The 1,153,433-nt window shown below is 37.8% G+C and overlaps 2 protein-coding genes, 1 non-coding gene and 2 pseudogenes across 3 annotated transcripts; 2 read left to right on the plus strand and 3 right to left on the minus strand.

The window, feature by feature from the left end:
• The first annotated feature begins 128,366 nt into the window (after positions 1-128,366).
• LOC133243540 (KATNB1-like protein 1) lies at positions 128,367-130,282 on the plus strand (annotated as a pseudogene).
• Positions 130,283-243,612: 113,330 nt separating this feature from the next.
• IL1RAPL1 (interleukin 1 receptor accessory protein like 1) lies at positions 243,613-946,497 on the minus strand. Its single transcript, XM_061410523.1, has 9 exons — positions 942,482-946,497; positions 840,329-840,515; positions 836,159-836,312; positions 573,286-573,360; positions 304,036-304,168; positions 301,904-302,049; positions 271,979-272,122; positions 250,858-251,028; positions 243,613-250,415 (listed from the first exon to the last, which is right to left on the minus strand). The coding sequence occupies exons 1-9, from the start codon at positions 942,826-942,828 to the stop codon at positions 249,697-249,699; spliced, it is 2,076 nt and encodes a 691-aa protein (XP_061266507.1). The 5' UTR covers positions 942,829-946,497; the 3' UTR covers positions 243,613-249,696.
• LOC133243568 (U6 spliceosomal RNA) lies at positions 425,421-425,520 on the minus strand (annotated as a pseudogene).
• TRNAS-GGA (transfer RNA serine (anticodon GGA)) lies at positions 777,074-777,145 on the minus strand. Its single transcript has one exon. It is a non-coding gene; the product is annotated as a tRNA-Ser (tRNA).
• Positions 860,067-865,215, plus strand: LOC133243542 (transcription factor SPT20 homolog-like 1). The gene has a single exon (XM_061410522.1). It carries the CDS (start codon positions 860,323-860,325, stop codon positions 864,973-864,975), a length of 4,653 nt encoding a protein of 1,550 aa, XP_061266506.1. The 5' UTR covers positions 860,067-860,322; the 3' UTR covers positions 864,976-865,215.
• Positions 946,498-1,153,433: the final 206,936 nt, after the last annotated feature.

A 1,153,433-nucleotide genomic window follows, 5' to 3' on the forward strand; every position in this document is an offset into this window, starting at 1 on the left:
CTGCAAACTCTAAACACCTTGACCTCCCTGCATTTGCAGGGCACTCAAAGCTGGTGCTCTGGGACAACCCAGAGGGATTGGTGGGGAGGGAGGTAGGAGGGGGTTTCAGGATGGGGGGACACATGTGCACCCATGGCTGATTCATGTTGATGTATGGCAAAAACCACCACAATACTGTAAAGTAATTAACATCCAATTAAAATAAATAAATTCATTTTTAAAAAAATTAAACAACAACAACAACAAAAATTGTTGTCTTCTCAACTAAGAAAGAACAGAGGCTCTGTTTGGGTTTTACCTCTCCACACTGAGGCCTTGAAACTTTCTCGAGGCAGTGAGTTTGGACTCTCTCATTTATTTCCCTTCTCTCAGAGATTGCCTTGCTGAGCTGCCTGTCCCACAGTGTCTGAAAACTGTCGTTTGACATATTTGTTCAGTAACTTAGATGTTTAAGTAGGGAGGGTAAATTGCCCATAAGTATAAGCTTAAATATACTTATCATATTTTCTTAAAACACATAATTTTGAAAATATCAACAAAGAACAGATAAACTATTAAAGAAAAAACCTAACAGGTTACAGATAATAATCAAGTATGCATCCTAGTAAAGAAAAATAGTGTAACCAAGTTTAAGAAGTGCATGAACAAGTTCCCAGCACACACGACTGAAGAGAAAATTAGCAAACTGTTAGTAATTCGGAAGAAATTATAGATGCAGGATCCATTTGCAGGACAGAGTTTCTATTTACGTGTAAAATATAAAAAAAGAAGGGCATGGAAGGTTGTGTGTGTAAGTTTCACATCTATTTAATCACAATGTCAAGAAGAGAGAAGGAAAAGAATGTGGCACAGGCATTACATGAAAATTTAAAGACTGAAAAAAATTCCAGAACAGAATGAAGACATCATTCCACAGACTTAAGACTGATGAATTTCTCAAGGGATAAATACTGAAATTCACAATTAGACACATCAGAATAGAAATGCAGAACTATAAAGACAAAGGGGAAATATTAAGAGCAACATATTAAAAGTGAAAGTTGTTCAGTCGTGTCCGACTCTTTGCAACCCCATGGACTATACAGTTCATGGAATTCTCCATGAACTGGGTAGCCTTTCCCTTCTCCAGGGGATCTTCCCAACCCGGGATGCCCCAATATATTAAAAGGACCATCAAATACATAACAGAATGACTTCTATAGAGGAAACAGAGACAAGAAAATATTTTCAGTATTAAGAGAAAATAACTGCTAAACCTATCATAGAATTATATCCAGAGAAAATAACTTTTAAGAATGAGGGTTAAATAAAGGCATTTTCAAACCAAAACAATAAAACAAATAAATAAATATACACGGGAGAGTTTATCATCAGCAGATCCTAATTTCCTAGATAGATTCTAAGAAAATACTTCAAAGCATAGAAATGTAACCATAGACATAAGTTCTAAGATATAAAAATAATGAAAACTTCAAAAAGTGGTAAATGTGTGGTTAAATAATAAACGGTGACTAAATAAAGTCATAATAAATAACTATGTCTGTGTCTCATATAAATACAAATTAAAAGTAAAATACAGGCAAATAACATGTTAGGAAGGGTATTAGTGTAACTAAATTGTTTTATACTACTCACATTTTCTAGAAGGAAGGTAAAAAGCACTGATCTATTTCACAATTTGATGCAATTGGTATATTACTATCATTTCTAGGGTAACAAATAACAGAACAGAATCACACTGCATAATTCTCAAGTGAGTTAATGAAAAGCAAGGAAAAAATAAAGATATTAACACACATCCCCAAAAGACAATGAGAGAGAAACAAATGAAAAATAGGTGGGAAAGATATAAGGTACAAAAAAGATAGGTATATCCAATCCCATCTACCAAAATTTACATTGAATTAGATATACTAGCTGCACTACTTAAAAAGACAAAGATTGTCATAGAAGAAAAATAACTGAACTCAATTATATGTTTTTTTAAAATAATTCATCTAAACAAGTTTTTGAAAGGTTGAAAATAAAATAATAAAAAATAAATTAGCATGAAAATACCAAGTTCAAGAAACCCTATTATCTGTATTAATATTGCATGAAAGATTTTTAAAGTAAAGTCATATTCCATTAAGGGTCACATCTTTATAATAAAAGAAGTATTCATGACAAAATTATAAAAATAATTTTGTATATACTTAATAATATAGATTCAAAACGTATAAAGCAAAAATCAACAGGTGAGAGAAAATAAGCAAGAATACAATCACAGTGAAAATTTTTAAAATGTATTTAAAAAAATCATAAAGAGAAAAACACCAAGAACATAGACAATTATGAATAACAAATTTCAACTAATAGAAATATATAGCACTTATACCCAATAGCTGCAGAGCATTCATTCTTTTCAAACACAAATAAAAAATATTTTTTAAAAACTGACCATTTTGTTCTCTAATTTTTTTCATCAGTTTTAAAGGTTTGACACCACACAAGGCATGCAATTAAACAAGAGATCTTTAAAAACAGTTACTGCAACAAAACCAAAATATTCCCATATGTTCTAAATCTATTAATCCAAGAAGAAAACTATAACAGAATTTAGAAAATATTTTGAGGTAACAATAATTAACAGTTTAAACCAAACCAGGCAAGATGAACTGAAGATGGGAAAGATATAATTTTAAATGTGTGTATTATAAAAGATTATTAATGAACGAGACATATATAAAAAGAATTTAGAGAACAGCAAAATGAACTCAAAGAAAACATGAAAAAAAGAGGAAAAGAAAATAAAATGATGGAACAGAAAACACACATAAAACACAGTATCAATGAAATTTAAGTTTGGTTCTTTTTTTAAAATATAAATTTATTTATTTTAATTGGAGGCTAATTACTTTACAATATTGCAATGCTTTTGCCATACATTAACATGAATCCACCACGGGTGTACACATGTTCCCCATCCTGAACCCCCTCCCACCTCCCTCCCCATCCCATCCCTCTGGGTCATTCCAGTGCACCAGCCCCGAGCACCCTGTATCATGCATTGAACCTGGACTGGTGATTCATTTCACATATGTTTCAATGCCATTCTCCCAAATCATCCCACCCTCGCCCTCTCCCACAGAGTCCAAAAGACTGTTCTATGCATCAGTGACCCTTTTGCTGTCTCGCATACAGGGTTATTGTTACCATCTTTCTAAATTCCATATATATGCGTTAGTATACTGTATTGGTGTTTTTTTTTTTTTCTGGCTTACTTCACTCTGTATAACAGGCTCCAGTTTCATCCACCTCATTAGAACTGATTCAAATGTATTCTTTTAATGGCTGAGTAATACTCCATTGTGTATATGTACCACAGCTTTCTTATCCATTTGTCTGCCGATGGACATCTAGGTTGCTTCCATGTCCTGGCTATTGTAAACAGTGCTGCAATGAACATTGTGGTACACATGTCTCTTTCAATTCTGGTTTCCTTGGTGTGTATGCCCAGCAGTGGAATTGCTGGGTCATATGGCAGTTCTATTTCCAGTTTTTTAAGGAATTCCCACACTTTTCTCCATAGTGGCTGTACTAGTTTGCATTCCCACCAACAGTGTAAGAGGGTTCCCTTTTCTCTACACCCTCTCCAGCATTTATTGCTTGTAGACATTTGGATAGCAGCCATTCTGACCGGCATGAGATGGTACCTTATTGTGGTTTTGATTTGCATTCTCTGATAATGAGTGATGTTGAGCATCTTTTCATGTGTTTGTTAGCCATCTGTATGTCTTCTTTGGAGAAGTGTCTGTTTAGTTCTTTGGCCCATTTTTTGATTGGGTCATTTATTTTTCTGGAATTGAGCTGCAGGAGTTGCTTGTATATTTTTGAGATTAACTCTTTGTCATTTGCCTCATTTGCTATTATTTTCTCCCATTCTGAAGGCTGTCTTTTCACCTTGCTTATAGTTTCCTTTGTTGTGCCGAAGCTTTTAATTTTAATATACAATGCAGAAAAGACAATCTCTTTAAAGAAGTGGTACTGGGAAAACTGGTCAACCACTTGTAAAAGAATGAAACTAGAACATTTTCTAACACCCTACACAAAAATAAACTCAAAATGGATTAAAGACCTAAACATAAGACCAGAAACTATAAAACTCCTAGAGGAGAACATAGGCAAAACACTCTCTGACATAAATCACAGCAGGATCCTCTATGACTCACCTCCCAGAATAATGGAAATAAAAGCAAAAATAAAGGTTGGTTCTTAAACTGACAAAGCTCTGGAAAGCTTGACCAAGGAAACAAGAGATCAGGCAAAAGTAAACAATATCTATCCAAATCACATATTATCCCTTCAAGATAAAGGCAAAGTATTAACAATATGTAAGAAAACAACTATTTTTTTGAGGGAAAAAAACTATTCTCTCAAATAATGGAGAGATTATTTTGATAATGAATATTTGGAAAATTTTCCTCTGATACATGTGGGGGGTTACTTACAATTATGTTACCTATAAAAATATTCATATCTCCATGCTTTAAAATTTTTCAGCAGAAACTATGACTATTCTGTAGATAGAATTTAAAACAGTATTATGGTAAATAAGTGGAAACTAATATTTTGATTTTACAAGCACAACCAATGATCTCCTTTGGGTTTCAACAACTTTGTGAAATATATTTTTCTGTTCAGTACATGGCAATGCCATCTCTCCCTTCCTCTCCATTATGACAACCAAAAATGTTCCCAGATATTGCTGGATGTCTACAAGGGACAAAACCACCCCTAGCTGAGAACCACCAAACTAAAATAATGTTGATTTCAGCACTGTTTCTAAAAATTAAAAATAATATAAACATTCCCCAATAGAAATGGATTAACAAATTATCACAAATCCACAAAGTGGCAGACCATTCAGTCTTTAAAAAATAATTTACAGAGAATATGCAGTGATGAGGAAGACATTTCACATATAATGTTACATAACATTATTTTTTATAATGTGTGTGTATATACTGAAAAACAAAACTTCATAGGCAAATGTAAACAGTACTCTCTTTAGGTAGTGAAGTCAAACGATATTTTTTTGCTTTGTTTGTCTATATTTTAAAAAATTCTTCAGGAACAGTGAACTGCTTTTATAGTAAGAATACAAACAACGTTTTGTTATTGCCTTTTTAAAACCATAACTTGAAAGGTAATTTCCCAAAAATATGACCAGAGAAAGAGCTTCTTTGATGTAGGATATCAATTTGCAGTTCCAATCAAATCATATTAACAAGATAGCTGCTCACAGTATCTAATCATCAGTTCAGTTCAATCCCTCAGTCATGTCTGAATCTTAGCGACCCCATGGACTGCAGCACACCAGGCCTCCCTGTCCATCACCAACTCCCAGAGTTTACCCAAACTCATGTCCATTGAGTCGGTGATGCCATCCAACCATCTCATCCCGTGTTGTCTCCTTCTCCTCCTGCCTTCAATCTTTCCCAGCATCAGGGTCTTTTCAAATGAGTCAGTTCTTCACATCAGGTGGCCAAAGGATTGGAGTTTCAGCTTCAGCATCAGTCCTTCCAATGAATATTCAGGACAGATTTCCTTTAGGATGGACTGATTGGATCTCCTTGCAGTCCAAGGACTCTCAAGAGTCTTCTCCAACACCACAACTCAAAAGCATCAATTCTTCAGTGCTCAGCTTTCTTTAGGGTCCATCTCTCACATCCACACATGACTACTGGAAAAACCCTAGCTTTGACTAGACAGATCATTGTCGGCAAAGTAAGGTCTCTGCTTTTTAATATGCTGTCTAAGTCAGTCATAACTTTTCTTCCAAGGAGCAAGTGTCTTTTAATTTCATGACTGTAGTCACCATCTGCAGTGATTTTGGACAAAATGTGGTCCACTGGAGAAGGGAATGGCAAACCACTTCAGTATTCTTGCCTTGAGAACCCTATGAACAGTATCTAATCATAAACTGCCCTTAACTGAAGATGATACTCTGGAAGGTATGAATTTTTAGTGAACCACATCAGGTTACACAGGTTGCCTGCCTCCCTGCTTTGCTGACTTCCTGCCCATGTTCCTTCCTTCTTTCCTTCCTTTTTTAAAAGAAAAAAACTGTCTCACTTGTTTCTTTTACATTTTCTTGTTGTTTCTGAAAAATGTAAGGCACAAGAGTCTCATTCACAGTGGTTTTGTTCTTCCAACAGCTAGAAGTGGAAAGGTGAGCAAACTGAGAACTTAAAAAAATTATCAGTAGGTCTATTTTCCCTTGAACCTGAACACCTGTGAAGAGTCCATACTTATATACGTAGAACAAGACCAAACCTAACATGGGATATGAATCAGATAATATCCAAGCTAATTTGCATTTACAGCAAAATTGCTTCCTTGGTTGAAATTTTATTTTTTTCCTGCCTTTCAGACATTTTGCAAATATAAATACATATATTTTCTTTTCTAAATTTTGCAACCAGGGGTTGCCCTGCTGGCTCAGTAGTAAAGAATCTGCCTGCCAATGCAGGAGACAGGGGTCCAGTCCCTGATTGGGGAAGATACCACATGCTTTAGAGCAACTAAGCTCTTGCATTACAACTATCGAGCCAGTGGTCTAGAGCCTGGGAGTCGCAACTACTGAAAACCTCACGCCCTGGAGCCCAAGTTCTGCAACAAGAGAAGCCACTGCAAAGAGAAGCCCTCACACTGCAACTAGAGAGTAGCCCTGCTCTCTTCAACTAGAGAAGGCCAGAGCAGCAATGAAGACAGCACAGTCATAGAAAAACAAATAAACAAATAATTAGAAAAAATAAATGTATTTTGCAGTCAGATCATAAGAGAAGAATCCATTATTCACTCTTGCCTGTATTTAGCAATGACTGGATCTGTGTTTCTTTCAAAGGCTCACAATCACTGCTAACTGCATTCTAGGAGCCCTGATGGGTCTCTTTTAATCATCATGATTTCTCAGGTGACCATCTTCTGAGCCTTTATTTGCCATAACTTCCTTGAAATTTGCTTAAATAGCACCAGTTCTAACAGCCCCTCAAGATGACTATGGGCTATTTAATTACAAATTGAAAATTTGAGCCTGTTAGCATGAAGTAAAGAGCAACAATTCTCTCACCTGTATCTCCAAGGGACACACAAATCTTTAAATGTTGTGTGAGAGGCCACCACATAAATACAATATATACTGCTTCGAAAGTCACAGCCAGCCCCAAAGACACTTAAATCAAACTGCACTAACATCTGGTTTTCTGTAAATCAAAACCTTGGACACTACGTTTAAAGGACCATTTGCCTTTTAAAAGGAAAACCTAAATGAAGCAAATAGAGTGATTTTAAAAATTGTGGGCTTCATGCAGAAACACTCCCTGATAACATCCTCAAATGTTTGTTCTTATGGCATATCTTTTCAGCCTAGGATATGCTAACCTATTTGGGATACTTTGTAAATCTCTTTCCTTTGGAGCACTAGCAAGATGACTCTTGATAATTTAGCAAAAGGCGATAGATTGGGGATTGAACTGGGGTAGACTTACTTTACCTTTATCAGAAATGTGCACACTTACTTCATTGCTGAAATATCATCACTGTCTACCATAACAAGCTTCCCTCATCTTCAAACTGATCATTTAACAAAGTAAAAAAAAAAAAAAGAAACAACCAAACTTTTGCCCATGATAGACTCAGACTATGTGGTGTGATTATTACTGAAATTTACTGCAACAGACTCGATTTTATTTTCTGCCTATTTTTTAAAAAAGTGGCCTACCTCTAATGCCTATTAAAAAGTTACAAACTAATCACTTAAATATTTTCCTATATTTCACCTTCACCTTTGAGAAGCTACCAGGAAAATCTGTAGCTCCGTAGTTGTCTTGGTTGTTAATGAGCAGTAACTTGGACACTCTCTTTAGCACAGCACATTTTGATAGTGCCTTAGATGGTGGTGGTGAGTTATAGAACCCATGAGTAATTAGGAGAAGAAGGTCCCCACTTTGACAGTGTTGTTACAGACAGAGACATCTAAGGAGTGACAATAGAAAGGCATATGGCAGCTCTGGAGCTATTTCTTGCCCTAGTATAAAACCACTGAACGAATATGTTAGAAGACTGTTCAGCTTCTTGCTCCATTTTTCTCTTCCATGGTTCATTTTATTTTCACAGTATAAGAGAGTTGGGGGACTGAAGACAAAAGGAAAAATGAATGGGAGGCAAAGGCATCATAGGTAATAGTGTGTACACTGCTCTCTTTGAATGCACTTCTTGCAAGTGGATGGCTTATTAAACTGATTTCCAAAATTAATTGTGCACACATCATCTGGAGATCTTGGTAAAATGTACATTCTGATGCTATGAGTCTGGAGTGGGGCCTGAGATTCTGCATTCCTAGTAAGCGCCCAAGTGCTGCTGCTTCCCTGGGCTTGCCCTTCAAATAGCAAAGCTATAAAGGACTTCAACCCATTAGAGTCTGAATCCTGTGTGTGTGTAGTCACTCAGTCTTGTCTGACTCTTTGTGACCCCAAGGACTGTAACCCCACCAGGCTCCTCTCTCCATGGGATTTTCCAGCAAGAATACTGAAGTGGGTTGCCATTCCCTTCTCCAGAGGATCTTCCCAATCCAGGGGTCAAACATGGATTTCCCACATTGGAGGCAGATTCTTTATCACTGAGCCACCAGGAAAGCCCCAGAGTTTGAATCCTATCTAATGTCAAACCATTCAGTATAGCATCTGCCCCTCCTTATACTGAAAATAAAAAAATTAAAAAAAAAAAATCATAGGCTGAATAAGTCCCAAATCAAGGCACATTTAACAAATATGCTCTCACCTTTCATTTACAACTCATTTAATCGTAGTAAACACTTCCAGGGCTAGGGAATATTACCCCCCATTTCCTGGGAGAGGAGAATGAGGAACAGAAGTGTTAAGGAGTCTGCCCAAAGTCACATGCCTGGAAAGTGATGGAACATTTTGTACTGAGGTTTTGTATGTTCTTATCCAGCTGCTTTGTATAGCGTTTTATATGAGTACAAAGGCTTTCATATTCATGAACTCATTTGATCCTCATGATCTATGCCCTGTGAGAAAAGTATGATAGACCTTATTATCCTTATTTTGTCGATGGGGAAAGTAAGGCAGGGAAGATTAAACAGCATAGCAAGGTCCCACGGCTAATTAGCAACAGAACTAGAGCTGTCACTGAGTCCTTCTGATCCCCTGTCCTCTTTTCTCTTTTATCATTATCATGCTACTCAAGAGTAATCAATTTGTAAACTAGAAAGAAACAACAACAACGACTAGGAATATGCTTCAGAAATTTCCAATAGGAAAAAATTAGCATTATTTAAGAACTAAACCTATTAAAATAACTTTGAAGTAGGGGATATGAGCATTCAGCTTTCATTTCACTTTCAAAGCTCTCAAGACTACATTTCCAATGTTTCCTAAATCTTTGGTGACATCCCAGGTGGGAGGGTAATGAGGGGGTACAGATCATACCTTTTAGAGATTAAACCTAAATCATTTTTGTGATTACCTTAGTTTCACTCTCATACTTTATATTAAAATCTGAATTACTTTTCTTGATTTTACAGGTCTATCCTGGGTGGCTGGAAGTAAAACTCTTTTCAAGGGAATTTGCATCTTTTCTCTTAACAAAAATAATATTCATTTTATTCCACAGATATTTTAATTTCTGTATCTTCAATCTTTCTCTGAACTGCTTCTTTTCTAGCAGTACTTAAACCTAAGCATCTTCCTCCCATGGGCTTAGTGGTAGACAATCCGCTTGCCAATGCGGAGACACAGATTCAATCCTGGGTCAGGAAGATCCCCTGGAGGAGGGCATGGCAACTCACTCCAGTATTCTTACCTGGGAAACCCCATGGACAGAGGAGCCTGGTGGGTTACAGTTCATGGGGTGAAACGAGTCGGACACGACCTAGTGACTAAACAATAACAACAATCTTCTTCCCATTATTTAAAATAAAAGACTCCTTTTAACCTACGTGTTATTACATATACCACTCGACTTTTTTCCTTTTCTCCAGAGACAAGCATGTTTAAAGATCTGTCTATACACACTTATCTCTGCTTCTCTGTCATACTCCTCAGCCCAGTATACTTCCGATTCAGCCCTCATCACTCTATTGAAAGCACTAAAAATTACCCACATATTAGTTAACTCCATCATTGGAAGGACTGATGCTGAAGCTGAAGTTCTAATACTTTGGCCACCTGATGCGAAGAGCCAGCTCATTAGAAAAGATCCTGATGGTGGGCAAGATTGAAGGCAAGAGGAGAAGGGGATGACAGAGGATGAGATGGTTGGATGGTATCACTGACAATGGAAATGGTGAAGGACAGGGAAGCCTGGTGTGCTGCAGTCCATGGGGTTGCAAAGAGTCAGACAGGATTGAGTGACTGATCAACAACAACAATGGGCCCGCTTGACTTTCCAGGAGCATTTGATGGTTTTATGGCTCCCTTTCTTTGTAAAATGCTCTCCACCCACCCCTACCCATAGCTTGTGAAGCCAAGGCTTGTAAAGCTCAGTTTCTTCTAACTTTCATGCTTATTTTTTCTCAGCTTCCACTGTAGATCCCTTTTTCTATGTCTGGTCCTCATTAATTTGACAGATATTTATTGAGCCATACTCTATTCTTTGTATTATACTAGGTGCTGGGAATAAAATTGTAATTAAATCATATGTTGTCTCTACTCTCCTGGAATCTACATTCTAACAGGGAAAGGCCCAATGAGTCAAGAAGTCAGGGAATGCTTCTCCAAGAGAATGATGATTTAACTGAAATCTAAAGGGATGCCCAGGTGGTACAGTGGTAAAGAATTTGCAAGCCAGTGCAGGAGACGCAGAAGATGAGGGTTTGATCCCTGGGTCAGGAAGATCCCCTGAAGTAGTAAATAGCAACCCACTGAAGTATTCTTGCCTAGAAAATTCCATGGACAGAGGAGCCTGGCAGGCTACAGTCTGTGGGGTCTCAAAGAGTTGGACGCGACTGAATACAAGCATGAAAGAGTGAAAAGGAATTGATCAGGCAATGAGAAAAGGAAAGAACATTTTATGCACAGGGAATGTGTGCAGAAACACTTTGCATCATAAGGAGCAAGTGTCATAGGTTTAGGCCGGAAAGGTTGGTAGAAACATGTGAAGGATTTGCTTGCTTTTATAGGAAGCACTGAAATGTGGTAGAGGGAAGTGATCAGATCCGCATTTCTGATAGACGTGGAAGATTACTCTGGCTATAATATAGTGAAAACTGGAGGAGGTAATAGTGGATCTCTGAGAGGCAAGCACAGTGATCCAGCCTATGGATGATGATTGTTTCATGTAGGCTGATGGCAGAAGGTTGAGAGGACAAAGTGTTAGATTAGATAAGAGGAATGAGGAAGACTGAAAAAGTAGCTCTTGGGATAAAATATCATTGAATTATTTGTGCGGGGGTAGATTAGGGGGTTCTAGACAGTTTTGGAGACAAACGGTAGTACAGGAAAACGGACACCATTTCCATTTCAAGGAAAAAGGACAAAGAATGGTGAGGATACTGGTAAATTGGTAGGTTTTGAGACAGGAAGGTATCCCCATCCCCAAATTTTTCTGTTTGACATGAAGAGAGAGGTAAATTTAACTCCTGACATTGAAGAAGATCACACTGAGGTTTAAGTTTAGTGAAGTATAAAAAGTTGGAAATTACATTTGAAAATAAGGATGGACAAACTTTGGAAAATTCCTGGCCAGGGCTTCTTTGTTGGCTTAGTGGTAAAGAATCCTCCTGCCAATGTAGGAGACACAGAACAGATTTCTGATCTGGGAAGATCCCACATGCCACTGAGCAACTAAGCTCATGAGCTGCAACTGTTGAGCCTGTGCTCTAGAGCCTGGAAGTTGCAACTATTGAGCCCACGTGCTGCAACTACTGAAGCCCCCGTGCACTAGAGCCTGTGCTCTGCAACAAGAGAAGCCACTGAAGTGAGAAACCCGCACAGCAAAACTAGACAGTAGACCCTGCTCGCTGCAACTAGAGAAAAGCCTGTGTGCAGCAACAAATACCCAGTGCAACCAAAAATAAATAAATAAATTAAATTATTCAAAAAAAAGAAAAGAAAAATTCCTGGCCAATGGGTTTCTGACTCCAAAGATGAAAGCAAATTCTTCATCAATGAAAATCCTTGTCGTATCATGCAGAAAACCATCGCTCTCTCCATTCTTTTAAAAATTCTAAGTGGATTTTCGGAGAAACACTGGGGTAAAGGAAAATACGATAACATTTTTCTTTCTCTGCTATAATGAGGCCACCATCTGGGGAAGAATGGCACACACATACCAAACATTAAAATATTTACATTGATTCAGTGGTCTGGAACCATATAAATATTGAGTTGGCCAAAATGTTCATTTGGGTTTTTCTAAAACATCTTAGAGAAAAACCTGAATGAACATTTTGGCCAGCCCAACAGAAGTTACAAAATGTTTGCATAAATAAATTTTCCTAGGAAGGCAGTTGAGCACTGCCAGAAGTTAAATAGATGAGGTCTGCCAGAAATTCACAAACACCTCCTTAGTAATGAAGGGTAAGTTCTGAAGGTGAGGGGGAGCTCTGGGAATGAGTTCTGCTGCTGAGTTCAATAGCAATCAAAATGTTCCTAGTCAAATCCTAGAAGTCATCCCATGAAAAAAGCATGAGGGCCAGGTGTAGGTGTGACCACATCAGTTATTTGGCATAGGGGCAGGGATATTTGCTACAAAAAGTAGAAAGTGAAAGTGAAGTCGTGTCCAACTCTTTGTGACCCCATGGACTGTAGCCTATCAGGTTCCTCCATCCATGGGATTTTCCAGGCAAGAGTGCTTGAGTGGATTGCCATTTCCTTCTCCAGGGGATCTTCCCAACCCAGGAATCGAACCCAGGTCCCCCGCATTGCAGGCAGATGCTTTATCATCTGAGCCACCAGGAAAGCCCTGCTTTAAAAAGTGGAGGGCTCTCATAAATCATAACACACACAGAAGAATCTGTTTAGGGACAACATTCCTCACAACTCTTATTTTCTTCTTCTCTCTGTCTGTCAAAGCATTGAAATGTCTGTTATCTACCCTTCCCCTAACATGCTACTTGGCTTCTCATTGCAACTAGGGCAATCTACTGGTTTCCAGGGGTCAAAGAGGTGATGTAGGAGGGATCTGCCCACCTGTCTAGGGAGAACCAATTGGAATTGCATGGAGAGGGATGAATAAAACTCTAACACTGAGTGAAGGGAAAGAGACGGCACATGAAAAGATGAAATGGGAGAACAAAATTTTGAAAGCATTAGTTACAGAAAAACAGAAGCAAAGAGAAAGCATATGATATTTGTTCAGAGTACTGTTTAAGAAAGCATGACTACCCGAAGTAAGAGTTAGGACACAAGATATGGTAAGAAAGAAAGGAAGTGGAAATCAAAAGAATGTTAGATATAAAGCTTAGCAGAGAAATGGAAATTATTTAGTATATTAAAAACCTGTACTGGAAACAGTAACAAGGAAACTTGACTGCAAAATCATTAAGGTGGAAGAAAACGAGTATTTTCCATTGAGTAGAGAGGAAATGTAGAGAGATAAAAAAAAAAATTATGAGAAATTATAAATGTGGAGGCCAGAGAGTAGAGATTCAGCAATGAAGATAATCATATTTTTGAAGAGTGTATCAGAAGAAATGGAACAGAAACAGTAACAAAAGATGTAATAAGAGAAAACTTTTCTCATCAAAACAAAGACTTGGAGTTTTAGATAAAAATGAGAACAAAATAAATGTTTAGAAAATTTCCTAAAATATATGATTGTCACAACTTAGAAAAGAAATAAAAATAATATTGACTGCATTTCATTTTAGGTATTATGTTTTGATCTAGTATGTATTGTTATGTATGAACTAGAGCCAAAGCAAACATTCATTGGTTGGTAACACCTGATGATAAAAATTTCTTCATTTTTAAGTATAAACTTTGATTCCCTGTGTAAACTAAACTGAAAGAGGCAACAACAATTGTAATCTTGCTTATCTCAGCATGATTTATGAATAAGTTAATGAAACAAAAAAGTCCTTCTTTTGGTTGTAAAAGTCTTTTACTATTGTAGTTCAGCTCATATATTTTGAATGAGGCTTTAATCCAGAACTTGACAATGAAGTCATTCTTACTAATCCATCAACCAACTGAGAAGCTGGCAACAGCAAATAAATAGGGGTTTGAGATGCATAACTAACATAATATTCATCCCTTGTGTACTATATGTATCTAATGGAAGAACATCAAGATATTAAAAAGATTTGCTCAGTAACACAATTAGAGGGAATTAGCCATGTGGGTAACTTTCTTCTTTGTCCTCTATTTCTAACAAAGAGGGCTTGGATCATTGTTTAAGTGCTTCTGCTCAATTAGGCTAGTCTGTGAAGAGGTCAGAAAATAGTATAAAAATACTTAGCTTCATTACTCTGGTTAAATTAGGAGTCATTTGGGAAAACTGTCTAAGTACACAGATTTTTTTCAAAAGACAGGTTCTTGATGTTTTCAGCTTTCATTTGGTTACATTGTGGTAAAAATCATCCCCCAATTCTCAGTGTCTTATGTCAAATGCTTGCTTTTCACTTATGTTATATTTGGGCTATGGTGACAGAGGCTCTACTCCATGTATCTTCTTCATTCTAGGATCCCTTCTGAAGGATCAGCATCTATATAGAACATGTATTTCTCATTTCAGAGAGGAAAGGAAATGACTGAAACACACAAAAGTTTTCTTTCTGCTTCTACTTAGTTGTAACATATAACCAGTTCATTGGCAATATATTGGGCAAATCAAGGTATGTGCCCAAACCTTACATCCATGGGGAAAGGACATATACCTTCCTCATGGGACATTTCTGAAAAACTCACGGCAATGGGCAGGGATGTATATTCCTCTAATAGACAGGGAGAGAAAATTGGTAAATTCATAACATTTGGCAAAAGTAAATGCAAGAATTATCTAAGGCCTGAATAACGAAACAAGAAGAAAAATGAAAGTGAAAGTCGCTCAGTTGTGTCCAACTCTTTGCGATGCCATGGACTATACAATCCATGGAATTCTCCAGGCCAGAATACTGGAGTGGGTAGCCTTTCCCTTCTTCAGGGGATCTTCCCAACCCAGGGATGGAACCCAGGCCTCCTGCTTTGCAGGTGGTAAAGAATCCTAAAATCAAACTCTCCTCTACTGAACAATAATACTGTGGATGAAAAATGCAACTATGTATTTTCTATAGAATGACAAGGGAAACAAAGTCAGAAGGATTACAGGAACTGGTAAACCTCTGTTATGCAAATGTTGGCAAAAAAAATCTATAGAATCAAATAAAATAGAACATATTGTATCATACCAATTAGGCAGTGGAGACCAAAGATAAATGATCAACTCATTAGATGTTCAAAAAACATGTACTAAATTCAACGTCTGTTTTTGATGATGACTATTAGTAAATTAAGACTAGAAAGATCCCACCACAGCACGATAAAGTTTATATGTCTCAAACCAAGAGCTAACAACATATTAAATATTGAATACAGCCCCAATCCCACTAAAGTCAGAAACAAGATTAAGGATGTCTTCTGTCTCCACTGTATTGTAATTTTCTTCCAGAATATCTATCCACTGATAATACATTAAGAGAAAGAAATGAGGTATAAGTACTAGAAAGGTGGGGACAGAATTACTATTTGAAGAAAATATCCATGTAGAAATTTAAGAGAAGAAACTTCTCAAACTCTTAGAATAACAATAAATCTCAATAAAGCATCTGCCTACAAAATAATTGTATAAAATTAATACAACTTCTAGAAAACAATAAAAATTAGTTAAAATATAATAAACAAGTTCCTTTATTAACAATATGGTCTGAGTACCCACTGTATCCACAACCACCTTCTTAAGCAAGCATCCAAAGCCTCAGCCTGCCGAAATGAGGTAATCTTTATTTGTAATCTCTGAACCAACTAGATTCTCTCTATTAATGTGAATACACATAGGGATACAGTCACTAGAACATCTCAGGAGCTGAGACATAAAACAGAGAGAAGGAAATTTGTATATGCCAAAAGGCAGAAAGGGAGAGGAAAAGCAGAAGTGAAAACTCAAGGAGATAAGGTGAATTGGAGGAGCTGAGTCACTTATATAGTACACTGGTAGAGCTGCTTTGCCATTCTATTTGGTCAGTAGTCTATTTCTAGAAGGCCTGATTGGAAAAGCTGTGAATATGTGGAAATAGAACTAAAAACAGAAGGTATTCTGACTGTAGAACCATGTCTTACAACCTGATATTGCCAAACATAGAGACCATTTGCAATAGCAAAACAAAATATTAAACACCAAGTAAAATGTCTACCAATAAAAGATATGTTTAAAGAAAATGACAATACTTTAAATTCAAGAATAATCGAACAAATGGAGAATTATATATCAAAGCAGAGAAAGTTCAGTGTTCAAGGATGTCAACTGGACAAAAAATAATTTATGACTTTAAAATGCAATTTTAATCAAAATATCAATGGGATATTTAGAAATGTGACAAAACTGTTTTCAATTTCCTCTGAAAAGTTCTAATAGATGAGCTACTCCCAGGAATATATATTAAAGAAATACTCAGATGCAAGACATATGCATGGGGATACTAATCATGATATACTTTATAATAGTAAAATCTGAAAATATCTAATATGTGCAAACAGATTATAGTATATCCATATCACGGAGAAGGCAATGACACCCCACTCCAGTGCTTTTGCCTGGAAAATCCCATGGATGGAGGAGCCTGGTGGGCTGCAGTCCATGGGGTTGCTGAGAGTTGGACACGACTGAGCGACTTCACTTTCACTTTTCACTGTCATGCATTGGAGAAGGAAATGGCAACCCACTCCAGTGTTCTTGCCTGGAGAATCCCAGAGACTGGGGAGCCTGGTGGGCTGTCGTCTATGGGGTCACACAGAGTTGGACACGACTGAAGTGACTTAGCATAGCATAGCATATCCATATCAAGAGACACAACTAAGTTATTACAATGCTATAAAATATTTAGTTACAGTGGAAAATGTTAATATATTTAAAATTAAAATTAAAGAGGTCTATATACAAAGTACACGTTAAAAAAAAACTATCCATCTATTGAGAATATTTATCACTCAAGTTTACAGTCCAAAGTATTAAGGCTGGTGATTAGATTGTAGGTATTTTTATTGTATAATTTGCATATTTTTGAATTTTCTAAAATGTCTCTAGTGAAAATAGTTTATGATGAATAATATGTTATTATAATGTTACCAAAAAAACCAAGTCAGCACAGAGCCTGAAACAGAGCATAGCAAACAGGTAGAGCTGAATGAGTGTTTTAGAATGAATGGCCAAGATAATTCTGAAAAAAAGACACTTGTGCTGATAGATGGTGAAATTCATGCTACAAATGTAACATTTTTAAATTCACAATAATTTACCAGAGAAATGAATGTAAAAGCAATCAGTTAATTGAAATAAGATAAAGAGCTCAGTAACCAACCCAATATAAAATTAGTATGTGAAACATGTGAAATTTCCAGTAAAAATATTAAGTGAAGGAATGGACTCCTTTTTCCTAAATTGTTCTGAGACACTGGTTAAAATTTAGGGGGAGAAGATAAAAAAGAATTCTGTATCCTACATCAGGAAGCACCATAAACAAATTTAACAGGAAAAGATGGCTAAAAATTTTTTGCAACAGTTTAACTACCTTAAGGTACACAGGTTTGATTTTTGGGAGGTGGGGGAAGAAAAGAAAAACACACTGCGTATAAAAATTGGTTGCTGGTCCCAGTCTTAGGACATACATAAACAACTCACAGTGGAAAACAAATACAAGTAGGTCATGATAATATATTATTAAATCAAAGGAACACAAGTTGTAAAAATGATACCTAATTTGTGCCTCTGAAAGGTTTTTTTTTTTTTTTAAATTGGTAACTCTATTATCTAGGGTGAATCATTTATGGGATTAAAATGGCTATACTTTTCTGGGAAGTAACTGGTCTGTGTGTATTAAAAGCTTAAACTGGGACCTAATGATTCAAGTTCTAGGACAAGTGTGTTCACTATGGTGCTACTTAAAGAGCAAAAAAAAAAAAAGGGAAACAACCTTAAATTATTAACATAGGGAATAAACCTAAAACATTAATAAATTATTTCTATCATATACACTTGTATAAAAACCACATTTTAGAAGAGAATTAACTAGAGTGAAATATGCCTACACTATATTATCAAGTATAATTTTTGGATTATAAAATAATACCTACAATATAAACCAAATTTCTTTGAGAAAAAAATTGCATTTTGTGTACCTAAGAAAAATCTATGAAAACAACTGGATACCAAAATGTTACTATTTATCTCTAGCTAGTAGGGCTATGGGGTTTTTTAAATGTTCTCTTTCGTTCAAATATGTCTATATCTAATTTTATTTAAATATTATTTACATTATATTATTTAAATATTATTTACATTATATTTCTCATTTCAGGGAATTTCTACCATATTCTTTTTTTTTTTCATGAAGTATTCTCTCTTCCCCTTCACACCCTACTTTATTTAGTTATGTTTGTTACAGACTGTGTTAAGGTCCATTAAAATTTATCTTCTTTTTGGTTGTACGCTGCCTAAGTGTGAAGGCTATGCAAAGTCTGTGGCTTGAACTCCATCACTTTATGTATAAATTGTACATATTCAATAAATATAGGTTGAATGTATGAAGATTACAAAGAACAGAGACTGCATACTGATCATTCTGGCACCAAGTAAACTAAAGAAGCTGATCCTTTGCGGCTAAATTGAGTCAGTTTGAGGAAATGTATCACCCTGAATCCTGGGAAAATGGGTTATCCCTTCATTTATGTTCCCAGAACATCCAGTCCATTCTGCTTTATAAAGATTACCATATTAGTTTTTATGACTGTCTTTCTTGAGTCTGTGACTTCTCACCTATCTTATATGTCCTCATATCTGTAGTGTCTAGGGACATTTGCCCTATCATAGGTGTTCAGTAAATATTTCTGTTTTGAAACTACTTTACTGACGTATGATTTACAGACAAAAAGCTGTACCTATTCAATGTAGACGAGTTTGGAGATAACTACCCAGGAGAATCCCATGGACCAAGGAGCCTGGTGGGCTACAGTCCATAGGGTCACAAAGAGTCAGACATGACTGAAGCAACTTAGCACACGTGCATGCATACATAAAACCATCACCATAACCTATGCCATAAACATGTGAAGTGAAAGTCACTCAGTCGTGTCTGACGTTTTGCGACCCCCATGGACATACAATCCATGGAATTCTCTAAGCCAGAATACTGGAATGGGTAGCCATTCCCTTCTCCAGGGGATCTTCCCAACCCAGGGATAGAACCCAGGTCTCCCACATTGCAGGTGGATTATTTATCAGCTGAGCCACAAGAGAAGCCCAAGAACACTGGAGTGGGTAGCCTATCTCTTCTCCAGTGGATCTTGCCAACCCAGGAATTGAACTGAGGTCTCCCGCATTGCAGGCAGAATCTTTACCTACTGAGCTATCAAGAAGCCCATCCCATAAACATATCACCTGCCAAACCTTCCTTCCATTCTCTTAATTTATTATTATTTTTTATTAGTGATAAGAACATTTAACATAAGATCTACTCTCTCAGTAAATTTTTAACTAGATGATGCAGTACTGTTAACTATAAGCTCTATGCTATACAGTAGATGTCTAGGACTTATTCATCTTGCATAACTGAAACTTTGCACCCTATGACTAATAAATCCTTATTAATTCCTCCCCCCAGCCCCTGGAAACCATCATTCGACTCTCTGATTCTATGAATTTGACTATTTTAAATTTCTCATATTAGTGTAGTAGTTAATGTATTAATGTAGTATTTGTCCTCCTGTGTCTGCCTTCTTTATTTAGCATAATGTCCTCCAGATTAATTCATGGTGTCACAAGTGGCAGGATTTCCTTCTTTTGAAAGACTATTGAATAATATTCCATTGCATATATATACCACACTGTCTTTCTCCATTTGTCCACTGACAGATACTTAGGTTGCTTCCATGTCTTGGCTGTTATGACTAATGCTTCCATGAACATGTGAGTGCAAGTACCTCATCAAGATCCTAACTTCAATTTCTTGGGATGTATACCTAGAAGTGGGATTGCTGGATCATATGGTAGACCTATTTTTCATATTTTTTTGACCTCTATACTGTTTTTGGTAGTGGATGTACCAATTTACATTCCAATCAACAGTGTGTAAGTTTCTCTTTTCTCCACGTCCTCACCAACACTTACATGTTTTTTTTAATAAGAATCATCCTAATATACATGAGGTGATATTTCACCACACTAAATGTTTTTTAAAGGAATGAACAGATTGAACTGTGAAAAGACTATGGAAAAAGGAGGCAGTGTTACAGCAAAGTAGAAAGGATCCTGGGGTGGTAAGATTTGTTTGTCTTTTTTCTATAAATTAGTCATAGGACCTCTTATAAGTCACCTCCTTTTTTCTCTGTTAAAAGAAGCATTTGGATGAGATGATTTTTATTTTTTTTTAATTAATTTTATTTTATTTTTAAACTTTACATAATTGTATTAGTTTTGCCAAATATCAAAATGAATCCACCACAGGTATACATGTGTTCCCCATCCTGAACCCTCCTCCCTCCTCCCTCCCCATACCATCCCTCTGGGTCGTCCCAGTGCACCAGCCCCAAGCATCCAGTATCGTGCATCGAACCTGGACTGGCATCTCGTTTCATACATGATATTTTACATGTTTCAATGCCATTCTCCCAAATCTTCCCACCCTCTCCCTCTCCCACAGAGTCCATAAGACTGTTCTATACATCAGTGTCTCTTTTGCTGTCTCGTATACAGGGTTATCGTTACCATCTTTCTAAATTCCATATATATGTGTTAGTATACTGTATTGGTGTTTTTCCTTCTGGCTTACTTCACTCTGAATAATAGGCTCCAGTATCATCCACCTCATTAGAACTGATTCAAATGTATTCTTTTTAATGGCTGAGTAATACTCCATTGTGTATATGTACCACAGCTTTCTTATCCATTCATCTGCTGATGGACATCTAGGTTGCTTCCATGTCCTGGCTATTATAAACAGTGCTGCGATGAACACTGGGGTACACGTGTCTCTTTCCCTTCTGGTTTCCTCAGTGTGTATGCCCAGCAGTGGGATTGCTGGATCATAAGGCAGTTCTATTTCCAGTTTTTTAAGGAATCTCCACACTGTTCTCCATAGTGGCTGTACTAGTTTGCATTCCCACCAACAGTGTAAGAGGGTTCCCTTTTCTCCACACCCTCTCCAGCATTTATTATTTGTAGACTTTTGGATTGCAGCCATTCTGACTGGTGTGAAATGGTACCTCATAGTGGTTTTGATTTGCATTTCTCTGATAATGAGTGATGTTGAGCATCTTTTCATGTGTTTGTTAGCCATCTGTATGTCTTCTTTGGAGAAATGTCTATTTAGATCTTTGGCCCATTTTTTGATTGGGTCATTTATTTTTCTGGAGTTGAGCTGTAGGAGTTGCTTGTATATTTTTGAGATTAGTTGTTTGTCGGTTGCTTCATTTGCTATTATTTTCTCCCATTCTGAAGGCTGTCTTTTCACCTTGCTAATAGTTTCCTTTGATGTGCAGAAGCTTTTAAGTTTAATTAGGTCCCATTTGTTTATTTTTGCTTTTATTTCCAATATTCTGGGAGGTGGGTCATAGAGGATCCTGCTGTGATGTATGTCAGAGAGTGTTTTGCCTATGTTCTCCTCTAGGAGTTTTATAGTTTCTGGTCTTACGTTGAGATCTTTAATCCATTTTGAGTTTATTTTTGTATATGGTGTTAGAAAGTGTTCTAGTTTCATTCTTTTACAAGTGGTTGACTAGATTTCCCAGCACCACTTGTTAAAGAGATTGTCTTTAATCCATTGTATATTCTTGCCTCCTTTGTCAAAGATAAGGTGTCCATATGTGCGTGGATTTATAGATGATTTTTAAAGTTCCTGTCAACTTTGACAATCTAGAATCCTAACAATGAGTTTAACATCACTGGATATTAAGATGGACCCTGGGCTTAGGCTTAGATTTTTCTATTTATTTTTTAAGCTTTTCTTTCCTACAGCAGTATTTTCCCCTGTCTTAGGACCCAAACATTCCATCTGTCCAACCTGTAGCAAATGAAGCTGATATTTTACAGTGGGAATAGCAAAATGCTCTGATATGTAGTTCTCAAATATTGAAGGAGTGTGGCCAAGGGAAAGCAAGCATACAAACACTTAGTGGAGACAGTCCGCAAAATCCTATCAGTTCTTTAGGGAAGCAGTGTAGAAAGGCAATACACTCTTCCCCCAGTTACAGGAAAGTACATTTTTCCAGTAACAGCAAACTTAAAATATAACTTCTATTGTCAAATGTAACTTTCACGACTATCTGCATATCACAAAGAATCAACACTCTGTCAAGGTAAAATGCAATGTGTAATAAGCTCTCACATTAGCAAATATCATTTTCCCCCCACTGAAATGTCAAGGATAAATGTGCTAAAGCTTCCCACAATACAGATGTCCTTGAAAACCTCGGCTGTGGCTGACTGCAGAGAGGCAACCAACGCAAAGCAAACAATGGCTAAAGTTCATAATATTATTGAAAGCATCCTAAACTTAAATCATTCCAGTTTCAGTAAAATTTTCCTTAATCAAATTATGTGTTTTTCCAGTAATTTTTTCCCTGAATCAAGAGAGGAAATAAAATCATCCTTGATGTTTAGGTCACTGGTGAGAATGTTATGCTCCTCAGGCTCAAACTGGCCTTCCATTAAATTAGACCAAGTCCCCAAGATAATTTCTGCTAGAACCACATTTTGAAGTTTAAAAAAGGCAATGCAAGTTTTTGATAACAGATATCTCACAGGTGATAAATAGATGTTATTTTAAAATATAGATACTTTCCTATGCAATAAAATACAACATCTTTATTTTTTTTAAGAATATGAAATTGGAGTTAAGATGAGGCAGAGCAGATGTGAAAAGGTTTTGTTAGTAAATGTTAGAAATTGGCTTAATACTTAAAATAACTTACTGCAATATTCTTCCATAAATTTATATTTAAATATGTAAATACAATTAGAGAACAGGATCAGATGTTGGCGTTCGTGTACTTCTATCTGTCATGCTTTCTATTGCTGTTCTCTGTGTATGCCCCATGTGCATGAATGCACACACAGCTGCAATCATTCCTTCAGTATATCATTCTATGACACAGCTTCTTTCGTGTCTTTTTAAAAATATATTTCTTTCTTTGAGTAAGTATATTTGGCTCTATTTCCCAGAGTTTTTCTTCTTTTTTCCTACCTCCAACTCCTATCTTTCTTCCTTATTTGGTCATAATATAAATCATGTAAACTATGGCCTAGGGGCCTAATCCAGTCCACGGCCTGCTTTTGTGAATAAGGTTTTATTGGAGCCTGGCCATTCCTGATGTGTTTATGTATTATCTAGATGTGTTTTTGCACTCCAGAGACAGAGCTGAATGTTTGCAGCAGATGCAATAAGATATGGCCCGTAAAACCAGAAATATTTACCATGTAGTCCTTTACAGAAAAAAGTAATGACTCCTGATATAGGTGATAAGAATACCTTTCAAGAGTTTCTGTTATTGGAGATGTAATGAAGGGATGTGAGCAACAGGGAAGTTTCCAAAGAAAAGCTTCCTTCCAGTATTTCCTAAAAGGAAGCACTGTTTTTGTGTATTGAAAGAGGTTGCCTTAAGCAACTCCTTTTAAGTTCCTGGTAAGATATATCTGAGAGTTGTACTCATTCTTATAAGAAGAAATTTATTCCATCAATTAAATTGCAAGCTATGTGAGAGCTGGAATCCTTGTTACTGTTGTTATTTCCCACTGGCCCAAGCAACCACTTGGGCAGTAGTACCATTGTTAGAAAGGGCTAAGAAGAGCTCCTGCCTTGTTTCCTGTACCTTTGAGGGCCTGCTTTAGTCCTCTACTGACTATGACCCTGCCAAGGGTGAGCAGTCCACTTCGAACTCAAGTCTTTCTCAACTCATTCTAGACAACACTTCAGCTTCCAAGGTGTGTGTGTTGGTTGCTCAGTCGTGTCCAACTTTTTTAACCCATGGACTGTTGCCCACCAGGCTCCTCTATCCATGGGATTTTCCAGGCAAGAATACTGGAGTGAGTTGCCATTTCCTTCTCCATCCAAGGTGTATATGGGTTTTTAAATTGGTTATATGCATTTTAGGGTGGAAATGCTGCTGGTATGTGCACCCCTGGGTCTGAGAATTAGCTAAGAAGTGGCTGTTTGTAGAGGAGGTAGGTAGATGGAGGATGGAGATTGGACACGTGGGTTGAGTGTTCACGTAACTATGTGACCCCTTGTGAAACAGAGCCAAGGTGAGGAGAGGGAAAGGGGTTTGGGCTGGAGACCAGTCATTTCTTTACTGTACAAGGTATGAGGACAGAACATACATTATTTTTCTGCTAGCTTAATTTACAGCTTTCTCTGGAACCCATAAACTTTAGATATGGCTTAGCCTATCAGATTGCCTTATTTAATACAGGGAGTTAAAGTAACTGGTGGATTGATTTACAATTTGAAACTGTGGAATGTTCTAAAAGTATTGTACTATATTTATTATATAATTTTATACAGAACTTAGAAGTCTTTCTAGTTGCTGCAAAGTATTTAATGCACTTATTACATAAATGTATCAATATATAATATATAACACATTATAAATCAAAATAACTGTGATGGTTAGCACACTTAATCTTTCCTTAAAATTAATAACAATGCTTATTTAAAATGCCATCAGAAATAATTCAACCACCTTGGTGCCTAGCTCCGTTGCCCAAAAAACTACCAAGAGATTTTCCTTCAGTTATATGGCACCTGGCATTAGCTGAACTGTTCTCCTGTTTATGCATTATATTTGTTGGCATTGGCTTCACATGACTGTACCTATATTCAGTTGCTTCTCTGACTAAGCAGTTGCTATAGTTGGACTTTTTTTTTTCTCCTGGGGAGAGATAAAATGTGTTTGGAGGCCCTTCCTGGGAAAATATGATGCTAAAATACTCCAAGATAGAAAGAAGCTCAATTTCCAGAGGCCAACCAATATTCTACACCTATGCACAGCCATACACAGAGTTCTCCCAGATACAAGCCTAAGGAAATTTCAAAGGCTTTCCCACATGTCTACTATCGCTGAGGGAAAATCAAGATCATTTTGTGCTAAGATTGTTTTCTAATTGTCTGAAAAATACACTTGCAACCACTTGTGATTGTAAGTGTTTATCTCTCTGCTACTTTTGACAACACCAACCTTTGGTGAATAACTTGCAGAGTACATAGGACTTTCCTCCTGAAGTCTAACATATGACCACTGTGGCACAGGGTACACACAGAAGTCCAAAGTTTTATGAATACATTATTTGATTCTTCCTCAAAGTGGAACTTAAGCACCTCAGCAAGCTTGCAAAAAGAAACATTTATAGAGAAAGCAATCCTCTTTACGCAAATTTTTTGTGTGGTAATGTTGCCCAGATGGATCCAAAGAGCTAATGCACCTTCTGAAGGGTCCAACTTACTACTAGCGAGGTGCTCAGGAACTGGGGAGTAAAGAGCCCAATATTAGCCAGCCCAATTAAGTCAGCATATCCACAACAAATCATACATGCTTGCTTATGTAATTCCTGTAATGCCTATGAGTCCTTCTGTTCAGAGAATTCACAGCTTAGAGGATGAACAGAATGACTTACATCTTAGATATTTGGTTTTCAAGCTTTATTCTTAAAATACCCATTTCTTTAGTCCTGACAAAATAGCTGCACTAGATAGCATGTACAAATCTCATCTTTCAGATGTGGAATAATTTGCAAATTAGGCTTCTGCTTCTTGCCCTATGATTGAACATAATGGCTATCATTTCAACTGTTGTCAATATAGTGTTGACAGCATGAAAAAAAGTCCTAGGGTAAACAAAAATTAATTAATAATTAATTTAAAAGCCCACCTCCTGCACTATTCAAAGTGGGGCCACTGTCTTGATTTTCTGCTACTTTCCATGGAAAAGTTGTTGCACATTTAATTTGGACCACACTGCACAAAGAAGCCCTGAAGTCATAGGAAAATAATAAAATACTAAACCTAACTAAAAGTAATAAAAAAAAAAAAAAAGGTTATTCATGAAGAGAGGAATAGTGAGACCTGGTTGAACTTAACATGACAGTGGAAGGGATATAATTGGTATATTTTTTAAAATATTTTTTGTTTTTGAACTTGAAACTGTATTATATATTCAAAAACTAAATTCAAAAATTAAACAAAGAAAAGCAGTTGATCCTCTTCAAAAACATGAAAAATCTCAAATAATCTAACCTACCACTCAAAAGAATTAGAAAAATAAGAACGAAGTCAGGTATAGGCAGGAGGAAGAAATATAGTAAAGATCACATAAGAAATAAGTCAAATAGAAAATTAAAAAAAAAGAAAGAAAAAAATCAATAAAACCAAGAGCTGGTTCTTGGAAAGGGTAATGAAATTGACAAAATTCTGGCCAGGCTCACCAAGAAGAAGAGAGAGGACCCAAAAAAAAAACAAAATAAGAAATTAAAAAGGAAAAATAACAACTGATAATTCAGAAATGCAAAAAAAAAAAAAAAAACTGTAAGAGAATACTAGCAATAATTATATGCCAATGAATTATACAACCTAGAAGAAATGGACAAATTTCTAGAAACATACATCCCACTAAAACTGAATCAAAAAGAAGTAGAAAATTTGAATAAGTTGATCAGTAGATGGGTCTTCCCTTGTGGTTCAGCTGGTAAACAATCTGCCTGCAATGCAGCAGACCTGGGTTTGAAAGACCCCCTGGAGAAGGGAAAGGCTACCAACTCCAGTATTCTAGCCTGGAAAATTCCACGGACTACAGTCCATGGGGTCACAAAGAGTCAGATCAGTCAATGTGAAATAGAATCAAAAATTCCCTACAAACAAAAGCCCAGGACCAGATGGCATCAGAGGGGAATTCTACCAAACATACAAAAAAGAACTTACATCAGTTCTTCTCAAATTCTTCCCAAAACTGAAGAGGAGGGGATACTCCCAAAGATATTCTATGAAGCCATCATCACCCTAATACCAAAACTGGACAACACCATGAATAACAACAAAAAATTATAGGCCAATGTCTTTGATGACTATAGATGCAAAAATTCTCAACAAAATATTAGGGTACTGAATCCAACAACACATAAAAAAGACCACACACCACAACCAAATGTGATTCAACCGAGGGTCACAAGAATGGCTCAACTATGCAAATCAAAGTGATACACCAAATCAACAAAAGACAAAAACCACACAGTCTTCTCCATAGGTGCAAAAAAAGCATTTGACAAAATTAAACAACCATTTGGAATGTGAAGTCAAGTGGGCCTTAGAAAGTATCACTACAAACAAAGCTAGTGGGGGCGATGGAATTCCAGTTGAGCTATTTCAAATCCTGAAAGATAATGCTGCGAAAGTGCTGCACTCAATATGCCAGCAAATTTGGAAAACTCAGCAGTGGCCACAGGACTGGAAAAGGTGAGTTTTCATTCCAATCCCAAAGAAAGGCAATGCCAAAGAATGCTCAAACTACCTCACAATTGCACTCATCTCACACACTAGTAAAGTCATGCTCAAAATTCTCCAAGCCAGGCTTTAGCAATACGTGAACCATGAACTTCCAGATGTTCAAGCTGGTTTTTGAAGAGGCAGAGGAACCAGAGATCAAATTGCCAATATCCTCTGGATCATGGAAAAAGGAAGAGAGTTCCAGAAAAATATCTATTTCTGCTTTACTGACCATGCCAAAGCCTTTGACTGCATGGATCACAATAAACTGTGGAAAATTCTGAAAGAGATGGGAATACCAGACCACTTGACCTGCCTCTTGAGAAACCTATACGCAGGTCAGGAAGCAACAGTTAGAACTGGACATGGAACAACAGAAAAGGAAAAGGAGTACATCAAGGCGGTATATTGTCACCCTGCTTATTTAACTTCTATGTAGAGTACATCATGAGAAACGCTGAGGTGTAAGAAGCACAAGCTGGAATAAAGATTGCCAGGAAAAATTTCAGTAACCTCAGATATGCAGATGACACCACCCTTATGGCAGAAAGTGAAGAGGAACTAAAAAGCCTCTTAATGAAAGTGAAAGAGTGAAAAAGTTGGCTTAAAGCTCAACATTCAGAAAATGAAGATCATGGCATCCGGTCCCATCACTTCATGGGAAATAGATGGGGAAACAGTGGAAACAGTGTCAGACTTTATTTTTTGGGCTCCAAAATCACTGCAGATGGTGACTGCAGCCATGAAATTAAAAGATGCTTACTCCTTGGAAGGAAAGTTATGACCAACCTAGAGAGCATATTCAAAAGCAGAGACATTACTTTGCCAACAAAGGTCCGTCTAGTCAAGGCTATGGTTTTTCCTGTGGTCATGTATGGATGTGAGAGTTGGACTGTGAAGAAAGCTGAGCACCTAAGAATTGATGCTTTTGAACACTGGTGTTGGAGAAGACTCTTGGGAGTCCCTTGGACTGCAAGGAGATCCAGTCAGTCCATTCTAAAGGAGATCAGCCCTGGGTGTTCTTTGGAAGGACTGATGCTAAAGCTGAAACTCCAGTACTTCGGCCACCTCATGTGAAGAGTTGACTCATTGGAAAAGACTCTGATGCTGGGAGGGATTGGGGGCAGGAGGAGAAGGGGACGACAGAGGATGAGATGGCTGGATGGCATCACCGACTTGATGGACATGAGTTTGGGTGAACTCTGGGGGTTGGTGATGGACAGGGAGGCCTGGCATGCTGTGATTCATGGGGTCACAAAGAGTCAGACACGACAGAGCGACTGAACTGAACTGAACTGAAACATCCATTTATGATATTAAAAAAAAAAAAAACTCTTACAAAAGTGGGTATAGAGGGAACATATCTCAACATAATCAAAGTTATGGGATAAACCCACAGCCAATATAATATTTAATACTGAAAAACTGAAAGCTTTCCCACTAAAATCTGCAAGAAGATAAGGATACCTACTCTCACCACTTCTATTCAACACAGTATTGGAAGTTCTAGTGACAACAGTTAGATAAGAGAAAGAAATAAAATCTATCCAAATTGAAGAGGTAAAACTGTTATTATATGCAGATGATATGATACTCCATATTGAAAATCCTATAGACTCCACACAAAAAAATATTAGAATAATCAAATGCAGTAAGGTAGCAGAATACAAGATTTACATCCAGAAATCAGTTGTTTTTCTTTACACTGACAATGAAATATAAGAAAGGGTATGTAAAAAACAATCCCTTTAAAAATCACATCAGAAAAAACTTAGAAATAACACTGATCAAGGAAGTGAAACATTTATATGCTGAGAACTATAAAACACTAATAAAGGAAACTGAAGATGATTCAAAGAAATGGAAAGGTATCCAATGCTGTTGGATTGGAAGAATATTGTTAAAATGGCCATACTACCCAAAGCAATCTACAGATTTAATGTGATCCCTATCAAATTACCCCTGACAGTTTTCAGAGAACTAGGAGAAATAATCCTAAAATTTATATGGAATCATAAAAGGCCCAGAATTGCCAAAGTAATCCTAAGGAAAAAAGCACAAAGCAGGAGGCATAATTCTCCTAAATTTCAGAAAATACTACAAAGATACAGTAATCAAATTGCATGACACTGGCACAAAAACAGACACATGGATCAATGGAACAATATATATCCAGAAATAAAGCCACACATCCACAGTCAATTAACCTTTGACAAAGGAGGCAAGAATATACAATGGAGGAAGGACAGTCTCTTCAGCAAGTGGTGACTGGGAAGGTTGCACAGTCACATGCATATCAATAAAATTAGAACACATCCCTGCATCATACACAAAAAGAAACTCAAAGTGGCTTAAAAGACTTATGTAGAAGACATGATACCATAAGAGAACTTAGGCCAAACATTTTCTGATATAAATCATAGCAATGTTTTCTTAGGTCAGTCTCCCAAGGCTACAGAAATAAAAGCAAAAACAAAGTGAGACTTAAACTTATCAGCTTTTGCACAGCAAAGAAAACCATAAACAAAATGAAAAGACAACCTACTAACTGAGAAAAAATACTTGCAAATGATGTGACCAACAAGGGATTAATTTCTAAAATATAAAAACAGCTCATACAACTCAGTATAAAAAGATAAACAACCTAATCAAAAAATGGGCAGAAGACCTAAATAAACATTTCTTCAAAGAAGACATCTAGGTGGCTGCTGGCTAATAGGCATAAAAAAATGTTCATCATTGCTAATTATTAGAGAAAAGTAAATCAAAACTATGATAAGGTTCTACCTCACACTGGTCAGAATGGCCATCATTAAAAAGTCTACAAATAACAGATGGTGGAAAGGGTGTGGAGAAAAGGGAACCCTCCTACACTGTTAGTGGGAATGTAAATTGGTGCAGCCACTGTGGAGCACAGTATGGAGGTAACTTATAAAACTAAAAATAGAGGTGCTGTATGATTCAGCAATCCCACTCCTAGGCATATACCTGGACAAAACTATAAATCAAAAAGATACAGGCACCCCTGTATAGCAGCACTATTTTCAGTAGCCAAGACATGGAAATCATCTAAATGTCTATTGACAGATGAATGAATAAAGAAGATGTGATACACACACACACCCAGTGGATCATTGCTCAGTCATAAAAAAGAATAAATGATATCATTTGCAGCAATACGGAAGGACCTAAAGATTATTATACTAAGTGAAGTAAGTCAGAAAAAGACAAATGCCATATAGTATCACTTTTATGTGGAACGTGAAAAATGACACAAATGAATTTCCAAGAAACAGAAACAGACTCACAGGCATTGGAAACAGACTTGTGGTTTCCAGAGGGTAGATGGAGTAGGAGAGAGATGGATTGGGAGCTTGGGAGTAGCAGATGCAAACTATTATATATAGGATGGATAAACAACAAGGTCCTCCTGGATAGAACAGGCAAATATTAATATATTTGATATTCTACATGGAAAAAAATATAACTGAATCACTTTGCTGTACAGAAGAAATTAACACAACATTGTGAATCAACTATACTTCAATAAAATAAATTATAAAAAATTAAGAAAATTAAAGTGTTGGTAAGGATTTAAAGTGGAATTCTCATACATTATAGGTGGGAGTGTGAAATCATTCAACCATTTTACAAAACTGTTTGGCAAGATCTCCTAAAGTGAGTATATGTATATTCAATGATCCAGAAATTATGCATATGTGCACCAAAGACAGGTACCAGCATGTTCATAACAACTCTGTTTATTATAAACTTTTGTTTAGAATTGTTTAGAAATCAGAAATATTCATCTAGAGTTGAGTGGATAAATGAATTGTGGAACGTTCACACAATGGAACATCATAATACATGAAAATGAACAATTTATAACTGTATATAGCAAAATGGAATAGATGGATCTCACATGTAAAAGGATCCAGATATAGTGCATACATGATTGATTCAGTTTATGTGAAATTAAAAAAAAACTAAATAAATAAATAACAGAAAAAAAGTTACAAGTAAAGATGTCGATTCCACATGCTGGTTCCATGTCTGTATTGAGCTTGTGAAAATGCATCAAATTTTGGCATGTATACTTTCTTACATAAAACACAGTGGCACCTAGAAGTGTGTGGTCCAGGATGTATAGAGTTATTTCAGCTCAAGCAGAGCGAATTTGTCAAAGCAATTCATAGTTTTCTAAAGCTGTAGAACATATAGTTATAGAATGTGACAAATATTACTTTCTGTTTGGAGCATCAACTATAATTCAAGATCCAGTCAGAGCTCGATGAACTGTGAGCAAGATTTCACAGGATTGTGGCAAAGTTGCTTCTGGAAACCCATAAGCATAAATTCACAAGTTTATTGCTCAATAAGTGCCCATTCCATCGTGTGCTGAAATGATCCCTGTTAGGCTGGTTTTGAAAAGCACACTTTAAAAAGGAGAGGGGGGTGGCATGGAAACTGAGCTTGCCAAAATTGAGTCATCAACAGCTCAAAGGTCAGAATTTTGGCGCTGACAGTACTAGTAAAGTGAAAAAGCCTATTGAGAAGAAAAACTTTAGCCCCAATCTTGATGAGGCTTGTACTCATACCTCAGACCACCTGAAGATGTCTGAATTATTGGCAGAGACACAGAAGCTCATGAACTACATGCCTAAGAGCTTTACCCATGCCTTAGCATGCCCATGGAGAAATCATGTCTTGTCTCCTGCATATGTTTGATATTCAGCCAACCAAAAAGAAAGCAAAAGGGAGGCTGTCAGTTTCACTGGAAAGACAGAACATATGTCATTCTCACTTTCATTATTTCCAACACTGTTTCCCAATGAATAAACAGTTGGGGCAGAAATGTTGACAGAAACATGATTAAGTGGTCAGGGGTTTGCAAGATTGGCCCAACACCACCACGTGGTGTCCAGTATGGTAGTCACTAGCCACATGTGCCTATGTAAATCTCAGTAGCATTAGCCACAGTTTAGTTACCACACTGGATATCTCAGATTACAGAATATTTTCATCTTGCAGGGAGTTCCGTTTGACAATGCTGCCTTAGAACAAATGTCAGAAAACTAAGTCTCATGGGCTAAATCCAGTCTGCCACCTGTTTTTGTGAATAAATTTTTTTTTAACATTCATTTACGCATTACCTCTGGTTCTTTTTGTGTTAGAATGGCACAATTGGGTAGTTGTGATGGAGACCAGCCACAAAGCCTAAAATGTTTAGTATATGGCCCTTTTTAGATTGTGTTTGTTGATATCTGCTTTTAATCATGTCTGTTTACTTTGCATATAAATGCTCAAAGACTCCATGGAAATGCAGAGGCATTCAATTCTTTCACTCAAGAAACCACAAGATCATTCTTTCAGACTCCAAAGAGTAACTAGAAATGTGGATTAAGGGAACTACTTGACTCCTTAAAGATCTGCTTAGTTACTAGCAGGGGTCAATTCCCTGGAGAAGAAACTCAGCTCCATCAAGAGCACTTACTCGGTCGCCAACATCATGCTTAGTGTGGAGGGAAGCAGGAGTAACCCACATCTGCCCCCAGTGCACTTTCTGTTCATTAGGAATACAGAGCAAATTGTTTGTCTACAGTTTTCAGCCTATGACAGAGTGCTTAGAGATATGCTACTCTGTAAGCACATTAACAACCTCAGATGTATGGATGATACCTCTGTAATGGCAGAACGTGAAGAAGAACTAGAGTCTCTTGATGAGGGTGAAGGAGGAGACTGAAAACGCCGGCTTAAAATTCAATATCAGTAAAACTAAGATCATGGTATCCGGTCCCATCACTTCATGGCAACTAGAAGGGGAAAAGGTAGAAGCACTGATGGATTTTTTCTCTTTTTGGACTCTAAAATCACTGTGAATGGTGACTGTAGCCATGAAATTAAAAGATGATTGCTTCTTGGCAGGAAAGCTATGACAAACCTAGAAAGTGTGTTAAAAAGCAAAGACATCACTTTGCCAACAAAGGTACACATAGTCAAGGCTATAGTCTTTCCAGTAGTCATGAGAGCTGGACCATAAAGAAGGCTGAGTGCTGAAGAATTGATGCTTTTGAACTGTGGTGTTGGAGAAGACTTTTGAGAGTCCCTTGGACAGCAAGGAGGTCAGATCAGTCAATTTTAAAGGAAATCAATCCCTACTCATTGGAAGGACTGATGCTGAGGTTCCAATACTGTGGCCACCTGAGAGAAACAGCTGACTCATTGGAAAAGACCGTGATGCTGGGAAAGATTGAAGGCAGAAGAAGAGAGCGATAGAGGGTGAGATGGTTGGATGGCATCACCGATTCAATGGACATGAACTTGGGCAAACTTGAGGAGATGGTGCAGGACAGGGAAGCCTGGTGTGCTGCAGTCCATGGGGTTGTGAAGAGCTGGACATGATTTGGCAACTGAACAACACTCTGTAAGTGTGCATTTATCAATATGGACCCAGAGATGAATTTTTCATGCATACATGGTACTGGAGTAGACATAAGAGTGGTCACAGCATCCCTTCCCCCTAGATTGATGCATGCCTGAAGGTGGTAGGATCTTAGTTTATGTTCCCCAGGAAATGATGCCAAGATGAGGATATAAGTGCTTATAGTCTGCTAGGTGATCCTGGAATAGGACTGGGAAAATGAGATGGGGAAGGGAAGGAAGGAAGCCAAGACAGGTTGTGTTAGTGAGCATATTACTGCTGTGGGCAAGCGTGGCTGAATCCCACTGGGGACCTCCGGAGATGTTGCAGAGCACATCTGCAGGTTCTCCCACCCCAGGGGCAAGCAAGCAGGGGTATTTATCGTCCAACTCTTGTTTGCAGTGGTTGAGGGCTGTTCCCCCAAAAAATAAATCCATATCCTCCTCTCTCCTTGCACACACACACCTCAGGCCTGTCTTGTTCATGAAGTCAAAGAAAGCACTCAGGAAGAGGGTCACAGGTCCTGGCAGCCTCTGAGATGCTGTCCGCACTGAACTGAATCAGAATCTCCCAGGAAGTGGCAGGAGGCTGCACTGACCCCTTCAAGATTAGAAGGCCTTGTCGGCTTCCTGTAATTCCAGCTGCCTGGTCCTGACACACTGCTGGCAGTAGCAGAAGAAAGGGTAACTGCAACTTCTTTACTGATCACATCTATCTTGTTTATCACTAGGTGCCCAGCAGAAGGCCAGGGGTACAGTAGGTGCTTCATATACCTTTATGAATCCAATGAGTACTTGAACATTTGTTGTAGATTTTCTCAAAAACAATTGAGCATATTTGTTCGGAAAATGTTTCTAAAAGGGATATAACTGCAGCTGGCTGGATTTGGTTTAATAACTATGCTATGTAAAATGCATCACATTATTCTTTGAAAAGTTTAAAATAAATTTGATTGTCAGTTCCCATCTGGCTGCTGATCTATGGGCCAAGCCTGACTAGAAGAGGTCCTCTGGATCCAGGAGTTTTGCTAGTATCAGTACCCCAATTTCTCAGTTCCAGACTCTGAGTTATGTAATTCTGCTGGGGTGCTATACATACATGGTGGGCAGGTCTTGATGCTTACAGAACACAGAGCTCAAACCACTGATCCCTTCCTGGTCCAGACTAATCCCATTCCCCTAGGGTTGGCTACTCCCCTCTCAGGTCATCCCTCCATCCAGACCCTTCAAGCTCAAGCATATTTGCATTAGAGATTTTGGCCCAAAAGGAGGATTATCTTCAAAGAACACAAATGGTCCCAAGGCAAGGTCTGGGTATGTTCTTGGAATGAAGAAAGGGAATATGCAAAAGGAACAACACACATAGTAGGAGCTCAATTATCATTGTTACAGGTTGTTCTCTCCAGAAGCATACCCCAGGCGGAGGTCAGGGTACAAGATATTTACTAATGATCCACTCGTGAAGCATGATTGAGCAGAAGGAAAAGTTGGACTGACATTGTGCAGATCCCACAAAGCCTTGGCCAATCTAGCAATGCTCTGCAATGAGTACTGCCTATGAGAACTGAGGCCAAAATGGCAGAGACTTCATACTCCCATCTTGCTCACTCACAATGATGTCTGCCTCGGGCGAGGTTGCTCTCAGCATCTGAGCACACTCTTCACAGTCTCTCCTTGAAGGGAGATTTACGTGGCACATTTCCAGGCCTACCACAATCTTGCTGCAGAAAGATGAACGGTTCTGTTCCCTAAATATATGGCTATATAAGCTAAGAGTATCTTTTAAATATACAGTGCTTCATATTTTAAAAAGATTTTTCACATCACAATATCCCACCTGGATTCTCATATGTAAGGCAAATAGTAGTATCACCATTTTATAGATGAGAATGTGAAGCTTGGACATGGTCATTGGCTTGTGATCAAATGGCAGAAATGGGCCTCAAAGTTAGCACTAGTCCTGTGGGTTAAAGCCTGTCTACCACTTGTTTTTGGCAATAGTTTCTTTGGGTCCATGTCATTGGTTTATGTATTGTCTCTGGCTGCCTTCTTGCTCTAATGTCACAGTTGAATAGCTGTTGCAGAGACTGCCTGACCCACAAAGCCTAAAATGTTTAGTATCTGGTCCTTCACAAGCACTGTTCCATCCTTCTTACTCTTCTATACAGTCCCTTATTTAACTCTGAAACATGGATGAGATGAGACCATAGTCTCAGACAGCCCTAGGGAAGCTGGTAAGGAATATGAGTCTAGTGTAAATGGATAAGCCTACACAGTGTGAGAGGCTGGGGCTGTGGGCAACTGGAGGGAACACGTCCATCTGTCCAAAAGTGATACTTGCTATTCAGCTTCTTCCATGCAGACCTACAAGTCAAGTCATGCCAAATTTTCCTCTTTCGCAAAACATGTTACATTTTAAAAACAAGTTGTGGTTTTTTTTAATTTATTTTACTTGGAGGCTAATTACTTTACAATATTGAAGTGGTTTTGCCATACATTGACATGAAATCAGTTGTGTTTTTAGTGGGATATATAACAGATTTAAGTGTCAACTAGAAACAAAAGAACAATTTATGAGGGCCCCTGTTGATGTATCTGTGGGACATTTCCCTCATCACTGTGCTATGGAGATCCTGAGAGGATGAATCAAACTAGCTGCACAGAAGAAAAGGAAAAACAGTCCTGAGACCTGAGATGTCCCCACTGGACATAACACACAGGGTTTATAAACAGAATATATACATGCAGTGTACATAAAAAATGATCAAACAGAGCCACGGAGGGAAGGACACTCTGCAATAGTAAAGTCACAAAGTGATCCACTCTTCTGTTTAATATGTACTTCTGCACCAAGAGCTCTAGCATGGCTTTAATTTTCCTGCCTCTTAGAAAAAAGTTACCATAATACCAAGTTACCAAGCATTCCCACTGTCTGATAGCATCTGGTCCAGAAATGGCCTCGCCTCTTTGAAACCTCCTTAGAATCTCCCAGCACAAGGCAGGTTCCTCATGGCTCTTCTGGTATGTGTTCTTCTGAGCTACAAGTTAAGTATGGCAGGTGGTCCATGGCTGGTGAGTTGCAACTAAAGATAAGGAAAGGCTTCATGAAGTTTGCATTTGAGATTTTTTAAAAATGCACTTGTCAATGAGGATATATGGAAAATGGGAATGGAGTGGGGCACAGACACAGACAATGAAAGTAGAGGACAGGATTCATTAAATGATGGTATGCTGTGCTTAGTTGCTCAATCCTGTCCGACTCTTTGCAACCCCATGGGCTGTAGCCCTCCAGGCTCATCTGTCCTTGAGATTCTCTAGGCAAAAATAATGGAGTGAGTTGCCATGCCCTCCTCCAGGGGATCTTCCCAACTCAGGGATCAAACTCAGGTCTACCACATTGCAGGTGGATTCTTTCCCATCCAAACCACCAGGGTAGCCCCATAATATGTCAAGAATTTAGGCCACAAGTAGGTAGAGTAATAGAGAAAGCTATAGGACAGGGGATCATACTGCAAAAAGCTTTGTCTTCCAGGTCAAGGATATTGACAAGCCATGGGAAGCCCCTGAAAGTTTTTGAAAAGAGTGGGCCACTCAGAGATGTGCATTAGGCCATTAGGATTTCTTTTAATATCTCTGTGGGCAAATCCACAGTGGAGTACTTTCTGGAGATTGAAAAATCTCTTAGCCCTCCTGGAAGCAGCAGCAAGAGAGGGGACTTGGCTTAACTAAAAAAAAAAAAAAAAAAAAAACTTTCATGAAAATCCAGCTGCTAGTAATAATTGAATATTTCCTCTTTTGATCTGTGTTGTTCTGGTGAGCCCCAGAATAGCAGTTTAAAGTGTTTAATTGGTTTTTCTCTGTTCAATATTATTAAGCTGTCCTGGGCTCTTGAGTCAGCAAACTTAGCTTTTTTTTTTTTTTTTTTTTTTTTTTAAAGCTGAGCTTGCTTTCTCTAGGTTTTCCTCCAGTATATTTGGCTTACTTTCTCATATCTGATGCTGAACACTCAGCAGCTGCTGGACATAAAGGAAAAAAAGAAAATAGGTCTCAGTAATGGTATGTGAAGTTTTCTATTTTGCCTGAGAATATGTGCAGCTCAAAGAAAAACAGTGTGAACAAGTTTCCCTCTGCTGTTGGACAATATGCCCAATAATTAACTTATTGTGAGTGCCTGAGGGTATCACCATCTTCCACAGAATGCAGTGATAGAAAAACCAGCAGGCAGAGGCTCAGGAGAGCCAGACAATCTCACTGTGCTGCTACTGACCAGCTGTGTGATCATGCGTGTAATGATTTTGATGACTGACATCCCAACATCCATTCCTTCTCAGTGATTACTCCCGATCAAATGATTCCTCCCAACCCTCGCTGCATGGCACAATCACCTCTGCCACTTGCTAATACTTCACATACGATTAACGACACACAGGCAAGGAGGAGGGCCTCTGGTCTGAGCGAACCGTTGCCATGATTATTTACATCACTCCATTGTTGGTAATGAATCAGTGAGAATTGACAGCAGAGGATAACTAATTCTTTTTGAGTGCTTACTGTATCAGTTAGCCTTTGCTACATAACAAACCACCCTATAACTCAGTGACTTTAATCTGCAATTTAACTCATGAGGGCTTGCACAGCTGTCTGTGATCAGCCTGGGGGATGACTGGTGACTCGATGACCTAGGATAGCCTCATTCATCCATCTACCTGTTGGCCAGGGCTACAGAAGCAATGTATTTCTTTTCTTTAGCGGGTTACCCTACCTAGGTGGCTTCATCCAAGAGCAGTGTTCAAGAGCAACAAGTGTCTTTCAAGTTTCTGCCATCCTTGTGCCCAGAATCATTTCAACAGTCGAAACAAGTCATGTGGCTGGGCCCAGAGTCACTGTGGAAGGAGACTACTGTAAGGTTTTGGATCCAAGAAGGCTTGTACGAATTGGTGCTTAGTCCCTCAGTCATGTCTGACTTTTTACGATCCCATGGACTGTAGCCCACCAGTCCATGGGATTTTCCAGGCAAGAATATTGCAGTGGGTTGCCATTCTCTTCTCCAGGGGACCTTCCTGATCCAGGGATTGAACCCACGTCACCTGCATCCCCTGCATTGATGCCCAGATTCTGTATCACTGAGTCACCTGGGACACACTTGAACAAATTTGTAGCTACTATATTCACTATGGGGGCTTCAATGGGGGCTCAGTGGTAAAGAACCCACCTGCAATGCAGGAGACACACGATGTGGGTTCAATCCCTGGATTGGGAAGATCCTCTGGAAAGCGAAATGGCAACCCACTCCAGTATTCTTGCCTGGAGAATCCCATGGACTGAGGATCCTGGTGGGCTACAGTCCACGGGGTCGCAAAGACTCAGACGTGACTGAGCACACATGGGTACATATTCACCATGTGCCGGAAAATGTTCTAAGTCATGCAACACAATAACTGCTTCAGTCCTCCCCAAACTCAATGAGGCAGGCAAAATATATTCATTGCATTTTACAGGTGAGGACAATGAGACACAAAGGGGTTAAATAATTTGCCCAAGTCAGGTTATGAAGCTGCTAAGTAGCAGCATTGTTATGCAAACACAGTCAGTCTGGATGTAGATTTCATGCTCAGACTCACAGCACATATAACTGAGGGGCGTAAGGGAAATTATTCTTCACCGTTAAGAAGGAGATACAGGATGAGACACTCCCATTCTTTTTCTGGGCATTGTCACATGTGGAAGTGAGGCTTAGTGTTGGCGCAGTCATCTTGCTGATACCCAGAGCCAAGGAAGATTCCATCAGTCAGAGTCCTGATATGCTGTGGGGAAGCCTGGCTTGTTTCTTCTTTCATGAGATGATGAAACTCCTTATTGTATAAATCAGGGTGAGTGAGGGACTTCCCTGGTGACCCAGTGGTTAAGACTCTGTGCTGTCAATACAGGGGGCATGGATTCAATTCCTGATTGGGAAATTAGGACCCTGCATATGGCATGGCCAAAAGATAAAAAAACGTATTTTTAAAAATCAGGGTGATTGAAGCTTTTCTGTTATTGGCCATTTGAAGCATTATAATGTTTCCAAGCTAAGTCACAGACCTCTCCAGGCCTTAATTTCTTCATGTATAAAATATAAGACTTGAATTAGATGATTGCTGAAGTTGTTCCCACTATTAGCATTTATGATTTTAATGACACTGTCCCTAAGGGCAGCAATTTGGTTGCTGATTATGGCAGAGGGTCTATACATGAGAAAAAAACTTAAACACTGGTAAATATTTAGATTTTTTTTTGTTATTAGTTTCATATTGCTGCTGTAACAAAGTACTATCAACTTAGTGGTTGCTGCTGCTGCTGCTGCTGCTGCTGCTAAGTCGCTTCAGTTGTGTCCAACTCTGTGCAACCCCATAGACGGAAGCCCACCAGGCTCCCCCATCCTTGGGATTCTCCAGGCAAGAATACTGGAGTGAGTTGCCATTTCCTTCTCCCATGCATGACAGTGAAAAGTGAAAGTGAAGTCGCTCAGTCGTGTCCAACTCTTCACGACCCCATGGACTGCAGCCTACCAGGCTCCTCCATCCATGGGATTTTCCAGGCAAGAGTACTGGAGTGGGGTGCCATTGCCTTCTCCGACCTAGTGATTGAAAACACTACAAATGTATTATTTTCCCGTTCTGTAGTTTGGACATTTAACACAGATTTCAGTGGGTTAAGTGTGAGGTGTTGGCAGGAACTATACTCCTCTCTAGGGAAGAATTTGTTAACTTGTCTCTTTTAGCTTTAGAGACTACTGGCAGTCCTAGTCATGTGGCCCTCTCCCTTCACCTTTGAAGTCAGCAAAGGCAGACTGAGTTCTCCTCACATGGCATCTCTTGCACCCTCTGTCATTACATTTCTCTCTAACCACAGCCCACAGAAGTTTTCTGTTTTGAAGGGCTCGTTTGATTAGATTGGCTCCACTGGAGAATCCAGTAAAAATCTTTTCATCACAAGGTCTTTAGCAAACCCTTAACCACATCTTCAAAGTCCCTTTTCACCATTTAAGGCAACACATTTATTTTCTGGGCATCAGAACATGGACATCTTTGGAGGGAGGGGCATTATTTTGCCCACCACAGTTGTCTTGGCAAAAGAGTTTATTAAGCATTGCAGTAAATATATATTGATTTTTTTAATCTTAAAAATATCCTATGTGAAAATTCCCAATTATGTTGTTAATACAAAATCTTCAAAGCACCAGAAAGCACAAAGAAAATGGTAAAATTCTCTATAAACTATTATCCAAGTCCATGCTTTAAAATTACTATCAGGTGCCATTATAATTTTACTTCTGTATAAATAATATTAAAAATAGTAAGAGCTACCACTTATGACATGCTCTCTCAGTGCTAATCACTATACCCACTGACATTTCATTTGATCCTCACAGTGAGGCTCTGAGGTCTTGCTTTCACTGTACTGTTCAGGAAACCAAGCTTGGAGACGTGAACTGATTTTCCCATGGCTGCACAGCTAGTAAGTGGCAAGGCTAACTCTGCCTACATCTCTCACTCTAAATTCCAAGGTCTTAACCACTGCTTTATCCTAATAGTAAAGAATACCTTGTTAGATGAAAACGTCTTTGCTGTATTAGACTATTATCAGTAAATATCCTTGTTTCACTTAATAGAATGAAAAGGATTAACAAGAATGGTGGGCAGCATTGGACCCAGAAGGGAAAAAAAATGGGTACAAGGGAGGAGGTGAGTTGAGTTTTGTAGAGAGACGTTCCTGACACTGGCTTCCATACAGGAGGTCCTCTGAAGATGCTAAACTCTGATTCCTCAATTCAGAAAAGCCACTGCCCTAAAACTGGACTCTGAAGCCAGTTCCTATTCTCATACTGTGGTTTCTGACATCTCAGTTCACCCATGGAGACTCAGCTATTTCAACAAAGTGAATGTGCCCTGTGGGTCAACCCTGCTTGTACCATGGAGAACCTAGGTTGCATAAGCAAAGCCTTTTAAGTGAAGGTTCAGCCACAGAAAAGAAACAAAATTCTTGGAATCTGCCATTTATCATGGGGAAAAAGTGGCTTCCAGGCACACTTAAAGGGCTCTTACTGTCCTCCTCAAAGCAAATGACAGTAAAAAAAGAATCAGTATATTTTAAAGATGCCTTATACAGTATATATAGTATAGGATATTATGAGACTCTACCGGTCCATATTTTTGAGCCAAGTCATTGACAAGAAACGCAAAACAAGATCTGTGGGAAGACTCGAAGAAATGTGTTTTCTAAACAGAGCACTATAAAGAAATTATCATTAAGGTAAGTGGAACTGCGAGAGATAAGGGAATACTGATAGTCATCAGGTTAATAATTATCACAAATTGTTAGTGGAGACTGTTTCAATAGGAACCCAAAGATGTCAGAGCAGAAACAGAGCTCTAGCGCCACCTAGAGGTTATTTTTCAAAAGTCTTTGAGCTGTCGGCTGAGTATTCTGCTCATTCTATTTTTCACATAACTTTGTAAGCCATATGTAATAAGGTGGACAAAGATACTTAAACCAAACTTTCATAGAAATTAATATTTTCCTACAGGTAAAATTTCAATCTCTCCTAGTAGGAGAGTTTGAAGTATTAGGTTTTCACAAAATCACACAAAAATTAGCTGTTGGCTGCTTCTGGTTTTGTGGTCTTAGATTAGGCCATCTCTGGGAGACCAAAAGCCTCCATGGATAAATAAGTTTGTGTGATTTTGACCAAAATCAAACAATTCAGAATTTCCTGACCAGGACCAGAACTCCGTAAAGCTTCCCTATATTGTCAAGAAATATACACACACCACCTGTGTGGACTGGTATTAAGCCAACTAATTTCCACCATGGACATCATATTGAGTGACAAAGTTGGACCTAAACGACTTTACAAACCATCTGATATTACAAAGGCAAATTTTCTGAGAATTACTGGAAAGATTGATATTGCTTTAGATGAAAATCCAGTGACTTGAGGTCTATTTTCAAAAATTTAACACTTACTCCTTCCAAAGTAAAATGTATGTTCTTAAGCTTGCAACTGATGCTATTTATTACAGGTGGGAGAGTAATTTAATGAAAAGAACATTGGGTTCTAGCGGGGGGGCAGTTCTACAATTGCCTATTTCTGGACTTGTTACTCGATGTAGTAGCTTTAAACTGTGCCAGTTTATCTGAGCTGGAATTGCATTTCCAGTCATTTGTTTCTCCAAGTTACAGTTGGCCACAAGAGAAATTTGCATGAGATGTAGGAGGTGAAAGCGAGGCAGCAGGCAGGGTGCTCAGGGCCCGAGCTCTCTTGCAGCGCACACACCCAGTTGGCGCCAATAGCCACTAGCTCCCAGCTCCTTTGGTTCCTGCCACACCTTGCCCTTCAGTTTCTCCAAGTCTTAGGCTAGGAATATGTGCAGCTCAAGGGCACATGTCTCCTTTTTCAGCTTACCTGTATCTCAAGGTTGTAGGTGGTGAGACAAACACAAGTTCCAGTCTGTCACTGTTTTTGAAGGTTCCAGTTTGTCTTCATGCTCCTTTACCTCAGGTCAAGCTTTGCTCTCTGACTTCTGGTTCTGCTGACCCACTGTGACTTCAGACTCACCATCAGACATGAAAGCAAAAGCTTTCTATAGACTTCTCTACCACCTCTCAAAATTGCCCATGATCTTGTGCGTGCACGCTCTGTCGTGTCCAACTCTTTGCAACCCTATGAACTGTAGCCCACCAGGTTCCTCTGTCCATGGGATTTCCCAGGCAAGAATACTGGAGTAGGTTGCCATTTCCTCCTCCAGGGGATCTTCCCTGCTAGGGACTGAACCTGTGTTTCTTGTATCTCCTTCATTGGCAGGCAGACTCTACCACTAAGCCACCTGGGAAGCTGCCCATGATCTAAACCATTTAATAAAGGCCTTATTCTATGTCACTCAGAATGGCTCTACTTCTCTTATGAAACCCTAAGTGATACAGTTGATGTTACAAAGCCTCAATGAGTTCATCTGTAAAACGAAGCAAGGATACTAGAAGGTATCTTAGTTTCTTTTCTCTATTAGACACCAAAAATTTTAGCTTTTGTTAACAGTCCCTCTGATAGGCATGACAAAGGTAGAAGTCCTGTAAAACTCTATTAAAAAATTTACTGAATTCATGATTTTTATTATACATACATTTATTATACATATTATACATTTTTATTATACATTTATGATTATTCATAAACAAGTGGTTGCCATTCTTCTCGTCATGGTAATGGCTAACATTGATTGCCTACTTAACATAGGCAGACATTGTAATTTCTTGACATAAATTAATCTGACTTAATCCTAACAATAACCCTACAAAGTAGGTAGTTATCCATTTCATAGATGAGAAAAGTGAGGCTAAAAAGTGACAAATCAGTCAGTAAGTGGCAGAGCTTAGATTTTCATTCAAGAGGCAAGACACAGAGCCTAGGTTCTCATGTTGTGTATAGAGAATAACATGCCTGAACATAGCCCTGTCCTCAAGCAGCTTACCGTGTAAAGTGAAAAACAGTCAAGTGAATTATTGTGATTCAGCAATATAATACTATCATATTTAAGTATTTAATGGGATAGAGAAATTGGACAGGGAGGTCTAAATGAATTAAAATTGGAGCTGAAATATGAAAGACAAATTTTCTTAGAAGGAAAGGGAAGAAAGGATGTTCTAAGTCAATAAAACTGCATGAACGAAGACTTGGAGATATGAAGCAGCTTGTCACATTGACAGATATTTTGAAATACCCTGAATATTTCAGAATGGTCAGGGAAAAAAATATGAGGGTGAATGGAGAGAAGGGGAGAGGAACAGTCAGAGAAGGAAGAAAGGCCCAATTCCTCACTGCTAATCTAATCATAAGGCTATTGGAATGAAAGAATTTTTTTGGAGAAGAGAGATGTGGTCCAATTTGTACTTTATAAGCCTCAAAATCTTTGGCAGCAACTTAGAGAATGGTTTGGAGTCAGAGGAGAATGGATACAGGGAAGACAGCAAACTGAGTACAAGGAATGAGGAAGATAGAGACTATTCTGAATTGAGAGGCAGGGTCAGCCTGGAGACAAGGAACTGTAGCAGTCTTGTCCCCTCATGAACATGGCCCTGTTGAGGCCTTTAGCTGTTAGCTGAGCATTCCTTGTTGTCCTGGGACCCATTACTGGAAAGTGGCAGGCATCCCTTTAGATTCCTCAAGAAATGCTGCCGATGTCAAAGCTGATTGAGACACAATAATCTTGAACTTGAAGCACCTTTTGGTGCACTGGCAGGTGAACCAACATTTTCCCTTTGAACTCTGCCATAGGACATTAAGGATTTAACTACTGAGAATCAGTTCTTAGAATGAGAAGGCCACATAGTATAGTGGATAGTGTTGTGGGCAAGTAGGTGTGGCTCCAATTCCTGAGTCCCCCATTCACTAGGGAGGGATACTGGTGAAGATATTTAACTTAGCTGAATCTTAACTTTCTAATCTAATAAGTCATATCTGCAGCATTATCAAAAGGGTAAAATCAGCTACCACATATAAAATAGTGAGCTTATTGCCTTGCACATAAAAAGTTATCAATAAATATTAATCTCCTTTCACCCTTCCTTCTTTTTCTTCCTGAAGGCAATGGCACCCCACTCCAGTACTTTTACCTGGAAAATCCCATGGATGGAGGAGCCTGGTAGGCTGCAATCCATGGGGTCGCTAAGAGTTGGACACGACTGAGCGACTTTGCTTTCACTTTTCACTTTCATGCATTGGAGAAGGAGTTGGCAACCCACTCCGGTGTTCTTGCCTGGAGAATCCCAGGGACGGGGAGCCTGGTGGCTGCCGTCTATGGGGTCACACAGAGTCGGACACGACTGAAGTGACTTAGCATAGCATCCATATGTGGTAAATGATAGTTATGTGTCAATATCATACAAACATATGCAAGAAGGAGCCTAACCTTGCTGCTGCTGCTGCTAAGTCACTTCAGTCGTGTCTGACTCTGTGCGACCCCATAGACGGCAGCCCACCAGGCTCCCTCGTCCCTGGGATTCTCCAGGCAAGAACACCGGAGTGGGTTGCCATCTCCTTCTCCAATGCATGAAAGTGAAAAGTGAAAGTGAAGTCGCGCAGTCGTGTACGACTCTTCCCAACCCCATGCACTGCAGCCCACCAGGCTCCTCCGTTCATGGGATTTTCCAGGCAAGAGTACTGGTGTAGGGTCACTGCCTTCTCCGGAGCCTAACCTTACTGGGTGCCAAAAGTGTAATGATGGTGCTAGGTATTCCACAATTATTGTTTCAAGTTGTAGAAGGATTTGTGATTGTTCTAATTTTCATGGGAAATAAGAATATAAATTCTCTGTCACCTGAATAAAATCTTCCATGCTTAGTCACGTTAAGACTGAAATAAAAGCCAGAGAAGAATCAGGACTTTTGGTCTAAATTAGGACTGATTTTGAAATCAAAGGCTAAAATCTTGGGATAATATACTGAAACACAGTCTATATTTTAATTATAGGACTCATATTTAGTCTTCTTTTCCTTTAAATATTCCTGTAATGTTAAAAGTCAGAACTGGCTTTTATAAAGTCATATTAAAAATATTCAGCTCACTGTGCCCTTGATGTAACAAATCCAAAACCCTTCTGGCCATGTTGGTGGTCTCTGAGCTCCTCAGGACTAAAATTGACAGCCGAACTCTGCTCAAGGGAGCAATGGGGAGATTAATGTTACTTTACATTTTTCCCAATCACAGCATTTCTATTAGAGTCATAATAATTGACCCTTGTGTGTGGATCCTCCACTTGGGAATCACTGAAGAATTAGTAGCTCATAAAATGGCACCTGCTCAATCGTCCCTTAACAACAAGTGCAATAAAAATTGCCCAAATTCATAAATGTGATAGAAAATGCTGCCATAATGATTATAATGAATCTCTTTAGGTCTGTGGTATTTTATCTGCTGCCCTATGAGGTTTTTTTTTCATTTTCCGTTCATTTCCTTAACTGAAAATATTTCAAAAGTTTGATGTAAAGCCATAAAATAAAGCCATTTGGTATTAAGTCAATCTTCCCTCTTAACCCACACTACAGTGACTAGGCATTTTAATTAGTGCAAATCTCTTTTGTCCATGAGTAATTTTAATGAGTGCTTTGGCTGTGCTGTTCTATATGGCTTTAAGCTTGCATATTTTTATCCTAAATTTTGCTTTCGTCCCTAACTGAAATCTCGTTGATTTTCAAATGAGAACAGAAGTATCTTGGGGCCATTTTGCTAAGTTACTCAATGAGTTTGGGTTCCTGAGGGAAAGCACTGTGGTAGAGGGAACTGTTTGTGTTCAAAATACAATTAGCCACATAGTAAGTTTCAAATAATAGTGGCATCATGGGCTTATCCTTTTTTAGGTGAGTACTTTCACCTTACTTCATAATTTTTTTTCTAATTATAGCAAGAAGGAGACAGGTCAAAAGACATGTGCACCAAAAGACATGTACAAGAATGCACAATAGCAGCACTATTTGTAATAGTTTCAAACTGGGAATGGCCCAGGTACCCATCAATAGTAAAAGGGTAACTATATCACTGCATATTCATACAATGAAACACTATAGAGCAGTGAGAATGGATAAACTATAACTATTCATAAGTGCCAGGGTAAATATCACTGACAAAATGCTGGATAGAATAGCCAAAGCAATCTTGAGAAAGAAAAACTAAGCTGGAGGAATCAACCTTCCTGACTATGCCACAGACTATACTACAAAGGTACACTCATCAAGACAGTATGGTACTGGCACAGAAACAGAAATACAGACCAATGGAACAAGATAGAAATATAGAAAGCCCAGAGATAAACTCATGCACCTATGGGCACCTTAAAAAAGGTGGCAAGAATATACAATGGAGAAAAGACAGCCTCTTCAATAAGTGGGGATGGGAAAACTGGGCAGTTATGTGTAAAAGAATGAAACTGGAACACTTTCTAACATCATACACAAAAATAAACTCAAAATGGATTGAAGATCTAAATGTAAAGCCAGAAACTATAACATTCTTATAGGAAAACAAAGGCAGTACACTCTTTGACATAAATCACAGCAAGATTCTCTCTGATCCACCTCCTAGATTAATGGAAATAAAAGCAAAACTAAACAAACGGAACCTAGTAAAACTTAAAAGCTTTTGAACAAGAAAGGAAACTATCAACAAGATGAAAAGACAGGCCTCAGAATGGGAGAATTAACTGAAATGAAGCAGATGACAAAGGATTAATCTCCAAAATATATAAGCAACTCATTCAGCTCAATATCAGAAAAACAAACAACCCAATCAAAAAACGGGCAGAAGACCTAAACAGACATTTCTCCAAAGAAGACATACAGATGGGCAATAATCACATGAAAAGATGCTCATCATTGCTCATTATTACAGAAATACAAATAAAAATTAAAATGAGGTATCACCTCACACCAGTCAGAATGGCCATCATCAAAAATTCTATAAACAATAAATGCTGGAGAGAATGTGGAGAAAAGGGAACCCTATTGCACTGGTGGTGGAAATTTAAACTGATATAGCCACTGGCGATTCCTTTAAAAACTAGGAATAATCTACCATATGACCCAGAAATTCCACTATTGGGCATATACCCTGAGAAAACCACAATTCTAAAAGACACGTGTATCCCAATGTTCATTGCAGTGATATTTACAATAGCCAGGACATGGAAGCAACCTAGATGTCCATTAACAGATGAATGGATAAAGAAGTTGTTGTACGTTTATGCGATGGAATATTACTCAGCCATAAAAAGGAATAAGTTAGTTGTGGTGAGGTGGATGAATCTAGAGCCTCTTATACGGAGTGAAGTAAGTCAGAAATAGAAAAACAAGTACCATATATAAACGCATATACTTGGAATCTAGAAAAATTGTACTAATGAACCTAGTAGAGAACAGAAATACGGACTCAGCAGGGGAAGGTGAGGGCGGGACAAATTGAGAAAGTAGCACTGACATATATACACTTTCATGTGTTAAATAGTGGGAAGTTGCTATATTACACAGGGAGCCCAGCCTGGCACTCTGTGTTAACCTAGAGGTGTGGAATGGGGGGAGGCTCAGAAGGCTCAGGAGGGAAGGGATCATAACTGTCATGTTGTTGTACAGCAGAAACCAAAACAAAATTGTAAAGCAGTTGTCTACCAATTAAAAAATAAACAAATTAAAAAAAAAAAAAAGAAAACTATCAAGAAATGCTGGGTAAATAAAGTCTCAAAATTCTCCAAGCTAGGCCTCAACAGTACATGAACCATGAAATTCCAGATGTTCAAGCTGGATTTAGAAAAGGCAGAGGAACCAGAGATCAAATTGCCAACATCTGTTGGATCATCGAAAAAGCAAGAGCGCTCCAGAAAAACATCTACTTCTGCTTTATTGACTATGCTGAAGCCTTTGACTGTGTGGATCACAATAAACTGTGGAAAATTCTTCAAGAGATGGGAATACAAGGCCACCTGACCTGCCTCTTGAGAAATCTGTATGCAGGTCAAGAAGCAAAAGTTAGAATTGGACATGGAACAACAGACTGGTTCCAAGTCAGGAAGGGAGTATGTCAAGGCTGTATATTGTCACCCTGTTTATTTAACTTATATGCAGAATACATCATGCAAAATGCCAGGCTGGATGAAGCACAGTCTGGAATCAAGATTGCCAGGAGAAATATCAATAACCTAAGATATGCAGATGACACCACACTTATGGAAGAAAGCGGACAAGAACTAAACAGCTTCTTGATGAAAGTGAAAAAGGAGAGTGAAAAAGTTGGCTTAAAGCTCAAAATTCAAAAAACTAAGATCATGGCATCTGGTCCCATCACTTCATGGCTAATAGATGAGGAAACAGTAGAAATAGTGAGAGATTTTATTTTGGGGGGCTCTAAAATCACTGAAAAGTTATGACCAACCTAGATAGCATACTAAAAAGCAGAGACATTACTTTGCCAACAAAGGTCCGTCTAGTCAAGGCTTTGGTTTTTCCAGTGGTCATGTATGGATGCGAGAGTTGGACTGTGAAGAAAGCTGAGAGCTGAAGAATTGATGCTTTTGAACTGTGGTGTTGGAGAAGACTCTTGAGAGTCCCTTGGACTGCAAGGAGATCCAACCAGTCCATCTTAAAGGAGATCAGCCCTGGGTGTTCATTGGAAGGACTGATGCTAAAGCTGAAACTCCAGTACTTTGGCCACCTCATGCAAAGAGTTGACTCATTGGAAAAGACTCTGATGCTGGGAGGGATTGGGGGCAGGAGGAGAAGGGGACGACAGAGGATGAGATGGCTGGATGGCATCACTGACTCGATGGACGTGAGTCTGAGTGAACTACAGGAATTTGTGATGGACAGGGAGGCCTGGCGTGTTGCGATTCATGGGGTTGCAAAGAGTCGGACACGACTGAGTGACTGAACTGAACTGAACTGAAAATCACTGCAGATGGTGACTTCAGCTATGATATTAAAAGACGCTTGCTCCTTGGAAAAAAGTTATGACCAACCTAGACAGCATATTAAAAAGCAGAGACATTACTTTGCCTACAAAGGCCTGTCTAGTCAAAAGTACAGCTTTTCCAGGAGTCATGTATGGATGTGAGAGTTGGACTATAAAGAAAGCTGAGCACTGAAGAATTGATGCTTTTGTTTTTGTTTTTTTTTTTTAATTAATTTTATTTTATTTTTAAACTTTACATAATTGTATTAGTTTTGCCAAATATCAAAATGAATCCACCACAGGTATACATGTGTTCCCCATCCCGAACCCTCCTCCCTCCTCCCTCCCCATACCATCCCTCTGGGTCGTCCCAGTGCACCAGCCCCAAGCATCCAGTATCGTGCATCGAACCTGGACTGGCATCTCATTTCTTACATGATATTTTACATGTTTCAGTGCCATTCTCCCAAATCTTCCCACCCTCTCCCTCTCCCACAGAGTCCATAAGACTGTTCTATACATCAGTGTCTCTTTTGCTGTCTTGTACACAGGGTTATTGTTACCATCTTTCTAAATTCCATATATATGCATTAGTATACTGTATTGGTGTTTTTCCTTCTGGCTTACTTCACTCTGTATAATAGGCTCCAGTATCATCCACCTCATTAGAACTGATTCAAATGTATTCTTTTTAATGGCTGAGTAATATTCCATTGTGTATATGTACCACAGCTTTCTTATCCATTCATCTGCTGATGGACATCTAGGTTGCTTCCATGTCCTGGCTATTATAAACAGTGCTGCGATGAACATTGGGGTACACGTGTCTCTTTCCCTTCTGGTTTCCTCAGTGTGTATGCCCAGCAGTGGGATTGCTGGATCATAAGGCAGTTCTATTTCCAGTTTTTTAAGGAATCTCCACACTGTTCTCCATAGTGGCTGTACTAGTTTGCATTCCCACCAACAGTGTAAGAGGGTTCCCTTTTCTCCACACCCTCTCCAGCATTTATTATTTGTAGACTTTTGGATCGCAGCCATTCTGACTGGTGTGAAATGGTACCTCATAGTGGTTTTGATTTGCATTTCTCTGATAAGGAGTGATGTTGAGCATCTTTTCATGTGTTTGTTAGCCATCTGTATGTCTTCTTTGGAGAAATGTCTATTTAGATCTTTGGCCCATTTTTTGATTGGGTCATTTATTTTTCTGGAGTTGAGCTGTAGGAGTTGCTTGTATATTTTTGAGATTAGTTGTTTGTCGGTTGCTTCATTTGCTATTATTTTCTCCCATTCTGAAGGCTGTCTTTTCACCTTGCTAATAGTTTCCTTTGATGTGCAGAAGCTTTTAAGAATTGATGCTTTTGAACTGTGGTGTTGGAGAAGACTCTGGAGAGTCCCTTGGACAGCAACGTGATCCAACCAGTCCATCCTAAAGGAAATCTACCCTGAATATTCATTGGAAGAACCAATGTTGAAGCTGAAACTCCAATACTTTGGCCACCTGATGTGAAGAACTGACTCATTTGAAAAGACCCTGATGCTGGGAAAGTTTGAAGGCAGGAGGAGAAGGGGACAACAGAGAATGAGATGATTGGATGGCATCATAGACTCGATGGACATGACTTTGAGTAAGCTCCAGGAGTTGGTGATGGACAGGGAAGCATGGCGTGCTGCAGTCCATGGAGTCACAAAGAGTCAGACATGACTGACTGAACTGAACTGAAAATGAAGTCTGACACAAACTTCACAGTACACAGTACTTCTACAAAGTTTAAATTCATAGAAACTAATTTATGGTGTTAGAATCAGGATAGTACTTATATATCAGGAAGGAGGATTGTGACCACGTGGGTCAGTTGAGGCTTCTAGGTAATATTCTGTATCTTGATATGAGTGCTGGTTAGACATGTTCACTTTATGGAAATTCCCTGAGAAATAATCTTATAATTTGTGTACTTCTCTAAATATAAACACATTTTTTCCAATAAAAATTAAATTGGACAGTGCAGTAGTTGCTTTTCCATTGGTTGTTTCTTGTTCATGTTGTATATGAGAAAGCATAAGAAATTCCCAGTTAATTATAATGACCAATGAATATGGAAGCAGTTTGGGCTTACGTTTGGGCACCAGAAAACTCATCAACAAGAGTATATCAGTGAGTTTAGTCATAAAAGTGAAAATACCCCTGGTTCAATAAGCCAACAATTATACACTGAATGGCCAAGTTTATATTGCCCAAATTAGGTACCTCCCATTGCTCTATGGCAAGCAAATAAGTGTGTTAGGAAGGAATAAACTGCTGTCAATTGGGCAGGGACCTTTGCAAATATTCCTTCAAAGAGGGGTCTGCCATCTGCATAGGAGGTTTATAGCCTCATCACTGCATGAATGTCTATTAAGAAGACACATGAACATAAGACAATGAGGAAGAATAACTATGAGCATTCCGTACTCACCCAGCCAGAGTGCGAACCTCTCCACCAAGGCCGGATGCTGCAGCCCTCCTCAGCTCATCAGGTAAACCTCCTACTGAAGATGAGTCCCGAGCATAAAGCCCACAGCAAGGAGAGTAGTAATGTTAGCTGCCCAAAGGATGTTCAATTTCATATAAACTAGGATAATAATGAGTCTGTTCTTAGATAATCTGTTAGAAGACTTTCCTCTATGTGGATTTAAAATAAAACACTTTTAACAGTGCCTCTTAATTTAAGAATTAAATTTTAATTGTATGATCCACTTGAAAGGTAGAATTGTACCTGTAGTACTGAGGAGGGGGAAATAAAAACAGTTCTCAACACCTCAAGGAGAATGTGTATACTCTCATCCCAGGTGTGTTATCATACTTTAAATTTCTCTTAATCATGTGGTCAACAAAGAGTGAAGGGTATTATGGAAAACATCGTAGCAAGTTATACGTTGTACCCTTGAAATATATAACCTAAGCAAGTGTTTAAAGAGAAATGTAAAACGCAAAATTCCACTGTCATCTCTTCAAATGCAACTAGTAGCACCATTGGTAATCACTCCCAAATAAGGTGCAAGCAATCTATAATGCACCTTCCCAGCACAGCATGCAGAAGGTAGTTGAAGCCACTTAGCTCAATGAAAAATTTCAAGTTTTTTTATTTCCTTATAGCTTTCAAGTGTTTGGGGTTTCTCAGTTGTTATCACATTTTTCTATCTCCAAAAACATCTTTTTAAAAACGATTTAATTGCACACTATTTGACATATGGTGGAATCTCACTAAGTAAATATTTGGTTGAAGGAATGAATAGTTGAATGGATAAACAAAGGATATGAAGATGGATGGATGGATGGATGGAAAGGTAGATGGACTGGGGAACTATGCATTATTAAGTTCTTTCTGCAGGAGAAAAATCATTTTATACTATCTTCACGAGCATGCTTTTGCAATTTATAGCAATAGAAAAATTATCTGGAAGTTTATACCCTATGACCAACATCACCCCATTTTCCTCTTCTTCAAGCTCCTAGAAACTACCATTCTATTTTCAGCTTCTATGACTTTGACTATTTTAGATTCCACATGTCTTTCTGCATCTGATTTATTTCACTTAGCATAATGTCCCCCAGGTTCTCCCATGTGGTTGCATATTAAGGACTCCTTTTTAAAGCCTGAATAATATTTTTCATTTTGTATATACTTTTTCTTTATCCATTCATCCACTGATGTACATTAAGATTGTTTCCACATCTTGGCTGTTGCAAATAGTGCTGCAATGAACATGAGAGTGCAGGTATCTCCTTGAGATACTGATTTCAGTTCCTTTGAATATATACTCAGAAATGAAATTGCTGAATCATACGGTAATCCTATTTTTAATTTTTTGAGGAACCTCCAAATTATTTGCCATAGCAGCTACAACATTTTATATTCCCACCAACAATGTACAAGTGCTCTGACTTCTCCTTATCTTTGCCAACACTTTCGGTCTCTTGGTTTTATTTTTTTGCTTGTCTGTTTGTTTTGGAGTTTGTTTGTTTGTTTGTTTTTATGCTAGTCATCCTAACAGGTATGAGGAGCTCATTATAAACTTGTTTTGCATTTCCCTGGCAATTGGTGATGCTCTCATATAAACTGTTGGTCATTTGTATGTCATCTAAGAGGAATAATTATGTCTGAAATTATGTTATGTTAAAAACTTCTTGAAGTTACACGACTTCAGTTATGTTATCTGTAGCACTTCCCTTTTTAGAAAAAGGGGATCTTGGTGTATCTACTCGTTATTCATTAGAACAACCCTGAATAAGTAGACAAATCAACATCGTCACTATTCTCAGAAACATTAGCTTTTGGAAATGGCAAATGTTCTGCTATTGTGTACTTTCTATGACTGCCACCATCATTACTAAATAAAACCATCCACGGTTGATGGGTACATCACGTAAGTACAGGTTAGTAAGACTCATGTGTGAGGATCATGAAAACCTCTACCCATGCATTAGAGTCCCATTTACTTCCTCAAAATCCACATTGCCTTATCCTTTCTGTTTTTAAATCAATAAGGTGGTTTCTTTATTTTTTTATTTTTACAAACATGGGGGGTTTTACCATTGCTTTGGGGCAAGTGCTGCCATAAAGTTAGTTAAGAAGGATTTTTCAATTGGTGTTTTGTCTCTACGTAAACAAGTCCACTGTCTGAAATGTCCTATCTAATTGTTTTAGATTTTTTCCCTGTTTTTCTTGCTGCTTCACAAACATTTTGCAGCTCTAAGAAAAATCAATTACAATAGGACTCAAGTTTTCTAGTTTTGCTTCCTCTAGGGAAATGTAGATTATTTAAGCTTTCAGAAAGCAGGATCAACATTGATATTCAAGCCTTAATATAGTTACTTGTATCAATAAAAATAAATGCAAAGCAATTCCAGCAACCATAAAATACTTTTCCACAGGAACTTTTTTCTTATGAAAACATGGAGGCCCAAGTGTATAATACACAAGCATGATAATAATTACTAGAGATGCTTAGTTCCAGTATATAATGTTTTCACTGTAAAACCTAATCCCTCAAAGACCCACCTTTAACTTCAATCTGTTAATTAGATTGGGCAATGGATGATATGTAATAAGAAGGATGTTGGCTCCCATTAGTGAGCAAACCAGACTAAACAACTGACTAGAATTAGATAAAACCTGGAAAATAAAAGCAATAATATTTGATTCTGTTCTTTTAAAATTATCCAATCCTTAATTTCAGTCAATCTGCAGGAAAATCACAATCAGAGAACAAAAGGATTACAAAATCTCAGCACATTGCATTCAGTCCAAGAGTTAGAAAGAATTCCTCAGCACGATGTGTATATCCGCCGGGCCCTGATCAGTAAACTGATGATGTAGGAAGTCATTTTTATATTACTTTCTTTGAGATGGACTGCTAAGTCAAAATTTCAAGCAATATTTTCCTTGCCAGCTGAAAAAACAGAAGGGTGCTTTAATCTGATTGTAGCTAGTTTTTGGGTTTTTTTATAAGCACCATTCTGCTGCTGTTTGTTATTAGTTTATGATGGACACTATTCTACAGTTGCTCTATGTGCACACATTTTCAGTGAGGAGCAACCTGACCAAGCAGATCTATTAAGGCATCATTTTTTGTTTGTGAAGGTCTACAGGATAGAAGAAGAAAGAGCAGGCATGTTCTGAAACATACCTGTGTACTGCTTCATTATATCATGTATTAAAATAGATATGATAGGGGACTTTCCTGATGGTCCACTGGTTTAAGACTCCATGCTCCCAATGCAGGGGGCACGGGTTCCATCCCTGGTCAGGAACCAAGATCCCACATGCCACACAGTGCAGCCTAAAAAATAAAAATAAAAAAATTTAAAATATATATGAAACAGATTATGTGAGGACCCTGTTGGTAAGATAATTGGGGTATAGGCATCAACATATTATGGAAGTAAGGTTTGTTTGTTGTTTATTATTTATTTGATTGTTTATTGAATGAACTGCAATTTCATAAATGCCTTTTGAATCAGTCCTCATGGTAACCCCAGGAGGTAAATATTAACCTAATTTTAAAATGTTTTATAAAAATAAAAATATAGGTAAATGAATACATTTTAATTATATATCCCCATGATTTTCCACAAACTGAACACAACTGTGAAAGTGCAGTCAGATGAAGAAATAGAATATGATCAGCACTACAGAGGGTACCGTTCTATTTCCTTTCCATCACAAATCCTTCCCCTTCAAGGAGACCAGTGCCCTGACTTCTAATGGTATATATTTGTTTTGCCACTTGTAGAATTTTACAATAAAAGAATCATTAGAAAATGTACTTTTCTATCTCAACACCAGGTCTGTGACATTCACTCATAAGATTGACAGTAGTAGTAGGCAGTTTATTCTCATTGTTATCCAGTTTTTCCATTGTATGGATATGGCATGACAGAGAGACAAGGTTTCAATAAAATCCTAAATTATGAAATCCACTACTCTACATATTTTAATCTCTAACAATAAAAGAAACATTACAGTTGTTAAGTATTTTCTAGTTGTTATAGGTCGCTCTCCAACCAGCATTTTCGAAAGCCTGGTCCAGTTTTCGCCTTTTGTTTTAAATGTAGCAAACAATGAATTAATAGGACAATTAGTCAATAAAAGAGACACAGAAAAATGGTTGGGCAGTGTTTAATTTTTAGGACGATACTTTATATAACCATACTTACACTAAAAATGGGGAACTGCTATACAAAGATATAGGTCTTAGACTTCAAACTCTGTCTACAGCAATGTGTGTATGTGTGTATATATACACATACATATACATACACCCACATATATTTTGGAGGTAATATATCCCAAATACCACAATTCACTCCCAAGTCATACCTGCTTAGGGTAACTAAATTAACTGTTTCCTCATTGCTTGCATATGTAAAGCTATCTATTAGCTGACTAATTTGATAACAAAGAGATGAATAGTGACCAATGAGTCAATTCATTTAACAGTTGGATGTGTTTGCATCAAACCATTTATTGTGTACATATCAAAACAGTCAATCCTAAAGGAAATCAATCCTGAATATTCATTGCAAGAATTGATGCGGAAGCTGAAACTCCAATACTTTGGCCACCTGATGCAAAGAACTGACTCATTTGAAAAGACCCTGATGCTGGGAAAGATTGAAGGCATGAGGAGAAGGGGACAAGAGAGGATGAGATGATTGGATGGCATCACCGACTCGATGGACATGAGTTTGAGCAAGCTGCAGGAGTTGGTGATGGACAGGGAAGCCTGGTGGGCTTGGCTTGGATTGCAGTCCATGAGGTTGCAGAGTCAGACATGACTTAGTAACTGAACAACAACAACTGAAAATTCAGTGTTGTGAAACAGGGATCCAAAGAGACTCAAATGATATTGGGCTAATCAGAAGGAGATCAAGAAGAAAGGAGTATTTTGTGATGAATTATAAGAGCCGCTGCTAAGTTGCTTCAGTCGTGTCCGACTCTGTGCAACCCTATAGACAGCAGCCCACCAGTCTCCCCCGTCCCTGGGATTCTCCAGGCAAGAACCCTGGAGTGGGTTGCCATTTCCTTCTCCAATGCATCAAAGTGAAAGGTGAAAGTGAAGTCGCTCAGTCATGTCCGACTCTTAGCGACCCCATGGACTGCAGCCTACCAGGCTCCTCCATCCATGGGATTTTCCAGGCAAGAGTACTGGAGTGGGGTGCCAGCGCCTTCTCCATTATAAGAGCAATCATTCGGATTAGTCTGGCATATGCCCAATTTACAGCTGGAGAGATGGTCATGAGCAGAAACGAGGGCCCTGCAGAAGCCTTCCCTTCTCTGGTATCCCTGCTGCTGCTGCTGCTAAGTCGCTTCAGTCGTGTCTGATTCTGTGCGACCCCAGAGACGGGAGCCCACTAGGCTCCTCTGTCTCTGGGATTCTCCAGGCAAGAATACTGGAGTGGGTTGCCATTTCCTTCTCCAATGCATGAAAGGGAAAAGTGAAAGTGAAATCGCTCAGTTGTGCCTGACTCTTAGCAACCCCATGGACTGCAGCCTACCAGGCTCCTCCATTCATGGGATTTTCAAGGCAAGAGTACTGGAGTGGGACGCCATTGCCTTCTCCAGCAGCAATTTTCCTTGCTCTTATTTCCTGTAGCACTTGAATTCTGTACATAATTTAGGGCAGTTCTGCTTTGTTTACTAATTGTGTTAAAAATCTTGGTTCTGTACATAAATCATTATCTCCTTGAGGGCAGAAAATGTTCCATAGCATTCTTTGGTTTTTCTGACTCATCCATTTGAGTAGCCAGAACTTTTGATTTGGTCTTTAAGAGGCAACTTGTTTCCCTTAGAAACGGACCTGCTTGCGTTTAACTCCCCTGAGGCTATTAGAGAAGCTATGATGAGAATGTGAGGATACATAAAAGGTCTTAATTTCAACCATCCTGACAATGTTAGTGACTGAAGTTAAAGTGGCTTTGAGAGGCCATTTTACACATAGAAGTAATAAGTCTTACTTTGACACAATATGCCATCCTGTGTACTTGAAACATACATTGGTTTCCCCACTAATGAGAAGTTCCCACTAATGAGAAGCTATTCTGGTCCCAGCACTTCATGGGAAATAGATGGGGAAACAGTGGAAATAGTGTCAGACTTTATTTTTTGGGCTCCAAAATCACTGCAGATGGTGACTGCAGCCATGAAATTAAAAGACGCTTACTCCTTGGAAGGAAAGTTATGACCAACCTAGATAGCATATTGAAAAGCAGAGACATTACTTTGCCAACGAAGGTCCGTCTAGTCAAGGCTATGGTTTTTCCAGTGGTCATGTATGGATGTGAGAGTTGGACTGTGAAGAAAGCTGAGCACTGAAGAATTGATGCTTTTGAACTGTGGTGTTGGAGAAGACTCTTGCGAATTCCTTGGACTGCAAGGAGATTCAACCAGTCCATTCTGAAGGAGATCAGCCTTGGGTGTTCTTTGGAACGAATGATGCTAAAGCTGAAACTCCAGTACTTTGGCCACCTCATGCAATGAGTTGACTCACTGGAAAAGACTCTGATGCTGGGAGGGATTAGGGGCAGGAGGAAAAGGGGATGACAGAAGATGAGATGGCTGGATGTCATCACTGACTCGATGGACGTTTGAGTTTGAGTGAACTCCAGGAGATGGTGATGTACAGGGAGGCCTGGCATGCTATGATTCATGGGGTCGCAAAGAGTCAGACACGACTGAGCTGAGCGTCTGAACTGAACTGAACTGATAGCATGTAAGTAGAGGAAAGATTTTCTGATAGGGTTACAAATTGGATGTGCAGCCACCAAATAGGGAATAATGAAGGATAAGGGGGGGGAAAAGCCAGAAACTATCCATTGCCAATAATCTGAAACAGGAGACTATAATGGAAGCTTGATTTGCATATGGTGAGTTTATTGTGGTGTATTTGTACAACCAAGGGCCTTGTGAATATTTATAATGGACTTTTCCCCAACTAATGCCAATTTAAGTTAGTAAGTATTATAATGGTTAAACATTTTTTTTAGGATATAAATAAGCATGCTCTTTCCTTTTATAGGTATTTAATGGATTCCCTGGTGGCTCAGATGGTAAAGAATCTGCCTGCAAAGCAGGAGACCTGGATTTGATCCCTGGGTTGGGAAGATCTCTGGAGAAGGGAATGGCAACCCATGCCAGTAGTCTTGCCTGGAGAATTCCATGGACAGAGGAGCCCGGTGGGCTACAGTCTATGGGATTGCAAAGAGTTAAATACAACTGAGTGACTAACACTTTCACTTTTCATCAATTTACTTCATCCCATTCTAATTCAGTGAAAATCAAATGAATGCTTTCTGTGGGCTAGGAGGTGTGTTTAGCACTGGGAATCCACAGGAGAGTCCTGCTGGAAGAAAATATCTGCTGATTTTATTGTGTCAGACAATTATGAGAAATCACACAAACTAGTACTTTTGAAACATTTTTCTAAATCTTACAGTAGTATAAAAATTTAAAGTTTTTAAGAGTTTATTTTTGTTCTCATTTCTGCCTTCAGACTGTTTCAGCTAGACATGCATCTGTTAAAAAAAACACTTGATTTTTGGAGGATACATTTTATTTGTGGTTTATGGGGAATCAGGTTCTCATACTGAGAAAGATGTGTTAACACAAAATAAGTATAGAATTCAATCCCAATAATCAAGCTTTTATTAGTAACTAATCATTCTGTATCCATAATGTGGTTTTAAAAATGTTATGTTGAGAAAAAGTTGCCTTTTTCTTCATTGCTTTTATTTCAGTTGTATATATCATTTCACACTTTTGAAATGTTCACTAAGATGAAATCTGGCTTCACCATTTTACTGAAGTAGAAAAAGTCAAGTGACCTTGATTTCCTACTTTATGCCAAATGTCTCTCAAAGGTGATTATCACAAAGCACCAGTACTTCTGACTCTTTGTAATACATTATCCTTAATTGACATTGACGTTCTATAGAAGAGGTTTATGCTTTCATGATGTCCTGAAAGTAAGTTTGTCACCTGTTTGTAGGCAAAAAGTTCTTCAAATTCCTTGGGTTTTTAAAAGCTACCACCTGAAGGACAGTTTATCAGTTATCTTTTAACCTAGTAATGTTTATCACTTTCACATCTAAAATGAATTTATATGCTCATTTTTCATATAAGTAGAGAAAGCTCAAGAAGAGGAACTTAAAATCACTGACTTGAAACTCACTTTTGGGAGAAAATCCATACCCATTGAGAAAGCAATTTGTCATCATTTTCAATACCTCTAATTGCCAAATTGGGACCACTGATGCCTTATTGTACTGGTATTTTAACTTTGCCTTTTTGCCTCTGAAAGATGCAGACAAGTCTCTATCACCATAATTACTATTATTTCTTGACAAAGATTATGTCCAAAACCCTCTGCTAGGTACAGCCACCTTTGACCAGCACTGAGGAAGTTATATCACTCAGTCTATCCTTCAGACACAAAAAGAGATGAAACTGGACTGCAAGGAGATCAAACCAGTCATTCCTAAAGGAAATTAGTCCTAAATATTCATTGGAAGGACTGATGCTGAAGCTGAAACTCCAGTACTTTGGCCACCTGATGCGAAGAACTGACTTATTGGAAAAGACACAGATGCTGGGAAAGATTGAAGGCAGGAGGAGAAGGGGACAATAGAGGATGAGATGGTTGGATGGCATCACCAACTTGATGGACATGAGTTTGAGCAAGCTCCAGGAACTGGTGATGGACAGGGAAGCCTGGTGTGCTGCAGTCCACGGGGTTGAAAAGAATTGGACATGACTGAGCAACTAAACTGAATTAGAAGCAGCAGCTTACTTGGGATAAGCAAAGGGTTCTGTCTGCTGCTAAGTCGCTTCAGTCCTGTCCGACTCTGTGCAACCCCACAGATTGTGGCCCACCAGGCTCCCCCGTCCCTGGGATTTTCCAGGCAAGAACACTGGAGTGGGTTGCCATTTCCTTCTCCAATGCATGAAAGAGAAAAGTGAAAGTGAAGTCGCTCAGTCGTGTCCGACCCTTAGCAACCCCATGGACTGCAGCCTACCAGGCTCCTCCATCCATGGGATTTTCCAGGCAAGAGTACTGGAGTGGGGTGCCATTGCCTTCTCCAAAAAACAAATTTTTTTAAACAGATCAACTCTTTCAGAATCTGCTATGACTTACATAAAACTAGTCATCAGACAGCAGATCCAACCCATCTTGGCTTTGATATTTTCCTTGAATAACCCCTCACCCTTCCAAACAGATTTCAATGCTAATTTGGTCTGTTAGTATCACTCAGGGTCAGAGAGGGTATTTTTTTAAAAATATTTGGTTTTTAATTGAAGGATAATTGCCCTACAATATTTGTTCAGTTCAGTTCAGTTCAGTCACTCAGTTGTGCCCAACTCTTTGCAACCCCATGAATCATAGCATGCCAGGTCTCCCTGTCCATCACCAACACCCGGAGTTCACCCAAACTCATGTCCATCGAGTCAGTGATGCCATCCAGCCATCTCATCCTCTGTCATACCCTTCTCCTTTTGCCCCCAATCCCTCCCAGCATCAGGGTTTTTTCCAATAAGTCAACTCTTTGCATGAGGTAGCCAAAGTATTGGAGTTTCAGCCTTAGCATCAGTCCCTCCAATGAACACCCAGGACTGATCTCCTTTAGGATGGACAGGTTGTATCTCCTTGCAGTCCAAGGGACTCTCAAGAGTCTTCTCCAACACCACAGTTCAAAAGCATCAACTCTTTGGTGCTTAGCTTTCTTCACAGTCCAACTCTAACATACATACATGACCACTGGAAAAACCATAGCCTTGACTAGATGGACCTTTGTTGGCAAAGTAATGTCTCTGCTGTTGAATATGCTCTCTAGGTTGGGCATAACTTGCCTTCCAAGGAGTAAGCGTTTTTTAATTTCACGGCTGCAGTCACCATCTGTAGTGATTTTGGAGCCCAGAAAAATAAAGTCTGACACTGTTTCCACTGTTTCTCCATCTATTTCCCATGAAGTGATGGGACCAGATGCCATGATCTTAGTTTTCTGAACGTTGAGCTTTAAGCCAACTTTTTCACTCTCCTCTTTCACTTTCATCAAGAGGCTTTTTAGTTCCTCCTAACTTTCTGCCATAAGGGTGGTGTCATCTGCATATCTGAGGTTATTGATATTGCTCCCGGCAATCTTGATTCCAGCTTGTGCTTCTTCCAGTCTAGCGTTTCTCATGATGTATTCTGCATATAAGTCAAATAAGCAGGGTGACAATATACAGCCTTGATGTACTCCTTTTCCTATTTGGAACCAGTCTGTTGTTCCATGTCCAGTTCTAACTGTTGCTTCCTGACCTGCATACAGGTTTCTCAAGAAGCAGGTCAGGTGGTCTGGTACTCCCATCTCTTTCAGAATTTTCCACAGTTTATTGTGATCCACACAGTCAAAGGCTTTGGCATAGTCAATAAAGCAGAAATAGATGTTTTTCTGGAACTCTCTTGCTTTTCCCATGATCCAGCAGATGTTGGCAATTTGATCTCTGGTTCCTCTGCCTTTTCTAAAACCAGCTTGAACATCAGGAAGTTCACAGTTCATGTATTGCTGAAGCCTGGCTTGGAGAATTTTGAGCATTACTTTACTAGCATGTGAGATGAGTGCAATTGTGCGGTAGTTTGAGCATTCTTTGCCATTGCCTTTCTTTGGGATTGGAATGAAAACTGACCTTTTCCAGTCCTCTGGCCACTGCTGAGTTTTCCAAATTTGCTGGCATATTGAGTACAGCACGTTCACAGCATCATCTTTCAGGATTTGAAATAGCTCAACTGGAATTCCATCACCTCCACTAGCTTTGTTCGCAGTGATGCTTTCTAAGGCCCACTTGACTTCACATTCCAGGATGTCTGGCTCTAGGTGAGTGATCACACCATCGTGATTATCTGGGTCATGAAGATCTTTTTTGTACAGTTCTTCTGTGTATTCTTGCCACCTCTTCTTAATATCTTCTGCTTCTGTTAAGTCCATACCACTTCTGTCCTTTATCGAGCCCATCTTTGCATAAAATGTTCCCTTGGTATCTCTAATTTTCTTAAAGAGATCTTTAGTCTTTCCCATTCTGTTGTTTTCCTCTATTTCTTTGCATTGATCGCTGAGGAATGTTTTCTTATCTAGTTTCTGCCAAACATCAACATGAATCAGCCATAGGTATACCTATGTACCCTCCCTCTTGAACCTCCCTTCTACTTCCCACTCCATCCCACCTCTCTAGGTTGTTACAAAGTCCCAGTTTGAGTCCCCTGAGTCACACAGCAAATTCCCACTGTTTTACATATATGTATATGTAAAACATTATGTACATATATACATTATCTACATATGTATATATGTACATAATGTATATGTTTTCATTCTACTCTTTCCATATATCCCACCCTCTCCTTCCTCCCCCCACCCCATGTTCATAAGTCTGTTCTCTAGGCTGTGAGGTTGAGAGAGGGTTTTGAGTACCATCAGTTTTTCTCAGTAATTATGAATTACCTCCTACTACAAAAGCAGAAAATCATTATGTAGGAGAGAAGACTGAGTTAAAAAAAAACATGTGAAAATATGTATTCCCTTAATATTTGTGAAGAGAAGATTACTGGCTTTACTTCCTGAACATATTTAGGTACATGTAAGTCGTGACTTGGAGACAAGCAGAAGGGCTTCATGATCATTTCCCATTCTTCAGGCAGCACGGTCATCGAATGAGATATGCACAGCTTCTGCCTCCACTGTTGCTTCACCCAACAAAGACCTTTGTTTTTCCAAGTCTATAATTTCTTCCCCAACGTCAAACACACAACACACATGTACACCACAACCAATCTCTCTCTTATTCCCCACTCCCTTCCCACCTCTCTCTCTTTTAAAGTATTTCCATAGAGGGAATCCAGTTACAGTGGCATCAAGGGAAGGTGTGAAAGAGTCCAAAATGTTACCATAGGCAGAATTATATCTGGGAAGAAGCAGAAAGTTATGAAAAATTTCCCTTGGGTTGATTGGCTAATTGTGGGGAAATGAGCTTTGCATTTTAAAAGCATTCCTTGGGAATGCCACTCTTTGTCCATCCCTGACTTTTTTCAAACTTTAAACTTTTTATTTTGTATTGGGGTATAAATGATTAACAATGTTGTGGTAGTTTCAGGTGAACAGTGAAGGGACTCAGTCCTACATATACCATGGACTGTAGCCTGCCAGGCTCCTCTGTCTATAGAACTGTCCAGGCAAGAATATTGGAGTGGGTAGTCATTCCCTTCTCCAGGGGATCTTCCTGACCCAGGGATAGAACCCAGATCTCATGCAGTGCAGGCAGATTCTGTACTGTTTGAGCCACCAGGGAAGCCATACATGTATTCATTCTCCCCCAAACTCCCCTCCCATCTAGTCTGCCACATAACACTGAGCAGAGTTCCCCATGCTATACAGTAGGTTCTTGTTGGGTATCCATTTTGAATATAGCAGTGTGTACATGACTATCCCAAATTCCCTAACTATCCCTTCTCCCTGGCAACCATGTCATCACTGTCAGTTAAGAGGTCTCATTCTTTCTAGATAATTAGTGGTTCTGACAACAGTGATCTTTATTTAAAATAATAATATACTAAGAATGAACAGAAATAGTATAATTCCAAGGAATTTCTTTGGGTGGGGAGGGGGGATTAGAAATCATTCTCCACCTGGGTATATCAGTTCAGTTCAGTTTAGTCGCTCAGTCGTGTCCAACTCTTTGTTATCCCATGGACTGCAGCATGCCACACCTCCCTGTCCATCACCAACTCTCAGAGTTCACTCAAACTCATGTCCATCAAGTCGGTGATGCCATCCAACCATCTCATCCTCTGTCATCCCCTTCTCCTCCCGCCTTCAATCCTTCCCAGCATCAGGGTCTTTTCAAATGAGTCAGTTCTTTGCATCAGGTGGCCAAGAGTTAAAAGAAAGCACCAGTTTTTTTTTTTTTTTCTTACCTTCTACAATCAGGACTTATGCAGACCTTTTATTGGGTGGGATGGTAGGAGTTTAATTCATGACATTTCTTTACTTGTCCACCCATCATAGACCACTGTCACTGCATTGGAAGTACTTGTGGGAGAGGTGAGCTTCTTGTTCTGAAAATGGAGAAGTGGCTCCTACTGGACTGGCCTTACCACAGAAAACAACTTGAAGCTCTGGACATGATAAAAGAAAAACTTACTTAAAATCACTAGAGAATAACTAAAATCAGGCAAATTTTAAAGGAGAGTATACATTTGAAAGTAGAAAATGGAATAGGGTAAGTTTCCCCTTTTACAGCTTTTTTTTTTTTTTTTTTTTTTTGCTGAGGGCAGGCTACAGTCAGTCCCAAGTAAGGTGACTAAAACCGGCATCTGGAAAATATGAGAGAAATATCAAAGTGGAGACACTCAATCAAGGGAATTCCAAATTCTACATATAAACTCTATCCTGAGCTATAGTTCAGCAGACCCCTGAACTATGCCTGTGCAAGACTGAGGCAAAACTAACTGAAGAAAGACTCCAGCTGCTACTCACTAAGGAGGAGACACAGTTTGGATTTCAAGTCCTGCCAAGTCAACTGCCTATGAAACCCTTTTAAAAAATCAATATTCTCTGAAATAACACAACAGAATCCACAGTCTGAACATCCCATTTTTCATAAAGTCCAGGGTACTAGACATGAACGAACAGAAAAATGTGACCCAAACTGAGGTGAAAAAAGCAATCAGTGCAGATGGACCACAAGACCAGTTACTATACTTAGCAGAGATTTTATTGGACTCTCTCTATTATTTAAAATCTGATTTATTCAGATATTTTGCATTTCCAGCATTTTTGTTATTCTCTGCCTTCCCACATTGGTTCAGTCCATTCTGCAACTTCTTGCGAAAGCACTTTAAGGTTTTCCTGAAGATGAACAATTTTGCTCAATTCACACATTATTTCCCTCTGAATTTGGTTGACATTATTCTGAGATGCTCTTAAGATGTCTTTGGTCTCAATAACTCGCAATCGGAGGGATTCTGATGATTCTTGGAGTAACCGTGTCTGTGCTTGAAGGCGAGCTATCATCATGGTATAAAATAAAAGTTTAGGGAGCTTACTTTTTTGTTCTTCGAGAGAGCCCCCAGGTGAAGAGGTGAAACTGTTCACACCTTTGTGAAATACGGCCAAACACAGAGTTTGTAACTTTAGAGGACTGTCTACCTTTGGAGGTGACTTCATGGTTTCATAGGCTTGTGTAAACAGTCTAGTCTTCTGGCTAAATTTGCCATATTCTTCAGCTTTGTCAGTAAGTTGTTGGGCCGCCTCTTTTTTCTTCTTTAGAGTATATAGTCTCTTTACTATAAAGACAAACAGAGCAGCATACACCAAGATCTCCCAGGAAAACTCCAAGGTTCTTGGAGCTTGGGTCAAATATCTGGAGAACATGATCAAAGCACCGTATAGTTGCTCCATTACCAGTTGGAGAAACATTTTTATGACAACCAGCATACCATCCATGGCTCCAGAAGACACTGCAGCTCTGTCTCTGACTTCCAGTCTCCTGTGGGCCACAAGTGACCACAGAGATCTTGTAGAATGTTCTGATTCTTACCTAAACAAGTGCCTGGCAACAAGGACAGAGCCAATAGGAGGGGCTGAGAGGAGGAGGCAGCAAGATTCTATAAAAGAGTGTCCTAAGATTGCTCTGCTCCCCAAAAGAAACAGAGTCACATTACTCATACCCTGAACTTAGCATTTGGAAATGTGGAAAGAGCTGATGGTAGCCAGAGGAGACCAGCCAATGAGTTCTGACCACACTAGGCCCCACCTGACCTTACAACAGACCTGGGTCTAGCCAGTCCCATGCCAACACACCCTTGAGCATGTTAGGGCATAATGGTGATAGATGCTGTAGTATAGGACTCATGGGCCCACATCTTTGGGTGAGGATCATTGTCCTGATTTAAAGTTTCCTTGGGCAACAAGGAAGTCTGGCCTTGCTTAGTCTCATCAAAGATAGTAACTAAGAGAGCTGTTTTTCAGTTCCAAGGACTTGGGAGAAATCAATTGGAACTGGCAATGTCTTAATATTTCAGGATTTTCTGTGGAGCCAGTGTTTTCCTATTTAATCCTAGTGTCCTGGAAGACAATGACTCTCCTCTAGTGCTGACTCAGGGATCCCATCACCACCCCTCATGTGGTCCTGGCTCTCTCCAGCACACGACTCCCAAGGTTGACCTGCTCCATTGAGTCATCTTCAGAAGAGAGGCCTTTCTTCCCAAAAGGGAGCTGGTCCTACTTCTAGCTGAATTTGTCATCTTGTATTGTTTTTAAAACTACGTATCACTCTCCCTGTATTTCTCTGGCAAACTCTTCTCCTTGTCCAACCCTTGGGATTGCCACGGGTGACTCATCCCTAATATTTTTATTCGTATTATTAATTTTCATCCCCAATACTTTTACTATGAGGAATCAGTAGGCTCGTCAGCCAAATTCCTCTTGGGGGCCTTAGAGGGTGCTGGGCTGCAGGTCCTCCCATGGATGTGGAGAAGAGATGTTCTGATCAATGAGGAGAAGGCAGCCAAATGCCTAATGTAGTGATATTTTTTAATTGAGACAACATTGTTTTATTGGACTTCCCAAGTGGCACTTGTGGTAAAGAACCCACCTGCCAATGCATGAGATGTAAGAGACTAGGGTTTGATCCCTGGGTTGGGAAGGTCTCCTAGAGGAGGGCATGGCAACACACTCCAGTATTCTTTCCTGGAGAATCCCCGTGCACAGAGGAGCCTGGCAGGCTACAGTTCAATATTATATAAGTTTGGGGTGTACAACATTATATTTCTACTTCTGTAGATACTAGAGTGTATATACAGTACTCACCACCAAAATTTTAATTTCTTTTTTTTGTGTGTGTGTGAAGCAATACTACATTATGGCTTTGCCTTTGCATTTATTTCTCTGATCATCAGTGATGTTGAGCATCTTTTCATATCTATTGACCATTCATATGTGTTCTTTGAAGAAATGTCTATTTAAGTCCTTTCTTGGTACATTTTTAACCAGATTAGTTTTCTTGCTATTAAATTATAGAAGTTCCTTATATATCTTGGATATTAACTGATTATAAAATAGTTGGTGTGCAGATATTTTCTGTCATTCTATAAATTGCTTTTTCACACTGTTCATTGTTTCCTTTTCTGTGTAGAAGCATTTTAGTTTGCCATTGTTCCACCTGGTCTATTTTTGCTTTTTTTTTTGGCGGGGTGGGGGGTGCTGTGCTTTTGGTATCACACCTAAGAAATCATTGCCTAGACCCATGTTGTAAAACCTTTGCCCTATGTTTTCTTGTGAGAATTTTACAGTTTGGGATCTTAAGTCCTTAACCTATTCTGAGGTGATTTTTGTGTGTGGTGTAAGATTGAGGATCCAGTTCCCTTCATTTGTATGTGGATATCCTGTTGCCCATTTGTTAAAGAAAACTGTTCTTTATTCATTGTGTAGTCTTGGCACCATTGTTGAAGATCACTTGACCATAAAGCATGTCATTTCTAGGCTCTCTAACCTGTTCCGTTGGTCTGTATGTCAGTATTTATGCTTTTATCCTTGTGTTTTAATTACTACAGCTTTCTGATATATTCTGAAATCAGTAAGTGTGATGCTTCTGGCTTTTTTCTCCTTTCTCAAGATTGATTTGGCTATTCAAGGTCTTTTATACTTGTATATGAATTTTAGGATTTTTTAAAAATTTCTATAAAAAATGCCTCTATGATTTAGATAGGAATGACATTGAATCTAGAAATTGTTATGGTAATATGAACATTTTAATAGTATTATTAACATATTTCACTATCCATGAACACAGGATCTCTTCATTTGTGTGTTCTTTAATTTCTTTTAGCAGTATTTTATAATTTTCAGTATGAAAGTTTTACTTTTTTGGTTAAGAGAATTCCTAAATATTTTATTCTTTTTGATGCCTTTGTAAATATAATTATTTTTGTAGTTTCCTTTTTAGATTGTTTATCTTTCGTGTATGGAAAAAACAACTGATTTTTGTCTATAGATTTCATGTATTGCTACTTTGCTGGAATTCATATATTAGTTCTAAGAAGGTTTTTTTTGTGTGGAATCTTTCATGTTTTCTACATATAAGAAATCTGCAAATAGAGATAATTTTACTTCTTTTCCAATTTGTGTGTGTTTTTTTTTCTTGCCTAACTGCTTTGATTAGCACTTCCAGTATTTGTTGAATAGAAGTGTCAAAAATGGGGAATTCTTGCCATGTTCCTGATTTCAGAAGAAAAGCTGGACTATTTTTATGAAGTTTATTTCTCTTGCAGAATGAAGCCTCTGATGTCACCTCTCAGGAGGGAGCATCTTTAGCATGCTCATAGTCACATGGAATGACAGATTTAGTAGGGCTCTCTTTTACTCTTTCTCACTCTAATGTGGTAAACGTTTTGCCTGTTTTGTGACACGACACTCAGCTGTTTGATTCCACTGATTACGTGCCTGCGTTCTAAGTCAGTTCAGTCATGTCTGACTGTGTGAGCCTATGGACTGTAGCCCACCAGGCTCCCCTGTCCATGAGATTCTCCAGGCAGGAATAATGTAGCTGGTTGCCATGCCCTTCTCCAGGGGATCCTCCCTACCTAGGGATGGAACCTGCCTTGGCAGGCAGGTTCTTCACCACTGGTCCCACCTGGGAAGTACTGCTGATTATTGGCATAAAACCATAAATTGCTCTCATTCGGATCCAATCAAGTTTGAGTCCCTTTTCAGGATAGTTTTTGAAACCAGTATTTCAGATTTGTTCAGTCCCTAGAGGCGCTTTTCCTAGCTCTTTCCCTGGTTCTTTCTGGGAAATTAGCTGGTTTATGTTGGAGCTCACTGCTAGAGCTCATTGGCTGTGAATTACTTACTACCAAAACCTCCAGTAGAGCTTCCTAGGTGGTGCTAGTGGTAAAGAACCCGCCTGCGAATGCAGGAGACATGAGACCTGGGTTCAATCTGTGGATCAGGAAGAACCTCTGGAAGAGGAAATGGCAACCCACTCCAGTATCTTTGCCTGGCAAATCCCATGAACAGGGGAGCCTAGAGGGCTCCAGTCCATGGGCCAGCAAAGAGTTATGCATGACTGACTGCCCCTAGGCTTGAATTTTCCTATCTTCTATTTAAAATAAAGTCAGTTCCTTTGGGAAAACTTCAGAACTCTGTTCTTATGGACTACCTCAGAATTTCTGAGCTACTGTTCTGGAGTAGGAATGGGGACAGTGGCCCACTTCTTTGAGTTGACACTGCTGCTCTGTGAGCAGAGTGTTGGTTAGGGGTGGTAGTCTCTGGTATTGTTGGTTTGCCTTTTCTGACGTGAACTTCCATCCCATGAGCAAGCTGAGGAGAGAGCAGTCAGTTCTCAGGTGCTCTCAGCTTTCACTGTGTGAGTGGTGGCTGGGTGTAAAAAGGGACTGCCTGACTTTTTTGGCTGTATACGTGAGAAATTTAACTTCTGCAGCTCGGAGCTGGGGGAAATGAGAAATTCTGGTGACCTGCCCTTCTAGTGAGTTACCATACTGGAGAAGACTCTTTTTTTTTTTTTTTTTTAAATTAAAAAAATTTCAGGTATACACGTGCTCCCCATCCTGAACCCTCCTCCCTCCCCCTCCCCATACCATCCCCCTGGGCCGTCCCAGCGCACCAGCCCCAAGCATCCAGCATCGTGCACTGAACCTGGACTGACATCTCGTTTCATACATGACATTTCACGTGTTTCAGTGCCATTCTCCCAAATCTTCCCACCCTCTCCCTCTCCCACAGAGTCCATAAGACTGCTCCATACATCAGTGTCTCTTTTGCTGTCTCGTATACAGGGTTATCATTACCATCTTTCTAAATTCCATATATATGCGTTAGTATACTGTATTTATGTTTTTCCTTCTGGCTTACTTCACTCTGTATAATAGGCTCCAGTTTCATCCACCTCATTAGAACTGATTCAAATGTATTCTTTTTAATGGCTGAGTAATACTCCATTGTGTATATGTACCACAGCTTTCTTATCCATTCATCTGCTGATGGACATCTAGGTAGCTTCCATGTCCTGGCTATTATAAACAGTGCTGCGATGAACATTGGGGTACACGTGTCTCTTTCCCTTCTGGTTTCCTCAGTGTGTATGCCAGGCAGTGGGATTGCTGGATCATAAGGCAGTTCTATTTCCAGTTTTTTAAGGAATCTCCACACTGTTCTCCATAGTGGCTGTACTAGTTTGCATTCCCACGAAGAGTGTAAGAGGGTTCCCTTTTCTCCACACCCTCTCCAGCATTTATTATTTGTAGACTTTTGGATCGCAGCCATTCTGACTGGCGTGAAATGGTACCTCATAGTGGTTTTGATTTGCATTTCTCTGATAAGGAGTGATGTTGAGCATCTTTTCATGTGTTTGTTAGCCGTCTGTATGTCTTCTTTGGAGAAATGTCTATTTAGATCTTTGGCCCATTTTTTGATTGGGTCATTTATTTTTCTGGAGTTGAGCTGTAGGAGTTGCTTGTATATTTTTGAGATTAGTTGTTTGTCGGTTGCTTCATTTGCTATTATTTTCTCCCATTCTGAAGGCTGTCTTTTCACCTTGCTAATAGTTTCCTTTGATGTGCAGAAGCTTTTAAGTTTAATTAGGTCCCATTTGTTTATTTTTGCTTTTATTTCCAATATTCTGGGAGGTGGGTCATAGAGGATCCTGCTGTGATGTATGTCAGAGAGTGTTTTGCCTATGTTCTCCTCTAGGAGTTTTATAGTTTCTGGTCTTACGTTGAGATCTTTAATCCATTTTGAGTTTATTTTTGTATATGGTGTTAGAAAGTGTTCTAGTTTCATTCTTTCACAAGTGGTTGACCAGATTTCCCAGCACCACTTGTTAAAGAGATTGTCTTTAATCCACTGTACATTCTTGCCTCCTTTGTCAAAGATAAGCTGTCCATATGTGCGTGGATTTATCTCTGGGCTTTCTATTTTGTTCCATTGATCTATATTTCTGTCTTTGTGCCAGTACCATACTGTCTTGATAACTGTGGCTTTGTAGTAGAGCCTGAAGTCAGGTAGGTTGATTCCTCCAGTTCCATTTTTCTTTCTCAAGATCGCTTTGGCTATTCGAGGTTTTTTGTGTTTCCATACAAATTGTGAAATTATTTGTTCTAGCTCTGTGAAGAATACTGTTGGTAACTTGATAGGGATTGCATTGAATCTATAAATTGCTTTGGGTAGTATACTCATTTTCACTATATTGATTCTTCCAATCCATGAACATGGTATATTTCTCCATCTATTAGTGTCCTCTTTGATTTCTTTCACCAGTGTTTTATAGTTTTCTATATATAGGTCTTTAGTTTCTTTAGGTAGATATATTCCTAAGTATTTTATTCTTTTCATTGCAATGGTGAATGGAATTGTTTCCTTAATTTCTCTTTCTGTCTTCTCATTATTAGTGTATAGGAATGCAAGGGATTTCTGTGTGTTGATTTTATATCCTGCAACTTTACTATAATCATTGACTAGTTCTAGTAATTTTCTGGTGGAGTCTTTAGGGTTTTCTATGTAGAGGATCATGTCATCTGCAAATAGTGAGAGTTTTACTTCTTCTTTTCCAATTTGGATTCCTTTTATTTCTTTTTCTGCTCTGATTGCTGTGGCCAAAACTTCCAAAACTATGTTGAATAGTAATGGTGAAAGTGGGCACCCTTGTCTTGTTCCTGACTTTAGAGGAAATGCTTTCAATTTTTCACCATTGAGGATAATGTTTGCTGTGGGTTTGTCATATATAGCTTTTATTATGTTGAGGTATGTTCCTTCTATTCCTGCTTTCTGGAGAGTTTTTATCATAAATGGGTGTTGAATTTTGTCAAAGGCTTTCTCTGCATCTATTGAGATAATCATATGGTTTTTGTTTTTCAATTTGTTAATGTGGTGTATTACATTGATTGATTTGCGGATATTGAAGAATCCTTGCATCCCTGGGATAAAGCCCACTTGGTCATGGTGTATGATCTTTTTAATGTGTTGTTGGATTCTGATTGCTAGAATTTTGTTTAGGATTTTTGCATCTATGTTCATCAGTGATATTGGCCTGTAGTTTTCTTTTTTTGTGGGATCTTTGTCAGGTTTTGGTATTAGGGTGATGGTGGCCTCATAGAATGAGTTTGGAAGTTTACCTTCCTCTGCAATTTTCTGGAAGAGTTTGAGCAGGATAGGTGTGAGCTCTTCTCTAAATTTTTGGTAGAATTCAGCTGTGAAGCCGTCTGGACCTGGGCTTTTGTTTGCTGGAAGATTTTTGATTACAGTTTCAATTTCCGTGCTTGTGATGGGTCTGTTAAGGTTTTCTATTTCTTTCTATTTCTATTTCCCATGAAGTGATGGGACCAGATGCCATGATCTTAGTTTTCTGAACGTTGAGCTTTAAGCCAACTTTTTCACTCTCCTCTTTCACTTTCATCAAGAGGCTTTTTAGTTCCTCCTAACTTTCTGCCATAAGGGTGGTGTCATCTGCATATCTGAGGTTATTGATATTGCTCCCGGCAATCTTGATTCCAGCTTGTGCTTCTTCCAGTCTAGCGTTTCTCATGATGTATTCTGCATATAAGTCAAATAAGCAGGGTGACAATATACAGCCTTGATGTACTCCTTTTCCTATTTGGAACCAGTCTGTTGTTCCATGTCCAGTTCTAACTGTTGCTTCCTGACCTGCATACAGGTTTCTCAAGAAGCAGGTCAGGTGGTCTGGTACTCCCATCTCTTTCAGAATTTTCCACAGTTTATTGTGATCCACACAGTCAAAGGCTTTGGCATAGTCAATAAAGCAGAAATAGATGTTTTTCTGGAACTCTCTTGCTTTTCCCATGATCCAGCAGATGTTGGCAATTTGATCTCTGGTTCCTCTGCCTTTTCTAAAACCAGCTTGAACATCAGGAAGTTCACAGTTCATGTATTGCTGAAGCCTGGCTTGGAGAATTTTGAGCATTACTTTACTAGCATGTGAGATGAGTGCAATTGTGCGGTAGTTTGAGCATTCTTTGCCATTGCCTTTCTTTGGGATTGGAATGAAAACTGACCTTTTCCAGTCCTCTGGCCACTGCTGAGTTTTCCAAATTTGCTGGCATATTGAGTACAGCACGTTCACAGCATCATCTTTCAGGATTTGAAATAGCTCAACTGGAATTCCATCACCTCCACTAGCTTTGTTCGCAGTGATGCTTTCTAAGGCCCACTTGACTTCACATTCCAGGATGTCTGGCTCTAGGTGAGTGATCACACCATCGTGATTATCTGGGTCATGAAGATCTTTTTTGTACAGTTCTTCTGTGTATTCTTGCCACCTCTTCTTAATATCTTCTGCTTCTGTTAAGTCCATACCACTTCTGTCCTTTATCGAGCCCATCTTTGCATAAAATGTTCCCTTGGTATCTCTAATTTTCTTAAAGAGATCTTTAGTCTTTCCCATTCTGTTGTTTTCCTCTATTTCTTTGCATTGATCGCTGAGGAATGTTTTCTTATCTAGTTTCTGCCAAACATCAACATGAATCAGCCATAGGTATACCTATGTACCCTCCCTCTTGAACCTCCCTTCTACTTCCCACTCCATCCCACCTCTCTAGGTTGTTACAAAGTCCCAGTTTGAGTCCCCTGAGTCACACAGCAAATTCCCACTGTTTTACATATATGTATATGTAAAACATTATGTACATATATACATTATCTACATATGTATATATGTACATAATGTATATGTTTTCATTCTACTCTTTCCATATATCCCACCCTCTCCTTCCTCCCCCCACCCCGTGTTCATAAGTCTGTTCTCTATGCTGTGAGGTTGAGAGAGGGTTTTGAGTACCATCAGTTTTTCTCAGTAATTATGAATTACCTCCTACTACAAAAGCAGAAAATCATTATGTAGGAGAGAAGACTGAGTTAAAAAAAAACATGTGAAAATATGTATTCCCTTAATATTTGTGAAGAGAAGATTACTGGCTTTACTTCCTGAACATATTTAGGTACATGTAAGTCGTGACTTGGAGACAAGCAGAAGGGCTTCATGATCATTTCCCATTCTTCAGGCAGCACGGTCATCGAATGAGATATGCACAGCTTCTGCCTCCACTGTTGCTTCACCCAACAAAGACCTTTTTTTTTCCAAGTCTATAATTTCTTCCCCAACGTCAAACACACAACACACATGTACACCACAACCAATCTCTCTCTTATTCCCCACTCCCTTCCCACCTCTCTCTCTTTTAAAGTATTTCCATAGAGGGAATCCAGTTACAGTGGCATCAAGGGAAGGTGTGAAAGAGTCCAAAATGTTACCATAGGCAGAATTATATCTGGGAAGAAGCAGAAAGTTATGAAAAATTTCCCTTGGGTTGATTGGCTAATTGTGGGGAAATGAGCTTTGCATTTTAAAAGCATTCCTTGGGAATGCCACTCTTTGTCCATCCCTGACTTTTTTCAAACTTTAAACTTTTTATTTTGTATTGGGGTATAAATGATTAACAATGTTGTGGTAGTTTCAGGTGAACAGTGAAGGGACTCAGTCCTACATATACCATGGACTGTAGCCTGCCAGGCTCCTCTGTCTATAGAACTGTCCAGGCAAGAATATTGGAGTGGGTAGTCATTCCCTTCTCCAGGGGATCTTCCTGACCCAGGGATAGAACCCAGATCTCATGCAGTGCAGGCAGATTCTGTACTGTTTGAGCCACCAGGGAAGCCATACATGTATTCATTCTCCCCCAAACTCCCCTCCCATCTAGTCTGCCACATAACACTGAGCAGAGTTCCCCATGCTATACAGTAGGTTCTTGTTGGGTATCCATTTTGAATATAGCAGTGTGTACATGACTATCCCAAATTCCCTAACTATCCCTTCTCCCTGGCAACCATGTCATCACTGTCAGTTAAGAGGTCTCATTCTTTCTAGATAATTAGTGGTTCTGACAACAGTGATCTTTATTTAAAATAATAATATACTAAGAATGAACAGAAATAGTATAATTCCAAGGAATTTCTTTGGGTGGGGAGGGGGGGATTAGAAATCATTCTCCACCTGGGTATATCAGTTCAGTTCAGTTTAGTCGCTCAGTCGTGTCCGACTCTTTGTTATCCCATGGACTGCAGCATGCCACACCTCCCTGTCCATCACCAACTCTCAGAGTTCACTCAAACTCATGTCCATCAAGTCGGTGATGCCATCCAACCATCTCATCCTCTGTCATCCCCTTCTCCTCCCACCTTCAATCCTTCCCAGCATCAGGGTCTTTTCAAATGAGTCAGTTCTTTGCATCAGGTGGCCAAGAGTTAAAAGAAAGCACCAGTTTTTTTTTTTTTTTTCTTGCCTTCTACAATCAGGACTTATGCAGACCTTTTATTGGGTGGGATGGTAGGAGTTTAATTCATGACATTTCTTTACTTGTCCACCCATCATAGACCACTGTCACTGCATTGGAAGTACTTGTGGGAGAGGTGAGCTTCTTGTTCTGAAAATGGAGAAGTGGCTCCTACTGGACTGGCCTTACCACAGAAAACAACTTGAAGCTCTGGACATGATAAAAGAAAAACTTACTTAAAGTCACTAGAGAATAACTAAAATCAGGCAAATTTTAAAGGAGAGTATACATTTGAAAGTAGAAAATGGAATAGGGTAAGTTTCCCCTTTTACAGCTTTTTTTTTTTTTTTTTTTTTTTGCTGAGGGCAGGCTACAGTCAGTCCCAAGTAAGGTGACTAAAACCGGCATCTGGAAAGTACGAGAGAAATATCAAAGTGGAGACACTCAATCAAGGGAACTCCAAATTCTACATATAAACTCTATCCTGAGCTATAGTTCAGCAGACCCCTGAACTATGCCTGTGCAAGACTGAGGCAAAACTAACTGAAGAAAGACTCCAGCTGCTACTCACTAAGGAGGAGACACAGTTTGGATTTCAAGTCCTGCCAAGTCAACTGCCTATGAAACCCTTTTAAAAAATCAATATTCTCTGAAATAACACAACAGAATCCACAGTCTGAACATCCCATTTTTCATAAAGTCCAGGGTACTAGACATGAACGAACAGAAAAATGTGACCCAAACTGAGGTGAAAAAAGCGATCAGTGCAGATGGACCACAAGACCAGTTACTATACTTAGCAGAGATTTTATTGGACTCTCTCTATTATTTAAAATCTGATTTATTCAGATATTTTGCATTTCCAGCATTTTTGTTATTCTCTGCCTTCCCACATTGGTTCAGTCCATTCTGCAACTTCTTGCGAAAGCACTTTAAGGTTTTCCTGAAGATGAACAATTTTGCTCAATTCACACATTATTTCCCTCTGAATTTGGTTGACATTATTCTGAGATGCTCTTAAGATGTCTTTGGTCTCAATAACTCGCAATCGGAGGGATTCTGATGATTCTTGGAGTAACCGTGTCTGTGCTTGAAGGCGAGCTATCATCATGGTATAAAATAAAAGTTTAGGGAGCTTACTTTTTTGTTCTTCGAGAGAGCCCCCAGGTGAAGAGGTGAAACTGTTCACACCTTTGTGAAATACGGCCAAACACAGAGTTTGTAACTTTAGAGGACTGTCTACCTTTGGAGGTGACTTCATGGTTTCATAGGCTTGTGTAAACAGTCTAGTCTTCTGGCTAAATTTGCCATATTCTTCAGCTTTGTCAGTAAGTTGTTGGGCCGCCTCTTTTTTCTTCTTTAGAGTATATAGTCTCTTTACTATAAAGACAAACAGAGCAGCATACACCAAGATCTCCCAGGAAAACTCCAAGGTTCTTGGAGCTTGGGTCAAATATCTGGAGAACATGATCAAAGCACCGTATAGTTGCTCCATTACCAGTTGGAGAAACATTTTTATGACAACCAGCATACCATCCATGGCTCCAGAAGACACTGCAGCTCTGTCTCTGACTTCCAGTCTCCTGTGGGCCACAAGTGACCACAGAGATCTTGTAGAATGTTCTGATTCTTACCCAAACAAGTGCCTGGCAACAAGGACAGAGCCAATAGGAGGGGCTGAGAGGAGGAGGCAGCAAGATTCTATAAAAGAGTGTCCTAAGATTGCTCTGCTCCCCAAAAGAAACAGAGTCACATTACTCATACCCTGAACTTAGCATTTGGAAATGTGGAAAGAGCTGATGGTAGCCAGAGGAGACCAGCCAATGAGTTCTGACCACACTAGGCCCCACCTGACCTTACAACAGACCTGGGTCTAGCCAGTCCCATGCCAACACACCCTTGAGCATGTTAGGGCATAATGGTGATAGATGCTGTAGTATAGGACTCATGGGCCCACATCTTTGGGTGAGGATCATTGTCCTGATTTAAAGTTTCCTTGGGCAACAAGGAAGTCTGGCCTTGCTTAGTCTCATCAAAGATAGTAACTAAGAGAGCTGTTTTTCAGTTCCAAGGACTTGGGAGAAATCAATTGGAACTGGCAATGTCTTAATATTTCAGGATTTTCTGTGGAGCCAGTGTTTTCCTATTTAATCCTAGTGTCCTGGAAGACAATGACTCTCCTCTAGTGCTGACTCAGGGATCCCATCACCACCCCTCATGTGGTCCTGGCTCTCTCCAGCACACGACTCCCAAGGTTGACCTGCTCCATTGAGTCATCTTCAGAAGAGAGGCCTTTCTTCCCAAAAGGGAGCTGGTCCTACTTCTAGCTGAATTTGTCATCTTGTATTGTTTTTAAAACTACGTATCACTCTCCCTGTATTTCTCTGGCAAACTCTTCTCCTTGTCCAACCCTTGGGATTGCCACGGGTGACTCATCCCTAATATTTTTATTCGTATTATTAATTTTCATCCCCAATACTTTTACTATGAGGAATCAGTAGGCTCGTCAGCCAAATTCCTCTTGGGGGCCTTAGAGGGTGCTGGGCTGCAGGTCCTCCCATGGATGTGGAGAAGAGATGTTCTGATCAATGAGGAGAAGGCAGCCAAATGCCTAATGTAGTGATATTTTTTAATTGAGACAACATTGTTTTATTGGACTTCCCAAGTGGCACTTGTGGTAAAGAACCCACCTGCCAATGCATGAGATGTAAGAGACTAGGGTTTGATCCCTGGGTTGGGAAGGTCTCCTAGAGGAGGGCATGGCAACACACTCCAGTATTCTTTCCTGGAGAATCCCCGTGCACAGAGGAGCCTGGCAGGCTACAGTTCAATATTATATAAGTTTGGGGTGTACAACATTATATTTCTACTTCTGTAGATACTAGAGTGTATATACAGTACTCACCACCAAAATTTTAATTTCTTTTTTTTGTGTGTGTGTGAAGCAATACTACATTATGGCTTTGCCTTTGCATTTATTTCTCTGATCATCAGTGATGTTGAGCATCTTTTCATATCTATTGACCATTCATATGTGTTCTTTGAAGAAATGTCTATTTAAGTTCTTTCTTGGTACATTTTTAACCAGATTAGTTTTCTTGCTATTAAATTATAGAAGTTCCTTATATATCTTGGATATTAACTGATTATAAAATAGTTGGTGTGCAGATATTTTCTGTCATTCTATAAATTGCTTTTTCACACTGTTCATTGTTTCCTTTTCTGTGTAGAAGCATTTTAGTTTGCCATTGTTCCACCTGGTCTATTTTTGCTTTTTTTTTGGCGGGGTGGGGGGTGCTGTGCTTTTGGTATCACACCTAAGAAATCATTGCCTAGACCCATGTTGTAAAACCTTTGCCCTATGTTTTCTTGTGAGAATTTTACAGTTTGGGATCTTAAGTCCTTAACCTATTCTGAGGTGATTTTTGTGTGTGGTGTAAGATTGAGGATCCAGTTCCCTTCATTTGTATGTGGATATCCTGTTGCCCATTTGTTAAAGAAAACTGTTCTTTATTCATTGTGTAGTCTTGGCACCATTGTTGAAGATCACTTGACCATAAAGCATGTCATTTCTAGGCTCTCTAACCTGTTCCGTTGGTCTGTATGTCAGTATTTATGCTTTTATCCTTGTGTTTTAATTACTACAGCTTTCTGATATATTCTGAAATCAGTAAGTGTGATGCTTCCGGCTTTTTTCTCCTTTCTCAAGATTGATTTGGCTATTCAAGGTCTTTTATACTTGTATATGAATTTTAGGATTTTTTAAAAATTTCTATAAAAAATGCCTCTATGATTTAGATAGGAATGACATTGAATCTAGAAATTGTTATGGTAATATGAACATTTTAATAGTATTATTAACATATTTCACTATCCATGAACACAGGATCTCTTCATTTGTGTGTTCTTTAATTTCTTTTAGCAGTATTTTATAATTTTCAGTATGAAAGTTTTACTTTTTTGGTTAAGAGAATTCCTAAATATTTTATTCTTTTTGATGCCTTTGTATATATAATTATTTTTGTAGTTTCCTTTTTAGATTGTTTATCTTTCGTGTATGGAAAAAACAACTGATTTTTGTCTATAGATTTCATGTATTGCTACTTTGCTGGAATTCATATATTAGTTCTAAGAAGGTTTTTTTTGTGTGGAATCTTTCATGTTTTCTACATGTAAGAAATCTGCAAATAGAGATAATTTTACTTCTTTTCCAATTTGTGTGTGTTTTTTTTTCTTGCCTAACTGCTTTGATTAGCACTTCCAGTATTTGTTGAATAGAAGTGTCAAAAATGGGGAATTCTTGCCATGTTCCTGATTTCAGAAGAAAAGCTGGACTATTTTTATGAAGTTTATTTCTCTTGCAGAATGAAGCCTCTGATGTCACCTCTCAGGAGGGAGCATCTTTAGCATGCTCATAGTCACATGGAATGACAGATTTAGTAGGGCTCTCTTTTACTCTTTCTCACTCTAATGTGATAAACGTTTTGCCTGTTTTGTGACACGACACTCAGCTGTTTGATTCCACTGATTACGTGCCTGCGTTCTAAGTCAGTTCAGTCATGTCTGACTGTGTGAGCCTATGGACTGTAGCCCACCAGGCTCCCCTGTCCATGAGATTCTCCAGGCAGGAATAATGTAGCTGGTTGCCATGCCCTTCTCCAGGGGATCCTCCCTACCTAGGGATGGAACCTGCCTTGGCAGGCAGGTTCTTCACCACTGGTCCCACCTGGGAAGTACTGCTGATTATTGGCATAAAACCATAAATTGCTCTCATTCGGATCCAATCAAGTTTGAGTCCCTTTTCAGGATAGTTTTTGAAACCAGTATTTCAGATTTGTTCAGTCCCTAGAGGCGCTTTTCCTAGCTCTTTCCCTGGTTCTTTCTGGGAAATTAGCTGGTTTATGTTGGAGCTCACTGCTAGAGCTCATTGGCTGTGAATTACTTACTACCAAAACCTCCAGTAGAGCTTCCTAGGTGGTGCTAGTGGTAAAGAACCCGCCTGCGAATGCAGGAGACATGAGACCTGGGTTCAATCTGTGGATCAGGAAGAACCTCTGGAAGAGGAAATGGCAACCCACTCCAGTATCTTTGCCTGGCAAATCCCATGAACAGGGGAGCCTAGAGGGCTCCAGTCCATGGGCCAGCAAAGAGTTATGCATGACTGACTGCCCCTAGGCTTGAATTTTCCTATCTTCTATTTAAAATAAAGTCAGTTCCTTTGGGAAAACTTCAGAACTCTGTTCTTATGGACTACCTCAGAATTTCTGAGCTACTGTTCTGGAGTAGGAATGGGGACAGTGGCCCACTTCTTTGAGTTGACACTGCTGCTCTGTGAGCAGAGTGTTGGTTAGGGGTGGTAGTCTCTGGTATTGTTGGTTTGCCTTTTCTGACGTGAACTTCCATCCCATGAGCAAGCTGAGGAGAGAGCAGTCAGTTCTCAGGTGCTCTCAGCTTTCACTGTGTGAGTGGTGGCTGGGTGTAAAAAGGGACTGCCTGACTTTTTTGGCTGTATACGTGAGAAATTTAACTTCTGCAGCTCGGAGCTGGGGGAAATGAGAAATTCTGGTGACCTGCCCTTCTAGTGAGTTACCATACTGGAGAAGACTCTTTTTTTTTTTTTTTTTTAAATTAAAAAAATTTCAGGTATACACGTGCTCCCCATCCTGAACCCTCCTCCCTCCCCCTCCCCATACCATCCCCCTGGGCCGTCCCAGCGCACCAGCCCCAAGCATCCAGCATCGTGCACTGAACCTGGACTGGCATCTCGTTTCATACATGACATTTCACGTGTTTCAGTGCCATTCTCCCAAATCTTCCCACCCTCTCCCTCTCCCACAGAGTCCATAAGACTGCTCCATACATCAGTGTCTCTTTTGCTGTCTCGTATACAGGGTTATCATTACCATCTTTCTAAATTCCATATATATGCGTTAGTATACTGTATTTATGTTTTTCCTTCTGGCTTACTTCACTCTGTATAATAGGCTCCAGTTTCATCCACCTCATTAGAACTGATTCAAATGTATTCTTTTTAATGGCTGAGTAATACTCCATTGTGTATATGTACCACAGCTTTCTTATCCATTCATCTGCTGATGGACATCTAGGTAGCTTCCATGTCCTGGCTATTATAAACAGTGCTGCGATGAACATTGGGGTACACGTGTCTCTTTCCCTTCTGGTTTCCTCAGTGTGTATGCCAGGCAGTGGGATTGCTGGATCATAAGGCAGTTCTATTTCCAGTTTTTTAAGGAATCTCCACACTGTTCTCCATAGTGGCTGTACTAGTTTGCATTCCCACGAAGAGTGTAAGAGGGTTCCCTTTTCTCCACACCCTCTCCAGCATTTATTATTTGTAGACTTTTGGATCGCAGCCATTCTGACTGGCGTGAAATGGTACCTCATAGTGGTTTTGATTTGCATTTCTCTGATAAGGAGTGATGTTGAGCATCTTTTCATGTGTTTGTTAGCCGTCTGTATGTCTTCTTTGGAGAAATGTCTATTTAGATCTTTGGCCCATTTTTTGATTGGGTCATTTATTTTTCTGGAGTTGAGCTGTAGGAGTTGCTTGTATATTTTTGAGATTAGTTGTTTGTCGGTTGCTTCATTTGCTATTATTTTCTCCCATTCTGAAGGCTGTCTTTTCACCTTGCTAATAGTTTCCTTTGATGTGCAGAAGCTTTTAAGTTTAATTAGGTCCCATTTGTTTATTTTTGCTTTTATTTCCAATATTCTGGGAGGTGGGTCATAGAGGATCCTGCTGTGATGTATGTCAGAGAGTGTTTTGCCTATGTTCTCCTCTAGGAGTTTTATAGTTTCTGGTCTTACGTTGAGATCTTTAATCCATTTTGAGTTTATTTTTGTATATGGTGTTAGAAAGTGTTCTAGTTTCATTCTTTCACAAGTGGTTGACCAGATTTCCCAGCACCACTTGTTAAAGAGATTGTCTTTAATCCACTGTACATTCTTGCCTCCTTTGTCAAAGATAAGCTGTCCATATGTGCGTGGATTTATCTCTGGGCTTTCTATTTTGTTCCATTGATCTATATTTCTGTCTTTGTGCCAGTACCATACTGTCTTGATAACTGTGGCTTTGTAGTAGAGCCTGAAGTCAGGTAGGTTGATTCCTCCAGTTCCATTTTTCTTTCTCAAGATCGCTTTGGCTATTCGAGGTTTTTTGTGTTTCCATACAAATTGTGAAATTATTTGTTCTAGCTCTGTGAAGAATACTGTTGGTAACTTGATAGGGATTGCATTGAATCTATAAATTGCTTTGGGTAGTATACTCATTTTCACTATATTGATTCTTCCAATCCATGAACATGGTATATTTCTCCATCTATTAGTGTCCTCTTTGATTTCTTTCACCAGTGTTTTATAGTTTTCTATATATAGGTCTTTAGTTTCTTTAGGTAGATATATTCCTAAGTATTTTATTCTTTTCATTGCAATGGTGAATGGAATTGTTTCCTTAATTTCTCTTTCTGTCTTCTCATTATTAGTGTATAGGAATGCAAGGGATTTCTGTGTGTTGATTTTATATCCTGCAACTTTACTATAATCATTGACTAGTTCTAGTAATTTTCTGGTGGAGTCTTTAGGGTTTTCTATGTAGAGGATCATGTCATCTGCAAATAGTGAGAGTTTTACTTCTTCTTTTCCAATTTGGATTCCTTTTATTTCTTTTTCTGCTCTGATTGCTGTGGCCAAAACTTCCAAAACTATGTTGAATAGTAATGGTGAAAGTGGGCACCCTTGTCTTGTTCCTGACTTTAGAGGAAATGCTTTCAATTTTTCACCATTGAGGATAATGTTTGCTGTGGGTTTGTCATATATAGCTTTTATTATGTTGAGGTATGTTCCTTCTATTCCTGCTTTCTGGAGAGTTTTTATCATAAATGGGTGTTGAATTTTGTCAAAGGCTTTCTCTGCATCTATTGAGATAATCATATGGTTTTTGTTTTTCAATTTGTTAATGTGGTGTATTACATTGATTGATTTGCGGATATTGAAGAATCCTTGCATCCCTGGGATAAAGCCCACTTGGTCATGGTGTATGATCTTTTTAATGTGTTGTTGGATTCTGATTGCTAGAATTTTGTTTAGGATTTTTGCATCTATGTTCATCAGTGATATTGGCCTGTAGTTTTCTTTTTTTGTGGGATCTTTGTCAGGTTTTGGTATTAGGGTGATGGTGGCCTCATAGAATGAGTTTGGAAGTTTACCTTCCTCTGCAATTTTCTGGAAGAGTTTGAGCAGGATAGGTGTGAGCTCTTCTCTAAATTTTTGGTAGAATTCAGCTGTGAAGCCGTCTGGACCTGGGCTTTTGTTTGCTGGAAGATTTTTGATTACAGTTTCAATTTCCGTGCTTGTGATGGGTCTGTTAAGGTTTTCTATTTCTTTCTATTTCTATTTCCCATGAAGTGATGGGACCAGATGCCATGATCTTAGTTTTCTGAACGTTGAGCTTTAAGCCAACTTTTTCACTCTCCTCTTTCACTTTCATCAAGAGGCTTTTTAGTTCCTCCTAACTTTCTGCCATAAGGGTGGTGTCATCTGCATATCTGAGGTTATTGATATTGCTCCCGGCAATCTTGATTCCAGCTTGTGCTTCTTCCAGTCTAGCGTTTCTCATGATGTATTCTGCATATAAGTCAAATAAGCAGGGTGACAATATACAGCCTTGATGTACTCCTTTTCCTATTTGGAACCAGTCTGTTGTTCCATGTCCAGTTCTAACTGTTGCTTCCTGACCTGCATACAGGTTTCTCAAGAAGCAGGTCAGGTGGTCTGGTACTCCCATCTCTTTCAGAATTTTCCACAGTTTATTGTGATCCACACAGTCAAAGGCTTTGGCATAGTCAATAAAGCAGAAATAGATGTTTTTCTGGAACTCTCTTGCTTTTCCCATGATCCAGCAGATGTTGGCAATTTGATCTCTGGTTCCTCTGCCTTTTCTAAAACCAGCTTGAACATCAGGAAGTTCACAGTTCATGTATTGCTGAAGCCTGGCTTGGAGAATTTTGAGCATTACTTTACTAGCATGTGAGATGAGTGCAATTGTGCGGTAGTTTGAGCATTCTTTGCCATTGCCTTTCTTTGGGATTGGAATGAAAACTGACCTTTTCCAGTCCTCTGGCCACTGCTGAGTTTTCCAAATTTGCTGGCATATTGAGTACAGCACGTTCACAGCATCATCTTTCAGGATTTGAAATAGCTCAACTGGAATTCCATCACCTCCACTAGCTTTGTTCGCAGTGATGCTTTCTAAGGCCCACTTGACTTCACATTCCAGGATGTCTGGCTCTAGGTGAGTGATCACACCATCGTGATTATCTGGGTCATGAAGATCTTTTTTGTACAGTTCTTCTGTGTATTCTTGCCACCTCTTCTTAATATCTTCTGCTTCTGTTAAGTCCATACCACTTCTGTCCTTTATCGAGCCCATCTTTGCATAAAATGTTCCCTTGGTATCTCTAATTTTCTTAAAGAGATCTTTAGTCTTTCCCATTCTGTTGTTTTCCTCTATTTCTTTGCATTGATCGCTGAGGAATGTTTTCTTATCTAGTTTCTGCCAAACATCAACATGAATCAGCCATAGGTATACCTATGTACCCTCCCTCTTGAACCTCCCTTCTACTTCCCACTCCATCCCACCTCTCTAGGTTGTTACAAAGTCCCAGTTTGAGTCCCCTGAGTCACACAGCAAATTCCCACTGTTTTACATATATGTATATGTAAAACATTATGTACATATATACATTATCTACATATGTATATATGTACATAATGTATATGTTTTCATTCTACTCTTTCCATATATCCCACCCTCTCCTTCCTCCCCCCACCCCGTGTTCATAAGTCTGTTCTCTATGCTGTGAGGTTGAGAGAGGGTTTTGAGTACCATCAGTTTTTCTCAGTAATTATGAATTACCTCCTACTACAAAAGCAGAAAATCATTATGTAGGAGAGAAGACTGAGTTAAAAAAAAACATGTGAAAATATGTATTCCCTTAATATTTGTGAAGAGAAGATTACTGGCTTTACTTCCTGAACATATTTAGGTACATGTAAGTCGTGACTTGGAGACAAGCAGAAGGGCTTCATGATCATTTCCCATTCTTCAGGCAGCACGGTCATCGAATGAGATATGCACAGCTTCTGCCTCCACTGTTGCTTCACCCAACAAAGACCTTTTTTTTTCCAAGTCTATAATTTCTTCCCCAACGTCAAACACACAACACACATGTACACCACAACCAATCTCTCTCTTATTCCCCACTCCCTTCCCACCTCTCTCTCTTTTAAAGTATTTCCATAGAGGGAATCCAGTTACAGTGGCATCAAGGGAAGGTGTGAAAGAGTCCAAAATGTTACCATAGGCAGAATTATATCTGGGAAGAAGCAGAAAGTTATGAAAAATTTCCCTTGGGTTGATTGGCTAATTGTGGGGAAATGAGCTTTGCATTTTAAAAGCATTCCTTGGGAATGCCACTCTTTGTCCATCCCTGACTTTTTTCAAACTTTAAACTTTTTATTTTGTATTGGGGTATAAATGATTAACAATGTTGTGGTAGTTTCAGGTGAACAGTGAAGGGACTCAGTCCTACATATACCATGGACTGTAGCCTGCCAGGCTCCTCTGTCTATAGAACTGTCCAGGCAAGAATATTGGAGTGGGTAGTCATTCCCTTCTCCAGGGGATCTTCCTGACCCAGGGATAGAACCCAGATCTCATGCAGTGCAGGCAGATTCTGTACTGTTTGAGCCACCAGGGAAGCCATACATGTATTCATTCTCCCCCAAACTCCCCTCCCATCTAGTCTGCCACATAACACTGAGCAGAGTTCCCCATGCTATACAGTAGGTTCTTGTTGGGTATCCATTTTGAATATAGCAGTGTGTACATGACTATCCCAAATTCCCTAACTATCCCTTCTCCCTGGCAACCATGTCATCACTGTCAGTTAAGAGGTCTCATTCTTTCTAGATAATTAGTGGTTCTGACAACAGTGATCTTTATTTAAAATAATAATATACTAAGAATGAACAGAAATAGTATAATTCCAAGGAATTTCTTTGGGTGGGGAGGGGGGGATTAGAAATCATTCTCCACCTGGGTATATCAGTTCAGTTCAGTTTAGTCGCTCAGTCGTGTCCGACTCTTTGTTATCCCATGGACTGCAGCATGCCACACCTCCCTGTCCATCACCAACTCTCAGAGTTCACTCAAACTCATGTCCATCAAGTCGGTGATGCCATCCAACCATCTCATCCTCTGTCATCCCCTTCTCCTCCCGCCTTCAATCCTTCCCAGCATCAGGGTCTTTTCAAATGAGTCAGTTCTTTGCATCAGGTGGCCAAGAGTTAAAAGAAAGCACCAGTTTTTTTTTTTTTTTTTTCTTGCCTTCTACAATCAGGACTTATGCAGACCTTTTATTGGGTGGGATGGTAGGAGTTTAATTCATGACATTTCTTTACTTGTCCACCCATCATAGACCACTGTCACTGCATTGGAAGTACTTGTGGGAGAGGTGAGCTTCTTGTTCTGAAAATGGAGAAGTGGCTCCTACTGGACTGGCCTTACCACAGAAAACAACTTGAAGCTCTGGACATGATAAAAGAAAAACTTACTTAAAGTCACTAGAGAATAACTAAAATCAGGCAAATTTTAAAGGAGAGTATACATTTGAAAGTAGAAAATGGAATAGGGTAAGTTTCCCCTTTTACAGCTTTTTTTTTTTTTTTTTTTTTGCTGAGGGCAGGCTACAGTCAGTCCCAAGTAAGGTGACTAAAACCGGCATCTGGAAAGTACGAGAGAAATATCAAAGTGGAGACACTCAATCAAGGGAACTCCAAATTCTACATATAAACTCTATCCTGAGCTATAGTTCAGCAGACCCCTGAACTATGCCTGTGCAAGACTGAGGCAAAACTAACTGAAGAAAGACTCCAGCTGCTACTCACTAAGGAGGAGACACAGTTTGGATTTCAAGTCCTGCCAAGTCAACTGCCTATGAAACCCTTTTAAAAAATCAATATTCTCTGAAATAACACAACAGAATCCACAGTCTGAACATCCCATTTTTCATAAAGTCCAGGGTACTAGACATGAACGAACAGAAAAATGTGACCCAAACTGAGGTGAAAAAAGCGATCAGTGCAGATGGACCACAAGACCAGTTACTATACTTAGCAGAGATTTTATTGGACTCTCTCTATTATTTAAAATCTGATTTATTCAGATATTTTGCATTTCCAGCATTTTTGTTATTCTCTGCCTTCCCACATTGGTTCAGTCCATTCTGCAACTTCTTGCGAAAGCACTTTAAGGTTTTCCTGAAGATGAACAATTTTGCTCAATTCACACATTATTTCCCTCTGAATTTGGTTGACATTATTCTGAGATGCTCTTAAGATGTCTTTGGTCTCAATAACTCGCAATCGGAGGGATTCTGATGATTCTTGGAGTAACCGTGTCTGTGCTTGAAGGCGAGCTATCATCATGGTATAAAATAAAAGTTTAGGGAGCTTACTTTTTTGTTCTTCGAGAGAGCCCCCAGGTGAAGAGGTGAAACTGTTCACACCTTTGTGAAATACGGCCAAACACAGAGTTTGTAACTTTAGAGGACTGTCTACCTTTGGAGGTGACTTCATGGTTTCATAGGCTTGTGTAAACAGTCTAGTCTTCTGGCTAAATTTGCCATATTCTTCAGCTTTGTCAGTAAGTTGTTGGGCCGCCTCTTTTTTCTTCTTTAGAGTATATAGTCTCTTTACTATAAAGACAAACAGAGCAGCATACACCAAGATCTCCCAGGAAAACTCCAAGGTTCTTGGAGCTTGGGTCAAATATCTGGAGAACATGATCAAAGCACCGTATAGTTGCTCCATTACCAGTTGGAGAAACATTTTTATGACAACCAGCATACCATCCATGGCTCCAGAAGACACTGCAGCTCTGTCTCTGACTTCCAGTCTCCTGTGGGCCACAAGTGACCACAGAGATCTTGTAGAATGTTCTGATTCTTACCTAAACAAGTGCCTGGCAACAAGGACAGAGCCAATAGGAGGGGCTGAGAGGAGGAGGCAGCAAGATTCTATAAAAGAGTGTCCTAAGATTGCTCTGCTCCCCAAAAGAAACAGAGTCACATTACTCATACCCTGAACTTAGCATTTGGAAATGTGGAAAGAGCTGATGGTAGCCAGAGGAGACCAGCCAATGAGTTCTGACCACACTAGGCCCCACCTGACCTTACAACAGACCTGGGTCTAGCCAGTCCCATGCCAACACACCCTTGAGCATGTTAGGGCATAATGGTGATAGATGCTGTAGTATAGGACTCATGGGCCCACATCTTTGGGTGAGGATCATTGTCCTGATTTAAAGTTTCCTTGGGCAACAAGGAAGTCTGGCCTTGCTTAGTCTCATCAAAGATAGTAACTAAGAGAGCTGTTTTTCAGTTCCAAGGACTTGGGAGAAATCAATTGGAACTGGCAATGTCTTAATATTTCAGGATTTTCTGTGGAGCCAGTGTTTTCCTATTTAATCCTAGTGTCCTGGAAGACAATGACTCTCCTCTAGTGCTGACTCAGGGATCCCATCACCACCCCTCATGTGGTCCTGGCTCTCTCCAGCACACGACTCCCAAGGTTGACCTGCTCCATTGAGTCATCTTCAGAAGAGAGGCCTTTCTTCCCAAAAGGGAGCTGGTCCTACTTCTAGCTGAATTTGTCATCTTGTATTGTTTTTAAAACTACGTATCACTCTCCCTGTATTTCTCTGGCAAACTCTTCTCCTTGTCCAACCCTTGGGATTGCCACGGGTGACTCATCCCTAATATTTTTATTCGTATTATTAATTTTCATCCCCAATACTTTTACTATGAGGAATCAGTAGGCTCGTCAGCCAAATTCCTCTTGGGGGCCTTAGAGGGTGCTGGGCTGCAGGTCCTCCCATGGATGTGGAGAAGAGATGTTCTGATCAATGAGGAGAAGGCAGCCAAATGCCTAATGTAGTGATATTTTTTAATTGAGACAACATTGTTTTATTGGACTTCCCAAGTGGCACTTGTGGTAAAGAACCCACCTGCCAATGCATGAGATGTAAGAGACTAGGGTTTGATCCCTGGGTTGGGAAGGTCTCCTAGAGGAGGGCATGGCAACACACTCCAGTATTCTTTCCTGGAGAATCCCCGTGCACAGAGGAGCCTGGCAGGCTACAGTTCAATATTATATAAGTTTGGGGTGTACAACATTATATTTCTACTTCTGTAGATACTAGAGTGTATATACAGTACTCACCACCAAAATTTTAATTTCTTTTTTTGTGTGTGTGTGAAGCAATACTACATTATGGCTTTGCCTTTGCATTTATTTCTCTGATCATCAGTGATGTTGAGCATCTTTTCATATCTATTGACCATTCATATGTGTTCTTTGAAGAAATGTCTATTTAAGTCCTTTCTTGGTACATTTTTAACCAGATTAGTTTTCTTGCTGTTAAATTATAGAAGTTCCTTATATATCTTGGATATTAACTGATTATAAAATAGTTGGTGTGCAGATATTTTCTGTCATTCTATAAATTGCTTTTTCACACTGTTCATTGTTTCCTTTTCTGTGTAGAAGCATTTTAGTTTGCCATTGTTCCACCTGGTCTATTTTTGCTTTTTTTTTTGGCGGGGTGGGGGGTGCTGTGCTTTTGGTATCACACCTAAGAAATCATTGCCTAGACCCATGTTGTAAAACCTTTGCCCTATGTTTTCTTGTGAGAATTTTACAGTTTGGGATCTTAAGTCCTTAACCTATTCTGAGGTGATTTTTGTGTGTGGTGTAAGATTGAGGATCCAGTTCCCTTCATTTGTATGTGGATATCCTGTTGCCCATTTGTTAAAGAAAACTGTTCTTTATTCATTGTGTAGTCTTGGCACCATTGTTGAAGATCACTTGACCATAAAGCATGTCATTTCTAGGCTCTCTAACCTGTTCCGTTGGTCTGTATGTCAGTATTTATGCTTTTATCCTTGTGTTTTAATTACTACAGCTTTCTGATATATTCTGAAATCAGTAAGTGTGATGCTTCTGGCTTTTTTCTCCTTTCTCAAGATTGATTTGGCTATTCAAGGTCTTTTATACTTGTATATGAATTTTAGGATTTTTTAAAAATTTCTATAAAAAATGCCTCTATGATTTAGATAGGAATGACATTGAATCTAGAAATTGTTATGGTAATATGAACATTTTAATAGTATTATTAACATATTTCACTATCCATGAACACAGGATCTCTTCATTTGTGTGTTCTTTAATTTCTTTTAGCAGTATTTTATAATTTTCAGTATGAAAGTTTTACTTTTTTGGTTAAGAGAATTCCTAAATATTTTATTCTTTTTGATGCCTTTGTAAATATAATTATTTTTGTAGTTTCCTTTTTAGATTGTTTATCTTTCGTGTATGGAAAAAACAACTGATTTTTGTCTATAGATTTCATGTATTGCTACTTTGCTGGAATTCATATATTAGTTCTAAGAAGGTTTTTTTTGTGTGGAATCTTTCATGTTTTCTACATGTAAGAAATCTGCAAATAGAGATAATTTTACTTCTTTTCCAATTTGTGTGTGTGTTTTTTTTCTTGCCTAACTGCTTTGATTAGCACTTCCAGTATTTGTTGAATAGAAGTGTCAAAAATGGGGAATTCTTGCCATGTTCCTGATTTCAGAAGAAAAGCTGGACTATTTTTATGAAGTTTATTTCTCTTGCAGAATGAAGCCTCTGATGTCACCTCTCAGGAGGGAGCATCTTTAGCATGCTCATAGTCACATGGAATGACAGATTTAGTAGGGCTCTCTTTTACTCTTTCTCACTCTAATGTGGTAAACGTTTTGCCTGTTTTGTGACACGACACTCAGCTGTTTGATTCCACTGATTACGTGCCTGCGTTCTAAGTCAGTTCAGTCATGTCTGACTGTGTGAGCCTATGGACTGTAGCCCACCAGGCTCCCCTGTCCATGAGATTCTCCAGGCAGGAATAATGTAGCTGGTTGCCATGCCCTTCTCCAGGGGATCCTCCCTACCTAGGGATGGAACCTGCCTTGGCAGGCAGGTTCTTCACCACTGGTCCCACCTGGGAAGTACTGCTGATTATTGGCATAAAACCATAAATTGCTCTCATTCGGATCCAATCAAGTTTGAGTCCCTTTTCAGGATAGTTTTTGAAACCAGTATTTCAGATTTGTTCAGTCCCTAGAGGCGCTTTTCCTAGCTCTTTCCCTGGTTCTTTCTGGGAAATTAGCTGGTTTATGTTGGAGCTCACTGCTAGAGCTCATTGGCTGTGAATTACTTACTACCAAAACCTCCAGTAGAGCTTCCTAGGTGGTGCTAGTGGTAAAGAACCCGCCTGCGAATGCAGGAGACATGAGACCTGGGTTCAATCTGTGGATCAGGAAGAACCTCTGGAAGAGGAAATGGCAACCCACTCCAGTATCTTTGCCTGGCAAATCCCATGAACAGGGGAGCCTAGAGGGCTCCAGTCCATGGGCCAGCAAAGAGTTATGCATGACTGACTGCCCCTAGGCTTGAATTTTCCTATCTTCTATTTAAAATAAAGTCAGTTCCTTTGGGAAAACTTCAGAACTCTGTTCTTATGGACTACCTCAGAATTTCTGAGCTACTGTTCTGGAGTAGGAATGGGGACAGTGGCCCACTTCTTTGAGTTGACACTGCTGCTCTGTGAGCAGAGTGTTGGTTAGGGGTGGTAGTCTCTGGTATTGTTGGTTTGCCTTTTCTGACGTGAACTTCCATCCCATGAGCAAGCTGAGGAGAGAGCAGTCAGTTCTCAGGTGCTCTCAGCTTTCACTGTGTGAGTGGTGGCTGGGTGTAAAAAGGGACTGCCTGACTTTTTTGGCTGTATACGTGAGAAATTTAACTTCTGCAGCTCGGAGCTGGGGGAAATGAGAAATTCTGGTGACCTGCCCTTCTAGTGAGTTACCATACTGGAGAAGACTCTTTTTTTTTTTTTTTTTTTTAAATTAAAAAAATTTCAGGTATACACGTGCTCCCCATCCTGAACCCTCCTCCCTCCCCCTCCCCATACCATCCCCCTGGGCCGTCCCAGCGCACCAGCCCCAAGCATCCAGCATCGTGCACTGAACCTGGACTGGCATCTCGTTTCATACATGACATTTCACGTGTTTCAGTGCCATTCTCCCAAATCTTCCCACCCTCTCCCTCTCCCACAGAGTCCATAAGACTGCTCCATACATCAGTGTCTCTTTTGCTGTCTCGTATACAGGGTTATCATTACCATCTTTCTAAATTCCATATATATGCGTTAGTATACTGTATTTATGTTTTTCTTCTGGCTTACTTCACTCTGTATAATAGGCTCCAGTTTCATCCACCTCATTAGAACTGATTCAAATGTATTCTTTTTAATGGCTGAGTAATACTCCATTGTGTATATGTACCACAGCTTTCTTATCCATTCATCTGCTGATGGACATCTAGGTAGCTTCCATGTCCTGGCTATTATAAACAGTGCTGCGATGAACATTGGGGTACACGTGTCTCTTTCCCTTCTGGTTTCCTCAGTGTGTATGCCAGGCAGTGGGATTGCTGGATCATAAGGCAGTTCTATTTCCAGTTTTTTAAGGAATCTCCACACTGTTCTCCATAGTGGCTGTACTAGTTTGCATTCCCACGAAGAGTGTAAGAGGGTTCCCTTTTCTCCACACCCTCTCCAGCATTTATTATTTGTAGACTTTTGGATCGCAGCCATTCTGACTGGCGTGAAATGGTACCTCATAGTGGTTTTGATTTGCATTTCTCTGATAAGGAGTGATGTTGAGCATCTTTTCATGTGTTTGTTAGCCGTCTGTATGTCTTCTTTGGAGAAATGTCTATTTAGATCTTTGGCCCATTTTTTGATTGGGTCATTTATTTTTCTGGAGTTGAGCTGTAGGAGTTGCTTGTATATTTTTGAGATTAGTTGTTTGTCGGTTGCTTCATTTGCTATTATTTTCTCCCATTCTGAAGGCTGTCTTTTCACCTTGCTAATAGTTTCCTTTGATGTGCAGAAGCTTTTAAGTTTAATTAGGTCCCATTTGTTTATTTTTGCTTTTATTTCCAATATTCTGGGAGGTGGGTCATAGAGGATCCTGCTGTGATGTATGTCAGAGAGTGTTTTGCCTATGTTCTCCTCTAGGAGTTTTATAGTTTCTGGTCTTACGTTGAGATCTTTAATCCATTTTGAGTTTATTTTTGTATATGGTGTTAGAAAGTGTTCTAGTTTCATTCTTTCACAAGTGGTTGACCAGATTTCCCAGCACCACTTGTTAAAGAGATTGTCTTTAATCCACTGTACATTCTTGCCTCCTTTGTCAAAGATAAGCTGTCCATATGTGCGTGGATTTATCTCTGGGCTTTCTATTTTGTTCCATTGATCTATATTTCTGTCTTTGTGCCAGTACCATACTGTCTTGATAACTGTGGCTTTGTAGTAGAGCCTGAAGTCAGGTAGGTTGATTCCTCCAGTTCCATTTTTCTTTCTCAAGATCGCTTTGGCTATTCGAGGTTTTTTGTGTTTCCATACAAATTGTGAAATTATTTGTTCTAGCTCTGTGAAGAATACTGTTGGTAACTTGATAGGGATTGCATTGAATCTATAAATTGCTTTGGGTAGTATACTCATTTTCACTATATTGATTCTTCCAATCCATGAACATGGTATATTTCTCCATCTATTAGTGTCCTCTTTGATTTCTTTCACCAGTGTTTTATAGTTTTCTATATATAGGTCTTTAGTTTCTTTAGGTAGATATATTCCTAAGTATTTTATTCTTTTCATTGCAATGGTGAATGGAATTGTTTCCTTAATTTCTCTTTCTGTCTTCTCATTATTAGTGTATAGGAATGCAAGGGATTTCTGTGTGTTGATTTTATATCCTGCAACTTTACTATAATCATTGACTAGTTCTAGTAATTTTCTGGTGGAGTCTTTAGGGTTTTCTATGTAGAGGATCATGTCATCTGCAAATAGTGAGAGTTTTACTTCTTCTTTTCCAATTTGGATTCCTTTTATTTCTTTTTCTGCTCTGATTGCTGTGGCCAAAACTTCCAAAACTATGTTGAATAGTAATGGTGAAAGTGGGCACCCTTGTCTTGTTCCTGACTTTAGAGGAAATGCTTTCAATTTTTCACCATTGAGGATAATGTTTGCTGTGGGTTTGTCATATATAGCTTTTATTATGTTGAGGTATGTTCCTTCTATTCCTGCTTTCTGGAGAGTTTTTATCATAAATGGGTGTTGAATTTTGTCAAAGGCTTTCTCTGCATCTATTGAGATAATCATATGGTTTTTGTTTTTCAATTTGTTAATGTGGTGTATTACATTGATTGATTTGCGGATATTGAAGAATCCTTGCATCCCTGGGATAAAGCCCACTTGGTCATGGTGTATGATCTTTTTAATGTGTTGTTGGATTCTGATTGCTAGAATTTTGTTTAGGATTTTTGCATCTATGTTCATCAGTGATATTGGCCTGTAGTTTTCTTTTTTTGTGGGATCTTTGTCAGGTTTTGGTATTAGGGTGATGGTGGCCTCATAGAATGAGTTTGGAAGTTTACCTTCCTCTGCAATTTTCTGGAAGAGTTTGAGCAGGATAGGTGTGAGCTCTTCTCTAAATTTTTGGTAGAATTCAGCTGTGAAGCCGTCTGGACCTGGGCTTTTGTTTGCTGGAAGATTTTTGATTACAGTTTCAATTTCCGTGCTTGTGATGGGTCTGTTAAGGTTTTCTATTTCTTTCTATTTCTATTTCCCATGAAGTGATGGGACCAGATGCCATGATCTTAGTTTTCTGAACGTTGAGCTTTAAGCCAACTTTTTCACTCTCCTCTTTCACTTTCATCAAGAGGCTTTTTAGTTCCTCCTAACTTTCTGCCATAAGGGTGGTGTCATCTGCATATCTGAGGTTATTGATATTGCTCCCGGCAATCTTGATTCCAGCTTGTGCTTCTTCCAGTCTAGCGTTTCTCATGATGTATTCTGCATATAAGTCAAATAAGCAGGGTGACAATATACAGCCTTGATGTACTCCTTTTCCTATTTGGAACCAGTCTGTTGTTCCATGTCCAGTTCTAACTGTTGCTTCCTGACCTGCATACAGGTTTCTCAAGAAGCAGGTCAGGTGGTCTGGTACTCCCATCTCTTTCAGAATTTTCCACAGTTTATTGTGATCCACACAGTCAAAGGCTTTGGCATAGTCAATAAAGCAGAAATAGATGTTTTTCTGGAACTCTCTTGCTTTTCCCATGATCCAGCAGATGTTGGCAATTTGATCTCTGGTTCCTCTGCCTTTTCTAAAACCAGCTTGAACATCAGGAAGTTCACAGTTCATGTATTGCTGAAGCCTGGCTTGGAGAATTTTGAGCATTACTTTACTAGCATGTGAGATGAGTGCAATTGTGCGGTAGTTTGAGCATTCTTTGCCATTGCCTTTCTTTGGGATTGGAATGAAAACTGACCTTTTCCAGTCCTCTGGCCACTGCTGAGTTTTCCAAATTTGCTGGCATATTGAGTACAGCACGTTCACAGCATCATCTTTCAGGATTTGAAATAGCTCAACTGGAATTCCATCACCTCCACTAGCTTTGTTCGCAGTGATGCTTTCTAAGGCCCACTTGACTTCACATTCCAGGATGTCTGGCTCTAGGTGAGTGATCACACCATCGTGATTATCTGGGTCATGAAGATCTTTTTGTACAGTTCTTCTGTGTATTCTTGCCACCTCTTCTTAATATCTTCTGCTTCTGTTAAGTCCATACCACTTCTGTCCTTTATCGAGCCCATCTTTGCATAAAATGTTCCCTTGGTATCTCTAATTTTCTTAAAGAGATCTTTAGTCTTTCCCATTCTGTTGTTTTCCTCTATTTCTTTGCATTGATCGCTGAGGAATGTTTTCTTATCTAGTTTCTGCCAAACATCAACATGAATCAGCCATAGGTATACCTATGTACCCTCCCTCTTGAACCTCCCTTCTACTTCCCACTCCATCCCACCTCTCTAGGTTGTTACAAAGTCCCAGTTTGAGTCCCCTGAGTCACACAGCAAATTCCCACTGTTTTACATATATGTATATGTAAAACATTATGTACATATATACATTATCTACATATGTATATATGTACATAATGTATATGTTTTCATTCTACTCTTTCCATATATCCCACCCTCTCCTTCCTCCCCCCACCCCGTGTTCATAAGTCTGTTCTCTATGCTGTGAGGTTGAGAGAGGGTTTTGAGTACCATCAGTTTTTCTCAGTAATTATGAATTACCTCCTACTACAAAAGCAGAAAATCATTATGTAGGAGAGAAGATTGAGTTAAAAAAAAACATGTGAAAATATGTATTCCCTTAATATTTGTGAAGAGAAGATTACTGGCTTTACTTCCTGAACATATTTAGGTACATGTAAGTCGTGACTTGGAGACAAGCAGAAGGGCTTCATGATCATTTCCCATTCTTCAGGCAGCACGGTCATCGAATGAGATATGCACAGCTTCTGCCTCCACTGTTGCTTCACCCAACAAAGACCTTTTTTTTTCCAAGTCTATAATTTCTTCCCCAACGTCAAACACACAACACACATGTACACCACAACCAATCTCTCTCTTATTCCCCACTCCCTTCCCACCTCTCTCTCTTTTAAAGTATTTCCATAGAGGGAATCCAGTTACAGTGGCATCAAGGGAAGGTGTGAAAGAGTCCAAAATGTTACCATAGGCAGAATTATATCTGGGAAGAAGCAGAAAGTTATGAAAAATTTCCCTTGGGTTGATTGGCTAATTGTGGGGAAATGAGCTTTGCATTTTAAAAGCATTCCTTGGGAATGCCACTCTTTGTCCATCCCTGACTTTTTTCAAACTTTAAACTTTTTATTTTGTATTGGGGTATAAATGATTAACAATGTTGTGGTAGTTTCAGGTGAACAGTGAAGGGACTCAGTCCTACATATACCATGGACTGTAGCCTGCCAGGCTCCTCTGTCTATAGAACTGTCCAGGCAAGAATATTGGAGTGGGTAGTCATTCCCTTCTCCAGGGGATCTTCCTGACCCAGGGATAGAACCCAGATCTCATGCAGTGCAGGCAGATTCTGTACTGTTTGAGCCACCAGGGAAGCCATACATGTATTCATTCTCCCCCAAACTCCCCTCCCATCTAGTCTGCCACATAACACTGAGCAGAGTTCCCCATGCTATACAGTAGGTTCTTGTTGGGTATCCATTTTGAATATAGCAGTGTGTACATGACTATCCCAAATTCCCTAACTATCCCTTCTCCCTGGCAACCATGTCATCACTGTCAGTTAAGAGGTCTCATTCTTTCTAGATAATTAGTGGTTCTGACAACAGTGATCTTTATTTAAAATAATAATATACTAAGAATGAACAGAAATAGTATAATTCCAAGGAATTTCTTTGGGTGGGGAGGGGGGGATTAGAAATCATTCTCCACCTGGGTATATCAGTTCAGTTCAGTTTAGTCGCTCAGTCGTGTCCAACTCTTTGTTATCCCATGGACTGCAGCATGCCACACCTCCCTGTCCATCACCAACTCTCAGAGTTCACTCAAACTCATGTCCATCAAGTCGGTGATGCCATCCAACCATCTCATCCTCTGTCATCCCCTTCTCCTCCCGCCTTCAATCCTTCCCAGCATCAGGGTCTTTTCAAATGAGTCAGTTCTTTGCATCAGGTGGCCAAGAGTTAAAAGAAAGCACCAGTTTTTTTTTTTTTTTTTCTTGCCTTCTACAATCAGGACTTATGCAGACCTTTTATTGGGTGGGATGGTAGGAGTTCAATTCATGACATTTCTTTACTTGTCCACCCATCATAGACCACTGTCACTGCATTGGAAGTACTTGTGGGAGAGGTGAGCTTCTTGTTCTGAAAATGGAGAAGTGGCTCCTACTGGACTGGCCTTACCACAGAAAACAACTTGAAGCTCTGGACATGATAAAAGAAAAACTTACTTAAAGTCACTAGAGAATAACTAAAATCAGGCAAATTTTAAAGGAGAGTATACATTTGAAAGTAGAAAATGGAATAGGGTAAGTTTCCCTTTTACAGCTTTTTTTTTTTTTTTTTTTTTTTGCTGAGGGCAGGCTACAGTCAGTCCCAAGTAAGGTGACTAAAACCGGCATCTGGAAAGTACGAGAGAAATATCAAAGTGGAGACACTCAATCAAGGGAACTCCAAATTCTACATATAAACTCTATCCTGAGCTATAGTTCAGCAGACCCCTGAACTATGCCTGTGCAAGACTGAGGCAAAACTAACTGAAGAAAGACTCCAGCTGCTACTCACTAAGGAGGAGACACAGTTTGGATTTCAAGTCCTGCCAAGTCAACTGCCTATGAAACCCTTTTAAAAAATCAATATTCTCTGAAATAACACAACAGAATCCACAGTCTGAACATCCCATTTTTCATAAAGTCCAGGGTACTAGACATGAACGAACAGAAAAATGTGACCCAAACTGAGGTGAAAAAAGCGATCAGTGCAGATGGACCACAAGACCAGTTACTATACTTAGCAGAGATTTTATTGGACTCTCTCTATTATTTAAAATCTGATTTATTCAGATATTTTGCATTTCCAGCATTTTTGTTATTCTCTGCCTTCCCACATTGGTTCAGTCCATTCTGCAACTTCTTGCGAAAGCACTTTAAGGTTTTCCTGAAGATGAACAATTTTGCTCAATTCACACATTATTTCCCTCTGAATTTGGTTGACATTATTCTGAGATGCTCTTAAGATGTCTTTGGTCTCAATAACTCGCAATCGGAGGGATTCTGATGATTCTTGGAGTAACCGTGTCTGTGCTTGAAGGCGAGCTATCATCATGGTATAAAATAAAAGTTTAGGGAGCTTACTTTTTTGTTCTTCGAGAGAGCCCCCAGGTGAAGAGGTGAAACTGTTCACACCTTTGTGAAATACGGCCAAACACAGAGTTTGTAACTTTAGAGGACTGTCTACCTTTGGAGGTGACTTCATGGTTTCATAGGCTTGTGTAAACAGTCTAGTCTTCTGGCTAAATTTGCCATATTCTTCAGCTTTGTCAGTAAGTTGTTGGGCCGCCTCTTTTTTCTTCTTTAGAGTATATAGTCTCTTTACTATAAAGACAAACAGAGCAGCATACACCAAGATCTCCCAGGAAAACTCCAAGGTTCTTGGAGCTTGGGTCAAATATCTGGAGAACATGATCAAAGCACCGTATAGTTGCTCCATTACCAGTTGGAGAAACATTTTTATGACAACCAGCATACCATCCATGGCTCCAGAAGACACTGCAGCTCTGTCTCTGACTTCCAGTCTCCTGTGGGCCACAAGTGACCACAGAGATCTTGTAGAATGTTCTGATTCTTACCTAAACAAGTGCCTGGCAACAAGGACAGAGCCAATAGGAGGGGCTGAGAGGAGGAGGCAGCAAGATTCTATAAAAGAGTGTCCTAAGATTGCTCTGCTCCCCAAAAGAAACAGAGTCACATTACTCATACCCTGAACTTAGCATTTGGAAATGTGGAAAGAGCTGATGGTAGCCAGAGGAGACCAGCCAATGAGTTCTGACCACACTAGGCCCCACCTGACCTTACAACAGACCTGGGTCTAGCCAGTCCCATGCCAACACACCCTTGAGCATGTTAGGGCATAATGGTGATAGATGCTGTAGTATAGGACTCATGGGCCCACATCTTTGGGTGAGGATCATTGTCCTGATTTAAAGTTTCCTTGGGCAACAAGGAAGTCTGGCCTTGCTTAGTCTCATCAAAGATAGTAACTAAGAGAGCTGTTTTTCAGTTCCAAGGACTTGGGAGAAATCAATTGGAACTGGCAATGTCTTAATATTTCAGGATTTTCTGTGGAGCCAGTGTTTTCCTATTTAATCCTAGTGTCCTGGAAGACAATGACTCTCCTCTAGTGCTGACTCAGGGATCCCATCACCACCCCTCATGTGGTCCTGGCTCTCTCCAGCACACGACTCCCAAGGTTGACCTGCTCCATTGAGTCATCTTCAGAAGAGAGGCCTTTCTTCCCAAAAGGGAGCTGGTCCTACTTCTAGCTGAATTTGTCATCTTGTATTGTTTTTAAAACTACGTATCACTCTCCCTGTATTTCTCTGGCAAACTCTTCTCCTTGTCCAACCCTTGGGATTGCCACGGGTGACTCATCCCTAATATTTTTATTCGTATTATTAATTTTCATCCCCAATACTTTTACTATGAGGAATCAGTAGGCTCGTCAGCCAAATTCCTCTTGGGGGCCTTAGAGGGTGCTGGGCTGCAGGTCCTCCCATGGATGTGGAGAAGAGATGTTCTGATCAATGAGGAGAAGGCAGCCAAATGCCTAATGTAGTGATATTTTTTAATTGAGACAACATTGTTTTATTGGACTTCCCAAGTGGCACTTGTGGTAAAGAACCCACCTGCCAATGCATGAGATGTAAGAGACTAGGGTTTGATCCCTGGGTTGGGAAGGTCTCCTAGAGGAGGGCATGGCAACACACTCCAGTATTCTTTCCTGGAGAATCCCCGTGCACAGAGGAGCCTGGCAGGCTACAGTTCAATATTATATAAGTTTGGGGTGTACAACATTATATTTCTACTTCTGTAGATACTAGAGTGTATATACAGTACTCACCACCAAAATTTTAATTTCTTTTTTTGTGTGTGTGTGAAGCAATACTACATTATGGCTTTGCCTTTGCATTTATTTCTCTGATCATCAGTGATGTTGAGCATCTTTTCATATCTATTGACCATTCATATGTGTTCTTTGAAGAAATGTCTATTTAAGTCCTTTCTTGGTACATTTTTAACCAGATTAGTTTTCTTGCTGTTAAATTATAGAAGTTCCTTATATATCTTGGATATTAACTGATTATAAAATAGTTGGTGTGCAGATATTTTCTGTCATTCTATAAATTGCTTTTTCACACTGTTCATTGTTTCCTTTTCTGTGTAGAAGCATTTTAGTTTGCCATTGTTCCACCTGGTCTATTTTTGCTTTTTTTTTGGCGGGGTGGGGGGTGCTGTGCTTTTGGTATCACACCTAAGAAATCATTGCCTAGACCCATGTTGTAAAACCTTTGCCCTATGTTTTCTTGTGAGAATTTTACAGTTTGGGATCTTAAGTCCTTAACCTATTCTGAGGTGATTTTTGTGTGTGGTGTAAGATTGAGGATCCAGTTCCCTTCATTTGTATGTGGATATCCTGTTGCCCATTTGTTAAAGAAAACTGTTCTTTATTCATTGTGTAGTCTTGGCACCATTGTTGAAGATCACTTGACCATAAAGCATGTCATTTCTAGGCTCTCTAACCTGTTCCGTTGGTCTGTATGTCAGTATTTATGCTTTTATCCTTGTGTTTTAATTACTACAGCTTTCTGATATATTCTGAAATCAGTAAGTGTGATGCTTCCGGCTTTTTTCTCCTTTCTCAAGATTGATTTGGCTATTCAAGGTCTTTTATACTTGTATATGAATTTTAGGATTTTTTAAAAATTTCTATAAAAAATGCCTCTATGATTTAGATAGGAATGACATTGAATCTAGAAATTGTTATGGTAATATGAACATTTTAATAGTATTATTAACATATTTCACTATCCATGAACACAGGATCTCTTCATTTGTGTGTTCTTTAATTTCTTTTAGCAGTATTTTATAATTTTCAGTATGAAAGTTTCACTTTTTTGGTTAAGAGAATTCCTAAATATTTTATTCTTTTTGATGCCTTTGTAAATATAATTATTTTTGTAGTTTCCTTTTTAGATTGTTTATCTTTCGTGTATGGAAAAAACAACTGATTTTTGTCTATAGATTTCATGTATTGCTACTTTGCTGGAATTCATATATTAGTTCTAAGAAGGTTTTTTTTGTGTGGAATCTTTCATGTTTTCTACATGTAAGAAATCTGCAAATAGAGATAATTTTACTTCTTTTCCAATTTGTGTGTGTTTTTTTTTCTTGCCTAACTGCTTTGATTAGCACTTCCAGTATTTGTTGAATAGAAGTGTCAAAAATGGGGAATTCTTGCCATGTTCCTGATTTCAGAAGAAAAGCTGGACTATTTTTATGAAGTTTATTTCTCTTGCAGAATGAAGCCTCTGATGTCACCTCTCAGGAGGGAGCATCTTTAGCATGCTCATAGTCACATGGAATGACAGATTTAGTAGGGCTCTCTTTTACTCTTTCTCACTCTAATGTGGTAAACGTTTTGCCTGTTTTGTGACACGACACTCAGCTGTTTGATTCCACTGATTACGTGCCTGCGTTCTAAGTCAGTTCAGTCATGTCTGACTGTGTGAGCCTATGGACTGTAGCCCACCAGGCTCCCCTGTCCATGAGATTCTCCAGGCAGGAATAATGTAGCTGGTTGCCATGCCCTTCTCCAGGGGATCCTCCCTACCTAGGGATGGAACCTGCCTTGGCAGGCAGGTTCTTCACCACTGGTCCCACCTGGGAAGTACTGCTGATTATTGGCATAAAACCATAAATTGCTCTCATTCGGATCCAATCAAGTTTGAGTCCCTTTTCAGGATAGTTTTTGAAACCAGTATTTCAGATTTGTTCAGTCCCTAGAGGCGCTTTTCCTAGCTCTTTCCCTGGTTCTTTCTGGGAAATTAGCTGGTTTATGTTGGAGCTCACTGCTAGAGCTCATTGGCTGTGAATTACTTACTACCAAAACCTCCAGTAGAGCTTCCTAGGTGGTGCTAGTGGTAAAGAACCCGCCTGCGAATGCAGGAGACATGAGACCTGGGTTCAATCTGTGGATCAGGAAGAACCTCTGGAAGAGGAAATGGCAACCCACTCCAGTATCTTTGCCTGGCAAATCCCATGAACAGGGGAGCCTAGAGGGCTCCAGTCCATGGGCCAGCAAAGAGTTATGCATGACTGACTGCCCCTAGGCTTGAATTTTCCTATCTTCTATTTAAAATAAAGTCAGTTCCTTTGGGAAAACTTCAGAACTCTGTTCTTATGGACTACCTCAGAATTTCTGAGCTACTGTTCTGGAGTAGGAATGGGGACAGTGGCCCACTTCTTTGAGTTGACACTGCTGCTCTGTGAGCAGAGTGTTGGTTAGGGGTGGTAGTCTCTGGTATTGTTGGTTTGCCTTTTCTGACGTGAACTTCCATCCCATGAGCAAGCTGAGGAGAGAGCAGTCAGTTCTCAGGTGCTCTCAGCTTTCACTGTGTGAGTGGTGGCTGGGTGTAAAAAGGGACTGCCTGACTTTTTTGGCTGTATACGTGAGAAATTTAACTTCTGCAGCTCGGAGCTGGGGGAAATGAGAAATTCTGGTGACCTGCCCTTCTAGTGAGTTACCATATTGGAGAAGACTCTTTTTTTTTTTTTTTTTTAAATTAAAAAAATTTCAGGTATACACGTGCTCCCCATCCTGAACCCTCCTCCCTCCCCCTCCCCATACCATCCCCCTGGGCCGTCCCAGCGCACCAGCCCCAAGCATCCAGCATCGTGCACTGAACCTGGACTGGCATCTCGTTTCATACATGACATTTCACGTGTTTCAGTGCCATTCTCCCAAATCTTCCCACCCTCTCCCTCTCCCACAGAGTCCATAAGACTGCTCCATACATCAGTGTCTCTTTTGCTGTCTCGTATACAGGGTTATCATTACCATCTTTCTAAATTCCATATATATGCGTTAGTATACTGTATTTATGTTTTTCTTCTGGCTTACTTCACTCTGTATAATAGGCTCCAGTTTCATCCACCTCATTAGAACTGATTCAAATGTATTCTTTTTAATGGCTGAGTAATACTCCATTGTGTATATGTACCACAGCTTTCTTATCCATTCATCTGCTGATGGACATCTAGGTAGCTTCCATGTCCTGGCTATTATAAACAGTGCTGCGATGAACATTGGGGTACACGTGTCTCTTTCCCTTCTGGTTTCCTCAGTGTGTATGCCAGGCAGTGGGATTGCTGGATCATAAGGCAGTTCTATTTCCAGTTTTTTAAGGAATCTCCACACTGTTCTCCATAGTGGCTGTACTAGTTTGCATTCCCACGAAGAGTGTAAGAGGGTTCCCTTTTCTCCACACCCTCTCCAGCATTTATTATTTGTAGACTTTTGGATCGCAGCCATTCTGACTGGCGTGAAATGGTACCTCATAGTGGTTTTGATTTGCATTTCTCTGATAAGGAGTGATGTTGAGCATCTTTTCATGTGTTTGTTAGCCGTCTGTATGTCTTCTTTGGAGAAATGTCTATTTAGATCTTTGGCCCATTTTTTGATTGGGTCATTTATTTTTCTGGAGTTGAGCTGTAGGAGTTGCTTGTATATTTTTGAGATTAGTTGTTTGTCGGTTGCTTCATTTGCTATTATTTTCTCCCATTCTGAAGGCTGTCTTTTCACCTTGCTAATAGTTTCCTTTGATGTGCAGAAGCTTTTAAGTTTAATTAGGTCCCATTTGTTTATTTTTGCTTTTATTTCCAATATTCTGGGAGGTGGGTCATAGAGGATCCTGCTGTGATGTATGTCAGAGAGTGTTTTGCCTATGTTCTCCTCTAGGAGTTTTATAGTTTCTGGTCTTACGTTGAGATCTTTAATCCATTTTGAGTTTATTTTTGTATATGGTGTTAGAAAGTGTTCTAGTTTCATTCTTTCACAAGTGGTTGACCAGATTTCCCAGCACCACTTGTTAAAGAGATTGTCTTTAATCCACTGTACATTCTTGCCTCCTTTGTCAAAGATAAGCTGTCCATATGTGCGTGGATTTATCTCTGGGCTTTCTATTTTGTTCCATTGATCTATATTTCTGTCTTTGTGCCAGTACCATACTGTCTTGATAACTGTGGCTTTGTAGTAGAGCCTGAAGTCAGGTAGGTTGATTCCTCCAGTTCCATTTTTCTTTCTCAAGATCGCTTTGGCTATTCGAGGTTTTTTGTGTTTCCATACAAATTGTGAAATTATTTGTTCTAGCTCTGTGAAGAATACTGTTGGTAACTTGATAGGGATTGCATTGAATCTATAAATTGCTTTGGGTAGTATACTCATTTTCACTATATTGATTCTTCCAATCCATGAACATGGTATATTTCTCCATCTATTAGTGTCCTCTTTGATTTCTTTCACCAGTGTTTTATAGTTTTCTATATATAGGTCTTTAGTTTCTTTAGGTAGATATATTCCTAAGTATTTTATTCTTTTCATTGCAATGGTGAATGGAATTGTTTCCTTAATTTCTCTTTCTGTCTTCTCATTATTAGTGTATAGGAATGCAAGGGATTTCTGTGTGTTGATTTTATATCCTGCAACTTTACTATAATCATTGACTAGTTCTAGTAATTTTCTGGTGGAGTCTTTAGGGTTTTCTATGTAGAGGATCATGTCATCTGCAAATAGTGAGAGTTTTACTTCTTCTTTTCCAATTTGGATTCCTTTTATTTCTTTTTCTGCTCTGATTGCTGTGGCCAAAACTTCCAAAACTATGTTGAATAGTAATGGTGAAAGTGGGCACCCTTGTCTTGTTCCTGACTTTAGAGGAAATGCTTTCAATTTTTCACCATTGAGGATAATGTTTGCTGTGGGTTTGTCATATATAGCTTTTATTATGTTGAGGTATGTTCCTTCTATTCCTGCTTTCTGGAGAGTTTTTATCATAAATGGGTGTTGAATTTTGTCAAAGGCTTTCTCTGCATCTATTGAGATAATCATATGGTTTTTGTTTTTCAATTTGTTAATGTGGTGTATTACATTGATTGATTTGCGGATATTGAAGAATCCTTGCATCCCTGGGATAAAGCCCACTTGGTCATGGTGTATGATCTTTTTAATGTGTTGTTGGATTCTGATTGCTAGAATTTTGTTTAGGATTTTTGCATCTATGTTCATCAGTGATATTGGCCTGTAGTTTTCTTTTTTTGTGGGATCTTTGTCAGGTTTTGGTATTAGGGTGATGGTGGCCTCATAGAATGAGTTTGGAAGTTTACCTTCCTCTGCAATTTTCTGGAAGAGTTTGAGCAGGATAGGTGTGAGCTCTTCTCTAAATTTTTGGTAGAATTCAGCTGTGAAGCCGTCTGGACCTGGGCTTTTGTTTGCTGGAAGATTTTTGATTACAGTTTCAATTTCCGTGCTTGTGATGGGTCTGTTAAGGTTTTCTATTTCTTTCTATTTCTATTTCCCATGAAGTGATGGGACCAGATGCCATGATCTTAGTTTTCTGAACGTTGAGCTTTAAGCCAACTTTTTCACTCTCCTCTTTCACTTTCATCAAGAGGCTTTTTAGTTCCTCCTAACTTTCTGCCATAAGGGTGGTGTCATCTGCATATCTGAGGTTATTGATATTGCTCCCGGCAATCTTGATTCCAGCTTGTGCTTCTTCCAGTCTAGCGTTTCTCATGATGTATTCTGCATATAAGTCAAATAAGCAGGGTGACAATATACAGCCTTGATGTACTCCTTTTCCTATTTGGAACCAGTCTGTTGTTCCATGTCCAGTTCTAACTGTTGCTTCCTGACCTGCATACAGGTTTCTCAAGAAGCAGGTCAGGTGGTCTGGTACTCCCATCTCTTTCAGAATTTTCCACAGTTTATTGTGATCCACACAGTCAAAGGCTTTGGCATAGTCAATAAAGCAGAAATAGATGTTTTTCTGGAACTCTCTTGCTTTTCCCATGATCCAGCAGATGTTGGCAATTTGATCTCTGGTTCCTCTGCCTTTTCTAAAACCAGCTTGAACATCAGGAAGTTCACAGTTCATGTATTGCTGAAGCCTGGCTTGGAGAATTTTGAGCATTACTTTACTAGCATGTGAGATGAGTGCAATTGTGCGGTAGTTTGAGCATTCTTTGCCATTGCCTTTCTTTGGGATTGGAATGAAAACTGACCTTTTCCAGTCCTCTGGCCACTGCTGAGTTTTCCAAATTTGCTGGCATATTGAGTACAGCACGTTCACAGCATCATCTTTCAGGATTTGAAATAGCTCAACTGGAATTCCATCACCTCCACTAGCTTTGTTCGCAGTGATGCTTTCTAAGGCCCACTTGACTTCACATTCCAGGATGTCTGGCTCTAGGTGAGTGATCACACCATCGTGATTATCTGGGTCATGAAGATCTTTTTTGTACAGTTCTTCTGTGTATTCTTGCCACCTCTTCTTAATATCTTCTGCTTCTGTTAAGTCCATACCACTTCTGTCCTTTATCGAGCCCATCTTTGCATAAAATGTTCCCTTGGTATCTCTAATTTTCTTAAAGAGATCTTTAGTCTTTCCCATTCTGTTGTTTTCCTCTATTTCTTTGCATTGATCGCTGAGGAATGTTTTCTTATCTAGTTTCTGCCAAACATCAACATGAATCAGCCATAGGTATACCTATGTACCCTCCCTCTTGAACCTCCCTTCTACTTCCCACTCCATCCCACCTCTCTAGGTTGTTACAAAGTCCCAGTTTGAGTCCCCTGAGTCACACAGCAAATTCCCACTGTTTTACATATATGTATATGTAAAACATTATGTACATATATACATTATCTACATATGTATATATGTACATAATGTATATGTTTTCATTCTACTCTTTCCATATATCCCACCCTCTCCTTCCTCCCCCCACCCCGTGTTCATAAGTCTGTTCTCTATGCTGTGAGGTTGAGAGAGGGTTTTGAGTACCATCAGTTTTTCTCAGTAATTATGAATTACCTCCTACTACAAAAGCAGAAAATCATTATGTAGGAGAGAAGACTGAGTTAAAAAAAAACATGTGAAAATATGTATTCCCTTAATATTTGTGAAGAGAAGATTACTGGCTTTACTTCCTGAACATATTTAGGTACATGTAAGTCGTGACTTGGAGACAAGCAGAAGGGCTTCATGATCATTTCCCATTCTTCAGGCAGCACGGTCATCGAATGAGATATGCACAGCTTCTGCCTCCACTGTTGCTTCACCCAACAAAGACCTTTTTTTTTCCAAGTCTATAATTTCTTCCCCAACGTCAAACACACAACACACATGTACACCACAACCAATCTCTCTCTTATTCCCCACTCCCTTCCCACCTCTCTCTCTTTTAAAGTATTTCCATAGAGGGAATCCAGTTACAGTGGCATCAAGGGAAGGTGTGAAAGAGTCCAAAATGTTACCATAGGCAGAATTATATCTGGGAAGAAGCAGAAAGTTATGAAAAATTTCCCTTGGGTTGATTGGCTAATTGTGGGGAAATGAGCTTTGCATTTTAAAAGCATTCCTTGGGAATGCCACTCTTTGTCCATCCCTGACTTTTTTCAAACTTTAAACTTTTTATTTTGTATTGGGGTATAAATGATTAACAATGTTGTGGTAGTTTCAGGTGAACAGTGAAGGGACTCAGTCCTACATATACCATGGACTGTAGCCTGCCAGGCTCCTCTGTCTATAGAACTGTCCAGGCAAGAATATTGGAGTGGGTAGTCATTCCCTTCTCCAGGGGATCTTCCTGACCCAGGGATAGAACCCAGATCTCATGCAGTGCAGGCAGATTCTGTACTGTTTGAGCCACCAGGGAAGCCATACATGTATTCATTCTCCCCCAAACTCCCCTCCCATCTAGTCTGCCACATAACACTGAGCAGAGTTCCCCATGCTATACAGTAGGTTCTTGTTGGGTATCCATTTTGAATATAGCAGTGTGTACATGACTATCCCAAATTCCCTAACTATCCCTTCTCCCTGGCAACCATGTCATCACTGTCAGTTAAGAGGTCTCATTCTTTCTAGATAATTAGTGGTTCTGACAACAGTGATCTTTATTTAAAATAATAATATACTAAGAATGAACAGAAATAGTATAATTCCAAGGAATTTCTTTGGGTGGGGAGGGGGGGATTAGAAATCATTCTCCACCTGGGTATATCAGTTCAGTTCAGTTTAGTCGCTCAGTCGTGTCCGACTCTTTGTTATCCCATGGACTGCAGCATGCCACACCTCCCTGTCCATCACCAACTCTCAGAGTTCACTCAAACTCATGTCCATCAAGTCGGTGATGCCATCCAACCATCTCATCCTCTGTCATCCCCTTCTCCTCCCGCCTTCAATCCTTCCCAGCATCAGGGTCTTTTCAAATGAGTCAGTTCTTTGCATCAGGTGGCCAAGAGTTAAAAGAAAGCACCAGTTTTTTTTTTTTTTTTTCTTGCCTTCTACAATCAGGACTTATGCAGACCTTTTATTGGGTGGGATGGTAGGAGTTTAATTCATGACATTTCTTTACTTGTCCACCCATCATAGACCACTGTCACTGCATTGGAAGTACTTGTGGGAGAGGTGAGCTTCTTGTTCTGAAAATGGAGAAGTGGCTCCTACTGGACTGGCCTTACCACAGAAAACAACTTGAAGCTCTGGACATGATAAAAGAAAAACTTACTTAAAGTCACTAGAGAATAACTAAAATCAGGCAAATTTTAAAGGAGAGTATACATTTGAAAGTAGAAAATGGAATAGGGTAAGTTTCCCCTTTTACAGCTTTTTTTTTTTTTTTTTTTTTTTTTGCTGAGGGCAGGCTACAGTCAGTCCCAAGTAAGGTGACTAAAACCGGCATCTGGAAAGTACGAGAGAAATATCAAAGTGGAGACACTCAATCAAGGGAACTCCAAATTCTACATATAAACTCTATCCTGAGCTATAGTTCAGCAGACCCCTGAACTATGCCTGTGCAAGACTGAGGCAAAACTAACTGAAGAAAGACTCCAGCTGCTACTCACTAAGGAGGAGACACAGTTTGGATTTCAAGTCCTGCCAAGTCAACTGCCTATGAAACCCTTTTAAAAAATCAATATTCTCTGAAATAACACAACAGAATCCACAGTCTGAACATCCCATTTTTCATAAAGTCCAGGGTACTAGACATGAACGAACAGAAAAATGTGACCCAAACTGAGGTGAAAAAAGCGATCAGTGCAGATGGACCACAAGACCAGTTACTATACTTAGCAGAGATTTTATTGGACTCTCTCTATTATTTAAAATCTGATTTATTCAGATATTTTGCATTTCCAGCATTTTTGTTATTCTCTGCCTTCCCACATTGGTTCAGTCCATTCTGCAACTTCTTGCGAAAGCACTTTAAGGTTTTCCTGAAGATGAACAATTTTGCTCAATTCACACATTATTTCCCTCTGAATTTGGTTGACATTATTCTGAGATGCTCTTAAGATGTCTTTGGTCTCAATAACTCGCAATCGGAGGGATTCTGATGATTCTTGGAGTAACCGTGTCTGTGCTTGAAGGCGAGCTATCATCATGGTATAAAATAAAAGTTTAGGGAGCTTACTTTTTGTTCTTCGAGAGAGCCCCCAGGTGAAGAGGTGAAACTGTTCACACCTTTGTGAAATACGGCCAAACACAGAGTTTGTAACTTTAGAGGACTGTCTACCTTTGGAGGTGACTTCATGGTTTCATAGGCTTGTGTAAACAGTCTAGTCTTCTGGCTAAATTTGCCATATTCTTCAGCTTTGTCAGTAAGTTGTTGGGCCGCCTCTTTTTCTTCTTTAGAGTATATAGTCTCTTTACTATAAAGACAAACAGAGCAGCATACACCAAGATCTCCCAGGAAAACTCCAAGGTTCTTGGAGCTTGGGTCAAATATCTGGAGAACATGATCAAAGCACCGTATAGTTGCTCCATTACCAGTTGGAGAAACATTTTTATGACAACCAGCATACCATCCATGGCTCCAGAAGACACTGCAGCTCTGTCTCTGACTTCCAGTCTCCTGTGGGCCACAAGTGACCACAGAGATCTTGTAGAATGTTCTGATTCTTACCCAAACAAGTGCCTGGCAACAAGGACAGAGCCAATAGGAGGGGCTGAGAGGAGGAGGCAGCAAGATTCTATAAAAGAGTGTCCTAAGATTGCTCTGCTCCCCAAAAGAAACAGAGTCACATTACTCATACCCTGAACTTAGCATTTGGAAATGTGGAAAGAGCTGATGGTAGCCAGAGGAGACCAGCCAATGAGTTCTGACCACACTAGGCCCCACCTGACCTTACAACAGACCTGGGTCTAGCCAGTCCCATGCCAACACACCCTTGAGCATGTTAGGGCATAATGGTGATAGATGCTGTAGTATAGGACTCATGGGCCCACATCTTTGGGTGAGGATCATTGTCCTGATTTAAAGTTTCCTTGGGCAACAAGGAAGTCTGGCCTTGCTTAGTCTCATCAAAGATAGTAACTAAGAGAGCTGTTTTTCAGTTCCAAGGACTTGGGAGAAATCAATTGGAACTGGCAATGTCTTAATATTTCAGGATTTTCTGTGGAGCCAGTGTTTTCCTATTTAATCCTAGTGTCCTGGAAGACAATGACTCTCCTCTAGTGCTGACTCAGGGATCCCATCACCACCCCTCATGTGGCGCTGGCTCTCTCCAGCACACGACTCCCAAGGTTGACCTGCTCCATTGAGTCATCTTCAGAAGAGAGGCCTTTCTTCCCAAAAGGGAGCTGGTCCTACTTCTAGCTGAATTTGTCATCTTGTATTGTTTTTAAAACTACGTATCACTCTCCCTGTATTTCTCTGGCAAACTCTTCTCCTTGTCCAACCCTTGGGATTGCCACGGGTGACTCATCCCTAATATTTTTATTCGTATTATTAATTTTCATCCCCAATACTTTTACTATGAGGAATCAGTAGGCTCGTCAGCCAAATTCCTCTTGGGGGCCTTAGAGGGTGCTGGGCTGCAGGTCCTCCCATGGATGTGGAGAAGAGATGTTCTGATCAATGAGGAGAAGGCAGCCAAATGCCTAATGTAGTGATATTTTTTAATTGAGACAACATTGTTTTATTGGACTTCCCAAGTGGCACTTGTGGTAAAGAACCCACCTGCCAATGCATGAGATGTAAGAGACTAGGGTTTGATCCCTGGGTTGGGAAGGTCTCCTAGAGGAGGGCATGGCAACACACTCCAGTATTCTTTCCTGGAGAATCCCCGTGCACAGAGGAGCGTGGCGGGCTACAGTTCAATATTATATAAGTTTGGGGTGTACAACATTATATTTCTACTTCTGTAGATACTAGAGTGTATATACAGTACTCACCACCAAAATTTTAATTTCTACCTGTCACTATACAGTACTTTCTTTACCCATATCACCTTCCTTCTCTTCCCCTCTAGTAACCTCTACTCTGTTCTCTGTATCCACATGTTTATTTTTGTTTGGTATGTTCACTTTTTCTTGGGGGTGGTGTTGCTTGTTTTTTTTAATATTCAACATACGAGAGAGATCATATGGTGTTTGTCTTCTCTGATTTATTTCATTCAGCATAATAGCCTCAAGGTCCATCCATGTAGTCACAAATGGCAAGATTATATCATTTTTTATGGCTAAGATAGTTTTTCCTTGTAATAATTTTAAAAGGAAATGGTCATTTTAGAGTTTATAACCTGTTTGGGAAAAGAATAAACTCAGTCACTGTTGGGATTTAAAGAGAGGGAGCGATTAGAGAGGATTTTAGACAGAACTCTTTCAGTTGTCAGTTACATGTTCACCACTGGAAGTAGCTTAAGTCAAAATAGGAATCTGGGGTGCAAATAGTGGAGGTTCACAGAATGGGAGAACTGTGTGAATCAGGGAATCCCCTGGAGCCTCGAGTCAGAAGCCACTCCTAAGAGTCACTCTGTCTCTTGTTCTTGATTCAGGAAAAGAAAAACCTCTGGGTGTCTGTGGGTTGGCTCTACATTCTCAGGTCTCTATGAGTGGCAGGAACATGGCTGACTATCTCTAGTAGACAAGGAATTTAAATCAGCTATTATAGCTCTGAGGAAGGTCACAGGAAGCAGCTGTGGAGGTTTTCCCAAGGAGGCCCCATGTCTATGGGAAGTTATCAAGCACTTCCTCAACTGCCTCTCCTTGTCTTGCTTGAGAATCCAAGGCACTTATAGGATTAATAGCTATCAGCAGAAGCCACGGGATTTACCAACGGCTTCTACAGCAACCACCCACACGTACAGTTCTATTCCTTGGAAGGGGCTCTGCCAAGGGAAATCTAGAGTGGCTGTCTATGCAGTGACATCTCAGCCTGGAATCTATGGACTTGGTTAGTCAGAAGCCATTGTTCTCTGTAACACCGAGGGGTTCCTGAGGCCATCCCTGGTATCAGCAGGTAGGAGGTAACCTTGCCTCACAGCTGAAGACTGCTTATCTTTGTACCCACGGCAGGCCGGTATGGTGACTCTGTGATTGAGCATAGACAGTGGTACATACAGAGAGGTCAAAGTAGAACAAACACGGTGCACTGATAAGATGATGGAATAATCAATTTAACTAGGCAGAGATTACTAAGATGTCCATGTAAGCAAGTGTGGCAGCCCATGGGTTTGCTCTCGGAGACAAGAACCATCACATAGACTGAAATCAGCTCACTGGCCTGGGCACACCCTCCAAACCACTGATTTAGGCATGTGTCAGACACCTGACCAGATCTGTGCTTGAAAGAAATCTGTCATGTTTCCAGTGAAGATTTAAAGATATCTTTGATAATCCAGTGCTTAAGACAGTGCCTAGTACATGGTAGGCACCAATATCTGTGGAATGACTAAGCCAATACTCTAGGGAAGGAAAGTGCTGTCTGAGTGAAGAGAGGATGATGAGATGATGACAATCATGGGATCAGCATGCAGCAAGTGTTTGCTCTATGCCAAGCACGGAGCTAAACAATTATATGAATTATCTCACTTAATTTCCCCAGCATGCCTACGTGTTAGGTTCTATTATTGTCTTCATTTTAACATATGAGGACAGTGAGGCACAGGAAGTTTCAAGAGATGTATAATCTGTTGTTTGTGCATCCTTTTGGCTACTTGATCCACTAAAGCTGAATAATAAAGAGCATAAACTGGAATCACGGCTCCCAGAGTCTTGCATGGGCATGACCTCCAAATGGGACTTTGCAGGTAACCATTCCACTAGGTAAGACTGAAGTCCCCTAAAACTGTGCTCAGTAATAGAAAATGGAATATTCATGAAGACACTGAATGAAAACACAAAAACCACACTCAAATAATAAACCGGCAGACAAGTTATTATACGGCAGCGCTGAGAGCTGCTTGGGTGCGGTGGGATGCTAGTGGGATGCCAGGAGAAACTCTCATAAAGAATGCTTTTGAAGCAGAAATGAAAGGACACTTCCCTGCAAAGGCATTGGAAAGAGCATAAACCAAACAGCTGAGTCACATATTACAAATTCCAACTACAGCTCTGAAATAAAAAGAAGCTTTCAAAGAGATGGTGGGAAAAGATAGGTCTTTTCTGTCATATCCAGTGGCAAGTTCAATCAGCAGTAACGTCACAATCAGCCACAGACTCGAGTCTAGAGGCTGAGTGGTCACCGAGGGTCCTTCTTGGCACATTTTATAAACAGAATGCTAAAGCATTGTAAACTAACTTGGCAATAGGGAAGAGAGGACGGAGACCTAGATTTGCTTGACTTGAATAATCTGTACTATCAGAGATGGCAGAGATTTAGATACTTGCATTGAAATCGACACGTGAAACTTCCTGCAGTAATAAGTATGACTTCTGTGTTTATTTCCGCCTTTCATACAAGAAAGGCTTTGAAGGCCGATGCAGTACAAATACGAGGTAGCTTTAGGCAAGCATTGTCCCGTGTGGTTATAGGGTTATACATCATTTGGCACTGGCTCTCACACTAACCTGGGACAACTCTGATCTCTCTAGTTTGGCAAAACTTCATAGATTCACACAGCACTCTAAATCAAGGACCAATCATTTTTTTCCTATAAAGAGCCTGTAAAGATAGTAAATAGTTAAGGCTTTTCAAGACTTATATTGTCTATGTTGCATATTCTTCATCATTTCTTTTTTTTTTTTTAAATCCTTTAAAGTGAAAGAAAGTGAAGTCTCTCAGTCGTGTCCGACTCTTTGTGACTCCATGGACTGTAGCCTACCAGGCTCCTCTGTCCTTGGGATTTTCCAGGCAAGAATACTGGAGTGGGTTGCCATGCCCTTCTCCAGGGCATCTTCCCAACCCAGGGATTGAACCCGGGTCTCCCGCATTGTAGGCAGATGCTTTATCGTCTGAACCACCAGGGAAGTCTAAGTCCCTTTAAAAATATACAAAACATTCTGAGCTCAAGAGCCATACAAAAATAGGTCACTGGCTGGATTTGGTCCTCAGGATACAGTGTGCCATCCCTTTACTAAATCACTGAGAAAGTGGATGTGTGGGTGAGAAGTGTGCAATGAGGTATGTACATAATATACCTAATTGAAGAGACACATGCTTTCAAGTACAGGTTAAGTATGTGAATTTTCTTTTTTTCTCTTTTCCTTTAGAAAATAAATTCCTCTGGTGCAGAGACTTTACTAGCATTTTTACAGTTCTCCAAAACAGCAAGAAATGAATTCTACACAAAGCAGATCTCAATAAATACACACTGACAGACTACTATAACGAAAATAGCCTATGTTAACAGACCATGGCTGGGGAAAATCTCAGTTTTCCTTTTTCAGAAGGAAAAATGCCGAGATTTCTTTCTACTTAACACCTAAAGACATGTGATGTGTGTTGTTTCCGTGTATGTGCACCTGGTAACACTATTATCATCATCAACATCAACATTACAATTTTAACGTCTTATTTCACATATTATGGTTTTCAAAACACTTTCTATGCATTATCCTATATTAGTCTTGACATCAGAAATACTATGCATTTTCACAGATTAAATTTCCATATTAAGAGAAAATATTAAACAGATTTCAAAACTCCAAATTTCCCGATGCCAAAATTTAACTGACTAACAGCTCAAAATCTACCTACAAAATCGACACAAAATCTACTATCTAGCATGATAAAGAACAAAGCAAAGAAATATGAAAGATGTTTATTTTTTCTATGTAATTATCTGAGTGTCTAATTTGATCAAGGAAAACGACTGAAGAGCTCAGAAGACAAACTATATATAGGAAGTAGAGTCTCACTAACTTTCCATTTTCTAGATCTTTTTTTTTTTTTTTTAGGTCATATTTTGACTGCAAAATCTGGTTGGGTTTTTCTGCCTCTGGCTTTATTTATTTATTATCACTGCATTGAAGGGCCATGTATTCTCATCATGCATTTTTAAAAACTACTGCTGAGACATTTTCACATTCAGTACTGTAATAAACATTTTATTATTGAACTCCAGTATGTTCTCCTTCCTTCTAAAGATACCTGAAGTTATATATCACTGGGAATAAAAATACAGTCTTCTTGCTGCAGAAAGTTTTTATTTACTAGAGTTCAAAATGCCAGCATTATGAGATAAGCTATCATACAAGATGTTGACAAGAAAAGTCAATATGCACTACCCAGTTTCGCTCCACATTTTTTTGTGCTGTTACTCATAGTTGGGGCATGCGGTTCTCATAAACTTCCCTTCAAATTGCCATCGCATTCCATTTATGGCTTCAGAAGCAATTTTCAAGGTTGAGAAATGAAAGGAATGGGACACAGTGATAAGACAACTCTATCTCATCATTATTCTCACTTTGTGGTAGTTCTTGGTCTTGCTCTGGTACTAACTTCACCAATGTATCTTTTTACCCAGTTCTACAGTCCAGAAATTCATGTGTCCCCTTTTTTCTTCTGTCCCCAAAGGTACATAAGAAGTATGTTTGTAATATATACTTATAAACCTTTTACACAGTAAAAGTTCTCAGTTGCTTCCCAAACTACATCTAAATACCTGTTCCTTGTTTTCAAGAGGTTTTGTAATTTTTGTTTTAAAAATTGATGTACAATTGACACATAACATTATATTAGTTTCCTATACAAAACAAGATGATTAGATATCTGTATATATTGAGAAATCTCACCACAATGAGTCTAGATAACATCCATTGCTACACAGTTACACAATTTTTTCTTGAGAACTTTCCCGATCTACTTTCTTAGCAATGTTCAAATTTGCAATATAGTGTTATTACCATGTCTGAATGGTACATCCCATGACTTAATCTTCTTTATATCTTTTAACTACTTTCACCCATTTCACCTAAGCCCCACCCCCTACCTCTGGCAAGGTCTTTCATAACTCAGTGCTTCTTGCTAATTAAGTTAGGAAATGGCACCCCACTCCAGTACTCTTGCCTGGAGAATCCCATGGAGGGAGGAGCCTGGTAGGCTACAGTCCATGGGGTCACAAAGAGTCGGACAGGACTAGCGACTTCACTTTCACTTTCATACATAAACCTGGTAAATCTTGTAGATCTTGAAGGTAAAGCTATATCCTGAGAAGAGTCTCACTATCAACAGCTGATAATGGATATAGGTTGAGTTCAGAATCTATTAGAGGAATGAGAACAAATAAACCACCAATAGTCTTTTCCCATGCCATCACCCATTTAGTACAGAAGAGGCATATCTAGGATAAACACTTATGAGATCATTCTCCCTTCTGTCTCTTCTTTTCCTTTCTAAAGGTGACTTCAGTCAGGGCTCTGGGTCCATTCCAGAAGCTGTGACTTCAGATTCTTCAGAGCGAAACATCCACAAGTCATATCATATTTTTCTTGCCATGACAACTATATAGCTTCATTTTAATGTGCCATTATGCTAACAAAGTCTCTCTTTGTTCTAATAAGTAAAAAAGGTGAAGAACATCTTGCAACATTTATCTCCAAATAACCTTTCCACTTTGCTGGTATGATTACCTCATGGGCATCTGAAGGCTTTAGGTTTATTCTTCATTTACCAGCTTAGTTCATGTGTTTCCCTTTCCCGGAATCACTCTTCTGCATGACTTCCAGTCCTTCAGAGCCTGGCTCCACATCAACCCTCATGGAAACCTCAGTATCAGTTATCTATCATTGCATAATATTCACCCAAAACTTAGTGGTATCAGAAAACATTTATTATGCCTGAGATTTAATGGGTCAGGAATCTAGGCAGGGACCACCAGGGATAGACAGTTTTCATTCCACAATGACTAGGGTCTTAGTTGGGTGGTGTGAATGCTTAGAGAGGCCTGTGATGGCTCAGTTAGGGTCTTATGTCTGAGGTTTTGGTTGTGGCTGCTGGCTGGCTGTCTTCCTTATTTTTCACATCACCTTTGTTGCAGCTGGAATGTCTAATAAAGCTTCTTCATTTTCATGTCTGGTGTCTAAATGGCTAGAATGCTGAGGCTAAAGAAATATGTTTTCATGTAGCCTTTCCATGATGATGCTGATGCTCCAATACTTTGGCCACCTGATCTAAAGAGAAGACTTATTGGAAAAGACCCTGATGCTGGGAGCCAGACATCCTGGAATGTGAAGTCAGGTGGGCCTTAGAAAGTATCACTATGAACAAAGCTAGTGGAGGTGATGGAATTCCAGTTGAGCTATTTCAAATCCTAAAAGATGATGCTGTGAAAGTGCTGCACTCAATATGCCAGCAAATTTGGAAAACTCAGCAGTGGCCACAGCACTGGAAAAGGTCAGTTTTCATTACAATCCAAAAGAAAGGCAAAGCCAAAGAATGCTCAGACTACTGCACAATTGCACTCATCTCACACACTAGCAAAGTAATGCTCAAAATTCTTCAAGCCAGGCTTCAACAGTACGTGAACTATGAACTTTCAGATGTTCAAGTTGCATTTAGAAAAGGCAGAGGAGCCAGAGATCAAATTGCCAACATCCACTAGATCATCAAAAAAGCAAGAGTGTTCCAGAAAATCCTGCTTTATTGACTATGCCAAAGACTTTAACTGTGTGGATCTCAACAAACTGTGGAAATTCTTCAAGAGATGGGAATATCAGACCACCTGATCTGCCTCCTGAGAAATCTGTATACAGGTCAAGAAGCAAAAGTAAGAACTGGATATGGAACAACAGACTGGTTCCAAATCAGGAAAGAAGTATGTCAAGGCTGTATATTGTCATCCTGCTTACTTAACTCACATGCAGAGTACATCATGAGAAATGTTGGATTGGATGAAGCACAAGCTGGAATCAAGACTGCCGGGAGAAATATCAATAACCTCAGATATGCAGATGACATTACGTTTATGGCAGAAAGCAAAGAAGAACTAAAGAGCCTCTTGAAGAATGCGAAAGAGAGTGAAAAAGTTGGCTTAAAGCTCAACATTCAGAAAACGAAGATCATGGCATCTGGTCCCATCACTTCGTGAGAAATAGATGGGGAAACAGTGGAAACCATGTCAGACTTTATTTTGGGGGGCTCCAAAATCACTGCAGATGGTGACTGCAGCCATGAAATTAAAAGATGCTTGTTCCTTGGAAGAAAAGTTATGACTAACCTAGATAGCATATTGAAGAGCAGAGACATTACTTTGCCAACAAAGGTCTGTCTAGTCAAGGCTATGGTTTTTCCAGTGGTCATGTATGGATGTGAGAGTTGGACTATAAAGAAAGCTGAGTGCTGAAGAATTGATGCCTTTGAACTGTGGTGTTGGAGAAGACTCTTGAGAGTCCCTTGGACTCCAAGGAGATCCAACCAGTCCATTCTAAAGGAGATCAGTCCTGGGTGTTCTTTGGAAGGACTGATGCTAAAGCTGAAACTCCAGTACTTTGGCCACCTCATGCAAAGAGTTGACTCATTGGAAAAGCCTCTGATGCTGGGAGGGATTGGGGGCAGGAGGAAAAGGGGATGGCAGAGGATGAGATGGCTGGATGGCATCACCGACTCGATGGACGTGAGTTTGAGTGAACTCTGGGAGTTGGTGATGGACAGGGAGGCCTGGCATGCTGTTGATGGGATCACAAAGAGTCGGACATGACCGAGCGACTGAACTGAACTGAACTGAGTGCCAAAGAATTGATGCTTTTGAACTGTGGTATTGGAGAAGACTCTTGAGAGTCTCTTGGACGCAAGGAGATCCAACCAGTTCATCCTAAAGGAAATTAGTTCTGAATATTCTTTGGAAGGACTGATGCTGAAGCAGAAACTCCAATACTTTGGCCACCTGATATGAAGAACTAACTCATTTGAAAAGACCCTGATGCTGAGAAAGATTGAAGGTGGGAGGAGAAGGGGATGACAGAGGATGAGATGGTTGGATGGCATCACCAACTCAATGGACATGAGTTTGAGTGAACTCCAGGAGTTGGTGATGGACAGGGAGGCCTAGTGTGCTGCAGTCCATGGGGTCACAAAGAGTTGGACATGACTGAGTGACTGAACTGATGCTGGGAAAGATTGAGGGCAGCAGGAGAAGAAGACAGAGGACCAGATGGTTGGATCACCAACTTAATGTACATGTTTGAACAAACTCTGAGAGATAGTGAAGGACAGGGAAGCCTGGTGTGCTGCAGTTGATGGGGTTGCAAAGAGTCACACAAGTGAACTACAAATTGGCACTTAGCAAGAGCATTGCCAAGGACTGAACAACAAATGCATTTGCCATCTGCCTCTAGGGAGATTGAACTCCATGCTGGTATAGCTGGTGACTTCAACAACCCCTGAGGGAGTTCAGGGTGGAGTGAGGCACTCTGTGCTCCAGGGAATGTGGTGGGACAGGTCTTTAGATAGTTAGATGTTTTTAGGAACAGATTTTATTATCTCAATCCTTGAGATCTCAATCACAATCTCCTCATATCTAGGAAGCACTAAATCCCCTCATGGTGACATCAGATCCTCATGACTAACAGAAACCTTTTGTAAAATGAGTGATTCATGGTATTGAACTCCCCCTTCACCCAAACCTTATATGTTGGCTTTCCCCCATTGCCACTTTGGAGCAGTCTCTCAGAGCTGAGATGCTGCCTCCCGGGCTGCAGTCCTCATTTTGCCCCAAGTAAAACTTAACTCACAACTCTCAAATTGTACATCTTTTTTAGTCAACAGTTATGGTGACTGACGAAGTGACCCAGAGTGGACTTCCTTCCTTCAACTGGACTCCACAAGGAACTGGAGCTTTGGTACCAGCAGCAGCCCCTTGTGCCCATCTGCCTCCTCGGGGAGTGCAGACGAATTTAGTTAAGTCTCTCCTGGTTGTCAAATCTCCCATATTGGTTGAGATTCTGAGTTTTATTTAGTGGTGTAGCAGGTTACCTGCCCCATCACAGTAGGAAAGATACTGGGTGGGGCCCGGGTGAAACATCTGGGACATACCCACTCATGGTCTAGACACTGAGTAGGGCTCAGCTGAAAGATACAAAGAAATTCCCACCCAGGCAAAAGATACTGGGTGGGGGGCTGGCTGAAAGATTCCAGGAGAATTGCCCACCTAGTGGAAAGGCACTGGGTAGGGGGGCTCAATTGGGGAAAAAAAAATCGAGGAATAACTGGGCTCGGCTGAAAGATGCCAAGGTTGCTCCATTGTAGGGGACTGAATGGTCTTGGCTGAGTGGTTAAGAGGCTGATCTGAATCTTTTCCTCAATTTGACTGCCATTATAGAATTTGTCAGGGTAAAAGTGAGGAAAATAAATGAGAGCTTTGCTCTAAAGAAAAGGGACAAGACTCCTCCTGGCCAGTTTTGGTTTTCTCAGGTGACAGAAATTTATGGGAGTGGTGGAGGCCTAGTCCTCATACCATGCAATGGTCTCATAAGGAAACCCACTCATTAATTAAAATACTTGCCCGTCTAGGGGTCGCACGTAAGAACTGGCCATTCAGCGACCTGAGAAGCCATGGTGGTCTTAGATTGCCAGAGGCAGAATCCAAGACACATAAGATGAGCTGAAACGACTCTGGGGTGACTCCTGGAGGAGTTAAGCTCACAAGCAGCACATGGGTCCACTACACAAGTTCACTAGTGAGTTTTCTCCCTGACAAATTCAGCTTAAAATGGGAAACAGAATCTCTCAAAAACAGAAACAAAGGGGTGTCAGAAAGCCAGCCTCTGACTAACACTCCAGCCAGATTCATGTACAATACGTACGGAGCTCATACTTGCAAGTACCTAGTTAATTAGGGAAATTATATTAAAAGAGATCTCAACCTAAAATGGCCAAATTGGGGTTCTTTTGATATTCTAAAATTGATATTTTTGCACACACATTTAGAAAAGGCCAGCCGTGTTTACTGTGACTGGTATCTAGAAGCTTCTAAAAGAGGAAATGGTAGAGTAACTTCTTTGCAGAAAATCAACAAGAAATTCTTGAAACTATATCAAACCTAAAAAGGCTGCTAGCACTGACTTTGCCAGGTCACAGGTCTAGTGGAACTGGGAAGTCACGTTTGGTATTTATGCCATTTGGCTTTTGATTTCTGGGGGTCACTTTCCCATCTTTTGGGGGGCACTCCTGCCACCTGGCTTTTGATTTCTGGGCATCTCTTTGCCTTTTGTTTCATTTGGAGTGTGACTCCTGGCTGGTGAAGTTCTGGTTTGGTTTGTTGGTTTGGTTTGAGTGCACAGATATCTAGTACAAACTGCTTGAGTTCATATGGGAATTGCTCACTCTAAGGTTCCACACTCTACCTGGGAACCCCTTGGGGAAAAAAACATATTTTTGACTGGTCAATTTATATCCATGACCCACATACAAGAAAAAAGGCCTAAAAATATTAGATCTTTATTGACATAGGATAGGAAAATGGACTGAAGTTCCCTTATGTCCAGGACTTCCTCCTGTAATCAACAGCCTGGGGCTGATCAAACTAAGACCCCCACTTCCTCAAGGGAAAATCCTTGCTGGGACCAATCCGCCCTTGATATCAGGGCCAAATTGAGCACTATCTGATCTAAATTTTGCCTATAAAACTATGATCACAGAAAAATACAATTTTTAACAATGTGGTCACAATATTCTTTAGACTCCAGAGAAAGCTTGAAGAAGAAAAAAATTATCTCTATAAAAATTTTTGCCCTGAGGAAATAACTCCTTCTATACCTTTAGACCAGAGCTCTCTGGATCACTTATCTAAACTATCTCTAATTCCTGAAACCAAAAGGAAAAAAAGGGGAATAAAGCCTTTTAAAATCTTATTCCAACCATTTTTTACAATTAGTGTGTTTTGCATTGTGATATTTGATTCATAACTAAGTTTGGAAAACAAAGCTATAGGATCTCTTGTGTCTATTTGGATATGTGTATGTCTCTGATTTCGGTGTTGACCATCTGGTGATGTCCATGTGTAGAGTCTTCTCTTGTGTTGTTGGAAGAGGGTCTTTGCTATGACTAGTGCATTTTCTTGGCAAAACTCTATTAGTCTTTACCCTGCTTCGTTCCGTATTCCAAGGCCAAATTTGCCTGTTACTCTGTCAAAAACAACAGAATGATCTCTGTTTGTTTCCAAGACAAACCATTCAATATCACAGTAATCCAAGTCTATGCCCCAACCAGTAACGCTGAAGAAGCTGAAGTTGAATTCTTCTATGAAGACGTACAAGACCTTTTAGAACTAACACACAAAAAAGATGTCCTTTTTATTAGTGTGTGTCTGAATGCAGAGTTCCAAAGAATGGCAAGAAGAGATAAGAAAGCCTTCCTCAGTGACCAATGCAAAGAAATAGAGGAAAACAACAGAATGGGAAAGACTAGAGATATCTTCAAGAAAATTAGAGATACCAAGGGAACATTTCATGCAAAGATGGGCTCGATAAAGGACAGAAATGGTATGGACCTAACAGAAGCAGAAGATATTAAGAAGAGGTGGCAAGAATACACAGAAGAACTGTACAAAAAAGATCTTCATGACCCTGATAATCATGATGGTGTGATCACTCACCTAGAGCCAGACATCCTGGAATGTGAAGTCAAGTGGGCCTCAGAAAGCATCACTACAAACAAAGCTAGTGGAGGTGATGGAATTCCAGTTGAGCTATTTCAAATCCTGAAAGATGATGCTGTGAAAGTGCTGTACTCAATATGCCAGCAAATTTGGAAAACTCAGCAGTGGCCACAAGACTGGAAAAGGTCAGTTTTCATTCCAATCCCAAAGAAAGGCAATGCCAAAGAATGCTCAAACTACTGCACAATTGCACTCATCTCACACACTAGTAAAGTAATGCTCAAAATCCTCCAAGCCAGGCTTCAGCAATATGTGAACCGTGAACTTCCAGATGTTCAAGCTGGTTTTAGAAAAGGCAGAGGAACCAGAGATCAAATTGCCAACATCCTCTGGATCATGGAAAAAGCAAGAGAGTTCCAGAAAAAAATCTATTTCTGCTTTATTGACTATGCCAAAGCCTTTGACTGTGTGGATCACAATAAACTGTGGAAAATTCTGAAAGAGATGGGAATACCAGACCACCTGACCTGCTTCTTGAGAAACCTGTATGCAGGTCAGGAAGCAACAGTTAGAACTGGACATGGAACAACAGACTGGTTCCAAATAGGAAAAGGAGTACGTCAAGGCTGTATATTGTCACCCTGTTTATTTAACTTATATGCAGAGTACATCATGAGAAATGCTGGGCTGGAAGAAACACAGGCTGGAATCAAGATTACTGGTAGAAATATCAATAACCTCAGATATGCAGATGACACCACCCTTATGGCAGAAAGTGAAGAGGAACTCAAAAGCCTCTTGATGAAGGTGAAAGAGGAGAGTGAAAAAGTTGGCTTAAAGCTCAACATTCAGAAAATGAAGATCATGGCATCTGGTCCCATCACTCCATGGGAAATAGATGGGGAAACAGTGGAAACAGTGTCAGACTTTATTTTTCTGGGTTCCAAAATCACTGCAGATGGTGACTGCAGCCATCAAATTAAAAGGCGCTTACTCCTTGGAGGAAAAGTTATGACCAACCTAGACAGCATATTCAAAAGCAGAGACATTACTTTGCCAACAAAGGTCTGTCTAGTCAAGGCTATGGTTTTTCCAGTGGTCATGTATGGATGTGAGAGTTGGACTGTGAAGAAAGCTGAGCGCCAAAGAATTGATGCTTTTAAACTGTGGTGTTGGAGAAGACTCTTGAGAGCCCCTTGGACTCCAAGGAGATCCGATAACCAGTCCATTCTGAAGGAGATCAGCCCTGGGATTTCTTTGGAAGGAATGATGGTAAAGCTGAAACTCCAGTACTTTGGCCACCTCATGCGAAGAGTTGACTCATTGGAAAAGACTCTGATGCTGGGAGGGATTGGGGGCAGGAGGAGAAGGGGATGGCAGAGGATGAGATGGCTGGATGGTATCACTGACTCGATGGATGTGAGTCTGAGTGAACTCCGGGAGTTGGTGATGGACAAGGGAGGCCTGGCATGCTGCGATTCATGGGGTCGCAAAGAGTCCGACATGACTCACGACTGAACTGAACTGAACAGTGTGTGTCTTTGTTGTTTGGATAATATTGCTGATATCTGTTTGTAAATGAGCTGTAATCTAATTGGCCTTAAAAAAAAGTAAGCACTTACAAATCAAATAATTCTAAATACAGGAGAAATTAACCTAAATGAATTTTAGGTTCATGTGAAGTGGAAAATACTCAGTATTAAATACGTGATAATTAATGTTTGTTTATTGATCTAACTAATGTAGACATGTCTAAGAGTAATTAACATTAAGCAGAATATTTTCATTGTACCTAGGTTTAATATAAGTTAAATATTATTATATCTGTTACAAGTTTGTCAGCAAGGAAATTACTTTGAGTGAAGAAACATCTAAAAAATGTAAATGAGATGTAAGCTTTTAGATAAACTCTGTTAAGAATAATTATGCTTTAGGAATGTCTGTCTAAAATAGTCACTCCTGATTGGGGTAACTTGAATTTCTAAGGGTTGTGCTAAACTAAGTGTTGGAAGTCTAGGTCATTTCCAAATAAAATAAGATTTTGAAACACTTACTACTGAACACTAATTTTCTCTTACAGAGAAACTAAAGAGATTTGGGATTAAAAATGAATGATGTTTGGTGCCATCCTAAAATGTTCTAAGAAAGCAAAGGTTTTAGAAATTATCACTGGTATTTATGCTCACCAATCTATAAAATGCTAATATAAAAGTCAGTTCTTGGTTGCTTAAGGGAAGTAGGAAGTGTGTTTTCAGTAAAGAAGGTATGAGGAATGGAATTGCATTTTGTGAAAGGAAAAGGAAGTAAGCTTGACTTACAAGTGGCTTTTTAGGATGGTGGAACACAGTAATGGGTACAGAAAGTGATAAAGTTTGTGAAAAGTGAAACATGAGGAGAGTTTTGTATACGGTTAGGACTAAGTTTAAAATAAAGTTAATTAAGTTTACCTTAAAGTAAGCTGGTGTAAAAATTTGAATTTAACTTTTCTGTTAAGATAACACATTTTCTTCAGATTCTGAACTGCCTTTGATAATAGATTTAAGTTTCTTTATCTCTTAAATGGTTGTTCATTGGTAGGACTGATGTTGAAGCTGAAACTCCAATACTTTGGCCACCTGATGTGAAGAGCTGACTCATTTGAAAAGACCCTGATGCTGGGAAAGATTGAGGACAGGAGGGGAACGGGACGACAGAGGATGAGATGGTTGGATGGCATCACTGACTCAATGGACATGGGTTTGGGTGAACTCCAGGAGTTGGTGATGGACAGAGAGGCCTGGCGTGCTGCAGTCCATGGGGTCGCAAAGAGTCGGACATGACTGAGTGACTGAACTGATGGCATCTGAAACCCACAATGTTAAAAAATGCAACTTTTGTAATAATACTGAGGATCATTCCACTGATCTTCCTAGAAAAGGGACCTCTAATTTCACTAATAAGAACATGAAGGAGGTTAAGAAATCTCCAAAATAGTTGGCTGCTTACATAACTAGAACAGTTGGACAAGCTGTGAAAAACCCAGATAAACAATGTAAGGTTTATAGAAGAAAGAAAGTTCATCATCCTATTCAAAATCCTTGTTACAGAAAAAAGCAGCCCCCTAAAAGTGGGGGCTGTGTCATGGCAAATAAAGAAAATGAACTGGCTTGTGCAGGCCACCTCCTTGAAAAACTACGGCATGATGTCGAACATATTTGATTAACTCCAGTGATTTTGGTTCTTCACAGACAGAAAGCTCATCATCAAAATATAGTGGCTTTTTTTCTGAGGTTTCTCAGGACCATGAAACAATGGCACAAGTTGTATTCAGCAGGAATTTGAGATTGAATGTAGCTTTAACTTTCTGGAGAAAGAGAAGTATCAGTGAACTTGTAGCATATTTGATAAGGATAGAGGACCTTGGAGTTGTGGTGGATTGCCTTCCTGTGCTCACCAAGAGTTTACAGGAAGAAAAACAGTACATCTCACTTGGCTGCTGTGTAGATGTGTTGCCTTTAGTAAAGTCACTACTTAAAAGCAGATTTGAAGAATATATAACAATTTGGTTTAAACGGGCTTCAAGCAGTCATAAAAAGGTGGTGGTCAGAACTATCATCCAAAACAGAAATTGTGAATGATGGAAATATTCAGATTTTAAAACAGCAATTAAGTGGGTTGTGGGAACAGGAAAGCCATCTTACTTTGGTTCCAGGATATACTGTTAATATAGCCAAGGATGTAGATGCTTAATTATTAGAGTTGCATTGAAAGACTTCATCTATACATTTGGCTATTCAAAACATCCCTGGACTATATGATTTCCCCAAAAATATCCCATCTGAGAACTATGGAAGAAATCAAAACCATTTTTTCCTTTAAAAAACCACATAATGAAACCACTAATGAAATGCTACCGAGCTACTTCACATTGAAGTGGAAAAAGATCCAAAAGGAGCAGCTTCAGCTTCAAGGAGGTGAAAGTGCACTACAAGATTGTTCACCTTTGCTGCGTTTGGGATTTATATGGTTATGTAGCAACATTGTTTAAGCAGTACTGGGTCTTAATGCAATCCTGCATAAGAATATAATTTATACTATGTGAAAAATAAGACAGGACTTATTACTAGGAATCACAAAGACCAATCATCATTACTTTTTTAAATTTTATTTTATTTTTAAACTTTACAATATTGTATTAGTTTTGCCAAATATTGAAATGAATCCGCCACAGGTATACCTGTGTTCCCCATCCTGAACCCTCCTCCCTCCTCCCTCCCCATACCCTCCCTCTGGGTCGTCCCAGTGCACCAGCCCCAAGCATACAGTATCGTGCATCGAACCTGGACTGGCGACTCGTTTCATAAATGATATTACTTTTTTTAAAGATTGTGTTTTATAAGAAAACACTTAAATGTGTGCAGCTACTGTTTTATGTTGAAAAGACTTTGAAAGTTTAAACCATTATAGCAAATAATCAGTACTAAAAAATTTTTGTTGACACTGAGATACTCTGTATGCAAAATGCCTTAATTATTAATAAGCCAATGTGTATGATACCAATATCTGTTTAAGAAAAGTAAAAGCAAGCATGATTCTGGCATGATAAAATCATGGAATTAAATCAGAGGTTTCCATTCATGTAGAATGTTGCTGTTAAAACTTATTCCACACCATTCTTAAAACTTGAGAATATTTTCAGTATCTCTGATTTTTTTTTTCCCCAGAATCACGTCATGTATGTATGTATGCTATTCCCATAGGTAAGAAAAAGGTGAATCTGTATTTGTATGAATGCTTAGCTGGAAATGTCTATGGAACTGACTAATTTATATTCACTTTTTATTGTACATAGACTTCTGATATTTTCAGTTCTGTATCATTTAAGTTTTCTTCATTTGAGGAAATTCACTAAATATTTCTTTAAAAAAAGAGTGTAAAAAGGCCATCAAAATAGTGGTAAAAAATAGTTCCAATACTTACAACTTAGAAAACCTCTTATCTTGAATATGTTTTAAAAGCTACTATAAAGCCCTAAGAAAAAGAGAGACAACCCAATAGAAAAATGAGTAAGATAATTGAATGGGTACTTCACAAAACAGAATTACATAATGGCTATTATGTCATGCCTTTTATAAACATATAAGAGAATTTAAGCCTCATTAATCAGTGGACACAATATGATATCACTAGTCACCCATTAGAATAGGTAAAGTGAAAATGATGGAAAACACTCAGAGAAGATGAGGATGTGCAGAAGCTGGAATTCTCATATACTGCTGGGGACAGATAGACCACAAGCACTGTGGGAAACAGCCTGGCCTTCCCTATGAGCTGGCAATTCAACTCCTTGAAAATAAATAAACCACAGCTATACGCCGCAACATGGATGACTCTCACAGACAGAATGCAGAGCATGAAACAATCTATGCTGATAATTCCACTTAAATATAACTTTAAGGATTCATGAATAAGCTGAAAAGCTATAATGAAATACAAAGAATAGTTATCATAGGACTCAGGGTAATGGTTATTTTGGGGGGAAAGAAAGTCATAGGAAAAATGAGGGTGACTTCTAGGGTCCAAGCAATATTCCATTTCTCAGACTGGCTGGTGGTTACATGGATGTTTGATGATAAACTATTTAGCAGCACATTCATGCTGTGTGCGTGCTCTAGTAAGTGTGCTCTATTTGATAACTACAAAAATTAAAAATTAAATTTGAAAAATTATTCTTGTTTTTTCTTGTGTTGTCTCATTTTATATTACTTTATTATTATTTTTTCTCTTCTAAGTATGGTCTTCCTGGCTAGCTAGTTGCAAGTGGTTCCTGTAGGTGGGGACAGAACAGATGACATTCTAGTTTAGCTGGTTTTCCCTGCTACTCTTATCACTTGCCATAAAATCTGGTTGCCTCCTAGGAATAAGTCTTGCTCCAGTGATTCTCCATGGAGCCTCAACTGCCTGGTTTATGCGAGCTAACTGAATCCAACAAGCAGCAGGACCTGGGAGAGGGCATGGAGAAGAATCCTGCTACCGCCTGGGTCTCTCATAGTCTGCATTCGGTTTTATAAAGGAAAGTAGCTTTTGCCCTTCAGCATGCATTCCCCAGTCTTGCTAAGTGTATTTTCTGTAAGTGATTTCTGAGAAATGCAGTGAGTGCAGCCACACTCACACCAGAACATACATCTTATACATGAAAAATAGACCTAGGGGTTGATTTTGTCTCAGCTGTTCCTAGCTGAACTTGGGAAGTTCCTTCACTTCCATGTGAAGTCCTTTTTACAAGAACTTTCCCAACCATTGCAAGTGCATTTTTTTATTTAGATAATTCTATCACAGAGAGAAATTTTCAATTTACTTTGAGAAATTTACATTTAAGAAAAATGCAATGTATCTACCATCCAGTAACTGAGAGTATATAACCATCAACTAAGCGCATATTTTTCCCTCTTTATATTGTCTTGCAGGTTTCTTATTGAAAAGAGGCTAAACTGAGACCTAGAAGAATTACATTTAGAACATTTGATTGTTTTCCTTTTCAAAGAAAAACATGTTCATTAAATCCTGATGATAGTAAAAGAGCAGGTGTAAAAAAAGAAGAGAGCTAAATGTTAAGACCTTGCTCTGTATGGAGATTCTCTTGTTGCACATTGTTGTCTGTTTAATCTAATCTTTTCTCTAAGTGTTCCCTAAAATAGAAAAACTCATTGTAAATATTGGACTGGTGGGCCACACCATTCCTTTGATTTAAAGACTCTGGGGTATAATGAGAAGAAGCTATTAGTGACAGCTATTTCTATACCAGAATATTTGTCAGAAGTAATGTTTTATGGGAAAACAAACATCAACATGCTGCTATGAGTGGTGGTTTCTTTGGCAGTGAAGTGATGATGCTTCCACAAATGGTTCCTTTTAAACTTGTCTATTTGCAGTGATTTTCACCAGTTCTACCATAAGAGGTAATTAAGGTGTGGTTCTTGACCCTGTTATATGAACTTGGTCCATATGTGAGACTAAAGACTTGAGAGTATGGGCTCTCAAGTCAGAGCAACTGGGTTTAAATTCACAGTCAGTCACTAGCTGGCTGTGTAATAGATAGTAACTATGGTGACTTGATCTCTGAACCTCAGTTTCCTCATCTATGAACTGAAGAAAAAGAAAACCTATTTTATGGATCATTGAGAGCAGTGCAACTAATAAGACAGGTATGTATCTCTTTTACCATGGTGTCTTGCACCTAGTATGTGCTTGATCAACGTTGGTTCTTATTATTTTGTCTAATATGGTTATTGTTACAATAAATTGATTCATTGTGATAAATAAGCCCATATAACAAAGTTCAGTTCAGTTGCTCAGTCATGTCCAACTCAGCGACCCCATGGACTGTAGCATGCCAGGGTTCCCTGTCCATCACCAACTCCCAGAGCCTACTCAAACTCATGTCCATCACGTCAGTGATGCCATCCAACCATCTCATTCTCTGTTGTCTCCTTCTCCCACCTTCAATCTTTCCCAGCATCAGGGTCTTTTCCAATGAGTTGGTTCTTCCCAGCAGATGGCCAAAGTATTGGAGTTTCAGCTTCAGCATCAGTCCTTCCAATGAATATTCAGGACTGATTTCCTTTCAGATGGACTGGTCTGATCTCCTTGCAGTCCAAGGGACTCTCAAGAGTCTTCTCCAACACCACAGTTCAAAAGCATCAATTCTTAAGTGCTCAGCTTTCTTTATAGTCCAACTCTCACGACCATACATGACTACTGGAGAAACCATAACTTTGACTAGACAGACCTTTGTTGGCAAAGTCAAAATAAGACCCCCAAATGACAGCACCTTAACCCAACATGGACTGTTGGACTAGAAGAGATCAAGCACTATGAAGGATCTGAGATTTCATCCTACTTGCAAGCTAACTGGGTGGCTTGATGCAGTTTTGTGCATGTTGGCAGATGGCACAAGATTCCTGAATCAGACATGAAGGACTGATTTTTACGTTACTACTAACAGCACGGTGGGCAGCATGAGCATATTTGGATCAGTTCCCTGTGTTCCCTTCCCTGACCCCAAGCCTCCTGAGGGCAATGTGGAGCCTGTCAGGTGGATCCCTGTTTGCAGTGAGTTGGCAAAACAGGAAGAATCCTGTGTTTAGGCACTTCCAATCTTTTAGAAGGGGTTGAGAGGAAACCTGCCCAAACTGCCCTGATGGAGAGGTTATCTTTACTCTTCTTCACTGCTAACAAATCTTCCCTCTTCCCCAGAGGGAGATGCCATCTCTATTGCCCAAGATCGCTGGCTTACAAACATCCTGGAAAAGTGAGTCTAGAACAAAAGCAAACAATGCCTCTACTCCAAAGATGTGCAGACATGTGAGAGAAACATGAAACACGGTCCCCTACAAAGACAAACACAGAGTGGGTTTGAAGAGGAAATAGGTGAAAAGGAGAAGGCAGGGTAATGTATAATAAAGTTTTTTCTTTGATATTATTTTCTCCTTTTTATTGATGTATAATATACACACAGGGTGATGCATGTATCATATTTTTACAATTCAACTTTCAAAATGGATCAAAACCCAGATCAACAAAGGGCTGATCTCCTGCTCCCGGAACACCCCTTGTACTCTCTTCTAATCAATAACCACTCCCCAAGGGTTAACACTATTGAAGGGTAACTACTAACCATAGATTAGTTTTGCCTGTTTTTGAACTTAATTTAAATGGAACCGTAGGATATATATTCTTTGTGACTGCTTCCCTTTGCAACTAATTTTTTTTTTTACTTGACATTATTAGTGGTGGTGAGTATTTATAAACAGTATTTATCCATACTATTATATGTATTTTCCATGGTTTATTTTAATGCTGTATAATATTCCCTTATGTGGCAATAGGGCATTTATCCATTCTACTGTTGATGAGCATTTATTTAAGTCCTGGCTTTGGATTATTACAAATATTGCCGCTATGAACACTGCAGTATGAGTCTTCTGGTGAGTATATATTTGCATTTCTGTTGGGTATATACCTATGAGGAAAAATTCTAGGCCTGAGTGTTTTGAATGGGTTAAAATATGATAATGCCAAGCCCTGCTTTTACAATAATAATTTCTCCTGGTTCTTTATTATTTGTCTCCAAAGAGTACATCTGCAGCAGCTTGAAACAACATGCCACTCTACATCCATGATTAAAATAAAAGAGTTTTTAGAAGCCGGTTTAAATTAGACATTCTCATCGGCCTACCTGTGAAGTTTTAATTAAAATACATTCACATTAAGACTCCATCAGTTGAGCTATTCACTTTTGCTGGAAAACAAGCAAGGACGCAAAGATAGACTCGAGGCATTTGCAGCATTCATACCCCAAAGTAGGACAGACAAAACACAAGTGGAAACTAACATGGAAAGAAAATGTCTGTGACAGAAAGTCCCAGTCATGCTAGAAGAGCAGCTTAAGAAGAAATTGGTATGACTATATTTCCTATATTTGGAATACTCAATTGGCTCTGTGAGCAAATAAAATGGTGTGAAAAAAGTGGGTTTACTGGTTAGATTCACTGAGCCAGGAGAAAATAGCAGGTAAAAACATTAATCCACAGAAGCAATTCCCTAAACAGTAGATTCTATCTGCCAGAATATAGAAAAATAGGGAAGTTTTAAGAGCTGTAGCCAAATCCAGAGACATGAAAGGCAAATGAGAAAGCCATAAAGGGTAGAAATCAGGCCAGGTCTCTAAGGACATCTTTAAAAAAACAACAACCCACGAACCACATATATTTCTTTATAGGACAAATGCAAGAAACTACAATCTGAAGCAAAAAAGTAATGCCACTTGCAAAAGATACTGAAAAGTCTACTGATAAGTGTTCATTAAATATCCAGAGAAATGGATCACACTGATGGAACTGACAGGGGAATCCAGGGAATCTATCTATTCAGCTATTTCCTTTTTTAAGTTTTAATGTTTCCTCACTGCCTCACTGCATTTTGGTTTCTCTTTTGAAAAGACGTGGGGAGGAAATGTTCCAAGAAAAATGAAAAAGGAGTAACTTAGGCAGAATGAATTTCAATCACCAAAAGCCAGTGATGGAAAGGCCCTTCCCAGACAGAGGAGGTTAGTGTCAACTTACAAATGGGCTGGGGTGAAGGAGGACAGATGTGTCACACCTGATCATTTTCCCTGCAGCAGCTGCTTTGGGGACTGAATACTCACTGCCTTAGGGGATGGGGCACGTTTTAGTAGTAGTAGTAGACTCCGTGCAAATGCTGTAAAAAATCATAAACTTTAATTTTGTAATTTGTATATAATTTATATTTACTAAATTTATATTTACTAATATGAGTGTGCTCTAAGCAATGGTTTTCCAAATTTGGTACCTGGACCAGTAATGTGAACATCACCTGGGAATTTGTTAGAAATACAAACTACCAGTTGGGGCCCAGTCATCAGAGTTTTACCAAGTCCTCCAAAGGATTCTGAGTCATGCAAAAATTTGAGAATCACTGCTCTAAAGTACTCAAAGAATTCAGAAGAAAGAAGAAAATCAAAAGTCTCCATTCACCAGTACCCACTTCTGTGCAGGTAGCCTTGTGACCTGATTTGGAGTAAAACCTAATAAACCTTTTCTAGGCTTTAACAAAATCCACATTCAAAATAGGTGAAGATACACATACATCAAAAACATATTAGCAGATCTTTTTTGCTCTTGGTATCTCTGGTTGGGATTCTGTAAGATATCAACATGTTGTCTCATAAAAGGTGAAACCCTTTAAGGAAAGGCTCAGTCTTGTTCTGTGAATTTCAGAAGCCTGATTGTAGCGTACCTAAAGGTGATGACTCAGAGTAAATTTCCTTTGACCCAAGGATAGATGAGATTTTCTAGGTGAAAGCAGAGGGGAGCCCAGAGGGGAACTGCTGAGAGCTTACAGACTAGAAAGTCCTGAGAAGGGGTCCTATGCCCTCAACTCCCACTCCAGCCCTCAACCAAACTCCTGGCTCAAGGGAATCAGGGTGTAGAAACCCTTGGTTTTTTTTTGTTTTCATTGGGGGAGCTGAGAGCTCGGTGGCTTCTAGGAGCAAACGAGCTATCTCTATTTTCTGTCCATTCATGGGGCTTGCTACAGTCTCCAAGGATTCCCCATGCCATTCTATGGTATGGTTGTGAAAGAAGGACCCATGTTCTTGAGTGGGGTACCCTAGACTCTAGAGTGGTATAGGATCTCAATGTCTTCCATGTGTATGAGAGCAACAAAGACATAGCACAGAGAGTGGGCACATGCAAAGAGACGTTACTGGCAGGAATGAGTCAGGATGCACAGACCTAAGTTGCCTGGACCATAAAATATGCCCAGGGAAAGAGTATGGCGATTTATTGCAGTAAGAATAAAGAAAGTGAAAGAAAGTGAAGTCGCTCAGTCGTGTCCAACTCTTTGTGACCCCAATGCCAACTCTTTGGGACCCCATGGACTACACAGTCCATGGAATTCTCCAGGCCAGAGTACTGGAGTGGGTAGCCTTTCCCCTCTCCAGGGGATCTTCCCAACCAAGGGATCGAACCCAGGTCTCCCGCATTTCAGGCAGATTCTTTACCAGGTAAGCCACAAGGGAAACCCAAGAACACTTAACATGAGATCTATTATCTTAACAATAGGATCTAGTAATCCCACTTCTGGATATTTAGGCAAAAGAATTGAAATTAAGATCTCAAAGAAATATTAGCATGCTCATGTTCATTGCAGCACTATTAATAACAGCCAACACATAGAAACAATATAAATGTCCATCAATAGATGAATGGATAAACTGTAATAAGGATAATGAATATAGACAATAATATTGTACTATTATGGCTTCCCTGGTGGCTCAGACAGTAAAGCGTCTGTCTACAGTGTGGGAGACCTGGGTTCAATCCCTGGGTTGGGAAGATTCCCTGGAGAAGGAAATGGCAACCCACTGCAGTACTCTTGCCTGGAAAAATCCCATGGACAGAGGAGCCTGGTAGGCTACATACAGTCCATGGGATCGCAAAGAGTCAGACATGACTGAGCGACTTCACTTTCTTTCTTTCATTGTACTATTATATAACTATCTAATGTGATAAATATCACTACAATAGCAATTATTTACAATATATAAATGTATCAAAGTAACACATTGTACACCTTAACTTTACACAATGTTATGTGTCAAATATATTCAATAAAAAACAGAAGTCAATTCATTTAAAATTAATACAAATATTTGTGAGAAACCAAAATAGCAAATTACTACATTATGACCATCTTTGCGATTATTAATGAGTGGATAACTTTGGGACATTAAAGACCTGGGGGGAATGTGAAATATACATGCAATAGAACACTACTCAGCCTTACAAAAAAAAAAAAAAAAAAGGGAAATTCTGCAACGTATGACAACATGGATGATCTTTGAGGACAGTATGCTAGGCTAAATAAGCCAGTCACAAAGGATAAATATGATAAATACCACTTATATTATGTATCCAATTCATAGACTCATAGAGCAAAATAGTGGTTGCTGGGGTTGGGGGGTGGAAACTTGGAAATACTGTAGAATATTTTAAATCTGGTAAGATAAATTCTCCCCTCACTTCTTTCTTTTCCCAATGAAGTGAAGTGAAGTGAAAGTCACTCAGTTGTGTCCGATTCTTTGCGACCCCATGGACTGTATAGTCCATGGAATTCTCCAGGCCAGAATACTGGAGTGGGTAGCCTTTCCCTTCTCCATATGATCTTCCCAACCCAAGGATCGAACCCAGGTCTCCCACATTGCAGGAGGATTCTTTACCAGCTGAGCCACAAGGGAAGCCCTCTTTTCCAAATATCTTTGGCTATTATGTTTTAACCTTTCAAAAGAACACAAAATTTAATTTGTAGTACATTATTAAATATCTTATTAAGAATTTTGTTTGCTACTGAATCCATGTAATAATTTGGTATATTTTTGAGGCATATTTAAAAATTCAGTTTTCAAGTTGAGGTATAATTTACATATAACATTATGTTAGTTTCAGGTGTATAGCATAATGCTTTGATAAGTGTAAAATTCATTATCACATAAATTTTTCTTGTGATGAGAACTTTTAAGACCAACTCTCTTAGCAACTTTAAAATATAGAATACAGTATTTTAACATGCTGTACATTTACATCCTCTGAAGTTATTTAGTTTATAACTGGAAAATTGTAACTTTGGACAACCTTCACCCATTCCTCCCACCATTCACCCCACCTCTGGCAACCATCAATCGATTCTCTGTAAAGTTGGATATTTTTTAATATTCATTCTTAAATTCATCATCATAGTATGACTCTTATTTAGATTTTCTTTTATGACTTTCAGTGATTTTTCCTAAAATAGATCTTGCACACTTCTTTTTAATCTTATTCACAGGATATTTTTGAAAACAGTTTTTCTTGCTATTGTGAGTGGGGTATTTCTTACATACCAATTTTTTTTTGTTGTTCACTCAAGAAATATTTATTGATAGGTGGTATGAGTCCACTGTATTTGAAAGTGGTTATTTCTGATGCATAGCAAAACTTTAAGGATTTTGGTATTCTTATTGTATATATGGCCACCTTTATGGGTTTCCTAATTGGTTTTATAGGTTTGTGGTCGGTTCTCTTGGATTCATAGTGTCTGTAAATTTTCATAATTTTTTCTTTTCCTTGCTAATATTTTTAGTTCTTCTTACATTTTAATGTCCTATTATATTGGCTAGGCTTTCCAGAACAGTGTTGTGGAGATAATGAGAATTCTTGTCTTGTTCCTACTGATAATGAGAATGCTGTTCAAATTTCCCTGTTAACTACGATGTTTACTATAAGTTTCTGGTAGGTAGTCATTCTCAAGTCAAGAAATTTATATTCTTAGATTTACTGAGAATTTTTATTAGGAACATTTTTGAATTTTATCAAAATAATTTAGCATTGAGTAGAAGTAATATGATTTTCTATTTTGTTAATGTGATTAATTATATTAATATAGTTCTTGGTACAAATTATCCTTGCATTCCTGGAATGAACCCTTAGATCTAATATTCTTTCACTCTTATAATTTTTTTTGCTCGTTTCATTTAAGACTTCTACATTTATTTTTGTGAGATTGACTTACAAGGTTTTATAAGACTTGAATATCAGGGTTATGCTAGACTAATATATTGGCAAACTTTTCTTCACTTTTTATGCTCTAATAAATTTTAAGTGGAAAAAATATTTTCTGTTCTTGATGAGATTGGTAGAATTGACCTGAGAAACTAATTGGGCCTGTTACCTTTTGAAGGATGGCTATTTTTATTACTTTCTGAGTATTTTATAGCTATTTACCCTTTCAGTCTATCTTCGTCTTCTTCAGTCTGATTTGGGAATTTATATTTTTCTAGGGAATCATCCATTTTATCTGAAAGGAGCAGGAAGCTTGCTGAGGATCCTCATGATTTCCAGTGTAATAAAAAATTTTCTTGGGCCTGAAAAAGTTTAGTGTTACTCCTTCAAGGAACTGATTTTCTTTTTTCTTTCTTCCCTTCACATTTTTCCTCAGTTTGTTTCTGAAGTCCAAAAGTTGCCAGGCTCTGTTCTGCTTTTTTTTTTTCCAGCCACAACTCATGCTGCAGAAATCCTCCCTTCAGCTCTTTGGAACTGCAATTTACTCTTCTTGTTCCTCTCTGTCATCATCCAGTCTCCTTATTCCAGAAATCCCTTCACATTTTGGACCACTTTTGTAATTCTTTTTTTTTGTCTTTTCCAGTACCTGATAGCAGTGCTTGTCAAACTTTTAGGTGTATACAATCACCTGAGGATCTTGTCAAGATGGAGATTCTGCTTCAGAGGAGCTGGGTTGGACCCAAGAATCTGCATTTTGATCAATCCCAAGTGCTGCTCTGGGTCCTTGGACCACGTTTTGGGTAGCGTTGAAAGGAGCCTTGAAGATCCCTTGATGTAATTTTCTCAAGGGTTGAACCAACAGATTCATAGCAGTTAAGAGCCATGTCTTTAGTAGTGGTTAATCCAGGTCCTACTTAATATATCATGTTACTTTCTACCAATTTGCCTTTAGGTCTTTGCAGATAAAGTCAAGTGAAATGAGAGTATATCCCATTTACATGTAATGCCTTTTTGGTTCAACCATACACTATGTATCTCAACAAAAGGAGTTTTGTTACAGCCAATATCTTCAAGGATAACAGTAAATTTGGTCTTCATGCTCCTACCCTGATGAAGGCCACTTACAGAAGAAAGCAATGCTGCTGGTGTTAAAAAGACCAGATTACCATAACCATCATCCTATCACTAGTACCATTCTCATGCTAAAGCATGCTCCCCCGGACTCCTGACCAATCTCTCAGTTTGTTTCTACACTACATTCCAGTAACTTCACTGTCATAAACCTATACATGCTGGAAAGTGAAAGTTGCTCAGTCGTGTCCAACTCTTTGCAACCCCATGGACTATACAGTCCATGGAATTCTCCAGGCCAGAATACTGGAGTGGGTAGCCTTTCCCTTCTCCAGGGGATCTTCCCAACCCAGGGCTCGAACCCAGGTCTCCCGTATTGCAGGCTGGAGTGCCTAGCAAATAGTAAAGGATCTTTGTTGAAAATATAAAGGTAAATTTAAAAATTGAATTTTCCCTATTGTCAAAGGGAAAGTGTTGTCTTCTCCCTCTCCATTAGAGCACTCCCCTGAGAAATCTAATATCTGTGACTTCTTTCTCTAACTCTTTGATATGTATGCAAATCTTTGCAAGGGCTAGGTAAACCTTCTGTCAACTTTACAACTAAGCAATGTTTTTGTTAAGGGTCTAAGAACCATCTCTTTGAAATGTAAACCTTAAGGAAGACAGTGCCTCTATTTTTCTGTTACCTTGGGAATCTAGCTTAGGTGCTAGATTCTCTCTGAGCTATTAACCATTTCCTTCTCAAAGAGATAAGAGAAATTTTAGTATTCCTTTTGATAAAAGCAATTAGCAAAAAAAAAAAAAGCCTGCCTCAATTATCAGGTGAACTCTGGATGAACTATGAAAGAATGCATAGCAGAGGGTGCTGTCAAGTTTTCTCATAAGAAGAAAAGTTACCATTAATGTAGTGAATATGTATCTAATGGATTTTAACTGCTTGGCTATATAAAAAGAATAGGATTTCTTTCTTTCTATTCTTATCTGATTTCCTATGAAGAAGCACACTATAATCTGACTTAATACTTTTTCAAAAAATAAATCTGTTTTCTTTCTTTTTAGCATTTTGTGGAGAGGATTTTGGGGGTTGACAGGATTTAAAATGTTCCCCAATAAGGGAGGAAAAGGGACAGAAGCAAAAATAAACCAGAATAGGAAGTCAGCAAAGGAAAGGGGGAAAGAAGAAAGGGAGGGAGGAAGAAGGGGATATCCACATGAAAAAAAATGAATGTAGATACAGACCTTATACCCTTTACAAAAATTAACTCAAAATGGGCCAAAGACCTAAATGTAAAATGCAAAACTATACAACTCCTAGAAGATAACACAGGAGAAAATCTAAATGACTTTAGGCATGGTGATGATTTTTTAGATATAACACCAAAGGCATGATCCATGAAAGACAGAACTGATGAGACAGGCTTCATTAAAATAAAACCTCTGCTCTGTGAAAAACAATGTCAAGAGAATGAGAAGACAAGACAGAAAATAGGGAAAACATTCATAAAGATGCATCTGAAAGAGGACTGTTAGCCAAAACATACAAAGTACTCTTAAAAGTAAATAAAAAAAAAAGTGAACAATCCAAATATAAAAATGGACAAAAGAACTGAACAGGTACCTCACCAAAGATACACAGATGGCAAGTAAGTATATGAGAAGATGTTCAACATGATATATAGGGAATTGCAAATTAGAATGACACATTATTCTATACCTACTTGAATGGCCAGAGTCTGAATACCAAATACTTTTGAGGATGTGAATCAACAGGAACTCAATCAATACATTGATTGATTGGGGAATGCAAAATGGTATAGCCACTTCAGGAAACAGTTTGGCAGATTCTTACAGAAGTGAAAAAAAAAAAAACAAAAAAACCTTTTACCATATGATCCTGCAATTGTGCTTCTTGGTATTTACCCAAATGAACTGAAAACATGTCCATACAAAAATCTGCACTTAACTGTTTATGGCAGCTTTATTCATAATTGCTAAAACTTGGAAGCAACCAAAATGTCCTTCAGTACAAGAATGAATAAATAAATTGTGGTATATCCAGACAATAGAATATTATTCAGTGCTAAATCGAAATGAACTCTCAAGCCACGTAAAGACATGGAAGAACCTTAAATGCTTATTACCAAGTGAAAGAAGGCAATCTGACAAGGCTACATACTCTATGACTCCAACTGTATGACACTCTAGAAAAAAACTATAGAAGCAACAAAAAGATTAGGGGTCATCAGTGATCAGTGGGGAGAGAGGGATGAGTAAGCAGAACAAAGAGGATTTTTAGGACCATGAAACCAGTCTGTAGGATACTATAATTGTAGGTACATGTCATTATATATTTGTCCCAGAATGTACAACACCAAGAATGAACCCCAATGTAAACTATGGACTTTGGAAGACTAACATGAGTCAGTGCATGTTCATACACTGTAGTTACCTTAATAAATAAAAAAATCTGTTTAATTAAAATTCTAAAGCCTCACTTGGCATGAAGGATGGGAGAAAAAGTGACAGAAATGGATGTACCTTGGCTTTGAGGAGTAACTGTGTTTTATTTGTAGCATGCTCATCCTAGGGAGACCAGGAGGAAAGGCCAAGCATGAGCTGTAGTCTTTATCTCCAATCTGTCTAATCACATTTCTGATCCACTAGAGAGGACCAAGTGTGAGAAAGAGACTGCAAAACAATACGTACTGCAGAATAACAATAATAATGAAACTTTGTGCTTTCCCTTTTTTCTTTTCCTGATACAAAATAGGAAATGACAGCATGATGATCTATATATAATGTTTACCTTTGTCAACTACAAATTGGCACTTACCAAGAGCATTGCCAATGACTGAACAACAAGGCATTAGCCATCTGCCTCTAGGGAGAGTGAACCCCATGCTGCTATAGCTGTTGACCTTCAACAATCCCTGAGGGAGTTCAGGGTGGAGTGAGGCACTCTGTGCTCCAGGGAATCTAGTGGGACAGGTCTTTAGATAGTTGGATGTTTTTAGGAACAGATCTTATGATCTCAAACCTTGCATCTCCTCATATCTAGAGAAGCACTAAATCTCTTCATGGTGACATCAGACCCTCATGACTAACAAAAAACCTTTTGTAAATTGAGTGCTTCATGGTATTGAACTTCCCCTTCACCGAAACCTTATATATTGACTTTCCCCCACTGCTGCTCTGGAGCCATCTCTCAGAGCTATCTGAGATGCTGCCTCCCAGGCAGCAGTCCTCAGTTTGCCCCAAATAAAACTTAACTCACAACTCGAAAGTTTTATATCTTTTTTAGTCGACACCTTGATTTCTTTATCAAGGTATAAACAGATCATGTATGTTTTGCCTGGTTTTAAGTTAAAATGCTTTAAACAGAAATGAATGCAGCAGGGTGGAGGGAGAGGCTCAACAGGGAAGGGATATGTGTATACTTACAGCTGATACACATTGTACTGCACACACCAACATAACATTGTAAAGCAATTATTCTTCAAAAATTTTAAAAAAGAAATGAATCATGAACTGAAACAACCCTTTATATCAAGGAATATTTTGAGGCTGGAATACAAGTTTCACAGAGAAGTCTGTGATTTGAGGGCTTGGAGAGATAATTAGAAAGAATATCTATAATCTCTTGTTTTCTAGTAGTCAATTATTTAGTAGTAAGTAGAAATATTTTTATTTTTAAATAAAGTGTTAAATTATTAACCATGCCTTTAATGTTCTCTACATATGTATCTTTTAGGGATAGAAAGGAAACTCTTTTCTCTTGTCCATGAAAGACAAATGGTCATGTACACTTAATGCCTTCTTTAGGAATTACTGTTCTTTCTACCTCACACTTGATCCTCTTTGGTGGATCAGAAACCTGATTAGAGAGATCTGAGATCAAGACCACACCTCACGCTTGACCTTTCCTCTTGGTTTCCCTAGGGCGAGCATGCTCACAAACAAAACAGTCATTCTTCAAAACCAAAGTACATCCATTTATGTCACTTTTTCTCCCATTCTTCATGCCATGTGAGGCTTTAGAATTTTAATTAAATAGACATTTATTTATTTTCTTTTTCTGCCCGTGAAGAATGCAAGCTCTCTGAAGGCAAAGATGGTGTCCTTTTATTGACTGTCCTTTTATTGACAGCACAGACACTAGCAAAATTCTTTACTCATACTATATGTACATAGTACAAAGTCTGTTGCATGCTGAAAATAATTCTCTTATCCTATGTTTTGTCAACTCAGACTTCCAGCTTTTCCTTGAATATTCTCTAGGTTTTCCTATTGCCATGCCTTTTTTATGTTGTTTCTCCATGTAATGCTCTTTTCCATTAATTCCTACCCTTGGTCTCATTTTTTCTTTTTTGAAATCTTACTCATCCCTCAAGGTCTATCTCATTCTCAGACATCCTCAGGGATTTCTCTCCTGATAAACTCAACCAAAATGATCTACTCCTATTAAACCTTGCAATACTTGTATTTCTCTGAAATAGTTTACCATGTTTAAACTAACATTTTATTCGATTACATGCATGCTCTCTCCCTTCCTTTTGATTATAAGTTTTCTAGGGATAAGAATTACTTTTTATGTACCACCGCTTTCTTATCCATTCATCTGCTGATGGGCATCTAGGTTGCTTCCATGTCCTGGCTATTATAAACAGTGCTGCGATGAACATTGGGGTACACGTGTCTCTTGCCCTTCTGGTTTCCTCAGTGTGTTTGCCCAGCAGTGGGATTGCTGGATCATAAGGCAGATCTATTTCCAGTTTTTTAAGGAATCTCCACACTGTTCTCCATAGTGGCTGTACTAGTTTGCATTCCCACCAACAGTGCAAGAGAGTTCCCTTCTCTCCACACCCTCTCCAGCATTTACTGCTTGTAGACTTATGGATTGCAGCCATTCTGACTGGCGTGAAATGGTACCTCTCAGCCATTAAAAAGAATACATTTGAATCAGTTCTAATGAGATGGATGAAACTGGAACCTATTATACAGAGTGAAGTAAGCCAGAAGGAAAAACACCAATACAGTATACTAACACATATATATATGGAATTTAGAAAGATGGAAACAATAACCCTGTGTACGAGACAGCAAAAGAGACACCGATGTATAGATCAGTCTTATGGACTCTGTGGGAGAGGGAGAGGGTGGGGAGATTTGGGAAAATAGCATTGAAACATGTATAATATCATGTATGAAACGAGTCACCAGTCCAAGTTCGATGCACGGTACTGGATGCTTGGGGCTGGTGCACTGGGACGACCCAGTGGGTGGGGAGGGGAGGGAGAAGGGTGGAGGGTTCAGGATGGGGAACGCGGGTATACCTGTGGCGGATTCATTTCGATATTTGGCAAAACTAATACAATATTGTAAAGTTTAAAAATAAAATAAAGTTAAAAAAAAAAAAAGAATTACTTTTTGTGGGGGGTGAGAGGGAGGTTCAAGAGGGAAGGGACATATGTATACTTATGACTGATTTACATTGTTGTATGGAAGAAACCAATCAGATCAGATCAGATCAGATCAGTCGCTCAGTTGTGTCTGACTCTTTGCAACCCCATGAATCGCAGCACTCCAGGCCTCCCTGTCCATTACCAACTCCCGGAGTTCACTCAGACTCATGTCCATCGAGTCAGTGATGCCATCCAGCCATCTCATCCTCTGTCGTCCCCTTCTCCTCTTGCCCCCAATCCCTCCCAGCATCAGAGTCTTTTCCAATGAGTCAACTCTTCGCATGAGGTGGCCAAAGTACTGGAGTTTCAGCTTTAGCATCATTCCTTCCAAAGAAATCCCAGGGCTGATCTCCTTCAGAATGGACTGGTTGGATCTCCTTGCAGTCCAAGGGACTCTCAAGAGTCTTCAACACAACAGTTCAAAAGCATCAAGTCTTTGGTGCTCAGCCTTCTTCACAGTCCAACTCTCACATCCATACATGACCACAGGAAAAACCATAGCCTTGACTAGACGAACCTTTGTTGGCAAAGTAATGTCTCTGCTATTGACTATGCTATCTAGGTTGGTCATAACTTTCCTTCCAAGGAGTAAATGTCTTTTAATTTCATGGCTGCAGTCACCACCTGCAGTGATTTTGGAGCCCAGAAAAATAAAGTCTGACACTGTTTGCACTGTTTCCCCATCTATTTTCCATGAAGTGATGGGACCGAATGCCGTAATCTTCGTTTTCTGAATGTTGAGCTTTAAGTCAACTTTTTCACTCTCCACTTTCACTTTCATCAAGAGGCTTTTGAGTTCCTCTTCACTTTCTGCCATAAGGGTGGTGTCATCTGCATATCTGAGGTTATTGATATTTCTCCTGGCAATCTTGATTCCAGCTTGTACCTCTTCCAGTCCAGCATTTCTCATGATGTACTCTGCATATAAGTTAAATAAACAGGGTGACAATATACAGCCTTGACGTACTCCTTTTCCTATTTGGAACCAATCTGTTGTTCCATGTCCAGTTCTAACTGTTGCTTCCTGACCTGCATACAAATTTCTCAAGAGGCAGATCAGGTGGTCTGGTATTCCCATCTCTTTCAGAATTTTCCACAGTTTATTGTGATCCACACAGTCAAAGGCTTTGGCATGGTCAATAAAGCAGAAATAGATGTTTTTCTGGAACTCTCTTGCTTTTTCCATGATCCAGCGGATGTTGGCAATTTGATCTCTGGTTCCTCTGCCTTTTCTAAAACCAGCTTGAACATCAGGAAGTTCACGGTTCACGTATTGCTGAAGCCTGGCTTGGAGAATTTTGAGCATTACTTTACTAGTGTGTGAGATGAGTGCAATTGTGCAGTAGTTTGAACATTCTTTGGCATTGCCTTTCTTTGGGATTGGAATGAAGACTGACCTTTTCCAGTCCTGTGCCCACTGCTCAGTTTTCCAAATTTGCTGACGTGTTGAGTGCAGCACTTTCACAGCATCATCTTTCAGGATTTGGAATAGCTCAACTGGAATTATATCACCTCCACTAGCTTTGTTTGTAGTGATGCTTTCTAAGGCCCACTTGACTTCACATTCCAGGATGTCTGGCTCTAGGTCAGTGATCACACCATCATGACTATCTGGGTCGTGAAGATCTTTTTGTACAGTTCTTCTGTGTATTCTTGTCATCTCTTAATATCTTCTGTTTCTGTTAGGTTCATACCATTTCTGTCCTTTATCAAGCCCATCTTTGCATGAAATGTTCCTTTGGTATCTCTGATTTTCTTGAAGAAATCCCTAGTCTTTCCCATTCTGTTGTTTTCCTCTATTTCTTTGCATTGATCACTGAAGAAGGCTTTCTTATCTCTTCTTGCTATTCTTTGGAACTCTGCATTCAGATGTTTATATCTTTCCTTTTCTCCTTTGCTTTTTGCTTCTCTTCTTTTCACAGCTATTTGTAAGGCCTCCCCAGACAGCCATTTTGCTTTTTTGCATTTCTTTTCCATGGGGACGGTGTTGATCCCTGTCTCCTCTACAATGTCACGAACCTCATTCCAGAGTTCATCAGGCACTCTATCTATCAGATCTAGGCCCTTAAATCTATTTCTCACTTCCACTGTATAATTATAAGGGATTTGATTTAGGTGATGGAGAAGCTCTATACAGTCAGCAAAAACAAGACTAGGAGCTGACTGTGGCTCAGACCATGAACTCCTTATTGCCAAATTCAGACTTAAATTGAAGAAAGTAGGGAAAACCACTAGACCGTTCTAGTATGACCTAAATCAAATCCCTTATGATTATACAGTGGAAGTGAGAAATAGATTTAAGGGCCTAGATCTGATAGATAGAGTGCCCGATGAACTATGCAGAAACCAATACAACATTATAAAGCAATTTTCCTCCAATTAAAAAAAAAAATAACTGTGTTTTAGTCATCTTTCTATCTCCAACAGCACCTGAAACTTAGTGGATGATTTGAAAATGTTCTTTTTTGTTCTGATATTACCAGTATAACTCTATTATTTAAATTTATTTAATCCATAGATTCAATAGCAAATATATTAACTGATTACCTAAGTCACAGTCTGATTTATTTATATTACTAAGAAACAGGTATTGAGTTTTACAAACAAATAGCATGACTTACATATTTAGTAGTTCATAAAATATGATTTCTAGTATGCTTATAAATGTTGGTTCAGCTTTCGAAGTGAAAAAGTTGTGTAACAATTTTGATATGACTATAGAGTAGCTGTACCATTAGCCTAATCATAAGAATCCTTAGATATGCAGATTTACTTTTCCAGACTACTGAAGAGCTATAGTTAATATGCCATAGATTTTTATAATTTTAAAAACTTAAGAGATGTATTATTTAAGATAAAAATGTGAGATAATTATGAATGAACATTTTCTCATTTATAAAACTTGGACTCCTTAAGGTATCTGGTAAATATAAAAATGTTACTTTCAAAAAGCTGTAAGGTGAAAATTCCTAACTGCTGAAGGTTTAATTTTATTAGAACATGTAGCACCAGATAATGTAAGGAGGTCTATATTCTGCTTAAAGCGTGGGACATTTGATTTATTGCTCCCTGTCAGAGTAGAAGTTGGCACCCTCTGCTTACATAGGTCTATTTTACTAGCATTGTAAAACAGTACAGAGAATGGGCTATGCTTGTAAAATCATTCTTCAGTCTTATTATTTGGTTCTTTTTGACAATTATACCCAATCTTTTAATGCTAAGTCAATTTCAAATGCCAAAAATACAATGAATACTTGTACACATGCTTTACTACTCAAATACAGGAGTGCTTATTTCCACTAAGACCTATTCATCCAAAAAATGATGGAGATGACTTAAGTGGGTATATTATAAAATTCCAGTTGCACTTAGGATCTGTACAATGTTTGAGGCTTTTCTTTCTGAGAACTAATATCCTACAAATTGGTAAAATAACAGTGGTCTGAGCCACCTGCATGTTCTTTTGCTCATCTTTTAAAACTCATAAACAGGGACCCATTTTCTCTTTTAAGGCTAGCACATTTTATGCATCCTCTTTTGACTTTCATTAAAGGGATTTTGGGCTTCCCTGGTGGCAGTGGTAAAGAACCCACCTGTCAATCAATGCGGGAGATGTGGGTTCGATCCCTGGAGAAGGAAATGGATACCCACTCCAGTATTCTTGTCTGGAGAATTCCATGGACAGAAGAGCCTGGCGGGCTACAGTCAATGGGGTTGCAAAGACTCACAAAGAGTCCGACATGACTAGTGACTAAACAACAATAACAAAAGGAGTTTGTTTTCCATATCACATAATGACATTTGTATACCCCAGCTTCTGTTGTGTTGTTTGAGGATACTTTATTCAACAAACCTTTGCTGCTGTCGGTTTTACCTTCTCTTGTCAGGAAGCACGTGGCATCTAAAATTAAAGTAATTCATAGAGGGTTTATAAAGTTTCTAAGTACAGAGAATCCATTTGAGTGTAGGTGGAACCACAGGATATAGGGCAAGAATCTGAGGCTAGTAACAGTGGAGTTGTCACCACTTCTAGGGCCTAAGAAACAAGGGAGAAGTTACTGTAACCCAGAACATGAGAAAATTATGTAGAGTAGGTTACCTCAAGAAGATAATTTGAGCAACAGAGCCAGTCTAAGGCAAGGTTGTAGGAAAGGATCTTGGAGAAAAAATACCCTTTTTTCTCTCTTTCTTCTCTTCAGTCTTCCAGAGCTCCAAGTAAGTTAAAACCATCCAGAAGACAGGAGCTATAGGAGACTTGGGGCTGTGGTCTAAAGGGATGTGAGGCAAGGAGCAGGGAAGAGAAGGGATGAGAGCACACCTAGAGAGGGGGACGGCAGACAGCCAGCACAGCTCCTGTGCCATATGGTACCCGGGGAACGCCGCAACTCCTGACCCTTAACCTTCTTTATAGGCACAGCCTCAGTGCGATATACTAGCATAATACTGGGTGGGTAAACACCACCTTTTTCAAGACCTGGCAAACAACTTATCTCAGTGAACTGACATAATTTTATACTGTCTAGTAATTCTCACCAGGGCTCATTTGTTGCCAGGTGCTGCTTGATTACCGGAGAGTTTCTGTTGAGGATTTTTAGCCCTCGTTGAGTCCAGACCTGTTGGAGAATTTGGGTTTTCACATTAGTTTTGGACTATGATTTTTTTTAAAGAAAGGCACAACTAAATCTTGAATTCCTAGTCCAAGTCTACAACACATCCTGGCACCCATCAGTTCAACTCTATCACCTGTTCTATTTCCTCTGTGGAAACCAACACCCACAAAACTGAATCGAAGATTAGCATTCCACTCTTACAAATTTCTGGGGAAATTTTATGACATCCAGTAATCTGTGAAATATTCTTATATTTTAATACCAGTTTAGGCTGTGCATGGAGCCTTTCATGACCTGCTTTCCTTCACTCCCTGGCAGCGATCTCCTTGTAACCTTTTCCCTTTGGTCAGAAAAGGGAGGAAAGGGCCAACATGATTAGCATGCCAATGTCAGTCAATACTCTGCTGCCAAACAGCTTCTTTATTTGAATTCATGAAAACATGGTCAGCTGTGTCAACAACGGGGACCTCAGCACTGCAAGGCCACAGCCCATGGCAGTGGAAGAAAATGGCCAACTCTGCTTTCAAAAAATGTGTCACAAAAGAACAACTTTCCCTAAGATAGGGACAGGGTTCACCTTCTCATGCCTTTCGGGTTCCTTGGGCAAGCCGGGTGTGCTGTCTTTTCAGATCACTCTATTATAAAATTGCACTCTCCACAGACAGGTGAGATGCCCTTGAGTTATTTCACCCAAGTCAACGCAGCTCACATTATAGGAACATCTACTGTGTGTCAGGTTCTGCGCTAGGTGCTAACGATAACAAGATGAATGTCACACTGCTGACAAGGACACCAATGCAAAAACAGACAACACACACAAATGGTTAGTCCTTGTGGAGCTGAGAAGAAGGAAAATGCAGTCTTCACTGCAGAGATAAGAGCTGTTTGGGGCTGGATGGTTGCTGTTGTTTAGTTGCTAAGATGTGTCTGACTCGTTGTGATATTGAAGAACAAATAAATATGGCATTCACCCATGGAGAAGGGAGAAGAGGAACTTTCAAGCAGAAGTGATAACCAGTGCAAATATTGTGTGATTGTTTACAGAGTGAAGACAGTACAAAAATCATCAAACCAGTAACTTCAGTAGGAAATGAATTACCACTAATATGTATTGTTATATTAGGAACAGAAAATGTTTTCCATTTTCTATAAATTCTCAGTGTCTATCACAGAGCATGGCATAGAGTAGGGATTTAATAAATGTTGAATGAAGGCTCATTAGGTGCCTTTAAAAAATGTTTTAACTCAGGATGTAAGCACACCATAAATTTTGAAGTGACCTGTAGAACTTATAATCCTTATCAAGATGAGTTAGACTAAGATCATTTATTTGATAGTAAGGGAATATTGGAGAAGGCAATGGCACCCCACTCCAGTACTCTTGCCTGGAAAATCCCATGGACGTAGGAGCCTGGTAAGCTGCAGTCCATGGGGTCGCTAAGAGTCGGACACGACTGAGCAACTTCACTTTGACTTTTCACTTTCATGCATTGGAGCAGGAAATGGCAACCCACTCCAGTGTTCTTGCCTGGAGAATCCCATGGACAGAGGAGCCTGGTGGGCTGCCATCTATGGGGTCGCACAGAGTCGGACACGACTGAAGCGGCTTAGCAGTAGCAGCAGCAAGGGAATATTGGGGGCTTTCCAGGTGGCTCAGAAGGTAAAGAATCTGTCTGCAATGCAGGAGACCCGGGTTCAATCCCTGGGTCAGGAAGATCCCCTGGAGAAGGAAATGGCAATCCACTCCAGTCTTCTTATCTGGAGAATTCCATGGACAGAGGAGCCTGGCAGGCTACAGGGGAGTTGCAAAGAGTTAGACATGACTAAGCAGCTAACATTTTCACAGTCAAGGGAATATTGAGGAAACAATGTTAGGATTTAAAAAAAAAAACAAAACACTTTTTCCTTTGTATTGGAGTATAGCCAGTTAACAGTGTTGTGATAGTTTCAGATGGACAGCGAAGGGACCCAGCCATGCTTATGTAGGTATCCATTTTCCCCCAAACTCCCCTCTCATCCAGGCTGCCACGTAACATTGAGCAGAGCTCCTTGTGCTATACAACAGGTCCTTGTTGGTTATCTGTTTGAAATATAGCAATGTTCACCTGTCCATCCCAAACTCAAGTTAAGATTTTTGATGTGGCAGTTCACATCTGAAGTCTAAACATTTAGGATTAGGAAGCATCAAAATAATCTTCAGATCCCTACACATCTCATTATTCAACCATCCCTTTCATATGAATCAGTGAGTTCTCTATGGAGCCTGGTAGAGTTTACTCTGGGATGATCTCTAGTTCTTCCCACTCTGCCTGAGGCCAGCAAAAGGAGAGATTATGAAATTTCCCTAGGAACTGTGCCTGAGCCGCACTGTCCTTGTCAGAGTCTGCTGCATGTTTGAAGAATATACCAGATATATCCTTTGATATCTGTAAACTTCCACTGCAGAAACACTCATGTGTTCACATAATGTGTTGTGTTAGGTGACCCTGTTTCTTCTTTCTGAGAAAGACACCTTTTGGAACCATAGATGCTACAGTTTAAGAGAAGCAGGTTAATGCTCTTCCACCTGACACAAACCTACCTGTCCTGATTGACAGTGGTACCAATAAAACTTAAAGACTCCCCTACAAAGGGAAAGAGGAGTGACATAAACAAAAAGAATAAGCTATCAGCAATGTACTAGCTAAGAACAGCAACAAGCTTGGTATGTTTTAGAGACTGGGTAATGAGAAGGCCAGAGGAGCGAAATGAAAAGAGAACTGTTGGAAGAATGTTCAATAATGCATTTGCTCAGATCCACAGATTGGAAGCTCTCAAACACTATGGTGCGAATTAAAGATATGCCAAGCAAAGGAAATTAATTATTAACAAAGTCAGGGCAGCACAGGAATCATAAGATTAGTGACTTCAATTTTAAAGTGGAAGAAATTACAAATAAACTGTATCCATAATGTAAATAGAGGAAGTAGTTGAAATTTCATAGCTCCTATGATGCCATCCCACTGAGTGCCAAAATTCCTCCAAACTGTTCTCCCACTTTGCTCCAAAAATCGTAAAGACTATGGTGCTGTTGCCGTTAAATCGTAAGTTTTTAACACTTATTTTTGTATTTGAAAGCTAAAGGAAAACTCTTTAATTGAACGTGTAGCAAAGTTCCTTACAATTTGATAGCATGCAAAAAGAATACATAAGAAGTCAGTTTATCACAGAAACAATTCAGCAACACGAGGTGAATGGGACAAGAAAAATTTGGGGAGCTAAAGTACAGGTTCTTTAGGGATCAGGGCACAGGGACTGGGTACTTCCAGGGAGAACTGGAACAACTAAGGAGGTACATCAACTGCCAAAGACTGTCTGAAGCAGAAAGAGGACAAATAACCATCCTGGCCTCCTCCCTTGTGCCGTGCTGTGCTAAGTCGCTTCAGTTGTGTCTGACTCTGTGCAACCCCATGGACTGTAGCCGGCCAGCCAGTCTCCTCTGTCCATGGGATTCTCCAGGCAAGAACACTGGAGTGGGTTGCCATGCCCTCCTCCAGGGGATCTTCCCGACCCAGGGGTTGAATCCACATCTCTTCAGTCTCTTGCACTGGCAGGTGGGTTCTTTACCACTAGCACCACCTGGGAAGCCCCTTCCTCCCTTGTATGACCCTCCAATGCCTTCCACTGGCTGCCCCTCTCCAGAGCCATAAAGCAAGAGGTTCTGGGGAGTGTAGTGTGCAGAAATACATAAGTGTCCTGAAATATAGGTAAGAGAAGGCAAAGAGCGAGTGTTGGATCACTGCAAACAAGCCAATGATTAGAGAAGGGAAACTACAATGGTTTTAAAACATGTTCATAAATTCTTTGACACTTCCACTACCAAAAGTGGAGTCTAATGCCTCTCCTCTTGAATATTGCTGGCCTTAGTGACTTACTTCTAAGGAACAGAAGGTAGCAAATGTGAATGCATGAATGCATAAAAGATAGTCTCCACCTCGTTCTCTTTCCTGCTCCATCCTTGGAAGCCAGTTGTTTGAAGTGCAATTGCAGTCCTACAGAGGGAATCTAATACAGGGAATTCACTGCAAACAGTAGTTGACAAAAGACTTGAAAAATTAAACAGAGGGCAGAGAGGCAGTCTAGGGATTAGCAACAGCCAAGCAGAGATGAATAAAGAACATGTGCAGGTGGTCTGGTCACAGTCCCAGCTGAAGTTCCAGCTGACAGATGGAACTGAGGGCCAGGCATGTGAGGGGGTGAACTTTTAGGTGATTCTAACTCCAGTATTCAAGACACCCCTGCTGATGCCACATGGAACAGAGATGTTCCCAAATTGCAGATCCATGAGCAAAAAATAAATACTGCCATTGTTAGAGCCACTAAGTGGTGTAGTGGGCTGTTAAATAGCAGTGGATAACCCCAGAGGATCTGACAGCAAACAAGCCAATGACTTGCACAACATCATTCTCATTTGCTCATTTCTGCTTCAGCTAACATTTGAAGGTCTCGGTCAGAGCCAACCACACTTCAATTTTATGGCCATTTTAGATATTTATTGGCCAGTGTTACTAGCAGTAGAAACAATTTTTCAACTCATTAATTCTGATTATATGTCCAAAGGAAGAATGATTGTTTGTTGACGCTCTGGTTTATTCCTCCATTTAGAAATATTTCCATATGAAGGTGTTGACAGAGCTTGCTCTCCTCATATGAAATATAAGACGTGAAACTTTAGGTCAGTTCAGTTCAGTTCAGTCACTCAGTCGTGTCTGACTCTTTGTGACAGCATGGACTGCAGCACACCAGGCCTCCCTGTCCATCACCAACTCCCGGAGTTTACTCAAACTCATGTCCATTGAGTCAGTGATGCCATCCAGCCATCTCATCCTCTGTCGTCCCCTTCTCCTCCTGCCCTCAATCTTTCCCAGCATCAAGGTCTTTTCAAATGAGTCAGCTCTTCTCATCAGGTGGCCAAAATATTGGAGTTTCAGCTTCAGCATTAGTCCTTCCAATGAATATTCAGGACTGATTTCCTTTAGAATGAACTGGTTGGATCTCCTTGCACTCCAAGGGACTCTCAAGAGTCTTCTATAACCCCATAGTTCAAAAACATCAATTCTTTAGTTACATATGTGAAATTCAGTTTACTATTATATACTATTAATTTGAAACAAAGGTCAACTTATTGACTAAAAAAATCTACTTGAAGAGAATTATTGCATATACAATTAATTTAATAATGGTTTGTGACATTTATTTCATTTATTTATTTATTTTAATTGGAGGCTAATAATTTTACAATATTGTGGTGGTTTTGCCATGTGAATTGACATGAATCAGCCATGGGTGTATATGTGTTCCCCATCCTGACCCTCCCTCCCAGTCCCATCCTTCAGGGTCATCCCAGTGCACCAGCCCTAAGCACCCTGTCTCATGCATCGAACCTGGTCTGGCAATCTATTTCACATATGATAATATACATGTTTCAATGCTATTCTCTCAAATCATCCCACCCTTGACTTCTCCCAGAGTCCAAAAGTCTGTTCTTCACATCTGTGTCTCTTTTGCTGTCTCGCATATAGGGTCATCATTACCATCTTTCTAAATTCCATATATATGTGTTAATATACTCTATTGGAGTTTTTCTTTCTGACTTACTTCGCTCTGTGTTATAGGCTCCAGTTTCATCCATCTCATTAGAACTGATTTAAATACATTCTTTTTAATAGCTGAGTAATATTCCATTGTGTATATGTACCACAGCTTTCTTATCCATTCGTCTGCTGATGGACATCTAGGTTGCTTCTATGTCCTGGCTATTGTAAACAGTGATGCGATGAACATTGGGGGACACATGTCTCTTTCAATTCTGGTTTTTTAATAGCTGAGTAATATTCCATTACTTTGTCAACAAAGGTCCATCTAGTCAAGGCTATGGTTTTTCCAGTGGTCATGTATGGATGTGAGAGTTGGACTATAAAGAAAGCTGAGTGCAGAAGAATTGATGCTTTTGAACTGTGGTGTTGGAAAAGACTCTTGAGAGTCCCTTGGACACCAAGGAGATCCAACCAGTCCATCCTCAAAGAAATCAGTCTTGAATATTCATTGGTTTGACTGATGCTGAAGCTGAAACTCCAGTACTTTGGCCACCTGATGAGAAGAGCTGACTCATTTGAAAAGACCCTGATGCTGGGAAAGACTGAGGGCAGGAGGAGAAGGGGAAGACAGAGGATGAGATGGATGGATGGCATCACCGACTCAATGGACATGGGTTTGGGTGGACTCTGGGAGTTGGTGATGGACAGGGAGGCCTGGCGTGCTGCAGTTCATGTGGTCGCAAAGAGTTGGACACGACTGAGCAACTGAAATGAACTGAACTGAACCACAGCTTTCTTAGCCATTCATCTGCCGATGGACAGCTAGGTTGCTTCCATGTCCTGGCTATTGTAAACAGTGCTGTGATGAACATTGGGGTACATGTGTCTCTTTCAATTCTGGTTTCCTTGGTGTATATGCCCAGCAGTGGGATTGCTGGGTTGTATGGCAGTTCTATTTCCAGTTTTTTACGGAATCTCCACACTGTTCTCCATAGTGGCTGTACTAGTTTGCATTCCCACCAAGTGTAAGAGGATTCCTTTTTCTCCACACTCTCTCCAGCATTTAATGTTTGTAGACTTTTTGATAGCAGCCATTCTGACCTGCGTGAGATGATACCTCATTTTGATTTGCATTTCTCTGATAATGAGTGATGTTGAGCATCTTTTCATGTGACATTTATTCTGTATGCTACCCTTTTACAGTTATCAGGAAAGGTACAGAAAAAAGAGATGAATGAGGAGAGAAAATAGAGGGCAGAGTGGAATGAGGGAGGAAAAAGTGGAAGGTGAGGGCACAGGAGAGAGAAACACACTATTGGAGATACTGATACCAATCTACTTTTACAAGCATGCTGATTCAAAGGCCTTTTCACACAATGGAAATGTTTTGTCAGTGGAAGAGAAGAAAATAAACATACTCAGTACATTTCCCAATATGTTTTTGGAGACAGCAGATTCAGGATGGTTTGCTGGAAAACAGACCAGCAGGAGACCAGACTATGCCACTAACAAGTCATATGACAGTCAGGTCACTTAGTGTCTTTGTTCTTGCTAGTTTCTCCATGGAAAAAAAAAACAAAAACATGCGTTATACCAGATGGTTTCTAAAGTTTGTAAATTTCAGCAATAAAATTCTAAAAATTTATTAGTAATGGGGACCTTTCTCTTGCCTGAATGACTCTAGATTCTGATACTGTGCTTAATCCTAGAGTCAAAGAAATGTTAGACTGATAAAACTGATACAAAACAACTTGTCTCAGCCTGATCACCTCCTGCACATCTCACTGTCAACTCTAGAGTAGCAACAAATCCCAGCTCCTGTATTTGTTTTATTTTGATTTGAATTCATATAGCAAGTGAGGGAAAACTGCCTCCCACATTAATGGTCCTGAGTATTTTAAAAATAAGAGAAATGAAGAACATAATTAGCTACACACACTTCTATCCTATAATATTCTCACGTATTTACCTATGAATAAAAACTAGTGAAATTACCCCATACAATTTGGATTTCTCTGAAAAAAAAAAATTCCTTGTCTTGAAACAGAGCTTCTACAAAGATGGAAGGAAACATGAAGAAGGAATCTATAATGCATGCTCAGCTTTCTCCATGTTAAAGAATGAAAGAAAGGAAACTGAAACAGAATTTCTTCCTGGTACTTTTTCACAGGATGAGTCGACTGCAAATTTATATAGTACAATTATTTTTACATACAGCTTATTTCTTAAGTGCCAACATATTATAGACTTATGTAACAATGTATTGCCTAACAGAGATACAGAATTACCCACAATATCTTGTCAGTTTGCTCCAATATCTAGTATGTCTGACATTTTTGACATACAGTTTTTCAACTATCACAGACTCAGAAAATGAAAAGAGAAAATCCTTTACTCATTAGGCTATTTCTTTGCCACTTTTCTTGTGTTTATGTCATCTTCTCACTTAATTATAAGCTCCTTGAAGACAGGAATTGAATCAAGCTTCCTGGTAACCTAACATAAACAATGCAAAGCATCTAGTACATGTTAAATCCATATGTATTAGCTATCACAGGTAATAGGCATTCCCCTACTTGATTGAGAGAACTGATCTTGGTTACTTAGTTTGGGAAGGCCTCATCACAGCCCTTGCAGAGATACACAGTACTTTCACTTGGATTTGCACCACCAACGTATAAAAGAGTGATTTCAACAATGCTGCTTTGGAGAGGAATAGACCATAACTGTAGTGGAATACTATCATCAAAATTGGCATCACGAAAGTTTTGCCTGAAAGCGTTCAGCTATTTCCATTGCATGATACCTATACCATGGGTAAAAATGTAGTACTACTATTAATAATGGGGACTTTGGCATGGCGTTTGTGCTTCAAATGTCCTGTGATAGTTAAAAGAAAAGAGCAGTCCCTTTGAGAAAACATATCTTCAAAGACAGACTGGAGTTTAAAACCAAACTCCACTGGCACCAACATGTTTCAGATACTTGTTTGTCCTGACACAAAGGTGAGAAAGAAGCAAGGATCTGAGACAAAAGGAAAACACTGTAGACGATTCCAGCATTATCCTCCAACAAAGCTGATGTGCTATGAATAGGCAGACTGATGGGTAAGCTGGCACTTGGTGGGTTATTGTTGTTCAGTCACTCAGTCATGTCTGACTTTTTGCCACCCCATAGACTGCAGCATACCAGCATTCCCTGTCATCTCCCAGAGTTTGCTCATGGCAATTTTAACATGTGTTTAGTTTCATTCAAACTAAGGGTGTTTTTTGAGATTTAATTTATAAACATTAAAACACAGAGATCACAAGTATACATGATATGTTTTGACAAATGTATACAACTATGAAACCAATATTTAAATAAGATAAAGAATATTCCCATCGCCCCACAATGTTGTCTCTTTATCTTTCATCAATCTCCTTGTGGAGGAAACTAATTACTCTTCTGAGTTTTTTCACTATAGATTACTTTTACTTGTTATTGAAAATACCTGTAACTTATTTATATATTAAATTTCTTTAAGATGTATTCACATATTCAAATCTGCTACTTCTTGAGAGTAGAAATGGTGAGTTGTATTTTTCATGGAATTTGTCATTTTCATTTAGCTTATTGAGGTGCTCCCTGTTGGTCTAGTGGTTAGGATTCGGTGCTCTCATTTACCTTATTGAATATATTGCCATAAAGGAATTCATAATGTTCTCTTATTACTCTTTTGATATCTGTAGCATCTGTAGTAATAGTCACTCTTTAACTCACAATATTTATACCTTGTATTGTTTCTTCAACCTTAGTTTGACAACTTTGCTACTCTATGGGAGAGGGAGAGGGTGGGAAGATTTGGGAGAATGGCAGTGAAACATGTAAAATATCATGTATGAAACGAGTCGCCAGTCCAGGTTCGATGCATGATACTGGATGCTTGGGGCTAGTGCACTGGGACGACCCAGAGGGATGGTACAGGGAGGGAGGAGGGAGGAGGGTTCAGGATGGGGAACACATGTATACCTGTGGCGGATTCATTTTGATATTTGGCAAAACTAATACAATTATGTAAAGTTTAAAAATGAAATAAAATTAAAAAAAAAAAACGTTTTAAGGAATCAAATTTGGCTTCGCTTTATCCTTGTTTTCTATTTTATTGATTTCTACTCCTATTATTCTTATTTTCTACATTCTTTCTATACACTTTGGGTTTTTATTTTTCTGAGTGATAAATAGAAACTTCATTGATTTGAAAACATTCTTGCTTTTCCAATGAAAGGGTTGGTTGCTCAGCTGTGTCGGACTCTTTGCAACCCCATGGACTATAGCCCACCAGGCTCCTCTGTCCATGGGGTTTTCCAGGCAAGAATACTAGAGTGGGTAGCCATTCTCTTCTCCAGGGGATCTTCCTGACCCAGTCCATGGGGTCACAAAGAGTCAGACATGATCGAGCTATTTGTACTAACCATTATGATAATCTTTTAGAGTTTAATTTATATTTAAATTAATAATAGACATGGTTGAGTTTACCTCATAGGGCAGCATTAATTTTGCTGTTATCATATAGTTTATTTCTACATTTGTCATAAACTTCAAAATAAATTATTGCTATTTTTTCTTTAAATAAACTGTCATTTATAAAAATTAAGAGAAACAAAATATACTTTATAATTTACCCATAAAATCACCTCTTTGGACTCTTTCTTTCTCCCTGTTTTGCTGAGTTTCCATATGGTACAATTTCCTGTTAGAATGAAGATCTTCCCTTAACATTTCTTATAGTACCGATCTGATTTGTAATTTTTTCAGTTTCAACTTATTTAAAATATCTATATTTAATCTTTTAAAATATTTTCACTAAATATAGAATTCTAAATTCACTATTCCTTCAGCACTTAAAAAACGTACATTGTCTTCTAGCTTCTACTGTTTCTGATAAGAAGTAATTTATCATAATCTTTTCCCTACATGTAATCTATCTTTCTTCCCTTTGGCTGATTTTAAGGTTTTTCTTTTTATCTTTTGTTTTTAGCAGTTTGACTAATGTGTCTGTGGTTTTATTCTTATTTCTCTTGCTTGGAATTTACTTAACTTCTTGACTTTGTGTACTGATATTTATTCTTCAAATTTAAAAAGTGAGTGTTAGTCATTCAGTCTTGTCCGACTCTTTGCGACCCAATGAACCATAGCCTATGACCCAATGAACCATAGCCTGCCAGACTCCTCTGTCCATGTGATTCTCCAGGCAAGAATACTGGAGTGGGTTGCCATTCCCTTCTCCAGGGGATTGTCTCAACACAGGAATTGAACTCAGGTCTGCTGCACTGTGGGCAGATTCTTTACTGTCTGAGCCACAAGGCAAATTTAAAGCTATTTAAATTTTTTTTTTCCTGAACTGTTCTCTTTTCTCCTAAAATCCAACTACATATACATTAGTACATTTTATCTTGTTCCTGCTCATTGATGTTCTATTTTTTCCTAGATGGTTCATTTTGGATACTTTATATTAATATGTCTCAAATTTACTCTCCTTTTTTTGTGTCTAATAATTTTTAAATTTCATGTTATTTTATTTCAAAAAATTTCATTTTGTCACTAAAAGTACAGATGTGTTTGATAAACACTGACTATTCTACCTTGATAAAGTGAAAGTGAAAGTTGCCTAGTTGCAACCGACTCTTTGAGACCCCATGGACTATACAGTCCATGGAATTCGCTAGGCCAGAAAACTGGAGTGGGTAGCCTTTCCCTTCTCCAGGAGATCTTCCCAAACCAGGAATCGAACCCAGGTCTCTGGCACTGCAGGCAGATTCTTTACCAGCTGAGCCACAAAGGAAGCCCATTCTACCTTAATATACCAAAGCAAAAAGAAATGTCCTAGAAGGACATCAAAATAGATTGGGAAAGACTAGACATCAGATAGCTCATTCTGAAGGAAAAAAAAAAAATATATATATATATATATATATAGCAAGTTATATATATTTTAGATTTCACATATAAGTGATATCATATGATATTTGTCTTTCTCTTTCTGACTTACTAGACTTAGTATGGTAATCTCTAGGTCCATCCATGTTGTTGAAAATGGCATTATTTTATTCTTTTTATAGCTGAGTAATATTCTATAGTGTGCATGTACCACTATCTTCTTTATCCATTCATCTGTCAATGGATGTTAAGGTTTCTTCCCTGTCTTAGCTATTGTAAATAGTGCTGCTATGAATATTGGGATGCATGCATCCTTTTTAATTATAGTTTTGTCCAGATATATGCCCAAGCATAGGGTGCCAGATCATATGGAAACTCTATTTTTAGCTTTTTAAGAAATCTCTACATTGACTTCCATAGTGGCTGTACCAATTTACATTCCCATCAACAATGTAGAAGGGTTCCTTTTCCTTCACACCCTCTCCAGAAATTACTACTTGCAGACTTTTTAATGATGGCCATTCCAATTGGTATGAGGTGATACCTCATTGTAGTTTTCATCTGCATTTCTCTAATAACTAGCAATGTTGAACATTCTTCCATGTGCCTATCAGCCCATCTGTATGCCTTCTTTGGAGAAATGTCTATTGGGGTCTTCTATTTGTTTTTGTGTGTGTGTCTTCTTGTTTGGGGTTTTTATGTGTTTTGTTACTATTGCTCTGCATGAATTGTTTATATATTTTGGAAATTAAGCCTTTGTTGGTGACATTGTTTGCAAATATTTTCTCCCATTCTTTGAGTGTTCTTTCATTTTTTTTATGGTTTCCTTTTCTGTACAAAAGCTTATAAATTTCATTAGGTCCCATTTGTTTATTTTTGTTTTTATTTGTATTGCCTTGGAAGAAGGACCTAAGAAAACACTGCTATGATTTACATCAGAGAATGTTTTGCCTATGTCCTATTCTGGTGTCATATCTTCTACTTAAGTCTTTAAGCCATTTTGAGTTTACTTTTTATAATTTTGTTTATTAATTGACTGATTTTTGGCTGACCTAGGTCCTCGGTGCTGCACGAGCTTTTCTGTAGTTGCGGTGAGTGGGGCTACTCTCTAGTTGTGACGCACAGGTTTCTCACTGTGGTGGCTTCTCTTGTGGTGGTGCACGGGCTCTCAGGCACGTAGATTCAGTAGTTGTGGCTTCCAGGCTCTAGAGCACAGGTTCAGTAGTTCTGGTGAACGGGCTTAGTTGCTCTGTGGCATGTGGAATCTTCCCAGATCAGGGATTAAATCCATGTCGATTGCATTGGCAGGCAGATTCTTTTACCACTGAGCCACCAGGGAAGCCCTTGAGTTTATTTTCGTGTATGATGTGAGGGATTGTTCTCACTTGATTGATTTACAATTGGCTGTCCAGCTTTTCCAACATCGCTTGCTTCAGTTCAGTTCAGTTCAGTTACTCAGTCATGTCCGACTCTTTGCAACCCCATGAATTGCAGCACGCCAGGCCTCCCTGTCCATCACCAACTCCCAGAGTTCACTCAGACTCCTGTCCATCGAGTCAGTGATGCCATCCAACCATCTCATCCTCTGTCGTCCCCTTCTCATCCTGCCCCCAGTCCCTCCCAGCATCAGGGTCTTTTCCAATGAGTCAAATCTTTGCATGAGGTGGCCAAAGTACTGGAGTTTCAGCTTTAGCATCATTCCTTCCAAAGAACACCCAGGGCTGATCTCCTTCAGAATGGACTGGTTGGATCTCCTTGCAGTCCAAGGGGCTCTCGAGAGTCTTCTCCAACACCACAATTCAAAAGCATCAATTCTTCGGTGCTCAACTTTCTTCCCAGTCCAACTCTCACATCCATACATGACCACTGGAAAAACCATAGCCTTGACTAGACAGACCTTTGTTGGCAAAGTAATGTCTCTGCTTTTCAATATGCTATCTAGGTTGGTCATAACTTTTCTTCCAAGGAGTAAGCGTCTTTTAATTTCAAGGCTGCAATCACCAGCTGCAGTGATTTTGGAGCCCCCAAAAATAAAGTCTGACACTGTTTCCAATGTTTCCCCATCTATTTCCCATGAAGTGATGGGACCAGATGCCATGATCTTCGTTTTCTGAATGTTGAGCTTTAAGTCAACTTTTTAACTCTCCTCTTTCACTTTCATCAAGAGGCTTTTTAGTTCCTCTTCACTTTCTGCCATAAGGGTGGTGTCATCTGCATATCTAAGGTTATTGATATTTCTCCCGGCAATCTTGATTCCAGCTTGTGCTTCTTCCAGCCCAGCGTTTCTCATGATGTACTCTGCATATAAATTAAATAAGCAGGGTGACAATATACAGCCTTGACACACTCCTTTTCCTATTTGGAATCAGTCTGTTGTTCCATGTCCAGTTCTAACTGTTGCTTCCTGACCTGCATACAAATTTCTCAAGAGGCAGGTCAGATGGTCTGGTATTCCCATTTCTTTCAGAATTTTCCACAGTTTATTGTGATCCACACAGTCAAAGGCTTTGGCATAGTCAATAAAGCAGAAATAGATATTTTTCTGAAATTCTCTTGCTTTTTCTATGATCCAGCGGATGTTGGCAATTTGGTCTCTGGTTCTTCTGCCTTTTCTAAAACCAGCTTGAACATCCGGAAGTTCACGGTTCACGTATTGCTGAAGCCTGGCTTGGAGAATTTTGAGCATTACTTTACTAGCATGTGAGGTGAAAATAAATTAATTAATTAAATGTGAACAAGTTATCAATCTATTAAAAAAAGAGTATATTTTCTCCATTGTTATTCTTGTCTCCTTTGCTGAATATTAATTGACCATAGGTGTATGGGTTTATTTCTGGACTCTCTTTTCTGTTCCATCAATCCATATGTCTGTTTTGGTGCCAGTGCTATACCATTTTGATTACTAAAGCTTTACAGTATTGTCTAAAGTCTTGGAGGGTTATGCCTCCAGTTTTACTCTTTTTCCCTAGGATTATTTTGGCAATTATGGGTCTTTTATGGTCCATATAAATTTTAGGATTATTTTTTCTAGTTCTATAAAAAATGGATTGGGTAATTTGATAGGGATCAAATGTATATATTACTTAGGGTAGTTTGGCCATTTTAACAATACTAATTTTTTCAATCTAAGAGCATGGAATAGCTTTCCATTTCTTTGAGTCATCTTCACTTTCCTTTATCAATGCTTTATAGTTCTCAGCATGTAACCCTTTTACGTCCTTGGTCCACTCCTAAGTATTTTACTTTTTTGATGAAATTTTTAAAGGGACTTTTTTTTTTTTTTAAACTTTCCCTCTCTGATATTTCACTGTTAGTGCAAAGAAATGCAATCAGTTTCTATAGGTTAATCTTGTATCCTGCTACCTTGCTGAATTTATCAGTTATAACAGTTTTTTTTAATTAATTAATTTTTTATTGAAGGATAATTGCTTTACAGAATTTTGCTGTTTTCTATCAAACCTCAACATGAATCATCATAGGTATCAGTTATAATAGTTTTTGTGTGGAGTCTTAAATGATTTCTATATAGAGTATCATGTTATCTGCATATGACATTTTTACCTCTTCCCTTCCAATTTGGATACCTTTTATTTCTTTCTCTTTTCTGACTGTTGTGGCTAACATTTCCAATACTAGGTTGAATAGAAGTGGTGAGAGTGGGCATCCTTGTCTTGTTCCAGAGTTCAATGGGAAGGCTTTCAGCTTTTCAATGTTGAATATTGTGTTGGCTGTGTATTTTTCATAGTTTTTATTATGTTTACATATGTTCCCTCTGTACCCATTTTGGCAAGAGTTTTTAATCATGAATGGATATTGAGTTTTCTCAAGTGCTTTTTCTTCCTCTATTGAGATGATTGTGTGGTTTTTGTCTTTTGTTGATGTAGCATATTATATTGATTTATTTGCATATGTTGAATCATCTTTGTGATCCTGGGATGAATCCAACTTGATCATGGTATACAATTTTTTTTTTCCCATTCTTGCTTTCAGTTTGCTAATTTTTTGTTGAGAAGTTTTACATTTATATTCATCCAAGATATTGGCCTGTAATTTTCTTTTTTGGTAGTGTCTTTGGTTTTGATATAAGGGTGATAATGGCTTCATAGAATGGAAAGTGTTCAGTCTTTCAGAAGAGTTTGAGAAGGATTGGTATAAGTTCTTTGCATGTTTGGCAGAATTGCCCAGTAAAGTCTTATGGTCCTGGACTCTTGTTGTGGGGAGTTTTTTTTATTCTTATTTTAAATTACAGATTCTATTTCACTTCTAGTGATTGGTCTGTTTCAATTATCTATTTCTTCTTGAGTCCATTTTGGTAGGCTATATGTTTCTTGAAACTTCTCCATTTGTTCTAGGTTATCCAATTTGTTGGCATAATAATTGCTCAGAGTATTCTTTTATGTTTTTCTATATTTCTAGGGTATTAGCAGTTATTTCTCACCTTACATTTCTCTTTTATTTAGGTCCTTTCTTCTTGGTGAGCCTTGCCAGAGATTTGTTGATTTAACCTTGGTTTACTCTTTCAAAGGGCTTCCCTTGGAGCTCAGTCAGTAAAGAATTTGCCTGCAGTGCAGGAGACCTGGGTTCGATCCCTGGGTTGGGAGGATCCCCTGGAGAAGGAAATGGCAACCCATTCCAGTACCCTTGCCTGGAAAATCTCATGGACAGAAAAGCCTGGTGGAGTGCAGTCCATGGGGTCACAAAGAGTCGGGCACAACTGAGCAACTAACACTAAAACTTACTCTTTCCAAAGAACCAGCTCTTGAGTTTATTGATTTTCTATTGTTTTTCAATCTCTATTTCGTGATCTTTATTATTTCCTTCCTTCTACTGACTTTAGTTTTAGTTTGTTCTTCTTGTACAAATTCTTTTAGGTAGTAAGTTAGGTTATTTGAGATTATTCTTATTTCTTGAAGAAGGCCTGTATAACTATAAACTTCTAAGGATTGTTTTTGTACATCCCATAGATTTTGTATAGCTGTTTTCATTGTCATTTGTCTCAAGGTATTTTTAAATTTCCTCTTTGATCTCATCATTGATATATTTGTTTTTTAGTAGCATGTTGTTTAGTCTCCATGTAATCTTTTCTTTCTCATTTTTTTTTCTGTGGTTGATTTCTAGTTTCATGCTTTTTGGTCAGAAGAGATACTTGAAAATTTTCTATCTTCTTAAATTTGTTGAGGCTAGTTTTTTGCCCTAGTACAAGGTCTATCCTAGAGAATGCTCCAACTGCACTTGAAAAGAATGTGTATTTTTTTATTAATGTAATATCTTGAAAATATTAAATATTTTGATATTTAGATTCTCTGTAACCTTATTCATTTTCTGTCTATAAGATCTGTCCATTGATGTGAGTGGGATGTTAGATTCTTCTACCATTATTGTAGTTCCATCAATTTCTCCTTTTATGTCTGCTTGTATTTGTTTTATGTATTTAGGTGCTCCTATATTGTGTGCATATATATTAATGAGTGTAATATCCTCTTCTTCTATTGACCCTTTTATCATTATATAATGTCCTTCTTTATCTTTCTTCATGACCTTTATTTTAATGTTGATGACTTTTTATTAAAAGGCAATTATAACACTGAAATCTTGTGAGATTTTTAAGCTGTGCATCCTCACATCCCCTCATTATCAGGCAGTTGTAACACTGCGAATTCTACTGAGACATCAGCTGCCCATCCTCACTTATCCTTATGAAAATGCAGTTATAACCCTGTGAAATCTTGTGAAACTTGAAGCTGCCCATTCTTATCTACCCTCAACGATGAGTGCAAGCAATCCATCAAGGAGGAGATTTTCATGGTCAACCTGGCCTCACTGCTTCCAGTCCCTCCTAAGTCTGGGAATTGTTTCTCAGCACCACCTTCACTCTACAGGTCCAAGTTCGATTTTACTAATGAGAGGAACCCTTGAGAAAACTGGAAAGTAGAAATGATACAAAAGCTATCATTGCTCAATACATCATGAAAATCAGAGGGGTGGGCATTCAGTTCCAGACCACTCTGCAAACTCCTACTTTGTGGTATTTGAAGTTTCTTGGACTTCCTCAGGATTGGCAGCTTCACTCACTCCAAGTCTTCAGACTAATATCACAGTGAGTTTTCAGCTGATCCTTCAGTTACATTCTTTCAGACCTTTACTCTAATAATTCTCATTTTAATCCTTAATTGCTAATGGAACCTCTTATTTACTTAATTCTTACAGTGATTTTTAAAATTCCCAAACCAGACTAATACAGATATTCTCACAATTCCCAAGCAATAGTAAACTTTGTGATCTCAAAAATGTATGTCAACTGAAATGATGTCAGCAAAAGTTATTGCAAAAATGCATTGTGAACAGTATGTCACTAATTTTTAAGATACCACAAAATGTAATCAGATTCTGTGTGTGTGTTAGTTGCTCAGTCATGTCCGCTCTTTGTGACCCATGGACTGTGGCCCGCCAGGCTCCTCTGTCCATGGAATTCTCCAGTCAAGAATACTGGAGTGCATAGCCATTCCCTTCTCCTGGGGATCTTCCTGACCCAGGGATCAAACCCAGGTGTCCTGCATTGCAGGCAGATTTTTGGCCTTCTGAGCCACCAGGGAAGCCTAGCCGTAATTATTGTGATAGGCTGAAATACAAGCAAGGCACACCGAAGAGGCATCCTGACATCTCTCTCCCAAATAGGACTTTCTTTCAGGTTATGATTATCTGAAAATAGATGACATAGTACAGAGTTGAAACCTATGATATTACTGATACTAGATAACTTTGGTCTACAGAAACATAAATGTTTTATAGTTTAATCCTAATGATAATCTCTTCATCTAATGGATTTTTAATGGAAAGTATATCATTTTCCCAAGCAGGAATGGTGACTTTTCTTCACAGAATTTATATTGTATAAGAGATTATTTTTTGAGGCATGGGGCTTCCCTTGTAGCTCACTCAGTAAAGAATCTGCCTGCAGTGCAGGAGACCTGGGTTCGATCCCTGAGGTGGGAAGATCCCCTGGAGAAGGAAATGGCAACCCACTCCAGTATCCTTCCCTGGAAAATCTCATGGACAGAGGAGCCTGGTGGGCTGCAGTTCATGGGGTCACAAAGAGTAGGGCACGACTGAGCAGCTAACGCTAACACTAGGAAGTTATAACTCCCTGAATTCAGATAAGAAGTCTGTGTGCTTGAACTCAAAGCAACAGTGCCCTCAGTCATAGTCGATTTCACTTGTTAAGTGTTAGGGAAATTTATTCCTCAAAAATCCTAAGATCTCATCAGATGTCTGTCCTAGGTCAAGATTTCTCTACCTTGGCACCACTGACAATTTTACCCAGATAATTCTTGTTGCGAATGAGAGGTGAAAGGAGGCAGGGGGTGGGAGCTGTCCTATGCATTGTAAAGTGCTTAGCAGTATCAAGGCATCTACCCACCAGATGCCAGTGGCACCTCTCAGTTGTGACAACCAAAAAAGTATCCAGACATTGCCAAATGTTGCCTCAGGCAGAGAGCGGTAAATCATCCATGGTTGAGAAACACTCTCCTAGATAAAACAGAAATATGATAATGGCAAACACTTAGGTTCTCTCTACTATAAGCTTGCATTTCAATCTTCTACCTTACATTTGGTTTTCCTTCAAGATAGACTAAAATTCTCTCAACATTTCAGTAAGGATATTGAATGTTATCAGACTGTGTGAGGTGTGCCAAAGAATTTTTTTAAAGTGCATTGGCTATAAAGAATCAAAGGAGAGGCCATATTTAATTGTTACTGAGTAGCTGAATAGCCATTTAGAGTGAGTGCACACTATATGCTGCTGTTTATTTTTCTTTTAAATTAGATATCATTTTCATCACCAGGAGATATTAGACTGGGTATCAGTAAAATATATTATATAATGGATAAGCTTGTAATCAATAAAACATCTTATTTTCAAATTCGGTTATAAACTAATTCTACCTCAACTCACTGAAACATAATATACAGGAATTCAAAATAAACAAAATGTCTAATATTGAATCACTGTGCTCCTAAAACAACAAAAGCTTGAACATCTTTGTTCACTCTGCTCTTCTCCTAACCTTTGTCTTATTTTCTGATGCACTTTGGGCTCATCATGCAAAACATGTGGCACAAACAGGGAAAACAACCAATGACCTAGCAAGTGAACAGCAGCACACTACTAAAGGAAGCCTCTTGCACACGGTGGTCCCCTGGCCCGGAGAAAGCAGGCCTGTGACAGCCCAGCCGGTCCTCTCATTACAGCTATATCAATAACTAATATTGTTACTACAGCAGAACAGGCTGTTGGTGATTCATCTGGAATGTACTTCAGTCTTCAAATTTCACAAGGACTGGATATATTGCCCTGAAATAGATAAACTTTACATTCTAACACTTTATTGGACACTTGTCTTTCTAAAATACTATCAACAGGGACTTTCCTGAAGGTCCAAAGGTTAAGACTCTGTGCTTCTAACTCAAGGGGTACAGGGATACCTGGTCAGGGAACTAAGTTTCTACAAGCCACATGGTCAAAAGAAGAAATAAAATACTATGAACATAAAAAAAAAAAAAAAAACACCAAAAATCTAGCAAATCCAAGCATTTAGACTACCTTACCTAGAGGATATAATCCTTCTCACCATTTTAGTGCTCTTATCACCCCAAGATCCATTCACTATAATACGATGCCTTTATCACCATGAATTTGGCTCACCAAATTGGGCAATGAGGTTGAACATCATTAGACCGATTAAGAAATAACAGTCTCCTTTACATCCCTGGAAGGAGATGGATTTGGCCATTTTGTCCGCTCAGAAATTCACCCACAGCCATTTTCCTTGACCTTCTTACCAACCGCATTGCCATGATGCTGACTTCGCTCCACTCACCAAAGAAAACCTTTACTATGGGAATGTCTTGGTTGACTGGAGCTTTATGAAGATTATACTGAACTTGGGAGTCTTTTCCATACTATGTATTATCCTTGTCTAGGAGAAGGCAATGGCAACCCACTCCAGTACTCTTGCCTGGAAAATCCCATGGACGGAGGAACCTGGTAGGCTGCAGTCCATGGGGTCGCACAGAGTCGGACAAGACTGAGCAACTTAGCAGCATCAAGGAAAACTCAAAATCAACAATGAGAAAACAAAATTTCTATTTTATAAATGGAAAGATTAAGAACTACTTAAGGCAAAATACTTAGCAATAACAATAAATATGCAAAAGCCTTGTCAGATGGGTTGGAAAATATTATTTCCATTTTACAAATGAGAAAAAAAAGAGGTTGTGAATGTGATAAATATGAACACCATTAATGGGTAGGTAGAACTGGAGACACGTATTTAGAAATTCTAGAAATGAGTCTAGCACTATTTCCTCCATATCATGCTATAATAAAATAAATGGAGAGGTATGGTGGCATTGTAAATAAATATTGTATACCTAGCAATAAGATTTCATACAATTCACTTATCACTAAAGAGAAAGAAACATATCCTGTTTGGATTTCCAAGGGGCATTATCTGAAAGAAAACATCATTTTACGCCTCCTTTTGTAGAGAAGAAACAATTGCATTCATGTAAGCTTGATTCCTGAGAGTCTGACAGGGTACGAAGGTCATGAATAGACCAAGAAGTCAAAAACACTGGAGGGTGATAATTGAATCAGTGGTACACGTACACACACAAAGACACACTGATATCATTCTTCTATTCTGAGAAATAAAAAAATCAGAGAATATTTTACTTGGAAAGAAAACACAGAGAACAAAAACAATTTCTAAAAAAACGTTTGCTGCTCACTCACTTCTGGAATTTTCAAAAAATCTAAACTCCAATAAACCTTTTAATCCACAGTAATGCCCTCCTCCATCAAAAGAAGATGAAGCCTACAGGAAATATTAACATGATAAGCATATAGTCCTACAGCTCTCTGTGAAAATATGAAGTACCTATTATCTGAGTGTGACCTCTCTTTCCAGAACACTGAGATTCTTTCAAGACCCAGACAAAACAGTTTGTTGCTTTTGCTTGAGGTTTGAATGACTTATTAATCTTAAAAAAAAAAAAAAAAGCAGCACATTTATATTAACATAAGGCTGTATGCTATTATTCAATGGCATATTCAGTAATCTGTGATCTTTGATGACCTTGCCCCATTCAGGAAACCAGAAAATACAGGAACTATAGCTGAAAAAATGGATGTTGTAAGAGGAGCGGAGAACTTTTAATAAAAGGATTCATGGCAGAAAGATTACATAATGGTAGAGCAAGGTTATCGATCCCAAGACTAGAAAAGATACTCCAGATTAATAGGATTTCAGGAAACCTCTTTGGAAAACATTAATGAAGTATAGTCATTGTGGGTCCCTCAGAAAGGTTAGACTTGAGCCTTACACCTCTATTAATATCAAGTTCAGCCTCATCATGAGGTGGGGTGTGAAGGGAAATCCTGATAAATTTGAGATTCAAGAACATAGGGATGTTGGACTTGCTTTTCCAGCACACTATAGAGAGGCAGCAAGCCTAAAGAGGTTTAGAAATGTCTGCACCGGGTGCCTAGGCCAATGAAACTGAGAGCTCTGAGTAACTGTGCCCAAAGGTAAAAAAAAAACAGGATAATTTCCATGCATCCACAGTGGCATACAAAGAAGCAAACTGAAGGTGGCCTGTAGTTGGGAGTGGGACTTGGCTATGACTCATGGGGACCAATGAACAGATGGGAATAAGGACCACTTGGAAGACACCCAGATGCAAAGACTACTCAGGCCAAAGCCCCTTTCCTATGCCTTGGCAGTATATAATCTCCCTCTCATTAGATTGAACCCTGAAAGAAAAACAGGGATAGGGGAAGAAATGAATGAAATTAAATTTCCACTACCCAGTAGAAACAGTAAATAAAATTCTTTTACCTTCCCATCACACATCAACATGTGGATTCAGTTTTGTACCTACCACACCAGCTTTATCGTAAAATAGATTAGTTTTATACAGACTGCAAAGTTGCAAAATAATCTTCAGTGGCAGGCACATATCCACGTCCTCATTTCTACCTCAGAAATAAGGTATGTTAGGCTTATATCAAACTAGGGAAACTTTATAGGAAAAAAAATCTTTAATAATAATTTTTAAAGTTAAAAACTTTATAGTAATTTGTATATTTTAGTTAATTAACTTTAATTGGAGGATAATTACAATATTGTGATGGTTTTTGCCATACATCAATATGAATCAGCCACAAGTATACATAAGTCCCCCCCATCCTGAACCCCGTCCCACCCTATTCCTCTAGGTTGTCCCAGAGCACCGGACCTGCATCATACGTCAAACTCCTACTGGTTATCTGTTTTACACATGGTAATGTATATGTTTCAATGCTATTCTCTCAAATCATCCCACCCTCTCCTCCTTCCACTGAGTCCAAAAGTCTGTTCTTTACATCTGTGTCTCTTTTGCTGCCCCGCACGTAGGCTCTTTGGTACCATTTTTCTCTTACCCTGTTGATAGGAATGCAAACTGGTACAGCCACTATGGAGAACAGTGTGAAGATTCCTTAAAATACTGGGAATAGAACTGCCAAACGACCCAGCAATCCCACTGCTGGGCATACACACCGAGGAAACGAGAATTGAGAGAGAGACATGTACCCCTGTGTTCACTGCAGCACTATTTACAATAGCTAGAACATGGAAGCAACCTAGATGTCCGTCGGCAGATGAATGGATAAGGAAGTTGTGGTACATATACACAATGGAGTATTACTCTGCTATAAAAAGGAATGCATCTGAGTCAGCTCTGATGAGGTGGATGAACTTGGAGCCTATTACATAGAATGAAGTAAGTCAGAAAGAAAAAGACAAATACTGCATATTGGTGTATATTAATAGTATCAAAGTATGCAGAGCTAATTTAAAAAGTTTCCATCTCTAAAGTTATGTTGTAGTATATTTTAAAGAGATGTACCATACTTGCTTGTTTTCCCAAAGTTCCAACTTGTTGCAAAGAATGAGAGTTCTGCTGTAATCAGTGTGAAAAGAGGTTTGTAGATACAATACCAGAGATGTGATCATCACAAAAGTTTTTGGCAGATATGATCAAATATAAGAATGATTTAGGTAGGCCTTCATTCCACTTTAGAGTAGGATTTAGCCTAGCCATATTACAAAAACTACATTATTTTGTTCATGCCCATTCTTCTGCTTCCTTCCTAATGCATGTCTATAGAGCTGTGCTTCTTTCTATCAGAGTAACTATTCAACGAAAGTGTGCACCCCACACGAGGCTGCAGTTCTACTGGAGCAGGGGCCTTCTCTGATTTACCTCATCCTAGTAACTCCAAGCTTAACATTTGCTACATAGTTAATGAAAAAAATATATATATACACATATTTGCTAAATGAGCTGCTGTGTTCATTAACTGTTCATTTTACCAGTTTGCTTTTTGAACACAGTACTTGGTAAGAAATTATTCTCCCTCTGATTTTCTCCCCATTCTCTGCAATTTTGTTGCCTTGGGGGAACAGACAGAATGATACCAAACTAATTCCACAACCTTTTTGCTTTTCTGACTCGTTTTCTCTCCTCTGGGCTAAGAAGCCAGAATAATCAGAGTAAGATGAATGACTCGTGTCCCTGTCAATGCCAGGTTATAAGTCTCTGAAACCATTCTCATCTCCAACTGCTCTCTCAGGTGTACTATGAATCTGGCCATGTGGTGATGGCACCCACAATGGAGTTTTGAGTGTTAATGGTCATCTCAAGGTTGTGCAGCAGGGTACACACTCAACAGCTTGTCTCAGAAAAGGCCAAGTTCCCCCAGGGTCCAGATCTGATATTCAAAATTACTCTGGCTGGCTGGCCAATGAGGTTAAGAACAGATCCATCCATACTGATATACTGTAACCTGTATGGTAGTATGTCTAAAGAAACTGCTCCTATAGTGAACTCCTTATAATAATTTAGTGGAAGAGCCTGTGACAGTACCTACGCAACGCTAAAGACAGCTGCTTGAAAAGTGAGGAACACATAGCAACATCCCTAAGAACCAAAGACACATTTATCTGATTTCCTAAATGTAGTCATAACATAGAACTACCAGAGGCCCTGGATTGAGTTGATTGGCCTGTTCAGCCATAAAACAAAACAAAACAAAACTCATTTGGCTGTTTTGTTTTTCTGACTAAATTGCAATGGGCTTCCCTGGTGGCTCAGATGGTAGAGCGTCTGCCTGCAGTGCAGGAGACCTGGGTTCGATCACTGGGTTGGGAAGATTCCCTGGAGAAGGAAATGGCAACCCACTCCAGTACTCTTGCCTGGAAAATTCCATGGACTGAGGAACTTGGTGAGTTACAGTCCATGGGGTCACAAAGAGTCGGACACGACTGAGCGACTTCACTTTCACCAGAGAATAAGATGTCACATGATGATGTATATCCTAAAAGTTTTACAATCAAAAAAAAAAAAAAAAATGAAGAAGCAGCAGCCCCATACTCCTCGTGTCTTTCTTTTTTTTAATGGAGTTGCTCAGCTGTCTGACTAGATGTTACATAAGTGAAATATATATATGTACATGGGCTTCCCTGGTGGCTCAGTGGTAAAGAATCCGCCTGCAATGCTGGAGATGGTTCAATCCCTGGGTGGGGAATATCCCTTGGAGGAGGGCATGGCAACCCACTCCAGTATTCTTGCCTGGAGAATCCCACGGACAGAGGAGACTGATGGGCTACAGTCCATGGCTTGCAAAGAGTCGGGACACAACTTAATGACTACAATATATATGTACATACCTGTACATATTGTTTATCTCATCTATTTATATATATCTCTCTATATGTGTATCTACATATGATCTCCCCAGAAAAGATTTGTGATTTAATTACTAGCCCCAGGCCTTCCTTCCAATTACCTCCAGGCTGCTAAAGATACCATCAGGAATTTTTATGATCCCTGTGTGGACCATTTAGGGAATACAACTGTGGCCTTTTAAACAGCTCACTTCACTGCTCCCTAGCAACTTTAGTCTGTGCAAGGCAAAGCTCTGAAAGGCAGCTGGGCAACACCATCTTCATTCCAAGTGCTAATTTGATATCTGCATAATTTAATCTCCTCATTCTAAATACCAAACCCTGGTTCCAGAAGTTAATTGGTTTTCTTTCCTCTTTGTTTTTTTTTTTTTTTAATTTAGATATATTAACAGATTTTGTTTGCATTTTAATTTTCTCAGTTTTGGCAAGGTCCACATTTCAATTATAATTATTTGGGCTCACCATGGGATTTATATATTTTAAAGATTACATTAATTAGCTCTCAAGTAAAAAATAAATTCTATTCCTCATCAAGAGTATTATCAGCAAGCATATTCAAATGACTTTCCGGCAGTTTCAGGGCATTAGTAATTCAGAGAACAACAATGACCATTGTGTTTTTTTATTAAAGACCCAATGCATTGGTGTTAATTGACTCAATTTGTAGGACCAAAAACGATTTAGACCTAAATATACAGATATACCGCTTATCTGCCTCTCTCTCCCTCAAATAAACACATATCCACACACATTTACTCTTGGAGGTAGCATTGGCCTTAGCTCCATAATGGTTGTAAGCCATTGTTCTGAAGCTCCACAGTCATTAGGAGAAAAATGGGGGCAACTCTAACATGCTACCATATGTTATGCTACTGCAACAAGCACTTGACCCTTAGCTCTGTCTAAAGTCCTATTCCTTATCCAATCATTTGGGCCCTTCTGGAGTACATCTCTGGAGTATTCACAGGCGTCAGTGTGGCCTTCTCTGTGGCAACATAGAAATACCTTTCCTCTGCAGTAATGTCTGCTGCTGAGACCTCCCAGGATGCTCTTCCTCCCCTCAGCTGCAGCTGCTCTGTGACAGTTGCCACCACCCTCCTGCTGCCAATACCAGTGGTCAAGCCCTAGTTTCTGGTGGTCTGTGCTGCCTGGCTGCCACATGTGATAATATGGCCCTGGCCCTGGAGCAAGACTGGTGGCTGTGGATACTAGGCAGTGCTGAAGTGTAAGCCTGAGTGCAGTAAGCTGGTGCAGTAGGGATCCTTCCCAACCTCTACCTTTGTGTCAGGCTTTACTACCAAGTAGTGGTCCTGATGTCTCTGAGATTTTTGTGAGAAAATTACCCTTTGAGATTTTACCAATGGAAGCGTCTGTCCATTCACAGGAAGGATTCAGATATCCATTCACAGGAAGCAATACATCTTGTCTCTGATCAATACTATCTTTCTCTCCAATTGTAGGAACACCTACAATGGAACAAGCTAAGTTTTCCAACTATTTCCTTCAAAGAAAGTGAAAGTGTTAGTCATTCAGTCGTGTCTGACTCTTTGGGACCCCATGGACTGTAGCCTGCCAAGCTCCTCTGTCCATGGGATTCTCCAGGCAAGAATACAGAGTGGGTTGTTTTTTCCTCCTCCAGGGGATCTTTCCAACCCCAGTGTCCTGCATTGCTGGCAGATTCTTTACCATTTGAGCCACCAGGGAAGCCCAGGAAAAGCTGTTTCCCAGGAGGCACCTCAGTGCCTCACAGACATCTAAGGACCTGCATCCTAAATATCATGATGCCACTCCAGAATTTTCATTCTAGGGTCAAGGTGTAACCTGCTTTACAATAGAGAAATTGTGAAATATGCAAACCATGTATGTCTATATGTGTGTTTATGCAACAGGTTAGTGTGAGAAGTAGCTATAGTGTGATAGTTCCAAGTGTGGATTCTGGAGCCAGACAATGTGGACTCAAATCCTAGCTCTGTCACCTGCTAGTTTAGTGGGCCTCAACAAGTCACTTGGCCTCTTTATGTCTCATTATTCTCATCTCATAAACTGTGAATAATAACAGTACCCTCTTCCCAGGGTTGTTATGTGATCAGACAAGCTAATCCATGTAAAGTCCTTAGAACAGTAGCTGGCACATAATAAGTGCTCTGTATTATCTCTGATGATAGTTATAGCTCTCTATGAGTGGTGCAACTATTCATTCTGGTCCCCTAGGTGATGGGGAGACAGCTGTGACTAAAATGTACAATGACCATGACCTCACAGGGAGGGCGTACTATGTGTGGGTGTTAGTCATTCAGTTGTGCCCAACTCTTTGCGACCCCATGGACTTAGCCCACCAGGCTCCTCTGTCCGTGGGATTCTCCAGGCAAGAATACTGGAGTGGATTGTCATTTCCTTCTTCAACAGGGAGGGCATGACAATAAACAAAATATACACTCTGAGCAAGTGATAAATGCAGCAAAAAGAAAACTGAAAAAAGAAGGAAAAAAGAGCACTAAGTGTTAAAGGGATAATTTTCAAGCCATTGTCAATGAGTGTCATATTTTATCTTAAAGGAAACAATTATTTTGTTTCATGTTACCATTTGAAAATTTTTTATGTGGACCATTTTTAAAGTGTTTACTGAATTTATTAGAATATTGTTTCTGTTCTATGGTTTGGTATTTTGGCATGTGGGATCTTAGCTCCCCGACCAGGGATTGAACTCACACCTCCTGTATTGGAGGGGGAAGTCTTAACCACTGGACCACCAGGGAAGTCCATGTCACCATTATTTTTTATTTAAGTGAGTTTGAAAGTATAGATAAAACCCAGCAAAAAAAGTAGTTTTAGTTTCATTAGTTCATCCTGGAAAATTGCTGTGCCAGCACACAGATTGTTGTTTCAGTGTACTTCATATAGCATAGAAAATCCGCTCCACAGAAATGTTGCTGGTGTTCTTAGGAAAGTTTAGGGTTTCCATGTGACATTCCATATTTATTTGCTCTTTGATCTATGTTTACTTGAAATGTTTCTGCTTCTATTGACGATTCAAAGCATACGGCTGAGACCAGAAACTCATATACTTAGACACAGAAAACTGAGACTACCTATCCCCATATGGCTTACTGTCTCCATTAGGGGTCAGCAAACAACAGCCCACCAGGCTGAATCTCGCTCCTTGCTTGTTTTTGTGAATGCATTTTGGCACAAGGTCCTGCACATTTATTTGCATATTTTATCTGTGACTCTCTTGTACAATCACAGAGTTGAGTAGTAGCCACAGAGAAGGCATGGCCCAAAGCTTAACATTTTTCACTCTTTGGCTCTTTATAAACCTCTGGGCCACACCAGGATTTCTCAACCTGGGCACTATTAACAAACTGGCCGGATAATTCTTTGTTGTTCTCTGCATCACAGGATGTTGAACAGCATCCCTGGCTGATAGCTATCTATCAGATGCCCGGTAGCACCAAAGCCGCCAACTCCTCTGGTGACAAGTGTGAGGTCTCTGGACTTTGCCAGAAGCCCCCTGGGAGGCAAATCAGTCACAGTTGAGAGCCACTCTCATGGTTCAATGAGAATCACTGACCTGGTGTTACTATTCAGTTGTCTACATTGGTATAATTTGAATATTCTAGATGACTCTTGCCCAGGCAAATAAATATATTGTTCCTTATAGGACTTCCCCAAAGGTATTGATTCTTCAATAGAAATTATTAACAATTTGTGCCCTCACTTTGCTGTGCCCTCAACCCTAAATACGCCATGATCCTCACTTAATCCTAAGTAAGCCTCCACAGTGAAAAATCATCTTAAACCGAACTTCAGATGCTTATCAAAAATCTAACTGAGTCCTCTGAGACAAGATCAAAAACTGTCTAGGTGGTGGTCTCTCTTACCATGGTAAATGGTACACTTGTATTCGCTTTATCAATAAGATGCATTGGTGATACCTAGGATGTCAGCATTCCACAGTACGTAACAAGGTTTAAAATTCCAATGTCTTACATAAAAAGGAGGTTTATGAAAATGTGTAATTTCTAGTCAGGCAGTTATACTTCAAGCATCCTTTTCACTTACTCAACACTGTGTTGAGTCTAAACTCTTTCAGATTTTAGATTTATAATTACCTCTGTCCTCACTGCTTTTAGAAGATTTAGAATAAATCCTGAAAGAAATACAGATACCATATTTCCAAATGGAATATTTTAATGTTATTGGGATTTCCCCAACTAAGTATAATTAAGCATATTTCAGAGTAAGTTATCTGAATATTGAATTGGCATCTACCCTAACAAAGAGAGAATTGCTGAGTTCTACTTAGGAAAATTGTTTTCCCCTTGAGTAAGTAAAAAGGCAAGAAATCCTTACAGTGAATGGGAAAAATTCCAGTTTGCCTGAATAAAAATATAGTTACTCAAACTAGCCAGATTGGGGGGAATTAGCTGGGTTCTTCATCTAACTGAAGCCCCATAATCAGCACGCTTGTGTTTCTCAGTTTTCTACCAGTTGTTATAGATGGAGCTTTATGAAATCCATTCTGTGTTTTATTCACTGCTCAATATTCAGAGTCAAGAAGAGTTTCCGGCACATAGTAGGTGTTCAATAAATATTTGTTAAACAAAATAATAAAGTAAGTTATGTACTCTATACATGTAAATGGAAGCATATGAAATCATCTCTGAGAATTTGCTTACGAGTTACAGAGAATTTGCTTACGAGTTACAGTCGTCCTAATCTCAAATTCAAATGCATTAACATCTAAAATCCTCAGGCTCCCCATGAAGAGTGTCTGCTGTGATGGGATGGGTTTCCAATCACTACCTGCTTTTCAGAATTTTTCTGAGGTAGAAGGTGTCATACATCTATGCAGAGCCATTATTTACAGTTAACAGCTTTCTTTCCTTTGTCCTTCATATTCAATCCCCTACTCTAGAGAGGTGGGATCAGGGGGAAGGTGTGACGGAGGTTTAAGACGGAGGGGGCATATGCATACCTATGGCTGATTGATGTTGATGTTTGGTAGAAACCAACACAATACTGCAAAACAATTATTCTTCAATTAAAAATAGATAAATTTTGAAAATTAAAGAAAAAAATCCTCAACTAGAGCTCTTGGTTGGTGGTTCAGTTGCTAATTCGGGTCTAACTCTTGGACCCCAGGGAATGTAGCCTGCTAGACTTCTCTGTCCATGGGATTCTTCAGGCAAGAATACTGGAGTGGGTTGCCATTTCCTTCTCCAGGGAATGGAGAATCTTCCCAACCCAGGAATTGAACCTGGGTCTCCTGCAATTGCAGACAGATTGGTTAGGGAGATACATTTACTGCCTTGATAATGAAGACATATTAAGATTTCAGCTTCATCTTAGGCTGTAGAAAGCCACAAAAGAACAATGATTCTATTCTAAGAGAAAAACATGAATAATTTGCAAAATCATAAATTTCTGAGCCCCTTGGAGAGCTGCAAACAAGATGAACTAAGTTCCAAAGGGTGACAGGCCTCTCTGAGGAGGCAAAAGAACACCAACATTGTTTTACCTGTGACAGACGCGGGAGGAAGGGTTAGCATTTGATAGAGCTGGTAAGAAGAAAGCATGTAAGTTTTAATGAATTCTTAAATTCTTAAAGTATGTGTGAGCATGAGAGTTTATAACTTCTGGGAATGGCATACACAAGGCAAGTCTGCAGCCATTTGGCAATGCTTGTGAACATTCCCCAGTGCTCACAAGCAAAGGTGAGGTCAGGTGTGAGCTCTGAGATACTCTTTGTGATAAAGCCATGCAGGGCCTGTCAACATTTGAAGGTTGAGCAAAAGTGACCAGAGAAGCTTATCTGTGTTCCTTGTAGAATCTGCACGTGCATGAAGTAATGAGCAACTGCTACTGAGTCATAGACAAGAAACCTGACAGACACGCCCACACCTTGAACTCCTCTCTGATATGAAGCAAAGGCATCTGCTAATGGAGGAAGGAAAGAAACCCACCTATATCTGGAATCTGACCACACTTTGATAGGAAAAGCTACCTGCCCCCAGGGAAGAGGAAGGAAACTGTCCCATTCCACAGTGGACAAAGTTTGGCTGCTGCTGGGTGAGGAATAGAAAACCCACTCTCTCAGCCCTGCATTGACACTATTCAAAAGCCATCTGACACCGGGAGAGGAACAGGAAATCTGCCTGTCGGCAAAAATTTACACTGATGGCACAGGTCTCCTGCCTCCAGGAGACAGGCAGGAAACTCATTCGTGCTCAAGATCCACCATACAGGGTGGATATATAGGGCATTACAGATGCTGCACTGAGTGGGAGAAAGAGATGGTCCATCACTCAGTTCAGTTCAGTTCAGTCGCTCAGTCGTGTCCGACTCTTTGTGAGCCCATGAATCGCAGCACGCCAGGCCTCCCTGTCCATCACCAACTCCCGGAGTTCACCCAGACTCACGTCCATCCAGTCGGTGATGCCATCCAGCCATCTCATCCTCTGTCGTCCCCTTCTCCTCCTGCCCCCAATCCCTCCCAGAATCAGAGTCTTTTCCAATGAGTCAACTCTTCGCATGAGGTGGCCAAAGTACTGGAGTTTCAGCTTTAACATCATTCCTTCCAAAGAACACCCAGGGCTGATCTCCTTTATAACGGACTGGTTGGATCTCCTTGCAGTCCAAGGGACTCTCAAAAGTCTTCTCCAACACCACAGTTCAAAAGCATCAATTCTTCGGCGCTCAGCTTTCTTCATACATTCATACATGACCACTTGAAAAACCATAGCCTTGACTAGACGAACCTTTGTTGGCAAAGTAATGTCTCTGCTTTTCAATATGCTATCTAGGTTGGTCATAACCTTTCTTCCAAGGTCCATCACTAGGGGAGGGCTAAAACACAGGAAGATCCACCTTTGAGGCTGAGTTACACAGGGCATGCTGAAGACTGAGGCTGTAGCAGGAGAAAGAGAAATTTCCCCTTATATCCACAAGTTTCACACTAATAGTCTACCACTGAGGAGAGGGGCAACAGTGTACAGAAAAGCCTCCTTCTATGTTGCAAGTGTGCTGAAAGCTGAGGGTGGAGGAAAAACAATGAGAGAAACTACAGCATTCAAGGCATCACACTAAACACAAAGCAAGAGTAGTGGCCCAGTGAAGGAATTAGTGAGTTGCTTCCAAAAGGGGAAAATACAAACTTTGCAGGGGAGAAAGCTGGCAGACTCCCTGGTGATTGTCATGCAGGTAGCATGTACCCCCTGCTATGATGTGATGGGAAGAGCACTACCTCTCTGTGGTCTCCTTCCCCGCAACCCATGCAACTAAAATGTGGTAGTGTTTGTCGCTCAGTTGTATCTGACTCTTTGAGACCCCATGGATTGTAGCCTGTCAGGCTTTCCTGTCCATGGAATTCTTCAGGCAAGAATATTGGAGTGGATAGTCATTCCCTTCTCCAGGAGATCTTCCCAACCCAGGGACTAAACACAGGTTTCCTGCATTGCAGGCAGATTCTTTACCATCTGAGCCACCAGGGAAGCCCATTATCCAGTCTAATCAGGAGAAAACTTCAGACAAACCTAAATTAAGGGATATTCTAGAAAGTTTTTGACCAATATTCTTCAAAAGCATACAAATAATGAAAAACAAGTAAAAATTAAGAACTATTATAGATACGATAAGACTAAAAATATGTGATAATTAAGGTAATATAGTATCCTAGAGTGAATCCTGGAACATGGAAAGGAAAAAATGGTGGTGTTTAGTTAACAGTCTTAACAAATGTTTTGACAAATGTACCATTGGTTAACATTAGGGAATGCTGAATAAAGTATATGTGGGAATTCTCTGCACTGCATTTGTAACTTTTCTATAAAGTTGTTCCCAGATAAAAAGTTTAATTTTAAGGGCTTCCCTGGTGGCTCAGTGGTAAAGAATCTGCCTGCCAATGCAGGAGACATGGGTTTGATCCCTGGTCCAGAAAGATCCCAAATGCCGTGAAGTAACTAAGCCTGTGTGCTATGATTATTGAGCCTGTGCTCTAGAGTCCAGGAGCTGCAACTACTGAGCCCACATGCCTAGAGCCCATGCTCTGCAACAAGAGAAGCCACCGCGAAGAGAAGCCTGCACAATGCAACTAGAGAGTAGCCCCCGCTTGTTGCAACTAGAGAAAAACCTTCACAGCAACAAAGACCCAGCATAGCCAAAAATAAATTAAAAGTAGTTTTAATACATAAGAAACGAATCGCCAGTCCAGGTTCGATACAGGATCCTTGGGGCTGGTGCAATGGGATGACCCGGAGGGATGGTACGGGGAGGGAGGTGGGAGAGGGGGTTCAGGATGGGGAACACGTGTACGCCCGTGGTAGACTCATGTTGATGTGTGGCAGAACCAATACAATATTGTAAACTAATTAGCCTCCAATTAAAATAAATAAATTAAAATTTTAAAAAACAGAAAAAAAGTTTTAAAAGTTTAATTTTAAAAATGGAAAGAAATAAAGTAACTCATTGAAGCACAAGGAGAAAAAAGTGGAGGGAAGAAAGTATAGTACATTCAAAGGCTGTGGGAAACCATCCATTATACATGTAATTGGGGCCCCAAAAAGAAAAGGAGAAAAATAGAGTAGTAGAAATATTTGAAGACATAATGACTATTTATTTGAATAAAAGACAATAAACCACAAATCCAAGAAGCTCAGAGAATCCCAACGACAATAAATGCAAAAACACCCCACCAAAAAACCTAAGCATATTATAACCAAACTAAAAAGCAAAAACAGAATGACAGCAGATTTCTCATCAGAAAATATGCAAATAAGACTTAATGATATCTTTAAAGTCCTTAATGGAAAACTAAACAAGTAACAATCCCATGGCAACCTAGAATTCTATGCCCAGTTAAACATCATTCAAAAATGAAAGTGAAATAAAGATATTTTTTGAGACCAAAAAAAAAAGCCAGGAGATCATATTGCCAGAGGATATATGCCTCCAACATTAAACAATAACAGGGGAATATTTGAACAACTCCATTCCAGTAAATTTGACAGCTTAGATGTACTGGACAAAATTCCTCCAATGGCACAAACTACCATCTCTCACTCAAGAAGAAATAGGTAACCTGAATAATCCTTAAAACTGACTTTTTAGTTAAAAATTAAAACTGCCTTTTTAGTTAAAAATGTTTGTACAAGAAAACACAGGTTCACATGGCTTCACTAATGAACACTACAAAACAATGCAGGCAAAGCCTGAGGAAGAGACGGAAAAGGTCACTACTTGACATTAGAATTACCATGATGTTGCTAAGTCACTTCATTCATGTCTGACTCTGTGCGACCCCATAGACGGCAGCCCACCAGGCTCCCCGTCCCTGGGATTCTCCAGACAAGAACACTGGAGTGGGTTGCCATTTCCTTCTCCAATGAATGCATGAAAGTGAAAAGTGAAAGTGAAGTCATTCAGTCGTGTCCAACCCTCAGCGACCCCATGGACTGCAGCCTTCCAGGCTCCTCCGTCCATGGGATTTTCCAGGCAAGAGTACTGGAGTGGGGTGCCATTGCCTTCTCCACCATAATGTTAACACGTGACAAAGATATTACAAGAAAAAGAAACCATAGGCCAGGATTGTTCCTAAGCATAAATGCAAAATACCTAATACATTATTGGCAAATCAACTTGTACAACATATAAAGTAGATATAATATCATGAACAAGTAGACTTTCTCTCAAGAATGCAGTTGTTTCAACACTCAACAACTGTATTTCACCACACTAACAGACTAAAATATATACCATATGAAAAATCATTTCACAAACTTCAACATTTATTTATGACAAAATTTTCATTAATTTAAAAATTACATGTAAATTCCTCAACTTAATGAAGGGGCTCTACAAACACAGCTAACATTATACTTAACAGTGAATACTGAATTTTTTCCCTCTACAATTAGAAACAAGTCGAGTGTCTGTTCTCACCTTTTCAGTTCAACATTAACTGGAAGTTCTAGCAGTAAGGCAAAGGAAAAAAAAGGTATACAGATTGGAAAAGAAGATATATAATTGTTTTTATTATCTGATTTCACAATTATCTATATAGACTATCACTAGGAATCTACCAAAAAATTGGTGAGTTTATCAAAGCCACAGGACAAAAGGTCAACATACAAAAGTCAAACATATATTTATGAACTATTAATGTACAGCGGAAAACTAAAATTTTAAAATACTATTTACAATAGCCTAAAAGTATGAAACACTTAAGGATACACTTTTAAAATATGTGAAAGTTATGTACATTGAAAATTCCCAAGTATTGCTGATAGAAATTAAAGTAGATCTAATTACATGGAGATATATCTTATGTTCATGGATCAGAAAATTCAATGTTGGTAAGGAGCTAATCCTCTCCATGTGATCTCTAAATTCAGTGTAATCCTATTAAAAATTATGGAAAGATTTTTAGAGCAATTAACCAACAAGTATAAAGTTTATATTTAATAAGATCTAAAACAGCCAAAATGTTTTTGTAAAAGACAACAAAATTGGAGTTCTCATGTACACCTATTTGGTATTGATATAAGGATAAACATGTAGATCAATGCAGAAAAACAGATACTACAGAAACAGACTCACTAATAAATGATAAGTTAATTTTTGACAATGGTACAAAAGTAAGCAATACTAAAAGTAATTTTAAAAATTATGCTCGCTACACTTAAAGTGTATGAGTCCAAGAATAAGAGATAAACAATGAATCTTCTATAAGAAAACATAGGAGACAATCTTTGTGACCTTGGGTTATCAAATAAGTATTTCTTAGACAAAGAAATATGAACTGTAAAGAATAAACAATAGAATTTATATTAAAAAAAAAAAGCCGAAACGTCTGTGCTTCAAAAGACAAGGCACAGACTGGGAGAAAATATTTGCAAAACATATATCTAATAAAGGTCTTGTATTTAGAATATATAAAGAACATTTGTAGTTCAACAATAAAAATACAAATGCTGGAGAGGGTGTAGAGAAAAGGGAACCCTCTTGCACTGTCGGTCGGAATGTAAATTGATACAGCCACTATGGAAGACGCGATGGAGATGCCTTAAAAAACCAGGAATAAAACCACCATGTGATCCAGCAATCCCATTCCTAGGCATATACCCTGAGGAAACCAAAATTGAAAAAGACACATGTACCCAAATGTTCATTTCAGCTCTATTTACAATAGCTAGAACATGGAAGTAACTTAGATGTCCATCGATAGATGAATGGATAAAGAAGTTGTGGTACATATATACAATGAAATATTACTCAGTCATGAAAAGGAACACATCTGAGTCAGTTCTAATGAGGTGGATGAACCTAGAGCCTATCATACAGAGTGAAGTCAGAAAGAGAAAGATAAATATCATATCACTAATGCATACATATGGAATCTAGAAAGATGGTACTGATGAATTTACTTGCAAGGTAGGAATGGAGAAACAGATGGAGAGAACAGACTATGGACATGGGGAGAGGAGGGAAGGGGTGAGATATATTGAGAGAGTAACATGGAAACTTACATTAGCATATGTAAAATAAATACCCAATGGGAATTTGCTATATGTCTCAGGGAATTCAAATAGGGGCTCTGTGTCAACCTAGAGGGGTGGGATGGAGAGGGAGACGGGAGGGAGATTCAAGAGGGAGGGGACATATGTATACCTATGGTTGATTCATGCTGATGTTTTACAGAAAACAACAAAATTCTGTAAAGCAATTATCCTTAAATTAAAAAATAAATAAATTTTAAAAAAGAAACTGAGTGTTGCTAAGAATGTGGGAAAATTGTAACACTACTGGTTGGAATGCAAAATAATTCAGCCACTTTGATCACTTCCTATAAAATTAAAAATATATTTACCCTATGACTCAGCAATGCCACTGCTAGGTATTTACACAAGAAAAAGAAAAATGCCTATATGCAAATGTTCATAGAAGCTTAACTCAGAATTAAAAAAAAAAAAACAAAACAAAACTGAAAACAACACAAATTTCCTTAACTGGTGAATGGATAAACGCACAGTTTCAAATTCAAAGAAGAGATCACTATTCGACAATGAAAAGGAACAATGTACTGATACATGTAGATACATAGGCAGATTTCACGTCATTATGCTTGGTGAGAAAAGCCAGTCACACTAAGTGCTGCCTGATCCCATTTAAATGACTTCTAATAAAGGAAAAAATATTAATAAAGGGACTGAAAACATATCAGTGGTTTCTAGAGAACCAATTAGGCAGAGGTATGAGGAACCTTTGGGAATTATGAAAATGGTTATGTTTTGATTTTGGTCATGATTATACAAATATATACTTTAAAAGGGTAAATTTTATCACACAAAATTATACTTCAATAAAAGCTGAAAACTGTGACAGTATTCACATAGGGTACACTCAGCTAGGTTAGTCCTAGCACTTGATTTTGTATGTGCAGACAGTGAAATTATGAATTCCAGGAGAGAGAGTTAAAGAATTTTTTTCCCTGTTAAGGTACAAAGAGCTCTCAGATAATAACACAAAATTCTAACTTTTTTTTTTTTTTTTTTTACTGGAAATGAACTTAGAGATCATCCAGGATGAATACTTTACTTTACAGGTAAGGAAATAAAGAAGCTGGATGACTCATCCAAGAAACCCAGTCTACAAGCTGGGACAGAATGGCCCTCAGAACAATCCTACTAGACCTACCCCAAATTGTAAGCAAGTCATCCAAATGAATCTAAGCAATGCTAGGAGCTAATGTTACAAGTTAAATCTCACCAAGAAACAAAAGCACCACACCAGACCTTCAAAATAATGCAATACGATGTAATTATGATCCTGCAGGTTGGGGAAAGAAAGTTATATTTCAAGGCTAAGTGACCTTCAAAGGTCAGAGAAATAAAGAACTCTAACATTTCTCATTTCTCATTGATATGTGTTCAAACAGCTAGCTCAATTTGTCAGTGCATTTTGCCTAATCAGTAATATTAAAATACTCATAACAAAGTTGTGAAGAGGAAGGGCAATGACTGTTCCACTGTTTCCCATGATAGGTCAGGTGATTCCGAACTTTTAGATTCAGACACTTTGAAGTCTAAAAGGTGAATATCATCAGATGTGAACACAGGCTACGAACAAGCAGATACAAGATTATTAATTGATTTCTTCCCCTTCTTCCATCCCTACGCCTGCTCACTTCCACTCCTACCATCTATAATGCTCATATTTACAGATGTGATCTCTTTTCCTTGCCATTAATAATTAACACATTCTGTACTTGTCTTTGCAATAGAAACCCAGTCAACCAGGGGTTCAAACAATTTAAAAAGTGTGATCATTTTTATACATGAACTTGGCTAGGCTATGGTGTCCAGGTGTTTGGTCAAACAGCAGTTGAGATGTTGCTGTGAAGATATTTTTATATGTGACTAGGATTTACAATGGGCAGACTTTAAACAAAGTAGACTGCCCTCCATAATGTAGATGTGACCTCATCCAGTTAGCTGAAGACCTTAAAAGCAAAGACATGTTTCTTGAAGAAGGAATTCTGCCTTAAGACTGCAACTTGGAAACTCTGACTGAGTTTCCACCTGTTAGCCTGCTCTGCAAATTTCAAACTTCCAGCTCCCATGATCACATGAGAGTCAATTTCTTAAAATAAATCTCACTTTATTTGTTTCTATGTATGTGTGTGTTTGTACGTGTGTGTATACAAACATATACATTATGTTTGTGTCGTGCATGTTCTGTCTCTCTGAGGAACTCTAATCCACAGAGCTCATAATTTTCATAAAACAAGCAATTAAGAGGTTGTGAGTTCAATGACTTCATTTACCATCAGACACTTGAGATCCTTCTAGCCTTCTACTCCTCTGTCCTTACTTAGCTGGCAGCTTTTGTCCATATGATCATGGTGGCAAGGTAGTTATTGCACTATCAACATCATTACTGTGTTTTAGAAAAGAGGAAAAATTAAAGACAGATGATGTTGAGTTAAAAACTCAACAGTGAGTTAAGTCTACCCTTTTAAAGAAATTTCGCAGAAGTTCCCTCCAGCAACTTTCACTTCTATCATGTTGGCCTTCACTATGTCCCATGGCCATCATTAGCTGCAAGAGAAGCTGGAAAATGTAGCTTTTTTAGCTGGGCACAATGCCCAAGCAGAGTAGGTGTTCTACTCTAACAGAAAAGAAGAGATACTGGATAAGCTAAAAGCAGTGTCTGCCATACCCCTTCAAATCTGTGGATTGGTCCTTAAACTTACTTTGGTTTTTAGGTTCACTAATCATCATTTTATTATTGGAACGTTACTTTTGCTCAGATATATTTTGGTCTTCCACTGTTCAAGGATTATTCATCTTTTCCAAAGATGATGATCATCCCATCTTCTTCCTCTTTCCCTATATGCCCTTTCAGTTTAGTTCAGTCGGTCAGTCACATCTGACTCTTTGTGACCCCATGGACAGCAGCACACCAGGCTTCTCTGTCCATTACCAACTCCCGGGGCTTGCTCAAACTCATGTCCATTGAGTCGGTGATGCCATCTAACCACCTTATCCTCTGTCGTCCCCTTTTCCTCCCGCCTTCAATCTTTCCCAGCATCTGTGTCTTTTCCAAGGAGTCAGTTCTTCGCATCAGGTGGCCAAAGTATTGCAGTTTTAGCTTCAGCATCAGTCCTTCTGATGAATATTCAGGACTGATTTCCTTTTGGATTAACTAGTTTGGTTTCCTTGCAGTCCAAGGGACTCTCAAGAGTCTTCTCCAATACCACAGTTCAAAAGCATCAATTATTTGGTGCTCAGCTTTCTTTATAATCCAACTCTCACATCCATACATGACTACTGGAAAAATCATAGCTTTGACTAGACGGACCTTTGTTGGCAAAGTAATGTCTCTGCTTTTTAATATGCTGTCTAGGTTGGTCATAGCTTTTCTTCCAAGGAGCAGGTGTCTTTTAATTTCATGGCTGCAGTCACTATCTGCAGTGACTTTGGAGCCCAAGAAAATAGTCTCTCACTGTTTCCAGTGTTTCTCCATCTATTTGCCATGAAGTGATGGGACCAGATATCATGATCTTAGTTTTTTGAATGTTGAGTTTTAAGCCAGCTTTTCCAGTCTCCTCTTTCACCTTCATCAAGAAGCTCTTTAATTCCTCTTCACTTTCTGCCATTAACAGTGGTATCATCTGCATATCTGAGGTTATTGATATGCCCTCTGCTCCACACATACTCACCCCATGGAACTAACACTTTATTCAAAGCAACTGGAAACACAGAAAGTAACTAGTATTTCATGGTTAATGAGTCTACTAGAAAACATATACTCTCCTAATATTGAACATTCAGGGTTACAGCTAATAATTGTCAACTTGGTTGGAAAACATTTCACAAGGAAAAAAATGCCTAAGTTTAGAGGACACAGGAGTAGCTAGGAAGTTCATTTCCTGAAAGATTATTATGATGAGCTAGCTCAAATCTATTAACTGCTTGAGATCACAAGAAATTAATACATAAGGCACAGTTGCTTATCTCTAGGAGATGGTACCACTGGGACTGATTTCTGTCTGTCAGAAATAATCAGTAATTATGAAGACAATACAAAATCAAACAAAGAAACTTTTAAAAATTGCCCTAAAGGGGCATGTGTAAAAGAGGTAATTAACTTTCTTTAAACTATAAATGAAAACCCTTGTGGCAGAAGATGGCTATTAAATCTACCACGTAAATTCTTTATCCTCAACATTTCAGCATTCATCTTTTTTTCTTGGAATTTCACTGCCACTTCTTTGGATCCCACCTTTCACATATAGCTACATGTATTCCTTACATTGATCTTATTCCATCCTGCATACCACTACTATTTTGATCTTAAGTGTGAATGTGATCATGTCCGTCTACTGCCTAAAATCTTCTTCTGTAGGTCTCTGTAGCTTTCAAAATAAAGCCAGAAGCCTCAGTTTAGTACACAATCATGTTCATGACATGTCTCCTACCTCCTTTTCTTGGCTCAGCTCCCACTAACCCTGCCTTTCTCACTCTCTAAACATAAAAAGATCATCCATCCATTCATTGAATATATATAAATATATATGTTCATTAAATACGCTGAACACATACTGTGTGCCAGGCATTGTGCTAGGTACAGTTTAAAAACAGTACCCATCATTTAAGACTATTGTCTCATGGTTTTGAGTTTGAAATGACTCAGCTCAGTAGCTTTTATTCTGAGTTTCTCACGTGGTTTCAGTGATTTCAATCCCCAAGTTTTTGTACCATCTCAAAGGCTTCCTAATTGATGTGTCTGGGCTGGGAAGTCGTTGGCAGCTGGAAGCTGGAGCAGTTGGTGTTCCTTAGCCATCTCGGCCATCTTTGTGTGTTTGCTTCAGCATAGCAGCTTTGAATAGGCTAGACTTCTTCTATGGTGGCCCAGGACTTCAAAGGCACATTTTTAAGACAGAAGTGGAGGAAGTCATATCGTCTTTTATGACCTAGCCTTGCCAGTCACATGGTGTCACAGCTACTATACTTTATTAATGAGGCAATTCCCCGGGCTGATCATGGCATCCGGTCCCATCACTTCATGGCAAATAGATGGGGAAACAGTGGAAACAGTGTCAGACTTTATTTTTGGGGGCTCCAAAATCACTGCAGATGGTGACTGCAACCATGAAATTAAAAGATGCTTAGTCCTTGGAAGGAAAGTTATGACCAATCCAGATAGTATATTCAAAAGCAGAGATGTTACTTTGCCAACAAAGGTCCGTCTAGTCAAGGCTATGGTTTTTCCTGTGGTCATGTATGGATGTGAAGGTTGGACTGTGAAGAAGGCTGAGCGCCGAAGAATTGATGCTTTTGAACTGTGGTGTTAGAGAAGACTCCTGAGAGTCCCTTGGACTGCAAGGAGATCCAACCAGTCCATTCTGAAGGAGATCAGCCCTGGGATTTCTTTGGAAGGAATGATGCTAAAGCTGAAACTCCAGTACTTTGGCCACCTCATGCAAAGATTTGACTCATTGGAAAAGACTCTGATGCTGGGAGGAATTGGGGGCAGGAGGAGAAGGGGACGACAGAGGATGAGATGGCAGGATGGCATCACTGACTCGATGGACGTGAGTCTGGGTGAACTCTGGGAGTTGGTGATGGACAGGGAGGCCTGGCGTGCTGTGATTCATGGGGTCGCAAAGAGTCGGACACGACTGAGCAACTGAACTGAACTGAACTGAACCCAGGTTCAGGGGAAAGGGATACAGACCCAACCTCTTGATGGAGGAGTGGTAAGGTTCTGGAAAGTGTGTAGGACTGGAAACATTGTTGCCGATATTTTGAAAAACACAATCTGCCACAGAAATCTTTTCAGAAGAAGTATCTTGGTTCTTCACACTCCTATGCTTTCATAAATGCTGTTCACACTTCCTGAAGTGTCTTTGCCTCTTTTTGATTAACTTAGTAATACTCATTTGGTAAAACTTATCTCCAGTTTCTCTTCTTTGAGAAGAAAATTTCTTGGACCACTACCTGTCATGTCATACCCACTGTCACCCCAATGCTTCTTCTCATATCCTGCTCCATTTGCAAGCCATGGATAATCCTAGCCCTCTTTTCACAATATATTGTGGTAGATGATCTCTTAACTCCATAACTGAATCCAAAATTCTTAAAGATATAAATCTCTGTTTAATTTTCCATTCTTGGGAGAGTATTTAGTAAAGTACTTAAATGAGTTAATGTGAAGGCAAATCAAATTGTCAAGAATATAGCTTAGAAATGTTTGTTAAACTTTTTGCTAGGATTTTAGGTATTCTACATAGGCCCTGGTGGCTCAGACAGTAAAGCATCTACCTACACTGCGGGAGACCCGGGTTCGAGCCCTGGGTGGGGAAGATCCTCTGGAGAAAGAAATGGCAACCCACTCCAGTACTCTTGCCTGGAAAATCACACGGACTGAGGAGCCTGGTAGGCTACAGTCCATGGGGTCACAAAGAGTCGGACACAACTGAGTGACTTCACTTCACTTCAGATAGGAAGTGAGCATGACAAATACAAAGGAAGGAAACAGGGAGGCAGAAATCTAGTTTCTACATAAAAATCACATGTACTAAGTTGTGAGAGGATCACTTCCCATCAAATCTATGGCTAGGGCAAATGAGCATGTTAAGTGTTATACATTTTCTAGCCAAAAGAACAAGAAAACAAAGTTTAGTGGATTTTTACTCAGGCAGTTCATGTACATTCATATCAAAGATAAGCATAGATATTACCTCTATTTTGCAGGTAAGGAAACTAAGACTTGAGCATACAAGTAATTATTCTAAAGCACGGCACTCAATTATTATTGCTATTCTAGTTGTAAATGACAGAACCAGGATACAAACTATCTGTTTGACTGCAAAATTTATTCTTTCTCCCATATTATTCTCTGAGTAAGTTTCCATAGCTCTTAATTTCTAGTCTCAAATGAAGCTGGATCTCCATGATGGCAAATTTCCACTTATTTGTGGATGTCCTTTTAGAACTTTTAAATTTTTCAAGAAAGCAGATGCCATAGAGGTACAGACCATAAGGGTCTACCTCTTCTGTTTTTGTTCTTTTGTCTATGACTCTTCTTTTAGATTTTTAAGTGCTAGAATAGAAGAAAAAAAAGACCTAGGTAGAGATACTGAGAAAGATTCTATGACCTTAATTACAGATGAAGGACTCTGACAATGTAAGTAGATAAACAATTCCACTTTTCATCTTAAGTGTTACCAGAGGCATTCTGGTGTAGTCTCAATATCTTTTAACCATTTCTAATATCTCATATTTTTCAACTGGAATAGTAGTAATAACGTATCATCTTGGGTTTGCCTGACTCCTTTAAGGTAACACTACTAGATAAATAACTTTTACGCAGAAAATGTTACAGAATATGTAGGATGTAGCTCCCTCCTGTATGTGTCACTCAGTTATCTTCTCCAACTTTTACTCTTCCTAAAATCTGCAAGATTAGACCATAAAACAATTCAAGAGTGGAATGATTCAAGTTATTTTATAATGGTTATAATCAAAACACTACAGGAACTTCCCTGGCGGTTCAGCCGTTAAGACTCCAGGCTTCCAATGCAGGGGATGTGGGATCGGTCCCTGGTTGGGGAACTAATATCCTAAATGCTGTGTGGTACGTACACCCCATCCCCCTAAAAAAAAAAAAAAACAGTAACTAACCAATCCAACCTGATGTCTTTAAAACATTAACAATGCTTATTAATAATGTCTTCATTTAGAAAAAAATGTAGAAAAGGAAATATCCTTTAAGCTTTTTCTCTTTATTGGCTAACACATAAGAAATTTTAAATTTTTTAGATATTTATACAGGTCAAATCTAACTAGCCACATATAGTTGATGCAAAAGATCATATTATTTTTAAGTTGAAAAACATTTATATTGTTAACAATTTAGGGTAATCCTTGTAGCTTCTTCTAGGCACTAACAAAGCTATTTGAGAATAAGTCCATTAAACCCCTTTCATCTTGCTATACTACTGTTTTTTCTTGTGAAGAGATTATACTTGGCAGATTCCCATAGGAATAAATTATTTCAAGACCAAGAGATCTCGTAACTCCTCAGCATACCTGGCACCCTAATTTGGGGAAGGATAGTAACTATATTTCAAAATTGTTGAGAGAATATGAGATTTGACTTTTAAAAATCAGAATCATACTTAATAGAAGACTTTTGGTTATTATTCCATTGATAACAAAGGATCTTTTAAAATAAGAATAAACACTTCCTATTTTTTTTTGTTTGTTTTTGAGTTCAGATTGTATTGTTCTGAATTTTCCTGAATCGGGATCTAGCCATTCTTTTTCAAACAGCACCAATGTCTTTTGTTTTTAAACAGTATGAAGAATTCAGCTTGTCTCATGAATAAAACAACTGCCTGAATTTCTCTCGTATCGTGAGTTTCTATTTACTTTTTTTGTTGAAGACAACCATGAAATCAATGAACTAATTACCCTTCCAATACCCTTGCCTCTGAATTCTGTTCCACAAATGCAGCTACATGGAACAACCAGTCAATGAACTGCTTACTGTTGAATGCCACACCTCTTAGCTACTTGATCATAATTCAATGTCTATTAAAATAAAAAGAAGTGTTTTGTAGTTGAAAACATGATTCTTCACTCTGTTGTTTGAATTCTGTTATCATATTTACATATTAAGCTCCCTTCAGGTGACTTTTCAGTTATTTAAAAATACATAAAATTATTGAGAAATACCAATTAAGCTGAGTGTCTAGTAAAGACTTATTTGGATGTAGTCCCAGATAATGTCCTTGGCTAATGGGACGAAAGAAAATGAAACAACATGATTTCTAGCAAATTTGATTTGGTCTTGTAACATGCTGTCAGTTGAAACTACTCTAGCTATATGGCAACCCAAAGCTAATGCCAGTATTCAAAATGCATACAGAAGTGTACGTGTGTGTGTATCAGGAGATGCATAGAAAATTAAATTTTGGATACAGAAACTTTTTTGACCAAAAATACTTATCTATAGAAAACAATGACTCAAAAAAATAGTACAGTTATCACACCTAAGCAAAATGATCTATTCTGTTACTATTAACAGCTTACGTGGGATTCAAGTCAGAAACTTCTAACAGTAGTTGTCTTTGAGAAAGGGGGACATTCTTTTAAGTAACATTTTTACTATTTGAAATTGTATACAATATTTATGTATTGCTTTTTAACAAATTTTAAACCTAAGTTGAAAGTAGTATCTTTTAAAACATTTTTAAAACATAATTTTAAGATTAATTTTTTGTTATAATAACTATTCTTTTAAAAATGAAGCTTTGAAGTGTTCTGAGAAAAAGTGGTTAGATCTAAATCCGTCTACAGGATGTCAAATTGAAATGGGTCTGCCAGGATGCTTTGGTTCAAGGATCAGTTTATTCACGGAGAGGAAATTATGTACATACAAACTTCAGTTTGGGGGGTTTTCCATAGCTCATGGAATCAAACTGAGATGATCTGGAATCCGTGAACAACTAGCAAGAAAGCGTTCTCAATATGTTTTTGAGTGCCTGCATAACTAATTTTAGAATATTTTCCGGGTTTTGAGTCTTCTCATATGGTACAAACATGAAGGAGAAGTTGGCAGCTCAGAAGGAATAGGGCCTAAGACAGAAGCTTTAGAGAGCACCAGCAACAACAGAGAGAAGCTGAAAGGGGAGGAGCAAGATGACTGAGACATCTGACCAAGACTGAATAAGAGAAGTCTGCTGTGAACTGCCTTCTTTCTCTTTCCAAAGACATCTTCTATTTGTATCCATGATTCATGTCTCCTTTTAGTTTCAGAAGAAGACTTATCCCCTTCTGGCTCTTGAGAATTCTTGGTCCTATGCACTCTTCTCGTCTTCTTCATCAACAACTTGCCTTCTGCAATGAATACACTGCATTATGAGATTTACCCTCAGAGTGTCTTTAATATGTCAGTGGCCCCAATGTTTACCTTTCTTGTGGTTCACACCTTGGGCTGTGCCTACCCACACTGACTCTTGACCACAGTCCTCGCTCAGCTCAATGTGGCAATATTATGCAAACAGAAACTTGAAAAGGTTTCAATATTAGAATTTGCCCTCTGTTGCTACCCTTAGGAAGCATTGCAACCACACTTTATTTCAAAGACAGCTATCAAGAAATCTAGGGATTTAGTCTTAATCCTGCCAGTATCTCCTACATCAATGAGAAAGCAAGTCACCTTTCTTTAAGAGCCTATGTAGTCATCCTTTACTCTGATCCAAAATTGTCTTTAATCTGACTCCAGTCCTTTGCCAACTCAGTTTTTGTTTAAAGCCTTGTCCATCTGTATCTGTCCTCTTCTAAGTGGAAAGAAAGTGAAGTCGCTCAGTCGTGTCCGACTCTTTGCGATCCTGTGGACTGTAGCCTACCAGGCTCCTCCGTCCATGGGATTCTCCAGACAAGAATACTGGAGTGGGTTGCCATTTCCTTCTCCAGGGGATCTTCCCGACCCAGGGATCGAACCTGGGTCTCCAGCATTGGAGGCAGTCACTTTAACCTCTGAGCCACCAGGGAAGCCCTAACTGAACTCTTAAAGGTCAATGTCTTTGCCAAATCAAGTAAGTGTATCAAATTTATTCACTTTAAATTCTCTGGTTTATTTGACACAATTAGCCATTCTTTTATTTTCACTTATCTCTTTTACTCCTGCACCTGTTTCAAAAAATTACTACCTTCATTTTTGTACTTCTCTAATTCTCTAGTTTTTTAATGGAGTTATGTAGAATTCAAATAAGTTTATATATTATTGGTTATACTGGGAAGCAAAGGCATACATACATGATTTAGGGGTGCCATGATGTTGTTGTTTAGTTGCTAAGTCATGTCCAACTCTTTTGAGACCTCATGGACTGTAGCCCACCAGGCTCCTCTACCCATGGAATTTCCTAGGCAAGAATACTGGAGTGGGTTACCATTTCCTTCTGCAAGGGATCTTCCCAATCCAGGGATCAAACCTGCATCTCCTGCACTGGCAGGCAGGTTTATTTTTTTTCTTTTTAAACCACTGAGCCACCTGGGAATTCCAGGGGTATCCATACTTTTACTCAATCAAATGGTCTGTAAGCTAAAACAGATTTGCTACTTCATTCATTTACCTGAGAATATTCGATATGCCAGGCTCTGTACTAGACACTGAGGAAAGGACAATGATTAAAACAGATACAATCTCTGACCTCATGAAAGTTAATTCTATCTGGAAAAGCAGAAAATAAAAACAAATTATATGTCATATTTTCTGACAGAGGAAAGAGCTGTGAAGAAAAAAAGTGAAGCAACTAGGAGATAGAGTGGAAAAAAACAGTATTTTACATAGGTTGGTCAGGCAGTTTTCCATGGGATACTGAGATTTGAACAGAAGCCTGGATAAGGTGAGAAAGTTATCCACATGGGTACTGGGGAAGTGAGCATTTCTGGAAAGAATGTTGAGGTTCACTGTTGAGGTAGAAACATGATTTGTGCCCATAAACAATACTTATGAGTCATTATGGCTGATGAGAGCAAATAAGAGGTGAGTATTTGGGAAGTGTAACAGAGAAGTTCGCAAGAGATGGGTTAGGGAGGCCTCATAGTCCATGGTTAGACCCTCAAGGGCACCAAGACAGTTTCCCTTTCTTCTTGGAAATTCTTTACAGGAATCTTGTCAGCCTATCTTAGTTGAATGAGACTAGATTTCACACATTTGGGTAACTATTGTGAGAGGTTCAGTAAGTTCCAGTTGTAGAGCCTTGAGCAAATTGTTTTACCTTTCTGAGTTCTATTTTTCTGATCTTTACATCTGGTATTCAATGACCCAGCTGATGGAATTTTTAAGTTAATATAGTATATGAATGCACCTACCTTGGTGCTAGCACGAAGTAGATGCTCAATAACTGCTAATTTTCATGCCTTTTTACATACCTTCTCTAAAAAATGTATATCTTTTCATGACTTCAACTCCTACCTCTATTGATTGATTCTCAGATCTGTCCCTCAGGTTCTATCATTCATTTTTCAATAGTGTGTTTTCTTTCATCATTTTCACATGCCTACCTAGATGTTCTAGTAACACCTCAAACTAAAAAATCACCTTTCCCCTAAAACTGTGATCAAAATCTCAAATTGCTCCAGAGTAACGAAATGAATAAAAAGACTTGATCTGCTGGAAACCATTCAGTGTCAGCTCCCTGATCATAATATGCCCAGCCCTGTAGATCTTTACCCACCACACGTGCACAGTACTCACCTACCGGCTCAAGGGAACCCCTGGGAAGTCTATAGTGCTCTTTCTCTGTATAACTCCTTTCTGACACTCTGCTCTGAAATTCTAGCTACATCAGTCTCCCGAAACCGTTCTTGAACTTAAAGAAATCACCATGATCTGCTTGGGTTTTCCCTCTAGGCATCATATCTCAGAAAGTGCCTCCTGAAAGAAAGGTGAGATAATCCCAGGGCTCACTGCATTTGTTTCCCTTCTCTTGGGGATCTCTGTAACTCAATGTCTGATATCCAATGTCTGAAAGCTGCTGTTTCATATATTTTGTGCCATATTCTAGTTGTTTACAGCAGGAGGGCAAGTTTGTTCCTAGTGCTGACTTAAAAAAATACACAATGTGAAAGCTGTGAGTTAAGTTTTACTTGGGGCAAAATGAGGACTATAGCTTTGGAGACGGCATTTCAGATAGCTGTGAGAAACTTCTCCCAAGAGATAGGGGGAAGGTCAGTATATATGTGATTTTGGTGAAGTGCAATTACATACAATGAAACACATATTTTTTACATAAGATTGCTGCTAGTCACAAGGAACAGACGTCACCATGAAGGAATTTAGTGCTTTTCTAGATCTGAGGAGATGCAAGAATTGGGCTCACAAAATTAACTCTGGAAAATATCTAACTCTCCAAAGACCTGTTCTGCCAGCTTTCCCCAAGCACAGAGTGCCTGGTTCCTGATCTCTACCCTGAACTCCTTTCAGGGGGTGGTGAAGGTCAGCAACTGCAGCAGCACCTGATTTAACCCTTATAGAGGTAGATGGTAAGTGCCAATTTGTACTTGACTCCAGTAACTTCACAAAAATAGAAGCCCATTGCTACTTATTTAGCAATATACCCACTTATATACCCACTGCAGTATACAGAATACTCAAACATTTCACATATGGATTTCTTACACAGTTCTTCAGAGAAAAATGATGTGTTTGGAGATAGGACCTCAGGAGGAGCAATTTGTTCCAGCCTGAGGCCACATTTACTGAGACTATACATTCTGTTTTGCATGTCTCATCTTTATGGCCAGGTCTTCTTCATCCAGCACTGGGTCATTCCTGAACCAGGTCCATTTTGACTGACAGGCAGCAAGCCAAATGCTGAGTTGCCAAAAACTGGCAAGGCAGCCAAGTGAGGAGACTGGGATGCCTCACACCCACCTTCCCAAAGCAGGAGCTGGAGGACTGGGGATAACAAATGAAGAAGCAGAGTAGTCTGGGGCGTGGGGAACCTGGGGAGAGGCGATTGGAAAAAAAAAAAGGTGCAGGTAAACACTATTCTGTGCAGGCGTAACTAAACTTCAGGCCTCTACATGTTCCAAAATGGAGGTTTTAACACACTCTAGGGATGAAGCTTTCAGCACTCTGATGTCAAAAGGTTGACAAGGGGACACTCACGCGTGCCTAGTTAGAGGGTCGGTAATCCCATCCAGTCTTAAGCAGCTTACCTCAAGTGAGACACAACTGACTCCCAAGTTCCTGGAAAAAAAAAATTCCGGCAAACTTACTGTTTATGTCAGTGGTCCACGATCTTTTTGGCACCAGGGACCGGCTTCATGGAAGACAATTTTTTCATGGACATGGGGGCAGGGTGGTTTCTGGATTATTCAAACCCATTGCATTTATTGTGTACTTTATTTCTATTATTATTATATAAGCTCTACCTCAGATCATCAAGCATTAGATCCTAGAGGTTGGGGACCCCGGGTTTATGCTACGTGCCACTTACAGGATATGCGAGGCCTTTGTAGCAACAATTATGACTTTTATTAGTGAAGGCAGCTGACATTGATTTGACTAATTACCACAGTTGCAGGGGTACACAGAAGATGCATAGAAGATATTCAAAAAGATAAGTCTCCACTTCTTTGTTCTCTCTTAATTTCTTCCTTTGGGCCTATGAATAAGCAACTGCCACTATATAATTTCTCCACTTTTGAAAGTCCACATCATTTATGTTATTTCATTCATTTCCTTGTATTTCTCATGGCATAACTATTAAAAGAGGTCTAATTTTTCTATTAATGTGGCTAAGGCTTATTCAAGCCTTACTTATCATTTTGAAAGGTATGTTTGATTTTTTAAAAATTCCTATAAAACTCTAGTTACCCAACTCTATTTACCTGTAAGACCAAGAATGCAACTCCACTAAGGGACAGTTTTAAGTCTTGGGGAAGAAAGAAAAACATGAGGAGTGTCAGAGCCAGATTTCATATTCACAGTATCTACTTGCCTGCATCTTTAAAATTAGTTTATTCCTTTCACACTGTTGTATATAGCCCAATGCTTGATAAATATGTTTCAAAAGCTTATTTCTCTTATTATTCTTCAGGTCTTAAATCAAGGTCTTATGAAGGGGGCGGGGCGGGTAGAAATGCGCCTGTAGTAGCCTTAGGTGGTGATTTTCACGTTGTTCAGAGTCCTGATATTTAGAGTCCTTTCAAATTCCAAATTGAGACATAGTCATCATGAACAATAGCTCAGAAGAAACCTCTCTACTGCTAATGCAATTGTTAAGTGTATTGTTTTGAAAATGAAGACTTATGATTTGCAGAAGTTCTCCCATCTGCACTCATGCCACTTTTGAATTGCTTAAAATAACAGAAAAATGATAGCATGAATCTTTTGTATGTGAAGCCATTCTTTTCCTTTCTGGAATGCAATATGTGTATCTTCTTATTCACACTGAAGTGCCTCATTCAAAACACAGAGGCAATTGTACAATAATTCTCACTCGGGATGAAGTTTCGTACAATTGAATAATATCTCAACTTCTCAGTGTGAAGTTAATTTATGTAATTTGTTACACTTTAGGATAAAATAATATAAGCACATATCTACCATATGAACATTCTTTTTTAAAAAACAAAATTTTAATCCTTGTTAGAACAATGTCCAATCACTTTAATTCACAGGGATACATATGCTTTCATTGCAGCTCCATTAGTGCAGACAGTGGCTTCCTGCAGGGCAATACAGAAAAGAGAGATCAATTGTGTCCTTTTATCCTCAAAAATTTCAGAGACTTTAAATTTTTTTCAGACTTTTTATAGACACATAAGTAAGAGAAAAGAAATAAAGATAAACTCAAAGGCAAATAAGATATTTAATACTCTCACATTTTAATCTCTTTCTATAATTTGTAAATACTTTGGATCAAGGAAGATGACTTGTTTTTTGATTTAGCCAGAATAATTCTACACTGTCTTAGAAACTGGGCTATTCCCTATTGTGTTTGCTCTTGAAGTGTGGTATTTCACTAGATTAAATAATAGAACATACTTCATTTTAAAAGTTAGTCATAAAACCTTAATAAACAACCAACAATGTATACCTCACCCAGACAAGCGTGATTATCCATTTCTCATAAGACTTTGAAGATTATAGATTCATCTAAAAACTTCTTACAAACATTTATACAGCTAGTCTTTATTTTTTATGATTTATTTAGCATAATTTAAAATGTGACAATTCAATATTTTTAAAAAAGGAAACAACTTATCTCTCAATTCTCGCACATATATGTTCATCTTTGCCATTTTGCTTTCTGTAATCTTCTGGAAAGGTGAAAAACTAAGACATGAAATTAATACAGTTTTAAAGACTTAAGAAAGTCAAATACCATGAACTTAATATTATTCATTCTGGGCTTCTCAGGTGGCTCAGTGGTAAAGAATCCACCTGCCAATATAGGAGACATGGGTTCAATCCCTGATCTGGGCGGATCCCTCATGCCGCAGAGCAACTGGGCCCATGCACCACAACCATTGAGTTTGTGCTCTAGAGCCCAAGAGCTGCAAAAAGAGAAGCCACTGCAGAGAGAAGCCCACACACCAACAAGAAAGTAGCCCCTGCACTTGCTAACTAGACAAAGACTGCACGCAGCAACAAAGACTCAACACAACCAAAAATAAACAAATAAATAACATTACTCATTCCAAAATGACTGTTTTTTGAAAATAAACTATCTTTACTATGAGAGTGATTCTTTTAAAAACTGAACTTAGCAGTTGAGTTTTGTCTCATGCCGTTTATTCATATCTTTACTCAGACTGTAAGAACTCTTAAATAGTTTTTTCCTCACAGACTTCTTCCTGCATCCTCCAGATAATTCTATTATAATGCGTATCATATGTATTATAGGTAATTATTTGCTTAACTACTACTTTTCTTCTAAGTGATGAACTTTCTGGAGTTAGGGAAAATGTCTTACTCGTCATTGTAAACAGGTCCTGAAACACAAAACCTTTCTTCTCACAGTAAATCATCCCAAGTATTAGTTAACTAAATGAATATGTAACAAAATCCATACACAATTATTGCTGCCTTTTTGATGCATTCTACAAACTGTCTTAACACTTGAAAGCAGCTCCATTCCTTCCTACTAGTCTTAGAAATTCTTTAACTGATTCTTTTGAAGTTTCCTTTGAAAAGTCCTTGCTAATATTTTTCCTGTAAAGACAGAAGTAAGTGAGAAAAGATGTCACCTTTCTGGAGCCCTGAAACCACTGATGGAAGGATTTGGCAATAGTTTATTACTTTTTTAGTCCATATTGTACCTTTCTATAAGCTGAGGAGATAAGAAGGTATACGAGAGAAAAACTATGCATCAGACCTGATTTTTAAAATTCCTTTTCTGAGGAAGATATATTATCATTACCCCTACCACAGGAGTATTAATCATGTTACTTGAGGAGTCATAAAGTCAATGTAATTATCTTGAAAGCCACTGCCTGCCATGGGGATATATATTATTCAGGGAGTTATATTCAGTTGGAAGCTAGGAGGCGAAGGTGGTAATACTCAGTCACCCCTAGCTTCCCACACACCTCCCATTCTCTTCTCTTTCCACCTTTTGACTCCACAGTGGGAATCAGAAATAGTCCAGGTGGAATGTGGGTTTTCAATAACAGTTTGCAAGAATTAACACACTCTCAATCCTGTCTACCAAAAAGACAACTCAGGGTTTCCCGTGGATTTTTAGCCATGTGTATTAGTTAACGCGCTCCAGACAAACAGAACCAATAGAATGTAGATGATTGATGGATGGATAGATGGATGGATAGATGGATAGATAGATAGGGATCTTCTTAAGGAATAGGCTCACATGAATACAGAAGCTGCCAAGTACAAAGCCTGCACGGTGAGCCATCAGGCTGGAGACCCAGGGAAGAATCCATGTTGCAGTTCAAGTCAGAACGCCATCTGCAGGCAGAATTACTTCTTGCTCAGGCTAGCTGAGCCTTTTGTTCTATTCAGGCCTTCAACTGATTGCATGAGACCCATCCACATTAGGATGAGTAAAATATTTTTCTCAAAGTCCATTTAAATGTTAATTTAAATGTTAATCTCATCTGGGAAAAAAATCACCTTCATGGAAATATCTAGAACAATGTTTGATCAAATATCTGGGTACTGTGTCCCAATCATGTTGACACATAAAATTAAACATCACACCAGGTAATATTTACCTGGGCCTTTGCCCTCTAACTCTTCTTCTGTACAGACCTGGGGATGTGAAATCACAGGCCAACATGCCACTGGTCTAAGCAGGCTTGATTGGATTGACAGGACTATACTAAGATGCCCTGGGTCTCCAGCTCTGTATTTTATAATTCTGCTCACTTTTTGTACCTATTATACAAATTAAAATGCCATGTTGCTTCCTTCTCATACCTCCTTCCAGCTCCATTCTCCAAAACAGAATGATAAATAGTACAAAAGATAGTGAAGGACAAAGAAATTGGATTAAATAGCCTCTAAGATTGCTTAAGGAGGAGGCAATGGCACCCCACTCCAGTACTCTTGCCTGGAAAATCCCATGGACGCAGGAGCCTGGAAGGCTGCAGTCCATGGGGTCGCTGAGGGTCGGACACAACTGAGCGACTTCACTTTCACTTTTCACTTTCATGCACTGGAGAAGGAAGTGGCAACCCACTCCAGTGTTCTTGCCTGGAGAATCCCAGGGACGGAGGAGCCTGGTGGGCTGCCGTCTCTGGGGTCGCACAGAGTCGGACACGACTGAAGTGACTTAGCAGCAGAAAGATTGCTTAAGGGGCTTCCCTGGTGGTTCAGTGGTAAAGAATCCACCTGCCAGGAGACGCAGTTTTGATCCCTGGGTAGAGAAGATCCCCGGTAGGAAGAAATGGCAACCTACTCCAGTATTCTTGCCTGGAGAATCCCATGGACAGAGGAGCCTGTCAGGTTACAGTACATGGGGTTGCAAAAGAGTCAGACATGACTCAAAGACTCAGCGACAATAACAAAGATGCCTCAGAGCTCTAAAATTCTATGAGGAAGAGGGAAATTATAGGGCCAGGTTTATCTTTCTTCAAAGCCTGTGTTTGGAGGGATTAGTCCTTGTGATTGTGCCTGGAGAATAAGTGTGTTTGTAGATGGGGAGGGAGACAGGGTTGGGGAGAACCTAAATAGGGAGTAAAAAGATCTGTGGTTGCCAAAAGGTTCGGGAAGAAGGAAAGATGAATATAGCCCAGGGAACTCTACTCAGTGCTCTAAATGGTCACTTAAATAGGAAGGGAATCCCCAAAAGAGGGGATACACATATACATATGACTGATTCACTTTGCTGTACAGCAGAAACTAACACAGCACTGTAAAGCAACTATACCCCAATAAAAACAAAAAAACAGATGAACAGATAGGTAATGAAGCTATTCATACTCCGTTGTGAATACATAATGGAGTATTACTCAGTTACGGTCATGAAATTCTCCCTTTCGCAGCAATGTGGATGGACATTGAGAATATTATGCTTAGTGAAATAAATCAGAGAAAGGCATTGGAGAAGGAAATGGCAAACCACTCCAGTATTCTTGCCTGGAGAACCCCAGGGACAGGGGAACCTGGTGGGCTGCCGTCTATGGGGTCGCACAGAGTCGGACACGACTGAAGCAACTTAGCAGCAGCAGCAGCAGCAGCATTTGCACATCTGAGGTTATTGATATTTTTCCCAGCAATCTTGATTCCAGCTTGTGCTTCATCCAGCCCAGCGTTTCTCATGATGTACTCTGCATAGAAGTTAAATAAGCAGGGTGACAATATACAGCCTTGACATACTCCTTTTCCTATTTGGAACCAGTCTGTTGGTCCATGTCCAGTTCTAACTGTTGCTTCCTAACCTGCATACAGGTTTCTCAAGAGGCAGGTCAGGTGGTCTGGTATTCCCATCTCTTTCACAATTTTCCACAGTTTATTGTGATCCACACAGTCAAAGACTTTGGCATAGTCAATAAAGCAGAAATAGATGTTTTTCTGGAACTCTCTTCCTTTTTCCATGATCCAGCAGATGTTGGCAATTTGATCTCTGGTTCCTCTGCCTTTTCTAAAGCCAGCTTGAACATCTGGAAGTTCACGGTTCACGTATTGCTGAAGCCTGGCTTGGAGAATTTTAAGCATTACTTTACTAGTGTGTGAGATGAGTGCAATTGTATATGTGACAGAAGTCTGGTCCCTACTTTTATCAACCCCCTTGATCATGGTTCTTATTTATTTATTAATTTTTTATCATGGTTTTTTACTGGCTCGAATTTTGAGAGGGTTCCTCTTTGTATTGAACCAGAATCTGCCCTTTAAGATCTTCAATTCAGTGGCCTTCTGTCATTTGAGGCCAAAGTATTATATACCCCTAGATTATAACATTCATTTGTTTCTAAAACATCTTTCAATCTTTTATTTACACAAGGACATGTAAACTTCCTTCAGGTCATTTGTTTTCAAGGTTCTCCAAAATGCCCATCAGAATCACTTGGAATTAAAAAACTATACAGATTCTGAATCTTGGACCTATTGATCCATGATCTCCAGGAGACAGAGATAACTTAAACGTAACTTAAATGTTCCTTTGGCAAATCTGACATACACGTATCGTCTATGTGACAAAAACACTTTCAGTGAGCCATCTTTCTTTTTTCCATTCAGAGATCCCAACATTGCCAAATATCACTTTCACTGACACTGGTGCTTTAAAATTTGGCACTGCCAAATTGCAAACATATTATATTTTGCGGAGATACCAATTACTCCCAGTCTATGATCGCTTAACAGCTGATTGCAACATACAAGGCTTTGGCACCCAGATGTCATAGAGCTGGGTGTGCTTCCTTGGCCACCAATCCTTTTAGTTACTGCATTTCTCTGCAGATAGATGCTGTGTCTGGCTGGCACCAGGCAGTGCACAGGTAGTTCCCACTGTGCTTTGGCAATATATGCAGTGTTCACAGTGAAATTAATTTTACTTCCCTACCATCACCCACTCATAATTCTTGCACTGTTGTTTCAATCAGCTGTCCCCTGCTCTTCTTGTCAATGGCAAGGGATAGTGGAAGCTAGGCAGTTAGCTGAAAGCCAAAGTGCAAGCTGATTTCACACTTGCAAACTGGAATCATGCTTTTCTTTTGCTAAGGAGGGAAGTGCTGTGGGCCACTCAGTCCTACTCTTGCTGCTCTGACAATCCATGAGGATTCTGACATTTTGGGCGTGATCCCCACCATCAAAAAATGACTGGAAACATAAGGGAACTGGCCCATGTCCTCTCCTCTTGTGGACTGTTTTTTATTTATGATTTATCACTGAACTATACCATCTTGTCACTTGCATCCTCACTCCTCATTGCCAAGAACAGCTTTAAAGGGCTAAATTTTTGTCCCTGCACACTCTTCTATTTCCCAGGAATATTCTTCATTTTAGCTACTGTAAGCTCCAAAATTTGCTTCTAAGTAATACCTTCATATTCTTTTCAACACGGATCCACATCTGAAAATCAGTCTTTTCAATGTCTTCTCATTGGAACAATACTCACACCTGCAACATAATACACAGCTCTAGAAAACATCTCAAGATGATCCAGGGCCTGTCAAGTGGCATCTACAAGAAGCTACCTTATCCACTGGAACAATTAAAACTCACATACCAGCCCTCAGGTAAAGCACTTCTTAATACTGCCAAAATTAGTGGTCTTCTTAATAACTCAGCCTCTGAGAACAGTGAATCTTGAAACCACTGCTGTTGAAATGATTTGTTTTCCATTTTTGTTTTGAGACAGTTGTAATTTTCTGAGAGCCTGTCTTCAGTCAAACACTAATTCCAGCTGCCTCAGTTTTAATTTGTGCTTTCTCTGGGAATTTCAGAAATTTCTGATGCCTCCTTTAAGTTGCTCCAGATTGGTTTTGATTTTTAAATGCCCTTTTGTTCCAAACTCTTCATTCTCAGGCTCAAGTTTTTGTTCTCTCCTAGCAAACTCTTTCTTTCATAGCTCAAACTATTCAGGTCCCTAAAGCAGTTAGTGCCATCTTTTACATATGTAGGTGTTTTATAAACAGTCACTTGTTTGTTCATTCATTCACTCATTCGTTTAGCAAATATTTATTGAGTTCCAGCTATGGCTAGCATAGTTTCAGGTTTTGGGATTTCAGTAGTCAATAAACTATGGTGGGAGAAACAAAGCTGTAAATATGTATGTATCAAATTTTTGTAAGAGTTATTGAGAAAAATAAAGCAGGATAAGAGGGCCCAAGATCAGCTGTTGTGGACAGGCTGGTCTAGGAAATCCTTCACAAATGAGGTGGCAGTTGAACAAAAACCTGAAGAAAGAAGGAGGTGTGTAAATTTCTGGGCAAGTGTTCCAGATAGAGGGAAAAGTAAATGCCAAGGTTCTAAGGGAGCATGTCTAGAGAACGAATGAATGAATGGATGGATCAGTAGATGAATGGATATTGAGTGCTGAATATATTAAGGAAGAGAAACTGTTGGGGACAGATCCTCAAGTGATCCCAGTGTTGGTATGAGTAATCTCCTCCCTTGAGTGTAGGCAGACCCAGACCCTTTAAGTTGCTGCTAATAAATAGAATATGGCAAAGGTGAAGACTTCCCTGGCAGACTAGTGATTAAAATTCCACTGCAGGGGGCACGGGTTCAATCTCTGGTTGTGGAATTTAGATCCTAGAAGCCGTGTGGCATGGCCAAAAGAAAATGAAATATGGCAAAGGTAAAGGGTGTCACTTCTGTGGTTATATTATTTTTATATAAACATTTTCTTCCCATCTATCTTATCTAGCCATCCATCCATCCATCTCTGCTGCTAGCATGCACTAGAGATACCCTCCCACTGGGTTTGAAGAAGTGAGTTCCTGGAGAGTGCCATGTGGCAGGGCACTGCAGGTGGCCTCTAGAAACTAAGAACCACAGCCCTACAGTCACATGGAATTGAATTCTGCCAACAACCAGGTGAGCCAGGAAGAGGCTCCCAAGCTCCAGATGAGAACACAGTCTGGCCAACACCTTGATTGTAGGCTTGCAAGACTCTGAGTAAAGGATCCAGTTACATTCTGTCCAGATTCCTGACGCATGGAAACTGTGAGATTATATGTGTTTTAAGTGACTAAGTTCATAATAATTTTTTATGTGCATAGAAAACTAACATAGAAAACAACTATCACAATGAAGCAAAGTAACGGGTACAAAATGCATGTTAATTACCTTACTCATCTTCTACTCCAAACTTAAAAGTAACCGAGGTATCATGTAGTTACTTTACAGTCTCCCCTATCCTCCACCCCCACCCCCACCCCCAACATCTAACCCTCACATCCAGGCTCATTCTCAATAGCTAGGATCACACTACTACATAACAAATTATGCCAAACCTTAGTGGCCAGAAAGAATAATATATTGTTAAGTCACATGATTCTGGGCTCATCTGGACAGTTCTCATGCAGTTCAGTCATACAAATGGCAGCTGAGGCTAGAGTCATCGAAAGGCTCAGTTAGACTGGATGGCCACAACAGCCCACTATAAATCCTGACAGTTGATTCTAGATGTCAGCAAGGACCTAGCTAGAGCTGTCAGTTGGGCTACATGTGACTTTTCCCATGTGCCTAGGCTTCCTGCAGAACAGTGGTTGTGTTCTGTGATGGAGCATTCCCAGGAGTACACATTCCAAGAGGCTGTAAGTGGAAATTGCTAGGCCAGTTAAGAACTGAATCCTAAAGTGGGACAGCATCACTTCTGCCATATTCTTTGCCCAGGTCAAGGGAGTGGAGAAATGGACTCTTTTTAATGGGGGAGGGGTAAAGCGACATTGCAGAAAACCATGCTGCAGCCATCTTTGGAAAATATTCTTGTGCACTACAGTGACTGAGGGAAATCAAGCTCAATTCTGTGCTTCACATTTAATCATAATTGAAATGAGAGCCTTGAGTTCAATTCATGGCTCTGCCCCTTACAAGGTGTATGATTTTGATAATTTAACTCCCTGGAACTTGATTTCTTCAATCTTAAATCAGATAAAAACACCTACGTCACTCGTAGTTATAATGATTAAAGGAAATAATATGAAAAAGATAAAGCAGAGTTCTTGGAACATGGTAATATGTCTACAGTTATTATATTATTATCATATTACTATATTATTAGTTATTATATAATAACTAGTTATTGTAGTATTAATTTTGTCATTTCAATTATGGCTTTATTCCTGACTCTCACAACTGAAACTCTTTTTTATTTTTAGGACACTTTGTACTCTTCTAGTAGTGAATAAATTATGACAGGAGTCTTTGAACCAGTAATCTGCCCTATACCATAATCATCTAGGCATGGTTTTCTGTCTTGGTTATGCCTGCCCTGTCTTCTCAGAGATTATGATATCCATCTGAACCCCAACCAAGCAGTTGGAGTCCTACTTTCTTTTTCTTTTTGGTTGTGCCATGGCATCTGGAATCTTAGTTTCTTGACTAGGGATCAAACCATCCCTCCTACAGTGGAAGTATGGAGTCTTTTTTTTTTTTTTTTTTTTTTAAAGCACAAAGTCTTAACCACTGGACCTCCAGGGAAATCCCAAAGGAGTCCCCTTTTCTACTGGTGGACTTTCTGGATGGGTGTTAACCTACTTACTTTTGTATATTTCTGCACTTGGCCTGTTCTGTGATTTTCCACTATAGCGTTTATCCATAAGGATATCCCATAGGTTGGCATTGCTGCTGCTGCTAAGTCGCTTCAGTCATGTCCGACTCTGTGCGACCCCATAGACAACAGCCCACCAGGCTCCCCGTCCCTGGGATTCTCCAGGCAAGAACACTGGAGTGGGTTGCCATTTCCTTCTCCAATGCATGAAAGTGAAAAGGGAAAGTGAAGTCGCTCAGTTGTGTCCGACCCTTAGCGACCCCATGAACTGCAGCCTACCAGGCTCCTCTGTCCATGGGATTTTCCAGGCAGGAGTACTGGAGTGGGGTGCCATTGCCTTCTCCGTAGGTTGGCATTGGACCCTCTGAATTCCACCTGCTTAGCTTCAAGTCTGGGCTTCATCTCAAGACTTTGTACCTGCTCCACTTTTACAAATCAATCAATTTTCAGATCCTGAATTCTTCTTTTCCGTCTCTCCCTGTTGGTCAGGTATGAATATGTACCTTTCAGGATTCTAATTCTTCATACATGGATGCTCTGCAGCCTCTTACTCAGCTCAGCTGCCTTAAGCATTTTGTCTTCCATGCCCATCAACTCCCTGTGGCTTGCTCACTCACTCCCTTACTCTCTCCCTCAGTGGTCCCTCCAATGAGCCACTTACCACATCCCTTGTGCAAGAGCTCTAAGAATTCCTGCTCTTTCCCATCCTCTAAACCTAGTGTGACTACCCCCCATACTTCCATCTAAGAACATCACTAGGTTTCCTCAAAAGGTCATATATTGGGGATCCCTGAGCTTTTATTTCTCCTTGAAGAGACGAGCATAGAGTAAGAATCCATCCTCATCTAACAGCAGTTAAGTTAAGACAAGACAGACACAGCCCTAGATCCACAATGATTTCTCTAGAGGAGAGCTTTTCACTTCAGCATCTATGGGAAAAGACAATCCTCTAGCAAGCGTGGCAGGTTGATTTATTGCAAATTTGATGTGATGGGGTGACCTAAAGAGAAACAGCACCAAGCTCTCCCTGATGAATATTCACTGGGAAAGAATGAAAAGTGATTTTTACCCCACTAGGAAGCCATTCGGATGTTTCTGTCCCTAAGGTTTGGGGTTCCCTTTCCTCTACTGGAGGCTAATCAGGTTTTGGGTTTCAGGGCTCTGAAGGAGATATTTTCATGTGGGTGGCAACAGAAGTCTACCTTATAACAGAGTTTTCTGTTGAGAGGGCATAGAAAGGCCCATGGATGCTATTAAGCATTACTATTGAAAACAGTCAGAACAATCTTTGTGCTTAAAATTTTTTATAAACTATATTAGATGTAACTCCACAATTGGGACAGAGGGAAAACCGTGGAGTGTTCTGGGTAGTGGATGGTGGGGATGGAGTGCGATGGTGCAGCAGGTGATGGTAGGACTCGGTTAGTAGGGTGGAGCCTAACTCCACAGCCCAGGGAGCCTGCAAGGTAGGCCAATGCTGAGTTTAGCCAGGGGAGAACTCTTTATAAAGAGAGAGCCTCATTGGGATGATCTTGTTCACTTGCAAAGGGACTTGGACCAAGGTGTCCAAGAAAAGAAAAATGAGCATGTAAATGGGATTGCTTGTCTGCAGCTACAAGTCACAGCAAAACATAAGAGCAGTGGAAATGGTCATGCACTAAGAACCATGGGCTATCGTGACGAGAAACATGGGAGGCTGTCTTACTGGGGCTATGTGTGCCTTCCAAGGTGGCAATATGATGTCAAATGTTGTATCCCCTGAATCTGTATCCTTTTTGCTCTTCTATGTCACCCCAGAAACAGAAATCCCAGAAGTATATATTCAGGATCCCCTTGAGAACATGTCTTTAGCTTAGAAGATACCATGGAAAGGATCTTGTGTGAAATTTGGAAAACGTAATAAAAGAAAAATCCATTCCCTCTCCTATAGAAGTTGTAGGCAAGGGCTGGGCTGAAACAGACGGGTTTTGATGCTTCTCAGCCTCTTCCAAGCATCTCTGGGAGTCACATGGCTCCTACAGATGCTTGAGGTGATGAGTAACAGTTCCCTCTGATCCCAGCATTTTCTGCTTTGTTCATTTCAGTAGCAGTACAAAGTCTGTGGAAGCCTCTGTCTCCCTGTATCAAAAATCCCTTCTGGGGACTTCCCTGATGGTCCACTGGTTAAGACTTCACCTTCCAATGCAGGGGGTGTGAGTTCGATCCCTGGTCTGTGAGCTAAGATTCAAATGCCTCTTGGTCAAAATAACAAAACATAAAAGAGAAGCAATATTGTAGCAAATTCAATAAAGACTTCTGAAAGACTGGTCCACATCAAAAAAATCTTTTTAAACAATGTCTTCTGGCTAGAAACATCTACAGTGATTTCCACTTTCCTGACTTGAATAATGACTTTGTAGAGGAGGTGAAGAGATGTCCTCCCAAAAGAATGATGCAGGACTTATAGGTAGGGGTTGGAGCTGATTTTAGTTAACTTGGGGAAAATGATTAACTGTAACCTTATTCTTACCTCATATGCTGTGGAACAATTCATACTTTCTCCATAATCAAAGTGATATTTGTACAAAGTTTAAGGCAACCACTTGAAAGACTTAAGTGATAATCTACCACGGCACCTTGTAATATTAAAAATCTTTTAAAATGTCTTCCTTCATACAATAAACACTAAGACCTAAGTTTTGTGCCCTAAGTAGAAATTCAGAACAGTCTGAGGCCAATGAATAGCATAAACAACAACAAAACAGAATTGAGTATATAACTATGCTAGTTTCAAGCATTTCCTGATTTAAAGAGAGAATTTAAATGTAGGGAATAGTTAGAGATGTAATTAGTCTCTGGAATAACCAATCTTCAGGTTATTCGTGACATGTATCATTTTTTTCCAGTCTTTCAGCTGAGGTAGAATCTAGCCTAGCTAGCTCTTAGAATGCAAAGTAGATGCTGACTTCAGAAACAATTGTTCCATTGTGTTCAAAATGAGTATTCCCTTAGGTGAAGTGGATTAAGACTACAGACTTCCAGTTATAAAAATAAATTAAGTCATCAGATCAGACCAGATCAGATCAGTCGCTCAGTCATATCCGACTCTTTGCGACCCCATGAATCGCAGCACGCCAGGCCTCCCTGTCCATCACCAACTCCCGGAGTTCACTCAGACTCATGTCCATCGAGTCTGTGATGCCATCCAGCCATCTCATCCTCTGTCGTCCCCTTCTCCTCTTGCCCCCAATCCCTCCCAGCATCAGAGTCTTTTCCAATGAGTCAACTCTTTGCATGAGGTGGCCAAAGTACCAGAGTTTCAGCTTTAGCTGAAATCATTCAAATTTAGCTGAAATCATTCCTTCCAAAGAAATCCCAGGGCTGATCTCCTTCAGAATGGACTGGTTGGATCTCCTTGCAGTCCAAGGGACTCTCAAGAGTCTTCTTCAATACCACAGTTCAAAACCATCAATTCTTCGGCGCTCAGCCTTCTTCACAGTCCAACTCTCACATCCATACATGACGACAGGAAAAACCATAGCCTTGACTAGACAGACCTTTGTTGGCAAAGTAATGTCTCTGCTTTTGAATATGCTATCTAGGTTGGTCATAACTTTCCTTCCAAGGAGTAAGCGTCTTTTAATTTCATGGCTGCAGTCACCATCTGTAGTGATTTTGGAGCCTAGAAAAATAAAGTCTGACACTGTTTCCACTGTTTCCCCATCTATTTCCCATGAAGTGGTGAGACCGGATGCCATGATCTTCATTTTCTGAATGTTGAGCTTTAAGTCAACTTTTTCACTCTCCACTTTCACTTTCATCAAGAGGCTTTTGAGTTCCTCTTCACTTTCTGCCATAAGGGTGGTGTCATCTGCATATCTGAGGTTATTGATATTTCTCCCGGCAATCTTGATTCCAGTTTGTGTTTCTTCCAGTCCAGTGTTTCTCATGATGTACTCTGCATATAAGTTAAATAAACAGGGTGACAATATACAGCCTTGATGAACTCCTTTTCCTATTTGGAACCAGTCTGTTGTTCCATGTCCAGTTCTAACTGTTGCTTCCTGACCTGCATACAAATTTCTCAAGAGGCAGGTCAGGTGGTCTGGTATTCCCATCTCTTTCAGAATTTTCCACAGTTTATTGTGATCCACACAGTCAAAGGCTTTGGCATAGTCAATAAAGCAGAAATAGATGTTTTTCTAGAACTCTCTTGCTTTTCCCATGATGCAGAGGATGTTGGCAATTTGATCTCTGGTTCCTCTGCCTTTTCTAAAACCAGCTTGAACATCAGGAAGTTCATGGTTCACATATTGCTGAAGCCTGGCTTGGAGAATTTTGAGCATTACTTTACTAGTGTGTGAGATGAGTGCAATTGTGTGGTAGTTTGAGCATTCTTTGGCATTGCCTTTCTTTGGGATTGGAATGAAAACTGACCTTTTCCAGTCCTGTGGCCACTGCTGAGTTTTCCAAATTTGCTGGCATATTGAGTGCAGCACTTTCACAGCATCATCTTTCAGGATTTGGAATAGCTCAACTGGAATTCCATCACCTCCACTAGCTTTGTTCGTAGTGATGCTTTCTAAGGCCCACTTGACTTCACATTCCAGGATGTCTGGCTCTAGGTCAGTGATCACGCCATCGTGATTATCTGGGTCGTGAAGATCTTTTTTGTACAGTTCTTCTGTGTATTCTTGTCATCTCTTCTTAATATCTTCTGCTTCTGTTAGGTCCATACCATTTCTGTCCTTTATCGAGCTCATCTTTGCATGAAATGTTCCTTTGGTATCTCTGATTTTCTTGAAGAGATCTCTAGTCTTTCCCATTCTGTTGTTTTAGGAAAATTAAGTCATAGGGATGTAATATACAGCATAAGGAATGTAGTCAAGAATACTGTCATAACTTTCTATGGTGACAGATGGTTACTAGACTTATCGTTGTGACTATTTTTTAATTTATTTAAATGTCAAATCACTATGCTATATACCTAAAACTAACATAATATTGTACATAAACTATACTTCAATAAAAAATGAGTATACTCTGTGATATCCCATTTGAAGCCTGCTTATTAGATTTTGCCAAAGTGAAAGTGTTAGTCACTCAAACGTGTCTGACACTTTGCGACCCCATGGACTGTAACCTGCCAGGCTCCTCTGTCCAAGGAATTCTCCAGGCAAAGATACTGGAGCGGGTAACCATTCCCTTCTCCAGGGGATCTTTCTGACCCAGGGAATGAACTCATGTCTACCCGCATTGCAGGCAGATTCTTTACTCTCTGAGCCACCAGAAAAGCCCAGATTTTGCCATGGGAAGGGCAAACAGGGATTTGTGGAGGAGTGGACACAAGGAGGCTTTTTTAAACCACTAGAAACATTGAAAAATCCCAAGAGTGTCTCTCGACTTATATAAAGAAGTGAATATTCTAGGAAAGATATTTAATGAATTTGCACCAAAATTATGAATAATGTGAAGAATCTTTAATGCTTTAACACATAGCAGCCCATCACCTGGCAATGTAACTTTTGTAGTACGGAACTGTACCATTAAAACATGTATAAGTGAAAAAAACAACACAGCCGACTAAAATCCTTCCAATTCTCCTACTAAGAAAGACAAATGTTTTCTGGTTTACTTCAGGCACCTGTGAGCTTTCAATCTGTCGAATATGATCTAGCTGAAGTCAGCAACCTGCACTATGGTCGCAGCTGCCCAGAGAAGTTTCCCCAAGGGAAGCATGTTATTTCCCCAGTGGAGGAAGGATCTGTCACGGTAGACTAGCCATTACAAATGCTCTTTGTGAAATAGAAAATCAAGGAAAAATTGATCTTTCAAATTAGTCTTTTGGCCAATAAAATACAACAACTTGATCTAAAATGTTACTCAAGTATTTACTGGCTTTTACCCAAGTCTTACAGTCTATAATATTGTACTGAATTAAATTCAGTAAATATTTCTAGAATTAAATGACTATATGAATGGATAGAACATCATCAAATTGATGGATATATTGAGCTCTTTTGGAAATATATAGGAGCATTTAAAATTTTAGAAATGGAAGGAATGAAAGATGTATCACTAGGGAGACCACAATGCATGGTCTCCCAAACAGGTTTTATAGTAGCAAATATTAGGTCAGAAGGGACATCTGGACAAAAGGGATCAGTTGGCACTGTTTCAGTCAAACCAACACATATGATCTCCTAAGCATCCCATTCACCCTACCCAAGTCTAAAGCTAACGTGGTAAAGGAAAGAGAAAACAGAATCATTTTAAACATGATCTTATTTGTTAAAACATTAATAGATCTCAATGTGTGTGCTGCTTGGGTCAATCAAGGATCAGGCATTGACATGGATTTAGGAGCGCAAGTGGTTTCTTGAAGGGAGAAAGAGGATAATACCAGTGAATGATGAAGGAGCAGGGAAGACAGAATGGACAAGGAAAGCTTTCTAATTGTCTGTCAGATCTGACACTTGTGAAAAGAAAAGAACAGCATTGGTCACAATCATGACCATGTGACCACGGCGCAGCTCTAAGTCTCAGCCAATCCAGCTGGGAGCTCTGGAACCAAGGTTGCCCATTAAAGAAGAAATTTTGTGCCCCTGCTATGCACAGTCCCTGGCTTAGGCTTTTCAGGAATTGCTGGTCTCAGATCAAAAGAAGGCAAACAGGAAGATTTGCACGGTTTGTAGCTGAATGAAAAGATTTCTCTTGATGGAAAATCTGACTGGTGCATCTGCAATGGCTGCCTCACAGAATACAAACCTAATTGTCTTGGACAAATGAAGACACTGAAATTCACAGGGATCTTTAAAGCACAGGGCAGCTACTGGAACCTCAGGTTCTTGACTTTAGGGACATTGAAACATCACACTGGTATGTCTTCTTTACAGTAACTTTGGGCTAACAGAACTTTGAGATATTCCAAATAAGAAACTATGTTTGATCCCATAGCAAGCAAGAGACAGAGCTGAGAGGTAGACCCTGATCTAACTCACTCCAAAGACTAAGCAGGCAAGGTGGGGGAAAACTGATTCATGAAAACAAAGATCTCTTAAAGGTAACATCCAGACCTTAAGTCCACTAAGATGCTGCTCACCTTTTCTAACTCTTTCAGGCCAGACTAGTTTAGTGAAGGATGGGTATAAACACGTTTTGGATTGGTGGAAAGTAGTAAACTGTTTAGATATACCAGGCTGGCCAAAAAGGTTTGCTTGTGTTTTTCCATATGCTGCTATGGAAAAATACAAACAATCTTTTTGGCTAACCCAATATAAATGTCATTTCTCACTTTAAAAAATGGCTTGTGCCCTAATAGAGGGAATAATGTCCCATCAATCAGCCTCTGAATATTATAAACTAATGAAGGTCTCTCCAGGGTCTGGTTTTGGGGGACTCTTCAAACACCCACACATCTACCAGTATTTGTTTCATCACAGTTGCAGGAGGGTGGACAGGCTGTTTGCTTAAGACTTATTCCGCGTGGGTGAGGGAGGCAGTTGAGATTCTAAGAGCTGGCTGTAACTATGTAGTTCAACTCTACAGAGTTCATAGCTTGTTCACATGAGTGGATAGCCAGGGAACATCAGTACTAAAGATAGGGCAAGTAATGTGTGCATAAAGAAGATATACTTGTGTGTGTGTGTGCGTGTGTGTGTGTCTGTAAATAGAAGGTCTCACAGGAACTGTAAATAGGTTTCATCTTCAGTGCAAACTCAAAAGTATATGATAGTGACATTTTGGAGTTCTTATAAGAACTCTGATGTGAAATTCAGGTTTAGTAGGAAAGAGTGCTATACTTTATTAGTCATGCCTGCATAGGGACAGGAAGTGGGGTGGCAACATACATGCCATAAATTAGCACATATTGGTGCTACAGAAGGAAAAAAGAACTCAATCTTCAAAATGGGCACAGTTTATGTAAGGACATTTTGCTTTCTTTCACAATGTTTCCATTAGTTTTAGCTTGGTCCAAGCTGAGTTGGTGGGACTCTGAATACTCTACTCTGTATTTAACCAGAAAAATCTGCTTCCATCTCTTTGGAGTCATGGGCCTTACCCAAGATTTCCTTGGGAAATTTGAAGAGGGAATTCCATTGCTTTCTAATGAAAATACTTTTGGGGCCAACCCAATAAATAAAAATAAGGATTTTGAAGGTGGCTGAACTAAAAGATCCTTTGTCACTTCCAGCTCTAAAACGTCAATACATATGGCATCCTATCTGAGAGCCTGGGGAGAAATGGCCCTGCTTTTTCTACCTGTTCAATATGAGATAGTTGTATGGCATCACCGACCCAATGGACATGAGTTTTAGCAAGCTCTGGGAGTTGGTGATGGACAGGGAGCCTGGCCTGCTGCAGTCCATGGGGTCGCAAAGAGTCGGACACGACTGAGCAACTGAACTGAACTGAATTTTGAAATTTGAGGCAGTTGCAGGTGTGCTACCGTAGGTAAAGAACTGCTGACTCTTCATGAGTAGGGTCAGGTCTGGGAGGAGAGAGAAAGGAATTGAAGGTGCATTTGGTGTGTAAGACTGTGAAGAATGCAGCAGCTACTACAGGAGCTGTGTGAGATACTTGAGCAGAACTGCTGCACTGCACTGCAACCTGCTTTCCCCTTTGTTTCTCAGGTGCTGGTATCTGTATGGGAGATTTAAATAGAAAGGGGAGCTTAAATAGAAAACATTTTATACTAATATGATTTGACTTCCTTGGCAGTCCAGTGGTTGAGACTTCATCTTTCAGAGCAGGGAGTGCGGGTTCAATCCCTGGTTGGGGAGCTAAGATCCCACATGCCTTGTGGTCAAAAAAAAACAAAATATAAAACAGAAGCAATACTGTAACAAATTCAATACTTTAAAAATGGTCCATATCAAAAAAATCTTTAAAAAAGAATGTCGAGGTGACTTTACTCTTCACTTATAAATGACAAGCTTCTCAGTATAGTAACTAGCATACAGTAGGCAATAAATATTTGTAAGTGAATGAGAGTATAATGAGTACTTGGTCTCGTCCGACTCTTTGTGACCCCCTGGACTGTAGCTCACCAGGTTCCTCTGTCCATGGGATTCTCTGGGTAAGAATACTACAGTGGGTTGTCATTCACTTCTCCAGGGAATCTTCCTGACCCAGGGATTGAACTCAGGTCTCCTGTATTGCAGGCAGATTCTTTACCATCTGAGCCACCAGGGAAGCCCAATATATCTGAGTAGAAATCACATTCATTCGTTAAGGCCCAGCTATTTCCCTTGAAATTGTGCTTCAGTTTAGAAGTGATATATACATTAGAAAAGGAAAAAGAGACTCCATGATTAGAAAAGAGTAGAACAGAACAGAACACAATTGAAGCAGAAAACCATAGGTTTATATTCCAAGTGGTAAATATTAGTGGGTGCACATATTCCTCCCTGCCTTCCTTTTGATTCTGATTTTTTTCTCTGAACACGTGATATGCTTTGGACAGTGAGATGATGTCAGAGGCTTGGGAAAGCGCTTGTGTGTCTCTGCTCATGGTCATGTTCTGCCGTTGCCCAGAGGGCATGCCCAGGCTTATGAGCTGGTAGATGAAGGATGCTGGCATAGAGTGAAGTCTCTTCAGTCATTCAAGCCAAGGCCATCATAGATCAGAGACCGAAGAGTCAAACCCTAGGCGAGAGAGTGAATCCAGCCAAGACCAACAGAGGTGCCTAACTGATAGCCCAGATGCATGAGCAATAAATACCCATTTTTGCATGCTGCTACAGTTCTGTGGTATTTGTTACACAGCACTGACATCACATAAGAATGCTAACACATTCTAGCTTCAAGATTACCACTTGTGATATCTTAAGCAAACCCTTTACCTTGTTGAGCCTCAGCTTATAAAAATAGAATATCTTCCCTTTTTGCTTCATCAACTTATTGTTGGTTAAACTGAATTAAACAACATAATACATGTGGAAATTCTTTGCAAAAAGAAAAAATGTGCTCCAAATTAACTTTATTATGACTTTTATTATAGAGCCGCCACCATGTCGTCCTATCTCCCTTTGTATCTAGTGGTGATCAGAAACTTTTCTTAATACCTTGTGCACACCCAGGACATTGTGCTCTCTCTCATCTGTGTGTGTGTGTGTATGTGTGTGCTAAATCACTTCAGTGCATCTGACTCTTTGTGACCCCATGGACTATAGCTCACCAGGCTCCTCTGTCCATGGGATTCTCTAGGCAAGAATGCTAGAGTGGATTTCCATGCCCTCCTCCAGGGGATCTTCCTGACCCAGGGATCGAACCCATGTCTCTTATGCCTCCTGCATTGGCAGGTGGGTTCTTTACCATTAGCGCCACCTGGGAAACCCCCTCTCTTATCTGACAGGTGGCAAACTGTGTGTGTGAGTATGACTCTCAGCAGAAGCAAACCACAGCTGTGGAGTTCCCCCATCTTCTAAGAGTCAATGACATTTTACCTTAGGTTGGAATTGTTGTCAACATCAGGCTGTGAATTGTTGCCAATATCAGGCTGTGTCAACCTGATCAGTAGGCATCAATATTGTTACAGTAATTCCATCTGGATCCATTTTGACCAGTCATTTCCATAATTTTCACAAAGGCCCCCTTTAAAATTATTTTTGGATGTTCAGTTCAGTTCAGTCGCTCAGTAATGTCCGAATCTTTGTGACCCCATGGACTGCAGCACGCTAGGCTTCCCTGTCCATCACCAACTCCCAGAGTTCACTCAAACTCATGTCCATTGAGTCAGTGATGCCATCCAAACATTTCATCCTCTGTTGTCCCTTCTCCTCCTGCCTTCAATCTTTCCCATCATCAGGGTCTTTTCCAATGAGTTGGTTCTTTGCATCATGTGGCCAAACTATTGGAGTTTCAGGTTCAGCATCAGTCCTTCCAATGAATATTCAGGACTGATTTCCTTTAGAATGAACTGGTTGGATCTCCTTGCAGTCCAAGGGACTCTCAAGAGTCTTCTCCAACACCACAGTTCAAAAGCATCAATTCTTTAGCACTCAGCTTTCTTTATAGTCCAACTCTCACATCTACACATGACTACTGGAAAAACCATAGCCTTGACTAGACAGACCTTTGCTGGTAAAGTAATGTCTCTGCTTTTCAACATGCTGTCCAGGCTGGTCATAGCCTTTCTTCCAAGGAGCAAGCATCTTTTAATTTCGTGGTTGCAGTGATTTTGGAGCCCCCAAAAGAAAGTCTCTCACTGTTTCCATTGTTTCCCCATCTATTTGCCATGAAGTGATGGGACTGGATGCCATAATCTTAGTTTTCTGAATGTTGAGCTTTAAGCCAACTTTTTCACTCTCCTCTTTCACCTTCATTAAGAAGCTCTTTAGTTCCTCTTCACTTTCTGCCATAAGGGTGGTGTCACCTGCATATCTGAGGTTATTGATATTTCTCCCGGCAATCTTGATTTCAGCTTGTGCTTCATCCAGCCTGGCATTTCACATGATGCACTCTGCATATAAGTTAAATAAGCAGGGTGACAATATACAGCCTGACGTACTCCTTTCCCAATTTGGAACCAGTCTGTTACTCCATGTCCAATTCTAACTGTTGCTTCTTGACTTGCATACAGATTTCTTAGGAGGCAGGTCAGGTGGTCTGGTATTCCCATCCCTTTAAGAATTTTCCAGTTTGTTGTGATCCACATAGTCAAAGGCTTTGGCGTAGTTAATAAAGCAAAAATAGATGTTTTTTGGAACTCTATTGCTTTTTTGATGATCCAGCAGATGTTGGCAATTTGATCTCTGATTCGTCTGCCTTTTCTAAATCCAGCTTGAACATCTGGAAGTTCATGGTTCATGTATGTCAATGAGTTTAAAGACTCATTGTTAGACGGAGCTTCTGATCCACAGGAAAATATTCCACCCCCAAATTAATAAGATTTCAGGACCAAACAAAGCATATTACTGTTTTCATTAGTCTTTCAAACTGTCTTGTGAAAACAGGTACTATTTTATTTTTTTAGATTTTAAAATAGTGAAGTCCATTAGAATATTTTTTAAAAAAAACCTCAAAATCTCCATTTCTATTTCCACATAACTCCTTGGGGATTCAGCATTTGGGATCCAGAGTTGTTATGCAGTTTTTAACTGTCTCCTTTCAGGATTATACAGGACTATTTTTATATATAAGAGGCGTAAAAGAAAATCACTGAATTTTATACCTGCAAGGAATTTTAGAGATAGCTCATAATGCACACACAGAGACTAAGGTCCTAAGCTGTTGAACACTATTGGAAAGTTTACACAATTAGAGAACCAGTCAGAATTATAACTCAGGCCCTTTATTTCTTTCCATGCTTTAATGCCACTTTCAGAGACACCACAGAAGGCTCTTCCTAAAGTCTCTATTAGCTTGTATTTGATATTCTGCCAATTTAGAAATTTATTTGCTAAATTTCCATCTCTAATTACGGAAAAAATTAAAACAAACAAAGCAAAATCAACAAGCATCCATAAATGATAGTCTGTGAACTTTGGTCTCTTAGGTATCATTTTCCCTCAGAATGAAAGAAGAATCTGACTTCTGAAATTCTAAATAATCCTAATTTTCCAGATTTTATTTTTTTTTATAGATTTTATATTTTTTTACCTTTGAATAGGGTTTTCTTCCTGAATTCCATTAAGCCACTCCCATTCCCTGACCGCATACATCAGCTTCTGTCTTTAGTTGGATTTTCTGGCTATGTATTTTTTTGGACACTCCAGCCATTCACTTGTCCCCTCACTCTCGCTTCCATGAAAAACTTTCCCACAAATTTTCACTTGTGGGCAAGTACTGTCTCTCCAAATTCATTTGAGCCTTTCCAACTCTCTGGTTGATTTCTACAGCTGAAATTCCATGGCTACGTCCAGCACAGCTGATTTACAGCTAACATAGTCACTGTGCTCCTTTTCTGACAAGGAAATTGTCACTCCCCAGTGTCTCTGGTTTGAATCTTCTGCATAAGGTTTTAATAGTTGCCCTCTCCCACCCCATATATCTGATGTGTCAAGAAATTTTTCTTTGGCCAGACTCTGAACCATATGATTATCTACTCAAGATGAACCAGTGAAAAATTCCTACCTTGTTTTTCTATCTCTGGTTTCTGCCTCCTGCACCTCATCTAAAGCATTTCTTGCATATTAACCTGATGAAAACATTGCAGTATCATTTAGCAAACCCTGCTGGCTCTGACAGTAAAGAATCTGCCTGCAATGCAGGAGACTGGGGTTTGATCCCTGGATCAGGAATATCCCCTGGAAAAGGGAATGACAACTCACTCCAGTATTCTTGCCTGGGAAATCCCATGGACAGAGAAGCCTGGCGGGGTCACAAAGAGTCAGACACGACTAATACTTTCACTTCCACCAAGGCTCAGATTGAGATCTTATCTGTTTCTGTGTCTGAGAAGAGGAATTAAGAGCATGCATTTTCTGACCCCAACCACTTTGCTGTCTTATTTGCCACTGATGTAAAATAGCTAGTCATTGTCTCACGTAGTCAGCAAACTATGACACGCAGAGCAAATCTAACCCACCACCTGTTTTCCTGTGGCCCAGAGAGGCTTTTACGTTACTAAGTGGTTAGAAAAAAAATATCCAAAAAAACAGAATATTTTGTGCCATGTACAAGTTGTAGGAAATTCGGCATTCATAAAGTAAGTTTTATGGTAACACAGTCATACTCACTTGTTTACTTATTATGTATGGCTGTTGTATGCTTCAGTGACAGAGATGAGGGACTTCCCTGGTGGTCCAGTGTGGCTAAGATTCTGCACTTCCAATGCAGGGGGCCTGGGTTTCATATCTGGTTAGGGAACTATGATCCTACATGCTGCAAATAAGACCTGACACAGCCAAATAAATAAATCAATATTTTTTTAAGAAAATCATAGAGATGAGTAGCTATAGCAGAGATCATATGGCCCCCTCAAAGCCCCAAATATTTACTATCTGGCTGTCAACAGAAAAAGTCTGCTAACCCCTTTATGTGTGCTGTTCTCTGAAAATATACCTCTGTGGCCATCTACACGCTATTTATCCTTGTTAAGGAAAATTATACAAAACGCAGAAATAAGAAAAAAGAATGAGTGCATGTCATTTTGATGTCAGAGTGAAGCATTGCCTGACAGCCCTACCCAATGATTATTTCATTTTCTAGAGGATGTACCTTTGTTTGATTCACTGTTTACTACTGATCATCAGGGCTCAGATTCTGAAGTTACATGTTAACTTATAAATATCTATTTAGGAGGAAAGGCTACTTCAAAAGATACAGTTTTATTACTCTGTAGGATATTAATTTTTCATCTACCTGGAAATTCATTTCATGGTGCCTTGGACTTACTGTCTATATAAATCTCAGTTTTTTTAACTCCCTTTTGAACCATTTTTACCATTCTGCTGGTTCTCTCACTAATGATTTAAATTTTTGATACACACTCATTCTGCATTTGTATGAAGGTCATGTTTTTGACATTTTTAAAATTATATTTTGACCCACTGTCTGTGATTCCCCACACACATCTCAAATGTTGGCCTCAAGTCCCCTGTCAAATGGCACTTAATGTTGTCTTTTGTTGCTAACACTGGTTTAAATTGATCATTTTCACAGTATTCATCTTGTTAATGAACATATAATTTTTCTCATAGATCCTAAGATTTTTAAAGGTCAGTGAGTACATTTTTTTTTTTAAGATTGAATTTTCAAAATGCGTTGGTTATATTAAAAACTCATTAAATGTTTGTGGAATGAATGAGCTTAAAATGCATTTAAAAGAAAGACTGTTATTAAAAAAAAAAAAACAAACACTGTCATTCTTTGTATCAGAAGGGAAACAATAGAGAAAATAGTGCAGGGCAACAATACAGAGCCTTCTAAGTGTTTGTTTAGCAAATATTAAATAGGAAATTAGATAAGAGTTCCTAGGTTGCTGTGAATCAAAACAATGATAAATTGCCTGCATTTAGAGTATTCAGATTTCTTCTCTTATGTGGTAGCAAGAATCTTGTACATGATAAAGCAGGTCTCATCCACTCAATATAATTATCAGCTTCTTGTATACTGAACATTGATGCGGCTGATTCCCAATCTGCATACAGCATTGAGCTATGAATTTGCTCTCTTCTTTCTCCTTTATTTAGAAGTTAATCACTATGTAATGATTATTTTGCAGTGATTAACTTCTAAATAAAAGAAAACTAAGGCCTCATCAAATCCATAGCTCAAAGATACTTTCCATTTAGTTGTCCAGGTATAGAACTAAATAAGGTAACCTTATATTAACTGGAACATCTAATATACCCTAAATGGTGTTTTCACAGGTTTGAAAAAAATGTAACTGCACACCTGATCTTAGAAAAATATTAAGGCATTGGCAAGCATGCAGAGGAGAAAAATTACTCATAATCCTACCTCTAAAACCATTCTTAGTTAATCTCCAGTGACAAGCCTTTGAAGTAGGCATTATCATCCTTATTTTGTTCATTTTGAACCCAAGAGAAGCTATACCAGAGTACAGAAGACTGGCAATCTTGTCATAAACATGGGACAACTCTAAGGAACCATCTTAGCTTCACAGTTCCGAACGGGTGTCAGCTGAGGACTTCTGTGGAATAGCACCAGTGCCCAATTTCTGGCCCTGATCTGTGAATTAAAATATAAATGCTATGCCCTTTCCTTATCTCCAGGATACAGTGAGTAAGGATAGAAAGACATAATTAAAAAAAAATACATCTGGAAAAAGAAGAATAAGGAACAGAGAGGTCACTGGTTTATGGAAATTCTGAAACACTGGCAAGCAACATTACAAAGATTCTAGCACTCCACCACCACAAATGGGGATGTCTGTAACATGGAGCTATGGCTTGAGAAGGACAATCCAATAGCAGTCTATACTTTTCTGGCCCACTCAGATGAGGAGTCAACAACTGCCTAGTTTTGACTTCATGGACCGTGAGTGGGAATGATAGAACTTTTAGAAGTGAGGTGGGGACAGGCTCCTGGATACTCCATAGCTTGTCTAAGACCTAGGGGAAGGTAGAGCTACACAGTGGAAAAATTCCAACAGTTAGGATTGGGTCTCAGTTAACCAGAAACTCCTACCGCAATAAAATTTGAGTGAGTTCGGCACCTGGATATTGTAAATTGTTGTAGTACCTGGCATTACAGAACCCAGCTAGATACGGTCTGTGTGTCATACCAATGCATATAACTTTAATGTTCACAAAACATTATGTGTTATTAGCTCTGCTTTACAGATGAAAAAAATGGAGGCTCAAATGGATTAAATCTAATTTGACAAAGGTCCATGAAAAAGCTGAGAAGCTAGGACTGAAAATTATGTTTCTCCAAATAAAAAACTCATGCCATTTTCTTTATATCATGCTAGGAGAAGAAAGAAGAGGGGATGGGGAGACATAGAATTAGGAGAAGCAGAGTAGAGTTCAAAGGAGGGGGGTTCTATGCATGAGGATGCCAATGTAAAATATATACCTCCGTTAGGATGGTATTCTAGAAACCTTGAATAAGGCTCTCAGTGGAACGTTCTGTAGACTATAGATTATTAAACAGACTTGAAAATGAAAAGAAAGAGGGTTATGAACTGAGAGTGCAGCACTGACATATATACACCACCATGTGTAAAATAGATAGCTAGTAGGAAGCTGCTGTATAGCACAGGGAGCTCAGCTTGGTGCTCTGTGATGACCTAGGGGGTAGGATGGGGGTGGGTGGGAGGGAGGCTTAAGAGGAAAGGGATATATGTATACTTATGGCTGATTCAAGATGTTGTACAGGATAAACTAACACAACATTGTAAAGCAACTATATTTCAATAAAAAAAAAAAAAGAAGAAGAAGAGAAAGAAAAGTTCCAGGTAGACAAAAGTTGATGCTGTCTTTTGGCTCTGAAGAAATCACTGTGCCAACTTACTCTTTAACCCATAGTAAATAAACCCACAGTAAATAAGCACACCCATTACCTCATCTCCTGATGACCTCAGCAACACTTGGTGCATCACCTAATTAGCATCTGTATGATTTTATTAGAATTTGTTCATATTTTTGAAAAAATCTCACAATTTTAGTAAATGTTGCTCTTTATTAACCTGGACAGTTTCCTCCCAGCATGCGTGGATTATTCCCATAGGCCTTTGCCCTCATCCTTCTCTATTCTTAATCCACATTTACTTTGAAAATCCTAATCCACAGAGTGAAATGACTGAGGCCAATTTCAAACAAAACTTTATATTTGATGTGTATGAACATGGCTTTGGGCTACTTTCCTCAATAGTGATTCAATTTAACTGCAATTGTATTCCATTTGGAATCTCTTTGGGACACAGGTGGCATTTTGCTAAGACTTTTGGCAGCCCAGCCAGATATAGTGCAGTTGATAGTACATACTTTCTGATGGAGAGGTTCATCAGACTATTTAATTGTACTTTCCATTGCTTGCTGCTGTGTACAGAAGAGCCAAGTAGGGAAGGTTCATCTTTTCCTATCTAAGGTGCTCATTTGCATATTTAAATATGCTTTGGATGCTCTCCCAGTTGTAGCTTAGTGGCTAATGTTTAAGCACATATTTGCATTTGAAAAAAAAAGTTGTGGAAAGAAGGAAAATATACATTTGATCAAAAAATGCTAATGAGAATTTAATATAGCTTCAACTTTTCCATTCCTGTTCAAAGTGTTAGCATGGCCTCTTGGCTAGAGAACTCTCTGTGGTTTGTTCTCAGTTCTGGGGACATCATGTAGGAACTCTATGTGTTTTAGAATCTTTAGCTACATAATGATCCCTGGGGAGTTCACTGATGGAGGTTTGGCCTTAGTTCAGTGATTGGTAAATGGAAACCTTAATGTGAAGACTCTCCTCATGTTAGGCTACACCAACAGACCTACATGCCCTTTTCTTGCTCAACTTCAAAACAGAAGAAGGAGCCTCAGGAACAGAGACATCAGTGGTCTAATGGATGGGGAAACCTACATATCTGAAGCAAGGTCCTGGAGCAATACCCCAGTGTGTAAGACAGCTGGCAGGCAGGACAAGGCAGCAGTCTTCATTGGGGGAAGGGGGAGGGAATTTTAAGGAACTGACCTCAAAGTGGACTCATTAGTTACCAGGGAAATCAGTAGAGGCTACATTCCTCACAGCTTTTTTGATGGGAACAATCACCAGCTGGGGCAAGTATGTAGGAAAGTCAGTCACGTGCTTAAGATACAGGTGAAGCAGCACTGGTCAGGCAGGAGGTGGACAGAGAGCAAGACAATAGCCATCTTGAGTGGCCTGACCATACACTCCACCCCCTGAATATCATGCATGACCCTTACAATCTTGGTCTGCCCTTCTTTGACAATATCTCTGGAGTTAGGTATGTAGGGGGCACTGTAACCAGATACCACAAATACAACACAGACAGCAGCAGCCAAAGAGTATAAGAGTAAGAGACCTCGCATGCTCAGAATAGTCATTTGACAGGATGTGGCCAAATTTTGGAGCCAAGCGCATATAGGGTCAATGGAAAGGGAGTCAACAGCAGCAGTGCCCTGTTTAGTTAAAAGGAAGGTAAGGCCACGCCTGGTTTTCACAAACCCACAGCCACCCCCATGGGGAAGGGAAAGCCCAACTTTAAAAGAAACAGTCTGGTGGCCAAACCAGGACTCAGCAGACACGGTATAGATATGTCACCTCATGTTATGTTGAGGGCCATTAAGGGTGAACCCAGTAGGTCCTTTCAAACAAAAACCAGTTAATCCCATGCACTTCTGGATAGAAGCCAGCCTATTCCACTCCACACAACATACATAGCCCGGGGCAGGGGGCGGGGTGGCGGGGGGATTCATGGGCTGTCAGTTGTACAGTAACGCTTACCGAGAGGGTCTTTCTGACGTACTGGCATATGAGACCAGAAGATGGTGAGTCTTTTTTCCCCATTGCCAGCAATCCCCACATAGTCACATTAGGCGGGTCGATTTTTCATGGAACTATAGAGCAACATGACAGCAGCATCTCTCTGTGAGGCCAGTGTTGCCACAAACAGACTTCCTCCCTCAGACAAGGGATGAAATGTAAGACATATAACAGGCACAACACAGGGGAGATGATGACCATTAAGCAAAATACAAGCAGTAACCACATTCTGAGATAATACCACACCTGCCTCTGGTTTTTGTCCTAGTCTGCAACACAGTTCAGGAAACTCAACTTTTTAATAAGAACATATCTAAAATCACATCTACAATGACCAATGACTAGTTCTACTTTGGATGTTTGAACCACAGCTACTCCATTTTGACTTTCAAATGCATTCCCTTCCTCAGTGGCCAAAGCAGATATATGGTACATGTTTGAAAGGCCACGAAACAGACTGCTCTGGTCAATAAAATTTAAGTAAAACCACATATAAGCCTGAATGATTTCCCCATACCTCAGTACATGCAGATTTTCCCATCAATTCCCCTTTTGATTGCAAATCTTCCAATAGAAAGCACTGATGATCAAAATATACATCCTTTGATGCTGGCCTGCTGGCTCCTACCCCAGGTTCAGATCATGTCCCTCAATACTAAGTCTCCTTTGTGTTTCCCTGGTCATTCATGTTGGGGGAAAATTAATCAGATCTCCTGAACAGGCTCAGAGGTATGTTAATGGGGACATACTTTACAGGCTATGCATTTTATCACTTATACCCACTGTCACACAAGCATTGTATATGGGCTTTTAGCAGCCGACTTAAAGCAAGCAGTGTTATACTTCATGAGTAGTCATACTCTGTGACAATTTCACTAGGTAATCTTTCCATCCAGAACATCAGGGCAAAAGTACTCCTAACACAACTTCATAAATACAGACCTCAACAAACAGAACTAGAATTTAACATCCACTGAAGCATAATATTGTTCTCTCTAAAATTACCTTCATCTCTACCAAATACAGTCAGTCCAAGCATTTCCTGACTGGAAAACTTAATGCTTTAGTTTTCCTTTCCTAAGCATGCAAAAGTAGGTAAACTGAGACCTGCTCAGCAACTAATGTTCTAATATTTTATTCTATTTGAAATGATCTACGTCGTCAATGAATTCTTTTCATTTAATTTAGTTTAGGGACTTCTCTGGTGGTCCAGTGGTTAAGAATCCACCTTGCAATGCAGGGGACAGTGGTTCGATCCCGGGTCTGGAAAGATCCCACTTCCCACGGGGCAAGCTCTGCAAAAGAGCAGCCAGCACAAGAGGAGCCGGTGCACCTCAACTAGAGAAAGCTCGTGCAGCACTGAAGGCCCAGCGCAGGCATAAATGAGTAAATAAAATAAAAAATTTTAAAAGCTAAAAAAACCCAGTTTAGTTTCAAGTTACCAAAATCTGGACAGACTGTGTTAAACATTCACAAAAGGTAATTATTTCTATAGAGTTACCTAAAAGTTCTTTTTTTTCTCCTTTACTCTCAGAGATCGTGGAAGATTCAAATTCCAGAGAGCCCAGGTAGACAATTTACATCTCAAAGGCACAGGAGAAGTACCAATTCCTTCTAGAAAGCTAGCTTAACCAATTACAAAAGGCACACTTTGAAACAACAGCAGAGCCATTAGAGGTCTTTGTTCTCCAGACCTGTTTCGAGCCCTCCAGCAAGCTCCAATCACCAGGGGGCCCCACAGACCAGCAGACAGCCACCCTGGGATTTCCTCTAACTTGTGGGATCACCCCTACAGCTTTGGGGCCCCACGAGTTAGTGGTAGGCCACCCCAGGATTATACCCGCAACTTTCTATTCCCCGCTCAGTATTTCCCGACATCTCGGCGCTCATAGGAGTTTCCTCCCTCTCCTGACATTTGTTGGGCTGCGCCCCGTAGGCTACAAGGCCTGTACTTGCTTAGCTTTAAGGCAGAAGAAAGAGCCCAGAGTCAGCAACACAGACATCAATAGTCTAATGGATGGGGGAGCTTACATGGCTGAAGCAAGGTCCTGGAGGACACCCCAGAGTGTGCAGCAGACAGCATCGTGGCAGTCTTCATTCCCCAAGGGAAGGGGATAGAGCCAGTTAGAGGGCAATTGACCTCAGGTGGGCTCATCAGTTACCAGGGAAACCAGAAGAGGGCATGCCCCTCACCACCCCTTTGATGAGAACAATGGCCAGCTGGGGCCTGGGGCAAATATGGAGGAAGGTCAGCCCTGTGCATAAGATACAGGTGAAACAGGCATTTGTCGGGAGGTGGGTGGACAGATAGCAAGAGAACAGCTATCCTGAGTGGCCAGACTACAGAATTTTTATTTATCTGTGGCAGGACTATCCCTGGGGACTTTGCTGATAGAGGTTTGGCCTTAGTTCATTACTAGTAAAATGAAACCTTAATATATGGCCTCCCCTAGCTAGCTGCCTGTTCTCCTGTAAGCAGAGTGAGTTTTGACTAAGAAAGAACCCTTATGGGCTGGGAGAGGAGAAGGAAGAGATTTTCTTCCTGTACATTTTGTTACATTTAAATTTAATGGTATTCGTGACCATCCGAGATTAGACAGTTTTGTTTAGATACTGTCAGGCCTAACATGTCCATTTCCATTGGTCTTATAACCACAACTGCTTGAGAGTTCCTAAATGAGCTCAGCAGAAGAACTCCCCAGCTGATCCTGGTCAATTCACAAGAATGATAGCAGAAAGTTTATTGTTTCCAATGACTGGCTTTTGGGGTAGTTTGTTACGGTAGCAATAGAGAGCTAAATCAATGCACTTCTCTTAGGTCTCTTTCCCCAAGCCTCTCATTTCCACTTCTTCCCTTGCACATCATGGTAAGGTGAGAGGTGAGAGACTATTGCACTGGTTCGTACTCCAGCTTGTGGACATTACATATCCTTCTTTGGCCTTCTGCTGCCCACACCCCCAAGAACCATATAGACTCTGAGTAGCCAGATATAGCACATCAAGTACATAAGCTGCGAGAATGTTTTAGTTTTTCTTATTAGCTGATTTGGTGACATACTTAGAGATTAAAGAATAAATGCTCTTAAATACAACCTATTGAAGTCCTTCCTGGACCACAGTGATAAACTACAAGTCAAAGATGTTTTGAACAATAAAAAAGGTGGAATGAAAAGTGACTACATATATTTTCATTTTACATTAAGACAACCTGAATTTTAAAATGTAATCTCCAACTTGCTTTCAATAATACCAGCTACCCTTTATTTATCACCTACTATGTACTATGCCTTCTATATATTACTTCTAACCTGTATTCACAAAGACCCAGCTACATGGTCTCCCTTTTCTTCCTCAACACACCAAGCTCATTCCTGCCTCCACGGCTTTGTATTAGTCTGTCCTTTGGACTCAACTGCTGTTAACGCCAGGTCTTTTCCTGGTTATCCCCTTCTCTTGATTCTAGGTTCAGCCATAATTTTATTTCTTCCAAGTAGCCTTCCATAGCCACTCTATAAATTAACCTCCTCAAGTAGTCACTTCCTATCACATCCCCTTAGTTTATATTGTCATTGCATGATATTACTGTCTGAAATTTTCTCATTGATTCGAAAACTTGCTGTATATGTCACCTTCAAACAGAGTAAGACCCATGGGTCAAGAATACTGTCTCTCTGATTTTTTATTATGTCTCCAGCAACTAGAAAGATGTCTGACATTAATGAGTAAATGAAGCAAGGAAGAAGGAACTTTCACAACTCACCTTCAGAAAAGGTATTATTGTCCACTTGTATTTCAGATGTGGAATTCAGGGGTAAAAGAGGTCACATAACACGCTCAAGGTCTCTCAACTTAAAGTAAATGATTTGTCTGTTCTTCAGCCTATCCTGCTGTCCCCTCCAGGGCTTCCAGGTGGTAAGGTTAGCAAATAAACAACTCTGTCTTAAAGGGGGTCTAGAAAAGACCAGAACAGATGACCCGAGCAGAGTAAACAGTCGTTCTCCGCTGCTAGAATCTCAAAACAGGCCCTAGAACATTTCTCTGGTGCATTTTTCCTATACATTTTAAGAGGTAAATGAGGTCTTTAAGGTTTAATTAAATTATTAAACATCATCAGCTCAAATCAATAGGTCTTAGTGGTGTAATGATCTTACTTAACCAAAAATAACATGTGACCAAGAGTTGAAAAATAAGGTTGTCTTCTGAGACTGAATGTAGACAGAGAGCTTAACGAGATCAGCTGCCCAAAGCAGATATTGACAAATGGATGGCTGAGTTCTGTTAACACTAGTATTCCAGAGAGCCAGAACAAGGCATGGCTGTCTTATCTTCCTTAAAGCGGACGATGTAACAGGAGGCTAAGGGGCATCTGAAAGTCCAGAAAAGGGAAAAGTCAGTAGTCAGAATTTATCTGTCTAGTTCTGTGTAAGGAAGAAAATGGCCAGGATAGAGACTTTGCCTAACAGCTGTATCTCAGAGGTGGAGACAGGTGTATCAAGACATTAAGTTCTTTCTACTAATTTTCCTCTTTATGATTCCACATTGGGCAAACCAATTTTAGTTATGATTTGACTTTCCTACAAGGTGATAAGAACAGTCTGTCCACTATTAATAACTGTCATTTGCATTGAAGACAGTGTCTTAAACACCCGATTAGCATGAGTCTGTACATGAGAGCAGGATCTTTCATAGGTCTGTTAACAGATCTTGACTTAGACAACGGGAGATCATATTTTCAGACCCTTAGGCATGAAGGCCCATTGAAGTGCTGTCCCAGGGGTCCTGCCCTAAGCTGACTCCCTGAATGTGTTGACACTATCATAGAAAAGTTGGAACTTGTATATACATGATCATCCACCAGCACTGGAACAGAGATGCTTGGAATATTAGAGGAAAAAGAAAATCACTTATGCCCTCTGGGTGTGTGTGGAATGGAGCAGTTAAAGTTCATTTTTGTCTTCCTTTTTCTTTAAAGACTGAGATCAGAGAGATGGGATGAAAAGGAGGACTCTATGTTGTTAATTTAGCCAAATTCTTAGACGAATCATAAGAAAAAAGTAGGGTGTGTTAATATATTTGAGTCAGTAGGACAATTGTTGGGGGTGGGGAAGAGTAAGACATTAAGGGTCAACTTCTATAGGTTAAGGTTTCATTGTTATTTTCATTAGTTTAGATGCTCTTTTTCTTTTAGACAAAAATGTCTGTAACAGTTTTTGGAGTGACTGCATCCACCCACTCTTGATTTGGACACTTCCCTCCTGGGTGTGACCTAATACAGTAATAACTGCACAGTTTTATACAGATGCTAAAAATATAGAATAACTATGCATCATTAAGAAGTAGCAATACTTACCATTGGTATAGGAACGTCTGTGATACACCCGAAATTAGGTTTTCATTTTAATGCCCTTGGCCTCTTGAAAAGGAAATGTTTTACAAATTAAAAAAAAAAAAATTCTGCATTACTTCAGCAATTTTCCCACCTCCCATAGTGCTGTAGGCATGAAATCTCATGTCCAAAAAATGTGATTGTTTTTCTGGTTTTCTTGTCACAAGTCTTTTCCCAAGCAAAGAAGGTTTATTTTCAGTTCCCACATTTTTTCTTAATCAAAAGTTTATAGACTACTATGTAGCTCAGGGAACTCTACTCAGTGCTCTGTGGTGACCTAAATGGGAAGGAATCCAAAAAGAGGGGATATGTGTATTACATATAGCTGATTCACTCTGCTGTACAGTAGAAATTAACTCAACAAAATCAAGTATACTCAAATAAAACTTAATTAAAAAACATTAAAAAATAAATTCATTATTTAACTCCTAAAAAAGTTTATAGAAGTTTCTGAAAACCACTTACTGGATAATACTTATAAGAGCATGTATGAAAATCTACACATCTAGGATTATTGTCTTCTTTAATGATCCAGCCTCCTATTTTAATCTTCAAGAGACATTTCAGCTTTGGAAATACTTCTTGGTTTCCAAACCACCTCACAATCACATGTATAGATTTCAAAGCAGGGCATTTAACTAAATACAGGTACATGATAAGGAGATATATATGTATGTTTATGTATGTATGTGTGTGTATATATATATATATATTCTGAGAATGTAAGTTTATGTGTGTGTAAATATCAGTACGCCATTTCCATTTTTTGTAAATATGTTCTTTCTAATAAACCTTGTAACTTTTTTAGCCCAAGACATACATTACCTAATAGCCAAGTACATAGAGAACTTTTTATAAATGTAAGAATTTTCTTTATGTATTAGCTTTGATGTCATAAACATGTAATAAGAAGCATGGCGTGCTATTAAATTGTCTTATTGTTCTTAATTTTAGAAATAAATATAACTTTGAAGAATGAAGAATAAAAGTTTTCCTAAAATCAAAACACTCTATATTTTTCTTATAATAGATATATATTCTTGCATCAAATGCCAAACCACATTTAGATAATTATTTTTAGCATTATACTCACAAAAATGGATCTTGCTATGGTTTTTAAGATCTACTGGCGTTGATTAAAAGAAGTTTGCATACGCAACTTATTCACATTGCTTTATTTCTGTTGTTGTTGTTGTTGGTATTGTTCAGTTCACACAAAAAAAGGTACTTCAAGTCATCATATCCTTGCATTTAACCAAGTGAAAGAGTCATCTTGAAAGAAAACATTTTACAAACTAGACACATACCCTGTTTATTTTCTCTGAAAAATGCACTCCATAAAGCAAGTCCATTTTTTAAACTTTTCCCAATATTATACAAAAATATTCTTATGCAAGTAATAAATGTATCTTTAAACATCCAACTTTTTTGAAATTTAAAGCAGTCACACCAAAAGTTATCATTGTTAACTTTTAATCTAAACATAGAACACCTTGTGCTTATATAAACTGCTGTTATCATGTGCTCATATACTCTTTACATGGATCTGGCAAATATACTCTGCCATTATCCATTAAATTATGTAAAAAAGTATAATCAGTGCAGAACTTGCCTATTTTTAAACAATGTTCTTTAACCATCCTCATCTATATTTGTTATATATAATTTCTTTTTGGAAAAAATTTTAAGGCAAGTGCAATCAAAATTACAAAATCACTATATCTATTGCTAACATATGCAGCATTCATAGTGAGTGAGTGATCTCCTTCCTTTGTTAAAATGAAAGTACAAAATGCTAAGTAGGTTATGCTTACTAGAGCCGATTATGTAGTCTTACCTATTAAGTAATTAAGTCTTTAGAGATAACACAAAAGTATACTTCTTTAAAGATCTTTTAAGATATCAACACAAATGCTATACCAGCAGCAATCTGCTATCCCCTTTCTGTAATTTGTTGTTGCATGTCCAGTTTTCTCATGAAAATACGCAGCAAGTTATTCAGATGCCCATTTTGAAGATGACTATGACTACAAGGTCACCTGGAGGCAAAGAATACTTAAGGTGCAGTACTCATAAAATCCTCGGTTGTAAGTTCACTTAATTCTATTGTGTTTCTATTTCACTTCAGTGATGGCTTGGATTCTGTAAAGTAAGAGAAAACTAAAAAAAAAAAAAAAAAGAAAGAAAGAAAGAAACTTACCAGTAACTGTATCTCTAAAGTTAGGTTTTGCTGAGGACATGTTATTTGCTCAGGACATAATTTAAATGGAATCTGAAAAAATAAGTTATTTCACAGCCCTGGAAAAATAAGATTGACTAAAAGATAGGAAACTCATGGTAATAACTTTGGGGCTTTCATAGACTTTTCTTACCATAGTTGCTGAGTGCAATGCCTTTCCTTGTTTTTATAAATAAATAATTCCGGGCTACAATGTAATGGAAAAAGTAAGAAATGGAAACAATCACAGAATTTTTATGGGAAAACAAGAATGAGCTGACCCTCTCCTTTAAGATAAAATGCATCTTCTCGGAGAAAAGTGAGTTGAACAGAAACGTGAGTATTTATTTTTAGCCTGTGCCAAAATGATTCATTGGGTCATTTCCTGATGGAGTGCATTATCTTGGTAATTCTTATAAGTCTTTATATAATGTAGCCCATATATTGATTAAGGTTATTTAAATGTAATGCCAGTGTGCATTTTTGATTAGATTGCATATACCTTACACACGCACACACACTAAATACTTCATGTTGTCCAAGTCGACTGTTTTGAACTATTGTTGTCCAGAATGCTTTCTAAAAAGAAATCCAGCTTAATTGGTATATTGTCTCTTTCAGTTCAGTGTAGAAATAAAAAAGGCTATATTGCGCTCAATAAAATTCTACTGTTGAATATGATTTTTTTGGATGTTCTAGTGTTATAAAAGATGGTAAGTGGGCCTATAGTGGCTGTGTAAGTCACTAACACATGAAAAGTGGGAAAACTGAAACCAATTCTCTAGGAACTCTTTGATGTGGCCACTCTACAAAGAATATATAAGGATATTTTCTTTTAACTAACAGAAGCCGTGTCCTTGAAATTTGCACTTAGGATGAGTGATGTGATTTGTTTGTGAGACTCAGATATCAAATAGGACATTTCTTCTTAAGAAACAGAAACTGGCAAACTCATCACTGATACTCGTTCCTGGCATAACACAGAACATAAAGACCAATGCTAGCCTAGTGAGATAAATCTATGTGGCTAGAAATATATTGTTAGAATAAGTGATTGAGGTGTGAAATACAGAACCAACTGGTTTGTCATTGTTGTGTAGGTTGTCATTTTTCTGAAATGATGAGAGATGATGCATTTGATGGATCATCTCACATAGAATTAACTAAATTTATTGTCACCAAACCAATATAGTCTTGAACTGTATGTCATTCACTGAAATAGGGTTCCCCAAATTACATGCTCATAAACATTTCCTGGAATTTAATTGTTTTGTAGTGTGAGCCAATAATCTATGCTTTTAAGAAATGCTACAAGCAATTCTTATGTTAAAGGACATTTGGGAAAGTCTTCATCAGAGCTTATCTTTCTATGAATTCATTGTTAATGTGAGGAAAATAATTTTTAATTGTCTAAAAAATTTAGCACATTTTATATTGATGTATTTATTTTCACAACCAACATCTTTGGTATCCCTGTATAATGCTATTTTTTTCTTCCTTAACAGAAAGAGAAGTAACAATAGATGTGTTTTTTTTAGAAGGAAGGTGTTTTTATTTAATGCTTACCTATTAATTAATTTTTTTTAAACTTTATTTTATTTTTAAACTTTACATAATTGTATTAGTTTTGCCAAATATCAAAATGAATCCGCCACAGGTATACATGTGTTCCCCATCCTAAACCCTCCTCCCTACAATGGTATAATTACTTTTTTGAAGTCATATATTTCATGACAAAGTTGCTTGTCTTGACTAGTTCTTGTGTGTGTCCTTCTTTTTGAGAAATTCTCACATAAACTGTTCTTCTATATAGTTCAGCTTTTCTCAGGGCTTCATTGGTGAGTTCTGGTGAATAAACTGGGAGGAATTATTAAAAGAAAGACCCAGTTTATGGTGACATTCATCCACTGCAAACTTTAATTTTGTATTCGAAAGAGTAACACCAGTTGTAATGATAGAAACAATAAACCCTATACCCTGTGTTTCTCAAAGAGGGGAGGTCCTTGGGCTACCACGTTAGAGTTACCTGTGGAGCTTAAGTAATAGATTCTGAACTCCACTCTCGTACCATAGGCATTCAATCTGAATTTCCATTTTTAACTAACTTCCCAAGCAACTGTTCTGAAGTCTAAAATTTGAGACTCATCTGTTTGGCTCCTATAGTTTTCAACTGTTGATTATCTTATAGAATCACCTGGAGGGTATTAAACAAACAAAGCAATGGACTAACAATAGGGACAAACTGGACTAGTTTCATCCAAAATCTCTGGGACTTTGGGACGTTTCAAATTTCCCTGGTGCACCGAGGTCTTAGAATTATTACTAGCAGGCCCATTAGAAGGATGCTATGAAAGAACCATTCCACTCCTCACCAAACCTTTATATCACAGTATCAAGCATGCCAAAATCCTAATCTAATACATTAGAACATTTAGCAATAATTTTCCCATTTTATTGAGGAAAAGCATGCTGAGGCCACTGAAGGAAGGATTTTCATTCCGTGCTTGGTCTTCCTTTGAAGTTCATAGTTGTGTAAACAGTTCTTTATTTGCCAAAGACAATTGAAGAACTTCATTGTTTAATGTAAACCAGCTACTGATTTTCATAGTTTTATAGTTCTGTTTGTCATATACATGGGTTTTTGACATGTTATTCTGCTCTCTGATTTTGAGGATGTTCTTTTTTATTTCCCAGAAGTTGGAAATTGGACTGCCTTAGCAGTTTTTCCATAATCCAGTCATTCATAAACCATTTTGATGACTTTTGCCATATATCACCTTTCCTAGGCTATTATTTACCTAAGTTTTTGTTTAATCATTTACTATATATTATTCTATCTGAAACAGTATCCACAAAGTTGTTTGATCTACTACTTAAGTTTTTTTTTTTTAATTTTAACACATTTTAAATCAAATACATAACTATTCAAACGAAAACTTCCCTCTGTGTACCATCTCAAACCAACATATCACTGGAATAGAAATCCCTAATTTGGGCAAACAATTGGCTAAAGTATTCATCAAATTTAGATGTTCTTTATCCTTCAGAATTTCACCCCACCCTCCTCCATACACATCAGTATCACTTAATCAACGAATTTGCTTGCATTACTCTACAGGCATACATACATGATAAAAATCCCACAGCAGTAAGTGATTGGGTTACTACTATTTTAATTTTCTGAATATTTGCCTTATTGTATGTTTCTATTCCAGTAAATGAGGATCTGATATCAATTAGGAGTCTTCTAGAAATAAGAAAGATGTTTCATGAGTATCAGTCTTTTAACCAGTTGTTAATAATATGAGTGTAATTCAAAGTTTCTGATAATTTATGTGTGTATGTGTGTGTGTGTGATGCGCACACATAGTCCCAAATGTTCTTCAACTATAGAGTTCTCTCCTGGTATTTTTAATAATAGGTCAGGTCCTATGACTCACAATTTAAAATATAATATATAAAATATACACTGAGTCATAACTCATACAACATTTTACTTTCTCAGTAGAAGTTATTTTTTTCACACTGAAAAACCCTATTGAGGTAGAAATGACTTTATGAAATTTTAAATTTATCAATTACTTTGACATTCAATGTGAAATAATCTTAAGTTTTAAAAAATAATACTTTCCATTTTTCATAATAATTTATCTCTGCTTCATGTTTAATAAGTGCTTCTTAAAAGGCTGTGCTAAGATATGAATTTTGCTGAAACAGCCCATTTATTCTAAAAGGTTTATGGTTATTCACTTGTTATCCTTGTGATGGAAAGATTTACCACTTTTCCCCTCCCCCAAATAAATAAATAACAATTTTATTTATCTTTAACATAAAATGAAAAGGGCAAAAATATTTCCTTTTAGGAGTAAGTATGCACGAAAACTAGGTGGAAATCGAGTTGGAAAAAAAGAAAAGAAACACTGATTAAAGATGCTGATCATTTTAAAATATTACCTGAGGGGACTTTATTTCAAGGTCCTTATGTGCACACATGCTCAGTCGCTAAGTCGTCTCTGACTCTCTGTGATCCCATGGACTGTAGCCCACCAGGCTTTTCTGTCCATGTGATTTTTCTAGGCAAGAATACTGGAGTGGGTTGCCATTTCCTCCTCCAGGGGATTTTCCTGACCCAGGGATCGAACCTGTGACTTCCATGTCTCCTGCTTTGGCAGGCAGGTTCTTTACCACTGAGCCACCTGGGAAGCCCGTCCTTATGTGAGTGGTACCTTAAAAAGAAAGGAATAAAATACCTGGGGATCAAGAAGTAAGGAAAAGAAGCAGCAAAGAAGATTTACATGTTATCATCCCTTTCATTTCTGTTCCTCAAAGGATTGTATGAAATAGATGAAAGGAAAATGCAGAATTTAACCTTGAAAAGATCATTAACATGATAATAACTTTTAAGAGATTGAATTTGTGACTCAAATTTCTCAAAAATTGAGAAGTGAAGAAAATAAAGAAGGATTGTAAGTGAACTTGAGTTTTAAACAAAGTTTTTCTTTTTGTTCAGCCAGTTGGCCATTTCTTAAGTCCCTTTCTCCATAATCTTAATATGAATTTTGTCTAAGAATTATAAGCATATACAGACATAAACAGAGAGGGAAAGAGAAATATAACAAGAGTTGTCAAATTAACGAAGGTACTTACATAGGTTCCAACAACACATTATTTAATTTATTTTCATCTATGATCAGGTAGAAACCAGAAGAAACATATGTAGCTTAATAAATAATTTAATTTCTTGAATTTCTATGTAACATATAAATTTATTTTTACAGGATATATAGAGAGCATACTCATAGAGAGCAACAGACTTATGAAACGACTATAAAACACAAATTATAATTCAAGTTTAAAATTTCTCATTTTTACACTTGTATTTGTCTATTGTCCTATTGCTAGTCAAAGCAAAACCAAATATATAATTGTAAGTATTCTAAGAAAAAAAAGAGCGCCTCCATCACCTACGCATGTTACATACATTCTAGATTGTACAAAATCAAAGAGGGTAGGCAAAACTAAAGGGAAACACTATGGAAAATGCACTTTTTACTGACTGTTGAACATATTTGAAAGCGTCTGAGTTTAAAATTTGATTTGAACACCAGCAGAGGAAAATGACCAAATTCATTTTCCTATTTGGGTTCTCTCAAACTCTGAAAATGTAAAAGTTTTTACAATTTAATAGCAGATTATATGAACATATCTCCACTACTTCAGTGGAAAAAACACACTAAGGATTCTAGCTACCAGGAGCATATGTTGCGAGGAATATGGACAACTGTCCACGTTTACTAACAGAAAGATGTCTTCATCCCAGTTTAGAATTAACCTAAAACACTCACATCCAATCTCCCCAAATTTAGACTCTCATTGACTAGTAAGGATAGATCCAAATTACTTTGCCACATGTTCATGCACTATGTAATATGTCATTTTACATTAAATCTTTTTTTTTTTTTTAATGACCAGCATGCCCTTTGAAACTTAAGGTTATCTGGACTATGAAGACTGAAATTTACACAACATCAATATTACATGTAAGAGTCTCAAGTTCATGTGCAGTTCTTCGATTTCTACTCATTTAGTAGTGGAGGAAATACAGTGTAATGACTTGTCTTTGTTAGAAAGAGAAGATTTTCCAGGCTGTGGGCGCTGGGGGATGTATTGTGAAGGTAGTGAAGGTAGTGAATGGTAGAAAACCAACAGTGCCTTACTTAACTTATTTCAGTGAACAATTCAGAAACGTGTTTGTCAGTGGACTCAGAGACTTTAGAGGGGCACTTCCTAAAGGGCAGAAGGAAATTTTTCTTTTTATGTCTCTTGTTTTGTGTTCTGAGCCTGGAAGGAAGAAATACTTGATGGAAAAATCAGAGCTGAGTTCTTTCTTTTCAGTCTGGGCATTTTCTATACATGTGACTGAAGTTTGATGATGACAGAACAGAGAAGATTAGGATTAAGTCATCATCATCATCATCACCATCATCGACCTCCTTCTCTTTACTCACACTGAGTCAGGTCTTTCTTACAGTTCCTTGTGACAGTATCTTAATTAACATAGCACCAACTTTCATCTTGCTGCCCACCAGGAGCAAAAAGTAAAACTTGAAATAACTACCATGTCAGTTCATTCTCAAAATTCTTCATACTGCCCCAAAGTTATATCATAAATCCTGAAACTGGCATAAACTCAGTTGCTGAAAACCAAGTATATAACCAACTCTAAATCTTAGCATAAGAAAACCAGGTCCCTTTGGAAAAACATGTCAAATGGTCGTTTGTTCTACTCCTGCACTAAGTTATTTCTTCTTAATTTTGTTGTAGGAAAACAAATCAACCCAGAAAAAAGTTTAATGACATAAGGCATCATGCCAAATTGCATGATTTCACATTCCCTACCCCTCGGTTATCTTTTGAGTAAATTAAGAAATGAATAAACTATCAACTCTCATTTATTTGGATGTGAATTACTTGGTCATCTAAGTTTTGCCTCACTATAAACCAAGTCTCCCACAAAGTTGGGTCATGTTGGAGCAATTGCCTCTGTTAAAAGAACAATAATCATTTCCTGAATTTTCATGAATGAAGGTAAGAAATAGTAGCCATAACAGTGCCTGCAAGATACGTGGTTTATCTCAATGTCAGTTTCTGAGAACATGCTTTATATCCAAATATCATAGCTTTTTAGGTGATGGATGTCTTTGAGACTTACATCCCAGAAACACAATTTTGTACACTTTCACAATTCTGTCTGGAATTTCAAGTGTTTCCTTATTTCCTTTAATCAGTCTTACATACTTAAGGTGTCCTTAAACCCACCTTTAAGGTCTATTGTTAAGGATAATGCAAATTTGACTGTTGGTTGCTTTCTTTGTTCAGAATAATAAAGTGGGAAGGGTTAGTGATAAGGCAAGGAATAGCTCTGCTCCCATTGACAAGCTGCTCCTTTTAGGGAACTCAGTTGCATCATCATCTCTTTGTAATAACTGTATATGTTGTTAGAAAAATTCTTTAGTAATAGGGAATATGTGTCTATAGATATAATTTCTAACCCATTTAATAATGGGAATAATGATCAAGTAAGTTCAGATCAGAAACAGTAAGGAATTTTCTGCTTCTGTGTCTCTATGTTCTCTTAGTTCCAGTCTGTCATTTTACTTGCATGGTATCAGTGATCTTTGAATTTCAATAAGCTTTCTTCTGGGACTAATGATATAAACTAAATTAAAACAAGAAAGAAACTAAGCACAAGATGAAAAATACTTCTTACAAAAAGGAGAACTAGGGCATCCAGAACCTGAAAATAATTGACAAATATACGAATGAATGTTTTCTTAGAAGTGGTGATCTTAATTTACTTAAGTGGTACCTGTCAAAGTTAATGACTATTCTAGGATAAACAAAACTTACTTGGCATTTAGGGTCAGCTCTCAGTTAACATCTGTTCTTGTTATAAAATGCTAAATAGTAATGAAATAAAGAAGAAGTATTTAGGTATTTAAGTCCATAGGGTTCAAATGCATATACTATGAAAAAAGTAATCAACACAAAATAGTTGACTGAAACAATCAGGGGTTTAGCTATAGAAATAGAGTAGGTTCAGGTATCTTAGGTTATTGTGTCTCGGATTTATTTCATATACTTGATCTTAAATCAGCTGGCTGCGTGAGACACAAAATCCTTCTCTGCCCACAGAAGACCTAAGGAACGGATTACAAATTAAATAATCAAAGATTTGAGCACCAGTATAAAGGGTAGGACGCTCATAGGCAGCAAGTAGAGGTTACATTAAAAAACCAGGTGGACTTAGGAATCCGTAACATGTCACTTGCAGTCTGAGTAGCAAATGATGAAAAACAAGCAATACCAAACATCATACATATCCAAGTCCAGATGTCCATTATCTCCCTCAGCTTGGCTAACAAATTCACACTTCCAACTGTGTTTTTACAACTAGAATATTCTTATCCCCCACAGCCCCCAGAGAAAAAAGAGAAGGATGAAACCTAAGCACTAGGGAAAATACATTTTTTTCTCTCTTTATTGTGAATTCTAACATAACTTTTGTTAAACATAGAGCACGTGAACATATGACAGTTTCCTTCATTTGTTCTCACATGTAGCTGATAGAGGAATACTCGGGAGGAATGTTTCTAAAGCCATAGAGAACTTCTTCTTCCATTGATTTTCTAGAAATATGACAAAGCATTAGAGGAAAAAGAAAAGCATTTTTAAGTTGTGAGAATATCAAATATTACCCATCAACCCCTGAATCATGCTATTCAAAGTGCTTAAATCTACACTAAAAATAGAACAAAAAATGTACTCCCAATGCAGCTAAATTAACACCTATGGATGCCTAAAATATGACTGTGGTCTGAATACTTCCTCTACATTTATTCCACACTTCCATCGTGCATTTAAAAAAATTAAAAACAAAAACAAAAACAAAAACAAACAAAGAAATAAACCAGGCCATTGTCATGTTTACAGTTTTCTGAGCACTGGGGGAATCTGGAATCCAGTCCAGTGAGGTCACTGCTACCAGTCCCTGACAGGTGTCCATATTATAAACAATGGCCTTCTTGAATTCTGAAAGTAACCCAATGTGCAAAGCTGACCTTAAAGTTTATGTGTCCTTGCAGCCTCAGTTCTGGTTTGTGAAAACATGACACAGGTCCAAGGGGAGCACGGGAATAAAAAGAACAGATCGTGGACAAGGACCCAGGCAAGTTGTCAGGGAAATAAGCATTTTTTTTTTAGCAAATAAAAACCAATGCACATCCTAAAGCTCCTTTACCTTGTCACACAAACATGAGATATTCGCAGCTTTACAAAATTCTTATAATCATCTCTCATACATTTGCAATTCAATTTTCCCCTCACCAATGAACTCTACTGAAGTTTACATTTTTGTGTGTGTGGCCAACTCATACCTTAGTATTGTGACCAAAACTGTAGAATTGTTTTCTCATTATATGGTGGTAGGAATAAACCAAACATATAGTAGTCACTACACAAGCCCACGGACAATGGCTGGAATGGAAGTTCCTACACTGAATCACTAAAGTAATGCATAAGTTCTATTATCAGTGTTTTCATCACATCGATTTTTTTTAAAAACTAAAAGCTACTTAGGTAATATTTCCCTTTAGCAATTTTGCCCTCTGCAAGTTCCCTTAGGATTGATTTTGTATCATTTTCAACATGAATATGTATTAGCTACTTATGTCATTGATTTCAAACATAAAGCTAAATGGTAAGAGATGAATTTCCTGGGAGCATCAGCTTTCTGTTTCTGACAGAATTATACAATTAAAATAAAACTAATTCTTTATACAGTAAAATTATTTTAAATACTTTCTCATCTAATTTAAAAACTATTTTGTGTAAATAATGTTTATTTTGAAAATACTGATTTCTGTTGGTATTCATATGTTTGACCTCCTGAGTTCTTATATAAACACTTTGAGATTAATAAGTGTTGCTTATGTTCACAAACTGAAACCAAACACTTGATTCTGATTATAGCACTGAAAATTAAATACAGTGAAGTAACATTTAAATACAAGGGGACCCCATAATAAGTTTCACAGATTTGCACTGACTCTTTAGAAAATAACATTTCTATAATACAAGGTGACAAAACATATTTTGATGACACATCCTGTCCTTCCCTTTGGTTTGGAAGCCTTCAATGTAAATTTCATTTTGACTTGTGTTGATTCACCCTTTTGAGTTAACTTGCCTGGCATTTGCACATAATCTCATTTGCAGAAAATCATAGAGGGAAAAGAGGAAGTAGAATAGTAAACAAAAACAGCCACAAACACATTCATGCCTTTCCAGGAAGTGATCAAATATAGGGCTTGATTTTTTTGTTTGTTTTTTGTTTGTTGTTTTTTTTTGTTTTTGTTTTTTTTTGTTTTTGTTTCTTTTGTTTTGTTCTGTGTTTATATATATATATATATATATATATTTATATAAGGGTACATCAACTCATTTAAAAAACGGAAACAACACACTCTCCCCCATTTTCATGCCCTTGATCTTCTCTTCTTAGCACTCTGTAGTGGTCACTGTCAAGTGACTAGCACACTTTTGGGTCTGGAGTGTATTCTGACGAGCAGTGAATTAAATGTTAAGACAGTTAGACCCCACCCCCCTACCCCTTCTCAGAGTTTACACGTCATGCCGCCATTAGAAGGGTAGAGGTGGGGAATGAGGTGGGACAAGGAAGAGATTCAGGGCTCTGATTGGTGGGGCCCTCCTATGAGCAAGTGTTCTCATTTTTTTTCCGGAGTGGCAATGCTGGCATTCGTTGCACTGCTTTCTGAAGGCCCACATGGCCCTGCTGATCCTAGGTAGAACTCAAGAGAGGATCCGGTGCTCCTTGTCCCATCGGATAGATTTGTCCAAGCACCCCAAGGAAATGTTAAAAGCAAAACAAAAATCAAGGAAAGGAAATAAAAACCCATTCTAAAACTAAACTAATGAAGCAAAAAAGGGTTTTCTATCTATACATAAGTCTCTTCTTTAAAAAAAGGTAAATTTACAAATTCCAATGACATATAAAACAAAGTCAAAAAATGTAATGGTAAGAGACATGGTAAAACAGGAAGACACTGATGCTACAAAGAAATTGCAAAAAACATATGTACAAGACCCTGTTTTTCCTCATGTTCTAGAGATTGTAATGCATGTTTTTGTTTTTGTTTTTTAAACAGCAGCAGTCGAGGATTTAGTTCCAGGCACTGGACTGCAGACTCTACTCAAACTCCCAGGGACGGGGTGTCCCTTGCTTTTCTGTCACCAGATCACACTGGATATACTGGTCTCCCGTGGCAACAGCGGCAGGATGGCACTGTTTGTGTGGGCCTCGTCTGGATTCTGCTCCCTGCTCGATTTTGTCTGTGGCCGCTGCCCGTTGATGAGTGTCATAGGGATGTTACAATAGGTATGCTGATTGCCTATGGAGGTAAGAGGCAGGGTGCCAGTAGGAGGTACGTCATACTCGTAGCTTCGGTAGTAGTGTTTCTGACGCATTTGTGAATGGTAAGTGTTGTGAAAGGTGGATCGGAGATCTGGATGGGCAGTGGCTAGAGCTGTGGAGGTGGCGGCAGCCATGGAGATGGCTGAGACAGTCTGCAGCTCCCCAAAAGGCCCCTGCTCACTAACATCTAAAGCCTGCTCATGTGTAATGGGTTCTATCCTCTTAAAAGGCATTTCGTATTGTAAACGTTTCCAGAACTTAGAGTTCAACTTGTTGCATTTTGGTCCATGCCACTTAATAACGGTCAGGAGCTTGATGGTGTGCTTGAGGGCCTCCACCTCCTGGTAGTTCATAATTCCTCGTAGTTCACTGCACTCGATGAGTATCACTTTAATTTCTCCAGTCACAAGCATGTTTCGAAGTCTGGTCTCCAGCTCAAAGATGCTCCAGCCTCTTCTGACTACGTAATTTGGGGTCATGACAATAATCAGCCGCTTGCTCTGATCTACACACCTTGCCACATCTTCAATGTATGCTACAACAGAGAAAAGGGTTTATCAGAATAAGTAAATTGAACATTTGGTCCAGAAAGCCCCAGTGGATTCTCTTTCACACAGGAAAATGAGAATTGTTGGTTGTTAGGTAAACCCTTGAGAAGATGAAAATAGCCAATGATCACTTAGAATAGAGGATGGGGCTTTTGCTTCTCTCAGTGATTGAAATATTTTCCCAGGTACAAATCTCTCATTTGGTTTTTTTAAATGTCAAGGCTCATAATATGAGACGCTTTATAGAATAGTGGAAGTGGTTTCCTCAGGGGTATCAAAACTTATTTTTCATTTGAACATATCATGCCATTTCTTTCTTGAGAAACTGACAGATGTAGAAGAAGCAAAAGTTAAAATTTTGTCTAAAAATGATGACTACACAGACAGATACAAGGACACACACACTCTTAAATGAAAACATGAACTTACTTCCAGTTGGGATTAAATCTCTATCTGGTATAAACAACTTATATCCATAATGCTTTTCAAGCATATCAGGAAGGATTTCAAGAGCAAAGCGTTCTTCTTCCCCAGTCTCTTGATTCCACTGGTCAGGATCCACTTTGGTATATGATAAGTATGCATCGTAATCTTTATTATCTGTCAAGAACATTACAGAGTAAAGCTGAAGTCACTACTCTACAAAGAAATCAATAGGACATGAGAACAATCACCTTATTTCATAAGTATCTCCAAATGTCCCATTTCTCGGAGACCAGAGGAAGAAGTTTTTATTAATTTTCATTAATAATTCAATAATGCCAAGTATCATGGAATGAATTTGGGGGTATAAAGGAGTTATATTTTGTTGTTAAGACAGTAGGAGAAAAATTAATGAAAACAGCTATGAAATGTTAACATTAAACATTTTTGATGCACAGATCATAGAGAATTTTAACAGCTTATAATAGCCACATATTTAGATAATATGTTCTTATTCTACATAATTGTACATTTCACCTAATCCTTCCTTTGATGATTTTACCCTGTTGAAAAAAAAGAAAGAAAATTGAAATTGGCTTGGCTGGCTTGAGGAATGGTTTTTAGGTTGTGCTGATTTTCTTTTGGGGAAAAGATAAAACTTGGAATAATTAATTTTTCTTTGGGAGCTGGTTCTTGGAGTTCAGTTTTAAGACTATTAATACACTGAATTATTATAGAAAAACATATTGTTTTCCTGATCTTCACTTATCTTACATGTAAATTACTGCCTAATTTTATTTCATTATGTTAATCAGTTTGACTGAAAGAATCAAAAATTATAATACAAATGAATTAAACAGTTCTAAAATTTGATTTCTTTCCTCATTCTTCTCCATTTTTACATGAGAACCCTTCAAATATTTGATGACTACTATTGTGCATTATCTTTATCTTAGTGTAAACACCCCAAAATTCTCATTTGTTTTTTCTTAGAACAAGAAGTCATTGATCTTCTTCTGCAGAATCTCATCTGTCAATTTCCTTTTCAGAGTGTGATATCAGGATTCATAATTCACCTCAATTCTAAATACTATCAGTAGGCTGTGTCTATCAATATCAATATGCTTAGGTCTCTTTTGTGCTTCCTTGATGATTGTCATTGTATTATTTGATTATTATATGATCAAGTTGAGTTGAAACATTCCTATATTTCAGAACAAAAAGATCTTGGCATTTGGTATAGAAAATTTTAAATATTTGGGATATAAAATATCAAAGATAGAGGGGCATCCATGACTTGCTCTGGGTGGCTCTGGGACACTCCTTTTGACTTCAAAGACACTAAAACTCACTTCTGAAGGTACATATGTATGTTCATTTAGTAGTCTGATAATCCTGAGCTACCTAGAAGTCATTCTATAGCTTGTTATGGAAAACTCAGAGAACTGTTTACTTCACTTAAGGTTAACACAGGCATATAAGAAACTAGCAACTCTACTATAGGATCCCTGGGGAAATAAAAAAAACCTTAAGCTATGGAAAACTTTTTAAAAGCAACTTTCAGGTAATAAAAAAAAAGTAATCATCCCAATCATGTCATATTTGGGTATTTGTCATTTTCTTTATTCTTTAAGCAAGATATAGTTGTACACAGTAATTCAATTTTCATAAAAATGATAATTATATTTATTATACCATATATATGCAGATATGCCAGTGGTCTATAGTGGTACCACTCTGTTGATGTAAATACTTGACTAAGAAATAATAGAAAATAGCACACAATAAAGCTACAATATAATACCAGTTAAAATGTCCATTTATTAGATAATCACATGCCATATCTATGAGATAAAATCTTCCTTCACAATATGGGTCAGTAACTTCCAGTCTAGTAGAAGATGTAGACAAGTCCACAATCTATTTCCAGAGGATAAATATGTTGCAAAGAATAGTACAAGCGTCATGGGCCAATGGGAGGACTCTTTAAGCCAGATTGAAGATTGCAGAATGATTTCATGCATATACTATTCTTTTTCTGGGATTATTTCTCTTCTAATTTTTTACAACGTACTACAAAGTACTGAAGTTTGCCCCAATCTGGGATGGGTAATGACTAGATCCTCATTTTTCACCTTTTGTCTTGTATAGGCTCAAAAGCATTTGAAAACCAGATCAATATGAACACCAAAGAGAATAGCGCACTTATGACCACATGTAAACAACTGGTCCACCAATACTAGTAAGTTCCAGATGGATGTCACTTTTGCTTACATGACACTGTTTCTGGTTCTCCTGCCTCATCCATGGACATCTCTCTTCCAATTCATAAATGCTATCATTTCTTAAGATGTGTCCTGTGGCCTGTTTCATTTGTCTCTCAGCCTATGTTCCCTTAAAAATCTTTTTCTCCCATTACATCAACAACCACATCTATGTAGATGTCTCCCTAACTTAGATGTCCAATCTTGTCTTCTTTCTCATGAACCTGTAACCTGGACATTCAACATGTTCACAACCAAACAAACTTTCCACCTCAAGCTTTGTTCTTCATGTTTTATTTCACTTAAATTTTAGTAACATAAGAATCTCACGTCTATAGTCTCTAAATGTCAGATGCATGTTCCATTTATCTCTTCTCATTATCAATAATCTCACAGCCATTCACTGGTAAAAATCCTTTGGATTGTTTCCATATAGGGTGAGGTCCTACTCTCTCCTCAGCTGCTATAATTATATTTTATTGGGTCTTTCCTCTCTGTTTCCTTATTCTTCTGGCCCATTCCACATAGAATCAGAAAATTTATTTTTTCAAACCTCACAACTGATTACATTTATGGTAGCTTGAAAAATACTTATGGCTACCCATTGTCAAAAAGCCAGCAGCTATCTCTGCAGTTGGTTTCCTTTCAATTTGAGTCTGATATCTTTGAGTTGAAGGTGATCTCTTTTACCACATATTATATTATTGTGCTCACATCTTATCTTCTTTCTTTGACCACAAGATCCTTGATTCAGATATATGACTAGGGATTAGTAGATGTTCAAACATATCTGTTGATTAAATGAATGAATGGCCTCTAGTTTGGGTATCACATGACATATATCTATGGCTAATGGAGAGATTTTCTCAAGATTTGGGCCATTTCCTAGGAGAGGTGGCTTTGGTGATACATACTCCAAGTTGCCTGGACTCCTCAAGCAATTACTAGGAGTGACAGGGTCAAAGTTTAGCAAAGTTTATTTGGAATAATCTTGAACTGTATTTTCTTATTGTGACTCATTGAAGGCTCAGAGTCCTTGTAAGCGTCTCTGAAAAAGTGGTTTTCATACTTAAGCATGAATGGCAACAATTTGGAAGACTTGCTAAAATACAGACTGATAGGCCCCACCTCTGGAGTTTTCCATTCAGAATATCTAGAATAGGTCCTTAGAATTGGAATTTATAGAAAACTCTCAAGTGATAATTGATGCCAGCCCAGGGACAACACTTTGAGAAACTTTGCTTTACAACAGAGTATAGGTACTCCAGGCATAGGTATTGGAGCTTCCCAGGTAGCTCAAATGGTAAAGAATCTGCCTGTGATGCAGGAGACCTGGGTTCAATCCCTGGGTTGTGAAGATACCCTGGAGAAGGGAATGGCAACCCACTCCAGTATTCTTGCCTGGAGAATTCCATGGACAGAGGAGCCTGGTGGGCAACAGTCCATGGGGTTGCAAAGAGTTGGATATGACTGAGTGACCAACACTTTCACTTTCATAGGTACTCCAAGGTCTCAAAGGTATCAAAGAAGTGCAGTCAGCTGCCAGGTAACTGATCAAAAGTATCACAAAGCCTACACACTGCAGCCTCAGCTTCATGATAAGGGGACTTGATACTTACAAGATATGTACTCTATTTTATCTAGAAATGAGATGAAAATCCATGAAAATCCACACTTTCATCAAAAAGGGGATAAATTCGTACCTAGACTGATATAGCCAGTAACCATATTAAGATTAAATGAACCCCAGGAATAGGTACTGTGGTCTCAGTCAGTTTTCTATCTCTTTATGTCATCTGGATGAGTTTGCAAGATTTAAGCTAACATCCCCCAGGTAAAAAGGAGATGTTCACATGGAGGTTATTCTGGCAAGAAATAGAACTAAAAGGCCCCTTGCAAGCAGCTACAGCAGCATCCTTTCTCAAATCAATGGACACTTGATTGATATCTAATTTCTCTCCCCAGAGTCTATGTCAGTGCAGTACTGGGCTAGGCATTTATTTGCCAACAGAAGCAAACTCCTGATTTGAAAATTTTCAAACTGAAAATACCATGTCATATATCATGCTAAATGCAATAACATTTACTGAGTCAAAAACATATGGATTCTAAGGTTTCTGCTTTTTTCTCAGTTACCTGCTGAGTCAGAGTCATGGGAAATATCTCTTAGATATTTTTTATGTCTGTAAGAATGCATATTGACTAATCTTAATGTGTATAAGAAATTGAAAATGTGAGATTTTTATAATCATAGAAAAAAACAAAATTATGCTAAGATTTTTAAATGATAGGACTGTGATCTTTCAAATTCAACTTAAGTTTATAAATAGCTGAAAATGAATTAAATGTCATAGAAGGATAGTACCACAATCTATATCTTATTCTGAACTTTATTCTGTAAATTTTATTTTCTGTAATTTAAACCCTCAAGTATAATTCTGTTGACTGCAGAGATGGAAAGCAGTTGACATACACACCTTTTCTAATAATATTTATAGGTTCTAATATAGTCATTGGTTTACTCTTTCCATGATTTTCAAGAGATTCTCACTGTAATGTCCCACAAAAAAAGAAAAATAGGAATGAAGTCATCAAGATGGTCAAATAAGATATCATTTGCATGTATCCTCTCTTCTGCAGCACAGAGCCAGTCCTGTCCACCCAAGGACCCATCCAATGACCAGGTATTAGCCCTCCCAGTGACCTGGTGGGAGCCATACCCATCCACACTCCTGATAGTGGGTCCACCGACTGAAGACACAACTGTGGATCCTGAAGTGAAAACCGTCCAAGTGCTATACTACTGAACAAGGTTCTAGAGGTATTCCTATCCACCCAGAGACCAGATAGGACCCATGTGAACCTGAGCTCCAACCCAGTATGATTAGGTTTCTGGAAGTAATCGCACTGGCCTGGGGAACAGACAGAAGAACTTTACCTGCTAAAGTCAGTCTTTAAATATTAGAAGAGATATTTGCTCTTTCAAATGTACAGACACCAATGCAAGGATACATGGATCACAAATAATCAGGCAAATATGGTATCACCTAAGGAGATGGCTGGATGGCATCACTGACTTGATGGACGTGAGTCTGAGTGAACTCTGGGAGTTGGTGATGGACGGGGAGGCCTGGCGTGCTGCGATTCATGGGGTCGCAAAGAGTCAGACACGACTGAGCAAATGAACTGAACTGAACTGAAGGAAAGTAATAATGTGCCAGTAACCAACATCTAAGAAATGGAGGTCTACAACTTGTGAGATAAAAAAGTAAAAATAATCACCTTAAAGAAAATCAGTGAAAATAAATACAGACAGTTTAACAAAGTCAGGAAAATAATGCATGAATAAAACGTGAAAGTCATGAAGTTGTGTCCAACTCTTTATGATCCCATGGACTATACAGTCCATGGAATTCTCCAGGCCAGAATACTGGCGTGGGTAGTTGTTCCCTTCTCCAGGGGATCTTCCATTTAATAAAGAAACAGAAACCATAAAAAAGAACCAGACAGAAATTCTCAAGCTAGTAACCACTTTGGCTGGTGAATTCTACCAAATATTTAAAGAAGAATTAACACAATCCTTTGCAAACTCTTCCAAGGAAAAAATAAAAGAGGAGGGAACATATCCAAATGAATTTTATGATGCCAGCATTATCCTGATACAAAAACCAGTTAAGAATACTACAAGAAAACTACAAGTCAATATCCCTAATGAATACAGATACAGAAATTCTCAACAAAATACTAGCAAACCAAATTCAACTGTACCTTAAACAGATAATATAACATGATCAAGTGGGATTTATTCCTGGGATGCAAGGATGGATCAACATGTGCAAATCAATAAATGTGGTATACCACATTAATAAAATGAGGAATAAAAATCATATGATCCTGTCAATAGATTCAGAAAAAAGGATGTGACAAAACAGTTTATAATTTCATTATAAAAGCTCTCAAAAAGTTGGGTAGAGAAAGAAAATGCTTCAACATAATAAAGGCTAGGGGACTTCCCTGGAAGTCCAGTGGTTAAGACTCTGTGCTCCTAATGCAGGGGGCACAGGTTTGATCCCTGGCCAGGGAACCAAAGATCCCACATGACACATGGTGTGGCCAAAAAAATATGAACATAAAATATGAAGACAGTAGAATATTGTTTTGTAAAATATTATTCAGCCATAAAAATGAAGGAAATCTATTTTATTTGGGTGGGCCTTGAGGGCATTATGCTTAAGTGAAACAAGTCAGACAGAGAAAGACAAATATTGAATGATCTCACTTGCAATGTGGAATTGCAAAAGCTGAACTAATGGAAAAAGAGAGTAGAATGGTGGTTGTCAGGGGCTGGGAGTGGGGACATGCTGGTCAAAATAAATAAACTTCCAGCTATAAGAAGAATAATCTCTAGGGATACACAGAAACCTTGGTTAACAATACTGTATTATATACTTGAGTGTGGCAGAGAGTAGATCTTAAATGTTCTCACTACAAAAAGAAATATTTATGTGCAGTGATGGATATGTTAGGTAATGTTATTGTGGCAATCATTTCACAATGTATATATGTGTCAAATTGTCACATTGTACATCTTGAACGTATACAATGTTATATGTCAATTATATCTCAATAAGGCTGGGGGTAAAAAGAGAAACAAAAAATACCAAACCTAATCAATTAACTAGCTGCTTTGTTACTTTAAGTCAAACAACTAGTCCAGTAGAATTTTCTCCTTCAATTTACTGAATCAACTACTATGTTTTATAAAAAGATATATTTGAGGAGAAAAAAGCTTGGACACTGGAGAGTGAAGAAATAAAAATACAAATTAAAAACATTATTAAGAAATTTTGATGAGAGAAGGAAAATATAGAACTGTGTATCAGGAATAAAAAAAAGTGGTTTATAAAAATGATAAACATTTTTTTTTTGACATGTGAGAGGATATTAGTCAATTCTCTTTAGAAGGACTGAGAAGCCGAAGAATCCATGGATTGTTTTTTTTTTTTTTAGAACAATAGAGCTTTTAAGAAAATGTAGAATGAAGACTCCCTTATCAAGATGAAGGTGGTGGCTATATTGAATGTGCACTAGGAAAGAGATTTACTGATAATATAAATGGCTTGAGATTGACATTCAGGTCTTTGGGAGTTTTTAACCTTTAAAAACCTATTGAATAGTTGTCAGATGTTATTGGCAGGTGGCCATTTCTTTTTAAAATTTATTTTCAAATATTTATAAGTCACATATGTGAAACTGACTAGTGACAGAGGCTATTATTCAACAAATGGATTACCAAAATGAGACTGGGGTAGGGTTCCATGATAAACTGTGTATTTCATTTTAAAGATGATTTTCTACATTTGCATGTAGTACATTAGCAGAGAATTATGTGATCATTAACAACTAGCATTGATATAATTTGAATAAATAAGAGATTTTTAAAAATTAAGTCATTTCTTTCTTGTATTTCAGACTTGACCTTCATATGTTTTCTTACATTTCCAACTAATAATTTTTCATAGATCTTTGAATAAAAAACATTATGCACATATTAATATTTTGATTTTGTGATTACTGAATGGCATTGTTTTAATAAATTCCACATTTCATGTCAATTCAGCCAGGGCAGCCTCTGACCATTATATTCTAAAATGAATCTGCTTGATTTTTACAGTTTGAAAATTTAACAATATTGTTCTAGTTTACATGTTTGATTACTTGGTACTCTTCTGGACTATTTGATTCCATAGGACCTTGAATACTGAAATGTGTCACTAATTAAAATATCTACGATATGATACACTGAAGGAAAAAAAAAGCAGCTGAGCTTAAATTCAGACTGCCATTAATTTTATTTTACTCATTTGTGACTTCATTTCCAGATCTATAAAATTGCAGCTCCCTAAAGAGTATGTCTGTGAAGAAAGCGGAGCACTGAAGAATTTATACTTTTGAACTGTGGTGTTGGAGAAGACTCTTGAGAGTCCCTTGGACTGCAAGGAGATCCAACCAGTCCATTCTAAAGGAGATCAGTCCTGGGTGTTCATTGGAAGGACTGATGCTGAAGCTGAAACTCCAATACTTTGGCCACCTCATGCAAAGAGTTGACTCATTGGAAAAGACTCTGATGCTGGGAGGGATTGGGGGCAGGAGAAGAAGGGGACGACAGAGGATGAGATGGCTGGATGGCATCACTGACTCGATGGACGTGAGTTTGAGTGAACTCTGGGAGTTGGTGTTGGACAGGGAGGCCTGGCGTGCTGTGATTCATGGGGTCGCAAAGAATCGGACACGACTGAGCGACTGAACTGAACTGAAAGAATATGTCTAGGATTAAATGAGTCTCCACCATACAGTGAAATGCTTGGCCCAAAGCAAGTATTCAGTAGATACTAGTTTCTTTCCTTTGAATCTTTAAGAGGACAGTGGGCAGCGTAGATGGTAAAAGTCTTAATTAGGAGGTTAACACCATATTTGCTTGGGTTTATTTCTGTGTCTCATTCTATCCCATTGGTCTACTTGTCTTTTTATGCCAGTATATATATATATATATATATATATATATATATATACACACACACACATACACACACACATACACACACTGTTTTGAAGTGCGATAGTAAAGTAAAGTCACTCAGTCATGTCTGACTCTTTGTGACCCCATGGACTGTAGCTAACCAGGCTCCTCTGTCCCTGGGATTTTCCAGGCAAGAGTACTGGAGTGGGTTGCCATTTCCTTCTCCAGAGGATCTTCCGGACCCAGGGATCGAACCCAGGTCTCCCGCATTGTAGACAGACGTTTTACCATCTGAGCATGAAGTGTGATAACTCCTGCTTTATTCTTTCTCAGGATTTCTTTGGCTCTTTAGGGTCTTTCATGCTTCCATATTAATTTTAGTAGTGTATTTTCTACTTCTGTAAAAACTGCATCTGGACCCTTGATAGGGATTGCACTGCATCTACAGAAGGCTTTTGCTAGAATTGCCATTTTAACAGAATTAATTTTTTCAATCCATGAACACAGGATACCTTTCCACTTGTTTGTGTCTTCTGCAATTTCTTTCATCAATGCTTTGTAGTTTTGAAACTTAAACTCATGGAATAAAGACCAAACTTATAGTTATCAGAGGTGGAAGGTAGAAGAGGGAAAGTTACAAATTTCTAGTTATAAAATAAGTAAGTACTATGGATATAATGTACAGCATGACTATACCTAACACTGCTGTTTAATATACAGGAAAGTTGTTAACAGAGAGTAAATCCTATGAGTTGTCATCACAAGGAGAATTTTTGTCCTTTTTTCTTTCTTTTATTTTTATTGTATCTATATGAGAAGATGGATATTAGCTGAGCCTATTATGGTACTTTTTTCACAATACATGTAATTCAAACCATTAGGTTATATGCCTTGAACTTGCAAAATGATGTATGTCAATTATTTCTCAATAAAACTAGGGGAAAAAAGAAAAAAAGAGGGTAAGAGGTGGCAGCATACTATAGAGAACATGGGATTTGGAGTAAAAAGGCTTGATTCCTACCACTTAGCTTACGATTTTGAGTAAGGTATACACCAAAATCAGCTATATTGGTTTCTCCTTCTGAAACTCAAAAACACAGTCTAGATCATTTATGTGTAGGCAAATTATCTAATTACCACCAGCAAAAAATACCCCCAAACAAACAAAAAACCCGAGGGTGTTTCTAAATGATTTTACGGAAGTACTGTGTGTCACAGAAGACAGTGTTTCATCATGAGGACAATGATTCCTGAAACACTTAATGCTATGCTATGCTAAGTCACTTCAGTCGTGTCCGACTCTGTGCGACCCCATAGACGGCAGCCCACCAGGCTCTCCCGTCCCTGGGATTCTCCAGGCAAGAACACTGGAGTGGGTTGCCATTTCCTTCTCCAATGCATGAAAGTGAAAAGTGAAAGTGAAGTCGCTCAGTCGTGTCCGACTCTTAGCGACCCCATGGACTGCAGCCTACCAGGCTCCTCTGTCCATGGGTTTTCCAAGCAAGAGTACTGGAGTGGGGTGCCATTGCCTTCTCCGGAAACACTTAATAGTAACCTTATAATTGAAGAAGAATGAAAAATAAATTCTATGACATAAGACTGTGTAGATACCAATTTATTTCAAATGCTTTAAATGGAGCAGTTCTTCATATTTTCCAGGGTCAGTGGGTAGAGATTACGAAAGATTGCTCTGACTCACTTTGTCCAATATCTGTAATAATTCTTAAAGTAGAACTAGAAGAGATCTCTTTCTTTATCTTTAAAATAGGAATCATATTAGTTATTATAGTCTTTGCATAAGCTTGCCCTGCCAAGCCCTGCCATCATTATGAATAAGCACATCCCTCAAATCCCATACACAGGAGATAAAAGCTAAAGAAAGCACTTTATAATCTGAGAAAAACAAACAAAAAGTAGATTCACCCTGTCTAGCACAAGATCCACCCCCCCAAATGAAGTCTTAAGCTTGTTCCCATAAGTTATACCTTAATGAAATCTTACATAGTACCTTACTGACATCTACCAAAACAATCATCAGTGTAAGACAGCTTACTCTTTGCTGTTTTCTTTTATTCATAGACTATAACATTATAATCTTGTTTTTCTTTAAATATCTGTTATATTTTTTTATTTGTAGAGTCAATTCTAAAATCTAGACATCCTTGAAAGATTTTTGGAACAATTCTTTTATTCATGACTTTTAGCCTTTTGTTCCCATAAATAAACAAATGTGGTATGAAATCTTGAATTCATAATGCTGTATAAGTAGTAAGTATTTACTAGTAAGTGCTCATCATTCAAAGTGAAAGAGCTATAAAAATGATGTGCCTGAAGTGCCATTTTAGTATAGATGAAGGAGAAAATGACTACATCTTGGGATCATGAGGGGAATCTCTGTAAGTTAGGGAGAACCATTAGCTGTATATGAAAGAGGAAAAGAGAAGGGAGGGAGAAGAGACAAGAAGGAAGGAAAGAAAGAAGGATGGTCTATCTTTACACAAACATTTAAACAGAGTGGAAGGGAAATCCCAGTCAGAGGCATGTAGGGGCAAATTAGTCTGATGTTATTGGGATAACAGTATTTTCTTTGTAAATATGCTGGCAAATATGGTGAGACATCATATTAGTGTATATTCAGCTCTAGAGACAGTAGGTTGCCTTTATCAGGATGGTCAGCTAGCATTTAATTAGAATAAGGGAACACTCTAGAGCCACTACAAACACTTCACCTATCATTATTTCTGATCAAAAGTAGATGCTTCATAAATTAGCACAATGGATATTAGAAATCAAGTTTCACTGCTAAAATTAGTGACTTTTTTACTAAGTATAGTGGATTTTGGAAATGGACCCTCAATGTTGAAATCAGTGCTACTTAAGACATATGCCCAAGAAATCATAAACAAAATGAAAGGACAGCTAATAGAATGGGATAAAATATTTGCAAATGATGCAATTGACAAGGGATTAACTTCCAAAATATCCAAAGAGCTCATAGAGCTCAATAAAAAACAAACAAACAAACAATGAACAATTCAATCATAAAATGGGCAGAAGACTTAATGGATATTTCTCCAAAGAAGACATACAGATGGTTAACAGGTACATGAAAAAATTCTCAACATTAGTAATTATTAGAAAAATGCAAACCAAAACTACAAAGAGGTACCACCTCCCACCTGTCAGAATGGCCATCATTTTAAAAAATCTACAAATAACCAATGCTTGAGAGAGTGTGGAAAACAGTAACCCTCCTACACTGTTGTGGGGAATGTGGTACAGCTACTGTGGAGAACAGTACGGAGGCTCCTTAAAAAACTGAAAACAGAATTACCATATGATCCAGCATTCCCACTCCTGGGTATATATCCAGAGAAAACTCTCATTCAAAAAGATACATGCACACCAGAGTTCACTGCAGTACTACTGACAATAGCCAAGACATGGAAGTAAACTAAATGTCCATCGACAGATAAATGGACAAGGAATATGTCCACATACACATACATGCATACAATGGAATATTACTCAGCCATAAAAAGGGTGAAATAATACCATTTGCAGCAACATGGATGGATCTAGAGATTATCATACGAAATGAAGTAAGCCAGACAGAAAAATACAAATACCATACGATATCACTTATGTGTGGAATCTAAAAAGAATACAGATGAAGTTATTTACAGAACAGGAATAGATCCAGAGATAGAAAACAAACTTAGGGTTATGTGAAAGTGGGGGAGGGATAAATTAAGAGTTTGCAATTAACATACATGCTCTACTATATATAAAATAGACAAATAAGGATTTACTGTATAGCATAAAGGGAGTACGTCAAGACTGTATATTGTCACCCTGCTTATTTAACTTCTATGCAGAGTACATCATGAGAAACGCTGGGCTGGAAGAAGCACAAGCTGGAATCAAGATTGCCGGGAGAAATATCAACAACCTCAGATATGCAGATGACACCACCCTTATGGCAGAAAGTGAAGAGGAACTCAAAAGCCTCTTGATGAGAGTGAAAAAAGTTGGCTTAAAGCTCAACATTCAGAAAATGAAGATCATGGCATCTGGTCCCATCACTTCATGGGAAATAGATGGGGAAACAGTGGAAACAGTGTCAGACTTTATTTTTTGGGCTCCAAAATCACTGCAGATGGTAACTGCAGCCATGAAATTAAAAGACACTCCTTGGAAGAAAAGTTATGACCAACCTAGAGAGCATATTCAAAAGCAGAGACATTACTTTACCAACAAAGGTCTGTCTAGTCAAGGCTATGGTTTTTCCAGTGGTCATGTATGGGTGTGAGAGTTGGACTGTGAAGGAAGCTGAGTGCTGAAGAATTGATGCTTTTGAACTGTGGTGTTGGAGAAGACTCTTGAGAGTCCCTTGGACTGCAAGGAGATCCAACCAGTCCATTCTAAAGGAGAACAGCCCTGGGTGTTCCTTGGAAGGAATGAAGCTAAAGCTGAAACTCCAGTACTTTGGCTACCTCATGAGAAGAGTTGACTCATTGGAAAAGACTGATGCTGGGAGGGATTGGAGGCAGGAGGAGAAGGGGACGACAGAGGATGAGATGGCTGGATGGCATCACCGACTCGATGGACGTGAGTTTGAGTGAACTCCGGGAGATGGTAATGGACAGGGAAGCCTGGCGTGCTGTGATTCATGAGGTTGCGACGAGTCGGACACGACTGAGCGACTGAACTGAACTGATAGGGAACTATAATGAATATTTTGGAAGAACCTATATGGGAAAAAAAATCTGAAAGAGAATAAATACATTTATGTGTGTATATACATATACACATGAAAGTAGAAAGTGAAAGTGAAGTCGCTCACTTGTGTCCGACTCTTTGCGACCAGTGGACTGTAGCCTACCAAGCTCCTCTGTCCATGGGATTCTCCAGGCAAGAATACTGGAGTGGGTTGCCATTTCCTTCTCCAGGGGATCTTCCCCACCCAGGGATCGAACTCAGGTCTCCCACATTGCAGGCAGACCCTTTAACCTCTGCGCCACCAGAGAAGCCCCATATAAAACTGAATCACTTTGCCATACACCTGAAAGTAACACAACATTGTAAATCAACTATACTTCAACAAAAAAAGACATGAGTAACTTAACATCATTTAGAGACACATCCCACTCCTCAGATGTCTAGTGGGGCCAGAGACCTTTCCGCTTAGGGAAAGTGTTTCAGACTTGATTCTAAATGGTCCTGTGTCCTAATGAAGAATATTCCTTTTGGGTTTCTCATACATCCAAATTTATTTCAGAAAGAATTTTAAAAGTTATATGTAATAGAAAAGACAGTAAATATTAGGGAAATTTTTGAAAAAATATAGATATAACATCTCAAATTATAATGCCCTACAATGTTGTTTTCATGTCTGAATAGTACCTTTCAGTTCTTATCAACATGGACACATAGCTCTCTTCAAAGCTGATCATCATAGTATACAAATCTTTTTATATTCTGCTTTTCATTGAATACCATGACAGTTTTCTGTATCATATGTAGTTCCCAGTTGATGAGGAATATTCTTAGACATCAATAGATGGTTAGCCTAATCCTGACACTGGGATTGTCACATGTGCCTCAGGGGCAAGGTTTTTTTGGGAACTCTCACAAACATTCATGTGACACAGAGTTGGAACTTCTTCAAGTTGATAGGATAGGTTAAATATTTGTTTATTAAGAAATGTATATGCAGCAGAATTTGTCCAAATTTTCTTTCAATATTTTATGGAATCAAGGTGGTAGAGTAGTAATTAATCTTCTCCTACCCCTAACCATTAGAGTTAGCTCATTTACCAAAGGGACCTGAGAATTATGGGGAACTGCATTGTCTTGGGCCCATTCTCAATAGCTGTGTTTGTCTAAAGACCAGCATCTCATTCTAACCGGGAACTATGTATGATCAGATTCTATGGGGTTGGCAAGGCTACACATGTTTAGTTGGGTTACCCTGTTACAGTAGGTGTTTTCTGAACTAAGAAAGCTTTCTGCTCTGGCAGGAAGAAATACCAATAATCATAACCAGGAGAAGTATCAATAATCTCAGATATGCAGATGACACCACCCTTATGGCAGAAAGCGAAGAACTAAAGAGCCTCTTGATGAAAGTGAAAGAGGAGAGTGAAAAAGTTGGCTTTAAACTCAACATTCAGAAAACGAAGAGCATGGCATCTGTTCCCATCACTTCATGGCAAATAGATGGGGAAACAGTGGAAACAGTGACAGACTTTATTTTGGGGGCTCCAAAATCACTGCAGATGGTGACTGCAGCCATGAAATTAAAAGACACTTGCTCCTTGGAAGAAAAGTTATGACCAACCTACACAGCATATTAAAAAGAAGAGACATTACTTTGGCAATGAAGGTCCGTCTAATGAAAGCTATGGTTTTTCCAGTAGTCGTGTATGGATGTGAGTTGGGCTATAAAGAAAGCTGAGCACCGAAGAATTGATGCTTTTGAACTGTGGTGTTGGAGAAGACTCTTGAGAGTCCCTTGGACAGCAAGGAGATCCAACCAGTCCATCCTAAAGGAAATTAATCCTGAATATTCATTGGAAGGACTGATGTTGAAGCTGAAACTCCAATACTTTGGCCACCTGATGTGAAGAACTGACTCATTTGAAAAGACCCTGATGCTGGGAAAGATTGAAGGTGGGAGGAGAAGGGGACCACAGAGGATGAGATGACTGGATGGCATCACCGACTCAATGGACATGGGTTTGGGTGGACTCCAGGAGATGGTGATGGACAGGGAGGGCTGGCGTGCTGTGGTTCATGGGGTCACAAAGAGTCGGACATGACTGAGTGACTGAACTGAATGTTCACTATATTCTGAAGAACTATCATCTTCTAAGACACTATTATATATGTCATCCAGATGATCAGAGAAAGTATCTGCATAAAATTCACTGAAAAGTCCTTTACTCAAAATTTTGTGATGTGGCATTTTTGAAAGTTTTATGGTAATAAACTTGCATTTATAATACACAGAAGGTTGGGATAAAAACTGAACAGAGCAAAATATGAGTGATAACAATAGTCGTAAGTTGTATAATGAACCCTTGATTAACTTAAAGCTCTAAAAACTATGCACAGTCATGTTAATTGTATCACTCTGTATAAAAATATATTGATATATCTCTGGTCAATAATGCTGGGGTAACAAAAGATGTGTTAATATGTCTCTTGTTAATAATGTGTTAGCTGATCATGATAACTAATTGGAAATGGCAGATGGAGAGGAAGTGAAGCAAATGAAGTAAAGAATGATACAGAGAATTGAGATGTAAAACGGAAAAGGTAAGGAATGAGTGTGGGGGATGGGTGATGCAAAAGCTGGCCTTGGTTCCTATCATAGTGTAAAAAAACCAAAAGGTTATGAGAAAACGATAATAAAACAAGAGAACTTGGAGAAAGACATTTAAGAGTAATTTGTACATTCGTACACAAATGCAGCTGTAGACAGGGTTGTACATATTATCCAAAAAGGTGGTGCTGCAGAATTAAAAGAGAAATGCTAAGGCCCGTGTCTAGGGAAAACATTACAATGTAAGGTTGTGTAGAAGGGTACAAAGACTGATGTGAACAAACCAAGAGAGCAAAGCATCAATATGTTTCATCTTAGAAAAATAGAATCTTTCTGATACAAAACTGATACAGTCAGATAATGCCTATTGTAAAGACTTGAAAGGAACTGACTGAATGTGTCCAGATGCCAAACAGTCCATCTCCCAGTCTGATACAGTGATGGATATTAGGAAAGTTTGGGGATTTAGACGGGGTTTCAATTCTGTCTTTCTGGTTGTATGATTCTCTGAGTATCAATAAAATAGTCAACACAACACTTGTCATTTAATACATACTTAAGAAATGGTCAGTGAATCTGTTATTAACAATCACTGTAATACTGCTGCTGCTACTGCTGCTAAGTCACTTCAGTCGTGTCCAACTCTGTGCGACCCCATAGATGGCAGCCCACCAGGCTCCCCTGTCCCTGGGATTCTCCAGGCAAGAACACTGGAATGGGTTGCCATTTCCTTCTCCAATGCATGAAAGTGAAAAGTGAAAGTGAACTCGCTCAGTCGTGTCGGACTCTGTGCAACCCCATAGACGGCAGCCCACCAGGCTGCTCCATCCATGGGATTTTCCAGGCAAGAGTACTGGAGTGGGGTGCCACTGCCTTCTCCATCAACAGTGCAATAGTAGATATTTATTCAGTTATAACAATGTGTAGAAGAATCCAAGGAGATGCAACTAAAGTTCAGTAACATCTAAACTCTAAACATCTAAATTTAAATCCCTTACGATTATACAGTGTAAGTGACAAATAGATTCAAGGGATTAGATCTCATAGACAGAGTGCCTGAAGAACTATGGACAGAGGTTCACGACTTTGTACAAGAGGCAGTGATTAAGACCATCCCCAAGAAAAACAAATGCAAAAAGGCAAAATGGTTGTCTGAGGAGGCCTTACAAATAGCTGAGAAAAGAAGAGAAACTAAAGGCAAAGGAGAAAAGGAAAGATGTACCCATTTGAATGCAGAGTTTCAAAGAATAGAAAGGAGAGATAAGAAAGTCTTCCTCAATGGTCAGTGCAAAGAAATAGAGGAAAATAATAGAATGGGAAAGACTAGAGAGCTCTTCAAGAAACTTAGAGATACCAAGGGAACATTTCATGCAAAGATGGGCACAATAAAGGACAGAACTGGTATGGACCTAACAGAAGCAGAAGATATTAAGAAGAGGTGGCAAGAATGCACAGAAGAACTATACAAAAAATATCTTCATGACCCAGATAACCACGATGGTGTGATCATTCACCTAGAGCCAGACATCCTGTAATGTGAAGTCAAGTGGGCCTTAGGAAGCATCACTATGAACAAAGCTAGTGGAGGTGACGGAATTCCAGCTGAGCTATTTCAAATCCTAAAAGATGATGCTGTGAAAGTGCTGCCCTCAATATGTCAGCAAATTTGGAAAACTCAGCAGCAGCCACAGTACTGGAAAAGCTCAGTTTTCATTCCAATCGCAAAGAAAGGCAATGCCAAAGAATGCTCAAACTACCACACAATTGCACTCATCTCACATGCTAGCAAAGTAATGCTCAAAATGCTCCAAGCCAGGCTTCAACAGTACACGAAGTGTGAACTTCTGGATGTGCAAACTGGATTTAGAAAAGGCAGAGGAACCAGAGATCAAATTGCCAACATCTGCTGGATCATTGAAAAAGCAAGAGAGTTCCAATAAAAACATCTACTTCTGTTTTATTGACTATGCCAAAGCCTTTGACTGTGTGGATCACAACAAACTATGGAAAATTCTGAAAGAGATGGGAATACCAGACCACCTTACCTGCCTCCTGAGAAACCTGTATGCAGGTCAAGAAGCAACAGCTAGCACTGGACATGGAACAAAAGACTGGTTCCAAATTGGGTAAGGAGTACGTCAAGGCTGTATATTGTCACCCTGCTTATTTAACTTATATGCAGAGTACATCATGAGAAACACTGGGCAGGATCAAGCACAAGCTGGAATCAAGATTTCTGGGAGAAATATCAATAACCTCAGAAGCGCCAGTGACATCATCCTTATGGCAGAAAGTGAAGAAGAACTAAAGAGCCTCTTGATGAAAGTGAAAGAGGAGAGTGAAAAAGTTGGCTTAAAGCTCAACATTCAGAAAAACAAAGATCATGGCATCCGGTCCCATCACTTCATGGCAAATAGATGGAGAACAATGGAAACAGTGAGAGACTATTTTTTTGGGCTCCAAAATCACTGCAGATGGTGACTGCAGCCATGAAATTAAATTATGCTTGCTCATTGGAAGAAAAGCTATGACCAACCTAGACAGTATATTAAAAAGAAGAGACATTACTTTTCCAACAAAGATCTGTCTAGTGAAAGCTATGGTTTTTCCAGTAGTTATGTATGGATGTGAGAGTTGGACTGTAAAGAAACCTGAGCGCCAAGGAATTGATGCTTTTGAACTGTGGTGTTGGAGAAGACTCTTGAGAGTCCCTTGGGCAGCAAGGAGATTCATCCAGTCCATCCTAAAGGAAATTAGTCCTGAATATTCATTGGAAGGACTGATGTTTAAGCTGAAACTCCAATTCTGTGGCCAACTGATGTGAAGAACTGACTCATTTGAAAAGACCCTGATGGTGGGAAAGATTGAATGTGGGAGGAGAAGGGGATGACAGAGGATGAGTAGTTTGAATGGTATCATGGACTTTATGGACATGAGTTTCAGTAAGCTCTGGAAGTTGGTGATGGACAGGGAAGCCTGGCATGTCGTAGACCATGAGCTCACAAAGAGGCGGACATGACTGAGCTACTGCACTGAACTGAAACTTTAGAATTTTCTACCATTCAGAATGTGACAAAAAATTATACCGGGAATTTATCATTTGTGTGAAATCCTTCATATCATTCAGAACAAAAACTATGTCCAAAATAAGGTTAATAGATAAAATGAGACTTGTTTAGGTAATATCTTTTCAAATAACTTCTACTGTGTTAATTGTGCAAATAACAGCAGGTCTTGAAGTTATGCTGAACATATCAAATTTTTAAAAGGCTAAAAATAACAAGGGCTCAGTGTTCAATCAAATAAATGCTTTGAAAATAGACCTATATTCAAATCCCATCTTGGCCACTTACAATAATATTAGTGGTATCTTCTTTAGTAAGTTATTTAACTCTGGGAGCCTCAGTTGCTTTATCAGTAAAAGAGAGATTATACTATTGACCTGAGTTTTTCTGAGGTTTACCAAAAATGACTTTAAGAAGGCCTAGTACTCAGCTTGATTCTCATTCAACAAGTACTCTGACATTGGCAATTTTCTCATATCTCTTTGAAGCAGTAGCAAAAAACTTAATAATCTGTATGAATGGGCAAGAAAGTTAGAAACAAAGAATAAATAGGCTAATCAGTACTTTAAAATGAGAAAAAAGCAGTCTTGCTGTAGCACAGACTTCACTGTAATGGAAAGGGGAGAAGGCTACAGAGAGGAGTGTTGCTGCTGCTGCTGCTAAGTCGCTTCAGTCGTGTCCGACTCTGTGCGACCCCATAGACGGCAGCCCACCAGGCTCCCCCGTCCCTGGGATTCTCCAGGCAAGAACACTGGAGTGGATTGCCATTTCCTTCTCCAATACATGAAAGTGAAAAGTGAAAGTGAAGTCACTCAGTCGTGTCTGACTCTTAGCGACCCCATGGACTGCAGCCTGCCAGGCTCCTTCGTCCATGGGATTTTCCAGGCAGGAGTACTGGAGTGGGGTGCCACTGCCTTCTCCGAGAGGACTGTTAGGGATGCTGAATAAATTGCTCCTCTTCACAAGTCTGACAGCCTACACTCTACCTGTGACTTATTCCAGAGGCCTGTGGAAATGTGGTAACACGGGCAATTGTTTCATTTTCCTTTGTAATGGTAAGTGAAAAATGGATAGTCAATAAAAAGAGATTATGAAAATGATCAAGAAATCCTGATCGTATGTACTGTTTATTGTCACTTCACATATGCTTCCTATGTTGCAAATTAATGTTATATATGAATCACTTTCAAATGACCAAAAAAGGAAAAAAAAAACACAAAACTTTAGTCCACTAATGGGCAGTTTATGGAGCTCAATTTTAACGGCTCCAAATTCTTCTTAGATTGTAAACATATTTATGACTGACCAGAGGCAAATAATAATAATGATTCTATGAAAACAATATTTACTTACCCAGTTGGAGCACAAGTATTAGATTTATTATTATGAAAACAACGTGTTTGTGCACTTCCCTCTCTGTGGGTCCCCACTTGGAATAAAAATCAGCCTGTCCAAATAAAGCTAAATAAACAGGGTTGAAAGACTGCTGGATGAATTTTAAAATACTCAGTACTGTTTGTTATAACTGATCAGGCTAAACAAGAGACAAATTAAGATTCACTTCAAACCACTGAGCTATGGAGCATGATTAAAAGAGACACTCCTTCCCTATACAGGAGTAAAGCTGGACTTTCAGTACTGATGACAAGGTGAGAGAAATGAACAATCTGATAACACTGTAGTCAGTGTTTGTAATTCAGAAGTGCTCTTTGGAACACCATTCTAAAAACGGTAGGTGTTGCTTTCCAATTTTCAGAGGATAATACCTATTGGCTCCAAAGCATCACACATAGCGTTCCATATAAAAGATGAATTTACAAACTGAACATTGAAAGACTCTAAGAGATGCTGCAAATGGTTATTCAGGTAACTTTTCTTTCCTTCAACAAAACAAAAGCAGGAAACGAATATGAATAGAAAGAACATTACAAGAAGGGACTCAGCTTACCTCCATCTAGCTCCTCAGCCCCAAAATGATTCCTGTAGAAGAGCATGATTTCTATCTTGTAACATTTGTAGATGGTCACCAAACAAACAAGCAGCAGAAGGATAGCACCAAGCCCTCCAGCAAGTTCAACTGTATACATCAGCTCTAGAAAAAAAAAATTACCAGAGGGAATTATATTCACATACAAAATCATAAATTCAACTTGATTTCACACTTTTGTGGATGAGATCAGATGTGGGTAATGGATTGACACAACCCCTTTCCTTTCTGCAGTAGAATGTGACCTCTTGATAACTTTCTAGCTGTTTCCTTGGTAACCTGATAAGGTGGTATGTGTTACTGTGTTGCTAAGCAACATTGCTTATGGTAAGAATGAACCTACATTGGTAGATTGCATTTGGGCTGATTTGTAAATACCTGATTGGAAACTATAATTTGGGGCTTGCTAGAGTGAAAGTGACTCTTACACATAAACCTATTCTTGCGGGAATCCTGCAAGGTATGCTGGAGTTGAAAAAAGAAATACTGGTTCCTCTGGAGACGAAGCTTTTAAGCCAGGATGGTTTCTGAACTTACCCAATCTGAATCTTAATCTTTTCCACTTCAGCTGTCACCTGGAGGTTGGGGCTGAGGAAAAATGAGGGGTGAACAGCACAGTTCCTGAAGGGCAGTGTGGAGTGTCGCATAGTTTGAGTGGACCATCTAATGAATACTGTCTGCTGGCTTCTGCCAGAAGCACTAATACTTGTCTTTCTCAACAGAGTGGTGCCAATATGGCTGACCGCAGTCTTGGAGGCTGAGTGCTAACTTGGGATTAAGAACTAGGCTCCCTAGTGGATGTCACACTGGACTATATGGTCATATTTTCCTTTCACTAAGCTCTTAAATGGGCTTCCCAGGTGGTTCAGTTGTAAATAATTGGCCTGCCCAGTGCAGGAGATGCTGGTTTGGTCCCAGGGTCAGGAAGATTCACTGGAGAAGGAAATGGCAACCCACTCCAGTGTTCTTGCCTGGGAAATCCCATGGACAGAGGAACCTGGTGGGCTACAGTCCATGGGGTCACAAAAGAGTCAGTCACGACTTAGCGACTAAACAGCAGCAACAGAGCTAAATATTTTTTTCTTATCCTTTCTTTCCCCTTTGACTTGGTATGTTACTACATTCTATCCAAAAGAGTAACTTTCTTGCCACTGATTACAAGTAATTTTCTTGCCTCTGTATACAAGTTCTCGTATTCCTATAGAATGTCTATACAACATAAAAAATGATCAGACAATTTTAGAGATAAAACATTCACTTCTTTTTTCTCCTTCAGAGCTCATGCACAATGTAACAAATTCAATGATACTGGTATTTAAACATTAGGCCACAATGCACAGATTTTGAAGTCCACTTTAGTTAAATGCTAGTTAAATTGCCTGTGTATGTATTGTGACCTTTATCATCATAGTCCAAATATTACTGATGGGTTGTTATTGTTCCTTGCAGTTGACAGCTACCTTGAAAAGTACTAGTTTCCTTAATTACCACTAAAGATAACTATTCCTGAAATTACGGCCCTAAAGTAATGGTATTTTCAATTCTGTAATTTACAATTCACCAAAGGGTTATCTAACTCTGTAATAGTCAATGTAGTCTTAGATTGAGAATTTTAAAAGAATCTATGGTTTTGCAGTGACAACTACTCTTGGCTTCCAAGATCACTCTTGAAATCTTACTAATGGGGTGAAATCATCATGGGTGCAATGCAGTATCAGTGATAAATAATCTGAAAAGTATGGCCATAATTTTCTCACAAGGACATTTTTGTATTTGTGTGTATGTTTGCATGTGATGTCACTTATCTGGGACGATTACAGGAAAAAAAAAACAAAACCTCAGCCATATTTCTTATCTAGTTATTAATTTCTAATTCAACAGTTGAATAAAAAGATACATATAACTAGTGTTTAATCAAGTGTAGCTTTCTGCTCTTATTAAAATTAAATAGGACGCAGAAGAAAAACTTACAAAAAGTGATTGGAATTTATGAATTTAAGAAAGAAAAAATAAAGTGAGTTATTAAACCTTTAAGAGTGTAAGTTAACATGAAGTGTGAATTACTAAGAAGTATCTCAAGGAAATTTATATAGTTTGTATTTATAAATATCAGACAGCTTTATCTGCTGAATCTTGTGAGGGACTATGTAAGATAGTCTACAAAAGTACCAGGAATGAAATACAAAACATGCTTCAGTATACTATTTTCCTACTACTATATGAACAGAAAGGATTAGTGTGTATATAATTCTGTGTGGTACTTTGGGTCTTGTTTTCTCAGGATATCAGTTAAACTCCACCACACATAGACACCTGCATAAAACTCTAACTTAGGCCCATAGGCTAATTTACATACCAGAAAATCTGATTTCAATTATACTGGATATAATGGGAGAGATAAGCATTTGGGCTATGGCTACTTTTCATATTGCTTCTTTTTTCTAATATAACGCATTTCATACTTGGAATTCATCACTCTAAAACTCGTGTGAGAAAAGAAATTAAAAAAAATAATGGAGAATGTGTAGCCTCTACTCCCAAGCACTGTTACTGGAAATGCCCAATGATACTACTATATTAGAAAAGTTTGAGTAGTTGCTAATAAAGTTAAATATGAATCTACCCTAAATATGATCTACTCCTAAGTTCTTGCTGCTGCTACTGCTAAGTCGCTTCAGTCGTGTCCGACTCTGTGCGACCCCATAGACGGCAGCCCACGAGACTCCCCCGTCCCTGGGATTCTCCAGGCAAGAACACTGGAGTGGGTTGCCATTTCCTTCTCCAATGCATGAAAGTGAAAGTGAAGTCGCTGAGTCTTGTCTGACTCTTAGCGACCCCATGGACTGCGGCCCACCAGGCTCCTCAGTCCATGGGATTTTCCAGGCAAGAGTGCTTACTCAAAGGAAAAATAAGCCAATGTCTACAAGAAGACTTGTACAGGATGTTCAGAGTAGTCTTATTCATAGTAATCACAACTGGAAGCAACCCAAATGCTCATTAACAGGGTATAATGAACAAACTATTGTGTGTCAATAGGATACAATACACTCAGCAGTACAAAGAATACACTGCTGATAACATGCAGCCTTTGTGAATTTCACAAAATGATGTTAGCTGAAGAACGCCAGACACAAAGAAATACCTTCAGTATATATATTTAAATAAAGTCCAAGAGCAGGCCAAATTAAACCTTAGTGATAAAGATCACAAAATGGATGCTTTGTGGATGAGTGACAGGAAGATTTATTGGAAAGGGGAAAGAGGGAACATTATGGGGTTAAAAACAAAAAACAAAAACTCTATCTTTTTCAGGTATAAATACAAGTATATACATTTGTCAAAACTCACTGAGCTAGACACTTAAAATTTTTATGTTTTACCTTAGGTTAATTGCACTTCAACTCTTTAAAATATTGATATTTTTAAAAAGAGTCATTATAAGTTCTAATCCAAGGGATATGGGTGAAGAAGCTTTAAGGAAAGAAGGGAGTCAAGACAGCTGCTTTGCTGTAGACAAGTGCCCAGGCAGGGAATGGTTCTTCCATGGTGCCCTTAAGCATATCCTTTGATTCTGGAACCATGCCTTACATACTCATATCTCGCTGAATAGCTTATGTAACAATCAAAAACTATGCCTGAAATGTAATTTTATTAATTCAATAAGCAGAATTCTTTTCCCTCAGATAGTATTTATAACAGTGGTCTCTACACACATTTTTTATAACTCCTAAAAATTAAGTACGTGTAAGAGAAAAATGTTAAGAAAGTAAGCTCTTCTTATTTTTAGGGAAGTAGTTGCCCAAATCTGAATTATTCCCACTGGTAGATGTCATGAGTCCCTCAAAAATTGCATATACTAACTAAATACGCTGCTTACTAGGCTAACCGATAATACTGTCTAAAATATAATGAGAAAAAGAGAGCAGGGTAGGTGAGGCTTAGCAATTACAGAAATGCTCTTGTGTCTCATGAATCCCTCCTTTAAGGTACAAACATGAAAAGTTGTATATGCCTAGAGTATGAGCAACAAAGCAAGAAAAATCTTCTGAGCCATATGGCAATCATTTACTTAATAATAAGGATACCAAAAATTAGTCCAAGAAACAGTGTTTGCAAAAAGCTAACTTATCTTGAATCAAACCAGTCAATCCTAAAGGAGATCAACCCTGAATATTCATTGGAAGGACTGATGCTGAAGCTGAAGCTCCAATACTTTATCTAACTGATGCAAAGAGCTGACTCATTGGAAAAGACCCTCATGCTGGGAAAGACTGAGGGCAAGAGAAGAGGATGACAGAGAGATGGTTAGATAGCATCACTGACTCAATGGATAGGAATTTGAGCAAACTCCAGGAGATAGTGAAGGACAGGGAAGCCTGGCGTGCTGCCGTCCATGGGGTTGCAAAGAGTTGGACACAACTTAGTGTCTGAATAACAACAAGTTATCTTGAGATCATGACAGTATCTCAGATTTTCCTCAGAAACTATAGTACTACACGGAGAAGCACAGTGTCTTATAACAAACTTGCAAGTTGGAAAAGAAATGTCTTTCCCCAGTTTAATGCCTGCTACCTCAATGACTACATTATTTTTATGCAAGACTAATAAACATGGCTTAGGTAGTATAAATGTATGCAGCTTAAAAAATTTTCCATTTAGGTTTTTTATGTTGGTTTACATAGCACGTGTAAATTCTCCCAAAGAAAATGATATATTAGATTCAGTTCCACATTCTTTTTTTGCTCTAAGCTGGACATATTCATTAATATGAGTGCCAGCCAATATTGCTTACACATTAGGTGAGGACAAAATTACTAGGGGTTAAATTCTGTTACAGTTAAAAGAAATGATGGGAACCCACTGCTGTATTTTATCTTTACATTACAATGTGAATGGTGTTGCCCTAGCAAATGTCATTTCCTTTTGAAATGGGATCTACTTTTCAGCTCAAGTTCAAGCTGCCTAGAGTGGCAGCATTTAAAAAATAAAAAGATTCCATTTCAGCACAATTCAACATCAGAGGATGGAAAAAGAAAATGCAAACCTTTAAAACTCTGTTTAGCCTCTGTGTTATGTTGTTAAAATGATAGACTCTGCCCCCTTTAAGGGACTGAGATGGAATACGGTAAATTGTAAAGCAAAATCGCTAGGCAAAACCTAAGGGAAACAGGCATTTGGTTAAACACAACAAATGAACAAGTGCCAAAGAGTTACGTTTAAGGGCACCAGCAGTCATTTAGTTACAGGCAATTAACAATAGTCCATGGAAAGCTCAAGTATGGGCTAAGGGAAAACACATTGATTATTGCTGCAGTAGTAGACTGCTTTCAGAATAAATTGCTTCAATTTAAAACTAGATTTGCTACAAGCATTTTGAGCAATGACTACAATTTTTTCTTATCAAGACAGTTGGACCAAGCAACCCTTTAAAAGAAACAGCTAATTAAAATAAAGCGCATGCCATCCGCTAGTATATTGGATTACATTGCAAATAATAAATGCATTTGGTTTACACTAATCTTGCTGCAATTACCTAGTGTAGTCTGGAATCCTATTTTTTTTTTTTATTGGCCTGTACCTGGTGTTATTTTTGCAAATTTTTTCTGCTAGGTATCTTTGAAGAGGTAAGGATGTTAACAGAGTTAAATCACAGTTTATAATTTTGAACTCTTCCCTTGGAGTATCCATTTTCTTCTCTCTATTTATACATATCATCTTGTTTAAAGTATAGCTGAAGATTTTAGGTGACTTATATAGTTCACTATATAAAGTCCTTTCAAATGTTCTGCCCTGATTTATATGCAGTAAAATGTAAGTTCGTGGGGGAAATGTCTGATAGACAATATAATGATCTTAGTTTATTCATTAGCCTCACCAAGTACATTTCTTTTTCTCTCATTGTGTTATAAAGAGCTAAACTTTATAAGGATTTATCCATCCACATAAATTCATATGCATATTTATTTCTCTGGAGCAGTATAACTTATTTGTTCCTGGCAGGAGGATAATTATACTCAGCCTACAAAGATATTCAACTCAATTCTACAATACGTCAATGCAATTTAGAAGCAGTTATAATTTTTTTTGATGACACATTAAGAAACTGAATTGCTATTCACATAATAGCAAGAAAATGTTTTCAGAAGGTATAAACTGGTATGTAAAGAGTAGTTTAGCTCTTGAAAAAGTGCTTTTTGGAAGAAAGAAGAATAGATATAATAATAGTAATAGTAATAATACTGAATGAAAATGGTCTCTGAATTTAACAACTTGATCTGTGCAGCCAAACATTTGGGCAAAAGATGACCTTCAAAGTAGTGTATTTTGCCATTTTGGAAAGAGGTTTTCAGCCAAAGTATCAAAGTAAATTTTAGTGTCAATTGAGAATACAAATAGGGTCTTGGCGGAGACCCATGATTAAGGCCTAGTTAGACTAAGCTTCCACAAGCCCTTGGATTGGAAATGTTATACATTCATAAACTATTAAAATGAAGAATTAAATGAAAGACTAGACAGAAGAAATGCATTGTTTTTTATATAGTTACCCTCAGAAAGTCCTTTTTCTTTCTCCAACCAGACAGGAAGGGTGCTAAGTTTCATTTTGTATTTTTTTTTTTTTTTTCTGTGAAGTAGGGGAATGTTCATAAATGGTATGTATTAAAAGACAGTTTACAATGAGTAATGACAGAAATCAAGTAAAACATGAATCCATGAGTTTATATTAATTATAAGCAAATTAATAAAAAGGAATGCTCTCCTTTACAGCAGAATGCCAATTGGCAAATATAGAAGGAATAATAGAGCTGGAAATCACCACTTTCTACCATCCTAATAATAAATGACTCAGGAAAGAATTATCAACAGAGCCTAAAGTTAATGGATAAAAGACTGATGAGGCAGAACATTCATACTATCTTAAAGCACCTCCTTACTGATTATTTACTAATGATTAAGGGAGAAACAGACACCATCTTAAGGAAGTGACCCAAATGAGCATCACCACTAATGGGACATGACACCGTGTACCTCCTGACGTAATGCATTAAGAAGGCGTAACAACATTTATGCAGTATTCCAGCCACATGTAAGAAAATATCTGCCCAAGGAGGAAATTACAAACTCAAACTGAGGGACACGGTATAAAAAATAACATCTGGTTTCTATTCTTTGAAAAAGTCAAAGGCATAAAAGGCAAATAAAAGTTGAGGAACAATCCCAGATTAAAAGAGACTAAAAAGACTTGACAACTAAATGAGCTGCATAATTCTGGATGGAAAAGGTGGTACAAGAATATTATGGGAATACCCTTTGAAATGTGAATATAGACTATATATTAGATAATAGCAGTCTATCAATTTTCAATTTTCCTAGATTTGATAAATATACTCTGATGTTGTAAGAAAATTTCCTTGTTTTTAGAAGATTCACATTGAATAATTTAGTCATGGTGTCTGCAATTTACTCTCATGTGATTCAGAAATATGTGTTTATATACATTCTGTAGATTTATCTTATCTAACCTGTCTAGATGAAGAGATATAAGGCAAGTGTGGCAACATGTTAATAATAGGTGAATCTAGTTGAAGAGGCTATATGGAAGTTTATTGTATTATTCTTACATCTCTTCTGGAATGTCTGCAGGTTTCTTTTTCAAACTAAAAGATTTTCACTATAGCATTTATCATTATAGGATATAATATTTAATTTTCTAATTACTATATTTATTATCTATTGTCTATCTCCTCCCATTGGAATTTAAATTCCATCAGGGAAAGGTTTACTTTGTCTATTTTGTCCATATTTTTTTTTTACTGATACTATCTCAAGTGCCTTGAAATCTACCTGACACATAGAAGAAACTCAGTGAATATTTGTTGAATAAGTGGATGACTGAATGACTAAGAAAAAGTACAATTTTCTAATGAAAAGTTATGCTTTTTTTGTATTCCACTCTAAAATTAGAATAATATCTCTGTGAGCCATTTTTACAGACAATGGTGTCATGAGGTTCAAGCAACTGATGTATAATTATTAATACACAGTCTATTAACTTGATAAAACTTCATTTTATAAAAAAAATGGTTAACTTCATAGTACAGATTTAAAACGATTCTTCCATCTATAAACCCGATGATAACATACATAGTCTTTATAGAATTAAGGAACTAGGAGAGTTTGTTTTCACTTGGCATTTAGGAATCAATCTTGTATTATTTTACATCTTTGATATTATTATATTATTTATTACTCATTTTTGTCTTTTCACTCACTCCTTCATTCACTTTCTTTTTGTTCTTTAAGTGCTTTAAATGTACTAGGTATAGTGTGTTGAGTTCTAGTGATCAAATGATGGATGGAATATACTCCTTGCCTTGAAGGAACTGATGTGTAGTTGCAAAGTCAGGCATGCAAGGAAATATTTTTAAAAAAATAAAAAATATTAAAAAAATTAAAAAGCTAGTCTTTATTGTGCACCTAAGTGTCACTCTGCTAGGCCTTTTATATAGGGGTAAGAAATGCTCTACTGTAAGAATAATAATCAAGGACCAGATGAGCATCTCACTCAGGGTGCTTTGTGTATGCGTGTTGTGTTTCTGTTGGGGGATTTTAGAGACAGAGATCAGATGCTGTATGGCACACTGCTGGACAGAGGCTGCAAACGAATTTGGCAAGGTTGAGTGTGAAGAACAGGGAAAGCAAGTATATGGTATGATGAGTGATGGTAAGCAAATTTATGCTCTGATTTCTCAGCTGGTATAGATCGTTTATCTTTTTTTTTTTTTTCCTTTTCCAAGCAACTAGCATGTACCTTGAAAATAAATATTTGTTTGAAGGATTCATGGTGTCAATTAAGTCAGGTTTCTTAAAATTAGGTCAGAGAAAATAGGGCAAAGATTCTCCCCAGTGGAAAATTGACATATATTTTCAAAATGTACCATGTGGTCTTACTAACAGACAGAGCTTTATCGCTGAAAACATTTCCCCTTTGGATTCTAAAAGCACTGTTTGCAACAGGTCAAAATCCAGAGACCATAAGGTAGGCTGTGCACAGACTACCGTGTATTTGCACACACAGAAACATACCAAATATTCGATGGGGCCCCCTTCACTTTAGATTGTGTAGGACTTAGCGTGATGGGGAAAAACCAGACAAAAGAACTATATTGAACAACAAAATGGGCCTCAGGTGACCAGCTTAGAAAAGACACAGCCATTGTACATCAAGGTGTCAAACTTCACTGATGCCTAAAAGAAAATCTCTGAGAAGAAAAAGTATTTACTTTATCTCTACTATGCATTTCCTTTCAACATGTCATACAAATAGACAGTCACAGATGGAGTGTTACAAAACATCTCTGGAGAGAAAACTGTCAGAGTGAAGGTGGTGTTGCCATTTAACTCCTTTGTGTTGAGGGCTGCAGTGTTTATCCTGGACGCAACCCTCCACCAGAAGATATATTGTCACATTTAGAAGAATTTGGTCTTCCACTGGGATTGCTTCTGGCCAAAGAACCCAGAACATCTGGACTGCTTAGATAACCAATAGAAGGAACCATGTTTTTGACAGAAACACTGAACACTTCTTAAAAAAAAACCTGTATGATGATTTGCAGTATATTCAGTATATTGAGTTGTTAAGAATAGATTTATAAAATATATTACACATGTAGTAATTGCACTGCAATAGACAAAATGGGATGTTTTGATAAACTTCAGAATTCTATGTTGTTATTACAACTTTTTCCCTTTAGGATTTCTTTCTTAGGATTTTTAACATATTTCTTAATTATTGAGAGCATTACAATAAAAAGTGTTTGGCAAAAGCTATCTCTCTCACAAGACAAGTTTCATTCAAAATCTTGGTGATTCAACAGAGCTAGAGACTATTAAGGTAAAAATAATAATCAAACCACATGCTGGGTCATTTCCCTCAATGGAAGTAACAGAAAAATCCATTTCTTATCCCTGTTGAATCTTTTTTGACCACTCTGATTTCTGAAAACATAAAAATGCTGAAGAAAATAGTGGTAAGTTTGCTTTCCCTTTCTCATTTTGAAAATAGATACTAATCAAGAATTTATCAACATTTAAGTATTTTTTTTCCTTCCATCAACACTCTATGAAGAAATAGACATGCCTTGGGAACTACCAATAGCAGGACCTACCATTCCTTGATTCCTCCTAAGGGTCCTTAAGCAACGACAAAGTTGAGAATAAGGTGGGTTTCTTATATCTTTTACTGGCCTGTGTTGTCCGGATATATGAAGAGCCCATCTTCCATAATGAATTCTCTTTTACCAAAACAGCAATAACACTGCCCTGCCTCACACGGACTAAGGCCTTATCTTATTGTCTCACTCTATGTACTGGTTTTTGGTGTATGAAAATTAGCAGCGGTTTGAGAAAATGCAGAAGTCAAGGTGTCCCCCAGTATGCAAAGTTTTCTAATATAGACAGATACAAAGGAGAAGCAAGAGTACATTCAAGGAAACAGACTTTAATATACTTCCAAAATGTGGAAATAATTTGATATTATAGGAAACAGATTAATGGTAGGTTTCCTATAAGCATTTTGAATACTCCAGACTGTAGCAATAGATTTTTTTCTCACCTTTTTTCCTGACTATAAAATGCGCTTATTGTAAAAATTTTGAAAATCATATAACAATAAGAAAAAGAAATTAAAGGTCACATGGAATCAGACCACCCTGGGATAACCACTATTACTACTCCAGTTACAATTGTTTAATGAATCTCTTTCTAATGTGTTAGATGTCGAGTGAACGTAACAGAGGCAAGTGACCTATAGCTTTAAATGCTAATACTTCAAAAAAGCTTATATTTTGTCTTTTACTCTGGACACTTTTGGAATAGAGTTGTCCACGGTGGTTTATAATCTGTGTTTTGCCGAGGGTCCTCATGGTAAACTTTTTATCCTAATTAATTTTTCATTCACCTATCTACCCAATCATTATTTATAGATGCTTGATTCAGGAAGGCAAGTCAAGCAGGAATTATTTAACTCTACCATGGAGCTTTTCTCTGTATACAAAATAATCATTTTTTGGCAACAGTTTACAAATATTCCTTGAAAAAGTAGATTAAAACATAATCCAATTTTAGAGAAAATATGGATTTCAAGTTACATTTAAAAACGAGTTGCATTGTTTTACCAAAAAGCAAACTAACCTGGTTTGTAAATAGTTAAAACTTGAGGGACTTCCCTGGTGGTCCAGTGGTTAAGACTCTGTACTTCCGCTGCAGGAGATGTGGGTTTGCTCTCTGGTTGAAGGAGGAAGATCCCGAATGCCACATGGCAAATTGAAAATATATTCTAATATTGTCAACTTTTATGGTACTATTGAGTTGCCACTGACATTAGTTTGCCCAGGAAGACAGCCAGTATGGAATTTTGTTGTGACATCTTTAATGTATTCCTTTTAGCTACTTTCAATAATGATATATTTAGATAATATAGACACACTTGTTCACTTGGGGAGAATTAGAAATGCACCCGAGCAGTTGTGAGTCATTATCTGGAAATGGTGAAAGTATAAATGAGTTTTCAAGTCATATTCATCTTATATTTCATACTAGAATTAGAATTCCAAACTGATTTAAGTCAAGTAATTTAAGTATCATTCTTCAGGCTTTGATAATGGCCTCCTCCATTTTAGTTTCCGTGAATTTGGTCACCGTTACTAGTCACATATCTTAAGGAATTCTAATTTCTATTCTGCCATTAGAGAAACTTGTCATCTAAAGATGTGAATCAACTTTACAAACAGTTAAAAATGTAACCAAAGTCCTGGGAAGAGCAACTGTTCCATTCCACTTTCAAGATTTGAAAACTGAGGTACAATGATACAAAACTCTGAGAACCTGCAAAATCTGATGAATGCGTTTATACATACTATTAGTCACCCAGGGTTTAATATGTTCTTACAAGATTACTGCATTGTGGTTTAAAGACAATTAGGTAAATGATAAAAATGAAGAACAATGACTTAAAGAAACTTGCTCTAGCTCACACACAAGAGTCAAAAACAAAACACTCTCAAGTAACTGTTTTTCCATCACAGTTCACAATTTTTCAGTCAATTTTCATTCATATCAAACTCTAATTCATCAAAATGACTTTTGGGTGATCTTTAAAATGACCATTCTGTATTTTATTAAGTATACCACTGGATTTCTTTTGGTCAAGTACAAACAAAATCTATTTTAATAGTATTTAAATGTCCAATTGTAATTTAGAGAAATCAACCTCCGGATATATCATTCCTCACAGAACACATGCTAAGAATAGCATATGTGCCCTAAAAGTAGAGACAAATAGCTAACATATTTCTTACAGATGGCAAATGCAATTCTCAACACTAAAATCTAATACAAGTTACCATGGTAATTTATTGGAAATCAACACATTCTTTTCCTACTATATGACCTGAGAAAACAGTTAGCATTTTTTAATGTGTCAAGTCTAATTTCTCACTTTACTGACCTGGTTGTCAAAGTTCGATATACAGGGAACTGCTTATTAAAAGTTATACCTTGCATTTTTGACCCAGTTGTGCCATTTCTCAACTGAGCGCAAGAATTCACAGCCATAAAAAGGTACAGCCATCTCCCTCTCCCCAACAATGCTGTTTTAATGCCCAGGATGGTGATTGACCTTCTTTCTGCAGCAGTGACTCAACTACTAAGGATAACTAACCCAGTGCCTTGCCCAGAGCTGGCACTTAGTACATATTTAGTGAATGGGAATGATTTATTGCTTTCTCATGCAATAGCATTATATGAATATATGAATTATTTTTAGCGGTAAAGTGAGATTTTGAGCAGGATATGAGAAATTGTCAGTTACTAGGTTGTTTTGACCTAGAAATGATGAGAACATGAAAGTAGTTCTGAGAAGTGAAGGGAGTGGTGTGTCAGTGGGTAGTGGTCACAGAGCTGGTATTCTGTTTGCGATCTCCGATCACATATGTGAAATTGGGCAATGTGTGTGCCTCATGATATCTGTGGCTTCTTGCAAATATCTTAAACTGAATTAATATTGTTGAAACTGCTTATGTGTTGCTTTCCAAGACAAAGATCCCAGTTCCAGTGGATTCCCTCTGCTCTCACTGTAGGTCTGTGTTTTTATAACCTCTTTAGATGCTAGACAGATGCCTATAAAAAATGATTTGAACTTCCAAACATGCAGGCCTGTTTATCCAGATTCTGTTACTGGGTTATTTCTTCTTTGCCTGTTTTGTAATCATATCATTGACCATGGAGGTTCAGTTTTCATACTGTCTGCCCTTCCTTACAACACACAGTTGAGATTCAGCTGAGCAAGTGTTTAAAACAGGAAATCAGCAGTATTTACTGCCCATCATAGGGCTTGTTTCTCCTTGGTAATTGCTATTTTCACAGACTGAACTCTGTATATAGCCTATTTGCATAGGCTGAAATACATGTATATACCCATATATAGGTTGTTGAGACATTCTTAAGTGGATTTCCATTTTCAAAAGGGATATGTAGGAACTGTGTCCAAGAATGAAGGCCCTCTTCCTGTAAGAGGGTAATTATTTAATAGTTGAAGAGTGTTCTCTCAGATATTGCCCTGAGTAGCAAATGTGTTCTATAAAGCACAATTTCATTGAATACATGAGGCAAGCAACCTCATTAAGAGGGGATGTGAGGGCAATGTACCAATGTTCAACTAGGTTCAAAGGTGTTGATCATATAAAAAGAATGGGGCAATTAGAATTCATCCCACTGACTGGCTCTACCCCTTTTTCATTCCTTTGTCACGGAAACAGTGAACTCAAGAGAGTTAGTTGCTTTTCACCTATTAGATTCTACCAAGTTTGTTAGAGGACCTAATGTCTAGGCAAAGACCTTGGCATGCCAAATGCAATCCACAGACCAGCAGCATTAGCACCAATAAGAAACCTATTCAAAATTCAAATCTTGAGTTCACCTTAGACTAAGGAAATAATAAGAACATGAAAAATCACTTTTAAACAAACTTCCTAGGTGATTTCTATGAACTGTAAAGATTGTGATAACAACAACAGCAGAAGATTGTAAAGCATTGCTCTAGGGACTTCTAGTTAACTCTCCCAGAGTGGTATAGGGGAGCAAATTTTGCTACCCCAGTCTCTTTGGTGTGACGATTAACTTAGTCTGATTATTTTAAAGAAAAAGAAACTCAGGAAGTTTTTCTTGTTTCCTCCAGCTTAGTTGCCCAAAATACTGGGGTGGCCAAAAAGTTCGTTCAGGTGTTCTGTGCCATCTTATGGACAAACTTGAACAAACTTTTTGGGTAACCCAATAATTTCAGTAAAGGGCCTATTCCCAGAATAGAGCTATCAGCAGAGACGTCTGTAAAGAACAAGGGCCAGGTATGGCGAGGGGAACCTAGCAGGGCCTAGAGATCAGAGTCCACTCTGTGTCCCATGGTCTCTGTCTGGCCCAGCAAACATTTGCCTTTCCAATTCCACATGAATTGCCTTCCTATTCTTTTAGGTTCCAAACCACTACCCCCAATATTCTTGTTTATCTTTAGCTGAAGATGGTATTTAAGTGAGGATTTCAGTCATTTTGGTGAGTTACTCAGTTCTCCTGGGTTTCTCTGATGTATGAAGTGAAAAAAAGTGAAAGTGTTAGTTGCTCAGTTGTGTCCGACTCTTTGTGACCCCAAGGACTGTAGTCCCCCAGGCTCCTCCGTTCATGAAATTCTCCAGGCAAGAATACTGGAGTGGGTAGCCATTCCCTTCCCCAGGGGATCTTCCTGACTCAGGGATTGAACCCATATCTCCTGCACTGCAGGCAGATTCTTTACCATCTAGCCACCAGGGAAGCCCATACATGTTATTAAACTTTTGCTTAAATTTTCTCCCATTGATCTGTCTCATGTCAGTTTAACTCAGATAAAAGAACTTATATAGGTACAGAAAAAAATTCTTCCTCCCTGACAGTCAGTGTAGCAGGCAGGATTCAACTTGACTAGCTGGACACTACTAAGTCCGAGGATACTGTAGCTAAGAGATTCTTCAAGAATTGACCAAAACTGGCCAAAGGTAAGAGTTTATACCATGTCATTTGGTCTCCCAGATCTCTGCCTGTGGGTCTGTTGGAAATGAGAGTGGTAAGAGTTCTTTCGGAGAAGGTGATGGCAACCCACTCCAGTACTCTTGCCTAGAAAGTCCCGTGGACGGAGGAGCCTGGTAGGCTGCAGTCCATGGGGTCCCTAAGAGTCGGACACAACTGAGCGACTTCACTTTCACTTTTCACTTTCATGCATTGGAGAAGGAAATGGCAACCCACTCCAGCGTTCTTGCCTGGAGAATCCCAGGGACGGGGGAGCCTGGTGAGCTGCCGTCTATGGGTCGCACAGAGTCGGACACGACTGAAGCGACTTAGCAGCAGCAGCAAGAGTTCTTTTTCTCTTTTATAAAATTAGCTTAGCAAGAGAAAATATTTGTGGAGTTAGTTTCTTAGAAACTCTGGTAAATTCAACAGAGTATTCTTGGCTTTATTGATCCTTTTCCTCCTAAAGATGGTAACCTGTTTTTTGCCTCGTCTATTGTGTCATTTGTTCTATGTCCTGAGAGCTTGACTTTTTGACCAGTGGGGATATTCTCCCTGATATGTACATTATGGAGCCTCCCTGGTGGCTCAGTGGTAAAGAATCCACCTGCCAATTCAAGAGATGCAGGTTCAATTCCTGGGTCTGGAAGATCCCTGGGAGAAGGAAATGGCAACAAGCTCCAGTATTCTTGTCTAGGAAATCCCATGGACAGAGGAGCTTGGCAGGCTATAGTCCATGCGGTCACAAGAGAATTGGATGTGACTTAACCACTAAACAACTGAGGACTTCCCTGGTGGCTCAGATGGTAAAGCGTATGTCTACATTGCGGGAGACCCGGGTTTGATCCCTGGGTCGGGAAGGTTGCCTGGAGAAGGAAAGGGCAATCCACTCCAGTACTATTGCCTGGAAAATCCCATGGACAGAGGAGCTTGGCAGGCTACAGTCCATGGGGTTGCAAAGAGTCGGATATGACTGAGCGACTTCACTTTCATGTACATTATAGATAGGGTATTTTTATACCTCTAGATGGCAATACCATAATCAATGTGTAAAAAAGCTCTATTTACTTAGTTTAAAGTAAGCACTTATAGAAATTATTTCTAAATATAATAGGAATTAACTCAAATGTTTCTCAAGTTCATGTGATCTAAGATTCATCTTTAGTCAATAAAAGCAAATTTAAAATTACTGGTTTAATTAAAACAGGTATATCTTTAGAGTTGTCAGCATTCAGTGTAATACTTTTATTCTATCTAGGTTTACTAAAAGTCAAATAAGTTCATTCTATCTCTGTTATAAAATTTGTCAACAAGAAAAATAACTTAAAAGAGTTAACTGCTTTAATGTCTCATAAAACCTTCAGGGGTAATCTAAGTGTGATTATTAAAGACAAATGTATTAAAGAGATGCAAATGAGATAAACTCTTTTAGGTAAACTTTCAAAACATGATTGTTTTATGATGGTTAAATAGTTTCCCAAATCTTTTTGGGAAATTAAACCCTTAGGGTTTTGCTATCTCAAATTGAATGAGGGAAATTCATTAAATATCTAGATCATTTCTGAATAAGATAAAACAATAAAATATTAATACATTGTTTCATCTACTTCTGACTTGCTAATACAGAGAGACTAAAGATGAATTTCAGTTTTTTAGTCACTAGATCTCATTCCACACTGAAAGACTGCACTACTTAAAAGGGCACATATGTCTAGAGATTATAAAAGGTATTTATAAATTCTTTACACCACAAAATCCTAACGTAGTTCACAATTGTTTATTTCCACTAGAAATTAAGGTTTCTAATTAATATATGGTTGATATGATTAAGGGTGCCAGAGATAATAAGGGAAATGATGTGTGCAAGGACATGAAAATGTATTTTTGGGTAAGAAAAGGCATGAGGTATGGAGGTGCATTTTTGTTGGAGAAATAAAAGCAATTTTTGTCCAACAGTTGATTATTTCAAAATAGAAAAGAGATCAAGGGACAGACTAAACTGGACATAGAAATTTGTAGAATTTTTCTGAAGAAAGGATCTTGGGAAAAAAATTGTATGTGTGATCAACCTGGCTAAGATTGGAATAAAGTTAATCATGTGAATGAATTTCAGCATCAAAGTACACTGCCTACCTATGTTCTTGTTGTCTAGTTGCTAAGTCATGTCTGACTCTTTGCGACCCCATGGACTGCAGCACACCAGTCTCCTCTGTCCTCCATTATCTCCCAGAGTTTGCTCAAATTCATGTCCACTGAGTCAGTGATGCTATCTAACCATCTCATGCTCTGCTGCCCCCTTCTCCTTTTGCTTTTAATAAGCAGTGGTAAACAAAGATTTTCTTTGTCATTCATGCCATCTGTCTATAAAAATAAAAATCCAATCTTTTATCTTCATCAGATCTTTGACTATTTAGGAAAAAAACTGAGATTGTTCAATATTTATAAGAGCTAACTAACTTTCTGTATTTGCCTGTGAAGTCTTTGTCATTTTGATTAAATAGATAACTAACTATAGCGTCACAGTGACCTGTGACCCTGTTTGAAAAAGTGTTTTAAAATCTTTTGAAATTTTTGACGAACTTCCCTCAAATCAAATTCAAATGAAATCTTATTGACCTGGAAATAATTTGGGGGCTTTCCAAAAGCCCCTGGAATACAGCAAAATATTCACTTTCTCTTCTAATAAAAGACAGATATGAAAATAATTAGGCTTATTGAGTAGGCTAAATTTCATGGGAAGCATTGTCAAATAAATGAGATAAATGTTCTTCAGTTCAGTTCAGTTCAGTCACTCAGTCGTGTCCGATTCTTTGCAACCCCATGAATCGCAGCACGCCAGGCCTCCCTGTCCATCACCAACTCCTGGAGTTCACTCAGACTCACGTCCATCAAGTCAGTGATGCCATCCAGCCATCTCATCCTCTATCGTCCCCTTCTCCTCCTGCCCCCAATCCCTCACAGCATCAGAGTCTTTTCCAATGAGTCAACTCTTCGCATGAGGTGGCCAAAGTACTGGAGTTTCAGCTTTAGAATCATTCCTTCCAAAGAAATCCCAGGGCTGATCTCCTTCAGAATGGACTGGTTGGATCTCCTTGCAGTCCAAGGGACTCTCAAGAGTCTTCTCCAACACCGTAGTTCAAAAGCATCAATTCTTCCGCACTCAGCTTTCTTCACAGTCCAACTCTCACATCCATACATGACCACAGGAAAAACCATAGCCTTGACTAGACGGACCTTTTCGGCAAAGTAATGTCTCTGCTAAATGTTCTTAGGTTATATTATATGGGGAAACGTTATTATAAGTGCTCTAGAAATTTATAAAATTTTTAAAATTCAGATATGTCCTTGTACAATGTTATTAGTCATAATTCTAGTTATTATTTTAAAATTTTATGTGTTACAGAAATAACCAAATTTCCTCTTCAATTGCATTATAATGACTCAGATCTTTAACCATGCCATTTTAAGTCTTTTGTCATTTACAGGAAATTATAGTGTTACTCTGATGCTTTTGCAAACAAAGCAAAACTTCAATTTCAACTGCAAGAAGATCCTACGGTCCAGTTCAGGCGCTCAGTCGTGTCTGACTCTTTGCGACCCCATGGACTGCAGCATGCCAGGCTTCCCTGTCCATTACTAACTCCCAGAGCTTGCTCAAACTCATGTCCATCAAGTCGGTGATGCCATCAAACCACATCATCCTCTGTCGTCCCCTTCTTCTCCGGCCTTCAATCTTTCCCAGCATCAGGGTCTTTTCCAAGGAGTCAGTTCTTTGCATCAGGTGGACAAATATTGGAGATTCAGCTTCAGCATCAGTCCTTCCAATGAATATTCAGGACTAATTTCCTTTAGGATGGACAGGTGGGATCTCCTTGCAGTCCAAGGGACTCTCAAAAGTCTTCTCCAACACCACAGTTCAAAAGCATCAATTCTTCGGTGCTCAACTTCCTTTATGGTCCAACTCTCACATCCATACATGACTACTAGAAAAACCATAGCTTTGACTAGACAGACCTTTGTTGGCAAAGTAATGTCTCTGCTTTTCAATATGCTGTCTAGGTTGGTGATAGCTTTTCTTCCAAGGAGCAAGCATCTTTTAATTTCATGGCTGCAGTCATCATCTGCAGTGATTTTGGAGCCCAAAAAAATAGTTTCTCACTGTTTCCACTGTTTCCCCAGATATTTGCCAGGAGTGATGGGACCGGATTCTATGATCTTAGTTTTCCGAATGTTGAGTTTTAAGCCAACTTTTCACTCTCCTCTTTCACTTTCATCAAGAGGCTCTTCAGTTCCTCTTTGCTTTCTGCCATAAAGGTGGTGTCATCTGCATATCTGAGGTTATTGATATTTCTCCTGGCAATCTTGATTCCAGCTTGTGCTTCATCTAGCCCAGCATTTTGCATGATGTACTCTGCATAAAAGTTAAATAAGCCGGGTGAAAATATACAGCCTTGATGTACTCCTTTTCCTATTTGGAACCAGTCTGTTGTTTCATGTCCAGTTCTAACTGTTGCTTTTTGACCTGCATACAGGTTTTCTCAGGAGGCAGGCCAGGTGGTCTGGTATTCCCATCTTTTGAAAAATTTCCCACAGTTTTTTGTGATCCACACAGTCAAAGGGTTTGGCATAGTCAATAAAGCAGAAGTAGATGTTTTTCTGGATCTCTTGCATTTTTTATGATCTAACAAATGTTGGCAATTTGATCTCTGGTTCCTCTGCCTTTTCTAAATCCAGCTTGAACATCTGGAAGTTCATAGTTCATGTGCTGTTGAAGCCTGGCTTGGAGAATTTTGAGCATTACTTTGCTACTGTGTGAGATGAGTGCAATTGTGTGGTAGTTTGAACATTCTTTGGCATTGCCTTTCTTTGGGATTGGAATGAAAACTGAGCTTTTCCAGTCTTGTGGCCACTGCTGAGTTTTCCATATTTGCTGGCATATTGAGTGCAGCATTTACACAGTGTCATCTTTTAGGATTTGAAATAGCTCAGTTGGAATTCTACCACCTCCACCAGCTTTGTTCGTAGTGGTGCTTCCTAAGGCCAACTTGACTTCGAATTCCAGGATGTCTGACTCTAGGTGAGTGATCACACCATTGTGGTTATCTGGGTCATGTAGATCTTTTTTGTATAGTTCTTCCGTGCATTCTTGCCACCTCTTCTTAATATCTTCTGTTACTGTTAGGTCCATACCATTTCTGTCCTTTACTGTGCCCATCTTTGCTTGAAATGTTCCCTTGGTATCTCTAAGTTTCTTGAAGAGCTCTCTAGTCTTTTCCATTCTATTGTTTTCCTCTATTTCTTTGCATTGATCTCTGAGGAAGGCTTTCTTATCTCTCCTTGCTTTCTTTGGAATTCTGCATTCAAATGGGTACATCTTTCCTTTTCTCCTTTGCTTTTAGCTTCTCTTCTTTTCTCAGCTATTTGTAAGGCCTCCTTAGACAACCATTTTGCCTTTTTGCACTTCTTTTTCTTGGGGATGGCCTTGATCCCTGCCTCCCATACAATGTCACGAACCTCTGTCCATAGTTCATCAGGCACTCTATCAGATCTAATCCTTTGAATCTATTTGTCACTTACAGTGTATAATAGTAAGGGATTTGATTTAGGTCATACCTGAATGGTCTAGTGGTTTTCCCTATTTTCTTCAATTCAAGTCTGAATTTGGCAATAAGGAGTTCATGATCTGAGCCACAGTCAGCTCCCTGTCTTATTTTTGCTGACTGTATAGAGCTTCTCCATCTCTGGCTGCAAAGAATATAATCAATCTGATTTTGTATTGAGCATCTGGTGATGTTCATATGCAGAGTCTTCTCTTGTGTTGTTGGAAGAGGGTGTTTACTATGACCAATGCGTTCTCTTGGTAAAACTCTGTTAGCCTTTGCCCTGCTTCATTTTGTACCCCAAGGCCAAAGTTGCCTGTTACTCCAGGTATCTCTTGACTTCCTACTTGTTCATCCCTGTTCCCTATGATGAAAAGGACATCTTTTTTGGGTGTTAGTTCTAGAAGGTCTTGTAGGTCTTCATAGAACTGTTCAACTTCAGCTTCTTCAGTATGGAGCATAGACTTGGATTACTGTGATATTGAATGGTTTGCTTTGGAAACGAACAGAGATCATTCTGTCATTTTTGAGATTGTACTGAAGAACTGCATTTTGGACTCTTTTTGGACTATGAGGGCTATTTCATTCTTCTAAGGGATTCTTGTCCACAGTAGTAGATATAACGGTTATCTGAGTTAAATTCGCCCATTCCAGTCCATTTTACTTCGCTGATTCCTAAAATGTTGATGTTCACTCTTGCCATCTCTTGTTTGACCACTTCCAATTTACCTTGATTCATGAACCTAACATTCCAGCTTCCTATGCAATATTGTTCTTTACAGCATTGGACTGTACTTATATCACCAGTCACATCAATGACTGGGCAATGATCCTTTCTAAAGATCTTCTTTAGCTCAGTTGGTAAAGAAGTTCCTTAGGACTTTTTGACAAACATAGGTTTCTGATAATTTTCAGATGATACCACTGAACTGGGTAAGAAAAAATAGAACTCTAATGGAAAAACTAATGGCTTTACAAAACTGCTAACAGAAGACAAGATCAACAAGAGTTAATCACATGGGACTGAACGAACTGATGAATATGATTATAATTTTATGACTCTTTTGTCTGAAATATTACTGCCTTTTTAATCTTTGTTTTCCAGATATAAGAAAACCTTTGATCTTATACCATGACTTACAGTAATTCAGTAAATTATATCATTATAAGCAGAACTGAAACATTTATATTTTTCTCCCTGCCTGATCCCTCCAGAATTCAGAAACTCATGGTGAATACTCTTATTTTCAGGGCATTATAGTTATATTTTGTTCTTGTTTAGTTGCTAAGTCATGTCTGACTCTTTGCAATGCCATGTACTGTAGCCCAACAGGCTCCTCTGTCCATGGGATTTTCCAGGCAGAATACTGGAGTGGGTTTCCATTCCCTTCTCCAGGGGATCTTCCCTACCCAGGGATTGAATCCATGTCTCCTGCATTGGCAGGCGTATTCTTTACCACCTAAGAACCAGGGAAGCCCATTATAGTTATATTTATATGAGTTAAATAAGAATTTCTTCTCCTTAGAAGAGGATGCAACTGGAAACTTGTTATATTACCAAAGTTTTGACTGGAATGTCGTACTTGAGATATACAAGTATAGACTCAGATATGACCAGACAGCTTTAAGGAACTAAGGTTGACTTTGTGGAGCTGACAAAGCCCTTAGAAAAACAGCTAGGCACCTTGCTCACAGTGTTCCCATCAGCCTTACCATGTGAGTAAAGAAGGTCATTTCCTGCAGGTGGAGAAACTTTAGGATATTTTGGGGACCTCAAAAAGAGAGCAATTCACCCAAAACTATAGGTATTACAAGCAAGCATGATGGCAAGTCTTTTGCTGGGCTTCCTCACCTCGAGAGAACATTTAAAAGTTCAATCTGGAGATTCCTTACTGAAAGGTAACCATTCCATTCATCACATTTGTGTGATGATGTACAAGTTAAAGATACAAGAGAGAAGTACAGTTAAAGGTCTTTATTCAGAATTTAATGTATAGTTAGGAAAACAAACAAAATAAAGACTTCCAATGACTATGAAGGGAAGTGAAGTGTTAGTTGCTCAGTCATGTCCAACTCTTTCTGACCCCATGGACTGTAGCCTGGAGGCTCTTCTGTCCATGGGAATTCTCCAGGCAAGAATACTGGAGTGGGTAGTCATTCCCTTCTCCTGGGAATCTTCCCAATCCAGGGATCGAACCTGGGTCTCCTGTGTTGCAGGCCTATTCTTTACCGTCTGAGTCACTAGGGAAGCCCTCCAATGACTGCGTCCATATATAAATTAAATACTAAGAGCTTTGAACCACATAATTAATTCAACAGGAATAATAAAAATGGAAGGACTGGTTTTATTCAGGATCATTCCCTTTTTATTCATTACTTGAGAAATATGCTAATCATCAGCTAAGAGTGGTCCTTTCTTTCCTAACAAAGATGCTGCTTGGATATTCCAATTCACATTTAGGAAAACTGAATAACCAAAATAACTGAAAGGCAAAACTATAGTATATAACAAATATCCATGCTGTAGCTGATCAGGAAAAACTGGGATCGACAGACCTTTGAAAAGATATTTCACAGCTGAGGCAAAAATAACTTGGAGTTAACTTTACTTAAATCATACATTCTGTATTTGAGGAAATAGCTCAGAAGTTTAGTTTTCATGCCTGTAATTTTGGTGGCTGTCAAATAACCTCATTGGGATGTCCATATCAAGAAATTCATCAGCACAAAAATCACTAATACTAGACAATTTGGGCTCCTGGCATTCATAATAGGCTCCAATGTAGTTTTTGCTTGTTTCTTTGCTTTGGTGTTAGTTATCAAGAAGAAGAAAAAAAAAGAACTGGGGTCAGCTTACATGTCTTATGTAATTGAGGAGCAAAGAAGCAAGAAAAATGTTACAGGATAGAATAAAACTTTGACTGCCAGATCTTATCCAAAGAGAATCTGTTAAACCTGATGGCTCTCATTTGGAGATGCTGCAGTGACATAACTAAAGTTCTTTAATGTTTTGGTATTGCATAAGCAAAGAAGAGGGATAACATATGACCTCTCAAAATATGTCTCTTTGGTATAAAGATAATTTAAGGCTGATCATTTTTAAGAAACAGCAGACACAGGAGAAGCTCTAAAACTCCAGTAGAAGTTACTCTTTGTAAGAGATCTTTACAGTTATAAAAGAAATCTTCCCTTGTAAGGGTGTTTCCCTTCCTGTACCAGGAAGAGGATGACTTTCAATCTCCAGAAACTCATCAATGGAGAAGGCAGAGGCTTAAATCTGCATAACAACCATGCCCATCATTACTGTGCTTTTCTTGGTCACCTCCCATAACTGGCCTCCCAGGCTCCCCAACTCTTCTTTTGTCTTTCCTGGAGATGGTATTGAAGGTGCTGGCTTGGGCCATTTCAGGGGGTTACTCAGTTTTCCTGGCTATTCCACATGTATTTAGGAGGAAGATATGTTAGTAAATTTATGTTTGCTTTTCTCCCATTAATCTATCTTATATAGCCAAGAACCCACTCTTTGTGACCCCATGGACTGTAGCCCACCAGGCTCCTCCGTCCATGGGATTCTCCAGGCAAGAATATTGGAGTGGGTTGCCATTTCCTTCTCCAGGGGTTCTTCCCGACCCAGGGATTGAACCAAGGTCTCCCGCATTGCAGGCAGACGCTTTAACCTCTGAGCCACCAGGGAAGCAATTAAGAAGGGTAGAGGGAAAATTATTTTTCCTTCCAAACAGCAACAACTCAAAAAAATGACTCTTCTGTGTATGCCTAGTGAAGGACTGGGAAGCCTGGTGTGCTGCAGTCCATGGGGTCACAAAGAATTAGATACAAATTAGTGACTGAACAACAACTCAGTTTTTAATGGTCTTTTTAGGAAGATGCAGCCGTATAGAGAAGTAGGAGGTTTTCATGTCTGGGCAAAGTTTGGCTTTTCAATATTTTGAAATCAGTGGTCAAAGATGTTAAAGGATGAGCCCCAAAAGAGCTTGATACAGTTCTATTGTCTCCCTGTATCTTGCAGCAAATAAATGCACGAGGTAAATACTAACAAGGGTGGTGGCACATATTACAAAAGTGATCCATTATATGAAGGGATAAGGAGTCCACTGGGTCTAAATTCATCTGGCTTTAAAACAATGTATCCTAAATGATATGCATGTTAATTACGTTACTGAAGATATTCCAAGGACTAGGGAGTTAGAGAGCAAGTCTAATTCCCATGGATTTCACTCTTTGGGGGGCTTCCCTGGTAGCTGAGATGGTACAGAATCTGCCTACAGTGCAGGAGACCTGGGTTCGATCCTTGAGTCAGGAAGATCCCCTGGAGAAGGGAATGGCTACCCACTCCAATATTCTTATCTGGAGAATTCCACTGACAGAGGAGCCTGGAGGTACAGTCCATGGGGTGGCAAAGATTTGGCCATGACTGACTGAGCGACTAACATACACATACCTTCTAAAAACAAGTATTTCCTGTAGTAAGGAGCTAAAATTTGAGCTTCCTAGGTGGCTCAGTGGTAAAGACACTGCCTGCCAATGCAGAAAATGTGGGTTTGATCCCTGGGTCAGGAAGATCCCCTGGAGGAGGAAATGACAACCCACTCCAGTATTCTTGCCTGGGAAATCCCATGGACAGAGGAGCCTGGTGGGCTACAGTCCATAGGGTCACAAAGAGTGGGACAGGACTGAAGTGATTTAACACACACACTCTTCGGAGGGACGGAGAAAGGGAAAGGGAGGGAGATTTCCCATCCAAGAGTAAAAATGGGTTTGAGGAGGAATAGAAGAAAACTAGATGTTTATCAGTATTAACTAGTGCTAGTCTCTGAGACAGATACTTTGCCAGTTTCCAAACTACTTCATGATGAATGAATTGCCATATTATTGTAATCAAGATATCTAAACAATTCACAACAGGACTGTTAATGAACATTCCCTTTATGTGACAGTTTCAAAGCCAAACGTCCCCTAGAAGCACAATTCTACATTAGAAATGCTTAATATCAAAGTAGTTTAAAAAGCAGATGATGGCATTTCAAATTATATTGGTTCTGATTTCCTGATCGTTTAATTTTATGAGTGCCAGGCACATAGTAGGTTTTTAACAATTGCCATTAAATGCATGAATAAATTAATGAAGATCTCCTGTAGGACAGCACATTCAAACTAAAGTAAATCTATTATAAGGAAAAATATAGAATCAACAGAGCAAAATTGCCAGTGCTAAAGCTGACCATTTTAATGAAAGATAAATTAGATGTGAGGGAATTTTTAATGAGACATGTTATTGCTGCATCCTAAATTATCCAGATTATCACATAGTTGGAGTAGAAAAATCATGTAATAGCTGCTAACATGGTGATAAATATGTCAGACACTGTGATACATATTGATACACACTAAGTTTATTCCTCGTAGCTGCTCTATATGGAAAGTACTATCATTATTCCCCATTTTATACAAGAGAAATTTGAGGCTCACAGAGAGTATGGGATTTGTCCAAGATAGCACAGCTAGTATGCAAAGAGTGGGTTTTGCACAGACAGCCTTACTCCAGAGTCCACACCCTTAAATATTAAACTGCTTTGCTCCAGAGAGTAAACACGTCCACACTGTGAAGTCATCCAGAATTACAGTGTGGACAAGGAACTCAGAGAATGAAAAAGAAACTTAGGATGGCCTGGTGAGTGCAAGAGTGACTAGGCCAAAGTCAGAGCACAATGATGCTGGATATCTGTCTGGAGAATTGCTTGTGCTAGAGACATGGAAAACATACAAATGATGGGCAAATAAAAGATTGGGGTTTTGGAGGGAAGCTGAAAGTCAGTGTTGGATGCATGGTCAAATTGGGGAGCAGTGATTAGGAACCTAAGCAAAGGCATCTGGGTAAAAGGTTCAGAGACTTACATAGGGAGTTCAATTCAACAGGCAATGGTGGAGACAAGAGATAACACAGAAGGAAATGTATCTACTCTTTGCTTCGGTTCTTTTTGGGACAAGGATCTAACTCTCAAACTTCTCAGGCCAGGGACTAGAGTGAGGAATAGGGCGCAAGGCAGTCATACACTAATGTGGCCCATTGGCCATTGTTTTATTCTATGACCTAGTTCTCTGTAGAGCATGTGACATGACCCTAACTGTCCCAGTACCTTCCCTGGCTGTAGGAATCAACAACCCTGAATATTCTCAAGCAAAAGTCAAATTTCCTAGTAAATTTTCAGCCAGTTTTTGTGGAAATTAGATTTTTTTAAAGAGAAAAGGCTGGCCCAGAATCTAGCCTAGCTCAATCCTAGCTATACTATTTATAGTATTGTCTTGGCATTAAGGACAACTCAGCTGATAACAGGAGGTGATAGCTCAAAGAATCCGCAACACCCATTGGAGGGTTCTGACATCATTTTTATTATGTTAACAATACTGAACTAAAGGTAACAGTGGAGGGGGAAAAAAAACTTAAGTTATTTTGGCAAAGGTACGTCCTGGCAAGTTTACTTGTCAGAAGAATGGATAATTACTGACTTATGAGATCTGTATTCATCAAATGCTTTAACATATCTCTCTATGCAAGTTTTAAGAAGAAAGACTTTGAAGGCCTGTAAGATAGTTAAGGGATTTATAAGTCAACAGCAGAAGAATATGATTCACAGTAACAGCTTCCAGCTCTTCTCTGAGCTTTAGGCTTCTGAGCAATACAGTCAGTCATCTTGGTCATTACACAATTGCTAGAATGACAGAAATTTGACTCTCGCAGGGACCCTGTGACCAAAACTATCAGCTCCCATGTGCTGTGCCTTCCTTGAGCTTCTGAACCTTTCAGGGCTGGGGAACTTGTAGTTATGGCATCTGTTAACCAGAGTCCATTGTTTTTTCCCACAGATGGTTGGGATAGATCATTCCACATGCTGATAAGCCTCTCCAGGGCAGGAGATGTCTGACTACCATTGTGAATTGATGACTCATTTGCTGCAGCTCCCTTCAAAGAAAGGTGAACACTAACTTTAATAGGGGCTTTTGGAGTACATGACCTTGAAGGACACTTTCTGGCTTTAGCTTTTATTTTACTGAAGATAAAATGCTGGTGGCATAAATACATATTTGAGAAACACTGTGGAAGATGTAAGTATTGAAGAGTGCTCTAACACTGCCCACCACTTTCTTCTTCATGTTTAGGAAATCAGGCAGTATTGGAAAAGTTTTTTCAAATGATTTCCTTGATTCCTCAGTCATTTATGTTTGTAGTACTGGAAGCTTTCTTAGCTATGGGCAACTTAACCTTAAGCCACACATGCTAAAAATAGCCTGGCGGTGTTTGACCCTTCCTGACCCTTGAGTGCCTGTCTGCTAGATAAGAGCTTCAATAGTTGTATCCTCCTTGGAAATGATCCAGCTTCCTTCCTTCTTCCTATGATCTCTACTTAACTGTCACTCCCACTTTATCCTAAAAAGAAATAAACATCATTAAAGCCAACAGATTTTTAGATGAGCCCTCTATCTTTTCTCTATTACCTTCCTTCTTGAAGAATAATTCAGACTCTGTAATTAGACTCTTCAATTCAAAAGAGTGATCAGAATGGTGAAAGTATTTTATCCACATAAAAGAAGAATGAATAAAAGGAACTAAAGCTGAATCTATGGAAGTGAAGGCCCAGAAGGATTACGGGGACTGTCATCAAACTTTTGAAGGGCTATTTTGGGAAAGAGAGATTAAAAACGGGATCATGGGGTAGATAGTGAAATAGGAATGTTTTCTAATTGTTACATTTTTCCAAAGATAGAACTGGCTTCCTGGAGGAGGAACGTGATCCAGTATAAGCTGACAGATCACTAGGGAAGATGTTGATGAATAGTTCAATTATACATCTAGGCTACTTCCAACCCTGGGAATATTTTTGTCCTTTTATATGTGTAATATTTCTACTTTAAGTCCCTTCATTGACTGACAAACAATCAGACTGCTTACTAGCTGCTGCTTATCTTTTCCCTCCATTAACATCTCCCCAAAAGTAAACTATTTGAATATTACAGTCACCTTGACAATAGAGGTGTCTATTTTAATAGCTTTCAGTAACATTATTCAAAGGGAATCTATTTTCCAATAAAGTCTTTGGCATTCTCTTTCTCTTCCAACCTCAAAGAGTTTAGGATGAAACATGTGCTTTGAAATTAAAATCACTGTAAATTTGCTGAGTAAGAGAATGTTTTCACTTAGCATAATGTAGAAAAAAATTTTTTTTCTCTTGTAACGTACATGAAAAAATTTCACCAACAAAAAGGCATGGCTCAAATTTTACAATCGTCTATAATTTCAAACAATTCAATATATATTTATATATATATTTTAACCCTGTGTGTAAGGTATTGGGGTTGCTGTGGAATCAGATTTATTGTAGCCGATGTTATACTCAACCAAAACATACCTTACTTAAATTGCTAATGATGAATAATAATTGAAAAATAATTTACTAGTGAATTATTATTAACCATGGGAGGATATTACACATGTAAAAGTTATCTAAGGCAGAAAAAAATAATAATGAAGTAAAATGGGGACTCCATTGGATGTAATTTGTACACTCAAGGAACAACCTTTCAATTAAGAGCATAATCTTTGACTTAAAACTCTCTTGGTTATTTTTAATTGGTTTGCTTACTTCTAATATTATCAATAGCATTTAACTAAATACTTCCTGTGCATAGGCTCTGTCCCAAGCTCTTCACACTTAGTGTTTTTTTTCATCTGTAAAATCCACTAAGAGTTGATATTATTATTTTTCCCATTCCATATTATCAGGGAACTGAAGCTTAAGGAAGTTAGATATCATTCCCAAGATTATATAGCTGGTATTAAAACAGAGAAAGGGGGACTTCCCTGGTGATCAAGTGGTTAAGACTCCCCACTTTGATTGTAGGGGGCACAGGTTTGATCCCTGGTTGGGGAACTAAGATCCTGCATACCTAATGGCACAGCTTGAGGGAGGGGAAGAAAAAGGAATCTGAATATCTACATTTGACTCCAGTGCCTGAGCTAGTCACCCATCCACTGTGCTATCTGCTTTGATGGCCTTACTGTTAACGTAATTGTTTTATTTGGAATAAATTTATGTAAAAAAAACACAATTTTTTTTTACCTTCCAATTATTTCACTTTCATTAAAGGTTAAGTCAACTACTCAAACTTAGAAGGTTACACTCACCCCGTTTGTGAAGGAGAACACTGGCATGCCGACGTCCATTTCCATTTTCAACATAACAGGAGTAATTTCCCAAGTCACCTTCTTCTACAGAGTCCACAATTAATGAGATGGAAACTTCCTGTTCCCCAAGATGCTCCTTGAGGATTCTAAAATATAAAGCAAAATGAAACAAAAAAACCCCACACAAACATACACACACATGAAAGAAAAAATTTTAGGTGAATCTGATATGAAAAAACCTACAGCATCTGTGCTTCAAATTTGGTCATGGATTGATGCTATCTTAATTAAATTATATCATGCCCTTTTCTTTTTCACTTCTAATAAGGAAGCTTGTCTTTGTGGATGCTAATGAAGTTGCAGTTAATTATCTCTCTTAGCAGGACAATCACACTGTCATAATAAAGAGGTGAGAGAGACCTTGAAGAAAAGTTTACAAATTGCTTTCCCTTTAAGAAGAAATATGATGTAAGGGTGGGATAAGAAATTCTAATGTCTTAGGCTGGAGGACTAATTATCTATCAGGTTAATTTTAAAGAAAGGAAGGATAGAAAATTTCTGAGCTATTTTGACATTTCAGTTGAAACCTCTAGTCTGGCATTGTTTTAAAAGGTACAAATCAATTCCTATTTTTAAAGAAATATGAAATTACAAAACTATAGACTAAATGTTCTGATGAAGCATTTAATTCTGACATTTAAAATTCACAGTAGATGCTCACTAACCTCACTGTCAAGGATTTTAACAATCTTTTTAGAACAAATGGAAAACTTCAAAGTAGGGCTCCCTTGCCATGCTCACCAAGTTTCCACCTTTACTCTCCCACCCCCTTGGTAACTCATGCTTGCACAATACTTCCTCATGAAGAATCAAAGAAAAAAATACCTTTCTAGAACATTCCCTGAGCACTCACAAAAGTAGAGAAGGGGAAAGTTAGGAGGTTTATTGGTTATTGTCCTATAACCTTAGCATTTCAGAGTATATGAGTATAAGATAATAGTGAAGTTTTAAACATGAAAAATGGCAGAGGAGCATTTTAGTATGTATTGAAGAATTGCTCATCTGGGCATTTCAGAACCTGACTGCAATGTTATATTCCTGGGTATTTGTTGCCAGGAAGAAAATTCCAGTAGAAATAACCCTCTGTGACAGTTTTATAGGTTTTTATTTTCTATTGAAAACCTTTTTCTCTTATACCTTTCCTAAAGTTTTAAAAGTCTTCACATTTAAGAAGAAGAATTTGGTTAAAATGCTCAAATATACCCCAAAGAGGTGATCTTTAGATTGGAGAATGTTTACAAATGATCTGCATTTTGATTCACTTATAATTTATTAATTAATATATTTGCTTATTTACATTATGAATAAAAATGAGTACCCGTATATAAGTGTACTTTTAGTCATAACTGAATACCTCAATATTTAAAAGTAAGCAAACAAATATGTTAATTATTTTTTAAAAAAGAAGATGCATAAGCATTATGCCCTCAAAATAAGTGTATTTTTATGATTATTTGCTATTATTCCACTATATTAATATTTAGACCTTAAAGTCAGCCTAAAAAAGGTAATAAAAGCATTTTTGTATTACCATTCCTATCAAGTGTTTTATAGTCTACACGATGCCTCAAATATGTAGCAACATATAAAAGGAAGTGACAGAGACGATGTTTGAATCCTAAAAACATGATGTTGAATTCTAAAAGCCTGTTAACACTGGGTTGGCCAAAAAGTTCCTTTGTGTTTTTCCAGAAAATGGTATAGAAAAACCCAAACAAACTTTTTGGCCACCCAATATTTCCTCTCAGCAATTAAAAAAAAAGAGCTCTTATCAACCAAAAGTACAATATCACATTTTCCATATTTGATGCTATTTTGGTAAACTCACATTCAGTTTATTCCTTAGTGGAAAATTCCTTTTTATTTCTCTTAAATTCTTTGCAAATGGCACTCAGGTTTTACAATTTCATAGTCACTCCCTCAAGGATATTTTTCCTCCTTGCCATTAAATGTTGTAACATTTTTAGTATGATAGTAAAACACCCTCAACCCCCTTCTTTTTTAGCTCACTTTCTATTCACTAACACAGCAAATGTGAATCTGTACAAGTTAAAAGAGACAAATTACTTTACCTAATGTCACTTTCCCAAACTCGATTTTCATCCAGATCTTCAATAAACTTCTCTCCTTTCATCCAGTAAATTAAAGGACTGACATCTCCACTGTACCCAAAGAAAGCTCTGCAGGTGAGATTAGCTGAATCACCTGTGGAGAGAAGCGATAGAGATGTGTTGTAAAACTGTTGATACACTCTTATTTTAGGCAAACTGGCACATAAAACTTAAATCACTTCATCGATTTAATGAAACATCTCTCTAAATCAATATTTTTCACATATTTTCTGTCAAATTAACAGAATGTGTACTTTTGGCAGCTTGCTTAATGGAATGTGAATTACTTATCAGATTATGAAGAACACTGGTCAGTTATTCTACAGAACTTTACTTTCATTTAAGTTTGCCTGATGTTTCCATATGAATAGATTGAGGTTATGAATTATTAGGAAGGGTACTTCAGAGGTGATGTGCACTTCTCAAAGCACATGCTCACTTGCTTCAGTCATGTCCGACTCTTTGCCACCCTGCTGACTGTAGCCCACCAGGCACCTCTGTCCATAGGATTCTCCAGGCAAGAATACTGGAGTGGGTTGCCATGCCCTTCTCCAGGGGATCTTCCCGACCCAGGGATTGAACCTGGGTCTGCATTGGCAGGTAGGTTTTTTACTACTGCGATATCAGACAAGAACATAATGTTGATAATATGAGATTTTATAAAGCAGTTAGAAGATGTTTCTCAGTCCTGAATGTGGGAAAGAAAGAGAACCAAATGTTTCAGTGGGAAAGAAATGGAACTGCAAAATACAGGATTCCTTACAAATGTTACTAAAATATTTGTACTATGTGAGGAATAGTATTTTAATTAGGGAAACCAGCACACATTCAGGTAAAAAAACACATTATTAAAATACAAATGGACAACACCTGAGAATAAATATTTGGGCTGTTTATAAAACATAAAATCAATACTACTACTGTGGAGATGAGTTTCTTCCAGTGCACTACTCAAGAGAGGCCACTGTAATGATGAATACAGATTAATTACTTAATAAGGTAAGTGGAAGTCCCTGACTGAAAAGTGGGAGTGAATTTAATGCCAACAGAAACTAAGGCATATTTCTGGACAAGTAACGTGATTTTGCAAACACCTGATTTCCTCAAGCCTCAGGCAGCATTAGAGAACTGAAATATTCCAGTACTATTATAGTTTTAAGATCTTGCTGCCTCCAAGTAGAGCTAGAAAATGTGGGATGGCAAAGAGACCTATAGGGACCTACTCCAGAATGGACTGGAGCAGGGGAACTCTTAAGGATACCTTAAGTAAGGCAAATTTATTCATTTCTTAAATTCCTGAGAATATTCTAGAGGACTTTGACAAATATGTGACTTTAAGGTGAAGAGAAGGAGGTTCCTAAAGTCTAAAAGCTAAGCTATGAGTTAATAGTGAACATTGCCTGAAACTGGGCTTATCAGTGATTCTACCATATAAACCTAGAGAAAACCATAATTCACTTACAGATGCACTCTTTGTAAGTCCTGGTATGGGTCAACCTGTATATAAACTTTATTCTCCAAGTTCTACAAGAAAATTTTTATTGGATAAAATTCATATTATCTTATGTCCATTGCATAAGACTGCTGCTGCTGCTGCTAAGTTGCTTCAGTCGTGTCCGACTCAGTGTGACCCCATAGACGGAAGCCCACCAGGCTCCCCGTCCCTGGGATTCTCCAGGCAAGAACACTGGAGTGGGTTGCCATTTCCTTCTCCAATGCATGGAAGTGAAAAGTGAAAGTGAAGTCGCTCAGTCGTGCGACCCCATGGACTACAGCCTACTAGGCTCCTCCATCCACGGGATTTTCTAGGCAAGAGTACTGGAGTGGGGTGCCATTGCCTTCTCCGTGCATAAGACTAGTTCATAACTGAATTCTTGCTCCTCTAATATTTTTAAGATAGCATGATACAGCCTTTCCTTTTATCTTATCTTTCTTTACATCTGAATGTCCTCCAAGTAAGTGATTCTTTAGAGACTTTGATTCTATATGCAATAATCATTATTAGTGACCAGATAAGTTCAGAAAATGTCTGCAAATTTTATGAGGCAAATGGAGCTTTAAATAATCTCCTTTATTATTAATTTTGATACATAAATATTTTGTTAATATTTTAATATGCAACCCCCTCCCTGAGAGAATAATTTACCTTACACAATGGATAATTGAATGTCAATCTTACTGATTGGAAACCACAGATTTCTATGGGAAATGTCAACCCAATGGTTCAGAACAATTTTTAAATCCAGTATTCTTTGCTTTTACATTTTTCTAAGAGCACTGGCTTTTATGTAACTCAACTACCTGTTACAGTGTCAAGGTAGTCATAAATTCAACAGTAAATCTCAAAATACTATATAGTGTGATGATTAATATCATATGCCAAGAGAATCAGTATATATTACAGAGTTCAAAAATTTACATGTCAATAATTTACACAATCTGTGTTTTAAGGGAACAAGATTTAGCTTTTAGGTAGGAGTTAATGACTGAAACTCATAAATAGAAATCTCCAGAAATTATCTCATTTTCCATTACAGTTTTACTAAATTTGGGGGATCATAAATAATGATCATGTCACTAGCAACTCAGCCTGACATTCTTTAGCAGAGAAGTCAATTGAATCCCTCGCTGGGAACTGAATTTTTCTCTCTTGTCACCCTCCTACCTTCCCAGATCAACTGATTTGCTATTATCTAATTCCTCCTTTTTCTCAACTATTGGCTTTGTGCCGCCACACCTAGTAAATGGCTCCTGCACCCATGTAAGAAACGATTGGCTTTTTCAATCATCTTTGCTCACCTCTTCTTTTGACTACTTATCATGCCTTGAGCTCCAGTACTGGGGGTATCCCAAGTGCTATGGGGGCACCCGGAGGGCCTCTACTCAGACCTGGGTTGGGCTTACTGTGGGTTAGAGACTGGAATTCATGCAAAGAATAAAAGAAGGTGGAGGGAAAAATAGAAAAGCACTCCAGGTAGAGAGGAAAGAACCTGAGTGACAGAATGTCAGGGAACTTTGGAGGAAGTCAGTAACTCCAGAGTTGTTGAAGCTAAACTACATGTAGTGGGTAGAGTTGGGGTGAGGATTTGGGGGAAAATCATGAGGCCAGAGCAGTGGCAGCCCTGATCTCCCATGAAGGCCATGTTGAAGATGTGGGAATTCCATTTAAGGGCAATTCTAAGTTGGGGAAAGGTTTCAGGTAGGAGATTGACATGGGCACACTTGCAGTCTAAAGAAATCACTCTTTTTGTATTTGCCAAACTGGGATTGGAGAGAGTTCCAAGAGAACTGAGAAAGATTGAGAATTTTATGATACTTCAGGACCATATAAGGGACCATCACTGCAAAGAGAGAATTATTTCCACATCATTTCTTCCTTCCTTTCTTACTTGTTTTTGGGCCACACCACTTGGCATGTGGGAGCTTCGTTCCCCAACCAGGAATCGAACCCCAGCCCCCTGCATTGAAAGCTCAGAGTCTTAACCACTGGACCACCAGGGAAGTCCCTCTGCATAGTTTCTTAAAAGGACAAAGTACAGGTTATAGCACTGATGACAGATCACTGTGCTTTTTATCAATGTGATAGTAGGAAGCCTCTCAAAGCACAGATTACAAGGAAGCCTGATAAGGTAGAAAATACATTTTTTATTTTTATAATTTACCTGCATCACTGTGTGTGTGTGTAGGAGAGAGAGACAGACAGATTAAACGGTTTCCAGCTGCTTCTCAAAACAATCAGGAGAAACAATGATGACATGTTTGTTGACCTTCCATTCCCAGATGATATGGACAATGATATTGGCATATTAATGACTGGGAATCTCCATTCCTCTCCCAACTCCTCCCCAGTCCCCTCCCCAGGCTCTCCTTCTGGAATCGGCGTGGGCTCTCACTTTCAGCACAGTTGGAGCCAGGGTGAGCGTCTTCTTTCTAGGGAAGCACCCGAGGAGCTGAAACAGCAGCCTCTAGCCCTTGGGTATTTTGTGTCAACCGCCAAAGCCGAGAATCTCCCCCAGTGGTTTTGGTCATCATGTCCCCAGGCTCAGAACCAGTGTCCCCTCTTCCTAAAGGCTTCGCTGCATCACCACATTTCTGTAGCACAGACGGACGAACTTCTCCCCGCCAGGAATTCTCAGCGGGTTCCACATCCTCTTGACTCCAAAACCACGTCTGATGTTTTAAGGTTTGTTTTGGAGCAGTACAACGCTCTGTCGTGGCTCACGTGCAATCCGGCCACCCAGGACCGTACCTCCTGCCTTCCCGTCCACTTTGGGGTGCTCACTCAGTTGTACAATGCCATCATGAATATACTCTAATTGGAAAAGCAAAAAAAAAAAAAAACAAAACAAACAAACAAAAACAATCAGGAGAGAAAGTCAACTTGAGTAGAGGTCTGTTCTGTGAAGTTGTTGTTGTTCAGTTGCTCAGTCATGTCAGACTCCTTGCGACTCCATGGACTGCAGAATGCCAGGTCTCCCTGTCCTTCACTATTTCCCCAAGTTTGCTCAAACTCATGTCCACTGGGTTGATGATGTCATCCAACCACCATCTGTCACCCACTTCTCATCCTGCCCTCAATCTTTCTCAGCATCAGGGTCTTTTCCAAAGAGTCAGCTCTTCACATCAGGTGAGCAAAGTATTAAAGCTTTAGCTTCAGCATCAGTCCTTCTAATGAATATTCAGGGTTGATTTCCTTTAGGATTGATTGGTTGGATCTCCTTGCTGTCCAAGGGACTCTCAAGAGTCTTCTCCGCCACTACAGTTTGAAAGGAACAATTCTTCGGTGCTCAGCCTTCTTTCTGATTCAACTCTCACATGCATACATGACTACTGGAAAAACCATAGCTTTAACTATACGGACCTTTGTCAGCAAAGTGATGCCTCTGCTTTTTAAAATGCTGTCTAGGTTTGTCATAGCTTTTCTTTCAAGGAGCAAGTGTCTTTTAATTACATGGCTGCAGTCACTGTCCACAGTGATTTTGGAACTCAAAAAAAAATTGTCTGTCACTGTTTCCATTTTTTCCCCATCTATTTGCCATGAAGTGATGGGACCAGATGTCGTGATCTTAGTTTTTTGCAGGTTGAGTTTTAAGTCAGCTTTTCACTCTCCTCTTTCACTTTCATCAAGAGGCTCTTTAGTTCCTCTTTGCTTTCTGCCATAAGGGTGGTGTCATCTGTATATTTGAGGTTACTGAAATTTCTCCTGGCAATCTTGATTCCAGCTTGAGCTTTGTCCAGCCTGGCATCTTTCATGATGTACTCTGCATGTGAGTTAAATAAGCCAGGTGACAATATACACCCTTGATGTACTCCTTTCCCAATTTTGAACCAGTCTGTTGTTCCATGTCCAGTTCTAACTGTTGCTTCTTGATTTGCATACAGGTTTCTCAGGAGGCAGGTAAGGTGGTCTGGTATTCCCATCTCTTTCAGAATTTTCCACAGTTTGTTGTGATCCACACAGTCAAAGGCTTTAGTGTAGTCAATGAAGCAGAAGTAGATGTTTTTCTGGAATTCTCTTGCTTTTTTGATGATCCAACAAGATGTTGGCAATTTGATCTCTGGTTCCTCTGCCTTTTCTAAATCCAGCTTGAACATCTGGAAGTTCTCAGTTCACTTACTCTTGAAGCCTACCTTGAAGGATTTTGAGCATTACCTTGCAAGCATGTGAAATGAGTGCAATTGTGCGGTAGTCTGAACATTCTTTGGCATTGCCCTTCTTTGGGATTGGAATGAAAACTGACCTTTTCCAGTCCTGTGGCCACTGCTGAGTTTTCCAAATGTGCTGGCATATTGAGTGCAGCACTTTGACAGCATCATCTTTTAGGATTTGAAATAGCTCAGCTGGAATTCCATCACCTCCATTAGCTTTGTTCGTAGTAATGCTTCCTAAGGCCCACTTGACTTCACACTACAGAATGTATGGCTCTAGGTGAGTGATCACATCATCATGGTTATCCAGGTTATTAAGACCATTTTTGTACAATTCTTCTGTGTATCTTTGCCACCTCTTCTTAATATCTTCTGTTTCTGTTCAGTTTGGTACAGTTCAGTTGCTCAGTCATGTCTGACTCTTTGTGACCCCATGGACTGCTGTTAGTTTCATACTGTTTCTGTTCTTTATTGTGCTCATCTTTACATGAAATGCTCCCTTGGTGTCTCTAATTTTCTTGAAGGGATTTTTAAAATTGTTTCTCTTAATGATACCTATTTGTGTGTCTGAACAGAAGTTACTACTCCCATTCTTATGCAAAGCTCTGTTTCTCAAGAAAGGACACTAGAAGCCCAGTGGAGTCAATCTTGAGAGAAGGCCAGGTGACATCAGGCTCACCTGAGACTCACCAACCGCTAAAGTGTTGGTGAGGAAAGCTGAATCCATCTAGTACTTGGTTGGGCAAAAATTTCATTTGTTTGTTTGGTTTTTTTTTAATAGCTTAAGGGAAACCCAAATGAACTTTTGGGCCAACTCAATACTTTTCATTTGGGAAATGGTGGCTAATCACATGAGCATCTGTTAGGAGCTGTGACCTCAGACCCCAAGTGTGTACTGCTTGTGTTTGAAAGCAGAAATAAATGACTATAAATCCTTCCCCTCGGGTTAAAGAAAAACAGGAGTGAATAGAATATCATGGGGCAGGGTGGGGCCCAGGGAGAGATGATGCACTTCTACTCAATAAGGGTAGATAGGAATTCATAAGTATAACTAGGAAAATTAGGAAAATATAATTAGCAAATTTTGTTTAGAAAGCTAATTAGGCAATTATGAAAGAGGAATTAGGAAAATAAAAATAATATGACTGTGTTTGTACCTTCGGCTGATGAAGCAGTATATGCAGTTACATAATAGGATTTTAGCATCTGAATTTTATGAGTAGTTCATCCATGATCTATTTCACATTCTCATGCTTTTTATAAAATTGTGATTAATGGTTTAGAGTTCTTTTTAAACAACATATTTATTATTATTAAAAAATTATTGGAGTATAATAGCTTTACAATGTTGTGCTAGTTTCTGCTGTACAACAATGTGAATCAGCTGTACATATACATATATCTCCTCCCTCTTGAGCCTCCCTCCACATTTTCACACTTTTTAATATTATATTCTTTGATTCAAACTCTCCTCACTTCCACGTAGCAAATTCCTTCTCCTCCAAATTCCTTCTCCTCCATTAAGTTCTATTTAAAATAGCACCTCTTACAAAAGACTGACTTGGCTTTTCTAGGAATCGTCAGTCAACTCTGTCTTTTCTCCCCTTTTCCTCTTGGAACAGGTTTGCTTCCCTGGTGGCTCAGTGGTAAAGAATCCGCCTGCCAATGCAGGAGACACACAGGAGATGCAGGTTCATTCCCTGGATTGGGAAGATTCCCTGAAGGAACTGGCAACCTACTCCAGTGTTCTTGCCTGGAAAATTCCATGGATAGAGGAGCCTGGCAGGCTACAGTCCATGGGGTTGCCAAAAGTCTGACATGACAGAGAACAGAGGAAAGGTTATTGCTATTGCAACTCCTAATGCTACCATTAACCTTGTTCCTTTTAGCAAACTTCCACTAACTTTCAGGTCAGAGGTTATTTTATGCACTCATATCTTCTACAATATCATTTAGTTTAGATGAATATGGCTTCAGATATTATATATTTCTTTACTTAATCCAGTGAGTGTTGAACTCATTGTCAAAAAAAAAAAAAAAAAAAAAGACTTACTCCTACTCCCCCCAAACCAGATTTTGACTCAGCAAGTGTGGAAGGTTCCAGGGATTTTAATTTTTAACAAGCACTCCCAGGTGCTTTTCATGCAAGTGGTTACAGTTAACCGTCTGGAACAATTTCTTTTTACCTTGGACTCTTTAAATTGGAGTCGGGGCTGAGAAAAGCAACAAGATTGAAAAACATTCCGTCAGGGTCCTTAAGCAGCAGGCAAGGACAGGGTGCCTAGGAAAGAGGGTTCATAATGACAGTGGTAGGTAGAGAGGTAACTGGCATAGACAAGAAGTAGCTTGTACAACTGGGTCACTGATGAGCCAACCCAAGCTACAGAAATATGCCAGCTTTCCAAAGGGATGTAGGAAAAATATTTGTGTTCCAATGGAAAACTACTCATTTTTCTACTTCACACCATTCTGAGTTACCAGATTTTTAGCCCTTTCCCTGTCTTTGAGCTATTCTTCAACTCTTTGTAACTCTATGTGCTGCTAAGTCACTTCAGTCGTGTCCGACTCTGTGCGACCCCATAGACGGCAGCCCACCAGGCTCCCCCGTCCCTGGGATTCTCCAGGCAAGAACACTGGAATGGGTTGCCATTTCCTTCTCCAATGCATGAAAGTGAAAAGTGAAAGTGAAGTCGCTCAGTCATGTCCAACTCTCAGCGACCCCATGGACTGCAGCCCACCAGGCTCCTCAGTCCATGGGATTTTCCAGGCAAGAGTATTGGAGTGGGGTGCCATTGCCTTCTCTGAACTCTTTGTAAGTAACTGATATAGAAATGCTCTCATGTCTGGGGACTTCCCTGGTAGTCCTGTGGTTAAGACTCTACATTTCCACTGCAGGGGGCTTGGGTTCGAACTCTGGTCATGGAATGGGCAGGGAACTAAGATTCTGCATGTTACGAGGCCAAAAAAAGAAAGAAAAGTCCATGAATGGAATAAAAATGAAAATAAAACATATCAATGTAAAAATTGTCTCATATCTGGTAGCCATTTGACTTAATTTCCCATCTGCTCCCCTAGCCTTGCTCTCCACCTCAACTCAGGGAAAAATCAATTTTGTCTCTACTTGGAATTTATCTCAGCATTCCTTTCTTCTGTTTTATAAACTATTTTGACTTTACTTTGAATTGATCATAACATCTGTCTGTTCCCTTCCTATCATATGAGCAAAAAAATTTTTTTACAGTTTAACATGTATTCATTTCAATATCTACATGAAAGTCACAATTGTACATTTTTTTCTGAAAATGATGTTAATAGGAATACAATATTCAACTCACTGCTGATTATTACCATTCATACAAGCCACACACATGATATTCATATGTTCACAGTATGTCTCTGACATCTGTATAACTACTGAAAGATTTAAAAACACTCTCCTTATTCCTCTTTCTTTTTTCAAATAGAAGTATAAGCAATGTAATTTTATCTTTACTCTAAGTCCAAACTATTTAACTTGTTATCAAGAGAAACTATCCATCTTTTCTATCTTTTGCTCTCTAATTTGCTATAACATGCAATTTCTGATAAGGCAAGCCTAGCGTGAGATTTAGAGAGTCAAGCACCAAAGCTCTCCCTTATCCTCTTCTAAGTTAAAAAAAAAAAAAAAAAAAAACCTCCAGTCTGATCTGAGATACCCAAGTGATAACGTTAATACTATTTACCCTACTTAATCTGAAATACAGGAAATTAGCATTAGAATTTCACAGGTTATAGAAAAGAGTCACATTAATTTAATTTCCTCCTTGATTTTTTTTGTTTTCCTTCAAATAATAACAGAAAAATTTAAGCTATCACCTCGGGAGTCACACACATCAAATATATCAGTCAGCCAGGGTTGGAGCCCTGAAGATAATGGTATTCTTGCTGTCTCAAGTTGATATCTGTAAAAGCTTCAGTAAATTGCACTAAATGCTTCAGCTCAATCTTACCAGGTTCCGAAGGAAGCACTCTAAAACTGATCATAAAAAATCATTTGCTATCAAAAATGAGAACAATGCTTGTCATAGGGCAGGCTTTCAAGTAGGCTACAATGTGAGGGGGCCTTAGAGGAAAAATAATACATTTTCTCTTGAACCCACAGACTCCAATCGGCACTAGGGACACTTGTTATTTAGTGCGACCTTTTTCTAATTAGATATAATTTGGCCATTTCTAAAACCGCTGACAACAGAGATTCTCTCTCCACTAGAGGACACTCTCTAACTTATTGAAAAAAAAAAAAACAAACTTTTTTTTTCAATTAAAAGGAAATTTCTTCCCTAATTAAAAGCATCAGCATCCAGAGATCTTACTAGTTGGAATTAAGAAACAGTGAGCATTTTGTTCTTAAATAAGATGGTGAATAGTAGTGGGGGGTTTAATTTCATTTGCACCATTAATCATGGATATTAAAATTACTTTAATTTTAAGTAAAAGCATTTCCATTTCCATCGTCCATTTAAGATAAAAGCAAAGTGGTTTACAAAACATATTTATCTTGTGTCATTGGTATACAGAATGGCTCTTCTTCTAGAAAGCTTTATTCTGAAATGAAGAATCTCTGTCTTTGTTTCTCTCTCTCTCTCACACACACACACAAAGTATCCTTGGAAATTGCTCAAGACATTTTACCCAAATAAGTATTAGGACCTATGGCACGTAACAGTTGCCAGGATCTAACCACAGAGAGTTATTTGAAAATCAGAGATTTAGCTAAGAATCCCAAAAGAGAAGAAAGAAATGAAAGAGATAGGTTATATTAAGCTCAGAGTTGAGGATGTTATTCCTGCAGGATGTAACAACGTCTGCTCAAATTTCAAGGGAAAAAAATTACAGAAAAACAAGACATGCACTTTTAAATTTGCTAACCATAATTCTGCTGTAGTGTCAGATTTCCTTACGAAAATGCATTTTATACTATCTTACAACATATTTCTGTCTATTTGAAGAACAAAACAAGTTATTTGGCTGGTCAGTAAATTGCAAGGGGATTTAAGCAACCACAAATAACCTGGAGGTAAATGAGTTCATGTACATACACAGTAATGTTCAAAATTCTCCAAGCCAGGCTTCAACAGTACAAGAACCATGAACTTCCAGATGTTCAAGCTGCATTTAGAAAAGGCAGAGGAACCAGAGATCAAATTGCCAACATCTGTTGGATTATCAAAAAAGCAAGAGAGTTCCAGAAAAACATCTACTTCTGCTTCATTGACTACGCCAAAGCCTTTGACTGTGTGGATCACAACAAAATGGAAAATTCTTCAAGAGATGGGAATACCAGACCACCTGACCTGCCTCCTGAGAAATCTGTATGCAGGTCAGGAAGCAACAGTTAGAACTGGACATAGAACAACAGACTGGTTCCGAATAGGGAAAGAAGTACATCAAGGCTGTATATCATCACCGTGTTTATTTAACTTATATGCAGAATACACATGGAGAAGGAAAAGGCAACCCACTCCAGTATTCTTGCCGGGAGAATCCCATGGACAAAGAAGCCTGGTGGGTACAGTCCATGGGGTCGCAAAGAGTCAGACACGACTGAGTGACTAACACACACACATCATGAGAAATGCTGGGCAGGATGAAGTGCAAGCTGGAATCAAGATTGCTGGGAGAAATATCAATAATCTCAGATATGCAGATGACACTACCCTTATGGCAGAAAGCAAAGAAGAACTAAAGAGCCTCATGATGAAAGTGAAAGAGGAGAGTGAAAAAGTTGGCTTAAAACCCAACATTCAGAAAACGAAGATCATGGCATCTGGTCCCATCACTTCATGGCAAATAGACGGGGAAACAATGAGAGATTTTATTTTTTTTGGCTCCAGCATCACTGCAGATGGTGACTGCAGCCATGTAATTAAAAGACACTTGCTCCTTGGAAGAAAAGCTATCACCAACCTAGACAGCATATTAAAAAGCAGAGACATTACTTTGTCAAGAAAGGTCTGTCTAGTGAAAACTACGGTTTTTCCAGTAGTCATGTATGGATGTGAGAGATGGACTATAAAGAAAGCTGAGCGCTGAAGAATTGATGCTTTTGAACTATGGTGCTGGAGAAGACTCTTGAGAGTCCCTTGGACTGCAAGGAGATCCAACCAGTCCATCCTAAAGGAAATCTACCCTGATATTCATCGGAAGGACTGATGCTGAAGCTGAAACTCCAATATTTTCGCCACCTGATGAGAAGAACTGACTCATTTGAAAAGACCCTGATGCTGGAAAAGATTGAGGGCAGGAGGAGAAGGGGATGACAGAGGATGAGATGGTTGGATGGCATCACCTACTCAATGGACATGAATTTGAGTAAATGCCAGGAGTTGGGGGTGGACAGGGAGGCCTGGCGTGCTGCAGTCGCAAAAATTTGGACATGACTGAGAGACTGAACTGAACATACACAGTATTCCTGGTGAGTGAGTGCTCACAAGTTGTTAGCAATTATCACTAAAAATTTGGACACGACTGAGAGACTGAACTGAACATACACAGTACCCCTGGTGAGTGAGTGCTCACAAGTTGTTAGCAATTATTACTATTACTACTGCTATCATTACACTGTGACTTAAACTTTTCTATAAGTGATGACTTACAGTTCAAGCATCGAATTAGGCCAAACTATGGAGAAGGAAATGGCAACCCACTCCAGTGTTCTTGCCTGGAGAATCCCAGGGACAGGGGGAGACTGGTGGGCTGCCGTCTATGGGGTCACACAGAGTCGGACATGAGTGAAGCGACTTAGTAGCAGTAGCAGAAGCAGCATGCCCTTCAGGAGCCTGGGGGTTGCATAGTGGAATTTGAATGAATTATTGGAATTTTTCCCACATCAACTAGAGAAAGGCAGGCAGTGGCAGAGCCTCTCCAGAATGGAGAGGAAATCTCAGGCATTTGAGAGGAAAGGGTGAACAAAATGGTAACATTATTACTGTACTGTTTTTAGATAGCTCAAAGATTCTTGCAAGGACTTGTATGCTAGCTCATGAGGGCTGCTTTCTAGATGAATGATCTAAAAGTTTCTTGCATGATAGGGGAGCCACATTTGTCATCCCCAAATGTCTCTTTGGCCTGTGGATTATCTCAAGCTGAAATCAAGGCCTGAAAGACTCAGCAAGAAACCCTGACTTCCCCCCTAACTGTGTAAAAGACTTTAGATAGAGGGCTTGTTCCTGGAATAGAGCTATCACCAGAGATATCTGCAATGGGCCAGGTGTGGTGGTGAGATGCTTTCTCTGCTTTCCTAAAGCAGAGATGCTTCCACTCTGCATTCCATGGTCTCTGCCTGGAGCAGCAAACATTTGTTTATGAAACCTTTCTTTTTCTATTTCCATGTGAATTGCCGTCTTCCTCTTTCAAGTCCCAAACCACTACCTCCAATATCCTCTTTTGTTTTTAGTTGAAGATGGTATTTAAGGCGACGGTTTTGTCCATTTTGGTGAGTTACTCAGTTTTCTTGGGTCTCTCCTGAGTATACATGTCATTATACTTTTGTTTGATTTTCTCCTGCTGAATTGTCTCATGTCAATTTAATTCTTAGACCAACCAGAAGAAACTAAAAGGGTAGAAGGCAATTTCTCCCTTCCTAGAAGCATCTAGAACAATTAATGGACACCAAGCTGAAGAGGAGGGACACATCAGGAATCAGCAAATATCTGGTGCCACCTGAGTCCTTCATCCTTGGGAGGTATGATGTTGTACCTGAGTGTTGAGAAAATGGGAATTATGATTATTATTTTGATTATATAGCATGTGGGATCTTAGTTCTCTGACCAGGGATGGAACCTATGCCCTCTGCAGTGGAAGTGCAGAGTCTTAACCAGTGGACCTCCAGGGAAGTCCTGAAAATGGGTATTATATAACAGAAGTGCGAAACTGATAAGTGCTCAATGGAAAACATTTAATTGCCAAAGAATGGATTTGCTCCAAAAGGTTATTCAGAAACTCTTGGTGATGATGTACGGGAAGAACAATTTGGGGGAATTTTTTTGAGTCAACATACATGTAAAATTCACCAGCCTAGCCATTTTTAAATGCAACAGGGAAGTAGGGCCATTTTTGCTCATTAGTTGAAAAAAGTAGATGGGAAAAGAGACTTGTGGTTTGCTTTCTGCCAAAGACATCAGAACCACTTATAATTTTATTCATTTCTAAAATTGTTTTGAGTCATCCACAAAATAGACTTTTTTTGGTAATGCAGGCATTTTTAGGTTTTTTGTTGTTAAGGCCTTAACTAATCTCAACTCTCTGTGATTGCATCTTGAGAAGACATCTCCTTTATTTTTGCTCCATTAATTACATAGCTGTGGTACTAAATCTCTCATCGATTTATTTTTAACTCTTGTGGTGCTTTCTCATCCTTCCGGAGATTCACATTTTTAAAACAAATTATTCCATTTTCAGCCTCCAGGGATATTTAAATCAGTCATTAACATACATAGAGAAAGCATTTGTCTGTGGCCAGCAAATTCGGTAGACCTTAGTTTCAAAAGCAACTGAAGCAAGAAAGAAAATAACAGAGGTAGAGGAAAAATAGGAATAGGAAGAGGAGGAATGAGAAGAACAGGAAAATGAAACGAGGAGGAAAGGAAGGTATATTAGTGGTGGTGATGAAGAGCATTGTCCCCAACAGCTTATGCAAGTGTAAGTGTTACACTGAGTTTGCCATGTTCTTGAGTGAAGAATACTGCCAACTTTTTTGTGCTTAGTCTGTCTTCTCCAAACCCTGACTGATATCTATTGAGGCAGAGATCAATAAATGCCTCTCAATGTCTATTATCCTTCTTCCTTTGAGTAATATAACCCCCCAAATTTTAGTTGGACACACAGCTACCAAGCTACAGATGATATTTCCTAGTTTCCTTTGCAGGTAGATGTGGCCAAACGACAGAGATGAGGCCAATGAGATAATGTGAAGAAGTGATGTATACAATTTCGCATTCATCTCCTTTATGATGAAGCCTCAGCCCTGGACTTTCTCCCTATTTTCCTGTAGGCTGGAAAGCAGATGTGCCAGTGAACTGGTTTCTGTCATATAGATGAAGACAAAAATGGTAGAGCAATAAGATGTAATGGACCTGGGTCCCTGAATGACATCATGAAACAGAATCATCCACCACTTTGAACTTCTCTATATTGGTCTATTTGGTGAGAGAAACACACATCTAGTTTGCTAAAGACATTGTATTTTGGGGTACCTTGTTATCTGATACCTCTAGAAAGGATTTTTTAAAAAATCTTCTGTCTCAGGCTGCAGTGTGGCAGGATAATATTCATGCCACTATACCAAATAATTTAATCTACTTAGTGATATAGAGAAGAACCACATTTACCTCCTGAAACACAAGCTAGAATCAAGATTGTTGGGAGAAATATCAATAACCTCAGATATGCAGATGACACCACCCTTATGGCAGAAAGTGAAGAGGAACTAAAAGCCTCTTGATGAAAGTGAACACGGAGAGTGAAAAAGTTGGCTTAAAGCTCAACATTCAGAAAACGAAGATCATGGCATCTGGTCCCATTACTTCATGGGAAATAGATGGGGAAACAGTGGAAACAGTAACAGACTTTATTTTTCTGGGCTCCAAAATCACTGTAGATGGTGACTGCAGCCATGAAATTAAAAGACACTTACTCCTTGGAAGGAAAGTTATGACCAACCTAGATAGCATATTCAAAAGCAGAGACATTACTTTGCCAACAAAGGTTCGTCTAGTCAAGGCTATGGTTTTTCCTGTGGTCATGTATGGATGTGAGAGTTGGACTGTGAAGAAGGCTGAGCGCCGAAGAATTGATGCTTTTGAACTGTGGTGTTGGAGAAGACTCTTGAGAGTCCCTTGGACTGCAAGGAGATCCAACCAGTTCATTCTGAAGGAGATCAGCCCTGGGATTTCTTTGGAAGGAATGATGCTAAAGCTGAAACTCCAATACTTTGGCCACCTCATGCGAAGAGTTGACTCATTGGAAAAGACTCTGAGGCTGGGAGGGATTGGGAGCAAGAAGAGAAGGGGACGATAGAGGATGAGATGGCTGGATGGCATCACTGACTCGATGGACCTGAGTCTGAGTGAACTCCAGGAGTTGGTGATGGACAGGGAGGCCTGGCGTGCTGCGATTCATGGGGTCGTGAAGAGTTGGACACGACTGAGTGACTGATCTGATCTGATCTGAATCCTCTAGTAATTTCCCACAATACCTATATACAAAATACAGAAACAGAAAACTACAAATGCCCTTTTTGAGGAAGAAAGTATGGCATTAGAAATGAGTCTCTTTTTAAGAAAGAATGTGGCTTTAACTGGAGGAAATCTATAAGGAGTTTACTTAGGTTTTGGTTTACTTAAGGGTAATATAGTCAATTGGCTTCCCTGGTGGCTCACTGATAAAGGATCCGCCCGCCAGTGCAGGAGATGCAGGTTTGATCCCTGGGACGGAAAGATCCCTGGAGGAAGGCATGGTAACCCACTCCAGTATTCTTGCCTGGAGAATTACATGGATAGAGGAGCCTGGCAGGGTACAGTCCATGGGGTCGCAAAAGAGTTGGACATGACTGAGTGACTAAACAACAACAGTAATACAGTCAATAGCATCTGTTCTATTTTTGCTGTTGTTGTTTCTTTTGGTTTGGGTTTTTTTGAGGGGCCACACAGCATGTGGGATCTTAGTTTCCTGATCAGGATCAAACCCACAACCCTCGTAGTGGAAGTGCAGAGTCTTAACCACTGGACTGCCAGGGAAGTCCCAATAGCATTTGCTCTAAAACACATATAATACCTTGTGATTTAAAAAGGGTGTTTTGTTTCATTGCTTCTTAAATGGACTGACTGTACTGAAATAAAAGGTCCAATTCCAATTACATTTTGCTATAGCTGCATTTTAATGAAACACCCTTCTCTAAGTTTCCTAACACTCAGGGTCTTAAGAGATAATTTGGATAGGCATAAATCCTGCTTTTCTTATCTTTTAAAAAATATAAGCCATAATCCTTAGGTTTATGTGGCTTTCAAGGTTAACGAAATATTCTCCAGGAAGTTTTATAAGCTTTTAAAACATGGCTAGTGTAGGACATAATGATAGCTCAGGCATGATGTTTATTTAAAATGTAAATGAACATTCAGTGAACTCACAGTTTTGTGTTTTCTTGGTTCCTGCCTAGAAGGGCTATTGTTGGTCAGCGTTATGTTAAAAGTACTCAGTGTAACTGCTGGTGTTTCATATAATGCTTTGTGTGCTTGTCTCTCCTCCACAGTGGTTTAGTAAAATGCTTCTGACAGCTTCTGAGCCTAAACTATACTATGAAGCTTGGTTTCTTGGTCCACATTTGATTGAAGGAGAAATGATAGCAGTTTGAAGTTTTTGTGCTGAGTTAATCAGGAAAAGTTTCAGAAGTTGATAGCATTCATATTTTCAGTACTTTAAAGAAATTCACTGTTATTTTCATTTCCAGCCTGCAAAACAGCTATTTCTTTCAGTTCTTTTCATTCTTGAAAAAGACATGTCATTCTCTTTGGAACCTGTGTCTCCCTTCTCAGTCTATTCTACCACTGGTGTCTTCAAAATGAGTTGAAAGCAACCCTGCTGTTCTCACTTTCATGCCTCTTTCCTGATCTCAGAACCTCAGGTTCAAGGAGATATTTCCCCCCCATGCTTAAAAGTATTTTTATTGTCTCTCAACCTGCAATTTCTTCTGAAGCTATGGTGTTATTATTAACTTTTTCCTTCCTTTTGGGGTTCCCAATCTCACTTTCTATAACTCAATTCTCCCTCATGGGGTTATCTTTACTTTTGGCCCTTTTAGCAAAAACCAACATCTTATTAAAACTCATACATACCCCAATACCAGACCAGACTGGTTGCTTTTCTGTAAGCTATTGAGAGATTTTCTATGTGATTTTTAATCACAACTGCCTTATGCAAGGCTTATGAGATGCTGATCCAGAAGTTTTATAACCATCAAGATGTCTTCAATAAAAGAGACTACAATGTAGCATCTGAGACTTGCCAGCATCTAATAAAGGTTATCGCTTGAGAATATCTTTAAACTTTCTTACCTACAGAAAGTATATGATTTTCTGAAGTCTATTTTTGTGCCCATTACTATTATTCTGTGATTTTTAATGTATGTTCTAATATTGGCAACTCTCTAGGTGGAAAGTTATAGAAGTAAATGAAAATAACGGAATCTTCTTGTCTTTAGAAAAATGACCACTTGTATCATTGAAGACAGATGAATGCTTCCTCCACCTATTTCTGTTGTTCTACCTGTAGTTACATTAATAAGCTGTTTTTTTTATCCCCTAACACTTGAGTCTCAAGCAGAATGCCCTTAAATACCCCTAATCGATATAGGTAAAATAGAGCAATTACTTCTAAATGTTTTCCAGGAAACCCTGGTTACTTTTACACAGCCCAAGATAGAGGACAAAAATAAAGTCATTTGTTCATATCTGGATGATATTTTATAACAGTAGGTCCTTGGTGCTAGCTGTTGGAATATGCTGTATTGAGAAGTTAATGGCAAGTTTAGTTAATAGGATGTACCTTCTGAATCAACAGCATCTTGAGTTAATCAAAATACTCATTGATCTGATTAACTTGATCAATCTGATACTTTAATTTGCCATGACCATGCTCATCACACAGTAAAACAACATAACTATAGCAAAAATTAAGACAAAATTAATAAAGCTATTAAACCCAACCAGATTCTTGTGAGTAGAAAATTGCAGTGTTAAACATTACTTAATTAGTACTTTTTTCTGGCACTACTTAGCCCAAAGATACGCTCCTTGAGTTATTCATTTGAAGTAAGAGAAAGATGCTTAAGATTCCACAGAGGAAGCTTTAAAGCATTTTGACATATCTTGGTTATTTCTTTCTTGTCTTCTTTGCCTTTATTTTTCAAAATTTATATAATGTAGAAATAATGCTTTTATAATTTAGGAAAAAAATTAACAACAGCATTAACATGTCATAATACATTCTACTTCAAGGTAGCAGAGCAGACCATGTACCATCTTCTTCTTCTAACTCTTGTCTCCAACAGTTTACAGTCATAGAAGGCTCTTGAAGAAACACCTCTCCCTCAATCTAGATCTGCTCTGTGACTCGAAATATGCTGAGAAAAGTACAGCTGTAAAGACTATAGATTAGTGATACTCCTTGGAATCACAGCATTAACATATGTATTAGAGAAGACACCTTTCAGGCTTCCCTGGTGGTCCAGTGGTTAAGAATCCATCTACCAATGTAGGGGACACAGGCTCAATCCCTGGTCTGAAAAGATCCCACCTGCTGGGGAACAACTAAGCCAGAGTCCCAGCTCCTGAAGCCCACATGCTTAGAGCCCGTGCTCTGAAACAAGTGAAACCACCACCACGAGAAGCCTGTATACCACAATGAAGAGTAGCCCCTGCTCACCACAACTAGGGAGGGAAAGCCCGCACAGCAATGAAGACACAGTGCAGCTAAAACTAAATTCATTAATTAATAGAGACATCTTTCTCATCCATAGTTAGGGACTATGGGTTTTTCCAACACAGGTAAAATTTTAAAATCAGCCTTGTTGAAAGTGTGTTCATTTTTAGGCTAGCTTTCCTCTTTCATCATCTTACTCCAAAAACAGGGGTTTGGTACAGTATGAATGAAACCCTTCCACTTAAGAGCTTTTTTTTCCCCCCTAGCAATAAATAAGGTTATAACCTGTAGCAACACTTGTTCTTCTTAGAGAGCCAAACAAGAGGTGTGAACAGTATTTATGCTTTCTATTTTACTAAGGCAAGCACTGTCACTTCCCTTTGTTTAATTACTTTCTTAAAATTTTCAGAGAGCCTCTACTCTGACTGTAACAATCAAGACTATTCATCTTAGAAAAATATGGCCTGAAAAAAAGTGGAAAGTAGACATATTTCCTTTCAATATTAGGAATGGTTATTTGGGATGGGAGAGAGAGAAAGGTAAAATGAATATTTGCATACATACAGGTAAGCAGTGCCCTTGGAACAGTTGTGATGATAAATAAGCTGATTTTTTTTATCCCATCCTCTAATTTCTACATTACTTCCTTCACTGATCCTCCGAGTGCCAGTATGTTCATGAAATACAATGATTACCAGACCCCTCACCCTGGCACCCACCATGGCCTGCCACCTTTGAGACTGCATATTGTGCTGCTGCTGCTGCTAAGTTGCGTCAGTCGTGTCCAACTCTGTGCGACCCCATAGGTGGCAGCCCACCAGGCTCCCCTGTCCCTGGGATTCTCCAGGGAAGAACACCGGAGTGGGTTGCCATTTCCTTTTCCAATGCATGAAAGTGAAAAGTGAAAGTGAACTCGCTCAGTCGTGTCCGACTCTTAGCGACTGCAGCCTACCAGGCTCCTCCATCCATGGGACTTTCCAGGACAGCTTTGTAATGAATTGTCTGACTTGACTAGGCTGAACTGCATTTCCCAGAATTCCATTGTTTTGTATGTGCCCAGTTAGGGTAGGCTACAAGAGAGATTCTCTCACACTAGTGGAAGGATGGAAAAGAGGGAGCAGCCATTTTGGAGTGTGAGTTTGTATGTGTGTCTGACCATGTGTACATTGTTACTGATGAGCTGACGTGCCTCACTGACATGAAGTAGCAGTTGGGCCTGAAATTGCTCTTTTCCCCTGGGTCTTCTGCCAGTGTCGCTGACTCTGGCACCAGTGGTGTGTGTTTAGCTCTATGATAAAGGGCCCTGGATCATTCTCTTTGGTAAGCTTAGAGGCAACAAGAACTTGACATGGGTTTCAGTCCGTCCGAGGAGAATTCAAGCCTGCTCATTCTCTCCCCACTTGATGGCTTGCCCTGTGGACTGCAATTCCAGCTTGTGCTCATTGGGTTCTATCTCACTTATTATCTGACTCTTCCTGACTTCCTGCCTGTGAACTTCAGGCTTCAGCATGAGATGCAGAGACAGCCATGTGAAGACTGCTTAGTTAACCTCCCCTGCACAGAAGTAAATTTATATGTATAACATGTTGTTTTAGTTGCTAAGTCATGTCAGACTCTTTTGCAAACCCATGGACTGTAACTTGCCAGGCTCCTCTGTCCGTGGGATTTCCCAGGCAAGAATACTGGAGTGGGTTGCCATTTCCTTCTCCAGGGGATCTTCCCAATCCAGGTATTGAACCTGTCTCCTGCATTGGCAGGTGTTCTTTCCTGCTGAGCCACCAGAGAAGCTTGTATAAACATATACATGTATGTATACATTTTCTATGTTGGCTGTTTCTCCCTTTAACCCTCTTCACATGCTTTGCATTCATGGATGGGATCATATAGATCAATAAGCTAGATGTCTTTACCACCCACAATTTTACTGATCTCTAAATTTAAGTCTTTGGCTAGGGCTTTTCTTTTACATCTTTTTTTATCTCCTTGTCTCTTTACCAGATTGTAAACTTATATAAAAGCAAGAGTTGCATTTAAATAAAAATTTATGAACTGTACACCCTCTTATTTGAGCTCCAAGGACTCCGGGGACATCATTAGTGACAGTGTAAAAGTTTCAGAGATTAAATCCATAAGGAAACACAAGAGCTTTTTCCTTGTCCTATGAGGATTCACAAACAAATAAGCAAACAAGATAACAAACAAAAAGTCTTCAATGCCAGAGAACTAGAAAATGCTGTCCTATTCTTAGGAACTACTTACAGTAACACATTCTTGTCAATACTGAAAAAGTAACTGTATACTTAAGTGAGAGTCTAAGGTAGGTAAATTAGAAGCTAAATCTAGGCAACTATATCAAATCACACTTGAGTGAGAAAATAAAATGTGATATGTAATCAACGCCATGATATTATATTTAACACTTTCAGAACCTATGAGCAACTATACCTAGATTAGTGCAAAGACTCATAACTACCCAATGGACTATTTCCCTGCTGCTGCTAAGTCACTTCAGCTCTGTGCGACCCCATAGACAGCAGCCCACCAGGCTCCCCCATCCCTGGGATTCTCCAGGCAAGAACACTGGAGTGGGTTGCCATTTCCTCCAATGCATGAAAGTGAAAAGTGAAAGTGAAGTCGCTCAGTTGTGTCTGACCTCAGCGACCCCATGGACTGCAGCCTTCCAGGCTAGTTCCGTCCATGGGATTTTCCAGGCAAGAGTACTGGAGTGGGGTGCCATTGCCTTCTCCTGCATTATGTTTCAAATCTGTATGAAATTGAATGAGTATGAATGAGGTAGGCATGCATGTGTGCATGCTGCAAACAAAATAAAGGACTTCCAATGACTATGAAGGGAAGAGAAGTGTCAGTCGCTCAGTCGTGTCTGACTCTTTTTGACACTACAGACTGTATCATCTGTCCATGGGATTCTCCAGGCAGGAATACTAGAGTGGCCTACTCAAGGGGATCTTCCTGACCCAGGGATTGAACCTGTGTCTTTGAGTCTCCTGTATTGGCAGATGGGTTCTTACCACTACCGCCACTTGGGAAGGCCCATGAGGTATGTGTAAAATTACTTACTAAAGCCTTTCTATGTTTAGCAAACTCACTGAAATGGTATTAATAATCACATAAAATTAACGAGGGCTTCCCTTGTAGCTCAGTTGGTAAAGAATCCGCCTGCAGTGCAGGAGACCCAGGTTCGATCCCTGGGTTGGGAAGATCCCCTGGAGAAGGAAATGGCAACCCACTCCAGTATCCTTGCCTGGAAAATCTCATGGACAGAGGAGCCTGGTGGGCTGCAGTCCATGGGGTCACAAAGAGTTGGGCACAACTGAGTGACTAACATTTACTTACTTAAAATTAATGAAAAAATTTCCAAATCTTCACTGGCTACAAGATAAAGTTTTTTTTTTTTTTTTAAGATACATTACATTGGTATTTGATTCATCTCCTTTCTGCTTAAAAAAAAAAATCATATCCTTCTATGTAAACTGAGGAAGATTTTCATAGGTGTTGCAACTCACATTATAAATCAAACCATCACACTCATCCCTCTTAAGTGGAGATTTTCGTGTAAACATTGGCTTCCTATTCATTCCTAAGAGTGTGTATCTTAATCTTTTGGGTAAGTCATAGGGAATAGAAGCCTCCTTCTTAAAATCTACACGAATATAACAATGTCCATCAATAACATCTCCAACACATCCATTTAAATGAGACTTCTTAGAGGAGGTTCAAAGGATCCTGAGACTCACAGCTTGTGAGGACTAAAGTTTTAGTTTGGACTAAAAAGACTTTTAGTGGATATTAATGGCGACAGCTTCTCAGTTTCTGTTCATGGTCATTTGGGAAAGTATCAATAGGACTCTTATCCTGAATCAAGAGACTATGGAAGCTTAGACCTTCCTCAGGGGCAGAGGAACAGAGGGAAATCTGACCCAAAGCAAAGACTTGACTGTTATTCTACTGGTGTAAAGTAAAAGTGTTTGTCGCTCAGCGGTATCTCACTCTTTGTGGCCCTGTGGACTATAGCCTGCCAGGCTCCTCTAGCAGGCTCCTCTGTCCATGGGATTCTCCAGGTTGGAGTGTGTTGACATTCTCTTCTCCAGGGGTTTTCCTATTGGTACTAGCATCTTTTATATTATTTTTAATGAGTTGATTTGAATAGTTCATAAAAAAGAAACTGAGAGTGAAAGAAAGAGAAAGCAGCTTATGTATAAAAGGATGGTTATACACAATGGAACATGCTGCTACTGCTAAGTCACTTCAGTTGTGTCTGACTCTGTGCGACCCCATAGATGGCAGCCCACCAGGCTCCCCCATCCCTGGGATTCTCCAGGCAAGAACACTGGAGTGGGTTGCCATTTCCTTTTCCAATGCATGAAAGTGAAAAGTGAAAGTGAAGTCGCTCAGTCGTATCCAACTCTTAGTGACCCCATGGACTGCAGCCCACCAGGCTCCTCCATCCGTGGGATTTGCCAGGCAAGAGTACTGGAGTGGGGTGCCATTGCCTTCTCCAACAATGGAACATACGAACCCCTTTACCAAGAGGAGGAGGCTAGCACTGATGCAGCCCTCATGGTGCTCCAGTACACAGGACTCAGGGGCAGTGAACCAAGAGAAGAGATTTCAAACCTGGCTGTGTATCACTGTAGCCCAGAAACCAATGAACTATTTATTTAATAAGCTTTCATGATGACTCAGGTGCATAGCAGGTTCTGGAACCTCTGGGTTTTTATCTGCCTTGACAGAAATGAATGAACCTGAAATACTAGAGGCAGTGGATGGGGCCTTCAGAGTGTGCGCAATGCCCAGCAATTGCATATGCCACAGTGTAATTCCCAGCTGGAACCTGAGTTGTCTTGAGTGGATCAGAGTAATCACGAAGGTTTGAAGATTCACATGCCTAGAAATGGTGTTCAAGGAGAGCCTCCAAGACTAGCAGGTAGATCTGATTAAAGGGTGGGCAGAATTTATGAGAAAACTGTGGACTGGAACCCTGGGGTGGCTAAAATCAGGTAAAGTTGGGATAAGTGGATAAGCCTTGATTTCTCAGTGGTAGGAGTTGCTAAATAGTACAATAAAGTCTAATGATCTGCATTTTGGAAAGCAGACATTTTCTCTGGAGACTATTGAAATGTAGTTAGCATGATTAGGATCAAATCATCATCTTTTTCTGGGGGCAGAATGAATTTGGTGGAGGGCTTCCCTGGTGGTTCAGTGGTAAAGAATCCACCTGCCAATATAAGAGACACGGGTTTCATCCCTGGGTTGGGAAGATCCTCTGGAGAAGGAAATAGCAACCCCTCCAGTATTTTTCTCTGGGAAACCCACAGACAGAGGAGCAGGGAGGGCTACAATCCCGGGGGTCACAAAGAGTCAGACACGACTGAGCAACTAAATAACAACTGTTCAGTTCAGTTCAGTTGCTCAGTCGTGTCTGACTCTTTGTGACCCCATGGACTGCAGCACGCCAGGCCTTCCTGTCCATCATCAACTCCAGAGGTTACTCAAATTCATGCCCATTGAGTCGGTGATGCCATCCAACCATTTCATCCTCTGTTGTCCCGTTCTCCTCCTGCCCTCAATCTTTCCCAGCATCAGGGTCTTTTCAAATGAGTCAGCTCTTTGCATCAGGTGGCCGAACTATTGGAGTTTCAGCTTCAGCATCAGTCCTTCCAATAAATATTCAGGACTGATTTCCTTTAAGATGGACTGGTTGGATCTCCTTGCTCCAGGGACTCTCAAGAGTCTTCTCTAACACCACAGTTCAAAAGCATCAATTCTGTGGAACTCAGCTTTCTTTATAGTCCAACTCTCATATCAATACATGACTACTGGAAAAACCATAGTCTTGACTAGACAGACCTTTGTTGGCAAAGTAATGTCTCTGCTTTTGAATATGCTGTCTAGGTTGGTGATAGCTTTTCTTCCAAGGGGGAAGCGTCTTTTAATTTTATGACTGAAGTCACCATCTGCAGTGATTTTGGAGCCCAAAAAAATAAAGTCTGCCACTGTTTCAACTGTTTTTCCATCCATTTGCCATGAAGTGATGGGACCAGATGCCATGATCTTTGTTTTCTGAATGTTGAGCTTTAAGCCAGCTTTGTCACTTTCCTCTTTCACCTTCATCAAGAGGCTCCTTAGTTCTCTTCACTTTTTGCCATAAGTGTGGTGTCATCTGCATATCTGAAGTTATTGATATTTCTCCCGGCAATCTTGATTCCAGCTTGTGCTTCATCCAGCCCAGCGTTTCTCATGATGTACTCTGCATATAAGTTAAATAAGCAGGGTGACAATATACAGCCTTGACGTACTCCCAATTTGGAACCAGTCTGTTGTTCCACATCCAGTTCTAACTGTTGCTTCCTGACCTGCATACCGATTTCTCAGGAGGCAGGTCAGGTGGTCTGGTATGCTCATCTCTTTCAGAATTTTCCCGAGTTTATTGTAATCCACACAGTCAAAGGCTTTGGCATAGTCAATAAAGCAGAAATAGATGTGTTTCTGGAACTTTCTTGCTTTTTCCATGATCCAGCAGATGTTGGTAATTTGGTCTCTGGTTCCTCTGCCTTTTCTAAAACCAGCTTGAACATGTGAAAGTTCACGGTTCACGTATTGCTGAAGCCTGGCTTGGAGAGTTTTATCATTCCAACAGCTACAGAGTATTCTAGTATGTGAATCAGAGCTTATTTCACCAATTCATATTCATGAATATTTTAATGTAACTTTTGGTACTTATTATTATCAAAAGGGCTGTACTCAACCTCTTTGAATAGATATCTTTACAGTAAAGTATAGCATATATTTTTAAATGGGTCATGGATAAATATAGAAAGTTTGAAGAATAAATTTGAAACTGGTGAACATACGCAAGATAAATGAGGAATAACAATCTGAAACGATGAAAGGTTATGACAGTCAAGAAATTTCATACCCACACTTTCAATCAGTAATAAACAGCAGTGAATCTAGTTTCTTATCAAATAGAATTTTTAACATGGTGATGTAAATGAACCTCCATTTTAGCATCTGGCACATAAAAAAACCAAACCAAAACAAAACATGAAGCTATGTTCCATGAAACCATCACTATTCACTGACATTTTAAAATCAATCACACACATTAAAAAAAAAAAACACATTTTTTTAACCGTTTAAAAAGACAATTTGTGCTATTGAAAAAAAGCAAATAAATAAATCTTGGGAATTCCCTGGTGGTTCAGTGGTTAGGACTCTGCACTCTTACTGTGAAGGTCCCAGGTTCAATTCTTGGTTGGGGAACTAAGATTCCACAAGCTTTGTGGGGTGGATAAAAAAGAGAGAGAATATAAAATTCATCTTGGAAGTATCATTTTTGGAAGTGAATTTCTTTTTTTTAAATTTTATTTATTTTTTTAATATAAATTTATTTATTTTAATTGGAGGTTAATTACTTTACAATATTGTCAAAAATTTGGTTGAAAACTTGGATTGTAAAGATGCTAGAATCTATTCGGAGACAAAAGGAGGTAGCCTAGCTGAAAAAAAAATACATGCCCTTGTTTTTTAATACTAAGAAGGGACATCTTTTAAAGTACTCAAAATCAGTGTAGAACAATTGCCTGCTAGATTCAGATTGCTTCTATCATTTCTTATAGGTTTATTACAGGCTACAAAAGGGCTGTACTAAATCTCTAGATGATTTGATGTTTGATGAAGTCTTTGATTTCCAATATCCAGAATGATGATTCCTATGAAGATTTGTGAAGAACTGATGGAAAATAGTTGCTGAGAAGTTTTTCAGCAAGGTATATATTTTTTTAGTGCAGGAATATATTTATTTAGAGCAGGAAATTGGAAAAGTAACTAGAAGGATATGTACACTGAAAGAGTCACATCAAAAAAGATAGAGGTAAAGTATGGTATCCATCATTGGAGCTATTTTTTACCCCAAATTTCTCAGCTACTGTATTGTTCACAAAAGACACCATCTCAAAGAACTCACCATCTTATTCTTTCACGGAGCTCAACACAGTGGTAAAAATAATAAATTGCATAAACTGTGGTTGAAATTTCCATCCTTTAGACATACTGCTATCATAATGTGAAGTAACCTTAAAAGCCCATTTATTGCACATATGTGTGATATATGGCACAGGGAAGAATTTTCAGACTCTATGCATAATTGTTAATTATCTTTATGGAGACAACAAACAAATAAAACACGACTGTGGCAGAGACTGGTTAGCCATTCACCAGCCTTGTATACCTTTCCTTCTAGGCAGACAGCCACATAACATTACCAGCCTTCCTTGCAGTCAAGTGTAGCCATATGACTGAGTTCTGGCTAATGGAATATGGGCAGAAGTTCTCAATGAAACTTCCAGGCTTGACCTATTCGTTCTATTCCTCCTCCCTGCAAAACTCACTCATTTCTCTAATATCCATCCAGGATTTCAACACCCAAGGTGAATTTGGAAGCCGGGTGTTGAGTGTAACAGAGTCTCTATGTTCCTGGGTCTCTAAATGATGGTGTGGAACACAGCACTCTACCAACAGTCCCTGCCCCAGTGGACTTTGTTTCTTGTGATCCAAAAATAACTTGTAATATATTAAGCTCCAGTGAATTGCTCTGTATTCCTGCATTAGAACAGTTATCATTATCTTAAGTGATACAGTAAGGAAGAGTAGAAACCAAGATAAGACTTTCCCCTCAAACTGAGCCCCCATCATTAACAACTGTAAACAAAGCTATGAATATTTTTATTACTCATGATAAATTCACTACAGTGAAAGTGAATATTGAGTGTTGGGTGAAGAGTTCATGAGGATTATGAGTAGTTTACGATTCTTATTTGATTGACAAATTCAAAATTATACCATAAGTCCTAAAAATGGAACTCCAACTGTCATTGTTTTCTTAATGATGAAGCCTTTTAATTTCTCCCTGAGGCAATAAGGAAGACTAGCCAGTATATCATAGACCATTTACATCCATCATTGTACGGGAGACAGGAATCAAGATCATCCCCAAGAAAAAGAAATGCCAAAAAGCAAAACGGCTGTCTGAGGAAGCCTTACAAATAGCTGTAAAAAGATGGGAAGAGAAAAGCAAAGGAGAAAAGGAAAGATATACCATTTGAATGCAGAGTTCCAAAGAATAGATAGCAAGGAGAGATAAGGAAGCCTTCCTCAGTGATCAATACAAAGAAATAGAGGAAAACAACAGAATGGGAAAGACTAGAGAGCTCTTCAAGAAAATATTAGAGATACCAAGGGAACATTTCATGCAAAGATGGGCTCAATAAAGGACAGAAACAGTAGGGACCTAACAGAAGCAGAAGATATTAAGAAGAGGTGGCAAGAATACACAGAAGAACTGTACAAAAATGATCTTCACAACCCAGATAATCATGATGGTGTGATCACTCACCTAGAGCCAGACATCCTGGAATGTGAAGTCAAGTGGCCTTAGGAAGCATCACTACAAAAAAAAGCTAGTGGAGGTGATGGAATTCCAGTTGAGCTATTTCAAATCCCAAAAGATGATGCTGTGCAAGTGCAAAACTCAATATGCCAGCAAATTAGGAAAACTCAGCAGTGGCCACAGGACTGGAAAAGGTCAGTTTTCATTCCAATGCCAAAGAAAGGCAATGCCAAAGAATGCTCTAACTACCACACAATTGCACTCATCTCACACACTAGTAAAGTAATGCTTAAAAGTCTCCAAGCCAGGCTTCAGCAATACGTGAACCGTGAACTTCCAGATGTTCAAGCTGGATTTAGAAAAGGCAGAGGAACCAGAGATCAAATTGCTGCAATCTTCTGGATCATGGAAAAAGCAAGAGAGTTCCAGAGAAACATCTACTTCTGCTTTATCGACAATGCCAAAGCCTTTGACTGTGTGGATTATTAAACTCTGTGTGTTTATTTCCACAGTAAACTGGAAAATTCTGAAAGAGATGGGCATACCAGACCACCTGACCTGCCTCTTGAGAAACCTGTATGCAGGTCAGGAAGCAACAGTCAGAACTGGACATGGAACAGACGGGTTCCAAATAGGAAAAGGAGTACATCAAGGCTGTATATTGTCACCCTGCTTATTTAATTTATATGCAGAGTACATCAGGAGAAACGCTGGGCTGGAGGAAGCACAAGCTGGACTCAAGATTGCTGGGAGAAATATCAATAACCTCAGATATGCAGATGACACCACCCTTATGAAAAAAAGTGAAGAAGAACTAAAGAGCCTCTTGATGAAAGTGAAAGAGGAGAGTGACAAAGCTGGCTTAAAGCTCAACATTCAGAAAACTAAGATCATGGCATCTGGTCCCATCACTTCATGGCAGATAGATGGGGAAACAGTGGAAACAGTGGCTGACTTTATTTTTCTGGGCTCCAAAATCACTGCAGATGGTGACTGCAGCCATGAAATTAAGATGCTTACTCCTTGGAAGGAAAGTTATGCCCAACCTAGACAGCATATTAAAAAGCAGAGACATTACTTTGCCAATAAAGGTCCATCTAGTCAAGGCTATGGTTTTTCCAGTGGTCATGTATGGATGTGAGAGTTGGACTATAAAGAAAGCTGAGCACCAAAGAACTGATGCTTTTGAACTGTGGTGTTGGAGAAGACTCTTGAGAGTCCCTTAGACTGCAAGGAGATCCAACCAATCCATTCTAAAGGAGATCAGTCCTGGGTGTTCATTGGAAGGTCTGATGCTGAAGCTGAAACTCCAATGCTTTGGCCACCTCATCCGAAGAGTTGACTCCTTGGAAAAGACCCTGATGCTGGGAGGGATTGGGGGCAGGAGGAGAAGGGGACGACAGAGGATGAGATGGCTGGATGGCATCACTGACTCGATGGAAATGAGTTTGGGTTAACTCCGGGAGTTGGTGATGGACAGGGAGGCCTGGCATGCTGTGGTTCATGGGGTTGCAAAGAGCTGGACATGACTGAGCGACTGAACTAAACTGAATTGGACTCTGGGTGAGTTCACCTATTAAGAAACCTTAAGGCAGACATTAAAATATCTACCCATAGCCTGAAAAAGTAGCTCTTTTCCACCTCTTAACATTATTTTGGGTAACTATGTTTAGAAACTTTTCTGACCAAGATCAAAAGATTTAAAAACAAAAACAATCTCTTGCTATTTGTATCCTCATAATGTAATATAAGTCTTTTGAATAAAATATTGTGACACCCCATCAGAGAAGTCCTAAAATGAGTGTCAGCGCAGTTTTTTTTAAATTGAGAGATTCAATATAATTGGATCTCATTCATTAACCAGTGCAAAAATAAGCTTACAATGGTAGATTATTTTTAAAAGTTTTAATGTGGAAATAAGCATAAAAGGCCCAAATTGGCTCCACTGTCAGGTCTGCTGGTGTAGAAAGCTGAAGAAACACAGCTATCACATATTTCAAACATGGTAAGTTATTATGCAAACTGTTCAGAGTACAATTTTTTCTTAACATTAAGTGCTTTATGCAAAACAGTTGAATGATACTAAAAGCATATTTGGCTGAAAATGTACAATTTTCTTGTTCTTGTAATTTGAAGAGATAATCTTTAGTGATTTTACTCTGATCATTTTTGTGTTTTTATGAGCGAGAGTTGTGAGACTTGATTAGGCTATTTTAATAACTAAAGAATTAATAATTCCTCCAAGTACAATATAGATTATGGGATAGTAGCAATATTCATTACAGAAAGGAAATTCCTATTCATTGATTGGGACAAGTTATATGCAGGGGATTCCAAGTATTCTAATGAGAAACATGTTTTCATAATTTTGCTAGGGCACACTCAACAAAAGATGTAAAATTATAAGTGTAAATCATCAAAATAGTGAGTGTATAAAGATGAGGTTTCAGTAAGGATTCCATACAAATTTTATTTCATAGTTTATATTTTTCTTGAAAGGCTTCTGCAACACAATTACATTAGGCTATAATTTTCAACTTAACTCTGGTTTCTAGGTCCTATTAAGTCTACTCCATATTGCATCTAACTCTTGCTTTTATTTCTTTCCTAAATTGTATTCTGAGAATGGTGATTATCAAAAAACTATTATAGTTATTTGAGTCAGGAGTTGCCATCTAGGCCTATTTCATTATTTTTTAGCACTTAACACATTCTTTTGCCATTATGTTATTAGCAGTGACTCCACAATCTTCATTCTTAAAGATTTGCAGTGCTTTAATATGATATTCTGAGTATCAATAATAGCTTTAACTAACTTGGTTAGAATTCAATGCCTGAAGGAACCTTCTACTCCCCTCCCCCCAGCTAATTTTTATTGGTTTTTACCCTCTAATCATCTTCATTAAGAGAAATTTGATATGATCAAAACCTCTGGAGTGGAGAAAGAAGAACATGAGACAAAACATACCCATAGAGCAGGAGATTCTAGAAATGAAAGATGAAAGGGACTCCTTGTTGCTTGCTTCTGGTAAGCATGTATAGCTAAATAAATTATTGTACTTTAGGAAGAAATAACAACATCAAAAAATTTGGAGAAAAATCTTCTAAAGTTCTTGCTTTTGCTGTCAATGTAAAAAATGGCTCATGTGGTGAGGCAATTAAATCTACAACTGAGCTTATCTCTTTTGGACATTTTATTAACTAAATCATGAAGATGCAATTGCTTTACATGCTTAATTCTCCATGTGACAATTTTCTTTAGAACCCTATGACAATGTGACTATTATTTCTTTGAAATTTGCTTGATATAGACTGTCACCATCCATCTTTAATTATATAAAAAATCCATCTTTTAAAATGTTAATAAGAATAATTTAAAACAAACATTATTTGTAAATAAAATAAATCCCCTAAATTAAAAATCTTTAACAAATCATTTGGCATTGTTACTATCTGTTACGAATGCTTGAATTTTTATGGCTATATATTATGATTTTTTAAAATAATTATGCATGCATTTAGCAGTTTAGATATTTATTGAGTTACTTCTCAACGTGAGACATTACTCTTGGTGCTTGGGCAATGTAAAAGAACAAAGCAACACTTTTAGCCCCCACAGGACTTGTATCCTGGTGTGGGATGACAGGGAATGGACAAAAACAATATAGCATGTTCAAAGGTGATCAGATATATGGGAAAAGGAGAAAAAGTAGGACCCAGGAATGCAGGCAAGGGTAAGTCTACAATGTTAAACAGGGGATCAAAACAGGATGTACTAAAATATTGAAATTTGAGAAAAGACTTGAAGGAGGTGAAGGAGTTAGTCGGGTGGATATGCCATGGAGGAGCATTACAGGAAGACAAACAGCATACTGCTCAGAGCCCTAAGAAGGACAAGTGTCTAGCATGTTAGACAACCAGGAAGGAGGCCAATGGGCTGGTGTGGAATAAGGAAGACAGAGAGGGTAGAGATGGTGTCATACAGGGGGTGGAGAGTTCACCTGGGTAGGGCCTTGTAAACCAGGGGTTCCCAACCTCTGGGATCTAATGCCTGATGATCTGAGGTGGAGCTGATGTAATAATAATAGAAATAAAAGTTAAAAGTGAAAGCGTTAGTTGCTCAGACATCTCCGACTCTGCGACCCCCATGGACTATAGTCTGCCAGGCTCCTCTGTCCATGGGATTCTCCAGGTAAGAATACTGGAGTGGGTTGCCATTCTCTTCTTCAGGGGATCTTCCTGACCCAGGGATCGAACCCAGGTCTCTTGCATTGCAGGCAGACTCCTTACTGCCTGAGCCACCAGGGAAGCCCAGTAATAGAAATCAAGTACACAAAAGATGCAATGTGTTTGAAACATCCTGAAACCATCCCCCTACCTCAGTCTATGGATAAATTATCTTCCACAAAACCAGTCTCTGGTGCCAGAAAGGTTGAGGACTGCTGCTGTAAGCCACTGTAAGGATTGTTGCTCACAACGTGAAATGGGAGCTTTTGAGCAGATGAGTAATGAGAAGTGCCCCAGACCAGGGCAGTAACAGTTGAGGAAGTGAAGTCATCTGACTCTGGATAATTGTAAAGTTAGAGCCATCAGAATTTCCTGACAGGTTGAATGTGAAGAGTGAGGGAAAGAGAGGTCAAGGATGATTCTAAAGATTTTGGCCTGAGAGACTGAGGACTGGAGTTTCTGTCCTTGAGACAGAGGAGGCTATGGGTGATGCAGGTCCAGAAGGAAAGACCAGGAGCTCGTTTTTGGAGACGTGGTATTGGGGGGTATCTATCTATTCCAGTGGGGATGGGTAGATGGTTAGAGATGCAACTTTAAAGAAATATCAGGGCTGAGGATATATACTTTGAAGTCACTGGCATATGGATAGAATGAGATTATGGAGGAGACCTGGGCTTTGCAAGATGAGGAGGCCAGAGGAACAGGTGCATGAGTACTCAGTCACTCAGTTGTGTCTGACTCTTTGCAACCCCATGAACTGTGGCCCGCCAGGCTTCTCTGTCTATGAGATTCTCCAGGCAAGAATACTGGAGTGGGATGTCATTTCCTCCTCCAGGGGATCTTCCCAACCCAGGGATCGAACCCAGGTCTCTTTCATCTCCTGCACTGGCAGGCAGATTCTTTACCACTAAGCCACCTGGGAAGCCCCAGAGGAACAGGACTAACCATCAAAGGAAATTGAGAGAGAAAGAGACGAGAAAGCAGGAGAGAAATCCAGAGACTGTGGTGTCCTGGAAGCCAGTGGCAAAGGCATTTCACACAGGGGTGCTATTCTCAGACCATGTGACATGAGGCTGGTACATTGGCCATTAAACAGAACACCATGGGGGTCACTGGAAATCACATCTTATGTATTATATGATACATATTATATATCATATATTTCATACTGAATATAAGCTTAGAGGGAAGAAAAATAGACTTAATTGCCAATGAATAGGTTAACTATAAATTAGGTATTAAATGGGTTGAATATGATTCCTGTCAATTCCTAGGTAAGGTATCATTTTAAATATCCTTGAGCACTTCTGAGAAATGCATTTCTACCAATTCCTAAAATTAGATGAATGGCTAAAAATGTTTCTGAAAAACAGGGGTGACAGCCAAAGAAGGGATGGAATGGTTATCATCCATGCTCTCAAAGCTAGATCCCATCTTGTTTACTTAAAGACAGAGTGATCTCATCAAAGTTGCAGAGTACAATGTGATTGAGTTCACCATGCAGTATTTAATTAGAAAATGTTAATTAAGCTTCCTTAATTCAATCTTGCATCAAAGAAATGTCTCTGTACACACAAGCCATTTCTAAAACTCAAGTATATGAATTCTGAGGCAGGTCATACCCTGTGCTGTATTATGGTGGGAGAGTGATTCCAGTTTTGAATTCATAGAAGGCTATGGTAAGAGGTTGAAATTTCCTTTTCCCATTGACAAATGGTACTCAAAAAGCTGCTTTGGTTCAATCTTAAATAGGACAGTAGCCTTAAGGGAACTTGTTGTAAAGTCCTCAAAAATGGGAAGTCTGTAGGGTTCCTGCATGGATATATGGAAAATGGAGGAGGCAGACTACAAATGCAAACTTAAACTATGCCAGGACAGCAAAGGATCCAGTGCAAGTCCACCACAATGATTTTTATGCTTTTTATAATAGCCAAATGTACTTCCCTCTTCCTGTTAAAAATGTAATAAATTTTTTCTCTTGGGTCTGGACTTTATATGTCAAGTTTCTGCCTGCAGCTAATTTTTATGACTGAGTTGCAAAGCCCTGAAAGCAGCATTTAGGCTGAAAATGCTGACAGGCCCATAGCCGGAACAGTGCTAATGATAAGAACGTGAACATAAGGCTGTGCTCAGTAGTCAATGAATTTCTTTATCCTAATAGGATGAACATTATAAAACAAGGAATATAATCAGCTTCATTATATTATGAAGACAAGGAACAGGACTCTAATGGTACAAGTTCAGCACATTAGGCTTCCACTAGGTGCATATGTTTAGCAACATTTAGGAAGGACATGACAGTCAAAGGAAAACACTTTGAAGAATGAATAAATGTGTGATCCTGGCTTACTGAAAATTTCATCTAACAGGCTTTTGTTTAATATTCTAGCATTCCCTGTCTATTTAGTTGATTAGAAAGCATGGCAGAATGTTCAATGATTATTATTTCCCTTTCATCAGACCAGCAGATTCTACTGCAGAATTCTGCCCAAACGTAAATCTTCAAACCACAGTATTTTCCTTTAGGATCTAGTTTTCATTTTTGATGTAATATAGCCTGTGATTAATACAGTATTCATATCCCCATATGATTGTGACACAGTCTTGAATAATGGTAAAAGTTTACCTTTATGTCACAGAATTAATATAATTTACATTTACATTCATTAAAATTAATGTTTAGAACTGTGCCAAGCATTAATGCAGATCAGTGGTTAGAAATCTAGGGTCAGTGGGCTAAATCTGGCTTGTTGCCTGTTTGTTGTAAATAGAGATTTATTGGAGCCATGCCCACTCTTTTATATACTGTTGAGGTCTGCTTTTGCACCACAAAGACAGAGTTGAGTAGCTGTGAAAGACAGTATATGATATAGTCTGTAAAGCCTAAAATATTTGCTGTCTGGTCTGTTACAGAAAACATCTGTTGACCCCTGATGTAAATACTAATATTATCCAAGATTATGGAAGAAGGGTAATTGAACCTCAGAGGAGTTAAATAAATGGCCTAATATCACAAGCTAGAAAATAATAGACCCAAAATTTGAATCTAAGACTAGTTTCCAAACTTTGGATCTAATTACCACGTGCAATACCTCCCCCAAATGTCTGAAGATCACCATATATGCAGAAGTAATACGAGCATCACAGTGCAGAGAAAAGTTGTGTTCAAAATAACAGGATGACCCTAGATATACTTAGCAACATTTTATTATTCAGTTTCAAAGAAACGTGATGAATATAGACAGACTATTACTTGGCAGGCAACTCCAACTGCTTAGAGGGAAAAATTTAAGTCCAACTCGGAGATCCAACCAGTCCATTCTGAAGGGGATCAGCCCTGGGATTTCTTTGGAAGGAATGATGCTAAAGCTGAAACTCCAGTACTTTGGCCACCTCATGCGAAGAGTTGACTCATTGGAAAAGACTCTGATGCTGGGAGGGGTTGGGGGCAGGAGGAGAAGGGGATGACAGAGGATGAGATGGCTGGATGGCATCACTGACTCGATGGACATGAGTCTGAGTGAACTCCGGGAGTTGGTGGACAGGGAGGCCTGGCGTGCTGCGATTCATGGGGTCGCCAAGAGTCGGACATGACTGAGCAACTGAACTGAACTGAACTGCATGCCTACCCGCTTAGTCGCTAGGTTGTGTCTGACTCTTTGTGACCCCATAGACTGTAGCCTGCCAGGCTCCTCTGTCCATGGGATTTCCGAGGCAAGAATACTGGAGTGGATTGCCATTCCCTTCTCCAGGGGATCTTCCCAACCTGCATCAACAGTGTCTCCTGCATTGGCAGGCAGATTCTTTACCATTGCATCAACTAGGAAGCCCCAGTCAAACTGTAATCAATGCTATATAAATGAAACAATCTACTACCAGTCCCACTACATACAGATATATTAGTAGAAAACAAATAACTTTTGCAAAAGTTCCCATCTATGAAATCACTTATCTCTCACAGTAGAGTATGTAGGTATTTCAGAGCTGGGATACCAGGTCTGGATTACTTGATTGAGTCACCAAGTAGCTGGTGCCAGAGTAAATATTTGAACATAGATCTCTTCCTAGTTAATCACTGCTTTGCATGTATTAAAAAAGAATAAATTATTCAAATGTTATATTCTGATCAATAAATGTTACTAAGTCTCTAGTAATATGGACCAGAGATTTCTGAAAATCAAGACTGAGAATGGAGGGTTTCCCTAGCAGTCCAGTGGCTAAGACTCCATGCTCCCAATGTAGGGGGCCCAGGTTCTATCCCTGGTCAGGGAACTAGATCCAACATGCCACAACTGAAGATCTCACATGCTGCAACCAAGACCCAGTGCAGCCAAATAAGTAAGATTAAAAAAAAAAAAAAAAGAATGGAACAAAATCAAAGAAAAGACAGAATAGCAAGAAGTTTAGCAAAAGGCAAAAGTAACCGCCGAAAGTCTTGTTATGGGAAAACCAACATTCTTATTTTCTTCTGAGTGAAAGTCACTCAGTCATGTCCAACTCTTTGCGACCCCATGGACTATGCAGTCCATGGAATTCTCTAGGCCAGAATACTGGAGTGAGTAGCCTTTCCCTTCTCCAGGGGATCTTCCCAACCCAGGGATGGAACCCAGGTCTTCCACATTGCAGGCGGATTCTTTACCAGCTGAGCCACGAGGGAACCCCAAGAATACTGGAGTATTCCTGTATTCGATTCCTGACCCAGAAATCGAAGTGGAGTCTCCTGCATTGCAGGTGGATTCTTTACCAACTGAACTATGAGGGAAGTTACCATTTTCTTCTAAAAGCCACAGAATATTCTTTTCCTTAGCCCTCAGCTCATGACTGCAAAGTAAAGCAGTCTCCCTCTGGCTACACACATCCTCTATGACTTTGGAAATTTAATCCACTCAGTAGCCTGGCCCCTGACAGCTCCTCTGGGTGGTCTCAGCCCTGTTCATGATCAATTAACCCTCACTTTTGTTTTGCTTTAGGCTGTGGGCTGTCATAAAGACTCAATAAAGGAATCGAACTTTGAAAGTGCCTCAGGAACGCCCGCAGATTCACAGGCCATGGACTGCAGAGCGGATGACAGTCTGTTGGAAAAGGAGAGCTCAGATGGGAGGAGGACCAAGGGTAGGTGAAAGGGGATGCTTTGAGAAGAAACAAATGAGGGGGATTTTTCACGTGAAAATAGGGGAAACGCAACCAAAAACTCATTCAAATATTTATTTTTGAATGGTTGTTGACAAGCACCCTTAAACAGTGCCATATACAACGACCCTTTTTGTGACCTTGATTCACAGTGAACCATTAGTCATATAATTTTAATAGTAGATTCCAGTATAAAATTACCCTTTTCATAAAGGCAACTTCCAAACAAGAACATACAGGGTTATTGTGGTGTCTCTTTAAAAACTCTTTCAACCAAAAGAGACATTTGGTGCTCTTTTATTATTCTTTTCAATGATGTTTAAAGGAAAAGGAACCAGGCACAGAAATTCCCATAAAAAGGGAAATTTGACAGAAAAACATGTTGATTGAAAGCTTCAATTCATGCATAAAACTACTAAATCAACTGAGTTTACAAGAAAGGAAATTTTTTTCCAGTTAAAGATTAACTTGTGACATAAAATGGAAACATGAAAAATTTAACTGCTGTCATAAAATAAACATAACAATTCATTCACCTCTCAGTATCCACTTGAATACCTCATTTAATTATTCTTGTTTAGCATCAGATGCATATGTATATAGTTCTAGAGACCATGCTTCATGATCATTTTAAAGATTTATTTTAATGTAAGTCAATGAAAAAAACCCCTGACAAACTTGTGTTATAGTATATGCAAAACACAGGAAGAAAGCTACTCTGGGATAAAAAGGAAGCATTAATTATATAGGGTATTTAATTTTCTTTGGTAAAAATTCTAACATAAGAAAAGGTTGCTATATTTAGAAATTAAAGTATAGAGCAAAAAGATATGACTACAAAGGTATGTTAATTGCTTATCTTTCTTTCATATGCACACACATGTTTTTCATATGTGGTGTGTCATATCATGCTCTCATTTTTAGGGCATTAGAGGATGAGTTTGGGAAAGAAAGAAATATGAATAGTACCTGTTTTTCTATTCACTCTCTAATGAAAAGTATGGCTAAAATACTTGTGAGTGGATGGAATTTTGAAAACTTCACTGTAGTAATAACTTAATTTTCTAAATTTATTACAGGCATAGCAATCATTCCAGCTTTACAACTGAATGGAATAAAGTGAGCTCTTTGAAGAGGCAAATTATACTACAAAATGAAACTAAGAATGGTGTACTAATCTCATGTGCAGAGAGGCACTTAGGCACGAATCTATTAATTTTATATATTTCTAACACTTAATGACACTTGTCATCTTGGTTTCCAAGCTTGGCAGGAAGTAATATAACACTTACCATATACGAATAGTATTAGTGTTACCAGAAAAATACTGTATAAAAATAATTATTAGTGATTTGGGTCTTTGTATTAATCAAAAGCTATGAGAATGACTTAAATGGAAAAAGCATCTTGACCATTTCTAAATAAAAATAAACCTACTATACATTTAAAAAATAGAAATAGCTATTTTCAAATAACAAAAGAAATATATTCTTTTTCTGAAGTCTCTTCATACACATCATAACATTTTGGTGAATACCCTTCTAGGTATCCCTCTGTGTGTATAGATTCATAAGGAACATTATGATGTCTTTAACCTTTAAAATTTTACCTTTAAAATTTTCATACAGCTAAACTGACTTGTTTTCTTTTGGTGTACAATCCAGTAAAGAATGTGCCTGCCAATGCAGGAGACATGGGTTTGATCCCTGGGTTGGGAATATCCTCTGGAGAAGGAAATGGCAACCCACTCCAGTATTCTTGCCTGGAAAATTCTATAGACAGAGGAGCCTGGTGGGCTACAGTCCATGATGTCACAAAACAGTTGGACATGACTTAGCAACTAAACAACAATTCTAAATGTATTAATGCATATGCAGATACATATAACCATCACCATAATCAGGTTACAGAACAGTTCCATCACCCCCAAATCTCCCTTGTGCTATCCTTTTAGAATGCCACTCCTCCTCTACTCCTAATCCCAGGCAACCACTCTGTTCTGTTCTAGAATGTCATAAATGAAAGCATACAGTATATGATCTTTTGAGACTGGATTCTTTCACTCATTATAATGTATTTGATATCTATCCAAGTTATTTTTCACATCAGTAGTTCGTTCTTTTTCTTTCTTTCTTATTTTTTTTTAGAGTTGTATACTATTCTGTTACACGGATGTACTACTGTTGATCTATCCAATCACCCAAATGAGGCAATTTAGGCTATTTCTGGTTTGGCTCTATCATGAATAACGCTGCTACAAATGTTTGTGCACAGGTTTTTGCATAAACATAAGTTTTCATTTTTCTATGGTAAGTATTCTGGAGTGAGAATGCTGGGTCAAATGGTATGTGTATGTTTAACCGTTTACAAGACACAATATGATGTTTGAAACATCAAATCAAAGCACTGATACAGTGGGGTTCCCTCATAGCTCAGTTGGTATTAAGAATCTGCCTGACAAAGACAGAAACATAGATCAATGGAACAAAATAGGAAGCCCAGAGATAAATCCATGCACCTATGGACACCTTATCTTCAACAAAGAAGGCGAGAATATACAATGGAGAAAAGACAATCTCTTTAACAAGTGGTGCTGGGAAAACTGCTCAACCACTTGTAAAAGAATGAAACTAGAACACTTTCTAACACCATTCACAAAAATAAACTCAAAATGGATTAAAGATCTAAATGTAAGACCAGACACTATAAAACTCCTAGAGGAAAACATAGGCAAAACACTCTGTAACATAAATCATAGCAGGATCCTCTATGACCCACCTCCCAGAGTAGTGGAAATAAAAGCAAAAATAAACAAATGGGACCTAATTAAACTTAAAAGCTTTTGCACAAAGAAGGAAACTATAAGCAAGGTGAAAAGACAGCCTTCAGAATGGGAGAAAATAATAGCAAACGAAGCAACTGACAAAGAGTTAATCTCAAAAATATACAAGCAACTCCTGCAGCTCAATTCCAGAAAAATAAACTACCCAATCAAAAAATGGGCCAAAGAACTAAACAGACACTTCTCCAAAGAAGACATACAGATGGCTAACAAACACATGAAAAGATGCTCAACATCACTCATTATCAGAGAACTGCAAATCAAAACCACAATGAAGTACCATCTCACTCCAGTCAGAATGGCTGTGATCCAAAAGTCTACAAACAATAAATGCTGGAGAGGGTGTGGAGAAAAGGGAACCCTCTTACACTGTTGGTGGGAATACAAACTAGTACAGCCACTATGGAGAACAGTGTGGAGATTCATTAAAAAAACTGCAACTAGAACTGCCACACGACACAGGAATCCCACTGCTGGGCATACACACTGAGGAAACCAGAATTGAAAGAGACATGTTTACCCCAATGTTCATCGCAGCACTGTTTACAATAGCCAGGACATGGAAGCAATCTAGATGTCCATCAGCAGATGAATGGATAAGAAAGCTGTGGCACATAAACACAATGGAGTATTACTCAGCCATTAGAAAGAATGCATTTGAATCAGTTCTAATGATGTAGATGAAACTGGAGCCTATTATGCAGAGCCAAGTAAGTCAGAAAGAAAAACACCAATACAGTATATTAACGCATATATATGGAATTTAGAAAGATGGTAACGATGACCCTATATGCAAGACAGCAGAAGAGACACAGATGTAAAGAACAGACTTTTGGACTCTGTGGGAGAAGGCGAGGGTGGGATGATTTGAGAGAATAGCATTAAAACATGTATATTATCATATGTGAAACAGATCGCCAGTCCAGGTTTGATGCATGAGACAAGGTGCTCAGGGCTGGTGCACTGGGATGACCCTGAGGGATGGGATGGGGAGGAAGGTGGGAGGGAGGTTCAGGACGGGGATCACATGTACACCCATGGCTGATTCATGTGAATGTATGGCAAAACCCACCACAATATTGTAAAGTAATCAGCCTCCAATTAAAATAGATTTTAAAAAATAAAATATATATAAAAAAAGAAGATTCTGCGTGCAATGCAGGAGACCAGGTTCGATTCCTGGGTCGGAAAGATCTGCTGGAGAAGGGATAGGCTACCCATCTAGTATTCTTGGGATTTCCTAGTGCAATGTGGGAGACCTGGGTTCGATCCCTGGGTTGAAAAGATCCCCTGGAGAAGGGAAAGGTCACCCATTCTAGTATTCTAGCCTGGAGAATTCCATGGACCGTATAGTCCATGTGGTCACAAAGAGTCGGATACCACTGAGCAAACTTCACTTTCACTGATATAATACGAAAAAGACAGACAAAAGTCCTCCTCTGTAATGGATATATCTTCATGCCATTTCTGAGATGTGAAATTCTAAAAAGTTTCAGAAAAATAACACAGTTGCCTTTCATTTAGAAACAAAAATCTTTCCCCTCATTACTTAGGTAACAAGAAGGATTATGATTGTAGATAACACAAAAGCATCGTTAGTTATTTCAAAGTTCTCTTTACGGTAACAATGTCTCCTGAACTTTTCCCACATCCTCATGATGTAGTTAAGGTTAAGAATGGGCTGGGAAATAAAGGGTGGATTCAGGCAATTTGCTGCATTTTTGTTCATCTCAATTGCTTTAAATTGTTTTTGTATCATCGCAAAAATGAACTTATAAGGACAACACACATCATCCTCCTAAATGCTTATAAACATAATAGAGGAGAATTGAAAGGTAAATAGCTCTTAATAAAGAAACCAAGGGGGGAAAAAATGGGAAGGTGAGCTCCCTGAGTTGTGTCTAGATGGAAACAGAGTCTGGAAGCTGCCAGAGATATGACAGAGAAATGGCTGTCCTAATTGTCTAGTAAGTTTGGGTTTAGGGTTGCATAGAGCTCATTATGACATGGGACAGCCATGAGACACCTTGATCCACACCTTCCTTGAATTAGCTTTCAGGACCATGTTGTCCTATGGTTATTAGTTCCCAATAAAAATTTCTGTGCCTATTATCTGGCTTGACTGATGATAGTAATTCTGACAGAGAAGCTGGAATGAAATGTTTAAGTGTTGTCCATTTCATGAAAATTCACTAATAGCTCACAATATTCCAGGTATTCTTTGAGGCACTGTGGATAAAGTGGTGATCGAAAATAGACAAAAATACCTGTCTTCCTGGATCTGAGTTTCTCATATAAGTCAAAGTGACTTAGTACTAGACATTTGTGTATTTCCATGATGGTTCTTGTCTAAGCCTTAAACCAAACTCTAAGGTGTAGAAATGTACTCATAAATTATTAAAACAGTTTTGACTTCTGTTTAACTAATTTTGAAAATCAGAGCTAACTTGGACTCACATTAGGCATTTATCACTGCAAGAATTCACCAGTTAGCTAATATCTTACTCATTTTATGGGTTAATGAATCTGATTCCTGAGATAAGAATATATGTATGTGTGGACATGCAAACACATGTTTATTAGTATCTAATGTTTTAGTGATTATATAGTGACTATGTCCTATTTCTAGGTTAATGTCATTTGTTAATTACTCTTTTCAGTAGAATGTTATTGAAACTGTAGTGATTAAAAAGATTCACTTCTGTGGTTTTTGTATTGTATTTGTATTCTGACTCTTCTACAGAATAGTTCATATTGATGCTAATTTGTCCATAATTTGTCCTCTTTCCTAAGGATAAACAAGATGAGATGCTGGCTCTTCAGCAATGCTGCTCACCAAGTAGTTTCACACTGCGACCTGTATAGCCAGGGCTAATTTCAGATCCTCAATTTAAAAAAGCATGTATAAGAGTCCATTTCCACTCATTTTGCCCAAATTAAGGAGGAAAGGCAGATGCAGGCAATACCTCTAGCCACTATGTAGTCCTAGTTAAGCAAACAGAAATTTGAAGAGGAGAATATATATGCATAGTTGTATCTGAGGCACTGATTTGCAGGCCTGTTTTGTTTGTGGACTATGATAATGCCAACAAAACAACAAACAAACTAAATGAAATCCTGCCTATGTAAAGCCAAAAAAGTATAGCATTACAGATAGCAGAGATGTTAGAAACCTTCCAGTGTCATTCGAGAACAAAGTTGGGGCTCTGATTGTCAAAATGATTAAAAGCCTCCCTCTGTGGTGATTTGGAAAGGCATGTGAGGTGCACGGAGCAGGCTGCTCTGTGATTTGCAAAAGAGATGGGTGTGCAATTATTTACTGTGATAATCTGTGGACTGGGATCTCTTTCAGCAATTAAACCACATTTATTTTTAACAAGAAGTATGGGACGTTTTCTTCTTAGCTTAAGTACATTGATAGAAGCTTAAGTTTTTCTGATTAGCTACCTATTTCCTGTGCCAAACTGGTTGAGGTTTCCAGCTATTTGGCAAAATACTATAAGGCAAGGGTGGGTCTTGTTTATTTCTGGGTCCTTCTGTCGAGTACACTGTACCGTGCAGAGGGTGCTAAAGCATATTTGGGCTGATCTATTTAGCAGTTTGTTAGTGGAGGATTCTGATTTAGGAACCAGGAGTCAAAATATGAAGATCATTTATCATGAGTTGTCAGCCTACTTTAGGTTCTCTACACTCTATTCACTTTATTAGTCTGTTTTATCCTATTTACTCTTTTGGGCTGCCATTTTCCAGGGCGGTTCACTCTTCTCTCTCCTATTAGTTTCTCTTTTCAGAAAGTGAAAGTAAGGACCATCAGATCAGATCAGATCAGTCGCTCAGTGGTGTCCGACTCTTTGCGACCCCATGAATCACAGCACACCAGGCCTCCCATCACCAACTCCCGGAGTTCACTCAGACTCACGTCCATCGAGTCAGTGATGCCATCCAGCCATCTCATCCTCTGTCGTCCCCTTCTCCTCTTGCCCCCAATCCCTCCCAGCATCAGAGTCTTGGAGACTACAATGCTATTTCTCCTCCTTTGAGACTTTCCTCTGTGCAGCTTAACCTGTAGGTCTAGTCTTTTTTCATTTATGAGATGTACCCTTGGGAAGGTTTCAAAGGAGCCTCACCCAGAGGTCGGCAACAATACTAGAATACTGTTGCTGTTAGTGGATAAAACATAGTGCTACTCATTTCCTGAATTGTACAGAAGACTACACTTTTTGGCAAACAAACTATATCTCTTTATTGCCTACAGGCACAGCTTAAAGAAACTTTTGGAGAAGGCAATGGCAACCCACTCCAGTACTCTTGCCTGGAAAAATCCCATGGACAGAGGAGCCTGGTAGGCTGCAGTCCATGGGGTCCCGAAGAGTCAGACACGACTGAGTGACTTCACTTTCACTTTTCATTTTCCTGCATTGGAGAAGGAAATGGCAACCCATTCCAGTGTTCTTGCCTGGAGAATCCCAGGGACGGGGGAGCCTGGTGGGCTGCTGTCTATGGGGTCACACAGAGTCAGACACGACTGAAGCAACTTAGCAGCAGCAACAGCAGCAAAGGAACTTTATTTTTAAAAAATATTTATTTCTATTTCTACCACTAGTATATAGAAGTGAAATGAATTTTTTAGGAATATATTCTGTAAGGTTCTCACATAAGAACTCATGCAGTCAACAAAATCAAGGGACTTTCCTGGGTGGTTCAGTGGCTAAGTCTCCAGGCTCCCAAAGCAGAGGGTCCAGGTTCGATCCCTGGTCAGTGAACTACAACCCCATGCTGCAACTAAGAGTTTGAGTGCTGTAACCACATAAAACTCGCTGCAGCCAAATAAATAAATAAACGAACTTTAGACTCTGCCATTATATCTCCCTCAAAGCTTTAAAGTCTCCCTTTTGACTAGAAGTAATAGCAAACAAGAAGAAACGTAACTAATGTGTGGAGGCGTACTACCTGTCTACTACTGTCATTAACATTCCCAACAATATGATGACATATATTACCATTCACATTTGGACCATCCACATCATTTCACTTGTCTGAGTCACAGTCACATAGTCAAAGAGGGCAGAACCAACTCTGAGCTGAAGTTGTTCAGGATCTGCTTTCTCTCTCATTCACCTCTCCCTTGAGCTAATAAAAGCATCAGATCAGTAATTCCTTGTCTGTCCAGTGGTTAAGACTGCATGGTTTTACTGCAGAGGGTGCTGGTTCAACCCCTGGTCTGGGAATTAAGATCCCACATTGGTGTGGCCAAAGGAAAAAAAAAGGAACAAAAATAGTGAAAGATCATACTCATGCTACCTGATTGCCACATGTTTGCTTCAGTGTTTTTCCCACTATCCCTTCCTGTCTCTATTCTGGGGATAGGGGATTTAGGAGGAACTAAACAACTGAAATTTACAGATTTGGGTTGAGGATTATCAATATGGGTTTTTTTCAGATGCCTTGTGGTGAATGCTTTATAAAGAATTCCAGGCTGTCCCAAATTGGATTTCTAACGGCTCTGAGGGACAATGGTTCTCCAATTTTAGTGTGCATGAAAATCACCAAAGAAGACTCCCCTTCTTGGCCTCCTTCTGGAAGGCATTTGTTTGGTATGTATGCAAGAGGCCTGGAAATGAACTTTGGTAGCAAGAATCTCAGGGGGAGCTGATAAAGAAGGTTCCTCAGAACATCTTACGATTAAAATCTATACAGCTGCTTCCAGTGTCTGCTTTTACAAGGCAATTTCCCCACATTTCTGAAACGACCAGTTTTCTGAATATTTAGTCATTACTAAATAATGATTCTATCCTAGATGGATTTCTAGAATTCACTTTGAGGGGACAATAAAAGATAGTTGGAAAAGAACTGATGCACACCACCAGGAGGCAGTGTGTACAAAGCATTCACACCACGTAAATAAGCATTTTGAAGAGAGACTGTTTTTAAGAACTGTGAATTTAAAAGCTCTGAGTGTGTGTGTGTGTGTGTGTATGTATTGGGGAAACAGCGGTGGTAGTATTGTGGCCAGTACACCGATTTTACAAAAAGAGACAAAGTCCTTAAAGTGGTATTTTCTTTAAGAAGAAGAAAAAAAAATGAAAGAAATCTATTTTACTAAAAGAGCCAGTTATATTTCAAGTTGACCACCCTAAGTCAAAGCTAAGTGCTAGTGTAAGATTTTTGTATTCATAAGATACTCCCAGCACCTATTTCAGGATCTCTTTCACTGTTCATGTTGCTGAAAGAGTCTTTGCAAAATGCTTTTCCCAAAGTGTACAATTGTATATTGTGACTGAAACAATGGAACCCACTGTTCAGTAAAACTGAGAGGTAAAATTTTCGATGTGAATCCACAAATGCTTGGCATGTGATCACTCCTCTTCAGTAAGTACCTTTATTTTATAATTTCTGTTGGTACTGTAATTGCTTCAAGGATCCCAGAAATGACAATATACTCTGATATGGTCCTGAGAATGGAATAACAAAGCATGAACTTGTGGAAGAAAATATAAAAGTTCCACATTATCATGTTAGGTAAAGAGAAGAAAGTGGGCAGAGCAATGTCTTTGAATGGATATATATATCTAAATATCTAAATCAATCTATGGGCTTCCCTGGTGGCTCAGAGAGTAAAGAAAGTGAAAGTGAAAGTGAAGTCTTTCAGTCGTGTCTGACTCTTTGTGACCCCATGGACTGTAGCCTACCAGGCTCCTCCCTCCACGGGATTCTCCAGGCAAGAGTACTAGAGTGGGTTGCCATTTCCTTCTTCAGGGGATCTTCCCAACCCAGGGATCTAACCCAGGTCTCCCGCATTCCAGGCAGATGCTTTAACCTCTGAGCCACCAGGGAAGCCTCCTGCAATGCAGGAGATGCAGGTTTGATCCCTGGGTTGGGAAGATCCCCTGGAGAAGGGAATAGCTACCCACTCCAGTGTTCTTGCATGGGAAATCCCATGGACAGAAGAGACTGGCAGCCTAAAGTCCATGGGGTCGCAGAGAGTCAGACATGATTGGGAGGCTAACATATCAATCTATATACCTCACATTTCTTATTTTGAGGAGGAGATTTAAACCATCTTAGAACATATCTTTTTCCACAAAACAGTAAACATGAAACACCTAATTGTCTTGTTGAAAATGGCAGGGAGAGGGTAGGTATATACCCTGGATAGGAGTGGAATTCCACTTGGGTAAGGGTTTAGAACAGGTAATTGTCACCTAGGGAATAAGACACTCAGACAGGGATAACCCAAGGGTTTACTAGCCAAAGGGTAATCCCAAAGAATCGATTTAACTGAGGAAGTCCAAAGAGGAATATGAGTGCCAGGAACCTGGGATATGCAGATGATTCAAAATACATTCAATTGCAAGCAAATTCATGGGTGGAGGGAAATAGCAGTTCAGAGCAATGACCTCTGGGGGCTAGAATTTGTATTGTGCTTTTATGAGATGGGTGGTTCATAGTATATGGGAAGATGGCCCTAACATAAAAACTGCGTAACATAAAGGGTAGACTAGAAAGGCACTAACTGGTACCTGTCAACATCTACTTCTACCTTTATCCATATTGATTTGTAAAAAAGGGACTGTACCACAGCAGAGACAAACACTGCTATCCTGATTAATGTTAAAGTGACAGGAAAACAACCCAGGTTCTAGAAACATGACCACTGGAGCCCACCAATGGCAGATATTCAGGCACACCACCACAGGACCAAGCGAACCATATCAATGAAAAGGCAGTTCACACTTGCTGGTGATCACAGATGCTAAAGTAGAATCACCTGGTATTTAATTACATACTGTATAAAAAAGACTGTCTATCTAACAGGCATTCTTTGGTAAGTGATGTTAGTTATGGCATGGAGCAGGGTTGCTACTAAGGTTCATTCACATTGTTTGAGATTCTTTTGCCTTCCTAGTCTTCCAGCTCATCACTGCTCTCGTTTCCACCATTGACCATCGATACTGCACCCTCAAAGGCGACCTCCTGAAAAGGTGGGTGGTCATGACCAAAGGGCTCTTTTTCCTGTCTTAATTAGTGAGAAAAAAGAAAGGAAGCAGAAAGAAGTATACATGTTGCTTATGTCCCCTATTGTTATTCTTCCATTCTTTCACCTTTTAAATTAGAAACTCTGTTCTCTCGGCCAATATGGGGGAGACCTGGAATTGTGCTTTTGATAGTGACATCCAGCTGAGATGAGTGTTTCGTGATGAAGGCCCTGAATCCATTCTGACCTAGTTTGAATGTCTGAAATAATGCTGGGCTGTGCTCTGTGTAGGCACATGGGGGTCAATCGTGGAAAAGCAGTTCATCAAGGCAAAAGGGAGGACTTGTTAGCGGAATCTGACAGTTAGTTAGAAAAAGAAATGGTGAAGGATCACTTGCAGACAAGACATGCTAGGTGCTTGCTGATGACAGATAATCCAGCACTTGCTACAAAATTCCTTCTTATATAAGGTAGGATAATTTATAGGCTTTATATTTATAGATAGCTGAAAAGCTACCTGACATAACATTCCTTCTGAGTAATGCTCTCCTCTCATGATATTTAGGATGAATTGAATCTCTATCATGAATTACCAGGTCAAATAGATAACCCATGAATCTGAGAAGAGGTTAGAAGACACTACCAATACTCATTCTCCTACAGACTCAACTGGTAGAAGATTCAAGGCATCATATGTGTTCTTCTCCTAGCCTATGGTTACCCAGATGGGGAAAAATTGGCAAGGAAGGAAATACGTCAACTTTAGTAACTTAGGAAAAGGTCTAGATTTCCAATGACCATAAAATCAGATAACTATGGGAAGAACAACAGAAAATGGCAGAAATCTCTTTGATTCATTTAGTTAAACAAAAAAGTTTGCCTTCTAATGGCTAGATGGGCTAAACTGAGGTGTGTGGTATTATCTAGCAAGGTATGCAAGTCACGATCACTTTGAGGCAAGACACCATGTTCCCATAGAGGTAAAAGTTATAGTTCAGTAGTATTAAAGATGGAGTATCACTGTCTACACAGCCTCAGAGGATAGCTTTGTCATTTGGGTGGCTGTGTTGTGTATCAAAATGGCTCATGTTGATACTGGATATGAGACTCTCACACATTCTCATTGGTTCAGAAAACATCTTTGTGGAAAGCAGATGATGGCCACCCAAAGATGCATATACATCTTAACCCATAGATCCTTTGACTGTGTTACCTCATATGGGAAAAGAGTCTTTGCAGATGTGATGAAGGTTATGGACTTAAGATGGGAGATTATCCTGGTGGGCCCATTCTAATCACATGAGTTCTTAAAAGCAAAGAATCTTTTTTGCTGTAGTCAGAAATAGATACCATGAAGGGAGAAGGGAGATGAGATATTGCTGATTTTGAAGACAGAGAAGGGGGCCCATAAGCCAAGGAATGTGGGCAGCCTCTAAAGCTGGAAAAGGTAAGGAAACTAAGTTTCTCCTGGAGTTTCCTGAAAGGGATTCAGCCCTGTGCACCTCAAGATTTTATCACAATGAGACCCATGTCACACTTCTGACATACTAAACCATAAGATAACAAATCTGTGTTGCTTTAAGCCACTAAGCCTGTGGTCATTTGTTACAGAAGCAATAGATATCTAACATAATCTGCATATAGACAAATTTCCAATCCATGTTTCTAGTATTCTGGTTGTACCTACTCTTTTCTCACTTTCTTCTTAATTACAGAATATCAAGCTTTAAATATATCCCTTAGTAATTTTTGAATTACAATCATACTGACTCTGAGATATGAGGTCTCATGGTTAGTTCTGGCAAACAAAACAGGTGGTAACAGGCAGGAAGCTATCTCCTAACAGCTTTCCCCATCAATTTTTTGCTGTAATGCCCTGGACAAAAGGCAAGTCTCAAACAGACTCCACTTGAAGTTCTGGTTCTGTTGTTTTTTGCCTTATGTTATTTTATTTAATATTTGGGAGGTGCAGTTTTTGTCATCTGCAAAAGTCATGAGATCTACTTTTCAGAATACCCAGTTTAAGATCTACTGAGATAACATATGCAGGGTACCTATCAGGGAGTCTTCCATCTATTGTCATCCATAGTAGGTTGTTAACTATTACAGACCACAGCAGCTTTCTAGGATGAGGCAGAAGCTGGAGAAAATGACCAGGTGACCAAGACAGAATTGGAGACATATAGCCATAAGGCAAGACAGTTTCTGAAAATCACACCCTTTTCAAGCCACGATTTGTTCCTATGCTTCGCACTGGTCAGTGGTTAGAATCTTAAATGAGGGTCACCATGAGGAGAGCAATTCACAAAGCACAACCATCACACAAGAAGGAGGGGCGCTTGCTTTGTGCAATTCTGATGAAGGCAAGCCGGAATAACTAGGAAGGAGGCTGGAAGAGGTTCCTGGGAAGTGGAACACACAGTCTATTGGAGCTGTGAGTAGGGAGGCCTGAGGGAGAGGCAGTAGATTTAGCAGTTCAGCATCAGCATCCCATATTCCCTAAGTAACGCTAAACCTCCCACCAACTGCGAGGGGCCAGAACAGCCTCGCTACCCTCTGCCTCAGTCAGGGTCCTCTCAGTGGGACCATCTCTTTCCTCCAAGCTGTGGGGAACTAGAAGAAGAAGAACTACAACTAGAAGTAGAAGAAATAATGAAGAAACTGAAAATAATCATTGAAAATTTCTTCTTCTTTTCCTCCTTTTCACACTTTCCCTCTTCTTCGTCTCTCTGTGTAACTGACAAGAGGCAGATTCCTTGACTTTGAATGATGTTTTACACCATCCTATCTTCTGCTCTCATTAGCCAGTGTGCCACCAAGCCATGTCCATTCAGCATGCTGAATATCTGCCACCTGTCCTCTTTCAGAATTGAGCCTGACTGGCCATCCTCTAAGGCAGCCTCTTTGAGTTGCTTGTCATCTTGTCAGTAACATCTGCTTTATGTCACTACTATCTTTCACTCCCACAGTAGTTTTCTATCACATTTCCATAATGAAGCCAAAGAAGGCATACTGATCTACTGTGTCCGTATTTATAAAAATGCTCCAACTCTTCTGTGAGCACTCTATCATACTTAGGGAAGTCTTCCCATTTCAATTTTCCATTTCTTCCCTGTGCAGCATCCTCCAACTAACTAAAGGAAGGCCTTTTGTTCTAATTCTCAAGAACAAGTAACTCAACAATTCTCAAATAGTTCATGGTAATTGACAGATAATGTGGAGTGCTCACCCTGGTGGTCCACAGAATAAACAGTATTGCTGTACCTCTCTCTGAAATCAAACAAATTTTACAACTGGGAGGGGACTAAAGCAAGAAGCTCATGTCACTACCCTAATTCTTGCTCAAAATAGTCTGACTTTATGTAAGACTTCTACAATGAGACTCAGCTTCTGCTGAAGCCCATGGCTCACAAGGCTTGGCCCAGTGCTCTGGGTTCCACCCCAGCTTATGGAGGTACATTTGGTGACCTCCATTTAGCTGCTCATCGACAGCACTAACCATCACCAGCCCTACTGAGAAGCTGCAGGACAGTGGCTCCCCTTCTTGTAGTATCCCATCAGGATATGGGACTACCGATGTCTTAAAAAATTTTTGTTAAAAAAATTTATTCTTGGAGTATAATTGCTTTAAATGTTGTGTTACTTTCTGCTGTACAATACTGTGAATCAGCTATATCTTCTGGTGTTTTAACCTGAAAAAACTATTTGACACTCCACAACACTCAAATGCCAAGGATATTTTTGGATGCATGTTAATCTCATAATGATCAAATAATGGGCATGGATGTATTTTGAAGTGTGCTTCAAAGCTCTGAAATGCATTTAATTACTTACTATTGCTTTGTCACTATAATCACCACTTTGAAATTCTAGGATAGGTAAACTCTTGGGTGTTGGTGCATACACTAAGAAATTATTATATCAAAAGAAGGCTCTTAGCAGTTTCCCTTGTCCTGTCCATTGTCTACCTAAGGTGGTGTTCATTTTATGCTCTATAGTTGGTAAAGAATCTGCCTGTAATGCAGGAGACCAGGTTTGATTCCTGGGCCAGGAAGATCCACTGGAGACGGGATAGGCTACCCACTCCAGTATTCTGGCCTGGAGAATTCCATGGACTGTATAGTCCATGGGGTTGCAAAGAGTTGGACACAACCAAGCGACTTTCACTTTTATTTTCAGTGAACTTTCTATCTGAAGATGAAAGTATAAAGAGGAAATAGAGAGGATACAGTTTGGGAAACCTGAAATTCCCACTGACTGAGTGGAAATCTAACTCACACTTTATGCTTTAAGATGTAAAAAGAGGCAAAAAAAAAAAAAAAAAAAAAAAAGCACACAGTCACCTCTCCACACTGCCTCCCTCTTGATTTTGCCAGTGAGAACTGAAGTTTACAATTAAGCATTCCTTTAATTTGATATTTACAGAAAGTCAGAGTAAGATATGTTTCCAGAAAATGTCAATCATTAATCATTTGCTACTATATCTATGATGTGTGTGTTAGTCGCTCAGTTGTGTCCGGCTCTTTGCGACCCCATGGACTGTAGCCTGTCAGTCTCCTCTGTCCATGGAATTCTCCAGGCAAGAATACTGAAGTGAGTTTTGCCATGCCCTCCTCCAGGGGATCTCCCTGACCCAGGGATCAAACCCGGGTCTCCTGCATTGCAGGCAGATTCTTTACCGTAGAAACTGTCAGTATATACCATACTTTTTCCAGCTGTCTTCTGGCCCTGAATTGAACTCCAAACAAATGACAGTGGAAAGTGCACTCTGTTTGTCTTTTGGGTGGCAGTTCTGTTCATTAATTCATTGAGTTAGTAGTTCAAACAACCAATACCACATGACTGTCAACTATGTGCCAGGCATTGTGGTAAGCATTAGAGCAGAGAATCCAGCCAGAAGATGATGTTGGGATTTATTATTGTAAGTTTCTCCCCATGCATAGGGTTGTCCATCTAGGTTGTGCACTAGAGTGTGAGAGGCACTGACTGATAGGAAGAAAGAGATGCCAAAATATCCAGGGTAATAAAAGTAGAGGAGGAAAATTTGGCCAATTTTTTTTCTTTTACTTCACAAGGTCTCTTGGGAATCATTCTGGGTGGAGTAGTTACAAGATGCATAAAGTTTAGAACTGGAGCTCATATTGCCTTTTTATGATTGCTCAAGGTCAAATTAAACAAAAAGAAAATTAAGCCTCTATGCGGTGCTATAATTCACATCTGGAGACAGTGACTAGTTCATTCAAGTCAAAAGTGATAGGATTATGCTTGGAGAAACTTCACTAGAAAAGAAAAACAGTAGGTCACTAGGGATTTACTTTGTAATAAATTCACTACCTGTCTGTCTATTCATAGCCAGCCACAAGCTACCCTGAATAATAATTCAAAACCAGTTTATATTATTTGTGCTACTAGAGATCATTCCACTAAATAAAGTTCAAAAATTGAATGAACTGTCTTAGTTAGGTATTCAGTTTCTCAAACAACACCTAAATTATAAAATAGCCACGTCTTACATAGGTCTTAGTGATGATTTAGAGTGGTATGAATGATTCTATTCAAGAGTTTGTGACTTACAACAATGGAGGGAGATGGCAGATTAATATAAATTTGAGGGGAGGCTGCCTGATTTTAGAAAGCCAAAGCACAGTGTTTATTCTCAGTGCTTAGAATTCCAAGAATTATCATCTCTAGGAAGTTCTGGTTGAACAAATATGTTCTCCAAAAGTTAATTTTCATGTTTGTTATATAGTATCAAAAATTGTTGTTATTTTATGATGAAAAAAAAAATGCTGTTGCTTAGTCCCTAAGTAGTGTCTGACTCTTTTGTGACCCCATGGACTGTAGCTCGCCAGGCTCCTCTGTCCATGGGATTCCCAAGCAAGAACACTGAAGTGGGTTGCCATTTCCTTCTCCAGGGCATCTTCGTGACCCAGGGATTGAATCCACATCTCCTGCATTGGCAGGCAATTCTTTACGACTGAGCCACCAGGGAAGTCCCATCAAAAATACGCTTATCATTTAAAAACAAGCAAAAACAAAACAAAACAAAAAAAACCAACCAAAAACATGTAGAAATCTGGGTTCCAAAGTCAGGAGCAAAAGGTTAGTTATTTATTCCATAATGTTAACTAGAATATATACAATTTCAACACATACAATTTTATAATTTTCTTTTTTGCCATTACATTCTGCATTGTGAATGTAGTGACTAAGGACATGGACATTGTTTTCACATCTCTCCAGGCTCCAGTCTTAGGCATGATACTTTCAGGGTGATCCTGAGCAAGTTACATGCTCACAATATCGACCTTACGGGATTGCTGGGAGAATTCAGAGCAACAGTGAACATAAAGCACTTAGCACATTGCATGATGCATAAAAAGTAATTGACGGTGGTGGCTGATATTATTTTTTACTTTTTTTTCCTTTGGCCATGCTGCGTGGCGTGTGAGATCTTAGTTCCCCAAGCAGGGATCGAACCCATGGCCTAAGCATTGGAAGCATGGAGTCTGAACTACTAGACTGCCAGGAAAGTCCCTGATAATATTTTTAATAGCTACTATCCCACACATTTTCCCTATAAATAATCCTGGAAGCACAAGCTATTTTGCTGATCATAAAAGGCTCTGATTTCAAGCAGTGTCAGAGCTCAAACTCCTGTTGCAGTGATGTCAAGAAGTCTGGTGCTTTCCTTAAGTGATAGTTCATTTATGAGGGTCTTTTGTTTATTAGGAATTCCTTCCTCAGGTTTGTCTACTGAACAATGGCATGAGGTTATGAACATGTATCAACATCCCTGATCATGTGGATAAAGATAATCGTAATAAAATGGAATATATACCATATGCTGCATGCCTATCTTGGGTCAGATATTTTACAATGTATTTTATGTTCTACCTGATTTTATTCTTGAAGCACAGAAGACTTCACTTCCTTCATGTCTGTTCAATGTCCATTTATCACAAAGGCTGTGTTTGATTCCTAATAAAAAGAGCAGCTTTATAATTCTCTCTTGCCCCTTTATCCCGACTTCTTTTTTTTCATGATGCTCATCATCCTCAGATATGATACAACATATTTGGTGGTGGTCCTTCTTGTCTTCAACTAGACAGGGGCTCCATGACAATAGTTACTATGCTTGTTCAGTGCTGTACCCTCCCCCCACCAAGTCCTGGAGCAGTGCCTGTCACATGTGTATAGTCAACAGATGTTGAATGAATGAATGAGTCATCCTATGAGGTAAGGTTCTATTAGTCATATTTTGGGAGTGTCAAACTGAAACTCAAGTAATTTCCAGAGTATTCTGGGGCTGGTAAATGATATGGGCAACAATTAGACTAAAGTCTAACTCCAAAACAGAGTGTTCTCCATTAATTCTGGCCTAAACTAGCACTCATTCAACATCCTAGATCAGGATCATTGTACCATCAAAATACCTGTCTTTAAAAACAGAATCTAAGCTCATATAAGTTGAAATTGAAATGACAACAGTGTATGAACAGCAGTGATTTCCAAAGCAAATACAGACATCTACCGAGCATCTATTTTGTATGTAACATCATATTAGATATAAGATTTCTGCATTTCACTCAATATTGAGATTACATACAAGGGAGCATCTCACTTTCAATGAAGCAAAACAAGAGCAGACCAGAAGAATATCTCTGAATTTCCAAGTATGATTTATGTGCACAATTTTTTTTTTTGCCAAACACCACTACTCTAGAGCACTTTTTTTCAAGACAAAATGCAATTTATACCACCAAGTAAGGCAAACTGATGATTTCTCCCAAGTTATTATTTCCCTAGGTAACTGCTACCACGTACATAAACATGAAATCTTTGCCCCTCCTCCACTTGTCTGCTTCTGTGTGATTCTTGTGCTTCTATTTTGCTTTGCATGGAATTTTCACATAGACCACAACAGAGATGCTACAGAACAGTTTACTAATGCTATTTGGTTTCCTGTGACATAGGCCTCCTTTGTTCTAAGAGGTTGAAAATAATTACATAGCATTTCCTCAAGTGTTTCTCAAGAGCGCTGGTTTTAGGAAATGCTTCACAAAGACTCCACCAAGAATAGGAATGGGGAGCAGGGGCGGTGTTTTGATCTGACTTAAGGCAATGTCATCTGGGGCAACTATTACGTCCTTTTCTTGTAGATATCCATAACTGCTACTGGCTAGAGGTGGGAGAAGGGTTAGCCTCTTCCTCTAGGAGCTTACTCCTAAACTGTAATGTGGGCAAATGGCAAAGCAAATTCTCCTTTAGACATTTATTAAGAAGCAATCACAAAACATCTAGTCTATACTGTGGAGTCACAAATCTGTTTTAAAGTGATCCAACATCATTTTGCATAAAAATTTCACCCGAGGCAAATATGATAATATTAGAGGGAAAGAATTCAGTTAATTAGGCTAGTAGGAACCAGGCACTCAAGAAGCTTCCAGAATTAGGAATCAAATTATGAACACTATTTCTCACATTAGTAGATTTGTATATTCTGTTCATATAAGGGTAGGGAGTGTCTCTATAATATTTGAACCAGTACAAACATGGGAAAATCACTAATGACACCAATGAAAACTCTTAATATTCTGCTGTTAATGCTAATTAACCAATCATTCTAACAGCCCTTTCTCACAGCAAATCCTCTGGTGGAGTTCTGAGGAAAGAGCCAAAGCGCTTGTATTTCCTTTGGAAATTATCACTATAAGGGAAACTCACAACCTCTAGAGTTCAGCATAAACTAAGAGTAATACAGATGGCCTGTCATACTGTCAATGCTGACATATTTTAAAGAAAATTGCAGTAAGTCCCTTATATATGAATGAGTTTTGTTCCAAGATTATGTTCGTAAGTCCAGCAAAGTTAGCCAAGGTATCTAACACAATTGCTATATACTGCTCTTTTATGCTTGTTTTCAGACACCCTGGGCTTGAAATAAAGAAAGATACTGTACTACTTTACTCTATACATTACTGTGCAGTAAATCACACAAAACACAACCATTTGTAGAGGATGCACAAATGTGACAGTGTACTCCAGACGTGATTGGACATGTGAACACTCATTTACATCTTTGAAAGTTTACAACTTGAAGTTTTGTATATAGGGGACTTACTGCATAGACATCGTAACAGGTTGTTGTTCAGTCGCTAAGTCATGTCTGACTCTGTGACCCCATGGACTGCAGCATGCCAGGCTCCTCTGTCCTTCACTATCTCCCAGAGTTTGCTCAAATTCATGTCTATTGAGTCGATGATGCAATCTAACCATCTCATCCTCTGCCACCCACTTTTCCTCCTGCTCTCAATCTTTCCCAGAAACAGGGTCTTTTCCAGTGAGTCAAGGTTTTGCATTAGGTGGCCAATTATTGGAGCTTCAGCTTCAGCAACAGTCCTTCCAATGAATAATCAGAATTGATTTCCTTTAGGATTAACTACTTTGATCTCCTTACCATCCAAAGGACTTTCAAGAGTCTTCTCCAGCACCACAATCAAAAAAGCATCAATTCTTCACCACTCAGAATCTTTGTGGTCCAAATCTCACATCTGTACCTGACTACTGGAAAAACCATAGCTTTGACTATTCGAGGAGCAATGCATGCTTTATTCAAGGACTTACCAGGTGGTGTGCAGTGGTAAAGAATCTGGCTGCCAATGCAGGAGACACAAGAGACACTAGGTGGGTTCGATCCCTGGGTCAGAAAGAGCCCCTTGGAGGAGGAAATGCCAATTCACTCCAGTGTTTTTGCCTGGAGAATTCCATGAACAGAGAAGCCTGGCTATGGTCCATGGGGTCACAAAGAGTCGGACACGACTGAGCATGCATGCACACTTGATCCTTCTTTAAGAGTCCCAAAGCGTGTGTGTGTGTGTGTGTGTGTGTGTTCAGTCACTCAATTGTGTCTGACTCTTGGACTCTTGATAATAACCTATAAAAGGTTCTGCAATCTCACACAGTAAAGAGCTTTGCTTAGCTTTGTTCAACTCTTAAAAACTCTCGAACGTATTTGATAACACAACAACAGTGAAGCTTAACACTATTAATATTTTAAGGCAATAGCTCTCAAGGTATGCCCTCTAGAGAAGTAGCATCAGCAGCACCTAGAAACTTGTTAGTAATGGGAACTCTTAAGTCCCACTCATTCCAGATTCACGAAATTAGAACCTCCATGTGTGGAGCCCATAAATCTGTGTTTTAACAAGTCCTTCAGGTGACCATCATGCATGCATACTAAAAATATGAGAACCAGCATCCTAAATAACAAATTTAGGGATCTTACTTTGTACACCTGACCTCAAAAAGTATCTTCTTCATTTATCCAGATCAACTTTTCTCTAATGGGAGATCTATTCTATAGCCAATCTGACTTGTAAGTCCTAATTTATTCCTTGTAATCATATTTAACAGTCTTACTGGGGGGGGGGCGGGGTTGGGGGGAGGTTAGGCATATAGGTAGTGGAATTTGTAATTTACTTCTGGCCTACAGTCCAAGACAATAAGATAGGAAAAGAGGTCACAATCTAATTAACTTTCTAATTAAGGGAACATGGTCGCTTTCTAATTACAGTTACAAAGAATAAAATGTAGCCCATAATTAGAAAGTTACTCTGCTCTATTTAAACTTTGCATTGTGTCAGCTATTTCATCATCATATTATTGTTTAACATTTATTCTGAAATGCAGACTCTATTTTCAAAGTGCCTTGGAAGAGGTTTTATTTATCTCTCACACTAAAATTGCAAAATAGATCTGTATTTCACAGGCTGATACAATGAGATGCAGAAAGTTTATGGCATTCACACTATATATCATTAATAGAGGTGGGATCTGAGTTCATGGTCCTTTGTAACCACATTGCTTTACCCTCAGTTAACATTACTTCTCTTACTATGTTTTTGCTCTGGCTTTTTCCTTTTTTTAATTTTTTGGGAGAATGCCAAAACTGTATTCAGTATCCATATGTAACCATGGCAATCACCTGGATACACACACATCTGCCTCAAAGAGCTAAGCTATTAGAATCAGTTCTCCAGAGAGTCTCAGAATACCATGGATCCGTCACAGCACTCTGAGTTTCTCATTTTGATCTCACCAGCCATGTGCAAACATGCAGCCAATAATAAATGTCTACTGTAGATATTTTTCCTAACATGCTCTACTGTTTCTGCTTCTTAAGAAACCATTTGTACTTTCAATAAGATGCAAAGATGCTTTATGAAAGAAAAAAATAATAAAATGAAAATTAGACTGCCTTTTTGTTTTACAACACAGAGTTGAAATTAAACGTGTCATTTTTCACCAAAATATTGTTTCCCATTACTGAAGAGAAGTGATGGGCCTGAGGGCCTCATGCATTACAAATCTCATGTGCTTTAGATAGCTAGTAAATCATTTGCGTTTTGCCTATAGTATTTTCTGCCAAGCTCAGCCTTTATTGCTTACAGCTGAATACAGCCACCTAAATCATCCATCACGTTTTTATAACCAACTGTAGCTTTCCTTCTTATACACCAAGGAACTGGCGCATTTTAGGAATGAGAATGAGTGAGAGGTGCCTTTACACACTCAGGACTATAGAAGCAATAAACAGTACATGAATTTTATAAGGAAGGAAAAATATAATACATTTACCGATATCAAGAGCTAAGAGCTTTTGAAATCACCCATCCACAAGGCAGCCTTGCAGCTGACTTTCCATATTACCATCTTCCTGGATGCTTAGATCATTTAATGTGTGTTATGGTGAGTGTACGCTTATTAGTGAACCAAGCATTTTAGATGCAGGCTAGAAGAAGAAATAACACATCAAGTGTCTAAGAGCTAGGAAAAGTTTTCCACCCTTACTATATATAACTCTTCAGTTTTACTCAGTTCAGAATGCTACTGAGAATTTTTGAGATCATACAAAGCAACCCTCTCATTTTTTCTGGTAAAGATATGAGGGCCTCCTTGATAATACTGGCTGCTATATTCCTACCAATTTTAACAGGATTGGCTGGATAGGTAACACGAGCTGAAGGTGATATATCTGAGTCTGTGTTAGTCACTCAGTCGTGTCTGACTCTTTGCGACCCCATGAACTGTGGCCCTCCAGGCTCCTCTGTCCATGGAATTCTCCAGGCAACAATACTGGAGTGGGTTGCCATTTCCTTCTCCAGTGGATCTTCCTGACCCAAAGATCGAACCGGTGTCTCCTGCAATGCAGGTAGATTCTTTACCATCTGAGCCACCATGGAAGCCTGATGATATATCTACTTCCTCTCAAATTCTTCGTTAAAGTCTTCCCTGCCATTTCTCTTCAAATCTGTTGGGGCATGGCTATCCACTGTGACTATATGTTAGAAGTGCTTTGGGCATTTATTAAATTGCAGATGCCTGGGTTCTATCCCTAGAGATTTAGATTTAATAGAGTTTTATAGTAAAAACAAATGGCAATTGGACTCACTACATATGGTGTATCTTTACCTCTTATAGAAACACTGTTGAAAATTGTTTTAAAAGCATAAGTATTTTATCTCATTTTTTAACACGTGTAATAAGAATCAGTGTGGAAAATCTTTTCTTACATGGAAATTATGTTTATACAAGGGGGTATGAAAATCATTGATGCTATCATGACATCAGTTTCTAGATGTTTCTGATGCTGTTTTCAGAGGAAAGGGCAAATATCACATTCAGAGGTCTTATAGGAGACGGACTTTGGGTAAACTATAGTGGACTTCATTACAAAGAAAAAAGACACTCCATTTTAGAAAAGATGGGGAGGAAGAAACAGTTTTAAGAAATCCTTAACTAAAAGAGAAAGAAAAGACTTGGTAGTGGATTGGTCCATGGGGAAGCAAGAGAGAGGGATCAGAGATGAATACCAAAGTCCTAATTTAGGTGACTGTATATCATCACCTGGGCTTCCCAGGAGGCGCTAGTGGTAGAGAATCCACCTGCCAATTCAGGAGACAGAAGAGACGCAGGATCGATCCCTGGGTTGGGAAGATCCCCTGGAGGATGGTATGGCAACTCACTCCAGTATTCTTGCCTGGAGAATTCCATGGACAGAGGAGTCTGGTGGGCTACAGTCCATGGGGTCTCAAAGAGTCAGACATGACTGAAGTGACTTAGCACACATGCATGCATAGTGTCACCAACTGGAAAAGAAATCACTAGAAGAGGGGATTTGCCTGATGGTCCAGTGGCTAAGACTCTGTACTTCCAATACAAGAGGCCTGAGTTTGATCCTACTTGCCCAAACTAAGACCAGGCATGGACAAATAAATAAATCTATGTTTTTTTTAAAAAAGAAAGTAAGTACTGGAAGAGGAGGAAGAGTTGAATCTGTGACCCTTGTGACATCTCCAGGTCTAGATGGCAATGGAGAGTAGATGTCTGGAGTTAAGAGATCCATTAGCACATAGTTGATAGTCAAAGCCATTCTGGGGTGTCACTGTCCAGAGAGAGTTTGAAAAGGGGAGAGGACAGGAGACCAAGCTTTGGGAGCTCCAAGAGGTGAGCGGCAATTGTTTGGTTAGAGTAACAAAAGAACAAAGGACCAAAAACAAAGAACAAAGGCAGCTGCTGCTGCTGCTGCTGCTAAGTCGCTTCAGTCGTGTCCGACTCTGTGCGACCCCATAGACAGCAGCCCATCAGGCTCCCCCATCCCTGGGTTTCTCCAGGCAAGACCACTGGAGTGGGTTGCCATTTCCTTCTCCAATGCATGAAAGTGAAAAGTGAAAGTGAAGTCACTTAGTCGTGTCTGACTCCTAGCAACCCCATGGACTACAGCCTACCAGGCTCCTCTGTCCATGGGATTTTCCAGGCAAGAGTACTGGAGAGGGGTGCCATTGCCTTCTCCGACTTCATGATAACTTGTAAAAGAAAAGACTCTCGGGAAGGAGAGTGACTCACAGGGTCAAATGCAGCAGAGGAGGTAATGTGATTAGGGTGAAAATATCTCCCTAGGAGCGAGACCTTTTCAATTGAATTCTGATGGTTGAATTCAGACAGCTCTGGATTGATGATCAAGTGTGATGTCATGCAGGGCTGGAACTAGGCTGAGTCCAACAAGGTGCCTAGGGAAGAAGATTTAAGAAAGCACTCACTCTCAGGGTCCTGCAAGTCTGGAGAGAAGAGTTGGCAGATAAAAGCCCATTGGCCAGATGCCCAGGCAATGGCCAAACTCCAGGTTAAGTAGGTAGCATTCGGTAGATTTGGAAGCACAAAGATTTTAGGGACTAACTCACGGTAGAGAGTGGCTGTTGCCCCAGGACAAAATGTCCAGGATCAAGGTTAGAAGAGGCACAAAAGAGGAACTGACCTAGGGCAACAGATTACAGATCAAGTCATCTTAGGTTCAGTTCAGTCGCTCAGTGGTGTCCAACTCTTTGCAACCCCATGAATCGCAGCATGCCAGGCCTCCCTGTCCATCACCAACTCCAGGAGTTCACTCAGACTCACGTCCATAGAGTCAGTGATGCCATCCAGCCATCTCATCCTCTGTCAGTGCACCATATGGAACTGCCTGTGTTTCAGACCTACAGAGCAGTCATTTCATGGTCAATGTAATAAATCTTTTTTTCTCCACCAAGGCACATGTGGTCTCTGGATCTGAACAGAGTCCAAATGGGAGAATAAGGGTTCTGAGGTACTAGCTGTGAATGTGAATGCTTGATAATCAAGCAACTCTTATCATGGGCATAACACTTTATGGCATATTGTGTGCCCTTTCAATCCACATGGCCCTAGTAGCATCTTTTCTAACTAGATTGCAAGTGCTTTTAGTAGAATGGGATTTCTGCTGCCCCTCCTAGATTCAAAGCTTTACAAAGCCACATTTGGAGCATCAGTAGGTATATAATGTTTTTTTGATAGACAGAAGATGCAGGAGGCATAAGACGGTGTTCTCCATACATAAAAGTTAGATTTTACTTGAAAGGGAGCAATTGTCTTTAGCTTTCCATTAATAACACTGCATTTTAACAGTGGCTTGAATAAAATATGAGAGCTACCTAGCTAGATAAATAGATAGATGGATTGTTAAATATAAATCAGGATATAGATGCTTTGATTTGGCTTGCTTTATTCTTATTCTGCATTTCTCTTCTTGTTTTCAGTAGGTTTTAAACCTTTGAGGGACTTTTTCCCTTACACCATTTGAAATCTGAAAGGTAGTTTAAATTTAGACATACTTATTTTATTAAAACCCATTGCTTTTCTTATCAGTGAACTCATGTTATGCAATTTTCAGGCAGAATTATTTCAAGTGAAGCTGAGAGGGGCTCCAGATTCAAGTATTCAACTCATTTTCTCTTTGCATAATAATATCTCGTTGCAGAGATAGGTGTCTAATTTCCAGCTGTGGTTTCCAAGTCTTTTTTCAATGATTTAGATGTTTGCATTGGGCCAGGCAAGCAATTTATATTAGTTCAAGTGGGGCTACTGGGATGCATTGGTAAATGCTGCTAAAAGAAGAATTATACAGGACAATAAATATAATGCAATATGTATATGAATTTTTAGGTGCTTATGTGTGTGACTGGGCCTTCCTAGGTGGCTCAGTGGTAAAGAATCTGCCTGCCAAATTAGGATCTGCAGGAGATGCAGGTTCGATCCCTGGGTTGGGAAGATCCCCTGGAGGAGGGCATGGCAACCCACTCCAGTATTCTTGCCTGGGAAATCTCATGGATAGAGGAGCCTGGCAGGCCACAGTCCATAGGGTAGCAAAAGAGTCAGACACGACTGAGGGACTGAGCACGCATGCATGTCTGTGATTACATAATTCACAAATTCTCCATCTTGATTAAACTATAAGATATAGGGCTATTCTAGAAGTAATTTCCAATCTTTTAGGGGCTGTGGAAAAACAGAGAGGAATGAGAGTCTTATACTGATTCCCTGGATAGTTGAATTCACCTATGGATCTGCAATTCCTTACTTGTAATTCAGAATTCCTAGAAGGTCTAAAAACTGAAAGTGCTTTTTAGTAAGATAAATCATTTGGTGGCAGAAGTGTCCTTGAAACTGCTTAAGACTATTTACGATCTTTTTAAAAATTATACTTAGTGTGAATATTCATGTTTTGCTGCAGAAATAGTACTCTGATTATGGGGTTCTGCCCCTGAGTTCTCTTAGGATGGAATGTCATACATGATACAGATACAACCTATTATTTTACTGCATTCTAATAATTTTGACTTCTGAACCACAACTTGTCCAAGACCCTCAGGAGAAGCTGATCGACTTCAACATTGCCCCCTTTCCACTGTGAAGTACTTTTAGGAAGTCTGAAGAATTATCAGCACATTAGCGACTCTGAGCTTGATCTCAAGATTCAAGAGAAAGAATTCAAGAGAGTAGCTTAAGTGTCGGAGAAGGCAATGGGAACCCACTCCAGTACTCTTGCCTGGAAAATCCATGGACGGAGGAGCCTGGTAGGCTGCAGTCCATGGGGTCATTAAGAGTCAGACGCGACTGAGCGACTTCACTTTCACTTTTCACTTTCATGCATTGGAGAAGGAAGTGGCAACCCACTCCAGTGTTCTTGCCTGGAGAATCCCAGGGATGGTGGAGCCTGATGGGCTGCCGTCTATGGGGTCGCACAGAGTCGGACACGACTGAAGCAACTTAGCAGCAGCAGCAGCTTAAGTGTGCTGACTAGTATTTTCTAAAATCAAACCTAGGGGACTTGAACATATATATATATATATATATATATATATATATATATATATAGTTGTTTTTATTTTTCTAGCTTTATTGATGTATTGTTGACATATAACATTGTGTAAGTTTAAGGTAGACAAATGATTTGATACATGAATATATTGTAAAATGATCACCAATATGATGTTAGTTAACACCTGCATCCCCTCACATAATTATCATTTTTGTGGTGATAACTTTTAAAATAACTAATTAAAAGATAACTCTCTCAAGAGCTTTCAAGTGTGTTTAAAGCTATAAGAATTCATCAACAAATCCCTCTCCCATCCCATGTTATATGAGCCTACACGGTAGGTGCTGTACTTGTGTGTGTACACATACATGGACATACTGTCTATACTTGGTGGTAGGTGAATTCCAGTGGATGCTTACTGTTTGTCTCTAAAAAATTAATGGGTAATCTCCTCCTGTACTGACATGAAAGGACATCCTTCTCAGAGAGAGAAATTTGCTAGCTGCAAATTCCTATACTAATAATGTCTTCATGATTCAATGGTTTGGATGCCAGTTCCCAAAGTCTTCTATTTCTCCACTGTGCATGATGATGGATCTACTTACATTGTGTCCCAGAAACAGCCATGGGTTCCCTATAGTCTATGAAGACATACTTTTTATAAAAGAGGTATACAACCACCTACAGCAAAGAAATAGGTGCTATAAAGAAACAACATCTATTTTATCATCTCTTATCTCTTATCATCTCTTAAGAGATTGATATCTCTTATCAATCCATGATATTGGATTGCCTGATTACTCTGTTCCAGGCATTGTGCTAATGTTTTATACATGGCAGTACTTTAATCATTACTATAATATGAAGAATGTATAGTTCTATTAGATAAGTTAGAAAATTGATCTAATGGTAGAGAAGTAAATCACTGGCTCAAGTCACAGTAAGAATAGAAATTTGGGAGGCAAGTGAGGCCACTGCATTTCAGAATCTGATCAGCCCACAATCCTGCCCTGGGGTGGCTTGCCAATTCTAATGACCATGTAGAATAACGTTCTTCCAATATATATATATATATATATATATATATTTTTTTTTTTTTTACTTTGAGCTGAATCGAGAATGAATTAAAATAAAAAATATATATCATATGAAACATTTATTCCTAAATTGGCTCCTACCTCATCAACATCTTTCCTACTTCATCTTAGAAAGCCCCTGTCTCCATGAGGTCAATTCATTCTGTCTCTTCACTCCATCTTCTCACCCCTCAGCACTCAGGTATGAGTATGTGTTATTGGAAGACAGCAGACAGTAAAAGCCACAAGAAAGTCTTTGATAATGTCACATTCTTTTCCCTGTTGCAAGCTGCTCAAGCCAGTGAAAGAGCCTGAACAGTGCGTGAATAGAGTCTTTCTCCTGGAAGGAAGTGGAAGATGGCTGTCACTAAACTATAGAAACATTTCAGGGGCAATTTATGTGAAGGCAGAAAGTCATTTTTTATACCTCAGAAATTTGGAAGGAGGATGAGACAAGACTCAGAAAAAAAAAAGTCCTAAGTTAGATATAGTGAGATTCTTTTCCATCGTTTATATGACACAAAGAAAATAAGTTATTCATTTTAATTAGTTAAAACAAATGAATTAAAAATAGTCTTGCCAATTAACAGTTCCAACTCTCTTCTGATTAACTATCGATTTCTCACCAATTAAAATACCAAAAAATACAGCACCTCTGAGTGAAATTACACAATAGAAAATGACATACGACCAGGCACTCTGGAGCTGAACAGGACTGCCAGAAGTTCAGAAATTAAAGGCTTTATACTAATTTTGCATGTTTCATTTTACTGAGAATAGACTTTTGAGGAACAATGGTTAAATATGGGTCAGCATTTGATGACTGGTTATAATCAAGTCGCTCCCAACATATTTATTTAATCACTAAATGTTATGCTATTGCCTTAATACTTATCTTTTAATTGTCCTGGCTTTTCAAATTTAGGTGTTACCCAGAAAAGTAAAAAATATACAAGCTAACTTACTTGTGGTTACAATTAGGGTTAGTGTTTTGGGGGGTGTTTTTTGTTTGTTTAGACTTTTGATAGCCATAATAGAATTGGCAGGGCAGTTCTTATATTGGGTTGGCCAAAAAGTTTGGGTTTATTTTGGCCAACCCAACATGTGTCCTCCTTACAGTCTTCAAATATGGTCCGTGCCATCACTTGTCTCTGGATGTGACGGGGGCTGTTCTCATTCTAGAATGTGGCTTACCAAGATCTCTTCAACTGTGCAGAGCAGCCTCTTTCCTATTCCTCTTGGCAAAAAACTATATGCCTTAGAAGGTCCAGCTCAAAACTCACCCCATTCTCATACTCAGATGTGTGATGATCTCATTTTCTGGAAAAGACTATCTTATGTGTTTTCTTAATTCTGTACAATAATTATTCCCAACTTGTTTCGCTGTTGTTATTGCTTGAACCTTCCTGTAAATTTCTGTAGAGGACTGTCTTGCTTATTTCTGTTTCCTCCCAAGAGTTTTCTTGCTCTCAAGGACCTTATTAAGTAGTTGCTAAACTGAATGGGGAAAACGGCCACTTTTTGAAAATTAAAGCTAATAAGCATTAAGATGAAACAGACATGGTTATCCATTTGTTGAAATAACTCACTATAAAAATGGTCTACATAAAAAGCAGCTGATGAATAGGCACATGATAAGATGCTCTACATTGCTAATTATTAGAGAAATGCAAAGCAAAAGTACAATGAGGTATCAACTCACATCAGTCAGAAGGGCCATCATTAAACAGTCTACAAATAATAAATGCTGCAGAGGGTGTGAGAAAAAGGAATCCTCCTATACTGTTGTTGAGAATATAAATTGGTACAGCCACTATGGAAAATAGTATGGAGGTTCCTTAAAAAATAAAAATAGAGCTATCATATTATCCAGCAATCCAACTCCTGGGTCTCTATCTGGAGAAAACCATACTTTGAAAACATATATGCACCCCAATGTTCACTGAAGCACCATTTACAGTAGCCAAGAAATGGAAGCAACCTAAATGTCTATGAACATATGAATGGATAAAGAAGATGTGATACATAAATGAAATGGAATATTATTCAGCCATAAAAAGAAGGAAATAAAGACATTTGCCTGAATATTCATTGGAAGGACTGATGCTGAAGCTGAAACTCCAATACTTTGGCCACCTGATGCGAAGAGCTGACTCATTGGAAAAGACCCTGATGCTGGGAAAGACTGAGGGCAGAGGAGAAGGGGACGACAGAGGATGAGATGGTTGGATGGCATCACCGACTCGATGGACATGAGTTTGAGCAAGCTCCGGGAGTTGGTGATGGACAGGGACGTCTGGCGTGTGTGCAGTCCATAGGGTCACAAAGAGTCGGACATGACTGAATGACTGAACTGACTGATTGAATGCCTTTTGCAGCAACATGGATGGACCTAGAGATGATCATACTAAGTGAAGCAAGTCAGACAGAGAAAGACATAGCATACTATATCACTTACATGTGGAATCTAAAATATGACACAAATGAACCTATCTATGAAACAGAAACAGAATCACAGACCTAGAGAACAGACTCATGTTTGCCAAATGTGAGGGGGCTTGGAAGAAGGATGCAGTGGGACTCTGGGATTAGTAGATGCAAACTGTTACATATAACAAATCACTTTTATGTATGCCAGAAACTGACACAACAATGGAAATCAACTATACTTCAATAAAATAGATTTTTTAAAAGGTGGAAGATGAGTTTAAGGTGCTCCCCAGATATTTGCACTGAATTCTCTAGTTTGTCTCCTAAAAGCAGAAGAGACTAAGTATCATGAATGCAAAGTAAGCTCTAACCTAAATCTTTCTAACAGTATTGGGACTTTGTTGTCTCAAGACAAGGGTGGTGGCCTGAATGAAGAAAGGACAAAAACCACCTGAAAGGTAAGAACTGGCAGTATCAGCTGCCAGACTTTTCAGATCATAAAACCCTCAGGATTGGGAGGAACACAGTGTCTGAGCAACCTGAGTTTAAAAGAATGCCCCTTAACATTCCTTCCTCTTCTTTCTAATTACTTGTCTCAAGAAGCCTTCAGATCTGCAATTTAGTCTCTTCAATGGACTTATTCATTAACAGGGAGTGTGCCCTGTTCAAATGATTGATGCCAGTTATCTTACCAGATTCATTTCCTATTTCATTTGATGAATCAGCATTCTGGTTTATAAATCAGTTTCTGGCAACCTGGCTTGGCATTCATCACTTCTCCACAGCTTGGTCGCCCCTAAGTGAGTGGCTTCATTTATGTTTTCATTGCTGTAAATCTGAGAAGTGGTCCCTGGGCTTGTGGGAAATTTTTCAAGAGCAGCCTCTGTGTGAATATGAATTGAAGCAAACAGCTCATGCTAAAATATTTGAAGAGCTTAACAATGTTTTAAGAATACCTTGTAATTCTAATTATTGCCATCCATAATATTCATTAGGCAGTCCATACATATTTGTTGAATTAAACAGAAACTTGTGCTAGCAATAAGCAAGAGCCAAGAAAGGCTTCTTAGTTTTATTATTATTTTAACTTTTTCTTTACCAGAGTTGTGGAGGTGAGGATGGGAAGAGGGAAAGGAAACAGCTTATGGGACTTCCCTGGTGGTCCAGTGGCTAAGACTCTGTATTCCCAACGCAGGAGGCCTGGGTTCAATCCCTGGTCAGGGAACTAGATTCCCACATGCCACAACTAAGAGTTCTCATGCTGCAACTAAGACCTGATACAGCCATATAAATAACTAAATATTAAAAAAAAGAAATGGCTCACAAGAAAATCAGTCAGAACAGAAAAGGACCCAAAGCTCCCATGAGTAGATGCATGTCAGAGCATAACCTGTGTGCAGATCAAGGCTTAACTGAGCAGAACTGTGCACAGACAATGGAGGTGACCTTGGAGGGGTCCAGATAACAGAGAGGGAGGGAAATTTGAGGGGCTGATTTGAAGAGGGAACTTCAGAGGGAGTCATAAATACCTAAAGAAGGATTCTTAAGACCATTTCAGTATGATGCACTGATTAAAACCCTCCTTAGTTGGATATTTGTGAAATTTAATATGGGGCAGAAAACTAAAAAAATAAGAAAAAAAGCCCTCCATAGAATCTATTTTTTAGGAATCTGGAATTGAATCTAGCTTTTTGTTTTTATGGGTGGATCAATAGGCCTTTTAGGGGCAGTACTATATTTTCTACATATTTACTACATTTTCCCTGGTAGTTCATATGGTAAAGAATCTGCCTGCAATGCAGGAGATGTGGGTTCAATCCCAGGGTTGGGAAGATCCCCTGGAGAAGGAAATGGCAACCCACTCCAGTATTCTTGCCTGGGAAATATCATGAACAGAGGAGCCTGGAGGGCTACAGTTCATGGGATTGCAAAGAGCCAGACACTACTGAGCGAGTAACACAACACAACACAACACAACTACATAATCAAATGATACTTAGGGCTACTTTCTCAGGGTTGACCAAAGGTACCTAGTGACAAGTTAGATAAAATGCTAAGCTAATTGTGTATTTTCATCATGACTGACTTATCCCAAGAACTTAGGTAGAAAGTGGAATGATATATGAGGCAGGAGCAATGATGGTCTTGAAAACACAACCAGAGCTATATAGAAATCTGGGTCAAGATGATTTTAAAGTTAGAAATACTGAGAAATGCCTATGTGAAAGATCATCTAGATTTTTTTTTTGGCAATCTCCTCAGTGTCCCCAAAGAGACTAATAAAAACTACAACTTTGGTGGCATATTTTCTTACTGACTTAAAGCAAGGTAGCATAGTGATGTGGACAGATATTAGGACTCAGATGTCAAATCCCTAATTTTATCTCAGAGAGAAGAAAAAGAAGGGGGCAGTTCTATTCTACATGTAAAGAAATGGGAGAATGCCTGTGAAGGGCTACCCAGGAGGGCACAGTAGACTGAGTTTGGAAGGTGGGAAGTTCCACTTATTACAGGAATGATGAATAGTCAAGTATTATTGAGTAATCTTAGACTTCATTGAATGAAAGAACATAGGCAATATTTGCACTGTCTGCAAAGCTGCTCAAGTCTGAAGAAGAGAAAGGTGTGCAAAGCCAACCGAAAACTCTATAGGGATGAAGCTGTGCCCTAGCTGCTTGAAGCCACAGGACCCCAAATCAGCATGGCTTCTGTGAGCAGTGATGATGTAAGTCTCCTCTGGAATTCAGTTCAGTGCAGTCACTCAGTCATGTCAGACTCTTTGCAACCCCATGGACTGCAGCATGCCAGGCCTCCCTGTCTATCACCAACTTTTGGAGCTTACTCAAACTCATGTCCATTGAGTCGGTGATGCCATCCAACCATCTCATCTTCTGTCGTCCCCTTCTCCTCACACCTTCAATCTTTCCCAGCATCAGGGTCTTTTCAAATGAGTCAGTTGTTCACAACAGGTGGCCAAAGTATTGGAGTTTCAGCTTCAGCATCAGTTCTTCCAATGAATATTCAGGGCAGATTTCCTTTAGGATGGGCTGATTGGATCTCCTTGCAGTCCAAGGGACTCTCAAGAGTCTTCTCCAACACCACAGTTCAAAAGCATCAATTCTCCTTTTCTCATCGTTGCCATTTTGTGCTGGTGATCGTGGCCGGCTGGGAGTAGGCGACAGTGGGTTTCCCGGGGAGGGCAGCGCGCCTGGCGCTTTCCCCCTCCCCTCGAAATAAGTATTTAAAAAAAAAAAAACAAACAAAAGCATCAATTCTTCAGCGCTCAGCTTTCTTTATGGTCCAACTCTCACATCAGTACATGACTACTGGTAAATCCATAGCTTTGAGAAGAAGGACCTTTGTTGGCAAAGTAATGTCTCTGCTTTTGAATATGCTATCTAGGTTGGTCATAGCTTTTCTTCCAAGGGGCAAGCGTCTTTTAATTTCATGGCTGAAGTCACCATCTGCAGTGATTTTGGAGCCCCCCAAAATAAAGTTTCTCACTGTTTCCCCATCTATTTCCCATGAAGTGATGGGATCAGATGCCATGATCTTCGTTTTCTGAATGTTGAGTTTTAAGCCAACTTTTTCACTCTCCTCTTTAACTTTCATCAAGAGGCTCTTTAGTTCTTCTTCACTTTCTGCCATAAGGGTGGTGTCATCTGCATATCTGAGGTTATTGATATTTCTCCCGGCAAACGTGATTCCAGCTTGTGCTTCATCCAGCCCAGCATTTTGCATGATGTACTCTGCATATAAGTTAAATAAGCAGGGTGACAGTATAGAGCCTTGACCTGCTCCTTTCCCTATTTGGAACCAGTCTGTTGTTCCATGTACAGTTCTAACCATTGCTTCTTGACCTGCATACAGATTTCTCAGGAGGCAGGTCAGGTGATCTGATATTCTCATCTCTTTAAGAATTTTCCATAGTTTGCTGTGATCCTCACAGTCAAAGGCTTTGGTGTAGTCAATAAAGCAGAAGTAGATGTTTTTCTGGAACTCTCTTGCTTTTTCGATGATCCAATGCTGCTGCTGCTGCTGCTGCTAAGTCGCTTCAGTCATGTCCGACTGTGTGACCCCATAGACAGCAGCCTACCAGGCTCCGCCGTCCCTGGGATTCTCCAGGCAAGAGTACTGGAGTGGGTTGCCATTGCCTTCTCCGAGATGATCCAATAGATGTTGGTAATTTGATCTTGGGTTCCTCTGCCTTTCCTAAAACCAGCTTGAACATCTGGAAGTTCATGGTTCACGTACTGCTGAAGCCTGGCTTAGAGAATTTTGAACATTACTTTGCTTGTGTGTGAGATGAGTACAATTGCGTGGCAGGTTGAACATTCTTTGGCATTGCCTTTCTTTGGGATTGGAATGAAAACTGACCTTTTCCAGTCCTGTGGCCACTGCTGAGTTTTCCAAATTTGCTGGCACATTGAGTGCAGCACTTTCACAGCATCATCTTCCAGGATTTGAAATAGTTCAGCTGGAATTCCATCACTTGCACTAGCTTTGTTCATAGAGATACTTCATAAGGCCCACTTGACTTCACATTCCAGGATGTCTGGCTCTAGGTGAGTGATCACACCATCATGATTATCTGGGTTGTGAAGGTGTTTTTTGTACAGTTCTTCTGTGTATTCTTGCCACCTCTTCTTAAAATCTTTTGCTTCTGTTAGGTCCATACCATTTCTGTCCTTTATTGAGCCCATCTTTGCATGAAATATTCCCTCGGTATCTCTAGTTTTCTTGAAGAGGTCTCTAGTCTTTCCCATTCTATTATATTCCTCTATTTTTTTGCATTGAATACTGAGGAAGGTTTTCTTATCTCTCCTTGCTATTCTTTGGAAATCTGCATTCAAATGGGTATATCTTTCCTTTTCTCCTTTGCCTTTAGCGTCTCTTCTTTTCTCAGCTATTTGTAAGGCCTCCTCAGACAACCATTTTCCCTTTTTGCATTTCTTTTTCTTAGAGATGGTCTTGATCACTGCCTTCTGTACAATGTCATGAACCTCTGTCCATAGTTCTCCAGGCACTCTGTTTATCAGATCTAATTCCTTGAATCTATTTGTCACTTCCACTGTATAATCATAAGGGATCTGATTTAGGTCATACCTGAATGGTCTAGTGGTTTTCCCTACTTTCTTCAATTTAAGTCTGAATTTGGCAATAAGGAGTTCATGATCTGAGACACAGTCAGCTCCTGGTCTTGTTTCTGATGACTGTATAGAGCTTCTCCATCTTTGGCTGCAAAGAATATAATTAATCTGATTTTGGTATTGACCATCTGGTGATAGCCATGTGTACAGTGACTTTTAAGATGGTGGAGTAGAAGGACATGTGCTCATCTTCTCCTGTGAGAACTCCAAACCTACAACTCGCTACTGAACAACCTTTGACTGGAGAATGTTGGATCCCACCAAAAAAAGATACCCCATGTCCAAGGCAAAGGAGAAGCCCCAGCAAGATGGTAGGAGGGACAAAATCATGTTTAGAATCAAACACCTTACCTACCAGAGACAGTCAGAGGGCTCAAACAAACCTTGTGTTCACCAGGACCCAGAGACCCCACAGAAACTGGGCCAGAACTGTGTTTGAGTGTCTCCTGCAAAGGTACGAGTCAGCAGTGGCCTGCCACAGGGGCAGAGACTCTGGGTGCAGAAGACCTGGGTGTGGCATAAGCCCTCTTGGAGAAGATCACCATTAACCCCACCATAGAGCCACCAGAACTTACACAGGACTGGAGAAACAGAGTCTTGGAGGGCACAAACAGAACCTTGTGCACACCAGGACTCAGGATAAAGGAGCAGTGACCCCACAAGAGACTGACCCAGACTTGCCCGTGAGTGTCCAGGAGTCTCCTGTGGAGGCATGGGTTGACAGTTGTCTGCTGCAGGGTTGGGGGCACTGAATGCAGCAGTGAGTACATGGGACCTTTTGAAGGTGGTTGCCATTATCTTCATTACCTCCACCATAGTTTGGCCTCAGGTCAAACAACAGGGAGGGAAACAGAGAAAATTGGATTAAAGATTTACTGAGCATGACCCCACCCATCAGAACAAGACCCAGTTTCCTCCTCAGTCAGTCTCTCCCATCTGGAAGCTTCCATAAGCCTCTTATCCTTATCCATCAGAGGGCAGACAGAATGAAAACCACAATCACAGAAAACTAACCAAACTGATCACATGGACCACAGCCTTGTCTAACTCAATGAAACTATGGGCCCTCTGGAAGGTTACTATATTCTTGTCCTGCCCTCCACAGTTGCCACCCACCCCAGACCACCTTGTGAATTCCAGCAAGGGAGAGGATGATCCACACCAGTTCACTTGTGATCTTGTAGTGGTTTGCCAAAAATGTTTGGCCAACAGCTTATGGAAAAACCCAAACAAACTTTTTTTGGCCAACCCAATACCTTGAGTCTTTCCATAAGGTAATCACATCTTCTTGTTCCTTGGAAAGGCCTTGGTGGGGTCCTGATTAAACCCGAATGAGATTTGGCACAGAGAGTTGGCACATGGTTGGCACATGTGCGAGGTCCAAGAACTGATGGACCAAATTTTGAAATATATGGTCATGCCTAACCGGGAAGCATCTCCAAAGGCCCTTGAGAAAAATCCAAAGGAAGAGTTCCACAAGGCCAGGAACAGGAAGTACTCTTGAATGTACAAATAAATACTGTGCCCTTGAGCAAAGGCTTAAGTAGGTAGATGGTATGTAGAATGGAAGAATTTTACTCACCTGAACTTTTCCCATTTTGAAAAGTATGAGGATTCTCATTGTAAGAAGAAGAGTTGAGAAGAGAAACAATATTCCCAATGGACTATCCTCAGCCAGGGGGGGCTGAGAATAGGTACACCAATGCCAAAGAGGAAGGTGTTTGGGGGGGGGCGGGGAAGGAAATGGAACAGTTTCACTCTTGTTGGGAAAGAGACAGAGAAAGCTGTAGAGGAACTGGGGTGAAGTTTTCTAGATAATATGCTGAGTAAACACTCCCCGCCCCAATTCTGTCATGTTGAGGAAATTCGTTTTAACAATCTGCGGATTTCCCCAATGGCTTTCCTTTGGACTAAGAATAAAATGAAAACACCTTGTCCTGGCTGGCAAGGTCTCATCTGATCTGGCCTCTGGCTGTCTCTCCAACCTGATTCAATACTCTTGGCCCACTTCATTTCTGTCCAGTCCAGTAAGCCTCAGGTTCCTCCATCTTGCCAAGCTCCTTCAGGTCTCAGGAGTCTTAGGCCCTTTTGTTCCTTTGCCTGGAATGTTTGTCTCTAAGACCTTTGGATTGCTCAGTAGTTCTCAATTGTCAGGTCTCAACTCTCAGGTCACATATCTCAGAAAGATCTCCACTTATCTCTCTATACTGAAGTATCCCCTTCTCCTGACACTTCCTATTCAATATACAGCATTCTTCTCTTCAGAGTACTTATCAATACCCGAGAAAAAAATGGTTCATTATATAGAGTACAGAGTTCTGTCTACTCCATGAAATACAAACTGTTAGGGGAACTGTTTTTTCTTGGTCATCAGGCATTCCAGCACCTAGACAAGTTTCTGCCTTATACTACATCTCAGAAAATACAGATTGTATAACTGGGACTAGTCTTCAAGTTTCTGGTATCAGAGACAGGCCTCGAGGCAGGCTAGCAATATTCAGGTACATTTTAAAAGTTTAATATAGATCGAAACATGAGTGAGAGTTTCATAATATAGCAACAAAGACCAAATTGTACTTCTTCTTAAAAATAAAAGATTTTCTAGCAGCTTACTATAGTTTTTCTTGCAGTTATCCTCATGAGGATGACAAAAGCAAGTTTTGATGTTCTTATTTAAGGACAGGTAAACTGGAGGTACGTGATAAGTCAGTGGTATAGTCCAGACCAGAGCACAACTTTCTTGGCATTGGTCCAGTCTCTGTTTGGTCCAACTTCTATCAAACTTTATTGCTTCCATGAAAAACATGGCTCAAGTATCCCAAACAAAAATAATATTAAATACAAACAAAAGCATAAATACAAACAAAAGTTGCTTTTGCCTTTTATATAAAGTCTGTATCACCAACGTCCTATGTGCCACTACTTAAAACCCCTGAGGTGAGAGGGTCTACACATATGTCAAAAGGGCTATTCCTTTGGGGATAAAATAATAAAATAGACTCTTGCTCTTTTAGAGAAAAGAAAAAAAAAAAAGCTTCAACTCACAGATGTGTTGACTTGATTTTAGTTTTCCACATAGCATCTAGCAAGCTTTAGCCACAGAAGATTAGGAAGGAACCAGAAGTAAATATTAGTTCCAATGAAAAGGTATGACCAAAAATAATTAAACTGGGGATAACCCAAAGTGGAGGAAAATACTCTACACAGATCATATAGATTATGAGGCTGAGTCAACAATTTTCATTTACATGCATGATAATAGGTGTTCATTCTCCTACAACCTAACAGGTACATTCTTCTGCAAGAGTCTTCGTTACTGTTCAGTTCAGTTGCTCAGTCATGTCAGACTCTTTGCAACCCCGTGGACTGCAGTACAGCAGGCTTCCCTGTTCATCACCAACTCCCAGAGCTTGCTCAAACTCATGTCCATCAAGCCTGTGATGCCATCCAACCATCTCATCCTCTGTTGTCCCCTCTCCTCCTGCCTTCAATCTTGCCCACCATCAAGGTCTTTTCCAATGAGTCAGTTCTTTGCATTGGCCAAAGTATTGGAGTTTCAGCTTCAGCATCAATCCTTCCAATGAATATTCAGGACTGCTTTCCTTTAGGATGGACTTGTTTGACCTCCATGCAGTTCAAGGGACTCTCAAGAGTCTTCTCCAACACCACAGTTCAAAAGCATCGATTCTTTGGAACTCAGCTTTCTTTATAGTCCAACTCTCACATTCATATACGACTACTGGAAAAACCATAGCTGTGACTAGATGGACCTTTGTTGGCAAAGTAATGTCTCTGCTTTTTAATATGCTGTCTAGGTTGGTCATAGCTTTTCTTCTTCTTCATAGCTTTTCTTTTCTTTACTGTTAGTTGTCATCATTTGAAAATTTATGATCAGTTTCACATTTTTCAGTGAAATATACTTCTGCTCACTCATAAAGGGTTGAATTATATTGAAGAATTGTGTCTACTGGGCAGGAACATGCATCTACTTTTCTTCGTATCAGATTATTTTAAATAAAATATGTAATGGTTGAATAGAATGGATCATATTTATGAAATAAAGCTTCAAAATATATAAATTTGGCAAAATGTTTCTAAAACATTTTATTTGCATATTAAACTATAAACAGAATGAAAAAGCATGGGAGAAGTAACTAAAAATGGCTTCAGATCATAAGGTTTCCACTTTTGTGCATAGGATAAAATACTTAACTATGTCAAACCAAAGATAGCACAGATTGAGATAGAAAATTAAAACTGAAAAGACTGATATATATTTTCCTTCAAGGTATCTAACTTTCCTCAGTGACAGAATTTACATCTTTGGCTAACACCTTCACATTAAAAAGGACACGTAAGTAGTATATGCAGTCTAGATACACCATCTATATGAATAAGTTGTACTTAGATCACTTGTAGGTATCTAGATATATGGTTTTGATAACATCGGTGATGTTTTAAAATGAAACTTTTTCCATATTTTATAGAGCCTAAAATGACAATGTGGATTTTTTTCCTGTTCTCTCCCCCAACCCTCCCACCCCCACCCCTCCGCCCCCACACACAGCTCAGTTTAAGTTTAAGGAACCAGAATTACAGTGAGGTTAAGTGACCTGCATGAGGTCACTCATTCCGCTAATAAAAAGGCAGAACTAGAACCCTGGGTTTGCAATGCTAACCCTGGCACTCAATATAAATGCATCACTGTATGGTGACAATCTCTCTGAGGATAACTTAGTGGGCTATACGGATAGACTCCTTCAAAGGCTACTTACTGCAGTATTCTGGTCTGGAGAATTCATGGACTATACAGTCCATGGGGTCACAAAGAGTCGGACATGGCTGAGTGACTTTCACTGGATTATAATAGCTCTTATTAAAGCAAAGTTTTTTGTAGGCACAGACCTGTCATCATTCCTCTGCTCAAGTTCACACTTCTAGATTATCCTTATCTACTCAAAGTGCTACAGAGATTTCCTCACTGGAATCAAATGAACTTAGCAGGTGCTCCCTTAGAAAAGGGTGTGAAATGTTCTAAGTAACAGTTAAGATTCTAAAATCAAGACTCAGTCTTCTTTTGATGTTTAATTTCACACAACTGAAATTTTCTTTTAAACATTTTAATATGAGATAAAAAGCAAAATGAAAGAGCATTGGAAAATGAGCAGAGATACAATCTTACATGCATCTTTTGTTCTTTTTCCTGCCACAGGACTCACTGTCTATATATGTATACAAAGTATATATACACATATGGAGACAGAAGTTGGAGGATGGTTGATTTTAGTTTCATTGATGGATACACAATGCAAATCTTTACACTGTACACAGTAGAGGGAGGCACAAGTATTACAGAAGTAAAGCATCTCTTAGCAAACTCACATTGATAATGTTTCTTTGCATTAGTTATTTCCTTGAGATGACCCTACCAAATTACACAGTTTTAAACCATTGGACGTGAGTCTGAATGAACTCTGGGAGTTGGTGATGGACAGGGAGGCCTGGCATGCTGCGATTCATGGGGTTGCAAAAAGTCGGACAGGACTGAGTGACTGAACTGAACTGACTGAAAGCCATTAGAACATTATCTTTCATTTTCTAAGACTTGACCTTTATTTCTTAACCTAGAGACATTGTTAGAAATATAACTTCCTATCTCATTATAATTTTCTTAGCAACTATGATAACACATTGCAAATTTTAATAAGCCATTCATTCATTTTGAGTCTATTTCTTCAGCCACCTCTTGATAATGTTTTCTGGATTCTTGAGTCAGCATTAGTGGAGACCAGCAGGGGAGGGTGAAACAGATTCATTCATTTTGCTACCAGTTTGACACTTCGATGAGCAAGTAAAGTTTTTACATTTTGTGTGGAATTCTCACTGTACAGTCTGTGACCCCTGGTTTCGCTGATAGGCAGGGTTATCTTGTGTGAATATCAGAGCGTATCAGCAGTACTACTGTATACAGAATAGTGCTGCTTAAGAAGCTGAACAGATTTTTCTATAAGCAGACACAAAAGGAAAGGCACACTTGTGTGTTGGAGGTGGAGGGACCAATCAATCTTAGTTCAGGCCAAAGCCAATATTACTTAGAAATTTGATAGTTAAGTTACTGGAATTTGCTGGAGCCTATCAGAATATAATCTGATTTTGTGATTAGTGAATTATGTCACAATTACTTCCTCTGGCTATTAAAAACTGTCATGTACCAGAAAAAAAGGTAAAGTATTAAATATAGAATTCTACCTATTGCTAGGTCACAACTATACTTAGTCTGCCAGGCTCCTCTGTCCATGGGATTCTCCAGGCAAGAATACTGGAGTAGGTTGCCATTCCCTTCTCTAGGAGATCTTCCCGACACAGGGAATGAACCTGGGTCTCCCCCATTGCAGGCAGATTCTTTACCATCTGTGCCACCAGGGAAGCCCATACTAAAGTACAGAACAGAGTAAAATCCTAAGTCCTTACCATAGCTCACAAGGTACTCCCTGCCAGATCTGGTCTGTAGAGGAGTTTGGAAATCATCTTCAACATTTTCTGCCCCCTTCCTTTCTGGGTTCCACTCATATTGCCCCCCCTACTGGTTATTTGGATAGTACAAAGTTGCTCCCACATCTGTGTACTCTGTCTATATTGCTTTTCTTTCAAACATCTGTATGACTTGTTTTCTCATTCCAAACAGGTCTAAGTTCAAGCGCTGACAGTCTTAGTTTCCTAAGGCTACTGTAAGAAATGATCACAAACTGAGTGGCTTAGAACTACAGAAATGTATTCTCTCACAATTCTGGAGGCCAGAAGTCTAGAATCGAGGTCGGCAGGGTTAGTTTCTTTTGGAGGCTGAATGGGAGAATGCCTTCCCTGCCTCTCTCCTAGCTTCTGGCAGTGCCAGGAATCCTTGGTGATGCGTGGCTTGTAGATGGGTCACTCCAGTCTCTGCCCCTGTCTTTAAATGACCCTCATCATTGTGTCATCTCCTGTTCTGTCTCTTTTAAGCATACCCATCACTGGAATTGAGGCCCACTCTGAAACCAGAATGATCTCAAGATCCTTAATTATATCGGCTAAGAAACTATTTCCACATAAGGTCACATTCACAAATACCAGGGGTTTGGACTTGGATATGTCCTTTGGGGAGCTTCCCTGGTGGCTCGATGGTGAAGGCTCTACCTGCAGTGCAGGAGATTCAGGTCTGATCCTGGGGTCAGGAAGATCCCCTGGAGAAGGGCAAGGTAGGCTACAGTCCATGGGGTCACAAAGAGTTGGACACGACTGAGTGACTAACACACTATATCTTTTGGGGGGGCCACTGTTGAACTTATTAGGTTGCACCTTCAGAGAGGTCATCACTGACCACATTCGATGGTAAATGAGCAGTAGTTATAATACATATACTATTACACTCTCCCATCTAACTCTGAATTACTTTTCTTCATAGTATCAACTATTCAGAGTATTTCAAATATCAATTTATCTATTTCTCCTTCTAGAATGTAATCTCCATGAGAATACATTTTATTTGGCTACCTGCTGTTTCCTCAGCATCTAGAATATTACAAGCCAAGTAGGAGGTATTCAGTCAATACTTACTAAATGGCTCAAATTTGGTTGAATACCATTAATTGGCTTTGAATAATTTATAGTGCTTGGCTTCCCGGATGGCTCAGATGGTAAAGCATCTGCCTGCATTGCAGGAGACCCAAGTTTGAACCCTGGGTTGGGAAGATCCCCTGGAGAAGGAAATGACAACCCACTCCAGTACCCTTGCCTGGAAAATCCAACAGAGGAGCCTGGTAGGCTACAGTCCATGAGGTCGTAAAGAGTCAGACATGACTGAGTGACTTCACTTTCACTATCACTGTTATAGTGTTTATGATTATACAAAATAGAGATATGGGGGTTGCTATGGACAGAATAAGGACTTCCCCAAAATGTCCACATTTTTTTTTTTTCTTTTGGGCCACATCACGCAGCATGTGGGACTATAGTTCCCCAGCCAGGGATCAAAACTGCATCCCCTGTATTAGAAGAACAGAGTCTTAACCACTGGACCTCCAGAGAAGTCCCCAAATGTCCACATCTTAATCTCCAGAACCTGGGACTATGACACCTTACATGGCAAAATGGAATTTGCTGATGTGATTAAATTAGGGATCTTGAGATGGGGAGATAACCTTGGTTTCTCTAGGTGGGCCCATTGTTGATGATAAGGATCTTTCTTAGAGTATCAGAGTCAAAAAAGATGTGACAATGGAGACAAAGGTGAGAGTGAGAGAAATTTGGAGGTGCTATGCTGCTGGCTTTGAAGATGGAGAACGGGGTCACAAGTCAAGGAATGCAGGTAGCCTCTAGAAGCTGAGAAAGGCAGGGAAACAGATTTTTCCTTCAAGATTCCAGAAAGGAACATAGCCATGCCCATACCTTGGTTGTAGCCCTGTAAAGCCCATTTTGTACTTCTGACGCCCCAACTGTAAGATAATATATTTGGGTTGCTGCCAGGCTCCTCTGTCCATGGGATTCTCCAGGTAAGAATACTGGAGTGGGTTGCCATGCCCTCCTCCAGGGGATCTTCCTGACCCAGGGATCAAACCTGTGTCTCTTATGTCTCCTGCATTGGCAGGCAGGTTCTTTACCACTAGCACCACCTGGGAAGTCCTTAAACTACTAAATTTGTGGTAATTTGTTAAACCAGCAATAGTACACACACACATTTCTTTCAGAGTCCTAATTTATCTTCCATAAAGAAGAGAATAAAAAAGATAAGAAACCTTTGTTTTTATGCCTTTTTTTAAGTTTTGGAATTCCTTCAAAATTTCCTAAATTTAACAAAATGAAAGATAACCAATATATATTTTCTAATATATTTCTGAACTAAAGCAGAGATATTATTTGTACAGCGTTTTATAAGATATACATTTCTATACCACTAAGGTCCATGCATGTTGTTAATGGTAACATACCCAAGCAGCTAAATCTCTAAAATTGAGGCCTAGTTCTTTGAGTACATTATACCAATTGCATTAATAAGGCTAACATATTCCATTTTGCCTGTCAGAGAAAGCATGGAACTCATAAATCAGTACGAGTCATAATATTTATTGAAATAGAGGTTGTCCTCAAGCCCTCAGTAGAGAATTATCTGCATTTCACAGCAGCTGCATTCAACAGTGAGCAGCTAATACATAGCAATCTGTAGTGAAATATTTATGAGCTTAACAGTTTTCATTTCTCAGTGAAATAGAGGGATGGTTCAGCTTTTGATTGTACAAGTATAGGATCTGATAGACACTGAAGCATGTCTTCATCTGGCTGGGAAAAAGACAGAGCACAATTCCACAGTTTATAGTTAATGCAGTAAGTACTAGTGATAAAAATAACATTTTGCTTCGATCACTTTTATAAATGTACTCTGTTCTGAAGTGTCATCTCTGATAGTACATATTCCTCACCCAGGACAACATTACACTCTCCCTTGTACTGTGAGAGAGATCTTTGAACTAAAAAAGTTCAAATGTGTGATTGTCAGAAACTCTACACACTGTGAGAAAAAACAAAACACTGAACCAAGACAAATAGCTAGATATTCCAAACTAGAAATACATCCCTATATGAATGATATAGACAAAGGAGGCAAAATGTTTTGAATGAACACAATCACTGCTTTATTCCTCTCTATAAGATGATGCCTGTTTAGGGACGCTGGGATCACCTCAGGGCCTGAGGAGTGTGGATTTTACATTCTGAGCAGCTCCAATTGTATTTAGGCTTTAACATCTTGCTGAAGGAAATATTCTGAATCATTTTTCATACCTCTGAGTCCTTTCTTGATGTTTCCTCAGCCTGAAATCATTTCTCCACCAACTCTGTCTGGACAGGTCCTGTTCACCTGTTCAGAAAAGAGTTAACCTACCAGGACTGAGCCTGCTTTCCTTTAGAAAGGCTGGATTTCAAGGTTAGCTCTCCACCCGCCTGTGGGAACATAGATTTTGGGAGAGCTCCCATCATTCCCTGATAAGTATGGCTCACTGTGCCTAAATGGTTTGTGCAAACAATATGCTTCCTGCTGAGCATCTGAGCATGCCTTCCTTTTGGGAGTCTGGCATTTTGATGTGCCAGGCAGAGGGTGCTTATGTGACCAACCCTCGATACAGTCCCTGGACGGTGTGTCTCTAATGAGCTTCCCTGACAGACAACATTTCACCTGTGTTGTCACAATTCCTGGCTGGAAGAATTATGTGTATCCTGTGTGACTCGCCTGGGAGAGGACTCTTGGAACATCGTGCCCGGTTTCCTCTGGGATTCACCCCATGCCCCCTTTCGCTTTGCTGTTCGTGTTTTGTATCCTCTCACCATAATAAATCACAGCCGTGGAAACAACTATATGCGAAGTCCTGTGAATCTGTCTAGTGAACCATAGAAACTAGGGATGGCCTTGGGGACCCTTGACACACTTCCCTGTATTCTCAGCTCAAATGTCACCTTCTCCCATTTCTCCCACCCTGAAAGAATCACACCCTCGACTGTTTTGAATAATCCAATTTATACTGCTTGCATGGCTTTTAAAGGACATATTACAGTTGCTGTTTCCATCTCCTGTAAGGACAGGAATCATGCTTTATTCATCTTTGTATTGCTGTGTTCTAGCACAGAGACTATAAACTAAATAATTGCTCAATAAATACTAGTTCAGTGGAATGGTCATCAGAGGTGCAACTTGTAAGAAGAGGGTCAAATACAATCACAGGAATAAAACCAAAAGCACAAATTTTGGCATCCTTATATTCTTAGTTTTTCTTGATAACTAAAGATATTTTTGCATAAGCCAACTATTTAGCATATAAACAGACTTTTGATTATAAAGCAAAACATGACAATATAATAAAGCACATATACTGTCCACACAAAAAGATCTAAATTTTGAATTTTATTTTCAGAATGGCATTTGTCATGATTTGTAACAAGCAAATAAAAATAACTGCCATTTTATTTCATATGCTTGATCTTCTCTGATTAGATGTGCATACTTTGCAAAGCACTGCCATTCTACATTTTCCCTTAAATTGATTACTTTTAAATCACTGTATGTTTCGAGAAAGACTGCTTTGCCATAGAGATGGTGACCGAAGTCATCAATAATCAAACTAATATAGGAAACAACTCAGAAAATCTTGTGGTGTTCATGTATGTAGTATTTTAAGATAGAATCTCAGCCAATTCATGAATAGTTCTGTCTTAAAACTTCGCTTCTTAAAAAATGTTGACAAATCAGCAATTACCCTATTAATGTTTCTGTTAAGCCCCTTGAACAGATTCTACAAATGGTCATTTTCCACAGATTTTTCATTCCTTTGAGTTAATCAGGTTTTAATAAGAAATACAGGTAGTTACTACCTGGAATCCTGTATCTGGTTAGAAGTGATTCATTCAACTACAAAAATAAAATTAAAATCTTTTCAGAAATGCAAATCAAAACCACAATGAGGTACCATTTCACGCCAGTCAGAATGGCTGTGATCCAAAAGTCTACAAGCAATAAATGCTGGAGAGGGTGTGCAGAAAAGGGAACCCTCTTACACTGTTGGTGGGAATGCGAACTAGTACAGCCACTATGGAGAACAGTGTGGAGATTCCTTAAAAAACTGGAAATAGAACTGCCTTATGACCCAGCAATCCCACTGCTGGGCATACACATCGAGGAAACCAGAATTGAAAGAGACACGTGTACCCCAATGTTCATCTCAGCACTGTTTATAATAGCCAGGACATGGAAGCAACCTAGATGTCCATCAGCAGATGAATGAATAAGAAAGCTGTGGTACATATACACAATGGAGTATTACTCAGCCATTAAAAAGAATACATTTGAATCAGTTCTAATGAGGTGGATGAAACTGGAGCCTATTATACAGAGTGAAGTAAGCCAGAAAAAAAAAAAAAAAAAAAAAACACCAATACAGTATACTAACGCATACATATGGAATTTAGAAAGATGGTAAGATAATCCTGTATGCGAGACAGCAAAAGAGACACAGATGTACATAACAGTCTTTTGGACTCTGTGGGAGAGGGAGAGGGTGGGATGATTTGGGGGAATGACATTGAAACATGTATAATAATCATACGTGAAATGAATCGCCAGTCCAAATTCGATGCATGATACTGGTTGATTGGGGCTGGTGCACTGGGACGACCCAGAGGGATGGTACGGGGAGGGAAGAGGGAGCAGGGCTCAGGATGGGGAACACATGTATACCTGTGGCGGATTCATGTTGCTGCTGCTACTGCTGCTAAGTCACTTCAGTCGTGTCCGAATCTGTGTGATCCCATAGACGGCAGCCACCAGGCTCCCCATCCCTGGGATTCTCCAGGCAAGAACACTGGAGTGGGTTGCCATTTCCTTCTCCAATGCAGGAAAGTGAAAAGTGAAAGTGAAGTCGCTCAGTCGTGTCTGACTCTTCGTGACCACATGGACTGCAGCCTACCAGGCTCCTCCATCCATGGGATTTTCCAGGCAAGAGTACTGGAGTGGGATGCCATTGCCTTCTCCAAGATTCATGTTGATGTATGGCAAAACCAATACAATATTGTAAGGTAATTAACCTCCAATTAAAATAAATAAATTTATATTAAAAAAATAAAATCTTTTCATCTCAGAAAGCTCTGAGATGAGAGATCCAATCACTTTGGTTTCTAGCACTGACTCAGTGAAACAGATTAATCAAAAAATTATACATATATATAAGGCAATGGCACCCCACTCCAGTACTCTTGCCTGGAAAATCCCATGGAAGGAGGAGCCTGTTAGGCTGCAATCCATGGGGTCGCTAAGAGTCGGACATGACTGAGTGACTTCACTTTCACTTTTCACTTTCATGCATTGGAGAAGGAAATGGCAACCCATTCCAGTGTTCTTGCCTGGAGAATCCCAGGGACAGGGGAGCCTGGTGGGCTGCTGTCTATGGGGTCACACAGAGTCGGACACAACTGAAGTGACTTAGCATAGCATATATATATATGGATCATGGAAAAAGCAAGAGAGTTCCAGAAAAACATCTATTTCTGCTTTATTGACTATGCCAAAGCCTTTGACTGTGTGGATCACAACAGACTGTAGAAAATTCTGAAAGAGATGGGAATAGCAGACCACCTGACCTGCCTCTTGAGAAACCTATATGTAGGTCAGGAAGCAACAGTTAGAACTGGACATGGAACAACAGACTGGTTGTAAATAGGAAAAGGAGTACATCAAGGCTGTATATTGTCACCCTACTTATTGAACTTCTATGCAGAGTACATCATGAGAAATGCTGGGCTGGAAGAAGCACTAGCTGGAATCAAGATTGCCGGGAGAAATATCAATAACCTCAGATATGCAGATGACACCACCCTTATGGCAGAAAGCGAAGAAGAACTAAAGAGCCTCTTGATGAAAGTGAATGAGGAGAGTGAAAAAGTTGGCTTAAAGCTCAACATTCAGAAAACTAAGATCATGGCATCTAGTCCCATCATTTCATGGGAAATAGATGCGGAAACAGTGGAAACAGTGGCTGACTTTATTTTGGGGGGGGCTCCAAAATCACTGCAGATGGTGATTGCAGCCATGAAATTAAAAGATGCTTACTCCTTGGAAGGAAAGTTATGACCAACCTAGATAGCATATTCAAAAGCAGAGACATTACTTTGCCAACAAAGGTCCGTCTAGTCAAGGCTATGGTTTTACCAGTGGTCATGTATGGATGTGAGAGTTGGACTGTGAGGAAAGATGAGAGCTGAAGAATTGATGCTTTTGAACTGTGGTGTTGGAGAAGACTCTTGAGAGTCCCTTGTACTGCAAGGAGATCCAACCAGTCCATTCTAAAGAAGATCAGTCCTGGGTGTTCACTGGAAGGACTGATGCTGAAGCTGAAACTCCAATACTTTGGCCACCTCATGTGAAGAGTTGACTCATTGGAAAAGACTCTGATGCTGGGAGGGATTGGGGCCAGGAAGAGAAGGGGACGACAGAGGATGAGATGGCTGGATGGCATCACCGATTCGATGGACTTGAGTTTGAGTGAACTCCGGGAGTTGGTGATGGACAGGGAGGCCTGGCATGCTCTGATTCATGGTGTCGCAAAGAGTCAGACATGACTGAGTGACTGAACTGAAATGAACTGAAGTGAACTGCACTGAATATATATATATATATATATATGTATATATGTTAAATTATTATTGTACTAATAGAAAAGGATATTTAGACATGCACAATATTATATTTTAAAAAGTAGTTCTTTGGTTTTTCCCCTATAAACATATGATCCCAAAGAAGTCTTCAAATTCTTTCACTCTCCTATGGTCAAAACAGTCAATAGCAAAGCACTGTCAAGTATATAAACACAGCTCTTTGCCTCAGCTCATGCTGACCAAATGCTCTTTTACTTTTTGTTTAAAAAGTCAGCAAAGATCAGAGAGGTTCCATCAATCCTAAAAGATCCAAGAGATACAGATAAGATGGCTTTGCACACTGAAATAAACCTGATATGCTCTGCACTATGTCAATGACCTAGGAAATAATAGATGTATGAGAAGTGTATTTTTGTCAAATAAACAACTTTTGTATTTCAGAGAGTAAATATGACAAGTACAGTGAACTATTTTGAATTTTTTTAATGATTTTCATTTATATTATCTTCAGGTCAAGGTACTTCAGTTCTGAATCAGTTCAAGGTACTGATCAGTTCTGAATTATGCAGACTATATTTGAATGCTGCAGTGATGCCAATAGAATGATCTATTATCCACAGATCAATGGGAAAAAGGATGGGTGCACTTGAAAATTAAAGAAGCTCATCTACTCTATTGTGTTGGTGGCCTAGTTCCAAATTAAAGATGTGAACATCCGTGCATTAATATCAGAGCCAGGTTTTAAAGACAATCAGGCCAAAGTTGAGTTCAATTTAAGGGCTCTTTTGATTATTTGCTTACAGTGTCAAGCTAACTTTAAAATGCATTAACAGCTCCAATGGCCATGGTCAACACATTGAAAACTTTGAACCTTTATGGTCTGCCTCTTCTACCCCATGACTCCCAATGCAAGGCATGGATTGTGTTGGCTTAATTTTGCCTGATTGGTAGGTTGCCAAAAAAAAAGAGAGAGAAGCTAAATAAATGGCTCATAAATGTTCAGTTTTTATGGAAATACAGTTTATATCCATATATGCAATCACATACTTTTTTATGAATATACTTCTTTATTTTTGAGTCTTTTCCTTTATTTACAGTGTATAACAAGCTTGGAGTTTATTATACACTAGTATTAATAATTTCCAACCTTGTTTTTTTAAGCTAATTTTTATTGGAGTATAATTGCTTTACAATGTTGTGTTAGTTTCTATGGTACAGCAAAGTGAATCAGCTATTCGTATACATACATCCTCTCTTTTTTGGATTTCCTTTCCATTTAGGTCACCACAGAGCATTAAGTAGAGTTCCCTGTGCTATACATTAGGTTCCGGAATATACTGCTTTGCAGAAGTTTATCTTCCAATTTAATGCATAGCTTCAGTAGAGATTGACATGAGATTGTCAAGGAAGAAGGAGATGCTAGCCTCTCAACTAAATATTAAACAGAGGTGAGTGGTATGGCATGTCACTAAGAGTTTGCTCTCATATTTAAAATACTTGCTTTGTGTAACTAATAAATGAGACTATATTGATTTCTTAAAGGGAAAAGCATCCTTCTTTTATTAAGTACCTTCCATGCACCAGGCAGTCTACCCATCAAATTTACTTATATTTGTTCATTTTAATCCCCCCAGCAACCCTATGAGATGATGCTGAAATTGGGAATGAAGGATTAAGAAACCAGCCCATGTTTCTTATATTGGTATGTAGTCAAGCTGTTGTAGTAATAGCTTCCAATCTGTCCATGCCTCTCGGTATACTTAGTTTTTGGTAGCAATCTTCACTCTGTCTGTGGGCTTGGCAATGAGACCAATGGGACAACAGCAGAGACTTGAAAAATGCATGTGTTTTTGGACTCAGCCTCCTTTAACGATCTAGGGATCCTGGCCACACCACTATCTGACAAAGTTCAGGTCAGCCTGCTAAAAAGTAGAAGACCACATGGAGCAGAGATAGGCGATACCAGCAAGAGTCTCCCTAGGTCACTGTACCCCACCCAACCTGACAGCTCCTTCCAGACACATATGTGAACCCTAGCTCAGATCAGGTGGGTTTGGCCTAGACCAGAAGAACCACCTAGTAGAACCCAGCCCCAATTGCCTTCCTACAGAATTATGAGCTAAATAAATAGCTACTATTTTAAGCCACTAAGTTGTAGGGTTCTTTGTTACATGGGAAAAGCTAACTGATTCAGTGAGCTGAGCTCTGTATCCATGCCTTTCTGTCTCTGAAAGGCCATGTTCACAACATAAATAAGAGAAGTGAGGTGCTAGAGCTCTTGATTAAATTATGTGAAATTATACTGAAGAAAGCCCAGGTCAGGTCCCAAAGCAAGCAGCACAAATCAGAGTTAAAGTCACAGTAATTTGTTCCCTGTGATCTGAATGGCCAAAAAGATGTGCTCAAATCCCAAATGTTGCTTTCTGTGCAAATGACACCAGACTGCCTGAATTTTATGATTCTAATCCAATTGGGCTATGAGATACGGACCTACATTTATATGCATAAATATTTTTGTTTCGGCTCCCAAGCATCTCAAAGAAAATACTCTTGATACTTGAGGGGATTCCATGTTGGAACAAATGAATAGCAGCCTCACTTTATGCATTTTCACCATGGTAAAGTCTTTCCATGCTGATAATCTCATTGTGCAATGTGAATTATTCAGAATATAAATCTGCTTTCTTTTTGCACCTAGGGGACAATAAATTTGACAATGGAGATAGATTTGAAGTATAAATCATGCTGGAGACTTCATGAATATTCAAATTAAATCAGGTCTGGTTCTGAACCCCACACTCCTGCTCACAGCGTAAATCACTGTGTATGTTGCTCAAGAGGTCACCCCAAACGGGCTTTAGTAATGCTTTTTTCCCTTGGAAAATGCAATTAATTACAATTGTTTGCCCCTAAGGTTTCACTTTCAAATTGTTTATTTTCTGGTGTCACTGATGAGCTGACTGGGAAAATGAAACACTTCAGTTTAATTACCAGCTGCAATTACAGCTCGTGTAAAGGTACTTCATCTTATATTTTTTATAATTGTCTATTCTTATGATATAATATGCAGTTATATTTGCCACCTTTCAAAACACTAACAATGTCACTCCATTTCCAAGAAAAAATTAACATGAGATGACTCTAAAATGACTTTGATGTGGCTTGGAGATATTTAAACACAGGGGTAGGTTCTATTTCATCCAAGTTCATTCAGTTTCTTGGACTTCAATATAGAAAGATAATGAAGATGAGAAAAGAAGAAAACATAGTCGATAACTTTATTAAGGTGAAACTTCATTTTAGAATAGAGGTGATGTGAAAGCTGAAAGAACTGTTTCGTTCAGATATAAGTGGATAGGAGTTTACATCCAGCTTTTTTCCCTTACCAGATGCGTGACTAAGGTCATTTTCACTTTTCTAATTTTATTGCCTATTTGGTTCATCTTTCTAGTTGTACTTACAAAAGAAAGCAATGCTGGTTCCTAACAGGGGCTGTTGTGAGGATTAAGATAATTGATGTTGACTGTCATAATTCTTGGTATAAAGTAGAGACTCAACAAACTTAAGTACCTTACTCAACCCTTCAAGTTCCTTATATTGTGCATACCAGATTGCCTGATATGTTGGTAACTGTGGGTTGTGGAGCCATACTTTCCAGATTCAAATCCTGACCATACTACTACTATTTTGGAATCTCCAGCATGTCACTAAACCCCTCTGAGCCTCTTTATTTTCACCTGTGACATGGAGCAATAGTATAATCTACCTAATAGGGTCATTCTTAAGACTTACACAACCTAGGTCTTGTAAAAATGCAGGAAAATGTGCCTAGCATAGTAAGTTGACAAGAAATCAAGATGACTGGTGGCAAAACAGCAGTGTTTTTGTTTTAAATGTAAGAGAACCCTCTAAAGAAGCCTCTGATCACACCTTTGTCACATTTTTAATTTGGGGAGCAAAGTACTTTAATCCTAAAAACAGGATACAGAATAAAGTGCAAAATGTAGAAAATGACTGTATCTTGTATTGTACATTCTTTTATCTCATAATTTTTGATCTGAAATAATAGATACAGTCTCTGGATTTTGCTTCTGGATTGTTACTTACTGGGTACTACAATGTTTTTGAATGTTTGGCCAAGGGGCTGTGAACAAGCATGAAATCCATATTAGTGTCAAAACAGATCTGTGTTTCGTTATTGTTTGCCGCTTTGATATACAGCTTGAAGACATGGACTTTGTACAGCTGTCACAACAGGAAACGTGAACAGTTTTATGTATGTTGTTGATGTAAGATAACCCAGCACATACAATGGAAAGATAAAATCCTAAACATACCAGTACATCAAAAATAAAATATGAATGGAAGTCCATCATAACGTCAACATGGTTTTACTCAACCAGTAATGCAGCATGAATAGAAGATATTTGCAACTGGATCATTTTGCACTGATAGGTTTGCAATTCAAAGTATGTCATTTGATCTTTTATTGGTTGATGCAGGGCTATTCCAGAAGTCCATTCCACGAGGTCATCTGGACTCCAGACTTGAGTAGAACTAAAGGTGATAACATTCCACCTTGTCTCACTAGTTCTTAAAAGAGCATCATCCCAATAGAATGACAAACAAAAAATTCATGCTGGTTTCCCACCCTCTTGGCAGGGAGTAGGGGTGAGGGGCTGTGCTGTGATATTTCCAGAGCTGGATTTAACACGTGTAAGCAGTTTTTGTGTCAACTGTGCTTTTAAACTCACTACTAGAGTCATCAATATACCCTTAGCTATGTCCATACAGACATATAAGGATACAAAATCTTCAAGGTAGAAACAGAATATGTAACTGATCAGCAATGCCCTTTAAAAGAGTAAAAAAGAAAAACGCAATTTTAAGCACATTTTTCATGGTTATGGCAAGCTATCTTAGTAGTCAAATGACAAGATGATATTTTGTTTTTAGCACACTGAATTGCATATAGATATGAACTCAGAGGAACTTTTAAGAAGTGTTCAAGCTTCACTTGCGACCCTGAAAGAAAGGTTTTCCTGAGGAACTTCTGCAAGTAGAGAAACAGCTCTGTGCTTTACGGGTGAGGGGAATGACTATTAGGTTGGTGCAAAAGTAATTGCGGTTTTGCACTGTTGAACTTTGCTGTTTGATATTGGAATACCTTCTTAAATAAATGTGGTTATGTCATACATCATTTTAATGCACATTTCTTGCTTTATGCTTTTTATTTTTTGCTAGTGACATTACTTGCTGTTTATTGTATTGGAGGCTATGGAAATGATGTTAGACAAAAAGCAAATTGGAGCAATTTTCTTATTCGAGTTCAAAATGTGTTGCAAAGCAGTGAAAACAACTTGCAACATCAACAACGCATTTGGCCCAGGAACTGCTAATGAACATACAGTGCAGTGGTCGTTCAAGAAGTTTTACAAAGGAGATGAGAGTCTTGAACATGAGGAGTGTAGTGGCCGGCCATGGGAAGTTGACAATGACCAACTAAGAGGATCATCGAAGCTGGTCCTCTTATAATTACATGAGAAGCTGCTGAAGAACTCAATGTTGACCATTCTATGGTCATTTGGCATTTGAAACTAACTGGAAAGGTGAAAGACCTTGATAAGTGGGTGCCTCATGAGCTGACTGAAAATCAAAAAAGCCATCGTTTTGAACTGTCATCTTCTCTTATTCTACATGACAACAATGAACACTTTCTGGATTGGATTGTGTCGAGCCTCGAAAAGTGGATTTTATGCAACAACTGGTGATGACCAGCTCAGTGGTGGGACTGAGAAGAAACTCCAAATCGCTCCCAAAGCCAAACTTGCACCAGAAAAAAGGTCATGGTCACTGTTAGGTGGTCTGCTGCTGGTCTGATCCATTACAGCTTTCTGAATCCCAGTGAAACCATTACCTCTAGGAAATATGCTCAGCAAATCGATGAGATGCACTGAAAACTGTAATGCCTGCAGCTGGCATTGGTCAACAAAGGGCCCAATTCTTCTCTACAACAATGCCCCACCACATGTCACATAATGAATGCTTCAAAAGTTGAACAAATTGGAATGTGAAGTTTTGCCTCATCCACTATATTCACCTGACCTCTCACCAACTGACTACCACTTCTTCAAGCATCTCGACAACTTTTTGCAGGGAAAATGCTTCCATAGCCAGCAGGAGGCAGAAAATGCTTTCCAAGAGTTCACTGAATCCCAAAGCATGGATTTGTACACTACAGGAATAAACCACCTTCTTTCTCATTGGCAAAAATGTGTTGATTGTAATGGTTCCTAGTTTGATTAATAAAAATGTGTTTGAGCCTAATTATAATGATTTAAAATTCATGGTACAAAGCTGCAATTATGTTTGCACCAATCTAATTAGAAGGCCAGTCATAGAAGTAGTTTTACCATGTTGGGAAGCTAGAAAGGATGTGCACCATGTATTGTGAGGCAGCTAGATTTCAGATGTAGGTAAAAGATATTCCTTAAAAAAGAATGACTGCTGTAGCCACATAATTGAAGGAATTTTGTGAGGAAGAAGCATTAGACTCAATCCAAACCTGCTGCTGCTGCTGCTAAGTCGCTTCAGTCGTGTCGGACTCTGTGCAACCCCATAGACGGCAGTCCACCAGGCTTCCCCGTCCCTGGGATTCTCCAGGCAAGAACACTGAAGTGGGTTGCCATTTCCTTCTCCAATGCATGAAAATGAAAAGTGAAAGTGAAGTCGCTCAGTTGTGTCTGACTCTAGCGACCCCATGGATTGCAGCCTACCAGGCTACTCTGTCCATGAGATTTTCTAGGCAAAAGTACTGGAGTGGGGTGTCATTGCCTTCTCCGAATCCAAACCTAGCCAGTCCTATACCCTGCCCATGGCAGGCGGGCATCACTAATAGATCACAGCGGTTCTCCCTGATGAGAAATACCTTAGAATTGTTCCTAACACTCCAGCCAGCTATTCCTAGTGGGACTTTTCTCAAGAGACAAAATTTATATTTGTCATCTCAGAAATAAGCACAATTCCTGAGGTGAGCTCCAAATAGAATAAACACAATTGTCCCAGAGGCAGATTTTATATAAGTTTCTAAATTTAAAAGTGTTCAAAGTAGAACATTATCCCTAAAATCTCTGGGAAGTGTTTGAGGACATTCTGGGAAAGTGCACTATAGGTGATTCATATAAGAAGGTGTGATACTGCAAGACCACTTAGGCAACCTTCAGCTCCACAGCTGAGAACCTAAGTGTGGGTCAGAATAACCAGGATCTAAAAATAAAAATAGATCAGTTCAGTTCAGTTCAGTCGCTCAGTCGTATCTGACTCTTTGCGACCCCATGAATTGCAGCACGCCAGGCCTCCCTGTCCATCACAAACTCCCAGAGTTTATCCAGACTCAAATCCATTGAGTCAGTGATGCCATCCAATCATCTCATTCTTTGTCGTCTCCTTCTCCTACTGCCTTCAATCTTTCCCAAAATCAGGGTCTTTTCAAATGAATTCGCTCTTTGCATTAGGTGGCCAAAATATTGGGAGTTTCAGCTTCAACATTAGTCCTTCCAGTGAACACCCAGGACTGATCTCCTTTAGGATGGATTGGTTGGATCTCCTTGCAGTCCAAGGGACTCTCAAGAGTCTTCTCCAACACCACAGTTCAAAAGCATCAATTCTTTGCTGCTCAGATTTCTCTATAGTCCAACTCTCACATCCATACATAACCACTGGAAAAACATAGCCTTGAATAGATGGACCTTTGTGGACAAAGTAATGTCTCTGCTTTTTAATATGCTGTCTAGGTTGGTCATAACTTTCCTTCCAAGGAGTAAGCGTCTTTTAATTTCATGGCTGCAATCACCATCTGTAGTGATTTTGGAGCCCCCAAAATAAAGTCTAACACTGTTTCCACTGTTTCCCCATCTATTTCCCATGAAGTGATGGGACAAGATGCCATGGTCTTCATTTTCTGAATGTTGAGCTTTAAGCCAACTTTTTCGCTTTCCTCTTTCACTTTCATCAAGAGGCTTTCTGCCTCTTCACTTTCTGCCATAAGGGTGGTGTCATCTGCATATCTGAGGTTATTGATATTTCTCCTGGCAATCTTGATTCCAGCTTGTGCTTCATCCAGCCCAGGGTTTCTCATGCCCCCTACTACATATGATGAAAATCTGATCACTGTACAAATACAATTAGTTTTCATTTTCTGCCTCTTTAATTCAGCAAGGAAGAATGAAGACTATCATACCTATTTATCATCCATTTATATCTATTTATCATCCATTTTATCACATATATGTGCATGTATGTGGGCACATATGCATATATGCACCTATATACTCTGAACTTTATATTTTTATCTTATCATATAAGATAATTCTGGGAGAATTTATGGGGTTGAATTTTTTTAGTCTATACCAATAGAATCATTACTTTATATCTGAAGATATTTTTATTAGACCTAGTACCTTAAATATACATTTTATTTTTTTCTTGATATTTGTACTTTAAACTAGCAAGAGGGCAATGGGGGTATTTGTGTGTGTGTGTGTGTGTGTGTGTATCCTATTCCATCAGCAACCATGACAGCATTTTTAATGTTTGAGCTTCTCCCCCACCATTTATTAATGAATAACATCTTGTTCAATGTCACAGGTTTGAGCAGCATGCATCAAACATTTGTAAAAATCCTTTATCCCCGACAGTGAACATCAAAGCCAACAGATACGCATTAAGGAAGAATCCAGGCAGGACTTTAAACAATGAACAGATATAGAAGGAAAAGTGATATGTAACAATGTGCCTGTGTAAGCACATATGTGTGCACACTTGCTTGCCAAAAAAGTGACAGTGGGTATTTGCTGAAGAAATAAGAGCAGGGTGGGAGAGCTTGTGAGGCATTGAGAAGTGAGTCCTGAACTATATGAGCACATTTTCCTTTTACCAGTCAGTCAGTGGCAGGTGATATTTGCTACTCCTTTGATTTGATCATATGCTGCCTAACAAGAGATATTTAATTTTATACATGAAATATTCAATTTCCTTTGTAGTAGAAAGTCAGGGATGTTCATAAAGCTTTCTCTTTCCAACTCTCCTTTTTTACCTCTAGTTGGCTACTCACATCCTCAAGTTTCAGTTCAGTTCAGTTCAGTCATCTCCGACTCTTTGCGACCCCATGAATTGCAGCACGCCAGTCCTCCCTGTCCATCACCAATTCCCAGAGTCCACCCAAACCCAGGTCCATCGAGCCGGCAATGCCATCCAGCCATCTCATCCTCTGTCGTCCCCTTCTTCTCCTGCCCCCAATCCCTCCCAGCATCAGAGTCTTTTCCAATGAGTTAACTCTTCGCATGAGGTGGCCACAGTACTGGACTTTCAGCTTTAGCATCAGTCCTTCCAAAGAACACCCAGGACTGATCTCCTTTAGGATGGACTGGTTGGATCTCCTTGCTGTCCAAGGGACTCTCAAGAGTCTTCTCCAACACCACAGTTCAAAAGCATCAATTCTTCGGCACTCAGCTTTCTTCACAGTCCAGCTCTCACATCCATACATGACAACTGGAAACACCATAGTCTTGACTAGATGGACCTTTGTTGGCAAAGTAATGTCTCTGCTTTTTAATATACTGTCTAGGTTGGTCATAAGTTTCCTTCCAAGGAGTAAGCATCTTTTAATTTCATGGCTGCAATCACCATCTGTAGTGATTTTGGAACCCAAAAAAATAAAGTCTGACACTGTTTCCACTGTTTCCCCATCTATTTCCCATGAAGTGATGGGACTGGATGCCATGATCTTCATTTTCTGAATGTTGAGCTTTAAGCCAACATTTTCTGCTCTCCTCTTTCACTTTCATCAAGAGGCTTTCTAGTTCCTCTTCACTTTCTGCCATAAGGGTGGTGTCACCTGCATATCTGAGGTTATTGATATTTCTCCCAGCAATCTTGATTCTTACTTGTGCTTCTTCCAGCCCAGTGTTTTGTAGGTGACTATTCCTTCTTTCTTCAAACTGAAAACAGGGCTTGTATTTGATGGCTTGGATATGATAGGCAGGAAAGAAATAATTACTTGTTAACTGTTTTCCTTTATATAAGGATGCTAGATATTCTCGAGTGCAGAGATAATATAGGTATTTTATTTGTAAGGCAGATAGAGTATGGCTTTCATTTCATCCTTTATAATCCCATTCTTTTCAATGGCACACATTAAATCATTCCTACCAAATATACCTAGAGTACGATGTTTTCTCAGTCCTTTCAAACAATCTAAGAGAAACAGAATCATTTCTTTTTGTCTCATGACCATGTCTTATTTCTTCTGCTACTTTAGATTCACATACCCTCGTAGTTGTGATGCTGGTTCCTGATAATGTCATCAGTGGTTCTACAGATTGACAACATGACAAAAAAGAAAAAAAATCTATATGAACAATGACTAAAACTGTGAACTACCATAAATTTAATCCTTTATGTATATTAATCATAATCAGAAATACACACGAGGTTATTAATACTCATAAAATAAAACTAGAGGGCACACATATTGGAACATAATATCCCTGGAGGCTGAGATAAAAGATTTTTAAGTAGATAATGTTGGAAAGGGAGGGGAAAGGTGACTGTTTTATCACTGTTTCTGACAAAGTATATACTTTCTTTCTTCCTTAGAACTAAAGGCTCTCCACTTTCAAGACTTAAAAGTATGCTCCTTTAGGTCAGTTTAATACTTTTACTACAAAACTAAATTTCCCTCTAAAAAGAGTAAAATATTTGGGTCATACCTAAACTAGAACTATTTGAGGCTTAGTCTTAACAAACTCCAAATTCCTTCACACAGTATTGAAGATGCCTCATAATCTGGTTCGTGTCTATTTTCCTACTGTCATTTGTCATCACGTTCATATTAAATTGTAAGACATCTTCCAAATAACCTGCCATTTTGTACAGCCCAAAGATTTTGCACATCCTTTTGCTTCTTCCTGGGATTTCATTCCTTTTTTTTTTTTTGTCTTCTGGTAGAGTCGGACACGACTGAGCGACTTCACTTTCACTTTTCACTTTCATGCACTGGAGAAGGAAATGGCAACCCACTCCAGTGTTCTTGCCTGGAGAATCCCAGGGATGGGGGAGCCTGGTGGGCTGCCGTCTATGGGGTCGCACAGAGTCGGACACGACTGAAGCGCCTTAGCAGCAGCAGCAGTTTCTATTTATCCTTTGAGACCCTTCTCTTTCAGAAAATGTAAGTGCTGCTTCTTACATTCTTAGAGAAGTACTGCTTCTCTAAGCTGAGCTCCATGGGAGATTAATTCCCTAGAATTGGAGGGCAAGAACTACACCTTATTCACCTTTTTGTTTTTAGCAGTTTGTTCTTCCTTTCCTTAGTCTACTCATTGTATCTGGTTTGCTCACATGACATCTTAGCAGGAGCATGTACAAACGCAATTGAACAACAGCATTTTGCAAGCCAATAAATATTTATGTTCCATGTACTACCCATGGAAATTACAATAGTGAATAAGAGCAACAGGGTCCTCAGTCTCCAGAGACATTGTCTCTAATTTTTCTCATGAATTCTAATTTAGAAGCATTATATCTTATTCCATTCTTCACTGGCTCTCAGGCCCACTTTCAAAACCCATCTCCTAAAGCCTGATTCATATTGTCCTTGCTTTGAGAATGCAAATGGCTAAAGGACGTTTCTAGCCTTGTAGCCTGAAATTCTTCTGAATATGATTTAGTCTCTCTGCTACTTGAGAAGTAGAGGTATGGACATAAGGAGCTCCCAGCTTCTGCTCTTTAGAATCTGTATTCACTGGGTCAACCCCATTCAACTGTCTCTTCAAAGAGTCTGAGAGTTGGTTAATGGGGAATCAATACTTGTTGAAGGATGGGAAAATAAGAAAGTACATGTAAAGAATAAATATTATTTGAAATATTAGTATAATTAGGATGTTGTTTAGTCGCTAAGTTGTGTCTGACTCCTTGAGACCCCATATGGACTGTAGCTGCCAGGCTCCTCTGTCCATGGGATTTCCCAGGCAAGACTACTGCAGTGGGTTGCCATTTCCTCCTCCAGGGGATCTTCCTGACTCAGGGATTGAACCCATATCTCTTGAGTCTCCTGCATTGGCAGGTGGATGCTTTACCACTGAGTCAACTGGGAAGCCCATAATTAGGATAAAGTGTTGAATTATATGGAAATTTGCATATGATCACCCAATAGAACTATGGTGGGCTTCATAATGACTCAGTGAAACTTTTATCAGTGTCACTTATTCTCATCATTATTGTTTAAATGTGTCAACTATTCTATTTCAGTTTAAGGCAGGGTAGATGATTAGATTATTTCTTTTTCTAATTCTGGCTAATGTCTAAGAGGTTATGAATGATATGCAAAGGTACAGGGATATTTTATCCCTCAAATTTATTCATTGGTTTAACAAACCCTAAGTTCAGAATAATTGAATTGAAATGTCAAATTCAAAATCAAATGTCAGAGGACTTTTTCAGTAAGCCTTCCTGTACTGGATTATTTTCCACATATGAATCTCAAAAGACAGCTAATTTAGCCTAAAAAGACTCTTATATTGTAATGGGAATTGAAGTTAAATGACTGAACCTTTGTAAATTATATTAAGGAAAATGCAGTTTTTGAAAGTCCATTTTGCCACTGCTATGCACAATGTTTGGAAACTATAGCAAAGTACATTATTCTCAGAATAAGGATTAGACACTGTCAATAAAAATTCTTCCAGATTAGATTGGTCCAGACACAATCTTTGGTACTTTCTAGATCATGTTTTTCTATATAGTATTTTACTCAATTCTGACTACAACACTGTGAAGTAGGACAAATACTATTAATTCCATTTCAGAAATAAAGTTCAGACAAATTAATAAAACCAAAAATGGGTAGACTTGGAATTTGAAGTCACATGCCTTTAACACACCATCCATTCTTAAGCTGTTTGGTAGTCACTGCCTTATGGATACGAGGTCTCCTTTAGACAAAAATAAAATGCTACAAAGAGCTCATTCTCAATACAAATAATTAAAAATTTTATTCATGTAACATCTTTAGCACCTACTGTGGTCAAGAAGGTGTGGGGTGGCAGAGTTGGACATGAGTGAGCAAGTAAGCACAGCACAGCACAGCGGTCAAGCACAGAGGCAGGCAGTAGATTACTGAAGATGAGTGAACATGAACCTTCTCCCCAGGGCCTTAGAGTCTAACAGAATAAAATACTTTTAATAATATGGATAGTATTATCTAGGTAGATAAGATATTTTAAATTGAAATCTTCCATATCATGGGACATAAAAGGGAAGGACTCATGATAGTGCTATGGAGGGTAAATTGATAAAGGCCACAAGAAATGAGAAGATATAAGCCTATTCTTTAAATCCTTCTTTTTATCTTTTACAAGTTTGACATATTTAGTATTTTTAATTAAAGAAAAAGAAAAAAAAAACTCAATGGATATTTCTCTGTGTAGAGAACAGCTAATGCTTGGAACTCTGGGATCAATGACCATATCATTTAATAAGTATTTTCTTAAATAAAAATAAACTTAGCTCTTTCAGACATAGTATCTTTAAACATCCCATGCCCATGGCAAAACTTAAAGCCTGTGCAAGGTGGAAGAACTAAATTCAAACAAAATAGAATGTGTTGAAGCTGGTAAGATGGACTTCAAACACTGTGTTAGATGGAAAAGCAATAAAGAATGTTTTAGATGCTCCTAAAAAGTCAACAGGTAATGATATATGTAATATAGGCTTTATTAGAAGAAAGCTACTTCTATCCTATTTCAAAAATTAACTTGCCATAATATCATCCGTGTTATAGCTCCAAAGAGCCTATATGGTGCATACTGGATAGAATTTTATAACATGCATATGACTATAAAGTAATTTAATTATAGTGATTCTGAAAAATGTCCATCAAGATATATATATATATATATATATATATATATATATATAGCCTGGAATGAAAAAGCCATAATCTTACAGATAAAAATGGGCATCTCACAACAAACACCTGATTTCCATTTCACATACATGTCCAATCCTGATTCTCAGTCACATAATCAGATCCAAACTTGCCAATCTTCAGTAACAGCTCTCTCACATACACATTCTGTCAGCAAATCCTGTTTGTTCCATTATCAAAATATATTCAGAAATTATCAACACCTACCACTTTCACCTTAGCCTTGGGCACCATTATCTCCTTCCTAATTTGTTGCCTCTTCATGGGACTTCAGCTTCTAATCCTATCCCACCCAATGATCTATTTTCTAAACATTAGTCAGAGTGGCCTATTAAAACATGAATCAATTCATATCTCCCCTGTTCTCAAAACTTCCAGTGTTTTCCCATATCCCTCAGCTCATGATCTACCCTTGGTCACCTCTGACTCACCTCTGCACTCACTCTCTTTGCCTCTCATGGACTTTCCTCCAGTTACAATGTCTTCTTCTGGCCTTTGGGCCTTTGCAACATCTTGTTGCCTTTGGAATCATTTATCCCAGAGATAAGCAAATGGTAGCTAAGATCAGGGCTAGGTTCACGTTATGTAAGGTCTGGGGCTCATACATTTTAGGGTATTTTTTAAAAAGAAAGAATATGACATTTCATATACAAAATTCAATAGAGGGCCTCAGAAGAGGTACATATAAGTGAGGGAACTAAACTTTTAGCTTTATTATCCTCAAAGTGAATCTACCACACATATAATACTATACACTATGCACTATTTGAACTACTTTAATATACTATGTTATTATAGTGGTATATATAAAATAGATAACTAATTAGAATCTATTGTGTAGCAAAAGAGTGTCATTGTCTTTAGTGGATGGGGAAGCATTCCATTATTTTTTTCATAATGTGTTTTTATTTATCCCTTTATTGCATAGATCTTTAAAAGCCAACTGTAATTGGCTAGTTTTTTCTATCTTTTGTCTTCCTCCAGTATCCAACTTGCTCCTGTTAAGTGGAACACAGCTGGTAATGTGGTCCCACCTCAAAGGAAAGATGAGTTCTAAACCAGGACAGAAAATCACAACTGATTCAAATATCCTTTCCAGGTCATGCACTTAACCCTCTCATTTAATTTCCCTTCACTGAGACACTTCCTTTTTCAAGACTGCAAACATAACCTGCACCTGCAATTACCTGAACAGAAATTAGTCTTGTACTTTCTTCCTCAGGAACAAAGAAGCGTTCAAGTGTTTAGCTGACTAAATGCCAACCTTTGTAGACATGATTTTGAATTGGATTGGAACCCAAATGTAATTAAATGCATAAAAGGAACTACCCTTGGAAGTGATCTCTCTTTGGAAACATCTCAGCACCTAGTATAAATCAGGTCATTTAACTTACTATAAAACATCTAGGGATTGACAATGTAAAACTGCAGTTCTCAAGGTGGGTGATGCTAATAATGATTGGACTCTATATGGGAACATCATTTTTCTGACTCAGTAGAGATTTCCTGGCTATCTACAGTGCTTGACTTTACTCATTAATTGATTTAAATAATTGATGTGCTTAGTCACCCAGTTGTCTCCGACTCTTGCAATCCCGTGGACTGTAGCTCACGAGGGTCCTCTGTCCATGGGATTCTCCAGGTAAGAATACTGGAGCGGGTTGTGATTTTCTTCTCCAGGGGAGCTTCCCAACCCAGGGATTGAACTGGCGTCTCCTGCATTAGCAGGCAGGTTCTCTACCACTGAGCCACCAGGGAAGTCCTAAGCAATTGATAGTAGCTATTGAAAATCAGGACCATGACACCCAACAAAAGAAAAGAGACAGAGGGCTTAAGTTGTAGCCACTTACAGAAAACTTAAGTTACCCCTGCCTCAGAATTACCTAGTGGGGTATTCAAAATGTAGCATCCCCAGGCTTCCCTGGTGGCTTAGTGGTAAAGAATCCACTTGCCAATGCAGGAGGCACAGGTTCTATCCTTGATCTGGGAAGATCCCACATGCCGTGGAGCAACTAAGCCACCACAACTATTGAGCCTGAGCTCTAGAGCTGGGGAGCTGCAACTACTGAAGCCTGTGATCTCCATAGACGGTGCTCTGCAACAAGAGAAGGCACCACAATGAAATGCCTGCACATCGCAACTAGAGTAGCTGCTACTCGCAGCAAGTAGAGAAAAGCCCATGCAGCAATGAAGATCCAATACGGTAAAAAATAAATTAATAAAAACAGAGCTGCATTTAAAAAAAATGCAGAGTCTCAGGTTTCCCACATTATGGAATCTGAATCTCCAGGGAGTGTAGGACCAGGAATACATATTTTTCAGAATTGCTTCTGGTGATATGTATGTATTTTAAGGTTTGAGAACTGATGAAAGTCATAAGGATATTGGTTATCTGCGGAAGTGAGAAAAAGAAGGAAGGCTGAGTACACACACACACACACATACACACACTCACACACCCTTCCACAACAAATTTTACCAATATCAAATTTTTGAGTAGGACTAGGTGGCGCTAGTGTTAAAGAACCCCTGCCTGCTAATATAAGAGACTTAAGAGACCTGGGTTCGATCCCTGAGTCGGGAAGATCCCCTGGAGCAGGGCATGGCAACCCACTCCAATATTCTTGCCTGAAGAATCCTATGGACAGAGGAGCCTGGCAGGCTATGGGCCATAGAGTCCCAAAGAGTCGGACACAATTGAAGTGACTTAGCATGCATGCATGCAGCTATCACCATGGGAGAAATATTGACTGTACTTTAGAGCAGCTGTTCTTCAGAGGGAAGAAAAAATCAAATAAGAGAACTTAAATGACAGTGAATGAAATCAAATTCCTGAATTTTTAAATTTCAAATGATACATTAAGGCATTTGCATGGAGAAACAATGCTTCCATGAATATGGAGTCACGACACCTCAATATCCATCATTGTTTTAAGTTCTATGTTGGAAATATGTTTTCCAGGAGGCTGGAATATATTTTTAAGACTCAGACCTTTTAAAAAGGGATGATTTTATAGACAGTCTTATTTGCCTCTCCAACTTCAATTTTCACTCTTCAAGACATTGGTCTTGGTTATGAAGTGAAAACAAGATATACAACTTCAGTTCCCTCAAAGAGAATATTCTAGCTTTCTTAAAAAGAACTTGTGATAAACATTTTAAGTACTTTGTGATAACTACTATCACTCTGAATATTATTTACCAAAGTACACTAATACAAGCTGGAATCAAGATTGCTGGGAAAAATATCAACAACCTCAGATATGCAGATGACACCACCCTTATGGCAGAAAGCGAAGAAGAACTAAAGAGCCTCTTGATGAAAGTGAAAGAGGAGAGTGAAAAAGTTGGCTTAAAATTCAACATTCAGAAAACTAAAATCATGGCATCTGGTCCCATCACTTCATGACAAATAGATAGGGAAACAATGGAAACAGTGAGAGACTTTATTTTTTTGAGCTCCAAAATCACTGCAGATGGTGACTACAGCCATGAAATTAAAAGACACTTGCTCCTTGGAAGAAAAGCTGTGACCAACCTAGACAGCATATTAAAAAGCAGAGACATTACTTTGCCAACAAAGATCCACCTAGTCAAAGCTATGGTTTTTCCAGTAGTCATGTATGGATGTGAGAGCTGGACTGTGAAGAAAGCTGAGCGCAGAAGAATTGATGCTTTTGAACTGTGGTGTTGGAGAAGACTCTTGAGAGTCCCTTGGACAGCAAGGAGATCCAACCAGTCCATCCTAAAGGAAATCAGTCCTGAATATTCACTGAAAGGACTGATGTTGAAGCTGAAACTCCAATACTTCGGCCACCTGATGTGACGAACTGACTCATTTGAAAAGACCCTGATGCTGGGAAAGATTGAAGGTGTGAGAAGGGGACAACAGAGGATGAGATGGTTGGATGGCATCACTGACTCGATGGACATGAGTTTGAGCAAGCTTAAGGAGTTGGTGATGGACAGGAAGGCCTGTCATGCTGCAGTCCATGGGGTCACAAAGAGTCAGACACAACTGAGAGACTGAAGTGAAGTGAAGTCACTCAGTCATGTCTGACTCTTTGCGACCCCATGGACTGTAGCCTACCAGGTTTGTCTGTCCATGGGATTTTTCATTCAAGAATACTGGAGTGGGTCTCCATTTCCTTCTCCAGGAGATCTTCCCGACCCAGGGATTGAACCAGGGTCTCCCACATTGTAGGCAGATGCTTTACCACCTGAGCCACCAGGGAAGGAGAATGAACTGAACTGAAACTGAACACTAATAGCATCAGAATTTATTCAGGTGTTTCTCTGCCCATACAGAATGGTCTATGCTTCTTGATAGCTTACAGCCACCTTCTGATTAGTTTATTCTAATCTCATATATTATAGTAATCAATGTAATATGGTTCATTAAATTGTATTTAGAAATTTAAATAGATGCTTGGTGAAGGTCTAAGATAGTCTCCAATGGAGACTCTCAAAAAGTTCAGATTTATAACTGTGTTCCAGTGTTTTGCACATTTTAGAATGCCTGATATCCTAAAGAAGTGAGTAAATGAAGTAGCTTTACAAAGTATGTTTCTATTTTAGAGTAACACAGGTGGCTTCACACTTGAAACTTTTTGAAATCTCTTCGAAAAAGTCTGAAGCACTTTGGAGAAACAAAATCATTCTCAAATGTAGGAACACTGTTTGGCCACTCAGACTATTATTACTTTCCACCTGAACAAGGACATTCATCTCATAGTGGATTTCCTCATTTTCATCTCCTGTTGCGACAACTCATCCTGTACACTGCAGCTAGATTCATCTTCATGACGGCTGGTTCAGTCTTCCCATGCTTATGCTCGAAAGCCTCCAGTGACTCCCAAATAAAGTTCAACCTTCTCAGCTTGCATCTGAAAACATCAACAACCTTTCCAAACGTGTTGCCTTCATCATGGGACTTCGTCCAGCCAAACTTGTTTGCACTTCTTTTTTCAAAAATGCTCACTTAAGCATTTCCCTGTTGGTCCAGTGGCTAAGACTCCATACTCCCAATGCAGGGAGCCCGGATTCCACCCCTGGTCAGGGAACCAGATCCCACATGCTGCACTAAGGCCCAGTGCAGTCAAATAAATATTAAAAATGCATACTTGATCTTTTCTGAAGCTGTGCCTTTGACCACACTATCTCCTATTACCATATCCACATAACAAATTCCTACCCATCTTTTAAATGTCAAGTCATAATATCTCCCCTTCATGGAAATTTTCCCTTGCTTCCAACCAGAAGTTCTGAGCTCTGCAAGTATCAGAACTATCCTTCTTCTCTAGTACACCATTGTCATTATCTGCGTGTGTAATTCCCCAGAGTCAAGGACCTTGTCTTCATTCTTTCAACAAATATTTACAGAATACCAGTAGCTTAAAACAATGTTTTAGACACTATGGAAGCTGCCAAGTTGAATAAAATCTAATCTTTGTCTTCCCACTGTCCAGTACAATGTCAGGCACATTGTCGGTACTGAAAAAATATATGTGGAATAAATAATGAGTAGTCCATCTCATTTTCAATAATGTAAGTTCTGATTTATAACACAATAAATTAACAGGAAATTCTATTCAGGAAGAAGATTTTTTCCAGATTAACCTTCAGAATATCTAAATGATACTATGCAGACATAAAAAGAAAAAAATATATTTTAAACATGAAGACAAAAGAAGTTTGAAAAATTTCAAGTCTTTTATATAAATTACAGATATATACATTTCTCTACTGTCAATAATTTCTTGATATTCTTTGATTTACACAGGATAAACCTTCCCTGTTAATTAATTCTATTAGTTCTTTAACATTACAATATTTACATGCTTGCTACATGCAATAATTTTCTGCAAATACTGACCACATGTGTTTTAATCTGAATTTATTTAGAGACAGTAATAATTAAATGCATTTTCTTGACAATCATATTTACATGATTTCAAACAAACTGATAAATAAGACAGGAGAGTAAGTATCCAGATTGTTATTTTAAATGATGTTAAATATAAGAATAATAAATATAAGAAAACTGAAATCTTAGGCTTCATTTTTTGGCTTCTATATGAATGATTGTAAGCTAGGATTTGGAAGACAACTAAGGCAAATTTCCCCTCACTCTGATATTTATATGTTACGCGCACACACATTGCTGGAAGCTTAGATGGCGTATTCAACAAGCATACAAGATAATTCAGATCAATGTCAACTTGCTCTCACCAGAAAATGAAGTCCCATTGAGAGCCAACCTATCTTTCAGTCTAATTCAATAGAAAGCTAGAGTGCTAACAATAAAATGTCTAACATATAGGATTATGTCCATTCTAGTTCAGAAAAATGAGTGTCTTTAGATAACAAAACTTCCCCTTTTGAAAAGAAAGCCATTATTGCTGCAGAAAATAATTTCACATATTAAAAAGTTAAATTAATTTTCTATATAGCTCTAGTCCTAGCCATTTGAATAGAAAGAGCTTTAAACTAGACTCTTAAATGTCATGCTAATGACGTGGGTTGTGTCATGATCAACATTTGTCATAAATAAGTGGTGTTTTGTAAGTAACCTGGGGAAAATAAACTAATGTTCTAAGTAAGGATGTGACTTTGAAATTCATTCTCTATGGTACCTGACTCAGAGAGAAATAATTGATTACTAATGGGGCAATATCAGGTTGGTTACATTACTATTTGCCTGCATGAATAAGAGGTAAGGATTTTTCAATTTCTGGATGGTCACCCATTCATCTTTTTAACTGCTAAGTGCTTAGATCTATGGATACTACTGGATTTATTTAGTCTTCTCCCCAAACTTCTGTATGTTATATCATCCTCCTACAAAAAAGAAAAGCTTTAAGGTTTTCTTATTAATGTTGTCACAATTAAGTGACAATATGGAGCTCTACAGTTTCAAACTTATATGTTAAAAAGATTGTTCATCAATTATACTTCAATAAAACTTAATAAAAAATAAAAAAATAAAGGAAGGGATTGTCCAATGCAGTCTAAGATTTCAAGAATTCCAACTGAGAAAACCATTCTCAGCTGACTGAGAATGCAACTGGGGTACCAATCAGAGACTACATAAAAATTAATGAAAAGCATGAGTTTTAGAGTCCTACTTAGGTTCAAGACCTGACTCATATTTACTTGTATTTAAGTTCTTGAAAAACTCTGTAATTTACACACTCTTTGTAGGTAAAATGAGAAGAAAAATAGTACTCAGATTTTAAATAGTGCCTATAGAATATTTACTATAGAAACTGGAATATGGCAAATTTGAGATAAATAATAGCTTTTGTTATTGATATTAGGGAAGCTCAGATGGCTCAGTGATAAAGAATCCACCTGCCAAAGCAGGAGGCACGGGAAACATGGGTTTGATCCCTGGGTTGGGAAGATCCCCTGGAGGAGGAAATGGCGACCCACTCAAGTTTTCTTTTCTGGAGAATCCCATGGACAGAGGAACCTGGCAGATTACAGTCAATGGGGTCGCAAAGAGTTGGACACGACTGAGCCTGCACACACACACACACACACACATTTCCAGATAAGAAGGTTTAGACAGAAAAGGCATTTACAAGAATGCTAGTTTTTCCCTCCCCCCACCCCCGTTTACTACTCTACTTTTCAAACTTTCTTTACCTGCCCCAGAAGATGACTTCAGCTTTAGTTTGGGTATGACCAATGGGCAGCGCCAGCAGAAGAGTGGGACAGAATGGGGTCAAGGCATTTATTTTCCCAGCTCTCTGCTGAACATTCTTTGGTTGTGTCCCTTTATCAAAAGTCACAGGTCAAGTTGGGCAGATCCCCACTCCCCCTTGCAGCCATATCACGTTCTCTCTCCACACAATCGCATTGTTTGCCACCTAACTCTAACTGAATACACCCCAATACATGAGAGTCTACGTGTATACTGTTGGTATGGTACAAAAAGCCTAATGTATCCAAGAGAAGCCCAAGTGTTAACTAGAAAAAATGAAGGTGTGTATTCAATCTGAAGTAAAGGCATAAACGGGGACTCCAGGTGGCTTGAAATATAAGAAGTGGTTTTCAGGCAGTTTACAGGAAAACAGCATCTGTGACAGTGTCACATCTCATGTGGTTCCTTATGTTTCCCACAGAGGCCAGTCTCTCTGCTTAAAGGACTTCGGGCAACAGAACAAAATAGCACAGTCACTCCATTTCTAAAGTTCACTCTGTTTTTACAGGTTTCAACAGCAAGGTTTTAAAGCAATACTAATATTAGCTCTGTGGACTTCTCAGAATTGGCCCAAAGCTAACTGGAGGGTTTTAAACTTCAAGTCAGGAAACACACATGTATGTGTACAATGTACACACTGACTACAAGAGTATCCAGTGCTATATGATACATGAGAAAAAGTAACAGGGGAAAAAAAGAAGGCAAAAAGATCTCCATTTTGGGGTGACTTCGCTGGTAGACCAGTGGCTAAGACTCCATGCTCCCAATGCAAGGGGCCTGGGTTCAATCCCTGGTCAGGGAACTAGATGCCACATGCTGCAACTAAGAATTTGCAGGTCTCAACTAAGATCTGGCACATCCAAATAAGTAAATCAATATTTTCAAAAAGATCTCTATTGTGTAGTCATCTGATAGCAGTATCAACTTTATACAGCTATGAAAACAGTAAGTGTGAGTTGGAACTTCCAATTAGCAAATTCCAAAGAACCCTAAGACACCCCCTGTATACCACTAATCAGATATCTTAAGAGGACTAGAGAGACAATAGGAAGTGCAGTTTAGAAATCAGGACTCTTCCTGTTTCCCAGGAGAGGGATCCTTCTGCCCAGTTCTTGGCCACGTAAATCATCCCCACGGGGAAGCTAAAATAGGTACAATGATTAGGGATAGAGGAGAAAACACTAGTGTCTCAAATGTCTTTGGGACCTTATGATGGATTCTAATACTTCTCCAGAGGTGTCTCAGGAGCCTGCTCAGGGGATGTGTGAGCTAAGAAGGCCAGACTTTAAATGCCAGCTCTGCTTTACAATAAGCTCTGTTTTTATCTGTATTCTGCACTGGCTTCTCTGTAGCTCTGGTTTCAAGAAAGGATTACACTGCTAAAAATAGAAATATAAACATTTTAAAGTCACTGTCTTTGATTTTTACATACATCTATTAGTGACAAATTCCCCAGTATATTATTGAATCCTGAACACTTCGTCTTTCTCTTGTGATATAGGATGTTAATGGTTGGCATTCCTGAGGAGAATAAACTATCCATGTACCATGAAGCAGCTTATATTAGCACTTTTAACATTATGAATTTGTTTGTTGTGTACTCGTTTCAGTCACGTCCGGCTCTTTTACAACCCCATGGACTATAGCTGCCAGGCTCCCCTGTCCATGGGATTTCTCAGGTAAGAATACCGGAGTGGGTTGTCATTTCCTTCCCCAGGGGATCTTCCGGACCCAGGGATCAAACCTGGGTCTCCTGCACTGGCAGCTGAATTCTTTACCATCTGAGCCACCAGGGAAGCCCAACTTTGTAAATGAGCATGGACAAAAGCCCCTGCATGTTTATCTAGATTCATCCTTCCATTTCTATTTTACCTGTAGGAAATTAGACAATTATGAGCTATTTTGATGGAAATCAGATTCCAAATATAGCAGAATCTTACCTTTAGCAGAACTATTTTGGTAAAATGTCTCACAGGGACCTCTTTGTCCCAACTTTACCTAAGATCATATTTATACTGGAGAACTTTTTAAAAGTCTTTCTTTTAATAGCTTTTTTTTTTTTTTTTTTACCATTGTGGGAATGTTAGTTTATCCCAATGAGGAGGTAGTCTGTGTGTGCATTACATTCAGTAACATATTGAATGCTTAATATCATAAATAATTATATACTGACAACATTAATGTCTTTTGAAAAACGATTGTTTGTTTTGTTTTTTAAAGGTAATGGAAACCCTCAACAGACTGCAGAAGCCCCAGTAGGAAGAGTTGAGAGGCAAATGGAATGAAACTGTGGTATAAAAGTAGTTGAGGAGTTTGTAATACTAAACTAAAAATAGTTTCTCTGTGCCATAATGGTGTATTTTAAAGGTACTTTTATGTATTGTTAGAGAACAAATTTCCCTCCAGCTAACATCTTTTATCATCTGGTTGCATGTAGTCAAAAGTTCTATTTTCTAAGCAATGTGCTTTTAACCAAGTAAAAGAATACCATCTGCTTACTATTTGACTGTTATGGGGCTCAAATATTATTGTTAAACAAAGTATCCTTAAATAAATCTTCATTTCCTTGATGTCATACAACCCTGTTCGTGCATGGTAATGTTTTCAGACCTATCTCAGGATCAGTTTACGTGATAAAATATAATTAACTGTTGTTTGCTCGCTTAAGCTGTAGTCAGTGTTTCAGTAAGCCTGACGTGGGCTCAAACTGGACTGCTGATTTGTGAAGCTTGTGATGGTTCACGTGGCAGTTGTGCCTGCAAAGCTTTATTCATATAAATGGCCATCATCTCTGCTTAGGCACCAAGAGCATGATTAGTTGGTTTCCTGGGTTTATTCTAGTCAAGATATTTGTGATACATGCTATTTAAGGAATTTCTCTAATTTGGCCTTTGGGAAACAACAAAAGGCTAAATTCAGTGAGATAAAATTTGATTACATGTATAGAAGTGATTTGGATAATCTATATTTTCTACTATCACTTTCAGCTACTACTGTGGTATCTCCTCACATAACACACGGTTTGAGAGTAGATAGTTCAGGGCTGCTCATCATCAAGCAGCTCATTGATGCCATTGAGACCCTAGGCTCCTTCTTATTCCACCATCTTTAATATGTGACTTTTATTTTCCTGGTTTCAAGGCAGACATTGCACTTCTGAACACCATACTCAAATGTAACATTTCTTTCCTGGAAAGGCAGCCTGTTCCAGTGACTTCTTAAACTTCATTGGTCATAACCTGCTCATGGCCAACCCAAGCTGTTTGAGAGGCTGTGAAATCAAGGACAGTACTTTACAATCACTAAAGAACAGGAAAAGGGGGATAGAAAGGATGTTGAGTGAGCCAAGCTATATAGTATCTGCTCACTAAAAAATTATATTAATTATTTGAGCTTCAGGCTAAAAGATAGGCAATCTCATTGTCCTTTTCTTTTTGCCAACCTATGCTTCAGAAAATACATGCTGATCATAGCAAGTTGGCCACAGTGACTCTCATTTCCCTCTGTATTTTTTCAGGGTCCAATGTTAACGATACAACCAGGTAGTAGAGACTATTTTGGCCTATTTAGCATTCATTTATCCACTTTTTTGTATCTTAGAAACTCAATTAGATATATCCTTAATTCCATGTAGCCATAGGTCTCAAGGGAAAGTGAACTCACCCCAATTTTAGGAAGGGATTCTTTCAAGAGTAATCTTGCCTATGATTGGTCCTGGAATAAGCATATGTTCCCATTTTGACCTGAATGGGAATTCTTTCAGTGAGAAAAGGAAAATTCCTTGCCCCTATGAGATAGCCATAGGAATGTCCCCTGGATATTACCGGATGTAGATATGATGCTGAGGACCGCTGCAGTCATCCTGCTACACAGAGGATAAAGCCACACTTGGAATTATGAGCAGAGAGATAGAAAGCACTGGGGCCCTTGATGACATTGCTGAATCCCTCTGCCCTGAAGCCCACTCCACCACTGAACTTCCTTCCAGTCAAGTAAGATCTTTTGTTCTTTATTTTTTTAGTCAGTTCGAATCAATTTCTGTTACTTGTAGCCAAAAATACCTTAATTCTTATGAATCATCTGAAATTGTTGTCCTCTAAAAGTTCTGAAAAGTTTGCATTTATGCCATTACTGTTATTTTGCTGCTTGTAACTCAAATTAAATGGGATTTCCCACAGAGACATCAATGTAGAAATACACTATATGCATCAGCACATTTAGAGCCAACTTGCTACCAAGAATGTGCTAAGAAAATGCATTATATCTCAAACTCCTTCCAGTTAAGGGTTTTTCCAACCCAGGGAAATAAGCCACAGGTACAGTGCAGATCAACTGGGAAGTATTTCTACAAAATCGGTAAGTGAGTGTAACTTCACCAGCCACATTATACAGGGACAACCAAGAAATATGTACTGTGAGATGCATTGTAATCTATGAGGCCAACAGGCTGGTACTACCAAAGCAGGCTAAGGGACCCCTGAAACTGAAGTGAATGTTAGGCTAATTGTGCAGGAAATAGAAGAAGACTCCATTCAAGCCAAAAGATATTGTGCAAAAAGCAAAGAGGAAGAAATGGAAAATGTGTCCTATGCTCCCACTGTTCCCAAACTCTAGTTGAGATGGCATGTAGAAATTGAAATACCTGATTGGGGCTTTAATGTTCTCAAATGTGCCATAGAGAGAGAGAGAAAGACAGAGAGAGAATAAATGACTATAATAAAACCCCTCACACTAAGTTCTTGGTAACAAGACAGAAGGATAAATGATATTATCATACAGGGTACTGCAGAACTTCATTTACAAAATGATATTGGATTACTTCCTAAGACACCTGCTTAATGTTAAATACAACAAAAACCATGGGGTAGAAGCAAATGTCAGAAAAAGGAGGAAAAAAGAGACACATTAAAAGCCCTTTTTAAAAAATAGTATATGAACATGCATCATTGATAGTTGGAATACACATGAATTGTTAAAATGCTAGAAAATAATGGCTCATAAAAATAAAAGCCCCAAACAAATTAATTTTTAAAAAGATATTCTTCTTATGGTTTTACAAGTTGCTTACTATTTTATGTCAGAGTAATAGATTTGGTTAGTAGATGGCATGGTATAATTTAAAAAGGTGTTAGAAGGTATTCACTTAAAATATAAGATACGGTGCTCACTGTGATTAATTTTAGGGACCTTTTCTAAGAGACTTAGGGTAAGAGACACTGTTGTTCTAAGCCTCAGTCTGAATTTTCACACTATTTTGATTACTTACAAAGAAAAAGGTGTGAAGCATATATACAAATAACCAGGAAATGCTAATGTTAATTTTCTTTACTGTTGGAACTTTGTTAGATTATGCAATGTTTTTTATTGAGTCACCAACAATAGGAAACATATGTTTCCCACACATTTAGTAGGAGACAAATGTTAAGAAGGTCTAATCATAACAGGGACACACAGGGCTATGAGTCTAGACAAATTTAAATACATGAAAAAGCTCATCTCTTTCTTATCCAAACGCCTGTCAGGTTTCAAGGTTAAAGCCATATTTATATTTTCATTTTTTTTCTCCTCATAATTGGTAAGGTTATATCTATGAATATTATACCACCTAATTTCAAAAATTTCAAATAGGTTAAAAGGCAATTTATCATCAGCTTTAAAATGGGATGTTAACAGCTTTACAGTTAAATTAGGCTATGAAAAATGGGTAAAGGTTGTCTATGGAAAAAAAAGCTTTTTATGACAAAGATAATTGAACTCACAGAGAGGAAGGTATAACCTGAAATGATTTAGAAAATTCATCATGAAAGTGTGTCATTATATTAATTTAGAGAGAAAATCACTTTTTTATTTACCCATCTCTAATGAATTCATCTCTTCATTCAGACAGGCCAGGGACCAGTGAAACGTTAATGATGAACATGTCAAAAGTTGGAATATAACCTTGTCACATTCACCATAAGACTCTCAGCAGCTTGGAACAATTTTCTTGACCTGCTTGAAATCCTCTATGAGAGGATTCTTTAAAAAGCCATCTTATTGAAAGATAAAAGGAATTATTTGGGAAAATTCCTTTGAGTCATTTTCTAAAATATTTTTTATGAGAGAAGTGAATACATATTCATGGTAGAGAATACGGACTATGAATAAAAGCATAAAACAGAAAATAAAAATTACCTGCAATTCCACTTTCCTAAGGTAACTAACAATTGTAAATATTTTGGTTTGTCTTCTTTGTCTTTGAATGTTTATAAAATTGTTACCATAGGGTGAACAATTAGGTTGTGTATTATTTTGCTTACTCAACATTCCATCATGAAGCTCTCCCCAGGCAGCATATTGAGAACCAGAAGAAAATATAAACAGCAACTTTTAACAAATTACTGGGATATTTGAATCATTAAAGACTGAGTATAAAGTATGTTTAACAAGCTATGAAAAAAAAGGAAGGGGTGAGTATCTGAATAAGAGGCAAGAGACTATGGAAAATTACAAAGCAGATTTGGAAATGAAAATACTATAACTTTCAGAAATAAAAATATCATTGAATATAAAAATGATTGAATAATTGAATGTTTAGGTTAATGGCTGATTACAAACATCTAAAGAAATAATTGGTGATTTGAAAGTTAGATTTGAAGATATATTCTACAATGCAGAAGAAAAACAAAAACATGGAAAATATAAAATAGGGCTGGAGATATGGAGAATAAAGTAAGAAGATATGTCTTATTCTAAGCAGAGTTCCATAAGAGAAAAAGAATGCAAGAATGGGACTGACATATATCTGAAGTGATAACATCTGAGAATTTTCATAACAGATGAAAGATACCAATTTCAAGATTGATGAACACTAATGACTCTCAGAAAGGATAAATAAAAAGAAGTCCTCTGAAGGGTATGTATAATGAAATTATATGAAATTAAATACAAAGAGAAAACTTTTAAAATAGAGAAGAGACAGCACCTTCAAGAGTACTTACATCAAACCTTACAAACAAATTATCAGAGTCAGCAAAGGAAGTCAAAAGCCTGTGGAATAATATTTCATTGTGCTGAAAAGAAATTAGAACTACATGTACCTTTCATGAATGAAAAATACAAACATTTTAGACAACAGACGGACTGAATTTGGTAGCAGTTAACCCTCACTAAAGGAAAGTATAAAGAATTAATCTTCAGGCACTAATAAAATGATTACAGAGAGATGCAGGAAGGTATGATGTGAAAAAAAGTGTTAAATACTTGAGTATATTCAATCAACAGATTCAATAATTATTTATGAGTAATGACTATGTGGTAGGCCTTGTTTTAAGTACTTGAAGTATAGCAAAGAATAACCACCACAACAAAAATTCCTGCTTTCATGGAACTTCTAGTCCAGTGCCTACCTAAACAAATATTGGCTGGATAAAGCAATAACAATGCACCTTTCATGAATTTTAAAAAGTCTAAGATACTGAGCAGCAATAAGAAAAGTTGAGAAAAGCAGCAGAAATAAAGTCTTCCAAAGTTTTTACTTTTTTTTTTTCTGATGGAGAATAAAAATATAGCTAAAAGTAAACTTCCCTAAATTAAGTGTATATGCAAATTTTCTAGGATATAATGGAAAGAACAGAGATAAAGTATAAAACTTCTAAACTCAGTCAGTATGAAAGAAGGAAAAAAGTCAGAGAAAATGACACATAAAAAATGTCAGGTAAATAGAAAGCACAAAATATGGTAGAGATGATTCCAAATACCAATTAAAAACGTTTGCTGTAGGCTTATCATATATGGCCTTTACTATGTTGAGATAGGTTCCTTCTATGCCCATTTTTTGAAGAGTTTTAATCATAACTGGGCGCTGAATTTTGTCAAAGGCTTTTTCTGCACCTATTGAGATTATCATATGGTTTTTATCTTTCAATTCGTTAATATGGTATATCACATTGATTGATTTGCCTATACTGAAGAATCCTTGCATTCCTGGAATAAACCCAACTTGATCATGGTGTGTGAGCTTTTTGATGTGTTGCTGAATTCTGTTTGCTAAAACTTTGTTGAGGATTTTTGAATCTATGTTCATCAGCGATATTGGCCTGTAGTTTTCTTTTTTGTGTGTTGCCTTTGTCTGGTTTTTGGTATCAGGGTGATGGTGGCCTTGTAGAATGAGTTTGGAAGTGTGCCTTCCTTTGCAATTTTTTGAAAGAGTTTAGAAGGAGAAGGCATTAGCTCTTCTCTAAATGTTTGATAGAATTCTCCTGTGAAGCCATCTGGTCCTGGACTTTTGTTTTTTGGGAGATTTTTGATCACAGCTTCAGTTTCAGTACTTGTAATTGGGTTGTTCATAATTTCTATTTCTTCTGGTTTAGTCTTGGAAGATTGAACTTTTCTAAGAATCTGTTCATTTCTTCCAGTAAATACCAATTAAAAATGAACTAAAAATTCTAGTTAACAAGGATTTTCAGACAGGAACAGAAAGATCAAATCCAACTAAATGTCTTCATAAATGGCACATCTAAATTAAAAGTGCACAAAATAGTATATAAAATATTCATATATAGCAAATATAAATAAAATGAAGCTGGCCTGCCAACATTAATAATACATGAAATAGATTTTAAAGAAAAGGTATTGTTAGATATAAAGAAGGCCACCATATAATAGTAAGAATTTCACCTTATCAGAAAGACAGATCTAGAATACATACTGAGACTATAAAATTATGCATCTCAAAATACATTGTCAAAATATATAATGTTTTAAAACTTGACAGATTGTGAAGACAAATACACAAATAGGCCAGGTGAGTAAATGTTTTCAAAATTCCTCCTACCAATTGATAGATACAGCAGGCAAAAACAAAAAAGAAAAATTAGCACAATATATAAAATTTGAGAAATGCAACCAACTAGCTTGAGCTAATGTATCCAACAATTTCAGAACATAAAAGCTTTTCAAACACACATGGAGCATTACTGAAAATAATATGATGAGCCTTATTGCAACTCTATAAATTTTAAAAGATTAGAAATCATTAAATAAATTTACCCTAATACAATGTTGCTTTTATCTGCAAGGTAAAATTATACATGAGATCATATTTAAAAAAAAAATCCTAATCCAAAAAAAAGGGACAGTTCACTTATTGGAAAAAAGTAAATTATCATGCTGCATACTATTAAGGCATTTTAAATTTTCATTGAATGATCATGGCATAATTACTCTATTGCTTGTGATTTGGGTAATTTAAATTTTTTGCTACTATAAATACCACTGGGACAAAGCTCCTATTATGTAAGTCTTTGTAAGAGTCTAATTACTTTCTTAAGGGTATATTCCTAGTATTTGAAATGTTAGATCATGTTGTAAACCTTTCGACCTAAAATTCCCTGTAGGTGTTGCACAAAAGTTTTACTAATCTTACTCTGAGCAGCAGGATATGAAGGTGTCTATTTTACAAATCTTTTGATAATACTATCAGGAAAAAATTATAATCTTATCATTTTGATTAGCATATCTTTGATTACCAAATTATTCATGATGTTGAAAACAGTCCATAAATTTCTTGACCATTTTATTTATTCTTATCATTTTTTAACCTGTTCAATCATGTGCTTTGCTGCTTTTCTTTTTTTAAAAAATTTAATTGGAGGCTAATTACTTTACAATATTGTGGTGGTTTTTGCCATACATTGACATGAATCAGCCACGCCACGTTTTTTGTGGCATCTTTGTCTGGTTTTGGTATTAGGGTGATGGTGGCCTCATAGAATGAGTTTGGAAGTTTACTTCCTCTGCACTTTTCTGGAAGAGTTTGAGTAGGATAGGTGTTAGCTCTTCTCTACATTTTTGGTAGAATCAGCTGTGAAGCCGTCTGGTTCTGGGCTTTTGTTTGTTGGAAGATTTCTGATTACAGTTTCGATTTCTGTGCTTGTGATGGGTCTGTTAAGATTTTCTATTTATTCCTGGTTCAGTTTTTGAAAGTTATACTTTTCTAAGAATTTGTCCATTTCTTCCAAGTTGTCCATTTTATTGGCATATAGTTGCTGACAGTAGTCTTTTATGATCTCTTGTATTTCTGTGTTGTCTGTTGTGATGTCTCCATTTTCATTTTTAATTTTGTTGATTTGCTTCTTCTCCCTTTTTTTCTTGAGGAATCTGGCTAATGGTTTGTCTATTTTATTTATCTTCTCAAAGAACCAGCTTTTAGCTTTGTTGATTTTGGCTATGGTCTCATTTGTCTATTTTGCATTTATTTCTGCCTTAAGTTTTATGATTTCTTGCCTTCTACTAACCCTGGGGGTGCTTCATTTCTTCTTTTTCTAGTTGCTTTAGGTGTAGAGTTAGGTTATTTATGTGATTTCTCTCCTGTTTCTTTAGGTAGTCTTGTATTGCTATGAACCTTCCCCTTAGCACTGCTTTTACTGAATCCCATAGGTTTTGGGTTGTTTTGTTTTAATTTTCATTCATTTCTATGCATATTTTGATTTATTTTCTGATTTCTTCTGTGATTTGTTGGTTATTCAGAAGTGTGTTGTTTGGCTTCCATATGTTTGTATTTTTAATAGTTTTTTCCTGTAGTTGACATCTAATCTCACTGCATTGTGGTCAGAAAAGATGCTTGAGATGATTTCAATTTTTTTTGAATTTACCAAGGCTAGATTTATGGCCCAGGATGTGATCTATCCTGGAGAAGGTTCCGTGTGCACTTGAGAAACAGGTGAAATTCATTGTTTTAGGATGAAATGTCCTATAGATATCAATTAAGTCTAACTGGTCTATTGTATCATTTAAAGTTTGTGTTTCCTTGCTAATTTTCTTTTTAGTTGATCTGTCCATAGGTGTAAGTGGGGTATTAAAGTCTCCCACTATTTCTGTGTTACTGTTAATTTCCCCTTTCATACTTGTTAGCATTTGCCTTACATATTACAGTACTCCTATGTTGGGTGCATATATAATTGTTATACCTTCTTCTTGATCCTTTAATCATTATGTAGTGTCCTTCTTTGTCTTTTTTCACAGCCATTATTTCAAAGTCTATTTTATCTGATATGAGTATTGCTACTCCTGCTTTCTTTTGGTCTCCATTTGCATGAAATATCTTTTTCAAGCTCTTCACTTTCAGTCTGTATATGTCCCTTGTTTTGAGGTGGGCCTCTTGTAGACAGCATATATAGGGGTCTTATTTTTGTATCCATTCAGCCAGTCTTTGTCTTTTGGTTGGGGCATTCAACCCATTTACATTTAAGGTAATTATTGATAAGTATGATCCCGTTTGCATTTACTTTGTTGTTTTGGGTTTGACTTTGTAAACCGTTTCTGTGTTTCCTGTCTAGAGAAGATCCTTTAGCATTTGTTGAACAGCTGGTTTGGTGGTGCTGAATTCTCTCAGCTTTTGCTTGTCTGTAAAGCTTTTGATTTCTCCTTCATATTTGAATGAGATCCTTGCTGGGTACAGTAATCTGGGTTATAGGTGTTTCTCTCTCATAAAAATATGGAACAGTTCATTAATTTGCATGTCATCCTTGCAGGCCATGCTAATCTCTGTATCATTCCAATTTTAGTATATGTGCTGCTGAAGCGAGCACAGCTTTGCTGCTTTTAAAAAGTGGATTTACAGAACAATTTTTGTATTAGAAATTCAATCTCTTCATGCCTGTTGAATATACTTAACCTAGTTAGTTAGTCATTAAGTTTTTTATCTTTTGATTTTGTTCTTTTTAATGTAGTCAGAATCTTTTCTCTTGTGAGGACCATCTCTCTTCTTTTTTAATAAAAAAAAAAATCATGGAAAATTGTTATCTATCTTGAGATTCATTAACCAGTAACTTTCCCACATGTCTTATGGTTTCATTTTTCATATAAGCTCCCTAAATTATTACATAAAAATACACACATATATGTATGCCTATATATATGTGTGTCTGTGTATATATGAATACTTATATTTTTAATTTATTTAATTCAGGGTCATTTGTCCTATCCATTGACTTGTCTGCTCATCTTAAGATAAGTTAGACCCATATTTTCCCCCCATCTTTATTGTGACATAATTGATAAATAAAACTTGTATGTACATCATGTGTACAACACTATTCTTTAAGGTTTTTTTTTTTAATGTGGACCATTTTTAAATCCTTTATTGTATTTGTTATAATATTGTTTCTGTTTTATGTTTTAGTTTTTTGACTATGAGGCATGTGGGATCTTAGCTCCCAGACCAGGGATCAAACCTGCCTCCCCTGCATTGGAAGGCAAAGTCTTAGCCATTGGACCTCCAGGAACGTTCCCATGATGTTTTGATAAACATATATACTGTGAAATGATTACCACTATCAAGCTAATTAACATAAATCACCTTGCTAGTTACCTTTTTTTTTTTTTTTTTTGAGCTAGATGTGAGAGTTGGACTATAAAGAAAGCTGAGTGCCAAAGAACTGATGCTTTTGAAGTGTTGGAGAAGATTCTTGAGAGTCCCTTGGACTGTGAGGAGATTCAACCAGTCCATCCTAAAGGAGACCAGTCCTGGGTGTTCATTGGAAGGACTGATGTTGAAGCTGAAACTCCAATACCTTGGCCACCTGATGCAAAGAGCTGACTCATTTGAAAAGACCTTGATGCTGGGAAATAAAGGCGGGAGGAGAAGGGGATGACAGAGGATGAGATGGTTGGATGGCATCACCGACTCAGTGGACATGGGTTTGGGTGGACTCTGGGAGTTGGTGATGGACAGGGAGGCCTGGCGTGCTGTGGTTCATGGGGTCGCAAAGAGTTGGACACGACTGAGCAACTGAACTGAACACTTAAGATACACTATCTTAGCAAATTTCAAGTACACAATAGAATATTATTAACTATAGTCATCATGATGTATATAATACTTCTCCAGGATTTATTCATATTGTTCGTGGGGTTCTCAAGGCAAGAATCCTGAAATGGCTTGCCATTCCCTTCTCCAGTGGACCACATTTTGTCAGACAAGAAGAAGAAGGGGATGACAGAGGATGAGATGGTTGGATGGCATCACCGACTCAATGGACGTGAGTTTGAGTAAGCTCTGGGAGATAGTGAAGGACAGGGAAGCCTGGTGTGCTTCAGTATATGGGGTCGCAAAATGTCAGACACGACTGAACGACCTGAACAACAAGATTTATTGGTCCTGCATAATTGAAATTTTGTAGTCTTTGACCCAGAGAAGGCAATGGCACCCCACTCCAGTACTCTTGCCTGGAAAATCCCATGGACGGAGGAGCCTGGTAGGCTGCAGTCCATGGGGTCGTGAAGAGTCGGACACGACTGACAGACTTCACTTTCATGCATTGGAGAAGGAAATGGCAACCCACTCCAGTGTTCTTGCTTGGAGAATCCCAGGGACGGCGGTGCCTGGTGGGCTGCCGACTACAGGGTCACACAGAGTCGGACACAACTTAAGTGACTTAGCAGCAGCAGCAGCAGTCTTTGACCAATACCTCCTCATTTTCCCCACCCCCCAGCTCTGGAAACCACCATTCTACTATTTGCTTCTGTGAATCTGACTTTTTTAGATTCCACATAATGAGATCATGCAGTAAGTTCATACAGTATTTGTCTTTCTTTGGATTATTTCACTTAGCATGGTGTTCTCCAGGTTCATCCATTTGTTGCAGTTAGCAGGATTTCTTTATTACACCTGAATAATAATCCAGTGTGTATGTGTATAATTTTCTTTATCCACTCATCTCACCGATGGACACTTAGGTTGTTGTCATATCTTGGTTATTATGACTAATGCTGCAATGGACACGGGAGTGCACATATCTCTTCACTGTATGATTAATCATCTCGAGTATTGTCTAATTTCACTTCTCTGTTTTGCTCCATTGGTTTTTCAGGAGTGTGTTGTTTACTTTCCACATAATTGTGAATTTCCCATCTTTCCTCCTGTTATTAACTTCTAGTTTCATATGACTGTGGTCAGAAAAGATAACTTTTTGTGAGTTATAGTTCAGGTTTTCGTACCCAGCACCGTTTTCTGTAGCAGTTACTATTCATGAGTTTCCGCTCTGGTGAGCCATGACTCTTTTGTATTTCCTTGTCTGTGTCTTTATTTTTTATTCATCTCTCTTGTGGACCCATGAAGAGCTGTTGGTTTTTCAGTCTGTTCAGCTTTTTAGTTGCTGTGAGGATGGAGAAGCATCCTCCAAGTTCCTTATGTGTGGAATCAGAAACTGGAAGTCTGTCTTAGATTGTTGACAATATAATGTGTCTCAGTGTCTCACTGAAGTTGTCTTGAGTTCAGCCTACTAGAGGTTCTCTGAACATCATGGATCTGAATGTTCATTTCCTTCTCCAGATTTTGGAAGATGTTCCTCATTGTTTCTTTAAATGAGCTTTCTGACCCTTTCTCATTCTCTGTTCCTTCTTGTGCTCCCTTAATGCATATACTGGTTATCCTGATGATGGTCGATAAATCACGTAGGTTTTTTTCATTCTTTTTCACTCTTTTTTACCAACTGGATAATTTCAAATGGCTTGTCTTTGGGGTCACTGAGTTTTCTTCTGCATCTTCAAGTCTGTTTCAGTGTCTTGGGACCTAATACCAGGGGTGCCCATAGGCCTGACTTCTGCCTAGCCCATTGGGTGGGTCCCTGGAGGGGCAAGTATGCCTCTGATTATGGAAGAGCAGCATTGAAGTTAGGTCATAAGACTGCTTCAGGAACTGTGGCCATGTTCCTGGACTACATCACTACCATTATCGTGTCTTTGTAATTATTTGTTGCAAATATACTGACCACTTTTTGATTTTATGGTTTCTTCATTTAAATCATATGTGTTTATGAGGTTAGATATATATTTTCTGCCCCCTACAACTCATTCATTCTCTTATATATTTTTATTTTACTTTGTATTATGGAGACATTGCTTCATTGACTGATATAATTTGTTCAGCTTTCTCTGTCATTTCATATTATAATACCTTTAAATGCAGCTTTTAGATTCCTCATTGCATTTGATTTTCCTCTCATGCCTTTCTTGTTTTAACAAGTTCTTTTGCACCTCTGCCCTTCATCATTAAATTTTCTCCCTAGAGTTCCCAGTTTTTTTAATTAATAGTGATCGTGTATTCTTACTTCTTTTTGAGGACACCAAGATATCTTCTAAATTTTTCACCTCTTTTAGTGGCAACATACTGTCAGAAAAATGTTGCTACTTTGAACCTTCAGGAAAATCTTTCCTTTCTCTTATAATATAGAACAATTTTAATAGATACTATTTAGAAAAAGTTAGGTACAGACCCTTTTTCCGATGAAAAACGATTTACTCAGTCCTGGCATATGCACAAAGTAAGTGGAGTATTTTTGGTACTAATGCTGGACAGTTCCCTAAATGGAAACATTTACACAAGCACATCACATTGCACACCAGCACATATTTATGTGTAGCTATTTTAATGGGATGTTTGGGGAAGCTATATCAGTCCCAACTCATCTGCTACAATGTGACCCTGGGAATTCTTCATTGATAAAATGTTTGCTGCTGTTCCCTTTGTCAAGGTGGAATGATGATTGACATATTGCACAAATGGAAGTGCATATTTCACCATGTACCATTGCAATGAATGCTAAATAACTTTAATACGTCCCCAAATCCTTCACTAAGTAATGTTTTGTCATTGAGAGATGACATTATACAAAAAGTAGAAATACTGAAAACTCATCTACAAATAAAAGATTTGTAATTTAACTAATCAGTTTTCTGCAATGATTAAGGAAAATAACTAATTGCCAGAGTCTTTACTACTAAATTAGTGGGACCTACAAAAGTTTTTAGTTTATTTTTTACATCACAATTAATGTTCAGATGTTCAGTGTTATAAAATGATTCAAGCAGCCATAATATACAGTTGACCTGTGAACAAGGCAGGGGTTAGGGGTGAAGGGTGACCCTTCACAGAGTCAATAATTCACATAAAACTTTACAGTGGATTCTACATGTCCATGGTTCTTCATCCATAGATTCAACCAACCACAGACCATGTAGCACTGTCATACATATTTATTGAAAAAAATCTGTGTGTAAGTGGATCTGTGCAGTTCAAACCTGTGCTGTGTAAAGGTCAACTGTACATCTATTTTTTTTTTAAAGGAGGGAAACACAATTAATACTGAAGTTTGGTCAGGCTCCTTGGTGAGGCTACCATTGATGAAGCCAGCTCAAATTGAGCTTGAGCCTGCTTTTCTCTGAATTCCTTGTATATTTAGTTATGAAATATTAATACATAAGATATTATTCTGCATTTACATGCTTGTAACTCTTCTTTGCCCATATACCCCCCCAAAAGAAGGAAAATTAAAAACCTCGAGAATATGGATCATGCCTCTAATATTTACATTTAATGTGCTTCCTCATTGAGTCAAAGGTGGATTTCACAAATATTTGATTATTGGCTTCTACTTTTGCATTAAAATGTGCAATTATACAAATAAAAGCAGTACAGGGGAAAATATTATGTAAGTTGTGATAGAAAAAGAGTGGAATTAAGGGTCTGGTTTTATTACTTTCTCATATGGTATGAAGTGATAAAATCTGCTTCAAAATGAAAGATTCCCATAAATCAATTCATTTATGGTATGCATTTGTATTAAAACTAAAACAAAGCACATTAAAGTTGGAATTAAAATATTTTGATTCAAGGCCCAGCTTTCCCATTTAACAAAAGTGACTCTCCAAAATATCACATTCTTTATTTATCCTCTTGTCTTTATTCATCAGACCTTGACATTTAGAATATTACTTGTGGCCGACTTGATTGAAAACACAAACACAGATCTGGACACTTATATCATGCATTGGTACTTTCTGGTCAGACAGATAACAAAAAATGCACTTATCCTATTTTTAATATTATCATCAAAATAAAATATGATATACCTAATATATAAATATATACTATTTTTCTGCAGGTATTTCCTAACTCCCTGAGAATATACTCACGTCCTCAGTTTAATACATGGTGCTGTAGAGCCATTATATTTAAAATGTGGCCACAGACCAGAGCTAGTCTACAAATTGTTTTTATTGTTCTTCCATAAAAGAAGTATATAAAGTGAGGGTAAGCATTTAATAACTTTTATAGCAATCTGATAACATCTTCTGAATGAAACAATAAAAATCCTTGGCTACTTTTGTATGGCTTTGTTTTCTTAAAAAAATTACCATTTCTAGTTATTGATTTTTATGATTTTTTTTACTGAAGTATTGGTCCTTAAGGAACTGGAAATGAAAGCAAAACAAAACAAAAAACCCTGGTACTTAACTTCAGGTAGTTTCAGAATCATTGGTGTGTTTTATTGCTGTTAATGTTATTATAATTTTAAAAGCTAAATTAATTTTTTCTTTCTCATATAAACCAATCTAGGATATTACCAAGCTTGCTTTTTTAAGTCTCAGTTCCTCTATCACAATTTTTCTCTGATGAGTCTACTAGAAGCTAGTTATTAAACATTTCTATGCCTATTTTCTTTCAGTGATTCTTACACTGAGCAAGTTATTCAAATAAATGGGATAGTAACTTGTCCATGGCTTCCATTAAATCAAACACAGACAAACATATATGTACACACAGAAACATGCACATTCTTGGGATATTCATTCATAAAATTTCCAAGAACAATTCCAAAATCATATAACTGTTTAACATTAAGATGTATTGGAAGTCATTAAATTCCTTTTTAGATAGCAGAATTATATTTCCCTTAACTATGAATAATGAATATTTTTAAAAACATTTCCTTGATTCATTGTAATTCCAAACATAAAATGTTATGATATAAAACCTTTTAAAAGACATAAAATTGAACATTTATTTTAAAACAACAACTAGGGAATCCTTTTATCTCTCTTCAAAACCATCAAACATCACCACCACCATCCCACTTTTAAAACAGTTACTCACTGAACTATCTTTGATCAATCTTAGCTAAAGACTCTATCCTTTCTGGTCAACATCACATTCTCAACAGTTAAAACATTTCATAAACTGAATACTGCACTTAGTAACATTTTACAAAGCTGATAAAACCAAGAAGGATTATTCAAAAGAACCTCACACTGACACACTGTTGTTTCTAAATGTCAGGGACTTTGAGCTCAGATCATAAAATGAAGCTCATGCTTAGAGACAACATTGCCTTCTGAGATAAATCTCTTTTTAAGTCTCATGGTTGTGGGAGGTATAGTCTCAACCCTAGTAAATGACCTCCAAAAGTAGCAGCCATTTTAAGGTCATGTGTACATTCCTGTAAGCAGATGGCATGGAAGGGCTTAACAGGTGTCCAGCCATAGCTTTACACTTCTGCTGGTTCCGCCCTAAAAAACATGTCCTCCAAACATCTGTCTCAAAAACACATGCGATGTATTAAGGGAAGATTTTCAGACCACAATCATGTCAATATTTCCAATCCTACCTTCTTTTGCAATAATCTCAGTACCTTTTCAATACATACAGTCTAGTGGGAAAAGAGATATGCTATTCTGAGTTAAATAATCATAAAAAGATTAGAAAATACTTGGAAATATTTGCCTTGCTTGAATCTAGAAATGAAGCTGTTTGTGTGTGCTTCTGAAAGTTTTAAACTAACATTCAAAGATTACTTTTTTCTGAAGAATCTTTCTTAAATTAAATTTTTAATGAAAGGTCAGTATCTTGTGAAATTTACACATTGCAAATATTTTGAAATAAAATGATATTACTGAGTTTGGGAGAGAGTTCATCACTGCTTTTATGTATATGTGAGAGAGTGTGTGTGTGTGTGTGTGTGTGTGTGTGTGTGTGTGTGTGTATGTGGAGTATCAATCACCCATAATAAGGAAAGCAGTAGAGACTATTAAAGATGGGTAAACTTTTTGGAGGTAGCCATATTGCAATTTAAGGTGAATAATTAAATCATGAGAAACAGGGAGAGCCAGTGTATATGTTCAGTGGCTGGTTCTAGACTGAGTGTAAGGAGGTTATGATGGGGAATAGGAGTTCTGTATTAGTGTAGGTAACTTCTAGTTCAGGGAGTGGTTGAGAGAACATAGCTTTTTCGACTGTACCGTGAAGCATCTGACTCAGAGCGAGGACATGACTTAGTAATGTTCAGCATGACCATACAGTGGAGTGCTGGATTGGGTCAGGAGGCACAAACTACTGTTCAAGTACACAGTCAGTATTTATGGAGTCTCTCCTTGCTTCACATTCAGTTCAGTTCAGTTCAGTCGCTCAGTTGTGTCCAACTCTTTGTGACGCCATGAATCACAGCACACCAGGCCTCCCTGTCCATCACCAACTCCCGGAGTTCACTCAGACTCACTTCCATCGAGTCAGTGATGCCATCCAGGTGCTTTTAGTAATAATTCGTTGAGTGCCCCCTTTATGTACAACACTCTTTCTGGGTGCTAGCGCCGTGAGGACACTGGCTAAAAGATGTGGCCTTCAAAACCCTTATGACCTAGTTACAGAGCTGAGATGTCCAACAGCTCCAGGCAACCAACTCTGATAGGAAATGGTGCGTGCAATGCACTCAGGGCTCTTCTTCTAGAGGGTCAATTGTTTTAAGAAATAGTCCATATGTGGCATAATATTTCCTTATCTAAGATTCTATTTAAGAATTCTTACAATTATTCTATTACATTCCAGAAAGCAATGCTTTTTAAAAAATATTTCTAACAATCAGGCCTATCCTACACTGCTCAGTAGAACTCAGTGATGATGGAAGTGTTCCATATTTTGTCCAATACAGTAACCACTAGTCACATATGGCAATTGAACACTGGGAATGTACCTAGTGTGACTGAGGAACTAAATTTGTAATATTTCCTTTAAACTATTTTAACTCTAAATTCAACTACTCACACTTTCTAAATATATTATGCTCCAAAACTAATTACAAAATTAGAAAAGTGAACCACTTGTAGCACACTGCTTGTTGCATGTAGCACATTTTTTATACTCTGTTTAGTAATTGGCCTAATTGGTTCTGGAAACCATAATATGGCATTCTAATGAACTAAGAAGACCTAACATAAGGTCTTAACACACAACAGTGGTATCAGTTTTTATACGTAAAGAGAATACTACTAGGAAGAAAATTTTATAGGAGAAGTTTTAAAAGAGCTATTGATCAAATATAATTTCAGCAGAGCCCTTAAGGAGATTCAATTCAGGAAAATTATAATGAAACAGCTGGTTTTATGTTTTATAAAATATCCATAAAATGAGAGAAACAAGTAGCTCAGTTTCATTAGTATTGACTTTTAATTTTTCAACTAAATAATTCAATTTTAAATTAAGCAGCTAAAATATAGTTATGTATATCAAAAGGGAAAGTTTCAGTATTATACAAAATAAGGGTTTTTTTTAAATGAGAATGAACACATTTTCTCCTGTAATTCAAATGTTTTCTTACTTCTAACAACAACTAAAAAACCCAATGTATAAACTGAACTGGAAGAACCTCTATTTAAATATTTTTGAAACAAACATAAGGAATTGAAATGAAAATGAGTCTCAAGGCATACAACAATTTTACCAAACAAGCAGTTCTGTGGCCTTCTAAAGTGAAATCTCTTTTTAATCATTCTGTGTTTAATTAAGAAGTAAATAACCATATTCTAAAGAAGCCTGCCTCTCCCAGCCAACTTCTCTTCTTCAAAAGAAATGCCACAAAGCATCCTAGTAATTCTCCATTTGATCAATCAAGTTGTGAAACTTCCTTTGTGTGGAGCATTGTCATTCTTAGTGCAGTTAAATTAGGTTTTATGGTTTAAAATTGCCCTATTAACTTTGTGCTTCCTGCGTTTTCATTAACTCAAAACATATTTGATATCATGATACGCTCCCTGAAATGAAACTTCCCTTCTGGAATAAGTCATTCTATTACAGCGGATGCTTACTACGGAACTTGGTTTTGAACATTACATTGCTTTAATATGCTTCCCTATGAATTGATGCTTTGGATGAGGCTATACAATACTAGCATTTATAACCTTATGCTGTGTTTTAGGCCAAGTCATTTCCCCTCTCCCCTACTGTAAAACTGTGAGGCAAACAATTTTTGAATCCCAAATTATATTCCTTTCCAGGAAGAACCTCTGCCAAGTACTTAAGATAAACCCTTAGAAATTACCCTGCTCCCATACTAGGGGAGTGTTCTAAACTTGGGAGATCTATTGTCATCACCTAGGAGAACTTAAAAATAAAACAGAACCTTGGCCCATGACAGACCAACTAAATCAGAACCTCTAGCAGAGAGGCTCAGGAATGAGAAATTTTAAAGCTTGGTAGGTGGCTCTTGGTAGGAGCCTCTTGATGAAACTAAAAGAGGAGAGTGAAAAAGTTGGCTTAAAACTCAACATTCAGAAAACTAAGATCATGGCATCTGGTCCCATCACTTCATGGCAAATAGATGGGGAAACAGTGGAAACAGTGACAGACTATTTTTGGGCTCCAAAATCACTGCAGATGGTGACTGCAGTCATGAAATTAAAAAACACTTGCTCCTTGGAAGAAAAGTTATGACCAACCTAGACAGCATATTAAAAAGCAGAGACATTACTTTGCCAACAAAGGTCCATCTAGTGAAAGGTATGGTTTTTCCAGTAGTCATGTATGGATGTGAGAGTTGGACTATAAAGAAAGCTGTGCGCCAAAGAATTGATGCTTTTGAACTGTGGTGTTGGAGATGACTCTTGAGAGTCCCTTGGACTGCAAGGAGTTCCAACCAGTCCATTCTAAAGGAAATCAGTCCTGAATATTCATTGGAAGGACTGATGCTGAAGGTGAAACTCCAATACTTTGGCCACCTGATGCGAAGAACTGACTTATTTGAAATGACACTGATGCTGGGAAATAAAGGCGGGAGGAGAAGGGGATGACACAGGATGAGATGGTTGGATGGCATCACCAAATCAATGGACATGAGTTTGAGTAAACTCTGGGAGTTGGTAAAGGACAGGGAAGCCTGGTGTGCTGCAGTCCATGGAGTCGCAAAGAGTTGAACACAACTGAGCAACTGAACTGAACTGAGGTGATTATAAAGTGCAACAGAGGTTGGGCAGTACTGCCCTAGCACAAAAGATCTCGTATTTTAGCAGAGGGCTTGCTCAAACAGAATTAAAGTTTCAGATTCTGCATGTCCTGAGAATGAGCATCTCTAACAAGTTCCCAGGTGGTGGTGATGCTGCTGGTTCAGGGACCACACTTTAAGAACCACTGCTCCAGGGCTCTGAGATTGAGTCAGTGGCTTTGGTTTCTCTTTGGAAATATGCAAGTGATCACTGGCCATCCTTGTCATTGAATATGATACCACTCTTCTTCCTCTTGCGGAGAAGGCAATGGCACCCCACTCCAGTACTCTTGCCTGGAAAATCCCATGGACGGAGGAGCCTGGTAGGCTACAGTCCATGGGGTTGCTACGAGTCAGACACGATTGAGAGACTTCACTTTCACTTTTCACTTTTATGCATTAGAGAAGGAAATGGCAACCTACTCCAGTGTTCTTGCCTGGAGAATCCCAGGGACGGGGGAGCCTGGTGAGCTGCCGTCTACAGGGTCGCACAGAGTCAGACACGACTGAAGCGACTTAGCAGCAGCAGCTTCTTCCTCTTGTAGTGATTTATCAAACAGAAGGTTGAGAAGGGTGGGCTGAGGGAGTGGGAAACACTCAGAGTGATACTATTGGTGCCCTGGTGGCTCCTTGAGCAGTTACTATAGTCAGAATTGGACGGAAGTGTGGTGGACCATTTTCTGGGTCTCTCAGAATAGCTCTCGCAAGTCAGCCTATTACCAAGGACCTCAACCACACTGGAAAAAGTCACATTGAATATACCCACACTATGTTGAATAAAACACCTTTGCTCCTTCAAGAAAAAGAAAAGAAAAAGTCACATCGTTTCTCCCTTTCTTAAAAGAAGAACTTTGCCAGGTGGGAGTCCTCATTCCTTTATTCAACAAATTGGACTCCTACTATGTGCCAAAGTATATAAAATAGAGCAGAAAAGAGGCAAGATTCTTGATTTTACTGAATTTATATTATACTCACAGTACAAGGACAAAAAGCAACCAACACAAATAAGAAACTTCTAGTTGGTGAAAAGTGCTCTGGAGAATAGAAGGCAGGTGTGGATGTAAAGAGTGCCTGGCTAGGGGTGTTGCTGAGATATCTGAGGGAAGGTGGTAGAGAAGGTCTCAAAGCAGTGTGACATATGACTTGAGGTTTGGATATCGAAGAACCATATGTGAATATCAGAGGCCAGAGCTTTCCAGAATCTAGAAAGATGGAACTGATGAACCTATTTACAGGGCAGGAATAAAGATGCACACATAGAGGATTGACTTGTGGACACAAGTCACACACTCTCTCTCACATGGGAGAAAGAGAAGGTGGGATGAACTGAGAGAGTAGCAATGACATGGTAAAAATTGACATACTTAACCACGTGTAACATAGCTAGCTAGTGGGAAGCTGCTGTATAGCACAGGGAGCTCAGCTGGGTACTCTGTGGTGACCTAGAAGGATGGGATAGGGGGTTGTAGGGGGACTAAAGAGGGAGGAGATATATGTATACATATAGCTGATTCACTTCCCTGATGGCTCAGATGCTAAAGAATCTGCCTATAATGTGGGAGACCTGGGTTTGATCCCTGGGATGGGAAGATCCCCTGGAGGAGGGAATGGCAACCCACTCCAGTATTCTTGCCTGAAGAATTCCCATGGACAGAGAAGCCTGGCGGGCTACAGTCCATGGGGTCGCAAAGAGTTGAACACAACTGAGCGACTAAGCACAGCACACAGCAAGCTGATTCACTCTGTTGTATAGCAGAAATCAGCACAATATTGTAAAGCAATTATTCTCCAATTAAAGAAAATTTAAAACACTACACTAATAAAAAAATTCACTTCCTTGTGAATTATGTATCTGTAAATTAACTTTGATTCTTATCTAAGGTGGAGAGCATTTTTGGTTCCCTAATAAAAATTCACACTTTAAAAATGGTTATATAAGAATTTCAAGTATCATTAACAAAAGCTACACTAGAGGTTTCATGAATTCAAAAAAGACATGCTCAAAATAATTATTCATTGATGAAATAAGTGGTGTTCAAGAGGTTCAGATAGCTAGGGGGATTTTATGGGCCTTACCATGAATAAGGCACAAGTCCTTGGCAATACCAGGAGCCTAATACCTTCAGATAAACGCACTAGGTCTAGATCTAAACTCTCTTTGGTCTGCCCTCTATTCTATTTCATGGAAGATTCTGTTCTCTGATCTAAATGGAAGGTTGGCTGATTGTCCTCATGATGAATGTCTCTCATTTATCATGGTGACTAGAAGTTCCTACAGATTGTGAGTGAAGACTTAAAGGCCTAAGCTCAGCAACAGTTTTTGTGCTTATTTGCGACTAAGTGTTGGTACATTTGACATAATTTGGTTAACCCGGCACGTTGCAATGGATTGAACCCAGGTCTTCTGCATTGCAGGCAGATTCTTTACCATCTAAGCCACCAGGGAAGACCCAAGGATCTCCCACCTGTCTCTAAATGTAGGATTCTAACAAAGTTAGCTCTACGAACCTGAAAATTGCTGAATGGACACATTGGTCTGGTTAGTTTTTCTAATTGAAATTTAAAGCATCTACTTGGGGGAAACAACAGATTGAGGTAAGTATGTTTTTAGACTATTTTTGGAAAAGTATTAAAGTTTTAATGATTTATTTATACTCACTCCTTAAAAATAATGCCTTCTTTCATTTTCAAGTACAGTTTTAAATTTCACTGACACATTGGATGAGTTTGTTCCAATTCCACAAAAATGGAAAATGAATGCAAAAAAAAAGCATGACCTGAACATACCATTCATAACAAACAGATGAAGTACACTAAAAATAAAGCTTCTCCTTTGTCAAATTTATAATTATACTTTTAAAAGCAGAATGTTAATCATTACTACTTATGTTTTTCAGTCATTTAAACACAAGTACAAACAAACATAAGCTCTCTTCTCCCCTACTGCTAGTTAATCCACAGACTAGCAAGGGTAATTTCAACAGGACACAGCAGGTCCTCTTGGAGCAATAGCTACATATTATATGTATTTTAATGAGGATAGGATCTCATGCTATGGAAAAAACATATAACTGTTCTGGTACATAGCTTCCAACCCTGTGCTCCTCCCAGCCCCATGTTTTTTAATGAAGTGTTTTGTGGAAATGTTTAGAAAGCATTTTAATTCCAACATTACTTTATTCACTCACTCCCCAACTATGTATTGAGTGTTTCCTGAAAGAATCAGTGGATAACTTTTGATCATGATGATTATTGTAAATACAATAAGCAATAAGTGTATTATGTATAATAATATAATAAGGGTAATTGTGACCCTGACTGAGAATAAAAATACTCACAAAATATTAAGTTTAATATTAAAATATCACTGCAACAGTAATTGCTCATGGTTATCACATTGCCTGGAGGCTCAGGGGATAAAATATCCACTTTTAATGCAGGAGATGCAGGTTTGATCCCTGGGTTGGGAAGATCTCCTGGAGAAGAAAATGTCAACCCACTCCAGTATTCTTGCCCGGAATATCTCATGGACAGAGGAGCCTGGCAGGCTACAGTCCATGGGGTCACAAAGAGTCTTACATGACTGAGAAACTAAACAACAGCAACAACAACAATCATACTACCAACTACATGTTAACAATCACATTGTCAGTTACAATGGACCATGTACTAATAGATGAATCATGGGAGTAGCTAGCTGAAAGGAAGGAAAGTAATTTAAAAAAAGAGAATCACCAAGAATGAGTTGTCTGAAAGGAAGTTGAATTGAAGGAAGAAATAGATGATCTCTTGTTAATCTTCTCAACTTATGGTTGTACACATTGTGGCTCAAACTAATACTGCTAAAATACAATGCAATATAATGAAGAAAATCAGAAATTGGAGTGGCTTATAAGCTCCTGCATAAGAGAAAAGTGTCTTCTGTTTCACTTCTCAGAGTCAGTGCCTCTGGGTGGATAACAGTGCTGTAATTTCTCAGTGAAGGAGGCAATGTGCTTGTGAATGTGCACATGCATAGACATTCATGTCTGAACACATGCATAATGAAACATGATGAATACATGTGGAATGAAATAATATGCTAAAAATTGAATTCAAGGTCTTTTGCTGTTTTTCCTGTGTTATTGCATTTACAGAAACCATATTGGTTTTTAATTACATCAGCTCTTTTATATTTCCCATTATACATGAGAAGTAGTGTTGATCATGGGTAAAAATGACTGAGCATAGAATCACCAACCTGGAATTATTTAGAGAACACCAGCTGAATCTCTTAATTTTTCATATAAAGACAGAATAACATGTCTAAATTTACACATTTAGTGACAGAGCCAGGAAGATACACCTCTGCCTGCCCTACAAGAAGATAATTTCTGAGTGGCTCCTGCCCTCTGGGTGTTTCCCTTCTGCCTAAGTCTCAGCTTCCTGGTATTCTCATGTTTGCCCTTCTTCCTTCTCAAAACATCCTCTTAGAGCCTCAGACCTTATACTCAAATGGTTGAACTAGTTTAAAGTGCTAATCCTTCCAGGAATATTTCTATCTTAATATGAATCAAAATGTAAACTAAAAAAAAACCCAACTCTAAACATGGGATTTCTGGAATAAGTGAGGATGAAAGACAACTTGAGCATGATTTCTGTAACTAAAGATCTGTTCAATGCTTTGCCAAAATTAAATTCCACTGGTAGGAAATGTGTTTCTAATGAACAGAAAAGCCTGCTAACACTGTCAGTTTTAAACTGACTTAAAAACTTAAAAACTTTAAACTGACTTAAAAACTAAGAGTAGTTTTTACTACTCTTCAGAGTAAGATAACTTGACAGTTCATGAGATAAAAATGTTTAAGAATCAATGCTTCAAAAAAAAAAAACTTGTTCAATACATGCCCTGAATTTTGACACATTAATATACTATCCATTCAGCAATCTATGTACAGTATTAACTATGTGTTAGATCATGACTTAGGATTTCAAGTATTGTACTAAGATAAGGATCGTACGCTCTTGGAAATTATAAGGGGGTTGTGGGGAGGGGGAGATGGAATAACAAGGAAATAAATAAATAAACAAGTAATTTCAGATGTAGCTGACCAAAATGAAATAAACAGAATTGGGACCTATAATAGGGATTGACTTTGGGCTACTTTGGGCTGGGTGGTCAGAAGACTTCTTTGGAGTGATGATATCTGAGCTTAGACCTGAGGGATGAGAAGGCAGAACTCATGAAGCAGAGAAAGAGGTTTGTGGCATTTGAAGAAACAATAAGAGCCAAAATTCTAGTAGAGCTTGGTATGTGACCAGAAAGGGATGTGACAGGAGATGAGATCAGAGAAGGAAGGAGGGGGGCCTGTTGATGTAGCAACTAGTCTGTACTTGATTCCAGGAAGTAATTGAGCAGTTTTAAGTATGAAAGTGGTTCAACCCAATTAACTTCTGAAAAGAAGTGGCTTTCACTGCTGTGTGGAGAATGGATTATAGAGAAGAGTGAGGATAGCTTGGAATAAGATGGTGATAGAAGAGTTATGGACAGGTACAGGGCCAAATTTGAGACACAACCAATAGGGCCTGATGGATTAGATGTCAGAGGTGAGAAAGAAGGAAAAACCAAGAATGGCACCAAGGTTCTTGGTTTTAAAAATACTCTACCTAAAGGTTGGTTTGATTTTATTAGATACAGATGATGTGTAAATATAACTTTAAAAGTTAAATAAAATAATTTTATAAAACAAGTGATGTAACCACTGCTAAAAAGTCACAACACCATATAATATTTTTCATCATTTTGTTTTACCCAAGTTCTAACAATTTACGTATATTGTTGAGTTTAGTTACAAGAAAGATATGTGATTAAACTGTAAGGACTGAAGAAAATTTTTAGAAAGGATAATGGCATTAAGCACATATTTTATAGGCTGTAATAAGAGCCATGAATGTTTGAGACTTAGGCTTTAAATAAGGGGAATTAAAGAGACATTAAAAGGAAATAAACCTTCACAGAAACAGGGAAAGGGATGAAATGTTTTCTGAATAGCACTAAGTATACTGCTGTAATTTATGGTGAATCCTAGTGGTAACTTTCCCAAAGAAATCATATAAATTCACCAAAACATTAAAGAGCAACTTTATTTCTTTAAAGAAACAGAAAGGCACCAAATATATGTCAGTGATAAAATGTTTATGCTGATTAGCTTCTCCTTTAGCCTCATGAGCTAAATACCCAAGAATAATATGAGATAGAAGGAAATTCATCAAGGAGTATTAGGCTTATAAATGTTCATTCAATGGCTTACAGATACAATCATTCTCCCAAAGTCACTATCTGTCTTTTTATAATCAGAAAACTCTGCATAATATTATTTTGCTGTTAAATACTGAGTTTCATTTGAGAAGCTTGAACGCTTAATAGTAAGTTTTTTCTGAAATTCCTATTACGAGCTGGATTGCCAACCCCCAATCTCCAAGAACACCTTTAGCTATAAAAAGAATCTCAAGAAGAAAGATGGAAAATAAATGAAAGGATTTTTTTCAATAGTTTGCTGAAAGCCTAGACAAATTAGAAGAATCACTTATCTGATGTCAAATGCAAACTCTATTACTCTGGAGGAAATAAGTTGTTTCAATCTGTTGGGGAAAAAAAAAGTTGTTTCACTTCTAACTATTGCCAGAAAGATACCCAAGAAATTTAATTTTTCCAAAGTTACCAATCACCCAGAACAAGATTATCCTTTTCTTCAATTTTCCCAGTGTACCTTGCAATAAAAAGTGAGAATCCAAACCTAGCATAAAGCTGGTTAAAAGGAAGTCAAGTTTAATAGACAACAGTATCATATATAGATTTCTTAGCTGAATGAGTTCAGGGTTCATAACTGGGCTGTTTGCCCACTGCCTAAAGAGATGATTGCCCTCGGTTCATTCTCCTGACAGTTAACAAAATAACTTCTAACTGTTATTTTTGGGGAATGTTACTGAGTGACTTGCTATCATGAAATTTTACTTCAGTAATTTCCCATAAGCTTTAATAAAAAGAAAACTTTAAGGTGGATTAAGCCACATGTGAATATAATCTCTTCAAAACCAACACCCACATATACACAACAGAAAATTTTTCCTTTGTATTCAACACTAGAAAGAGATATCCATGTGGATTAAAATTCATGTGAATAGAATTCCTCAAAAAACAAAGCATAACATTTGATGTTCCAGATTCACTGCTTTAAGCATATGCAAAAATAATGAGACAAATGATGCATCAAAAAAAGCTACAATAAACACAACCTGAATTGATTGATTATTAAATGAAGTTACCTAAAGTATTATTGTTTCTCTTCCTTTGCATAAACATAGTTAATTATGGCAAGTTATTAATTAAAATGGAAAGACTAGTCTATTGTTTTACATTTATTCAGTGATTCAAAGCATCAACAGACTAAGCATGAATGTATCAGAGATTTCTGATAAAGATCTTGGCTTGACCGTTTAAGAATTGATGTCTACAAAAACTGCAAAAGCTTCAATTTCAAATTCAAGGAGATAAGATTAGAGTAGGATTAAGGTTGCTTCATGACCCTGATGAAAACTGCTGTATTTTCTACATTCTCTATTTTCTCCCATAAATGTATCACCTTCTAACATACTAGGGCACTTATTTTTTATTACACGTGTTATTCATAGTCTATGGTCCCTCACTAGAATATCAAATCCACAGAAAAAGGAATCTGGAACTATTCTGTTCCCTAATGTAGCCCAGGGGACTAGAAGAGTGTCTGGCACATAGTAGGCACTCAATAAATATTTGTGGCATCAATGCACGTTCTTTCAGTTCAGTTCAGTCACTCAGTCGTGTCCGACTCTTTGCAAGCCCATGAATCGCAGCATGCCAGGGCTCCCTGTCCATCACCAACTCCCAGAGTTCACTCAGACTCACGTCCATTGAGTCAGTGATGCCATGCAGCCATCTCATCCTCTGTCGTTCCCTTCTCCTCCTGCCCCCAATCCCTCCCAGCATCAGGGTCTTTTCCAATGAGTCAACTCTTCTCATGAGGTGGCCAAAGTACTGGAGTTTCAGCTTTAGCATCATTCCTTCCAAAGAAATCCCAGGGCGGATCTCCTTCAGGATGGACTGATTTGATCTCCTTGCAGTCCAAGGGACCCTCAAGAGTCTTCTCCAACACCACAGTTCAAAAGCATCAACTCTTCAGCGCTCAGCTTTCTTCACAGTCCAACTCTCACATCCATACATGACCACAGGAAAAACCATAGCCCTGACTAGATGGACCATTGTTGGCAAAGTAATGTCTCTGCTTTTGAATATGCTATCAAGGTGGGTCACAACGTTCCTTCCAAGGAGTGTCTTTTAATTTCATGGCTGCAGACACCAACTGCAGTGATTTTGGAGCCCCAAAAATAAAGTCTGACACTGTATCCACTGTTTCCCCATCTATTTGCCATGAAGTGATGGGACCAGATGCCATGATCTTCGTTTTCTGAATGTTGAGCTTTAAGCCAACTTTTTCACTCTCCACTTTCACTTTCATCAAGAGGCTTTTTAGTTCCTCTTCACTTTCTGCCATAAGGGTGGTGTCATCTGCATATCTGAGGTTATTGGTATTTCTCCCGGCAATCTTGATTCCAGCTTGTGCTTCTTCCAGCCCAGCATTTCTCACAATGTACTCTGCATATAAGTTAAATAAGCAGGGTGACAATATACAGCCTTGACGTACTCCTTTTCCTATTTGGAACCAGTCTGTTGTTCCATGTCCAGTTCTAACTGTTGCTTCCTGACCTGCATATAGATTTCTCAAAAGGCAGATCAGGTGGTCTGGTATTCCCATCTCTTTCAGAATTTTCCACAGTTTATTGTGGTCTACACAGTCAAAGGCTTTGGCATAGTCAATAAAGCAGAAATAGATGTTTTTTTCTGGAACTCTCTTGCTTTTTCCATGATCCAGCAGATGTTGGCAATTTGACTTTTTCTTTCAGGAAGTTCACGGTTCACGTATTGCTGAAGCCTGGCTTGGAGAATTTTGAGCATTACTTTACTAGCATGTAAGATGAGTGCATTTGTGCAGTAGTTTGAGCATTCTTTGGCATTGCCTTTCTTTGGGATTGGAATGAAAACAACATTTTCCAGTCCTGTGGCCACTGCTGAGTTTTCCAAATTTGCTGGCATATTGAGTGCAGCACTTTCACAGCATCATCTTTCAGGATTTGAAAGAGCTCAACTGGAATTCCTTCACCTCCACTAGCTTTGTTTGTAGTGATGCTTTCTAAGGCCCACTTGACTTCACATTCCAGGATGTCTGGCTCTAGGTCAGTGATCACACCATCGTGATTATCTGGGTCTTGAAGATCTTTTTTGTACAGTTCTTCTGTGTATTCTTGCCACCTCTTCTTAATATCTTCTGCTTCTGTTAGGTCCATACCATTTCTGTCCTTTATTGAGCCCATCTTCACATGAAACGTTCCCTTGGTATCTCTAATTTTCTTGAAGAGACCTCTAGTCTTTCCCATTCTGTTGTTTCCCTCTATTTCTTTGCACTGATCACTGAAGAAGGCTTTCTTATGTCGTCTTGCTATTCTTTGGAACTCTGCATTCAGATGCTTATATCTTTCCTTTGCTCCTTTGCTTTTTGCTTCTCTTCTTTTCACAACTATTTGTAAGGCCTTCCCAGACAGCCATTTTGCTTTTTTGCATTTCTTTTCCACGGGGATGTTCTTGATTCCTGTCTCCTGTACAACATCACGAACCTCATTCCATAGTTCATCAGGCACTCTATCTATCAGATCTAGGCCCTTAAATCTATTTCTCACTTCCCCTGTATAATCATAAGGGATTTGATTTAGGTCATACCTGAATGGTCTAGTGGTTTTCCCTACTTTCTTCTATTTAAGTCTGAATTTGGCAATAAGGAGTTCATGATCTGAGCCACAGTCAGCTCCTGGTCTTGTTTTTGCTGACTGTATAGAGCTTCTCCATCTTTGGCTGCAAAGAATATAATCAATTTTATTTCGGTGTTGACCATCTGGTGATGTCCATGTGTAGAGTCTTCTCTTGTGTTGTTGGAAGAGGGTGTTTGTTATGACCAGTGCATTTTCTTGGCAAAACTCTATTAGTCTTTGCCCTGCTTCATTCTGTATTCCAAGGCCAAATTTGCCTGTTACTCCAGGTGTTTCTTGACTTCCTACTTTTGCATTCCAGTCCCCTATAATGAAAAGGACATCTTTTTTGGGTGTTAGTTCTAAAAGGTCTTGTAGGTCTTCATAGAACCATTCAACTTCAGCTTCTTCAGCATTACTGGTTGGGGCACAGACTTAGATTACTGTGATATTGAATGGTTTGACTTGGAAATGAACAGAGATCATTCTGTCGCATGTTCTTTAGTTCTGAATAAATTCAAAGCCATTATCTCTTGGAATAATTTGTACATATACATGCATACATACACAGAATTTAAATCATTACTTCTAATGCCTTTATTATCTGTTGGTAATCAATCCGTGCATGATTATAGAATTAAAATAATGCAGAGCAACACATATAGGACAAATAGTAAATATTTGTTTTAAATGAGGATACCATTAAAAATCGATATCAGTGCGTTTAAAAATAGTACCTTCTGATAAAACATCTAGGTTAAAGATGAAAAGTTTCTCCACAGGGAGGGACACCCAGAGAGCTTCTTAAACAAACTTTCCAAACAGAGTATAGTAGCCAATGTGACCATTGCATGGATTGTATTATAGAATGTAAAGATGCTGTCTTTGTCAGACAATTGCAGCAAAATGTAGAAATGGAATTAAATATGATAGCCAAAAAGATTAAGTAAGATTCACAAGCATAATACAGCCTTTGAGCATATGGAATAAAACCTGATTTCCTTATCCCAGCTCCAAATGTCACAAACACCTAAGCAAGGTCTTAACGGTAAAGTAATGTGTGCATTCTTAAGTTCCATCTGTCTAGTATTCTCAAGAGCCTCTTTAGCGCTAAAGTTGTCTACAGTTTTTGAGCACCCCATAATCCTTCATATACTTTTTTTCTTCTTTAATTAATGACTGATTTTATACAAGGTAAGTGGGAAAACTTTTACCCTAAGATGGTAGAGTAAAAGGACGTGCATTTATCTTCTCCTGCGAGAACACCAAAATTGCAACTAGCTGCTGGACAGCCAACAACGGGAGGGTGTTGGAACCCATCAAAAAAAGATATCCACCTTCCAAGGACAAAGGGGAAGCCACAACAAGAGGGGTGCAATCGCATTTAAAATCAAACTCATACCCGCCAGAGACACTTGAAGGGCACAAACAAAACCTTGTGTGCACCAGGACCCAGGAGAAAGGAGCAGTGACCCTACAAGAGACTGAGCCAGACTTGCCTGTGAGTGTCCAGGAGTCTCTGGAGGTATGGATCGACAGTGGCCTGCCGCAGGGTCAAGGACACTGGCAGCAGCAGTCCTGGGAGGTGTGGAGTATTGACGTAAGTCCTCCAAAGGAGGTTGCCATTACACCTACCATAGACACTAAAGCCCTTCCATAGAGACTACAAACCCCAGGACTGGGCCGCCTCAGGCCAAACTACAGGGAGGGAGCATAGCCCAACCCATTAGCACAAAATTGGATTAAAGATTTACTGAGCTTGGCCTTGCCCACCAGAGCAAGACCCAGTTCTCCCCACAGCCAGTCCCTCCCATCAGGAAGCTTCCACAAGCCTCTTTTTCTCATCCATCAGACCACAGACAGAATAAAAACCACAATCACAGAAAACTAAGCAAAAACTGATCACATGGAAAAATGTTCTCTAATCAGTATTAAAACAAGAATACATAACTAAAACAACCTTCCAAGTTAAAATTCTTAGCAATAAAAATGTCTACATTGTTGCAAAATATGTTGGCTGTCACTTAAGATGGGTTGAGAAAGTTTAATGGACTTGGAAATGATATAGAATTCAGCATATGGACATGATACCAGGTATCTTGGTGTGTATGCCCTTCCAGATCCACTCTCCATGCTCTGAGGACTGAGTGACTGTCAACACCATCTCCCATCTCCTAGATCCCATGATCCCCTATGACCTCCCATCCCTCCAGGTCCAGGTTGGGTATGGCCCATGAGAATGTACTCCAGCCACAAGAAAAAGAACAAAGGCCCTTCCCGCCAGGTTTCTATGGGTCTGCTGGATTCCTCTACTGAGGACCTCACCTCCTGTTTGGAGATCTCTCCATAAAACCATGCTAACTTGTCCCCCTTACTTGTTATACCCTGTGTGTGTGTGCTAAGTTGCTTCAGTCATATCTGACTCTTTGCCACCCCATGGACTGTGGCCCGCTAGGCTCCTCTGTTCATGTATTTCTCCAGGCAAGAATACTGGAGTGGGTTGCCGTGCCCTCCTCCAGGGGATCTTCCCAACCCAGGGATCGAACCCTTGTCTCTTATGTCTGCTGCACTGCCAGGTGAGTTCTTTACCACTAATGCCACCTGGGAAGCCCTAGGGATAGTAGCGATTCCCTATCAGTACTAACCCCAGGGTACAATACTTCCCTTACTGTTCTTACCCATTTTCTACTTCTTTGGAAACAGTCTGTCTCTTCATCTTACCTGTATGCCATCCTTCCTTCAGGAAGGATGCAAGAATGCCATCCTTCCTGCTAAACCTCTGATTAGACACATTGACTTTCTCACACTGATGTCCTGCCTTGACATCCAGATTTTATAGCTCTGTAAATAGCACAAAGCTCAAACAAAGACTGATGGATCATCTGGGTTTTTCCAATTCATTCATTCCTCCACATCCCATTTGTTAGCCATGCTAATAGATGTGTAGCTTCCCTAGTGGCTCAGTGGTAAAGAATCTGCCTGTCAAGGGTTTGATCCCTGGGTCAGGAAGATCCCCTGGAGAACAAAATGGCAATCCACTGCAGTATTCTTGCCTGGAGAATCCCATGGACAGAAAAGCCTGGCAGGCTACACTCCATGGGTTCTCAAAAAGAGTCGGACATGACTTAGTGACTAAACAACAATAGGTACATAATCATATCTCCTTGTGCTTATAATTTACATTTCCTTGATGACTAATCATGCTGAGTATCTTTCAATGTTCTTATTATCCATTCTTATACTAATATCTTCATTGGCGAAGTATCTGTTTTTATAATGAAAATAATTTCATTGAAAGTTCACTGCAATTATTTGCAAAATGGCTGAACTCTCAAGTATACAGCATGCTTATCAACAAATTTTAGCTTTGATGAACTGATTACTTGATTGAGTTGAAATCTAGCAGCATTGATAGTATCATGAATTTTATTATGTATTTTAATACAGGAACCTACCATCGAGTATACAGGCATGTTTTAATTTTTTTTTTTTTAAAGAAACAAAGGCAGTCTGACTAGCACAATCTAGCAGTACTCTTATATTGAACTATTTTCATTCTTTTAATTTAAAATTATAATCAAGATTAGAACATCTTATTCTCCCTAAGACACATGTAATCTGAAATTGGCACAGCAAGAGTTTGCCACAAATGCGAGAGGAGATAGAGACGGCTCATTTGCTTTTAAAATGGATACGATGAATATAGCACATGTAGGGAAAAATTAACTAACTGGAACAAAATGTTTTTCACAACCATTCCTCTCAGCTGGAAACCCTACTATCGCTTTTTTTTTAAGATAATAAGAAAGTCCATAAACTCAAAATGCCTCTATTTTTAATCACTTAAATCCTATTTTAATTCTGAATTTGACAAAGTAGAACAGCTACTCAGGATCTTTCATAGTCCCATGTATTCTTCAAAAGGACAATCTTTTTTTTTTTTTTTTTGTGGCTAATCCTATGATAGAAAGACCCCTGATGTAGTATGTTTTTAATAACAATAACCACTATTGTATTTTGAATATAAGATACATGCCTGTGTGTGAACAACCAATGCAAGTCAAGTAAGCATCAAACAACACTCAATCTACTGCAATAGAAAATTATAAGATGGGAAGGGTAATGGAAGCTACTTCCCTTCCTAGATATCATGATTTTGATTTTGGTATGATTTCTTCACTCTTTCTCAAGTTACACACCTCAAACTCACTGAGTGCTCTCAGCACCCCCATCCAATCGGGAACATTTTCAAGGATAGCATTCAGTTATTGCTCTTATGATTCCCCTCTATTGCCAATTACCTCTGTTCTTACTCATAGCTTCTCTACCTGCCAATCCCTAAAGCTTCCTAAAGAGCCTCTTGACTTCACTTGTTCCCCACTGCTCATCAGAACTATGCATTGTTGCCAGAGTTGCCTTTCCAATCACTCATATCCACCCCTCAAGCATTTACTACTCCTTATTGCCCATCATGAAAAGTTCCAGCTCTCTGAGAAACAATAAAAGGCCTTTTCAAATCTCACTATCCACCTATTCTATCTTCCACATCTTCCTTGATTATCCCTCATTTCCAACATATTCCAAAATTCCAACAGACATTTTTAAAGGTGTTTTTTTTTTTTTTTAAATGTGGACCATTTTTAGTCTTTATTGGATTTGTTACAATTTTGCTTCTGTTTTATGTTTTTGTTTGTTAGCCAAGAGGCATATGGGATCTTAGCTTCCCAGTAAGGGACCGAACCTGCACCCCACACATTGGTAGGAAGTCTCAACCACTGGTCCTCCAGTGAAGTCCCCAGTCAGAAATTTTAATAAATATAAAATCAACTTTCACATGTTTACATCTTTGCTTAGGCCATTTCCACCTTAGAATGTCTTTTCCTATTTTCTTTGTCAGATAAAACTCCACTTATTTGCCTAGAATATGTTCCATGAACACTTCTATGGGACTTTCATAGACTATCTCAGGCAGAATAAGTTCTGCCCAGTTTTTCCATATGGTGTGTACCTGCCTGTACTACAGCTTTAAGCACATTCTATCTTAATTATTACTATATTTTAGTTTCATATCCATCAGACTTTGCAATGGAGACAGAACTAGGGAGCACGTTCTATTCATCTCGAGCATGATTGAGAGAAGAGGAACTGTGCATTTCTAGCACAGCATAGAATCTTGATGAATAATTCTTTACTTCAACGTGTGATATTTACACACTTAGGACTAGCAGGATATTTCTTGTTTTCCTTCCATGTTGACACCTGCAAGACATGTAGCTTTCAATGGAAAAACATGTTCAAAATTATCTTTTGTTTCAATGTAGGCATTAAAATTGTATGATGGTTAACTGGCCAATTTAAAAGTCTAACTTCCACCACAGTTTATATATTCAGTGTGTATAACAGAGCAATAATAAAATTGAAAATGTTTCATTCAACTCTATAAAATAATTAATCAATCACTGCATTGGTCAAATTTTAGGAATGCCATTTCTGCATTGAAAGCCAATAGGTGTCACAACAGTTGTGTCCACAGAGAGAAGCAGGTTTGCCAGGACTTGGAAAACTGGACAGGGGAGGGTCCTTCCAAAGGAGAGAGGGATACTCAGCTTCAGCATGAGTCTGATATGGCTAGATCTTCAGTTTTTCAAGAGGAAAAATGAATGTGTTCGGGAGAACACTCAAGCTTTAAATGTGAGCAGCCACTTGACACAGAACTAGAAACAGTATATGACCTAAACAAAATATACCTTCAAGCCACACGGACCAGCAGGAGACAGTTGTCAACTCCTTTTAAGGATGCTGAAGAAGTTCAAAATTGGATTCCCTGGTGGCTCAGACGGTAAAGCGTCTGCCTGCAATGCAAGGAGTTCAATCCCTGGGTCAGGAAGATCCCCTGGAAAAGGAAATGGCAACCCACTCCAGTACTCTTGCCTGGAAAATTCCATGGATGGAGGAGCCTGTTGGGCTACACTCCATGGGGTCCCAAAGAGTTGGACAAAACTGAGTGACTTCAATTTCACTTTCAAGAGTCACTTGGTAAGACAGACTTGAAGTCAGCAGCACACTCTATTACAAGAGCTATTTTGTTTTGAAGTACATTTGACAAGAGGTATAAAAATACCAGCATCAGAGTCTTTTCCAATGAGTCAACTCTTCTCATGAGGTGGCCAAAGTACTGGAGTTTCAGCTTTAGCATCATTCCTTCCAAAGAAATCCCAGGGCTGATCTCCTTTAGAATGGACTGGTTGGATCTCCTTGCAGTCCAAGGGACTCTCAAGAGTCTTCTCCAACACCACAGTTCAAAAGCATCAACTCTTCAGCGCTCAGCTTTCTTCACAGTCCAACTCTCACATCCATACATGACCACTGAAAAAAAAACCATAGCCTTGACTAGATGGACATTTGTTGGCAAAGTGATGTCTCTGCTTTTGAATATGTTATCTAGGTTGGTCATAACTTTCCTTCTAAGGAGTAAGCGTCTTTTAATTTCATGACTGCTGTCACCATCTGCAGTGATTTTGGAGCCCAAAAGGATAAAGTCTGACACTGTTTCCACTGTTTCCCCATCTATTTGCCATGAAGTGATGGGACCAGATGGCATGATCTTCGTTTTCTGAATGTTGAGCTTTAAGCCAAATTTTTCACTCTCCTCATTCACTTTCATCAAGAGGCTTTTTAATTCCTCTTCACTTTCTGCCATAAGGGTGGTGTCATCTGCATATCTGAGGTTATCGATATTTCTTCTGGCAATTTTGATTCCAGCTTGTGCTTCCTCCAGCCCAGCGTTACTCATGATGTACTCTGCATATGAGTTAAATAAGCAGGGTGACAATATACAGCTTTGACGTACTCCTTTTCCTATTTGGAACCAGTCTGTTGTTCCATGTCCAGTTCTAACTGTTGCTTCCTGACCTGCATAAAGGTTTCTCAAGAGGCAGGTCAGGTGGTCTGGTATGCCCATCTCTTGAAGGATTTGTCCACAGTTTATTGTGGTCTACACAGATAAAGGCTTTGGCATAGTCAATAAGGCAGAAATGGATGCTTCTGGAACTCTCTTGCTTTTTCGATGATCCAGTGGATGTTGGCAATTTGATCTCTGGTTCCTCTGCCTTTTCTAAAACCAGCTTGAACATCTGGAAGTTCAAGTTCACGTACTACTGAAGCTTGGGTTGGAGAATTTTGAGCATTACTTTACTAGCGTGTGAGATGAGTGCAATTGTGAGGTAGTTTGAGCATTCTTTGGCATTGCCTTTCTTTGGGATTGGAATGAAAAGTGACCTTTTCCAGTCCTGTGGCCACTGCTGAGTTTTCCAAATTTGCTGGCATATTGAGTGCAGCACTTTCACAGCATCATCTTTCAGGATTTGAAATAGCTCAATTGGAATTCCATCACCTCCACTAGCTTTGTTCATAGTGAGGCTTTCTAAGGCCCACTTGACTTCACATTCCAGGATGTCTGGCTCTAGGTCAGTGATCACACCATCGTGATTATCTTGGTCATGAAGATCTTTTTTGTACAGTTTTTCTGTGTATTCTTGCCACCTCTTCTTAATATCTTCTGCTCTGTTAGGTCCATACCATTTCTGTCCTTTATCAAGCGCATCTTTGCATGAAATGTTCCCTTGGTATCTCTGATTTTCTTGAAGAGATCTCTAGTCTTTCCCATTCTGTTGTTTTCCTCTATTTCTTTGCATTGATCGCTGAGGAAGGCTTTCTTATGTCTTCTTGCTATTCTTTGGAACTCTGCATTCAGATGCTTATATCTTTCCTTTTCTCCTTTGCTTTTCGCTTCTCTTCTTTTCACAGCTATTTGTAAGACCTCTCCAGACAACCATTTTGCTTTTTTGCATTTCTTTTCCACGGGGATGGTCTTGATCCCTGTTCATCAGGCACTCTATCTATCAGATCTAGGCCCTTAAATCTATTTCTCACTTCCCCTGTATAATCATAAGGGATTTGATTTAGGTCATACCTGAATGGTCTAGTGGTTTTCCCTGCTTTCTTCAATTTAAGTCTGAATTTGGCAATAAGGAGTTCATGATCTGAGCCACAGTCATCTCCTGGTCTTGTTTTTGTTTACTGTATAAAGCTTCTACAATTTCGGCTGCAAAGAATATAGTCAATATGATTTCAGTGTTGACCATCTGGTGATGTCCATGTGTAGAGTCTTCTCTTGTTTTGTTGGAAGAGGGTGTTTGCTATGACCAGTGCTTTCTCTTGGCAAAACTCTATTAGTCTTTGCCCTGCTTCATCCTATATTCCAAGGCCAAATTTGCCTGTTACTCCAGGTGTTTCTTGACTTCCTACTTTTGCATTCCAGTCCCCTATAATGAAAAGGACATCTTTTTTGTGTGTTAGTTCTAAAAGTTCTTGTAGGTCTTCATAGAACCGTTCAGCTTCTTCAGCGTTACTGGTTGGGGCATAGACATGGATTAACTGTGATATTGAATGGTTTGCCTTGGAAGTGAACAGAGATCATTCCTTCGTTTTAAAAATTATACATAGAATTAAAATAAAATCTACAAGAAATGAACTTTTAAAAAATTCTACAAGTTCTATCATCTAAATAAGGGCAAAGCTATCATGTGAGTAAAAAAGAGTTGCCCAACTGACCTCCACTGTAGAGTATTTGTTTTGATACTTTTTTTTTATGAGCAGTAAAGCTTCTTAAGATTCCACCAAAGAATTTTTATGTAGCAGAAAATTCTAGGCATCACCCAGGCATCATTATGATTTTTAAAAATTCCTAGTCACCACTTCAATTATCTGATCATGCCATAGATTATTTAATTTATTTTTTGTTCAAATGCCAGCATCTGTTGTCAACTCTCAAAACACTGATTGAGAATCTATAACAATTAGTTACTCACAGTCACTATGGAAACAAAATGGCTTTACTGAAAATCAAGGATTCATACGCTATTAAAATAATATTTTTAATACCATGATGCTCTATTATGCTAGCATTTCATAATCTGTGACATGAAAATAACATATGAGGAAGTGGTTTATGATCTGTGAGACCATATTTAGGTGATATTAGCAGCAACAACAACAACAAGACAAATGTTGTAAGATCTTTGATGGCCTGAACCTAATTAGCACAGTAATTACGTTGCCTGAATTTCCCTCTATGCTCTCCACATCATAGCAATGTGCTCTTACAACCTGTGTCAGAAGAAGCTTCCATTTGTTGCTCTTATAATGTTAACATGGATCAGGGAAATAGAAGGCTAAAGATAGAACAGAGGAGAGGAGCTGATGATGGCTTCTTATACTCCACATGAAAACATCTTCTCCCCATGAAAACCCAAGATGTTCCATTAAGATCCCAAGTGAAGTGGAGTCACTCAGTCATGTCCAACTCTTTGCGATCCCATGGACTGTAGCCTACAAGGCTCTTCTGTCCATGGAATTTTCCAGGCAAGAGTACTGGAGTGGGTTGCCATTGCTTTCTCCAGGGGATCTTCCTGACTCAGGGATCGAACCCTGGTCTCCCACATTGCAGGCAGATGCTTTACCGTCTGAGCCACCAGGGAAGATCCCAAGGATATATATAATCTCAGAGTTGGTGATATAATCTGATTAAATCTTGAGTTCAACTAATTGTTTCAAGTTTGACAAGACTGTAAATGAAATGTTAAGTGTCTAAGCACATTAGATCATTTCACTTTTCAAGTTATTTGATAGCAGACTGGGGTAAAAATAATTCTCTTTTAAGAATTTGTAACACTTGCATTTATACACATATACAGTAAAAATAAGGTGGTTTTGATTAGATGTGAAAGACTATAGGATAAAGTATAAACCTTTTTGACATTGGAGTTGAGGGGGACTCTCTGAAGATTTCCAAAAATTATGTTCATTGCAGCACTATTTACAATAAGTAGGACATGGAAGCCGCCTAAATGTCCATCAACAGAGGAATGGATAAAGAAGATGTGATACATATATACAATTGGATACTACTCAGCCATTAAAAAGGATGAAATAATTCCATTTCCATCAACATGGATGGACTTAGAGATTGTCATACTGAGTGTAGTAAGTCAAAGAAAGAAATATCATATATTGCTTAAATGTGGAATCTAAAAAAAGTGATACAAAAGAACTCATTTACAAAACAGAAACAGACTCACTTAAGAATGAATTGTTACTAGGTGGGAAGAGCAGGAAGGGAGGGATAGGGAATTTGGGATGGACATGTACACACTGCTATATTTAAAACAGATAAGCAACAAGGACCTACTGTATAACACGGAGAACTCTGCTCAAGATTTTTTAACAACCTAAATGGGGAAAGAACTTGAAATAGAATAGATTTAAGTATATGCATAACTGAATCAGTTTGCTGTATACTTGAAACTATCACAACTATACTCCAACAAAAAATAACAATTTTTAAAAAAATATGTACTGAAATATTTACATATTAAAAACAACCAAAAAACATTCAACTTAATTAAAAACATATCTTGCACTAGTAACAGCAGTAAAATTAATTTTTGGTGTTTTTGTTGCCTTCTTTCTCTAAATTTTTATGTTTTTGGTCATAAAACTAAATTTTCTCTTAAGGAAAAAACAAACTAGTCTACTGATGTCATTCATCATCTAATATTCAGTAATGCTTGATAAAGGCATTCTAAAGTTTTGCAGTGTTATTTTCAATATTTAATAGAGAGAAATAACTGAAAATTTAATAAATGTTGCACATAAGAAATGAAAATTAGTAGGAAACAAATGCACCATTTCCTTTCATTTTGACTGACTTTAGTGAAGCACTTAATAGTGAGTGAGATTAAGTATATTTGAAAGTTCAATAACATTTTAATGTTTTATTTAAGGAATACTACTATAATTTTAATATCTAAGAGGAAGTATGCTCTATTTTAAAGAGGGTAGATCTGGGAATAAGAAAACCTGCGTTTCAATTGGGTGCCACATCAGAGTGGTTTGTGTGCTCTCTATAAGTTACTATCTCTGGGCTTCAGAGTCGCATAGTGCAATATGAGGCAACAGATTACATCTCAGGTTCTTTGCAGTCTATTTCTATACAGTTCTTACTCCAAGTATGTGTCTCATTTGGACATTTTCAGCAATCTACTTTTTTCCAGTGGTTAGATAATGAATTTTATCACATACAGCTTCAAAGCATGATTGTTTTCCAAGGAATAATTTAATCAGTTGATTAATATCTTCTTACTCAATGTGTGGTCCATGGACCAATATCACCTAAGAGCTTATTATAAATGCAGATTCTCGGGATCCACTCCAGATCTACCCAGTAAGAATTTGTATTTTAACAAGATCTCCACACGATTCACAAAAGTTTGAGACACATGGCTTAGTACTAGACTCCTTCTCCCCAGTTTTTTCTCATGTACAATTTGAAACTTTTAATATCAGTGTATAGTTTATATTTTATTATGAGAGATACATTTGGCTTAATACACTCACTTTTTAATTTTGGTATCAGCTTTAGTTCTGGCAGATTTTCAAATATCATCATCTGACACAACTGGCAAAACCAGTACATTAACTTTCAAACTTTCAGACTGCAAGTGAATCCATATTTTGTGCTAGAATATGATAGTCACAACCTTTAGTACTACACCAAAAGTTAAAAATGGAGAATGCAGTCATAAATATTTAACACTTCAGAAATTCTCATTTAAGAATATTCATTGTAGGTGACCAGAGAACATAGCAGCTCAGGAATGAAAGTTAGAACCTGAAATGAATTTGTTCGTTTTTCTGGTAAAAGTGGTCTTCCCTTTCATTATATTAAATACCTGTGCTCAACCTAAGAGGTAAATTAAGATAAGGAATTAAAGCAGAGCCAAAGGAAAGGAACACTTTTAATTAATTGTGGTCAAAGTCTCTTTAGGGTGGGTTTTCAGTTGTTGTTTGTTTAAATTAGAATAGGGGTTAAAGCAAAATTCATTCCATGCTTTGACAAATGTTGACTGGACTGCCTATGCTGTTTCCTATAGGATACTCCCATATCTGTGATTTGGAATTTGCCCTGCAGTGACATGGAGGGATAAGCCATAGAGAAAAAACATTTCATGTCAATTTCAAAGGCAGTTAATACACTCACTCTTAAATTTGAAATATGTCTGACTAAACCACAGCTCAATGTATGGATTTTGGGCTCCTTTTATGCTAGTTTGGTTCAGTTCAGTCACTCAGTCATGTCTGACTCTTTGCAACCCCGTGGACTGTGGCATGCCAGGCTTTTCTGTCCATCACCAACTCCCAGAGCTTGCTCAAACTCGTTGATTGAGTGATGCCATACAACTATCTCATGCTCTGTCATCCCCTTCTCCTACTGTCTTCAATCTTTCCCAGCATCTGGGGCTTTGCATGCTGCTACTGCTAAGTCACGTCAGTTGTGTCCGACTCTGTGCGACCCCATAGACGGCAATCCACCAGGCTCCTGTCCCTGGGATTCTCCAGGCAAGAACACTGGAGTGGGTTGCCATTTTCTTCTCCAGTGCATGAAAGTGAAAAGTGAAAGTGAAGTCGCTCAGTCGAGTCTGACTCTTTGCGACGCCATGGACTGTAGCCTACCAGGCTCCTCCGTCCATGGGATTTCCCAGGCAAGAGTACTGGAGTGGATTGCCATTGCCTTCTCCCTTTCATGCTAGTACTATACATATAAAAGTGAAGGGAAGAGAGTACTCTCGTCAGCGGGCTTTCTGGCATCAAATAATATGGTAACCATGAGTGACCGCCAGGAGATGGCCTGCAATGCAGGAGACCCAGATTTGATCCCTGGGTCGGGAAGATCCCCTGGAGCAGGAAATGATAACTCACTCCAGTACTCTGGCCTGGGAAATCCCATGGAACAGGACTCTAGCAGGCTACAGTCCATGGGGTGGAAAAAGAGTTAAACATGACTTAGCAACTAAACCATCACCTCCAGGGGCTCTGTGATATGTGGGATCTTCCTTGACCAGGGATTGAACCCACGTCTCCTGCATTGGCAGGTGGATTCTTTACCACTGAGTCACCTGGGAAGCCCAGGACCTAACTTTAAGTGGCAGAGGAATATTGTAGGATAGACAAGCATGAGATGAGGGTGAAAGAAAGAAAGTGTGTTCATTCATTTGTTCATTTAACACTCTGGTAGATTAGAGGACACAGCAGCGCCTAATCTCTGCCCTTATGGAATTTGTACTCTAGTGAAGGAGATTTCAAGTTTGAAATGTAACCTCATAAGTTGTCTCATTCAGGTAGAAATGTTTTTCATTTTCAATCATGGCTTCAGAGAGCACAGTCCTCTTAAAAGAGCAATACATTCCTCCCCTTCACATCCTGCACTGGCATTTTATTTTAGGTATTTTGAGATTGTTTTGAGATTGTCCCCTGCATCCTGGAGGCTTCCTTCGTGGCTCAGATAGTAAAGAGTCCACATGCAATGCAGGAGACCTGGCTTCAATCCCTGGGTCAGGAAGATCCCCTGGAGGAGGGCATGGCAATCCCCTCCAGTATTCTTGCCTGGAGAATCCCATGGACTGAGAAGCCTGGTGGGCTACAGTCCACAGGGTTGCACAGAGTCAGACATGACTGAGCAACTAACACAGACATACACCCTACCTCCTAGCTAAGATGTGCAGTGTTTGTGCCCTATACTTTATAAAGGAAGAAAAGAATCTGGATTTTCATGTTGGCAAAATACTGGCAACAATTCACATGCTTTCAGATTACAATGCAGATTGAATAAAAAAACATATATGAGGAGCATGTGCTTGCTGGACATAGCTTATTAGCCTCTGTAAACAATCTGCTATATTAGTGGTATTAACATCTTTTTCAAAGAATGTATATCTCACACATGTTTCCTTTATATAAAGCATAATGGGACAGATGAAAACCTTTTACATGATTAACTTATGCAATTCCTTTAATAAACATTGAAAATATACCAAGAGCTGGAATAACGTAGAAGATTTTAATAGAAGTCATTTTTAATAAGTAAACAAGATCAACAATATAATTTAACAGGATCACTTCTGTGGACTATCTGGAAGAATATGTTTTAGTAAGGCTCTAACTCACATTAGTATGTACTTCACTGAAAGCGTTATTTCATGTTTCTATTAATATCATTAGTGTCGTATTACTAATTGTTATTTTTACTAATATCATGATTTATATGTTTAAAAGTTTCAGGGGAAGAAAATGAGAAAAAGCTCAGGCTCTATTAGTGATTTCTGTTGTCACTGATTTCTTATGGATTTGCTAAGCCAATACATCTGGATTTCAAGCCACTCAAAGAGGAAAAAAATATCAGAATCATCCAATTTGATATGTCCACGTGACTCATGAATAACAAAAGGGCAATTTTTTCAACCATTCTTGCCTATAATTAAATACAAGTAACTGTATTCAGTCAGTAGTTACCCAATCTGATACCAGCACAGAGGAACAAAGACAGAGTAGAACACAAAAGCTCCTCCTGTTTGGATGAATGTAAACAATTTTGCCCTTGCTTTCAAGGCACAGACCTTTCACAGTAATTAGGTTTAAATATAGTTCTCTTGTTTTTAAACAACAGATGGCTGCCATCTTGTGCACTTCCATTTTTACAGAAATATTTTATTGTTGGCTGAAAGGGATTTTCATTTGTTATTCTGTCCGCATGTCTCTTGGTTTCTACAAGAAACTGGTTAAGGGAAAAATAAGATCTCTAACATAAAGGGTGAGAATGTGGCAGCTCTCTACCTCAGAGTCTGCCTGTGATTAGAGTCAGGGTTAGGGAAGGAGCCAATGATAGAGGTCAGGTAATTTTTAGACTGGGTGAGAGCCTTAAGACTCAATTAGCAATAAAGTAAAGCAAGCATGACCAAAGCTGAGAAGGACTTTCGGGTTTTATTGTACCTGATCCTCAGTGAGTAATCAATCAGTATTTGTTGAATGAATAAATTATATTCAATAACATCTTGTCTGAGATCATAAATCTTCAGTTTTTCTAATGCAAGTCTTTGAAAGCAAGCATTTAAAGCTGTCTGCTCTAGCACCAGACATCCAGATATTATTAAGGAGCTTTACCGTGGCTGCTAAAAATGTTCATTTGGAAAAAGGTGAGTGTTTCGCCTCATAGAGACAAAGCCTGAGTCTCTTTTATTGGATGATTCATGTTAGGTCATTATCAACAACCAAGATTCTGAGGGTACCCCCAGATGATCAGAAAGAGAATATAAACCATCAAATAGTCTAAATTACTTTCTTCAAGCATCTTTTAACTATCATTTCTTCCCCAGGCCCCTCTCCTCAGTTGTAGGAAATTGCAAAAGTCCAGAGTATCAACTTATATTTCCAACTATGGAAATTTATAAAAAGAAGGCATCAAAGGAATACAAAAGTGAATAAGACAAATTACTTGATTTCATGGAATTTAAAATCTAGTTTGGAGAGATGATGAATGACACATTACAGTATAAGCAGAGTGAAGCAAATGCTGGAGAGTGGGAGAGGCAGGCAAAAGTGATAGGAGTACAGGGAGGCAGGCAGGATTAATTGTGAGTATGGTGACCAGGAAATCAACAGGCTGGACGGAAGAACTGTGACTGGCAATTAGGGAGGATGGCCATGCTGGCATCTTTAAAGGCCCTGAGTGCCTGCTATTGTCTCAGGAAATAGCAAGGAGATGCACATGGCCAGAAGGTGAAGAAAGGGGCAGGAGATGAGAGGAGATCTAGATTCTTTCAAGAGACCATATAGGGACTTCCTTGGTGGTTCAATGGTGAGGATGCCATGCTTCCACTGCAGGGGGCATGGGTTGGATCCCTGGTGGGGGAACCAAGATCTCACATGCCATGTGGCCAAATAAATACATAGTTTGAAAAAAAAAAACTGTCTTTATTTAAAAAAAAAAAAAGAGAGAGAGAGACGATATAGAAATGATGCTCTTACTCTGTAGGCAGGGCTATGTCATTCAGTAAGTTTGTGGTGAGGATGTCATGATCAAATATTTATAATATTTAATTCTGGTAGAAGTGAGAAATGTCCAAATAAATTTGAGGAGGAAGTACAGGAGGAGAGATTGAGAGAGATCTGGAGATAGGAAAGGAAAGAATTGATCAAATGGATATGGTGATTAATAAGAGTAAAGAAGATGCTGGAGTGGCAAAGAAAGTAGGCTCCAAAATCACTCTAAGTCTTTGGCTTTGTAACCGGAAGGATGCTGACTTCATCACATCATTCAGGGAAGACCACAGAAAGAGTATGTCTTAGATTATATATATATACATATATAAAACACAACATCCATTCCTCAGCTTAATACTTGCTATTCCCTCCATCAGGAACACTGTTCCCATCCCTCAACACACAATCTAACTTGTACTCATCATTCAGGTCTCAACTAAAACATTTCATCCTCGGAGAAATCTTCCCTCAACACTGAGACAGTAATAGATGCCTTATCATAGGTTCTCATTTTCCGCTCTACTTCTTTTTAGCACTTAGGATACTTGCTTCTTTATTCTATGCCTGTTATCCCAGTAGACTGAAAGCTCGAGGCAGGTCTTGTTCATCAGTGAATGCCCTTCACTGAGGACACAGTATTCATATAAACTTGTTCAGTAAGTATTAAGTAAGTTAACAAATACCTGATGAGTTTCTTTGTCAATGGGGTTAGCAATGACAGATGACCTGTGTCTCCCTTTTGCTTCTCACAGGGTAACTATTTCCCAAGCACATCACACAAAAGCACACCATTTCTCCCAACTTCTTTTCCCTCTTTGCTTGTCTAATCATCACAGGAGATTTCTCTCTCTCTTAGCTCTTTAACTCACTTGTAACCTTCCGAACAACCCTGATGATGAATAAGTGTAGGAGTAATGAAAGTAACAACTAGGAAATGGAAAGTGAATTAGGATAGAATGACTCTCTCAAGCTCAAGGCCTTTGAAAATGCCCTAATTCTCTGTTTACAATTTCTACCAAAGACTTCATCTGCCTCCTGTCCTCACCTAATTCCATCTGCTCTCCTTAAGCATCATGCTCAAAGTACAAAATAAAAATCCTACTCAGTGATTTTGTTTAGGTTTCAATTACCCTCATTTTATGGCACTCTTTTTATTCTTTCCTTTTTTTCTAGTTCATTCATTTCACTTAAATTTTTTTTATTTTATAGTGGTAAGTACATTTAATATGAGATCTACTCTGTGTACAATATTGTTGACTATAGGTACAATGTTGTACAGCATATCTAGAGAACTCATTCATCTTGCTTAACTGAAAATTTATGTCCTCTGATTAGTGACTACCCATTTTCTCCTCCCTTCAGTCCCTGACAACCAGCATTCCACTCTTTTTTCTTTTTTTTTTTAAACAAAAGGAATTTATTTTCTCATAGTTCTAGAGACTGGAAGCCCAACATCAAGGTGCCTTCAGGGTTAGTTTCTGGAGAGAAGCCAGAAGATACAGTTTAAAAACACACTGAAGTGGAGCTACTTGGTGTGAAGCCAAGCTGTTGACAGATCCCCACCATAGCATCCATGTTTTCCCAACACAAGCACCTCACTAATGCCTGGTGAAGAAGTTTGAACTACATTATTTCTACACGGACACATCTCTAGTTCAAAATTTCTGAAACCAAAATGTACAACAATTCTTTGTATAGTAGATTTGCAAAGTGGTGGATTAAAAAGAATCTTTTAATTTTGTATTGGAGTACAGCCAATTAACAATGTTGTGAGAGTTCAGGTGAACAGTGAAGGAGCTCGGCCATACATACATATACGTGTATCCATTCTCCCCCTAAACTCCCCTCCCATCCAGGCTTTCACATAACATTGAGCAGTTTCCTGTGTTACACCGTAGGTCCTTGTTGGTTATCCATTTTAAATATAGCAGTGTGTTTATATATAAAGAATTATATCCACTAAAACCTTATAAATTAGGATTTTAACTAGATGGAGAGAAAAATAAGCAGTTACTACCTTAGCATGATACTCACATAGATTTTTAAATTCTTATTATTGCTTTAACGTTGTTTCCTAAAGGGACTTATTCAAGTCTCTCACTACTGCTCACTGTTCTCCCCAGCTTTTTGAGATATAATTGACATACATTATTGTATGAGTTTAAGGTGTATAGACTGTTGATCTGACATACTCACATACTGCAATATGTTTTAATCACTTCTTTGCCCCACACTTTCCTTTGAGATACTGTATATGTTCCTACTTCTGATATTGTTGTGAACCTAAGGACAAATGGAAGATTTCCATTGATGATAAAATGCCTGATATGCACAGATTGGTCCTGCAAGAACAGTTATTTCTTAGAACAAAACACCTTCACAAAGTCCTCCATTTTCTTTTTCTAAAAAGGAACACTTTAGAAGTTATTTACCTGACTAAGCCATTCTTCTTTGGTAACAAAGAAAGGGATAAGGGAAGTAGCAAGAAGGACAGGAAGGAAGGAGAGAAGGAGGAGGAGAGCAAGAGATGGAGAGAGTACTGAAGGGTGTCTATAAGTTGTGGCTTCTCATACCTGAATACTTATCATTACCCTGCTGTTACAAGTACCATCTACATATACGTGTGTGCTGTGCATATAGAGTTCCATACATATGTACATAATGTTGTAGTTCATAAAGCACAAAATTAGGAGACCACAAATGTACATCATTGTAAACATCATCTACAAGGCTTTATTGTTTTAGGTCAGGTCTTGCATGCATTTTTTTGTTTTACTTTTTAAATTAAAGTATTTATTTGGCATCCTAGAGGTCTTAGTTGTGGCACACAGGATCTTTAGTTGTGACCTGTGGTATCAAGTTCCCTGACCAGAGATTGAACCCCAGTAGTTTGGAGTCTTTTTTTTTTTATTTATTTTTTATTTTTTTGGAGTCTTAACCATTGGACTGCCAGGGAAGTCCCTGTAGGTATGTTTTTAATCATGTTCTTTGTCCAGGCCCTAGCATAGCAAGATACACATATGTGTACATGTGCATGTGTGCATGCAAACACACACACACACACACACACACATCCCAAAGCATTTACTAACCCAGATGAACTCTAAAGATGCTTATTAGCCTATATCCTATCTAAAGATTAGTCCACACCCAAGTCAGGCCTGTACTGTTATGTTGCTACAGCCAGAAACTCTGAAAAAGTACTGATGTCCAAGGTGATGACAAAGATGAATTCAATGAGAGACAATTTAATAAGAATACATATGAATTGAGCTGCACTGGTATAAAAATAATAAATTTAAATTAAACTCTTCCTTATGTAGTTGGATTCCTAATTAAGTTATAAGCTTTAGTTTCTAAATCTAAATGCAATTATGCTAAAGGTAGTACACAGGGACAGATAAAAAATCCTCACTATATAAACTCAAAGGCAAATGTCTGAGCTATGGAAACCTGTGGGTGCAGAGAGAGAAGCAATGGTAGTTCAATACATCCAGTTCTTGAATAAGTAATGGAAACTCATTCCACTGCTGGAAATTAGCAGAAAAAAGTAGTGAGGACAAGGTTAAAAAGTTTTTATCCTCAATGCCATCTCTAGCTGCATGTAGACAAGCAACAATTACTTAGGGACAAACATTAGGAATGAAACTCTTTGCCTTACTAGCCTTAGAATATTTCCTCACAATTTCAGTCAAGTTGTGTGGTAAGAGCTCATTGTATATTTACTTGTATTTGCCTCCACCCACTAGCATAACTTCAAATTCTCACATTTTGAGCAGACAAAAAAGTTTTCCCCTTGTAGTATTATCAACTCTCTCTTCCATGTGATTTAACAGCAACAAAACACTGGAAATGACACTGAATAGGTAGCAAGGGGTAAAGCTTGATTATAGTATCATTGCAGGATCCTTCAGAGAAGGCAATGGCACCCCACTCCAGTACTCTTGCCTGGAAAATCCCATGGACGGAGGAGCCTTGTAGGCTGCAGTCCATGGGGTCGCTAAGAGTTGGGCACGATTGAGCAACTTCACTTTCACTTTTCACTTTCATGCATTGGAGAAGGAAATGGCAACCCACTCCAGTGTTCTTGCCTGGAGAATCCCAGGGACGGGGGAGCCTGGTGGGCTGCTGTCTATGGGGTCGCACAGAGTTGGACACGACTGAAGCGACTTAGCAGCAGCCGCAGCAGCAGGATCCTTTAAAGGAATTCTTGAGGAGATGATAATAAGAATGATCCACAGGAATTTCTGACAAATGGAGAAGAGCACAGTAAGTCCCTCTACACGCGAATGAGTTCTGTTCCAGGAGTGCATTCACAAGTCCAGTTCGTTTGTAAGTCCGACAAAGTTAGCCTAGGTATCCAACTAACACAACTGGCTATATAGTACTGTACTATCATAGGTTTATAAAACTTTTCATGCACAAATAATACATTGAAAAACAAACACAAAAAATGAAGAAGAGTTTTTGATCTTGCAGTACAGCACCTTAAAAAGTACAGTAGTACTGTGCTGCATAACAGCTGTGTCTCTTTTTGCCTCACTCCACTCTCTCAATTACTTTCACTTTTCTTTCCATCGTTACCACTTGGTGCTTCTTAGCAGCACCAGCTACATCACTGCTGCTTTTACACTTGCTTATAGACATACTGGACTTGAAATAAAGATGCTGTACTACTGTACTCTATACAGTACTGTGCAGTCAAGTACACGAAAGCACAACCACTTGCAGAGGATGCATTCACGTGGCAATGTACACCAGACACATGAACTAACATGTGATAGGAGATATGAATGCAAGTTCACATCTTTATGTGAACCTTCCCAACTTGAAGGTTTGTATGTGTAGGAGACTTACTGTACTGCCATCTCTCTATAACAGTTTTGGGAATGAAAGTGGAAGGTGCCTACTTATCAAGGACTAAAGCAAGAGGATAGTTCTGGATAGTGTTAGTTGCTCAGTCATGTCCAACTCTTTGTGACCCCATGGACTGTAGCCCACCAGGCACCTCTGTCCATGGGATTGCCTAGGCAAGAATACTGGAGTGAGTTGCCATTTCCTTCTCCAGGGGAATCTTCCTGACCCGGGGATTGAAACTGGGTCTCCTGTATTGCAGACAGATTCTTTACCGTCTGAGCCACCAGGGAAGCCCAAAGCAAGAGGAGAAGAAACTAATCAGCACTTGGTTCACTGTTAACCCCCTTCCCCGCCTCCAATAGACCATAGTAATTAACTCCTACCCACTCTATTGAACAAAAACATGTAAAATCTAAACTTGAAGTGAAATAAACAAGCCAATACTGCTGGAATTTAGCATAAAGCCCAGTCATGAAGTTGAGTGGTTTCTTTGACACTGACTCTGATCACAGACCTCAGAACTTCAAATAAAAGATTAGAAGAAGGACATTTAGAGAACATCAGCATCCTTCACAAAGCTTGGTGCACACACAAACACATACACATAAGTATAGATGTACACACAAAGAACACTCATAAATGGTTCTTAAGGGTAATACAGTCATTAATATATGATATAAATATATACTCCCTTTATGGATGAATAGATACTGTCTGAGAAGATTCTGTCACCTCATAACTATCTCATTATAATAACTATATAATTCCACTGACAATGAATTAACTTCACATTTTAGAAGGCAAGGGTGAAATTCCTCTTCAAGGGTGGGAAAAAGCACTACTTCAATGTGGTCTAAGTCAGAAATATTGTGTTGCATTTTTTCTCTTAAAACTGGAGCTGAAATTGATGGGAAAAGCAAATGGATAACCAGCACAGGTTAAAATCATTTGCTCTGTACTATTTACACAAGCCATTATGGTTTCTTATGATTTCCCAAACAGTGATCCTAAGCTATTGAAGAGCAAGTAAGAAAACAGACATTTGTTTCATTTTTTTTTCTTACACTTTCCTTTCTGTAATGGGAATTCAAACAACAGAGAAGCCCTACCAAATATATTATCTACTGCAAAGCCTTGACTGATTTCATGTGCAGATATACTATCAATGACAGGGTTTAAACCTCAAAGCATGGAAGAATTACTTTTTCCTCCCTTTCATTTAGAGAAAACTCATGCAGTGCAACCTTCTTTATCTGAAATGGTATAACAACACTTTCTTTTGAAAAACATGGAACATTGTTGGAAGGAAATGGAGTGACCCCAAAACTATGATCTATGATACACAGTCATGCTCATCAAAGGTGGACATATATTTTTTGGACACAATTTTGTCTCTGAGAATTCACACACTCTCCTGCTTCAGATATTTTAACTTGGAGGTGACACTCATAGTAGCATAAAATCTGTACTATATAAGGTCAGCATTCTTTTTCAGGGAAAAGACATGTCAGGCACACACAATAACAGTCTGGAGAATAGTCTCAGGAAACAATCATTTGTTTGAACTATGAATATTGAAGTGGAATTACCATTTCTGTGGATGAGATGGTTGGATGGCATCTCCGACTCAATGGACATGAGTTTGAGCAAACTCGGAGATGGTGAAGGACAGGGAAGCCTGGCGTGCTGCAGTCCATGGGGTCACAAAGAGTCGGACGTGACTGAGTGACTGAACAACAACAACAACAATGAGAGTCCTCCATCATGCTTTCATTCTGTGGAAATTCTCACTGAATTGTACTCTCTCACAAAACAAGATATGTCAACAGTTTGTTAGTGGATGGACATGCCCTTCAGATATCCAGAGTAGATCTGCAAATCTGAATCAGAAAGTTAGATATTGGAGACATGTACTTACTTAACTTTGCATACAAAATGCTATAGTGTGTGAAGTTGCCGAGTATTACACAAAACACATTTAAAGTTCCTAATAAGATAATGGCGGTAATAGGTACCATTTAGCAAGACAGAGCAGTAGTTAAAAAGTACACACTCTCAGGACTTCCCTGGTGTTCCAGTGGTGACGACTCTGCCTTGCAATGCAGAGGACACAGGTTCAATTCCTGGTTGGGGAACCAAGATCCCACATGTTGCAGAGCAACTAAGGCCGAGTGCTGCAACCAGAGAGCCTGCATGTAGCAATGAAGATCCCACATGCCACAACTAAGACCCAATGCAGCCAAGTAAAATAATTTAATTCACTAATTAAAAAAAAATGTATATGCTCTCTAGCCAGCCTGTCTAGATCTGAATTCTAGCTCTGTACTGCTAGCTCTGATACTTACTCTTTTTTGTTTTATTGGAGGATAATTGCTTTACAATACCGTGTTAGTTTCTGCTGTGCAACATGAATCAGCTATAAGTATACATAGATCCCCTCCTTCTTGAGCCTCCTTCCCAACCTCCCCCATCCCACCCCTCTAGGTCATCACAGAGCACTGAGCTGAGCTCCATGTGCTATACAGCAGCTTCCCACTAGCCATCTGTTTTACACAAAGTGCTTATGGAGAAGGAAATGGTGATCCACTCCAGTATTCTTGCCGAGGGAATCCCGTGGACAGAGGAGCCTGGTGGGCTGCTGTCCATAGGGTCGCACAGAGTCGGACACGACTGAAGCGACTTAGCATGCATGCATGCATTGAACAAGGAAATGGCAACCCACTCCAGTGTTGTTGCCTGGAGAATCCCAGGGATGGAGGAGCCTGGTGGGCTGCCGTCTATGGGGTCGCACAGAGTCGGACAGGACTGAAGTGACAGCAGCAGCAGGGGCACTTACTCCTTTTGAGCTTTCGTGTCCTCATCTGCACAATATGGAGAGCAGTAGCACCTACCTCCCAGGTTTATATTAATCATGTAAAGAACGTACAATAGTGTCTGCATACAGCGAGCATTCAATACAAGTCAGGTCCTACCAGTTTCATACTTGACAAACTGCCTCTTATCAGGTTTCCTTACTGGTATGCACTTTAGCTTTCTCATGATACCATTTGCTCCTCACACTGAAAAATAAATTGTAAGGAAGAATTTTCTTTTCTTTTGATATGGGAATGGAAGAAGGTAGAAAGGGAGGTGTACCGAATTTCAGCTTCCACCTCAGTACTGGACCCAAATCTATTTGGCTTCATGTTGGGCTTTGGAAGGCTAAATGGCCACATGCCTCCAATTTTATTTCTGTAATCCCTCAGCCTGTGCTTCCCCTGTGATTGTGTTGCTGCCATCCAGCATGATAATGTCAGGCACATAAACAGGCATGTTATTAGGTTTTATTGTTAAATACTGAATATCCACTTTCAAAGATAGCCAAATATCTCAGATGTAACCTGAAGTGAAAATCTCTTTATATGCTTTGTGTGTTTCCATTTTTATCAGTCAGTTGAAATATAGAGGCATACTTACTGGGAAAGTAAAATGTGTAACCACTTAGAAAAACAGTTTTGCAGTTTCTCAAAAACAGGACTCAGCAATTCCACTCACAGTATATAACCAAGAAAATGGAGACCACAGGGCCACACAAAAATGTATACATGAATGTTCATGGCAGCATTATTCATAGTAGCCAAAAGGAAGAAAAAAGCTAAATCTCTATCAGCGAGATCAAGAAAATGTGGAATAGCCACACAAAGGAATATCGTTCAGCAACAGAAAGGAGTAAATTACTGACACAGGCTGCCACATGTATGGAAGAACCCTGGAGACATTATCTTTAAAAAAAAAAAAAAAAGAGGCCAAACACAAAAGGTCACATACTGTAGGATTCTACTGATATGAAATATCCAGAGTGGCAAAGTCACAGATACTGAAAGCAGATTGCAGGTTGCAAGGGGCTGGGGGATGAGGGATTGGGGAGTGACTGGTAAGGGACATGGGTTCTTTCCAGCGTGTTGGCAGACAGATTGCAAGGAGGCTGTATTGGATTCCATGTTAAACAGATGATGGGCACCTGAGTAGCAGTCGTTCTGTGACCTGTCTATAAACAGAAACATCTTCCACTAAAATTCACAGTAACACTGAATTCACAAGAGAAATGTATATGAGAGCTTGTTTGTGTTGTCTTTCACATTAACTAATATTTCTAAAGCCCTCATAGCAGTGCCTCGAGCATGCTAAATAACACAAATAAAAAGAACAGACTCTTAAAGTTTAGAAGATGAGGGAAAATGAAATGTAATATAACTTTTACGTGTAATATAAAATTAACATTCACCACTAGGAAAATACAATCACTAAGCAAAAGTCAGCAGTCATAGGAAGACAGAGCATTTTCCGTACTCTACATATGATTGATTGAAACTGATCTCCAGTTTTGTTATTGAACTCCAGTAAAACACTAGAGGGGGGGATGATTTGGGAGAATGGCATTAAAACATGTATACTATCATATAAGAAATGAATCGCCAGTCCAGGTTCGATGCAGGATACAGGAAGCTTGGGGCTGGTGCACTGGGATGACCCAGAGGGATGATATGGGGAGGGAGGGGGGAGGGGGGTTCAGGATGGGGAACACGTGTACACCCATGGCGGATGCATGTTGATGTATGGCAAAACCAATACAATATTGTAAAGTAAATAATAATAATAATAATGATAAAAATAAAAAAAAATTAAAAAAAAAAAAAAAACACTAGGCACACACAATGGCCTGGCCAGCTCTGCACATGGGTTGGTGTATCTCAGTGATCGTCGATGTCAAGTGTGCAATCCTTCAGTCAATCGATACTAAATGGGAACTAGGAAGTGGAGGGCATTGGACTAACACTGTAGCCCTGAGCTATGCACTGAGTGCTAAAGAGAAAACTGGGCTCATTGTACATTCATTTCTGTTTGAAAAGGCCAAATAAAAAGCGTTTCTCTGAGCAGTTTTAGTTTATATTCAGCGATTTTCTTGCAGCTTAAAATGCGTTTGAGAAAGCTTATTAATCAGAAGATTTATGAAGTTAGAATCACTGAATCTAAAATAGTTTTTCATCCCTAGGTTATTGAATTCCAAAAGAAGATCCATCATAACACTTGTCATAATAATATAAAGAATCAGTATAATTTTTAAAGAGTTAGAGTTAAACATTGTATACTATTTGCCTGGGGTCAGGAAGTAGAAAATCAAAATTTTTTTAAATAGTGAATAAAGCTTGGAAGTCTTGATAAATATAATAGAGGAAATTTTTTTTTAATTTAGAATTCTTAAATAGTAAACTTAGCAGAGAGATTTGTCACATTTGTAATGATCTAATTCAATATGAAGCACCGTGCAAAGATATGTTTTAAAAGCAGCCTTATTTGCCTCAATTTTCTTCTTAATTACTTTAGCATAGTGCAACAGTTTAAAAGATCAGACACCAGAAGTTTGTGGCACAGTTTTGATCAATGAATAATTTTCATATTTATGAGCCACCATTACCTTATTTTCCTTGAAATCACATGCACTGTTTTGTAAATGATTATTACTAGAGCCAACATTAACTCTTGCCCACTTTGCACAATTGGTATTGCATTATAAAAATCAATAATTTTATACATTTCAGACAATATAGACATTTCCTATACCATTCAGTTAGCAATTAATGCTAAACTGCCTCATAACATATACTGTATCTTTACTTTAAACCTTATTCAATTGTTATATTGATTTCCCCCATGTTTCCTTTTCCTTTCAGCATTTAGACTATAATTTCCTTGGCAATAATAGTAACAATACTTTTCTTCATATTAAGATATTTTAATCAATAGCATCAAGATAAGAGAGTAGCTTGCCACACACAAATTGAAACATCTTCCAGATGAGTGAAGGGAAACATCTTGCCAGGTTAAAAGAACAAAGGATTTGACAATGGAGGAACCAAGGTTGTGGAGGAACCAAAGTTAAGGAGGGTTGACTATGTTACAGCAGGATTTCAGACTTCACAGAGGGCCAGTGCCCCTAACGTCCCTGTTGTTCAAGGGTTAACAGCATTTAGAAGTAAAGTATCAAATGACATATCGAAGTTAACTCTAAAATGGCTCCAGAGAAATTATATAAGTATTAATAATTTTTACATTTTATACATATGTATATATATACACACATATATACATTTACACATATACACACATGTATATATATAGGGGTTTCCTTGGTGGCTCAGTGGTAAAGAATCTGCCTGCCAATGCAGGAGATGTAAGTTTGATCCCTGTGTCAGGAAGATGCCCTAGAGAAGGAAATGGCAACATACTCCAGTATTCTTGCCTGGGACACATCATGGACAGAGGAACCTGGTGGCCATAGTCTATGGGGTTGCAAAGAGTAAGACATAACTGAGCACATATATATATATATATATAGAAAGAGACAGACAGACAGATACAAACAGGTTTCAAATGTTAGCAATTGATTCTGGGTGAATGGTATATGGTTGTTCATTGTTTTAGTCTTGCAATTTTTGCAGGTTTGAAACTTTTCAAAAAAAAATCTCTGGACAAATGGGGATCGTTCAATATGCCTGCAATAAGCAAAATAAACTCATATTGATTATAGCTACTCTTATGCAAAGTATCATAGGAAGACAATGTATGTCTGATTTTATTTTTTTTTTTTTTTTTTTTAATGTTTCTTCCAATTTTATTTTATTTTTAAACTTTACATAATTGTATTAGTTTTGCCAAATATCAAAATGAATCCGCCACAGGTATACATGTGTTCTGATTTTAAACAGCCGTATCTCAATGACAAGGTATATGCTAAGCCCATTCACAAGGATGTCTTTGAATACCACTAAGCACAAAAACATTATGCTGAGCCTAAGCAATTTTCAGAATACTTCTATATTAGCCAAATGGGTATTAAACGTGTAATTAAAAATGTATGATTATTATTACTTTGCATTCAAGTTTACTGTTGCTGTACTGAATATTTTAATAACTTCTTTCCCACAAATAGCGTGTGGAATGTTACTGCAGGCAAATTCATTTTAATTAGTCATGTTATAAATTATACCAGTGGCAATGTCCTGGCAGTCTAAGAGCTGAGAGAATACAGCCTCTACATTCACATGTAAAGAACCAGGGATGACAACTGAGGAGCCACTGATTAAAAAAAAAAAAAAAAAAAGCAGAGAACCACTGCCATTAACTTCAACCTAAAGCAATTGAGAGCTGAGTTGTACCTGTTTGAAAAAAAAGGAAAACCTCTTTGAAGCCCAAGAATAAAATGCCTTCTTTCACTTGCCTGTTTTGTTCCACTTGAGAATAAAGCCTATAATGAATGGACCACATAACCCACTGTACGAAACAAAGGAAATGCAAAGGATGATTTTTTTTTTCACTTTGCTGTCATTTCAGTGAGTAGAGGGTTCATTCATTGTAATAGCAATTTTAATTAGTTTCCAGCTGATACTCTTGTCCTTGTTGAGTATCTTGTCCTCCAGCAGGCTGGTGAGCTCTGTTCACAGCCATGAGCTGACTTGGCTAGGGAGAACGAATCCACTTCTTGATGCACAAAGACTGTAAAATGGACTCCCTTACTGTGACAGGCTTCTGAATGATTAAAAAGTATGTTCCTACCATTGGGGACAGCCCAGAAGAGGGGCCTACTTGCCAACACACATGGCATTTTTTCCCCCTATTTTAATACTACAGCTAAATGTGCAAACACCATATGAGTTGGACAAAGGAAATGCTTTTTTTTAAACCAGGCAAAATTATTAAAGGAAAAAAAAAAGTATCAACGTTAAATCCTCTGCCTTATTGATCCTTAAAAAGGACTTGCTATCAATAATTCAAACTAAGAAAGATGGCATCTCATCAGAGTCATGTGAGCCAGTGCAAGGGTTCATCTCCCTTAAAACCACTTGGGTGCCCATCGTTGTTGTTGTTTAGTCGCTCAGTCCTGTCTGACTCTTTGCGACCCCGTGGACTGTAGCCCACCAGGCTCCTCTGTCCATGCGATTTCCCAGGCAAGAATACTGGAGTGGGTTGCCATTCCATTCTCCAGGGCATCTTCTTGACCCAGGGATTGACTCCAGGTCTCCTGCATTGCAGGCAGGTTCTTTACCAGTGAGCCACCAGGGAAGGCCTGAGTGCCCATTACTCAAAGGCAAAGAGAAAAAGCAATTGTCTCTATATACAATTCTTTCTCATAGCTACACCTATACCTTGTCTTCTCCACATATAAAAATGCAAGCAACACTTGAAGACATGAAGCCCTCTGAAAAGTGGCCTTGGTTTTGTATATCTGTCTCATGACACGCTGGTAACAAGTTTTTCTTCAAAGTTTGTATGTCAATGAGAAACCATGCACTTTCAATAGGGAAAAGAATCATGCAAATAACTTTAATACTAGAGAAGTTTAAATTTGATTTTGTTTTCTGTCTCATTTATAACATGCTCTGAGGGCCTTTATAAATTAAAAGTCATTTATATAATTTAATCATGTTAATTGCAGAGATATTACAGTTTTTTATTTCCTTTTCTCATGTATTCACTACAAATACATGTTAAATGTGTATATTTCCTTTGAGAATTAATGCTATTATGTATATCTATCTATCTATATATATATATACAGTGGTCAACTTATTTGTAATAGTTCTCCTTTTTCATTCCAGTATTTGTGTAAAACTTATAGTGCATAGTATTATGTGCTATTACTCTGAAGAAATAAAATTGGTGGCTTCTTTGTCACTGCTTTCATTTTATAAAAGTAGAAATTATCTTGATACCCTGTCCTGAGATAGATAGAAATGTACCACAAATTATTTATTTGTTTCGTTCATTGCCTAGGTTTAACAGACTAGAAATCTTATACTTATTATTGTCTTTTTAGTCTTCACATCAGTAGATAGAAGTCAGAAGTCACAGGTGGGTATTAAAACTTAAGAATGTCAATTCAAACAACATTAAAATGTTACAATTATTATAAATAACATGAATTTCTTTTATACATATTATATATTATGTTATACCCTTCTTAGGTGTTTTTATTTTTATGATATTAGACTTTTCCTGAGCTCATAGTCATCATTCATAATAAAAAGTATAAATACTGCCACAATGAATTTCTGAGGTTTTGCTTCTATTTCAAGAATCAGAAAATCACAGAAAAGATAGATTATTTGCAATAAAAATTAAATCCCCCATACTAGTCCTTAAAACAATATTTACATATTTTATTTGCATAATTCAGAATATTGTGCAGAAGATATTCAAGACTGATATAATATTCTTCAAAGCTAAGAGTGAGTAAGAGGGACATTTGAAACTATCACACTAAAGCTAGAAGAACAAAGATAATGAACCTCCTCCTAAGTAATTTATATTAATATGTTCTCACATTACCATATGGGCTGATTTAATCAGTTTAGAAAAAAGGTAGTTTTGCTGAAAAAAAATTCTTTTTTTCATCACTTTAGGGTTTAGTCTTGAAACTCTGAGCAATGACATGCAGGTTATTTTTCTCAGGGAGACGCATTCCCTTGTGACAGTTTTTGACAAACAACGTCAGGCTAACTAGCTGTGCAGGAGTGACACTGAGGGATGTTAATGCATTCAATGTAGCCTTCTGAGCAATTATCTGATCCCAATTAAATCATGCTGCTACTGAATATCCAAAAAGGCAAGTCAGAAATTGACCTACATTGTCCATCTTTATCTGGAAGTGAAACCCCTGCTCACTCTGTTTCATAATTACCATTGAAGCAAAATTTGTATCAGTTGTGAAGCTTCATACATGCTTCAATTTCCTAGAGTAGAAAACCCAAATTCTTGCTTATTTTGTTTACCACTATATTGCAATATAATCAAGTAACAAATGGACACTAATTTCTAAACTTAAATCACCAATGACTGTAATCATCGATTTCTCTCCCTTTTTTCCCATTTGAAGTTCATTTTTAAAATCCTCTTTGATTTTCAATGACACATCTTCAAATGTGCTTCTTAAATAGTATTTTTTCTTTTGTGCAGATGAAATGTCTCCGTAGTTTAGCTTCGATGAATTCTTTTACTCAAATTCAAGGAGTAATTTTTCAAAAGAGATACATTGCATAGAAATGTTTTTGGTAAGTTTTTTTTTTCCTTTATAAAATACCAAACTATCTGTCCTAGAAGACAGCCACTGACAATAGAAAGAGACTTCGGTTTGTTTTAAGAAGCAAGGTTTAGTACTTATAATATAATGAGAGCCTGGTTTTTCTTTTGTATCTCCACTGCACACTGACTTGCATTTAAATGCATACCTCAATTCTAAGTAATTGTTCTAACCATTTGAAAAGTAGTTTTCTCAAAACTCTGAGAAATCTGAGCAGATCTGGTCAATTTTAATTTGTCCCTCTAATCAATTATATATTTAGATTGCTCAAGGATTGACCATCAACAGTGCATTTTCTAATCAAGTGGAAGAAAAACAGAAACAAGCACTCATGAAAGCAATTTCTCTTGTGTTCAAAGATTATAGACTGGGTGATACTACTATTTTCTCAAGACTGGGTTCAGTGCCTGAAAATCTTTCCAAGTCAAATTGCTTGAGACCTAAATTTGAGGATGTATTACTGTAATTTTTAAAAAATACTTATACTCAAAATAAATGTAGGCTGCTAGATATTGTGTTTACTATTAAATTACAAGATTAACAGTGAAACAGATGTGAGAAAATTAAGTACATGAAGTTAAATACATAAAATTGACAACCGGGGAAATAGTAATAGCTAATTTTTGGCAGGGAAACTGAGGTGGTGCCAGGCAAGGTTCTAAGGATTTCAGGTGCATTAATCATTTAATCCTCAGAGTGAAACTTTGTTTCAGCATCATTAATATGTCTGTTTCACAGATGACAAGTAGTGGAGCACAAATAGGTTAAATTATTAACCAGAGTTACTCATCTAACGAGTGGCCACCTTGGCTTTCAAACTGGGCAGCCTGGTTTTACAGCTGGGTTTTTGATCAATATACGATAGTGCTGACAGCTACTTCTTTTAGATTCAATAAAAATGCAGCCAAATCAAGACTAGCATTAGACACAGAGCTGTGTCTACATGGTGTGATTTGGGGAATTCTGGCAAGAGGTTTGTCTCTCAAATTGTTTTCTTTACTACTTTTTGCCTGAAATTCTACCTTCAAAGTTTTTTTTTTTTTTTTTTTAGGGAGAAAGGACTGGGATTAGGGAATACTGCCTAATATTAATAGAAATATCCTCTGATATCATTTAATGGGCAGAGTTTCAGTTGGGATGTTGATGAAGTTTTGAAGATGGATGGTGGTGATAGTCGCACAGCAATGTAAATGTATTTAATGCTCCTGAACTGTACCCTTTCAAATGGTTCAAATGGTAAAAATTTTCTGACTCTTTGTGATGCTATAGACTGTAGCCCACCAGGCCCCTCTGTCTCTGGGATTCTCCAGGCAAGAATACAGGAATCGGTTGTCATGCCCCCCTCCAGGGGATCTTCCCGAACCAGGGATCGAACCTGCATCTCCTGTATTGCAGGTGGATACCGCTGAGCCACTGGGGAAGCCCAATGTTACGTGTATTTTACCACAAAAAACAGCCTCTGATTTCAGAGTCTGAGTTCTAATTCTAGATCCAAAACTCATTAGCAATGTATATATAAGTAGCATAGTTTCTCTAAGTTTCAGTGTTTTCTTCTACAAAGTGGGAAAAATAAAGAAACTTCTATCTCAGGGTGGTTTTGAGTATGAAATAAGAAATCTGTGTATAGTTTGTCACAATGCCTGAGCTGATTGGTTTACAAAGGTTATTTTTTACTGCTTTGGTGGAATGAATGACTGAATGATCATAGCTCCTCACTTTACAATTCCTACCCATCCCCCACCTCTTTTTTTGGACAAGTGAAGTGGGAATCACAGGGGAATACTGAACAGGAGAGTGATCCGAGAATGTCAGTTTGTCTAATTCTCCCTTACCTAAGACTGGCCAGGTGCTCAGTATTCCTCAAAATCTAAACATGTAAGGACCTAAATCAATGTCTGCAATTTCAGTGAAATTACCTGGAGAGCTTATTGAAAATGAAGGTTCCAGGACCCACTTGCAGATAATTTGATCAGTTGGGATCCAGTTTTTGTCTTAAGAGTCCCAGATGAGTTAGACAGAATTCATGGGTAGACAATTTTAATAATTAATTTAAACTTTTTCTTTGAAATGACTGTAGATTCATGCAGTTGTAAGAGACAGTATAGAGAAATCCCATTCCATGTACCTAGTTTTTCTCAATAGGAACTTCTTACAAAACCATAGTGTAATAACATAACCAGGAATATTAACACTATACAACTCACACATGTGAAGCAAACTTATTTCGACGACTGATCTAATAATCACTGATGTACTGGCTGAACATCAGAGAGCATTATAAAAAAAAAAAAAAAAAAAAAAACCCAGGACCCAGATCCGGGCCATTTAATTCAGAATTGATGAGGGTCAGTGAGCACCCCACTACCCAAAGCCCCAGTGACTCTAATATGAAGCCAGAGTAAGAACCACTGCTGTACTATGATACTCAGGGCTTTCCGGGCTAGTTACAGAGCAGAAGCCAGGCTTGGAAGCTGAGAGTCAGCCTAGGAACTAAGTGAAGGCAGTCCATTAAGTCTTTGTCTTAGAAATATTTTGTCTTTGCCCATTTTCAAGATTCAAGTGTGGCTAACAGAAAATCTAGCAACAGAGGCATTTAAGCTGTTACAGTGGTAAAAGAACTGGCCATTACCCCAAGGGAAATGATAGAGTACCCATCAAACACTATATAAAGACCATTGTGCTCAATATAAAGGGTTTAGCAATAATTCTGGCATAGCCTCTTTTGTAATTATATATCAATTATTCTACTGCTGGGTAGAAAATAATCCTTTTTGAAAATATTTAAATGGGATCATCGAAAACCTATACTTCATTCCTTTTATATTTTAGGGGAGTAAGCTTTTCTATTCATTGTGCTACATATATTTCAAGCTGTGTGCCTAATATGGTACCTAGCATTTGCAATCAAGAAAATCAAGAACTACTGTTAATAAAATATTATCCCTGCTATCTTTTGTAGTAATTATAATGTTTTTCCAGTATAAGCTATTGCAAGTATCTTTTTCCTTCCTTTTAGTATTTTGCAATATGCCTACCATACAGTATATACTGAGTAGAAAGGGTGGCAGTGTTGGTCTAAAGAGATAATCCTAGTGACTTCCAAGGAAAATAAATGAGGTGCAGTACAAGGCAGCCATGCAAGGTATTTGAGCATGTGTTCTATCAATAATAATCATTTCAAAAATGCAATATTATTATCAACTGAGAAGAGCAATATTTAATCTTTGAAATGCCATAATTATTTTTTCAGGTAACCTGTCAAATACTGAAATCCTTAATAGCTTAAAAGACTTTATAACCACCACATACATAACCATTAAACTGCAGCACCGATTAAAACAATAATGACAACAATTACACCTTTAGTGTCTGAAGGTAATATGAAGAGAGCTAGGTGGTTTTCTGAAATTCCACATCCTCAAAATAAGTTACGATCCATTGAAGCCTAATTAACTCTTCATGACATTCGTGTCCAATGTAATTATATTTCCTTACAGGCCTTTGGTTTATCTTTGGTCTCTAGGTAGTTGTTAAAATAGCTCAAAGATGGACACTTTGTGCCTATTAACCCCAGAGTACATTTCCATGGCACTGGTAATTCTCAGGCTGTTTAACCTTTGCTTTAGTACCAGAGGAAAACACTGTTGGTTTGCTCTCTTAATAAGTAACAGTAACGACAAGGACAATGTGACACATACCTTTTTGTTTTGTTTTCTGTACTGATAATGGCAAATAATACTGATCATGGATAATAGAGAGATTTGTATTAATGGATAATAGAGAGATTTGTATTTCCATTTTCAGTTTCTTTCCTTCCTTCCTCTTTCCCTCCTCTTTCTCTCCTCCCCTATCTCCTTCCTTTTCTTTTCCCTATTTTTCTTGCCATATTTTGTAACATAATTTTCATATATTCCTTACAATCTCTTAAATTGGAGGACAGGGAAGTCTTTGGACAGCATCAACCTTAAACAGTTTTCATTAATTTGGAAGAGTCTTAAAAGAAACATGTAATCCTGTGAAAAAATAATAAAACTGTGATAAATTTAAATCATAAGCAATTTTGTAATCCTTGGAGGGAAAGTCTACTTGATGAATAAGCTAGATATTTGAGAAAGAGGCAAAGAAAAGAAATAATAATATATGCTGCACTATTTGGGGTTATTGGTTCTTTCCCTTCTTCCATTTATTTTATTAATCAAAATGATTACATTTTTCCTCACTCTCTTCTGCTCCTTCTGCTATCTTCCATGGTTACACACATTGAAAAAAGAAAAAGCTCTTAATTTCTGATCTTATTCTTTCTAATACTGAAACGAAGCAGGACCCTGTGGGGCTTCTTCTTTTTTTTTTTTTATGAAAGTTGCTCAGTCGTGTCTGACTCTTTGCGACCCCATGGACTATACTCTCTCTCTCTTTAGTCGCTAAGTCGTGTCCAACTCTTGCGACCCCATGGACTGTAGCCTGCCAGGTTCCTTTGTCCATGGCATTCTCCAGGCCAGAGTACTGGAGTGGGTAGCCATTCCCTTCTCCAGGGGATCTTCCCGACCCAGGAATCGAACCGTGATTTCTGCATTGCAGGTGGATTCTTTACCAGCTGAACTATCAGGGAAGCCCCCAGAAACCCCTGTGGTGCTCCTAGATACAAGTCATTCTGTGTCCTCCGTCTCTTGTTTGCAGGAAACAGGCTTCATTCAGCCTTCCTGACCTTCCCTGAGTTCCAAACGGCAGGTTACAAATAGCTGCTGAGCAGGAAGGGAGATGATGCAGAGACAAGGGTTGTTGTTTAGTCACTCAGTCATGTCTGACTCTTTTGTGACTACATGGACTGCAGTCCACTAAGCTCCTCTGTCTATGGGATTTCCTAGGCAAGAATACTAGAGTCTATTGGGAAGAACAGGGAAGTCTTTGGTCACTCTGGCCAAAGAAGGGTTTCCTTCTCCAAACGACAAGGGAGGAGCAGTCAAGAAATGATAGTGCAGCCTTGGGGGAGGGTCCTGGTTCCCCCTCAAGACATATACATAACAATATCTTTGGGCTTTTCTGCAGAATTAAAACTCCTTCCAAATAGAAGATGTTAACTACTTGAAGCACTCTTCCCAGAGACCTTGAGAACAATAGAAGCCCATCTCAAGGATGATCCTTGGATTGCAGGAATGCAGACCCTACAGGCACCCTGATCCTCCCGTGGGTTGGGGTACACGGTTTTGAGAACACTAGCTCACTGTAGTCCCCTTTGCCTGGCAAAGCAATAAAGTCATTCTTTTCTACTTCACTCCAAACTCTCTCTCTGAGACTCAATTCAGTCCCGGAGTATAGAGGATGAATTTCAGCTACAATACAAAAAAACAAAGTTAAAATTGGAAAGCTTCACCACTAAACAAAACATTTAAGAGCTCTAACTATACCTACAGGTGGTGCTAATGGTAAAGAACCCCTTGCTAATGCAAGAGACTTAAGGGATGCAGGTTCGATCCTTAGGTAGGGAAGATCTTCTGGAGGATGGCATGGCAACTCCAATATTCTTTCCTAGGCAATTCCATGGACAGAGGAGCCTGGCGGGCTACAGTACATGGGGTGGCAAATAGTCAGACACGACTGAGCAGCTTAGCACACACAGCACACCTTTACCTACAAATATTTGAACAATTTGTCCATTTGATATGCATTTTAACATTTTAAAACTATGGATGTATATTGTTGTGTATATATATTTATAACTGACTCTCCATTTTAATAGCTTTGATGTCATTAGGAAAATAAACCTCTGAAAAAGAGGTTCATTTTACCACTATATTTTAAACAGTTGAAAGACCAGCTGGAAACTAATTGAATGTTTGTTTAAAATTATTTTTCTGAAACATGTATCATTTGAATCACATAATACAGAAAAATTACTTGATATTTCTCTTTAGTATTTGGTATATACTTTCCCAGTAGCCAATCAACTATTACTTAGTCCTTGGACCATCTATCTTGTTGATATGACTTACATAATTGGAAATCAAATAGAAGAAACTGCATGAAGGGACAAAATGTAAAGAAACAGCCCTCAGATCTCTTACTACCTCTCATGAGTTTATGAACCACTTAAAAAAGATTTCGTTGCCATTTCTAAGAAGAATAATTTTATTGCCAAGGCTGGAGAGGGTTACAGTCAAACTGACCCTGTAGCTTAAACTTCACCAAAAATTATAATCTTACCAGCTATGTAACTGCCTGTCTTTCAGCATTTTACTTATACTTTTAAAACTACTAATTATTTTATTTTTGTTATATAGTACTCTCCCAGGGCTTTTCTAACAAAGTGCCAAACACTGAGCGGTTTACAACAGAAGTGTATTAAAAAAAAAAAAAAAAGAAGAAGAAGAAGAAGTGTATTGTCTCAGTTACAGAGGCTAGAAGTCCAAAATCAAAGCATAATAATTTTGGTACAGAGGAGAAACCCATTCAGAAAATTAGGTCAGTTTGTTATAAAAATAAAAACTCCTAAATTCCAGCAAGTATCATGACGAAAAAATGGAGTTTGGAAAACAATCACCTCTTTACCATCAAATAGGGGAGTCCTTGCTGACTTCTGCCTAGCATTTGGTGTTTCACCAGCAGTCCTTGGCATTCCTTGGCTGGTACCTGCACAAATTCAATTTCTGTCTCCATCATCACACAGCATTCTCTTTGTGTGTCTGTATGTCTTTTCTCTTCTTAAAAGGACAACAGTCTTAGCAGATTAAAGGCCCATTCTACTCCAATGTAACCTCATGATTACATCTGCAATGACCCTATTTCCGAATAAGGTCATATTTTTGAAGTACTGAGGGTTAGGAGCTTAACATGTTATTTTAGAAGAAATAATGCAGCCCTCGTGTGCATGCTCAGTCACTAAGTCATGTCTGACTCTTTGGCGACCATATGGACTGTAGCCAAACAGGCTCTTCTGTCCATGGGATTTCCCAGGCAAGAATATTGGAGTTGGTTGCTATTTCCTTTTCCAGAAGATCTTCTCAACCCAGAGATCAAACCTGAGTCTCTTGCATTGGCAGACGGATTCTCTACCACTCTTAACAAGTTATAAAAGCAACATATACTTATTTATTGGGTTGGCCCAGAAGTTCTTTTGATTTTTCTATAAGATGGTAGGGAAAAACCCTAACAAACTTTTGGGTCAACTCAATAACATCTCAAACAATACAAATGTCTGCAAAATAACAAATAAAGATAACACCTCCATCCTCCCCTGCTTCCCCAATCTCTGGAAATAATCACTGTTAAAGTCTAACGTGTATAATTCCAAATTTTCCCAACATATAAACATACAGATGAACTAAGTATATGTATTTTTTTTTTTTTTTGCAAAAGGTAATAGAGGTTCTAAATAGAGTTCTCCAAGTTGCCTTTCTTTTTTTTTCATATCATGGACATCTTTCCATGTTATTATTTCCACAGTAGGAAATAATAATGACTGATATTCACTGAGAGTCCAATATAAACAGGTTTATTTTAATTGCTTTCTATGAATCATTTTATTTAATATTTTTGCAACAGCCCTATGATGTAGGTCTGATTACTGTTCCCATTTTGTAGATGAGTAAGCCAAGGCACAGGAGGTTAAATAATTTGCCAAAGACTACATAGATAGTATGTGGAAGACTTGTGTTTCCATCTTATGGTTTGATACTAACACCAACTCGATGGACATGAGTTTGAGCAAGCTCCAGGAGTTGGTGATGGACAGGGAAGCCTGGCGTGCTACAGTTCATGGGGTCGCAAACAGTCAGACACGACTGAATGACTGAACTGAACTGATGCTCTTAACCCTTCCTTCATATTAGCCACATGGCATTTCATTTTAGTCTTTCATTTGAAGGGACTTTAAAATAACAGAGACAAATCTGTCACTTTGTGATGTGACTTAAAGAAGATTGCCTTTTGTACCTTAGCTAAAGTAAATGCAATGCTCAGACCTTAGATTATTTGATGTTAGTATCCCCCTGGGGATACTATGTTTCCAGATAATTCCATGTATTAATGCATAATATTTACAGTATCATTTATTTTTAAACATTTATTATTTTACACTTAATGAGTACTTTCTTTTGGAATGATGACAACCTACCAGACAATGGAAAAGTAAACTGCAATTCTGCTCTCCAGGTCCTGATGAAAGAAAAAGCAAGCTGAACAAATAATTTTAAAATGTTAGGTGTACAGTGGGAGTTAAAAAAAAGAGAGACAGAGTAATCAACTTTGGGGTGGATTGGTTGGGGAAATCTTCAGTGATGAATTGATGTATTGATAATTGAGATGAGTCTTCAAAAATTGCACAAGTCTTATGAGGCGGATATGGGTGAAGGAAGTTAGGGTTGGAGGATGTGGCAGGCAGCTTCTGAAATGGCTCCCAATAATCCCACTTCCTGGTATTTGTATCTTTGTGTCATCTCCTCACCTCCAGTGTGGGCTGAATCTACTGATTTGATTCTACCCAATATAGTAAGGTGATGCGATGTCACCTGTATGATAAGGTCGCCTTAGATTCTGACTCTTGTCCCGTTGGCTTTGATGGAACAGCTGCCATATTTGTAAAGGAGTGGCCTATGAGCAAACCTATGAGGCGAGGAACCAAGGAAAGTCTCCAGGCAACAGCCAGGTGGAATTTGAACCTCAAGGAATTAAACTATTACAACTACTGAATGAACTTGGAAATAGATCCTTCCTCAGCTGAGCCTTCAGCTGGGATCCTAGTCCTGACACCTTGATTATAGCTTTTAAGGCATCTTGAAGTAGAGGACCCAACAGGATTTCCCCTGGATTCCTAATCTACAGGAATCGTGAGATAACAAATGTTTGTTGTTTTAAGTCCAAGTTTATGATAATATTTGGTATAACAATAGATAATTAATACAGTAGACTTTATAAGCAGAAAGAACTGTGTAAAACACACAACAGAGAGAGAGAGAGAGAGAGAGAGAGAGAGAGAGACAGTGTGGAACATCTTTCTGTGCCCCAGTACTCTGTTACACTTGTTGAAACTTAGAGCATAAAGGCGTTCAGGCTAAGGACTGAGTGGAAAAGCAAACCAAGCTGTAACCACGAAGGCTACTCACGCCATGCTGATGAGCGTGGACCTCAGGCAGTGTGGCATTATTGAAGGGCTGGAAATAACATAAGTAGTTCAGGTTTGGGAGGGGCCACTCTCTGGATGCCAGGAATAGAAATGTGAAAGCATGTAGGCAGGTAGCCTTTGGGGACAGTGATGATGCATAGCTGAAGGGAACACAAACATGAGCGGTGGGGAGGGAAGACACTGAATAGGGTTGAGGAGTGTTCAAGAGGTTGACTCCCCAGGTTTTAATGAACGGGAATGTGAGTGAGGACAACATGGTCTAGGATGATTCTTGGGAATTTTGCCACATGATTGCATGAATTCTGGAGCCACAGATTAGGAAAAGCCAGTTTAGGGTGGAAGATAATGAAATTACACAGGTTGAATTTCAGTTATCTGTGGGAGATGTCTCATGGAATGTATGGGCCTGGAGGTCAAGAAAAAGATTGTGCTTGGAGAATATCTGGGTAGCAGTGAACATGCATGAAGACATACAATTTTCAGGGGAAGCAATCAAATGAAAAAAGAAGAGAACACAAGACAAATCATGGAATTAACAACATTTAATAGAGGAACAGAATACAGGGGGCCAGCCAGGGAGATTGAGAAGGAGTAGAGAAAAAGCTGGAGAACGTGAGAGAGTGTGGGAGGCAGGAGTATATCAAGAGGACAGTGGCCAATAGTGTTAAATATTTTTGTGAAGCCTTAAGTGATGAGAACGCCAACGTTTCTGCTGACTTCAGTGAGTTCAGTGAGAGTTTACCTACCTTCTTGAACATGTCCTCAAAGCTACACAATTATTTCAGCATTGTCAAAATTTCAAATGCCTTAGGATTGTGATAAGAGAGATCATTTAAAATGATTTCTCCCCTCGGTCATAGATATTATTATTAGGCATTGGTTCTGTTACCAATCATTGGGCCTAGAATAAATAACATCATTCCATGCTGGGAAATGGCCTTATTCTTCTGATAGCTTGACAAGTTTTTAATCAGCACTGCACCATGCAGAGCCGGAAATAATAATTTGATTTACATGCAGTCTATAAGTGACATTAGATAACAAATAGTTCTCAGTGGGAGAGAAATATGGTAGGCCTTTCAATAGCTAAATATTATAGCTTGTCACACAAAAGGCTGTCCTTTGTTGAAATAATACTACAAAAGTTGATTTTAGTAAATTACATCCCAAACTGGTTATTTGAATAGAAAGGCAAGTCATTGAGATAGATTAAGGTCATTAAATGTTGGGTAGGCGTAAGACTACATCAGTTTTCCATGTCTCCGTAGGGCATGCCAATTATTTTCAGATGACATAAACTCAAGTACATGTTTATTAGGAGTGATGAAAAATAAACAGTGAAGTGTGTGCCTCTGAGAAACACCTGCTTGAATGAAGTATTAATGGTATCAAATTATTCTATGTGTTTGTGACTGATAAATAAAATAACTTTTGTGATTTCCATTATTTTACTTACCACTTGTTTTTAAATGACTACCATGTTTTCAGCAGATTTTCATTTTATCCAAAATCACCTGATTGTAAGTTAACTATCCATCTGTTCAACTATGTCACAAAGCACATATTTTAATTTACTTTCTCTTTTAGGGTACCCCTCTCTTTATAACATCTCATTTTATGAAGCCCCAACCATATAGGCACTAGATTAAAGATGCTAAGGGAAAATATATTGAATCTGTTATAGATTTCATTGTGTACATTAACTGATTGGTATGAGGTCACTCTGTAAAGCTGTTTGATTTTCCGTTCTTTTTCTCTTAGAAACAGATAAAAGATAATATCAATGACTCATATTAATACTGGTTACCTTTATTATCTGTCCTCTATTATTTCTAAACCAGTTGGTGGAGAGATTGCAATTACTGTAAAATACCTGAAGATGTAAAACAAACTAAAGTATATTATCATATGTGAAATGGATCGCCAGTCCAGGTTTGATGCATGAGACAGGGTGCTCGGGGCTGGTGCACTGGGATGACCCAGAGGGATGGGATGGGGAGGGAGGTGGGAGGGGGATTCAGGATGGGGAACACATGTACACCCGTGGTGGATTCATGTCAATGTATGGCAAAACCACTACAATATTGTAAAGTAATTAGCCTCCAACTAAAATGAATAAATTTATATAAAAAAAAATAAAGTGTGAAGGAACCATAGAGCCACAATTAGAGAAGGGTTGAAGAAAACATGAACATCCCCTCCCTTGCCTTCAATTATTTCCAGAGGAATGAGTCCTAGTGAATGAGAATCTTACTTAATTAGAGGAATAGATTTGATTATTTCCCTCAGTAAACCTAATAATTGGCAAATCTTAGTATCACAATATTTTTTATACCCAATTCCTATAATACTTATTTAAAATAAAAGCATTCAAAAATATTTTTGGTCTATGGAACAAGTTTATATACATAGGTTCAGATTCACATTTTTCCATATTTTTGAAATTGCACCATCAAAAATAAAATCACTTGTTAAAAAGTTTCATATTTATCTCAAAACACGTATTATTTTATGTTATTTAAAAACATACTTTCATTCTCAGTAATTATGGCAGATTTCATTTTAGGGGGTGAATACCCTACCATATTCTTATACATATTTATCTTTATAGCTTTCTGCATTTTTTAAAGATATTTTTTTATGTAGACCATTTCTAAAGTCTTTACTGAATTTGTTACAATATTCCTTCTGCTTTTTATGTTCTTGCTTTTTTTGACCCTGAGCCATGTGGAATCTTAGCTCCCAGTTCAGGGATCAAACTTGCACCCCATGCATTGGAAAGTGAAGTCTTAACCACTGAACCACTAGGGAAGTCTCTATTTTTATAATTTTTCTCCAAATTGTTTTTGCAAGAACATCAGAGATTCAATAATGATAATCATCTATTTATTTTGGTGAGTGCATGATAATTTATTTAAAGCCAACCTCTATTGTGGGTCTTCCTTGGTAGCTCTGACGGTTAAGAACCAGCCTGCAATGCAGAAGACCTGTGCTCAATCCCTATATCAGGAAGATCCCCTGGAGAAGAGAATGACTATGAACCTCAGTCTTCTTGCCTGGAGAATTCCATGGACAGAGAAGCCTGGAGGGCTACAGTCCACAGGGTGACAAAGAGTCGGACACAACTGAGTGACTAACACTTTGAATCTCCATTGTACACAGAATACTTGAGAAGGGATTATGTCCAATTTGATTATATGTGTATCAATAGTTTGTGACCACATAGTAGGTTTTTAATTAATATTTCTCAAAATATTAACTAGAATCTAGTTTTCAATTCTCACTGTGATATAATCCACATACCCATGTTATATTTCTTAAAAATATATATACACATGTATAAAACTATGCTTTCTAGAATGAAGGAAGGGCTTGACTTTGCATATAGCAATAAGCAGAGAAAAGAGTTGAGTTCAATTACTTTACCTCTCCATGTACAGCTTTCAACCAACAGTGGGCTTCTACTGATCCAAAGTCGGAGTTTGAGAACTGACTCTAAGCATATCTATCATGCTCAGTGACCTATTCCGGACAGTTTTGTCGTCCTTTTTTCTACTGAGTCCCATGAGATGAATGACATGCACATATGCTTCAATTTCATGGCCTACTAGATAAGCTAGTGTGTGGCTCCAATTCCATCTCTCTTCCTTATGAAAAATGACACATATCAGACTGAAAACATGTTAGGGCAATGTAATTATAGGAATAATTTTTAAAAGATTCTGTTTGGTTAAAAAAGAAATTAAATGGTTTACAAAAACAAACTTCAATTATCTGTAATGAATTCTAAGTGTCACCTTTCATTACAGATATAGACATATTAATATCTAATGAGAGAAAGACAGGTGATCTAGTAAAATATGGTGCCATCCTTTAATAGTTCAAAACAATGGATCCTTTACGAAGCTCATAATCTTTTACCTCTTAGTGTGACCACTGGCAATTATTTATAATGACTAAAAACTGATAATGTTAATTTTCCTCAAAATTGCACCATAGCCATCTGTATGTTAACACATAAAATTCAAATGTTTTTTGAGATACAATCTATTATTATTATTAATTATAATCAATTATTTGTTTCTTAAACATCTGAGTTCAAAGCCATGGACTTGCTTTCTGAAAAAAAAAAGTGGGGAATGGGACATAGGATGCAAATAGGAAAAACACATTAACAGCTTGCCCGTCTGCTGCTTGATGTGTCATATTCTTAAGTTACCCAGCTTTTCTTAAAATAGAAACATGGATAAGAGGCTTTTCACCTTGGATGGAGAGTAGCTACAAGTTTTCTGAGAATAACAAGATAATTCTGAAAGGAAAGTGACACTTAAAGGAGGCTTTTTGTTGTTCCTTACACGTCCCTGGAGAAAGGATGCTTCAATCAGAGTGAAGGGATGGAACACTGAAGCGCCACGAGGGAAGAGTGCACTGATTGCTTCTCTGACAAGATTCCGGATGTGCTCAAGAAAAGGTGCAGTTCCCTCCAAACTAAACAAAACCACACAAAGTGAAGGACAGAAAGTAGAAAGCCCAGGACTCCAAAATCAAGCAAACAGGCCATATTATAGGATATCTGGCCATAAGCATGAGGACAGAAGACCTGTGGCTTTGGAGACAGGGGGATTGCACGTACTGCCATATGGATGATGAGGGAGTTAGATGGAGCACTGTTCGTGATAAATAAGCTTCCAAGAGACTGGAACGTGAGAATGTCTTGGTCCCTACATGGAATCTTCTAACTTCATATTAGTTGATGGTGTTTTCTGTTTACCATCACACTTTCTACACATTCTACTACATGTTTTAAACAAAATCTAGCTATTTGAAAGCTACATAAAGTCTTAAGCCAAGTCAGATTTTCTTGTTGGTGGGGATGGTAGTGGTGGTTATGATATCTTGTTTGTTTTCCTTTATCACGAGCATCTCCAATACAAAAGACTACATACTGCACATATGACATGGGGCTTCAGCAAGAACATTTTTTTAAGTATTTAAATTTTTAACCTAAAATTACTTAATACCTCATTTCAAAGAGAGTTTATATAAATTATGTGAAAGGAATACATTTAGACCATTCATTATTCAAATTGCTTAAGACTATTTAGAGTAAAATGTTTTCTTTTGTCTATAGAATGTAGCTGATTGATTCAATACCATACTGCACTTTAAAAATGGTGACAAAAGTTAAAGCCTGTAATTTTCATTGACAGCTTAAATTGTACTTGGACCTGGTTCGGAAGTCAGTATAATCTTTAGAGTAAGTATAATAATATCTCCTAGAGGATCCCACAGAATAAGGCCAAATCCTATTTTATGGCCTACCAGGCCACTCCAACTCAAGGCTGCTACCTTTATAATCTCATTCCCCTCACTGTCTCCAATGGTGCTGTCCAAAAGAGCAACTCAGACTTTGGGTAATTTTCCACTTGTATCTTATCTCTCTCATTTCTTCCTGACCTTGCTCACTATATTTCCTCTGCTAAAAATTCTCTTTTCCTTCTCTAACTGATAAATTCATCATTCTATGGGGCTTCCCGGGTGGCACAGTGGTAAAGAATCCACCTGCCAATGCAAGAGATCAGGAGACACAGTTTCAACCCCTGGTTGGGAAGATCCCCTGGAGAAGGAAATGGCAACCCGCTCCAGTAGTTTTGCCTGGGAAATCCCATGGACAGAGGAGCCTGGAGGGCTACAGTCCACGGAGCTGCAAAGAGTCGGACATGACCGAACACACACACCCATCATTCAATTTTGGCGTTTAACTCAAATATGAACTTGTGTCTGACCATTTCCCTTGTGACTTCAAAGGAAAACAGAGAGGCAGCGTGGTTTGGGAATCAAGAGTCTTGGCTTTGGACCCACATTTCCTGAGTTCAAATCCAAGCCACATTGTCTATTAGCTTTATGGCCTTGGGAAAAATGCATCATCATTTAGAGTCTAAAAATATGGAGATAATATCCATTCATTCTTACTTCTGATAGCGTATATAAAGCACTTAAAAGAGAATGTGACCCACAGTAATCACTCAGTTAATATTAGCTGTTATATTTATTACTTCCCAAAGGAAAATTAATGGCATCATCAACTGTTCCAAAGCACTAATTGCATAGTTCTATTATTGTATATTTTATTGGATCATAGTTGGATATGTTCATGTCTGGCCCTCTTGTGAGATTTAAACTCCGCTGTGTGTGCCCAGAAAGTTTTTTTGGAGCCTGGAATATATTTGGTAATCAAATGTGTTTACTTACTGAATGATCTGTTCATTACATTAGTAGCCATGAACAATATCATTTAAAGAAAAATAAAAGTAAAAGGATACTTCATAAAGAATATCATGAAAGGATACTTTCATGAAGGATACTTTCATGCTGCTCTTCAACAAATACTCTGAAATGTACTTGATATTATGAGCAGTGAAACTAAAGGCATCTAGTCCTCCACACTCTATTACAGTTGTTGATTCTGGCTTTAGAAGTGTCCCAAGTGTGCATGACAGTAATGAAATCGGGGAGGTAGCATAGACAAGGATTATCAGTCTTTAGCAATCAAGTCTTGATATGTTAAATTGTGAACTCTGACATTAAAATATTCATGAAGTCTCTTAAGACTGGGAGGAAAAAGCAAGCTCTTTAGCAATAAATTCTGAAATGGCCTGATTTCTTTTTTAAGGTGTCACATTTGCCAGTGAAGTCAAATATGGAGATAAATGGTAACAATAAGATATCTAGACACGTTTATCCTTTAAGTGTCTCCTATACCATACACAATGGCTTGATAATTATTATTTTACTTTCTTAAAGCCATCATTTCCCTTTTTAAAAAATTAGAAGTGATGGAGAAATTATTTAGAAAACCAGAGTGTTCCTGTACATTTTATCCATTAGTTTCCAGTTCCTAAAAGACAATTTAAACTCCATAAAGAGAGATTGTTTACCAGAAATCTTTTTGCACAGAATTTGTGTTGAGGTCATTTAACAGTACTCCATTGTTATTTTGTGGACTATTTCTAATGAGCTGGCACAGTGTGCAAAGGAGATAAGTGATAGAAAGCTCAGTTGTTCAATAAGAATTCTGTAGGTAAAGAAATAAATATACATTATTGCCTTCATAGACAAGCCAATGGGATAATGTTACTTTAAATTTTACTGGCATGGTATTTGGAATTTACTGTTAATTGGTATGAAATATTATCACTCTATGAAACATTGGCACTCACCATATACTTGTAGTATCTGCTCCATATCTAATGAGACTGTCTCTGCTCCAAAAATCCACAATGGAGTAAGAGTAAAAAGCCCATGGCCACCCAAGTAGCCCAGTGGCCAAAGCATAAAGAGGTTTGAGTCCCGACATCCCCTTTGAACTCTGGAACAGCCACATAATTAAGGCCAGCATTATGTGCTTGATTATCCAGTAGCTTTTATCCATCAATTCACTTCAGCCTTTGTGTATGGGGACTAATCAGATAGCTTTTTCAATAATTATTTATTGAGGTCTTATTATGTTCCATGCCATGTTATGGTGCTTTGGCTATATCAGTGAACAAAACCAACCTAATGACATACTGTTATTTACTTTAAAAAGTAATGCCATGATTAATAACCTTCCTCCTCCACTCTCTTTTATTAAATATTTCACAGAGGCATTTAATGTATTATCAAATATCATATAATACCTGGAAGATGCTAGAAATAGTTTTTGGTAATCCCTTAGCTTCTTTTCCTCTGAAGTTTTGGATTCTTTTAGCAGAAACTTGCTCTGTGCATACATAGAGAGAAAAATTCTTTTTATTACAAAGAAGTGATGACTCACCACAGAAAATTATTCATTAAATTGTGCTTATTATCAAATTTTTAACTTTTCTTATAATAAAATTATTTCTCTAAGTGATATGTTTTCCTAAAGTATTACTATTTCACAGTTTTCTGTGCACTGAGCAAAAATTCCTCAAAAATGTATTACTATAATTTCTTAGAAATTTATTAGGATTTGAAGAATAGAAGCATTTAAGCATATTAACAATACGCTATTTGGGAATTTACATATTGCTAGTTGGTTCCACAAGTGCCAAAATATGCTACTATTATTTTTTATGTAGGAAACGCACATTGCAAAAAGAAGAAAAGTAAATCAAGAAGCATACATCTGTCCTTTGTGCTAATTCGACATAAAATACAGACTAGAAATTGAATTTTGATGTCCCCAAATAATGTGCTTCTTAGTAATGCTCAGGTATCAATAGGTAGAAATCATGGGGAATATGGTAGATTTACTCCTTGAGAACCAAAGTAACTGAAGCAACTGATGGTGACCAAAACCTGTCTTGGCATGGCAGAGACCTTCTCTTTGTGCATATATTTTAAATATTAATAGGATTTATACTCCTCATCAGCGGTCAACTTAAGTATGTCCCTATAGTAACCCTAGTGAGGACCAAAGCTATTGGAAACTCAGAGGAGGCAGAGAAGGATCATTTTCCCCTCCTACTCATGCTCACAGAGCCACTGATAGTCCAACCAATAACATGCTTGCTCTCAGACATCACACATGGAATCCCATTTATGAGAATGATCTTCCGTAATGAGGGAATGGAACTTAGGGGAATTAACTTATTCTTAGCATTCAGCATTTTGTTGTTTAATGACAGCATCAACTACAAATCAGCACTTGCTGTGGGCACTTGTCATCTACTTCTACAAGGATTAAACCAGGTGCTGCTGCAGCTGCTCACCTCCACCACCTCCTGAAAGGAGTGCAAGGTGGACATTAGGAATGAGGTACTCTGTGCTTGGGGAAAGCTGGCAGAACAGGTCTTCAGAGAGTTAGATATTTTACAGAGCTGATTTTATGAGCCTAATTCTTGCATCTCCTCAGATCTAGAGAAGCACTAAATTTCTTCGTGGTGAAGTCTGTTCCTTATGACTAGCATCATTCTTCTGTTAAAAAAAAAAAAAAAATGTGCTTCATTGCATGTACTCCCCCTTCACCAAAATCACATGTATATTGTCCTTCCACTCTACCTCCTCAGAGCGGTTTCTCAGAGCTATCTGAGGTGCTTTCTCCCGGGCCACAGTCCTCACTTTGCTCCAAATAAAACTTAACTAGCTACTCTCACGTTCTGCATTTTTTCTTTTAAAGTCAGCAATAGTGCCCTATTGATCATGAGGAGTTTTGTTCAGGCAAGAATGCATTACCAAATACCTACCTTATGCTATTAAGTTTTTCAAAAGATGGTTTCAAGACCATTACCTGTTTAGTCTCCTTCATATAAACAGAGGAGTTATGATGCTCTTCTGTTCTGTTTAGTTGCTCAGTCATGTCTGACTCTTTGCGACCCCCTCCATGAGGTTTTTCAGGCAAGAATATTGGGTGGGTTGCCATTTCCTCCTCCAGGGGGATCTTCCCAAACCAGGGATTGAACTTGCATCTCCTACATCTTTTGCATTGTAGGCAGATTCTTTACCCGTTACATTAAAGAAATAGAATGACATCTCATGGTAATGCAAATGGGATAATTTGTGCCTTCTTTTTCCTACTAGAGATTTCCCTAAGAACTTCTGATTCATTTGTATAGGCACCTTGATTTCTGGTCAATAACTCCAAGCTGCATTTTACCTTCATCTGGTTGCACCTCAGTGACCCTTGCTGTCTTCATTTTCAATTTATTTCTACTATAAATTATTTCATTCAAGTAATACTGTCAGATTTCCAAATTTAAGAAAAACGAGTCATTTTTAATCACTGTGCAGCAAAAATAGATCACTGTGAATATGCTGAGGTAAAGTGACTTTTATTTATTATGTAATTAAACTACTTACATGATTAAGCTTTGCTGAGTTTAAGAAATCTGCATTGGCTAATTCAATCAACCAGACCAGAAATGGTGAAAAACTCAACAGCAAATCACATATAAACCTAGCTTCTTATTTCAGTATGATTTCCTAGTGATAATTATCAAGGGAATATAAATATGAATCAAGGAATACATGCAAAATTCTGTAGTTAAAACAAAGAAGACAATTAAGATGTTTATTTTCAATGTAGACTAGAGTGTAAAAACAATTGTAAACTGATGAAAAAGGCTTAGAAGTATGTGGGGTAATGGCACAGATTTGTATTCTAAGATGCTAGTTTCACATCTATTCAGAGCTGAACTTGGTAGGTCATTTTCTCTCTGCAATGAACACAAACTACTTAAAAGGTTTTCAGATTTGTTTTGCATCACACTTAACAACACTGTCACAAGGGAAAAAACAATAGCAATCAAACAAACTGTGAGTTTGCACTAGAAACACACAAGGAGTGCTATCGCTTCCTCAAGTTAACACCCATACATGTTTTTTTCTAATTAATGGAAGGCTATGCTCTGGTTCAGCTTATTGCAAACAAGCTCAATTGTTGGAAAAATCAATAACGCTGAACAGAAAAAAGTACTGAGGAAGTGATGGGGCTGTTTGGTGACAGAATGTATGGAATGCCTATGCTTACAATGTTGTTCATTCATTCATGCACTTGCAGTAATAAGAAAAGCTGTATTACCTTTCAGAAAAAGAACTTTACCACTGGTTCCATTCTCCTCACTGCACTATGTCTATGCATGTGCTTGACTGCAATCTGTTTCAGTGGAAAATTAATGCTTACCTAATATAATAGCATAAAAGTCAAGCCAGGTATTGAAAACAATGTTGAAAATAGACCATCTTATCAATGGCTTCTTCTAAAGTAAATTACTTTATAAGCCAACTGCATTAAATTTGCCTATAGTCTAATAACATTGACTTAAAATCTTTTGACTGTAAAGTTCTTAATGTACATAATAATTAATGTAGTTTCTTCTTACACACATTACATAGTTATGTACAGATTTACATATATATGCATGTACATATATTACATACATTGGAGTAGGAAATGGCAATCCACTCCAGTATTCTTGCCTGGAGAATCCCATGGACAGAGGAGCCTGGCGGGCTACAATCCATAGGGTCAAAAAGAGTCAGACACGACTGAAGTATCTTAGCATATTATATACATACATGCTTTGTCATCTATATGTGGTTACAGGAGAATACTGAAATTGTATTAATATATATATAATATTGGAACTTCCCAGGTGTCTTTAGTGGTAAAGAACTCGCCTGCCAATGCAGGAGATGTAAGAGATGCAGGTTCCATCTCAGAGTTGGAAAGATCCCCAGAAGGAAGGCATGGTAATACACTCCAGTATTCTTGCCTGGGAAAGCCCATGGACAGAGGAGCCTGGTGGGCTACAGTCCATGAGGTTGCAGGGTTGGACATGACTGAAGCAACTTAGCACGCATGCATATATATAATAATATTATATAATATATATTTAATATACATGTATTTATATTAATATATCATATTAATATAGAATATGTAAGTAGTTTATTTTAGTATTATATTGCATATGTATTATTTATACATGTCATATATATATTCTATATATGTCCCATATATATATCTAGATAAAATGATCATTTATAAAATATTAATTTTCTACTTTCAGGTAAAGGGATAGGATTCAGAGAGCTTAGTTGATGTGATCAAGGTCACACAGCTAAGAAAGGGCAGAACTGGAACCTAAATCTGAGTTTCTTTAAGATCTCTGGTCTTTTTCCATGCCGCAACCTCTTCTCTTGGTAAATCCAGAAAAAAATATTTGAAAGATACAGAGTGATTTTATGTATTACTAACTCAGACTGAATATTCATATTCTAAATGTGATGGCAATGTTTATGATTATTATCATCAACAAACTAAAAATGATGGGTATTTTGTGAAGATGACTTCTGTTTGCAATACCAATCTGTATGTTTCACTGGTTCAATGTATGATTTTGATTTTTTTCCCATTCTGCTTTGTTTCATAGAAGTTGTTGCAATAAACCTAACCCCTTAAGACATGTGTTCTGATATTTAAGGCTTTAAAAATATAATCAGTCTTTTCTTTTCATTGTATACTTTGTAACACAGCGGAGTTGGTGGATTGGTCTTAGGAGCGCCAACTACAGCCATAGCCAGGTTTTTCTTCAGGTCCAAATAGAATTTAACTCTGACCTTAGCTCCATTTGCAGCATAGTTTGGCCACCAATTCTAGTAACTACTATGTTCTTTAAGAGTCTAGAAGTAAGTTAATTCTCTAAGTCTGTGATGAGGGGAAGGGATAGTTAGGGTGTTTGGGATGGACGTGTACACACTACTATATTTAAAATGGATAACTAACAAGGACCTATTGTATAGCACAGGGGACTGTGCTCAGTGTTACATGGCAGTCTGGATGGGAGGGGAGTTTGCAGAAGAATGGATACATGCATATATATGGCTGAGTCCTTTCACTGTTCACCTGAACAATCACAACATTGTTACAAAATTAAAAGTTTAAAAAAAGAGTATAAAAGTAAATGACCTGAAAAGAAATTCAATACTTGTTCACCTATATTCCTGTTTCATTTTCTCTAGTCACTACAAATTCATTTACTTGACTTTTCATGATACTTTAGGCTTAAAAACATCATATAGAAGTGTCGAAGGCACCATTTCATCTTAGTACACACATGATTTTTCTCTTTCTCAAATAATGTTTATAGCTCTTGTATGAGAATATTTTTCCTACCAGCTTCCTAATATTATGCAAGCACCAGGATATGAACTCAGGAAACTGTTTCCTCTATCAGTCTCTCTCGGAAAGACAAAATGATTTCAGAACAGAAATGCTGTTTTGTGAGATGGCTGAAATGCAACAAAATTGTGCTAATTAAAAACTTGTATGTGGTCAGCAAAGAGACATGGACTTTTTTCCTTGGACTTCTGACTGCAAAAATGTCCCAAAGATGTGGAGAGTCAGTCTCAGTTAAGAATCCCTTACTTGCAAGATTAACATGCTAGACCCTAGGTCTCTGCTTCATTTTTATAACAGGTGGAGGAAAACCATATTTAAATAAGCCTACAAATCATTGCTTAAAATGATGGACATAAGTCTAGCTGTGTCCTCAAGCGGGCTGTTGACTGAACTGACATTAGTTGGATCTTTCTTAATTCCCAAATTAAAATTTTTCTAATAATTGTTGACCTGAACACTACCAAAAAGTTTCCTCTATGGAAAAACATGGAATGTTAGTTTTACTTTTGGAAAACTACCCAGACTCCAGAAGAAAAATCAAAATGATGTAAATGAATTGTTTGAAATTATCAAATTTTATAAATTAAACTAATATATAAGTCTTTGCTTTCTTATTTCAAGCAAAAGCTGACTCAGTAATGACATAACACAGATATAAGAAGGCAAATGTTTAGAGCATGTCTTTTTGGGGGGACTTCCCTGGTGGTCCAGTGGTTAAGACTTCACCTTCCAATGCAGGGGGTGGTCAGGGAGCTAAGATCCCACATACCTCACAGCCAAAAAGTCAAAACATAAAACAGAAGCAACACTGTAACAAATTCAATAAAGACCTTAAAAATGGTCTACATAAAAAAGAATGTCTCTTTTTCTTTCTCCATACTATCTCCATCAGCTCTTGCCATGTTGGGGAGTGATGTAGATGTTGGAGTGGTGGTTTGGGGGAGATGAGGGGTATAGGTGAAATGTTGATTTCGACATAACCATTGAGTGGCTTGGAAGGCAGATAGAAGGAGGGGAAGGGAGACTGGTGAAGTCACTATAGTGTAGTCCCAGCAAGGTAAAGAGGGAGGCAATGGAAATGGAAGGGCTGTTATAAGCAGAATAATTTATAGGACATAGGACATGAGAGAAAAAGAGCAAAAGAGACTGCAGCCTGACAAAAGTTCAAGTCTGAGTAACTAAGAGAATGATCAGATTGAATACTGAAATGAGTTTTGAAAGAACTTTAACTTTGGGGGAAAGGTAACGATTTTGATTTTAGACCAGTTGAATTGACAGTGGGACATCTAGTTGGCTATTTCTCCTAGGAAAGTAGAGATGATGAACTAAAGTTCAGGACACTTGTCTCGGCCATAGAATCTGATTTAAGAGTAAATCTATACGGGTGATAAATGGGAAGGAAATCCAAATAAGAGGCGACATATGTATATGTACAGCTGATTCACTTTGCTGTACAGCAGAAACTAACATAACATTGTAAAGTAACCATACTCCAGTAAAAATTAATTTAAAAAAGTAAATTTATACAGGTGAAAGAGTAAATTCTGAGATTATATCAGATCTTCAAAGGAGAAAGCACTTACTATATCACATTAGATGTTTAATGTGTTATGTGAATTGGGACAAGGGGTATAATTTGATGCATGGTGCATATCGACTGAGGAGAAGGCAATGGCACCCCACTCCAGTACTCTTGCCTGCAAAATCCCATGCATGGAGGAGCCTGGTGGGCTGCAGTCCATGGGGTCGCTAAGAGTCGGACACGACTGAGCGACTTTACTTTCAGTTTTCCCTTTCATGCATTGGAGAAGGAAATGGCAACCCACTCCAGTGTTCTTGCCTGGAGAATCCCAGAGACAGGGGAGCCTGGTTGGCTGCCATCTATGGGGTCGCACAGAGTCAGACACAACTGAAGTGACTTAGCAGCAGCAGCATACCAACTGGCTGAAAAGATTTTACTATGGAATGAATATTTACAACTAGCTCAGAGGAAGGTGCTCTAAATTTGAAACATGTCATTTTTAATACCAGGATGCAAGAAAGGTCGGCACCTTATGTAGCTATGACCACAGAGGTATGAGGAGATGACTTAACAGCAAACACAGCTATGTGACTTTAACAATTAAATATTCAAATAAATACACTTCATATATTGATTGCATCTTGTGAGTAATTGCATTTAAAGAAGCATGACATGTAGCACAAGTGTTTCCATGGTGACTGCTGCTTAAAAGAGAGTTAACAACTTCAGTAGAGAGAATCAATTGTAAGGATTGTCATAGACAAAGGTGGGAAATACTTAACAGGAAAAATACCGAAGAAATGATATATAAGGAAAAGTTATGTTTTTCCAAAACTATTAGGATAAAAAAGTTTGAAATATTGATGGTAATAAAACTGACATAAGTGCCAATATCCTAAATGTATGATCTGTCTGTTATCCACCATTTGGGCAGAATTAATAACAGTAGCATGATCAACCTAATAATCCCTTCAGAATGAGTAGCATAATGTAGAAGAACTAGTCATGTGAGCTCTATTCCCCTGAAACATAAATTTCATTTAATATTAATGTGTTGAATAAAAAAAAAAAAAGAAGAACTAGAAAGGAATTTGGAGTGGGCCTGGCATTTTACTATATGTCCTTCAGCACACCAATTAACCTCTCAGAAATTTCCTTCCTGGTCTATGAATACAACCTAACTGGGTTTCTCTGATCTGTGAGGATGAAATGTGATAACGTGGAGGAACTGCCTCAATGTTCAGGTCAGCTGTTATCATCCCTGTGAGATTATACTTAGCTGTTTGGTGCAATCCAAAACATTATCTCTAAAGCAAGTACTGATGTGATACCACCTAGGGGAAACCCCTGCAGGAACCTCTGGCAGGGCATCTTACCAGGGAAGAAGAGTTTATCTTTCTATCCCAGAACACAGGATGTACGACTCTTCATGTGGACTCTGTTCAAATTCCCATGATTCTCCGCATTAGGACTGAGAGCTGGAGGATCATATTAATGGCAATAAAATGACACAGACTTTCAAGAATGGCTTGTAGGGCCATTCTGCCCCAGAATCCTTTAAAATGATCTCAGGCTTCCCTGATGGCTTTAATCAAGCATTATGAGCCCTTCCCATGCTCCACTGAGCACCACAGAAGCTGCTGCTATGGGTAGGTTGCTAGTCAATGGGTCAGTGAATCTATTTAATGCAGATAAAAATCTTGTCTGGGAAGGTGAGCTTGGGGCTGGAGGAAGGAAAAAGGATTTTTCTCCTTTGTGATCTGCAATTGATTCCCAAAGAAGCTGGAAGAATGGAATACATTAAACAAACATTGAGGGCATGAGAGAGCTTGCCTGGGAGTGCTAAGAATGAATAGAAAATGGATAATATTCACTTTGAAATTTAAATCTCTTAGCTTCTGTGATCTTAAAGACAGCAATCTAAAGGATGTTTCTGTGTTACGTTGGAACAGAAGTTATGAAAATCTCCTAACCCATGAAATCATCAACCATCATAGGATGGAACACTTTGTAGCTGAAATTCCTTAGTCATTTAATATAAAATGCATATTGTTGCATACTTGTTAAGTCAATAAAATATCTGAATGTAAGATCCCTGTGTCTAGAAACAGGAACTAGTGATTATTAGGACTCATTGTATGGTAGCTGCAGCTAAGTTGCCAATTAAATCCACTTTGTAGAAAATTTGATTGATATTTTAATGTTCAAATGAATATATTTCTGCGATGCTTCAAGGATCAGAGTAATAGGGAAAGACTTATTTTGCTGTAACCTTAGCAGCAGTTCATTTTCTAAGCAAAGAGGATATTTAAAAGTTTAAGGATCTCACTGAGAGCTTTAGGACCTCTTTTTTTTAAGTTTTTTTTTTTTTTTTTTTTAATGTGGACCATTTTTAAAGTCTTTATTGAATTTGTCACCATATTGCTTCTGTTTTGCGTTTTGTGTTTTTTTGGCCACAAGGCATGTGGGATCGATCTTAGCTTCCTCACCAGGGATGGAACCCACACTCCCTGCATTGGAAGGTAAAGTCTTAACCACTGGACTGCCAAGGCAGTCCTGACTTATTTTCTTTATTGAATACATCATGGACCCTATTAAAAGGACAGAAGTACCCCCCAAAGGTCAGTTTAAGACTCAGGTTCCTGGTAGTGTCAGACTGGGATAAACTCACAACTTAGTGTAAACATGTCCTGTGACCTGCACTGGAACTCCCTCACACAGCTGCTTTTAATGCCCTTTTAAACTTTCTTCCATGTTGAACCATTTTTTGGGGGGGTATTCACTTCCCTCTTCCAAAAGGAGCTGTCCTGTAGAGCAGCAGCCTACAAACAACTTGATAATGTACACTTATCCATAAAACAAATGTTAAAACATATCCTCGGAATATGTGTACATATTTATTTATAAAGTACAGACAGACATGGTGGACTAATTTACTAATATATTACAAACAAAATATGCACTAAACAGAAATGGAAACAGAAGATGGAATAAGTATTAGTGCAAAATGATTTAATTTTGTAAATTTTATTCATTACACTCATTTTTACTTACTGTATTCACGTAAAATCCAAAAATAATTTCTGCTCAAAATGGAATGAGTCAGATCTGACCCGACTGGGATTTTTGGTGACTGATGCAGAGAGTGCTGGAGGTCAGAGACACATTTCTTCTATTTGCTTGGTACTCATCCATGTTCACCTTGTTAGTATACCTTCATACACAGTTTCTTATAGTAGTGTTAGTCTCTCAGTCATGTTTGACTCTTTGCAACCCCATGGACTGCAGCCCACCAGGCTCCTCTGTCCATGGAATTCTCCTGGCAAGAATACTGGAGTGGGTTGCCATTCCCTTCTCCAGGAGGATCTTCCCAACCCAAGGATCGAATCCAGGTCTCCTGCATTGCAGGCAGATTCTTTACCATCTGAGCCACCAGGGAAGCCCATAGTTTCTTATAGGAATCTTTAAACGGTTAACTATTTTTAAACCACATGTTTTGAAGGTTAACTTACTTAAAACAAGTAAATAATGAGGAGGGCATGGCAATCCACCTCATTATTCTTGCCTGGAGAATCCCCATGGAGAATCCCCAAGGCTAGGAGGAGGAAATGGCAACCTACTCCAGTATTCTTGCCTGGAGAATCCCCATGGACAGAGGAGCCTCACGGGCTGCAGTCCATGGAGTCGCAAAGAGTCGGACACAGAGTGACTAAGCATAGCACAGCACAAGGTACAAACCAAATGATCATGAGAGTATCAATTTGGATTTTAAGTATCAGTAAACCTCAAGTTCTTTTTAAAAATAGAGATGGGGATAAAAAAATGCTTACATGGTCTTCCCAGGCTCCAGTGGGTTGGACTGAGCAACCTTGGGGATGCATATCCTCCAATTTAGAATCAACTCTTTGTGGAAGCAGAGTCAAGCATCAGTGTTCTTCCAGGCTTCCTTTCTCCTTATGATCTGGCTGACTACAACAGTTTCCCTGGTTTTGAAGCACAGTTGCCAAATACCTACCAATTAGCCTTATGTCCAGAACTAGCCCTGGACTAGTTGGTGTACCATCTGCTATACCTTTGTAGTCTTATATGTATTGCTTTATTCCGCTTTATTTTAAAACAATGTACCTTATCTGGTAGCTGGCTGTTTGCGGTCTCTGTTTTGAGAACTCATTTTCCAGTGGGTGCAAATATGCAACTGACAATGATTCCAATAGATACCAAAAAATTCCAAGAAAATGAAGACCTGCTGGTGGAACTTTTATAAATGAGATCCCTGTGTAAATTCTTAGGCTTGAAGAGACAAAGATCACAAGCCTAGTGCCCCTTGCCAGCTCTACCTCTGCAGAGCTCGGAATGGCAAAAATATCTCACCCTCCTGAAATGCCACTGCCTACTCCCATGCCATACTGAACAAATGAAGGACTCCAATCAAAAAAAAAATTCACAAATGGGAGGAAGTGGCCCCTAGATTGAGGTCTGTCTCTCTGAGTAGAAGGTAAGGCTTCCAGAAAGATGCTGCTTTAGGTAGAGTCTAAAAATGTCCATGTCCTAATCTCTTGAACCTGTGAATATATTATGTTACATGGTAAGGATGGATTAAAGTAGCAGATGGATTTGTGGGTGCAAGTTGGCTGACCTTAAAAGAGGGAAATTATCCTAAATTATCTGAGTGAGCTCAATGTAATTATAAGGGTCCTTATATGAAGAAGGAGGAAGGAGGAGAGTAAGTGAGAGAGGGATGCAGCATGAGAAAGACTCAACTGGCCATTGCTGGCTTGGAAGATGAGCCATGAGCCAAGGAACATGGGCCGCCTCTGGAAGCTGACAAATACAAGTAAACCAATACTTGCTAGACCCTATAGAAAGAAATGTAGCCACGTCAACACCTTGATTTGAACCTAGTGAGATCTACTCCAGACTTCCAACCTTCACAACTGTGAAATAAGTTGGTATGATACCACCTGACCTGCCTCTTGAGAAACCTATATGCAGGTCAGGAAGCAACAGTTAGAACTGGACATGGAACAACAGACTGGTTCCAAATAGGAAAAGGAGTACATCAAGGCTGTATATTGTCACCCTACTTACTTAACTTCTATGCAGAGTACATCATGAGAAACGCTGAGCTGGAAGCACAAGCTGGACTCAAGATTGCCGGGAGAAATATCAATAACCTCAGATATGCAGATGACACCACCCATATGCCAGAAAGTGAAGAGTAACTAAAAAGCCTCTTGATGAAAGTGAACAAGGAGAGTGAAAAAGTTGGCTTAAAGCTCAACGTTCAGAAAACGAAGATCATGGCGTCCGGTCCCATCACTTCATGGGAAATAGATGGGGAAACAGTGGAAACAGTGTCAGACTTTATTTTTGGGGGGCTCCAAAATCACTGCAGATGGTGATTGCAACCATGAAATTAAAAGACACTTACTCCTTGGAAGGAAAGTTATGACCAACCTAGATAGCATATTGAAAAGCAGAGACATTACTTTGCCAACAAAGGTTCATCTAGTCAAGGCCATGGTTTTTCCAGTAGTCATGTATGGATGTGAGAGTTGGACTGTGAAGAAAGCTGAGCACTGAAGAATTGATGCTTTTGAACTGTGGTGTTGGAGAAGACTCTTGAGAGTCCCTTGGACTGCAAGGAGATCCAACCAGTCCATTCTAAAGGAGATCAGTCCTGGGTGTTCTTTGGAAGGAATGATGCTAAAGCTGAAACTCCAGTCCTTTGGCCACCTCATACGAAGAGTTGACTCATCGGAAAAGACTCTGATGCTGGGAGGGATTGGGGGCAGGAGGAGAAGGGGACGACAGAGGATGAGATGGCTGGATGGCATCACCGACTCCATGGATGTGAGTCTGAGTGAACTCCGGGAGTTGGTGATGGACAGGGAGGCCTGGTGTGCTGCAATCCACGGGGTCGCAAAGAGTCGGACACGACTGAGTGACTGAACCGAACTGAAGGTTGGGGTAACTGTTCTAGCAGTAATAGAAAACTAATATTCACTTTAGAAGGATGATTTAATTATTCAGTTCAGTTTAGTTGCTCAGTCATCTCAGATTCTTTGCAACCCCATGGATTGCAGCATGCCAGGCTTCCCTGTCCATCACCAACTCCTGGAGCTTGCTCAAACTCATGTACATCAAGTTGGTGATGTCATCCAATCATCTCATCCTCTTTTAGGACTTGAAAACAAGAAAAGAAAACCAGGATGCAATCTAAAGGAAACTCCTGATGAACAGTGTAAAATAGGTGCTTTCCCCTAGGAATCGGGGGGGCAAAAATGGTCATATTTATTTCACAACCTTGGGTTTCCCCTCCTTACATTATAATCTGTACCCTGCCCTCCAGTTTATAATTGGTGCTGAGACTGAGGAAGAAGGAAAATATAAAGACATGGTGACTTGCCCTTTTCTGGCTGAAACAGCTGGTATTTTAAGAACGCTGAACACTAAACTAAAAGGAGATGTTTCCAAATTGTTAAGTCACTGATGAGATACCTTGTCAAGGAAACGATGCATCTTTGAAAGAACTACAGTTATTGACTAGATTAGGAAGTAAATTTCCAGACACCATCTGCTGTAGATATTGATTAATTTTCCTGTTCTTTGACTGAAATTCAGCAAGGCGGCATGTCAGCAAGGTGGGGAGCTAGAGCTAGCTTCTGAGGTCATATGCTCTGCTCTGGTTTCTGCTCACTGTTGGTGACTACGGTGAAAGCATTTTAACTTACCCAGAGGCAGCTCTGACCCACATGTGCTTATGCATGTGAAGCTATGTACATGTAACACGCATCTGTGTTAACGGTTCATTCACTTTCTTTCACTTGTCCCGTTATTTAAATGACAGTGTGTCCATGACTGTTTGAAGAAGCTGTCAAATCCTTCCATTCTCCCGACCTGATAAACAGTGTGTAAGGTTCTCCAGCTAACAACACTCTCTTCCCATGCCTGTGACTTCTCCAAATAACAGAGAAAAAGACAAAATCAATAATAATTTCTTTCAACTATTTTGTTTCTATTTTAATGTTTCAAATGACATTTCAAGCGATTGCCCTAGCAATGACCTTGGAGATTTAAATGAATAAATGTTTTAGTGGTCAAACCTGTTTCAGCTTGCAAATAAAGGAAGTTTGTACCTGCCTGGTGCTTACTGGGATATACATATTGTAGAATTTCATCATCTATTAAAGAGAATGAATATAATTATCTGTTATTCTAATGTAACTAATTTACCATTAAATTTAAGTAAAGCCCTGGTGTGTTTCAATGTTGATGATTCTGCTTAGAGAAATAATCCAGGATATAGATAATACAATGGCTTTCTAATTCTCCTTTGATGTGTGGTGCTATTTATAGAATGATACAAACTTTGAGAAAACATTTTCAGACTTTAATATTCACGAACAGATTTACTTAAAAAGAGCATATGCCATGAAGGTATAATTGTGTTCTGCGGTGCCCCAATGGGATCTTATCCTATTTCATGGAGAGAATTTTTAATTATATTTAATATGATCTGATTTGTATTAAATAAACCTGCAGGTTATTTGCTAAAAGTCAGTTGGAGACAAGTACAATGAAAAATATGACTGTGACTCGTCACATATAAAGTTCTGAAGGTCAGAAGCCTGATTCAGAGAATGAATCTAAATCTTGAACAGAACTCCAATTAGTTAAATCAATTTATGTGATTGGATTAAATCTCTGGAGCTACTTTTCAGCTATTGCTCACTCAATAAACATATATTGAGCAGTTACTTGAGCCAGGAACTGAGCCAGAAGTTGGGAATACCAAGAAAAGTAAGGAGTAATCATTGTTTTTAACAAATCTGCAGTCAAGTAGGAGAAAAAAACCCAAGAAAATAAAGAATTGACATGCAGTTATATATATGCTATAATAAAGGCTTCTTCAAAGTGCTAGGAGAGCTCAGAGGGAAAATTATTAACTTTTCCAGGTTAAAGAATCATAAGTAAACTAGCTTTTGTGTCTAGATTCTTTCCCCGATCCCCTGCCTCCCCTTCCTTTCCCTCCCTTGCATCCCTAGCTACCTTGTTCCAGAAAGGAGTTCCATAAAATGATGCACTACAGACAAAATACCAAATTTAAGAGTAAAAGAAAAGGAAAGTTCAGCTTACACAATATAGGCAGGAGGACCTCCCTGGCGGTCTAGGGGTTAAGACTCCATGTTTCCAATGAAGGGGGTGGAGGTTCAATCCCTGGTCAGGAAACTAAGATCCCATATGCCTATGCCGAGCAGTGTGACCAAACAACATACACACACACACACACACACATATACATACAACAACATATATATATACACACACACGCACATATATACCTATACATACATATATATATAGTCAGGAATGTACTTGAAAAATTCATATTAAATGTAGATAGGCTACAATTTTGGCTTGGAAAGTTCTGGAAACCATTGTTAAAAAGGAGTACTGGGTGGCTGTCACTATTTAGTACTGATCACACAAATAGAAACCCATTGTTTCAGTGGAGGAAAACTGCTCTGAGTCTGAGATCAGCTGAAGGAGACATTTTCTAAGGTAGATTCAGAAAGATGTGGCAGAAGAATATGATACAGTCTATAACAAGAGTCTGGTAGAAGGAGAAATAAGTCAGATGGAACTTCCAGGAACAGTAATGGTTTATCAGATAGAAGCAAAGGAAATGCATATTCCACTAAAGGAAGGAGCATGTGTTTACTGAAAGTTCAGAGCATTTAGTTTAGGAGAGTTAGGGCAGAAAAGGGGTAAATCAAAGGGAAGTACTGGGTTGGCCAAACACAGAAAAACATGAGGGAACTTTTTGGCCAACCCAATTCCACGAGTTTATGCTTGAGAGAAAGATGGAGGTGACATGGTGACAGGTCTGAATGGACAAATGATGCCTGACCTTTATACCTGTAGCAAATTTTAAGATAAGCAAATTAGGCAAATAACTGTACTGAAAACAAGTCAAATTATGACCAGATAAATTTAACCCCATATTGCCTGGTTCTAGCTACCAAAAGAGTTACTTACAGTTGTTTGGAGGGGATGGTGAGTGGAGAAAAAGCTATGACAATTAACAAAATCCTGTTACACATTACTTCTGAGGAAGACTAACTTCTCATGTCTTTTCATCACACAATAGCACTTCATTAGTGGAATATGTTATTTTAAGCATTTTCGGGCCATTTCTTTTCTTTTTTTAATGAATAGATTTTGGAGCGGGGGAAGGAGGCTCAGGATTGGGGGGACACATGTATACCTGTGGCTGATTCATGCTGATGTATGGTAAAAACTATCACAATATTGTAAAGTAATTATCCTCCAATTAAAATAAATAGTAGTAGTGTTAGTTGCTCAGTTGTGTCCGACTCTTTGTGACCCCATGGACTATAGCCCACCAGGCTCCTCCGTCCATGGGATTTTCCAGGCCAAATATTGGAGTGGGTTGCTATTTCCTTCTCCAGGATAAATACATTAATTATAAAAATAATAGACTTAAAATTTTTTTTAAAATAACTTTGCACTGTGCAGCATGTGGGATCTTACTTTCTTGACCAGGGATCAAACCCATACCCCCTGCCTTGGAGCACAGAGTCTTAGCCACTGGACCACCAGGGAAGTAAGTCCCTTGGGCCATTTCTTGCTCTTTGACTAAGTTTGCCAGTCATTTTGAGTACAGTATATATCCCTTTAAAAGAAGACTATGCAACTCAAATTTAATAGCATAAGGAATATAAAATTTTCCTTTTATAAAATATAGTTGATTCTTTTATAAAAAGAGTCAATACTAAATATAGTTGGTTTTGTAGTTCATTAGCTGTCTGAAGGAAGTGAAGGGCTCCCTATTGACTAAAAACATGAGCTTTCTTTGCTGAAAAAAAAAGAATTTATGTCCCAGTTCTCGAGTTTCCAGGTTCTGCTTTAAGACCTTTGGAGGAAATTCCTTTCTGACAACGTTTCTTCCTCAGCTCTTGTTCTCTAAAAGAGCTGCAGGAAAATCGGGCTCCAGTGTTCAACTTAATGTTTCTCAAACATGCTAAGGATTTGTGGAAGATAGGCTTCTACTCCAGCTCCCAGCTGAGGGATGAAACCCTAGTTTTGCTGTCAGAGCACATAGCCAGCTGCCCACTGTCAGAACCCAGTTGCCGAAAACAAAAGGTCAGTTCCAACTTCTTTTCCTGAGAAAGGTAAGTTTATTAGATTATCTGAAATGTCAAAGGCAGGAGCATCCCACTTTCACCCTGCACTGTTTTTGCTTCCTGGGTGCTCCCTCACTGAGATTACCATGGAGATACCTGGACCAGAGTCACTGTCTCTCAGATACTGAATGAGGACTAGATCTCCTCCTCAGATGTCTTTGACACATGCCCTAATTTATGGGATTCTGTCACAGATTCTGAAGATGGCTACACTGTACTTAGGGACTTTTCCCCATTGGATGTGTTTCCTCATGAGCTAGTGTAGAATGGGGAACACAGCCCACTATTTGTTGGAGTTATAATCTCTGCTGAGGGGACAAATCTCTTCTACCAGCCAGGCATGGTGAGACTGAAGGGAAGGTTATATTATGACCTGCAGATTTATCTTATTCTCTTCCCTTTAATCTTTTAGCCAAGAGACATGCCAGTTTCCCTGCCAACATAGGCTCACCTGCTCCACAAGTACAGAACACATGTTGGAAGAAAATGAATGAGAACAAGGAAAACTCTCATGGCCAATGCACCCACCCATTAAGGGAGATCTAGAAAATTAAAAATAGCTTTGAGGTGATAAGAGTATAAATCCCAGGGGTTGTGGAAGTATAGTATAGACTACAACACTCAGGATATGATGATGGACAAAGGCAGAAATTCTGAATTGAATGCAGCATTGTGGAATGGTCACTGAACTAGCTGGAGCCAGGAGGGTTGGTTTAGAGCTTCAAATGTGTCATTGCAGATACATGGGAATATGGCTTTGCCTACCTGGGTTCCAATTTCCTAACAGGTGCATGCTAAGTCACTTCAGACGTGTCCGACTCTTTGTGACCCCATGGACTGTAGCACACTAGACTCCTCTGTCCATGGGATTCTCCAGGCAAGAATACTGGAGTGGGTTGCCATGCCCTCCTCCAGGGGATCTTCCCGACCCAGGGATAGAATCCATATCTCTTATGTCTTCTGCATTGGCAGATGGGTTCTTTACCAGTAGCACCACTTGGGAAGCCCTAATAGGTAAAATGAAGCAATTGGATGAGGAGATCCCCAAAGCCCTTCCATGTTGATCTGTAACAATTCCACCACTGGGAAGGCAACAAATCCTCTCTTGGTGTGTGTGTGTCATGGCAACCATGACCAATGAGCTTAAAAACTTGGCCCTGAGGGCCAGTATTCTCTCTTAGAAGGTATTTTTGGCCACTGCAGCATCTTCACTCAAACAAGAGGGGTAAGCCCTATAAAGCCATACTTGTTACATGCCCCTATGCTAATGACCTGAAATTCACTAATGTTCCAGGCAGTTACACTTGTGTTTGTAGGAAGGAGCCATTAGTAGTTTTCATTCAACAAGAAAACCTGGGAGGAATCAGGAAACCATGGAGTTTGTTTAAGAAACATCAAGTAAGTTGTGTACTAATTGGGAGGGTAGGTGAAGATGCCAAGGAAGGCTGCTTCTGTTTCAGAACTCAGGAGGTGAGGCTGGGGAGAGAAAGGAGATGGAAAGCAAATGCCAGATGTCTCTAAGGAAGGCTAACTAACGACTAACATAGCGCTGTTTTCAGTCGTACTGTTCAGCATAGCTGCCTGCTGTGGGTCTCGCTCCCAAAAGCCCCCTGGAAGATCCGTGTCATTTTGACACATGTGATAAGTTTGGCCAAATGGGAATAGAGTTCAAAATCATGACTGCCAGTTAGTGAAATCCCAGTGAAGCTGTGATTTTCCCCGAAGAGACCTAAAGTGTATCAACTCTCCTTCTAAACAGCACTGTGATAATGCCTCCATAAATCAGGATGGAACCTCAATCCTCAAGGCTCCCTTTATTTGTCTCCAAGTTGGTCAGACTCTGAAGCTTAACTCACAAAGGTGATAACAACTCAACATCTCATTACAGTGCAAACTAAAACTTTGTCAGCTAACAAGCATGCCTCGGCTATTTTTTTCCCTACTTTCTGGTTGGATAGAGGGTACAGACAGGTCCTAAGTGAGATGTCTGGGAAGCATATCCACTGGTCTTCAGAGCTTTATTCCCCAATTTTTGCCACATAAATGGGAACTAATATATGCCAGTCACTGTGCTAGGAGCTGGAGCAAATATTGACAAGAAACAACATGAAATGTGTTATACTTTAGTAGAAGGAATACATTAGAGTATAGAATACATTAGAGTTTAGGGGTAGAGGGGCAGTAGAGGGAGGAATAAGGGTGCTCACTGTAGTTGGAATGTTCCAGAATGTATGCCTTTCTTCTTTCCTCCTGTCTCTTCCTCACATTAATTCTTCCTTGTTATTTCCAAATTCTCTCCTTATTGAGGTGGGGGTTTTAAACATGGGATGAAGTCAGGCTCAATGAGGTAAGAGCAGTATGAAGAGAGAAGAGAATTCTTTCTACCCACCCACTTAATTCACAGTAGATCAGGTAAGACTTAGCCGCCAAATTCATCCAAGTTAGGCTGAATGAGCTACCACAAAAACACTGAATTTTCTCTAGCTATCTTGTAAAGTCTAGATAACTTTTTAAAAATATTTATTTATTTGGCTGTGCCAGGTCTTAGTTGTGGCGTGTGGGATCTTTAGTTGTGACATGTGGGATCTAGTTCCCTAATGAGGGATGGAACACAGGCCCCCTACATTGGGAGCATGGAGTCTTAGCCTACTGGACCACCAAGAAATTTGCACCCCTAGCTATTTTTGATCATGTACAAGGAATTGCATAGGGGTTCCCTGGTGGCTCAGAGGTTAAAGCATCTGCCTGGAATGCGGGAGACCAGGGTTTGATCCCTGGGTCGGGAAGATCCCCTGGAGAAGGAAATGGCAACCCACTCCAGTATTCTTGCCTGGAGAATCCCATGGAGGGAGGAGCCTGGTATGCTGCAGTCCATGGGGTCACAAAGAGTCGGACACGACTGAGCGACTTCACTTCACTTCAGACTCATATTTATATATTTTTCAAAAGGTAGTTATCACATGCTTCTGCCTTCATTTCTCTTTTCCCTATTTTTATAACATAATAGAGGCTAGCTTTTCATACCAATTTATAAATTTTAAAAATCATCTGTATATTCATTTTTTTATGACACACTTGCTAACTGCTTGGAAAAAGTCTTCCCAACGGTCTTTTGGCTTTGGCAGCTGAAATTCAGTCAGCTCTTTGTTTTTTCAGATGAATATATGAGAGAGAAATTCAGCACGAGGGAAAGGTAGGGCTGGTCAAAGGAAATGCTGTTTAGCAAGACATCCTGTCTGCAAGTCAAGATTCATCTGGTTTTTCTCTTCTAGAGAATCTGTCTCACATTTTAATGACCTTGTGGCATCCCAAAGCAGTGGAGTATCCCAGGTAACCGGGAATAAGACTTGCAAGATCATCACATAGATGTGTTAGGGGATTCTGTCATAGTTAATTCACTTTTGCTAAATCCTCCGAGTGCTAATTTACCCAAAGGGCTTTTTCCCTCCACATTGAAATGAAACACAGTAGGAAGATGTCTCCTTTTTCATATCCTTCACAATTATGACCATTTGAAGCATCTGGCACTGTCTATTTCATACACAGAATATGCTGAAGGTAACACTTCTTCCCGATGGAAAGACAGATGAGAATTGCTATAGGGAGGGAGGAGTAAAACTTTTTTAAAGCTTATTTTCTTCCTCAATGCGAACAGAGATAAATCCTCAAATATGCTTTTTTTTTTCTTGAAGAAAGAGCAAACTCATACAAAATCCCATTATTATGAGACATTTTCTTTTGTCTGAAAGTAACCAGATATCTCATGGCCAAATTATAGAGCAGTGACAACAGTTATTTAGTTCTGAATAACACAGCACTGCAAAGCACTGTGAACCCAAGTCAGAGAGAATGCAGTCATCATCAATGACTGTGTACCACCTTCAACACACGTCAAAGGCTCTCACTGCAATGAAGGCATCATTTTAGTTTAACCTCAAAATGTCAACCCACCTCTGAATTATTTCTTATTGTTTTCTTTTTTTTTCCCCCACACGCCCCTTTCTCAAGGGAGGTGTTTCTTTCTTTTCTTAAAGGAAATCTTAAAAAAAATCTGTAAAGCCTCTTCATGTAAGTATTTGAGATCAGGGTCTTGATAGCTTTCTGGTACTTTGTAAAGCACCATTTATATGTTTAATGCTACATAAAAATCACTAAAGCAAAAAGAGGAGACTGTGCTAGTCTCACTATATTCTTGCATTTGGGTCCAGAATCACCACAATAACTCTTCAGACTAGAGGAACTGATGGAGTATAAATGCAAGTTTTACATTATAAATTCAGAAGTTGGATCAAATGGAATCTATAGAACCCTTCCAAAAAATCTATTATTATCCCAGCATGACCCTCAATGCTTTCTTTTCCATTTGTGCTATTGTATCAATATTTTATACATTCAAAACTGGGTGCATGTTTAGTGGTCACAAACCCACCATCACTAAGAATGGAGAATTTTTGCCAGTCATGAAGACAATACACATGAATTATTTATATTTGTTCCAAATATTGGGGGAGGTGCTGGTGAACCACAAATGAATGAGCCACAGTGTCTACTTTGGGACATTTCAGAATCTACCCTAGCTGGGGTGGAACAAAATTTGCCATATAAATTTTGTGAGACAGTCTAGTGTATAGATACATATCTGGGTAAAGATGGAGATAGACACTGTTGCACATATATGCACACATATACACACATGCACATCTATAGACACAATTCTAGTTGGATGCTGCCAAGGAGCTTGTTGCAGGCTTACAGTGGCAGAATGAGTTGGCCCAATGGACCAGAGGCCAGAAGGCTCTACAGAAAACAGAGCAGAGATATGGGGGTCTGGAGTCACTCCAATATAAAGGGAATCCCAGCAAAACACAAAGTGATGTTGGACACTAATTAATCCAGTTAGGAGACTCACTATGCATTCCACTAACTGACAAGTTCATCAATGGCTAGAGGAGAAGGGATATTATCTCAGAAAACAGGGAACATTATGCCCAAGGGCATGGATTCTTCCTAGCAGATGTGAGGGCCTCGGAAGCCTCCCTTTTACCTCATACGTATGAGCAACATCTTATTGGCAATAAGCAGAGGTAGAAGAAAGCTGAATGAGAGACTGGATCTTCCTATCTATGAAAGATTATACCCTAAGTAGAAAGCTTAAACCCGAGTGAGAATTTATTAGTCTTCTACTACATAATGGATGAGGACTCCTGAAGGAGACCAAATCCGTTTAAGATAAAGGAGTAATATTTTTCTCAGCACTTCTTATATCATAAGAATGAATTGTGGTTCTAGTATATACTATAGATAGAGAGTTAGTAGTAGAGAGTTAGTAGTAGTGTTAATCACTCAGTTGTGTCTGATTCTTTGCAGCTTCATGGACTATAGCCCACCAGGCTCCTCTGTCCATGAAATTCTCCAGGCAAGAATACTGGAGTGAGTTGCCATTTCTTTCTTCAGGGGATTTTCCCAACCCAGAGATTGAACCCGGACCTCCCACACTGCAGGCAGATTTTTTTTTTTTTTCCTACCATCTGAGCCACCAGGGAGAGAGATAGCTAGGTAAATAAATATAGGTAGATAAATAGATAGATGTATATATTTTTGCAGATGTAAAGGTACATAAATATATATAGATACCTTTACAACTGACTCTTTTCCTCACTCTAAATACAAGATTTTCATCAAGATTCTTTTCAAAATAAATGTCCAGGAAAATAGTTCTTTAGAATTTCACTCCTACCTGAATAATTGTCTATACTCTTTAAAACTGAATAATATTTTTAAATCTTTAAAACAATTGGGAAATTAGCAAAGATAAAAATAACAATATGTGATATTATGGAATGCTTTCTATGTATCACATGATAGGATAAAACCTGTATAAAGATAAATCTCATTTATCATCAAAACACCCATATCCAATAGATTCTATAATTATCCTAATTTTTCTGACAAAAAAAAGGGCTTAAGGAGTTAAAGAAATTGTTCATCGGTGAGCTGTTTAGAGTGGTAGAGTCAGGATTTGAATAAAGATCTAACTCTAGAGTCAAAATAATTAAATATTACATGCACTGCCTTGAAGCATGTTTATTTGCATTTTCTTTTTTACAATCAGGTGGCCAAGCATGTGAATTAGGGAGACAAGATAGTTTCATTCCCATCTGATACTTTGATGAGGCAGAGGACGGGTCGCTTTTATTCCCAGGAGCATGCTAGCTTTGTACTTGTCAATGTGATTCTTTGTAACGAGTCTAAAGTCTGTCATCTGGGTAAATTTGATCTCCCTCTATTTCATTTCCTGCAATTAGACTGGAAAGTCTAATTAGAGAGCTGAAAGTATAGCTTGCAATTTATTTCTATCGATCTCTGGTGTTTATATAGCTCCAGAGATTTCCTGAGGGAGTGGTCAATGGCCCTCAGATATCTGTCGTCGAAAATCTGAGCAATGATACAGTGAAGAGAATAGGGAAATAAATGGGGCCATGTTGGATTTGTAACTCTTACATCAACTCCAGGAAGGTGTCATTCAAGCATATCAATATCTTCATATTAATTAATAGTAGATACATATTACACCACTTGCTTGACTTAGAAAACTTAAAATACCAACATAATGAAAATGAAGTTTATTTACTTCACTATTTCTTTCTTGTTGATTGCTAAATTATCTAGAACACGTGCGTTATCTCATTGGGAAGGGATAGCTTTGTAAAGTACTCTTGCCTGGAAAATCCCATGGACGGAGGGGCCTGGTGGGCTGCAGTCCATGGGGTCGCTAGGAGTCGGACATGACTGAGCGACTTCACTTTATTTTTTCACTGTCATGCGTTGGAGAAGGAAATGGCAACCCACTCCAGTGTTCTTGCCTGGAGAATCCCAGGGACCGGGGAGCCGGGTGGGCTGCCATCTATGGGGTCGCACAGAGTCGGACACGACTGAAGCGACTTAACAGCAGCAGCAGCAGCTTTGTAAAAACTGATGGTCAATTCTAGCATTAATCACGTTGCTTTTCATTGTTCCTTTGTTCTATCAGTTACAGATAGGAGGTAAAATATTCACAAAAAGGAATGCAGAGTGCTGTGTAAAGGTCTCAGGAATAACTCATTATCAAAGGAAATACTGTTTTAAAATCCTTGGGAATGTAGAAGAATATACAAGTGTGCTAACGTTCTATTTATAGCCACATGAAATCAGCAAGATCCTCATTCCATCCAATCTGTTGAAATATTTACAAATATATATATATATATAAATAAACCTATCATTTCCTTACATATCCAGCAATAAAAGTTAGAAATATGGTTTCAAAAGTTCCATTTGCAGCAGTAACAAAGTTATAAAATAAATAAGAATAAATTTAATAAGAAATGTGCAAGATCTACATTAAGAAAACTATAACAATTCACAGTGAGAAATTGTTTTAGGACACAGAAAAACAGAGAAAGAGAAAGCATATGCTTTCCATGGAAAGTTAATATGGTGAAATTGCCTATTATTTCTAAATTAATCAAAATATTTGAATGTAATCTCAACAAAAATCCCAACGGCATTTTAAAATTCTTGTCTAAAGTCTGGACAAATTAAATGCAAGAATAGTTAAGAAAGTTTTAATTGGCTTGAAGTGGCAGACTTCAAAATGTCAGTGAAAGTTATAATAATTAAAAGAACTTTCCTGATGTACTGTTGGTGCAAGAACAGAGGTGTCAAGTATAAGAGAAAGGTACAGAAATAGGCCAAGCATATGTAATCACTTATTGAAACACATCCCCATTGATGTGAGATAACAACTCACATCAATGGGGACTTATCACTCTGATGTGTTAACTCATTTGGGAAAAAAATAAAGAAAAAGAAGATAATCCAGATACAAAAATATTCAGATAAATGACAATTTGGAAAGCACTGGAAGAAAATGTAGATGTTTATTTGTTTTATCTTAAGGTAAAAACAAGCTTTCTAAACAGATACTAAAGAGCAGAATTTATCTAAAAAAATATAGATTTAATTTTTAAAGTAAGCTTTCAAGGCAAAAGACAAAAAAGTAATGCATTTCTGATACTCCTGAAATATAAAATATTTATAAAAATCAATAAGAAAATAATGATTGTGCCAAGAGAAAAGTGGGCAAAAAGATAGCAACAGGCAATTTACAAATGAAATACAATTAAACATTCATATTCATCAACATAACCTATGGAAAACCAAAATTTTTATCCAAAGGAAACAAAATCACTATCTCAGAAAGGTATCTGCACAACAGCAGTATTATTCACAACAGTCAGAACATGGAAAGAACCCAAGTGTCCAATGACAGATAAATGGATATATGAAATGTGGTATACACACACAGAGGGATATTATTCAGCCATAAAAAGAAGGAAATTCTACCATTTGTGACAAGGTAGATGGACTTTGAGAGCATTAAGCTAACTAAAATAAGTCAGATGGAGAAAGACAAATACTGTATGGTCTCACTTGGATGTAGAATCTGAAAAACAACAAGAAAAATGAGCTCATAGACACTAAGAACAGATTGATGGTTGCTAGAGATGATGGGTTGGAGGGTGGGCAAAATAGGTGAAGGTGATTCAGTTACAGACACATACAAAATGGGGAATGACCCAGACTTTAAAAACGAACAAAATAAAAAACTAAAGATGGTCATTCCAAGAAATGGGAAGTTGTGTTTAAAACAGAGACTGATTATAAAAAATCCTGGATAAACGGTCCAAGAATTCCAATTATGGAATTTAAGTATTACTATTACAAAGCTATTTTTAATTACACACTTTAAGCTTTTGTGTGTGTGAAGTAAACTGTCTTAACATTCTTCAAATCTCATATACTCTCAAAGTAAAATTGTTCCTGATTATCTTTCATCATCCTGGAAATGTATGCTTATAAGACACTGTTGTTTCTGTCATAATCAACATTTTCTACTAAAGATATTAGCCTTGTGACAAGAGTGAAACCAGACATAAAATAAGAGTTAAAACTGGCTTCATCTCCTAATTTACTGAGACTCCTTCAACCTGAACATCTCTCATGGTGGTGGTCCTGGGGGTGTGTGTCTACTGCTGTCATTCTTTCTTTTTTTTTTCATTGTTTAATTCTTTCTGACTGAACATTTCTGGGAGCTTATTCTGTTTTTTGAGTGTGTACTAAAGGGTTTTATACAGTGGCCAGGTAAATATTCCACAATGATTTAAAGAAAAGAGGACTCAACATATCATTAAGTATGTTTAAAGTACCCAAATGGTCAGACCTTTTAATATATGTGGGGATACAGGGGCCCAGTCTTGGGTACTGAGAGGTATGTGGGATATGTATCTTCTGACTACAATTTTCCTTACCTAGCTTATTGTTACTCAGGAATTGTTCACATTCCCTAACCTCAGTTAACTGTGCCCCAGAAAATTATTGCACATGTAGGTAGAAGTAGGAGTTATACAAGACTGTCAGGGCTGCTGCTGCTGCTAAGTCGCTTCAGTCGTGTCCGACTCTGTGCGACCCCGTACACGGCAGCCCACCAGGCTCCCCGTCCCTGGGATTCTCCAGGCAAGAACACTGGAGTGGGTTGCCATTTCCTTCTCCAACGCGTGAAAGTGAAAAAATAAAGTGAAGTCGCTCAGTCGTGTCCGACTCCTAGTGACCCCGTGGACTGCAGCCTAATGGTCTTATTTTGCATTATTTCACTCTTTGTGGCTGTCTTCTCCCTTCCTACTTGATAAGACTCATGGTGTCATCTTGAACCCTCAAGTGCTAGGAATGTGTGCTTAGGCTTGATCTGATCCACTGCTCCAATTCAACCCTATCTCTGGCATCTCTGTGTACTTTTTTTTTTTTTCTGTGTACTTCTTGAATATACATGTAACTTAGTTAATTCATTAATTGTTTCAGCATGAGTATGATCCTGTTAAGACTGAAAGTTCATATAGCTCTTTTGCTCAAAAGCCTTCAGTGGCTTCTAATAACATTCAAAGAAGGAGCCAAAGTTATCATTGTGCCTCCCAAGGCCATCTGTGATCTCCGTCCCTACCTTTTTCTTTCCTTTCTGACCTCTTCTCTTGTTACTTTTCCCCTTGTGGCCACTACTCCAGACCTAAAAAGCCTCCTTGCTGTTACCTGAACATACTGGGCATGCTTTATCCTCCTTGGACTTCTCTTCCTCCAAATATCTGTACACTACTTCATTCATTTCCTTAAGTGTTTAATCAAATGTCACCTTCTCTGTGAGGTTTTCCCTTATCCTGTCTAAAATGTCAACCCTCCCCAAACACTCAAGTCAACTTCTAGCCTACGTTTTAGACCTCAGGAGTCATCTGTACAGAATATACAATATGTAATCTCCATCACTAAATTGAAAGCTCTTTAAAGGCAAGAATTTTGGTCTGTCTGTCTCACTATTGCACTGAAAACAATACCTACAGGCACTCAATAAATGAGTTTTGAATAAGTGACTGAGTTCACGGAGCACAGCACACCAGATTGGACAGAATACTAAACCTGATATTGGTGGGCTCAATCTAATCTCTTAACCTCTTAATCTGAAAATATTGTTAAAAAGAAGATACAACCGTGTGTTAAGTTCTAAACCAGAGGAATGCAGCACAAGTACTACAGATATAAGGAAAGGAAAGATTCACCAAGGTCTATCCAAAGAGAGAAGGAAAGGCTTCAGGGATGAAATGAGCCAGGAGTTCATGCTGACCCTTGTGTGCTAGTTTCACTCCCTGAAGTGGTTCACTGGTTCCCATATTCAGCCCTCCCTTGGTCAGGGTCAGTTTCCTGGATGCTACTCCTTGGCCCTAGTCTAAGGAGAACTGTAATAGATGGGCACAGCAGATTAGAAAGAACACTGGCTTTGAAATTAGCTGGATGTGGCTTGGAATCCCAAGCTCACAGTAGAATCATGGGAAAATCTGGGACCCTGCCAATTCTCTTTTTTTCCACTCACCATGACACGATGCCTTTGACTCTCTTTCCTCAAAATACATGAGATAAAATCAAAGTTATATTTTTGCCACCAACTTTACAAAAACACATTTCCTCTGAGCAGCCATATCTTGTTAGCTGTTTTTGTGTTTAAAAGTTGTTGAAAATATCCTTAAGTTGTTTGGGGAAAACAATTCCTATTTCACACAGTGTTTTCTTCCAGAAGAGGTTAAGCCAACTTTGCCTCAAGGAGACAGAAAACAGAATAGAGTGAGATAAGATTCTAGGTGCTCTTTTTAACTTGATTCTCCCAAGTTTATAAAACAGTAATAATACTCTCCACCTTTACTGCTGGAGTTGCTCCCACTGTATTCACAGTAAGGATCCTTCGAGGGGTGTTCACAGATTTTTTTTTTTTTTTTACTGCTCATCTTTCAGCAAGTTCAGTATGAAAGTGAGAACTGGTCAGAGAATAGTAAAAAGTGTTACTTCCATCATTTTACATTTCCCCTTTCCTTCTCCTATCAACTTCTCCTGAGAGCTTAAAGGATATTTATTTGAAAAATCCAAGAATTCATAATTTGGAAATGTCTGAAAGTCTTTGCTCTAGGCTTGTAAGTTCTAATTTTATTCAAACAACTTGGGGGAAATAAGCAGGATAACTTTAAAAATAAGATTTGTGGAACACTTTCTACAGAACATTCAACTCGACCATTGACTAGCTGTGTGACTTAGGACGACGATGGGGAAAATGATGCCTCCCTTGCTGGCTGGGAGGATTTGCTAATTGCTAATACTAATAGCTAATTTGCTACTTGCTAGTAGTGGTAGCTATTATCATTCTTTGGAAAGTAAATCATAATATGGATAGATGAACTTCACTTTACATTTCCATAATGTACCTTTTCTAAGATGCTAGTGGATCTGCTAAGAGATGTTGGAGACTGGAAAAATATGTTCTAGGATAAGAGGCCTATTCCAAGTGGCCTCTTAATGGCTGCATGCATTTAAATACATTAGAACCCCATTTCATCCTAACAGAGATAATAATAACTGAGAAATCTTACTAAGTATCTGGTTAAAGCCACTGGTCAACAAAACAATGATTATTAACTGGAAAAGTCACTTCTCTCTGACATGTTTTCCTCTTGCTTTTCAAAGATGGTGGACAGTGGAAGGTCTCAATTCTAGCAAATACATCAATTACTCCCAAAGACTAATTTAGAAATACATTTCCAATTACCTTTTAAAGAATATTGCAGATATGACTTTCTGAAGGGCACATGTGAAGTCTATATAAATATTATTCATTTGGGGGTTTCCTTCTTGTGCTGGATACTGAACATCTCCCCCCATCCTCCTTTATGGCAGGTGCCTGTGTGCCTTAGTTACTGCTGTTAATGGCTCTCAGCTGTCCCCTGTTCAAGGGCATCCTACATCCAATGATGACATGAGCAGGGTGGGGGTGGGTGTACAAAAGGCCAGACCTCTTGCCTCAAGGTGGAAACAATCTGTAGCACATCTCATGCTACAGAGGTATTCATGGGATCAGGCCAAAGTACCTCTCTAGTGGAGACCATGACCTTGCTTAGCTTGCTTCTCCCACTGCATCTTGCATCCATAACTTCCTTGCTCCTAAGCATGCTCCCTCCACAAATAACACACACCCAACATACCCTCTGCTTCTAGCAAACCCCACTCATGACAATGTCACCCAAGACATGGGCCTGTACTTCACATTTATGTGGGGAGAGGAAGGAGAATCTGAAGAAAAGAATGTGAACTTGATGCCCATTAAAAGGTATGCTGAAGAACTGGGGAGTCAAAGAACTAGACCGTTTCTTAAAAATCCCAGTACTTGCTAAAACCCCACATTTCTGTGTTTCATGCAGGCTCACTAAATCAGGATCTCCAAAGGAGGGGCTGAGGGGCTATGGGTTTAACAAGGACTCCAAGCAATTTTTATCATTAGTAAATCTGGGATATACTCAACTAGAAGAGACCAAAGCAGGGGGTCAGCAAACTTTTTCTGTAAATGGCTAGATAGTAAATATTTTAAGCTCTGTGGGCCATATGGTCTATTTCACACTACTCCACTCTGCCACTGCCGCCCCAAAACAGCCATAGACAGTACATAAACAAATGAGCATAGCTGTATTCCAATAACACTGTATTTACAAGAATGAGTGGCAGGTTGGATGTGGCCCAAGGCCAGTTTGCCAACCCTTGGACCAGAGCATAGGGAGCATAAAAGTGGTTTGCTGTTCTATAATCATTTGGCTGCAAAACTTTGGTACAACTCTTTCTTCGGCAAAAATGTTTACATAATGTTGATCAGGCAAAAGACCTTCCCTAAAGTCGAGAAACATTTCCATTTTTCTAACCTCATTCTCAATCCTTGAATGTCACTGGCCTTGCACAAGGTAATTTAAACACGCATTTCAGTGGGGAGATGGTTTCTAGAGACCAGGTTTGCTATGCTTTCATGCTGATTCATAATATTGCCAGAGGCCATTCCATCAGGACAGACTTCAGCTACTGCAGGGAGAGATGCGGACCTATTTCATTCTTTTGTGGATGTCTGCATGGGTTGGATTTCTGGCACTAAATACGGAAAAGAAAATTTGTGAACTTTTATGACGTTTACTCTGGATAGGTTACTGGAATCTTCCTTCTGTTGTCTTAATATTGTGTAATTAACTTTATAGGGACCTATTAATAGCCTGCCCTTTATGCACAAAGACTTTCTATTCTGCTTTACAAATTATGTGCTATTATTATCTCAATGGAAATTTTCAATGTTTGCCATAGAGGAGCTGCAAAACAAACAATTTTACATTCAAATTCGTCCTCTTTAATTAGGTTCTCCAATTTTATCACCACACATTTACGACATGCCGGATGGAACACTATTCAATCCAGGTAACTCACATTCATCTTTAGGTGACCCTGAGAACCGCATAAAACAAATGCTCAGCTCTGCAGCCAGACTATTTACCGTTAGGCTGTGACTTTGGCTACTTGGAATACATTTAATTCACATAAAAAAGAACAGCGACAGCTTTCTCATTAAATTGACTTTAGCCTCTGAACTCTGGGCCCACATATGTTTATTCAGAAGATTGCTGCTTGTCGGCAGATTTGTTACCTGCTGCACTGCTCCTCAGAGTCACTGCAACAAGGTTTGGAACACTTTCAGGTCCTTCTATAGGATATATTTTTGGGAAATTTCAGGTTTATCTTGCATTTAGCATCTGTGCTATTTGAGAAATGTAATGCTCAAGAATAGACTCAATGAAAATTCCCACTGGGTGGACTAGGACTATTGGCTGCTTGGCTTGAAGCCAGTATATATTAACTGAGATGATCACAAGGACAGGTATCTAGGAACCAATGTGTGCATGTCTGTGTGTCTGTGTGTGTGTATCGCTGTGTGTGTCTCTGTGTGTATGTGTGCCTGTGAGTGTATATTCTTCAAGCTGGTTCCTCCAACGTTTTTCTCACGAGGTCCAACCTACTTTTTATGGTCCTGGGATGACATGGCTGAAGACTGATCATTCCTTGTATCCATCTGCCCCTGTACTGGATTCTGGGGTTCTCTACCCAGATTCTTGCTACAGGTCTGAGACATCTACTTCTCCAGCAGCTGCAAGAACTGGCTAATGGTACCTTACAGTTGACCATCCCTTTTGAGCATCCTTTAGCCAAAAAGTCGCTTCTCCCAGTGTTAGGTCCCTATTAGTAGGCAGTTGGCACCTGGACATCTTCACAGTTCCCCCATGGGCTTGCCTGAGGCCTCAGCCAACCTCTCCATCTGTACAACTATGCTTCCTTTACTTTATCACTGGTGTTTCCCAAAATATGCCCCAGTAAACCTCCTACCCGCAAACCTCCAACTCAGAGTCTCTTTCCCATGGTTTATGACACCCTCCAAGGTTCAGATAAAAGTTTTCATAGTTTCAAATTCTTAGCACTAGTCTAGCATAGCAACAGCCACAATGTGCTTTTACTTTATATTTATTGATAGTCTTTGACGAAGTGGTGGGCTGTTTCAGAGAGAGACGAGGAGAAAGAGACTGGGTCTTAAGAGAAAAGTGGAAGTGTTAGTTCAGATGTGTTCGACTCTTTGCGACTCCATGGACTGTAGCCTGCCAGGCTCCTCTGTACTTGGTATTCTCCAGACAAGAATACTGGAGTGGGTACCATTTCCTTCTCCACGGGATCTTTCCGACCCAGGGACTGAACCCAGATCTCCCACATTGTAGGCAGATTCTTTACTATCTGAGCCACCAGGGAGCATAGCATTGGCCACACTGTGTTTACACTGTATATTTATTTAAACAGTCTTTGACAAAGTGGTGGGCTGTTTGAGACAGAGACTGGGAAAAAGAGACTGGGTCTTAACTTCTTCCCATATACCATATACTGCCTGGGGTATTCAAAGGCATTCAATAGAAGTTTGTTGAATGAATTGAACCAAAGAGACTGGAAACCAGAAATCCACAGGTACAAGTCTCTGGTCGTGCTTCCCAGAAGCATGGTCTATGATGGAGATTTTGTTCAGGCAATTTACTGACAGAAAGTCTTCAAAAGGAGAGTAAAGAAATAGGGTAGAATAAGGGTAAAAAGCTAAGCCACAATATGGTTTCTCATGGTGACTATTTAATTCTGATCTCACCAGGCAGCTCTGGAGCATGAATGAAACACAGAGGTAATACTACCTGGATCCAGGAGAGCCCTTTAAAACTGGTGGCAACCTGTAACTGATCATGGTGTGTCCTGAGGAGAGGAGATGGAAAACACAGCCTCCAGGGACAGAGACATTCCCGTTTAGATTAGACCAGTTGTCCTCAAAGTTTGTTATTCACACCAATAGCATCAGCATCCTTGGGAAATTGTTGGAAATACAGATTCTTAGGCTCTGCCCTGGATGTACTGAATCAGCAACTGGGACCCGAGCCCACTGACCTGTTTTAACAAGCCTCTTATGGCTCATCTGGTAAAGAATCAGCCGACAATGTGGGAGACCTGGGTTTGATCCTTGAGTTGGGAAGATCCCCTGGAGAAGGGAAAAGGCTACTCACTTCAGTATTCTGGCCTGGAGAATTCCATGAACTGTATAGTCCATGGGGTAGCAAAGAGTCGGACACAACTGAGTGACTTTCACTTTCACTTTCTATGTGATTCAGAGGCAACCTAAAGCTTGAAAATCCCTGATCTAAAAGGCAATTCTCCACAGAAGGATAGTGGTGGGTTTCTTCTTGTTTTGTTTTGTAACATTTTTATTGAAATATAGTTGATTTTACAATGTTGTGTTAGTTTTAGGTGTATATGGTGGTGGTGCTCAGTTGTGTCTGACTCTGCAACTCCATGGACTGTAGCCCACCAGGCTCCTCTGTCCATGGAATTCTCCAGGTTCCTACTCCAAGGAATCTTCCCAACCCAGGAACTGAACCCTCATCTCTTGCGTTTCCTTAATTGGCAGGCAGATTCTTTACCACTGCACCACCTAGGAAACACTATATATAACACTATATGTGTGTGTATATATATATATATATATATATATATGCTGTACTGTGCTTAGTCGCTCAGTTGTGTCTGACTCTTTGCGACCCCATGGACTAGAGTGGGTTGCCATGCCCACCTCCATAGGATCTTCCCAACTCAGCCATTGAACCCAGGTCTCCCACATTGCAGGCAGGTTCTTTATTGTCTCAGCCACCAGGGAAGCCCAAGATTACTGGCATGGATAGCCTATCTCTTCTCCAGGGGATCTTCCCAACTCAGGAATCAAAGCAGGGTCTCCTGCATTGCAGGTGGATTCTTTACCAGCATATATATATATATATGTTCTTATATATATATATATATATAAGAATATATATATATTCTTTTTATACATTCTCTTCCATTATAGGTTATTACAAGATATTGAGTAGGTGCTTGTTACACACTGCTGCTGCTGCTAAGTCGCTTCAGTCATGTCCGACTTTGTGCGACCCCATAGATGGCAGCCTACCAGGCTCCCCCGTCCCTGGGATTCTCCAGGCAAGAACACTGGAGTCCATTTCTTCCTCCAATGCATGAAAGTGAAAAGTGAAAGTGAAGTTGCTCATTTGTGTCCGACTCTTAGCGACCCCATGGACTGCAGCCTACCAGGCTCCTCCGCCCATGGGATTTTCCAGGCAAGAGTACTGGAGTGGGGTGCCATTGCCTTCTCCGTGTTATGCACTACTATATATAAAATAAGATGGTGATGTTCTTATAACTGTGAGTTATAACTCAATACTCTCAGTAGATGTAGAATGAGTGCACTTGCAGATTAAGAGCATCTAGGTATGGTACCAACAGCATCCACTCTAGGTGATGATCAAAGAATTTTCTGAATCAACAAAAGACCATACTCATATAAATCTTTAAGGCCAAAAAGCAGGATGGCTCAATAAGTGTGCAAATCAAATGGGGGTACTCAAAATGCTCTAATACCTGTTTGAGTGGACAGATAGTCAGCAGTTGGGAGGAAGTGAGATTGCAGATTCTGGCAAGAATTCCCTAAAACTTTTTAAACAAAGAGAGGACAGGGCTGAGAATTAATGTAGAGCAGTTGCTGAGTGTGAGAAAAAGGTATGATCATAAGTAACATGGCAAGAATCAAATTATCAGACAGAGAAGTATGACACAAGAAATGGACAAAGGAGCATGGCTGACTCAAGGGCCACTTCCACTTACAGACATAGCACTTACTATATTTCCTAGGACATAAAACAGGAATAATCCTAGAATATGAAGTTGCTGCTGCTGCTAAGTTACTTCAGGCGTGTCTGACTCTGTTTGACCCCATAGACGGCAGCCCACCAGGCTCCCCGTCCCTGGGATTCTCCAGGCAAGAACCCTGGAGTGGGTTGCCATTTCCAGAACTTAAAAAGAGTCTCTAACTCACTTCAGCAATTAACATTAGAGAGAAAATCAGAAAGTCCAGTAGATCATGAGTGTATGTGTTAAAGCTGAAAGTTATAGCAAACTGTAAGTAACATGTCTACATAAATGGACTATTCTATCTCTGTTATGGGATTTACAAACTACTTTGCTGTAATTTAGATCCAAAATGATAAGCTGTTACAATATAATAATGTACTATTTGGTTTCTATGAAAATGAGATTGAACTGGCTGTGATTTCTAAATCCCCAAACTTTCATAATCTCTTTCAGCTTGACAAGCTGATTAAATAAAAGAAAGAAACAGGAGGTGAAGGAGCAATTTGTAAAAAAGTGTGCAGCCCTGATTGTCCTTCTATTAGACAACAAAAGAAAAGAAAATATATGCGTTTGAGATGAAAACAGTGGGGGAATATGCTTAGTACCTGAGATACAGATGCTGTCCTTAATGGAGTCCCTATTCCATATTAAGTCAAAAAATAGGTCTGTTCTCTAGCTGATTAATCAGCAGTGGCAGACATAGCTATTGCTATCTGGCACTCCACTGTCTCAGCATATATTTACTAACTGGCCTGTAATTACTTTTTTGGAACATTACCCAACACTATTTTAGAGGAAGAAAGAATTCATTATGTGTGAAACAAAATATATAGGCCTTGTTTCTGGCAGACAACAATACCTAGCTCTATCATTTAAAATGGTAGATGTTACATTGAAAAAAAAGACAAAAACCTCTGTCATTTTTTTTCAAAGCAAGAGTTCCAACACTGGCTATCTTAAGTGCTCTCTGGGTTATGCCTACCTAAGTTAGCCACTCAGTCACATGGCTTCTATAAACTATGGTGTCACTGCATCCTTTATTTCCACTGATGTGCAGTGATGATGAATTGGCTTCCAAATCATATCAAAACTCTACTTCACACCAGCAGCCCACATCAGTGGTTCTCAAATTGAAAATGAATTACTGTACAATCACCTGGAAGGCTTGTTCAATCATAGCCCGTGGGGCCTCACCAAGGAGTTTCTGATTTAGCAGGTCTAGTGGGGGATCAAGGAATCTGCATTTTTAACAAGTTCCCAGGTGATGCTTATGCTGCTGGTCCATGTGCTATGCTTGGGGACCCTTCTTCTATTCCATTCTTTGTTTCTCTTTAACTCACTTTATTAGGTCACCTGTATCATTTGTTCTCCTGTTCTAGACAAATTAATACAACCATCGAATCCATTCCTAAAATTTAATCAAGTGCTGTCTTTTCGTGTCAGTGTTTTCAGATTACTCACCCTACTGGGTGCAGAACTGTAGACTTAGTAAGCACTCAACATGATGTAATATATGTAATAAGTATCACAAGTTCATTATCAAATTTTGAAGTGTTAAAATGTCTATCGGAAACATTATAGATTAAAATCTAGAATCATATATTATTAATGATCAGTGATTTCTTAAAAAAATTTCAACACCTAGCACATTGTAGGTACTTTATGCATATTTTTTAACGCATGGGTGATGGAGTGATGCAGTTCAGTCTTCCACTAAAATTAGAAAGTTCTTCCTTCCACCAATTATAATTGAGGCTTTATCATGTTTAGTGAAATTTGCTCAGTTGTGTCTGACTCTTTGTGACCCCATGGACTGTAGCTTACCAGGATCCTCTGTCCATGGAATTCTCCAGGTCAGAATACTGGAGTGAGTGGCTGTTCCCTTCTCCAGGGGATTTTCCCAACGCAGGGATCAAACCTAGGTCTCCTGCATTGCAGGTGGATTCTTCACCATCTGAGCTACCAGGGAAGTCCAAGAATATTGGAGTTGGTAGCCTATCCCTTCTCCAGCAGATCTTCCCGACCTAGGAATTGAACTGGGGTGTCCTGCATTTCAGGTGGATTCTTTACCAGCTGAGCTACCAGGGAAGGCCTTATCATGTTTAGATAACTTAACTGTCTAAAAATAACTTTTGGTTGAGCTGAAGCTGACCTTTAAAATTTTGATGGTTCTAGTGTGGAGATTCCTTAAAAAACTGGAAAGAGAACTGCCATACAACTCAGCAATCCCACTGCTGGGCATACATACTGAGGAACAGAATTGAAAGAGACACGTGTACCCCAATGTTCATTGCAGCACTGTTTACAATAGCTAGGACATGGAAGCAACCTAGATGTCCATCGGCAGACAAATGGATAAGAAAGCTGTGGTACATATACACAATGGAGTATTACTCAGGTATTAAAAATAACACATTTGAGTCAGTTCTAATGAGGTGGATGGAGCCTATTATACAAAGTGAAGTAAGTCAGAGAAAAAAAAAACACCAATACAGTATATTAACACACATATGTTGAATTTAGAAAGATGATAACGATGACCCCTATATGCAAGACAGCAAAAGAGATACAGATATAAAGAACAGACTTTTGGACTCTGTGGGAGAAGGCGAGGGTGGGATGATTTGAAAGAACAGCATTGAAACATATATATTACCATATGTGATACAGATGACCAGTCCAAGTTCAATGCATGAAATAGGGCACTTAAAGCTGGTGCATTGGGACAACCCAGAGGGATGGAATGGGGAAGAAGGTAGGAGGGGGTTCAGGATTGGGGGAGGGACACATGTACAACCATGACAGATTCATGTCAATGTATGGCAAAAAGCACCACAATATTGTAAAGTAATGAGCTTCCAATTATAATAAATAAATTAATTTTAAAAGGTTTAATGGTTTTGACTTATGTAGTAAATTAAATTTTATCTAGTTCCATGTAACAGCTATTAAAATATTTTATCTCGTGTGTCCACACACAAGTCTTCCTTTCTCAGTATAATATTCTCTAGACTTCTAACCCATTCCTATGGAAGAGTTTTCAGGTCTTTTTCATCAACTTAGTTACTTATATGAGAATATTGTTTAATTTTTCAATAACCCTCTTAAAAACTGGTTCTTTTAACACAGCATGCTGATGCATGATGCACTATTTGGTTTTTTGTTATTGTTGTTAGTCTACTTTATTGAAGTATAATCAATATACAATGTTATCTTCGTTTTAGGTGTACAACATAGTGATTGGACACTTCACATTATGAGATGATGACTACAATGAGTCTAGTTACCATCTTTCACCATTTACATTTATTATAATATTATTGACTATATTCCCTATTTTGTATATTACATCCCCATGCCTTAATCTATCTTATAACTAGAAGTTTCTCTCCCTTAATCCCACTCACCTATTTCACCATTATGGCAACTCACTCCAGTATTCTTGCCTGGAGAATCTCATGGACAGAGGAGCCTGGCAGGCTACAGTCCATGGGGCTGCAAAGAGTCGGACACAACTGAAGTGTCTTAGCACGCATTACAAAAAGTAACTTAGTATCATGTACAAAAAATAAGCTGAAAATGGATTAAAGACTGAATATAAGGCTTGAAACTGTAACACTCCTACAAGAAAGCAGAAGCAGTACAGTCTTTGATTTTGGTCTTAGCAATATTATTATTATTTTTTTTTGGATATGTCTCCTCAGGCAAGGGAAACAAAAGCAAAAATAAACAAATGGGACTACACCAAACCAGAAAGCTTTTGCACACTGAAGGAAACCATCAACAAGATGAAAAGACAAGCTACTGAATGGAAAAAAAAATCTGCAAATCACACATTTATAAGGGGTTAATACATAATACACAGAATACATAAAGAACACATTTGACTCAGTATAAAAAAGCAAACCAGTCAATCCTAAAGGAAATCAGTCCTAAATATTCATTGGAAGGACTGATGCTGAAGCTGAAGCTCCAATATTCTGGCCAGCTGATCCGAAGGGCTGATTCATTGGAAAAAACCCTGATGCTGGGAAATATAGAAGGCAGAAGGAAAAGGGGATGACAGAGGAAAAGATGGTTGGATGGCATCACCGACTCAACGGACATGAGTTTGAGCAAGCTCCGGAAGTTGGTGATGGACAGGGAAGCCTGGCGTGCTGCACTCCATGGGGTTGCAAAGAGTTGGACACGACTGAACGACTGAACAACAACAAAAAAGCAATGCATTTAAAAAGGGGGCAGAGGACCTGAACAGACATTCTTCCAAAGACATACAAATGACCAATAAGCACATGAAAAACGTTCAATGTCACTAATCATCAAGGAAATGCGAAATCAAAGCCACAGTGAGCTATCACTTCACCCTCACCAGAACGGCTAATATCAAAATGCCCTGCCCTTTGATTGAATGTCTTCTCTTCAAATGAGCTAAGTATCCAGAAAATGTTTAAATCCACATAGCACATGTACATATGGTCATCATCAACTAACTCCTAACAATATTAGTACACTTAAGTCTGCATTTATCTGACAGAGTTGTTGAACCTGAGTGAAGAATTTCACAGTTGGACTTGATAGATCACTCCTTTAATAGATGTAACTCCTTACTTTAACCTATTAAAAGATTGTTGTGTCCTGATATCATTCTCCAATGTATGAGGTAACTTGTGCTATTTTAAAGGCATTTATTATAGTATGTTATCTGTTGTAGGGCTTCATTCCTTGGAATCTCACATTTTCTTTATGAATTATCTGATTAGAAAATATATATATATATTACTGATGCTATAAAATAAACATGTTCTAAAAAATAAAAAAAAGAAAATATATATATATATATTCATCTTTATTCATTCAAGTGGGTATTACCTGATACTACCTTAGATTTCAGATAATGCACTGATAAAATTAGAAGTGATCATATAGTTGATTTGGCAAGTCTAGATAATACACGTTACTGAAATGATTAATTAAAAGAAGACAGTAGAAAAATAAATTATATATTTCACTTCACTTTCATTACAAAAGAAAAACTTAAAATGTTGGAACTGTTTCTCCTAAAAGTAACAATAATAAAAATAATACCTAGAACTTCTATGTTTATTAGAGATTCTAGGCTGATAACTATTTAAAAAATTGATGGGTAACAGGACACTAAACAGAGAAGGCAATGGCACCCCACTCCAGTACTTTTGCCTAGAAAATCCCATGGATGGAGGAGCCTGGTAGGCTGCAGTCCATGGGGTCGCTAGAGTCGGACCCAACTGAGCGAGTTCACTTTCACTTTTCACTTTCATGCATTGGAGAAGGAAATGGCAACCCACTCCAGTGTTCTTGCCTGGAGAATCCCAGGTACGGGGGAGCCTGGTGGGCTGCCGTCTCTGGGGTCACACAGAGACAGACACGACTGAAGCGACTTAGCAGCAGCAGCAGCAGCAGGACACTAAAACTCCTTATTGTTTTTTATTTTGTTCCCTAAAATTAAAAATAATTATCTCAAAACTGATTCAGTGCTAGCAACACAGTATGTGATAAAATAAATACTTGAGGAAATGAACTTTTACACTCCTCATTAATCAAAGACTGCACAGAATTAATAAAAGTTATGGTTCACAGAGCATTGTAGAAATCATTAAATAGAACAATGATTTTACTTAAATAATTATAAGATCCAAAGTTTTACACTAGGAGGAAAGAGATTAATTAAATAGAATCCTAGAAAATCATGGAGTATCATTAAGCATATACCCATACCTCTGGCTCAAAATAATAATAACCAAAATCTTCTTTATGCATTTATTTCATAGGTATCATTTCATTTTTTGCTTCATATTAGCCCTGGAATAGTAGGTAGGAAAAAATAATTATCTTCAATTTACAAATGAGAAACCTTGGACCTGAGGAAGTGAACAAAACACATCTAAATTTCTTCTAAACAAATAGTTTTACCAAAGTTATTGTTGTTGTTCAGTCGCTAAGTTGTGTCTGACTCTTTGAGACCCCATGGATTTTAGCCCGCCAGGCTTCCCTGTCCTTCACTGTCCCCTGGAGCTTGCTCTAACTTATGTCCATTGAGTTGGTGATGCCATCGAACCATCTCATCTTCTGTTGCCTGCTTCTCTGCCTGCCTTCAATCTCTCCCAGCATGAGGGTCTTTTCCAATGAGTCAGCTCTTCGCATCAGGTGGCCAAAGTTTTGGAGCTTCAGCTTCAGCCTCAGTCCTTCCAATGAATATTCAGGGTTGATTTCCTTTAGGATTGACTGGTTTGGTCTCCGTGCAGTTCAAGGGACTCTTGGAGTCTTCTTCAGCACCACAATGCAGAAGCATCAATTCTTTGGTGTTCAGGCTTCTTTAAGGTTCAACTCTTACATCCATACATAACTACTGGGAAAGCCATAGCTTTGACTATATGGACCTTTGTCAGCAAAGTGATGTCTCTGTTTTTTAATATGCTGTCTAGGTTTGTCATAGCTTTCTTCCAAGAAGCAAGCTTCAGTCACAGTCTGCAGTGATTTTGGAGCCCAAGAAGATAAAATCTGTCACTGTTTCCACTTTTTCCCCATCTATCTGCTATGAAATGATGGGACTGAATGCCATGATCATATGTTTTTGAATGTTGAGTTTTAAGTCATCTCTTTCACTCTCCTCTTTCACCCTCATCAAGAGGCTTCTCAGTTCCTCTTCACTTTCTGTCATTAGAGTGGCATGATCTGCATATCTGAGGTTGTTGATATTTCTCCCAGCAATCTTGATTCCAGCTTGTGATTCATCTTGCCTGGCATTTTGCATGATGTACTCTGCACAGAGGTTAAATAAGCAGGGTGTCAGTATACAGCCTCGATGTACTCCTTTCCCAGTTTTGAACAAGTCCATTGTTTCATGTTCAGTTCTAACTTAAAATTCTTGATCTGCATACAAGTTTCTCAGTAGACAGGTAACGTGGTCTGCTGTTCCCATCTCTTTAAGAATTTTCCAATTTGTTGTGATCCACACATAGATAGATCACTCCTTTAATAGATGTAACTCCTTATTTTTATCTATTAAAAGATTGTTGTATCTTAATATCACTCTCCAATGTATGAGGTAATTTATGTATGAGGTAACAATGTGTGAGGTGCTATTTTAAAAGCATTTATTATAGTATGTTATCTGTGTATGGCCTCATTCCTTGGAATCTTACAATTTGATATCTGGTTCCTCTGCCTTTTCTAAATCCAGTTTGTACATCTATACTGTATACCAATGGTATACCAAAGGCATAAATTACAGAATTCATCTATATCTATTACATACACATAATATGGGAAGGGTGTCATAAGACTCAAAACTGTAAAGATAGAGATTCTCCAAATCAATATATAAATTGGATTCAATAACAAATTTCAGTAGGAATTTTCATGGAATTTAACAAACTGGTCTTAAAATTCATATTTAATTGACAGCATGTAAAATAATGAAATTAGAGAACATTTTCTCACACCACGTACAAAAATAAACTCAAAATGGATTAAAGACATAAATTTTTCACTGGAAACCATAAAACTCCTAGAAGAAAACATAGATTGAACACTTTTATATGAACTGTAGCAATATTTTTTGGATGTGTCTCCTAAGCCAAAGGAAACAAAAATAAACAAATCTTATTTGTAAGATCTGTAAATACAGATCTTAACTGTATTTAAAGGCTTTTGCACAGCAAAGGAAAAACTGAAAGGACAACCCAGTAAATGGGAAAAAATATTTGCAAATGATATGATCAATAAGGGGTTAATATCCAAAATATATTAACAGCTCATACAACTCAATATCAAAAACGAAAAAAGCGTGATTAACAAATGGGCAGAAGAGCAACTAAGCCTGTATGCCACAACTTTTGATCCTGTGCTATAGAGCCCGGGAGGTCAACTACTGAAGCCTGTGCATGCTCTAGAGCCTGTGCTCCATAACAAGAGAACCCACTGCAGTGAGAAGCCTGAGCACTGCAGCTAGAGAGTAGCCTGCACAGCAGTGAAGACCCATCACAGGCAAAAAAACAGTCAATAAAGACAATTTTTAAAAAATGGGCAGAAGACTTGACCAAACATTTTTCCAAAGAAGACACATAGATGGCTAAGAGGCATGTGAAAAGATGCTCAACACTGCTAATTATTGGAGAAATGCAAATCAAAACCATAATGAGATGTCACCTCACATCTGTTAGAATGGCTAGCACCAAAGAGACCACAAATAACAAATGATGGTCAAGGATGTGGAGAAAAGGGAACTGTTGGTGGATAGTCCACAAAAAACTAAAAATAGAGCTACTATATGACCCAACAATTCCATTCCTGGGTACATATCTGAAAAAACAAACAAACAAAAAACACTAACTCGAAGAGATACATGCACTCCAGTGTTCACAGCAGTATTATTTGCAACTGCCAAGATATAGAAGCAACCTTATATGTATATGTATATTTTTATATAGTATAGTATAGTGAAGTCGCTCAGTCGTGTCTGACTCTTTGCAATCCCATGGACTGTAGTCTACCAGGCTTCTCTATATATAAAACATACATACATATGTGGTACATATATACAATGAAATACGACTTAACTATAAAAAAGAACAAAATTTTGCCATTTGCAATGACATGGACGGACCTGAAGGATATTATGCATAGTGAAACAACTCAGACAGAGAAAGGCAAATATTGTATGTTATCACTTACATGTGGAATCTAAAAAATAAATAAATGAATAATACAAAACAGAAATAGACTCACAGATATAGAGAACAAACTAGTGGTTTCCAATGGGGAGGGGACAGGGGGAAAGATAGGCGTAGGAGATTAAGAGGTATAAACTGTCATGTATAAATTAAAAAAAAAAACTACAAGGATATATTTTATGGCATAAGAAATATCAATATTTTAAAATGGAATGCAATGTATAAATATTTTGAATTAATACATTGTACACCTGAAACTAATATAAAATTAGAACAACTATAATTCAGTAGGTATAGTTACCCTGGTGGCTCAGATGGCAAAGAATCCACCTGCAAAGCAGGAGACCTGGGTTCTATCCCTGGGTTGGGAAGATCCCCTGGAGAAGGAAATGGCTACCCACTCCAGTATTCTTGCCTGGTGAATTCCATGGACAGAGAAGTCTGGCAGGCTACAGTCCATAGGGTTGCAGAGAGTTGGACACAACTGAGTAGCTAACACTTTCATACTTCAGCAAAATGAACAAATAGATAAATAAATAAATAAATCACATTTGATAGCAAAGTGAAAGACATTAAGACTAGTAAAGAGCAACTCTTTCAATATCTATTGGATATCAAGATTTACTTAGACTTTTTAGATGAAGTTATGCTAATTAAGGTTGTGAGGCTTGCACAAAGGAATGGACAAATAAAATAGATAACGCAGGATGAGATCCACACTTAGATGGAAACCTATTAAACAATAAAGTTGTTACAAAAAATAAGAAGAACTATTCAATAAAAAATTCTGAGACATTTAACTATCTTCATGAAAAATATAAAAGTATATTCCTAACTTCACACTAGATACTAAAATAAATATCAGATTAAAAAGGCTCAGAGTAAAAGAAAAAACATTTAGTTTGAAAATGAATATATGTGAGGATATTTTTAATTCTAAGGAATGAAAGCACTTTAAAGAAAAAAACAGCATCAACTAAAAACACAGATGAGTTTGATTGTATTAATATTAATGATAGCATAAGAAACCAGAATCTAAGTATGACAAAGGCAAAGAGTGGAATATGACATTTGCAACTCATAAAGCCCACATACATAGCCTAGGATATTAAAGCACAGGTGCTCATTTTTATTACTTTACTATTTTATCACTCATTACTATTGGATCTTCTAAGATTGATGCTTCTAATATTGATTTACAATCTCATAGTAAATTTATTGAAATTGAACTATTACTTTAATACTTGAAGAGTAGAATATTTTGCTCACTGAGTTGCAATAAGGTTAAATTGAAATTATAGTTATAAGAGTTGGATCCAAGCAGATATTATTTTTAGACAATATAACATATAATAAAACAAAATTTAATATTTTTGAACAACATTTCTGACGTCCAATTTCTCTTAGAGCACACAGAGGAAAAGTAAGCCTAATTTAGTTCAATCTAGTTGAAATTTCTATAGTTTTAAAGCAGGTATTTTGTTTGGATTTTTTATCATGTTAGTAGATTTTCCAATAGATTATATCAATATCATATGCTTCCAGTATATATAATAAATAATACATTTTACTAAAATGTAAGAGGAAACCTTTATGATATCAACAATTACAATTAAAAATATAAAATCTGATATGAAAACTAGTATAGTGACATTTTAAAAAGTCTGATATTCAGAATTATTCCTGCAGGTAATTTTTTTTCACAACAAAAATATTTATGACTTTCAAGATTTAGGCTTGTAAGTTCAACACTTGAATTATCCCAAAGGAAAATATAGTACACTTTGTTTCATGCTTTTGAAGTGAAAAATCTTTTATCCATAAGTAAGTATATGAATTCTGTATTTCTGCTGAACTTAAAATCAAGGTAAAACAAATAAAACTTGGTATTAAAATACATTTTCCATGTGCAAGACTCTGTGTTATGCATCATCAATCGATACATATTTTTCACTAGGTCTTATTGAAATCAGTATACCCCATTTAGGGATATACCTTTCAAAAAGTGGAGAGAGAGCAATTAAACTGTTTAATACAGTGCATTTATGCAAAACCTAGTAGAAAGGTTGCAAATTATGACCACTTACAATTGATGCAGTATATTTTCAACACATTCGAATCATCTGGAAACAATACCATATCTTATTGATCTCTTCTGTATTCATTTAAGATAAGAAGATGTTAAGGTTTATTTTCTTACTTTGCACTATTCATATTGGAAACTAATTCATTACCTAAGGTCGTTTTAAATTCATGTGGTAGCCTAGGTACTGAACCATATAAGTATGTAGTTTATCAGTGTTGTATTAAGCCATGACCCTTCCTATGTATTCATGTCCTCTGTAATGATAGTTCAGAGTTCCTTTCTCCTTTATTGTAACAATCCAGCAGAACAGTATAAGCATTTCAAAATTTGGGGAATGTTTCTCTTCTTCTAAGGACTATTTTTATTAGGATAATTTCTCCTGCTACTGAATGAAAACTCAGAAGTTCCCATGATTCCATGCTCTTAGGAAAGGTTTGGTCATACAATCACTCTAAGTTATGAGTCTGACCTTAGTGTATGGTCTAAGATCACAAAAGCTAAAGCACTCTCCTCTCCCATCCTCCTGGACATGCCTTATACATGGTGAACGATGTGACCAGCTTACCTGTCTTTCTTGTCATATTCACACTCAGGTACAAAGGGGTACAGAGGAACATAGAGACATAAGGACAGAACCATTTTTATTTGGCTGGTGACTGGCAAATATGTGAAGCTGAATCTTTCACTTAAGGGTACAGATGTGAGTTTGTCATTGGTCTCCAGCTTGGACTAAGCTTCTCAGATGGTAAGAGCCTCCCCTTTGGTTGGCCACTGTTCCCTTAGATCAAGCATCTCTGCGGACTCATCTCTTCCTGGGCAGGGCTTACCACCTCTCCAAATAGGCTTTCTCTTCCATGTGGACCAAATCTGCTCCCATGGGAAACATTTGTGCTTTCTTAACCCTTCTTCTCCTGCCCCACTCCCTGCAGGAGTATCGTTTTCTGTTCCTTTATTCTCTCTCCTTTCTTTCTCCACCCCTCTCCTTCTCCTCTCTCCCTCCCAATCCACTCACCAGCACACACGCTTTACCTTTCACCAGTGTGAATGAGGCATGAGCATACAGCCATCTCCTAACTCCAGGAAACATCCATTAACTTCTCTTAGTGGCTACTCTAAAAATTTCACCCTTCGGAATTTCAGGGACTGCTCACCCCACCAGACAGAGAGAAGACCCCTTAGTACCTCTCTAAAAACTTTGCCAGCTCCTCTCTGTCCCTCTGTTCTAGACTCTTTTATATTCTCAAAATGGGTGAAAGTTTAAACAGTCACAGACTCTCTTCTGATCTATCCACTTTGAAGATTCCTCCAGGATATTCTGTCTCACACTCAGGTGGGTATCTGATAATTATTATATATTGGCACTTTGGGCAAAACTTCAATTTTCACATCCTATTAAATATTACTAGTAAGAACAATAAACAGCAAAAACAACAACTAAAATGTCTTGAGATGTTGCTTTGTTCTCCTCATGGTTTTTCTGTCCTTATTCATATTAGCCTATTTAATTCTCTCAACAAGCCTTTGAACTAACCATGCATGCTACCAACATTTTCAAGATGGATGAATTGAATCCCAGCAGGGTGTTAAGTAATTTTCTTAAGACCAGATTTTGAAACTAGGTGGTCTGGCTTCAGAGGCCATCTTTTAAACCATTTTGATGAACAGGCCTCTAGGTAAACAAGAAATGGCTGTTTTCTTTTAAATATAATATGCTATACAATGACTCTATGTTTGATTTAACTCTAACAGTGGGTTAAATGTGTTGGCAGAACAATTTTATAACATGAAATTTCAGTTCTCCTTTCTTGGATACTCTTTATAATCAATATTCCTAAAGGTTGTTTGATTCAATGTTTTCTAGTGAGTTTTTGCCTATATCATAATGTCACTACTCTTCATAGATAAATTTACATTTATGGCAAATTATGGAACTTGCTGCTTTGCTAAAAGTTCAGCTATTTTTTAGAAGCTGAAACTCCAATACTTTGGCCACCTGATGAGAAGAGCTGACTCATTTGAAAAGACCTTGATGCTGGGAAAGATTGAAGGCAGGAGGCGAAGGGGACGACAGAGGATGAGATGGTTGGATGGCATCACCAACTCGATAGACATGGGTTTGGGTGGACTCTGGGAGTTGGTGATGGACAGGAAGGCCTGGTGTGCTGCAGTCCATGGGGTCGCAAAGAGTCGGACACGACTGAGCAACTCAACTGAACTGAACTGATAATGTCTTCTTATACAAGTCTACAAACTGATTTTCTTTGATTTTTTTTAAATGAATACTTTTCAAATGGTAATTTCATGTAGTCAAACAGTAATTGCATATGGCTCAATTCCCTCATAACTTCTGATCTGTCACAGAAAGAAAAACTGTCAACATATTCTTCCTTTACATATACACTATGTGAGAATTTATGTCATTTCTCTTTCAACATAAACTTCTTGTAAAACTGTAATACTATTACTCTGATGAGACAAAAAAGTAAATAGCATTTAAGTAAAATATCTGTGAAAAACTTCTTCAAGGAAATAACAGTTAATACTTTTAAAGATTACTCAAAGATTGTGAAATTCCATGACATTTTCATTTTCCACATCAATTGATCATATAATAAGACAGAGGGAGAAAACAGGAGATTAATAATGTCAGGAAAATATATTTAGTATCTTCAAAAAGAATTGAAGCAAGGAGGTTTTAATGTGAGAAATTTGGGGGTTGAAAATTGAATCTATAATTTGAACCCCATTCATGTAGATAAGTGACTTCTGATGTAAAGTATTAAGCATGTCACTCACATGTATAAATATTCAAAATGTTCTATAATTTCTGAATTAATGTAGAACTAGGATTTTATGTTTTACATGATGTGATACTGTGATTTCTAATAGACCCTAGTGGAGATCAAAGTATACATTGTGTGATGTGAATTTTATATCAAACAACAAAAAAGCAAACCAGTCTTTGGCCTCAAATTCATTCAATTTTTTGGATTTATTTCATTCATTTCCTTTTTCATTCAATAAAGAATTTTAGGCCTGGGAGTTTCCCAGAGATAATCCATGCCTCTGCTTTTTTTTTTTTTTTTCCCATGCCTCTTCTTTTAAAGAAGAGAAAATAGAAGTATCAAGTAGTCAACCAGCTAATACAAGATCACACAGAGAAATGCCAAGTAAGGTCAAGAAGATTGTTTCTTGATTCCTCCATATTGAAGGTTTCTTCACCATGCCCACAGCCCCCAGGAGATAGAAACCACACAGAAAGTTGTGCTACTGTATTCCTATTCTAAAAATTTGACTTATGAAGAAAATGACTGACTTTCAGTATTGTCACCATCACATTTGTATTCTAAAAATTCAACTTATGAAGAAAAAGGCTGACTGTCCTCATATTCTCCTTTCATAAATATTTGGGTGAACTCATCTTTTCCTTTTGGGCCAGTCTAGATGTGGCCAATCACAAGGAATCTGCTGAAAGCTATTTCAAAAAACCACTAACATTTAGTCAACTTGGAAATGAGAGACCAATCAAAGCATGATCAAAAAGTTCTGATTAGAGAGCTAGTCACTTTTTACAGAGAAGAGAAAGTTAAGATCTAAGTTGTTGTGACTTATGAACTCAGATCTCTGACTGGAGTTTCTTAAAAGCATAGGGTCTTTGGAATAAAGCTTTGAATTTTTTTTTGCAAAGAACCTGAGGAATCATGGTAATAATGTTTTTGAAGTTCAATTACAATAAAATCAAGGCCATTTGATAAATGACTATTTTACAAGTCAGAAATATTTGAAAATGAAATAACTATTATAGAATCAAGCACACTAGAAGATATTTGTAATCCATACAGGTTATAGCAATGTGAATTATATAATAGTAAGGTAAATTGTTACCATTTAAGGTAACAATTTCAATGCTGACAAATGTCAAGGCTGAGAACAACAAAGCAAAACAAAAGGAAACCAAATGGTAAACCAATTCAGTAATCATTAAATCAAAATCAAATTTTGGCATGCATTTGGCATGCAGGGAAAAGAAAGAACTGTATGGCTGGAATTGAGACATAAACTTTTAATTGTATGTCTTTCCATAACTTTTGAATTACGGTCTAGAAAAAGTTATATACTCAAGAAGATGGATTAAATTCTAAACAATAAAATAAAACCAGAAATTCTATACTTAATAATAAGATGGCTACTTTTATAGGTTCTATATGTACACATGGGGCCTCCCTGGTGGCTTGCAAGGAGTTTGACATGACTGAGCAACTAACACACACACACGTTCACATAATATAAAACAAATATGTAACTTTATATTCAAAACTTAAAACTGTTGGCCTATTTCTAAAATAATTTCAGTTATTAAATTAGGAATGTTCATTGTGCTATATAGGATTACTACATGGAGAAAGTAATAAAAATTAAACAAAAAGCTTAGACTACTAAAGGTAGGACTATTCCACTCCTAACTTCCTCCTTCCCTTCTTTCCTCCCTCCCACCCGTCCTTCCTTCTTCCTGATCCATCCAAAGTTCTTTCAGGGCATGCCTACCTATAGGCACTGTGCTAGCCACTAGTGATGCACTATGAGCAAAGCAGACTTAGAACATGTTGTTTGGGGGCTTAGGATCTATTGGGAAAGACAGACAGTTAACAAATAATTTCAGAGTTCCATGAGAGCACTGTTAAATGAAAAAAGTGTGAATTATTATTGTTACAAGGTACCAACAATGAATATCCAGGATACTCTGGGAAAATCATAGAAAGATTCCTAGAGGGTATGATATTTAAGCTTGGAAATGAATAATGAATAAAAATTGGCCAAATGAAGGCATGGAAAAAGAATGTTCTAGAAAGAGAAACCATATGTAAAGGCTCCAATTGGGAAGAGCCTGATGCATGATGGGGTGTGCATAGAGATTAGTGAGGAAGGGGTAAAATGGCCAAAGAAGAGGCTGGGGAGAGCTAGATTATACGAGCCCTTATGTTCTGTGTAAAGACTTTGGAATTTTATTCCAAGTGTGATGGAAAGCCATGGATGGGATTTAAGAAAGATGATGCCATGGTCCATTTTACATTTTGGAAAGGTCATTCTGGTTGCTTTGGGCCAAATTAATTAGAAGTGGGCAAAAGAAGATGTGGAAGAACAATTAAAAAGCAACTGCAGTGCTCCTAATGAGATGCAGACACTGGCTAATGTGTTCCTGTTGGCTGCGAAGGAGAGAAATGGGAAGGTTTGGGATGTATTCAGGGAACGCTGTCAACAGAACTTGGTGATTCATTAGATGTAAGGGGTCAGATATACATTCTGTTCTACTAGCCACAGAACTATAAACTGCAGAGAAAATTGTTTAAATCCCTTTATTTAGAAATTTCTGGAGTATATACAGAACATTACTGAATTTATTCTAGATATTTACAGCTGCTAATTTCATCTTATTAGACCAATTTTAGTTTTAGGTAATACACACAACATTCACAGACAATACACACACACACACACACACACATTTTGCCCACAGATGGCAACAATAAGTTCAAAACATAATGGACAGGTCTTATGTTAGCCTAGGGCCATTTTTTAAACTTAAAACCTTTTTATGCAGATATGGAAACATTGCTCTTCATACTTTCTTTCAATCATGTTTATAGTTTTATGTAAGCCACTAAACAAACAAAATAGACTTTAAACTTTCAGACTAAGTTTTTTTTTTTTTTTTAATGCAGAGAAACAACTCACATGCATAGAGTAATAGGAGGGAAGCCTGTTCACAACTGCTTACTCTTCACTTCTTAGAAAGGGCTGAGATTTTACCATGGTGACCTGCTAGGTTTTTGATCAAGGAGAGATCATTTATCTCCATAAAGGCCTCTCTTTTGGCAGCACAATGATGAATAGAAAGGGGCGGGTAGTTAAATATTTAGATTTCATATCACTACATGATAGAGACCTATAACAAAATCCAAGACAGGAGAAGTTTTAGAAAATGCCTTCATTCATACCTCTCTATAAGTCCTTGGAAGTCATCAGTAGTTAGATTTCTGTAGTTGAGGCATACATAACATAAAATAACCTAATTTTATTTTTTATGTTTTGAAGTCCTTCATTCTTTAATCATTCAGATAGAAGAAAAAGTATAGATACAAGCTAGTATACATCCTTGAAGGTATTATGACTCCCTTCTTTCTACCAATTTTAAAAAGACTATTTGCTATTTTTCTGCCTGCCAGAGATACAGGATCAGAGTGCTAGAAACAAGAGCATAATGTGGAAATGTTCTGCAATAATTTTTTTGTTGCTCCTTCCTCAAATCAAGTCCATGACCACCCACTGGTGCAAGTATAGATTTTGGAAACAGCAATAGAGTTGACATCTGAAATCTCATGTCCGGTCTCTATTCTCCACTAAATATGTGATCTTGGATAAATCATAACCTTCCTCGTTTTGCTCTTTCTCTGAGAAAATTGGGTTTATACCACTTTCCCAACCTATTTATTGACCTGCTACAGACAATGTGTGGGCTCTTTTAAAACCATATATTCTGGAGGTATCACTTTAAATGGAAGACTGCTGTAGGCAGCTTTTGTACGTGAAATATGGATTTGGGATTAGAGACCTGAGATCTATCAAATTTCTGCCACTATTTAGCAGTGTGACCTTCATTATAGCACTTTAATTCCCTTCTTGTGTAAAGTTGAGGAATCGTACTAGAATTTTGTAAGGCAGAGGTTTCTCAACCTAAGTGGTGGGAGCTTTTTTTTTTTACCCTACAGGGTATATTTGGCAATGTCTAGAGGCAACTGGGAGAAGGCAATGACAACCCACTCCAGTACTCTTGCCTGGAAAATCCCATGGGCGGAGGAGCCTGGTAGGCTGCAGTCCATGGGGTTGCTAAGAATCAGACATGACTGAGCGGCTTCACTTTCACTTTTCACTTTCATGCACTGGAGAAGGAAATGGCAACCCACTCCAGTGTTCTTGCCTGGAGAATCCAGGGACGGGGGAGCCTGGTGGGCTGCCATCTATGGGGTCGCACAGAGTTGGACACGACTGAAGCGACTTAGCAGCAGCAGCAGCAGCAGCAGAGGCAACTGAGTGACTGCTACTGGGATCTTGTGGGTAGAGGCCATGAATGCTAAATATCCTACAGTTCACACCCTTCCTCACACAACAAAGAATTATTTCGCCCAAAACATCATTAGTGTCAAGGGTGAGAAACACATTTTAAGACCTGACCTTGCTTTAAATTTTTATCCATAAGGCATTCCAAAAATGTTATAATGTTTTGTTAAAAGACCTTATAATATCTCTATAAATTGAGAAATATTCCAAATTTATGAATAGAAATTTCCATATTAAAAAAATTACCCACCTGACACATAGGTATTTAAATTTACCAAAATAAAATTTTTTTCTATTATGAAAATAAACATTACCATCTATAGTAAAACTTTCCACTAAAACATAGAGTGGTTATTTTTTAGCACTAAGAGGAACAAGAGTTTAAGCATCTATACCACCATTGTCAACCACAATTCCACATGTGGTGTCTCTTTGGGTACTCCATATTCCCAAATTATATAATTAGAGGCCAAAGAACAGTTAGAGTTCACAGAAGGAAGGGTTTATGTAGTTGTTGTCAACATAGTGATGAATACCATGAGTCTTAGCCTCAGACTTCTTTGGCTCAAGACCCATTTTCATAGTAACTGTGTGAACTTGGGAAGCCTCTCTGTGCCTCAAGCTCCTCATTTTCAAATGTGATTGATAACAGAGTTCGTGTTTTAAATTAGATCATTCACGAAAAGATCTTAGCATGGTATCTGACACAAAAGAAATATTCAGTCATTGTTAGCTATTGTTATAGTTAGGTGTGAAGGTGAGTTTTCATTATATTCCAGGGCATTTCTTTATTATAGTCATTCAGATTTATTGCTACCCATAAGTATTCGATGATACTGAGTTTTTTTGGGGGGTGTCTAGTGTGCATTTCTCTGTCTTGAAAAATTAAACTCATCCTTTGAGTCTCTAAATTAACACTACCTCCCTGAAGGAAGCCTGTCCAGTTCCTGTGAACTGACACAGACTTGCTATCTATGGTGTCCTTAAAGATCTTTACCCATAACACACCCTAAAGATTTCAATCCACATCCTTCACATTATATCATCATTAATGTATACACACGCACACAAGCATCAATATTCCTGGCTGGAATGACATGCTCCCTGATTGATATCTGTATGGCAGGCAAACAGGGCCCTACGTAAATGTGAAAACTGGATCAGTACTAGGAAATATCTTGTTCTAGTAATAAAGGATAAAATCGAATTTACAAGCTGAAATTAAATCTTTATCACTGAGAAACTGAAGAGGAGAAAAGTCCCATGTTTGACAGGATGAAATGATTGAGGAAAAGCAGAACTCAGCAGGATCCATTTATAGATGGTTCCAGGGTATACTTCCTCCAAGTGTTCGAAGTGCCTGGGTTCTAAAGAGATGACACTGCAGATTCTGCTTGGATTCCACTATCCATACTATATATTTTATATTAAAAGGTTAAAAAGAAGAGTGGCTGCCTGTTTTATCTGGTGGATGTTTTTTTTTGAAATGAGGATAAATCATTCTACATGCTAGATTTTAGATATGACTAGTGTTGCTAAACAAATCTTACATGACAGTAATAAGCTTAGTCTCACAGGATACAGTTAAGCTAAAAAGATATGAAAATGCTAAGCCAAAGAAAAGTACCCTATCAATAATTCCAACCCATAAAACATGGTTGAACTTCTCCACCACATTAAAAAAAAAGAAGAAGAAAAGAAGAGCAGTTTCAGTATTTTCATGCTACGGATGTTAAAATGTGGCCACTAATGGGATTTAGGTACATGGCTGCAATTATCCATGGACTAATTAAAAATGACTGTCACTCACATTGTTCATAGCATATCAACAATAGCAAACACGACTGGGTTCACTTTAGAGTTGTGTCAGATTAGCTAATAGAGAGTATTACAATTATTACTCAAGCTCATAAATCCTCCTTGAAGACTTGTTGACAGTTTATTTTTATGCCATCATCATATAAAATGTCAAGAACCAATTTCGTAAAGTTACTTACAGACTATCAGGTAATGATGGTAGAATGAACACAGAAATACAGGTTTTTTTTCCCTCCTGAGTACACACAAAAATATACATGAGGGGCTTTATAATTAGGCACAAGCCCATAAAGGAAAGATGGGAGGGAGCCACAGCAACAGAATTTTAGAAGCTAGACAGAGAACAAGTAGTTACTCACTCAGAAGACCTGAAAAAGCTGAACGCCAACCTAACATATGCTGATGCCAAGAAACAACATGATTGTCAATGCAGAACCCCCAAAGGGGGTTAGATTCCCCAAAGGGAATAGATGATACCAGATATCAATGGAAGGGAGGATGAGCATGGGGCAGAAAAAGAGAACTGCTCAAAAATATTTTAAAGAAAATTAGATACCATTTTTTTTTCTCCACTATGACAGAGACAAGAAGTTTATTTTGTGGGAAGGGTCAAAGAGACTCTCTGCACACTTGAGTGCATGCTTTTCTGCTGAATGTAAATTCTTTTCCCACTCGTCTATCAAGCGCAAGTGAGTTCAGTTCAGTCGCTCAGTCGGGTCCGACTCTTTGCGACCCCATGGACTGCAGCACGCCAGGCTTCCCTGTCCATCACCAACTCCCAAAGCTTCCTCAAACTCATGTCCACTGAGTTGGTGATGCCACCCAACCATCTCATCCTCTGTCATCCCCTTCTTCTCCCTCCTTCATCTTTCCTAGCATCAGGGTCTTTTCCAAGGAGTCAGTTCTTTGCATTAGGTGGCCAAAGTATTGCAATTTCAGCTTCAGCATCAGTCCTTCCAACGAATATTCAGGGTTGATTTCTTTTAGGATGGACTGGTTGGATCTCCTTGTAGTCCAAGGGACTCTGAAGAGTCTTCTCCAACACCAGAGTTTATCAGTTCTTTGGTGCTCAGCTTTCTTTATAGTCCAACTCTCACATCCATACATGACTATTGGAAAAACCATAGCTTTGATTAGACAGACTTTTGTTGGCAAAGTAATGTCTCTGCTTTTTAATATGCTAAGTTGGTCATATCTAGGTTGGTCATAGATTTTCTTCCAGGGAGAAAGCATCTTTTAATTTCATGGGTGCAGTCACCATCTGCAGTGATTTTGGAGCTCAAAAACAAAGTCTCTCACTGTTTCCATTGTTTCCATGAATGAAGCACAAGCTGGAACCAAGATTGCTGGGAGAAATATCAATAACCTCAGATATGCAGATGACACCACCCTTATGGCAGAAAGCAAAAAAGAACTAAAGAGCCTCTTGATGAAAGTGAAAGAGGAGAGTGAAAAAGTTGGCTTAAAACTCAACATTTGGAAAACTAAGATCATGGCATCTGGTCCCATCACTTCATGGCAAATAGGTGGGGAAACAATGGAATCAAGCGCAAAGAGAGAAGTGGAATATTGAAGGATTCTTCTTTATGAATCTGACCAGTACAAAAAGATGCAAAGATACAGATGGCAGGGTTTTCCCAATGAGCCAGACAAACAAAGCATGAAGCCCCAAATCAAATGGCTGTGAAGAGTGACCAAGCATCTCCTTGCTGCCATATATTTATTGATGAGTAGACAATCAAGGACCACCAAAAAAAGTGAGGGAAGCCTTTCACATGAGGGAGAACCCAACATGCAAATAGATAATAGGAATTTGGGGGAGAATAAAGATAAAATATATAGAGAAAAGTAAAGCTTCTAAAACAGACCACAAAAATCCCAAAGATCTAACTTAAATACCCTCAGAGAGAGAAGAGATGCCATTGCTTCCACATGACAGGAACAGGCTGCTGTAGAAAAAGACATATGTAGAAAACAAAGAAAAAACACTTAATAATTCAAAGTATGTACCAGAAAAGGAAAAAGAATCAGTAAGAGGGTTGAAAGATAAAGTTTAGGAAATGCCTCAGAAAGTAAAGCAAAAGAGAAAGAGATGGAAATTACTATGCTGAGTTGCTCAACTTTCACTAGCATTTCCATAATCACAAGGAAGCCGTAGATGGTGATGAAATCATAATTACTATATAGGAGGATGGGTAAGCAGGAGATGCACAGTTGTGCAGAAGGGGTGCTTATATTTTATATAATATGGCCTTCACAACATGACTCCAAAGTGTAAGCACATGTAACCATGACAAAAATAGCATTGAAAGTGAAATATACAAACACATATATCAATGAAGATATTCCACTACAAAACACAGAAGAAATGCAATTGTGCATTTTAATTAGCTTTCACCGTCAAATGTTTTATTTCAGCGTGGAATAATTCAGAAGTATTAGAATTATAGTCATTTCTGGAGTCGGGGCATGGTCAGTAACAGTCTTGAGATATTCTTAGATGCAAAATTTTGGGAGAGAGAGAAGATAATATAGTATGTTTTAGAAATAGATACAAAGTTTGACCTGCTCAATTCAAATGACTAGTCATTCCTCTGAAAAACTTTCATGGTTTTGGATTTTAAATTACCCTTTTAAGAAATTACAAATTACACTAATTGCAGATGTTAGTGAGAAACGCAATGTTTCAGGTCATATCAGTAAACAAACATGACACAGTCATCAGCAATTGCAATCCTCCAATGTGAGTGAGTGAGTCCTGAGGACACTCGAAAGGAAAGAACTGCTATCTAGCAGCCATCAGACTGCAGCCACTGCTCCTGGTGAGCCCCAAGGAAACTCAGGGTGTGATAATACAGGATACTGGCCCCAGACAGCTGAGGTGTATATCAAAAGAATGGCTTCTGTCAGCCCAGACTCTTGCATCTTCCCCTACATAGAAAAGCACTAAATTCCATAACTTGGGATATCAGGCTTTCTTTAATTAACAGCAATCTTTTGAATTCCAACTACCTTCCCTTTGTTGCAAAAGTTCTATAAAACCTGGTTCCCTCCTCTCCACCTCAGAGCAGTTCTCAGGGTTACTTGAGATGCTGCCTCCTGGGCTTGAAGTCCTAAAAATCTCCATCAAATAAAACATAACTCTCAACTCTTAGGTTGTGAATATTTCTTAAGTAAGCATTAACTCCTTTATTTTCTTAGTAATATAATTTGGCAAACTAAATAAATTGACAACTTTGTGATGGTCTCCTTCCTGCCTTCTTCCTTCCAGCCTCCTTTCTCCCTTCCTATATAGTTCACCTGGTTCCTGAAATCTATATGTTTTGGAACTGCTGCTCTAAATGGCACTGAAAATTCTCATTCCTTTCATGAAGAAAAAACATTCCAATAACTCTTTACTTTCTAACTACACTGAACAACCCAGGATAAAAATCCCATGCTTGTAGACAAGTGCAATTCTCCTCTATTTCAAATCATATTGCATTATATGGCCATTTGTGTACTATTTTCATGACTTGCTGATGACCAACACAGTAGGATGAAATGCACTTAAATGAGGTGGAAAATGGAAGTCCCTGAACACTTAGAAATCAATATAACGTGGAAGGATAGGCAAAGGAAGAGTAAAACAATATAAAACCTTAAAGTGGTAAGCAGGTCATAGGAATTCAAATGTATATAGCACAGTTCCAAGTCAATACCATTCAAATATGTATCTGTATATTTTAAAGAAATTGTTGGAAAATATTGAGTCAATTATCTTTTTTAAAAATCCCTAATGATGTCTAAATTATACAGTTACTAAATATTTTAATAATATGTATATATAGTACCTTTGTTCCCTGGACAGAAGAAGAAAATTAAGCAGTAGCAAAAAGAAAAGGCATAATTTATGGTATCTCTACTGGAGTATTAATCTGATAATATGTACTTGTGGATGAGTGATTTTGAATGTCTACAACTCAATTGTTAAAATAATCAGCAGTTTTCTTAGTTATACCTTATAATTATGTTTTGAAATAAAATAAGTTAAAAATACTTTGAAATTTGAAATATTAGACAATGATATGGTAATATGATTGTAGCAAAACTCCTAAAAATGCTTGTGAAAGGACACAATAGTAAATACAAAACAATTTCCATTATACTTGGAAAGACAAGATACTCTCAAAAACATTGTAGCTAACTTTCAGTTATTCATCAAGAACTTATTGAACAAAATCCACCCACTGGTTGCTCAGAGATAAATAAAACACATCTCTCATTCTCAACAGGAAAATAAGGCATTAAAAAATTAAATTAGTATACTATTTATCATAATAATAATTTGAGACAAGGTGAGAAAAATAAGTAATCTTTCAGACCAATAATTTTCTCACTTCATCTCCAGGAGGATCTCCCAAATGCCTGTCCAGCTCAAACACCTTAGTCAAGCTATGACTGCATTTCCAATTTTGGAAAAGCCTTGCCAAAATGTATCACAGTCTTCTAACCGCAGTTTGAGTCAATATATTCCCATCAAGTACTGCTCCTCTTTTTGATATTCTTGTTGTTATTACCGGCATTACCTTCCTCCCAGTCAGCCATAATTAACACTTATTTTCTTAACTCCTCTCTCTGTCAAGTTTACTTTCTATTAGTTGATACATTAACAACATTTATATCTCTGATTGTCTCTGATCCCCCTGAAATCTGACCTTTTTCAGAGGCTAGTCTATTACTTTTCACCAAGGTAATTAGTTTCCCAATTGGTTCCCAGGGTACTGGCTTTTTTTTTCTCTTATTCATTCTATAGTATACTACAAGACCACCTTACCAACTAGGCTCTCTTCCTTTCCTCTTTTGAAAAAAATTAAGCCTTCAGTGGGGTGAAGATTTCACTTTAGAGAAAATGCATCTAAATTCATAATTTTTCTGGCACTACTCCTTTTCATCAGGTCAGCTGGCTCAACTGCTTCAGTTGGCTGTAATACTGCCCAGTTCCCAAAGCTAACATATGTTTCATTTCACCGCCTTTCCTAAAGTGGTCTTTCAGCAATGCCGTTATGCTTCATATCTGTCTGCTTAAATCTTACTTCTAAACTAAGGTATAGCTCACCTAACATTTTCACAATGAAGCCTTGCTTGACTCTGCTTTTGAAAACATCCCTTCTTTAAACTCACACAGTACAGTCTTCTTGGTTTTACTTAGCACACGCCTAATACTGGTCATATGGCAAGCATTCAACAAGTGCTTGATTAAACATGTTATATCTTAGTACCTTGACAATTTTTAATATAATATAACTCTGCTTATGAATCATAAGTCTTAGAACACTTCACAATGTAAGTGATTAACTCTGTAGTTTGAAGAAGTTATGCCTATAATTGTTATGGCTAGATATCAGAATGTCTACTAATGGAGAGAGATACATTATTTTTAACATTTAATTTGTGAACGTTTTGTTTGGAAACAATATATGACTTTCTCTTAGTAGACATAATCAATCCACTTATCAGTAGACATTTGTTTCTAATACATATAGGTGAGTCAACTCTTGCCAAATGTAAAAAGACAACTGAATATTGCCAAATTCACCTCTGAAGAGTTATGGTCAAACTTTTTGTTCTCTCAGAACTACAGGACAGTCTTTCCCCACTCCCCTTGGGAAAGGGTTCCCTTTGCTTCCTGTATTAGGCACTTAACTCTTGTGTTATGGGCAACTTGTAATGATGTCTTTCTCAATTTAACCTCAAGGGCTACCTGGAAAAATAACTCTTCAGCATAATACACATAATACACATGCTCATGCACACACACACAGGAGCAAACCCTGATAATTACTGAATGAGGGCTCTTGTTAATACTACACTGTTCATTCATCTTGTGAACTTTTACTCAATATCACACTTCTATGAATATAGTATTAATAGAACATGTGATATATATTGTAGTAGTTTGAATGCTGGTCCCCAAAAGATATGCTTAGATCCTAATCTCTGGAAGCTATGATTATCACTTTATAGGCATATCTTGTTTTATTGTGCTTTGCAGATATGGTGTTTTTTTTTGTTTTGTTTTGTTTTGTCTTTGCAAACTGAAGATTTGTGGCAACCCTGCCTTGGTACTCTATTGCTATCATTTTCACACAGCATTTGCTCACTTTGTGTCTCTGTGTCACATGGTAATTCTCACAGTATTTCACTTTTTCATTATTATTACATGTGTTATGGTGATCTTTGATTCTACCACTACCACTCCCTGATAGTTAGCATATTTTAGCAATAAAGTATTTTTAATTAAGGTCTGTACATTGCTTTTCTTCAAGATATAACACTATTACACACTTAATAGACTATAATATAGAATAAATATAACTTTTATATGTACTGGGAAAGCAAACAATTCATGTGACTCACTTTATTACAATATTTACTTTATTGCAGTGGTCTGCATATGAACCCACAATATTTCCAAGGTGTGCCTGTCTCTGGAAAATGAGGTTTTTCAGATGTAATTAAAGGCTTTTGAGATGAGATCACTCTTGATTTCCCATGTGGGCCCTAAATTCTATTCCAAGTGTCTTCTAAAAGAAAAGGATAATGAGATTTGAGATAGCCGGAAGACAAAACACACGTATACTCACAGCTGAAAAAGAGAACAAGAATGACCTTAACAGCAGAGACAGGAGTGATGTGACCACAAGTCAATGGGGCTGACTGTCTCCCAACACTCATTAAGGGAGTCAAAGATTTTTCCCTAGCGCCTGCAGAGGGATTGCAGTCCTTGATTTCAGACTTCTGCCCTCTAGAACTGTTGAGAGAAGAAATTTCTGTCGATTTCAGTCACCAAGTTTGGGTACTTCATTATAACAGCCACAGAAAACTAATAAAGATATTGAGATAAGTTTTCAGAAAGGTTCAGTTCAGTTCACACTCAGTCGTGTCTGACTCTTTGCAACCCCATGGATGCAGCACACCAAGCCTCCCTGCCCATCACCAACTTACGGAGTTTACTCAAACTCATGTCCGTTGAGTCAGTGATGCTATCCAACCATCTCATCCTCTGTCATCCCCTTCTCCCACCTTCAATCTTTCCCAGCATCAGGGACTTTTCAAATGAGTCAGTTCTTCGCATCAGGTGGCCAAAGTATTAGAGTTTCCGCTTCAATATCAGTCCTTTCAATGAATATTCAGGACTGATTTCCTTTAAGATGGACTGGTTGGATCTCCTTGCAGACCAAGGGACTCTCAAGCGTCTTCTCCAACACCATAATTCAAAAGCATCAACTCTTCAGTGCTCAGCTTTCTTTATAGTCCAACTCTCATATCCATACATGACTACTGGAAAAAACATAGCCTTGACTAGACGGACTTTTGTTGGCAAAGTAACGTCTCTACTTTTTACTATACTGTCTAGGTTGGTCATAACTTTCTCCCAAGGAGTAAGCGTCTTTTAATTTCATGGCTGCAGTCACCATCTGCAGTGATTTTGGAGCCCAGAAAAATATAGTCTGCCACTATTTCCACTGTTTCTCCATCTATTTGTCATGAAGTGATGGGACAAGATGCCATGATCTAAGTTTTCTGAATGTTGAGCTTTAAGCCAACTTTTTCACTCTCCTCTTTCACTTTCATCAAGAGGCTCTTTACTTCTACTTCAATTTCTGCCATAAGGGTGGTGTCATCTGCATATCTGAGGTTATTGATATTTCTCCCAGCAATCTTGATTCCATCTTGTGCTTCTTCCAGCTCAGCGTTTCTCATGATGTACTCTGCATATAAGTCAAATAAGTACAGTGACAATACATAGCCTTAATGTACTCCTTCTTCTATTTGGAACCAGTCTGTTGTTCCATGTCCAATTCTAACTGTTGCTTCCTGACCTGCATATAGATTTCTCAAGAGGCAGGTCAGGTGGTCTGGTATTCCCGTCTCTTTCAGAATTTTCCACAGTTTATTGTGATCCACACAGTCAAAGGCTTTGGCATAGTCAATAAAGCAGAAATAGATGTTTTTCTGGAACTCTCTTATATTTTTGATGATCCAACAGATGTTGGCAATTTAATCTCTGGTTCTTCTGCCTTTTCTAAATCCAGCTTGAACATCTGGAAGTTCATGGTTCACATACTGTTGATGCCTGGCTTGCAGAATTTTGAACATTGCTTTACTAGTGTGTGAGATGATGCAATTGTGTGGTAGTTTGAGCATTCTTTGGCATTGCTTTTCTCTGGGATTGGAATGAAAAGTGACCTTTTCCAGTCCTGTGGCCACTGCTGAGTTTTCCAAATGTGCTGGCATATTGAGTGCAGCACTTTCAAAGCATCATTTTTTTAGGATTTGAAATAGCTCAACTGGAATTCCATCACCTCCACTAGCTTTGTTGGTAGTGATGATTCCTAAGGTCCACTTGACTTCACATTCCAAGGTGTCTGGTTCTAGGTAAGTGATCACACTGTCATGATTATCTGGGTTCCTAAGATCTTTTTTGTACAGTTCTTTGGTGTATTCTTGCCAGCTCTTCTTAATATCTTCTGCTTAATATCTTCTTACCTTCAGAAAGGTGAGTGACTCAAATTGTTGCTGAATTTCCACTAGGCTTTGAGAAGTTCCCTCTTTTTCTACTTCATCCCTACTTTCAGTCTGTAGTGTAGTACATAGTTTCCACCTGGAAGGATATTCAGATGTCACTTGTACCCCCATGCCTGATTTACAGAGTCTGTCTTTCTTGACAATAACAACCTGACTGATGAGATAATCAGAAGTTTTTGTATCTGTTAAGCTCCCTCATATGCATAGCAAAGAGCTCCAGAAAGTATAGATATCATGATTATGACAAAGAAAACATCAGATTCACTAGATCAGAAGAGATACAAATATAGAGAGATACAGACATAGATATATGTAGCTATTGAGACATTACTACAGGAATTTTCTGTTTGCAGAACTTAAAAGTCCCAACAGGACAGAGAACAGTGATTCTCAGCCTACAGATCTAATAAATTTTCAAAAACAAGCGAGTCAGGTGAGATAAAAAACTGGATGTATGTGTTTTGCTCTACAGGTATTTATGTCATTCATTCCTTGTTAAAAATCATTGCAATAGACAGTTGGAGATGAAGATTTTCAGGCTACTGAGATTTTCAAATAGTCAGGGGCAAGACTAGACCATTGGCTCATGTCAGTATACCATGATGCCAAGGACCTTGTTAATCAAGAGAAAAAAATTAAAAGTGAAAATGCTAACTTATAATGTTAAAATAATTGAAATACATGTGTTCGAAATTACTGAACTGAACATCAGATGTTCCTCTGTGTTTAAGAGAATTTATTATTATTTCAACAACCTTTTAGAATCTTAGTCTTTTTTCCCCATTGAGAAACTGTTCTCATAAGCCAGAATAAAGTCAACTTTATCTTGTTTTCAATATTCTGCTATTGTGAAAATAAAATAAATTAATGCTTAGGTCCTTTTAGTCACTGAAGTTTAAAATGGAATGTTAACTTAGTTACTATGCTACTTTAATTTGTATAAGCAGTTTCACAGTTGGTGGAAATTCACATTTTGATACCATTGTTTATGGGGCCTTGACCTAGTACATGTCAGCCCAGAGGGAAAATTGCAAATTACTTTGTTATGTTAATGCAGCAAACATTTACATTATAAAAGAATTTTCATTTTTATGAATACCTCACCAAGCTCTTTAAAGTTAACATATATTTACAAGCCATGTGCATGATGTTTTGTAAATGTCATAAAAATATCCTAAGTCCTATGTAACTCCTGGGTTAACATTAATTTTAATATAGTTGTTACAGGTTTTTTTAATGATAATTTACCAATGTCTACATAGTTTTTAAATGCTCAAGCAATCATGAGTTGGCTTTCAATTACTCATCTATGTATAGTCAGTTAATTATATTCAGAAAGAAAATGCAAATCCTAAATTAACAAAAGCCAACTTTGTGCACAGGGAATTAATAGTCACAGTAAATTGACATGTCAATTATTAGTTTTATTTTGTCTATTTTAAGAAGTAAAATGAGACCACTTGCTTTTTGTTGTTTTTAAGAAAGGACAATTTGCTGTCTTTAAAGAGTAAAATCTCTGATGAACTAACAGGCTCTTCTATTTGCTTTTTTTCACATTCACTTTTGCAGCTCACAGGACATTCTGTTCATGAATGTTCTAAGTACTTCCATTTTCTTAAGTGCCTTGAAAAGAAATTTCATGCTTGAAGATCAATAGAAGAAGAAAAGTGTCTGTTAAAATATACTTGAGAGAGCAGAAGTACAAAAAAATGGGAATGAGGAAATAGGAGGCAAAGATGAACAGAAGCAGATCCAGAAGCCATGCAAGTGACTAGGGAAAAAAAAAAAAAAAAACAAAACCTGAGAAACATTTCAAGGACAAGTTCATATTCAACTGCATTATTACTAGATGTTCTATTTGATGAGACACAGAACCTGTTAACAGTGGGATAAAATAAAATGAAACAGTCCATAAGGATGAGACCATTCTAAATACTGTAGTCCATAAGGATAATATGAAATCATTCTAAATATTGCAGAAGGGTCATGGATTTAAGAGAGCATTTATTCACAATTAGAATTTAACAATGGAATGAAAAAAGAAACAATAATCAATACAGTTGTGTATAGAAATGTTCCAAGAAGTATAGCACATAAGCTTCTGTCACAGTCTATAAAATGGAAGCACAATACAAACATCACAGACTGTTAAAAAGATGAAATGAGACAACATATGAAAATGTCTTGCAAATGCAAGATACTCTAAGAGCAAAGAGAGATTATGATCATTAACCAAGGAAAGCTGAACCCACAGGGTCCTGACTTTCCAGTTGATTAAAAAGCTCATATAATGACAGCTGACATTCACTTATGGCTGAAGTTATAAACGAGGACAGAAAATCGGCCTATTCTTGAGGAACAAGGATCATTCCTGAGGTTAATCAAAATTGTAATATAAAGTTTTTGTAGACATGCTGTGTCTATGTCTATTTCTATCTATCTACCTACCTATACATACCTATATATGCAGTTGTTAGCAGACCTTGTGCCCAGTAGACAATAAGACAGTAGTAAATGGAACTAGTGAACCCATTTCTCATTCTGGCTCTCTAACATTATGGAGTCTAATAGACTAAACTTTAGAGATCTGCCCTAAACTCAAGATGCCACTTAACTCTCTAACCATTAACAGTTTATTTGCTGAACTGTGATATGCAACTGTTCTTTGAACCTCTATTTATTTTTCCAAGCTCAACCTACTGTTCTGTTTCCCTTCAATAGCAATCTGATTTTTACTCCTCTGTCTGATTTGAATTTGATTTATTGCTGGGCTTCCCAGTTATATCTTCATAGCTCAGATTCCTAGGCATTTCTTGATCTGTCTCCCTCATCCATCAAGGAGGATCTTTAATCATACCAGGCAATCAGATCAAAACCAACAGTTTTAGTTTGGTTTATTCTGGCACTTTGTAGTTTGCAGCTACTTGAAAGGATAAATTATAAATATTGGTTTTCATATATGAGTATTAAAGCTGAGTAAATGCTACACTATTTGCTCATTCATATATTTCTGCGTATTAGGTATTGACCAAAATTTTAGGCTTGTGATGATGAAAACACTGTAGTCCATTCTTTAACAGTTCCAAGTGCAATAAGGGAAATTGACACAATGGTATGTACACCAAATGATGAGAGAAATACTCTAATAAAAATGTGAAAAACTTGTTAGTATTTGACAAGTGTTACTTAATTCTGCCCAGTAGGAATGGAGTTAGGAAAGACTTCATAAAGGTGACATTGAGATACATCTTAAAATTTGAGTAGTAGGAGGAAGGCAATGGCACCCCACTCCAGTACTCTTGCCTGGAAAATCCCATGGGCAGAGGAGCCTGGTAGGCTGCAGTTCATGGAGTCGCTAAGAGTGGAACAGGACTAAGCGACTTCACTTTCACTTTTCACTTTCATGCATTGGAGAAGGAAATGGCAACCCACTCCAGTGTTCTTGCCTGGAGAATCCCAGGGACGGGGGAGCCTAGTGGGCTGCCGTCTATGGGGTCACACAGAGTCGGACACGACTGAAGCGACTTAGCAGCAGCAGTAGGCACAAGGGACTTCCAGATGGCAGCCACTGCATGAGTGCCTGGCCAATGCTGTGACCTAAGTAGGAGAGTAAATGAAACTGTGGAAAAAAATGGGGTCAGATGGTGAAGAGACTGGCCTTTATCTTTGAGGCAACAGGCAAATATATTATCTTTAAGCAGCAAACCTAACATTTATCTTAATTTACAAAGATAATTTTCTTAACAAAATAAGCCCAGAGTCTGATAAACTCTGTTTTAATTTTTGGTATGCCCATTATAGGATTTTTACTCTCTGTTGCCCCAAATCTTCACTCTGATAATTATACATGATGATTGCATTAAACTCACAAAAGGCACTATGTATAGACTCCAATGAACAAGGCAAAGATAATTATGGATCCCATAGTTCATTCTTTCTTTGTACATCTTTGCAAGTGAATTAGGCAATGCCCACTTTCAGGTATGGGGCCTTCGGACCATCCAGTTCAGTTCAGTTCAGTTCAGTTGCTCAGTCGTGTCTGACTCTTTGCGACCCCATGAATTGCAGCACGCCAGGCCTCCCTGTCCATCACCATCTCCCGGAGTTCACTCAGACTCAGGTCCATTGAGTCTGTGATGCCATCCAGCCATCTCATCCTCTGTCGTCCCCTTCTCCTCCTGCCCCCAATCCCTCCCAGCATCAGAGTCTTTTCCAATGAGTCAACTCTTCGCATGAGGTGGCCAAAGTACTGGAGTTTCAGCTTTACCATCATTCCTTCCAAAGAACACCCAGGACTGATCTCCTTTAGAATGGACTGGTTGGATCTCCTTGCAGTCCATGGGACTCTCAAGAGTCTTCTCCAACACCACAGTTTCAAAGCATCAATTCTTCAGCACTCAGCTTTCTGCACAGTCCAATTCTCACATCCATATATGACCACTGGAAAAACCATAGCCTTGACTAGACGGACCTTTGTTGGCAAAGTAATGTCTCTGCTTTTTATGCTTCGGACCATAGATACATGGAAAATTTTGTAGTGAGAGAAGTAAAACTATCTGCTGGGATAATTGACAAATATTTCCACTTTTGTCAACTTAAAAAGTCTATGAAAATAAAGTTGGTATAATTATTTCTCTGTAGGGCCAGAACACTAAAGAGAATTTGCGCATTTGATTATGTCTATGACTCCTATATTACCTGATGGGGTGATTTTCCTTCCACAAATAACTGTGTTGCTCTTAACTCTTTGATTCTCAGATAATATCTTCAACTGGTACAACCCCATTTCACCCATTCATGTACCTGCACAAAATACAGGCTTCCTCACCACAGGAGAAACAGAGCATGCAATAGCCACTGAGGCAATGCCCCTTACCCTGATGCCAGAGTCATCTGTTCAACATTTATATCTGTAACAAAAGCTATGGGCTTTCCTGGTGGCTCAGTGGTAAGGAATCTGCCTGCCAGTGCAGGGGATGTGGGTTCAACTCCTGGGTCAGGAAAATACCTGGAGATGGAAATGGCAACCCGCTTCAGAATTCTTGCCTGGGAAATCCCAGGGACAGAGGATCCTGGCAGGCTACAGTCTGTGGGGTCACAAAAGAGTCTGATACAACTTAGCGACTAAACAACAACCACCGAAGCTATGCCAGTCAGAATTCCTCCTTAGGCAATCTCCAATTCCAGCTAGGGCTCCTCCTGATTAGAAGAACTGAGAAAAGCTCTGTCCTTACCCTGTATGCTTCCCCAGCACCCTTGCCACACTTCACCTCTATAAGGAATGATGATCAACAGAAAGAAGGAGAGAAGAAAGACAGAGAAAATTCTAGCATTGTTCCCATCACCCTTGAAGCCAGCATTGCTCCTGTCTTTTAAGTGATTTGATGTTTGTGATCAGAGCCCTGATGATGAAATATCAGAATCCGTGACCCTCGTGTGTAAATTGTCTAGGCACAGGAAGCTGATTCTCAGTACCTCCAAATTCCTCAAATTAACTTTTGCTTGAAATAGCCATGTATTTGAGAAGAAAACTAAACTTTTGGGGATTATTCTCCCTCTGAATTATCTACTTGCCTTAATTCTCTACTTTATTTCATGTATATTAGTGACTGAAAATAAAGCCCTATATGCTCTGGAATTTGTCAAAAGAATTCCCTCTTGGTTTAAATTTTTTTAGTATATAGCAACATGTTCTCTGTGACACTTAATATCACCTGAAGTGAACAGTTCTTATATTCATCTAATCTAAGATTCACTTATTTATCTCCATTACATAAAAATGTTACTCCTCCTCTCTAAGTAGTAGCAAATTCTAATAAACAGCATTGGAACAAAAATGCATTATTCATGGGAAATAGAGAAGGGCTCTTTGTCAAAAAAATAATCACTACAAATTCCATTTATACCTAAGAAAACTATCTTTGTATATTTATCCTTATGTACGTATCATATGTGATATATAATTCTGAAGCAAATATTTGTACCATTTATAAAGAGGCTGTATATAATAAGCAGAGTATAAAATAATAGTCTAATTGCATTTCAAGTAATTTTGTCCAAAATTAGATATATTACTCAGAAAATATTTTAAAATTTTAATCTCTAAATTAAAAGTCCTAAAGTCACCAAGATAATTGATAAAATCAGAACTATTTATCAGAAACACTAGAAGATTCCTTATGATAAGAGGACAAAAACATATTTATTGAACTTTACCTAAGCTATTTCCTATAAGAGTTTCTTACTGAACATTTGTAGTAACAATCTCAAATTTTCCTAGAACATGTTATGTGAGTACCCTATCTCTAGTGATAGCTTGATGTGACAGAATGAATTCGATTTAATTTTTCTAGAAAAGCAATGGACTTTCCTTTACTCTCTTCCTACTCAAAGAACTGCCAAGTTTCTATAAACACAGCTCTTTGTCAGGCAAGTCTGAGGTGAGTGCCCTGCTTTTATTAAACTTGAAACAAAATCTCTCCAAGACTGAGAAAGCCTGTAGCCTGCCTGTAAGTTTGAGGAGAAGATCACTGCAGGGAAGTGGGAGGGGAGAGGGGAGTATTGACTTTCTTGGACTCCTCAGGATCTTGAAGTCTTTCTCTCATGCTCACTGTGGACCAGAAGTGGAAATGGAAGGTGTCTTCTGACCAGAACAATGGAAAGTAAAAACTTTATCAAGTTTTTTTCTTTTCTTAATTATTTGATCAGATAATATATGCTATAATTAAAATTTACATATCCTAACTATAAAACTTTTTAAAATCCTTAGTTTCTCTGAGAAAGCAACATTGGGCTTGTATATGGTAAACTGTAAGACAGGTCTCTTCTTGAGAGTTTGTGGTGAAGTGCAGGTTTTAAAACCTTTTGGATACTCTGTGCACTGGACTTATCTGGCATGTTTTGGAGCATATATTTTGTTACATCTTAAAATCTGAATGTTTAGGTATTCATGGACTAACAAAACAAATTTCATTGTATATACTTTCATATTAAAGAGAAAAATATCATTAAATACATAGGAATATATTAAGGAAAAAAGAAGTGGTCAACAGAATGATGTAATGAAAAGGTCCACATAAATTCCAGAAGCATCAAAATACAGAACGCTCTCTTTAAAATTGGAAATAACAGTTATAGCTATGGAAAAACAAATGATACCATGGGCAGTCATTCCATTAGGATATTGTTCAATGAAATCAAGGCAGACAAGACAGTATGATGGCCTTCACAATGTAACTCTTATGAAAATAAACTGTTTAGTCATAACTGAGCATGAGATATTCTTGTTACTCCAACAATGTACCCTACCACATGAATTTTTGAGAATTAGATTAAAATTAATTACTGCTGATTCTGTACCTGGGGAAAAATTTAGTATTTCCTCAGAGGAGGCAAAAGTCAGAAAGGGGATATCATTTTCCACTGATAGACAAGAGGAAGACATACTGAAGTGATAGGTGGCTGATCCTTTATTTGGGTTAATTAGAAATACTACTTGCCAGTTTTATATCAGTGAACCACATCTTACAAAAATGTAAAAATCTTCACTAACACAGAGAAATGTTTTAGGGGCGATTACTCAATTACAAAAGGAATCTTATATAAAATAATTCACCACAGAGTTACTTTATAGAACTTCCCTTGTGCGTATAAATCTTTCATTGAACTTTAGCTGCTTAAAAGAGACTGGGGGACAGACTCTCTTAAAACTGACATGTTAAGCCATTACCAATGAAAGATCAATCAGAAATGGAGGGAATACTTCTCTGAAATGATGATGATTCAATTTACCCACAAATCTGTATGAACATACTAAGTTGGTAGAGTAAGGTATGATTGGAATGCTAAATGAGTTAACATTAGACCATAAATTACTGGCATCCTATTTTTATAATCATATTCAAGCACGAGTTATTTTTCATGAAAAGTCTGCATATAATTAGGAAAGCTCAGTTATTTAGCCAAAATTCAAAAGGAAATTTATGGATGAACATCTCTTTATATTCAAAATTTAAAATGATGTGGGTCTTTTTATAGTTTCTGCTTTAATGAACATCAGTCATGTGGTACATACTCTTATTCTGAAACCTCTTTCAATATTCTACACCATTAAGTCCTTTGATAGGTTTACTTCTGAGAAATTGGCATTTATTTTGCAAATACAGAAGTTCATGTTAACATAGGATACTCACTACATTTTTCTATGCTGGTAAACTTCAATCATTAGGAATGACTCAGAAAGCTTGGTGATAATAGTACTTGTCAGAGGAAAAGCAGTATTTTTCTATAAAATGAATAAGACTATTTCCAAAACCTTCAGGAGGAACTTGACAGGCATAATGGTTGATGCTTTGTTTTCTAAATTTTTCTCATGTCTTTTGTCTTAGGAAATATCATATCTGAATTTCTTTACTTGAAAAAGTACTTTTTTCACTCTTACTTTCTTCTTGATGGTTACTGATAAATTCATGTGGCATAGTGTCCATTACATGGTCAATGTTTAGACGCTGGCAATCATTTTCTTCTGTTATGGCCATGCAGTTGGATAGATTTGTTGAAGAATTAAAGAATTTAAAGTCAATAATTTCTTTTAGACACAGTTTCATTTAAGTTGAAAAATATAGTATGCATATTTTGTTCTTAGATGAGAGGTGGAAATTTTCTAAAATATTGTCTATACTATACTGTAACAGGCTTACTGAATATAAGCAAGATCAAAGAATATAAGCAAAATCAAACAATCATTGGCATTCAAATGCATTTCAGAAATCTCATATATACAGCATTCTGTGTGTGTGTGTTTGTGTGTGTAGCATTGAAATAGCTCAACTTACAGCAGCAAGCATATAGACCACCTAAACATATACCAGGCAGTGTACTAATCTTTACATGTGTTACCTCATTAAATGCCCATACTAACTCTACAGAGCTAGGTATTATCATGGTATCTTTTTTACTGATTAGGAAAATGAGGGCTATTTGTTAAAGATTTCAGCAGAAGTACATGGTAGAGCTCGATTGTCCTGAATTTGGAACCACTGCTATATGCTGCCTCTTTAGTGTAAGTAACCAAAATAATAACATGATAATCATCATGATTAATAACAAAAAGAAAAAAAAAATGATGGTGGTGACGATAAGTTTGTTTTTGCAAATTTTATGATACAGAAACATGTAGCTATTTTTAGTCTCTGTTTTCTCATCAGTTTAAGGAGAATTTGACTCACTACCTATCAAAGTCCCTCCACTTCATAAAGTTTCAAAATCTAGAAATGTGAAGAGTTTCACATATCTAGTTTCTCAGTTGATCACAAACAAACAAAACTGTACTCTCAGTGCTGTAGCAAAAGAGCAAGCTATATGATTCATGTTGGTGTTCAACAAACTAGACCAGAACTACACCAGGAGATGAAAATTTCCAAGGACTCTCTGCATTGGTTTTGTGACAACATTCTTTCCTGAACCTTTTTTTTCTTCCTTCCTTTTCTCTCTTTTGCCCTTTTCCCAAAGTAAGAACAAGCAGACTCACTTACAGTTTATTCCATTTTTAAAGCATTTAAAAAAAATGTTTCAACTGACTTCTAAACTTTCAGAAATCAATGGCCCATAGGAGTTGTTTTAACCTTCATCTCCATCTTCTTTGAGTTTCAAGCCTGACCTAGCAGTAGGCCTTGAGCATATAATACTTAAAAAGGAAGTGTGATTTCTGCTTAGCTAGCATTTTTTTTTTTTTGGCTTGATTTTATTCTGGACTGAGAAACTGCAATAAGACACTTAATATTAAGAATAGTAAGTTATTTTTAAAATAGTGTACGTTTGTTCTCATTGTTGCCACTCAGCTCGTCTTGAGCTTTTTTAAAACAAGTTTATACAATTTTTAAAGGTTACTTTCCATATACAGTTATTACAAAACTATATTCCTTGACTATATTCCTTGTGCTGTACAATACACCCTTAAGTCTATCTTACACCCAATACTTCGAAGCTCCCACTTTCCCATTCCTATATGGCCCCTTCCCCTTTCTCTCTGATGGTAATCACTAGTTTATTCTCTGTATCTCTGGGTTTTTAGTTGGCAATTTTTAAAGCAAACATGCAAAGCTGCATTTTCCCCCAACCTATTCTTCCTCTCTAGCACTAAGGACTCTGATTTTGAGAATCTGCAATATTCATATCATACATGTTAGGCCATCTAATGATCTAAAAACATTAATACTGGTTTGCATTTACTGATTTACCATTTGTATAAGGATATGACATATTAAATAAATATTAATATGAAAATATCGCTCTTCAGCTTAAAAATCACAATTCTTAAGGTCTTTTTGGTTTCAAAAATAAGATATCAGACCAAAACAGCTGTCAAGAGTTATTACTTTCATTCATCCTGGTGCAATAAATTTGTACTGAGTAGAACTGAGTGCCATTAGTTTAAATAATTATAACACTACTCTATTTGCCTTTACACGCTTTAATCATGATGTCTATTTTCCCAGAAGCTCTAATTTATGTCTAGCAAGTTTTATTTCAGGCAGTAGAACTCCGCTGATCTGCATGTCTTTCTTAAGTGGGCAACAAGTACATCATTTGTCATCTTAAATCGAGACATAGATACAAACGTTTTTATTCAGAGTGAAAAGGAAGTTTTATGGTGCTTTATAAGAGTTTTTCAGTGAAAATATGGTTTGTACATTCCCCATGGAGCAGTAAAACCAAAGTCAACAGCATTACATTTGCTGATGACAACCAGAAGAGTATTTACAGATGGAAAAACCCAAACAGTCAAATCTGGCTTTCTTATCTCTGGGAGGGAAGGTCATATTTGAATCAGATGCATAACTCAGCAACAAAGTACTCTTTAGCATCAACAGTAATGTGTGTCACTTTCAGAATTAGGTAGCAAATTTAACACCTGAATTATTTTGTTTCTAGGATACTGACATTAAGAACTTCCCTACCTGAGAAAGGAAACAGTCTTCCTAAATAAGTAACTATTCAGATAGTATGTGTTTTGTTTCAAGAAAATAATAGCTATGAAAATATAGACCTAGACAGTAAATGTTAGAGAGCTAATTTTCACTCCATAAAATAATTCCCTATATACTTTTCTTGGATTAAAAACTCGACTAGAAGATATGTAATACAACAAATTCCATGCACTATATGTATATATATACACACATAAGTTTTACTACATATAAAGGATTGAAGCAGAATATGTTTCAATAACCACTTTAGCAAGATAGTAAATGAAACATAGTCATGTATGGATGTGAGAGTTGGACCATAAAGAAAGCTGAGTGCCAAAGAATGACGCTTTCCAGCTGTGGTGTTGGAGAAGACTCTTGAGAGTCACTTAGACTGTAAGGAGATCAAACCAGTCAATCCTACAGGAAATCAACTCTGAATATTCATTGGAAGGACTGATGCTGAAACTGAAGCTCCAAGACTTTGGCCACCTGATGTGAGGAGCTGACTCAATGGAAAAGACCAAGGTGCTGGGACAGATTGAGGGCAAAAGGAGAAGGGGGTGACAAGGATGAGATGGTTGGATGGCATCACTGACTCAATGGACATGAGTTTGAGCAAACTCAGGAAGAAGTGAAGGACAAGGAAGCCTGGCATGCTACAGTTCATGAGACTGCAGAGTCAGACATGACTTAGCGACCGAACAACAACAAAATGAAGCATAAAATTTTCATGACAAAAAGTTTTCCTATTAAATTATAAATCAGGATCTATTATATAATACATGAACATTTTTCCCTCAGTCTGCTTGAAATTTAAAATTCTGAAAACTATAATATGGTGTATCAGAGCAAGATGTGTTAGTTAAGTCCTAGTGTGACATTTTACTTTAATTAGCCTGTAGTTAAATTGGATCTAGTCACATGTGTAGTGTGTCTTTTACAAGGACAGACATTTAAAAATTTGAGGTTTCAACATTGTCATCAAACACTTTCCTTAAGATGGCAATGTCTGGTGAATCCTTATAACTCATTCTGATACACAAGGCTTCTTTTCAACAAATTTAACAACAGGAAGCGAATATTAAAGAAAAACAACAGCCCTGTTGAACAGTTTATTCAGTTCAGTCTCATTATTTTTTTTAACAGAAAATCTGGAGATGTGTATCCTTTGTAACATGTATATCTTATTGTCAATTAGTATTTATTAACATTCAGAAAACTAAGATCATGGCATCTAGTCCCATCACTTCATGGGAAATAGATGGGGAAACAGTGGAAGCAGTGTCAGACTTTAATTTTTTGGGCTCCAAAATCACTGCAGATGGTGACTGCAGCCATGAAATTAAAAGATGCTTACTCCTTGGAAGGAAAGTTATGACCAACCCAGATAGCATATTCAAAAGCAGAGACATTACTTTGCCAACAAAGGTCCGTCTAGTCAAGGCTATGGTCTTTCCAGTAGTCATGTATGGATGTGAGAGTCGGACTGTGAAGAAAGCTGAGCGCCAAAGAATTGATGCTTTTGAATTGTGGTGTTGGAGAAGGCTCTTGAGAGTCCCTTGGACTGCAAGGAGATCCAACCAGTCCATCCTAAAGGATGTCAGTCCTGGGTGTTCTTTGGAAGGAATGATGTTAAAAGCTGAAACTCCAATAGTTTGGCCAACTCATGTGAAGAGTTGACTCATTGGAAAAGACCCTGATGCTGGGAGGGATTGGGGGCAGGAGGAGAAGGGGACGACAGAGGATGGATGGCATCACCAACTCGATGGACGTGAGTTTGAGTGAACTCCAGGAGTTGGTGATGGACAGGGAGGCCTGGTGTGCTGCAATTCATGGGGTTGCAAAGAGTCAGACACGGCTGACCGACTGAACTGAACTGATGCCCAAAGCACATCACAAAATTACTGTGTACTTATATTAAGACACACAGACTCTAGAAGAAGTTTTCAGTTGAGCATTAAGATAAGCAAGAGAAAAAATGGATAGAGACTGCAAACTTTTCAACAATATGGATTAGATTTATTTGAAACCCTCTAAATGTGGATAATCCTGAAAAAAGAGGCCACAGTCATATTCAGCAAGTGAAAAGAAAGAACTAAGATGGGGAAGGAATAAGTGATTCTGATACTTAAGGAAAGTGGCTTTTTGTTTAAGGGCCCTATGTTATAAAGATATAATACTTTATGCAATGTATCAAAAAAATGAAAAGTTCTTAAATTCACTTCTAGTGAGAGTCTGTACTTCTCTGGTAAGAATTCTAAAGTTATGTATCAAGAAACTTTGGAGAAATTATTTCCTTTTATCCAGTAATTTTCCTTTTAGCAATCTGTCTTGTTGAAATAAGTCAGAAAAGGTATGGCTAAAGATAACTGTGTCATTATTTATGATAATTAAACTTGGAAAAACCCAAATTTCCAGCAATATCTATGAAGTTATGGGACCATTCACAAGGATGTCATACAGCTATTAAAGGGGTATTTTCTGAGAATATTTAATAGGAGCAGAATGTTTCTACAATATAAAGTATAAAAAACACAATTCTTTTCTGTATTTCCTCCAAAGGTCTATCTGTAATTAACCTATGAAACTAACTTATATTTTTAAAGCAAAAATAAAAGCAAAATTTAAATAAAGTACTTCTCATATCTAGATGAGTAATTAATGATAATTTTCAGTAAATTCTAAGTTATTATGTGTCTCACTAGGACAAGGATGGAATGAATTTCTACTCTTTGAAAGTCTGGTAATGATTAATATAACATCCTCTGTACTAGAAGTTTTTGAAAATGGGCTCCTGGCTATAAGAAGACCACATCTCTGATTGACATCCTTAGGGCTCAAGTTCAGCAAGACAATGGTGTATGTCCTTTGATTCCTTTGACTATAGCTGCTTGAAAAGAATAAGTCAGGCTCACGCCCTGGATTGACCTTCAGAACTGTACACTATGATTTCTGGGCCTTTTGCCCAAGAAAGTTCTGTCCACATGTTTGCTGATGCCTGAAAGTTATTTAAAAGGGACAGAGTCTTTTTTTTTTTTTTAACATTTAGAAATAACATACAGATGCCACTTATAATCACTAGCTGTAACCCCATATTGATTGGAATTCAAAACCACCCAATTTACATGTTTTATATGAGTTTAGTTACTATTATATTAGTTTTTTCCCAAGTATTTTGAAATTTTTGGTGCCTTTTGCTTTCTGTACTGAAACAGTTTAAATGATCACTATCAGAATCTTTCCAGTTTTGAGAAGATGAAAGAATTAGAAGAAAAGAAGACGCGAGGGATGTGGACAGTGAAAGGCAGGCATGGCTAGTAAACAGCAGAGAAAGCAGAATTTGGAGATGAAGACGAATCTATGCATTTCGTGCTTTTGTCTAAGTCATTATGAATGTGTTTTATATATTCACACACAAACTGGAGATTTGCTGGCTAGATATGTGTTTAAATTAGCCAAGATGTTCGTGTTAGGTCATCAGACGTGTATGTAACTCAGCTTTGTGTAATTTCTAATAGTTGCTCTTGTAATTAATGCACATGGTAGTTTTATTCACCACTGAGGTTAACCCTCAATTTAGGACAAGGTTGAGTCAGACCCCTGAGCTCTTGGTCAATGGAACTTTGTTGAAGATTTTTACCTTCTCATGAAAGTTGGCATAACTTACAGGTTCCCTTTCACTGATCCTGGCCACCCTCCTTACTATATCCCCCGCCGCCATGACTCTTCACTCAGTTCCCTTCCTTAGGATTTGATAACGCATTTTGAGCCTATAGAAAGTAATAGCTTTTTCAGACCTGGAAAAGGCAAAAATCAAACCCCAAAGGAGGTGAAAAATCAAAGTACACCTTGTAGAGAACATATTTTAGGCGTCTCGAGTCCTTCCTTTTTTTGGCCCTTAACATTGTTTCCTATTCTCACTTGTCCTTTCTTTATCTCCCTCAATACTATACAAGCTAAAACACTAAAGCGTAGTTATTTCAAATCAACTGTTGCTCAGAAATTCATGGATTAAGGTTACATTTCTCAAACTAGTAAATGATTTATCACATGGAGAACTGGAGTCAGAAAATAAAACAAAAGTTGACTAGAAGAATGTAAGTCCCAGGTTGATGTCTATGGTTTACTTGGAATTTAAAGTGAGCTCATGTTCCTTTAGACAGTGACAATAAAGGAATTAATTAGAGTATTTTTCTGGAGCATTTTGATAACAGACATGCCCATTTTTCCTCAAACAAATATGCAGACACACCTTCTAATTTGCACAAAATTTTTCATATTTCAATGTGATTTGATTAGTTTTTGTAATTTTTGTTCAAGAAGAGTGATTTTTTAAAAAATAGAGCTTTAAGAATTATTTATTCCATTTTGTAGAACATTTTAGTTGAAGACAGGAAACAATCTGATATATTCAAAATTTAGGGAAAATATAAGGAAATTCAACGAGCAGCCATTTTTCATAAAATTGTTTGAATTATGTTCTCAGAGATACAATTAATATCACTTTGGCAATGTTCATTACAGATAACTAGTACAATAAACCACTCCTTCTTGGTACAAGATATTCATAGTTTTGCATAACTCCTTAGAAATACATCTTCCTAGGGGTTACTGAAAGGTCTATATGAACATTGTAACTTATGAAAATCTATATTTCAAAATTTCTTTTCAAAGTAGCAATACTATACCTAATCTAATAATATACCAAATCTAATATACCTCAATATACCATAATATGAATAAAGAGCACAATACAATTTTAATATGTTTGTTTTATATACAGCATTGCTTTAATGTTGCTTGTGGTCTCCTACCTCAAAATAATGAAATTACAATACTACTTGCATGTAAGATGGATTTAATCCAAAGGCTTGGGCTTATCAGCAAAGAAACATTACTGCTCTGACTTGTATAAAAATTACATATGTTTATGCCTGAAAGTTGGTGAATATTTCCAGTGTTGGAAATTTGTTGACTACAATTATTTTATAGTCTCTAAACCCATCACCTTACCTTTTTGCACTACAACTTTGGATATGCTATTAGTAAGATGATCAGATCTGTAATCTTCATTTTGAAGACAGATTTACAATTTTGATCTAAATTCTCACCCCAGTAACAATAACAACATTGATAACATAACCGATGGGCAATCAATTTTTTTAGTTGTATTCATTAAATGCATTTTTACTTTCAAACAGTTAATGTAACAAAATATTCCTTAAAAAACATGAATATATGGCTAGAATTACATTTTTGATAACCTTTCATAATAAACCACTAAAAGCAAATAATTTTCTGCTAAAGTTTATGATATATACACACATGCATACTATATCTCAAATAAAAAATATAATTGAATGTACTGTATGTATTTATAAACAAGAGGGGAAATTTCCCATAATTTGGTATAACTTAGTACAGATAAGTCAGACTAAGAAACTCTAGACTTAACTCTAAGATAAATATGTTAAAATTCAGATTTGTGGACAACTAGATATTTTCATCAGAACATATTCTGTCCATATTCTACTGTTTCAGCCCTTTAATCAAAAGCCACTTGCTCACATTTTATAAATACATTATCCATAACTGTAATAGTGTCATTCATTTTAATGAATCTCTACCCTTTCCCCCAATTTTAAAAACTGTACTTTAATGTATTACTGGGTATTATAAGTCAAATAGTTCCACATTACTTGTTGTAAAACCAATTCAAGCCTTATAAAATGACAAGATAATATCAGCAAAACTCTGCCCATCTAATTTCTCAACAACCACTTAATTTCTCAACAACCATCTAAATAACACATGAGATTTGACATCCATATGTCCAAATTAATCCTAATGCAGGCATGGCAGGATGCAATATGCCATGTTTGCTGGTGTTTTCTAATTTTGCTCCCTTTAAATAAACATGGCCTTAGCTCGGAGTATTACACCAGGCTACAATCTAGGCTTAGTAATGGTCAGAATGTAACAAGAAAAGTGTACTAACAAGAATTAAGGCATTACTCACCCAGCTGGGTCTCCTGAATCGTCAGTTTACTTTCCATAGGATACAACAGCTTGGGTGGTTTATCTGTCAGAGGGGCTGAAAAACAATAATAATACAGATTTAGAGTTATGCTGCATAAACTGAAGGAGAGAACACAGTTTATTTTCATAAATATTTCTCATTCTCTGAGTAGTGTGTCAAAACATTTTACCAGGTAGTGACTTACATATTGCAAGTAGTACCTTCAGGCAAGCTGAAAAGCTATTAGATTATACATGAGTCAAATATAACACTACCAAATTGACAGTCACAGGAGACTGCTGAAGTACAGAATTAAGATTGCTCAGACCTTATGAATATATGATTGTACTTTACCAAATATTTTAATCGGTATCGTATTTTCCTTTTTAAAGGGTACCCTACATTTTCTGTGTTAATTAAAGATACACATGATAACTGTATCATGCATTTCAATGACTTTGGGGGGCATAATATTGTCTATTTCTTCCTAATCCCATTCCTAGATTTCCTACTCTGGATCACATTGCCTCAAAATCCATAATTGAGTAATTCAGTTTAGTTCAGTCACTCAGTCGTGTCTGACTCTTTGCGACCCCATGAACCACAGCATGCCAGGCCTCCCTGTCCATCACCAACTCCTGAAATCCACCCAAACCCATGTCCATTGAGTCAATGATGCCATCCAACCATCTCATCCTCTGTCGTCCCCTTCTCCTCTGCCCTCAATCTTTCCCAGCATCAGGGTCTTTTCCAATGAGTCAGCTCTTCGCATCAGGTGGCCAAAGTATTGGAGTTTTAGCTTCAACATCAGTCCTTCCAATGAACACCCAGGACTGATCTCCTTTAGGATGGACTGGTTGGATTACCTTACAGTCCAAGGGACTCTCAAGAGTATTCTCCAACACCACAGTTCAAAAGCATCAATTCTTTGGCGCTCAGCTTTCTTTATAGTCCAACTCTCGCATCCATACATGAGAACTGGAAAAACCATAGCCTTGACTAGACGGACTTTTGTTGGCAAAGTAATATCCCTGCTTTTTAATATGCTATCTAGGTTGGTCATAACTTTCCTTCCAAGGAGTAAGCGTCTTTTAATTTAGTAATTATATTAAGTATTTCTCACATACATCTCCTATAAATGAAACAGCAATGTGGCATTACATTACTACAAGCTGCATACTCCAACATGCACATAAATACTCACCAAGTTATATTTTAAAATATTTCCATTTAGTCAGAACACTTTATTGCTATTATCTGTGATACTTTATAATACTTATTGCTAATTTGCACGATATACTGTCTGATTTTTAGCTTCTACACATTATTGCTCTGTGCACTTATCAGTCTATCAATGATCAGCACACAGATCTAAGAGTGGGCTATTAAGCATCTTGAAGATAGGTTTCCCACTCCATACTTCATCCTGAGCTAAACTAGACAATCTGGACTTTAGGCAAATAGTCAGTGATCCTTCATTAAAGACTCCCTGCTCACCCTCTTGGACTAAGAAGCCTGCCAGGTCCCTATGAAATCTGCCACTGCAACTTCAACTCTGTAGGAAGTACAGAAATGACCAATTAAGGGTTGCTGAAATTGACTGAAAAATTAAATGATTTTGCATCGAGGGCTTTCTTCCTTCCTTGCCAGGACATGCCAGTGTGGTTGGTAACTGGAAGGTTGATCTAGACAGCAGTGCCCCGAGTCAGCCACATATCCTCCTCACCAGAGGATTCAAGAATTCAGTCTGCTTTGGCAGCTCACCACTCTCTCTCTTTCACAGAAAACACAGTCAGTGCAAATGGAAGATGCATCCTAACTCAGAAAAACAGGGATGAGTTTTAAGAGTCCTGGTTTGAAAGACCAACCTCACATAGGATCAACAGCTTTTGTTCATAACTAATTGAATACATTATTCATCTTCATTAATATTTAACACCAGGCTGGGAAGGAAGGGGGAAGGAAAGCTGGGGTAATAGGATGAGATAAATCACTTTGAAATTCTTCTCGAAAATTTGACATCACTCTGATTAACCTTAAACACTTGTATTCCTTGCCTAAAGTGATCTTAACAGTTTTTTATTCTCCTATCAGCTAAATAAGTCGATTATTCACTGAATGTCGGCAAAGCAGTTCACCACTAATAGGTTAAAAAAGCCACAGGTCCTAAACCGTGGTTATCAAATAATTTCAGTAAACTTGGAAAGCAACTATGGCAGGTAAGCCTGGTGTGCTGCAGTCCATGGGGTCGCAAAGAGTCGGACGCAACTGAAATGAACCGACTGACGGCATCAAAATAACCAGCTTATTCAGTAAATTAACTCAGTTTAGAAAAGCTTGTGATTGTGTAGTTACAAGTAGACAATTCAACAGTTATAGTAAGTAGCTGAGAAAAATATTCTCTGTTCAAACACATTCTAGACTAATTTATCTGTAGAGAAAGATAATAAAATCCCCACATAGGACATTTGTTCAGAAATATAAAATGGTTGTATGGTTCTCCATTCCAATTCACCACCCACCGCATGGCATAGTACTGCATCATTAAGACCTTTTTATATTATCCTCATGGGACAGCTCCAAGTTAGCAGAAGAATCATAGAATGTTCAAGCCAGAGAAAATTCTAAGCTTATGAATTTGTTTGATATTTAAATTGTGTTCCCTAAAGCCCTATGGTTTCCATAGCATCCCTCTGGGCAGATGAAATGCAGACAGAGATAAGGGGTGGACTGGGAGTTGACTTCATACTTTGTTGTACCACCTATTCCTCTCTTGACAAAAATATCCCTGCTTTTATTTATCTTACACATCAGTATTTTGTCCAAGATTTTAACCAAAAAAGTCCAATCCAACTTAACTGATGTACTGTATATTGGGCACTGTTATGTGCTAGGCATTGTGACAGGGGCTTTGGAATAGCTTTGGTTTTTGCCTTTACCTCTTATAGTAATTAGAAGTTAAAAAAACAGCCATAGTGGAAAAATTCTGAGCTGGGTCAATTCTCCTGTTTTAGAGATCAATGATCGGAGGTGCGAAAAGCACAAGCAATGTGCCAAAAGTGACAGAGGAAAGACCAGCTAGAGTCCTTGCTGGAACTTTGCCTCTCAATTCTTTATCACCTGATCCTTGAAAATTCTATCAAGCAACTACTACAGCTCTGCTCAGTGTTTCCCCTCAAGGTGTGAGCAATCTGTTAGGAGAGCAAAAACATGCAAGTAAGTGACCTACTACAGCAGAGCCCTCATATTGTGCAATCTGTCATCTCGATGTTTTGATATTATGCTATAAGAGGATATCATTTAGGCATGTTTCTTGTATGATTCACTTGTCTTTGATAAAAGTGAACTGAATCTATCAGAGAGCACAACAACTGACCTCAGATCTGACATATGACCGAGGACCATTAATGGGAGGACCATTAAAGCTAAGATGTACCTCCACAGTCATTTGAGGGTGACCAATTGTGCTGCCACAAAGAAAAGAAATGTGCTGAATTACCCATTATTTGAATGTTCCTGACACTTTACAGTGTTTAATAAATATTAGTTGAATCTAAGTGACAGAACAAATGCAGGAATGGTAATGACCAAACAAAATGACCACATGCACACAAACACAAAGCCCTCTTCATTTTCTGCTTGGGCAAAAGTAGGACTGAAAGGAAACTCAAACAAACTAGCTCAATTAAAAAAAAAAAAGGAATAAGCATTAGACCATGACTAGACCAACTGACATTTTATTGTCAAGAAAACAACTTGGTTTTCGGGGCATTTTCTTTCTCTCCTTTCTCTCTCTCTCTCTTTCTCTCTCTCTCTCTCTCTCTCTCACACACACACACACACACACACACACAAAGGTGAAATCATTGAAAAAATAATGCAAGTCTGACAGTAGTGATAGGAAGCACAGGTTGATTTTAAATCTTAATCACATTTTTCTATGAAAAAAAAATACAACAAGTACAGTAGAGATGTTTCTCTGGCTAATTCTGCATTGAAATATTTATACACATTCACCAAAAAATATATTTTCTGTCTCTCATTTTATTTTATTTTTCAGAGATTTTATTTTATTTTTCTCATTTTATTTTTCAGAACGCTCCATTGACAACATTAAAGATAACAGTTATTTTAAAATAAAAATTATTTTTATTTTAAAATTAAAATCTTTATTTTAGAATAAAAAATCTTTTACAAAGTTATTAATATGTCCCAATTGACAAATCATTCTTTAGAGTAGAAGGGAAATTATAAAGAACATTTGTGCTGCTTACCAGCTGCTAGTTAGGGAAACATCTAGAAGCTGGTATACACAAAGTTGTATATAGGAATAATTGCTGTGTTAACATTCCACAAATAATTATGAAGAGATGAAGTTTCTCTCTTTTTTCCCTGTGCCATGTACACTTGGGTTATGGAATAACAAAAAAATAGGATCCCATATTCCAAAGCAAAAGTGACAAGAGACCAGGGTAATGAGGCCAGTATTCTCAATTTTTTCTAATAATCTTAAAGAGAAGTATGAAATATTTAGAATGAGTGGATCTTTGTTTTGACATCCCTCTAAAATTTGTTTTTAGTCCCTCAAATACTATTGAGAACAATCAATACCTCTTGGATACTTAAAATTGTCCTACTATAAAAATCTGTTCTTTCAAAATCACAGATACTTTTCAAAATGTATTTTAAGTAGTGCCTTCTCTATTTTGTTTCTTAGAAGCATTACGGTGGAGTAAGAAAGATAATACACATAGTTTTCAGGGAGACATGAGTCTACTAATTCCTGATTCTGCCTGGTTGGCTTGGCAAGTTAAAGAATTTATTTAAGGTCTCCGAGTCTCAGTCTCCTTATATATAAAATGTGATATTTTCCCTTATGGCTTGGTATGAGGATTAAAAAGGATAACAGATTAAATGCTTTGATATGCTAGATGGAAAATACATGATGATACCCATCAAAGTTTGGGTTTGGGACAGTAGCATTTAGCATTCTTTGTAGCTGGAGAAGAAAAATATTATTGTCTGTAAAATAATGAAGTAGAGAATTAGCTAATTCAAAAGACATTTAGATTCTGACTATAAGAATCACGAAAAAAAAAAAAAAGAATGAGGAATATTTCCTGCATTAGTTTCAAGAGGAGAACAACTGTTCCATCTTCAAAAACAATTTAACAACAGCATTTGGAAGACTTTTTGATGTGCAAGCAATGTACTGGGAATGTAAACGACTCAAAGATAAAATTCAGCTTTTAACCCTTACAGAGCTTACAACCTAGATAAATAATTAAAACATAACTCCACAAATCAATATCAAGTGCCTTTTCAAGTATCTGCGAATAATAAGTACTACATATAAAAAGACCAATAAGGCATGGAGTTCTACATAAGAATGTATGAAACGAGAACACCTATATGAGGCATTGTGATGAGCGCTATGCTGCCGCGCTGCTTAGTCACTTGAGTTGTGTCCAACTCTTTGCCACCCCGTGTACTGCAGCCCGCCAGGCTCCTTTGTCCATGGGATTTTCTAGGCAAGAATACTACAGTGGGTTGCCATGCCCTCCTCCAGGGGATCTTCCTGACCCAGGGATCGAACCCTGGTCTCCTACATTGCAGGCAGATTCTTTACCACTTAGCCACCAGGGAAACCCCATGATGAGCACTATGAAGTGAAAGTGAAAGTCACTCAGTCGTGTCTGACTCTTTGCGACCCCATGGACTATACAGTCCATGGAATTCTCCAGGCCAGAATACTAGAGTGGGTAGACTTTTCTTTTTCCAGATGATCTTCCCGACCCAGGGATCAAACCCAGGTCTCCTGCATTGCAAGCAGATTCTTTACCAGCTGAGCCACAAGGGAAGCCCTGTGATGAGTGCTGTACTCAGAGATAATTACTTTATGACCCTATTTAAACCTACCAACTAAATATGGTCACAAAACAATACTCACAGATTTATTCAGCTGACAATAAAACATGCTCTGTGGCAAACCCACCAATAGGCTTCATTTTACAGTGGGTTTTTTTCAGCTTGTTTTGTTGTCTGCATGTACTTTTTTATCTTAAAGCCTTGACAAACAACTGCCTATTTTCCTAGCAAGTCAAGGGAACACGAACTACTCATAGAGCTTCAGTGACTCAAAATAGGATTTCAGTTCTGCTTTCTTTGGTCTGGAATGTTTGAGGATTATTAGTTCTCCAGTACTCTTGCCTGGAAAATCCCATGGACAGAGGAGCCTGGTGGGCTGCAGTCCATGGGGTTGCTAAAAGTCGGACATGACTGAGCACCTTCACTTTCCCATTTCACTTTCATGCATTGGAGAAGGAAATGGCAACCCACTCCAGTGTTCTTGCCTTGAGAATCCGGGAACGGGGGAGCCTGGTGGGCTGCCATCTATGGGGTCACACAGAGTCGGACACGACTGAAGCGACTTAGCAGCAGCAGTTCTTAATAATGGAGCACAGCCATTGTGAGAAATATAGCAAGTATCGTGTTCCTTGGGAGAATAAAAATGAAAGGCTCAGAGAGAATATCCAAGTATACTAGGTGAAGCTATTTTGGGGTAGAGAGGTTCTCTACTCCTCACTTGTCTCCAGTGCATCAGGACTGGCAAAATGTATCTTTTCTGTTGCAAACAATTATGTTAGCTCCCAGGGGTGCCATGGAGCCTCAAAAACCTCAGAGAGCAGGAAGTGACAAAGCAAGGGAGCAGAGAGTGCAGGGAGAGCAGTTTATGAATAAACTAACACCATATACGTGATAACCTTGATCTTGGAGTCATGTCAAAGTGATAAAGCAAATGCTCCCAAGGTGGAACTCTTACTATATCTATTAGAATGCATGTATTCAGGAAAATCAAAAGTTAATTTGACTAGCTTTGATACTTGATATTTTATTCATATAGTTTGATAAGTGTTGCTTATAATGCAAATTAAAAACACGTTCATTCATTCATTCAACAAATATTTTTAATGCATCTCCCCTTTGCCAGAAAGTTCTCTAGTTATAAGGGGATATGACTGAACCAGCCAGACACAACTCCTGCTCTCATGGAGCCTGCATTGCAGTGGGGGAGATGGAAAATACACATGTAAATGAATGCATGTATAACCTAATATCAGGTAGTTCTAAGTACTATAAAAAATAAAGCAAAGGGAAAGAGACTAATGTAGGTGCTATTGTAGAGGAATGTCAGGAAAGCTGGTTTTGAAGATCATTTGAAGCAGATCTATGTGAAAGGAGGAAACAAGCCATGGAAAGGACCTGGAGGAAAATTATGGCAGGCAGAGGGAAGAGCAAGTGCAAAGGGCATGAAATGGGCATGCACTTGGCATGTTTGAGGGAAGGCACAGATCATTCTAGTTATCCTGACAAAAGGAAAGAGTGCCAACAAGTTCAGAGACAGCCATGGACCAATTCAGGCATGACCTTGTAGAACATGGAAAAGAATGGGGTTCTATTCTAAATGTAATGCGACTGCATTCGAGATTTTTGGAAAGAGTGAATGGCAGCATTTTTATGCCTGAAATATCACTCTGGCACCTTGGTGTTCAAGTCTAGAAGGATGGAGTTTGAACCAATACAATGACTGGTGATGATACGTTGCTGTTGGTGGTAAAAATGATAGGGTATTGTTCCTTTAACTATTTGGTAGGTAGAGTTAAAATTTTCTGATGGATTTGATACGAAATGTAAATGAAAATCTAGGCATTAAGTGGGGGGAGGTCCCAAGATATGCACTTGAGCAAACACATGAAGGGCAGTGTCATTTACTGATATGGAGGGAAGTACAAGAGTAGCAGTTTAAGAAGGCGATAGGAATCAAGAGACATAGCTTATAAATCAATTCAGTCACAGCCTATTATCCAAAGAGACTAGAGAACTTTCCTATTGATCAATGATTTATATTTGAAAAAGCAAGCCACTGACTGACAACTCATCTTCTCCTTCTGGTCCCCCAGAGGATTGAGAAAATAACCTTAAAAAGTTCCATGTTTCAGGCTGATGCCATATTCATTTATCATGAGATAAACTTTGGCTAATCTCTATTTTCCCTTGCTTTAACATCATTCATGAAAAATGATATACCAGCAAATTCATTTTTGACTAATAGAATCAGGACCATGCTGAGCCAAGATATGAAGAACAATTCTCTAGTATTTCCCTGATTCAATATGTGGCACATATTTAATCAGAAAATTTAATATCAGACATAATTTAGTAAGTGAAGAGGCACTAAAGAGCCTCTTGATGAGGGTGAAAGAGGAGAGTGAAAAAACTGGCTTAAAACTCAACATTCAAAAAATGAAGATGATGGCATCCAGTCCCATCACTTCATGGCAAATAGAAAAAGTGGAAATGGTGACAGATTTTATTTTCTTGGGCTCAAGAATCATTGCAGATGGTGACTGCAGCCACTAAATTAAAAGATGCATTTTCCTTGGAAGGAAAACTATGACAAACCTAGACAGCATATTAAAAAGCAGAGACATCACTTTACTGACAAAAGTCTGTATAGTCAAAGCTATGGCTTTTCCAGTAGTCATGTACGAGCGTGAGAGTTGGACCATAAAGAAGGCTGAGAGCCAAAGAATTGATGCTTTTGAATTGTGATGCTGGAGAAGACTCTTGAGAGTCCTTTAGACAATAAGGAGAAATCAATCTTAAAAATATCAACCCTGAATATTCATTGGAAGGATTGATGCTTAAGCTGAAGCTCCAATACTTTGGCCAGCTGATGTGAAGAACCAACTCATTGGAAAAGACCCTGATGCTGGAAAAGACTGAGGGCAAGAGCAGAAGGGGCGGCAGAGATTGAGATGGTTAGACAGCATCACCGACTCAATGGACATGAATTTATGAATTTGAGCAAATTCCGGGAGATAGTGAAGGACTGGGAAGCCTGGAGTGCTGCAGTCCACGGGCTTACAAAGAGTCAGACATAACTTAGTAACTGAATAATAACAACAACAAACTGCAAAGTATTAACAAAGACGTTATGGGATTTATATTTCATCACTTTCTGTTATCTTGAAGCTCCCAGGGAACATAAACAGTGAAAGATTATCTTCATTCAATAATTATTTTTAAAATAGAATCACTAAAGAACATCATAGGAAAAGTTAACTAACATGGAGCTAATGTTAGGGCTCAGGTTCTGTCTTCATTTGTTACCTTCTACAGTTATCTCTTAAGCCCCAACTTACCAGATTCCATTATTGACCACCCCACTTGCTGCACCCAGACTCATAGCTGATTCTAGAACTTCGTCCAGTTACCCACTACACTACACCATGATTCTGACCTAACGAGCTGAGAGTAATATGGAGGGCAAACAAAAGAGAACATAGGTAGGCAGAATAAAGGTGGCTTAATATTTTTATTTTTAAAACAACTGCTGCTGACTTTTACATAAATGTTGTGAGGCTAATTTTTAAATGAATGCATGACTAATTTCAATCCTCCTAAATAAATTTGTGTGTAGTCAAAACTAAAGCAAAAAAATGGTGAGAAAAATTAAACAATACATAATTATCTGTGGAAATTATGATGAACCCAAGGAAAAGAATGCTGATTGATATAATAGCTATAATCAAGTAGGTAAGCATGCCAACTACTGTTTTCACTTCTGTTGACAGGCAAGGAAAGAATTAATGGTCACCAATTAGCTTCTAGGGACAATAGTCAATTCCAAAAAATTATGTCCTATAAGTGAAAGTATCTCTTCCCCAGCAATGAGAAAGAAAGCAAAATTATCATAGCATATCATTTTTTTCTTTTTCTATTAGTAGATAAAAGGCCTTCAAGAAATGAAAATAATAAATCCCAGGCTGTCTGGAAATGCTTATTAAGGGAAATTGTGGAATACACAAAAGGCATCATGTTACTACTGAAAGTCAGAAAGTATTTTATTCTCTGCTTATTTATTCACAGTAAGACATCACATTTCCAGAGTATAGTGTAATGTAATTTAATGTCCTTCCCAATTATCTCAGGTTGGTTTGTTATATTATACTTCAATGTAGAAGAATTTCTAGAATTTTTTTTTAAGTGGCAAGGAGGAGTTAGCCAGGGATTAAAAAAATGTAGTCCATGTAATATCTCAATTTAGCACTAAAAATTAACAGAGCATACTTCACTTAATTTTATTCACAACCTGTTAAATTGACATGTAAGCTGGAACTCTCAGCATAAATTTAAGGCCTTTAAGACACAAAAACATAAATTTAAGATTGCAAATAAGTATATGTGTAGGAAAAATTAACACATGGTATTTTGGGGTGTGCAGTTACATTATTTAATTTGATCATCCATTTCCTACTATGAAAAAGTCTAGAAGCTTCCCCCCAAACCAATAGCCAGTGAGGACAGATGCCAAGATCTGAACCTATGTCATCGGATTTTAATGGTCACATGTTTTCCATTTCTGTAGTCTGCTTTCCAACATTTGTGATTTCTAATGTAGTTTCTATTAGACACCTTATTGTTTTTCTGGAGAGTCTGATGATGTGGGGAAGACTGGGGGAAACATTTTGATATATTTTGGAAACAGAGAGAGGGAAAGGTCTGTCTTAGAACTAAACTGTACTTCACAATCATGAAGCTTTTACTGTAGAATTTAAATAAGCCTAACACTTATTTCTTAAGATTAGAAAGGAGGGTTAACATCTATCATTAGCTCTCATAAGTAGAACCCTTTATTGATTACAGAACTTGAGGATGACATACAATTTGAGGCTCTCATTATGACAGTGGACCAAAAAAAAAAAAAAAAAAAAAGGTGGGGGGAGCATTCTAGAAATCCTACTAAAATTGCTACCAAAGAGAAAATGAACCTTAATAAGTACATTCTCCAGGACAATCCAAGGTCCATAAATATGAACTAAAATCTTAAATTTTTTGTAGTAATTGTATAAGTATTAGAGACTTCCTTTAGAGTGAAATTTCATAACCACTCATATCCTGTAAAAAATAACATCACTTTTGCATAAAATGTGGAAACACAAATTAAATAAACAATTCTACTATTACTGAATTGTACTCTTGTAGATGAATCAAATTTCATTGGTGATCAGCTTCCTATGGGGCAATAACAGTAGATTTGTCAAATATTCATGAATATGCAACTTCTGCACTGGCTTTAATTTTCTTGACTTCTGTCAATGATAAGGTTGCATTGGCAGACAGCACAGATTCCTCTGATAGTCCAGTCCAATTTCTATACACTTGGAACCTCCCAATTCCAATATAATAGTAACAGAAACACTGTATACTAAGTTACAGGCTGACTGTGACAGCTAATGACATGACTGTTAAAGAAATATGCCTACAAATAAATAGCCTCTCTCCCTCCCTTTCTTCCTTCATCTTCCCTTCTTTCTATTTACCTTCCCTCCCATCTTCCTTTCCTTCTTTTCTACCTTTTCTTCTCCCTCCCTCCCTGTTTTCATGTCATATTTCCTTCTTTCCCAAGAAATCCAACTGAAAGGCAGACTGAAGGGAAAGCATTTTGTTTTCTCGCTGGTTACAGTGCAAAAACAGAAACCTAAATTTCCATTCATTCATTTATTCGGCTATAACTTACTTGCCTACATAATCACCATTTTTTCCTATTTAGATTGTTATCATTCATTCAAGTAACACTGTTGGGAATGATCTTTTTCACAGAGATCATTTTATAAAAAATGGTAATTTATCAAATAATAACCTCCTACCTAAAAGGATTTGAAGCAGCTTCAACAATGTCTAAACGCTTACTCAAGAGCTCCTTTGGCAGTTTTTTATTGTTTCATAAAAGAAAAGTCTATCACAAGTCATTAAAAACGTGATTACCACAAAAAACAGTCCAAGAAAGAAAAGCATGCCTATGAGCAATAAGATCAGGGACTCTTTAAATAAAACTTGCTATTCAAATCTAATTATGCTGCAAATGCTGTTATATTACTTTTGCTATCAGTATATAGCCAAGAGTTACTTGGCAGCAAATGGGGGTTAGTCATTTTAAGAATTTTCCTTTCAGCAATGCAGGAACAAACTGCAAATTTGTTCTTAGTTGCATCGAACACCACTCATATCCTCAAAAGAAAAGAAAATAAGAACCAAAACAAAAGCCAATTACAAACAACAACATCCACAAGATGTTGATAATTACTGTAACTGAGTGATGGGTACATGGAATTTCATTCTGCTACTCTATTTTTGTGTCTATTATGCTTGAAATTATCCAACATAAAAATAGTTTTTTAAAAATATCACTATGTGAAAACTTTAGGGGTTGCTAAAATTTTTGAATGCTATTTATAGCATGAATATGTGCATATATCTACATATGTCCATATAGTGAAGAATAAATTACCAATTTGAGCCAAGTTTATAACAAGAAATGAAATGAAATTGAATTGCATCTATGCCAGCTCTAAGCAATACCACAGCTCTATTTGCTCAGCAAAATTTATTTCTATACGTCTTCACATTTCTTTGTTTATAATAAATATAGCAAAGGCATTTTACTCTAGGAAAAAAGCACTAATACAATTTATCAGTTCAACATTATTGAATTACGAATTACCCTTAATCTTAGTAGCTTAAAATAGTGGCCATTTATTATTTTCTGTGAGCCTACCAAACAGCTGGGAGGAGAGTGGATCTTGGCCCACACTGGAATGATCTTTGCCCAGCTCACTCATGCATCTGTGGTCCACTCTCAGTCAAACATGTGGCTTTGCTCACCTGGGCTGGGCTTGCTTACATCTCTTGGATGTAAGTCTTTACAAGCTGAGACTTTTAGTCAGTAATTGATATGGGATCAATGGAGGTTTGTAAGGAGGGAAGTAACATGATCCTATGTGAAATGTTTAAGCTCCTTTAGCCTAGCACTAGCCTCGGGCTGCTCTGCATCATGGACATTGAACATTCTGCCATTTCCCCAGTTCACCATTCTCTTAGATTCTTCTGGAATGTGCCTCTAGTGCTCATTCTGAAAGGTGATACTGCTCCTTTTTCAATCCTAATGCACCTTCCGTAACTACCACAGATATCAGTTTTTAGGTGAAAATTTCCTGCCTCCAGATGGGGTCCCAAAACACAACTTCCTTATCTCCATCCAGCCTTTAAGAGGCTGGGTTATAACTTTTCCTTCTACACATCTGACTGACTCTTGAAAGTATAAACTCCATGAGAACAGGGATTAACGTGGTTTAAAAAAAATCTTTTTTAACCTGCATGTTCCTAATGTTTTCAGTGTTTTCTGTAGAAGGTCGTGTCTGACTCTTTTGCAACCCCATGGACTGTAGCCCACCAGGCTCCTCTGTCCATGGGATTTCCCAGACAAGAATACTGGAGTGGGTTGCCATTTCCTTCTCCAGGGGATCTTCCTGCCCCAAGGATTGAACCTGCATCTCTCATATCTCCTACATTGGCGGGTGGATTCTTTATCACTGAGCCACCTGGGAAGCCCCATAACCTTAATGTTTTCAGGTTTTTTTTCTATATAAGGTAGAATATAGTAGATGTTAAAAAAATTTTTGTAGAATGACTCAAGGAAAAATTTAAGTGTATTTCATGCATTCCATTTTAAAAGGCAGTAATTGCATGCTCTTTTTTTCCTAAAGATTTACATTGAAAACTGTTCATTAAAAATACATTTTAGATGGCTAATGAGACAGGCTTCAGTTAGTTTAGGAAACTTACTCATCTAGAAAATACACTACATGACTCCAAAAAATAACTGTTAATACATTTTGAAAAATAACTACCAGTTATTTGCATAGTTACATGAGAATATGTCATCTTTCTTGAGCAATATATGACCAGGAGTTAGTACATTCTTCTGTTTCTCATATCTGGGGAATCAATCTTAATTTTACTACGTCTCTTTTTGTCTACTTATAATGTAAAGATGAAGATAATCAATCACTCAATCAATAGTATGTAAGAGCTGCCGGTGATTAGCCTAGCATTTGTGTTGTTGCCATAGGGCAAGGCCAGTTAAGTCCAGAACAAGATATTCACAAGTAATTTACACTCTGGTTGAAGATACATGACCAATAACACAACAACAAATGAAAGAGCCTATATAATAAAAAGTTGAACTATGTAGTTCTGGCTATGGGTGATACCACAGTTCTAAGTTAAAAGACAGAAAAGATAGGATATTAACCAGAGAGATTCACGGATGAGGACATGTAATAGGCAGAGTAGATAACTGTACCTGAACTAGACTACCCAAAAAGACCAAAACTTGCCCTGTCCGCCATGATCCCTCTCACACACTTGGCAAATAATTGCTTTTCTGTTGGTATGAGAATGTACCATAAGATATGAGATGACACAATGTAAATAAGAATTGCAAACCAAGAAGCCAAGCAAGGAAGACATAACGTATGTTCTAAAAGCATACAAGGTTAATAGTTAATAAACCCTTTTATCAGACTCCTGTATTAGACCTCTTTGTCTCATATTTGCAGTGCAAAAGTCAAAGGCTTTATTTAGAGCCAAGAAGTCCTAAGTTCAAACCTTGGCTTTGTTCCAGTACAAAATTGTTTTCTGGAAGTTCCTTCACATGTTTGAAACTCAGTCTCCTCATCTATAAAGTAGATATCAAATATATTTCTTAAAAAATTGATCTTTTATAGGTTTGTCATGAAGTTTAAAGGAAGTGCTTCATAAGGGTAGGCCTAGCACAGAAAGGTATTAGGCCTAGGACAGAAAATGTGCTTCAAAAATGTTAAGTGTGCACTAACACTGATATTAGGGATTTGAAGACCTCCAGAAGTAAGGACAAAATGTAACTGAGAAGAGAGGAGGAACAGGTCATTCCAAGAAGAGGGACTAGCATGAATACAGAAACAGCTGGACTTGATACATCATGTAAGCTGAGAGGTTAACGAGGCAGTGGATCAGAGGCATTTTGAGAAATATGGGCAAATAGGCATCTTGAAAACCATTTTATTGGAAGAATTAACAAATACAGGACTCATGAAGTAAAGGCCAGATAAATTAATCTCCTAGGATTAATGTATAAATAAACAACAGATTATCTAAACCTGATTTTCTTCACTGTAAATTGGAATGAGGTTATGAATTCTGATTCATAAATCTACATACTCCAAAATGCTCTTGCTTGGATTAAATGATGTTTCAAAGACAATGGCTGCAACCAATAGCTAATTCCATACTGATTAACCTAGCTCTGACTGTCAGATCATTTAAGATGGAGAAGTGGATGGTAAATACCACGCAGTCTGTAAGACCTAAAGGCAAATTATTAGATTGCTCCAGGCGCCATCAGAAGAACAATGTAAATGCCACAACTGACCTGAACTCAGTAAGGTAAGGCCTGCAGGTGTGACTTTGAAGCCACTTTCAGGCAATGACAGTAGTTTGCCATATCGTCAAATAACAACAAAAAACAAGAGAACAGTGTCAGCCAGCAAATATCCAACTATGTTAGCCACATTAAAAAATTATGTCTGCTTTGATGCCTGTATTCTCAAGTCACTACACTATTAATTTCATGTGTGCCTGCTGGTCCCACAATGAGTTCTTAACGCTTCAAATTAATATTTGTTGAGCCTGATAAACTGCTATATTGGGCTTCTTTTTCATCTTTGGTTCCTAACAGATTATATAGTGGAGAGTCTGTATTTGAGGTGCATTATCCACTATGGTAACTCCTAACCTGAGTCACACTGGCCACATTTCAGGAGCTCAATAATCACACGTGTCATGTGGTTACCTTACGAGATGGGCAGATCTGGGACATTTCTATTACTGCAGAAAGTTCTGTTAGGCTTTACCTTTCTCATGCCACGACGTATCTGGAAATTATTTTTGTGGGGTACCCCGGGATAAACAATTTCGTGATGAGAAGTGATTGGTCTAGATGCTCCAGCTGCCTCAAAGAGCTCAGAGGAACTAGATCTTAGCAGATCTGAAATCCATTTGGGGTACAGTCAAGTGTCACAGCACATCAGTTAGAAAGCTGTGCCTTAATTGATGGTATCCAATCCCACACAATCAGAGAAGTATAGTGTCTTGTCCTCTTGAAAAATACTTACTAATCAGGTTTGTATTTCTAATTAAAATGATAGGTGATCGGAATGTCAAAGATGTTTGAAAAGGCTAAAACCCAAGCTGAAAGATATTGCTGATGGTGAAGGCTTTTGTGAAATGCTATGACAAACCCTGGGATTGAATTTCATGGTTCCTGCAATCTCAAAGAACTAGCAAACTTGCTGGCAATGTAAATCACAAAACAGAATGTTGAAATCTTGGGATAAATTTTCAAGACAAAATAAGAGTAGTAAGGCTTCTTTCTCATTAAAACAAAAAGACAAGGAGGAAGAGGAAAGGTGAGTTACTTGTGGACACAGACGATGAACTGCAGATACCACGGTTATTTGAAAAGTGGATGGAAGTCAATGGCAATTGACTAGGAAATTGTCAATTGTCTAGGAAAGTTTTAGCACTGAAGCATTTGTGAATGTTCAAGTTGCTTCCCAAAATACAGAAAGTGTCTTTTCTTTATGATGATTTTAAGTCACAGGAAAAGCCTTAGTTATCCAGGCATTATCACTCTGGCACTAAGTACTAGGCAATCCAAGGAATGCAAGATACAGTAAGATCTGCTTTTCACAGCCCCAGTTTCCAGAAGCATGGACTAGTCAAGTCAGAAATGGAGAAATGAACTCCATAAGTTCTTGGATTTTAATGGGTTTTTCCACTGAAGAGCTAAAGATATCACACAATATTCTCATGGAAAAAAATAAAAAAGAACCAGGTATTCTAAGTACTACTGAATATTTTACAGCTGGTGGTGACAGAGGCAGAACCAAGAATTTGTCTGGCTGTGCTCTGCACACATACCCACTGAAGACCTCTGTGTGCCAGGTGCTGTTCTTAGTTCTGGAGAAATGGCAGCAAATAAAACAAAGCCTGTACAAAGTGGGGAAAGATGCACAGGAATTATAGAGGCAAATGAGATAGAGCAAGGTAAGAGAATTGAGAACAGTAGTCTGTTTTATAAAGGCTGGTGAGGGAAGAGCTTACGGATAAAGAGACATCTGAGTGGAAACTCAAAGGAAGGGAGGATACAGGCCATGGAAATATCCAGGAGAAGAGCATTCCAGGCAAAGAGCAGAGCAATTTCAAAAACACTCAGGTGGAACCATGCCTGGAGCATGTAAGTAGTGAAGAGGCCATTGTCAGAACAGGTAAATGAGTTGAGGAAATGAGCTAAGGAAAGATCAGAAGGATACAAAGTTAGAGAAATACCCCAGAGTCAGATCCCTTACACTGGCTTTGGTCGTCTGGTGAGGGCCTAGGGACTGAAAGTCACTGGTGATTTCTGAGCAGAGAATAACATGATCCAACTTGTGTTTTATAATTGACTTTGCAGGGCAAATCCACTATTGTGATGGGGAAGCAGGTGGACATGTCAGGAGGCAGTCACAGGAGTCCAGATGAAATTCGTTGGTTTGGATTAAACCAGCAGTAGTGATGGCAGAGAAGTATTCAGGTACCAAATCTCCTGGGTTGGCCAAAAAGTTCATTCAGGTTTTTCTGTGACATCTTATAGAAAAACCCAGACAAACATTTTGGCCAACCTAATACTTTCAAGATGGATCCTTGGAATGTGGGCCATGAGGTAAAGGTGAGGTAAAATCAAGGCTGACTGCAAGGTTCTGGCTGGAGTAACTCCAAGAAAGGAGTCGCCATTTATTGCTGCGGGAAGACGGTGGGAGGAGCATTTGGGGGTGCATATGGGTGGACAGGTCAGGAGCTTGCTTCTGTCCATTTTAATGTGGAGATACCTCTTGAACACCACATCTGAGCTATTTGGCAGACAGCTGGATATATGCGTCTGAGATGCAGGGCTGAGTCAGGGCCAAAGAAATTAATTTGGGAGCCATGGCTCAGATGGTAAAGAGTCTGCCTGCAGTGCATGACACCTGGGTTCAATCCCTGGGTCGGGAAGATCCCATGGAGAAGGAAATGGCAACCACATCCGTATTCTTGCCCAGAGAATTCCATGGACAGAGGAGCCTGGTGGGCTATACAGTCCATGGGGTCGCAAAGAGTCAAGCATGACTGAGTGACTAACGGTTTCAGTTCACTTTCAGCAACTCACAGAGCATTGAAAGCCACAGGCTGGATGAGATCACCGGGGACATGGGCTCCACTCTGGGTCTAAACCTCCCCCTCCTCAAATGCTGACAAAGATACAAACAAATCCAAGAAATAGCAGCGATTACTGCTCAGCTGCCACACAGCAATGCCAGGCAGCTGCAATGCCCCTGGGTAAATACCCAAAGCAGCTAGTACTTAGCATTTTTACAAAATATTTTGAGAATCCATCTTTCTGACAGCCTGAGAAATACACAGTAAGGCAGCCTTCCACATGAGTAAAAATAATGCGTGCATGATCTGGTAGCATAATGCCAACCACCATGGCACCAGCTGGAGCCACACTGATGCCTCTTCAGCTTCATTTCTTTTAACTGAACAGCTGGACTAGAGATCTAGAGAGGGCTGAAGTGATGCCACAGGCTGAGCAGGACTTCCAAAACCCTTCTAATACCTGACTGCCTAACAGTGTGCTCACAAGAGCCTGCTAAAGGCGAGGTACTTATAATACAGCTTCTGTCTTAAAACCCTAGCCACCTCAGAAGCATATCCCATACTCTGAGTATAAGGTATTTGAATCTTAACCAGATTAATCGTCTTTAAGGGTCGGCTTTGACAACATGAGTAAGAAACGGACCAGCCAGTCCATGTAAGAGATTGAGGGTAAAATGAATGAAATCAGCTTGCTTGTCTGCTCGTCTAAAGAGTTGCTTTATGCTGCCAAGTCAGCATGTGTTCCCCAAGGCTGTTCCTGCTCTTCTTAACTACAGAAGCTTCAAAGCCACGCGGGATTGTAGATTTCAACTCAGGTTCTTTTTTTTTTTTTTTAATGTTAATTATGATGAAAAGATCACTCTGAAAAGTCAGTGCTATCATCAGCACATCTTTTGTGTGTAGGGGTGAAAAGGTACCTGAAAATAACACTTTCAAATAAAGATCACTAGTCAGATCCAGTTGTGAGATACATCACATAGCACATACAGTCCAGCCATCACAGGAATCAACCAGCTAAGAAAACTCACTCTATGCAAAGTCCTGTCTCAAAGGAAAGCCAGATAATGGTTGAGGGGGACATTGCAGTTGGGCATTATCTGGTCGTAAGTCTGAAACAGCAGAGAAAGCTGAAAACAACGATGACAAAAAGAATCGGAAAAAAAAAATAAGGTTAAGTATTCTTTAAAAATGCATTTCACTTTCAAGAATAAAGGAATCCTTTTAGTATAAGTAGCAAGCAAAGAAGTCACTTTCAAAGCTGCATTAAAACCTAAATTTAGCATTTTGTGTATGTATGAGGAAGCACACTTGATATCTTCACTTACTAACAGTTCTTTTGATAAAAGATAACTCGGCATAGCACGTTTAATAAATTCACATTGGAGCCAAATGAATTCACATATGTACTTATATACTCACCATATGTATTTTCAAAAGTATTCATTTGCAAGTTGGGCATTGTTCAACTGAACAAATTCTGATAACTTTGAAAAAAATAAAAGCGTTATGTTTTATTTATGAGAGTGGAAAAACTGAAGCCTTGAAACTAGAAATTATATATAAAAAAACTGCAAAGCAAATGCCATATTGTATTCAAGCTTTGCTTAACAAGAAGACTCTAAATGAACAGCAGGTAACTGAAATTCTGCTGTGGATCCAGTAGATGTACAAAAATTGTTAATTGGTGTTGACAGGAAGAAGTTAACATTACTATAGTGGCCAACAGAGCCGAAGTGACACAAAAGAGTAACTGAGAAAAATGTCACAGCCCATTCAACAATCTAGAACTCAGCCTTAGAAAAAAGAATAGGTATTTTTGAGAAAGCAGAAACTGAAGTCGATGCTTTTAATCACCATTCTAGCCTAGGTTTGCTTCGGTAATAACTGTCTGCAGAACCTTCGGCATGCTAAGGAACATATAGACATAGAACGCTATCATTTGCTTTTATTAGAAATCTATTCCAAAAGTATGTGAATAAAAGCTGGCACAAAACCTAGGTCCATTATGCACAGAAAAACAAGGAGTTGAAAGTTTAAAATTTTTCTAGAGTCACCTAAAGAGAGACAAGTATTTCTATGTGGATCACGCTATTCTTTCTGTGTTTTGTTTATTAAATCTTAGAGGCTATGAACTGTATCAGCTCTCTGGACAAGTGTTATGGAGAGGGATACAAAAAGGGACAAAGGCACCAGTTTTTTCATTTAGGAATTTTTCAATTCGATGGAAGAGACAAATCCAATAAGCAGAATAGCATAACTCTTGTAAGAGAGAGCTATAGAGACAGGAGTAATAGAGATGGCGTTTGGCTTAGAGATCAAGGAAGGCTTCATGGAAGTGGTAGCATTTTATCTTTATTTTAAGAAAAATAAGTCACTAAAATACAAAGAATAATATTTCTTAAAATATGCATATACTTTGCCCCGATCTAGATCTATCCACTTTAACATTTGTCATACTTGATTAAAATTATTTCTCAAGAAATAAGACATTACTAAAATAGCTTAATTTCCCTTAAACCATGACCAGGACTCCCTTTCTCAATTACCAGAAGCAACCACCGTTATAATTTTGAGCTGTATTAAATTGTACTTATCAATTACTATTATGTAAATATCAACCAATCAGTGAATCTATCCATCTATGTTCCTGTATGGTTTTCTGGAATTTTCTGTTCATAGCTGAAGTTTATGTTCTGGAAATCTAGTTTATCTCTTTCCCTTTCTGTTTAATATTCTGTATTATATGTTTGACATATTATTCCTAATGTTTTTGCTGGTATAAACGATGCAACAAAGAGTAGCTTTACACAACAATAGGACATATGGACAATAAGTTATCTAGGGTTTATGCACAGAGTGGGTCATACAAAGGTGACATTATAACCAGATGGCCTGGGAAAATCCCAGTTTACCCATTTGTTCCGGCATAAATTTTAACAGGGCTTTCCAGATGGCTCGGTGGTAAAGAATCCACCTGCCAATGCAGGAGATGTGGGTTCAATCCCTGGGTTGGGAAGAGCCCCTGGGGAAGGAAATGGCAACCCACTCCAGTATTCTTGCCTGGAGAATTCCATGGACAGAGGAGCCTGGCGGGCTACAGTCCATGGGGTCACAAAGAGTCAGACACAACTCAGTACACAAGAGAAAACACAGAGAAAGAAGTTTTAATAGTCCTCTGTTTTAGGTTCAAAGGAGTACTGGATTGAATAATAAATTATATATTCATCCTAGCATACAGTTTTATAATTCTATGGGCTACTGCCAAATAGTTCCCAAAAATGGTTGCACCAATTTATACTTCCACTAGCAGCATCTGAAAGTATAATTTTTTTCCCCACATTTTTCCTAACAATTTTTCCAAACAATTAATAACCAGATTTTCTAATTATATTTTTAAAATTAATCTGATGGGTAAAAAGGATAATTCATCATTGTCTTAATTTGTTTTACACTAATAAGAGTGAAATTGCCCATCCTCTAATATTTGGATTTTTTCATCTTTGAATTATATGTTAGAACTTTTCCATTTTTGCATGAAGTTATTTTATTGTGCAACTTTCTTATTGACTTGGAATTCTTTATATTAGGTTGGCCAAAAATATATGGGTTTTTCCATAAGATGTTACCCAATATATCTTATGTACCAAGTTTTTCTCATGATAAACAGTGGAAATACAATTTTCCATTTTGTCACTTTCTTCCTAAATTGATGAATTTTTTTTTTTTTTTTTGCTTTGCAAGAGTTGAAAATTATAATGCAGTCAGATCTTAGTTTGTATTTTTATGGCTATATTTTATATCTATGTTAAGAAAGTTTCCCTTAACTAAGAACTACTCCCCTACATTTTGGCAACAATTACATCTTGAGTTAGGTCTTTTAAGGTCTAGTTGCATCAACAATGAGGATGAAGAAAGTGCCTGTCAAGGAGAAACAGAAGAAACAGAAAAGGTAGAAACATATAGCAAGTGTTCAGAGATATTGAGCGGTTTGCTTTTCTGACAGTGTTCCATTTATACGTACATCATCTAAATTCCTACTGGCTTCTTCCACTGAAAATCATTTTTCTTTCATGTTTTCATTTTTCTGTTTTCTCTATTACTTGCCAGCAATATACTTCTTTCTTCTTCTCTTCCTCTCCCCTCTCCTCTCCACGTGTACTCTGTTTTCTGATTCTTAACCCCTTTTTGTTGGTTTATTCATTCATTTTGGCAGACTATGTCCACTAGGACCTTCTTGTGAAAGGGTATATTAAAGATATATTTTTGAGACCATGTACTTCTGAAAAACTCTGCACATCTGTACTTGTAGGTTAACTGATTAATTGGCTATAGAAAGAATTATAGGTAGAAAATAAACAGTAATTTTTTTGTCAAAATTTGGAAGACATTACTTAGCTGACTTTTGGTTTCAAACATTGCATTTGAGAAGTCCATTTTATTCTGATTCCCGTCCTCTACCTACTTCTGGAAAGTTTTTAGAATCTTTACTCTTGGTGTCCTACAACATCTGGTTAATACGCCTAGATACAAATCATCTTAAATGCCTTCTGCTGATCACCCATGGAACCCTTTTAAATATGGTAAATCCAGTTTATCAATTAAGGAAAACTTTCTTACATGACTCATTTTATAATTTCCTCTTCTCTAATTTTTTCCATTTTCCCCAGCTCTTTAAAATTCCAAATAGACCTCCTGTACTGATTTCCTTTTGAAAAAATATCTTCTCTCTTTGATAATTTGCTCTACATTCTGGAAGGTTTGTGCTATAATATTTTAATCTCTCAAGAGTTCTTATGAGCTCCCTGAATGTCCATTTTTATAGTATCCTGGATGTTATAAATTGCTTCCTTAATCTACTTGGGAATATTCATGATCATTTTTTGAAATTTTCCTCTCCCTGAACAGTCTTTGTTTCTTCACAGTTCTTTTCATCTGTATGCTTTTAAAAAAAGAAATCTGTCCTTTACATGTTAGCTTTCCTCAAATACACAGGAACTCTTGGCTGACTATTGCCATGTCAAAGTGAGGTACTGAAAAGCTGAATGAAAGTCCTGTGTGTATGGTGATGCGACTGAAGAGTGGACTTTAGTGCATGTGATCAGGGAAGTATTGGTCCTTTCATTTGGAGGCAACCCTGTCAAGGGCAGGTCTTTTCTCTTTGGCTGCAGAGTTTTCCCCAGATAAGAAACCTCTAAGCTCCTGACTAAGTTAGCAGCCTAACTGCCAGTGTCCTCTTGGAAGAACACGGAAAGGTGGGGGGGTGGGGTGGGTAGGTGTCAGCACCATTCAAATTACAGACTGTTTTTTAATTTCTTTGTTTTAGTACAGCGCCTGCCCCTCCACCTTGGCAATTTCTCAGGTCCACAAACTTAAGGCTACTTTGATTCTTCCTTTTTTTTTATTGATTGTTCATTTCTTGTCTTCCTAGTGTGGAGTAATTAGTCACTTGGATGCCTAGGCCTGGGGAAGATATCTTTAATTTCCTTGTCCAGTCTTTCAAACAGACTTCCTATTTTCTCCCTTACTTCGTATCCCTGCATCCAGAAGTACTTGGTGTCTCCAAATTCTGTGCCTGGTTGTAGTCATTTCCTATTGGTACCCAGTTTTCATTTCTTGCATTCTGCTAAATCAACCAATATTCACTATTCATCTTCTAAAATCTTGAAAATATCTCTTGTGTTTTCCATTCTTCTCATAATTTTTGTCTGTGTAATATTTTTATATATTTTTACTATGATTTACATGGAGATTGGGAATGGAATATGGCAGGAAATTGAATGGTGGTCCTACTAAACCAGTGGTCCCCAGCCTTTTGGGTACCAGGGACTGGTTTCATGGAAGACAATTCTTCCACAGACTTGGAGGGGGGATGTATTTGGGATGATTCAAGTGCATTTTATTTATTGTGCACTTTATTTCTACTATTATTATATCAGCTTTACCTCAGATCATCAAGCATTAGATCCTGGAGGTTGGGGACCCCTGTATTAAAAGACTGTTATTACAACCTGTGAGTGCCATCTTATTTGGAAAAAGGGTCTTCGTAGATGTAATTAAGATAACAATCTCAATTACTGGACCCTAAATCCAAGGACCAGTATTCATATCAGACAGAGAAGAAATACAGGGCCGGGAATCATGTGAAGAAGGAAGTAGAGATTGGAGTGATATGTCTACAAGTCAAGGAATGGCAAGTATTGCCAACAGCCACCGGAAGCCAGGAGAGCCACATGGATTCTCCTGTAGATGCTCCAAAAAACAAAACAAAACAAAAAACCAAAGCATAACAGCTTTACCAATAATACTTTGATTTGGGACTTCTAGCTTTCTACACTGTGAGAGGGTAAATTACTGTTGTTTTGAGCTACCTAGTTTGTGGTTATTTGCTATAGTAGCTCAAGGAAACTAACACAAGCACATACTAACACTGGGGTTCAATTAAACATATTTAACCTCAGAACTTCTCAAGAATTTTATTTTCTTGTTGAAGTATTTTATATATCTATGTATGACTGTATGTACATGTGTGTGTATGCACAAATCATAAGTCTATATCTTGATGAATCATCACAAACTGAAAATACCCATATAAGCAGCAACCAGATAAAGAAATGGAGTATTATATCAATATCCCAGAGGTCCTATTCATGATCCCTTGCCATCACTTCTCCCCTATCCTACAGCAAAAGTAATCACTATCCTGATTTCCAATAGTATTACTTAATTGTGTTATTTTTAAATTTTATATAAATGAAATCATATATACTCTTTCAGTGTGGCCTCTTTCACATAATGCTATGTTTATGGGATTCATTCACATTACTGTATACAATTAGAGTTCATTTTTATCAATGCAACATATTCCATTAGGTGACCATTCCACAATTTATTTACTCCTTCTACTGGTGATGGACCTTTAGGTAGTTTTCAATTTGAAAACTATAAATATTGTTTGTAGCTTTTATTATAGCAACTACAAATACTGCTGCTAAAAACATTCTTGTACATGTTATGTATGTATATATGTTGGATCTAGACCTAGGAGGGAAAGGATAGTTTGTAGATGTTTAGCTAATAAACAATTTTGGGGCTTCCCAAGGGGGACTAGTGGTAAAGAACCCACCTGCCAAGTCAGGAGACTGAGATATGAGTTCGATCCTTGGGTCGGGAAGATCCCCTGGAAGAGGAAATGGCAGCCCACTCCAGTATTCTTGCCTAGAGAATCCCATGGGCAGAGGAGCATGGCAGGCTACAGTCCATAGGGTTGCAAAGAGTTGGACATGACTGAAGCGACTTAGCACGCACAGTAAACAATTTTACAAAATGATTGTGATAAAATACATCCCCTTATCAGTATTTGAGGTTACTCAGAAATGCTTAGGGATCTTGCTGGTGCCATTATTATGAATGCGCATCATGCACAGCTAATGTGGCATGGTGTTGACTGACATGAAATCATTAGTGTCTTGCACATCCATTCCAGATTGCATCACTATAAAGGTTTGGAAAAGGCTGAGGAATGACATCATTCCTATCTACTTCTAAAACTCTTACTCAGGTAATGCTTAGATTTGTTGAAGTGACAATGAGGCACCTGCCTGTGTACACAGATGACAATGCTAACACACAAGACATCATCAGCATAGCATGAAGAATGCTATTTCAATCCATTTGACCTCATTGTCACCTGAGTATTAGCAGTCTTATGATCCTATGAACATGAACAATTTTAATTTTAAATATATGTTTTCCAGATACCACAAAACCAAGAATACTTATTTTTAGCAGCACTGAGTTCAATGAAATAAATTAGTTACTTAAAATTGTAATCAAAATTATATCTGCCTTATCCTTAATCTTCTGAAGGGCTTGATAAGCTGGAAGCACCATTTTAAAACTGAATGGAAGGAGCTTAAAACTCAAAAAAATGCATAATTGGTCAAAGAAAGGTGAGACAGTGCTCAACTTTTGTGTCACATTAATTAACATCTAGAAGTTCAATTGACAGTGATTAGAGTTTCTTAGGAAGATCAAGGGCAGTGCTATCTGACCCTTCACACTAAATTTTACTCCTTTTAGATTTGTACCAAATATTTCTTGAATGGAGTTGTGTGATTGTGTATATGATTTAATTAGCTGAAATTACACTGAAATATTTTAAATTAATACCTGTGACATGTGGCGTGTCTTTTAAAATAGGTACAAAATCATGGTGGAAACAAATGTCATAGCCACATATATTAACCCCAAGACAATCATGATTATAAGAACTGCTTGTTTAGTTAAAGGTCACAATCTAATTCTTCCATTCACTGATATTTTTCTTGTCACTACACACGGTCTCATTATAGGAGCATATTTTTAATAGTTGGCCACCTATGATTCAGCTATTTAAACCTAAAATGTATAATTTCAATGCACTCTTTACATTTTAAAAAGTCAATGTTCAAACTGAATGAAAAGACAAAAGATATATGAAAGTTAAATATTTAAACCTGATATACATTTAGATAATATCTGGAGAAACTACTTTCTATGGACTGTTAAATAGTTCATTTCAAATAAGAGGCCAACAGTTAGGTATACTGGTGATTCTTAAGAGTTCTGAGTAAAATAGCATAAATTTACATGTTCCCCACACACATTATCCTGTTTGAACTTTTTTTAAACAAGATCATGTTAGAAAATTAATGCATTTACTCATAAAAGTAGGGAGGTTATTTATGGTATGTTTTTTCCTATTAATAGATTTACTATGCTGTTAGACAATGTAAATAAGACTTCAGAGATTATTTGGCTTACTAAGGATAAAAAACTTTTCAACCTATGAGAGGTCTCTCTTTACATTGAAATACCATGTTACCTAGTAAACAAGAAGGCTCTCTAATAGAAAGCCATTCCACAGGTCTTGACTTTAGATTTCACTCCAAGTAAAAACACTAACGTTAAATTATACAACTATAGCAACAAACTCCTTCCCAATAAATTCAAGATGCTTTTAAATGGTTCTGGAGAAGACTCTTGAGAGTCCCTTGGACAGCAAGGAGATCAGTCAGTCCTAAAGGAAATCAACTCTGAATATTCATTGGAAGGACTGATGCTGAAGCTGAAGCCCCAATACTTTGGCCATCTGATGTGAAGATCCTGATTAGAAAAGACCCTGATGCTGGGATAGATTGAGAGCAGGAGGAGAAGGGGACGACGGAGGATGAGATGGTTGGATGGCATCATTGACACAATGGACATGAGTTTGAGCAAACTCCCAAGATAGTGAAGGACAGGGAAGCCTGGCAGCTGCAGTTCATGGGGTCTCAAAGAGTTGGACATAACTTAGTGACTGAATAGCAACATCTTCTCCCCAGTTAGCTTGAATTAATTGAGTCTTACTCTACCATAATTTAACTATATTTAGATATTTTTAAATAGATGGAAAATTTCCCCACTATACTGAGTGTTGTTGAATGCAAACAGTGTTGAATGATGGATTCCAGTTGAATATTCTAGGCAACTTGGGAATAGAAGATGCAGAGAAGACTTTGGGATGGCCACCAAGCTAGGAACAGGTTCACAGACTATCACAGAGAGGGATCTGATTTTTTAATTAAATCAAAATTACATATGGTTAGAGAAACTAAAACAGAGAACATTTGATCACAAAGAATTAGACTAGACAACATAGAGGCTATCATAGGAGAATAAGAACTAAATGCATTTGTTTAGAAGGCCACATTGAACTATGCAAAATACTAATACTTTTCTAAACAAAGACAACACTTGTATGTAGTGACTTTGAGTCAAGTTTTCTAAATATAATACATTATTGTATTTGTAGTATTCTTATCTGGAATAACTTTGAGATTTCAGTACTTGTTTCTGTATCAATAAAGAAGAATCAATCGTAAAATCTCACAGAATATAAAATTTTAATCCCTTTGACATTATCATATTGATATTTCATAAAACCTTTGGTATAACCTACCATAACTTTAATAAGTTTGGGTTATGAGTTTTAATATAAAGATTACTACTAAGGTGAAAGATGTATACTTCTCAATTTTACTAACTTCAGTATCATTTCTGTCTGTAGTATTGATGGGGCAGAATTTTTTGTTTCACCATTGCCTAATTAACTTATTCCTTTAGGAATTTTACTGTAAAAGGTAAAATTAGTGATGAAAATTCTGCCTCATTCCTGCCAGGGAGTTATCTGATTCAAGACTATCTGTTAGGGTATCTTTTAAAATCACCAGCCCCCCCCCCCCAAATAAAATACTTAGGAATAAATCTGACTAAAGAGGTGAAAGACCTACATGCTGAGAACTATAAAATATTATAATAAAGGAAAGTGAATACGATTAAAAGAAATTGAAACATATCCTATGCTCTTGGATTGGAAGAATAATTATTGTTAAAATGGCCATACTATCCAAAGCAATCCACAGATTTAATGCAACCTTTATCAAGTTACCCATGACATTTTTCACAGGACTAGAATGAATAATCCTAAAATTTATATGGAACCATAAAAGAATCACAATTCTCAGAGAAATCCTGAAGAAAAAGAACAAAGGAGGAGGCATAACCCTCCTAGACCTTGGATAATATTATACAGCTACAGTAATCAAAACAGTGTTATATTGGCACAAAAACAGACATATGGATCAATGGAACAGAATAAAGAGCCTAGAAATAAGCCGACATAGCTATAGTCAATTAATTTTGACAAACGAGGTAAAAATATAAAATGGAAAAAAGAGTCTCTTCAGCAAGTGGTGCCGGGAAAGTTGGATAGCCACATGTAAATCAATGAAGTTAGAATGTACTCTCATGCTATACACAAAAATAAACTCAAAATGGCTTAAATACTTAAACATGAGACATGACACCATAAAACTTCTCGAAGAGATTATAGGCAAAACATTCTCTAATATAAATTATACTAATATTTTCTTAGGTCAGTCTCCCAAAGCAATAGGAATAAAAACAACAATAATAACAATAATAGCAATAAACAAATGGGACCTAATCAAACTTACAAGCTTTTTACACAGGAAAGGAAACTATAAACAAAATGAAAAGGCAACCTACAGGCTGGGAGAAAATATTTGCAAACAATGTGAGTAACAAGGGCTTAATTTCCAAAATATACAGATAGCTCACACAACTAAACAACAACAACAAAAACCCAAACAGCCCAATCAAAAAATGGGCAGAAGACTGAAATTGGCATTTCTCCAAAGAAAAACAGATGGCCAATAGGAACATGAAGAGATTTTCAACATCACTAATTATTAGGGAAATGCAAATCGAAACTACAGTGAGGTACCATCTCACACCAGTCAGAATAGACATCATTAAAAAGTCTACAAATGACAAATGCTGGAGAGCATATGGAGAAAAGGAAATCCTCCTATAACTGTTGGTGGGAATGTAAGTTGGTGTAGGCACTGTGGAAAACAGAATGGAGATTTCTCAAACAAAACAAAACAAAACAAAACACCTAAATATAGAATTACCATATGATTCAGCAATTCCATTCCTGGGCATATTTCCAGACAAAACTATAATTCAAAAAGATACATGCATTCCTATGCTCATAGCAGCACTATTGAAAATATCCAAGACATGGAAACAACCCAAATGCCCATCAACAGAGGAAGAGATAAAGATGTGGTACACATATACAATGGAATAAATGGAATACTACTCAATAGTACAAAGGGATGAAATAATGCCATTTATAGAAACATGGACACAACTAGATATTATAATCCTAACTGAAGTGAGAATGACAAATACTATATAATTTATATGTGGGATCTAAAATATGACACAAATGAACCTATCTGTGAAACAGAAGCAGACTCATGGACATAGAGAAAAGAGTTGTGGTTGCCAAAGGGGAGGGGAAGAAGGAGAGGGATGGATTAGGAGGTCGGGGCTGGTAGATGTAAGTTTTTATATATAGAATGGATAAACAAAAAGGTCCTACTGTATAGCACAGGGAGAACTATATTCAATATCCTGTAATAAAACATAATGGAAATTTTTTAAAAATGTATATATATGTATCACTGAATCACTTTGCTGTGAAGCAGAAATTAATACAACATTGCAAATCAGCTATATTTCAATAAAAAAGGGGGGAAAGGAAAATTTGTTAGGATGTAGGATGTCTCATTTGTTTCATTCTGAAATATATGCTGGGTCCAGGAAATAACTTGTCTTTGCTCCTAAGGACTTCCAAAAGTGCAGGTTCTAGAGCCTTCTCAAAGGTATCAATTATGTAATAAAAATGAAAGAGTGGTTTGTCAGTCCTGGGGTGTTTTCTCCTAAGCTCCTCGAGTTATTATAACTAAGCCAAACTCAACCCAGAGCAGTTCCTGAGAATAGAGTTGATTTAAATATCCAGGCTTCCCAGGTGGCTCAGTAGGTATAGAATCTGCCTGCAATCCAGGAGACGCTGGCAGATGCGGGTTCGATCCCTGGGTAGGGAAGATCCCCTGGAAGAGGACATGGCAACCCACTTCTGTATTCTTGCCTGGAGGAGCCTGGCGGGCTATAGTCCATGGGGTTGCAAAGAGTCAAACATGACAGAGCACGCAAGCGCAATCCAGCGGTTCTCAAACTTAATTCATTCTTCTCTTTGTATCTCTTGCAGAATGTTAAGACATAATGAACACAGATTTCTCAAAGCAGATTCTTTGGGAAGAATATAGCAAGCATGTATTGACCCCTTTTCTTAGGCACTTGGCAATCAAGAATAATAACAAAAATAATAATGGCTTAATCTACTTCAAAAGCTGGTAATTAATGGTATAGAAAGAAATGTAATTAAGAAGCAGAGTGAAAAGTGTCATAATGGAAGCATGGACACAGAATTATGGGAGCACAGGGGAGAGTCTTAATAAACGTGCAAGGGTTTTATACCTACAAGTATACACTTGGATTCTCACATTTGTCCAAGAATCACCCATACTTTTGATCACTAAGGTGCATAGTGAGGAATTCTCAAATTCATATACTCATTGGACTCTTCCCTGATTGTATGTTAAGGAACAATAGATATTTCTTATCAAGAGCACACTATGTATCAGATCTTTGATGAGAACCTCTTTATTAATGCTAGGGGTCATTACTGGTAAGCATCCGTCAAAACTTAGATGTAGTAACTCAAGATAACACATGTTGGGAAAACGCTTTTTCCCTGATAGCCATTTGGTTTGTCATCCATCTATTATATGTGAATTATCACAGTTAGATTCAGTAAACTGTGATCTTTGCTTAAAGCTAGCAACTGTTGAGAATGGAGTTAAGCCTAGGTTTGTGAACAAGTATCTTTTAACAACAGCAACAATAACAAAAGCAACAAAAAGTCTTTGCCTGCTGAAGGATTCTGGTTCAAAGTCAGGAAAAGTAGCTTTATCAATTATACCTCGTGGTGGGGGGGATGAGTCATAGTAGTTAAAATGCCAGTTTATTCTCCCTAAAGACAACAGATAAGCAGTGCCATGGCAACTAAATGTACAGTTCTTTGTGTATGCAGTTAAATAGTTCATGCATCGCTCAGGAACTTGGAGAAATCATATAGTGTAATTTTCTCTTGTATCCTTGACACCCTTTGTTAGATTACTACTGAAATGTTATAGCAGCAGTGGTTGCAGTTTAAGAACAAAGAGATGCTAACCCAAGAAAGCACTGAATGCTGCTTCCCTAAGTAAATTTTACTAAAGTTACTGTCTTTTCCTATTAATTCCCAATGGAGCCAAACATTCCCATGGCTCTGGGTTCACATGCCTTTGGTAGACCCTACCTGAGTGAGATGGAGCTGGTGGCTTGGAATAATGTACTGGAATACCACCACAATCACACAGCTCTAAGGACGATTCCATTAATCCACTCATGGATCCATGGGGGAAACCATGAAAACACCTGAGATGAATTTTTTTTTTATCTCACTACAAAGAAAGTTTGCTTAACCAACTGATGGTGCAAATAACATATACCATGTGCCTTTCTTTGATAATATTAAGGAAATAGGGGTTTCAGATTATTTGAGAAATAAATGTAGAACACAAACAAAAATGCTCTTCCTATATGAGAGATCAATATGGTAATCAGAAAGCAGAACTGATGCCTTTGTGAAAAAAATCCTCTGGATTAGCAACACTGGAATTCTTCAAATTAGCCACAGGGCCTTCACATATACTACTTCCTCTACCCAGCTCCCTATCCAAAACCTCTTCAAAATCCCATAGAATTATCCACAGTCTTTAATCATTTACTTATTTTTGTGATTATTGTGTTAATAAGTCTCTCCCTCAATGCAGCAGAGACCTTATATTTGTTCAGGTGGCACTAGAGGTAAAGAACCTGCCTGCCAGTGCAGGAGACATAAGAGATGTGGGTTCAATCCCTGGATCGGGAAGATCCTCTGGAGGAGGGCAAGGCAACCCACTCCAGTATTCTTGCCTGGGGAATCCCATGGACAGAGGAACGTGGCAGGCTACAGTCCATAGGGTAGCAAAGAGTCAGTCACAACTGAGCGACTTAGCACATATGCCTACCTACCACTGTGACCCGGTTCACTGAAGGCACTCAAAACTTATTTTTTGAAAAAAAAAAAAAATATATACACATACATATTTTGTGGTCTCTTTCTTTGGGGAGTATCTTGTGGGTGATTAAATCTGTTCAATAATTTAACACCATAAAAGAATATTTTTGTAGACATTATATTTATAGTCTATATTTTATAGAATGTTTATAGTATGAAATAAACCTTGCAATTAGTTTTTTAGATTTTAAGTTGTGGAAACTTACTGGAACTAGTTTTAGCAAAAGGTAATTTATTAAATGAACATATGGCTATCTCAAACAACCCAAGGGCAGGGATTCAACTGGGTGATGTGAAATGGAGCCTTAGCCAAAAACTGTAGAGAAACTAGAATTTGCTCTTCATATCTCAACTCTGTCTCTCTGTATATTTGTTTCATTCTCTCTCTCTCCATGCTGCCCCTCCCCGACTCGATCCTGGTAGAAAAATTAATTGGTTCTATTTCAAGAGGACATGTCAGAAAAATATCTACTGTCAACAGCTTATGAGTTTGCAACATTTCCATTTAAAAGCTCAAAGTTTCACTGCATCATCACTTCCCAGTTCTAACTAAAATCCAAGGGCCAACCTCTGGCTTCATCTCTACAGATGAGGTGGGGTGACTTTGTAAAAACAGTGGTTGCTTCCACTGTAACCAGTCAAAAGGAGGAGGGAGAAAGAAAAGCCAGTTCCCACAGACATGGGCGTGCTGGGAAAGCAAAACCTTGCAGAGGGTTGTATGAAGAAAAAATTTGGTGATCTTTGCCTGCCATTTGCATCGACATCCTTACGGTTAACTTTTATTATAATGTAAGAAAAAACACCAAAACCCACAGGAATTGAAGACTTGGTTGGGGGAAACTACTTGTATCTCAATATGAACAATTTCTGTATTTCAGGGAGAAAATAATGAAGGAAATTTAACACTTGGGAAGCAGCTGCATGGCCCAATTCATTCTTTTCTGAACTTTAAAACTATTTTTTCCTTATGCACAATAGTATAATGAGATAAGATGTGAGAAGAATTTTTGATTATTCCCTTTATGACTATGTTGAATCTGTGATAAATTTAAGATGGGAGTAAGGCTGGTGATACTTGGGGCACTTGGGCATAATATTGATTAATCTCTTTAGAATATGGTAAGAAAGGCAGGCAGCCATCTTACAGTGGGGATACAGTGGGGACGTTGATTGAACCTGGGTCTCCTGCATTGCAAGTAGATTCTCTACCTTCTGAGTCACAGTATTATAAAAGTTACAGGTGTAAACTATAGAGAGTCACAATTTTTAAAGGTTATGGTTCAATTACAGTTATTATAATATATTGGCTATATTCCCTGTGTTGCATAATATATCCTTATAGTTTATTTTCATCCCCTACCCTTACTTTGCCCCTTTCCCTCCTCTTCTCGCCTCTGGTAACCACTCATTCATTCTATTATCTATGAGCCTGTTTCTTTTTTTGTTATATTCACTAGGTTGTTGTATTTTTTTAGATCCTATAGACTTTTTAAAATGTTGATTTACTTATAATCCTCATATAATAAAAAACTCCTGCAGGCAGCACTTGAAACATGTAAACAATGGCTGCCACTATAAAAAATGGATGCCACAGGCACTTACCTATGCCCTGATGATCTTCAGACTACAACTGCACATTTGAAACATTAACAAAAATATTTTAGGAGTACCTTTTTCTAAAAAATGCTTTAGTTTGTGTTATAGATCTAAAGGGATAGAAAGCAAAGGTAAGAAACCTATGGCCCACATAGCCACCTTTTTAGAAATAACAGAAGACAATGCTTTGTTATTCAAAGGATTTTATATTCAATGACTTTATACTCCAATCCTTAAATCTCCTATTACGTGGCAAGCTCCAGGTAATAATAGGGACTACACAGAGGATAAGTTATCATCTCTGCTTTTGAAGCATTGACAATTTCTTGCACTTTATATTTACTAAAATCCTGAGATCTTAAGTAGCAGAGTCATTTTAGTTTGGGGGAGCTGCAGCTCCAGTGAAATGCGTGAATTCCTCTCTAGTGAGGTCCTGTTTGTAGCATGCCCATGGTGGTGCTGGGTTAGTCACTAAGTCGTGTCCAACTCTTTGCGACCCCATGGACTTTAGCCTGCCAGGTTCCTCTGTCCATGGGATTCTCCAGGCAAGAATACCGGAATGGGTTGCTATTTCGTTCTCCAGGGGAATCTTCCCAACCCAGGGATCAAACCCGGGTCTCCTGCATTGCAGGTGGGTTCTTTACTTTCTGAGCCACCAGGGAAGCCCTTATAAGGCTATTAGTATGTTTAATTCTTCATGAAGTTAAAATGATATATGTTATATTGCCAGAAACTGATTTTGTGATAAAACAAACACTTGATTTACTAGTAAACGCAGCGACTAACAGGCTCATGCGCGCACACACACATGCATGCACACACACACACACACACAATAGCCTTATATTGAAGAGCCTGGGATCATATAGGCATTTTTCACTGGAACAACATAGCAGAAGAGTTGCTCTGTTTCCAAAAATACCAAAATGGTACTGTGCTGTGCTTAGTCCCTCAGTCTATGTCTGACTCTTAGCGACCCCATGGACTGTAGCTCGCCAGTCCCCTCTATCCATTGGGATTCTCCAGGCAAGAATACTGGAGTGGGTTGCTATGCCCTTCTCCAGGGGATCTTCCCAACCCAGGGATCGAACCCAGGTCTCCCTCATTGCAGGAGGATTCTTTACTGTCAGCCACCAGAGTAGCCTGCCAAATGGTACATCAAGATCAAATAAGACTGTTTTCATCAAAGAAATTTATCCCACATTTGGAATATCACAAATAACTACCAAGAGAATGTCTTTAAAACCATGATATGTGAGATGTGGATGGGATCTTACAAATCATTTTACAGCTTAAGAGTAATAAGTCAACAGAGGTGAGGTCAGAGGCAGTTCCCTGGTATTTGGAGAAAGATGAGGGGCAAATGAGCCCTTGGCCCATGCCTTAGATTCAAGAATTCAAATTTAGACCTAATATCATTTACAAATGCATTTATATATTCACTCAAAGAGCTATTGATAGAACTGGAAAAAATTCATGTTCTTTATATTTGTGTTAAATTACAAGTCTATACCAACCAGCTGGTATGATGAACTGACATTTTAAAAAGTTAATCTCATCATTATTCTTTTGAATAATAAAAGATATGTCATCTTATGGTAGAAGTTAGTAAATTACATAGGAATATTATGAATATCAATTTGCAACCCTGACTTGGCATGTCATTTTTTATATTCTAAAAAATGAAAGAAGACATGGTTTTGAGATACTTAAGTGTTTAGAAGCCACAGAGAAAGTAGCCGGCTAAGGTGGCATGGTCATAAAGGAATGAGACTGGAACTAAAACCTGAGATCCAGATCCAACCTAGTATATGGTCCCTGTATTTATGTATATTGGTTTTAGGACCTTAATGAAATCATATTCTGGTTGAAATGAGATATGATAATATTCATATCTCAATTCATCTACCTATTCATCTCTCAACTACTGCACATAGCAAGTTTATATCAAATGTATGCTTTCTTCATTCACACTGTACCTGACTTTCTCAATAATCTGGAATGAGGACAGATACAGAAACATTGAATTGTCAGAGGTAGATTATCCAAGCCACAGATATTTGATCCACTGTTCCAGCATTGTTTGTTTTTCTGCATCATGCGGCATGCAGGGTTTTAGTTCCCAGATCAGGGATTTAAACCATGCCCCCTGCATTGGGAGTGGAGTCCTAACCACTGGACCGCCAAAGAAGTTCCATTGTTGCAATTTTGAAAAATGAGAAATACAAGAACACATTTAGGTCTGTACTACATATTACCCAAGTGGAAAGCTATTGTTATGAGCTTAACTCAGGTCAATTTTGGCCTCAAACCCTGCTTTAAATGCTGTTCTTGCCGAGTGAACCAAGTATCAAAACTGAAACAAGAAAAACTCCTAAACGTTGATTGTAATCATGAACAGCAAGTCTGAGAACTTTTTTATGTTCATTTGGTTAATTATTTTATTTTTTCCTATAATATTGATGTTACAGACCTGGCCTTACTGTAAAAGATAGAAAAAGGAAAAATATCCAGAGCATTCACACATAAAAAATACATTCCATTAGGAAAATGGTGAAAATGTATAGAAGAGGGAACTTGACAACAAAATTATGAAATATTTCAACTTCACTATTGTGGAGTTGATAAATACAAATTAAAATTTGTATAAATTGTATATAATATATAATATTTTATACAATAAACAATATTGTATAATATTGTATAAAAATTTTTATACAATATACAATAAAATACAAATTGAAATTAGACAAGATTTCAATCATACTATTTGTTTAATCATGTGTAGAACTGGCACGGGGCTTCCCTCATAGCTCAGTTGGTACAGAATCCACCTGCAATGCAGGAGACCCTGGTTTGATTACTGGGTTGGGAAAATCCACTGGAGAAGGGATAGGCTATCCACTCCAGTATCCTTGGGCTTCCCTTGGATTTCAATCATATTATTTGTTTAATCATGTGTAGAACTGGCAGGGGGCTTCCCTCATAGCTCAGCTGGTAAAGAACCAGACTGCAAAGCGGGAGACCTGGGTTAGATCCCTGGGTTGGGAAGATCCCCTGTAGAAGGGAAAGGCTACCCACTCCAGTATTCTGGCCTGGAGAATTCCATGGACTGTATAGTCCATGGGATTGCAAAGAGACAGACACGAATTGGCAAGGATATGGAGAAACAGAAACTCTTAGACAGTACTACTGTATATACAAATCAGAACAACTATTTGGAAGAACAGTTTGGAAATATATGTCAAGCATGTACAAGGCTTATTGCTTTGCTTCCACTTCTAGTTATAGGCCCTATGGAAACACTTATTCTTGAGCAGAAAGATGCAGGTATGAATGTTCATTATAGTATTATTCGTTATTGCCACAACAATAAGAAAATCTAAGTTAGCAACCACAATAGATTGATTAATAAAAATGAGTAACATTTATTTATTGGGCTATCATGGAACAGTTAAAATGTATAAACATGAGCTACAGGTATCAACTTGATAAATATATAGACATAATGATAAACAATAGAATGGAACTGCAATGGGATATTACACAGCCATAGAAGTGCATTACTGCCATTTGCAGCAACGTGGTTGGATGTAGAGAATATTATGCTTAGTGAAATAATCAGAGATAGAAAGTTAAATACCGTATGATATCACTTGTATGGAAAATAAAAAATAAAACAAATGAATATATATGCAAAACAGAAACAGACTCAGATATAGAAAACAAACATGTGGTTACCAAAAGGGAGAGGTAAGGGAAGAGGGACAGTGTAAGGATATGGGAATAATAGGTACACTATGCTATGCTATGCTAAGTCACTTCAGTCGTGTCCGACTCTGTGTGACCCCATAGGCGGCAGCCCAACAGGCTCCCCCGTCCCTGGGATTCTCCAGGCAAGAACACTACTATGTATAAAATAGATAAGCAATAGAGATATTATTTATAGCATAGAGAATTACAGCCATTATCTTATAATAAACTATAATGCAGTATACTTTTCAAAAACACTGAATCAGTATGTTGTACACATAAAACTAATAAATTATTGAAAATCAACTATACTTCAATTTAAAAACCCAACATAATGATACATTAAAAAAAAGACGAATTTCAGAAGAGTAGGTAAGCATAATATCTTTATGTAAACTTTAAAATATTCAAAATTATACTCTATATTTTTACGGAGACATCTATAGGAAGTGAAAACCGTTAAACATGGATGAAAACAAACAGCAAGTTTAAAATAGCAGTTACTTCTGTGGTGAAAGTAGGAAAAGGGAAAAGAAAGACTATATTGAGAACTTGGAATTTATCTAATGTTTTATTTTCTTTTTATTTAAAGCACATACGGCAAAATATTAATATCTTAAGCAGCTGAATGAATGGTAGATATATAAATGTAAATAGTATATCAACGTTTTTCAAACTGTCAGATGATACCCAAATTGTGGGTCTGAAATCACTTTGCAAGACTGCAACTTATCTTTTTAAAAACAATAGAATAAAGTAAAAAAAAAAGAAGAAAAAGGAAATATTAGTGTCCGTTACAGTACATCTAAGCAGTGATTTATGGATAGTTTGCTTCAGTTACTTGTATATGCATGTATGTAAGTAAATGTGATATAAAGTAGTTTTTTTTTCTATGAATTTTGGGTAAAAATGTTTTAAAGATACTGCATTATTTTATTTTGTATCACTTCTATCTGTTCGAATCATTTCATGTTTAAATTGTAAAAATATATTATTAATCAAAAATAGAGTATCAGTACATTTTTAAAGACAATGTTAACTTTTAAATCACAGAAAGAATTGGGTCTGTTTAATCACTTCCAATGTTAAATATATCTTTAAAAATATTTATATCTCAAATAGATAGATGAATCAGTGAACATGAAATCTGAACTCAGAGTCTCTGAATTACAATTTAATGCTTAGTTCTCTGAGTTCAATTGCTCTTTATAAATCAAAGTTTTTCTAAATCTTAAATCCCATTCAGACATATTTATTTTGCTGTATTTGAATTAAAGCTTAATATATACCATTTTTAAATTAGTCATCATTTAGGTTTCTTAGATTTTTAACTCTAGAAGTGTAATGAGAAATCCTAACATGATGAGTATCCATCAGAAACTAGATTAAGAGAATAAATGAGAAAGAAGGCCAATGATTTTTGACTCTCACATTTATAGATATATTTTCCTTATTTTTCTCTACTAGGACAGGGTTTCAATGCTTCTACAATAGTGAATATGCTTAGCCTCTGATGAATACAAATTATTTAACACATTTATGTATCACTTATTACAGATATTATATTAAGTTCTAATAAATTGAATGGAAGGTGGTGGAAGAATGAACCTATATAAAATAGTTCCAAACTGAAGCCCTTATCCTGTGGAAATCTTTTGGAAAATAGACTTAGGATTTCAAAACTGTGTTTATGTCTCTTTACTGCAGAAGGTATTAACAAAAGCCAGCTCATACATTTCCATTAAAAATTTTCTTAGCAACATTGGTACTAGTTGTAAATTATTAAAATTGGAATATACTGAATGAAATCAAGAAAACTACCGACTATCTTGGCATTAATTTGCATATCCTTGACTTCTAAGGTTATTTATCTGTCTATTCTAATAAGCTGTATAATGCACAGAAACACAATTTTAAAATGCTTTTGTAGTAACAAAATGCATTCATTGCTAAATCTATGCTTTTGGCACTCAAAAAAGATGCAGATGGGCCATAATTCATAGGGTTTATATATCATCCAAATTTGTTTATTTGTTTGCTTTATTTATGTCTGCTGCTTTCAAAAAGGATTTTGAGGTAGATTGTAATAAAAGGTCCATGCAATAGGCTTGTTAACAGGAAGATAAATTATCAAAAGCATCACAGTAAGGAATAGAAGAAACGGTTATTTGGGGGTGGGGTGAGAAACATTTAATTATACAATAAATATTAGCTAAGAATAGTTTAAGTATCTACTGAATTTAGCCTGTACTTCCTGGAAGCCAGACAAATGTTTAAAAATCAGTATGAATACTATATGGGGCTTCCCAGGAGTTGCTAGTGGTAAAGAATCTGCCTGCCAATGCAGGAGATGTAAGAGGTACAGGTTCAATCGCTGGCTCAGAAAGTTCCCATGGAGGAGGGCATGGCAACCCACTCCAGAATTCTCGCCTGGAGAATCCCATGGACAGAGGAGCCTGGCTGGCTACATTCCATAGGATCACAAAGAGTTGGACATGACTGAAGCAATTTAGCAAGCATGCAATTGTGTATTAGTTCATCAAGATAGACAAATTTGAGTTCTAAATGTAAGGGACACAACTTTTTAAAAACTCATGAATTTTTCATTACAGAACACTCAACAATGTAACGGATGCCATTTTGAATATTCAATAATGTTTTCACTGAAACATTCTTCCTTTGACCATGGTGTATGCCAAAGAGTGATAAAAAGCTATTTATGTCTAGCTCAACAGACTGTATACTACAAATTTACAATGATTCCATCCATAATAATTTATAATTTGCCAGCTAAAATTACTTGAAGAAAAAGATTGTTTGAAACAACCTTACTAGACCAAAGGGGCTGCATTATTTGAGAAGATGGATACTTCAGCTGAGAATACTATCTTAATTACTTGCTGTGGTAAACTGAATATTGGCCCCCAAAGACAGCTAGGTCCTCATCACTGTAACTTGTGAATGTCACTTTATATGGTAAAAGGAACTCTGCAGATACAGTGAAGTTAAGGGTTGTGAGATGGGGTGATTATTCTGAATTATCCAGGTGGGTTCCATGAGTTAAATCACAAATCTCCTTTGGCAAAGGAGGCAGAGAGATTGGCCTAGAGAGACAGAAATCAATGAATGACTGATGCAAAATGCTACACTGCTAGTTTTGAAGATGGAAGAAGGAATAAAGGAATGTGAGAAATGGAGCTCTAGAAGCTTGAAAAGGCAAGGAAACTGATCCTCCCCTAGAGCCTCCAGAGGAAGTGTAGCCTATGACACCTTGACTTTGCTCTGGTAGAACTGATTCTGGACTTCCGACTTCCAGAATTTAAAGAGAATAGATGTATAATGTGTTATGCGACCAAGTTTGTGCTAAGTTGTTACAGCAGCCACAAGAAACGAGTCTACCTAAGATGACATGAAAAACTACTTATCTTCATTGGAAGTAAAATATTTTAAAGTATCATATACCATAGGATACTTGCCCAGTGTTATGATCTGAATGTCTGTGCACCCCACATACACAAATCCATATGTTGAAATCCTAGTGCCCAATATGATGGAATTACGAGATGGGATATTTGGGTTCTACCCTCATGAATAAACCCAAATATGCCATCTCCTAATGAACCCAAATATCCCATCTCCTAATAACATCATATTGGGCACTAGGATTTCAATATATGAATTTGTGTGTGTGTGTGGCACCCTCATGAATGAAGAGGCCCCTGGTGACTCAGATGATAAAGAATCTGCCTGCATTGCAGGAGACCCAGGTTCAATCCTTGGGTCAGGAAGATCCCTTGGAGGAGGAAATGGCAACCCACTCCAGTATTCTTGCCTGGAGAGTACCATGGACAGAGGAGCCTGGCAGGCTACAGTCTATGGGATCGTAAAGAGTAGGACACGACTGAGCAACTAACACCTTCACCCATGAATGAGATGAGTGCCCTTACAAAGAGGCCCTAGAGAACTCCCTCGGAGAAGGCAATGGCACCCCACTCCAGTACTCTTGCCTGGAAAATCACATGCACGGAGGAGCCTGGTAGGCTGCAGGGTTGCTAAGAGTCAGACACGACTGACCGACTTCACTTTCACTTTTCACTTTCATGCATTGGAGAAGCAAATGGCAACCCACTCCAGTGTTCTTGCCTGGAGAATCCCAGGGACGGGGGAGCCTGGTAGGCTGCCATCTATGGGGTCACACAGAGTTGGACACGACTGAAGCAACTTAGCAGCAGAGAACTTCCTTGTTCTTTCCACCACATTCGGACACAGCAAGAGGTCTGCAATGGGGAAGAGGGCCCTCACCCAACAATGCGGGACCTTGAACTAGGACTTCTGGCCTCCAAAACTCTGAGAAATAAATTTCTATTATTTATAATCTATTTAGTCTGTGGTATTTTACACCCAGAATGCAGGGAAATCAATTGCTGATTGCTTGAGGTTGGGGTTGAAAACTTACAGGCTAATCAGCATTTTTTATCTAATACTAAAATCCTAAGAGGATAATTTCAGGGCCGTTATACATTTTTCTGGCTTTTCTTATTGTAGTTTAGATAATATTTGCAGCATTCTCTTATTGTATTTTTGGTTACATTTTCAGTATTCTCTGGGATATGAAGTAAAAGGCCTACTCTAGAATATAAGACCCAGTGGGAAAATAGGGCCTCTTCGTCCTCTCTGGGCTGAAAGGTTGGATCTTATTTGTAATTTACATAATCCATGATTTGCAGAGCATCTGAGCCCCCAAGAGGCCATACCATTCTTATTTGAAAGCTGATTCCTTTGGTCAAGCTTCAACATTTGATGTGACAAAACAGGCAAGAAACAACAGTTCTTCAACTGCAAAGATTGTATGAGTGGGGACCCAGGCTGTGAAACAGAGTACCTAGAATATTCTTCCTTGAACTACTGACATGAACAACGTTAGGCACTCTGTAGGAGCCAGGGAACATAGAGCATCCTTGCCTGTTTTTCAAGGGGATGAAGCAGGGTTGCCCAATGCACACATGTGAGCTTTGCGTGTGCATTGAGTAGCTTAGTAGCATTTGACTCTTTGCTACCCCATGGACTGTAGCCTGCTGGGCTCTTCTGTCCACGGGATTTCCCAGGCAAGAATACTAGAGTAGGTTGACATTTCCTCCTCCAGAGGATCTTCTCAACCCAGGGATCAAACTCATATCTCATTCTTTACCAGTGTGCTACCTGAGGAGCTCATGACCTTTAAAGTAAAAAAAAAAAAAAAAGATGGAGCCAACAGGATGAACGCAGAAAGTTTGATGTAATCAAGATTCTTTTTCTTTTTTGTCTCACTACATGGCATGTGGGATCTTAGTTCTCTGACCAGGGACTGAATCTAGGCCCCCTGCAGTGGAACTGTGGAGTCTTAACCACTAGACTGCCAGGGAAGTCCGTGCTGTATCAAGCTTCCTCTGAAAGTTTCTTTGATGGCTGGATTTTAAACACGGAAATTCAAGGTGTCTAGTTGAGTTTCCTGGCTGGATGTTAGCTGCTGGATAACTCATGATAACTATCAGCTCCTGATCTAAATGAACTGCACTACTGACTGCTGGAGACTGCCATTATTAGGAACCTTGCTTCCTCTATGTTCCCAGAGGGCTCTGCATCCAGCCCTGCACATTTTTCCTATTGCACTGAAGTTATCCATTTATCTGTCTCTTCCACCGCATCTTTGGCTTATTTCTTTTTGTATCTCCATCACTAGCATAGTGCCTAGTATTTAGAATAAGCTGAATAAATGTTTGCTCTATGATTGAATGAAAGGAAACTCTGAATGCGTCTTCTGACAAAACTATTCTCCAGGATCTTCACATTCTAGGAATCTTAAGGCTGATGGGTAATTTGACAATGCAGAGATCAGGCTGTTGTCACTTGAACCTGCTTATCCATCTTGCCATCTATGGGGTCACACAGAGTCGGACACGACTGAAGTGACTTAGCAGCAGCAGCATCCATCTTGGCATCACTAAAAGTGATAATCAGACACTAGGAAGTCACTGCTACATGCTCCTATAAACCCAACTCCAGTTCACCCACTTCACTGGGATTGCTTGGATTGGAAGCTCTATGAGGACAGATGCTTGATTTTTACTCATTTTGATATTAGGAGAATATAGAATAGTGTCTAACATCTAGATGATCCATAAATGGGTATCCAGTGAATGAGTAAGCTTAGAGGGCAGAGTTGAAAAGGTAGAGATGGATGATAGAGAAATCAGAAAAGAAGCCTTTATAACAGTCCAGTATAATGGACAATACCTGATCTAGACTTTGTCACCCTCAACTGAGTTCCCCAATATTGCGTCCAATGGAAAACACACCTGTCAGGGGCTCAGGAGTGGATTTTCCTGATGCATACACTCCCCTTGCCTGGATTCCCTGAAGAAACCTTCCTGGATCTTCCAGTTGTGCCAGTTCACTTCATTCCTCTAAAATAGGTCTCTGATAGGCTTTTAATGACTCTGAATTAGCATAACATAATAGGACACATTGGAGAAGGCGATGGCACCCCACTCCAGTACTCTTGCCTGGAAAATCCCATGCATGGAGGAGCCTGGTGGGCTGCAGTCCATGGGGTTGTGAAGAGTCGGACACGACTGAGCGACTTCCCTTTCACTTTTCACTTTCATGCATTGGAGAAGGAAATGGCAACCCACTCCAGTGTTCTTGCCTGGAGAATCCCAGGGATGGGGGAGCCTGGTGGGCTGCCATCTATAGGGTCTCACAGAGTCGGACATGACTGAAGTGACTTAGCAGCAGCAGCAGCAGCAACAGGACACATTGTACCACTAAACTGATAGCTATGATTATAAAAATAGACATTTCGAAGACTTGCCTTCTTGCCTATCTCATAGACTCTCAAAAGAACTATCTCAGAAAATTTACTTCTAACCAGTCTCCATCTCAGAGCAATGATGACACTCTGATCACTGCCCTCATGCACAGACAAGCCCTCTCACCCATTCTAGTATCCACAGTGATACTTTTGTAGCGTCCCTGTCTCCTGTTTCTACTGAAACTTTTTGAATGTATGATCTCTAGCATTTAATGATCTCCAAAAACTCCAATGAGCCTTAATCATTTGGGAAAAAAAATGTGGGTTTATGCTCAATCATGTCTGACTCTTTGCAACCCCCATGGACTGTAGCATACCAGGCTCCTCTGTCCATGGGGATTCTCCAGACAAGAACACTGGAATGGGCTGCCATGCCCTTCTCCAGGGTATCTTCCTGACTCAGGGATTGAACTCAGGTCTCCTGCATTGGCAGGTGGATTCTTTACCTGCTGAGGAATTGGGGAAGCCCCCACTCATTGGAGGGCCCCATAATCCTCATTCATTCAAGGCACATCACTCACTGCCCACAATCTAGCAGAGACAGGATGCTGGCAGAATACATTTTTACAGATAGGATCCTAGTATCTCTTCCACCAACTATACTTCAAGAACTCTTCCAGAACCTCCCTCTCCACATTTCCATCCCTGAGTAGTACTTTCACTATGAGAAACAAAAGTAGATACATGCTATTTTTATATGATTAAAATGCTATGGTACATAACATTTTGCATATGTAATTAATATTGGGTTGGCCAGAAAGTTTGTTTGTTTTTTCTGTAAGATAGTATGGCCAAACCTTTTGGCCAACCGATTATTTATACTTAAGTGAGTGAGTGAGTGCAAGTCGCTCAGTCATGTCCGACTCTTTGCAACCCCATGGACTGGAGCCCACCAGGCTCCTCTGTCCATGGAATTTTCCAGGCAAGAATACTGGAGTGGATTGCCATTCCCTTCTCCAGGGCTTCTTCTTGACCCAGAGATTGAATCTGGGTCTCCTGCATTGCAGACAAATTCTTTACCATTTGAGTTACTAGGGAAGCCCAATATTTATACTTACTCTTTTGTTTTTCTTCAACTTCAGATGACCATTATATCTGCTACTGTGGGCAGGAATCCCTTAGAAGAAATGGAGTAGCCATCATAGTCAACAAAAAGGTCCAAAATGCAGTACTTGGATGCAACCTCAAAAACAACAGAATGATCTCTGTTCATTTCCAAGGCAAACCATTCAATATCATGGTAATCCAAGTTTAGGACCCGACAGGTAACGCTGAAGAAGTTGAAGTTGAACAGTTCTATGAAGACCTACAAGACCTTCTAGAACTAACACCTAAAATAGATGTCCTTTTCATTATAGGGGACTGGAATGCAAAATAGGAAGTCAAGAAACACCTGGAGTAACAGGCAAATTTGGCCTTGGAGTACAGAATGAACCAGGGGAAAGACTAATAGAGTTCTGCCAAGAGAACACACTGGTCATAGCAAACACCCTCTTCCAACAACACAAGAGAAGACTCTACACATGGAAATCACCAGATGGTCAACCCTGAAATCAGGCTGATTATATTCTTTGCAGCCAAAGATGGAGAAGCTCTATACAGTCAGCAAAAACAAGACTGGGAGCTGACTGTGGCTCAGATCATGAACTCCTTACTGCCAAATTCAGATTTAAATTGAAGAAAGTAGGTAAAACCACTAGACCATTAAGGTATGACCTAAATAAAATCCCTTATGACTATACAGTGGAGGTGAGAAATAGATTTAAGGGACAAGATCTGATAGACAGAGTGCCTGATGAACTACGGATGGAGGTTCGTGACACGGAATTAAGACCATCCCCAAGAAAAAGAAATGCAAAAAGCAAAATGGCTATCTGGGAGGCCTTACAGATAGCTGTGAAAAGAAGGGAAGTGAAAAGCAAAGGAGAAAAGGAAAGATATACCCATTTGAATGCAGAGTTCCAAAGAATAACAAGGAGACATAAGAAAGCCTTCCTTAGCAATCAATGAAAAGAAACAGAGGAAAACAATGGAATGGGAAAGACTAGAGATCTCTTCAAGAAAATTAGAGATACCAAGGGAACATTTTATGCAAAGATGGGCTCAATAAAGGACAGAAATGCTAAGGAACTAACAGAAGCAGAAGATATTAAGAAGAGGTGGCAAGAATGCACAGAAGAACTGTACAAAAAAGATCTTCACGACTCAGATAATCACGATGGTGTGATCACTCACCTAGAGCCAGACATCCTAGAATGTGAAGTCAATTGGGCCTTAAAAAGCATCACTACGAACAAAGCTAGTGGAGGTGATGGAATTCTAGTTGAGCTATTTCAAATCCTGAAAGATGATGCTATGAAGGTGCAGCGCTCAATATGCCAGCACATTTGGAAAACTCAGCAGTGGCCACAGGACTGGAAAAGATCAGTTTTCATTCCAATCCCAAAGAAAGGCAATGACAAAGAATGCTCAAACTACTGCACAATTGCACTCATCTCACATGCTAGTAAAGTGATGCTTAAAATTCTCCAAGCCAGGCTTCACCAATATGCGAACCATGAACTTCCAGATGTTCAAGCTGGTTTTAGAAAAGGCAGAGGAACCAGAGATCAAATTGCCAACATCCGCAGGATACTGAAAAAGCAAGAGAGTTCCAGAAAAACATCTATTTCTGCTTTATTGACTATGTCAAAGCCTTTGACTGTGTGGATCATAATAAACTGTGGAAAATTCTTCAAGAGATGGGCATACCAGACCACCTGACCTGCCTCTTGAGAAACCTATATGCAGGTCAGGAAGCAACAGTTAGAACTGGACATGGAACAACAGGCTGGTTCCAAATAGGAAAAGGAGTACGTCAAGGCTGTATATTGTCACCCTGCTTCTTTAACTTATATGCAGAGTACATCATGAGAAACGCCGGGGTGGAGGAAGCACAAGCTGGAATCAAGATTGCCAGGAGAAATATCAATAACCTCAAGACCCTGATGCTGGGAACTATTGAGGGCAGGAGGAGAAGGGGACGACAGATGATGAGATGGTCGGATGGCATCACTGACTCAATGGACATGGGTTTGGGTGAACTCCCAGATTTGGTGATGGACAGGGAGGCCTGGGGTGCTGTGGTTCATGGGGTCTCAAAGAGTCGGACATGACTGAGCGACTGAACTGAACTGAACATTTGGATCGAGAGACTTTGCGGTTTCTAAGGTTTGTAAAGAGTATGTGTTTTTGGTGGAAATGGTGCTCTGTTAAACCACACAGAGTAAGGCTTTAGAAAAGTCACAACATATTGTTTTCCTCTGGCAGGAGAATTAGATTTACAACCACATTGCTTTTCCTATTTTCTCCCATGTGGTGATACATTTAGAAGAGTTGTATAATATGTACTTTTTGTAAACACACCTATATTTTCACCATTCACTAACAAAATGAGCCACACCATAAAATCCTCCTCTTTAGATTTTGGAGGTGGTGATTAACTCTGTAGATCACTTCTGTGTGTATGTGTCCATCTGTGTGTGCATATTTCAACAAGTATTTTGGAATTCTGAGAACTCTGAAAATGGTATTATTATGCAGTAAATTCTTGAGAGAAGACTTCTTTTGTTTCCTAAAAAAAAACCTTTTATCGACCTCTATAGAAGGTTTTTTTTTTTTTTTTTTTTTTTTTAAGGGTTTCCCTGGTGGTTCAGTGGTTAAGAGTTCACTTGCCACTGCAGGGGACATGGGTTCGATCACTTGTCCAGGAAGATCCCACATGCTATGGGTCAACCAAACCCTGGAGCCTAGAGGCCATGCCCCACAATAAGAGAAGCCACTGCAATGAGAAGCCTGCACCCCATAAGTAGAGAGTACCCCCACTCACCTCAACTAGAGAAAGCCCACGTGCAGCAATGAAGACACAGCATAGCCAAATAATATTAACAACAATAAATGATTTTAAAAACTTCTATCAACAAATAATTGGAGAAGGAAATGGCAACCCACTCCAGTACCTTTGCCTGGAAAATCCCATGGACGGAGGAGCCCGGTAGGCTACAGTCCATGGGGTCGCAAAGAGTCGGATACGACTGAGTGACTTCACACTTTTACACATCAACAAATAATAGACATAATCTATTCTGTTTTTTAAAGCTATATATAGATATTATTCTTTGTTAAGAAGAATATCAAGTATTTGTTCAGGCAGCTTTTGAAGGAATGAACACACTTTTTTGCTCCTTTCCTAGCTGTTCAGACTAATACTAACTTCATGTGTAATTAAAAGGAGGTGAGTCTATTTTGTGTTTTCTTTCTTTTACTGTTGAAAGAAAATGTGCATCAATGTCTGTCTCTCTTTAACTTGGTCAATTAGGAAGTATTTCCTATTCAGAATCTGAAAAAATAAAATTAAGGGTGTCAGAGTTTCCAGAATTTTTTTTCAGAACTTTAAGCTCTAAATCCTATAAAATAGAAACTAAAATAGTCACTTTTTAAATAGTCAAAACTACTTTCCAAAATCTTGAAATCTCTCATCATTATTTTCACTTCATTGAACCACAGAAGCACCAAAGGGAGCTGTCACAATAAAGATTTGTGCACACCAGAGTCTCCGCTGGGACACGGATATTACCATGAGAATCTGGCAGTTTGCCTAAAAATCAAAAGTTTGAGCAAATAAGGCAAGTAGACCACGGGCAGCATGTGTGCATTTGTCAGCTGCTATAATTATTCCAGGTGAGTTCCATCTCTCAGAAGATCCCTGGCCCTAGTTTTGAGTATAAAAGATGACAGATAAGTGTTTGATAACCTAGTAACACAGTATTTTAAAAATCGATCTCTCCTGTCACATGCTACCATGTCCAAAGTTTCACTGAGCTAATAAGCCCATTCATCCCTTTTAGTCTTACCATTCTTGGCAAAATATTTTGTTGTTGCTATTACATTTATGACTTTTCTTTGCCTTCCTAGGCAGATAGTTCATGGTAACAGTCTTTCTGTCTTTTTGTTTTCTGCTACAAACAAGGACACTATTTGATGAGGGAAGAGGGGAAGGACAATCAGGGGTTATGGGATTAACAGACACAGACTACTATGAATAAAATAGATAAGCAACAAGGATATGTTGTATAGCATAGGGAATTATAGTCATTATCTTGTAATAACTTATAATGGAGTATACCCTGCAAAAATACCAAATCACTATGCTTAACGCTTAAAACTAATACAGTATTGTAAACAAACTGTGTGTGTGTGTCTGCTTAGTCACTCAGTCGTGTTTAACTCTTTGTGACCCCATGGACTATAGCCCGCTAGGCTCCTCTGTCCACGGGATTCTTCAGGCAAGAATACTGGAGTGGATTGTTATTTCCTTCTCCAGGGAATCTTCCTGACCCAGAGATTGACTCTGCATCTCATGTGTCTCCAGCATCTTCTTCCTTGGCAGGCAGATTCTTTACCACCACGCCAAAACAAACTTTACTTCAATAAAACAGGTAGGTAGGTAGATAGACAGACAGAAATGTTGAGGAAGAGCAAATATGTGGATTTGAATATTTTGGCCTAATCTATCCAAAAGGGTAGTCATTAGCTACATGTCACTATTGTGCACTTGAAATATGGCTGGATTTTGAAGACTTAGTACAAAAAAACCCTGCAAAATTGCTCAATAACTTTTTATGATGATTACATGTAATGACAAAATTTTGGAAATGCTTGGTTAGATATTTCAGAAACATTTGGTTAGACAAAATATATAATTAAAATTAATTTTACCTGTTTCTTTTTACTTTTATTTTAATAAAACTATTATCATATTTAAAATCACATATTGTGGTTGACATTATAATTCCATTCCATGGTGCTGATTTAGAAGGTCCACTTCAGAAGGAATGGGTAAAAGATATTTTAAGCCAGTTAACTAGAGATTTAAAATAGTCAAATTAACAGAGGTACATGTTGAATTTAAAAGCCAATAAATAATGATACACATTCCCTGAGAGCAGGAGCCAAGTGTGTCATGCATGCATGCTCAGTCTCTAAGTCATGTCTGACTCTTGTGGCCCCATGGACTGTAGCCTGCCAGGCTCCTCTGTCCATGGGATTCTCTAGCCAAGTTTCCTGGAGTGGGCTGCCATTTCCTTCTCCAGGGGATTGATCCTCCCAATCCAGAGATCGAACCTGTGTCTTCTGCGTCTCCTGCATTGGCAAGCAGACTCTTTACCACTGAGCCGCCTGCATATTCTCAGCACCTGGCATAGTTTCTGGTGCATATTAAGTACTCAGTAAATAAATACATGAATAATGAATCGAATTAGAATTATAAAATAAGTAGAAAGTGTTACTTTGTCACCGAAACATTACAAAAACCCTGTATTAAGATCCTTACATAATTCTAAATCAAAAAGAAATTCTTCAGTAATAATTAAGGGTCTGAACTCCCAGGGAAGTCCCTAATTAAGGGTCACTATTAGTCTGAAACTTAGGAACAAGTTTCAGAAACTTATTAGAGACTCCCTTTTGTTTAACATATATCACAGAAGGGGAATGAGTGGAGGGGTGACAGTCTGGGATCTCTTGGTTCCATTTTCGTGAAATTTGCTACCATACAACATAGAAACAGAACTAAGTATTGTGCCCTTTGACTGTAGGTTTTTTTTTTTTTTTTTTAATTTTCAAAAAGGTGCTAAATCTAGCATCGATAGATGGGCTTCAGGAACATATGAATCCTCCAAAACTGTGGGAAAATTGTATTTGTGCAAATGTATGTTTTGGAGAGAGAATACTATGGTTGTATCAGTATCTCAAAATAGGGCCAGTGACTTAATAAACATATTACCAAGCCACTGCTCTATTGCAACACTGAATAGGATCAGGGTGAAAAGTACATCCTGCTTGGGTTTCAACATTAGGAAAAGTTATCCTCTGGTTGAAAAGCATTCAATCTTTTTTCTGTTTTTTGCACCTTACTGAAGAGATCTGACTTTCTAGAACTTTCCTTAGAGATTTCAGATAGCCCAACTAGCATTTTAAAACATGGTAAAATAATCTAAAAAGTAAAAAATAACTGAACAGTTATAAACATGTTTGAAAATGCCAATCTATGTTCTGTTTACTGGAAATATAGTATTTTTGGAATCAATTTTGGCCATGATGAAAAATTTATTTATTTTTTAGTTTTTTTTTAATTGGAGGCTAATTACTTTACAATATCCCAACATAAATTGTTCCTCTGCCCATACCTCCAATCATCCTAACCAAATCAATATCTCTTTTCTTACTGCCATTAAGCTTCCTTGCTTAGACTCTAAATATATTAAATTCAGATAAATCATAGGATTTGATTCAAAGGAGGAATGAGATGCTTTCCCTGTCTTTGTTTCCCTCTTTTTTGATAACAGCTTGCCAAGTCTGTTTTGGAAAATGACTTCTCACTCAGTAGAGAGAGTCTTAATGTGAAGCCAATCAGGTTCACTTCAGACCCATCCCCAACACATATTTTGAGGAGAATGTGTGCTCAAGCTTGGGCAATCAGACTCTTTCTTCAGATTGAACTGTTATAAACAGAACGTAATCAAAAAATGAGAAATGGTGGGATTTCATTCATCCTGATGGTCAGACCCTGAGGAGCCTAGGAGGATCTTAGTAACTGGATGCCCAGAGGAATTCTGTCTCTGAATCTTTCTGTAATTAGATTCTTATGCTTCTTCTTTAATTTCCAATAAATTCAGTGGTAGACTGTGGCTCTTTATGAAGTGGATACATAACCTGAGACTAGTCATTTACTTATTCCTCAAAAGTAAAAAAGAGAAGAATTGAATATCTATTCTCCATCAACTATTGAGGGCTCAAAATACTGATCTACCTAGGAAGACTTTGTGATCTTATTTGAGACGTGAAATATTGAAAAATAGTAAGTTGACTTACAGTGAAGGCCAACTGGCTCAAGAGGTTCACTGATGGCTCAAGAGTTCAAGAGGTACACCAATGACTGAGAGGATTATTGAGGTCTGGGGTAGTTCACAAAGATATAAGATGTGACATGCACTGAAACTCACAAAAAGGGATAGATTTTGAGAAAACTGATGTGAGCAAAGAAAAACTCAGGTGGGGAACAGCTTGACCAATTACATAGAGGAAACTTATCCAATTGGCCACTAGGGAGAGTTTGTATATGAGAGAGATAGGAATAAAGCTGAACAGTTAGAAGACACTCAAAGCCATGCTAAGATGTTTGGGATGTGCTGTGCAGTCAATAGAGAATCTGTATAGCTACTTTAATGTGTAAAATAACTTGACTCAGGGCAAGATTGGATGAAGGATGGGCAGGTATGAGATTTTCATAATATTTCACATTCCAGGTATAAAGGAAATGGAGCAGGATGGTGGTGATAAAAATGAAAATGGACTACTTGATGGGAGAAATCATACAAAGAGGGACTCCATAGATTTGATAAATGACTGAACTGATATGGAAGGGAAAGGGTTAGACCAAACAAACTCATCAAGCTCCAAGCTCATCAGCATAAATTATGGAAGAGCAATAACACTTAGAACTTGGCAGTCCAAGGAAGGAACTATTTTGATAATTATAATGTATATATAATTTATTTTTTCTATATCCTTTTTGGATAGGTGTAAGGGGGAATTGCTAAAAGGCAGCTCACACTTCAAATACCAAGAAAGCAAATACACCATAGAGTAACAATGACTCCACTCATACTGCTGAATATTTGTCCCTTTTATTTTTGGAAGTTAATTGAAGATAACTTTCCATTCTTCCTACCTTTCTTCCTTCTCCTTCCTTCCTCCTTTCCTTTCCATTTTTAGAAGCTTTCTTTGAGGGTGTTGATAGCTATTCTACCCCTAAAACTTAAGAATATTGTTACAGGTATATAGTTTTGGCTAAAGCAGTAGGCTTCCCTGATCTCGGTTAGTTCTGGGATCAACCCTTAAGTGGTCTGGCAGCTCCCACCTTTGCTTTCTTGGAACCCAGCTGCCATGCTATCAGGAAGTTTGGGCTATCCTACTGAAGAGAGAGGCCACATGGAGGGGTCTCAGAGGGAAAGACACTGTGGGGAAACTGGGGCCATCTTGGACCTTTTCGCTCAGCCAAGCCTCCAGCTGAAAGCAGCCACATGACCCTAGAACCCACACCGAGTGAGGCAGGAAAACTACCCAGGCAATGAACAGAATTCTCAAACATTATAGACATTCATTGTTTTAGCTACTATATTTATGAAGTCAGGGAAAATTGAAAAAGAAAGGTAAGTTTGAGATGTCTCTGAGACAGGCAGAGATTTCCCAATGTAAGGAGCTATAGAAGCTCATAGAGAAACTGGAAATACAGATTTTTGAAGCCATTAACTCAAAGATGATGAATGAAATCAAGTATATTCATGAGATTATCTATGAGGAGAATATAAAATGAGACGAGGAAGGAGTCTAGGCCAAACTCTCATAAGGGAAGACAAGTACAGCTCATATGGAATGAAACAACAAATGAGACAGAGAAGAAAAATAGAAAAAATGTGGAATCACTATGACTCAGAGAAGGGTCCCATGAAGGAGAAACACTAACCTCTGTTATGAATGTTGCCAAGAAGTATGATGACAGGCTCCAGTTTACATACAGAATGAAAAGTGCCTCCAAGAGGTTTAATATCATTAACATTATCTGGAAAATTAATTTCCTCAAGGAAGACATATTTGATGTCATGTCATTAACCAATCCATGACATACCCATTTCATCTTCCACCAATTTATATTTGAATTCAAATATAATTATTGGAGAAGGAAATGGCAACCCATTCCAGTATTCTTGCCTGGAGAATCCCACGGACAAAGGAGCCTGGTGGGCTACAGTCCATGGGGTTGCAAAGAGTCGGACATGACTGAGCGACTAACACACACACACATAATCATTTCAAGATAGAAAATGAACAAGCAGCTACAGTTTTAACTTAATTGCAAGGGCATGAATTGGAAGGTTGCCTATATATCAGGAGGCTCACCGTGATCCCTTTGCTGGCTCCCGAACTGATCCACAGAGACTGGAAAATTGTTGCCCTGGCTTATTGAGCATTTAAGCTTCCATGATAATTAGGACTTCCATGACTTCCATGATAATTAAGAATAATTCATGCCATAAAACTGTGCACATTACATAGAAGCGATGATCTAGTGGAGTAACAAGGGTATTCAATTTGACTACTGAAGTGGATCATATTTTACTATCTTCTTCTATCTGCTAAAATTAGTCTCATTAAAATCTATATAATACTCAATAGTAGTCAATTTCTCAACCTATTCTTTAGTTTCAGAACAATAAAAATGAAAAAAGAGATTTCAATTATAAAGGTATTTTTCAATTTCAGGAACATATTTCATGTATCAAAGATATACTCTTTCCAAACAAAAATATTACTCCCTGTAGTTCACACTCTGCATCAATCTTTTAAATTTTAAACAAAAACAAAAACCCTAAGGGGTCATATATAATGTCAAAATGGAAGCAATTCAAGTTCTATTTGTTCATCTTTACAAACACTGTTCCACCATTGTTTAAATCAAATCTCCTGTTTAAATAAAAAAATATCAAGTACCACTGGACTGGAGACAACAACATTTTTCAAAGTCAGCTCAAGCCAGTTCTAAGCTATTTCAAATTTACTCTAGAAATAAATGCACTGTAGCTGAGAATGTATGTTGAGGATCTAACATATAATTAGGAGGTTCAAGTTAACTGCTAAGTTGAATTAAATGTTTGTTCAAGGATAAGTAATAAAAATGTGTTATTCTGAAACTTACACAAATATTAAACTCAGCAGTAGCCACATCAATTGTTTAGAAATTAGGCCAACAAAATATTTTTTGGGGAAGAAGTATTTTATCACAGACATTGTTTAGAACTGGTGGTATATGGTGACAATAAAAAAGGAAAACAAAGTCCTAGTCAAAGTTTGTTTCTGTTATCCTACAGACACATCACCGCCTCATTATCAACTCATTAGGAGGATGGCTTTCTATTACTTCCCACCTCATGCTTCACTGATACAAATTGATTTAACGCTTGGATTTCATTGGTAGCCTTTCATTTTGTACCTGAAATTCCATCTTGCAACATGAATGAAATTGAATGAGAAATTCAAAATTTTGTTGATGCACTTCTAGGCATAACTTACAGTGGAAAACCATAAAAACTCTTTTGCAGTGTTTTCTCTGAAATATCCTGAAAAAGACAAACTGGGGGGATAGACTTCATGGACAATTAATAGGAGAAAGGTATTTAGAGGTGATCATTTCTATGTCAGATGAGTTATGACATTGCGTAAAATGGAATTAGATTATAATCATATATCATCCATCCTCTAAATCCACCTATTTATTCATTTAGCCAACTTTTCATTATGTCTTCCATGCCCTTCTCTGTGCTAGGTGTTAGGAAGTAAAAAAATCTTGTCAATCAACATTCTACTTAACTTTTTCCTTCAAACAGCATTGCACATTTAATACATTTTCAGATTTTTTGATGGACATGTTTGTAAAACATATACTTCTCAGTCTTTAATAAAAGGATAATTTAACTTTTTTCTTTATGGCTCAAAGTCATCATTATGAGCATCCATTTTGTGTGTTTGTTCAGTCACTAAGTCATGTCCGACTCTTTGCAACCCCATGGACTGCAGCATGCCGGGCTTCCCCGTCCTTCACCATCTCCTGGAGTTTGCTCAAACTCATGTCCATTTTGTGTATTTTGGTCCTGTCAGCTTTCACATCTCCTACTGTCATCTGTTGCTTTTTACAGCCTCTTACCTGATGTTAATCTTAAGATTTCCTGGTTTGAAAGCCCTATGTGAAGGGAAACTAGACAAGGAAACGTGTTTAAAAAAAAATTATTGCTGAATAATAGTAACAATGAATGAAACTCTAACATACAAAAGTCTATGATCAAAGTATAGGTAGATATATGTTAGGTTATAAACTGCAAGAAAAAGAAAACTCCAACTCAACTACTTAAAAAAAAGAGGACGTTATTGACACACATAAATATTAAGTCTAGTCTGCCATCTTCAGCCTTATTCACTTGTTGCTTGTCTTTCAGGTGATTGATGGCTACAGCATCTTCAGGCACCATGCCCTAACATACAAAAGAGTAAAAGGGAACTTTTTCTTCCCTGTTCATGTACGTTTTTCAAGACTCAGGAATTTCTGCAGAGAAGCATTCCCACTAAAAGTCTATGCCTCTCAACTCACTGGTCAGAGTGTAACATGTACCCTTTCCAAAATGAAACAGAGGCACAGGGAATGAGTCTGCCATGATTGGCTTAGACCATGTTGGCCTGGGTGGGGAAAAGAGTCAGTTTACTCTGACAGTACCTGGCAAATCAGAAAAGATCATGAACAAGATAAGGATTGTGTTAAGAAGGTCAAAGCTGGGGAATATAACAGGCAACCAGCAGCATCTTTAACCGGAAGCTTTGTGATCAAAAGCCAATTTCCATTTCATTCTCATTTTGGATTTATGGTTTGGAGTGTTTAAGTTGCTAGAATATTAAAAAATGATTTACATGCTGCACATTTCTCCTGCATCAGAAACTCTTAGTTATTCACCACCACCATAAAGTGAAGAGGGAGAATACAAAGCAACAGTTTATTTCACTGGCTTCTGAAAAGGAAGTACACGAGCCAAACTATCTGAGTACAAGAAAAAAAATTTTATATTGTTTTTTATACTCATTTTCTTTTTATTCACTTATTTTTTAAAAATCAAAGCTTTACTAACATTTCTTCATATAGATTGACCTTGATCCTCCCTCTGTCTGTGTCAGACACTTATAAGACACACCACACCAGCTACATGGAGAGAACAACAAGTCAAACAGGGAAGGGTTTGACAATGCCCCCCTCATTCATTTCTATATCTTCAGAATATTTTGAGATATTATCAAGATAAAGAGATTTATAGGTTTCATCATCTTAAATAGTAAAATCTTTTCAATACTCTGCAATGAAATGAAAAGCGATTATGAAACTCCCTCAGTCCACATTGAAGTTTATTGGTTATTTCATGGCAAAGTACTTAAAAGAGCTGTCAGATTTACATATAATTTTTTAAGGTTTCTTTTAGTGTAAAAAAGGTAGGTGTTCATAACTTGCCACCTTGCTTGTCAGTAACCTATTTCTTAAAAGATACTTAATCAATCAATAAATGGCACAGAGTCACTCTACTCAAAGTTGAGGATTCACTTTAAGAATGAGAATGTAAATTTAAAAAATTACTGTTTGTTGGAGAGAAAATGTTGAAAATGGCATGTTTGCAAATGGTTCCATTATTATGTAATTTTGGGCCCCAAGTGATCATATATGCACATTTAAAAACTGAGAAACAGAAGTCAAACTCTAAATTGTTAAAATTTCCTCTACGAAATATTTGTCAGTTTTGTGAATAAAGTACAAAAATATAACAATTGACTACATTGGAAATATAACTAGTTGCCTTCAGGGAAAATGAAAACTGACTAATTAAATTTCAATAAAAAGATCTGCATGTTGGAAAACATGCTTGAAATACCAATTGTGGTTCTTCAAGTCCAGCTAACCAAGCACTTATCAGCTGAAGACATTCATTTGGGGGTCCTTACTCCCAAAGTTCTGGGAAAAATAAAATTTCTGTAAATATTTATTTCTTAAAAACCATGCTAACTATATAGAACAGATTTCATAAACAGTTTTAACTATTATATCTGAATTTGATTCTAACTATTGCAATAAATTATCAAAACCCATAACTATTTGTCATTCATTCACAAATGATGATTATATGATGTAAATACAGAGTAGCCTTTAGAATGTACTTATAGTTACCAGGGGGGAAGGGTGGGGGAGAAGAGATTGGGAGTTTGGGATGGACATGTATACACTGCTATATTTAAAATAGATAACCAACAAGGGCCTACTGTATAAAAAAAAAACAAACAAACAAACTGTCTTTGATGCTAAAATTGTATCAGATCTTCAACTGGATATATAGAAGGGACTCAACAGAGAAACAACAACAACAAAAACAGAGCAGTCTCTAAAAGTACTAAATAGCAAGTCTTTTGGCTTGACAATTCTGAAGCTCATCAACAGTAACATAACCGATAAACTTATAGTTATTTCCATAAGAACAAATTTCTGTGATTTCTCCAGGGATCCTCTAGGGAATCTTAAAGAAAGATTTAGAAAGAAAAGATTCTGTGAAAGTTTCATGCTTTTTATTCCGTTTTCCAGCAAGGATTCAGTTTGAGGAAGGCAGAAATCAAAAATTGCCAGATTTGATCACTTCAGATGGGATTGTGTATGCCTGTGAACGTGAATGGTTGTGATACTGTGATATTTAAAAAACAAAAATCCTCAACGTTTTCAGAGATGAAGAAAATTTGTTGTTTCTTTCATTTTGAGGAGAATAATCAAGGACACGACAATGTCAGAAACACAGTGTAGAATGTCATTCTGCTGAGATACAGAATCTTCGCTATTTGGGAAAAACTAGCCTCTCAGGCAAAGAGCAAACTTTTATAATCTCTTATTAAGAGAGGACAGAGACAAAATACTGTAGGATATTACATGTGGAAACTAACAGTTACAAGATTCCAGTGATTATAATAAAAAAGAGAGAGATTCACAGATACAGAGGACAAACTAGTGGTGACCAATGACGAGAGGAAAGGGGGGAGGGGAAATCTAGGGGTCCGGGAGTAAGAGGTACCAACTATTATGTATAAAATAAGCTACAAGGATATATTGTACAACAGGGAATATATCCAAGAGTTTATGATAATTATAAATGGAGTATAAACTTTAAAAAAGTGTGAACCACAATACTCTTACACCTGTAACATATAAGATTGTACAGCAACTATAACTCAATAAAAATTATAATTTAAAAAAAGAGCAAATGAACACTTTAAGGAAATTCTGTCACAGAGAGGAAATAAAACTCTAGGTTTGCCCCACTGAAATATTTGATTCTAAAGGAACAAAAACTACTTTTTAAAAATCTCATGATGAAACCCACTGAGTCCTACTTGGCAAAATATTAACAAAAATTTGTTCTCCTTTTCAGGTTATCTTTCTGTGAATCTTCTTTTGATTGATCCATATGCTCAGTATTGTCTTTCGCCATGTTCTTTCTTATTCTGCAACAAAAGTCATTTCACTTCAGGAAAGGAGCATTCTCCTTTTTCCCCTTAATCTAACTAAAATTTGCATTATTACATTGAAACTTATAATAGAGTCTCATTTATTCATATTAATTACAACTTTTCAACAGTTACCTCCATTTCACAGAGCAAACTAAACAATGGATAATTGTGAATACTCTGTCATTTTGGTGGACTAGCAGAGCTCAGAATATACACAGTTCAGTTCTCTATAGCAGTACAATCCCTTTAGACAGTTTCTCAACATGGCAGATTACAACATGTTCAATGACAAACCCAAAGATATACCCTCTCTGTAGCATATATAAGAAGCAACATTTTAAAAGCTTAAAGTTATGCTTAACAATCAGTACTTCGGTATTATGTCTCATATAGAAATGATCTAGGCATCCCATGGATGTCCATTAATTACTTCAATATAATATCTATTCAAGGGTTAGCTGAATATCTTGGAAATTCTGTTCAAACTGACATATTCCTAAACTTACTTACTGTGGAAATTGTTAAAAAAAAAAAAAAAACTGTCAGAATAATGATTCAGTTTGGCCAAACATAAATGTATGTTTTTCATAATGTTAAATGATAACTAGGAGTAATGTTAGTTTTATGATCAGTCGATCTGCATGTATTAGTAAAAACATATCCATGTAGAAAAAAAAAAAAACAAAACTATGCTTGTGTGATACTTGATACTTAACACTGCCAAATCACAGAAGATATGGTTGATTTTATTAAACACTAAAGATTAAATGTGCCTTTTCTTACCAACTCTTTACCTAAATTACATAAATTTGAAATCTTACAATGCTTCTGTGCTGTATTTTTGGAGAACACATTTTTTAATCCAGTACATTTAAAGGATCAGTAGTTCAACTTCCTTATTTTCAGGGAATTTTAGAAAAGTTCTGCTTATATAAGTAGGTATTTTGATATGCCTCTCAGAATGGAGTTTCTCTAGTTTAAGAGACTTTATAAGCTAATATATTAATATCACCTGGAGGTAGGAAAATAAACACTAACATAATAAGAGGTGAAGGTATTTCTGAATTATAGACATATAGACATACAGGCACAGAAAAATAGACCTTATAACTTCAATTCTATAATTTCAGCTATGGGGCAAGAGCCAACAAAGAAACAGAAATACTGCCTGGTTCAGATGAAAGAGCTGTTCTCCTGGACAGCATAACATTCTTTATTGATTTGAGCTCAAAAATAGACAGACAAAAAGACGAACAAACCAGATTCCCTGTTGTCACTCATTCAACAGAGATTAGAGTTCTAGAAACCATTAGTCCATTTAGAGGGATCTCCAAATTGTCAGACCTTAAAATCCAGTTCCCAACCATTGCTGCCAAAAACAGGTAATAACTTACTGGCTGTAAATGAACCAAAATAGAATAGAAACACAAAATTATTAGAGAGGAAAATTAAAACCAGAAAAACAGAGTCAACAATGTTCTCTTGGTGCTTTGGATTCACCCAAGGAGAGCTAAAAAAAGCACATGTGGGCTTCAACTGCATATGACATACACATATCTGTCATGGAAATTTACCTGGCTCTGTCAGGTGGATTTATTGGACATCTTGTTGCAATTTCCAAAACAGTTAAAAAGTATTATTTTCAAACAGGATCAAGTCATGGTGTTCATATAGACATAAAATTAGCACATGTTTACAAAGATTCTAATTTAACCCATGAGTGAATGTGTAGGTGTTACAAATGGTTCCAAAAAGGGATCCAAAGATAGACACTGGAATATTGATCAGAAGGATTGGAATTATTATGTAAATAGAAGTAAAATCCGAGATAGCATATTGAAAAGCAGAGACATTACTTTGCCAACAAAGGTCCGTCTAGTCAAGGCTATGTCCAATATTCTGGGAGGTGGGTCAGAGAGGATCCTGCTGTGATGTATGTTGGAGAGTGTTGTTTTTTGCCAGTAGTCATTTATGGATGTGAGAGTTGGACTGTGAAGAAAGCTGAGTGCCGAAGAATTGATGCTTTTGAACTGTGGTGTTGGAGAAGACTCTTGAGAGTCCCTTGGACTACAAGGAGATCCAACCAGTCCATTCTAAAGGAGATCAGTCCTGGGTGTTCTTTGGAAGGAATGATGCTAAAGCTGAAACTCCAGTACTTTGGCCACCTAATGCGAAGAGTTGACTCATTGGAAAAGACTCTGATGCTGGGAGGGATTGGGGGCAGGAGGACAAGGGGACGACAGAGGATGAGATGGCTGGATGGCATCACCGACTCGATGGATGTGAATTTGAGTGAACTCCAGGAGATGGTGATGGACAGGGAGGCCTGGCATGCTGCGATTCATGGGGTCTCAAAGAGTCAGATATGACTGAGTGACTGAACTGAACTGAGAAGTAAAATTGGTTTTATTACAATAGGAGAGGGAAGATAATTGTTAACTTTTTACGCCAAAAATCAGGACCAATAGTCTGAAAGCAAAGAGAGTATCTGAAAATAAGACTGCCAAGGAAAAAACATTCCACTAAAGCTTCATGAAATCAGTTACATGGCTTGTTGGGGTCACTCCTCTATACACAGCTTCTAGAGCAGTGATTAACACCAAAGCTACATCAGTTTGTGTTAGACAAGTACTTCTCAAACTTGAATATTCTTCCAAATATTTACCTGGAGATCTTGTTCTAATGCAGATTGTGTTTCGGTATGGTTAGAGCCTGAGATCCTGCATTCCGACCAAGTCCTGCAGATATCCACACTGTTAATTCAAGGGCCATACTTTGAGTGGCAGGGATGAGCTCGCCTGGGTGGTATAAATGATTGTCAGGGGATCTCTCCCTTAGGATCTGGAGCACTGGTAGACTAGCTGGCTCAGAACAACACTGAATGCAAGTAGCATAAATAATCAGACTTGATGTCATTGATGAACCTATATAAGCATTCTACTGAATTCTTTATTCTTTAGCTCAGCTGGTGCCTGGTTTTCCTTTAACATAATTCACCAGAAATCAGTAATTTCTGACCATCTGCCAGAGCTTCATTTAGATGATCTCCAGGGACTTCAGTTTAGTACAGTTCAGTCACTCAGTCATGTTCGACTCTTTGCAACCCCATGAACTGCAGCACGCCAGGCCTCCCTGTCCATCACCAACTCCCGGAGTCCACCCAAACCCACTTCCATTGAGTCGGTGATGCCATCCAACCATCTCATCCTCTGTCATTCCCTTCTCCTCCTGCCCTCAATCTTTCCCAGCATCATGGTCTTATCAAATGAGTCAGCTCTTCGCATCAGGTGGCCAAAGTATTGGAGTTTCAGCTTCAACATCAGTCTTTCCAATGAACATCCAGGACTGATCTCCTTTAGGATGGACTGGTTGGATCTCCTTGCAGTCCAAGGGACTCTCAAGAGTCTTCTCCAACACCACAGTTCAAAAGCATCAATTCTTCGGGGCTCAGCTTTCTTCACAGCCCAGCTCTCACAACCATACATAACCACAGGAAAAACCATAGCCTTGATTAGATGGACCTTTGTTGGCAAAGTAATGTCTCTGCTTCTCAATATGCTATCTAGGTTGGTCATAACTTTCCTTCCAAGGAATAAGCGTCTTTTAATTTCATGGCTGCAATCACCATCTGCAGTGATTTTGGAGCCCCCCAAAATAAAGTCTGACACTGTTTCCACTGTTTCCCCATCTATTTCCCATGAAGTGATGGGGCCAGACGCCATGATCTTCGTTTTCTGAATGTTGAGCTTTAAGCCAACTTTTTCACTCTCCTCTTTCACTTTCATCAAGAGGCTCTTTAGTTCCTCTTCACTTTCTGCCATAAGGGTGGTGTCATCTGCATATCTGAGGTTATTGATATTTCTCCCAGCAATCTTGATTCCAGCTTGTGCTTCCTCCAGCCCAACGTTTCTCATGATGTACTCTGCATATAAGTTAAATAAGCAGGGTGACAATATACAGCCTTTATGTACTCCTTTCCATATTTGGAACCAGCCTGTTGTTCCATGTCTAGTTCTAACTGTTGCTTCCTGACCTGCATATAGGTTTCTCAAGAGGCAGGTCAGGTGGTCTGGTATGCCCATCTCTTGAAGAATTTTTCACAGTTTATTGCAATCCACACACTGAAAGGCTTTGGCATAGTCAATAAAACAGAAATAGATGTTTTTCTGGAACTCTTGCTTTTTCGATGATCCAGCAGATGTTGGCAATTTGATCTCTGGTTCCTCTGCCTTTTCTAAAACCAGCTTGAACATCCTGGAAGTTCACAGTTCATGTATTGCTGAAGATTGACTTGGAGAATTTTGAGCATTACTTTGATAGTGTGTGAGATGAGTGCAATTGTGGGGTAGTTTGAGCATTCTTTGGCATTGTCTTTCTTTGGGATTGGAATGAAAACTGACCTTTTCCAGTCCTGTGGCCACTGCTGAGTTTTCCCAATTTGCTGGCATATTGAGTGCTGCACTTTCACAGCATCGTCTTTCAGGATTTGAGAGAGCTCCACCAGAATTCCATCACCTCCACTAGCTTTGTTCGTAGTGATGCTTTCTAAGGCCCACTTGATTTCACATTCCAGGATGTCTGGCTCTAGGTGAGTGATCACACCATTGTGATTATCTGGGTCATGAAGATCTTTTTTGTATAGTTCTTCTGTTTATTCTTGCCACCTCTTCTTAATATCTTCTGCTTCTGTTAGGTCCCTACCATTTCTGTCCTTTATTGAGCCCATCTTTGCATAAAATGTTTCCTTGGTATCTCTAATTTTCTTTATTTTCTAATTTCCATGCAGTTAGCACTAGGAAAAAAGTGATGGAGGCCAAGCGTATCCTTACTGCCTTCCTGATTCTCTCCTTATTCTTTCCCACTCCGTTATACTCTCCTTCAGAGTGTGGCCCACCTTCAAAACGTGTTTCTACCAAGAAATCACATGCTACAAAATAATTTTCCCTCTTTTAACCACACTGTCCACATACAAGGTGGATGATGACAAGGTGATGATGATGTTAAACAATTCAGGTCTCATGGGCAGGTTTTAGACAGTTTCAGTAGTTAAAATATTTCACTCTAAGTTAATATGACTCAGAGCTTCCATTCATTCTCAGCACTACAGTTCTCCATACTACACATCAGTAATACCATGTTCCTCATTACCTTGCTCATTTTCATGTTGGCTTATGCAAAGAAAGCCTTATCCATTATGTAGTAAATTCATAGGGGCAGAGGCCTTATCTATTGTTGCTTACCACCAAATTTCTAATGCCAAACTTAGGGGCTGCCATATTATAGGTGCTCAGGAAATATTTACTGAGTGAATGAATGTGTGCATATTCAAAGAAAGCATGTTAATGCCAGTAGGCCTCAATGGCAGTATTTGTTAAACTGAGTTTCAAGAGTTCACAAGAGAAATTTTAAAGTATTGTATTTTCACTTTGGAGATAATCCAAAACTATTAGCTACCATATAATTAAGCATTGTCACAAGACTTCAGTGCTGGAGTTGTATCTGTGCTTATGGCTGAACCAGAGTCAAACAGTACCACTGGGTGGAAAAAAAAAACAAAACAAAAGGTGCAAATGAAGGGTCTGCAGTAGTTTGAATAGAAAAAAGCAAAGGGAAATGGAGCTATAATTTAGCATTCAATGGTGTGCATGGGCAGAACTCAAGAGTGCCACAGCAAGTGACGGAACATGGACAGTAGATATTTTTAATCAGAGGCCCATTGGTATCATTTACCCATTTGCAACACTGGGCATGTTATCTTGCCTCTGATGGCAGTTTTCTCAGGGAAGAGCAATAGAGAAAAAGGGAGCAGCCCAGTGGCTTATATCTTTTGAACCACATGTATAAAAATCAAATGATTTTGCCAAATACCATTTTTTTTCAGGAAGGAAGGAAAGGTGGGACTGAGTCTAGAAAGAATTCTTTCACATTCCTTTTGTTTCATTAGTTTTGAGACTGAAACTCAAGATATGATTTCAATAACATGCGAAAGAATAACTGAGCCAACCCCTCTTTTGCTCCTTAAAATTCGAATGGCACCTCCCGCTGGTGCCAGCTCCACATAAGACCTTGCAATGTCCATGGCTAATGGATCTGCAGTCTAAGTTATATGGTTTCAAATTCCAAGGTGTTCATGAGAAATGCCCCTTGCATGGAACTTTGGGTTGACTGAGTTTCATTTTTAGGATGATGCAATGATGACTCATTAACAAATAAATATTGAAGACATATACCAACATATTTTTTGGTGGTAAGCAATTATAGGAGCATGTAAACTTTCCTGGTTTTGTTCTAAAAGTGCTGGAATCAGACAAATATAATTTATCTATATGTTCCGAGAAATAACTGCTCTTGAACAGAATAACTGTGAACCAATCAAACACTTCATTAAAAAAGACTAATGTTCACTAACAATCATATAAAGTTCCACATATTATGTGTCTATTCATCCAAAGCAGTTGTGATATACTCAGTTCAAACCCAACCATTCTGTCACTTTCCAAGAACCACCATGAAATTATCCAGCCTGGGCTAGAAAGCCTCCAAATATCCCTTTTCAACACACTCCCAAGACTCCAAGTAATCAGTGTTCTTCCTTCACTGCAGTAGGACTAATTAACTTAGCTTTTGCTCAGTCAACAGGTTATTCTGTTGTGGTTTGGGGGAGTTTCCAGTCAACAGCATTAAGTAACCAGACCTGCTCTTAACTCTGAGAGAGGGTACAAAGGATAAAGAGATATATTTTCTAGCCTTAAGAACTTTATCCTATGACAAAATGTTTAAGTGCCACAAGAATTCAAAGATGAGAAATAGTGTCAACAATGTTTCTCACAGGATTCCAGGAGAAGTTTCAGAAGGACTTTGAGGTGCTTGCATGACTAATTTAGGAATTAAAACACTTTTTAAAAAGTCTCCACAATAATAGAGCTCAGAACACAACTGTGTCTCATTTTCCCCTCTGCAAACTCTGTTGGCATTTCGTCCCAACAGGGGCCTGGGAGGTATAGTGGTAAGATGGAAAAAGCCCATTGATTATTCAGGAGAGCTGGATTTCATTTCTAACTCTTCCAATAATTTATAATCCAATGTCTGAGAAGCTATTAGATGTATCTGAGTTGTACTCTGTAACCTGAAAAATGTGGAAGTTGTATATAATACATGATCTCTAACATCATTTGCAGTGTTAACAGTTTAGAATTCTTGTTCATATCCCTTACTTGAATTAAATATATATTTAATTATATATAAATTAAATATAATTAATATATATTAATTACAAAATATTATTAATTATAAAATTAATTAAAATAATATTAATTATAAAAATATAAATATATATAATTATATATAAATTAATATATATTAATATATATAATTCAAGTAAGGGATATGAACAAGAATTCTAAACTGTTAACACTGCAAATGATGTTAGAGATCATGTATTATATACATACACACACACACACACACACATACTTGTAGATTTCCTTTTAAATCAGCACAAGCAAAATCTCAAAATGATAAAGCAGTTTTAAAATGTGTATTGTGGGTATACCTGTGGCGGATTCATTTTGATATTTGGCAAAACTAATACAATATTGTGAAGTTTAAAAATAAAATAAAATAAAAAAAAAACAAAAAAAAAAACTACATAAAAAAAAAAAAAACGTGTATTGTGACAGCATATTTGCTCTGTTATCCTTTATGTATGCCTATCTGTTTGATGTACACAGCTCATATAAATGCTAATGGAATACGTGACATAACGTGAGTGGAGAAAGTGATACTGCAGACCCACTCCACTTGCTCAGGGGAAACCATCTCATTGAACCTATTTTGGACTCTATTGAGATGGAAGATGTTTTATTTCCATAATGTAAAGTTATTTCAGACTTAGATTAAGACAAAAGGAGTCACATGTGAATTCCATAAATTGATGAAGAAGGCTCAAGTTCACAAATAGAATGGAGGATGCAATAGTAAAGGAAGATGGAATTGCTTGTCATCTTGTATAAGTCAATAAGGTATCCTTGCATGTTGTTTCCCGTCTTCACATCTTATATACTGAGACATATTGTCGTCTGAATTCAAATTAACAAATAGAAAAACTGCTGTCAGTCACCTACCAAAACCACACCAAGCTCTAAAACCTACAACGGGTCCCAGGAGAATAATAGACACATGACACTGACCTAGATCCAACCTACATCTCTTGGAGTCTAATGCAGCTGAGTCCAGACTAGGTGAGCCCTTCCCTGCCAGCAGATCCACAGATGCATGAGTGAGAATTAGGGACTGCTGTTTGAAGCCACCAAATTTTCAGATGGTTTACTATGCAGCCTTAATGGGGAAATGGGACTTCGTAGGTGGCACTAGTGGTGAAAAACCCACCTGCCAATGCAGGAGATGTAAGAGACAGGGGTTCAATCCTAAGGTTGGGAAGATCCCCTGGAGGTGAGCATAGCAACTCACTCCAGTATTCTTGCCTGGAATATCCCCATGGATAGAGGAGCCTGGCGGGCTACAGTCCACAGGGTCACAAAGAGCTGGACATGACTGAAGCAACTTACCACGCACACACAATGGGAAAGTACGTAAGTAATAGATCAAGGAAAGACTATGCTGCTGCTGCTGCTAAGTCGCTTCAGTTGTGTCCGACTCTGTGCGACCCCATAGATGGCAGCCTGCCAGGCTCCCCCATCCCTGGGATTCTCCAGGCAAGAACACTGGAGTGGGTTGCCATTTCCTCCTCCAATGCATGAAAGTGAAAAGTGAAAGTGAAGTCGCTCAGTCATGTCTGACTCTTAGCGACCCCATGGACTGCAGCCCACCAGGCTCTTCCATCCATGGGATTTTCCAGGCAAGAGTACTGGAGTGGGGTGCCATTGCCTTCTCCGAGGAAAGACTATAGGGGAATAAAAAGAAATAGCTCTTCTTCCTGAGACAGAAACACAGGCTTTCCCACCTGCAGACTGAGCTCTCCACGTGGAGACAGAAACATACAGTCAGGGCTGGTAACATGGGCCCAAGCTTAGCGGAGAAGAGAAAAAGAGGAAAAAGTAGTTTAATTACTTTGAAACACATTTTAAGTCATGAAGATAAGTATCAATAGTAATAGTAATAAAAAATCAATAAAAAGCACTAGTAGAAGTGGTATTGGATATTTCTAAGCTAATATTAAAGAATTTTAATTCATGAAAAGATGTTCCTTTAAAAGTACTTGAAATAGTATGCATCAAAAGGTAAAGAAAGATTTTCTGGGGCAAAATACCACAAAAGGAAAAGGAGAGGCCATCTTGCTATAGCAAAATCACTGAATACTAAATCAAGAAAGGAAAAAAAAAATAATGTCTACCTTTGTCTGATTTTATTTCACAGTCTAGTGGTCTATATAAAATGGTTATGTAGGAGCAAAGCAATTTAAAATTCTATTCATGAGAGCAAATCTATAACAAAAATGTCTATAAAATTTGGAGAAGAATTCTATATAGAGTCCATAAACAAATACAGAAAATGGTTAAGTGCCACTGTATCATTTTTATTCTCATAAATTTCTCTCAGGTTCTCTTAGAATGTTACATAGACTTTGGTCCTGGCTCAGAGTTAGATATTTTGGTTCTGAAACTGAATAACCTGCTTTGGAGTTGAGATTAGAGGAATTTCCTTTTGAACTAGAAATGACATATATTATTTATACCTTTTATTAGCATTCTAAAAGTTTATGAAGGAGTCAACTAAGAAATAGAATATTTAATTGGTCATTTGAGTCCTTAATTAATGAGTTTTAAAATACGCCCTGCCCCTGGAGAAAAAAAAAAAATGGTTATCAAAAGAAAGCAATTTTAGAAAGGAAATACAGTCCCGGGTCTGTTATAAGAGAATACATAGATAAGACCCTGTGCTCATTTGCTGCCTTCTGCTTTCCTATTTCAGTTAATCAAAGTTCAGTTTGCATAATAACTGAGGTCTCAGCTTCCACTTAAATATGCCTGTCCCTTGCCATGCACACCAGATTATCTGCCAAATCCTATCTCTAATATGTCTTTTATATGCCCAAGCCGTCACCCTTACTCTGACCTCAATTCCTCCTATCAGTCCTATTTCAACAGCTACTGTGAAAGATGACAAAAAATGGCCACAATATTTTGTAGCAACTTCCATCAAAAGTGGAGTACTTTTCCCTATCCCTTGGACATGGGCTAGCTACATGACCTCTTTAACCTAAAGAATGTAACAGAAATGATATGGTGTCAGTTTGATCCTTGACCACAAGAGCTTCCACTTCTCCACTCCTATAAACTGTTACCATCACATGAAAACACCCAGGCTAACTTGCTAGGTAACAAGACACCCACAGCTTAGTCCTGCCTATCACCCCAACTGCAGCCAGACAGCCCCAAAATAAAGAGCTGGCAGGATGAATAACAGCTGACACAGATGCACGTTTGAGTCCAGAAACACAACCACCCAGCAGGTGGTGGTGGCGGTTCAGTCACTAAGTTGTGTCTGGCTCGTGATCCCATGGACCACCAGGCTCCTCTGTCCATGGGATTTTCCAGGCAAGAATACTGGAGTGGTTTGCCATTTCCTTCTCCAGGGGATCTTCCTGACCCAGGGATTGAACCCGGATCTCCTGCACTGTAGGCAGATTCTTTACGGATTGAGCACCACCCAGCAGAGCACAGGTCAAATCACCAACTCAAAGGACAGTGAGGCAAAATCAGAAGTAGTTGTTTTAAGCCACAAAATAGTGTTTGTTCTGAGGAAGTGTGCTACACAGTAAACTCTCAATTGATAATCTACTAATTCATCTACTCATGTATAAATAACACTTCCAATCTGTTGGACGGAACTGTGGGTATAAGAATCTCAAAGAGCAAGAAATACTTGGAGGCTGAGAGTGGGGATAAGGTGCTTGAAAAATAAGAAATATAGTAAGATCGTTTTCAGAAATTTTTGATGTCCATCTCCATAGTTTTTGTGTGGTCCACCTACTGAAAAGAAAAGTGGACTCTGGTATTTCTGGGGTCATTACCATAATAATTAGCACAAATATGGGATATCTGTTTGTTATGGCCCAACATAAGGCTAAGTACTTTATGCTTATGACTTCATTTAATCCTTACAACAATCTTAAGGAACAGGTATAATTATTAACTTCATTTTACTAATAAGAAAAGTGAAGCATAAAGAAGTATCTTGCTCAAGCTCACATACTAAAGGGCAGAAAAGTGCTTTAATCTGGGGGATTTGTTTGGTCCTCTTAATCAACCTGTTTCCCTCCCTTCAACACTGGATTGGAGCTGAGTAGCCAAAATCTTCACTCTCCAGTCCCCACAGACTCCATCATCTCCAATTTTTCTTGCATGGCTTCTTAATGTGTAACTATTGAGATTGGTCCTCTGTAGGCATCTAACATCTACTGCATTCCTCATCCTTGTTTAAAGCACTGGTTCTGGGAGCTTTAAATACCCCAATGACTGTATTCCACTCCCAGAGAATCAGATTTAATTTGTTTGGAGTATGGCCTGGACATCAGGATTTTTAAAAGCTCCCCAGGTGATTCTAATGTACAGCCAAGGATGAGAAAGAATAACTGGTACATAGTGATGAGAGAGTATTTATTATGCCACTCTGCTCTTCTGAAGAAAGGTACTTATAAAAAGGACCTTGTAAATCAAAAAATCAAGTCAGGTTATAGCAGAACCAGCAGTACTAGGAGGCAGAAAAGTCTTCCTGACATCATTTTCAGGATCCTGTCCCAAAAAATGCCTTTCTCATACGCTGCACTGCTTGAAATTTTACCATTGGGAGGTGTTAAAGCTTATATCACTGTATTTTTCCACCATGATTTTCTAAAGTCCAAATACACTTTCCTTTACCCCCAGAGAGGACACACTTGCTCATGGAATTCTTACAGCTACGATTCTTCAGTTGCCAGATCACTCTCCTCGGAACAGTCAGAAGTTTAGATTGGGGTACTGAGGGTTTATGAAGTCTAATGCTAGAGAAAGGGAAATGTGCTCTTGGATTGTGGATCACTACTCTTGGGAGTTATGGCTCTGCTAGGGAACAGAGGAATGAAGTCTGAAACTTCTGACAGTGTGTGTGAGAGCGGGGAGGTAAGGAACAGAACCTGCAGGCTAGGGTGAGGTATAGTAGTATTCAGTTGGCCAAGAAGTTAGTTTGGGTTTTATGGAAAAACCTGAATAAACTTTTTGGCTAAGCCAATATATGGAGGACTGTGCTAAGTATTGCTTTTTACTTCCACCTAGAGTCTGATAATAGCACATTTCCTTTTTCTTTATAACATGTGTTTGTTCACTCATTTATGAAATATGCACAAAGTATCTGTGGTATAAGAAAACACTACTGGAAATACAAAGATGTCAAAGATATATGCCCTCCTGGAGTCTAAAATCTTAAACAACTTTTAATAACATCGGGATAAAATAGAGAAAATAAGATTGAATAGCATTTAGTTTTCTTAAATTCAAGAGCCTATATTAAATGCATAACTTTGGCCTGAATTACTGTCTAATAGCCTTTTGTAATTCACAGTACTTTTCTATTTCACTGATAATTTTAATTCCTAAAATGGAAACTGAATCACTGACAAACACTTCTCATTTTGAAGTAAAGCAGTGCCCTAGAAGTGGAAGAATTTACTGAAGGTTTTTTGTTTTTTTTTTTAACCAGAAACATCTTTATGAAATATAAATCAATATTAGAAACCAAAATTAAATTCAAAACCCCAGAAACTTAACCTAGACTAATGGAAGGCTTGACAACTTCAGCAGAACAACAAAGGGATTTTTTTTCTTTCATCTGAGGTATATCTGAAACTAATTCTGCTAAAGAGAGTGAAAGTATTGATTTTCACTTGTTTTGTAAGACCTAATATAATCTCTGACCTTCTAGATAGAGTCACTATCTTACAATCAAGGCAGTAGTGACAAGAGTGATAACATGATGGGAAATAAATCAACAGTTCAAAAAGAATTATCATGTGGTACTAAGAATCTATATGTCTTAATAATCATAAGGATCATAGAGGACCAAGGGGACTTTGAAAAAGGTGGATAATGATAAGAAACTGTCCCAGAGTCCCTGATCTGAATTAACTAAAAAGATCTCTTTTAGACTATTGCCATCTCTGAAACTCCCAGTTACTTACTCCTTGACAGTCTTCTGAAGAAATGAACAGTTTAATTGCATTAAGACACAATGTAGAATGAGGGGAATAAATGATTAGAATTATACAGTCATAGAGAGTTGGAATTAAAACGTAATCTAAACAGTGTCATGTTCAGCTGTGTACTCATGTATCATAGATGCGTGTGTGCTCAGTTGCTTCAGTCCCGTCTGACTCTGTGACCCTGTGAACCATAGCCCGCCAGGCTCCTCCATTCATGGGATCCTCCAGGCAAGAATACTGGAGTGGGTTGCCATGCCCTCCTCCAGGGGATCTTCCCGACCCAGGAATCGAAGCTGGGTCTCTTACATCTCCTGCATTGCAGGTGGATTTTTTTTTTCTTTTTACCCATTGAGCCACCAGGGTAGGAGGGGTTAAAAATGTAGACTTCAGTGCACCATTTCCAAAGATTCTGATTTCATTGTTCTAAGGTGGGACCCAAGAATCTGGAGTTCAGGAGATTCTGCTGAGGGTTATCTTAAGTCCACACTTAGAAAAACCCTACTCTAGTCTTTTCATTTTATAAAGGATAACATAGAGGGTGAGAATGAGGTTGCATATTTGAAGAGTAGAGATAGATCACTGTAATGCCCAGGGGTTCTTTTTACAGTCAACTAAACACTCAGAGTCTCAAGACTGGGACAGTCACACTTGCCACAAGTCTACTGAGAAGACAGAAATCAGAGGATAGAGGTCCTCTCCATCAGAATTCTTGCAGCAGTTCATGTAAATGAGAGTTCACACAGCCCTCTGAGAGCGAGCCTTTCCCAGATGATGCAGTTTAGATTCAAGGAAACAGTTCTATTAATGCATCAGGCAGTTGAGTAACTGCCCTAGATTGGAAGTCTCACTCCTCATAGATACAAAAGTTGCTTGAAATATCCCACTGGCATAGCTTCCAAAGTCCTCCAAGGGGCATGCCCCATATCAAGAGTCCCTACAGGGGACCTCCCCAGTTAAGACTCCGTGCTTCCACGGCAGGGGGCATGCAGTTTGGTCCCTGGTTGTGGAACTAAGATCTAGCATGTTACGTGGTACAACAAAACAAAACAAAACAAGAGCCCCTATGCCAAAGGAAGCCCACAACTTCAAAATCTGCAAAAATATGTATGGTTTTTCCAGTCCAGGTGCATTTAACCCATTAGGAGGCATTTTAACCTATTAAAATAGCATACTATCTTACCTAGGTTTCTAAGATAGTAAAGCTAGGACAGTAAAGCAAGGTGGTTAGCCATAAATCAGTTTCTCTTGCAATATGGTTTTGTTAATACCACAATCATAAACACAATTCCCCAAGTGATATTTTTACATGGATCTACCTAAATGGTTATTGCTGGTATCATCTCACTGTTACAGAGAAGTTCCAGGAATTTGTGGATGATGAAGTACAAAAAACAAACAAACAAACAAAAAAAAACTTTCCTTTTTTTTTTTTTTTAAACCAGGTAAGTCTTTCATACAACTCAATGCAAGTTCCTATATGGTCAAGAAAGTGCCTCAGGATATTCACCTTTCCTTTCTCTCATTTTACCAAAGAGAAGCCTCATTTCATAAGGGAAAACAAATTTTCAAGAAACAGACCAGTATAACAGACCTACTACTACTACTAAGTCACTTCAGTTGTGTCCGACTCTGTGCGACCCCATAAACGGCAGCCCACCAGGCTCCCCCGTCCCTGGGATTCTCCAGGCAAGAACACTGGAGTGGGTTGCCATTTCCTTCTCCAGTGCATGAAAGTGAAAAGTGAAAGTGAAGTCGCTCAGTCGTGTCTGACTCTTAGCGACCCCATGGACTGCAGCCTATCAGGCTCCTCCATCCATGGGATTTTCCAGGCAAGAGTACTGGAGTGGGGTGCCATTGCCTTCTCCAATAACAGACCTATTAGAAAACAATTATTTATTTGTAAATTTATTGGAGTTGGGGAGAAATAGGAACAAAGAGTCTTGCCAAATTTTACAATTAAGAACAGTACTTGATATATACTGAATATTTTTTAATTTTTTAAATTATAAATTTATTTTAATTGGAGGCTAATTACTTTACAATATTGTATTGGTTTTGCCATACATCAACATGAATCCGCCACGGGTGTACACGTGTTCCCCATCCTGAACCCCCTCCCACCTCCCTCCCCGTACCATCCCTCTGGGTTATCCCAGTTATACTGAATATTGCTGAATAATTATTTATTGAATAAACTGAATAACAAAAAGCAGCGTCATTTAATTTCAAGACCTCTAGGGGCTCTGAATTATGAGACAAGAATTACAGAATATAGTGGCATCACAGGAAGAAGGGACATAAATACTATGATCATTTAGCACTGAAAAACCCATTCTTTGTATCCATTCTCTTTATCTCACCCTCTCAGAAACTCAGAACGCCACAACACAGCTACTGAAATGCAATTGGGAGAGTTCTACGTTGCCACTATACCCATGTCTGTACATGATATACTTTATATATGGAAGGGGAAATATACAAGATAAAAGAGGAGACAACAGCTACAGATTAAAGAAACAAGATTAGAAAGGCATCTATTAGAACAACAAGGAAAACTGCAATTTAACTGGAAATAAAGTGCTATATTTTCCTTGATATCAAATGTTCTCAGGTCTCTTGATGGATCTAATGGATACATAGTAACTACTAGGAACTAATCTTATTTTCATGTATTCTAGCCTACATAAAAGGGCATTAGTGACAAGCTTCAATATATTTATTAGTTTGAGAATACCTGTCTTCAGGTACAGTTTTTAAATTCTAACTCTGGAATATTTTGGGACTTCGAATCAGCATCACAATACGAAAAGTATGCTCAAGAGTAACTGCTTAGACAAATGATTTTACAGATATCTTTGGGATGAAAGACAAATAAGATATGCAAGCCTTTTCATATATTTTCTCCTGCTTTCATTTATACAAGTACAATAAAGCAATCCGAGTATAAGATTAGAAGCTCTTATCACAACTACTTGTGGGCAGTTTATTCAGTGCAATCTAGTACCCAGTACCATTTGTCAGGGGAGGCTTCAAGGCTATGATCTTAGGCAGACTTAGTATTAAATCAGCCTAGTATTTAGGGAACAAAGCAGAAATTGTAGATGTTTTCATGCTTATTAATGTCCTCTTTGTAACTGAGAGCTAGAAGTAAGGAATCATGTATCGCTACCATAAAAGTCTTAACAATCTGAACAACTGTGTCCAAATTCTCAACACCCTCTTACTTTTAGTAGTCATGTATCAGCAGAAAAGATATCAAGGTAAACTCACTAATGTAATTGTATTTAACCAGTTGGTAATAGCAGAGCAAAGGTCAAACTGTTGAGCCTTTTCACCTTTATATCTTTTATTAAGAAAGCATCTAATGTCCACTATATTATTAAGAAAGCATCTAATGTCCACTATATTAAATAATTCTTCTCATATGCATTGGACATGTTTTTGTTTCATTTGTCATTTAGATTAGTTATACCTGTTTTAGAAGCCAACTTAGAATTAAGGAACATGAACACAGATTGATAGATACACACACACTACGTAGATCCCTTTGATTAAAAAATTCATTTGATAATAAATTTTGTAAATTGGGTACCTATAAAATCTTTCTGAAACATAAATCTCACAGTTTTGGATAATTAGCTATATTAGTTTTAGGGTCCAATATATCAATATGTTTATCTTTTATTAGCAATGCGTCTGTCTGATGGAGAAAATAATAATCATTTCACTGTTCTATATGACAGTGACATTGCTATGTCCTCACAAAAGACTGGAACTGCCTTCACACATTTCCATATGATGGATCATATTAAAACATTACTTAAATGCCCTCCTATATCCATCATAACACACATGGGTTTACCAGACCACTAGGTTCTAAATTATAAACCTGTGTTTGGTTGTGTAATTTCTAGCCCAAAGCATTAGTTTGATAAATTCTTGGGAATATGTGAATTAGGCAAATGTTACTATTCAAATAATAATATATTTTCATTTATCTTATGCATGCGTGCTAAGTCACTTCAGTCCTGTCTGACTCTGTGCAACCCTATGGATGGTAGTTCACAGGCTCCCCTGTCCATGGAATTCTTCAGGCAAGAATACTGGAGTGGGTTGCCATGCCCTCCTCCAGGGAATATTCCCCACCCAGAGATGGAAACTGTGTCTGGTGTCTTCTGCATTGCAGGTGGGTTCTTTACCGCTAGTGCCACCTAGGAAGCCTTTATCTCATATTGATAGGCATTTTAACATGATTATAAGTTATTAAAAGGTAGCTAGATTTTTCCTTAGACAATCTGTTTTCTTATTATTACATGTAAAATAGAAAAATATGGCATCTGTCATTATTTTGCATAGTACTTATGGTCATGACAAAGTAACAAGAAAATTAATCATCGTATATTCTTTATACTGAACTAAGGGTATAGTAATGGGACAATATGATAAAATGCGAGAATTAGGCTTTGAAGTTATCTAGTAATTTTTATTTTTTAACTGTTTATGAACATGCTCAAAATGTAAAGTATTTCCTGTTTTCACCCCGAAAAATGACCCTTGTTTATACACCTCAGGTGGGTCATGTTCTAGCCGTGTGGTCTTGGACAAGTTCCTCAGACTCTCTGAGGTTGAAGTCATAATCATATTAAGAGGTGCATGGAGAGAGTAGGCAACAAAGAAGAAAATACCAACTCAGTACTTTTTTTCAGTCAAACTCTAGTCAGAACCTGAATACTGTTAAAACATACCATATCTCATATTCATGGCTCCATCCCCAACTCTGTAAGATAAAGCTTCAATGGTTGGGATCACCTAACTAAAAAATATAAGGCATTAAACTGCTAGAAAGTGGAGAAATAAGGCATATTTCTATATTATATAGTAAACAATTCTTTTCAGTTTTGATGACCAGAATTGTTCATCTGTTTGGTATACCAGAAAAGATTTAACGTGGCTGTCAAGGCTCAGTGACAACAAAATCTACAGTGGATAGTTTCTCAAAGTCATCTGCAGTTGTCTTCATGGACGTTCCCAAGGACCACCACATCTCTTTTTTAACCAAGTGATACAGGGCTGAATAAATATTCTGTTTAAGACCTTCCTGACTCTCTTTTCTTTTTCTATTGAATTGAGATCTTGTTTCTCAAGGCATGGAAAACTTTTGGTCTCTATTATACTGTATTTAGTTATGGCAAATCCTATTTTTTAAATTTATGAAATCATCCCAGTTGAAAACATTACCGAGGCCTAGTCCTAAATACTATTTGTGTTAACAACTCCTGTATTATATATGACCCATAGTTCTAAATAAATATGCTCAACTGACTGTTCACTTGATAACTGTAAATAATTTAGTTTGAAACTATATGGAAGATTTCCCCAGAAAATCACCATTTTAATGCTTGTGTAATAAGAGTAAATCATCTTGCATTTATATAGAACTGATGCTTTTGAACTGTGGTGCTGGAGAAGACTCTTGCAAGTCCCTTGGACTGCAAGGAGATCCGACCAGTCCATCCTAAAGGAGACCAGTCCTGGGTGTTCATTGGAAGGACTGATGCTGAGGCTGAAACTCCAATACTTTGGCCACCTCATGCAAAGAGTTGACTCATTGGAAAAGACTCTGATGCTGGGAGGGATTGGGGGCAGGAGGAGAAGGGGACGACAGAGGATGAGATGGCTGGATGGCATCACTGACTCGATGGACGTGAGTCTGAGTGAACTCCGGGAGTTGGTGATGCACAGGGAGGCCTGGCGTGCTGCAATTCATGGGGTCGCAAAGAGCGGGACACGAGTGAGCAACTGAACTGAACTGAAAGTTCTCAAAAGAATATAAAGCTCACTGTTCCTGAAAAAGTGTCTGCGTACACAACTGGTATACTCTTAATCCTGAGTTTATAACATTTTTCACACATGGCTCTCTTTTATTTGATTTAATTTTACTTATAATCATATGAATCTGTTGTTCTGTTGTTGTTCAGGTACTCAGTCATGTCCGACTGTTTACGACCCCATGGACCCCAACACACCAGACTTCCCTGTCCTTCACCATCATTGTATATTAGATGAATAATATAATAATGAATAAATTACTCTTGATCTTAAAAATAAGTTTAATAGGTCAGAACAGATAGATATATTTTATTAACAGCTCAACATATAATCACTTAGTGCTTATTATGAACCACACAACAGACTTCCTTTAGTAATCTGACACATTACGTTGGAATTAGGGGTGATTTCATTCCCTTTTCATAAGCATTTGTATGAAAATATTGACAACCCTCATGTAGCCAGGTGCTGGTTTTCTGCACTACTTTTTCCTCACAAGTCCCTTTGAAAATGCCACAGCTCTCCTGCCTTCTATTAACAGGGAAGATACTTGCCAAAAAGAACTTCAAATGAAAGAAAATCTTAGTACCCTGTATACAAACAGAGTATCTGTATACTAACTTAAATGTCTAGCTCTTCTTCTTTGGTAATGAAAGTAACATTACATGTCATTTTACATTTTTTCCTGTCAGTCTGCTTTAGAATCAAAGACTGCCAATTTCTGTATACTGGCATGAACTACATCAATTTTATCAAATAATTGACATACTATAGTCAGTTGACTTATTTTGAACTTTTCATAAAGTTGCATCAAGAATAAACTTTCAGAAGTAGAATACAAGTTTTTTTTACTTGGATTCTAAAGGAAAAATACTGGAAATCAGATGGACTCAAACAGAAGCTTTATCTTTTTTGAGAGAAGAGGAAAGGAAAAAAAAAAAACAAAAAACCTGCATTGCTACTTAAATCCATTCTGGTCACTTGGCTTCACTTTTCTTCTTGCTTTTGAAGCCTCCCACCCTTCAGGTGAATTTATGGGCAAAACATGGTCTCAGTTCTTCAATGCCAGAAGATATTACCTTCTTAATAATAGTTTAGCTAGGCATAGAGTTTGAGGCTGACATATCTTAACCCTGGTGCTTTCATGAAATCCCTCTATTGTTTTCTGGCATCAATTCTTGCTGTGACAAGTTTGCTGTTGTTCTAACTGTCTTTCCTTTAGTTTCTAGTAGGTAGTCTGCCTTTGGTTCCTGGCAGCTAATAAGATGTTCTCATTAAACTTGATGTTTCTAGATATGGATTTGGTCCTATTGGACATTTGATGTGCACACGTAAATAGCGGACTCCTGTACTTTTCAGTTCTGGAAAATTCTCCGACATTACCATTTCAAATATTGCTCCTCTGCCACTTTCTTATTCATTTCCTATAAAATAGGAATATAAAACAATAAAATAATGTTGAAAGTTCACAAGCTATGTTCCTTGTCTCCTAATTATTCCCTTATGTGTCTATTTTGAATCTCTTTGTCTCCTTATTCTGCTTTTGGTATAAATTCCTCTGCTCACTAATTTTCATATTGACTCTGTACTTTCTAAAATTAATGTTAAGCTTTAAAAAAAAAAAATTTCTTCTGGTAAAATTACCCTGAAAATATGTTTATACATTTCAAAAGCACATAAAAATAAATAAAAATAAGAGGCACCTATAATGCCAGCTGACAGATTTAATCACTTTTGCAATTTAATAATTAACATCTCTTACCCTCATTTGTGTGCTTTAAAAACTAATATGAAAATAGGTATATTTTTAACCAAAATAGATCACACATAAAGCTCAAGTTCTCTTCAATCACCACTTCCATTGCTGATCCATTCTTCCACTATACTGATGTAAATACTATTAAAACTTTGGTTTATAACTTTCAAGTAATTTTTAAAACTCACACATATATATGAACATATATGAATACGTACCCATGTAAATTCAGTAATATATTTTACATTCCCCCATATGCTGAAACAGATAAATTTAGAGAATTTCATTTAATTTCATTATATGTTTTGCCACATCATGTTTATTTACTCCTCTTTTGTTAGCTTTTGCCTATTTTTGTCATCAATTTTTCTCTATTATAAAGATCAATGAAAAAAAAACAATATTGTGCATGTCTTTTGATACACGTGCATGCGTATCTCTCTAGGGGAAACACCAAAAGGTCAAATTTGAGGGTGATAAGGTTTTAGATTTACTCAATATAAAAGTGTACCTGTGCCATCAACCTTAAAAATGACTATTCAAAATTTTAAGTCTCTTCAGTAGAACATGGTACAGTACATGTATGTTGTTTAATTGATATTTTCATGATTACTAATGAAGCTGAGAAAACCTCGGTGCTTATTGGTTTCTTTATCTGCTTAAGTATTTTTACTATGTTGAATTAGGTTATTTCCTGTTAAGTAGGAAATATTTGCATATTCAAAATAGTGATCCTGTTCTATATATTGTACAAAATTTCTCCAATAATAAAATTTAGTTTATTCACTAAGTTCATTCTTTTAGGTGTTTTTAGGGCCTCTTATTGTTTTCTTAATAGGGCCTCTTATTGTTTTCTTAATAATTCTTCTTTTTGAATAACTGCTATCCATTTATATCTTAGGCAATCTGAATATAATTATTTTAGTATTTACCCATTATTTTATTTCCATATGAAGTAACTGTATAACTTGAGTGTCAATTCACTGTCTGTTTTCTTTTTAAGCTTTTAATTTGTTGTCATTTTGGATAAAGTTATTATTATTTTACAAAATATGATCAAGTATCTTTTTTAGTCATATTACTGCCATTGTTTCTTTAAGAAATAAAAAGAGGAATGCAGGAAGGTAAGAGGAAACAGAGGAGAGGAGGTGACATGACAGAGGCAGAGAGTTGGTGAAAAACATATGATTGTGCTATGCTACTACTTTGAACATGAAAGCATGGGTCAAGCCCCTAAGAAATGCAGGTGGTTTCTAGAAACTGGAAAAGGCAAGGAAACAGATTGTCGCCTGAAGCCTCCAGAAGGGATGCAGCCTTACTGGTACCTTGATCTAGCCCAGTGAGACCCATGTTAGATTTCTGACCTACAAAATACGAGATAATATATCTGTGTTGTTTTAAGCCACTAAGTTTGTAATAATTTATTACAGCAATAATAGGAAACATAGCTTGCTCCACTGTAGCCTCCTAAGAGTTAGACTCTGCCAGTAGGAAGATCTCATCAATCAGCTTCCATCCCACTCACCAGTCTGCACAGTGAGCTCAGCCCTAGTTGCATCTTTCACAAGGGGCACGGTTAGTTCCATAGACCAAAAGGATATAAATTCCAGGACATCACTTCTTACTTCCAGGTTTTGATCCCAGCACACTATGCCCTTAGATCTGCCTGCCAAACTGTGCATATTTTGTTTCTGCCTTTTGTGTTTGGTCTAGAGAGGTTTACTTTGTTGGTATATGTCTTTTATCTGTTTTTATATTTTATTCATTATTACTATTAGAAAAATAATGATAATATTTTACTGACTTGTTGGTGAAGACAGTTTTGTAAAGTAATGCCAGAGACTGCCCTACTATTCTAATAGCAAACAAAGAATACATTTATAATTTCTAGCCATTTCCTCTCTTGCTCTATTTGTCCCCTCTCATTTCTGTTTCTCCCTTTCACACACTCAAACTTTCAAAAGTTTTCCCCTCCTCTTAGACTTTGGGATAAGGAAAACACACAGAACTTGCAGAAGTGGCAACATCTTGAACCAAATACTTTCCAGAGTATCTTGCCAATTCTGATTACTGTGGTCATTATTTCAGAGGGGGTCAAGATGCAGGAATGACCATAAAAGACAAAATTTTAAAGGAGGAATTCGAGCCACATGGCTCCCATCTCAAAAGTTTGCAAAAAAAAAAAAAAAAAGAAACTTTTTATAAAATGTAATACATATTTAAAACTATATCCAAGTGAAAAAACTTGTTTAGCAGAAAAGAGGCCCTCATTTCTTTTTCAGGCCAAGTGTTATAGGGAAATTGGACATGCAGAACAGAATTCTAAATCAAGTAGTTAGTATTACAATATCACTAATCCAGTACACTACAATCTGCATTACTGTAAGAATCCATGGATACCACTTTTCAACGGATTCATTTTGATATTTGGCAAAACTAATACAATTATGTAAAGTTTAAAAATAAAATCAATCAATGCAAAAAAAATAAAAAATAAAAAAAACTCTATGTACTATTCAAAAAAAAAAAATCTGGGAACAGGGTTGATAGGCTCTAATGTACCCCTTATATCCAGTATCACCTCTTGATATCTTCAAAGAAATAAATGATAATGATCAGTAATAAAATAAACCAATCAAAAGTACCTGAAAGCTCTCTACATTCTCATGTATTACCATTATATATTTTTTCAACTTAGTTAAAACAACAACAACAACACTCCCTTTAACAAGAAAAAATTTAAAAACAAAAGATTATGGTTGTCATCATAATCTTATGAAAGACTTTCCAATTTATGAGGGAATGTTTCTCAAGGTCCTACCCAAACTACATAATCAACTATAAAGAAACATGTCACCTAAAGTGACCTCTGGTTCTTTATTCTTAAAGCCATTTAAAGATTGAAGGCATTAGAAGAAGGGGTTGACAGAGGATGAGATGGTTAGATAGCCTGACCAACTCAGTGGACATGAAACTGAACAAACTGAGAGACAGTGAAGGACAGGAGACCCTGGCAGGCGGCAGTCCATGGGGTTGCAGAGTCAGACACAACTGAGTGACTGAACAACAGCAACAAAAAGACATTTAACTATTACTTGATTGATGGTATCAACAAGGAAATAACACGGACTACATATGTTTTTCACTTTTTGCTTTCAATTCTTCTTTCTCATTTAAATTCCACATATGTGAATTATCTTGGCCAAAACTACTTGAACAGGTCATACAAAGTCACCTGCTGGACTACAAATTCCCCCCCAGGAGAGCTGCATCGAGACTGTCATGGCAACAGCCTCATTCTGAGAGGCGCCTTTCAAATCTATGTTTCTTTGTATGTGCGTTCATTTTAGTTTAATCTATTTCAGAGTTGTTGTTCTTCTCTTACTAATAATTAAGATTCATAATTCTTATTGGATGACTGGTGTAACCCCAGCATCTTGCACTCGGCCTGGCACAAAAGAGGAGTTTGATTTATATGCATTAAACGAGCAAATGAAAGCTTCTTACCCAAACTGTGGTCACTGCAATTTGACTCCAGATGGGTATTTGCCAAAGGCCATCACATCTGGTCTTGCATAATAGCCCAGTTCAAGATGGATAACCTGTCCTGAATAGTGATTAACTGACCAAGGAAAGATGCAAAGATGGGCTCAATAAAGGACAGAAATGGTATGGACCTAACAGAAGCAGGAGATATTAAGAAGAGGTGGCAAGAATACATGGAAGAACTGTACAAAAAAGATCCTCATGACCCAGATAATCACGATGGTGTGATCACTCACCTAGGGCCAGACATCCTGGAATGTGAAGTCAAGTGGGCCTTAGGAAGCATCACTACGAACAAAGCTAGTGGAGGTGATGGAATTCCAGTTGAGCTATTTCAAATCCTGAAAGATGACGCTGTGAAAGGGCTGCACTCAATATGCCAGCAAATTTGGAAAACTCAGCAGTGGCCACAGGACTGGAAAAGGTTAGTTTTCATTCCAATCCCAAAGAAAGGCAATGCCAAGGAATGCTCAAACTACTGCACAATTGCACTCATCTCACATGCTAGTGAAGTAATGCTCAAAATTCTCCAAGCCAGGCTTCAACACTATGTCAACCGTGAATTTCCAGATGTTCAAGCTGGATTTAGAAAAGGCAGGGGAACCAGAGATCAAATTGCCAATATCCACTGGATCACTGAAAAAGCAAGAGAGTTCCAGAAAAATATCTACTGACTTTATTGACTATGCCAAGAGAAGGAAAAGGCAACCTGCTCCAGTGTTCTTGCCTGGAAAATTCCATGGACAGAGGAGCCCATGGGGTCACAAAGAGTTGGGCACAGACCATGGTAGCTCTATTTTTAGTTTTTTAAGTTACCTCTATACTGTTCTCTCAGAGAAGGCAATGGCAACCCACTCCAGTATTCTTGCCTGGAAAATCCCATGGACGGAGGAGCCTGATAGGCTGCAGTCCATGGGGTCGCTAAGTGTCAGACATGACTGAGCTGACTTCACTTTCACTTTTCACTTTAATGCATTGGAGAAGGAAATGGCAACCCACTCCAGTATTCTTGCCTGGAGAATCCCAGGGACAGAGGAGCCTAGTGGGCTGCCATCTATGGAGTCGCACAGAGTCAGACACGACCGAAGCGGCTTAGCAGCAACAGCACACTATGCCAAAGCCTTTGACTATGTGGATCACAATAAACCATGGAACATTCTGAAAGAGATGGAATACCAGACCACTGGACCTGCCTTTTGAGAAATCTGTATGCAGGTCAGGAAACAACAGTTAGAACTGGACATGGAACAACAGACTGGTTCCAAATAGGAAAAGGAGTACGTCAAGGCTGTATATTGTCACCCTGCTTATTTAACATATATGCAGAGTACATCATGAGAAACACTGGGCTGGAGGAAGCACAAGCTGGAATCAAGATTGCCAGGAGAAGTATCAATGACCTCAGATATGCAGATGACACCACCCTTATGGCAGAAAGTGAAGAACTAAAGAGCTTCTTGATGAAAGTGAAAGAGGAGAGTGAAAAAGTTGGCTTAAAGCTCAACATTCAGAAAACTAAGATCATGGCATCCAGTCTCATCACTTAATGGCAGATAGATGGGGAAACAGTGGAAACAGTGGCAGCCTTTATTTTGGGGGTTCCAAAACCACTGCAGATGGTGGCTGCATCCATGAAATTAAAAGACACTTACTCCTTGCAAGGAAAGTTATGACCAACCTAGACAGCATATTAAAAAGCAGAGACATCACTTTGCCAACAAAGGCTATGGTTTTTCCAGTAGCCATGTATGGATTTGAGAGTTGGACTATAAAGCTGAGTGCCAAAGAATTGATGCTTTTAACTGTGGTGTTGGAGAAAACTCTTGAGAGTCCCTTGGACTGCAAAGAGATCCAACCAGTCAGTCCATCCTAAAGGAGATCAGTCCTGAATGTTCACTGGAAGGACTGATGTTGAAGCTGAAACTCCAATAGTTTGGCCACCTGATGTAAAGAGCTGACTCATTTAAAAAGACTCTGATCCTGGAAAAGATTGAAGGCAGGAGGAGAAGGGGATGACAGAGGATGAGATGGTTGGATGGCATCACTGACTCGATGGACGTGAGTTTGAGTGAACTCCAGGAGTCAGTGATGGACAGGGAGGCCTGGCGTGCTGCAGTCCATGGGGTCGCAAAGAGTCGGACATGACTGAGCAACTGAACTGAACTTAACTGAACTGACCAAGGAAATCATCTCTCTCGGAGAGCTTGAAATGAGGCAAATAGAAGGGCTAGCAAATAGCTGAGGGGCAGAAAATGCATGCTATACCCAGTCAGTAAGCTGAAGCCACAAGCCTCACAAGCAAGTAGTGAAGTAGAGAGGAAAGAAGAGAAAACTAAGTCAGCGGTGGCACCGGTACTAGAAGGAGAGCAAGTGGGCTGAGTTTACTAGAAACATAAATAACAAGGCATTCTGCCCCCTAAGAAGAGATGATGTGACAGCTCCAGTTTTACCATACATGCACTCACGCTACTTTCTAGAGTCTCACCAGGATGTTGCTGAAATGACTGCCTGTCACCTTCAGGTTCCCACAGGTCTTTAAAGCCAACCACGATCAATCCAAGTGTGGCTGTGCTTCCTTGGAACTCCAAAGAGCCCAAAATATCTCATTGAATACACAACCCTGCCCTAGTTTTTTTTTTTTTTTTCCCCTTTCATTTTAAGTTCACAAAAGGTTGGATCCAATTACTTATTTGACTCTAAAGCCAAGGACTTAATTTTTTTTGTTTGTTTTTGCAGGTCTTTCTCGAGTCAGGTTCTGAGTCTTTTAATAGCATCTTCCTCAATTTCTTTTTTTTTTTTTTTTTGCTATTAAGAGTGATAGAAGACGGTTTGCCTATTATACATTTCAACTTTTTGACATCAGTGCATTTCTCTTTACTCAATCTAGTAAGCTTTTGTGATCATCGTGCTTATTTGCTACTTTCACTGCCCCGAGGTCTTGAAATATCCTTTCATCGTCACTTACTCTTAAAATCACAAAGTGGAAATCAACACTTACTGGTCAGCTGAATCACTTTGAAGGTGCGATCAGTAAGTTCTAGGACACTGACTTTTCCACTGGGCCCAAAAGATATAATACCTTTTCCTCACAGTTTAAATGAATCAGCTCACATCAGTTTAAAATAGACTCTTGATTAGATAAAGATTAATTTTTTTAAAGAAAAGTTGAATATTTAAGAGAGGTCAAGACCTTTCTATATACTGAATGAGTATAATTGTCTATAGCAGTAAAGAAACTCTTCTCCAAGGTAAAAGAAAAGACAAAACAAAAAATATATTATGATTTATAAAAACTGAGGTATATGAGTATTTGATTTCAGCCTCCCTTTTTTGCTCCTAGGACTTTAGCATTAGATACAGCATTGCCAGTTTCACTACTTTGACTATATCAACAATGTCAGCACTACAGGCAAGTAAGCTGATGACTGAAAATAAGGTAGTCAGTTTGAATTTAAGAGTTGTGTGCAAAGTGATGAAAATAAGGAGTTAAGCTTGGAGCTGTACTTCTTCCTGCTCAGAGATCTCAAAAACAAAAAAAAAGTTTCATTTAACAGGAACTTTCAGAAGTCAGCATTTAATGATAATCTCTAAGTTATATTTGAAAAAATAATGCTGTGTGATGGATATGTTAACTGCAGTGACCAGCACTAGAACCTTACAATCTGAAAAATTGGAAATGAGTGTCTTAAACTTCTTACCAGCTGCTGCCTAAAATCTGACTTGTAGATTACTAAGAAGATAGGAACTATTTTTGGAAAACTAGGTATAAGATCTCTGAGGAGCTCTTTATTAACATAAATTTTAAAAAATCTTTGAATAACAGCTTTAATTTAACTCTGTTATTGAAAGTCTAGTGGGACCAAAATTAACTTATTCAGAATTGAAAGAACTTGAATGACCCAAATATAAAGGTCCATGTAGGTTCTTATTTAGAAAGCACCTCTGTAATATATGAAACTATATATACATATGTATATATGTAACATATAAAATTATACTATTTTGGATTTATATAAGTAGTTCTGTATTTCCAAAAATGTTTATCATGAGGTCATATTTCTAAAGTTTTATGAAAAATATAAATAAAATTTTAAAAATAAGGTTATTTACTTCTGCCTGGTAACCGAGCACATCCTGATGGGTACACCATTTCACCCATCATGTGGTGCACTGTTGATGGGATGGTCATGTTCTGCCTGTCTATTCCATCTTTCCAAACGTATCAACTCCTTTACCTTTGCCACTCCCAATAAGAATGCCTTTCCATCTGTTTTTCTGATTGCCATTAACTATCAAAATGAGATTCATAGAGTAACACAAACTTTGGGAGGTTTGGTGATAGAAAGAATCTTGGGGGGAAGGGAAACAATATCCACAAGGAGTAAGCACTTTAACTCTCTAATACCCAAATCAGCAATATGAACAGGTGCAAACACGCTCTGCCAACACGTAAACATAAATATTCATGGATGAGTAATTACTCTCTTGAAACTCACCTTTTGGTCTTTTATTATCTAAATTTGCATCCCAAAAATGCTTATATGGGGCTTCCCTGGTGGCTCAGAGGGTAAAGCGGCTGCCTGCAATGCAGGAGACCCGGGTTTGATCCCTGAGTCAGGAAGATCCCCTGGAGAAGGAAATGGCAACCCACTCCAGTACTCTTGCCTGGAAAATCCCATGGACAGAGAAGCCTGGTAGACTACAGTCCATGGGATGGCAAAGAGTTGGACACGACTGAGTGACTTCACTTCACTAATGCTTATATATTAATAATGACCTAATTCTTGACAATTCACCATGATCATGATTTTATTTTGCCCTTCTTTCCAAGTTTATCACTTTCTGCTTCAAATGAGAGACCTGCTAAGCATCTCCAAATGCCCATCATTTTTGTGTCTCTCCTTCCTGCCAGAAAGGTCATTCTATGATTTTCTTAGGAGTCTGGCATCCAATGAATAATCTATGACTTTCTTTAATCAAATCCTTCTTTCAAAAAGAAAAGAAAAGAAATGAAAAAAACCAAAAACTCATAGGTACCTTTTACCCTGGGATATTTTCCCAGAAGTAGCTGCACTGTAAACCATGCCTTTAAAGAAGGTGAAAGCTCCCTTACTTTCTTCAACACACTGCTCATTGGTTGTCATTTGGTTGGTTTTCTGATAAAAGAAACATCTTTCCAAAGATCTAAAAAGAAGTTAGACAGCCAGCAACTTACTTGCTACCAACTTAGTTTGTATGAAGAAGGCTCCCCTAATGCAAAGCACATCCCTTTTGGATTTTCCATGAGTATTTTCCACTTTGAGGAAAATTACTATCTATGTATTTAAAAGAAAGGGCTGAAAAAATAAATAGTTTTCCTTAGAATGATTATGAATTACTTGGTAATCTAGGGTCAGTGGTATAAAAAGCTTAAGCTTTCTTCAGACCAAAAGAACCTGAATTAGGAGTTGGATTTAGGTATCTGTCTGTATTAATTAAAAGCTTCTCAACAATTCTGATGCACAAACTGAATTGAAAAGCACTACTTTAAGTGACACCATGTTTACTTCCTTGTAAAAATACATATTTTTAAAATGAAGTCAGCCCTTTTTCTAAAGCAAGTATACCTTTCATCAAGTAGTTTCCACACCACACACTCAAACCACAATATACTTTCAGCTTTGATATTAAAATATGATTCTTAAGAGTTCATCAGATGCAATTAACACATAATTAAATGCACAAGTACTGTTTTTTGGTTTTGTTTTTAGCCAACAGTTACTGCATAGAGATAAAGAGAAAACCATCTATGCCTTTCAGTCTGTCCCATATTACTACACAGAATGAAGGTGGAAGATAATGTCCGAGGAAGTACCAGGTTAGGAGAAGCCATGGTTGAGGCAGAAGGTGAACAAATCATGGAAATAAATACAGACACTGGGTTCTGCTACTTCTTTCTAGAAAAGCAAGGTTTTTGATTGAAGGGCGGAAGGCACTGGGCTTATTTACCTTGATTATACAGTACACACTGCTACAGATGTCAGCGTGGCCAAGTTACTTCCCCAACACACATACACGTACACTCTTCATTCTTCTTAAATAGTTATTCTTTAAGGAAAACTGAAATGTGACACACATATGGGCCATCCAATTACTTATTGAATAACCCCACCAAATACCAATTATGTGCCAGGCTTAATGCCAGAGCTTCGAGGAATGCAGAAATAACTCATTATAAAGCTGATCTCAATATCTTATCATGACATTGAAGGCTCTGAAAAAGACACATATGCACCCAGGTAACTTAAAGGGTTAGAAAGACTATACTGAAGCTTGGAAACATCTGAGCTATCACAGAAGGGATGGCCAGCCATCTTTCCAAGACTTCGGGAGAGTGTGACAAGGATGTCACTGGGCATGTACAAGGATGGAGGCAAAACCTAAGAAACTTTTCTGCTCATTTTTTGTTTTTCAAAATTTGGGCTGAAGGGAGCTAATTCTTTGGCTTGAAATGGTGTACCAGTGAGGTGCCAGAAGCCTTAGGTTCAGGGTGCTTCAAACTTGTACACAGTTTGTAGCTACTTACGAAATGATTCCCTCACAACATTTACCCCTCATTTAGAACTGCTCATAGAGCACTACAGGTCAAATACATATGGCAGTGAAAACTGTGGAATGATGCTACAACACTGAGAGCACATTTGTAAATGCAGGCATATGGTTATAATGGCATTATTTTTAATCCAAATGCTATATAACATGCTTCATTTAGGATTTGGTTCATGCCTGGCATGAATCAATGGGAAAAGCTATTTGTGAATTATCCAAGTGTAACAGGTGGTCTGGCAACTCATTTTAGGGAGTTTCTCAGTCTCACTGCCACCAGGGGGGTGACCTCTGGGTGGACTTTCAAGGCCACCTGGATTTCCTAACATCTGTAGCAAAGGGTTATTTCAACTGGTATTTTAGAAAGCATTCAAAATTGCTGTTTGAGAGGAGAGGAGGAAAAAAAACACTATGGAAAACAATGGACAGATTCAGTGAACAGTTAAACAAGGAATGTGTATGTGTGGTTGTATACATAAGTATACACATGGTATGCTCTCAGTGACCTCAGTTTTATAGTAAAAAGAGAATTCTAATGTACATGATTGATTTTTGAGGCAGCCTTTGAAAAAAGCCCAAGGTACTACACCACTGTGCATCATATATGTGCAGTGGTCCCTACCCTTTCTGGCACCAGGGCCTGGTTTCGTGGAAGACAAGTTTTCTACAGACTGGGGGTGGGGGTGGTTTTGGGATGATGATTCAAGCACATCATATTTATTATGCACTTTTTTGGTATTATTATTACATTAGCAACACCTCAGATCATTAAGCATTAGATCCCAGAGGTTGGGGACTCCTGTTGGAGGGACAAAGCGAATATAAGGCTATAAACTGTGGCCTTGAGGACACTTACACAAATCCTAGGGTAGAACTTAAAACTGTAAAAGGAGTGAGTGAGTAGACAGCCACCATCTGAGAGGGTATATTGAATATATTACAGTATGACCTCTCTTGTGGGTTATTAAGGCACTGGCTAGATAATCTTTCTAATGAAGACCTTAGAAGGCTGTTTACTTGACTAAATAAACAGGTTCGGTCCCCACAGAAATCAGCTAAAGAGGTGTCAGCATTGGCATCATATGAAGAATGTTGAGGGGGCAGACCACTGAACTCTCTCAAATCAAAGACCCTTCATTTGTATATAAATCATGTATTATAATTTTGAACCCTTTCACCCCCAAGTTTACAAGAGGAAATGACACATTTTTTTTGGTGACAGAGGCACTTGGATAACTGATCTTTTGTTCTCTACTCTGAATTAGGGGATTCCCAGGTGGCGCCAGTGGTAAAGAATCCACCTGCCAATGTAGGAGACACAAGAAACATGGGTTCAGTCCCTGGGTTGGGAAGATCCCCTGTAGGAGGAAATGGCAACCCACTCCAGTATTTGCCTGCAAAATCCAATGAGCAGAGGAGCCTGGTGGGCTACTGTTCATGAGGTCACAAAGAGTCAGACACCAGTGAGCACTCACACATGCTGAATTAGATGGCCAATTTGTGGTCCAGGCTCTGCTGTCTGATGATCTTTTTTCACCTTTACTACATCCCACTGGACTAATTAGTAGTTTAAAAGGCCACCCAAGAGCTTCAACATGTGAAGAGTTTAGAAGTTACACTTCCATCTTTACAAGTCAAAGCTGAACTCAGTTCAGTTCAGTTTAGTCACTCAGTCATGTCTGACTCTTTGCAATCGCATGGGCTGCAGCACGCCAGGTTTCCCTGTCCATCACCAACTCTTGCAGCTTGCTCAAACTCATGTCCATCAATGCCATCCAACCATCTCATTCCCTGTTGTTCCCTTCTCCTCCACCCTTCAATCTTTCCCAGCATCAGGGTCTTCTATATTGAGTCAGTTCTTCAAATCAGGTGGCCAAAGTATTGGAGTTTCAGTTTAGCATCAGTCCTTCCAGTGAATATTCAGGACTGATTTCCTTTAGGATGGACTGGTTTGATCTTCTTGCAATCCAATGGACTCTCAAGAGTCTTCTCCAACACCACAGTTCAAAACCATCAATTCTTCGGCGCTCAGCTTCTTTATGGTCCAACTCTCACATCCACACACGACTACTGGAAAAACCATAGCTTTGACTACACAGACGTTGGTCGGCAAAGTAATGTCTCTGCTTTTTAATATGCTGTATAGGTTGGTCACAGCTTTTCTTCCAAGGAGAAAGTGTCTTTGAAACAAACTGAACAAACTGAAAATCAATGATTTTTCTTAGATCCATGAAGAAATGACATCCCAAAGCAAACTTCCACCCTGAAATCTGGAGAGAGAGGCAAGACCAGAGCATCATAGCTGAGAACTGATAAAGCTGCTGGAGCAGCTAATACTTAAATGGTCTTATCAAAGGGTAATTTTGAGAACCCCTGGAAGCTGAATGGCAACAGCTTACTGAAAAGCAGACATCACTTTGCCTACAAAGGTCAGCAAACATTAGAGGCAGGCCAGCTCCTAGTCATATTAACATAAATCCTCACACTGAAAGACCAGTTACCTCAATTCTTTTGACCCAAAGCAAAAACATACTGCTTTCAATAAAAAGTCTGTCATGCTAAAAGACAAGACACAATAGTCTGAAGAGACAAAACAAACATCAGAACCAAACTTAAATATGACACATGTTGAAAGAACTAGAGAGGGAATATACAATAACTATGATTAATATGTTAAGGGTTCTAATGGAAAAAGTAGACAACATTCAATGACATATGAGTAATATAAGCAGAGAGGCAGAAACTGCAAGAAAGAATTTAAAGGAAATGTTAGAAATCAAAACCACTGTAACAGAAATGAAGAATGTCTTTGATGGACTCATCAGTAGACTTGACACAACCAAGGAAAATCAACTGACTCTGTCAAGAGAAACTTTTCAAATTAAAATGGAAGGAGGAAAAAAATTTTTTTAAGTGAATGAACTTAGTATACCAGAATTTAAAGTTTAAAATAGTTTGCTAATGATTTAATTATACAATAAGTACAGATTCAAACATCTAAAAGCACTACTGAATATCAGTGGAAAGAGAATCCTTACAAGAAATTAATAAATACTAGCCAGTAAAGCAAATATTTTCTACTTTATAAAATGAGTGAAACTGTTACATGACAATGTGAATGTACTTAATGCCACAAAACTGTACACTTAAAATGGTTAAAATGGTAAACTTTATGTTATTTATATTTAACCATGGTATTAATAAAAAAAAGTTAATTTAATTTTTAAAACTGAGTGAAACCATGTACACCACCCAGATTCCCCCTCAGTCAGTCTCTCCTATCAGGAAGCTTCCATAAACCTCTTATCCTTATCCATCAAAGCTAGACAGAATGAAACCTGCAATCATAGAAAACCAATCATCAGAAAACTGATCACATGGACCACAGACTTGTCTAACTAATAAAACTATGAGCCATGCCATGTAGGGCCACCCAAGACGGATGGGTCATGGTGGAGAATTCTGACAAAACGTGGTCCACTGGAAAAGGCAAACCAGTTCAGTATTCTTGCCTTGAGAACCCCATGAACAGCATGAAAAGACAAAAAGTTACAACACTGAAAGATGAACTCTGGGAGATGGTGATGGACAGGGAAGCCTGGAGTGCTGCAGTCCATGGGGTGGCAAAGAGTCGGACACAACCGAGCAACTGAACTAAATGTACACCACAGCTATTCATAGATGTCCCATTTAGTGTAATCATCACCAGAACTACACACTCAGATATAATAAAAGATAATGTGTATCCCTGGAAAAATAAATTAAAATAAATGTGAAATTGGAGAAACAAGGTAAGGCCAGTGAAATTAATACATCCAGGGATTAAGAGACATTTACATCAGTTCTTATAGATCCCTTCCATAGACTGATTTATAAAAGTAAATTTATTGAGATGCTATTATACACTAGTCATGTTCTCAATAGATCAGCATTTGACATTCAGAAAAAAAACTCTTTCAAATTGCATTCTATATTTTTGGAGAGGTTTTTTTTTTTTTTTTTTATAACAATTTCTTCATTACCTTTCATACACAGTCCATGCTGCTGCTGCTAAGTCGCTTCAGTCGTGTCCGACTCTGTATGACCCCACAGATGGCCTCCTACCAGGCTCCTCTGTCCCTGGGATTCTCCAGGCAAGAACACTGGAGTGGGTTGCCATTTCCTTCTCCAATGCATGAAAGTGAAAAGTGAAAGTGAAGTCGCTCAGTCCTGTCCGACTCTTAGTGACCCCATGGACTGCAGCCCACCAGCCTCCTCCATCCATGGGATTTTCCAGCCAAGAGGACTGGAGTTGGGTGCCATTGCCTTCTCTGACACAGTCCATAGCATTTAACAAATATATCTCAAATGTGCCCACTTATCTTTTTCTCCTTTTCTAACTTCCGAATCTAAATGATCATCATTTTTTGCCTGGATTGTTGAAATGGCTTCCACTCAATATAGACCTACTTCAACCAATTCTACACTTCCATGCCAGAGAACTTTTAATGGTATTATTCAGTTAAGAGAAAAGAAAGTCTAGAGAATTAGCAAGTTATGAATTTTTCAAATAAAGCTTTGTGCCTATAAGTAAAAGTATTGAGAATAGGCTTTTCATTTTTAATAGGGCAGAGATCTAGGCGCTTCCCTGGTGGCTCAGTGGCGAGGAGTCCACCTGCCAATGCAGGAGACACAGGTTCAATCCCTGATCTGGGAAGATTCCACATGCTACGGAGGAACTAAGCCTGTGCACCTCAATTACTGAGCCTGTGCTCTAGAGACTGGGATCCACAACTACCAAGCCCATGTGCTGCAACCACGGAAACCGATGTGCTCTGGAGCCTGAACTGTACAAGAGAAGCCACCACAGTGAGAAGCCTGCACACCACAACTCGGGAGTAGCCCTCACTAGCTGCAACTGAAAAAACCCACACAGCAACACACACCCAGCGCAGCCAAAAATAAAAGTATTTTAAAAAATTGGGCAGAGATCTGGAATACATATACCATACTTGGATTGAGGAAAATTCTAAACATTAAATTTGAGACTTTTTTATGCACTAAAATGTATTGCACTAAAAGAGGTTGTAAAATAATAACTTTGTATGTTGAGAAGGATTTTATATGTTAAATTTGTTGTTACTGGTTTTAATTTTTAGACATCGATATATATTACCTAAAAAAGGTTGTGACAATATAGCTTGAAGTGAATGTCTTTAAGGTAGGAGAAATATCTGGAGGTGACAGAAGGAATGACCATATAACATATAATTCTGGAAATGATTCAAAGTCATTAGGCTTGGAAGTTTTAAAGACTTTTCTTTAGCTGAACAACAGAGTTGTAATGCTATTCACTTTATACAATCATCATTACAAAAGTTAAAACATAAAAAGAGCTTAAAAACTTTAAAGCACCTTCATCCAAATATATTTTAAATTCCCTAAAAAGCATTATTTCCACCTAGAAGGATACATGCATAACAAAAATGAGTTTTCCACTGTTACAGGAAAACTTTCCCATCGTCAAAACTTTTCTAATCAAAAAGAATATTCCCATTTCTCTATACAATATATACATAGGAAAACTTACAAATAAATAACTTATTGGTTTCACTTTCCTGCCGAGAATTCCAATAGATGATTTTCAGGGCTGTAAACGCCTATTCATTTTAAAAAAGTTCCATCTATGATGTGATTTATTGAAAATAAGAACTTAGAAATAACATTTTGGAAACCCCTTGAAGACTGAGGGCCACCAGTTTACTGCAAGCAATGTCCATAGGCTTTATTTCTCATTGGACTTCTTTGCCACCATATCTGCATAGTAATAATCTTTTCTATCCCTACTGAAATAAATCATCACAAAAGTTCAGCTACACAATTCATTCCAAGGAGTTTTATTTTATTTTCCTTAAAATAATATGAGTGGATTTATTTTGTATACAGGGGATTATTATCAAGAAATTTAATGGAGAAAATACAAGCATTAAAATCAATACATTTATTAAATGGGTACTAAATGACTGAACATTTCATGCTGATGAGTAGATTTCATATAAAAGCTTTTGTTTCACAATTTCTATTTATTTATTTTTCTTTTTGTCCCCCATGTGCTATGCTGTGCTGTGCTTAATCACTCAGTCGCATTTGGACTCTTTGAGACCCCTTGGACCGTAGCCCGCTAGGCTCCTCCATCCATGGAATTCTCCAGGCAAGAATACTTGAGTGGGTTGCCATGCTGTCCTCCAGGGGATCTTCCCAACTCAGGGATTGAACCCAGGTCTCCCACACTGTAGGTGACTCCTTTACCATCTGAGCTACCAGGAAAGCACTTTTTTTTAAATTTGGAGGATAATTGCTTTACAAATTTACAATTTGGTTTCTGCTGCACAACAAGTGAAAGGTTGTTGTTGAATTACGGGAATACACCAGGATTCTTGGCCCCTGGAGGAGAAGAATTCAATCCAGGGACAGAGACGAGGCTTGATCGCTCAGAGCTTTTGTGTAATAAAGTTTTATTAAAGTATAAAGGAGATAGAGAAAGCTTCTGACATAGGCATCAGAAGGGGGCAGAAAGAGTACCCGCTTGCTAGTGTTAACAATGAGGTTATATAATCCAAAGAATGTCTGGAGGTTGTAAAGACCTCATCAGACCTACTCCCATAATTTACATTTTAAGATAACACTGTCCTCAGGCAAGATACATCCTTGTAAAGACCAGGTCTACTCCCATAATTAACATTTTAAGATAACAGAAGGTTGAATCCAAAGACTGTCCTTAGGCAGGATACATTATTGCTATGTAATCCTAAGGAATGTGGAGAAAGAAAAAAAGTTTGTCCTTTCTTCCTCCTTGAGAATTCGAGACCCCTCTCTCCTTGGGGACCCCTAGACTCCCTATCAAGCTGCCTAGGAACTGACTCTCTCACAAGGTGAATTAACTATAAGTATATATATATATATTCCCTCCCTCTTGAGCCTTCCCCTCACCCCACTGCATCACACCCCTCTAGGTCTTCATAGAGCACCGAGCTGAGCTATACAGTGCTATACAGCACTGTGCTATACAGCAGCTTTCCACTAGCCATCTGTTTTACACATGGTAGTGTATATACGCGGAGAAGGCACTGGCACCCCACTCCAGTACTCTTGCCTGGAAAATCCCATGGACGGAGGAGCCTGATAGGCTGCAGTCCATGGGGTCACTAAGTGTCAGACATGACTGAGCGACTTCACTTTCACTTTTCACTTTCATGCATTGGAGAAGGAAATGGCAACCCACTCCAGTGTTCTTGCCTGGAGAATCCCAGGGACGGGGGAGCCTGGTGGGCTGCCGTCTATGGGGTCGCACATAGTCGGACACAACTGAAGCGACTTAGCAGCAGCAGCAGCAGTGTATGTATGTCAGTGCTACTCTCTCAATTGCAATTTCTATTTTTAAACAAAAATTTATATTAGTTTTGAAAATATTTACATAGTAACATATCATATTGGGACAGTCATAATGCATAAAACAAACATTAAGATATGGGTAAAATTTCATAGATATATTGGGTCAGGAAGATTCCTGGAGAAGAAAATGGCAACCTACTTCAGAATTCTTGCCTGGAAAATCCCATGGACAGAGGAGCCTGGTGGGCTACAGTCCATGGGGTCGCAAGAGTCAGACACGACTTAATGACTAAGTCAACAGATGAATTTCTAATCTAGTTCTTGAAATCACGCAGACACCTAAACTTAAACTCTACCTGGTTTTTATGTGCAAGTTTAAACCTGTGCAACTTCCATCTGCTCTCCAGACAAAGAGAAAAAGACAGCAGTGACAACCTGTCCAATGAGAAAAAAAAGCTAAAACCAAATCAGATTAGGAAAACTAGTTTTACAAACATTAAATGTCCCTTGTCAGCATAAACCTCAAAGCATCTTATGAGAAGTAAGACATGTAAAACTGCTCTCTTCATTTGCATAAGCCAGGAACAAGTTAGGGTTGAAGGTCAGGTGTTTTGTTTCAGATCTTATTTTCCAAAGTCACAACACTAATTAACTAACCATGTTGCTTGACTTGAAACGGAACAAGTGTATCTCTAGTATAGCCAAAGATCGTAAAAGGTAAAACAGAAAAAAATCTTTGTTAGAAAATGGAGAAGGAAATGAGCATGAATATGATTAATGATAATGTTCTATTTTTCAGAACATTTTGCAGCATTTATTTTGAAATTTTATTCAGAAGAATGTCACACATAATGACTGTGAATATGGAACTGATTTTGATTCTGTGTTTAAGAATAACTTGTCTATCACACCCTCTTTCTAGAGTTGAAAAAAAATATTTTCTACCAAATTACTGACCACAGTTCACAACAGTGATTATTATGGTTTCACATTATGTGTGCTTTGTTAGAGTCTTATTTAAGGAAATGATTCACTTTATGTTCTTTGTTGAAATGCAAATTATCCTTAAGATAGCAACGTAAGGGTGGTCTTAATAAAGAGAAGATAATGTTGAAGAATCTGTTTGGATTTACCAGTTAGATAATTAAAACCATAGATTTAAGAGGCAGGTTTACTAGGGGATCTTTTAAGGTACTATGAAACACTAAACTCTTTTATTCTATGTAATAAAAATGCTGGCTTTGAATATTATTTTTAAATTTCGACTGGAATGAGAAATATTACTGGATACTTTGACTTTGCACAGTCATTTTTCAAAATGTTTTTCATAGAACATTTAGTTCATGAGATATTATTAGATGTTAGGTGAAAAAAAGTAGCCTGTAATCTTATGCACTTAAAAAAATAATGCATATTTAATTTTTTAAGGACCGCCACACTATTTTCCATAGGGGCTGCACCATTTTACCTACTAACAGTGTCCAAGTGTTGCAATTTCTTCACATCCATACCAAAACCTGTTCTTTTATTTTTCTAATAACAGCCATCCTAAAAGGTGTGAAGTGAGATCCCACTGCGGTTGGTTCTGATTTGCATTTCCCTAATGACTTGTGATTTTTCAGATATCTGTTGGCCATTGGTATGGCTTCTTTGGAGAAATGTATATTCAGGCCCTATTTTTAATCAGGCAGTTATTGTTATTACTGAGCTGTATGAGTTTCTAACATATTTTGGATATTAAACTCTTGTCAGATGTTTTACAAAAATTTATTGCCATTCCATAGGTTGCTTTTTATTCTGTTTTTTCCTTTGCCATGTAGAAACTTTTTACTTTGAGGTAGTCCCACTCGTCTACTTTTGTTTTAGTTGCTCATCCTTTCGGTGTCATGACCAAGAAATTATTTCCAAGACCAAAGTCATAAGGGTTTTTCCTTGTGTTTTTCTTCTAGGAGTTTTATAGTTTCAGGTCTTATATTAATCTTTTTTGAGTTGGTTTTTGTGTATAGTATAAGGGTCCAATTTCATTCCCTTGCATGTGGATATCCAAGTTTCCCCACACATTTGCGGTAAAAAACAACAACAACAATAACAACAACAACTATGCTTTTCCCATTGTGTATTCTTGGAACTCCTGTCAAAGATTAGGTGACCAAATGTGCTTGAGCTTATCTGTGGATCCTCTATTCTCTTCCTTTGGTCTATACATCTGTGTGACAAATGGATGAACGCGGAGGACACAAGGTAAGCCAACTAAGCCAGTCACAGGACACATACTGCATTGCTCCACTTATATAAGCTACCTAAAATAGTCAAACTCATAGGAACAGATAGTAAAATGGTAGCGGCCAGGGACTGAAGAGGGAGGGAAGTAAGGAGTGTCTGTTCAATGATAATAAAGTTTCAGTTATTCACAATGAATAAATTCTAGAGATCTGTTATACAACATAGTGCTTTTATAGTTAACAATACTATATTATGCACTTAAAATTTTGTTAAGAGGGTCAATCTTACATTAAATGTTTTTGCCATAGTAAGAAAGAAAGAAGGAAGGAAGAGAAAAGAAAAAAAAAAGATTAAAATGACTCTTCCGTCTAATAAAGGCTATGATTTTTCCAGTGGTCAAGTATGGATGTGAGAGTTGGACTATAAAGAAAGCTGAGCACTGAAGAATTGATGCTTTTGAACTGTGGTGTTGCAGAAGACTCTTGAGAGTCCCCTGGACTGCAAGGAGATCCAACCAGTCCATCCTAAACGAGATCAGTCCTGGGTGTTCACTGCAAGGACTGATGTTGAAGCTGAAACTCCAATACTTTGGCCACCTGATGTGAAGAGCTGACTCATTTGAAACACCCTGATGCTGGGAAAGATTGAGGGCAGGAGGAGAAGGGGATGACAGACGATGAGATGGTTGGATGGCATCACCATCTCAATGGAGATGAGTATGGGTAGGCTCCGGGAGTTGGTGATGGACAGGGAGGCCAGGTGTGCTGCAGTCCATGGGGTCACAAAGAGTCGGACATGACTGAACTGAACTGAACTGAAAGCTTTTAATATTCAAATCCACATGGTTCAACTAAGGCATCATAGGGGTGGAGGAAAACTTTATGCAGTATTTAACTAACTTTTTACACCATAGCAGTAGTCAGGGATTTCCATAGACAGAACCGAAAGGATATATTAATACACATAAAAGAAGAGATTCATTATAAGAATTAACTCCAATAGTTTTGGAGCCCTAGATGTCCTAAGATTTGTGGTCTGCAAGCTGGATGACCAGGAAATCTGGTGGTTAGTATAAGTCCAAAGGCCTGAAAACTGGGAAACCAAAGATATAGATCTGAATCTGAGGAGCTGAGAATCAGGGTTTGATGATATAAGTCTGGATCTAAGTCTAAAAGTCTGAGAACCAGAAGCATTGATATCCAAGGGCAAGAGAAGAAGAAGGTCTCAGCTCAAGCATTGCCTTTGTTCTATTCAGGCCCTCAGTGGACTGGATGATGCTCAGTCACATCAGTCTACACATCTGACCTTTCTTCCTCAGTCTACAGACTCAAATGCTAATCTGTTCCAGAGATACTCTCACAGACTCACCCAGAATTAATGTTCTACCAGCTATCTATGCAACCCTTAGCCCAGTCAAGGTGACATATGAAATTTACCATCACAGCCACAGAACCTTTTTCTTTCCAAGGATATATCACAGTTAATGCTTAGTTAATGCTGCTGAAGATGAAAGGAAAAAAACATATTTTTCTTTAAAAAGACCAAAGAAGTAATTTCTCTACAATAATGGTTAATAGCTTAAAGAAAATATTTCTCAAGAGTTTGAGTGCAGATCTAGTGTGTCCCATAGCTTTTCCGTGATTCTAGAATTACAGATTGAGGATCATTTGAAAAATTGTTATCCTCTTTTATGTTACTGATTGCCAAGGAAGTCATTAGTATGTCTTAAAAATAGATGGTCTTTCTTTCTATGAGACACTTTAATAGTACGACTGTGAACATCACAGAGCCAAGGCACTAAATATCAATAACTATGAATTTTAAAATTAAGGAACCAGAGAGCTAAAGTTTAAGTTATAAAAGCACTCGCCCACCAAAATCTCTTGACATGTTAGAGCTGCACAGACAGAATTATTTGTAATAATTTTTAATTTAAGAGGCAGTTATAGAGTATTAAATGGGTTCTATTCACATTTAGTAGTCTTAGTTACCAGTGGTTTTCAATTTTTGAAAGAGAAGAGAGCAAATGATGACTTTTCAGTTTTTTAGTGTCAGGCACTACTGAGTTGTCAGCCAAAAATATTGCATATTGTGTGTTTAAAGCCCAAAGCCAACAAAACACCATTCTTCCATTTCAATGTCACTGAAATAAATGAAGGCAATCATATGAGGTGGAAATTCTATGCCTATTTGGAGAGGTAAGTAATCCCCTCTGTCAGACCTGAAGCTAGACAGATGATATAAAATCAGCAAAAAGTGTAAGTTAAGGTACTGCCCTTAAGCTCAGTTTCCAGAAGCAAGGACGGGTGGGAATACGGGAGAAGAGGTCTCAGATATATGAAACAGAAAATGTTCATTTTTTTATTTTAAGTATTTCTGATAGCTAGTGAATATAATATACTTTCAGTTACTCTGAAGGTTAGAAGAGGCTGCCTGATAAAACAATGAATGACATGTGGTGGTCAGAATGGACTGATCAGTTCCAGAGAGTGGGAATATTGACAGGAGGGACTTCAGGAATATTCTGTACAAATTTTGAAACAGAATAAGAGTCCATGGCATGGATGCCTAAGTAGAAACAATCGATGGCATTTATAAAGATAGATATATGATTTTTTTCTTGCATAGAATGCAGTATTATAAGCTTAAAGTGGAGACATGCTATTTCTCTTTTCTAGAAATATTTATTGTCAAAGTCAAGCTCATTTGATGCCTGAGCTCCTTTGACTCAGGCCACATAGGTGCTGAGAGTTGATACTGCAGACAGAATGGGGAAGATGATGCTCCATTTACAACTACCTTTTAGAATTCCTAACAAAATCCAGTATAAGGAATAGGCTGGTTGGTCAAGCAATAAAAACTGGTGTTGATATCCAGAAGGTGAAAACACAAAGTTAAATGTTATTGATCTAATATACAGGGCTTCTCAACAAGCACTACTAACATTTGGTAAAGGACAATTTGTTGTCGGGACTTATCTTGTATGTTGTAGGCCATTGTAGCAATCCTGGCCCCTACCCACTAGATGCCAGGAGTTGTGATAACCAAAAATCTCCAGACAAAATATTGCCAAATATTCCTTAGGGAGCAAAACCATCCTTGGTTCAGAAAATGTTAGAAAATTCTAGTGGGGAGAGTAAAAGGAAGTACTCAAAATATAGAAAAATATTGAGTTCATAGTGCTACGAACATTAAAATGGAGACATTTTATAGCATTGTCATGTACTTCTTATCCAAGAGAAACCAGTGGCCCACCAAAAACAGCTACAAGAATGTCCACAGCAACTTCATTTGTAATTATGAAAAACAAGCAACTACCTAAATGCTCAACACTAAAAAAAACAAACAAACAAAAAAAAAACTGGAATATATTCACTCAATGGAATAATATTAAAAACAGGGAAAAAAATAAAAAAAAATAAAAAAAACCAGGGAATCATGAACTATTTAGCATATAGAAACATGGATGGATTTCACACATACAATGTTATGTGAAAGAAAGCAGAATCAAAAGAGCAATGTGTGATTCCATTTATATGAGGTTCAAAATATATGCAATGCCAGAAGTAACATGTGGTTACTTTGACAGGGAAGAGTGGTTTGGGATTTGGAGGAACATGACTGAGACCTCTAGGGAACTGAAAATGTTCTAAGTCTTTAGATGGGTGATGAATACACGGATGTGTATATGCGCACAAATTCAACGGTATACATTGGGTTGGCCTAAAAGTTCGTTCGGATGTTACAGCAAAACCCAAATGAACTTTTTGGCCAACCCAATACATTTAAGATTTGTGCTCTTTATACCAGGGCTTCCATGGTGGCTCAGATGGTAAAGAATCTGCCTGCAATGTGGGGGTTTCAGCTTCTATCTCTGGGTCAGGAAGATCCTCTGGAGAAGGGAATAGCAACCCACCCAGTATTCTTGCCTGGAGAATTTCATGGACAGAGGAGCCTGGTAGGCTGGTTCTTTGTACCAAATAAGTTATTAGTCAATAAAAAGTAAGTAATAACTAAAAATCTATATACTTTAGGCAGTGAATGAATAAGAAAAAAGACTCAGGAAAACACAGCATGTTATTATCATTTTTATATTATTACAACCATTTTTGACCTGTTTTAGATAGATATTAATAAATAAAGAGTATTAGTTTGTGAGGGCTGCCAAATAAAGTACAGATATTTTCCTGACTTATGGTGGGGATACATCCTGATAAACCCCTCATAAACTGAAAATATGGTAAGTCACAAATGCATTTAATATACCAAACCTACTGAACATGATAGCTGAGCCTAGCCTACTTTCAAGGTGCTCTGAACACTTTCAGTAGCCTACATTTGGGCAAAATCATCTAACACAAAGCCTATGTCATGGAATTTTTGAGTGACCATGCTAAAGATAAAAAATAGAATCATTGTCTCAGGAGAGAACATTTGTATCAGGCAGTGGACCCTTGTGGTCACATAGCTGATTGAGAACCGTGCTTGCTGATGCTGCCCAGCTACACAAGAGGGGGTCATGCTGCCTATCACTAGTCCAGGAAAAGATCACAATTCCAAATTCAAAGTCCAGTTTCTATTGAATGTGTATTGCTTATTCTGAAGTTAAAAAATTCTAAGTCAAACCATTGTAAGTTGGGAACTATGTGTACCCCAGACAATTTTGGAAGCTAGACACATAAGATCAAGGTGTCAGCAGCCTTGGTTTCTTCTGAGGCCCCTCTCCTTGGCTGCCAGTTGGTTGCCTCCTCCATGGGATTTTACATGGACTTCTCTCTGTGTGAGAGCCCCTGGTGTCTCTCTCTGTGTTTTAATCATCTCTTCTTGTACGGATATCAGTCAGATTGGCTTAGAGCCCACACTAATGATCTCATTTTAACTTATTGATAATTATCTATTGAAAGGCCTTATGTCCAAATACAGCCACATTCTGTGGTACTAGTGTTTAGGGCTTCAACATGTGGTTTTGGAAGAGGGGGAAAACAATTTAGTCCAATATATACAATGGACTAAATTCTATAAAACCTTCACATTTAAAAAATACTAGTATGCAAACCTGCTCAGTGCCACCAACTGGTTTACACAATTAAAACACTGTTGAATTTTATTAAAATTAAATTATTTATTAAAATTAAAATAAGTAATTAATTATTAACACTCACTTCTGGTGGGAAAATAGATCCAGAGCACTAAATAACTTATTCAAGCTTTGCTAGCTTTTAGTTGACTAAACTGGGACTCAATCACTGGTCTCTTTACCCCCAAATGCTATTATATCAGGGATTCCCCTGTATCCATCACATCAAGCCATCTCTTCTACGAAATACACACACAGACACAGATACACATATATATTTGAAAGATATAAGTATCATTATGTATTTATTGTGTGAATTCTAAATAAATTAGGTACACTGTTTAATATACTTGGCAACTTTTGACCACTTGCATATTTAATTGATGTGATGTAAGCAATACGTAACTGGGTATACACACACACACACACACACACACACACACACACATATATACTTCACATTCAGTATTATTTTGATTTTGTATTTTTCCATTAACTGAAACCTAGGTACCATAGCAACAGAGCTGGTTTAAACCAAATTCCCATGAAAGAGAAATGTTTGGCATAAATAGATTTTAGAATCCTTCTGCACATCCAGAGACAGAAAACAAAGGACTGGGTGACAAGTTAAAAAATATAAAATTAGCCAAGTCCCTGAGCCCTTATATAGAAGACATTTAGGTCAAAATACCTATGTGACCCTAAAACTCAAAATTCTTTCAAATGATATTGTATAACCATATATGTGACATGTAAACAAAGAATCAATTTTTAAAAATCTGTTTTCAGTATAGATTTTGAATTCTAATATTAATCATTTTGACACTTCCCTCTCCTTTGAGATATGCATTAAGTCTATAGAATCGTGCCCCTATTTCCTGAATGAATTTTTCACATAGTCTTCCCTTTACTGTCCCATTGCTGTCACTCCACTCTGTCACTATAAATTTGTTTTCCCTGACCTCTCTACCATATGTCAGGATCCACAGAAAGGTACAGAATGGCTATTGTCTAAATGGTCATACAGTAAGATCTACATTTTAATCCAGTTATGAAATGGGTAAAAAAAAATATTATGGTCATTTTAGACAGGAGAACATTGAAAAACAGAAGGTTAAATGACTATTGAATCTTAGTTACAAGGGCATCTTTTGCTTAAAGGAGTTATTAAATGTCACCCTGAAATGATTAAAGCAGCTATTCATATTCCATGTTCTAATTTGTGTATTTGTATGGGGAGAGAGTCTTGATTAGGTTTAATCTCTAATCTGTCCTTTTTGCTTTCTTAATATCTTAGAGCATCAGACAATGCAACAAAAAAGGGCACTTATTTTCACAGGAAAGGATATCTTATTTTGCTACCCAGTAAGTAATTTCATCTCTCATCTATCCATCAGTCCATACATTCATTCTTCCAACACATATTTTAAACACCTGCTAAGTGTTAGGCCTTGGATTCAGCATTGATAATACTATGGTGAAGAGAAGATGGTTGCCAGGCTACATAATGGGCCCGTAGGCCCAGAAAAGAGGTGCTTACTATGATAGGGAAAGGTATATACTCTAATGGGAAAAGTGCTAAAAAAGAAATGCATGGTATTATAGGCAAACAAATAGGATCCACTAACCAGTGGCTAACTTATCTGGATCACAGAAGGTACATAGACCTGTATTTGGAAATATGAACCCTGAATCTTGGTTTCCAGTCTATCATCTGAGTTATCATTTCTTTATTTACCCTGAGTCATTCTAATAGACATGCACAACAACTTGATTTCCTTTTAAGCATATTCTGGTTGGAGCCATTCAAATAAAAAATGTGAAAGTAATTCAGGGGAGCCAAGAGAGGAGCCTAGAAGTGTTGCATAACAGATGTGAAGTTTTGTTTTATTTATCTTTGTGTTTATTTTTAACTGAAAGCAGGTCCGCATCACTAGCCTAAGTCTTAATCTCAAATAATCATACAACTATTTGTTAAACAGGTAACAAATATGCTCCACACTGCTTATGGCAGTACTAGACAAATAAGATTTGGGAATGTTACCACATTCAGGGAATGTACAATTTGGTTTTGGAGATAAAATTAGCTTGTAGGAAACATTTAGAGAATGATGAAATGCTGAGCTGCATGTTACTCTCCACAGGAATTCTGAGAACAAGAAAGTTCTTCATGTACTGTACATCCTGAAGTTTGGCTGGATAGAAAAGGGTAAGAAGAAATGGCATTCCTGGGACAGGAACCAATGGAGAAATAACATAAACTTATCTGAATGTAAGATGAGTGTACAAGAATAATTACAATCCAACATTTTGCTGTGATGCTAGTAGGAAATAGTGAGTGTTATGGGATATCTAATACTATAGGAAGTATGGAAATCTGGCTACAGAAGGATGGCTATCAAGTCTCTTACTCAGATAACTAATATGGATCAGAGAAGATCAACAAAAATATATTTATAAACATTTCAAGAGCACATTAGTATATCTGAATATAAGTTACTTCACAAACCCATTGGTCCAAGTATAAGGTTTTTTAAATACATATTTCAGATAATAAACTTGGAAGTGCTTGCTACAAAGTAGATGCCTATTAAAAATTAAAAACTCATACTCATCAACCCAGGTCATAATTATGGGCTGCATGGTCTGCTAATCAGTGACCTGGTGGGAAACAAGAAGTGGAAGCAAATGAAGCAGAGCAAGCTTGGGCCAGATGACGAACGATGATATCCCTGGTTTCAGTCTTGGATTAATTTCACTGGTAAATGAAAAGCATGTAGAATATTTGACCTAGGTTAGGCTTTCTCTCTATAATAAATTCAGTTATGAAAGCATCTAGATGGTTGTAAATTAGTGTTTTTGGCCTGCCTATCTTAGATACTGATGCTTTCCAATGTATGCTCTTATTCAAACCAGTAAATATTCTATGCCTCTAAACTATACCAGATACATTGTTTGTTTTTGTCCATTTGTAAGTAAAAGCAAATATATTCAATTTCCAGACATTCTTTGAAGGGCAAAAGGAGTTCACAAAATTTGAGGTATACTGCAAAAGAAAGGTAGTGATTTGTGTTGAACTTCACTCCACTATGACCATTATCTTTTCAATAATGTATTTTGTATTTTTAATCTAAATTCTCTTATGCTACAGTTCTACAGGCTTACTAAGATTCTGGTCAGCAATTATACCCTAATGCAAAATTATTTTCCAGTTGAAAATAGAGTGAAGACTACATATTTGTATAAGAATAGTGATAATTTAGAAGGCTACTGAATTATTTTGAAAAAAAAAACTTTTAAGGTTATACTCTGGATATTTTGCTATATTATCAAATTTACAGTTGTGAACATAACAAGACTTATTTTGTGTTCCAACACATGATGTATCCTTTAGAATACTCCACATGTACTTCAAAAGAACAGATATTCTGCTGCTTTTAGATGGAATGTTCATATATATATCTGTTAGGTAAATCTGATCTAATGTTTAATTTAAGGCGACTTTCCTTGTTGATTTTCTATCTGGATGATCTATCCATTGATATAAGTGGGGCGTTGCAGTCATTTTTTCACTTTATATCTGTTAGTAATAGCTTTATATATTTTGGTGCTCCCATTATAGATGCCAATATATTAATAAATGTTATGTCTTCTTTATGGATTGTCCCCTTTACCATTATAGAATGACCTTCTTTGTTTCTTGTTACCTTTTTTTGGCTTGGAGTCTATTTTATCTTAGGAGTACAGCTACAGTCTCTTTCTTTTGGCTGCCATTTGATGTATCATCTTCCATTCCTTCACTTTGAGTCTATGTTGCTCTTTAGAGCTGAGATTAGTCTACTGGAGGCAATCTATAGTTGAGTCTTGGTTTTTAATCCATCCAGCCACTTGTGTCTTTTGACTGGTAAATTCAATCTATTTACATCTAGGATAATTATTGATATATGAGGATGTAGTACTGCCGTTTCATCTTTTGTATTCTGGTTGCTTATATCTCTATTGTTTCTTTGTATTATACTTGTGTTTCCATCTGCCATTTTACTTTGCTGGTTTCAATGATGTTTTTCTCAGCTTCCTCTTTTTTTATGTTTCATGTTTCTACTCCAGCTTCTGTGAGTGTGTGTGGTTATCATGAGGTTTATATAAAGTATCTCATAGATAAATGGTCTTTTTTTCTGCTGACAGTATTTCATTTGCCATACAGGTTCCATCCTTTTCCATTTACCCTTTTGGGTTTTTGTTTTCCCAAATTATCCCTTTCTACGGTTTAAGTTCATTACCAAATTGAAACAGCTATAGTTATTTTAATGCCATTTCCCCTTTAATATTTATGCTATAATTAAGTGTTTAGCCTTCTATTCTGATATAGAGTTGTCATTTTCTGATTCTGTCCGGCTATTTATCACCTTACTGAAAGTTTCTTTAGCCTTTTTGTTTCAGGTATAAGAGCTACTTTCAACATTTCTTATAAGGCAGGTGTAGTGGTGATGAATTCCCACAGCTTTTGTTTGCCTGGGAAAACCTATATTTCTCCTCATATATGAAGGATAACTTTATTGGATAGAATATCCTTGAGTGACCATTTTTTTTTTTTTTTTTTTTTGATTTTATTACCCGGCTTTTATTTTTTTTATTTTTTTCTTCCAATTTTATTTTAAACTTTACATAATTGTATTAGTTTTGCCAAATATCAAAATGAATCCGCCACAGGTATACATGTGTTCCCCATCCCGAACCCTCCTCCCTCCTCCCTCCCCATACCATCCCTCTGGGCTGTCCCAGTGCACCAGCCCCAAGCAACTAGCATCATGCATCGAACCTGGACTGGCAACTCGTTTCCTACATGATATTTTACATGTTTCATTGCCATTCTCCCACATCTTCCCACCCTCTCCCTCTCCCACAGAGTCCATAAGACTGTTCTATACATCAGTGTCTCTTTTGCTGTCTCGTACACCGGGTTATTGTTACCATCTTTCTAAATTCCATATATATGCGTTAGTATACTGTATTTATGTTTTTCCTTCTGGCTTACTGAGTGACCATTTTTAGAGTAAAATAACATTCTCAAAAAAAATTGAAATATAAAAATGAGTGACCATTTTTATATTTCAATTTTTTTTGAGAATGTTATTTTACTCTCTCCTGACCTGTAGAGTTACTTTTGGGAAATCTGCTGTTAGACTAATAAGGCACTTTTGTAAGATACTGTCTTTTTTCCCCCTGGTTGCTTTTAAAACTCTTTCTTTACCATTGGCATCTGACAATTTTAATATAGTGTGTCTTGAAGAGGTCTTTCTGCATTGAGATAACTAGGCATTCTATTAGCTTTGTGGACTTGTATTAATATATCCAGTTCATTTTCCATATTTGGGAAGTTCTCAGATATTATTTCATTAAGTTCTCTATTCCCTTCTCCTGCTCTTCTCCTCCTTGGCTACCCATTATTCCTATGTTGCCTTTTCTAATGGAGATGAATACTTTGTGTGAAGTTTGTTCATTTTTTAAAAAAATCTTAGTTTGTGCTCTTTACCTGAAATTTTCGGGATTTCCATCTTTAAACTCTAATTCTCTTTTCCATAGGGTCTGCTCTATTTCCAATGCTTTTGAATGCACCCTTCATCTCATTTATTGAGTTATTCTGTTCTAGAATTTCTGTTCAGCTCTTTATCACAGCTTCAATCTTTTTGGTAAAATATTCTTTCTGTTCGTTACTTTTATACATGAGCACACTGAACTGCTTTTCTGAAATTTCTTGTAGTTTGCTGATATATAGATAATATTTTATTAAATGGGATTATGTTAAGCATGGTCATACATTTTGAATGACATATAATTGATACAATTTTATTTGCAAATAAATGAAGAAATAATCAGAAGCAAAATAATTATCAGTTTGTTAGTTATCCATCTAGGTGCTTTAGAATTTAAAAAAAAATTAACATTAAAAGGTCAGCTTCAGTATAATTATATTTTAAAATAAGTATTTTAATTTTAAGCCAGACTGACTGCTTTCCTGTGGGAAAAACAAGAAAATAAGCTTGTTGTCCCTCTTTTTGTTTCATTTTTTAATTAACTTACTTCTCTAAATTTATAACATTTACATACTATTCTACAAATGATTTGGTCTTTTATTTCCAATTTTATGTTTATTTGTATTGAAAACTCTTCAATTCTTTTACCAAATATTTAGTATTTGAGTTTTTTTGTTGTTGTTACTGTTGTTTTATTTCATTTTGTTGTGGTTTGATCTTGATTGCCTCAACTTTATCATCTAGTAGTCCTACTACTCCGAGGACAGAGGAGGAGATGGCTGGATGGCATCACTGACTCAATGGATGTGAGTCTGAGTGAACTCCGGGAGTTGGTGATGGACAGGGAGGCCTAGTGTGCTGCGATTCCTGGGGTCGCAAAGAGTCAGACACGACTGAGCGACTGAACTGAACTGAAGAACTTTTAAGCTTTATTATCTTTCTTTATCCTTTAATCTTTGGCCTTTATTGTTTCCTTACATTGTTCCAAATTATAAAGTATAAAATAAAATCACTCCCAGAAACTTCTCTTCCAAACAGCTACAATTTCTTCCTATATATGCATCATATCTTCAGATTTTTCTGACATATGTATTTCCTTATCTTTTCCTCTAATATTAAATAATGATAAAGCTATTTTTTCATTAATGTTTTTCTCCTTTAGCTTTCTACTTTTCCTAAAAAATGGATCAATTTGGAGTAGACATGCGATGAATATATTTTTTGCCTATATCTCACTTGTAAAATCAACATGGATATCACTTCAAAATATTCCTTTAATGTTCCCTTGAAGTGATCTTCACTCTCATTTATTTCAATGCTACTTTGTAGTATACAATAAATGGTAGATTTATTTTATTTCTTTTTCAAAGTTTTTTCTCTTAAGTTCCTAAAAGATGGAGTCTGAATTTATTTAACCATTACAACAGACTGGTTCCAAATAGGAAAAGGAGTACATCAAGGCTGTATATTGTCACCCTGCTTATTTAACTTATATGCAGAGTACATCATGAGAAACGCTGGGCTGGAGGAAGCACAAGCTGGAATCAAGATTGCCGGGGAAAAATATCAATCACCTCAGATATACAGATGACACCACCCTTATGGCAGAAAGTGAAGAAGAACTAAAGAGCCTCTTGATGAAAGTGAAAGAGGAGAGTGAAAAAGTTGGCTTAAAGCTCAACATTCAGAAAACTAAGATCATGGCATCCAGTCCCATCACTTCATGGCAGATAGATGGGCAAACAGTGGAAACAGTGGCTGACTATTTTTCTGGGCTCCAAAATCACTGCAGATGGTGACTGTAGCCATGAAATTAAAAGATGCTTACTCCTTGGAATAAAAGTTATGACCAATCTAGATAGCATATTAAAAAGCAGAGACATTACTTTGTCAACAAAGGTCCGTCTAGTCAAGGCTATGGTTTTTCCAGTGGTCATGTATGGATGTGAGAGTTGGACTATAAAGAAAGCTGAGTGCAGAAGACTTGATGCTTTTGAGCTGTGGTGTTGGAGAATACTCTTGAGAGTCCCTTGGACTGCAAGGAGATCCAACCAGTCCATCCTAAAGGAGACCAGTCCTGGGTGTTCATTGGAAGGACTGATGCTGAAGCTGAAACTCCAATACTTTGGCCACCTGATGTGAAGAGCTGACTCTTTTGAATAGACCCTAATGTTGGGAAAGATTGAGGGCAGGAGGAGAAGGGGACGACAGAGGATGAGTTGGTTGGTGGTATCATCGACTCGATGGACATGGGTTTGGGTGGACTTCGGGGGTTGGTGATGGACAGGGAGGCCTGGCCGTGCTGCAGTTCATGGATTTGCAAAGAAATGGACACGACTGAGTGACTGAACTGAACTGATAAAGCCCTTAGCACAATGCATAATCAAAAAGGTTTTACTGCTTAGGTTAATGATAATGTTGTGCTCTTATACAATTTTCAGAGCTGAAGAGGCTCTTGGAAGACACTGAGTTAGTCATTTTATTCCAGAAGGATTTCAATATATCTAAACCAACTCCCCCCAAATGGTTATACACATTTAAAGTCTTCACAGAAAGCAAGTACACAGATTTTTCTGGGTAAATAGTCCATTTTAACATTTTCAAATCATGACAATTTGTTTAATTCTAATGTAAATTCCTGCTGGTTTAAGAGAATTTGCTATTGTTCTTGTCTTTTTTTTTTAGCTTGAGATGGCAAATTTTCTTCCTTACACAAGTTCTATTCAAATATGTCATTAAAATTCTCCTTTTCTACACCTCTCCATGCAAAGAAACCAACTCTGAGATGATTTGTGTATAAGTGATTCATTTAAAAAATTAATAAACGCTTTCAGGGCAAGCCAGTGAGTAAAGCAGGACAGGAAAGGGTTTCATCACTAAGGAAATTTCTAAAACTTCAGGGAAAATTCCATGTCTTTAAGCTCTCCCACTTGGGAGTAGGTAAGGAGATAGACTCCAGTAGTAGCCTGAGAACAATCCTTGAAAAAGAACTGGATAATGAGCATGAAAGCACAGAAACTGGGGAAAGGACAGACTACAAAAATATTCAAAACAGACCTGAAAGGATCTGGGCAGAGATAAGCAAAATAATTGCTCTTAACCTTTGCAGATTTTTATGCATTAGCTATTTTTAATATACTCTCAATCTTCTCTTCCCCCTACTTGTGAACAGGAGAGATTAATCTTGTCATCTACAGATTTTTGCTCATCTGAGAACTGAGAATAATAATATCTATTTAGTAATGTTCTCATAGGAATCAAGGAAGTTAATGTATGTAAAATATATGTAGAACAATGCTTGTTACAAACATCCCTTTCTCCTTTGGAAACCAGAAGTTCACTTTCTATATCTGTGAGTCCGTTTCCGTTTTACATATATATTCATTTATATTAATTTTTAGACTATACAAATAAGTGATATCATACAGTATATGTCTTTCTCTGACATATTTCACTTAGCATAATATTTTCTATGCCAACCCACGTTGCTACAAATGACAGTATTTTATTCTTTTCTAATGCTAAGAAATATTCCACTGTATAAATATACCACATTGTCTTAATCCAATTGTCAGTTTAAGGGTACTTCAATTGCTTCCATGCCTTGGCTAGGTAAACACTGCCATGAACTTCAAGGAGCATGTACTTTCAAATTTGTGTTTTTGCTTTTTTCTGCATATATACCCAGCAGTGGAACTGCTGGATAATATGGTGGTTTTACTTTTAGGTTTTTGAGGAACCTCCATACTGTTTTCCACAGTGGCTGCATCAGTTTACATTCTCACTAACAGTGTAAGAGGATTCCCTTTTCTCCACATCCTTGCCAACATTTGTTACTTGCAGTCTTTTTCATGACAGTCATTCTGACAGGTGTAAGGTGATACCCTGTTGTGTTAATTTTTATTTCTCTGATAATTGGTGATGTTGAACATTTTTTCATGTGCCTACTAGCCATTTGTATGTCTTTTTGGAGAAATGTCTACACAGATCTTCTACCAATTTTTTGATTGGGTTGGTTTTTTTTCTTTTTTCTGATAGAGTTGTATGAAGTATTTATATATTTTTGAGATCAATTCTTTGTTGGTCACATCATTTGCAAATATTTCCATACTTTCTGTAGGCTTTCTTTCCATTTTGTCAATAGTTTCCTTTGCTGTGCAAAAGCTTTTAGGTTTAATTAGGTCTCCTTTGTTTATTTTGCTTTGTTTCCTTTGCCTGAGGAGCTGAATCCAGATAAATATTGCTATAATTTATGTTGATGAGTGTTCTATATATGTTTTCTTCTAGGAATTTTATGGTTTCTGAGTTTACCATTGCATATGATAAACCCATTCTGAGTTTATCTTTGCATATGGTGTGAGAAAATGTTCTAATTTCATTCTTTCACACGGAGCTGTCCAGTTTTCCCAGCATCATTTATTAAATAGACTATCTTTTCTTCATTATATACTCTTGCCTCCTTTGTTGTAGATTAACTGACCATAAGTGGGTGACTTTATTTCTGGGCACTCTATTTTGTTCCATTGACCTATGTTTCTGTTTTCAAACCAGTATCATGCTGTTTTAATGACTGTAGCTTTGACATATAATACTGTCTGGGAGGATTCTTTTTCCAGCTTCTTTTTTTCCTCAAAATTGCTTTGGCATTTTGGGGACTTCTGTAGTTCCATATGAATTTTAAGATTATTTGTTCTAGTTTTATGAAAAATTTCATGGGTATTTTGATAGGGATTGCATTACATCTGTAGGCTACTTTGGGTAGTATGGTCATTTAAAAAATAGCATGTCTTCCAATCCAAGAACACAGGATAGCTTTCCATTTCTCTGCATCACCTTCAATTTCTTTCATCAATGTTTCGTAGTTTTCAGAGTATAGGTCTTTTACCAAGTTTATTACTAGGTATTTTATTCTTTTTGGTGTGACTTTACACAAGATTGGTTTTTTACTTCTTCTTTCTGATATTTGATTATTATTGTATAGTAACAACAGATTTCTGTATATTAACCTTATATCCTGTAACCTCACTGAATTCATTTACTAGTTCTAGTAATTTTGGGGTGGAGACTTTAGAGTTTTCTATGTAAAGCATCATGTTATCTACAAGTAGTGACAGCTTTACTTCTCTCCTTCCAAGCTGGAGACGTTTTATTTCTTTTTCTTATCTGATTGCTGTGGAAACTGACATTTTAACTGAGTGCTAAATATTGCCATTTTTCTTGTCATTTTAAAGATTTAGCAGAGGACTAATAATTCTGAGAAAAAATATAGTAAGTACAAACTCTTTAGTCATCCTAAAGAAAGAGCAATAGAACATCTACAAAAATATGCTGAGATAATATGAAACAATTACTTCCCACCCACTAAAATAGCTACAATAGAAAAGACAGACAAAAACTAGTGCTGGTGAGAATATGGAGAGGCAGTCAAAAAAATGTAAAATGATATAATCACTTAAACAGCCTGGCAGTCCCTCAAGTGTTAAACATAAAGTTACCATATAATGGAGAAATTCTACTCCTAGGTATATACCTAGGAGGAAATGATAATAGGTATTCACATAAAAACTGTACACAAACTTTCATAGCAGCATTACTTATAGTAAAAATGTAGAAACAACTCAAATACCTGTCAACTGATGAACACATCAATGAAATGTGATACATGCATGCAATGGGATATTATTTGGAAATGAAATAAAATACTGACACATGCTACAAATTAATGTATGACTATTAAAAACATTGTGCTAAGAAACCAGTCAGAAAAGACCACATATTATCTGATTCTATTTATGTGAAATGTCCCAAATAGGCAAATCTACAGAGACAGAAAATAGACTAGTGTTTGCTTTGGGCTGGAAGGAGAGAGAAATGGGTAATGACAGCTAATGGGTACAGGGTTTTTATTCTAAAATTAGGTTGTGTGATCTTTGCAAAACACTCTGAGTATACTAAAAAGGATTGAATTGTATACTTTAAGTGAGTAAAATGTGTGCTGTGTGAATCAGGGAAGCCTGGAGTGTTGCAGTCCATGGGGTCTCAGAGTCGGACACAACTGAGCAACTGAACTGAACTGATCTTTGTGAAACACTGTGAATATACTAAAAAAGACTGAATTGTGTACTTTAAGTGGGTAAAAGGTGTGCTGTGTGAATTGTATTTCAGTAGAACACTTTAGAAAAATACATATTAGAAAGTATTAAAAGACAGATTCTAACACGTTCTTCCAGGTTTTGAGTAGGCTGCTATTTAACTCAGCAACCCACTCCAGTATTCTTGCCTGGAGAATCCCATGGACAGAGAAGCTTGGCGGGCTACAGTGCATAGGGTCACAAAGAGTTGGACACATCTGAAGAGACTTAGCACGCACACAAGAAATCTTTGGGCAAGTCAGAATGTCCTGCAGTGTGGCTTTCTTTGGAGGGAATTGTTAGTATGCTGTGATTCTGCAAGACAGAAAATCCATTCTCTTTCTTTGCCCACCCCTTCCAAAGGTATAAGGAAGAGGTGTGCTTCACTTCACTACAAGCTTAGTGAGAGAACCCCCATAAGAGAAAACTGATTTGGAGAGCTTAAAATATATCCTCTGGAGACTGATGACTGTAGGGACTAATATCTAACTCACTCTTAAAAATTCAAAGCAAGTATCTGAGGCTGGAATTTTACTAGTTTATGTCTGAGGAAATAGTTCCAGCTTCTTGGGACAAGGATTCACAGATTTATTGTGGGGCCACTGTCAAACTTGGGGAAGGATGCTGAGTTCATTTCAAGAGAGATTCCACTCAAGATGACTGCCTGGAGGGTACAGAGATCCCAACCGAGAAATAGAATAAGACACCAAGGGACTGAAGATTTGATTGTTTGTGATAGAGACACTATACATATAAATTAATCTTTAAGTGAGAGATACCTAGAATTCAGGGTAAGTGAGTTTCTGAAGAAGCATAAAAACAATCTAATGAGAGTAAGAAGAAGAATCAGAATTTGGAATCTGCTGCCTCAGGGGACACCAGAGCCAAAATAATCCTACCAGTCAAAAGAAGAGGTTTCTTCATCCTTTCCTCTCTCCTCTCCTTCCAACATCAGCACCTTTACCCTATCTACCTGCTCAAATCTTGAAAGTCAGCCCCATTCAGGTCATGCTCAGCCCAACATGTAGGCTTTCAGGCATAACGAAGTCCTGAATAGGAAGGGAAACTTTTTAGAATGGAGGAGATATAGGGATTTGATTATTGATGAGGCTAGATTATAACTATCTGTTTGCTATGGGTTGAAATATACTCCCCCCAAAATGATATGGCGAAGTCCTCCACAACCTCAGAGTGTGACCTGACTTGGAAATAGGGTTTTTTTGACATATAATTAAGTTGAGATGAGGTCATAATGGAGTGGGTGAGCCCCTAACTCAATATGACCAGTACATGTAATTAAACAATGGCCTTGTGAAGCTACAGAAGCACAGAGAGAACACTATATGAAGATGAAAGTAGACATTATAGTGAAGTAGGTATAAGAAGTTAGGAAGAAGCAAGGAAGGATCATCTTCTAGAGACTTTAGGGAAAACAAAGGTCTGTCAAAACCTTGATCTTGAACTTCTAGCTTCCAGAACTATGAAAGAACAAAATTCTACTCTTGCAAGCCACCTATCTTGTGGGGGGTGTTTCATCGTGGCAGCCTTAGGAAACTAATACACTTTGATCAGCATTGTCCTGAGGTTTCATTCATGGGTGGGGAAAGGATAACACATGATGGCAATTTTGAAGGTACAGTGTAAGAAAGAACAGATGGTTTTCTATACCCAGTCCAATCTAGCTCATGCAGTTAACCAGTTAAACTATGACTATTCCATAAATACATCCAAAGCATAATGCACATGGCTAGTCCAGGCCTCATAATGTTTATTTTTCTTCCCTTTATGTGTCACTCACAACTTATATTTTTGATGGTGTTTGAGCTTCATTATTTGGTTCCAATCTCTCTGACTTCCCTTTGTATTTTTTTCCAATGTCACTTTCCTAAGTAACTGATTGTCATTTTCAAGAATAGATGGCAAATAGGAGTCCCTATAGTCGTGAGTCTTCAATGGTTATAAAAATTTCACATTTGTTGAAGCCAAGATACACATTAATAACAGGTTGGGGTGCACCTTATATACTTCAAGATAAGAACAATTATCTCTAATAGACTGACTAAAAATGAAAAGTAATAACAACTGTAAGGGATACAAATATAATAATTAAAATTAATAGTCAGTAATCATTTTCTGACTTCTCTTGTGGCTCAGCTGGTAAAGAATCCTCCTGCAATGTAGGAAACCTGGGTTTGATCCCTGGGTTTGGAAGATCCTCTGGAGAAGGGAAAGGCTACCCACTCCAGTATTCTGCCCTGGAGAATTCCATGGACTGTATAGTCCATGGGGTTGCAAAAGAGTCGGACACAACTGAGTGAGTTTCAGTGTCATACTTTCAATCATTTTCTAGGACTAAGCTTTCAAAAGCAAGATTTTGCTACACCTAAAGAAATTCTATCATGATTTACTATTATTGTCCCTATTTTACAGATGAGGAAACCAAAGTTTTGAACAAATAATTTATCCAAGGTTGTTGAGCTAGTAAATGGAAGAGATAATAATTTACTTCCGATCTGTCAGACCCTGGAAACAGAGTTAAGGTAAAGACCTCATCATGATTATGGCTGCAGTGACTCGGAGTGCTGGCTGAAATACCAGGGGGACTGATTCAGCAGCTTTCCACTTCATCGGAGGCACTCACCATTAACCCCCTGGTGTTCATCATTTTTCACACATGCAGTCTTATGTCCCAAATATCAGCTCTTGTAACTGGTTGCTTAGGGGAATCTGGTGGAGTACTGGGGCAGTCTGAAAGTACCAAGAATTAATTCACATGCTCCAGAAGCTTTCAATCAGTCTGAGAGTCAGGGTATAGATAATTCATCCCCTTCCCTCCTTGGGCAGGATAACTCTCAGGCGTGTATTACATTGTTGTCCAGAGTTTCCCAAAGGGATTAAGCTCAAGTCCCCCAGTGGTAACTTGGTCAATAACACACCCTCTATTAGATGCCTTCCCTTTCCTATCTTGGGACTTCAAAGGTGGCTCAGTAGTAAAGAATCTGCCTGTAATGCAGGAGATGTGGGTTCAATTCATGGGTTGGGAAGATCCCCTGGAGAAGGAAATGACAATCCAGTATTCTTTCCTGGGAACTTCCATGGATAGAGGAGCCTGGTGGACTTCAGTCCATGGGGTCGCAAAGAGTTGGACATGACTTAGCGACTGAACAACAATAACAAAACCCTCCCTATCTCATCTGCCCTTATCTATTAATTTTCTAGTATCCCTTCCCAAATAAACTACTTGTTCTTGAATCTTTGTCCCAGGATCTAGGGCCTTTTTATGGGGGGACCAAATTCAAACAATTAATTCAGTGACACTAAATTAGAAGAAATTCTGGTCACCACTTAGCCTATACAATCTACAGATTCAATGCAAACCTTATCAAAATATTAATGGCCTTTCTCACAAAAAAATTAGAATTTATATGTAAACACAAAAGACCCCCAAAGCCAAAATAATCTTGAAAACAAAGAATAGAGCTGGAGACATCACAATCTCTGACTTCAGATAACACTACAAAGCTACAGTCATTGAAACAGCAAGACAGTGGTACAAAAATAGACATACTGAACGATAGAACAGGATAGAAGGTGCAGAAAGAAAACTATAAACTTATGGTCAGTTAATTTATGACAAAGAGGAAAGAATATACAATGGAGAAAAGACAGTCTTTTCAATAAGTGTTGCTGGGAAAACTGGACAGCTACATGAAACAATAGAATTAGAATGTTTTCTCATACCATAAACAGAAGTAAACTCAAAATGGATCAAAGGTCTAAATGTAAGACCATAAAACTCCTAGAAGAGAACATAGGCAGAACACTCTTTGACATAAATTGTAGCAATATTTTTTTTGGATCTGTCTCCTAAGACAAAGGAAACAAATGCAAAAATAAACAAATTGGATCTAATTAAACTTAAAAGCTTTTTAACAGCAAAGGAAGCCATTGATAAAACAAAAGGACAATCTGTTGAAGTGGAGAAATTATTTGCATATGATGTGAGTGATAGAGGGTTAATACTCAAAATATAAAAATAGCACATACAACTCAACATCAATAAACAACTGATCCAATTAAAAAAATGGGCAGAAGACCTAAACAGACATTTTTCCAAAGAAGATGGACAACAGGCACATGAAAAGATGCTCAACACCACTAATCATCAGAGAAAAGCAAAATAAAAATCACACAATGAGAATACCACCTCACACCTGTCAGAATGGCCATGATCAAAAAGACCACAGATAATAAATGTTGGCAAGAATGTGGAGAAAAAAGAACCCTGGTGCACTGTTGGTCAGAATGCAGATATAACAGCTAGTGTGGAAAACAGTATGGAGGTTCCTCAAAAAACTAAAAATAGAACCACCATATGGTCCATCAATTCCACTCATAGGTATACATTCAGAAAAACTGAAAACAGCAATTAGAAAAGATACATGCACCCCGATGTTTATAGCAGCGTTATTTATGACAATTAATATGTGGAAGCAATTCAACTGTTCATCAACAGATGAACTGATAAAGAAGATGTGATACATACACACACACGTGTGTGTGTGATCTCTCTCTCAACTACTCAGCCATAAAAAAGAATAAATTTTGCCATCTGCAAAAACATGGGTGGATCTGGAGGTTACTAGGCTTAGTGAAATAAGTCAGAGAAAGACAATTAATGTATGTTATCACTCATATGTGGAGTCTAAGAAATAAAACAAATGAATATAACAAAACGGAAACAGATACAGAAAACAAACTAGTGGTTAGCAATGGGTACAGGGAAGGAAGAGGGACAAAACAGGGGTAGAGAGTTAAGGGGTACAAACTACTAGGTAAAAAATAAATAAGCTACAAGGATATATTGTACCACACAGGGAATATGTGCATAAGGCAATGTCCAGTCTCTCCTCATCTTCTTTACTTTTTTACACAAAAGCAGCATACAAGAGAAACTTTCTTTCCCTTAGAAATTACTGATATAAGAGTCAATCAATATATCCTCATTATTTTATATCTGCCTACAGCTTTATTGTGTGCATGCACTATAATTTATTCAACTAATATCCTGTGTTTGGCTATTTAGGGAGGTTCCAATATTTTGCAGTTTAAAGTAATACTGCAATGAAGAACTTTTTGCATATGTATGTTTGTTTTATAGGTGTATCTTCAGGTTAATTCCTAGAAATTAGACTGCTAAGTCAAAGTTTAATCACGTATCCACTTTTATGAGAAATTGCCAACTTCCCTTCTTTTTGTTGTGAACAATTTTGCAATTCTAACAACAATGTACGAGAGTACTTCCTGAACGGAGTATATTGCCAAGCTTTCAAATTTTTGCAAATCTGATGGCTGAGAACAATACCTCATTACAGTTTTTACTTGCATTTTTCTTACTGTTACTGAAAGCAATCATTTTCATATGATTGAGGATCATTTTGGGGCTTCCCTGGTGGCTCAGCTGGTAAAGAATCTGCCTGCAATCCAGGAGACCTGGGTTCGATCCCTGGGTTGGGAAGATCCCCTGGAGAAGGGAAAGGCTACCCACTCCAGCATTTTGGCCTGGAGAATTTCATGGACTGTATAGTCCATGGGGTCGCAAAGAGTCAGACACAAATGAGAGACTTTCACTTCAAGGATCATTTTAATACTTTTGGTAAATTGTTAATGTTTTATGCATTTTAATAGGACTTTTGTTTCCCATTTAAGATGTAAAAGTTCTTTACATATTAGGAATACTAAACCTATGTGATATATATTAGATAATTTTTCCCCAATTTTCATTTGTCTTTTGATTTTTCCTTGTGAAAGTTTTCTATCATGTATAGTCAAAAATTTATTAATGTTTAAATTTGTGGCATCTGAATTTTTTAAGTCAAAATTAGAATGTCTTTCCCTACACTCAGGATACAAAGGAATTCTCCAACATTTTCTTCTAGTATTTGTATAAATTTATTTTATACATTTAGCTTCCTGATTTATTTAGTGTTTATTCTTATGCATGGATTAAGCAAGAAATCTAATTACTTCTTTTTATGAATGCTATTTACTATTAAATTCACCTTTGTCTCAGTGATTTGAGATGCTAACTTTATTATATATTACAATTCCATATGTATTTGGGTCGATTTTTGGACTTTTGATTTTGTTCCATTGGTCTGTCTATTCATGTGCCATTAAATTTAATTACTGAGGCACTATAACATGTTCTAATACCTTGCAGGGCAAGTCCTTCTCATAGCTTTTCCTCTTTAGTGCTCTCCCAGCTATTTCTTGCACCTATTTTTCCATATAAAGCTTAGTTTGAATTTGTGTTGCTCATAGAACAGAGTATTGTTACTTTTATTGCGATAACACTAAATCTATAAAATAATTTAGGGAGAACACATGTTAATGATGTTGAGATATCCTGTCAAAGAACAAGGGATGGTCTTTTGTTAAAGTCTACTTTCTAGACTTTCAGAAGGAATCCATAGTTTCCTATAGGTATCACACATTTCTGTTAAGTTTATTCCTATTTTATCTTTTTTGTTGTTTTTGTAATATGATTTTATAACTCAGTTCAGTCTAAAAATTTTTCAACTCTTCTTAGTTATTATTTTTTGCATATAGTGAGTATCAATTTTTACTTGTCAATTTTACATATTGCCAACTTGTTGAAAAATTTTATTGATTGAGTTAGTAATAACATTTATTCTCTATAATTTTGCAGCTATACTATTACGCCATCTGCAAATTGGAGTTTACTTCTTCTTTTCTAAATTATATGCCTCTAATTGATTTATCTCTTTGGCATCTGTGGAGTAAATGCACATTTTTTTCTTGGACCTATTACTATGGTGAGTCATATTAATTGGTTTTCCAATATTAAAACATTCTTGCAATTCTACTTGGTCATATTGGATTATTTTCAAAATGTGATACTGGAGTCTATTCAATTATATTTTATTTTGAATTATCTCTAGATATATTTTAAATTCTCAATGATATGACAAAGACATATTGATGGAGAGTTCACTGAACTCTTAATTGCAAACAATGATGCATATATATAAACAAATTCAACTTTTTTTTCCCCTTGTCACTGGTCTCATTTATATCATTTTTTCTTTCACCTCACTCTGTGAAGATTATTTGATATTTCTTTTTAAATTTATTTTTAAATTAATTTTTACTGGAGTATAGTTTCTTTACAATGTTGTATTAGTTTCTGCTGTACAGCAAGGTGAATCAGCTATATGATACATCTATCCTCTCTGTTTTTGGATTCCCTTTCAATTTAGGTTGCCCCAGACCACTGAGTAGAGTTCATGTGCTATACTGTAGGTTCTCATTAGTTACCTATTTTTAGTATTTCTCTTATTTATTAGATTTCTTTACATGCAGCACTTACATGCTTTATAAAGGGACACTCTCAACTCTCTTCCCTGCTCAGATTGCAGACTTCCACCATCTGTGGTACAGATGATGTTAACACATCTGGCACATGAAAGTATGTCATCCCTGCTGATCCTTGGCAGTGAAATAATGACCAACCTCAGCTAAGGTGTCAGGGCTTTCTGTCTGGACTAACAGTGAAACAAGCCACCAGCCAACTGTCTAAACAGACCCTTGTTTCAACCATTCCATCCCATTTCCTTTACCTATATTTTTCCTCCAGCTCCAAGCTCCCTATGGAGTTTCATGTTTCACCGTAATGGCCCAAGTCACATTTACAGTAACAGGGGATTTCTAAAGCGCCAGTGTTTAGTTGAGAAACCTGCTGGGGCTTGGAGCTTGGGATTTCAGTGCTTCCTCTGTCCTGCAAGGCAAAAAGTTTATCTATCTGTTCAAATGAGCTGTTATGTTCTTATAATAAGTTTTAAAGTTTAGGGACTTCACAATCTGTGTCAATGGCACTCTGCCTCTAGTTCTAATGACTTTGAACAGGATCTGCATTCCCTAGAACCTCTGGGGATTTCTGATGAAAGCTGCCTACCTCTCACCTTCTTTGGAAATAAAAAGTAGTGATGGCATTTGTAATTATTGAATTTTTAAATCTTATAGCTCAGCCTTCTCAATAGTCTCAGTGGTTGAAAGTCTTCACTCTTCTAAGAACTGCTTTGAACTTTAGAAACAAAATTCATTGAGAATCAGATTCAATAAGAGTTTAAGTGGTATGCTGGGCAATATAACTTTTGGCCAGATATGAGGTTTTAACTATAAAGAAATGAATCTTTATTTTCTGGTCCATAAACTAGCCAGTGAAAGCAATTTTAAAAGGGGAAATTGTATTGTATTTGGGCTAATGGATCACTGAAATCAAGAAGTGTGGCTTCTTTGAGATGACCCTAATGATTTAATGCATATGTCCTACTTGCTTTGTTTATTTAAAAAAAATCTAAAGGCAATTAGGTCATTTGTCAATTTATAATAGTGGCTAAAGGTGAAACACTGCTGCTCTCAGAGTTTTCTGTTTCTACATTTAAAATGGAAACTTTGTAAATGTACACAAAGCCAGCTACAATCACAATGATAGTCTTCATAGAAAATACACAAATTGAAAAGCAGAAATCTGCTTTTAATGACCACTTTAAAATCTATATTAATATATTCTCATCCAATATTAAACAGTTTCTATACAGTGCTCTAGTGTAATGAACCAAAGATTAATGTCGTGCTTCTGATGAAATTAAATAGGATAAGAATTTCAATACATATTTTTGAAATCTGAAGACACTATAGTAATCAATAGTGTGTGAAATTCAGTTTGCTCATGTATTCTTCTTTTCATTTTTCTTTTACAACATGGAAAAAAATGACAGTTAATTAACAACCAACTCCAAGAAAAGTATTTCTAGTGATAATAAACAAAAGCTCTTGTCAAAGTATAGAAAATTTACTATGGCCAGAAAAAAGTGAACTTTAGAAACAAATCACATAGAAATCTTGTGATTAAAATACTTAAGCTGACATGCAGATGTATGTATCACTGAAATTATATATAATTTATATCAAAGATTAAAATCCATTATACATATGTCTCTATAAATTTAATAAATCAGTTCAGTTCAGTCGCTCAGTCGTGTCTGACTCTTTGCGACCCCATGAACTGCAGCATGCCAGGCCTCCCTGTCCATCACCAACTCCCAGAGTCCACCCAAAACCATGTCCATTGAGTCGGTGACACCATCCAACCATCTCATCCTCTGTCATCCCCTTTTCCTCCTGCCCTTATCTTTCCCAGCATCAGGGTCTTTTCAAATGAGTCAGCTCTTTGCATAAATATGTGTCTAATAAATATACAGATACGTATTGTTGTTTAGTTAAGTCATGCCTGACTCTTTGCGACTATAGCCTGTCAGGCTCCTCTGTCCACAGGATTTCCTAGGCAAGAATATTGGAGTGGGTTGTCATTTCCTTCTTCTTCCAGACTCAGGGATTGCATTTGCATCTCCTGAGTTGCAGGTGGAATCTTTACCTCGGAGCCACCTGGCAAGCCCCCAGACACATATACATACACTTAAATACAAACATACATACATATACACACACACAAATACACAAAGAAATACATCTTTTGTTATGTAATGAAGAGGGCTTGTAAAATAATGATTTTTTTAATCTATTGCATGGTTTGCTTAGCTGACATAAGTGTGACTTGGGAAATTTTTTAAGAATATTCGACTTGTGGATACAGGGTGGGAAGGAGAGGGTGGGATGAACTGGGAACAGGAGCATTGACATATATACACTACTGTGTATAAAATAGCTAGTAGAGACCTGCTATAGAGCACAGGGAGCTCAGCTCAGCAGTTCTATCATGACCCAAACAGGTGGCATTGTAGGGGTGGGGAGGGATGCTCAAGAGGGAGGCATATATGTATACATAGAGTTGAGTCACTTTGCTGTACAGCAGAAACTAACACAACATTGTAAAGCAATTATACTCTAATTAAAAAAGACAATACACATAAGAGCAGATACTTCAAGTATGCAAAAATTAAACTTAAATGAGAGAAAAATATATTTACAGCATTGTCCTGAAATGTACATTTGGAAACATTCAGGAAACTACACATTTTAATGGCAACTTCATCATCAAAATAGGTTATAAGGTATTATTGTTTATGTGTCTTTGTTCTCTTAGATTTGCAGACTCATCTTTGTTTTCAACTAGATAAGAGACATAAATAAAAAACAATATTCCTGGGTGAAATAGCATATGAACAAATGCTGAAAGAAACGGAGACATGTTAGGGAGTATTTTCCTCCCATGGGTAGATTTGAAATAAATTTACCAAAGAAATAAAGAATAACTATTCTTTACAACATGCACCGTTGGGGCAAAACAGAGAAACTAGTAAATTAAACTGTCAAAGGAAAACAAGTAGAATGTTAGAAATACATGTAACTTAACTAATGGTTGAGAAAAATACATTCAGGTCCAGTCTAAAGATAAAAGTGTTGGTCACATAATTTAAAACTTAGTTTCAAACATGATGTACTCTGTTGCACTTTAATCTTTCTCAAGATTATCTTTATTTACTATCTAACACATAGGAGACAGTGTCACCTTAAAAGTGGTATGATCCATGAAAGCTACATTTAATGTTTTTATAAAAGACATAATTATAGATGGTCTAATATTCTCAGTGATAATAAATTGCTTTATTTATCATTTTACTATTTATAAATTAATTTAATTTTCAAAGTTAGCCTGAATGATTTTTTAAATTTTGAAAACATTAATCAAATTCAAATGCTTTTGCCTCAGAGTTGTTTATACCTTCTCACATTTTTTCAGATACAATGAAATCCTTGGGAAAGTGGATAGTGTTCTTGAAACTAGAAGAAATATGGGAAGATATTTTCTTCGTTAGATTTAACACTGAGAGACAGATTCAATAGTAAAACAAAGTTTGAAAAAAACTTTAAATATCATATGTTGAATTACTAAAACCTTGTCTCATTAAGAAAGAAATTATTGAACTTGTGTTTTCAGAAGACTATATACCATATTGGCTTCCTTGGTGCCTCAGACTATGAAGAATCTGCCTGCAGTACAGGAGTTCAGTTCAGTGCACTCAGTCATATCCGACTCTTTGCGACCCCATGGAATGCAGCATGCCAGGCCTCCCTGTCCATCACCAAATCCCTGAGCTTGCTTAAACTCATGTCCATTGAGTCGGTGATGCCATCCAACCATCTCATCATCTGTTGTCCCCTTTTCCTCCTGCCTTCAATCTTTCCCAGCATCAGGGTTTTTTCAAATGAGTAAGTTCTTCACATCAGGTGGCCAAAGTATTGGAGTTTCAGCTTCAACTTCAGTCCTTCCATTGAGTATTCAGGACTTATTTCCTTTAGGATTGGCTGGTTTGATCTTCTTGCAGTCCAAGGGACTCTCAAGAGTCTTCTCCAACACCACAGTTCCAAAGCATCAATTCTTTGGTGCTCAGCTTTCTTTATAGTCCAACTCTCACATCCATACATGACCACCGGAAAAACATAGCCTTGACTAGCTGGACCTTTGTTGACAATGTAATATCTCTGCTTTTTAATATGCTATCTAGGTTGATCACAACTTTCCTTCCAAGAAGTAAGCATCTTTTAATTTCATGGCTGCAATCACCATCTTCAGTGATTTTGGAGCCCAGGAAAATAAAGCCAGTCACTGTTTCCACTGTTTCCCCATCTATCTGCCATGAAGTTATGGGACCGGATGCCATGATCTTCGTTTTCTGAATGTTGAGCTTTAAGCCAACTTTTTCACTCTCCTCTTTCACTTTCATCAAGAGGCTCCTTAGTTGCTCTTCACTTTCTGCCATAAGGGTGGTGTCATCTGCATACCTTAAGATATTTATATTTCTCCCCACAACCTTGGTTGCAGCTTGTGCTTCATCCAGCAGTGCAGATAACCTGGTTTCAATCCATGGGTTGGGAAGATCCCCTGGAGAAAGGAATGGTTACCCACTCCAGTATTCTTGCCTGGAGAATTCCATGGACAGAGGAGCCTGGGGGGCTACAGTTCATGGGGTCACAATGAGTTCTCTTTTGTTGTTGTTGCCCAGTTGCTAAGTAGTGAATGACTCTTTTGCAACCCCCATGTACTGTAGCCCACCAGGCTCCTCTGTCCATGGAATTTCCCAGGCAAAAATACTGGTGTGGGTTGCCATTTGCTCCTCCAGAGGATCTTCCTGATACAGGGATCAAACCTGAGTTGCCTGCTTGGCAGGTGGATTCTTTACTGCTGAGCCACCTGGGAAGCCCTATTATCTCTTTACTGTTACTCAAAATGCAATTTTTAGTGGACTTAAAGTTTTAATCGTGATGCCAGAACAAAATATTATGAAGTCATAAATTCCTTTCAGATGAAAATAGAATGAGAATATAACATAAAAATCAGTAATTGGAATGTGTATTAGAGAACTGGCTTTGAAGCCCCAGTAGTATAATAGTATAAACATGAGAAGCGGCTGTTTTTAACAAGCTTTAGTATGAATTAGGTATTTTAATGACTAGCTAAAAATAGCCTCCAATATAAAAAAAAAACCCAAAAAACATCATTTTCTGAACTAAGCTTACCAGATTCTAAAACTTTGTCAATACAAGAACCTGCAGTATAAACTTAAATTTTGAGAACTACTAAGTATGTGTGTGTGACAAGTTAAAACTTCATTGTTCATTTTGGTGATGGGAGACTTTATGGCACTTACAATGGAATTTATATTTCTACAACACTAGATTCCAGAAATCCAATACAATAAGTACAGGTTCTCTTGAAAATTGAGAGTAAGAATTATAACAGGCTCTGATTCTTTTTCAGTATGACTGGTTTCTCTTAAGGAATTATAAATAGTGAATAGAGAACTTTAATTGAAAATTGACTCTTCATGGATATGTGTGATTAACTCCATTGGGCAATAAAAATTAACATTTAGCATTGCCATGTTTTAACAATGCTCTGAGGGTCTTGGGATATAGAGACAACAGCAATGCCTGTGACAGAGCATTAATTTGTCATGGTGGTGGTTTTGGATTGCCCATGGCGTGGACTTCAAGTCTAAATGAATGGTCAAATTAGTCTAAAATCCACAAAGACTGATAAATGTTGCAGTGGCCTCTTAAAGGACATGCAGTTCTGTTGCACATGTGTAACAAAGCTATAATTAGACAGAGGTGATATTAACAAACCGCCAGCCTGGCCATTGCCTTCCCCAAGAGGGAATAACACAGAGACAACACATGAAAGATCACAGAAAAAAAGTAAATGAGGTAATTGGAAAGAGAAACCAGAAAGGATTAAAGATGTCTTGAGAAGAGAAAAAAAGTACATTGTCCCTTCTTTCCCATTATTCGGCTTTGAGGAATATATAGGAGAATTTCAACTGTTATGGGGAGCCAAAACATGGCCTATGATTTGATGAATTGGGTTGAACTTTTGGGGTCCTAGAAGTACCAGAGGTTTCATCTACCATGCAAATTGCAACAAGCTAAGAGCCAGGATGACCTCACGTAAAGCGGCAGGATCAAAGTGGAGTGTAAAGGTGATCTGAAAGGTGTAAGAGTGGAATTCTAGCAGTGTGAAGAATATATATATATATATATATATATATATGTTTTATATATATTGTAGTCACTGAAATTTTCTAATAACTCTTTGTTAGGAATGCTAACAGGAGGATTGAGGTATTAATAATGAAGTATTAGGTATACTATCACATGAGCATCAAAGAGAGCAGGGAGAAAATGAGTTTGGCCTAGCACTTAAAAATGACTCTATGAGTTTAGATGGAAGGGGAGTTCGAGGGAGAATGGGTACATGTATATGTATGGCTGAGTCCCTTTGCTGTCCACCTGAAACTACCACAACACAGTTAATCAGCTTTACTCCAATATAAAATAAAAAGTTACATAAAACTCCTAGAGGAAAACATAGGCAAAACACTCCCTGACGTAAATCACAGAAAGATCCTCTATGACCCACCTCCCAGGATAATGGAAATAAAAGCAAAAATAAACAAATGGGACCTAATTAAACTTAAAAGCTTCTGCACAATGAAGGAAACTATAAGCAAGGTGAAAAGACAGCCTTCATTCAGAATGGGAGCAAACAATAGAAAACGAAGTAACTGACAAAGAATTAATCTCAAAAATACACAAGCAGCTCATGCAGCTCAATACCAGAAAAATAAATGACCCACAGTCTACAAACATTGAAAATTATGTTTACAGTAATTTTACGATCTATAGTAATTTATGATTATAGTCATAATATCTACCCACTGAAGCTAAACACATGAAGAAATTATGTTTTAAAATTTAACTAATTTCATTAATTTCAGTGTATTTGATTATGCTGATATTTGATGAGGCTATAAGAAATATGGGAAATAATTACAAGCAAATCTTTGTGTATTTTAACAAACCAAATATACTGCCTAAGATAACACTTTCTTTTGGGTCACCTCTTAACATGCAGTTTGTACATTTTCTCAACAATTTTTAAAATATAAATATAAATATATATATATATATATATACACTATACCACTGATTGCATTGCAAACATCACAGCAACATAAAGCCATTGTCAGAGGGTAATGCATAGACCATTCAACATATGCAAAGGAAATGCAGACACAATCGCCTTGCATAGTCTCCTTTTTTCCTTCTTCAAGGCAAAACCCTACTGTTAAGACCTAGGTTAACTATATTAGTCAACTGACTAAAGCAGACACTTTACCAACAAGAAAATATGTATTTGAAGAAAGAAATGGATTCAATAAGAAAATGAAAGAAATGAAGTCATTAATTTAAATAAGAACCAATGAAGAAAATAATAATAAAGAGTTCTTTTGCTTAAGAACAATTTCAAACAAAAATTTTAGGAAACGTGGAAGTAGACAAGAGTAGCTAGGAGGAAAAGTAAGCTATAGCTTATATTTTGGGGAGACTGGAGAAGTGTGTTAATGGTAACATTGTTAAAATATTAGCTCATTACTTGTAGTCACATATAAAAATATATATTCATGTGTTCCTTAAAGATTTACAGAAAATCACTAGAAAAAATAAATAGAACTAAATAGTTTCTAACCCTGTAGAGGGGGGAAGATAGGAAAACTTTATCAACTGGAATGTGGAAAATATATAATATGGATAGAGCTAAAAATCATAAATCTGATAAAAAGGCTTCTGGGAAGATATGTAAAAGAATGAGACTGGCAGCAGTCTCATTGGCAGGAGTGAAAAAGGGGAATTTATTTTTATTCTATTAAAAATGGATTTGCCTAAAATAACCATAACACCAACTACTATTATTGTTTAGTGATCATTAAGGAAAGTTGGAGCCATTTGGTGACTGGCAAATATTTTTTGAGACTATTTGCCAGGTGCTGTAGTAGAAATCAGAAATAACTATTCTGGATAGATCAATTAAGCACATTTTACACAGTTACTTGCCTTACATTAGCCAGAGACATGTTCCTGGGTACAGACAGTCTATTTGGGAGGTGATCCCAAGAAGAAGTGAAGAATGGGAACGATGAGGTTGGGATAGATATAAGGAAAGTCAATGTGTGTGGGTGATGAGTCGCTCAGTCGTGTCAAGCTCTTTGAGACCCCACGGACAGTAGCCCACCAGGCTCCTCTGTCCATGGAGATTCTCCAGGCAAGAATACTGGAGTCGGTTGCCATGCCCTCCTCCAGGGGGTCTTCTCAACCCAGAGATCGAACCTAGGTCTGCCGAATTGCAGGCAGATTCTTTACCATCTGAGCCATAAGGGAAGCCCAAAAAAACTGGAGTGGGTAGCCTATCCTTTCTCTAGGGGAACTTCCCAACCCAGGAATCAACCCGGGGTCTCCTGCATTGCAGGCGGATTCTTTACCAGCTGAGCTACCAGGGAAGCCCCAAGGAAAGTCAATAAATGATATTAATTAGTGGGTTGCTGCTCTGGGAAACTGGGGCTCAGTTCTGCTGTCGGACCTCAGAGAAACCATGCAGAACATTCTTCATAATCATCTCCCTGGAGGATAGGGAAGCTCCAATATTATCCACCTGCTTCTCTACCCTTCTAAAACCGAGAAAGCACAGATTTCTTCACTATGAACCCCAGATCACAGACCATATGTTATTCTCTCCCCTAGTAAGCTGTAAAGGAAAAGAGTGATAGAGGAAAACATGAGTCACATTTACATGAGCATGGCACTCCAGAACACATGGAAACCTGCCAAGTATTGCCCTAAAGAAATCTGTCTATAGTAAGCAAACAAGCCAGCTAAAAAGATGAACAGCCAACTCTATTTCCCGGCCTAACAATACTATCGACTTGCTCTGAGTTAAGGCATAACCAGTCGCAGTGACCAGTTCTGACTGGTTTACTATTAAAGCACGTGGAAGAGTGTCACATTTGGATCTAAACAGATACGCTCTTGAGTTTCCATTCCCCCATTTGTCAGTGAAGTCAGTTAAGTTCTCTGATCATATTTTCCCAACTCCAAAATGAGGATAAAGGATTAACAGCAGAAGATTATGAGAATGTTATGAGACAGCAAATTTCAACCTCCAGACTCCACCTAGCGACTTGGAGGACTAAATGACACAATGAGACACAGACTGAAATTCTAACGTGCTTCTAGAAACACAGTCTTTTTCCCACTTCAGTTGATAATACCTCCATCCTTCAAAAAACTTAGGCTCAAACCTTGTCATCATCCTTGACTCTTTTCTCTTTTTCCACAGCTTATATCTAGCATGTCAAAAAGTTCATTTGGTTCTACTTTCAAAGAACGTGAAAAGTAAAAGTGAAGTTGCTGAGTTGTGTCTGACTCTTTGTGACCCCATGGACTGCAGCCAGCTAGGCTCCTCCCTCCATGGGATTTTCCAGGCAAGAATACTGGAGTGGGTTGCCATTTCCTTCTCCAGGGGATCTTCCTGACCCAGGGATCCAACCCAGGTCTCCCACATTGCAGGCAGACTCTTTACCATCTGAGCCACCAGGGAATCCCTCTCAGTACTTCCTCTACTTTAAAAGCAGATTCCAAATATGACCACTTCCCATCATCTTTTCTGCTACAACCTTTGTCTGAGTCAGCATACATTTTGAAGAAGCCTAACTGGTCTCACTGTTTCTACTCTGGCCCTTCAACAGTTTATTGTCTCTATAGCAGCTAAAGTGATCTTTTAGACAAAAGTTACAACACGCCACTCCCCTGCCCAGAACTCCAGAATGGGTCCTCATTACAAAGTAAAAGGCAAAGAACTAAGCGGTCTGCAAGTTCAGCCCCCATCCACTGCCTCTCAAATCCGATCTACCACTTCTATACATGTTCATTCTGTTCCATCCATACTGGCCTCCTTTGCCAGCATGCTCCCATCTAAGGCCTCTGTATTGTCTGGCTATACTTCCATATATTGAGTGTTTGGCTAAAATCTCTCACCTTCTTCATATCCTTCCTGAATCATCACCTTTTCGGTAAGACTCATCCTAATCGTTATATTTACAATTGCAACCAGAGACTTCCCTGGCAGTTTAGTGGTTAAGACTGTGCTTCCAATACATGGGTCGCAAGTTCAGTCTCTGGTCAGGGAACCAAGATCCCATGTGCTGTGTGGCCTGGCCAAAATAAATTAAAATAAAAGAAAATAAAATTGAAGCCAGTCTTCCTTTCATTCTCTACTCTTTTTTTTTTAATTTTATTTTATTTTTAAACTTTACATAATTGTATTAGTTTTGCCAAATATCAAAATGAATCTGCCACAGGTATACATGTGTTCCCCATCCTGAACCCTCCTCCCTCCTCCCTCCCCATACCATCCCTCTGGGTCGTCCCAGTGCACTAGCCCCAAGCATCCAGTATCGTGCATCGAACCTGGGCTGGCAACTCGTTTCTTACATGATACTTTACATGTTTCAATGCCATTCTCCCAAATCTTCCCACCCTCTCCCTCTCCCACAGAGTCCATAAGACTGTTCTATACATCAGTGTCTCTTTTGCTGTCTCGTACTCTACTCTTGATCCCCACACTCCACCCACCATTTGCTGTACAATCTTAGATACTCAAAATGTGTTCCTAAACTAGCAGCACTGGCATCACTCAGGAACTTGCTAGAAATGCAGAATCTCAGGCTCCCACTCAAAAACAACTGTAATAATCTGCATTGTAACAAAATCTCCAGGTGATTCACATGTAAATTAAAATATGAGAAGCAGGACCATATGCTATTTTTTTATAGAACTTGTTAACTTTTGCATACCTTTAAGCCAATAATCTATTATACTTTTTGCCTAAATTCCATGAGGATAAGATTATTTTTCTTTTTAATTCATTGCTTTATTCCAATTCCTATAACAGAACTTGACACATAGAAAAGTGCTCAAAAATATTTGTTGACTGAATGAATGCATGCATGCATGAATAAAGAAAATCTGAGATAAGATGGCCAGAACACTGTCTAACCTATACTGAGTGTTTAACCAATCACAATTAACCTTCCTTGTTTCTCTGGATGAATTACAGTCAGTGCTTTAGCATTTTAACAATCAAAAATACACTCTGCCAGAAACCAACCAACAAAAGTTTATAAAAAAAAAATCCTATTTCATCACTCTGAAAATACAAATGAACAATCTTCTAATCTGTTCCTCCTCACCAACTGCCCAATGATTACTGGATTTATTAAAAAAAAAAAAAAAAAGAGCCAAACACATTAGCACTAATGGAAGGAACTTTTAGAAAGTAAAACTTGATTGGCACAGTCAAAAGATTATTACACACAATAATTACTAAAACAAATTGCACTGAATGTATTATTTTATTTCATGGGACATTTGAGTTGGAATCAATTGTCCAAAGAACAATAAATCATGAGCATGATGGTATCTCACAAAGTTAAAAATCCCACAGTTTCTCTCATGATGCTGAAAAAAATCACAGTATCTATCAAAGAGAAAATGCAAACAACTGAAAATCCACAGCTACTACCCCTTCTGTCAAGTAGAAGTGTTTTCAGGAGCTGGCTACAGTAATAAAGTTAGCAAAAGGCAGTTCATGCATAAGGCAGATAAATGAAAACTTAAGCTGAAAACCTTAAAAGACACTTTGCTATGTGTGTGTGTATAGTTGACCCTTGAACAACATGGGTGTGAAGTATGTGGATCTACTTATATGCAAAGTTTTTTGAAAGTAAATAACATAGTACTACATGATCCACAGTGGCTGAATCTACTGATGTAGAACCATGAATGGGGGGCAGTCATGTTCATGAAGGACCAGCTATAAATTATACTCAAGGTTTAAGCTTTGGAGATGGTCAGTGACTCTAACTGCCACTTCCCCACGATATTCAAGGTCAGCTGTGTGTGTATGTTTATAAGTGTGTGTATATATATGTGTGTGTGTGTGTGTGTGTGTATATATATATATACACATATATATGTACATATATACATATATACGTGAATATATACACATGTATACATATATACATATATAGAGAGAGATTATATGAGTGTGTGTGTGTGTGTGTGTGTGTGCCAAGTCACTTCAGTTATGTCTGCCTCTTTGTGACCCCAGGGACTATATCCTGCCAGGCTCCTTTGTTCATGGGATTCTCCAGGCAAGAATACTGGAGAGGGTAGCCAAGCGCTCCTCCAGGGGATCTTCCCAACCCAGGGATTGAACCTGTGTCTTCTGCGACTCCTGCATTGCAGGTGGATTCTTTACCACCAAGCCACTGGGGAAGCCATCTCATATTTTACATATGTGTGTACCCTAACAATTTTTATAAAAGTACAGGTTATAATTCTAGACAAATAGTCTTATTCTGGTAAATATTTTACTGATATGAAACCTAAGCTATACACTCTAGTAGAAACAAAATTTAAAAATATTTTCAACGTTCAAATTGGAAAGAAAAAGGATAATAAATTTTAGTAGAATGAAATTAAAAACTGATTTTGATTATAGGTAACACAAAGAGAATAAAAAGATAAGTCACAAACTAAGAGAAGATATTTGCAGTATTACTAGCAAAGGCATTGCATGCAGAATATGCAATATACTCCTTTGAATCAAGGGCTTAAGAAAAATAACAAAGTAAAAAGGTCAAACAAAGGCAATTGGCCCAGTTACAGATGTGGCTGAAAATGCTTGCTGGTATGTAAGTGTTATAACACATATGGAGAAGAATTTAGTGTTACCTAACATAATTCAAAATATGCACACAGACTCAGCAGTTCATACCCTGGTGACATATTTCCAGATGTACACCAAGAGACAAATATAGACATAGTCTTAGCAGCATTGTTATGAATAATAATATTAATAGCAAAAAAACCTTGAAATAGCTCATATGCCCATCAACAGTAAAACAGTTAATTAAACTGTGGTATACTGATGCAATTAAATACTATACAGCAATAGAAACAAATAAATATTGATGCTGCCACCATTATAGCATTATCTGAAAGACAGTAAATAAAAAATAGGTCACTGAAGAATGAATATATTCAAATGAACACATTTATATAACAAAACTAGGAAAATTAAACTACGTATTTTTAGTTAATATATACAATATTTTAAACCTAAAGAGGAAAGGAATGAGTAACACAAAATTTAGGACAGTAGTTACACATAAAGTTAGTTGTGTCGGACGGGAAAATGGGAGTTGAGATCGAGGCAGTCATGCCCCAGGGTGTTTATCAAGTGAGGCATTGTACTGCTCTATTCTCAAAAACTGATGATTGATACAAAGGAGTTCATTTTTGTTATTTTTAAAACTTTCTGAATGTGGCACATACATTATTTTGTATTTATAACATATTTCACATTTCTTTAAAAGTATAAATAGGTATATTAAAAGGCATTACAGTATATCAACATATAATTTTTCCATAATTTGTTAAATTATATCGTTATATTTTCTAGTAACCATTCTTCTGAAAGTGAAAGTTGTGTCTGACTCTTTATGAACCCATGGACTATACAGTCCATGGAATTCGCCAGGCCAGAATATTGGAGTGAGTAGCAATTCCCTTCTCCAGGGGATCTTCCCAACCCAAGAATTGAACCTGCATTGGGGTCTCCTGCATTGCAGGCAGATTCTTTACCAGCTGAGCCACCAGGGAAGTCCAATCATTCTTTTATACAATGTAAACAGCTGTGTAGGTATTTCCTACAGTCCAATTTAGACATGTACATGATGGAGATTTGTATTACACTTTCTGCTGTATCTACTGTAGAACTAAATTGACAGAAGCAACTAGAAGTAATTAATAAATTCCTAGAATCAGAAGGGCTATGAGGGAATCACAGCACCACTGAAATTAAATTAATTCATTTAACTATTCCTAAAACTCATCTTCGAGATAACTTGAAAATTTCTTGAGCTGGAAATTCTATGACTTTCCGTGAATTGAGAAATTTTTCTCAGTACCTTAATATGAAATATCCTTGACATCATTTAAGATATCTTTTTCTCTGTAGGCCATTACTGTGTTTAAGCATATGCTTATTTTGCTACTCTTTTTTTTTCATATCTTTATATTAGAGCTTCATTCTCTCCACCTCTTCAAAAGTTTTACTTAAATTCTATTCAGTAAACATCTCCACAGTTTGCTGTGGAAGTTGAAGTTGAGTAAGAGATCACTGGAGTGAGGCACTTCAAATAGGTTTGTTCATATTAGCCCTCTTGATTTTGACAGGGCCAAGGAAGGAGACTGCAACTCATTTAACTAACTTCGCCAAAGATATCACTTCAAAAAACCAAAGCAAACCCACTCAAAGTGTACTTCAGCAACACAGCGAGATTCCTACAGGTAGACAGTAAGATCACTTGGTTTGTGTTACGTATGTGGTTTTTATATAGTAACGAAGGCCAAACCTATGTTTTTCACCAGAACAACAACAAAAATTCTCCAGCTTTCCTGGGAATTCTTAATTCATTAAAAAGATTTCCACAGAAATTCAGACTACATTTTATGTTCTAAATGCTTCGATATTTGTTTCATGAATCCAAAGAAAATACATGTGCACATGTTTGGCTCAATATATTTTTCAGAAAGGTTTCTGAAAATGTTAAAAAAATAATAACTGCACGAGTTTTAATACCCTATGCAGCAATCAGTTTAGAAATCCAAAAAAAAAAAAACAAAAACAAAAACACATTTATACTTTAGTTTGAAACAAATATCTTAATAAAAATAAATGGGGAATATAATTTTTAAGTGATTTAACTTTAAGAAGGACACAGACTTCTGAGCAAAGGGAATTGCATATCATTTCCTGTCAAAATGAGTGTCCTAATTCTTTTCATCAAAAACAATCATTATGATACCCAAAGTCACTGAACATTCTGCTTTTACTTGTGAGTGGCACAATGTAAAACTTTATTAACCAAAATGTTATCCAAATTACTTAAATTTTATATTAAATATTAGTAAAATTAGTATTATGTTTACAACAGGATTATTAAATTTACAATGGAAAGGTCTGCAAGTATACAAAACCATTTTTCAAAAACAATGGACGTTCAAAAACTGAAAGCATTTCCCCTAACATGAGGAACAAGATAAGGATGTCCACTCTGCCACTTTTATTCAATATAGTTTTGGAAGTTCTAGTCATGGTCATCAGAGAAGGAAAAGAAATAAAAAGAGACCAACTTGGAAAAAGAGAAGCAAAACTATCACTGTATACAGATGCCATGATTCTAGACATAGAAAATCTTAAAGATGTTACCAGAAAACTACTAGAACTCATCATAAAATTGGTAATGTTGCAGGATATAAAATTAATATATAGAAACCTCTTGCATTCTAATACACTAGCAATGAATGATCAGAAAGAAAAATTAAGGAAACTTCCATTTTACCATCACATCAAAAATAATAAAATACCTAGGAATAGATCTACCTAAGGAGGCAAACAATCTGTACTCAGAAAACGGAAAGACATCAGAGGATACAAAAAGATGGAGAGATATATCATGTTCTTTGATTGGAAGAATCAATATTGTGAAAACGACTATACAACCCAGAACAATCTACAGGTTCAATGTAATCCATATCTAATTACCAAGGGCATTTTTCACAGAATTAGAACAAAAAATTTTACAATTTGTTCAGAAACAGAAAGACCCTGAATAGCCAAAGCAATCTTGAGAAAAAAGAATGGAGCTGGAGGAATCACACACTCTGACTTCAGACTATACTACAGTAATCAAAACATTTTGGTACTGGCACAAAAAGAGAAATACAGATCAATGGAATAGTATAGAAAGTCCAGAGAGAAACTCACTCATGTATGTCCATGGCAAGAATGTACAATGGAGCACAGTCTTTTCAATAAGTGGTGCTGGGAAAACTGGACAACTACATGTAAAAGAATTAAATTAGAACATTCTCTAACCGCATACACAAAAATAAACTTCAAATGGATTAAGGATCTAAATGTAAGGCCAGATACTACAAAACTCAAAGGAAAACATAGGCAGAATACTATTCGATATAAATCACAGAGATAGCTTTGATCCACCTCCTATAATAATGAAAATAAAAACAAAAAGAAACAAATGGATTCTAATTAAACTTTTTAACAGCAAAAAACAAAACAAAACAAACCATAAACAAAATGAAAAGACAACCCATAGAATGGGAGAAAATACTGGCAAATGCAATAACCAACAAAATATACAATATTTTGGAGATCAATATCAAAAAAACAGTATCAAGTCAATATCAAAAACAGCTCAGTGTCAAAAAAACAAATGACTCAATCAAAAAATGGGTATAAGATCTAAATACTTATTTCCCCCAAGAAGACATTCAAGAAGACATTCATTTCCCCCAAGAAAGACATATTTTCCCCAAAAGCACATGAAAAGATGCTCAACATTACTGATTATTTGAGAAATGCAAATCAAAACTATAACGAGGTACTGTCTCATATCAGTCAGAATGGTCATCATTAAAAAATCTGCAAATAATAAATGCTGGAGAGGGTGTGGAGAAAAGGGAACCCTCATACATGTGGTGGGAATGTAAACTGGTATAACCATTATGGAGAACAGTATGGAAGTACCTAAAAATAGAACTACTATATGATCCAGCAATCCCACTCCTGGGCACATAGTCAGAGAAAACCATAATTTGAAGAGATACATGTGCCCCAACATTTATTGTTGCACTAGTAGGCAAGACATAAAAGCAATCTAAATGCCCATCAATAGAGGAATGGATAAAGAAGATGTGGTACATGTACACAATGGAATACTACTCAGTCATAAAAATAATGAAAAAAATGCCATTTGCAGCAACATGGATGGACCTAGAGATTGTTAAACTGAGTGAGGTAATTTATACAGAGAAAGAAAAGTGTCATATACTATTACTTATATATGGAATCTAAACAAAATGGTACAGATGAATTTATTTACAACAGAAATAGATTCACAGATGGAGGAAAAAAAAAAAAAACTTACAATTAACCGGGGGGTGGGGGAAGCGGGAAGGGATATTGTGATATTGTGATTGACATATGCACACTACTATATATAAAATAGATAACAAGGATCTACTGTATACCACAGGGAATTCTACTCAATACTCTGTAATAACCTACATGGGAAAATAATTTTAAATTCATGTAAATGTATGGCAAAAACCACTACAATATTGTAAAGTAATTAGCCTCCAATTAAAATAAATTAATTAGTTTTTTTGAAAAAGAGTGTATATAAGTGTATACATATATAATTGATTCACTTTGCTGTATACCTTAAGCTAATACAATATTGCAAATCTACTATACTTCAATAAAAATTATTTACTTCAATAAAAATTATTTTTAAAAAGAGATATTCATTAAAAAGTAATACACATATCCAAATAATTTCACTGCTACTATTTCATTTGATACATGTCTTTACCCAGGAAAAATTGACTGAGAGTTACTGTGGATCAATATATTTCAATGAAAAATGTAATTATTAGAAATGCAACTGATTCTTTATCTGTATTGAGGTGACAGCTTTTACTACAATGCACAGCATTTGTATAAAGAAAGCAAAAGAGCGTATTACATTTTAAGAGAAAAAGTGAATGTCAAGGACCTGACACTAAGAAATTCAGTTAAAGTACAACCAACTTGACTCATTTCACTACAATTCTTTGGGTTTTATAAGTCAATTTTGATTTTAAAAAATCAGTTACAGTGTACTTTTATTAAATATGTTCATTTGGATAAATATAACTGCATTTAGCAGTGAAACTTGTGTGTCTTCATGCTTATTTCTTAGGTAAAAACATTTTAAAAATGAAAACTCAGCACATAATTGTGTTGTCAGTTAAATATGTATGATACAAATGTGTCTCATTTAAAACAAAATATGAAAAATGTGTGAAAAAAATTCCAAAGTTATTTACTTTAGTATACTTAATTTCTGGTATTCAGGTAAATCTAGGACAGATATTATATATTTCAGTAGACAGTTTATATTTTATAATTTTATGACAAAATTGAACCTATCGAATATTATACATGCATATATTTCTTACTATATAATGAAAACATGATTGAACATTAACATTTTCTCACTTGTAATTAATTGTTTGCTTACAATTGTGTTAGTATTATGGACCAATACAACCCTGAAAATCACCTACATCCATAGAAATAGAAAAATAAATACATATATACTAAATGTTAGGTCAAACCAGGTTAAGCTCAGTAGCATTTTAAAGAAGTTTCCAGAAATTAAGGAACAATTATTCAACTAAAGAACCATGGTAAACTTGACTGTTTTTATAAGACTTGATTATTTTTTAATGAAATTTAGTAAAAATATATTCTTACATTGAGGATATTAATAGACATTTGATTCTTTTGGTAAGGTACCCAGTGCTTTTATAAATGAACCAACTAATTAGATCCTTTTTTAAAAAGCTACTTGCATGTTAAGGAATATTAGACATACTCAATACTATTGCAGTAATTTCAAAGTCCAAATCTAGGTTTTAATAGAGGCATCTCCAAGTTTCCATCAGAATGCATTAAAAATTATTCTAGCTAACTATTTGTTTCATTACAACATTGACATAATTCTACAATTTTAAGTGGAGAATAAATGATGGGCTCTTTTGAATGTGTATAAGACAAATATATACTTCTTGTACAGAACAAGGCTCAGAGTTTTACCCGTTCATTTAAAGAGGCATTTTTAGAAACATCAAGTTTTTGCTTTATCAATAGCTTAAAATTAACTTAAGCACCCATCAATAGGAGATTGGTAAGCAAATTCTGCTCTAGCCAAAGAAGTGTTCAGATGCATTGTTAAGAGAAAGAAAAGAATGTTACCTAGAAGTATGAAGATTATAATCTACATTTTATAAAAGAAACTACACTGATATAGAGCATTCTTACAGAGAAGGCAATGGCACCCCACTCCAGTACTCTTGCCTGGCAAATCCCATGGACTGAGGAGCCTGGTGGGCTGCAGTCCATGGGGTCACTAAGAGTCGGACAGGACTGAGCGACTTCACTTTCACTTTTCACTTTCATGCATTGGAGAAGGAAATGGCAACCCACTCCAGTGTTCTTGCCTGGAGAATCCCAGGGATGGGGGAGCCTGGTGGGCTGCCGTCTATGGGGTCTCACAGAGTTGGACACGACTGAAGCAACTTAGCAGCAGCAGCAGAAGCAGCAGCAGTCTTAGGTGATAGGATGGTAACAAATTTTCCCTCTTACCTTTTTTTTAGGAAGGAGGGGGTGTGGCACAGGGCATGTGGGATCTTACTTAGTTCCCCACCAGGGATTGAACCTGCGCCCCCTGCAGTGTAAGTGCAGAGTCATAACCACTGGACCACCAGGGATGTCCTCCTCCTTACTTTTTATGCTTCTCCTATGTTTTCCAAATTACCTCAGTGAAAACAATTACTTTGTCGTAAGTAAAACAACAAATATTTTTAAACTGACATTTTCTGCTAAATTAGAGAGCAAGATTTGTAACTGAAACAGAATTAAGACAAGAGGGCATGATTACTTGTCTAGAAATCCAGACCATTAACACAAATGGACCATATCACTAGTAATTTAATGACATTATTTATTTTATTATGTTAATGTTTTTACTTTTAGGTTACATTTTCATGAGTCATTAAGTGAGACAAACAATATGGAATTTCCAATAGATGCAAATCATTTGAAGAGTAAAGGATTGTTTTGAAAAGATATCATAAATGTTTGGTTTTACTACTATAGATAGAGTGCTTATCTATATTCTGACAGTTAAAGAGTAGTTATTTTCATGATCCATGAACTGTGGAGTCATTTATTCTTTTGAATAGACAATGCTGAACACCTGATCACAGGGAGACAATCAGTGACAAATGGCAAGTTCTAAGCATTATGTGATCATTTAACAACATGAATAGACAAGCTTATATAATTGTCTGTGAAATTTACTGGTTTAAGTATCTTTAAGCTTTTCCAAAACAAATAATTAAACAACCTCAGCAACAGTAAACATCCCTAAGGAGTTTTAGGGGTTTTACCGTACAAATTTTAGAGAGTACACATCATTTTATGTCTTGAGAATATTGTTTAGCATTAAATTAATTGTTTTACACTACTCCTGATATGTTTGGGAATATATTTTATTCTATAATGAAATTATAATATTTTTGAAAATTTCCATTGAAATCTTTTGCTTGACTTTAGGAAGTATAGTCAAATAATTACCAATTAGAAGGAGAGAATATACATAATAAAGACAACTAATCATTTCAATATGCATGTGCTATGTACTCCCTAAAGTCTTATATGATTGTATTAAGTGTGCTATATTTATATTATCAATCCTTTTATTTTGAATAAGGCCTGTCATTTCATTATATTCTTATCACAAATCTCACCCCACCAGTTTATTTACATGAAAGGAACCAGTTAAGGATGTATTCCTATATACACTAGTATATAGTAATAGAGTATATATATATATATATATATATATATATATATATATATGTAATATATAGAAATACAGCATAAGTATATAATATTATAGTAAAACAGTATAGGCTAGTAAATCTATTTGAGATAGAGAGAGAAAAAGTTCTAATGGCAGGTCTCAAGCCTTTCTCATATTCTCTTCAAAATATCTTAAGTCAATGACATGGATAAAGTCATACAATAAATAAATATGCAATTTCCGCGTAATGTGAATCTGGATGGATTACCAAATAGAAGATAACAGAATAAAAATCCAAAATGATCTTGATGAGGGGGATTGAGTGAGACCTAATATAATAGGATAAATTTAACAAGAATAAAATATATTGTACATTCGGATCTCAGAACACAAAAGGTACAAAAACAGGGTAAGGAAGATATGATTCAGGATAAAAATAAAAAATAAATAGTAGCAGCTGCAGTAGTAGTAGAGTTTAGTTTTGAGTACAAGCACGATTATTGTCAGCAGGGTGATGAAGCTATGAAATATTAGCAAATGTGAACACGGGCTGCCTTTCTGGAAAATACAATAATTTTGTTATAGTGAATATATTCCATCAGGGATTATAAAGATAAGTCTATACCTGTGTATTCCCCCTGGGGCACATAAACAAACCATGGTTCATAAGGAGAAGAATGGGGAGGAGAGTGAAAGAACTCAAGCACAGGTTGTATTTAAAAATATTTTTAAAATCTATTTACATGGCCAATATCATGCTAGCAATTGGAGAATAAAAACCTATCCTTGCTCTCCACAAATTATAGAGACTAGTATCAGGGAATAGGAGAGTAAAGGAAAAATGATAATGATTACACAGAGGCGAGTCTTAATACAAGAACTTTCTAACCTTCAAAATTGTTCAAAGACTGTACCTCATTGGAAAGTAATGAGTTCCCCTTTGACAGTAGTTTTCAAGCATAATTTCCATGGACACAGATCATTTGACTTGACCATAAAATAAGGGATTCAAGAATCAGATACCTGTTATTTTCAAGCTCCTTTCAGATTTATTTTAACTATGCAAACCCTTATTGAAATAAATTATTACATAGAGTCTCAGCAGGTAAAACAAATAGACAGACTGCAATCCTGGAAATCCTCTTCTATCACTGGGTCTGAAGAGTTCCCAGGAGTTAGGAAGAAGAAGAAATTACAGATGACTACCAAGATGTCTGAGTGCATGTTGGTGCCATTCACAGACTCAAGGAATACAAAAATATTGGCCTTATAGTCTTCTCTTTTCTAGCTCTAGAGTTACTGTTAAGTTCCTTTCAGATTTAGTCTCCTATCTGAACTTAGTGAAAGGAGAGATCAGACTAGAGGAAATTTCATAAGATTTGAAATTGGAAATGGACAGGATACAGATATCTGATGTGGAAAAGAGAGACTATTAAGCCAACAGTGGAAGTGGAAGTATGGCTCCAGGAATGTGTAGAATTGTGATGAGGATGAATAGTCCAGTATGACAAGAAGATGTGTTGGAAAGTAAAAGGATATAAGTGTTGGATGGTAATTTGGGGTCTAGAAAGAAAAGTTTCCTGTAGTCTACGGGCATTATCTCATGCTGAGCAAAGACTTAGTGGAAAAAAAAAAAATGAACGTTTGTAGGAAGGATGTCTTGCTTTTTATATAAGGCTGACTTTTCAAAAGAGGCAACCAAAGCAGGGATGCTACTTGAAGACACGTCTGGTCTAATTGGGAATTTTTCTGATATTTGAACAAAAGTAAAATGGTAAAATTGTGAAGCAAAGTATGCACAAATGATTTAGAGCAAGCTAAAATACTGTGTCTCTGGAAAACACAAAACTTCAGAACAAAAGTCACATTTCACAGGGTTTTTTGTTGATTGTACTCTTTTTTGTTCTCTTTGTGTCTTTCTATATCTTAGCACTCTGTGGGGAGTGAATGTCCTCCATTTAGCCTCTCCTGTTTTTCAAAGTACATACGTATTTCAGAGCTAGAGTAGATTAGAATACCATTTCTGAATACATAGAAAAGAATAACATGTATCATGAATTCAATCAGTAATGATAAAATAATAAATACTTTCTGAGTTGCTTTTGCCTACTCTTATGTGCTAAGGGTGTCAGAGTGACTGTTGTACAAATTTCTGCCACTCATCTATTAAGCCAATATGCAGAAATTCAATCAATTAAACACAATACTTTATAGATTCATATTTGTAGTTCACTTACTACCTAATTCCAATAATGATAGAAATCACATTCTGTTTTCTTCAGTTTAAACTGACAGTAATTACTATGAGTGAGCCCATTGACTTTAAGAGTTTACTCTTGACATTTTATTTTAGTTTTATGAAATGATGATTGACTGTCAAATTATTTCCAAGATTCTTTAATTCACAATGAACAGATCATTTTTCCTGACTTCCAAAAAGAAAATTAACCTGATTTAATGAAAATGCTAGCCAATCTCCACAATAATAAAAAGTGCATTCAGATGTCCTAAATATTCTCTTTATCATTATTACATGAATAGTAGTAGAAGTGTGGTGGTGGTAGCATCCATGGATGGGTGTGGGCATGTGTGTCCCTGTATGTGTGTAGAAATCATTTCTTTAACAGGTAAATGGTCAAATGTCAATTTTCCTGCTTAGCATCTGGGTTTTACAATACGGGCTCTAAGACAGGCTTGGGTTTAAATCACGTTTCATCACTTACTACTTGTAGCAATTCAACTTTTTTGAAGTCTTTTTTCTGAATCTGGGATTTACAACAATAAAAGTACTCGCCTGTGATGGTTAGTTTTGTATGACACTGTAGCTACACTATACCTATAGGTATTACTTGGAAGGAATTTTGTGGATGTGATTAAAGTCCACATTTAACTTTAAGTGAGAGAGATTATTCTGGACATCTGAGTGGACATGATTCAATCAGGTAAAAGGCCTTAAAGAGCAGAGTTGAGGCTCCTCTGAGTCTACTCTATAGCACTCTCTGTGTACTATAGCTTCAGTTCATGTCCAAGAGTTCCAGCCTGCCCTTCTTAACTGCCTGCTCTATATATTTTAGATTTGCCAGGTCTCCAAATTGCACAAACCAATTCCCTGTTAAAAAAAAAAAATTCTTAATATATATTTCCTACAGCTTTGTTTTGCTTACCACAGCATTTTTATGAGGATGATAAGCCTGGTGACTGGCATAAAGTATATGTAGAATGGCTAGTACTTAATACGTGTTAACAAAAATAAAGAAGTACAGGTTACTTTCTCAGTTCATAGGTACCAGTTGTCAGGTTTCCTATATTAAAAGAGAATGGGATTAATGTAACAAATTTACCAAAAGACATGAATGTACCTAGAAATACTAATATAAAAATCTCCAGTCCTCCACCAATTCTACTTTAGTTTTTCCTTCTGGAAAGACTTCTTCCATGCCATATTGGTTGATTTTAAGGGACTTATGAGAGTGGACTCACCTCTGGTGTCTTGACCTTTCGAGTGTATTAGAGGTCAACAGTCCTAAAGGACTTAAAAAATTCAACATAGATGATATACTGCATTTACAATTAACTCTACTTCCTTTTTTCCTTTCATTATCAGGAGGCTCAGAACCAAATACGGAACTTAATTTAGCTTCAGCAAGCTTTTGCTTTAGCAATACTGTATATAGCTAATAGATATAAACCAATCACCTTTACATCATGAGAAATGCTGGGCTGGAGGAAGCACAAGCTGGAATCAAGATTGCCGGGAGAAATATCAATAATCTCAGATATGCAGTTGACACCACCCTTATGGCGGAAAGTGAAGAAGAACTAAAGAGCCTCTTGATGAAAGTGAAAGAGGAGAGTGAAAAAGTTGGCTTAAAGCTCAACATTCAGAAAATGAAGATCATGGCATCCAGTCCCATCACTTCATGGCAAATAGATGGGAAAACAGTGGAAACAGTGGCTGACCTTATTTTGGGGGGCTCCAAAATCACTGCAGATGGTGATTGCAGCCCTGAAATTAAAAGATGCTTACTCCTTGGAAAGAAAGTGATGACCAACCTAGACAGCATATTAAAAAGCAGACACATTACTTTGTCAACAAAGGTCTGTCTAGTCACGGCTATGGTTTTTCCAGTGGTCATGTATGGATGTGAGAGTTGGACTATAAAGAAAGCTGAGCACCAAAGAATTGATGCTTTTGAACTGTGGTGTTGGAAAAGACTCTTAAGAGTCCCTTGGACTGCAAGGAGATACAACCAGTCCATCCTAAAGGAGATCAGTCCTGGGTGTTCATTGGAAAGACTGATGTTGAAGCTGAAACTCCAATACTTTTGCCACCTGATGCAAAGAGCTGACTCGTTGGACAAGACCCTGATGCTGGGAAAGATTGAGGGCAGGAGGAGAAGGGGACAACAGAGGATGAGATGGTTGGATGGCATCATCGACTCAATGGACATGGGTTTGGGTGGACTCCGGTAGTTGGTGATGGACAGGGAAGCCTGGTGTGCTGTGGTTCATGGGGTTGCAAAGAGTCGGACATGACTGAGTGACTGGACTGAACTGAACTGATGCACCTTTTAGAAATTACATTACAAAAATATTTTCATTTCATAACCATTGGAATTAAGCTAGCCTTTTTAATAGACACCCTTCTTTGAAGAGATAGCAAGCCCATAACATGACTTAGGTTATAATGATTCTAACCTTGTAGGTGATGCAAGATTCAAATTCACAAATTGCAAAAAGGATTCCCAATCCTGGGGCATAGTGTTGGATACTTGGATTCAGTCCATCTGAGTTGGGATCAGGAATTCATTTATTTACATGTGTCTTGTGTGCAGTGTTAGATAACAATTATATGACTCAGACAGTAAAGAAGCTGCCTGCAATGCAGGAGACTTGGGTTCAACCCCTGGGTCGGGAAGATCTCCTGGATAAAAGAATGGCTACCCACTCCAATATTCTTGCATGGAGAATTCCGTGCACAGAGGAGCCTGGTGGGCTACAGTCTATGGGGTTGCAAAGAGTCAGACAGGACAGAGCAACTAACACTTTCACTTTCAATATCTGCTGGACAGAGAAAGAACCCAGATAACAATTTTTTAAAAGCCAAAAAAAAAAAAAAAGTTAAAAAATAAACAATGGAGGAAGGGGACTGATTGCAGAATAAAGATTCATGTCATCAAAACTGTTATCTATGGGAATACAATACTTAGAGTTCCTGAATCTTACAGCATTTCTAAGGAAATAAGTTGGAGATTCTCCAGGTATAAGGTGTAAGGTTTATACTGATCTTATACAGACTAATCTCCAAATAGTTCCTGGCCACAGAAACAAAGCCTTAAAAGAAATCAATGAAATTCCCAAATAATACAATTCTCAACAAACTTTTCTATAAAAATTTAAAGAATATAAATTATCATTTATTAGAACAGTTATCATTATTAGAACACCCACAGTTAAAGCTTACTTTTATGTCAAATACCATATCTATAAACATTGGCTTAAAATTGTCAGTAGAGAAATTAACAACTGATAACCTGGTTTGTTGAGCACACTATTGTTACTACACAGAATGGAAGCTTTTGAGGGTGTTATATACTTTAAGTCCTTCTATGACTATAACACATGTAGTTGTCTTAATAATAAATATGACAAGATTATAATCCAACAGGCAGAGCAGAATTAAAGTTGTTGTTGGTTTGTTTAATGTAGGGTTTAAAGCTAGCTACATTACTTCCCTATAGCTCAGATTGTAAAGAATCTGCCTCCAATGCAGGAGACCTGGGTTCTATTCCTGGTTCAGGAAGATCCCCTCGAGAAGGAAATGGGCAACCTACTCCAGTATTCTTGCCTGGAAAATCCCATGCACAGAGGAGGCTGGTGGACTACAGTCATGGGGTCGCAAAGAGTCAGAGATGACTGAGCGACTAACACTTTCACTTCACATTAACTTGGAGGAAGCAAACAGAGACCTAGCACAAGAATATTTGGAGGTACATTTGTACTAGGATTGTAGAATCGATTACATTAAGGCTTCCACTGCTAAAGGAGAATGATAAATGGACTGACCTATATATTTCTATTTGTACTACATATTTATATTTGACCTACAGCCTAAATCTGTTTATCCTACAATGAATCTCGTCTGGTGTGTGTGTAATAGAAGAGAAAATAATAATAGTTCAAAGAGGGGATCCAAAATAAATAAAACATAAATAATATTTTCAACAAATTCACAAGGCTGATATACATGCCATACTTTAACTTCATGAATAATTTTTAAAAAGGGTGGCAACAAAGCCTCCTTAAAGCTTGTAATAGCCAGAGTATGCCATGAATATTTGAATATTTTGACTGAATCTATGACTGTACTAGCCTTCACCTTGTTGTTGCTCAGGCGCTAAGTCGTGTGTGACTCTTTGCAATCCCATGGACTCAGCATGCCAGGCTCCACTGTCCTTCAGTATCTTGTGGAGTTTGCTCAAATTCATGTCCACAGAGTCAAGGATGCTATCTAACCATCTCATCCTCTGCCTCCCCATTCTTGTTTTGCCTTCAATCTTTCCCAGCATCAGGGTCTTTCCAGTGAGTCAGCTCTTCATATCAGGTGGCCAAAGTACTGGAGTTTCAGCTGCAGCATCAGTCCTTCCAATGAAGATTCAGGGTTGACTTCCTTTAGGATTGACTGGTTTGAGCGCCTTGCCGTCCAAGGACTCTCGAGAGTCTTCTCCTGCACCCTTACTTGAAAGCATCAATTCTTCAGTGCACAGCCATCTTTATGGTCCAACTCTCACATCGGTACATAACTACTGGAAAAACCATAGCTTTGACTAGATGGACCTTTGTCAGCAAAGCAATGTCTTTGCTTTTTAACATGCTGTTTAGGTTTGTAATCGTTTTCTTTCCAAGGAGCAAGCGTCTTAATTTCACGGCTGCAGTCACCATCTGCAGTGATTTTGGAGCTCACAAAAATAAAATCTGTTACTGTTTCCACTTTTTTCCCTTCTATTTGCCAGGAAGTGATGGGACCAGATGCCATGAATTTAGTTTTTTGAATGTTAAATTCCAAGCTAGCTTTTTCATTCTTCTCTTTCACGTTCATCAAGAGGCTCTTCCATTCCTCTTCACTTTCTGCCATTAGAATCTTATCATCTGCATATCTGAGACTGTTGATGTTTCTCCTGGCAATCTTGATTCCTGCTTGTGATTCATCCAGTCTGGAATTTCACATAATGTACTCTGCATAGAAATTAAATAAGCAGGGTGACCATATACAGTCTTGACATACTCCTTTCCCAGTTTGGAACCAGTCCACTGTATCATGTCCAGTTCTAACTGTTGCTTCTTGACCCGCATACAGGTTTCTCAGGAGAGAGGTAAGGTGGTCTAATATTTCCATTTCTTTAAGAATTCTCTACAGTTTTCTGTGATCCACATAGTAAAAGGCTTTAATGTAGTCAGTGAAGCAGAAGTAGATATTTTTCTGGAATTCCCTTGCTTTCTCTATGATTCAGCATATGTTGGTCATTTGATCCTTGGTTTCTCTGTGTTTTCTAAACCCAGCTTGTACATGTAGAAGTTCTTGGTTCATGCACTGCTGAAGCCTAGCCTGAAGGATTTTGAGTATAACCTTACTAGCATGTGAAATGAATGCAACTGTACTCAACTGTGTTGGAACATTCTTTGGCACTGCCGTTCTTTTGGATTGAAATGAAAACTGACCCTTTCCAGTCCTGTGGCCACTGTTGAGTTTTCCAAATTTGCTGACATATTGAATGCAACACTTTAACAGCATTATCTTTTAGGATTTCAAATAGCTTAGTTGGAATTCCATCACCTTCACTAGCTCTGTATAGAATTTTCCATCTTCAGCTGCAAAGAATATAATCAATCTGATTTTGGTACTGAGTATCTGGTGATGTCCATGTGTAGAGTCGTCTTATGTTGTTGGTGGAAAGGGGTGTTTGCTATGATGAGTGTATTCTCTTGATAAAACTCTGCTAGCCTTTGCTCTGCTTCATTTTGTACACCACAGTCAAACTGGCCTGTTACTCCAGATATCTTTTGATTTCCTATTTTTGCATTGCAATCCCCTATGATGAAAAGGACATCTTTTTTGGTGTTAGTTCTGGAAGGTTTTGTAGATCTTCATAGGTCAACTTCAGTTTGTTTGGCATTAGTAGTTGGGGGCATAGACTTGGATTGCTGTGATGTTGTTTGCCTTGGAAACGAGCCAAGACCATTTTATCATTTTTGAGATTGCACCTAAGTACTGCATTTGGGACTCTTTTGTTGACTATGAGGACTACTCCATTTCTTCCAAGGGATTTTTGCCCATAGTAGTTGAGATAACGGTCATCTGAACTAAATTCACCCACTGCCGTCCATTTTAGTTCACTGATTCCTAAGATGTCAGTGTTTACTCTTGTCATCTCCTATGTGATCACATCCAATTTACCTTGACTTACGGACCCAAGATTCCAGGTTCCTATGCAACACTGTTCTTTACAGCATTGGACTTTCACCATCAGACATATCCACAACTCTGTTGTTTCCACTTTGGCCCAGCTGCTTCATTCTTTCTGGAGCTATTTGTAACTGTCCTCTGCTCTTCCCCAGTAGCATATTGGACACCTTCTGACCTGGGGCACTCATCTTCCAGTGTCATATCTTTCTGTCATTCCATCCTGTTCATGTGGTTCTTATAGCAAGAATACTGGAGTGGTTTGCCATTCTCTCCTCCAGTGGACTATGTTTTGTCAGAACCCTTCACTAGGATCCATTCGTCTTAGGTGGCCCTGCACAGTATGGCTCATAGCTTCATTGAGTTACACAAGTCCCTCTGCCATGACAAGGCTCTGATCCATGAAGGTGTGGCTTTCACTACTAAGCACAATTCTTTGATATAAATGTCTTTTTCTTGATTAAACATGCCAACACACAAGGCAAAACCAAATCCTCCCAGATTCAATCAGTTCAGTTCAGGTCAGTCACTCAGTTGTGTCCGACTCTTTGTGACCCCATGAATTACAGCACGCCAGGCCTCCCTGTCCATCACCAACTCCCAGAGTTCACCCAAACTCATGTCCATCGAGTTGGTGATGCCATCCAGTCATCTCATCCTCTGTCATCCCCTTCTCCTCCTGCCCCCAATCCTTCCCAGCATCAGAGTCTTTTCCAATGAGTCAACTCTTCACATGAGGTGGCCAAAGTATTGGACTTTCAGCTTTAGCATCAGTCCTTCCAAAGAACACCCAGGACTGATCTCCTTTAGAATGGACTTGTTGGATCTCCTTGCAGTCCAAGGAACTCTCAAGAGTCTTCTCCAACACCACAGTTCAAAAGCATCAGTTCTTCGGCGCTCAGCTTTCTTCACAGTCCAACTCTTACTCCATACATGACCACTGGAAAAACCATAGCCTTGACTAGATAGACCTTTGTTGGCAAAGTAATGTCTCTGCTTTTTAATATGCCCTATTTATATAGTTCGGAGAAGGCAATGGCACCCCACTCCAGTACTCTTGCCTGGAAAATCCCATGGATGGAGGAGCCTGGTGGGCTGCAGTCCATGGGGTTGCTAGGAGTCAGACACGACTGAGCGACTTCACTTTCACTTCTCACTTTCATGCATTGGAGAAGGAAATGGCAACCCACTCCAGCGTTCTTGCCTGGAGAATCCCAGGGACGGGGGAGCCTGGTGGGCTGCCGTCTATGGGGTCGCACAGAGTCGGACACGACTGAAGCGACTTAGCAGCAGCAGCAACAGCATTTATATAGTTACGCATTTATATCACATAAAATTCAACTAGCAGTGATAATTTTCAAACCTGCTATCTTGGGGACCTCAGATGTTATCTTTAGTAATTCTTATTTAGAATAACACTTTACAAAATAATAAAATTACTGCACTAATATTTTTGTATCCTAAAATCACTTGCTGCTTTAGTCAATAAGGAACACTTGTGATTTGATTCTTACTAATTTTTGAATTCTCATTGAATTTACCACTTCTCAACTGTTTAATTATAATTTCTTTGATGTATATTCCATAAAATTTACAGTTTTTCTTCTCAACAAAAAAGGTTTTCTCAAGATAATATCTGTCATTGAATGATATTCCTAATGCCTAAATATGCAACTTATACATATCCAGAATGAAGTATGATATGGCTAGGTAATAGAATAATTATTCCAAAATTTATGGGACAGGATCTTTAGTGTTAATCAACAGAAATAGCATTTTGTGAAGTATTCAATATTTTTGTGTCTAACCTATGGCATATTTCACCTGGACTAATTTTTTAAATGATCAAAACTAAAGAAATGGACAAAAAATGAGTGAATTCATTAAGAATGACAAAATGAGTGGACTACGTTTAAATAATGGCATAAAAAAAGAAATGAAATAAAGATGAAAGTAAAGAAAGAAAGGAAAATAAGGGAAAAATGAGAGGACAACAAAATAAATGAAGTAGAAGTGAATTAAGTGTTAGTGAATGTAACAGACAAGGTAAACTGCAAAGCGGTCACAGGAATTGCACCCCCCGCCCCCACTGTTTGCAGCCACTCAGAGCACAGCAGGATGGAACTTGGGTATGCCAGAAAAAGGGATTGAGGGAGCCTCATATTTTGAAGTAAAGGAGACATGGACTGACAGAAAAATCATGACTGTCAAAGGGGAAATAAGAGAGGAACTCAATCTTTATTGATACAAATGACTGTTTCTTGATTGAACATGTCAGCATGGTTAGTGCCTTTGGCAAGAGCAACCTTATTTGCCTGCCAAGTAGCTAGTAAGAAATTTTCCAGTGACTTCTCAGTAACTATTTTAGTGTCTGTCTGTCTGTCTTTCTTATTTTAAGAAGTTTTAGAAAAAGCCCATGTCAGAAAACTCTGACAGTTGTTAGCTGTATTCTTGATTAATTAAACATTTGGTTCTGGCAACTATTAAACTATGGAGGCTCATCAAATTTAAGATGAACCAATTAGCATTTAAGATAGCGTAAAAATAAAAGTGATTTTAAAATACAATGCAAGTAATGGCATAATGTATTTTCTTAAGTGATTACATCTTCCCCCAGAGTTGGTAAAGAATGACACAGCTTTTATTCAGAAGGAAATTAGTCAAAGAGACAGTTATGTATTTTTCATATGGAAAGTAACATAAGCAAAATGAAGAAAAACAAAAGGATGCATAAATAGACACTGAAATGAATTCAGCTTACACATGAATTAAAGCTATATTAATGTTAGAAAACTGACAATCCTGAAAAAAAAATCACAGAAAGAAATATTTTTAACAAACTAATGGTGAAAATAATTCTCTAAAAAATAAATAATTGCTATGTAGCTGCTACATGCAAGAATATTAATTACTGTCAACACCTATTATTCCCTCAAATGTCTCATAAAGTGTAAGGAAGTAGCAACTCTTAATGAGCAAAATAAACTTAAATGGTGCTTTAAAGATGTTGAAATTGTTGAATGGATATAACATGAGCTGAACTAGAAATGTCTACAAACTTAGGAGTGAAAAAAAATTAAACAAGACAAAAGTAGACAAACAGGAAAAGCCAATATGAACCTCAAAAGATGCTTTGCCAAATGTTAGTGTTATTCTAGTACTAGTCTATATTTGATGATGTATGCCTAAACTATTTCTTAATATACTTTCCACATTGTTTTCTATTCACTTCAGTGCCATTACCAAAACTATAGAAAGATGTTATTGCTTAAACAGACAACTTCACATTCTGAATATGAAAAAGAAAAAAAATGCTTCAATAAATTGCTCAGTTGTGGTTTCTAGTAGTAAGACACTGAAAGGTGTATGAAATAATTGATGAGATACATAGATTACATTAAAGAGTATCTATGAAAGGGAAAACTATAAACTCCAATGTGTGATCAATGAATATTGGAAATCATGAGTACAACAAAATAAAATTATGGTAACAAAAATAGAGTATTGCAAATATGTTCATTTATATCATTTTAAAAAATATATGCCATAATGAGTGATATCATATGATAAGTGAACTTATTTACAAAATAGAAACAGACTCACAGATTCCAAAAACAAACTTATAGTTACCAAAGGAAAAATGTGTGGGGAATGGATAAATTAGGAGCTTGGGATTAACATACACACACTACTATAAATAAAATAGATAACCCACAAGGACTGAACAGCACAGGCAACTATACTCAATATTGTGTAATGGCCTATACAGGAAATGAATCTGAAAGAGAATGTGTATATGCTGTGCACCCGAAACTGACACAACATTGCAAATCAACTATACTCCAATCAAAGTTTTTAAAAACTAAAGGTAGAGTTATTGTTTAAAACAAAACAAGTTTAGAAATTGCATTAGCAACTCATTGGAACCTGTGTCTTGATAAAGACCAGGTTTCAAAGGGAAACCAGATGAAGACTAAGTAGAAAAATAAAATATTCTATATTTGAGGAAAGATATTATTCAACATATGGATAACTCTTAAAAAATGGGGCATAGGGAATTATGTTACTGTGACAGGTCAATAGAGGCATGAGGGAATCTAAGAGTGAGAATCGCATAATTCTGAAAGAGTAAATGACAAAATATCTGTTGTTAATAAGAAATGTTAAGAAACATCCAGTTTAAATGGTCTTTTAATGCATACACAAAATCCTACATTAAACAGTGATCAAAGTAGAGGAAATTCTACATTTAACTGACATATCAATTGTAAATAACTTAAAAGCCTCCAAGGTTTTCCCAAAACATATGAAAAAAACTTGAAACTAAGGACTTCACTATAAATGTACTTAGTTTAGCTTTAAACATGGAGAACTCATCAAAATGACTCACATTATCAGTATTATGTTGTCTCTCATGTCCCATGAGTCTGCATACCTGGAATATTGAAGGCTCTGCTGTTTAAAAGTATAAATATTTCCCAAAGCTTATTACAACCAGATTTTACTTTTCTTTTTGGCTGTGGTGGGTCTTCACTGCTGTGCATGGGCTTTCTCTAGTGGTGAGTGGGAGCTACTCTTCCTTGCAGTGCACAGGCTTCTCACTGTGGTGGCTTCTCCTGTTGCAGAGCACAGGCTCTAGGCGCACAGGTTCCAGGTGCCTGGGCTTAGCTGCTCTGGAGCATATGGTATCTTCCTGGACCAGGAATCGAACCCATGTCCCCTGCACAGGCAGACGGACTCCTATCCACTTTACCCCCAGAGAAGTTCACAACTAGATGTCACTTCCAAATGGAGTATTATGTGTATTTCCAATCACTGGGAATTCATGAATGCTGTTTATGGCCAGTCTGTTTCACCCAACAAATTGTAAGCTTTTGGAGGATGAGGAATTTATACCAGTGCTTCCTTCTTTCAATGGTTAGTAGTGAAAACCTCATTTGGCATTTTTCTCAAAATTTTCATGAATGAATGCATAGAAGTGGAGATATTTCTACTAAAATGAACGAGTGTTAAGTCTTAAATTAAACTATGTGATTTAATTTTATCAAATTATGGAGATTGTAATGAGAAAAACACACTTTTTAGTTCAGAAAATTTTAATATTCTCATGTAGGAAGTACCTTATATACAGGTAAATGGTAAATTCAGAAATTTTGAGTGGACTGTTATTTATGTTAGCGATAAATATAATGAAACTTGTTATCTATGATGTATATGATATATTAAAAGACAGTATCTATAAAAGTTAAATATAGTAAAGATTAGGGTGGGGTCGGTTCAGCTGCTAAGTTTACTTAGATGTTCGACAGTTGGCAATCTTCAGATCTACCTAGATAGGGACTGCAGGGAAAAAAATAAGAATATATCACAAGAAGAGACATCTAATGTAGGGCTCTAGATCAGAACTAAGAAGAACTGTAGTCTATAAACAAGGCAAAAGTAGCAGAAATAGGGACTACTGACCACTGAGTTATTGGCTTGCAATACCTCACCTCTAAGGCACTACAATCTCTATTTAGAGTTTAAGTAAGAGAGATTTGGGCATAAGTGGTGGAGAAAGGAACTTTGGCTGGGACTGGAACCCTGGTCTGGAAAGGTGATTCAATGTAAAGTCCCATAAACCTAGATATGGGATTAGGAGATAGAGACACAAGACTGACAAACTCTACCCTCTTCTGTGTCCTTATTTCTACTGTCTTTTCCCCAAACTACTCTATAACCTGAACCTACATATCTTTTGAAATAACAACAGCAGTAGCAATAAATATTTTTTCTGTACCTGTGCACTCTCCTCTTATTTTACCTAAATATGTGTGTATATGTATATAATACCACTTAATATTCATTTTCTACAAATGGTGGTTGTGGTTTAGTTGTTAAATTGTGTCCGACTTTTGCGAACCCATGGACTGTAGCCTGCCAGGCTCCTCTGTCCATGGGATTTCCCAGGCAAGAATACCGGAGTGGGTTGCCATTTCCTTCTCCAGGGGATCATCCCAACCAAGGAACTGAACCTGGGTCTCCGGCCTTGCAGGCAGATTATTTACTGACTGAGCTACAAGGGAAGCACAGCTTAGTTATATTTTCAAAATGAATTTGGAGATGTCTCGAGATCAAGTCACAAAGAACAATCACTGAAACAGAATACAAAGAGAAATAATAAGGCACTTGCAATTGATGTCATTATCATATCTGTAGTTCTAACATATGGAAACTGGAAATCAAAAGACTTCAAAGACTATAGCTTGTGGTAAGAATGGTGTTTATGGTTGGCAGTGTACCATAACCCCAGAAGACCTGAATTTTTCTTTTAGAAACCTGAAATGTACTTTTAAATCGGTCTTTGAGCTCTTTTGAATTGTCACAGGTTAGAAAACATTTCATTAGCGAACTGAGACACAGGAACTTAAGCAATAAGACACAAACAAACTTAAATGGAAATTGAGGCTTAATGAAGCATAGTCCAAATACAGTATAAAATAAGCATTTAAATGAAAGTTAATCAACAAAATGACGCTCGTTTTTCTAAGGATGAAAGAAGTAAAGTTAAAGTTTCTGCATTTAGTTGGTTTAGAGTCATATGCCTATCTTAAGCCTGTCTAAAGGGATTTCAGTAAAGAGACACAATACAAGCAGTTACCCTCCTTAAGGCACTAGTTAGATTAGATGTTGAGAGGAACAAATTCAGGAACCTCATTACATTTACCTTATACAGAAATAGTCGCACAAAACAGCTTTAGGAAAAAAAAAAAGGTAAATAACATGCTTAATTTTAACAGTACAACTTGGCACAGTCTTTTTTTACAAAGGTAACTATATGAGAACTGATTGAACCTAATAACACACATTTCAAAATGGATTGTCTAAAATATAAGGGAATATCCAACATTTCGCTATATTTTTGGAAATTGATTTTTAACTTATAAGTTCACATACAAACGCTGTTTATTCAACAAGCGCTGACCAATTTTTCCTCTGAGCGAATTATCAAAATGGTTAAAAAGTAAACTGCATACTTTGCATCCTGATTTATTTAACCAAATGCACAAAGCAATGAAGAAAGTGAGAGGTGGGTAAAATACTGCAAAATAAAGTAGAGATATTCCTAAAAGGTACAGCTATTAAGGGTGTCATTCATTAAAGAATGCCAGAATAAATCAGCCCGACTTACACTTTAATTATCTATCCAAGCAACATGTGAGTATTAAATGTGAATTAATATTCATAATTACTATGACTATTAAACAAATCAAATGATAGAAATTTGTAAAAGTGCCCTTATGCAATATCAGTGTTATCTACAATATTAGTTAGCAAGAGCTGCCTAGAGATTGGGGCTTCTTTCTCACCAGATAAAACCAATTCTCCCATAATTCTTGGGCTGAAAATGGAGAATCCCCCAGTATGAAAAAGCTGAGCTCTTGCTCCTAAATGGATACAAATTTAACTGGACTCTCAGCCTTTCTCTGCTCATCAACAAAATTGGCAATTTCTTCAATGTTGCATTGCAATACTGCAAAAAGCAAAAAAAAATTACTCTATCATCCATTCTTATTAAAAAAATAAATAAATGAGAAAAGAACAAGAGAAAGCTGGGGCTGAAAATGAAGTCTGTGTTCAAACTTTTTCCAGAATTAATTAGTAATGATCGCAATGCTTGGCTTCATAAGCCAAATGTCATATTTTATGAAATGCAGCATGTCATCCACAGGAAGCACTCAGCTGCATTAGATACAATGATTAGTAAGAGACTGTATATAGTGGGCAGAATATCAGCTACTCCAAAAATATCCACAGATATGCATGCACTCATCCCTGAAACCCGTGAATGTGTTGCCTTACATGGTAAACGAGACTTTCAGATGTGATTAAGGTTTACTGACTTTAAGAAGGCAAGGTTATCCTGGGTTACCTAGGTGGGCCCAATGTAATCACATGAGACTCTAAATGTAAAGAAGCTTTTCTCGCAGCAGAGAGAAATGTGATGATAGGAGAAGGGTCAAGTGATGTGATGTGAGAAGAACGTGACTGACCATTGCTGGCTTTAAATATGGAGAGAAAAGCCATAAGCCGAGGAATCTGGGCAGTCTCTTAAAATTGGAAAAGGTAAGAAAACATTCTCCCCTGAGATACCAGAAGAAAATGAAGCCTTCCCAAAATCTCGATCATACCATATCAAGACCCATGTCATAATTCTGACCCACAGAACTGTAAGATAATAAATTTGTCTTCCTTAAGCCACTAAGTTTGTGGTAATTTGTTATGGCAGTAATAAAAATAATGACATCTCACAAAACATTAGGAGAAGGTGAATTATTCAGAAAATAAATTGGGAAAAGCACGTGTAAATATTAGCTGTGAGTAAGACTTAATCTCGGAGAAGGCGATGGCACCCCACTCCAGTACTCTTGCCTGGAAAATCCCATGGATGGAGGAGCCTGGTAGGCTGCAGTCCATGGGGTCGCTAAGAGTCGGGCACGACTGAGCGACTTCACTTTCCCCTTTCACTTTCATGCACTGGAGAAGGAAATGGCAACCCACTCCAGTGTTCTTGCCTGGAGAATCCCAGGGACAGAGGAGCCTGGTGGGCTGCCGTCTACGGGGTCGCACAGAGTCGGACACGACTGAAGCGACTTAGCAGCAGCAGCAGCAAGACTTAATCTACTGTTAAATGATAACTCAGAAACTATGTGATCATCTTATCTAACATTCTTGTCTCAGTAGAATTTATATTAAGGTCTGAATGAGAACTAGGGTAAGAAACTATGAATCAGACACATGTGTTACTCCTAACATTCACCAATGCAGACATATAAGGTTGGGAAAAGAAAGAAAGATTATTATAGGGGTTTCGGATGTGAGATGAAACACTATAAAGTTTTGTTGGTTTAGTCACTAAGTTGTGTTCAACTCTTTGAGACCCCATGGACTGTAGCCCACTAGGCTCCTCTATCCATGGGATTCTCCAGGCAAGAATACTGGAGTGGGTTACCATTTCCTTCTCCAGGAAAACTTCCTGACCCAGGGATCAAACCCTGGTCTCCTGCATTGCAGGTATATTCTTTACCAACTGAGGCACCAGAGAAGCCCTACAAAGAGTTAGTCATTCAGCCATGTCCGACTCTTTGTGACCCCATAGGCTATAACTCACTGAGGTCCTCTGTTCGTGGAATTCTCGAGGCAAAAGTGGGTAGTCATCCCCTTCTCCAGGGGATCTTCCCGACCCAGGGAGCAAAACAGAGGCTCCTGCATTGCTGGCAGATTCTTTACCATCTGAACCATCAGATAAGCCCCTATAAGGTTCCAGAGTGACACTTCTAGAAAACAGTAATGTTATTAGCCAACTAGACTTATTAAGATAATGGTTATGACTGTAATTGAAGGGGATGTGAGACAAGATACAATCTTTTCTAGAGTGCTCCCATTTGGTCATCATTAGTGGGAAATAAGTTTTTTCATTGCAACTGAAACTTTTGAGTGGTTTTGCTTAGAGAAGGAATAACAAGTGATTACAATCTAAATTTATTTGTCATCCAACATCTTAAAAAAAGGAATGTGCTATTATTCTAGCAATAGAAACAATGCAATTAAACACTGCTAGATGAGATGCAATTGTCTTATAATGAGAAATTAAGAAACTAAATACAGACATTACCTGTGTAATTGTAGGCAAATGAGTACTGTATGTATAATATTTACTTGTTCTACACAATTAGGTTCTTTTGTTGAATTATTTCCACTCATCAATGAAGCATCATTTGAAGCTAATCAAATGCAAGGGCTTTTCTATTTTTCTAAAAAAAATTATGGTGACATATATTGAAGTAGAAGTTTGTTACTGAATACTAAGCTTTTAACATAGCTGCTGTAGAAATAAATCAGCTACTTCATGTTTCACTTAAGTGAGGAATAACTTTTATCAAAATAGCTTTATCACAATTAATTCACCTTTGGCAGCAAGCAGTATTCTATTTATAGCTTCTGAAAGCACATTTGAATAGCAGACAATTTTTATATGCTTCCATTCAATATGGGATGAGTTAGAATACTCAGTAAGTCATTTCAAATTGCTAAAGGCGTCCAGATAAGCAGATATGTATACTGAAATTATAATTTAATTAGAACACTGAGGTGAACATTCAAAAGTGTTCTTGAAAGCATCGTTTTTAATTTAATGGTTCTGACTTCTTTAATTTCTTCATTAGAAGATGCTTGCTGCCCAAAAGGAATTTGCAACTTAATGATGGAGACACAATTACCACATATTTATCTATAAACAATGACGATAATGATAAGGACATAAAATGACTATAAGTGGTGAGAAACACATTCATAAACAACTATCAGATCAGATCAGTTGCTCAGTCATGTCCGACTCTTTGCGACCCCATGAATTGCAGCACGCCAGGCCTCCCTGCCCATCACCAACTCCTGGAGTTCACTCAGACTCATGTCTATCGAGTCAGTGATGCCATCCAGCCATCTCATCCTCTGTCGTCCCCTTCTCCTCTTGCCCCCAATCCCTCCCAGCATCAGAGTCTTTTCCAATGAGTCAATTCTTCGCATAAGTGGCCAAAGTACTGGAGTTTCAGCTTTGGCATCATTCCTTCTATAGCTATAAAAAATACATAATACACACATACCTGGGTAGAAATCTGTTACTCACAAACACCTCTGTGTGTATGTAGGTAAATGTTTACTACTTTTAGGAAGAATGAAAGGTTAAAAAATTCCCTTTACTAAGGAAATTTTGGCATGCTGTAGAGTAACAAAAGGAAAATATTAGAAAAGAAAAAGAACGAAGTCTTGCTTACATTAAATTTTGAAATACAAAATCAAACTAGTTACATTACTCAAAATATTTGTGGAGCTGCTTCCATTTTTTCAAATATTCTTTTTAAGACATTTAAAAATATATTTGTTCACTTTTTCAACAATTATAAATTGAGTTATAATTAACATAAAATATTATTAGTTTCAAGTGTAAGATAGTGATTCAATATTTTTATACAATATGAGATGTACACTGCAGTAAGACCAGTTACCACTCCTCACCAAAGTTGTTATGATATTATTGACTATATTCTCTATGTGTATATCATATCCTCTGGACTTACTTATCTGATAGTTGGAAGTCTGTACCTCTTAATCTCCTTTACTTACTTCATCTGTCTCCCAACCCCCATCCCCTATGGCAACCACTAGTTTACTTTCTGTGCCTAAGAATCTGTTCCTATTTTGTTTGGTTTGTTTATTTTGCTTTTTAGATTGCATGTATAAGAGAAATCATATGGTATTTGTTCTTCTCTGACTGGCTAATTTCATTTAGCATAGTACCCTCCAGGTCCACGTTGTTGCAAATGGAAAGATTTCATTCTTTTTTTATGACTAAGTAATATTCCATTGTATATTTATGTATGTGTGTATGTGTATTATGTATGTATGTATGTATATGTGTATATATGTGTCTATCTATATGTCACACCTTCTTTATCAATATGTGGATACACACTTAGGTTGCTTCCATATCTTGTCTATTGTAAATAATGCTATAATGGACATAGTGCTTACATATATCTTTCAGAATTAGTGTTTTTGTTTTCTTTGGATAAATACCCACTAATGGAATTGCTGGATCATATGGTAGTTCTGGGATCATATGCTGGGGAAGATAAAAGACAGGAGGAGAAGGGGACGACAGAGGACGAGATGGTTGGATGGCATCACTGACTCAATGGACGTAAGTTTGAGTAAGCTCTGGGAGATGGTGAAGGACAGGGAAGCCTGGCGTGCTGCAGTCCACGGGCTCACAAAGAGTCGGACACGACTGAGTGAGTGAACAACAATGGTCGTGGTTTTTTTTTTTTTTTTTTTTTTGAGGTGCCTCCATACTGTCTTCCATAGTGGCTGTACCAATTTACATTCCCACTAACAGTGCACGAGGGTTCCCTTTCCTCCATATTCTTGCCAACACTAGTTTCTTGTCCAAAATTTTTACTGTGACTCTATATAACATACCTGGAACTTTTTCAGACATTTGAAATACATTAATTAACAAATAATAGAAGTCTCTTACTCTCTTGAAATTAAGATAGCAAAAAAAAAAAAAAGTTAAATAATAGTAAATCACCCCCAGAATATCAGAGATTAATGAGTACTATGCAGAGAATTAAATAAGGTGATCTTTGAACTTCTTTAACCTTAGGGGCCAGGGAAGGTCTTGAATGATAATGACATTGAAGAGGATAGCATTATCCGGCCAAATGCTCTACTCTTCGCTGTACAGATCTTCAAGGAAGTAACTTTTCTGTGAGAAAACCAAAGGCCAGTGAAATCATCTCTTCTCTTGCATACTCTTAAGCCTATTCTAATAAGTATCTGTACAACCACTGTCTCATGTGCTATTCTAACTATGAAATTATAGTAGCAGATATAAAAACCACAAATTTATCAGAATATTTTAAAATAATAGATGATAAATCCCCTTATAAATATAATGATAGTGATGTCATTAGGAGAATTGAAAATTAAAATTATACATTTTTTTGTAAATTACTCTTTAAAGAAGATAAAATGATTGTAGTACTGGTACACTGGGTCAATATAAAATAAACACCATATTTGTAATTTTAGAAGAGCACTAAAAGATGGGTTAATGGTAAAATAATAAATTTTTAAAATTTTTGTTAAGTTTAGATTTCTCAGAACCCTTTTTTCCATTGGTTAGCATGTTAGAGTTGTCCAAGCAAACACTATGGGTGGTAAGAACTTAATTCTGCTTTGGATGCCATTGTTTCTATGTGTACCTATATCAATAAAGCATATGCTCTGGTATGGAGTTGGGCTATGTGATTCAGTGGTGTCTTTCTCTACTGAATTGTGCAATACAGATGTAGACCTAGTTAAGGACTTGGATTCTATCTATACATCCTTGAAAATAAACCAGGAAACCCTTGCGAATACTATATATGAAAGAAAAAATAAACAGTTTTAAAAAGAGAAGCTAGAGAACAATGGGTAAAATGCCATTAGAGAAAGAAGATACTAGATAGATGAAATGGACTAGACCACATTCAGTATCAGGTGGGTAAGCCATGCTCTGCACAAGAGATCTAGCCAAAGGGTGATGGGAGTGGAAATCCAGTCATATCTCACTCAATGAAATTCATCTTCCCAGGAAAAGAAGCTCCTTTTTCTAAGTTACACAGGATATCCTTTGCTCTTCTTTTTTTCTAGCTTTACAGAGATATAATTAGCATATCAGATTGTGTAAGCTTAAGGCATACAACATGTTGATTTTACGTACTTATATTACAAAATGATTACAATAAGGTTAGTGAACATTTCCATCACCTCACTTAATTGATATTGCATGTGTGATGAGAATATTTACAATCTACCCTTTTAGCAACTTCCCCATATATAATATAGTATTGCAAACTACAATCATCATACTGTACATCAGATCCCCAGAATGTACGCACTTTATGTTTGTGCCCTTTGATCAGCATCTCTCAATTGCCTCCACTCTCCAGCCCCAGAGACCACCATTCTATTCTGTTTCTCCAAGTTATGTTTTTTAAAATTCTACACAAAAGTGATATCAGACAGTACTTGTCTTTCTCTGTCTGACTTACTTTACTTAGCATAATGCTCTCAGATCTATGTTGTTGAAAATGACAGAACTTCCTTCTTTCTCATGGAATAATAATTTCACACACACACACATACACATACCCCACATCTTACTTATCCACTAATAACATCTTGACTACTATGAATAATGCTGCAGTAAACAGCTTGAAAAACCCCTTTTGGCATTTCTTTTGAGGCGAGTGTGGTGGTAAAGGAGCCTCTTAGCTCTTTTCTTGTTTGGGAAAGTTTTTATCTCTCCTTAATTTCTGAAGGCTAACATTGCTCAAAAGAATATTCTTGGCTGGCATTTTTATTTTTTCTTCAGCACTTTGAATATATCATCCCAATCTCTCCTGGCCTGGATGGTTTCTAATGAGAAATCCACTGATCGTCTCACGGAGGTTCCCATGTAAGTTACAAGTTCTTTTGCTGCTTTAACTCCTGCAGCTCAATTCCAGAAAAATAAACAACCCAATCAAAAAATGGGCCAAAGAACTAAATAGACATTTCTCCAAAGAAGACATATAGATGGCTAACAAAGACATGAAAAGATGCTCAACATCATTCATTATCAGAGAAATGCAAATCAAAACCACAATGAGGTACCATTTCATGCCAGTCAGAATGGCTGCTATCCAAAAGTCTACAAGCAATAAATGCTGGAGAGGGTGTGGAGAAAAGGGAACCCTCTTACACTGTTGGTGGGAATGCAAACTAGTACAGCCACTATGGAGAAAAGTGTGGGGATTCCTTAAAAAACTGGAAATAGAACTGCCTTATGATCCAGCAATCCCACTGCTGGGCATACACACCGAGGAAACCAGAATTGAAAGAGACACGTGTACCCCAATGTTCACTGCAGAACTGTTTACAATAGCCAGGACATGGAAGCAACCTAGATGTCCATCAGCAGATGAATGGATAAGAAAGCAGTGGTACATATACACAATGGAGTATTACTCAGTGATTAAAAAGAATACATTTAAATCAATTATAATGAGGTGGATGAAACTGGAGCCTATTATACAGAGTGAAGTAAGCCAGAAAGAAAAACACCAATACAGTATATGAACGCATATATATGGAATTTAGAAAGGCGGTAACGATAACTCTGTATGCGAGAGAGCAAAAGAGACACAGATGTATAGAACAGTCTTTTGGACTCTGTGGGAGCGGGAGAGGGTGGGATGATTTGGGAGAATGGCATTGAATCACGTATAATATCATATAAGAAACGAATTGCCAGTCCAGGTTCGATGCAGGATACAGGATGTTTGGGGCTGGTGCACTGGGACGACCCAGAGGGAAGGTATGGGGAGGGAGGTGGGAGGGGGGTTCAGGTTGTGGAACATGTGTACACCCGTGGTGGATTCATGTTGATGTATGGCAAAAACAATACAATATTGTAAAGTAAAAATAATAATAATAAATAAATGATAAATGGTTAAAAAAAAGATTCTCTCTTTGTCTTTGATTTTTGACAGTTTATTATTATAGTGTGTTGGAGAAGATATCTTCAAGTTGAACCTGTCTGGTGACCTATGAGCTTCATGAACTTAGATATTTAAATCTCTCTCCAGATTTGGGAAGTTCTCCAGCCATCACTCCTTTACATAGGTTTTGTGTCCCCCTTCTCCCTCTCTTCTCTTGGAACTTCAATACTATATAAATTGTTTCTTTTGATCATATTCTAATAGATCAGGTAGATTCCTTTCACTCATTTTCATTCTTTTTTCCTAGTTCTCCTCTGACTGGATAATTTGAAAGTTTCTGTCTTTAACTTGTAGATCGTTTCTTCTGCTTGATCCATTCTGCTTATGATGCTCATTATTATGTTTTAAATTTCAGTCATTTATCTGTCAGCATTTCTGTTTGGTTCTTTTAAAATTATTTTTATGTTTTTGTTAAAGTTCCCATTTGTTCATGTATTGTTCTCCTAATTTTGCTAAATTATCCTTCTGTGTTTTATTGTAGCTCACCAAGTTTCCTTAAAATCTTCCTTTGAATTCTTTACCAGGTAAATCCTAGATCTCCATATCTTGGGGAACACGTACTAGAAGATTATTGTGATCATTTGGTGGTGTCATGTTGCCTTGATTTTTCATTTACTTGAAGTTTTCCATTGCTATCTTCCCATCATCCCTTCTACTGATTCTGAGGCTTTCTCAGACCACCAATGGATATATATGCTCCATGCTACTTACTCCCTCTTGTGACAGAATTCTTCATCTTATATGCCTTCTCCTGATCCTGTAACACAGCAGGCCAGGTCTTCTTTTTGTTTTCCCAAAGATGGTGGTAAATTTCAAACCTGTTGTTTCTCCCTGGCTCATTTGGCCCTGCTTTCTGTGCATGCTCATTAAGTGTCTGTTAAACCTTGTTCTTGCTGCTTTTCATCTGGCTGTGCATCCAGAACTGACCAAAGGATGGGGTATGTATGTGAGTGAGGCATACAGAATTATGTGTTATACACGAGCCAGCAGAGCGGATTTATGGGCAAGGTGTCCCTGGTAGTTCATAGGTAATCTTGATGTCGTCTTCCACACAGTTAGTAGGAACTTCATGCTTTTAATGCCTTCCAAGATCTTATGTGTTGATTTTCCAGCTTCTTCATACCCCCCTCTTCCCAGTCAAGCAGCTCTTGATTCAGTACTCTGGATGGCATAAGAGAGAAATGGGTCTCTTTGACAAAAAGCTATTGTTTTTCTGTTTATGTATTTTTAGATGATGAAACAGAATCAGAGAGACACTGCACGATGCTGGAGGGTTCTAGTGGCAGTTGGTAAAAGCATTCACTGATCACAAGAACCATTGGGGATCTGCAAAAGTTAATTTTTAATGTGTTTTAGGGTAGAAAGTAGATTTACTGATATGATTATTTGTTCACCTATTTATTGTGTATCTGTCTTTCTCTATGGAAAGCAAGATTCTGGAGGAATGAGATGTCCCTCTTTTATCCTCAGCTAGAACAGTGCCTATCACAATATAGGTGCTCAAAAAATATTTTTAGTAAATGGTTTCATGTAATACTCACAACAATATTAAATGTTTATAGTATGTGTTATAAAAACAAATACCAGGTATTTCTACATTAATAACCGTTTATTACAGCTTCACAGTTGTAGTATGACTAGGGGAACTTATTTCCCTCCCATAATTTTAACTTCTTTCTGCATGCTACTGAACATACCACTATAATTCCAAAGAAACATATTTGCCTGGAAAATAGCATCTCAGAATTTACGGCTTCAACTGTAATGTGGTAGCACATGGAAGTCGATGACATGATATTTTTCACACTAGCTACCTACACACCATACTGTCTAGGAGAGATTGTGAAATTAATCCATGTGGAAGAGCATATAGGCTTCCCTAAGCTCACTGAAGCCTTTGCCCATCATAATTCAGCTCAGTAACTCTCCACTGAGTTCAAGAGGCTTTCTATCATTTTTGGAATGAAATTTCAGACTCTAAACATATGAACTTCTAAAATATGTCAGTGGAGAACAAGAGGATTTCAATTACACTGGTTAAAATAGCTCTGAAAATGTCACTAAATTTAGGAATATAGTGTTTTATCCCACTGGCATCTTTTAAATTATTCCATTTTCTTCTTCGATATATCAGAGGAAACAAGATATAATGAAGGCTGTGCACTGGAGCTGAATAAGGGGAACTGACCATTTTATGTTTGGAATCAGATAAAAGCTAGTATCTTGAGGCTCTTAAGTGTGTCTTTCTAATGTAAACAGAAATAATTAATAGCATTTCCTTAAGATATGGAGGCTCCTATACTTAGGACACAGCTATCATTTTAGTTTTATCAGAGTTGATGATTTAAAATGAGTATTTAAAGTGAACTATAAGGATGTCCATGTGTTGCTAATTATTGTATCTGGGTAAGAGATCAGTTCTGGGTGTTCACTGGAAGGACTGATGCTGAAGCTGAAACTCCAATACTTTGGCCACCTCATGTGAGACCCTGATGCTGGAAGGGATTGGGGGCAGGAGGAGAAGGAGATGACAGAGGATGAGATGGCTGGATGGCATCACTGACTCGATGGACATGAGTCTGGGTAAACTCTGGGAGTTGGTGATGGACAGGGAGGCCTGGCGTGCTGCGATTCATGGGGTCACAAAGAGTTGGACATGACTGAGCGACTGAACTGAACTGAACTGAATGGGTACATGAGGGTTCACTATACAAGTTGACCTACCTTTGTTTAAAAACTCACATAATAAGAGTTAAAATGTACTTTAAGCAAAAGTGGAATGATATAAATGTCTGAATATAGGGAACTAAATTATGTCTATATAATAAAATTTTACACAGCTTTTAAAAATTGATGCCACAAAATATGTATTTATTAGTGAATAATACTTATTCTATATTATTAAGTGAAGTAAGGATGTTTCAATATGCTATATATTCTATGATTTGGTTTTTCCTTTCAAATGTAACTATTATACTCTCAAATGCTAATTTTGTACATGCTACATGCCAGGCATATTCCAAGTTCTTTAGAAAGTGTAAATCTAAGTGGTGAAATATCCTCATAATTGAGGTAGCTCTGTGACTGGTAGATACTAGTATCATACCTATATGTATAATATGTAATAGGGCACAGAGACGTTAAGAAATTTGGCCAAGGTCACAAAGCCAATAAGGTATAGTAGAGGAGAAGATACTGGGGTTTGAACAATTTGGTTCCGAAGCCTTGGTCTTCAACTGTTATGTGATATTGCCCCTGCTAAACACATAGGTATAATCAGATATAGTCACCTATATTGAAAAAAAAAAAAATGCCTTAAAGGTTTAATCCACATTAACAGTGGTAAATAATGAATGGAAAACACAGGTAGCAATTTAAAACTAATTTTCATTTCAGTTTTTGTTCATGTTTATTTCTAAGTTTTCCATATTGATCATGTTATTTTCATAACAGGGAAAATTTTTTAAAAATTTTAAAAATATAAATGTTAGACAAGTTCCTGTTTAACTTTTTGTAAAAGAAGTCTATACAGGTAAACATATCTACCCGTTCCTCCTCCTTCTCTTGTGTCCCAGAAGCTCTGTGTCCCAGAAGCTCAAGGCTTTCATGAGAAAATCTGCCTGACAATATTAGATGACATGATAGAATGATTCACAAGTATGTTTTAATTCAGCTATCCATTTTCATGTGAAAACGTAATCCAAGATTTATTGACATAAAACAACTCATTTTATTTTGCTCACAATTTTGTGGGTTTGGAATCTAGGAAGCTCTCTGCTGGGTGATTCATCTCTTATCTGTGGTATTAGCTAGAGCAGCTCACCAGAAGGATTCCCTCTAAGGTGCCCACTTTACATACAAGTCTGTGGCCTAGGTGCTTCTTGGCCTGTCTCTGTCCCCATGATGTCTCTTCTTCCAGGAACTCACCATGTAGCTGGAGCTTCTCATATTAGGGACACAGCCCTTCTTAAATGATGGCTGACTTCAAGGAAGCAGGAGCAAGCCAGCCAATTAACTGCTCTGCTCAGAAAGCACTGCTTAGTTTCTCACATGAAAAGTGGGATGAAAATGGAATGGCCTCTCTTTATCACCATCACATCTACCCAAAGTCCCCCAAATCTCTCCCAGTCTTCCTCCCAGAATCTGGTTGCACAGAACTGATAGGGCCTACAGCAGATTCTTCAGACTGACACCTCTATTTCAGCTAAGCAGGCAACTGTTATTGGCTCTCTGAGCTTAGAATGTCTTATGGCTTTGATCTTCAAATGTGGGTGGCTGCCAAAGTTCTTGACGCACGCTCTCAGTTATTGGAATAAGGGATGGATGCTTGGATTGCTAGTACCTTGGACTATAATATGTTACTGCTTTTTTGAAATGATTGAAGGTTAGTTGGCCTATAAGAGTTATTTTTGAAAGAAGTGTACTGACTAAATTTATCATGCTGATGCAATTAATGCAAAAGCTTTGGCATATACATCCCATTTGTCAAAAGAATTTCTATACTAAACTTCAAAGGTCAGCATTAACTGACAAATGACTATCATTTTATCTAGTTGCTAAAGACGTATTTACTTTAGCCAAAAGAAGCAGAGAATGTAAAAAAAGAAAGTCACATGATTGGCTGATTCCTGAATACTGTGTTATATATCATCAAATACCTAAAAATACAGCATCAACAAAATCTCAAAGTAGATCATGTATAAAATAGAATCACTAAGTATAATTTGTTTGGAGGACTGATGTTATTAATATTTACTTTTGCAATAAAGAAAATATAACTAAGAAATCTACTGGAACAAGTAAAAACATTAAGATAAAGATGGTGTTTTTGTTTAGTCATAAAATGATAGTATGGAAGTATATTTAATAGCAAACTCTTATGTTTGTTACAGTAGCTATTATGTACTGTTAAAAAACATCAAGTAGTAAAATACTGAAATTCCACTAGAGGATAGAAGGAATAAAGGAAAACAATATATATCAAACTATTCATTGGTATTGTGGTAAAATGATAAGACTTAACTTATTTTTTGTAATTTACTTATTTATGTTTACTATTACACACACAAAATAGGGGTTACCTTTATTAAAACATTTTACCCCCTCCCCCAAAATAAATAGTTCTGCAAAGGCTGAAATTTTAATTATGCATATTAGAAATTATCTCCATCAAAGGCAAAAGTGCCAACACAAATATTATATTAAGTGATATAAAGAGATAAATTTAACCTTTCTTTTCAAATAATTTTATTCCTTTAATGAAGAGAACAGACATAGAAGAATATTAAAAGGAGTATGTCAGGCTAGACTGACACACTTCTTTGGTAATAAATGATATTTCAGACCCAGAGATTTTATTTGTAATATACATACCATATATTATAATATACTATATTTGTGCACATATATTCATATATATATATATATATATATATATACACACACATTTGAACCACATGAAAACTAAGATTTCTGCTCTAAGTGACCCATTCCCTAGTCTTGACAATCTTTAAAAAAAAACTGGTGTGGGAGGCTCATGACTAAAATATTTACTTTTAATTCCACTAATGTTATTAACTATACCATTTGTATTTTGCTTGTTACACAAGATTATTATTTCTTGTATTACAAGTATATGACTAAGCCTTCAACGCAAATGATGACTAGAATTGAAGCAGCTGATCAAATGTATAGTTCAATATATTATCAATGATTGTAATAGTGTAACTCTAGAAGGTAATGGCACCCCACTCCAGTACTCTTGCCTCAAAAATCCCATGGATGGAGGAGCCTGGTGGGCTGCAGTCCATGGGGTCGCGAAGAGTCGGACACGACGGAGCATCTTCATTTTCACTTTTCACTTTCATGCACTGGAGGAGGAAATGGCAACCCACTCCAGTGTTCTTGCCTGGAGAATCCCACGGACGGGGGAGCCTGGTGGGCTGCTGTCTATGGGGTCGCACAGAGTCGGGCACGACTGAAGCGACTTAGAAGCAGCAGCATACATGTATATGTATATATATATATGTATATATACACATATATGTATATACATATATACATACATATGTATACATATTTAAATACATATATACACACACATATATATATATATATATATGCATAGGCATACACAGATACATATAGTCAATAAACCATCAGTTCAGCAAACTAATTTATTACTCCCCAAAAAGTAAATATTGGGGCCCACAGTACTAGATGGACCTTCCAGGTCAGAAAGAATGCAGCCACTGGATCTGGACAAGAAAAGGTCCCTGAATATTTGTTAGTGACCAGGGAAGAGTGGGAGGGCAAAGAGAGATTGGCTTCTGCCAAGTGGCTGGCTTGAAGCCAAACAAGAGGGATGGAAGAGGTGGGTCAAACAGAACCTATAGAACAGAAAACAAAACTACTTTATGAACTGAAAGAGCAATGGAGTTGTGACTAGTGGGATGAATGGACAACAGTGGTCACCCACGAGCACCTGAAACTAGATGTGAGGAAAATAATACGGCAAAAGTGAAAACAGGGAAGAGAGAATAATATGAGCCTATAGGGGAAGGAATTATTCTATACACAATATTTTTTCAGCTTATATTTTTAACAACAACAACAAACCATTGTAAGAATCTTGCTGTTTAGTGCAGGAAGCTCAGCTTGGTGTTCTACGTTGACTTAGATGGGTGGGATGAGGGTGGGGTGGGAGGCAGGCTCAAGTGGGAGGGGATATGTATGTACGAATTATAGATAATTCACTTGGTTGTACAACACTGCAAAGCAACTATACCCCAATTTAAAAAAGGAGGGATGGATTCAGTTTCAGTTCAGTTCAGTTCAGTCGCTCAGTCGTGTCCGACTCTCTGCGACCCCGTGAATCGCAGCACACCAGGCCTCCCCATCCATCACCAACTCCCGGAGTTCACCAGACTCACATCCATCAAGTCAGTGATGCCATCCAGCCATCTCATCCTCTGTCGTCCCCTTCTCCTCCTGCCCCCAATCCCTCCCAGCATCAGAGTCTTTTCCAATGAGTCAACTCTTCGCATGAGGTGGCCAAAGTACTGGAGTTTCAGCTTTAGCATCATTCCTTCCAAAGAAATCCCAGGGCTGATCTCCTTCAGAATGGACTGGTTGGATCTCCTTGCAGTCCAAGGGACTCTCAAGAGTCTTCTCCAACACCACAGTTCAAAAGCATCAATTCTTCAGCGCTCAGCCTTGTTAACAGTCCAACTCTCACATCCATACATGACCACAGGAAAAACTATAGCCTTGACTAGACGAACCTTTGTTGGAAAAGTAATGTCTCTGCTTTTCAATATGCTATCTAGGATTCAGTTTATCTTTCCCCTATGAATGGGAATTTTAAAAAATACAGAGACCTACTCCATTCTTTCCAATACTGATATATAATATTCTGTAGAATAAATGAACATTAACTCTTTAAACATAATCTAGATTGTTGACAATTTTATCCATTGAATACAATGCTGGAATGACTAAAATTGTGCATTAATCTTCCACTCTCTATGCTTTTTTCCTTTGGATTTGAAATTGGAAAAAATCAAAGTTTACATGCATTTTAAATTGTCATAAGCCATATAATCCCTGTGCCTGGGACAGAAATGGTATGGACCTCACAGAAGCAGGAGATATTAAGAAGAGGTGGCAAGAATACACAGAAGAACTATACAAAACAGATCTTCACAACTCAGATAATCACAATAGTCTGATCACACACCTAGAGCTAGACATCCTGGAATGTGAAGTCAAGTGGGCCTCAGGAAGCATCACTACGAACAAAGCTAGTGGAGATGATGGAATTCCAGTTGAGCTATTTCAAATTCTGAAAGATGATGCTGTGAAAGTGCTGCACTCAATATGCCAGCAAGTCTAGAAAACTCAGCAGTGGCCACAGGACTGGAAAAGGTCAGTTGTCACTCTAATCCCAAAGAAAGGATATGAGAAAGAATGCTCAAACTATGGCACAATTGCACTCATCTCACACGCTAGCAAAATAATGCTCAAAATTCTCCAAGCCAGGCTTCAACAGTACATGAACCGTGAACTTCCAGATGTTCAAGCTGGATTTAGAAAAGGCAGAGGAATCAGAGATCAAATTGCCAACATCCGCTGGATCATCAAAAAAGCAAGAGAGTTCCAGAAAAACATCTACTTCTAGTCAAATGTCAAAGCCTTTGACTGTGTGGATCACAACTGTGGAAAACTCTGAAAGAGATGGGAATATCAGACCACCTGACCTGCCTCTTGAGAAATCTGTATGCAGGTCAGGAAGCAACAGTTAGAACTGAACATGGAACAACAGACTGGTTCCAAATAGGAAAAGGAGTACGTCAAGGCTGTACATTGTCACCCTGCTTATTTAACTTATATGCAGACTACATCATGAGAAACGCTGGGCTGGAAGAAACACAAGCTGGAATCAAGATTGCCAGGAGAAATATCAATAACCTCAGATATGCAGATGAACCCACCCTTATGGCAGAAAGTGAAGAAGAACTAAGAGCCTCTTGATGAAAGTGAAAGAGGAGAGTGAAAAAGTTGGCTTAAAGCTCAACATTCAGAAAACTAAGATCATGGCATCCGGTCCCATCACTTCATGGCAAATAGATGGGGAAACAGTGGAAATAGTGACAGACTTTATTTTTTTGGGGGGGAAGGACTCCAAAATCACAGCAGATGGTGATTGCAGCCATGAAATTAAAAGACCCTTACTCCTTGGAAGGAAAGTTATGATCAACCTAGTCAGCATATTAAAAAGCAGGGACATTACTTGCCAAAAAAGGCCCACCTAGTCAAAGCTATGGTTTTTCCATTAGTCATGTATGGATGTGAGAGTTGGACTATAAAGTAAGCTGAGTGCTGAAGAATTGATGCTTTGGAACTGTGGTGTTGGAGAAGACTCTTGAGAGTCCTTTGGACAGCAAGGAGATCCAGCCAGTCCATCCTAAAGGAAATCAGTCCTGAATATTCATTGCAAGGACTGATGCTGAAGCTGAAACTTCAATACTTTGGCCACTTGATGCAAAGAACTGACTCACTGGAAAAGACCCTGATGCTGGGAAAGATTGAAGGTGGGAGGAGAAGGGGACGACAGAGGATGAGATGGTTGGATGGCATCACTGACTCAATGGACATGAGTTTGAGTAAACTCTGGGAGTTGGTGATGGACAGGGAGGCCTGGCGTGTTGCAGTCCATGGGGTTGCAAAGAGTTAGACATGACTGAGCAACTGAACTGAACTGAACTGCATTGATATAATCCTTTGAGAAGGTTGTGAAACTTTACTGTTTTAAACATTTTTCAACAGCTATGATGAATGAATGAACTGATCATTTGTGATGAGTATGAAGAATACTCATATTCTTTTGTTCATTTAAAAGATACTCTACACTAAGGGCTGATGCTGAGAATACATTAAGTGAGGAAATCAAATGATCTCCTGTCCTCAGATTTTATAGTCTACAAGGGGTGAGGAGGAAGCAGAGAATAAAGGAATTCACCACTTAAATATTTAGAATGTCTGGTAGCATGAAACTAATTAAGGGGAGGGCAGACAGAGAGTGAAGGGTGTGGACAGAAGATACTGTCCCAGGCAGAGAGAATCACTAAAGGAGTGTTAGCTATTAAGACTCCACGTTCCCAATGCAGGGCATCCAGGTTTAAACCCTGGCTGTGGAACTGGATCCCACATGTTGCACCTAAAGTTCCTGCATGCTACAACTAAGACCCAGCACAGCCAAATTAATGAATAAATATTTTTAAAAAGAAGTGTTACCTATTACCATTTTTGCTGTTTTCAGTCTACTCAGATCTGCAGTATATACATATACCAAGAGCTAGGTAAGTGCCATTTGACAGGAAATCTTGGAAAATGGTGCTTCCTTATGAAGTAGAAGGTGTGGAAATGAGGGGCCGAAATGTACACCTATCATCTTGCTGATTGCACAGACTTCATTAGATTTCTCTATTTAAGCCCTCTAAATTTACAGCCTAACTTATCCACTGTTGGAAGAGATGATAGTTGTAGCAATAATAGTCATAATAGCTAAAATATCTTAAGCAAATCTGCTCTGCCAGTCTAGGTCACGTATGCTGCAAGCATTGCCTCACTTAATCATCACAAAACATCCTAGGAGATCAGTCCTTTTTTCTCCATTTTATGAATGAATCATAGCTTCTGTGAAAGCACAGCTGATCTATATCATGTAGAATCCATATTGTGTACTACTTAAAGGCATATGTTAAAAACAAACAAACAAACAAAAAAAACTAATGGAGTGCCTAGAACATTGGGTGGCACATAGTAGGTGCTGTATAAATGAAAGCTATTATTGTAAGAATTAGTTTGCTTCTTTCAAAAAGTAGTTTTGAGTGCCTGCTCTGTTCAAGTACAGAGTTAATTTCAAAGATGTGGTTTAATATAGCCCTTGACCTCTCGGAACTTACAATAGACTACAAAAATCAGTTACTGTTAAGACATCAAATGTTTTGAACAAAATGATTGTTCTGGGCTTATTGTTTGTTATTGATGTGGTAAGACACTTAATTTGTTAGCTCACTAATCTAATGAGTATTGATATGCATGGTACCAGATACTCTGCTAGGTCCTGCATAGAACAGATAAAGAATGATTACCTACAATAAACTCATGTAAAAACGTGGCAATAATGTAACATAGTAAGTGTGTTAATAGCAGCACTAATTTATGATAGAAATACAGAGAGGAAAATGCCTAGGATTATCTTAGCAAAGATGGGGTGATGCTATTCACAAGATACCCTTAGCCATCACCACTAACTATCGAACTTCAGATCCAAATACTGCTTTTGCCTTTTATGTAAGCTAATTTTTCCTTCTATATGATTTCTAACAACATGGTCCTCTTGTGTCCTGTTATGCTCAATAGCCAAAAAGTCACACAGTCACAGAACTTGTGGGTGCCTTGAGAAATCTTGTTTAGTTTCTGATCTTCAGTCAGAGAGATAGTTCATCCATCCAGATCAGGTAATGACCTTAGTGTTGGTTTTATGTTCTGCTCTGCCTTGGCTGCTACATCAAGACAAAGATGCCATTATGAGCCCTAAAGAGCTCCAATTTTTGAGGAGAGAAACTCTAAAAAATTTATTCTTTAAATCTATCTGTTAATATTCTTACATTCTAAAGAAACTAAAATGTAGTCATGCTAAGTTTCCAAAAGAAAAATTCTGATATGTAGGTAAACATCATCAGAGGTATATTGACGGAAAAACTTAAAGGAAACTATTAAGTTGGTGATGAAGTAATTGCAGTTTTGGACCCTGAAACTTAAATCATTATAACTAGGCTAATCACATCTTTATTAATCAAAATAGGAATCATTACAATCAACACATTTCTTTTGCCAGTGAGAAATTTTTTTTTTTTTTTTTTTACTGTTTACTCCTCTAGTGTAAGAATCGGTGCTTCAGGATTTGATGAACTTTGGGAAAGCATTTTCTGCCTCCTGCTGGTTGTGGAAGCGGTTTCCTTGCAAAAAAAGTTGTCGAGAGGCTTGAAGAAGTGGTAGTTGTTTGATGAGAGGTCAGGCATATAGTGGATGAGGCAAAACTTTGTAGCCCAATGCGTTCAACGTTTGAAGCATTGGTTGTGTGACATGTGGTTGAGCGTTGCCATGCAGAAGAATTGGGCCCTTTCTGTTGACCAATGCCGGCTGCAGGCACTGCAGTTTTAGGTGTATCTCATCAATCTGCTGAGCATACTTCTCAGATGTAATGGTCTCACCAGAATTCAGAAAGATGTAGTGGATCAGACAGGCAGCAGACCACCAAACAGTGACCATGACCTTCTTTTGGTGCAAGTTTGGCTTTGGGAAGTGCTTTGGAGTCCAACCACTGAGCTGTTATTGCCAGTTGCCATATAAAATCCACTTTTCATAGCACATCACAATATGACTGAGAAATGGTGGTGTTACATAGAATAAGAGAAGACGACACTTCAAAATGACGATTTTTTTTTTTTTTTTGATTTGTGGTCAGCTCATGCTGCTGCTGCTAAGTTGCTTCAGTCGTGTCCGACTCTGTGGGACCCCATAGACAGCAGCCCACCAGGCTCCCCCGTCCCTGGGATTCTCCAGGCAAGAACACTGGAGTGGGTTGCCATTCCCTCTCCAATGCATGAAAGTGAAAAGTGAAAGTGAAGATGCTCAGTCGAATCCGACTCTTAGCGACCCCATGGACTGCAGCCTACCAGGCTCCTCCATCCATGGGATTTTCCAGGCAAGAGTACTGGAGTGGGTTGCCATTTCCTTCTCCAACGCATGAGGCACCCACTAATCAAGCTTTTTTACCTTTCCAATTTGCTTCAAATGCCAAATGAGCGTAGAATGGTTGATGTTGATGTTCTTTTGCAACTTCTTGTATAGCTGTAAGAGGATCAGTTTTGATGATTCATCTCAATTTGTCATCAAATTCTGATGGCCGGCTACTGAGTGCCTCATCTTCAGGGCTCTCATCTCCTTTGCAAAACTTCTTGAACCATCAGTGCACTGTACGTTTTCTAGCAGTTCCTGGGCTAAATGTGTTGTTCATGTTGCGAGTTGTTTCCGCTGCTTTATGACCCATTTTGAACTTGAATAAGAAAACTGTTTTAATTTGTTTTTTGTCTAACATCATTTCCCTAGTCTAAAACATATATAAAATAAACAGCAAGTAATAAGTCATTAGCAAAATAACATAAAGCAAGAAATGTACATTAAAAATGATGTATAACAACATTTACTTAAGAATGCATTCTGATATCAAATAGCAAAGTTCAACAATGCAAAACCACAATTACTTTTGCACAAACTTAAATATTTATGTAGAACACCACTTCAGAATGTGTGATAAATTATTGCAGGCAACATGCAGGAAAACTAATGGCAGGAAAACAACACATCCATAGCAGAAATAAACAGTCTTTGTCATCACATTAATTGAAAGACGAAATGAAGAATATATCCATATGTTGTAAGAACTTGTATAAAACTTGCTCTAAAACACACATTTTGAAATAATGTCAACATTTTAATAAAAATATATTATGTGCTATTTTATGATTTAAAGAGTTCCAGTTCAGAGAGAACATTAACGATCCTAAATTCATTGGTGCTTTCCTATCATATTTCAGCAGAAGGATTATAGGAAAAGTAATAATTTTTTCCATGCCTTATCTACAGGTTCACAGGGAGAAGGCTATGGCAAACCTAACTGCATTCACAATGAAGTGAAAGTGGAGTGGTGTAGAGGTGAAATTCTCATTAAAACAATTACTCATATCTCTAAATGTTAATTCACACATAGATGCTAAAAAGCAGGAGTACCTCAGGTTATAAAATATACATCAACTGTATTGGAGTACTAATTAACATCCTGCATTACTTATCTCAAATAGGCATATATTCAAAGGATTTGTCTTGATGACAAACCAACACCCAAATTAAAGTGTAATGTCTTTTCCAGACCTGCAGTAAAGTACAGACAGCCGCTGGTATAACAAGCATACACAGCTAAAAACTAGATAATAGAACTAACTCTTTATTGAGTACCTACTCTGTGCCAAGTCCTGAGGATGCAAAGATGACTGAAAGAGATCTCTTTCTTGTGAGGATACAGAAGGGAAAAACACGTCATTCTAGGGGAAGAGACACTACTTTATAAATATTACTACTCCTACTAATCCTCTCCTCATTCTTCTACTAGGTAACACTTATCTGGTGCTTACCACATGATAATTACAAAAGTATTAGCTCATTTAATCTTTACAATAACGCTACAAGGTAAATGCTATTTAGTTCACAGGCAATCTGCTCCACAGCTGGAGTAGTATAGGAGATGGGATTCCAACTTTGGCTTTGACTTCAGTTTCAAATTTCACATTCAATTGCATTATTAGAGACTGCATTGTACATGTCTCTGAGGAAGTCAAAATGTATACACAAATATACACATACTAGCAATTAACCATCTGTTTTAAGATTTGAGGGATAGAAACAAAGGGCTTGACTTTGTTATTTTTGGAAATCACCTTTAATGTAATAATCAGTTAAATATTACGAGTATGTAACAAAGAAGAATCTTTCAATCAACTTCTCTGTGTTGGGAATAGAGCATCTGATAAAAATGTGTCCTTTCTCAAATCCTTCCTCAAGCAAAAGATGCAGTCAAGTGAAAGGATTTCAAGGTGCAAGGAATGTTATTAGAGGGAATGAGTAAAAAGAGACTGTGTGTAATAAATAGCATGGATATTGATTTGTTAAAATGACAATACTATAATTATGTTTATATTTAAGAAATACTGATTCAGTTCCCATTGTATGTTTAAAAGGACTTACAGTACAAAGGGTAAAGCAAACTATTCAGGGTGAAATAAGCATGACTGGGGGGAAAAAAGACACAAAACTTATGTACCATTAAAAATCAATATAAATGCTTTAGAGGTTGCATTCTTTGATAAATTCAATATCCAAGTGACCCAGCCTAGGAGATGAGGGAATTCACTGACTTCAAGTCTGAATGATGAAAGGAATAAGTCAGGAAAAATGGCTTGGGGATGGGGAAGATGGAATGAAGAATGTTTCCAATTGAGGAACTACGTTTCCAATTGAGTTTCTTTCTGGAAACTCTTCCAGAAAGAGTTCTAGAAAGGTGGGAATATTGTGCCCCATTTAAGTAAGGCTCATTTATGGGTGACAGGGAGAAAATCTTAGAGAACATGAAGCATATTTGTGCCTGGAGAGGTTGGTGGGGCACCAATCAGATGTTATGGGTGGATTTGCCCCCCTCCAGTCTCAAATTCATATATTAAAATTTTTATTGGAGTACAGTTGATTGGCAATGCTTTGTTAGTTTCAGGTGTACAGCAAAGTGAATCAGTTATACATATGTATCCACACTTTCTTTTTTAAAGATGATTCCCTGGTGGCTCAGACAGTAAAGCATCTGCCCACAGTGCAAGAGACCCGGGTTCGATCCATGGGTTGGGAAGATCCCCTGGAGAAGGAAGTGGCAACCCACTCCAGTACTCTTCCCTAGAAAATTCCATGGATGGAGGAGCCTGGTGGGCTATAGTCCATGGGGTCACAAAGAGTCAGACACGACTGAGCGACTTCACTTTACTCATACAGGCCATTACAGAGTGTTCTGTAGAATTCTCTGTCCTATACAGTAGGTCCTTATTAGTTATCTATTTTATATATAGTAGTGTGGGCTTTAAAAAGGTGATTTTAGCCAAAGTGTGGTAACCAGTTTAGACGACATCAATGAATCTGAGTCGTAATAGGAGTTTGTTACAAGGTGGTAGAAATACAGGTGAGCTGAGGAATTTGAGAACTACTTAGGAAATAAAGTACTAGAAATGGGAGATGAGTCAGAGGGAAAAGAGTGAACATTTAAAGTTCTGATTTCATGTCAGGCATGGTTCTAAAGTCTTCACTAAAATTTTAACTAGTGTAATCATCTCAACCACTCTGAGGATTACTCGTCTTACTAAAGAGGCAATATGCACAGGATGGTTGTGACATCTCCAAGTTCACACAGGGAGTATGTACAGACCTTGAAACTAAGCCCAGACAGTCAGTCTCCGAAGCTGTTAACCACTCCAACATGAACCTTCAGGAAGATACTTTATTTTGTGCTTTCCTAAGCTGGGTGATAAGGAAAGTCATTCCATTCAGAAAATAAATTTAAAAAAAGAAAAGACGATTCTTGTTTAAAGAAGATAATGAGTTTAGCTTTGACTAGATTAAGGTATCTTTAAAATACTCCAGTACACCAGTGAACACATAGATGTCTTACCCTGAAATTTAACTTCTACACACAGATTTGTAGATGATTCACAGATGACTGTTGAAAGTTCACAGATGACTGTTCAAAGCACAGGTGGAGATCACTTTGCCTAGGAAGAGACTTTTGAACGAAAAGAAAAGGTGGCCAGGATCTAGTCTTGAACAAATCGTACTTTAATGGCCAAGAAGAGAAGTTCAGTTTTCAAAGACAGAAATGAAACAGCTGTCCTCAGAGTAGGAAAAGCATAAAAATGTGGTGTCACAAATGTCAAAGGTAGAAGAGACACTGTCTACAGTGTCAACTGCAGCTGTGAGTCAGGACAAGCTATACTAAAAAGTGGTTGAGATTTGCTAGCATAGCCATTGCTAGTGATACCGGAGAGAGAGTCTTTAGGTGAGTGCTTGGAGAAAAATCAAATGAAGCAGGTGGAGGAATGACTGGGAAATTAAAAGATGACAGTGTATATAGACAACTCTATCAAGATGGATGGTTATGCAGCCTTATTCATAATAGCCTCCAAGCTGAAACAATGTAAATTTTCATCAATTGATGAATGTATAAATGAAATGAGGTATATCTATGCAACAGAATAGTATTCAGTCATAAAAGGGAAAAAGTCAGACATTAAGAGCCACATATTATATAAACTCACTTATATGAAATATTCAGAATAGGGAAATCCACAGAAACAGAAATATAAGTGGTTGCCTTGGGCTGGGTAGGAAGGAGAATAGGAAATGACTGTTAATGGGTAAAAGATTTCTTTTGGGGTGATAAAATATTCTGGAATTAGGGGTAATTATCTGCACAATAATGAATACACTAAAAATCACTCAACTGTACACTTTAAAATGATAGCTTCTGGTATATGAATTATATCTCTGTTTTTATAAGACTGGTGTTTGGTTATAAAGGAAATGACAGATATTAGGTTGTGGTTGGAGAGGTATATGCTATTGAGGTATCACCTGTCACATTTCAATAATTGTTGGAAAATAGGTTATATGAATCAAAATTCTTTTTTCCATTATTCTTTTTGTTTTTTACATCACTATATGATTTACAACCATGAAGGGGCTCTGATAAGGTAGGAATAAAAAGCCTTTACTGAATCACTAATGTAAAATTCAAAGCAGCGTATGAAATCTAACCAATAAATGAACTTGGGGACTTGTGAGGGTGAGACACGTCTCAGCAAGATGCTGATGAAGTAACATGCAACAAGAAGTATTCTCTTTCACATGACTAAAGCAGGAATGGGAAAGAGTCCTACATGCGTATATCTTCCCAAAGAGAGGGACCACAGGACAAACGTGTAATTGGGAAGACTGCACCTCATCCAACTAGTATGTTCTTAGATGCTTCAGTGAAACTCAGATGATACCACATTTGAGAGGTAAAATAGATATTAATTCCAACTCAGCAACAAGGCAACAATTTTGCCTTAAAGAGCTAAAGTCAACTATTTTCTTACAGTGAAAATCAGCTTTATAGTCTTCATTCTGTGGTCTTCCTATCATTAACTGTATTAGTGTTATAGGAGAAATCTACCCTATGTTTTCACTAGATTGAGAAAAACCAATCATTCAGGGAGCTGAGATATGGCATCCATCTTCTGATTAGTAGCAAATAAAATAGTCCTCTTCAATAAAGCAAGGATATCAGGATGTGGTTCTCATAAGCTCTCAAGAGAGTAGAGAGCAGAATATATTTGCCCCATTAACAACTCCTTGTACTTCAACTTTATTACATCAGGATTAGCACTGTGTTTTCCAAGTCGAGTTTGGAAATTGTCATCTATTCAGGCATATATTGGTAATTCAGAGGCAATTGTGTTTAGGGTAGAAATGCTAGGAAACGGTCCATACGAGGAATAGAAATGTAGCAACAGAATTTTAACACTGATTTCTATAGGAGCTGTACGGGGCTTCATATTTTTTCCCTTAACAGAAAATGAAAGGTTGCACGAAATGTATTCAGCCCCTAGCTACAATGTATATGTACATGGGGTGTCCTGGATTTCTTTCATACAGGATGGTGCAATGACCTGTAAAATTCAACTTCATCAGTGCTGACTGGCTCTCTTAGTTTACCCAGCAAAATCAAATTGATGATGCAGCACATTATATGGCTTATTAAACAAACAGAATTGCCATTTTGCTAAACTGCTAAGGTGTAGCATCATATTGTTAAGCAGAATATGAATATGAAATGCTTTACATCTACTAATAAACCAACACCCTCCCACCAAGGACATGAGCGGATTCAGGCAGACAGGAAGTGAAAATTTGGCCCAAAAACAGAGAGAAAAAGAGAACCACTTTTCTCCCACCACCACAAGGCCATGGCTGAGATGTGTACAATGTTGATGACAGATGCTGTTATCTTTTCAGACAGACTTTCTCTTATTTTTCTCTTCCTCCACCCACCTTTTTTGGGGAGATGCCAGTGCTTTGTGGCTTACAAAGATGCTGCTATCTAGAGGTAACCAGTAGCCAAGAGGAGCGATTTTGTAAAACATTTCTGGGAACCCCTGGTGGGAGTTTAGGAAAGTCCATTTATCTGAGCAGTTCATGTTAGGCAAATTATACAAGAGAAAAAGTTATCTGAGATATTGGAATTTGACTAAATTATTTCTGAACTTGAGGGGAACCACAAATGTGCCCATCTTAATCAAGTATTCTGGCTATGAAATAGCCTATTATTAATCTTGATTTTAAAAGTCACCCTGTGATTAATTGACTTTAGCTCAATAGACACCATATAGTGGTTTCATAATGTCTGCAAAGCAGACAAGAGAAAATGAATTAAAGGTCACTGTGATGAGCCAAGACAGCAGAGTAAAGAAGTGGCTGCCATGCCTATGAGAAATATTTTCCCTAAAACATACTGCAGTCAGTATTGTATCTTTGTTGGTAAAATAAACAATGAATTAATATTTGAGAATTATAGAAGTATCTTAACCCCCTGACTGAACACATTAATATAGACACTTGGCTAAGAGGTCAGTTTGCATTTTTCCTTAAACTTTTGCATATTATTTTTTCCTACTTTGAAGGGAAAAGTAATCAACACTTTCCCTTGGTCAGAAAACAGGTCTCTGAAACATTACTTCTCTCATAAACACAAAATTCCACCATAAGTCAAAATAGAGACAGCAGGATGAACAGTTTCCATGATGAGATTTCAAACACTCTTCATAAAGTGCTCAAAATTATTCTTAAGAGTATGAAAAGCTAAGGAATTAAGAAATTCTAGTTCTAGTCCATACACTTCTAGTATTTTATTGCACAAATTTCACCTTTTGCAAATTTAGCTTCTTCATGTGAACAACGAGAGGAATGAACTAGGGAGACTCTATGGTACCTTCCAGGTAATAAACAGCTGCTTGGGATGTTTTCTTCCTAGAGCATCCTTATGAAAATGATAATCCTTGAGAAAGCTGATAACTAACCTCATCTTTGGGAAAGGATTTAGTAAGAGCTAGTTCACAGCCAGTCAAGTAGGCACATCAAGAATGAGGCAGACAAGGGCAACCTTGGGAGTTTTGAAAAGTGAGGAAGTAGAAAACGAGTAAAATGGACAACCTCAAAAATTTCCTAGGGTTAGGACTTTCTTTGAATCAAGTAGCTTTCCTTTTTATACTGTTTGTATCTGACAACAAACTCAACACATATTTTTGGTAAAGTGTCATAATTTAGGGAAAAACAAGGAGACTGCTTGTAATTTCTTCATCCAGATATGATAATGATGTTAACAACAACATTAATAATCATAAGTATATCTGACTGTGCCATGGATTGTCCTTGGGCTCTTAACAAGAAAGTCTACTTAACTTGCTATTACAACTCTATGAGATGTGTTTACTTATTATTGCTCCCATCTTATAAATGAAGAGCTTACTTCATAAACACTTTTATGCAGAACCTAATTTCACTTAATATATCTAAAAATTACCATGTTACAAAAGTATCAAACGCTTAATTCCAGTTTCTTCCTATTGTAAACAATATAAAATCTTCCTCTTAAACACTTAAACACTAACATATATCCCTTTGGGTAAATTGATGCAGTCAACCATTTTTCTTCCCATTGGCTGAGATCTTATCAAACAGAGAATGAGCATTTCCATGGTGCCCAAGCAATGGACTTTTCCAGGATAGGATACTTCTGGTAAGGCAAGTCTTGCCAATGGAAACCCTCACATGTGGGACACATTCTTCCATTCTAGTGTTTATTAATTTATTTGAAAGATTTATTGCCTACTTTGATGTGCCCAGGTAGTGTGACACCACAGTTGACCTCATAGATTTTAAAAATCAGTGGGGAAAGAGAAACTAGAAATTCAACAAGTAAATATTTTAACAGTAATGTTTCAAGTTAGGATCTTGGCCAATGCATGAAGGGCAGGCAGATATTAAATGTTGAAGGAAATTTTATTCAGGTGAAATTTGAACTTTATCCTGAAGTAAATGAAAAGCTGTTAGGAATCTTTCTATAAATCAATGAATTTGGACATAATCAAATAAATGTGCTTATAAACATTTAGGTTTAGATATGGCCCTCCTTAAATTCATATATTTCTTTTTCTTTTTTAATTGGAGGATAACTACTTCACAGTGTTTTATTAACTTCTTCTGTACAACAACACAAATCAGCCATAACTCTGTGTTTGTGTGTGTGTGTGTGTGTGTGTGTGTGTGTGTATCCTCTCCCTCTTGAACCTGGAGACCATGTAAAATCATGCAAATCCTACTACCAATATCCTCAAGGGATATGGATTGAAATTTTCTGTTTCTTACTAGCCCACTTATTAACTACATCCTCCAGGGCAGAGGTTCTGAAGCTTGAATATAGAAGAGAATCACCTGGAAGGCTTGTTAAACACAAATTGCTGGATGCACCCCAGAGTTTCTGAGTCAGGAAGTCTGGAGTGAGACCTGAGAACCTGCATCTCTAACAAGTTCTCAGGTGATGCAGAGGTTGCTTGTCTGGGGACCACACTTGGAGGAAAACAGCTCTGGATTAAGTGAAGGTGTTAGTTGTTCAGTCGTGTCTGACTCTTTGCGACCCCATGGACTGTAGCCCACCAGGCTCTTCTGTCCATGGAATTCTCCAGGCAAGAATACTGGAGTGGGTAGCCATTCCCTTCTCCAGGGGATCTTCCCAACCCAGGGATACAACCTGCATCTCCTGCAATGCAGGCAGATTCTTTACCATCTAAGCCATCAGGGAAGCCCACTACTACTCTAGGACAAGGCAATCTGAGTCATATTCTCCTTATTTATAGAGTGGATGTTATAATAATTGACCTGCCTGCCTTGCAGCATTGCTGAGAAGAACAAGTGATAAAATGAGCATGGGAAATGCAAACCCTTGGCAAATGTGAGACGGTATTTGCCGGCAAGTGCTGTAACTCTGAGGGAAATGCTGTCATTGTAAATGGGACAGAGAATCTTTGAGCTTCACAGTGGCCTCCAAGGCTCTGAAGTTCTGCCAGAGATCAGAACTTTGGCACTAATCTTTTTCTATCTTCTATAATTAAAAAAAAAAAAGTTTCAGAAATTGTCCAAGTACTAGCAATTGAAACTCACAAGGTATGGTCTGTTTATTTGTATGTTTTGGGGTTTAGTCATAAAGTGCATTCTCATCGTTTCACCTTATCCTGTTTTTGCTGCCAATAGACTTAATACTCGTGGCGGGAGGAGGTTTTAGCTCTTTCCCCTTTTTCTCCTACATTTGTCCATTGCTTCTGCTCAATAAAGAATAGGCTACAGATGATGATAACTAGAAATAGTATTATGGGATAGAATGATTACTCCGTGGCTGTTAGGGGACAGTGAGAGTATTCTAACTCTGTCCTTGAGAATGAATTAAATCCAATGTGATCATACATCACCTAATGTGTTGTTCGGGTCTGCTTCTGTCTCTTGCCTAAAACCTGTGTTACAGCTGCCATATAAAATACAGGTTCCCAGATAATACTGAATTCTAGATTTTTTAAAGAGGATACTATTTTATTACAAGTGTCTGACAAATATTTCATCAGACATACTAAAACCAGTATTCATCATTTATCTTAAATCATTTATTCAGGCATAATACCCTGGTATTTTTCTTTGCAAAATCTGGCAATCCTAGCTGTGCCCTATTAGTAATGAGATGGTAACTGTCTGAGAAATGTGTGTATAGAGAGATAAACATTCATCTACAAGCCCAGGATGAACATGTTGGTAGAAGTTCAATCACAATCACACAAAAAGCAGGCCCAACCCCAGAACAATCAAACCAGAATATTTGGAAATGCGACCAAGTATTGATAGTTTTAGAGTTCCACAGATGATATAATAAGCAGTTAAGAATGAGAATTATTGAATTAAAACAAGAAACATATCAGTGGTTCTTCTTTGTGGTTGCCTGTTAGAATAGACTGGCAACTATTAAAAATCCCAAAGTTCAGGGTGCACCCCAGGCCCATTAAATTTGATTCCTTCTGGACAGAACCCAGACATTAACTGGTTGTTAAAGTCCCCAGGTGATTCCGATGTACAGTCAAGGATGGAACTTTCATATTTAGTCAGTCAACCTGGCATATTCTCATGAGAGTGAAGTGTCTAGAAGTATTAGAAGAGCATCATAAACATTTACAAATTATTGCATATAGTGTGTGTGAGCATGCTCAGTCACTTCAGTCGTGTCTGACTCTTTGCAACCCTATGGACTGTAGCCCACCACGTTCCTCAGTCCCTGGGATTCTCCAGGCAAGAATATTGGAGTGGGTTGCCATGCCCTCCTCTAGGAGAATCTTCCTGACCCAGGGATCGAACGTACATCTCCTGTGTCTCCTGCACTGGCAGGCAGATTCTTAACTGTTGAGCCACCAGGGAATATAAAATTCTGATTTTTCTAAATTTCAAAATTAAAAATATATTCCTAGTTACTTTTATATTTTAACTAGATTTTTATTCTTTTTTGTCAACAAAGTAAAGAAGTTTGAAAACATACAATTTTGTAGTATTCCTTGCCGCTCTTATGCAGCAATCCCTGAGACATTACCAATAAAATAATGCTTACTGCTAAAATAGCTCTTTATCTTATCTTCCCAGTAACATCCCAGTTCACAACCCAAGGAGGCACCATTTACACAGAATATCATGTGAATGGGATGTGCCAGAATTTTGATTCTTGGTGATCCTGTATCTACTCCACTAACAATCTAGTTCTTCTAAGACAAAGACTATGATTGGGGCATTTTTAAGTGTCATGGTAAATGGGTTGAACATGGGTCCATAATATAAATTCAATTATTATTTGAACATGAGGCATGAAGAACATAGAAAATAAGTATATAAAAAATATCAAAATTAGAGAGTAAAAGCAGTTTTACCATTACAAATAAATTAAATTATCAACATTTCGTGGGACAAGAATTTGGGAAGAAATTGGCTGGGCAGCTCTCCCTCAGCACCTCTCGTCTCATGGGACTTCTGTCAATCACCAGGTGGGGTTGCAGTTATTCAAGGGCTGGATTGGGCTGGATATCCAAGGTGACTCACTCACAGGACTGGTACTTGGTGCTGGCTGTTGGCTGGTGCTGTGAAATGCAGTGGCCACTTGTGGCCTCCCCAAATGGTAGTCTCAGGGTAGTTTTATACATGGTAATTGGTTTCCCCAGAGTACACATCCCAAGAGAACCAGGTAGAAACTAAATAGCCTTTTATAAAGTAGCCTTAGAAGTTATATAGTGTTATTATTATTGATTAGAGCAACCACAAGCCTGCTCAGACTCCACATCTTGATGGAAGGTATGTCAAATAATTTTGGAGTAATGGTTATAACTATACTAATATTTAATTTAAGCCTTTCATTAAATTCAATTAAAATTTCCTCCACAATGAGTAGTTAAGTTATTCTCAAGCAAGTCCATTTTTATAGCTCCAATTAAGCCCAGAAACAGAGGTCCAAAAAGAAAAACTTCAAATCCTGACTTATTTGAAACCTAAAGATATTGTAGGATCTCTAGGCAGCCATAGACTGTCCCTAATTGGGTTTGTTTCTGCAAGTATTTTCATATGTACTCAAATGAGTAAAGCACAAAATGAGAAGTTAGAAAGTTCAACTATATCACTTTTAAAGGCGTTCCTTTTTTCTGGAATTCACCAGTATTTCACATAAAAAATTATCTTTTTCCTAAATCTACATCAACCAATATTGTATGCATTATGAAGGCTAAATGGCTGCTAATATATTCCTTTTCATAAAGCATGTGGTATTCCTTTATTATTTCTTGTGTGAATCTCTCTATGCATTTGTTAAGAAATAAAATGGTAGATACATTTTAATTATTTGAATTGCCTCTAAAACACCTATTTTTCTATGCACAGGCCACTATGGTAGTTAAAATTTTTAACATTACCAAAATGAAACACGTCTATTTCCAAAACACCATCTTAATCCACATGGCTGAATATTTTATTTTATGCAGGTCATCTACAATGAAGTGAAATGCCAAACTTAATATTAAATGTCAAGCTCCAATACGATCTTCTCGTGATACTCACGGGAAAGACCTTTGATTTATCCTAGGACTGTTAGATCAATTGTGCCCCAAATACCAACAGACACACATACACATGGCTGTAGAGAAACAATTCATTTTCTCTGTTCTGGGGAATCTCCTGTGAGATGATTCAAGGCCATATATCACATAGCTAAGGAAGAATTTTGAGGCCAAACTAACCGGGAGGATAGAAACTGAAGGGAAGGCAGTCAGTACCCATCGTGGCTGGACTTCACCAGTTGGGTGTGCTTCACTTGGCCTGGAACTGTCAACCCAAACTGCAATTACTGACCTTGCTAGAGGCTGTGGCTCCCTGGAGGCAGCAGAGACAGAGGGAATGATGGATGCTTCATGGTGTTTTCTCCAAACAGGAGGAATAATTATGAAGTACTCATGCTGTCACAGACCACAGTGCTGGGTCTCAGGAGGATCATAAGATTAAAATCGGCAGATTTTGGAATGAAAATAGGTTCAGTGAGAGTTCACTTCAAGTTCTCATTAAAATTTTTATAAGAGAGAAGGAAATGCACATGCCTTTATCACAGAGCAATTATAACTTATAAGCTAGTGAGAATGCTTGGTGACAAGCAGTAAGAAAGAATTCCCCAAGCAATATTTTATTTCACTGAGCTGTTTTTCCCTTCAAAACTATGAATATAGTTTCTCTATAAAAAGTTTCATTTTGTGGGTCATAAACAGAACTATACAATTTTGCAATATGCACGCCTACAAAAAAGATGCCTTACTTATATGCACTAACTCTCTTATAATGCACTTACATGCACCATTTTATATTTGAGATATTCTAAAAATCTTTGTGATGAAGTTTTATCAACAGCTTTTTTTTTAATACAAAAATTGTCTTTTAAACTAAAATATATCTTCCAATAACAACAGTCTATAGCTTCTGGACAGCATTTCTGAGGTGTGATTTACATACAGTAAAATTCACCATTTTAAGCGTTCAGTTCAATGAGTTTTAGTAAAGTTATACATCTAGGCAGCCATTACCATAACCCAATTTTAGAACACTTCCATCACCCCAGAAAGTTTCCTCATACCCACTTGTAGCCGATCTCCGCTCCTACCCCTGGGCCAGAGGCACCCATTGATCTGGTTGGTCTCTGCTGTTTTAGTTTTTTCTTTTCTGAATATTTTATATAAACAAAATTATACAATATGTAGTCTTTTGTGACTGGATTATTTCAACTCAGCATTATCTTCTTGAAGATTCATTTATGTTATGACATGTATCAGCAGTTTATACTTTTTTATGGAGTATCATTCTATTGTGTACTTATACTGTATTTCATTTATTCACTCACTAGTTAATGAAAGTATAAAGAATCTACAGTTTGTGGCTGCTCTGAATAATTTAAGTCTGAACAATTAAGTACCAGTGTTCGTATAGACATGTTTCCATGTATCTTGAGTGGATATCTAAGTGTGGAGCTGCTGAGTTTTATAATAAATGTACATTTCAAAGTGGCTATGTGTGTGTGCTGGTGTGTGCTAAGTCAATTCAGTCATGTCTGACTCGGTGTGACCCTATAGACTGTAGCCCAGCATGCTCCTCTGTCCATACGATTCTCCAGGCAAGAATATTGGAGTGGTTTGTCATGCTCTCCTCCAGGCAGTCTTCCCGACCCAGGGATCGAACCTGCATCTCTTATGTCTCCTGCTGGTTTACATTTGTGCCAGCAATGTATGAGGACATTAGCTTCTCTATCAATTTGCCCATACTTAGTGCTGTCACTGTTTTGGATGCTAGCCACTGTAGTGGGCGTGATGTGATATTTCAATATGATTTTAATTTGTATTTCCCTAATGACTAATGCTGTTGAATATCTTTTCATGTGCTTATTGGCCATTGGTAGATCTTCACTAGCGAAGTGACTGTTCGGATATTTTGCCTATTTTTATGTTGTGTATTCTTATTATCAAGCTGCATACATTTTCTATGTTCAATTGCACTCATCTTACATGCTAGTAATGCTCAAAATTCTCCAAGCCAGGCTTCAGCAATATGTGAACCGTGAACTTCTGGGTGTTCAAGCTGGTTTTAGAAAAGGCAGAGGAACCAAAGATCAAATTGCCAACATCCGCTGGATGATGGAAAAAGCAAGAGAGTTCCAGAAAAACATCTATTTCTGCTTTATTGATATGCCAAAGCCTTTGACTGTGTGGATCACAATAAACTGTGGAAAATTCTGAAAGAGATGGGAATACCAGACCACCTGACCTGCCTCTTGAGAAACCTATATGTAGGTCAGGAAGCAACAGTTAGAACTGGACATGGAACAACAGACTGGTTCCAAATAGGGAAAGGAGTACGTCAAGGCTGTATATTGTCACCCTGTTTGTTTAACTTATATGCCGAGTACATCATGAGAAACGCTGGACTGGAAGAAGCACAAGCTGGAATCAAGATTGCCGGGAGAAATAGCAATAACCTCAGATATGCAGAAGACACCACCCTTATGGCAGAAAGTGAAGAGGAACTAAAAAGCCTCTTGATGAAAGTGAAAGTGGAGAGTGAAAAAGTTGGCTTAAAGCTCAACATTCAGAAAATGAAGATCATGGCGTCTGGTCCCATCACTTCATGGCAGATAGATGGGGAAACAGTGGAAATAGTGTCAGACTTTATTTTGGGGGGCTCCAAAATCACTGCAGATGGTGATTGCAGCCATGAAATTAAAAGATGCTTACTCCTTGGAAGGAAAGTTATGACCAACCTAGATAGCATATTCAAAAGCAGAGACATTACTTTGCCAACAAAGGTCCGTCTAGTCAAGGCTATGGTTTTTCCAGTGGTCATGTATGGATGTGAGAGTTGGACTGTGAAGAAAGCTGAGCCCTGAAGAATTGATGCTTTTGAACTGTGGTGTTGGAGAAGACTCTTGAGAATCCCTTAGACTGCAAGGAGATTCAACCAGTCCATTCTGAAGGAGATCAGCCCTGGGATTTCTTTGGAAGGAATGATGCTAAAGCTGAAACTCCAGTACTTTGGCCACCTCATGCGAAGAGTTGACTCATTGGAAAAGACTCTGATGCTGGGAGGGATTGGGGGCAGGAGGAAAAGGGGACGACAGAGGATGAGATGGCTGGATGGCATCACTGACTCGATGGATGTAAGTCTGAGTGAACACCGGGAGTTGGTGATGTACAGGGAGGCCTGGTGTGCTGCGATTCATGGGGTTGCAAAGAGTTGGACACGACTGAGTGACTGAACTGAACTGAACTGAGATAAAAGTCATTTATCTTATATATAATTTGCACATACTTTTTTCAAGTCTGTACCTTAGTTTTTCATTGCCTTAAAGATATCTTTTGAAGAACAAAAGAGTTTAATGTGAATGAAATTTAATTTATTAATATTTTATTATAATGTTCACGCTTTTAGTATGAAAAGAACTTTTGGTCTGTCCCAAGGTCACAGAGATTATCTGCTATGTTTTTTTCTAGACATTTATAGTTTCATCTTTTATCTCTAGTATTTTTTATAAAGATTTATTCTATTTTTCACAGGCAAGACTGATATTTCTAGCTGGTATGCAAAGAGTTATTCATGTCTGGCAACTGGTTTGATGGATCAGTGACCAGACAGTATCAGCTGTAAATTACGTTAAATATAAATTCTAATTCTCTGTAATAGTTTTTGATAAGTCACACACTTGATTTAGTATATATATAGGTGGGGATACATCAAATGTCTATAATTCTTACTCTTTAGTTTAAGAAAAAAGAGCTAAAGAATGGCATATCTCAGGATTCAGGTCTGTGGTATGGGTGATTTTTCAGAGGAGAAAAGAGTAAACAGAAATGGGACATGGCATGTATTTGACAGAGTGGGACACAGTAGCCGTGGGGAGAATTTGCCCAACCACAGGCTTGGTGGTCATGAATCCATATGATGGGTCATTACAACACTGCCCTCCAAATATGAATGTTTCTAATGAGATTTGGGAGATAGTGAAGGTCAGGGAATCCTGGTGTGCTACAGTCCATGGAGTCACAAAGAGCCGGACACAGCTGAGCAACCGACCACCACCACCAACGAGAGTTGAGACAGAAATCTACAAGGCCCGAGATGCAATAGGGTCTGGGTAGGGAGTTACAAACTCATGTCAGGGGAGTTGACTTGACCAACTTGAAAGTTCATAGAGGCAACTTACAAGACTACAAGGTCTGGAAACAGTGGACCTCAGGAATCTAGGCAAGTTTTTGTCTCTAGGAGATGGCTTAGCCAGAGGACAGGATTCAAAGAAGACAGATGTTTCATTGAGAACTTTTCTAGAAATAGGAACTGAGCAGAAACAGGACTGCTGCATATAGTGGCACTAAAGCTTGGGAGTAATTTAAATTCCCAGTTGTTAATCATTAAAATGTTACAGTTCACTTTAACAGCTCTTATTTCCAAACTGTCTTGCCCCAATAAGCAGGGCCCTCATTATCTCCCTTTGAAGCTATTATGATAGTCTTCTAATGTGTCCTTTTGTGCACAGTCCTTCACTTCTCTAATGCACTCTGTATACCATTCGTAGATGGACTATCTTCAAGTTTGTTTTCTATAAAGATCCCTTTGTAATATAAAATAGTTAATAACTTGCTACTGCATATCAAATTAGGTATAAATTCCTCATAGTAACACTGAACACTGTCAAAAATGAGCGAATCTACATTTGAACTTCTCTATAGAGTTATTCCTTATATAGAGTCTACATTTCTTCCGTAATAGACCACTTGGTGTTCATGACAATTCTGCGTCTCATACTCTGCACATTCCTTCCACTAGAAATCACAATCTCAGCTCACCAAAATCCTCCCAGCCTTCAAGCTTGTCCCAAATGCTCCCTCTTCAATGAAACACTTTTCAGTCTCCTGAAATGGAAACCGTACTTTCCTCCTTTCAACTTTTCTGCTGTCTAGATCAGTGGTGAACAAACTGTGGCCCACAGGCCAAATCAGTCTCATTGTGTCTTATTGGAATCCAGCCCTGCTCATCCTGCTTGTTGTCTGCATCAACTTTCATGCTGCCGTGGCTTGAAGTTGAGTAGTTTTGATAGAGACAGCATGGCTCACAAAGTCAAACACATTTACTATGTGGCCTTTCATATTAAAAGTTTTCTGACCCAGGATCTAGATGATGTTGATCAGGGAAATACCAATGTTTTATAACTAATTGTCCTAATTAAAGAAAATATATAAAATACAGATTTTTGTAATATAATATCACCATCATATAATCACCAACTAGTGCTTAATTCAATGTTATTTGATATGGTCCAAGGATCCATTTGAACACAGTGTGTATGTATGTGTGTGTAATCTGACTACTCAAGTAGTACAATCCCTTTTGTACACATTCTTCTATTGATCTGGCAGTAATCCATACTTCAGGGTGTTGAATTAATTATTCAAATATGTTACTTAACTTACTACAATAAAATATTTATGGCGCATGACTGAACTTTTCAGAACAGAGGCATATAAAAACTGGCATAAATTGCATAATAAAATTTTATTTTAATGGAATGATTTGGGCTCAAGATTCTTCCATAAATCAATTTTTCAATGTACTTTCCAGTGTTATTAGAAAATAGTTTACTCTATGTAAATAATGATCAAAATATGCACATGTGTAAATGTTCTTTCGTTCTCCTTAACTAATCAAAACAAGACAATAAAAGGTCAATAAAAAGTAGGTGGTATTAAAGCTTTAGAAACATTGGAGACTTCTGTAAGAGACAGGCCCCCTTGCAATCTCTGCTGCCATGACTGGACTGTATTTGGTTGTTGTTGCTACTGTATCCTCCACACCTAGTACAGCTGACAGCATTTGGTAGTGGCTCAATACATATTTATTTTTTTAAACAAATGAATGATTCATTTCTCCATTTTTCTGTTCTATGACTTGGGCAAATTTCTGGTGGAACACTTCCCAGTAAACAACTTTCCTTTAACCAAAAGTCTTAGAGCATATTCAATCGCACGCCACCCAACTGAATAGCATCAATATAAATTTTCTAGGTATTAGCCATGACTACTAGCACCCCGTCTCCCTGCATTCCTGCCCCAGCAAATTTGCCCTGACTTGGGCAATGATGAGAAACCAAATACCATTTAGCTCTTTCATTTCCTAAAGCTGAGCTTCTGAAAAGCAAGATGTGCCACTTCAAAAAACTGTAATAAAATATTTTGACCAAATTCCACTTAAAGTAGATGTTGTAACATATATTAACTCCAGGTTTATAAGAAAACATTTTCTTTCTTCCTTTGGGGGTAGGGTAACTGTGGGCTTCTATACATAGGAAATTTTGTTTCCATAATTTTAAAAAACTGGTCAGAAAGGAAAGAAATACCTTGGTTGTTTGTTTTCTTTTTTAATTTTATTTTTAATTGGAAGATAAATACTTTACAATATTGAGATGGCTTCTGCTGTTTATCAACATGAATCTGCCATAAGTATACATATGTTTTCTATTAATTTTCACAAAACAAGTAAATTCCAATTTCCAGTGTTCCAATGCTTTTAAAGGGCTAAATACATTTCATTTCATGTCTGATCTAAAATTTTGCAAAGGCTCATTATCACCCAGTGAGGGGTATCAGTGTTTTGTTCTAGACACACAGTCATCAATGACGTGAATAATTAGAGAGGGAAAGAGTGATGACTCAGGATTTTCTTTAACATTTTTTCTCTCATAATTTTCACGTTTTTAATTAAATTAAAAGGAGAAATGAAGTTACTTCTAAATAGGAAATTAAATGAAGAACCCCATGGCAATGCAATAGAAATGTGTTTTTTTTCTTAATTAAAAAGACAAATGCTGTGCAATATGAAAATATAAGGGACTCAAGTGTGAACTCACATTTTGTATTTGTGATAACACTGCATAAACACTTAAGTAAATTAATATTGTGCTATATTTTATTTATATTAACCCTTATCCAGATTTCTGGGGTAGGGTCAATTTTAAATATGCTCCTCCAAATACCATGGGACTTTTATATTTATCTGATGCTCAAGAGTAAAGTCTTTCAAGGTAAAAGTTCTTCTGTCTCCACACTTTTAAATAATTAAAAATTATCACTCTGCTTCTTTTCCTTTTAGAAAAATCATTGAAGTCTTTATTATAATGTGAGATAAAAAAATGTTCTCCTGCAATATTTAAGTAGCACTCAAAGCTTAAGAAATACTTTTAGTCATTCAAGAGATAACGGTTGGGATTCTGTTTGGATGAAAACAGGAATCAAGAAAATTTATCAAAAAGGGAAAGTCTATAAAATCTTTTATTTAAAAATATTGCAGAGAAAAGAGATATGTAAAAAATGTCATTAGCTGTGGGTCTGTATCTCTGGTCAATGCCATCTATAGTTGGATTTTATGGCTTTTCATTGAACAGAAGTAAATTTTCTGAGCATTCACCATAATTTAGATGTCAGGATCTCCCTCTCTGTTGCTGCCTTCCTCTTTCACACCAAAAAGATGGAATTATCCATTTCCTGCTTTTGCCTGCAGGTATTCATTTACTATGCATGACAGGTTATTGTTGCTTTAAAGGGGAAACATGAAAGATTGTTGAGTAAGAGAGAAGGGAGCCTTACATATTCTCACCAATTTGGTGATGGCATCTTTCAATGATTTTCTAGCCCTGTTTATCATAATCTTTCATTCCCCGTGGTTTTGCTGATTACTGAACAACTTCACCTCTTAATTCTCCTATTTTCTCCTACACTTCAGAATTTTTTCCTAGTTACTTTCCTGGTTTATTATCCTTCTGTTGGTATGAATGTATACTTTGATGCCTGTCTGTTCAGTTTTGGAGAAGATTCTTGAGAGTCCCTTGGACTACAACGAGCCAACCAGTCCATCCTAAAGGAGATCAGTCCTGGGTGTTCATTGGAAGGACTGATGTTGAAGCTGAAACTCCAATACTTTGGCCACCTGATGTGAAGAGCTGACTCATTTGAAAAGACTCTGATGCTGGGAAAGATTGAGGCAGGAGGAGAAGGGGACGACAGAGGATGAGATAGTTGGATGGCATCACCGACTCGATGGACATGAGTTTGGGTAGACTCCGGGAGTTGGTGATGGAAAGGGAGGCCTGGCGTGCTGCGGTTCATGGGGTTGCAAAGAGTTGGACACGACTGAACGACTGAACTGAACTGAACTGTTCAGTTTTAACCTATCTTTTTCTGACATGTGCCAAACACCCTGTTCTAATTAAAAAATGCTCACCATTCCCAACTACCAATCCACTTGGTGGCCAACTGTGAGATTCAGTGAGGGACAGGCTAATTCTCATGCCTATCCAAAAGTATGTTCACCATACTACCAGCTCCATCTCTAATGCTGCTACTTTCCAACCTGGGTAGACATACTACAATGTGAAGGTTTCAGGAAGTACACAAACATAGATATATTTAAGGGAATCCATGTCCAGATCTTTGCCTTTTGAATATATCTAAAATTGATCTGATAATATGCCTGTGATCAGCCTTTCATCTTTCCTAATCATCCTCCTCTGAATTTAAAACAGAAAGTTCACAGAAATAAACCCATGTATATATGGTTGTGGTTTAGTTGCTAAGTCACGTCTGACTCTTGAAACCCCATGGACTGTAGCCCACCAGGCTCCTCTGTCCATGGGATTCTCCAGGCAAAAGTACTGGAGTGTATTGCCATTTCCTTCTCCAGGGGATCTTCCCGACCCAGGAATCATACCCGAGTCTCCTGCATTGCAGACAGATTCTTTACCAACTGAGCTATGATATGGTCAATTAATATTTGACAAGGGAGCCAAGAATACGCAGTGGGGGAAGATAATCTCGTCAATAAATTGTGTTGGGAAAATTGGATATTCTCATGCCAAGGAATGAAACTTGACCCCTATCTTACACACCATTTACAAAAATTAATTCAAAATGGGTATTGCTCCAAGGAGAGAAACCCTCTGGGACATCAAACAAAGGAATTATTAGAGAATGCATTGGTCCTTTGAAAGATTTCATTAAGAGCATCTCTTAAAGAAATATTAAAAGGAATAGACCCATATTTTATCTGAGAAACAAACTTTGGGAAAAGTTCTCTATCTCAGATTATCTTATTTTAGGACATTTTCCATAAATCAAATGAGTAAGATATCCAGCTTCTAACTTTCAACAAGAATGTATTTATAGCATATATATGATACAAAGGAGCTTATGTTCTTTGCAGCTCTTTAAATACATGATGAAATGTTTTATATTTAAAATGTGAAAGATTACACAGTTTTTCCAAATTCCTTTAGAGTTATTTGAGAGAAACAATTTGAAGACCACTAAAACTTCTCAGCCACAACTGCACAAAAGAATCACGTGAGCTGCTTTTTTTAAAAAAATACAGGTGTTCAGGTACCACTGTGGACTCTCTTAAGCTAGGATCTGGGTCTGAGGATAAAATTTTCTAAAAGCTCCCCCAGGTGATTCTCCCTTACAGTCAGGGCTGAGAACTACTGCATTGTGATCTGCTACTGAGGATGATCTTATAGTCATTTTGAAGTCAACAATCCTAATATTTATCCCCATGTAATTCTGTGGCTGCCGTAATTAATAAGAATTGTTGCCTTGGTAACTACTAACGTTGAAACTAGACTACAAAACACGATAACCTAAAAATCCAATTATTTATGTTTCTTGGATTTTTTCCCCCTAATCATGACTTCTTAGAGTATAAGCAAAAGGTCACATATCTGTAAATCAAAAGTATATTTTACTTGACATATAGGCATGTGAACTAAAAGTATCTTTTATCTCCTCTCTTTAAAGTAATAGTAATAAAGACTATATTCAGGCAGGGTAAACCATTCTTTTTTTGTTTTGTTTCATTGATTTATTTTTCTATTGATTTCTTTTGTCTTTATTTTTTAACTTTACAATATTGTATTGGTTTTGCCATATATCAACATGAATCCACCACAGGTATACACGTGTTCCCCATCCTGAACCCTCCTCCCTCCTCCCTCCCCGTACCATCCCTCTAGATCATCTCAGTGCACCAGCCCCAAGCATCCAGCATCGTGCATCGAACCTGTACTGGCAACTCATTTCATATATGATATTATACATGGTTCAATGCCATTCTCCCAAATCATCCCACCCTCTCCCTCTCCCACAGAGTCCAAAAGACTGTTCTATACATCAGTGTCTCTTTTGCTGTCTCATATACAGGATTATTGTTACCATCTTTCTAAATTCCAATATATATGCGTTAGTATACTATATTGGTGTTTTTCTTTCGGACTTACTTCACTCTGTATAATAGGCTCCAGTTTCATCCACCTCATTTGAACTGATTCAAATATATTCTTTTTGATGGCTGAGTAATACTCCATTGTGTATATATACCACAGTTTTCTTATCCATTCATCTTTGTGACCCCACGGACTGTAGCCTACCAAGCTCCTCCCTCCATGGGATTCTCCAAGCAAGAGTACTGGAGTGGGTTGCCATTTCCTTCTCCAGGGGATCTTCCCAACCCAGGGATCGAACCTGGGTCTCCCGCATTCCAGGCAGATGCTTTAACCTCTGAGCCACCAGGGAAGCCCTTATAGCATTTATATTGCATCCAGCTTCTCATTATGTAGGGAAAAAAAAGAATCTGTGTAAACTCTCAAAGGGACAAATTCCACAGCTTTATAAGGGTAAATTTGCAGACCCACTGTGGGGAGTGGCATGGTAGTTCTTTATTTGTAATTGTTATTTCCACTTAATTTAATAGGCACTTGTTAGAATGGGTTCATCCTAAGTTTTTGCTGGCAATGTAAAGCTTGTTACTTTCAAAAATATTTATCCAGCATCTATCCTGGGCTCAGCACTGTTGTAGGAGCTTATGATACAGCTGAGAATGAAACAAACAAAAATCCCTTATGGACCTTGGAGAAAATGGTCCCTACCCTAAAGCATCTTCAAACGAAATGTTAAGAAAGCTAGACTATCCATGTTTGATATTGCTAACTAAAATTTCTGGAATTGCTTGATAAGTCACAAAAATCTTGCCCAGCCCTATTAATTGTCTTTGAGATAATTAAATAAAAGATAGGTACAATCCCTGGTGGGCTTCCCAGGTGGCTCAGCGGCAAAGAATCTGCATGCCAATGCAGGAAGATGCAGGTTCGGTCCTTGGGTCCAGAAGATTCCCTGGAGAAGGAAATGGCAACCCACTCCAATATTCTTGCCTGGGAAATTCCATGGACGGAGAAGCCTGGAGGGCTACAGTCCACGGGGTCACAGAGTCAGACACAACTGAGCATGCATGCATATCCCCTGGCACTAGCTTCAAGGAAACTGCCATTCCAGAGGGATGTTTTCCCAGTGGCTTGTTGTAGTATACTTCCTACACATGAGTGACTGCACTGGAGGGGGCGCATTTTCTATCCCAACATTTTACTGCCTAAACCTTAGTAAGAATCAGCTCTGGAAAATTCATCTGAAACCGACAGATGTAATTGGAGAAGAGAGACAACTTCTTAAGTGAAGCAAATTACACGTTTCCTACAGTTTAAGATTTAAAATAGTAAAAGTAATGACACTTTATTTATATGATAGCTTCACTCTTTAAGAGATGGAGTTTTCAGACACTTGATGAGATCAGTTTGTTATCCTGGTTTCAAAACACCTAGGTTATTTGTAATTACTTGATAGTTCTTATTTTGTCACCTTGACTTTCATTAACTACATACCTTTTTCCATGACAAGTATTTCTCTTTTCAGAAACATTAATCCATATCCTGATATGCATAGTAAGCCTTAGAACAATACTGCATTGAAACTTGTATTCTTTCCTTATTAAAATAAATTACAGAACTGATGGAAAATATCATATTTACTAAGTTTACTTTCCACTCTAATTTTAAATTAATTTTCTTTTTCTGTTCAGGCACCAAATACCCTTTTGTTCTGAATAATGACAAGCAAAATGAGTACTGATATAAATGTGGGAGCACTGTTTTCACAAATACATAACAGCAATGTCTCTGCCTTTGTCTCTGTCTCTTTAGACAGAGAGACAGGCAGACAGACTTAAGCAGAGGTAGACACCAGTTCAAATTCCTAAATAAGAACAAATGACTCCTTAGACATTAATTCATTCTATATCCCAGATCACTATAAAACTATGATTAAAATATTTTAAAAACGTCTACTAGTTCTTTTTTCCTATCAGGCATCCAGTCCAGTGTTAATCACTCAGTCGTGTCTGATTCTTTGCGACCCCATGGACTGTGGCCTGTCAGGCTCCTCTGTTTTCCATTTTATATCTAAACAAATTTTCCCCATCTTTTTGCATTTACCTCCTTTGAACTTGACTGTTTCTTACCGATTATTTATTTTTTTTAGAGTTTCTTCTTTTTTTCAATTAATTATTTTGACTGGAGGATAATTATGTTACAATATTGTGATGGTTTTTGCCATATATCAACATGAATTGACCACACGTATACATGTGTACCAAATGTCATTATGATTCTTTTAAGAAAAATACCAAGCGATTAGCATGTAATTTGCTATTATTCTCAAATATTGGAACCTTAATCTTATATAAAAAGTGGTAAATAAACATTCAGAGATTATTTTACAAGTTGATTTGACATAATTTAGGAGCTCTTTTATGAGAATTGTTCACAGATTCCATTTAAGGCACTGACAAGCATGAATATATTTAAGGAGATTTTGAAAATGAAGATGCCACTTCATTTTAATGATTTTCCCTTGAATTAAATATTAATATAAAATAACTTTTGCAAAAAGTATAAAATATAGAAATGTTCAGTATTTCTTAAAAATTTGAATAATTTGATATATATTTAGCTATTTGAGGCTTAAAGTTACATGTACATCCATTATAATTTCATATAAATTTCAAAAATTAATAAAATTTCATATATAAAAAAATTTAGATCAGGGTCAGCAAACTGGCTTATGGGAAAAATCTAGCTCCTTCCTTATTTTTATAAATTAAGCTTTACTGGAACACAGCCATGATCATTTGATTACATATTGTCTGTGGTTGGTTTCATGTCTCAACAGCAGAGATGAGTAGTTGTGACAGAGACCACTTGGCTTGCAAAGCTTAAAATATTTACTCTACCCTTTTGCAGAAAAAGTTTGCCCACCCCTCTATTATAATAGATACTTGAAAATACATGCATGTTTATATGTGTGTGTCTCCTGTCCTGGTGTCTTTAAAACCCATCGTATCCTCTAAACACACTGCAGCCATTTCAGCACTTACTAGATGGTAAAGTATTGAAATTTTTTACTCCAACATTAGCTAAATGTTCCTAATTGATAACATATCTTCCCATTATGCTAAAAGGACTTAGATTTGTCAAGTGAAGCCCTCATTAGAAAGCCTGAAATTTGGAAAATCTCCTTCCTACCTTGACACTTTCTAACCAGTTTGCATTTCCCAAGTCATTAAGGTTATGATAATAAAATTGCTGCTATTGTCAAGGAAGTAGAAATTGGAAAGCTAAGAAGCATACCAGCTGTCAAGAGAACTCCCTTAATATAGCTTTCTTCTACCGGCTCTTTTCTCCTTTCATTTCCTTGTTATTTCATTCCTCTTTTTTTTCCTTTGAGTCAACTAAATATGCTCTTATTTTCAGTAGGAAGAACACTGGTATATAACTACAGTGTCTTATGAGATAAGATTACTTTATTCCTTATATTCTGTATGTGTGCATGTGTGTTGTACACATAAATTAGTCTTGTTTAAAACAAGCTTTGTTTATTAGTCGACACTGCAAAATGTTTCTTCACTATTAAGGAGAGATTCTGGGATGAAAGGGACACATTACTACTAGCACCTCACACAGAGCCCAATTTAGATTTAGCAAGATGTGTTTTGACTGTCCAGATACAGTTTGTGTCCCCAACTTCCCAAAGTTCATCTGATGAAGTCTTTACCCATCATGTGATGGTATTTGGAGGTGGAGCCTTTGGGAGATTATTAGGTTTAGATGAAGTCATGAAGACAGGGCCCTCACGATGAGATTAGGGTCCTTATTAAAAGAGGAAGAAACATCAGAGTTCTCCCTCTCTGACATGTGAGGGCGCATCATGTCAGGAAGTGTGGGTGCTTCGCACTAGGAACCAAATCTGCCAGCACCTTGATGGTGAACATCCCAGACTCCAGAATGATGAGAAATAAATGTTTGTTGTTTAAAGCACCCTTCCTATGGAATTTTTCATTTGTAGTTCTTCTTAGCTAAAATTTACATATGGTACTATGTAAGTTTAAAGTTCACAATATGTTGATATATTCACATATTGCAATGATTACCACCATAGCTTTAGCTAACATCTCTAACACATCACTTAATTATTACTTCTTTTTTGTAGTTAGAACATTTAAAACCTAGTCTCTTAGCAACTTTCAGGTATATAATACAGTATTGTTGACTATAATCACTATATTATATCATATTATATCTATATTAAATCTCCAGAAATGATTCATCTTGTAGTTGCAAGTTTGTATCTTTGAACATCTCCCTAATTCCCCTAGCCTCTGGTAATGAACATTCTACTCTCTATTTCTGCCAGTTAGGTTTAATTTCCATATATAAGTGGTATTTTACAATATTTTTCCTTCTCTGGCTTAGCTCACAAGCATAATGCCCTCAAGGTCTATCCATGTTGTCACAAATTGCAAGATTTCCTTTTTCTTGTGGGGGAATAAATAGTCCATTGTGTATGTGTACATGATATACACACACACACATATATATCTCCTGTTAGAATGGCTACCATCAATATGTATCCCTCCCTCTTGAACCTCTCTCCCCATCCCATCTCTCTAGGTTGTCACAGAGCACTAGCCTTGAGTACCCTGCACCATACAGCAACTTCCCACTGATTCTTTATTTTCCACATGGTAATATATTTGTCTCAATGCCATGTTGATGTATGACAAAATCAATCACAATTTTGTAAAGTAATTATCCTCTAATTAAAAATAAAATAAAATTTTAAAAATGACTGTTATCAAGAAGATAGACAGCAAGTGTTGGTGAGAAGTTGGAGGTATCAGGTAATCAAAAATATATCTGCATTCTCATATTTTTTGCAGTATTCATAAGAGCCAAGATAAAGAAACACTCTGTGTCCATCAATGGATAAATGGATAAAGAAGAAGTGGTATATACATACTACATTAGTTATAACAGCCTGAGCTGAAACAACTGCAAATGAAAAATTCTATACCTAGTATATAGTACTGCTTGGCAAATGTTAACTAATTCCCTCTGAGAAGTGAAATAATAATTTAATTATTTTTAATTTCTCAACTACCCACTGCATAGTTTTCTTCTTTTTTTGCTTTCGCTTCCATGACTCTTGCTTCTGTATTTTGTTTGTCCATGAGTCTCAGTAAATATTAACATATATTTAAAATTATTTTGACTCTAATTCTTCACATTTTTGACTAGTCCAATCAACAGATTTGTACTGGCTGGTGATAAAATTGAGAATCTTTGCTACACTCAGTCTCCATAATATGGACATAGAATTTAGAAGTATTGTTTTCCTAGAAAAAGGTCTAAAACAATTTAATATTTGAGAATAATTTTGCCTTAAGATTATTTATAGATTTTTGCAGGGAGAATGGGAACACATTTAAATAACATTGAATTTCACGGCACTAATAGTTTAATAGTTCAGGCTTTCACTTTTCTCCGACTTCAATTTCACCCCTGTCACAGTTTATTTCAGAGAAATCTTTCTAAAATTAAGTGTTTAAGCAAAATTTCAGTGGTTCCCCATAACCAACAGGATAAACTCTCAACGTTTCTCATGACCTGGTTTTACTCCGACTCTCCACTCAACCTCCAGAATTAACTTCTGTGAACCTTGGCTTCAACCAACCTGTCCCACTATTGAACTTCAAATGCATTAGTTACACCTCAGAAACCTTGCTCATAAAGTCTTTTCTGCCCAGACCACTCTGCTATACTTTATATATATAAACTCAGTGCTCATGGAAGTCCCATCAATGTCTTTCATTAATGAATGGACTTATTATTTACACCACCAACATTTGCTCTTAGTCATCATTCATTTATTGTGCAATGGATATTGAGTGACTCCAGAATATAACAATATATACAATGAGATATATATATATATATATATATATATATGCTTTCTATCACTGAGTAGGTAAGAGATGAGAAAGTCAACAGTTTTATCGCCAGATGATACCTCCTATAACCGAATTGCAGAATTGCATTATTGGAGCTTAAAGGAGGGGCTTTTCTGTGTTAAACTATTCTAAGTATGGACATTTTAAGTGACAAAATGTTATAAGAGCTCTTGTTCATAACTGCTGTAGTAAAGTCCATGAGACATGATACCTGCCTTTCATTGAATTCTGCAGTAAAACAAGTAATGCTAAAGCAAAGCTCTGTAACCTATGGTCATTGTCCAGCCTTTAATATCAATGCTTCAAATGCCAAATTACTCTAGATGGATAATTACAAAAACATCTTATTGTGAAAAGTGCTTCTAGGATAGTTATAATATATATATGTATATATATATATATATATATATATACAATTATAAACTTCATGCATAAACACTGAGAATCATGTCCTTGTTTTGAGGAAGTACATTATTTTGATTCCTTTCAGAAGGCAATTAATGAAACATTCCTTTTAAAATATGTGTTTCACATAATTGCCTCAATATGAAACTGTGAAAGGCAGCTTCACAATGAAAACTAATCAGGTAGAAATTCTGCTTTTATAGTCAAGATGAAGCATCTATTTGGGGAATTGAGAGGGTTTTCACATGCACTAGGCGATCAAACCTCATGAACATAGATGAGGACTAGGCCAGGCAGTCTGATGTAATAACAAATATGATAAGTACAGATGTATCATGGTCTTCAAGTTTAAAGACTATTTTAAGTGCTTCATTGATCCTGCTAACTTAAACTGAAAGTCCACAGTAAGAAAAATAAAAGATGAATATTCATTCCAAATCATATAGAGAATCTACTTATTTTAAAACGATATATATGACTATAGCTAACAGCACTGCACGACATATTAAAAAGTTACGAAAGTAAATTCTCAGATTTCTCATCACCGTGAGGATTTTTTTTTGTTTCTTTTCTCTTTTCTTGTTATTCTATCTGTGTGAGAAGTTGGATGGTAGCTGAAACTACTGTGGCAATCATTTCACAACATACGTGATTCGAACAACCATGCTATAAGGCTTAAGCTTGTATACCAATTATTTTTCAATAACATTGGGAAAAACCCTAGAAAATTCAGTGGTGTGCTGGTGCATGTATAGGAACAGTTTCACAATGTAAGGGGTGATTTGGACAATTTGTCAGTCAGTTCCTTGTGAGGCATAAGTTGGCTTCAGCCTAACACTGGTTTTAATGTTCTGAGACCATTCCAGATGAAACAGCATTCTCACTTGTGAAGATGGCTGTATTCTGAAAATATAACTGGTTTCTCCCCAGGTGTACTATGTGTATGACTACTTGAATGTTGCTAAATGATGATTAATATGTTTACTGCTGGGGATTGTCAGGTGCGTTAACTCCAAAGAAGCATTCCTTCTAAGTATTACCTTACAGGAAGAAAACAGCTACCTGAAATTAAGGTATGTATTGTCCCTCAGTTATCAGGCTGCTGCTGCTGCTAAGTCGCCCCAGTCATGTCTGACTCTGTGCGACCCCATAGACGGTAGCCCACCAGGCTCCGCCGTCCCTGGGATTCTCCAGGCAAGAACACTGGAGTGGGTTGCCGTTTCCTTCTCCAGTTCATGAAAGTGAAAAGTCAAGGTGAAATCCCTCAGTCGTGTCCGACTCTTCGTGACCCCATGGACTGCAGCCTACCAGGCTCCTCCATCTACATTGGCTATAATATGGGTTAATCACGATTTAGGAAATACAAGAACTATAACTGGCTCTCACTTTAGGTGATTAATTAATATAGTATATGTTAATCTTTTTCCCACTAAAATGTCTTTATTAGCTTTTAAGAAGAATAATCTAAGCATTGTCCCATATACCTCAATTTAGGCCTCAGAATACATAACACACCTTTCACAGATGTGATCAAATGAAGTTCCCACTCAACAGGGAGGATTTTAATGTTTCACAATTCTTCAAATATTTAACCACATTGCTTTTTTTGTTTTTCACAATATGCCTTTGCTTTAAGGAGTCACAAATTTCAAAGAGATTTTTATAATTAAAAAGATATACAAGGCAAAAGATCTTGAGAATCATTTGGTACTGTGTAATAAATTTTGGATAACTATGGTGCTTTCAACTATTATTTCAAACTCAAGGCAATATTCACTCAAGTGATATTTATTTCTAGCTCAATTTTCTCTCAGTTGAAACAATTTTCTATTAGTATACTGAAATTATTAAAAGATATTTAAGCGGTTTTCAAATTGATTTTGGAATTAATAAATGATACTTGAAAAACAGCAACTTCATTAAAAGAATTATATCATGGTAAAGAATCATTTTCCCTTTTTAAATCAAAGGCTCATTGTTCCTTTTAAACTCAGAAATCTAAACCTTTAGGCCACGTGTTTTCAGGGCCCATATGTCTGAACTAGGACAGAGAATAACTAAAGGACTAAAGCATCTGATTCAAATGAACTTAAACAGCTATTTTTAGCACTTGACAGTACTGCAATAATTCTATACAGACGAAACTCTGAATATAGCCGGATAATGGGCCAGGCAGAGGTCAATAATAGTCTACTTCACTGTAGATTTTCTTGGATAATAGCTACCTCTGAGGAATACCAACACATTTCTAGATGCAATTCCATTTTTAAAAACAAGGGCATTTCTGTATAATGTATAAAACCTCTGACTCACAAGCAGCAAAGAGCTGACCCTTTTGGTGAAAAGGGAGCTAATGGCTAAGCCAGCAGGGTTCCAAAAGAGATAATGGTGCCCTACTGGTAGGTAAAACCTGTTCCAGAAAGTCAGCAATTGATTTTCTGCTCACTCATGGGTTCCCTTCTCTCCACAACAGTGACTCTAAAGCAAAGTGGAGAATGGAGTGTCACTTTTTCAAAGTCTATTAAGCCTTTCAGAACCAATGTTTGTCTATTAGTGCACAGAAAGAAGTATGGCATCCTGTTGATCTCATAGTTAACTCTGTTTCATGAATATGTCCAATTCTAATATTTATATCTGAGGAGTATTTCAGAAGAGAAAGGTTCACAGGACTAGGTACAAATGAACTGTCTATATTTACACAGCAATACATTAACTGTTGGGAATTTATTGCTTCTATTACCCACAGAAAAAACACAATACAGGCAGTACCAGTACAACATTCTAGCAAAACCAATAAGTGTAATTTACCTTCAACACTTAAGGGTCACTATAATGAAAGGAAAGTTTTAATAACTTCTCTTTTTTTTCCAGTACTGTTCCCAATTAGTGTTCACTGTGATAATGGTTTCCTCTTTTGTTTTTTTTTTCCCCTCCCAATGTGGGTTCTTTTAAACCAGGAAGGGCACCACATCTTTAACTTATCTATGCTACAGAATAGCCATCAGGGGACATGGTTTCCAGTCATTGCTATTTGATCTTAGATAACAATCAAAGGATTGACTGTACACACAATATGCACTTTTCACTAATATACTTTCCTCAAACTATTTCATGACTCTGTTATTGAGAATATTATAATTATGAGCAAAATGGACCACATCAATATAAATGAAGTACAGCACCCTGCTGATGTCACTGTATGAAGTATATTCTGGAGCTGCCCATTCACAAACCTGACTGGGGAAACATTTGCTCACATCCCCTTCTGTACTTAATTGTTAAGTGTTAGTTCCTCAATTGTGCCCAGTTCTTTGTGACCCCATGGACTGGATTCCATTAGGCTCCTCTGTCCATGGAATTCTCCAGGAAAGAATAGTAGAGTTGGTAGCATTCTCTTCTCCAGGGGGATCTTACCAACCCAGGGATTGAACCCGAGTCTCCTGCATTGCAGGCAAATTCTTTACTATCTGAAGCCACCAGGAAAGCCCTTAATACTTACTATTCTATAGAAAACACTTCTATTTCTTATGTTAGTATGGTAAACAGGTTATAAATTCTTCTATCTCTGTATGATATCTCTTTTCAATGTGCTGTTGTAACTTCTAACATGAGGTAAAATCTACTCCATTCTTTGAATCTGGGTTTGGTCATGTAATTTGTTTTGGTCAATGAGACATCAGCAAAACTGACACAAGAACAGAAATGATTATTATTTTTGTATCAGGGCATGGACTCTCTTGCTGCTTCTGGAACAAGTTGGATTCAACAAAGCCCTCTTTTGGATTTGAATAAAGAGTCAACAAAGGGAGTTTCCAGTCTATGGTGAATAACAGAGCTGAAAAATGATTCACTTTGACTAGAGTGGCCATTATGGGGCCATTTGTTAGAATAGAAAAAGGTCTGAACAAGAGAGAACACAATGACATACTAAAAGATTGAAAAATCCTACTGAGTACTAAATAGGACAACTTGTGACCACTGAGTGAGAGAAGGAGAGGGAGAGCGAGCAAGAGAGAGAACGTGTGCATATTTTGGTTCCTAATTAATTTCTAGTCCCCAGTTCCACTTTGACTGAGAATCTAGTTCCTGTGTACAGACCTCTATAAGATTCTGCTAAAGATTCTTAGTGTTTAGGTTGTAAAGAACAAAGACCCATGCCCATATCAAACATGAAGGTTGCTGTTTGCAATCCAAATAGTTAACTAAGATAAATATTAATAATATAACTAAAAGCTAACATGTAAGATAGTTCAGTTAGTAAAGAATCTGCCTGCAATGTAGGAAACTCCAGTCCGATTCCTGGGTCGGGAAGATCTGCTAGAGAAGGGATAGGCTACCCACTCCAGTATTCTTGGGCTTCTCTGGTGGTTCAGCTGGTAAAGAATTTACCTGCAATGCGGGAGACCTGGGTTTGATCCCTAGGTTGGGAAGATCCCCTGGAGAAGGGAAAGCCTACACACTCCAGTATTCTGGCCTGGAGAATTCCATGGACTGTATAGTCTGTGGGGTCACAAAGAGTTGGACATGACTGAGTGACTTTCACTTAACATGTAATAAAAAAATTTGAAAATGGGTACCAAGTGAAAACATTATTTTAGACCTTTTATTATTTTACTTATCAATATTAAGATGAATCACTATGTCTAAGTGCGGTATTTAAGTGAAACGAATTTAGATAAATATAGCCAACATACTGATATTTAAACATTACACTTTGCAAAACAAATCTGTAGATTAGTTAATACTATTGATCAATGATAATTTCATAATTTCAATCATTGTACTATGATTATACAAGTTGTTAAATTGGGGGAAGGTGGACAAAGGATACACAGGAACTTTAAGTGCTGTTTCCAGAAAATTTTTCTAAGTTACGATTATTTCAAAATAAAGGTGTTGAAAATATATAAAAGACTAGACTAAGCACATTTTTATCTTATTTTTTTTTCAGTGAAATCCAATTCACATAAAAAATTGGATAAGGGAAAGAATGTCTCCTTTTTCAAACTAACATGATCAGTGCCATCAGCTAACTAGAAGATGTGAGAATTTTGCTGATACAATTGAGCAGGTGGGATCATTTGTCTGAGGAACCAGAGTTGAGAAAATTTCTACCCCAAATAGGAGAAGGTGGATTCTGCTGTACATTGAAGAGCTATTCCTCCCAGTAGATCTCGGGAGACCCTCCCAAACTAGCACCAATGAGTTCAGAGACACAAAATTATAAAGTAGTAATCACGTCAACTTCTTAATCAGGACTTCTCAAACATTTCCACTTCCAGTGTACATAGTCAATGATCACATTCATGTGGAATGGTAAAATGACACAACGAAAAGTACGCTTTAGGCAGATTTATCTGAAGGAAGTTTGTACAACATATTCAGAGTAGAAATATCCACGGAAGAGGGTTTTACATTGTAATATAATAATTTAGGTCAAGATTGCAGAGAGATTTCCTACTGTGCCAGTGATACTGTTCTGATTTTGACTTTCTGATACATGCATTTTGAAGCCATGTCTTGGAATAACAAGAGAGAATGTCAGGGTCAAATGAAATGCCTGCTAAGGAGCATGTGTCATGTGCTTACCATTTTTTGACCTAGACATTGGTTAGTAAGAATTTGAAGCAAGTGAGATCAGTGAAACTATGAAGCAGATGTGAATTAAGACTACTAACATAATTAACAAATAAACATTAACACTGAGAACCAGAGGCACATCTGGAAATACATGCCAATTTGTCTTCCAGTAATAAAGGAGATGTGGAGTTAAAGAATAGGCAAGAATCTAAGATAATGGAGATATTGACATAGGTTGCAGAATTAGCTAACTAGTAAATTAAGAAATAATGAGTTAATTTTTTTGTTTAACTTGAAGGAAGCGGAGAGCAGACAAAGGATGGGAAAAGAGGGAGAGGAGATGTTGAGGTAACATGGATATAGGTGCTAGTGAACACTTCCAGGATGTAGCTGGATATATGGAATGGGTTCCTCGGAAGAGAGGCTGGTGCAGTATATGCAGCATCACTGTTAAAGTTATAAAAGCAGATAAGGGAAGAAAAAAAGGAAGGAGACAAATCAACAATGATAGAAGATGGGAAAAGAGAAGAGTCATGACAGAGACATCCCTGGAGAAGAATATATCAACCGTAGCAACTGCAGACACATATACAGTGCTGACCTACTTACATATTGTTTATTGCAATATTACAAGAAATTGGATTTGTATGGAAACACAAAAAACCTCGAAGAGCCAAAGCAATCTTGAGAAAGAAGAATGGAACTGGAGGAATCAACCTGCCTGACTTCAGGCTCTACTAAAAGCCACAGTCATCAAGACAGTATGGTACTGGCACAAAGACAGAAATATAGATCAATGGAACAAAATAGAAAGCCCAGAGATAAATCCACGCACATATGGACACCTTATCTTTGACAAAGGAGGCAAGAATATACAATGGATTAAAGACAATCTCTTTAACAAGTGGTGCTGGGAAAACTGGTCAACCACTTGTAAAAGAATGAAACTAGAACACTTTCTAACACCATACACAAAAATAAACTCAAAATGGATTAAAGATCTAAACGTAAGACCAGAAACTATAAAACTCTTAAAGGAGAACATAGGTAAAACACTCTCCGACATACATCACAGCAGGATCCTCTATGACCCACCTCCCGGAATATTGGAAATAAAAGCAAAAATAAACAAATGGGACCTAATTAAAATAAAAGCTTTTGCACAACAAAGGAAACTATAAGCAAGGTGAAAAGAGAGCCTTCAGAATGGGAGAAAATAATAGCAAATGAAGCAGCTGACAAACAACTAATCTCAAAAATATACAAGCAACTCCTACAGCTCAATTCCAGAAAAATAAATGACCCAATCAAAAAATGGGCCAAAGAACTAAACAGACATTTCTCCAAAGAAGACATACAGATGGCTAACAAACACATGAAAAGATGCTCACCATCACTCATTATCAGAGAAATGCAAATCAAAACCACAATGAGGTACCATTTCATGCCAGTCAGAATGGCTGCTATCCAAAAGTCTACAAGCAATAAATGCTGGAGAGGGTGTGGAGAAAAGGAAACCCTCTTACACTGTTGGTGGGAATGCAAACTAGTACAGCCCCTGTGGAGAACAGTGTGGAGATTCCTTAAAAAACTGGAAATAGAAATGCCATATGACCCAGCAATCCCAATGCTGGGCACACACACCAAGGAAACCAGAATTGAAAGAGACACATGTACCCCAATGTTCATCACAGCACTGTTTATAATAGCCAGGACATGGCAGCAACCTAGATGTCCATCAGCAGATGGATGGATAAGAAAGCTGTGGTTCAGTTCAGTTCAGTTCAGTCACTCAGTTGTGTCCGACTCTTTGCGACCCCATGAATCGCAGCATGCCAGGCCTCCCAGTCCATCACCAACTTCCGGAGTTCACTCAGACTCATGTCCATCGAGTCAGTGATGCCATCCAGCCATCTCACCCTCTGTCATCCCCTTCTCCTCCTGCCCCCAATCCCTCCCAGCATCAGAGTCTTTTCCAATGAGTCAACTCTTCACATGAGGTGTGGTACATATACACAATGGAGTATTACTCAGCCATTAAAAAGAATACATTCAAATCAGTTCTAATGAGGTGGATGAAACTGGAGCCTATTATACAGAGTGAAGTAAGTCAGAAAGAAAAACACCAATACAGTATACTAATACATATATATGGAATTTAGAAAGATGGTAATGATAACCCTGTATGTGAGAGAGCAAAAGAGACACAGATGTATTGAACAGTCTTTTGGACTCTGTGGGAGAGGGTGGGATGATTTGGGAGAATGGCATTGAAACATGTATAATATCATATATGAAATGAATCGCCAGTCCAAGTTCTATGCATGATACTAGATGCTTGGGGCTGGTGCACTGGGATGACCCAGAGGGATGGGATGGGGAGGGAGGTGGGAGGGGGGTTCAGGATGGGGAACACGTGTATACCCGTGGCAGATTCATGTTGATGTATGGCAAAACCAATACAATATTGTAAAGTAATTAGCCTCCAATTAAAATAAATAAATTTATATTAAAAAAAAGAAATTGGAAGTCATTATGGAAGGGAAAACTAGAAGAAAAAAACTAATAACTTAAAAGTTTATTTACTGCCAATACTTCTACTATATTCCCTGCCCTCCAACTGACAAAATTCATATAGCAATAAACATGTTCTACATTGTCTCCATTTTTTCAGTGAAGTTTGCTCCTTTCTATTTGACAAATATTAGAAAGGTTCTAATTGAATTTTAATTCAGCTACTTTTATTTTGTTCTAATGATTGTGTTACAAATGTCATTCATATGAATGCCTATGAACACAAATACTTATCATATATGTCTCTTTATTTTTATTTTGCTTGATATTGACCTAAGAAAACTGATAATGAGGTGGTGCCTGTCTTCCGGGTTAGTGGTTTTAGTTCAAATCAATCTGACAAGAAGTGATTGAAAGTCACCACTGGTTCTTTCTGTGCTTAATAGTCTGTGTTAATGTCTTGGTGGTCCCAAATCAATTCTTGGGGAACAAGTGTCCATGTCATTAAAACCACTACCTCAACTGTAACCAATTACTATTCTGAATTGACTCTGAGGAACCATTTCCTTTATTCTCTGCAGGTAAGGAAAGTTCTCTGTTGTCCTGTGAGTATATGAAATACGCAGTAGTACATGCCTGTTCTGGATTTAAAATAAGAATTCTTTCTCCAGGGTTTTGTTGTTGTTGTATTTTTCATGACTGTTGAGACTCTTCAAATAAAATTCAAATAGTGACCTGAAAAATCCTGGACAATTATCATCCTATAGGATCGGGTGACGGCTATCTGAGAGGTATCAGTCTATAGATTTCTGATTCCTAGAAAATGTTTGATAAAAATAAATGGCAAGTGCAAACATTTCCATACACTCACAAACACACACACACACTCACACACACACACACACACTTACATACACACACAGTCACACACAAACACAATCACATACACACACACTCACATACCATGTCAAATTGATACAACTGAATCCTATTTTAGGTCTGTCTATTTAGCTTAGCTGTGGAGGGTTACAAAGGATTCCCCCCACCCCAATCCTCCCAATCAAATGCTTACGTACAGTTGAAGACCAAAAGAGTCAGAGGAAATAGGCTGGGTTTAAAAATACACTGTTGTTGATGCAGTATGAAGTATATTCTAAAGCACTTTCTCATTAGTTATTTCTTCAAATTCTCCAAACCATAATGCATAGAACTTAATTTTATGTTAAGGAAAATATCCTTTACAGTTTTTAAGTCAAATAAGGATCTTTTTCATGTGGAGGGTTAATTTTCATTTTCCTGACCCTTGTGTAGAGTACAAAGTAGAAGAGATTCAGAAAGTAAGTCAGAGGTGAACTGGATCATTAGTTTCAATTCTTCAAATCCTCACTGTAATAAAATTACCTCTATGCCTCAAAACCCATGTGATTTTGAGGTGTCTGCCACTGAAAAAGGTAGAGTGTGTATTTCCAACACATTAGCGTTTGATATTGTTATGACTTCCTTTGACCAGTGGAAGAATGGACGACTTCCCTTGACCAAAGGAACAATGGGCAGTGGAAGTCACACTGTGAATATTACAAGCTGAGCTTTAAAGAAATATTCCATGTTTCTGCCAGTTCCCTGGGAGCTTCCACCCTTTGTCACGAAAAGAACATGTTCCAGACAGCTATTGCTCCTGCAGCATAGATTCAAAAATTAAACCCACGTGGAAGAGACTTGAATCTAACCCTAAACTTGAAGTCCAGCATAGTTCAGTAAAGCTCAGGCAAGAACAGACAAGATCAGTCAAAATACGACCAAAGTGTACACCCTTGACCATGAAATAAATTGTTAGCATTGCAAACTCTGAGCTTTTGGGTGGTCTGTTATGCAGCATTATCACTGTACCCTACCTAGTCAAATCTCATGGTGGGGTCACATTGTTAGCTGCTTGCTTTTCCCCTGGAAATTTTAGCAGATGACAGGAAAGGTTGATGAGGTAGCAGAAAGGAGGAAAATGATATAAAAAGTTTATGCAACTCAACAAACTCCTACTAACCATCAATTATATACGGGGTTAGATTCTTCAGGAATAAGACATCCAAATCTTCTGACTTGACATAAAACCATCAGTTAATAGTATCTAATAATAATATATGCAGGTCAGGAAGCAACAGTTAGAACTGGACATGGAACAACAGACTGGTTCCAAATAGGAAAAGGAGTACGTCAAGGCTGTATATTGTCACCCTGCTTATTTAAATGATATGCAGAGTACATCATGAGAAACACTGGGCTGGAAGAAGCACAAGCTGGAATCAAGATTGTCAGGAAAAATATCAATAACCTCAGATATGCAGATGACACCACCCTTATGGCAGAAAGTGAAGAGGAACTAAAAAGCCTCTTGATGAAAGTGAAAGTGGAGAGTGAAAAAGTTGGCTTAAAGCTCAACATTCAGAAAAAGAAGATCATGGCATCTGGTCCCATCACTTCATGGGAAATAGATGGGGAAACAGTGTCAGACTGTATTTTATGGGGCTCTAAAATCACTGCAGATGGTGATTGCAGCCATGAAATTAAAAGACACTTACTCCTTGGAAGGAAAGTTATGACCAACCTAGATAGCATATTCAAAAGCAGAGACATTACTTTGCCAACATAGTCAAGGCTATGGTTTTTCCAGTGGTCATGTATGGATGTGAGAGTTGGACTGTGAAGAAAGCTGAGCCCTGAAAAATTGATGCTTTTGAACTGTGGTGTTGGAGAAGACTCTTGAGAGTCCCTTGGACTGCAAGGAGATCCAACTGGTCCATTCTGAAGGAGATCAGCCCTGGGATTTCTCTGGAAGGAATGATGCTAAAGCTGAAACTCCAGTACTTTGGCCACCTCATGGGAAGAGTTGACTCATTGGAAAAGACTCTGATGCTGGGAGGGATTGGGGGCAGGAGGAGAAGGGGACGACAGAGGATGAGATGGCTGGATGGCATCACCAACTTGATGGACCTGAGTCTGAGTGAACTCCGGGAGTTGGTGATGGACAGGGAGGCCTGGTGTGCTGGGATTCATGGGGTCACAAGGAGTCGGACATGACTGAGTAACTGAACTGAACTGAACTGAGTGCTAAGATTAAATGTGATAGTACTAAATGCATGAGTTAGAAAAGAGGTTAAATCTCAAACCAATAATTAAGATTTCACCTCAAGAGTACAAAAAAAGAGGATCAAAATGAACTCAAGGCAAGCTGAATGAAGGACACAGTAAAAGACAAGGGCAATAAATAAACTAAAATAGAAATAGAAAAGTAAGAGGAAAAAGTCAATGAAATAATGAACTTGTTCTGTGAAAAGCTCCATCAGATTGTCAAACTTCTAGCAAGACTGATGAAGAAAAAAACAGAGACAACATAAGTTATTATATCAAAAATGAAACAATCACTATCACCAAGACCGTGTGAACATCAAAAGGATAATAAGGGAACACTATGAACAATTCTATACATATTAATTTGGCAACTTAGATGAAACAGACCAATTTCTCAAAAAACACAAACTGATACAATAACTTAATAAGAAATCGATCAGTTGAATAGCCTTATAACTATTAAGGAAATGGAATTCATAATTAAAATTATCTTAAAAAAAGAAATCTCCATGTCCAGATGATTTCACTAGAGAATTCTACCAAATATTTAAAGAAGCATTAGTACCAGTTCAACACAATATCTTCCAAAAAATAGAAGGCAGAATGCTTTCCATTCCTTTCATGTGGCTAGTATTAACATGATACCAACTATCCTTTTTTTAAATTAATCAATTAATTTAAATTGGAGGATAATTACTTTATAATACTGTGATGGTTTTTGCCATACATCAACATGAATCAGCCACAGATGTACATGTGTCCCCCCCATCCTGAACCCCCTCCCACTTCCCTCCCCATTCCATCCCTCTGGCTGGTCCCAGAGCACTGGCTTTGGGTGCCCTGCTTCATGCATGGAACTTGCATCTGTTTTACATATGGTAATGTACATGTTTCAGTGCTATTCTCTCAAATCATCCCACCCTCATCTTCTCCCACTTAGTCCAAAAGTCTGTTCTTTATATCTGTGTCTCCTTTGCCGCCCTGCATGTAGGGTCATCAGATACCAACTATTCTTTATGAACAGATACACAAAAATCTTTAACAAATTATTAGTTAACATAATTCAGCAATATATAAACATAATTATGCACCATAACAAAATGGAGTTCTTGCAATGGAATATAATTTATCCATAAAAAGAAATGGAGCACTCTCACATGCTACAACATGGATGAACCTTAAAATCATTATGTTAAATGAAAAGAAGCCAGTCACAAAAGACCACCTGTTGTATGATTCTATTTGAATAAAATGTCCAGAACACTCAAATCCATAGATACAGAAAGCAGATTACTAGTTGCCATGAAATGGAGGGAGGAAGGAATTAAGAAGCATGGGCTTAAAAAAAATGTTCTAAAATTAGACAATGGTGATGATTGCACAACACTGTGAAGATAATTGGCACCCCACTCCAGTACTCTTGCCTAGAAAAATCCCATGGACGGAGGAGCCTGGTGGGCTGCAGTCCATGGAGTCGCTAAGAGTCGGACACGACTAAGCGACTTCACTTTCACTTTTCACTTTCTTGCATTGGAGAAGGAAATGGCAACCCACTCCAGTGTTCTTGCCTGGAGAATCTCAGGGACAGGGGAGCCTGGTGGGCTGCCGTCTATGGGGTCGCACAGAGTCAGACATGACTGAAGCGACATAGCAGCAGTAGCAGCAGCAGTGAAGATAATAAAATCTATAAAATCATCCAGTAAAAATGCATTTATGGACCTAATACACATATTTAAACACTAGTTAATGAGTACTTCCCAATACCCCCCTCTTATTTCATGGAACCTCCTTTCTGTCTCTATGAACCTGCCTGTCCTGGATATTTCATACAAATAGAATCATATAATAGATTTTCTTTTGTGACCTGCTTATTTTACTTAGTATAATTTTTTTAAGATTCTCCCGTGTTGTAGAATGTAACAGTATTCCATTTCTTTAGCACTTAACAAAATACTCCAAAATTACGTAGCTGGTTATTTTAAAAAGTCATCAAAACCAAAGCATAATTATTAGCCATCAATTTTATCTTAAGATATGGATTATTATAAACAAAAATATGGAGGAAACATTGGAATTTACATGAGCAAAGCATTAAACGGTATCAATAACAATTCTTATGAATAAAGAGGAGAGGGGGTTCCCTGGTGACTCAGTGGTAAAGAATTCTGCCAGTTCAGGAAACACAGGTTTGATCCCTGATCCAGGAAGATCCCACATGTTGAGGAGCAACTAAGCCCATGAGCCGCAACTTGAGCCTCTGCTCTACAGCCTGGAAACTCCAACTATTCAGCCCATATGCTGCAGCTACTGATGCTTGTGAGCCCTAGAGACTGTGCTCCACACATAAGAGAAGCCACTGCAGTGAGAAGCCTGTGCATCTCAACTAGAAGAGTGGCTCCCACCTGCCACAACTAGAGAAAAGCCCACAGCAACAAAGACCCAGGACAGTCAAAAGTAAATAAATAAACAACATTATTTTAAATATAAATTTATTTATTTTAATTGGAGGCTAATTACTTTATAATATTATATTGGTTTTGCCATACATCAACATGAATCTGCCATGGGTGTACATGTGTTCCCCATCCTGAACCCTCCTCCCACCACCCTCCCCATACCATCCCTCTGGGTTATCCCAGTGCACCAGCCCCAAGCATCCTGTATCCTGCATCAAACCTGGACTGGTGATTCGTATCGAGGAAACCAGAATTGAAAGAGACACATGTACCCCAATGTTCATCGCAGCACTGTTTACAATAGCCAGGACATGGAAGCAATCTAGATGTCCATCAGCAGATGAATGGATAAGAAAGCTGTGGTACATATACACAATGGAGTATTACTCAGCCATCAAAAAGAATACATTTGAATCGGTTCGAATAAGGTGGATGAAACTGGAGCCTATTATACAGAGTGAAGTAAGCCAGAAAGAAATACACCAGTACAGTATACTAATGCATATATATGGAATTTAGAAAGATGGTAACGATAACCCTGTATGTGAGATAGCAAAAGAGACACAGATGTATAGAACAGTCTTTTGGACTCTGTGGCAGAGGGAGAGGGTTGGATGATTTGGGAGAATGGCATTGAAACATGTATAATATCATATATAAAACAACATTATTTTAAAATGTGGAGAAATAAGCAATAGACAACATAAAATAATGTGCCAACTATGAAAACAGGTATTGCTTCAAATGATCAGCACTTAAAAATAATTGGAATATGCCTAACTGGAGCCAGAGCAATGTATACATTAATCTGATATGTTCAGAGTCTCCTTGTTATCTTCTTGATATTTATATTTCCATAAAATCTCTTTTTAAGGTGGTACTTCTTCACAGAAAAAAAAATCTGTACTTTTCTTAGTCTAATGACACTTTTAAAAAAGAGATGAAGATTAAAAGAGATTAAATATGTCAGTTCAAATTGTATAGAGAAAAAGTGGTTGAGGAGTGAAGGGAATTGAGAAGTTTAAAAATTTCAGTATGAAAAATTATATTAGAATGAGAGCGTTCTTAACTATAAAAGAGAATTGTCTTCCTGTGATAATGAAGGATCTGCAGTTGTCTTAAAAGTTTTTCTAAATATGTCTGCATAAAATTATTATGAACTTTATTTTAAGAATCATATGTGAATAGTAAGCTCACACACACCAGTACACCTAGAGTTATCAGAAACTTCATTTATACATAGAATAAATTTAGAAGGAAGCAAAATAATTTGTGATATGAAAGGGCATAGAGTCATATAAAGTTCCCACAAGGACCACTGTACTATAGAGTGAATTATTGTACATGATGATTATATTTTAAAGAATGTGTTCAAGGAGGAACAAAAAAAGAAAAAAAGTAGGAAAATGGCTGAAAGTTCAAGATCAAGGAAATCTTTGTAGAAAATGCAAATAGTTGATATTCTTTTAAAAATACAACCCAAATGCTTATTAAATAATAAAAAATTAAAACAATACTGAGGGTTCACTCTGTGCCTATAAGTTGAGCAAAGATTTAAAAAATAGATAATACTGAGTATTGTAAATAGGATTCCTCATGCAGAATATGAAGAAATTTAAATTGGTAAAGCAAAATCAATACAATATTGTAAAGTAATTAGCCCCCAATTAAAATAAATAAATTAAAAAAATAAAAATAATGTGAAGGTTTTATTAAATAAAATTGACATAGCTTTTTGTCCAGAAATTATTTCTAAAAATATCATATCAAATGCACAGATATGATATTCACCATAGCATTATAAGAAATACAAAACAGAAGAAAAAAGAATGCATGTCACAGAAAATTGATTTAAGAATCTGCCTGCAATGTAGGAGACCCAGGTTCAATCCCAGGTTGGGACAATTCCCTGGAGAATGAAATGGCTACCTACTCCACTATTCTTGCTTGGAAAATCTCATGGACAGAGGAGCCTGGAAGGCTACAGTCCACAGGGTTGCAAAGACTCCGAGACAAGTGAGTGGCTATCACTTTCACTTGAAAAGGTTGATGTCTATTTATATCAATATGGATATATTAAAGCATAAGAACAGATGAAAGAAAAATATAAAACACTGTTAGCAAGATACCTGAAAAGATTTATGTCTAAATATAAGTAGTGATGTAGACTATTAGGTGATTTTTTACTCCGTGCTTTAATCCATGCATTTTCAATGTGTAATATCGTCCCATGGATGTAAAATTTGGTTATTGAGGGGAAACAAGTATTAGTTATTACAATAGTTTATAGCACTCCAAAGGGTCAGAGTACATAAGCAGACACATGGTATTGAAACCTCATGGGGGGGGTGGGGTGAGTAAGAAAGAAAATCTTAAAATGCTCCTTAGAGGGCATTAGATTATAGATTATTAGATTTTTAGAACAGTAAGACGACACTTTTCATCTACGGTTTTTGGTATTTAACTTTTCTATATGTGCACTTTTGTTTAATCACCAACATTCCCCACACATACACAAAACACACACAACTATTTCAGTTTGAGAAGCAAAGTTTTCTTTATCTGAGAAAAATAGAAGGCTTCTTACTACATTTTAGGACAATTTCTATCATGAATGATAAAACTAGACAAAAAAATGTGGCATGGCTTAAAAGGCTAAGACAGTGATTACAGATAGATAAGTCATTGCTATGCCTTAGAATGTTCATTAAAACCCTTTAAAAATCTATGTACATTGATTCAGACTCCTTTACAGTTAAGCTTGAGGTCTAAATAGTGTCACAGAAAAATTGCACCAAACAGAATTATAAAGGCAAGGAAGACTTTATGAAAGACAATTGCAAAAGGGGAGAGAGACAGAATGCAATTCCATGGAAACAAAAGGAAGGTAATGGTCTCTATGGGAAGAGAATCTAAAGGAAAAAAAGGAGATATATATATAACTGAGTCATTTTGCTATACAACTGAAATGCAACATTGTAAATCAACTATATTCCGATAGATTTTTTAAAAAAAGACAAAGAAGTCTTAAGCACTAGCATGAGCTAGTGAAAAAGTACTGGGGGACCTTGAGGGAAGGGTGGGTCATGTGATTAGGCCATCTGTGTCTGCTAATCCTAACTTCTCTCTTTAAGTTAGTCTCCTATGCTCCCACAGAGCCTGGGAGAGAGAAGCCCTGTCTTCCAGGATTACATTTCAAAGTAATGGCTCTCAGGACTTTGAGAAAGATATTTCTGAGATGTAAAACTGACAAGAGTCTGGAAAATGATTTACATCTCAAAGAGGTACAAAAGAATGTGCAAATTCAGGTTTTCTAAAGTGAGTGTTCTAAGAACCTGGACGTCAGGGGCCTGTAGTCATGAAGAAATGTCTCAAGTTAGTGGAACTGAGGGAACATTAAGTCTGCCTTAGTCAATAAGCACTCTGTAAACTGCTTTCATTTATGAGACCCCTAGGTTATTTTATGGTTTACTAAAATTATTTTTTAATTGTTATCCTAGGGCTAACAATTGACTCCAAAAAAGAGCAGTTAAGCTCGCCTTTGAAATTTAAAAGAGAAATGAGTTGTAAAAATTTCCTATAATTTATAAAGAGCAATGTGGTATATACTGGTGAATTAAAAATTGGAGTAAAATACTTTAAAGCTTTAAAAAATAGCACTGTATGCACATTTAAGGACTCCTTCTGATTCCCACTGAATGATGATTTACTGCGGTAGTATTAAGCATAATATTCCTTACTAGGAAGACTTAACTTTTTCATCTACCAAACCCTCTGCTACTCTTTTGAATTAAGGTAAAAGGAGAAGGAAAATGGGAGTAATATTGGTAAAGGGAAGAAAATCACAGAGAACTTGAGAGTAGTTAAGAGATTTTCTCCTATTTAATCATCAAATGTGTAAATTATAACTTTATTAGTGCTCTATATACTTGAATGATATGAACCAAAATATCAAAAGAAAAGAAGTGATATATTTTCTTGATTTCAAGTGGGTAACTGAATAACTGTGTGCCAATAATTATGGGCTAGTGTGTTCATCACTGAGAACCATGCAGGGAGGATGTAGTACTTTTAACATGTGTGTTGCAGGAAAAAGAAATCTGTTGGACAAAATCATCAGCAGCACATTCTGAAGAATCTTGGGGTTCTACCTAGTTGCTAGCTCACTATAGCTATTTGTTTTCAACACTCTGTGGTCTTTCATCGAAAAAAGGAACATTTAATATTTTGAAGTAAGAATTACTATGGTGGAGCACGTTGAAGTCAGACTTCCCACATGTTACAATGTGAATACTCAAATGCAAAATTGCTGAAAACAGCATTTTGAGGCTTTAGGACAGTTCATTATGGTAGGCTCTGCTGCCAATGTGTTCTTGAAGGCAGCGAAAAAATGCATTGCATTATAAATTGTAAGAGTGCCTTATAATTAAGTGCTACTGCTGTGCTTATGGCTTCCAGAGCATTATTAACAGTATTCAGTCAGATAATTAGAAATGCGGATCATGCAGATATTTCTTTTAATTTGCTAGAATTCACACCCTAGTATAATTGCTCCATTCTCTTATCTGAAGGGGTTGGGAAGGTGCTTTTAGTATGAAATTTATAGTACATCTAACATCTTGTTAGTAGATAGATCTACACATTACAAACTTTCTCTTTTGATTTAACATCTTAGCCACCAGAAAATGAAAATATAGACTGATACACAAACACATACCCATGCACATATACATGAAAGGCATACATATGGATAAAAATACATACTATATATATATATAAACACACATTTTACATGTCATGTAGATATAGACCACATCACATCTATCCCTTTCTATCCCTCCCTCTCTCTTCTCTCTCTGTGTCTATCTCTCTATATACCTCTTTCTATTGATATGTATATATATATATATATATATATATACATACATACATACATACATACATACAACTATTGGAAAAGACTCTGATGCTGGGAGGGATTGGGGGCAGGAGGAGAAGGGGACGACAGAGGATGAAATGGCTGGATGGCATCACTGACTTGATGGACGTGAGTCTGAGTGAACTCTGGGAGTTGGTGATGGACAGGGAGGCCTGGCGTGCTGCGATTCATGGGGTCGCAAAGAGTCGGACATGACTGAGCGACTGATCTGATCTGATATATATGATATATCAACTATATCTATACATACATATATATACATATATATGATAAATCAACTATATCTATACATACATACATAGAGCAGGCTAAGTCACACAACATATTTTACATGGAAATCCACAGTAAATAACCCTCTTCCTTATATGTTTATATTGTGCCTTTGGATGGTAAAGAAACTTGAAATCTAATAAAGGCTTGTTATAAAATTCACCCTGTGATTTCTCAAAACCACAGGTTTCTCACGACACATTTTCTCCCCCCAAAAAAGTTTTACTTGATGTTTTGTCTGCTCAGAAATACAGTTAAGCCTAATGGAGAAGAGCACTGCCTCTAACACTAAAAGCTTGTTGACCTAGTAGCAAAATTATTCTTTGATGAAATGTTTCTACTATCTCCTCCTTGGATGCAGTGACTGTTCTATTATAGCACTTGTTCTCTAAGATTCTGTTTACTTGTAATATTTTAGACAGGGCTGTGAATATGGGTAGAAAGGGGACCACAGGGAGTTTGCGTTATTTTCATATTTCCATTTTCACTGTCCATGCAAATATAAACATTTGGAATAAAAGGGTCACGTGTCTTCTCTACTCCTAGTACCTAGGCATGTATTCACTGAAACATATTTTTTTTTTTTTATAGGCTAAAGACAAGATCAAGTCTCTTCTTAGACACTGTAAGACAAATACCTGTGGAAACAAAAGACTGATACAATGTTCATTTCCATTTCCGAGGACCATCCAGATAATAGCTTTCTGTATCTACTTCTGCTTTATTGACTATGCCAAAGCCTTTGATTGTGTGGACCACAACAAACTCTTGAAAATTCTGAAAGAGATGGGAATACCAGACCACCTGACCTGCCTCTTGAGAAACCTGTATGTGGGTCATGAAGCAACAGTTAGAACTGGACATGGAACAACAGACTGGTTCCAAATAGGAAAAGGAGTACGTCAAGGCTGTATATTGTCACCCTGCTTATTTAACTTATATGCAGAGTACATCATGAGAAACGCTGGGCTGGAAGAAGCACAAGCTGGAATCAAGATTGCCGGGAGAAATAGCAATAATCTCAGATATGCAGATGACACCACCCTTATGGCAGAAAGTGAAGAGGAACTAAAAAGCCTCTTGATGAAAGTGAAAGAGGAGAGTGAAAAAGTTGGCTTAAAGCTTAACATTCAGAAAACTAAGATCATGGCATCTTGTCCCATCACTTCATGGCAAATAGATGGGGAAATAGTGGAAACAGTGATAGACTTTATTTTTTGGGCTCCAAAATCACTGCAGATGGTGATTGCAGCCATGAAATTAAAAGACACTTACTCCTGGGAAGAAAAGTTATGACCAAGCTAGACAGCATATTAAAAAGCAGGGGCATTACTTTGCCAACAAGGGTCTGTCTAGTCACAGCTATGGTTTTTCACAAGATCTCTGTGTAATTCCTACGCACGCTGGTTTGAGAAAGGCTGCTTGAAATATATGAGTATAAAAGTGTATGAAATAGATGTGCCTTGACACTAGGAAAGCACAAAAGGAGAAGCCATTAATTTGAGGGCTAAGGAGACACTTCCCTGGTGGCTCAGATGGTAAAGCATGCCTGCAATGTGGGAGACCCAGGTTCAATCCCTGGGTCAGGAAGATCCCCTGGAGAAGGAAATGGCAACCCACTCCACTACTCTTACCTGGAAAATACCATGGACAGAGGAGCTTAGTGGGCTACAGTCCATGGGGTGGCAAAGAGTCGGACATGACTGAGCAACTTCACTTTAGGAGACTTCACTGTGTAGCAGTAAATTAGATCTGAAGAATGCAATGGAGTTAATCAAGTAAATGTTTATGATGAGGTTGGACAGTGATCTGGGCAGATGGGATGTGGTCGTCAAAGTTCAGTTTGGGTAAGTTAAAATGTAATAAGGCAAAGAGAGATGGATGATGGTAAGGAGTCTGAGTGGGGACTAATGACTGATAGTTTGACAAAACAACTAAGGATTTGAGACTATCCTTTGAGTAATATGGAGTGAGTCACTGATGGTTTTTGAGCATCTGGTTTTCAGGACATGGAGAATGGTTTTGAGGCATGCAAGGTGGCAGCAGAAAGATGCCCTAATCTCAGCAAACAGGATCCAATTTCTTCACGTCTCAGGTTGCATAAATGGTATCATAGTTCTTTCAGGACTATACTGATTTCCTCTGTATGTTTGAGGAAACCAGTATAGTCCTTAAGCAGTCTTAAATTGTTTTTAATCATCTTATGTTCTAGAATAGAAAGACACTGTTCTCCAGCAAAGCAAATATCACTAGTCATTTGTGTGATCATTTACTATGGGCTGGAGATAAAGGCCACTGTTTTATCTTTTCTCCTCAACTTCCAGGCAGCAACAGACATAAGTCACAGCTATAATAGAAGACACAGTGGAACTTCTAGATGAAGTTGGTTTAATATTTTATATTTAAAGTATTTAAGATTTTAGTCTTCAGTATAATTTTCACAATGTCCTACAGTTGCTGTTGCAAATCTTTAAATTATACTTGATTTATCTACAAACCACAAACTTACCAGAGTATAAAACTCCAAGGCCTGTTTGTTTTTTGATTTATTTAAGTATTTTGGCCACACTGAGCAGTATGTGGGATCTTATTCCCTGACCAGGCATAGAATCTGTTCCCCTGGATATTGGAAGCACAGAGTCTTAACCACTATACCTGGGGGATGCCTTTCAGTATAGCTGAGAGATGCTTCCAAGGACTAAAACAGCAGGCATTTTTCACCTATCTCCCATACCTCCAGATCTGCCATAATCTTGCTCATAGCCAAAGAAAGCCTGGAAACCTGGGCCTACAAAGATGACTGTGTTAAGGCTGACCCTGATCTCCACCCCTACCTCCATTCACACATAAACAAAAATCAGAAAAACCAGTGGGCCCTCTGTCCTGACTGGTTTAGGTTTTTTTTTTTTTTCTTTCCCTGCATCCAGAGCCTTTCCTGCTGATAATCATTCTCTTTTGGCAACCCCTGCTGGCTGCTGCTATTAGCAGTACACCACATCCAAAGTCAGATTGTGTGGTTTTCTGTCCTTTTTCTGTATACTACTACTTCCATAAGTATTTGCTGGAGTCCATTTTTCTTTTGGGAAGGTGGAAAATCAATGCATGTCCTCTTTGTTCAAGCAGTTTCATCACATCTGGCTTTGGGTTAAAGGAACAGTTCTAAGTAATTAAAAGAGGTTGGACCAGCTGTTGGGAGACATGGGCTTCATGAGTTAGAGTCCCAGCTGTATTTCTTACTAGTGGTGTGAGCAAGTTACTTATCTTCTAGGGGATTCAAATTCTTTGGATATAAAAGAGGAGGATAATCGTGCCTGTATCATCAGGTGGTTGTAAGAATTAAATGAATTGACAGACATAAGGTGCTTGGAACAGTGCCTAGCACTCAGAAAACTATTATTACTAATTAGGGCACTCCTTCATAATCTTTACCTCCTAGCTAAAGGAATCCTTTCCTATACACATCTCTTCATTAGGGGGTTCTCACTGATGTTTTCTCCCCACACCCCTGACAATGTTGAACTGTACCAAATCCTAAGATCTTGGAAAACAGTAGAGGTTAAAAAAATCCCCCGTCCTTTTGTGTTCCAGAAAACAGCCTACTGCAAGAAACCATTCTTTCCCATGTGACTTAGGTAAGACTCACATATGCACCTTTGATCACCTATAATAAGGTCAGTCACAGACCTCTCAATTCCCACTCTTTGCCTCATAAATGATCAGCTCTACTATTGTACCCACTGATCAACCAGAACACAGTGCTTGCTAACCATACTTTGGTTAAGATTCTCTCCTTCCATCAGGCCCCCAAGCTTTGTCCTCCCCTCAGCTTGAGTGAGCATGCAGCCCTTCCTCAATAGCCTGTCCACAGACTAGACTGATTCAGGGTAAAACATTCTCTAATCTACAGTCCCATGATACCTCTCCTGTTCATCCCATTTCCTCATGCCTTGTTCTTTCCAGCCTTGTTTCTCCTCACTATAAAAGAAAAACTCTTTTTGCTTAACCTATGAGAGATTGGTAGATCTTATATTCAGAATAATCCCTATAGAAACAATCTCCCTCCTCCTATTGCAATAGTCTCCCTCTTCGCAATAATCCATCCAAAAAAAGCTTTATCAAGCTCATTTTTTTCAACTTTGACACCCCATGTCCAAATTCTTGCTCCCTTTGAAGAAGGACTTCAAATTCCACTTATGCAGGAAATCTTCCATGACCATTCCAGATTCCCACCACCCTTTATGACTGTCTTTTATGTTGCACTTCTCATTTTGCATCTGATTACATGCATAATTTATCTCTTCTGCTTAATGATAACTATGCCAGGACATTTTTGACTAATTCATTCTTCAGTTTATCATAGTGTGCCTAACATAGTATACAGTACATGGAACTTAGTTTTTGTAAAGTGAATAAAGAACGGATTTAGTACATCAATAGAGTCTATCAAGTTGTAGTAGGTAGTAAGATGTGGTCAATAAACAGGACACGTTAAGCTATTATGTCATCTATTATATAATTTATTTTTTTAATTGATTTTATTGGAATACAGTTGATTTACAATGTTGTGTTTGCTATTTTTATTAATTTTTCATTGGAGTACAGTTACTTTACAATATTGTGCTAGTTTCTTCTGTACAGCAAAGTGAATCAGCTATATATATACATATATCCCCTCTTTTTGGATTTCCTTCCCAATTAGGCCACTACAGAGCACTGAGTGGAGATCCCAATGCTATACAGTGGGTTCTCATTAGTTATATATTTTATACTTAGTACTGTATATATGTCAATCCCAATCTTCCAATTCATCCCACCACCTTCCCCCAACCCCCATATCCATATATTCATTCTTAATATCTACGTCTCTATTTCTGCTTTGCAAATATGTTCATCTGTATCATTTTTCTAGATTCCACATATAAGGGATATTAGTTGATATTTGTTTTTCTCTAATTTACTTCACTCTGTATGACAGTCTCTAGGCCCATCCACAACTCTGCAAATGGCACAATTTCATTCCTTTTTATGCTTGAGTAACATTCTATTGTGTGTATGTACTGCATCTTCTTTACTCATTTCTCAATCAAGGGACATTTAGGTTGCTTCCGTGTCTTGACTATTGTAAATAGTGCTGCAATGAACACTGGGGTGCATGTATCTTTTTGAAGTATTGTTTTCTCCAGATATACACCCAGAAGTGGGATTGTTGGATCATATGGTAGCATTATATGTTTTAGCTTCTAAGGACCCTCCATACTGTACTCCATAGTGGCTGTACAAATTTACATTTCCATCAACAGTGTAGGAGGATTCCTTTTTCACCACACCCTCTCCAGCATTTATCTTTCATAGACTCTTTGATGATCGCCATTCTGACTAGGGTGAGGTAATACCTCATTGTAGTTTTGATTTGCATTTCTCTGATAATTAGATGTTGAGCATCTTTTCATGTGCTTTTCTGCCATCTAGATGTCTTCTTTGGAGAAACATCTATTATCTTCTGCCCACTTTTTGATTACATTGTTTGTTTTTTTGACATAGAGCTGCATGAGCTGTCCGTATATTTTGGAGATTAATCCCTTGTTAGTCCCTTCAGTTGCAAATATTTTCTCCCATTCTGTGGGTTGTCTTTTAATGGAAAACTCTTGATCATGCCTTTAATTCTGAAGGACAACCTTGCTGGAAGTTTTTCTCTTGCAGCTCTTTGAATATATCATGGTACTCCCTTCTGTCCTGAAGTGTTTTTGCTAAAAAATCTGTTGATAGTCTTATGAGGATTCCTTTGTATGTATCAAGTTGTTTTTCTCTTACCTGACTTTAACTTTTGACAATTTAATTACGTATCTCAGGGTAGGTCTTTTGGATTCTCTCTCTCATTGGAACTCTCTGGGCTTTCTGGATCTGGCATATATTTGCTTGCAGTAGTCTCTTATGATCCTTTCTTTCTATTTCTGCAGTGTCAGTTGTAATTTCTCCTTTCTCGTTTCTATCAATAATTTTATTGATTTGAGTCCTCTCCCCCCTTTTTTTTTCTAATTAAGTCTGGCTAAAGGTTTGTCACTTCTTAAAGAACCAGCTTTTAGTGTCACTGATATTTGCTACTGTTTTATTCATTTCTATTTCATTTATTTTTGCTCTGACCTTTATGATTTCTTTTCTTCTACTAACTTTGTGTTTTACTTGTTCTTTCTTTCCCTAGTTGCTTAATATACAATTTAAATTAGATAATATATGCAAAATTCTTAGAATGGTACATATAGTAGGCATTCAGTAAATGCTACTTATCATCATCATCAAAATTCTCTTTTCTTCTCACTGAATTAAAGAGATGCTCATTTAATGGAGAACACCCAATGTATATAATCATTATGGTCAAAGTTAACCATATTCATTAATTTTTTCTCTCCTATAATTTTTTTAAAAATATAATTTTACCATGGTTTGTATCACAGTAATGAAAAATGATTGACAAATTGTGATGTGAAATAACCCTTTGGGACCAGAACAGACACGCAGCTAACCTATCACTGCTTTTATTTAGCATTTTGCTGTTGTTTTATATACCAGAAGATGGAAACAAGCTTTTATTGAAAGCCTGTGACATGTTAAAAGGTGCCAAAATATATTAATAATTTCTCTCTCATCACGATTTTATGTGTATAACATAAATTAACTCTAATGGTTAACTTGCCCATAGAACTCTTTTGGGGGAAAAATCCTGGTTTAGATTGGAATCCAGGTATTTAGTAAGCATTTCTTGAAAGAATGAATGTTGGTTTAATGTCTTTTGGAGATTTTTCTCTCTCAAGAATAGCTTTCTGCTCTCCCCCACACTATGAAGAAATATGCCATTCAAGAAACTTGCTAAAATCAGAACAGTGTAAACTTATAAACATTTTATTGCATTAGTAAGTTTTAGCTCTGGAAGGAACCATAGAGTTCCCTAGTGTTGGAAACAGGATCATAACTGAAGTCATCTCAGTCTAACCCAGATTCTTTCTACTATATGTTATTGCCTCACATAATTTATAATTTAAAATTCTTATCATTTTTTTGACATATGCCTTGTTTCTAGCACTGTCCTGTTACAGATAATACTGCAAACGGACGGCATGATGACAATTGCCACTCCACCACTCATCCCCCTCTCTCAGATCAATGCTTAGGAAACACACCCTCCTCAAGAAGACCAGGGATTTTTTTTTTCCCTTTCATTTGTCTCCTTCACATCGTCTCCTCCTGTTCCACCCTCGTTCTTTTATTCATTCATTTGCTCATTCATTCTGTATGTCTCTTTTTTTTTTCCTCTGTGTGTTAGCATTAGTTTTCCAAGGTGCCTTGCTATTCTTACTTATTTTTTACATTATAGTACTTGTTTGAATATTCTAACTTTAAAATATTTTGCTATGTGCTTTATGAATGGTCAGACTACGCAATGTTTCTAAAAACACTTCAGCTGACCCTTTATGAAGAAAATATTTTGTGATGACTTTAAAAGAAAATCATATCATTAGAATCATCATGAAGAAATAACAGCTGTTATAGCTCATTAGGATTACTGCATATTAATCTGAGAATCATGAATATACAACGGCTTTTCAACAAAAGATGTACATTCTAAATTATTTTGTGAATAAGCTGAAAGCCCTGAAATCATTATTTATCTAAGGGGTTTTTGATTAAGACTAAAAGCACATTTAGCTGAGCTATTTACAATATAATACACTCCTAAAATACACACCTAATTCAGCTTCTATGTATTCAATAATTCAAAAAGTGCTCATTAACCATCTTCTACTATGTGTTAAATAATGTGAGATTACTGATAAAACCCAAATAAATAAGACAAAGTCTTATTTTAAGTAACTTGGAGGCCACTGTGAAAGTGTCCGTATATTCAAACAATCAGATCAACACCCAGGAAACAAAATGTGGAAGCAACTTGACCTCTAGGGAAGAAGAGGCTGTCCTGATATAGGAGGCTGCACTGGTTGATTGGAGGTATGAGTTTGTGAGCTGGCCTTTGAAAGACAGGTGGACTTTGAACACGCAGAGGTCCTGTGGGTGTGTATAGTAGCTTAGAGAAACAGCGTAGAGAGAGGCAGTCAGACAGGAGGCTGGGAGGTGTGCAGCACAGTAGTTTCCCTTTAAGGTCTTTGGTGGCTTGACAATAAATATCTCTCTACTCTGTGTTAGCAAAATCTGCCTAAGTGCACTGCTTGCAGTAAGGCTAGGTAAAGCTAGCTGCAGAAAGAGTAAACTTCACGACTGCATTGTTTTAACTTAACCGATGCTCATTTCTCACTCACAAAAGTATGCAAGGAGAGTCTTTCCAGTCAGGGATCAGCTTTCCCCCATGATGGGATTTAAAGACCTGGGCTCCTTCCCTCCTCTGAGGCCTTGGCATTGTCTGCATCCAGCAGTTCATGAGGGAGAAAAGGCAGAAAGAAAGAGGACTCAATGCCTCACCATTCTGGCTCAGAAGTGACCCCTCTTCCTTTCCTTTGTATTCACTGGTGAAAACTAGTCAATGGCCTAGAAGCAGTAGGGGCTGGGAGATACAATTCCTGAGTAAGAAGGTGCTTCTCAGCCACACCTACCCACTTGGGAACCATTTGGCAAAGTGCAGAAACACATATGAAAACATCTTAGACTCCAATGGGTACACTTGGTATGTTTACATTGGGGATCTTCACCTGTATTGATAACTATGACTCAAACAGCTACAGTGATGTGGAAGACTTAACCACTATTCATGGGGCATTGTTAAAATACTCTGTCATTAAGTTCTAGGATTCCAGATGCCATAACTAGGGGGGAAAAAAAGTAGCACAGATCAAAAACACATTCTTGGAGTGAATTTAATTAATTGGCATCAAAGCCTAGAGATTATTTGAATGATAAGAAAGATATATCATTACATATGTTTCTAAACTAAATTAAGAAACAATTTGTGATAAGAGGATTCTTATCAATTAGAAATGCAGGGGCCAAGGTGAACTTCTCTGAGGTAGGAAAATTTTGCCAATAACAAATTTGTATTTCAGAATTTAATTGTATCTCTCTCTTTCTCTCTCTCACATACACATACACACACATAAATAGTGTCTCTGGCTCTTACTCCATCTCTTTGGAAAATCACCTTCTCTTAATATCTTCATTATCCTTATAGTATTTTGCCCTTTGTACACTTCACATTGTACTCTAAATACTGTCCTGGGATAATCCCATTCAAGTACCATCTGTGTAGAGATCCCAAATATTTAATATCTTCCAGGCCGCCCATATTTCCAATGGTCTACTGGACTCTCTAATAGATAACCCACAGACATCCCATACTCAACATTACCAAACTTTAACTGTCACTTCTTGGGTACACAATCCAGTGGCCTATCCCAAATCTACCCCTCACTCCTGCTTCCTTGCTATCCTTGATACCCTGATACTGTTCACCCTACTCCAAGTTTTCATGTGACTCAGGGGGAAGTGGAGATCCTTCTAAGCCCCAGGGTTGAATCCTGAATGGCCTAAAATTGTTCAACTTCAGTGATCTTGGCCCCCTTTCTAGCGATTGGTCTATTCATGGGAAATTTTGGATAATTGGATGTGGGTAGAAATTTACTTTTGGAGCTTTGGGGAAAGTTGTCCTTGCTCTTATCCAAGGGATACAACTAGGGGCGATCTTTCTGTCTGTAGACACCAGGGCTTTCATATGATGCCATTTTGGGAAGCTAGTCTGAGAGGTCACTTGCTCACAATGGCAGAGAGGGAAGATAAAAGAAAAAGTGGCTCTGATAGTATCATTTTAGATGCTGAATAACCGACCCTGGGCCTATCCTACTTCTAAATTCTTGTTAGAAAATATAACACATGTCCTTGGTAAGTCATTCGTTGCCTGCAGTCAAAAAAACAAAAAAACAAATAAAATTTAATTAATGTACTCTTCTTAAACAGGCTCATCTTGAAATCTCTCAAAATTCAAATTTTCCAAACAAGAATTCAGCCCCACTCCATCAATGCTCACATGCACTGAATCATCTAATTCTTTTGTCCTGCCTCCTACATATATCTCATACCTATTACCTGTTCTTGAAACTCCCTCTCTTTCCTGGGTTTCAGTCCTTTGTTGTCTGCCATCAAGACGTAACTATTATCAAAGTTAACAACCCTTTGTTATGTTACTTCCACTCTATACTTTGTACAGAACAAATGTGAAAGCGTATATAACTAAACTCCACCTGAAACAATAAAGACAGATCCTGTAACTATAAGTCACATTCATTTATACAATTATGTAAGTAGCTTGCTTAAGTATACAATTGTTGTTCTGTATATAATTCTATTTCTTACAAAATGTTTACTGAATGATTTTGTTGAATGAGAAAAATAAACACATGAAAAGGCAGGTCAACACTATTGAGTTTATTTAACTCAGAGAGAAATTAGATCAACAAAAAATGATCTGATTATGTACCCCAAATGGAAAACATCAACAGAACTATTTCATTATACTGGTACTCAGATTTTTTGCTTTAATCTAATTTTAGCAATGTCACAACCAATGAGTGAATAGTAAATAGCTTATGACCTTTTCGCTGCCCTCATAACATACTGTTTTAATAGTATGTGATATTTTCCACATCTCTGCTACTTCACCCCCTTTCTTCAAGTTTGATGCTGACAACTGTTAACAACTTCATTATTCTGAAAGGGCTGTATCATTAACTAGCTCAATAATACCATAGCAACAATATCTAATTAGATACATTCTGTCTTCAAATTATATTTTTAATCAGGGATTCATAAAAGTTGATACATAGAAGAAACATGACATGCTCATGACATCCAGAAGCCATAATTTTCCTTAAAAAGTTTAAAATGTATTTTTCCTTTAAAAAAGATGACATATGTTTCAGTATCTTTCTTTCATCCCTAATTTGACAGAACAAGCCTCAATTTTTAAAAAAGCTCAGCATGTGCTTTGTTATCATAAGTGAAATACTGAAAACCAAAAATTTTGAACAAAGATTAGAAATTACGAGACTTAGAGAAAAGACTTTGAGAATTAGTCATAGGAGAGAAAAAGAAGCATTTATGTTTGTATTTAGGGTATGTTTCTAGATTTAGTGAAGAAAGGAAATGTGTTCTTCAAAAAATGGCAGTATGTAAACAGAACATAATTATCTAATGGAACATTAACAATAATTGCCCATTAAAAGTTCCAAAGATTCTTTTGCTGACACCAGAACAAAGCCGTGACTACAGACAATGCTTTCATATTTAAAATACCTCTTAACTGTTTAGTTTGCACTTAAGAAAATTTCCCTGGTAAACACATCACACTGTATCACATGAGATAAAGTCTATAATAATCATCATGAACCATGGATGCTGCTTATATTCCAGGAAGTCCTGATTGATATATCGGAGTGAAACTCATTGCTAAATTTAACAGATGACTAAGAAATATATAGTAAGACCTTCAAGTTAAGGCACAGAGTAAGCTACTACTTTACATCTTACGTAGATTTCAGAAAATGGCTTCAATTTGCATATTCATGTTGAACTGTCCATTTACAATTCATTGGAGTTTTTCAGTCCTCCAGATGGAACAACAGATGCTAACATAATGACTAAAAGCTTTGGTCAAGCATTTTAAGAAATGAAAACATTAAATCCTCTTATGATGTAGGAGCCATATATTTTGACACGAGTAAAACTGACTCCATTTCCATGCAGTTTTCTCAAAGATAGTTTGAAAAATTCTTCTAAATATGTATTACACAATATCTGCATCAATTGCAAGTTAAGAGTTACCTTTTGATTTCATCATCAAGAAAGAGCCTTCAACACTACAGGAAAGACAAGCAAAAACCCTAGAACATACTTAGTGGGTTTTGTCATAGTACAAAAATAATAAAAGCTCTTTCAAGCAGTCAAAACCTTTTGAAAATAACATCCATCATTTACATATCTTATTATGTAATTATGAAAATGTCATATCAAAACCTAATATTTTGATTTTCTTAACTGCTTCCTGTTTTTTCAACTATAAAATATCTTTGAAAAATATGAGTAAAAAAATTAACATAATGCAAAATCACTAGACTCCCAGTGACCTTCTGCCAGCTTGTCTATGCTTAATCCTATCTCAGGTGGGGATCTATCATATTTTAGAAACCAGCAAAGAGGACAATACCAGCAATCTCTCCCAGTATTGAGTAATGAATTTTTCAGGAACCAGTGTCAAATATTAACCTCATAGAGCTATAAATTTAATGTCCTCCCTTGAGATGAAGATGAAATCCAGGGAAAGTAAACATACTGCCAAGTATAGAGTAGACAATTTTTTTAAATATTCTAAATCGTGATGGAATCTTTACTTATATTTTTAATGCACTAAATGCTAGTCGCTCTATTATTCTGAATTGTCCCAGTTCTTAGCATCGTATTGTATCACATCATATGTTTTTTTAAAATCCAAATAATTATAATAATATTCTCAGTCCATTTAACCTTTACTATTTTCTCCATCTCTAATCATTAGTGTCCTCCCCCCCATAGTTCTCTACAAGTTCTTACTGTCTTTCATAATTTAATGTCTAGGAAATAAAATAAATAAACATGGGACTCAATTAAGAGTAATACATAAAGTGAGTACGATAGGAAATTGGCTTGTGGTTTTAATTTTTTCCTTAGTCCTAAATACATTAAGCTGACAGAGTTCAGTTATTAACAAAAAAAAAACCCCCATAGTGAAGCAGCAGCATGATCATACTGCTTTTGCAATGATTCAACTGTAGACTTTAGGTATTATTGTTCATTTTGAAAAATAAGATAATAGGAATTTATTCAAACTAATATTGGAATGATATAATATCATTAAGTCCAGTAGTAACCTACTGCTTAAACAAATCAACTTGGTTTTATTTATACCAAGTAATAAATTTCTTGCAACTAAGTAGCAACAATAAAATTAGGAATACAGGAGCCATATATAAAATATATATAAAATAAAAGAAGTCTGATAATTCTCTAACTCACAAAATAAAAAATATATATGTATATACATGTGTTTATGAAAATATAGGTGTTATCACACTAAAATATCTAATTAATTTACTGAACTATTTATCTTATCCAATATCACATACGTTTTAAGCAAGTGTTACTGTTGACATTATATTTCAAGTTTAATCTTCATGTTTTAAAGAGTTTGCATGAAGTGAGGTGCTACATTCAATTTAGGTCTGAGGTTACAGTCATCTTTATTCATGGGGCTCAAAGACTTAATTACCATAAAATATGCTGGAATCATTCATCAAGAGTCTAGATCCTACTATGTTACATTTTATGCCTAAAAGTTTTACTGTTAGGTAGGCAGTTATCTATCCTCACCAGGGAAGCCTAATCCTAGAGTTCATTTTCAGTCTCAGATTTAATGAGATGGAGATGATGGAGGATGTTGGGAAACAGAGGTTTCCTTAAGCTTATCCTACTAACCTTTCCATTCCAGAGCTTCTGTGCTGAAACTGGTGCAATGTTGAGTCCTCAATTAATTTTGATGACATCGAAACTAAAAGCAGTTAATATAAAGTGCCAACATAATGGCTGAGTTTCATAAGTTTTATGGAAAAATCAATGCTTGTCAAACAACAGAGCCAACATGAAGTAGGGAAAGCATGTTCTTTTTTACAAAAATATGTGATATGCTAAGCTTAGAATATACTCCAAAATGTTAAGGATAGTCATGTATATTAAACTGGACTTTTTTGTAGTAAACTACACAGGATATAAAATTTGTTATTTTAATCATTTTTAAGTATGCAATTTGGTGACATTTTGTGCATTTATGTTTTCATTATCCCAAACTGAACCTCCTAAACAATACCTCACCTTTCTGCCCTCTCCCAGACACGGGAATCACTATTCTACTCTCTGTCTCTATGAATTTACTTATTGTTGATATCTCATGTAAGTAGAAACATACTCAAATAGGTTTTTGAAATGTGACCACAAAGAAAAACTAGTTTTGTAAAAAAAAAAAAAAAAAGTGTGCTGGTAAAAAGTCAAGTTTTATATATATATATATATATATATTTGCATATAAATGTATAAACATGTATATATAATCAGATCAAAAACAGAAATGCATACATTCATTCATTATTTACACCACTTTTAAACATTAGACTTCACTTGTTAATAGACTACATTAGAGATAAGATTTTTTGAGATGTCTTCCCACATATAAACCGTTGGTGAACAATGAATATTAATCAATGATTTGTATAATCAGTGCCCTTTGAAAGACTTGGTTAATATTAGAAATATTAACATTCCATTAATTAATAACAAACCAAGGTAAAGATTCACAGATCAGACCAAATCACGACAGTGCACACTGCGCACTTCCGTTTGTACATTTTTCTATAGCCTGTTTTCATGTGCATGAGATAGTGTACTCCTCACTAGAGCATGGTGAGTGGGTATAAACAGTCTCAATGTTAAGACAATACCTAGTCAAGTCAGGTGACATGGACAAAGTCTTTTAGCACAGGCATGACAGAATCACCCATCAAACTACACCCAAGGCTCTGGGTCCTGTGTCTTTCTCTTACACTTTTCAAGACTGAGATCACAGTCATTTTCTAGAGAAGCACTGTCCAAATAAAAATATAATGTAAATCACATACAAAATATAAAAACTTTCTAGTAGCTACATTTTAAAAAGTGAAAAGTAGGTAAAATTAATTGAGTGATATATTTTATATTATCAAATACCATCACTTCAATACAAAAAATTATGAGACATTTTGCATTATTTTGTGATATCGAATCTTTGAAATCTAGCTGATGTTTTATACTGCAGCACATTTCAATCCAGTCGAGTCACATTTCAAGTGACACATGTTGCTAACGTCTACTGTACTGGACAGCATGGTTAACAGACACTTACCCATTTCTCTAATTAACTAATCATTCTATCAAACCGTATTTATTGGACAGCTCTTCCATTTTCACATTTGAGTTTGCTGGAATGATTGTAAGAGAATTGGAAGCAGTAGGGTGCAAATAAAAGAATGGAACTTCATTAGAAATGATGATGATGATTTATTCTGAGAATTATAAATTCCTGCTCACAATGTACTTTGAGGTTCCTCCTTGGTAAAATGTAGATAATAACACCTATAAATCATTTTGCACAGTGCCTGCCATAAAACTAGCAGTCACTGGAAAAAGTAGCTATTCTCTAACAAGGAGGGAGGGATGAGTCTGGTTAGTGGTCTGCAAGACTAGGAGCAATATAGCTCTAACACCTGGGTCAGGAAAGGAAGATGACTTGTGATAGGGATAATGAACCGTTTCTAAGAAAGAAGCAGTTCATGGGATTGCAGTGGTAGGACTATCAATGGAAACATTAAAAGCACTGAGAAATCCAATGCTATCAAAAGCAACAAGAAATTCAAGGCTAGGTCTTGCTGATAAACTGTCAGACAACAAGGTAATACCAAAATCAAGGCCAGAAAATTTAATGGAATCAAAAAGGCACAGAGGTCTGAGGTTAGGAGTAGAGCTGAGCAAGTGCTCTTCTTAAGATGTATGTGTTTGCACAGCACCAAAAATAGCAGCATGCATTTAGATTTTTAAAATATCACTCGTCATAGCTTGAAATATACGTGCTACCAATGTGTAAAATAGCTGGTGGGAAGCTGCTGTATAGTATAGGGAGCTCAGCTTGGTGCTCTGTGATGAACTGGGTAGCGGGGGATGGGAAGAGGGAAGGGATATGTGTATATTTATGGCTGATTCATGCTGCTGTACAGCAGAAACTAACACAATATTATAAAGCAACTATCCTTCAATTAAAAATAAATTTTAAAAAGGGATATCACTCATCATTTTGAGCATAAGCATTTTATAGCCTGTATCTATGGATTCTAGTACCTAACATTCTTAGGGGCATAATACAGTTTTGGCTGTGTTGACCCAGGCCCACTTGAGGCCCTGGATGGAGGTCAGTCAGTTCCCCTTCTCAAGCATTTGATTAATGTATTAATACTTCAAGCACTTCCCTTATTTGGCTCTCACCCTGGAAGGCACACAGTCAGGACTAGGGACAGCACCGATGTCCCTGAGTTGGTGAAATTAATCAAATTAGCCAATCAGCAGGGAGCCCTCAAAATCTAGCTAGCCCCACTCCGTCTGTCATACATCGGCTACTCCCCACAGCTGGAGCTTGCTATTATCCCATCTCCGGGTACAACCTTGTTTGCTCCTGCCAAGCAGCCTTCTCTCAGTTGGATCTGTAAGTAATAAAGAGTTCTTGCCTTTTATCTCAACTCAGTGTGTTGTGTCTTGTCATCAACAGAATGTTTAAATCTCATAAAATGGGGGTCCCAGCCTACTTTGTATTTTGTCCTCAGATACTTTTTGTGGCCAATCATGTTCATTTTCTTCTTGCAACCCTCAGTGGGGTTTCATCCATGGGAATATTATGTACTGTGCGTTGAGGTTCTATCCCTCTAGATACTCTGCTTTATACTGGTTTTGGATAGCACCAGCCTGGCACCATTTTATGTAAATTTTTTTGATCAATGACTTTCAGGCCAGGCAGGTGGTATAAACTCAAATGCCCAAACACACAAGGCTATGGGTTAATAGGATACATTTTTTTTGCTTGTTTTAAATTAATGAAGAGCTAATACCAGGACAGGCAAACTGGCTGTCTTTTTCCTGTGCCAGTGGTCATATTTATTTTCCTTTTCAGTTTCATGGCAACCCATTCAGAAACCTTGGTTTAGATGGGAACTTCCGTTCTAACTCCTCGCCCTTTGAGGGTCCAAGTCCAAGTCCTAAGTAACTAACAAAACAAAAGCACTTGGTTGCTGATAATTACAATCTCAACACTTAGCTGCTTCCACCACTACCATCCCCAACCCCAAGGTGGCCTCAAACTCAGGCTCACTGAATTGCTCTAGGTTTTAATTCCTTCTTTACTTTTGGCCCCTGAGATTAAAACAAAACAATAACAACAACAAAGTTGCTTGCAAGCTCAGCTAATCATTTAAAAGGCCCATCTATTCTAGAGTCCTTTGGACTACAAGAAGATCCAACCAGTCCATTCTGAAGGAGATCAGCCCTGGGATTCCTTTGGAAGGACTGATGCTGAAGCTGAAACTCCAGTACTTTGGCCACCTCATGCGCGAAGAGTTGACTCATTGGAAAAGACTCTGATTCTGGGAGGGATTGGGGGCAGGAGGAGAAAGGGACGACAGAGGATGAGATGGCTGGATGGCATCACTGACTCGATGGACATGACTCTGAGTGAACTCCGGGAGTTGGTGATGGACAGGGAGGCCTGGTGTGCTGCGATTCATGGGGTCGCAAAGAGTCGGACACGACTGAGCGACTGAACTGAACTGAACTGACTCTATTTAATACAGCATTTCTAGGTGTTTCCAAACAGGGAAGGAGGGTACCCAGTCAACCACATTTTCAAAATGGCTATCTGTTACTTTTTAAATTCAAAGCATCATATGAGGTAGACAATGAAAAGTGGATTATTTTTAAGTTCAATTTACAAAATCCAGAAGAAAATCAGGTACTTTTTAACAAGTACTTGAAAGGTGTTTTAAAGGGTTGTGTGGATTAGATGAGTCATTAAAATAAGAACTTAGAACAGATCCTGGCACAGAACCAACAGTAAGTATTAACTAGTGTCATTACTAAAACTTATTATCATTGCTTATATTGATGGAAATCATCTAAATGAATAATGCTTTGTTTCACTATGGCTAGAAATGGCACATCCCAACTTTGCTATTGATATAATCTAAAATGTACACTTTTTTGTCTAAGAGTAAAACCATCATGCTTTTAATTCAAAGTTATCACATCTTGACATTAAATGACATTAATCAAACATGGCTTGATTAATATGTTTTAGATAACTCAATATATTGAAAGATTAAACAATAATTTAAGGTATTTGGTGTCAGGAGATTTAACATTAGAAATCACTCATAAGAGACATCTTTTACTTTAGGTACTGAACTCCAAATTAAGATTAGACAGCCAAAATGATTAAACTCAGTTTTACTATATTGATCAGCTTTAATCTCTTTACTATCAAAAGTTTCAATTTTACACATGATCTTTCAGTTGTAAAATATGACATTTACTTAAGCTAAGACTGTAATATCTCCATTTTATCAAAAATAATATACATGATGGTTGCTATTGGCATTAATTCTAGCACACTACCAAACACGCAAAGTCTGGAAACGTGTGCCTAGCATCAGTTTCATCAATTCTTGTTAAGTTACAGTTAACAAAGCACACTGAAGTCTATGATATATTTCAACAAAAATAGTTTTTTAAAGGGGAGGTGAAAGGCACCATTTTTTAAAGAAATAGAAAAAACAATAAAAGTAATCACGACACCCCCAGGCTAGACCACAAATACACCATGTAATTACATCAGTGGCAGAAGAATTAAAGGTCTCATAGTAAAATGTGTTTCAGCTGAACCTAAGAGATAAATCTTTCATAGTGATCAGTAGAGCTCATATGAAAAGTACGATGCCCTACTATGAATTATCCAGTGTAGTAAATCATAAACTGAAGTTCAGGAAATTAAATTTTATTCCTAAATTTGTCACCATGATGCTTTGTGACCTTGATAAAGCCACTTAACCTTTCTTTGCCTCAGCTTCCTCATCCATATAAACAGGAGGAAGATGTACCTTTTGAGAACATAAATTCAGCCTATGGTTGACTGGAAAGTAGTTTAAATATATTGCTACATCAACTCTGTTAAAAATGTCATACTAAGTAGAGAAATGCTACTAAAATCATCACATCCTTGTAGCAATCACCTCACTCATTTTGTTGTTGTTTTTTTTTTTCAAGTCAATTTTCTTTTCCTCACTTCCTTACTATTCTTGCTGATTCTTACATTGTATTGAGAAAAAAATTTTCCTGACATAACATTTTCACAATCCACTTTCTTCTCATAACTTTATGATCTAGCCCTAGAAATAAAATGGCTTTCAACTTGTCTGATTCATTCAAAATTTTATGATGGAAATATTATTATTTTGTTTTGAATGTTTCTTTTGAAAACTAAAGAAAAATGTTTCAACCAGAAGGAAAAATAAGTATTAACAGATAAAAGGGAATATTACATAATTTAATCTTTACTTCTGGAAAAATTTATATAGGGTGTATTTTGTTCTTAGACCTACACAAATTCAAAAACATGTACCATAAACTAATAATGTCTGTACTTTTGTCTACATGGGTCACAGTGTATAGTCAAGTTCATCTAAATCATTTTGGAATTACTTGGTCCTTTACAGACCACCTCTAGATATGTTTTCCCTATATCCATACTCCCACAAATAATCTGGCAGAGGGCTAGGGTTAAGGATATAGAGTGTGAATTAGAGTTTCGTATAAGGAACCCTAGGATATGAAAATGTATAACAATACAAACTTGAATTTTCACATTGTTATTTAGCAATAAATAAAGTACAGAAAATTGTTAAATAATCCATAACATAATTTTGTGAATATCAAAACACATTTTATAATCTCCAAGACATCACCATGTTTAGAAGTAATGAGTATCTGTTGTTTATATTCTCTAGAATATTTTTCACCATCTCTTGGTACCTCAAATTTCCTTTGGATTACTACTCCTCACCTGAGTCCAATTGGTTGGGGTAAGGCCCATGACCCAAAGCAGCTGAAACAATATCTAATTTGAAAATAAACGTACTGTGAATAAACAAATCCACTCCTAGGTAAAAATCCTCCAGAAATTCCTACCTGTATGTACAAGGAAAAATATGTGTTTGTGTGTGTGCTTGCAAGATGGTTAATGGCAATATTACACACATTAGCAAAAAGTCAGCACAATTAAAATGGTCTGAAAACAAACTGTGAGATATCCACATAATAGATTATAGGATAAAAGTAATAAACAAATTGCTGATAAGTGGAATAACATAAATGAATTTTAAAAGCAAATACCGGAGCTGAAAAAGCCAGACACAACAGAATACACAATGTGTGGGTTCAAACTTATGTTTTAAAAACAGGCAAAAATGCTAGTTACATTGCTTAGTTATTGTGTATACACTATCAGTAAGCATAACGTAAAAAAAAAAGACAAGAAAGCAAATAACATAAAATTCCTGATGGTATTAACATAATCAGTAGCAGAGAAGGAATTTATATTCAGAACGGTAGGCAGAAAACTTCTGTGATGCCTGTACTGTTCAATTTCTTCACCTAGGTGGGTTCATTTGATAATATGCTAAGCAACTACATATTTATATTTTATGTACTTTGTTTTGTATTTGACTATTAAGTGAAAAGAAACAAGTGAAGAAATATGGGCTGGGTCATGGATTTCTTGCTGTTTAGTCACTATCATGTCTGACTCTTTTGAAACCCCCTGGAATATAGACCACCAGACTCCTCTGTCCATGGAATTTCTCAGGCAAGAATACTCAAGGTCTCTTGAGGCCTAGGCTAGGAACTGACATGTTGTGAGTTCTGTTGCAATACATTTACCAAAATAAGCCAGTCCAGATTCAAGGGGAAGAGGAATGGACTCTGCCTGTTTGTGTGTGTGCTAAGTCACTTCAGGCATGTCCAACTCTTTGTGACCCCATGGACTGCAGCACGCCAGGTTCCTCTTTCCATGGGATTTCCTAGGCAAGAATACTAGAGTGGGTAGCCATTTCCTATTCCAGGGATCTTGCTGATCCAGGGATCAAACCTGTATCTCGTGTACTGGCAGGCAGATTCTTTACCAGTGAGCAACCAGGGAAGCCCATGGTTGTCTTAGTAGTATTAAAAAAAAAAAAAAAACTGTACCTAAAGAGAGGTGAATAATACATTAATGGGGAAAGAAGAAACAGAAAAGAGGAGTGTAACAGAATGCTACACAGCTTTATATAGGACTTCTTGCATAGAATACTTTAAACAATGATTTCAATCAAAACAGTGATATCTTCTGATAAAAATCTCTTCACACATGTCCAGAAACAGAAGTTGTTCTGGTAGAATAAAGAATCTAGAATAGAAAAATACTTGATAAACTGGAAAACATGTTAAAAATGAACATTAAGCAATCTTAATAGGAAAATTCAGTTCTATATTTGTACCTATAAGTTCAACCACAGGTAAGCACTTAACAATTAATATATGGAATATAATGTCATTTGACTTAAAGCTCACTACAAAGTAATAATATAATGTAGGTAATAAAAAAGGTTGATGTAATATCCCATAGTGTTAGCAAAAGTGGAGCATGGGATCTAGATTGAGGGAGTTACGCCTCCATTTGTTACGCTTTTGGGGTGACAAGGTAATCATGTTGCTCAATTGTATACACAATTTAAAAGCAACTGACTTAACGTGGAATCTGTCCAAGATACTCAATCGATATATTTAAGAATGTACATCTGTTTAGTGACTACTATGGGGCAGACATGCTAGATTTTCACCCCAAGATGGAAATAACACTCCTACTTTTGGTTTCAGCTTCCATGAGTAAATGGTTTAGAAGCCACCATCCCCACTGTTACAAGAACAACCTGAAAACCAAAAGCTTTTCTTAGACCTCTAAGAGAACTGACTGATGTTTCAGGGCAAACCACCACTCCAAAATTTGGAAACACGGGTGAATACAGAGAGTCACAGTGGAGATCTGTTTATTTGGAGAAGACGTTGGAGTGAGAAACTGTCAGCAACCAACAGAACCAAACTTAGATATGACACAGATACTGACATTATCCACAGAGAATTTAAAATATTTATGTTTAATATCATAAGTGTTCTAATGGAAAAAAGATAATGTGCAAAAACAGATGGATAATTCAAGCACAGAAATTGAAATTCTCAGCAGGAATCTAAAGGACATGCTAGGAATTAAAACACCTTGACAGAAATGAAGGCTGTCTTTGATGGGCCTATAAGTATATTGGACACAGCCAAAGAAAGACTGAGTTATCCTGAAGACAGAATAGAAATTTCATAAACCAAAATGCAAAAAGAACAAAGAATGACAAAAATGAAACAGAACATACAAGAACTGTGGGATAATTTCAAAAGGCAGGAGAAGGAAGTAGTACAGCGAGAAGAAAGAAAAAACAGACTAAAAGAAATATCTGCAATAATAATGGCCAAGAAATTTCCAAAATTAATGACAGACACCAAATAAAAAACCCTTGAAGCTCAGAAAACACCAGTAGGATAAATAACAAAATCACAACATCTAGAAATATTCAAACTGCAGAAAAACCACAAATAGAATATCTGGGAAAAGCAGGAAAAATGATATCTATAGAGGAACAAGGGTAAGAATCAGAGCGAAGCTCTTGTCAAAAAACATACAAGAAAGAAGAGAGTGGAGTGAAATATTTAAACTGGTAAAAACTAAAGGCATTCTTGAACAAACAAAAACAGGGAATTTATCACCACCAGAAATTCACTGCAAGAAATGTCAGTATAAGTGATTCAGAAACATGGATCAACATAAAGAAGATAAGAGTGTTAGAGAAGAAGCAAATGAGGGTAAAATAAAATATTTTATTTATCTTATTATAAATTGATCTAAAAGACCACTACTTGTCTAAAGTAGTAATTAATATTTATTGGATGATTCTGTGCTTCCACTGCAGGGGACATGGGTTTGATCCCTGGTTGGGGATCTCACAAACTGTGTCTGAAAATAAATAAATACAATCTAAAAAAATTTTAATGTAAAAATTAAAGAAAATAATTTATTGGATGATTACAACATACAGATAAGTGAAATGAATAACAGCAATGTCATAAGGAATGAGAGAGAAGAACTGAGATTGGTTTTTAAAAAGTATTGAAACATCCAGGACAAACACCAAATTTTTTAAAAAAGAAGTAAAATTTGTAATAAGAAAGGAGAGGCAAAGTGGAACTATACAACCAGAGAAAGCAGAAGAGAGGAAAACAAAGAATAAGTTCAATCAAATGAAAACATTGACAGACATACTAGTCTAATGATTCAATCATTACTTTTTTAAACTTAAAAAATTATTATTACCACTTTTTGCTGTGCTGCACAGCTTGTAGGATCTTAGTTTCCTGACCAGGGATAGAATCTGAGCCACTGCAGTGGAAGTACAGAGTCCTAAGCACTGGGCCACCAGGGAAGGCCCTCAGTAATTACTATAAGTGGTCTAACCACATCAGTTAAAATATAATGAAAGTAAAAGTGGATAAAAAATTAAGATCTAACTATTTTAAAGAAAAGAAACCCACTTAAAAAAAAATTTTTAAAGAGTTAAAAGTGAAGGGATAGAGAAAGATATATCATGCTAATACTAATCAAAAGAAAGCTAGGTATATTGATTTCAGACAAAGCTGACTTCAGAACAAGGAAAATGTGAATAAAGAGGGATATTACATAATGACAAAGAGATCAATTCTCTAAGAAGACATAATAACCCTAAACACCTAAGCATCTAACAACACCCAAGCATAATAACTCTAAGCACCTAACAACAGGAACATCCAAGTTATGAGGCAAAAACATATGGAATTGAAAGGATAAATGGAAAAATTGACCACTATTTTTGGAGATTTCAACACTTTATTTTCACTAATTGAAATATCCAGCAAGCAGAAAATCAGTAAGGATACAGTTGATTTGAGCAATACAATAAGTAAACTTGATTTAATTGACATTTGTAGAATTCTCCATCTAATAACAGCAAAATATACATTTCTCTCAGGCTCTCATAGGACATTCACCATGAAAGATCACATTCTGGGTCATTAAAGACACTTTAGCAATTCTTAAAAAATAGAAATCACACAAAGTATGTACTCAGATCGCCCTGAAAATAAACTAGAAATCAGTAAGAGAAAAGCAGCTGGGAAAATCACCAAATGTCTAGAAATTAACACATTTCTAACACACTGGTTAAAGAATACTTTGCAAGAGAAATTTTAAATATACATGTATACCTATGGCTGATTCATATTGAAAGAAAGTGAAAGTGAACTCACTTAGCCATGTCTGACTCTTTGCAACCCCGTGGACTGTAGCCTACCAGGCTCCTCTGTCCATGGGATTTTCCAGGCAAGAGCACTGGAGTGGATTGCCATTTCCTTCTCCAGATTCATGTTGAGGCTGATTCATTTAATTCTATAAAGCAATTAACCTTCAATTAAAAAGTAAATCAATTTAAAAATGTTTGAACATATGAAAACACAACTTACCAAATTTGTGGGACACAGCAAAAGCAATGTTTAGAAGAAATTTATAGAATTAAGTCTAAGTCTTAGGGGAAAAAAAGAACTTTAAAATAAAACCCCTAAATCTCTGCTCTGTGAAAGTTATTGTTAAGAAAAATCAAAAGAAAAGCTACAGGATGGGAGAAAAAACTTAGAAAACACAGATCTGATAAAAGAGCTATAAAGAATTCATAAATTCTTTAAGAATACAAAGAATTCAAAAGTACGCAAAGAATTCTTAAACCTGAGCAATGGAAAAGCAAACATTCCATTTGAAAAGGGAGCTATATATCTGAACAGACATAAGATCACAGAAGATACACAAAACACTAATAGCATATAAAAAGACGGTCAAAATAATTTATAATTAGGGAATTGGCAATTAAAACACAGTGAGATACCACTACAGAACTACTGGAATGCTAAAATCCAAGCAACAAAATTGGTAGATGGATGGAGAACACTAGAATTCTTCATTCATTGTTGATGGAAAGGCAAAACAGTATACCTACTTTAGAAGAGTTTGGCAACTTCTCACAAAGCTGAATATAATCTTACCATATACTCTAGAAATTATATCCCTGGGTATTTTTTAAACTAATTTGAAACTCCCATCAACAGAAAAACCTCCACAATAATGTACATAGTAGCTTTATTCATAATGTTCAAAAACTGAAAGTATCCAAGATGCATCATTCAAAACATGAATGGAAAAACTATGGTACAGCCACACAATGGAATATTACTCAGTGACAGAAAGAAATGAGCTATCGTGAATGAACCCTAAAGACACTATGCTAAGTGAAATAAAACATACACAAAAAGACAAATACTGTATAATTCCACTTATTTGAGGTACCTAAAATGGTCTAATTTATGGTCACAGAAAATAGAGGGGTGGTTTCCAGGGACTAATGGAGTTACTGTTTAAAGGATACAGAGTTTCAGTTTGGAAAGATGAAAAAGTTCTAAGGTTGATGGTGGCGATCATTGCACACAATGTTAATGCACTTTAATGCCAGTGAAATGTATATCTAAAAATGGCTAACATGGTAAATTTTGTTAGTTACATTTTACAAATAAAACAAAAAAGATTCTTCGAGCCTAATATCAAGAAATATTCTTAACCAGCTGCCCTCATGACTCAGAAACTGGGCTTATATTCTGCTTGAATCACTTTTTTTTTTTCTTATGTTTCTATGTGTCTATGTGCTCAGTCACTCAATTGTGTCTGACTTCTTGCAACCCTATGGACTGTAGCCCACCAGGCTCCTCTGTCCATGGGATTCTCCAGGCAAGAATACTGGAATGGATTGCTGTTTCTTGCCCCAGGGGATCGAGACTCAGGGATCGAACCTGTCTCCTGCATAGAAATGCCTGTTAATAAACCCCTGATTGCTTGCACCATAAAGACTTAACTTTGGGAGCTCATGTGCAAAACTGTGTCCTGAAATAACACACATTTCTTTAACTAAAATAACCTATTCTTAGGAGTAAGAATCATTCATTGAGATATGAGGCCATCTACCAACTCAGCTTCTAGATTGTAAAACTTAATGGGGAAGTCTCAAAGATGGGAATAAAGGGGAGCAGAAAGTGCCACCCCAGAATATGCCCCTTTAGAATAAAGATTATTTTGAGTTTTTTTTTTTTTAAGAAACTATAGAAATAAGAGAAGCTCTGAAAACAAAACAAGAGTTATCCTATCGTAAGAGGAATTTACACTTATAAAGAAAATCTTCATTTATGTAAGGGTGACTTCTCTATACCAGGAAGAGAAAAATGACTAAATCTTCAGCAACTCTTACCAATGGAGAAGGCATTTAGATTTAGACTCACCCTGGTTTGCTGTGCTTTTCCTGGTAAACCTCCCATAATTGGCCTTTCTCCCCTTTGAATTGAAAAACCTTTCTTTTGTCTTTAGCCAAAGATGATATTTGAGGAGGTGGCTTTGGCCATCTTGGCAAGGTAATAAGTTTCCCAGGTATCTTCCAGGTACATGTACATTTTAATAAACATGTTTGTTTTTCTCTTGTTAACCTGCCTTTTATTATAGGGGACCTCAGCCAAGAACTCTGAAGAGTAAACAGAGAATTCTTCTTCCTCCCCTACAAACTTTAATGTTTGTAAAATTTTAAAGACATTATTTAGGAGAATGGAAGATCCAAGGATGGAATGCAGAATGTGATAAAACAATCTAACTCTATTATAAGCTCACTGAAGGGGATGGGAGGGAAAGGTGCTGACCTAAGTAACTTGGGAAATGAGTGGAGTCCATAAGACTAAAGTGAAAAGAAACTGTATATAGGCAATGCACTTGAAGCTATAAAGTTGCTCCTAACAGGAATACAGGTCAGCCATTTTAATCCCATCACACACCTATATTGTAAGTAAACAAGTAAACAGATAGCAGTTGGTGGTAACCAGATTTCTCACTATTGGACAGGGAGGTTACAGATAAACCAAAAGAAGAGGCTAGAATGATCTCTGTGGTAATGGATTAGCGACATAAGTATGAACTCATATTTAGTTCAATATAGATATGGATGGTTACATATAGAACTATTTCTAGGTATGTTTATGCCTGGGTTAGTATACACCTATGTCCTTGCTCTATCAATTGAGAGGTCTTAAAAGCAACTATACTCCTTTAGCAAAGAGTACTCCCACTGCCCAGATCTTAGTTTCTAGTACCATTCTTCAAGAGAAAGAAAAAGGGCTCTTTGGAAGAAATTGTTGATTGTAGGACTGGGGCATGAAATGCCCAGGATGATCCTGGAGCATCTTGTAGGATTCGAAAATAAAGAAATACTCAAACACACACAAGTGCAAAAATGTGTATACACACACACACACACACACACAACTAAAAGAGCTCCAAAGGGCCAAAGTTGGAACAATTTGAGCAACAATGGTGACGGTGGATACAAACCAAAGTATAAAAGTAACATCCATGAGTCCATACTGATATATAAAATGATGGAATAAGTAGATAAATGTCAGAAAATAGATATATGCCTCCTGAAGAATTTCAAATAATTGAAGTATATACTCTGACTTCAAAGAGGTAGGTGCATAACTCCTTAAGTGTAGACTACAGATAGTTACTTCCTTCCAAAGGGTAGAGTAGTGAAAGCAGAGAAAAAAGAGTAAGTCTATAGTGGCCAAGTCTGACCAGCAAGTGACTAACGCTACCAATGTCAACATCAACATCAATGAATGTCAACATCAATAATGAAGCCATGTTGATGGTATGATATATTGTGATTTTACATTTGTGGTCTTCCAGGAATATATAACTCAAATTTAAACATAAAAAATCAAGCAAATCACAATTGAAGGACATTTTATAAAATAAGTGCTCATTAAAATGATCAACATTATAAAAACAAGGAAAGTCAGAAATAGTAACAGCTAAAAAGAACCTAAGGAGACAAAACAACTAAAAGCGATGTGCTATCCTAAATGGGATGCTGGGACAGAAAAAGGACATTAGGTAAAAATTAAGGAAATCTGAATAAAATATAGACTTAATAATCATACAGAAACATTAATTCATCAATTGTAACAAGTGTGCCATACTTATGTTAGATGTTAATAGGAGGATAAAACTGGGTGTGGGGTGTATGGGATTTCTCCCTATTTTTTATTTTTATTTTTTGTAAATGTAAAACTATTCTAAAGTAAAACATTTAGGAAAAAAGAGACATTGCCCTTGGCTCTGAAAAACTCATGTTCTTGTGAAAATCGAGGAGTGTCAACAAATAGTTATAATGCAATGTGGTAAGAGCTGCAATAGCGATTCTAAAAATGCTATGGAGTCATGAAGAACTTTACACCTCAGAACAGAGGGAAGGTTTTAGCTGTGCCTCAAAGAAAGAGTAAGGGTCAGCTCTGTGGCAACATGGAAGAAAAGGCTTTCCCGAGGAGCACTCCAGGAGTAAGGGTTCAGAAGGAGGATATCTGGAGGAGAACAGTGAAATAGTGTGGCTGAGGCATAGAGAAGCAGCTGGAGGCTACAGACGATGCCAAAACATATTATATTTAATTTCTCAAAAATGTTTAAAGTATACCAAAAGTGTCAAGTAGGTTTATCATTTCATTTACTGTGATCTGTTCTCTTAAACCACTACTTCAGTTAGTAGACCCATATACTTTCAATTAAAAAAAACTCCCATAAAAGCTTACAGTATGACCTGTACAATGCCACTTTACTTATCCCCATGTTTCCTTTTCTCTTTACATATAGGACTCTTTGGTTTTATTTTAAAGAAACATTCTAACACACTTCAAAATACGTGATATCATCTAAGGCAGATCCACTAAAATTAAATGATACCATGCTTTGTGTAAGATTTACATTAACTAAAATATGATCATGATGTACATAAAACCAAGATACAAAATAGTGATTAATTATCATGCAGAGAAATGCTGACCTTTGTTACTATATTGAGAGTTTAACCCGGGTTCTAAGAATTACTTTTCAATTTGGCCACAGGCAAAGTAAATGAGCTATAAAGTGAAAAGTGACAGTTGCTCAGTTTTGTCCAACTCCTTGCAACCCACAGACTGTAGCCCACCAGGCTCTTCTGTCCATGGAATTCTCCAGGCAAGAATACTGGAGTGGGTAGCTATGCTCTTCTTCAGGGGATCTTCCTGACCCAGGGATCGAACCTGAGTCTCCTGCATTGCAGGCAGATTCTTTACCACTGAGCCACCAGGGAATCCTAAATGGGCTATAGAGTAATACTATTTGAAATAATGTCATGGATAAGTATACCCTATCAATAGACTTCTTATTAAACTCTAAAATGTATTTTAATATATTACTTTGATTCTGGAATATGCAGTTCTAAGATTCAACCAAAATTTCATATACAATTTAATTTTGCTTTATATTGTATTTTCCCAAATCAATTTCACACGTAGATCTACCTAAGTTAGAGGTAATGATAATAATCAGTTGGATGGAAATTTTCATTGAAGCTGTAACTTTCTCTTGGATATCAAGAAATAATTATTCCTCCTTTTTCCATGAAGAAAAGGATATATTTTTGGCAAAATGAATGCACAAAAATATAATAGCCCTGGTTAGCATTTAGGAGAAAACAATTCTATTATTTTTTTTCTTTTTTTACTATTATTATTTTTTTTTACTTTACAATATTGTATTGGTTTTGCCATACATCAACATGCATCCACCATGGGGTATACGTGTTCCCCATCCTGAACCCCCCTCATAATTCTATTATTAATCGTACAAAATAGACTCATTTATATCATTTTACTCTTTGGGATCCAGTTTCCAATCTCTAGGAGACTGTTCCCAGTCTCCTCTTACTAGACAGTGTTTCAGTAACCAAGTGTTTCTAGAAAGAGGAAAGATATGTTTACTGAAGATTAGTTTCACATCCCAAAGAATAAAGACTAGAAAGTCATTCTATTCTCTTTTCAGAATAGGTATTTTTCATTATACTTTTAGATTTCTTTGTCTCAGTACTTAACTCCTTGAAAAGCTACTTCAGTATACATTATGAAACGAGATGCCAGTCCAGGTTCAATGCACGATGCTGGATGCTTGGGGCTGGTGCACTGGGACGACCCAGAGGGATGGTGTGGGGAGGGAGGAGGGAGGAGGGTTCAGGATGGGGAACACATGTATACTAATTAAATAATTTTCTATTAAAGAAAAAAAAAAAGAGAAAAAAAATACCATTTTAATTTCAGATATAAAAAAATAAATAAATAAAAGCCTTAACTATTAAAAAAAAAGAAAAAATAATATATTCAATATTTATTGTAGAGAAAATCCAAGTATAGATAGCTGTATTTTTCACTGTTCCATTAAACAGGGAGGTAAAGTGATAAAGGGGTAAATTTTAATTTTCTATACAAAAGCCTATTAACACAACAAAACTGAAAACCAAGTGAGTGCAAATCATACGTGTGTACATCATAGGTACATACTACACAATTAAATGTGTGGTTACTATTTAAACATAACATGTATTGCTACTGTCAGTTATCTTCTGGGTCTAATATTTCTCAAAGGCATCACCAAAGAGTATATGATTTAACTAAATTTCCTTTCAGTCAGAATACTTACAGCCATCAAATGAATTTCATGATATCAAATTTTGTTTTTAAATTAAACTAATCAAAATTTCAAGATTTAAAGATTATTATAAGATGAATGTGACTGCCACAAAATACTTTTCATATACAGGAAGTTTGAAGCTGTTAAGAATAATACTGCACAGGAACCTGGGAAGTTAGGTCCATGAATCAAGGTAAATTGAGTTCAGTCAGTTCAGTTCAGTCGCTCAGTCATGTCCGACCCTTTGAGACTCCATGAATCGCAGCATGCCAGGCTTCCCTGTCCATCACCAACTCCCGGAGTTCACTCAGACTCACGTCCATCGAGTCAGCAATGCCATCCAGCCATTCTCATCCTCTGTCGTCCCCTTCTCCTCCTGCCCCCAATCCCTCCCAGCATCAGAGTCTTTTCCAATGAGTCAACTCTTCACATGAGGTGGCCAAAGTACTGGAGCTTCAGCTTTAGCATCATTCCTTCCAAAGAAATCCCAGGGCTGGTAAATTGGATGTGGTCAAACAGGAGATGACAAGTGTGAACATCAAAATCTTAGGAATCAGTGAAGTAAAATGGATGGGAATGGGCAAATTTAATTCAGATGACCATTATATCTACCACTGTGGGCAAGAATCCTTCAGAAGAAATGGAGTAGCCCTCATAGTCAGTGAAAGAGTACAAAATGCAGTACTTGTGTGCAATCTCAAAAATGACAGAATGATCTTGATTCATTTCCAAGGCAAACCATTCAATATCAAGTAATCCAAGTCTATGCCCCAACCACTAATGCTGAAGAAGCTGAAGTTGAACAGTTTGAGGAAGACTATAAGACTTTCTAGAACTAACACCAAAACAAGATGTCTTTTCATCACAGGGGAGTGGAATGCAAAAGTAGGAAGTCAAGAGATAGCTGGAATAACAGCAAGTTTGGCCTTGGAGTATAAAATGAAGCAGGACAAAGGTTAGCAAGGTTTTGCCAACAGAACACACTGGTCATAGCAAACACCCTCTTCCAACAACACAAGAGATGACTCTATACATGTATATCACCAGACGGTCAATACTGAAATCAGACTGATTATATTTTCTTTGGAGCCGAAGAAGAAGCTCTATACAGTCAGCAGAAACAAGATCTGGAGCCAACTGTGGCTTAGATCATGAACTTCTTATTGCAAAATTCAGGCTCAAACTGAAGAAAGTAGGGAAACCACTATGCTATTCAGGTATGACCTAAATCAAATCCCTTATGATTATATAGTGGAGGTAATTAATAGATTCAAGGGATTTGACCTGGTAGACAGAATGTCTGAAAAATTATGTATGGATGGAGATTCATAACTGTACAGGAGGCAATGACCAAAACTATCCTAAAGGAAAAGAAATGCAAAAAGGCAAAGAGGTTGTCTGAAGAGCCTTTAAAAATAACTGAGAGAAGAAAGAAGTGAAAGGTAAGGGAGAAAGGGAAAGATATACCCCAATGAATTCAGAGTACCAGAGAATAGCAAGGAAAGGTAAGAAAACATTCTTAAGTAAACAATGCAAAGAAACAGAGGAAAACAATAGAATGAGAGACTAAAGATCTCTTCAAGAAAATTGGAGATGTCAACGGAATATTTTATGCAAGGATGGACATGATAAAGGACAGAAATGACAAGGACCTATCAGAAGCAGAAGAGATTAAGAAGAGGTGGCAAGAAAACACAGAACTATACAAAAAAGGCCTTAATGACCCAGACAACCATGATAGTGTGTCACTCACCTAGAGCCAGACATCCTGGAATGTGAAGTCAAGTGGGCCTTAGGAAGCATCACTACAAACAAAGCTAGTGGAGGTGATGGAATTCCAGTTGAGCGATTTCAAATCCTAAAAAATGATGCAGTGAAAGTGCTGCATTCAATATGCCAGCAAATTTGGAAAACTCAACAGTGGCCACAGGACTGGAAAAGGTCAGTTTTCATTTCAATCCCAAAGATGCGCAATACCAAAGAATGTTTGAACTATTTCACATTTGCGCTCATTTCACATGCTAGCAAAGGTAATGCTTAAAATCCTCCAAGCTAGGCTTCAGCAGTATGTGAACCAAGAACTTCCAGATGTACAGCTGGGTGCAGAAAAGGCACAGGAACCATACAGCAAAATTGCCAACATCCGTTGGATCACAGAGAAATAAAGGGAATTCCAGAAAAACATTTACTTCTGCTTCATTGACTATGCCAAAGCCTTTGACTGTGTGGATCACAACAAACTGGAAAATTCTTAAAGAGATGGGAATACTAGACCACCTTACTTGCCTCCTGAGAAACCTGTATGCAGGTCAAGAAGCAACAGTTAGAATCAGACATGGAACAACAGAGTGGTTCCAAATTGGGAAAGGAGTAGGTCAAGGCTGTATATCGTCACCCTGCTTATTTAACTTATATGCAGAGTATATCATGAGAAACGCTGGCCTGGATGAATCAAAAGCTGGGATCAAGATTGCTGGGGGAAATACTGACAGCCGCAGATATGCAGACAATTCCACTCTAAACAGCAGAAAGCAAAGAGGAACTAAAGAGCTTCTTGATGAAGATGAAAGACGAGAGTGAAAAAGTTGGGTTAAAACTCAACATTCAAAAAACTACAACCATGGCATCTGGTCCCATTACTTCAGGGCAAACAGAAGGGGAAAAACTGGAAGCAATGACAGATAGTATTTTCTTGGGCTACAAATCACTGTGGATGGTGACTGCTGCCATGAAATAAAAAAGACGCTTGCTCCTTGGAAGGAAAGCCATGACAAACCCAGACAGCATATTAAAAAGCAGAGATACCACTTATTAAGAATCTCTCTTAATAAGATAAGAATAATGAATTTTTAACTGACTGAAGGATTGATTTTGATCCCCCCACTTTATCTGTTGGAACCACTTTGAGAGAAGTACACAAGAACATAAAATGAGGGATGAATAAATTATTTAAGAATATATCACTTAAAATGACAAAAATGATGCATATTTATATGTAATTCTGTATCTTGCTAATTGATTTCATACATATTAGCTTATCTCATTCAATCTTGCAAAAATCCTATAAAATAAACAAGGCAAACTTTATCATCACCATTTTATACATGAGGAAACTGATATTCTGAAGGTTATAGTGATTAAAATATTCACATGACTAGTGAGTTGTAGGTCTGTGATTACACACTGTCCTGAATCTTGCTCTCATGCCTTTCTACCTTAGTAACCAGATACAGGAATGAGACCATGCAACGCATCTCACATAATTATTCAAACATTGCACGTGATATTTTGTTATATTCAAGTTCATGAGAACATGTGTCAAGTTCACAGAGTAAAAAAGTAATTTTTCTAATTTGCAACAAGACAGGAAGATCAAGGTAAATTTCATATATTCCATTTCAACACTCTAGGAAATGTTTCCAAAAATGACACCACTACAAAATATAAGCATAATTTTCTGAAATTGTATACTCATTATTTCAAGTACTTTCAAAACCTAACATTTCTATAATCCCCTAAGCCTATTTTCTTTAACCTTTCAAATGCATTTCAGGGCAATATGATTTGAAAACAAGAAGGAATAAATTTCACCTATAGGAATACACTTAGCATTTGGTTAAGTGGTTCTTTCACTGCAAAGATTTGAAAAAATCAATATGAAGCACAAAAGTGAAACTTAAAATGTTAGTTTCATTATTTGCAAGTGAAATACTGAAGACTAGCTTACCTGTAACAGTTAGTTCAGTAGTTCTTCTCACAACAAAGCCTCCATATTTTAACTCACATGTATAATTTCCAATGTCATCTTCTCTGACTTCTCTTATAAGCAGGGTATCTCTTTTGAATACTATACTTGGCCTCCATGTTTTTGTCCTACATTCCTACATGAAGAATATAAAATTTTTATAGTACATACAGTGACTTAAAAATAAAATATTTTAAATGACTAAACCAAAACTTCTAAAGTTATATTTTAAAAATGCTGAAGAGTTTGGAATTAATGCTAAAGATTTTCAAACCTTTTCCATATTTCCAGGAAATCAGGTTCTCAATTTGGAAAAAAGTACTCAAGATTCACTTTATTAATGCATAAGATTAGTGTCTCTAAATCAGATAGTTACATGTTGATGTATTAGATATAATAAAAGGAACATTTATTAAGATTACTTTTGACATCACTTTTAGAAGAAAATATTTTATGTTTGATTTTTATGAAATTAACTACCTTGATACTAATAACATAAAACATAAAATGAATTTTTTAGTGGAAAGTAAAAAAAAAAAAAACTAACTCTATGGAGAAAAATGCTTTAATTCAATATTTTAAATCTTTTAATGCCACATATAGAAATAATTTGATCTTTCCATAGCATACATATTCTGCAATTCATGGAAGAAATGGCCATGATTATTATGTAAGATCTTTATAGTTCCATAATACCAATTTTCATTGTTAATATCAAATTATGGTCTCTGCTTCAAGTTTTGGATTATAATGATGTTGGCTCAGGAGATTTCTGTTTTTGAGAAACACGAGTTCATTTTCTCTAGCCAAATTAAAAATCAACGGAATGAGGATAAAATAGCTTTAAAACTTTTAACATTATCCAGAAGTCATATCTTTTTAAAAATTTATTGGCAAAACAAATTTATACAGATCATTATTTTGAGTATGTATCTCAATGCCTGTGTGTAATTGGGGCACAATTATCTGGCTATTTCAGTGCAAACTACACATTTAATATCTTCATATTAGTTGTATAAATGGTTATGGTTACATGAATTATACACTAAATGTTTGCCATATATGTTCCCTTGACTGTGGACAAATAATCTGAAGACTTTTTAAAATTCCAGATATACTGCATCTTCACCCATCACTTCACTAGTTATGGTCTATCTAGCTTAAGGTCACAATGACTGAGGAGATGGTGGAAACATAACTAAAGGACCTATATGAGGCTAGTCATTTAAAAAATTGAGTGTAAGACTCTGTGTGGGGAGTGTGTGTGCACGTGTGTGTAGTCTCTAATATTTCAGCAAATTCTGAGCTACTATTTGCAAAAAGTGAGAAAAAGTGCGTAACTCTTAAGATCACCTTCTTGTGTGTGCAAGTGTGTACTCAGTTGTGTCCGACTCTTTGCAACCCCATGGAATGTAGCCTGCTAGGCTCTTCTGCCCATGGAATTTTCCAGGCAAGACTACTGGAGTGGATTGCCATTTCCTGCTCCAGGATGAATGTCTTAGCAAACAACAAAGAAATTGCGTATCTAGGAGTTGAATGTACACATGAAAAATATTTGTAATTGAAGACCTGGGTCAAACTCTCCTAATATCCCTTCTTTTTTGAGGAATTAATCAGGGCTTGCTTAGAATTTTCCAACGGAAAGCAAGCAAATTTTAGAAAATCAGGATTAGAAATATTCATACAATTAAGACATATAAAATACAAAGCTCATATGCACAGGAACAAAAATAATGGGGCTAATTTTAAGGCTATTTAACATTGTCCAAGACAGAAATCCAGGGAAAAGTAAAAAAATATTTCAACAGTTCCCTTGATGTTCTGAATCCTCCATTGTTTATAATCAAGAATGAAAGTAAGTCATTCGGAGAAGGGCATTGCTAATATTGGAAAATCCTTTAAAGATTACTAAAGATGCATCAGTTTTCATTCCAATCCCAAAGAAAAGCAATGCCAAAGAATGCTCAAACTACCACACAATTGCACTCATCTCACATGCTAGTAAAGTAATGCTCAAAATTCTCCAAGTCAGGCTTCAGCAATATGTGAACCATGAAATTCCAGATGTTCAAGCTGGCTTTAGAAAAGGCAGAGGAACAAGAGATCAAATTGCCAACATCCAAAACGTTGGATCATCAAAAAAGCAACAGAGTTCCAGAAAAACATCTATTTCTGCTTTATTGACTATGCCAAAGCCTTTGACTGTGTGGATCACAATAAACTGTGGAAAATCTGAAAGAGATGGGAATACCAGACCACCTGACCTGCCTCTTGAGAAACCTGTATGCAGGTCAGGAAGCAACAGTTAGAACTGGACATGGAACAACAGACTGGTTCCAAATAGGAAAAGAAGTACGTCAAGGCTGTATATTGTCACCCTGCTTATTTAACTTATATGCAGAGTACATCATGAGAAACGCTGGGCTGGAAGAAGCACAAGCTGGAATCAAGATTACCAGGAGAAATATCAATACCCTCAGATATGCAGATGATACCACCCTTATGGCAGAAAGTGAAGAGGAACTAAAGAGCTTCTTGATTAAAGTGAAAGAAGAGAGTGGAAAAGTTGGTTTAAAGCTCAACATTCAGAAAACTAAGATCATGGCATCCGGTCCCATCACTTCATGGCAAATAGATGAGGAAACAGTGGAAACAGTGGGCTGACTTTATTTTGGGGGGCTCCAAAAATCACTGCAGATGGTGATTGCAGCCATGAAATTGGAAGAAAAGTTATGACCAACCCAGATAGCATATTAAAAAGCAGAGACATTACTTTGTCAACAAAGGTCTGTCTAGTCAAGGCTATGGTTTTTCCAATAGTCATGTATGGATGTGAGAGTTGGACTATAAAGAAAGCTGAGCGCCAAAGAATTGATGCTTTTGATCTGTGGTGTTGGAGAAGACTCTTGAGAGTCCCTTGGACTGCAAGGAGATCCAACCAGTCCATCCTAAAGGAGATCAGTCCTGGGTGTTCATTGGAAGGACTGATGTTGAAACTGAAATTCCAATACTTTGGCCACCTGATGAGAAGAGCTGACTCATTTGAAAAGACCCTGGTGCTGGGAAAGATTGAGGGCAGGAAAGGGGACGACAGAGGATGAGAAGGTTGGATGGCATCACCGACTCAATGGACATGAGTTTGGGTAAGCTCCGGGAGTTAGTGATGGACAGGGAGGCCTGGAGTGCTGCGGTTCATGGGGCTGCAAAAAAGTCAGACACGACTGAGCGACTGAACTGAACTGAACTGAAAGATGTATTTCCTGTTTCATTTCTAACAAGTTTGGAATTCAAAAGCTATCAGTCCTGAGGACTCACATTCTGTATACTGATATTTGTGAATCTAGTTAGTAAAAGATCCAGCTTCCTACATTCCTATTTCTAGTTAGTTGGACAAAACAAAGTTTATACTAGGAATCTTTAAACCATGGATAAAATATTCCAGACAAATGTTCACAGCCTGTATAATGTATTTTCTTGAGTATGTTCAATAACAAAACTATCTTTTATGATATAAATTAAAGAATATGTTCAAATCCTGAAGTTCACTCAATGATGTGACAGGAAGAACAGTGTCTGCTTATTCTGTTTAAGGCTAAATTTTCTTCTGGTTTTTGGGGAAAAAAAAAAGTTAATCTAACACTATTTTTATAATGTTATACATTTTCATCAGGTTTTCAAAAATATGCATACTTTTATATGAAAAGGATTAGAATATGCACATAGGTACTTCCATTAAACAGAATATTTCAGTAAACTGGTATACAATTTTACCACAGAAGCAAGTCAATCCTTTCTCTGCTGTTTGGGGATATTTTAGACTGCTTATATGAGTGCTTTAAAATGAATGCTTGACATATTTCAGTTCTTGAAATTATCAACACAGATTATAATAGAATTGAAATGATTATCAGCATAAATTATATCTAAACATTCACACAATAGCTTACTACAGTGGACTACCATATAAACATTGACTAGGATTTTCAAAGTCACTCGTTTTAAAACTTACAATGACCAGCACAACTTGCTGTAGTATTTTATAAAGGCAGAACTGAACTACAGAACACCCATTAGTGTTTTTTTTTATCCAACTTACCCTATAAGATACACATGAATCTATTTATGAGCAATAAAATCATTCATAGTCCATACCTTATACCACAGGATTTCAGGTTCTCTGCTTGGTAGCAAAAAGTCTTCTATGTCACGGCAGGCAATTTCCTTGCTTTTGCTAAGTTCAGCTTTATCAAAGTACTTCATCTTGGAATTGTAGCAGAGTCCAGTGTCATTTTCGCCTACTGTCAGTGAGATGGATACTTTCATACAGTAAGTGGAGTTTCTGTAACAAAGCAGAATAAATATGGTGGCCTGGTGTGAACAAATAGCAACCGATGCCAAGGGAGTACATTTACTTCAGTCAAAAAGGGAAAGAAGGATAAAAACTCTATTGATTAATTAATGTATGGTATCATGGCTTATTCCACAGGGCTCTTATCTGTCAGCTAAACAATGCTTGGTTCTGTTAAACCACTTATATATTTTTCATATGCTGGGAAGAAAGTTTTATAATATATACAGGTTTGGTTTGAAAAAATGTTCAATAGAGATTTTTGTTATCTAGAAAAATAAAAGTAATAAAAATATTTAGGTCAAGAAAGAAATCAAGTTTGGGTATAATTATGCTAAAATCAGTAAACTCATACTCAGCCATAAATACACATGAAATAATGCCATTTGCAGCGACATGGATGAACCTAGAGATTGTCCTACTGGGTAAAGTAAGTCAGACAAAGAAAGAGAAATACCATATGGTATTGCTTATATGTGTAATATAAAAAAGAATAGTAAAAATTAGCTTATTTACAAAACAGAAATAGAGTCACAGCTATAGAAAACAAGCTTATGGTTACCAAAGAGGGATAAATTGGGAAACTGGGATTAACATATATTCACACTATTATATATAAAATAGATAACTAATAAGGACTTACCATATAGCACAAGGAACTCTACTCAATACTCTGTACTGACTTTATGAGAAAGGGATCTAAAAAAGAGTGGATATATGTATATGTATAACTGATTCACTTTGTTGTATAGCAGGAACTAACACAACATTGTAAATCAACTATATTCCAATAAAAATTGTTGTTATTCACTCAGTCATGTCCAACTCTTTTGAGACTCTATGGACTGTAGGCCACCAGGCTCCTCTGTCCATGGGATTTTCCAGACAAGAGTACTGGAGTGGGCTGCCATTTCTTTCTCCAAGGGATCTTCCCCACCCAGGGATAGAACCCAAGTCTCCTGCTTTGCAGTTGGGTTCTTTACTGCTGAGCCACCAGGGAGTCAGGCATTCATTGGTCATTAGGGAAATAATTTACACTGCATGAGATGTAGTTGCATACCCTCATGATAAAAAGAAACTAACACATACTGTTTGTAACTTTGTTTTTATTCATCTATCACCCTAAGTTTTTCAGAAAAAAAATGTTTTAAAGACATACACTTTATATTTTATCATAATCACACTTTTTCCTGCTTTATCTACAAGGAACTTTATACTTTCATTTTGTTAGGTAGTTAGAATAGGAAAAAGGAGTCCAGAATGGTGGTGGCTAAAAGATAAGGAAGGGAAAAGCCCATGAAAATAGAACAAAGGAAGCTCTGAGAACCTGAGTGAGGACCTCAGGTAGAACAAACAGCAGTCCTGGCTAGCCCAATTTACATAGGGCAGGCCCAGGGGGAGGAGAAAAAACATATAAAAAGAGAAGCCAAAATTGGGCCAGGGGCCTCTCTTCTCTTCCTGTCTTTTGGGTCGGCATGCCCTGAAGGCATGCATGCCTTGAGGATGTATTTTCCTAAATAAAAATTAATTAAAAATAAAATAAGATTGGTAAACTGAACAAAGAAATAGGAAAATGTAACTGGTCTATTAATCATAATGGAACGACAGGAATAAGGCTGCTCAAGTCATAAAGTACTTACTGGTTGTCTGCTAAGAGGAGACATTTTCAATGACTATGGGCAGTAAACAGTCTTGGATAAAAGTATTGCTCTGTTACAATCTGTCTTTACAGACTCATACCCACTTGGACTGCAGTCCAGGTTGTGAGACGGGAGAAACATACTGATATATTATGTAAGGACAACACCATCCTGTTAGACAAATTCTACAGAATCAGTTGATTAAATCAGCACATCAATTTATTCTTTGCTGGATCCGAGATTAGGTTTATAATGTAATGCATTAAAATAGAAATTGTGTTCAGAGATCTCTTTGAAAAAGTCGGACCAAAGGAAGTTTTCTTGTAAATTGCACCATTTCTGTTTGCTAATTTAGCTTCTGGACAGTCAATGAACACTAATAACGTGTCAGTCATTGTGCCAGGCAGTGAGAATAAAGAGAAGAATTAGACATCAGACTTAAGGTTTTCTTAAGAGAACTCTTTTGGTAAGTGCTTGATGGCATATATATGGCCATCAAAGTCCTGGACTTGAATCTTACTGTTATATTTACAACTTGAGGCAACTCACCAAACACCTCTGAAACTCTCAAGTGGTGTGCAGAGACAACACTTTTCCAAGTATTGAATGTGATACTAAATTAAAACCTGTTTGGCCTGTCCTAGGTGTTCAATCAGGAGAAGGCAATGGCTACCCACTCCAGTATTCTTGCTTGGAGAATTCCATGGACAGAGGTACCTGGCGGAAGTCCATGGGGTCACAAAGAGTTGGGCACGACTGATTAACACACACACAGGTATTCAGTGATGCTGATTCCTCTCTGCTTTGCACTGACGTACATGGACCACAGCCCCCAAGTCCTCCTCCTTATTCAGTCAAGATGCTTTGTTGTTTAAGCAGCAACTTGATTTAGATTCCTGCTTTTTTTTCTTCTCATGCTAATATGACACACTGAGAATGACCAGAAGATAGCCAGATTTGCTGTGGTATAATAGAGAACATACTTGGTATTTTTCCTGGCATAGATCTTCTAAAACTCTTAAATTTCTTGAGTGATTTTTCCTGAGTATTATTTATAAGGGGTCCCTTTTGATCACATTTGGGTTTGTGTTAAGAGCTGACTTTGAGTGGAGCAAGACAGACCAAGAGATCAGAGTTAGGCCTTTCAGCCCCACCCACTGACAGGAAGGGGATAGGCATTGGAGACTGAGCGCTTTAAAAACTCTTAAAGCAAAAGGTTTGATGAGCTTCAGCTTCAGTGAACACAAGGCAGGGCTGGGTCAGTGGCAGGCCTGGAGAGCTTGTGCAAGCTCTGTGCCTCTTCCCTCATGCCTTGCCCTACACACCTCTTTCATCTGGCTGTTCATTTGTATCCTTTGAAATACACTTTGCAATAAATCAGCAATAGCAATAAACTGACTTTCTGAGTTCTATGACCCATTCTAGCAAATGACAGAATCTGAGTGCGTTCTGCAAACCTCTGATTGACAGCTGGTCAGTCAGAAGTGTAGGTAATTTGTGGACTTGCAACTGGCCTCTCCCAGGACTGAGCCCTTAACCTGTGAGGCCTGACACTAAGTCCAGGAAGATAGTGCCAGAACTGAACTGAATGGTAAAAAGACATCCAGCTGGTTGAAGAATGATGTCATGTGGGAAAAACCCCATGCATCTGGTGTGAGAAGTTTGAGAGTAAAGGAACAAAACAGAGTTTACCATTACTGTTAGTTATTCAGCTTTATATCGGGTAGCAGAGAAAACTTCCACAAAAAAATAGAATTTAGATTTCTCTAGCTTCATATAATATGTAGTCTACAAGTATATCTACAATACTTAATACGTGAAACCATTAGCTATTAAACAGTCAATTAGTAGCCTGAAAAACGTCCTCAGAGAAGGTGCTCAGGGATTTTTCTAGAATGATGAGACATATTCCCTGCCCCAATCCCTCACAATCTAGAAGTGATACACAAGTAAACAGCTGAAATTCAACGTGATAAATACTACAAAGGTGGCAGGTACCACCACAGGAGTGCCAAAGAAAGAAAGAAGAAGACTTGATAAACTGTCATATATGATTATCTTAAAGTATGAATAACTTTAAAGTATTAGTAATTTTAAGAAAGGCTATTTCAAGGAATATTATGCACAAAGGCTTGAAGGCATGGAACAACTTGGCATGTTTGAAGAAATGCAAATAATTTGGTGTGACTGAATTATAAGGTAGTGATAAAGAACAGCAGGGATTGGAACTGGAGAGGTGTGCAGAAGCCAGGTTGAAAGTCCTGTAAAGTCACCATAAAGACTTTGGACTTTATGCTGGGAAATGGTGACATTTGGATTTTGGAAAGATTTTTCTGATTGTAGTGAAAAAATGAATTGAACCGGATTGGAAGGAGGACTAAGTACATGACACAAATTAGGAAGCAATTGTATTTACTCAGGAAAAAAAATGGCAACTCCAACAATGGCAATGTCCATTGAGGTAAAAAGGAGGGATCATGTTTAAAATATATTTAAGATATAGAATCAATGTGATAGTGAAGGAGCAAGGGAAAGAGAGACATATAAGATGATAAAGAAGTTTTCTCAGATGAGTATATGAAAGGTAGCATCAATCTTTCAACATGGAAGATATTGAAAAAGAAAAAGCTTTGAGAGCAAAGAAAGCATGTTAAATTTTAGCTTGAGCTTCACACCCAAGAGGGAAAAAAATCCTCTTTGGGTCTGCCAGCAATATTGCTCATGCATTATTTATTAATTTCACTCCAGTACAGACTAAAGCATGCTCTTCTCAGGCTCCTTTTAAGATAATTCTTTTTAAGAAAAAATAATTTACTAAATTATTAACTATTTTAGGATACATTCAACTGTCTTAAAACATTTGAGGCTTAGAAACATACTGATATTTGTAGAACATGGTAGAATTCTTAAAGAACAGACTTTTCTAAGAAGTAAATCAGTGAATTCTGATTTTGAACCTTCCACATTAATCTTTTAAATTCAAGAGTCTTAGGTCTTCTTTCTCCTCAGACTTACTTTGTTGTCGGTTTTCCCACATCTCCTTGTATCAAATACAAGGCCATTGGGTCAACAGTAAGATCACTAAAGCCCAACTGCAGAGGTTCAGATTTCAGCCCAATCACTCATTACTTTTGAAAACAGGGAAAGTTACTTCACCTTAGGCTTCCATTTCATCATTTATACAAGGAGAAAATAATACAAAAGACCTTATAGGTTGCTGTGAGAATCAAGCATGTTAAAACATGGTCTTGTTATAAAGCCAGTGTGGGCCTCAGTCGTTCAGTCATGTCTGACTCTTTGAGACCCCATGGGCTGTAGCCCGCCAGGCTCCTCTGTCCATGGGATTTCCCAGGCAAGATACTGGAGTGGGTAGCCATTTCCTTCTCCAGGGGATCTTCCTGACCCAGGGATGGGACCTGAGTCTCCTGCATTGCAGGCCGATTCTTTATGGTCTGAGCCACCAGGGAAGCCTTAAAATACAGTTTCAGTCTTTTAATGAGTATTAGAGCTTATTATCTGTACTGGATTCCCTTTTCCTACTTCCTTTATATTTCTATTTTGCAGTAGGGCTAAACAGTGTTTGTTTAGAAGGTAGGTTAGATAGACAGCATCACCATGATGATGCCTTCAGTTCCTCGGTGTTTAATTAGTGTGAAGCATAAGAATACAGATAAGTCCTTATTTTGTCTTCTGGGATATGTGTTTGGGCTAGACAAGAATGAGGAAAGTTTATAAAAAATAAAACTCCTCACCTCAGTCACCCTGTCTTGCTCTCTTATAAATGAAACTGAACCCTAATTTTCACAATGTGGCTCCAGATGAACAAACTTAGATATTCTTATTTTCCTGTCTTTTATTCCCAGGTTTGTGAGGCGATTGTTGATTTACTACTGTCTGGTAATGTCTGAAATTCCAGACTCCCCAGGATAGCACTATTTTCAAATTACTTGCGATGTTTTAATACTTGTTTACTGTTTCTGTTCATCAGCAGGTGGTTTTAAAAGCTAAAAATAAAGCAGCATCCAATGAATGCTACAGTCCTATTTACTGAGAAGAGCTAACAGGAAGCAAGCAACTTGTGACACATTAATAAACATATGACCCCCTGAGGGGAGTGACACACTCTCAAAGTAAAGAGTCCCATCCGTCATCATTAAATCTGCAGTATGACTGCTATGGCACTGTGGGTCACTGTACTCAGGGAGATATGGTGGAAGGGGGTAAATGGGAAAAGAGTGCTCAGCCAGGATTTACAGTAAAAATCATGAGCACATATCAACTCAGCTTCTATTGTTTTATCAGATGAGCTGCAATGTAGGCAAAAATTAAATCATGACTGCTGGTTCCAATGTTTGTCAAATGGGTAGAGAGACAGGATATTACATGTATGTGGACAAAATGGTTGTTCATAATTGAGAGTTAATATTCATCATTTCCAGTGAAGAAATATTAATGTGAAATGTTTTTAAAACCTACTTTGTTCTAGCAAGGGCAACCCTGCAGGATACACAAGTGCACAAAACGTACTGTACAAACAACACAGATAGAGTTATTTCTTTCAACCTCCTGAGGTTACAGCAAAGGGACCCAAAACTTCAAGTAAGTCAATGATTCGTCCAAGTTCTACTAACTGGTGGCAGAAATGGGATTGGAACTCATATCTCCTAACTTCTAATTCATTGGTCTCTTCTGTACACTACTGAAGATAAGTAGTGCTGGGTTAGCGCACATAAACTATATATACACTGTTTAAAACAAAAGAAAACTACCTACTTTTAGCCCCGATTTTATATTATTTTACATTCTAGAATAGATGCCTATGGGAGAAAGGCAGAAGGTGCTTTAACTTGAGTTTCTTTGAAAAGTTAGGTCCTTAAAACTCTCAAACATCTAAAAAGGAATAAAAGGGTGCAAGCAGCAGGAATTAAATAAATATCATGGTTTCATCAACTCTTTCTACTATACACTTTCTACATGTATATACATACTTGTAAAAGGAACAGCTTTGGATAGGACTGACTTAGGGTGGTGTTTATAAGGGAAAAAGAAAGCTAGCCTAAATACAGAGCAAGTACTAGGGATTAACAAACATTTCTGGACATAATTAAGAAGTAAATCTATGACACAGAAAATAGAATTAAAATACTTTCTGTAAGTACAGTCACTGGAAGTCAGTACAATGTACTAAATTTCTCCACAAGCTCCTTAGCAGTGTGCTACTTTGAAATAGCAAGAGTCTGAATTGGCATGCAAGGAAGAGACCAGAGATTTTTAAATTTATCTTTCAAAGGATGACAGTATTACACAGCTACAGATCGAGGTGTGAAAATCTGGGTAGTGCAGGCAGGAGGTAAGAAAGAAAAACATATGTGGGAAGAGAAATTTTGTATATTACCTGATTAGCTATAGAGTATAATAAAAGTCATGTTATTCCATACCTAATGGTAGCACAGATTCAATTATTCTATAATCACACCCCCTATGCATGATAATGTATGGTATTCAGTGTCTCTCTCCACTCCAACAGAATTACCAGCAACACGATTGTTAAATATGTCCTCTATGGAGGCGTCACTGAACACTTGACCTGTATATTATGTTAATTTCCTGGTCCCTAGGGGAAATAATAATATTTCCATAATGTTCAGAAATCTCTTCCCACTTTATGAAGTGCTGAAAGAGATGGGGATTTGATCGATATTTTTAAAGGATTAAGTTGTTTTAGGCTTCTATGTTTTATATGGTTTAACATTCTTCTTTTTCAAGTCATAATCTTTGGTACATATTTTTTTTTTTTTTTTGTAAAAACAAAAGCAGAGAGTATTTTTGAAGCACTACAAACGTTTGGGGACTGAAAAACAGCACAGAGGTGTGGAAAATCTGAAAGTTCAGTTACTACAGAATGGAGCAGAGCTCAACTGTTTCAAAGGTGGCTTCTTAAACTATAGATTCGACTGTAGTGTTTAACCACTTATTGTGAAAACGGATGTTGGGAATCAAAAACGTCAGCGTTAGACTGTGGCAGGAACATCTTACAGTTTGTTAAGGCTTAAATATACATTGATAATTCATTTCTAATCTTAAAGCCTTATAATTTTTCTATCTGTATTTCTTTTTATCAGTCCTTACAGTGATGCCTGAAGCTATGCATGTGGCCCCTCTATCTCATCTTTCTCAGCACACCCTATGCTTACAGTGACTTACGAAAAATGTGAAATTTGTTTGCATTAGGTTTTCTTTTCAGAAGAGCTCTGGAGGACCTATTGATTTAATTGTGATTGAAATCAGTTCTTGTAAAAGGACAAGAATAAGAACATGGAGCAATTGATAAGACCTAAAAGTACCAGCTTAAGCGACTTCCCTGGTGGCTCAGATGATAAAGGGTCTGCCTACAATGTGGGAGACCCAGGTTTGATCCCTGGGTCGGGAAGATCCCCTGGAGAAGGAAATGGCAACCCACTCCAGTATTCTCGCCTGGAAAATCCCATGGACGGAGGAGCCTGGTTGGCTACTGTCCATGGGGTTGCAAAGAGTCGGACACGACTGAGTGACTTCACTTCACTTAAAAGTACCAGCTTAGTACCTTCTTGTTTGAAATTCTTTTTCCTAAATGCAACTGGTAAGTTGAACTTCATCTACAATCTTCTGCTAACTATACATTTAAAACAATTATCTCCCTCTTTTTTGATGGAAAGCAAATAACATAATCTTATCATTTTAATCTTTCTAGCCTGGTATTCCTGGAATACTAGATGTGAAGAGGACTTGTATGAAATTCTAGTCTAGTATTTCTCCCCATGAGTTATTACTGGAGCAGGAGAACTTTGAAACTTCATTACTATAGACCCTGAGGTCTCCCTCTAGACCTCTTCTGAAGAAAAAGAGACAGATTTAAAACAGACACACACACATACAAAACATGTCACCAAAGGAAACTGAGGCTCAGGAAGTATGCTCAGGGTCATGTAAATTTCAAATTTCTTCAGAGAAGCTATGACTGACCTCTCTATCACTATCCAGATTGTCTCTGTTTATTTTCTTCATAACAATCACAATTTATAATTACCTGTTTTCCCTTATTTTGCTGCCTCCTCTGTTAATAGATATTCTTCTTGTAATAGGTAAATTAAGAGAGTTAGCTCTATGCTGGCTGAATTCTTAAAGGCATATATTTTTTCAAAATTCACACAACATAATATTAACCATTTGCAAGTGCACAGTGAAGCATCGTTTAGCACATTCATAATGTTGTGCGGCCATCACCTCTATCTTGTTCCAAGACATTATCATCACTCCAAAATGAAACTCAGACCCATTAGCAATCACTCTCCATTTCTCCAGCCCCGTAGCTCCCGACAGCCACTAATCAGATTTTTGTCCTTATGGATTTGCTTAGTTGGAATATTTCATAGAAAAGAAATCATATAACATGTGGACTTTTGTGTCTGAGACTTTTTCTTTTTCACTTAGCATCATGTGTTCAAGGTTCATTCACATTGTGATATGTATTTGTAACTCATTCCTTTTCTTTTTGTCTGAACAATAGCCTATTGGATGGATATATTTAGTTTCCTGCTTCCATATTTTGATTATTAAAAATAGTGCTGCTATGAACATTCATCTACAAGTATTTGTTTGCATGTGTCTTGGGATTCCCAGGTGGTGCAGTGGTAAAGAATCTGCCTGCCAATGCAGAAAACACAAGAGACTCAGATTCCATCCCTGGGTGGTAAAGGTTTCCCTGGAGGACGGCATGGTAACCCACTCCAGTATTCCTGCCTAGAAAAGTCCATGCACTGATGGGCTACAGTCCATGGGGTCAGAAAGAGTTGGACTCAACTTAGCACACATGCATTACATACTTCTTGTAATACTTTTGTGTGTGTATCTAGGAGTAGAAATGTTGAGTCCTGTGGTTATTCTATGCTTAAGTTTTAAATGATTCAGGGACTTTTCAAAAAAAAATCTCTTAAACTCTTCTACTTTTCTAAACAGTCCAGTTTCTCCTGACATATGGAGAATAATACATTATAGGAATTTGTTCAGTGATGGCTGATTTAGAATAAGGACTTAAGAAACCTAATGATATCCCTGAGTGTCTTGTACAGTGCCAGGCATATAATAGGCACTCTGAATAAACATTTGTTAAATGAATGAATGAACTATTAGTTCATGGCTACAAAGTTCTGATTTACACTGCTTTTTGCTTAAGCCCTCTAAACAATCCTCACCTATATCCCACCATACTTTTGGGCTGGCCAAAAAGTTCATTTGGGTTTTTGAATAAGCTGGTACAGAAAAACGTGATTGAACTTTTTGCCAACCCAATACTTTTTACTTCCTTTCTCTGTATGCTTCTTTGACATAGCACATGTCAAGAATGTGGATGTGCCAAGAAAATGTCTCTTGCAAGCCAGGCAAAAATTGCAACACAGCTGTAAAGATTTCCTAGCAATGAACCCTAACCTGGTTAATCTCCTCCCACCATGCCTACAACAGACCTTTTTAGCATAGTAGACTTCTTGATTTGAAAGATAAGGGAAAGATGAGAGAAGGGGAGCATAAATGTTTGAGCCACATTTGGGTCAGTTGCAAATCACTTTTTTTCTCTCCAACCATCACACAGGGAGGTTTTTCTAAAGTGACTCTAATAACTCTTGTACTATTAAATCTTGCTCCGAGACTGCTGTGGAAAAGAGGTGATTTAGGATTCACACACTCGGCTAATCCTGCAACCCACCCCTCATTTTATGATGAAAATTCCAGGGAAAATTTCAATAGAGTAAAACAAAATCTATACTGATCTTTAAAGAAGACAGAGAACTACCAGAGTCTGCTGAAATTTTACCCATGTACAAATAGATTTTTCAGAGTTAGCCTAATGTTTTGAAATTTAAAGCCATACTTTCCCCCTGCTGCTGCTGCTAAGTCGCTTCAGTCGTGTCCGACTCTGTGAGACCCCATAGATGGCAGCCCACCAGGCTCCCCCGTCCCTGGGATTCTCCAGGCAAGAACACTGGAGCGGGTTGCCATTTCCTCCTTCAATGCATGAAAGTGAAAAGTGAAAGTGAAGTCGCTCAGTCGCATCCGACTCTTAGCGACCCCATGGACTGCAGCCTACCAGGCTCCCCCGTCCATGGGACTTTCCAGGCAGGAGTACTGGAATGGGGTGCCATTGCCTTCTCCCTTCCCCCTACTGTATGTAAACCAAATCTGGACAATGTTACCAAATAGTTGCTATAATCAGTGATTTTTTTCCTACTAATACTTCTCTAAGTATTTTATGAATATAATAATGGTCATATGCTTTATTTATTTTCACTTTCCGGGTCAAAATTTCCTAACAATAGCTTGGCTTTCCTTGACTTCAAGATAAAAATACAAGTGATAAGCAAAATTAACTGTGAAAATGGTAGATAAACTAAATTATAATGGGCATTTATATCATATATTTAACTACATGTAAAACACAAAAACTGAATCTATTCCATAAAATTGACAAGAGGTGCATATTTCCAGACTCTGGAGACTGGTGTTATTTTGAAGATACAATGTTTACCAAAATGCACAGTCAAGAGTTTCATGTAAAGAGTGACTTGGAACGTAACGTATTTAAAAGTGGCTCAACTTCTGCATACACAAAGAAGACAGACAGTGTATCTGTATCTGGGAAAACTACTCCTCACTCAAGAAAAGTTTGGGGGAAATGGATATGGAACTACAATTACTTTCTGAAGAAGGGATTGCAGGGACCTCCCTGAATTTATTTGTTCACAGCTCCAATTTGAAGATAACAAGTGAGGTCTTGCTTGCTTTTTCGTCACTTTCTAATGTCTCAAGTCTTTTACTTCCTTTTCTCTTGTTATGGTTTGAGATAGTTTCATTCTAAGTAAATTTTGGCATATTGCCTCTTAAACTTTTCATAGCAAAGGCAGGCCAATTCATAGAAACAAAACAAAACTATTAAGCCCAGTAGGAGACACTCACATAATACAGGAATGAATATATTAACTATCATTTGCTACAGGAGCTAATTAAATATCATTCATTGAACATTTCAAATTCATTCAGTCAGTCAATATTTACTGAATGAAGACTATGTGCTTGGCCCAACTGGGGATAAAGCAGTGAATAAACAAGTGCTTGGTCCTATGGCACTTATACTCTACTGAGAGAAAATGCTAGGGCAAAAAAACTTTATGAAATACTAATTCATACCCATTAAGATATCTATTTTTTTTTTTTTAAAGAAAAAGGAAAACAAGTTTGGCGAAGATATGGAGAAGTTGGAACTCTTGTGCATTGCTTGTGGGAATGGAAAATGGTGCAGCTGCTGTGGAAAACCAGCTTGGCAGTTCTTCAAAAAGTTAAACACAGAATTACCATACGATCCAGCAATTTCACTCCTAGTCATATACCTAAAAGAACTGAAAACAGAAACATAAACAGATACTTGTACAATAATGTTCATAACAGCATTATTCATGATAGCCCAGAAGTGTAAATGTCCACCAAAAGATGAAGGAATAAGCAAAGCATGGTATAGACATACAACAGGATATTTGGACTGTAAAAGAATGAAATTCTGATACATGTTACAACATGGATGAAGCTTGAAAACATTATGTTAAGTGAAATAAGTCAAGACACAAAAGGACAAATATCCTATGACTCCACTTACATAATGTACACAGGATAGGCAAACTGCTAGAGATAAGGCTGGGGAGAGAGGAAGGGATGGGGGATTACTGTTTAATGGGTACAGAGTTTCTATTTGGGATGAGGAAAAATATCTAGAAATAGTGGTGATGATTGAGCAACAGTATGAATGTAATTAATGTCACTAAATTGTACAACTAACAATGGTCAAAATGGTAAATTTTATGTTAAGTGCATTTTACCCCAATAAAAATTTAAATTTTATACTTTGTATGGGAAAAATATAATATATGAATTACATCTCGACAAAGCTACTATTTAAAAAAAAATCTTTATATGTATTATCTCATTTAATCTCCCTCGACGTAATCTCATTTATCCCTTTCACTTCAGATACCACCTCTATGTTTTTGTCTCCTATATGCATATCTCTGGGCTTCCCTGGTGGCTCAGAGGTTAAAGCTCTGACCTCTATCTGAAATTTAGATTTATATGCCTAGTTGTTTATCATACTTAACTGAAATCAAAAAATTAGTTTAGATCTAATATGACTCATAAATAAATCCTTACTTCTACCCTCAAATCTATTCTTACCCTAGTCTCCCCCCTCTCGGAGAAGGCAATGGCACCCCACTCCAGTACTCTTGCCTGGAAAATCCCATGGACGGAGGAGCCTGGTAGGCTGCAGTCCATGGGGTTGCTAAGAGTCGGATGCGACTGAGCGACTTCACTTTCACTTTTCACTTTCATGCATTGGAGAAGGAAATGGCAACCTGCTCCAGTGTTCTTGCCTGAAGAATCCCAGGGACGGGGGAGCCTGGTAGGCTGCCGTGTATGGGGTCGCACAGAGTCGGACACGACTGAAGTGACTTAGCAGCAGCAGCAGTAGTCTCCCCTCTATCACTGACAGACACAACATTTATCTAGTTGCTCAAGCAAAATAACTAGAAATCCCTTGAAATGTTAGTTTTGTCCCAATGGAACTAGTGTGATGTCAGTGTTTTTGCTGTTTAGTCACTAAGTCATATCTGACTCTTTGCAACCCCACGGACTGTAGCCCTCCAGGCTCCTCTTTCCATGGGATTCTCCAGGCAAGAATACTGGATGGGTTGGCATTTCCTTCTCCAGGGGACCTTTCCCACTCATGGATCAAACCTGTGTCTCTTCAGATTCTTTACCACTGAGCCACCAGGGAAGCCTGTGATGCAAGTGAGGGGTGCCAAAAACTCAAAAATTAAGGTAAATATTACCTCAATGCAATATTGAATAAAACCAAATTAATACAAAAATAATCCATGAAAACAATAAAGGCTTATAATTCTTTAGTATACCACTCTGTATTATATTTATCCTATCAATGATCACTAATTTATATTTTTCCTGACTTTATTTTTATTTTCTCTTCCACAAGAAAGGGAGTCTTATTCATCTTGTTTACCACTTTGTCCCATAAATACGTTCCCCATGTCCCAGGCTCTCATGACAACTGACTTTCAGGTTGGATTTTTTTCAAGAAAGGATGTGTTGTTTCAGCTTCTGGGTCTGATAACACCAATTCCTTCCTCTCTTCTTCCCTTCATATATAGGGGTGGTTGCTAATCCCTGGATTGCCTATGTCCCACCATTTCAGCACTTCTCACATATTTATAACCCATTTCCCACATTAAATTATCCCTACTGAACTGCTTAGAATGAACTTGCTTTAACTGACTAGATCTTGGCTAATATAGTAGTTTAGGAAACAAATATATGACTGTTTAATCTACATTACACATAAATTGCTAAAAGTCACCCAGGAGGTAAAATAAAGAGGTAAACAAATTACATATTTGCAAATATTACATATAACATCTCTAAACATGGCCCATTTAATAAATAAGGGTGCTTTTGCATTTTCCTATCTATGAGGAAAGCCTTTCCTTTGTGTATCTAAAACAAAGGGGCGGGGGAGAGAATTAAACTGTGAGTTAATTTAATTTAAAAGCAGAATTAGATGTTTTTGAGAAGAGACTTTTTTACTCTGTATAATTTATGCACATTTCACAGTTGGTTTCTTTTCAATACTTTTAAGGCAATTTTAGTATCAATTCCAGTCAACTGCAATTTTTACATTTTTCTGACCTGAAAGAAGAGCCATTAATCTGAATCACCTACAATTCCCTAAAAGAACAAATGGTTTAAATATCAGAAATCTAATAACTTTACTTGGTGAAAATAGGCCATTTTCAGGGAAAAGAAAATGAGCTCATGATTTATATTTCCTTATAAATATAAACATGGTTAGACTGTGACAACTGTACTATGGATTCTTGTCAACAAAGAAGGTAGGAATAAAATACACTCAGGTTGGCAGAATGCAATGTCATGGAGTGATATTAGAGATATGATTAAAAGTGTTAAAAACAAAATATAAGTGGGTTGCATCTTTATCAAAATGTGATAATGAATACTAAAGAAGAGGACATTTGCGAGGGCAAAGAAATCCACTAACAAGCTGTTGTGATCATGGATAAATAACTTGTCCTTCCCTGAACTTCAGTTAACTGATGATAAAATTGTGAGGATACTTAAACTCATAGAGTTGTTGTGAGAAGTGAACAACATCCTGATATAAAAACACTTTGTAATGAGCAAACCATTACATAGTATGTCTTATTGCTGTTACCATTTTCTGCTCTGAAGGTTTAACCTTTTAGATTGTCAACCTACTGCATCTCTGAATCTTCACGCATAGGCCTGGCGGTGTTCCACATCCCCTTCATTATTCATAGTATTCTCACCACTGGTTAAACAGGGAATTTATATCAAGGTCACCACTTTTAAAAGCTTAATCTCTTTTCCAGCAGCACTTCATAAAAGAGATAAATCATATAGTTCTTTATATTTAATCTCCTTATCCTACTGCATATATAACCATCTACCATTGCTGTTCTTCAGATTCAACTTTTCATTTTTATAGAAAGGCTCAATATAAACAGAACACCCTTTCCAGGAGTGAAGTCTCATATATTTGGAAATTCAGTTAAACTCATCTCATATCATTGCCAGAAAGAACTGCCGTTGATACCATGAATGAGGGCTTCTTATTAGCTGTGCTCTCCTGGTTTGAGATGGATGAGTCACCAAGGAGATTCTAGAACTGGATAGTTGAATATTTGTGGATGTTAACTTAGAACAGACATTTTGAAATTCAGTATTCAACAGTATGGGTATATGAAAAACATTTATCCCAAGCCAGAGGAGAGATGGAATAATTACAAAAGAGACCGTGTAACAGTCTGCTGTCACAATACATTTCTATCAATACTTTCAGATTATTTCTCATGTTCTTCCTGCATGAAACAACTATTACAAAGTACTGAAAATAGCTCTACTGTATACATGATTTCCAATCACAAAATCAGTTTCTTTCCTTAAAAGTCCATTATGATAATAGCAAGAAAACAAAGGGAGAGAGAACTCTTATGGAAGGGAAGAATTCATCCACGTTATATTTAGCCTTATCAGGATGCAGGGTTTTCCCAAATAATTTCTCATACATACATGAAGAGTATCATAATGATTAACCAAATATCTTTTCCTTGAGTGCTTTCTCAAAGCTACAATCTATGCAACAGCATTGTAATCATTCCCACTCTCAAAACCCTTCTGTTCACTAGTCTATTAAATACGATGGTAATTGACCACCTTGGTGACTAATTTAAAAAGTTATTACATTAGTTCTGGCTTCTTGTATTCTTTACTAACATGGATTTATTTGGAGTCCAAATTGTACAAAGTATCGTGGCATAATTTGACTGTGCAGTTACTGGTGTTTTTATTTACCATTTATCATGTCAATAAAGTATAAAGCAAATGGCAACCCACTCCAGGATTCTTGCCTGGAAAATCCCATGGATGCAGGAGCCTGGTAGGCTACAGTCCATGGGGTTGCAAAGAGTCAGACACAACTGAGCGACTTCATTTCACTTCATGTCAATAATGTATAAAGCACACAAGATAAACAAATTATTACTTTGAATTGTGGCTCTGGGTATGTTAGTTTGTCATTTGTTGAATAAAAGTCTACAAGAGGGCTTACATCCTTTCCCCAAATTCCAAAATAGTATTATTGATAATATCATTATGCATGTAATATTTACTTGATCCACTGGTGCAATACTGAGAGATTTTACAGAGAGATATTGTATATTCATGTGCCTGTGTGTGTCCTCTATATCTACCTATGACTTACCTCTTTCCCTTCACCAATAAAAATCTTTCAGTGGGAGTGTTAACTACTCTCCTCACTTTCTCAACCCAGGCTCATCTCTTTTCCTACCATCGTCTGATTTTTCTCACCAATATTTCTCAGAAAATACTGTTAGTAGGATTATCAGTAACCTGACTTTCAACTGTTATCTGGCTGGAGCATATTACAATTTAATTTTATTTATGTCCATTTATCTTGAGTTTTTATTATTTTCCTGGTTTTCCTTTTGTATCTTGGTTCATTCTCTCATTTTCCCTTAAATACAGAATTTCCCTGGGCTTTTGTCCTTGTTATTCATTTCCTCTTGAGTACTATCATGTTGTTGAGTGATATTCAGGATGAAATACTGCTGCCCCACTGATGGATCACAGTTATGTGTTAGTGGTATACAAAGTAATAGGGTAAATGCTGCACTTTTTTTAAAAAATTGAAAAGTCAATTTTTAATAAGTACATGCCAATGGTGAAAAAATCCCCACTGATGAGCCCCAGACACCCTGAAGCCAATCCTCAGGGCAAATCCTGTTACTAGGTTCTTTGTTATCCACAGGAATTGGACCAGTTAACACCCTCAACAACAATGTTTGAGAGTGCCAGTTTTCTCATACCATTAACTAACATGGTAAGCTATGAATTGCTTTCATCTCTGGTAATCTAATAGGTTAAAACATGGTCTTTTATTTATTTTTGTCTTAACTTGCAATTTTATTAATTGTTGAGGTTGAATATTTTTCATATACTTAAATAGCATTTGTATCCCTTATTTTGTGAACTGTCATCTTGATTTTTTTTTCTACTGGATTAATGGTCTTATTTTTATCAATTTGTAGGAGACTTCTGAGGTCAAACTCTGAGACGGGAAATACTGAGATATGATTTGAGACCAGGTATATTAGAGTGCTGGTTACTGGGAAATCAGAAGAAAGGAGTACAGAAAAAGTATAGCACCAGAGGTGGTCATCCCTTCTTAGGAAGAGTGAGGTACCTTTAAGAGGAAACATGTCCTTCAAAGACTGAGGGGAAAAAAGGAACTGACTGAAGATAAAGGACTCTAATGAATGAATGAAGGCTGTGACTAAGAATCAGAAGAAATCAGACTTATAAAAAATGTACAATTTGTTGAAAAATACCACCATAACAACCAACGTTAATAATAATAAAATCAATATGTCATAATGACAGGAAAAAAAAGGTGACCTTAAAATATGAAATCAAAATAAGCCATGCAATCCCCTAACCTACCCACTTCAAAGTATCTTCTAGTGCTGGTTCAGGAGGAACAAAAAAAAGTAAACAATGAGAATTAATTCAGCAGATAAAACCACTGCAGAACACATATGCAAACATACACATTCACATTTGCACAAAACTGAGGAAAATTTTAACTTGACACTCCAACAGGAATCGTATATTTAAATAAGCATTGCAGAATTGAAATCATAAACTTTTTTTTAAACTTTAAAGACAAAAGAACAACATGAATTATGAAACAGGAGCTAATCAAACTTAGTAGAAACAGAATAAATAAAGATTGAATTACAAAGTACCTATGACAGGCAGAATTTCTAAAATGGCCAGTGAAAGATGGTCTACTTGAATTCTCAGAACATGTGAAAATAATGAGTTAACACTCCTGTGACTATAGTATATTATATGGCACTATGACTTAAAATAGGGAGTATTACCCTGGATTATACACATGGGCCCTTAAAAGCATAGAATTTTCTCCAGATGGTGGTAGAAGAGGAAGTCAAAGGTGCATGAAGCATAAAAAGGATTCAACATGTCATCACTGGCTTGAGGATGGAGGAAGGCACTTGCAAAGAATGTGATCAACTTTTAGGAGCTGGGAGTGGATCCTGACAGAAATCAGAAAAAAAAAAAAAAAAGGAATTTAATCATAATCCTATAACCACAAAAATCTGAATGTGGCCAACTACTTGAATGAGCTTACAGGTAAGTGGTTTCCTCCCCAGATCCTCCAGTTAAGAGCCTAGCACAGGAAAATTTGATTTTGGACTTATAAGACCCTAAACTGAGACTGCTCTGTGTTCTGACTTGCAGAACTATGAGGAAACAAACAAACAAAACAGGGGTGTTCATGGCATGAACCACCAAGTTCATGGCAATTTGTCATGGCAGCAATATGGAGTTCCCTAGGGAGAAGAGGTATAACCACAATTAACAAAGGGTCATCAAGGATACCCTAAAAGATCTAAAGGATAGAAAAGAAAGAAGGAAATAAAACAAAAAGTTTTAGAAAGAACAAGATAGAAAAGGCAGGAAGAGATTATCCAGTGTACTTATAACTGAAATCCTTAAAGGGGAAAAAAGCAAATCAAAGAAACAGAAGAAAGATTCTAAGAAAATAATTCTAGATAAGTTTGCTGAAATAAAAGCTATGACTTTACACATTAAAAAAGGAATAACACTGCCTCAGTTCCTTAAAAAAAAAAGTTTTTTTGCTATCACCTTAAAAAGCCAACTAGTCCATTCTAAAGGAGATCAGTCCTGAGTGTTCATGGAAGGACTGATGCTAAAGCTAAAACTCCAATACTTTGGCCACCTCATGCGCAGAGTTGACTCACTGGAAAAGACTCTGATGCTGGGAGGGATTGGGGACAGGAGGAGAAGGGGACGACAGAGGATGTGATGGCTGGATGGCATCACCGACTCGAGGGACATGAGTTTGAGTAAACTCCAGGAGTTGGTGATGGACACGGAAGCCTGGCGTGCTGCGATTCAAGGGGTCGCAAAGAGTCGGACACGACTGAGCGACTGAACTGAACTGAAAAGCCGCACGGACTGCATAGGGAAGTCTGGCCCAACTCGCCTCGGAAGTACAGGCAGGAGAACCGGAAGTGCAGTTCAATAGCCAGCCCACTGCCGCCACGGAGGCGGGCCGAATGCAGAGGCTGTTGAGGAGCACGTCGGCGCCGGAAGTCCCTGTGTCCCTGACATCAAGGACTTCCGGCTGCGCCTGAGGAGATGACGGAAAGGTGAGGCCAGGCCTAGCACAAAGGCCATAACCCCTATAGATAGAAATATTTTCAGAAACTCACAAGAATTTTGTGTAACACTTCCGTGGAGGCAAGTTTCTTGGCGTACTAAAGTTAGGCTGGTGGTCCCACTGTGAAGTTCGGGAGGGGTGGTTTTCAGATCTACACATTGATATTAAAGACGATTTTTACCCTGTTTGTCAGGACACGTCCATTTTCTCTTCCTTTCGGCCCCCCTCTTGTACTACAATGGAACAATCTCTAGAAAGAGCTTTGGATCTTGCAGAGTCTGTCATTGAAAGTGCCCAACAAAGACCTCCGAAAAGAAAAATCTCGAGTGGGGAGATGTCTCTCCATGAAAAACTTTATGACATTTATGTAGAAGAAAGTGAAAAAGAGCCTGAGGTTGCGGAGGAATTAAGAAGCAACGTGAACCTATTAGAGAAGCTCCTTAGGAGAGAATCGTTGCCCTGTTTGGTGGTTAACCTGTACCCAGGAAAGCAGGGCTATTCGCTGATGCTCAAGGGGGAAAATGAATCATTTACAGAGAGCATTCAACTGCCTTATGAAGAAGGGGAATTGCTCGAATACTTAGATGCTCAAGAATTACCTCCTGTTCTGATGAATCTCCTAGAGAAGTCTCTGGTTAACGTTTTTCATGAGGGGTGTGTCATAGCGGAAATACGGAACTACAGGCAGTTCAGTGAAGGGGAGCCTCCGAGTTACCAAAGCAGACATATTCTCTTACGTCCCACCATGCAGACGTTAGCCTGCGATGTAGAGGCCATAGCCAGCGATCACCACAACTGGACTCAGGAGGACAAACTTTTGCTTGAGAGCCAACTGATCTTAGCTACAGCTGAACCACTGTGTTTAGACCCTTTTGTATCAGTAGCTTGCACTGAAAACAGACTGCTCTATAACAAACAAAAACTGAACACTCGTCCCATGAAAAGGAATTTGAAGAGATTTTCTACAGCCTCTCTGAATCGGCAGCAGGATTTTCCTCCCAGCCCACTTCCTCCTGAGCTAACAGCCCTGCCTTCTTTAGCAAAAAGTCAAGAAAGTAAAACAGATAAGCAGTATGACCTCAAAACTTTGAAAGCAGGCAAGTGTGTAGATACGTGGAAACAGAGACCCTGTGATTTGGCTGTGCCTTCTGAAGTGGATGTGGAGAAACATACTAAGTCTTTCAAATATGATGACTTACAACCAACAGTCTGGCCAACTTATGAAGTAGGAGAAGATTCTATATTTGGATATGAAGACAGCAGTCATTCCCCGGCAACAAAGCAGATGCTCATGCATCCACTTAATGATCCACTTATCTCTGGAAAAAGCATGCCCCATAAAAAAAAAAGAAAAGTCGTATATGAGAGACAGATGTCTCCCTACCATTCCTTCACAGATGACCATCCCTGTAATTTCCTGTCTGGGCCAGAGACTGATGATGTGAGGATGGTCAGTCCATCTGAGGAATCATCCCAGAAGAGCACCCAATATCCAGTGCAGATGTCATACAGCTCTGGTTACTTGGCTGATGTCTGGCCACCTTCTCCAGGGAAAGAACTAGAACAGCCTATGACTGGGTCGGTTCAGTCTTCTGGTGACTCAGCTGATCTTAGGCAACCTCCTCCAGGGAAAGAACTAGAACAGCCTAAGATTGGGTCAGTTCAGTCTTCTGATGACTCAGCTAGTTTCAGGCAGCCTTTTCCAGGGAAAGAACCAGAACAGCCTAAGAATGGGTCGGTTCAGTCTTCAGTGTTGGGCAAGGGAGCCAAACATCCACCTTCACCCATCAGACTTCCCTTGAACCCAGGAAAGAGCTCCTGGGGTGACAGTTTCACTTCTCAGCAGGCAAGCAGCTCTCATAAATTTCCATCTCCTGCCTCTGCTCCTAAGCTACCAAGTCTTTCCCAGGAATCTTCTATGGAGGTGAGTCAAGTTAGCTCATTTCCTGCCATGGCCCTGTCCACTGTGGGCTCATCACAAAGGACTGAAGCGTCAGCCACATCCTCTGTTCTGAATATCACCAAAGAGGTGCAGCCTGGTGGAGGAGGCCTGGCCTTAGGGAGCAGCTCTAAGCCAGTGCAGGACTCTACTACAGCTCCTGCAGGAATCACGGTAGGCCCCTTTCCTAGAGGGATCAAGCTTAGCCTCCTGCCCACAGGTATCAGTCTTGGTCCCCTGGCCACAGGGATGAAGCTTGACCACCAACCAACAGGGGTCAAGCCTGGCCCCCTGCCCATAGGGATCCAGCCTGACTCCCAGCCCACAGGGATGAAGCCTGGCCCCCTGCCCACAGGGATGAAGCCTGGCCCCCTGCCCACAGGGATGAAGCCTGAACTCCTGCCTAGAGGGATTAAGCTTGACTACCAAACAACAGGGATCAAGTCTGGCCCTCAGCCCATAGGGATCAAGCCTGGCCCCCAGCCCATAAGGATCAAGCCTGGTCTCCAGCCCATAAGGATCAAGACTGGCCTCCAGCCCAGAAGGATCAAGCCTAGACCCCTGCCCACAGGGATCAAGCTGGATCCCCTGCCCATAGGCAACAAGTCCAGACTCTTGCCCACAGGTATCAATCTTGGTCCCCTGCCCACAGGGATGAAGCTTGACCACCAACCAACAGGGGTCAAGCCTGGCCCCCAGCCCATAGAGGTCAGGCCTGGCCCCCTGCCCACAGGGATGAAGCTTGATTACCAACCAACAGGGATCAAGCTTGGCCCCCAGCCCATAGGGATCAAGCCTGGCCCCCTGCCCACAGGGATGAAGCTTGATTACCAAACAACAGGGATCAAGTCTGGCCTCCAGCCCATAGGGATCAGGCCTGATCCCCAGCCCATAGGGCTCAAGCCTGGCCCCCTGACCATAGGGATCAAGCCTGGAACCCTGCCCACAGGGATGAAGCTTGACTACCAAACCACAGCGATCAAGTCTGGCCTCCAGCCCATACGGATCAGGCCTGGCCCCCAGCCTGTAGGGATCAAGCCTGGCCCCCAGCCTATAGAGATCAAGCCTGGAACCCTGCCCACAGGGATGAAGCTTGACTACCAACCAACAGGGATCAGGCCTGGCCCCCAGCCCATAGGGATCAAGCCTGGCCCCCTGCCCACAGGGATGAAGCTTGATTACCAAACAACAGGGATCAAGTCTGGCCTCCAGCCCATACGGATCAGGCCTAGCCCCCAGCCTGAAGGGATCAAGCCTGGACCCCTGACCATAGGGATCAAGCCTGGAACCCTGCCCACAGGGATGAAGCCCGACCACCAACCAACAGAGATCGGGCCTGGCACCCAGCCCATAGGGATCAAGCCTGGCACCGGGCCCATAGGGATCAAGCCTGGTCCCCGGCCCATAGGGATCAAGCCTGGCCCGCAGCCCATAGGGATTAGGCCTGGCCCGCAGCCCATAGGGATCAGGCCTGGCCCGCAGCCCATAGGGATCAGGCCTGGCCCCCAGCTCATACGGATCAAGCCTGGAACTCTGCCCACAGGGATGAAGCCTGACCACGAACCAACAGAGATTGGGCCTGGCACCCAGCCCATAAGGATCAAGCCTGGCCCCCAGCCCATAGGGATCAAGCCTGGAACCCTGCCCACAGGGATGAAGCCTGACCACCAACCAATCAAGATCAGGCCTGGCCCCCAGCCCATAGGGATCAAGCCTGGCCCCCTGCCCATAGGGATCAGGCCTGGAACCCTGCCCACAGGGATGAAGCCTGACCACCAACCAACAGAGATCAGGCCTGGCCCCCAGCTCAGAGAGATCAAGCCTCGCCCCCTGCCCACAGGGACCAAGCTTGCACACCAACCAGCAGGGATCAAGCCTTGCCTCCAGCCCATAGGGATCAAGCCCAGCCCTCTGCCGATGGAGATCAAGCCTGGCCACCTCCCCACAGGAATCAAGCTCGACCCCCTGACCACAGGGATCAAGCTCGGCCCCTTGACCACAGGGATCAAGTCCAGGCTCCTGCCCAGGGAGATCAAGCCCAAGCTCCTGCCCATGGGGATCAAGCCTGTGCTTCTGTCTACAGGGATCCAGCCGAACACCCTGCTCACAGGGATCTTGCCCAGCCCCCTGCCTACAGGGATCTCACCTGGCCCCTTGCCTGCAGGGATCAAGCCAGACACTCTGCCCACAGGGATCAGCCCCAGGGTCCTATCCCCAGGGATCCAGCCAGACACCCTGCCCACAGGAATCCAGCCAGGCACCCTGCCCACAGGGATCCAGCCGGACAGCCAGCCCACAGGGATCACACCCGGCCTCCTGCCAACAAGGATCAAGCCAGATAGCCAGCCCACAGGGATCAAGCCCGGCCCCCTGCCTGCAGGAGCTCAGCCACCAAATGTGCAGACTACCGCACTACCAGTTTCTTCTCAAGGAGGTGTTCAACTTGTTAAAAATACTCCCAGTCTCATGCCCTTTACTCTACTCCAGCTTTCACCAGGCTCACTCATTTTGAACCCCCAGCAGGCCCAGGAGCAGCTGCAGCAGCCGACACAGCAGTGGCTCTACCAGCTGATGCCACAGCCACAACTTCAACAGCCCACAACTTCACATCCTCCACAGTCAGTGCCACAGGATCCTGTAGAAGGTTCAGGCAGTCAAATGGCCTTATCTGCTCAGCAAGCCATGGTTCTGCAGCCCCAGGCAGTTGTGTTGTCTCAGGTGGGCTCTGCCCAGAGAGGCCCCTGGCCAAGCCTCCCTCAGCACAGAGTTCAGCTCGCCTCCACCTTGCAGCTGCACCCACAGCCTCGGCCTGTACAGTTCAGAATCTTGCAGCACCCAGTGGCTGTGGCAACAGTAGTGGCCCCAGCAGCTCAGCCACAGCCACCTGGTGAGCAGACAGCAAGCCAGTCAAAAGGTCAAACGGAGAGCACACCAACCCCTCCAAAGTCCTGACTTGCATTACTTCAGAATCTTTTTAAGAACAACACAAGACATATTTATTATTACATACTGCTTACATTTTCAAATTGTCGATATAAATACAAAGATTTTAGTCCTGTCTTAAAAAACCGTGGCATTTTTACTCTAAGTAGATGCACCACATGGTGAATTCTTTCTCTGTCTGATCAAACTGGATGCATTAGGCATTTGTACTTCATTCTTCAGTAATTGAAGGACGATTTGGATATATGACCCAATATCATTTGCCAGACAATATTCTTCAAATGCATTATTCATGTGGTGCTTATTATTTTGCAAACACTTCATAATATACAAATGCACCTGCTATCTGCCATTCATCTTGCTCCTCTATTCTGTCTCAATTATTTTGTCCCTATCAGATAAGATAATGATCACAAGAGAGAAAGGGTAAAAGTTTCTTGACTTATAAGGGATGGGTGAATAAAAAATGGTAAGTTTAGATGAGCTGTTGAAGGAAATGACAACGGGGTAAGAATCAATAATTTTAATATGAAGATATCTCTTAATACACATGCTAGCTAATTAAAAAAAAAAATCTCTATAGCTCCTAAACAATATATTTTAGGATACCAATGTAAGAAATTAAATGACTAGTTCAAACGTCCTCCCTCCAAAAAACTTGAGTAAATGCATTCATGTGGAAAATACTTTTAAAATATCTTATATGTGAATGTAAAGATTTATATCACTCAAAAATGTCATCTTCCTGATTTTCTGGAATTGAAGTTTGCTGGAAAAGAATGAAATATTTGAAAATATCAGAAAAAATATTTTGTAAATAGTTACTTTTGTTGAAAGACTTAATTTTATTGTAATGATATTTGCTATTTGAAGCATTCCCTTAGATGACTGGTAACCATCTTTCATTTAACATGTCCAAATATGGTGACATTCATCTTTTTGTTGATGGTATTATAGTCTTTACTATTTGGTGTTAGAATAATTCACCAAGTAACTGAATTAATCACCAAGTAATTTTAAATAATTTAAAAAATACAAAATCTATCTGCATACCCTTCTCATCTCAAACTCCTTCTACTCTAACTCTGAAGGATTCCTAGAGAAATTCTCAGGATTCCTTCTTAATAGCTGAACAATCACCCACCCTCATTAAGTCCTGGGACTAGCAAATGAATTAATGATAAAATATTTTCATCTGTGACATTTCTGACCATGTCACACTCTTTTGCTTAATATACTTCCTCTATCTGCTTATTCTGTAGAATCAAATTCAGACTATATTGTTTGGCTAATCTTTTTTTAACCTGGATTTGTCCTGTATCTCTTCCCCATCTCTCACCACTTCTCCATTCACATCTGTGGTTTTGGCAGTACTTAACTACTGGTGCTTCCAGTGTGCCATATTAATTGTTTCAAACATAGATTTTATGATTTTTGCATTTATATTTATAGAATATTAGTGTTTTTACTTAAATGGTTAAAATTTTACTATTTATATAATTATAAACATATTCTCTAACTCTGTGTTTAATGTCACAAGTGTCTTTAAAACATTAAAAGAATACTAAATGAGTATTATTTCTATTTAAAAGTAATTTAACTTTAAGCAGAGGTTAATATAATGATGAGAAATAAGAAAATTAAATACAGCTCTTGTTTGTTTTCTTCACTTTGAACCAAAAAATTCCTGAATTCACAGTTCAGTCCTAGGTCATTCTGACATACATAACATAAAAGTTTCTTTTTATAAAATTCCAAGGCTACTAAGGAGCAAGAAGATGACTAATCAGTAAGATACTCCTTTTTATTTCAAACCACCTCATTTATTAGAAGTTTTAAATTCCAGGCATATACCAATGTATGCAAATAAGATAATGTTCTCCTGTCTTTGTTTCCATGTTTTTGTCATGTGATAACAGTCTGATGGAGTGTTATTAGATTGGAATGCTATGTTTGGGATGATAGAACTTAGATATGGTGGGAAAAATGGGGAGTGGTTTAGTGAGTAGACTTTCAGTTTTGCAAGATGAAAATGTTACAGAAATTGTGTGAATATACCTAATATTGCTGAACTGTATTCTTAAAAATGATTAAGATGGCAAATGTAATGTTTTGTGTGCTTTTTTTTGCCATGAATAAAAATTTAAAACAACAACAATACAACAGTTGTGGCATATAAAATGCTTCATTTTCAGGGGCTTTAGGGGAACCTCGTGGCTTCCCCAGTGGCTCAGGTGGTAAAGAATCTGCCTGCAATGCAGGAAACCCAGGTTCAATCCATGGGTTGGGAAGATACCCTGGAGAAGGGAATCACAACCCACTCCAGTATTCTTGCCTGGAGAATCCCATGGACAGAGGAGTCCGGTAGTCCACGGCATTGCAAAGAGTCAGACACAACTGAACAACTAATACTAACCCTTAGATATTCCATAAGTAAATTATCCAGAATGATTGAAATGGAGGAGTTATTCTCACAAATTCAGAGGATATGTTTTAGATGATATAACAAGATAGGCTATCTGGCAAATGTGAAATCACTCTGATGAGGAATGGGGGCCACCTGGAAGTGGTACTAATTCTCCAATGCAAATGAATGAGATCGGCATTATTGTTGATTTATCAAATGCTGTGACATCATTTTCTGATGCTGTGGACACAGCCAACAAATGGTAGTTGCTTATCTAAGCCCCAAACCAAACATCGCTACAGGAGACCCTATAAATTGCAAATTAAGTTGTCTAACACATGCCCCACTCCACATAGCCTGCTTCAGTGTAGATGGATGAGGACTTTAATGACTGATGGTTCCCTTATACAAAGAGGGAGCTGGCCAGAGAACACACACTGTTTCAGAGCGAAAGAGAGCCTGTGGGTACAGCTGCAGGCACCAGTGGAAACCAGCAGTGCCCAACCCTTCACCTAAAATGCTTCACAGCTGTAACTATGATGGGGATGTCATACTTCGCATTCATTCATTTACAAATATTTACTGACCACCTATAACCAGATAGACCAAAAGCCCTAAGCTGCTGCTGCTAAGTTGCTTCAGTCGTGTCTGACTCTGTGTGACCCCGTAGATGGCAGCCCACCAGGCTCCCCCGTCCCTGGGGTTCTTCAGGCGAGAACACTGGAGTGGGTTGCCATTTCCTTCTCCAATGCATGAAAGTGAAAGTGAAGTCGCTTAGTCGTGTCCGACTTTTGGCGACCCCATGGACTGTGGCCTACCAGGCTCATCCATCCATGGGATTTTCCAGGCAAGAGTACTGGAGTGAGATGCCATTGCCTTCTCTGAAAATCCCTAAAGGCAGCTATAAATGAGACAATCTCTTTCAAATGCTTACAGTCTAGTACATTAAGAGCAAATAAATATAAATAAACTAGAGAAAACTCAAGCTTAGCTTTCAAATTGTATTGATCAAGCACAATTCATGCATTAACTTTCTAATTTTTGATATTATATTTCAAGACTCTATGGCATTCAGTGATAATTTTAAGAAACGCTGCAAATTAGGTTTTAAACTGGAAATAGCAAAAGACATCCAGACGTAGTGTTGACATAATATCACTTTTTTATCACTTGCCCTCATTTCAGCTTAATAAGCTCTCTTGGCTCTCATCTTTCAATGTTTAATCCAAAGCAATTAAACTGATATGCAAATACCATTTCCATTGCTTTAAGAGTGACACTTAGCACAATTTCATTATAACAGGCAACTGGAATGTTTTTTAGAATGATCAGCTCATTTTTATTTTTATTTTTTAAATGTGCTTTTCTTGCAAGGTATGCTTGTAAACGTCCATACACACAAATTTTACTTGATAAACATGTAGATATTTGTCTTGTATCCTGAGTACACAGTCCATACTATGTGATATTTCTATTTTAAAGTCTGCTATTCTTTTCCTCAGACTCTACAGAAATGAATATTTTAGCTAATGAATCATATTAGCAAAAAGCACAAGATAAGCAGAAAATGAACAGTGTGTGTGTATGTGTGTGTCTTTTAGGATTCAGTTCTAATTAGAGAATCAGAAGGTTATATACTTTATTAGATTCAATTAGTAAAGCATGTCCAGTTCTTAATAGTCCCAGTTCTTCACTCCTGCCTGTACCCATATACTTTGACATGTAACCTCCACTGAGTCTGAGTCTACCATGTGACTTGCTTGGGCCAATGGGATGTAAGAAGTCATGAAGCAGGGGCACTATTTACAATATTGCAGCACCATTTACAGTAGCCATGCCACAGAATCAACCTAAATGTCTATCAACAGAGGAATGGATAAAGAAGATGTAGTACATACATACAATGGGATATTAGTCATAAAAAGGAATGAAATTGGGTCATTTGTAGAGGTGTGGATGGACCTAGAGACTGTGAAGTAGGTCAGAGATAAATATATATTAATGCATATATGTGGAATCTAGAAAAATGGTATAAATGATCTTATTTGCAAAACCATAATGGAGACACAGACATAGAGAACAACTGTATAGATAAAAGGGGGCAGTGGGATGAATTGGGAGATTGAAATATATACACTATTGATACTATGTATAAAATAGATAACTAATGAGAATCTGTTGTATAGTTCAGGGAACTCTACTCATTGCTCTGTGGTGACATAAATGGGAAGAAAATTCAAAAAAGAGGGGATATATGTATACTTATAGCTGATTCACTTAGTGAATCAGTTAATGAATTCAGTTAGTACAGTATAAACTAACAAAATATTATAAAGCAACTCTACCCCAATGAAAATTAATGTAAAAATAAAAATGAGCATTATGAAATGTTTTGACAGAAATGTTAAAAATATTAAATTTGTATTTATGCCCCAAAAGGAAGCAAAAATATAAAAGGGTGAAATATGTGAGCTATAATTAATCTGAGCTTTATCTTAATTTTTTTAAGCTTTATCTTAATTTTCACTCCTATAATTATTTCCTGACTACTCCATCTGTAACCCAAGACTTATATGGCCAAGAAACATTTAAGTGACTCTAAAAATTTGCAGTTTTAGCATGATACCAAGACATGCAGTTGGCCAATTTACCCGACCTTAAATTGTGGAAACACTTATCTCCTGTTGGGAGTATTTAAGGGTTTACAGTATAGCGCTAAGGTAAGGTTCATGGGCTTTAAGTCCAATCTCTAACATTTATTAGGGCTTCCCAGGTAGCTCAGCTGGTATAGAATCTGCCTGCAATGCAGGAGGCCCTGGTTTGATTTTGGGGTTGGGAAGATCCCATGGAGGAATAGGCTACCCACTCCAGTATTCTTGGGCTTCCCTGGTGGCTCAAATTTAAAGCACCTGCCTGCAACGTGGGAGACCTGGGTTCGATCCTTGGCTTGGGAAGAGCCCCTGGAGGAGGGCATGGCAATCTACTTCAGTATTCTTGCCTGGAGAATCCCCATGGACAAAGGAGCCCAGTGGGCTACAGTCCATGGGGTCCCAAAGAGTCTGACAAGACTGAGCGACTAAGCACATTCAAACTCTTTAATGTATTATACTATAAACATTTTTAAAATTCCAGAGTTGAAATACATTGATATGACCTTTTAATGTCAGAATTATTAATAGCTAACAGATATGGTTTTTTCCCACTGATTCTGTGACTCCATGACATACCTGCAGTAAGAATCTAAAATAAACAAAGCAAAACCAATTCTAGCCAATTAGCTTAATGGTATTATCTTGAACACTCCTTTTGATTTTGATCATCATATCTACATTTACAAACATGATATTTTTGACATCTGAAAAGAAATAAAAAATTATCTTGGAGTGATAGTTTTATGTTACAAATATTTCCTGGTTGTAATCATTGGAGCACATAACAAAGAATACTTTTTAAAACATATATCTGACAAAGCTAAATAAATTGTTGGGATATAGATTGTTATTTATGATTATATTGTCTACTTCTTACAGTCTTCTTAGAATTCTTCACACATTGTGCAACTCCCTTGGGTTCTTCTCATAGCATTAGACATAAGATATACAAATTATTAAATGAAGTTACTGTTGATCAGTAATGGTTTTCTAAATCCCAAGCTCTGTACAATCATTAAAGTTATCATCATCATCACTTATCTGTCAAAGAAGTGTTGGCACCATGGCACAGTTAATACATTGTTAATTAGAAGCACTGAGACTGAGCGCCCATCTATATCAGTGTGCTGCTTGGTTCGGCAAGTCTCACTCCTTTGAGTCTTTTTGTCCTCTTGTATAAAGTAAGTAATAATATCTGACCTAACTCATAGGATTGATATGAGGATCACAGTTAAAATGTACATGAAACTAAATATAAGTGGAAGAATCTCATGAACAATAAAGTTACATGTTACTAATTTTCTATGAGTCTTATTTCCACTTATAAAATAGCAATAGAAATTTCTAGCTCTTAGGATTTTCTGAGGATTCAAGAGGAAAATACATGCAAAACAGCATAGCGCCAGAGACAGAAACAGCTCAATAAGTTGCTTAGTCAAGCAAATTTAAACATTTAAGCACTTCAAAATTTAGAGAGAAAGTATTATCTATATATGTTTTTTCATGTATTATACTCCACAATATAATCACATATTATACTCTCCTTTCAACTGTAGTACATTAAACTGTTACAAATGAGAAAGCATAGCAGGGGAATAAAATCTGGTAGGAAAATAACACAGTGAGACTTTCAGATTCTCAGATTTTCTCCAATTCTTTCTATTATCTCCAGATGAAAAAAGAATCATAAAATATCAGATGTCTTACTTTCTTGTTTTGTTTCTTTTAACATATACATATATCTATTCTTTTTCAAGTTATATTCCCAATTAGATTGTTACAGAATATTGAGCAGAGTTCCATGTGCCATACAGTAGATCCTTGTTGGTTATCCATTTAAAATACTGCAGTGTGTACATGTCAATCCCAAACTCCCTAACTGCTGCTGCTGCTGCTAAGTCGCTTCGGTCGTGTCCAACTCTGTGCGACCCCATAGATGGCAGCCCACCAGGCTCCCCCGTCCCTGGGATTCTCCAGGCAAGAACACTGGAGTGGGTTGCCATTTCCTTCTCCAATGCATGAAAGTGAAAAGTGAAAGTGAAGCTGCTCCGTCGTGTCCGACTCCTAGCGACCCCATGGACTGCAGCCTACCAGGCCCCTCCGTCCATGGGATTTTCCAGGCAAGAGTACTGGAGTGGGGTGCCATTGCCTTCTCTGAAACTCCCTAACTACCCTTTGAAGAAAGAGTCAGGACTTGGAAAACTGGGTGAAATAAAATGATGTAGTGAGAAACTCATAGGTAGAAAGAGAGCACTATTGAGATGATTGACCATACTATTTAGATTGTCAGGGAATTAAATGAAGCCAGGGAGGTGTTACGGAATATAAACTGATTAAAAGAGGTAAGACAGGAAGGAATGATGGAGGAAGTAAAAGCACAGGAGCCCATGTTAATCTTGGAGAATTCTAACCTGTATTCAAATTTTTATAAACTCAATAAATGAATATATAACTGTTGACCACATAAATTAGGGCTATTAGGTAGTCTTTTCTTAGAACTAATTATCAGATATTATCCATAGTAAGGGATTTTTTTACCCCAAAAGAATATACTTGGTCATTTACTCATGTAACTAATACCTTGAGATGGTAGAAAAATAGAAAGTTTCTAAAATAGAAAGTGAAGTCAAACAGAGAAAGAAAAATATCATATGATATCATTTATATGGAAATTCTAAACTTAAAAAATGATGAAAATGGACTTATTTACAAAACAGAAATAGACTCACAGAGAATGAACTTTCTTCAAAGTCATGCAGTCATTCTTAAATCACACAACCAAATCATCCAGAAGGTTTTTTTTTTAGATCGTATTTTTTTGTAAGTTCAGTTCAGTTGCTCAGTTGTGTCCAACTCTTTGTGACCCCATGGACTGTAGCACACCAGGCTTCCCTGCCCATCACCAACTCTGGGAGTTTACTCAAACTCATGTCCATTGAGTCAGTGATGTCATCCAACCATCTCAACCATTGTCGTCCCCTTTACCTCCCGCCTTCAATCTTTCCCAGCATCAGGGTCTTTTCCAAAGAGTCAGTTCTTTGCATCAGGTGGCCAAAGTATTGGAGTTTCAGCTTCAGCCTCAGTCCTTCCAGTGAATATTCAGGACCGATTTCCTTTAGGATGGACTGGTTGGATCTCCTTGCAGTCCAAGGGACTCTTCATGTATGGCAAAACCAATACAATATTGTAAAGTAAAAAAAAATAATAATAATAAATGATAAATGGTTTAAAAAAAAGAGTCTTCTCCAACACCACAGTTTAAAAGCATCAATTCTTCAGTGCTCAGCTTTCTTTATAGTCCAACTCTCACATCCATTTTTTGGTAAAATCCCTATCATGTTAATGAGAGTAACTATTTCAAGGTGCTTAAGGTTGATAGAAATTGTCCCAATGGTAAAATTAAGCTAAAATGGAGATTAGAAGTAAAGATGACAGTAGAGAAGGAAGGTCAGAGAATAAGAATTATGTCCAAGAAATCCGAAATTTTAAATATACAATTTGGTTGAGAAAATTCCTATATAAGTAAACAGTGGGTAAGTTCTGTTTCTAGTAATATGACAAACTAGGTCATCTGAACCAATCCTTCCACTGAAAATGAGGAAAAATACTGATTTTTTTTCTCAAAATGAAATAGATTTGTAGGCTAAATCTAAGTAAAACCTGAGCTCAAAGAATTAAGTGACCCACTGAAGACATTTTCCTGAGGGCTTTTACTAAACCTACGAAGTTCAGTCACCATAGGATCGGTTTAACGGTGGCACAGGCCTGAAAGCATAGGGATAGGGGATTTGGTCAAATCTCAAACTGGAGAAAACCTCCATCCAGTAAAGCTAAGGGCTACATCATTTAAAAAAATGATGAAACATAACTAAGCTTGACCCTCTCCAACCTGTTACACATCCTTAAGGTAGATTTATAGCACACATTTATATGACTTACATAGTTCCCCCCAAACCTCAAGCCATGAATTTCATTTAATTTACAGTGATCCCAGGGGGATCAGGATCACACTTTAGGCACTTGTGAAGGCAAATGGAAATCCTTTCCAGAAGGATTTCCTTCATACTAGGCCTCAAAGAATCCCCCCCCCCCACAAATAATATTCCAAGGAAAATGATCAGCTCATTGAAAACATGAACAAACAAAAACCAACTAAGCACAAAAGGGAATAAAGAGCCTTTCTATTCTATTCATTAGAAAGAATAAAGAGCAGCTCTCTCTCTACTCTCTGTAGTGAAACACTACAGATTTAAAGTTACCAGCCAGCAATTTTAAAACGAAGAAATGAAAGATAAGCATAAAGCCTATAGGTGGATATATACTTATATATATATCTGTATAAAAATTACCTAATATCTATATCTGTATAAAAATTACCTAATCAATTTGAAATAAGGCAACTCCTAGAACTTCTAAAAGATAAATAAAATATATTAAATAAAATTTAAATATCAAGGGGTAGGTTAAATATAACATTAAATACAGCTGATGAGAGGACAGAAATGAAACATACACAGTGGTAGAGGGGAGGCAGTCGGCAGTCAGTGGATTAGGGGAGTACCCACCATCTGCCCAACGTCGTTCTTTACTCAGGGTTAGCCATGACAAATGGGTAATGGAATACTCTTTATAAATAGGAAGGTTCTCGAAGGTCACAGATGATGCTAGGTCAGCTTTGGTAAAAGCACAGATGTAAAGACATCAAGGCCACATATTTATAGACTGTATCCTTAGCCTTGCTCATCCTTAAAATGAATGTTTTGCTGCTTATATAAAGCATAGGAAGAAGATAGAGCAAATCAAAATCTACTTTTAGGAAAAGTCAAAAACAAAACTGATGCTCACCATATATGTTACATGTTTCTACCCAAGTATTATACCTTTTATTTCAATATGAAATTTAATGTAAATAGCATAAACTGATTTTTGTTTTACTATAATCAAACTTGCAGAGAAAAATAATAAGCACTTATTATGTACCAAACAAGGTTCTAAGTATTTTATTCACATCATCTCCTCAACCTTCACAATATCCTAGAAAGAAGAAATTCATATCCTCCTTTCACACTTAAGAAAATAGATTTAGAGGAGAAATAAATGGAAAATGACAGAACAGGATTTGAACTCAGGTCTGCTGATTTATGAGCTCAGGCTCTTAACTAAACATAGTATTATTTTATATGAGAATAAATTCAGATTAAAAGAGCAGTATCATCTTATTTTAACATGTTACTGACTGGGCAATTTTTTCAGGAATCAACGCTTGTGGCCATATACGTTTCCAGTCAATACCATGTTACAAAGCACATTTTATATCTATACTACTTTAATGACATCCCCCCAACCCAGCGCCCCTCTCCCGCCCCGCCCCGACCACCAAATTCCCTCCCAGACTTTGACAACTTACTATCAAACTGGAAGAACTCCGCTAGGTAAAAGGATTCTATAATAAACATACACTGTTTACCATTTCACATTGCGAAAGGCAAACCTGATAAATATGATCAATTTAGGGTCTAAAGGATCATGTCTGTTAGAGTAACATTAGCTACAACAAAGCAAAATGCATCATCAATTAAGGGAAGAGCCTCCACTTGGTTACACAGCCAGCTGCAGAGATGAACAGGCACCAGTGGCAGCATGCTGACTATAAGCCAGCTGGGGGATGTAACCAAACTGATTTCAACAACATATTTCTTTTTCTTTTTTTATCTTTTTTCCTTTATTTTATTTTTTAACTTTACAATATTGTATTGGTTTTGCCATGTATCAACATGAATCCGCCACAGGTATCCACGTGTTCACCATCCTGAACCCTCCTCCCTCCCCGAATATTTCTTTTTAATTAACAATATTTAGATGGAGGGAGGGGCTAGTCTTAGTCTTCTCCATGGTAGTTAGACCAAAGAAGAGTGATGTTATTGGAAACTACTTCATATGAATCACTGTGAGAACTAGAACTGTTTAGCTTATATAGGAATATAAGAAGTATAAGAATAAATGAATGAGTCACTCAGTCGTGTCAGAATCTTTGCAACCCCATGGACTGTATAGTCCATGGAATTATCTAGGCCAGAATACTGGAGTGGGTACGTAGCCTTTCCCTTCTCCAAGGGATCTTCCCAACCCAGGGATCATACCCAGGTCTCCTGCATTGCAGGCAGATGCTTTACCAGCTGAGCTACAAGAGAAGCCCAAGAATACTGGAGTGGGTAGTCAGTCTATCCCTTTCTCCTGCAGATCTTCCCAACCCAGGAATCAAACTAGGGTCTCCTGTATTGCAGGTGGATTCTTTACCAACTGAGCTATCAGGGAAGCCTTATATTCCTTCTCACAGGAATATAAGAAGTATAAGAATACAGGAATATAAGTAGTGGGAGATGTAATAGAAGCATACATGTGTCCCTAGGAATCTGTCTATAGGGAAACCCTAATGATTCCCATTAGGGATTTATTTATTTATTTTTAACTGAAGGATAATTGCTTTACAATATTTCTGGTTTCTACCATACATCAACATGAATCAGCCATAGGTATATGTATGTCTCCTTCTTCTTGAACCTCCCTCCTACCTCCCATCCCATCCCAACCCTCTAGGTTGTTACAGAGCCCCAGTTTGAGTTCCCTGAGTCATACAGCAGATTCCCATTGACTATCTAGTTTACATATAGTAGTGTATGTGTTTCCATTTTACTCTCTCCATTTCTCCCACCTCTACATCCTTCCTCCCCCTTCACCTTGTGTCCCATTAGGGGTTTTTAAAATTCAGTTTTAAATGTTAGACTTATTGAGTTTGGAACCCAGTCAAATTATGTTTTCTGCTTTCCCTAAGTTTATTGATATCTTGGAAAATTAGCAAGGATCACAGCCAAAGAAGGCATAAAGATATTACATTGTCTCTGAGCATCATTCACATGCCCTGCTTTACTGGAAAAGTAGCCTTAACAGGGATGTTACAGCTTTCTTCAAATAGCAGAAGAACTTTTGTGAGACTGAATGAAGAGCTGCAATGGCTCCAGTGTAGGGTCTCAGGATACAAAACTTGGCTCAAAAAGAAGGGACTTTGAAGAGCTCACAGTAAAGAAGGAATTTCTAACTGAATGGTGGAAACAGAAATGCTGTTTTAGGATGTCATGGACCCCAAGTTTGAATATAGGATAGACAGCCATTTGGCAGATATGGGGAAAGGGCACGTGAGAAGAGCTCCTAGGACTAACTGAGCTACAAAGTCCCTTCTCCGCCATCCTGAGATTATTTTAGACTAAAACTCCTAAATCTCTTGTCTGTAACTCTCACTTGAACATCCAACCTCATTTTCAAATACTTGTTTGAAATGGTCATTCTCAAATTTCTTGTAGTATTTTATATCCAGTCAGTTACAGACCAGAATATATCATATGCCCCATTTTCGGCCTTTTGCAATGGCTCAGTGAGTGAAGAGTATGCCTGCAATGAAGGAGACACAGAAGACTCAGGTTCAGTCCCTGGGTCTGGAAGATCCCCTGGAGGAGGAAATGGCAACCCACTCCAGTATTCTTGCCTGGAAAATCCCATGGACCTAGGAGCCTGGTGGGCTACAGTTCAAAGGGTCCCAAAGAGTTGGACAAAACTGAATGACTAAACAGCTTCTGATACCACATTATCCTAGTCATCCAAGCAGGCAACCAACCAGTCATTATGGGCCCCTCCCTTTTCCTCCTAAATCAGTTGCTAAATCATATGGATTCTGCTTTATACAATGTCTCTCCCATCCATCCCCTCGTTTCCAGTTCTTTCCCACTATTCTAGTCAAAGCTGCCACTATCTCTCACTTAAGTCATTTGGTAATGAGCTGTTAACTATTATCCCTCCCTCTGATCTTACCTCCATTCCATTTATCTAACGCATGACAGCCAAATCAATTTTTCTCAAAAGGAGGCTGGATGACACATCTCCCTCTTCAAAATTCATTACCTCCTACGGAATTAAGTACAACACCCTCACAATTGGAATATGATCTAAAAGCTACCCTGAACCTTTCCATTCTTGCTCCCACTGTGATCATAGGTGCAACAGACTCTATCTCTGCCAAAGCTTTTGATTTTACATCCTTTATATTCTATCTAACTTAGGTAACATTAATTCCTTGCCTGGAGTGTCCCTGTCTCTTTTTCACCTTTGTAGTAAAAACTCATTTCAAACAGTACTTACTCTAAGACATCTTTACATTGTAATTACTCTCCTTCATAATCTTTTACAGCTCTTTGTTTACATGTTATTTAGGCTACCATGTAATCCACTTTATATTATAATTATCTACATATCCAGAAGAATTCACCTTATTATACTTCAAAAACCTCAAGCAAAAGGACTGTAACTCATAATTGTAGAATCTGGTACATTGTAAGTGTTCAATAAGTAATATGAGATAGACCAATTAATACTGCCATTTTCTACTATGTACATTTCACTTTTGATTTTAACTTGGTATTCTCATAAAAATTTGACAGTGAATAACACATACATAATCATCTCCACCAGTGGAAAAACCTGGCAAGGTATATTTTCTCCTGACAGTCAATAGTGGGCGTTTAATATATCCCAAGGAAAGTAATTCACAAAACTTATCAGCTGTTTTGGTCAAAAGAATATATGACATTTGCAAATCAACTGTGTGCTTAAAACTCCTTTCCTTGTGAACATTTTTTGAGTTTTATTTACTATATAGTACATATTCAATATATATACTATATCTATATGTATTTCTACATCAATTTATAATGCTTACTTTGCTCACACATTGTTCTGTTTTATGAAATATGACTCATTTAATTTTAACATGCAATTTCCTATCTTAACTCCTTCAACCTGTCTATTGAGGAATGATGCTAAAGGTATCTTTTATGTTGCCTGCTTAGCCACATACCTTTTTAAGTGAAAGTGCCCTGTGCCCCTGAGAGCACAGACTCAAGCTCAGCTGAAGGCACCTTAAACATCCTCCCAATTCCTGCAACTCTATTACTGTCTCCCTTCCCCATCCACAAATTCCTACAAATGAGTTGAACATTGATGAGCACTGTAGAGAACAGAGCAGGGGTTCCCCAAAAATGTCCACATATGAATCTCCAGAACTTGTGAATATATTACCTTACATGGCAAAATGGACTTTGCCAATGTGATAAAATTAAGAATCATGAGATGAGCCAGAATTGTCTAAGTAGATCTAATCTAATCACCAGGGTCCTTATAAGGGAAAGAGGTAGATGTTACTTTAATACTTACTACACTGGATAAGGATCCTGACACCTACAGAAGAGAGAAGAAATGAATCTGTTCTTCACTGGAGCCTTTTGGGGTTTAAATGGAATAACTAAATTGTCTTCAGTAAACAAGAAGGAATATATTTTGATGATAACCTAAATAGCCAGGAAGTAGCATTCTTATTTTAGAGGAAACATTAAAAGCACAGAGAAAAGAAATACAAAAGTTGCTAATTATCCATGGAGTTTCAGAAAAACATCTCCTTCTGCTTCATTGACTATACTAAATTCTTTGACTTTGTGGATCACAACAAATTGGAAAATTCTGAAAGAGATGGGAATACCAGACCACCTAATCTGCCTCTGAGAAACCTGTATGCAGGTCAAGAAGCAACAGTTAGAACTGGACATGGGACAACTGATTGGTTTAAAACTGGGAAAGGAGTACAACAAGACTGTATATTGTCACCCTACTTATTTAACTTATATGCAAAGTACATAATGCTATGCCAGGCTGGATGAATCAAAAGCTGGAATCGAGATTGCTGGGAGAAATATCAACAACCTCAGAGATACAGATTATACCAGTCTAATGGCAAAAAGTGAAGAGAAACTAAAGAGCCCCTTGATGAGGGTGAAAAAGGAGAGTGAAAAAGCTGGCTTGATACTCAACATTCAAAAAACTAAGATCATGGCATTCAGTTCCATCACTGCACAGCACATAGAAGTGGAAAAGTGGAACCAGTGGCACATTTTATTTTCTTGGCTCCAAAATCACTGAAATGGTGACTGCAGCCATGAAATAAAAAGACGCTTGCTCCTTGGAAGGAAAACTATGACAAATTTAGACAGGATATTAAAAAGCAGACCCATCACTTTGTCAACAAAGGTCTGTATAGTCAAAGTTATTGTTTTTCCAGTAGTTATATATGGATGTAAGAGTTGGACCATAAAGAAGAACTCTGAAGAATTGATACTTCTGAACTGTGGTGCTGGAGAAGACTCTTGAGAATTCCTTGGACTGCAAGGAGATCAAACCAGTTAATTCTAAAGGAAATCAACCCTGAATATTCATTGGAAAGATGTTGCTGAAGCTCCAATACTTCAGCCATCTGATTTGAAGAGCTGACTCACTGGAAAAGACCCTGATGCTGGAAAAGACTGAGGGCAGAAGGAGAAGGAGGCAGCAGAGGATTGTATCACCGACTCAATGGACACGAATCTGAGCAAACTCCAGGAGTTAGTGGAGGACAGAGGAGCCTGGAGTCCATGAGGTCTTAAAGAGTTGGACAGGATTTAGTGACACAACAACAACAATTATCCACATAATTGAGTTAATATTCCATAGTTTTTGGACTCTGATTCCTAACATTAATTAATGTTTCAAAGAAATTCTCATACATTATGACAGACACATATTCATAGATACATCAGTTTCTACTGTACACCATTCACGCAATAATAAATCATAGTTGAATTATACATTAAAATGCTTTTTTTTAAAGGTATACATGTACCAGAGTTTAGATACTGATATTGGGATTGATAAGGCTGGAAAGTTTTGTTAAATAACACACAACAATGAGGGTGGATGGAGACCATGAAAAATAAGATTGATTATAAATTAAACACTTATAAAATTAAAAAATTGTTAACAACCTAAGCAAAGTAAAAAAGATAAAACAACACACTCTAAGAAAGTATCTGCAATGTCTAAAATATACAAAGGATTTAAAAGAACAAGGCTATAAAGAGGCATTTCAAAGAAGAGAAAAAGAGCCAGCTAAGTATATGGAAACCTGAACTCACCAGAAATCACAGAAATGCATATTAAAACAAAATGTCAATAGTATTTTTTCTTTTCATTGCTTCTAAATGATAGGGGCCTATGAACTCTTACAACCTGCTGGTGGGAAAGTAAATTGATACTGACTTTTAGAGGGCAATTTTGCAGTATTTATTAATATAAAAGATGCTTGTACCCTATGACTATCTGTTCCACTTCCTAGTATCTACCTAGAGAAATACTTGATTATCTGTACACAGTCAAGCATAATCATAGATTATAACTCAAGTATTATTTGTAATGGTATAACATTTGGACAATCCTAAATATCTACCAGCAGGAAATGACTTAATAAAATTTTTGTGTGCTCTAACTGTGAAATATTCCTCATGACTTAAAACAAATGAGGTAAACTTATATGCATTGACATAGCAAAACAAAGATGATCTGCAAAATAATTCATACACTTTCAGTAAAAAAAGAATCTGACTTGTGTTCTGGAGATGTTAGAGAACAGAGATGATTACTGGCAAAGGGAAACTAATAACATTCTATGTGTATTTTATTTTTTAAATTCATTTTATTTTTTTTACACATTAGAAATGGATTTGCAGAAATATTTTTTTTTCTCTTTTTTTTTTCTCTAATTTTATTTTATTTTTAAACTTTACATAATTGTATTAGTTTTGCCAAATATCAAAATGAATCCGCCACAGGTATACATGTGCTCCCCATCCCGAACCCTCCTCCCTCCTCCCTCCCCATACCATCCCTCTGGGCCGTCCCAGTGCACCAGCCCCAAGCATCCAGCATCATGCATCGAACCTGGACTGATTTGTGTTTTACTTGTCTACATAAAATACATGGAAATTATAAATACTGTTTTTTTTTTTTTTGGCCATGCTGTGAAGCTTCCAGGATCTTAGCTCCCCGACCAGGGATTGAACCCAAGTGACGGCAGTGAAAGAATGGAGTCCTAATCACTGGACCGCTAGGGAATTTCCTATAAATACTTTTTAAAAAGGGAAAATGAATCAAGGCAGATGTCTATGTAAAAGGAATACCTAGATGAGTAAATAGGAGAATGGGGCTTTAAATTTTTCCTTTTCTGTGCACATAAAATATATTTCATATTTATGGGGATAAGATTTAACTCCAGAGCTGAAAATATGGACTTGAGTGTGGCCAAAAATAAGCCAGTAAAAATGAATAATTAATTTTATTATTTTTTAATTTCAAAGATATATGACCTTCTATTTCTATTTATTCTTACTCATTTCCATTGAATTACTCTTCTGGCTGAAATGAAATGATCAGGTCAATCATAAAAGACTAAGTGAAATTCCACATCAGTGAAACTTTTTGAGCAGATTTACAACTTACATTTGGGAACAACAAAAAGTAATACATGTTACTGAATAATGAAAACATGGGCATAAAATGGAATATTTTCATATGTATAGCAAACCTTTGAAAAATTTGCAATTCATGCAAAGTATGCTAATAAATGTCAATTTTCATACTGCATTTGGCATCTTGTTCATTTGCATTAACCTACTTTTGAAGTGTCCCTAATGCAGAATTTCCTCTCTTGCTCTCCTACCTGCATGTGTGTGTGTTAGAGAGAGACTAATGAAGGGCAAGAATGGAAGCTTAATTAAAAAGGGTTTCTCATGTATGTTTGTTGGGAAAGTTTAAGCCCTTAACTAAATGATTATTATACACACAGAGACACATATACAAATATGGATTTTCTGATGTTAAAAGCCAAACAAAATCAATATTTTCTCATATAATACCATGAGGTTGGCTCATACTTTATGGTGTGTTTCATTCTCCTGAAATTCATCATGGAATGCTTTTCACTGTATATCTATCAGATAATGCTACTTCATATCTTCAGAAAATTAGGCATTTAATACAATCAATGAGGTATTTGATTCTTGAGTTTCTATGTCATTGATTCTATGGAATAACAGTTAATAAGCACAAGAGTAGAGTGTAGCTCCCATTTTAGAATGGGTCTTTGGGAGCAAAGAAAAATATTCATCTTAGACCCAAGATAAGGGGGATTCCTAGTGTACAGTAAAAAAATGGAATCATTTACTTTGTATAACTTCTTTGTCCCACCACCATTTCCCATGAGCCATTTGGTCTCCTCTCATTGCATCTCAGCTTCTCCCTGTTAGACTCATGGGAACAAAATATGGAAAATGAGTAGACAAAAACAAAAATTACCTGAAATCCATTTCCATTATTAATCATTTGGCTATTTATTTTCTGTATTTTCCCAATGAACTTGTATTTTCTTTTAACAGCCAGCAAAAGTTAAAGCTATTTTCATTTTAAATGACAAATACAGAGGGGAAATCAACATGTATATTGTTTTGATTACCCAGGTAATTAACACTTGTTGGCAGATGGTTTAGGAACTGCCTTCTTCATCAGGCACTTAAGAGAGAGACCTCCAGAAGTAATGACATTGAGCTGTCTAAGGGCACTTTTTCAACATTAATCTTTGAAATTCTATTCCCTCAAAAGCAGACTTCATTCTCTGTTAATATTGGGACCTGTGATCCAGCTGTGATGTCCTGTTATACTGCTTTTTTGACATGACAGAGTCCACTTGCTTTGTGCTTCTTTTAATGATGTTTACTTGAACTTAAAGAGAAATTTTGTGTTACCATCATTATTTTATGCTGCATGATAGCATAATTAGATGATTCAGGTGATACTAGTCTACATATTAAGCCATGTTTTCAATTTAAACACTGATATTTAATTAGAACATTGGACTAAATTAATCTTCATATTGGGATATATTTCTGCCTTTCTCTAAGCTTTCCTCTGCAGATGTCCATTTTTGTTGGGACTGAGGAAGGTGAAGGCAAAGTTGCCCGGTTCAGTTCAGTTGCTCAGTTGTGCCCGACTCTTTGTGACCCCATGAACCGCAGCATGCTAGGCCTCCCTGTCCATCACCAACTCCCAGAGTCCACCCAAACCCATGTCCATCGCGTCAGTGATGCCATCCAATCATCTCATCCTCTGTCGTCCCCTTCTCCTCCTGCCCTCAATCTTTCCCAGCATCAGGGTCTTTTGAAATGAATCAGCTCTTCTCATCAGGTGGCCAACGTATTGGAGTTTCAGCTTCAACATCAGTTCTTCCAATGAACACCCAGGACTGATTTCCTTTAGGACAGACTGGTTGGATCTCCTTGAAGTTCAAGGAACTCTCAAGAGTCTTCTCCAACACCACAGTTCAAAAGCATCAATTCTTCAGTGCTCATCTTTCTTTACAGTCCAGCTCTCACATCCATACGTGACCACTGGAAAAACCATAGCCTTGACTAGATGGACCTTTGTTGGCAAAGTAATGTCTCTGCTTTTTAATATATCTCTGTCTCTGTCTAGGTTGGTCATAACCTACTTTTGAAGTGATGAAAGTTGCCCAGATGCATCATTAATAGGCAGATGCAAATGTACTTGTGGAATGATTCACCCTAGAAAAAAGTGACATCCTTGACCTCCTTCTAATCACACCTATCTTCATTTCATTCTGCATTCTTACTGCTACATGGAATTAAAACTAGGGGAAATGCGGCACTATTATTATCTGTTCAAATATACACTTGTTTATCCCACTATCATCTAAGATTAATGAGGGCAAAAGTCATATTTTTTTCAATTCACAATTTAATCTCTGATAACCAGCAGAGTCCAGAAACATAGTATGTTGTCATTCAATGCATCTGAATGAAGGACTTATTCTGGACCCCATGGACTGCAGCATGCCAGGCCTCCCTCTCCATGACCAACTCCCAGAGTTTACTTAAACTCATGTCCATTGAGTCAGTGATGCCATCCAACCATCTCATCCTCTGTTGTCCCCTTCTCCTCCCGCCTTCAGTCTTTCCCAGTATTAGGGTCTTTTCCAATGAGTCAGTTCTTCACATCAGGTAGCCAAAGTATTGGAGTTTCAGCTTCAGCATCAGTCCTTCCAATGAATAGTCAGGACTAATTTCCTTAAGGATAGACTGTTTGGATCTCCTTGCTGTCCAGGGACTCTCAAGAGTCTTTTCCAACACCACAGTTCAAAAGCATCAATTCTTCGGCATTTAGCTTTCTTTATAGTCCAACTCTCACATCCATACATGACTATTGGAAAAACCATATTTTTGACTAAATGGACCTCTGTTGGCAAAGTAATGTCTCTGCTTTTTACTATGCTGTCTAGGTTGGTCATAACTTTTCTTCCAAGGAGCAAGTGTCTTTTAATTTCATGGCTGCAGGCACCATCTGCAGTGATTTTGGAGCCCAAAAAAATAGTCTGTCACTGTTTCCACTGTTTCCCCATCTATTTGCCATGAAATGATGGGACCAGATGGCATGATCTTAGTTTTCTTAGTTTAAGCCCCTACTACTTCCTCATACCAGAAAGTTTATCCTGAAGCCGCCTTAAAACAAAAACAAAAACAAAAACAAAAGTCATAGCAATCATAGTGCATTGGTACAAAGTCTTTCAGTTCGTTTTAATTTTTGAGCTTCTTTTCACTCCTAAAACTGTTCTCAATGCATTCATTATTTTTATTGGAATATCAACATATTCTATGTTCCAGTCCTGTCATTAGTTTATCTTATTCATGTCACTGAAAATTCTCCACCTCCCAAAATAATCTTTTCCGCCCCCCTAATTTTGTTCCAACTAAATGTTTCTTCTCAAAACCACTACTGGCTTTTCATTGTCCTTCCAGTTCCATTTCTTTTAACTTTACCTTTAGTCATCATTATTCTAATCTCTCTTTGCAGCTCCAATATACTACCCTTCCCTCTATTTTACTCAAGCACATGTCCTGTCTTATCTCTTATGCAGTCTTTTTAATTTTTTTTTAAATACACTAATGAAGTATTTGGGGCATCTATATCTGGACTCATTTACTATATATTTTTAACAAAAGAATCAATATACTCCATAAATTATCACACTTCATTCTCTCCTAACTGGATATCAGCAGGTAATGCAAAGCACCTCACCTGTTAGTCAGGGCTACATAGATGCTTTTGACTTTAGGGGTTTATTCCCTGGAAGTGGGTGACTCTACATATGTTCAGAAGGAGTCTATATCAGTGTACTGCTATCTTACTCTATAAGTACTAGATTAGGTTCATCTTGATGTAATATATCATTTAGTTTTCATCACAGTCTTGTATATCATCTTTAGTTGAGAGTGAGGGAATGGATGCTCAGAAAGCTTTGTAAATTGAGTAAGAGTGCATGGCCAAAATGGAAATGAGTTAAACTGTTATGCTTCCTATATCCTTCCAGTATGATAAGCTGACTAGGAGACTGGTCCAATGTTCCTCAAAGGGTCATTATCATAGCGAGATACAATATTATCAGTATATGCTTGGGAGAAAGGATCACATTTCTCAGTCCACGTGACTCAGGTGGGTCAAGCCTATCCCTGGCCTTGGGGATGAGCATATGATCCAAGAGTGGCCAATCAGAGTACTATATGTCTCCTTGGCCACTTGGGTAGGTTCAGGCATGGGAATATGATCAATGCACAAAATCAAAACCAGAGCGAACAAAAATCCAGAGCTTTCTCAAATGAGGGACGCCAGGGATCATATAAGCCTGAGGCTATCAGGGGCCATTTCAATCATCAGAAGGATAGAGACTGACTTAGAATGAAGCTAACTTGGGGATACAGAAGAAACAATAATTTAAGAGATGGAGAAACAGAGACAGGAAAAGAGAGGAGGAAGAAGAAGAGGGACCAAGTACTGATGACATCAATTGAACTTGTAGATTCAGCTAGATCTACACTTGTGGCAGTGAAAGTTCTACCGTCCGTATATTCAGTTACTGAATCAAGATACTTCTTTTGAACTATTTTGAGTTGTAGTTCTGTCACTAATCCCTCAGGGAATTATAGTACAAAAGATGTGTATGAAAAAGCAGTATTTCTAATATACAGGCTTCTCTTTCAAGCCAATTGTTGTCTGAAATTAAAAGCAAATATTTAACAACCCAGTGAAGCAAACTTTTAATAATATCTACAGAGCCTTCCTGAAACTATAATGAATCAAAACCTATAATTTAGCACTTTTAGACTCATTATAAATACAGCATTCATTGTTCAAATACATTTGGCTCAGATATACACATATATACATATATATGCTATTTATCGTATAATACTAAAAGTAACCATCTCCTAAAGAAATTAAGTTCATATGCCTCTCATGCACTTTATAATTAACTCAGCCAGCAACTTATTCATTCACTCAATGAGTCATTTATTCAAGCCTTCAACGATAGAAACCGTGCTAATTGCTGAAGTCAAAAAACAGAATCAAGATATGGTCTCTTTGTTCTTAGAAAGCTGAATCCAGAGAAAGGAGTATTTCAAGAAAAGTTTTTAAAAACTAATTCTAATATAATGAATAATCATTATAACAACTGGTATCTGTTAATAATTTTTATTTTAAGCACTTTGTTTCTAGTATCTAATACTGAAAAAATCCTTTGATACATACTGCACGTATCATTATTATAACTCCCATTTTTCAGATTAGGAAATGGCAGTTAATTGAGATCAAGATACTTTTCCAAGGTCACAAACAAATGACCATGAACTCAAGGATCATGAACAGCAAAGCATCTCTTTTAGCCAGTACAGTAATATATTCCTTTACTGCTGTGATTTTCACTTAAAGAGAATACTAATCTGTTTTCCTCTATAAATAAGAAAGTCATTTTATACAGATATGCTCTTTTATCTCCTTTGAAAATGCTTTCAGATAAAATAATCCATAGTCAGCTTAAAATTTAAGACTTGACAAGGTTCAATTGAATTTCATACTTCAAAAACTATCCTAGGCAGTATTCTGATAAACATTAAAAATGCATATAAGTATTTACACATACATCTTTTAAACTTAGGCAAATCTTCTCAGTTATCTATTAAGGTATTGCAGTAAAATGTTCAAAGCCATTTTATAAGTGTACATTTGAGGTTAGCATTTTACATTTTACACTATTTATATTTGTGTGTACGTCTTTAAAAACAAAAGGAAACAAAGGTATTTACAGATAAAGCTAGAAATCAGAATGGTACAGGTTATACATATGTTTAATACAAGTAACTGAATATGAAGGTCAAGTTTATTTAAAAAAGAATAACTGATATGATTCAGATATCTTTTTATAAACAGGCAAAAAATCTGTAGCTATCATATACTTTTTGAACCATACTTTGTAAAGTTACCTACAAGATAAAGTAAAGAATTAGTGTCATTCATTCAATATTAATTGAGTATCTCTATGAAACAAGTGTATCTATCAAATCTATGTAGGTAGTTTTGTGATTTTGTGCTCTGAGGAATTCTCAATTGCATCTCCTGCTTTTGAAGACATTAGAATGGTATCTTGAAAAATAGCTTGTGACATTCCATACTCTTTTTCACTTTTTGTTCTACTAATGGTTTAATACAGATCTTATTATCACTCATAGTAATACTTTATATATGTGATTGCTTATGATCATGATAATAGCCCTAGAGGAAGGTACTGTTATTACCCTCATTTGACTGGGAACAAATTTCTGACTTCAAGAAACCAAGTCATTTTCCTAAAGCCATAAATCTAATAATCTTGGTTTTCTGCTTTCAAAGACTCTGCCACACTTAACCAGTTAAGCCAAGAACCTCTTTTAGTATTCTACTCAAAAATAACTCTCACATTTGTGATGACAAAAAAATATATGTATGTATGTGTGTATATATATATATGAAACAAGATGTTAACACTGGAGTTGAAACTAGGCAATAGCTTGCAACAGATGTGAAATAGTTGTGTGAATTACAAATCACTAGAGATTTTTTAAAGGAAATTGGTAAGCATCTGTTCCTCACTCTGGAAAACTTTGATGACTTTCAGATTATAAATGGTTTACAAAAGTGCAGAGGTAGGATTTGGTGCAGATACTTTTGGGAAAGAGCTGTCATCTGTCTCCTGGGGGAAGAGTTGGCGATTATGACCCATCGTCTCCAGCCAACTGAAGGGGTCTTACAAGGACCCCTTCCAAATCTATGGAATGTATTCTAAGCAGCTGGGAGACGTGGAAGAGGAAGTTTACCTCATATCCAAGTGAGGCAAAGCAGTTGCTTCAGCAGGAAAAATGAGCTTGTGTTAAAAACTTTGGGGCCACAAGCATGTGAGTGTTTTACTATGCCTTGGGTGTCAATAAGACACATCTCCACAAAACAGCCCCATTCTCTGTGTGTTATTCCATTTTAATTATTAATGCTGCTGCTGATGCTAAGTCACTTCATTCGTGTCCGACTCTGTGCGACCCCATAGATGGCAGCGCACCAGGCTCCGCCATCCCCGGGATTCTCCAGGCAAGAACACTGGAGTGAGTTGCCATTTCCTTCTCCAATGCATGAAAGTGAAAAGTGAAAGTGAAGTTGCTCAGTCATGTCCGACTCCTAGCGACCCCATGGACTGCAGCCTACCAGGCTCCTCAATCCATGGGATTTTCCAGGCAAGAGTACTGGAGTGGGGTGCCATTGCCTTCTCCTTAATTATTAATAGCCTCCCTTTTTATTCAGAAAAGTATGTCAGTTTGGATGATAAATTATATAGTCATCTTAATGTTGGAACAAGGCTTCCCAGGTGGTGCTGGTGGTAAAGAACCTGCCTGCCAATGCAGGAGAGGTAAGAGATGCAGGTTCAATCCCTGGGTCGGAAAGATCCCCTGGAGAAGGGCACGGTAACCTACTACAGTATTCTTGGCTGGAGAATCCTATGGACAGAGGAGCCTGGTGGGCTACAGTCCATGGCGTGACAAAGAGTCACACATGACTGAAGTGACTTCACACACAAGCACAATGTTAGAACACACAGAAGAGAGCATCAACATGCAGTTGACTTGGGCTCTGTCCAGTGGACATCTAACAAGAATATAGGAACCTCAGTAGCAAGAACCTGGAGGTGAAGCCTAGATTTTCAGGAAAGGACATAATCACCTGTCTTCTTCACACAGAATAGAGATGCCGCTACTGGAGTCAAGGAAACTGCAGGGGATCGGGGAGGAGAGATGGACAGAACAGGGAGGAGACAGGGAAGGAGAGAGAAGGAGAAATCTGTACTTTTTGAATCCTTTCACCCATATGTACCCAAATGTACTTATACATTCTTAAAGCCACAGCACTTAGATATAATTCATACAACATATCGTTCATCCATTTCAAGGGCAAATTAAATGGTTTTTAGTATATATATTTATAGGGTTGTGCAACCATCACCACAAAGTATGTTGTTGTTTAGTGGTTCAGCCGTGTCTGACTTTTTGTGACCCTATGAACTGTAGCCCACCAGGCTCCTCTGTCCATGGGATTCTCCAAGCAAGAATGCTGGAGTGCATTGCCATTTCCTTTTCTATCCATAAAGAATGTATCCCTCTAAAAAAAATCCCAACCCATAAGCAGTTATCCTCCTACCGCCGGCCACACTTTAGTAAAGAGTCATTTTATACATAACAGTAACTAGTAAATAGTGTTACATAGTTAAAAGTTTAAGAATTAGAAAAAATAGAAATGACCTCTAACAGAAAACTGCCCAAGGCCAGAGTTACATGAAATGAACCGAAAAGAAATAGGTGAAAAACTGGAAATCAAAGGATATATTAAGGATATATATTTCAAAGATGAAGTGCCAATGTAATTATTAAGAACTATTTGTTATTTGACCTCTGTCATTGTTAGTAAACAATATAGATCAACTTTAATTTTAATTTGCCTTTTTCACTTTAATACAATGGAAGAGAAACCTTGAGAAGATGGCATATATAGCATTCATTCTCAACTCCAGCTATCCATTAAAATCACCAAGGAAACTTGTAAATATACCAACATCCTAGTACCCAGGAAAATTAAATCTGAATATTAGAGATTCTAATCTGGAGGGAGCATTCAACCACTACTGTACACTGTCATAATTTTCATGAGCATCCAGGGTTTTTAGAGTTTGAGAGGAGGATATAAAAGACAACAGGTTTAGGTTATACACATAACTTTACTTTTTCTTTTTGCAGAAGTTTTGTGTAAAATAATGGGGGTGTGTTGCTATGTGGAAATATGGAAGCAGAAAAATACTAAAAACGATTGCTATATAAGAAAGAGCATAAATTATTAAGTTCTACAAAGCTGGTACAGATTCTAGCCCTGATAGAACAGTGGGGAGTCATATAAATGCTATGAGCCTTGAATTTTCAGCTGGGCAATGGAAATAATCATAGTTCATTTATTTGCAGTGTCATTGTGAGAATAGGAAAAAGCATATTATTAAAGTATAACAAATGGTGGCTATGTTATTATTCAAATAAGTTAGTATTAGAGTTGAAACAAATTAAATAATTAACTCTTTTTTATAGGCCGTTCATTTAATGAGATAGTGAAGTCTATGGCCCTTTAGAACAATGCATTCCCAATAGTACTAATCTTTCAAGTATTATTAAAAATACATTTATAACATGATTATAGATGCAAGTATAAAAATGAAACAATGTGCAAAATATACAATCTTTTTCCTACACTGAAAGTACAGTGGCTGCTAACACTTTGCCTCTATTTGGTAAAAGTTCAAACTCAACAGGAAACTTTTTCTTTAGATAAAAATTGAGAGTCCTTAAAAAGGCATACAACTGAGACATTATATTAGAGAGATATCATCATTGACTATATCTAAGGTCATAAATATGCCTTTATACACAAACCAATTCATCAGAAATAAGACAAGGAGATACAGAATCCATTGTTCAAAGGCAAGTGTCAATGAATTAACCAAATACTTTGAATGAAACCAGGTGTCACTTTCTCTTATCTTAACCTCCATAACATAAAAGAGAAAGAACAGTTTTGGTGTTTCTTCACAGAAACATATGTAAGGTTTTCAAATATATACTAATACTCTTACATGTAAATAAGTAGGCAAATGGATTTTTAAATGATCAAGAAAATAATGGCTGAAATGGTCCCTTGTGAAATATATCAACCAACTTAAACAGTAACTGATTTTATATTTATTTTTTCACATAAGTGAAAAGAATAGAGATGGCAAAATAGTCTTAGAATTCAAAACAAGTATGAAAAAAGGACAGTGGCAATTCTTGTCAATTAACTTTGAATAACTGCACAAGGAAGAATATGGAGTATCAACATGAAAATGTGAAAAATTTCATCTGTCCAACAGAATTAATTTCTGGGTGATCTTTGATAGCTTAATTAATTTAAAAAAAATGTTTACCTACTGCTTACTTTGGGACAGATCCCATTCTAAGTACTCTGAGTACAAACACGATTAATAGATGCACATTCGTCCCCTGAAAATGGGAAGTGATTGAAATATATATTCATACTTTATTTTTTTAATTGTGTATATCAAAATACTTGACTGATATGAATCAGTTCAGTTCAGTCGCTCAGTCGTGTCTGACTCTTTGCGACCCCATGAATTGCAGCATGCCAGGCCTCCCTGTCCACCACCAACTCCAAGAGTTCACCCAAACTCATGTCCATCGAGTCGGTGATGCCATCCAGCCATCTCATCCTCTGTCGTCCCCTTCTCCTCCTGCCCCCAATCCCTCCCAGCATCAGAGTCTTTTCCAGTGAGTCAACTCTTCGCATGAGGTGGCCAAAGTACTGGAGTTTCAGCTTTAGCATCAGTCCTTCCAATGAATACCCAGGACTGATCTCCTTTAGAATGGACTGGTTGGATCACCTTGCAGTCCAAGGGACTCCCAAGAGTCTTCTCCAACACCACAGTTCAAAAGCATCAATTCTGAGGTGCTCAGCTTTCTTCACAGTCCAACTCTCACATCCATACATGACCACTGGAAAAACCATAGCCTTGACTAGATGGACCTTTGTTGGCAAAGTAATGTCTCTGCTTTTCCATATGCTATCTAGGTTGGTCATAACTTTCCTTCCAAGGAGTAAACGTCTTTTAATTTCATGGCTGCAGTCACCATCTGCAGTGATTTTGGAGCCCCCAAAATAAAGTCTATCACTATTTCCACTGTTTCCCCATCTATTTCCCATGAAGTGATGGGACCAGATGCCATGATCTTAGTTTTCTGAATGTTGAGCTTTAAGCCAACTTTTTCACTCTGCTCTTTCACTTTCATTAAGAGGCTTTTTAGTTCCTCTTCACTTTCTACCATAAGGGTGATGTCATCTGCATATCTGAGGTTATTGATATTTCTCCTGGCAATCTTAATTCCAGCTTGTGCTTCTTCCAGCCCAGCGTTTCTCATGATGTACTCTGCATATCATTTAAATAAGCAGGGTGACAATATACAGCCTTGATGTACTCCTTTTTCCTATTTGGAACCAGGCTGTTGTTCCATGTTCAGACAAATATGAATAGTGACAATAATATTAATAAGTTAACCTAAATATCTGTCAAATTGGAGGAATTTTCAATGCTATGTGAAGAGGGGGGAGAATCAACAAATATTTATGAGCTGATCCATACAAAGCTAAATAGAAAAATGTTAAAGCCAATAGCAGCTGTTTTTTTAAACTGACAAAAAAATTAATCTTTGTTTATGGTGATTGGTTTGTATATAAAGGCATATTTATGATCTTTAATTTTGCATGGGTTAAAAAAATGTAGAGTAGCTTGGTCTTTACCAGAACATTTCACAATTTAAAATACCACTGAACAATGACAACAGTAGAAAACTAATTGCATATTACACAAGCCACATGTGTATAAAGCAGTGATGTTGAACTGTTTGTGTGATTATGTAAGAATTCATGAGGAAATAAACTCATCTTATAGATGGTTTAAAATGTATGACATGATTCCAAATCCAAAAAGGGCATCCTTTTGTAAATGAGAGTGTGTGTCATGTTCAATTATGTGAAATTTTGTGTGCTGCCATAGGAGACCAAAAAAGAAATAAAAATAAATATTTGAATCAGGGTATGGTGCTAGGGATGAAAGAGAGGATATGGGGGGTAAAAAGAAAAGACTTAGTTGGCAAAATGTGCAAAGCTTGGTGTCTGACTGAACAAGAAATTGAGAATGTTGGGGAACAAGAACAACTCCATTGTTTCTAATCTAGGTAACCCTTAGGATGCTGTGCTAAGAGCAGAAGGGGAGACATACCCATGGAGCTTCATGCTGAGCTCCTTAGTTTGTTGTTTTAAGTACTTCACTTGTTATCAATAATGAGTAAAGAAGCACACTTGCTAAAAAGAAAAATGAAACAAGCAACACTTTCAAAACTAATATTTAAATTTATGTGTATAGAAAAATACAACAAAGTATTTTCTTATCACTTAAAAGCTGATACTTGTTCTTTTTAACCTGACTTAACAGATGACAAAAATTCTAAGAAGAGATTAGTATAAGAACAATTGAGTTATCAAAATAATTGTTGCTCTATAATGATGAATATTTCCCTGAAAATATTTTCAAAAAGTACGAAAAATCTTGAACATATTTTACTGGCTCTTTGAAAATTTTCCTTTGCATATTTTGCCACCAAATTTAGACAAAGTGAGCAGCATAACATTATCACTTATGGTATCACAGTTATTCCTGACATATTATGATTAGCCCTGATTGAAGTGACATTTCCAACATGTACCACATTTGTGAGAATGGTAATTGCATTCTGCATTTACATGAGGTTATTCTTTTAGCCTGTCAATTGGTTATACAAGTTTTATAGGTATCTTTCTGAGAAATAAAACAAACACTGAACTCTATGCATACTTAGACCATTAGTATTATTTTTCAATAACTCTTTTATTTTTTATGTCTGCCAATAATGATTAAAGATAGGCTGACTTATACTGACAGAAACAAAGGGAAAATATCACATCAAATTTGTAAGGAGTAATTTTGTATTAAAATATTGTGCTTCTTTCCAAATAATGCATACCACGCAGGTCTCTTGGCTCTTTAATCCTATATTATAGGGTACTTTCCCATATTAGTGAAATGTTTATATGGTTCAAATCAGTTAACTAATAACTTCCTGATGATACTTGGCTACAGAGAAAATCTCTCCCAGGAATATAATAACCCACATTTTCCAAAGGAAGCCAAAATTCCTAACAGTATTCACATGCTATCTCTATACAAATTACAAATTAAAATTCAAGTATTTATTAAATTTTTCTCTGAATCAACCACAGTGCTAGGTTAATAAGACATTGCTGTTGTTTGGTTGCTAAGTTGTTCCTGACTTTTTTGTGACCCCATGGACTGTTGCCTGCCAGGCTCTGCCCATGAGATTCTCCAGGCAAGAAAACTGGAGTGGGTTGCTATTTCCTTTTCCAGGGGATCTTCCCAAACCAGGTATTGAACCCATGTCTCCTACAATTGCAGGTGGATTCTTTACCGCTGAGCCACCAGGGAAGCCTAATAAAACTTAGTTTGAAGTATAAGTTCTTTCTCAAATAGCCTGTTGCCGGTTGCTAGTTGTCTTATCCTGTTTGAGCCTGATTGTCTCATTATTTAAATTAAGATAACATTTCTTACTTCCTGAGCTTGTTATCTCAAATAATATGTCGCATGTTAAAGGTTTTGTTAAGAGTATTGCATATATTATTGTTACTGAGCAGGATTACTGAGGGACTAAAAAGAGAGAATATGTAAGAAATGTATTGAAAAAATATTTAAAATATCATGCAAGTGGAAGGTGGTATTTTTACTATTGAATAAATTTACACATACACACACATATACAGGCACACAAACATGAATGCTGTTAAAATGGAAAGATTTCTCTATCTTCCCAGAAGACATATTATATTTAATGTGCAATCATGTCCTCTTTTACTTAAATATGCAGTAGTGATCCCTCAGGTAATGAAACAAATCAATAAATATATAGCATGGACTCAGAAACATAAATTGTGGTGAATTTTATGAAGTCTTTAAGGTATTCCTTTCTGATTGAAATTGCTGTCACAGCTACAACAGTTTTTATCTATTGTGCATCAGCAGATGCTATTCTAAACACACCATTATGTATAAAACTATTTTCCAACAAATAATCACCTATGAACAATATACTTCAAAAGAAAAGAAAATGAGAGTATTCATGAACTACATATGTCTGATTTTAAAAGCCAAAGGTGGTTAATTTCTTAGATGAATTACTAGAAGACAACAGTCCCTTGACCTTTGAGGGATTAAAAAAAAATACAAACTTGCTTTTGTTGTCATGTTAACACCATTGCTCTTGACAGTCATTTTGCATATTTTCTAGCGTTTTTCTTGACACCAATAAAAAGCTGGCAGCCATGTTAATCCTTCCCCTAAACCCAGAGTTAGGGTTTCAGCAATTATGATGCAAGATCCTAAAATATTTGGGAAGGATTAGAGAATTTGTCCTAGAATTATGATTTAATCCTATAGATAACACCATCATTGATCCTGCCTAGTTATTATTCTCACTCAAAATACACATGCTTTAGCTTTCTCTTTGCCTTTATTTTTCATTTTTCATAATGTGCCTCAGGACCTTTGGCAATGGGTCAGGTGGAATGTTTTGCTTGACCCTGAGGTCACCTATGAAGCTGACCACATCTGACTTTTCTCATATTCATCAGAGACAGTTCAGGAATCCTGTCATTTTCTCTGATTCTGGGATGCTTATTATAACTCATTTCTTGATTGAAAAATAAACTAAGATCCGTTCTAGCCAAAAAACAACACTTAGAAGAGTAGAGGAGATATTTTGGAACAGAGAGCACAAAGAACATCCTAAAGGGCACTGGGGTTATCAACAAAGGAGAACAGACAGCAGATTGGTAAAGATGTTCAGAAGAGAAGGTACTGTACAGTGGATTCTGGGTCTGGAACGAAGGAATGCCTGAGGAAGTCTTCATGACTTGTTTGGAAGCCCTTTCACTCAACCTTTCGGAATTTGCTATCTTTATCTCCTTGCCCATACCTGCGACTCCTGCCCCTAATAACTACAACCCTTGGATTTTTCCTTGACTGAGCTCCCTCTCTATTTTTTATCACAACATCTTGGTTTAATCCAACATTTACTCTTTTCTTTTGAGTGCATCTCATCTCATGTACACCATCTCAACCTTAGCCTATGATTCCAATATCGCTGGGAAGATCTGAGAACCTCTTTCCTTTTCTTCTTTAAAACCAAGATCCAGGTAAGCAGGAATGACTGAAAACTCACTCTCTTTCAATTCATTCTCTCTCTGCTGCTAGAACTACCTCCTACAATGAGTGATCATGGGATGGTTCCACTAGCAAACATCTCAATGCCTTGTTTACAGAATTATTCACATGGACCATAAGGCTACTGCTTCAATGACTCATATGAGGCTTCCCTATTGGTCTCAGACTTAACTCCTTACTGCAGGAAGTTTTTCTGCCTTGCCTATACATTAGAATCACTAGGGGAGCTTTAAACAAAGAAAACACAAAAACACATTCCAAGGCTTTATTCCAGATCATTGAAAGCAGAATTTCTAGGATGTTTTAGGCACAACTTGGACAATTATAAAAGTTTTTCTGTATGACCTTAGTGTACAAATGTATTTGATAACCACTAGAGTATGTAAGCAGAAGCCCAATTCCTTATCCTAATATATACATATATATATAAATTGACCCTCTGGTTGGAATCAACTTATGTGTATTCAAAACACAGATAATTGTAATTATATATTGATTTGTATTATTATACCATTATTATCTTGACTCATCTGCTGCTCTGTCTGGACAATTATCTGGAACCACACTTTCCCCTCATATCTGGAGCCCAGCATGGAAATTAATAACTCCTACTCTTTGTACATACTTTTCCCTTAGCCTGGAATGATCTTTTGACCCTTCATCCTTCAAGGCTCAGGTCAAACATCAACTTCACTAGAACAGTTTTTCTACCTTTTCTAAATTTACTGGGTTGGCTTGGTATGTCATTGATATTTTTCCCAGAGCACGCTTCATGTCACAGGGTAACATGTCTATTAGTATAAAGGTTATTTGAGCACATAGTCCTTTTATCTCTGTGCCTCTAACATGCAGCAAAGGACATATCATATGGATCATGGTGGATGTTTTCAGTTCAGTTCAGTTCAGTCGCTCAGTCGTGTCTGACTCTTTGCGACCCCATGAATTGCAGCACACCAGGCCTCCCTGTCCATCACCAACTCCCGGAGTTCACTCAAACTCATGTCCATCGAGTTGGTGATGCCATCCAGCCATCTCATCTTCTGTCATCCCCTTCTCCTCCTGCCCCCAATCCCTCCCAGCATCAGAGTCTTTTCCAATGAGTCAACTCTTCGCATGAGGGGGCCAAAGTATTGGAGTTTCAGCTTTAGCATCAGTCCTTCCAAAGAACACCCAGGACTGATCTTCAGAATGGACTGGTTGGATCACCTTGCAGTGCAAAGGACTCTCAAGAGTCTTCTCCAACACCACAGTTCAAAAGCATCAATTCTTCGGTGCTCAGCCTTCTTCACAGTCCAACTCTCACACCCATACATGACCACAGGAAAAACCATAGCCTTGACTAGACAGACCTTTGTTGGCAAAGTAATGTCTCTGCTTTTGAATATGCTATCTAGGTTGGTCACAACTTTCCTTCCAAGGAGTAAGCATCTTTTAATTTCATGGCTTAGAATGAGTGAATAAATGAACCAACTGTACATTAAGAATACTTATTTTAAAAAAGATAATTTACAGTCACTGTACATCTGTTAAGTGACAGGTGTCCTGCTACAGATTTTATTCATGTCACTTCATTGAGTTCTCAAAACAATTAAAAGAAAAATTTACCACGGGTATCCCCATTTTATAACTCAGGAAACTCAAAGAGGTTGTTACCCAGATAGTTTAATCATCAATGTCCCTATGTTAGGACTTTACTCTTTGTTCCAAGAAATCCTTTCCCAGGAAATAATGCTGTAAACTACTAAAGAGCTTCACGGGTGGCTTCAGGAAATTCCTGAAAATACATTTATCTGTACTATAGAGTGATCAACCAGCTTTGTCTCAAGACAATAAGTTATTATGGGGGGGAAACTCTTTATTGGACAATGGACTGTTCAACTGGATGAAACCTCTCACTGATTAAGTGCTCTTTATTCATTAAAAATTCTTGATTCACTGCAACCACCAATCCTTGTATATTATATCTTGGATTTCTCCCAATTTCATTCTGATCTCTGCATTCAAAGACCTGCTTTAAACTACTTGAATCCAACCCCCACCCCAATCTATACATATTTCCCCTCAAACTCCATCTTCTGAGAATCTATTAAGAACCTGCCAAGATGTTAGTCTCCTTTACTGCATCAGGTAATCAACTCAGCTTTGCTTAATCAAAGTGGTGGTTATTTTGGGAATTTGCCACTAATTCATGGCACTCACTTCCCAGAGTCAAGAAAAAACCCTTAACTAAATTTGAGTTTGAGGTAACTATCCTACATTGTCTCTGTTAGTAAAATAAAATTAGCTTGTAAGATTTCAATCAACTTTATAGGACCTGTTTCTCAAGTATTGATATCAATTCTTCCTGACACATTTTTTAGGCTAAGAGAGGGTCTACAATATTGTTTTCAGTATATATTGTTCTGTGGAGCTGAGCACCAAAGAACTGATGCTTTTGAACTGTGGTGTTGGAGAAGACTCTTGAGAGTTCCTTGGACTGCAAAGAGATCCAACCAGTCCATTCTAAAGGAGATCAGTCCTGGGTGTTCTTTGGAAAGAATGATGCTAAAGCTGAAACTCCAGTACTTTGGCCACCTCATGCGAAGAGTTGACTCATTGGAAAAGACTCTGATGCTGGGAGGGATTGGGGGCAGGAGGAAAAGGGGACGAAAGAGGATGAGATGGCTGGATGGCATCACCGACTCAATGGACATGAGTTTGAGTGAACTCCGGGAGTTGGTGATGGACAGGGAGGCCTGGCGTGCTGCAGTTCATGGGGTTGCAAACAGTCGGACACGACTGAGTGACTGAACTGAACTGAACTGAAAAGGGAAAGGTTTTGATATGAATGGAGAAACTTCATGCTTTGAAACTACAAAGTATGTAGGCTGAAGGCAGGGTTAGAAGGCTAGATTAGTGTTGTGAGGAATGGTGAGTTCTTAGTCACATTTCTAGGATTTGCTTTTTTTTCTTTTTGGCACATCTGCTGCACTTTTTGTTTTTATATTGTGCCACCTCTTTAGGCTTCCTGGACAGAGAACCATTTCCTACAATAAATTCTCACATTTATTGTGTGTTTATTGTGTGCAAGGTACCTTTCTGGGGCTTCCCAGGTGGCACTAGCGGTAAGGAACCTGTCTGCCAATATAGGAGACATAAGAGATGCAGGTTCAATACCTGGGTCCCCTGGAGGAGGGCATGGCAACCCACTCCAGTATTCTTGCCTGGAGAATCCCACGGACAGAGGAGCTTGGCAGGCTACAGTGCGTGAGTCACAAAGAGTAGGATATGACTGAAGCGACTTTGCATGCATGCACGCAGACACCTTTCTCTGATGCTTAGTTCTCTGGGTTCAGGGATAAACATGGACAACAGTACATCCTACAGGAATTTAAAACTGCTCCAAGATTATGGAATTTATCTTGATAGAAACTGAGATAACTCTAGAAGAGTTTGATCTAGGGAGGGTCCTAATGAGATTTACATTTTAGAATGTCTCTTACTTTTCTGAGAACAGATTAGGAAAAGAAAGAAGGGCATGGGAGAAATCAGCTGGCAGGTTGCTGGAAGTGGGAAAAGATGGAGAATGTGAGTATGAATGTGTGTGCATGTGTGTGTGTGCCTGCATGGGAGCCTGTTCCATTGGAGACTAAAAGATGAGAGGCCTGTTTCCGCTTTCAGGTTAAAATTTTGAGAGTTACTTTGAGAGCAGTGAACTTTCCTGGTGAGTCAGACAGTAAAGGATCTCTCTGCAATGTAGGAGATGTGGGTTCGATCCCTGGGTCAGGAGGATCCCCTGAAGAAGGGAATGTCAACCCATTCCAATATTCTTGTCTGGGGAATCCCATGGACAGAGGAGCTTAGCAGGCTACAGTCCATGAGGTCACAAAGAGTCAGACACGACTGAGCAAATTTCACTTTCAGTTGAGAACACTGAAGATTATACACCCACATTTAAATCTATTGATGGTTTAATGAGAATGAGACTGTATCACAATCCTGCACATTACAACTAGCTCAAGAGATGCTAGCTGAGTAAAGATACAAATGAATGAGCAAATAAAAGAAGGAATAATGTGTAAATGGCTCTAAATACTTTATCACATTTTATTGTTGATTTAAAAAGAAATGAGTCTCAATGTTCTTTTCAGAGGTAAAAGAGGAATTCCTTGCTCAACTAAATTTGGGAGCTACTAGGTGAAGCAGGGTTTAAGAAAGATTTTGTTTTTTAAACAAAAAAATTTAACATTTTTCTTTATTATTAAAGACTATATCAAACAAGGTTGTGTTTTTCAGTACAGTAGCTATCAGAAATATATGACTAATTTATATGATATAAAATAAAAATTTTAGTTTTTGTTTTCCTAGTCACACCTAGAAAAAGAAAGAATTTCAGAAAAAAAAAACATCTATTTCTGCTTCATTGACTATGTTAAAGCCTTTGGCTGTGTGGGTCATAACAAACTGGAAAATTGTTAAAGAGATGGGAATACCAGACCACCTTTCTTGTCTCCTGAGAAACCTATATGCAGGTCAAGAAGCAACAGCCAAAACCAGACATGGAACAATGAAAGTGAAAGTCTCTCAGTCGTGTCCGACTCTTTGTGACCCCATGGACTATAGAGGCCATGGAATTCTCCAGGCCAGAATACTGGAGTGGGTAGCCTTTCCCTTCTCCAGGGGATCTTCCCAACCCAGGGATCAAACCCAGGTCTCCTGCATTGCAGGTGGAATCTTTACCAGCTTAGCCACAAGGGAAGCCCAAGCCCAAGAATACTGGAGTGGTTAGCCTATCCCTCCTCCACTGGATCTTTCTGAGCCAGGAATTGAACCAGGTTTTCCTGCACTGCAGGTGGATTATTTTTTAATATAAATTTATTTTTATTTTTTCCAGTCTTTTTATTTTATTATTATTATTTTTTTTACTTTACAATATTGTATTGGTTTTGCCATACATCAACATGAATCCGCCATGTGTGTACATGTGTTCCCCATCCTAAATGCAGGTGGATTCTTTACCAACTGAGCTATCAGGGAAGACATGGAATAATGGACTGGTTCCAAATTGTGAAAGGAGTATGTCAAGGCTGTATACTGTCACCTTGCTTATTTAACTTATATGCAAAGTACATCATGCCAAATGCTGGGCTGGATAAAGCACAAGCTGGAATCAAGATTGCCAGGAGAAATGCTGGTAATCTCAGATATGCAGATGACACCAATGGCAGAAAGTGAAGAGGAACTAAAGAGCCTCTTGATGAAGGTGAAAGAGGAGAGTGAAAAAGCTGGATTAAAGCTCAACATTCAAAAAACGAAGATCATGGTATCTGGTCCCATCACTTCATGGCAAAAGATGGGGAAACAGTGGAAACAATGACAGACCTTAAAGTCTGTCTTTATCAGCCCAAAGTCTGATCTTGGGCTCCAAAATCACTGTGGATGGTGACTGCAGCCATGAAATTAAGAGATGCTTGCTCCTTGGAAGAAAAACCATGACGAACCTAGACAGCATATTAAAAAGCAGAGATATTACTTTGCTGACAAAGGTCTATATAATTAAAGCTACGGTTTTTCCAATAGTGATGTACAGATGTGATAACTGGACCATTAAAAAAGGCTGAGCACCAAAGAATTGAAACTTTAAAACTGTGGTGCTGGAGAAGACTCCTGAGAGTCCCTTGGACAGCAAAGAGATCAAATCAGTCAGTCCTAAAGGAAATCAACCCTGAATATTCACTGGAAGGACTGATGCTGAAGCTCCAATACTTTGGCTACCTGATGTGAAGAGCCAAGTCATTAGAAAAGACCTTGATGATGGAAAAGATTGAGGGCAGGAGGAGAAGGGGACGTCAGAAGATGAGATGATTGGTTGGAAACATTGACTCGATGGACATGAATCTGAGCAAACTCTAGGAGATGGTGAAGGATAGGGAAGCCTGGAGTGCTGCAGTCCATGGGGTCGAAAAGAGTAAGATACGACTGAGTAACTGAACAACAAAGTCACATCTTAAGAGTTTAAAAGGCACATGTGGTTACTGGTTAATTACTGAATTAACAAAAATAACAGAATGCTTTCCTTTTTATACAAAGTTATATTCAGTTCAGTTGCTCAGTTGTGTCCAATTCTTTGCGACCCTATGTACCGCAGCACGCCAGTCCTCCCTGTCCATCACCAACTGCCGGAGTCTACCCAAATCCATGTCCATTGAGTCGGTGATGCCATCCAACCATCTCATCCTCTGTCATCCCCTTCTCCTCCTGCCCTCAATTTTTCCTAGCATCAGGGTCTTCTCAAATGAGTCAGCTCTTCGCATCAGGTGGTCAAAGTACTGGAGTTTCAGCTTCAACATCAGTCCTTCCAATGAATACCCAGGAATGATCTCCTTTAGGAAGGACTGGTTGAATCTCCTTGCAGTCCAAGGGACTCTCAAGTTATATTGGATATTGCTAATGTCATTGAACCAGAGACAATACTAGTCCTGAAAACAATCTTTGAGAAGCCTGTTCCTGAGATGTCACTATTACAGGAATCTGATACATAGCTCTGCCATATTCTTTACTGCTTGATGCATACTGATTACATTTAGAATGGAAAGAAAGCAGGTAGTTGTTTTTAAAATTTAACCTTCATTTATTGAATACATTTTATGTACAAAATGTCTTTTATATTGTGACTTGGTAAAAATAATTATGAGATATACACTGTTAAAGCAAAAATCTTTATGCATCATCATCCATGAGCTAGCTTTAAAGCTGTCATATACTGCTTTGATCTATATTTTTGGCAATTTCTAATTGTGAAGTATTCCTCTAGAAGGCAATTTGCCATACTCTATTTTCCTCCAATCAGCTGGAGAGTCCTAGAAATTTCATGGGGAAAAATAGTAATTTAGGAAATGGAAATTAGATTTTTCAGTTCATTTTCTCAGACAATGAAAAAAACAAACTTAGAGCAACATCAAAGAAAAGGACATTTATAAATTTAAATAAATAGGAATGCCTAGAAGGATTTAAACAGATCAAGATCAATCTTTCTCATGGCAATAAAGAAATAAATGCTGCAAGCTTCATTTATGTCTGAGTCAGAATTCAAGTTAACTTTTGAATTTACAAAGAAAATTTCGGAAGGGGATTGGAAGCTACTTAAGAGGTGGTAATAAATTGTTTATTCTCTGAGTCTTCTGAGCCCCCTCATTATTTTGTTATTACATACACTTCCTAGGATTTGAAATGTTTTTTTTTTTTTTGGCGTGAACTCTCAAATGAGCATCTCTTGGGACAATGACATAGAATACTTAACACTGTCATGCTTCTTATTCATTGCTCTCCATTATGTTAATGTTCACATTCCAAACACAATTATTTCCATTTATTCTTCTCCTTACTCCATTAACCTTCCCCATGCTGTCTCATTAGTCAGATTCCAGAAATGATTTTTTTTTGGCCCTTTCGAAATCCGTGTTTTAATGCGAATTTTTGTTTTTATTTTGTTTTCTTTTTTTTTATGATTTCAGTGTCTGATTTCTGCTTGTTCTATCAACTATATCACAGGAGGAAAAGAAGTCACAGTATAATTTTCAAAAATGTAAACAACGTTAACCTCATACAAATACACCATGAACGTATGTGAAAGGTTTGGAGAGAACCAGAGGATAACAAATTTCATTCTAAACAAATACCAGAGACTGGGATATACAATCTGTGAAAATGACGAAAATGGCCTTGACCTTTCTCTCAGCTTGACTAAACATCAGATGGGTTTTTCCCCCTGAAGATCACCTCCCACTGCCCAAGTTCCTTTCCTCAGAGCACTTGCTTTTGAGAAACCTTGCAATTGTAGCTTCTTGTTCTGTCTTTTGAGATGTAAATCTTCTACAAGCCAGGAATATCTTTCTCAAGCACCTGGGAGGAATCCTTCTGAAATGTAATCATCAAGAAGGACAGCACCCCTGTCCCTCAGTCTCTGTGGAAAAGTAGGAGTATAACTTTGATAAGTACCAGTTAGCACAGGTGGTCTAACATGCTGACCAGCCTTCCCTTAATGCTGTCCAGTACATTTCCACTAGCTGAGAGCTGTTTACAAATGCCCAATGGGACTTCCTTCGTGGTCCTGTGGTTAAAAACCCAGGCGTCCACTGCAGGGGGCATGAGTTCAATCCCTGGTCAGGGAATTAAGATCTCACAAGCCAAGCAGCCAGAAAAGCAAAGCAAAACAAAAACAAATGTACTATGTTCAATCTCTAGTCCCTACTCTGTGAGTCTTGAATGAAGTCTTCTTGCCATTTGTAAGAACTGGCAGGTGAAATATCTCTTTGACAAAGGAAAAAGTCCTGGAATAAGATTGCAAAATTAGATACAAAACTGGCTAATGTACTACAGGGTGATAAACTGCAACTTTGGGGTTTGGTTTTCTTCTGAAGAAGGAAAACAACAAAAACAATGCCCAGTTGTGGATATGATTGGGGATGGAAGTCAAGTCCGATGCTGTAAAGAACAATAATGCATAGGGAACTGGAATGTTAGGTCCATGAATCAAGGTAAATTGGAAGTGGTCAAACAGGAGATGGCAAGAGTGAACATCGACATTCTAGGAATCAGTGAACTAAAATGGACAGGAATGGGTGAATTTAATTCAGATGACCATTATATCTACTACTGTGGGCAAGAATCCCTTAGAAAAAATGGAGTAGCTCTCAGAGTCAACAAAAGAGTCCAAAATGCAGTACTTGGATACAATCTCAAAAACAACAGAATGATCTCTGTTTGTTTTCAAGGCAAACAATTCAACATCACAGTAATCCAACTCTATGCCCCAATGACTAATGCTGAAGAAGATGTAGTTGGATGGCTCTATGAAGACCTACAAGACCTTCTAGAACTAACACCTACAAAAGATGTCCTTTTCATCATAGGGGACTGGGATGCAAAAGTAGGAAGTCAAGAGATACTTGGAGAAACAGGAAAGTTTGGCCTTGGAGTACAAAATGAAGCAGGCAAAGGCCTAACAGAGTTTTGCCAAGAGAACACACTGGTCATAGCAAATACCCTCTTCCAACAACACGAGATGTCTCTAAACATGGATATCATCAGATGGTCAATACCAAAATCATATTGATTATATTCTTTGCAGCCAAAGAAGGAGAAGCTCTATACAGTCAGCAAAAACAAGACCAGGAGCTGATTGTGGCTCAGATCATCAATTCCTAATTGAAAAATTCAGACAAATTGAAGAAAGTAGGGGAAACCACTAGACCATTCAGGTATGACCTAAATCAGACCCCTTACGATTATGCCATGGAACTGACAAATAGATTCAAGGGATTAGATCTGATAGAGTGCCTGAAGAACCACGGACAGAGTTTTGTAACATTGTACAAGAGGCAGTGATCAAAACCACCCCCAAGAAGAAGAAAGGCAAAAAGGCAAAATGGTTGTCTGAGGAGGCCTTACAGACACCTGAGAAAAGAAGAGAAGGTAAAGGCAAAGGAGAAAAGGAAAGATGCATCCATCTGAATGCAGAGTTCCAAAGAATAGCAAGGAGAGATAAGAAAGCCTTCCTCAGTAATCAATGCAAAGAAACAGAGGAAAACAATAGAATGGGAAAGACCAGAGATTTCCTCAAGAAAATCAGAGATACCAAGGGTACATTTCATATAAAGATAAGCACAACAGGACAGAAATGGTATGGACCTAACAGAGGCAGAAGATATTAAGAAGACTTGGCAAGAATACACAGAAGAATTGTACAAAAAAGATCTTCACGACCCAGATAACCACGATGGTGTGATCACTCACCTAGAGCCAGACATCCTGGAATGTGAAGTCAAGTGGGCCTTAGGAAGCACCATTATGAACAAAGCTAGTGGCGGTGATGGAATTACAGCTGAGCTGTTTCAAATTCTAAAAGATGAAGCTGGTAAAGTGCTACACTCAATACACCAGCAAATTTGGAAAATTCAGCAGTGGCCACAGGACTGGAAAAGGTCAGTTTGCATTCTGATCTCAAAGAAAGCCAATGCCAAAGAATGTTCAAAATACCACACAATTGCACTCTTTACACATGTTAGCAAAGTAATGCTCAAAATTCTCCAAGCTAGGTTTTAACAGTATGTGAACTGCGAACTTCCAGATGTTCAAGCTGTATTTAGAAAAGGCAGAGGAACTAGAGACCATTGCCAACATCCATTCAATCATTGAAAAAGCAAGAGAGTTCCAGAAAAACATCTACTTCTGCTTTACTGACTACGCCAAAACCTTTGACTGTGTGGATCACAACAAACTGTGGACAATTCTTAAAGAGTTGGGAATACCAGCCCACCTTACGTGCCTCCTGAGAAATCTATAAGAAGGTCAAGAGGCAACAGTTAGAACCAGACATGGAACAGTGGACTGGTTCCAAATTGGGAAAGGAGTACATCAAGACTGTACATTGTCACCTTGATTTTTAACTTATATGCAGAGTACATCATGTGAAATGCTGGACTGGATGAAGCAGAAACTGGAATCAAGATTGCCGGGAGAAGTATCAATAACTTCAGACATGTAGATGACACCACCCTTATGCCAGAAACCAAAGAGGAACTAAAGGTCCTCTTGATGAAAGTGAAAGAGGAGAGTGAAAATGCTGGTTTAAAACTTAACATTCAAAAAAAAAAAAAAAAAACTTAACATTCAGAAGACAAATCATGGCATCCGGTCCCATCACTTAATGGCAAATAGATGGGGAAACAATGGAAACAGTGACAGATTTATCTTCTTGGGTTCCAAAATCACTGCAGATGGTGAGCGCAGCCATGAAATTAAAAGATTTTTGCTCCTTGGAAGAAAAGATATGACAAACCTAGACAGCATATTGAAAAGCAGAGACATTACTTTACTGACAAATGTCATCTAGTCAAAGCTATGATTTTCCAGTAGTCATGTATGGATGTGAGTGTTGGACCATAAAGAAAGCTGAGCACCAAAGATTTGATGCTTTTGAACTGTTTTGTTGGAGAAGACTCTTGCGAGTCCCTTGGACAGCAAGGAGATCAAACCAGTCAATCCTAAAGGAAATCAGTCCTGGATATTCATTGGAAGGACAGATATTGAAGCTGAAGCTCCAATACTTTGGCCACCAGATGTAAAGAACTGACTCATTGGAAAAGACCCTGATGCTGGGGAAGAATGAAGGCAGGAGGAGAAGGGGATGACAGAGGAAGAGATGGTTGGATGGCATCACCAACTCGAAGGACATAAATTTGAGTAAGCTTTCTTTTGGAAGAAAGAAGAAAGGACATAAATTTGAGTAAGCTTTCTTTTGGACTTTTCCAATATTTTATTTATGATCCCTGCTAACATAATCATGGTACATACAAACAGTTTTATGGATCCCATCATCACGGGAGTTGGTGATGGACAGGGAAGCCTGGTGTGCTGCAGTCCATGGGGTCACAAAGAGTCGGACACGGCTGAGCAACTGAACTAAACTATACTTTCTTTTGAAGAGAATTCATGTGCATCTCTCCCAGACAAAAATAATTTGCAACTTATCAGTTTTCTACAAGTTAACATCTCACTTCACAGAGTCCAAGATAATAACCTTTATCATGTGTTTGGAAATAATTAACATGTTTAGGTTTCAAAAACACCTTGTCAAACAAATACTGGCCAAGCCATTTTACTGATTTTTTTTTAAATTATTTTTTTAAAAATTTCTCATGGCCTGGCTTGATTTCCTCTGGAAGTTTTCTAATGCCACATACTTAATCATTTAGTGACTTGTCTATTTTCATCAATTTCTAGATTTCATCAATTCTAAGATGTACATTTTGTTCACATTTTATCATCTCTGAAACTGGAACATCTTTTACAATCGCTGTGATAAGAAAGCATTGTGTCATAATTTATTGGCACAGATACTGATTGTGTCTCTTACAATATTTGGCATCTTACATTTACTGAAATAAGTGCTTGCAAAGAACTTATGAAGGTTACTAACTATGAAGAAAATGTAGAAATGATGACAAAGCTTTCCACTTATCAAAATAAACATCTGCAACCATGTGTCCAGTTACTTCAATTCTACGTAATGACTCAAATTTTACTCTGATATTTCCCTTTTAGATTGTGTATAGCTCTTAGTTCCAAATCTTCATTGAAGTTTTCTACAGATTTTTCTCTGCTGCAATGGCTTTTCATATCTCCTTATTTGTTTTCTTCTTCTCCCTATTTCATCTAATTGTATTTAAATCCATAAAACTGTTTGTATGTACCATGATTATGTTAGCAGGGATCATAAATAAAATATTGAAAAAGTCCAAAAGAAATAAAATCATGCCTTCCCAAATTTCAGGGGAAAAGTACTGAAATAAGCTGATTGACCGGTATCTGAAAGGTGTTTCTGAAATTTACAGATAGTTGAGTAATTTCAAAGGCCATTAGAAAAACACATACAAAGGGTCATTATGTCAGACTATAGCCAGAAGTGTTACCTGAATGAAAAGGATTGCACAAAGTCTGTAGATAGTTTTAACAGCACAGATACTAGCACAACAACATGAGATCTAAGAAATTGGGACATTGGGACTGACATATCTACACACTTGACTCTATGTCTAAAATAGATAACTGCCTTATGATCCAGCAATCCCACTGCTGGGCATACACACTGAGGAAACCAGAATTGAAAGAGACACGTGTACCCCAATGTTCATCGCAGCACTGTTTATAGTAGCCAGGACATGGAAGCAACCTAGATGTCCATCAGCAGATGAATGGATAAGAAAGCTATGGTACATATACACAATGGAGTATTACTCAGCCATTAAAAAGAATACATTTGAATCAGTTTTAATGAGGTGGATGAAACTGGAGCCTATTATACAGAGTGAAGTAAGCCAGAAAGAAAAACACCAATACAGTATACTAATGCATATATATGGAATTTAGAAAGATGGTAACGATAACCCTGTATACGAGACAGCAGAAGAGACACTGACGTATAGAACAGTCTTATGGACTCTGTGGGAGAGGGAGAGGGTGGCAGGATTTGGGAGAATGGCATTGAAATATGTATAATATCATATATGAAACGAGTCGCCAGTCCAGATTTGATGCACAATACTGGATGCTTGGGGCTGGTGCACTGGGACGACCCAGAGGGATGGTATGGGGAGGGAGGGGGGAGGAGGGTTCAGGATGGGGAACACATGTATGCTTGTGGTGGATTCATTTTGATATATGGCAGAACCAATACAATATTGTAAAGTTTAAAAATAAAATAAAATTAAAAAAAATAAAATAGATAACTAATGAGAAAATACTGTATAGCTCAAGAAACTCTATTCAGTACTCTGTGGTGACCTAAATGGGAAGGAAATCCCAAAAAAGTGGACACATATGTATACATATAGCTGATTCACTTTGCTTACAGCAGAAACTAACATAATCGCAAAGCAGCCACACTCCAATAAAAATTAAATAAAAAATAAGAAACTTAAAGCATTGTAGTTTTGAGTGGCTGATGTAGGGGTAAGTGGCTTGGGGGTTTATTAGGGCAGAAGCTATAGGAGACGTGGTAAAGAGCCTTTGTGCTCTAACAGGTCTTAAGTGTTATCCTTAAAAGTTGAGGCATCACTGAAGGAATTTTAAGATAAGGAGTAACAAGTTCAGGTTTATATTTGTATTTATAAACCTTACTTTATCAATGGTGAGGAAAAATTTTTCCAATAGCTGGATTGTAAGCAATTAAATGGGTTTCCTAGGTGGCTCAGTGGTAAAGAATCTGCCTGCAATGCAGGAGACATGGGTTCCATCCCTCCGTCAGGAAGATCCCCTGGAGGAGGAAATGGCAACCCACTCCAGTATTCTTGCCTGGAGAACCTCATGGACTGAGGAGCCTGGCCAAGTACAGTCCATAGGGTCACAAGAAGTTGGACACGACTGAGCTGACTTAGCTCACACACACACACACACACACACACACACACACACACAAGCAATTAAACATGTGACAGTGAGAGATGAGATTGAAGAGTAGTAATGGACCCTGGGGACCTGAATATCTGGTTCACCAGCAACCCAATATTTAAAGAAAACAGATCCAATGGCCTCCAGGTGTGCCTCCATCTTAATCAAGTAAGTCACTGTCCTCAAAGAGACAGATTGAGTTCACCGTGTTTGTCATCTTCAGTTTCATAAATTGATGTTAAAACTGCTAGCATCCCTCCCCAAAGACACAGGTACCTTTATTACACATGCATCTCCGTAATGTTCTGTATTTCATTCATTCATTCATATCCAGTGCCTACACCTATCTCATAAATCAAAGTCTCTATACTCTCTGGTATAATGTTTCCATAATCACATAACTGCCTTAAAGTCACAGCCTTCCCTTCTCTTTCAGGCATTAACCCAATAAAATCTGGCTCTCCTCTGTGAATATAATCCCCCTGGAGTCACCTCAAGTGGTGCCTATTCATTTCCTCACAGTCTGCACTTCAGAGACAAGAGTTGCTGCTGATGTCCTTGCTTCCTGTTATGACTTTCAGTAATAACTTAGTAACAACTCTCATCTAAAATCTTGCTCCTTACAAATTTAAACCAGTTGGCTCTATAACCTTTTGCCCTCTCTGCTCTCATTTTCTAGCCACATTCAAAAGAGGCTTAGGTACCTGGTTTCAAGGTTTCCTGTTCCCATCAAGCTCTGTCATCAACCTTGGTGTCTTCAACACATAGGAGGATGACACATCACAATGTATGTTCATCAGGATAGGCTGGACTACCAACGAGCCCCAAATCTTATAGTGACATAATAATAATAATAAGCTTATTACTCACTCAAGGTACATGTCTGCCATGGGTTGGTTGAGGGTTATGTTATGTTGTCTCAGTCTGCAGGTCTAATCAGTTTAATCATTACAAACTCAGACCTGATTATACTCTCCCATAACCTTTCCCCTTCAACAGCTGTTATTATTATAATTTTACATGTATTTCATGTGATTTTTAAAAAAAATTATTTTCAGTTGGAAGATAATTGGTTTACAATATTGTATTGGTTTCTGCTATATATCAACATTAATAAGCCTAGGTATACATATGCCCCCTCCCTCTTGAATCTCCCTCCCACCTCCCACTCCATCCCACCCCTCCAGCTTGTCACAGAACACCAGGTTGAGCTCCCTGTGTTATACAGCAACTTCCGACTAGCTATCTATTTTACATATAGTAATATACATATTTCTGGAGAAGGCAGTGGCGACCCACTCCCGTACTCTTGCCTGGAAAATCCCGTGGATGGAGGAGCCTAGTAGGCTGTAGTCCATGGGGTCGCTAATAGTTGGACACGACTGAGCGACTTCACTTTCACTTTTCACTTCCATGCATTGGAGAAGGAAATGGCAACCCACTCCAGTGTTCTTGCCTGGAGAATCCCAGGGACGGGCGAGCCTGGTGGGCTGCCATCTCTGGGGTCGCACAGAGTTGGACACGACTGAAGAGACTTAGCAGCAGCAGCAGCAGCAGTATACATATTTCAGGGCTACTCTCTCAATTCATCTCACCTTTTTCTGCCCCTGCTGGGTCCATAAATTTGTTCCCTAGGTCTGAGTCTCTATTCCTGCCTTGCAAACAGGTTCATCAGTACCGTTTTCCTAGATTCCATGTATATGCATTAATATACGATATTTGTTTTTCTCTGACTTACTTCACTCTGTATAACAGGTTCTGATTATACTGATATTTCTTGGCCTGTGTTCTGTAAAGCCTTTAAGGACAAAGGACCAGTTTTTGCTGGTCTTAGATTCTTCAATAATTAGCCCAGTGTTAGCCACATAATAGGTATTCAATAAATGTTTATTCAATTTAATAATGGATAGAGGGATGAAGAGATGAATGAGTGGATGGTAATGACATTGACTGGAGTCAGGGAGGAAGAAAGTAGGGGGAGGAGTAAAAGAGAGTTTTAGGGAAAATACTCTGGTCATTGACTGGAAAGTGCTTATGGGTGATCAAAGGGGAGATGATCAGGGCATGCATGTGTGCTAAGTCGCTTCAGTCATGTCTGACTCTTCATGACCCCATGGACTGTAGCTTGGCAGACTCCTCTGTCCATGGGATTCTCCAGGCAAGAATACCAGAGTGGGTTGTCATGCCCTCCTCCAGGGGATCTTCCCAACCCAAGGATCGAACCCTCATCTCTTATGTCTCCTGCATCAGCAGGCAGGTTCTTTACCACTAGCACCACCTGGGAAGCACTGATACACAAAAGAGGTGAATGATAGCTACGTAAACAAGACAGTGACAACCATTTAAATTTTTTGTGTTCTTAATTTTTAAATTATGGATAATTTCAAATATATGCAAAAATAAAGATATCTAAATAACTCGCATATACCCTCACCTAGTTTCAACAATTATCAACATGTTGCTGATTTAATTTCATCTATATCCTTAGCCAATGTCCGAACCACCACCTAGATTCTTTTGAAGAAAACTTCTAACACCAATTATCTTCTTTTTCAAAGTAATTTTAAGCAGACATTTTGGAAAAGACAACTTGAATTCTTTGAAAAAGAAAGTAACCCAATACTCTGGTAGAAGCTTGCTAAAGTAATTGAAATATATTGTGAAATAAATTCATTTAAATTAATTCTTATATAAGCTTGAACTTCAAAAGCCAGAAAGGAAAGAGAAAGTGGGAAGAGAAACCTCATCTCGACTGATAAAGCAGCAGTGCTGGCCCTGTGTATATTTCTGTAGGAATCACAATTTTTTTTTCTTTAAAACCAGAAAAATAAGTCTGCTCTCAAGTGGAGAAAACGAGGAAGAGATCTAATGCTAACCTGACTCCCAGATGTGGTTCAAGGCTTTCCTCGAAAAAGTCAAGAATAAAGGTTATTTCCCATTAGATAATTAATACACATACTGGAGGAGGTGGAGATCTACCTCAACACTGAGTTCCAATGACCTGAGGATTTTGTTACAATCAAATGTCTCATAAATATGTCCTATGGAAATTTCTTTTTAGCACAGATAAAGAGGAAGTTTACTGGGGTAGAAGTGAAAATATACTTTTATCTCTCTAAGTCTATTTTTCTTAAAATATGCATGTAGAGTCATTAATTTATTTGACTGAAAGGTTATAAGAGACACTTGTTTGGTAGAGAAAGAACGAGTATATGAAATTTATACTAAGTACAGATATTTTAGCAAAGCACTATTGCTTAAAGGCAGGCTTCCCTGGTGGCTCAGTGGTAAAGAGATGCAGGAGAAGTGGGTTCAACTCCTGGGTCAGGAAGATTTCCCTGGAGAAGGAAATGGCAACCCACTCCAGTATTCTTGCCTGGAAAATCCCATGGACAGAGGAGCCTGGTGGGCTACAGTCCATGGGGTCACAAAAGAGTCAAACACAACATAGCAACTATAACTATACAACACAACATCACTTAATGACAACCATTCAAATACAGGTATGGGAGAAATGTAACTTCTTTAACTAGAGTCACTCATTCATTGAAAATGAACAATTTGATCTGTAGCAACATGGATGGTCCTATCATACTAAGTGAAGTAAGTCAGAGAAAGATAAATATCATATGATATCATTTATTTGAAGAATCTAAAAAATAATACAGATGAATTTATTTACAAAACAGAAAGTCTCACAGACATAGAAAACAATTTTACGGTTACCAAAAGGACACAGGCAAGAGGGATAAATTAGGAGTTTGGGATTAACAGATACATACTCTTATATATAAAATAAACAACAAAAGCTATTTATAGAACAGGGACCTATACCAATATCTTGCAGTGACATATAACAGAAAAGAATCTGAAAGAAAATAGATACACACACACACAACTGAATCACTTTGCTATACACATGAAACTAACACAAAGTTGTAAATCAACTATACTTCAAAAAAAAAATTAAAAAACAAACAGCTTGCTAGGTCCAAGGGCTAAAATACTTGATGTGACTTCTATTTTATTTATAAAATTTATTTTTATTTGGAGGCTAATTGCTTAACAATATTGTGTTGGTTTCTGCCATACATAAACATGAATCAGCCACAGGTATACATATGTCCCCTCAAAAATTCTGTACGAGGTTTACATGCACTTTGTTTCTTGTTGCCTATAAAAAGATGCTTTGATATTTACCTCATTTTTTTTTCACGAGAGACTCTGAGATATTAAGAGTATCATCCAAGCTTCACCTTTAAATTTTTGAACATCAATAACTACTCCATGTCTTCTTGTTCCTCGTCAGTGTGTATAGTGCTATAACATAATCCTTTTTTTGAAATAGATACAATTATAAAGAAGCTTCAATATTGGTTTCACACATACAGTAAAACCTTTTGGTTGTTAAAAAAGAAACACATTTTACAACATCTTCAGTATCTATCTACTTTCTGGGAAATCATCCTTGCTGATTCATCCCTAACATTAAATCCACAGTCAAATCATATGAAAGTGATGGCCAAGTAGCTCTCCTGATCTCCTTTGGAGTCTCACTATCATGAGTGAAGGTCCTCAACACTTCCCATCTAGCCCATGATGCCAGATCCCTGACCAAATGGTTGCCATATAAAGGCTACTTCCTATCCACATCTGAAACCTTCCATCTGAGGGCTTTTGTGTGGACTTGGGACCAAGCTAAGTTTCCATGACTGACAAGCCAGCAATGCAAGAGAGCTAAAACTTCTAGAAGAAGCCCTCAGTAAGGAACAGATAGAGAGCTGGTGGATAAATAACCCATCTTCCCCTTCCCTTGTGAGTGATAACTCTTGAGGGCAAATCTGTGTTTTCTTGAGTCTTCCAGTGGATGTAACATCCAGTTGTTCAAAGAGTAACTAACTTTATAACAAAATTTTATTGACTTCCTTCTCTCGATTTCTCTAGTAATGCTTCCTTGGGGCCTACTTTTTAGGATGCCCAATATAAGACAACCCTGTAGTTAGGTGGTGCTCTAAACCCTCCAGTTAACTTCCTTGCACATAGTTGTCAAATGACCTCCCTAAAACTCAAATCTGATATTGTCATTCATCTGCTTAAAATCCTTCACTGGGTCCCTGCATCTTTTAGTAAAATGTTTTTACCTCTTTAGTTTTGCACCAAGTCCATGAACTGATAGCTCAGTTGGTAAAGAATCTGCCTGTAATGCAGGAGACCCTCGTTTGATTCCTGGGTCAGGAAGATCCAATGGAGAAGGGATATGCAACCTACCCCAGTATTCTTGGGCTTCCCTGGTGGCCCAGCTGGTAAAGAATCTACCTGGAATGCAGGAGACCTGGGTTCAATCCCTGGGTTGGGAAGGTCCCCTGGAGAAGGAAAAGGCTACCCACTCCAGTATTCTGGCCTGGAGAATTCCATGGACTGTGTAGTCCATGGGGTTGCAAAGAGTCAGACATGACTGAACAACTTTCACTTTCACTTTTCCATGAACTGGTATCTTTCATAGTTGCATCTTACAACAACACAAAGTATAGGCACTTTGCTATATAGTCCTAGACAATCAGAAGGCATGTATAATGACTCTAGCTTTATATGATTTTCCCACTCACTCCAAAACCTCCTTTTCATCTATCTAAATTTTATTCCTGTATCAGAACTCAACAGGCTTTTCAGGCGGCGCTGGCAGTAAAGAATCCACTTGCGAATGCAGGAGACATAAGAGATGTGGGTTCCATCCCTGGGTTGGGAAGATTCCCCTGGAGGAGGGCATAGCAACCCACTCCAGTATTCTTGCCTGGAGAATCCCATAGACAGAGGAACTTGGCATGCTATAGTCCATGGGGTCACAAAGAGTTGGACACAACTGAAGTGACTTAGCACAGCACAGCACAGAACTCAACACTTAAATCATTAAGACTTTCCTGATTTTTATTCAAAATTACATGCCTCATCTATATACCCATTACACTCTGTTCTTTCCTCTCCCATAACTTTTCTCATATTAGACATTAATTGCTAACTTAATTAATTTTATTCTTCAAAATACTATAAAATTCTTGAGGACAAAGACTTGGCTTTGATTCTGAGCCATCATCTGACCCGAGTTGAGCTCTCAAAGAACAGTTAAATAATTGCCTGGACGATATAATATCCAGAAAAAACTTTCTCCATGGCATATAGGCCATCCTGGATTACTGTCTGCATCTCTTAAGAAAAAAATGCAACTCCTGAGCCTGGTATTCCATTCACAGACAGTTCTCGTATCTGCCCACAAGCTTCCTTTCTAGGTTCTTCTGTATCTGCCCACGCACCATCGTGCACTCCTCATTCCAGCTACATACATCTGTTGTTCTTCCCTTCTCAGAGCACCTCTTCCCAAATCATCATGGCTGGCATTGTGCTACTTCCACTGTGTGATATAAAATGTCCTTTCTATTTATCTATCAATAAAAAGCCATTTCCTGTTGCCTCAGTGCACCACTTTGTGGATCCATCCTTGAAACTTCCCCATTGCAGTAACACTTTGTTACCAGATCTTGAACAGAATTTGCCATTTAGTATACAGATAATCCCTCATGAGTTCATTTTCCTTGATTGACTGTGGTATCTTCAGGAAATACGTTCTTATCCATTTTTCTTTCTCTATATCATCAGACAAAACTGTAGGTCTGATGCTTAGTAGGTGTTCAATAAATCTTGTTGAACTTTCAAACAAACAAAAGAGAACAATGTTCCAATTGAACTGCATTTATTTAAAAAAGTATATGTGTTTAAGCATCTGTGTATGTCTGTGTATATACTGTTTAAATAATTTAAAAGTTAAATAATGATAAACAATCTGAATATCTATGGCCTGATATTTGATGATTAGATATCAGCACTGAATCAATTTTAAAGAACATGATAGCTATCCTGTGGAAACCAATATTTTTCTGTGACCAACAGAGAAAGGGTCTGGAACAGTGGAAATAAATCTTACCTAATAGGAAAATAATCCCAAAGGAAATGATTAAAACCTGAAATGACCAAATACCTTAAGTCATGACTTGGCTTAGAAATTAATATTCATGAAAAACATCAGAGTCAAGGACATAGAGCTTTTTGCACTCCAGAATTAAAGGTTTTAAACTCTAATTTTAGAGTAGTCATTAAGTACTGTTTAAACAAACAAAAATGTTATTTCCTCCAGGGGGGCTATTAGGGTAAAAGAGAGCTGTCATATTCACCTAATTAATGAAAGCAACAACCAGAGATCAAGAAAGTCTGAGATTTTCAAATCTTTCCTTTGTCAACCAAAGCCTTTGAACAGACATCCATGGCGGCAATTTCCATTAGAAGTACAATTACTTGGAAATTGCCATTTAGGAACTAAAACAACATTTTCATTCTTTTGTATGAGATATCTATATGGGATTTCTACGCCGTGTCAACAAGGTTAACACATAGGCTGTTACTCTGCACACTCCTGGCTTCCTTAATTAAGAACTTTTCAGAAGGTGTAATAATCCGTAGGGCTCGTTCATTTGAAGATCACAGCAGTGGAATCTGGAAGGCTCCCTGCTATGTCTTTACTACCTATGATTCCATTTGTAAATTACATTCAGATGAAAAGGTAAATAGTCTTTGGAAGAAGTTAACCATGGAGTACATCTTTAAAATTTTATATTAAATCGTCTAAAGGTCCGTCTAGTCAAGGCTATGGTTTTTACAGTGATCATGTATGGATGTGAAAATTGGACTGTGAAGAAGGCTGAGTGCCGAAGAATTGATGGTTTTGAACTGTGGTGTTGGAGAAGACTCTTTTTTGTTTATTTGTTTTTTATTTTATTCTTTTATTTTTTTTTAATTTTATTTTTTAACTTTACAATCTTGAGAGTCCCTTGGACTGCAAGGGGATCCAACCAGTCCATTCTAAAGGAGATCAGTCCTAGGTGTTCTTTGGAAGGACTGATGCTAAAGCTGAAACTCCAATACTTTGGCCACCTCATGCGAAGAGTTGACTCATTGGAAAAGACTCTGATGCTGGGAGGGATTGGGGGCAGGAGGAGAAGGGGATGAGAGAAGATGAGATGGCTGGATGGCATCACCGACTCGATGGACATGAGTTTGGGTGAACTCCGGGAGTTCATGATGGACAGGGAGGCCTGGCATGCTGCAGTTCATGGGGTCACAAAGAGTAGGACACGACTGAGCGACTGAACTGAACTGAACTGAATATTTTATAAGGAGGTATTAATATAGACCTGTATTCAATCACTTTCAATCTATTACATGCTGGGTGCCATGTCAGGCTCTGGGTGTTCTCTATCAAGAGACTCTATATTCTTATGATTTTATAAAGCACTTTGTTGTCCCTGAATTTGGATGGGGTATAAGTCCCTTAAAAAGATCACTATCTGAATATCAATTGCCAAACAATGTGGATAATGAAGAACTGGATGCACATTGAACCATGAGGTTCCCAGTCCTTTCCCCCTAGAAATTCTGATTAAACAGGTGTGTGGTAGGATCCAGGAATTTATTTTTAAATTAGCCCCTCTGGTGATTATTAAAATCGAATTATTTATCAGATCATAACCTGAGAAACAGTGGGTAGTAGTTATCATTTTTTTTTTTTTTTGGTCACAATTTCCTTAAAAGACCAGAGAAACATCCTGAGTGATTTAAGTTGACATATATTTTTTCTAAGTTTAAAGAAGTTTATTTGTTAATAGGAGGGAGAAATAGTAGATATTATAAATATCAAATAGGATAACTGGAATAAATTATGGCATCATCTGATGAAAGAAAATATTCTTTTTCATAAGGACTGCTGTGGTGGTTCATTGGTTAAGACTTTGTCTTCCAATGCAGGGGCTGTGGGTTCAAACCCTTGCAGCCAAAAAAAACAAAACAAAAAAGAAGCAATATTGTAACAAATTCAATATGGCTTTTAAAAATGGTCCGTAATAAAAAAGGAAAACTCCTTTGGGGAGGCAATCATGTATATCAAATATATTAAAAAGACAAAAAAATTTACCCTTGGGTTTTATCAAATGCATCTTCAAAATACGATAGTTTTACGTGCTTCATGCTAAGTCATTTCAGTCCTGTCCAACGCTTTGTGATCCTATGGGCTATAGCTGCAAGGCCCCTCTGACCAACGGATTTCCTAGGCACAAATACTGGAGTGGTTGCCATTTCCTCCTTCAGGAGATCTTCCCAACCCAGGGATCAAAACCACATCTCTTACATCTCCTGCATTGGCAGGTGGGTTCTTTACCACTAGCGCTACCTGGGAAGCCCATGACAGTTCTACAAAACATTCCAATTACATCTAATTTGTATCACTAATGGGGTTTCCCTGGTGGCTCAGATGGTAAAGAATCTGCCTGCAATTTTGGAGATCTGGGTTCGATCCCTGGAAGATCTCCTGGAGGACGGAATGGCAACCCACTCCAGTATTCTTGTCTGGAAAATTCCATGGACAGAGGAGCTTGGCAGGCTACAGGCCATGGGGTTGCAAAGAGTCAGACGTGACTGAGTGACTAACAGACTAACACTTTCATTTTTATTTTTGTATCACTACTATATGTTGTGTATATGTTGTGTACTAGATAGCATATTCAAAAGCAGAGACATTACTTTGCCAACAAAGGTTTGTCTAGTCAAGGCTATGGTTTTTCCTGTGGTCATGTATGGATGTGAGAGTTGGACTGTGAAGAAGGCTGAGCGCCAAAGAATTGATGTTTTTGAACTGTGGTGTTGAAGACTCTTGAGAGTCCCTTGGACTACAAGGAGATCCAACCAGTCCATTCTGAAGGAGATCAGTCCTGGGATTTCTTTGGAAGGAATGATGCTAAAGCTGAAACTCCAGTACTTTGGCCACCTCATGCGAAGAGTGGACTCACTGGAAAAGACTCTGATGCTGGGAGGGATTGGGGGCAAGAGGAGAAGGGGACGACAGAGGATGAGATGGCTGGATGACATCACTGACTCGATGGACGTGAGTCTGGGTGAACTCCAGGAGTTGGTGATGGACAGGGAGGCCTGGCGTGCTGCGATTCATGGGGTCGCAAAGAGTCGGACATGACTGAGCGACTGATCTGATCTGATCTGATATGCATATTATCATATACTATATGTTGGCTGCTCTGAATTAAGAGTATATGAACTTGGATTAAGCTTCAAACTTATCAGCAATACTGTAAGACAGGCAGGAGAAGATCTCTGAGCTTAAGTGGCCTTGATTTTTTCAAACTAATATTTCCTACTATGCCCTTGTTTGGCACCTAAGTCCATGTTGCATCCAATACACCATAATGCAATTTCCCTCTATAAAGTGAAAGAGGTGCTACTGTGAATTATCAGGCAATTTTATGCAAGAATACATATGGAACGTGATGTTCTGGAGATGAATTCCCTTCAAAATAACTTTGTGGCACATCCCTTGGCAATTCTTTGTGTAACCCCAGAAATTTGGATTTATTTGTATTTCATTTAGAAGAGTGCAGACTTTGAGGGTAAGCTTGTACACCAAGTAGGCTAGGTTGGCTTGTTAGCTAATTTTAAGGCATCCTAATCTTTTCCTTCTTAAAAACCAGGGCACAAGCAATTACTGTGTGAAAAACTCTTTTCTAGAATAGACTTCCAGCCTAGTCTAGGAAGAACTGTCTTGCTTAATTCACTACTGTGCTCTCAATAGCTAGTCCAATAGCTGGTATAGAGTAGACACTTCATAATCTACTAGAAAATTCATTCAATTCAGAATGAATACAGTATCAAAAATTCTTATCCAAGTCAATCATATCAACTTCAGTGCAACCTATTTGAGAGCTTTGTCAGTAACAGAAATACTATTCCTGTTTTATGTACGTTATTGACTAGTGTGCCATTAGTGGATTGGTTTACAATGTCAAGACGAGAAAGACAGCCTAGCTCTCAATACTAGGACAGATCGATTGAAAATTTGTTGCTAGATTATTGTAATCATTCTTCAAATATAATGCCATCAGAATGAATGAAATAATAATTGTGTATAAACTTACTTATTTGAGGCAAAGAAAGGAAAGTCTCCTTGGAATATTAAGAAAATAAGTAAATTATAAAATCTTTTAAAAAACTTTACTGAGGGGTAATTAATGAATATAACTGTACACATTTAAAGTGAACTATGTGATGGTTTGATACATATATATACTGTGGAATGACTACCAACATTAAAATAATACATCCATCACCTAATTATAATTTTTAAATGAATGTTTATAAGCATCAGTGATTACACAGAGGAACCAGTTTGATTTTCAGTATTTCTAAATAACAGCTTTGTGGTCTAATATCCTTTACACATCTACCTTACAGGACTCTAGGCAAAATATAACTATATAATATAAACATATTATAGGAAAAAGCCAATAATGATTTGATTTCACCATTTCAAAACAAAGGCTAAGAGCCTCATGTGGCTATTCAAATTAAATAACATTTAAAATTCAGGTCTACATGTGTGTATACCAGTGGCGGATTCATTTTGATATTTGGCAAAACTAATACAATTATGTAAAGTTTAAAAATAAAATAAAATTAAAAAAAATAAAAAATAAAATTCAGGTCTATGGCTGCACTAGGACTGTGGAGTGACCTTGTGAATGGAAACCACATGCTAGGCACTGCATCTGGGGCTTGACAAACCCTGAAACTACCATACAAGTTCAAGGTTGCATAGCTTAAATTTACTTTACACGAAAGAATAAACTATCTTACTGAACTCAGCCTTCTATAATATGAACTATAGCTAATGATGTGATATTGATTTAAAGTGATGTTTTCATTTCTTTTCCTTTTTTTCTTTTTGGCCTTTAGGGCAATACAAAACATTTTCCTGAAACCACTGGACCATATTGCAAATGTTACTCACTTACTCTATAAGCCTGACTTTTATACAACTATTTTTTATATCATTCATAGGAGAAAATGGGGATCTGTAACTGTGAGATATAGAGCAATCAGTTGAGTCTTTATTCAATTAATTTTTAAGTTTTCATTTTATAACATTAGATTCTATATCATGAAGCAGTTACTAAATGGAGACCCTCCTGAAAGCCAGAAATGCTACTGTAAAACCTGCAGAAATTGAGGCCATGGTAACTGATGACAAAGGTCTTACTGATTCTTCACCTAAGCTTTAGAGATGATAACTACATGAAATGTGTGTGTTTGCTAATTAGAGTAAGCTAGTTGTCTATTCCTTTCCTGGAGAATGAGAAGTTTTCCTGGAACCGGAACTAGAAGTATTTATGAGAACAAGGATTTGTCCAGCCAGTGCTTCTTCAGGAATGTTGATGAGGTAATTCATAATTGGTTCTGAGTGATTCTGGACAGATGGAGAGTACTGAAGGCATGATGCATATGCATATGTTGGGGGTAGGTATGGTAGTATTCAGAGTATTAATACTGCTTAATTGTTTCAGAAATGATAAGAAGGAAGGCTACACAAATAAAAAAAATAGAAGTTTGCTCAAGAACATTAATTACTAGCACTATTTACACAATAGCTAGGACATGGAAGCAATCTAGATGTCCATAGGCAGATGAATGGGTAAAGAAGTTGTGGTACATACACAATGGAATATTACTCTGCTATAAAGAGGAATGCATTTGAGTCAGTTCTAATGAGGTGGATGAACCTAAAGCCTATTATACAGAGTGCAGTAAGTCAGAAAGAGAAAGACAAAAACCATATATTAGTGCATATATATGGAATCTAGATTGGAAAAGGAAATGGCAACCCACTCCAGTGTTCTTGCCTGGAGAATCCCATGGACGGAGAAGCCTGGTAGGCTGCAGTCCATGGGGTCGCACAGAGTCCGACACGACTGAAGCGACTTAGTAGTAGTAGTAATGGAATCTAGAAAGATGGTACCAATGATCCTATGTGCAGGGCAGCAAAGGAGACACAGACTTAAAGAACAGACTTTTGGATTTAGTGAGAGAAGGAGAGGATGGGATGATGTGAGAGAATAGCATCAAAACATGTACATTACCATATGTAAAATGGATGACCAGTGTGAGTTCAATGCATGAAGCACGGCACCCAAAGCCAGTGTTCTGTGACAATGTGGAGGGGACAGTGTGGAAAGGGAGGCAGGAGGGGGTTCAGGATGGAGGAGACATATGTATAGCTACAGCCAATTCATGTTGATGTATGGCAAAAACCATCACAATATTGTAAAGGAAAAACAATTATCCTCCAATTAAAATAAATAAATAAAAATTTTAAAAAGAATATTCATTATTCATTTAACAAACATTGACAGAATGTTTACCACATGTAAGGCACAAAATTGGGGATTTCCTGGTGGCTCAGATGGTAAAGAATCTGCCTGCAATGCAACAGACACGGGTTCGATCCCTGGTTCAGGAAGATCCCCTGGAAAAAGGGCATGGTTACCCACTCCGGTATTCTTGCCTGGAGAATCCCATGGACAGAGGAGCCTGATGGGCTACAGTCCATGGGGTCACAAAGAGTCAGACATGACTGAGCGACTAACACTTTCACAGTTTCACATATACGTGAAGGGATGCTTCTTCACTGTGCCAAAATCGGCTACTAATTTCCCCTCAATATCTGTTTCCCCTTCTTCCTCAGTGTAGCAGATACTTTTGGTGCTCCACTCAGAATTGCTTCAGCAGCTGTTGTACCCGTACCTCAGCTGCTGTGAGTGTTGACTGGACAAAGCTCACACCTGTATCCTTTTCTAGAGACTCACCGTAGCATGACAAGAGCCATCTGGATAGGGATGACTGCAAAGTCCTGGCCCTGCCACTTTGCTTCAAGGAAGGATAAATTATGTGGTGCAGTTTATGTTTCACAGCTCCCTGTGGGATCAGGATGAGTCTAGACTTTTGAAAACTCTTCTTTTCCTGGCTTTTTCCCTTGTAGGTTTAATGCTGAGTATACTCCTCAGTAGACCATTTGCCCAAGAATCCCTGTCTTGGGCTTTTGTTTTTTAGGGAAATAATTTAAGATCCCCAGTAATAGACTTCTATATTGTTAGGAGGCCTACGGGTACTACTAATAAAACTACATATCCCAGCCACCACTACCATTCGATGTATTAATAATCATGTGAACGAGTTCTAGCCAATGAGATGTAAGGAGAAGTTAAGCAGATAACCTCTGTGTCTTGTTCTTAAAAGCAGAAAGAGCCATATTCTTTGTTCCTTTCATTACATACTGCTGCTTATAATAACATGGAGATGATGGATAGAGCTTCATCTTGGAAAACAAAGATGAGGACCATACCCCAGGGAGGACAGAGTGGAGATCATAAACAAACCTGAGGCCTAGACAGTAGACATCATGTAAGCTCCAAACTGCCTATATCTGGAATTTTGATTCTGGAACCTTTGAGCAGAAAGTTCCTCATACTTAAACTACTGTTACTTCTAAATTCTTGTTATATACAAATAGCCTGTTCCCAAACCTGACAACTGATCAAAACGTTTTTCTTTGCTCAGATCTCAGTGGTCATATATACATAACCAGAGATGCAAAGATGAACAAGATGTTAAATCTCTGCCCTTATGGAGCTAATGGTCTAAAAAAGAAACTGGGACAACCCAGAAGGATGGTACGGGGAGGGAGGAGGGAGGAAGGTTCAGGATGGGGAACACATGTATACCTGTGGCAGATTCATGTTGATATTTGGCAAAACCAATACAATATTGTAAAGTTAAATAAAATAAAATAAATTAAAAAAAAGAGATCTGAATGAAGTATGGATTTCAATTCTTTAAAAAAACTAGTAAGTAGACTAACACAGAACCTAGAAAGGACCCCAAATCTCTTTATTCAAGTGATGTGTCAGGGAGCAATGGTAGAGAACTCTATTTAAGACTTCCCTACTAATACTACTAAGTCGCTTCAGTTGTGTCTGACTCTGTGCGACCCCATAGATGGCAGCCCACCAGGCTCCCCCATCCCTGGGATTCTCCAGGCAAGAACACTGGAGTGGGTTGCCATTTTCTTCTCCAATGCATGAAAGTGAGAAGTGAAAGTGAAGTCGCTCAGTTGTGTCCGACTCTTCACGACCCCATGGACTGCAGCCTACCAGGCTCCTCCATCCATTGGGATTTTCCAGGCAAGAGTACTGGAGTGGGGTGCCATTGCCTTCTCCAAAGATTTCCCTAGAATAATGGTTTAACACTTGATAAATTTTATTTATCAAGACCCTCAGATTTTGCAGTGAAAAAGTTTAGGTTTGTACTGGAAAACTAGTATGATGTAGCTCTTGTGTTTTTTTTTTTTCCTTTTATTTGTTTCCCATAGCAACATCCAGTAAAGCACTATCTGTGATGAACCATTTTTTCCTTGTTATTCCTATCATTCACACTCTAACCGTAGTCCCCATAACTCCACGACCCAATTATTGCAAAAGCTCTGTGCCTGTTTTCCACATTCCCATTTCTGTAAACATTCACATACCTGCTGCAACATAATTCTGGAAAAAAACTGGTTTATCTTTCTAATCCTTGCTTTATACTTATCTGCCATTTAGGTCTTAGCATCCGTTTTACCCATCTTTACAAGTCTTCTCTTTCATCATAACTCCAAAACTCCATTTTCCAAAAAAACTGATCTAATCACTCTGTTACAAATAGACTATGTTTTTCTTTTTGCCTTTGTGAATAACAACAGAAGTTTCTACTCTTGGCTTAACTATATGCAGGTTGCAAACCATTTTCTAGACCAGAGATCAGCAAACATTAGCCTGCAGGCTAAACACTTCCATCACTTTGGAAAGTGTTTTTGAGCATAGCCACACTCATTCACTTATGTATTGTCTGTGACTCTTTCCTGCTGCAACAGCAGAGCAGAATATCTGCAACAGAGACTATATTGTCTGTAAATGCTAAAATTTATACCATTTGGCCCCTTACAGAAAATAGTTTGCCAACCCTTGTTCTAGGTCATTGTTTAATTTTTCTTACATTAGTCTTTTTTTTTTAATTTATCGGAGTATAGTTGTTTTACAATGTTGTGTTAGTTTCCACTGTACAGCAAAATGAATCAACTATTCATATACATATATCCCCTCTTTTTTGGATTTTCTTTCCATTTAGGTCACCACAGAGCATTGTGTAGAGTTCCCTGTGCTGTCCAGTTGGTCCTCACTAGTTATCTATTTTATACATAATATCAATAGTATATATACATCAATCCCAATCTCCCAATTTATTCCACCCACCCTCTTTCACCCTTGGTGTCCATATATTTGTTCTCTACATCTGTGCTGTCATGAGACCTTTCTGACAGGGAAAATTTTCTCCATTATACTTCTCCTAGCCATGTGTTTATTTTTCAAAGTCCTGCTCAAATTACAAGCTCTTCATGAGCCCTTCTATGAACAGTCTCTTTATCGTCTTCTCTACAGTCATTAGGTTATTGTTACTTTTTTCAATAGCCCACAATTCCATACTGGTTTGATACTTTTTGCAGAAAATTTATAAGTCTCTCTCTCTTCCCTGAACCTGACACCATTGATTTGAAATAGTTCTCAAAACTTTCTCTAAGGCTTGGAAAGATAAGACAACACTTTTCTTAATCCAGTGATCTAAGAAACTACCCCAACATCACTTGAGCAGAATTTATTTCATCTTCTTAGTATTAAAAAAATGGCTGTGGTGTGCATTTATTTTCAGGATGCTTTAAAAAATCCATAAACTGACTAGGCAATTGACACAGCTTTAGGCTTTTACTTGCAACAACTGGATTTGTTGTTTCTGAAAAGAAAGCACTCAGACAACAATCTGGCTTATCATTGCCCTATTGAAATACAGTTTGATCCTTTAGAAAACATCTTCATGTCTCAGGCATGGAAATAAGGGTAAACTTCAGTATTGGATCTAGGTTGATTTACCAGCTCAGCATGATCTCCAAGTATTATTAGAATTATAAAACTGAAAATTCTCTTTGAGGCCTATGATGGCAAGAAACATAGGTTCCCAACAAAAGATGACAGAAAGAATAACTGATGTGCAGCTCTGCAATTTCAGTTTATCATCCATAAAAGACACTACATCCAGACTTGAAACCTTATTTTAAAGACTTTCAATAGTATATGGATTGTTTAAAGGGCTACCTTATGTAGGACTTAACTGTATTTTTTATAACCTATAAATTGTAGGTGATATTCTCAAGGGTATACTGTGGCTTCAATCAAAAGAGATAGTTTAACAATTAGGAGACCAAAAAGTGAAACTACTTCAGGTCCTTGAGACACATATGCATCTGATCATTAAGATCTCTGGGTAGGATACAAAACATTTATATGCACTTTGATTGCTCTAGAACAAATGAAGACTCCTTGCGGCATTAATGTTGAAGACTTTCTAAAATGATGCCAACATTATTTATCCTTTGATCCCAAGTGACTTGATTTTTAAGCAACAATCACATAAAACAGTAATACATACTAAAATTATATACTATCATACAGATTAACATGAATGATAAGTTATTTCTACTAAAAGCCATTCTTTGTTGGTCTTTTCAGTCAGTTCAGTCGCTCAGTCGTGTCAGACTCTTTGCGACCCCATGAATCGCAGCACGCCAGGCCTCCCTGTCCATCACCAACTCCTGGAGTTCACTCAAACTCACGTCCATCGAGTCAGTGATGGCATCCAGCCATCTCATCCTCTGTCATCCCCTTCTCCTGCCCCCAATCCCTCCCAGCATCAGAGTCTTTTCCAATGAGTCAACTCTTCGCATGAGGTGGCCAAAGTACTGGAGTTTCAGCTTTAGCATCATTCCTTCCAAAGAAATCCCAGGGCTGATCTCTTTCAGAATGGACTGGTTGGACCTCCTTTTTGGTCTTTTAGGCCTAATTTATTAGTACTGTTTACTTCCACCTGGTAACAGTGAAGGTCTATTACAGGGAGAGAATAAAACTGGAATACCAAAAGCAGTCCATAACTGGTGTTAGTTTCAGAGAAGATGTCATAAGAAACAGAATTGTTTTACGTTTTTCATGGAAAATGATAGGAATCAGTGAATGGTGTAATTCTGGCTATGCCAGTGTTTTCTACAAGGCATTCTAAGAACACCAGCTCCAATCACGAAGTATTTTATTCAGTAACTATTTTGTGGGTACATTCTCAGTGACAAACACTATCTCACATTGATTCTGAGGGGAAATCATATCAGTGATAGTAAGTTTGGCATGCTACGCGTACTCTATCTTCCATAAAAGGTTGCTTAAAGGGTCTTGGAGGAAAATCCTAAGATACTTAGCTGTGAAGTTATATGAGGCATACACTAGGACTAGCTGAGCAAAGGGGTGTCTAAGAATTTGGTGTACTGTCTTCCAGCATCCTGACTTGAAAGTAGAGAGACATTAGTCTTAAATATATTGGTTTGGCCCAAAAGCTCATTCAGGGTTAGGTAGAAATGCAAGACATTTTTCACTTTCATGAAGACCTTTATTGAAAAATGTACCCCAAAGAAAGTAACTTTTTGGCAAACCCAAATGTTGTGGGTGTGGCCTCTGTTAAATAGAACAGCTACATAATTAAATACATAAAAGGTGCACAGCATTTTAAGGAATCTTACTACTTTTTTGGTAAAGTTTAAGTTAAAAAGAAGCTGCTGGGCCCCTTAACATTGCATGGAAAACAGAGGATGGACTCAAGAACCACAGAGAACCAATCCCACTAACAGAACTGGGCCCTAACCAAAATACTACTGATGTGTGCCCAGCTGGATTTCAGAATGGCTATAGGACAGCAACTGCTCTGTACCTTCCACCCATTTTATTTTTTAATTTTTTTTAAAGTTTATTTATTTTAATTGGAGGCTAATTACTTTACAGTATTGTGGTAGTTGCCATACATTGACATGAATCAGCCACAGGTGTACGTGTGTCCCCCCATCCCGAACCCCCTCCCACCTCCCTCCCCACCTTCCACCCATTTTAAATAGGATTATTTAGTTTAGTTACCTTATTCCTGTCTGACCACAGAATGTTGGGTGTATAAGGGTTAGATAGCAAGTCTTTCGAGTTCACAGACCTCAGGAAGAGCAAGTCCTGAAAAGCTGTACTTAAGGAATTAGGCAGGAAGAACCTCATTCACACATAAGTAATGAGATTCAGTGAAAAAGCTGGCTTAAAACTCAACATTCAAAAAACTCATGGCATCAGTTTTTAAGATCATGGCATCCAGTCCCATCACTTCATGCATGGCAATTAGAAGGGGAAATAATGGAAATAGTGACAGACTTTATTTTCTTGGGCTCCAAAATCACTGCAGATGGTGACTGTAGCCATGAAATTAAAAGACATTTGCTTCTTGGAAGAAAAGTTATGACAAACCTAGACAGCATATTAAAAAGCAGAGATCACTTTGATGACAAAGGTCCATCTAGTCAAAGCTATGGGTTTTCCAGTAGTCATGTATAGATGTGAGAGTTGGACCATAAAGAAAGCTGAATGCCAAAGAACTGATGCTTTTGATCTGTGGTGTTGGAGAAGAATCTTGAGAGTCCCTTGGACTGAAAGGAGATCCAATCAATCCTAAAGGAAATCAACCCTGTATTCATTGGAAGGACTGATGCTGAAGCTGAAGCTTTAATACTTTGGTCACCTGAAATGAAGAACTGACTCATTGGGAAAGACCCTGATGCTGGGAAAGATTGAAGGTGGGAGAGAAGGGGATGACAGAGGATGAGATGGTTGGATGGCATCACTGACTCGATGGACATGAGTTTGAGCACGCTCCCGGAGATGGTGAAGGACAAGGAAGCCTACCATGTTGCAGTCCTTGGGGTTGCAAAGAATTGGACATGAATGAGCGACTGAACAAGACAAGAATGAGATCCTGGACTTCTAGCCTTATCTTGAGGTCATAATAAGATTCCAGGGCTCTTAGAAATAAGTTGAGTATATTTTGTATGTGTTAGGGCATGGATTACTAGAGGCTAACGGGCAGACTCTGCTGTACTGTTATTTTGGTGGTCCGACCAAAAAACCACATCTTGTGCAACTCAACCTCTTGTAAAGTTTTCTTCCCTATTAGCTCTAGACTCGACTAATTGGATATATTAGTAAGCATGATACAAATAGATGCTTGATAAGTCTCCATACTTTCTGAGCTGCCCTATAAAATGCCTGGTTATCTTGCTGGAGAGACAGCTGGAGAGACCACATGGAGGCCCTGAGGATTACGGACAGAGCAAATCCTGTATCCAGTTGATTCCAGCCTCAAGTGACTATGGTCAAAATCAGCAGATGACCCACCCAGTCAAGTTCAGCTCACATTGCAGAATCATATGTAAATTAAATAATTGCTCTTTTTAACCCCTTGGTTTAGAAGTGTTTTCCCCACATAATAGATAACTGAATCAATTGTCTTTGGAGCAGTGTGATAAAGGTAGAAAGACAATGAACACATACTGGATCTTCTGTAAGAAATAGCTCTATATTCTTCAGATAGCAGTGAAAAAAATGGGATTTCAGATGAAGGAACAAAAAGTAAAAGAGTAAGGTAAATTTATACTTTAATCTGCAAACAGCAGGCAGGATGGTGAGAACATAGCACAAAGTATCCACAGAGACAAACACCAAAGATGAGTCTAGAAGGAAAAGTTGTAGCTGGGTTATAAAGGGACACATATGTCAAACAAAGCCTTCAGACTTCATATTGGGTATCAGGGCCCATTAAGAACTTTTAGGTAGAGAAATTTAATAAGATCTCTGTTGTGGACATGTAATTCCACAGCAGTGAGGAACGGTAACATTAACAGGAAAAATCTGGAGGCAGAGAAACCATTCAAGAGGACAGTGCACTCACAGTGTCTTCATTTAAGAGGACAGAGTAGAAATCAGCATGAACAACAAAGAATAAACCCAAAAGACATTTCTAAGGGTAGATCAGACAGATCTTGATAGCAATTAAGACAAGGTAAAGAATGATAAGTGATAATTTTCTAGATAGTGTTGCTGGAATAACAGTGATTCTATGCATTAAAAAAAGGAAACATCTGAGGAGGAGACAGCTTTGTTGAAGTAAGTATCAAAATACATTTTGGTACATGTTGATGTCAATGTGTCTTTTGGGAAAACAGAAAGAGGAGACTGTTAGGAAACTGAAAATATACTTCTAGTGCTGGTGAAAATGTTTGGAATTATTTTTTGAGTCATTAAATACTTATTAAGTGAAGCTACTGGAATAATAAGAACAGGGAGCAATGATTAATAAGCTGACTGCATAAAAGAATCATCATGACCCAGCAATCCCACTGCTGGGCATACACACTGAGGAAACCAGAATTGAAAGAGACACGTGTACACCAATGTTCACTGCAGTACTGTTTACAATAGCCAGGGCATGGAAGCAACCTACATGTCCATCGGCAGACAAATGGATAAGAAAGCTGTGATACATATACACAATGGAATATTACTCAGGTATTAAGAAGAATGCATTTGAATAAGAATGCATTTGAATCAGTTCTAATGAGGTGGATGAAACTGGAGCCTATTATACAGAGTGAAGTAAGTAAGAAAGAAAAACACCAATACAGTTTACTGACACATATATATGGAATTTAGAAAGATGGCAGTGATGACCCTATATGCGAGACAACAAAAGAGACACAGATGTAAAGAACAGACTTTTGGATTCTGTGGGAGAAGGCAAGGGTGGTATGATTTGAGAGAATAGCATTGAAACATGTATATTATCATATGTGACATAGATTGACAGTTCAGGCTTGATGCATGAGACAGGGTGCTCAGGGCTGGTGCGCTGGGATGACCCTGAGGGATGGGATGGGGAAGGAGGTGGGAGGGGGGTTCAGGATGGGGAACATATATACACCGGTGGAGGATTCATGTCAATGTATGGCAAAACTACCATAATATTGCAAAGTAATTAGCCTCCAATTAAAATAAATAAATTAGTTAAAAAAAGGATCATCTGACATCTGTATTTAATAGATCTGACATGGTACATAGTCACCAAAAGTTTTTTTTTTTTTTTTTAATTTTATTGGATTATCAGTTCAGTTCAGTTCAGTTCAATGGCTCAGTCATGTCTGACTCTTTGTGACCCATGGACTGCAGCATGCCAGGCCTCCCTGACCACAAACTCCCAGAGTTTTCTCAAACTCATGTTCATTGAGTCGGTGATACCGTCCAACCATCTCAACCTCTGTCGTCCCCTTCTCCTCTTGCCCTCAATCTTTCCCAGCATCAGGGTCTTTTCAAATGAGTCAGCTCTTTGCATCAGGTGGCCAAAGTATTGGAGTTTCAGCTTCAACATCAGTCCTTCCAATGAATACCCAGGACTGATTTCCTTTAGGATGGACTGGTTGGATCTCCTTGCAGTCCAAGTCTTCTCCAACACCACAGTTCAAAAGCATCAATTCTTCAGCACTCAGCTTTCTTTATAATCCAACTGTCACACACCACCCTTATGACAGAAAGTGAAGAACTAAAGAGCCTCTTGATGAAAGTGAAAGAGGAGAGTGAAAAAGTTGGAGTGAAAAATATTAAAGCTCAACATTCAGAAAACTAAGACCATGGCATCTGGTCCCATCACTTAATGGCAAATAGATGGGGAAACAGTGGCTGACTTTATTTTTCTGGGCTCCAAAATCACTGCAGATGGTGATTGCAGCCATGAAATTAAAAGACGCTTACTCCTTGGAAGAAAGTTATGACCAACTTAGACAGCACATTAAAAAGCAGAGACATTACTTTGTCAACAAAGATCTGTCTAGTCAAGGGTATGGTTTATCCAGTGGTCATGTATGGATGTGAGAGTTGGACTATAAAGAAAGCTGAGCACCGAAGAATTGATGCTTTTGAACTGTGGTGTTGGAGAAGACTCTTGAGAGTCCCTTGGACTGCAAAGAGATCCAACCAGTCCATCCTGGGGGAGATCAGTCCTGGTTGTTGATTGGAAGGACTGATGTTGAAGCTGAAACTCCAGTACTTTGGCCACTTGATGCGAAGAGCTGACTCACTGGAAAAGACCCCGATGCTGGGAAAGATTGAGGGCAGGAGGAGAAGGGGACAACAGAGGATAAGATGGTTGGATGGCATCACCGACTCAACGGCCATGGGTTTGGGTGGATTCCGGGAGTTGGTGATGGACAGGGAGGACTGGCGTGCTGTGGTTCATGGGGTCGCAAAGAGTCAGACATGACTGAGTGACTGAACTGAAACTGAAACTGACTCATATCCATACATGACCACTGGAAAAACCATAGCCTTGTCTAGATGGACCTTTGTTGGCAAAATAATGTCTCTGCTTTTGAATATGTTGTCTAAGTTGGTCATAACTTTCTTCCAAGGAGTAACTGTCTTTTAATTTCATGGCTGCAGTCACCATCTGCAGTGCTTTTGGAGCCCCCCCAAAATTATGCCACTGTTTCCACTGTTTCCCCATCTATTTGCTATGAAGTGATGGGACCGGATGCCATGGTCTTAGTTCTCTGAATGTTGAGCTTTAAGCCAACTTTTTCACTCTCCTCTTTCACTTTCATCAGCTCTAGCATCAGTCCTTCTAATGCATAATCATGGTTGATTTCCTTTAGGATTAGTTGGTTTGATCTCCTTGCTGTCCGAGGGACTCTCCAGAGTCTTCTCCAACACCACAGCATAGGCACCAAAGCTGCCTGCTTTGGTCCTGCCAATATTATCTGGATGGTTAACTGAAGCAGTGTGGTCATGTTATGTCTCAAGTCCTGAGGTCCCTAGTCAATCTTTCTTACCACCTTTCACACAACCTGCTATGTTTCTTTGCTGGGTTATATCTGCCTTTTCAATTGTAAGGGGGAGGACTGTGAGGAAGGCAGCTGCTTTATCTTGACAGAACCCCATTCTATTTTAAACTGTGACACAGTATCTATAATAATTTATTGCACACTTATTTTCTCTCATGCAAATGATTTGAAGGTAAAAAATGTTTCTTTTAGAGTCTTTGTAATTCTAGCATTAGCATATCACCTGGTGATCAGTTGAGGTTTCTGAAATGGATGACTGAGTAAATGGATTTAACTGAGTACCTTTTGATAGATGAGAAAGAAGAATTAGTCTCTAAAGAGAAAATCAAGACTTGGACAAAGGAACTAGATACTAGATAAAATACATTATATATATGTAATTTTGAAAAGTACACTTTTAGAAAGAAATTAACACAGAAAAATCAATCATCCTTCTGTCTGATTCACTTTGCTTTACAGCAGAAACTAACACAGCAGTGTAAAGCAGCCTTACTCCAATAAAAAAATCAATCATACTTCTAACAATGCTAACAATGTACATGTTAAAAATGAAATTCAAAAGGCACTATCATTTAGAAATACACCAAAGAAAACGAAACACTTATGTATAAATTTCACAAAATGTGTACAGGATTGTATCATGAAAAATACAAAGTGCTAATGAAGAAGAAACCCTAAATAAATGCAGAGACCTACTACACTCATAGATTGTGGGTTCCAACATAAAGACAACAATTTTCCTCAAATTGAGCTATATAGGTTTAATTCCATTCCTATCAATATTATTCCAGTATGTTTTGTTTTTGTTTTTGTTTTTTTTTTGTAGACATACATAAGCTTATGCTAAATTTTATCTGGAGAGGAACAGGCCTTACAACAGCTAAAAGCATCTTGAAAAGAAAGGTATCTAGTCCTACTATACAGCTATAGGCACACTAACCAAGACAGAGTGGTACTAGCCAAGGAACAGGCACATAGATCAAAGGTATATAATACTGAATTGAGATACTGGTTGTTGTTCAGTTCCTAAGTCATGTCCAACTCTTTGCAACTCCATGGACTGTAGTACACCAGGCTCTTCTGTCCTCCACTATCTCTGGAAGTTTGCTTAAATTCATATCCATTGAGCCAGTTATGCTATCTAACCATCTCATCTTCTGCTGCCCACACAAATCCACCCAACTAATTTTGTATAAACGTGCAAAAGCAATTCCATGGAGGAAGCTAGACGTTTTCAACAAATGATGCTGGAGCAACTGGACATCTATTCAAAAAGCTACACCTTGACCAAAATAAACATTATACCGTATATAAATATTAATTCAAGATGGAGCAGAGAGTAAAATTTAAAGCTACAAAACTAGTGGTAAAATCTCCAATAATTTTAAAAAGAAAAGTTTAAGGATATAGACTATGGAAAGAGTGCCTATATTTCGTACCAAAAGCACAATACATAAAAGGAAAAAAATAAAAATTTTGCTCTGCAAAAAAGCCTGTTAAGAGGATGAAAAGACAAACTACAGATCGACAGAAAATATTTGCAAGCCACATATCCAAAAGAGGATTACTACTTAGAATATATAAAGAATTCTCAAAAATAAATGACCCAATCAAAAAATGGGCCAAAGAACTAAATAGACATTTCTCCAAAGAAGACATACAGATGGCTAACAAACACATGAAAAGATGCTCAACATCACTCATTATCAGAGAAATGCAAATCAAAACCACTATGAGATACCATTTCACACCAGTCAGAATGGCTGGGATCCAAAAGTCTACAAGCAATAAATGCTGGAGAGGGTGTGGAGAAAAGGGAACCCTCTTACACTGTTGGTGGGAATGCAAACTAGTACAGCCACTATGGAGAACAGTGTGGAGATTCCTTAAAAAACTGGAAATAGAACTGCCTTATGATCCAGCAATCCCACTGCTGGGTATACACACTGAGGAAACCAAAAGGGAAAGAGACACGTGTACCCCAATGTTCATCGCAGCACTGTTTATAACAGCCAGGACATGGAAGCAACCTAGATGTCCATCAGCAGATGAATGGATAAGAAAGCTGTGGTACATATACACAATGGAGTATTACTCAGCCATTAAAAAGAATACATTTGAATCAGTTCTAATGAGGTGGATGAAACTGGAGCCTATTATACAGAGTGAAGTAAGCCAGAAAGAAAAACACCAATACAGTATACTAACACATATATATAGAATTTAGAAAGATGGTAACAATAACCCTGTATACGAGACAGCAAAAAAGACACTGATGTATAGAACAGTCTTTTGGACTCTGTGGGAGCGGGAGAGGGTGGGATGATTTGGGAGAATGGCATTGAAATATGTATAATATCATATATGAAACGACTCCCCAGTCCAGGTTCGATGCACGATACTGGATGCTTGGGACTGGAGCACTGGGACGACCCAGAGGGATGGTATGGGGAGGGAGGAGGGAGGAGGGTTCAGGATGGGGAACACATGTATACCTGTGGCAGATTCATTTTGATATATGGCAAAACCAATACAATATTGTAAAGTTAAATAAAATTAAAAAAAACCTAAATGGTTAGAACACAAATAATTCAGTTATAAAATGGACAAAAGACATAAACAGATATTTCACTGATGAGCACAGATGTGGCAAATCAGCACACAAAATCCCACCATTAGCCATTAGGGAGATGAAAATTAAAATCACAAGATATCAAGATACACTGATGGTTACAATGAAATATAGTGACAATACCAAATGCTGCAAGCATGTGGATAAACCAGATCACTTGCATATTGCTGGTGGGAATGTAATAAAATAGTACAGCTACTCTGGAAAATAATATAGCAGTTTCTTATATGACAGGGATTCCCTGATAGCTCAGTTGGCAAAGAATCTGCCAGCAATGCAGGAGACCCTGAGTTGGGAAGATCCTCTGGAGAAGGGACAGGCTACACACTCCAGTATTCTCAGGCTTCCCTTGTGGCTCAGCTGGTAAAGAATCCACCTGCAATGTGGGAGACCTGGGTTCGATCCCTGGGTTGGGAAGATCCCCTGGAGAACAGAAAGGCTATGCACTCCAGTATTCTGGCCTGGAGAATTCCATGGACTATACAGTCCATGGGGTTGCAAAGAGTCGGACATGACTGAGTGACTTTCAATTTTTATATGACTAAACATGAAACTATCATACAACTCAAGTTCACTCTAGAGCATCTATTGCAGATAAATGAAAACATATATTCACTAAAAATGTACATGGGTATTCACAGAAGATTTATTTCAATAGCCAAAAAAGGAAACAACAGAGATGTCCTTCAATGAGTGAATAAACACTGGGGTAATGTCCATATCATGTAACATTACTTAACAATAAACAAGAACAGACTACGTTGAACAACCTGGATGAATTTCAAAGGAATTATGTTGACTGAAAAACCCAATTCCAAAAGGTGACATCCTCTATGATTCCATTTATAAAACATTCTTGAATTACAAAAAGTAGATATGGAGAACAGATTAGTGTTTGCCAGGGATTTGGGACTGGGGTAGGGAAGTAAATATGGACAACAGAAGGGATCCTGGAGGTGATGACATTGTTCTGTATCTTGAATGTAGCATTATCAATATTCTGGTTATGATTTTGTACTATAGTTTTGCAAACTGTCACTGCTGATGGAAACTGGCTAAAGGATTCATGGGACCTCCCTATACTATAATATCTTGCAAATGAATATGAATCTACAAAATAAAATTTTAGTCGAAAAATAGAGTGACAAACAACTTAGTCTGTTAAAATTCAGGGGGCATTAAATTGCTTACATGAGCACCAGCCAGATATGCATATGAAAATGTTAAAAGAGTATAACTCAGAAGAGGCATATTTAAAAACTGGGAGTCAACAGGATAAGAAAAAATTTTTTTCTTTTAAAAAGTAAACTTATTCTTTAAATGGCAACAAAAGAAAAAGAAAAGAAATTATTACACATCTCTCCTCCACTCACTTTTCCATGTAAAAATAAACATTCAAGGAGGAGAAAATTGAGTAAAGAGACAGGTACTACAGAACAAAGAATGATGTGGTATTATTCTATCCAAAATGGCTACTTACAGAAAGGAGTAGGAAAGTTCTTATTCATTCTACTGAGAGTAATTTTAAGTGTTTGCATTTTTAACATCATTTAATTGTACATATTTAGGTGTAATGGAAGGAGAAGGCAATGGCACCCCACTCCAGTACTCTTGCCTGGAAAATCCCATGGATGAAGGAGCCTGGTAGGCTGCAGTCCATGGGGTTGCTAAGAGTCGGACACGACTGAGCGACTTCACTTTCACTTTTCACTTTCACGCACTGGAGAAGGAAATGGCAACCCACTCCAGTGTTCTTGCCTGGAGAATCCCAGGGACGGGGGAGCCTGGTGGGCTGCCGTCTATGGGGTCGCACAGAGTCGGACACGACTGAAGCGACTTAGCAGCAGCAGCAGGTGTAATGGAGAAGGAAATGGCAACCCACTCCAGTATTCTTGCCTGGAGAATCCCATGGACTGAGGAGCCTGGCAGGCTACAGTCCATGGGGTTGCAACGTTCGGCCAAGACCACCATTTAGGTATAAATGCTGTACATGAAAACACTTGTTAAACCATTTCATTGATAAGTTAATAACACAGAGCACCTATCAAAAAGACTAGAGCCTAGCAGTAGCAGCTAACATTTTCAAACTTCTGAAACTCTTTGTAAGTGAATTATTTAAAACCTAATGGTGACAACTTTGTGGCCTGAGAGCTAACAATGTGTCAAAGTCAGTGATTCAACTAACAGCCCTGGGCTCCCTTTACATCAACAGCAAGTCATTCTACTTAAACTGCTGTTTATAATGATTTTGAGTGCTGCTTTCCAAATTGGAAAAGGGAGTCAGATGAACACTAGCTTCAAATCAATTGGAACACTCGAATTCCAGGGACAAAAGCATCTTTTCCTGCAGTTCATTGCTTCCTCTAGAATACCACTTGACACATATAAAACTTAAAGGTGTTTGTCTTTTACTTTCACCTTCCATTAAAATGTAGACACATGAACATATGACAAATGTCATGGTTTCAAAATTTTGTGACCTTCATTCATTATTGCAACTACAAATTCAGAGACATTTTAGTGCAATTTCTCAGAGCATTGGACCAATATGTATACTTAAATACATCAAAGAATTGCAACTTCAGTGCTTTAGAAATTCAGGTTACTAATCTGAACACATCACTATTTTCCCATCAATAATAAATAGTAGAATGGAATGTTAGACTATGAACATTCAGTTCAATTCTAATCTCAGATAAAGGAGGACATAAATTGGTCTATCTTAAAGAATCACCTCTACACATGCATAAACAATCAGAAATCATGTTTTTTTTTATAGAAATGCAGATGCGAAATTAAATCAAATTATTATTAGTCAAGTAGGAATAGCCAGTCGGAGAAGGCAGTGGCACCCCACTCCAGTACTCCTGCCTGGAAAATCCCATGGATGGAGAACCCTGGTAGGCTGCAGTCCATGGGGTCGCTAAGAGTCGGAAACAACTGAGCGACTTCACTTTCATTTTTCACTTTCATGCATTGGAGAAGGAAATAGCAACCCACTCCAGTGTTCTTGCCTGGAGAATCCCAGGGACGGGGGAGCCTGGTGGGCTGCCGTCTATGGGGTCGCACAGAGCCGGGCATGACTGAAGCGACTTAGCAGCAGCAGCAGCAGGAATAGCCAGTACAAACAGTACTCTCCAACTATATTGTTTTTCAGTCACTCAGTCATGCCCGACTCTTTGTGACCCCATGGACTGCAGCACAGCAGGCTTCCCTGTCTTTAACTTTCTTCTGAGTTGGTGATGCCATCCAACCATCTCATTCTCTGTTGCCCCCCTCTCCTCTTGCCCTCAATCTTTCCCAGCATCAGGGTCTGTTCCAATGGGTCGGCTCTTCGCCGACACAGTATGGCAATTAATTATCATTGTACCTACAAAAACTACTTCTATTAATAATTAAGTTGAAACATAAAAGGGTTGGATTCCCTTTTTTAAGGGAAAGAACAAAAGCTGACAAAGGAATAATGCCTTTGTTATTTTATTAATATAATTCATTCGACATTTTTCCCAAGCAGAACTTTATTTGCATTCACTTTTATTTTCCAAACTTAACTCTAACTTATATGTTGACAGTGTTTAAAAGATAAAATTATATTTAACCTTCATGTGGCTTTCCCCATTTTGACAACCTAATATACCTGCAGCCATGACTCTTCATAAAGGTAATTCTTTTAGGTTGACAGTGAATGGGAGACACAATCCTTATGGCTAGAGGAATAATAGCTGCCAATGAGAATTTCAGAAGTGAAAGTCGAATTTTGAATTGAAAAAGATACTAGATGATTCTGAGAGTTTCTCCAAATTGAGAATCAACTGCTTTAGATTTGGCTTTCTCTTAGTAAGTTGAAATAGGGACACAAAGGAATCGATTTAAAGCCTCTTTCTATATGCTTATACCCTGCTATGCCAATGTTCTTAGTCTAATGACATCTGCAAGCATTCATGCAGGGTGTGATTCAGAGTCCATGTGGGGCTAATGCTTAAACTAAGATTTTTCACTGCTAATATGATACATGGCTACTGTCTCAATGCATTATCATTAAGCAAAGCACATACGTCTCTTCCCAAAGCAGACAAAGATATGTAGATGTGTGATCAGTTTCTTTGTGGAGTAAGGGCATGGGGAGACCCAAAATATTTTTGTATTAACTCAGCACTTTTATGGCTTCCCATGTCTGCTAGAGACCAGGATATGTGGGTTTGATCTCTGGGCTGGGAAGATCCCCTGGAGAAGGAAATGACAACCCACTCCAGTATTCTTGCCTGGAGAATCCCATGGACAGAGGAGGCTGGTGGGCTACAGTCCATGGGGTCACAAAGAGTCAGACACGACTGAGCGCATAGGCGCACACACACAGCACTTTTAGTTAACAAAATGATCTAGAACATAGTCTCTGTACTTCTAACAAGGCAAGGCTGCTTTCCTCTTTCTGTGCACATACATGTTTCTTAAATCATCTTTGCAGATGTGTGTGAACCAGAGGTATCTGTGCACTATCTGTGAAGGGCAATAACAGAATGTTACAACCCATTTAGCAATAAACTATGCATCCTTTCTGCAAGTCTTTGCTTACATTTTATTTGCAACATTTCACCTCCTCTATAAATTTTATTTCATAGTGTTTAGTAATTTCTGGCAACATAAGTAGATACCCAGATGGTATCTCTTTTCTCCATAAGCCAGAAATAATGTCTCAATATAAATTCCAATCCCATCTTTTTATGATTTAGATTCTAAATGTTAGAAAGCAGCAACACACACAAATATTGAGACAATACCTTGAGGTTAAAGAGAGAGCCACAAAATCTAGGTATATAAGACAGCAACCTGTGATATCATTGATTCAACAGTAACAAGATGAAAAGCATACCTGATAACACAGGCATAAAGACCACTGTCCTGCAGTAACGTTGGTCGGAACCAAATGGAGTCTTCTTCCTTGCTCATTCTACTTCCATCAAAGGCTATTGGCTCTTCAAAGTCTCCGGGACCAGAGCTTTTGTACCACATCAAACTGAGTCCAGCACTTTGGGCTAGGGAGTAATTGGCTCTGATATAACCATAAAAGAGTGCACATTTGATGCGAACAGGCTCTCCCACCAAAACTTGGTATTTCTTGATATCGACAGACCAATCTGTGCATCCATCAGCTATAGTCAAAAAAGAGAAAGAGAAAAAAACATTAGAGAAAACAATGGGAGCAATTAGGTTATTCATTCATTTATTCATTCAACAATATTTATTGAGCATCTCTATTGGACAATTTTTCCCTAGGCACAAATGGTGCAGCGATGGATAAAACTTCGAAGGGCACTGGAAAGTAATTTATCCTACTAACAAACAATATATTCAACACTTAGTTTGCTTCTGATGATATTTATTCTTACTTTAATCAGTGTGACAGCTACTGGCTTATGGCATTCCCACTCTAAATCCAAATGTTTGTCTGTTTTTCTGAAAATAGGTCTGGACCTGTGAAATAGTTTCCTTTGCTAGTTGGCACTGATGTTTTCTTAGTAAAGGGTGCTGGAGAGACTGCAAAGGAAAGGGTTTTGCTCCCTAGCTCCAGCATGCTTGCTTGGAAGATTCTTGCAGTGTGCATTGCAGCAGATTGATAATCTTTTAGCAGAGCCTTGGGTGAGACACCTTATGGACAGCTTTTCCCCGATACCTTAGAGGGCAAGGCATCTCTGTCCAATTGCAGAGGGCAGGCTTCCAACCGGTTCTACCAGGGTGTCATCTCAGTGACTTTAAGCCTTGCCTTTTCCCAGTGAGGTCTGGATTTCACTCTGGGAATGGAGGACGCGAGCTTCTTCTTGGAGGCTCTCTCTCAGCTAGGGGTGATGGCAACCATTCCTCTATTCTTTATGGTTTTCTTTTGCTATGGACTGAATGCATTCTCTTTAGACTCGTATTTTGAAGCCTTAATCGAGAATGTAATGGAACATGGAGGAGGGACCATGGGGAAGTAATTAGCTTTATATGAAGTCATGAGGGCAGAACCCTTAGGAAGAGTGGTGCTCTTATAAGAAGAGACACCAGAGCTTGCAGTCTCTCTTCTCTTACGTACTTATAGAGACATGTCACGTGAGCACACACCAAAGAGGTGGCCATTAGTAATCAGGAAAGAGGGCCCTCACCAGAAACCAAATCAGCCAGCACTTTGAACTTGAACTTCTCAGCCTCCAGAACTCTAACACATTTCTGTTGTGTAGGCTACCCAGTCTATGGTATTTTGTTATGGCAGCCCGAGTAGACTAATACATCTTTCTTTCTTACTAGCCAATCCTTCAGTACTCCAATAACCTGTTGCACTGAACAATCTCTACACACACTCTCTGTATTCAAATTAGTGTATGATTTTTTTTCTCTCTGGACACACACTAATAAAGTGAAGAGTAAGTCTTATACAGCCAAACAAGGCAGAAAGTAAGACAACAAAAGTGGGTCATGTTTATTTAGTAGTGGTTTCACAGCCAGAGACAGAGGCAGATCATTACTTTGCCCTGATTTCTGGGAGTATCAGGCAGAGTAAAGTAAAAACCACGGTGGGACATGGAGCTGATGGCATGGGGACTAATTGGGTTTTCTGGGTTTCCTTGTAGCACCATCTTTCAAATGATATCTTGGTACCATTTTTATCACTTCTCCCCCACTATATCCCCACAACAGCAACAGGTCACCTTACGACAGGTCCATCACCATTATTATGATCATAGAGAAGTTGTGGATTCCAGCTTAGAGAGGGAAATTGCCCCACATCTAGAAAGATAATCAATTTGCCATAGCTCACAGTATATAAATGCTGAGTAAAATGGCAAAAAAAAAAAAACAAGAAAAGAGGACCTCTAACAGCAAGAGCGTGTGAGTACTGCAAGCAGGGTTTAACTCACTTGAGATTAACAAAAGGGCAAGCTAAAGGATCTAAGGACAGGAAAAATAATGGAGAATTCAAGAGAGGGAAAATGATCAAAATGAAAATGAAGATGTATATTAGAGCAAAGGTGACACATTATGGAATTAGCCAAATTTCTTAAAGTATTATCTAATATCTGATGAGCACTTAACTACGTGCTGAGCTTACAAAGTTTCATTCATCTTTCATAAATATTCATTTAGGCTTGGAACTCATTGTTCCCTCTACACTGAACTTTTCACACCAACCAACTTGCATGGATTCCTCCTTACCTTCCTCCACATGTCACCTCCTCCAAGACTCCCTAACTGCCCTGCCAGCAAAACCACCTTCCTAGTCATTTGATCCAGATTGTTCTTTCATATTTTTTTTCATAGGACTTCTTGTTCTCTGATGTCATGTACCCACTTTTTGCTTGCTTTGTCTCCCCAGTAGAATGTAAGCCTCCTGAGGTCAAGGACTCGGTCCCTCTAGTTCACTTCTTCAACCTCAGTGCCTAGAACTGTGCCTGCTAACCAGCTCAACACACACTGACTAAATGAATGAGTGAATGAGTCAGTGAATGAATTCTTGAGTAAATAAACAAAATAATGTCAACATCAACAAACAGACTCAATACCAGCTAATACATGAAACTTCTGGTATTCTCATCTAGCTCATCTGACCCTGGAATTCATTTTCTCCACCACCATAGTATTGTCTCCTAATAAAGGCAATTTAAATTTCACACCATTATTTAGTTACTTTAATTACCAAATTTTGGTCTAAGATTCCTAATAAAACACTGTATTAAGGTACTATCTAGAGTAGATGTGCTGGAAGCTTGGTGGACATCAGCAATGTCCAAGTCATTACCTCATTCCTGTCAATGATTGCTGCTTAGTGGGCTCACCACACTAAACAGGATGACAGAACTGTACACAGAGATGTCAAGGTTACACAATTACATGCAGTACTTATCAACACAATTTTGTACATTTGTCCCATTGCATGAAATGCATCCTAGGTGGGATCTTTAAACAGTTAATTCTGGCAATAAGCATGAAATTATCTTGTTTTATTATGATATGAATTACAGTATAATTCTAGAATTACACTCCTGTAACTGAGGCCATCTGTCACACAGGAGACAGCTGCCAGGGCAAAAGGCTGAAACACCTTTAATGTAGCAGTATAGACAGTGACATGAAATTACTCAGACTCTCCAAAGATTTGTAAGGTAAAGCAGAATGCCTGAAGCTAAAAGCAAAAATATTTAGCTTAGAAACTTCTAAAAAGTTAGTAACAAATACAATTGAGAGAACAGAGAAGAGTTGAGTTGGGGGACAGATAGAGACATTGATACATACTTTCAGAATCTGCTTACTAAGAATAATGTTGAAAGAAAACCATAAATATTACAGAAAATTGAGTTATTTAGTACTTTATCTATGGCAGAAAAAAGTTTCAAACAGCTTTGATTCACACGCCAAGGAAAAGGCAGAGGTGAAATGAAGAAATAACAGCCCCTTAGGTATCAGAGACACCTATGTTCATTTTAATAGGGAAATAGTGCATAGGTTCTACGGCTTAGGAAGTTTTAATACCATTAAACTATAAATACATGATGTTCAAAAGTAAACTATAAACTTAGTAACATGTTACTACATTTGGGGGAAAGGTGGAAAATAACATAAATAACAATTCAAGATATCTTCAAATATTTTGATAAACATTTAAATAAATGAACATATTTTTTTTTCAAAAATTAAAACATTTTACTAAATGAAATCAGTGAGGAGTGCTATTTTTTCCTTTGTTAACATGTCACATTTGCACACATTCTCACTCTGCATGTATCACAATTTTCTCCTAAATCATTTGAAAATAAAATAATGACATTTCACTGCTGAAATACTTCAGTATGCATCTCCTTTGAATAAAGACATTTTTTTCTTATATAGCCACAAAGAATTTTTTTTAAATCTCATCCTACGGGATGTCTCAAATCTTAAAGGAATATGTGGTAACATAAAACCTAACTCTTGATGACAAGAATTGCTACTAATAGGTTCAGTATTTCCTTACTTCAGTACACAAGCTCTGTTGGCTTGGAAACAGTTATTCTAAGCCAATAATATTTTTATATTTCTAGACACTGTTAATTCCATTATGTCAGTTACCAGGTAACTTTTATTATTTTTAAATTATCATTGGGTAATTCTTCAGGAAAATAACATTTAATCAGTTTTTCTGCCTTTCAGAATAAAACACCCTTCTATAAGCCTCTGTCAGAAAGTTAGATATTAGTATTCTCTTTCCCTGGTGGGAGGATTCCATGGAAATACTCTAGTTGAATGTCTCTTATACAGCACATACTCCTTCAGTGTTAATGTGAATTTCTGAAGCCAAAAAGTTGCACTGAGGGAGTGAGAGTAGGAAGCACGATATTCATTTATTTTTGTTACCACCTGTAATGTTGTAGGAGCTTATATGAAGACAGTGATGGAATTAAGATTCAGAACTAATTTCCTTACAAGTAATTCATATTGATGTACTATTTCATAGACAAAGGCTCCATAGATTAGATAAATGTAAATACACTCAAATGATATTCACGAATGCATTTTTAATTGTCACTATTACTATAGATATAAGGGCTCAAAATATATCATGGCAACAAATTTGCAATTTGCATTCTTTAAAATAAAAAGTCTAATCATAGACCTTATCTGTAATGTATCCCAATAAGACAAAGTAAGACTTTACATATAAAAAGGTAAATTATGTTACTCTTCAAGTATCCACTTGGATAGGTACACTGGAATAATGAAACAATAATTAAGGCATCTGTGATAATGTAATAGAGGTCCCCCATCACCTTTATTGGTAAAGAATCCGCCTGCAATGCAGGAGACCCCTATTTGATTCCTGAGTTGGGAAGATCTGCTGGAGAAGGGATAGGCTACCCACTCCAGTATTCTAGGGCTTCCTTTGTGGCTCAACTGGTAAAGAATCCGTCTGCAATGTGGGAGACCTGAGTTCGATCCCTGGGTTGGGAAGATCCCCTGGAGAAGGGAAAGGCTATGCATTCCAGTATTCTGGCATGGAGAATTCCATGGACTATACAAGTTCGTGGGGTCGCAAAGAGTCAGACACGACTGAGTGACTTTCACTTTCACTATGACCTTTATTAAACTTATCTATCCATCCTCCAGTAACTTTGAGTATTGCCTGCTAGCAGTTTATAGTTGTCTCCTTCTCTTAAAAATTACCCTTGATTAACAAGAGCCACCTTGGTGGGAAATTTACATCTCCTTGGGTCTGCCTATTGCCAATAACTGACTGATGTGAGTGTTAAGGAAAAAAAGGTTGTTCCTTTACCTCCAGTAGGAACAACTGTACAGGGCAGTTAATGCTCCAGAGCTTCTCTGTGTGTGGATCAGGCCAAGCTTAGAGGTTAACTGTGACCTCCTCACTCAGCTCTCTCCCCTTTTTTGCCCTGCTTTCCTCTCTCTCTCCCTCCCTTTCAGGCTTTCCCTGAAGAGCACTCCCTTAGTCAATTGTGTACCTCAAAATCTTGTCTTCGGCCCTGTTCTAAGAAATCCAATCTAACACAGATTTATCCATGGAGCAAGAACTATTTTCATTCCAGTTTCTGTCCTCGGGGCTGGAGACATCAAGACCTACAAGGCATAGCCCTTGTTTTCAAGGAGCTCAGAGTGTAACAGAAGACACAGACAGAAACTGAAAGCACAATGGAAATGCAATGATAAAAGGATGCACAGAGCTACTCAGGAATATGTTCCATGAAGAGAAAATATTTGAGAGGTTTGTCAGAAGGGAGCCATACAAAGAACTGGCAGAAAGATATTTAATTTGGAGGTGGACATGAACGCAAAGGATCTTCCCTATGGCTCAGATGGTAAAGAATCTGCCTGCAAAGCAGGGGATCTGGGTTAGATCCCTGGGTCAGGAAGATCCCCTGAAGAAGGAAATGGCAAACCACTCCAGTATTCTTTCCTGGAGAATCCCCATGGACAGAGGAGCCTGGTAGGCTACAGTCTATGGGGTCACAAAGACTTGGACATGACTGAGCAACTAACACACTTACATGAATGCAAAGGCACAGAAATAAGAAATAGCAGAGTTTTGCAGGAAATACAAATGGCTCTATGGTGTACAAACAAGTTTAAAGAAGGAAACAGCAAGAGATGGGGGCAAGTGGGCAAGGACAGATGGTGGAGGTATTTTTATGAGATGCAAAAAGTATGGCAGGCTCTTGGAGACCATCCCATATTTTCAGATGTGCTGTGCTGGCTGAAATTTAAGGCAGGCATGTAAAGTAGAAGGTTTTAGCCAGGAGAGTGATGTTACTGAAGGTCTGAAGTTGGGCAGTGGTAGTAAAGAAGGAGAAATGGGGTGGATACGAGGAAAATTTAGGAGGTAAAGTTGGCAGGAGTAGGTGAATGACTGAATAAAAGCATCAAAGAAGAGGCATTATGTTAGTTTACTCTGCAATTCATATCTTTCATCAGAGACTGAAAATTGACTATTCCTGTCCAGTGGCGGTATCTGTGAAATGTTTTTTATAATGCCTTCATTTAAAATTTTCAGGCAATGAAAACATAATGACTTTTTAAATGACTCACAGACCTAAATGTGTGTGTGTGTATATTCTTTTTAAAACTTCTAATGATCAAAACCACATACCTGACATATTTGTATCACTTGTCTCTACATCTAGTGTCCTTGGAAAAGGCAAGCTTCAGACATGACCATAGTTACAGGGTGTCAGCCATGCACATACAAAGAACAGAAAGGCTGAGGCTAGATTTTAATGAGAATTCTGCTCTTTACCTGCACTGGCTGCTACTCTTTCCAGATATGAACTTCATAAATTGAAACCTGGCAATGTTTCAATCCTTCCAGGAAAGAAGCAGAGATGGCCCCAAAATTGTCAGCAGCAAGGATTGCAGCAAATTATGTCATAAATTAACCTTTATAGTGTATGTTGTTTCACACAAGGTTTTATTTTCATCTCTACTTTTTGGATTATGTTTCTCTGATATGGGATATTGCCAGATTCTTATCTTTAAAAAAATATATATATATACACACAGATATATATATATATATATCTGTGTGTGTATGTGTGTGTGTGTATATACAAACAATGTAACACTTTTGAAAGAGCTCATTCACATATGTTGGAGAGATTTGTGTGGGTGTTAAGAACTGAGGTTAACTCAAGAGACTCTGTCAATTATCAGGAATCCAATTTCCAAAGCCTAGAAGCTATCATCTGCTACACTCTAAATGTTAGGTCATCTCCAGGTGGGAGCGGCCCTTGGTCAGGTGTTGTCAAATTTCTTCTAATATATGGTCTCCTCTTTATCAGGAGACAGGTGATGGATGCCAAGGCAAATAGGATCCAGGTAGCATAGTTAACCGGAGAAGGCAATGGCACCCCACTCCAGTACTCTTGCCTGGAAATTCCCATGGACGGAGTGGCCTGTTGGGCTGCAGTCCATGGGGTCGCTAGGAGTTGGACACGACTGAGCGACTTCACTTTCACTTTTCACTTTCATGCATTGGAGAAGGAAATGGCAACCCACTCCAGCGTTCTTGCCTGGAGAATCCCAGGGACGGGGAGCCTGGTGGGCTGCCATCTATGGGGTCGCACAGAGTCAGATACGACTGAAGCGACTTAGCAGCAGCATAGTTAACCCTCTGTCATGCCTTAGCCTTCACATTCTAGCAAGTATTTTAGACACTAATATACAAAACCCCATGCATTGCATAACACACAGTTGGTAAGAATTTATTCTTAAGACTATTTGTATTCTTATGATAAAAAGAAAAAAAAGGAAATTACAGGAATATTTTCATAGTTTCATAACCTGTCCTTTGGTTTAATAAGTTTCTTATCTCAGCTGAGATCATAATTCCATAAAAAGTTACATCATGATGTTTTACAGAATATTTTATAATAACTACATAAAAGCCCATAATCGTGTTACATATAACTTACTTAGCTCTTTGGCTGTTAGACTACTTAAAGTTTCCCCCCATTTTTGACTGTTCTAAATATGCGATAATATAATATGCAGTGTGCTGCAAACTTCCTCTCAAAAAAAGTATAATTTCCTCATGAAATAATTCCTGAGGAAAAATTCCTGGATCAAATAATACATTTTTAAAGGCTTTATACGAAATTTTAAGATTTTTCAAAAACTGTTTCATAATCTCCTTTCATAATAGCCATCTAAAGAAAGTGAAAGTGACTCAGCCGTGTCCAAATCTTTGCAACCAAAATGGACTATAGAGTCCATGGAATTCTCCAGGCCAGAATACTGGAGTGGGTAGCCTTGCCCTTCTCCAGGGGATCTTCCAAACTCAGGGATCAAACCTAGGTGTCCTGCATTGTAGGCAGATTCTTTACCAGCTGAGCCACAAGGGAAGCCCAAAGTGATCTAAATAAGTGCATATATCACTTTATGTGCTAAGATTGTTTTAACTCCTATGCACTATTTATTAAACTGAGCACCAAGGTATAGTTTGCAAAATTCTGTGTCTCTATTTACAAAAATATAGTGTAATCAGAAACATCACTCATCTGATAACTGAATGGCAATGCTGTCACAGCTATCATGTATCAACTCTGAGTTCAGTTCAATTCAGTCACTCAGTTGTGTCTGACTCCTTGAGACCCCATGAATTGCAGCACGCCAGGCCTCCCTGTCCATCACTAACTCCCGGAATTTACTCAAACTCGTGTCCATTGAGTTGGTGATGCATCCAAACATCTCATCCTCTGTCGTCCCCTTCTCCTCCTGCCCTCAATCTTTCCCAGCATCAGGGTCTTTTCCAATGAGTCAGCTCTTCGCATCAGGTGGCCAAAGTACTGGAGTTTCCAGCTTCAACATCAGTCTTTCCAATGAACATTCAGGACTGAGTTCCTTTAGGATGGACTGGTTGGATCTCCTTGCAGTCCAAGGGACTCTCAAGAGTCTTCTTCAATACCACAGTTCAAAAGAATCAATTCTGTGGCACTCAGCTTTCTTTATAGTCCAACTCTCACATCTATACATGATGACTGGAAAAACCATAGCCTTGTCTAGATGGACCTTTGTTGGCAAAGTAACGTCTCTGCTTTTTAATGTGCTGTCTAGGTTGGTCATAACTTTCCTTCCAAGGAGTAAGCGTCTTTTAATTTCATGACTGCAATCACCATCTGCAGTGATTTTGGAGCCCCCAAAAATAAAGTCTGCCACTGTTTCCACTGTTTTTCCATCTATTTGCCATGAAGTGATGGGACCAGATGCCATGATCTTAGTTTTCTGAATGTTGAGCTTTAAGCCAACTTTTTCACTCTCTTCTTTCACTATGAACCTCTGATTTAACTCATCATACACAGTTTGCTCTATTTAAAATTATTTTTATTCAACATTATAATTTTATCCATTCACTTCTATATAAATTTTCAATGAAAGACTTGGTTAATTTCACTTTTTGTATCTCCACAAAACCGTCTAGTCAAAAAAGGGTATGTGCATACAAATAGGTCCAAAAGTGTTACCAATCTCAGGAATTTTATACCTTTGTGACATTTGTTGGACACTGGATTAAATATCAACATGATTAGCAACAAACCAAACAGAGATCAAATTTTATCTCTTCCCCATCTTAGAGACACCTACCAGGAAAGATGTGGCAGGACAGGCACCCTGCAAACCAATACTTAAAATTTTTGATTGGAGCATAGTTGCTTTACAATGTTGTGTTAGTTTCTACTGTACAGCAAAGTGAATCAGCTATATGTGTATATATTCCCTTTTTTTGGACTTCCTTCCTGTTTAAGTTACCACAGAGCATTAAGTAGAGGTCCTGTGCTACACAGTAAGTTCTCATTAGTTATTATTTTATAAATAGTATCAATAGTGTATATATGTCAATCCCAATCTCCCAACTCATCCCTCCTCTCTCTTTCCCCTTGTGTCCAGAAGTTTGCTCTTGATGTCTGTTGCAATTTGATCCTTAAAAGAGAGTAACAAGGCTTAAGGCACATATTTACTTTCATTTTGTTTTAGAGGATATAGCTGACTAGACTTCTATTTTTTATTCTTGCAAGTAATAAAAGTCCTTAAATTTTACAGCAATTCCAAATGAGCTATTGTTTGAAGCAATGAAGACACAAAATCATGTATTAGAGTCCAAATCCTGTTTTAGTGTGTTTCCACATTTGTTACTGGCCACCTACTACATGTGACTCATTGTACACATGAGTGTACAATCTTTGCCTACAGCAAAGATTATTGAGGCTAGGGTTGACCTTGAGGAAATCATCTTTTAATAGGCAAATACGTGTCACAAACTACATATAACACAAGGCAGAATGGAGAAATGCTACAAGTAAAAGCAACATTACTGAGGAAACACAGAGTCAGAGGTTTTGTTCCATCTCAACCCAGAACTGGTTTCTATTTTTCAAGTAAACTAATGGAGGAGAAGTATATAGTGGGGAAGATCAAAAAGAATTTAAGAAGGAGAAGGAATTTTAACTGTGCCTCAATTCAAAATGATAACTGGGAAGAGAAGATGCCAAGTCAATGAGATATCTCAGATAATAAAGGGTGAGGTTCTAAAACAGTGGGATGGTGTAGGGAGAAAGGCATAACCAGGTAAAAATAAGATCATAAAAGTGGGATGAACAAGATACCAGGAAAGGACAAAGGAAATTGAACTTAATACTGAATCCCGTAGATGACCAGTTTCAGTGTGCATCAGCATCATCAGGAGGAATTATCAAAAGATGATTTGTCTTTAAAAATTTTGTATTATTATTTTTGTTGTTTTTTAACAACAATAAATAAAATTTAACAACAACAATAAATAAAATGTTATTTATTGAGGTAAAGCCAATTAACAATGTTGTGATAGGTTCAGGTGGACAGTGAAGGGACTCAGGCATACATATACATGTATCCATTCTCCCCCAAACTCCCCTCCCATCCAGGCTGCCACATAACACTGAGCAGAGTTCCCTGTGCTATAAGTAGATCCTTGTTGGTTATCATTTTAAATACAGCAGGTGTACATGTGCATCCCATACTCCCTAACTATCCCTTCCCCCATCCCCTCCCCGCCTGCAGCAACCATAAGCTCATTCTCTAAGTCTGTGCATCTTTTACTGTTGTTTAAACAAATGTACTTGTATCATTTCTTTTTAGATTCTGCATAAAAGAGATATCATATGATATTTATCTTTCTCTGAAAAGATACATTATTTGGCTTTACCATTAGGGCTTTGATTCAGAAGGTGTTGATTGGTAACTAAGAATTCACATTTCTGAAAAGTCCTGGATGATATTTCTGTGATGACACTTTGGACAATCACAGCTCTATTCAATGTAGAGAGTGGAAAATATCCATGAGTGAAGTGGTTTGATCTACATTTTAGGAAGATAACTCCAGTGGCACTATCAAGGATAGATGGAAGGAGACAGCTAGAAACAGGGAGGTAATTTAGAAAGCTCTTAAAATAGTAGTGAGTGAATGATAGTTGCTCAGTTGTGTCTGATTCTTTGCAATCCTTTGACTGTAGATGGCCAGGCTTCCCTGTCCATGGGATTCTCCAGGCAAGAACACTGGAGTGGGCTGCCACTGCCTTCTCCAGGGGATCTTTCCAGGGATGGAACATGGGTCTCCTGCATTGCAGGCAGATTCTTTACCATCTGAGCCACCAGGAAAGCCGTGTACACCAGGGAAAATAGAGATGAAGTAAAGAAGTGGGGGACATCGTAGAGGTGGAATCAACAGGATGGGGGGACTGATCAGACAAGACAGATGAAGGAAAGGAGTAGTCAAGGGTGACTTTGAAGTTCAACCCAGGATTCCTCAGATGATTGTGACATCATTAAAGGAAACAAGGAGTAGAAGCAGGTTCAAGTCAGCAGATGACAAGTGTGGTGGGGTGGGGGTAGAAGACTCCTTTGTTTCTTCCAGCACATTTTTGACATTTATCACAGGTATTTATACAGCAGAATGCATTGCTTGCATTGTCTAGTTTGTGCCACAAAAGCACTTCTGTGTATCTCTTTCATATTGTGAACTCTGCTGGGCATTAGATACCCCTAGAGTTAGAGAAACATTCAAGAGAAATGGGAATGAAGTCTAGTGTGCATTTTAATATGCATTTATTTTCATATGAATAATATCACAGAGATTAATTGTCTATTTGATTAACTTCTTGCAGAGATTGTGGGGAAAATTAAACACACACAGTCTGTATATTGCTCCTTCAAGTGAATTTCTAAGTCAGAATTTTATAAAAGGTTAGAGCCTTTTTTTTTTTTTTTTTTTAGTGATGCTGAGTCTATTTTTATCACTGTAGAAGTCTCATGAAAATACATAATATGCTGTACACATATTAGCTTTACACAAAACTATCTGGATATTCATCTGCATTTATATGTGCAATTATACATCTATCATGAAGGGAATCTATTGACAGACTATATTTTATCCAGGGTATTATAAGCAAGTATCTGTGTACCTGCTGCGTGATCTTTGTTTTTCATGTGTAAAAACAGCAGTTCCTTTTTATTTGTGTAGAATTCCTTCATTTACACAGTATTTTCATAAACACTATCAGACTGCAGCAAGAAAAAAGTGGTAATAAATTCAGAGAAAAAATAATGGGGGATTTTTTTTTTCATGTATACTTAAAGAGCTGCTGCTGCTGCTGCTGCTAAGTTGCTTCAGTCGTATCCGACTCTGTGCGACCCCATAGATGGCAGCCCACCAGGCTCCCCGTCCCTGGGATTCTCCAGGCAAGAACGCTGGAGTGGGTTGCCATTTCCTTCTCCAATGCATGAAAGTGAAAAGTGAAAGTGAAGTCGCTCAGTCGTGTCCAACTCCTAGCGACCCCATGGACTGCAGCCCACCAGGCCCCTCCGTCCATAGGATTTTCCAGGCAAGAGTACTGGAGTGGGTTGCCATTGCCTTCTCCGACTTAAAGAGCTAGGAAAGAAAAAAAAAAATTTATCAAGTATAGAAGGTTTCTTTGAACCTTAAAGTCTGCTTTCCAGAGATTTTGTTGGCATGCTCCCAGCTTCTCTTTAAATTATCAAAGCAAGTTTAGATAGTAGGAAATTACATTGATTCAGATTTTGTTGTTTTGGGTTTTGTTTTCCCTGTCTTTGAGAGTGTAGTCTCTGGGTATGAGAATAAATTTATATACATTTTTTAAGGGCTGATAAATTTGAGAGGAAGCACTTATGTGAAAAAGTATACTGGGCAGTTGTTAAAATGGACATCTACTAAGTTCAAAGCAAATTTACACGGTTTCAGTTTTACTTTGCAATTAAAAGATCAAACTGCTGGCTTAACTGAGATTATCTTCATAATCTTTTTATTAATACTGATTAAACTCAAAGCTAGAGGAATCTTCTGACCCAGCAGATGTTACTTCATGATAATGTTCATCACAGTTAGTTATTATTATTTACATAAAAGTTTAAATTCTCAGGGAATGGCAGTTCGCTTTTTATTTAGTTCACTAGTAAATACTTTAAAAGAGGAACGCATGGCGTATATTGCTTCATGGTTCATCCAGCTCAACATCCCTACTTTGGCTGCTGTACCAAACCCAGGTTCCTTGATGTACCTCTCAAAGGTTCAAAACTACATCCTTAGTAGTCACACCATGACCCATTCCTTTAATATATTTCAAAAAGGAAATATTTGAATTGGGAGGGGGTAGGCAATGGCACCCCACTCCAGTACTCTTGCCTGGAAAATCCCATGGATGGAGGAGCCTGGAAGGCTGCAGTCCATGGGGTTGCTGAGGGTCGGACACGACTGAGTGACTTCCCTTTCACTTTTCAATTTCATGCATTGGAGAAGGAAATGGCAACCCACTCCAGCATTCTTGCCTGGAGAATCCCAGGGATGGGGGAGCCTGGTGGGTTGCCGTCTATGATTTCGCACAGAGTCGGACATGACTGAAGCTACTTAGCAGCAGCAGCAGCAGGAATGATTTAACAGTATTTAGTGTGAGTCACCTCTGGAGGGAGGCATTCACTGATTCATTCTTTATTTCAACAAATATTATGTAAAGTTTAAAAATAAAATAAAATTAATTTTAAAAAAAGAAGGAAAAAAAACACAAATATTTATGTAGAACCTGTTACCTTGGGCACTGCTGGGGCTGGAAGAAAGCATTTTGTAATCTTATTGCATATCACGTTAAGCAGGGTTCCCTTCCTTTATGCTAAACAGCTTACATTGTTCCCACTGGACCGTTAAGGGCAAGAAGGAATATTTGTCTCAGACCTTACTTTATTTTTTCAATCTGGTATTCATGGATATTTTCAAAGCTAAACAAGGCAGTGTTGTGGACCCCTTGTAGTGATCATTCATTAATGTGCTTAAAATTTTTTTTTTTCTTTCATTGTTCCCTAGGTTTTAAAGTCAAGCTCTTATCTTTGGATTTGACAGCAAGGGCCATGCTGGCCTATACAGAGCCCCAACTGGGTACCATGCAATTATGAGAAATAAATACGTATTGTGAAATGCATCAAGCCTGTGCATTCTCTTTCTTTATTTCCATACAGTATCATGAAATAGTCAATCACATATTCTTTTATTCTATAAATTGGAAAATACTGAATAATTCAACAGCTCTGAAACTTAAGAACTTCATTCAGTGGAGGAGCCATAGTCCCTGATCTCTATTCTAATATGCTGCCAGTTACCATAAGTCATAATAGCACAATACAGGGCCCAGGATGAATATCACTCATTCATTGTTGCCTTGAATGGCTTCGGGGTATGAAGTAAACTCTACTTCACTGTCCTCATAATGAGATCGTTCTGCCTGATAAACAAGCTCCCTACAGGCCCTACCTGCTGATAGGACCCAGTGAACCAAATATCTAACACTTCACAGAGGCTCCTCCCTGCCATTTTGTAATATCGCATGCATCATTTTCAAGAGAAAATGTGATACAAAGAAGTAGAAAATTGAGCTACTGACTCCTGGGTCCATTGCTACAACCTGGTTTTGGAACCAAGCTTCAGTTCAATTTCTGGGTCCTGGGAAATAATATAAGTTTCAAAGTTTCCAGGAAGATGGTTGAAATCTAAATTCATGTGCTATCTCACTAATTTACACATGGCTTTGGGTGAAACCACCCAAAGGAAACCATTGAAACAAAGCATGGAGTTTATGCAGTGACTGTTCATTTACTTGCAACAGTCACAGAAAAAAACTGATTCATGCAGAAAATGGAAAATTTTTATTCCTGGGTTTTAAAAGATGACATCCTTGCTTTAAAATCACTTCTACCATTTGAATGAAGGTTCATGTTTGAGAAAAACAACGCAAATGAGAACTAATACTTTGAGAGTTTCCATGTGCAAGGATGTTAGAACACTAAGATTGGTGGAGTGCGGTGTGTGTGTGTGTGTTGCTTTTCCCCCTAAATTCAGTATTACAATGTTAATAAACTTACTCTCTCACAGTTTCCTTTCATAAACTGCACCACAGAATGATGTCAAAAGCATGCCCTTTTAGTCAATAAGTCTGTCACTCTCATAATGGAAGTACAGTGCCCAAGTTCTTTAATACAGTCATGAAAAGTGCACTATGAGAGTGTTAGTTCTTTTTCTAGGGGAGTCAGGTAAGGACTTCATTGGGGCATGCAAGAGATGGGGCTTTGAGATTTATCATAAATTCAATGACAGCAATTCTAAGAAGTGAGAAAAGGCAGGCTAACGATGTGAGTCATGAAATAATGGGGTTTATTTGAAAAGAAGTTTGGTTTGGCTACACTATAGAGTTTGCAGACCCAAGGCAGGCAGTGTTGGAGGAAGCAGTTGAAGAGGGAGGGTGAATGTGTCCTCATGACCAGACCAGCCATGACTGATTAGTACGAACCTGACCTTTTAACCAAGGGCTGCCAATTTCTAAGTAGGCAAATAACCCATGCCTTGCTTTCTTGAGAAAAGCAATGAACTGGTTCAATCAGATTCTTCTTCTCTATGGCAAATGTAGGCCAGGGAAGCATTGATCACATGCAATTCAAAGTTAAAACAGAATAAGCAACTATGAATAAATAGTTGGTGGCTCAGACAGTAAAGAATCCATCTGCAATGTGAGAGACTTCAGTTCAGTCCCTGGGTTGGGAAGATCCCCTGGAGGAAGGCATGGCCACTCACTCCAAAAATCTTGCCTGGAGAATCCCCATGAACAGAGGTGCCTGGTGGGCTACAGTCCATGGGGTTACAAAGAGTTTGACACAACTCAGCAACTAAGAACACACACGTTCCTAGAAAAATAACGGGGGAGACAAGGCACGAGGAGAAGCTTAGAAAAAGCAGAGACCAAGAGATCTACTAAGGAAAGGACCAGAGATCATAGAAAGTCCCTTGACTTAATTCTTGACCTTTTTTTTTTTTTTTTAAGTTTTGAACCTAAATCCTATACATCTTTATAATAAAGCACATTTTAAAATTATTTAAAGAGTTTTGAATTTTGCACCTAGAAAAGTTCCATTGGAAATTGGAAAAAAGTTCCATTGGAAAAGTTCCATTGCTAATTGGAACTGCACTACAAAAAGCAGGCTTTCATTTTCTGCCTTATCCATTAACAGTGTATAATGTGAACCATTCTTTAAATATTATTTTTAAAGGTTATCGTTACTGGCTACATATATGTTCATTCTATAAATGCATATTGTTATATATCTAATTTATTTTAATTTTATTTTCATATACAGTACTATGATCAATATCATTTTATACATGTTTTGTTTGAATTTCTGATTTTGTCTTGGAGATTGAATATCTAAATCAAGATTACTGGGTCAAAAAATATTGTATGTTTTGCCACATTGCTTCAGTAGAGATTGTGTCAATTTATATTCCTGTATGCAGTGTATGTGAGTATCTATTTCACACCATCCTAGCTATATGAGCTTATTTCTGTACCACTGCATTCTTTTACATTAGTGCTCATTCTAGTCTTGCCACATCTGCTTACAAATCCACAATCAGTAGTGGTCCTGATGAGATTTTCTGCAGTGTATGTATTTTTGTACATTTTTTCCCTTCAATTTCCAGGTATACACTGATGACTCTGAATTTACATATCTATCTGTGTTCTTTTTTGGTGACTTTCAAAACCGTCATGCATTTATTAAACTTGGGAAGCCCAAAATGCAATGAGTTCTTATTATAGCAGTTGCTGATGGGAGGAGGGCTTCCTTATTCAGGTGCTACAATACTCCGTGTGCCTCGCTTCAACCTGTCAGGTCATCGCTGGTGATCTCTTCTAATACAATTAACTTTTATTGCTAATGCAAATATTTTGCATCCATCATTTTACATTAGTACATACTGATAAACAATTTTAAATCTTTAAGATTACACATTGACACCAGAATAAAAAAATTAAAAAGATCCCAGATGTTCCTTTTCCTGAGCATTTTCATTTAATGGATACATAGAAAATATAACCAAAAGATGAATGCTAAAAAACATAAATCAGTTCTATTTAAAACACGGTAAAGGAAAAGCTCGTTATCATCCTACAATAATGGCAAAGTATTCATTAATTAATATAAGTTAATTCAGTTCAGTTCAGTCACTCAGTCGTGTCCGACTCTTTGTGACCCCATGAATCGCAGCACGCCAGGTCTCACTGTCCATCACCAACTCCCGGAGTTCACTCAGACTCACATCCATCGAGTCAGTGATGCCATCCAGCCATCTCATCTTCTGTCGTCCCCTTCTCCTCCTGCCCCCAATCCCTCCCAGCATCAAGGTCTTTTCCAATGAGTCAACTCTTCGCATGAGGTGGCCAAAGTATTGGAGTTTCAGCTTTAGCATCAGTCCTTCCAATGAACACACAGGACCAATCTCATTTAGAATGGACTGGTTGGCTCTTGCAGTCCAAAGGACTCTCAAGAGTCTTCTCCAACACCACAGTTCAAAAGCATCAATTCTCTGGCACTCAGCTTTCTTCACAGTCCAACTCTCACAATCACTATCTTAAGGCTCGACCTTTTAAATAAACTGATGTTTAGTTATGTGAAGTATAAACAAGAAGATAGTTATTTAATGGGCTGTTTAGTTCTAAACACCTTAGATATGCCTTTCAGTCTGAACAGTCACCTAGATTCATTAATTTCACATTCACTTAAACATATGCAAACTTTCTACTGCAATTATGAACTGACCCTCCTATAAATCTATATTTTTAAAAAGCAAAGAAGTATCGTGCATCGATACTGGATGCTTGGGGCTGGTGCACTGGGACGACCCAGAGGGATGGTACAGGGAGGGAGGAGGGAGGAGGGTTCATGATGGGGAACATGTGTATACCTGTGGCGGATTCATGTTGATATATGCAAAACCAATACAATATTGTAAAGTTAAAAAATAAAATAAAATTTAAAAATTAAAAAAAATAAAATAAAATAAAAAGCAAAGAAGTGGGGATAAATCATATTTTTCAAAGATAACTATTAGTAACGATATTGATTATATTGCCAAGAAAACTTGGTGTGCTTTCTCCTAAAAGAGACAAACTACACACTTTCAAAACTGGTTCCATGATACAGATTCTCTCTAAGTATATAATGAATGCAGTGAAATTCCCATTTTAGGGCAGCTGCCTAGATATTTGATAATATTATCATGTATATCCAAATAATTTTCTCTGATATATAAGCATAACTGTATACTCCTTTCCCCTTCTATATTGCAGAAAGTCCTTAATAACACTTGTATTCTACCTCCATGGTTCTCATTCACTCACTGATTATTATAAAATGTAAATGAACAAGTGTCAAATTAAGTTAGCAGAAAATAAAAATATCAACAACCCCAAATAAATGCAACACTCTGGAGCCAATCCAACTAAGATTGACTGATTTTGAGAGAAGATATTCTTTGCACATTAGCATTAACAGATATGTCACATCCAGCAAATTGCATGTTAGTTCACTTCTAATTAGAGAGCTTTGAACAGACACATATTAATTCATGGTTATTTAAATCTTTCTGAATAAGTGGAAACTATGCAGCTTAGACTCCATTAAATACACTTTAAACAATTGGTAGGAACAGAGTTCGACAACAGAGAAAATCAATGAAGCCAAATGGTGGTTCTTTGAAAAGATCAATAAACTTGATAATATTCTACAGAAAGACAGATCAAGAAACAGAGTTTAATAAAAACTTCAGTGTAATGATTATCAGGACTGGTGTGTATTTTATAAACAGCTACACATACAATGATTGAGATCTACTGCCTGAGAAGAAAGTATATTTTTTCAATGATTAGGTCAATGTCACATAATACATTTATATTCAGAAAGTATAAATGTATAATCCACAAAAAATAAAAATTATTTTCACACTATTTTTACCATTCTGTTACAAAGGATCTATGGGAGCCAAAACAAGGCACCCTAAATCTTTCCCGCTTCTGCTTCTGAGAATGCTCACTTAAAGATGGAACTGTTACCAATTTCAGTCTTCAGTCTGCAACCACAGATGGCTTCACAACTTAGAATAGCCTCATAAAACTGTCCCCAGTGCTTGAGGTCCCCAGTGCTTCACTACTGAAAAGGTACATTACTTACAGAACATTCAAGGACACAAAAATGCTAACATATATATTCCAGAGACTGTGGGGAGATGATGCCCCCAGCCCAGAACTTCTTCAAAGATGGAAATTATATTTGTCTCTATTAAAATCATATTAAGCTTAGGAAAATTCAGCACACTTTAGATATAGTCCATTTTGGGGCCAATTTGTCTTAAGAGCATCAACAAAAAATAGCATAATATACTGTAAGCACTAAGATACCATAAGCAAAGGATAAAAATTGGTATCATATAAATTTTATCATTTTCATTATAGAATGAGCATAGTATAGAGCTAGTGTGTTAGTCACTCAAGTCGTGTCTGACTCTTTGCACCCCATGGACTATGGCATGCCGGGCTCCTCTGTCCATGGAATTCTCCAAGCAAGAATACTGGAGTGGGTAGCCATTCCCTTCACCAGAGGATCTTCCTGACCCTGGGATTGAACCCAGGTCTTCTGCATTGCAGGCAGATTCTTTATGGTCTGAGCCACCAGAGAAGCCCATAGAATGTGTTTATGTGTATCTAATGTAAACCTAACCTATATGTTATGAATTACTTTAAAAGAAACTTGAAATCTAAACAGCATATTTTGTTACTCTTCCATAATTGGGAGACTCGAGTACATGAGAACATGTTTAATTTGGAGAGCTATAACTTTTAAAAGGAAAAGCAAACTGTTTTAACTTTGCTTTATTGGCAAAGGGTTGGGGAGAGAGGAAAGGGAGGGAGGGTAGGAGGGAGAGAGGGAGGGAAGGACAGAGAGAGGGAAGGAAAGATAATGAATGGAAAGGATAATGAATAAGATTATAAATAAAAAGGGATTAACTGGTGAGCCAATTCCAGGGTAATTTTACCAGAAACCAAATACTTCCTGGACTATCTCTTATTCCCTCTTCCTCTAGTGTCTTTTCTATGTCTCATCTGATAGTGATGGTAGGATGTGATAAGGAGACTTAATGCCTTCTTACTTCAGGTGAAGCCACAAACTTTACTTATCCCTGTAAAATAAGCCTCTGATTTGAGTAGGGATTATTTTATTTCAATTCTGTACTTTGCACAGCATGTCTGGATATACTGAAGGTCGGAGTCAAAGCAGCCAAATATTTTAGGATTAATCAAGCTTTGTAATCTGGATTCTTCCCTCATTATCATGAGAGAATATTTTCACCAGCCTTGCTGAGAATTATATGCAAGACAACTGAGACACAAACACGTCTGCTTAACCCTCCTCATGGTGACTGAGTATTGACTAGCTTGATACTGATGCTTTCACAGTCTATGTTTAGTAAAATCAATTTATTTGGGGGAAAATAATACTGCTAATAGTATTAGTAACAAATGTACAATATTCAATGCCTCCTTCCAGATGCATAAAGAATAAAATATAATTTCTGCCCTCAATGAGCAGCTCATTCTTTAGTGGGAAGGACAAACACATAAACAAATAACTGTAATATAATATGATTTATTACTAATAGTGAAATGATATAAGCAGAATATTTGGGGATCACTGATAACAGAGCAAAGGCCACTGACCTCTAATCTTAATTAAGCACTTGGTAGAGAAATGAAAATCTTCAAATTGATAGTAAATTACTTGCCAGCAAAAGATTCTCTTAATAGCCATTCAATCTTTTGGTATCTGACATTTCATTTACATTAACATAAAACTTGGACTGTATGTAATTCAGTTATCTGGGGGAAAAAAGGTGAATATGGTTTATATTTCTGACTGCTCTATTGAACCTGTTGGACACGTCATCAAATAGGTTTGGAAATAGTTATCTCCACAATTAAAGTATTAATGGAGGGAACAATAACATGAGTTGTTTTCTAGATACTCATGCAGATGGGAAAAGGTTCTACCTATAATAATCAATAGTAAGGAAGTGAAAATCACGATGATGCTGCTAATGATGATGATGGTGGTGGTGGTGATGGTTTTGCTTATTAGTAACTGAAAAAAGAATGACCACAATGAACTAGAGATAAAAATGGAGCATCCATACATTGAGGAGATAATTATCTACTTACTTATATCATAAAACAAATTCATCCTTTCACTCACTCAACAAATGTTTAATGAATATCCATTAGAACAGCAACAATAGTAACTAATATGCCGAAAGCCTATACTGTGACAGTTCAGCTCAGTTGCTCAGTCGTGTCGTACCCTTTGTGACCCCATGAACTGCAGCATGCCAGGCCTCCCTGTCCATCACCAACTCCCGGAGTCCACCCAAATCCATGTCCATCAAGTTGGTGATGCCATCCAACCATCTCATCCTCTGTTGTCCCTTTCTCCTCCTGTGCTCAATCTTTCCCAGCATGGTGTCATCTGCATATCTGAGGTTACTGATATTTCTCCCGGCAATCTTGATTCCAGCTTGTGCTTCCTCCAGCTCAGCGTTTCTCATGATGTACTCTGCATATAAGTTAAATAAGCAGGGTGACAATATACAGCCTTGACATACTCCTTTTCCTATTTGGAACCAGTCTGTTGTTCCAAGTCCAGTTCTAACTGTTGCTTCCTGACCTGCATACAGGTTTCTCAAGAGGCAGGTCAGGTGGTCTGGTATTCCCATCTCTTTAAGAACTTTCCACAGTTTATTGTGATCCACACAGTCAATGCCTTAAAAAAAGGCATAGTCAATAAAGCAGAAATAGATGTTTTTCTGGAACTCTCTTGCTTTTTCGATGATCTAGCGGATGTTGGCAATTTGATCCCTGGTTCCTCTGCCTTTTCTAAAACCAGCTTGAACATCTGGAAGTTCACAGTTCACGTATTGCTGAAGCCTGGCTTGGAGAATTTTGAGCATTACTTTACTAGCATGTGAGTTGAGTGCAATTGTGCAGTAGTTTGAGCATTCTTTGACATTGCCTTTCTTTGGGATTGGAGTGAAAACTGACCTTTTCCAGTCCTGTGGCCACTGCTGAGTCAAGCAGTAGGCTAATAACTATATGTGAATAATTTCATTTAATTCTTGGGAAACCCTATACGTTAGGTGTTATTGTCATGCCCCTTTTACCCTTGTATCCAAGGACAGCAGTTAATACGTGACAGTGCCAGGACGTGAACACAGTCTAAACACATATAGCCCACTGTGCCAGGCAATACGTTTAGAAGGGCATAGAGAAAAGCAAAACAGACACAGGAGTGACCTTCTTGGAGTTATATATAGTTGTAAAGAGAGAAATTGATCAATTCAACCAACAAATGCTTATTCAGTCATGTTATGCACTGCAAAAGGGCACCAAAGGCAGGAACAGTGCTAAGTGGGAGAAGTTTAGACAGGGAGCTGGGGAAGACCTCTCTAAAAGTGGAATGCTAAAAGTTACCGCCAAAGGATAAGAAGAAACCAGACACGGAAAGGCAGGAAGAAGAGCCTTCCAAACAGATGAAACAGCAGGTATTTAATATTAGACACTTTGCTTGTTTGGAAGGGCTGAGTGTTAGAGAGTTACAGAGGAGTGGGAAGTATTTAGATGGCATCAAAAAATGTGGATTTTATTCTAAGGAAACTCACAGCAATGAAGTAAAAACAAAACAAAACAATCATGGATTAAAAGGAAAGAAAATGGGGTGGGGAAGAGGGGGAAAGCTATAAACCAAGTTTTTTATTTGAACAAGGTGGATAATGATACCATTTACTGAGTTGAGGAGGCCTGAAGCCAAGGAAGATCAAGAATTCAGCTTAGAACATGGAATTGCTTGCAATTCTATTGGAAAGTTGGAAACAAGCATGTGTTAAGAGGCTGAAGGGTTTATCTTTTGGCCTAAAGTTTATCCCCAATAAATAATTCAGACACTGAAGATGCTATCTGCACACGGATGTTTGTAGTTAAAGTCTTGAAGCAATCCAAAGGCAACTGTGGGGGATCATGGAGTGACATGCATTATTACAGCCACTAAAACCATACTTAGGAAGGCCCATTTTGAGTTGGAAAACAGTGGGGGTATTTTAATGAAAAAGGATTTATTTATATATCAGAATATGTATTTATTAAGTATGTGCTTGCTAAGTCACTTCAGTCCTGTGACTCTTTATGATGCTATGGACTGTAGCCCGCTGGGCTCCTCTATCCATGGGATTCTTCAGGCAAGGCTACTGGAGTGGGTTGCCATGCCCTCCTCCAGGGGATCTTCCTGACCCAGGGATTGAACCTGCATCTCATTACATCTACCTGTATTGACAGATGGGTTCCTTACCACTAGCACCACCTATGTATTGTTTTTATTCCAACTACAAAAATTAGCTGCACACATAGAGTAAGAATGATAGTCATATCATACATACATACATACATACGTATTAATACATATATAAACTAGAATGATGGGACATTGAGTGTGATATTTTTCATCTTACCTAAAATCTTTTAATTCTGTGATTGTGCTTACATGTATGTGTGTGTACAAGTACACACACCCATATGCACATACACACACACGCATATCCTCTTGCAGGGTGTTCTCTTTGGAGTCAACATGATCCATTTAAGTACATTTTTGGGTCTTCCTTCAGACTATCATCTTCTAGTGGCAATCTTGTTAAGTCAAAGGGTAACTGAACTTTTCCAATGAGTCAACTCTTCGCATGAGGTGGCCAAAGTACTGGAGTTTCAGCTTTAGCATCATTCCTTCCAAAGAAATCCCAGGGCTGATCTCCTTCAGAATGGACTGGTTGGATCTCCCTGCAGTCCAAGGGACTCTCAAGAGTCTTCTCCAACACCACAGTTCAAAAGCATCAATTCTTCGGCGCTCAGCCTTCTTCACAGTCCAACTCTCACATCCATACATGACCACAGGAAAAACCATAGCCTTGACTGACAGACCTTTGTTGGCAAAGTACTGTCTCTGCTTTTGAATATGCTATCTAGGTTGGTCATAACTTTTCTTCCAAGGAGTAAGGACTCTGATGCTGGGAGGGATTGGGGGCAGGAGAAGGGGATGACAGAGGATGAGATGGCTGGATGGCATCACTGACTCGATGGACGTGAGTCTGAGTGAACTCCGGGAGTTGGTGATGGACAGGGAGGCCTGGAGTGCTGCGATTCATGGGGTTGCAAAGAGTCAGACACAACTGAGCAACTGAACTGAACTTTCAATAGGCAAATGGGTTGAAAAATCAAGAGTTATAATTCTTAATTGATTGTCTATGTCTTGGAATGTAGCAAATGGATGAAGGACTAAATACTGCACAGCTGGAATGGTAACCATGTTACCCTCCCAATGTTTTATTAGCTACACTCTGGTAAATTAGGTTAAGATGTTGTTCACTCACTCTTATGTATGACACTGAAGTCTGCCCAATTCTAGTTTTATCCTCAGTTAACTCTTGAAACCTCAGTTAAATCTTGAAACCTCAGTTAAATCTTTAGTCTGTTTCATCTACATGCTTTTCGTTTCTGTTTCGTCTACAATTTGATAAACTAAATTACCCCATAATTTAAATCCCAGGTGGAATGAACTGGGACAGAGAGTAAAAAAAGTAAGAAAAGTTATTGCAATAATTACAGCTCTCACCCAAAACAATAAAATGTATGTCTCAAGAACTATGTCTTAAGAACTTCAAACTCTCTCTCTTAAAATCTGTGCCAACATGAATATATACTAAATACCTAAATGAAGAATTAGCACCTAAGATATAAATAATTCTGGCTTTAAAATTTACCTTATAGTAAATCAAGTACTTTGTACTGTGTCTGCCCCAAATTTGACTATAAACTCAGGATATGAGAAATCTTAATGTACACTTTTCATTCAAACCAATTCATGTTCACTCAAAATTGACTGATTATTCAATATAGAAACAGTAGAAATAATTTTTAAAATGAACTCTGAAAGTATGGTATAATTTGGAAAAACAAAACTTCAAACAGAATTCACTACTATAAGGTGGATATGAGCTCTACTTTTTGTTGAAAGAGAAAAGGCTTACACCATAAACCCTTTGAAGAGATGCCAAATTAGGGGCATAGAAGTCTGAGCCTAGAGCTGAAGCAAAAGGAAATCCAATTTGAGTCTGACAAAAGAAGCTGAAGTCTGATATGTGCAAACTTTATGGGATGGAAGATGAAGGAGGAAAGAAGCAAAATTATTTTGTATTTACCATCAGTTCAGTTCAGTCACACAGTCCTGTTTCTTTCTGACCCCATGGACTGCAGCACTCCAGGCTTCCCTGTCCATCACCAACTCCTGGAGTTTGCTCAAACTCAGTTTGCTCAAAATCAAGTCGGTGACATCATCCAACCATCTCATCCTCTGTTGTCTCCTTCTCTACCTGCCTTCAATCTTTCCCACCATCAGGATCTTTTCCAATGAGTCACTTTTTCACATCAGGTGGCCAAGGTATTGGGATAGTCAGCTTCAGCATCATCAGTCCTTTCAATGAATATTCAGGACTGATTTCCTTTAGGATGGACTGGTTGGATCTCCCTGCATTCCAAGGGACTCTCCTCATCTACTTTCATCAAGAGGCTCTTCAGTTCCTCTTCATTTTCTGTCATACGGCTGGTGCCATCTGCATATCTGAGGTTATTTATATTTCTTCCAGCAATCTTGATTCCAGCCTGTGCTTCATCCAGCCTGGCATTTTGCATGATGCACTCTGCATATAAGTTAAATAAACAGGGTAACAATATACAGCCTTGACGTACTCCTTTCCCAATGTTGAACCAGTCCATTGCTCCATGTCCAGTTCTGTTGCCTTTTAACTTTTATATAGACTTCTCAGGAGGCAGGTAGGGTGGTCTGGTATTCCCATCTCTTTCAGAATTTTCCGCAGGTGGTTGTGATCCACACAGTCAAAGGCTTTGGCATTGTCAATAATGCAGAAGTATTCTGGAACTCTCTTGCTTTTTCGATGATCCAACGGATGTTGGCAATTTGATCTCTGGTTCCTCTGCCTTTTCTAAATCCATCTTGAACATCTGGAAGTTCTCGGTTCATGTACTGTTGAAGCCTGACTTGGAGAATTTTAAGCATTACTTTGCTAGCATGTGAGATAAGTGCAATTGTGTGGTAGTTTGAACATTCTTTGGCACTGCCTTTCTTAGGGATTAGAATGAAAACTGATCTTTTCCAGTCCTGTGGCCAGCGTTGAGTTTTCCAAATGTGCTGGAATATTGAGTAAAACACTTCTAACAGCATCATCTTTTAGCACTTGAAATAGCTCAGCTGGAATTCCATCACCTCCACTAGCTTTGTTCGTAGTGATGCTTCGTAAGGCCCACTTGACTTCACATTCCAGGATGTCTAGCTCTAGGTGAGTGATCACACCATCATGGTTATCTGGGTCATGAAGATAATTTTGTAAAGTTCTTCTGTGTATTCTTGCCACCTCTTCTTAATATCTTTTGCTTCTTTATGCTCCATACTGTTTCTGTCCTTTATTGTGCCCATCTTTGCATGAAATGTTCCCTTGGTATCTCTAATTTTCTTGAAGAGATCTCTAGTCTTTCCCATTCTATTGTTTTCCTCTATTTTTTTGCATTGATCACTGAGGATGGCTTTCTTATCTTTCCTTGCTATCCTTTGGAACTCTGCATTCAGATGGGTATATTTTGCCTTTTCTCCTTTGACTTTAGCTTCTCTTCTTTTCTCAGTGATTTGTAAGGCCTCCTCAGACAACGGTTTTGCCTTTTTGCATTTCTTTTTCTTGAGGATGGTCTTGATCACCACCTCCTGTACTATGTCAAGAACCTCCATCCATAGTTCTTTAGGCACTCTGTCTATCAGATCTAATCCCTTGAATCTATTTGTCAGTTCCACTGCATATTGCAAATGGCATTTAGCATCAGTATATTGCAAATGGTATTATGTCATCAGGTAAATCCTGTGTTTGCATCCCTGCCTTTATTAAGCCACATGGAAGAACTTTAAGATGGCATCTGTACCAGGACAGGCAGAGTCTAATACAAATATGCCTCTTGTAAACCTGTCATCCATTTATGCTATATCTTATAATAGGAAGGAAACCCAAAGAGCACCTCCAGAATTGTTCCCACATATATTTATTATTTCTTCTGAAAATAGCCCATAAATGTTAATAGCTTCTCTGTAGGGGGGTGTTATTACAATTAGAGTATTTGATTGGAAACAGGGTACAGAGAGTTAGGAACAACTTAATTTTTAAAAGGAAATAACTCCAATTTTGTTTGATTACTTAAGTCAAATAAAGCTTATAGTGATGCCTGATTAGTAAACATCAAATATCAGGGCACCAGAGTGGACCCCAACCTATGTGAGTTAGCTGAACAATGTTCTGTAAAATGAATTAAAACTTCAAGGGCATTATTGGGATTTAAAACTAAAGCACCACCACAGAGGAACAAAAAGGAAATGTGATCTTAATTCTTGAGGTAAAGTCTTAACCTTTTCTCTGTTTTCATTTGAAAATCAGTTCAAGCTGTCTTTCTTTACCTAACAGCATTCATTTTTATTGACTGTTTTCTGTTTTCTTTTTTAAACTTTTTAATTGGAGCATAATTGCTTTATAATTTTGTGTTAGTTTCTTCTGTACAACAACATGAATCAACTATAAGTATACATTTTTCTTTAAACAAAAATGTGATGCAAGAAAAATTTTCAGGGCAATTATATGCAGTTTTTCTGTCACTTGCTGTAAGTCCTGTGTACTTAATATTGCCAAGAGAGAATTTCCCCCCTAAATTTGCTCTTCTGTGTAAAGTGCTATCATTGACAAGTGACATAGGATGCAAGAACTATTCCAAAATTGACCCTCAAATGATCTGGGAAAACCCCAGTTCAAGGGCTGAATTTAAATGCTGAGTATAATAAAGGCTTTCACAAGTGCTGTCAAAGGAATTTCTGTTCTATTAAAACAACTGAAGGATGCATTGCTTTCTGGAAATATTTCTATCCTTCTCCGTCACCATTTAGCATACTGCTCTCAAAATAAATTCCCTCAGGACTAATTTTCCTTATAAAAATTACAGCTGGAGAAGTTATAGCAACATGTTATCATAAAACAAACCATGAAGCTCTCTACAAAGGAATAATAAGTCAGCGTTCTAGCAGTGAAAACTTGGCAGCAAAAAAAAGGTATCCCCTGAGGAATTGTGTGAGAAATTTTGATGGGATTAAGACATGCTGCATGACATATGGTATATATTTTTAACACATATAATAGGAGAAATAAATTGGGAGAAGCATCTAAGCATCAATCCCCTAACTCCCATATCTTGTCCCATCCGTTAGGGATTTATCTCTTTCAGATTGTCATGGTAATGTAAGCATGAAAGGATCTTTGCTACCTTCTGGAATTCAACTTTAGAAAGGGAGATAAAATGTCACTATTATTTATCTGCATCGTTTAAGATGCTGTTTTTGTACAGAACAGAGAGATGTAAATAGATAGATGCAGCAAACTCAATGTACAGGCTGTTGAACTGAAATCAGTTTTACTAATATTTCTTATCACTGTTCATATCTTTCCATGGACTCAAGTGATGCCATGCACTGGGTCAGACTTTGCTAAAAAAAAAAAAAATAAAGTCATTTCCAAATACACTGATGTTAACAATATAACTAGATAAATTGATAAAACTTTCAGAAACATACTACGCTTACTCTTCTAAAAAGACAGATATTTTTTAAAGGTATTTTGCTCTCTGTTTTTTTAACAGTATTTCTGTATGTTTAGATTTTGTTTCTTGTGTTACAAAAGTATAACTCTGTACCTTCTGGATTTACTACTCTTCTATTCCATTCAAGTGATAACTTCTACTAGTGAGAGGTAAGGAAACAGAGCAGTTCTCCCATATTTATCATTATGAAGAGAACACACTCCATATATAAGCGTAGAGCAGATTTATATTACACATGTGCACTTGAAGATATTCTACCTCTCCAAGGTCTCAAAAAGGGAACTGAAAAAGTAGCCATCTCACAGGGTTGGTTTAAGGATTAAAGGTGTTAAACCAGGCAAATACAATACTTAGCATAATATCCAGCATACTGTAAAAGTTGCCAATAAATGTTAACTATTATCACATCATCACCACCATCATCATCATCCAATCAAACAAAGCCTTATGGAACTGACCTCCATCTAACAGAGGTTACGGTTGGGTACCTAAAGTGTTGGAAATCAAGCTATCAGATTACTTATTATAGCGCTAGAACTTTAGCACTATCTTCATTGTACAGATGGAAAAACTGAGGCTTTAGAATGAAAAGGCTGGGTGGAATTTAGTGAAACCAGCAACTGACATGTCTTTCTCTCAAATGCTGAATCCTCCATAGGAGGCTGGGTATTGCCCTTCATATTCACTACTAGGAAGTTTAAAATGATACTTAGAGAAGCACTCACAACAAAATTGTTGTCCCTTTTTAGTTGATTTATTTGCATCATTTTTGCCCTTGATATTATTGTTGCTAGTATTTAATCATATGCAATTTTAATGTGAACAGCCAGAAATCATTTGTGAAAAGGGGGAAAATACATTAATTATTTAATCAAATAATATATTTTTGAAGGAAAGTTATGCTGGCCTGTAAATTAAAATGCAGAAACCATTTAAAGGAGAAGAGATTAGAGAGCATGAAGATAATTAAAAGATTATTCAAGAAATTTCAGCAGGTTGATATGAGAGTAGGTAGGCAGAGAGTCATGTGAGCCCCTTCAAAAGCGATGAATCAGTTTTTGGAACATTGTGGGAGCTTAATAAAAGTCTAGTGAAGAAAGGAGGGAAAGGAGGGGATGATTCACTTAGGTGATTAAATGGGTCAGGAAGAAGAGGGAGAAAAAATGCAAAATACTTTTATTTTCCACCCCCACACAACAAGGAATATAGAATTCTGCTTCAGACTGAGAAAACTGGAACTGAAGAAAACAGAGGAGCAAACATTATGAGTGTTCCTTAACACACACACACAAAAATCTTAGTTACTGAAAACTGAAAAGGTTCACTTCACGTCTTAAGAATTGTAGTGTTCTAACAATAAAAACATCTCCAATATGTTTTTAATATATATAATGACATAACCTCAAAGGGAATTAGGGTCTTCTTTTTTAAAACCTGACACCCAATTTAAGAAAAAAACAATAAAGATAGATTGAACTAGAAAATTATAATACTTTTATTATTATTCTTGGTATGAGGGTTAAAAAAAATGAAAAGCAGTCAAGTAAGATATATATCAACAGATACACTTTTATTTTTAAGAACAATTCCTAGTTGCAGGCTGTTCCCTCAGACATGATATTTTCGATTAAAATATCAATTGCATCTTTTGTGGTTTCACAGCAGCATAATCTCTTGACTCCTGTCACTGTTGAGCTGCCAACATCAATTTTATATTTATTTCAAGGTAACTTTGGAATACTTCACCTGTCTTATATATGATTTTCTGCCTTCCATTCAAGTGTTTTGACTTGTCCCCAGCCTCATCATACTAGTAGTCTGCATAAATGCATACACCTAGGATTGGAACATTTCCTTTTACCATTAATATAATCTCATAACTCTCCTGTAGCTGTAAAACATTTAAAACTTTGCTCTCTCTCTCTCTCTCACACACACACAAGCACTAAAATATCTGTACATGTATATTCCATTTTGTAATGTTTGTGATAATTGTTTCTTATGTCTCTTAGTAGAATATCATATCCACAAATATAAATCACAAATTTGAAATTGTCCCTTGAAAAGGTTAGATTTTGAAAGATGGTGGTATTTCTTTTATTTACTCCTGGCTTCAGAGAGGACTCCTGCCTCTTTTCCCAGGAAATATATCCAATATAGGCAGCTATTCTTTGTTCAGATTCATTTCAGTTTTGGTTTTCTTAGTTATTGAATTTCATTTCTACAGTGTCTTTGGTTTCATGGTAAACTCTGGAGAAATATTAACGGGTCTACCTCCCTGTTTCACCCTTTTATATTCAGCCTAACTGCAGTGATACATTTGACCCTTGAACAAAACACGGTTGACCTGTGTGGGTATATTGATATGCAGATTTTTTTAAAAAGTAAATACTACAACCCTATGTGATCCATGTTCGTTGAATCCCAGGATGTAGAAACCTTGGCTATGAAAGGCCAACTCTAAATTACATGCAATTTTTTACTGCATTCAGAAGACTAGTACTCCTAATACCCCACTTCCCATTGTTCAATGGTCAACTAAATTTTCATTATCCTTTTAAATTGCTTGCTATAATAAGCCCAGATGCCTTATTCCGAAACAAGTGTGATTTCCATCGTACCATAGAATCAATAGGCTCTCTACACCAATTTGCCTTCCATTTTTCATGTTACCTAAGTAATCGACCTCCTACCCCAAATTCATAGTTTCATTCTTCAACCCTGATTAAAGGTCCCTTTCCTGATCTCCTGACTGAACTCAACTACTGTAAGTGACATGAAATGATGCGCCCAAACACTGTGTGATAAACTCCAACTTTATCAAATACTTTAATTACTTAACACTATAGATTCTAATGCCTTTGAGTATTAGGACCCAATCATTCCTTTTGTTGCTCCCAGTTTTATCATGTGTAAAATGAAAATAATAACAATACCAAATGGGGTTGTGGTCCTGATTGAATGCAGAGTTTGCATAAAATGCTTGCACTGGTTTCTGCTGCCCAGTAACTACCATATGTATTAGCTGCTATTATTATGTTCTTACTATTATTTGGGGCTTCCTGAGCAAGTTTTCATAAACAATTTATCTTTCAGCATCTGCCTGTACCTTCTTTCGCTTTCATCTATCTCCTGTCTTTTGTCATTCATATCTTAACTCTTTCTACACAATATGTTTCTATTTATATTGCATTAGACTATAATCTGCTTGCTTAGATCACTATCCATATTAGAATAGAATATCCAAAACATTTTTGAGATCTCACTACCTCATTATTTAATATGATTGATTTTAATCGTAAGGGCAATATTTTCCTCATCCATTTTTTATCATGATTTTATCCATTTTTTATCATGATTTTTTATCTATTATTTAACATGATTGATTTTAATTGTAAGGGCAATATTTTCCTCTTATCCTTTATGTCTCTTCATATAATTCACATTTCTCTATATTCCTGTAATTGGGTTTATTCAATTTTATAAACAATAGGTATCTAATAACTGTCTTAGACATGTTAGGCTCACTTTCTTGTTGCTTCTCAGACAGGTAAGCTCTCATGCTCGATAGACAATTATGCACATTATTTTTTAATTACTTAAATTATGATTTTGGACTATAAAATATAGTTTATCTCAGTTGACTACAGGGTATTTTAACCTGAAATATTACAGGACATAAGAACGCGTTTACTAGATTAAAAGAAACAACACATTAATCCCAATGTAAGAGTTTGCAACATGACTTATAAAAGAGTGAATATAAAGAGATAATCTATATACTCAATGAAGTAAATTTCTTCTTGGTACATGAATAATTTATTGTGATTTCTATTTAAAAAACATACTACAGTTGCCAACTTGACTCTTAGGACTGAAATAAAAACATATCATATCAAAATCATGAAAACTTCAGTATGGTACTAGATAATTTTAAAATGACATGATATTTTATAATCTACAAGCTTTTTAAAGACTGGATGGAAATACATATCAGGTGAATCAGTGTGGAAATTTGTTTAATAAAATATGAAGAACCAAAATGATAAAAATTAAAGACAAAAGCATGTTTGGCTGACAGAGAAAACAAGCAACAGCAAAAATTTTTGAGTAATTTTGTTAAAATTTCCATAAGTAATTGGTATTCTTGATCACTTATTTACTTATTTAATCAGACCTATGAATTTTTTTATTTCACTTTATGTCCTGGCTACTAGGAAACTTAAAGTGAGATCTGGTGCTCAACTACAGAAAGCATATTAACATTCTTATACACTACTTATGCTTCAGTCTTTTTACCATGGCCATGGTTTTCTACTTTAATTACCATATTGATACATATCACATATTGTATACATATTACATTTATAAATTGGGCTTCCCTGGTGGCTCAGATGGTAAAGAATCCGCCTGCAATGCGGAAGACCCGGGTTTGATACATGGGTTGGGAAGATCCCCTGGAGGGGGGCATGGCAATCCACTCCAGCATTCTTGCCTGGAGAATCCCCATGGACAGAGGAGCCTGGCGGGCTACAGTCCATGGGGTCTCAAGAGTCGGAGAGTCGGACATGACTGAGTGAGTAAGAACGTACATAATATTTAAAAGAAGCCATTCTCAAATCATTCCAGAGTCATCAAGGACCTATTTGACCTGTTCCACAACCACCCTGACTCTAACATCTCATTTCCTACAATTTTCCCTCAACTCCTATCACTCTCTGCCTTAAACATAAAACATGCTTTCATCCCAGGTCTTTGCATTTGCTGTGTTCTGCCTGCAATTCTCTTTGCTCCATAAAGCTACATGACTCCTCTTCACTTCTTTAAACTTTCTTAAAAGTTACCCTATGACAGGTATCATCTTTCACATCATTGAAAGTGAAAGTAAAAGTTGCTCAGTCCTGTCTGAGTCTTCGACCACATGGAATGCAGCACGCCAGGCTTCCCTGTCCATCACCAACTCCCGGAGTTTACTCAAACTCATGTCCATTGAGTCAGTGATGCCATTCAACCATCTCATCCTCTGTCTTCCCTTCTCCTCCTGCCCTCAATCTTTCCCAACATCAGGGTCTTTTCCAATGAGTCAGTTCTCCTCATCAGGTGGCCAAATATTGGAGTTTCAGCTCCAACATCAGTCCTTCCAATGAACACCCAGGACTGATCTCCTTTAGGATGGACTGGTTGGATCTCCTTGCAGTCCAAAGGACTCTCAAGAGTCTTCTCCAACACCACCGTTCACAAGTATCAATTCTTCGGCACTCAGCTTTCTTTATAGTCCAACTCTCATATCCATACATGACTATTGGAAAAACCATAGCCTTGACTAGACAGAGCTTTGTTGGCAAAGTAATGTCTCTGCTTTTTAATATGCTGTCTAGGTTCGTCATAACTTTTCTTCCAAGGAGTAAGCGTCTTTTTATTTCATGGCTGCAGTCACCATCTGCAGTGATTTTGGAGCCCAAAAAATAAAGTCTGACACTGTTTCCACTGTTTCCTCATCTATTTCCCATGAAGTGATGGGACCGGATGCCATGATCTTAGTTTTCTGAATGTTGAGCTTTAAGCCACTTTTTCACTCTTCTCTTTGAGTTTCATCAAGAGACTCTTTAGTTCTTCACTTTCTGCCATAAGGGTGGTGTCATCTGCATATCTGAGGTTATTGATATTTCTCCCGGCAATCTTGATTCCAGCTTGTGCTTAATCTAGCCAAGCGTTTCTCATGATGTACTCTGCATATAAGTTAAATAAGCAGGGTGACAATATACAGCCTTGATGTACTCCTTTCCCGATTTGGAACCAGTCTGTCATTCCATGTCCAGTTCTAACTGTTGCTTCCTGACCTGCATACAGGTTTCTCAAGAGGCAGGTCAGGTGGTCTGGTATTCCCATCTCTTTCAGAATTTTCCAGTTTATTGTGAATCACACAGTCAAAGGCTTTGGCATAGTCAATAAAGCAGAAATAAATGGTTTTCTGGAACTCTCTTGCTTTTTCGATGATCCAGCAGATGTTGGCAATTTGATCTCTGGTTCCTCTGCCTTTTCTAAAACCAGCTTGAACATCTGGAATTTCATAGTTCACATATTGTTGAAGCCTTTCTTGGAGAATTTTGAGCATTAGTTTGCTAGTGTGCTGCTGCCGCTGCTGCTGCCAAGTCGCTTCAGTCGTGTCTGACTCTGTGCGACCCCGTAGACGGCAGCCCACCAGGCTCCTCCGTCCATGGGATCTTCCAGGCAAGAGTACTAGAATGGGCTAGTATGTGAGATCAGCACAATTGTGTGGTAGTTTGAGCATTCTTTGGCATTGCCTTTCTTTGGGATTGGAATGAAAACTGACCTTTTCCAGTCCTGTAGCCACTGCTGAGTTTTCTTAATTTGCTGGCATATTGAGTGCAGCACTTTCAGAGCATCATCTTTTAGGATTTGAAATAGCTCAACTGGAATTCCATTACCTCCACTAGCCTTGGTTGTAGTGATGCTTCCTAAGGCCCACTTGACTTCACATTCCAGGATGTCTGGCTCTTTTTGAGTGATCACACCATAGTGATTATCTGGGTCATGAAGATCTTTTTTGTACAGTTTTTCTGTGTATCCTTGCCACCTCTTCCTAATATCTTCAGCTTCTGTTAGGTCCATACCATTTTGTCCTTTATTGAGCCCATCTTTCCATGAAATGTTCCCTTGGTATCTCTAATTTTCTTGAAGAGATCTCTAGTCTCTCCCATTCTATTGTTTTCCTCTCTTTCTTTGCACTGATCACTGAGGAAGGCTTTCTTATCTCTCCTTGCTATTCTTTGGAACTCTGCTGTATAGTCCCTGGAAATCTCCAGGCCAGAATACTGGGGGATAGCCTTTCCCTTCTCCAGGGGATCTTCCCAAGCCAGGGATCAAACCCAGGTCTCCCACATTGCAGGCGATTCTTTACCAGCCGTGCCACAAGAGAAGCCCGAGAATACTGGAGTGGGTAGCCTATCCCTTCTCCAGCGGACCTTTCTGACCCAGGAATCGAACTGCAGTCTCCTCCATTGCAGGCGGATTCTTTACCAACTGAGCTATGAGGGAAGCCCTTGACTTCCTTAATACAACATAAAATCTGTATCCATGAAGACATATATGATATGGATATAGGTATGTTATATGCAATATAATATAAAATTTTTTTACCCATCTCCACATATATACTGTACTGTTGTCCTCTATACATTATTTTTCTTCGCACAATTATCACTACCTAAACTCATTGGAAAAGACTCTGATGCTGGGAGGGATTGGGGGCAGGAGGAGAAGGGGACGACAGAGGATGAGATGGCTGGATGGCATCACCGACTCGATGGACGTGAGTCTGGGTGAACTCCGGGAGTTGGTGATGGACAGGGAGGCCTGGTGTGCTGCGATTCATGGGGTCGCAAAGAGTTGGACATGACTGAGCGACTGAACTGAACTGAACTGAAACCATAAGCTCCATTTTTTTTAAGCTCCATTAGAGTTAGGATTTTCTTTTGTGTTTGTTGGTTTCCTTGCTCTATTGTTGTTGTTGTTTAGTCTTGAATTCGTGTCTCACTCTTTGCAACCCCATGGACTGTAGCCTGCCAGGCTCCTCTATCCATGGGATTTCCCAGGCAAGAATACTGGAGTGGGTAGCCATTTCCTTCTCCAGAGGATCTTCCTGGCTCAGGGATTGAACCCATGTCTCCTGTATTCACAGGCAAATTCCTTACTGCTGAGCCACCAGGGAAGCCCTGTATTCTATTAGCAGTGCCTTAAACGTAATAGGTACCCACAAAATATTTGTGGAATGTAAGAATGACTAAATGGATGAATACAAAATACAGAATCCAGACACATGAATTATATACATTGATTTATTAGTGTAGAAGAAAACAATGTAAACTCAAAAATAGCAAATGTTCAAATGCTTTGTCTTTGAAGATACAAATTAACATCAACCTAGCTGCAAAACAGAGGTTATAAAATCCAATTTAATTTTGTATCCTTGCTATTTCAGCCTAATTTAACTTCCTTCTCAATTTTCCTTTCTTGAACTTTGAGTCATTCCAGAAAAGAAATGATCCAAAATAAATGTTTCCTGGTATAGAATTTACATGGTTGTTAAGAAAAGTAATGCATTTCTCACAAGTGAGAAGGGATTTAAGTGGCTCAGACCAAGGCAAAAGCCAGGTAAAATGAAGGATTTTCATTAAAAGGCTTCTTCTGTCTGATGGGGGATTTTAGAGTCCTGAGATTTCATAATAACATTATCTGTTATAGGAGATTAGGCAAACGAGAGCCAATTAAACTCCTGGACCACAGCCAAGGTACCACTGCTGAACCAAACAGGAGTTTACTTAAAAGTATCAAAGGAAGCCCCTGGTCTTAGCTGAACACCTTTCTTTTTCCTTGTGGAAAGCTTCTTCTTTTTAATGATACAATGCAGAGAAATAAATCACACTATTTTAGATATGATGCAGCAGAAGAAATGAGAGAACAATATTACAGAAGAGACTGAAATGATGATGAATTTGCCTCTGGTGTTATTTGAGGAGAAATCCTTCTCTAGTTTGGATTCCAAATGCTGAAAGGTAATGAGAGGCCTCAAAAGAGCAGCATTTCCACCATTTGCTAAACTGGCTCTCTGGAATTGTATCCATAAGCCACAGTTTAATAGTTTACTGGCTTGATGCTTTCTTGTTATTTCCAAAACGTGAGAAACATTGAGTGATGCCCATCCTTCTCTCAAATGAATTCATTAAACTGAACATTACCAGGATGCTTACCAAATCTCTTTCATTATTTAGGTATATTTTTGTTGTTGTATCTATTTTTCAATTGTGGTTTTCTTTTTAACCCTCTTTAGGACTTCCATCCCTAAGTAGCATGGTAAATGCAAGTGTCAAGCGTGGTAACGAAACAAAGTTGAATGAAAGGAAAAAAAATGTCATATTCTCCTCAGTAAGTTAGAGAGATACATTGAGAAGAAAATGGATTAGCAATTCTATGTACAACTAAAGTGTACATATCTAAGTTATGTCACTTGTACGTGATTTGCTAAATTTTTACCTTAAAATAATCCCTTCAAAACCTCAAGGAAAGAGATGGTATATAAAATGATGTGAAAAATTTCTGATACATTTTATGCTACCAATTAAAATAACATTTTGATGTAAATTGGGTAATAAATGGGGATTCCTTTGTCTTTATTTCTTATATCTCTTCTTTATTTCACTGTTTTTGCATTTGGAATCCTAAGTTATACATACATTTCCATACTTTTCAAAAATATCACTCAGTATTAATGAGGAAAATTAGGCCATTGGGGCATTCTAATTATAAGAAAAAATGTTCTCCCCCATTCATATAAGACTTTGACTTGTTCTCCACTCTTTTCATACTCTGAAACCCATTTTTACTGTTATAATCTATAACTGCTATAAGATATGCATATTTTGATCACTGTTCTGAATACAGAATGTGAGTCTGATTCATATATTGCTTAATAACTGGAAAATGGTTAAATAACTGAGACTCCAATGCAGAAAAATTTTAAAGGTAACAGAGTACTGTCAGTGCTAATGGGATATCATTGAGATACTATAATGAATTATTGCAGTCCTGGGTCACAACATCCTCTCCATTATCATTTAAGACATATTAACCAGGCAGAAACTATCAGATGATCTCAGTATGATGTCAAAATATCTGTGAAAGTTTTTCTTCCTCCTGATTCATGTTCACTATTACCAGATTCCTAACACAGTGAAAGTAGCTCAAGTTCATTGTACACATTTGCTCCCAGACACAATATATCTTAGAACTCATATCTTCCCCTAATTGCTTTGATTTCTAATTATTTTTAGTAGAGAGAGATACAATAAGATATATAATATAAAAGGTATGAAAAAGTGTCTGAATCAAAAACTTAGTCTTCTTCCCAGTCCGATCTCCCCAACCAACCAGTCTCATCTTCTGGAGGTAACCTCCTCAACCAATTTGAATGATAAACAGGCCAGAGATAGCCTATGCTCATCAGAGTGTGTACGTGTGTGTGTGTGTGTGTGTATGTGTGCATGCATCTGAGCATATTTTTCCCAAACCAGTAGCATATTTATATCCATTTTTGCACCCTCTATTTTTCTCATTTAATAATACATTTTCAAGATCTTTCCATGTAAGTGTATACAGGAATGTCTTTCTCCTTTATACCTAAATGGTGTCCATTGTGTGGAGGAACTACAATTTTCTTGACCAGTCATCTGTTGATTTACATTTAAGTAATTCCAAATCTTATGCAATGCAAAAGATAATGAATGTAGTCTCTCTCTTATACATAAACAGAAATGTAGCCATGGATGAGTGTAACTTCAGGATAAATTCGAAAATTGATGAGTCAAAAAGTACGTGCCATCTGTGTCTTAGTGTGTGTGTGTGTGTGTGTGTGTGTGTGTACTTTACTCAGTATGTCTGACTCTTTGTGATCCCATGGACTGTAGCCCACTGGGCTCCTCTGTCCATGAGATTTCCTAGGCAAGAATACTGGAGTGGGTTGCCATGCCCTCCTCCAGGGGATCTTCCCAACCCAGGGATCAAACCCACGTCTCCTGCATTGCAGACAGATTCTTAACCATCTGAGCCATCAGGGAAGCCCTTGGGTCTTAATAGATACTGATAAATTGCTCTGAACATAGGCTGCATTGATTAAACTCCTATCAGCAATGTATGAACATCCAACTGTCTACACATTTGCCATTTTTTAACTGTGTTAACCTGATGGATGACATTGTTTCTTTAGATTTATTTAGTTTGAAGGAGGTTGAATATTTTCACATATTTCAAAATTAGCTGACATCCTTTCTTAGGAACTGTTTAGTCATATAATACGTCCATTTTTGTCTTGAGTTGTTGGTGTTATTGATTTGTAAGAGCCTTTTTAATGCCTGTTAGATCATCAGTGGTATGAATTGCATGCAACTTTCTATTTTTTTGTGCATGCTTTTTTCTTTTATTAATTTACAGCAAATTTGAAGCATCCAGAACTATGTCAACTCTTCAGAACACACCCTTATTCCTCTACCTCTCCACAAAGTTATCTGCAATATAAAAGTACCTTCCCAAAGTAGAGAGTGTTGGGAACCCTGGGCGGGTTCCACTAACTGCTCAAAATGCCACACCAAAACACACTTGGTCTTACATGTCCTGTTTTTTAATCTCTTCATGTTATTCCTGCCACCAAATAACCCCTCCTTTTCATGATGTCTAAATTAGATCCCAAAGAGGACATCTTAAATTGCACATCTTTACTATACAAAGGACATTTACTTTCTGTTCTCCAAAAGCTTCTGGTTTTTTAATGTGCTTTCCTTTCACTACTATTGGCCCGGTTTTGTATTTATCTCTTGTTCCTTTATTTCTCTCTTTGTATTATTAGAGTGTGGTACTGTGGTGTCTTTAATACCCGTGTGACAGGTCCCTAGGGCCAGGTGAGTTGTAGTTTAATTTGTGTAATAGTCCTTGAAATAATGGGATCCTACTGATTTTTTTTCTTTTTTCACCATCTATTCAGACTAAAATAAGTAAACTAATGAATATATGTGCTTTGTTTTATAAGTTCTTTTCCCCAATATCTAATATACTTTGTGATAGAGAATTTTGATGAATTTTAAATAGTCATATATGATTTTAGGAAAATGTGGGTTATAGTGAATATCTAGGCAGAGCTGATAACCTTACAAAGCTAATTTGTATGCCCCAGATAAAACAAAATATATGAGCCTAATTGAGTTATGATTGCATCATTGGTTGTTGATTGGTTCTTTCATGTTTGATGCAAAATTGTTTTGTGTGTGTATGGCATTTTTATTTTTATCTTTTTAAACTTTTTACTTTGTATTGGGATATAGCCAATTAACCATGCTCTGATAATTTCAAGTGAACAGGAAAGGGGCTCAGCCATACATATACATGTATCCACTTGTCCCCAAACTCCCCTCCCATCCAGGCTGCCACATAACATTGAGAAGAGTTCCCTGTGCTGTCTAGTAGGTGCTTGTTTGGTATCTGTTTTAAATGTACCAGTGTGTAAAAAAAAAAAAAAAAAAAAAAACACAACATCTTTGAGATAGTGGTTCATTTCTGTGCTTCACCTTATGTTAAAAATAAACAGCATGCAGCATGTCCAATTAATTTAACCATGACCAAGATAGTGAGTGTGTATGTACACACATACGGATACACACTACTCTCTTCCCTGCCTAAGGCCAGATTTTCAGAACTCTCACACTTGGAGAATAGCTCTAGACTGCAGGACAACTTGGGTGAGAGAAGGAGGAACTGCAAACCTTTCCTCTTTAGGAAGAATGAAGCATTCTCTGTGGACCTAAGCAATAAACCAAAAACATAGAAAACTATAAAAATAGTGCCCACCATGCTGTGATTATTTGACTTTCCACTTGAAAGGATATATATTCTCTGATGGTTTGGTAATCTAGACACAAGCCAGCTTTTTACAGAAAATTTGGAGTAGCAACAGAAGGCAGAATAAACAAAAAGTGGATGGGGGAACTGAGGCAAAAGGAAACAAATCCATGGCAATGATTCAGAGAAGCTGCACTGGCTGTTATGAGAACTCTCTCATCAAAGGCCAGGCTGCATGATGGTGATGAGAGGTAGGTCAGTGTCAAGAGCAGTGTGGGGAAGGAGTGACCTGTACCTCATCACTGTGGCACCTGGAGGCCTAAGACATCTCTACTGTACCTGGCAGAGATTTCGTGTGCTAAGTGTGGGGTCTAAGGTGGAGGCTGATTGCCTGTTTGCATCTGGCTCAATTGTCCTTCAGGCACTGATTGCTCAACGCATCTTGTAGAGTCACATTTGTAAAAAAGGGAAGAAGAGCTTTAAGCCATTCTTATCCTGTACTTGTACCTCCACTCAAGCACTAGCAGATCACCATATCCAAGATGCACAAATAAGATATGGAATCACCAAGAGAGTAAAGGAAATTTATGTTTGAGATACTTTGTATATTAAGACAGGAAGTGCATGTTTGAAGAATTCTATGGGGGTTAGAATATACATGAAGGTGTTCTTTTATAGTATCTGAAGATTGCCAAGTTTGGTTCATCTATTGAAGACCGAAGTTCCAGTGGTTAGAGGAACCTCAATAATCATAATACACAGGTACCTCATTCACCAACTTTATTGCTGCATACATGTAGTGAATGAAAGAACATATTCCTCAATATATATGATGCAAATGCAATTGCATTTCAAATGCGAAAATCATCATCATTTAACAGTTTTGCAAATGATTTAGGGATGGAAGATGAGAAGCTGACTTTTTAAAAGGCATAAAATAAAATCTTTAACTCACTTCTCAGGTGAGCTGAATGCTCTGGATAGAGTAATTCTGCCGTCAAATGCTATTGACATCTAAAGAAAATCTTTTCAATTAATTTAAGAATGCTCATCACCAAGGTCTTTTTCTACATAGTTGCTTTGTTCAAGTGTTTTGAGACTCAGGTTTTGAGGATCCAGGGGTCTATATAAAATGGCTTTCTAATTTAGTTCACTTTCTGTGTCAAAGATTCACCAGACATATCCCTGCAATGTCATATTTCATTGCAAAGCCACTCTTGTACTGGTTTCTATGGCAGCCAATTGCAAAAGTTTTAATGCAGCTCTCAACTTCCTATTCCAGTGTTGGCTGCAAGCATCAGTGTCAGGGAGACTGTATATTTGTCTTAACAATTCTCCATCTGAATACAATACAGATACAGTTACACTCCTAAGCAGTAAGTCACTGTAATACTGAAAAACAGATATTAATAGATAACAGGGATACACACAAAATTACACAGTGCTCTGTGAGGAAGAGCGAGGCAAGAAGGAGAAAGAGATAAAAGGTAGAGACGCAATCCTCTTTCCAAGAGTGTCACTCAATAGGCATAAAAAGCTGAAACCACATCATTATTTGGAGAAAGGAGAGAGAGACAGTTCACTTCCTATGTGAGTGCCCGAATCAGAGGAGGCTCCAGATCTTACAAAGAGTATGTCTTCAGAGGTAGAGAAGAGAAACGACATTGAAGTGATGAGGAAAAAAATGAGAAGAGCAACAGGAAAGGGAAAAGGTCATGATTCTTTTTTTTTTTTTAAGTTAAAATCACACATGTTGAAAGTTAGTTGCATATCTGTTTCTATTCATTCCATCACTGGACTCCTAAATATACTTTTAACAGTCTGATCTTATATTGAATTGGTATAGCACAGAGAGCTTGGCACTCTGTGATGACCTAGATGGGATGATTGGTGACTGATGTTGAGTAGTATCAATATTTAGCCCCCCCTTAATAGTATACATTATCATATGCAATTTAAGTATGAAAGGTTGAACAGAGCTCTTGTGGGAAAGAATAGCTCCAGTTTCAATCCTGACTCTGTAACTAACTGGCTTCATCATCCAGAATGAACCATGAAGACTGTCTACACATCCTATCAATTAAATGTGGGCATCAGAGAGATTGTTTGTGGTCCCCCCTATCTCAACTGCTGTAACAATCTCTGATTTTTGTTGCATCATGGAGGATCATTTATCTTTCCCTAGGAGAGCAGCTTCTGGAGAAGGCAATGGCACCCCACTCCAGTACTCTTGCCTAGAAAATCCCATGGACAGAGGAGCCTGGTGGGCTGCAGTCCATGGGGTCGCTGAGAGTCGGACACGACTAAGCGACTTCACTTTCACTTTTCACTTTCATACATTGGAGAAGGAAATGGCAACCCACTCCAGTGTTCTTGCCTGGAGAATCCCAGGGATGGGGGAGCCTGGTGGACTGCTGTCTATGGGGTCGCACAGAGTCAGACACAACTGAAGCGACTTAGCAGCAGCAGCAGGAGAGCAGCTTCAATTCTATAAAAGAAGTCGGTTGGGGAAAAAAAAAAAATCCTATACAGAGGATTTAACTTTGCTATCAATTTTCTAGCATCAAGTCTATTCCATACACAATAAGGCAAACCTATAGTAAAACGTCTTTATGCTATTTCTTTTAAGACCCCTTCACATTTACCAGTGCCACTGGAATTGAACTTAGAAAACAGTAAAGTATCAAGAAGATGTGCCAAAGAGCTCTTTTAAGCTTTTAGCATTTCAGTGAGCTCTGTTTTCTATACTCGCAGTTGCAATATCTTTGTGATGTCACATCTAATGCTGTATTACTTTTTTTCAGTCCAACTCTCTTTCTTCCATGAGCCACCACAGATGCTCTGAAGCATATGGTGGCCGTGTAAAAACTGGGATTATAACACAACATCACAGAAGCTTTGAATGATAGAGGGCTTCAGCGATAATTCCAGCTCAACTCATTTTAAAAATGAAGGAAATGAGGCCAAAAGATTATCTTTTAACATGTTCAAAAGGATACAGATAATTAGAGATGGAGCCAGAACTGAAACTAAGTCTCCTATATCCTAATCCACTATTTTTACCATGATATCATGGTATCTTTATGTTAAGAACTACTTAGCTCAGCCCCAAAGGGAGTTCCTTAAATCAATTCCTTACCTCAGTTGATGTCATCACATAGTATGGCTCCTTCAAGAATATAGCAGTGTACCTTATGACCCTACCAGTTACTATTTTCATAGGAACCCTCCAAATTATCACAGGTCCTAATCTCCAAACACAAAACACTGTTGCAGTGCATACAAAGTTTCATGGGTACCTGTTCTATGCAACAATGCCAGATGATTTCTGGATGAGAGCAACTGAGAGTCTGCTCCTAATCCCTCAATTTAGGACTTTAGAATTGGGTTTGAAAATGGTTCCACTTGACAGAACAAGAAAAAGAAATGGTGTCTTCATTTGTGGAACACAGTATCACAGAGATATCAGTAATGTTTAGTGGCTTGTAAGGAAAAGTTTGGAAATGTTAGCAATTCTGTGACTTCAGTCTTTGGATTCAAAGTACATACTGTATCACTGGGCTTATTTCCTTTCATCCTATAAGTAAAAATTCTACTGCTAAATAACAAACTAAAAAATATTTACTCTTTTCCACTGGTGTTTGTTTTAATAGGCAAATTTTGGGGACAATATATTTACATACCATATACTACTATGTGGTAGGCAGAATAATGCCCGCCTCCAGGTGGTCCATATCTTAACCCCAGGAAGCTGTGAATTGGTTGGATAACTTGGCAAAAGGGCATTATAGTTTCAGATAGAATTAATATCACTCATCAGCTGACCAGAATAGGAAGAATACACCACATTTTCCAGATGGTTTAATGTAACTGTAACTTCCTTAAAGTGAAGGAGGAAGACGAAAGAATAAAGGCAGAGAGGGAGATATGCCCACTGAACATGAAACACCGCTAGCTTTGAAGATGGCGAAAGAGGCACATACAGCGTCTAGAAGCAGGAAAAGGCAAGGAAATGAATTCTTCCCTAGAGTTCTGCCAATAACTTCATCAGTAAGACCTGTGTCAAATTTCTAACTCCAGAAGTGTAAGATAATAAAACTATGTGGTTTTAAGCAGGCATCCTCAACCACTGGAATCAAATGCCTGATGATCTGAGGTGGAGCTGATGTGATAATAATAGAAGTAAGATGCACAATAAATGTAATGTTTTTGAACCATTCCCAAACCATTCTCCCCTTCCCAGGTTCAAGAAAAACTATCTTGAAGAAAAACTATCTTCCATGAACCTGGTCTCAGGTGCCAAAAAGGTTGGGTAAGCCACTAAACTTTTGAAAAGTGTTTTCAGCAGCAAAGGAAATCAAATGCACACTACTCATTTTTTTTAATATCATTTAAAACTGGAAGTTGAATGTGGTGTGATATCCAAGGCCTTTATGTACAAATTTTGATTTTTCAAAACTAATGTAATTTAGTAACAACAATTCTCTATCACATAAGAAAGCTGGACTAATGAGGAGGAAAATAACTACTCTATCCTTTTTCAACACAGATTAGAGTATAAAAGATAAATTCTAAATAGGTTGCAATAAATGAGTTACACTATAGTATTTTAATAAATACCATAAAATATTTTCCTATCAATACTTTCATTTTTCTAGATTACTAGGCATATATAGTACATAAATCTTAATCTTAAAGGCTGTCATGTTTTCGAATGAATGCTTTGTAACATATAGAGAAATATGAAAATCAGTTTAAATTCAGGTTTTTAAAAATATTCTTTAAATCATAATACACAGTACTAATTCAGTGGATATTAAGAGGTCATTGATAAGGAAAAGAGGGGATTATACACACATTTTGTTTTGGAAATTAAGTTCAAGGCCATGCCCTAATAAAACTCTACTCTTGAAGACAATCACATCAGCCTCTGACCTCAACAGCATTTGGTCTCCAGATTCCACATGCCCATGTACACCCTCTAAGGTTGATGATTCTACATGACGGCAGGTTCACAGTGAACCAATGTGAGCCACTGAAGGTATCTATACAATGACGTTTCTACCCTCCCAAGCCCAAGGGATGACCAAACTGGGTCTTGAGGATCTCTAATGGCTAGAAATAGAGACAACTAGGAGATAAAGAACCATGTGAGAGGCTGCTGTCAATGTAGGACAAGAAGATCACTCACAAATTCACAAGTGATTGAGTAAAGAGTAAAGCAAGGATGGCCTTAAGAAATGGTATACGAAGAAAAATTACACAGTTGTGACTGGGCTAGCGGTGGCCAATGATGACAAAAACATGTCAAAATGCCTCCAGGTAACCGGCCTCTAGGATCAAAATGATAGTTTTTCATAGGTGGTGAGGGAAGAACAGATAGAAACTCTGAAGGATATGATTATAGATGTTGAAAATATTGTGTGATCTAAAACTTTCAACCAACATCATCTGCTTTAATTTCTTGAACACATGCTGCAGGATGTAACAATTCCAGGTGATATTTAGCTAGCCAGATGATCTACCTTCTCCCGCATATAAGGAAACATTAGCAGAAAGGAAAGAAAGGCTATTTATAAACTCTGCAATCACCATTCAGCATGAGAATAACAGAAGCAGGTGTGTAGGTCTTTCTCTAATGCTCATGAGCAATAGGGATCTACTGTATTGAGAAAACACAGCTTGCTGCCAAATCTGTTGCGCTGTGCTTTCACATTCTTTTCCATTCTCAACAGTAAGGAAGGCTCCACATCATAGCTACTGAATTCATTCAGCTGTTCTCATATTGTTTCCACCACAGTCTCCCCATAAATTTCTATTGTGCCAACATGCAGAGAACTGATTACATTCTTTTTCAGTCTGTCTTTGAAACTTGCAATCAAATTATACTATGCAATTAAAAAGTGCCTGAATATTTTCTTCCTTGGTAATACCTCTCCACACAGCCCTCCTAACTCCATACCCTTGTCATCCCCTGCCCCACTCCCTTCAGAGTTTCTCTATTACTGGTTTAGAATCCACTTCATGTATCTACTCTAGGGAAGCAGTGTTACCCACTTCCAGTCTAACACATTTGTTTCACGATAACTAAAAACCACAAATCATGAAACTAGAGATGATGTTGGTAAAGATGTGGTTATTATGTGGTAGTAGTATTTGAGTCCCTTTGATGCAAACACAAATGAGTGCCTGTCACTGCTTCTAGAAGTTCCATATTGAAAATATTTGCCACTCAAACTCACATATCAAACATTACATTAATAAAATTAGTTATCATTTTGTATTTTTTCAGGATGTGCTATGTGCAAAACACAGAGCAAGGCACACAGTTTTATAACTGCATAAAAACTGGACTCCCACTTTGACATAGTGGTCAAATTCCCATAGAATTCCCAGATCAAGGCTCCTGGCATTTCATAGCTAAGAACACTATAATAACTATGCTTGCTGCTATTTAATGATTGGATGTTGTATCTAATTAGTTAATGCTCTTTTCCCATTAGCAGATCCTAGGGTGTCAATAAAACTAACAAGTGCAAAAGGAATGAGTGCTTTTTATGCAAGACTGACAGGACTCTATCTGGTAGGGCTATTGGTAGTTTATTAAATAAGCAGCAATTCTAAATTAGGTTATGCTGGTTTTGACAGTTTCTGCAAACTGACATTTTCATTTGCTCAGTTTCTTGGAACAACCCATCATGCAGATATATTACTTGTTGAAACCTCATAAAAACTCTGTTTTTCTTTGGGCTGTGAGCATGAATTTCTAATGAACTTGGCTCTGGGTGAAAGGCGAGTTCTCACCCATTACTGCAAAGGATGGTTTTATTTTACTGAATACCAATTTAACAGTATCAATGCAATACAGATGTCCTTATTTCTAATGTTGGCTATATGAGGTCACCCTTGTGACCTCAAAATGGGAAAAAATATTAACAAACAGAAGGAATACAAGGATAAAAATCCTAAGTGGCCTTGACATTTGCTGCTTATACTTATAATTTATCTTTTAGGTGCAAGTCAGTGATGGCAAGCACAAATTACAGCTATTCTAAGCTAACCAGAAGAGTGCTCATCATTTTGTTAAGGATCTCAGAGCATGGTTAATCTCCCCAACCCAACATACAGCATTGACTATGGTATCTCTGCTCAGTGAAGTAGAGAAAAGTTATTTCCTTTTAAGTCTGCAAACTGAAGTTGTATTAAATATCTTGAAAGAGCGACTCCATCCACAAATGGGAGTGTTATTTGAATCAAACTTCCTGATTATGCTTCCATGGTGACATGTTAAGTATATCTCCATAGAGATATACTTATGTTTATTAGACAGCGACCCAAACAACTGAAAAATCAGAAAGTTTTCAGTCAACCGTTTTTTCTGCAGAACGATAGAGACATGGTCTGACTAATATTTCCATTGATGTGTCTGGTTGTTTGGTGCCACTTAAACACATCCACAGACCACAGAAAATCTTGTTGCTCAATATTATGTTCAATGAGGCATCTGGGATGATTCAACAATTAACTTTCAAAGAGAAATCTGGTGGAAAAGTGTCTAGCTAACACATAGATTCAGTCATACCTCCAGGAGGGAAGAGAGTACCAGTTTCAATATCAACATCAGTTCATTAAACCATAGACTGCCTAGCGCACGTACTTCCTTATGCTACAGCCATCAGGATATTTTAACCAAGTGAGTAATGTAAGAATCATTGTATTTACCTTTTTATGAATTGCATCTATGATCTATTCAATGGCAAGAAATGGGACTCACTGGACAGGATTTCCAAACTTGCTTTCTTGTCTGTTCCCCTGTATCAGATTTTTTCCTGATATCATCTATTAATTCTTACCAGTAAGATGCTTATACACACACTTAGAAATATGGCATATCAGTGCTTACTATGTAAGTAACAACCCTGGAAGACATTTATATATTTATTTTCACTTCTTTTTTCAAGAATGAATTAAAGGTAAATTACCTAAATACAACAGGAAAACATACATGAGAAATTGGTAAGGGAAATAGAAAGATACAGAGCCAGGTTTCCACTAAAGCGAGTATGGATTTTTTCAGTTAGCAGCCAGCTGGAAGAAGAAAGCCTGGTCAGATGAAAACAAAAACACGTGGACTCAGAGCAACACAACTACTTCTAATAAAATGAGAGAATGTTTTCTGTGGTTCTTCAACATTTTATGAAAAAGCACCCATCGTATCATCCTTATAGTAGATGTCTCATTGGCCAGTTTGAGCTGTAGTTCAATGTGACTGCTTTGTGTAGAGAGAGAGTGAAGACTAATTCTTGTGCTATATGTTACAACTTGTCCCATTCCACAGACAGACAAACTAAGGCTATGAAAAATCTTGTTCAAGGTCCGATGACCAGTTCAGAGCCTGAAAATGAACCAGTATTCATGCATTCTACTCTACATCATGCCACAAATGCAGGAGATATAGAGGTGCTTGCTTCATATGGCCAGTTGACAGGAGAAAAATATAGACAGTAGAGGGGCTTCCATGCTACAACCACAACCAGCACTTACTGATCTATTGCATAGGCCAGGAACTGTCGTAGTTAGTCTTTAAAACCATCATCAGTGCAAATCGTTATCATATATCATGTTTTATAAATGAGATAACGGAGGTTTAGTGTGGTCATACAAATTCTAAGAAGTCACAAAGCTAGATAGTATCAGAGTTGGGGCATATTAGAGTAAGGGTTAGAGTTTGAATTTTGCCTCTAGAATCCATATACTTGAGCACTTTATACATAGCCTTCTTGTATCAGAAGGATGTCTCTCTGCATGTAATGGAGGACCAGCAATGGTTTGGGTGTGTGTCAAGGTGGATGGATGATATGCATTCATTCACTCATCAGTCAATAACCTGCATACAATGTTTTAGCATTCTTCTAAGATAAATAAGTATTTTTCTAAGATTCACACAATATTCTAGTTTTCTTCTAGAGATACAATTTTTAACAAAACTACCTCATTGAGATTACATTTTAGTCTGTTTTAGAAGATGACTCTGTATATAGGATTGATGGATATAGATAAGAGAGCTTAGTTTGAAGGTCATCCCAATGATCCAAAACACAAGGTAATCTATTAGTTCCCTATCACTGCATAGCAAAGAACCAAGCATTACATGGCTTACAACAACATACAATTTATGATCACACAGTTCTGTGGTTCAGAAGTCCAGGCATAGTTGAACTGGGACCCCTGCTCTGGGTCTGTCAACATGATGGCTAGGATGCATTCTTATCTGGAGCTTGGGTCCTCTTCCAAGCTTGTGTGGTTGTTGGCAACAATAAAAACTGTAGTAATATTTGGAAGATTTTAATGACAGAGGAGGAGACAAGCGGGTTAAAGGAACACATTTGGTTCATGGTGGTTGTAGGTCTCTGTTCCCTTGTTGGGAGTTCTCCCAGCTCCTAGAGGTCACTTGAAGCTCATTCCTAGTGGCCCTCTCACAACCTGGCTATTGATTTCATCGAGGAGAACTTTGTTTCCAGCAGAGAACTTTTCTCTCAGCAAAGGGCCCTGTACCTATTTGAAGGCTCTTCTACTGATTAAGTCAGGCCCACTCAAAATCATCTCTATTTTGATTAGCTCAAAATTAATGGATTTGCCACCTCAAATATGTATGTAAGTTCCCCTTCACTTTTGCCTGTTCAGTGTCACTGAGTCACGCGAACAGTGTATCCATCATAGTCACAGCCTCTCTGATGCTACAGAGGAGAAGATTATACAGTGAACCTGTCCACCAGGGGGGAGTGGGAACCTTGCAGGGGGATCACAGCCCCCACTTTGCAGTGTATCCCAAATGAATGACGCCAGGTAGATTTTATTAACAGAATATAACAGGAGAAAAGTGAGAAGAGGATTAGAAAGAAAGAGGATTAAAGAGGATTGGAATCTTTTCTTCTTGTCGACTTTAGAAACTTTTCATTGAAATGTACAACTGAAGAGCTGTCATCCAAAATTTACTAATTTGATGTGGAGACGTCAAGGTGCTGTAAGAATATCAGGACGGGATGTCCAGGAGGCATTGGAAGCCTGCATCCTGAAGGGGGAAGGGGGAAGGGAAACCTAGAAGTTACCTGAATAGCAGAGTCAGCTATAAATGAGATTCCAGGAGTCTGACTACAGGAGAGGGAGATATGACTCAGCATAAGAACTTGATACAATGTAAGCTGTGATAGACTATTTTCAATTTAATTTAAAATGGTAAACTTTTAAAATGCTTCTTGTGAAAATACACTGAAATTAATATAAAGCCTTCCAAAAATGAAGGTCTTGGGCATCTTGTTCTCCTATAAATTTGTTTTTCTTTATGGGTAAAAGACAAACACTGTCACTCAAATGTTTTAACTTATCATGACTGCATTATAAAAGTAACATGCACAAAACCAGGAGGATATTTGTTTGAGGAACGAATACCTAACGGCTATAAACAATTTGGTAAGTAGTATGATGTATTGCAGAAGGCAATTGCACCCCACTCCAGTACTCTTGCCTGGAAAATCCCATGGATGGAGCAGCCTGGTAGGCTGCAGTCCATGGGGTCGCTAAGAGTCGGACACGACTGAGCGGCTTCCCTTTCACTTTTCACTCTCATGCATTGGAGAAGGAAATGGCAACCCACTCCAGTGTTCTTGCCTGGAGAATCCCAGGGACAGGAGAGCCTGGTGGGCTTCCGTCTATGGGGTCGCACAGAGTCGGACACGACAGAAGCGACTTAGCAGCAGCAGCAGCAGCAGCAGCATGATGTGTATTTTTTGGCAATGCCCAAATCAGCTCGATGCATGTGTTATGGACTCTTAAAAACTTCAGAGTAATCTTAGACTGTGAATCCTTCACACTATGTCTGTATCCTCTAATTGCATAAACTATTTTTAAGTCCTAAAATTCCTCTTACATTCAATTCCAAGGAACATTTAGTGGGGATTATAAAACCACACTTTAGTTACTTGACTATTTTTATGTCCTTACAATTAGAATGCTTTATTTCATTAAAAAATCACATCTTACTCTTCTCTGTATCCATGTTTCATACAAGGAGTTAAACTACATAAAATATAGAATGTTATTTATAAAATAATGAGAAATTATTATTTCTCAAGCAAAATATCATTAAAATGTAATGGATTTTTATATTTATATTTTTATATAATAGAAATATATAAACATATATATTTAATGCATATATCTATACTTAATTGTATGTATATTTAAATCTATATTCTGAGAAAGCCCATAAGGCAAAGAGCTTCGGACAAGATGCCACATGTCCGTATGCTTATCCACTAGATGGCTCCCTTACAATTCTAACTTGTAATCTTGTTGTTCTAAGGAAAACTCAAAATTCATTCAAAATGTACTATGCCCAATCTTAGCAGCTTCTTCCAGTGCCATCCATACCCGCCACTGTACCAAACAGTGAGAAACTCAAGTCATCTTACAGTAAACCAAAGGAGGCATGTCTTGTGCACCTTTATTATTCAGCAAAGAGTTAGAAAATGATGATAGCGTATAAGACAGTTTTTCTAAACAGAAGATCAATAGATTCATGTGGGAAAGACACTCACAGTGCTTACTGACAATGTGGAGTTTGGGTATTCACATCGTATCTACTGGATCAGAATCACCAGGGTTGAGGGAGAACCAGCATTCTGTACTGTCATCCAATTTATGTACAAAGATCAAGAATGACAGTATAAAAATATACTTTTTAAGACACATTTCGTTTTGCCTATTCCTGTGGAGACTATATGTACTGATTCAACATGTTTGTCTAATTCAATTAATACTTTTATTTTTAGCTCCAGAGATAGAAAAAAACTATAACAAAAGATTTGGGAAGAGATTAGAATCATATAATCTTAGGACTGTAAAGGGCTTTAGAAATCATGTAATCCATTGGTTCTTAACCCTGCTGCACGTTCTAATAACTAGGGGAGCTTTTGAAACCTGTCAGTGCCCTAATCTCACCTCAAGAGTTTCCTTTCATAATTAGTCTGTGATGGGGGCTGGTTATTAGTATATTTCAAAAAGCTCCCCCAGTGATGTTAATCTGCAACTGGGATTGAGAACCATCAATTCAGGAAAAGCTCCTCATTTCATATGTACAGAACTATGGTCACAAATAAGTTAGGTGTCTTCCTGTAAAATATACAAGTTCTTGGCAAAGTTAGGACTAGACTCCAGATCTCTGACATACAGGCCATTCCTTTCCCCACAATTCCTGTTTATTCAGAAGTGATTGTGCCCTAAAAGGTACTCCAAATATGATAATAGTACTTTCAGAAAGAAAACATATTCAAATATTTTTAAAGGTATCGCATATATTGGCCATCACACTATAAAAACTGTTATTTTTAAAGGTATCGCATATATTGGCCATCACACTATAAAAACTGTGTTGCCAGAGAACAGACTTATGGACATGGTTTGCAGGGAGAGGGTGGGATATATGGAGAGAGTAACATGGAAACATACATTACCATATATATGATAGATAGCCAATGGGAATTTGCTGTATGATTCAGGAAATTCAAACTGGGGCTCTGTAACAACCTAGAGGGGTGGGACGGGGAGGGAGGTGGGAGGGATGTTCAAGTGGGAGGGGACGTATGTATACCTATGACTGATTCATGTTGATGTTTGGTAGAAAGCAATTATCCTTCAATTTAAAATAAATAAATTAAAACTAAAAAAAAAAACAACCCCCAAACCATGTTGCTATATCACCCTTTCTTTGAAATGTTAGAGGATGGAATTTAAACAGAAGCCTTAACAGTTCAGAGCAGATAACAGACATGTAATCTGTTCATCACAAAGCACTTGCCAGTGACTCGATATTGAATGAGAGAGGTGGAAGAAAGGCATCCACCGGGCCTACATGAAACAAAGACTAGAAAGAAGGCAGACCATGCCCAGTATCAATTAAAGGGACACCCAGGGGAGGTATTATCCTTGAACTGAGACAGATGCAAATTCATTACAAAGTTGGATAAATCACCTACAGAAATTATCTCAAAGATGGAAGGAAAGAGATGCGAGGGCAACTGACAGACACCACAAGGCTTTGTTGTAAATAAAATCAATTTTATGGTTTCACTCAGTCCTTAATTTGCCAAAATGTTCCAACTAAAACCAATATACAAGCTTCAGCAAACTCAGCGGGGTGGGTACTTTTTGTCGGAACTGGTTGCAAACTGCCGAGCAATATGGGATAAAAGCATTTGCACGGCTCTCCTCTCACCCACAGAGAAGATGTTCCTCATTTTGAAGGTCAGGCCATATATCACTGGCCCAATGTCAGGAAACATGCATCGCCTCCGCCTACGCTGTGCCAGGTCAGTTAGAAAATAAACAAAAGCCACTGCATAAAGCGGCTATCCCCTCAACCCCCTCAATTGCCCCATCCTGTTTCTCAACCATTCCATCTCCAAAGGGAAGAAGCCGGGCAGCAAAATTCAAGCCTTTTGCTTAAGATGCCATTATTTCTAAAACCTTGCAGCAGCAGAATTTTTTTTCCTGATAAACACAAAACAGACTGAACTGGTAATACTAGATTATTTACAGCACATCTCTTAAAAATGTCACTGGGACTTTACAAGGCTTTGCCTATGTCTATTTCAGACTGCCGTGAGTTAGAGGCTTTCAGATTCCTTCTGCTACCAAAGGTCTCATGTATCAGTCATCGGGCTCCTAGGGTCCCATCTGTCATCAGACTGTTATCTCAGAAAATTCTAAACTTTCAGTTCCAGTTACCAGACTTGCCTATGGAGGATGACTACTAAGTTACAATTAGAACCTGAGTGGTTGAAGACTGGCCTTGCCTATTGGTCAGACACTGCTCATTAACAATTGAGTAAGAATTAGTTCATCAGATTAGCTTGTGGTCATGTGGCAGACTAGGAAAGAAATTTTGGCAGGCCTAGAGATCCAGAAGAGAATGGGATGAGGTTTTTACAAGTTTCTTGTGGTGGAAAGGACTCTAGGAAGGCGTAGAGGGGAAGTAGGCTGACAAAAATTCCTGGTTGTCTAAAAGATATACATATACGTATATTTTTTAAGGGACATAATGATAGAGTACCTAGAGGGACCACAGTAAAGGGAATGGGCTTGAAAGAAGGGGATGTTGATATGGGGAGCACACACCTTGGAAATGCATGAAGATACCATGATCTAAATAAGAGTGCCGATTTTTCCATAGAATTCAGAGTAAACTTCCAAATAATATTAACCTTCCATATACTCTGAAGCTCCTAATCTACTGCCTCTGTAGAACACAGTTAATCCCAATCCCTTTCACACAGTTCCTCACTTTTAACAGCTGGCTTCATCCTATTTCCTTAATACAGACTTTCTATATACAGATATGCTTTGAAATCCCTAGACGAGGCTGTCTTAATTTGAAATGAAGGTCTACCAAAAACATTACAACCAGTAACTTCATAACAAATCAATCTCATGACGTCTAAATAGGTGAGCTGCATGCCCATTTATAAATTTCTTCTGATGGGTTGAGTCATTTACCACGAGGGCAAAAAGACCTGGAGCAACAATGCCACATTATATTCAATGCTATGTCAGCCAGCGACCATGGATACTCAGTGAATAGCAGTATGATGTGACTGATTGTGCACAGCACAGTCTGCAAGAACTGAAGATGTAATAAGCTAAGTTTGAATTGCCATTCTTCCACAGATACAAAATCACCCAGATCACTCTATTTAATATGTATGCTGAGAGGACAGGTTCAGTTTAGTTCAGTTGCTCAGTCATGTCTGACTCTTTGTGACCCCATGGACTGCAGCATGCCAGGCTTCCCTGTCCATCAACAACTCCCGGAGCTTGCTCAAACTTATGTCCATTGAGTCGGTGATGCCATCCAACCATCTCATCCTCTGTCATCCCCTTCTCCTCCTGCCTTCAATCTTTCCCAGCATCAGGGTCTTTTCCAATGAGTCACTTCTGCACATCAGGTGGCTAAAGTATTGGAGTTTCAGCTTCAGCATCAGTCCTTCCAGTGAATATTCAGGACTGATTTCCTTTAGGATTGTCTGGTTTGATCTCCTTGCTTTCCAAAGGATAGGTAGAAGTGGATATTTTTTAAAATAATTTCTGAAATTCAGTATACCTCCATCAAGAAGCAAAACTGATTCTGTACTAAGAGTTGATGTTGGCGTTACAGGCAAGGCATGGACTTTCAAGGGAACAGGTAGAGTTAAGGCAGCAATTTGATTGAGGAACAGGTCCTGAAATGCCCATAGGAGGATTACCTAGCCACCTTTCCCTCCATGAGATGAACTTTTAACTTTCTTGTATCAAAAAAGAAATGGTGCCTTTTTCCTTTTTCATAAAGGGGAATAGCAGCTTTAGTGGTGAACTACATTTGTGATAGAATTTGAGTTGTATTCAAAAGCTTACACACACAGACAAAAGCTTACACAAATCACAGGTACTTTTCTTTAAGACAGATTTTAGAGAGAAATTTTTTCAAAGTTTAATCAAACAGAATTGGTTCAGAGCAATAATTTATTTTATGAAAATAAAAACTGTGATTGTTGGTAGGACAGTTAGACTAAAGGAGTATTTCCAAAACTTTTGAACTTTGTAAACAGCATAATAAAAAAGAATGAAGGCCAACACTGGATTTTTATTTCATTCAAATAAAAATATAAATAAAGGGAAAATGATGATAGTAAAACAGGACAGCTGAAATTTCACAATAAATAATACTCTTTTTAAAAGGGTAAACTTAACTTTAAGAAAAAGGTAGTCCTTATTTTTTTCATTCTACCCTGAACCCATATAGCACTCTGTCATCTCTGGAACTTGACCCTGGATGGGCATTTAGGAACCAATGCCCAAAGCCAAATACATGTGGGCTCACAGCTCCTACGGGAGAAACAAGAGATTCCAGCTGAACCCTGTTAGCTGTCACCCACATTTAGAGTGGCCCTGAGTACCACAGGAGCAGGGCAGGTAAGAAGAGCTTACAGGAAACACAGGATAATACAAAGGACAGGAACTAATACAAAGGGTGGTGGGACAAATGAAATTATATCACAAAAGCACAGGCAGCAAAAGCCATACCATGGAAAACAGAACAAACAGCCCTGCTTGTTCAACAAATGAACCCTCTGAAAATGACAGAGAGGTATGATGGTAAATTTTATGTGTCAATTTGACTAGCTTAAGAGATGCCCAGACAGCTGGTAAAACATTTCTGGGTATGTTTGGGAGGGTGCTTCTGGAAGAGATTAACATTTCAATCAGCAGACTGAGTAAAGAAAATCAACCCCTGGGACTTCCCTGGTGGTCCAGGGAAGGGATAGGACTCCCCACTCCCACTGCAGGGGGCACAGGTTCAATCTCTGGTCAGGGAACTGACCCCAAGCCATGCATCAAGGATCTACTCTCAACAGTGGGGGTCAAGGTGAGAAGGGCATCATCTAGTCCACGGAGGACACAAATTGTGCAAAAAGGCAGATGAAGGGAGACTTCTTACTCTCTTCTTGAGCTGGGTGATCCATCTTTTCCTGCCCTTGGACTTTGGAGCTCCTAGATCTTGGGTCTTTAGAGACCTAATTTTACAACTGGCAGCCTCCTGGTTCTCAGACTTTCAGACTACAAGTGAATTATAACACCAGCTTTCCTGGTTGTCCAGTTTGAGGACAGCAGATCATCAGACTTCTTGGCCTCCATTAGGCTTCCCTGGTGGCTAAGATGGTAAAGCATCTGCCTGCAATGCGGGAAACCCGGGTTTGATCACTGAGTAGGGAAGATCCCCTGGAGAAGGAAATGGCAACCCACTCCAGTACTCTTGCCTGGAAAATTCCATGGACAGAGGAGCCTGGTAGGCTACAGTCCATGGGGTCACAAAGAGTTTGACACGACTAAGCGACTTCACTTTCTTTCTGGCCTCCATTACCTCATGAGCCTAATGCTATAATAAATCTATTATATATCAATATCTATATATCTCTTCATATGGTCTATTGGTTCCCTTTCTCTGGAGAACTCTCATACAAGGGGAAAACCTGCCGATTGGAAGAGACTTAAAAGATTTTGAACATTAGACAACTAGTGTTCAGAGCTGTATATTTGACCGTTAAAACTAAGAAGAAAAGCAAGGCCGCGATTCTAGAAAAGTCACATTCAAGTGTTTGCATTTGTATATTTGTGTGTTGAGGGTGCTGGTGAGTAGGAGGCATGTGGAAGGTTTCAGGAGTGGTTGGCAAGAGTCTACCTTCTACCAACTTTGAGGACAGCAAAACTGGTGTCTGCTCTGCTGCTGCTGCTGCTGCTAAATCGCTTCAGTCGTGTCTGACTCTGTGCGACCCCATAGATGGCAGCCCACCAGGCTCCCCGAACCTGGGATTCTCCAGGCAAGAACACTGGAGTCGGTTGCCATTTCCTTCTCCAATGCATGAAAGTGAAAAGTGAACGTGAAGTCGCTCAGTCATGTCCGACTCTTAGCGATCCCATGGACTGCAGCCCACCAGGCTCCTCTGTCCATGGGATTTTCCAGGCAAGAGTACTGGAGTGGGGTGCCATTGCCTTCTCCTGGTGTCTGCTCTAATTAGTAACTAATTAGACATTCATTAACTAAAAGTTTGTTTTACAAATATTTTCAGTATTTGTCTTTCTTATAAAAACACAGGGCATACACAGTTTTTTAAATGAAGGTTCTGGAGTCAGATGACCTTGTTCAAGCCAAAATTTTGACACTGATTACTTATGTGTCCTTGGCTGTAGTATGTCCTCAGTTTAATAATATGGATATTGATAATGCCAGCGGTACCCATTTCACTGGGTAATTGTGAACATGAACAGATGTAAAGGTTCTAGAACACCATGTGGCAGATACAAAGTATTTTGAGGATATTAGCTCTTATTACAGGAAATGGTTCCATCTAGGAAGCAACCAGAAGTAGCAAACTAGGAGATTAGGGGGGAGTGATGCCAACTGTGGTGGATGTATGATGGTCTAAGAGATGTTCTGCATCTAATTCTCTCTTTTTTTCAATTTCCAACTTCCAGAGTTCATTTCAGAGAGTGATGTTTGATATATGGAAAAGAAAATGTACAATTTGACAATGAAAATCAATGGAACATAGAATTCACTTGATTATTACTTTGCATCCAAAATCATTGGAACTCATCCATTTTATTAACCAAGGCAAACTAAAGACGAGGCTCTATCTGTTAAAAACGAGGCTGCCAAATTAAATGTTTTGGTCTGACTGAACCTCCAATGAGTGCAACTTAAAATGTTAGGAACTTTTTGTTTGAGTCCTAAAACTTGAATTAGGTTTTCAGTGGATTAAAAAATCCATTCATGTAAAGCTAGTCTTTTAAAAATAACAGTTTTGGCTTTTTAGCTTTTGATAAAAAGAAGGCAAAGCTTTCATAATCCTATTAATTCACTGATTTATTTTCTTCAGTTTTAATTAATTATGCTTTTTTGACCTTTGGATTGGGTTATCATTACATACTTTTAGTTTTAGCAATTTAAAGCTTGTTTATTGAGTGCATTTCAGACCTCACTGTTTTTTTATATAAGATATGTTAATGATTGCATTTTAGAATGCTGATTATTCTAATAAGAACTCTTTAAATTACCACATCAAATTTAACAGAATAAAAGCCAGTGTCCACACAGGTGATTCAAATGCCATGTAAGTCTTTTGACTCACATTTTTCAAAAAATCCTCCATTCTTATGCAATTAGGAAAATTAGTTTATAGTAATGTCCTTTGGAGAATTCAATGTTTTAAAAAGTCCCCACAGTATTTTATTATTCTATTTTTAATAATTTTCTACAGTTTTGGCATATCCGCTCTAGTTTACCTAATTATTTACAACGTTGACTTTATCAGGTAATAACTGTTTGCAGAATTGAATTGTGCTATTTGCACTTTCACTGACCAAAACTGACTACAGGTTTTTTTTTTTTTTTTTTTGTCTGTTAAAAATGGATGATGTGACCTATTTGTTAGGGGGTTAGAGAAAATAATTAAAATATACCACTGGAACTTTACCTAACACTTTTTACTCTTAGTGAAATGAGGTCAATGTCAAATATGTTCTGGACCCTGGGACCTGCCTTATTCCAAAATTCATCTCATGAAGAAAGACTCATGGGCATTTTTAATAGTTGCAGCCATGAAATTAGAAGACATTTGCTCTCGGCAGGAAAGCAATGACAAACCGAGACGGTGTGTTGAAAAGCAGAGATTTAACTCTGCTGACAAAGGTCTGTATAGTCAAAGCTGTGGTCTTCTCAATGGTCATGTATGGTTGTGAGAGTTGGACTGTAAAGAAGGTGGAGCATCAAAGAATTGATGCCTTCAAACTGTGGTGCTGGAGAAGACTCCTGAAAGTCCCTTGGACAGCAAGGAGATCAAACCAGTCAATCATAAGGGAAATCAACCCTGAATACTCTTGGAAGGACTGATGCTGAAGCTGAAACTCCAGTATTTTAGTCACCTGAGGTGAACAGCCAACTCATTGGAAGTCTCTGAGGCTGGGAAAGATTGAGGGCAGAAAGAGAAGAGGGTGTCAGAGCATGAGATGGCTAGATGGCATCACTGATGCAATGGACATGAACTTGGGCAAACTTTGGGAGTTGGTGATGGACAGAAAGACCTGGCGTGCTGCAGTCCATGGGGTTGCAAAGAGTCAAACATGACTGGGTGACTGAACAACAACTAGAAGGACAATGGTATTGACCACTTTAAATTCACACTTCTATACCTACTCTTGAAGCTAAAAAATAAATTAACATTGTTCACCAATATTGAATATCTCCTACCTATCAATGCAACAGTGTACACCTGTGCCATTGAGTGCAGTTTGCAGACCAGTGGCATTAATACGACCTGGGAGCTTATTAGAAAGGCACACTGAACAAGACTGCCTTAGCGCTCCCCTTAACTTGACTACATTTGAGACAGGGTTCTTCCTGACTATAGGATCCTAACCTCCTTTTTCTTAGGGTATTTACTTTAGAAAATTTGCAACTGTAAATCCTTTCTCTGTCTCTTTGAGATTGAAATCTGCTACAACCCAGGAATGAGTTTCTCAAAGACCTGGGAATTATCCCTTGGAAATGTAACTATCAAAAAAAATAGGGCTCCTGTCTCCAGTCTCCTGGCCCCTCTGTCTTCCAGTACGTTCTGTCTCCAGTCTCCTGGCCCCTCTGTCTTCCAGTACGTTCCCACTAGTTTACCCCAGCATTTAAGATTCTCTCACCTTTTGTTTCGGTGCAGTTGAGTTAACGTCTCTCCTCTATTGCATTAGTCCTGAAAAAAGTCTTCCTTGACTACTGAACTGGTCAGGTGCATTTTGAAAATAAGATTCTTAGCCTCGTCCCCTAATCAGAATACCATTTTAAAAAGATCCCCGAGTATTCCCAGTGTCAAAAAATAGTTGAGAAGTGCTTCTCTAGACTGTAACATTGATCACTTTTTGCTGGTATACAGCATGGGTACAAATGATAAAAAACATGCAAATATTAGATAACCACCATCTATTTCAACATTATAGTAAAAACCATTTCTATTTCAACTACCTGACCATCTTGTTTTTTCTTTACCTGAGTTTTCTTTCTGATTATATTCTGAGATAGTCTAGGTTCTATTTATACAATTTAAATTGAAATTGAATTCTATTTATACAATTTCAATTTAAATTGAAAATTGTTGTTTTCAATTAAAAAAAAATTAGTGAATGCTTTCAAGAAGACACATATGAACCAATCCTTTACACCATTACAGAAGAACACAACACCAAGGGTGCCCAACAGGTGCACAATATTGCATCACTAGATGTGGGACAGTCAACTGTGTATACTAAGGTTTCCTTCATTCATTGAAAAATACTGACTCTGTGCCTATTATGAGCATTGTTCTAGAGGAAGGATCAGGGAACCAAACATTCATAACCCCTGCCTTCATTGCTCTTACCTTTTTGAATCCTCCCAAGAATTCATTGAGGCATTTAATGGTATCACAATTTTATCAATGAAATTGTTAAGGCTCATAAAATTTAGACAGAAATAAGATTTGAATTAAGTCTCATGATCACAGAATCAGTACTATTTTTGTGGGCATGTGTTTGGGAACATATTCTTTCATGTATTCTTAATTGTGGCAAAAAATAAACCCTTGCAAGTGAATTCTCTTTTGGAAAGAGGTCTAGTTTTCTCGTACCAAATGAGAATGGTAAGTAATAGAGATATATGAAAATGGCAGAAGATTATTTAAGATAACAGTGCTGCATTATTGTACATATATTTAGTGAATATATATACATGTGCAGCTTTTGTTAATACATGTTATATAGTTCAGATAGCTGAAGAAGCATGGCATATGTATATGTGTGTATGTGTATCTATTACTCTTTTGGCATAATGGCTATAATATATGTAATATATAATCCCTTGCTTTAGGGATTCTGGGTTTTCAACATAAATTCTCCTCTGATATGATTTCAGCCATGTCTTATTTATGAGACCTTCACAAGGTATATAAAAATGCACTGTCAGGATGATTCGTTCTACTGAGCATTAGTAGTTCTAGTCAAGTAAATGTGAAATCACAAAAGACAGGGTGATCTACACTTCTGTCTGGTTTGGGCTTTATTTCATTTATCTTCGGAAGATTCATTTGGCCAGTTCAAACATAAAAGTGCAGGTAGCCAACTTAATTTTTGTTAACTATATCACACTGCATGATGGTTGTAGAATGAAAAATTCTGATAAGATAGGATACATTAGCTACCTTAATTTTTATAACTGAAGTCCGTGGAACTTTATGTTCACCTGTGTCCACCAGTGATTCTCCACTGGAAATACACAGCAGAATTAGATGCAGATATTATTATAAAAACAAAACTAATGCCTAGGCATCATCTCAAACTAACTGATGCAGAATACCTGCCAGTGGGGTCCCATGCTGGTTTATTTTAAAAGCTCCCTAAGTGTTTCTAATGTGGAGCCAGGGTTGACAAACTATGATTTATACATCGCATGCTAACCTTTATTTTTCCTACATAGGGTTTTAGCTCCTGCTTAAAAAATTGAGACTCTCAGAATATCTAAGTATTAGCTATATTATGTTAGATGTTCTCCTCTGCCAATATTTGCACAGCTGTTTAATACTCAGAATGAGCAACCACATATTTCCACCACAATTAAACTGAGATCTGACATTTACAATTTCCACATAGCCACCATCCGTGCCTAGACTCCCTGTTGCAACCAAGAGTAGTACGATCATTACTGTAATGAAGCCAAGTTTTAAAAGTTCTATATCAGAAAGGATTCCACATTATTCAAAATTATAATCTAATTATTCAATTTCTATCCTGTGTTCACCTGTATCCTGTATTCTGTTTGATCTGCACTTACCATCTTTTAGAAGATAAGGTAAAGAGTCTCCAAAAATTTACTAACATTAAATGCAATTTTAAGCTATTTGGATATGTCCGACATGTAAATATCTTTCACTTCAGGCAGATTTTTAATTGTAGACAATTATTGTGTCAAATTCCAGTGGAATGACATGAATAGCAAAATATATCAAATGAAAAAAATAATTGTCTTTAAGATTCAATAGTGCTTATTTGTCAACCATCTGAGCAGGTGAGTTTCAAACATACTTTTCAATTAACTTAGTTGTCAACTTACAAAAGATTAAAACCATCATCAAATAAACTAGAGTCTTCTTTAAAAGTATGCTGTTTCAAACTTCCTTCACACATAACTAAAGCAGAAAAAGAAACTGCCAAGAATCAAAATAATCCTTTCTTTTGAATTTTCCGTCAGACTATCTGGTTTTCCTTTTATTCTATTAATATTGAACTGGTCAAAATGAGTTTTAAATAATATGAATGTCCCCTTTTTATACCCAACTTAATAATTTAATCTCTAGAAACCTAGTAGCAGATAGGAGTAAGCAATTTATTGTATTCAGAAACTTTCATGTTTTCAAGGGGAAACAGTTTTCCCATTAAGGATCAGAGAAATGAAAGAACTTTTAACCCCAACTGTACCTACCCCTGCAACTTTTACTTTTCCCACAGGCCACCAACACTGTCACATCCCCTCTTATTTCTAAGGATGGCTTTGCTTCCACTTCACTGAGTTAATGGTGGCCTTCAGGCTAGAATGTTTCTAAACTTCATCCATCCATGCCGATAGGTAACAGTAAGTAGTTCTATGCTGCTGAAGCAAGGATGTTTCCAGAAGAGCAACAGAAAACAATGCTGGAATGACTGACTGCAGTCAGATCATGAAAGGTCTCACGCTAAGATAATGAATTTGAACTTAATGAATTTGAAGCCCTGGACCCTCATCGCAGGCAAGAGTTCTGATCAGATTTCAGAAAGACCACCCAGGCAGCAATGTGGAGGACAGATCTAGAGGAAGGTCAAACTGGAAGTGTAAAAAGCACTTAAGAGACAACAAGGGTGCTTCCCTGGTGGCCCAGTAGTTAAGAATCTGCCTTCCAATGCAGGGGACACAGGTTCAATTCCTGTTCAGGGAACTAAGATCCTGTGGGGCAACTAAGCTCCTGAACCACAACTAGAAAGCCTATGTGCCACAGCTACTAAATTTGAGTGCTCTTGAGCCCATGCTCTGCAACAAGAGAAGCCACGCCACAACTAGAGAAAACCTACCTACCACAACTAGAAAAAGTCCACCTGCCACAACTGAGAAAGCTCACTCACCACAATGAAGACCCAGTGCAACCAAAAAAAGAGAGAGACAACAGTCAAGTTAAGAAAGGCTGCAATTCAAGTGAGCCCTCCACCCTGCCCACAAGCCAAAGATCCTAGGCACAATCCCAATTCCCTTCGATGACTTTCAGCTTGACCAATACCACATTTACCATCATAATGTTTCTTCTTTCTCCTAATATTAGCTCTCTTCTTTGCTAAACTACATCTCTCTAGGTGCAGACCCTTGTCTTTTCTATTTCTATCCCAAAAACCTAGATCAGGGTGTGGCACAATGTAGGTATTTGAAAATATCTGCAAAATATTCATATGAATGAACATAACGATTTAAATGATATTTCTTTGTACAGTAGAATACATGCTTTACCTAGATTTAAGTCTTTGCTTTCTCAAAAGCTAGTTGGGAGGCCTGTCATTTCATTTATCTCCCAGTTTTTTAAATCATCAAGGGGTATGGATTAAATTATTTCTAATACAGGTTCTGACTCTAATATGCTATAGGACTGGTTTCTATTAAAAATGTATCACACACAGGCAATTATAAATTGGCATAGGTTGATTCAAAGACTGCATTTCATATAATCAACTATTTGTCACCTGTGTCCATTTTAATAGGTTCAAAATGATTTCATGTCTACTCAGATATATTAGAAGTATGTGAGGTGACATACAGATGGAGTGTTAAATCAATATTTCTTCCATATAAAAACCCAGATTGCTAAAATATGTACCTTTTTCATTAAATGATTTTAATTTTACCTGACTAAAGGGCAGTAATATTAAAATGTTATAGTTTGATGCCATTAGCATGACTACTAATGCTGAATCGCATGTTTCTTTAATATTCTTCAATATCCTTTGCCTTGTTTGATATCAGCACTGCTTCCCAAATAAAGATGAATAACCCAAGTTTTTAAAGTGAATATACAGATGTACATTATTGCTTTTTTTTAAATAATGCAAACTTTTTGCCTACACTATTTTCATAATGATCTTCACTTTATCTTTAGGAAAGAGTCAATATATATGGTTGACTTCTTCAAAGTCAACTTTTGACTCCTTCAAAAACCCATGTTTCTGGGTTTTTAAAAGTTAAGACCACAGACCTACTGATTAGAACAACAGGACTTAATTGCTCATCTTGAGTTACATAGAAATCCCCAAATAGTGTAACTACAGGGTGCTTTAAATATTTGTCAACAAGATTTACTATAAAGAAAGGTTTTATTTTGTCATGCTTTGGATATACCTTACCCAGGATATGATAAAATAGCTATTCTAAAAAAAAAGTTTAGGCTTCTGTATTTTTCCAAAGACTACAGAAATAAGGTAGCATAATCATTTGCAAGTCATAACAAAGATACTGTACTAGTAAAGCTAAACATTGCAAAATAAAAATTATAGCCAGATGGGTCCAGACTGATATTCACATAAAAAGGTGCCACACCAAAGAACTTTCACTGGACAAAAGTTTCATGTACTATCCAGCATGACCCTACATTATAAAGTAACTAATATTTATTTCACATTTGCAGGGTGCTCAAATGGTAGGGGAGACAAATGAGATTCATTTCAGTACAAAGAAAAGCAAATACACTACTTGACTGACTTTGTATTTAAAGATTTTAACTGGAAAATCAGTGAAAATTAAGTAATGTTAATCATGCAAATTTTCAAAGCTGCATATAGGATATAAGGCTACACAAATTAATTTTTTTTAATTTCAGAGCTCTTTGGTTTTGTTTTTTTTGTTTTTTTTTTGCCTCACTGAGCTTCAAATCTATTTCATATTCCATTAACTGACTAGTGCATATTACAAACTTGTGTGTGTATGTGTGTTTAAAAATAATTCTGGGTATACATGATGCATGTTTTCCAAGTTCAAGGGTTTGGTCAATAATTTCAATTTTCATGCAGTTTCTTAGAGTAGCTTTCCAATAGTTCCTTCTTGGGTGTAATTTTTCACTGCAAACGAATCCACAGAGATAAGACCATTTAAGACTAATGCCTGACACCCACCAGGCATTTTACAAGGCACCTTACCTAGAATATCATGTGTTTGCTTCACAAGAATAAAATAAGGTAATAAAAAATAAAGTACTACAAAATGGCAAAATAAGTAGCAAAACAGGAACTTAAACTACCACTGATAAAAAGACCATAATCCACTTGCTATAACACACTGCATATTGAGCGTGGAACACACACTATTCAGCAAATATTTGGTGTTTAATAATGGTTCATTTAACCAGAAGGGCAAGGTGTTTGCTAGGTACATGAGGCAGTGATTTTCAAACAGTGAGTTGTATCTATTAATAGGTCATGAAATCAATTTATTTCTCTTAACCAGAACTTTCTCAAAATGGGATGAATTAATCAACATCATTTCTGGTAAGGGTAGTCTGTCAATGGGCAACACCCATCCTTCCATGTTCTTTTTTGAATGTGCTGAAATGCATCTCATAACATCCCCTGTGTGAACTTCATGCAATTAGTTAGGTGAAAGTGATCAAAGCATGACTACCATGAGGCTGCTTGATCCCTCGGGCTTGGGCAGATTGGGGGATGGGAGGCTACCTTGTTAGTTGTTTGCAACAAAAGTGCTGAGTCCTTGGCCCTGGTTTCTTCAGTGGTGGTGCAATCCACTGTGCGTATAGTCGCTGTCTCAGCATATTGTATTACTCTGGTGCTTGGGGTAGAGAAACCAGTACTACTAAGCTGATATTCCTGCTAGTTGCTATACTGTGAATATTAAAACAGTCATGCTCTGACACATGGAATCTCACTCTCTACTATGAGCACCTATGGGATTGCAACACGGCAATCTGGTACTTGCTTAGTCATCTCCTATGGAGTCTTGCTACTCCTTGACATCCTCAAGCAGGTTGGGGTTCTTCCCTGAAATGGAGTAAAAATAAGTGCTGGCTCAGGAGACTTGTGTTTGAATTACAGGGATTGTATAAGGATGTACAGGTTAAGCACTGCACAACTCCAGGGGCCAACACTTATGGAGGTGTCAAGGTATCAAAAAAAAGTTTGAAAACCATTGCTTTTGAAATGCAAAGAAATAAGCAGAAAGTACTGGTTGAGAGAATTTGTGTTTAATGGAGAAGTGATCATTTCTAGTTGAGCTCAGGTGAGAATGTGGGATTAAATCCATCTTTGAGACTGAAAAAAGGGACCAGGAGATAGCATTTGGTGTGGTCCCGAGGGCAGGGTTAGGGAGAGATGAACAAAACCAAGCTTCAGAAATGTTCATGAGATTATATGCAAAAATAAAAGTTAATAAAAGTTAAAAAATAGCAACAACTAAACAACTTGAGACCATGAAACAAAAATGACAATATAAAACACAAGGAGGTGTTCACCATTTCTGATTTTTTGGAACTAATTTTGTGCTCCATCTCAGGATAGTTTCTCATAACAAAAGGAAGCAGCTTCATGGAATAATGGTTAAACTAATCAATTACCTGTGTCTTGTCCTTATCAATTTCCTTAGATTTCCAAAGATTAAAAATAATATTTTACTCTTGTGCCAAATCCCAAATATTTTCTCTTCACCTGTCTTATTTACAGTGCTGTGCTTCTATATGTTTTATGGGATGAGACCATTGTCAAAAAAATTATATCCATGATCTCACCGCTTTCTCCTCTATGTTTTATCAACACAGTGACTCATGATTCAGAACTTATTCAGCTAATGGTGCTTCATTGCTTGATTACACAATTATGCATCTATATTTATCACACAATTTATATCCAGACCTATGTATCTATGTACATACATGCAGAAGAAAAATAATAAGAATCCTTCTTTTAAAATATCTTGACAGTCTTCAGTATTTATATGTGCAATGATACATATAATACATAGTTTAAGAGTTAGTTTATTGCTCAAATTGTATAGTTATTGCTATTAAATAGACTTAGAATTTATTTAGAAAACAATATGCTCCATTTTGCTAATAGAAATGCAGGATACCTACTTATACAATTGCTAAATGTGCAAACATCATTTACTCATTTATCTGCATTAATTATTCAAAATGAATGGAAATTTGGTTAAAATTCTTTAGATAGACTCATATTTTGAACAAAAATTTTTTATAATTGAAAAGTTAAGCTTGGTTTATAAATGAGGTTATATTGGATTTTCTGTCTTTATGTCTTCTTTTCTGTTTTAGTTATACTTCTGTTGTTCAGTTGCTCAGTTGTGCCCAACTCTTTGCAACCCCATGGACTGTAACATGCCAGGCTTCCCTGTCTTTCACTATCTCCTGGAGTTCACTCAAATTCCTGTCCATTGAGTCAGTGATGCCATCCAACCATCACATCCTCTGTTGGCCCCCTCTCCTCCTGCCCTCAATCCTTCCCAGCATCAGGGTCTTTTCCAGTGAGCTGGTTTGTCGAGATGAGCTATACTGAAGAAAGACCTTTATTTGTCTTGGGGACATGAATGAGTCTTTTAGTACTGGTGAATTAGGTGATCTACTTACCAAATTCTGACTCCAATAAAAGATATTCTGAGTAGGGAGGGATTTTAGAAACCACACCTTTTAAACTTTTACTATGGAAAAATGCAAATATACACAAAACTAGAGAGAACAGTATAATAAGCCCCATGTACCTACCACTTCACATCAATAATTTGCCCATTTTTTGATCTATTCCTTTTATTTTCCTCCTGGAGCATTGTAAAGAAAATCCTAGATCTCCTATCAGTTCATTTATCAATACTTTATTTTGCATCCCAAACAGGTAAGCCCTTAAAATTTTACCAAAATAAAATTGTTACACATACTGATATTAATTATATATAAATGGCTATGTCACATGGCTTGTGGGATCTTAGTCCCCTGATCAGGGATTGATCCTGGTCCTAACAGTGGAAGTGCCAAGTCCTAACCACTGGACCACCAGGGAAGTCCCTAACAAAAAATTTTTTAAAACAATGAATATCAAACCATGATCAAATATATTCTGTATCAGGGGCTTTTTCTAACTTTTTCATTTCTGCATCTTGATCAATACAAGATGCACACATTTGCACTGAGTTGACATGTAGAGACCATTTTATTTAATCCCTTCAGTTTCTGCAACTTGAGGTGTGAAGAAAGTAATTCATTTACTCAAATGTCACCAGGCTTTTTGCTTTATCTATTCATTCTGCAAATATTTATTCAGCATCTAGTAGATACTGTTCAAGGTACTTGGGAATTATCTATAAGCAAAAATGACAAAGACCTCTGTCCTTATGGAGTTTCTATTCCTGTTGGAAGAATGTAATATAAACATTAAAAGAAATCAAGTGCAAAGTATATTTGAGAACAATAAATGACAGGGACCAAAGAAAATTATAGCAGGCCTGTAAGTGCTTTGGTGATGGTAGGAAGAAGGGCTGCCTGAATTTTTGAGAAGGGCTGCATGCCCACTGAGAAGGAGACATGCAAGGAAAGATTTAAGGTGAATGAGGTAATTTGGGGTGATCTGGGAGAAGGGGAAGCAGGCAATGTCAATGCCTCAATGAAGTTGACCTTTTCCTCTGAGTAAAACAGAAGCCATTGGAAAATTGGCTACAGAGCAATGACACCTTTTGGTTTTTGCTTTAAGAGGAACATTCTAGTTAATACATGGAGACTAGACAGTTTAAGTGGAGAAGGCAATGGCACCCCACTCCAGTACTCTTGCCTGGCAAATCCCATGGACGGAGGAGGCTGGTAGTCTACAGTCCATGGGGTCGCTAAGAATCGGACATGACTGAGCGACTTCACTTTCACTTTTCACATTCATGCATTGGAGAAGGAAATGGCAACCCACTACAGTGTTCTTGCCTGGAGAATCCCAGGGACGGGGGAGCCTGGTGGGCTGCCATCTATGGGGTCGCACAGAATTGGACATGACTGACGAGACTTAGCAGCAGACAGTTTAAGGCATGGACAGGGAGCACAGAACTTCAGACAACTTGGGAGGCCAGTGTATTAGTTGAGACAAGAAATAACATTAACAATGAAGATTAGTAATGGAGATTCGAAGTGGTCTAGTTCTAGGTATATTTTAATGTTGAGGCTGAATGACTAGAGGTGGGGTATAAAAAGAGGAGAAAAGTCAAGATTACACCAAAGTATTTGGCCTGAGCAAGAACATGATAAAGCTCCTATCTAATAAGAATTACAAGTCACAGATTTTGGGCTAGAGAAAATCAGGAGATCAGGTTTGGAGATGTAGAGATGTTCACTGACTATCAGTTAGAGATGCTGAGTAGGAAGTTAGATATCCAAATCTGAGTCTGGAATTGAGCAAAAATATCAATTTTGGGGGTCATCAGCATATAGCTATTTTATTTAAGGTCATGGAAATTTTCTGAGAATACAAGAATGTCAGCATAAAGAAGAGCAGAGAGACCCGAGGCACGAAAGATTAAGCCCACAGCTTGCCAACATATAGAGATTAGAGAAACCAGAAAGGTAACAACAATGTCCATCACTATTGTAATGATTTATTTATTCTCAAATTTCATATTGAAACTCTCAATTGTTGCATATTGAGATCAAGTCTCAGATAGATTAGCAATTCCATCTCTACTGTTCACTCTCCCCACCTTTGAATCATTTTACTCCCCGCTTCAGCATCATATAGGCTTTACTCCTTCTGGTTATATGGTTTTCATTACCACCTTGGCCACTTTTCAGATGCTTTTGCATCAAGCATAGTGGCTTTCTGATCTCTCTAGTCACCATGGTGATAGTGACTTTAAAACCCATTCTTATTGATGCTTCCTGCAGACAGGACCAGCATATGTTTTGTTTCAGCCCTGTTGTCAACAAAATCATTAATAGGACCAAAAAATGCCCCAGAATGCCTGATAAATTTTATGGTGATCTTTTTAAGAACACTCATCGTCAAGCATAAGCAATAGCACAGAAAACAGGATGCCGTCAATTCTTTAGAACAGAGAAAGGTTTATATCAATAGCATTTAACAAGTACTTTGGGAAAAGATGCTCACTCTAAACAAATGATTTATGGGTTGTTTTGCTCAATTTTTTTTCTTTTCCTCAGCCCTGTCCCCCTGTGTATTCTAAAAACAGCTACTAAAATCAGTTTTTTATACACACACTCACACACACATATGTACACACACACATATATGAGAATAACGTGAGAGAATATTTCCTTTAGGATTCATGTGTCCATGTGTGCATATTTGGCAAAGCATCAAAGATAGATAAATTATTATAAGATGGAACACGACTAATCTACCACTCTTAGATTATATCCTTTGCTAATATAAACAGCTAGACAAGGAGAAGTCTTAGTCACTCAGTCTTTTCTGAATCTTTGTGACATCATGGACTTTAGCCCACCAGGCTCCTCTGTCCATGGAATTCTCCAGGCAAGAATACTGGCGTGTGTTACCATTTCCTTCTCCAGGGGATCTTTCCTACCCAAGGGTCGAATCTGGGTCTCCTACACTGCAGGCAGATTCTTTACTCTCTTAGCCACCAGGGAAGCCCAGACAAGGAAAATGATGACATAAATGTAAGCGCACATACAAGTGCAAGGTAAAAGATCCAGTGAATATCTGGTTTCCACCAAGAGCTGAAGAAAAACAGTTTCTACATAGAGTCTAACAATGGAAGATTTCTTTTTCTGTTTTGTTTTTTTTAATTAGTCAGTTGGTATTTACTGAGTTCCTGCTATTTACCCAGAATTATTGTAAAGACCAAAGGAAGCACAGCTCTGAAGTCACACCTGGAATGAAATTTTACTATCCAGGCTTAGAAGAAAGACAATTCCAACAACAGAATGAGTGGACCAGTCAGTGTCATTTGAGAACATTAGCCTTTTCCTTCTCCAGGGGATTTTCCCAACCCAGGGACTGAAGCCATGTCTCCCACATTGCAGGCAGATTCTTTACCAGCTGATCCACAAGGGAAACCCTAGTAATATAACATGACTGAATAAGTACTTTTCTGCATCTGTCTGAAGTCAGATAATCATCATTTATTTTATTAGGAACAATAAATTCAACTGACAGAACAAAATGTCTAAAAGCACATTTAAATGATACACATTTGAATGATCTCTTCATTAGGAAATATCTAAAACATTATCAGATCAATGACAGTATCTCTTTGCCATAAAAGTCAGACCTCTGAGCTCAGAGGGACAACAAATATTTTAAGAAGAGCCTCACCATTTCTATTATAGTAACTTCCCAGACTGCAACAATAAATCCTCATGATTCATGGCATTCATACGGAACAGATTTAGAAACAACATATTTATTTTCACCATTTTTGTTGTATCTTAGTTACAAAACCAAATAATGGGTAAAATTAAATCATTACGTTTAGTTGGATGGAATAAAGAAACAAACCAGAGATAAAATCAAATCAAGCTATAACAAGCTTAATTTAGGTCTGATGCAGAACACTGCTTAACTCTAAAAACATGAACTAAACACCAAGTGTACCTAAAAAGACATCTGATCGATTGGAATCAGCTTGAATGGTGACTGATTTTTCCCTGCAGGATTAAAGTATAATCACTAGAGTTAAATAATTCCTAGCACTTGTAATCTGGGCCATTTTAAAAGTATGAGACATAGTTTCTTCCTCCAGCATTACTGTAGAGACAAGGCAAGAATGCATAAAATTTAAGAGAAATCACATGGATATGGTGACATAGGAGCTTTGGCGCTCTGCTGGTGGTAGTGTAAATGGTAGCAGCAATCTGCCTAGCCATCTGTTATTACTTAGTCAAATTAAGTATATACATACCCTTTGACACAGCAATTCTACAATTGGCATTTATCCCAGGGAAATTTTCACACAGGTCCATAAGACATATATGCCAGGTTATTCAGTACAGTGTTATTCGTAATGGGGTGAGTTGGAAGTAAACAGGATATTCATCAACATGAAAGAGAAAGGTAAAACGTTCTAGATACAAAATCACGGCCCTCACTGCAAATGTGTACAGATGTGTAACTTGTGCCCATACAGGAACATCTAGCCAAAGGGTTCCCTGGCAAGGACACTGGAGAGCTGGGAAATTAGCTGCTCCTAATTCTCGTAAGGTCTTTAGTAAGTACACAACCTAACTCTAGAAGATAGGCTTCTACCTTAACTACCCATCACTATGAACGATTCTAACACATAATAGAGCTTATGAAAAAAGATAAACAATGAAATATTAACAGCACGTATTTTACAGAAATGATAATTCTCAAACAGAAAACAATTCACATTTTGAGAGGACACCATTCAAAAAAAAGATACACCTTAAACACAATAATTGTACTCGATATAAAAGAGAAAATGAAATATGGGTATGGAGATAATAGGGAATGCATATGTACACCCACACTTAAAGACGCTGACAAGACTAATACAGATATGGCATCATGGATATTATGGTTACCTCTGCCCACATAATCCCTTGTATCAAGCCAATGGCAAAAGCATCAAAAAACATACATTTAGACAGTGCTATCAGCATGGTGTCTGTGAAAGATTCTTGATTAAAAGATAAGAGAATCAAGATCTACTAGTAGTTTCATTTATTTTTTCCCTATATACAAAACCTTCTTAAATTATTTACCACTTCTGCACCTCAATGTTTTTCATTGTAAAAATAGGAATGATGATAACTTCTTTGTCTTAAAGCAGGAAGTAAGCCAGAAAACGTCTGGATGTCTAAGGTGACGTGACTACTGTTAACACTTCACTCCACCTCTTATACCCCACTTGCTTGGACCTTGTAATATACTCCTCCTCTACTTTGGGAAGTACAAATGGAGAAAGATTAGCCAAGATTTAAAAATCTCCAACTACCTAAACATGACTGCAAGTCAATAGATTCTTGCTCTTTGTGCTCAGTACTCTTTCCTAAGGCTCTGTTCCTTGTCATCAATTCATTTTGGGTTTTGAGGTTAAAGGTGGCTGATACTGACTGAGTCTGAATTCTCATCACAAATTCAGAGAGATGCTATCTCATGAGGGATTTGGGGACCTCTCCATTAGCCTGTTTACTGTGTTTCTTCTACCACTGACAAACCAGAATCAAGGCACAAGATTTCTAACATGAATCTTGTTTTCATGATTCTGTTCATATCCTGTCTAGTCTTGCATAACATATCCCATTGCTTATGTTAGATATATATTTATTTTGCACCAGATATAAGCCAATATGACTGTTAAGAGTATTTCCACAGAAAGGCAGACAAATGTCTCTCCTGCATCTCCAAAGGGAACAAATGTGACTTCAAATCAGCTGAAAATAGCCAACTAGATCAAGTTTCATATTCTTAAGTTGTTTTAACTGTTTTTTGAATTACATTGCTCATGTGTTGATCAGAAGTTTTGTTTTAATATTAACATCTCCCCTCATTTGTAACAACATGCTAGTAGACCACATTCTGTGTGGTCCACTGGAGAAGGGAATGGCAAACCACTGCAGTATTCTTGCCTTGAGAACCCCATGAACAGTATGAAAACGCAAAAAGATAGAACACTGAAAGATGAACTCCCCAGGTTAGTAGATACCCAGTATCCTACTGGAGATCAGTGGAGAAATAACTCCAGAAAGAATGAAGAGATGGAGCCTAAACAAAAACAACACCCAGTTGTGGATGTGACTGGTGATAGAAACAAGGTTCGATGTTGTAAAGAGCAATATTGAATAGGAACCGGGAATGTTAGGTCCATGAATCAAGGCAAACTGCAAGTGGTCAAACAGGAGATGACAAGAGTGAACATCGACATTCTAGGAATCAGAGAACTAAGATGGACTGGAATGGGTGAATTTAACTCGGATGACCATTATATCTACTACTGTGGGCAGGAATCCCTTAGAAGAAATGGAGTAGCCATCATAGTCAACAAAAGAGTCCAAAATGCAGTACTTGGATGAAATCTCAAAAACGACAGAATGACCTCTGTTTGTTTCCAAGGCAAACCATTCAATATCACGGTAATCCAAGTCTATGCCCTGACCAGTAATGCTGAAGAAGCTGAGGTTGAACAGTTCTATGAAGACCTACAAGACCTTCTAGAACTAACACCCCAAAAAGATGTCCTTTTCATCATAGGGGACTGGAATGCAAAAGTAGGAAGTCAAGAAACACCTGGAGTAACAGCAAATTTGGCCTTAGAGTACAGGTTGAAGCTGGGCAAAGGCTAATAGAGTTCTACCAAGAGAATGCACTGGTCACAGCAAACACCCTCTTCCAATAACACAAGAGAAGACACTACACATGGACATCACCACATGGTCAACACCAAAATCAGATTGATTATATTCTTTGCAGCCAAAGATGGAGAAGCAGACAGTCAGCAAAAACAAGACGGGGAGCTGACTGTGGATCAGATCATGAACTCATTATTGCCAAATTCAGACGTAAATTGAAAAAAGTGGAGAAAACCACCAGACCATTCAGGTATGACCTAAATCAAATCCCTTATGAATATACAGTGGAAGTGAGAAATAGATTTAAGGGACTAGATCTGATAGACAGAGTGCCTGATGAACTATGGATGGAGGTTTGTGATATTGTACAGGAGACAGGAATCAAGACCATCCCCAAGGAAAGGAAATGCAAAAAGCAAAATGGCTATTTGAAGAGTCCATACAAATAGCTGTGAAAAGAAGAGAAGCGAAAAGCAAAGGGGAAAAGGAAGAATATACCCATTTGAATGCAGAGTTCCAAAGAATAGCAAGGAAAGATAAGAAAGCCTTCCTTGGCAATCAATGCAAAGAAATAGAGGAAAATAATAGAATGGGAAAGACTAGAGATGTCTTCAAGAAAATTAGAGACACCAAGGGAACATTTCATGCAAAGATGGGCTGAATAAAGGACATAAATGGTAGGGACCTAACAGAAGCAGAAGATATTAAGAGGTGGCAAGAATACACAGAAGAACTATACAAAAAAAGATCTTCACGACCCAGATAATCACGATGGTGTGATCACTCACCTAGAGCCAGATATCCTGGAATATGAAGTCAAATGGGCCTTAGGAAGCATCACTATGAAGAAAGCTCGTGGAGGTGATGGAATTCCAGTTAAGCTCTTTCAAATCCTGAAAGATGATGCTGTGAAAGTACTACACTCAATATGCCAGCAAATTTGGAAATCTAAGCAGTGGCAACAGGACTGGAAAAGGTCAGTTTTCATTCCAATCCCAAAGAAGGGCAATGACAAAGAGTGCTCAAACTACCCCAAAATTGCACTCATCTCACACGCTAGTAAAGTAATACTTAAAATTCTCCAAGCCAGGCTTCAGCAATACATGAACCATGAACTTCTAGATGTTCAAGCTGGTTTTAGAAAAGGCAGAGGAACCAGAGATCAAATTGCCAACATCTGCTGGATCATGGAAAAAGCAATAGAATTCCAGAAAAAAACATCTATTTCTGCGTTATTGACTATGCCAAAGCCTTTGACTGTGTGGAACACAAGAAACTGTGGAAAATTCTTAAAGAGATGGAATAGCAGACCACCTGACCTGCCTCCTGAGAAATCTGTATGCAGGTCAGGAAGCAACAGTTAGAACTGGACATGGAACAACAGACTGGTTCCAAATAGGAAAAGGAGTACGTCAAGGCTGTATATTGTCACTCAGCTCATTTAACTTATATGTAGAGTACATCATAAGAAAGGCTGGCCTGGATGAAGCACAAGCTGGGATCAAGGTTGCCGGGAGAAATATCAATAATCTCAGATATGCGGATGACACCATCCTTATGGCAGAAAGTGAAGAAGAACTAAAGAGTTGTTTGATGAAAGTGAAAGGAGAGAGTGACAAAGTTGGCTTAAAGCTCAACATTCAGAAAACTAAGATTATGGCACCTGGTCCCATCACTTCATGGGAAATAGATGGGGAAACAGTGGAAGCAGTGGCTGACTTTATTTTTCTGGGCTCCAAAATCACTGCAGATGGTGATTGCAGCCATGAAATTAGAAGACGCTTACTCCTGGAAGGAAAGTTATGACCAACCTAGACAGCATATTAAAAAGCAGAGACATTACTTTGCCAACAAAGGTCTGTCTAGTCAAGGCTATGGTTTTTCCAGTGGTTATGTATGGATGTGAGAGTTGGACTATAAAGAAAGCTGAGCACCGAAGAATTGATGCTTTTGAACTGTGGTGTTGGAGAAGACTCTTGAGAGTCCCTTGGACTGCAAGGAGATCCAACCAGTCCATCCTAAAGGAGATCAGTCCTGGGTGTTCATTGGAAGGACTGATGTTGAAGCTGAAACTCCAATACTTTGGCCAACTGATGTGAACAGCTGACTCATTTGAAAAGACTCTGATGCTGGGAAAGATTGAGGGCAGGAGGAGAAGGGGACGACAGAGGATGAGAATGTTGGGTGGCATCACCAACTCGATGGACATGGGTTTGGGTATACTCCGGGTGTTGGTAATGGACAGGGAGGCCTGGAGTGCTGCAGTTCATGGGATTGCGAAGAGTCGGACACGACTGAGCGACTGAAGTGAACTGAACTGTTGCTAGTAGTTCACTATTCTTTCTTGTACAAACTGTTGCCTTCATATATCCATGTTTTTTCAATCTATGTAAGGTAACTAGATTGAAACCAAAGTGGTAAAATAGAGATAAACATGATTAAAGCATACTTTCTTAGGTAAGTACACCCATTCTGCCAAGATATTCTATGTTAGGTCAGTATGGGTAGAAAGGTTCTCCTGAGAAACCAGACTAGAAATCACAAGAAGGAAAGCTATTAGGATAACATATTTATCCACTGAAATATTAAGGAGCATTTTTCAACAAAGCAGTAGCCAGATGTAATGGAACTCTACACAGTTCAAGAAAATAAAAAAAAAATCATTGTTTTTTCTACTTTGAGTTAGAAAGCAGACAAACACATTGAAATTCTAGATTTTTGAATAAGAGCAGAGTTTTCAAAGAGTTTAGACCCTGAAGGACACATTTATTCTATCTTCATGAACCAGGATTTGGCAAAATGAAAAGTGAATTTCTTCTTTTTGCAGACCCTTCAAACTCAGTCAGTTACATTTAATTTTCTTATTTTGGGCGACTTGAGAACAATCTCTATAATTCTAAATTTATTTCAGGAAATAGTGTATACCACCTCTTGTTTCTTGAATTTTAGAAAATGTAGAATACATTAAAACTTCTACTTTCAGAACAAAATTTTGAAATTTAGCCATACAGTACCATTCCTTCTTTCAAAACCTAAAACAAGCAAAACTACATAAAAATACATCTCCAGCCCACTGGATGACATGTAGGGAACACAAGGAATTTTCCCAGTTTAGATGAAATCTCAATTTGGGGGAAAAATTTTATAAAAGATAGTTTTATCTTTTATAACATTACATAACATCATGTTTATAATGTGTCTATTAGGTTAAATGCATATTGGCCAAATGGAATAAAGTTTACAGGATCTTACAGCTTCTACTTTGTATATAATTCACCCCTACTTAATCTTATTTTTCTATATATTATTCCTTTCAATTTTCATATATATATATATATATATATATATTTCATCTTTTTAGCCATATATTTGTATCCTTGAAGGAAGTGATCCATTTGTTTGGTAATAAAACAAACATAAAGGTTTATGTACGTATTATTTTTTTCCTTCTGGGAGAAAATATTTTCTAGTTATTTCATAAGACTTTTGTCACAAGAAGGTAATCCATGTAAAATTACATCCAAATATATTTTACTCACAGGAAACACAATTACTATCAACATTATTTATCTAAAAATGGAATAAAATCATTATAGTTGGGTATTAAACACAAATCTAACAGCACTTGACAAAGAGTTTGGAACTATATGCAACCCAGCTGCTCTGAGCCCAAGATTAACACTGCCAAATGTATTTGTTTTCTTAAACTCTGTTCAATCATAATTTTAAAAAAAGTCAGTCCATATGTAGGTAATACATTTTCAAAGGTCTACTCTCTCAGGTGATTAATCTGTATTTCTTGGCATGGTTCTTGTTAACAAAAAATAAATAAATATAACCCTGGAAGTTGAGAGAGGTCTTTGGAGGATATTAGGTAGAATTATCAATCACAGCAAATGTTAGTAAACATATGTTTTTTTCAAGGATCTCATGATAGGAATCAGAATGAAAAAGATTTTCACCTGTTGTTGAAAACAACATTCATATTTAACTGATGAATGTCTGACTTTTAAATATGACACATTTTCAAATCTCCTTTGCATTGAGGAAACAACATAGAAAGGAAAATGAGCTAACAATAGCAAGTATACAGAGCAAACGAGAGAAAAATAAAAATAAAAATTTGAAACATTTTATTGCCACCATTTTTCAAAACTAATGATATGTATGGATCAGGTAACCTCTATCTCCAGTTGTACTTATTTGACACTAATGATATCTAATAAATTATAGAAATTAATATTTATTGAGTCCTTCTTCCCTGCCAGGTATAGTGCCAAGCTCTTGTTTCATCCAATCTTCACAGTAATCTTGCTGTTGCTGCTGCTGCTGCCAAGTCACTTCAGTCGGGTCCGACTCTATGCGACCCCATAGACAGCAGCCCATGAGGCTCCCCCGTCCCTGGGATTCTCCAGACAAGAACACTGGAGTGGGCTGCCATTTCCTTCTCCAGTGCATGAAAGTGAAAAGTGAAAAGTGAAAATGAAGTCGCTCAGTCATGTCTGACCCTCTGCGACCCCATGGACTGCAGCCCACCAGGCTCCTCCGTCCATGGGAGTTTCCAGGCAAGAGTACTGGAGTGGGTTGCCATTGTCTTCTCCAACAGTAATCTTATGTAATAGCAATTATTTATTATATCATCCATTGGATAGATGAAAAATGAAAGTGAAAGTCGCTCAGTTCTTTCCGACTCTTTGCTACCCATGGACAATACAGTCCATGGTATTCTCCAGGCCAGAATACTGGAGTGAGTAGCCTCTCCCTTCTCCAGGGGATCTTCCAAATCCAGGGATCTAACCTCATTGCAGGCGGATTCTTTACCAGCTGAGCCACAGGGAAGCCCAAGAATACTGGAGTGGGAAGCTTTTCCACTCAAGAATCAAACTGGTGAGGAAGATTAAATTTAGACAGCTTACTTAACTTCACAAGATATACACCTGGTAAGAGACAGAGTCAGTTTTCAAGACCACACAGTCTGAAGACAGAATCCATTGCATCTATCATGAAGAATGAAGTTGAGAATGCTGTAAGTAACATCAATGTTTATGACTGGACTTGCATTGTAACTGCATACATTTGGGGAGAATCTCACAAAATAAAATCAAATATTCTGGTCTAAATTCTTATTCCTTCAATTCAGATGTTTGAATTGCAACGGTAAGTATCAGAAACTAAAGCATTTACTAAAGTTATGTTCACAAGTATAAGCCAATACCTGTGGACGATTTTCCCCAGATCAGGGAAAGGGTTAGACTCTCCACTGGACTGAACTTGCGTCAAATTCCTCTGAGTAATCCTCTCAATTAGCCCTCAATGTTAGCCTATAAAAACTGCAAGTTTCAGCACAGATGATTTTATCTACCCTCCACTTTAAGAGTGTCAAACAAGGTTTAGCATAATTTCTAACAGGTCAAGGCCAAATCCCAAAGATGATATCACCATTCCCTTAAATTCCTCCCTATAAAAATCAACACTGCCAAAAGAAAATACTGTTGCTCCAATCAAAACTTGATTATAGGTATCCAGCCTCCCTTTTCTTAGAGTGCTTACTTTAGAAAACTTTCAGTTGTAAATCCTTTACCTGTCTCTTTGAGATGTGACTTCTATTGGGTTGGCCAAAAAGTTTGTTTGGGGTTTTTTGCAAGATGTTATAGAAAAAGCCAAACAAACTTTTTGGCCAACCCAATTCAGTTCAGTTCAGTTGCTCAGTCGTGCCCAACTCTTTGTGACCCCATGGATTGCAGCACACCAGGCTTCCCTCTCCATTACCAAATCCCGGAGCTTGCTCAAACTCATGTCTATCGAGTTGGTGATGCCATCTAACCATCTCATCCTCTGTTGTCCCCTTCTCCTCCTGCCTTCAATCTTTCCCAGCATCAGGGTCTTTTCCAGTGAGTCAGTTCTTTGAATCAGGTTGCCAAAGTATTGGAGCTTGAACAATACTGAAAGGAGCAATACAATACAATATTGGAAGGAGCATCAGTCCTTCCAATGAATATTCAGGACTGATTTCTTTAGGATGGACTAGTTGGATCTCCTTGCAGTTCAAGGGACTCTCAAGAGTTTTCTCCAACACCATAGTTCAAAAGCATCAATTCTTTGGCGCTCAGCTTTCTTTATGGTCCAACTCTCACATCCACACACGAAGAATGGAAAAATCATAGCTTTGATTAGATGGACCTTTGTCAGCAAAATAACATTTCTGCTTTTTAATATGATGTCTAGGTTTATCATAGCTTTTCTTCCAAGGAGCAAGCTCCTTTTAATTGCATGGCTGCAGTCACAAAACCATCTGCAGTGGTTGTGGAGCCCAAGAAAATTGTCTGTCACTGTATCCATTGTTTCCCCATCTATTTGCCATGAAGTGATGGGACCAGATGCCATGATCTTATTTTTCTGAATATTGAGTATTAAGCCAGCTTTTTCACCCTCCTCTTACACTTTCATCAAGAGGCTCTTTAGTTCTTCGCTTTCTGCCATAAGGGTGGTGTCATCTGCATATCTGAGGTTATTGATATTTCTCCCAGAAATCTTGATCCCAGCTTGTGCTTCATCCAGCCCAGCGTTTCTCATGATGTACTCTGCATATAAGTTAAATAAGCAGGGTGACAATATACAGCCTTGATGTACTACTTTCCCTATTTGGAACCAGTCTGTTATTCCATGTCCAGTTCTAACTATTGCTTCTTGAACTGCATATAGATTTCTCAAAAGGCAGGTCAGGTGGTCTGGTATTCCATCTCTTTAAGAATTTTCCAGTTTGTGGTGGTCCACAAAGTCAAAGGCTTTGACATTGTCAATAAAGCAGAAGTAGATGTTTTTTTTGAACTCTCTGGCTTTTTTTAATGATCCAACAGATGTTGGCAACTTGATATCTGGTTCCTCTGCCTTTTCTAAATCCAGCTTGAACATCTGGAAGTTCACAGTTCACGTCCTGTTGAAGCCTGGCTTGGAGAATTTTGAGCATTACTTTACTAGCATGTGAGATGAGTGCAATTGTACAGTACTTTGACCATTCTTTGAATTGCTTTTCTTTGGGATTGGAATGAAAACTGACCTTTTCCAGTCCTGTAGCCACTGCTGAGTTTTTCAAATTTGCTGGCACATTGAGTGCAGCACTTTCAGAGCATCATCTTTTAGGATTTGAAATAGCTCAACTGGAATTCCATCATCTCCATGAGCTTTGTTTGTAGTGATGCTTCCTAAGGCCCACTTGATTTCAGACTCCAGGATATCTGGCTCTAGGTGAGTGTTCATACCATTGTGATTATCTGGGTCATGAAGATCTTTTTTTGTATAGTTCTTCTGTGTATTCTTGCCACCTCTTCTTAATATCTTCTGCTTCTACTAGCTCCATACCATTTCTGTCCTTTATTGTGCCCATCTTTGCATGAAATGTTCCCTTGGTATCTCTAGTTTTCTTGAAGACATCTCTAGTCTTTCCCATTCTGTTGTTTTCCTCTTTGCATTGATCACTAAGGAAGGCTTTCTTATTCTTCCTTGCTATTCTTTGGAACTCTGCATTCAAATGGGTATATCTTTCCTTTTCTCTTTTGCCTTTTGCTTGTCTTCTATCCACAGCTATTTGTAAGGCCTCCTCAGATAACCATTTTGCCATTTTTCATTTCTTTTCCTTGGAGATGATCTTGATCCCTGCCTCCTGTACAATATTATGAACCTTGTCCATAGTTCTTCGGGCACTCTATCAGATCTAATCCCTTAAATCTATTTGTCACTTCCACTGTATAATCATAAGGGATTTGATTTAGGTCATACCAATTGATGCTTTTGAACTGTGGTGTTGGAGAAGACTCTTGAGAGTTCCTTGGACTGCAAGGAGATCCAACCAGTCCATCCTAAAGGAAATCAGTCCTGAATACTCATTGGAAGGACTGATGCTGAAGCTGAAACTTCAATACTTTGGCCACCTGATGCAAAGAACTGACTCATTTGAAAAGACCCTGATGTCAGGAAAGATTGAAGGCAGGAAGAGAAGGGAACAACAGAGGATGAGATGGTTGGAAGGCATCACCGACTCAACGGACATGAGTTTGAGTAACCTCCAGGAGTTGGTGATGGACAGGGAGTCCTGCGTGCTACAGTCCATGGGGTCACAAAGAGTTGGACACGACTGAGTGACTGAACTGTACTGAACTGGAACTTTATGGTCTAGTGGTTTCCCCTACTTTCTTCCATTTAATATAAAGGAACTCCACCTTATACTTAAGTTATTCTTTCCTACTGCGTTAGAGGAAGTTTACTGTTTTGCTGTTTTTAACAAGTGCCCCATGCAAAATTGTCTTTTGCAGAAAGAGGGGAATTTTAATAATCACACTGTATCATAGAAAACTATAAAAATTAATGAAAAAGAAATTGTAACTAAGTGAAAATAGTTTGCTGCAAGTTGAACTGCCTATAAATATGTCCAATAAAAAAAGAAAAATAAAAGTGCTAGTTTGACAATGGTGCCATGATATTTGCATATGCACAACTGTTTTCTAAATTGTGTTACTGAAATGGAGGTCTTTCTGGGAGGGATTATTTATATTACATTTTTTAAACCTTTTATTTTATATTTGAGTAAGCCAATTAACAATGTTGTGATAGTTTCAGGGGCACAGCAAAGCAACTCAGCCATACATATACCTGTGTCCATTCTCTCCCACACTCCCTTCCCATCTAGGCTGCAACATAACACTGAGCAGAGTTCCCTGTGCCATACAGTAGGTCTTTGTTGGTATCCATTTTATTTATTTATTTATTTTTTGGTATCCATTTTAAATATAGCAGTGTGTACATGTCCATCCCAAACTCCTTAACTGTCCCTTCCCCCAATCAATCTTGCCTGGGGATAAAGAATATCAGTTCTTAAAGATGGATAACATAAACTGTCTTAAGATAAATTACAGACTTGTTATACTTTTACAGAAGTGTTACAACAACTATAAAAATTGTCAAAATTCTCCAACATGTACAGAACCAGCTATAGTGAAAAAGACAGTTACCAAAACATATTTCATTTTAGAAATTAAAAAATTCAATTCTGAGAAAGGTCAATGGAAAATATAAAACAAATAAATAAATAAAAATTTAATGAAAACTGTATTAAGTTGAAGATATGGTTAATTATATTTGCAAAGTACTTGATAAGATATAAGGTTTATAAATATCAGAAGATTCATACTGTGAAATGAAACAGGATTTAAGACTGAATTATAGATTCTACAAATGGAAACTATCAAATGGAAAGAGATTTATTTTTATTTTTCCTTGTTTTGCATGCTCCTCTTAATCAAATACCATACATTGTAAACTAGGTAAAATAAAGAGTGAAAAATCTACATGCAGTATATGATACATCCAGCACAAACTCTCATATTACATAGTAATATTAATATGAGCTTAATAGTATGAATATATAAGTATTAATATGAGCTTGCTTGCTTTTACAGTAGAATAATTATCATAGCTTTAGATATTATATCTTGCTCAGATGCACTATAAAGTATCACTGTTAACACACACAAATTTACGGTAAAATATTATTTTATTGGGAAAAAAGTAGTGCTTCACTGGTGAACCCACAAATGTTCAACTGTGGCAGTTTTCTCTCTACTTTTCAATATGATTTTGAATTGAGAAAAATAACCTGTTAAAATTTCAGATGAACCATTTGCAAGTCATATATTCAAAGATGCCAAATAATGTATTATTAGGAAGAGTGATCATTCCATAGAGTTGAAATTTATTGCTGCATCATTTTTTTTCTGACTGGAAAATGCTAAGCCCCTAGTCGGAGTATGAGATACCAAATGCAATTGAGCAGGGGTTAGGCCAGAGTAGGAGAACCACCCTCACCCTCAAGTGGATAGTTTTAGCCAAAATGAGCCTTTGAATGGCTCTGCCCAGGAGCACAATTGCAATGATAAAATCTGGGCAATGTAAAGCAGTACAATTTTCAGGGAATGTTTTCTTTATTATAATACAGAGTTGCTTCTTCAATTGTTAGAGTTTGGTTTCTTTTAAATAAGCATTTTACTCTCAGTTCTATATTCTAAACCTTCAACTTAAAACTTAGAATGTTATTTCTTTAATGCATAGGCTTAGAAACTTAGATTAATACAGCAAGAAGCTATATGCATGTCCTGAGCAAGCAGTAGATGCTTAATGAAAGGAAATGGAGTGAAAAAGTATCAATCGCACTTGCTTCAGCAATATTTTAAAAGTAAAACTTGGAACATATGATTTAGCAATTGAATTTTATGACAGTCTGTTGAGATCCAGAAATAATTTTCCTAAGTCTAGGCTGAATGCACTTCCAACTCCTTTCATATGATCATTTGTTGCATCTGCCTATTTTAGGAAAGATCATAATATTTTTCATCATCTAGAGTATAGTTTATTCTTTGATGTAATGGGTAATTTCCGTGTTTTTTAAAATTAATGCTGAAAAGTAATTTAACCATATGAGAGAATATTCACAAAAAGAGAATATTTTGCAAAAATAAAAGTGGTTATAACAACATTTATCAAACAAAATCACTCATCACTGTGGTGCATTTTCTCTGTTATTCTTTAAGAGGCATCTTGGTTTTTGACATTAGTAATATAGCTTAATTTTTATATTACTATATAACAAATATTTTGCCATGTTTCTATTTGATCTTCACAACAATTTGTTAACTGCTAATGGATATTTATTGCATATTCATGAATAACAGCCAAATAAATAACTCTAATTCACATATTGTTCAATTATGTAACAAATTCACGAAGGCCCCTGGGAGCCTTCTCTTATATAAGCAAAGATGTTCTCTCCATACGTTACTCTTGGACATGATTTAGCTCCCTCTTTTCCTAATAGTTGCTTTTTTCCTGAATGCAGGGCACATTTCACATTTCTCTTATTAAAGTATAAGAGCAGTAATAGAATACAATTATCTTGGAATGATAAAACAGTAGAAAACAGAATAGCATCATAATTGCCCTCAGTCTATTTCAATGGATAAAATTTAATTTACATAAGAACTACCTAGGAAGGTTTTTTTAATGCAGATTTCTGGGCCCCAACATTAGAGGTTACGTTTCCGTGAACAGTTTCCGTGAACAGCGTGCTGGGTCCTGGAATGTACACTTCTAGGTCCCTTTGATGCCATTGGCCACACTCTGAAAATACTGACCCAGGTAATATATTTATGTTAAGGTGACCAACAATTGTCATTGCCTTCTTAACAGTCAAATCAAAGTGTCAACTTACACTGAGCTTACTGGTGCATAAACTCCCTAAAGTCTTGTTTGCCGAATCCAGCTGTATCTTCTTTATTCTTCATTTGTGCAGCTCATTACTGTGGCCTGCATGGAGAACTCTGTGTATCCTTATTAATTTTCAGCTTGTTACACTGGCACTTTCTTTTAGTCTGAGGGTATTTTATAAATCTTCATTCTGCTACTTTGCTTTGCATAATCCATAAATTTAATAAACAAGCCTTCTATCTTTATCCAAGTCACACACCAAAATATTGTACCACAAGAGCCAAAAGAAAAGAGTAGAAGCATGATCATGACTGTGTTTTAGAAATGCCAGCATTCCATCTAGACTATTTTTATCTCAGATAAATAAACTGTCATCTTTTGGACATCATTATTTACTTCTAGGGAGACTAAAATGAAAACAGTATTCCTATAATGTACTTCGGTTTAATGTACATAGCAAAATCTTCTTGATATAATAATTTGACCTCTAATGAATACAGATCAAAAAATCTTTTTTAACTTTTATTAAAATTCCTGGTTTACATTCTTTGATACAATAAACTACACAAATGCAGTGTCTGTGAAGTCTCAGTTCTAAAATAAGTAAATCCTTTAACATGAAAAAATATTAACACTCAAAATAGTATCTCATTACAAATTTTACTCGTCTAAGCTGCTTTATACACAAGAAATGTGTTAAATATCCACTTCTGTCAGGTTACTCTTATAGCTCAATTGACTTGCCTGATTAACATTTCATGAGGAAAAAGCAGAGGACCGGTAAGGGCTATCAGATCATCTCCTACCGTTGTCCACTCGGTAGTCTGTGAAATGCTCTTCCTATGGATTTTGCTATGACACTTATTTTTTTTTTTTTTTCACTTTCTTCTATCCTATTTTTTTCATTACGTCTTTTCTATCTCTGGCTTCACTTACTTGGAACCCTCTTATATATCACAGGACCCCCCTCCCAGGATTTACTGACCCTGGGCTTCTGTCCTCAGCCCCTTTTTTTTTTTTTTTTTAAATCATATTATGTACTTCTATGGGCTTCCCAGGTGGTGCTAGTGGTAAAGAACCTGCCTGCAGTGCAGGAGACCTGGGTTCAATCCCTGGATTGGGAAGATCTGCTGAAGAAGGGAATGGCAACCCACTCCAGTATTCTTGCCTGGAGAATCTCATGGACAGAGAAGCTTTGCGGGCTATAGTCCATAGTGTCACAGAGTTGGACATGGGTGAAAGGACTTAGCACGTATTCTGTATGTTCAAGTTTCAACCATTTAATACATCATCTTTTGGGGAGTAGAGTGTGCCACAAGGCATGTGGGATCTTAGTTTCCAGTCCAGGAATCAAACCCGAATTCCCTTCCTTGGAAGCATGGAGTCTTAACCACTGGACCACCAGGGAAGTCCCTAATACTCTTGATTATTCCCAAATCTGTAACTACAGTTGAGATTTAACTCCTAAACTCCAAATCCTTACATTTGACTTCCTCCTGAACTTCTCTACTTGCATGTACTTAAGGCATCTTAAACTCAGTACTTCCCAAAGTGAATATATTTGTTCCTTCTCCTTTATTCCCCATTATTATCATAATTTTCCTACTTCTAATAATCTCCTACTTCTATAATGAGATTAATAAACCATTCCAATAACCTATTCTAAACTCTCTTTCTCATTTGCTACATCCAACTAGCTACTGAGAATGTTACATCTGTCTCCAGCTACTTTGTTTAATGTAATTCATCTCTGTTTTTGACCTGCAATATTTGAGGACTTCTTTATCAGTCTCTGGCTCCAATTTTATCTTCTCCTAGTCATCCTTCATGGCACCCCACTCCAGTACTCTTGCCTGGAAAGTCCCATGGACGGAGGAGCCTGGTGGGCTGCAGTCCATGGGGTCGCGAAGAGTCAGACACGACTGAGCGACTTCACTTTCACTTTTCACTTTCATGCATTGGAGAAGGAAATGGCAACCCGTTCCAGTGTTCTTGCCTGGAGAATCCCATGGACAGGGGAGCTTGGTGAGCTGCCATCTATGGGGTCGCACAGAGTCCGACACGACTGAAGTGACTTAGAAGCAGCTGTAGCAGTCATCCTTCATGCCATCCCCAGAGTAATTACAGTGGGTAGAATCTCAAACTTATAAAAGTCAAAACTTTATTATTATTTTTCTACAGCTAAATGAATATTCACTGGGCACCTGAATTTGAGACACTGTCTTATTTGCCCTAAGCCTGCATCTAAATTCCAAAGGATTTACATGGTGTCACGTGAAGCAGTTTTTCTTCTTTCTTTTTTTTAGTTATTGAAAAATCATCTATCCATACTGAGGAATTTCCACGGGAACATCTCTCTAAAAACTATGAAAGCACAAAGTCAAAAATCAGTAATATCATGCATTTACTGATGGTCCAAATTGCCCATTTTAAAACTTAGAAAGTCACTCATAATCCAGGTTACAGGAAATAATCCAAAGATCAGCACTTTTCTAAGAATGGTTGCTGAAAAGGGAGGAGGCATCGGCATAGGTGGAGAGTGCAAAGATTTTAGAGGGCCATTTGTACCACTGGGTAGTGATGCATTCAACAAAACCAGACCTGACTTTCATGATAATGTGGGCTGACAACGGGGTTTGGAGTTGGGCAAGGCAATGGCACCCCACTCCAGTACTCTTGCCTGGAAAATCCTATGGGCAGAGGAGCCTGGTAGGCTGCCGTCCATGGGGTCTCAAAGAGTTGGACACGACTGAGCGACTTCACTTTCACTTTTCACTTTCCTGCATTGGAGAAGGAAATGGCAACCCATTCCAGTGTTCTTGCCTGGAGAATCCCAGGGACGGGGGAGCCTGGTGGGCTGCCGTCTATGGGGTCACACAGAGTCAGACACGACTGAAGTGACTTAGCAGCAGCAGCAGCATGAAGTCACACATACTAATTCTTTTTTTCCCCCCCTAGAAAACCTTAGATAGGTCCCCAAAGAGAAACAGACACATAAAAAAACTGGAAAAAAATTCTAGGTCATTTTTTTTCTAAACCAAGCCTTGGTTACAATAAGACACTTGCCTTGAAGACGATGTCTACATTTCTAAGTAGAAATCAAGAACTTTCAGGCAACCTTCAGACTTGACCTAATATGAGTTTTTTCTTCAATTTTATTTAACAAAATGAAAGTAAATTAAATAACTCAATTAAGTAAAACTCACTTTGAAGAACTACTATTTTGTTATTATTTATTTATTTTTTTTTTTTTGGTGGCATAAGGCCTTAATTATGGCACGCAGGCTTAGTTTCCCATAGTATGTTGGATCTTAGCTCCCCGACCAGGGATTGAACCAGAATTCCCTGCGTTGGAAGGCAGATTCTTTAGCACTGGACCAACTGGAAAGTCCCTGCAGAAGTAATATTAAGTGTTATTACTATAATTTCATAATTAAGTAATTCCTCACCCATATTTGGGCTTCCCTTGTGGCTCAGCTGGTAAAGAATCCACCTGCAATGCAGGAGACCTGGGTTTGATCCCTGGGTTGGGAAGATCCCCTGGAGAAGGGAAAGGCTACCCACTCCAGTTTTCTGGCCTGGAGAATTCCATGGACTGTATAAGTCCATGGGGTTGCAAAGAGTCAGACATGACTGAGTGACTTTCACTTCACTTCACTTCACCAATATTTATTAAATAGTAATGCCTTTAAAGAAAATTTTACAGATCAAATATCTTTATTTTAAATATTTTGTTTGAAATATATATATTTATATTCCCATCTCCCCAGAATTGAAAGAAAACTCCTAAGAACATGATTCCCCCCCCCCAAATGCTAAACCACCAACATCTATAATAGTGACTGGCACATGTCAGGTACATATTAGATATTTGTAAATGTATAAATTTGAATCTCAAGATCTTATTTGCTTTAGATAGCCCATAAACATAAAGATGATCTTTTAATTAGTTGTAGAAATTCTTTTGTGCTAAAGACTTTTTTTTAAATTGGAGTCTGTAAACAGAAAGATTTTTCCTAACAATGACACAAATATAAATGAAATTGTTCATGAAGAAATGAAGCACTTATTTTTTAAATAATCATAAACTTTTTCCTATTTGTGTATGGTAGTATTTCTCTTTCATAGTTGATTCATAATATTCAGGTTCAGTGATTTTTTTAAAAATGCTCCTTCAATGAGTTTTAGTCTATTTGATACTAATATAATATTAGTTGTATTAGATATTAGTTGTAACTAATATCTCAGGTTATTATTTAATTTTAGCAATCCTCACTCAGATCTATTAAGGGAAATAAACTGTGACTTTGCTTAAGTGCAGGAAACTTTAAAACATTCAAGAGGTTATTCTTTTTAACTTTTTATTTTTAAATAATTACAAATTCAAAAGAACTTGTAAAATAATATGGAAAGGTCCGTTGTACTTTTCACCCAATTTCCTCAATAGCAACATCTGATATAATTCTAGGATAATATCGATAAAATTGACATTAGGATAATCTATAGACTTTATTCAGGTTTTGCAAATTTTTACATATATTGATTCATATGTGCATGTGTTTGTGTATGTAATTCTATACAAATTTATTATATGCATAGCTTCATGAAACCACACCACAATCAAGACATGGGTTGTTTTATTCTACCATATCAAACTAAATCCCTTGTCCTATACCTCCAGCCCATGCTTATCTTTTAATACACTGCATTTTATAAAAGAATTCTATAGTTTAATTGGCTTGTCTTTCCATAAAGGAACAAGTTTTCCTAGATTTCTGATACATGTATGTTTCCCTGTATTTTTTTTTCCTACAAGGCTGTCTTTTAAAATCTTAAATGAAATGGTTATTTAATGCTCTATTTTCTGTCACACTTTCTATTGAGGAAAATGGCTTTATAAATTAAAGAACAGAAAGTTTTATTTTAGAAGATGGCAGTGCGGGAGTTCTGAGAGTTTGTGTTAAATAAAACAACACTTAGTTTAATCACTAGCAATTCAAATAATTAGTAGGAAATACTAATGCATTTTAGTAGTTCAATTTACCTTTAAGTTTCTACTTGTCAATATTAACACTGTTGACAATTGGAAAAAAAAAAACTCATACAAAATTTGAAATGGAAAATCTGATTATCAATGACATTCATGTAGCAAGGATCGCTATAGCAAAGTGAGCTAGAAACAAACAAAACGAAAAAATTATTTTTCAGGCACTCAAATTTCCTTATAGCTGTGCTTTATAGGAGAAATGTTTGTCAGCATGCTACCTTTCACAGATTCTATCATATAATATAGACCATGCACCCAAATATAATCATCATTTTTGACTAGCATGAAGACTATTTCTGAAGCTAAGTATTTTACATTTATATAGTTATTGCTGTTAATATTCCATGTATTTAATGTATTATTTATCTTGTCTAGATAACTTTCTTTACAGTTTTCTAATCATTTCTCTTTATGATAAAAATTATAACTTCAAATTTGTGTCATTCAAGGATCAACTGCAATCTTTTGTTTTCTAGCTTATAGTTCTTTATACTACATTACAAAGGAAATGATAGCAACTAGTTACTTGTAAATAAGAATTCAAAGTCTTAGGTAAATGCTTATGCATTAGAAAATCACTTCATCTAGTAAATGAGTTCACTGGAAAGAAATTTTGGTGCACCAAATGCATGTTATAAAACTCAGATGCCTTGTTTCAGTAAGTATATGCTTTTAAGAGATAATATATAAATCCTAAAGAATTATACAATAGGATTTAAATTTTAAGTTTCAGTTGAAGAACAAAACATATTCCATCTGCTATGTCTCTTAACTACTCACTTATATGAGGGAGTGAAGGTATAAAAAGTTGAAGAAAGAAATCACCTATCTGTATGCCTTGGAGTCCTGTCCCCTGTGGAGTGGCTGGAAATATTTTCATCTTTATCCTGAATCAAGAGAAAACCTTCACTCTACAATTTGTGGGGGAAAACAATAAAAGAATACATTACTGACTGACAGCTGAGCAGACTGGTCAGCTAGGGCGATATACAGTCAAGTTAAAGAGAGCTGACTTTGCACTGATTCCAAATTTTATTGGAACATAAATGGCAAAGAGGTGGGCTGTGCATGATAAAGAAATGGTGTGGTTTCATCTTAGGTCTTAAACAAGAGAAATTTCTGGGAAGGCTACAGACCTCAGCAAGAAGACTTGAGGAGACCTACTGAATGCCATAAGGCTGGAGAGAAGACTGGAATAAGCTAAAAGGGAGCTACTTTGCCCAGTGATAGAAGCCACAGGTGCAAGGTGGCACAAAGGGGCAGGTAAGTGCTCTCTGAAGGAGTCTGTGGACCATCACCACAATGCCCAAGAAGTAAACATCTACTGCTCCACTCACCTCTTTTCCTTTCCTGCATGCTAACTGTGAGGAATCCAAAACCAAGTTGGCAAGACATTGAAAAATATATAAAAGCACGTGGCAATAACTAAAGGAATTTACTGTACAGCCCAGGGAACTCTACTCAATACCGCCTAATGGCTGATATAGGAAAATAGTCTAAAAACAAAAAAAGAGTGGATATATGCATACAAAGAGAAAGCAAGGGGATTCCAGAAAAAAATCTACCTCTGTTTCATTAACTGTGCTAAAAGCCTTTGTGTGAATCATAACTGTGGAAAACTCTTAAGGAGATGGGAATATCAGACCATCTTACCTGTCTCCTGAGAAACCTGTATGCAGGTCAAGAAGCAACAGTTAGAACCCTGTATGAAAAAACTGATTGGTTCAAGATGGAGAAAGGATTACATAGGGCTGTTTGCTGTCACTCTGTTTGTTTAACCTATACGCTGAGCACATCATGAGAAACACCAGGCTGGATGAGTTATAAGCTAGAATCAAGATCAGCGGGAGAAACATCAACAACCTCAGATATGTGGATGATACCACTGTAATGGCAGAAAGAGACTCTTGATGAGAGTGAAGGAGGAGAGTGAAAGAGCTGGCTTAAATTAAATATTAAAAAAAAAAAAAAAAAAAAACTAAGATCATGACATCCAGCCCTGTTACTGCATGGCAAATAGAAGGGGAAAAGGTGGAAGGAGTGACAGATTTCCTCTTCTTGGGCAGATGGTGACTGCAGCCGTGAAATCAGAAGATGATTGCTTCTTGGCAGGAAAGCGATGACAAACCTAAACAGTGTGTTGAAAAGCAGAGACATTACTCTGCTGACAAAGGGCTATATAGTCAAGCCTATGGTCTTCCCAGTGGTCACACATGGTTGTCAGAGCTGGACCGTAAAGAAGGCAGAACATCAAAGAATTAATGCCTTCGCACTGTGGTCCCTTGGACTACAAGATCAAACCAGTCAATCTTAAGGGAAATCAACCTTGAATACTCATTGGAAGGACTGATGTTGAAGCTGAAGCTCCAGTATTTTAGTCATCTGAACAGAGGACTCATTGGAAAAGTCCCTGATGCTGGGAAAGATTGAGGGCAGAAGGAGAAGAGGGCATCAGAGGATGAGATGGTTGGATGTCATCACTGACTCAATGGACATGAGTTTGAGTAAACTCCAGGAGTTGCTGATGGACAGGGAGGCCTGGTGTGCTGCAGTTCATGGGGTCGCAAAGAGTCAGACATGGCTGGGCGACTGAACAACAACAACTTATGTGTGTGCGTGACTGATTCACTTTACTGTACACCTGAAACTAACACAACATTGTAAATCAACCATAGGCTAATAATTTTTTTTAAATGCATGGCAGAGAAATAAGAAAACAATGCACACCTTCCAGCTTGTAACTGGGACACACTAGGGAATGGAGGAGCTATGGAGAAGGAAAGTATGAAAGTGTTTGTTGCTCAGTTGTGTCTGACTCTTTGTGACCCCATGGACTACAGCCTGCCAGGCTCCTCTGTCCATGGGATTCTCCAGGCAAGAATACTGGAGTGGGTTGCTATTTCCTTCTCCAGGGGGTCTTCCCAACCCAGGAATCAGGAAGACAGTACTTTAAATACTTTTAGAGTTTTAGATTATTATTGGACACATTAATTACTTAGAGGACGGTCTTTTGCCTTCTGAAGGTGATCCAAAGGGTCATCAGCTGTATACTACATTTCATGGAGAAACTGAGGAACAGTAGCGCCATACTCTTAAAACAAAAGTAGGATTTCCTCAGTGTGTATGCCCAGCAGTGGGATTGCTGGATCATAAGGCAGTTCTATTTCCAGTTTTTTAAGGAATCTCCACACTGTTCTCCATAGTGGCTGTACTACTTTGCATTCCCACCAACAGTGTAAGAGGGTTCCCTTTTCTCCACACCCTCTCCAACATTTATTATTTGTAGACTTTTGGATTGCAGCCATTCTGACTGGTGTGAAATGGTACCTCATAGTGGTTTTGATTTGCATTTCTCTGATAATGAGTGATGTTGAGCATCTTTTCATGTGTTTGTTAGCCATCTGTATGTCTTCTTTGGAGAAATGTCTATTTAGTTTTTTGGCCCATTTTTTGATTGGGTCATTTATTTTTCTGGAGTTGAGCTGTAGGAGTTGCTTGTATATTTTTGAGATTAGTTGTTTGTCAGTTGCTTCATTTGCTATTATTTTCTCCCATTCTGAAGGCTGTCTTTTCACCTTGCTAATAGTTTCCTTTGATGTGCAAAAGCTTTTAAGGTTAATTAGGTCCCATTTGTTTATTTTTGCTTTTATTTCCAATATTCTGGGAGGTGGGTCATGGAGGACTGAGGAAACCAGAAGGGAAAGAGACACGTGTACCCCAATGTTCATCGCAGCACTGTTTATAACAGCCAGGACATGGAAGCAACCTAGATGCCCATCAGCAGATGAATGGATAAGAAAGCTGTGGTACATATACACAATGGAGTATTACTCAGCCATTAAAAAGAATACATTTGAATCAGTTCTAATGAGGTGGATGAAACTGGAGCCTATTATACAGAGTGAAGTAAGCCAGAAGGAAAAACACCAATACAGTATACTAACGCATATATATGGAATTTAGAAAGATGGTAACAATAACCCTGTGTACGAGACAGCAAAAGAGACAGTGATGTATAGAACAGTCTTATGGACTCTGTAGGAGAGGGAGAGGGTGGGAAGATTTAGGAGAATGGCATTGAAACATGTAAAATATCATGTATGAAACGAGATGCCAGTCCAGGTTCGATGCACGATACTGGATGCCTGGGGCTAGTGCACTGGGACGACCCAGAGGGATGGTATGGGGAGGGAGGAGGGAGGAGGGTTCAGGATGGGGAACACATGTATACATGTGGTGGATTCATTTTGACATTTGGCAAAACTAATACAATTATGTAAAGTTTAAAAATTAAATAAAATTTAAAAAAAAGTAGGAGGTAAAGTTGAGTTACGATTGTATTGTATAAGTGCTTGTTTATTTAATCCTTATAACTATTGGGTTGGTCAAAAAGTTGAAAGATTTTACAGAAAAATTCGAATGAAACTTTTGGTCAACCTAATATTAAATAATTACCTTAACAGCTAATGTACTCTAGAATTAGTTATATAAATAAGCAGGGAAGCTAAATATATTTAATCCTCTTCAATAAATGCAAACATACAGGCAGAAAGCCATGCCCTTTACATGATTGCTCATTGGAAAATGTATATACACATGGTCTATTTTGCTTTGTCTTCATGTCAAAGAAGTTGTTTTGTAAAGAAATTAGAAAGAAGGTAGACTTGTTTGACAAGTGAAATACACAGACTATCTAAACTCAACTGGTCCTGAAAGGAGCTAAAAGGAAAAAAAAAAAAAAAACACATTTCCCAATTGTTCCCTTCTTGTGGCTCACAATTGCATATTAAACCCATTACAGTAATAATACTTCACAAGCAATATTCTTTAAGTTTCAGTGGAAAAACAGTGCTTTAGGAAACATGCCATGGAATACTGATTCAACTAGAGTATTTTTAAACTCAATTATAGTAATAAACAGCTTTTTCAACTTTTAAGGAAATTTAAATTTTACTATACCCCTCTTTGTCACACAATTCTATTTTTTTTTCAGTTTTATTCTCCACTAGATTTCTGTTTCAATTCAATAATTTCAGCATTTCTATTCTGAGAAATTATAGATAATTAACTACTCTCTGTCCCTCCAGATTGATTTAAATTATTATAGAAAATGGGATTCAAAGTTTTTAATGTGCACTAGGGGGGAAAAAAACACATTGACGGTAATTATTAGTAATTAAATGCTTTTAAAATTAGGAAGATAAATATAGTACTATCCTGCCATTCAAATTCCTCAGAGTCACAAAGGAGGAGACTTTAAGAGATGGTTTAAAGGAATGGAAGTTTATTGTAAAGAAATAGAGGGAATTCTATAGAAGAAGAATGATTCCAATCACATGCCGGGAGGCAGTAAGCAGTGCAGGCTCCTGGAAAAAGTGCTCTAGTTTCCACCCAAGCTAGAGGATCCACCCCTTCCTTTGCACTGACTTCCTGTGTACAAAGACAGGAATGTGTATGGGAACTTACCTAATTGGTTTAACACTACACCAGAGAGCAGGGTTCTAGAGGGCAGGTTAGATCACCACATCAGAAATGGCCATGGTCCCTTGTGTGCGGTACAATATAGGGTTTCCTCCCGGTTTCAGGCTGGCCAATGTCAGTATGCCAGTACTGCAGCTAGAGTTTCCCATAAGGAAGCAAACTGGCATGTCAGCCAAAAAGGATGAGGCCTGTGACTTCCCTGGTGGTCCAGTGGCTAAGATTCTGTTCTCAATGCAGGGAGGCTCTTGTTCAATTCCTGGTCAGGGAACTAGATCCTGCATCCTGCCACTAAGACCTGGAACAGTCAAATAAATAAATGAATATTTATTTTAAAAAGACAGGGAAAAAAATGTATGAGGACAGAAAATTAGGGGCGTAGATGACCATGTTCCTAAGAATGCATTTATGCAAATGAAAGGTGTTGAGAGACCTTCTCCATGGGTTCCTCACATTTCTGTAAAGCTTGTGAACAGAGGTCCTTTTTTTAGACTATCTTTTTAAAGATATTGGTATAGTCAATATCCTCAAAAGATAAAAACAGTGTCTCCCTTCAGAGCAATGGGCAGACATGTGCTTACTGTTCAGTGTAAAATATTTGTTTTTTCTTAATACAGCGTTCACCTCCTGTAATGGAACTCGCTGTGCAAGCAGGTGTCAGTGGGCCCTCATCACGCCACACCGAGGGAACTGGGGTTTGGCGAAAAGCTATCGCTATGAGTAAAAAGGCCCTTAGTCTCTGACTCCACGTCTTCTGCCAGTAACCATAAAGCTATGGCAAGCCATCACGTTAGCCTATAAATAGGATCAAATCTCAGTCTGCTCAGACTCTGTCACAATTCTTAGGAGAGGGTTGCAAAGATCAGTAAATGTTTTCATACAATATTCATTCACTCTTCAATATATAAGCCAAGCACCATGCTAGGCCCCACAGTGTAGAATAGTGGCTAATGCTTTTCTGTCATCCAGTATAACCTTCAAATTCTGTCATTTATTTGTTGTCTCAACAACAAATTCCTTGCCTAATGAAATGAATATTTTAAAAAAATCTACATAGCAGTGTACATCATGTATCCAAATACCTAATATAGTATCTGTCATATATTCATCAATTGATCAACTATTATTATTGTTATACTTATTAGTCATAAGACAAATATATATTAAAGATAATATTAAACCTTATTAGAATGTGTCAGTTTGAAGACAGAGTTTCTTTTTCAGGTTACCATGGTAACATAATACCACAACAATGGGAACAGGGAAGGGGATGACAAATATCATTGTCATTCCCCCTCCTCTTCCTTACATTCTCTCCGTTTTTCCCTTTTTGTAGGGGCCACTTTGTAGAGTCCCTAGCCTTTGTCACAGACTTGACTAAAAGATTAGACACATGGAGTCAGACTGTTTTCTGGCATCCTAATATTTCATTTCTGCAAAACCAATCATACTGGCCTGGCATCCTGTCCAACTTGGTTGCAAAGAAGCCATTTGAGGCCACATGTATAATTATTTCATTCCACTATTTTTGTTATGGTCTTTCAACTCTGCTGCATGTACCTAGTTTTTTAAACAGCAGATATGCTAATCATTCATTTTTATAGCATCATTATATTTTGTATGTGTCATAAATTTTTGTGAATGAAAACAAACATTTCCACATAGCAACTTGAAAATAAATTTTAAGAGTTTACTGCAGTCTGATAAGAAAAAGCCTATTAACAGTGAGGTTTTTTTTAAGAGACTCAGGTGGCAAAAATGCTAAAACTAACAGTAGGGTGACCATTTGGACTAAAACTAGACCTATTTATTTTATTTAAGTCCCCCCATTCTCCATCTTCGTTAGTCATTTCCTGTTCCTTGCCTGGAATAACCTCTTTATTGCCATAGTCAAAATCAGACCCATTTTAAAATACTTAAAAATACTTTAAAAATAAAATAGAGCCTTTCATTGCCACCACCACCTTGATATCTGAGCCCAGCTGGTGAAGGTCGTTTCTCCTTTCTTACACACCCATTTTACCTTCTCAAGCAATTAATCATATTCTTCCTTATAATCAGTCATAGACGTAGTAATATCTCCCTCTGTTACATTGTAAATCACCCTGAGAAGAAGGTTTATAGTTTAATTATGCTTTATGACTTACAGTAGTAAGGAGTCAGCATTATTCATAGAATGTATCTTAAGTGAAGAGTATTAAATTAAAAACAAGAAAGCAATAGGGAGCCAGGGCTAACAATGATAATTACACTAATCTTTATTGAGAATTTACTTGGAGTCAGTCATTGTGCTAAGTGCTTTACCTGAATTTTCATTTGATATTCACAACAACCCTTTGAGATTACCAATATCATTATTCAGTTTTAGAGTTAAAGAAAGGGAAACCTAACACAGGTAAGCAATTTCCCTCAAGATCATACAGCAAGGTAGGGATAAAGTCACATTAAGAGTCCATGCCATTAAGTGATTTTGTCAGAAAGCAAAATAGAATACAGACACATTAGAAATTTACCATCATGCCTATTTAGCTCTAGGCAATACTTCCAGTCTGTTAAATAGTCTGTAATTATATGAATGACAAATGCAAAGGTTTACATAGTGACTCACTTGACAAAAAGCTCTTATTGCCTTGACACCTAAAAATATATTTTTTAAATCACAAATTACACATGATCATTTAAAAAATATCATTAAAAGTGGTAAAAATGACAGATTTCTAACAGTATACAATTAACTCCATGAATATTTTTTGAGACCTTCATGGAACAATAAAAATCATCATGCTTCTGGGAACACCATAATACATCTTATATAGCCTAACAAAATTTTCTTCTGCATTAAGTTCAGTGGAATAATAGAAAGTGATCTGTATAAATCGTTTTGACATGAGAACATTATTTTATTTGCATTTTCATATGAAAGTGAAGTCGCTCAGTCGTGTCCGACTCTTTGCAACCCCATGGATTGTAGCCTACCAGGCTCCTCCCTACATGGGATTCTCCAGGCAAGAGTACTGGACTGGGTTGCCATTTCCTTCTGCAGGGGATCTTCCCAACCCAGGGATAGAACCCGGGTCTCCTGCATTCCAGGCAGAGGCTTTAACCTCTGAGCCACCAGGGAAGCCCATCATTTTCATATGCTGCTAAGTCACTTCAGTCGTGTCCGACTCTGTGCGACCCCATAGATGGCAGCCCACCGGGCTCCCCCGTCTCTGGGATTCTCCAGGCAAGAACACTGGAGTGGGTTGCCATTTCCTTCTCCAATGCGTGAAAGTGGAAAGTGAAAGTGAAGTTGCTCAGTAGTGTCCAACTCTTGGCGACCCCATGGACTGCAGCCTACCAGGCTCTTCCATCCATGGGATTTTTCAGGCAAGAGTACTGGAGTGGGGTGCTATTGTCTTCTCCATCATTTTCATATAGTGTTCATCAAAAAACTTGGAAAAGAATAGGATCACTGTCCCTATGAAGACCACATAATTCAAATGTCTCAATTTAATTCTACAGGGGTATGTTAGGTGGTGCTTTGCAGAAAACAAACCTTAACCTAATAATAATTTAAATATCAACTTTCAATCAAATGTCATCATATGGGCTCCGATGAACACTGGTTAATTTAATTAATTCATCAAATCTTTATTAGGCACTACCCTCTGAAATAATTTATTAGTTGCTTGAAACACAGACTATTAAAATACCATAGCTGCTGCTTAGGCACTCATGGTCTAGAAATGGGAACTAGATGTGCGAACAAGCCAGGGTGATGGTGTGTATTTTATAACAAAAGTATATACAGGCTGAAATGGGAGGCTAAAAAACATGATCAGTTCTAACTAGAAGAATAACAAAGTTTCATTGAGTGAAAATCTTGAAAACAATTTGAGTCTGGAAATGAGGGGTAAAAAAGATTTTTTTTTTTTTAAACGGGAATGGGGTTAAGGAGAAGGGAGGAAGGCATATCAGACAGTGGGAAAAGCTTAAGCAAAGAGACAGAAACTAGAAAACAGTCTCCCATGTACTGGGGATGACAGTTTGGACTATGGGGTGTGAGAAGAGATAAAAGTGTGATGAGGGGAATATTTGGAAAGATAATGAAGAAGTAGATCGTGGAGAGCTTTGTTAAAGGCATTATCCTGCTTGTACTTTATTCCACAGATATCTCGGAGGCCATGAAAATGCTCAGGCAAACAACTTACAGACGAGATGTAGATTTGAAAGAAAATAACACTGGCAATCCAGAGTTGGGAGGCTGGATCAGAAATATGGAGATGTGAAGAATGGGAAAATGGTAGAGGTGTACATTAGCCCAGATCAGGGTGAACTGATAATTTACAAGAGGGAGAAACCAGAACAAGATATTTCCACAGTACACATTTTAGAAAGATTTGATTTCTTTTTGTTGTGACTCTGACTGGAAGACAATACTGACATTTAGTATTTAAAACATGTATTAGCCTCCTACTGCTGTTGTAAAAACTAACCATAAACCTAGCGACTTAAAACAGCACAGATTTATTATTTTACCATTCTGGAGATCAGAAGTCTTCAACAGATAGGCAGGGCTGTATTCCTTTTGGAGGCTATAGAAAAGAATCCGTTTTTATGCCTTTGCCACTTTCTAGAAGTTTCCCACATTCCTTGTCTCATGGTTCTGCATCACTCTGACATCTCTCTCCTTTCACCACATCTCTGACTCTGACCCTCTTTTCCTCCCTCATATAAGATAACCCTGTAAATGCAACAGGCCCACTCTGATAATCCAGGATAACGTCTCCATCATAAGATCATTAATTCAATAGTGCCTGCAAGGTCTCTTTTGTCATATATATTCACAGGTTCTGAGCATCAGGACATGGACATCTTTGGAATATATGAAAGTGAAAGTGTTAGTAGTTCAGTCGTGTTCTACGCTTTGCAATCCCATGGACTGTAGCCTGCCAGGCTCCTCTGTCCATGGAATTCTCCAGCAAGAATGTTTGAGTGGGTAGCCATTCCCTTTACCATTCCCAAATGACAAAGCATCGTCCCACTATTTGCATGACTTTAGAATGCTCCTCTGGGCACTTACAAAAGTGAAAAGAATTGTTTCTAGTTACATGAACCTAGAGCCTAAATCCATTTAATACAAACATGCAAAATAGTTTTCAAAGTTTAATATATATTGATTTTTCTTTTAACTATGTGCAATTCAAAAAAAGATGCTGGCTTCATTTGCAATTTTACAAAGGCCTCTTCACCATTTTAGAAAATCCAATCACCTTAGCTCTGCCACTTCTGGAATGGAATTACCAGTGCTATACACCTGTCTGCAAATCAACCAACACAAAATTTTCTGTTCTGAATGTTACATAATGGAAAAGCCCATGGGTGGGTCTAGTTTAAATCAAGAGGCATAAAGCAAGGTGCCAGATTCAGTTTCACTGTCTCTGGGCTTGGCTCAGTTCTGCTTTCCTTCCTGAGTGACTTTATTCTCACATTATATAAATACCAGAAATTCTAGTTTCACAGCCCGTCAGTTTCAAATCCAGCTGGATTTCCTATCACTCAAACAAAATCAGGGAGGTAAACACCAATCCTCACTGATCAATCTAAGGCACATATACGTTCATCTCCAAACTAATCAATGAGGCTTGGGGAATGACCGTATTGAGCAGCTTAGGTTCAAGTCTGAAGGTTCATGGCCAATCCAAGGATCTAGGAATACTTGATGCAGGTAAGTCAAGGCCCTGGTGGATTCCAGGAGGAAAATCTGAGCCCTATTTAAAGCAAGATGATGGATGCTGAGACAAAAATGGTTGATGTTGATAACATCAATTAAAAACTCAATATCTGTGTTTGAGAGTTTAACTTTCAAAAATCACTTACAGTTAACATTAAAAATGGTGAAGAGTCCAGATAAATTGCAAAAAATGAATGCAATTTTTCTTCAGTTGCAACTGCTTTACAGTATGAAAATTTAAAAAGGAACATTTTGTCAAAAATCTGAAAAGGATAAAATTGACTTAGTTAAATAAATACAATTGCAATTATTTATTTTATGTACATCTGAGAGCAGTCAATCCACTAGAATATAAGTGTCATAGGGGCAGAATTTTCTTCTTTGCTTGTTTCATTGCTAAATACCCCTAAAAGAATATGTGGTACAAAATTGGCATTGTATTATTACTCCTTGAGTCAATAAACGATTCTACCGAATTCTATCTAAAGTTTGCCACATCAGTGAACTTCAGCCTAATGATCAAGGTGTTCAAAATACAAGTAGAGAAAGTACCTTTCAAAATGAAGAGTTAGGGGCTTAACATCCACATCTATGTGCAACAGTGACAGTATTGCCTAGATGTATTACCAAGCTATATTACCTAATATGTAATATCTTTGGCCAAGATTCTAAAGTAAAATATTCTCAGAGTCAAAAGATGCATTTTGAGCTTCTATAAACCACAACAGTGCTACTGTACAAATACTAGTGAGAACATAGTATTAAACAGCTGAGAAAGCAATGAATAATTTTCTTAAACACGAAATATGCTGAGCCTTAATTTTATTTCACTGAATCTTCATCAGAACCCTAGTATAGGACTAGTATAGTTTTCACTACAGGTGAGGAAATTGAGACTAAAGGATCTTAATTAACCTCCTTTAGTTCACATGTTAGCAAGTGACAAAGCAAGGCTCTGAAAGCACATCTGCTTGCAGAGCTCATGTATTTAATCACCATGTAACCTATTTCATGGGCTTCCCTTGTGGCACAGCTGGTAAAGAACTCGTCTGCAATGAGGGAGACCGGGGTTCGATCCCTGGGTTCGGAAGATCCCCTGGAGAAGGAAAAGGCTACCGACTCCAGTATTCTGGCCTGGAGAATTCCACGGACTGTATAAGTCCACAGGGTTGCAAAGAGTTGGACACATCTGAGTGACTTTCACTTAACCTACTCCACAGAATTTAAGCAGCTCGCACAGTGGAAATGCAATATGGAAGGTTTTGGGGTTTTCTGGTTTGTGTTTAGTAATAACGTTTGTCCAAAGAAGGAAACAAAATGAAAACACAGACACACACACACACACACACACACACACACACACACACAATGAATTAAGCTTCCCTTATTTTGCTTCACACAATTTGATACACACACGTACATATGCACATATAAAGTTACAAGATTCTAAGACTCCACTGTAACATTTAAATTCTAAGCAATATAGCAAAATACAAGAAAAGAAATAGGCTTGTAGTAGGTAAAGTGGATCAGATGAAAGAGCACAAGATTTAGAAACAAGGGAAAACAGCCTAATTGAGGTCCCACTGCTCCCTCAAAAAATAAAAATAACGTAATCTTTTCTTCTTGAAAAGGAAGGATAAATAATACTTAAATCTTTCCTATCTCAAAGAGATGCAAGAGGATTAAAATATGTAAAAATAAACCTTAGATATATCTGCAGGTTTTCAGAGGTTCTTCATGCAAAACATTACCCTTTGTTGCTCACTTTATTTCCTTTCTTAAAGACAATAGTTCTGATTGCACTGACAATCATTGTTCTATGTGGAGTTCACCATTGTAATATGTGCTATTGAATGAGATTTTTAAGAAACATTTTTTGAGAGTAAGAGAGCAAGAGAGAGTGAGCAAAAATGAATATGAATTGTTTTATTGTTGTTCACTTGATCAAAGCCCAAAAGAGACATGTTTTTTTCATCACCTGCAAAGATGAAGTGCTATTCTGGACCACTAGTGCTCATGAGTGGATTACACAGTCCATTAGTTCTCGAAGTATCTCAAAAATGTCAAAGTATCCCAGATCTTTAGCAGCCTCAACCAGAGAATGTGTTAGAAATGCAAATTTTTGGATCCCACCTGGACCTAATTGAATCAGAAACTCTTCATTTTAGCTAGTGTTCCATGTGATTTTGGGGCAAAATAAAACTTGAGAACCACTCTTCTACTCAGCAGTGATATAAAAACATCATTCTTCTCTTACTCAGTCTAATAAAGACCCTCTGTTGTTGTTTATTCGCTTAGTCATGTCCAACTCTTTTGCGACCCCATGGACTGTGCCAGGCTCCTCTGTCAATGGGATTTCCCAGGCAAGAATACTGAAGTGGGTTGTCATGTCCTTCTCCAGGGGATCTTCCCGACCCGGGATTGAACTCAAGGCTCCTGCTGCATCCCTGCATTGCAGGTGGATTCTTTACCGCTGAGGCACCTGGGAAGTCAATAAAGACTCCATACTGAAAGCGAAGAAAAGAATTGCATTCATGGTTTGATGTTGCTAAAAAAGAAGGGGAAAGTCACAACATATTCTCTTCCAATTTGGCATGCATTAAACAATAAAAATGATTACTGAAGCCTTACTTACACAGAGCTCCTTCTCTGACTCCGTGTCAGACTTTCTTGCATGCCTCTTACAAGGACTCTTGTGATAATATTAGGCTCTCCTAGATAATCCAGGGTAACCTCTCCATCTCAAATATTTAACTTAACCATATCTGCAAACTCTCTTTGGTCATGTAAGGTAAGACAGTTCCGGTGCTGGGGATTTGACATCTCTGAGGGATGATTATTGCGACTACTACACTAACTATTTTAGAACATGCAAAAATATAAACTAAAGAGCCTCTTGATGAAAGTGAAAGAGGAGAGTGAAAAAGTTGGCTTAAAGCTCAATATTCAGAAAACTAAGATCATGGCATCTGGTCCCATCACTTCATGGCAAATACATGGGGAAACAGTGGAAACAGTGTCAGACTTTATTTTTGGGGGCTCCAAAATCACTGCAGATGGTGACTGCAGCCATGAAATTAAAAGACGCTTACTCCTTGGAAGAAAAGGTATGACCAACCTAGACAGCATATTCAAAAGCAGAGACATTATTTTGCCAATAAAGGTCCATCTAGTCAAGGCTATGGTTTTTCCAGTGATCATGTATGGATGTGAGAGTTGGACTATAAAGAAAGCTGAGCACCGAAGAATTGATGCTTTTGAACTGTGGTGTTGGAGAAGACTCTTGAGAGTCCCTTGGACAGCAAGGAGGTCCAACCAGTCCATCCTAAAGGAAATTAGTCCAGGATGTTCATTGGAAGGACTGATGTTGAAGCTGAAACTCCAGTACTTTGGCCACCTGATGCGAAGAGCTGACTCATTGGAAAAGACCCTGATGCTGGGGAAAATTGAGGGCAGGAGAAGACGGGGACAACAGATGATGAAGTGGTTGGATGGCATCATTGATTCAATGGACATGGGTTTGGGTAGACCCCGGGAGTTGGTGATGGACTGGGAGGCCTGGCGCACTGCAGTTCATGGGGTCGCAAAGAGTCAGACATGACTGAGTGACTGAAATGAGCTGAACTGAAAAATATAAAACAGACTTTTTAGGAAGAGGGTGTTTTGTTTTTTTTTTTCAGTTAAACAATGCAATTCTTTTAAATGATGTGCTTTGTGCGAATGTGTTTTTACGTGTGAACAGTTGACTGCCATATTTAAGAAAAGTAAATGTATTTCAAATTAAAAAATTAACCACTTCTGCTCTGTAAAAGAATATAATCATTTGGTGAAAATTTTGCAGTTAACAACAACAACAAAAAAGGTATATTCAACTGGAGACACCACTAGAATGTGTGAGAAAAGTACAGTGTAACTGTAGCGAGGAAAAATAATTTGTTAAGAATTAAATCTAAAAAAAGAAAGAATTAAATCTATTTTAATTCTGAATGTACTGAAATGACCATTCAATAAATCGTCATAATGAGTCAGTAAAACAAGTGATTTAAGGCAAAACAACTTTGTTCTTTCCAAAAGAAAAGAGAAAGCCCCCCTTAGCCAGATAGAGAGCAATATGCCAGGCATCTTGGAATGTTCTCCAATTGGTAGAACTGCATTTCCTCTTTTTCTTCATCTCCACTGAAGCAGAATTCAGCTTATTTGGCTGTACAGTCATCTCTCTTTTCAGGCAAGTGGAGATGCATTCTCCTTGACAGAGCCCTACTTCCTCTAGTGCCAGCCTTCAATTTAATTGTAAAGAGAGTAAAGATGCTGAAAAGACTGATGACTCAGGAACTATCAAAACCATTAAATCCAAACTCAAGAAAATGGTGACTCATTCTGCAGTTCTGAAATGGAATGCTTTCTGGACTTCCTCAACATCATTTGAATCACTGTCCAGCCTCCTTCTGCTTGTCAATGACAGAAATCTAAAGACATACACTGGCCAAAAGATTGATGACTTTGATAGAGGGGGCCAATAGCAATGCAGCAGAAAGTGTGCACATTTTCAAACTAATGCCTATTCATCACATAGAAAAGAAAGATCTGTAGCGCCTCTGCAAGCCCTGATATGATCATCAGATTTAAGTAAGCATGGATCATTTACCTAGTTAAATTGCCAGAGAAGGAAAAAAAAAATCAAATGTAACAGAAGTTCTTTCAGTAACTACCATAAAAGCTCAAGATTTTCCATTAAAAATTAAAGGTAATGATTCATAATAAATATATTTATAACGGTTGAGGAATCCCTTTGAAGCTGCCGTTTTTCGAGGTTTCACATTTATTTGTGAAAGACTAGGATGATGGTTGGAGAAGGAAATGGCAACCCACTCCAGTATTCTTGCCTGGAGAATCCCAGGGACGGGGGAGCCTGGTGGGCTGCCATCTATGGGGTCGCACAGAGTCGGACACGACTGAAGCAACTTAGCAGCAGCAGCAGGACGATGGTAATGGCACCCCACTCCAGTACTCTTGCCTGGAAAATCCCATGGACGGAGGAGCCTGGTAGGCTGCAGTCCATGGGGTCCCTAGGAGTCGGACACGACTGAGTGACTTCACTTTCACTTCTCACTTTCATGCGTTGGAGAAGGAAATGGCAACCCACTCCAGTGTTCTTGCCTGGAGAATCCCGGGGACGGGGGAGCCTGGTGAGCTGCGGTCTATGGGGTCGCACAGAGTTGGACACGACTGAAGCAACTTAGCAGCAGCAGCAGCAGGACAATGATTTGCAAAGTGTGGTCCCTGAACCAGCAGTATCAGCATCATTTGGGGACTAGTTAGAAAAGCAAATTATCAGATGCTACCTGGGATCTACAGAATCAGAAATTCCAGGTCTGGGGCCCAGAAAATTGGGTTTCTCTAGCCTTCCAGGGAATTCTGATGCAGGCTAAAGTTTTAGAACTATGAAGATAAAGTAAAGAAAAGCATTATATGAGGCAATATACTATTTCAAGAAAAAAATTTAATGTTCTCATTTCTACATGGAACATACACTGGAATCTTATTAAAATAAGCTGTTCACATATAGTTTCCAAATTCTAGTAGCTATAATTTTTCTATTTCTCCTTCTGCATGGAAAACTCCAGGGTACAATATGTGGCATTTTCAATTACTGAATTGCATTTTGCTTTTACTTGTAGCTACAAAGCTTAAGAAATAATAAACTGATTAAGCTCATCCCACTCATAACTCACTTGGCAGGCTTTCCAAAGCACTTGGATATATATTTTATATGACATACTGTGTTTTGTAATAAGGCAGTGAAAAAACAAACCCAAATTCAAAACATAAATAAGTATAGTGACTTGTCACTATAACAAAAGGATCACCATTTTTCTTTAAAAATTAATTATCATAGAACATTTTAAGTACAATATGACAACTTGTATTAATTTTGAACATGAAGTCTTGGTACATAAGCTGAGATTCCTGGATTTTTTCATGCCTCCTTATACATAGTATAGAACTTCGTCAACTGAATTTAGTAAATAAACCCACCACGATTTAAATAAATCAAGTCTTACATGCATTTTCAACAGAGAAATTGTTTCCTGTACTTTACCAGAGTAAAATATCCAATATTCTATATCATTAAAACCACACTTACTATAAATGTATTTCTGAAGCTTTGTGAGTTTTAAATGATAGTAAAATACTAAACAAAGTCATTTACTGTTTGCCAACTTCCCATGTAAAGATGGTTATTATGTCTTACTTTAGTTCAGAAGTTTGCATTTGATATGACTATAATTTCTATGTCTTCATATATAATCAATTTAATCTAAAAATCACATGCATTTTAAAATATCTTTCATATATTTCATTTTTCCTCTTAACATATATATTTCCCCTTTGGCTCTGGGTGACATGTGGCTACTGGTTATTGTCACACACACTGAAACCATTTTGTAAACAGAGTATATGTCATTATAGTTTAAAATTTGCAGTATATCTCTCAGCCATCGATTTACTCTCATAGCTTGAAAATAATTGAAATAGCTTCAGCTACCTTGCTTGAGCAAATTTATAAGAATAGAGTGGCCTTGTAATCATCATTATCAATAATAAGGAAAGAATGGCCTTGTAATCACCATTAGTGATAATAAGGAAAATGTAATTAGATCAATCAAAAATCAAACCAATCAATCTGGAAAGACATAAGTTAGTAGACATAAGGTAGGAATTTTCTGTTCTTTCATAAAACAGAACACTAGAAAACGATGCAGGGAGAGCTATTTATTCATTATTCTTAACAATATAGAAAGTCCTTAGGTAATGATTCCGTTTCATTCATTAAGTGGATGAAACTGACAAGAGTGTGACTGACAAGAAAGTGACAAGAGGAATTCCCCACATATGGAATAAAGAGCTAAGATAGAAAGCTTTCTTCAGAATATTTTTATTTAAATATTTATAATTCTTATTTATATTTTGAATAGTTACTTTTTACCACAATGCATAATACTGATTTCCATAGGGAATTTGAGTAAAACCCTTTGTCTACCCAAAACACTTTCAGTTCAGTTGCTCAGTTGTGTCCTATTCTTTGTGACCCCATGGACTGCAGCACGCCAGGCCTCCCTGTCCATCACCAACTCTCGGAGTTTACTCATACTCATGTCCATTGAGTCGGTGATGCCATCCAACCATCTCATCCTCTCTTGTCCCCTTCTCCTCATGCCTTCAATCTTTCCCAGCATCAGGGTCTTTTCAAATGAGTCAGTTCTTTGCATCAAGTGGCAAAAGTATTGGAGTTTCAGCTTCAGCATCAGTCCTTCCAATGAATACCCAGGACTGATCTCCTTTAGGATGGACTGGTTGGATCTCCTTGCACTCCAAGGGACTCTCAAGAATCTTCTCCAACACCACAATTCCAAAGCATCCATTCTTCAGTGCTCAGCTTTCTTTATAGTCCAACTCTCACATCCATACATGACTACTAGAAAAACCATAGCCTTGACTAGATGGACCTTTGTTGGCAAAGTAATGTCTCTGCTTTTTAATATGCTGTCTAGGTTGGTCATAACTTTCCTCCCAAGGATTAAGTGTCTTTTCATTTCATGGCTGTAGTCACGATTTGCAGTGATTTTGGAGCCCCCAAATCCCTTTAGCACAGTTTTTTTAAGTGTGGTCCTTGGACTTTTTAAGTCACAATCTCTGAGGAAGTGGCTCAGGAATTTGCAATTGAAATAATTATTCAGGGGATTACTAAATACTCTGGAATATGAGACTCTTTTGAGATTAAAAAGTACCTCAAGCCAGTTGCCATGGGTGGGTTTACCAGCAAACTCATGACCTCCTTGTTCTGCAAGAAATATGACTATATGTGTGTGTGTGACACAACAATCTCCCTTTTCAATCTGTGGCCAAATAAATACTCTTGTGTCAAATTCACTAGTTCTTTTTTCACTGCCTCCCTACTTGGTCCTGATTTTCCATCCTTTAAGTGAGATCTTAAAGACAGTTATCCAATAGTTTTCCAGTGATGCCCATCATCCTTAACATGATTCCTCAACTCCTTGGGCTTGTTGTTAATCAATCACATAAGACTCATTGCTCTTCTCTAAAAAGATGCTTCGCCTCACATGTTATACTTCACTGCTGTCATCACTACTTTATGACATTAAAGTGCCAGAAATGAGAACCACCTAGAGGAGAACAAGAATTTACATCTTCAACAAGTTCCCATATTATTCTATTGTTTCTGGCCCAGGAACTACACTTTGAGAATCATTGCTATAAGTACTGAACTGAAAGCCATGGATATAGTTTAAGATCACACAATTCCCTTTAGAAACAAATTCTATAACTAGGCTTTAGATGTACTTATAGAGTATTAAAGAGAGTTTAAACTTGAAAAATTTCAGTCATACAGCAAACTTAACCTTTTGAAAAGGAAAACGTAGTAATTTTCTTGATGTAAAAGGAACCACATGTGTGCTATTAAGCTGAATTTAGTCAAACTAGTTGAATGGTTGAAAAAAACCTTGAGTTATTAAACACATCTTGAGGTTATTATTGGCAAAATGAATCATTATTTAGAATTTGGTAAGAAATTTAAAACAACTTGAAAAGCACTATTTGAACACAAATTTATATTTTCTCAGTTAAGAAGATGCTATTTTACCCACAAAACACACACACAATAAACATTCAAAAGCATTCAGTGCTATGCTGAAAGCAAAATAAATGTTTTTTTCCCTCTTCCTCTATTTGCCATTTGTACTGACATTTAGAAACATAGATGTGATATTTAGTTTGCTCTCAGATAATTATTTTTGTATGTCTACAGTCTTAATTTTGCATGCCTAATAAATTACTGATTGAACACTTTATTTCCCAAATTTTCACTAACTTTACCTCTATTTATGCATTCCATAATTACTGATAGTGCTCACTTATACCTATAGACTTTATCTTCACTCTGATTTCATCATTTTCCTTATGAAATGTTTCTTTTTTATCATACTCACATAAAGGCAACTGAATTGATTTTAACTTAGAATTTTGAATTCTCTAGATACTGTGGGTACATGATTTAAATTTTTTGACTTTATGACAATCATGATACCATTCCTACCACTTGCTGGGAAAGCAGAAAGTCTAATACCCATTTGACATGTGAAAAAAATTAAGATCCAGAGTAGTTCACATCATCCACACAGACCTGAATTTTAATTCTAGCATACATGCTCTTTCGATTTTACCCTATGACTTCAGTATAATGGATACAACATTCAGTAAAAATGAGTAAACCATGATCCATAGAAAATTCAAATCACAGTCATACTTTGTTAAATGTAATTTCTCACCAATGACTTAATAATCACCCATAGTTTTGTGTCCTTAAAGCATGTAGTACAATGGCTGGGAGAAAGGGTAATTCTTATTAATAACATTTTCCTGAGGTTATCTCATTCAAATAAAACTAAAATATGTATCTCTAATACCAGAAGTAATTATATGATCATACTGACTTTCAAGAAATACTATCAGGAGGTTGGAATATTATGCATTACTTCTTCATAACGTACAGTGATTTTTCTGTTTACTTTCCTAAATTGCTATAAACATTGTATACCAATCACTTCTATTCTACATATATGTTGCATATTTGCTAACCACATTTCCCATTTTCCTACTAAAGAACACTTCCAAATAATTCATCAAGCAGCACTGGGAATATTTGTATAATCCAAAATTATATAGGTATGTAGAACTTCTAAACTGAAAAAGAAAAATCAGAGTTGCAAGTCACTTCAATACCAGCCTCAACTTCCTAACTTCCTATCTAGCCTTTGCCAAATTGGAAAACATATCTACTCCGTGTCTTTCTGATGAATAATAAGACGAAAAGTTGATGTCTAGTTTTTTCTTCTTGTCAGATAAGGAAGGTCCTGTACAGCATTGCATGAGAAAATGCCAAGAAATACTGGCTATTTTCAGATAGGCACGTATTTCTAGGGAAAGTCACTTCTATATGAATTGAATTTTAGAAATATTTTAGAAAGATGGATTCTGTAGCAAGTTGACTTGAAAAAGGAAAAAGATCATTGTGGATAACATAAAATATGAATATCCACAATGTAAAATATTTTATTTCCATGTAAGAATCAGCATTATCTTTATTGAATTGTATGTAATCTTTGCAGAATTTTGCTCTAATATCAGGGTATAAATTTAGCACATTCATTATAGAATTTCTATTTTATTTTATTTTTTTCTAATTTTATTTTATTTTTAAACTTTACATAATTGTATTAGTTTTGCCAAATATCAAAATGAATCTGCCACAGGTATACATGTGTTCCCCATTCAGAATTTCTATTTTATAGTCAGATAGCTGCTCCAGGTGACATGGAAAACATGGTTTAAATTGAAACCTAAAGTTCATAAGAAGGACTTCCAGGAGTAATTTAGTTTCATTTATAGTTTAATCAGTATTATTATAGGAATAAAGTTTCAAAGTGACATTCGGTTTTGCCATGGACCACATGCAGACATTAAATAGAACTATTTTATCACGTATTTTCTTCCCTTTTATTGCTTCATTTAAATATGTAAAATTCCATTTGTGAAACTTTGGAATCCTGATAATGTTTTCAAGTTAATGAACCAGTTTATTTACTCAATTTCTAGATAACAGAGAGATTTGGTAATTATTTTCATTAAACTTAAGGGAGGCAACAATGAATATTCTTTTAGAAATCTGGTAAGAATAATTAAATTAAATTCTACCAGGTAGTTTGAAATTGCTTTTTTAACTAAATGACCATCTATTCTTTCAAGGGAGAGCCATTCAAAATTTATTGTTATTTTTATTCTTATGAATTTTTCTGTTTCCAATTTCCAATGAGATTTTGGCTTAAATTGTATTTAAGGAGGTTCCCCAAACTCTAATTTACAGAAGAAAGGCAAAAAAAAAAAGCTGCTATAATATTATCATTAGAAATGATTTTTGTTGTTGTTGTTTAAAACAATGACATCACAAAATGAGAATAAAATAACCTCTATAGTGAGACAATGACTATAGCTTAAGACAATGCCTACAGAATCCATTAAAAAATTAAAAAGAAATAAAACAGCCACAGGAATATAAAAGTAGCCAAAAAAACACCCTTTGATTGAGATTTCAATTTAAAAAACCAGAGGTAAATGTGATATTTAGATAAATTCGTACCATCACATCTAATAATCCATTTGGGCATTTGCCAGTAAGTTCATTTCTTGGTCTATTTCATTTTGCTCTACTCTTGATAATGTAGGCGAGGTGGGGAATTTGACATTTAATTTGAAATGTCTTATTTACCCTATATGAAGCCACTTACAGGTGCTGGCACATAAAGCACAGATTAGGTAAGACAACAGAGCAATAATAAGAGTAACATGGTATCAAAATCATGTTTTAAATATTGACTCATTAATATGAAACTGTTACTGTTTTTTTCCACTACCCTTCATTTGGGAAGGAAAATAAATGTTTTTTTAAGCAAATTATTATGGAGCAGTTTTTAAATAATAGGGTAGAATTTTAGGCCAAGGAAAATGCAATTTAAAAGATGTGCCCATCTCTGCTTATTAAATAGAAGGTAAACATATATTAAGTAAAAAACAAATCAAGCTCTTCTACATCAGTAGCCTCCAGAATTTTTGATCATGTAATAGTTTAAAAAATAAAATAGGAAAGAAAGATAGAAAAGACAATGAAAGGAAAGAAAAAAGGAACAGGGAATATACATTTCTCTGCATTTATCTCCATACTGTATACTTATAAACTCAGTGTGCTGTGATGTGCCGTGCTGCGCTCAGTTGTGTCTGATTCTTTGTGACCCCGTGGACTGTAGTCCACCAGGTTCCTCTATTCGTGCTATTTTCCCAGCAAGAATACCAGAGTGGGTTGCTGTTTCTTCCTCCAGGGAATCTTCTCGACCCAAGGACTGATCCGTGTGTCTCCTGCATTGGCAGGTGGATTCCTTACCACTAGCGCCACCTGGGAAGTCCATATAAACTCAAGACTTTATGTGAACTATAAAATAGGCACCAAAATTTTTAATGATAAAATAAAATTTTATGGTCCAAAATTTCCTTACTAATACACTTTTTTGGGTTCCCTTAAAATTCAAAACACCATGTTGAAGACCACTCTCTCACGACATACTTATCAACATCAGGTTCATCAAATCTAGTAGGAAACTGAGCTTTGATAAACAATCACTCAAGAAATATTACTGAAAACCCATCATATTTAAAACAGTTATGCCAGTATCTTGTGATGCAATGGTTAATAAAGGATATTTGGCCATACTTAGCATAAAAATTTAAAAAATTATAATACAAATTTATAATAAATTACTGACAATTAATTAAATGTATCTGTGACTATTGCTACAAAGCTGAATTGCACAGCATTAGAAGGTACATATATAATAAGTTCTAACCTAGTTTCATAAGTGAGAAAAAGCTTACCTAAGAAAAATGACATTGAATCTGAAAATTCATGCATGAAAAGGAGATAATTTGCTGAAGCACTGCCAATAAATGGGCAAAAAATATTTTGCAGAGAGGATAAACAGCATACACAAAGGCCAAAGCATGTCAGAGGTGACAAAGTCAAAGCATGTGCTTTCATGGATGGTAGAAGCTGAGGAAACTAGAGGGAAAGGAGAGATGGACAGGAGGAAGAGGGGAGAAGAAAAACATCATGCAGTTGTCTTCTGGACATAGTAAGAATCAGGGAGCCATGGGAAGTTACTGACTGGTTTTAGGCCAGAGAATAAATGGATCAGATTTGTATTTTTATACATGACCTTGAATGCTGAGTAAACAATGGGCTGAACAGGGAAAAAGTGGATGCAATTGCAACTGTTCAGGTTGTGATGGTTTGAAATAGGTTGTTGGTAGTGGAAATGGAGAGAAGCATAGATTTGAAGGAGATTTAAGAGGCCCTGGCTTCTTAAAGCCATTAAGATTACTCTATGACAGTAAGTAGGTAGAATTAAAGTCAATGACATATTGCATGATAGCCTCCTTTGAGAATGGAATGAAATAGGCTGTGTAAAAGGTTGCCTCATTCAATCTGTTACTGCCAAGAATGAAGGCATTAAAAAAAAACCATGTGCACTAGCCTTGCATTATCTGTCATTATCCTGAGAAATACTGTAGACTATAAGCCTCTACAGAAGTTACATTCTACATACCAGTGACTGCCCTCCAGTGCAAAAATGTATGATAGCACAAATCATAAACCAATTTTCAGAATTTGTATTTAGATCAACAAACTCTCATGCTGAACTGAACAATAACATTTCCAAGAAGATCCAACATTATTGTTATACACAGAAAGTGTATAGGGAAACAATTTAGAACTAAAATATCGCAAGAGTAAATACTGCTCTTACTGGCAAACCTTAGAACAGTGAATCTAGAAATTTGGTAAGTCTTTGGGGACACCAATAAACTGGGAGGGTTTCAAGAGATTCCAATCCAAATTAAAGACATATCCTGTCTTATAAGAAGTGCTTGTCTTTTGCTTTGATCATATCTAGGTTTCCAACAGATCCAACGAATATTAACTATGAAACAGATTTGAACATTAAACATAACTTCTCTGTTGGCCACAGAGAAATGATACAATCCTTTAATGATGTAGTACAGCATAAGAGAAAATCACAGTGCTTGGGATTTGGAGATTTTTCATTTTTACTCCATTTTTGTCAATAACCAGCTATGTGTCCCTTGCAAAGTGACTTAATCAACTTTTTATTTTACCATCCCTACCACAGAAGGATTCAGCTGGATGGTCTCCAAGGCTCTGCTCCTATCTATGATCACCAAAAATGCAACCATTTAAAAAATAGAGAAAACTAAGTTTTAAAAAATGTGCTAGAATTCTAGAAAGTTTGAAAACAATACAGCAGCATGAGTAACTAACATTTTCAGGTTTCAGATATAAAAACCAACCTGAATGTAAGGTGCCTTTCAATAAAAACTATGGGGCAATTGTGAGTTTAAAATATTTGTCTCCTGTTGACCTAACCACAGTCAATACAAGTAAGAGGCTTCACATACCCAGTGCAGAAAGAACTGAGAGCTAAAATCCTTTGTCTGACCATGTTAATGCTCACCGATACAGATTTCCACATCACACTACTGAGGCTAGTAACAAAATGCCCACCAATGTAGTTAGTGTTTTTCCTAACACACATACACAACAATAATAGTATAAAGAAACCATTTGTTAAAAAGAAAAATGGGAGGCTTCAAACAATGATGAAAAAGTCGGGGTGAAAAATGGCAAATTGATCTGATGTAAAGAAAACATATTTAAACTATAGTATAAGGCAAAGCACATTAATTTTGACCCAAATAAAATTTAGATTTAGCCTTCTGATTTCAAAGTCACCATATAAACAAAATCTACTTAAAGAATGTGTGCATGGATGAGTGAAATATTGGTTGCATACTTTGGGCTGTGTAAGATGTGTACTTATCTCACAATAAAGAAAACAAAATCTGGAAAATGGCCACTCTAAGGACTAAGTCAACAGTTGCTGTTTCACTCACCCACTTATTCATTCATTTTTAAAGAAAATTTTCCCTGTGCTCACTTCTGTTTCAGGTTCTGGGATAACTCCTTCACTCAAAACAGTTTATGCAACATCTGTGCTGGGATCCATGGATACAAAATGAGTAAGCCACAGCCTTGGCTGTCAAGGAACTTATCATCCAGTAGAAGCCAGACCTAAACACATACAAGGGAAATGAATGCAGTGGTCTCTCTGACTGACAGTGTGTGCAGCATTAAAGTCAGGTCACAAAGAAAGACATGCCAAACAGCAGAAAACAGCTACAGAAATTCAGAGCATACAAAGAAAATACATTTCTCCCTGTCACCGCCACTGGCTTCTCTAACACTTCAAAAACTTCAGGGATTTTTATGTGGGCACTCATGTTTTTCATCTGGAGGCCAATGAAGAGGAAACATTTGCTCAGGATGGATAAAGCACTATTTACAATCATTGAAATTTATTCAACCTGTTTGGACATGTACTGCCAGGATAAGCATTTTCTTCCAGAAATAAAGATCAGAGAAGACAAACACATTCCAACCAGTTGTCCACTTCCAGCATTTTGATTTTATTTTGTGATCTTTTCTACTAGACATCTTTCTGTGGTTAGTTCAACACATAATTTATGTGTATGTATTCAAATTTATGAAAATTCACATTTCCAAATTACTCAATGAACAGAAGAGGTTAGATTTCTTATTAGTTTCTCTAACCTTTGATTTAATTTGTTTTATATATTATACCTGTGTTAGTTCATACCCTTGATTTAATTTGTTTTATATATTATACCTGTGTTAGTTCGTTATCTCTCTTCTCAGGTTGCTTCTACTTCTACTCTGTCCTTCAAATTTTATCTTCTCCTTCCTGTTTCCACTGGAAGTGTCCTACTTCAAAGGCGAGTACCTCTCACCCTGTACTATTGTAATTGCCTCCAGACTTATCTCTAGACCTCTGGTTGCACCCTGCTCCTTTCTAATCTATAAATTATTGCTAAATGAATTTACCTGGAGTTGAACTTAATCATGTTGTCCCTAGTTGGAACACCTTCAGAAGCCACCAACAGCCTCCCATACTAAATACAAAACTTCTCAGCTGATACATGAAAGTCCTTTAAAGCCTGGCTATTCAAAAGCGTGGTCTGCATACCAGCAATGGCAGCATCACCTTGGAGTTTATTAGAAATGCAGATTCCCGGGCCTCAGCTCAGATCTCTGATTCAGGCACTTTTAACTTTTGAGAAGTCCTGCTCTAAAGCAGCAATCCCCAACTTCTGTGGTACCAGGGACCAGTTTCGTGGAAGAGAATTTTTCCACAAAGGGTGGGTGGGATGGCTTGGGTGTGATTCAAGTGCATGCATTACATTTATTGTGCACAGTATTCTATTAGTACTACATGCGCCCCACCTCAGGTCATCAGGCATTAGATCCCGGAGGGTGGGCACTCCTGCTCCAGAGCACCACTAATCTGCCTTTCTGTTTTTCTTGCCCATTGCCCCTTTCCTTAGCCCCACTATAAAACTACATTAGTCCCCAAAGCACCAATCTGACTTCGAACTGCATAAAGGCTCCAATTTCAAATGCCACAAAACATAGCATTCTGTTGCGGTGAACTTGTCTTATTATCATTTTCTACTTCCTTGAAGGTAGACGTTAACAGATGGTTCATCTCTGTCTCTCTCAGTGTGATGATAAGCAAATCAAGTTCCCATTCTCTGGGTGATACTCAACACTTGCTCAACTTGGCCATGAGAAGAAAATCTGCAACTTCATTTTCAATTTATTTTTATCCTACTCTTTAATTCCCCAGTGGCTCAGATGGCAAAAGCATCTGCCTACAATGCAGGAGACCTGGGTTCAATTCCTGGGTTGGGAAGATCCCCTGGAGAAGGAAATGGCAACCTACTCCAGTATTCTTGCCTGGAAAATTTCATGGACAGAGGAGCCTGGTAGGCTACAGTCCATGGGGTCGCAAAGAGTCAGACACGACTGAGTGACTTCACTTTCACTTTCACTTTTTAATTTTCTATGTTATTTAGAATTATAATGTGCATTATATATTAATATAGTGCTGTTCTTAGTCACTCAGTCGTGTCTGACTCTTTGCAACCCCATGGACTATAGTCCACCAGGCTCCTCTGTCCATGGGGATTCTCCAGGCAACAATACTGGAGTGGATTGCCATGCCCTACTCCAGCGGATCTTCCAAACCCAGGGATAAAACCCAGGTCTCCCACATTTCAGGCAGATTCTTTACCAGCTGAGCTACAAGAGAAGCCCTAATTAATATAATTATGCATAGCAATTCCTTGTTAATAGATAAATACTGCTTGCCCCAAAATATTTTGACCAATATGATTGCATGATCAAAAATGTTTGCAGACCACTACCTGACACATCAAGTATACGGTGCTCTACAGGAATTAAACAGCTCTTTGTGAACTGAACCTAAAAGCTTTACAACGGATTCCACTACAGCATGTAGAGAGGCAAGTGGGATTTTTTCATTTCATCAGTCAGACAAAAGTTTTCACATTTAGAAGAAAGCTGCTGCAAAGTGCTAAAAGTTAGCATTTTCATTTATTTATTGAATGAAAGGTAAGCCTAATGATATTTGTGAAAGGTCAATTGGGGAAGTCATATTAACCAGAAATAAGAAACATTTATTCAAAACACACTGGCTTCAATAATCGTCAAACAATGTGAAATTACAATTTAAGATTATTTCCTGGATTATGGTTCCAGTAACATAGCCTTTCTATAATTATGCCTGCTCTTAGAATATGAGTTAATTTTCTTACAATGGATTAGCGAATTCACTATACAAGACCTTCTCCCCTGAATCATGTCTAGCTTATTGAACCACTCCATAGTTTCACTTAGCACCTCCACTGACCTGACTAATTCTTTCCTGCACAGGCTACTCTTGCCCTCTCCTTCCAGGCTAGGTCTCCTTGATATTCATTTAAAAACTTCCACCGGCTATAGCAAAATACTTATCACACTTTTTTGTAAGGTCTTGGCTAACTTCTAAATTTTCTCAAGGACTAGAAGTGCTCTGAGGCAGGGGTTACGCCTATAATATTAAATGCTCTATTCAAGGTCCTCTGGTACACGGTGGTGGTTGTTGCTTAGTTGTTCAGTCGTGTCCGACTCTTTGCGACCCCATGGACTGCAGCCCACCAGGCTCCTCTCTCCATGGGATTTCTCAGGCAAGAATACTCCAGTGGGTTTCCATTTCCTTCTCCAGGGGACCTTCCTGAAACAGGAATTGAACCCACATCTCCTACATTTGCAGGTGGATTCTTTACCGCTGACCCACCTTGGAAGCCTTTGGTACATGGCAGGCAGTCCATAAAATTTGTTGCATAGATAAATGAACCAAGGAACACATTCATTACAAGATTTTTAATGGAAATTTGGTCTCCTAGCTTAGCCTTCGGAGAAGGCAATGGCACCCCACTCCAGTACTCTTGCCTGGAAAATCCCATGGATGGAGGAACCTGGTAGGCTGCAGTCCATGGGGTTGCTAGGAGTCAGACATGACTGAGTGACTTCACTTTCACTTTTCACTTTCATGCATTGGAGAAGGAAATGGCAACCCACTGCAGTGTTCTTTCCTGGAGAATCCCAGGGACGGGGGAGCCTAGTGGGCTGCGGTCTATGGGGCCGCACAGAGTTGGACACTACTGAAGCGACTTAGCAGCAGTAGCAGCAGCTTGGCCTTAATATTGGATATCTGTAAAATGAGATACTACTGACTTCGCAGGATTTTTTTTTATATGAAATCAGGTATGTAAATCATGCCTTGGTACTTAGACATGGTACACATTAAGAAAATGCTAGCTGCTATTATTAGTATTATCATCAATATATTCTTACTATCAGTTTCAGTAAAATGAAGAAATCCATTGACAATGCTTTAAAGAAAATATTTCAATGGAACACAATATTATAAAATAAAACATAAAAACCATCTTCAGGATTAAAACAGAATAAAACTGCCATAGCTAATGAACAAATTTTACAACAATAATATATTGTTCATTAAGAAAAATGAGATGCAGTGTCCCTATCACAGTAAAGTTACTTTCATCTCTACCTCACTATAAAGATGACAGTAATTTTGCTATGAACATATCCAAGAAAACTAAAATAGATAAATGACTCCATTACATTTACCAAATTAATAAGCAATCTTTCAGAAAATGTAATAGTCTACCACATAAGGACATTCAGTCCCGAGAGCAATACTGTGATAATTTTCTTGAGAAAGACTTATTTAAAGAGAAAAGAATGTTGAGGTACTTATAAATGGAATCTGGAAATTTGTCCCAGAGTAGATTTATGGAGGGACTCACTGATGAGCTATGCCACGTAAATCTTATAAGTATGCTTGGCTACCCAGTTGAAGTGCTATCCATTATAAAATGGCAGTTTTATTTCAGAAATGTACGTCACTTCAGAAATTCGCAGACATTTCTGGACTGTCTGACCCTTGGCATATTAAATTATGAACACATTGACCTTTGACCTGGTAAATAATACATCTTTTATATAATGCACTTAGCCATCATCTACCCAAAATCATGTACACTGTGTCACAAGCTGTAGATTGAATACTTGTAGAGGAGAGCTAGAAAAGAATTTCCACATAAATTGAATTATAAACTACAGATATGCGACATAACTCATCCAGTGAACACTGGGAATGTTCACATCATTTAAACAATGCTACACAACTTATTTTATTAACTTCTAATTATAATGTTAGTGGTTAAGTAACTAATAGAGTTATACTTTTGGAAGGGACTATATTGTCACTTTCTCTGTGGTAGGCACTCTAGAAGTATTTCAAAATGCATTATCCAGGTAAAATCCCAAGGATAAATCTGTGAAGCCCACATTTTTACTCTCTTCTTACAGATCAGAAAATGAAGTAAGGGATTAAGTGACTTGAGATCACACAGATAGGAGAAGATGGTGTTCATTCTCTGAAATAGGTATTTTTGAGTTGAAAGAGCAACAGAAAAACAGAGATTTCTAAAAGATGTGTGCCAAGTGTGATGAGGTTCCCTTAAGGACCATTTAGAGAAATTTTTTCAATAAAAATTGACACCACAGATTGCAATATTGGTAAACATCATTACCAAATTAAACATGCATATTTTCTACATAAGGATCAAAACTGATAAATGAAATAACCCTAAGTAGTCGGCAATCAGCATTATTTTCCAGTGATTGAGAGAGCTGAGTTTGGGACACAAGGTATCCTTTCCTGTGTCATCCTAAATTAGACAAAGTTCAAGTGTTTGCAAGAAATACCTAAGAGTCTTTTAAAGTGGGAGTGAGGTGAGGGGGACAGAAATTCTTTTTAAAAGTGTAGCATTTTTAAATGAAATAAGAAGAAAAATTCCTTGGGATCATGCTAAATAACCAAAGGATCAGGGCCAAAGTAAAAAATTAAAGTCAAGGGCACAAATGTTCTGCTTTTAATCCTTTATTTATTCTCTTTCTTCTAGCACATGGGACTTGGGTTATTATAATATTGCATATCTTTATTTCAAAAAATAACTGAATGTGTTACCCTTTTGACTTAAATCTTTTAACTCTTCAATATTAACCTACTAGGAAAACAAATTTTTTTCTTAAAATGCAATTTAATATAATTATAATAAAAACAATGACAGGTAATCTTTATTAAGCATTTACCATACCAGGCACTGTACTAAACTCTTCATGTGCATCATATAATTTAACTCTGACTACAATCCTGAGAGGTAGGTGTTATTGGTGTACTAATGTCTTAGGAGATAAATCTGAGGCATAGTGAAGTAAGTGAATATGACCAAGATCATGCAACTAATAAAAAATGTAAGACTTAGAATTCACATCTATTTCCGCTGTTATCAAAAAAGATTCTGCCAATAATAATCCACTAAAAACTGCACCTAGCCATTCTCTATATTAAGACTTATTAACACCCCTTCTATTATTCCTTATAGTAACACAAGCATTGTTCTTGTTCCTGATTTATTACAAATCCTAGTTTTACTCACCACTGATCTACAGAAACGGTATTGGACACACCTAGACAAACATGACAACATTTAGAAATTCATGTGTTGACTGTATTGTTTGGTTTTCCGTCTTACCATTGAATAGATTTGTTCAAATATTTCAGAACATTTCAATGAATTACGACAATAAAGAGTAGAAAGTGGAGATAGAGGTGCTTTCTTCCAAATTAACTGCCCTCTTCGTCCTCAGATACACTCAGGTGTTTTAAAGTTGATGCCATCAGACCCCATCACTTACCTTCCCTGAAAGCTAGAGCCACGTGGACCTCCCTGGCATGTCCTCTCCTTTAGTAAGAACTGTAGAGCCTGAGTCACTGTTCCATCCTCCCATCTACGTTTTGATTGTTTCAACATACACCAAGGTCCTCAGTCTCACACCCTGGCTTCTCAGTTCTCTTCAGCTCAACACCAAGGACCTTTACCTTCACCCCATCTTAACTATCAAGTCTTGAGGTCATAATCAAATCTTGTCATCTTAATAACAAAATTAATCCCTAAATCTACTCTTCAAGATCCCATATCTTAATGATTTTAGGTAAAGGGATTTTATGTAAAGAACATTTTTGACCTTCTGCATTAGAATGTGATATTTGGTTAAATTTCCTGTTCTAATCTGCCAGAAACAAAGGCAGCATATCAAATACATTATAATGCTGCATGATCATGGTAAAAATGAGTCCTGATTGGTAAATCTCAAGCAGATTAGAAGAAACCATACAAGAAAATGTATAAATGCCTGATGTGCATGTCACTGAACGTCCATAAATGTGATGACTTTTAACTGGGCATGTTCTAGAGGCTATAACTGCAGATGATATGAGAGATATTGGTTACTAAGGAATAAGGCTTTCAAACCTCGGTGATTCCTGTAAATGTCCAGTGTGGAACTAGTTTCACAGTATAACGAATTGGGGGATAAGATGGTTAAAATGTAGCACTCTCAGATGCTACTGAGGATCTATATATTAATGTACATGTTAATCAAATATTGATTTACAATTAATTTTTTGTGTGTGTCCATCACATTATGCTAACAGATGTTAGAAAAATAAAAGCAAAAATAAAATAATGACTAAGAAGGAGCTAGAAATATAATACATTCTCTAAATAGTAACTACTAATGTCATGTTAGAGTGAAGGTAGAATATAACAAAATCCTTGCTTGCAAGAAACACAATACACTCAAATGCATGCATATTTGAAATTACTATATTTAATGTGCAATTTCATATTTAAAAGAAAGGCTCATGAGAAATATGTGCATGCTTGCTGAGTCACTAAGTTGTCTCCAACTCTTTGTGACCCCATGGACTGTAGCCTGCTAAGCTTCTCTGTCCGTGGAATTTTCCAGGCAAGAATACTTGAGTGGGTTGCCATTTCCTTTTCCAGGGAATCTTCCCAACCCCGGGATTGAACCTGCATCTCCTGTATTGGCAGGCAGGTTCTTTACCACTGAGCCATTAGGGAAGTCCTATAAGAAATATGACTAAGCCAAATTTAATAAGAAATCTCTACAATATGTTTATAACTCAAAAATCAGCATCAGTAAAATCATCTACTTCTTTTTGGTGGGCATATTGTTATATGAATAGTGTTTCAAACAAAGGCAGTTAAGGAAGACAATGAATGTACCTGAGGGCTCCTGTTAAATTGCGCTTTTAGCCAGTCATGGAAGAATGAACTTAATAGCAGAACTTTCACTATAGAGGGTCCAAGTCTAAAAGCAAACAATGCTTCCTTCAGTTAATTTTGACTTAATAAAAATTTTGAACTCATGGCCAATTAAGAGTGGATTTTATTTTACATATATGTATTTATAGCACACCTCATCTCAGAAAGCATTTGACATTGTTGCAAAAATGGATAGAATTTACAAAATGAAGAACTCTTTTGGCACCAACTAAGTGAACAGGTCGGAGAAGGCAATGGCACCCCACTCCAGTACTCTTGCCTGGAAACTCCCATGGACAGAGGAGCCTGGTAGGCTGCAGTCCATGGGGTTGCTAAGAGTCTGACATGACTGAGCGACTTCACTTTCTCTTTTCACCTTCATGCATTGGAGAAGGAAATGGCAACCCACTCCAGTGTTCTTGCCTGGAGAATCCCAGGGACAGGGGAGCCTGGTGGGCTGCCATCTATGGGGTCGCACAGAGTCAGACACGACTGAAGCGACTTAGCAGGAGCAGGTGAACAGGTGAGGTCTATTTCATTAATGTCAGGGCCACTGGAATAAGAACTTGTCTTCTCAAAATGACTGCTTTGAAAACAAAAACACACTAATATTACTGTTTAAGTTCTAGTTTCTTTGGTTAAAAAGCTAAGCTTAATCATTTTACAACCACACTTCTCTGAAGGCAACTGGTAATAAGCATTCTTTGTATTGTCGTAGAAGACACATATGTAGAAGATAAACTCTTATTACTTTTCACAGATTAATTTTCCAGATTAACTAGTAAGAATTTTGATTCCAAGAAATGAAAAGGAAAAAAAACTGGGTTAAGAAGTCACCAACTCCCCTTTCTTGATTGAGAGAACTAGAAATATCCGAATCATGAGCAAAGATCGGAAGATGAAGAGCCAGGTGGGCACCATAGAAACTGCATGTGTGTAAAGCCTTGGTGGGAGAAGTGCACAGAGATGATAGAAAGTAAATCCCCTGGAATAAATGAGTATGCAAGACCTAACAAATGCTATTTCTGCTGAAAAGGAAAAAAAAAAAAAACAACAGAGTTTCTAGGGGATTTCTTTCAAGTTTTCTCTCTAATTGTTTTATAGTGTATAATTCCTTGTGTTCAGTTATTACATGCTTACCCTATGATTCAATTTCTGAATTACTGTGTAAGGTCTCCATCCAACAATGAGGAGCCTATCCTTCTAATGTCCCTTAACCAACAATGAAATCAGGCACACTTGTTTTGTTTTCCTTTCTTGGCCATGCTTGGACCTGGACAACTACAGTGAAAGTCCAGAGTCCTAACCACTAAGCCACCAGGGAACTCCTGAAATCATGTACAAATATAATAGCCATGCTCTATGATGGATCACTGTAAATTAAAGGACTTAATTTGTTCAATGTGGTCAGTGTAATTTACTTTATAATTAGCTATGATAATGAAAAAAATGACAAGTTTATCTAGGAAATGCTAAAAGTAGGTCAACAGCTGTACCTCAGGTAGCAACATTATTATGCATACACTCACAGAAGTTCTAATTTTCTAAATGAACTTTCTTTAAAAATGAAATATCCATATTGCTTTGTGATACATGAAAGCACATCTATTAAAATCATAATTCAATATCTCGTATCAAGGGCCTTTGGATAACATCTTAAATATTTTACTTGATAAATTCAAATGAATAGGATTATTTTATTGAGTTACTGGGAAAAAGTGAGACATCCCAAATGTGGCGAGCAAATAATGGCCTCCCAAAGACATCTATATCCCAATCCCCTCAACTTGTGAATATGTTACCTTACATGACAAAGAGGAATTATTAATAAGATAATAGATGGAATTAGGGGTGCTAATCATCCAAGTTGATAATCTGAAGATGTGCCTAGATTATCCAGGTGGTCCCAATGTAATTAACAAGGGTTTTAAATGTGACAGGGAAGAAGAAGAGGGATGTCAGGGTGAAACACTGCAAGAGACTTAACAAGGTCATTGCTGACTTTTAAGACGGAAGAGTACTGAGGGTCAAGGAATAGATGCAACCTCTAGAAGCTAGAAAAGACAAGAAAACATATTTTCTTCTAGAGCCTCCAAAAAGGAATATTTTTATTTTAGCCCAGCAAGGTGCCTTGTGGACACATGACTTGCAGAATGAGAATATAATATATTGGTGTTGTTTAAGTTAGTGTTCATTTGTTATAGCAGCAACAGGAAACATACAAAGATGAAATATTATTTTACTCTAAGAAATATAAGGTATCATACCCTCATAATGGAAAGTTACTTGTAAGTACTAAATACTGTAATTAACCAAACTGATCTCTATTATTCAAGTGGATACTATGAATTAATTGCTAGAAATAAATCTACTTTGTATCCAATTATTTCAGGGAGTTCCTTATTTAGAATTTTTCTGTTTTCTGTTTTGATTGAACAACAAACAAAGAAAAGTTCACAAGTTGGTATGCATTCAAACAATGAGTCTACAAACATTGATTAAACTTTTATTATACACAGGACACTGTGCCAGTAGATGATATGAAGCTACGATATTAAGTAAGATAGTATATAATCACAAATGCCTACAGCATGCCCTACCCAGGGCTGCCAGTTTGGAGCTTTGACAACAACAACTAAAAGAATTAGCCAGGGGAAAGCCATGCAGAAGCAGCAAAACTAAAAATACTGTGAAAGTGAAACAGATAGGAATTAGCAAATTAATTCATGTGAAAGTGAAAGTTACTCAGTCATGTCCGACTTTTTGTGACCCCCATGGACTATACAGTCCATGGAATTCTCCAGGCCAGAATGCTGGAGTGGGTAGCTATGCCCTTTTCCAGGGGATCTTCCCAACCTAGGGATCGAACCCAGGTCTCCCACATTGCAGGTGGATTCTTTACCAGCTGAGCTGCCAGGAAGCCCACAAAGTGTTCTATGAGCAGCCTAATGTGGCTTCCTATAGCAGAGTCATATGCTAGGAGTACTTCAGTAACAGTAAGTAGACTGGGGGAGCAGATGGGTTCAGGGTCTCAGACATCTTCTGGCTGGTATCTTTTCTGTGCACTCTGGCCTGACTTTCAACTGTCAGACCTAGGGCTTTGCCTGGTTGCCTGAATGGCTCTTTCCACCCATCCTATAAGCAGAAAGAACTGAAAAATTAAGGCTCCTCAGGAATAGCCCTAAGTTGATGGCTGATGGAAGTTGGCAAATGAATGAAGCTCCTGTGACCCTCAGATAAAACAACACTGAGACCGATGTTGCACAATGGCTGCTAGGACCCTCCCCAGCGATGACTTTCATGATAGCACACCCTTCATTGGTTGACTTCTCTTTCCTGTCTCATACCCCATTCTCTGACTGGTGGGTCTGGGGAACATGCTTCAAATAATCTCCGGCACTTGAAGTGTTCTCTCATGATCTGTGCCTGGGAAGATCCAAACTAAGACAGCTGCATCCGGGAGGTGAAGGATCCACCCAGGGCTCCCAGTTTGGAGCTTTGGCAACAACGACAAGAAGAATTAGCCAGGACGAAACCACACAGAAGCAGCAGGACTAAAAAAACTGTGAAGCTGAGACAGACAGGAATTTGCAACATATTTCATATGGGGTGACAAATAATGATGACTCAACTTTGATTTTAAGCCCAATGAGCCAGGTAGGATTTCAAATCCTACAGGCAGGGCAGACTCAGAAAGGAGAGTAGTTGGTGAGATGCTGCTGAATAGGACAGTTTAATTTGTTTTCAGTACTGAAGCTCCTACTTCATATCCTAGATTTGGTCAGCATCTAGAGGTAGTGGGAGGAGCCTGGTACCATTATGATAACCAAGGCTTTGGAAGCAGAACGCTCCGGATGCAAATCCTTGCTTTTCCACTTATTACATGTGCCATTTGGGCAGGTCATGTGGTGATTTTACACTTCAATCTGTCAACCCTCAGAATGGGAGAAAATGATAGCAAATGAAACAACTGACAAAGGATTAATTTCCAAAATATACAAGCAGCTTATATAAGTCAGTACCAGAAAAACAAACAACCCAATCAAAAAGTGGGCAAAAGACCTAAACAGACATTTCTCCAAAGAAGACATACAGATGGCTAACACAAGAAAAGATGCTCAATAGTGTTCATTATTACGGAGAAGGCAATGGCACCCCACTCCAGTACTCTTGCCTGGAAAATCCCATGGACGGAGGAGCCTGGTAGGCTGCAGTCCATGGGGTCGCAAAGAGTCGGACAGGACTGAGTGACTTCACTTTCACTTTTCACTTTCATGCATTAGAGAAGGAAATGGCAACCCACTCCAGTGTTCTTGCCTGGAGAATCCCAGGGACAGGGGAGCCTGGTGGGCTGCCGTCTATGGGGTCGCACAGGATCAGACATGACTGAAGCGACTTAGCAGCAGCAGCAGCAGCTCATTATTAGAGAAATGCAAATCAAAACTACAATTTTATATCATTTCACATTGGTCAGAATGGTGATCATCAAAAAATTCACAAACAATAAATGCTGGAGGGGGTATGGAGAAAAGGGAACCCTCTTGTACTGTTGGTGGGAATGGAAATTGATACAACCACTATGGAAGACAGTATGGAGATTCCTTTAAAAAACTAGGAATGAAACAACCATATGGCCCAGCAATCCCTCTCCTAGGCATATACCCTAAGGAAACCAAAACTGAAAAAGTCACATGTACCCCAGTATTCACTGCAGCACTATTTACAATAGCTAGCAACCTAGATGTCCATCGACAAATGAATGGATAAAGAAGCTGTCATTTATATATACAATAGAATATTACTCACCCATAAAAGGAACACATTTGAGTCAGTTTTAATGAGATGGAAGAATCCAGAGCCTATTATACAGAGTGAAGTAAGTTAGAAAAACAAATAGTGCATATTAACATAAATATATAGGATTTATATATAGAATATATAAATTCTAGAAAGTGGGTACTGATGAACCTATTTGCAGGGCAGCAGTGGAGATGCAGACATAGAGAAAAGAATTATGGATGTGGGCAGGGGGAGGAAGGAGAGGGTGGAATGAACAAAGAGACTAAAAGGGAAACATATACACTACCATATGTAAAATAGATGGCCACTGGGAATTTGCTGTATGACTTAGGGAACTCAAACAAGGAGTCTGTGACAACCTAGACGAGTGGGATGGGGGGAGGTTCAAAAGGGAGGGGAAACATGTATACCTATGGCTGATTCATGTTAAAGTATGGCAGAAAAGAACACAGTATTGTAAAGCAATTATCCTTCAATTAAAAATAAATAATTTTTTAAAAAAGGAACACACACAAATACTTTTAAGATTCTTTTCCATTATAGGTTAGTACAAGATGTTGAATACAGCTCCCTGTGCTATGCCGTAAACCCCTTGTTGCTCATCTATTTTATATATAGTAGTTTGTGTCTGTTAATCCCACGCTCCTAATTTATCCCTCTCCTCCCTTTTCCCCTTTGGTGGCCATGGACTTGTTTTCTATGTCTGTGAGTCTGTTTCTGTTTTGTATATAGATACATTTGCATTATTGAAATTTTTAAATTAAAAAAATCATATATATATACATAAAGATTTATTCTCTCAATTTATAATATCAGAATAAAAATATCTACTTTTACCAACTGAAAGGAGTTTACTTTGATCATATGGCTCTAAGATGCTTATCACTGCACAGAAAGGAAAGCCAAGATTTTTTATTTACTTCTAGTGTTATGGTTCCCGTTTCCCCCATCTTGGCCTGCATTCTACTCCACCATATAGCTGTATTTAAACAATGTAAAATTCTTCTTTTACATTCAAGGACTAGAAATGTTACTTGTTATTGTTTAATTAGTATTATTACTTGATCTATCCTGCCTGCCTAATAGCCTAATATTAGAACTATTGTTAAACTCAATCAAGATAATGAATAAGAAAATTCCCGGTAAATTATATAATACCCTACCCAAGTAGACATTTTAGCAGAATGAAAAATCCTTAAGTTATGATCATGTCTTTTTTGTTTAGTACTGTATTCCTAAGGCTTTGCACAATGTGTGGAAAAGAAAAGTACAACAAATTTGGATTGAACTGGATTGCTTCTTTACCTCCAATTATATACAGATTGGGAGAAAGCAATGGCACCCCACTCTAGTACTGTTGCCCGGAAAATCCCATGGATGGAGGAGCCTGGTAGGCTGCAGTCCATGGGGTCGCTAAGAGTCAGACACGACTGAGCAACTTCACTTTCACTTTCCACTTTCATGCATTGGAGAAGGAAATGGCAACCCACTCCAGTGTTCTTGCCTGGAGAATCCCATGGACGGAGAAGCCTGGTAGGCTGCAGTCCATGGGGTCGCACAGAGTCGGACATGACTGAAGCGACTGGGCAGCATATACAGATTAACAATGTATATTTGAATAACAACTTTGATTCTCTTCAAGTGTTAGGCAGAGAATGCATTATTATTGCTATTTTTACAGAAAAGGAATAGCGGGGTCAGAGATATTTAAGGGATATGCCACAGGCCACATATCGAATTGTTGGTAGCAATGAGACTTAAAAGAGCAAGTCTGACCCTAAATCCAGCATTCATTCCACCACAATTTACTTTCCTTTCTGCTTCTACCACATGCTTTTGCCTCTAAGAATGTTTAAAAATACATTATAATCAATGACTCCCCAGCTTGTGTGGCAATTTAAACCTCTACAACTCCACCCCTGCCCCCCTGGTGGCTCAATGGTAAAGAATCCACCTTCCAATGCAGAAGATGCAAGAGATATAGGTTCGATCCCTGGGTCAAGAAGATCCCCTGGAAGAGGAAACCCACTCCAGTATTCTTGCCTAGAAAATTCCATGAACAGAGGATTCTGGTGGGCTGTAATCCATAAGGTCACACAGAGTCAGACACAACTGAGCCCACCTGCATCTCCATCTTTTGGACAATTTTGCACCTAAATTACCTGATACTGCTATAGTTCTTGCTATACATCAAAACGCTTTCAAAGTTTGTATAAACGAGGTTTAGGCCTTGCTTTGCCATCAACTAGTGTGACTGTAACAAGTTACGTAAATGCTTTAGACTGTTGCTTTAAAAGAAAAGAAAAAAGAAAGATGTGCTACATAGTTGCCCAGATCCCTTTCAAATCTGAAATTTTCTTATGATTCTATGTCCATTGGTCACATTTATTTCCCTATTTCAAAAATTCTTGGTCTACTATGAATCCAGAGAGAAAACAGGTAATGCGACAATTGGTGATAAGAGCAGGTCTTTTTCATTTTCATGTTGTATAACATTTCTTCAGTAAGTATGCCAAATGTCAAAAAGGGTAGGTCATGGGATATCATATGTCACCCATCTGATATCAGTCATTTCAAATGAGTGGTTCTCATGCTTCAAGAAAGAGACCTCTGAGATAGCATCCTAATTATTGAAAGGATTCAGAAAATCCAAATGGATTAGATACATAACATGTATTCATATTTTCTCAACATATGTATATGATACAGTAATAAAGCATATTAGATCCTACACTATGACATTTTTACCAGTGGCTACTCCATGTATCCGGAGAAGGCAATGGCACCCCACTCCAGTACTCTTGCCTGGAAAATCTCATGGACGGAGGAGCCTGGAAGGCTGCAGTCCATGGGGTCGTGAAGAGTCGGACACGACTGAGCGACTTCACTTTCACTTTTCATTTTCATGCATTGGAGAAGGAAATGGCAACCCACTCCAGTGTTCTTGCCTGGAGAATCCCAGGGGTAGGCGAGCCTGGTGGGCTGCCATCTATGGGGTTGCACATAGTCGGACACGACAGAAGCAACTTAGCAGCAGCAGCAGCAGCAACTCTGTGTATCATAATTATCCTGTGCATGCATGAGTGCATGCTCGATTGTGTCCAACTCTTTCTGACCTCATGGACTGTAGCCTGCAAGACTTCTGTATCCATTGGATTTCCCAGGCAAGACTAGTGCAGTGGGTTGCCATTTCCTATTCCAAATTATCCTGGGAGGAGTCTACAAAATATTTTATCACATAAAATTACCATCATAGTTTGGTATCTTCTAATCTAAGTGGATTCTTTGTTCTGATCCTAAGTAAAGCTGTGGTAAAGAAATCACAGAGACAAATGATTATCAAGCAGGGAAAAATTTTAGAGTGCTGGATTGATAGGAATGAGACAGCTGTAAGCATCTGAAATTAAATGATTACATCAAAACAAATTTGGAATTATCCAGGTACCTGGAACTATACAGCCTGCTTTTTTTTCCATGAGAAAATTAGATCTAAACTCATAATAATTAAAACCACCACAAATGCTTCAGAAGGTCATAAGCCTGGAGTAACCCCATTCGTGTTTATCCACTGTACAACTGATCTCAGGTTGCTGGAAGAGGTTAGTAACCCTAAAGATTTTTTTTGACTCATACAGACAAAAGGGAATATGATAGTTTAAACTTTTTGCTTTCTGTTGCTAAGGGGAGGTGTCCTGGTAAGAGAGTAAAAGTGTTTTTATTGATTTAAAAAATAATATTCTTCAAAAACAAAGAACAACTCTTTGAGTCTGAAGGGACCATATGAGAAACCCAGTGTTTAAACCATTTAGATATTGAGTAAAACATTTTTGCTTAATGACTGAAGTCTATTTTAACTACACAGAAGTGACTTGGCCACTTGATGCAAAGAACTGACTCACTGGAAAAGACCCTGATGCTGGGAAAGATTGAAGGTGTGAGGAGAAGGGGATGACAGAGGATGAGATGGTTGGATGGCATCACCGACTCGATGGACATGAGTTTGAGCAAGCTCCAGGAGTTGGTGATGGACAGGGATGCTTGGCGTGCTGCAGTCCATGGGGTCACAAAGAGTTGGACACGACTGAGTGACTGAACTGATCTGAAGTGATTTGATTTTGTCTTTTCTAAGGAGATGATGTCTTTACCTTGACAACTGAGGTGGCAACAGTGAGCTCATGTGACACTATGCATGCTCTGCTGACTGTGTGTCACTGAAATGCTCCCTTATCTGATGAGAATAGAGGAATGATCAGTTATCCACAAACTCATAATTCTACAAAAAACCCAAACAGTCACCAAAACAAAATAATTGGAAAATCTTGAGAGCCCTTATAACTTCCAGAGATTATATAGAATACATAAATACTACATATAGAATATATGTGTGTATATGTATTTATGTATGAGCATATCTATGTTATACATACATTGCTGCTGCTACTGCTAAGTCGCTTCAGTTGTGTCCGACTCTGTGTGACTCCATAGACCGCAGCCCACCAGGCCCCGCCGTCCCTGGGATTCTCCAGGCAAGAACACTGGAGTGGGTTGCCATTTCCTCCTCCAATGCATGAAAGTGAAAAGTGAAAGGGAAGTCGCTCAGTCATGTCCGACTCTTAGCGACCCCATGGACTGCAGCCCACCAGGCTCCTCTGTCCATGGGATTTTCCAGGCAAGAGTACTGGAGTGGGGTGCCATTGCCTTCTCCCATTATGTACACTTTATAAACACTATTCATATTTCGTATATCACACAGATTTACATACATTCATGTCAATCTGTACATGTGTGTATATACAGATTACATGTGTGGAGGGTATACACTCTCTGACACGAACTCTAAAACAAAGTGGTAACTGAAATACTGAATAGCATTATAAAAATCTCTCACAAAATTCTAGCGTCGGGCAATTAATTAAAAGGTACCTCCCATTTGTTGTCTGACTTATCATTACTGAATATAAAAACAGTACTGCATTGCCCCTGGAAAGTTCTGCTCCATTGGCAGTGATCACAGACTTCTAGAGACTTCTATCAGAGCTGTAATATACATCAGTAACACTTAATATCTATTTTTCTATGTTGGTAAGATTAATCAAAAATACTAATTGGCCTCTTTGAAGAAATATTCTCTGTATGTGGTAGAGCAGTATGAAAGCCTTTTGAGTATAACTATGATCTACAGTCTTATGATTCTGAAATAATAAAACAACTTATGATTGATGAAGTCACAGGGCCTACAGAACTTGTGCAGAAAGTAGAAGAGAAAAAATTATAGCAAGAAAGCATAGCATTGATGAATCTGTCCAGGCATTTCTCCTCTCTGAGGTGGAAAGGGTACAACCATTATACTTATAAATGGGAAATTCGCCTTAGTTTTGGTCATTCTGGTAATATCACCCCAATCTTGGCAACGAAATATACTTACAGCCGCACAAACTCAATCCTCTAGAAAACAGTGACCAAGAATCCTAAACCAAAGATTTACTTATTAATATAGACATAAATTCTAACTGGTATACAAATTTTGTGTGTGAGCATTTTTACTTAAATCAGAATAATTCTGACCTGCAAATAAAACATAAAATTTCTACCTTAAAATGCTCAAGAAATTTCAAATGCTTATGTTGCAATAGGAATGTGACCACAACCAATAACACTCAATTTTGTTACTTCTCAGATTCGTTGGGCTGTGGATTGATTCAGAAGACAATAAAAGAGAACAATCACTGCCATCGTATTCTTATTCTATGTCTCCCACACTCTAGGAGAATCTTCTTATGGGAAGAAACTGCTAGAACTTCAGCCTGAAGAACCACAAAGAATTGTGCCAAACTTCCTTGCACTGGCTGCTTGGTGGGGATTGTGACCTCCCTTATAGAAAACCATCTAAACTGGGAAAAAAAAAAAAAAAAAAACATAGGTGAGTTTATAATTAAAATTTCAAGCAGAACTAAAGATCACAGCCTTGATTTTTTTTCTTGTTAGTTATGGGTCACTTCTACAAAACCAGGTAACAAATTTGCTTGGCTGCTTCTACAGAATAGTTCTAGCAGAATAAAAGATTAGAGGATATATTTTATTGCTAAAACTAGAGAGCAAAAATCCAGATTGTACCTTTCCTCTTATAACACTGCACTATAAATGTATTTTTCTCATGACTGTTCCCAGGAACCTAGAGATCCTAAAAAGCAATGTAATCTTAGGCCCAAGTCCAAGCACATAAACAGTGTTCAAAATATTTTGTTCAATGAGTACATCGATAAGGAAAGCAAGGATGATTCTAGATCATACTTTCTATTAAATTCATTCAACAAATACTGATTTATAATACAGTATTTAGTTGACTAAAAAAAAAGCAAAACTTGTTGCCTTAATGGAGTTTGCATTCTAAATGGATAAGTGTATGAGAGTGAAAACACAAAATTTACGTAAGTAAAAACTGGAGAAAGTGTGATGTTGATAACTGTTCAAGGGAAAATGAGGGAAGGAGAATGGGGCTGGGAGTTGGTTTCAAATTTTAGAGTGGCCTGGAAATGCCTTAATTATAGTGATTTGATTCAAGGCCTGAAGGAGTGAAATATATAAAAAAAAATTTTGGAAGAGGAGTTCAGCTAGAGAAAGCAGTGAGGGCCAAGTCCCAGAGGCAAGGACGTTCCTGAAGTGCTTGTGGAAGAGCAAGAAGGTGAATGTTGCTGAAGAGAGCAAACAAGAGGGAGAATGGGAGGGGAGGAGATCAGCCCAGATCAAGAGTTTGTGGGGCCTTATCGACCTCTGCAATTTGGTATTTTGGCTTTTTCTCATAGTCAGATCACAGGTCTTTGGAGGTTTTTTTTTTGTTTTTTTTTTTTTTGAGCAAAGAAATAGGAAGCACTTATCTGTTTTAACAGGCTCTCTTCACCAGCTGAGTTTAGAATAAAATGAGCAAGAGCCAGGTAGAAGAAGTCAGAGGGTTCTTGCATTCATCCTGGTGAAATATGATGGACCAAGATGCTTGTGGTGGAGTTGGTGAGAATATGTTTTGAAGGAAGAGAGTAGGAATTCTTAGGGATCAAATGGTGGGTGAGAGAGAGAGGAAAAGAAAGGTATCAAAGTGTCTGTCTTGAGTTCCTAGGAAAAATAATTATGCAGTTAAGCAATATGGGGAAGGAGTGGTGTGATAGATGGTTTGGTGCTGGGGGACAGTGATTAAGAGCTTGGTTTTCAACACATGAGGATGAGGTTGAGATACGTATTGCGAGTCCAGCAGGCAGTTGGGCACATGCATTTGGTGGGTTGGAATGACCACCACTTTCTACTCTCTAGTTTCCTGGCTACCCATCTTGCCTCACTCTAATTTTCACTTCATACCACCATTGACTTTCTGAGGCACAGAACTAATCACGAGGCTTACTCAATCAAAATCCTTTGATCAATTAAGACTGACTCTAAAATGAAAATGAAATGTCTTTATATGGCATTAAATTTTGCCATAATTGGATTAATTCCAGACTTATTTCCCTATATTCATACCTAAGAACTCTAAGTATGATTTATTAGTCTCCAGAATCATATCAATATACCATTGTTCCCCCCAAGCCCCCAAACTAGAATAAGATGTTGTTTCTATAGATCTTCTAAAGTCTGTAACCGAGTCTCAGATTTAAATACTCTCTTTGATCATCCTATCAGACACTGGGAATATTTTTGTCTTTCAACATTTGTGTTCAGATATTGCATAATTTTACAGTTTAGCAAATGACATCATTGGTACTTGTTAAAATGTCTTCATAAAAAAACAGTAAAAATTAAGTTTTCTCCAGTTTTATCTCTCACGTGCATTGTAGGATGCCTTACATAGTAGACACTAAGTTTGTGGACATAATTATGCTTACAAGGACTCTCCCAGATATTTAATATTTTAGTTAAATACCGTTACAACATCCATACGCATTCCTCTGTAGAACAGAGGATTCATCCAGCTTCCCCTATTGTTCATATTTTATATAAACACAAAAAAATGATTAACACCAGAAAATCATAGTTCATACAGTATGATGAACTGACGTGCAGATCTTCTTCAAATTTCACCAGAAATTTCACTTAGAACCACTAAGGTTCTTTTCTGATGTATGGTCCAACTGATCCCGCATTGTACTAGATATCATATCTTAGTCTCCTCCAACCTGTGACAGTTCCAGGGTTTTCCTTGCCTTTCCTGACCTTGAAACTTTTCAAAATCCTGGTCAGTTATTTTGTAGTATATCCCTCAATTTGGATTTGTCTGATGTATTCTCATAACTAGGTTGAAATTCCAGCTGGTGGCAAAATTATCACAGAAGTGATGCTGTGTCCTTTTGAGTGCTTCGTATAAGACAACCCTGTCTATTTTTCAGTTAATTATTATCTCAATAAAAATTACATTTTAAAGAAGATAAGATTACTAGATAAATTATCCCAAATAATTTAATGATTTTCACATGGTATAAATCAAACCTGACAAATTAAATACTATTCATCCAATGGTTCTTTCTTCATGTCAATAAAACAAACAGCTAAGCAGTGAAAAAGTAAATAATAAATAAATACTGTTCATTCATACTCTTTCAAAGGCAACTGCAATAATATATAAATCAAAACATTATTTTAAGGTCTCTTGTTCTGGCTGAAACAGGAGTCATACAAGGGTTTTAAAAATATTATTATGATTACTATTTTAATGCAAAACTAAAAATCTGTAGAAGCTACTAGAAATAACGTCTCTTCACCCTACTGTTTCAGTATGTGCAATAGCATATCCTCTAATAGTTTTGTTAATTTAGTAGGTAATGACTGTCTGCTGTCTTTCTGTACACACATTTCAAATTCATTATATGTTCCAAACATAGAAATTAGCCCTTTTAAAACAATAGCAATATTAACACTTACACAATAGAAAAGCATATACTGCTTTACAACAATGGAATACCTATAAAAAGACCTAAGTTAATAAATACATAAGTGAATACTGATCATTTGTACCACAGTTTTTCCTGACAATTACATTTTTCACATAGAAGATACAATGCCCCAATTTTGCTCATTAACAAAGCATTTTGTAGAAATCTTTGTCTCCTTACATTTTTTTCCCTTCAAAATAATACCCCTCACGCATGTAAAGGCTATAGGCAGAGTGAAGATAGACTCAATAAAAAATGCAAACTTTGCTTTAATGATAAGAATGAAAGTAAAGGGTACCAAAATTTTTCTTCACATCAGTAATAGTCCAGATGTTGATTTTTCTGCAACAATTCTTATAAAGAAATGTAGCAACTTATCAATTGATTCTACTCTAAGTTTTATTGAGATTGTGTTGCAAATAGCTTTTGATTACATCTGTTGGAAGATTTCTTTTGAGCTTACAGTATGGCAACATTCATAGTATTCCAAGAAAGCAAGCACAGAAACTTTTCTAAGTTTTAAACACACACACATAAATATTAGTCATAACAATTTTAAGCTAACTGAATCACTGTGTTTCACTTAATCACCCCACGCTCAGCAAGCCTTATAAATAATAGTCTCTCAATATGTGTCTATGTCTTCATATTCTTATCTGTAAAATGATCATAATTGTACATGTTAACTATTTATTGTGAAACTACATTAAGATTTTAAAGTATTGATATATAGTAAATGCTCAACAAAAGCCATGTGTTACTTTATCATCTTTACTACTACCATCGTTTAACAGATTCTCACACAGCAACTATCCCCAAATTTCCAGAATTCGGTGGTTGACAATTTATCTAACTCACACTTTTGGTAAAATAGCACTTCTTTAACTCCTGAAGAAAACACTTGTCCATGGACACATGTATGTTGGTTTTATATATTTTACTGTATTCCTTATTTAAATCAGAGCATGCTAAATGTAGCCTACAGGTACTTATTAACCTTTGCTTCTTTCTAGTGTCTTCTTATCACAGATGTTCAGTAAAAATTTAATGAATTAAAGCATCCTTACCACTGTTTACTAAGTTTCCACCTTAATAATATCCCTTTACATACATTAGTTGAAAGTTAATATTCAGATGACACCACCCTTATGGCAGAAAGTTAAGAAGAACTAAAGAGCCTCTTGATGAAAATGAAAGAGGAGAGTGAAAAAGTTGGCTTAAAGCTCAACATTCAGAAAACGAAGATCATGGCATCTATTCCCATCACTTCATGGCAAATAGATGGGGAAACGGTGGAAACAGTGGCTGACTTTATTTTTCTGGGCTCCAAAATCACTGCAGATGGTGATTGCAGCAATGAAATTAAAAGACACTTACTCCTTGGAAGGAAAGTTATGACCAACCTAGGCAGCATATTGAAAAGCAGAGACATTACTTTGCCAACAAAGGTCCGTCTACTCAAGGCTATGGTTTTTTCAGTGGTCATGTATGGATGTGAGAGTTGGACTGTGAAGAAAGCTGAGCGCCAAAAAGTTGATGCTTTTGAACTGTGGTGTTGGAGAAGACTCTTGAGAGTCCCTTGGACTGCAAGGAGATCCAACCAGTCCATCCTAAAGGAGATCAGTCCTGGGTGTTCATTGGAAAGACTGATGTTGAAGCTGAAACTCCAATACTTTGGCCACCTGATGCGAAGAGCTGACTCATTGGAAAAGACTCTGATGCTGGGAAAGATTGAGAGCAGGAGAAGGGGAGGACAGAGGATGAGATGGTTGGATGGCATCACCGACTCGAGGGATATGGGTTTGGGGGGGACTCTGGGAGTTGGTGATGGACAGGGAGGCCTGGCGTGCTGCAGTTCATGGGGTCGCAAAGAGTCGGACACGACTGAGCGACTAAACTGAACTGAATGTTATATACTACACCTATTCCAGAAATGATTTTAGTAGATTATTTTATTTTTTCAACTCATGCCCAAGCACAGATTTTTTAATCCATTTCATGTTTTCACCACTGTTCTTTTCCCCATGCCACGTAAATGCCATGTTCTGTACAGTGGTTACTCCTTTATCATGGATCCAAGAATGAAGACACACAGAACATTGCCACAGCTGCTACATGGCATGTTAACATGAGAGAGACGTAAAGCAATGCCACTAAAAGGTACTGAGATCTGGGAGTTATATGTTATCATTGTTTATGCAGAAGCGTACTAATACAACTGGCTAACAAAAATATATTCAGTAACATAAGAAGACGACCAGGGAAATCAAGATAAATGAACAGCAAATATGAAAGCATAAGCTAAAGCCAGGAAAAAAAAAAAGTATACAGAGCTGCATATTACTGAGTTCTATTAAAAATATAATTTTATTCTTCTGTTTACTACGCCTGATCTAATGTTCTACCATTTTCTATTATTTTTCTCATTAGTTAGTCTTCAAACAATTCCTCTTCCCTTTCCACCTATCATTCTTCTCTCCCAGCTATTATCATGCTCCATAAAACATTCTCTGAAGGCTAAAAGATAGTTTAAAAGGACTTCCCCTGTGACTCCAGGATTTTCCAATGTCTCCGTTTTCCTCTCCCCCATCCTGCTCATGGACTCTGGGGAAATGGCTTACCACAGAACTCTACCATTGATGCCTGCCCTTCTGTAGCTGTCTGCAAGACATGGGCGATCAGGCTCACTTGGAAAACACTTAACACCCTTTCCAGAGTTTCTCTACACTATGTTGAGACTGGAGCCAATGCCAGACTGAGAAATGATTCTCCTCAGTTTTACATTGTGCTTAAAAGGCTCCAACATGATGCTGATGGAAAAATTCTCATTGTTATTATTCAACACAGCCTTAATAATTTAAACACCAAAGTAAGTTAAAATGTTAAAAATATTAAAGATTAAGTTATGACATTTCAACTTTTGTTAATTCTCCTATATTCTTGTTAATGTCTCTTAAATGTTAATCTGGCATTATCCAGTTACCTCAGGAAATTGATACAGTTTTACTCAGTTTTCAACTGTCAGTTCTCCTATTAAATACTTGTAGGTGATGGTAAAATGCAATTTAGCAAGTGGAGAGTTACTTGTGGACCAGCAAGATTTAACCACTGACATATTTCTCCTAGTGAAATCTCTACTGTCATTCTGACATCATGCACTGAAGGATGACAAGTTCTCTTATTGCAAAATCAAAGATTACTTTGAAAAGGGCTGAATCAGCTTTGGAAGTAACAATGTATGGCTGAAGGGATGGTTATCTCAAGGAAAACCTGAGAGTTTATGGATTCAGCTTCTTGCGTGTATGCACTTGAAAATGTGAAGTCATAAGGAATGGAAGCACATGAAGGAAAATACGTATTTAAATGTTAAGGAAGAGTTACATGTACAAATTAAAACTGCTTCAGTGATTTTTATTGAAAGTGCCAAAAGCTAAAATAAATAACACTGCACACTTGCTTTATAGAGTTCTTGTTAAAAGTCAACAAAAACACTAGGTTAAGCTATTCAATATACTAGGTCGATTCTGGCACACTTAATTTCAAAGGGCAAAGTGACTTTATAAAAGGTCACAAATTACATCAACATTATCATACATTTTAACTTTGAGTTCTGGCAAGCCAACAGCTTCTGCGTTTGCTAATCATACATACGACATTTAAGAAGTTACAGAGGAGAAATTATTTCTTTTTCAAACAATTTAGGATTTTAGATATGTTAATTAACAAAAAGTAAACAGTCATTAAATAGAACAGATATTTAAAGTTGAAATATCCTCACTTTACAGTAGAAGATATACTAAGGGAAGCTTCAAGTAAGAGGAAGAGTAAAGGAATTACATATCAGTTCAGTTCAGTTCAGTCGCTGAACTGTATGTCCAACTCTTTACAACCCCATGAATCGCAGCACGCCAGGCCTCCCTGTCCATCACCAACTCCCGGAGTTCACCCAGACTCACGTCCATCGAGTCAGTGATGCCATCCAGCCATCTCATCCTCTGTCGTCCCCTTCTCCTCCTGCCCCCAACCCCTCCCAGCATCAGAGTCTTTTCCAATGAGTCAACTCTTCGCATGAGGTGGCCAAAGTACTGGAGTTTCAGCTTTAGCACCTTCATATATCCACTGCCTACTCAGGTGAAATTAAATGAAGAAAGAAGAAAATCTCAGGAAAATTTTAGAACACTTTAAGCTTTATTCTGCTATGGTACCACTTGGTAAGTGTGGTTCAGAAAGGGAAAAAAAAATCTGTATGAAGCACCTTTGTAATTTTTACCCAAATGGTAGTACATGTTATTTCCATTACTTAAATTTTACCCCAAAGAATTATGCCTTAAACATACTATATGTATCAACATTATGACATTTGTGCAGAGGAGAAAAAAAGAAACCTATGTGATATATTTTGGCGATGAACCCCTTCCCCCCAGATGCATATGCATATATGTGTGTATGCATGTGTGTGTGTATAATTTTTTTAAACAAAGCAAATAATCGTTGTCTGGCTGAAACCAAGGTTAGCAGTAAGCAGTCCGGAGCAGCCTAACAGACTTTATGGCTGTGTACCATTGACGATATGAGTGTGATCATCAACTTGAGATTCAACTCATCATAGCCTAGATCTAATAAGGTTCCTACTTCCACAAATTAAGGGCTGCTGAACAGGGTCAGTTCACATACAAGTTCTTATTATGTTACAAATATATATTCAGCACTTTCCAGCTACATATTAGGCCAATCTCCTCTCCCTATCTCTGCCTCAGTTTTCTCCTAACAATTCTTCCTTGCCTATAGTCCCCAGTATTACTGAGCATTTACTAGTACACCCCACACATTGTACTAGGCATTTTCTACATTATCTTTTCAACATTATCTTTACTGAATAATCGAAACAATTCCAAAAGGTCCTTACTGAAAGAAAGCACACCTGACAGGAAGAGAAATTAGGCTTGGAAACTTCTTCCGGATCACACAGGAAGTACTTTAATCATCATGCCTATTTGTAAGTGAAGAGCCCAGACACTTTAATCACCAAGCTATATGATTATGTAGTGACAGTACTAAAGTATTTTTTTTTTTTTTTACTACAACCATGTTACACAGCAAAAGAGAACATTCTGCAAACGGACTCTTCAATTTGCTGCTGTAGGAAATTTAAAATTTACTTTCACAAAGCTAACAGAATGCTTAGAGGGAAGGAGAATTTGATTTAACTGTCTGGAGTCCAGGGTTCTAGTCCAGCTATCTCATTAACTGAATGTCCAACACTGTGAAAGTCTTTACATAATTCATCTAAAACTTTATTAAAGATTTCAGAATTAGCACAAATGGATATGCTGTTATGCCCTGTAGGGGTAGATTAGGAGAGAACTAGTAAAGCACTGGCATTAACACAAAGCAAAAATTAAGTTATAGTAGCCATGTCAAAATAAAACTTGTATAAATGTTCTACTGATTTACAGGAAATACAGAGAAGCACATTAAACTACATTTCAGGGATGTACTCAGTAAAAAATCAGATTATAGCTAATTTTATAGGACAGATTTCTTTGACTCCTCACCAAAAATCTGCAAGGGGGCAAAAAGATGGAACGGAAACCTATCAATTAAAAAAGACAAAATATAGTTGAACCAATCATGATTCATGGACTTTATTGGATCCTAATTTAAATTTGAAAATTGTTTCTATAATTGTTTTAAAAATAAATTGCTGTATTATTTTAGGTGAGATAATCACTTTATGTTAAAAAGAGACATATCTATATATGAAATAATATGACACTGTCTGGGATTTGCTACAAAATAATACAACAGCAGGAAAACTGAACAGGGGAGAGGGCAGGGCAGGACTGGCTACAGGTTAGTGATTTTGGTGACTGTTGAAATGTGTGATCGGTACATCATTCTTTACTTATTTTTTTGCATGTTTGAAATTCTCCATAACAACAAAACATAGGCAGTAGACCCAGAGAATTAGATAAGCATTACCAAATAAACCTAAGTTAAGAGACTCATGTTGGAAAATGGAATTAGAGTAGGACTCATTGACTTCTTGATGCCACTCTTTGAGTCCTGAGTGGAGAGAAAGGAACACCATCTTGCTAGACACAAAAGAGGCCAACACAGGAACTTTAAGTGAATGTGGGAGCACAGTGAACTATCAAGACAAGCATGGTCACCCACAGACTTGTTGAGAGAAGAGAGAACGGTGAACTCTGGAGTGATCCAAGATGGGTAGAAAAAAGAAGCAGGACAATGATGTTATATAACCATGATGGTATAAATTTGTTAAATAGTGGAAATGTGTGTTGTGAGCATAATATTGCTATTTGTTGAATGTCAAAAGTGAAGCATGGCTTCCCAGGTGGCACACTGGTAAAGAATTCACCTGCTAATGCGGGAGACGCAGGTTCAATCGCTGGGTTGGAAAGATCCTCTGGAGGAGGAAATGGCAACTCACTCTAGTATTCTTGCCTAGAAAATCTCATGGACAGAGGAGCGTGCAGGGCTGCAGTCCATGGGGTCACAAAGAGTGACTGGGCACAACTGAGTAATGGAGCACGACTGAGTGACAGAGCACACATGCAAAAGTGAATCATGGCACATCTATTAGATTGGCTTAATTCCCCACAGGTTGTACAGCAGAAACTAACACAATATTGTAAAGCAATCATACTCAAAAAAAAAAAAAAAAAGCAATACACACACACAAAAAGGGGGAAAAAGGCAAAACAAATTTAGTAAAAATTTTAAAGGCAAAACAAAGCTGCAGTTTCATCCACCTCATTAGAACTAATTCAAATGTATTCTTTTTAATGGCTGAGTAATACTCCATTGTATTAGAACACATGTATACCTGTGGCAGATTCATTTGATATGTGGCAAAACCAATACAATATTGTAAAGTGAAATAAAATAAAATTTAAAAAAAAAACAAAGCTGCAATTTCATCAACCTCTGAAATTTGTAGGCACATACACAATCCATTCAAAATTCACATGAATTTCCATTTTATTCACTCATCTTGCATAATTACCAGCATTAAAGAAGGTATACGCATTCTCAGTCATGTTCAATTCTTTGCAACCCCATGGACTGTACACAGCCAGGTTCCTGTCCATGGGATTGTCCAGGCAAGAATACTGAAGTGGGCTGCCATTTTCTCCTCCAGGGGTTCTTCCCCACCCAGGGATCAAACTCAGGTCTCCTGCATCTCTTGTATTGGCAAGTGGATTCCTTACCACTGAGCCACCTGGGAAGCTCACAGAAGGTAGAAGATGTATTTAAAATTTGTGGTTTTACTTTAATATATTGCTGTTTTATATAATTGTTAGTATTATAATCTCCCAGCACACAGTTAATCACTCCTCACTCATTCTGTTTTGTAGTATAATACTTTTCCTCTAGTACAATTATTTTAGGTGTGTCTAATTCCTTGAACAGAACATCCTGATTTCCTTAATGTCTCAGTAAAGTATTTCTTATTGTAATCCCAGGGACTAAGCACTTAATAAATGCATGTTAAAAAAAAAATCCCCCAAAGTAATAACACCAAATGCTGGTGAAGATGTGGAGTAACAGGAAATTCTTTCATTGCTAGTGGGAATGTAAAATGGTACAGTCGCTTTGGAAGATAGTTTGACATTTTCTTACAAAGAAAAACATAACATTACTATTCAAAAACACATTCCTAAGCATTTACCAAAATGAAAATTTATGTACACAAACAACCTGCACGCAAATACTTGTAGCAGCTTTAGTCATAACTGCTAAAAATTGGAAGCAACCAGGATGCCCTTCAACATGTGAATGTATAACTACTCTGTGGTACATCCTTGCAATGTAATATTATTTAATGATAAACAGAATTAAGCCATGACAAGATACTGAGGAAATGTAAATGCATAAAGAGAAACAGCTTGTCTGAAATGCTTGTCTGTACTATTCCAACTATATGACATACTGGAAAAGGCAAAACTATGGAGACAATAAAAAGATCAGTGGTTACCAGAGGTTGGGGTGGGTTGGGCGAGAGAAGAGGAAAGCATAGAGGATTTTTAGGGCATTGAAATATACAAATATACAAATGCAATATATTTGTAAATATATATATATATATATATACATACATATACACAAGTATATATATATTACAAATCAACTATTCTTCAATAAAAATTTAAAAATAACACATCAACATTAGTTCATATTGTGATAAATTCACCATATTAATGCAAGATGTTAATGGGGAAACCAGGGGTGGAGGGAAAGGATGTCTACAAGAACCCTCTTCATTTACTGTCCAATTTTTCAGTAGACCCAAAACTGCTCTAAAAATATATTACTCTTTTAAGGAAAGCATAACTTCTAAAATATGAAATCAGAATTATTTGCATTCCAGGCTGATAAGTCAAGACCTGAGGGAGAACTCAGTGATTTGTCACTTGTCTTCCTCTTCATGCTCCAAGCTAGTGATCTGGGACACGAAGATATCACTGAGTACGGGCTGTCTTTGGGATCCTTGTATTCCCCAGAGGGGCTGACATTGCTTTTGAGGGTGTGTCACTTTTCATATAACCACTCAGTGCAGAAATAACTGTTCCAATTAGAAAAGTGTTAGTTGCTCAGTCCTGTCTGATTCTTTGTGACCTCAAGGACTATAGCCTGCCAGGCTCCTCTGCCCATGGAATTCTCCAGGCAATAATACTGGAGTAGATAGCCATGCCTTTCTCAAGGGGATCTTCCCAACCCAGGGATCAAACCTGCATCTCCTGCATTGGCAGGCAGATTCTTTACCATCTGAGCCACACAAGAAGCACAATGTAAAAGTCTGTGGTTCTCCAGACTGGAGGGATTTAAGTGGTTTTTGTAGGTGGATGCTCTTGGAAACTTACTTAGGTAAGCAGAGTGTGAGATTGCTAACATTTGGTCTGCCATCTACCAGGTGTCTGATCTAGCAGGAAATAAGATGTTCATTATTACACCAGTAAACTTACTTTCAGAATTAAAGGTATTTTATTATGGGGGTACAGAGAGAGGCAATGATGCCAGTTATGCCCAATCTTTCCAAAAGAGAATGTCCCAGGACCAGTAATCAGAGAATGTGTCTACATTACCAGTCTATCTATCCAGCTAAGTGTTAGTCACTCAGTCCTTACCTGACTCTTTGCAACCCCATGGACTATAGCTCACAAGGCTCATCTGTCCATGGAATTCTCCAGGCCACAATACTGGAGTGGGTTGCCATTACCTTCTTCAGGGGATCTTAGGAAGAACTAATTAATTCATGCACATTCAAACCAATCCTAAAAAGTCAGACTACAAAATGCATTCAGCAAAATCATTATAATTGATGATGATAATAGCAGCAATAATAGTAATAATAAGATGGATGGTGATATCAAGATAAATTTAAAAAGAGAGAGTTAGCAATGAATGTAGAATAACATTGTTGTTCAGTCACTCAGTCATGTCTGACTCTTTTCAAACCCATGGACTACAGCACGCCAGGATCCCCTGTCCATCACCAGCTCCAGGAGCTTGCTCAAACTCATGTCCATTGAGTCGGTGATGCCATGCAACCATCTAGTCCTCTGTCATCCCCTTCTCCTCCTGCCTTTGATCTTTCCCAACATCAGGGTGGAATAACCTTATAGAGCTCTTAATTATGGAAGACCAGTGGTTGGGCTTAGAGCTCTCTGGCCCCTGCACTTACAGGGAATCATGGCTAGCAAAGTCATTTGCAGAGTCCATGGGACAAAAAGAAGCCAGTTCTTCAGAAGGTGCACAGTATTTATTATCAAGACACACGCACACTGTGCGTTATCTTTATCTGAAACTTTTGGGACCAAGATATGTTGAAAAAACAATCTTTTTGAATATTTTAAATTAATACAGTATGTATATACCAAATATTTTGAAAAGTCCCCAGGATGCCCTACGGAAGCACCCTAGATTTAAACATACAAATATTTCTGCACTTAAACATATAAATACTAAAACTTCAGGGAATAAGTATGTTTAGCTCAAGTTACCCTCAAATGAACTTTGGCATCAGATTTAGAGAAAGTATCATTTTGAGACAGCTGGGGATTTGGGGACTGCAGACACTAGGAGCGCTGCTTCTTGCCCACTCTTCCTCCAGTAAAGCCCAGGGGAGTTCATGAAGCTCTATCACAGCCACTGGAGTCAAGGACAGTGGACACATTGAATAACTCAAGCTCCCTGAGCTTCTATTTGATCAAATAATAGACCTTTTTTGTTTGAATACCCAGAGAAGTGGTTCTCAAATTCTAGTATGGACCAGAATTCCCCATCCTGGAGTAGAATAGTTTCTAAGCCTTTGGGATTCTTACCCAGTTCTCCAGGTGACTGATGGCCACCAAATTTGAGAGCTGGAACCACTCCTGAACTCTTATAATGCTGCATCACCAGTTCAAAGAGTTTGAAAGGTTAAAACAACAACCAATTAGGTTTGCCTTCTTTCTTTAAAAAAAAATGAGAAATTTTAAGGGACATGAGCCCAAAATGACCCTCCTCAGACTTTAGGGGAAGTATTACACTAAAGCAAGGTAAAGAGACAGAAATCATATTTCCAAATTATTAGACAAGATTCTTTGATTAGTCTGCTCAGGATGGTTAGTGCATTCATTTAGCCAGTGTATATAGACATATGAACTAGAGAGTGTGCACAATTCAAAGCCTTTCATGAATTCAAATTTATTCAATAAAATGAAACACCATATATTTTTTTCTGCTCCTATGAAAAATGGCAAGAGCTTTGCACGGAGATTTACTGCACCAAGTTGGCACTGGGCAACTAAATATATGTAATGTGAAATGCACTAACATATCACCCAGCACCTGAATATGCATAAAGAACACTGCTTTCTTCTCAGCAGTGGCTGATACAACCACAGTCAAACTCTTGCTCTTAATCAACACAGACTCCAATGGAATGGTACATACGACTAACAGCCTCAATCCTTAATTACTGCCAAGATAGGGTAAATTTGACTTAACAAATCTGTGTTGTTAATGCTTTGACATTTTCAGAATAAAATGTGTTTTAAAACACTGGTAGCCAAGTAAATACTTTTTTTTAAGAATCTAAGTAAGCAAGGCAGGTAAAGGGGGGCAGAGTGGGAAAGGGAAAGGAAATTAACATCCATCCAGTACCTGTGAAGAGTGCTTTCCTCTAAATGCTGTACAGATAATGGGTCTTTTGCTTTTCTCTAGTGAATAGGAAAAAGTACAGTTGATATAGGTCATATATGATGGTGAATGCCAGATGTATCTGGAAACTACACCTGAGTCCCAGAGGTTGAATCATGGTGCTGGAACATTGACTGAATGTCACTATCAAGTGTCATGGTTATAAGAAGGGCAGTGTTTAATTATATGAAGAGTCAAATAGCCTGGAGTTCTGAAACTGCAGAATGTTTACCTAGATAAACAGTGATCTCCTCCATACTTAAATCAAATATGAAATTTATAATAATTTGGCTATTTTCTTAGTCAGCTGATAAGTAACAGTGCCTCAACTCATTAACAGTATTTTGCCACTGGATTGACATAGACAAGTAAGGATAAAGGGCAAATGTATTCAAGAATTAGAAAAAGAATCCAACTACAGATCACCTTCCAAATGAAATAATAATGGATGAGTCAACACTTATCCCTCTCATGATTTAGCAGCATTTAAGTATACAAATCAAAAGAGCACACTGCTATGTTTGGGATTATTAGTACTTTTATTTTATTTTTTTCATTTATTTATTTTATTTGGAGTCTAATTACTGGTTTTTGCCATACATTGACATGAAACCCATGTAAACACATGGGTTTACATGTGTTCCCCATCCTGAACCCCCTCCCACCTCTCTCCCTATCCCATCCCTCTGGGTCATCCCAGTGCACCAGCCCTGAGCACCCTGTCTCAGGCATTGAACCCAGACTGGTGATCTGTTTCACATATGATAATATACATGTTTCAATGCTATTCTCTCAGATCATCCCACCTCGCCTTCTCCCACAGGCTCCAAAAGACTGTTGTATACATCTGTGTCTCTTTTGCTGTCTTGCATAGAGGGTTATCGTTACCATCTTTCTAAACTCCATATATATGTATTAGTATACTGTATTGGTGTTTTTCTTTCTGGCTTACTTCACTCTGTATAATAGGCTCCAGTTTTATCCACCTCATTAGAACTGATTCAAACGTATTCTTTTTAATGGCTGAGTAATACTCCATTATGTATATGTACCACAGCTTTCTTATCCATTCATCTGCTGATGGACATCTAGGTTGCTTCCATGTCCTAGCTATTGTAAACAGTGCTGCAATGAACACTGGGGTACACGTGTCTCTTTCAGTTCTGGTTTCCTCAGTGTGTATGCCCAGGATTGGGATTGCTGGGTCATATGGCAACTCTATTTCCAGTTTTTTAAGGAATCTCCACACTGTTCTCCATAGTGGCTGTACTACTTTGCATTCCCACCAAAAGTGTAAGAGGGTTCCCTTTTCTCCACACCCTCTCCAGCATTTATTGCTTGTAGACTTTTGGATCACAGCCATTCTGACTGGTATGAAATAGTACCTAATTGTGGTTTTGGTTTGCATTTCTCTGATAATGAGTGATGCTGAGCATCTTTTCATGTGTTTGTTAGCCATCTGTATGTCTTCTTTGGAGAAATGTCTGTGTAGTTCTTTGGCCCATTTTTTGATTGGGTTGTTTATTTTTCTGGAATTGAGCTGCAGGAGCTGCTTGTATATTTGTGAGATTAATTGTCAGTGGCTTTTTTTGCTATTATTTTCTCCCATTGTGAAGGCTGTATTTTCACTTTGCTTACAGTTTCCTTCATTGTGCAAAAGCTTTTACATTTAATTAGGTCCCATTTGTTTATTTTTGCTTTTATTTCCAATATTCTGGGAGGTGGGTCATAGAGCATCCTGCTGTGATTTATGTCGGAGAGTGTTTTGCCTGTTTTCCTCTAGGAGTTTTATAGTTTCTGGTCTTACATTTAGATCTTTAATCCATTTTGAGTTTATTTTTGTGTATGGTGTTAGAAAGTGTTCTAGTTTCATTCTTTTACAAGTGGTTGACCAGTTTTCCCAGCACCACTGGTTAAAGAGATTGTCTTTTCTCCATTGTATATTCTTGCCTCCTTTGTCAAAGATAAGGTGTCCATATGTGCGTGGATTTATCTCTGGGCTTTCTATTTTGTTCCATTGATCTATATTTCTGTCTTTGTGCCAGTACCATACTGTCTTGATGACTGTAGCTATGTATTATAGCCTAAAGTCAGGCAGGTTGATTCCTTGATTTCTATTCTTCTTTCTCAAAATTGCTTTGGCTATTCAAGGTTTCTTGTATTTCCATACAAATTGTAAAATTATTTGTTCTAGTTCAGTGAAAAATACTGTTGGTTGCTTGATAGGGATTGCATTGAATCTATAGATTGCTTTGGGTAGTATACTCATTTTCACTATATTGATTATTCCAATCCATGAACATGGTATATTTCTCCATCTATTGGTGTCCTCTTTGATTTCTTTCACCAGTGTTTTATAGTTTTCTATACGTAGGTCTTTTGTTTCTTTAGGTACATACATTCCTACATATTTTATTCTTTTCATTGCAGTGGTGAATGGAATTGTTTCCTTAATTTCTCTTTCTGTTTTCTCATTGTTAGTGTATAGGAATGCAAGGGATTTCTGTGTGTTAATTTTATATCCTGCAACTTTACTATATTCATTGATTAGCTCTACTAATTTTCTGGTAGCATCTTTAGGGTTTTCTATGTAGAGGATCATGTCATCCGCAAACAGAGTTTTACTTCTTCTTTTCCAATCTGGATTCCTTTTATTTCTTTTTTTGCTCTGATTGCTGTGGCCAAAACTTCCAAAACTATGTTGAATAGTAGTGGTGAGAGTGGGCACCCTTGCCTTGTTCCTGATTTTAGGGGAAATGCTCTTAATTTTTCACCATTTAGGATAATGTTTGCTGTGGGTTTGTCATATATAGTTTTTATTATGTTGAGGTACTTTTAAACCCACTGTTTCTTCCTTAATGCTTGCAAATAAAAGAAGCTCTCAGAAGGGCAGTCTCCCTCTATCATTCTCTAGTAAATATATCAGAGCTTGGAGTGGTTAGTAAATTTGTCCTGATGATTTTTTTAATCAATTCATCCTATAGCCACTTTACATCTGAATCAGAATTGTGAATCAATCCACTTTACAGATGTAATGATGGTTAGTCTGAAAATCTTCCCCTTCACAGAAAAATAGGAAGCATGTTTTTTTTTTTTATTTAGACAATCACATTAACAGTAAACTTGACTATTAAAAATCCTCAGTTATTTCTTTATAGAAGCTAATTTACATTAACTATAGAAAAGTTAGAAAGATGGAAGAGAAGATTAATTCCACAACCTAGATATAAAATTTTATTATACATGTAATTTGAGTCATTCCCTATTAATTATCCCTAAATATACAAACACAAAATCATGAGTATGGACATTTATGCCTGTTATTTAAATAAAATCAATTCAATAACAAATTAGTTATATATATCTAAAACATTCATATAAGAAGATTCTTAATGAAAGTAAACTATATTTTCCTGAATATTTGTAAACCACCTTAGACAGCAGAGCAGAAAAGGGCCCCAGAAGTAGTGGTTTTGAACTGCAAATGAGATAAAGAACATGGGACGGATTCACCTCTCTCTCTCCAGTACAGAGTGCCAAATATAAAATTAAATATCATTGTTCTTTTCTTGACTTGGTATTCCACAAAATAAAAATGAAGAATTAATCATTCATGTAGGGCATTAAAAAATTTCCCCATCTATTCATTTATTTAACATTCTCATTAAGAAGTTATTTCTTAACTAATACTGTCCTGGAAATGGAGGAAACAAAGATGAATAAGAGTCCCCACCCTTCAAGAACTCACTGTCAAATAAAAGATATAAATAAGTGAGCAGGAAATTATAACAATACAGTGTAATAAGTGCTATGAGGGCCATAAGTAGAATAGAGATGCTAAACTATCCATGAAAGGGGAATCAGCAGTGAAGCCTTCCCAGAAGGTAATATAATTTCAGTCTTGAAGGACCAGTTGATTTTAGCTAAGTAAAGAGACAAAAGGTGCTTAGGGAGGAGGAAGGGTGAGCCAAGAAAAGGAAGTAACAACAATTAAAAAAAAAAAAAAAAAACTAAAGCAAGAGAGAACCTGGCAGGTTCTTCACTGTGAGTTTGTTAAGTGGGAGGTGGGAAGAGGAGAAAAGAGAGGCCAGAAAGTTAAACAGGGGACTTATGTGCTAGGCCATGGGTATGAGTTATGGTCACATGGCCATGAGGCAATGTTGTAGGCTGAGGGCCTCTCATCTGTGAGCACACAGTGTTCACTGGCCTTCCTTGGTGATGGTATTTTTTATCACCAAATTCAAGGTGGTGTTAAATTTCTCCAATGTATATTTACTATAAAATGGTTATTATTTTCCCTTTGGAACTATAAATAATTTGTGGGGAGATTATTTAAGACCATATGCTATAGATTGTGTCCCTCAAAATTCACATGTTTAAGCCTGAGTCTTCAAAATGATTGTATGGGGGGTGAGGCCTTTATTATTTTTATTATTGGGGGTGAGGTAATTAGATTTAGAAAAACTCAGGTGGTGGGGCCCTCATGATGGAATTAGTGCCCAAAGAAGAGACCAGAGAGGTTGCTCTTTTTCTCTGTCATGTGAGGACACAGCGAGGAGGACATCTTCAAGACCAGAGAGGAATACACCAAATTCGGTATACACCAAATCTCCCAGCATCTTGATTTTGGATTTCTCAGACTCCAGATTTGTGAGAAATAGACGTTTGTCATTTAATCCATACAGTCTGTGATATTTTGTTACGGTTGCCTGAAATGACTAAGATAACATGCAAATAAGCTCTTCATGAAAACCTGATGATTACTGTGTGAAAAAATCTTGGTGGACGTTGACCTACAAGTTCCAATTTGGGCAGGTTAAATTTAAGAAGCCTGTAGGAATTCCAAGTGGAGATGAAAAATAGTAGTTCCTAGATTGGATTGATACTCAAAAGATCAAGGCTAGTGATCTATTTTGGGAAGTCCACAGAGATTGGGATACAGAGAGGCTAAGAACAGTGATATTGTATATTTAAAAGATAGGGGACAGATAAGGAGAGAGAGGCATTTGCTACAGCAGTATTTCTTAAAATGTGGTCCCTGGACTACCAGCATTGGCCTCACTTGAATATTTCTAAAGGCTTGTTTCATATCTACTGAATTAGAAAATCTGGGGGTGATGCCCAGAATTATGTGTTTTGACAAGCCATCCAGGTGATTTTAATGCTTCTAGAGGTTGAAGACTACTAAAGTGGACACTGTGTGGGAAAGTATTTTGTCTATATCTAGTAAGTTTAGAATTGGAGAAGGAAATGGCAACCCACTCCAGTGTTCTTGCCTGGAGAGTCCCAGGGACGGGGGAGCCTGGTGGGCTGCCGTCCATGGGGTCACACAGAGTCAGACACGACTGAAGTGACTTAGCAGCAGCAGTAAGTTTAGATGATGCTAATGATGAAGAAGAAGAAGAAAGAGGAGGAGGAAAACAAAACCACCACCACTTCGACCACCAAACTGTAGGATAATAAACCTAACTTTCAAATTGCTTTAAAAACAGTGTCTGTAAAAAACAGCATCATGTTATGAAATGAGTCATTTGAATTATCCATGTATTATATGGTATAGTTCAACAGGTGTTTGAATTACATATTAGAGATTAAGTTGATCTTGAAGAACCACAGATAGTAATTACATATTGCCATGCATGACTGAAGGTACAGCTTAGCTATTGTTCTTCATCCTTTAAAGAACCATTATCCAGAATTACAACTTGCTAGATATTTGTAATTTGCCTATTTCATGTGAGAAATGAATTATTCAAAGGTTCACACTATAGCTGAGGTACTATAAAAATATAAATTTACTACTCAATAGATACAAGCAATCACTTACTAATTATATTTTCAAAATGCCTCTAATTTAAATTCATGGGTGATTGATGCAGTAAGACAAGCAGCAAGCACAGGATATAATTTAATCAACAAATGACCCTAAGAAAAGTGGTGATGATAAAAGTTTCATTTAATTTTATGTCACTTTTCCATTTCTAAATTGTTAATTTAGGGTCTGTTCATAGGTGGGCATTCAATTTGTGACTCGTACTCATTAGAAAATAACTAACCACATTAAAAGGTCTTTTAAGGACCATGAACCATGCTTCACTATCTTCTTATTTTTTCATTTTGCTCTGAGTTCTTGACCAGCTATGAAATTTAACTTTTCCTGCACAGCTTAATATGTGAAAGTGTAACTCCCAAGATACCTTATGAAATTCTAATTATATTTAATGCAACACATTATTGAGAATAAAAATTTTAAATTAGAAAAATTAATCACAGACTTTGTGAAAATGTTTTTAAATTATGAAACCCAAGAGTAGTTATAATCAAACTTTTAATCACCTCTAGAAATTATCTCTCTGCAAAAAACATATTTTCAACTAAAATGGGCACTCAACTCACAAAGCTGTATGTGGAAAAAAAAAACTGAATCACAAACCATTCCATTTGCTCTTGACAGTCTGTGTCTGTGTCATTATATTGTAAAATTATTAATACCTGTTCCTAGAAGCAGCCACTCTAACAACAAACTGAGCATTAAATATTGCCAAGCACTCCATTAAGTTAATTATATGGATTACCTTTAATTCTTCTTCCAACACCAAATCATAGGTAGAATTATTCATATTGCACACATGGTATATTTGAGAACTAAATGGTTATGTTGCAACTCCCCAAATCTAAACTCTCAGTCATCTTGCTCTATTAATGCTAATTAACTAACCTGACTCTTTTAAAAAATATTTTAGAAATTTATTTTAAAGGAAGCCCATATATGTTTCTGAAAGGTCTTTCTGACTGAGTACCATTTTGCTGATGTAAACCCTGTTTGCCTTTCCATTCCTTACCAGGTAAATCCACAGCAAAATGATGGCAGAGAGAACAGAACAAATCACAAGTCTCTGAAATCCTACTGTTCTGTTCTGTGGAGTAAGATGACCATGTATTGCACAGCCCAAACCTCATGCCAAATAACAAATGGTGAATAAGCGACTACAGAGACATTTCCTGAATCTATTCACGTTTATCTCTTGTTCACATTCATTCTAAGGTGTTTCCTAAACTCAAAATGCAGACTAGCATAATATTCAGCACAAAGAGTACATTTATCATATGCAGTTAGGGGAATGTATAATATAATAATGATGAACACAATAAGCAATCCATTTAAGGACGTACATTAAGCTGGCCATGACTCTTTCCGGCTAAAGGAAAGCCTTTAATAGTCAATTTTGAAAGTCATTTACTTAGGACAGCCTTTGTATTTTCTCCGTATGATGCTTATAACAAATGAAACCCACAAAGCTTGAAATTCCACCAATTAACTGCAGATTTTGGTAGGGGGTGAATCTAATTATCATTGTTACAACAGCAGTCTGACTAATTTGACCTATGATTCTCAGAAATGGCACAGAGGGCCATTTTATAAAAATATGCTACTCAACCCAAGGCACTTTAAAAGAAGGTTGGTTAAAGAAGGCAAGCAAAGGGTAGAGGAATTCATGTTGGAAAAGTTAAAACACATGAAGAATAAATCCTGATCATTTTTAGAGGAGCATTAGAATCACAATCTTTTTCTCTGTCTTCTCTATTCCCAATCTTGTCTGTTGATATTTTATCTACACATATAATACTAGTAATTGGTTCATTATTTTCCTTCTACAAAATGCTGAGTCCTGGGATAGGTTTTGGAGATACAATAGTACAAGGTACACTACTCCTGTCTCAATGTACTTTTGTGAACAATATATCTGTTAGGCCTAATTATCACTCAGTCAGGTGGCCCAGTGGTAAAGAATTCACCTTCAGTGCAGGAGACACAGGTTCCATCCCTGGGTCAGGAAGATCCCCTGGAGCAAAAAATGGCAACCCACTCCAGATCCTTGCCTGGAAAATTCCATGGACAGAGGAGCCTGGCAGGCTACAGTCCCCGGGGTCACAAAGAGTTGGACATGACTGAGCACATGCACACACACCAAATTTTTATAATAAATGCCTATTTAAGTTTACAGTTAGTTTTACTTTATCATTACTTTCTTATTCTTTATAGGCTTTCTGCTTTTTTTTTTTTTTTAATGGGAATTATTTGTTTTATCCCCAGCAAAAACGGTGACATGTGGCTTGCCAATTACATTGATGTTCCAGTTTCAATCATTACTTTAACAATTTCAATTGCCAATCTGTGGGTTATTCAATCATTACTTTTGTAAGAGTAACAATTTCAATTGCCAATCTGTGGGTTAACCTACAAAACCTTTCCCAGCAAGTGCCGTTCTTTTACCAATCCTTCTCAGCAAGTCTTCATGTTAGATGTAGACTATATAGGTTGGATACACAGCCTATTTTAGGGCCATAGGGTGATTACAGTAAGTTTTCTTTCACATGCTCTAAAAAAATGAGCAAAGTATATCATTTATTCCATGTTAAATCTTTTCTATGCAATTTACTTTCTCAGAGGGAGTCTATTATAGCAAATGATGTCCTACAATCTATGTGAGAAGTATTAATTATTAGTGACAGATTTTTCTGAGTAATATAGGCTTCAGGGCAGGCTCTAACACATAAGAGCTCCAGTATTTTTTACATATCTCACTTTTGATTGGTGGACAGTTTATAAATACCTTTTGGGCCAATTCTCTCCCACATCCTGACTGAAAAATAAAATTCAAGAAAATGTTTGAAATGATAACTTTAGTATTTTAATATTTTACCATAGAGTATATTTATTTATATTTCTGTAGTTTTATCACCAACTTGTAAATTAAAATTCCATCCCCCAAAAGTGCAGTGATTAGGAAAGTCTGGAACAATACTGTCTATCACAAATACTATGCAAGTCACAAATGTGAGCCACATATACAGTTTTTAAATGTTCCTATGGTCACATTCAAATAGGGAAAATAATAGCTGAAATTTATTTTCAGAATATATGTATTTAATGCAATACATCAAAAATACTACCATTTCAAAATGCAATCATTATTAAAATATAGTATTTTACTTCTTTTTCATATTAAGTTTTTGAAATTCAGCGTGTGTTTCACACTGACAGCACATTTCAGTTCAGACTAAACATATCTCAAGTGTTTAACAACCACATGTGGCCAGTGGCTGCTATGCTAGACAGCCCAGCTCCAAAATAAAACTTAAATGATTTTAAAATCTATAGCAATATCACTATAAAAGTACCACATTTTCTCTTCCTTTCTTGATATAGTTGCTCTTCATTTGCATGTTATAAGTAAAAGTAATGCTATAAAGACATAGCCAAAAGAAATGAGATATCCCATAAAATCACATCAATACACATTGCCCACAATTTACTATGGACTATGTCATAATGACATTTATCACAGAGACATCTTAACCATGTTTTACAGTTGAATATTTTCATATATATCATCTGAATCTCTTAATACCAAATTTTATTTTAATCTGTTTACAAAGTTTCCTTCTAATCTAATTAAATTTTCGAGGATCTTTCTTTTCTTTTTGTTTCCTGAACATAAAACCACTCTAAAAATGTTCTATTCTACAATTGACCTGATCCATTTGCATTTGTAAATCTGAAATGTGAAAGTACATATATACTCCCAATACTAACTGCTCTTCTATTTTTACATTGCCCCTTAGAAATTTCTTGTGCTTAGCCCAAGGGCATGGCTAGATAGTAAGAAAAGAAAGCTCTTTCTGAGCATGTCCTTCAGCATAATGTCAGAGTAAAGCTCCAAGCGTCAAGTCAGAGCAATATCAAACACCAGGAGGCTCTGCAACCAATAGTCTCTTGCAATGATTCTACTTTGTGTTATTCCTTAATCCTGACACCATTTAACCTCCCTACTGTTATTAATTGCTACCTTTGTTTTTGCCTTTGCTAATCTTAAAGTCATAGGTATCACCAAACTTTGGAAAACGAATACTTCATGATGCTTTTTTTAGGAATCTTAGGTAACAGAAACATACAACAACTTCCCTTTAGGCTCATGATGGAGTAGAAAAACACCCAATGTACAGCCAAGCAAGGGACAGTTTAAAAGTCAAAAAACATTTTAACCCAAATGAATGAATTGTTCAGAGTATTTATTGTGGAATATTCATGGCAATTAACTCTAACAAGTAGAAGATAGTATTTAATCTAATCTGTTAATACAGTTCACATTATAAAAGACACATATTGCTTTCTAATCAGAAATGGAAATTTTCTTATACTAACAAAGATACATATAAAATGTAAATTAATGCTGAGTAGTAAGAGTTTAAATCATGATGGTCCACTTCACAATGGGTCATATTTCTAATAAAACTTAAAGAAACAATAGTTTCCTAATTTAAAAAATGAATAGTTCTTGCTTATTGAATAAGTACTTTGTAGAGAATTATTGTACAGAAATAGAGATAAGTTACTTCAGTTAAATAACCTGTGGTAATGCACTTTCCCCTCTATGTCTTTAATGTTAGTATAACAAAGTTCACAGGGTACTTTAAAGTAGTAAATATCACCTATGCTGGCAAACATCAAGTCTCTATAAATTAGATTGTAAACTGGAAGTACAGAGAAGGCAATGGCACCCCACTCCAGTATTCTTGCCTAGAAAATCCCATGGATGGAGGAGCCCGGAAGGCTGCAGTCCATGGGGTCGCTGAGGGTTGGACACAACTGAGCGACTTCACTTTCACTTCTCACTTTCATGCATTGGAGAAGGAAATGGCAACCCATTGCAGCGTTCTTGCCTGGAGAATCCCAGGGATGGGAGAGCTGGTGGGCTGCCGTCTATGGGGTCGCACAGAGTCAGACAGGACTAAAGTGACTTAGCAGTAGCAAACTAGAAGTAACTGGATGGATGGATGTGGTATGCAGATGTTCATATCCTAATCCTGGAAACCTCTGAATATACAATTTTACATGGTAAAATGGACTTTGCAGATGTGATTAAGGTTAAGAAACTGAGATGAGATGAGATGGGGACATCACCTTGGATTATCCAGGCTGGCCCAACCTAATAACGAGTCTTTAAACTGGAGTCCCTTTCTCACCTAGGATCACAGGGACATGTGATAATAGAAAGAAGGGTCAGAGATATTTGACTTTACTGGGTTTGAAGATAGGGGAGAGGGCCACAAGCTCAGAATTATTCTTCATAGCCTATTTGCTTACCCTAAAGTATTGTCTGGACTGGAAGGAAACAATAATTACTTTAATTCTCATCTTTACTTACTAGTGGAAAGACTGATAATTTGGTTCTCTTGCATTTTCCAAAGACTCCCATATTTTTTTTGGGGGGGGGTAAGTGCTCTTAGGAATTTATTTAAACTTATTTTATATATGTAATTTCTTTGAAGATATCCATCTTTTAAAATTTTTATTTCTACAGCTGGCTGTTGTGAACCCCTTTCACAGGTTTCCTGCTTTTTGGAATGGCTTATGTCCTAGGTTTTATCTTGATTATTTCCTGTTCTATACCTGGAGTCAGACATTTCTCCAAATAGATACAGTATTTTTTTTTTTCCAGTAGTAAAGGCTCTGGAGTTGTATCTAAAAAGACACTGATATACACAAGCTATTCTAGGTTTTCTTTTGTGTCATGTAAAGCAGTTTTATAGTTCTGTGATTTACATAGGTCTATATAGCTCAGTCAGTAAAGAATCTGCCTGCAGTGCAGGAGACCAGGGTTCGATTCCTAGGTTGGAAAGATCCCCTGGAGAAGGAAATGGCAACTCACTCCAGTGTCCTTGCCTGGAAAATCTCATGGACAGAGGAGCCTGATGGGCTGCAGTCCATGGGGTCGCAAAGAGTCGGGCACATATGAGCAACTAACACACTATACTCCAATTTAGAAGGAAATGGCAACCCACTCCAGTGTTCTTGCCTTGAGAATCCCAGGGACGGGGGAGCCTGGTAGGCTGCCATCTATGGGGTTGCACAGAGTCAGACACGACTGAAGCGACTTAGCAGCAGCAGCAGCATACTCCATTTGGAGTGCATTTTGTGGAGAGTGTTAGGTATGTGTCTAGACTCACTTTTTTTGGCATGTAGATGTGAGGTTTTTACAGCACCATTTGTTATAACATCTTTGGTCCACGGATTGACTTTGCTCCTTGGTAAAAGATTCGTGGACTATATTAATGTCAGTCCATTTCTAGGCTCTCTATTCTGTTCCATTGATCAATGTGTCTATTCTTTCTCTAATATCACAGTGTCTTGATTGCTGTAGCTTTATTGTAATCCCTGTCGTTGGGTAGTGTCAGTTCTGTGACTTTGTTTTTCCCCTTCTATACTGAGTTATCTATTCTGGATATTTGACTTTCCTTATTCCATTTTGGAATCAGTTTGTTGATATTCACAAAATAGCTCACTGAAATTTTATTGGAACTGCACTGAATCTAAATACGAAGTTGCAAAGAACTGACATGTTGACAATATTGAGTCTTCCTATCTATAAACAAGAAATTATTAAACTGTTCTTTGATGTCAGAATTTTGTATTTGCCTCACATAGATCTCATACATATTTTTAAAATTTATACCAAAGAATTTCATTTTGACAGTACCAATTTAAATGGTAATACATTTTTAATTTCAAATTCCACTCATCAATTGCTGGTATATAGGAAAGCAAATTACTTTAGTATATTAACCTTATATCCTGCAACCTTGCTATTATCACTTATTAGTTTCAGGAGGTATTTTTGTATTGAATTTTTTGGCTTTTCTATGCATAGACAACCATGTAATCTATGAACAGTTAATTTTGTTTCTTCCTTTCTAACCCTAATACCTTTTATTTCTTTTGTGTCTTATTACACTAGCTAATACTTAGAGTATGGTGTTAAAAAACAGTAGTGAGAGAGGACATCCTTGCCTTGTTCTTGATCTTAGCAGGAAATTGTTTAGTTTCTTATCATTAAATTTGATATTAGTTGTAGGTTATTTGTAGATACTCTTTATCAAGTTGAGGAACTGCCTCTCTATTCCTAGTTTTATCATAAATGGATGTTAAATGTTGTGAAATCAATTTTCTTCATCCACTAATATCATCATGTGCTTTTTCTTCATCAGCTTGTTGATGTGATGGATTACATTAAAAATTTTTCAAATGTTGAACTAGCCTTTCATGCCTGGGATAAATGGCACTTGGAGACCATGTATAATTTTTTTTATAACATTGCTGGATTAAAGTTGCTAATATTTTGTTGAGGCTTTTTCCATTTATGTTTGCAAGTGATATTGATCTGTAGTTTTCTTTTCTTGTAATGTATCTGTCTGGCTTTAGTATCAAGGTAATGCCGGCTTCACAGAATGAGTATTTCATTCTCTTCAATTTTTTGAAAAGTTTCTGAGGCAAAGATGGATTCATCCTTATATTTGTTCCTCTCTAGGTAAAATATCAGTTCCCCTGGTTTCTTTCCTGATTTTTATTCATCCTTGATTTAGTGAAGTTTGAAAATAATATGACTAGGTGTAATTTTGTTGGCATTTATCCTGCCTGTTGACGTTTGAACTTCTTCATCTTGGTTTGGTGTCTGGAATTAATTTAAAGGAGATTCCTAGTTATTATTTCTTCATTTCTTTTCTTTCTTCTCCTTTTGATATTTGCATTACAAGTATGCTACACCTTTGATAGTTATACACAGTTCTTGGATATTGTTCTGTTTTTCCCACCAGTCTTTTTTCTCTTCACTTTTCATCTTTCAAAGTTTCTTCTGTCTCATCCTCAAGCTCAAAGATTCCTTTCTCATCTGTGTACAGTATACTAGTAAGTCCATGAAAAGCATTTTTCAATGTTAGCACATTTTTTGGATTCTTTATTAGAATTTCCATCTCTCTTCTCACATTACCTATCTGTTCTTATAAGTTACTCTTCCATTAAAGTCCTTAGCATATTAATCGTTGTGTGTGTGTGTGTGTGTGTGTGTGTTTTAAGACTGGCCTAATAATTCCAACATCCCTGTCATTTGTCTCTGGTTCTGATGCTTGTTCAGTCTCCTTAAAACATGTATTTTTATTTTGCCCTTCAGTAAGCCTTGCACTTTTTTTATTGAGATACAGGGAATGAAAGGAACTGGGGTAAACGGGCCTTTAGTAGTGTAGTGTTAAAATGAAAGAGTAGTATTATCTTTGAGTAACAGTAGTTACTGTTACTATTACTACTGAAAGAGTAGTAGTTACATGAGAGATGTAGTGTTATCATGAAAGAGAATTATTCTATACTCTTACAAATTTCAGTCTTTCAGTGACCTTCTGCACTGTGAACTTCACCAGTATACCTCAGATTGCTCTCCCTAACCCACCCTAGGTGGAACTGCATGGCCAGAAGGGACTAGAGTTTCGTATTTCCTTTTGCCTCAAAGACTGAGACAACATCTCAGCAGGTTTGGCTCCTGAGGGCAGGCTTTGTTAAGAATAACAAACAAACAAACAAAAGACAACAAAAAAGAAAAAAAAAAAAGAATAACAAAATGTCCAGAAATCTTTTGAAATAGTTTTCCCTTCCCCTTTCCAAAATCACAGGGGGAGGTTTTCTCTGATATTCACCATGAGGTAGTGATCCTAGAGGTAAAAGTCACAAAAGCTTGGGAGCCCCCAAGACAGAGCCCTGCTGGAGTTTTTAACTCTCAGATTTGCCCACATTGAGTCTCCCATAATTTGTTAATTGCAGTTTATTTTCCTACTGCAGCACTGGTTCCAATGGAGGTTTCTTCTTGTGGGTGTCTACTTGGGTAAGCTCTTATTCTCTATATCTGCCTATTTGTCGAACTTTGGAAGCATGTCGTTACCCTGTGACTTCACTTCTTCTAATGGTTTCTACAAAGAGTCATGGTTTTTTCTCCCAATTTGTTGATCTTTCTACTTGTTGTCATGACTGAGTAGTGACTACTAAGCTCCTTTCTTGGAATTCCATGAACTGGAAATCCACCTAACTGTTGGCTAAGTCTCTTTTCAGTGTGACTATAAAATGGTCTGTTGATTCTGAGGATTTTGGTCCATAAAGGACCTTGACGAAAAGATGGCTCTCACCTCTGGATATTTGAAGAATATAGAATGAAATAAATGTACCCATAATCTCTTCCCAGTGTTCTTTTAGTATTTAAATATGTGAAACATATGTTTATTCATCTTATATATTTTTTTCTATATATACGTGTACTTTTACTATATTTAGTATATATTTAATACATTTACTTATATTTATGGTTAAATACAAAATACTATTTTAAATGGTCTCAAGGACTCATAATTGGGTTGTTTCTTATAGAAATGATTTTCTTATTTTTGGATTAACATACATACTTCTAATATCTAAACATAATGGTTATTGACTCTTGATCTATATACTTTAAAGAATCTATTGTGAACTAACTAGAAAATACAAATTCATTCACACAATGATATAATATACATGTGTACAATCAAAGTTACAAGAACTTATTATCATTTCAGTTCAGTCACTAAGTCCTCTCTGACTCTTTGCAGCCCCATGGACTGCAGCATGCCAGGCTTTCCTGTCCATCACCAACTCCCGAAGCTTGCTCAAACTCATGTCCATTGAGTCAGTGATGCCATCCAACCATTTCATCCTCTCTTGTCTCCTTCTCCTCACACCTTCAATCTTTCCTAGCATCAGGGTCTTTCCAAAGAGTCAGTTCTCCCCATCAGGTGGCCAAGTATTGGAGCTTCAGCTTCAGCATCAGTCCTTCCAATGAATATTCAGGATTGATTGCCATTAGGACGGACTGGTTTGATCTCCTTGCAGGTCAAGGGACTCTCAAGAATCTTCTCCAACACCACAGTTCAAAAGCGTCACCTCTTTGGTGCTCAGCTTTCATTATGGTCCAACTCTCACATCCATGACTACTGGAAAAACCATAGCTTGGACTAGTCAGAATTTTGTTGGTAATGTAATGGCTCTGCTTTTTAATATGCTGTCTAGGTTGGTCATAGCTTTTCTTCCAAGAAGCAAGCGTCTTTTAATTTCATGGCTGCAATCACCATCTGCAGTGATTTTGGAGCCCAGAAAAATAAAGGCAGCCACTGTTTCCACTGTTTCCCCATCTATTTGCTATGAAGTGATGGGACTAGATGCCATGGTCTTAGTTTTCTGAGTGTTGAGCTTTAAGCCAACATTTTCACTCTCCACTTTCACTTTCATCAAGAGGCTCTTTAGTTCTTCTTCACTTTCTGCCATAAGGGTGGTATTATCTGCATATCTGACGTTACTGATATTTCTCCCGGCAATCTTGATTCCAGCTGGTGCTTCCTCCAGCCCAGCATTTCTCATAATGTACTCTGCATATAAGTTAAATAAGCAGGCTTGATGTACTCCTTTCCCCATTTGGAACCAATCTGTTGTTCCATGTCCAGTTCTAACTGTTGCTTCCTGACCTGCATACAGGTTTCTCAAGAGACAGGTCAGGTGGTCTGGTATGCCCATCTCTTTCAGAATTTTCCACAGTTTCTTGTGATACACACAGTTAAAGGCTTTGGCACAGTCAATAAAACAGAAATAGATGTTTTTTTCTGGAACTCTCTTGCTTGTTCAATCATCCTGAAGATGTTAGCAATTTGATCTCTGGTTCCTCTGCCTTTTCTAAAACCAGCTTGAACATAAGGAAGTTCACAGTTCATGTATTGCTGAAGCCTGGCTTGGAGAATTTTAAGCATCACTATACTAGCCTGAGAGATGAGTGCAATTATGTGGGACTTTCTGCCATTAGGGTGGTGTCATCTGTATATCTGAGGTTTTTGATATTTCTCCCTGCAATATTGATTCCAAGCTTGTTGCAAGCCTAGGTCAACATATGTAAAAATGTGACAATTTTACAGTTTTCTTCAAAACTAATCCATTTTAAAAAATTCCACTTAAATCATAACTTCTTAAATAATGCTACCTACAATTTGAGCATAATAAGTATATGATTCCAAACTATATACATATGTATACACTAGAGTTTAACTTATTTTTACAACTTAGTATAACATGATAAACTTGGCTTACATGAACACTTGGCTTACATGAAAATTTTGTTAAGATATAATCATAGGAGAGGAAATTTATAGATTTATTTTTATTTAAAAATAGAAATGGGTAGGCATAGGAACCGTTCTTAAAACTTCTGCATCTCTGGATTTCAGCTAATATAAAATCACAATAGAGTCTGTTGATTAGAATGTATATGGTGGGGTGGGCATGCATGGCTTAGAATTTCAGCTTCAGAGCTTCCTGGCTTGGTTATCATAAGCAAATTATTTGAACTTCTCTGTGCCTCTTTTATCACCCTCCTTTCTGACTTCCCTGGTGGCTCAGATGGCAAAGCGTCTGTCTACAATGCGGGAGACCCGGGTTTGATCCCTGGGTCAGGAAGATCCCCTGGAGAAGGAAATGACAATCCACTCCAGTACTATTGCCTGGAAAATCTCATGGACAGAGGAGCTTGGTAGGCTACAGTCCATGGGGTCACAAAGAGTCAGACAGCGACTTCCCATTCTATAAAATAGGAATAATGCTGTCTTTTCCATAGGATGAACCAAGTGTTTTATATAATGATACTGAATAGCAAGGAGAGATAAGAAAGCCCTCCTCAGTGATCAGTGCAAATAAATAGAGGAAAACAACAGAATGGGAAAGACTAGAAATCTCTTCAAGAAAATTAGAGATACCAAGGGAACATTTCATGCAAAGATGGGCACAATAAAGGACAGAAATGGTATGCACCTAACAGAAGCAGAAAACACTAAGAAGAGGTGGCAAGGATACACAGAAGAACTGTACAGAAAAGATCTTCATGACCCAGATAATCATGATGATGTGATCACACACCTAGAGCCAGACATCCTGGAATGTGAAATCAAGTGGGCCTGAGGAAGCACCACTATGAACAAAGCTAGTGGAGGTGATGGAATTCCAGTGGAGCTATTTCAAATCCTAAAAGATGATGCTGTGAAAGTTCTGCACTCAATATGTCAGCAAATTTGGAAAAACTCAGTAGTGGCCACGGGACTGGAAAAGGCCAGTTTTCATTCCAATCCCAAAGAAAGGCAATGCCAAAGAATGCTCAATCTACTGCATAGTTTCCCTCATCTCACATGTTAGTAAAGTAATGCTCAAAATTCTCCAAGCCAGGCTTCAACAATACACGAACACTGAACTTTCAGATGTTTAAGCTGGTTTTAGAAAAGGCAGAGAAACCAGAGGTTAAACTGTCAACATCCATTGGATCATCAAAAAAGCAAGAGAGTTCCAGAAAAATATCTATTTCTGCTTTATTGACTATGCCAAAGCCTTTGACTGTGTGGATCACAAGAAACTGTGGAAAATTCTTCAAGAGATGGGAATACCAGACCACCTGACCTGCCTCTTGAGAAATCTGTATGCATGTCAAGAAGCAATAGTTAGAACTGTCATGGAACAGACTGGTTCCAAATAGGAAAAGGAGTACATCAAGGCTGTATATTGTCACCCTGCTTATTTAACTTATATGCAGAGTGCATCATGAAACATGCTGGGCTGGATGAACCACAAACTGGGATCAAGATTGCTGTGAGAAATATCAGTAACCTTTATGGCAGAAAGCAAAGAAGAACTACAGAGTCTCTTGATGAAAGTAAGAGAGGACAGTGAAAAAGTTGGCTTAAAGCTCAATATTCAGAAAACTGAGATCATGGCATCTAGTCCCATCACTTCATGGGAAATAGTTGGAGAAACAGTGGCAGATTTTATTTTTGGGGGTTCCAAAATCACTTCAGATTTTGACTGAAGACATGAAATTAAAAGATGCTTACTTCTTGGAAGGAAAATTATGACCAACCTAGTCAGCATATTAAAAAGCAGATCCATTACTTTGCCAACAGAAGTCCATCTAGTCAAGGCTATGGTTTTTCAGTAGTCATGTATGGATGTGAGAGTTGGACTATAAAGAAAGCTGAGCACGAAAGAAGTGATGCTTTTGAACTGTGGTGTTGGAGAAGACTCTTGAGAGTCCCTTGCACTGCAAGATCTAACCAGCCCATCTTTAAGCAAATCAGTCCTGAATATTCATTGGAAGGACTGATGTTGAAGCTGAAACTCCAATACTTTGGCTACCTGATGTGAAGAACTGACTCATTTGAAAAGACCCTGAATCTGGGAAAGATTTAAGACAGGAGGAGAAGGGGATGGCAGAGGATGAGATGGTTATATGGCATCACTGACTGAATGGATATGAGTTTGAGTTAACTCCAGGAGCTGGTGATGGACAGGGAGGCCTGGAATGCTATAGTCCATGGGGTCGCAAAGAGTCTACATGACTGAGTGACTGAACTGAACTGATACAGTGTTTTGATCACAGCTTAGCATGTAGTAAGTGATTAATAAATATTTCTAGTATTATTCTCAATACCTCACAGCTACTTCATTTCTTTAAACATATAGAAATCACGTTTTAGTCATTCAGTACTTATGCAGAAAAGCAATACACATGCAAATATGTCCTACTAAGACAATCATTTAGACTTCAGATTAAAGTGTAAAAAAAAGCAAAAAAAAAAAAGGCATGATAGACCATTTTGCAATTGTTGATATTTGAGTCTATCCCTTGTTGGAAAGTTATTTACATGTGTCAACAAATTTTTATCTTGCTAGTGAAATCACTTCCAGGCACTACTGCAATGCTGAGATACAGAGAGTAATCAACCTGGAGAAAAGCATTTTGGGGATCTTAAAAGTCAGTAGATACATACACATTTAAGTGAACAAAAATAATAGTCATGTGAGATTTGTATGGAGTGTTTGGCATTATGATTGGGGAAGATATGTTTTGAAAGCTAAAGATAAAAAGGCTACTCACATCTGAGACAAACTAAAATTCTGTATCAAGAATATCTCTTCTATGTACCTACATACTCATGTTTTCAAGTGAAAATCTATCTTGTATCCAAATTCTTCTTTCTTGGGCCTTTTAAATACTAAATGCCAATTGTTACTGATAGCAAGTTGCCATTTCTTAAGTAATACTTTATCAGTGCTTGTCTTATTTCCCTATACATACTGTACATTTAAAAACATGTACAAAAAATCAAAAAACATCCAAAGCTTATGCTTTATTTGTGCAATTTCATGAGGCAGTGTTCCTTATAGATATTGTTGGAAGCTTTAAATCACAGAATTTATCAATTCAGTAACTTTCAATAGCGTCTCTGTCTTTCCCTCTGGATCCTATTTTTTCAAACTTTGAACATATAGTTTTTCCTTCCAAATACATTGGTTAAGTGGTGATTATATATAGATAGGATGCTCATCTGTGACTATGTTAAATGAAAAGCACCTTCTTGCAGCCTTGCTGCAACTCTTCACCAGTGAATTATTAAATCTTGTTTGTATTTCTGGATTCCCTTGCACAGGATTCATTCTTATATCAAGTTCTTTCAGTTGTGCTTCCATCTCTTTTAATCTGAACTGATTCTCTGCCCAATTTATCAATTACATTCTAATGACACAATCCTTCTTCTTTAATTTTCATTCTCCTCTTATCACTTCTGCATCATTTGACACCACTGAACACATTGTTCTTTTCAAAACCTTTTTCTCCACTGAGACTCTACCACATCATTAGATTATTACATGAGATAATATAGATAGGAAATACCTATCTCAATATCATATGCAAATGATACTTCACAAGACTGAATTCTCAGTTACCAAATTCTATATATCTAGTGCTGACTCTTGGGTTTTCCAAATGTGAACATCTTTGGGGTGAATCTATGACAAGTCTGACACAAAGCACTTTCATTTGATTGGGCACATTCACTGACTCATATATCTGTCTCCATTTACTGCATGTATACATTTATGTCTATAATGTCTGTTTCCTCTGTTGTAATTATCTCCCAAGTACTCTGTTGTATGTGGAACTCTGTGAGGACATATGCATCATCGGTATATGCTATGGGCATTGCTATTTCTATCTCCTCAAAGCAGCTATTCCTTGTGACTTTCCTACTTGCTGATATTTCTGCCAACCATTTAATAATCTGGATTCAAAAACCGTATTATCACTTTTTTTCATCACCACTTCACATCAAACCAGTTGTTAATTCTATGTGTTCTCCTTAACCATCCCACTAGCACAGATCGTTCCTTCAAACTGCTATAACTGTTGAAATATCTTTTATTTGTGCTTCTATTTCTCATCTCTTCCTCCTTGCATTCTTTTCTTGACTGCATGGCATTCATCTCCCTAAAATATCACTTTGATCACGTCTTTCCTCAGATCAAATATGTCCATAATTTCCCCTCTCTACTGGATAAAATCTCCATTCCAATCTAAGCTTTCTATTAATGGTACACAAAATATGGTAAATATGTGAGTAAATCTAATCATATAAACATATCTGTAATATTTAAAACTGAAGATTAAAGTGTATGAAATAGAACAAAATACCAGATGAAGAGAGCAGGTAAAATGAAAAGAAGGTGATGGATCATAAAGGTTCTTACTTTGGTTGGGAGGAAAAACTAGATGATTACTTTTCAGCTTCTAAAATAATCCAGAGTAAAATTTTAAGGGTAACCAATAAAATAATAAAAAAGAGTGCATAAATTCCAAATACAAGAAGGAAAATTAGAACAAGAATATAAGCTCACACAATCCAAAAGAATACAGTAAAGAAAGGGAAATAAGGAACAAAGACAAAGCAACTAAATAGCAAAAAATACTATATTACATGTAAATTCAAGTACAGTTAACCCTTGAATAACAAAGGCTAAAACTGTGCAACTTCACTTCTATTTGGATTTTTTTTTCAACAGTAAATATAGTAAAATATTTTTTACTATAAAATATTTTTACTATAAAAAAAATACAGTAAAAAAATAGTAAAAAAAACAGTAAAATAGTACTACACTACCCACAGTGGGGTTGAAACTGAATATGGGGAATTGCAGATGGGGAAGGCAGTGGCGACCCACTCCAGTACTTTTGCCTGGAAAATCCCATGGACAGAGGAGCCTGGTAGGCTGCAGTCCATGGGGTCGCTAAGAGTCAGACAGGACTGAATCGACTTAGCAGCAGCCGCAGCAGCAGATGGGGAGGGCTGACTATACATTATACTTACATTTTTGACTACAGGGAGGGTACCTATCTTAACCCCATCATTTTTCAACAATCAATTGCATTACAGTAATTATGAGAAATATATATAAAATATGAGTGAAATAAACTCTCCAGTTAAATGGCAAATGTGATCAGAGTGGATATCTATCTAGATAGATGCGCATAGCTTTTAACCTGGCAATATAGTATTTATAAGAGACAGAAAGAGACATATCTGAATGTACACATGGAACAAAAGTTTGATGATAAAACATACTACTACTACTAAGTCGCTTCAGTCGTGTCCACTTTCACACAATGGAGAAGGCAATGGCAACCCACTCCAGTGTTCTTGCCTGGAGAATCCCAGGGACGGGGGAGCCTGGTGGGCTGCCATCTATGGGGTCGCACAAAGTCAGACACGACTGAAGCGACTTAGCAGCAGCAGCAGCAGCAAAAAAAAGGTTACTACATAGCAAAAGGGTCAAATCAAGGTGAATTAAACTACTCTAAACTTTGACTTTCTTAAAATTGTCTCCATATATGGGAAGGGTAAAGGGGCCTGAAAGAATTATAGGATAAATGTTCATATCTACAAGCTTAGTGGTAGATTTCAACACACACACAGAAATTCCCATCAATCCAGTTAATAAGCCTGATTACATAAACATGTAAAAACCATATTCCCAAATATGTGTCTAAATACTTTTTAAGCTCATATAAAACAGCTACAAAAAGTTGCCATGCACTGTTCAATAAAGAGAATCTCAACAAATTTCAAAAATCTGACATCACACAACACAATCAAGTTATAAATAACAAAAAGAAAATTAGAAAATACATCTAGAAATTTTAAAACATTATAAATAATTAAGGGTCAAAGAAGAAATCATAATGGAAAATTAAATATACTTGGAAATAAACAAAACACTTAAGGTACTTGGAGGAATTTTTGTTAATATTTACAGAGAAATTAACCTAAATATAGATCATAAAACAGTCAGAGAAAGAACTAAACAAATTCTATCAAAGTATAAATTTTTAAAAAGTACAAAAATAGAAACAGAAACTAACAGAGAACCTCAAAATAGGCAAGACTTGAAGAGAATAATAAAATTTTAAACCTGCATGGAAAACTGATCAGGACAAAAGGAAAGATAACAAAATAAAGGGAAGAGGAATGCATATATTCATAAAAGAGATTTTAAAAGATATGTTTAATGTATATATGTAGTCAAGCTTAAAACTTTTACACAGAGAAACAAACCATCAGCAAAATGAAAAGGCAACCTCCTAAATGGGAGAAGATATTTTCAAATGATATATCCAATAAGGGGTTGATATCCGAAATAGATAAGGAATTAATACAACTCAATGTACAAACAAAAAAATGTAACCCAATTGAACAAAATGGGATGAGGATCTGAATAGCCATTTTTCCAAAGGAGGAATATAAGATGTGAAGTGAAGTGAAGTGAAAGTTGCTCAGTTGTGTCCAATTCTTTGTGACCCCATGGACTATACAGTTCATGGAATTCTCCAGGCCAGAATACTGGAGTGGGTAGCCTTTCCCTTCTCCAGGGGATCTTTCCAACCCAGGGATTGAACCCAGGTCTTCTGCATTGCAGGTAGATTCTTTACCAGCTGAGTCACAAGATGGCCAGACACATAAAAAGACATTCAACATCAATAATCACCAGGGAAATGCAATTCAAAATCTTAGTGAGCTATCACCTCACACCTGTCAGAATGAATACCATTAAAAAGACAAGAGATAAAAATTGCAGAGAAAAAGGAATCCACATGCACTGCTGGTATGATAGGAATGTAAATTGGGACAACCACTATGGAGAACAACTGTATGATGGTTCCGCAAATACTCAAAAACAGAACTAACATGTGATCTAGCAATTTTACAGCCAGTAATTATCAGAAGAAACCAAAAACACTAATTCAAAAAGATATATGCACCCCAGTATTCATGGCAGCATTACATATAATTGTCAAGACATGGAGACAATCTAAGTGCCCATCAATAGATGAATGGACAAAGAAGATATTTTATATATATATATATCTTTATATAGAGCTTTAAATATAATGTGATATAACATATAAATATACACACACATAACTGAATACTACTCAGCCACAAAAAGGAAAAAAAAAATTTGTGATTTGCAACATCATAGTTGGACATTCAGTTCAGTTCAGTCACTTAGTCATGTCTGACTCTTTGCAACCCCATGAACCGCAGCACACCAGGCTTCCCTCTCCATCACCAGCTGACGGAGTTTACCCAAACTCATGTCCATTGAGTCAGTGATACCATCCAACCATCTCATCCTCTGTTGTCCCCTTCTCCTCCTGCCCTCAACTTTTCCCAGCATCAGGGACTATTCCAATGAGTCAGTTCTTCAATCAGGTGGCCAAAGTATTGGAGTTTCAGCTTCAACATCAGTCCTTTCAATGAACACTCAGGACTGACCTCCTTTCGGATGGACTGGTTGGATCTCCTTGCAGTTCAAGGGACTCTCAAGAGTCACCTCCAACACTACAGTTCAAAAGCATCAATTCTTCGGCAGTCAGCTTTCTTTATAGTCCAAATCTTAACATCCATAACATGACTACTGGAAAAACCATAGCCTTGACTAGACGGACCTTTGTTGACAAAGCAATGTCTCTGCTTTTTAATATGCTCTCCAGATTGGTCATAGCTTTTCTTTCAAGGAGTGTCTTTTAATTTCACAGCTGCAATCACCATTTGCAGTGATTTTGGAGCCCCAAAAATAAAGCCAGCCACTGTTTCCCCATCTATTTGCCATGAAGGATGGGACCAGATGCCATGATCTTAGTTTTCTGAATGTTGAACTTTAAGCCAACTTTTTCACTCTCCTCTTTCACTTTCATCAAGAGGCTCTTTAGTTCTTCACTTTCTGCCATAAGGGTGGTGTCATCTGCATATCTGAGGTTATTGATATTTCTCCTGGCAATCTTGATCCCAGCTTGTGCTTCATCCAGCTCAGCGTTTCTCATGATGTACTCTGCATATAAGTTAAATAAGCAGGGTGACAGTATACAGACTTGATGTACTACTTTTCCTATTTGTAACCAGTCTGTTATTCCATGTCCAGTTCTAACTGTTGCTTCCTGACCTGCATACAGGTTTCTCAAGAGGCAGGTCAGGTGGTCTGCTTTCTTGTGATCCACACAGTCAAAGGCTTTGACGTAGTCAATAAAGCAGAAATAGATATTTTTTCTGGAACTCTCTTGCTTTTTCCATGATCCAGCAGATGTTGGCAATTTGATCTCTGGTTCTTCTGCCTTTTCTAAATCCAGCTTGAACATCTGGAAGTTCAGGGTTTGTGTATTGTTGAAGCCTGGCTTGGAGAATTTTGAGCATTACTTTACTAGCATGTGAGATGAGGGCAACTATGCGATAGTTTGAGCATTCTTTGGCATTGCCTTTCTTTGGGATTGGAATGAAAACTGGCCTTTTCCAGTCCCGTGGCCACTGCTGAGTTTTCCAAATTTGCTGACATATTGAGTGCAACACTTTCACAGCATCATCTTTTAGGATGTGAAATAGCTCCACTGGATTCTATCACCTCCACTAGCTTTGTTCGTAGTGATGCTTCCTAAGGCCCACTTGATTTCACATTCCAGGATGTCTGGTTCTAGGTGAGTGATCACACCATTGTGATTACCTGGGTTGTGAAGTTGGACATTATGCTTAGTGAAATGTGCTCATTGAAATATTGTATGTTATCACTTATATGTGAAATCTATAAAATAAAACAAATGAACAAATATGAAAATAATAGAAACAGACTCACATAGAGAACACACCTGTGGTCGCCGGGGTGAGTGGGGTGAGGAGGAGGAGCAAAATAGACGAAGGGGATTAAGAGGTATAAACCACTAAGCATGAAATAACTAAGTTATAAGAATGCAATGTACAGCATAGGTAACATGCACAAAAAGAAACCTGATACAGCATGACTCTGAACAAACTCCAGGAGACAGTAAGGGACAGGGAAGCTTGCCGTGCAGCAGTCCATGGGGTCTCAAAGAGTCAGACATAACTGAATGACTGAAGAACAACAAAGCTAACTGAGCACTACAGAGATCACACTCTTCCATAAAGAAACAACGCCTCTGGGAAGTGTCCACCAGCAAACAATATGTCTCTGCACCCTTTTCATTTACGAGTGGCCACATGAGTAGTTTTGGCGAGAGGGACGTAAGCGGCAGTATGATCATTTTGTGACCAAGTTGTTTCAGAAGCTGGCATGCATTTTCAATCCGTTCTTTCTCCATCTTTAAACTGGATACAGAAGACTACATAATGTCCTAGTGGATGGTGGAGACATAAGAGGGAAGGAGCTTGGGTTTTGAATATTGACTGAAGCCAGTTGCATAGTATGAGGTATCTGAATTTCGGGGGGACTAGTTTTTTTCATAGCAACTGACTTTATTATGGGCTTCCATGGTGTCTCAGATGGTAAAGAATCCGCCTGCAATGCAGGAAACCTGGTCGGGAAGATCTCCTGGAGAAGGGAATGGCAACCCACTCCAGTATTCTTGCCAGGATAATTCCATAGACAGAGGAGTCTGGTGGGCTACCATCCATGAAGTCGCAAAGACTTGAACATGTCAGAGTGACTAACACTTTCACACTTTATTATAAAATATTTGACATAGGACACAGATTACTATTGCAACTCAGTGTGGATAGAATATATTATTCAAGATAAAGTGTTCAGATAAATGATTACTCGTACTGGAAAAAACTTCAGATCACTCTCTCACACCATTAAAGGACTGAATTCATGATGGATTATAGATTTAAAGGGGTAAAGAACATTTTTAATGATTGAAGAAAATACTAGAGAATATTTGTGTGATCTCATGGTAGGGAAGAATTCTTTAAATGAAACTCAAAGACAAACTATAAGGAAAAGATTAACAAATATGACTATATGAAAAGTAAGAGTTTCCGATTTTTAAAATATACCAATAAGGTGAAAATACAACCTACAGAGAAAAGATTAATAATCAACCCTAAGCTGACAAAAATCATTATACAGAATATGAGGGATTAGATAGTTACCTCACACAAAAGACTGGAGCAATAAATGTAAAATGTTATTCAACATCACTATTAATCAGAGAAATCTAAATTAAATGAGACAGCATTTTATCAAGTCTTTAATACTAAGAGTTAGTAAAAGTGTGGAAATATGTGAGCTTCTACACACTAATGGTTTTAGGGTTTTTTGTGAGACATTTTAGAAAATACTGTATCATCTTGAAGTTTGTGTCCATATAAGTTGACCCATCAATTACATTCCTAGTCACTGGCACTGAAGACATTCTTGCTCATGTTCAACCAGGAGACATAAACAATAATTTTCTCAGGAGTACGGTTTATTAGAACAACCCTGAGATAAAGCCACTTCCCATCAGCAAGAGCATAACTACAAAGTGTTATATAAATAGCAGTCAAAAGGATGGAACTACAGCTGTGCTTGCCCATGTGAGGAACCTCAGAGAAAATGTTGAATTACAAATGAGTCAGAAAAGATTACATGCATTACAGTATTTATATACAGTTGAAAACCACACAAAAACTACTCAGTGTACATGAACATGTATATATATATATGTGTGTGTGTACACATGTACATATGCTGGAACTTTTTTCAATTAAGAAGATGATAAATACATAATTAAAAAAGACTAATTATCCTTGCATTAGAGAGAAGACTACTGTTTCACAGGGATACATGGTACTTCAAAGTATCAGCATCATTCTGGAAGTTAGGTGATGGTTATGGAGTATGTTTATTATTATTTATACCTTACATATACATTATTATAATATACATACAATATGCATGTATATTATGATCTGTGTATGAGATATTATATATCAAAAACAGTGTTTAAAGTGAGTTATAAATGATCTGCATGATACTGCTTTAATTTTCAAAATAGATGTCTATGTATAGAAAGCATAATATGTGGGAAAGATATACTCACAGATGTTAATATTGGTTATCTCTACAATGCGGGATGATTTTAATTATGTACAACTCAGAAGAAATTAAGCACAATATAACTCTCCTTACTAAATAAAAACAGTATCAGATGAGGCTGTTAGAATCCTGGCAACCGATAACTGATAATCCTGGCAACTGATAAGAAGAAGGTATAACTAGAATAGCAATGAAAGGAACTTGAGATGTTGGCAAAGAACTCAATGTTTCACAGCAACCACTCAATAATCTCCCATGTGTGCACTGCATTCCACAGGACTTAAAAAAAAAAAAGAACTATTTGTGAAATCACCGCTAGAAAGACTCATTCTAAAGTATATGAAGCTCCAAGTCAGCTCAGCATTGCGATTTTACAATATTAAATCAAGGCCAAGTTGAGTTGGCACCTTTGGAAGAACAGACACTAGGAAAATGTCTCAAAACCACCTTACAATACCTAAACCTAATCCAGTCTTTACAGCATTTTAGTGCAATGCTCTCTGAGGACCTGCTGCATAAAAACCAGCTTATCAATGTTTAACAGACTTCAGTACAATGTTGAATATAGGATTATAAACAAATAGAATCACATGAGGTAAAATCGTTAGGTTCCAGACCATTGGCAGCTAATTGAGGAGAGGGGCGTAGGAGGAGGTCATTTCTATATTTAGACCAACAAAAGTAAAAATGAAGCTGCTTTAAAAATCAGGGCACACATGTAAGATTTATTTCACATTATTCTTTAACCTCATTTTAAAAAAGATTCAGGAAAATGGCTCACCAACATAAAGGAGAGCAGAAGAGGAGTTGATTATTACATAAAGAAAGGCAGCAATATTAAGTATTTTGTTGCTATTGTTATTGTGGCCTAAATTCAAAGTTCAAGAATTTTACTAAAGGCTTTTTTAAACAAAGATTTCTGACAATATAGCCCAAGAGTACAAAGCCCCAGATAAATGCCTTGAGGCTTAGAAAGTCACTTAAAGGAACATCTTAGACAAAACAGAATAGTCTTATAACAGTTGCATGAAACCTTAAAAGGATAAAAGGCAGAGATTTTCCAGTAAACCTCTCTTTTATATTTCTTTTCGGTCTAATCTAATATTGGAAATTATTTTCCCTTCTCATCAAAGCAAACAGCTACAGTTTTTTCAAGCCAATGTTTCAATACACCATGTGACTTTTTCACTTGAAATGACATTGAAGGAGACTTTTGACAGTGAGAAATAAACTGAAAGAATACCACTGAACTAGGATTCGTTTTTGAAAAATTTTAGCTAAATCAATTTAAACATGAACCACCATTTTCTACTTCAAGTCAATATCTCCTACAGTCCCAGAAAGGATCATAAGCAAGAGAAAGCCCCACTTCATTCCTCTACACAATATGGAATTGGTAGGTATAAAACTGACTAAAAATTACATCAAAATCTTTGATGTTTCTTATAACAACATCAGATATCCTGAAACAATTCAATATTATTAAAAATTGAAATACAAGAAATTTGAATATAGCTATAAATACTTCAATAATATAGAAAAAAATGTAAAAAGAAGGAAAAAAGAAAAACAGGGTTTAGGTGGCTGCAGTTATCTCCCATGATCTGCTCCAAGTTTAATTTTCATGTGGATGTTACTTTCTACCAAAAAAAAAAATAGAACAGGCATGCTTTCTGAAATGACAAGTATTCTTTTTTTTTTCCCTCAATGACTTACATGATTCTTTACAAGAGGGGGGGCTAGGCCACTTTTAAAAAACCTGGATTTATCCTTTCTAACTCTCTCATACACCCAATGGGCTTCCCTGGTGGTTCAGACGGTAAAGAACACGCCTGCAATGTGGGAGACCTGGGTTCAATACCTGGGTTGGGAAGATCCATGGACGAGGGCATGGCAAACCGCTCCAGTGTTCTTGCCTGGAGAATCCCCATGAACAGAGGACCCAGGCAGGCTACATACAGTCCATAGGGTTGGAAAGATCTGGACACAACTGAGTGACTTAGCACATAGCACAATACACCCAAGGTATACTTGTTTGCTTTTCTGAATGTTCTTTTGTGACCTAGTATAAATATACTCTCCCTCTCCTGGTTTTTACATCCTTATTTACAACTGAATACAATTAGTTGCACACATATTTCACTTTATATTTCCCCCCTGATTGGAAAATATATTTACAAAATTGAAAATATATGTACACAGTAATGACTACAATCTTCAGGTACATACAACAACATGGGATCAACCTCACAAGCATCATGTTGAAAAAGACATGACACTAAGGAGTTAGTCAGACACTAAGGAGTACATCGTGTATGGTATCATTTATAAAAGGTACAAAAAGGAGAAAAAATAACCTATTTTCAGAAGCCTAAACAGCGGGTGCCTTTGCAGGTTAATGATTACAAGAGAGCAAAAAGGGAGTTTCTGGGGACTTGGTAACACTAAGTTACATGCTAATTTTCCAGATGTCTTCCATTTGTGAAAAATCAGGGGGCCCTCTAACCATGATATGTGTTTTTAACTATGGGAATATCTACCCCTCAAACTCCCTGTAAGTAAATAGTAACTATCCTCATGGTCTAAACCTCTAAGAATTGACTATTATGTGAAGCCAAATGCATCCTGATAGACACAGGTTCTCTGTGAAGGATCTGAGAATACAACCAATGGTCAACACTGTAGAATTAAGGGTAACATCATGAAATAAATTTAGTCTTATTCTGAGTGTAACTGGATAAGGTAAGAGAGAAAGAAATTTATTGAATACTTTTCTAGAAGACTTGAAAATCTAGAAGACTACTAAATTTTCAAGGAGGCTAGAAAGAACCCTCCTTCAGTGGATCCTTAAAAAAGGAAGAGATAATCTTGTAATGTTGCTTTGTTTTTAAAAAGTGGGCAAAGGTTCAAGGTTGATGCTGTTCTAAAGTACTTACTGCTAAATTCTACTGAAATCTCTTTTGGATGGAAATGTTTTCTTTCTTTTCCTCTTGATAACTATAAATTGAGTTGAAATGTCCCAATAAGGCAGGGAAAGTCTCTCAAATGCAAAGTGTTTTCAATGCAGATATCACAAGCAACATATGCCAAATCAAACAGCATCATAAAAGCTTGAATTCAGTAAGAACATTCCAATTTGAAAAAGTTTATTTTTAAAAATGCTTTCAAGCCAATGTAAGTTTGCATACATTAAATGCTTTCAGCAACAAGAGAAAGGGTTTTGTAATTCTAAAGAGTGAGATCTTTGAGCCAAGAGAGAACAAACAATAATTTAAGATTCAAACACTCACAAAGATTTTAACTTTTTGGGAAATGCTACAGATCACTGAAAATGATTACCTGACTATGGAAGGAAATTACTCTTAATTAAGATGAAAAACAAATTCATTCAGAGTTAACTTGAATCACTAGAAAGAAAGTGAAAATGTTAGTCGCTCAGTCCTGCCCAACTCTTCACAACCCCACGGACTACAGCCCACCAGGCTCCTCTGTCCATGGGGTTTTCCAGGCAAGGATACTGGAGTAGTTTGCCATTTCCTTCTCCAGGAGATCTTCCAACCCAGGGATTGAACCTGGGTCCCATACACCGCAGGCAGATTCTTTACCGACTGAGCTACCAGGGATGCCCCTGAATAACTAGATGTTCACTTGAACAAATCACGAGCATTCAGTTTTCACCCAAGGGAGTAAAAGTGAAACAGTCCCCCTAAAATTGAGTTCCTTGTCCACATGTCTTTCTTGATTGGTTGATTCATTCAGTGATGAACTAGCAAATATTTTGGGAACATCCCTGGTGGCTCAGACAGTAAAGAATCTGCCCACAATGCAGGAGACCTGGGTGCGATCCCTGGGTTGGGAAGATCCCCTGGAGAAGGGAATGACAACCAACCCCAGTATTCTTGCCTAGAGAATGTCATGGACAGAGGAACCTGGTGAGCTACAGTCCATGGGGTTGCAAAGAGTCAGACACGACTGAGCAGCTCACACGCACACACGCACAAATACACAGACCTTTTGCTAAACATAGGATTTATAGGATTAAAGAATTTAGAGTGGGCTCTCAAGGAGATTACAATCTATTGGGGAAGGAAAATTTTATGCTGTAAGCTGAAAGACTTTCTGTGGAGACAAAAAGGTGCGAGTTTTCATGAATGTGAGCATACTAAGGCATGGAAAGGAGAAGAAGAGTTGAATCAACTTAGAGTGGGCAGAGCTTGTGGAGGGCCTTCACGATTAAAAAAAAAAAAATCCATGGAAGATAACTGAGGCTGGGATAAGAAGCATACAGCAGCCTTATAAATGGATGAGTTCAAGGAGGACTGGTTAAAGACAAAGAGATCAGGTAACAATTTCCTGAAATCACACATCTACAATTGACAGAAGTTTGAGTGGTTACACAGATGGAAACAGTGATAACTGAGCTGTCACAGACACTGCAAAGAAAGAAGCTATAAACAACTAGACTATGGAGGTTAAAAAAGAAATCTCTCCAACACTGCAGAGAAGGGGAAAGATTTGTATTTATCCTTTGCACATTTTAATTTCTGGCAATGCCTACGATTATCTGTAGCAGCAGAAACACCTCTAAGTATTTGCTAAGAGCAGTTTTTTTCAGGGTCTGTTCTAGGGACAATTCTCCCCCCTCCCCTGTCACCATGACAATGCTGCCAAAGTAAATTATCGATGTAAAGTTGCATTCCTTACTTCAAACACTTTAGTGGCAAAATACTGGATAAAGGGAATCATCATATTTAAATAAATATGTGGAATTACTTTATATAAAAAGGCTTGATGCATTTTATTTAAAGGGTTACATACTGACTTTTTTCTTTGGTACACTGAATGATCAATGTATATTATAGTAGATCTTTTGGATCAGTTACCCTGAAGGCGTTCAGCCTCTTCTTCTCCATGGTTTTTCTTTACTTAGGAGCTACAAATCTAAAATATTTACCTTCCTAGGCTTTCCTGCAGCTAAAGGTAGCTAGATAACTTGATTTCTTGCCAAGAAGATGCAAGCAGAAATCCTGTGTTAGGAATATAAGGAAAGATTTTACCATGGATAGATACAGCAAACATTCCCCACCCTACATTTTTGTTTCTTTTTTTGCCCTTCCTTGCCCACCAAACCTCCCATTTTTTTGGAATATGAACACAGTATCTGGCTTACTGCAGCAGTTCTGTGAACATGTGAGGATAAAATGCACAGACTAAAAAATGGTGCTTCAGAAAGACAGAAAAAATTTGAAATCTTAGTGGTGTATTAGCACATCAGTACTCAAATGCATGCTTCTGGATCTCCTTTTATATGACAAAAATATATCTTTATCAGTTTAAGCTACTGACAGGTTTTCTGATGCTTACAGCCAAACTCAGTCCTCAAAATAACCATCATATACCAGAACTGGTATATACAAGGATGTATATGATAAAATCTTTATTCTCAAGTCATTAAAATCTAATAATATTAATAGATACAAGTGCTTATTTTTGTACGGAAATATGTTAAGCAATTTACATAAATCATCCAACATAATTCTCAAAGCAAAATTGTGAGATAGATGCTCTTGTATATTCCCATTTTAAAGACGTGATCACTGAAGTAGAGGTTAATATGGATTTTTTGTCACATATCTTATAAATGCTGAAACCCTGATGATAATCCAGAGAGCTGAATTCAAGAACTAAGGGACTAACTCTAATGTCATACTAGGAGGAAGAAAAACTAATACACAAATAATTACAAAGCTATTTTAAAATATATTAATACATGGTAATACATTAGTGAAATGTTTAGAGGTTTGGAGAAATTAAAGAAGGATTAAGTCTAATGTAATGCTCAAAATTGTCCATGGTAGACTTCAACAGCACGTGAACCATGAACTTCTAGATGTTCAGGCTGGATTTAGAAAAGGCAGAGAAACCAGAGATAAAATTGCCAACATCCATTGGCTCATACAAAAAGCAAGAGAATTCCAGAAAAAACACCTACTTCTGCTTCATTGACTATGCTAAAGCCTTTGACTATGTGGATCACAACAAATTGTGGAAAATTCTTCAAGAAATTGGCATACCAGACTACCTTACATGCCTCCTGAGAAACATGTATGCAGGTTAAGAAGCAACAGTTAGAACCGGACATGGAACAACGGCCAAAATGGGAAAGGAGTATGACAAGGCTGTTTATTGTCACCCTGCTTATTTAACTTATATGCAGAGTACATCATGAGAAATGCTGGGCTGGATGAAGCAAAAGCCAGAATCCAGACTGCCATGAGAAATATCAATAACCTCATATATGTGGATGACACCACCCTTATGAAAGGAAGTGAAGAGGAACTGAAGAGCTCTTCATGAAAGTGAAAGAGGAGAGTGAAAAAGTTGGCTTAAAACTCAACATTCAGAAAACTAAGATCATGGCATCTGGTCCCATCACTTCATGGCAAATAGACCGGCAAACAATAGAAACACTGACAGACTTTAGTTTTGGGGGCTCCAAAATCACTGCAGATGGTGACTTCAGCCATGCAATTAAAAGACCCTTGCTCCTTGGAAGAAGAGCTATGACCAACCCAGACAGCATATTAAAAAGTGGAGACATTATTTTGCTAACAAAGGTCTGTCTAGTCAAAGCTATGGGTTTCCCAGTAGCTATGTATGGATGTGAGAGTTGGACTGTAAAGAAAGATGAGCGCCAAAGAATTGATGCTTTTGAACTGTGGTGTTGGAGAAGATTCTTGAGAGTCCCTTGCACTGCAAGGAGATCAAACCAGTCCATCCTAAAGGAAATCAGTCCTGAATATTCATTGGAAGGACTGATGCTAAATCTGAAACTCCAATACTTTGGCCATCTGATGCAAGAGCCCACTCATTAGAAAAGACCCTGATGCTGGGAAAGATTGAAGGTAGGAGGAGAACGGGATAAGAGAGGACGAGATGGTTGGATGGCATCACTGACTCAATGGACATGAGTTTGAGCAAGCTCTGGGAGATGGTAAAGGATGGGAAGATGAGAAGCCTGGCATGCTGCAATCCATGGGGTCGCAAAGAGTTTTTGAATGTTGAGTCACAAAGGGTCTGACACAACTGAGGGACTGAACAACAACAACATGTCTAATGTTAAAAGATTAAAATAAAGGGAAATTACTGATATCACTGTGATAACTGAAAGAATACCAATCTTTCATTGTGAAAACTTCACAGATGTCTATTCTTCTTAATTTTTATTTTATACAATAAAATAACAATGTTGATTAATGATGTGTTAATTTTAGGTATATAACAAAATGATTCAGTTATACATATACATGTATCTATTGTTCAAATTCTTTCCCCATTTAGGTTATTATACAGTATTAACCAGAGTTCCTGGTTCTGTGTAGTAGGTCCTCTTTGGTTATCTATTTTATTTTTTTAATTTTATTTTATTTTTAAACTTTACATAATTGTATTAGTTTTGCCAAATATCAAAATGAATCCATCACAGGTATACATGTGCTCCCCATCCTGAACCCTCCTCCCTCCTCCCTCCCCATACCATCCATCTGGGTCGTCCCAGTGCACTAGCCCCAAACATCCAGTATCGTGCATTGAACCTGGACTGGCATCTCATTTCATACATGATATTTTACATGTTTCAATGCCATTCTCCCAAATCTTCCCACACTCTCCCTCTCCCACAGAGTCCATAAGACTGTTCCATACATCATTTAAATATAGCAGTGTGTACATGTCCATCCCAAACTCCTAGATGAGAATCTGCTATTATGATGTAAGGTTTTTTAATTGCTGCTTCATCTAATGAACCTAATTGTACATTAAACACTAAGAGGGGAAGTATAACACAAATTTTAAAAATATAAGTTCTAGCATCTAATGGACTTGGCTTTATATCCCTGTTCTGCCACTGATAAGCTTATGAAACTTGGCTTCAGTCCCCTCTTCTGAGAATGAGAATTACAGATTTGTGACCCAGTAATATTGTAATATTGTTGAAATATTTAGTGCTAACTTGCATAATTATAAACTTTCCACAATCACTACCTAAAATAATGATTATTAACACTCAATATACTGTTATATGATCCAAACATAAACATAATAAAATTTGATCTGCAGATGTTGAGGGATATATCTGAATCTTTGTTTTTACCTGGGCCCTTAGTTTGTATATGTAAAACAGATCTTAATGTTTTCAATACTTAGTGAGTAAATTAATAAATAAAAAAATTATTCCTAGAATAATAGCTAATACCATAGTATTTTAAAGTTTCAAGAATATTATTAAACACTCTTAAGTGTTTAATAAGAATAATAAGAAGAATAACTCTGTCCTCACAAAGCTTTAGTTGTAAAAGGAAAAAAAGGTAACACCGTTTTAGCAATTTTTCCCCGTTAAATAAGAAATAACTAATATTGTTTTGTAAACTCTTTTTTTAAAATGCTACTTTATTATGTAGAAAATGTATTCTAATACAGTGTTTCTTACACTTTCAGGTGTATTCCAATGATGTGGAGATCTTGTTGAATGGGAAATTCTGATTCAAGGTCTGGGGAAGGTCCTGAGGTTTGGCATTTCTAACAAGTTCACAAGTGATGTCCAAGTTGCTGCTCCATGGATTATAGTTTGAGTAGTAAGACTCCAATATGCAACTTGGTAGTGAAAATTTTAAGTGATCATACATTATAATAATTTAAAATTGATAGTTTCATTCCAAAGGTAAATAGGAAAACCAGGGAGAATATATCTTTAAACTACAACAACACAAAATTGGAGGGAACACTGGGAGCAATGGAAGATGCAAGACAGAAGAAAAAGAAGATCAGGAAAAAGCTGAGAGGTAGTGGTGGTGGAGAGTGTGGAAGTGTAGCTGGATTCAAAGGGAACAGAGCAGAAGTTTGCAAGAAAAAGAAAAGAGAACATAGGGGAAACAGAAGAGAAGGATGGAAGAACTGTAGACTTGACTTCATCTGTAGATGATAAGCTCTTCATTCTCCTGATTAAGTACTGGCTGGACAACTGTGAAGTGTCATTAGATCATTCAAGTTTGTGTAACAAACTATCATTAACCAGAAGATGGGTGTCTTTTCTAGTAAAACAGATATAGAGGTTACAACTTTCATTTTACAAATTTGTGTAAATCCATACATAGTTAAATCCCAGAGCAAGAGACTATCAACTCTGCCCATGACCAAAAGAAGGATTTAGAAGGCAAGGAGGTCATTTAAATCTAGGCCATTCACCCCGAGCAGGTTTGCTGTGCCTATGATCAGGTTTGAGATGGTTTAAGGACATAATTAAGTCCATTACATCTGATCAGGTCAAAGGCAATTTCATGTAAGAGAGGGTACACAGTCATCAGGGAGTTTTAAAAATAATGAAAGTGATGGGAAAAAAGGCTACATATCTACTCTTTTGGTGAAAGTGCATTTGCTGACACTTTTCCCACAAATTGTAAGCTCAAAACCCATTCAACCTGTACAACACAAACGTGAGAGATGAGCTAAATGTGTGTGTGTTAAGCTGTACAATAACTGTTGAAATCAGCTTCTGAGTGCTGTGGGATACGATGCTTAACTTTAACCAAATGATTTTCAATGTAAAAGGAAAAGTTCCTGACCTAAATAACCAACAAAATATAGACAAGCAAGGAAGAAATGGGGATGACTAGTCTTAACCATTGAAATCACTAATTCATATTCATATTTGATTGAATGTATGAAAAGCTGAAAGTTTAACTCCTCGAACACTTTGGGAACATGAACAAATGATCTTAAGAATAGATTTTTTTCCTCTTGTTCCTAGGTGGAAAAGCTTCAGTACTTGCTCTGCCCTTTTGACAAAGAGACTTTGTCTTATGTGTGCATTTAAGGCATTCAAATGTGTCTACATTCACTGGACTATAAGAATGAGAGCTTTCCTTTTAGTTCTACGAGTCCATTTAATAATCTTCCTGTGGGTTTAGGATACCTTATGAAAGAACACTCAAAATGGATGTGAAAACAGCAAAAGAACAACATGGACTGTGGCAGGCAAGGAATTATCATCATTCCTCTCTGATTCCTAGGACATACTGATAGAAATTACTTAAAGAAGACTCAAAGTGTGGGTGTTACAATATTTTCTCAGTTCTCAGTAGATGTTATAAACTACTGATGCTATGACTGAATAAACTAACCAAAGCTACACTTAAATATGGGCTTATTAACTAAGTTTATAGCCAAAATGACTTGTTTCATATTTCTGTTGCACTGATGCCCTTGACATGGAAATCATGACATGGAATGATATGCCATATCCATCTTTTCCTTTATTTTGTTTCACAATAAATATTAGAGTTGACTCTTTCTCACCATGGTATACTTTTCCGCATAATCTTTGAATGATCTCAAACAACTGTAAGCTAACCAAAGTGTATGCTTTTGAAATTAGTGAAATATCTTACCCTTCAGCATGTGTAAAGACCTAACACTGAACAACCTAGCACCTTGAAAATCTTAATGTATTTTATTGCAATATTTATTGTATAAACACATATTGTATTATATACATATGTTTACTCTCCAAATATATGTATATGCACACATTTCTTACATGTTTTTCTTGTTCAAATCAATTACTTTCTTCAAAGAAATCTTTGTTTTCAGTTAAGAAATATTTTAAATTGAATATTAGCATCTGGAAGCTGCATATTAAGAAACAACTTGATCAGAATGTCAATGTATAAGTACAAGTAATGATCACTGTGCGTGAGTACTCTGGGTTTCCATCTAAACAATGATTTTTATAATATAGGTATATTATACTTCAGGACTTGGCCAGTATTTGAAAAAAAATCTATAGAAATTAAATTCTTTAAGAGTATGGTTGTGAGAGTTAGACATAAAGAAAGCTAATGCTGAAGAATTGATGCTTTCAAACTGTGGTGCTGGAGAAGACTCTTAAAAATCTCTTGGACAACAAGGAGACCAAACAAGTCAATCCTAAAGCCTGAATATTCATTGGAGGAACTGAAGCTGAAGGTCCAATATGTTGGCCACCTGATGTGAAGAGCCAATTCACTGGAAAAGACCCTGATGCTGGGAAAAATGGAAAGCAAGAGGAGAAGGAGACAACAGAAGATGAGATGGTTGGATGTTGTCACTGATGCGATGGACTTATGTTTGAGCAAATTCAAGAAGATGGTAAAGGACAGGGAATCCTGCCATGCTGCAGTCCATGGAGTCGCAAAGTGTTGGACACAACTTAGCAACTGAACAACAAATGATAGGCCTGTCTATAATGAAATAATATTGTCATTAATACACATATACTAGTTTAACAACTATCTTGGCTTCACCAATATTCCCCTTTAGGCAGAAGACATATGAGCAGTTGGAGTGCAAGAAAAATGGCCATATTTACAGGTGTTTCATTGAAATTTTTCTGGTGTTTTTTCCAACTTTTATGAAAATAACTTACCAAAGGAAAATTAGATAAAGCAACTACCGGACTATGTTTTTGTATAGTACTGCACAAAACAGTATACTAATAAGCACTGTCTAGCATTCTAGTTTCAAACAGACAAATACTTTTCCAGTAAATTCTACAAAGGTTCATCGAGTGATTACCAAGGGAAATTAAACATTCAAAGAGCATTGCTACCTCTTTAAATGTAAGAGAATTAAAGTCCGCATTTATCAATCAATCAATCAATCATATTTCAAAGTGGTACAAATGAAGTTCTTGAGGTATTTACTTGCCAAATCACTAAATCATTTATCAGCCATGTCTAGGATTTTGAGGCTCTATTTGTATTGCCATTAAAAGCAAAACAAAAACTGATCTCAAGGTACTGACAAAAATACAAAGCACTCCACTTAAATTCTTATCTCTAGGTGGCCTTCTCCAAAGATACTAAAAGATATGGCAAATGCAGTATTGCCATGAATTCAAATTATACCCAAAGCTCACCGTATAAAACCATTTCTTTTGCAAGGGGCTCATTCTTTTTTGATAAAACTGTGAACATTATATAATTTATTTCTGTACAAAAGATTAGGGTCACCAATAATAATGCTCTACATGTTTCCAACTCATCATTTGTTGTTGTTGTTCAGTTGCTAAGTTGTGTCTGAATCTTTGCAACCCCATGGACTGCAGCACAGCAGGCTCCCCCATCCTTCACTGTCTCCCAGAGTTTGCTCAAGTTGAAGGCTATTGAATCGGTGATGTTATCTAACCATCTCATCCTCTGCTGTACCAGTCTCCTTTTCCCTTCAACCTTTCCTAGCATCAGGGTCTTTTCCAATGAGTCAGCTCTTCGTATCAGATGGCCAAAGTATTGGAGCTTCAGCTTCAGCATCAGTCGTTCCAAGGAACATTCAGGGTTGATTTCCTTTAGGGTTGACTGGTTTGGTCTCCTTGCTGTCCAAGGGACCCTCAAGAATATTCTTCAGCACCCCAGTTCGAAAGCATCAATTCTTCAGTGCTCAGCCTTCTTTATGATCCAACCTTCACATGCATACATGACTACTGGGAAAACCACAGCTTTAACTATGGAGACCTTGGTTGGCAAAGTGATGTCTCTGTTTTTGAATACACTGTCTAGGTTTGTCATAGCTTTTCTATCAAGGAGCAAGCATCTTTTAATTTCAAGGCTACAGTCATTGTTCACAGTGATTTTGGAGCCCCCTAAAAATAAGATCTGTCAGTGCTTCCACGTTCTCCCCTTGTATTTGCCATGAAGTGATGGCAAATCTTGTCAAAATTCTATTAATTTAAAACATATATATTGGGACTCCCCTGATGGTCCAAGGCTAAGACTCCATGTTCCCAATTCAGGGGACCTGTGTTTGATCCTTGATCACAAAACTAAGATCCCACCTGCCACAACTAAGCCCACGAGCTGCTCTCTAGAGCCTGTTTGCCCCACCTAGAGAAGTGTCATGTAGAAGATCCAGCACAGCCAAAATAAATAAGTTAAACATACATTTATCAAGCCTATTGTGTGCCAGGTCCTATGATAGAATGTGGGCAGGAGTACGTTCAATCAGGAAGCGCTCAATCATGAAATATCCGGAATATCTTCTAGACTCTGGCTTAGGTGAGGTTTGGAAATTTGCTCTTTAAGATGCTAAACCATACCACCACCACCCTTATTTTGACTTCACTGCTCAGTTTGAGAGATCTTAGTTCCCCAATCAGGTCTTGAACCCACGCTCTCATCAGTGAGAGTGGAGTCCTGACCACGGGACCACCAGGGAATTCCCTAAAATGCTAACCCTTTTAGTGATTCATTTATCCAATCAGTTTTGAAAACCACTGAATTGTACCAATGCAAAACTTTGAAGACAGAACCTCTGGATTTGCAAAGACTACCATCAAGTGACTGATATGTGAAAACAGCCTTCTCTACTGTGACTCTACCTGTTAACAAGAGCAACCTGGAAAGAAAGGGAAAATCAGAATCCTCCTAAAACTTAGGGGGAGAGAAAAGATAAGTCTTCGAAGGTGAAAAAATAAAACATTTACATTCTTTGCATGCAAAATAGCATCACATGTTGTTGAATATACAATTTGCTACTTGGGGAAGCAAAAGTACTCTGTCTATACTACACATAAAAAACAATAACATGACCCACAAGAAATAAGGATCTTTAAGAGGAATGAATATGAAATTCTCGACTAAGATAAAGGAAATTGCTCCCTCAAAGAAAAACCTATAAAAAAGAAATGGTGCTCTCATTTAACCAAAATTTAAAACCAATGGGAAAGAAGAAAGACATAAACACAAAAGAATCTTAAAAGTGGTTATCTCTAGGCAATGAGATTAATAATTGTTTTATTTATTTTATCTTATATGTATTTTCTAAAAGTTCTCAAGAAATACACATTTCTCTGAAATAGAATTTTTAAAAACCTAGACATGCATAAGAAAACCAAGAAGCTGTCTACTAAGTTCCAACTAAGAAAACCCCCAGTGACCATAATGCCACAGTTAATGGATAGGCATTCACTGTGGTTTTCAGAAATGAAATACATACTTAAACATTTTCAGAGAATTCATTGCTATCACAATTTTAAATGGTCATAAGTAGGAGACTTTAGTCAAATCACGTCACCTGTCTGGCCCTCAGCCTATTAGCTACAAAATGGGAATAACAATAGTACCCACATAGAAAGGTAGCTTTGGTAAAGAACCCGCTTGCCAATGCAGGAGACATAAGAGACGAGGGTTCAATCCCTGGGTCAGGAAGATCCTCTGGAGGAGGGCATGGCAACCCACACCAGTACTCTTGCCTAGAGAATTGCATGGACAGAGGAGGCTGGCAGGCTACAGTCCATGGGGTCGCAGAGTCAGACACACCTGAAGTGACTTATCACGCACGTAGGAAGGTGGCAGTGAGGTTAAATACCTAATATGACACATTTAGCATAGTGCCTGACATAATAAATCTTCCCTTCTAGAAGATGATCACTCTGCATTAGCTCTGCCAGCAAACTGAGAACATGTCTTCTTAATATTCATATGTTCAATCCACCAACAATTATTGATAGCCAAGGTAACCTGATTGACCTGGTTATGGAATCATCTGAGGATGCTACTGAAACTATACTGTACAGTATGAAGAGATGGTTAAACACTTTGATATAAAATTTTAAAGTACTTTTCTAAGCAACATAGCAGCAATGAGCACTAATCCAGATTCTTTTGTTAAGAGCAGATGTTTTTCAAATAGGTTCTTTTTGTTTGTTTTGTTTTTGAAGTACAATTGACCTGTTCTTCAAATGGATTCTTAATGCAAAAGAAAAAGATTTGTTGAATCAAAGTCACTTACAACATGCTTAGGAAAAACGAATTAAATGATGTTTACCTTCCCGAAAACTCACATATGCAAGCTGTGATTCTCACTACTAGTTAACATAAGAACTAAAAGATAGAAACTTCCTGTTGATCCCAAGAACCATACTTTATTATGCTGCTGCTGCTGCTAAGTCGTGTCTGTTGTGTCCAACTCTGTGCGACCCCATAGACGGCAGCCCACTAGGCTCCCCTGTCCCTGAGATTCTCCAGGCAAGAACACTGGAGTGGGTTGCCATTTCCTTCTCCAATGCATGAAAGTGAAAAGTGAAAGGGAAGTCGCTCAGTCATGTCCAACTCTTAGCGACCCCGTCTGCAGCCCACCAGGCTCCTCCATCCATGGGAGATTCCAGGCAAGAGTACCAGAGTGGGTTGCCATTGCCTTTTCCGACACTATCATTAATTAAGCCAAATATTCCATTATTGCTGACTGATGAAAAATACCTGAATTTTTCTTCCTGAAAAAGTTATTTCACTTTTGGTAAATTAATTAGATGTAATAACAGTTTACTTACTATATTAAATAACACAACAATATTATGACTTTCCCCATTTTTTAAATTGTTAACCTACTCTTCATAGGAACTCTAGTTTTTATAATAAACTTCCTTTAAAAATATATTTTAGTAAAAAAGAGTCAATTTAAGGAAAGATATTAAGTATGTAAAGCACAGTTAGTAATCGACATGGCCAACATAAACACGCTACAGTTTACAGGACTCAAGTTTCAGAAGTAACATGCTATTTTGTGTTTTTACTTGGGCTGGTAGAAACAATACAATAGGTTCCTATTTTATAACTCAATTATTCTTTCAAATGAGCCACAGTATGCTAATAAATGTGTCTGTTTGAATAGAGTCTTATTAGTGTAACTATTTTAAATGAGAAAGACATAGATAGTCTTTACTACCCTCAAGTAAACACTTATGCTACGTAGCAATAATTACAATTTGACAATCAATTAGCCAAATTACTAATCAGTAGGAGTCAGCTGAAGTGCCACCTAGAACCCACAAAAGCTAAAGTAAGTGATCAAATTGATGAAAATGAGGAGAAGCGAATTATTTAAATAAAAATGTTAGTTTTTCAGTGCAGATTTTTTTATCTACAATGATCGTTCAAAAATTCTATTATGCATATACAACTATTGACATAAAATTAAATATAACACAAGAATTCCTTGCACCAATTATTTTCTTATTGTTTAGGAAATGAAGGAAAATCACATCTAATTTACTGCATGTCAAGAACCTTATTCTTTGGCACTTTCTCAATATTATTCAAGAACAAAAAGTATTGAGAATTAATTACTTCATTAAATTCTAGCTACATTTTAGATGGACAAATTTGGTATCCTCAGTGTTTATTAGGTTATTGTACTACTGAGCCCCTTAATATTAATATTATTTGAAATAATATGCATACTCCCTGTATACTTGTGAATCATGTAAACATCAGGCATGTGTTTATTTTATAATCGAGATGCTATCTTCCAAAATTATCACCTGTTTTTACAACTGATTTTAAAAGACATAAGTTTTAATGAACTTTATAGGCAAATAAACTAAAACACCCACAATCAAATGGTTTATTCTTTCCTCAAAGTAGTCAAAAACTCTCTTTCGCATGCTTAGTTATAATATCTCAATATAAAATTGATCTGGTTCAAGAGATGGTCCTGTCCTCTATGCTTTTTCTAAGTCAGCCTACAAATCACAACTATGGAAATGGGCAGGGGGTAGGAAACTAAGACTTAAGCAACATACTGAAAAAAGAGAGAGTGCTGTCCATTAAAATAAAAACAAATCCTCCCTTATGACATCTGCAAGTCACTAGGTAGGCAAAGCCCAGCTACTCTAAAAATAAGATGATAAAAACTCATCATTTAGCATAGAGGAGAGAGCTGTTTACTGGATGTAAGCATATTCATATGCATTATGTTTTTATGTGTGGAGTATACACATCATATATAGTTTCTCATTCAAGAGCAAAGCGCATGAGAAACAGCACATGTTCCTTTAATGAGCTTCTATTCACAAGTTCCAAACTGCTCAACTTTTCCCTTTTCAGACATTCAAACCAAGCTATGGTCAGTGCCATTCCTTGGAAGCCGATAGATGGCATTGTTGTATCAGGTAGCTCTGTCCTGCCTTCAAAACATGAGGTTTTTCCAACATTATCCAGGTCTTTGTGAATTTCCCCAACATCTTTATATAAATCGTTTGAAAATCCTTGTAGAGAAAGTTCTCAGCCTCTATGGTTTTGACTTGCTTTTCCACTAAAAGTGAAGAGGAATTGGGTTATTTCCTTCCTGAGTTATGTAAAAGTCACAGGATAAATCTTTCAACCTTCAACATATTCTAATTTTCCACCTTATTCTTTTCATTTTATTTAAACCCTAAGCACAATCTTTGTACTAGGATGTACAGGAATGTTCTGGCTTTCCACAGCCTGGTTTCTGACTGAAAGAACGGCAGCCAAATCTATAATGCTGCAGGTCATTTAGACTTGGTAAAAAACCGATTTCTGTTGAATTAAATATAGCTATCCTTAATAGCAAATGTATGGTCAACGTTTTCGGTCATTTTTCCTTTAATGAAAGCAAAATGTCTTTTTTTTCATCCCTAGAGATGGAATCAGATTATATAAGTATAGAAGTTTCATAAGTCATCAAACTTTTAAAGGGTTGAAGTCTCATTAATTAAATGTAAAAGTTTTCCTCTCAGTTTGAGCTTTATTAAAGAGTATATAAAGACTTCTCCCACTTGAACTGTTTTCTTCCTATGATTTTAATTTGGGGTGGGCAGTTTTCTATAATCTAGGGTAATGAGGGACAGGCAAAGAAATACTAAGAAAATTTCTGGATTTCAAAACAATGTTTTAAACAAAACTTCTATTTCTTCTAAGCTTTCAAACCAGCTTTAAGAAAATCATATTTCAAACCATCTTGTTCCCTGATCAATAGGCATTACTGCTGCTGCTGCTAAGTCGCTTCAGTCGTGTCCGACTCTGTGCGACCCCATAGACGGCAGCCCACCAGGCTCCCCCATCCCTGGGATTCTCCAGGCAAGAACACTGGAGTGGGTTGCCATTTCCTTCTCCAATGCATGAAAGTGAAAAGTCAAAGTGAAGTCGCTCAGTCGTGTCCGACTCTTAGCGACCCCATGGACTGCAGCCTTCCAGGCTCCTCCATCCATGGGATTTTCCAGGCAAGAGTACTGGAGTGGGGTGCCATTGCCTTCTCTGAATAGGCATTACTACTAAACAGTAAAAGAGCTTAAACAGATTGCGGGGAAAAAAGAAAAATAAGGAGCTTGAGACACACACCCCAGAATGTTCCAGAAGGCAGTAGAACTGAGATCACTTGCAGAACACTTCATTACAGTTGTACTTGTCATACCCTCTAGTCAGGTTGACATCTAGGCTCAAAACTTAAGCCATGCAAAGGCTTCCATCTCCCTGGGATGAAATGAGTAAGAAAAAGATCTCAAAAAACAAAGCCAAACCATTTGTTTTGTGCATGCTAACCTCAGTCATGTCAGCTTTCCCTCATTTTTCCAACAGAGCAGTTCACTGTCCACTTAAGGCAAAACAGGGAATGCAGAAAGGTAGAAAGAAGCTGCCCTTTATATGTATATGTACACTCACATTTATCTGCTTGCAAATAGAAAAATTAATAATGACTATGAAGAAACGAGAGGAAAAGATTTCAACGTTAAATGAAAATCTGCTTTCCAGTGATTCAAGCTATGTCTACAGGCCCTAAATCCAACAGTATTTTGTTTCTACTTTACCCCACTGCTCTCTTCTTCTCTGCTCCCTCCCCAGGCAAAATAACCAGAAAAAAAATAACCAGTTAAAGCAAAGTGATCCAAATCAGAACATTAATAAAATGAAGGTGCATTTCTAGGACAAAAGGCATCAATATCAATTTGCTTACAGGTAAGACTGGTCTCATTTTCTCCAGGGTACAAATATTTTTCCCTGACAACTGGTGAACAGTGAAGCATGCTACAGTGAAGTCTGTAGAGAATAACAGTAGCAACTAAAATTTTCAGGGCCACAGACTAAGATTACAATGTAGTCTATGTTATTTCTTCATAAGGATATCCTGTAACCCTTTGTTGCATTAAATATAACTGGGGATTTATTTCCATTTCATTTGTAAAGCATTATGTGTTAACTGGGAGTTATTTAAGATCTACTTCTTCTGAAGACCATTATTAGAATTTTCTACAATAGCCTAGTGTTCACATAAATATGCAATAAAAATCACTTAAATATCAACATTTAATTCCCAGTCACTTGGTATTACACCTGAAGCCAGATCTGTAGAGTGAATGAGAAGAAATGACTCAATATTAACCATATAACTTAAAAACTTTTTTTTTTTCTGGAGTAATCTTAAATTTTCTGAGTTTCCTAGAAAACCATCACCATCTTTTGATCATGATTGGTTAATACAGTGAGGCCAATATATTTTGAAGAAACTATTACTAAGTAGAGAGTGCTGAAAAGCCGATATAATATGCATATATTTTCATAGCTTTATGAAAAACTCAAGCAATGAGAAAGTGCTATAGAGACTTTTTGAACTTAAAAATAAGATCATCATCTCTTTAACTTATAATGTGAAAATATATGGCAGAGGGGACTAGTTCTGGAAACATTTTGAGGTTTTCTTAACTTTTTTCTAGATGCACCAGTTTTGTTGCTCAATTATTTGTTTACCAATGTATTGAGAAAATAGGCTCAATACGACAGAAGAATGTAACATTTTTTTTTCTGCTTTGATTTGTTTTTTTTATTTTTATTTATTTATTTTTATTTTTTATAAGATTTCTTTAAATTTTATTTTATTTAACTTTACAATATTGTATCGGTTTTGTCATATATCAAAATGAATCTGCCATAGGTTTACATGTGTTCCCCATCCTGAATACCAACAAACTTTGAGTTTCTATTAATGTCAACTTATGATGTAATCTGTTTTGATATTTATAGTTAGATTAGATAAAATGGTATCCTCTCTATATCATAGGAATCATCTTAAATAATGGTATTGCTTTATACTAACAGATTTTCTTTTGACTTCTTGAGGCTGAGCACACATTTAGAGGTCAATTACTTCTGCTGGCAATTCAGGAACCTGATGAGATTCTTAACTATTTTCTAAGGTGTCTACTATACTTTTAGGTATCTTTGCAGATAGATAACTTTATTTATTAAACTGAAATCTACCTCCCATAACTTCCACACTTTCCAAGTTAGAATAAGCTTTCAAACAAGCTAAACACTAGATTTTCATTGCTGACCTTCTAGATATTTCAAAACTGCTATCCTATTTCCTGTAGATATTCTTTTTCTCATAATTTATTTACATATTCCCCATGAGGCATGGTGCTGACATTCTTCACCATTTATATCACTCTATCAAAGACATGTTTTATCTTGTCCATATGTTTTTATAATTTCAATCCTTTTGTTGTAAAGTAGCACCTAGTGCCAAAACAATCAAGTTATGATTGCATCAGAGGTCAAGGATAACATTAAGAATCCAGAAAACAGAGAATACGAGTAAACTGGATGGGGACAAAAGGGAAACAGGAAGGAATGAAGCAACAAACAAGAACACAAGCAGTAGAGCAAGCAAGAAAACACCAGTATATGTGTCAACTCTTTTGAAACAGTTCATGACATCTGATACTGTCAGAAATATGAGCCTAAATTCTACTTCAAGATTGTCAGATAAAAGGATTTAATGCTGTCATATGGGTTTCAAACAGGGCTTTCTAACTTATTCTTTGGAAATTAAGACTTTTCTTTTTTTCCAGTGGTCTTCATAAACTTATATAAGATACATGGACTGAGACAGCTACAGCTCATGAGAAGTTAATCAGAGTAAACCCAGGGATACTCACAATGATGGAGCATAAGAGCTAAGGCACCAAACTGAAAATATGTAGCTGAACTTTTATGTTTCATGCTCCTGTGTTTGTTCTTAAAACAAATATTTTAGCACTGAAATCAACCCACTAAGCAATTAGGACTATTAATATTGAGTGAAAGTGCTTTTTAACTACTGTTTATTTTGTTCCGAGTTTAGACTACTGGAAAGTTGGGAAAGTCAGTCAATGGCTTTGTATAAGGATGGAACGGTGCCCTGGTGGCTCCCATGGGAACTCTGTGACTGATGGCGCTCTGGAGCACATCTAACATTTTATCTTTAAAAAAATTTAATTAACTGCCAAAAATTTAATAATTGGGAGGTTTCATTTTACAAATACTTAATACTCTGGAGGTTTCACTTATGAATCCAGATTTGAGACTACAAACTTGGATGATTTGATAACATGGGGACAGCACTGCTAGAGGGCCACAGTCAGATGGGCTGTAAGTTCTCAAGTTTACCATCCATCCTCTCCAGATTGCCCCACTGTCTACCCATCATTTTATGGATCAAATCATCCACATTTCTATCTGGCTACTGTAGATACTGGAGTGAAATAAACCACCAGTGCTTCTCAGTCCTTCTCTGGAACATCCATGTTCATGTTCCATGGGCAAACCCCGATTTTAACAGCAACCACTCACTTATTTGGAAGGAATGATGCTAAAGATGAAACTCCAGTACTTTGGCCACCTCATGAGAAGAGTTGACTCATTGGAAAAGACTCTGATGCTGGGAGGGATTGGGGGCAGGAGGAGAAGGGGATGACAGAGGAGGAGATGGCTGGATGGCATCACTGACACGATGGACGTGAGTCTGGGTGAACCCCAGGAGTTGGTGATGGACAGGCAGGCCTGGCGTGCTGTGATTTATGGGGTCGCAAAGAGTTGGACACGACTGAGTGACTGAACTGAACTGAACTCACTTATTGCCTGGGTGGTCAGGGACAGGTTAGCTCCTCAGTCCCCGAATTTCCCTAACTATAAAACTCAGTTCAGTTCAGTTCAGTCGCTCAGTCGTGTCCGACTCTTTGCGACCCCATGAATCACAGCACGCCAGGACTCCTTGTCCATCACCATTTCCTGGAGTTCACTCAGACTCACGTCTATCGAGTCAGTGATGCCATCCAGCCATCTCATCCTCCGTTGTCCCCTTCTCCTCCTGCCCCCAATCCCTCCCAGCATCAGAGTCTTTTCCAATGAGTCAACTCAAACTGGACAGTTACAAAAAATTATGGAAAATTCTTAAAGAGATGGGAATATCAGACCACCTGACGTGCCTCCTGAGAAATCTGTATGCAGATCAAGAAGCAATAGTTAGAACTGGACATGGAACAACAGACTGGTTCCAAATTGGGAAAGGAGCATATCAAGGCTGTATACTGTCACTATGCTTATTTACCGTATATGCAGAGTACATCATGAGAAATGCTGGGCTGGAGGAACCACAAGCTGGAATCAAGGTTGCCATGAGGAATATCAATAAACTCATATATGCAGATGATACCACCCTTCTGGCAGAAAGCGAAGAAGAACTAAAGAGCCTCTTGATGAAAGTGAAAGAGGAGAGTGGAAAACCTGGCTAAAAACTCAACATTCAGAAAATTAAGACCGTGGCATCTGGTCCCATCACTTCATGGCAAACAGATCGCAAAACAATGAAAACAGTGACAAACTTTATTTTCTTGGGCTCCAAAATTACTGCAGATGGTGACTGCATCCATGAAGTTAAAATATGCTTGCCCCTTTGAAGAAAAGCTATGACCAACCTGGACAGCATATTAAAAAGCAGAGACATTACTTTGACAACAAAGTTCTGTTTAGTCAAAGCTATGGTTTTTCCAGTAGTCACGTATGGATGTGACAGTTGGACTATAAAGAAAGTTGAGTGCCAAAGAATTGATGCTTTTGAACTGTGGTGTTGGAGAAGACTCTTGAGAGTCCCTTGGACTGCAAGGAGATCCAACCAGTCCATCCCAAAGGAAATAAGTCTTGAATATTCATTGGAAGGTCTGATGCTGAAGCTGAAACTCCAATACTTTGGCCACCTGTTGTGTATAACTGATTCATTTGAAAAGACCCTACTGCTGGGAAAGATTGAAGGTGGGAGGAGAAGGGGACGACAGAGGATGAGATGGTCAGATGGCATCACTGACTCTATGGACATGAATTTGAGTAAGCTCTGGGATTTGGTGATGAACAGGGAAGCCTGGCATGCTGCAGTCCATGGGGTCGCAAAGAGTTGGACATGACTGAGTGACTGAACTGAACTGAAAACTGGACTAATAATCATACACGTCTCTCTTGATTTTTTAAAAAGTCATACAGTTTATTAGAGTGGAAGCCCACAAAGCAAAATCAGCAAAGGGAAAGGGAACATGGACAAAATCAAAGGGAATCCCAGTGTAAGGTAACAAGAGATCTCTCTCAGTAGACTCACACAGGATGCCCCCAAGCCCTCAGCAACGAGATGTAAAAATCTTGTTTTTGCACGCACGTAAAAATTGACAAGGAAACTCAATAGAGACTCTGCACCTATGGTTTTTATTGTGTGCTGGCTGCATAGGCACCCTTTGCCTACATGTACCAAAATCCCAGAATCTCAGAAGGAAAGCATTTGAACTTAAACTGTGTTTCAAAAGATTATTGTGCAGATTAACTCAGTTTATATATGCAAAACTTTTAGAAAAAAAATCTAGCACACAGTAAGCTCTATAGTATTATGAGTTAATATTCTTCTTTTCTCTTCCTTCTTCTATTTTTTCTCATTATCACCATCATCATCCTCACCACTACTGCTATAAGCTCTTTAACAAGCATGATTCCTGACTGCCCACTTGTAATTCCACCCTTTCACTCAACTGACCAAATCACATCTGGCTTACCTAGATTGATTCTGAAATTCCTCCAAGTTCTATAGAATACAATATTAGACCTTAGTATATCTATGAATAGTTTTCATTTTTAACTTCTATTCCATGTCCAAGGAGCCGTGGCTGCGTGGGTGCAGGAGGGCCTAGAGGAGCTATCCCACGTTGAAGGTCAGGAAGGGCAGTGGTGAGGAGATACCCCTCATCCAAGGTAAGGAGCAATGGCTGCACTTTGCTGGAGCAGCCGTGAAGAGATACCTCACGCCCAAGGTAAGAGAAACCCAAGTAAGACAGTATGTGTTGCAAGAGAGCATCAGAGGGCAAACACACTGAAATCATACTCACAGAAAACTAGTCAATCTAATCACACTAGGACCACAGCCTTGTCTAACTCAATGAAAGTAAGCCATGCCCCTGGGGCAACCCAAGATGGGCGGGTAATGGTGGAGAGATCTGACAGAATGTGGTCCACTGGAGAAGGGAATGGCAAACCACTTCAGTATTCTTGCCTTAAGAACCCCATGAACAGTATGAAAAGGCAAAATGATAGGATACTGAAAGAGAAACTCCCCAGGTCAGTAGGTGTCCAATATGCAACTGGAGATCAGTGGAGAAATAACTCCAGAAAGAGTGAAGGGATGGAGCCAAAGCAAAAAGAATACCCAGCTGTGGATGTGACTGGTGATAGAAGCAAGGTCCAATGCTGTAAAGAGCAATATTGCATAGGAACCTGGAATGTCAGGTCCATGAATCAAGGCAAATTGGAAGTGGTCAAATAAGTGATGGCAAGAGTGAATGTTAACATTCTAGGAATCAGTGAACTGAAATGGACTGGAATGGGTGACTTTAACTCAGATGACCATTCTATCTACTACTGCGGGCAGGAATCCCTCAGAAGAAATGGAGTGGCCATCATGGTCAACAAAAGAGTCTGAAATGCAGTACTTGGATGCAATCTCAAAAACGACAGAATGATCTCTGTTCGTTTCCAAGGCAAACCATTCAATATCACAGTAATCCAAGTCTATGCCCCAACCAGTAATGCTGAAGAAGCTGAAGTTGAACGGTTCTATGAAGACCTACAAGACCTTTTAGAACTAACACCCAAAAAAGATGTCCTTTTCATTATAGGGGACTGGAATGCAAGTGTAGGAAGTCAAGAAACACGTGGAGTAACAGGCAAATTTGGCCTTGGAATACAGAATGAAGCAGGGCAAAGACTAATAGAGTTTTGCCAAGAAAATGCACTGGTCATAATAAACACCCTCTTCCAACAACATAAGAGAAGACTCTATACATGGACATCACCAGATGGTCAACACCGAAATCAGATTCATTATATACTTTGGAGCCAAAGATGGAGAAGCTCTATACAGTCAGCAAAAACAAGACCAGGAGCTGACTGTGGCTCAGACCATGAACTCCTTATTGCCAAATTCAAACTTAAATTGAAGAAAGTAGGGAAAACCACTAGACCCATTTAGGTATGACCTAAATCAAATCCCTTATGATTATACGGTGGAAGTGAGAAATAGATTTAAGGGCCTAGATCTGATAGATAGAGTGCCTGATGAACTATGGAATGAGGTTCGTGACATTGTACACGAGACACGGATCAAGACCATCCCCATGGAAAAGAAATGCAAAAAAGCAAAATGGCTGTCTGGGGAGGCCTTACAAATAGCTGTGAAAAGAAGAGAAGCGAAAAGCAAAGGAGAAAAGGAAAGATATAAACATCTGAATGCAGAGTTCCAAAGAATAGCAAGAAGAGATAAGAAAGCCTTCTTCAGCGATCAATGCAAAGAAATAGAGGAAAACAACAGAATGGGAAAGACTAGGGATCTCTTCAAGAAAATTAGAGATACCAAAGGAACATTTCATGCAAAGATGGGCTCGATAAAGGACAGAAATGGTATGGACCTAACAGAAGCAGAAGATATTAAGAAGAGATGGCAAGAATACACAGAAGAACTGTACAAAAAAGATCTTCATGACCCAGATAATCACGATGGTGTGATCACTCACCTAGAGCCGACATCCTGAAATGTGAAGTCAAGTGGGCCTTAGAAAGCATCACTATGAACAAAGCTAGTGGAGGTGATGGAATTCCAGTGGAGCTATTTCAAATCCTGAAAGATGATGCTGTGAAAGTGCTACACTCAATATGCCAGCAAATTTGGAAAACTCAGCAGTGGCCACAGGACTGGAAAAGGTCAGTTTTCATTCCAATCCCAAAGAAAGGCAATGCCAAAGAATGCTCAAACTACCACACAATTGTGCTCATCTCACACGCTAGTAAAGTAATGCTCAAAATTCTCCAAGCCAGGCTTCAGTAATATGGGAACCGTGAACTTCCTGATGTTCAAGCTGGTTTTAGAAAAGGCAGAGGAACCAGAGATCAAATTGCCAACATCCGCTGGATCATGGAAAAAGCAAGAGTGTTCCAGAAAAGCATCTATTTCTGCTTTATTGACTATGCCAAAGCCTTTGACTGTGTGAATCACAATAAACTGTGGAAAATTCTGAATCTGCCTCTTGAGAAATCTGTATGCAGGTCAGGAAGCAACACTTAGTACTGGACATGGAACAACAGACTGGTTCCAAATAGGAAAAGGAGTTTGTCAAGGCTGTATATTGTCACCCTATTTATTTAACTTATATGCAGAGAACATCCTGAGAAACGCTCGACTGGAAGAAACACAAGATGGAATCAAGATTGCCGGGAGAAATATCAATAACCTCAGATATGCAGATGACACCACTCTTATGGCAGAAAGTGAAGAGGAACTAAAAAGCCTCTTGATGAAAGTGAAAGTCAAGAGTGAAAAAGTTGGCTTAAAGTTCAACATTCAGAAAACGAAGATCATGGCATCCGGTCCCATCACATCATGGGAAATAGATGGGGAAACAGTGGAAACAGTGTCAGACTTTATTTTTCTGGGCTCCAAAATCACTGCAGATGGTGACTGCAGCCATGAAATTAAAAGATGCTTACTCCTTGGAAGGAAATTTATGACCAACCTAGATAGCATATTCAAAAGCAGAGCCATTACTTTGCCAACAAAGTTCCGTCTAGTCAAGGGTATGGTTTTTCCTGTGGTCATGTATGGATGTGAGAGTTGGACTGTGAAGAAGGCTGAGCGCCGAAGAATTGATGCTTTTGAACTGTGGTGTTGGAGAAGACTCTTGAGAGTCCCTTGGACTGCAAGGAGATCCAACCAGTCCATTCTGAAGGAGATCAGCCCTGGGATTTCTTTGGAAGGAATGATGCTAAAGCTGAAACTCCAGTACTTTGGCCACCTCATGTGAAGAATTGACTCATTGGAAAAGACTCTGATGCTGGGAGGGATTGGGGGCAAGAAGAGAAGGGGATGACAGAGGATGAGATGGATGGATGGCATCACTGACTCGATGGATGTGAGTCTGAGTAAACTCCGGGAGTTGGTGATGGACAGGGAGGCCTGGCGTGCTGCGATTCATGGGGTCGCAAAGAGTCGGACACGACTGAGCAACTGATCTGATCTGATATCTGATAATTCTATTAGTCTATTCTAATAGAATTATATTACTTTATAACTAAAATTATGTGTGTCAAGGGCAGGGTCCTTATTTATCAATGTATGCCTTTAATTAAGTGGAATCTCAATCTATGTTTATTGAAAAAATATATGATCTCTGACTTTCATCAGAACACCAGATAATACTGCACAATACACAAATAAACCTTCATTATCTGTACTAACTTTAGTTATATAACTTAACTGTTCAGACTCCCTAGGTGTTCATTAAGCTAATTCAAATGTACAAATTCTCATGTATGAATATTATAAACTAACATTATGTTGATTTAAAAGTCTTAGGCTGAATAAGGGCTTGATTCTTTTGTTGCCTTTAATTGCATGTTTTCCAAAGCAGATATCTTTATTTTGGAACCTGGGTTCAGTCATTTTTATAAAATATGATTGTTTGGTTATACTTAGCCTAACAAGCTCACTGGTTGTTAAAATATTTTAGCAGTTAGTTTTATTTCATTGATAAACATCATAGATTTACTGATTGAAAGACTGTTTCATCCTAGATTTTCTTCCATTAATGGATAATCTGATGAGACAAGTTGATTATCTATTGTATATACCCCTTTTATAGGATTGACAGATATAGGTGTTGTTTTTTTTTTAAGTATTATTTTCCCAGGTTTTGGGAGAGCAGAGTTGGTAATGAAATGTGCAGTCATGCCCCAATTTCAGTGCTCCCATGCTGAAGTCAGCACATAATAGCTCAAACAGAAGCGAGTGCTGAGATGCAGCCTGTCAAAGGCTAAACCCGGGATTATCACAGCAATGCACCCATCCCTTTGAAGAAGGCTCCCTTTGGTGGCTTTTCAGGCAGTTGCTTGGCTACCTGTTTCTCAACAATATAAGTCTGTCTGGTCTCTTTTGCTCTCTGAAGACATAAGCACTACCTTGGAAGGTTTTATCCGTGTAACTCTTTACTTTCATATAATTTTTGTCAGTTATTTCATGAAAAAGAAATTCTTAGGCTGTTTGCTATATGTAATCTCTATCTGAATCACTCCCTATATATACCCACCACAGGACAGCGTTATCGTTTTCTTTACTTTTCTCCTAGTACTAAACTAATCAAATCATTACACATTAAGAACACTGGAAATCACTTACTCTAAGTCTCTCTTCTCATAGGTTGCTGTAGTACCAGGAGAGATTAAGAGGTCTTCCCAAGTTCTCTCAGCTGATTGGTGGCAAGGCAGGTCAACTTTCAAGCAAACCACATTGGCCACCACTGCACACACAGGGAGTGCTGACTAAAATCATGCCAAACAATCAAATTCTGACTCTCCAAGGACATGCTTCTATATTTAACTTGGGCAGCCCTTCATTTTGATGAATATGTTTAGGGATTTATTACAGCATCATGATCTCTTATAACTGCAAGCTAAATTGGTTTCCAGTTTGTACAACCAAGATGGGAGGGCTGCCTCTTTTATTATCAGAGCTTGCAAATGCAAGCCCTATTTGTCCAAGTGTGTGCGTGCTAAGTCGATTCAGTTGTGTCTGATTCTGTGCAACCCTATGGACTGTAGCCCACCAGGATCCTCTGTCCATGGGAGTCTCCATTCAAGAATACTGGAGTGGATTGTCATGCCCTCCCTCAGGTATCTTCCCGACCCAGGGATAGAACCCATGTCTCTTATGATTCCTGCATTGGCAGGCAGGTTCTTTATCACTAACGCCACCTGGGAAGCCCTATTTTTCCAAGAGGCTGTGCATACTCTGATCTTTAGAGTTCTATTCCCTGGGATTCTCATGAGGTTAAATTTGAATACATGCATCACTAGTACATACAGAAATCAATACAAGCTTTTCTAATAATATTTCTATCATTCCCAATGTTGCCACACCCTAAGTACTTTCCAGTTTCTTTTCATTGATTTTCATGTTACTAAACAAATGCAAACCTAAAACCTTCCCAAAGAAAATTACATACGAGCATTTATAAATATAAGAGCAGTGATTATATGAGAGCCATTTTCATCCATATCTATAGAAGACTTAGCACTGTTAGGTGCACAGAGATAGCTTTACACATAACTGTCACACACACACACACACACACACACACATATATATATATATATATATATACACACAAACACACACACACATATATATATATAAACACACACATATATATATATATAAACAGTATACACACATATACATATATATATAAACAGTATACACACACACACATATATGTATATATATATTCAACAGTATAAAAATAAAGAGCCTATTACATTCTCTTTCAGTTTAATTTAGTCCCAGATGCTGAGGCTTTGAGAATTCAGACAGATATTTATTCCCATAAGTACACAGAAACATCATGATAAAAACATTATCATGTAGACCTTCATACAGCCATGTATACGGCTGTGTACTGACTCATGACATCTGCCACAGTCTTTACACGTGACAGAACAGGATTCCAGGTGTAGGTAAAAGCAAACTGACCAAAATCTCATGTTCTTTGGGGATTTGATTTGACCTAGACAGACTCTAGAGCCCTTCAGCAGTAAGCCATGAATGGATTACAAAATTTTCAATTTAGGGTGCATGGTTGCCCAAAGCCAGACAATGATTTGGTTTCAGCTGAGTGATAGGTAACAATTCCAATATGGTCAGTTTGCCCCAAAGTAACTTTTTATCAGAGTATACTTTATTCTGTAAAAGTTTATTGGGCACATATTTTACTTGGTTAAACCCAGCAAAACCTACAGCAGCTTCTTTGTAAATGTCCTCATATTTTTAAACATAATAAAAATGTTATTTTGGATTTTCTGCATAATATCTGAACCAGAAAAAAAAGATTATGCAGTTACCCTTTCTGTATGGGGACGTTATGAATAGTCAAAATATTGTAGTAAAAATCAAAGCTGGATTATTATACCATTATTTCCAAATAAACTTCAATTAACTACTTCTAACAATTAACTACTTCTAACTACTTCTAACATAGGAAGACTCATATTCAAAATGTTATATATGAGTGTGACATTGTCAAATCAATGTGTTTTCATAAATTCATGTTAATGGTCTTTTAGTAATATTCTATTATGAACACATTGATGATAACATAATAATCAAGAATTTAAAGTTTGGTGAAACTACAGAAATTCCATTTCAGAGCCTGTCCTAGAAAAAGATCTGTTATGGGAGCTCATACAAAGGAATGCTTCTGAAAGGGTTTATTATGAACAGGTAGCCTGTACTTAGGATATCCACACCGGATTCTCTGCCTCCTCTTTGGATTCCTCAAGCCAGAGTCAGGACATAATCATTACCAGTAGAAGGCCTCAATGGTATACTAGATTCACTTCCTATATGGTAAGCGTAAGACAGAAGTTTGAAGTTTTTCATAGGCAGATGAAGTTTCCAAAATCAGAACTAAACAATTTAAAATCAGAGCAATAATCTTTTCAATATGTGTGTCATTTCTGATCGCTGCACTATCATACATTCTCTGAAACAGCCCAAAGATAAGCAATCATTCAAGAAATGAACAACTTCCTTAAAAAGTGAGCCATATTGGTCAGAAATAACTAACACGTTTTAATGTCCTTTCCTAGGAAGCAAAATCATGCTGGTCCCTTGGACAATACAGATTAACTCAAATACTAATTAGGCAGGGCATTCAAGCCAGAAAGTATTGCTCTCAAGAATGATAACTGAAACACAAAACACAGTATTTTTTTAGTGCAATGTAAGCACATGTTAAAGTTTTTTAGTGACAGTTTTAAATGTCTTTGTTTGTGATTTGACATGAAAAATTAGGTTACGGACTCTCTGCTGCTGCTGCTGCTAAGTTGCTTCAGTCGTGTCCGACTCTGTGCGACCCCATAGACGGCAGCCCAACAGGCTCCCCCGTCCCTGGGACTCTGGAATGCTGGAGTGGGTTGCCATTTCCTTCTCCAATGCATGAAAGTGAAAAGTGAAAGTGAAGTCGCTCAGTCATGTCCGACTCTTAGCGACCCCATGGACTGCAGCCTACCAGGCTCCTCCATCCATGGGATTTTCCAGGCAAGAACACTTGAGTGGGGTGCCATTTACCTGCATTTATATCAGAATTTACCATTCCATCCATCCTTCCTCCTTCCTGCTTCACACAAGGATGAACTCGTTATCTCATTCATGGATCAAAGCCACTTCTTTATTCTTAATCTGATTCC

Source organism: Bos javanicus, chromosome X (genome assembly GCF_032452875.1).
Source record: "Bos javanicus breed banteng chromosome X, ARS-OSU_banteng_1.0, whole genome shotgun sequence".
NCBI lineage: Eukaryota > Metazoa > Chordata > Mammalia > Artiodactyla > Bovidae > Bos > Bos javanicus.

Bases quoted from the DNA above. Each gene is read 5' to 3' on its own strand.
- IL1RAPL1 (XM_061410523.1), bottom strand. From the start codon at position 942,828: ATGAATAACCTAATTGCTCCCATTGTTTTCTCTAATGTTTTTTTCTCT. The intron at 840,516-942,481 runs GTATGCTTTTCA...GCTTTGTTACAG, and splicing joins CTTTATGCCTGTGTTATCAG to AAACTCCACTTACTGTATGA. The intron at 251,029-271,978 runs GTAAGCTGAGTC...TGTTCTTGACAG, and splicing joins GGCTGAGGAGCTAGATGGAG to ATAATAAAGATTACGATGCA.
- LOC133243542 (XM_061410522.1), top strand. From the start codon at position 860,323: ATGGAACAATCTCTAGAAAGAGCTTTGGATCTTGCAGAGTCTGTCATT.